The following is a 1,153,433-nucleotide window of genomic DNA, read 5'->3' as shown; positions in this document are numbered from 1 at the left end:
CCCGCACAAAGTTTTCAAGGTTCTCCAGTTTATTATTATAACTTGATTTTCTCTAATATAAAGTTCTTGTAGATTTTTAAAATATCCAATTTCTTTTTTTTAATCCTATCCATCTGTTGTAAGATAGAAGTATTGGAACTCTCTAGTTCTTTATCCTATTTTCATTTGCATTGGTTTTAGATAAAATAGAGTTTACCTGAAAAGAAATCAAGGCAATAAGACCTTCAATTGCCTCCTAGACTGAATCCAGGGTAATCTGAGGGGATCTTGCCATCATAAGTTATCTTGCAGTGGTCAGGACATCCACAGCCAGTGTTGAAGCAGATGAAAATCTTCCTGACCTAAAACTTGAGTTCCCAAGAATGATGAGTCAGCAAACACCCTGGGGGAAGCACCCTCCTCATCGACCTCCTCTCTTTTCTGACTTGGATTTGCTGGTGAAGGCATCATCAGCCTGCGCCAGGTCCTATGCTAATTCAGAGACCCAGATGGCCATGGGGTTAGCTAGAGCAGACCTCTTGATCCGGGAGAGAGAGATGGATGAGCCCAGGGGAGAGATCTGTGCAACTTCCTTAGTCTCAACCCCCAACGGCTCCACTCCCGATCAATCTCCCACACACACAACATGAGCGTCCATTGGACCGATGGACGAGGACTCCAAAGTGACTGCAGGGCCAATCCTCTCCTTCACTCTGTGTTTATGGCTGGTATAAGGTACATCAATTGAAAAGGTAAGCAACAAGGAAGAACAATCACGCTGCGAGTGCTGTTGCAGCCATCTTGGATACGTCAAGGTGATCACTATTCTGGTACCAATTTTTTCTCATTAGGTGTTTATTTTAATGTTATTAATGTATGAGAATGTCATGATACAATTGTATATGTATGTTTTATTTTTGTTGTTTACTGCTTTGATAGCATGATGAGAAGCATTTATTCAAATTAATAAACTAAAGTAATCTCTGTTTGTTCTCTAATCCCTTACACTATCATTGCTTTAGTGTGTGTTTTTATACCAGCTCTCACCCACTACCTCTGAAGGAAACTTTCGATGTGCTGTGTATAGTGGATAGGGTCTTAAGGATGTTCTAGTGGGGAAGTAGGCACTATGAAAGGTCCCTTAGGCTCATCCTCTTTGCTAATGTAATTATATAATGTCTTCAGTTAATATCAAATTTCCAGTCACCATGGACAAGAGGATTCATTCTACTATGGTGGTTTACATGTAGTTTCACTTTAAAATTCGCTGCAAGCACATTGAAAAGATATTTTGGAGAAGAGACTAGATTACTAATAAGGGCTAGAATGCCTTTCAGCTCTGAGTCATTGGTTCAAATCTGACTCAAGTTGGCAGTACCTTCTGAAAGCTATGGTGATAGCCTCAGTCCATTTCCTAGGGGACAGGCATCCATATCACATACACATACCCACATATCCCAGCTTGGCACTAAGCAACACCCTTGCTGGCAGTTCCAGTATAGAAAACAAAGATTGCACAGTAGGGATGTGCAGACCAAAAATTTGGCTCATTTTTGGATGGCATGATGAGGGTTTGAGGGTCCTGGGAAAGCCCCAGCTGGGCTTGATTCAGTCTAGCTAGATAGGCCCTGGACTTGGCCCCAGACCCAGAATACTAGCAGAGGATGGCAGGACAGAGGGAAGGTCAGTGGGTAAGGGGATAACAGAGAGTGGTAGGGGCTATGTTTTTCATATTTCTTGGCAAACAGTGCTCAATATTACTAATAGCTTGTAGTATTTGCTCAAATGAAAATATCCCAAAATCTGGGAGCTTTTTGGAACTGGTAGGGATTTTTTTCATTTGAAATGAACTGAAGTGAAAATTACCATGTTCCTTATCAATTTCGAGCAAATGCACATCCCTATTTCACAGGCATGAAGGTTGACTTAGATTCTCACCCATAGAGATGTTCTCTCTATGTACTATGAAACACCTGCAAGGCCATAACTGTAATTTGCTTTGAGGAATCTGGTTCCAATGCTATCACCTTGGCACCTTTCAAAACCACTTAAATCCACAAATGGTGGACAAGTGGTTCTGAAAGGTGCCACTTAAATCACGGAAAAAAACTGTAAAAAAAACAAGATACTTAGGAAGTGATCAAAACTAAAGGAAAATGGTGCCAAATGGATATGCTGTATCAATATTTTTCACTGTTTCATAGCAGCATTTGAGATCACGAAATGCTTCTAAGACCTCCCACTAACCCAAAATTGATTTGCTTTATTTTATTTTTAAAGACCTTTTTATGGAATAGGTTTTGATTAATTAGCTGTAGTTCACATCAGCCATCAGTTCAATATGTAACAGATACCACAACAACTCAATTTAAAGCTGGCAAGAGGTATTATAGTGGATGCTACCCAATAAAACCCAACTGGATTAAGGGAAGTAAAGAAATGAAAAATTTGCATAGAATGTTATGTCACTCAGGCAAAATTGTCATTAGTTATTCAGCCAAACTTTAACATTCATTTTCTGAAAATCAAATCAATAAATTTGGTCATTGAATAATATGTTAACATTTACTTTAGAAGAATTGCATAAAATCACAGTCACCTCATTACGCAGACTCAACGAGAGTTTGGCGGAGTGCCTGAATTGCTGTTTTACAAGTTGCCTGCAGCAGTGACCCCAGTGGAATTGAAGACATCATTAAATGAGTTTCTCTACCACCAATTTGCCCTTCATTGGATTTAATATGCTTAAATGGTGGATTTATGTGACTGCTGAAGCAATTGTTTTAAATTAAAAATTAATCCAGCTTGGGAATGAATTAATTGCTGCAGATGCTCCCAATTCTTTTCTCCAGTAACCTGTTTTCTCTTTACAGTGTGGACATAAAGCAAGCAATAGTATTCATGGGCACCTGGGATAATGTTTCAAGGTAGCAATGATACTTTGAATTTCATATACGTGTAAAGAATAGCCTTTGTTAGAGGGCAATTTTCAAAAGCTTTTCTATGAGTAAAACAGTACTTTTTCTACAGAAATTGAGTTTTATTAAATTGTCTGCATGATATATGGGTGAACTTATGAACCTACTGTTTTCCCGGATTCAATGGAGGTGCTCAAGGGGGAATTAGTGTATGGGTATTTTAGCAGGCGCAATTGTGTGCAGGTAGATCTGGTACAGGCCAGTGCTTCCATTAGGCAAACTAGGCAGTCACCTAGGGCGCCAAAATTTAGGGGGCAACAAAATCCTGCAAGTGTGAGGCATATAGTTGTTTTGTGACAGATCTAATACTGCCAAAGAAAGGAGCACTTTGCTGGAACCACTGCTGCCAGTAGGAGGAAGCACTGTGCTGAAGATGCCGCTAATAGGTAAGTTGGGAAGGGGGTTTTATGACTGAAGGTTCATCTAGGGTGCTACCCTGTTTCCCCAAAAATAAGACATCCCCCGAAAATAAGACCTAGTAGAGGTTTTGCTGAATTGCTAAATATAAGACCTCCCCCGAAAGTAAGACCTAGCAAAGTTTTTATTTGGGAGCATGCCCGTCGCACAGAACACCAGAGCATGCAGCTGTGATTTCTTTACCCTGCAGGATTCACAGTTAGTTGTCATCACAAACCAGCATAACCAGACAACTATTCAGAATATGATAAATGTTCATTTTTTTGTTCAACAATATATGTGAATTCTTCTTCATGGAAAAATAAGACATCCCCTGAAAATAAGGCCTAGTGCATCTTTGGTAGCAAAAATTAATATAAGACACTGTCTTATTTTCGGGGAAACACGGTAACTAGGGGTGTGCATTCGTTTTCGATGTATTGGCAATCCGCAACATATATGTCCCTATTTTTTGTATTTGTGGGGAAGCGAAACGTATCGCGACTCCCCATGAATATAACTTATCATCCGTTCCATACGTTTGGCAGTGCGCGCTTTCTTCGCCACCATTTGCAATCGGAGGATGCCATTTGGGTGTATCCAGAGCCAAAAACCAGCCCCTTTCCTGTGAGTCATCAGTGACCTCACAGCTCTGTCAGAGTGGGTTGGATAGGTTGGCACGGATACTGGAATGCAAAGTTACAGCGATAACATTTTTTGAAATGCACTGAATGCAGCCAATTGTGCTGTCATTCAGTGCTCGGTGAAGATTTTCCTGCTGACCCAGCACTATATATACTTAAGCACGCGGTGTGCCATGCACTTTCTTTGTATGGGTGGTGTGGGGAGGTGGTCTCTGCGGAAGGTGGCTGCACTCAGAGCTAGTCTGAGTTCAGAAATCTGTATTTAATTGATAGCTAGGCTAGTTACTTAAGAGAAAACAATATTTATTCTTTATTTTGCTGCAGTGCCAGCTAGCCCTGTTTGTTTTTTAAGCAGTTTATTTAGGTGATCTGAGACTGTCTCTCTGTGCCAGGGAGAGAAGCTGCTAGCAGTGCCATTTTGTTTAATTCACCCTCTGGGCTAGGCAAGGCACTGTGACAGTGGGCAGTGGGTAGTTTAGCAGACTGAACTTTATTATTGGGACAATTAGTGCAGTGAAATCCCCAGTCTGCCTCTTTTGTGCTTACAAGCAAGCTGTGTGTGTGTGCACACCACATATGTTACATTAGTGCATAGCAAGGCACTGTGACAGTGGGCAATGGGTAGTTTAGCAGACTGAACTTTAATATTGGGACAGTCAGTGCAGTGAAATCCCCAGTCTGCCTCTTTTGTGCTTACAAGCAAGCTGTGTGTGTGTGTGTGTGCATACCACATATGTTACATTAGTGCATAGCAAGGCACTGTGACAGTGGGCAATGGGTAGTTTAGCAGACTGAACTTTATTATTGGGACAGTCAGTGCAGTGAAATCCCCAGTCTGCCTCTTTTGTGCTTACAAGTAAGCTGTGTGTGTGCACACCACACACGTTACATTAGTGCATAGCAAGGCACTGTGACAGTGGGCAGCCAGTAGGCACTAGGCAGTGACATTACAGGGAAAGCTAGATGTAGTTGAGTGATTGGGACTGGGAGAAGAGGCACTTCAAAAGGCACTAGTGCCAGTCCCCCATTAAAGATAAAAAGGGACCTGTTTCAATCTAAACTCTTTGGAGGGACAGGCAATTCCATCCAGAAAAAAATGAAATCTGACCATGATGCATCGCCATCGCCACCACCTGTTTCTGACCCTGTAGTTTTGGAGGTGAGGGAAGGGGAGGTTGAGTCATGCCAGACAAAATGTTGACACTCAAAAGCAGCAGGGGGACAGAAGTCTCGACTAAGACTTAGCGTTGACAATGTAGCGCAGTCATTGTTTGCTTCTGATTCATCTTGTGTGGGATTCTCATCAGAAATGGAAGAAGTAATAGCTGATGAAGCTTTAGGAGGGTCAGTTAGTTCTGTCTTAGCCTCCACTTCGGTGCAGCAGGGGAGGGATGAAACTGATGAGGAGGAGGAAGAGCAGTCAGAGCAGGCACAGGGGGTGACTGAGGCCCCTGGTATTGCTTTTCAGGGTGCACAAACTACTTCAGCTCCAGTGCCAGCATCCACCCCCAAGGCTTTAGAGAAGGGAGGATCATGAAAGACATCTGCATCTGGAACCACTTTCAAGTGACGGATGACCTGTATTTTGCTCGGTGTAATTACTGTGGCAGGGCTATTAGCAGAGGCAAGCCAATGGGACATCTATCTAATTTTGGCATGATGCATCATATGAAGAGGCAGCACCCAACAAGATTACTGCCATCTGGGGATGGTGGCAGTACCAGTCAGGGGACCCCTTCCAAGCAGCATAAAGTGGTTCAAAAGCAGCAGCAGCCCATGCCCTCATCCCCTTCTAGCAGTCAGGTGGCAGGCCAGCAACCCCCTGACATGTGGCAGAAGCGACAACCCACCATGGAGGAAATGGGGTGGAGTGCAATAACGCTATCCCAGGGTAGGAGGCAGGCAGCCTCAAAAGTTGTAACCAGGAGTATTGGAGAAATGATTGCCCTTGATGACGAGCCCTTGCAGTTAGTGGAGAATGTGGGTTTCAAGCGTTTTCTGAAGGTCGTAGTTCCAAATTACAAAGTCCCCTCCAGAACCACATTTAGCAGAAAGATAATCACCAGCCTGTAAAAGCAGTGTTGCAGTTGCATCCAAGCGCTGCTAGCTAAGGCAGAGGGGAGTGCGCATTTCACCTGCGATATCTGGACCACCATGAATGCTGCACACTCTTACCTCTCCCTGACAGCACACTGGTGGGACCTAGTTGAGGCAGGGGCAGGCAGCAGCTCTATTACTGAACAAGTATCAGGGTGGAGGTGGGATTTACTGCACACCCACCTGACGGGCCAGGCCCATAACGCAGCCAATATTCTAGCATGCATCAGACAGATGCTGGAGGGCTGGTAACTACACCAGCGAGACAGGAATCCTCTGGCAGGGTTCTTTGTCACAGACAATGGTGCAAACATGTTTAAGGCAATAAATGATGGGCGCTTTAAGAACATCCGATGTTTTGCACACATTGTGCACCTGGTAGTGAAGTCAGCTCTGGGGTTGGATTCCAATGACAAAGAGAATGAATACCTGCATAGGTTAATACAGAAGTGTAGGAACACAGCAGCGAACTTCCACAGAAGTGTGAAGGTGGGGCAGGTTCTCTGACAAAAGCAGACTGATTTGGAGATGCCTCACAAGCGTCTCATTCAAGACATTGCTACCTGGTGGAATTCCACCTTTATGATGCTCGAGAGGTTAGTGAAGCTGCAGACACCCCTTCATGAACTTTCTGGTACAATGGACATAGGTGTGCAGAATCCCCTAGGGCATCATGATTGGTTAGTCATGAGTCAGCTGGTAAAACTCCTGCAGCTCTTCAAGGATGTCACGGAGGAGCTGAGTTCCAGAAGTGCCACCTTGGCTGACATCATCCCTATAGTTAATTTCCTGGATGAACATTTGGAGGCCTTTAAACAGGAAGAGGGAAAGACAGTTGAGGTGCTGCATCGTCTGGACGTTTTGCAGCAGCAGGTGGAAGAGAGATTAAGGCCTTTAACAGAACAGAATACATACATGCTCGCCACAGTCTGTGATCTCCATGTGAAAGGGAAACTTGCCCTACAGTACGACTGTCTCTTATTGGTGAAGGTCCTGCTATTAGCAAAAGTCTATGAACAGGAGCACCATAGGCAGAGACAGATTAGGCATGAAGAGGAGGTGGAAACAGCAGGCACTTCAGAAAGTTGTGCTAGCCCAAGCAGGAGCAGCACTCTGTCAGCGACAGATAGTACCTCTTTCTCCTCCTCCACTTCAGAATGCCAAAGGCATGTTGCCAATAAAGATACATCTGTTGTGCGACGGGCTAGAGAGAAAGCAGCTCGCATGACTGACTCGCAGCCCACCCATGCAAAGTACTACCAAATCACGGTGAACCTAGAAGATGTGGTAGACCTAACTGACAAACTTAAGAGTAGTAAATCACCTGGACCGGATGGTATATATCCCAGAGTAATGAAGGAACTAAAAAATGAAATTTCAGACCTATTAGTAAACATTTGTAACTTATCATTAAAATCATCCATTGTACCTGAAGACTAGAGAATAGCTAATGTAACCCCTATATTTAAAAAGGACTCCAGGGGCAATCCGGGAAACTACAGACCGGTTAGCCGGTTTTTCCAGTGCCAGGAAAAATAGTGGAAAGTGTTCTAAACATCAAAATCACAGAACATATAGAAAGACATGGTTTAATGGAACCAATGGATTTGTGAGGCAAGACTTGCCTTGGGTAAAGCATGGCTTTACCCAAGGCAAGTCTTGCCTCACAAATCTGCTTCACTTTTTTGAAGGAGTTAATAAACATGTGGATAAAGGTGAACCAGCAGATGTAGTGTACTTGGATTTTCAGAAGGCATTTGACAAAGTTCCTCATGAGAGGCTTCTAGGAAAAATAAAAAGTCATGGGATAGGTGGCGATGTCCTTTCGTGGATTACAAAACTGGCTAAAAGACAGGAAATAGAGAGTAGGATTAAATGGACAATTTTCTCAGTGGAAGGGAGTGGGCAGTGGAGTGCCTCAGGGATCTGTATTGGGACCCTTACTTTTCAATATATTTATAAATGATCTGGAAAGAAATACGACAAGTGAGGTAATCAAATTTGCGGATGATACAAAACTGTTCAGAGTAGTTAAATCACAATCAGATTGTGATAAATTGCAGGAAGACCTTGTGAGGCTGGAAAATTGGACATCAAAATGGCAAATGTGCAAGGTGATGCATATAGGGAAAAATAACCCATGCTATAATTACACAATGTTAGGTTCCACATTAGGTGCTACTACCCAAGTAAGAGATCTAGGTGTCATAGTGGATAACACATTGAAATAGTCAGTTCAGTGTGCTGCGGCAGTCAAAAAAGCAAACAGAATGTTGGGAATTATTAGAAAGGGAATGGTGAATAAAACGGAAAATGTCATAATGCCTCTGTATCGCTTCATGGTGAGACCGCACCTTGAATAATGTGTACAATTCTGGTCACCACATCTCAAAAAACATATAATTGCAATGGAGGAGGTACAGAGAAGGGCTACCAAAATGATAAGGGGAATGGAACAGCTCCCCTATGAGGAAAGACTAAAGAGGTTAGGACTTTTCAGCTTGGAGAAGAGACGGCTGAGGGGGGGGGGGGGGGTATGATAGAGATGTTTAAAATCATGAGAGGTCTAGAACGAGTAGATGTGAATTGGTTTTATACTCTTTCAGATAATAGAAAGACTAGGGGGCACTCCATGAAGTTAGAATATGGCACATTTAAAACTAATCGGAGAAAGTTCTTTTTCACTCAACGCACAATTAAACTCTGGAAATTGTTGCCAGAAGATGTGGTTAGTGCAGTTAGTATAGCTGTGTTTAAAAAAGATTTGGATAAGTTCTTGAAGGAGACGTCCATTACCTGCTATTAATTAAGTTGACTTAGATAATAACCACCGCTATTAGTAGCAACGGTAACATGGAATAGACTTAGTTTTTGGGTACTTTCCAGGTTCTTATGGCCTGGATTGGCCACTGTTGGAAACAGGATGCTGGGCTTGATGGACCCTTGGTCTGACCCAGTATGGCATGTTCTTATGTTCTTATGACACCAGCACAGCTGTGAGTGACACGGTATCTCTCAGAGCTGACAGAGAACATGCAGATAGATCTGCTGGCATATTGGGCACACAAGTCCACTGTCTGGCCACACCTAGCCAAAGTGGCTCAGTGATATCTGTCATGTCCACCAACCAGTGTGCCCAGTGGATTTGTCTTTTCAATGACAGGGGATATCATGAGCCCTTACCGCTCAAGGCTGGCACCAGAGTTGATGGAAATGCTAGTGTTTTTGAAAGTAAACATGCCTTTGCGTGGGTTTCCACATTTTCCCTGTGAATGGCAAGATGAATAAAAGCAATTGAAAGCCTTGCAGCAGCTTAAACTGCCTCCTATGCTCCAGATAATATAAGCATTGCAGCACATGTACCTGATCTGAAATGCTGTGCCTGTCCATCCACTGTCCAAGCCGTACATCCCTACAAGGGCCTGACCTCAAACGCTGTGCCTGACCTTCCAATGTCCAGGCCGTACGTCCCTACAAGGGACTGACCTCTAACGCTGTGCCTGTCCATCCACATTTGGAATGTAAGAACATAAAATGCTGACTTAAGATGTTTGGACCTTGCATATTTCATATGCTCAATATTTATCATGACTTTGCCAACAGTAATGTTTCAAGTACTATTGAAAACTGGTGGTAGCTGCACTCTAGTTCATCCTCTGTGTTCCCATTGTTTACAGAGGCACTGTGTAAACCACAAAGTCAACATAGGTTGATATTGTAGATTTTGACTAGAGTAGGGTTTTCTTATTTCTGAGAGCTCTTCATGTTCATTTGTCATCAGCTGAAGTTCATAAGTACAGTTAATAGCTTCTGGGTATTCAAAAATAATCTCCAGCTCAATTCTTGCTTCACAAATGGCAGTCTCTATTGCTCTAAAAGCATCCTCTGTTGAATTATCTTTCAGAAATGAAAAAGATGCAATTTTCCTCTTGCAGTGAACCAGTTCAGGAAGAAGTGACAGGTCAAACTACAACATACCTGCACAAAGGAAATCCTCGAATGCTTTGCCGGTCCATCCAGGCCTTATGTCCCTACGTGGAATTGGCTCTGTCCTCTATTGCTGTGCCTGTCCATCCAGACCTTATGTCCCTTCGTGGGATTGACTCTGTCCTGTATTGCTGTACCTGTACGTCCAGGCCTTATGTCTACACGTGGGCTTGACCGCTGACCTCGATTGCTGTGTCTGTTCGTCCATTCCTTATGTCTCTAGGTGGGATTGACCACTGTCCTCTATTGCTGTGTCTGTCTGTACAGGCCTTATGTCCCTAGGTGGGATTGACCACTGTCCTCTATTGCTGTGCCTCTCTGTCCAGGTCTTATGTCCCTAGGTGGGATTGACCACTGTCCTCGATTACTGTGCCTGATCATCCAGGCCTTATGTCCATACGTGGGCTTGACCTCTGTCCTCAATTGCTGTGCCTGTTTGTCCAGGCCTTATGTCTTTAAATGGGCTTGACCTCTGTCCTCGATTGCTGTGCCTGTTCATCCAGGCCTTATGTCCCTAAGTGGGCTTGACCTCTGTCCTCAATTGCTTTGCCTGTTCATCCAGGCCTTATGTCCATATGTGGGCTTGACCTCTGTTCTCGATTGCTATGCCTGTCCATCCAGGCCTTATGTCCCTAGGTGGGATTGACCATTGTCCTCTATTGCTGTGCCTATCCGGCCGGGCCTTATGTCTCTAGGTGGGATTGACCACTGTCCTCGATTACTGTGCCTGTCCATCCAGGCCTTATGTCCCTAGGTGGGCTTGACCTCTGTCCTCAATTGCTGTGCCTGTTTGTCCAGGCCTTATGTCTTTAAGTGGGCTTGACCTCTGTCCTCGATTGCTGTACCTGTTCATCCAGGCCTTATGTCCCTAAGTGGGCTTGACCTCTGTCCTCAATTGCTTTGCCTGTTCATCCAGGCCTTATGTCCATATGTGGGCTTGACCTCTGTTCCCGATTGCTATACCTGTCCATCCAGGCCTTATGTCCCTAGGTGGGATTGACCATTGTCCTCTATTGCTGTGCCTATCCGGCCGGGCTTTATGTCCCTAGGTGGGATTGACCACTGTCCTCGATTGCTGTGCCTGTCCATCCAGGCCTTATGTCCCTACATGGGATTGACTCAGTCCTCTATTGCTGTGCCTGTTCGTCTAGGCCTTATGTCCCTAAGTGGGCTTGACCTCTGTCCTCGATTGCTGTGCCTGTTCATCCAAGCCTTATGTCCCTAAGTGGGCTTGAGCTCTGTCCTCGATTGCTGTCCCTGTTCGTCTAGGCCTTATATCCATACGTGGGCTTGACCTCTATCCTCGATTGCTGTGCCTGTCCATCCAGGCTTTATGACCCTAGGTGGGATTGACCACTGTCCTCTATTGCTGTGCCTGTCTGTCCAGGCCTTATGTCCCTACGTGGGATTGACTCTGTCCTGTATTGCTGTGCCTGTTCATCCAGGCCTTATGTCCATACGTGGGCTTGACCTCTGTCCTCGATTGCTGTGCCTGTTCATCCAGGCCTTATGTCCATACGTGGGCTTAACTTTGTCCTCTATTGCTGTGCTTGTTCGTCCAGGCCTTATGTCCCTAAGTTAGCTTGACTTCTGTCCTCGATTACTGTGCCTGTTCGTCCAGGCCTTATGTCCATACATGGGCTTGACCTCTGTCCTCGATTGCTGTGCCTGTTCATCCAGGCCTTATGTCCATACGTGGACATGACCTCTGTCCTCGATTGCTGTGCCTGTCTGTCCAGGCCTTATGTCCCTAAGTGGGCTTGACCTCTGTCCTCTATTGCTGTGCCTGTTCATCCAGGTCTTATGTCCAGTCCTAACGGCTGAACCCTCATTGCAAATGGAAACCTCACTCTCTGGCAATTCAAATTAGTAATCCTTCACAGCATGGATCTTTAAGTAAAACAAACAGTTTTCTTTAGTTTCAGGGCAGAGAAGAGAACTTCCTCTGTCTTGCTTATGAAATCATGATCTGTTTGCAAATGCTTAAATCCTAAAAATTTGTACCATTATCCATTCTAGAGGCCAACACATTCCGGGGAGCCCTTTCCCGCTCAAAGGAAAGGGAACTCTCTCCGGTGTTGCAGCCTATCTTTTAGTACCTGTTGACCCATGTTGAACCGCTGTTCACATGCACCCTCCTCGGCCTTGAAAATTCTCGTTTGTATATCTGCTACTTCCACCAGATTTTAAAAGACCAGCGAGAGCTCACTAGATGCCAATGGAAACACCCCACTCTAGGGGCGAACCCATTCTAGGGAGCCCTTTCCTGCACAAAGGAAAGGGAACTCTCCCCGGGTGTAGCCAGCCTGTATCTACCCTCTGCCTCTGTGCCTTGCTGCCATACACCAGATGACTCACTCAACCCCTTGTGGTGTTCTGGCCACTATCATAGTTGCTCAGTGTGTTGGTGCTAGTCTTTCTGCTTGCTATGTTCCCCCTTCATTGTGCTCTAGGATGTTGATGCCACTTGTCTTGCCGCTTTGCCTGTTGTGCTGCCTTTGAGGGTTCATGCATCTGTTATCGGTGCTCTCTTTTGAAGCTGTGGTGTGCTTTTTACACTCTCGCTGCTGCTTTGCACCTCTGTTAAAGCACTCTTGCCACTCCTGGTACCCCTTTGCCCCTTTAAAGTCCCTTAGGCTATTCATTCCACTTTGGTGCCACTTTGCCACAGTCTAAGTACTTTGGAGCTCTTTTGTTTTCTGATGATTGCTCCCCAAACGTTTCATCAAAATTGATAAGAAAACCCCAATTCTGCAGCCAAAAATAGGCTGCAAATACTTCCCCCATTGACTTTAAAGGGAACCGGTAAATAAATGCACATATCAACGTATCAGGGGCGCCACTGAACGAATGCAACGAATTTGCCCGCCGACGAATACAAATACCGAACCGGACGAATCCGTACCCTCTGCACATCCCTAGCGCTAACTACTCTTGCACCGACCCTGATCTGGTGGGATAATTTTCAAAATGGATTTATGAACATGAGTCTTCTTTCAAAACTCATGTAATTTATTCACATATTTGCTATCTAACTTATGTAAGATGCTGCAAGATTATCCCCCGGAGACTGATGGTCATCTCTTACTGAACTTGTCCACTCACCAGACAAGCAAAAGAATTGCAGTGGCACCATTTTCTGAACAATTATTATGTTGTTTTTGGATTCTGTTAATTAATTATTCTCACAGTCATTCCTATCAAGCGCAAAATACAAATTAGCTTTTCAGTTAATCTACCTTGTTTGAAAAGTATGATTTCTGACAAGATCAAAAGCATTATATTTTTAGATAACTAATAGAACACAAAGAAAATGTTGAAATAATGTTATTTCAGCATGTTTTGGATCACCAACCTGATTTTCCAATATTGTAGATAATGAAGCCAATAATTGTATTCCACCGTTGTAGAGGGGTGTTATGGACGAGGACCCTTGAGCCGGCTGAGAGTAATGTTGATGCACTGTGGAGGACCCACAGTGGACGTCACAGCCGGGAGGCGGCGCTGGAGGAGGAATCCGGAGAAGGCTTCACCACTGGAAGCCCAAGGTCCCCCCAGAAGGAGCCATAGGGACCCAGGCCTCTTGGTCTTAGGTGTGATCCTATGCGACCAAGGATCAGAAGAGCAGTCCGACAAGGTAGTCCAATGACTGGGCAGAGCCCAGGAGGTCAGAAGAGACTTCACCCTTGGAAGCCCGTGGCCCCCTTGGGAGGAGCCCGTGAGGACCCAAGCCACTGGGACTTAGGCGAAACCTCCAGGTGAGTGAAGAACCAGATACCTACGGAACAGAGAGAGCCAAAGCTGGAGTCAGTGAACAAAGCCAGGTCAGGAGCCAGAAGTCAGATGTCGGAAGCCAAAACCAGGAACAGAAGCAGAAGCCGGAGTCGATGAATAAAGCAAGGTCAGGAGCCAGAAGTCAGATGTTGAAAACCAAAACCAGGAACAGGAGCAGAAGCCAGAGTCAATGAACGAAGCAAGGTCAGGAGCCAGAAGTCAGACGTCGGGAATAATCAGGAACCGGGAAGCAGGAAGCACAACTAGCTACTCCGAAGAGTGAACCTCGTTGCAAGGCGAGGTCTTGCTGTGGCTGCTGGGTTTAAATAACCCGGCAGGGTCTGACGTCATCACGGAGGCTGTCCTTCGTTTCCCGCGCTGGCACCTTTAACTCCCTAGACCCAGTGCGCGCACACCTAGGGGGCGGGGCCAGCAGCAGATCGTCAACGGCATTTCCCTCACAGGGAGAATGCCGCAGCAGGCCGTGTTCTGGGCCTGGATGGCCTAAGAGGGATTCCCGTGGCCATGCCGGGCCACAAGGTGAGTAGAGGTCCCAGGGCATGGCCCAGGACTGTAACAGTACCCCCCTCCTGTGCCCCCTTCCTGGAGGCCTGGGTTTAGCTGGATGATCCACATGAAACTGGTGGAGAAGGGCCTTGTCCAAGATGTTGGAGGCTGGTTCCCAGGAATTCTCTTTGGGACCGTAGCCTTCCCAAGAGAGGAGGTACTCCCAGTGTCTGAGGCAAAGGAGGTCGAAGATGTTTCCCATATACGGTGTAGAAGAGAGAACTACCGGTAGCGGAATGCTTGTGGTTTTATGAGAACTCCGCCCACGGGAGTAGCTCCACCCAATCATTCTGCAGGTCTCCTACAAAGGACCAGAGGAAAGTCTTCAGTGTCTGGTTCATACGTTCCACTTAGCTGTTAGCTTGGGGGTGGAAGGTGGTCGTGAAGTCTAGCTGGACCTCAAACTTTTTACAGAGCGCCCTCCAATGCTTCGCCATGAATTGGGAGCCCCTGTCCAAGACAATATGTTGGGGAAGTCCATGAAGGCGAAAGATATGGCGGATAAACAGGTTCACAAGTTCAGGTGCTGTGGGCAGCTTAGCAAGGGGAACAAAATGGGCCATCTTAGAGAACCTATCAATCGTGACCCAGATCACCGTCTTCCCTTCAGAAGCGGGTAAATCTATGATAAAATCCATAGATAAGTGGGTCCACAGCTCAGTAGGGACAGGTATAGGCTGCAGGAGGCCCCAGGGACGGCCGGTGGGAGTCTTCTGCTGGGCAGAGGTCGGGCAGGAGCTGACGTAGAGCCGGACATCCTTCTTAAACTGAAGCCACCAGTAAAACTCAGAGAGTAACTCCTGGGTTCTAGCTACTCCCGGGTGACCAGCGGTCAGGAAGCCATGGGCCCAAGAGAATACCTTTTTCCGGAGGCGGAGTGGCACTACTGTCTTCCCCATTGGGACCACGTCAGAGGCCACAAGGAGCACCTTGGCTGGGTCAAGGATATACTGTGGTGGATTAGGGGTGTCCTCCTGTGGGGCCAGCAGTGGATCATCGACGGCGTTTCCCTCGCAGGGAGAATGCCGCAGCAGGCCGCATTCCGGGCCTGGACGGCCTAAGAGGGATTCCCGTGGCCATGCCGGGCCGCGAGGTGAGTGGAGGTCCCAGGGCACGGCCTGGGACCATAACAGGGGAAGCATATGTGGGTTTGCATCACTTTGAATCATTTTGATTAGCAAGGTTTTCTGTGTTAAGTGTATTGTTAAATTATTTTCTTAGATGTGTCCATCCCAAAGACTTACTGGCATGAATCCCTTGCTTGAAGTGTTAGGATAACAGAATGTATTACTGTCATTGATCATGTACTCTTATTGGATAGCCAGAGAAAAGAAAAGAAGAGGAGAGGAGACAATACAGGAAAGGAAGTGTGAAGAGGCTTTACTAAAAGCATTTCCTAAGCACTCTGGAATCAATTTTCAAAGGATTTAGATGCCTAACTTTGGAAGTTATTCACCTAAATTTAGGGACCTAAAAAGTGTGTGGGGCCAAGGCCAGGTTCTGGTTAGGTGAGTAAGTTATGCGCCTAGCATTGACTTTCAGCAGTAGGGATGGTAGCTTTTAAACAGGCACACATGTGCATGCATTTGCCAGGTTGCACCCAGGAACATTGCTATTTTATACCATACACGTGTATATATGCGCATGCTATCAAATAGGTTGAGTGCGTGCACATGTGCAAGCAATTTTAAGTGGGCGTGCACACATGCGTGCAAATCCCGCTTCCATCGCGTAAGTGGTGGGATTTTAAAAGGGGTGCATATCCACACTATTGCCAATTTCACCAATTTGTTCCCACTTTTCCCAGATGAGGGAAAGGACATCCAAATCCCCCTAGTTTAACAGCTTTACTTTTTCCCTGTTAACCCTGACTCTCAAAATCCTGCTGATGTGCCTATATTTTTGTGTTTTATGACTTACTTGCCATCCATAGCAAAAGTAAAGTTTAGCAGTAGGGAATCCTGGTGTGAACTTGTGTGTGTAAATATTTACATACTGGTTTCATTGAGAAATCTAGAAACGCCCATGCCCCACCCTACCAGGATCTGGGCCCAGCACTTCTGCCTCTGCATTGCTAGGCATGTACAGTGCTTCAATGGTGGGGAAGGAAGAAGGGGGTCTGCTTAGGGCCTGTAGGCCCGCAATCTTTTTTCTTTCCTTTGGATTTGTTATTTAACTGGCTACATTCTTTTACATATAGCTGGTTATGAATAAAGCTATCCAGGTAACTGTAGCCGAATATCATTTTACATAAACAAACATATTCAAAAGAATATCTGGTTATGTTTATAGTTACTTAATTACTGTTAGCTAGATAACTGTAGGGGATATTCAGTGGGACATTTATCCCACTGAATATCCAGGACTAATTATTCAGCTAACTTTACCCAGATAACTTGTCCCTGTACTGAATATTGGCCTCTCAATGATAGTTTTCCAGTTTTTAAAGTTCTATTTCATTTTCTTACCCATTCCAATGAGTCTACTTTGTTATAGATTTTTGTATCATCTATAAACAAAAATATTTTCCTTCAGGTTCCTATTACCCATACTCAACCAGGTCCTCACTCTGCTTACAATTTTATAAGCTACTCCACTACTGTCCACATTGCTTACCCAGTCTTCTGGAAAAGACAAAGGTAGTACAGCACCTTGAAATATGTAGATTACAGTATCCAAGATATCATAGTTTCACAAAGTGAAAAACCTGTAAGACAAACTTGACTGAGTTTTAATGAGTTAACAAAAGTAGTAGATCTGGACTCCAGTAAATGGAGTAAGAGAAAACGTTGTAAATTGGTTGAAAAAAAATAGTTTATTTATTTAGCAGTTTTCTATACCGACCTTCATAGTAGATAACCATATCGGATCGGTTTACATTTTAACAAAGGGTAAAAACTGAGGTAACAATTCTGGTAAATAATAGATAACAAAGGAAAAGGAATAAGTCAAAGTTACAATCAACAAGGTATGGAAAACTTGGAGGCTTAAAGACAAGCTGGAAGGAAGATAGAGGCAGGTAGAATAAATATAACATGATACGAATAATTTAACGGGTTAGAGCATATGCTTTAACCAGGAAATGCCAGTGTCCATTGTTCAGGAGGAAGTGTGTCAAGGTCCTTGTAAGAAGTGAGGCTCAAACTAGTGATTATCCGGTGGATCTGGGAAGGCTTGGTGAAAGAGCCACGTCTTTAGTCTTTTTCTGAAGGTTAAGAGGCAGGGTTCCAATCTGAGATTTGCTGGGATATTGTTCCAGATAGCTGGGCCTGCAATTGAAAAAGCTCTGTCTTTGGTCGTAGAGAGGCGAGTGGCTTTAGTAGGGGGAGCAACAGAACTCAGAGGGTGGTGGTCAGTGTAACCCATTCTGATAAAGGCGTAGTGACTAGTGGGTTGCCCCAAGGCTCAGAGCTAGGGCCAGTTTTCTTTAATATCTTTATTAGTGATATTGCAGAGGGACTTTGGAAAAATATTCTTTACAGAAGATACAGAACTCTGGATCAGGGTAGATACAGCAGGACGAGTGGAAAAAAAATGAAAGGGGACTACAAAGAACAGGAAGAATGATCAAGAGTTTAGAAACTGTGCTTCAGTGCAAAATAATGTAAAATGCATGCAAATGGCATGTAAAAATAGATTAGCTGATTACTATTTAGAACAAGAATTAGAAACTGTTACACAGGAAAGAACCTAGGACTAATCAACCCAGATGAAGTGAAAGCAACCAGTGAATGTGAAAAACAATAGGAAAAGCTGACAGTATGTTTGGTTGCATAAACAGAGGTATCATCTACAAGAAAAAGGATGTAATATTGCCCTTGTCAAAATCACTAGTGCAATCCTACCAGGGATTCTGTGCACCAGTTCTAGAGGTGATATCTTTGTAAGGACTTTGAAAGTATGGAAGCAATTCAGAGAAGGGCTACTAAAATGTAGGAATATGCAGAGGCAAAATTGTCATTGTGGTTTGTTAATTCATTGAATAGGTCACCTCCATTCATTTGATTTGTTTAAAAAAAATTGTTTGTTTTATTCGTTTACTATTAAAGTCAGTGGGGAAGAACTATAGCCTATTTTGGGCTCTAAAATTGGGATTTTCTCATCACTTCTAATGTAAGTTGTAGGAAAACCTCATTAGAAAGGGGAAGGAACTCCAAGGCACCTAGTCTGTGGCAAAGTGGCACCAAAAGTGGTATGAATAGACTAAAGCACTGTAAAGGGACAAGGGGGAACCATCATTGGCAGGAGTTCTCCAAGACATCATGAGAAGAACAAAGAAGCAGCAAGAGTGGGAATAACATACAGAGAGAATAACTTTTAAACAAATGTCTGCCATGGCATATACATACATATATGGTCGAGAAAAGATCTTCGCTAATATTTTATAACCAATGGATATGATATACATGCATTTTATAAAACATGCAAGCAACAAGGAAATTACCAGTTTTACCAACTGGTCCACCAGATTGCTCAGTCCTTCTCCAGATCATCAAGACCTTTCTGGTTCTTCGGCCCTGACTCCCCCCAGTTCACAACAACCTCCCACTCTGCCAGTATTACACAATAAACACATTTAATATTATTTATGCCAGATAATTAGCAGGTATAAAATTATGCAAGCAAATTGTAAAATCTATGGAGGTAATTTTCAAAGCGCTTAAATATAATATACTATCATAACAATTTCCCAAATCCCATTTACATGCTTACAGTTCACTTACTATTACTATTATTATTATTTATTTACTTGATTAATTGGAATATCTTATGGATGATAAATCAATGTGATGTACATAAAAATAATACAAAAGAATGAAAACAGCAAAGAAACAATTACAAAAATGATAAATAATCAGTAATGACAAAGAAAATAACCTACAATCTTAGAACATTGAAAAAAAACCACATGGCGTATTAACTAAATGAAATAAAGCATGGAACAGGAACACGGAGGACCAGGAACATGCAGGAACATGCAGAGCAACTCACCAACTCACAGGAGTTCGACCAGTTGCTGCAAGGCTAAGGAGTAAGGGCTGCCCTTAAATACCCCACGGAGTGACATCATCATCCGGGACCGCGGGAAGGTTCCCTGCCGTGGCCTCTTTAAATCTGACGATGAGCCGCGTGCCTAGGGAGAACAGAGGCAGGCTGAGCATCAGCATCCTGCTGCACAGAGCAGGAGTAGTAATGGCGGCTTCCCAGGGATGCATCCGTAGCCCAAATCCAGTGGGCTTGGTGGTGAATGAGTGAGGCTGGCCACAGAGGTCGGCAGCCAGCCATTGCAACACACATTTAAAACAAACCAGAGAAAATTCTTTTTCACTCAATGCACATTTAAGCTCTGGAATTTGTTGCCAGAGGATATGGTTAAGGCAGTTAGTGTAGCTGGGTTTATAAAAGGTTTGGATAAGTTCCTGGAGGAATAAACTGCTATTAATCAATAGGGAATAGCCACTGCTTGTTGCCAGCATTCAATAGCATGGGATCTGTTTAATGTTTGGGTACTTGCCATGTACTTGTGATTTGGATCGGCCACTGTCAGGAACAGAATACTGGGCTTGATGGACTCTGGTCTCACTCAGAATGGCATATCTTATGTTCTTATCCTAAAGTTAGCCTGATAATTTTATACGGCTAACTTTTGGACAGTCCTACGGACTGACCAGAGAGCCAGTTAAACTATCCAACTAAATCTGAATATTGGAGTTGGCCAGATAACATATCTAACTAACTTATGCCACGGAATGCCCCTAATTTATTCAGCAAGAATTTAGCTGGATAAGTGCCCAAATCTTCTTTCAGCCAGAGTTACCTGGCTAAATTATTTTGAAAATAGACTTGCTAGTTTCATTAGTCTCCTAAATTTTGGATCCTAAAATGTGGGTGACTACAGGGGCATAGTTAGGGTGGGGAAATAATGTTAAGAGCTTAGCACTGATTTTCAAAACAAGGATACTAAATCTAGGCAAATAAATAACAGTCCTAAATTCAGGGCCCTTAATTTTAGGGACCTACATTTATGTGAATTCTCAGCTGAAAATTTAAACTCCTAAGTATGGCTGAAAATAAATTCTTAATTTAGGGACCTCATTTAGGGACCTAAATTTAGGACCTCGCTGTTGCGATCCTGCCCACAGCTAGGCCACGAGCAGTCCCTTACCTTTCTCCACTGTCTGCCAGTCTTCCTGGAGGCTGCTGACACCTGCCTTCCTGTGGCCTGGAGGTCGCTGCCAGTTTTCCACTTCCCGCGGCAGGGAGCCACTGCCGACCGGGCCTTCTTCACAGACTGGGAGCCACCGTCGACTGGGCCTTCTTCGCGGCCTGGGAGCCACTGCCGACTGGGCCTTCCACATGGCCTGGGAGCCGCCGTCCTCTTCCTCTTCAGCGGCCAGGATGCCACCTCGAAGCTCCTCTTCCACGGCCCAGAGGCTGCCATCATTCGGGTCTTCTTCTATGACCGGGAGGCCTCCCCGGAGCTCCTCTTTGCAGCCCGTAGGCCGCCACCAGTGTTTCCTCAGCCGGAGCCATCTTCAGTCTTCTCTTCTGTGGCTGGAGCTGCCCTCTGCTTCATTTCGCAGCGGGAGCCACCTCAGACGCTTCAGGCCTACTTTCTTCTGCACAGCATGGCTGCTGTCCTTGGTTTTGCCTCCTTAGGCACAGGGCCGCACCTCTCCTCAGCATTTAAAGGGCCAGTCCTCCTGGCTCCTCCTCACGATGTCACCGAGGCATTTGCTTTTCAGCCCTATGAAAGGGCTCAGCTTTCAGTGAGTCTTCATCTTTGCAAGGAGTCAGTCATGGAGTCGGACTGCTCCTGGACCATCACTTCCAGCCTTTCACTCCAGGAGTCCTCTGTGATCCCTCTTCACTTCTTCAAGGCATTCTGTTATTCATTGGTACTCCTTGTCTTAGTCCATGATTCCTGAACCTTTGTCTTTGTTCCATGTCCTAGTCTCTCAACGAACCCGTCCTCTCGTCTCCAGATGTCTTGATGTCCACAACTCCAGTTGTCCTGATGTCCACGTTTCCAGATGTCCTGATGTCCACGTGTCTCCATGTCTAGACATCCTGATGTTCCCTTGTCTTTAGATGTCCAGACGGCACTGTCCTCTGATGTCTTCATTCTTCATGTTCCAGATATCCCTGAAGTCCTCCTCTCTAGAAGTCCCCTGATTTCCAGATGCTAATGATGTCCTGATGTCCAGAGGTACCGGTGTCCATTCATATCCGATGTCCTACATTCCTACCCTGATGTTCCAAGTCTCAATTCTGATGCCCTCTGCCAGGTTCTGATCCTGAAATATCGTCAGTCCTTAAGATTTGTGTTCAGCTCGCTCACCCCAGACCTCGTCTCCAGCTGACCATTTCCTGGGAGTAAATCTGTTCCTATCCGGTGTCCGTTTCCTGGTGGCTGGAGTCCTCTTCCAGCAGGATTTGTCTTCGAGCACTGCTCGGATTCCTCCCAGTTCCTGAGCCTCTGTCTTCGTCTGAGTATCCTGAGTCCTTATCCTCATCTGAGTCTTCCCCAGTTCCAAGTCCTCACTGGAGTATCCGGAAGCCTCGCCTGACTCTCTAGAATCCACCTCTGATCTTCATCTACGTCTGAGCATCTTGCATCTGAGTTCCAAGCTACCTCTGTCCTTGCCTTGTCTGAGCTCCAAGTTTCCTCTTGTCCTTGTCTCATCTGAGCTCCCAAGTACCAAGTATCCTCGTCTTGTCGGAGCTCCCAAGTACCAAGTGTCCTTGTCTTATCTGAGCCCGCAAGTACCAAGTGTCCTCGTCTTGTTGGAGCTCCCAGGTATCAAGCATCCTCGTCTTGTCGGAGCTCCCAAGTATCAAGCATCCTCGTCGCGTCTGAGTCCCAAGTACCACGTGTCTTCATTTTCATCTGAGCCTCCGAGCTTCCTCACCTTCTTCAAGCCGTCAGCCTAGACCAAGGCTGAGATCTCGTCTTGTTCCAAGCTCCAGTACCATCGCTTGTCTTCGACCTCTGTCCATCTTGCCACATCTGCCACTACCCAGTGGCAGGTCTGAAAGGGCTATCAAGTGGCCGGAGGACTACCCCAGAGACCAGCATTCCATTGTTGGGTCTCTACCAGGTCATGCAGGTTCGGCGGAGGTTAGGGCGGTGGTCGGTCTGCTCCTCCAATGCTTGGACACGTCTTGCCTGCTGCGGCATTTCCACGGATCTCCTCTCTGCTATCGCGTCGTGGTCCAAGGGTACACATCTCCCCGGAATCGGGAGCGCTCCCTAGCGCTCCCTCCCACAGATCCCAACACTCTTCCCCAATAAACCTATACAGAATTAAACAAATTTAATCCCTGCATACCCCCATCACATTTAGGAATACTTGGACCAAATATAGAGGGCAGTGGTAAGAACAGTTAGATATTACTTTAAGTATGGAAATGTGTATGCTTATCTACTTAGGATCATAAAAGACCAAGGATAGGCAACAACAAAATTGACTTGGATAAAGAACAAAATCCTGCAGTTGGATAAGGTTGTATGAGACGAGAAATGTATCCTTAGTTTGAGCAGTATAGACAAAAAAACTAGGTAGGCAGACTAGGCAGGCCAAATGGTCCTTATTTTCTGTCATCTACTAAGTTAAAATGTATATTAGGGATGTGAATCGTTTTAGGACGATTAAAATTATCGTCCGATAATTTTAATATCGTCTTAAACCGTTATGGAACACAATACAATAGAGATTCTAACGATTTATCGTTATAAATCGTTAGAATCGTGAGCCGGCACACTAAAACCCCCTAAAACCCACCCCCGACCCTTTAAATTAAATCCCCCACCCTCCCGAACCCCCCCCCCAATGACTTAAATAACCTGCGGGTCCAGCGGCGGTCCGGAACGGCAGCGGTCCGGAACGGGCTCCTGCTACTGAATCTTGTTGTCTTCAGCCGGCGCCATTTTCCAAAATGGCGCCGAAAAATGGCGGCGGCCATAGACGAACACGATTGGACGGCAGGAGGTCCTTCCGGACCCCCGCTGGACTTTTGGCAAGTCTTGTGGGGGTCAGGAGGCCCCCCCCAAGCTGGCCAAAAGTTCCTGGAGGTCCAGCGGGGGTCAGGGAGCGATTTCCCGCCGCGAATCGTTTTCGTACGGAAAATGGCGCCGGCAGGAGATCGACTGCAGGAGGTCGTTCAGCGAGGGTTCCGGCGCCTCGCTGAATGACCTCCTGCAGTCGATCTCCTGCCGGCGCCATTTTCCGTACGAAAACGATTCGCGGCGGGAAATCGCTCCCTGACCCCCGCTGGACCTCCAGGAACTTTTGGCCAGCTTGGGGGGGGCCTCCTGACCCCCACAAGACTTGCCAAAAGTCCAGCGGGGGTCCGGAAGGACCTCCTGCCGTCCAATCGTGTTCATCTATGGCCGCCGCCATTTTTCGGCGCCATTTTGGAAAATGGCGCCGGCTGAAGACAACAAGATTCAGTAGCAGGAGCCCGTTCCGGACCGCTGCCGTTCCGGACCGCCGCTGGACCCGCAGGTTATTTAAGTCATTTGGGGGGGGGTTCGGGAGGGTGGGGGATTTAATTTAAAGGGTCAGGGGTGGGTTTTAGGGGGTTTTAATGTGCCGGTTTTGCGATTTTACGTTTTTTTGATTTTTTACGATTTTTCACGATTTTTCACGATATTTTACCCCCCCAAACGGCAACAATACGATTCCCTCCCCCTCCCAGCCGAAATCGATCGTTAAGACGATCGAGGACACGATTCACATCCCTAATGTATATTATTCTGCAAAAATGCAAGCAGAATGTCAGTCTAGTGATCTAGTATTAGTGCATCACTAGAGGAGAACTGCAAGTCTAATTCATAATCTGGATTCGGATTCCTTCAATCTGCTGTAACTGGCAATATAGTGATCCCAGCCTTTGGGCAGAAGCTACACTAGCAAAGATGTCTTTGTGGTGGTTTAGGATTGTCCAGGGATGAGCTCTGGAGAAAACACAATTACTCTATTCAATGAGAGGTCTGAACAGTGCCTGAACTTTGGGAGAAAACAGAGTGTAAGAGAAGAAAAGTCCATCAGCTCATCCATTCTAAATAACAGGAGATGAGGAGGAAATTGAAAAATGGGATCTAATGAAAGATGTAAGGTAAAAATATTAATTTAAAAAGACAACTTTAACAAGGATAAAGTAACTGCTAACTGTACATAAAAACACAGAAAAGTATTGCCTTCTTGCCCTATTCATGATATCATCATGCCTGTTTTTATTTTATCTTCAAGCAATATTTCACTAGTAGCACTTGGAGTAATATTCAGTCACTGACTGAATTGCAAAGTTAGCAAAATCTGGCTAACTTTGGAGGGATATTCAGTAGTGCAGCCACACTATTGAACCAATAAGACTGTCCCAAAGAGTACCCCAAGGCTCATCTCTCTCTTCAACCCTGTTTAATATCTACCTCCTCCCTCTCTGCCGACTTCTCTCTAAACTGAGTTTCCCGCACGTCATCTATGCAGATGATGTGCAGATACTCATTCCCATAACTGATTCGCTCCCTAATGCAATGAAAGTTTGGAACTCAGCACTTACAGAAATAAACAAACTCCTTACTGACAACTGAGTTACTCATCATCTCGCGCCAAAACAATCCCACCCATAAACCATCACCTTCCTCACAACCCAGCCACTCTTCCTCACAACCGGTCCACAGCCTAGGCATAATGATAGACAACCATTTTAATTTAAAAAAATTAATTACTGTGACAATAAAAAACGGATTCTTCAAACTCCATACTCTAAAGAGAATCAAACCCCTCCTACACCCTTGCGACTTCTGCACAGTTCTACAAGCCATGATACTGTCCAAGATTGACTACTGTAATACCATACTACTAGGCCTACCAAAAAACTCTATTCAACCTCTACAAATGTTGCAAAATGCTGCAGCCCGTATACTCACTAACACATGCCCCCACGACCACATTACACCCGTTCTCCAGTCTTTACACTGGCTCCCAGTAGCATCCAGAATAATTTATAAAAAAATCCCTTACACTCATACTCAAAGCCATTCATAACCAAAATATGCAATGGTTCTCCGATCATCTCATTTTCAATAAACCAAACAGACCAACTAGAACACAACACCTGGCGAAACTCCTGATACCATCACCTAAACTAACTAAATATGAATCCACTAGGGAGCGCTCATTTCTCATAGCAGGAACCACCCTATGGAATAAAATGCCCTCCAAATTATGCCAGGAAAATTGCCACAAGAAATTCAAACAGAACCTTAAAACCTGGCTCTTCAAACAAGCATACCCTTGACTGACTCGATGCTCTCTGATTAACTGATTCTCCCATGCCGACTTCCCCTCTGACTCATGACTACTCGATAAGACTCCCTCTCTCTCCTTAATTACGCCCAATCTCTTTTCTTCTCCTCTATCAATAGGAACCCTCCATCCCCCTTATTTGTAATATTATATATATTCCCAAAGAAGAAGCCCAAAGTAACTCCTATACATCCTTTATTCAGGTTAGCTCCCAATTTTGAGGTGTAAATATTTTGAACTGTTACCATGTTCTTTCAATCCTTGTTGTATATATAATTCATTGTAAAGTCTGTTGCTGCATTATGTTCCACTGTAAACCGAGGTGATGTTACTAACGTGCCGCGGTATATAAAAAACCTTAAATAAATAAATACATTTTAAAGATAGACAGATAACTTTTACTGGTTAATATGGCAAGAAGTCTTAGTAAATCAGGCCCATAGAAACATAGAAAGTAATAGCAGATAAGAGAGACACTAGGCCCAGCCAGTCTACCCCAAATCATTCTTTATGCAATCTGTAGACCTCAGTTGAACTATGGTTTCCCCTTCACTTCTTCACAGCTAGGAATCCTGTGTGCTTATCCCATGCTTTCTTGAATTTCATTCCTCTATTGGGAAATGATTCTATGCCTTTACCTCCCTTTCTGTGAAGACATATTTTCTCATGTTGCTCTTGATTCGACCATCTTGGAAACTCATTTTGTGACCTCTTGTTTGAGACCATTCTTTCCTCTTTAAAAATTGTGTTTCCTGGCCATTACTTATACCTTGAATGATTTCAATGTCTCTGTCATTCCCTGCCCTCCCCCATTACCACCACCTTGATTTATTTGTGCACTGATATTGGATGCAGCTTATCTACACATGGGAACAAAAGGACAAAATGAATTTTCCTATTCTATCAGGCAAGCTACAGACCATATACACTGTCACTTACTACATTTCTCATGTGATGCAGTATACTATCTCTTGGCAAATAGTGAAAAATAAACAGTTTTCTTTAGAATAACTGTTTGTTAAAAACCACTATTAAGAACTGAACACTAAAAATACATTTAATCACACTGCAATGCTGATAACAATAGAAATGTTTCAGGAAAGCACAGATCAGTCTGTTCCTTTTGAAGAACAAGTTAATTAATAGATTCCATGTCTTTTATAATCCTTCCAGAAGCCAGTGATTTATAGTTGTCTGACTTCCTGGTTACACTGAAGCAGACGTGTCTGAACTAAAGTACTAGTTGACTGTTTCTCACTTAAGACTGAAAAATCACCATAAAAAGGCAGTGGCACATCATCCTTTTACTTATGAAGGAAGTGGAATACTAATTACCTAGTTGCTAGTGTACTTCATTAAGTCCTTAGGAAAGCTATTTTTAGATTGATGTGCAAAATACAGCAGGAGTGCCCTTCAATCCACGGGCAAGAAAAGTATTCTGCTTTGTATTTCTACAACTCTGCCTTTGAACCTTCCTGCTCAGCAAACAACGTGCCATTGTATTATCAAAGCTGTTATTTGCCTACATGAATAAAGAAATCTCTATTTTATATTTGACGTAAGTCAATGACACCCCAGAATGAGCAATAATATCAGCATTGACTCATAACCAAAACTGAAATATGACCCATTCTGAAAAAGACCTGCCTAGATTATAAACATACATAGAGAAAAATTATATTTATGGATCAATAAAACAATCAGGACTGAAAAAGGGACTATGATTTGAAAAACTCAGAATCAAACCTAGATTCAGAATTTCTACAGAAGTCAATAAAATTATTTTTTTATACTGTTGGAAATGTACCCATTAGACTCCTACAGAAAGACATATACATAAAAATGTTGCCTTCCGCAGTTTGCAGAAAGAGGTTTTCCAGCTTGGTAGCAGCATCTCCGGACTCGGTGGCCATGGAGAAAAGACAAGCACCCTCATACCCCTACTACCAGAGAAGGCAACCAGGCATCTGAATCCACTCCTGATCTAAAGGTAACAGTAGTGAACTTTGTCAGCCCTTAGACTTTCAAGATCCCCATGTACAAACATCATCACAACACACAATGTGCTGTTACTGTCTGGAAATGTTTCAGCTACAATAAGGAAAGCAAGCCTAGGAAATCCAAATTGTCTTCTAATATGTAGGAACATTTGGTCAAGGAAGTGACTGCAAATATACACCAACTTTGTGATGGGTACTCCAGGACCATCAGCAAAGAGGGAGACTGTTAAAATAGTAATTTTGGAGTGATTTATTCTCTGATTTTTCTTATGGAATTTAGTTCAAGGTCCATATTCAGTGGGATGGTGAGCAGGTAACCTTACCCAAATATTCAGCAAAACATTCCCAGCTAAGTGTTCTACTGAATGTAACCATGGGTAGGTCGCATTAGGACAGCAAGTTTTCTAACCAGACTGACCCAGCTAACTTTAGTCAGAAAGCACGGAACATCAGCACTTGTCAGCTAAAGTTAAGCCCCATTTCCACAACACCCCCAACACCATCTTTTGATTTATCTGTGACATTTTCTGCAAGTAATGGCTTTTCCAAACAAACCTTTGCCAACTAGAAGGGGTACATTTTCAAGCATCAGCTTTTGACTGTCTGGGTAACTCAAAAATTTGGCCCAGACAAACCTTTGAATATGAACCTCTTAACTTCTTCAAAACATCAGCTTTCCTTTTTATTTAACTTCATCTTGTGATCATATTCCTTTACTTTTGTCCCAAAATATTTTTTTCTTGAAATTTTACAGTTTTTTTTAAAATATATTTTATTCTTATTATAATCTTTTTCTGAGTCTACTCATTAGTAGGGATGTGCATTCATTTGAAATAGCATAGACAATGTCAACAACATTGTCATTTATTGTAGTTTTCAAAACACGATGATAGAAAAAAAACCCACAAAATGTGCTTTTTCTTCTATTGTTTTAGCGTACACTATTTCTGCACAGTGCACACTAATTTTCAGCTAGTGCACCGTATTCAGAAATAGTGCACACTATTTCTGAACATGAACCATGAAAAATGGGAAAACGGTAATACAAATGAAAATTGACCCCCAAACAACACGAGAAGATACAAAACAACATTTTTTGGCCTGCACACCCCTACGCATTTGCTGTTAATACAATATTCATGCTTTGCATAAATCAATGTGCTGCCTGCCTGCAATTGTGAGAGAGCAATAACACCCTGCTTTATCTACAGTCATAATGGTGGAATGGCTAAGGGGAGATTTCATAATAAATCATGAGTATACTGAAAAGCTGAACAAAAAAAGTGAGATCTTAATCATTTTCCTCTTTTGAAACTGCTTATTGACTTTATTTTTTTCTTATTATGAGATCCCAAACAGTAAAGCACTGGGTCACACAAATGGACAGAACCTGCATTCTTGAGGCAGGACAAAACATTGAAGCAGTAAAATTAAACACATGAAAACCTGCAAAAACTCTCAAGCTGAATATTTGTTTAAAAATACATGCAGAAGACTGGAAGATATGACATACTATTATGTAAGTAGATCCTGTAACCCAAACAGAAAATATTCTGTTTAATATCACTTTGTGTTCTGCATAGATTGTCTGACGAAAGTAATAACTTTTCACTGAAGAAACTGAAAAATGCATTGCGAAATCTTCACAGTCAACATTTTGATAGGGAACAGAAAAGATATGTAAAATCAGTTACCAAAGTTAGGGGAAAAAAAGGATAAGAAATGGTTTTGTCTGTCCCACAAAACTCTGATACTAACATATCTTTAGCAGTCTCACAGTCTCCAGGTGCTGCTGTGCCAGCAGTGCAGAGCTCAAAGTTGGCCCTATTCTGTCCGAGCTGAATGATTGCTCTCACCGAACTTGAGGTTAAGTAAAAGATCACAGGACTTACATCTACTAGGAAAGTCAAATTGTACCATATTTTAGCCAAATTTTCTTCTTAAGTTTAGATCTCTTTACAGCTGAGACCACTATTTTCGAAAGTATCAATATTTATATGGTTTGTCTCAGACTTAACACACACATATACAAGAGAGTATACAAGCTTTATTATCACAAATACTTAACAAATACCATGAAATGTGTCTTGATGGCTTCACAACACTCACACTTGTACCCATTCATACTATGTGTTGCAGTTCTAGGCCGCGGAGGTCCGCGACTAGCCCCTCCACCTACCTCGGGGTCGCTCCAGCTGATCGTGGCATCCTACAGCCTGGTCCAGGCCTTGTCGGGGCCTTCCTGCGGTGCTCCCTCCATGAGGGAGACGCTGCCAATTCCCTGTCGCTGGCCCCGCCCCTTAGGGGCACGCACGTGCAAGAGCTCTAAATTTAAAGGGACCATGGTGGGAAACTTCAGCCCGGCCCCGGGGGTGACGTCAGACGCTCTCGGGTATTTAAACCCTGCAGAGAGCTCTACTCCTTGCCTTGCAATGGGTCTTCTCTTGTGAGAGTGTAGTTGCTGTTCCTGTTGTTCCAGCTTGCTCCTGATTCCTGCTCCGTCCTCGCCTGTTCCTGAGTCCTGCTCTGCCCTCGCCTGTTCCTAGTTCCTGCCCCTTCCTTGGCTCATCTCTCTGGCTCCTGAATTTGGTATATCCTCTGGTATTCCTGCTCTGCAGCCTGTCCTGACCTCTGGCTTGTCTCCGGCTCCCGCTTGTCTGCTGCCTGCCTTGACCACTGGTATGTCTCCTCATGCTGCATCTCTGCAGTCCGCCACGACCTTCGGATTGGCCTCGTCTTCTCTGCCCTGCCACCTGGCCTTGACTCGGACCTCTCATCGGATTCCTCGTTGCCAGGAGGCCTCCTCCTAAGTCTTGCCGGCCCCGGCACCCAAGGGCTCAACCTGCAGGGAACGAGGGCTGGTATAGGTGAAGGTCCTGTTGGGTCTCCTGTTCCTGTACTGCCTCCCGGCTACGAGTTCCGCTGTGGGCTTTCCCCCGGTGGATCCTCTTCTCACTCTAGCTGGCTCAAGGGTCCACATCCATAACAGTTTGCAAGGTCATGGACCCAGCGGACTTTTTCGGTCTTCAGGCCATTCTCGGCATGGCCCAGAGACTACAGCAACAGCAACATTGCATAGAGGTTCTGGCGGTGACCGTGGAGAGGTTGGCTAACCGTCTGGATGCTACCCCGCCTGTAGCACCCATGCCTCCTTTGCTAGTCCCAGTTCCCAGACCGTCCGCATCGCTTCATCTCTCGGCACCTCCACGATATGCAGGAGACCCGAAGCAGTGTCATGGTTTCTTAAACCACTGTTTCATGAGGTTCTCCCTGCAACCTGCACAGTTCCCATCAGACCAGATCAAGACAACTTACATTGTGTCCCTCTTGGTTGGACGAGCTCTGGTCTGGGCCTCTCCGCTCTGGGAACGAGGTGACTCACTGCTGACAGACTTGCAACAGTTTATTCACACCTTTAAGACAGTATTCGATGATCCAGCTTGGCAATCTACTGCCACTACCGAGCTCCTGCACCTTTGTCAAGGAGCCCGTCTCCTAGTTGACTACAAGGTGGAATTTCGCACACTAGCAACAGAGCTGGGTTGCCGAGAGGACAGCTTGTGGAGCATTTTCCTGGAGGGCTTGTCTCCCCAGATCAAGGACAAGCTCACTGCTCGGGCATCTTCCAGAGGATCTAGAGGCTCTGATAGAACTCACCGGATGGACTGATCGACGGCTGCAACAGCGAGCTCAAAGGTCAAGGCCACCAAGAGACCAGTTTCTCTAGCTCCCTCCTTCTCATGCCCACTGCCTCCATCTACTGAATCTGCAACCAGTCGTGGTAAAGAACCCATGCAGCTGGAGTCCTTTGATGCCAGAGGAGAGAAAGTGCCACTGATCTCTAGGACTCTGCTTGTACTGTGGAGGAAAGGGTCACCTGTTGGCCCAATGTGGTGAGTGTCCGGAAAACACCAGGGCCTAGGTGTCATCGGGGAGCTGACCATAGGCTGCATAAACCCAGCTCCTCAAAGTACAGTATCAGTTACCCTTGAATACCCTGGAGGGTCATTCTCCACCTTAGCCTTTATTGACCCCGGGGAAGGGGAAATCTCATCCTCGCTGAACTCGTTCAACAACTACAGATTGCAGTACAGCCCCACTTGCCTCCACTTCGGATTTCTTCCATTCATGGAACTCCACTCCCAGGATGTATTTCTACCATCACGATCCCACTGAGTCTCCGCACTGGAATACTTCATGCTGAGGAGATTTCATTTCTGGTCCTAGAAAGGGCCATTCATCCCATTGTCTTGGGCTTACCATGGCTTCAGAAGCATTCACCTGTCATTCACTGGGAAACTCTCCAAATAGCGGCCTGGAGTTCATACTGCTTCTCATCATACCTGGCTGCTCGACGTCCTCACTCCGCACTCTTTACCTCTGTGGCGACTCCCTCCGGGCCTGATAGACGGCTGGCTGCTGCGGCGTCTCCATGCCGTCTCCCTCCGGCATCCCCAGACCGGCTCGACGTTGCAGATCCGCCATGTTGCCTGAAGACCTAGGGCGCGCGCGCTCTGATTGAAGTACCAGCAAGAGCGCGAACCTCAGGGGCGTTCCCCTGAGATGACATCATCTGCTTCCAATATTTAAAGGTCTCTATTTCACTATCTAACTGAGTTAGCAAGGAAGGGGACTGCTTCGGCTACACCTCCCAAGCTACTCTGCCTCCTCGGACTTACCAGGGGTACCCGCTCCTCGGGGGCCTCGCTCTTTTCTTTAATTTCAGATTACAGATAGGGCCCATGTTCTTGAGGGCCCATGTTCCTAGACACTCTGAAGATTCTCTACTGCTTGGAAGCTATCGCTGCTACAAACAATTGTGAGTTACCATTGCTCTCTCAGAGCTTTCCCTGGAACCAGGTACTCGCTCCTCGAGGGCCTAAACCTTTCCAGCACCTGAGCTTCCTTGAGACCTTATGTGAGTTTTGTCATCTAGTTCTGTTCATATACTCTGCCTACTCTGCCTACTCACTTTCTACAGTTTCTCAACAGCTCAGCCATCCTGGATTGCTGTTCTAGTACTTGAGGGACTACATCCCTGCCGGGCATATCAGCTTACTACTGCCACCTCTGGTGGTTTCAAAAACCTGTTTAATAAAAGAACTAATGTGTGTCTGTATCCATACTCAAGCCTAGCCGGTGGTCCCTCTCAGGATATCTTCCTGGGGGCGTGGTCATCTGCCACCGGCCCAGGGATCCACCTACAACTACAGCAGATTTATTGCAGATTGCTAACTCCCAGCTCTAACACAGAGCTTTCCTAACAGATTCCTAACAGATTGCTAACTCCGCCCGGAGATTTACATCAGATTGCAAAGTCCGCCCGGAGATCCTAACAATGACCTTGTATTCTGCTGCTGGCTACTCCATTATCCTTGCTAGACCAATATTCAGAGTACATGGATGTTTTCTCTGAAGAAAAGGCGGTACTCCTACCAGAATACAGACCTTTTGATTGCACTATAGACTTGCTATTGGGTACCACGCCTCCCAAGGGGCATATATATCCTCTATTACTTCCCGAAACACAAGCCATGTCTAGCTATATCCAGGAGAATTTGGACCGTGGCTTTATTCAACCCTCTACTTCACCAGCTGGAGCCAGTTCCTTTTTTGTGGCAAAAAAGGATGGCTCACTCAGACCTTGTATAGACTACTGTGGTCTCAATGCCATTACTCGTCGGGACAGATACCCATTACCACTCATTCCGGAGCTTTTAGACCGGCTACAGGGAACCAAGTTCTTCACTAAGCTTGATCTCCGGGGGGCTTACAATCTTGTGAAAATACGACCAGGAGATGAATGGAAAACCGCTTTGAACACTTGTGACAGGCATTACGAGTACTTGGTCATGCCATTGACCTTGTGTAATGCTCCCCCGGTTTTCCAAAACCTAATGAATGAAGTATTACATGAAATGCTGCATACCTCCGTCATAGTATATCTGGACGTTGTATTGATTTATTCTAAAGACCTCAATACACATCAACAACAAGATAGGAGAGTCTTACAAAAGCTTCGAGACAACTGTTTATTCACTAAATTGGAGAAGTGCCAATTTGAGCAAGAATCCCTGCCTTTTCTAGGATAGATAGGTTTACATATGAACCATTTTCTAGGATCTACAGGTTTACATATGGACCCTGACAAAGAAGCTGCCATCAAGGATTGGCCTCAACCAGTAGGCATCAAGGCTCTCCAATGTTTCCTTGGATTCGCCAACTTTTACCAGCAATTCATATCGCACTAATCACTGAAGGTGGCTCCACTTATGACTCCTACCAAAAAAGTTTGGCCTCCAGCAGCACAACATGCCTTTCAGAACCTTAAGAACATAAGAACATAAGAAATTGCCATGCTGGGTCAGACCAAGGGTCCATCAAGCCCAGCATCCTGTTTCCAACAGAGGCCAAACCAGGCCACAAGAAACTGGCAATTATCCAAACACTAAGAATATCCCATGCCACTGATGCTACTGATGTAGAGGACACTATATATCCTAGAAAAGGCAGGGATTCTTGCTCAAATTTGCACTACTCCAATTTAGTGAATAAACACTTGTCTCGAAGCTTAAGGAGGCCTTTCTTCTGGACATTTGTCTACACCATCCAGATCCACAGCATCAGCTCATTGTGGAAGTTGACGCATCTGACCTAGCCGTGGGGGCTGTCCTCAGTCAAATATCTCGCAAGGGCAAGTTGCTGCTATGCTCCTACTTCTCTCGGAAGTTCTATGTGGCCGAGAAGAACTACAGCATAGGAGATAAGGAACTGTTGGCCATAAAGCTGGTGTTTGAAGAATAGCGCCAGTGGCTGGAGGGGGCTCAATATCCTATCATTGTTTATACAGATCACAAGAACCTGGAATTCTTGTGTCGGGCTCAATGCCTCAATTCGAGACAAGCTCAATGGTCCTTATTCTTCATCTGTTTCAATTTTTCCCTACGCTACAGACCCGCTTCAAAGACCGTCTGGGCAGATGCACTATCCCACACAATGGAGACAGAAGATACACCTAACCCACCTCAATATATTTTAGAACCAGCTAAAGTTCTCATAGTCACTACGGATGTGGTTCCCGTAGGCAAAACAGTGGTTCCTCTCCGTTTACGAAAATATGTTCTATCGTGGGCTCACGATTCGCTGACAGCGGGACATCCCGGTAAGGCACGAACCTTGGACCTGCTAACTAGATATTACTGGTGGCCACAAGTCAAGCGAGATGTCCAACTTTATGTTAGCTCCTGCCCCATCTGTGCTAGGCAGAAACTCTTGCCTGGTCATCCATGGGGCCTTCTATAGCCATTGCCCATTCTGACAGAACCATGGACCCATCTCTCTACAGACTTTGTAGTGGACCTACCGCAGTCTGAGTAGTACGGGTTACAGTCGACAGATTTTCTAAGATGGCTCACTTTGTGCCACTACCCAAGCTTCCGATTGCACCCTAACTAGCACAACTCTTCACCCAACATATATTTCGTATTCATGGATTACCACTTCATATCGCCTTGGACCAAGGTTTTCAATTTACAGCCAAATATTGGAAGGCACTGTGTAAAATGTTCGGGGTTCATTTGGACTTTACCTGAGTCCTGCTCCGCCCTCGCCTGTTCCTAGTTCCTGCTCCTTCCTTGGCCCATCTCTCTGGCTCCTGACTTTGGTATATCCTCTGGTATTCCTGCTCTGCAGCCTGTCCTGACCTCTGGCTTGTCTCTGGGTCCCGCTTGTCTGCTGCCTGCCTTGACTACTGATACGTCTCCTCGTGCTGCATCTCTGCTGCCCGCCACGACCTTCGGATTGGCCTCGTCTTCTCTGCCCTGCCACCTGGCCTCGACTCGGACGTCTCATCGGATTCCTCATTGCCAGGAGACCTCCTCCTAAGTCCTGCCTGGCCCGGGCACCCAAGGGCTCAACCTGCAGGGAACAAGGGCTGGTATAGGTGAAGGTCCTGTTGGGTCTCCTGGTCCTGTACTGCCTCCCGGCTATGAGTTCCGCTGTGGGCCTTCCCCTGGCAGATCCTCCTCACTCTAGCCAGCTCAAGGGTCCACATCCATAACACTATTACCCATTCATTCAATTGAAAACACAAACGTAATCATTATCATTAATACAGCCTTTCTACACCAACTCACAAACATATGTGGGTATACATGTATGTACATCTATCAGTACAGATCTTATATTACCTTATGGCTTATATGCCATTTACAACACTTATTATCCAGCTTATATGAGGTTTACATCAAGGCAAACATTTTACCAATAAATAACCATACATATTTTGTAAAATGATCAGTGCTGAGGTCTTCCCATATCTTCAATAAACCACAATCTTGTTTATGAGTCTTGGCTTGTTAACGATTTTCCCTCCTCTTAATGATCAAAATCACCCTACAAGAGGCCCTTGTTTCTCCAAGAAGACTTCTTCATCAGGGACATACTGCAAGTGAAATAATATCCAATATGTTTTAACCCACACTTCACCACTAATCCTATATGTAAAACTACAACCATCCATGACACACCAGTCAACTCTTACCAAGAATTACACGAGAAGTTATAATGCTGAACCAGCTGCTCTTATACTAAACGGCTCACTCCGTGACCGGATCTTTAATACCAATTAAATTATTCAGGTGAAAAAACTATTTATCTCCACCTAAAAAACACCAAAATGATTAACAATTTTCATACTCATACCCGACTGTCTACTTTTTATCAACTTCAACAACAACATAATTCCTTATACCGACCCAGCTTCTCTACTATATCACAACCCACCTTTTTTTTTTAAACAACTACACACTAAATCCCTTATAGCTTGGACAACTCACCTGACTTGATTTCAAAACGGGTTCCTATCCTCTCTCAATCTTGACCTGTGAAATCATTTCTTTCGACTACACAAAATGGCAAAAACTCTTTCTCCAACTAATTGCTTTTAAACCCGGTGCACTCACCATAACGCCTCGCCCCATTTGGAGCAGTGGAAATCTCACTGGCTAATCACAACCTTTAAGTGTCCACACTGCTGGTACTCTCAGATCATGTGTGCCCTGTTAGTGATGGATCAGCCAGAATGTCAAGCACAGTTTGTCTTGCCCATCACGCAGGTAAACCAGAAGCAGTGGCCTGTACATTTTGGGGCCTAGCATATTCCCTCCATCAGGGCTGACAAATTTGTATCTCTGGAGTACATACTGCAGAACAGCCAGGAATCCGTACATTCAGACCATAAGGTAGAGGTTTTTTTGCTAGGACAAATGTGGCAGTTCTAATGTACTGCTTCAGCTTTTGATAACTGCTATGAACAAGTAGCCTTACCTTGATTGTAAGTAGCTGCCACACAATTGTAATCTCCAGATGCAGTTTACAAGTCTGGAAGATCTGACCTAGATTCAACTACTTCTATACTGGTCATATAGTGTCACAGAAAAAAGTGGCATGCACTTAGGATAGGTAAATAGACTTTTAAGGCTCATGCTGCTCTAGAGGTTAGCTTCTACTGTTTTATAGCATGCTGTGGTTTGGCAGCCATATCTCAAAGTGACGGGGGTGTGAATGATGCACCCACTCTGTCTTTGCCACAGGAGATTCGGGATACGATTGCAGGCCCTGACTTCTCACCACCGTTGCTATTCCCTTATGTTCTACCCGCTGTGTCAAAGAATGCACCTTCAGAGTTCTCAAAAGTAGATTTCGCTGTTTGGACAAAATGGATGGAGTTTTAATGTATGCCTAACCCAAAGTAGAAGATATAGGGCCACTCTGCCTAACAGGCAAAGTAGCATTCTATGAGGCTTTGCCGAAGCTGGCTGCCACTCAGTATGGTATCCTTGGCTTATGTGGGTGCACATGGGGGATCTGGGGGTAGATATGGAAGTATTTCCATTGGTATCCCATGGCATAGACTAAGAACATAAGAAATTGCCATGCTGGGTCAGACTAAGGGTCCATCAAGTCCTGCAAACTGTTTCCAACAGAGGCCAAACCAGGCCACAAGAACCTGGCAATTACCCAAACACTAAGAAGATCCCATACTACTGATGAAATGAATAGCAGTGGCTATTCCCTAAGTAAACTTCATTAATAGCACCTTCTCATCCAAGAACTTATCCAAACCTTTTTTGAATCCTGCTACACTAACTTCACTAACCACATCCTCTGGCAACAAATTCCAGAGCTTTATTGTGCATTGAGTGAAAAAGAATTTTCTCCAATTAGTCTTAAATGTGCTACTTGCTACCTTCATGGAATGCCCCCTAGTCCTTCTATTATTCAAAAGTGTAAATAACCGATTCACATCTACTCATTCAAGATCTCTCATCATCTTACAGACCTCTATCATATCCCCCCTCAGCCGTCTCTTCTCCAAGTTGAACAGCCCTAACCTCTTCAGCCTTTCCTCATAGGGGAGCTGTTCCATCCCCTTTATCATTTTGGTTGCCCTTCTCTGTACCTTCTCCATCGCAACTATATCTTTTTTGAGATGCGGCGACCAGAATTGTACACAGAATTCAAGGTGCAGTCTCACCATGGAGCGATATAGAGGCAATAAAACGGAAAATGTCATAATGACATAATGCTTTGTTACATTTGAGGTGGAGGAGGTTACGAATTAGGATGGGATCCCATGGTGAATTTTTTTTTTTTTTGCTACTGGACTACCACTTAACCAGATATTTTTTAAAGATATCTGGTTAAGTGACTGGTTATCCGGACACACATGGCTCTGAAGAGGTCTAAAGTTATCTGACTAACAGAGTCATTTATCATTTTGCGTTAGGGCCTTATTGCACATGATAACGCCATAACGTGCACAATAATGCCATTACACGTGCAAAAATTACCGCATCGCAAAATGTGTATGCAAATTCAAAATTAGGATTTGAGTGGGAAGAGTTTGGGTGGAGTAAATGGAAATGAGAATCTGCTAGTGCGGCATGCGATAGAGTAATGCACACTATTGCAGGATTTAATGCCGGAAATTATTATACCTTTTTTTTTGCAGTATGGTGGAAAACCTTTTTATCTTTGCATTATCATCGCAGCATTTATCACGAGCGATAAAAAGAGGAAATGTAACAGACATACCTACCAAGCTTTCCTGGCCCAACAAAAACACCTGTTTTTACCTGGTCTACCCTCCAAAAGCCGTGTTTCAGGCCAGTGTAATTGTTGCGGCATACTGAATGTGTCTGCAGGCTCGTGGCAGACAACTACAACTAGAGCAACAACAACCTCAAGAATAGGCAAGGCCAGTTCCCAGCCCTCCTAAGGAAGTACCTGCACCGCACGCAGAGCCACAGGCCCCGGATGGTGGCAGCCCAGGCCAGCGACCAGCACGCAGGTGCCCATGGCACAGGAGATACAGGGAGCATATCTTCCCCCCCCCCCCCTCCCATGAACATCCATGCTGGGCATGGCAGAAGATTATGTGGTTTTCAGGTATTGCCTCAGCTCTCGGGCTGTCCTGGAATTATATGAAGAAATCCGAGGGCATCTGGATCCAGTCTCCAAAAGGTCCCACACTGTGCCAGGCCTCACCAAACTGTTGGCCATTCTACATTTCATGGCAAGTAGCTCCTTCCAGAATGCAATAAGGGTTGTGGGGGGAATGTCCTAAACCTCTTTATCACGCTGTTTGAACCAGGTCATAACAGCAGTCTCTGACTGCATTAATCGCTCCATAGCATTTCCTTGGGACAGGCAGAACATGATGGACTTGAAGAGAGGCTTTTATGTCTTCACAATATTTCCAAATATTCTGGGAGCTATCAACTGCACTCACGTGGCCATCATTTCACCCCGTCAGAGGGAGGAGATGTACCACATTAGAAAGCTCTTCTACTCCATCAATGTACAAGTGGTCCTTGACACCAGGTTCCCAGGAGGCACGCACGATTCTTCTATACTTAAGTAATTGGGTCTCTTTGAAAATTTTGAGAATGTCCTGCACGGTTATGGTTGACTTGTAGGTAAGAGAGATGCTTCTTTCTATTTTCCATCTCTAGCTATGTGTTAGTGGCAAATGGCATGGTAATGGTGGTGGGAGAGGAAAAGCATCACTGCCATGACAAGTGGCTTGCACAGTTACATCTGCAGCCCATTGGCCCAGGGCAAGGTTTTTTCAGCTCATGCTACAGATTCCTGAAAATCTTGTCATGGCAAACAATGCACCAGCTCTAAAGCTTGGGGTGTGAGCTGGCACTATACACTTTCAATGTGTTCATTTTCAAAATGGCTCTGTTCCTATCCTATCCTATTGGGAGCTAGTTAAAGCTCACAGGTTTATCACATGCTTAAAGTGTCCACACTGCTGGCATAGCACAATCACGTGCGGCTGGTTAGTGAGAGGTCATCCACATTGTCGCCCACAGTTTGTCTTGAGCCTCACACACCTCAACCAGAAACAGTGTCCTGTGCATGTTGGTGGCCTGGCATATTCCTGATGTAGGGCCTCACAAATGGGTTTCTATGTAGGACATACCTCCGAGCCAGCATGGACATTCCCAATCACACAGGTGTGGCAATTCTTATGTATCACTTCAAGATTGGCAGTCAGCTACTCACCAGTAGCCTTAGATTGGTTGCGAGAGTCTGGCATGCAATTGCTGCAATAACCAGATTCAATTCACAGCTGAGCTACTTTTGGGTACTGCTAGCCCACACATATACTGGACCACAACAATCTGATATGCTGTTAGGCTACAAAAATTAGGCTTTAAAGGCTCAGGGAACTGTAAAAGCTACCTTATACAGTCCTATAGGATGCTGTGCTTTGGCAACCAGATATGCAAGTGACAATGCTATGACTGATGGCTTAAATGTGTCCTTGGCATAGGAGATTCTGGGTATGGTTGCAGGACCTGGCTTCTTACCCTGTTGCCATTCCTAACATGCTGGCAGAGATGAGGAACAACAAGGCCTTATGTGCTACCCGCTGTTTCATCAAATGCACCTTCGGAGTTCTCAAAAGTTTCATTCGCTGTTTGGACAAGATGGGTGGAGTTTTAATGTATACCTCACCCAACGTAGCAGATATAGTACTGCACGGCTGTGTCTTCCATAATCTCACTCTACACCATGGACTATGAATGGAGATACACCCGGATCTCCTCCTGGATCCCTCATGTGTCCCTGCATGAGCCACACTGAGTGGCAGCCAGCTTTGCCAAAACCTTATAGAATGCTACTTTGCCTGATAGGCCTCACCTACCACATCTCCTTCCAGAGAAGGGATCCCACTAGACTGTTAGCTGCTGCTCTCCTCACTATCATCTTTCTTTCTCTCACTGCTTCTTTCTGTAGGTCACTATGTAACCAAAAGCACATATGCCTACTCAGATAACACTTGACAATGCAGCAGTACACTGTACTTGGAAAACTGTTGTGAAAGTAAAGATAAATTCAAATACATGTGGCTGCCATAATGAGTTCTGCCTGATAGTGACACTAAAAGGGGCATGTGTGGCATGAGAGTTTGTGGGTTACCTAGCGCCATATGGCTTGCCACCCTTCCCCAATGGACCCCGTCCTAGCGCTCACATGTGGATGAGATTGCGCCATAAGTGAGATGCCACCCCAACTACTCCTCGAGCATGGAGAGCTACAACTTTAGAAAAGTTGTAATTCTCAAATAGCTTGGAAGCTTCATGGCACAGCCTAAAGGTACAGGTAGACAGTTTAAGCTTTCACCCACAGATTTCCCATTTTACTGCCTCACTGTGTAGTTGAGAAACATGTGCATGTAAAGTGATACACCTGTACTGGGTAGGCTTACAATCACATGGGTGTGCCAAGACACAGCTAACACCACAGCCTCACCAGTTTCCCAGCCACTGCTGAGTATGTTTTCCAGCTGGACACAGATGCACAAGACATGTTGATCCAGTCATGGTCTTGCTCCCATGCATGCAGGTATTGATAGTCAAGGTTTTGTTTGCCAAACCTATAGGGAAATCATATGAAATCCCAGCATGTAATGGGTTCCAAACCAGGACAGCATTTAACAGTCCTGACAATGGGAGGCAGTTGGCAACAATATTTTTATTATTATTTGTTTTTATATACCAATATTCATGTAAAAACATATCACGTCGGTTTACATCTCAGATTAAGCATCGATAATTGAAATTGCATTTAAAATTAAACATTTAAATACTAGATATTATCCATTTTGCTTAAAATATCTAAATAAAATAAAAATAAAAGAATAACTATACATTGAGAGATAAAATCATAAAATCATAAAAACTAAAATATAAATAAAAGTAGCAAACAGCATCAAAGTCAACCGTTGTTATTAAATGCTTTGTTAAAAAGCCAAGTTTTGACTCCTTTCTTAAAGACTTTGATATTGGTTTCCATTCTCAATTGTGATGGTAGAGATTTCCATAGGTTGGGTCTGGCAATGGATAACGCTCTTTCTCTAACAGTATTCATGTGTGCAGATTTTACTGCAGACATCAGAGTGGTGTTCTACCATGCCTTGCCTTACAGCCTCGGGTATAGTACCTGTGGTACCTGGTGCCATTCCCACAATTGGCACAGCTCCTTCCAAGCTAGCATTCTCCTTAGTAGTTACCTGGAGCTCAACACAGATGCAGCGTACTACACCTAGCTGTGCTATTTAGAAATTATAATGTGCAGAAGATGAGGGCCTAGGCAGTCATCATGTCATGTAGGTTCCATTTTCTTCTCAGAGACCCTATACTAGGATGCATGTCCCACTCTGTGAAGGCATGATTGCATTTTTCAATGACCTCTGACATGTCACTGTCACACTATGGTTTCTAATCACTCTTAAAGCACCCACATCTCTCCTGAACAAAGGTCGACATTATAGAAGGCAACGGTAAGGTGTGTTGCAATCTCCTGGTTTCATCTCACCCGTCCCAGGTAGGCTTACTCAGATATGGAGATGTCAGGGTGGAACAAGGGGCTTGGCCATTATGCCTCACTGACAGTCATGTGGTGCAGCTGTAGGGACGTATGTATGTTCCCAGAAAATAGCAGAGTATTTACCTTTTATCTATAGCTAGAATCTCTTACAGGCAAGCAGTCATCTGTGAGTACCCTTAAAGGACATATGCTGAGCACTCCAGCACAAAATAGCTTGTAGATAGTTCCCTTTCTAATGTCACTTCACATGTTTCCGTGCTTTCATGCTTCCAGGCCCTTGTTGATCCACATGCCTGTCATGACTTGTGGCAAATGAGGAAGAGCAGCTAACTTGTAGGCAGTGCCTCATGTTGTGCTGTCATTTTTACAGTTTGCGGCGAGCTCTGACACAGTGAAAGATCTGCTCTGTGTATAGCATTATTGCTAGAGAAACTGTTGTCAGCTGAACAGTTAATGAGCCTCCAAGCTGCCTCAATAGTCAATGGAACACAATGCTGAATGCATAGGCGTGCTGCTCACAGAGGGCTCATGTGGTTGCCATGATGGCTGATGGCCTTTCAGTGTTGGTCTCTTTCCAGACACGCATTTAGTGTTACCAAAGCCCTTCATGGGCCCATATCACTACTTATGACAAAGTAGGTATCATTTATGCCTCTGACAGATGTGTATTTAGTGGTCAGGTATAGAAAGTATGTGGCGATGAAGGATTCTGACTACATCATTAACAGTGAGGGACAAGGAGGCACAGACATCAATGTTGTTTGATGACAAAAATTGTAGGAAGATACGTATTGCCCAGGTGTAGGTGCAGGAAGTGCTGCAGGTAGTGTGTGAGTGTGTAAATCAGTGACTGGCGTGTTGTGTTAGTCTCTTTCAGTCTCTGTGTCTGTAGGTACTGTGGCACTGGGAGGTCCCTCCCTTGCCACAGCAATCCATACTCCACAGTAGGCAGTGTGTGTACATTTCTTTTGCACACATTGCTTTTATACAGCAGTGATCGAGTGCTTGCACTTTTGATAATGGCTGCCTCTGACAGTTGAGCATATGGGCTGCAGTAGGAATAGCCTCACACCTTGTACTTTAAAATTTGCCCTAGTAAAATCACAGTTCATACCTACCATTGAGAGAGGGTCAGAGGTGTGCAAGGTAGCGGCGTCACACGTCAAAAACGCAATCTTACGTGTATGTATTAGTTGACAATTGCCTGGCATGTACACCATCTCCCTCCTCCCATACATATGCTTTTCCACCTAGTACTTGCAGTGGGCCTAATACTTAAGTTATTTTGGGGTATGCAAGCTACCCAGACCTTAGGCAGGCACAGAGACTTGTGAAGTTAGGGACGGAGGTAGTGGGAATTAAGAACTGTCCACTGAATGTGCACATGCTGTGATGGATGGAGCATGGAGTGGCTAGGAACAGCTAATGGCATCGATGTAGCCCCATTCAGATGAATAGCTTGAATCATGATGGTTTTGTTACAGCATGTAGTCAGATAACCAGTGCAGGGGTGTGTGTGTGTGTGTGTGTGTGTGTGTGTGTGTGAGAGAGAGGTGGAGGGGGTGGGGGGGGGGGGAAATGGTTTGCTTGGCAGGAACCTGAGGCCTGACAGAAGTCCTGTTTGACAGTCCCTTTTTGCTGTTTCTGGTCTGCTTTGCCTCCTCTCAGTTGATCAGTCAATGGAATACAATGCTGAATGCATAGGCGTGCTGCTCACAGAGGGCTCATGTGGTTGCCATGATGGCTGATGGCCTTTCAGTGTTGGTCTCTTTCCAGACAGATAAGTATGAGAGAAAAAATGTGTGAAGCTTGCTGGGCAGACTGGATGGGCCGTTTGGTCTTCTTCTGCCATCATTTCTTTGTTTCTATGTTTCTATGATCATATACACACTTCACATAGAGGCTGCCACCCCAGTAGGCATCATTTCACACTCACTATGTCCTCTGTATATGCTAGCAGGGTAGGGTATCTTCTATCTGCCATGTGTAGGTCAATAGCTTTCCTGTCCATACATAGAGGTGGTGCACCCATATCTGCTGTTTAATGTACATAAGAACATAAGAAAATGCCATACTGGGTCAGACCAAGGGTCCATCAAGCCCAGCATCCTGTTTCCAACAGTGGCCAATCCAGGCCATAAGAACCTGCTGCTGCTGCTGCTTGGGACCTGGCATACTTCCACAGACAGTCTGCTATTCCTGTAGGGGACTGCCTTTGGGATCTGGATGCTACCTGTAAGGTTATCCTTATGGTAAACGTATTATACAGATCGCCATGCCATCCCAGTACAGGGGTGTCAGCCACTGTGTGGAAGTGTGCCTTGTCCCAAGCAGCAACAACCCTCTAGGCCCTGTGCTGTTTGCCTCTGCACATTGTGGACAAGACACTACTCCCTCACTTCTCCTCCCTAGTTATCACACAGCAGCTCACACTCTATTCCAACAGTCAGCAAGTACACATAGTATTAGGCTTACTGTGAAAGTGACAAAGGGTTGGTTACAGATAGCCTTTCAGTTATGACACAAGTAAGGGGTCCGAAGATCAAGTCTTGTGTCATGATGACTCAAACTTCCCCTAAACATCACACAATCTCTACATCTACACAAAATACTGTGTGTGGCACCTACTTACTGGCCATATTGCATACAGGCCCATGTAAGCAGGAGTTAACTATGATTATGCAGTGTGAAGATGGCAACAACAGGCAATAGTGAAGGTTCCTAGTAATGAGTTCCTCTTTAGCTCTTGCTGTATTCCTTTGCAGCATACACTGAGTGTTCATTTCAATGGGCTATGCCATATGATCTTGCCTGCTAGATAAGTGGCAGGTTGGTCTGTGCAAGGTCATTCTAGCTTGCAAGGTTATAAATATATGGAGGCCAAACTGTGTACCTAGTAAACTGTTAATACAAAATGAAAGGAGCCAACCAGGAAGTCTCTTTTTCAAACCAGTGATCATTTTATTAGTGAAGACATATAGTGCACTGTTTGAAATAAAGTCAGTGTGTTAGGTAATCACAATGGGCAAGGACAAGATAGCATTTGAACAACACATTCTGAGTAGACCTGTACATTTATTGTTTGAAAAGGCATCATTGCATATACAGGCTTAATATCTTATCCTTTTGGCACAATCATGATTACAAATAAGAACATAGAAAGCGGAAGTGGCACGCCAATAGCTAAAGTAAAGCTCTAATGTTATAGGTAAAAGCAGCACTAATATGTGCTGTTAACCCAAAAGCCCCAGACAGTCCATGTTGAAAGAGTGCACTCAAGGGGTCAGCGTAAGGACCAAGGCAGCTAAGTTTAGCATGGACGCAGGAGGAGCCAGTGAAGACCCAGCAGCATGGAGGCAGCAGGACCAGGTGAAGACCCAGCAGCATGGAGGCAGTAAGACCAGGTGAAGACCCAGCAGAATGGAGGCAGCAGCAGCAGGAGCTGATATGAGAGGACACACCAGGATCTAGAGCAGGAGATGAAACATGATGAAAAGAGGCAGGAGCTAGACCATGACTGTGGGCTGCAGCAAGGAGGATGGAATATGGGCAGAGCATCGAGGCGGGCTTTAAAGATAGGCTGCTGGACTGCAATGGCTGACAGCAGACCATCCCTTCAGCATGCTTGGCCAGGAACTCTGTAGTGAGGATAGGCCCAGCAGGTTTCTTCCATCTAGCTGGCACAGGAACTCTGTAGTGAGGATGGGCCCAGCAGGCTTCTTCCATCTAGCCGGCACAGGAACTCTGTGATGAGGTCAGGCTCAGCAGGCTTCTTCAATCTAGCCGGCACAGGAACTCTGTACAGAGCCCAGGCCAGGCTTGTCCTATAAGTGATGTTCTTTGCCTTTAGAGGCCAGGTCTTATTTATTTATTTATTATTTATTATGTATTTATTATTTAAATTCTTTTAATATACCGATGCTCAAGACCAAGTTTTATTGTACCGGTTTACAATAAACTAGGGGGTAAACCATAAACAATAAACTAGGGGGTAAAAGCGAAAAGTTACATTAAAACAGGGAATGTAGAACAGGGCTGTTAGAAAAAAAGGGATAGATTAACAATTTCTAACTGGAGACCCGTGCATGTAAGCAGAGAGCAGTTGCTTACATGGTAAAATTATATACAATTTACACAGAGGAGTCGATTAGATAAGTTATATAAGAGCGCGGTTAGCAGAAAACAGATCCTTAGTGAGGCGGGAAGAGGACGCAACGGAGGAGTGTTGGTCCATGTGGGTTACCATAAGGTTTCTTCAAGGGAATGCTTGGGCGAACAGCCATGTTTTTAATTTTTTTCTGAATGTAATATGACAATGTTCTTGGCGGAGATCTGGCGGGAGAGAATTCCAGTGATGCGGACCAGCAGTTGATAGAGCTTGTTTTTCAATGGCGTTATGTATAGCGGATTTGTTCGGGGGGAACCTGGAGGCAGTCTCTGTATGCAGATCTGGTTGGTCTTGCTGAGGAGTGTGATTTGAAGGGAATGGTAGGGATGTGAATCGTTTTTCAACGATTAAAATTATCGTCCGATAATGTTTATATCGTCTTAAATCGTTATAGAACACGATACAATAGAAATTCTAACGATTTATCGTTAAAAATCGTTAAATCGTGTTAGTGCGCACTAACTGAAAATGATACAAATAAACACTTTCCAGGTCACTGAAGGTCAGTTAGGAATGAATATGTGTTCCTATTGGCTGGCTGCCCTCTTATCTATTGATATTACCAAGGTTACCACTGAGGTGATGGTTGGGGGGATGGGAAATGGAACTGGAAACTAACGAGCACCAACAGAAAATGAAACAAAGTGTTCACACTTCCCAGGTCAGTAAAGGTCACTTAGGAATGAATATGTATGTATGTATTCCTATTGGCTGGCTGTGCTCTTATCTATTGATGTTACCAATATGGTTGGGGGGATGTGAAATGGAAACAGTTGGAAGCTTGACAAAAAAAGTAATGTAATGATCAGCACTCACGTGACTAGAACTTGTTTGTTTATTATTTTTGTTAGCAGGCACCTGAAATGCTAGTGCATGTTGAATTTGCCAATCACTGTGCATTTTAGAAAGGTGGTCCTGGCTGGAACTGTACACAGTTCAAATATATGTAATTGATTGTTGGTAAGTGTATTTTTTAAGTAGCCACACTGGCACCAGTATGTTTACTTTTCCTCCTACTTAACTCACTAGCTCAGCTTTGTAAGAAGGGCTTCTCTGCTTGTGTGTTGTTTTTGTTTGGTGTGAGGAGAGCAGAAACATCAGATCTTTATTCAATCTACTACAGTCATCTCTTACAGTGCCCTATCCCTATTAATACCAGGAGTGTTGTGATCTTCCTGCACACAGTGCCCTAACCCTGATACCAGTCTGAGACAGCTCCCTCCCTGCATTACTAGTGAGAGGCTGGCTTCACAGACAGGGGGGAGCTGCCTGACCCTCACTCCTGACTTCCCCCATGTCCCAGCTAGTGAATGGTGTGTGGGAGAGGGGGGGGGGGGAGGATGGTGAAGTCTGAGACAGCTCCCTCCCTGCATTACTAGTGAGAGGCTGGCTTCACAGACAGGGGGGAGCTGCCTGACCCTCACTCCTGACTTCCCCCATGTCCCAGCTAGTGAATGGTGTGTGGGTGAGGGGGGGGGGGGGAGGATGGTGAAGTCTGAGACAGCTCCCTCCCTGCATTACTAGTGAGAGGCTGGCTTCACAGACAGGGGGGAGCTGCCTGACCCTCACTCCTGACTTCCCCCATGTCCCAGCTAGTGAATGGTGTGTGGGTGAGGGGGGGGGGGAGGATGGTGAAGTCTGAGACAGCTCCCTCCCTGCATTACTAGTGAGAGGCTGGCTTCGCAGACAGGGGGGAGCTGCCTGACCCTCACTCCTGACTTCCCCCATGTCCCAGCTAGTGAATGGTGTGTGGGTGAGGGGGGGGGGGGGAGGATGGTGAAGTCTGAGACAGCTCCCTCCCTGCATTACTAGTGAGAGGCTGGCTTCACAGACAGGGGGGAGCTGCCTGACCCTCACTCCTGACTTCCCCCATGTCCCAGCTAGTGAATGGTGTGTGGGTGAGGGGGGGGGGGGAGGATGGTGAAGTCTGAGACAGCTCCCTCCCTGCATTACTAGTGAGAGGCTGGCTTCACAGACAGGGGGGAGCTGCCTGACCCTCACTCCTGACTTCCCCCATGTCCCAGCTAGTGAATGGTGTGTGGGTGAGGGGGGGGGGGGGAGGATGGTGAAGTCTGAGACAGCTCCCTCCCTGCATTACTAGTGAGAGGCTGGCTTCACAGACAGGGGGGAGCTGCCTGTCCCTCACTCCTGACTTCCCCCATGTCCCAGCTAGTGAATGGTGTGTGGGTGAGGGGGGGGGGGGGTGGATGGTGAAGTCTGAGACAGCTCCCTCCCTGCATTACTAGTGAGAGGCTGGCTTCACAGACAGGGGGGAGCTGCCTGACCCTCACTCCTGACTTCCCCCATGTCCCAGCTAGTGAATGGTGTGTGGGTAAGGGGGGGGGGGGGGAGGATGGTGAAGTCTGAGACAGCTCCCTCCCTGCATTACTAGTGAGAGGCTGGTTTCACAGACAGGGGGGAGCTGCCTGACCCTCACTCCTCCGGGGTATTGTGATCTTCCTGCACACAGTGCCCTATCCCTGATACCAGGGGTGTTGTGATCTTCCTGCATGCAGTGCCCTATCCCTATTAATACCAGGAGTGTTGTGATCTTCCTGCATGCAGTGCCCTATCCCTATTAATACCAGGAGTGTTGTGATCTTCCTGCATGCAGTGCCCTATCCCTGATATCGGGATGTGTGCAAGAAGATCACAACACCCCCGGTATCAGGAATAGGGCACTGTGTGCAGGAAGATCACAACACCCCCAGTATCAGGAATAGGGCACTGTGTGCAGGAAGATCACAACACCCCTGGTATTAGGGATAGGGCACTGTGTGCAGGAAGATCACAACACTCCTGGTATTAATAGGGATAGGGCACTGTGTGCAGGAAGATCACAATACCCCTGGTATCAGGGTTAGGGCACAAGTTCTAGTCACATTGACTGATCACATTACTTGTTTTGTCAAGCTACCAACTGTTTCCATTTCCCATCCCCCATATACTGTCAGTAGGAAACTTGGTAACATGAATAAATAAGAGGGCAGCCAATAGGAATACATATTCATTCCTAAACTGACCTTAACTGACCTGAAAAGTGTCAAATTGTATCATTTTCAGTTAGTGCGCACTAACTCCCAGTTAGTGCGCACTAACTCGAGTTAGTGCGCACTAATCGGAAAAAACGATTTTTAACGATTTTTTAACTAAAAAATCGTGCCTAAGACGATTTTCTTGCCCTGCCACACGATTTCTATCGTTAAGACGATATGGAAAACGATTCACATCCCTAGGGAATGGTGAGTTGGAGAGAGGATTGCTGAAATATGGTTTTGTGAATAATGGTCAGTGTCTTGAAGAGAATTCTGTAGCGGATGGGTAGCCAGTGAAGTATTTTTAGAATCGGTGTGATGTGGTCCATACGGCGAGAGTTTGTGAGGATCCTGGCTGCAGCGTTTTGCAGCATCTGAAGAGGTTTAGTAGAAGAGTCCGGGAGACCAAGCAGAAGCGCATTACAATAATCAATCTTTGAGAATAGTATGGCTTGAAGGACCGAGCGGTAGTCATGGAAGTGAAGGAGAGGTCTTAACTGTTTTAGGACCTGTAGCTTGTAAAAGCCTTCTTTAGTGGTGTTGTTAATGAATTTTTTAAGGTTCATTCTGGAGTCTAGGATGGCTCCAAGGTCTCTCACTTGATTTACTAATGGTGTATTAGTAGTGTTGGCTAGTGGGTTATTATCATTGGGGGAGATGACCAGCAGTTCAGTCTTGGATGTATTGAGAACAAGGCTGAGGCTTGTGAGAAGAAGATTGATAGCGTGTAGGCAGCTATTCCAGTAGTTTAGGGTGTCGGAGATGGGATCCTTGATGGGGATTAGGATCTGTACGTCGTCTGCATAAATGAAATAGGTGAGGTTGAGGTTATTGAGTAGTTGGCATAGGGGGAGAAGATATATGTTGAATAGGGTTGGTGAGAGCGAGGAACCCTGGGGAACTCCTTGCTTGGCCGCTACAGGGGGAGACTCTTTGTTGATTATTTTTACTTTGTAATACCTGTCGCTTAGAAAGGATTTTAACCAGAGGAGTGCAGAACCTGAGATGCCTATTTCCATCAGACAGTTGATGAGGATTGTGTGGTTAACTGTGTTGAACGCTGCCGAGATGTCTAGGAGAGCTAGCAAGTATGATTGACCTTTGTCGAGGCCCATCAGGATTTTATCCGTTAGTGAGAGTAGGAGAGATTCTGTGTTTCTGCGTTTCCTGAATCCGAATTGTGATGGGTATAGATCTTACAGATCTATACCCATCACCCATCAATCCGAATTGTGATGAGTATAGGTCTTACAGATCTTCATGGTCCTGTGCCATGTCATAGCCTGCCACTTGGAGGGGGCCATGGATTTGGGGAGATTACTCCTTGGGCAACTGGCATCTTGGGGACTGCTGCACGGTATGGACTCAACTGATGCTGTGAAAGAACCAGATGGCTACTCAGGCATCCTTTGCAGAATTTGCATGAGCACATTTGTCTTGCTGTTCATAGCTGCAGTGAGTGTCAAGACATTCTGGGTTTTCACTGCTGTTTGCTGTTGCAGGATTTGGTTTTGCCTGTTAACACTCCTGAGATGCACTAGCTCTGCCCATATCTGTCTGAGGTGTTCCCCATGGCTTCTTTGCAGCTGGTCCTGCTGCTCATGCATTGTCTCCTCTGGTGGCAGGGATGTTGATGGTGCTGGTGCTGGTGCTGGTGTTGGTGCCGATGCTGGGATTTGAGCCTCCAAAATTGGCATCAGTGGGCTTGTGTGCTCCTCTTGCTGAGGGCATAATGGTTCGGGATGACTCTGTTGTGTGCAGGTTTGAGGTTCAGCAGAATGTGGAGCCTCCCACTCAAGGCTTGTATACTCCATGAAGCCTGTCAGGGAGACATTGAGTGGGCTGCCAGAACCCAGGGGCAGCATTGCCAATGGGTCCTCAGCCTGTGCCAGCTGCTGTTTCACCTTCTCTTCCTCACTGACCTGGGTCTGGGCAGAATGGGTGGTGTGCTGCTGGTCCCTGGGCTTCTAGCTGGGACTGGCAGCTTTATGGGCAAGAGCTGTGAAAAACAAACATAAAACATAAGTACCAATGGCACCAAGTACCATTGTAATGTTTGGCTAGCCATGGGCTGGCCCCTGACTGGCCGCACTCACCCTGGGAGCTGCCGACCCACCCTGATGCAATTCCTGCAAGCCTCCATGCTCCTGCTTCTTTTGGTTATAACAAACATACAGGCACGCTGTGAATTTAAGACGCTGCTTCTTTTGGGGCATCCTTAGGCACATGAGCAATGCGCGTCTGTTCTTAAAGGGGCCAGGGCAGGAAAGCTCTGTGGTGCCTTTAGATGACATCATTAGGCCCTGCCTATTTAAAGATCTCTTGGATTCTAGCTAATTTCCGCAGCAACAGGTCCTCCTGCCTTGCAATCCATGTTGCTACTTCTGTGCTTCGTTTCACTGTTCCTGTGCCTCGTCTAGATCCTGTGTGTGTTCCTGCTGTTTGCTTCTCCTGGTTTGTGTCATGCTCTGCCCCTGCTTTGCCTTGGTGCTTGTAATCTTGTCTTGTCTTTCCTGCCCTGTCTTGTCTCTCTGTGTCTCATCCCTGTCTATCCTGGCTTGACTTCCCAGTTCTGACTCCTGCTTGGATTCTGACTTCTCTCTGCTCGCTGCCTGCCTTGACCCTTGGACTGAACCTGGCTATTCTGTTTGCTGCCAGTTCTGACCACTATCTATACCCAGAGTCTCTCTGACTGCTCCTTGAGGGACATTCTCCTAAGCCCTGCTGGCCCCTGGAATCTAAATGCTCAACCCACAGGGAACAGGGCTTGTGCAGGTGAAGCTCCTGCTCCTGTCCCAGCAAGGTCAGGTCCACTGGCTATCAGTGTGGGCCTTCTAGGCTGAGTCATCTATGCCACAGCTTAAGGCTCACACCTGTGACAAATACTTTGTCCTCATTTGGATTTTGGGATTTCATTCAGTCCTGGTTTTCTTCTTATCTCTCCATCACACTTTTAGTGTGTTTCTCTGTGGATCCTCCTTTACCACCATCCCACTATCAATTGGTGTGCCTCAGAGCTCTGTCTTGGTCCCTCCCATCTTCTCTCTCTTATACTAATTCCTTTAATGCTCTGATCTCCTTCCAAGGATTTCAGATCTACCTCATTATATCAGAAATCTCATCAGGAATCCAGTCCCAGAGCCTGCTTGTCTGACATTGCTGCCTGGATGAACCACTTTATTTTTTCCTCCAAACCCACGCCCCCTTTTCTCTCATTCTCTGTTTCTCTAGATAACACTGCTATCCTCTAGTCTCCTTAGCCTTGGGTTAATATCCGATTCCTCTCTCTCTCCTATTTTTCACATATCCAAATCACTGTTAAAATGTGTTATTTCTTTCTCTATAATATCAAATAACATCACCAAAATCCATCCCCTCCTTTCTGAACACACTACCAGAATCCTTATCCATGCTCATCACCTCCCGCTTAAACTACTGCAGCTTGCTTCTTACAGGTCTCCCAGTGAGCCATCTCTCTCCACTGCAATCTGTCCAAACTTCAGCTGTGCAACTTACCTTTTGCCAAAGTTGCTATACCTATATAGCACCCCCTTCTCAAGTCACTACATTGGCTCCCTAGCTGTTTCTGCATCCAATTTAAGCTCCTCTTATTCGCCTACAGACTTCTTTACTCTGCATCTACTTTCTACTTCTCTCTTATCTATCCTATTTGAACAGTTTTATGGTAATGAGTTGCAGAATATAAATACTTGTAAATAAAATAAAATAAACAGATTTCTATACTCCTCCTTGTGAACTCCGCTCACCAGGCAAGTCACTCTTATCTATGCCTTTCTCCTCTACAACCAGTTCCTAATTCCATGTTTTCCATGTTTCCACACCGTATGCCTTGAATAGACTTCTTAAGTTGGTGCATCATGCTTCCTCTTTGGCCTTATTCAAATCCAGTCTAAACTACACCTTTTGGAGGCTGCTTTTAAATCCTAGTCCTTTAACAATTTTCATAATAAATGAAATTCCCAAAGTCTCTTTTGTCCTTTATGTTTGTTTTGATTAGACTTGTGTGGTTTTGCACAGCGCTGTGTACGTCAAGTAGTGCTACAGAAGTGGTTAATAAGAGCAGTAGTGTAATAATGTTAATGGGACTTCATTAAGTATATATCCCATAAACACGGAAGCATTTTCAGAGACATTTTCCCACTATCATACAAACAATAGGGAAACATTTCCAAATACAATATTTACTGCAAATGAATAGTTCAAAATTCCTTTTGGAAAGTTAGTTACTAAGAAGCATAACAGTACCAAGATTAAAGGCATGTTTGTTTTATTAAACTTTCAAGAAAGTAAACATTTGGTTATTGTTTAACCTTTATCAGAACTCTTGAGCAAGTTTCTTTAATTATTAGCAATACAACAGCATGAAGAAACACACATGGCTTTGGATTTCTTTGCTGTATCTACTGATGCTGTCTGCAGGGTGGTAACAAGTTTGTTTTCAAACAAGATACGGCTATCTCAAGGACCACTAGCACTGATCTGGTTCATTCCTGGTGTCGCCTGGCCTTTCTATCAAAGCTATTTCTAATTTCCTTTTTCCTGTAAAGAAAGTAGTTTGTGATTATAGTGAAAGGTAAAACAGAAAACATTTTAAAGGTCCAGAACAACAGTGGTGTACTGTTCTGAACATGCAATTTTCAGCATGGTCTCAATGTGTACCTGCTACTGACAGCTCTTGTGTAGCTATTGTCAGAAACCACACAGAGCATAGCCACAAGAAAGAATAACATTTAAATGCTGTTTTCAATCCCTAAACAAATGCAAGCACATACATCGGCTTTAGCCTATGTAAAGCATGATGAATTATATAAACACATCTGTCAGTCACATCGTCACTGTGCTTTACCATAATTGTCCTTTCATTTAGTAATCAGGCAGGAGTCCATTGCTTTAAATATCACCAAACTTTCTAGTGAATTATATGCTTATATAAGCTGTTTATTTTTAATAGCACTAAAAACTGAAGCCATTCATTTATCCACAGGCCAGGCATAGGACAGCATAACTTCAAAACTATGACATGATGCATACCAAACTGTGTGCTTCATGATTATGGGTATTTGCTAACTGGGACTTGGACTCATTTTACATAGGCTACTAAATGACTTTCAGTTATTAACGAGTTTTGGTCATTACTGACCTGAGCTAGATCTCAAGATAGAAAGGGTCGGTAACCCAGTACAAATCATTTAAGCCATACAGCCCCCACTTAGGAATACATATTTTCAAAAACAATTTAATAACACAGTAGTGAAAAGCAGAAGCACAGTTCATTAGAAAATATGAATTCATCCTACAGTAGTTGCTAGATCATAAAATACTAACAATTTTTTAAGGATATTATCTAAATGAATTCTGGGAATAATCTGATTTGTAGGAAAAACAGTCAAGCAGGAGAGGCACCATCCAAATATTTGTGCTTCAGCCTAGACAAGAAAGTAGACCCTGCACCAGAGAGGACAAGGGTCTATGAAAAGACCAAAACAATAAAACAAATGTTGTACCAGAAGGTAACAATAGAGGAGGGTGGGGATGGAAACTGAGGGATTTTAAATATAGATGAGAAAAAAAGTCAATGTGTATGAAGATTAGCACTATTCAAAGTTTTCCCAGTATTGCATGACAGGAAATAAAGGTTTGCAGGTTCTGGCACATTTCCCATTTGTTTTCAGCAGCTGAAGAATTCAGTATGGTGGAGCAGAAATACTGAACCCATCCTGTGAGAACTGGCAGTGGCATAAGATAAAGAACAAATAAATAAAAAACACAATAATTAAAAGAATATATATTTTTTAGCTTGGTTCTGGAATATACTACATGTTGTGTGACACTGTCAGGAGAATCACAGAATAACAAGATTTTAAGCCTAGATAGATAATGGAAGAAACGCTTTAGGGTCAATATTCAAAAACCCAAAGAGCAGGTAAGAAAACTGGGTATATTTGCCTGGTTATCTTTACCCAGGATGTTCAGTCACACCTAGCCAGCTGGTTGCACAGCTGAATATCCAGCAAATTTTGAACATTTAGATTCAGGCCTGCAATTTGTGCTGCCAGTGTTAGCCATCTAAATTTAACTGGCTAGTGCTCAGTACTGAACTAACCATACATGTGATTCAACCCCTTTTTTACCAAGCTAAACTTGTACGGCTTGCAATTTTAACCACACAAATTCAGCAGGTTAAAGGGGACAAATTTTCAAATGGGTAAATTTACTAAAATCTAATTTTTGTTAGGTAAATCTTTTGACTTTTCACCTAGTGTTAATGGGATTAGTAAATCAGGCTCAATATTACTGGGAAGTACATTATGATATGCTTTGGGAGCTGATAGTTCAAACACTTCATTTGCTCAGACTCCAATGGTGCCAAAACTTGTAAACTTCTGTTTTACCAACTAAATTCAAAATATTGTAATTGAAGTCACTATATTGTAATGCAATATTAGAGCTATACATAAGAACATAATATGCCTCCAATTGGTTCCCCCTTTTGGCTTTTCAGACAGTGCATATTGAGATAGCCTATATCTGATGTTATGGCTCCAGTCCAGGCAGAGCGTGGAGAACACCAACCCTAGAGTGGCATGGGATGGCAGGCAAGGGTGGAAAAAGACTTGGGCAGTCTGGTACGGCTGGAGCAAGATCTGGACAGCCTGGTACAGTTGAAACAAGACGTGGACATGTTGGTAAGGTGGATGCAAGGCTTTGACTAGAACACAGTGCAGGTAAGCCTGGAACCAAGGCTTGGACTGGAACAGATTGTAGGTAAGGGTGGAACCAAGGCTTAGACTAGAAAAGAGTGCAGGTAAGTCTGGAACTAAGGCTTAAACTGGAACAACATGCAAGTAAAGCTGAGGCTTGGACAGGAACAGTGTGTGTAGGTGATGCTGGAACTGAGGCTTGGACAGGAACAACATGCAGAGACTGGAACTGAGGCTTAGACAAGAACAATGTACAAGTAAGGCTGGAACTGAGGCATGGACAGGAACAGACTAAGACAGGACAGGGCAAGACAAGGACAACACAGAACATGGAACATAAAGCCTAGGCAGTGATACAGGAAGGCCCCAAATGCCAGGAGAAAGAGAGGTCTAGATAGGTTACAGAGCAAGGCTAGGCCTATACAGGCCATAAAGCAGGGCAACAGGTAAGAAGGCCTAAAGGGCACAAGGCAAGGCAAGGTAAAGAAAAGTTCAGAAAGCCCAGAAGCTATGAGGCAAGACAAGGCAAGATTGAGGTCAGAAGGCCCAGAGGCCACCAGGAAAGGCAAGGCAAGGCTAAGATCAGAAGGCCCATAGGCCACAAAGCAAGGCAAGGATAAGCCTGGGAAGGCCACAAGGCAAGAATGGTAGGGCAAGGAGCTAAGGGTGACTCGATGCAGAAGCATCTGATAAGGCAGGGTTAAATAGGGCTGGATTGTGGGTGTAGTGCAGGCAGGAGGGAGGAATTTGAACATCCTGGAGTGTATGCTTTTCGATGTTTCATGGTGGAGGGGAGCTGCATAGTAGCTGAAACCGTAACATCTGAAGGCAACATTTTAATATAAGACAAGACCTCACAAATGATATACTGCCAGCCCTGTACATGGTCTGTGGTATGTGAATGTGCTTCATTTCTCTGACCTAGACCAATGGAATATACTATAGAGATGTGAGTTCAGATGATCCAAAAATAAAAAATGCAACAACTGAGTCAATTTTTTGTACAAATCAATCTATCTTAATGGGTGCAATTCTCAGAAAAAATTGAATTATTTTACATTTTTTTAATTAAAATCCCCCTTAAAATCTATAGAAAATGAAAGGAATGCATTCTTTGGACTTGAAGCCAAAGCAAAATAGAGGCAGCTGGGGATGAGACAAGGAAAGAGCAGGGCCAATCATGTTTCAGCACTTTTCAACCAGCCTATCTTACTTGTTGTTGTATGTCACGAATTTACCATTTTTTTAGGTGAAAATAAAACTAAGAGCGCATTAAACAGTCACCTTTTTGTTCAATAATTTTTCTATTGGAACTCAGCGAGAGAAGGAAGAGATTCTGAAGCTTTTTGCTTCAAAACTTGGAAAAAAAAGTTTAGAGAAAACATACTTTACAGCAGAAAGTAAAGTATGCTGTTAGAGTCATTCATTAACACTCTGCTTATATATGGTTTGGGCTACAATCTAGTAGGAGGAGAAAGTCTGTAATTTCTGTGAGAGAGTTACAATATATATCATCAGGGTAACACTACCACTACATCTGACACTATGCCAGTAGCTGCCAGAAAGGTAAAGGCAGAAAGATTGTCTGTTTCTTGCAGTATGGAGTGTTTCTGCCATTCAGTGACTTAAAAGCAGCTACCTTCTTTCTCTGTGTAAAAGAGTCAGTGTGAGGGTGTACTGATTCTTGTGTGTGTGTTGTTATTGCGTATGTTTTAGTGGATCCTTGGGTGCTGTAGAGATGACCACGGGGAGGAGCTCCATGAGGAGCCACAGCACTGGGTTAGACTCTAAACACAAAACACCGGAATTGAACTCTTTTATTATACAGCTTGAAGATAGCCACCAGGTGGCAGTGGTGAGTTGTAGTCTCAGGGACCTTGGCAGAGGGAGCCCTTCTCTCCTAGGTGATGTCAGGAGGTTCCACAGCAAGGAATTACTGTGGATGAGACAAGTGAGATATTAGAGTACTAACTCAGTGTTAGCTGTTATGGATACGATTCCACCAGATAGCTGTCGTAGGTACAGGCACTGAGGCAGGGAGAGCAGGCCCTCGAGGAGCGAGTACCTGTTCCCTGAATGGCACCTGAAAATAGAACAGAGGGCCCCCGAGGAGTGGGTACCCAAGTTAGTAGCAAACCCCGAAGAGCAGAAGGAAAGCTTCCTGCAGGCAGCAGGGAAGCATCAGATTAGCGCAGACAGGAACAGTTCATGTCCATACGAGTCTATTCGAGCCTATTCGAGACTTTGCCAACTCAATGAGCTAGCAATCTTGAGAAGTAGATATACCCAGATTGGCAAGATGTCAGATGAGGGAATGCCCTCAAGGTTCACGCTATTGGGTGTACTTAGACATGGGTTGTGTACGCGCGCACCCTAGCAGGTACCTGGGAGGAGCAATGGCGTACGACTGCACCATAGCCATTCTGGGGACACCAGAGAGGTCTGCTTGATGACACTGCGGTAGTTATCTTGCTTAGGTAAGTGGGAGGAGCCGAGATAGAGGTGCAACAAGCGGGGCGAAGCCATCGAAGACCGATGGATGCAACAGTACCCTCCTTCAAAGGGTGTCCACGCAATGACCTATCAGGTCTAGGTTTTTGCAGATGTAGATGATGGAAATCCTGTAGCATCTTCTTATCCAGATATTGGACATTGGAGTCCAAGAGTTGTCTTCTGGGCCATAACCATCCCATGACAGGAGGTATTCCCATACTCTGCCTTGTTTTCTTACATCGAGAACTGCGTTAACTTTGTATTCAATGTCTTCTTCTGCATCTACTGGAGTAGAATTGGGTATCTTGTTGGAAAATTCACTGAGTATCACTGGTTTCAATAGTGAGACGTGGAATGCATTGTGGATCCCTTAGAGTAGCTGGTAGCTTCAGACTGTAGGTGAGGTTGCCCAGTCGTCGGAGAATGGGAAATGGTCCAACGAAGTGAGGAGCGAATCAAGCTGAAGGAAGTTTGAGTCTTAAATGTTTTGTTGAAAGCCAGACCTTGTCACCAGGCTTGACGTCTGGAGCCCTGCAGTGATGAGTATCAAATCCTTTCTTGACTTGTATTCCTGCTTTCATAAGCATCTCTTTAGTCTGAGTCCAGAGTTGATGGATATTTGTAGCAATCGTTTGAGCTGCGGGGGACGACACTGATAACAGAAGTGGCAGTGGTGGTAGTGGTAGTTGTCCATAGACCACTTCGAATGGTGCTGATCCAGTGGATGTTGCTGGATGAGAGTTTATGGCAAATTCTGCCCATGGCAACAGTTCACTCCAATCATTCTGTCAGGTGTTCACGTAGGCACAAATGAACAGTTTGAGTGTCCTGTTCATCCTTTCTGTTTGGCCGTTGGACTGAGGATGATATGCTGATGTGAAGTTGAAGGCTATATTGAACTTCTTGCATAATGCCTTCCAGAAGTTAGCTGTGAACTGAACTCCGCGATCAGAGACTATGTGCTTAGGCAAGCCATGCAGGCGGAAGATGTGCGTGATGAACAATCGGGCAAGCTCCATGGCAGTGGATAGGCCTGGGAGAGCCACAAAATGTGCCAACTTCGAGAACCTGTCAACAGTTACCCAAATGGTGTTGTTCCCTCCTGATGTTGGTAAATCTACCACAAAGTCAGTGGCAATATGTGTCCATGGTTCTTCAGGTACCGGTAAGGGTTGGAGGAGACCCCATGGACATCCTGGCGGCATCTTCTGTTTAGTGCAGTTTGCGCAGGAAGCGATGTAGATGAACATGTCCTCTTTCATGGTGGGCCACCAATAAAAGGTTTGCAGTTTATACAACATTCTTCGTTGCCCAGGGTGTCCTGAGAGTTTGGAGTCATGGGCCCAAGCCAATAGCTTTTTCCTGAGGTTCTTGGGTACGATCGTCTTTCCTGCAGGCAGTGAATGGGTAGCTGCCAATATGACCTTCTCAGGGGTCAATGATGTGCTGCGACTCTTCGGGTACATCCTCAGAGACGAAAGAGCATGAAAGAGCATCAGCTCTGATATTCTTGTCTCCTGGACAATACTTGAGCACAAAGTTGAATCTGTTGAAAAACAGCGACCATCTTGCTTGTCTATGGTTCAGGCGCTGTGTGTGGTGGAGATACTCCAAGTTCTTATGGTCTGTGAAAACCGTTTCTAGATGTTGTGCTCCTTCATGCCAAGGGCACCATTCTTCGAATGCCATCTTTATAGCCAGAAATTCCTGGTCTCCAACTCCATAATTTCTCTCGGCAGGAGAAAAGCAATGGGAGAAAAATGAGCACGGATGTGGGACTTTAGAATCACCAGCCTGGCTTAGTACTGCCCCTACACTGAGGTCTGAGGTGTCGACCTCTACGATGAAAGGTTTTGAGGGGTCTGGATGTCAAAGGCATGGCTTAGTCGAGAAGGCATCCTTCAGTTTTTGGAATGCAGCAATTGCTTCAGGAGACCAATTAGCTGCATTGGCACCTTTTCATGTCATAGCTGTCAGCGGTACTGTGAGTGAGGAGTAATTCTTGATGAAGGTCCTATAATAGTTGTTGAAACCTAAGAAGCATCTGAGAGCCTTTAACCTGGTGGGTTGTGTCCATTTCTTGATACTCTCCAGCTTCAGAGGGTCCATTTGAAAACCTTCTTTGGAGACAATGTAGCCTAGGAAAGGCTACATTGTCTCCAAATTATGAAATTCACATTTAGATAGCTTAGCGTAGAGATGGTTCTCACGAAGCCTCTGTAGTACTCTCTTGACATCTTCTTGGTGAGTGGTGATATCTTGTGAGAAGATTAAGATGTCATCTAAGTAGATAACAACACATTTATAGAGGTGGTCTCGGAAGATGTCATTCATTAAATTTTGAAAGACAGCCAGAGCATTGCATAGGCCAAACAGCATCACTAAGTACTCAAAGTGGCCGTCTCGAGAGTTGAAGGCCATCTTCCAATCATCACCAGCTTTAATGCGAAGCAGGTTGTATGCTCCTTTCAGATCCAGTTTTGAAAAGATCTGTGCTCCTTGTAGTCTAGCATAAAGTTCTGAAATCAGAGGCTTCACCCTGGGCTTCAGAGAAAGTCCCTGACTGGACTAGGTCAACCCTGCACTTTGGAGAAAAATGCATGGCCTGCCAAATTGGCCTGGACCATGCCCTGGGATGTGCCTCACTGCCGAGCTCGCACTATGTATTCCACTATCTCATGTTGCGAGGTGGGACCGAGCGGTTGGCTTGCAGCGTCCAGTGTTCAGTCCTTCAAAGAACAGCATCTTCAGGCATCTTGGGTCCCAGGATAATACAGACACCAGTGTCTTGAATTCAATAGCGAAGTCAGCTAGGGTCTTGTTCCCTTGCTTTAGGTGAACCAAGGAAGATCCTGCAACAGAATATCGGGCAGGGTCATCAAAAACTAATTTAAACAGTTCAAGGAATCCTTCAATGTTGTGAAGGATCGGGTCCTCGCGTTCTCACAGTGAAGATGCCCAGGACAGGGCTCGTCCATCTAGGTATGATAGGATATACGTAGTCTTCGCATAAGCTGTGGGGAAATATCCAGATTGTAATGCAAAGTGCATGCAGCATTGGTTAATGAAGTCTCTGTATCTCCATACTTGTCCCGAGAAGAGGGTAGGAGCTGCTAGAGGTACAGTCGTCTTGACCATCACCTCTGATGGTTTAGCCTCTTTACCTGAGGTGGAGGGCGAGTTCATCTGTTGGTATAGCAAATCAAATGCAGCAGTCAGTCCCTCCAGCACAGTCTGCTGTTTGACGATCCACTGGGTCAGGCCTGGAATGGCCTGCAACACCGTGAGCTGAGCCGGATCCATGGAGTTGGCAATCTGTTCTGTTATTACGTGTGTTTTAGTGGATCCTTGGGTGATGGAGATGACCATGCCCACGGGGAGGAGCCCCCTGAGGAGCCACAGCACTGGGCTAGACTCTATACACAAAACACTGGAATTGAACTCTTATTATACAGCTTGAAGATAGCCACCAGGTGGCAGTGGTGAGTTGTAGGCTCAGGGACCTCGGCAGAGGGAGCCCTTCTCTTCTAGGTGACGTTAGGAGGTTCCACAGCAAGGAATTACTGTGGATGAGACAGATGAGATATTAGAGTACTCACTCGGTGTTAGCTGTTATGGATGCAATTCCACCAGATAGTCGTCGTAGGTACAGGCACTGAGGCAGGGAGAGCAGGCCCTCGAGGAGTGAGTACCTGTTCCCTGAATGGCACCTGAAAATAGAACAGAGGGCCCCCGAGGTGTGGGTACCCAAATTAGTAGCAAACCCCGAAGGGCAGAAGGAAAGCTTCCTGCAGCAGCAGGGAAACGAAAGAGTAGCGCAGACAGGAACAGTTCGTGTCCATAAGAGTCTATTCGAGCCTATTCGAGTCTTTGCCAACTAAATGAGCTAGCAATCTTGAGAATTAGATATACCCGGAATGGTGTGACGTCATATGAGGGAATGCCCTCGAGGTTCGCGCCACTGAGCGTACTTAGATGTGCGTTGCGCGCGCGCACCCTAGCAGGTACCTGGGAGGAGCAATGGCGTACAGCTGCACCATAGCCTTTCCGGGGACACCAGAGAGGTTGGCTTGATGATAGGGATGTGAATCGTTTTTCAACGATTAAAATTATCGTCCGATAATGTTTATATCGTCTTAAATCGTTATAGAACACGATACAATAGAAATTCTAACGATTTATCGTTAAAAATCGTTAAATCGTGTTAGTGCGCACTAAATCGAGTTAGTGCGCACTAACTCCCCGTTAGTGCGCACTAACTCGATTTAGTGCACACTAACTGAAAATGATACAAATAAACACTTTCCAGGTCACTGAAGGTCAGTTAGGAATGAATATGTGTTCCTATTGGCTGGCTGCCCTCTTATCTATTGATGTTACCAAGGTTACCACTGAGGTGATGGTTGGGGGGATGGGAAATGGAACTGGAAACTAACGAACACCAACAGAAAATGAAACAAAGTGTTCACACTTCCCAGGTCAGTAAAGGTCACTTAGGAATGAATATGTATGTATGTATTCCTATTGGCTGGCTGTGCTCTTATCTATTGATGTTACCAATATGGTTGGGGGGATGTGAAATGGAAACAGTTGGAAGCTTGACAAAAAAAGTAATGTAATGATCAGCACTCACGTGACTAGAACTTGTTTGTTTATTATTTTTGTTAGCAGGCACCTGAAATCCTAGTGCATGTTGAATTTGCCAATCACTGTGCATTTTAGAAAGGTGGTCCTGGCTGGAACTGTACACAGTTCAAATATATGTAATTGATTGTTGGTAAGTGTATTTTTTAAGTAGCCACACTGGCACCAGTATGTTTACTTTTCCTCCTACTTAACTCACTAGCTCAGCTTTGTAAGAAGGGCTTCTCTGCTTGTGTGTTGTTTTTGTTTGGTGTGAGGAGAGCAGAAACATCAGATCTTTATTCAATCTACTACAGTCATCTCTTACAGTGCCCTATCCCTATTAATACCAGGAGTGTTGTGATCTTCCTGCACACAGTGCCCTAACCCTGATACCAGTCTGAGACAGCTCCCTCCCTGCATTACTAGTGAGAGGCTGGCTTCACAGACAGGGGGGAGCTGCCTGACCCTCACTCCTGACTTCCCCCATGTCCCAGCTAGTGAATGGTGTGTGGGTGAGGGGGGGGGGGGGGAGGATGGTGAAGTCTGAGACAGCTCCCTCCCTGCATTACTAGTGAGAGGCTGGCTTCACAGACAGGGGGGAGCTGCCTGACCCTCACTCCTGACTTCCCCCATGTCCCAGCTAGTGAATGGTGTGTGGGTGAGGGGGGGGGGTGGATGGTGAAGTCTGAGACAGCTCCCTCCCTGCATTACTAGTGAGAGGCTGGCTTCACAGACAGGGGGGAGCTGCCTGACCCTCACTCCTGACTTCCCCCATGTCCCAGCTAGTGAATGGTGTGTGGGTGAGGGGGGGGGGGAGGATGGTGAAGTCTGAGACAGCTCCCTCCCTGCATTACTAGTGAGAGGCTGGCTTCACAGACAGGGGGGAGCTGCCTGACCCTCACTCCTGACTTCCCCCATGTCCCAGCTAGTGAATGGTGTGTGGGTGAGGGGGGGGGGAGGATGGTGAAGTCTGAGACAGCTCCCTCCCTGCATTACTAGTGAGAGGCTGGCTTCACAGACAGGGGGGAGCTGCCTGACCCTCACTCCTGACTTCCCCCATGTCCCAGCTAGTGAATCGGGTGTGGGTGAGGGGGGGGGGGGGAGGATGGTGAAGTCTGAGACAGCTCCCTCCCTGCATTACTAGTGAGAGGCTGGCTTCGCAGACAGGGGGGAGCTGCCTGACCCTCACTCCTGACTTCCCCCATGTCCCAGCTAGTGAATGGTGTGTGGGTGAGGGGGGGGGGAGGATGGTGAAGTCTGAGACAGCTCCCTCCCTGCATTACTAGTGAGAGGCTGGCTTCACAGACAGGGGGGAGCTGCCTGACCCTCACTCCTGACTTCCCCCATGTCCCAGCTGGTGAATGGTGTGTGGGTGAGGGGGGGGGGAGGATGGTGAAGTCTGAGACAGCTCCCTCCCTGCATTACTAGTGAAAGGCTGGCTTCACAGACAGGGGGGAGCTGCCTGTCCCTCACTCCTGACTTCCCCCATGTCCCAGCTAGTGAATGGTGTGTGGGTGAGGGGGGGGGGGTGGATGGTGAAGTCTGAGACAGCTCCCTCCCTGCATTACTAGTGAGAGGCTGGCTTCACAGACAGGGGGGAGCTGCCTGACCCTCACTCCTCCGGGGTATTGTGATCTTCCTGCACACAGTGCCCTATCCCTGATACCAGGGGTGTTGTGATCTTCCTGCATGCAGTGCCCTATCCCTATTAATACCAGGAGTGTTGTGATCTTCCTGCACGCAGTGCCCTATCCCTGATATCGGGATGTGTGCAAGAAGATCACAACACCCCCGGTATCAGGAATAGGGCACTGTGTGCAGGAAGATCACAACACCCCCAGTATCAGGAATAGGGCACTGTGTGCAGGAAGATCACAACACCCCTGGTATTAGGGATAGGGCACTGTGTGCAGGAAGATCACACTCCTGGTATTAATAGGGATAGGGCACTGTGTGCAGGAAGATCACAATACCCCTGGTATCAGGGTTAGGGCACAAGTTCTAGTCACATTGACTGATCACATTACTTGTTTTGTCAAGCTACCAACTGTTTCCATTTCCCATCCCCCATATATTGTCAGTAGGAAACTTGGTAACATGAATAAATAAGAGGGCAGCCAATAGGAATACATATTCATTCCTAAACTGACCTTAACTGACCTGAAAAGTGTCAAATTGTATCATTTTCAGTTAGTGCGCACTAACTCCCGTTAGTGCGCACTAACTCGAGTTAGTGCGCACTAATCGGAAAAAACGATTTTTAACGATTTTTTAACTAAAAAATCGTGCCTAAGACGATTTTCTTGCCCTGCCACACGATTTCTATCGTTAAGACGATATGGAAAACGATTCACATCCCTACTTGATGATGCTGCGGTAGCCATCTTGCCCAGGTAAGCAGAAGGAGCCTAGATAGGGGTGCAACAAGCGGGGTGAAACCGTTGAAGACTGACAGACGCAACAGTGTGTAACTTGTACTCAGTATGACTTATTTTGTTTTTTATTTAGCAAGCATCATCAGTTTGCTCACTGTGCTCTGTGACAAAAATGACTGACTGGTCTGCTCTGTATCCCCATCATTCATCAAAATACATTATGGCGTTAATGCACACGTGCAAATTTTTTTTGGGGGGGGGCGGGATCAGTTTGGGCAGGGTTTCGTTAAATTGGGGGCAATATCAAACCATTTTAATATTGGAAATAACTATACCTTTTTTTCCGGTGTTAGGCTGTGTGATATTCCCATAAAGCAATTCATGATAAATTTTTGGAATTGCATTGAGAGAGAGATGGTACCCTGTTATAGAGTCCATCAAGCTAGGGTGAGAGAACATAGTAGAAATTTCATCTTTTTCAGACTTTCCTCACTCCAAATGACGTCAAATCTTCACCAAGGTGTACTGTGCTGTTCGATCATCTCACTCTATATGCATAACTGGCCCTTAAACCTTAAACCACTATCAACACCTCACCTCAACCTATTAGGTGGCCCTCCTATAGAGATATAAATACTAGGGATGTGCAGAGCAAAATTTTATGTTCATATTTTTTATGTCCGAAAGGGGGTCCCACTTGCGGCCAATATGGATATAAAAAAAATCCAATGAGTTGGGTATATGTACATATGTGCAAAAAAAAAATTTAAACCCCCTCACCCTCCTTAATCCCCCCCCCAGACTTACCACAACTCCCTGGTGATCGAGCGAGGAGTGAGGACGTCATTTCTGCAATCCTTGGCGAGAAGCATGTGACGTCGGTGGCACGTCGAGTGACGCGGCGTCACGTGATTCCCGGCTCGTTCGCGCCGGACGGCTCGTTCGGCCCAAAAAGAACTTTTGGCCAGCTTGGGGGGGCCTCCTGACCCCCCCAAGCTGGCCAAAAGGGTCAGGAGGCCCCCCCAAGCTGGCCAAAAGTTCTTTTTGGGCCGAACGAGCCGTCCGGCGCGAACTTGCCGGGAATCACGTGACGTCGGTGTCACTCGACGTGCCGCCGACGTCACATGCTTCTCGCCAAGGATTGCAGAAATGGCGTCCTCACTCCTCGCTCCATCACCAGGGAGTTGTGGTAAGTCGGGGGGGGGGGGATTAAGGAGGGTGAGGGGGTTTATATTTTTATTTTGGCTCAACAATCGCGATTTCCCACATATCGAACATATCTATGTTCGATATGTGGGAAATCCGATCGTTTATGTCGAATCAATTTTTTAAGTAAAAAAAAAATATGAGTTGCGTTTTACTAATGCGGTCAATCCGAATGCACACCCCTAATAAATACTTCCCTACTAGAAGGCCTTCACGGATAGTCAGTCTCTCTCTATCTCACATAGGGATTATTGCAGTTTGTATGGTAACTTAAACACAACCCTTTTTTTTGATGAATCTAGGGGGATGTTTGCTCACATTAAGGTGGTAGACACATTGTAACACTAAAAGCCCTTATTCACTACAGATCTGTTTTAATAACTTCCATCATGTATCTGGCATCAAGAGGCAATTGGAAAGGAAAAAGGAAGATTATTCTTCCTCAGAGAGACCTAAGGCCAGAATAAGTAGCAGTGAAAATGCTGAGGCATAGAGTGAACACCAGGCCCTCCTTAAAAGCTCAGCAATAATTTTTTAAAGAGTGGAAAACCAACTGCTAAGGCAGTGGTGGAACAGCAGCCACCTGCTCTCATCTCCACTGCTAGTATAGTACAGAGGCAGAAAAAAACAGAACTAGTGGAAGGTTGCACACAGAAGCTATAGATAGTTCTCAACAATTTCAGAAAATATGGTGATGTTGATTTTTTTCACTAGCATTAGCATTTGTATTACAAGCAACATAATTACTGTAAAAGCAAGCCAACTGCAACACATTCTAACCAGTGTCTGCAGCAGATCTTTGCAGAGCCTGCTGTTCAGGTGTATCAAGTGAGGGAGTTGAAGAATTAAATGAATAGGTTATTGAAAGTCTAGGAGCTGAGGAGAGTTTGGTGAAACTAATTATTAGTGTGATATTTGGTGGGGCAGTGGCAGGCCTCCAAAATCCCTCTTCCCCCTCCCCCCATGAACAGCAGTGAGCTGAGAGAGTGAGAGACACCTCTTGTCTTTTACTTCTGGGTCCATCCTCAACCCAAGCAGCACTCATGAATCTGAAGAAGGATCCTGCGAGACATCAGAGATGAGGAGGCAATTTACAGTCATAGAGGGTAAACATTTTGCAGAAAGCATTCACTGTGGAAATGCCATCAGCAGAGAGAAGGTACTGGGCCACCTTTCAAAGAGTGATATGCTTTATCATTTGCAAAAAAAAAATAAAAAAATCCATTATTTTCAGTTTCAGGGGAGGGTAGAACTAGCCTGGAGACCCTGTCTTCCACTCAAAGCAACAGCAGCAAGAGCAGGACAGTCACAGAAAAGGGGAAGTCCACCTTCCAAATTGATCCCATGGCTCCTTCCCCATCCCCACATTAGTGACAACCCACAACAGAGCAGATGAGGTGGTGTTCTACATCACTGTCCCAAGACAAGAGCATATAGAATCAAGAGTGGTGACACAGACCATTAGGGAAACAATTGATCTGGATGACCAACCACTGCAATTAACAGAGAACATGGGTAGCTGCTGCATGTCGTAGCCCTAAATTACAAAGTTCCCCCCAGTACAACATTTAGTAGAGCAGTGATCCTTACCCTGTGCACCCAGTGCAGTGCCTGGATACAGGCACATCTGGCCAAGGTGAATATTAGCCCTCTGTGTTTGTATTACCAACTAGGTGAAGTAGTAGCATCCATCTTACTAGCAACTTCTGGATGTATCAAAATAATATGAATGCCTACTTCTTCCTGATGACAAACTGATGGCAGCTGGTTGAAGCAGGGTGAAGTAGTAGCTCTAATGGGGCACATCAGTAGATGATGGTCCAGAACCATATCTCAGCCCATAATAAAAGGAATTATGGATGGTTGGTGGCTAGATCGGAAACTCATGACTGGTTTATGGTCCAGACAGTGGCAATAATATGACGAGGGTTGTGAGAAATAGGGGCTATAAAAGGATCCAATATTTTGCACACTTGCTGTACCTGGCTACAAATGCCTCACTGGGACTGGGGGCCAAGGAAGGTAGCAGCTTTGCTTGCAGGAATTGATATAAATGCTGTAAAATAATAGTCAATGTACTTGTGCACCAGTTTATTCAGGATTTAGAAAGTAACATAGTAAATGACAACAATTAAAGACTCAAATGGTCCATCCAGTCTGCCCAACAAGTTGCTTAGGGTAATAGAAGCATGCAAAGGAAAAATTCTCATTTCAGTTCATTCATTTGTTACATAGGGCACCTCCAATTGGTCATTAGTTTTAAACAAAAAAAAAATTGTTTATGGGTTTTGTTCATTCATTTACTATTAAAGTCAATGAGGAAGCACTGCAGCCTATCATGGGCTCCAAAATTAGGATTTTGTACTAATTTCTAATGAAACTGGTAGGTAGACATCATCAGAAGGATGAAAGCATGCCAACATATCGAAACTATGTCAACGTAGCACCAAATATGACGTACCAGCAGTAGCAGGAATTCTCCAAGGCACTGTGAGAGGAGCATAGAAGCAGAGTGGGAAGATTGCCCCAAGAATTCAAAAGAGGGCACCAACAACAGTAGCATGAACCCTCAAAGGAAGCATGAAAGGCAAAGTGGCACCAAGAGTTGCATCAACATCCTAAGGCACACTGAAGGGGGAACAAAGAAGGACAGGTGACAGGAAAAAAAAATCCAAGGCACCAATAAATAGAGAAAGCAATAAAAAGAGTGGCATCAATATGTTATGGTTTTGAGGTGTTGGAGTGGATTCTTGGGTACTGCGGCGATGGCCATTCCCATGGGGAGAAGCCCCGTGAGGAACCGCAGTACTAGACTAGACTCTATACACGCAGACACAGAGAATTGGTATGTATTATACAGCTTGATGGTACTGCTCAAGTGCTCAGGGAGCGGGCAGCAGTAGGTAACCCAGTAGAAGTAGTCCAGGGGTCCTCAACAGAGGAGACCAGTCCCACCCTCGAGTAGATGGTAGGCAGCACAGGGTAGTAGAGGAAAGTCCCAGATGCAGACTCTGAGCGCTGAAGCTGAAGGTGAACAGACTAACAGGGTTAGTTACTCACTGAAGTAGATAGCTGGTTTGATGAAGATCCTGGCGGGCAGAAGTAGATCAGTAATAGGCACCAGAGTAGGAAGAGCAGGCCCTCGAGGAGCGAGTACCCGATATCCCAGATAGGTACCTGTAAGAGAGCAAAGGGCCCCCAAGGAGCAGGTACCCAGGTTAGCGGTGAATTACCCCGAAGGGCAGAGAGAACTTCCAGCGGCAGCTGGGAAGCGGCACAGCAACTTAGACTGGATGCATTCCAATCCTTGCTAACTCAGTTTGTTAGCATAAGAACATAAGAAATTGCCATGCTGGGTCAGACCAAGAGTCCATCAAGCCCAGCATCCTGTTTCCATCAGAGGGCAAACCAGGCCACAAGAACCTGGCAATTATACAAACACTAAGAAGATCCCATGCTACTGATGCAATTAATAGCAGTGGCTATTCCCTAAGTAACCTTGATTAATAGCAGTTAATAGACTACTCCTCCAAGAACTTATCCAAATCTTTTTTGAAACCAGCTACACTAACTGCACTAACCACATCTTCTGGCAACAAATTCCAGAGCTTTATTGTGCATTGAGTGAAAAAGAATTTCCTCCGATTAGTCTTAAATGTGCTACTTGCTAACTTCATGGAATGCCCCCTAGTCCTTCTATTATTCGAATGTGTAAATAACCGATTCACATCTACTCGTTCAAGACCTCTCATGATCTTAAAGACCTCTATCATACCCCCCCTCAGCTGTCTCTTCTCCAAGCTGAACAGCCCTAACCTATTCAGCCTTTCCTCATAGGGGAGCTGTTCCATCCCCTTTATCATTTTGGTTGCCCTCCTCTGTACCTTCTCCATCGCAACTATATTTTTTTGAGATATGGCGACCAGAATTGTACACAGTATTCCAGGTGCGGTCTCACCATGGAGCGATATAGAGGCATTATGACATTTTCCATTTTATTAACCATTCCTAACATTCTGTTTGCTTTTTTGTCTGCTGAAGCACACTAAGCCGACAATTTTAAAGTATTATCCACTATGATGCCTAGATCTTTTTCCTGGGTGCTAGCTCCTAATATGGAACCTAACATCGTGTAACTACAGCAAGGGTTATTTTTCCCTATATGCAACACCTTGCACTTGTCCACATTAAATTTCATCTGCCATTTGGATGCCCAATCTTCCAGTCTTGCAAGGTCCTCCTGTAATGTATCACAATCCGCTTGTGATTTAATTACTCTAAATAATTTTGTATCATCCACAAATTTGATAACCTCACTCATCGTATTCCTTTCCAGATCATTTATATATATATTGAAAAGCACCAGTCCAAGTACAGATCCCTAAGGCACTCCACTCTTTACCCTTTTCCACTGAGAAAATTGACCATTTAATCCTTTCTCTGTTTCCTGTCTTTTAACCAGTTTGTAATCCACGAAAGGACATCGCCTCCTATCCCATGACTTTTTAGTTTTCTTAGAAGCCTCTCATGAGGGACTTTGTCAAAAACCTTCTGAAAATCCAAATATACTACATCTACCGATTCACCTTTATCCACATGTTTATTAACCCCTTCAAAAAAAATGAAGCAGATTTGTTAGGCAAGACTTCCTTTGGGTAAATCCATGTTGACTGTTCCATTAAACCATGTCTTTCTATATGCTCTACGAATTTGATCTTGAGAATAGTTTCCACTATTTTTCCCGGCACTGAAGTCAGGCTCATTGGTCTATAACTGGTCTATAAAAAAGGACAGGCTAAATACCAGGATGTTGTGATGTCACTCGGCAGGGATGCCCCCGAGCTTCCCGCCATGACGTGGATAAAGACGTGGGTGGTGTGCGTGCGCGCACCCTAGGTGGCCCTCAGGAGAAACATGGTGAAAACCATCCCTGTTGCCATTCTGGGAACGCTGGAGAGAGCTGCATGAAGACGCGACAGCAGCCATCTTCCCAAGGCTTATGGAGAGAGAAGGAAAAAGGTGAGGCACAGAGGTCGAAGCCATCTGAGACTGACAGACACAACAGTACCCCCCCTTCAAAGGGCCCCCTCCAGACCCCCTACCTTATCTTGGTTTTTGAGGATTTGATCGATGGAATTGATGAAGCATCTCTTTTTCATGATATTAGCCAATGGTTCCCAAGAGATTTCTTCTTATCCCTATCCCTCCCATGACAGGAGGTTTTCCCAAACTCTGACTCTCTTTCTTATGTCAAGGATAGCATCAACAGGAGTAGGTTCAGGTGTCTTGGTGGAAAACTCTCTAAGAACAAGCGGTTTCAGCAGCGAAACATGGAATGCATTATGAATCTTCATAGCTGGAGGTAGTCTCAGACTGTAGGTGAGTGAGCCCAATCGTCGGAGAATAGGAAAGGTTCCAACAAAGCGTGGAACAAATCGAGCAGATGGAAGCTTAAATCTCAGATGTTTGGTAGACAGCCAGACTTTATCACCAGGCTGGAATTCAGAAGCCTTGCTGCGGTGAGCATCATAGCCTTGCTTTGCTCTTTGTCCTGCTTTTTGGAGCATCTCTTTAGTCTTTCTCCAGAGCTGCTGTATATCTTTGGCAGTAGATTGAGCTGCCGGGATGACACAGAAAGTGGAAGTGGTAAAAGTGGCAAGGGTTGTCGTCCGTAGATCACATCAAAAGGTGTAGATCCAGTAGATGATGCTGGATGCAAATTGATGGCGAATTCAGCTCAGGCAACAGTTCAGCCCAATCATTGTGTTGTTAACCGACATAGGCGCGGAGGAACCGTTTGAGAGTTCTATTCATTCTCTCAGTTTGGCCATTCAACTGAGGATGGTATGCAGAGGTGAAGTCAAGTGTGATGTAGAATTTCTTACACAAAGCTTTCCAGAACTTGGCTGAAAATTGAGCTCCTCTGTCTGAAACAATGTATTTAGACATGCCGTGTAGGCAAAAGATGTGACTGATGAATAATTTTGCAAGTTCCATGGCTGATGGTAAGCCAGGGAGAGCCACGAAGTGAGCCATCTTCGAAAATCAATCCACTGTAACCCAAATGGTATTGTTACCTCCAAAAAATGGCAAGTCTACCACAAAGTCTGCTGCAATGTGGCTCCAGGGCTCATCCGGTGCTGGCAAGGGTTGAAGCAGGCCCCATGGATGTCCGGGCAGAGGTTTCTGTCTGGCACAATTGGAGCAGGAGGCTACATACGCAAGAGTGTTTTCTTTCATGGTGGGCCATCAATAGTACTTTTGTAGCTTAGCCAATGTTTGCCGTTGACCAGGGTGTCCAGCCAGTTTCGAATCCTGAGCCCATGTTAGCAATTTCTTTCTTAGATTGCAGGGTACAATCGTCTTGCCCGGGGGTACTGGGTGTGTAGCTGTGAGAATCACTCTCTTCTGGTCAATGATATACTGGGTTTCATCAGGCAAGTCCTCTGAGAGAAAAGAGCGAGATAATGCGTCTGCTCTGACATTCTTGTCACCAGGGCGATATTTCAGCACAAAGTCAAATCTGTTGAAGAACAGGGACCACCTCGCTTTCCTATGGTTGAGGTGTTGAGCGTGAAGGAGGTACTCCAGATTTTTGTGATCAGTGTAAACAGTGATCTGATGTTGTGCACCTTCAAGCCAGGGGCGCCATTCTTCAAATGCCATTTTTATTGCCAGCAGCTCTTTATCCCCAATGCCGTAGTTCTTCTCTTCTGGCGAGAAGCATTAGGAAAAGAATGAACAGGGGTGCAAGATCTTAGAATCACTGGTCTGGCTTAGCACGGCCCCTACACCTACATCAGGAGCATCAACCTCCACAAGGAAGGGTTGTGTAGGCTCTGGATGGCGGAGACATGGCTTGCTTGAGAAGGCATCTTTTAACTTCTGAAACACTGTCACAGCTTCCATAGACCAAGTGGCAATGTTGGCTCCCTTCTTAGTCATCGCTGTTAAAGGAACAGTCAATGAAGACTAATCCGGTAGTAGTTGGTAAATCCCAAAAATTGTCTTAGAGCTTTTAGGCCTGTGGGTTGTATCCATTTTTGAATACTCTCAAGGTTCTGAGGGTCCATTTGGAAACCTTTATTTGAGACAATGTACCCTAAGAAGGGCACGGATTCCTTTTGGAATTCACATTTAGTCAACTTGGCGTACAAGCGGTTCTCACAAAGTCTCTGCAGAACTCTTTTGACATCTTCTTGATGGGATTGCAGGTCCTGGGAAAATATCAAGATGTCGTCTAAGTAGACAATGACACATTGGTAGAGTAAATCATGCAGAATATCATTCATTATGTTTTGGAAGACAGCCAGGGCGTTGCATAAGCCGAAGGGCATCACCAGGTATTCAATATGTCCATCCCAGGTATTAAAAGCCGTCTTCCATTCATTGCTAGAGCGGATGCGAACTAAATTATACACTCCTTTGAGGTCAAGCTAGGAGAATATCTTGGCTCCCTGTAATAGAGATGTGAATCGTGTGATCGATCATCTTAACGATCGATTTCGGCTGGGGGGGGGAGGGAATCGGATCGTTGCGGATTTGTTTCTTTAAATATCGTGTAAATCGTAAATCGGGGGAGGGCGGGAAAACCGGCACACTAAAACATCCCTAAAACCCACCCCGACCCTTTAAAATAAATCCCCCACCCTCCCGAACCCCCCCAAAATGCCTTAAATTACCTGGGGTCCAGAGGGGGGGTCCCGGTGTGATCTTTTACTCTCAGGCCTCCGGTGCATTGTAGAAATGGTGCCAGCGCTACCTTTGCCCTGTCATATGACAGGGCAAAGGTAGTGCCGGCGCCATTTTGTTTTTTGTCCCCCGATGTCAGGAGCATAGGAGATCACTCCCGGACCCCCGCTGGACCCCCAAGGGACTTTTGGCCAGCTTGGGGGGGCCTCCTGACCCCCACAAGACTTGCCAAAAGTCCAGCGGGGATCCGGGAACAACCTCCTTGCACTCGAATCATTTTGCTGTACAAAATGGCGCCGGCCATACGCCGTATGGCCGGCGCCATTTTGTACGGCAAAACGACATCAGTAGCATAGGAGATCACTCCCGGACCCCCGCTGGACCCCCAGGGACTTTTGGCCAGCTTGGGGGGCCTCCTGACCCCCACAAGACTTGCCAAAAGTCCAGCAGGGGTCCGGGAACGACCTCCTGCACTCGAATTGTTTTGCCGTACAAAATGGCGCCGGCCATACACCGTATGGCCGGCGCCATTTTGTATGGCAAAACGACGTCAGGAGCGTTCTCCTACGTCAGGAGCGTTCTCCTACGTCAGCTCTCCTACGTCAGGAGCAATCTCCTACGCTCCTGACGTCGGGGAACAAAAAACAAAATGGCGCCGGCGCTACCTTTGCCCTGTCATATGACAGGGCAAAGGTAGCGCCGGTGCCATTTCCACAATGCACCAGAGGCCCGAGAGTAAAAGATCACACTGGGCCCCCCCACCCCCCACTGGATCCCAGGTAATTTAAGGCATTTTGGGGGGGTTTGGGAGGGTGGGGGATTTATTTTAAAGGGTCGGGGTGGGTTTTAGGGTTGTTTTAGTGTGCCGGTTTTCCCGCCCTCCCCCTTCCCCTCCCCCTTCCCCCGATTTTTGACAATAAATCGGGGGAATTCCTATTAAATATTGCCTCTAACGATTTTTGATGATTTAAAATATATCGGACGATATTTTAAATCGTCAAAAAACGATTCACATCCCTACCCTGTAACCTGTTGAATAGCTCTGAGATGAGTGGTAAGGTGTAGCTGTCCTTTATGGTGATCTCATTCAGACCTCTGTAGTCAATGCATGTACATAGTGTTCCATCCTTCTTCCCCATGAAGAAAAATCCTGCACCGGCAGGAGACTTGGAAGGTCTTATGAAGCCTTTCTGGAGATTCTCCTGGATGAACTCTGACATCTCTTTATTCTCAACCATGGAGAGGGGGGTAGACCCTTCCTTTGGGTGGCTCCGTATTTAGCTTCAAATTAATTGCACAGTCATATGATCTGTATGAAGGCAACACATCAGCAGCTTCTTTGGAAAATACATCTTGATAAGTTGCATATTGAGGCAGCAACCCAGGCAACAATGGGGTAGTTGGCATGCATGGTATTGGAGAGACTTCCATCAAGCATTTGCCATTACAATCTGGACCCCAATGTGATAGCTCCAAAGTGGCCCAGTTGAATTGTGGCATAGGTTTCTGCAGCCACGGTAGTCCAAGTACCAAAGGGTGCATGGTCTTCTCTAACACAAAGAAGGAAATAGCCTCTGTATGAAGAGCACCGGTACGTAAGCTCACTGGTTCTGTAAACAGGGTTACTTCGCCCGGTAAGGGCTCTCCATGAATAGAGGACACAAATAATGGAGACATCATGGTAGTGGTAGGGATCCGCAAATGTTCCACTAGAAGTTTCAAAATGAAATTTCCCCCTGCCCCAGAGTCCACTAAGACAAGGGTCTGGAATTCTAGAGCCCCGCAGACTAAAGATACTGGAAGAGAGAGTGGAGGAGAGGGTGCAGTTAGACCTAAGAAGAGTCCACCCACAGGAGTTAGGTCTGCCAGTTTCCTGGACATATAGGGCATGTTTGTACAGCATGACCCACTTGTCCACAATACATGTATAGTCCCAACCTCTTTCGTGTTCGTCTCTCTTTAGAAGTCAAATGACTGCGGCCCAATTGCATTGGTTCCTCTTTGCCAACAACAGGTCCTGGGTGTGCAGGCCGGGGTACAGACTTGACTTGAGTCACTCCCTGAAGTGGTCTTCTGGGACTCTTGACCTCTTGAACCTTGTCGCGAAGTCGGTGATCAATCTTTGCTGCCAACTTCATCAGTTCTGCTAAGGTTTCAGGCATCTCACAAATCATCAGATCATCTTTCAACCGGGAGTTCAGGCCTTCAAAGAAGAGAGTTTTTAGGCACCTAGGGTCCCAATGTAATTCAGAAGCCAACATCTTGAATTCAATGGTGAAGTCTGGTAAAGGTTTATTACCTTGTTTTAGAAGAACCAAAGTTGATCCTACTGTTGAGTACCGGGCAGGGTCATTGAATACTGATTTGAACAGTTCAAGAAACCCAGCAAGATCATTCAGGATAGGGTCATTGTGCTCCCACAGCGGTGAGGACCAAGCCAACGCTCTTCCATCCAGATACGAAAGGATATAGGTGGTCTTGGCATACGCTGTAAAGAAATTGTTAGGTTGCAGAGAAAATTGCATGCAACATTGATTGATAAATCCTCTACATTTCCAAACTTCACCCACGAAGCGTGTTGGAGCAGATAGAGGCACTGTAGTCTTGACCGTCACTTCTGGCGGTGTAACTTCTTTACCTGCGGTAGTCAGTGTATTCATCTGTGCGTGTAACTGGTTAAACATCTTATCTCTAATAAACCACGTTTGTTAAAAATGCCACATAAAGATGTATTACTTGCACAATAACCCTCATATGGGAGCCCACTCTTAGTGTATAAGATGTGTGTGCCGCAGTTTTGAACTTGAACTGCTTTCACCACAGCGCCCGACACAGCGTGTGTTTCGTTTAAAGAACTCATCAGGGGCTCGGGCTTCAAATCAAATTTTATTCTGCAGATAAACTTCCTCTTGGCGTTTCTGGTATACTTCAAAAAATGGAGCAGCTCCCTGACGAGTTCTTTAAATGAAACACACGCTGTGTCGGGCGCTGTGGTGAAAGCAGTTCAAGTTCGAAACTGCAGCACAGAACCGGGCGTTTTAAGAAGGGCATATGGAGTTGCAATACGATTCAACATCACGATAAGTGTTTTTTGTTATCTGTGGATATATTTTTCAGTGAAAAGTATTGTGTGAAGAACATAAAAAATCAATTGAAATGTGAACTAAGAGAAAATTGTGAATTATAAGAAACTAAAAAAACAGAGTAAAAGAAAAAGAAGAAGAAAAAATGGTTAGGGTTCACTACTGCAACAAACCTGATGATTATTCAATATATATGGTGAACTATTCACTTTGGGTTGGGCTAAAAATACCACGGATTTAAAGTGAAAAAGAAAATAAACATGTCTTATACACTAAGAGTGGGGTCCCGTATGAGGGTTATTGTTGCAAGTAATACATCTTTATGTGGCATTTTTAACAAACATGGTTTATTAGAGATAAGATTGTTACATTATTACCACGGTTTCTATCCAGTTGTTAAGTATTCCGTGTAACTGGTTAAACACAACAGTCAAGTTGTCCAATGAATTCTGTTGTTTGGAGATTCGCTGGGCCAGGCCCAAATGGCCTGCAAAGCAGGGAACTGAGCTGAATCCATGAAGTTAGCAATCTGTTATGGTTTTGAGATGTTGGAGTTGATTCTTGCATACTGCGGTGATGGCCACTCCCACGGGGAGGAGCCCCAAGAGGAACCGCAGTACTAGGCTAGACTCTATACATGCAGACACAGAGAACTGGTATTTATTATACAGCTTGATGGTACTGCCCAGGGAGCGGGCAGCAGTGAAGTAACCCAGTAGAAGTAGTCCAGGGGTCCTCAACAGAGGAGGCCAGTCCCACTCTCGAATAGATGGTAGACAGTGCAGGGTAGTAGAGGAAAGTCCCGGATGCAGACTCTGAGTGCTGAAGCTGAAGGTGAGACATACTGACAGGGTTAGTTACTCACTGAAGTGAATAGCTGGTTTGATGAAGATCCTGGCAGGCAGAAGTAGATCGGTAATAGGCACCAGAGTAGGAAGAGCAGGCCTTTGAGGAGCGAGTACCCGATATACCAGATAGGTACCTGTAAGAGAGTAAAGAGCCCCCAAGGAGCGGGTACCCAGGTTAGCGGTGAAGTACCCTAAAGGGCAGAGAGAGCTTCCAGCGGCAGCTGGGAAGTGGCAGAGCAGCTTAGACCGGATGCATTCCAATCCTTGCTAACTCAATTTGTTAGCAAATGAAGGGCAAGCTAAATACCAGGATGTCGTGACGTCACTCGGAGGGGACTCCCCCGTGGTTCCCACCATGACGTGGATAAAGCTGTGGGTGGCATGCGCGTGCGCACCCTAGGAGGCCCTCAGGAGAAATATGGCGACATTGTCGCCATTGCCATTCCGGGGACGTCGGAGAGAGCGGCATGAAGTCACGGCAGCAGCCATCTTCCCAAGGCTCGTGGGAGAGAAGAAAGAAAGGTGAGGCACAGAGGTCGAAGCCATCTGAGACCGACGGACGCAACACAATACACCAAGGCACCATGAGAAAGAAGTTCAAAGCAACCCCCCACAGTGGCAAAATCACCTCAAGGGATAGAGTCTAGGGTAAGGGAGCAAGGTGGACTAACAGCAAAATATAGATCCCTATATTCTATTGAAAAATCTTCCTAAATTTAGGGGCCAAAAATATAGGGATTTAATTTAGGGACGGAGCAATTTTTTAGAACATTGCCTCCAGTAGTGACATAGATATAGCCGTGCACACACACTCACACCCACACACTGTATAATAAGAAAGAAGATCATTATGCAGGGGTTGCCCATAAGACACAGATTTTATTCTCCCAGATTGGGAGGGAGATTATGTAAACTGAGTAGTGAAAGCCCTAGGTAGTTATGGAAACCTTTCCCTTATTTATTTTTATTTATTATGTATTTAAAAAGTGTTTCTATTCCATCTATAACAAAATGTGCTAGACGGATTACAACATTAGCAAAAAAGAATAGACATTTCTATAAAAAAAATACAAAATACATGAAACAATTATATATAAAAGAATTAATACATAATACAATAAAACAAGAATACATAAAATACGCTAAATATTAAATAAAAATAAAGTCAAGTTAAAGGAAACAATTGAATAAACAACTGTGGCTTAAGAAACTTTCAAAATATCTTTATGTCATCAGAAGCTCACAGAGCCACAAGTAGGGCATTCCATAAGGCTGGCACTACAACAGGGAACGACCTACTAAGTGTTTCTTGCAATCGAGCATAGTTAGTGAAAGGAATCACAAAAAGGTTATCATCAGTGGAACGTAAGTTACGACTTGGAGTGTACTGTTGTAGCAGATCAGCCAAATAAACAGGGTTATTTGATTTCAATGCCTTAAGAACAAGTAAAAGCAACTTACACCTCAACCTAAATTTCACAGGAAGCCAATGAAGTTCCTTGAGCCCAGACGTGGCACGGTCACATTGCTGTCTCCCAAATATCAGCCAAGTCACTGAATTTTGCAAACTTGTACAGCTCTCAATGACACAAAAGGCAGGCCAACAAAAAGAGAATTGCAATAGTCTATCAAAGGCAACACAAATGCCTGAACAATGGTCCAAAAGTCATCCTTATCAAGTATATATTTCATGTGACCTTACAGCCATAATTTAAAATAACATCCCTTCAGGACATTCTGCAAGTAAGCCCCAAAATTAAGACGACTGTCAAAAATCACACCCAAGTTCCACACTAAATTTGAAAACTGAATAACAATGTTAAGTAATGACAAAGAGTCAATGTTACACTTTTTTAAAAAGGCAGGATCATGAGGAAAACATATTGCTTCAGTTTTACGAGCATTCAATAACAGATGGATCTTGTGCATCCAGTCATTGATAAGCTAAGCACAGTCTGAAATATGAGTTAGGGTAGCTGACAAATCCCTCTTTATAGGAAAATACAATTACAAATCATCTGCATAAAGTCTAAAGGTTATAGACTGTGATTCAAGTAAAGAACATAGCACTAATAAGCACTGGGAACAATTCTGCTAAATTCCTGAGCTAGGTAAATGTTAGCCTTTCATGCCTTTCATGCAGAATGGACTTCAAGAGAAAAGTCCACCTGATTAAATACTGCTAAGCAATTATTTAAAAAGACATATCTAACAGTTGCAAGTTAACTCAGACCTTTCACCTTATTAATCAGAACTGGATTGTTACTTGTGCAGGCTGGGTTCACACCTGTTCTGTAACTTCTAGGCAACACACCATTATCTGAATATTGGAAATGCACATAAAAGCGAAAAGGACCCCTTCTCAAATTAAGTTATACCACCCATAGTGCACAGCCTTTACAGCCAAGAGCACACATCAGGAGTCCAATGTATCATTGTGTGAAAAACTCTGCAAATTGGGCTTTGTGCACTAAAAGACTAAGTAGTGTGTGTTACTTGTGTAGCAGGACCCCCATTTGAGCAGTGTGCTGCATCGGGGGCGCTACAATGCTGGGGTTTATCAGGAAGGGGAGGGGGGGAAGCTTAACTTCCTGGGCCTTTGGCATGGACATGTCCATGGGTGCCTCAGTCCACTCACCAGCCCCTGCTTTTCTTTGTGTGCAAGAGGCTCTTCAGGACTGGCCAAGAGAGACACAAGGGAAAAAGAAACAAAGAAAAATCAAACACACTCTCTTTTCCCTGACCTTAAAATCCAAAGAAAAAGAAAGAGTCTCTGAGTCCCAATTGGTATTCAACAAAAATGTACCATAGTTTAAAAATGTATTTCTTTTTAGTTATTTAGGCATTTTATATACCGTCATTACAAAAGAAGATCACAATGGTTTACAAAAGCAACATTCACATTGTAGCTCAACACAACATCAAAACATGTTAGCTAGATTGATAAATAGTAATTCATGATCAATTATTTTCTTTAAGTAACCTTCACGAGATAGTCAGTGAGTTGTCTTAATATTCTTTAAGTCTCAAATCTAAATCCAGGCAAGAATTATTAAGATCAAAAGCACTATGAGGAAAATCAGGGTGAGAAAAGCCATGGTCTCCGTATCCATGCCTCCCCTCCTTGCAGGTCTTCTTTCCCCTGCCCCTGCATCCATGTCCAACAATATCTTAGCAAATGCCAGAAGAATCAAAGCCGGCCCTTCCAGATGCTGGGGTAATCCCTTCTGTCAGGAACTGGTTCCACTCGAAATCCAAAATTGCACTATCTACTCCCTTGGAGGTGAATTTTAAAAGGTTGATGTGTGGCAACATTGGGAGATGGGCAAGCATCTGGCCCTAGTGCATGTCCACCCTATTTTAGAAAGCAGGCAGAAGTGCACACGTGCCAGTGCATGCACATCTCACATCAGAAGAAAAAGGGGCATGGTGTGGGCGGGGTATGGGCATTCTGAGGCTGGGCCATGAGACCTGCATGCAAGTACTTATGCACTAAGTCCAGGGCCGCATATCTTTACTTCTTCTATGGAGGAGGTATAGCTTAAAAAAATACAGGCATCTCTTAGGGGTTTGAGGCATCTGGGGTAACTGGGGAGAGTGTAAGCTATATAACCAGGAGGTTAGGGAGGACCTAGGAGAGCACTAGGTAAACTGGTGGATAAACTGGTAAAATTGCTCCTTGGCTGAATGTGCATCTGTTTTAAAATACAGGCAGTTGCGCATCCATAAGCTGACTTACGCTGCTGGGCATGCACAAGCTTAAAATTAGGCACACACATACACTTGCCTAGGTCATTTTATAATATGAATGCATGTGTGCGAACATATTATAAACTGTCCGTGTCTCTGGATGCACGCCAACGCACATGTGTATATGTGCAGCCACACATGTTACTGACCCTTGCACATTGTACTCTCAACCTAGATTGATGCACTCTCTACCAAGCTGCTCTACCTAGCTGCTATCAAGCTAGGTCGAGAGTACAATGTATAAATCTCCTCTTTGTGCACCTGCCATCACTCCAAATCACATAAAATCTTCACTGATGTCTGCTGTGCTGTTCATACCTCTGATGGAGCGTGTAAAACTGCCCCCAAAACCTCTTCCACCATCAAAACTTCACCCCGCGTTCAGAATGGCCTTTCTTACAGTTGTATAAAAAGTTGACTAATATATGTCTCTTTCTCTCTCTCGCTCTCTCTCTCAAAACAGGATTTGTGATATTTATCACAAATTGTGTTTCAGGCATAATGCCCAGAAAAAAGGTGTAGTTATTTCCAGAATGGCATTATGCAATGTTAAACACCCCTCATTTTCATAAATTCCTCCCTTTTGGCTAAATTTTTAGAATTTGCATATGCATCTCGCAATGCATTATTTATTGCATGCATTATGCTCACAGTAACCCGGTCTTAAAGGGAACATTGGCTAAGTCCATCCCATGCTTACAATAATCACCTAATATCTACTAACACAAATGTATATGAAAAAATATTTTCAACAATAACAGTCAAAACTGCTTTCTGCATGCAGATGAAAGTAATAAAGATAGAAATGAAGAAAGGATGACCATAATGCTGTAAAAGCCAGTGATGAAAATTATCATCATTTTCATAGCAAGAATTAACTTGACACAAGACAGACCCTCACCAAAACAAAATAGAAAGGTCCTGAAGTATAAATAGAAATGTGCCAACAAAATCTGAACTGGAAACCACAAGTCTGACTGTGGTTGCAGTGCAACAATAGAAAAACAGAAACATCCATCATTCCTCACAAAACATCAAGCAATAAAATCAAGACATAAAACATTCATAATATTAAAATTATACTAATAAAAAAAAACAACCAACAAATATCCAATATTTTTTTTAAAACTTGTTATAAATTTCTCAAAACACCAACAAAATATTTCAAAACAGCAGAAACATCAAACACTACCCAATAATTAAAATAATAAGGATTTTTAAAACTCCTGCTTTCCATACCTGGGATCTTTTGATTTCCAGTCACACTGAGATTATCATGGATTGGTGGAGGGAGGGCCACACCAACTTTACCTTCTCTCTCACTCTCATACACACATAATAATATATTAATTCTTTCAAATGCTCTTTCTCTTTTACATGCTTATACTCACACACTCACTGTCTCACATACACAGGCTCTCTCTCTCTCTCTCATAGATGCATTATGTGTGTGTGTGTTTGTGCCTGTGAGAGCCTGTATGTGACACATAGACTTCCACAGCCATTCATGCTCACACAGGCACACAAGCACAGCCTCTCACACACAGACATACATAAGCAGGCTCCCAATCTCTCTCGCTCACAGAGGCACACATGCAAGCAGGCTTCCAAGCTCTCTCTCTCACAGGCTCACACAAAAGCAAGCTTCCCATCTCTCTCTTTCTCAAACAGGCACACACAGAAGCACACTCCCAAGCTCTCTCTTTCTCTATATTTCATTCTCTTTCACAGGCACACACAAAAGCAAGCTCCCAATCTCTCTCTTTCTCACACAGGCACACACAATCAGGCTCCCTCTCTCTCACACACAGGCACACACACAAGCAGTCTCCAAATCTTTCTCACAGGCAAACACACACATAAGCAGACTCCCATTCTCTCTCTCTCATAGGCGCGCGCGCACACACACACACACACACACACACAAAAGCAAGCTCCCAATCTCTCTCTTTCTCACACAGGCACACACAATCAGGCCCCCAATCTCTCTCTCACAGGCACACACACAAGGAGGCTCCCAATCCCTCTCTCTCACACACAGGCACACACACGAGCAGTCTCCAAATCTTTCTCACAGGCAAACACACATAAGCTGACTCCCATTCTCTCTCTCTCATAGGCGCACACACACACACACACACACACACAAGCAGGCTACCAATCTTTCTCTCTCTCTCATAGGCAAACACATAAGCAGTCTCCCAATCTCTTTCTCAGGCACAGATACAAGCAAGCTCCCAATATCTCTCTCTCTCTCTCTCTTCCTCTCACACTCACATATAGACTCTTTCTCATGTTATCTCTCCCCTATAAGTTCTTGCATGCTCTTTTTCTGTCCTTGGGATATGCAGGCAGCGGCAATCTCCTTGCACCCATGCAGCATCACTCACATGCACACACACACACACACACACACAAGCTCTCACACATGCTATTGCTCATACACATCCAAGCTTTCACGCATTATATTGCTCACAAACTCACCTCTTGCAAATATACTGCAGACACACAACCTCTCGCATACACTATTGCTCACACTCACTCATACACTATTGCTCACACTCACTCATACAAGCTCTCACACACTTTCTTTTTCTCTCCCCTCAAATGTGCATTTTGCCAGTGGCAGCAGTCTCTTCTATTTGTCCCTGCTGCAGCTATCTCTCTTCCACTATGTGGATTGATTTTCTTTCTTTGGATGCGCAGCTTGGGCCCAACATGGCAACGTTCTTTCTTTGGCTACAATGCCTGGGCCCAGTGTGGAAACATTCTCTCATTGGCCATGCAATCCAGGCCTAATGCAACAATGTTTTATTTTTGGCTGCATGGCTCGGATGCGACTGAGAGCCTTCTTTCTTCAGCGACATGACCTGGGCCCATTCAGCAGCCTTCTTTCTTTAGCTCGGGCCCAGCTGGGATTGAAAAATAAATAGCAGGGCTGCTGAGACTTGGGGCAGTGAGCTTGAGATTGGGAGCATGGGCCCTGCATACCTGATCCTAATGATGCCTCTGCTGCAATGCAACACTATGGTGGAGAAAGAAGGGGCAAGTGTGACTACTTCAGCACAGCACAGATCTTGCCACAGCACAGTGGTTGAGAAGATTTGTCCTAAAGCCTACCACAAAAAGATAGGGATAAGACAAAGGGAGAATTCAAAAAATGCCCACTCCCTACTATACTAGAAAAGTATGTTAAAACTTAGTGACAGGAAAAGCCGGATCACACTAGTGATAACACTCACTATTTGGGGGCAATTTTTCTACCAGGCTTGTTTGCATACAAACCCTTATAGTGCATGCAATTTTTCTTTTTCACTAACAGTGCACACAAGATTTCAGGCATTAGTGCATCTCCCTCAAGGTGTGAGTCATGAGCTGAAGATGGTTCTTTCTAGACTTTCTGGCTGATTGAGAATCTACAAGATATAGGGAGAGAAAGGGGGAGAAGGGAGGCTAACATCCTGCTACCTGATTCTTGGGGATACGAACCCATTGGGGAACCTGGATAAACTAGGAGAATTAAACCTCCCCTAAAAATATGTGCAGGCAATTGTTACTCTTTAGTAATTGTATGTATTTAGTTGAACAAAGATATTGACATTCAGTCAGTCCTTCAGTCTCTCCCCCCAAAGCTGTACTGTGATTTGTTCATTCTCAGTAGAGATACTGTGCCATGCTATCCAAATATAAAAAAAGCCAAACCTAAGAAACATATAGGAACATCTGGAATAGCACCATGGTCAATTATATTTGAAAAAAAAAGAAATGTAAATATAATAATGACAGTTCACAACTTTTTCTGTGAAAGGAAAAATTTTGAAACAGTCAAAATATTGATTCAGAGGAATGGAATAAGAAAATGTCCTATGAAAAATGGTGCCCAGATTGGAAGGCCAAAAATCTGTTGCTAGGCAGAGTAAAACTTTAGTGTGACATAAGATAAATTAAGATTATATAATAGCATGAGCAACCAGAATGTTTAAGCACCTGCCCCACTGCATATTTTACACTCCTCTAAATGTTCTCACAGTACACTAAGGTCCTCAGCAGTGAGATTTTGTCCTACGCATGAAGTGCCCATCTGCTCTTATTTTGTAGGAAATGTGGACAAGCAGGGGCAAAGCTACATAGCCACCACTGGTTCAGCCCTTTGAATTGTTATTATTTTTCATCTTTCATATGCCCTGTCTGCACTGTGAACTTTCAGCCCATCCCTTTTTCTGCTCTGAGCTGTTGTTTCCTTTTCTACCCTAAGCTTCCTCCTTCTCCGCTGGTTGGTAGAGATAATGTCCAGACTTAGGGATAACATTAAATTACAGTCAGGGTGGAGGAGATTAAAGAATGGGCTCTGCCTGTCTGATGAACAGCATTTTGCAGGAGCAAGCATCAGATACACTTTTTTGCTATTAAAATGAAAAATGAACAAAAAGAAATATATGCCAGGAGCAGTAGTGAGCCATTAATTCAAGGCATACTCCTTCTCCCTTATCTTCAAAATGTTTCAGCTTTGTTTGTATTAACAGAACAACCCTGAAGCAGAATATAATCTGCAGACTCAGATGGAACCATTTAGCAAGAACACTTTTTCTTTTTAACAGGACTTTTAATCCTTCCACTTTGGTCAACGTCCTGACCCCAATAGGGTCACCCAGTATGGCGTTAACCCGCCCTTCCCCTCCTCCTCCCCTCATATTGTACAGGTTCTCAATCTCTCATTTTCAGCCAGCAGGATAAAATGGGACTATCCTCAACTCATGGTTCTGATTTTATACTTGGATCTTAGCCAAAAAAAAAAAAAAGAACAAGAAATGCTAAATTTTTAAAATGTATGTTTTTATAAACTAGAGTTTAATCCTTCTGCTTTGGCAATGGTCAGAGAGCATTACTATGTGCCACCAGTGAGAGAAGCTCAAACCTCAAAGGACCTTTGTGAGTGCTAGATCTTTGTCTTGGTGGCACCCTTGATATGGAACAATCTTCCACTTGAACAAATTTATTTTGCTTTCAGAAAGTATAATAATGGATTTTTCCTATGGTTTTATTTTCAATTTAATGTGTGACTCTTCCTCTGGGGGATTGTGGTCCACTGGTGCGGGTTTTAATTATGACTCAGACATTTTTTTTTCTCAGACTTGATAGCCATGAGATTCAATTTTGGTGGTGTGAAGGCTGACAGAGGGAGTGTTTTGTGGGTTTTATGGCCCTTTAGTTTTATTTTATGTGATTTTATTTTGTGTCTTTGATATGGGTTGTTTAAAGATTTTGTGTTTTTGCTACTACATATCATGAAGGTACATATCAGAGGGTCCCTATTGCTGGGTCTGGGAATGTTGTCTATACATATTTTAATTAAATAATAAATAAAATGGTTAAAATATAACAAGGCCTTATACAAGGACATTAGCCTTTCATATTGTACAGGTCTAGCTCTCAGCCAAAAGACTAAGAAGACAACTTCCTTAGCTAATGGCTCAGATTCTACACAGAAACTGAGAAGTGAGAACTGAGAAAAGAAACTGAGAAGTGATGACTAGTCCCTTTTCTGCAAAAAATGCAGTTATTGGTCTACCACTTTCTGCTACATCATTTTGAGGTCCATATTCAGGCACAGTCTGGATAGCAAAGTTAGAGGGTCATTTATCAAAATGCGTTAGGGCATTATCGCACGTGTTAGGGCCCTAACACACGCAATAACGTCATAACACATGTGATAAATATCACATTGTGAATTTAATGCGGAAATAACTACACCTTTTTTCTACATGTTATGCCCAAAACAGGAATTATCACAGTTCAGGGGAGGGGGAGAAAGAGAGAAGAGAGAGAGAGTGTCTTTATGGAGGGTCACTTATAATTGAACTTTTTATACCACTGTAAGAGGGGGCTTTGGGGAGCAGTTTATCATGAATAGTCATACATATGAACAGCACAGTTGCCATCAGTGAAGATTTAATGTGATTTGGAGGGAAGAAAGTAAAAGAAGAGCAGAATTTTACACTTTACTCTCGACCTACCTTATTTGCAGCTAGGTAGAGAGCGCATCAAGCTAGGAAGAGACAGCATGGTACAAATCTACTTTTCTTTTACCTTTCAGCCCTCCAAATCACATTAAATCTTCACTGATAGTAAAAGTGCTGTTTGTGCGTATGACTGTGCAAGATAAACTGCCCCCCAAAGCCCACCCCAACCCACAAACCTCACCCTGAGTTACTAGTGCCCCTTCTTGCAGTAGTATAGATAGTTTACTTTTTTTGATAGCCTCTGAGGCTCTCTCTCATTCTCTCTCCCCCCCCCCCCCCCCCCCCCGACTACCAATTGTGAAAAAATCATATGTGGCTGTGATGTGAAAATAACATGCATTGTGGTAAATACCCATGTGATGCAGTATCAGGAAAATGAAATTAGCCTAACCATACCCTTTTTAATTTTTTTTAATCACAGGCTGCACTATTGAATATAGCCAACTATCTTAAAGTTAGCTGGTTAACTGTAGCCAGATAACTTTAGGATAGCCCTTTGGCCTGACCAGACTTAGGGAGTCATTCTTCAAAATGCAATGTGGCCTTATTGTGTGCGTTAGGGCCTTCTCACGTGTGATAACACCATAATGCATGCAATAGCGACTGCATCGCAACATTAAAATTTAAATGAGGGAAAGGGGAAAGGTTTGGGGAGGGTTTGGGGGGGGATTAGGAAAAATAAATTTCCAGTACCTCTGCGGGCAATAATGTTTTAGACATTATTATGTTTTAGACATTATTGCCAGCAGTAGTGACGGAAATAACACCACCTTTTACGGTGGCACTATGGAGGCAATAGTGTGCGCCATGCCGCTACTGTGGCGGGTAAAAACACACCACCGCGATGCAGCCAGGTGCACACTATCACCCCTTTTTTCTTCATAACTCATCATTCGCTATATTTAGGGGTAGATTTTAAAAGGTGCAGGCGCAGGCGTGTGCAAGTTATACAATCAGGGGTTGGCGCGCACAAGGGGGTGCACAATTGTGTGTGCCGAGCCCGTGCTGCCTTCCCCAACCCCCCCCCCCCCCCCACCCTACCTATCTTTTTCAAAACTTATTTCAGCTCTGGGGCTGAAGTAAGTTGTGTGCGCTGGCCAACTGCCAGTGCATGATCCCCCACACAGTGACAAATGGCCTCTGTGCTGGGAGCCTCTTCCATTAGTAAAGCTCCAGGACTTACTGAAGATTTGATGACCTACAGAGAGAGGAATCACACCCAAAGATGAGATTTGGGCAATGTTCTCTCCACTTAGCTTGATGTTACCCAGGTAGAGAGTCCATCAAGCTAGGTTGAGAGAACATTGCCCAAATCTCATCTTGGAGTGAGTTTCCTCACTCCGAAGGTCATCACATCTTCACAAGAGACCACTGTTCTGTTCGTACGTCTCACTTTGAATGTCAAGGTGGCCCCTAACCCCCTACACTAATACCTAAACCTCACCTCGAGTTACTAGGTGGGCCTACCATAGGGATACAAATACCTATCAAGGGCAATGATATTACAGCCTCTCTCTCTCTCTCTCTCTCTCTCTCTCTCTCTCCCCCCAAGTGGCTGTATACAGGAATTACACAATTTGCACTAACTTAGCTCTTCACATAGGTAATTAGTGCAACATGTGATAAACCACACCCCTTTTGCTATCACATGTGATACTGCATTTTGATAAGTCTAAGTCATCCAGCTAATGCTGAATATCAGAGTTAGCCAGTTAACTTAAGGGCTAACTCAACTCCTCCAAGTTTCATCCTGGAATTCTCCTAACTTATTTGGCCAAATTCTAGCTGAATAACTTATTAGCTGGCTAGAATATACTCAAATATGTTCCTAAATATTCATTTAAATGGCTAACTGCTTTTAATATGGACCTTTTTGTCTTTAGCTAGTGAAACTTCAAATGATATAAAATAAAGGGGTTTCAGTGATTCTCATTTACAGTCCTTGTAGCTTTCAAACTGGTTTGGTTTTCAGAGTAACCAAAATATGCAAATCAACCAGTTTTTAAAATAAATGTATGCCATGTATGTCATTCACATTCATGTAGCTATCCTGAGAACCATTTGGGAAGCCACATAGAACTGGCACTGAGATTTGTATAAATGTGTGCTGTTTGCACAAAAAAAGCAAGCATATGATTATACATGCAGTAGAAAAAGCTTTCAATTGCTTGGTGGCAGAGATCTGCTGAGTCACAAAGAAGCCTATCTCAATCATTTGGCATCTTGGCTGAGATTAGATAAGTGTACCCACACAGCAGAAGAAGTATTTATTTGCTTTGAGTATTGGTAATGACTAACTTTAGGTGTGATACAACAGAACAACTGAGACTAATTTTACTTTTTCCCATGATTTCATTTTACAGTCAAAGCTAATACAATACAAAAATATTTATTTATTTAAAGTTTTTTGTATACCGACATTCGTTAAGAAAACATCACTTCGGTTTCCATGGAACAAAAAATTAGCCAACAGGGCTTTACAATGAAACTGATAATAGAAATAGGAGGTTGGGGGCGTCGGTGAAACCAGGGATATTTACAGTACAATCATTAAATGCAATACATAGTTAAATACAAAAGTATAGATTATATACATAAATAATGCTGGGGGTGATATGAGAGGAGGAGTTTAAGGGTAATAGACCTAGAGGGTCTCACTGCTACAATAAACTGAAATTTCTATTTATTCTTGAAATACTCACAGAGAATATTTAATGAACTTCATTCTCATTGAGTTTTTCAAGAATAAACAAAAGATCATATTTTTGTAGTGGTGAGGGATATATATTTTTATAGTTGATAATTTGGTTACCCCTAATGCTATTCCAGTAACAGCAATAAAAGCAGTACCACTCATGAAGTAGGAAGCCCCCTAATGCTAGGCCTTGGTTTCAACCCTTCAAGTTATTCAGTGGTTTTTCAAAAATCTTGATTCAAGATACAACTGGCCTGCGAAACCTGCTGGAATGGTGAGTCACATGGAATCAAATATATATGTCTTATAAATGTACATAAGAACGTAAGAATTGCCATGCTAGGTCAGACTGAGGGTCCATCAAACCTAGTACCCTATTTCCAAAAGTGGCCAATCCAAGTCATAAGTACCTGGCAAGATCCCAAACAGTAAATTGATCCATCCCATGCTGCTATCCCGCAGTGATGAATAGTGGTTAGTCTTCTGACACTACTGTTAGCATTGAATCTAAAAATGTGTCTTGCTGTCATTCTCTATTTTGGCCCACAGTTAGGTAACGACAGCAATAGCAGAAGCTATGTCAAGTCCTGCCCACATGTCAGTGTGTGCTCAGACTGTGTTGATATAGTCTTTAGGGTTGCATAAACTACTGCTTCAGAGCACATAATAAAAAAGCAGGAAAACTACTGGAGAAAAACGAGGCATTTTAATATATGTTCTACATTCCAGGCACAAGTATGATGCCTGAGAGCAGAAGAACAATAAATTACAAGTGAATAATGGAGGTGGTTGACAATCTTAACTTAAAGCAGATGGTTTAGGGTGTGTATTCAGTAGCAAGATTCTAGCTACCGAGTGTCACATCTAAATCACAATCACTTAAGATATTGCTTATGTGAATGTGGCAAAAAAACATATAAATACATTTTGTATACCTATCCATGGGGGTGGGGCATCAAGCTGCTGTGGTCCATCCCTGGTATGATGCTGAGCTTTTAGACCCAGTGCAAAATTGGGCCAATTTTTTTTTCTTTTTTTTTAATTTTAAAAGAAATGGTCTGAAGTGTCAGGCAGGGCTCCAGAGGGGCTGTGGGCTTCCCAGGAGCTTGGCCACATTTTTTTTTTTTTTGTTTGTTTTATCAGGCCCCAAGGGAGAGAAATGACAGGAGGCTCTGGTGGCTCGAGCCACGAGTTAATAATAAAAGCGACACATGCCACGATCAGGAGAGGCGCAGCCTGTAAATAGTGGCAGGTTCAGGAGGTCGAGGGAGCATCGGGGACCTGGAGTGAGTGGGTCGGAAATGCTGCAGCTGGTCTGGGGCTTCCCTGATGCCGCCGAGGGTTTGCTGGCATGGTTGCGAATGCTGCAGGAGTATGGGGAACTCCAGCCTGCACAGAAAAAAAGTAAAAAAAATAAAATAAAAATGCTGCGAGTGTGGCAGGGGCTGGAGTGGCACAGTAATGAAGGCTGCCGCTGCTCCGGGCCGCCCATACAGCTGGGTTCCAATGCTAGAAAAAATTAAAATGAATAAATAAAGAGCATGCTGTCACCTGCATGGCCCCAAATAGCAGTGGCAGCCTTAGAAAATCTGCCTCTGCATATCAAGTCAATGAGGAAGGTACACATGGTACCGGGAGAGCCCTGGGGAAGCTGCCAGTGCACTGCAGGCATGAAAGACATTGCTGATGTCATCAGTGACATCAGTGGTTGCCTTATAAAGTGCCAGAAGGCTATTTTTGTGATAAAAGTTAAAGTTCTGTGTAATTTAATGTTTTAAAAATGTAGTGTTTTAGGTGGCAAGCCAGAGCAGAGTCTGCTACATTAATTTGGACACCTGGGAAGCAGCATGGCAAACCCAGCGCCAATTAATTAATATAACTTATTCTAATTAAGAAACATTTAAATTTTGCCAATAGAGGTCACCTGAAAGGAAGTGTTTAACATAAGCAACACTGACATTTGAGTTCTGCCACATTTATTTTAAAAGTTATTTCAAGACTCTAGGGACTTAAAGTGTTATTAAAACTTCTCACAAACTATTTTTGGATTGTTTGGTTACCAGAAGGGAAGCTACAAAGTGTTGAGGGACTATTAATTTGACTAAAAATGTTACATATTTTGAATTATTATATTAAGTAGCTCCAAGGGAAGCTGTGGTGGATATTTACAGCTATAATTGATGGTGTGGTGTTGTTTGTAAGGAGTGTGAATGAAGTCAAGGTGTTTTCAAACATTTACAGGGTCATTTTTTAATTTGCGTTAGGGCTTAAAAGTGCGCGATAAGGTCCTAATGCACACAATAATTATTACAACACACATTAGTATGCAAATGTTGCATTTAGTATGCAAGTGGGAGGAGTTGGGGAGGAGTTAATGGAAATGAGGGTCTGCTGGCGTGGAATGTGGCAGAGTAAATTGCGATTTAAGGTCAGCATTGTCCTTGCATTACTGGGTGAAAATGTTTTCATTGAGCAACTGCAGCTGTTATTGTAGTCTGGGGGGGGGGGGGGGGTGGAGAGAAAGAGCAAGAAAGTGCACTTGAATAGGGTGAATAGGACTCCCTATAAAAGTACCAGTGTGGATGGGCACATTCAACTCGTTTGGGCGTGTGGTGTTACATACTAGAGATGCGAATCGGAACCGGAATCGGTTCGGATTCCAGTTCCGATTCACATGTGGGGTTTTTTCCATCGGGCCCGATCGCGGTTTTGTTTATCGGCTGCGCGCGAGCCGATAAACAAAAAAACCCACCCGACCCTTTAAAACTGATCCCTTTGCTTCCCCCACTCTCCCGACCCCCCCCAAAAAAACATTTTACAGGTACTTGGTGGTCCAGTGGGTGTCCCGGGAGCGATCTCCCGCTCCCGGGCCGTCGGCTGCCACTAATCAAAATGGCGCTGATGGCCCTTTGCCCTTACCATGTGACAGGGTATCCATGCCATTGGCCGGCCCCTGTCACATAGTAGGAGCACTGGATGGCCCGTGCCATTTTTAAAGATGGCGCCGGCCATCCAGTGCTCCCTCCATGTGACAGGGGCAGGCCAATGGCACAGATACCCTGTCACATGGTAAGGGCAAAGGCCATCGGCGCCATTTTTATTAGTGGCAGCCGACGACCCGGGAGCGGGAGATCGCTCCCGGGACCCCCACTGAACCACCAAGTACCTGTAAAATGTTTTTTGGGGGGGTCGGGATGGTGGGGGAAGCAAAGGGATTAGTTTTAAAGGGTCGGGGTGGGGTTAGGGGTTATTTTTGTGTGCCGTTTTTCACGCCCTCCCCCAAAATGATGAGAACCCCCACGTTCAATATCATGGGGTTTTCCTATCGTTTCGGGGGAGCCCCCGATTTCTGATGATTTTGAAAATATCAACGATATTTTCAATCGTCCGAAGCCTGATTCACATCCCTATTACATACAACTGTCAGAGGAATTAACTGCAAACTGGATATGACTGAAGAATTTCTATCACTAGCAGAGACTTCATTGTACAAATGAACTCCTCTTGTACCTTTCATTGATTGAAATGATAGAAATTTTAATTTTCAGTTATTTCCTCTCACTTTGTATGCAACCCCTATCCTGAGTTGAATGTGCCCATCTGCAGTGGTACTTTTATAGAGCATCCTTTTCACCCTATTAAAGATTGCTTTCTTGCTCTTAGTCTCTCAGCCTTCAATAAAAGCTATGGTTGTGTGTTAAAAACAAATAATGTGTGGCACAATAATGTACCATGCATTGTGACAGTTGTACTCTACAATTTGTTTAACCATGCCCATTTTTTTTTTTTTATCACAGGTGCTATTTCTGCTATATTTATAGCAAATTGATAATTCTAGGCCTTACTTATTTTATTTTGGGTTTTTATATGTGGTAGTTTACTTATATTTATTTCAATGGATTTTTCCTTCCCATTAAAGTCAATGAGGCTAATATAAAAAAAACCAAGGTCCATCACTTCAAAAACTGGTCCAGCCTGAACATTCTTAAGCCATTACCATGGAGTCACTATAGTAACTTCATGGAAACAAGGTTTTTACCCTAAACTAGATTAAACAAGTTTGAGGAATTACACTAACTTCTAGACAAAGCACAGAAGTATTTTTAAAATTATTCCTTTTTAGGTGGGTTTTGATAGCTCCTAAAATTCCTTTTTGTTATATATCTATGTACCAAAGTGCTTTTATGTGGAAGTTAAGATCTTATATGCCATATTTCAATAGGTTCAATACCATTTTTAATGATATCATTAGATTAGTGACATCACAGCTAAGAAAAAAAAAAGATAGTTGACAGTTTAGAACTGAAAAGAAACTGACTGAAGTAGTGCTGAGAACATTGGAGCTACGCTGCTAGAGTCCAAATTTGAGGCCTAACAAGGGTAAAAAACACGCATATTAGAAAACATATAGAGGTAGATCTTTAAAAAGTACGCGCGCGCGTACTTTTGTTCGCGCAACTGGCGCGAACAAAAGTACGACGGATTATATAAGATATGTGCGTAGCCACGCGTATCTTATAAAATCGGCAGCCTGCACGCACCGAGCCGAGCAGCCTGCCTCCATTCCCTCCAAGGCCGCTCCGAAATCGGAGCGGCCTTGGAGGGAACTTTCCTTCTGCTTCCCCCCACCTTCCCCTCCCTTCCCCTACCTAACCCACCTCCCGGCCCTACCTAAATCCCCCCCCTACCTTTGTTGGGCAAGTTACGCCTGCTTGAAGCAGGCATAACTTGCGCACGCCGCCTTGCATCCCCCGGCACAGGCTGCAGTGCCGGGGGACTCGGGACCGCCCTCCCGGCCTGCCCCCAAACCGTCGCCATGCCCCCGGACACGCCCCCCGGACATGCCGCCTCCCGCCCCTTTTACGAAGCCCCAGGACTTGCGTGCGCCCCGGGGCTTTGCGCTCACCGCCGGCCTATGCAAAATAGGCGCGCTGGCGCGTGAGTGCCCTGCGCGTGTAAATCTGGGAGGATTTACGCGCGCAGGGCTTTTAAAATCTAGCCCATAGGTTTTTGTGTCTGTGAGTGAAAGATAATATTTAACCTTAAAGAACTCTTTAAAAAGAAAGATAAGAAAAATAATTTTAGTGAATTGTAAGTAATTGTCAAATCGCAGATTTATTGGCATTTTTAGAGGTTGAAAGTGGAATGTAATGCAAGTAAATGTTACATAGTTTATTTACACTAAGAATAATAACAATTCTATTTTTAATGAGCTAAGCCCTTTATAACTAAGGCTGATCCTCCTGTAAATAAAGAATAAAAAGGATTGAACATACCCTGAAGCTGGCCCTTCCTGTAGATAAGGGAAAGAGAAGATGAAGATATAAACCAGCAGTTATAAAAACCTGTACTCACTAAGAAAAAGTAACAGGTGAGGTAGTACTCAATAATAATAATAAAGCCTGATAAGCTCTATTTAAAGAAACATTACTTTTATATGGAATATTTAAATTCCTGATTGAAAACTATTGAGAACTTTTCCTTTCTGCCTGAAATATTTGTCAGAGACAAACCAGGAGTGTATGTAGTGCATGCATGTAAGATTGAACAAATACATCCACAAACTTCTCTGAAGCTCCACCTATTAGTTTAAGGATACATTTATCATCAGCTCCGTCTCAGTACTATAGATATTGACTTAAATTATCTTTTTGTTTATTGAATCTAGAACTTAGATAAGGGGGTCATTTTCAAAAGCGATTGCACGCAAAAAGTTTCTTTTCACGTGTGATCACTAAATGGGGCGGAATCGGGGCAGAGCCGGCCCCAGAAGAGGAGGAGTTGGGTTGGCACCGGGGCCAACACTGCGGTGACATCGCTGGCGGCGAAAGGTAAGGACCCTTATCGCCGCCAGTTTCACGCCGAATAACTACACCTGTTACACTGTAGTTATTCGGTGCGAAAGCCGGCAGCCAGCACACCGCAGTGGTGCTAGGTTTCGCAGGCCCACCCCCCGCTTCGCCCCCCGCCCCCCGTTACCGCGACCGTAGAAAATCCAGGCCTAAGACATCTGGACACACACAGCTTACACCTAGATACAGAAAATAATTTTTTGAAAGGGAGTTTGCTTTAGTTTTTAACGTTAGGTTTGTAGGTTATGAATACAGATGTTATGTTCAAGAGTAATAGAGGGCTACATACAGTTGATGCACTCCAACAGTGCCCCCTAACATTGCTATCAAAACCTCAAAAGCTACTCATTATCCTGATGTTCCTATTCTCTGTTCGCAATCTATGACCTCTAGCTCCACCCCCTAGCAGCTACAGCAAGGGATTATAAACTAAGTGCACCAACTAGAGACTGAGACTAACACACTAGATATAACACATTTATAAAGATACTTGAATCCAGAGTTCTAGGAGAAGTCTTCTTCTTTCATTCTGTAAGAAAAAAGTAAACACAAAGAATCAATTCTTAATTGAAATGCTAAAATACTGTAAAACAGTAGTAAACAAAATAAAATATATACCCAAAAAGATACTTATCTGACATTAATTCTTTACATATTGTGAAGGCTCACCACCCGGGCTATCATGGTTGTCGTTCCTCTGTCTCTGGAACAGCTCTTTCCCAAAGCATAGATATCCCTGGAGTCCTTCAGCAGCCCGGAGCTCCCGGGGTTCCTGTCTCCACAGGCCCTGGTTTAGTTGGGCTTCTTTGGGTTCTCCTTGTATGGAGTTGGGGGAGAAGCAGTCCCCAAACCCCAAAGATGACACAGAGAGAAAAAGAGATTCCTCAAAGCATTTTATAAAGCAAAGCAGCTGAATCATTACATTTACATTCTTTACTTCCGGGGCTGAACAAATGACCCTGCCCCTGCCCTCCAGCACTCCTGCTCCCTAACACATGTGCTGAAGCAAAGGTACTTTTTAAGTCCCAAACCTCTCTGGTTCAACAGCAAACACCCCTGCCTTCCCGAGCACTTCCCCCTGTCTTCCTTTAGGGTACTCAGTATATGTTCCCCCTTTTCTGTCTAGTCTGTATCCATGGGAGAGTTGGAAGATTCCTCTCCACCGGAACCTACCTCAATTTCCTCCTCCTCTTGCTCACTGGCCCTGGCTTTTTCTGGCCAGTCCCACCATGTAAGCACGCCCTCTTCCTCTAGCTCCATAGGAGCACCTATGTCTGACTCATTAGTCCCTGCGTCTGCCACCTGCTCGCCTCCAAGCTATCCCCATGGGTCAGGTGGTGGTTCTAAGAACCTGGGACTTGTAGTTTTTCTTAACCTCCACTGCACCCCCTGCTGTCTGATCTTAGTATTACTTGCTGCCTTATGGTGTCTTGCCTGTTCCTGACCGCGGCAGTGCTGCCCTGCATCACAATACTTATCGGGAACTGGTTCTAGTCACAAATTACTTGTAGTTATTATCTGTATGTTATGACTTGGGAGGTGGACCCTTGGTCCTGAGATGAACGTAAGTCCCACCATCGGAAGGCAAGGCCAATCCCGAGGATCACAGGAGGTGATAGATGGAAATCTGGATGCAGGCGCCTCCTGCAGGTCGTGTACTCCAGATAGCTGGCACCTCCAGCAGGTCGTAGAATCAGAAAGCACAGTTCAGGGATCAATGCCAAGGGAATATCGACAGCCAATCCAGAGGTCCAGAACTAAAGAATATTCCGCAGCCAGTCCAGGGGTCGAGAGCCAGAATATACCGCAGTCAGTCCAGGGGTCGAGAGCCATAGAAGGAACAGCAGCCAGTCCAGGGATCAGGCATGGAGGGTCAAAGCAGGAACCAAAATCAGGAACAACCACGAGAGCCAAGAAGCCAAGGCAAGGTCTGAGGTGCAGACCTTGCCTTAAATAGTCTCCAGCTGTTGGAGCCTACAGGAAGGAACCCGTCCACTTCCTGTATGGCCCTATAATTCTCTTCAGCCGCGTCACGTGACTCAGGAAACCTCGGCGGGGGCAGAGCCAGAGCACGCCGAGGGACGGCCGATGCCACGGCCATGATGACAGCAACAGGGAATTCTACCGACGCCGACTACCGTTGATGTTCAACATGCCGCGCCGGTGAGTAGCTAACCCCGGTTGCGGCTTGCCGCAGCCGGCGGTCCTAACACTGTAAATAATATAGAAAGGTAATAGCTTATAATATTGAATACTTGCCATATATATTTTATTGATGATGACTCTAGTTATGTAATGATCATTTAATTTTATCAATATTAAAGATGAACTTACTCCTCATCTGCTAGTTCAGTTATAGAAAATCTTATTTCTATATTCTATTTTTATATATATATACCTTCACCTTCTTTATTATGTTGTGAATCTCTTGTGTAATCCACTTGATGTTTAAAAGGGGAGCATGTAGAGAGGCTCCCACCTGAGTGTCAGCCCCTGGAAAGCACCCTGGCAAATCTGGCACCAATAAATTGAATAAACCTTTGCCTATTAATAAAAATTAACATTTTGCAAGTGTTGGTATGAATTAGGAGTAATTTACTCACATTTGGGTTCAGAAGTCAATATTAATTCAGTTATCCCATCCATTTTCCCAAGGGGGTCCCTGTGATTAAAACCTGTTAGAAACTGGGGTTTAGTTGTAGTTGTCCCCAGATGAGATCATATAAATATGGATTTAATTTGTGGTTTTGGAAGATGATGTTTACTTTGTGAGTTAAAAATGTTAACATGGCTAATATGGTCATGAAAAGACAGAGGACTACTTTTACATTTATTTAGAAGCTAACCTGAAAGTTTGGTGTGATTTTGAACTATGCAAGTGGAGTTTTCTTATTGGTTTCATTTTCCCATTCATTTTAATGGGCAATCTAAAAATGGTAAAAACAAGTTCTGTGCAGCTTTCAGAGAAAAAAAAGAAAACTCTTTGCCATCCCATAGACAATGCTATGGTATCACATTAGTAATGCTAGCCCACATCAGTGTCTATGGAAAGCAGCTGGGTGATCAGGTCTGTGTTAGCAACACCAAGTTGAGGCAAAGCACGTAAAGATTTGAGAAGTAATTTGCCTTAAAATAATGTTTTGAACATACTAAAAATTATTTTGAAAGTTGTGTTCCTTAGTCAAGGAGTTTTTAAATGGTTTCTTGGTAGATAAGAAGTTTTTTTTAAATGTAGATGAGAACTATTTCTTGAAAAGATTTTAGAGGAGTAAAGATCTCTTCTGAGGATTTTTCAGAAAACATGTGGAGACTGAGGCAGAGAAAGCTGTGTTGGAGGCTGCAGGGAGAGCTGTGCTGAAAATCTGAGGTAGGGTTGTGCTAGAAACTGCAGAAAAAGTACAGGGAGGCTGCAGAGAGAGCTGTGTTGGAGACTGAGGCAGAGCTGTGCTAGAAAATGCAGGGGAGAGACCCAGTTGCAGGTTCCTGTCACAGAAGCCTAGACTAAGTGGAAGAGCACCCAAGTACCCTAGGAAACACTAGCTGTGTGGGTTACAGTATGTGAAAGTGGTGATTATCGTAATTCTAATACTTTCTGAGGTAAGGAATTAATTAAAAATAAGGCTTTCTATGGCTGGTCTCTGGTGTTTTTGCCAGTTCTGATAGATAAATGGATGTGAGAAAAGTGAATGACTGATGGTCTAATTCTGAGCTGATTCAATTGAAGTACATACTACCTCAGAAAGAAAATATTTTCATTAGGTCCCACAGACTTTAAATTGTGTACACTCTAACGTTTGAATACTGGCATCCGTCAGCCGGAATGCAGGAGGTCACTCCCGGACCCCCGCTGGAATTTTGGCAAGTCTTATGGGGGTCATGAGGGTCCCCCAAGACTTGCCAAAAGTCCCTGGTGGTCCAGCAGGGGTCCAGGAGCGATCTCCTGCACTTGGGCCATCGGCTGGCAGTAATGAAAATGGCGCTGATAGCTTTTGCCCTTGCTATGTCACAGGGGCTACCGGTGCCATTGGTCAGCCCCTGTCACATGGTAGGAACACAAGATGGCACCAATGGTCATGTGACAGGGGCTGACCAATGGCACCGGTAGCCCCTGTGACATAGTAGGTCAAAGGCTGTTGATGCCTTTTTGAAACCGGTAGCGAGGGTGTGAGTGCAGGGGATGGCTCCTGGACCCTCTGCTGGACCACCAGGGAGTTTTGGTAAGTCTTGGGGGAGTCAGGAGGGTGGGGGGTTATAGTTAATGTAATTTTAGCGGGGAAACAAATAGGAATTAACGGATAGGGTGGAGTAGACAGACTCATATGCGCTGAGCTCTGTTATTTGCAAACCTTTTTTCAGCAAAAATGCTGGCTAAATGAAAAGGCAAACTTCGTATTTACCCTTCTGATGTGGAGCTTATGGCCGCTCAATGGTTGATAACATCCTATGCATCTGCTAAGGTATTTGAAGCGGGTGGTGCGAGCTCTGTTGAGGGTGCCACCGAGGAAGCGATGGTTTCTCCGAGCCCCCCAGATCCTCGAAAGCCCAAAATTGCAACACCTCCCTGCTGCCCGATGGCAGTGGAGAGGTTGTGACGGGCTCAGCAGAAGGAGGTCAGAGGGCGGAAGACGCCGAAGTGCCGAAGCAAACCCTGTTTTCAAATGCCTACTAAGCCAGATAAAATAACTCTAGAAGCAATATGTGATATAATGGCGGCATTGGTGAAATCGATTGGCAACTTTCAGGATAATTTGGAGAGTGCAGAGCAGAAATTGGAAATATGTGAAAATCAATTGGAAAAAATAAAGCCAAGGTTGGGAACAGTCGAGGCTGAAATGAAGAAAAACCAAGAATGCAATGTGAAGATTATAAAGGACATTAATATGGTATCAAGGAGATTGGAGTACTTGGAAAATTTTTCCAGACATTTAAATTTAAGACTTAAATTTTCCCAAAATGGTTGGCGAGCTCCCATTTATCACACTCAAGAAGTATTTTGTTGAAATTTTGAAGTTTCAAGAGGGAGAAATCCATCTAGTTAATAAATTGTATTATCTTCCTGTATTTAGTAGGGATGTGAATCGTTTTTGAACGATTAAAATTATCGTCAGATAATTTTAAAATCATCCAAAATCGTTAGAGTGCACGATACAATACAAATGCCCATGATTTATTGTCAGGGGCATTTGTATTGTATCGCTAAATAGGGGGTGGGAAAACCGGCACACCAAAAAAAACCCTAACACCCACCCCGAACCTTTAAAACAAACCCCCACCCTCCCGAACCTCCCCAAAATGTTTTAAATGACCTGGGGTCCCAGCGCGATGATCCCGGCGCGATGTCCCGCTCTCTGCCCATGGCTGCTGTGAAGAGAAATGGCGCCGGTGGCCCTTTGCCCTTATCATGTGACAGGGCAAAGGTAGCGCCGGCGCCATTTTGATTCCTAGCTCCCGATGTCACGCGTTCAGGAGATCGCTCCCGGACCCCCACTGGATCCCCAGGGACTTTTGGCCAGCTTGGAGGGGCCTCCTGACCCCCACAAGACTTGCCAAAAGTCCAGCGGGGGTCCGGGAATGACCTCCTAAACTCGAATCGTTTTGCCGTACAGCAAAATGGCGCCGACCATGCCGTACGGTCGGCACCATTTTGCTGTACGGCAAAACGTACAGCATGGTCGGCGCCATTTTGCTGTACGGCAAAACGATTCAAGTTTCGGAGGTCGTTCCCGGACCCCCGTTGGACTTTTGGCAAGTCTTGTGGGGGTCAGGAGGCCCCCCCAAGCTGGCCAAAAGTCCCTGGGGGTCCAGCAGGGGTCCGGGAGCGATCTCCTATGCTCCTGACGTCGGGGGACAAAAAAACAAAATGGCGCCGGCACTTCCTTTGCCCTGCTGTCAAATGACAGGGCAAAGGTAGCGCCGGCGCCATTTTGATTCCTAGCTCCCGACGTCACGCGTCCAGGAGATCGCTCCCGGACCCCCGCTGGACCCCCAGGGACTTTTTGCCAGCTTGGGGGGCCTCCTGACCCCCACAAGACTTGCCAAAAGTCCAGCGGGGGTCCGGGAACGACCTCCTAAACTCGAATCGTTTTGCCGTACAGCAAAATGGCGCCGACCATGCCGTACGGTCGGCGCCATTTTGCTGTACGGCAAAACGTACAGCATGGTCGGCGCCATTTTGCTGTACGGCAAAACGATTCAAGTTTAGGAGGTCGTTCCCGGACCCCCACTGGACTTTTGGCAAGTCTTGTGGGGGTCAGGAGGCCCCCCCAAGCTGGCCAAAAGTCCCTGGGGGTCCAGCGGGGGTCCGGGAGCGATCTCCTATGCTCCTGACGTCGGGGGGACAAAAAAACAAAATGGCGCCGGCGCTACCTTTGCCCTGCTGTCATATGACAGGGCAAAGGTAGCGCCGGCGCCATTTCTACAACGCACCGGAGGTCCGAGAGTAAAAGATCACACCGGGACCCTCCCTCTGGACCCCAGGTAATTTAAGGCATTTTGGGGGGGTTCGGGAGGGTGGGGGATTTATTTTAAAGGGTCGGGGTGGGTTTTAGGGATGTTTTAGTGTGCCGGTTTTCCTGCCCTCCCCCAATTTACGATTTACACGATATTTTAAAAAACAAAACCGCGACGATAAGATTCCCTCCCCCCCCCAGCCGAAATCGATCGTTAAGACGATCGATCACACGATTCACATCTCTAATATACAGCGTCTTCTCACTCATTGGGAACAGAGATGCATTTTCAAATGGAATACTTTGATCCCCCATGGGTTAAATATTGAGATAGAGTGGGTGGCTTTTCTTTGAAGCAGTTATGCCCCATAAGGATGTATATTGTAACAGTATGGTTTGTAACTTCTATTGATACCAGTTTTGGCATAGGATTGGTTGGTGAGTCTTTTGGGTATAAGATCTACAGTGGACATTTGGATGCACTTCTCAAAAGGGCATAACAGTATGGTGGGGTATATGGGGTGGAATGGTCCAATGTGTACAATGTGTTTTCCTTGAGATGTGGTTGAGGCAGATATAGTTAACGTATGGCTTGTAAGAGGGTTGGTATTGGGTAAGAAGAGGACCGGCTGTAGGCGTATTAATGTGGCATACTGTCAGTATAATTGTTGCGAGTATCTGTTTTTAGTAGGTTTTAGGGATCGGTGGTTGTGGTCAAAAGTGATAGTAGTGCGTTTGAGATTGTTATTTAGGGCTCATAAGTGGGTCTAGCTAAAGGTTTGGGTTCTGAAAGATTTGGAGTTTACATGATGGGTCGCTGGCGGCGTCAGCCATAGTGTGACGTCAACACGCTGGCGCTTGTGCGTAGGGAGGGGTGAGATCCTCGGCTTCCTGCCGTAGGGCGGTGGCCACTTGCTAAAGCCTTAAATCACAAACTGCGACGTAGTAATATTAATAGAGACTTTTGAGGAGCCGTGCGTAGTGCCTAGCCGAGTTATAAACATCAGGAAGTGGAAACAGCTTTTTGTGAATGGGAGTCTTGAGAAGTCTGCCAGGTATGACGGAGGTTTAAGGTTGAGAGAACTGTAACTGTATTGTCTAATGTTTGGGGACACAGGGAAGTTATATAGGAAGTATTATTCAGTGTTTGTATTATTGTTTCAGATTTTGATGACTTATAAAGAACAGATAATTTCCTACGTATGGAAACATGTTGGCTGGGAACGGTATGGAGTTTGCGGCGCTAAATGTTTGGCGTGGTCTGAGAATAATTGAATCATAGACGTTATTGGTAAAACGTTTTATTAATTCTTTTTGTAGGTAAAAATGTCTTATATATTTTGATAAGAGACTCACTTATGGTAAATATGTTTGGGCTTGTTTTCTCAGTGGTTACCATCCCCCTGAGGAAGCAGATGGTTGTGAAACAAGGGCCGCTTGTTGGGGGTCAAGCCACAATGATAACATGCCCGGAAGGGAATGAAGGGTTAAATCACATCAACGATATGAAGTGATTCCTAGAAGTGAGGAGAGACATACGGGATGGCTGCCAATTGAAGAACATATTTAGGACATTGAAACCATTATACATTCATATTTCAGTGTTTCAGTTGTGCGTTGATAACTTTAAAATATTGGGCGAAGGCCAGATATAGAGTTGTAAGTGGCGATATAAGCCACAGGGAATAGTTTTACATTGATAGTCTTGAAAAATCGGGTGAAAGCCTGACATAGAGTTGTAAGTAGTGACATTAAGCCACAGGGAACACTGCTATATGACTTGATATTTGTTTATTAGAACTCATTGTTGTATGAGCCTTATGATTTTGGCTGACTTTTTCCCTGTATTGCATGTTGTGCTTTTAAGGTATGTATGTGTGAGTGTATGTGTATTTTAGGACACATTTCCAGAGTTATTTAAAATGTTGTGATAATAAACAGTGCACTTTTCTCTTATATTTGAGTTTGCGCTTTGCAGTTTAGTTGAGCAAGTAGTTCAATATTACCCATTGTGTGTACCTTATGCTCTTCTACTTCATTTTAAAGATCCTAGCATACAGGTCCTCACTTCTGTGACCTCTGCATTGAATGCCAAGATCCAGGTGACTCCACTAATTAATTGTTTAAGTATTCGCCAGATGAGAACATTGAATCCACCAGCCAACTCTGATGAGCCAGCAGATGATGTTGCAGCAGAAGATTGCTGCAACAGGAACTCAAGTGAACACTGTCATCTTCCCCAAGCATATTCCAGCCCCCCACCCCCACCCCTCCATACACCACAATCTGTCCCATATTGGTGAAATCAGAAGAGCTTAAGCTACTGCTTGAGATCCAGTTGTAGCCAGAGAAAGAATATGAGACTGAAGCATTAGCGGATTCAAAGCCAGAGAGCTGCAGCCACTGTCCAATATGGGGGACCATATTCGGGCAGTACTGGAAAATTACACCAGTGTATTATGACAGAGAATGGTGCTATGAAGGCACCTTACCTGCATCACAGCATAGCAGTACTTGAATGTAATCTGCTTTGAAGTGCCTGAAAGGCAGAATATAAATTAAATGAATATATACAGAACAATTTTGTTACGTTTGGAAGTTCATGAGTCCATCCTGCTGACCACTACACTTACCTCCATCCCCGCCACTGAGGAAGGTCTCCCCGTGGGTGCACGGTGTTTTACCCACTGCTCTCTTGATGCAAGGCTGAGTGTCTCTGGCCGCACAGGAGGCCTCCGCTCAAACCATGCCACTGATGCTACTCCTGGTCCAGAGCCCCCTAGGTGCACCACGTGCTGATGCTATCCCTCTTAAAGGGCCCACGGTGGGAAAACACTGAAGGCACACTAAGATGAGGTCACCGGCAATGGTCTATAAAAGGTCACCTTGGCAGTTCTTCCTCACCTTGGCAAGGGGTCAACTCTTCTAGGAGCAGAGTATTGTCTGTGTTCGTGTCTTGATTCCTGATTTGCTGTGGCTCCTGTCTCCATGTCTTCTGTCCATGAATCCCTTCGTCTGGTTGTTGCTGGATTTCCTTGTCGGTAATCAGTTCCTCACATCTGTCTTCAGCATCTCCTCGAATTTCTGTAGTCCTTGTCTTCCTCCTCATCATCTTCCATGTAGATTGATCTTCTGGCTTTGATTCTGGATTGGACACCGACCTTGCTTCTCACCACCTGCCTCCAACTACAGCCTGGACTCTGATGTTGCTGTGCTCTGCTTGCCTTAATCTCCACTCTACCCCAGTCAGTCCTTCTGCTGACCTCTCAGAGTGCTGGTCTGCAATGTTTCCTACCTGCCTGGACTTCCATCACCACAGAGGTCCCTACTTAAGACCAGCCAGCCCCAGCAACTGAGAGCTCAACCTAAGGGAAGCATGGGCTGGTATTGACAAAGTTCCAACTGGGCCTTTGCTTCTCTCAGCTCCACCTGCTGATTGTGGGGACCTGTGAGGCTCCTCCCCACAGGTAGCACCAATACCCCATCAATCCAGGGATCCACAACTGCAACAAATTGATGGTGGTTATGATGCAGGACTTCAGTCAAATAGCATATGCCAATTGTGACCTCAACACCACCTTCCTATAAGCCATTCAGGTCATACAGCAACCAGAATAAATGATCAGTATTTCTTCCTCCATCATCACCATCCTCTTTGAGGAAGCAGGGCTCAAAGTGGAAGGGGTTAGTAAAGAAGCACACAGGACTATTGTAGAGGGAAGAGGCCAATACAAGTAGTTCAATAAGTCTATAACAAGTCAAGGATACAATCTCGACACTGCCTAATCCGCAGATTCCTTCCTGAAAAGCTTGTCTGAGGGAGTGATGCCTGCCAGCAGAGCCTGTCTAAAAGGCCTATCTAAAGTTGAAATGCCAGTTTTGCTTGTAGAACATATCTGTAGAACCTGTGTAACTCTGCCCTAATAAAGCACTTTCCATAGAGAATGAAAAAGGGGAAGAGGGGAATGCTGTACTATGCATTCCAAAGAGATCTACTACCATAGCTGTTTTGTCAATTGAGACAGAACTTCAGGGGATAACAACCATGTTGTGTAATGATGGATGGAGTGTTGTGTTGGGTGTGTTGTCTAGGTCTGCTGGGACCTCGTAAGTTCCTTGTGAGCATACAGCTTTTCAGAAAAGAGGAAGTTGCTGGAGTTGTCTGTACCAAAATTGCCTTCTCCAGATATTCATGTAACTCCTTTTAGCAGAGTGTCATGGCTAGTTGGTATGCAATGGTTCTGCTTGTCTTTTCTGAATCTCACTGAAGTGACTGTCCACTGGTGCTGACATCCCCAGATTTGCTAACTAGAACTGTTTGTTGGATTTTCTGTCTTGCTGTTTCTGAGTCCTCCACATAATGACCTTCACTGAGACAGTGTATGTATGCCTGATGGTACTTTGAGGAGAGTTGACGTTGAGAAAATAAGTGGTTTCCTGCCAGGCCTTCCTGGGCCTGAGGAGTACTTGCCTAATGGTCTGTTTCCATCCTAGGGGCTGTGGAATATATTTTTAATGAACCGTTTCCTGCCTGACCTTCCTGAGGCCTAGGGAATGTTTGTGGTATGGTCTATCTGGATTTTATCCAGTATTTGTATATGGCCTTAAGCATTAGGTTTTCATAGTACTTATTATCAGCCAACAAAGCACTCCTCACTATTCCATCAGTCAAAACAGCCAGACTCACACAAGTAAGAGAAAGAGCTCTAATCTTGGCAGGACCCATACTTTGGAACACCATGCCCACAGAGTTGAGACTGCAAAGCAACAACAAAACCTTTAGAAAAAATCTAAAAACCTGGCTTTTTAAATGAGCTTACCAAAAAGAGAAAGGAGAATAGCACTCAAGGGAAAGCAGGTACAAACAATTCAACTACAAACAACTGAACAACAAACACATAACCAAAATCAATATGTGTGTAACTTTTAAGCAGATTAAGTTTCATTCTTTAAAGCTCAGCAAAAGAGTTAAAGTACAATGTTAAAGGTATTCTAGTAACCTAATCTGTTACAATGTGAATTGGAAATGAATCATTACACTTACCAATTAATATTATTTACAAACTATGTTACCGACCCTCAAATGGCACCTATGTAACTTAAGATACGTTAGCTTCTTTTTATGTGCCTTAATGTAAACCGTTGTGATGGTTCCCACCAAACGACGGTATAGAAAAAATGTTAAAATAAATAAATAAAATAAATTATTCTTGCAACTGCATTGCCACTTCCATTTCATGGACTTTTATGGTTGTGATTTCCTGACCTGATTTTAAAATTCAAGGCAATCAAAAGGAGTCATTTACTAAACTGTGTTAGGTTTCTACTGCACATTAAACAGCATTTACCATGCAGTAAATGCCTTAATGTAGAAGTTAGTGTAACACCTGTTCTGGTTTTGGAGCCTAGAAATCAGGGGCACATAGGGTCCTGGGGTCACTTCCTTCTCCTTTCTTATAGTCCCATAGGGCAGGGTTCTTTCCAATGGGGCAGGAATCAATTTTGCAAAACCCAAGGTGTCAATGGGGATTCTCAATAATGCTGCCCTGAGGATGTAACAGTTTACTTGCACCATTAACGGATGTGAGTGCCAACAAAATACTTTGGAGGCTCCAGATGAGTGTCCAAAATAAATCTTTACTGTAAAAGTTCTTGGATGGCAAAAATGGTACCTTACAAATCAAATCCTGGTGTGAATGGTTTAAAATCACAGTTCCCTAATTTTCTATTTGTGCAAGTATCTCTCAATATTTGGGCCAGGGAACAATCTCACTCTACAGGTCTTGGCAAAGCAAGGTTTCCTAGATGGACAGGAATATCCTAGTTGGGCAGAAAAAATCCCATTCCAAAAATACTGATGGACAAAATTAGTAATTAAGTCTCTGATCAACTCCCAAGAATTATCTCTTCTTCCCAGGTTGAAGACTCCAGATGGGGGTCATCCAAGTGTAATAAAAGTTCTTATTCACAGTTTTCTTTTCCAGATGATTCACAGGATCTTCTAGAAGGAAAAGGCTAAATGGCAATGAACAAGCAACTCCTCTGGTTCTCACACTTCAGGGTAAGAAGGGTGGCAGCAAACATCCCCCAAAACACAAGCAAAAATATTCACAAAAATGGCAAAATATCTGGAACTCTGCAGCAAGTCACTCCAGATCCATTTACTCTGTGTGAGATGGAGAGCAACAGAATCTTCCCTATTCTTCCCTACCAATTGATCTAACCAAGGGTGGATTGTAGGAAAATATCAGCCTGGGGGATTTTTTTTTTTTAAACAGGCTCATGTGATTCAATGACTCCCATAAGCACACCAAGCTAGGGATGTGAATCGTGTCCTCGATCGTCTTACGATCGATTTCGGCTGGGAGGGGGAGGGAATCGTATTGTTGCCGTTTGGGGGGGTAAAATATCGTGAAAAATCGTTAAAAATCGTTAAAAATCGAAAAATCGAAAAATCGAAAAACCGGCACATTAAAACCCCCTAAAACCCACCCCCGACCCTTTAAATTAAATCCCCCACCCTCCCGAACCCCATCCCTCGCCGGAACATCGTTAAAAATCGAAAAATCGAAAATCGAAAAACCGGCACACTAAACCCCCCTAAAACCTACCCCCGACCCTTTAAATTAAATCCCCCACCCTCCCGAACACCCCCCCCAAATAACTTAAATAACCTGCGGGTCCAGCGGCGGTCCGGAACGGGCTCCTGCTCCTGAATCTTGTCGTCTTCAGCCGGCGCCATTTTCCAAAATGGCGCCGAAAAATGGCGGCGGCCATAGACGAAAAAGATTGGACGGCAGGAGGTCCTTCCGGACCCCCGCTGGACTTTTGGCAAGTCTCGTGGGGGTCAGGAGGCCCCCCACAAGCTGGCCAAAAGTTCCTGGAGGTCCAGCGGGGGTCAGGGAGCGATTTCCCGCCGCGAATCGTTTTCGTACGGAAAATGGCGCCGGCAGGAGATCGACTGCAGGAGGTCGTTCAGCGAGGCGCCGGAACCCTCGCTGAACGACCTCCTGCAGTCGATCTCCTGCCGGCGCCATTTTCCGTACGAAAACGATTCGCGGCGGGAAATCGCTCCCTGACCCCCGCTGGACCTCCAGGAACTTTTGGCCAGCTTGTGGGGGGCCTCCTGACCCCCACGAGACTTGCCAAAAGTCCAGCGGGGTCCGGAAGGACCTCCTGCCGTCCAATCTTTTTCGTCTATGGCCGCCGCCATTTTTCGGCGCCATTTTGGAAAATGGCGCCGGCTGAAGACGACAAGATTCAGGAGCAGGAGCCCGTTCCGGACCGCTGCCGTTCCGGACCGCCGCTGGACCCGCAGGTTATTTAAGTTATTTGGGGGGGGGTTCGGGAGGGTGGGGGATTTAATTTAAAGGGTCGGGGGTGGGTTTTAGGGGGTTTTAGTGTGCCGGCTCACGATTCTAACGATTTATAACGATAAATCGTTAGAATCTGTATTGTATTGTGTTCCATAACGGTTTAAGACGATATTAAAATTATCGGACGATAATTTTAATCGTCCTAAAACGATTCACATCCCTACACCAAGCTGACCCTAGAGAGGTACATTATGTGACCTGGAACACATACTCTACTGTCAGACTTGAGCCAAAAAATCTCCAACACTAGGGATGCTTGGCCTTCCCCGGGTTCACACTTACCTTTGCCCAATCCTCAAATTCCTGCTTTAATCCCCCAGTCCCCCACCGCAGCTTTTTATTTTTTGCAGGTAACCCTAACTTCCCTACAGGCTACAGCTGGTACATTCAGCTGCTGCTTCTGCAGCACTTTGTTGTCCTGGTGATAGAGGGAGAGCTGCAGTGTGATGGTCCCAGCCAGTCCCTCTCTCCTGCACAGCTTTTTTTTTTTTTTTTTTTTTTTATTTTACTGAATTCACTGAGGCCAAATTAAAACTCAGTTTCTTGTCCCAGGGCAGTACTGTTTTCAGTCACAGTGCTGCCTGCCAGTGCTTGCACAACCTTACTTTCCCTTCTTCCATCTCTGAGGCTACAGGCAGGCAGTTCCAACAGGATGGAAACAGAGCTCTGTTACAGCGGGACTGGCAATAGACTGTTTTATTTTTTCTCCCTAGGAAGGGCCCTGGAGCTGATAGCTCATCCAGTTGGTTAAAAAAAAAGAAAAGGAAGGTGGGAGAGACAGGAAGACAGGCTGCAGCTCAGACTGGAGCATCAAAGAGAACCAGGCCAAAGGCAGGTAGTGCTCAGACGAAAACAGAGCAGCATTTAATTTTCATTTCAAATATATGCAGCAGGCAGGGGTCATCAAGGTGCTGGCTTACCTGCATCAACTACCAGCCTGCCTTTTCTCCCTCCGAAACTGAAGCCCAGCACGTCTGCACAAAAAGACAAGGAGCTAACTGCTAGTGCAGTTGAGCTACAAAGAAAGCAGAGGAGTCTGAAAGAAAATGACAGGTGACCAACCTAACCGGCCCAGTGGGGCATGCACAATCTGTTGCGGTCCCTACCGCTTACCTCCGCTCAGGGCCCAAGCCCACCTACCTCCGCTTCAGGGATCTCCGCTTTCCGCCCGCTCCGGACCCCGGGGGCTTCTCTCACTCCACGTGGCGGCCGCCATTACGTGCCTGCTTCCCTTCAGTCTCGCACGCGCGCGCGCGCGAGGACGTCCGTCTTGAGCGCTCAGCTCCCGGAAGCCTGGCCCCGCCCGTGCTGCTGACGTCACGCCTAAGTCCCGATATAACCGGCGCTCAAACTCTCTCTCATCGCCTTGCAACGAGGTTCACAACTCCATAGTTGTTCTTAGTTGCGTTCCTGGTGGTCTCCACGTTGCCTGCTTCAGACTCTGGTTTGCTTCCGACTCCGCTTCAGCCTGCTGCCTGCCTCCGACTCCGGTTTGCCTCTGACTCCGCTTCAGCCTGCTGCCTGCCTCCGACTCCGGCTTGCCTCTGACTCCGCTTCAGCCTGCTGCCTGCCCCAATTCCGGTTTGCTTCCGACTCCGCTTCAGCCTACACCCTGCTTCAGCATCCGGTTTGCTACCGACTCCACTTCAGCCTACAGCCTGCTTCAGCCTCCGGTTTGCTACAGACTCCGCTGCCGCCCACTGCCCTGCCTTCAGCCGGCCCTTGGCCCTGTACAGCCGGTTCCCTGCCCTCCGGGTACCTTGGACTTCCTATCCTTCTAGCTGCTCTGGTCCCGGTCTAAGCCTGTCTCAGCCCCTGGACTTTCTGTCTCAATTCCAAGTCCCAGGGACTCGGTGCCCTACGGGCTCCTCCCGGGGGGGTCCATGGTCCCTGGGTGAACACCTCCTGCTTGTGGCTCCGCCTCCCGGCCTACCCTGTCTCCCTAGGTAGGCCGGCCCAAGGGTCCACTATCTCTCCAGCAGTGTCCAACTGCAACACGATCCCCCAATAAGCCAATCTGCCCCTGGATCTAACCTAGCCAGGGAGTCCCCGATAATCCTCTTAGCCAGGGATACCAGGGCTCTTTCAGAAAAAATCCATAAATCCCTGAGGCTAGTACCAGTAGAGCACTTGCCTATTTCTACTCAGTGTAGGATTTCAGGCCTTGAGGCCTATTACACAGAAAGGAGAAAAAATATCAACTCAGAATGTATCCTACACTTCTAAGTGCTATCAAAAAATGCTAACTTAGCTATGATGTCAACTGCTTTTATACTAGCAGGGGGCACACCATGTCAGCAAACTCAGTGGAGGAACTGTTCTGAAATGGTGCTCCCCTCCCTCCACTACCTATACCTACCCCTAGCTCAATAAAGGTCTAAGATAGGGCCATATAGTGAGGATCCTGAAGAGTTGTCATATTAGCTACATCTCTTGAGCTATAGCTAACTTTCCACAGGAGTATTGGAAGGTTAGTGCACTTCCCGATATTCTTAGGCTGAGACCTTAAATGGGCCAATGCAGTCTTGAAGCCCTTCCTCCCTCCCTCACCCCAGTGAAGTATAAAAATCAGTGAGGGTCTACTGAGATCCTTTCTCCTTCCCTGCCTCCAGTCAAAGGTAATGAATAAAAAACAGTGTCTTCATATCCCTCCTCATCCCCTTAGCTAGATCAGAAATGTTTGTCCTCAGGGGAATATGTTTTCCTAGATTAAACTCTAAAACTGTTTACATGGTCTGGGACTATCTGGGACTATCACATGCAGATAGGCCAGTCTATGTAGGTGCTAGACTTCCAAAGATTTTGAGATAGGAGATGAGTCCTGTTGCTCCCTCCTCTGTTTCTTGCAATTCTTCTGTCTTTATGCATTCATCTGTAGGGTTTGGCCATACTGAGGACCTTGCCTGAACTTACAGTTAAGCTACATTGCACAGAACATACTTGCTCCATGCAATGTTCACCTCCTCACTGGCAGTTATTGAGTGTCCCTTACTCTCAGCTAAGCATCCTGGAGAATGCAGCCATCTTGCTATGAACAAACTTTATTTTTGGTTTTGAGATGCATTATTAATATGGTGGAGATGCCTGAACTTTCAATATGTTTGCAGCTACAATTAATGAATGATGCTTTGTTTTTGGATACATCATGGATATATATATAAAGTCTACATGATACACTATATAATAAATTCTTTGATAAAAAAAGAAGGTTCAGTGGACGAGTACAATTGGCAGACACCTCCTGTAGTTGCAAAGATTGGTCTTGGGCATATAAAATTGAAAAAAGACACTCCCTCACATACCAATTTGATAACATCCAATATGCCCTGAGGAAATTAGACCTCGATGAAACAAGAGCCTCTTGCTGAGGTTTTCTAATATGATATTGTTTTGAAAACAAACTTTTCCATAACTTACATTTTTCACTTTTTGTGAAACTGAAGGTGGTATACAGTGTATGAGATGTGGTTTGTTTGTCTAGTGCAGTGGTTCTCAAACGTTTTTTGGCCGGGACACACCTGACAGATGGTTCTCACATGCATGACACACTGAACATGTGACCATCATGGGGCTAAAGATAAACATGCACTCTGCATCCACAGGAATCCCCTCAATCCCCAGCAATGAGGGCATTACCCTGTACAACTCGCCATAAAAAAAGATATTCTGGTTCTGATGACATCTCAGTAAAAGCAAAACAAACGCCTTTTACTACCAGGCACAATAGCCTTCCATATGAAAAGACAGTAATTTACCACTAATGTATATCCTATTGAGAAAACACAACAAATAAGATTAATACAAATACCTACATGCTAGTTAAATTCCTCACCTCGGTCACACACCCTTCACCAAGTACAGAAAAGCCACAAATTATAAATATGGAGACAAAACCTGGAATGGAAAACCAAAAAAGCCACTCTGCATGCAGAGTGGCTTTTTTGGTTTTCCATTTGGAGAAATGGAAAGAGAAATATAGCACCTAGCAGACTCTCAGGTTTTCCATTTGGAGAAATGGAAAGAGAAATATAGCACCTAGCAGACTCTCAGGATTTGCAATAATGCACACAAACTAACCCACACAAATTTACACCTGCATTAGGGAACACACTCAAAACAGTAACAACGCTATCTAAGAAATACAACTATTAAACCACACCCTAAACACTAATACATTTCCTATTGGGAAAACAGAATAAGCCAAGCTGCTATAGAGCCCCACACAGAAATAATTGTAAAGCTATACTAAAAATGTTAAAAAATAGCTGCTGAACAGAATAATATCCAACAATTAAAAACTCATAAAAATTATTAAAACATGTCCAAATATCAATAAAATATTTCAAAACAGCAGACATCACATAATACCCAATAATTAAAATGGCAGTCAATCAAGAAAAATAAATTTAAAAAGCCACCTTTGATGGAGGAAGTGAAGTCATCGAGCTGATGGCAGCGTGAAGCTCGAGCTCCGCTCCTCGTTTTCGCAAAAACCCCGAAAATTTAGCGTTTACATGCTCGAATCTTGCTCTCCCCACGGCGATTGAGTGCCAACCTAAACCAGGCATGTCGGTCAGGAAAAAAATTGTGGACCTCAAGCAATTCTCATTTACCGAGGCGCCGGCGGAGTTCCGTGAAGGCCTCACTGAGCACGAGGCAGCAGCACAGGGGCCTGCTTCCCCCGAGGGACAGGAGCATGCCGAATCACCGGGCCAGGCGATTGATGCTATTTTATCTAAAGCGGACTTTCAGCGCTGGTTCAGCGAAATTAAGGAAGGTATGGGAACCCTCAGAGCTGAACTTCAAACCCTAGCAGCAGACATCCGGCGCGACTATGCCGATTTGGGGGCACGTGTGGATGGCTTGGAAACACAGATGGGAACACAAGAACAGGCTGTGACTGAGGTGATGCAGGCCTGTAAAAGTGTACAGCAGAAAGTGGAGGAACAACAAATGTGGCTGGAAGACCTGGAGAACCGGTCTCGGAGAGAGAACCTGAGGTTTCGGGGGATTCCTGAAGGTGAGCCATATATGGACTGTGAAAAATAATATCCGATATTTGCAGCTTACTGCTCAGTGACTCACAAGATACTGTTGATGATACTCCCCCGCAGATCCTCCTGGACAGGGCACACAGAGCATTAGCAAAACCCAGGGGAAACATGCCTAGGGATGTTGTAGTCTGTTTTCAGAATTACAAGCTCAAAGAGAAAATTCTACGACAGTCTAGAAATTTGCAGGACTTCCAATGGCATGGGAAAAAAATAGAAATCTTCCAAGATTTTTCACCCATTACTATCCGCCGGAGAAGGGAGTTTCGTGAAGGTTTGCAAGTTTTGCGAGCTAATAACCATAAATATCACTGGCTGTTCCCCTTCGGACTATTGATAACTATCCAGGGGGTATCCAATAGAGTTCAGAAAGTGGACAAAGCATTGAATCTACTCCAAGCTGCCGGATTAATGACCACGCTGCCGGAGATTCCGAAGTAACTCAACCCATCATTTTCTTTGGACAAAGCACAAAGATGACAACAAGTACAGACGGGAGGCAAAAGGCTACGCAGGCATTCAGGAGATGTCCCAGGATACCACACCAACAAAGACTGAGAATGTTCATGCAGACTAATATTTCAGTAATACTATTTGTGTCTTATGCCTTCAGTTGGATCAGGTAACATGGAGGCTTAGGGATAAGCATATCACTGCCTGAGCCATTTGTGGTATTTTCGAGCTGCGATGCTTCTGCACACCTTTGTGTCCTTTCTATTTTGGAGGGGTATCTAATTGATATACCATAAGGTAATATTTTCAGAGGGGAGATGGGTACCACGCTGACAGTCAGGTCATGGGAGGTGACATCAGTCCTCACGTCCAGCAATGGACCCTAAGAGAAGGGTTGGGGAGAGGGGGAGGGTTATGGGGGAGTGCTACAAGTCTGAGTACCTGCGAAGGTTAACTTTTTGTCACTATCCTGCTTGGGGTTGGGAGATTTGTGGTGTTGTGCTGGGTGAACTCTCTATAACATATATCTGTTCTATCAATGGGTGATTTGAAAATTCTCTCCTGGAATGTTAAAGGTTTAAATTTCTACTATAAAAGGAAAAACTTATTCCAGGATATTAGCAGGGCAAAGGTAGATATCTTATTGTGCCAAGAAACTCATTTAAAAAAAAGTTTTGAGAAACTGATGGTCTCACCAAACTACCCGACACAATATTATGCAGCTGCCACTAAGACTAATAAGTATGGGGGAGTGGGAGTGCTATTTGCTAAAGATTTGATCATAGACGTATTATCTGTGCTTAGGGACATGGAGGGCCGTTATATTATAATAAAGTTCAAAATGAGGGCAGCTTTGTATACTCTGGTGAATGTGTATGCTCCAAATCAGGGACAGGGGCCCTTCCTGCAGAATATTTCCAGTGCACTACAACAGTGGGCTGACGGACACCTTATCATAGGGGGGGATTTCAATCTCACCAGATATCCCTTTCTTGATTCTAGCAGTGGGAAGCATGGCGCTAGCAGCGTGCATAGAAAGGGTTTCAAACGGTTGTTGAGGGATTGTCAATTGCTAGATGCGTGGCGATTGTTTCACCCTGGGGAAAAAAATTATACCTTTTATTCTAAAGTTTATCAATCCTACTCCCGGATAGACTACCTTCTAGTGGATAAAGCACCAATAAATCATACTCAGGGAATGGGAATAGAGTCATTCACGTTGTCAGATCATGCTGCTACCTGGAATCAGTTTAAGGGAGTGGGAGCCCCCTCAGGTGAACGCTTTTGGAAATTAAATGAAAGTCTCCTTGACGATACCACATTCTGTAAGGATCTCGAGACAGACATTGATCACTACATAAGGGATAATAATACAGGGCATGTAACTGCAACTGTGGTTTGGGAGTGCCTCAAGGCCGTGGTCCATGGTAAATTAATAGCAAGGGCGTCCCATCTGCGTAAACTGGAAAATAAAACATGGCTGGAACTGTTACAGCAGATAGGTAAGCTAGAGATAAGACATAAACGGCATCCGGAGGCCCTCTTAGGACAGCAACTTGAACACTTAAGGGCGGAACTGAAAGACCTCTCCCACAAGGAGACAATATTTCAGTTAGATAAGGTGAAGCAAAGGTATTTTGAAGGGGGAAATAAGGCAGGCCATCTTCTGGCCAGGAAACTGAAAGCTAGGGCTACTCAAAACCAAATTCTGAAGATTAGGAGTGAGACTGGGGAAATGTTATCGGACAATGATAGCATTAGAGAGCGATTTACACAATTTTATCAAAAATTATACTCTAAATGGGAAGACATTTCTCCTATTGAGATACAGAAATATTTAGCAGACATAGATATGCCCCATTTAGATACTCTGCAGCAAACCCGTTTAAATCGGGAGATTACCATTGTAGAGGTTCAGGAGGCCCTCAAGGATTTGAAAATGGGTAAATCCCCAGGGATTGATGGCTTTTCTGTGGGCTTTTATAGGCAGTTTCATGCAATCCTTGCTGCCCCACTGTGAGATGCTTTTAATCACCTGCTGGGGGAAGGACAGTTTTCTACAGCGGCTAATAGGGCGGGCATTACCATTCTAGCTAAACCTGGGCGAGATACAACGATCTGTGGATCATACAGACCCATTTCTCTTATCAATTTGGATTTAAAGATTTTAGCTAAAATTTTGGCGAACAGATTAAGCTCTGTCGCTACTCAATTGATTCATGCAGATCAAACGGGATTCATCCCGGGCCGATTAACGGCGGACAATGTTCGCCGGGTGGTGAACTTAATCTGGCAGGTGCAGTCCGCAGCTACGCCCTTAGTATTGTGGACTGTAGATGCGGAAAAGGCTTTTGACCTTGTGCACTGGGACTATCTCTTTGCAGTTTTGCATAAGGTGGGTCTGGGGGGCCCGTTTTCCACATGGATCCGAAAATTGTATTACAAGCCCAGCGCCTGTATTAAGGTTAATGGGGGATACACCAAGCCCTTCGATATTGCCCGTGGTACTAGACAGGGTTGCCCACTATCACCTTTGCTGTTTGCACTTTACCTAGAACCCTTAGCCGCTACTATTAGATCGCTCCCAGAGATTCAAGGAATGAAAGTCGGATCTCAGGAATATAAGCTTTCCATGTTTGCTGACGACATCTTATTCACCGTGGCTTACCCAGAAAGCTCATTACCCCCATTAGTACATGAATTCCAGAAATTTAGTGCTATATCTGGATACCAGCTGAATGTCGACAAATCTGAAATTTTGAATGTGACACTTCCTGCAGACATATTTCACAGACTGAATAGGCAACATCACTTCAAATTAGTACATTCAACTTTGAAATATCTAGGGGTGCAACTTGGCCCTGACCTAGATAAACTGTACCATATCAATTATGGTGGGATTTGGAACAAAATATTTCAGATTTACAAGCCTGGGAGTGGCTGGATCTCTCATGGCTAGGGAGGATGGCCACAGTTAAAATGAATATTCTACCAAGGTTAGGTTATTTGTTTCAGACCCTCCCTATTGCAATCCCAGTAGGGCCATCAGAGGATGGCAAAAGAAGTTATTGCAGTTTATTTGGAGGAGGAGACCCCCTAAAACTAGGGGAGGATTGGGGGTACCCTGCCTTCAGTGGTATTATACGGCTTCCCAATTGCGATCGCTACTTGATTGGCATCACCACTCCACTGAAAAACACTGGGTACAGTTGAGGGAAGAGATGTGCAGGGTACTCCTCTGGCACATTTGGCCTGGTTGCCTAGACAGTTGTGACAGTTGTCCAGGTGAAACCCGCCTACTGTTTTACACACACTGAACTGTTGGGACACATGGAAAGTTTCTTTGACGGGAGTCCGAGCTGTGTATATGCGGACACCTATCTTTCAAAATCCAGCTTTCACACCAGGTATGGCGAGACACTTGGCTAGGAGTTGGGAGGCGCGGGGATGCCAGCGACCGGAACATGTTTGGAGTCAGGGACGAATGCTGACTGTTCAGGAGCTGCAGCAGAAATTCGATTTACCCAGTTCCTCCTATTACTTTTATTGTCAATTACATCATTATATATTTCACACTGGGGTACATATAGACCTTAAAAAGGGGAAAACTTTATTTGAAGGCTTCTGTGATGCAGCGGAATCTCTTAGTAAGGTAATCTCTCGCCTATATACTATATTAAATGGAGAGCTGATCTTTAAACCATCACATATACAAGGATGGGAAAAAGATTTGGGGCTTACTATGATGAGCCAACAATGGACCACTTCCTTCCTTTCTGGCTATTAATAGATGCTCCATTGCATCCTTAGTCATGGTACATGGCTATAAAATGTTGTATAGATGGTATCTGACGCCCTCAAAATGCCACAGATTCTATTCGCAGGTATCTGCACAGTGCTGGAGGCGATGTGGAGCTGTGGGCATGTATATGCATATCTGGTGGTCGTGCCCTATAGTGATGAAATTTTGGGATGGCTTCACTCAATTGCTGTCAGACATAGTGGGATTCCCAGTGAGAAAAACCCCGGTTGTATTTCTCCTGTGTTTTTATGGGGACACATCAACTCATCCAGAGAATTATTTCCTACAACAAGCTATTCTAGCGGCACGAATGGAATTGGCTTGTCATTGGAAACGAGACCAGGTACTTACCATGGCTTTAGTTTTAAGAAGACTGAACACAGTCTGTTACTTAAACAAATTGACAGCAGTCAGACAAAAACGATTAGCCACTTTTGAGGCACGATGGAAATGTTGGTTTGTGTGGAGGGAGAAGGTACATGATTGATAGAGTGAATATGTCCTGTCCTCTTGTCTTTCTTTTCTTCTTATTTATTTACTCATAACCCAGTAGTTATACTCTCTGATAATGTAGGTGTGTGGGAGATGGATAGAGGTCCAGACTTGTAGGGGGGGGGGGGAGGGGAACGAATTAAAATTCAGACAAAAATGTTAGAGGTTATTTTTACATTGTTTATTGTTCTGTTATATCAGTTGTATGGTATTTCCAGTGGCTATCTCTGTTCAGGGCAGCTGTTGTTACGCTTGATCACACAGCTTGCATACTTTATATTTATCTTTATATTTTACCTGTCCATATTGTGTATATATATACAGTTGCAGACTAGAGATCAGATACCACAGTCTTCTAATGGGGAGAATTTTCATGACGGGTTAACAGATCGACCCAGCAAGGCTGTAACAGTATTATTGTTCATTTGTGATTATATTCTTGATTCTATTTTTGGCTACATATGTACTGTTTTGTAATTCATTGTATATTTGGCAATTTTGTGCTTGGTACTTTTGTAACCATGCTGTCTGCTATTATTGCTTAACCTCAAAATTCTAAATAAAAAAAAATAAAAAAAAGCCACCTTTACTTACTCTCTCCAGCAACTCTCCTACTCCTTTCCCTTCCAGGCCAATAGCACTCACCAGAAGCAGCAAGGGCTGCTGAAGCTCTGTCCTCACAGTCTTCTTCCTTAGCGCCCACAACTAGTCACACACACACACACACACACACACACACACACTCACACCCAATAAGACCCCATGACCAGTCTCGGTCTCTCTCACACCAGTCATCTTCCTGACCAGTCTCTCTCTCTCACATACGCACACTAGTCATCTTCCTGACCAGTCTCTCTCTCTCACACAAAAACACATCATCTCCCTGACCAGTATCTCTCTCAATCACACTCATGGTTTCTTATATAAAAGCTCTCAACACACAAATGCTCTTGCACCCATTCACACCAGCTCTCACCCAGGCACTGATTTATACAAGCTCTCACCCAGACATCCATTCACACCCACACACACAAGCGTTCACCCAAGCACCCATTCACACCAGCTCTCACCCAGGCTTCGATTCACACCCACACATACAAGCTCTCACCCAAGCACCCATTCACACCCACACACAGAAGCTCTCATTTAGGCACCCATTCACACCTACAGACACAAGCTCTCACCCAGGCACTCATTCACACCCACACATACAAGCTCTCACCCAAGCACCCATTCACACCCACACACAGAAGCTCTCATTTAGGCACCCATTCACACCTACAGACACAAGCTCTCACCCAGGCACTCATTCACACCCACACACACAAGCTCTCACTTAGGCACCCATTCACACCCACAAGCTCTCACTTAGGCACCCATTCACACCCACAGACACAAGCTCTCACCCAGGCACTCATTCACACACAAACACACCAGCTCTCACCAAAAACATCCTCTTCCTTCACTGCAGTGATGGGCTCCAGTTCCGCCGTGGCTTTACTCCGGCGTGCCTTCTTTTTTTGCCGTCACTGGGATGGGCTCCCGTGGCGTCCTTGCTTGGTCGGGGTTTGGTTTCCTCTTCACCGCCACGGGGATGGGCTCCCGTGGCGGCCTTGCTTGGTTGGGGTTGGGTTTTCCTCTTCACCTCCACGCGAATGGGTGCTCATGGCGGCTTTGCTTCATCGAAGTTCAACACTGCTATTCCTCCCACCCCACCCCCGGGCTGTGCGATGTCTGCCTCACCGGCTAATCAAAGGCTTCCTCCCTTCTTCCTACTCCCACTGGCAGGTAGAAGGGAGGAGGCTTCCGATTGGCCTGTGCGGGGGCAGGCAGAATGAAGGAGGCTTCCCATTGGGCAGTGGGGGTAGGAAGAAAGGAGGCTTACAATTGGCCTGCGGGGGCTGGAAAAAGGGAGAAGGAAAGTACAACAGGGCAGTGGGACACCAGGAGATGTGACACACCTGCCAGTGTTTGGCGACACACTAGTGTATCGTGACACACCGGTTGAGAAGCGCTGGTCTAGTGTGTGATGTGGTTTTACAAAAATAAGTGTTCTGCATGGTGGACTTTAAAATGTCTTTTTGTGTGGGACTTTTTGTAATTCTATAATTATATGTTATATTTAAGGGTGTGGCATATACCGTACTAGATTTTTGCTAAAAGTTTTTCTAATGAAAAAAAAAAACCAAAAAAGAATAAAGGCATTTTTATGAGTATTCTTGATTTCTTCCTTTTTCATATTTTTGGGCTTGTTTACTTACGGGCCGATGCAGTAAAGTGCGCTCAGGCTGGACGTACTGTTAGGCCCCGGTTGGAAGTGCGTTTTTGATGCGCTATTTTTACCCCTTATACAGTAAGGGGTAATAGCGCATGGAAAACGCATGGCCAACACCCCCAAAACTAATAGCGCCCGCAACATGCAAATGCATGTTGATGGGCCTATTAGTTATTCCCGCGCGATCCAGAAAACAAAATGTGCAGCCAAGCCACACATTTTACTTTCAGAAATTAACACCTGCCAAAGACAGGAGTTAATTTTGGCCGGCACCGGGAAAGTGTACAGAAAAGCAGAAAAAACTGCTTTTCTGTACACCCTCCGACTTAATATCATAGCGATATTAAGTCGGAGGGTGTACAGAAAAGAATACTCATAACATAGCCTTTATTCTTTTTGGGGGTTTTTTTCTTCAATAGTAAAACTTTTATCAAAAATCTAGTAAGGTATATGCCACACTCTTAAATATAACATGGGCCAATGCGATATTCATAGCGATATTAAGTCTGAGACCCCAAAAGTAAAAAAAAAAATTTAAATCTGCCTGTGGCCCGCTGGTTGGAAGATGGATGCTCAATTTTGCCAGCGTCTTTTTCCGAACCCGTGGCTGTCAGGAGGTTCGAGAACCGATGCCGGTAAAATTGAGCGTCGGTTGTCAAACCCACTGACAGCCACCGCTTCTGTCAAAAAGGAGGCTCTAGGGACGCGCTAGTGTCCCTAGTGCCTCCTTTTACTGCGGGCCCTCATTAACATATTTTTTTCTTACTGAATTGCGCGCCCAGGAGAGAGGCCTGGGCGTGCATCGGGAGAGCGGGCGCTCGCCGGCTATCCTGCGGGTTTTTCTGTATCGGCCCATTAGTCATGCAGTGTAGCCAAGAGCAGTCTTGATGAACCATGCAGACCACAAGTATTCTCTTGTTCAGCCCCCTCACCTGATAATGAGGTCTATGAGGCTTCAGTGCTTATGTCCTAGCCCTTATTCTAGAAGACAAGGGTTGCAACTTAAAGCACAGCTGTGTGAGGAACATCTGCTCATTTCCATTTGAATGCAAGACCACCACACTTTTCCCCATTTACTAACAATATACTATCACTTCATATGGAAAAAGGTGCCTAGAATTGCTTTTTGGTACAAGTAAGTTGTTGAAACTGCTTTGAAAGAAAAATGTATCTATACTTTGAGGGAAAATCATACAATAGAATGTGGAGCACATTCTGCCTTTCCATGAACAACCCATGCAATGCTTAGGTATGAAACCAATGATACTGTACTTTATCCTTCCTTTGTAAATCTGATATTCCTTCTCTTATGTAGGATATCAGGTATGCAAGCTTTCTGTTTTGACATGCAATCACTATGTCTTTTGATAGAAATAAAATACATTTATAAAAAAAAGCCAAAACAAATCAAAACCTTCTCTGTATTCAGTTCCTGACAGTCTCATAAGCATTAGTGGAGCAGATCTAGAAAATATTTTCACATTTCACTTTCAGAAAAATCTAACTATGCCCTTATCCAACGTGTATTTGCAAAGTTTATATCTAGATAAACAAACAGTGCAAAGCTAATGGCTTGTCTCTCACAGTTACTAAAGCCATATAGTATAAGAACACCTTACAAAATGTTCCTATAACTGGCACATATAAGAGGAATTTCTTCTCTAGGAAAGAATACATAAAGATTGAACAAAGAAGTTTTTATAAGATGTTATTGAAAGCATACATTTTCTTAAACATGGATTCTCTTTTGCAGGATTTGTTGCATAATATTTTAGTGCAGACCTAACAATCTTTTGCTTCATGTTTCATTGCTGGAAACAGTTAGAGGGTCTCAATACGCTCATCTACTTATTAGCACTACAGGCCACACACAGTAATAACATTATGCTAGTGATCAAAGATAGAACAGATATTTCAAGGACTTCAAATAGAAGCCCTGATTGCTTCCACTGATGGTAATTTACCTTTTAAAAAAAGGAGAAATTATGTTTGCTTTTGAAAGCCTCATTAGCTATTAATAGAACAGAGTAGGGATGAGCATGGAAAGCATCTTTTAGTTTGGCATCCAGTTTTATTTGTTTTGTTTGGGTTGGATCAGAAGTTCATTGGTTTCATTTGTATCTATTAAAATCAATGGGAAATCAATGCATTTTATTTTTGATTCTAACATTAGGGTTTTCTATCCAGGTTTTATGACACTTGCAGGTAGGTGTCAGCAACAGAGGTAATAGCACGCTGAGACAACAAAAGTACCATGAACACCCCATGGAACCCAAAGAAGGGCAAAGAGGATCAACAGTGGCAAGAGCAAACCAAGCCACTCTGAAAAAGACAAAGCAGCGCATATAATGTCATGAACTTCCCAAAACAGCAGAAGAGGAGCAAAACAGCACCAGCAATGGGCTATACACCAAACCTTAGGGTGCATGTGAGGATGGCTGAGCAAACCTTCGCTCTCTGGAGTCAAAAACCATGTTGACTCCAGCTTTTCTAATGCAATGTTCACTTTATTCATATGCAGACACAATGCTGAGAATCACTGCCTACCTTTGCAGTATTCATCTTACACACAAGGTTGTAGACTGACTTCCCTCGGGTCAGTGTACCTTCAGTTCCTTCTGGCGTGGACTGTATAGTTTAACAGGAGCTGCTTCTCCTGAAGACATAGGGGCCCCTCAAACCCAGCTGGTCCCACTCTCTTGACTCTCCCTGCCCTGCAGGGTCCCACCCACAGAGCTCTCTTCCTCTGTGAGATTTAAGGTGGACCAGGCATCTAGCCTGGTCCTACACATGCAAACCGGGGAAAATGGGGCTATTCCATTACAATGCAGAAGAACCTAGCCAGACTAGCGAACTGGGAATCTAAATAGCAGATGAAAATTAAAGTGGACAAATATAAAGTAATGCACATAAGGAAAAATAATTGTAACTAAAGGCACACCATAATGGGTTCTGTATTAGGAGTCATACCTAGGAAAATGATTTTGGTTTCTTTATAGGCAATGCATTGAAATTGTCAGCTCAGTGTGTGGTAGCAGTTAAACAAGAAAACAGAATGTTAGGAATTATTCATAAAGGAATGGAGAATAATACTGAGAACACCTTAATGCCTCTGTTTAGATCTATAGTCAGACTGCACCTTAAAAATTGCACCCCAACTTGGAACTAGAAAAGAAACAGAGAAGGGCAACAGAAATGATAAAGGTGATGGAATAGTTCCTTTATGAAGAAAGGATGAACAGGTTAAGACCCTTTAGCTTGGAGATGACTGAGAGGGGATATGATAAAGGTTTATGAAATTATTGAATAGGATGGATGAGATAGATTGGAGCAGATATTTCATATTTTAAATAGTACAAAGTATATGCATAAAACTAATTGGTAGCAGATTTAAAACAAACTGAAAAAAGTATTTTTTCACCCAATACACTATGAAGCTGTGAACTTTGTTGTCGGAAGGTATAAATTAAGCAAGACATATAGCACAGCTGAGTTTAAAAAGGGTTTGAACAGGTTCCTAGAAAAGTCCATATAGCCAGGTAGATGGGAAATCTACTAGGGATGTGAATCGGGCTTCAGACGATTGAAAATATCGTACGATATTTTCAAAATCGTCAGAAATCGGGGCTCCCCCAAAACGATAGGAAAACGCCACAAAATTTTTCGTGGGGGTTCTCTTATCGTTTTGGTGGAGGGCGGGAAAAACGGCACACAAAAATAACCCCTAAACCCACCCCGACCCTTTAAAATTAATCCCTTAGCTTCCCCCACCCTCCCGACCCCCCCAAAAACTTTTTACAGGTACCTGGTGGTCCAGTGGGGGTCCCGGGAGTGATCTCCCGCTCCCGGGCCATCGGCTGCCACTAATCAAAATGGAGCCATTGGCCCTTTGCCCTTACCATGTGACAGGGGCCGGCCAATGGCGGGAGCACTGGATGGCCGGTGCCATCAAAATGGCGCGGGCCATCCAGTGCTCCTACCATGTGACAGGGGCCGGCCAATGGCACGGATACCCTGTCACATGGTAAGGGCAAAGGCCATCGGCGCCATTTTGATTAGTGGCAGCCGACGGCCCGGGAGCGGGAGATCGCTCCCAGGACCCCCACTGGACCACCAGGTACCTGTAAAATGTTTTGGGGGGGGGGGGGGTCGGGAGGGTGGGGGAAGCTAAGGGATTAGTTTTAAAGGGTCGGGGTGGGTTTTTTGTATATTGGCTCAGGCACAGCCAATAAACAAAACTGCGATTGGGCCGGATGAAAAAAAAAACACGATGTGAATCGGAACCGGAATCAGAACCGATTCCGGTTCCGATTCACACCTCTAAAATCTATTGCTTATCCCTGAAAGGGGGCAATAAAAAATGGATCCACTCTTTGAGATCCGCCATGCACTTTTGGATTGCCCTGTTAGAGACATGATTCTGAGTTCAATGACCCTTGGTCTGACCCAGCATGGCACATCTTATGTACTTACATGCTCTTCTGCTTCATTTCAAAGTTCCCAGGACTTTACAAGTCCTGGCTGCTGAGATTTCTGCCTCAAATGCCAAAATCCGGGGCATCGCCATGTCATTGTCGCCAACAATGAATTGTTCCAGGTATTGCCAGTGTTGCGACCATCGCTGCTCAATGTCCTCACTCCGCCCTCTTTACCTCTGTGGCGACTCCCTCTGGGTCTGATGGACGGCTGGCTGCCGTGGCGTCTCCATGCCGTCTCCCTCCGGTGTCCCCAGACCGGCTCGACATTGCAGATCCACCATGTTGCTTGAAGACTTAGGGCGCGCGCGCGCACTCTGATTGAAGTACCGCTGAGATGACGTCATCCGCTTCCAATATTTTAAGGTCTCTATTTCACTATCTAACTGAGTTAGCAAGGACCCGCTTCGGCTGCCTTGGGGATTGCTTCAGCTACACCTCCCAAGCTACTCTGCCTCCTCGGACTTACCAGAGGTACCCGCTCCTCGGGGGCCTTGCTCCTTTTCTTTCTTTCAGATTACAGATAGAAACCAGTACTCGCTCCTCGAGGGCCCATGTTCCTGGACATTCTGAAGATTCGCTACTGCTTGGAAGCTATCGCTGCTACAAAAAATTGTGAGTTACCATCGCTCTCTCAGAGCTTTTCCTGGAACCAGGTACTCGCTCCTCGAGGGCCTAAACCTTTCCAGCTCCTGAGCTTTCTTGAGACCTTATGTGAGTTTTGTCATCTAGTTCTGTTCATGAACTCTGCCTACTCACTTTCTACAGTTTCTCAACAGCTCAGCCATTCTGGATCGCTGTTCCAGTACCTGAGGGACTACAGCCCTGCCGGGCATATCAGCTCACTACTGCCGCCTCTGGTGGTTTTAAAAACCTGTTTAATAAAAGAACTAATGTGTGTCTGTCTCCATACTCAAGCCTAGCTGGTGGTCCCTCTCGGGATATCCTCCCGGGGGCGTGGTCATCTGCCACAAGCCCAGGGATCCACCTACAACTATATCAGATTCATTACAGATTGCTACTCCTAGCAAGACAATATCTGAGACACTGCAAGATTGCTGACTCCTTCTCCTTTAGGAGCCATTAACATCATTTTGCTAACTCAAAGCTCTATCACAGAACTTTCCTAATAGATTGGTAACTCCTATCTGATTGCTCCTCCCATCAGATAGTGGAATATAACAGATTACTAACTCAGCACGGAGATTCCTAACAGCCAGGTGATGACCTTACTCCCACAGCCACGTCTATAATAAGCCAGCAGATGAGGAAAGATTGCTGCTACAGCAACCCAAGTTAGTACTATCATCCTTCCCAAGTGCATCCCAGCCCTCTCAAATATCAAGTACAACAATCTGTTTTTTAATTGCGAAATCTTAGGAGCTTAAGCTACTGCTGGAGCTCCAGACAGAGCTAGAAAAAGAATCTGATATTGAGGCAGAAGAGGAGCTAAAGCCAGAGATCCATAGCCACTGTTCAGTCTGGAGGACCATAAACAGTCAGTACCAGAAAACGACTCCAGCATATTATGACATACAATGCTGCCATGAGGACACAACTAATCAACATTCATCACAATAATATAGCAGTACCTGAATGTAATTTGCTTTGAAGTGTCTGAAAGGCAGAATATAAATCAAAGTCTCCAAGTCCCCAAAGCAAAGAATATCAAGCAGCATTGTCTGAATTATCAAGAAGACATAAGGGAAAAAGCAAAGGATGGCTTCTACGGCTAAATTCCAAAGCAAGAACGTCAAGCAGCATTGTAAAAATGTTGCTAGTAGTAATTTATGGGTTTGACAGTTGCTTGGTTTTTATTGATTGTAAACATTACTGCCCTTACCATAAGGCTTAGGGGTAACTGCACAAAGCGGCAGTTACTACCCTTCAGAGAAACATAGGAGTATCCTGCACGGAGCAGCAGATACTACCATAAGAAGCTTGTTGGGCAGACTAGATGGACCATCTGGTCATTTTCTACCATCATTACTATGTTACTATGTTAAATGAATAAATAAATAAATAAACAGCAAATTGATGATGGTTATAATGCGTTCCAACACTTACGTTCATAATTCTATATTTTAAAACCAAATACTGTAGCGCACATATGCGATATATCTGCTTAACTTTACTGCTGCTCCTGATGAGGTGCAAGTCTGTAGATCTCAAACTCTTTGGATTAAAGGACAGGGTGAAGGGTCCAGGTTAACTGAAGGGCATGCAGGATGAAGAACCAGATGGATCTGAAAGACCTCAATGTTTACTGGACAAACTGGTGGATTAATTGGAAAACTGGGAAAGTGCCTCGCACTTTAAAATCCGCTTACATAAGCTCGTAAAAGCTGACAAAGTCCTATAGAAGACGTGCACTAGCTGTGCTTGAGTAATCTCTTAAAATAAGGAATATACACACGGTTGGTGTATTTTAAATCTTATGCGTGCAAATGCATGCACAATTTAAAATTCCAGCGTATGTTTACTAGCACCCATACTGGTGTATACGGGCGCATGTGCGCTCGTTTTAAAATTACCATCTAAGGATATACCAAGTCAAGATTACATCTATAACAATAGCCTTATCTGCAGATTCCTGCCTGAAAAACTTGTCTAAGAATGTAATGCCTGTCAGTAAAACCCCCATCTGAAGAGCCTATCTGAGCGTGAAATGTCAGATATGCCTGCAGACCCTATTTGCAGAGCATGTTTAACTCTGTGGCTTCAGTGCTTATAAGGGTTGTTCATAAGCACAAAAGCCACATAGATTGAATTATCAGGTGGCTGGACAGCAGAATACTTGTAGTCTGCATGATTCATCGAGTCTGCTCTAGGCTATATTGAGTGATTGCCAGTGAGGAGGCAAACATGTCATGAAGGGAGCAATACAACCCTTCATTGGAAGACAGTGTGCAAAGTAGCTTAACTGTAAGTGTGGGCAAGGACCTTAGTATGGCCACATCCTACAGACTGATGGATCAGGACAGACAGAGAGATGCAAGAGACAGGAGGAAGCCAGCAGGGCTCATATCTATCTCCCATCTCAGAATCCATTCAGGTCTAGCTACTACTTTCTGAGACAAAACCTGTGACATGGCTGGGCCTATCTGCACATGACAGTTAAATGTACCTGTCTCTAAACATCTGGAATTTAATCTAACAAAACATATAAACCGTTATGATGGCTTTACCGAATAACGGTATATAAAACTCTTCAAATAAATAAATAAATAAATATTCCACTGAGGACAAACAATAAGACATGAACAGAGGGACATCTGTTCATTTGCATTTGAATGCAAGACCACCACACTTTTCCCATTTATTACAATATACTATCACTTCATATGGAAAAAGGTGCCTAGAATCTCTTTTTGGTACAAGTAAGTCTTTGAAACAGCTTTAGTAGAAAAACTTATTTATGATTTGAGGGAGGACATAGATTCATACATTTGAATATGAAGCATATTCTGGCTTTGCTTTAGTAACAACCAATGCATTCATATGTATGAAAGTAACATTGCTTATTTTATTCTTTACTTGACAATATGATATTTCTTCTCTTACATCTAATGTCAGGTTTCCCCACTTCGTGCTTGATTTGCAATTTCTATGCCTGTTAGAAATAAAAACAATTTGTAAAGAAAATATGCAAAACAAAATAAAATCTTTTCTATTCAGATCTTGACATTGCCATAAGCATTAGTGGGGCAGGTCTAGAAAATATTTTTAAAAATCATTTACATTTCAATTTCAGAAAAGTCTAAACCTGCACCTATCATAGATATAATAATTTGTCAAAGTTCATATCTAGATAAACAAACAGTGCAATGCTAATGGCCTGTCTCTCAGAGTGAGCATTGAGTTACTGGAGCAGAGCAGCATAAGAGCACCTTTCAAAATGTTCCTATAACCAGTACATATTACAGGAATATCTTCTCTAGGAAAGAATATATAAAGGCTGATCAAAGAGGTTCTTTTAAGATGTTCTTGAAAGCATATATTCGCTTAAACATGGGTTCTCTTTTCATAGGATTCATTGGATAATATTTTTGTGTATGTGGCTCCCCCTTGGTCCAGATTATGAATTACCTCCATGCTTGGGATGGGGAGTACCACATGAGAAATTATATTACTATTATGATTTATCTTTGGGTTCATAGCCTGAATGGGGGATGAGACAGAGTCCTGATCACCCTGATACCACAATTCTGTGCCCTTCCCAAACAACCTCTCACTTGTGGCACCACAAACCAGATAAAATCATCACACCAGAATTAAACAGTAATTAACCGTTTTACTAGTATTATGTAAGTAGACAATAAATCCAACCAGAACATTAAATGAGAAAAGTAAAGTAGTGACATATAATATAAAACTGCAGTTGTCTTATTTTAAATCACTGGGTATGGCCTGTTAACCAGGGCAACCAACATACTCCTATCGATAGTAAGGAATAAGGAACTGGGGAAAAACGGTGAAGTACACAGCTTTCAAAAATCGTCTTTACCCCTGAGTACTCAAAAAGGGAGGAGGAACAGATTCACCCCAATGTCACCAGTTTGCAAAGGGTGCACCCTGTCTCAAACACAAACTTGGGTAAAAAAGAAAAATTAAGAAATTCAAGAAGTCCCTCTTGATGGTGGAGCTGGCTAGATAACAAACCAAATAGATGAGCCCTGCTGTGTGTGAAAGGTCTCTCTCACCTGGGGAGCTTCCTAAAATGGTTCACTTGGTATTAAACAGAATGTGGGCTTGGATTCAGTCTCTTTCAGAAAGACCATGGTCCATCAGCTTTTCTTTTCCATTCCTATCTCGTATGGCTGCATCTTCCAGCAAGGGTTAGGCTTCACTTTGGCTGAAAGGCTGGAACAGTTAAAATGAAAAACTGAATTTCTGACTAAAGGCAAGGAAAAAGCCTTCTCCCTTCTCTGCTAAAAATACTCTCTATGAAAAGTTTAGAATACTTAATTCAGTCTCTTAGGAGGGTGATTCAGCCATGTGCTCCTGGGCCTGGATACCTCTGGAAAAGAAGTCTCTCAGTCTCTCAGCAACTGGGATTTTACATGTAGTTTGGCTATGAAGCAAGAACAACTGTCTGTCCCTCTATTTCCTCAAAGCACAGACTTCTGTTTCTCCTTCTTGATAATTAGCTTTTCAGGAGAAAAGCTGATTACAGGGCTGCCAGATACACTCCTCTCATCCTGGCTCCTGGCTCTAACTCATGGCTTCTGGCTCCAACTCCTGGCTCTGCACATACAGATAGAGACAGCCAAATTATGCTTTTTTTTTCCTTAAATGGTCTCTTGGCATTCCTTTGACTTCCTCCTCTGCTGTCTATGTAGTGCTGTTCTCTGGGCAGGTTAATCAATGCAGCCCTTTCCCCAACTTGTTAACATTGTGTGTGCTGAATGCTGGGTTTTGCAGAACATTTATAATTCACAGGAGAGTACACAGGGGTTTTTGATGGATTTTTATATTCCTTCACATTGGCTGTGGGAGCTTGTAGTCTCTGCAGGGTTGAAAACAGTGTCTAAAACACATTACTCAGATCCAGATGTGGCTCAGTCCACCTTCTAATACTCCAGCACATAAGCTCATGCAGGAAGGAAACTGGTTTATAGTAGCTTGCAAAAAAAAAAACGAAGATCCAAAGGTAGCCACAAACCAAACAGCTTGATACATAACTGGGACCATTGGTCCTGAAAGAGCAACAACAGTTTTATTGGTGGACAGAAAATTGTTTACTTTACCCCTGAAGAAGCTTTTTATAGTGAAACACAGGTCATGTTAGGCTTGTTGAATTTCGGTTTAGACTGTTGGGATTTTTGGTTTTACATGTTACAAAAAAGGCTTTAAAAACAGATTGACTTGTAAGGTAGATGATTGAACTGACCGGGTGGTTCTAGCCTACCGCAGCAGAACATACTGACAGGCAGACACTTTTATTTGATTTCAATTTTGAGGTCAATACTGCTGACCAAATTGTTGATATAACTATTGTTGGGCCCCTTTAGTTTAGTTTGTCATATAGTAGCTTGCTACATGTAGATCTAACAAATACTGACTTGATATTTTTTATGTTGGAAACAGTAATAAGACCTTAATATGATGACCTATTTATTAGCACTGCAGTTCACACACATTAATATTATTATGCTAGTGATCAAAGATAGAACAGTTATTTCAAGGACTTCTAATAGAAGTCCTGATTGATTCCACTGATGGCAATTAGCCTTTTCAAAAAGGAGTAAATATGTTTGCTTTTTAAAAGCCTCATTAGCTATTAATAGAATAGAGTAGGGTTGTGCATGAAACCATTTTTTGTTCAATTCATATTTATGGTTCCTTTTCCTGTTTCATTCGTTTTATTCAGTTTGGATCAGAAGCTCATTTCGATCATTGGTTTCATTTATATCTATTAAGATCAATGGGGAAGCAATTCATTCTAGTTTTGAATCTAATATTAGGGTTTTCTATCTAATTTTATGAATCATGCTGGCAGGTATCAGCAGCAGAGGCAACAGCATCCCAAGACAACAAGAGTGCCATAAATATCCCACGGTATGAAAAGAAGTGCAAAGGGCATCAACAACGGCATTAGCAGCTCTAGCCACCATTAGAGAGACAATGCAGCACACATATTGTCTTGAACATCCCAAAGCATCAAAAGAGGAGCAAAACAGGGCCAACATTGGGCTGAAAACCCCAAAGCACAAAAGAGAGGCAAAGGGCACCAAGAATGGCAGGAACAGCCTAAATGTTGCTATGTAAGAGGAGCAAAGCAGCCCAAACAGAGGCATGGACACTGCAGGGCACCATAAGAATGGCAAAGGCATCAACCCTGGCATAAACAACCCAAGTCTCTGACAGAAGGACAAAGCAGTGCCACTAGTGGCATGAATGTCATAAGAACCTAAAAGAGGGGCATAAGATACCAACAACAGTGGAATGAACATCCCAAGGCACTGAGGGGGGGAGGGGGAAGTGGTCCAAACAGATGCATGAACACTCCCAAGACACTAGAAGAAGGGTAAAGGGCACAAAAAACAGTGGTATGAGCAGACCATGGCACCGGGAGAGGAAAAAAGCAACACCAAACATGGCAGGAAAATCCAAAGGCACCATGAGAAGGGCAAAGCGACAACAACAGTGGCATGAATACCCCAAAGGCACCCACAGAAGAAAAGGTGGCACAAACAGTGGCATGAATATACCAAGGCATGGAGTGAGGAATATGCTATCAATACCTCTAAGCTCAGAGAATACAGTGAGTCAGCAAAAGAAGTGGCATAAACAGTAAACACCCCAAACAATAAGTAAGGGATTTACCATCTACTAAATTTTGTACCGAAAAGAACTTTGTAATTAGGGGTTAAGACGTGAGCAGCCTCTTAAATTCTACATTCTCAACCCCTTGCAGGGGCTGGTCATTCAAGGAGATCATTTTCCCATAGGGATGTGAATTGGGTGCCCAATTGTTTCTGCTTTCGGGTTTGTCTGGCCACAGGAAAATCTCGTTTTCCCGTGGATCCCCATTTTTTTTTCATGAATAATCGGTTTTCGGGTTAGTGCGCATTAACTCATGTTAGCGCGCACTAACAAAATGTAGCAAAAAGTAACAAAAGATAACAAATATAAATGTTTTTTTGTTAGTGCGCGCTAACATGAGTTAGCGCACACTAACCCGAAAAATGATTTTTACAAAAATTCAGGGGGGAAAGTGATCATTTCTTTTTTTATCCGATATATAACGAATTTAGAAATATCGTACGATAATTCAATTCATTAAGATTCACGTCCCTATTTTCCCACTGTTCTGAGTCATTGTCTTTGATGCTACCAGCCTCTTGTCCCAAGACATCTGTTCCATGTTGATTTGCCAGTGACATGGGGTAGGGGTTGCCTACCTGCCACCAAGGGATCATCTTGGGTGGCTTTCCTTCTTCTGCCCCTGTTGCTGCTGCTTTGAGTGGAGGACAGGTTCTCCAATCTAGCACCAGCCTTCCCTTAAACTGACATTAATGGGTATTGTTTTTACAAATAATGAAACATACCACTATTTTGTAAGATGGTCCACTGCTGATGGCCTTTGAACAGTGAATGTATTCTGCAAAATGCAGATCCTCTATAACTGTAAAGTGCTTCCACACCTCTGATGTCTTGTGGGATATCCTGTTTGGATATTTGGGTGCTGCTGCTGCTGGGCTGGGGTTGCAGGCAGACTGGAAGGTAAAAGGCCAAGGATTTATCTGATGCTCTCAACTGCCTGCTGTTCATGATGGTAATCTTGGTCTCAGCAGAGTCACTTACTGCCTCTGCAGCTATGTTATCTGCCTGCTGCTGCACACCAATTATCATATTAATAAATATTAGGGATGTGAATCGTTTTAGGACGATTAAAATTATCATCCGATAATTTTAATATCGTCTTAAACCGTTATGGAACACAATACAATACAGATTCTAACGATTTATCGTTATAAATCGTTAGAATCGTGAGCCGGCACATTAAAACCCCCTAAAACCCACCCCGACCCTTTAAATTAAATCCCCCACCCTCCCGAACCCCCCCCCCCAAATAACTTAAATAACCTGCGGGTCCAGCGGCGGTCCGGAACGGCAGCGGTCCGGAACGGGCTCCTGCTCCTGCATCTTGTCGTCTTCAGCCGGCGCCATTTTCCAAAATGGCGCCGAAAATGGCGGCGGCCATAGACGAAAAAGATTGGACGGCAGGAGGTCCTTCCGGACCCCCGCTGGACTTTTGGCAAGTCTCGTGGGGGTCAGGAGGCCCCCCACAAGCTGGCCAAAAGTTCCTGGAGGTCCAGCGGGGGTCAGGGAGCGATTTCCCGCCGCGAATCGTTTTCGTACGGAAAATGGCGCCGGCAGGAGATCGACTGCAGGAGGTCGTTCAGCGAGGCGCCGGAACCCTCGCTGAACGACCTCCTGCAGTCGATCTCCTGCCGGCGCCATTTTCCGTACGAAAACGATTCGCGGCGGGAAATCGCTCCCTGACCCCCGCTGGACCTCCAGGAACTTTTGGCCAGCTTGTGGGGGGCCTCCTGACCCCCACGAGACTTGCCAAAAGTCCAGCGGGGGTCCGGAAGGACCTCCTGCCGTCCAATCTTTTTCGTCTATGGCCGCCGCCATTTTCGGCGCCATTTTGGAAAATGGCGCCGGCTGAAGACGACAAGATGCAGGAGCAGGAGCCCGTTCCGGACCGCTGCCGTTCCGGACCGCCGCTGGACCCGCAGGTTATTTAAGTTATTTGGGGGGGGGTTCGGGAGGGTGGGGGATTTAATTTAAAGGGTCGGGGGTGGGTTTTAGGGGGTTTTAGTGTGCCGGTTTTTCGATTTTTCGATTTTTAACGATTTTTCACGATATTTTACCCCCCCAAACGGCAACAATACGATTCCCTCCCCCTCCCAGCCGAAATCGATCGTTAAGACGATCGAGGACACGATTCACATCCCTAATAAATATAAGTTTTCCAAACCCTCCTCCGCTATTAGATTTTCAATATCTCTATCCCCTATTTCTTCAAATTCCTTATATGATTCTTCTAAATCAGTAGTTTCTGCAAAGATCTGCTGCAGACACTGGACAGAATGGAGCAAGTAGCACTATTCAGGTTTTGGCTGATGCCCTCCTTGTAGTGCATAGCCACTGCTGCTGCAACCCTCCACTAAGTCTGCTTTTTTCTGCCCCTGACCATACTAACTATAAAGATAGGTGTAGGTGGCTGCTGTTCCACCTTCTCAGCCAACATTTAAGCTAGTTGGATTCCCTCCTCAAACCCCCCCCCCCACCCTTGATCTTAACGAGGCTTCTAGTCCTCATTAACCTATGCCTCTCATCACCACCACTGCTTCTTGTGCTGACCCCCAAGTCTCACTAGAGGAAGAATAGCCTTCTCTCTTCCTCTCCTATCAGGACCAGTGCAAGAGTATTTGGTGTTCTAGGTGAATCTTTGGTCATGTGACACCCCCCCCCCCCCCCCCCCATTTACTTATTGATGGCAATTCCAACACAGTGCTTCCTCCTATCTGTTACCAGGGGAGCACTAGGAGAGCGGTCCCCATTAGAGAGAGTGTGCCCTTGGGCTCCTGGCATGATCCCGTGCCAAGGGTAGGTATAAGGTAGGTGGCGAGAGGCAGCCCGACCCCCAGTCGGACCTGCATGCCTCTTGAACCAACTTGTGGAGTGTTGGTGTGAACAGTCCTCCGACGATCAGGAACAGACAAAGGCTCGGGTACCACAGACTATAGACGTAGACTCTAAAGCAAGGAACTGTAGACGTAGACTCTGAAACAAGTAGGAAGGTTGAGACATTGGCACTGTCCCTCAGGGTGCCCTACACAGCCAGTACAACTAGTCTGATCACGGACCACCCTGTCCCACATCCGCAGGAGCGGAACCAGCGCAGGAAAGGAAATATGCTGCACAAAGCAGTCCAGGGTAATGTACTGCACACCGGCAGTCAAAAGCGAAGTACTGCACACCGGTAGTCTGAAGCAGGAGGCTGCCCACTGGCAGTCAAAAGCAGGTTACTGCATCAGGGTCAGGAGCAAACATCAAGGAACATCAGGAAACATCAGGACGTGCAAGACACCAGACACAAAGCTGAAACAGAAACGAAGGCCTGATGGCGCGCTGGAAGAGGAGACATCCAGAGTCGTGTAACTCCAATGCAAGGCAAAGCATGAGTGCTGGAGCAAGGCTTTTATAGCCCAGAAGCAGGCAACTCCCTGGGAGGAGTCCAGATGGTCCGCCCCCTCGCTGGCTCCATAAGAGTGGAGAGGAGCTGCTGGCCCGCCCCTTAGGAGAAGGGCGTGGTCTACACCAGAGCATCCAGGCTGCAGTGGAGCAGGCCTTGGTTAGGCCCCGAACACCGAAGGCCTCCCAGGCCATGGAGCAGGATCCGGACAATTGCTCAGGCGAGGCCCTGGCTTCGGAGCGGCCTCCAGAAAAAGGTGAGATGCCTCCTGCGACACAGCTACAGTAGGAATCGTAACACTATCAGCGGCAGTGACTCCAGCACAACACTACCTTCATTGGCAGCATTGGCTCTGGCACACCACCCCTCTTAGCTTTGCACTGATAGGATTTTGCTGCCCCTCCCCAAATTTTAGCACTCTAGGTATCCACCTAGTTTGCCTAATTGAAGTACCAGCCCTGTTTCTTATTGCCATGTCTGACTCTTGATGCCAGTGATATGATGGAATTTATTAAAACATGTCACTAGTGAGTCAGGGCTTTTAGTGTTAGAGCTCAACTCTGTCAGGCTTGGACTACAAAAAATGCATGCTTTTCTTGGCCCGTAGACTTTAATGGGGCCTAACTGAATGACCTGACAAGGATTTGAATTTTTCGAGGACTACACCTATTCAGTTTCGTTGCCCAAATTAAACTGAAAATCAACTCACTTATCACATTTTCTCCATTCAGATCAAAACATATGTTCATTCCTTTAGAGTAACTTGCATTATTATTATGCATTTACCTCAAAGGGGGCGAAAACAGTAGGTGGGCCACTGTGACTGCATCTGATGTAAGTCTGTTGGAAATGGCAAACAGAATTAGAATATCCAACTCCAGCTTTTTCTTTTTCTTGGATTTTGAAGTTGTTCAAAATTCAACATTAAACAGGAAAACGTAGGAAATATTCAGACATCTGCTTTTTGTCATTCTTAATCTCTGTGGTTTTGAAGCTAATTTTTTAGCATACAAGATCAGATTTCTTTCTTTGACAAAGCTGGCCACAGCTTCCAGGAGCAGAAATGATGGCTGATACTCAGATTAGAAACTGCACTGCACATTTTCAGTAAATGAGTGTCATGGGTTGCTCACTGATAGGGTTGTCATCTCCCAGATTCACAAAATCCTTATTAAAAACCTCACAATAATGCTCTTCCAAGGGCTTCCTGGTTAACCCTGATGAGACAATACAACTAGATTTTGCACATTTCTGAAGCAGATACGACCTGTTTCATAGCTGTGCAATTATTTTATTTGCAGTGAACAAACAAACATAATCTCCTTTTGCATGCTCCAAGCAGAGAGTGGTTCAGACACCCACTGTCCAAAATCCCTGGGCATCAGAATTATTACAATAATGCCAACAAGTAGGAATGTCAGCGTCCCTGCTTCCTGTCTGCCTCCTTGAATTTCAAAAGCATCCTGAATAGAGAAAACAGTTAGCCGATTCATTTCAAATCAAAATGAAATAACCAAACAACACTGTGTTAAATACAAAAAATACCCAGGAAACTTTTTAACAGTGAAAAACTTTGTGTAGAAAAACTTAACCTGAAGGAAAGAAGAAACTAAAAGTGATGGCCTAAGAAAAGGTTAGAGGCTACTACATGACTTTGCTGAAGGTCACATATATATTGAAAATTGCCCAAGGCATTTTGAATTACCTCATTTTTACCCTTGTTTATCCCCTGGTAAAAGATCGAGACGTTACAGCTCAGCAAGCTTTGGACACAGCCCTGGATTTGTCAATAGGCACCCATTAAGCTTGTGCCTAAGGTAGCAAACATTTAAGAGCAGCAGGCTGGCTAAGATTTGCTGCCTTCCAGCTCTGCTGAATCTCATTCAGCAGAGAACAGCCCTCTGCTGCCCTGTGACAGTGGGGGAGAGGTGAAAGCCCCAAAAGTGCCTAGGGGAGGCAATATCCTAAATCCGTCCCTGCTTGGAAGCTTGTTATGCTACAGCTCCATCTTTAAAAAGATGATTAGCAAGACCTCTGTCATTTTTTAAATTTTTTTCCAGAGCATTGATACATCAATGTGGAAGAGAAAAACAGTACTCACTACATTCCTCAAAACAGAGACTTATCTTGGGAGGAAAGAGGGGAGGGTGTTGGAAGGATGCTTTTAATGCTTCCTTTTGGGACTTATTCTTAGGTCTCCTTTTTGTACTAATATAGAGGTCCATTTTCAGCCACTGTGCCACTGATTAGTTAGCTAGATAAACTTATTTGACTAACTAGAAAAGTATATTTAGTGGAACAGTCATGCCACTGAATATACCCAGATATCTTAAAGTTAGCTGGTTAAGTTTATCTGGCTAACCTTAAGACAGACATAAATCAAGAGAAAACTCTATCGCTGACAAAGTATTATAGTTTAAGATAGCTTTTAGGTAAATCTTTATCGATGTTGTATGAAGCTTTCATGTCCCTACACTCTGTGGAACAGATGATTGTACTATCAAACCCGTCTTAATTCAACAAATATATTTATGGAGTGGGAGGAAGGTTTCATATACTGTATAGGTGTCCCCGCACCAATACATAATTGGTTATAATCATCAACCAACCTCCTCCTCCGTAGTGATGTTTTTGAAATTAAATAATTTTTTTATAATTTTTTTGTGAAAGTCCCAATGGAACGTCAGACTCTTCCGTGGTGCTGTGAACATAAAAGTTTTGTATGGAATAAACACTGTTCAAGCTATCAAGCTTTGAAATAGTTATTAAAGAGGGTCCACATTCAACTTCCCGATTGTGTTGGTTAATTATATCAAACCGTTAATGATGATCCCGACACGAACCGTCCATGTTTCAGACGTGGTCTTTCCTCAGGGGAATATGCTGAAAATGTATAACCAACCTTGTGAGGTCCCGACCTCTCAGTACAATGATTCTTCTGGTCTATTAACTCGGGTTTATCACCTCATGTAGACTTTTCTCAGTCAAGTGCCTTCGGAAGACAGGCCAGCGGCACAACCAGAGTTAATTGGATATATTATCTGGCTAACTGAATATCTAGGTATCCAGCTAGAATTTGATAATTAGTTATCCGTTCAGAATTTAGCCAAATAAGTCACTGAATATGCCATTTTTGCCATTTAGATGGAGAACTTTCAAGTGGCTTTTGAATATGGACCTCATAGTTTATTTCATAAGTTTTTACATATTTTCCTAAAATACACGTGTTTTTGTTAGACCGATAACTTCTATTTTTAAAATCTGCTTGCCTGAACCTCCTTTTTATTGCTCATGCTGTATTCTTACTTCACACATGTCAACATGATACCTATATGGGGTTATTCTAAAGATGAGCACAGTGGTATTGACTTACCATATTTAACAGAATACAAGACACACCAGCCCTTAAGACACAGCATGGTTCTGTAAGCCTTTTAGTATGATAAATACAGTATACAATAAGCTATCTGCCAGATGCCTCGGGCCATTTCCAGTCTTCAGTCCCACTAACCACTGAACTATAAGACACAGGGCTATATTGGGCCTCTTTTATTAGTACAAAAAAAAATCTTCTTGTCCGATAATCTATATAAATAAAAATGTTAAATAGTTTGGACAAAATCGCTAATCTCAGAAACCACTGAACCGATTGCTTTCAAATTTGGACACAACCTTCATTTCACAACAGGAAGGTTATTCTGTATTTACATTACAGATATGTCACACCTGTGACAGGTAAAATAGGTTTAAAGATTTTTTCCAGAAAACAGCGACATCTGCTGGACGTAAGCGCCATCTGTTACACCTTACACTAACACACGCTACACTAATCATTTCGCCAGTCCAGGTCCACGTTTCACTTCCATTTTAACATATTCGCGCACTTTTTTCGCTGGAAGATAACTATTTCCTTTACAGATAAAATACACCCACCACCCTCCTCACACCCCCCACACGCATGCCAAATTGATTTACTTCCCACAGCCTCCTAACACACACAAAAACCACCCTCCTCACACCCCCCACACACATCCCAAATTTATTTACTTCCCAGGCCCTCACAACACACACAAAACCTGACAGAAGTCCGGGAGGCTCCAGCGGGGGGGGGCAGGACAGGTCCAGGACACATCTCCTGCACTACGGCCGTCGGCTGCCAGCAATCAACATGGTGCCGACGCCCCTTTCCCTTATTATGCCACTCGGGGACACCAATGGCGGCAGTAGCCCATGTGACATAGTAAGGGCGAGGGCCCCTTGGCGCCATTTTCAGGACTGGCAGCCGGCAGCCCTTTGCCCTTATTATGTCAGAGGTCCAACCGCTGCCATTGCTCCACCCCACTGACATAGTAAGGGCAAAGGGCTATCGGAACCCGTTTCAGTGCTCGCAGCCGACGGACCAACGCCAATACATCGCTCCTGGACCGCTCCTGAATGCCCGCTCCACCGACTGACATTTTTATCAGGTCTCGGGGGGTCTGGAGGGTGGGGGGTGGTAAAGAATTTATTGCAAACATCTTGGGGAGGGGTAACGAGGGGGGGCAAGTTTCATTCATTTGGCAACTCTGGGGGGACAGGGGGTGGGCTACTGTTTTTTGCAGGGCTGGGGGAGGGGGGCAGGAGAGTGTGGGGTGGTTAGTTTAAGAGAACGTTTCTCACAGGGTTGTTTTTTGGGGGAAGGGGGAGGTTCACACACAAATACATACACTAAACGTGCACGATCTCGGAAATGCACCAAAATAGCCCTCCCCAGACCACAAAACAAATTTGGGAGTGCAAATTAGGTTAGGCACTCCCCTATTTGGCTACATAACGCGCACAAATGCCCAGGGACAGACCACATGCAGCACCAACAATTTTAATTTCCCAGGTCTTGAGGGGGAAGGCAGGAGGGGGGTTATTATTTGATTTAAAGGGTTGGGATTGGTTTTTTTTTTTGGGGGGGGGATTCCCACAGAAATAGAAAGACAAAAGTTTTCTGATCTGAAGGGTAGGCAGTAGGCAGGGGGAGGTGACAGTGAGGGGAGGGAGAATGAGGGGGGAGGTGAGTGTCAGGGGAGAGAGTTGGAGTGGGGAGAGGGGAGGGAAGAGGGGGTGAGTGACCAAGAGGGAGGAGGATGAGAGACTGAGGTAAATGAGCAAGGGGAAGGGGGAGGGAGGGTAAAGAACCTGACTCTGCACTGCAACGCGTGGCCGGGTACCTCTAGTAGGAGATATAAACTTATAGAATATCAATTTTATATTAGAACATAAGAAATTGCCATGCTGGGTCAGACCAACGGTCCATGAAGCCCAACATCCTGTTTCCAACAGAGGCCAAACCAAGCCACAAGAACCTGGCAAATACCCAAATACCAAGAAGATACCATGCTACTGATGCAATTAATAGCAGTGGCTATTACCTAAGTAAACTTGAATTATAGCAGTTAATGGACTTCTTCTCCAAGAACTTATCCAAACCTTTTTTGAACCTAGCTACACTAATTGCACTAACCACATCCTCTGGCACAAATTCCAGAGCTTAATTGTGCGTTGAGTGAAAATGAATTGTCTCCAATTAGTCTTAAATGTGCTACTTGCTAAACTTCATGGAATGACCCCTGTTCCTTCTATTATCCGAAAGTGTAAATAATCGATTCATATCTACTCGTTCAAGACCTCTCATGATTTTAAAGACCTCTATCATATCCCCCCTCAGCCGTCTCTTCTCCAAGCTGAAAAGTCCTAACCTCTTCAGCCTTTCCTCATAGGAGAGTTGTTCCATCCCCTTTATCATTTTGGTTGCCCTTCTTTTTACCTTCCCCATCGCAACTATATCTTTTTTGACATGAGGTGACCAGAATTGTACACAGTATTCAAGGTGCAGTCTCACCATGGAGCAATACAGAGGCATTATGACATTTTCCGTTCTATTAACCATTCCCTTCCTAATAATAAGAACATAAGAAAATGCCATACTGGGTCAGACCAAGGGTCCATCAAGCCCAGCATCCTGTTTCCAACAGTGGCCAATCCAGGCCATAAGAACCTGGCAAGTACCCAAAAGCTAAGTCTATTCCATGTAACCATTGCCATTGCTAATGGCAGTGGCTATTTGCTTTTTTGACTGCTGCAGCACAATGAGCTGACGATTTTAAAGTATTATCCACTATGATGCCTAAATCTTTTTCCTGGGTGGTAGCTCCTAATATGGAACCTAACATCGTGTAACTACAGCAAGGGTTATTTTTTCCTATATGCAATACCTTGCACTTGTCCACATTAAATTTCATCTGCCATTTGGATGCCCAATCTTTCAGTCTTGCCAGGTCCTCCTGAATAATTTTGTATCATCCGCAAATTTGATAACCTTGCTTGTCGTATTTCTTTCCAGATCATTTATAAATATACTGAAAAGCACCAGTCCAAGTACAGATCCCTGTGGCACTCCACTGTTTACCCTTTTCCACTGAGAAAATTGACCATTTAATCCTACTCTCTGTTTCCTGTCTTTAAACCGGTTTGTAATACATGAAAGGACATTGCCTCCTATCCCATGACTTTTTGGTTTTCTTAGAAGCCTCTCATGAGGGACTGTTGTGTGCCCTGTCCACGCCCAGCCCACGCATGGACCTGATCACCTCACTAACTCCTCTGCAAGTCACGGGTCAGCCTCCCCAGCAGCAGTTGCTAGCTCCTCCAGGCCTCGGCATCCTGCAGCGGCAGTCGCCGGGCCTTCCAGTGCACACCAGGCCTCATGCCGGAGTTCGGCGTCCCCAGTGGCATTGGTCATGCCCCTGCACGCATGCACGCGGACCGCCCTGCCTCTTGTAGGGTCAGGGGAGGGTCCTAGCTCCGCGGCGTGCCCTAATTGAACGTCCCTGCCTGCACTTCTTTGCCTTGGCAATCGGGTCGGCACTGTAAGTGTACGAGTTTGCCTCCATGTTCACAGTCTTGTTCCAGTCTTGTTCCAGGCTTGTTCCAGCGTCCTACTGTTCCAGCATCTACTGTGCCAGCCTTGTTCCAGCGTCCTTCTGTTCCAGCATCTGTTTGTCAGGTAGTACCCTTGGACTGTCTCTCTGGTACTGACATCGGCCTGCTCCTTGATGTAAACCACTTCGGAAATTATAAACTGTTTTTATGCACAGTCATATAGGTAGCTGTGTGGTTCAGGCTTTGGGGTTTCCTTAATTAATTATAGTTGTTATAAGTTATCAGTTTACAATTTTCCTCAACGAAGTTTCACCAATAAAAGAAAAATTAATTATTTTGACACTTGCTATTATTAAAGTTAAATTTATTAAACTGGCAATAGAGAATATGGTTTCCTGGGAAAACAAATATAAACATGAATTATGGCACAAATAAATATATTTTAACCTTGGTACCAGGTTTTAAAACATTTCAAACATTTCAGATAACTATAACTGTATTTCAAATTTTGTCTATTTTATAAAATATATACTATAAATATATAATATAAAATATTAACTATTTAAATGTTTTTTTTTAAAGTCTTTAATACTTTTACACATGTATTCGTTGGTGCACTTATCTTTGACTCCCACAATATCTTGTGTACGCTGGTTTTTGGACAAAGATTAAATGTTTTGAAGGCTACAGTTCTTCCTGGAGGGACATTATGCTTGACCACGTCATCTCTGGAGCTATTTCCTACTATTCTGACTAAGAAATCAATAAAAGAACCTGTCTCCCTGAGACTGTTAATTTTTTTACTTTCTTTAATGTTACTAGCTTCAAAATAAAAGGCTAATTCAGTTCCCTATCTACAACTAGGAAAGGTGGATAAGAATAAATTAATGTGTTTTTAGATCAGACACTCTTTAGTTAGATAACACACGACATCCTTATACCCATTCAGTCACTCTTTCCTCAAACAGTTCTCAATAACTGTATTTAAATAAAAATGAGGTTTTGAAAATAAGACGTCTTGAAGCCCAAAATGAAAATCCTTTTGCCCTTCTGCCAAAAGTGCTTTTAATTTCTCTTTGGAATTCAGCAGCAGTCACCCTTATCTTCAAGTATACAGCAGAATATATATAAGCAGCAATATTTGTCTGCTTCTAATAGAGCTTTAACTTCAGTGTAATTATAATATCACACAATCAGTTTCACAAGTTTCTTTCATTCAGCTAACTATGCAAGCTGAGAAAATATCCACGTTTCAGCTGTTTTATTTTTAATCTCACTAAAGTACTTTCCTTACCTTTGGCAGGCAAATAATCATTAATAATCCCTCTCATTCATTCTCATTCACCCTTAATTAGTGTTTCTTAAATGTTTTTTAAGGTGTTTTACACAGTATAAAGGCCTAAATAACAGAGCTCAGCAGCGCACACTCGCTCTCTGTCACCTTTTCCAGCTCAGCCCCTCACTGACCAACTGTCATGCAGAGAAAACTAAAAGAATATTGCTGATGTCATAAAAAGAAAAGTGTTTACTTGGGATAGATTAGTAATTAACAGAAATCTTTAAAAAAAAAACAAACCCCTTGGTTCAAGAGACTAATAAAAAGGAAACTTATTAACTAATTTAAATGCATTCCCAATTATACCAATTTTCCGCAACTTGGCTATAACTTGTACCATTATTTTAAACTTTGTTACAGTGAGCAGATGACCAGTGCTCTATTGTTAAGGTAATAGCTTCCCTGGATACCCGTTGCTATGGTTCCCAAGCACTACTCAATGTAGGCATCACTGGCACTTATACAGCCCCTTCAAATTAATTATTTTATTTTTAATTCTCTTCACCACATTTATATTGACCATTCTGTTCGCTGCCTGGATCCTGACCTCTGCCTGCCTTGTGACCTCATCTGACCTCTGGAACCTGACCCCTGCTTTGTTGACTACTCCTCGGACTGATCCTCGGATTCTGACCCCGGCTGCCATTGACCACGTCTCCTGATTCTGGCTTTGTCCCTTGCCTTGTCATCACCTATGCTGTACTGGTCTTCCGTGCTCCCCTTGACCTACAGCCTAGAGTCCAACCGTGCTCCCTTGCTGTTCATGGATACACTTCTCTACTACCTCTCTGGGAGACCCTGCAAGGCCCTACTAAGTCCAAGTGGACCGGGTCCTTACGGGCTCCACCCGGGGAGACTGCGGGTTTCCAGTGGTAAAGCTCATCCTAGCCTCTGTCTCCTCCTGTGCTCCACTCCCTGGGGGCAGGTGCTTCCTGGTCCCTACCAGGGAGACGGTCTCCACTGCTCCAGGACAAGGGTCCACCTCCAAGTGCAACAGGTTGCCAAGGCCATGGACTCGGCGGAGTCTCCCGCCTCCAGGGCCCTACCGGGTTTGGCCACTACAGTCAAAGAACATCACCAAGCTTTGGAATCGCTAGCCTCTTCGGTGGAAGAGTTTCGTTCCCAACTGCAAGATACAGCTCTGGCCAATCCCGTGGGCCTATCGGCCTCTATGCTACCCAAAGCATTGTTGGTGCTCCCTGCACCTCCTTGATACAACGGGGATCCACCCTCCTGTCATGGCTTCCTCAATCAGTGCTTCATGCAATTTGTACAGCAACCCTCCTTGTTCCTGAAGGAAACCACTAAAGTGACCTTCATCCTTGCCTTGAAGGTAAGGCTCTTGCTTGGGCCTCTCCATTATGGGAATGTTCTAATCCCATGCTTTCCAAGATTTCCGAGTTTGTTGCTCTCTTCAAGCAGACCTTTGGAGACCAAGGCCACCAAGCTGTAGCCAGCAATAATCTACTCCACCTCTGTCAAGGGTCACGGACCTCTCTGAGTATACGGTGGAATTCAGGACCCTGGCTACTGAGCTCGGGTGGCAAGAAGATTGCCTGCAAGCCATCTTCCTAGATGGACTCTCCAGCACTCTCAAAGATGAACTCTCCATCCGTGAGACTCCCAGGTCTCTAGAGGACCTGATTTCCCTCACCGGGAAGATCAACCATCTTCTCCGGCAAAGGCACATAGAAGTAAAGTCTTCCTGCTCTCCTATACCGTGTCCCATGCGTGTCCTGAGTCCTCCAATCAAGACTCCATCACCACCACCTCCTCTCATGGTGGAACCCATGGAGGTGTACCATGGGCGACTGTCTCCGACCGAACATCTCCATTGGAGGAAGGAGGGTCTTTACCCTTACTGTGGTGCTTCCGGACATCTTCGGCAGTCCTGTCCGGTCCATCCGGAAAACTGCAATGCCAGAGCCTGGTGGGGGTCCTGAGCTTAGGCGCTACTGTCACCGGCCCACAACTCCTGCTTCCAGTCCCTCTGGGCATCGAGGCCCACTCCTTCACCACCACTGCTCTTGTCGATATAGCAGCAAGTGGCAGCTTCATCAGCTTCTGAACATTCCTCTTCAGTCATTATATGTGAGCCTCCGCATCACCTCCATTCAAGGAGAACATTTTCCAGGGCTCATCACCCATTCAACAGTAGTTGTCTGTCTTACCATGGGCACTCTCCACAAGGAGGAAATGTCCTTCTATGTGTTAAAACGTTCTACATATCCAGTCATCCTGGGACTGCTCTGCCTCCAGGTCCACAAACCCCAGTTCGATTGGCATGCCCTGCAGTTGGTGCAGTGGGGTTCCAAATGCCAGAAGACATGTCTACATCAAGTATCTCCAGCAGTCTCTGTCTTGAAGTCTACCACCCTATCTGGTTTGCCTACCCAGTATATTGAGTTCGAAGACGTCTTCTGGAAGCAGAAGGTGGACATTTTGCCTCCGCTAGGCAAGTTCAATTGCTCCATAGAACTTCTTCCGGGCACGATGCCTCTCAAGGGCAGAACTTATCCATTGTGTCATCCAGAAACCCTAGCCATGTCTGAGTATATCAAAGAGAACTTAGAAAAAGGGTTCATTCATCCCTCTGATTCTCCTGCTGGATCGGGCTTTTTTTTTTTCGTCAAGAAAAAGGATGGCGATTTACTCCCTTGTATTGACTACAGAGAGCTCAACACCATAACCCGCAAAGACTGGTACCCTCTGCCCCTTAACAGTGAGCTGTTTGACTGCTTTCAAGGGGCACTGATCTTCACCAAGTTGGATCTAAGGGGTGCGTACAATCTGGTACGCATCCAACCTGAAGATATCTGGAAAACCGCATACAACATGAGGGATGGTCACTATGAATATACCATGATGCCCTTTGCACTATGCAATGCCCCAGAGGTCTTTCAACACCTTATGAACGAAATCCTCCAAGACCTTTTGTACTCATTTATAGTCGTATATCTTGACGAAATCCTGATCTTTTCCAAAGACCTTGAAAGCCATCGAGATCATGTTCGGATTGTTCATCAACATCTAAGAGAAAATCACCCTTATGCCAAGCTAGAAAAGTGCCTCTTTGAGTGAAATTGCTTACATATCTGATCAAGGCTTCTCCATGGATCCAGATAAAGTCCAGGGGATCCGAGACTGGCCCCAGCCAGTAGGCCTACGGGCCTCACAATGTTTCCTTGGCTTTACTAATTATTACAGGAGCTTCATTGCCAATTATTCTACCCTAGCTGCTTCGCTCACCGCCATGACCAAGAAAGGGGCTAACACTCATGTGTGGACTCCCAAAGCACAAGTCGCCTTTCAGATTCTCAAAGATTTCTGTTCCGGTTCTTGTCTTCAGCATCCAGGCCTAAGACGCCCATTCATCGTCGACATCGACGCCTCTGCAATTGGAGCAGGAGATGTCTTAAGTCAGTTTTCTTCAAAGGGTAAATTGATACCTTGTTCAGTCTACTCACACAAGTTCTCTCCTACAGAGCAGCACTACACCGTTGGTGACCGAGAACTTCTGGCTGTCAAGTTGGCACTCCAAGAGTGGCGCCCCTGGTTGGAGAGGGTGCAACATTAATTTACTGACCATAAGAATCATGAACACCTTAAAGAAGCTCAGCTCTTGAATCCTAGACATGCCCAATGGGCGCTCTTCTTTGAACGGTTCAATTTCATTCTATGTTATTGTCCAGCTTCCAAGAACCTCTGTGCTGATGCACTATCAAGATCCTTCAAACCAGAGGATGTTCCTGATGTTCCCAGACATATCATAGATCCTGCCTGCGTATCCCTTACCATGACCACCACAGTTCCAGTTGGGAAAACCGTCATTCCACGGAGATTACGTGAATGAGTTCTGAAATGGGCCCATAATTCCTAGTTTGCAGGACACCAGGGTTGTACCAGGACCCTAGACATGTTGCGGAGATATTACTGGTGGCCTAATATGGTACAAGACTCTCGTAACTATGTAGATTCATGTCCAGTCTGCGCCCAACAGAAGCCACCTACCGGACGGCCTTGGGGCCTACTCCAACCACTTCCAGCACCTACCGAGCCATGGTCCAGCATCTCAATGGATTTCATCACAGACCTGCCTCCGTCCCAGAACAATACCGTAATCTGGGTCCTCATCCACCATTTTTCGAAAATGGATCACTTCATTCCCCTGCCGGGCCTCCCATTGGCCCCAGAACTAGCCAAGTTGTTCCTGAAACACATTTTCCATCTCCATGGACTCCCAAAGGAAATTATATCTGACCGAGGACCACAGTTTGCCGCCAGGTACTGGCGTTCTCTTGCAAAAAGTTTAACATAGCCTTGAATTTCATGTCGGCCTATCACCCACAGGCCAATGGTCAAGCTGAAAGGACCAACCGGACCTTGAAAACATTCCTTCATTCCTACATGAATGACCAGCAGGACAACTGGTCTGATCTTTTACCCTGGGCTGAGCTATCGCATAAGACCTTGTGAGACTGGAAAATTGGGCATCCAAATGGCAGATGAAATTTAATGTGGATAAATGCAAGGTGATGCATATAGGGAAAAATAACCCATGCTATAATTACACAATGTTGGGTTCCATATTAGGTGCTACAACCCAAGAAAGAGATCTAGGTGTCATAGTGGATAACACATTGAAATTGTCGGTACAGTGTGCTGCGGCAGTCAAAAAAGCAAACAGAATGTTGGGAATTATTAGAAAGGGAATGGTGAATAAATCGGAAAATGTCATAATGCCTCTATATCGCTCCATGGTGAGACCGCACCTTGAATACTGTGTACAATTCTGGTCGCCGCATCTCAAAAAAGATATAATTGCGATGGAGAAGGTACAGAGAAGGGCTACCAAAATGATAAGAGGAATGGAACAGCTCCCCTAAAGAGGTTAGGACTAAAGAGACTAAAGAGGTTAGGACTTTTCAGCTTGGAGAAGAGACGACTGAGGGGGGATATGATAGAGGTGTTTAAAATCATGAGAGGTCTAGAACGGGTAGATGTGAATTGGTTATTTACTCTTTCAGATAGTAGAAAGACTAGGGGGCACTCCATGAAGTTAGCATGGGGCACATTTAAAACTGATCGGAGAAAGTTCTTTTTTACTCAACGCACAATTAAACTCTGGAATTTGTTGCCAGAGGATGTGGTTAGTGCAGTTAGTATAGCTGTGTTTAAAAAAGGATTGGATAAGTTCTTGGAGGAGAAGTCCATTACCTGCTATTAAGAGAATAGCCACTGCCATTAGCAATGGTAACATGGAATAGACTTAGTTTTTGGATAATTGCCAGGTTCTTATGGCCTGGATTGGCTACTGTTGGAAACAGGATGCTGGGCTTGATGGACCCTTGGTCTGACCCAGTATGGCATTTTCTTATGTTCTTATGTTCTTATAATACCCACGTCACTGCTGCCACCGATGTATCTCCGTTCTCCATGGAATTCAGACGACAACCTCGGCTGCCACTTCCAGTTCCTCTGACTGTTTCTTCTCCAGCTGCATAATTCATGGCCCACACCATTCGCCAGGTTTGGAATCAAGTCAAAGAACGCCTGACCCAGGCCGCTGAGCACTCCAAGTGCCCTTCTGATGTCCATAGATGTCTTGCTCCACTCTTACGTCCTGGTCAGAAGACTGCACTACAGTCTTATGTATGGCATTGACTTCAACAGTATCCAACTGTTTTTCTGTGCTGGAGGTCTGTAGATCATTCCAATGTAGATTAAAGTGCCAATTCTCCTTTCCAAGTTAATCCACAACACATCCTCCTTTCCCCATACTCCCTGTGTTTATTGCTTTTATATCGGGGCAGATTTAAAAAAAGTACGTGTGCGCATTCTTTTGTTCACGCAAGTGGCGCAAACAAAATCCGGGGTCAGTACGCGCAAGGCTACGCAAAATCAGCAGCCTGCACACGCCGAGCCGCACAACCTGCCTCGGAGGGAACTTTTTTTCCGGCGCCCCCCACCTTCCCTTTCCTTCCCCTAACTAACCTGCCCCCTGGCCCTAACTAATTCCCCCCCACCTTTATTTCAAAAGTTACGCCTGCCCAAGGCGTAACTTGCGCGCACCGGCGCACCATGTTCCAGTCTGGAGGCTGGTCTGGAGGCCGTGTCCACGCTCCCAGAATGCCCCTGGGCCGAAACCACACCCACGTCCCCGCCCCCTGAACACCCCCGATGATGCGCCAGCCGTGACACGCCCCCCTCTCCAGGAAAGCCCCGGGACTTACGCACGTCCCGGGGCTTGCGTGCAGGGGGTGGAAGGGGCAGCTTTTCGGGTGTTACGCGCGTATCTTACATGCATACCCCTTTGAAAATCTGCCCCATTATTTTTATGTAAATTTATACTTCTCCACCTTTTCTACCTATACTCTCTTTCCCGAAAAGATTATAGCCAAGTAACACTATATTCCAGTCATGAGACTCATTGATCTATGTTTCTGTGACAGCCAGGTTGGATTAAAACAGCAGAGTTTGTTTTCAAAGCTGGCATTGTAACATGAAAAATGGCATCCTCTTCTCCCAATTCCATCACTTATCTTAATAGAAATGAGTTTCTAATTCCAATGTTGCTCAGGACATCCAGCATTTTTTAAAATATTATGAGGTCAATAGTCAACTTTCCTGGTTGTTACTGTTGAATATACCTGGATAAAGTTATGTGAATAACAATCAGACAGGTATTTGTCTGACCAGACTAACCCAACTGACTTTATCCAGTTAACTCTGAATATCAGTGGTAACTGTATAAAGTGAACCCACGTCCTAGAAAATTCCTAGCACTGCCTCTGGCTAAATTTCATGTATGTAGGCAATGAGCTATCTGGGAAAAATGTATCTGGAGAGAAGGGGGAAAATATTAAAATCTTGGGTTTTGTCTAGCTGACTCTGAAAGTTAGCTGGACAAACCCTACCCTTTGAATATTGACCTCTCTGTGTTTTTCTGCATAAGATTGCCAAGGGATTCAGAGCTGAGGCCGTCTGGAGAGCCAGCACTGTTTTCTCAAACTCTTAATCCACTGCAGTATGGGATCTGTAGCCTTGCTTTCCCCATCTAAAACCTAACTGGAAAAGTTCAGAATTTCAGTGGCATAGAAACTGTTACTTGCAGAAATTAAAAATCCATTTTCATAGTGCTACCTACCAGAGAACTGCTGACACTGATTCAGAATGTTGAATTTTGTCTTTGGGCAGTTGGAATCTCTTCAGGTTCATGACAAGGAGCTGAAATTTGGCCATAGTGCATGAAACTGAACAAACCTGATATCATGCTTTGCTGCCACCAACAGGTTTCTGCTGGTATTAAAACCTTTTTTTTTCTTCTATATCTTTATTAAATTTAATTAACTCCAAATACTTAGCATATCTGAATAAAAAAACAGGATATACAAATATACAAAGAAATAATAAAAAGAAATAAAAATCATAGGAGAAGAAAAAAATATATAATGTATGATCCACTCTAAACCACTGCAAAGGAGAGACCCTGAATATTAGGCCTTAGGGATATAGGCCAACCCACCAAGGAAAAAACAGATCATATAAATAAGAAAAATTGAACTGCATTAGAAAGCCTTGCCCATATACTTATTTGACATCAATTACAGAGGCATTAAACTATCCGTGAAGACTGCAATTAGAATTTAAAAAAGAACTTAAGTGCAAAGTATCCAAAAAAACACATCTGATATCATCCAAAGTCAAAATACATTTGCATGGGTATCTTATAACTCATGTAATTCCTAAAGACAAAGCCTCAAGTTGCATGCCTAAGAACTTCTTCCACTTTCCTGTGTATATCAAGATACATCAGGAATCATCCAAAGTCCTGTTGATACAGAAATAATGTCTAAGAAGGAGGAAATATAAAAGTCATAAGCAGGGTTTCTCTTATAGATGTCTCCTCTTCTAAGGCCTTCATAAGCCCAGAAGCATCCTGATTACCTGAAGATATTTCAACCTTATCTCCATCTTCCCTTTCCCCTTCTCTAGTCCTCTTGTGACTAGGAACTTAGAAGATTTTACCAATTAAAGGAAACCCAGACTCAGGTATCTGCAAAACCTCCTTTTATAGGTCTTAAAGATATCCATTTAAAAAAAAATATTTCATTACAGGAAAATTCAAAGCTGAGAGGTTTAAGGGTCTGGTCAAGCTTTCCAAACTCTCTACTCTCTTACACATCATCAGCTGATCGTTAGTCTGTACATCCTTGACTTATTTAATCACAGTTTCCACCAACTCAGCCTATTTCCATAGTCAGACATGCTTTCATCCTGAGACATATTAAAACTTTTAGTTCAATGTGGCTGCAAAATTAAGCAAGTTGAAACTTTTAATGCAACTGCTACACTGCTCCCCACTTAGATGGCTAGAGGATGAATTTGAAGAATAGCATGCAGGGGGGTAACTTGCTGGTGCAGCAATTACTATCCTTAACAGAAGCTCCCTGCTTAGACGGCAGGGGGGAAAAGAGGAATTGGATTCAATCAACAACCAAGGCCCACATTTTCTATGATCTGGGATATAAGGGGAAAAGTACAGGACTGCTTCTATGGCCAAGTCCTAAAGGAAATAAAGAAAGCATGCATGGGGGTAATTTGCTGGTGTGGCAGTTACTATCCTTATCAGAAAGAATGGAGATTACTACCCTTAACCAATAAGCCTTGATGCTTTAAATGCAACTGAAACTTTGCTCCTCACTTCAATGGCAGGGGGAAAAGGGGAATTGGATTCAGACAGCAACCAAGAAGGCTCCAGTTTCTACGGTCTGGGGAACTGATACGCAGACATAAAGGAAAAAGCACAAGACTGCGTCTATGGCCAATCCAGATGCAAAGCACATCAAGCAACACCATCTGAATTTTCAAGAAAGTTCATAATCCAGTAAAAAATGTTACTAGCTGAAATTTTTATGGGTATCATAAGGTTTAGGAATAACTGCACAGACCGACAGTTACTACCCTTAAGAGAAATATGGTAGTATCCTGCACAGAGTGGAATTACTGCCTTAAGCTTGCTGGGCCGAGGGATGGACCATTTGGTACTTTTCTGCTGTCATTTCTTTGTTTCTATGTTTCTATTACAGGTTGTCAAGCTCTACAGCCTATGAAACGTCTAGCCTGAATGTACATCTGTACATGTGAAAACTTGGGAGCCAATATTCTAAAGTGTGTTAATGCAATGGCAAATGTTAATATGTGCTAAATGCCTGTGCTATCATCAACTGGAAGCAGTTTACTGTTTAAGCTTGATTACCCTCCTAAGACAGTAATTTTGAAGCAGGCGTGTGGGCACAGCAGGCATTTGCTGGCTTGGATCCAGAGACGTGTTCCTTTTATAACATACACGCATATGTGCGCTCATGGTAAAAAAGAGTCTGGATGCATATGCATGTGTGCACTATTTTAAATGGCTGTGCACTTGTGCATGCAAATGCCGCCTCTACCGCGTAAGTGGGGGGATTTTACAAGGGATGCGTGCCGATGCTATTTGCCATTTTCCCAGTTTGTTCCCAGTTCACCCAGTTTAGGGACAGGACTTGCAAACCCCCCCTAATTTAATAGGCTCCCTTCCCCCCTGTTAGCCCTGACCCTTAAAACTCTGCTGACTAGCCTAGATGTTTTTGTTTTAATACTTACATGCCATCCCTAGCAGAAGTAGATTTACGCAGCAGGGGACCCCAGCGCGTTCCTGTGCACATAAGTATTGACAGGCACATTTCTTGGCCAGGACCCAACACAGCCACACCTCACCCAGACCACGCCTATGCTCCACCCCTTTTTAGAAACTTTTCACTTGCGAACGTAGCGGGAGATACACACGTCCATGGGCAGCTTATAAAATTCGCTCAGTGCGCCGGCCTAACTTGTGCACAGACTTCCTGCTTTTGGCGCATGCAAATTTTTAAAAACTTGCCAGTAAGTGCACAAAGCGGGGTACAAGTAAATAGTTACATCACAGCTAAGCATATGTATATCAGATGAAAATTCATCATAAATACATGACAGAAAATATAATTTAAGATACCAGATAAACTAAAGAAGGTTGAATTAAAAGGGAATTAAAAGTTATAAACAAAACCTAAACCAAAAATCATGAATCAGAGATCAAAACTTGGCTCAGCCAAGAATATGAAACTCGTTCAGAGGTCTGATCAAATAGCAAGCTTTTGACTAAATTTCAAACAGGTTGATGCAATACAGTGCGCTGGCTGCAGTGCACGGCTCAACATGTGATTTGACGCATGTTTCAGATGCGTGTCCATAACCCCCAATGCAAAATGGGGGTTAGCACATCCAAAACACACATCCAAAACACACATCCAATAGAGCGTGTAGCTAATAGTGTTCATCATATGTAAAATGTATGTTGATGAGGCTATTAGCTATTTCCCCCCAATACAAAAAAAAATGTGCACCCGACACATATTTTTACTCTCCAAAATTAATGCCTGTTCTGGAGCAGGCGGTAATTTTTGAGGAGCCTAAAAAGTGTACAGAAAAGCAGAACACACTGCTTTTCTGTACTTCCTCCGACTTAATATTGTGGCGATATTGAGTCAGAGAAAGTGAAAAAGTAGAACTGTCTAAAAACAAAAAGTGTGCCGGCAGTCAGATTAGGAAAAAAGGGCACTCAATTAACAAGCGTCCATTTCCTAACCTGTGGCTGACACATAATTTCCCCTAGCACCTCCTTTTTACCACAGCAGCCAATTTACATATTGCATCAGGCGCCCAGGAGAGGTTGATTAGCGTGCGTTAGGAGAGTGGGCGCTCAATCATGAACGCCCGATTTACGTGCACCAATATTGCATCAGCCTGTAAAAGCCAGATAGTGTTCTATCTGGCGGGCGCCTGTGGAATCTGCTAAGGTGCATAAACATGCTTACAAAAGTTTTAACACAAAATTTGTGCTAATGATATAATAAGATGCAAAAGTCTGAAAAATATCTAATTACCTATCAGTGTAGAGATAAAGAACATGGGTTAAAATACGCAGAATGCATGACAAATGCATTAATGTAAAAACCTTAATTTCACCTTAAGGAGGTGTAGTTTTGCTGATACTATCCTAATGTATGTGAGTACTTTAACATCTGTGGACACGATTGTCTCATTTGCATCTCATTAATATTGGCCATAAATTTATGTGGTAATCATTTCTCTTTCCAGAGTCCGTCCCCCCGTCCCCCAACCACAATTAGCTACATAGGTTAAGTGGCTATCTCCGAATATCTTATGCAACGAACTCTGCTTCTTCTGGAAACGCCTCCCTCCCATCCCCAGAACACCCCTGATTTATGCAGTTAAAGAATAGCTGCATAACTTGTTATATGGCTGGAATTTAGCCGCATATGGCTTTCAATATTGCCAGGTAGCCACTTAGATGGAAAACTTTTCAACTATCTGTGTAAATGGCTTTTGAATATCGACCTTGAAATTTGCAGCCAGCTTTGTAATTTGTCCTCCATGGGATAGCAAACGCCATACGCATTGGTTTCTAAGAACTGCATGGACTGCTGGCTGTCTGCTAGTATGTGTACACTTCAGGCTGATGAGTAATTTTGCAAAACAGATTTTTTTGTATATTTTGTTTCACAACAAAAAACAAAGATTTACAAGCATCTCAAAAACTTTTGGCGTTTGTTTTTAGACCTCTGCCGCTTTGTTGGCAACAGTCTGGGCCAGTGCAAGCAAATTTGGAGCCCTAGGCGAACTTTTACCACCCCAAACTTAACGACCGGTGACATTGGCTGCAGCACAGTGTTCCCTTCTTTAAGTACTGGAGTCTGGTATAGCATTCCTCTAGACCTCCACTGGTAGTATTTTGGTGCACCCAAAATCTTGGCGTTCTAGGCAACAGACTTGTTTGCCTAATTGAAGTACTGGCCCTACCAACAGTTTCTCAAATAATATCACAAAATAGTGCTTAGTTGGTATAAACAGTCTGTATGCCAGTCTATCTCTGCACATGAGTATGTCTGGTCCTCTGTACATGACTCAGTGTGCATCTGTGTATGTCAGTGCAGGGGAGTGTGGGTACGTGTGCCAATTGTGTACCAGTACATCACTGTATCAGCTCGTATGCCAATGTATGCGCATGAGCATTGTTTTAAAGAAGGCCATGTGTTTGTGTCAGATGTTGCTGATCAAATTCTTGCAGTTATGGGCTGATTTGATGTGGTAAACACAGTGACACATAGGGATAGCAACCACAGTAGCTACTATGAAGTTGAGGCCCAAGTCAGACCACTAACACTATATCCCCTTCCCAAGGAGAATCAGTGGCAGCAGAAAGCAGTCCTAGCCTGACTACAGCAATTACAGAGGGCACTCCTTTTCCCCCACTCTGGCAGTGTGAGGAGAGGGCCTGATGGGAACAGCAGCTGCAGGCAGACCCAGCTCAATCACAACAGCGGGAGAAGATCTAGTGCCGGCCGGCGGCCGGAGCTCAGAAACAGAAACTGGAATGTCAAGTCCATGCATGCAATGAGAATAAACTGCACTGGCTCAGCCTATCCCCACATACATGAGCTATATGATAACCCTCGGGAGAGATGAGGGAGGGAAGCTTTTCTCTACACCATTTCATTTTTATTTTATTTATTTATTTAATTTTATATACTGACATTCGATCATGCATTTGTACACTCTTTAAAGGCATTTAAGTCTGTAACAGTGTACATGGCTTATATGCTTACGCACGACACAAACTTGCTACTACTACCCCTGCTAGTCAGCATTTAGGGCTGAATTTTCTAAAGCATTTATACACATAAAATTGGCTTTGAAAAATTGTTCGAGGGTAGGGGCTGTACTCATAAAAGTCTGCATAAAGGCAATTCTGCACACACTGCAAAAAGGTGCTCTGGGGGGCAGAACTGGGGTAGGAATCACATTTGTGCAAACATTTTTTATTTTGAAAGGGATGTGCTTAAATTTACTTGTGTTCATTTACACCTACTAACGAGCAGGCGTAAATGTGGGCCCATAGATCACGCTACATTCTGTGCATGTTGGCTAATTTTCAAAGTGGACATATTCGTACAAGCCCACTTTGAAAGCTCAAGCTAAAGGATGCGGATACTTTAAAGATGCAGACTTTAGCCATTTGTGGCTCGCTGAACATTATGCTTTTAGGTAGTACTACATGACTCCAAAGGGTACGTGCTGATACAGACGGGACAGTTTCTGCTTTGCGGAGCTTATAGTCCACTCAACAGGCATACATTGAGATGAGGACAGGGCCACGTTAGTGAATCTGGGTTTTTTTTACCTTCTAGTCTACAGGGAAGAACAGTCAGAGGGGTGGGTGTGAGTCCAGGGAGGGGATGCAGGTAGAACTATTTGCTTCTGCTATTTATGGTGAGTAGCGTGCAGAGTTACTCTCGATAGAGTGTAGTCAGCATGTTTGGCCAGAATGTGCTCTCCCTTTCTTCATCTTCCCTTCACCCTTTCACATCTGTAACAGAACCTATAGCAGAATCTGCAAGAGCAACTTTTGTTAGAGGAAAAATATCAAAGAAAAACAACCACAGCTAGGGAAGGCAATGATTATTATCAGTTTTGCTATTGCTGTAGATATAAATATCAGCACTGCACTGGCACGCATGGAGGCCAACTTTATGAACAACTCACTTAAGAAGAAAGCACAGCCATGAGCATTGCTCCTTCATACACACATTCTCAATAAGAAACAACTAACAAGGGAAAATATATTGACTGTTCTCTTTTTTCACCTCCATTTGCTTTGAAGAACTGATACTTATGGCTGAAGTATTTTAGCTAGAAGAATCAGTGTTAACTCTTCATATTTGTCTAAAATGATCACTATTTTTTGTGATGTTGACAAAATGAAAGTAATTGCTTCATGAATTAAACACAGTTAGGCAGTAATAAGGCAGCATTATGCATGGAAAAAGGAGTAATTTTTATATTGATTTAAGTTAAGTCAAAGGAAATTCACACTCACTGTAGACAGTGAGTGTGAATTTCCTTTGACTTAACTTTCACATCCACTTCACAACAAATAAAATGTAATACTTGAATTTGCAATGCAGGATAATAAAAGTGTTTTACTCCTTTTTCATCTCAGAGTATTGTTTTTTTTCTTAATAAAAGGATAAAATATAAAACTAAGCACTGCATTGAAATGTGTTAATGAGCATATATATATATTTTTTATTAATGAACATTTGATATTCCACTTTTTAGGAGGTGGATTTAGGAGGTCATTTACTAAGCATTATTTCCATAGACACAGAATGGGAAAAACCCTTTAGTAAATAGGCCCCTTAATGCTATAAAAAGTTATTGGGTGAATATATGACCTGTTATACAAGGAAATTCTGTGTGAGATCAAGTATACCTTCATACGATGCTATTGATAATATAGCTATCGTGTCTGCGAGCCATGACATTAGGCTTCATAAATCATTAGGTAACTGAATCTCTTGTCTCTTATGCTGATTACTGTCCACTTTCAATGGTGAGAATACTGCTCGTATACTCGAATTAAACCTGGCCAAAGTAATAAAGCCTTTTACATCCAATTGTATCACTTATCTTGTGCTGCTGTTAAGGTAAGCGAGGTCTGGCCAATCTTATGCAGCCAACATCTAGAAGTTTCGGAGCGGCTAGGCTCCTTCTTCAAGGGCTGGATGTTGGCAAGATAAAGCTGTGGAGCACTGTATACCTGCACAGAGAACATATGAAAACGTCCTTTAGTTATTGAAAAATCACTTAACCTATGGACACTAATGACACCACAGATCAGACAGATCTTATTGAAATATTGGCACGTTCTGAGCCCACATCCGGTATTCCACCAGGTACCCATGTTTGTTTATTCTAGAGGTCAGAATATTAGACATGTCATTAGAGTGTCTAGCCTAGAACCGAAGATCTCAGTGGCTACAGGTCAAACACCATGTGGCAAATGCACCTTTTGCTCCCAAGCCAATCAAGGCAGCATTTGCTGCCATCCCTCCACTGGATTTAGAGTAAAAATTAATTGTGATGTTAATTGCAACACAGACTTCGTTATTTATGCTCTTCAGTTCCCATGTTCCAAAGTGTATATTGGACAGACTAAACGTAAAATTAGGACACGTCTCACTGAGCATAAATGTAGGATCAATAATCAAGACTCGAGGGCTCCCACAGTCCAGCATTGCATTGACTATGGACATACATTCAGTGACCTCAAATGGTCCATCACTGAGCATGTACGGCCATCATGGAGAGGAGGTGATCAAGTTAGCATTCTGAATAAGAAAGAAAATGCTTGGATTCACCGTCTCAATACCCTAGAACCTCTCGGTCTCAATGACAAAATAGAGTGGCTCTCTCTCATTTAATTTCTATATAAACTCCGTTCAACCAAACTAGTGACGTCACTCGCAGCTGCTCCAGTACGTCACTTGCTGACAACAAAGGAATTCCCTTTAAATATGGCGCTTTCCCCGGCGTCTTCACGCCAGTTAAAGGTGTAGCATTTTTCGCCGCTAAGAGCCGCCACCGCCAACTGCACAGTGAGTGTTTATTTTCTTCTATAGTTAGCATAGTCCTTGTCACACGCCATTAATCTGACCATTTTGCTAGATGGAAACTTGTGGTTCTGTTCGTATACTTTTCACAGTGTTCTGCAAGCAATAGCTGGTTCATCGCCCAGAACTTCTGCGATACAAGTACAGTCGTAGCAATGCAATTTCTGGCCACCTGAATAGAATTTTGGCCATTTCATCAATTAACATAAGCGATTCTTAGATCACTACGAAGCAGTTTTGACTGCAATGACAGCATATCGTTTTCATATGTTCTCTGTGCAGATATACAGTGCTCCATAGCTTTATCTTGCCAACATCCAGCCCTTGAAGAAGGAGCCTAGCCGCTCCAAAACGTCTAGATGCCGGTTGCATAAGATTGGCCAGACCTCACTTACCTTAACAGCAGCACAAGATAAGTGATACAATTGGATGTAAAAGGCTTTATTACTTTGGCCAGGTTTAATTCAAGTATAAGAGCAGTATTCTCACCATTGAAAGTGGACAGTAATCAGCATAAGAGACAAGAGATTCAGTTACCTAATGATTTATGAAGCCTAATGTCATGGCTCACAGACACGATAGCTATATTATCAATAGCATCGTATGAAGGTATACTTGATCTCACACAGAATTTCCTTGTATAACAGGTCATATATTCACCTTGATTTTGTTTTCTTGTTATATACTTTGGGTATTTATATTAAGTAAAAAAGTTATTGAGCATTTCTGCATGTTTCAATTTATTTTGTGAGTTAAATTATAAGGAAGTATGTGTGGATACATTTTAATTTTATAGCTTGATATATGTATTTAATGTCAAGACACTTGTTTGTATATGGGTACATAAATATATAGAGATATAGATATATAAAATATATAATAACAGAAATGCTCTAATTGCAAAAGTTTGTTTCAGAGAAAATATTTCTATATGCTCTATGATTTTGATCTTTAGAATAGTTTCCACTATTTTTCCCGGCACTGAAGTCAGGCTTACTGGTCTGTAGTTTCCCGGATCAGCCCTGGAGCCCTTTTTAAATATTGGGGTTACATTGGCCACCCCCCAGTATCCACTATTATAATCTTGTTCATCCCATTTGAATTCTGTAATTTGTAAATTTGATATTTTTTTAATTCCTGGCAGAATTTATCCATTGTTGTTATAAAAGTAGTAAGTTGACTAGAAGCCTGCAATATAGTTAGATGCTCCTGAACTTCGGTACGGTTTGTTGCTCCTACCAGTAACAGTTTGTTGTTCCTACCAGTAACAACCTTAAATTGTAAGAATATTTTTAAAGTATAGAATTCCATCTATTAATGAACAGGGTCAGCTCCTTATAGATCTGGAAACCTTGTGGTATGCATTTAGCTCAACAGTATTCATTGACTGTTGCAGAATGTAATTCTGTGTGAATAAGGTGTTTAATTTAGTTAAAGTAGACCAGTTGGCCAACAGGTTCTCTACATCTTCAGGAGAATCAAAAAGCCAGATCCCTGATAATATCTTGGTAAATGCTTGGTAGTATAACTATAAAATTCATCTTCTACTGGTTCAGACATGTCCCCCAAAAAATGACAACCAGAGTTAAAACTATAGTGGTAAAGCCCAAATCAAAGGAAAGTAGCTTTTTATGTAAAATAATAACAATAGAAATGATCTAATTGAAAACAATTATTTTTTTTCAAAGAAAATAGTTTTAAATATGTAGCACTATGAAATTGCCAAACTGTGACTAGTACTTACTCAAAATAGTGCTCAAAACAGGCAAGCCCTGAGGATGTAGTCATTCATCAGATTAGCATTTATTACAGAGTTACTTGCAATTGGCTCCCTTTTAAAACACCTCTCTTAGAAGGAAGCACAGTAAAGCAATCCTGGTAATTAATATAGTCCTCCCCTCCCCAATACCCACACAAGCACGCACACACAAAACACACACACTATGTCCCCCAAGCCAAAGCAGAGAGCTATTTTACTGCTACTCCACATATTAGCATAGTAAACACATTTTCTAGAAATTGATCAAACTCAACAAGAGAAATAACAGAAGAAACCTTTTAGCATTCAGAAATTTTCCAGATAATAAATCTAATGCTGCTGGTACTTATAAATCATCCTTTAATAAATGACAAAAGGCACACATAAAAACCATGGGAACCACCAGAGGATCATAATTGTGCTCTAAGAGATATTATTACTGTGTATGATTAATGGAGAGCCATTCTGTGATTAAACCTAACTACACAAATTAAAGACAAACTTTTCCATTTCACCTGTTAGAATGACCTGCATCCTGAAAGGCATGAGCAATAAAAAAAACTGGGAAGCCACTAGAGCAATCAGTAGCTACTTTCTTTCTATTATGAGGAACATACACCTTAGAGAAACTCACTATTTATTTGAATTGTAAATACAAATGGATTTTATCTAGAGGAATTTTAATTGAGCTGCTGAATTAAAAATAAAGCCCTTTGGGCTTGCTGCTACCTAGACCCACATCAGATCACTTGTCAACTTACCCACATTCCCTGCAGTTTTAGTTATCCCTAGTTGCTCCTGCCCTATTGGTGCAATATTTTAAAATAGTGCCTTAGGTCAGACAATGCCATTTTGGAGTATGTACCAGTGTGGCAGGTCCCAACCTACCAGCCTGAAGGCCCTGAGACAACCTTTGGGGTTCACTAATTACTATAGAAGCTTCATAAAGAACTACTCTTCTTTAACTGTGCCCTTAACTGCAATGACCCGGAAAGGGGCCAACACTTCTAAATGCTCTGTGGAGGCCATATCCGCGTTCGAAGAATATGCATGAGATAGATTTCCATATACTGGGTCTCCAATGTATGCAGATCTATCTCATGTATATTCATTATGGATATCCTGAAAACCTGGCTGGTTAGATGTGCTTCCAAAAGAGAGTTGGGAAACACTGCTTTAAACATATTAGTATATGGTATCGGTACATTGATGATGCCTTTTTTTAATGGATATCCACGCTTCAGTAATTACATGACTTTGTGGATTGGTTGAATATAGCTGACAAGCTGATAAAATTTAGTAAGCATTATTTACATACCAGCTTAACATTCTTAGATGTCTTGATAGTATATGAACAATTTAGATTAAGATCTAAGGTCTATCATAAAACCACTGACAGGAACAATTTTCCTAAGTTTCAAAGTAACCATCTGAAAAAATTAAAAAATAGCTTACTTATTAGTCAGTTTTTACAAATCAGACATACCTGTTCAGAAATAGAAATTTTTAACATAGCTGCTAATGATTTAGTACAGAGGCTTTTAGTTTGTGGTTATTTGATCACAAGCATGAAAGTGGCATATAAACAAGTGCTGTATGGTAACAGACAGTTGCTATTAGCTTGACAAGAGTCTTGTAATAATGATAGGTTGGTTTGTGTGATCTAATAAGTCTTCAATGATTGCTCAAGCTATATTTAAGAACTGGAATATTTTGACTCTACATGATGTATTTTCAACTCTCCGTATATAATTTGCACAAGATGTTACTATCCTGCCCGCGAGGAGCGCGGGCAGGCCCTCACCTTCACGTGGCTAGTCGAGCCGCCGACGCTGCTGCCGCTGCCGCGGTCTCTCCGCTGTGTCCGGGCTCCTCCCCGGCTGCCTTCTCCTCCGTGCAGCAAGGCCAACCCACCGCAAGCTCTCCCTCGCAGCCGGGAACCCCGCTGTCCTTCCGGGCTCTCCCCGATGTGCCTCTGCTTTCCCGGGGTCCTCAGCCAGCAGGGAGGGTGTCCCTGCCGGTGCCCGTGCTGCAGTCCGGGTCCTCGCCCAGCAGGGAGGCTGTCCCTGCCGGTGCCTGCAGCCTACTCAGCCCCTGCAGCCAGCCTTACCTTCTCTCCTGCTTCTGACTTCGCGGTTGGAAGCCGCTCCAGCAGCCTGCCACTTCTCCAGCATCAGGGCAGGGCTGCTCCCATGCTTGCTTGGCTTCCACGGCTTCCACGTGGCTGGGAACGCCACCAACAACCCAGTTCTCTCTCTTCTCTCCAGTCTCCTAGGGCGCAGGGCCGGCGGAAGCACTAGGCGAACTAGGCGATCGCCTAGGGCGCTGAGCATTAGGGGGCGCCGAGCCGCTGATGGCCAATGGCCGCCGGTGGATGTCATCCCAATGGCGGCTGAGCGGTGAACTACTGCTATGCTGTGTGCCGGATACACACAGCAAGAAGATCGGCAGGACCGTGGTACAGTCGCGTCTAAACATGCTGGTGCTCCTCCTCCTTCCTGCCCGCGCGGCCCCGGAAGAAAAATGTTGCCGGAGCCGCGCAGGCAGGAAGGAGGAGGAGCATCAGCCAATGCAGGAACTTCTCCTCCTTCCTGCCCGCGCGGCCCCGGAAGAAAAATGTTGCTGGAGCCGCGCGGGCAGGAAAGAGGAGGAGCATCAGCCGCGTGCAGAAGAGGATCAGCGCGGCTCGAGAAGACCGGGGCCGCTGCAGAGCCCATCCTGCAGTGGCCCGTGAAGAGGAGGCCCAGAGGTGAGAGAGAGACTGAGGGTTTGTACAGTGTGTATGTGTGCGTGTATGAGATGAGTTGAGAGACTGTGTGTGTGGGTGTGAGTGAAGACCTGAATGTTTGCAGAGACAGCATGGGAGAGCCTCTGTGTGTGTGAGAGACAGCATGTGATAGTGAGAGCCTGTGCTTGAGCAAGACAGCATGTGGGAGTGAGAGAGAGCCTGTGTGTGTGTGTGAGTCAGCATGTGACAGTGAGAGCCTGTGTGTAGGAATGATTGTATGAGAGAGAGCATGTGACAGTGAGAACCTGTGCTTGAGCAAGACAGCATGTGGGAGTGAGAGTTAGACAGGATGTGCAAGAGAGACTGTGTATAAATAATTGTATGAGGGACAGCATGTGAGAATGCCTGTGTATGTGAGAGAGAGAAAGCATGTGAGAATGAGAACCTGACTGTGTGTTTGAGGGAAGCAGACAGATGGAGAGAAAAGAAATATGTTATAAAAGGAACTGGCAAAAAAATAAGAAAGGGAAGGTGGAAAAAAAAAGCCTGTGACCAACCGATTAGAAAACTAAGATCAGACAGCAAATGTAAAAATAAATAAATTACTTTTTACTGATTGGAACATGTAATCTTTGGGAATGTGCAAGAGTAGCACTTTCTCTATACGGATCTCACAATGTACGAGATCAGCATAGAGGAACTGGAAGCCCATGGGGCCTGCACAGAGGAGGCAGCAGAATGGGCTTCAGTGCCAATAGCAGCAATCAGCACCTCCGCAATAGCCATACAGCAGCAGTGACAGTGGCAGCAGAGGGATGAGAGAGGCTCTGAGGTTGCTGGCAAAAGAAAGAGAGGGGGTCTCTGCCTTTAGTGTGTGCATGTGTATGAATGGGAGTCTGCCTGGCGGTGTATGTGTGTGAATGCATGGGTGCCTGCCTGAGGGTGTGTCTGTGTATGAGAATGTATGGGTGTCTTCCTGGGGTTTGTATGTGTGAGAATATGTGCCTGCCTGTTTGTGGTGTATGTGTGTGTGTGAGAATAAATTGGTGCCTGCCTGGGGGTCTGTGTGTGTGAGAATGAATGTGTGCATGCCTGGGGGATGGAGAGGGAGTGGTGTGAAAATGAATGGGAGCCTGCCTGGGGTTCAGTGTGAGAATGACTAGGAGCTTGCCTGTGTGTGTGTGTCTGTGTGAGAACGAGTGGGAGCTTGCCTGGGAGTGTGTGTTTGTGTGTATGTGAGGGAGCCAGTGAGAGCATGAGTGTGTATGAGAAAATCCAGGGGAGTAAGAGTGTGTGTGAGTGGGGGAGGGGGGGAAGAGAGTGTCTTACACCCTGAGAGTGTGTCAGTGTCTGTGAGAGCGAGAGGTTATGGTTGGGTATAAGAGCATGAATGTGTATGTATGTGACAGTGTATGTGTGAGAGAGAATGGACATGTGAGTATGTGTGAGAGAGAGAGGATAACCTCCTAATCCTCGACAATATCAGGGTGACTGGAAATCAAGAGCTCCCATGTATGGACAGCAGGGGCTTTTTAAAATCCTTATTAGTTTTAATTATTGTGTGTTATTTGATATATGTACTGTTTTGAAATATTTTATTGGTGTTTGGGAAATTGTAAAAAATGTATATGATTTTAATTAATAGAAATTCTATTTATCAGTAGTTTTAAAATATTTTATTAGTATGGTTTTACTATTATAACTGATGCTTTGTTTCTTGATTTTATTTGTTTTATGAGGAATGGTTGTTCTGTTTTTCCATTGCTAATACACAGAGTCTGGCTTCTTGGGGTTTCCATTTCAGTTTTTTCTAATTTGTGCTCCTTTATTTTGTATTCTGTATTTGGTGAAGGTCTGTCTCTGCTCTGTGTGTGTGACCATGATGAGAGATTCTGCTAGCATAGGGATCTATAGCAATTGGGTTTGTTTTGTTTCCTCAGTAGGTGGTGTATTGGTATTCTAGGACCCAGTGTAATATTTATCCTTGCTTATTCACAGGTAGGGTTATTGTTGTTTGAGTCCTTGGTGTTATTACTGTTATGTTATGATGGGATTGCAGTATAGATTTTGGGTGTCTCTTTTGCGGTGCTTTATGTTAGTTCACAATGTGTCTGGCAGTGGAAGGTGTTTGTGCTGCTGTTACTGTGAGGTGACACCAGAATTTGAAAATATCTTTTAGTATGATGAGCTGTAAGGGAAACATCCAAGCTCCATTGTTTGGGGGGAATTTCAGTGGATGCACAGAGATACAGAACTGGAGGTGCAGGATTTGTATTGACATTCTGTCCCTTCCTATATATTCCAGACTTCACTCTCATAATCCATATAGAATTAGTTGAATGAGGCTATCAAATAATTTTATAGTAGTTTTACTAGAAGTGTGAAACTGGCCAGCTTTTTAAAATAATGCAGAGGACCCTTTGGACTTTTTTTAACAACACTTTTTTTTATAACCAATTTTAAAGCAGGATCCATGCTATAGAGGTGGGTGTGATGAAGAAATGTCATTTTGGCTCCCCCCCCCCACCCAAAACAAATTCTTCTGTCTAGAGATGCCACTGATTTTCTGTGGCACACAAATGCATTGGCCCCTGGGCGCCGGAGACCCTTGGTGCGCCACTGGGTGCGAGCCATATGGGGCCGCAAGTGGTGGCAAAGAGGAGTGGAGATTTGGCGGGCCGCAAGCAGTGCCCAATCTGCTCGCGACCCAGAAAACCCCAGTCAGCGGGCGTGATTGAGAATGAGGTAGGAGTCGGGGCCGAGACCGGGGGGGGGGGCGCAAGGAAGAAGGCTCGCCTAGGGCGCCAAATCCCCTTGCACCGGCCCTGCTAGGGCGCGAGCACGTGCCTCTCTGCTCCTCTTCAAGGGTCAGCCAGGTGTGGCCCCTGCTGACCCCCTCCCTGGGCATAGTCCACTTCAGCGCTACTAAAGGGCTCTGCGTTCAGTCTGTCTTTGCCTTCGCAAGGAGTTGGTCACTCCTGAGATCCTCGTTCCAGGAGCTGCCTTGTGTTCCAGCCTTCTGCAAGGTCCAGTGTTCCATGTTCTCTGTCGGAGCTTCTTGCCCAGTTGTTCCAGTCCTGATGTTTCCAGTTGTTCCAGTCCTGATGTTTGCTTGTTCCTGTTCCTGCCTTGAGGTCTGTTTTCCTAATCCGGTATCCATGGTCCAGCCCAGATAATACAAGCCTTGTACCTTGATCCTGAAACTCGCCTGAAAGCTAAGTACCTTGCTCTTGAATCTCTTGAAAGCTAGCACCTTGATCCTGTGTCCTCCAATGTCCTGGTACCTCGCGGCAAGCCACACCATGGTCCGTGACCAGCCCTCGGGGCGGGCTGATTAGGGCCATCTGTGTTGCAAGCCATGTACCTCGTTTCTATATCTCTGAGAAGTCCTTGTTCCTGACCCTGTTACCTGCCTTGGCTGCCGGTGTGCAGCAATCCTACCTTGGCTGCCTGTGTGCAGCAATCCTACCTTGGCTGCCGGTGTGCAGCAAACCTGCTTCTTCCCTGTTGCCTTGATGTCGGTGCCTGATCCAGTTCCTATCCAGTCCCAGATGTTCTGCCCTGTGTCTTCGTCTGGCTCCTGAGCCTTCTGGCCTGTTGGGCCCTGGAGTGGCCAACAGGTGGGATTCGTCCCTGTGCTTTGGAGCTTCCCTTCCTGCCAGCCGACGGGGCTTCGGATGTCAGTATCCCAGCATCGGAGTTCGCTTCGCCTGGATCTCTCCTGCATTCTCCTGTTCTCAGTGTGGTCCGTGACCTGCCCTCCTAGGTAGTGTTGGGGACGTGTGGGACAGGGTGGCCCTTGACTCAGTCCCAGGAGTGGTCTGAGCGAGGTGCCCTGAGGGACAGTGCCCATGTCTTCCTTCAGCCCTTGTTCCTGAGTCTACCTCTGCACCTTCAGTACCTCGCTTCTGAACATACCTCTGCATCTCCAGTACCTCGCTTCTGAGTCTACGTCAGCACGTCCAGTACCTTGCTTCTGAGTCTACGTCTGCACTTCCAGTACCCTGCTTCTGAGTCTCGTCTGAATCTATATTCCAGTCTTCGCTGTCCTGGCCTCCATCTGGCCTGCCGCTTCGTGCCGTACCCTGCGGCAGGTCCGAAAGGGCTGGGAACGGTCGGAGGACTGTTTACAAGACCAACATTGCATTGTTGGGTCTTCCGAAGCGTGCAGGTCCGGAGGAGGGCCTGTCGCCTGGTCATCACTCCAGTCTTGCTTCCGTCCTACTCATGCTCGGGCATGCCACGCCTCCCGCGGCCCTCTTTGGAATCTCTGGGGTCGAGCCGCGGCCCAAGGACACACATCAGGAAGTGGGATCGCTCTCCGAGCGCTCCGCAACACAAGAGGTAAGACTATATAGAACATAGTTGTCCATTTAGAACTTCCCATTGTGAATCTTTTACCTATGAAGACTTCTATTGGCCATTTAGTATGTCATCAATGCTCTATGTGTGAACAAACTATTGAAGGGGTGACTTGGAGTCATCTGACATCAGGCAGAGAATACAGAAGAAGGTGTTGCTGCTGAAAGAACCCTTCCCCGCATCTGTCCTGAGGCCCCTTGAGTTATTACAACTGGAGGTACTTACCCAACATCCATGGGGCATTGATGTCATCAAAGCACCAGGTGCCTATTAAAAAGGGATTGATACTGAAAGGGCCATTGCCTGCATTCTTCCTGAGGCCCTTTGAGTTAGTACAGCTGGAGGTGCTTATCTGTAGCATTCATGGAGTGCTGACATCTTCAATGCATGAGGAGCATGCTACAGTAAGCACGTAAATTTCTTTCCAACTCAAGGTTTTGGGAAGGAAAAGGAAGAGGAAGACTTTTGATTCTCCTATTTCATCGACACTAGAGACAGGGCCAATGGATGCTCTTCTTCAGCATCCAAGTCCTTCTGCGCAGAAATATCAGAGTGGGGAAGCAGTTGTATTTGCCCTCAGTCCTACTTTGCACACTCTCCCACCACTACTACAGCCTACTGGAGCGGGGAATGGGACTTTAAGATTGGTCTAGGTCCTCAGCTAGCTGGAGCCTGGGAAGATCTATCTTTTCAGGGTTTTGTTCCCCCCTTGACCCGATTGGCTGCAGATTGCAATCTATTGTAGTGGCTTGTATCAAAGGTAACTTGATTTTACACAACAAGCTTGAATCTCTGTAGAATATATAATAAGGCCAGGAATTTGCGATTGTTGAATTTTCCCAGAAATTAGTTATATTCAGCAAATGAATTATTTAGAAAGTATGTCATTTATGTTTTGAAGTTATCTCAGGATACACAGTTTAAACTTTACAAATTTTATTATGTACCTGATATGAAGAATCTTATTGAAGAAAGAGCTTTGGAAGTGTTGACCCCTTTTGAGAGTTCTGATTTATCAGCTTTCATACAGAACTCTCAGAACAATATTTTAACAAGAGCGACAATATTTAGAATCTTTGCTCTGGAGTCGGATAAGGACTTAGTTCTTAAGCATTGCTTTTCATATAAAGATAAATCTTTTTGTGGCCAGAGGATACAAATTTTCCCTGATGTGGCTAAGGAAACCCAAACGAGGAGGACACTTTTTTGCAACTCAAGCATCGTACACTTAGAATGGGTGTTTCCTTTTTCCTACTATTTCCTTGCAAATGTATTGTAGTTCATCAGGGGAATAAGTTTATCTTTTCTGACCTGCTCATCTACTATCTAGAGACTTTTCTTTTGGATAAGTCGGTGTGATTTGTGTTGCTTTTGGGAGTTATATGGGATATAAAATTAGTGTGATTTTCAGTGGTGCTCACAGCATTAATGTTGCACTGGAAGTGGACCCTTGGCCTGGTGCAGGATTGGTACGGCCCTCCGTCAGACCCGGAGAGCGCCTGCCACCAGAAGGCGGAGCACAGGAGAAGACAGAGACTAGCTGGGCTTCACTAATAGCAACCCAGGGTTCCCTCAGGTTGAGCCCTTGGTTACCCAGGAAAAAGATCTAGGCATCATAGTAGATAATACTATAAAATCGTCACCTCAGTGTGCTGCAACTGTCAAAAAAGCAAACAAAATGTTAGGAATTATTAGGAAGGGAATGGTTAATAAAACGGAAAATGTCATAATGCCTCGCCATCTATATTGCTCCATGGTGAGACCGCACCTTGAATACTGTGTACAATTCTGGTCACCGCATCTCAAAAAAAATATAGTTGTGATAGAGAAGGTACAGAGAAGGGCAACCAAAATGATAAAGGGGATGGAACAGCTCCCCTATGAGGAAAGAGACAACTGAGGGGGGATATGATAGAGGTCTTTAAGATCATGAGAGGTTTTGAATGAGTGGATGTGAATCAGTTATTAACACTTTTGGAAAATAGAAGATCTAGGGGGCATTCCATGAAGTTAGCAAGTAGTACATTTAAGACTAATTGGAGAAAATTCTTTTTCACTCAACGTACAATAAATCTCTAGAATTTGTTGCCAGAGGATGTGGTTAGTGCAGTTAGTGTAGCTGGGTTCAAAAAAGGTTTGGATAAGTTCTTGGAAGAGAAGTCCATTAATGGCTATTAATCAAGTTTACTTAGGGAATAGCCACAGCTATTAATTGCATCAGTAGCATGGGATCTTCTTAGTGTCTGGGTAATTGCCAGGTTCTTGTGGCCTGCTTAGGCCTCTGTTGGAAAAAGGATGCAGGGCTTGATGGACCCTAGGTCTGACCCAGCATGGTAATTTCTTATGTTCTTATGTTCTTAAGGGTTATTTTTTCTTATATGCAACACCTTGTACTTGTCCACATTAAATTTCATCTGCCATTTGAATGTCCAATCTTCCAGTCTTGCAAGGTCCTCCTGTAATGTATCACAATCCGCTTGTGATTTAACTACTCTGAATAATTTTGTATCATCCACAAATTTTTATAACCTCACTCGTCGTATTCCTTTCCAGATCATTTATATATATTTTTTTATTTATTTATTTATTTATTTTAAAGCACCGGTTCAAGTATAGATCCCTGAGGCACTCCACTGTTTACCCTTTTCCACTGAGAAAATTGACCATTTAATCCTACTTTCTGTTTCCTGTCTTTTAACCAATTTGTAATCCACGAAAGGACATCGCCTCCTATCCCATGAAGTTTTAGTTTTCTTAGAAGCTTCTCATGAGGGACTTTGTCAAATGCCTTCTGAAAATCCAAATACACTACATCTACTGGTTCACCTTTATCCACATGTTTATTAACCCCTTCAAAAAATGAAGCAGATTTGTTAGGCAACACTTCCCTTGGGTAAATAAATGTTGACTGTGTTCCATTAAAACATGTCTTTCTATATGCTCTACGATTTTGATCTTGAGAATAGTTTCCACTATTTTTCCTGACACTGAAGTCAGGCTCACTGGTCTATAGTTGACTTATTCTCAGGTAATAAGAGAGGGTAGGGCCTGCCTTTGGGAGGCGTGGTACCTGGTAGGAGCTCAATAGGGCAATTAAACCTCCAGAGTGGAGGTAGGATGTCAGCATTCTGTTTAGATAATACATCTTGGAAGTCTGTATACGGAGCAGGCAACCCAGTTAGGGTTGTAGAGTTCAACACAGTGACTGCTGGAGACACTTGACGGAGGTAGCGGTGTTGGCACTGGGGTTCCCACTGGATTAGCTGTAGGGATTGCCAGTCAAATTGCAGACCATGCACCTGGAGCCATGGAAGTCTGAGGATTACTGGGTGTGTGAAACACTTCAGGATGTATAGTGAGATCTCTTCTTCATGGAGGGTTCCCACGGAGAGGCGGAAGGCTATAGTGCGATGAGTAATGTGTCCAGGAAGGTGCTCTCCCTGGATGGATGCAATCCAGAGGGGAATGTCCAAAGGCTGGAGCGGGATTTGGAGGAGCAAGACGATATCGTCCAAGATGAAATTGCCACTCGCCCCGGTGTCCACAAGGGCAGTGGTGGAAAAGGCTCATGACTCTCGGGAGAGAGACACAGAGAGTAGTAATTGGGGGCCAGCAACAGTGGTACCCAAGCGTGGGCCCCCCGCCAGGCTCAGGCTCTGCAGTTTCCCGGATGAACTGGATAGGCTTGAAAGAGATGTCTGGAGCCGCCACAGTACAGTCAAAGACCTTCCCTCTTTCGTCAAAGGCGCTCTTCAGGGGACAAGTGCCCGCGGTTGATCTGCATCGGCTCCTCTGTCGATGGAGGAGGCGCCAGTAAGGCCTTCAGCTGAGGACTGGTAGCACGAACTGGGTGTAATGCAGAAGGCCGAGGGGCTTTTACCTCCTGATGTCGCTGATGTAGGCAGTGATTGATCTTGCCAACCAAGGAGATGATATCACCTAGAGATGTGGGAATCTCATGAGCAGCCAGCTCATCCTTGAAGGCAAGAGATAAGCCATTCAGATAGATTGCCCATAGGCAGTCCTCTTTCCATCCCAGTTCTGTGGCTAATGTCCTGAATTCTACCGTGAACTCAGTGAGCGAATATGAGCCTTGATGGAGATGAAGGAGCTGGTGACCCACAACTGCCTGTCAGCCGGGGTCCTGGAAGGTTCGCTTGAACATGGAGATGAAGTGGGAGAAGTGACGGAGGATGTCATCCTAATGTTCCCAAAGTGGGGAAGCCCATGCCAGGGCCCTCCCCTAAAGGTGTGAGAGGATGAAAGTGATCTTGGTATTTTCACTTGGAAACAGTTCAGGCTGTAATGCGAATTGCATTAAACATTGGTTGAGGAAACCTTGACAGAGGCGCAGATCTTCATTGAAGTGGGGTGGAGCAGGAAGGGCCATAGATGCCTGTGAGGGCACTGGTTGGACCCAGCCCTTCGAGTTGGCATTAAGAGACTCCTCAAGTTCAGCCCGTAGTCTCTCCATAGACAGGTTAATGCTTCTATGGTTCACTCTTGTTCTCTGATGTGAGCTGCTAGGCCAGGGATGGCCTGCAAGGCGGGAGACTCTGCCGAGTCCATGGCCTTGGCAACCTGTTGTGCTGGGAGTGGACCCTTGGCCTGGTGCAGGATTGGTATGGCCCTCCGGTCAGACCCAGAGAGTGCCTGTCACCAGGAGGAGGAGCACAGGAGTTGAAGGAGGCTAGCTGGAGCTTCACCAATAGCAACCCGGGGTTCCCTCAGGTTGAGCCCTTGGTTACCCGGGCCGCCTGGTCTTAGTTGGGCTTCGCAGGGTCTCCTAGAGAGAAAGTCAAGGGAGTGACCACCACAAACAAGGGTGCGCAGTCGGTGTTCAGATAAGGAAGTCCAGAGGTCGCAGGAGGCCAGAATAGAGTATCCGAGTGTATAGCGAGAATCAAGGCCAGAGTCCTGGTGCAGAATGGTCAGCCAGGCAGGGTCGGTAACAGAGGGTCAGTCTAGGCATAGTCAGATCATGCAGGAGGTTGAGTTCCAGGTGGTAGATGAGAATAGTCGGTGTTGAAGGCAGAGGTCAGGTCAGGCAGCAATCAGAGAGTAGTCGGTGTTCCAGGTAGAGGTCAGGGCAGGCAGCAAACAAAGAATAGTCAGAGTTCCAGCAGAGGTCAGGTCAGCTGGCAATCAAGGAGTAGTCAAGAATAGGCAAAGGTCAGTACCGTGAGATCAGTCCAAAGGGTACTACCAGGGATGGAGAGACGAAGGAGCAGAAGATGCTAGAACTAGAGACACAGGAGATGCTGGAACAGAGAGACCGGAACAGGCGACACAGGAGCAAGACACTGGAACGCAGGAAGGCAAACTTGCTATCACTAGGTGATCGACCCAATTGCCAAGTCAAGGAAGTGATGTGAGGCACTTCCTATTGTACAGGGATCAATCTGGGTGCACGGCGAAGCTGGGACCCGCCCTTGGCCCTTTAAGAGGCCGGTCAGTCCGCGCGCATGTGCTTAGGGGTGGGGCCGATGCCACGGAGGACACCAAGCCCTGCCGTGAGTCCTGGCTGGAGCTGGGAGGTGAAGCATTGGGGAATGCCACCGCGGAACGCCGTGGCCGAGTGGAGCTGGCAGCAGATGCGAGGGAGGCCGACCCAGTACTGACTGGCGTGGAGGAAAGGTAAGCGGACCCTGGAGCGGGTCGGGCGCGAGCAGGACGCACAACAATTAATGAGTCTTTTGATGTTTTTTTTTCTTTCTCTCTTAATCCATCCCCCTCCCCCCCCTTTTTCTTCATTATGGAATATTGGAATGTATTATAATGTTTATTTCTTTTCAATTGAGGGCTTATTATTATCATTATAATTCACGTTTGTTTGGTTTTAAATTCATGTATATGATTTAAAATCTAATAAAAATAAAGTGGAAAAAAAAGAATATAGAAGAAGAACTTTTACTACCTGCACTTCCACTTGGGTGGTGTATGCAGTCATTTGTCTTTGCCATCTTCTGTAAGTTGGATGGGATAAACAGACAATAAAAATAAGGTTGATAGAATATCATACTTGCATCTCAACTTCTAAACTACAGATTATACATGTGTCATATTCTAAATTATATCAACATGTTTTTTTCAGACTTCTGTTTAACTATTTTCCATCAGATTCTTCTTACATAGTGGGGGAGGGTGTGTGTGTGAGAGTGATATGATCTCATATTTAAATTATTATGAGCAATCCTGGATATTCAAATAGATTCTGTGAAACCTACTTGTCTTAATGAAGAACTAAGTGTAAGCAATATTCTATGATATGAGCATGATATTTTGTGGGGAATTGACTTTGTCTGAATTTTTAAAGGCATTTAAGTCCCTCCATCTTTTTTTCAATTACAAGATGGTGAATGTAGACAGAAGAGGGGTGCCTGTACCTGGAATTCAAACAGGAAAGTGGTAGTGGACTCCCCTTAATGCAGATTCTGTTCAAAATACAGCCGTGTTAGGGGTTCCAAGTTCACAAAAACAAACATAGATAAACAGTGAGTTGCAAGTTAAGTAGATTTAATTTACAGTAAAAAAAATTGTTAAAAAATTCCATTTTATAATGAGGCTAAAATGTTTCTTCAAAGGACAATAATAGAGCTATGATTAAGTTTTTTGAATCACCATAAATAGATTGAATGGATGACTCATTTGTACGAAGTTCCTTTAGCTTTCCATAAGGATAAGGCTGTGGATAGATTTAAAAAAAGTATTTCTGGCACATTTCTTATAAAATTGCTCATCCAATATCTGGATAATCCAGACTGAGTAGAGACATTCCTGGGGCAGAGCTGGAGAGGGGTTTGAACTTATATGCAAACGTTTGGGATTTTAAAAGTACAAATGTAAATTTCCTCAAAAGTTTCCTGTACACAGATTAGCAGTTGTAACTGTATACAGATAGTTTTGCTGGGATAATTTTCAAAGGGACCAGTCTGGAGGATGGATCCCAACGCCTTAGGCCTCAGATTGGGCCCAGGCCTGATGGCAGGGCCTGACCTGGAGGACTAGGTCCAGATACATGGGCCCAGTCCAGATGCAGAACCTGATGCCTGGGCCCAGGTCCAGACCCAATCCCTGGGCCTGGTCCAGAGGCCATGTCCCAATGTCTAGGCCTGGTCTAGGCCAGAGCTCAAGCCCAGGCATGATGTTGGGGCCTGACTCAGAGGCTGGGTCACAACACCTGGGCCTTGGCCTAGGCCAGGGCCTGGGCCTTTACTCGATGGCGGGACCCAGTCTGGAGGCCAGCTCCCAATTCCTGGGCTTCAACCCAATGCCAGGCCTGGCCCAGAGGCCAAGTCTCAATGCCTGGCCCTCAGTCTCAACCAAGGTCCAAGCACAGAGCTGACACTGAGGCTCAGTCTATAGGCTGGGTTCAACACCTGGGCCTTAGCCTAAGCCAGGGTCCAGCCCAGAGGCTGAGTCCCAATGCCTGGGACTTAGCACAGATATGATACTGGGGCATGTTCAGTGGCTGGGTTGGGATGCAGGAACCTGAACCTAGGCCAAGGCCTGAGCCTAGACTTGATGCCAGGAATTGATCTGGAGGCTGGCCAGGACCCGGGCCCATACATGATTCCATGCCCTGAGCTAGAGGCTGGGTCCTGACACCTAGACCTTGGCATAGGCCAAAGCCTGAGTCCAGAAATGATACTGAGGACCAGTCCATAGGCTGGTCCTGATGCCTGGGACCCATCCTAGGCCAGTGCTCAGCCCAGAGCCTGGGTCCCAATGCTGGGGCTTCCGCACAGGGTCGCCAGGGCCTAAAGGCCAGGCCCAGGTATTGGACCTGAGCCTAGGATGAGGCCCAGGTGTCTGTACCAAGCCTTCAGGCCATGGTCTAGAATGAGGCCGAGAGGTTAGGACCCAACCTCTGTGCCAGGCTCCAGCATCAGGCCTGGGCTTGGGCTGAGGCCCGGGCATTGGAACTGGGCCTCTGGGCCTGGGTCCTGGCCTAGGCCAAGGACCAGGCAACAGGACCTAGCCTCTTGCTTAGACCTCAGCATTGGGTCTAGGCTGAAGCATTTGGACTATGCCTCCTAGCCTGGGCTTTGTATTGGGCCTAGTCCAAGGTTGCAATGACCTAACAAGGCCAAGGCTTTGGCCTGTGCCTAGGCTTCATCTGAGGATCTCCCCCAGACTGGGTAAGTGGGAGCTGAGGAGGATTCTAGCCCTGGCATTTTTCCACAGGGGAGATGGTTGGTAGGCAAGGGGGGGTCTCAGAAGGCCCCTTTTCTTTTTTCTTTTTTTAAACTAAAGAATTGAAAAAAAAACATTAAATAGATGGTTGGTTATGTTGCGTAGATTTTTTTGTTTGTTTATGTTTTTTCATTGTTGTACTGCATATAGTCTGGTTTGTGGTTTCTAGTTCTGTTTTTTTCCTGCACATTTCTATTCATACTTTATAGTCTCTTTATTGCATATTTGGAGTGGGTCTGTCTGTGTTCTGGAAATGTAACAAAGCTAAAGGAATCCTACTGGCATGCACTTTCTGTGTAGGGATTTATAGCACCTTAGCTAGTTCTGTTTTCCTAATAGGAAGTGTATTGGCATTTTATGACCTAGTATAATATTTTCAGTGTTGCCTTTTCATAGATAGGGTTGTTTCTGTTTAGCACTTAGTGTTGTTTTGATATGAGAGGTTTACTATATCATAATTCAGTTTATTCATGGCTTTATGAGGGCCAAGCTACACGCAATGTGCTTTACATTACGTCTAATATTATATAGTTCAGATGTCTTTTATGCAGTGTTTTCTGGTTGGCAATACAGCAATGCATATAAATATTATGTACATGTTGTTGTTAAGTGATGTTTTTATCACAGAAGACTATATTTGAATGTCCTTGCAAACTTTCACTTTCTGGATCAGGGAAGTGGTAAATATAAATTTTTGAAATAAATGCATAATTTTTAATTGTGTGAGAAGAGGGCTAGAGGGTAGGATTTGACTGAAGGCTATAATATTAATCTTTGGTACTGTGATGGATTAGTAGTATTCATGATAGTCCCTGAACAAATAATGCACTGGTAGGCAGGATCTAGCTACTTATCAAAATAAAGAAAAGCTAAAATGACTGCCAAATGAGGACAACAATTCCTGGTACCCAATACCTGAGAAAACATGAGCAGGAGGAGGCTGGGCCAGAGTGATTCCGCAGGTTTCTCATAATTAGTGGCCATGTGCTATAAATGAGGGAATTCCCCTAGCAAGAGGGCTAGTCTAGTCGTGGTCCCACCTTGATCCAGATCCAGCAGCAGTCCTGTTACAGAAACCCATGGAAGGAGAGGAGGAAGGTAAAGAGGAGGCAGAAGAGGAGATACCTGCAGATAGAAACCTCACACAGCATTAACTTAGAGTTGGCTGTTTCTCTCTCATTTATTTTACTAAAAGGGAATTTTAAAAGGGAATAAGAGATAGGTGTGGGGGGGGGGGGGGGGAGGGTATCTAATGCTTCCCTGTACTAGGTATTTTGATTTGGAAATATTAAGATATTGAAATCTATGAAAAAAAATCTGCCTTGAATTTAAAGTTACTAAGTTCACTATTGAGCATTGAGAATTAAACTTAATTGGGAAACTGCCTGAATGTCTACAGGAAGTAACTCCCTGAAAACTTTAAGTTCCTGGAAAGGTAATTCCTTGTTTAGAATGGTTAGAAGCTGAGCTGGGAAACTGCTTGAATGTTTGTCTGCAGTAATTAATTCCATGTAAACTTTAACGCAGCTGGTGAAAGTTATTTCTCTGACTAGAGTGGTTAAGATAACTTAAGCCTCATTAGTATCTGCACTGGTAAAAGCTTCAGATATTTGCACTTGCTATCTAGACAGTTGAAATTGAGGTAAACTGGAGGTGTCTGGAGCAGTTAAAGCTTAGAAGAATTAAGCCTTGTAGGCTGAGCCAGAAACCTTTCATAAGAATGTATCTGTAGCTGGCAATGACTTAGAAATCAGGCGATCAAAACTGTCACCAGTTAGAGAGTACTAAAGATTGCTTTATATAGGTTCTGGATACCAAGGTTGAGAGTAAGAAGAAGGGCTCCCTAGGGAAAAGTCTTTATTATAAGCACTAGCTTGAAGATGGAAAATAAATTACCATTAGAAACTAAATAAAGTGGTACTTTGGTTGTGCATTTGGTTGTTGTTTCTAAAACCCTTTGGAAACTTGCTTTATGAAACTATAAGATTTTGGATTAAACTACAGCTTGGCGGACACATTAGTCTTTCTTTTTTTTTTGCTCTTCTTAGGCCTATCTAAGGTGCAGACAATTAGAGTGAGGACTTTTATAAGTACTATTGCTTTAGCTAGGGATGAGGAAATAGGTCAAGTCCCCACTCCATAACACTCCCCCTACTGATAGTCCCCAGCCTAGTGAACTTTAACAACAGCCCCTGTGTTTTAGAAGCAGGCAAAAACAGTGCCACCACCTGGCCAAGAGACAGTGTCGATCGCTGCAACACCACATGCACCCTGATACCCTTGCACTGACCTAATACCCTTGTATACCAGAAACAGACCCCCACCGATCACCCATCTTCCACATTCCCATGGACAATTGCTGGAGCAGGGGGAGAGGCAGGTGGTAGAGTTCCCAGGAGTCTGGCAGGATTGTTAGCTTCCTAGGAATTTTATCACTGACGGTCTGCCACTTCTTTGGGAACCTTGAGACCTTCCTTCCCAGCATTTCAAATCACTAAAATGGCCAGTCTCCAAGTGGGAACCCTCCTCCTTGTCCTCCTCAGTGATTTGACCTTGCTATGCCTTTGGGGAGGGGGCATCACCTCAGACAGCAGTTTGCCATGAACCACTCCTGCCTAGGTATATACATTTTTCTTTTTTTATTATATGTCATATGATATATTTTTTTCAATTTCCAAATTGAGTTGTGTTGTATCTTTATTTGTGGTATAAAGAATCTGCAACATTTCTTGATGTGTGTATTACCTCTCCCCATCGCTCAGGCCAACTGTCCAGCACCTGACAGTCTCTCTGCTCGCTCTCTCTCTCTCTCTCTCTCTCTTGACCTGGCTCTCTCCTCACAACTCTCACTTCAAACTTGCTTCTGTCTGTGATCGAGGGATTATCCTTGACCCAGAGCTATCTTTCATGTTTTACTGCTCAAATGTCTGTGAAACTACATTGTATGATTTAAGCAATATTGTCTGTGTTCAGCAGTAACCTGATTCTATGTCTATTGAGTTCATCTGTCAAGCTTTTATTTCTTCACTTCTTGTTATTGTAACTGCCTTTTCTATGGCCTCAAGTCAAAAATGTATCTTCTTGAGTATGTCTAAGTGACAGGCTCCTCTGTCTGGTAAGGTGAAATGCAGTTTCTTATCAACAACTGAGTGTTAAATCATAACAGCTTGCACTTTTATTTAAACAAAATAACATAAAATAAAGGGTTCCTAACATAAAAGTCCAGCTTTCAATAGGAGCTTGCTAGCCTTCCCTCTGTCATGAAACCCCCTTATCTACAGAGTTCCGGGACATGTCTCATGCGGGAAACCCATACTCACAGTTCCAAAATTCATGGAAACTGACTGGGAGTTCACAGCTCTCTGGTACTCAGTCTTCATGACCCCTGACCTTTCACAGACTAAGCTGGTACAGTTTCCTTAGCTCTGTTCCCAGTCTCCTTTAGTGTTTTGCTTCCTCCTGCAGTTGTATCTCCTTCCAACAACTTCCTCACCCAGGAATCCAGGCAGTGGATTTCTCCCCACATAGTCTATTAGCTGACTTTTTCATCTGCTTTTAATTACCAATGTTTTTGAGCTGACCTTAGCCTGCAAGGGCTTTGGTCCCGCCCTCATTCCCAGAGCCCCACCCCTAGGGATCCAACATAGCACAGCAAAATAATACATGGAAATTTGACTAGTGCATATCTCCTCCCTGGGGCCATTTCAAGCCATAACCTATTTGACTTCCTGCCATCTCATCTTTGTTAGTGGAGGGATGACTGGGCCAAGGAAACGTCTTACCCATAGGTACCCTTAAGCATATGAGTCGGGCAGTCTCCTCCAAGGATAAGGGATTAAAGGTGTTCCCCTTTCAAGATGCAAAGCAGTGAAAGGAGCTCAGATCTGCCCCATGCCTTTAAGAAGGTGGGTCTTGATGGGATGCTGCCACTTTGGTTAAGTGGTACTTGGGAAAAAGGGTCCTAGGAATAGATGAAGGGGTGGCTCTTTCACCACAGCACACTTAGGAAGGTCATTGCTCTTCATTTATGAGAAATTTGAGCCTGACTGGCCCTGTTACTCTCTACAACTCATCTGCTTTTGTTTACTTTATATTTCTTTTTATTAATTCCAAATTGTTTACAATGACGTTAATCTTAACAAAAGAGCAATATAGGTATCCAAGAAACAAATAAACCAGGTTATATTGACAAAGCAAAAGTACAAATTAGCAAGATCTCAAAATTTAGACCACAAAGGGGAAGAGTAATAACATTAAAATGCATCATTTATGAGGAAGAGAGAGGGCAGCGACTCGTGAGGTCAGGAGGAATCCAGGACTTAAAATTGCTTTGCCTTACCATTTTTCTTGAACTGTTGGAGTCCAGTACATATCTGAGGGTGAGGAGAGCCCCCGCCCCAGGCATCCGTCTGTCACGCCGCTGATGTCAGCAAGGGGAGGGCCCAGTAAGTTTAAAACCAGACCCCCCTGCAGCGCGCAGATGATGCCGGCGTGCTGCCGAAGCCATGCACACCAAAGGGGTGCGCGGCTTTGTCCGGATGCTGCTTGTTTTTCTTGATTTTCTATTCTAACTGGAGAACAGACATATCTGTTGAAGATATGTAATTGCATTAAAATTACTTTTAATCCCTCTCTCTTCCTCCAATTGGATATCCTAGATATAAGAAAAGAGGGTGTGTTAGGGAGAAACTTTAAAACTTTGTTACCGCTTTAATTATGCCCCATACAAAGTGAAAGGGCAAGCTAAGACCGGAGACCCCAACTGCCTCTGCGGTTGCCCTTTCTCAGCCTTTGATTAAAGGTTTTCTCTCATCACTGAATGTCATAACACCGGGAGAAGTCTCCATGGATGATGTTGGCCCGGAGCAGGTCATGACACCACAGGAGCATCACATCTCTTTATGCCCCAGTGCACCTATGACACCAGATCTGCCTAAACCCACACTTAACCCGAATTCAGAGGAGGTAGTATCCACGGAAGGCGTAGATATACTGCCTCCTATCGGGGATGAAAGCGGGGAATCTGTGGTGGGTACACAAGTAGGAAGAACCGGAGATGTCCTGCTGGAATTGGTGGTGGAAAAAAGCAGAGGGAGAATCCTGACTTCGGAGCCTCTGACCTCAACACCTCTAGGTGGAAATGGTAGGGCAGCAGTCCCAGTTAAGGGGCAAGAATGCTGCTTGCAAACTGGTAAATTTACCCCTAAGAAACTGAGCTCTGGGTTAGATGTTATACAGTCAGTTACCTTAGAAAATATATGGATAGTACTAATGGATTTAAAAGTATCCATGAATAATTTGGAAACTAAAATGTCTGAGATACAATCGCAAGTTAAAACAACTGATGAAGTGGCAAATAAACATTCAGAAAAACTTGAAAATTTGGAAAAACAGCTTACTCAAGCTCAAAAAATTCAAACAGGAATAATAAAGGGAGAAATACCTAATGCTAGAAGAATTGAGATAATTGAGAACAATTTAAGATATAAGAATATCAGGATCTTGAATTTTCCAAGTGTAAAATTTATTTCTCCAATGGAACAATTTAAAAGATTTCTAGGGGAAAATGTACAACTATCCCAGGAAAAAATGCCAATTGTTGAAAAAATCTTTTACATAGTAACTAAAGAGAAGGAAAAAGATGATTTAGATCACTCTCAGCAATTAAGTAATATTACAGATTTCCTAGAAAAATCGATGGAAGATCAGATTGAGTCAAGAGGAACATTGTGTGTAAGATTTCAGAGAATGGAGGATAGAGATCTCGTATTGTGGTTATTTCTCAGAAATCGAGAAAAACTCTATCTTGCACAAAAAATGTGGATGTACCCGGACATTACTAGGCCAACCCAAATGAGAAGAAGAAATTTCCTACAGATAAGCCTGGAGGTCAAGAACCTGGGGGCTCAGATGGTTGCATATTTTCCTTGTAAATGTATTGTAAAATATAAGAACGAAAGATTTGTGTTCCTAGAACCTTTAGAGCTCAGAAAATTCTTGGACGCTAGAGTTTCTAGTTAAATTTATAGTTTAGTCTTAGGTAATTAGAGAAATAATGCATTCAGTCTCACCTGTAACCTGAAAAACCTTTTTCCTCTTTAAGATGTGCTCCTTTAGTATGGTATAAATCTAGGATATCCAGATACTTTATAACTGGTCATGCATGGTTTATATATACATGTTTGCCTGTTATGAATTAGTTTTGAATTATGATGATAAACTATGCTAATGTAAAAGACCATTTCATGGACAAGTGGTAATTACTGTCTATATAATTGTTAAATGTGCATAAATATAAAATAAAAAAAAATACATCATTTACACACAAATCATATATCATACCTGACTACTGGAACAATCCTGAGGATTTAAATCACAAACCTGTGCACTATAATAACTAATAAAAATAAAAATATAACATGTCATCTCTGATGGAAAACAGCAAAACCCTCCAGCAAAGGGGACAACAAGAGGTTGATATGTGAGATACCCTCCTTGGCAAAAGAGAAAATTCAAGCATTAATTAACTAAAAATAAATAAGAGAAAAAGGCATGAAAATAAAGAAAGGAGAAAAAAGAGGGAGGGGAAGAAGGAAAAGAAAGGAGAAAGGGGAGGATGCCAAGGAAAAGGAAGGGGGAAACAAAAAGAGAGAGGGAAAAAAGGGGATGGAACAAGAGGAAAGGAAAGAGGGAAAAGAAGGAAAAGGAGTGATGGAGAAAAATGGAGTAAGGGGACAAGGGTAAAGGAACAGTCAGGAAGGAGTAAAAAGGAAAGAAAATAGAGACATGGGGAGGGGAGGGGAGTGGAAAGAGGGAAAATGAAAAAGAAGAGGAAAGGGGGAGGAAAAGACTAAAAATATAAAATATAAATATATGCAGATGTGTCTGATACCTGTCAATGAAGTACTACCCACAAAACAAGAAGGGGGGCGATCTATAAAAGCTGTAATGGAGTCAACAAAAGAGATAGATGCCGAATGTCCTTTAAAAGCGTTTATTGTAGTGGAGGCCGAGTTTCACCACTCCTCAAGTGGCTGCCTCAGGGGCTGACTTGTTCAAGATCTGAACATACATATATTGTTCTATTTGAAGGTGAAACAGCACCAGTCAATGTCTGTCGTTTTGTAATTATTCAGATATATAGTTTCCATACTTGTTGACAAGCGTGGAGACTATATATCCGAATAGTTACAAAATGACATGCATTGGCTGTTGCTGTTTCACCTTCAAACAGAGCTGTTCTGTCCCCAGCAGTGGGTACATGTTTGTATTTGTATATACATTGCAGTTTATACATTGCAGTTTAACTGTGTCTAGTGCAGTCCTTCCTTCCGAGGACTCTTAATATTGAAACACTTTTTGTAACCCATGATAAAAGTCTGTGAGCCCTGCCTTTAAGAGGAGCTTTGCCCTTAAGAGAAGCTCCCTCCCTCCTTTACTTTCTCTCACTATCGGAAGAGCTCAAATGCCCCTCAATCTAACTTGAGTCTTCCTAAGTGCCCTATTGGCTCAAGGGACTGCCCTTCATGCTCCCCCTGTGTCACATGGGTCCTAGGCTCACTGCCATTGGACCTTGCCGCCTGTCCCCAGCTTGTGGAGGCGTTTTCTGTAACAGCTCTCTAGGAGAGTTTCAGTGTTGCCAATGCGGGCTTCAAAGCCAGCAGCACTTTGTAAAGCCCTGTGAAATGATTGGCTTTTTTACATTCTTCTTATCGCTTTATTCTAAAGATTAAATCAGCCTCAGAATCCTCTCACCCTGCAACCCAGAAACTCCTTTCTCCCCTCTCCTACCTATCTCCAGCTACAAAGATCTTTGCCTGGGGCTACACATTTGAGATACAACAATTGTAAGTAGAATCTACTTGTACAATAAATAATTTCAAATTTAAAGGATCTTTGTCTTGAGGACTGATTTGAAAGAAAAGTCAGCTGTCTGGATGAGAAAACACGTATGTTTTTATTGAACCAGAATAAGAACAATATATATATGTTCAGATCTTGAACAAGTCAGCCCCTGAGGCAACCACTTGAGGAGTGGCGAAATTTGGCCTGAGTCGGAGACTTTTTGCATCTTCACTACAATAAACGTTTTTAAAGGACATTCGGCATCTATCCCTTTTGTTGATTCCTATGAAGTACTACCTCCTGTCTTACAATGAAAAGGGCAACTTCATCAACTGTGGTAAGAAGAATCACATTTAGAAACAGGAAAGATGCAAAAAGGTGGACTTCTACTGCATTATACACATCATATCTATAGCACCCAAAGAGGCACAGCAAATCACAAGTTCAACCCTTAACAAAATGGACTGAATTTACTTGTGAAAACCCTACCTGTCTTTGAAGAGGAAGAATCAGAACAGCAATGTGATCTGACTTGCCAAAAGCAGGACACCACACTGAAACAAGAGAAGCTTGGTAGGCAACACCAGTCCTGGAGGTTTTCATAATCTCCACAATGAATATGAAGGAGATGTATTTGCAAGTGCTGCCTCCACTGCATGCAGATAGAGCTCATGCATATTCATTGTGGGAATCCTGAAAACCAGACCTGTCTGAGGCACTTCAGGATCAGAGATGTGTAAATACTCACAAACGGGGTGAGGCTACCACCAGAAACGATGCCAAACAAAACCTCTGTAAGAAGCTTTTTTCAGAAAAACAATTGAGAAATGATAAAGAGGCTTGCCTATATGAACACTAGAAAATGAAAGTAAAAAAACAGCCATGGCAACTCTATCAATAAAATTACACTAAAACTACACTGCTACATAAACACGTCTTAAACTGAAGCCCTTAAATAATGAACTCCAAGAGGTCCAGATTCAGACATAGTCCGGCTAGCAAAGTTAGCCAGATAAACTTATCTGGCTAACTTTGCAAGTATATTCAGTAGTGGAACTGCCCTATTGAATATAGCCGGTTATCTTAAAGTTAGCCGGCTAACTATTGCTGGCTAACTTTAAGACAACTCTTGGGCCCGACCAGACTTAGCCAGATAAGTGATCCAGCTAACTCTGAATATCGAAGTTAGCTGTTAACATAGCTGGCTAATTCAACTCCAGCCAGTTACACCCCGGGAATGCCCTTAAGTTAGCCAGCTAAATTCTAGCTGGCTATCCTTAGTCAGCTAGAATTTAGCTGGATAAGTGCCCAAATAATCATTTAGCCGGCTAACTTCTGATGGATCTTTTTACTTGCACTCAGGGGCACATAGAAAGAGAGATGCACCCGTTCTGCACACAGTTCTCAGGGACAGTAACATTTAGACAGGCATGTGGGCACACATGGGCATGCGTTTGCCAGCTCGCATCCAGAGATGCATCCATTTTATAACATCCATGCAAATACGCACTCATGTTAGAAAATAGCCTGGACGCACGGACACGTACTTGCAATTTTAAATGGATGTGCGCATGTGTGTGCAAATGCTGCTTCTACTGCATAAGTGGGGGAGTTTTATAAGGGATGAGCGCCGATGCCATAGATAGTTTTCCCAGTTCATTCCTAATTCACCCAGTTTAGGGATTGGATTTCCAACCTCTCCCCCCCCCCCCACAAATTTAATAGCCACTCTTCCCTTCTGTTATCCCGACCCTTAAAACCCTGTTGACTAGCCTAGATTTTTTTGTTTTAAAACTTATACGCCATCCATAGCAGAAGTAAATTTACATGGCAAGGGGACCCTGGTACGCACAAGGACACGTATTTACGTACAAATTTCTTGGCCAGACCCCGACACGCCCATGCCACACCCAGACTACGCCCACACTGTACTCCTTTTTAGAAACGTTTCACTTGTGCGCACAGTGGGAGGTATGCATTTCCATGGGAAGCTTTTAAAATTCAATCAGCGTGCATCGGCCCAACTTGTGCGCATATCTCCAGGTTTTGGCGTGTGCAGGGCTTTTAAAATTCACCTATCAGTCTTTCATATATAGCACTTCACATTCTGAGTTCCAGGGCTCCCTGTGTGTGTGTGTGTATGGGGGGGAATAATAGTTTTAAGGCTCTTTTGCATTATTCTCAGTACCAGACCCTTTTTCTTCACAGTAACTGCACTAATAATAATCACAGTTTCTTCACATCCAAAAAGTACATTAAAAGCCAATGTGGTTTCCAAGGTGATAGTTGATTAGATGTGCATTTGTTTAAAACGAATGGCCTATCCGTTAAAAATATACCATATTTGAGGCTGATGACGTCAGCGGAGTGAGTGGTAGCCTGATCCACAGCTCCCAACTGAGCCGGTGGGAATCATCCGAATCCGTGGCCATCCAGTGCTTATTTTCAGCGAAAAACCTAGCGTTTCCAACAACAGGCGCCAGCCCATGTCGTGCCGAAAGAAAGGGCTCGACTTTCAAAGGTTTTCCTATCAAAAGGCTGACCGAGAGTCGCGGCCCGAAAAATCCAAGATGGCGGCCGTGGCCGTCTCGGAGCTCTTAGAGGAGGAAGATGAACGGATCTCGGCGGCAGACTCCGAAATACCCACAAGGGGTGAGTTCAAAACGTGGTTTCGGGAGTTGAGGCAAGACTTACACGCATTTAAAGCCGAAATCCGAGAGGTGGTGGGAGAGCTCCGGGAGGAGGTCGGCGATATGGGGCGACGCATTTTCGAATACGAAACGCTGACAGAAGCCCAGACTGAAGCAGTAAAAGTGCTTCAAACAGATAACAGACATATTTCACAGGAACTGCAACAATTGTCCACGAAACTAGAAGATTTAGAGAATAGAAGCCGCAGAATGAATCTGCGTTTTCGAGGCATACCTGACTCACCAGAATATGCAGACTGCCTGCAGGTCATTATAAAACTGTGCTCAGATCTCCTGCAGACGCAGGGGGACATGGCGAGTGGGGGGCCTGTTCTTCTGCCTACAGTGAAAATAGAGAGGGCGCATAGGGCCCTGGGACCCAGGGTGGCTAATAGGGTGAAGGACATCATAGTCTGCTTTCATGAATATGCAGTGAAGGACCGGGTCCTAATGGCAGCTCGCAAGCAGGGGAACCTCACGCTGGATGGCCACGAGATACAGATCTTTTCAGACTTGTCCCCTCTCACTTTAAAGAAGAGAGCTGACCTGCGACCGATCACGGAGATTTTGCTAAAAGAAAAAATATGATATAGATGGCTATTTCCCTTCGGGATCAGTTTCTCCAGTCAGGGCAGGACATACAAGGCCCAATCTCTCAAGGAAGCTGCGGGTTGCTTAAAAGAAGCAGGTTTCACCGTTCCAGACTTCGCAGCCCCTCCGTCCCCCACAACAGCACAGAGGGAAGAACCGCGCTGGCAAAGGATGGGGAAAGGAGGTAAAAGGCTGCGACGTACTCCAGATCCGGACCCGCCTGCAGTGGAAACTACCTGAATGATCTCCGAAAGACTCAGTTGCTTCTCTTATTTCTGTTTAAAGTTACCTCTGGATGGCTACATGTTAGAAGGTTGACTGTTTGCATCTTACGATTCTCATCGGACGGGACAGCGGGAGTTCTGCTGTGCCATGCCTCCGATTTTTGGGCCGAGAGCCTGACGACTGCGGTCGCACTCTTTGGGGAAGGGGGAGGGTGGAGTTGGGGGTTCTATGTTCTTGCAGGATTTTGGTTATCATGTACACCGGTTCATGTTTAATACCTTGAGTTTGGATATCCTCCTCTGGAAAGGGGGCACGAGCCTGATAAAAGAATGGCGGGAGGGTCTCTGTTATTGTTTTAACTTGTCGCCATGACGACTTTTCGATTATTATCTTTAAACATTAAAGGATTAAATTCCCCACGTAAACGTAAACTTTTATTTAAAGAGTTACAAAGGGACAATGCTGCGATAGCTATGGTCCAAGAAACCCATTTGAAACACCGCTATGAGTACCTGATGCGCTCGCCATTTTATCCACAACAGTTTTGGTCGGCATGTACTAAGACTTCACGTTATGCTGGGGTGGGAATTATGTTTCAGAAGGATTTTGCCTTTGAGTTAAGTGTGTCTCCGATCCTGAGGGACGTTTTTTGCTGCTTATTATTCTGGTCGCGGGGGAAAAATACACGTTGTTGAATGTGTATGCCCCGAATACAGGTCAGGCAGCTTTCTTTACAAGGCTGCTTCACACTGTACAGACTCTTCTCGAGGGCCATCTTTTAATGGTTGGAGACTGCAATCTCTTGCTTAATCCAAAACTTGATTCATCGGTGGATAGGGGGTCTATCCCTAAGAGAGATAGAAGCAGTTTAATCACCTTCCTCCACCATTTCCACTTGGAGGACACGTGGCGCTTTTTGTACCCACAGAGGAGGGAATATACATTTTTTTCCAACCCCCATAATCTCTATACAAGGATTGATTACACTTTTGTGGATAGGGGATTTCTACATCGCGTGGTTAAGGCCAAAGTGGATGCTATAACGTGGTCCGACCATGCTCCTTTGTGGGTGGACTTATCTTTCCCCACATACGACCGGAGTCAGAGATTTTGGAAGTTGAACGATTAAGGAATATTTACAGTTTAATGAGTCACCAGATATGTCTCCCATCACATTATAGGACTGTATGAAGGCCATTGTGCGGGGGGTGTTTATAGCTCGAGCTTCATTTGTTAAAAAAAGTGAGCGACATGAAAGAGCGACACTCCTGAGTAAGCTGGTGTCACTCAAGCAACAACACAAGCAACGGCCCTCTGGGACAGTAAGGGGGCAGATTGATAGTTACCGTTCCCGAATAGCGGCCTTGGACGCTGCTCAGATAGCGCATGACATGGAGCGGGCAGACCAAACATTCTTCGAAGGGGGCAATAAAGCCGGTAAGATACTGGCAAATAAATTAAAAGCGAAACGCATGCAGAACCTTATTACCAAAATTAAGGACGAATAGGGATCCCCTCTCACCTCAAATGAGGATATTAGGTCACGTTTTTTAAGGTTTTATGCCACTATACCAAAGGAACTCCAATATTGATGTTGGGGACATCGAGGCTTTTTTACGAAATATCACTTTACCTTGCTTATCGGAAAGCCAGCGGGAGGCATTGGATACTGTCATCACGCCATTGGAAGTCTCTCTTACCATTAAACAGTTAAAGGTGAATAAATCTCCTGGCCTAGATGGCTTCACAGCTCGATTTTATCAATGTTTTTCAGAAGAAATATCAGGCCCCCTGGCGAAAATGTTTAATGCCTTAAGGGAGGAGGGTCACTTGGCATCTAATTCCAACGTAGCAGGGATCACCATTTTGGCAAAGCCAGGTAGGGACGCCACACAGTGTGGCTCCTACAGACCCATATCCCTGTTGAACATCGACCTTAAACTGCTGGCTAAAATATTGGCCAATCGGCTTAACCACTATATTGCTCGTCTGATCCATCCGGACCAGGCGGGCTTTATCCCAGGGAGTATGGCCTCTGATAATGTGAGGAAAGTCATGGATTCGCTCTGGTGGGCTAAACGCAGCAAACTTCCTTTTTTATTAATGGCCATGGACGCTGAAAAAGCGTTCGACCTGGTTCACTGGCCGTTTCTTTTTCAGACGCTTACTACTCTGGGGTTTGGTCATTTCTTCATTAAGTGGATCCAAGAATTATATAACGGGCCTAAAGCATGTATTAAAGTGAATGGGGGGTACTCCACGTATTTTCCAGTGGAGAGGGGACCGAGGCAAGGGTGTCCCCTATCTCCTTTATTATTTGCTATCTTTATAGAACCGCTAGCGCAGAAAATTCGGGAGACCATGGAAGTAACGGGGATTGAAGTGGGGACCTTTTCCTCAAAACTGGCTATGTTTGCCGATGATGTGATTCTCACACTTACTAACCCACTGAGTTCTCTTCCAGTGGTGGTGGATCTCATCAAATCCTTTAGTAGGGTTTCTGGATACTCCATAAATTGGGATAAAATGGAGATTCTTAATGTCTCACTCACTGGCCCCCAGGTTCTTAAGCTCCAGGCAGCTTTTCCTTTTAAGTGGGCTAAACATAAACTAAAATATCTGGGGGTTTATATTGGGAATACGGGAGTTGCCTTTAATCTAAATTACCCTCCTTTGCTAGCAAAAATATATAAGGAAATGGAGGAATGGAGCCGATATCATATCTCCTGGCTAGGGCGTATTGCTGCTTTTAAAATGAACATCCTGCCCAGGATTAGTTACCTGTTTCAGACGCTCCCTGTTAAAGTCCCTGAGTTGCTGTTAGTAAAATGGCAGAGACGTTTTATGAAGTATATCTGGCAGGGTAAACAGCCTCGGGTGGCATGCAAGGTGCTTTATCGCCCGAAATTACACGGTGGAGTGGCGGTGCCCAACTGGTGTGGTATCACGCTGCTGCCCACTTGCGCGTGGTAGCGGAGTGGCACAAGACGGGGGGGGTAAGCCTTGGATAACCTTAGAACAAGAGATTGTTGGGTTCCGTCCGTTGTCTACTTTGGTGTGGAGACCACGTTCGGAATGGCCGAAAATGCATGAGCTCTCCATACCCATGCAGCATACTGTTCAAATGTGGTACACGTGGCGGAAGGTTATAATGGGTACGCAGATTGGGTCCATCAACTCTTCCCCTTTTTATCATGGGGATTTCCTCAATGGCACAGCGTACAAGGAGTTTAAAGGATGGCTGGACAAGGGTATAGCTACTTGCGGCCATTTATGGGATAACAATGGGTGGTTGCCCTTTGAGACTATCCAAACCAAAAACGGGCTGGACCCATGGGATCGGTATCATTATCTCCAATTGCAAACTTACAGCAAGCACTCTGGCCTGCGAAGGGATCTACAATCACCGGTCACCCTATTTGAATCTTATTGTAGGATGGTAGATAAGATCCCCAATTTACTATCCAAAGTGTACAAATTGCTCAATCAGGATTTGAGATCTCCCCCGGCATATGTGGCCGCGTGGGAGAATGATTTAGGGGAAACATTGGATGAAGAGGCATGGGACTCTATCTATGCCAAGATGGGGAAGGGTATAATTTCTGCCACTTTAGCGGAAAACGAATTTAAACTTTTATATCGGTGGCACTATACTCCTGAGCGACTCCACCGTATCTCTCCCCAGGTTTCGAACAAGTGTTGGAAAGGTTGTGGAGCGAAGGGGACCTTTTTCCATCTATGGTGGGAGTGCAAAACGATCTCTCGGATTTGGGACTCTGTATCCGACTGGATTTCGGGTATTATAGGGGAGCCTGTCTCTCTTACACCCCGGCAGGCGCTTCTCAATGGGGAACTCTTGTCCGGAGATGTGTACCATTCCCATTTTGTCAAGTTCGTGGTTATAGCAACACGGTGCGAAATAGCGCGCCACTGGAAGGGACCAGTGTTACCTCAGATAGCAGCTATCAAAGCAAGAGTGGATAAAATCTATCATTTGTGTAAGATTACTGCTCATAAACAACATAAATTGGGGTCCTTCCAGAAGGTTTGGCAACCTTACCAATTATGGCGAGCATCTCTTATTACAGGTTCATTACAGTGAGGTGTTTCCCCTCTGTACAGGGATTCTAGAGGATAATTCACTCTTGTTGGTTGTGCGGTGTGCCTACAATGTATCTTGGTGTGCTTCCCGATATTGTTCTGGAATTGCTTCTGCAAGATTGGGGGGGGAGGGGGGAAGGGGGTACAACATACATAATAACGTTATAGAAACTAATTGTGGACAACTGTTGTTTGGTATTTTTATAATTATGTATACATAAATGTTTTATTTGTACTGTTCAGGATGTTTCTAATAAAATCTTTAAATTGAAAACAATATATATATACCATATTTGTTTGATTTGTTTGCCCTTGAAAACGTATGAGCAAGTCCCATGAATGAAACATTTCATTTGTTTCATTTGTTTATGTTTCCCCATTGAAAAGCATTGGCTGCATTAAAACAATAGACTCTGAGGCTGTGCAGGTCATGTGTAAGTTTCCTTAGCAATAACCCTTCATACCTATGACTCATGTGTGAGGTCAGAGGAAAACCAGGATCTGTTGTCAAGGAAACTAGACTGACAAAGCAAGGGAACATATCAGAGGGAAGCATTTTTCTAAATCAGCAAATCACTGAACTTTCCATCCTTTGCATTCCAATCCTTGACTGTTTCAGCTTACAGTTGTATTCTATCTCTCAGTTGTGGAGGATATACCCTGCTTTGCTGTTGTCTTAGAATTCTGTATGACTTCCCCTGTCTGCTTCCCCCAAACAGCTGTTGAGGCGAAGGAAGCAAGGAGGCTAGTGGGTTCTTGCCTCAGTGATGGTGTTTGGTAAACACCACTAGGGCATAACTTCACCGAGGTCCTCTGCCTCTTCTACAAAAACCACCACTTAAGAATAACTTATCCTTTATCAGCCTGGCTTAATCCAACCCTGACCACTGAGGCCTATCACAACTACAGCTACAGCATGCCACATTCCATCCATTACCAATGAGGCCTGTCCATTACAGATATGGCACGCCGTGTTCCAACCATTAAGAATCAGGCCTGTCACTTACAGCTACAACATGCCATTTTCCATACATTAACAATCAGGCCTGTCACACCTATGGCATGCCATTTTCATTATTTTTATTTTATATTTAATAAATTTACAAAAAAACCACAAAAATACCTTCTTCCAGAAATAAGAGGTTTGTGCAGCTAAACAATACAAAAATACAGAGGCAATAAATAAAATAGGAAACATTGCCAGTTACACATTGCTCAGATGAAATAGGACAAAGGGGAGAGACCAAAGAGCAAAAAGGGTGAATAGAACCATGAAATTGTGAAAAAGGATAGTGAGAAGCCTCAACACATTATCAATCAAATTAGCCAATTCTCTAATGAGCAATTTTTAGGAGTGAGAGTCCAGAGTTGTCCAGAGTTTAAAAGGTTCAAAGAAATCATAGTTAACATTTAAATGCTTGACCAAACACTTACATGGATAATGGAAAAACAAATTGCGTCCCCCTTGACAAAACCTCAGATCACATAAGAAGAAATTCTTTCCTTTCTTGAGTTATTCTGGTAACATCTGGTTACGCAAAGTAAGAAAATATATTTTTTATATATAATTATACAATTCAAAACTTTTTTTATGTATTCATAAATAGTTTTACAACGTACAAAAGAGCACACAGAAATAATTTACAAAAAAATATTATTATTATATCATTGCTGGCCACATCCCCAAACCCTTAAAAATCTTATCAAAACTCTCATACACATTCACTCAAACTACTACATACACATCCATCATGCACCACATCATACATCATACTAAAAAATAATACATAAGCAAGGCAACATTGCATAAATATCATGGATAAGATCAACACAGGATCAATCTCCTAAACACCATAATGTTCACTGATGATAAATGATGTATTCAAATCAATTTCTCAATGTTCAAAATCTTCAGTATCAACTAATCTGATATTATCAGCACTGCTTGTGTGACAGCTTCTCTAAGCACTTTCCCCTTCGATCTCTTCAGTATTAATTCATTTGATGTAATAAACAGTACTCACTTCAAAATTTTTGTTTGCACAATTCCGGACAAAGAATTCTTCGTTTCACCCTATAAAACAAGGACTTCCTCAGGGGGAAACTATTAAAGTAACAGCGCTCTTGAAACATATGCTGAAAATTGATCCAAAATCACAATCTTACCATACAATCCCTATTCAAATATATTTTGGAAATGAAACTTAAATATATTTTGAACTCCACAATATACATACCTTGTCAATGAATCATTATGCCACCATAATAGGCACCACCGGTATCACACCTTTATTTTTTTAATTTATAGTATGCTTTTTGACAGTTCAAAGCAGATTACACTCAGGTACTGGAGGTATTTCCCTATCCCCAAGGGGCTTACATTCTAACCCCTAGATTCATCAAAATGCTATACATTTCGCATAAATAATGCCTGCAATAAAAAAAAGGACAACTAGTAACTCGAGGTGAGGTTTTGGTGGTGGTCTAGAGTTTGGGGGCAGTTTTATATGCACAGTGCATCAAGCTAGGGCAAAAGTACATTGAAGAAATCTCATCTTTGTGTACCTTTCTTCATTCTAAATCACATCAAATCTTCACTGATGTGTACTGTGCTGTTCGCACTTCTGACTGTGCATGTAAATCTGGCCCCAAAGCCCTTAACTGTTACGTATCCCGTCCGTGCCCATCCCGCACACAGGCCTGCTTACCTTCATGGTTCCACGGCAGGTCCTGGGTTGGCCTCCCTAGTGGCTGCAGCTAGCGCTTCCAGGCCTCGGCGTCCTGCGGCGGCTGTTGCCAGGCCTTCCACTGCGCACCAGGCCTCACACTAGAGCTCGGCGTCCTCGGTTGTGTTGGCCACGCCCCTACGTGCGCACGCGTGGACTGTCCAGCCTCTTGTAGGGCAAGGGTGGGTCCTAGCACTGCGGCGCACCTTGATTGATTCCCCGTTATAAGGAAGTCATTGCTTGAACTTCCTTGCCCTGGCAATCGGGTCGGCGTTTGTGCTAGATTGTCACTTCGTTTGTTGCTTGCTTCTGTCTTGTCCCAAGTCTCATTCCAGGATCCCTCCATTCCAGTTCTGTTCCTGCCTTGTTCCTGCTTCCTAGTACTCCAGCGTCCTCCTGTTCCTGTTCGTCTGTTCGTCTACCCAGGTAATACCCCAGACTGTCTTACTGGTACTGACCTCGGCTTGTTCCTTGACCTGCTCGACTGTCTGCTGCCTGCCTCCTGACTCCAGTCTATCCCTTGACTCACCTGCCTGCTGCCTGCCTCTGACTTCAGTCCATTCCTCGACTCGCCTGCCTGCTGCCTACCTCTGACTCCAGTCTGTTCCTTGATCTGCTTGCCTGTCTGCTGCCTGCCTCCTGACTCCAGTCTATCCCTTGACTCACCTGCCTGCTGCCTGCCTCTGACTTCAGTCCATTCCTCGACTCGCCTGCCTGCTGCCTACCTCTGACTCCAGTCTGTTCCTTGATCTGCTTGCCTGTCTGCTGCCTGCCTCCTGACTCCAGTCTATCCCTTGACTCGCCTGCCTGCTGCCTACCTCTGACTCCAGTCTGTTCATCGACCTGCCTGTCTGCTGCCTGCCTTCTGACCTCGAACTGCCTGTGACCTCGTCTGACCTCCGATACCTGACCTCTGCTTGCTGACCACTCCTCGGACTGACTCCTGGACTTTGGCCACTGCCTGCCTGACCATGTCCCTAGATTCTGGCTCTGTTCCTCGCTTTGTCATCACCCACGCTCTTCTGGTCCTCCTTGTTACATCAGACCTCCTGCTTCGAACCTGACCGCGCTCCCCTTCTGCCCGTGGGCACGCCGGACTTCCACCTTCCCAGGAGACCCTGCGAGGCCCACCTAAGTCCAAGCAGCCCGAGTCCCTACAGGCTCCTCCCGGGGGGACCTCGGGTTTCCAGTGGTGAAGCTCTACCTAGCCTCTGATTCCTCCAGTGCTCCACCCCCTGGGGGCATTTGCTTCCTGGTCCCAACCAGGAGGCAGTTCTCCATTGCCTCAGGACAAGGGTCCACCCCTGAGCGCAATATTAACTCTAGCAGCCGCCACTTTATCCACGTGGCCGTCGTCCCTACCTTCTGGCCCTTTACTGTACCTTAGACCAATTAAGCCAGTTCACTTTTGTAAACATGGAAAACACAGAAATTGTCGTTGGTATAATAAGGCTGTAGCTTTTAATTAACACATCAAGAAAAACTTCCCTGGGTACCCAAGGCAGTATGATGTCTCCACCTCTGCCCGCCATAGGGACCAAGCAAGGCAGCCTTACTCCATGGGCCACCCACCTTGTCCCCAAGCAAGGGGGCCCCTGACAAAGCACATTCCATGCCCCCACCTTTTTGCGCCACCCAAGGCGCTGGTCAGCTACTTCGCCATCCTGTTATGTCACCAGCACCACTTGCAATATGCCCAACCGGCCTGGGTAACTGCCCTCTCCCTCTCAGCTGAGACATTAACCCCCAGCAATGAATAGCATTTGAATTGTACTAACTAACATAAGTATGCTATCTGCTGAATATGTTAACCTGTTATAAGAATGTACACGTCATAAAACTGCCTGCTTAACATAATACACAGTGTTATTCTTTTTTTTTTCTTTTTGTACGTTCACTCTTTAAAAAACATTCACAACTTTTCCACAAACTTATTTCCGGGGGTGGGTGGGTGGGATTATTTCGACGCACGCTGGAAAGAAGGGGGTTCTCAGCCTCCGTTGAAGCCCTTTAAAGCGCTGATGATGTCATCGGCCCGCGTCGCCGCTGCACCCCCTAGGCACCGATGCCCAGGACGTGGCTTAGTGCCACGTCATCACGCTCGCGAGTGGAAAGGGGGAGTTGGGAGTCCGTTTGCATGCCGGATGCTGCCTCTCCTCCCCCCCTTTCCGTCGGGCTGCCGTTCTTCATGGGGTGGGTGGCACTTCGGTTAAGGGTGGGGCTCTGGCCAGTAGGCGCAGGCTCACCTATAGACCATCACCAAAACCTCACCGCGAGTTACTAGATGACCCTCCTATAGTGGCATAAATAGATGACTAATATGTATGAACCCCAGAGACTCTTTCTCTCTCTCTCTCTCTGTCTCTCTCTCTCTTTCTCTCTCTCTCTCGCTCTCTTTTCCTTCCCTCCCACCGCTCTCTCCTCTCCCTCCCCAAACATCACATAGCTTAACACCAGGAAAAAAGGAGCAGTTATTTCCAGCATGATAATGTGCATTACACTATCGTATACAATCCCTCATTTTCATAAACCCTGTCCAAACTCCTCCCCTTTGACTAAATTTTTGGAATTTGCATACTTATCGCACGATGCAAAAAAACACCCATGATAACTCCCTAACGCATTTTGATGAATGACCCTGTTTGTTTGTATCTTCATTGCCTTTTCATTAATCATATAGAATCCACAAGTAATGTCCCAAAGAGATTTTTTAAATTTTTATATTCAATTAAAAGACATCTCTGTGTGTTTCTACTTATTCAACTCATTGAATCATACTCATGCTTGTTGCAAGATGTGAAAATTTCAATGAATAGACTTATTATTTCACTTATCTATTTTTCTAATAGTTGATTATTCCTATCAATTTACTGCGCCCACTTGTAATCTTGGAAAATATATTGCTGTGGATAGCATCTATCAAAAATCTTTCCCTTATTCCCTTAGCTCATATCTCATACTGCCAGTGGAGCACAATCTTCTAAACCACAGGAATTGGCTCACAGGGAGATTTTCCTTTAAACATCAATAATATTCCCCCTGGAAATGTAATATTTTGTTTCAATCTGTAGGTTTTCTATAAATAGTTTTAAAAAACTTATCATTCAATATCAATCAATATATCTAACTATGGGATTTTGAAATTGCTGTTATTCTTTTGAAATTTGATTGGGGTCCTTTTGATTAAACCATTCATAAAATGCCTGTAATTGCTCTGAATCCATCTTCCATAAAATCAAGATATCATCTATGTAAATTTTCCATAAGTGAACATAATTTTTGAAGGGAGTAATTTGTTGAAAATGTGCTTTCAAAGTCAGCCACATATAAATTAGTAATGTCTGGGGCCCTGGCAGCTTCCATGGCAGTGATGTTAATTTGATGCTAAAAATTATCTTGAAATTGAAAGAAATTATTTGCCAGTGCTATCTCTGCAAATTCAACAATGAATTAAGTCTCTAAAATTATTCTCTCTCTTATTTACTGAATCCCTGATGATCTTAATAGCCTCCATTTGAGTGATATATGAATAAAGTGACTCAGTATCCAGAGTTACTAATGTGACATCCTTTAGAGATGTGCATTTGTTTTGAATGAATGTGCAATCCGCAACGTATAGGTCCCTATTTGTTGCATTCGTGGGGTCCCGAAACGTATGGCGAACCCCCCACGAATGCAATGTATCATTAACGAATAAACCCCCCACCATCCTAATCCCCCCAAGACTTGCCAAAAGTCCCTGGTGGTCCAGCGGGGGTCCTGGAGCGATCTCCTGCACGCGGGCCATCAGCTGCCGGTATTCAAAATGGCACCGATGGCCTTTGCCCTTACTATGTCACAGGTGCTACCGGTGCCATTGGTCAGCCCCTGTCACATGGTAGGAGCAATGGACAGCCGGCGCCATGTGACAGGGGCCGACCAATGGCACTGGTAGCCCCTGTGACATAGTAAGGGCAAAGGCTATCGGCGACATTTTGAATACCGGCAGTCGACGGCCTGAGTGCAGGAGATCGCTCCAGGACCCCCGCTGGACCACCAGGGACTTTTGGCAAGTCTTGGGGGGGGTCAGGAGGGTGGGGGGTTGTAGTTAATTAAATTTAAAGGGTTGGGATGGGGGTTTTTTTTCAACTTTAATGAGAAACGAATACCATATGTAACTAATGGATGAATCAGGGTCCCCTGAAAACAGATGCAATGGATTTGGGTCCCGATGAATACGAATACCGAATTGGACGAATCCGTCCCTGCTGCACATCCCTAACATCCTTAATATCACATTTGTTAGATCTCAAAATAGAGTTCAAAATATTGTTTTATTTTGTTAAGTAATTAACAGCAAGCATATAGAAACTTGGGGAACTTTCCATAAATTACATTGACAGTTTATTAGACGTCTCTCGTTGTCCAACTCTAGAAAGTGCTAAATAGCAATTGTTATAGAAGAAAATTAAAAAGCATTTTTTCCAGGGCAGATCCCTGAGGCACTACACTATTCGCTGTCTTCAATTTATCAGTTAGACTTACTTTCTGTTTCCTGTCTTTTAACCAGTTCAAAATCCACAACAGCTGTGCATCCACAGGTGGGCCTGGGTCGGCCATCACTCACTTAGGGTTTAAGCTAAAGCAATCAGGACTGCTTGACACCAGAAGAAGGGGTCTGCAGGATGTTCACCACAATTCACATCCCACGGTGGCCAAAGAAGGGGAGGGCCACTGCAAACCCCATTCCACATAGGCTGAAGAAGAGGACAAGCAGTGCCTGAAAAAGACGCTCTGTGTGTGTCTGTGTGTGTGTGTATGTGTGTGTGTACGTATGTGTGTCTGTGTGTCTCTGTGTGTGTGTGTGTGTGTGTGAATGGGAGCCTGCATATGTGGAGGGGAGCTGTGTGTATATATATATGTGTGGGAGCCTGCGTCTGTATGTGTTTTGAGGTAGCCAGTGTGTTTATGTGTGTTTGGCGGAATGTGTGTGTATGTGCATGTGTGTAGAGGGAATCCTATGTGTGTGTGTGTGCTTTGCATCAGAGCATATTAATGAAAAGTTGCTTGGGTTGTCTAATTCACAACAGATATAAATTTTCAAACCAAACAAAAGTGGAAAAGATACATATTTTTTAAATGTATTAACAAATTAAGGCAAGAGCCTGTGTGGGTGGGTTTGAATGTGTGGGTGGGTGCCTGAGAGACAGGGCTTGCAGCCAGAACATATTATTTTTGCAAAGTCCAACTTCCACTGTTCAGGGTGCCACATAGTGGCCACAGACAGACATGATAGTGTGACCAGCACAAGCCTTTTTATACAGTCTATATACATTTCTTCGACTTGAATTAGATTACTAACCTACTGTAAAAGCTGGAAAATAATAGGAAATAATGAATTTGCTTTTACTATAAAAATGAAATTTCTAAATCCATTGCACTTTGAAAACTATAATGTCTACAGAAATTGTAAGTCACAAAATCAGAAGCAGCTGCAATGAGAAGATGCTAAAAATCTGTTAGTAAATAATCAGACCTCAGAGAGCAAAATGACTGTACTTTCCAGTTTTTCCTATGTTGAATTAATCTTAGGTCCACATTGACCTTTAACTCTGTACAAGTTCAATTTTTCTCCAGTTTTATAATTACTATAAGACATAGTTTGTAATGCATGCCTTATTGGGTAAATTTTTAGTAATTATAATGTTGCCTAACCATCTAACAATGTACAGTCAGGTGGAAGTGGTTGTTATCTTAGGAGATAATTTTGAAAAGGATTCATGTGCGTAAAACTGGGTTTATGTGTATAAATGGACTTTACCTGTGTAAATGAGCTTTTGAAAAATGCTACTTTTACGCATATAAATCCTTTGAAGATTCACTCCATAGGGCTGAATTTTCAGAATGTTTTACACACAAAGATGGGCTTTTGAAAAATGTTACTTTTACATGAGTAACACCTTTGCAAATTCACTCCTATGTGCTAAATTATCTTTATTTTATGTCTTTTGTGAGTAAAACAACCCAAAAATAAATGCATCTGCACATTGATTCATGAATAATATTGCTGCTAATCTATGAAAGTTTGAAGGTATTTTCATTAAAATGCATAGAACATGTAAGAAACAGATGGACAGTATATTTTTAGTGATTTAATTTCATGTTTTGCCTAAGGAAGAGTTTTATTGAAATAGATGTTTGCATTATCTGAACAGCATTAGGTGACATAATTACAAATCTCTCGATCGGAAAACAGCATGGTAGCATTTTTAAAATGTTGTTGATTTTCAAGAGCTAATGTGAAAATCTTATATTGGGAGGGAAGGATATTTTATTTGATATACTGTATTATAGATGTTGTATGCCTCCTAGAGGCATCTGCACTGAAGTGTGATAAAGTATTTATTCACAATAAATGTCCTTGTTCTAAGTACAAACCATTTATCGTGTCTCTTAACACCCAATGAGAGGACAAATTCCAAGACCATTGCCACAGGTAAAATGGTGCCTCACCCATGGAAGTGGCCTTTTTGATAGATGCCCACCCTGTTTCTGTGCATAGTGCCACTGGACACGTAAATTTACCCACATTTGGAGGAGGTGTTCCCAGGGGTCGGGACAGAAATAAGGCATGCATTTTTATAATTTTCAAAAGCATGTATTTTGTTGTACTCGAAAAAAGTATCTGAATAAAAAAGGAGGAGCAAGTGTGTGTGGGGGTACCCGCAAACTTTTATTTTGAAAATTAGTGCAAATTCTGCAGGTACAAAGTACCCACAAATTTGGCAGATAAGTGGGAGGTTTGAAAAATGCCCTCTAAATGAGATTATCACAGCTGAAATATCTTTCATCATGGTTGCCTATGTAAATACAGTAATGATAATGCAAATGAATGATAATGAGTTGTGTAGACATTAGGCAGGTATGTACTGAATTGGTGTGATATTTAAGTCAGAACAAAACTTGACACCTAGTACTTTGTGCTAAATGCAGATTACGTCAAGTATGAAAGCCTGCACCTGAGAGAATGACTTTTTTTCATTAACATCGAGCTTCTTAGTATGCTCTGGCTGCAGCAGCACAGGCAAATGGAGGAACGAGGGAAAGGGGCAAAGAGAGAAAGACAGAAATAAGAAAGAGGAGAAGGAGAATGAAAAAGAAGAAAACACTTCATGAGTCTATAAAGAGCAAAGGAAAAAGAAGAAAGTCCTAAGCAAAAGGAGACCATGAAGGCAGCACAAAGTCAGGATTTTTAGGCCCAGAACTACTCTGCTGGGCCTTCTACCAGCAGAAATAATCCTTAGGTATTCACTGATCTCAAATGATATTGATCCTCTAACTGGCAGGTCTCACGCCAGACCTTGCATTGTCAAGCCCTTGAGCTTGGTACATTTTCTAGCCACTGGTTCATTTCAATTCATGTAGCTATAGTTGGTGGAATGAACAGTTCATCTTCTCCATATGTTTTAGCCAAGTATTATAAGCATTACTAAGAGAAAATAGGAATTATATAACTTTTCCTAATCATAAGACAGAGTAGCAAGACCTCAAAAGGAACTTCTATATCATCATCCAAAAACTGAAAAAGAAATAGTGAGAGTAATCTGTAAAAAAAAAAAAAAATTAAATTGGTTTTCATTCCAGAGATATTAAAACATTATCTTTGTTCCTTTTCAGAACTTCATGAAAAAAAAAATGTTTTAGCACCTTTGGCCATGTCTGTTCAATCCTGTAGCCTTGATAAGGACACTAGCGAAGGGGAAGTACAACAAGACACTCATTTGCACTCACTCACTCATCAAGAACACATTGAGAGATCGATTTTAAAAGTGTTGTTTGCACAAAAATGTGGATTTTAAAAAGCTGAAAAGTACAAGCATATATACCTCTGAGTGCATCAAAAATAAGAGGGTGGAAAAAGGGCAGGGCAGGGCTGGAGTATGGCATTCTGAGATGGGGCCAACAGTTAAATGCATAACTCTGTATTTTAAAACCAGAGACAGCAGTGTGCATCAGCTTGTTATCCACGTAACTTTACCTCTGCTCCAAATCTGGTACAAACTTAGGCCTGATTTATCAAAATGCACTAAATATCGCATGTGATAGGAATACGGGTGTGTTTTATGGTAATAGCCTGTTTATCACAAAGTGTACTGTCTTAGCATAGGTATTACCACAGAGTACAATAACTTTTTCATACTTTGCAGTAAGTACCACAATTATTGCAGTTCCTACCTACAACCACTGGGGGAGGGGAGAGAGAGAGAGAGAGTCTAGCTATAAGGCCCTTATAGTATGTAGGTATTTATTCCTCTATATGAAGCCCACCTAGAACATAAGAACATAAGAAATTTCCATGCTGGGTCAGACCAAGGGTCATCAAGCCCAGAATCCTGTTTCCAACAGAGGCCAAATCAGTACCTCGAGGTGAGGTTTAGGTAGTAATATAGGGGTAAGGGCCACGTTGACATTCAGAGTGAGACGTACATACAGAACAGTACACTCTTGTAAAGATTTGATGTCCTTCGGAGTGAGGAAACTCACCCAAAGGTGAGATTTGTACAATGTTCTCTCAACCTAGCTTGATGTTACAAATCTCACCTTTGGGTGAGTTTCCTCTCTCCGAAGGACATCAAATCTTCACAAGAGTGTACTGTTCTGTACATATGTCTCACTCTGAATGTCAAAGTGGCCCCTAACCCCTACACTACTACCTAAACCTCACCTTGAGGTACTAGGTGGGCCTCATATAGAGGAATAAATACCTATGTACTATAAGGACCTTATAGTTAGTCTGTGTCTCTCTCTCTCTCTCTCTCTCTCTCTCTCTCTCTCCTTAAGAATAGTGACAACGTTGCAAAGTATGATAAAGCCATATTCCACAGCTTAATGAAAAGATGTAGTTAAAACTGTGTGATATGGCTTTGCAATTTGTAAAGCCAGCCCACTTAGCCAGAAATCCCACCCCAATATCCTCCCCTTTTTCTAATTTGTAGCGCACCATGCATTATGGTGCTTTTCACATGCATTAAAGGCATTTTTCGCATGCAAAAACACCATAAAGCACTTTGATAAATGACCCCCTTAGACCTAGATTTCTCATTTTGCTATAAAGTTAGCATGAATAGTGCCCATGATAAAAAGAAAGAGGCTTAGGATAATTTTTGAGATACTGCAACGGTCGTTAAATTTATTGCACCTGTAATATTTTCACATTGCAAGCTGAGAAGTGCCCAGATAGGCTTTTTGCTATGTTTTGGACTGGAGTGAGAAAGAGAGAGAGAGAGAGAGAGACACTCTTTATATGGCTCTCATATAAGTAAACTATTTATATTACTGTAGCAGGGTCAACTAGTAACTTGGGGAGAGGTTTGGTTGATGGCCTACGTTTTGGGGGCCAGATTTACATGCACAGTCAGAGGTACGAACAGCACAGTACACATCAGTGAAGATTTGATTTGGAGTGCTGAAATGTACACAAAGAGATTTGTACATTGTACTCTTGACCTAGCTTGATAGCAGCTAAGTAGGGAGTGCATCAAATTAGGTCGAGAGTACATTGTACAAATCTCATTTTTGTGTACCTTTCCTCACTCCAAATCACATCAGATCTTCACTGATGTGTACTCTGTTGTTTGTACCTCTGAGTGTGCATGTAAAACTGCCTTCCAAAACCTAGGCCACCACCAAAACCTCACCCCGAGTTACTAATTGCCCTAACTCTTGGGACACCACTATATCTGAAATGCAATGCTTGTTGATTCTATGACCTCCTCTCTCCTCCTTGCTGTACCAGATGGACATTCTCCTCCTTGATCTCCATCTCTGATGTTATACCAGATGAGTATTCTCCTCTTCTCGAAGATTTGCTTCGAGGGAAGGAAAACTGCTGAATGTGTAAACCCCAGAATGCAGCTGTAAGCTCCCAGTTACCTCACTAGCAAACTTCCAACAGCAGAAAAGAAAAAACATATAAAAACTCCAATAAGACTCTATTACAAGGTGAAAGAAGCCATAAGGATAAAGTTTATCCTTCAATACTTGGGAAAGCTATTCTTCTTAACATCTCTATCCATGAAACCACATATCTCACACATCACAAAACCCTCATTTCTGAAATTAGATACCATGACACATTAAACCATATTTAGATCGGAATGCTTTCTGAAATGTTCTCCAATACTTTATTTTTTAATCAAAGATTACTATAATTCACTCTTCATTGATCTATCACAAAACACTCTACACACTTTATAGATTACTCAAAATGCAATAGTACGACTATTAACCAGCTCCAATATATGCAATCATATCACTCCAATTATGTTATCACTCCATTGGCTGCCAGTGACATGGAGAATTCAATATAGGCTGACTACCATTATCCATAATCTAATGTATAACATTACTTCCTCCTGGACACAAGCCACACTCAAGTTATGCATCCCTAGCAGAAAACTACATTCATCACAACGGTTACTTGATATCCCCTCACCATGTCATGCCCATTTGACTGCAGTAGAGAATGGACCTTTTCAATTGCTGGTCCAACATTATGGATTCCTTAGCGCTCCAACTCCATAATATTAGTAACTCAAAGGAATTCAGGAAAGCCCTAAAAACTCATTTCTTTACTGTTATGACCACTGGACCACGGCCGTCCGCGGCAGGCCCAACTCACCGCATGTCTGACCTGGCCCTCCACCTCCAGTGTTCTCACAGTGGCAGCCAGTCACACCACTGCGTTTCTCCCGGTTCCCTGTACTCCACATGGCGGCCGGGATGCCACCAACCAGTGCTCCAATCCTGGGCCTCTCTAGGCTCACGCGCGTGCTACCTGCTCTGCTTTTAAAGGGAGCTTGGCAGGAACTCCAGGTTCGTCCCCGCCTGATGACATCATTGACCCAGAATATTTAAGCCCCACCTGTAGCCTTCACTAACCAACTTGGCAACGATTTCCATGGTTCCTATTGGTGCCATACTTTCTCCACGGAACAATTGTTCCTGTCATCAGACCTCTGTGCTTCTCCTTCCGGACTCCTTCTCAGCGCTTTCCATTCCGCAGGTCCTGGCTCTGCACAACCTAACTGGACTCCTTCTCAGTGCTTCCCGCTCCTCGGGGCCAGGCTCAGCACAACCTTACCTGGACTCTCTCTCTGCACCTCCCGCTCCGCAGGTCCTGGCTCAGCACAACCTAACTGGACTCCTTCTCAGTGCTTCCCGCTCCGCAGGTCCTGGCTCAGCGCAACCTAACTGGACTCCTTCTCAGTGCTTCCCGCTCCTCAGGGCCAGGCTCAGCGCAACCTATCAGGACTCTCTCTCTCAGCGCTCCCTGCTCTGTGGGTCCTGGCTCAGCGCAACCTAATCTGGACTCTCTCCCAGCATTTCCCACTCCTCGGGGCCAGGCTCAGTGCCAGTCTACTTGTGAGTTCCAACAGCAGTGCCCGCAGCTCCTGGGAATCCCCACGGTACTTCTCCTGGAGGACTTTCGCTACAGTGCCTTCTCTCTCCGGGAGTTAGCTCAGCGCAGTACACCTCCAGACTGGGCCACAGAGCCCCGCTCCTCGGGGTAGCCCTCTACACTGCTACTACAGAAGATCTTGCCACTGGTTTGCCGAGTCCCAGGCAGTACCCCTGCGCTGCTACTCTCTAGACACCGGCTACAGTGGGTTCCCCGCTCTAGCTCTTTTCCTGCACATTACAGTTCATGTCTCCACAGCTGCACCTTCTCTCCTCAAGGCCACTCCCATGTGGTTCTGCTCTACTCCCTTCAGAGCTGCAATGGCCTTGCACTCCCTGGGACTCGTTCTCCTCCTTCCTCCGAGAGTGCTCCTGTCTCGAAGTGGGCCTAGTCTCTCTCACACTCTCTGCACTCACTCGCCTACCCTCTTCGGGACCAGCCACACAGGGGCGCTCCTAAGTCCTACCAGCCCCGGCACCTAAGGGCTCAACCTGCCGGGAACGAGGGTCGGCACAGGTGAAGCTCCAGCTTGCCTCTGTTCCCGGCCAGCCTCGCCTCCCGACGGTGGGGACCTGTGGGGCCCAACCCTTCAGGTAGCAACAACCCCACCTCAGGCCAGGTTAAGATATCTCATTCAGAAGATGTAAAATTGTTTGTAATTCATCAAATATTTAATTCCTGAGAGGGGGACATCTCTAGATATTTGATTTACAAAGAGCAATGCATAATTCTTGAGTGGGATACATTGAGCCCTAAAGGGAGATTGATTGGCCAGTGGCCAGCACTGTTATAAGACCTTTCATAACAGTTTTCTGATTGGTCCATTTGAATTATATATATATGGGTAGGTTTGTGCGCAGCCATAACATTTAAACTAAATGAAGGAGATCTATTGGATCAGGGCCAGTGGAAGCACTAGGCAAGCTAGGCCTGGGCCAAGGCACCGACCAATAGGGGGTGCGAGTGGCAGCAGCAAAAAGGAGTGCGCGCATGTTATAAAATCAGCGCATCCATGTGCGTGCACTGGGTAGCGTGCGCACAAGGACACATGCGCACGCATTTTAAAATCTACCCTAAAGTATTTTGTTGGACTCTGTCTGAATGATCTCTATCCGAAGTCTTCTTAATCAAGGCTAAATAGAAAATCTTCTGAACAGGAGGAAAAGCAGATTCAGGAATTTGCAAGGTATCTTTCATTATAGGGGTTAAACATTTCCAAAGGGGAAATCAGTGGGATCTGAGGAAAATTTACAATCCACAGTTTTAGAGCTTTTGAAACATTTTCCAAGTTCTCAAGTCTATGAGATACAGATTCAGAAATTTGCTTAACTTGATGAGCTTTAACCTTGGACATGGAATCTTCAAGATTAAGCATCTTAGATTCACACTGCTGCAGCCGACGAGCCTGACTTGAAATTTTTGAATGAATGTCTAATGTAACAGACACCAATGATGAAACAGACTGTTCGATGGAGGCCATGATGCCCCACAAACTGTCCAGTCACCAAATTAGGCTTCTGTACAGAAGATCTGACCTGAAGTATATTGATAACAGTTTGGACCTCCTGCAACTCAGCTCCAAAGGCCCCAGGCACCGGGGAGACCGTACCAGATGGCCGCCCATCAAAGGAAACAACTCCTTCGAACTTCCCAGGCACTTGGAGAGGAAAAGCTGACTCTGAAAAGTCCAGTTGTGACTTTGTTCCATCCTCGATGTCTCAGCCCTTGCACAGATGGGATCTCCAGGAGACCTATGCATGGGCTGCACCACTGGTCTGAGTGAAGACTGTGTGGCCAAAAAATGGGAAGACACAGATCCTGCCAAATCAGCGTCCAGCGTTAGTGGAGGCATAGCTTGCAAACACTCCTGCAAAGTGGTTTGCCGGGAGGCTCCTGATGGTGGGTAAGCCCTTACCACAATTTTCTGTTTCCTCATATCGGCAAATTGAAAGAAAAAGAAAACGCAAAGAGAAACATTTAAGGGAAAGGAGCATGAGCTGCTGTTCATATGTGTGAGCAGGGTGCCATCTTGACACACACACAACCCCACACACCCATAATGGCATTTAAGCTCAGTCTGTACTTGTGGAAGACTTCTCTCTCAAGCAGGGCCAGTAGAGTGGTGCTTGACCTAAAAATCCTACCTCAGCACTACATTCAGGACCTTTCCAGCAGTTGTATTTACAGAGGCCTCACTTCCTGTCTCCCTTGCTGCTTTTAGACTCCCCCCCCCCCTCTATCTCTCTCTTTATGCTCTTTCTCTCCTTCTCTCCTTTCTTTGCATCTGTTTCTACAGCAGCCAGAGCACAAAAAGAGGTTCCAGATTATTCTGTTAGGTGCAAGCTTTTATACTTGATGCAATCAGCACTTAATGCCATTCTCCAGGTAGAGAACTTTTTCTGATGCCCTCCAGGAAGTGCATTATTCAGGTGAGAGATACTGCACTGCTTCTTGCACTGTAATATATACGGACAGAATACCTTATCAGATCATTTTTCTTCATTTGCATGCCCATTAGCAGTCTTTGTATAGGCAACCAGGATAAAAGTTAGTGGGCTTACATAACCCCATTTATCACTTCTTTAGAAGCACGATACTGGGTTAGTAAACTGCTTTACCCCACAAAAAGTGCCTTATCACACTTAACTGCATTGGCCCCGTAATGTGAGTTTGCAATTTCTGTGGATTGTATTCCCTTTCAGTTTTAAATTCTTGAGTAAACATTGCCTTAGTATATATTTAAATACCAAGTAATTTCTTAGTTACAAAAATAATACCGGGATTTAACAGAACTAGAATTAGATATGCAGCTTTTTAATTTACTATTAAAGAAGTAGTAGCATTTCTACAGCTCTCAATAAATGTCAAGCAACATTATATTTTTTTTACATTAGGCTAAACGCAATCCATTGGTCTTCTCTTATTTTATTTATTTAAAGTTCTTACATTCCACCCAATTACTATTGTAAGATTTGTGGACTCATAAATTATTCCAGTTTTAGAGGCTCCCACATTGAAATAATGTCACCACACTTCCAATTGTGGCCACTAAGGGGCGCTGTATCACTATGCAAGCTCAAACCTAAACGCTAGCTATTTTGGAATAACATAAATACGTTGTAAATTAGATAAGCAAAGGCGATCAGCCGAACTGAGGTTAGCCCATTAGATACAAATATTGCAATGACTGGTTCTTTCCGATTCCAAGAAACTCCTACCTTCACTCTGCAGTTCTCTTTTAAGAGCATAACAGTTGGCATCAAGCATTCTGATAGTACAAGACTGAAGCAATAACAGAAAAGAAAATGTGTTTTCCCTATCGAATGTAAATAGGATGTCTCAGATATGGGATTTGCCAACGGAAACACAAAATGCGCCCTATTTTAGGCATAAATCCATGTCCGTTGTGAATTCCGTGTCCACTTAACTGAACAAATCTGTGGCAACACTTTGCAATTCTGCGATGGTCAAAATAATGAACACTACACATAATAATTCCAATTTGGACAACGTTAGAGAAGTGAAATTAAAATGCTCTAAACTGGATGCGGTTTGCTGGTGTCTTAGGAAAAGCAAAGTTTTGCGAGCGTTTTAGGGATCTGTTTTAGAGACATGTAATAAATAGCATATTGATTTTAATCGTGAAAGCTTTTGGTAATCTCCTCGCGCCTGGCTTGGTCGTTCTCTCTTCCGCTTCCTAGAAGGAAGGGCAGTTTAGCTGACAGCGCCTAATAGACTCCGGATCTCTTTGTTGGAGCGTGGGGGATCTTACTTCTTTGTAAGTGCACGTGAACTCTTAAGTTGCTGCTTATCTGTGTGTGTATACCCTGTATGTATGTGAAAACTGCATGTGTGTGCCTGTATGACCTTGAGATTTTTTTTTTGCACCCATCCCTACTGTGTGTGTCTGTGCTTGTGCGTACATACTGCATACCTGCCTGAGTGTGAAACTTTGTATATGTATGTGTGTGTGTGTGTGTGTGTATGTTCCACTGTGTGCACAGTAATATGCATGTTGTGTTTTTGTGTACACATTTTGTGAATGCATGTTGAAAGTGTGCTTGTGTTTATGCATGTGTTTGCATATGTAATATAAGTGTGTATGTGTGTGTAAGGGGGGGGGGTCCTGTATGAGTTTGTTTTTGTGCTCCCTGAATGTGTATGTGTGCAGGCCTGGAATTCTAATTGAATAGATTAGGAACCTAGGTAAGGGTTCCATAATGAAAGGGGTGCACCTGCTCCTCTATCCCTCCCCATAGCCCTCTCTCTCCCAAGCAGTACTCAGTCTGAGTGGCAGTGTCCCATCGGGCCTGCCCCCCTTAAACGTTCAGGGGATGGTGGGCTGGGGGCATTCAGAGCTCTGTAAAATAAATTGCCACTGTCCTGCAACTAAGAGGCTGGTCCAGTGGGATGCTGCCACTTTGGTGCTTGGGAGAGATGGCCTGTCCAAATGGAAGAGGCACCCTCTCACCATTGTCTACCTTTGAAGAGGGATCCTCCTCCATACTCCCACAAATTTGGAGATGAGCCCCCTACATTATGGTATTAAATCTATGGCTCGTGTGTGTGTGTGTGTGTGTGTGTGTGTGTGTGTGGTGTGTGTGTGTGTGTGTGTGTGTGGTGTGTGTGTGTGTGTGTGTGTGGTGTGTGTGTGTAGGTTTTGTATGCAAGTACTGTGCACTGGCTTGAGTTTATACAAGGCCTCTTCTAGTTTCCTCTTACCTGTGCAATACTTTCTCTGTCTTTTAAAGATTTATTTTCCTCATTTCATCTCCATCAGTTAAGCAAATATACTAGAAAGCACTTTTTTACAATTATCTTTTTATTCAAATAAATAGAATAAAAAAAGAGGCTCCTACACTAAAATGCAGCTTTTTGCACACACTATTTAGATTTTTGGCATTATATTTCTATCCATGCAAATGAACCTCATTGAAGTATGTTTGGGTTTTTTTTTTTTTGGGGGGGGGGAGATATTTTGGGGAAATAAATTTCATATGTAAATTTATTATATGCTAATAGTTAATGAGATACTTTGCATGGTTTTGCTTCACAACAGCTTTTTAACTCTTTAAATAAAATTTCATATGCATAACCGTATGCACAAAATGTTACTACTTGAAAAGGGAATAAACTTCACAAATGGTGTTTTGCAGGCCATCGCAAATAACCTGCACTATTTGACGTTTTAGCAGGCCACGCACCATTTGTGAACTGTATCTCCCATTAGTATATCCACTTTAAAATCTTTCTGGCCAATAATTGTTTCATTAAGTAAAAGTACAAATTAATTCATCCTCAGATACGTTCTGCTGTGTGTGTGTATATGTGCACATTTGTGTTTGTGTGTTGATGCCTAGTGTATTAATTTCATAAACGCTCTATACAATTCTTAAATAAATCTCAAGGGGGGAAGGGAGAATAACATCATCCCCTACAAAATTATGAATATTGATTAAAGCATGACAGAAATCGGATATCTTCGATGTTCAAAATTAGCAGAATTTTATAATTATATATATATATATATATATATATATATATATATATATATATATATATATATATATATATATATATATATATATATTTGCTCTATTAAGGATGTGAAAAAAGGGAATTTAAATTCTAATACTCCTGCATATGCTGTGAAAAAGGAGACGAGAAGGGGCCGTTCCCAGCAAGAAACCTGACGGCTCTGTTATATGGCAGATGCAGGCAGCAGGTGGTTTTACCTACAACGAGAAGGTAGATTCAGACTGAGATTTTATTTAACCTGGAACTCTTATTACATCCTGAGCTTCAACTGGGGGAGGGGGGAGTGTGCCAAAAGCCATGTCTACAGCATGATTTATTACGCGAAAATACCAAAGAACTAATCAGTGAGCAACTAATTAATACAAATCTGCATTTTTGCATGAACAATTAGTGGAAGGAGAGCGGAATGAAAAGAGGAAGTTTGCTCGTTTAATCTGGCAGTGTATTCAAGCGAAAAGATCCACCAAGGCGAGGCATCAGATCCCGGCCTGGAATGTGCTCCCTTCTGATTAGTTAAAGGAACTGAAAGGTCAAAATATAAATATTTAATTCAGATGTAAATGCATTTGCGAGAAAGGAAAGAAAAATGCTTTATTTATACACAAGGTGAGGATTTAAGGGTAAATGACTGATTCATAAGTAATTAGACTTCCAAATTAAAACAGGGTTCATCCAGATACCATATAAAAAGATAATGAGGAGGAAGATGATGATGATGTGGTGTGTGTGGAGTGAGAGAGAGAGAAATTATTCTATACCATATCTGCTTATCCCAAAATCAAAATATTTTCTTTTGTTTTCTCATTTCAATAATTGTGTTCTATACTTTACCTTTATCCATATTTAAACACACACACACACACACACACCACCCTCCGCCTGGCTATTTAATTGAAACTAGACTTGCTTTAGAATATGGAATACATCCTCAGAAAAACAACATGATAACATGTAACGTTTAGTATCTGCGCTGCTCTGAAGCCGAGCTACAAATTAATAACGTGTAACCCGATATGAAAGGCTGCAGTGCTCACAGGCAGGGCATCGGTAAGTAATACAAGAACTGTGCTCCAACAATGTTCAACAGTAACTGGAAGGACTGAGCGCGGGGTGGAGGTAATGCAACTGTGAGGGATAGTTGGAGGTAAACAGATTCTCATTTGTGTGGCGAAAAGAAGATTGCTTCAAAAACTAACCACCACCACTTTCCAAATGAGCAAACAATTATTGTATGAAGGGCAAAGGTAGATTCCTGCTGATAATGGTGATAGGGTGGCAGGGGAATATCCGAATGACATTTAAGAGTAGACGGAAAAGTGACTTTTGCTCATCGCAAACAAAAGAAGAGGCTGAAGAGAGCTGTCGGTGGTGCTGAAATAAGAACCACGGTCTGGGTTCTCCCTGAAGTTGGGGCTTTCTGTTTTTCTTTTGCCACTGCTCTTCTCTCTCCTTTCGGTATCTGACTTGCAGTCCCACTGAGTGACCGAGCAGAGGGTATGATGGACAGGTTACTTACTTTTCTGTCCAGTTAGATGGTGCAAGTTGTATGTGATCAAAGGTCGATGGTTTCTGAGAAGGCTGTGCGTATTTTTGTGTGCACATGTGCGTACTCCTGCGTGTGGGTCTCTTTTGTGGATCTGCCTGGTGATGTAGGGTGTGGGGTGGGGAGGAGAAGGGGAGAGGATCCACCAAGTGCCCTGGTCCTGCGTTTTTAGAAGTCAGAGAAACCTGAGATCAGGCCACTGCTATCTGGCACTTGTTTACTTTGCTCAGCCTCTAGCAAATCTTTCTTGCACACGAGAACCCTGGTCAAAGTCAGTGCTAGAGACTTCAGAAAGAGACTCAGGTGTCAGTTTAAGAGCCCAAAAGAAGACCTGTAGCTGAGCCATGGACAAGCCAAGACCAGAAAAGGAGTCATGCTGAGCTTGAGTCAGGGACGGAGCTCGTAACCGAGGCAGAGTGAGCAGATTTCAGAGACTGCCTCTGCCTGAGTCGAGCCAGATCTTTACTTTAAACCTGAGGCCAGGACTCTGCCATCGATCCAGATCCTGCCTGCTTGCCAGTTCACAGAAGCCTCCATAAATAAAACGAAAAGACCTGCCTTAAAATAAATTAGCACACACATTAATACTCTTACTTAAAACATAAAACAAGATGCTGGGCTATCCATCGATCCCTGGTGATATTTGAGAATCTGTAATACAAATCCAAACTCTGAAATAAAAAAAAAAATCAATATAAAAAAATCAGTCAGTTAGGGTTGTTGGAAGTAAATCATTTACTAAAGAATAGCCGAGGCTTCTTTAGTCTAATCGCTTTAAGCGATTTGGAGGTAAAAATCTATTTTTCTCATCCTCGCAGGTGCAATATGAATCAATTATCTTAATTAAGCTAACGCCGCTAGCCCTGGAGATTAACTGGGACGGATAGTCAGGACGATTTTGCAATGGATTTTGCTAGCCTCTCTATCCTGTTTCTCAGCTAAACTTTCCTATCTGCTCTTAGTGAAACCAGGAATAATTTAAAAATATAAAAATAAAAAACGTTTATTTTGCTCCTAGATCTCTCTTACAGACACTACACCTTGTTTATTCCTTAAAGGAGAGATCTGCAGCAAATAATTTTTCGTTAGTAAATAATCAAGCAACATCAATTGCTGCAATAAAGATCACATTTTCATTTAACTTATAAAGCAGTTACATCTTGGATCTCTACAGATGTCCTTATTGCTGCCTCTTACTGTTGCAAAGATGGGAGGGAAAATGGTAAGAAGCCAGAGGGTCCCAGTCAAGGTCATAAGGAAGAGGTTTCTCAAGATACAGACAACTGCAGCTGGGAAGGTTGGGAAAATACATACCTTTGCTGAGCTTCATTGAAGTAAGCAAATGTACTAAGCATTTTTCCCATAGACACAAAATGGAAAACAAAATACTTTAGTAAGTCTGGCCCAGAGTATGATTTGGTTGACTAAGGAGATGCACAATACATATGCTGCAGTGAACAAGGCCTTGTAGGCAAGGATCCACCATCAAGGTCTATGTGGAGCAGGCTTTCATGAGCATGACATTATTGTAAGGAGATGAAATGTTAAGAGTAGGGTTGGGTGTGCTGGGTCTGTGGAATGTTTTGCTGATATGATCAGCTAAGCCTTATGGAGAACAGGGGGCTGGTATTGCTGGGTTCTGATGGTGTGGACAAGGCCAAGCTGAATTGTGGGATGTAAAGCCAAAGTATTCTATGGAGAGAAGAGCTGGATTGTGAGGAGCAGGTTGAGACCATTTTCTGTATGTGTGAGGGTAGGAGTTAGGAGTCAGGGCTTGTGTGGTGTGGTTGTAGAGAACTGGTCTGAAACCAGGTTAGAGTATGCTAATGTGGGCTAGAGCTATGGGGGGTGGGGCTGCACCAAGCTGGATCATGCTGGGGTAGGCTGAAGGGTTGTGGATTGATTGTGCTGATGTTGATTGCATTGTGGGGAGTAGGGCTGGAATTTTTTAGTGGTGGCTGGTAGAGATGTGTATCGTACCGGCAATTGTTTCCGGTTTCATTTTCATAGAACAGCGGGAAATTTAGTTTCCCATGGTTCTGACCGGTTTGTTTGTTTTTCGGCTGTCCTGATCCAAAAAAAAAACAAACCCGCCCGATCCTTCAGATTTAATTATTTACAATCCCCCACCATCCTGACCCCCCAAAAACTTGTCTAAAGTCCCTGGTGTTCTAGCGGGGTCCCAGGAGTGATCTCCCGCTCTTGGGCCATCAGCTGCCAGTAAACAAAATGGCACCGGTGGCCCTGTGCCCTTACCATGTGATAGGGGCTATTGGTGCCATTGGCGGGCCCCTGTCACAAAGTAGGAGCAATGGACAACTGGCACCATTTTAAAAAATGGCACGGGCCATCCATTCTCCTAACATGTGATAGGGGCCGGCCAATGGCACTGATAGCCCCTGTCACATGGTAAGGGCAAAGGGCCATTGGTGCCATTTTGATTAGTGGCAGCCAATGGCCTGAGAGGGGGACATCGCTCCTGGGACCCCTGCTGGACCACCAGGGACTTTAGGCAAGTTTTTGGGGGTTTGGGAGGGTGGGGGATTGTAAATAATTAGATCTGAAGGGTTGGGGTGGGTTTGGGTTTTTTTCTGTGTGCTCTTTCTCCCCCCCTCCCCCCCCAAAAAAAAAAACAATAAGAAAACCACACAAAATTTTGTGGGTTTTCCTATCGTTTCAGGCCCCCCCCCCCCCCCCGAACCATGACGAAATAGGAAATATGGTCTATATTTCCTATTTCGCCTAAAACAAATGCACATCCCTAGTGGCTGGGCTGAGAGAAACAGAGCTGAGATTGACAATAATGTGCTGATGTGAACTATGGCTAGTGGGAACAGGGCTGCACTAGGATGCAATTTTCTTGTGTGAGCTGTGCAGAAGTGGGTTGACTGTGTTGGTGAGGGATGTGGCTATGAGTTGCTGGACTATACAAGGCTAGAGTGTGTTGGTTGTATTGTAGAAGCAGAACTGAGTGTGCTGGTGTGGGCTAAAAATATGGGGAGCAGGTCTGCATCAGATTGGATTGTGCTGGTGTAGCTGGCACTGTGGGGAAAAGGGGTACAACAAACTAAAGTGTGTTGATGTGGGCTGGGACTTTGGAGAGCAGGGCCTCACTGGACTGGAGTGTGTTTGTGTGGTCTGGGACTATGGATAGCAGGGCTACACTGGTCCAGTATGTGCTGGTGTGGACTGAGACTCTGGAGAGCAAGGTTGCACCAACTGGAGGATGCACGGACTGCAGGGAGGAGGGCTATAGTGAACTGGTGTGAGTTGGAACTGTGGGATCAGGGCTCAGACTGTAATATGCAGGGACTGCAGGGAATAGGAGAGTGGAGTGTGTAGGGACTGGCTGAGAACATGGACCCTTGAGCCAGCTCCAGAGTTGGAAGGTCCACTGAAAGAGACTACAGTGGCACTCGTAGCCGGGAGACGGAACTGGACCAGGAGACCTGACAGGAACTTAACATATACCAGCCCTCATTCCCTGCAGGTTGAGCCCTTGGGTGCCGGGGCCGGCAGGACTTAAGTGAAGGTCTCCTGGAGGAGGAAGTCTGATAGATGGTCCTAGTCGAAGCAGGCAGAAATCTGAGGAAGCGGAGACAGTCCAGGAGTCGAGGCGGGCAGCGAGGATGCAGCACAAGGAACCAGGCCGGAGGTCGGGACAGGCAGCAGACAAGCCAAGGTCAGAGAACACGCCAAGGATCAGGACGGGCAGCAGACAGAGAAATCCAGGAACCAGGCCGAAGTCAAAACCGAAGAAGCAAGTGAAGACAGGAGTGGAGTCAGGAGCACAGGAGCGGAGTCAGGAGCACAGGAGTGAAGTCAGGAACACAGGAACACTGGAGCAGGAACTGGAACAGCAACTAGCTTCTCAGAGAGTCGACCTGTTGCCAAGGCAAGGCATAAGGGTTTGAAGTGGCTTATATATATATATATATATAGGCCTCCACTGATGACATCAGGTTTGGGGCCGGGCTGAGGTTTCCCGCCGCAGCCCCTTTAAATTCCAGGCTTCTGCACGCGTGCACGCCCAAGGGGCAGAGTCCTCAGCAGAGGTCGGCGGCATCTCCCTCATGGAGAGAACACCGCAGGAAGGCCCCGACATGGGTCAGCCTGGCATGGGGAAGCCCGCTGGAGGCTCCAGAGTCCACGGGTAAGAGAGAAGGGACCCGGTCGCGGCTGTCCGTGGCCGGGTTTCCCAACAGGACTGTGGGTAACAGGGCTGTACAGAACTGAAGTGTGCTAGTGCAGATAGGGTAGCCTGCCTAGGACTGTGCAGTGAGCCATGTTGAATGCATGGGGCTGCTGGCCCAAACCATGAAATGGTGGGATACTGTGAATGGGAGCAGAAAAGAGTCAGAGGAAATGTGACCTAATAGGGCAATGAGAAAAAGATGAGATTGGGGGGGGGGGGGGGGGGGGAGGAGGGGGGCTAAGAAGCCAGAGAAGGAGAGGTGGAGGAAAGAAAGGAGTGCAGGAGGAAAGTTACTGCTTAGAGAGGGGGAGGGTGGTGCTAGAAGGAGAGAGAGAAGAGCAACTTCAACAGACAGGAATGGAAGAGAAGAGAAACAAGTAGGGAGGGCAGGGAAAGGACTGCAGAAGCCATAGGAGCTGGAAGACTGCTCCAGTACGAGCTGTGTCCGACTGCCACCTGAATACAAGTTTAACCAGTGAGCCCAATTCAATCATCCCATGCATGCAGTCCCCATTTGCAGAACTTTGAGAATGGGGATGTGCAAGAATTCATCAAGCTCCTCTTTATTCAATATGCCACACATTTTCCATAGTTCTCTGAGTTTTGTTTGTTTATTGGGTTTTGTGTTTTCTCCTCTTTCATGTGTGGCACATTATTTCAAGTTTTATGCGGCACAGCTAGATGAATCTCCATGGAATGAAAGAGAATATAAATCAGAAATCTAAAACAAAGTTTGAATAAATTGGATGAAAATTGTGTCACAGCTGGTGCTAATAATCTTGCCCTTACGCTAGTTACCAGCAGACAAGAAGAAGCGAAATGGTAAACTTCCAATTACAAATCTGGGAATAATTCTGCACTAGAAGGAAAACCTGGGAGAAAAGGAGAACAAACCATGGAAAACTGTTGTGAATTACAAAAGCAATTCAGTTTTCCTTCTCTTCCAGTCCATCCCTCCCCAGAAGCTTTTCCCTCTGGTCTCCAATCCAGTAAAGTGAACCAACGGCTTATAGGGATTAGTTTGTGCATAAAATGAGAATTTTTACTTGGAAGAATGAATAGATGCAGGAGTCCCAGACTGTTTAAATGACCAGAACCACCATTTGTTGCTAAATGGCAAAAGAAAACAGACATGTTAAGTACACACAAGAACATACACGCAATCGTGTACCTATAATCTCTCTCCAGAAAGCAGATTCAGGTGGATGCACATACAGACCAGGCATGCAGATAAAGTACAAACATTCATATAAGTTATTAGCACACCGTGGCACAGAAGGAAATCTCAGAAGCACAGACGTTCATTACAGTGACATCTGTCCCTGTTCTCTGCCGGAAATGCGTCTGATTCACTCACTATGGTCACCTGTGTACGAGAGACTGGATTAGGAAATAAAAATATGAATGTGCTCTGAAAACAGCAAAGAGAATTCTCCAATCGGTTGCAGCCACACGTTACTGGCTTGCCTTCTAAAGCCTAAGCACCCTGCCCCCTGCCCCCACCCGACTTGCCCTTTAACGTCCTGATATAGGAAAGCTACCCTTGATTGGTGTCTTCGGTAAAAAAAAAAAAAACACAACGACTCCACCGCAGGTACTAAAATAAAAACCTGAAACCCGAAAGAAATAAAGCCTTATATGGAAACAATGTTTTCAGAGCTGAAAACAAAATTCCTACCAAGAAATCTTTGTGACCACCTGATTTTAGGAATAAATCTGGAACAGAAATGGAGCATGCAAGCTTAAAGTGCAAGCCAACCTGTAAATGACAGAGATTTGATCTATCTCTACCCTCGGGCCAGGCTTCTACCATGGCTTACTGATTTCCTCCAAAAGGTTCAGTCTATGCACACACGAGTTGCACATCCTAAAGTGTTCAGTTTCGGGTTTCTTTCTCCTTTTAAATCTTCTAGATCTGTCACAAGTAAGACGAACAGATTTTATTTTTCCTAAGTTAAAGGACTTTCCATACAGAGGTCCGAAAGTGGGTTTGAAACAACAAACACAAGCAACAATACCAGTTCGGAGTGGGGCGGAAGTATCTGTTGAAGTATTTATAAATATTTGCAGGACAAAATCGGAGTTTACATTCTGGGAATTAAAGTTTAATCACAGGTACAGAAAACATTTTAAAAATCACGTGCTGACATAGACAAAGTAACTTGGAATACCTGTTTTGTTGGATCCAAATATTTTATGCAATGAAGTTTATATTTTTTTAAAAAGAAAATAAAGAGATATTTATCACTTTTCAGTAACATGCTCATTTTCTTAGAGAAACATTATACCTCATTGAATAAAACCATAATAAAAATGGAAATATAATCTAAGATGATATTTGAAAATAAAACTATACAAGTGACACTGTCTTACTACTCTGTATTATGTTGTGTGTTGAAAATACATTAAAGGAATTTGTAGTTATTTAAACAATTTCAACTGTAACTTAATTACGATTCCTGTAAGACACTTCATAATTAGTACCTGGGAGAGATAAAACGTCTATTCTCCATAATAATAATAACAATGATAATAATAATAACAAACATGAAAGAATGGCCATAACTATAGATAGAAATGCCCTTCCCTTGAACGAGAAAAAAATATTCATTGGAAGAAGAAAGTATGAAAAAGAACGAATGAACCTAGCACCTCCAACGATTTCTTTGTAACCTGCACACACAATAGATAGATATGGGGCTCTCTGATTTCCCCCGCTTTTTTTTTTTTTTTCTGAAAGAGTTAATCTATCCTGCGGGTAGAAACAGGTCTGCGGAGTCTGTAACTGGCGACAGATGGTCACTTTCTTTTGGCCACAAAGGGATGGAAGGGAGAGCTCGGCTGCATACAAATCTATCAGCTCACGTGACGCCCGCGCCGCTTGCCTGACGTGTATGACCATATGGCGCGTGCCGGGAAAGGTTTGGGGGCGGGGCTTGAAGTAAATGGGGGGGAGAGAAGGGGGGGGGATGGGACGAGAAGAGCTCAAGGCTTTAGGAACATCTACCTTCGGATTTCTCTCTCTCTCTCTCTCGCTCTCTCTCCCCCACTCTAAACCTCGCGGGAGCCTCTATATAATCAGAGCCTCCTGCATGCAACCTCCAGAATAGAGGAGCAAAACCTGCACACAGTCACACCAACCAGGACACTGACAAGGGTATGAGACGATCATCGCAAGGGATACACATACAGAGGTAATTTAGCATCTTTAGTTCATAGGGGTGAGGGGGCAGTGGTCTGGTTTTTGTTTGGTTTTTTTTTAATAATTTAAAGATAAAAGGATATATTTTCAAGGTAACCCCTAATGTTTGTTTCTCCAAGAAATGATCCTTTCATATGTTTTCACAGTTGACAATGAAATGGAATGAATAAACTTTAAATTACCAGATTGTATTTTTTGTTTCATAGAACAAGTTTCGGAAGAATATTATAGCTTTCCGTTGACTGAGCATTAGCGATTATGTTTTTTCTCTGATATTATTAGACTTGATAATTAAAAGGAAATGGCTGGAAAAGCAATAATTAGCCCTTAGGAAAGGTGCTTGCAAAGATGTGCAACAGTTTCCCTAAGTCTCCTGCAGAATTCTAGGAAATGAGGAAATCTGAGGGGTATGTGACGGAAAGGGGCTAGGAAGAGCATATGCTACCTGTTACAGTATGAGGAGGGCATGCCACGAAAGCTGCAGCAGGCGTTCGAAGCAAGTCAATTGTTGCATTTATTTTAATCTGTTCTCACAAACCGCATCTACAAGTCAGAACAGCAATCAGCAAAGACCCCCGGATTTTTACATGAAAGGGTGTCAGCAAAGTGTTACATAGAAAAAAAAAATCCCTCAAAAGCAATGCTGTAACCTTGCAAAGCGGGAGTGCGATGGACATGTTGATTACAGAAAAGAATTCTGCACCTGATCCCGGAGCGTGCGCTGTCCAGTGCTGAATATTTTACAGCTCTATCATGCAAGATGTAACTCAGCCGATGCAATCAAGAAAACACCTTTAGTCCGAAATATAACAACAGGTGCATGAATTTGTGCCCAACGCTTGTCCCCGATTCCACTGTTTTTATGTAATGCTTACTGGGATTAATTCGCTTGATCGAATGTGTTTAGCATAAGCTACTCAAGTTCACCAATAATATAAGTATGTTACATAACAGCATTTCAACTTAGAGCTTATAAGGATGCTGAAAATCAGAAAAGACTGAACGTACTTTACTTAGGAAAATGTATTAGGTTTTGCAACATAATTAACAGTGTTGGAATATTTAATATATGACATAATTTGTTGCTCTCTGGTTCAATTTGCCTTGGGATTGTTATATTACTTTTAAAAGCACGATTTATGTTCGAAACCAGCTTTATTCTACTAATATGACTGGGGAGATTAAGAGTGGTTGATTTATATAACGATTGAATTTGACAGCATGTTTTATTTTTAAGATGATCGATTTTAATAACAAAATAAGTTCAGAATGGACGCATGACGGTTGATTTGAAGTCTGGTTTATTTTAGTGAACGGTTTTATTGGTTGATTGATTTTAGTTCCCTATATTATGTTTGTATTTTTCTTTCCTCAAAAATGTAGGACTTGAAAATGACCAAATCGTACAGAGAGAGTGGGCTACTGGTGCCTGAGGCGCGGGGCCCACGAGCTTGGGTAGGAGAGTGCCTGGATTCCCGGGACGAGAAAGACGAGGTGCTGGACCCTGTCTGCAAGGATGACGATGAGGAGGAGGAGGACCCCCTCATATCTCAGGATGCGGACGGGGAAGACGAGGACGAGGAGGACGAGGAGGAGGAAGAGGACGAAGACGACAACGACGACCAGAAGCCGAAGAGGCGGGGCCCCAAGAAGAAGAAAATGACGAAAGCGCGGCTGGAGCGCTTCAAGGTGCGACGCATGAAGGCCAACGCGCGGGAGCGGAACCGCATGCACGGCTTGAACGCCGCGCTCGATAACCTGCGCAAGGTAGTGCCCTGCTATTCAAAAACTCAAAAGCTGTCCAAGATCGAAACACTGCGCCTGGCCAAAAACTACATCTGGGCTCTTTCTGAGATTCTACGATCCGGGAAAAGTCCGGATTTGGTGTCTTTTGTACAGACCCTCTGCAAGGGCTTGTCACAACCTACCACTAATTTAGTGGCTGGGTGCCTTCAGCTAAATCCTCGGACTTTCCTTCCAGAGCAGAATCAGGATATGCCACCACATAATATGCAACCTGCAAGTGCTTCCTTTCCTCTGCATCCTTACTCCTATCAGTCTCCTGGTCTTCCTAGTCCACCCTACGGTAATATGGACAGCTCCCACATATTCCACATTAAACCACTCTCCTTTGGGGGAGCCTTGGAGCCATTTTTCGAAAGCACTCTCACAGACTGTACTAGCCCATCTTTTGATGGGCCCCTTAGCCCACCGCTCAGTGTTAATGGGAACTTTTCCTTCAAACAGGAACCTTCGACAGAGTTCGATAAGAATTATGCTTTTACCATGCATTATACCGCAGCTAGTTTGGCAGGAGCTCAAGGCCATGGGTCACTATTCTCTGGCACAGCCTCACGCTGTGAAATTCCCATAGACAGCATTATGTCATACGATAGCCATTCACATCATGAACGAGTCATGAGTGCCCAACTTAATGCCATCTTTCACGATTAAATCGTGGAGGAACTTGTCTATAGAAGGAAAATAATCTAATCAACTGTGCTTACAGTGACTGTCTTGTTTACAAAGGGCAGCCCATTGGGTACCATTGCTGGAAAGTGCAAATATCCCATTCTTCTGTCGATGTATGTAATTTTGTCTTTACTGCCTTTAGGAGAAACAGGAATGTAGTGTTCCTCTTCAACTGATTTATTCTTTTCTAGAGCATTATTTAAAAGCTACGTTACAAATTAGTGTAGCTGTATTAAGATTGTGTTAATTATCTGATCTGGATAACAAAAACACAAGCAATAATTAGGATCTATGCAATTTTTAATGGGCCAATTTTAAAAAGTATATATTTTTCAACCATTTTACTACTTGTTATCTTTCCCATGCTGAATTATTTTGTTGTGATTTTGTACAGAATTTTTAATGACTTTTTATAATGTGAATTTCCTATTTTAAACCATGCAGCTCCATCAATTTTTATACATATTGGAAAAGTAGAATTATATCTAATTTATACAAAATAATTTAACTAATTTAAACCAGCAGAAAAGTGCTTGGAAAGTTGTTTTGTTGCCTTAGCACTTCTTCCCTGTCAAATCGAACAGAGTTGCACAACCTTTGCAATTTCTTTTCCACTAAAGATCTTTTTTCTCCTGTAAAATGAACCAGCCCAACAGTGCTTGAATGGATGTAGATATTAGAAAGACATATTTTCTATTAACACATATCAGTTGCACAAATTGTATAGAAATACAAGCAAATGCCAACACCCTTTTCAAATCAAAAGCTACTTGACTATCACCTATGATCTGCACTGGTTTTTTTTTTTCCTTACCCCGTTGCATTTAGTGCTTCTACAGACGGCCTGAAGAAATTGGTGTTTTTTAGCCAACAAAACTGCATGCTATTACCTAAACTCACACAATCCATGGTTTTTCATACTATGAGCTGGCGCCTACAGTTAATCAGGTTATTAACGTTGAGCTGTAGTTAAATAGTACAGTAGTTTAAGGTAAACTCAAACCATTTATTCCGTAATTAGAACAATAGATATTGCATGTTCAAAGCATTCCAGAATAAGTGCTGTCTAAAGTGTAACGCTGGTTCAACTGAAATCACTTGTACTGTAATTTTGTTTGTAATCCTGTATATTATGGCGTAATGCACATTGGGGTTTTAGAAAACATCCATTTATAACGAAAATAGTATTGAACATTTGGTCAAATGTTGCATTTCTTCTTATGTGACTTTTTTTCTTAGTGAAAGTAATTCCAATGGGATTATTGTTTTATTCCAATAGCTCATCAAAAGCGCAACACTTATTATTTGTAGAATAAAATCAATAAAAGAAAATACTATTTGCAGTTCTTTTTTTCACTCAAATGTTTTCTTATTGTTCTTTCGCTCAGAGTAAGTAAATGGAAACATAGGGCGATTACTCTTAATAGCAACAGATTGAAAAAGTTGAACATTTTAAACTGTTTGGATTTTACTACCTTTAAATAATGTATTGCAATCCATATAAATATAACCTGGGAAATTCAGGCTGCTAAACTACTTTTTCTTAAAGATATTATTTGGTTTCCCCCACTGAAGCAGTATGAAGGTCCACTTTGTAAAGTTTATAAAGTTTCTTTTCCAGTCTATTCAGATCTTGACATCCCTCTGGAGCGTAAAATAATTAAAGTTATATGGGTTTTTATTATAATTTATGGATCTTAAGTAACATATTTTTTGTTTAGTAAAAAATTGACAGAGGACACGGAGGAGCCGAGGAGAAGTATAGTTGGTACTTTGTTAACACACAGCTTTACATGAAGCATCAATGTTCTGTCACCTTTCAAATAAGGGGGCTCACATAGATGACAAAGTTGACAAAGCTGTTTTTCCTAATTCAGTCATCAGTTAGAATAAATCATATTATTACAGTGTTCCTTTGTCATTCTTATTTTCCCTTTCATATCTATGCCGTTTTTAAGTAGCCATCACCTCCGTTTTGCAAATGTCAGAGTATTCCTACTTGAAGTACTTTCTTGATTTTTGACAAAAACTGAAGCAGGTACTATAAAGGTGTACTAGTAGTACAGGAAATGGAAGTCAGAAATCTCTGAAAACAAGGAGACCCACCATAATAAAAGCTGGGCACAAAGGTAAATGCCTAAAGAATGAACTATTTCTCCACGAAAAAGGAAGCCCAGAATTTAGATCATCGGAGAGCGGAACGGAGCCAAAATGCAGGCAAGCTGAAATTCTGAGGTCTGTGGCTGCTAGCCCTGCTGACTGGGCTAGGTGCAGGGCTCCGGATTAGGTAGTGATACCCTCTCTCACATTTTAGACGATAGACTTCTTTATTTTGACCGAGAAAGCACCTATTTTCCAAGGGTTTGGTTTATAGACGCAGAACAGCAGGAAGTTTTTGGAAAACAGAGACAGAAAGTGTAAAATGAGCATCATCCCCTTAACCCTGAGCAGGTTTGAGCCCTGAAAACAGGGAATTGCTATAATTGTTTTCTCCTGTATTATAAAAACGCCATTTACTAAACAAAGGCCATTTCCCAGGCACAATAAACCCTCTTTAAATATCCGATAGAGTTAATGAGGATGTTTTGTTTAGATTTTTTTTTCTTGTCTTGGAAATTCACCTCGGTATTGTGTGGAAGCAGGCTCAGTAATGTCAGGGAAGGAAGCAGTTTACAGTGCCAAGTTGGACAGACTGCCTGGACATGCTGCATTATTGCTCTTTCCACGAGCTATTGCTCTGTGAAACGTCCTTATAATAAAGCAAAGCTGGATAACCTGTCATTTGGACCTCCAGTCAGACCTTGCTGCTGAACAGGTGTACAGCTCTCAGATAGCACCACCGTGTCACACTGTATTTCTTCGATTTGAACTTCTGTACTCACCAGGGACATGATCACCAGTTATAACCAATATAAATTCTGATACTAGGTGATATTTCAGCTTTCGGGTGCTGGCAGCGTGGTGATCCGGCGCACACAATAAAAGCTCCTTGGAAATAGTAATCATTCGGATAACAACAAATAGCAGAAATCACTCTCAAGTAATTTTTAGGACAAAAAAAAAAGAAAACAACTAAAAAAAATCATCGCCCTCAAAAGGTCTAAATAAAAGGATTGTTTGTTATTTATGCACTTAAAGCGTTCAAATATCATCCTAAAAATAGTGTAACGTTTTCTCATAGTTAGTAGCCATTTGGTGCCTTCTTACTAAAACATCAGAATTCTATTAGTCAGCGAAGGGCAATCCACATGCCACCATCTTTTATTCAAACCGAGGAAGGCACAGATGTTCCTTATGCAGGGGAGGTTTTAATTTATGAAAATGATATTGTTTATGCATGAATACACCCTGCGTAACACACTACTTCCATCTGATGAGAGAAATGCCACACAACCGGTGCCAAATGACAGCAACATATTCTGCAGATTTAGTCGCTTAAATGCCTAATGAATATTTGGAAGGCTTTTCCAAAACTACATGACATTTCTTCTATGAATACACCCAGCAAAGAAGGAATTAGAACGCCTACCTGGTAACAACAGAGCCAGCTTTAAATAACCACAGTGCTCAAAAAGTAACTGTGTAGGTGATCAGAAAACTTAAATTGCCATTTGGCATTTCTGATAAAATAAATATCAGTGATGATATACTATAACTCCAGACAAGGACATAACAAGCTAAAGGATTGCACATAATTTGGGGGTGGGTTTTACACGTTTCTGGTGATTTTACTTGAGTTTAGGCTATGCTTTTAACCACTTTTATTTAAATGCTGTAGTTTACTCAGGTCAGTAATATCTTCTGAGCTGTTTAGGTCCCTAGGTATTTACTTTGAGAAAGCTCAAAAGAGTTCTTCCCCACCAGGACTAGAATTTTGAAAGAGTAGCTGAGTTAAAAACCTCCCAAGATGGACAACACTGAACGCTGGTTCCGAGGCTGCAGTCTTTCAGAGCTTTTGGTCAGTAAGCAACAGATTTCTCTCTACCACTCTGAACCTTGACAAGAACGTAGCGAAGGTTAAAGCATTAGATCCTGTTAGTGCGAGGGGAGCTGCTCTTCGCTCACACAGTACTTCCGAGGAGCTGTATGGAGGGAACTGGTAGGGAAACGTTGAAAACAGAGGGCGTGAAGAAGGGAACCTTGTTCTAAAAGGCATCAATAAACGTAAAGGAGGTAAGTTTAAAAGGAGTTTCAGGTGTAAATGTAATATACTATAGTAGCAATTTTAAAAATACATTTAGGCCTGTAAAGTACACTTACAGTGAATATCATGGACAATTCAATGCCATATATTGTAGCAGTTTTTGAAAGCCCACTTACACTGGTAAAGTGCATTTATTTGTGTAAATTCTTTATAAAATCATGCTTTAATTTATCTAGGCTTATTTTCAAGGCCTTAGCACTGAATCAGGGAAGATAACTTTCCAACAAATGCATGCAGCAGCATATAGAGTTGTATATGGCCACACGCAGATCTAAGCTAGTATTTTAAACCTGTGTGTATGATATACAAACATTTTATAAAATGCTTGTTTCTATACCCCACATCATCAGAGTAGTTAAAACACAAGCGGATTATAATACATTACAGGAGGACCTTGCAAGACTAGAAGATTGAGCATCCAAATGGCAGATGCAATTTAATGTGGACAAGTGCAAGGTGTTGCATATAGGGAAAAATAACCCTTGCTGTAGTTACACGATGTTAGGTTCCATATTAGGAGCTACCACCCAGGAAAAAGATCTAGGCATCATAGTGGATAATACTTTAAAATTGTCGGCTCAGGGTACTGCAGCAGTCAAAAAAGCAAACAGAATGTTAGGAATTATTAGGAAGGGAATGATTAATAAAATGGAAAATGTCATAATGCCTCTATATCACTCCATGGTGAGACCACACCTTGAATACTGTGTACAATTCTGGTCACCCCAGCTCAAAAAAGATATAGCTGCGATGGAGAAGGTACAGAGAAGGGCAACCAAAATGATAAAGGGGATGGAACAGCTCCCCTATGAGTAAAGGCTGAAGAGGTTAGGGCTGTTCAGCTTGGAGAAGAGACGGCTGAGGGGGGATATGATAGAGGTTTTTAAGATCATGAGACTTCTTGAATGAGTAGATGTGAATCGTTTATTTACACTTTTGAATAATAGAAGGACTAGGGGGCATTCCATGAAGTTATCAAGTAGCACATTTAAGACTAATTGGAGAAAATTCTTTTTCACTCAATGTACCATAAAGCTCTGGAATTTGCTGCTAGAAGATGTGGTTAGAGCAGTTAGTGTAGCTGGGTTCAAAAAAGGTTTGGCTAAGTTCTTGGAAGAGAAGTCCATTAACGGCTATTAATCAAGTTTAGTTAGGGAATAGCTACTGCAATTAATTGCATCAGTAGCATGGGATCTTCTTAATGTTTGGGTAATTGCCAGGTTCTTGTGGCCTGGTTTGGCCTCTGTTGGAAACCGGATCCTGGGCTTGATGGACCCTTTGCCAGCATGGCAATTTCTTATGTTCTTAGATGTGAATACAAGCAATGAATTGAAAAAGCATATATCAATGCATTGAATATGCATACTTTTCATATATTAAAAAATATATATACATGCACATATTTAATGCACAAACAAATAACAGGACAGTCACATAAATCAAGATTTATGTAAATAAGTTGATGTATTTTAAAACATGTATATGTCAAGGAAATGATCCATTTTACCAATTAGTCCACCAGTTTGCCCAATGCCCAGTCCTTCTCTAGATCATCAAGAATTTCCTGGTTCTTCACCTAGACCTCCCACCCAATCAGTAGTACACAATAAACATGTTTACTATCACTTATGCCAGATAATTAACTGGTGTACAGTTAGGCGAGTAAGTTGACAAATATATGTGCATCTTTTAAAACAGCACCTTATGTGTGTAAATGTTGGCCCTGCCCAGAATACCCCACACTGCCCCCCTTTTTATGTGTGTACATGTGCAATTGAAAATGAATATTTTTTACTTTTTTAATATACAAAATAATAGAGGCTACTTATGCATGCATACACATAGAACATTTTGAAAATTCACCCCTAAGTACTTAGCACATGTTTGAACGTTGAAATCATATTGAGAAAGCAGCTATGGTCTGCAGTGCTATAAACCAAAGTTTAGGTTGCTAGTGCTGGTTTACTATCTGAATATGGAATTGAAAGGTTCATAAAATTTGAAGGGCACACCAATCAATTAAAAGGGCAAAGAGCCTGATTCAGTGCCAGGAACAATTGTGGAAACTATTCTAAAAAATCAAAATCACAGAGCATATAGAAAGACATGGCTTAATGGGACACAACCAGCATGGATTTATCCAAGGGAAGTCTTGCCTCACAAATCTGCTTCATTTTTTTGAAGGGGTTAATAAACATTTGGATAAAGGTGAACCAGTAGATGTAGTGTATTTGGATTTTCAGAAAGCATTTGACAAAGTCCCTCATGAGAGGCTTCTAAGAAAACTAAAAAGTCATGGGGTACAAGGCGATGTCCTTTCTTGGATTACAAACTGGTTAAAAGACAGGAAACAGAGAGTAGGTTAAATGGTCAATTTTCTCAGTGGAAAATGGTAAACAGTGGAGTGCCTCAGGGATCTGTACTTGGACTGGTGCTTTTCAATATATTAATAAATGATCTGGAAAGGGATACGATGAGTGAGGTAATCAAATTTGCAGATGATACAAAATTATTCAATCACATGCGGATTGTGATAAATTGTAGGAGGACCTTGCGAGACTGGAAGATTGGGCATCCAAATGGCAGATAGGGACAAGTGCAAGGTGATGCTTATAGGGAAAAATAACTCATGTTGTAATTACATGATGTTAGGCTCCATATTAGGAGCTACCATCAAGGGAAAAGATCTAGACATCATAGTGGATAATATATTGAAATTGTCAGCTTAGTGTGCTGCAGCAGTCAAGAAAGCAAACAGAATGTTAGGAATTATTAAGAAGGGAATAGTGAATAAAATGGGAAATGCCATAATGCCTCTGTATCGCTCCATAGTGAGACCACACCTTGAATACTGTTTACAATTCTGGTTGCCACATCTATTAAAGATATAGGGGCACTGGAGAATGTTCAGAGAAGGGTGATCAAAATGATAAAGAGGATGAAATGACTCCCCATGAAGAAAAGCTAAAGAGGTTAGGGCTGTTCAGCTTAGAGAAGAGATGGCTGATGGGGGATATCATAAAGGTCTATAAAATCATAAGAGGTCTAGATGGGTAAATTTGAATTGGTTATTTACTCTTTCGAATAATAGGGAGCACTGCAAGAAGTTAACAAGTAGCACATTTAAAACAAATCAGAGTAAGTTCTTTTTAACTCAATGCACAATTAATCTCTGAAATTTGTTGCCAGAGCCATCCCAAATCTGCCGAGTCTACCACCCCAATATGCTGCCTTTGCAGTTGTTTTTAGTAAGCAGCAGGCATAAACTCTACCACTGCACCAGTCATATGACTGCCCCATCGACCTGCTTCCCAGAAAGATACTCCCTCCATAGGATGTTCCCTCATCTCCACTAGAAAAAGAGACAATGTCAAAGTATATAAAAAAAAAAAAATAGGAGAGAGGAATTATTCATCCCTCTTCATCCCCACTGGAGCAGGCTTCATTTTTGTTGGCAAAAGGATGGCTTAATCCATCCTTGCATTGATTACAGGGGCCTTAATGTGATCCCCAGTTAAAACTGGCACCCTTTGCCACTTATCCCCAGATCCATATCCAGGCCATCTGGCACCTATGGCCAAGTGAAAACGTTTGCTCTCACCATGAACACAATATACAACACCATGAACTGGGAGACTCTGTAAAATGTAGGGGGCTTTAATTTCTATTTTTAATTTTGACCCCAGTGGTTTCCTCCTGGCTCCTTTGGGTTTCCAGATCAATTGGACCAAGTATGGGGTTTCTGGAACCATGAGCTTTATTTATTTATAAAAAAAAATATATATAGCCTGCTGTCTACAGTTCTAGGTGGAATACAAAATTACATACATATTAAAACTTATAGCTTTCAAAAGATTAACAAGCAAGATAAACAAAAATATTCATATATCCATGCATCAAATATTATTCACCATATTAATTAGGTTTCTAATGTTGGAATAATGAACATGGAAAATAAATGTTATCTGCACCTTATAGATAGATCAGAGGATTCAGCATCATCAGATATAGCAATGTACCTAATGTAAGAGGCAGAGAAACTGCCCGCCAAGTTTCTCTTTGACAATCTGGGGGGCCAGGCTATTATATTATATCTGGGGGCACCTGCTATTATAAAGCACATGTGGGAATTTAAAAATTAAATTGCAGCATGTTTCTTGCCAGTTCCACCCTCCCCTTAAAACCTTGTGCTCCCTCCCCTCCCCCCCCCATCACACCCTTGCCACATACATTTAAAATGCATGAAAAAAAATGTAAAGTACAGTCTTTTGAGGCAAAAATATCACTTACAACATTATATTTACATGCTCTGCTGTGGTGTCAACCCTGTATAAAAGACTCTTGGAACTCATATAATGTTAAATGTATTGTAACACATGTTGGGTATGGGGTTGGCTCTGAGAGCTATGAATAAACCGAATTACAGTTACAATATTGTAAACTACCATACCAAACAGCACTAACTGCCAGCTTTCAAAAGTAACAACCCTATCTGTAAAAAGACAACACTGCAAAATATTACACCAGGTCCAGGAACACCAATATACCTTCTATTACAAAAAAGGAACAAGTCAAGTTGCTACAAATCCCTACACAGAAATAACAAGTTAAAAGAATCTCTCAGCTTGGTCATATGTACAGAACACAAAGGCTCTCAAATACAGAATAAAGAAACTATAAAATATAATTAGAAACATGCAAACAAAAACTGAACTGGAATCCACAAAAAGCCAGATTCTGTATGCAGTGTAACAATGAAAAAACAGAAAAATCACCATTCATCATAAAGCAAACAATAAAATCAAGAAATATAAACCATCAATCATAATAATAAAACCATACTAATAAAAAGAATACATATTTCAAAACTGCTGATGAATAGAACATCTAATAATTAAAATTTCATAAAACTTGTCCAAACATCAATAAAATATTTTAAAACAGCAGACACATCAAATAACACCCAATAATTTAAAAATGTAAAGTTAAAAAAAAATCCTTTTGTTTTCCATACCTGGGAATTTAATTTCCAGATGTCCTGATTTTGTCATGTATTAACAGGGGAACAGTAGGGGGCTGTTGCACACAAACTTTTTCCTTTCTGTTACCCATGCTGTTACAGCCACTGCCAGTCCCCAAGGAACCCTAGTCCCACCCGGCCACTGATTTTGTCACTGACCTTCTGTTAGGGTTTCAGGAGTTAGGGGACCCTACCTGGAGAGTGGCATGGGACTGCAAGGCAGAACTCTGAGTTGGAACGTAGGCCAGTCTTCTGCCTAGCCAGCCCCCTTCCCTGCAGGTTTGGCCCTTGGGTCCTGGAGGTCAGTAGATCTCTGCGGTAGCAATATATCATGGTTGTGAGTCAGTACAATGCAGAACCAGACTAGACAGGCAAGACTGGACAGGCAAAGCTGAAGGCAAAGGCTTGGAAGAGGCAGGCAGGGTTGAGTAGGCTGGACAAGGCAGACGAGGCTGGATAAAGCAGGCATGGCTGGACAAGGCAGGCAAACCTTGTCAGGCTGGACAAGGCAAGACTGGATATTAGGGATGTGAATCGTTTTAGGACGATTAAAATTATCGTCCGATAATTTTAATATCGTCTTAAACCGTTATGGAACACAATACAATACAGATTCTAACGATTTATCGTTATAAATCGTTAGAATCGTGAGCCGGCACACTAAAACCCCCTAAAACCCACCCCCGACCCTTTAAATTAAATCCCCCACCCTCCCGAACCCCCCCAAATAACTTAAATAACCTGCGGGTCCAGCGGCGGTCCGGAACGGCAGCGGTCCGGAACGGGCTCCTGCTCCTGCATCTTGTCGTCTTCGGCCGGCGCCATTTTCCAAAATGGCGCCGAAAAAATGGCGGCGGCCATAGACGAAAAAGATTGGACGGCAGGAGGTCCTTCCGGACCCCCGCTGGACTTTTGGCAAGTCTCGTGGGGGTCAGGAGGCCCCCCACAAGCTGGCCAAAAGTTCCTGGAGGTCCAGCGGGGGTCAGGGAGCGATTTCCCGCCGCGAATCGTTTTCGTACGGAAAATGGCGCCGGCCATACGCGTATGGCCGGCGCCATTTTCCGTACGGAAAATGGCGCCGGCAGGAGATCGACTGCAGGAGGTCGTTCAGCGAGGGTTCCGGCGCCTCGCTGAACGACCTCCTGCAGTCGATCTCCTGCCGGCGCCATTTTCCGTACGGAAAATGGCGCCGGCCATACGCGTATGGCCGGCGCCATTTTCCGTACGAAAACGATTCGCGGCGGGAAATCGCTCCCTGACCCCCGCTGGACCTCCAGGAACTTTTGGCCAGCTTGTGGGGGGCCTCCTGACCCCCACGAGACTTGCCAAAAGTCCAGCAGGGGTCCGGAAGGACCTCCTGCCGTCCAATCTTTTTCGTCTATGGCCGCCGCCATTTTTCGGCGCCATTTTGGAAAATGGCGCCGGCCGAAGACGACAAGATGCAGGAGCAGGAGCCCGTTCCGGACCGCTGCCGTTCCGGACCACCGCTGGACCCGCAGGTTATTTAAGTTATTTGTGGGGGATTTAATTTAAAGGGTCGGGGGTGGGTTTTAGGGGGTTTTAATGTGCCGGTTTTTCGATTTTTCGATTTTTCGATTTTTTAACGATTTTTCACGATATTTTACCCCCCCAAACGGCAACAATACGATTCCCTCCCCCTCCCAGCCGAAATCGATCGTTAAGACGATCGAGGACACGATTCACATCCCTACTGGATATAGGGCAGGACCTGGAACTAGACAAGAAACAGGGTGAGACAAGGCAAACCGGGACTTTGGTATAGACAGGGCTGAACAGGATACTAGAAAAACAGGATTGGCAGGGTACAACAAGACTAACCAAGCAAAAGACCAGACAAAGCAGACTAGGGCAGGGTTTAGACAAGGCAGACAAGGATAACAAGAACCAAAGAACATATAAGCCTGAAGGCCACAAGGCAGGATACAGGCAGAGTATGCCTCAAGGCCTCAAGGCAGATACAAGAAAGAATAGACAGGGATTGTGGACCCTTGGCTCGCAGTGGTGTTGGCGCTACCTGTGGGGAAGTACCCCACAGGTCCCCACCAGCAAGGCTGGATGGGAAGCAGAGGCCTGCAGGAGCTTCGCCACTACCAGCCCTCATTCCCAGCAGGTTGAGCCCTTGGGTGCTGGGGCCGGCTGGTCTTAGGTGGGCCTCTGCATGGCTGGTCCCGGGAGAGCGGCCAGAAGTGACAGATGTCACGGAGCCTTGAGCCCAGGGTGGACGAGAGGCAGGCCAAGCCTGGTCCGTGAGGACTGGGGCCAGGACCGGAGGTGGACAGGCCCGGGTCAGGCGAGGCAGGAGGAAGGCAGAAAGAGGCGTGGTCACGTCTGGTCCGAGGTCAGAGGCATGCAGCAGTAGGTGGTGGTCAGGTCTGGTCAGAGGTCAGAGGCAGACCGCAGTGCTGCGGTCTGAGATCCGAAGCCAGAGAAGAGCCTGGAGAGGGCAAGAACTGGAATCGGAGCGGAGGCACTGAGATCGAGGGCCGGGATCAGAGTGTTGGAGCAGAAAGGCTGCCACAGGAATGCTGGGACAGGACTGCTGAGGCAAGACTGCTGAGGCAAGAGCACTGAAACAGGACCGCTGAGACAGGAATGTGGGAAACGTTGCCAAGTCAGTCTGCTGGAGCCAGAGGTGACCTTTAAGTATGCCGGCGGGACCGACATCATCAGTGGGGGCTGAGCATACTTTCCTGCTGCTGGCCCTTTAAATGAGCCAGAGCTGCGCGTACACATCTCGGCCGCCACGCAGGCGGGAGCTTCAGAGGGCCCGGACTGGGGTGATGTGCGTTGGCAGAGGCTCCCTGCTGCACCCAGGAAACTGAAGGCTGCCGCGAGCGGGCAACGAGAGGTGAGTGAAGCCGGCCACAGGACCCTGCGGCCGGTGAACCTAACTCTGAGATCCTCAGGCAGGAAACCAGACAGGGTAGGTCTGAGGGCCTCAAGGCAGAAGACATGGCAGGATATAAGCAAGAAGACCCTTAGATCGTAAGGCAAGAAGACCTGAAGGCTACAAACCATGAAGGCCTGTAGGCCCCTGGAACCCAAGGGCTTAACCTGTAGGGAATGGGGCTGGTATAGTTTATTTTATTTTATTTATTAGATTTATATACTGTATAAACAATCATAACAGTTTACAATTATAAAATAAAATTAGAAAGAACCTCATGCAATATCATAACACTTAAAATAATAAAAACTGTTTGGATTAAGAAAACAATGACATAATAATAAAACGAGAAAAGTTAAAGCAAATAGAAAGTGTGAAATAAATAAAATTAGTAAAATAAAATAAATAGAAATAAGATAGAATAAGATGGGCCACAGTCATTGTCACTTGCATTGATGTTATATAACCACTGAATTCTCATAGGCTTGCTTGAATAACCACATTTTAAGATCTTTTTAAAGGCTGCAAAATCTCTTCGTAATTTTCAGTCGGCAAAGAGTTCCATAATTTTGGGCTACTGATAATGCCCTGTTCCTAACCTTGCTCAAATGTGCAGATTTAATTAAAGGAACATTTATTTATTTTATTTATTTATTTAAAATTTTTATATAACATTCATCAGGGATATCACATCGGTTCACAGTGTAACTCAAACAGGCGCCTGGGTAGGCATTTTACATCGAACAGAATTATATCGAACAGTTATAACATGTTAAAAAAAGAACAAGAGAGGAGGGGAGGTAAGAAGTGGGATATAGGGAGGGAATATAACATTAAATGTTAATAACAAGCTATGCAAATAGAAATAAAATAATATAACAATAAATTCAATATCCATTAAGAAGCGATGACATAGTGAAGATGGCAGATGGAGGGGGAGAGGGGAAGGAAGGTAGATTGTGAGGAGTTTGGATGAGGAGGGGGGGTAGAGGGACAGGTTGGGGGGGAGGGGAAGGACGGGAGGGTGGAGAGGGGAAACCTTTGTTAAATGATCTCAGATTTCATTGTGGAATATAAAGATGGAGAGAGGCATTTAACATTCAGTGCTGTTCTTATTAATAGCTTTATGTCACAAACTTAGAATTTTGAACTGTATTTGTAATTTTACAGATAAACAGTGTAATGAAATTAATATCGGTATAATATGGTCAAAATTACTTTCACCCACCTGGCAGAGGCATTTTGCAATAGTTCCACCCATGCCTGGCAGAGGCATTTTGCAATAGTTGTAACAGCCTGATAGAGTTTAGAGAGAGTCCAAATAGGAATGAATTACAATAGTCCAAACTAGAGAAGATCATGGTTTGAAGTACAGTACGAAAATCATCATACTGGAGTAAAGGTTTTAATTGTTTGAGGAAATGAAGCTTATTGTAACCCTGATATGTTTCTTCATGTCCAGTTCCCCATCAATAATTACTCCCAGATTACGGGCATAGGCTGTCAGCTCAATATTTATATTGTTAGCTCTAAAGTAAAGTTTCAGCTTGTCTAATACCAGGGTGTGATCTCAAGCTGTCAGTGTGGGCCTATTAGGTTTGTCTACTAGGCTGCATCAACCACACCACATTGCAAGAGCTCAGAATCATTACAAACAGATTTTTCTTACTGAAAGAGGTATGAATACCTCTTAATGTGTCTGTAACAACCCCCTCCCCCCAACCCCAACTCACCTCCCGAAAGTCCACCCCGATTCAAAACATCCCTTTACAGTGGTAACTATATATAGAGTGTCAGAGTGACCCAATACAGATTTTGATTCTCTCTCTCTCTCTCTCTCTCTCTCTCTCACAGCAGTAGCAAAGTTACACAGGCAACATACTTGTGTTGCCTTTGCAAAATTTGTGGATAGATGTGTCAGTCTTAGACCTGTCCCCAAGAACACCCATTACTTTCCCCTTTTCTACCTCCTTATTCTGAAGACAAGTACACATGCCCTTCCCGGCTTCTTAAAATTCATAAGCAAGCAACACTTTTAAAATCTACCTCACAGGTAGCAGACTGAAATGTCAGCTGTTACGCGCCCCACCCGGGGTCGTCCCGTGCACTGGACCGCTCAACCTCGGGGTCAGACAGCGAGTCCAGGTCCTGTCTCCCTCGCGGCCCTTGCAAGTCCAGCTAGGCCCTGGCGTCCCGCGGCAGCGGTCACCGGGCCTTTAGTCACACGCAAGGCCTCACGCCGGGCCTCAGCATCTCAGCCATGCCCCTACGTGCACGCGCATGGACCAGCTGCCCTGATGTAGGTTCCAGGGCGGGGCCTAGTTCTTCAGCGCACCCTGATTGAACTCATGTTAAAAGGAAGTTCCTGGCCCCACTTCTTTGCCTTGGCAATCGGGTCGGTTTGTTCCTGAGATTGCCCTTGCTTGTGTTCCTGCCTGCTTGTTCCTAGTCTCGTTCCAGGATCCTTCTGTTCCAGTTCCGTTTCTACTTGTACCTGCTTCCTTGCCCTGCTTGTTCCAGTGTTCATTGTTCGTCTCCCTGGTCTTACCCCGGTCTGACTTACTGGTAAAATCCTCAGCTTGTTCCTGACCTGCCTGCCTGCCTGCCGCCTGCCAAAGACCTCAGCTTGTTCCAGACCTGCCTGCCTGCCTGCCGCCTGCCCAAGACCTCTGCCTGCTCTTCGACCTTGCCTGACCTCTGGATCTTGACCCTTGCTTCGTTGACCACTCCTCGGACTGATTCCTGGACTTTGACCTTGCTTGCCTGACCTTGCTTGATTCTGGCTCTGCCCCTAGCCTTGTCCTCACCATCTCTATCTTGGTTCGCTCTCCTCCAACCTGTTTCCAGCCTCGAACCCGATAGCGCTCCTCTAGTGTCTGTGGGCACACCGGACTTAGATTCTCCCAGGAGACCCTGCGAGGCCCACCTAAGTTCAAGTGGCCCGGGTCCCTACGGGCTCCTCCCGGGGGGACTTCGGGCTTCCAGTGATGAAGCTCTACACTGCCTCTGTCTCCTTCCATGCTCCGCCCCCTGTGGACAGTCCCTGTACAGGGGTCAACCTCTGAGCACAACAGCAGCACCCTGACCAGGCCATAAAACTTGCCATTTCTGATTGTGAGATATGCCCAGCCCTATTGGTAATGCAATCAAAGTAAAACCCTAATTTGTGTATAACTTGTTAATTGCTCCAAAGTGATCATTTTGCAGTTTGACACTGCAGACAAAACAGTAAAAACTGCTAGCAGTGATTCCATCAGATTTTAACAATTAATTCACAATGAGACTTCTCTGTGCAAATACAACTATTGCTTTGATATAGTGTTACTGGGATGGGAGAATATACTGCATGACAGTTTTATTACCGGCTCAGATTAAATGACAAATATGACTTAATTTGTATTTATTTCCAAATATGTGGAAACCTGCAAAAAATTGTGGCTGTGACTTATAAAATATTTAGCTCCTTGCTAATTACTCTCTCTTTTTGGGATGTGGCAGGAGATGCATGGGCCCAATGAAGCAGATCCTTTGGCCTGTGCAGATTCTCTTACTCCTTTCGGGGCCTAAGAAGGAGATTCCCTGGTTAGTACAGATCATATAACACAGGAGTCTTTTACAGTGGCTGTTCTAACAGTTACCATACAAGTCTTTTTTATCCAGCTTTTTTAAACCTTTACATTTTTACAAAAAACTTTATTTTGGCAACACTATGACTTTCAAATGACACATCAACCATGCATATAAGACAATGGGAAGCACTATGAGCATTCAAATAAGCTATTAGTTTGCTATGAGTTTGCTAATACTATGTAAGTTTGCATGGCATGTTCCAATCTCTTTGCCTTTATTCGGTTGAGAAGTCAAGTGGTAAGGTAGAATTTGATGACTAATGAGCTAGAAGATACCAACTAAAGTTAATTAAAGCAACAATTTCCCGTGCTTTCTTTGGGGCCGATGCAATATAGTGCACGCAGTCTAGTTCACGGCTTGATGCGTGGTTGGATGCGCTAGAATAACTCCCAATGCAATAATGGGATTAGCACATCCAAAACGTGGGTCCAAACCAGTGTATATCTAATAGCCCTTATCACATGTAGCAGAGCCATAGATAACCCATGGCCAATGTGGCGACGGATATAGGTGCCAGCCACCAGAGGTGCTATTGTGTAGGAAGCACTGGCCTCCTCCTACACCAGCAATGAGGAGCACAGCAGCCTACAGGCCTGCAAAACAATTCAGCGCCCTCCTCCCTTTTCCCATCACAGTAGTGAAGATCAGTGTGGTACCCCCCCCCTCCTCCTTCCTCTTCCCACACCAGCAATAAAAAGCACTAGAGCAGACTGGCCATGGGCTTATGAATAGCATTGGCCTCCTTCGCTCTCTCCCAGCCCTGGCAATGAAGATAAGCTCAGCCCATAGGTCTGAGAAAAGCATTGGTTTCCTTCTCCCTCTCCCAGCTAGACAATGAGAAGCAGCTCAGACCGCGCCCCACGGGGCCTCATCAGCCTTCCCTCCTCCCCCCGCCCCAGCAGTGAGGAAAGGTGCAGCCTGTAATATTGTAGGAAGCATTGGCCTTCCTCCCTCGCCCCCACAGTGAGAAGCCGCATGGCCCAAGAAGCAATGACCTGCCTTCTCATGGTCCAGTTCCCTCCTCACAGTCAGAATTAGGAACAGCAAACCTGGAGGCGAGAAGAAAGAGGAAGTCTGGTGAGCCCTAAGGGCTGAGGAAGAGGCTGTTGCTACTGCTGCCCCTTTGCTTCCAGAGGTCAAAATAAAGAGCGTGTGTGTGTGTGTGTGTGTGTGTGTGTGTGTGTGTGTGTGTGTGTGTGTGTGAGAGAGAGAGAGAGAGAGATTGTGCATGTGAGAGAGAGCATATGAGCCTGTGTGTATGATTGAAAATGTATGAGAGTGTGTGTGTGATTAAATATGCAGCAACATATGAGTGTGCATGTATGACTAAGCATGTGTGAGAGAGTATATGGGCATGTGTGTAAGATTGAGCATGTTAGAGCATATTTGTGTATGATTAAGCATGTGAGTGCTTATGAATGTGTGTGTGTATGATTGCACATGTGAGAAGGTAAATCTGTGTGTATGAGCATGTTAGAGAGAGGATATGAGCATATGTGAGTATGATTAAGCATGTGAGAGCTTATGCGTGTGTGTGCATGATTGCATATGTGAAAGAGCATATGAACATGCATATGATTGAGCATGTGAGAGAGGGCAAACGTGGTGGTGTATGAGCATGTGAAAGAAAGCAAATGAACAAGAGGGTATTATTGAGCATGCAAGAGAGAGCAAATGTGTGTGTGTGTGTGTGTGTGTGTGAGTGTGTATGTATGAGCAAGTGAGAGACAGTGAAAAAGTGAGTGGTTATTACTGAGCATGCAAAAGAGAGCAAATGAGTGTGTGTGTGTGTGTGTTTGTGTGTGTATAATTGAGCATATGAGAGAGCGCGACTGAGCATATGTGTGTATGTGTATGATTGAGCATGTGCGAGAGAGTGACTGAGCATGTATGTATCATTGAGCATGTGAGAGAAAGCAAACAAGCATGTCTGTGTGTATGGTTGAAAGGTCAAAAATCACAAAAGGTATCGCCAAATTTACTTTGCAGTATGCTATTCACCCTTAGCCAAACAGATGACATAAAGTAAATTTTATATAGAGAAACGGGACTGCATCAGCAAGCCTTTGACGATGTGCTCAGTAAACCATACCGAGCCATCCGGTCTTTTCAATCATTTGCAGCCCATCAGGAATAGTGTTATCAAATTACTACACCATCCGGTGTTTTTTATCACAAGAAAGTTCAAATCAATATTTGTATCAATGGTGTTGTATGACCTTTCAAAAAATCTTATGGTAATAAGAGAGATGACTCTTATCAATTTTAATAAAGTTGACTCGACAGCGGCCGTGTTTCGCAGCTGTTTGGCTGCTTCATCAGGAGTCAAAAGATATCACAGCAAGAGTCTCTTCTAAACAGGACGAGGAGTCTCCATAAGATTGCTTTAACAACGCCGGGTGTGTATGGTTGACCATGTATGCAACAACCCTCTTCCCTCTCATCTCAGGACATCTGGAAGTCAACATTTCCCAAGTATGGACAGCAGGAGATTTATTTTATCCTTAGTTTTAATTATTGGGTGTTTGATGTATCGGTTGTTTTGAAATATTTTATTAGCATTTGGAAAAGCTTCATATGAATTTTTAATTATTGCATGTTCTATTCAGTTTTTCTTTTAATATTATAATTTTTATTAGCATGGTTTTATTGTTATGATTTATATTTCTTGATTTTGTTGTTTGATGTTTTATGAGGAATGGTGATGTTTCTGTTTTTCCATAGCTTTACTGCATACAGACTGAGTCTGCCTTGTTGCAGTTTCCAGTTCAATTTTTGTCTATGTTTCTATTTACACTATATGGTCTCTTTATTTGATATTTGGTGAGGTTCTGTCTCTGTTCTGCATGTGTGAACAAGGGGAGGTGCTATGCTAGTGTGTAGTTTCTGTGTAGGGATCTATAGCAGCCTGGCTTATTATGTTTTCCTAATAGGAGGTATATTTGTGTTTTAGGGCCTGGTGTACCATTTACAGTATTGTCTTTTCATAGGTAGGTTGTTACTGTTTGAGTGCTCTGAGGGCCAAGCCTTCACCCAACACATGTTAAAATAAGCCTAAAACCATATGGGTTCCAAATGCCTTTTTTTTTTTTTACTTTTTTTTGCAGGGTTTTCTGGTTGGCACCACAGCAGTGTATGTAAATATATACATGTTGTTGTAAGTGATATTTGAACCTTATAATGTCCTTGTTCATGTAAAGTCTGGCACTATGAATTCATAATTTTTAAATGTGTGTGGGGAGGGGGTGACTGGAGGGGGTGACACCTAGTGGTTGGATTGGGGGTCCATGATTGCAGGGTTCGGAAGGGAGCCCTGGTACAAGGCCCTCGGCCCAGGACTGACACTGCAGTGCCTGGAAGGGGTATTAATTAAGGGGAAAAAAGATCCTCAGTAATTGTAAATGGAGGCTCATGGTGCCAGGATCTGTGTACTGGTTCCAATTGACCTGGAAGCCCAAAGGAGCAGGAGAAAACTGCTGGGTCAAAAAAAAAACCTCAAAGCCCCCTCCATGTAACAGAGTCTCCCAGCTCATAGTCTTGTATGTTGTGTTAAGGAGGAGGGTGCACTCTTTCACTTGACCATAGGTGCAAAATGGCCTGGCTACAGCTCTGACATGTAAATGCCATGTAGATGAGGCTATTAACTATTACCCCGATGCAAAAAAAAAAACAAAACCATGTGCCCGACATGCATGTTTTAACAAGCAAAAATTTGCACCAGCCTCAGAGCTGACGTTAAGTCTTGATGCGCCCCAAGCCTCCACATAAAAGCAACAACTACTACTTTTCTGTGGTTCCTCCTATTTAATATCATCGCAATATTAAGTAGGAGGAACCACAAAAAGCAGCATCTTGAAAAAAATAGTCTTGACAGCAGTCAGGTTAGGAAATCGGACGCTCTGGTGATATAGTAGATGCGGGAGATGGTGCAGGGGAAAGAGGGAAGGAATAAGTTTGCCACTGAAAATGAACGAAAGAAGCAGGATTCCATGGAGAATGGAATAAAATTCTGTGGATGAAAGAAATGAAGTTTTGAAGAAGTTATTTCCCCTGAAGCAGGACCTTGTGGTTCGAAACACAATCGTGTCGGGATTCGGGACTCCTAGCTATTATTTTGAGATGAGTATTATTCTCTGAAATTTATTGGATTGTGTCTTGAGACTTGCATTTTTGCTTGCTAAATGAGTGTTGTTCCCATGATTTATATAATTTGAAGTTCGTCAGCACATTTGGGAGAATTTTTACATTTTAACAAAAAATGACATTACAAAAAATGAACAAAACAAAATTGATTTAAAATAAAGTAAAGTGACCCTGTACCAAATGAGAGTTTGATTATTACACAGACTCTGTGAGTAAGGGTCCTACAATATTTGATGGTTCCATATACTATTTATGGCTATGTGATATGGCATAAAAGATGTACCAGTTCAAACCATTTATTATTTTTTGTGGTACTACAATAGAGGTTTACTAGAATACACATTGGGGTTCATTTTAAAAAAAACAGCGCGCACGCGTACTTTTGTTCGCGCAACAGGCGCGAACAAAAGTACGCCAGATTTTAAAAGATACGCGCGTAGCCGCGCATATCTTTTAAAATCCAGGGTCGGCGCATGCAAGGCTGCGCAAAATCGGCAGCCTGCGAGCACCGAGCCGCGCAGCTTGCCTCCGTTCCCTCCAAGGCCGCTCTGAAATCAGAGCGGCCTCGGAGGGAACTTTTTTTTTGTCCCCCCCCACCTTTCCCTCCCTTCCCCTATCTAACCCACTCCCCCCGGCCCTACCTAAATTCCCCCCCTACCTTGTTCGATGGAGTTACGCATGCCGCAGGCCCCCGGACCGCCCAGGACCGCAGACATGCCCCCTGGACACACCCCCGGACCGCCCATTTTAGCAAGCCCCAGGACTTATGCGCGTCCCGGGGCTTTGTGCGCGCCGGCGGCCTATGCAAAATAGGCGTGCCGGCGCGCAGGGCTTTTAAAATCTACCCCGATTTTATAACATGGCTGTGCGCGCATGTTATAAAATCGGGCGTACATTTTAAAATCTGCCCCAGTGAGAATGGGTTAAGAGGTAGACTGTGATGACTCTTTTGGGAGTGCCTGGTCTATCACTGAAACAGATCCTATTAAAACTTTCATCTGCAAGTTTTGTCATAAGAAGCAATACTTAGTTTGACAAACATTGGTGCATGAGAAAAAATACAGTGCTGGGTGAGACCTTTTCAATGAAGCAGTAGAGGCAAGAGTACATTAGCACTGGCAATGGCAACATGTTTCTTATAGGAGACAGAAGATTTATTCCCATAGCCAAATTGTTCCGGTCTCATTCCAATTGCCATTCTCTTGTCAAATAATTTGGCTTTTAGAGACACTTGCACAGCAGCAACAAAATCCTGTTTGCTTCTGAAGAAGTGTCCAAAATCAGACTTCTTTTTTGAATGAGTAATACTTCATAATGTCCTCAATGGGTAAGTTCCAATGTATGATTACAAAAAAAATATATATGTATATATATATATATTTTTTTTTTTTTTTTTGCTTTTCTGCTTGTATAGACTTAAGAAAATTCAGATTTTATTTTATTTCGCTTTCATGTCTTCATCAGTAGTTACTGGCAGTCTGGAACCCCTCATAAAAGCATTCTATTCCAAACACATATGGTCTTTGCTTTTCAGCACCCTGTCTTCTTTTCCCCTTAAGTTTCTCCACAGTTCTTAAAAGCAGTCCTTGGTTTCATAACAGGTTGTCAAAGGCTTTTCACTAGCGTTCCCCAATCAGAAATAAACTGAAAATTTAGATTTTCTAATATTTTACCCACTTCCAGATTAGAATTTTTGAAGGTTTTCAGGGACTGCATATTTCCAGGGAAGATCAGAAAACAAGGAAGAAACGGAATGAAGGCCTCGCCTGTTCTCTGAAACTGTCACAATTACATTCCAGGACTGGCAAGTGAAGTCTTGTAGCATTACTGAGGCCTCATACAACAGTGAAGAAGAGTTAATTTAAATTGAAACACGGTGCTTGCAGTATACGGTGGTATTCCATAGCACTCTGGATTCAAAAAGACTGTGGAAGAGTGCAATACAGAAAACTAAAAAAAAAAAAAAAAATCCTTTGCCATTTACTCATGAGTGATGCAGTTTTCAGCAAATAATTCATTTTTCTGTGTTTTCCTTACATTTGTAAAATTCTGAAGCCATTGAGTGTTAAAAGAATCTCTTCTCTCTTGTCTTGACCTTCTTTCTAGCTAATCATAAGGTGACAGCCTTATTTTAAACTGAAGACTTAAAATATTTAATTAACATTCATATTAAAATACGAAATGTAATATCCTTTCAAAGACTGGACAGAAAAGTGAACATGTGATAAGAGAAGAAGATAGCATTATTCCAGATTTCCACTAGTTAATATTTGAAGCACTTAACACTGCTTCATTCAAGCATACATTAGTCTGCTAAAGATGAGAAGTAAAATATTTACCATCCATAAAGGTCCTTAAATAAATCTTTCCATTAATAAAATCAGTGACCCTTAACAAGCAGAAATGTGGTAATCTAGTTTTTAAATGTTTATTTACTTACTTGCTTATTTAAAATGTGTTGACTGGGAAAATCTATTTAAGCTAAAAGCCTTGTTTTCAACTAGGTCATCAAGGTGGATAACATGAAACATACTAAGAATATAATAGAATGCACACAACTTATCAATCACATACATTGCTAATTGAAACATTTACATATATGTTTAGTAATTAGATATTCTTCTTATGTGGATTTCAAGTTACTAAGGAGAGAGCACTGAAAGATAACATTGTTAATGTAAGTCTCTTAAATTAATAATTCTCTCAATTTATAATCCATTTTTAGGGGTACATTCTTAATTTTTTAGAAATGCTCTCTATTACAGAGCAAAGGAGAATGATTTGTTTATACAATAGTAATGAGGCAATTTTATACCATTCTATTTTGAATTGCTTCTTCTTGCACGGTTCAGTATGTGCCCTGGAAGTGTAAGATGCAAAGATTTTTTCTATGCTAGGTGTCATACAAATGTAATACTCTCACTGTGCATTTAAATCTCCTTGTAACTGACTGCAGACAAGAATTATGATGTTGGCTGTGACCAGATAATGAACTGTTGCTATAACAAAACAGAGATAAGATTGCATGATGGAAACACAAAGTTCCACCCAGAGCTATAGAAGCCTACCTTCCTGGACACGTGCACGTACACATTTGCAGGCCACAGAAATGCATGGATCTGTAAAAAAAAATGTTAAAAACCCACCCTTGTAGAGTTCTCATGTCTGCCAAGAGATGTTCTGAAAATCTGGTGTGGGTATGGACACCAAACAAAAAGTTATTAGTTGGACCCACACACACACAGACCTATTGATCAGATAAGACTTCTTTTCCTCTGGAAAGTAGGTTAAAAAGGGATCAGAATGAGAGCGTGAGTGAAGAAGACACTAACCCTGCCTTCTCAGAGCAGCTACTGAAACATGCAGAAAAAAGCATCATGGCTCGATCCTGCTATTTTCCTGAATTTTGGAAGCCGCCAAACATCTGAAGTATTCTGCTGGTGGCATTTTACCTTATACTTCAGTAAAGATATTCAGGCAAATGTGGGGGATGTTTGTCTTTGTCCCACAGGATATATGAAGTTATGAACATTGAAAAGAATATGTAAAAGGAATAGATTCTATCTCTGTCTGGGGCAAAATAGCTTTTCCAAAGAAGGGATGGAAAGTCACCAAATACAAAAATGGGAATATCTGAGACAAGATTAAAAAGTAGAAACATTGGCTCAGTATTTTCAGAGAAGAAAACCTTTCAAAAACTCATCATTGTTTTAATATGGGAAGCAGTTAGAGACTGCTGAATGTTTACAGATAAAGGAAAAAAAAAAACCCTGAAGCAGATGGCACCTTTCAAGCAACCTCCTCCCACACCTAACACCCTCTCCAGACATCCCCCACTACCTCCCCACACTACAAACACTAGGGATGTGCAGAGCAAAATTTTATGTTCATATTTTTTATGTCCGAAAGGGGGTACCACTTGCGGCCAATATGGACATAAAAAAAATCCAATGAGTTGGGTATATGTACATATGTGCAAAAAAAAAATTAAACCCCCTCACCCTCCTTAATCCCCCCCCCAGACTTACCACAACTCCCTGGTGATCGAGCGAGGAGTGAGGACGTCATTTCTGCAATCCTTGGCGAGAAGCATGTGACGTCGGTGGCACGTCGAGTGACGCGGCGTCACGTGATTCCCGGCTCGTTCGCGCCGGACAGCTCGTTCGGCCCAAAAAGAACTTTTGGCCAGCTTGGGGGGGCCTCCTGACCCCCCCAAGCTGGGGCCTCCTGACCCCAAAAAGAACTTTTGGCCAGCTTGGGGGGGGCCTCCTGACCCCCCCAAGCTGGCCAAAAGTTCTTTTTGGGCCGAACGAGCCGTCCGGCGCGAACGAGCCGGGAATCACGTGGCGCCGCGTCACTCAGACGCGACGTCACGTGATTCCCGGCAAGTTCGCGCCGGACGGCTCGTTCGGCCCAAAAAGAACTTTTGGCCAGCTTGGGGGGGCCTCCTGACCCCCTCAAGCTGGCCAAAAGTTCTTTTTGGGCCGAACGAGCCGTCCGGCGCGAACTTGCCGGGAATCACGTGACGTCGGCGTCACGTGATTCCCGGCTTGTTCGCGCCGAACGAGCCGTCCGGCGCGAACTTGCCGGGAATCACGTGACGTCGCGTCTGAGTGACGCGGCGCCACGTGATTCCCGGCTCGTTCGCGCCGGACGGCTCGTTCGGCCCAAAAATAACTTTTGGCCAGCTTGGGGGGGTCAGGAGGCCCCCCCAAGCTGGCCAAAAGTTCTTTTTGGGCCGAACGAGCCGTCCGGCGCGAACGAGCCGGGAATCACGTGACGCCGGCGTCACTCGACGTGCCGCCGACGTCACATGCTTCTCGCCAAGGATTGCAGAAATGGCGTCCTCACTCCTCGCTCCATCACCAGGGAGTTGTGGTAAGTCGGGGGGGGGGGGGGGTTAAGGAGGGTGAGGGGGTTTATATTTTTATTTTGGCTCAACAATCGCGATTTCCCACATATCGAACATATCTATGTTCGATATGTGGGAAATCCGATCGTTTATGTCGAATCAATTTTTTAAGTAAAAAAAAATATGAGTTGCGTTTTACTAATGCGGTCAATCCGAATGCACACCCCTAACAAACACACACACACACACACACACACACACACACAGACTCTATCCCCACCCCACACACATAACCAACCATACACCTCTACACACAAACTGCTTTCTCATTCACAGCCCAGACAAAAAGAACACTCACACATACATGCATCCAAACATACACCACATTCTAAAATACAAACACCCCTACACACCACACAACCTCTACACACATACCCTCTGCCCAAACCCATACACCCAAGATCCTCTACTCACAGCCTGCCCCATATATACACCACCCATCTCCCCACAACTCCTTAAACAATCCCACTGCATGCACATTCTTCCAAGTATACATCCCCACACACCTCCATGAAGCCTATCACTGCACACCCCTACTCACAATTTCCCCACACACCATATACACACTTCCATCCACATACTCCATACAATCCCATGACAAGTCCTCCAAATACAACCACACACAGCCATACATCACCCTTCATAACCAGATACATCCCCCATATCCCTGATCTCACCACACCCACTCAAACACACCCACACCTACACCCACAGACACAAAGACACGACCAGACACAAACCACCACAAACATCTCCAACACAGAGATACTAATACATTTGAACTTTATCACTGTTCATATGTCTGTGTGTGTCTGTTTGCATGGGTGCATGTGCATGAGTTTGCCTGTATATTAACATATCTCGTTTTTTTCCCTTGCTTTTTACAGCTTGAGTTTACACCATAATATTTTATGGTAACTGAGCAAACTGGGATACTGCTTCAGTTTTGCTCTGGGCCAAGCTATTGGAGGAAGGAGATGAACATATTGCAAAAAGTGGCCATACTATATTGAAGCCTAGCTTGCAGTCAATATATAATGTAAGATCTCCATCATCCCCTTCTACACATCTGTGTTGGAAAGCACTCCCAAAACCATGTTTCCCCCACTTGTTTTCATACCTTCATATTTTGCAGAGCAGAAGCCCCAAGAGCTCTGGCTATGGTTAGTCTGGTGTAGCGCTGACCTATTTCAGTGCTTTTAATATACTGTAAGCACCTGCCCAGAGACAAAACTAAACTACCAGTGTTAGGTAAATAGCTTCCTTTTGGGTCTAGTTCTCATATATTCTTGTCTGATTTATTTTATATTGCTATGCTATTCTTTGGAATTAACTACAGCTGCATATTTTTTTAAAGAAAGTTTCACTGAAACCAGCCTCTTCATCTATTTGTGCTTAAGTCCTAGTTTACATTTAGATCAGTATGATGACTGCCTGTATTGTGATCAGGGTCACTGTAGTCTCACCCAGATCGCACAACGATGGAAGCAGCTAAGTAGAAGGAGCGTTCAGAATCATCGAACCCTATTATTTATTTAGGAAAGTAATAGAAATTATAATGTAAAAGGGGATAGTATTTATTTAGACATTTAGACATTTTATACACCGTCGTTCCATAGTAGTGATTTTGAAAGTTACATTTTCATCTAATGGACCTAATTTACTAATCCTTTCTTCCGACAGACACAGAATGGGAGGAAAAGCCTTAGTAAACTGTCACCTAGGTGCAAAGCCAGATCTTCAAGCAGATTTTTAGAGGGTAAATATGTGCATGCTTTTCCTTTGAAAATTGCCATGGGTAGAGAGCACCTACAGACTTTTGCATCTTTGATTATTGGGGGTAAAACTACTACATCTGTTATTTTCTGATCCTGCCAAAAAATGTCCCTGGGGATTCAGGATGCAAGGATTGCTGGCTGTGGTTAAGGATGAACAGTGTGTTAGTTGTTGCCTTTGGATGGGGTGGGGTGGGGTGTGGTGGGGTTTCCTACCAGGGATCAGGGTTTGTCAGCCAGGGAAGGTAGACTGTTCAACTGTTTCTTGAGGGGGAAAGGTTTAAACACTCTACACTAGATACCCATTGGATCATGAGACAAGGATGGTAACGTGCATACAATACAGTTGCTGTAATGCTCTAGTAAGTCTTGCATTCTCTGTGGGATACTAACATGAGTTTTTAACACACTAGTAAACAGGGTCCTTAAACTGTATTTCTGTATCTTACATCCAGGTCATCTGGTGTATAACATTTTTTAAATCATATTCAAGTAGACCCATCTTTGCTTTAGACCACAAGTCAAAGATAAGACTATTTACTATAGCGAGATCAATGATGTAATTCTCTGCTAACAATCTTTATAGTATAAAATAGCCCAGGACATTTAATATACTGTAAAAATATCTTGCTTTTTTTTAGGAAAATCATAAGCCAGGCTGTACAAATGTTTGCCTTCAGTTTATGCTGGTGGTGGAAACCTTGAAATGATCTGAATCTTTCTTAATTAGGATCCTCGTTCACACTAAGGGTGACAATAGTTGATAGCAGTTTCTCTCCCTGCTATTGATCATGTTATGAAGAAACAAAACAGAAATTTACCTGAAAACTTGAGATCACAAAATAACCACGAAGATGCTAATCGAAGACTCTCAATCCTGCATTTTAAAAATATGAGATTTACATTATTTAACCGTGGCCAAGTCATTATTCTAAAATTTGTCTGAAAGAACATTTTACAGTTTTAATGATCAAACCCCCAAATGTCTCACTTTTTGAAAACCAAACCCTCACCATACTTTAAAAATTCCAATGACTTCATGGTTTAGTTTATCCTGCTAGTGCCATCTGTTGAATTTGTGGACCTTTAGACCAAGGTGGAGTTGACACAACCTGCAGGAAGGAACCCTATAGGTCCCCACCAATGGCAGGTGCCCAGATGAAGCAGAGGCCCAACTGGAGCTTAGCCTTTATCAGCCCATGTCCCCCTCAGGTTGAACCTTTGAGTACTGGGGTGGCAGGTCTTAGATGGAGGCCTCTGCTGACAGTAGAGAGAACCATCAGAGTAGCTGGGTCAGAGTAGACGTAGGTGAGGCAAATCTGGAAGCAGGCAGGGATCATTCAGGAATGTCCAGGAGACAGACAGTGATTGGTGACTGGCAGGGTTCAGTAATGACCAAGAGTCAGGTCAATACCAAGTATCTGTCCAAAGGGAAAGGCAGGGTAGGAAGACAAGGAGCAGAACAGATAGACAGATGAGAAAATGTAGATGAACTGAAGATCTGAGGAACTGACGACATGACCATGGGAATTGACAAATGAAGACAATGACCACTGGAACTGAAGAACAGAAGACAAGGACACTGGAACTGAAGACAAGGATGCTGAAGCAACACATATGACTAAACAATAGGAAGACCTATTGTTGAGGTGCCTTGCTATTGGGAGTCTTTTTTAGGGCAGCATCAACGATGTCATCTCTAGAGGCCACGGGGACCTTTCCCGCTGCAGTCCCTTTAAAGAGGGAAAAGCACCATGTGTAGCACAGGAATCAATGGCAGCGTCTCACCATGTCACAGAATGGTGGTCAGCTCGGATAGAAGTTGTCATCAGTGTCCTGCCGCATGTGCTGGCAGAGTCCTGCTGCAACTCAGGTCAGCCCGGAGGTGAGAGCAACGGTCCAGGGGCCGCCCATGGACCGCTGATTGCAACAATACTTCCCTCTTAAGCCCCATCCTGAAGCCTTGGGTTTCTGAGGGTGCCAGCAATGAAAATTTCTTTGGATCCCTGCAGGTTTCTTGGCTCAGATGGTAGCTTCTACAAAAAAATGATTGGTTTTCTCCCATAGTTCTTGCAATTCCTGGGATGGAAGTTAAACCATGAGTTTCTTCTGGGCTGTTTTGATGGAAGACAGCCCCCACCACAGGAGTAGAGATGTCTACCTTCTTTTCAATGCCTGGAGTGGGAGGACTGGACAGAAGTATAGGGTTGCTGCCCCTTTCCGGCTGAAGTCCAGTGTGCAGAATGCATATCACTTTATCTTTCCTAGTAATAAGAGACTCAGGTTTTTAACTGGCACAATTGTGTTCCTTTTCCAAACTTTCACATTCAAAGACCTCTCTTGTCCCAACTGTTCTTGTAATTGCTTGTAAACTACTTTAAAAGTATTTTACTGGAGGTGCTGCAGAGAGGTTTGAATTATTATGGATTCCCTACAGAGAATTGAAAGTGGGGAAGCCATGATTACCGGGTGAGGCGAGCCTTTGGATACCATACAGGATTAGGTGCATCCGGGTCCCCAATGGATAGGTTCCAATGTAGACCAGTTAAACTGTGACTGATGTTGTGGAGCCATGACAGGCCTAACATAACCGGGCTCATGGCTCTGGACAATATGTGGACACTAATGACCTCAGTGTGTATGGCATGGTATGGCATGAGAGAAACTGTTCAGGAAGGTGACTGGTGTGTTTGTCAAAGACTGGGAGATGATTGGTGTGTGAGAGATAGAAACTGGTCATGGGGGCATGACTGGTATGGTGTGTGTGTATCTGAGAGACATGGGCCCTAAGGAAGAGGACCATGAGTATAGAGCTTAGCCACTACTGCTGCTTCTGGTGTGTGCTACAGCCTGCATGGAAGAGGAGTAGGAAAGTTGCTGGAGGGGGTAAGTAAAGGTGGCTTTTTAAGTTTATTTTTCTTGATTGACTGCTATTTTAATTATTTAATATTATGTGATGTGTCTGCTTTTTTTGAAATATTTTATTGGTGTTTGGAGAATTTTTAATAGTTTTTATGAGTTTTTAATTGTTGGATGTTATTCTGTTCATAGTTGTTGTGAAACATTTATTCTGCTTATTAGTATAGTTTTACAATTATTTCTGTGTGGGGATCTATAGCTGCTTGTTAGTTCTGTTTTCCTAATAAGAGGTGTATTGGTTTTTAGGACCTGATTTAATATTTGTAGTGTTGCCTTTTCATAGATAGGGTTGCTCCTGTTTGAGTGTATTCCATAATACAGGTGTAACTGTGTGTGGATTAGTTTATGTGCATTACTACAGATCCTGGGAGTATGTTAGGTCGGTTCTGTGTCTGTTACAGAGATATTTTACTAGCATGTAAGTGTTTTATCAGTCTTATTTGTTGCGTTTTCTCAAGAGGACATGCATTGGTGGTAAACTGCTGTCTTTTCATAAGTAGGGCTATTGAGCCTGAAAGTAGAAGGAGTTTGAGTTGCTGTTACTGAGATGACACCAAAACCAGAATATCTTTTTTGTAGAGTGAGTTGAACGGGGAATGTCATAATTCTGCTTTACATCCATTATTGTGGATCAGGGGGGTTCCCGTGGATGCAAACTGTACATTTACATCTAGCCCTGTGACGATCATGGGTCAGTGTGTCACGCATGTGAGAACCATCTGTCAGGTGTGTCCCGACAGAAAAAAGGTTGAGAACCACTGTGCTAGCGTATAGTTTCTGTGTAGGGATCTATAGCAGCCTGGCTTATTATGTTTTCCTAATAGGAGGTATATTTGTGTTTTAGGGACTGGTGTACCATTTACAGTGTTGTCTTTTCATAGGTAGGTTGTTACTGTTTGAGTGCTCTGAGGGCCAAGCCTACACCCAACACATGTTACAATAGGCCTTAAACCATATGGGTTCCAAATGCCTTTTTTTTTTTTTAATTTTTTTTGCAGGGTTTTCTAGTTGGCACCACAGCAGTGTATGTAAATATATACATGTTGTTGTAAGTGATATTTGAACCTCATAATGTCCTTGTTCATGTAAAGTCTGGTACTATGAATTCATAATTTTTAAATGTGTGTGGGGAGGGGGTGACTGGAGGGGGTGACACCTAGTGGTTAGATTGGGGGTCCATGATTGCAGGGTTCGGAAGGGAGCCCTGGTACAAGGCCCTCGGCCCAGGACTGACACTGCAGTGCCTGGAAGGGGTATTAATTAAGGGGAAAAAAGATCCTCAGTAATTGTAAATGGAGGCTCATGGTGCCAGGATCTGTGTACTGGTTCCAATTGACCTGGAAGCCCAAAGGAGCAGGAGGAAACTGCTGGGTCAAAAAAACCCCTCAAAGCCCCCCTCCATGTAACAGAGTCTCCCAGCTCGTAGTGTTGTATGTTGTGTTAAGGAGGAGGGTGCACTCTTTCACTTGGCCATAGGTGCCAAATGGCCTGGCTACAGCTCTGACATGTAAATGCCATGTAGATGAGGCTATTAACTATTACCCCGATGCAAAAAAAAAAAAATCATGTGCCCGACATGCATGTTTTAACAAGCAAAAATTTGCACCAGCCTCAGAGCTGACGTTAAGTCTTGATGCGCCCCAAGCCTCCACATAAAAGCAACAACTACTACTTTTCTGTGGTTCCTCCTATTTAATATCATCGCAATATTAAGTAGGAGGAACCACAAAAAGCAGCATCTTGAAAAAAATAGTCTTGACAGCAGTCAGGTTAGGAAATCGGACGCTCTGGTGATATAGTAGATGCGGGAGATGGTGCAGGGGAAAGAGGGAAGGAATAAGTTTGCCACTGAAAATGAACGAAAGAAGCAGGATTCCATGGAGAATGGAATAAAATTCTGTGGATGAAAGAAATGAAGTTTTGAAGAAGTTATTTCCCCTGAAGCAGGACCTTGTGGTTCGAAACACAATCGTGTCGGGATTCGGGACTCCTAGCTATTATTTTGAGATGAGTATTATTCTCTGAAATTTATTGGATTGTGTCTTGAGACTTGCATTTTTGCTTGCTAAATGAGTGTTGTTCCCATGATTTATATAATTTGAAGTTCGTCAGCACATTTGGGAGAATTTTTACATTTTAACAAAAAATGACATTACAAAAAATGAACAAAACAAAATTGATTTAAAATAAAGTAAAGTGACCCTGTACCAAATGAGAGTTTGATTATTACACAGACTCTGTGAGTAAGGGTCCTACAATATTTGATGGTTCCATATACTATTTATGGCTATGTGATATGGCATAAAAGATGTACCAGTTCAAACCATTTATTATTTTTTGTGGTACTACAATAGAGGTTTACTAGAATACACATTGGGGTTCATTTTAAAAAAAACAGCGCGCACGCGTACTTTTGTTCGCGCAACAGGCGCGAACAAAAGTACGCCAGATTTTAAAAGATACGCGCGTAGCCACGCATATCTTTTAAAATCCAGGGTCGGCGTATGCAAGGCTGCGCAAAATCGGCAGCCTGCGAGCACCGAGCCGCGCAGCTTGCCTCCGTTCCCTCCAAGGCCGCTCTGAAATCAGAGCGGCCTCGGAGGGAACTTTTTTTTTGTCCCCCCCCCACCTTTCCCTCCCTTCCCCTATCTAACCCACTCCCCCCGGCCCTACCTAAATTCCCCCCCTACCTTGTTCGATGGAGTTACGCATGCCGCAGGCCCCCGGACCGCCCAGGACCGCAGACATGCCCCCTGGACACACCCCCGGACCGCCCATTTTAGCAAGCCCCAGGACTTATGCGCGTCCCGGGGCTTTGTGCGCGCCGGCGGCCTATGCAAAATAGGCGTGCCGGCGCGCAGGGCTTTTAAAATCTACCCCGATTTTATAACATGGCTGTGCGCGCATGTTATAAAATCGGGCGTACATTTTAAAATCTGCCCCAGTGAGAATGGGTTAAGAGGTAGACTGTGATGACTCTTTTGGGAGTGCCTGGTCTATCACTGAAACAGATCCTATTAAAACTTTCATCTGCAAGTTTTGTCATAAGAAGCAATACTTAGTTTGACAAACATTGGTGCATGAGAAAAAATACAGTGCTGGTGAGACCTTTTCAATGAAGCAGTAGAGGCAAGAGTACATTAGCACTGGCAATGGCAACATGTTTCTTATAGGAGACAGAAGATTTATTCCCATAGCCAAATTGTTCCGGTCTCATTCCAATTGCCATTCTCTTGTCAAATAATTTGGCTTTTAGAGACACTTGCACAGCTGCAACAAAATCCTGTTTGCTTCTGAAGAAGTGTCCAAAATCAGACTTCTTTTTTGAATGAGTAATACTTCATAATGTCCTCAATGGGTAAGTTCCAATGTATGATTACAAAAAAAATATATATGTATATATATATATATTTTTTTTTTTTTTTTGCTTTTCTGCTTGTATAGACTTAAGAAAATTCAGATTTTTATTTTATTTCGCTTTCATGTCGTCATCAGTAGTTACTGGCAGTCTGGAACCCCTCATAAAAGCATTCTATTCCAAACACATATGGTCTTTGCTTTTCAGCACCCTGTCTTCTTTTCCCCTTAAGTTTCTCCACAGTTCTTAAAAGCAGTCCTTGGTTTCATAACAGGTTGTCAAAGGCTTTTCACTAGCGTTCCCCAATCAGAAATAAACTGAAAATTTAGATTTTCTAATATTTTACCCATTTCCAGATTAGAATTTTTGAAGGTTTTCAGGGACTGCATATTTCCAGGGAAGATCAGAAAACAAGGAAGAAACGGAATGAAGGCCTCGCCTGTTCTCTGAAACTGTCACAATTACACTGCAGGACTGGCAAGTGAAGTCTTGTAGCATTACTGAGGCCTCATACAACAGTGAAGAAGAGTTAATTTAAATTGAAACACGGTGCTTGCAGTATACGGTGGTATTCCATAGCACTCTGGATTCAAAAAGACTGTGGAAGAGTGCAATACAGAAAACTAAAAAAAAAAAAAAAAATCCTTTGCCATTTACTCATGAGTGATGCAGTTTTCAGCAAATAATTCATTTTTCTGTGTTTTCCTTACATTTGTAAAATTCTGAAGCCATTGAGTGTTAAAAGAATCTCTTCTCTCTTGTCTTGACCTTCTTTCTAGCTAATCATAAGGTGACAGCCTTATTTTAAACTGAAGACTTAAAATATTTAATTAACATTCATATTAAAATACGAAATGTAATATCCTTTCAAAGACTGGACAGAAAAGTGAACATGTGATAAGAGAAGAAGATAGCATTATTCCAGATTTCCACTAGTTAATATTTGAAGCACTTAACACTGCTTCATTCAAGCATACATTAGTCTGCTAAAGATGAGAAGTAAAATATTTACCATCCATAAAGGTCCTTAAATAAATCTTTCCATTAATAAAATCAGTGACCCTTAACAAGCAGAAATGTGGTAATCTAGTTTTTAAATGTTTATTTACTTACTTGCTTATTTAAAATGTGTTGACTGGGAAAATCTATTTAAGCTAAAAGCCTTGTTTTCAACTAGGTCATCAAGGTGGATAACATGAAACATACTAAGAATATAATAGAATGCACACAACTTATCAATCACATACATTGCTAATTGAAACATTTACTTATATGTTTAGTAATTAGATATTCTTCTAATGTGGATTTCAAGTTACTAAGGAAAGAGCACTGAAAGATAACATTGTTAATGTAAGTCTCTTAAATTAATAATTCTCTCAATTTATAATCCATTTTTAGGGGTACATTCTTAATTTTTTAGAAATGCTCTCTATTACAGAGCAAAGGAGAATGATTTGTTTTTACAATAGTAATGAGGCAATTTTATACCATTCTATTTTGAATTGCTTCTTCTTGCACGGTTCAGTATGTGCCCTGGAATTGTAAGATGCAAAGATTTTTTCTATGCTAGGTGTCATACAAATGTAATACTCTCACTGTGCATTTAAATCTCCCTGTAACTGACTGCAGACAAGAATTATGATGTTGGCTGTGACCAGATAATGTACTGTTGCTATAACAAAACAGAGATAAGATTGCATGATGGAAACACAAAGTTCCACCCAGAGCTATAGAAGCCTACTTTCCTGGACACGTGCACGTTCACATTTGCAGGCCACAGAAATGCATGGATCTGTAAAAAAAAATGTTAAAAATCCATCCTTGTAGAGTTCTCATGTCTGCCAGGAGATGTTCTGAAAATCTGGTGTGGGTATGGACACCAAACAAAAAGTTATTAGTTGGACCCACACACACAGACCTATTGATCAGATAAGACTTCTTTTCCTCTGGAAAGTAGGTTAAAAAGGGATCAGAATGAGAGCGTGAGTGAAGAAGACACTAACCCTGCCTTCTCAGAGCAGCTACTGAAACATGGAGAAAAAAGCATCATGGCTCGATCCTGCTATTTTCCTGAATTTTGGAAGCCGCCAAACATCTGAAGTATTCTGCTGGTGGCATTTTACCTTATACTTCAGTAAAGATATTCAGGCAAATGTGGGGGATGTTTGTCTTTGTCCCACAGGATATATGAAGTTATGAACATTGAAAAGAATATGTAAAAGGAATAGATTCTATCTCTGTCTGGGGGCAAAATAGCTTTTCCAAAGAAGGGATGGAAAGTCACCAAATACAAAAATGGGAATATCTGAGACAAGATTAAAAAGTAGAAACATTGGCTCAGTATTTTCAGAGAAGAAAACCTTTCAAAAACTCATCATTGTTTTAATATGGGAAGCAGTTAGAGACTGCTGAATGTTTACAGATAAAGGAAAAAAAAAAACCCTGAAGCAGATGGCACCTTTCAAGCAACCTCCTCCCACACCTAACACCCTCTCCAGACATCCCCCACTACCTCCCCACACTACAAACACACACACACACACACACACACACACACACACACACACACACAGACTCTATCCCCACCCCACACACATAACCAACCATACACCTCTACACACAAACTGCTTTCTCATTCACAGCCCAGACAAAAAGAACACTCACACATACATGCATCCAAACATACACCACATTCTAAAATACAAACACCCCTACACACCACACAACCTCTACACACATACCCTCTGCCCAAACCCATACACCCAAGATCCTCTACTCACAGCCTGCCCCATATATACACCACCCATCTCCCCACAACTCCTTAAACAATCCCACTGCATGCACATTCTTCCAAGTATACATCCCCACACACCTCCATGAAGCCTATCACTGCACACCCCTACTCACAATTTCCCCACACACCATATACACACTTCCATCCACATACTCCATACAATCCCATGACAAGTCCTCCAAATACAACCACACACAGCCATACATCACCCTTCATACCCAGATACATCCCCCATATCCCTGATCTCACCACACCCACTCAAACACACCCACACCCACACCTACACCCACAGACACAAAGACACGACCAGACACAAACCACCACAAACATCTCCAACACAGAGATACTAATACATTTGAACTTTATCACTGTTCATGTGTCTGTGTGTGTCTGTTTGCATGGGTGCATGTGCATGAGTTTGCCTGTATATTAACATATCTCGTTTTTTTTCCTTGCTTTTTACAGCTTGAGTTTACACCATAATATTTTATGGTAACTGAGCAAACTGGGATACTGCTTCAGTTTTGCTCTGGGCCAAGCTATTGGAGGAAGGAGATGAACATATTGCAAAAAGTGGCCATACTATATTGAAGCCTAGCTTGCAGTCAATATATAATGTAAGATCTCCATCATCCCCTTCTACACATCTGTGTTGGAAAGCACTCCCAAAACCATGTTTCCCCCACTTGTTTTCATACCTTCATATTTTGCAGAGCAGAAGCCCCAAGAGCTCTGGCTATGGTTAGTCTGGTGTAGAGCTGACCTATTTCAGTGCTTTTAATATACTGCAAGCACCTGCCCAGAGACAAAACTAAACTACCAGTGTTAGGTAAATAGCTTCCTTTTGGGTCTAGTTCTCATATATTCTTGTCTGATTTATTTTATATTGTTATGCTATTCTTTGGAATTAACTACAGCTGCATATTTTTTTAAAGAAAGTTTCACTGAAACCAGCCTCTTCATCTATTTGTGCTTAAGTCCTAGTTTACATTTAGATCAGTATGATGACTGCCTGTATTGTGATCAGGGTCACTGTAGTCTCACCCAGATCGCACAACGATGGAAGCAGCTAAGTAGAAGGAGCGTTCAGAATCATCGAACCCTATTATTTATTTAGGAAAGTAATAGAAATTATAATGTAAAAGGGGATAGTATTTATTTAGACATTTAGACATTTTATACACCGTCGTTCCATAGTAGTGATTTTGAAAGTTACATTTTCATCTAATGGACCTAATTTACTAATCCTTTCTTCCGACAGACACAGAATGGGAGGAAAAGCCTTAGTAAACTGTCACCTAGGTGCAAAGCCAGATCTTCAAGCAGATTTTTAGAGGGTAAATATGTGCATGCTTTTCCTTTGAAAATTGCCATGGGTAGAGAGCACCTACAGACTTTTGCATCTTTGATTATTGGGGGTAAAACTACTACATCTGTTATTTTCTGATCCTGCCAAAAAATGTCCCTGGGGATTCAGGATGCAAGGATTGCTGGCTGTGGTTAAGGATGAACAGTGTGTTAGTTGTTGCCTTTGGATGGGGTGGGGTGGGGTGTGGTGGGGTGTGGTGGGGTTTCCTACCAGGGATCAGGGTTTGTCAGCTAGGGAAGGTAGACTGTTCAACTGTTTCTTGAGGGGGAAAGGTTTAAACACTCTACACTAGATACCCATTGGATCATGAGACAAGGATGGTAACGTGCATACAATACAGTTGCTGTAATGCTCTAGTAAGTCTTGCATTCTCTGTGGGATACTAACATGAGTTTTTAACACACTAGTAGTAAACAGGGTCCTTAAACTGTATTTCTGTATCTTACATCCAGGTCATCTGGTGTATAACATTTTTTAAATCATATTCAAGTAGACCCATCTTTGCTTTAGACCACAAGTCAAAGATAAGACTATTTACTAAAGCGAGATCAATGATGTAATTCTCTGCTAACAATCTTTATAGTATAAAATAGCCCAGGACATTTAATATACTGTAAAAATATCTTGCTTTTTTTTAGGAAAATCATAAGCCAGGCTGTACAAATGTTTGCCTTCAGTTTATGCTGGTGGTGGAAACCTTGAAATGATCTGAATCTTTCTTAATTAGGATCCTCGTTCACACTAAGGGTGACAATAGTTGATAGCAGTTTCTCTCCCTGCTATTGATCATGTTATGAAGAAACAAAACAGAAATTTACCTGAAAACTTGAGATCACAAAATAACCATGAAGATGCTAATCGAAGACTCTCAATCCTGCATTTTAAAAATATGAGATTTACATTATTTAACCGTGGCCAAGTCATTATTCTAAAATTTGTCTGAAAGAACATTTTACAGTTTTAATGATCAAACCCCCAAATGTCTCACTTTTTGAAAACCAAACCCTCACCATACTTTAAAAATTCCAATGACTTCATGGTTTAGTTTATCCTGCTAGTGCCATCTGTTGAATTTGTGGACCTTTAGACCAAGGTGGAGTTGACACAACCTGCAGGAAGGAACCCTATAGGTCCCCACCAATGGCAGGTGCCCAGATGAAGCAGAGGCCCAACTGGAGCTTAGCCTTTATCAGCCCATGTCCCCCTCAGGTTGAACCTTTGAGTACTGGGGTGGCAGGTCTTAGATGGAGGCCTCTGCTGACGGGAGAGAGAACCATCAGAGTAGCTGGGTCAGAGTAGACGTAGGTGAGGCAAATCTGGAAGCAGGCAGGGATCATTCAGGAATGTCCAGGAGACAGACAGTGATTGGTGACTGGCAGGGTTCAGTAATGACCAAGAGTCAGGTCAATACCAAGTATCTGTCCAAAGGGAAAGGCAGGGTAGGAAGACAAGGAGCAGAACAGATAGACAGATGAGAAAATGTAGATGAACTGAAGATCTGAGGAACTGACGACATGACCATGGGAATTGACAAATGAAGACAATGACCACTGGAACTGAAGAACAGAAGACAAGGACACTGGAACTGAAGACAAGGATGCTGAAGCAACACATATGACTAAACAATAGGAAGACCTATTGTTGAGGTGCCTTGCTATTGGGAGTCTTTTTTAGGGCAGCATCAATGATGTCATCTCTAGAGGCCACGGGGACCTTTCCCGCTGCAGTCCCTTTAAAGAGGGAAAAGCACCGTGTGTAGCACAGGAATCAATGGCAGCGTCTCACCATGTCACAGAATGGTGGTCAGCTCGGATAGAAGTTGTCATCAGTGTCCTGCCACATGTGCTGGCAGAGTCCTGCTGCAACTCAGGTCAGCCCGGAGGTGAGAGCAACGGTCCAGGGGCCGCCCATGGACCGCTGATTGCAACAATACTTCCCTCTTAAGCCCCATCCTGAAGCCTTGGGTTTCTGAGGGTGCCAGCAATGAAAATTTCTTTGGATCCCTGCAGGTTTCTTGGCTCAGATGGTAGCTTTTACAAAAAAAATGATTGGTTTTCTCCCATAGTTCTTGCAATTCCTGGGATGGAAGTTAAACCATGAGTTTCTTCTGGGCTGTTTTGATGGAAGACAGCCCCCACCACAGGAGTAGAGATGTCTACCTTCTTTTCAATGCCTGGAGTGGGAGGACTGGACAGAAGTATAGGGTTGCTGCCCCTTTCCGGCTGAAGTCCAGTGTGCAGAATGAATATCACTTTATCTTTCCTAGTAATAAGAGACTCAGGTTTTTAACTGGCACAATTGTGTTCCTTTTCCAAACTTTCACATTCAAAGACCTCTCTTGTCCCAACTGTTCTTGTAATTGCTTGTAAACTACTTTAAAAGTATTTTACTGGAGGTGCTGCAGAGAGGTTTGAATTAAAATGGATTCCCTACAGAGAATTGAAAGTGGGGAAGCCATGATTACCGGGTGAGGCGAGCCTTTGGATACCATACAGGATTAGGTGCATCCGGGTCCCCAATGGATAGGTTCCAATGTAGACCAGTTAAACTGTGACTGATGTTGTGGAGCCATGGCAGGCCTAACATAACCGGGCTCATGGCTCTGGACAATATGTGGACACTAATGACCTCAGTGTGTGAGGGCCCAATATGTAGCGTGAGTTGCTCGGTGTACTGGGTCACTAGTCCCGGCAGGGGGATCTCCATAGATGGACAAGAGCGCCAAAGGTGGGGTCATAGAGACCGTAGGAATTAGGAATTGATTAACTAGCTCTTGCTGTATGAAGTCTCCCCCCCCCCCCCCCCTGGAGCCAGACTCCACCAGAGACCAGGTGGTGAAACATAAAGAGGACTGTTCCAATGTGACTGGCATGACAAGCTGAGCAGTCAAGGTAGTCAGGCTTAGGGTCACCTACCCAGGTGCCTCTGGACATGGTAAAGTTCCCATTCTCCCTGGGAATTGAGCTAAGACATGGACTTGAGCCACACAATATAGGTAGAGGACTAGTTGTCTGCATCGGACCTTTTCTTTGGAAGTCAGACAGCATCAGCCCAATTGCATGGGCTTATGGAAGAGGGACCGTTGTAGCAGTATCGGGCATAAGCGAGGGTTGGAAGGGCTGTGCCCATGGGATAATTTTACGTGTCGAGTGGCTCGTTTTTGGAGGTGCCTGTCCATTTTCCCAGTGAGGTCAATGAGTGCTTCCAGTGAGGTGGGCAAACCTGGATGGCAGCTTGTCCTTAATTTTTATTGATAGTTTTCAGGCTATATTCTTGGAAGACCTATGTCCCCACGAATTCAGCTCTGTTGCCAGGTTTCTAAACTCTATGGCATACTCTGCCAGGGTTCCAGAGCCTTGTCGGAGGTAGAGTAAGTTGGAACCTATGGTAGTCATACAGCCAGGCTCTTCAAAGATTGTCTTAAACTGGACTGTGACTTGCTGCAAATTATGCAGCAAGGGATCCACACGCTTCCAGAGTAGGGAGGCCCAGGCTAGGGCCAATAATGAGAGGATATAGATCATTTTGATCAAATCATCCGTAAACAATGGCGTTTGTAAAGAAAAATGCATGTGGCACTGATTCAAAAATCCAAGACATTTCTGGGCTCCTCAGCATACTGAGGTGTAGCAGGTAAATGTGGTATGGGCCAGTTTGTTACTGGGGTAGTGCTGGTAACACTACTGAATGATGAGGGTGGTCAGGGAATCCAGTCAATGGACAAGATGACCGATAGCTGCAGCCATGAGCTCCAAAGCCACCTGTTGCTTGTGGAGTTTGTGGGCCTTGCCAGGAATAGCTTGCAGCATGGACACATCCGCCGGATCCATAGCCTCGGCAATCTGTTGAATTCACGGACCCTTAGACCGAGATGGAGTTGACACAACCTGCATAGAGGAGCCATGCAAGTCCCCACTGTTGGCAGGCAGACCCAGATGAGGCAGAGAGCACACTGAAGCTTCACCTTTACCAGCCCACGTTCCCCTTGGGTTGAGCCTTTTGGAGCCAGGATTGGCAGTTCTTAGGTGGGGGCATCTCCTGATGGTAGAGAGAACCTTTGGGGTGGCTGGGTCAGAGTAGACATTGGTGAGGTGAGTCCTGAAGCAGGAGGGGGTCAGTGGCAGGCAGCGTTCAAGAATGTTCAGGATGCAGGCAATGGTCAGATGCAGATGACATTCAGAAATGTCCAGGAGGCAGGCAGTAGTTTGTGGCAGGCGGCATTCAGGAAAGTCCAAGAGTCAGGCCAAGGTCAATACCAGGTATCTGTCTAAAGGGAAAGGCAGGATGGATAGGCAGGGCAGAAAGGCAAGGATGAGGCGGGCAGATGAGGAGATGTAGACGAACTGAAGAACTGAGGAACTGAAGACATGACCACAAGAATTGACAAACGAAGACAATGACCACTGGAACTGAAAAACAGAAGACAAGGATACTGGAACTGAAGACAAGGATACTGAAGCAACTTGCACTACTAAACAGTAGTGAAACCTGTTGTCAAAGCGTCTTGCAATTGGTCTGCCCTTTTATCGGGCAGCATGAACAACATCATCTCTAAAGGCTGCAGGGACTTTTCCTGCCGTGGTCTTTTTAAAGAGGGAGAATCAATGCACAAGCACCTAGGGAGGGTGTATCATGCAAGAATCATTGGCAGCGTCCCACCATGTCAGAGAATGGCAGTTGACTCAGCAGATGTTGGCGGCAGCGTCCTGTCACATGCGCTGATGACGTCCTGCTGAATGTCATGCTGGCCCAGAGGTGAGAGCGACAGACCATGGGGTAGCCTGTGGACCGCCGATTGCAATACCATCCTAATGGCGCAGACTATACTGGTGATGGGTGAAATTATTATATGGATAAAATCTGAAGCTGAGCAGATCTAATACAGGCCATGAATTAATTCAGATACATTTGAAACATTCACAACTTGACTCTCACTTGCTCCTTGATTCTAATGGATTTTTCTCTCCTTGTCTGGTATCAGTTCTGGCCCCATCTGCTTATTCAGGGTCAGAACAAGGTGTGTGCACAGCAGAAACCTTCATAACTTCAGAAGAAACAATATGAAGCAGAAATAAAGTCAGAGCTTTTCTGCAGCAACATGCAAGGATTCTTTACTTGGGAAACTGGGATGGAAAACAAAAATTATATATACAGTACATGGTTCTATACAGGTGACTGTGGTAGGCTGGGAGAAAGATGGAGAGTGGACTCACTAGTGCATGTTACATCCTATCTAGGCTACCCTTGCAGGCCTACCTCCTCCCATACATGGTTAGGAGGGATGCTATCTGTTTGAGGAATTACCTTTTGCTCTCAGTCCTCCAACATATTTGACTCTAATCTTTGGATATGGATTGGATGCAAATAGATCAGATAATGCAAATAACCTCAGCTATGTATATGTACGTATATTCAGATGATTGTAGCATTCTATGATTGGACAATGGGGGTCTGTTAGCTGTTGCTTTGCGCTGCAGCTCATTTGTGATGCAATGGCTCGGTGAAAGGAAACAGGACAGATGGAGGGCAAGGAAGTTGCAGTCAACGGAAAATAGGCTTGAAACTAAGCCCTGTATATTCCTGAAAAGAATGACAGTACATTTATAGCAGGCATGTCCAATTTATTTTTTGGCAAGGGAGCCATACAATCAACCCCCAATATGAAAAAGTGGGAAATGCTTTCGGAAATCCATCTAAAAGCCCATCTTTTTGAGGCTGCTTTTAAATTTAAAGCCTGACTGTTCGCTTGCAACCTCATTAATAAATTTTAACCATTGTCTTCCTATATGAAACTCCCCAAGTCTCTTGACCTGTATGTTTGTCTTGATTAATTGTAAGCTCTATAGAGCAGGACTGACCCTTATGTATGTACAGTGCTGTATACGTTGAGTAGTTCTATGTTAAATAGTAGTACTAATAGTAGTAGGACATGGTGGGAGCTAGAATATAACATGTCACTGCTACTTCCCATTCCAAGGAACCCACATTTTTTTTTACCCAGAATAGAACAGGAAGTATTTTGGGAATTGTGGATAAAAGGGTGAGAAGCATAGAAAATATATTTGAGGAAGAGGAGGATAGTATCAGCGGCTTTACACAGGTTCAGGCCATGCACATTTTATGCATTTTCACAACTGAGACATTACATGGGATTTTCAAATCTTAGCCCAGGAAAAATGAGGGTGGAAATGGAATTAAATATAAAAAAGGGACTTGTAGGTGACAGTAAAAATCCACTTTCAGGTTGGTACCAATTCTCCAAACAGAAGCTCCTGATACTTTGGAAAATGTAAGAAGATTTTGATAAGAACGGTTAGGGGAATTGTTGTCATTGGTAGATATAAAAACAAAGATTTCAGGAAGGCTATAGGGTGTCATTTCCATGGAATTGCATTTCCATGAGTCTTTGCTCATGGAAATGCAATTCAAAATATTTCATTACTGTTATATTATTAATCTCAAACAGTACAAAACATGCTTAGCTGAATCAGCAAACTGTGTCAAATGCAAAACAAATTAAGGCACCATGGTTTATAATTTGTTATGCAACCGAATATTTTCTTTTTGGGATGATATAACCAAAATCAAGAGTGATAAGGTTACAGATGACTTTTCAAGATACAGTGTCACTTTTGGGGGATCTGTCAACATTACCTGATCTTTCCAGGGTTACAAGAACTTTGCATAGTTGACTGTGTTATTAGTACGTACATGTGTGTTGATTAAATGGATATAGGACACACCCTCTCATTAAAACTATGGGAAGAAAAAATAGTGCATTTGAATTGAAAGTAATACATTTCAAGGTGGACAAGGTTTATGTGGAGGTTAAAAAAATCTGGTAAAGTTCCTACTGGAATTGAGTTATTCGGAAAAGTGGTAATGAGTAGGGTTGCCAAATGGCTCCTGATTTTCAGGGCAGGTTGATCCAGTCCCGGTTTTACTCTCCTGCATGCAGGTACTTATAGTCTTGATTTTCTTAGGGAATACAATGGGGAAATCAGAATAAATCCCAGCATGTGATGAGGTAAAATCAGGACTGGATCAACCTGTCCTGAAAATCTGGAGTAATGAGAAGAATCCATGAAAGGATCAAATGTTTTGCATGGTTATGTTGCTGGGGGGGATGGGTAAGTGTGGAAGAGATGATATATGTGTGTGGAAGGAAGACTGTTGGGAAGGAGAAGGTGGGCAATAAAAGGGTGAAAATCTGCCATTACCCAGGTAAATTCCCGAGGCTAACAGCCTCCCTCCTCAGTGGGGAATGAAGGAAGGGAGAAAGAGAGGGAAGGGAAGATAAATTATACATGAGGATCTCATTTTGAAATCCCTACTTGAACAAGTTACCATGCATTCTTTGCATCTGATGTAAAGCAGGCACAGAGTCCATGGGCAGAAAAATAATCATGCTCCCCCACCAGCCCTGAATTTTCAAAGGAAGCTCCATGTGGAATTTCTCTTTGAAAATTAGTTTGCAAGTTCCTCGCAGGTCATTTTAGATAGAGCCAACAAGAATAGAATATTGCCACTTGTCAAATGTTGCACATATAAATACATACATACATAAATACATAAATAAATATTTCTATTGTACTTGTAATGTATGAACTAAAATCTTTCTAAACTCATAGTTTAGTATGTAGCCCTTGTTAGACCACTAAAGTCTGTTCTATGTGTATAATGGAGAATTTTCCAGTGAGGGACGGAACTGGTAGGTGTGTACCTAGTGTTGAATGATGGTAGGTGCCTTCTCCCTAAAGAGATGGCTCCTGGGAGGTTTTTAGAAGTTCCTCTCAATGGGCCAGAAGAGTCTACTTATGAGTCTGGAGGAGCTGAGACAGGAATTTCTGAGACTGAGGAGCTTATACTCTTCAAAGATGGCCCTTGAGGGCTTCAGGGCTAGAGATCTGTAAAGGAAGTTTCCTGTAGGAGCAATAGAGCTCCTTCTGGTTTGACTGAGGACCATCCAGGAGGATAAGGACCCCAAAGTCTACAAGGACATCGGGTCTGCCTGCGGAAACCCACAGTTGGAGAAGTGCTGTAGGAAGAGAAGGTTTCCTGTCTGTGTTCTTCAGTGGCATCTAAAGGAAGAGAGAGACTTTGGTGGGGAACTTGAGACAGATCAGTACATAGAGGATTTCTGCTGCAGTGATTGAGAATAAACTGTGAGTAACAACTGTGAAGGTTTTATGATTGGACTGAGAAGCTGTCTTTGATCTCAAGTGCTGGACTTTTCTATTTACTTTTTTTCTGACATTGTGGACTGTGAAATTGGAATTTTACAATAAATTCTTTTTTTTCTAAACACTTTTTGTGTGGACCTTCTGTATTTGGTGTGTGAATCTCCCCTTGAGCCAATTGCCATTTCCCAATGGAAAAAACAATGTGCTGGGGCTGTAAAATATTTTTTCCACCCTTGCAGTGCCAGAAGGTGACCCCCCACACACACACACACAAAGGAGAGGTTACAAGTATGTACATTGAAAATATATTTCTTTTCTCTGTTGTAATTGTTCTATCAATACTATTTTTGATCTCACCTCTGCTTTCATCTTGTCTCTTTTCTACAGTCTCCATTGCTTGGTGTTCTGAATTACTTTGGCTTTCTCTCTGTCATTTTTCCATTCATGCCTCCATCTCTCTGTGTTTCTTCCCTCTTCTGTCATAAAATCAGCATAGCTTCATCTCTGCAACTGGGGGATGCTTGGCTCATAAGTTGTATGAGACGCTTTTCAGGGTTACATGTGAACATAGGTTAGACATCCTTGATTCATAGAGACTTGATTTTGAAGGAATGGACGGAAAATTGGGAAGATTAGTTGCTGCTGTTCAATGCAGAGAGCAGAGATATTGCTCAGTATAATTTTAAATCAGATTTTGGGCAGGTGGCCATTTATTTTAGACAGCTACATATTAAAAATGCCTGAATACAGGGCTATCCAAAGCATTTTTTTGTTAATTTCATGTCCTGAATTTGGCACTGAAGAAAAAGCCCATACACTGGACGGGATGGTTGGACAGCTCAGAATATAAAGATGATCAATTGTACTCAGTCTAAGCGGGAGCCTATTGCTGAGGAGTTGGAATTCTCCTCACTCTGTAGACTCAGGGTAGACTCTCCACTACAATCCTAGGCCACATGCCATGAGGAGGACAGTTCAGGACTCCATACCACAGGCCTGCTATTATTCTGCTGAATCCCACCTCTCTTGTTGCTCCCTCACCTTATTTATGGATCCATATTCTACGCTTGTATCGATCTATATACATTGCTTTATTTCATGTAGGCTACATCCTTTATTTAAGCTGCAAACTGCAAAAAGCATACTTGTATTGATTTATATATGTTGTAAACCACACAGAACACCAGTTTGGCATGGCATATATATATATATATAATAACAACAAATAATAATCTGGCTAGTAGGCTTTAAATGAACTTGCCAATGGCTGTCTCTGGCTTAGAAAAATAAAAATCTCAGCTGTGATAGGCTAGGAATACCAAGTTTAAAAATGTCCACACACAGTAAAAAAATAAAATAAATAAATAGATTCTGAGGAAAGAGATGGTATGAGCAGGATGGAGGTTCAGATGAAGTAGTGAAGGGAGGAAGAAATATTGACAGAAAGAAAGCCATACTGATTTTCCTCTCTCGCCTGCTTTGCCCTTACCACTGCCACAGTGACTTTTGCTGTATACATTGTTTTATTTCATGTAGGCTATATCCTTTTGCTGTAAAAGTCACTCCTTCAGTCTTCATACCCACCAGCTTTATGACAGTGACTCTTACTACACCAGTAACTTCCCATGTCTTCTTACCAGCATCTGCACTAGTCACTCCGCCTTTTCTCCAGCATCACCTCAGTGACAGCTATGGCAACATTTATGCCCCTACCTTCTCCCCCGCATCTCTACAGTGATTCCTGACATACCCTTCTCTAGGGATGTGAATCGTTTTAGGACGATTAAAATTATCGTCCGATAATTTTAATATCGTCTTAAACCGTTATGGAACACAATACAATAGAGATTCTAACGATTTATCGTTATAAATCGTTAGAATCGTGAGCCGGCACACTAAAACCCCCTAAAACCCACCCCCGACCCTTTAAATTAAATCCCCCACCCTCCCGAACCCCCCCCAAATGAGTTAAATAACCTGCGGGTCCAGCGGCGGTCCGGAACGGCAGCGGTCCGGAACGGGCTCCTGCTCCTCAATCTTGTTGTCTTCAGCCGGCGCCATTTTCCAAAATGGCGGCGAAAAATGGCGGCGGCCATAGACGAACACGATTGGACGGCAGGAGGTCCTTCCGGACCCCCGCTGGACTTTTGGCAAGTCTCGTGGGGGTCAGGAGGCCCCCCACAAGCTGGCCAAAAGTTCCTGGAGGTCCAGCGGGGGTCAGGGAGCGATTTCCCGCCGCGAATCGTTTTCGTACGGAAAATGGCGCCGGCAGGAGATCGACTGCAGGAGGTCGTTCAGCGAGGGTTCCGGCGCCTCGCTGAACGACCTCCTGCAGTCGATCTCCTGCCGGCGCCATTTTCCGTACGAAAACGATTCGCGGCGGGAAATCGCTCCCTGACCCCCGCTGGACCTCCAGGAACTTTTGGCCAGCTTGTGGGGGGCCTCCTGACCCCCACGAGACTTGCCAAAAGTCCAGCGGGGGTCCGGAAGGACCTCCTGCCGTCCAATCGTGTTCGTCTATGGCCGCCGCCATTTTTCGCCGCCATTTTGGAAAATGGCGCCGGCTGAAGACAACAAGATTGAGGAGCAGGAGCCCGTTCCGGACCGCTGCCGTTCCGGACCGCCGCTGGACCCGCAGGTTATTTAAGTCATTTGGGGGGGTTCGGGAGGGTGGGGGATTTAATTTAAAGGGTCGGGGGTGGGGTTTAGGGGGTTTTAATGTGCCGGTTTTGCGATTTTTCGATTTTTCACGATTTTTCACGATATTTTACCCCCCCAAACGGCAACAATACGATTCCCTCCCCCTCCCAGCCGAAATCGATCGTTAAGACGATCGAGGACACGATTCACATCCCTACCCTTCTCTCCCTGTGCCCTCTCACCTGCATCTCTACAATGACTTCTGAAATGTTAATCCAACATCTCCAAGGAACTGCACTAGGATCTTGTATAGAAATTATTTTAAAAGATAGTCAAAGAAATACAAAGCCTAATTCACTATGCCCAAAGGAAAGACCAGTATGATTCAATGAGGAAGCAAATGTTTACTTATCAATGGGTAACAGTAACAGGAAAGTTACACCTGTCACATCAATTTATGAACAGATTATTATACATCTCTGATTTAGGCCAGATTTTCCAGCCACACCTGCTGTACATTATTACCCTGGTCAGGTATTCCAAGTTAGGTTTTCTAGTTCAGGTGTTCTCAATCCAATCTTCGGGCCCACCTAGCTAGTCAGGTTTTCAGGATATCAACAATGAATATGCATGAAATAGATTTGCATGCATTGCTTCCATTGTATGCATATCTATTTCATGCATATTCATTGTGGGTATTCTGAAAACCTGACTGGCTAGGTGTGTCCCAAGGACTGGGTTGAGAATCACTGTTCTAGTCACTGAAGTTATAGGTGTCTAAAAGGAAAGATAGTTCAACCTCCTTAATTTTAGGAAGAACTTTTGAGGTGGCTGAGAAGGAAAGCCCTGCTCTGAAGCAAGGCTTTGAAGAAATATCGGAACTCTGAAGCTACTAGTCCTCTCTGTAAGCTGTAGACAGGGTAAGCAAAGCTATTTTGTTTTGGACTGTTATTTTCTTTTATCCTAAATTGAAAATGAATTTATCTTTGACTTGCTCAATTTAAACTGCTGTTTGTTTCCTTTTCCAATTGCTCAATATATGTATGGGCAATCTTCCTCTGCCTCCTATCATGCACTTTCACCACCATTTACTTATAATAAAATAATGCAATGCACACCCGTTTTTGGAATCAAGAGATCTTTATTCATTTGGGTCATTTGGCCACAGCACAAACTCTACACCATGCAATACTTAAGTCAGGATATTAAAACATTTATCAATATCAAAATCACAACATTTGCATATATTTTAACTATAACTAATGCCTAAAGCAACATTTTGCATACCATTGGAACTTCCTACCGATGAAGGGAGTGACCATGCTTTGCTTTCTCACCTGAATCTTTGCTCTGTCTTTTGTCCGTTCCTGGCCGTTGAAGCCATTGCTCTGTAGTAGCCAGCTGGCCGGTTACCTTGGCCGGGGGCCCGTTCCGTAGAAGTCCGTGAACCCGACATGTCCCTCGCCGTTGAAGCGAGCGGAGAAAAGTGTCCAACTTGCTGTGTGTCCCATCGTTATTTTTGGGTTAATTTTCGTTGCGGGCGTCGCCTGTGCTGCGACAGTCTAACATTTCCTATTAGTGTGGTGGGGAAACTGCTGCCAAGGATGCCCGCCAAATGGAAAAGGAGGTGGCCTTGCAGGTCTGAAGCTTTTAAGCTTTGGCAGGCGTCCAATGGCAGTCTATGTTCCCTCCCTTTCCATCCCCACTTTACCTTTCTTCCAGGGTCTCACCTTTCTTTACCCTCCCCCTCCTTAATCTCCCCTTCCCTGAATCCTTCTGCCTGCTCCACCCAAGCCCCTGACTCACCTTCCCCTCCCCCTAGCTGGCTTTGTCATCCGCTGCCCAACACATATTGTGCTTGCCCTCGGTCAGTCATCCGTTTTCTCTCAGGGACTGAATACTACCTGTCCACAAACTTATCCAAATGTGATTGAGTTTTCCTTAGTCCTGACCAGACTTAGAAACATTCTTCCCTCCTGAACTCCCCTAACATTCATCTCTTTCACATCACTCCCCTAAAAGGCATTGAGCCCCTTTTGAACCAACCCCTCCACTAAGTTTTGATCTCTCCTCACTTCCCGCAACATGCAACCCTTCTCACACTGACTGCCTCTCAGCATTCACCCATTTTCTAACATTCACCCTCTTCTTCCCTCACCATTCCTTCAGCATTCACCCCTTACCCTCCTCACAAATGATTCTTGCCTGACTGAAGTTCCAGATGACTCCCTCTTCCCCTCTGCTATCAGCTAAATCCCAAGTCCAGGAAGCAGAGATCTGTTGGCTTGTGCAGTACTTCTCCAGCTCCTCCCTCTGGACAGGAGGGGAGGGAATGAGGCTGGAGCAGACACAGCAAAGCAGAGAAGAAACTGTCAATCCAAGGTAGCAGGTTGGGGGGGGGGGGGGGGGAGAGGAGGGTGGAAGAGGTAATGGAGTGGTTCTTCTCTGTCTGCTGTGTCATCTCCATCCTCACTCACTGCCCTCCTCTCCTGTCCTTAGTGCTGCCAGATACAAGAGGGGAAGGGCTGGAGCAGGAAGCAAAGCAGCTGCTCTTTGCTGTCGAGCTTTGGGGCACTGTTTAGTAGAGTTGGGGCATGGACTCTGTGTGCTCATATCTAATGATGCTTCTGCTGTTTCCTCAATCATATGGAACCTTAGAAGACCAAAGAGGGGAGAATGCAAACCAATGGAAAGAGTGAAGGTTTAGCTGCATCTGGCTTCCAAGAAGGCTGGGGTAAAATCTCCATGAGACTATCCTAATCGCAGCAGTACAGTGGCATCAAGTTTCCAAGAAGGCTGGTGTAACCTGCATGAAGTGGCTATGGCTATAACTCTAACAGCAGTACTATGATTGCATCAGGCTTCCAAGAAGGCTGGGGTAACCTGGATAGAGCAACCTTGTTTAGAACTCCAACATCAGTGAGTATTGTGCAGAGGAGATGTTTGGAAACAATCTCACTAGTTTTGGCAGCTTTTTGGATTATTATAAAGTTTGCTGGTAAAATACTGGCAGGGAGGGGCCTGGGAGCTGAATTAAGTACAGGACTTGTAAGAACTAAAAAGGAAGATAACAAGGCCTGAAATAGCCTACCAGTGGAGGTGAAGAAGGCCAGTATTGTACTAAAATTTAAACATGGGTTTTTATTGCACATTGCCTTGATTTTATTGTGGAAAGGCAATTAATTAATTCAAATAAACTAACAAGAGGAGGATAAATTTCAGAAGCCATTTACCGGGATAAACATATCTGAGGTGATAAACAACACTTATATTCTTACCTGTGGGAAATATAGATGGGCTCAGAGCTGTGGCTAGGTCGGGGGTGTGTAGTTTTCCATTTTCAAAATTCCTGCATTGTTTTTCTTTGGAAAAATATCTGCAGAAAAAGCAGTTGCAAATCTCTGCGGGTATGTGTGAACTTTCCCTATAAGAACTGTTTCAAACTACATGGAGAAAAATACCCATGGACTTTGAAACTATCTGCATAGTTTTGAAAATTGTCTCCATAGACACGGGCCTGGCATGACCGGGTGGGGGCAGGCTGGGGGCAGCAGGAGAGGCCACAGGGCCAACGGTGGCTGAAGAAGGCCATAGGTTACCGGCGGAGCTCAACTCACCGGCGACTGAAGGTGAGAGGCCACAGGCCGCCGGAGGATCTTAGCTGAAGAAGGAGAGAGGCCACAGGCAGCTAGCAGAGCTCAACCTGCTGGCTTCTGAAGGAGAGGCCCATGTTTATATTTGTGTGCGTGCACACCGCACACAACTTCCGCTCCCCTCCCCCCCCCCCCCCCCCCCCCCCCCCCCCCAAGCAGGAAGGCTTTTGGACCATGGTGAAGCTCATCCCACCATGGCAGGATGACAACAGGAGGTCCACAGGGTCAAGGTGGAGCTCAGGCTAGACAGGCTGGATGTGCCAGTTGATCCTTCCATGCCATTATATGCTATGTTTACAGTTACTATTAGAAAATGCAGGATGAACCTAAAGAAACTTAATGCAATTATCACCAGACCCATGGAGGAGGTACAGTACTCGCTATGCAGGCTGACCACCCTAAAAAACCCAACTCCATTCTCACAGGAAGGAATGAAGTAAAGTGGTGACTGTCACTATGTTTTCTTGTGAGCTTGCCTTATCACAAACCTTGACAGATGAAATCTTATATGGGCTGAGTGGCTTCAGGGGTGGTTGAAGAGAATCTTCTACCTGAGGCGAAGGATGAGATGGCGCTCCCCCACCCCACCAGGAAACGGCCCATGTAAAATTATCAAGAGGGGGGTCTCTATGCAGTCTGGCCCTTTTAGTGATTTGAAATTTTGTAGAAGGGGGAAAGAAGGGGTCAGAGTTTCCAGATGAGTGGCAGAGAGATAATGTTTCTAGGAAGCTGGCAAACCTGTCATACTCGTAAGAACCCTAAGATCTGCCTCCCACCTTTCCCCAGCATTTTCCCCCTGGAGAAGAGGGAGATGGGTGAATCATGGTGGTCGGTGTGTGGCAAACTCTCTCTGAGCCGTTGCAAGGGCATAAGGCAGACTAGGCCCTGTACAGTCTTGTTCCCACACCTCCACCCCCCCCCCCCCCCATGCCCTCACCACATACAATTACAAATTCTGCATTTATAACAACTAATTTTACATAAAAAAGGACATTCAAAATACAGTCTTCTCAGGTAAAGATAGCACAACAACATATATATTATTTTTACATGCATTGCTGTGTGCCAACTAGAAAACCCTGCAAAAAACACCACTTGGAATGCATATGGTAAGAGGCGATTGTAATGCATGTTGGGAGTGTGTTTCAAAAAATTACAAAGTCAGATTCCAAGCAAAAAGCAGCATAGAAACCCACAATAAATCTGCAATGATTTACCAAATACACAGATGCAGAATACAGACAGACCCTCTCCCAAAAAGAATAAAGAGATCATAAAGCATAAATAAACATGCAGACAAAAACTAAACTGGAAAGCACAAGCCAGACTATATGCAGTGCAACAATGGAAATGTTGGATTCGTGGACCCTTGGGCCGATCGGAGCCAGAGGAAGAACTGCTGTAGGTGGTTGCAGCAGCGACCCCGACCGGGAGGCGGCGAGGACAGACTGGTGGCTGGCCAAAGGTGGAACTCTGGGAGCCCTATGCGACCAAGAGCTCTGGCGAGGAAGGAGGTGATGGTGGCGCTGGCACTGTGTTGAGAGAACCTTCGCCCTGGAAGCTGATCCTCCCCCGAGAGGAGCTCGTAGGAGTTCGGCCGCTGGGACTTAGGAGATTCACCCTGGAAGCCGGAGTCCCCCCAGGAGGAGCCCGTAGGGACCCGGCCGCTGGGACTTAGGAGGGCCCGCGGGGGCCTGGTCAGCTGTAGTCCAAGGTTGAGTGCCGAAGGGTCGTTGCTCGCCAGTCCAGAGTCAGGAACCAATGGATCACCGTAAGCCAGTCCGAGGTCAGGAGCCAGAGAATCAACGTAAGCCGGTCCGGGGTCAGAAGCCAGAGGGTCAACGTAAGCCGGTCCGAGGTCAGAAGCCAGAGAATACCAAATGCCAGTCCGGGGTCAGGAGCCAAGAATAAACGTAAGCCAATCCGGGGTCAGGAGCCAAGTAGGAGACAACGTAGCAAGAACGCAGCAACTGGAGACAGGAGAAAACCTGGGAACCTCGTTGCAAGGCAGGGACTAGGTCCAGCTGCAGGGCTTAAGTACCCTGCAGCGTCTGACGTCATCGGTGGGCGTTCCTGCAAGTTTCCCGCGCTGGTCCCTTTAAATATAGAGTAGAGACGCGCGCGCGTCTAGGGGGCGGGGCCTACCGCCGCGAGACGCCGGCTGCTCCGGCGCGGTAATGAGGCAGGAGCCGAAGAAGCTGCAGGCCCGGGTGAGGTGGGGAGACGCCGGGCCTGCGGCGGCCGGGGTCCCTGGAGACCTGGGGAGCGCGGAGCCCGTCTGGCCTCCCGACGAGGTAGGAGGCGATTCCGGGGTCGGCCCGGAATCGCAACAGTACCCCCCCTCCTACGCCCCCTCCCGGGGGGCCGCGGCTTCTCCGGATGCGCCACATGAAACTGGTGAAGGAGATCCTTGTCCAGAATGTGGGTGGAGGGCTCCCACGAGTTCTCCTCAGGACCGTATCCTTCCCATGAGAGTAGATACTCCCAGCGACGACGACGGAACCGAACGTCCAAGACCTCCTTCACCGTGTACGTGGTCCCAGGATCAGAAGCGACCTCGGAGGGCTCCAGAGGCAGAGGCCGAAAGCGAGAGAGGACCACCGGCTTGAGGAGGGAGACATGGAAGACGTCATGTATGCGAAGAGTAGAGGGCAGACGTAGGCGGTAGGAAACCGCGCCAACCCGTTCCGCTACCTGGAAGGGACCAATGTAACGAGGCGCTAGCCTCATGGACGGAAGCCGGAGCTGGATGTTCCTAGTACTGAGCCATACTCTGGAACCAGGCAGAAACACTGGAGCGGGTCGCCGAGACTTGTCTGCGTAAGCTTTGAAACATGCGGCGGTGTGACGGAGCTTCTCTTGTGTGGAGAGCCAAAGCTGCTGAATCTGGCTGGCCGTCAGTTGCGCCGCTGGCGAGGGGGTAGAAACGGATAACGGTAGTGGTGGCTTGGTACCTTTCCATAAACCATCTTGAAGGGAGACTGTTGCGTGGCGGAGTGTCGATGGCGGTTGTAAGAGAACTCCGCCCACGGAAGAAGAGTAGCCCAGTTGTCCTGCTGTTCCCCTACAAAGGCTCGAAGGAACGCTTTCAGGGTTCGGTTCGTGCGCTCCACTTGACCGTTGCCCTGGGGGTGAAACACCGTGGTCAAGTCTAGTTGAACCCCAAATTTCTGACAGAGCGCCCGCCAGTATTTTGCCGTAAATTGGGGCCCTTGGTCCGAGGCGATGTGCAGCGGCAAGCCATGCAGGCGGAAGATGTGTCGGATGAACAGCTCCGCTAACTCCGGGGCTGTAGGTAACTTGGTCAGTGGCACAAAATGGGCCATCTTCGAGAAGCGGTCAATGGTGACCCAAACCACCGTTTTCCCCTGGGACGGCGGCAGCTCTACCACAAAGTCCGTGGAGATGTGAGTCCATGGTTCCGTAGGTATCGGGAGTGGTTGGAGGAGCCCCCATGGAAGGCCTGGTAATGGCTTTTGCTGTGCGCAAGTGGGACAAGACTGGACATACAGGCGGACGTCCTCCTTTACTCGTGGCCACCAATAGAACTCGGTTAGTAGTTCTAGCGTCCGGGAGATTCCAGGGTGACCCGCTGTCAGCGAGTCGTGCGCCCAAGCTAGCACCTTTTTCCTCGAGCGGAGAGGAACCACCGTCCTACCACCGGGCACTAGTTCTGTGGCAGCCAACTGGACTTTCGCAGGATCCAGGATGTACTGAGGGGGTTCAGAAGAATCTTCAATTTCTGTAGTGCGTGAGAGGGCGTCCGCCCTAATATTCCTGGCCGCCGGTCAGTACCGGAGAGAGAAATTGAACCGGCTAAAAAAGAGTGACCAGCGTGCCTGTCGGGGGTTGAGCCTTTGTGCTTGGGATAGATACGCCAGGTTCTTGTGGTCCGTATACACCACGATTGGGTGTTGAGCCCCCTCCAACCACTGGCGCCATTCCTCGAAGGCCAGCTTAATGGCCAGTAGCTCTTTGTCCCCGATACCATAGTTCCTTTCGGCAGGCGAAAATTTCCGGGAGAAATAGGAACATGGCCGGGCTTTACCCTCTGTAGAAATCTGGGACAGGACGGCCCCTACGGCCACACTGGAGGCATCCACCTCTACGACGAACGGGCGTGCAGGATCCGGGTGTCGGAGACAAGTGTCTTGAAGGAAGGCTTCCTTTAGAGCCTGAAAGGCCTGTACGGCGGTTGGAGTCCAGTTTCGGGCATCCGCACCCTTGCGTGTGAGGGCCGTAAGGGGGGCCACCAAGGTGGAGTACTGTGGGATGAAGTGACGGTAAAAGTTGGCGAAACCTAAAAAGCGCTGGAGCGCCTTTACTCCCATGGGCTGTGGCCACTTCCGGATAGCTGCAACTTTATCGGGGTCCATGCGGAAACCAGTCGAGGAGATGATGTACCCTAGGAAGGGCAAGGATTCCTTTTCGAACTGGCATTTCTCCAGCTTGGCATACAGTCGGTTCTCCCGTAATTTTAGCAGCACCTGGCACACGTGTTGGCGATGTTCTTCAAGGTTCTGTGCGAAAATCAGGACGTCATCCAGGTAGACAATTACTGAGGTGTACAATAGGTCGCGCAACACCTCATTCATTAAATTCTGAAACACGGCCGGGGCATTGCAGAGACCAAATGGCATGACGAGGTACTCATAATGACCGTCCCTGGTGTTAAAGGCGGTCTTCCACTCGTCTCCCGGTCGAATCCGTACAAGGTTGTACGCCCCTCTAAGGTCCAACTTGGTGAAGATGCGGGCCCCCTGCAACCGATCCAGGAGTTCCGGAATGAGGGGCAACGGATAGCGATCTCGTCGGGTGATCTGGTTCAGGCCCCGGTAGTCAATACAGGGCCGAAGAGACCCATCCTTTTTGGCCACAAAGAAGAAGCCGGCCCCTGCAGGAGATTTAGACGGTTGTATGAATCCTCGGTCTAGATTCTCCTTAATGTAGGCTGACATGGCCTTGGTCTCAGGCAAGGACAGGGGATAAACTCTACCACGAGGAGGTGTGGTATCTGGCAGCAAATCAATCGCACAGTCGAAAGGGCGATGTTCAGGTAATAACTCAGCCTTTTCTTTAGAGAAGACATCTCTGAAGGCCTGGTACGGAGGTGGTACTGTCAGTGGGGCTGTAAGAAGTGGAGCGTCTGAAGCGGACAAGCAGGAAGGCAACGGTGGAAGCAGGCTGGCCCCCAAGACGTGATCTGAAGCGAGTGCCAGTCTATTACTGGCGAGTGTTTTCTTAGCCAGGGCAGTCCGAGGATGAGCGGGTGAATTGATCTCTCCAAGATGAGAAAAGAGATCTCCTCCTTATGAAGGAGCCCGACCTGAAGCTGGAGAGGACTCGTAAGAGTAGTGATGGACCCAGGAAGTGGAACCCCTTGGATGGATGATACTCGCAACGGGGGTTCCTGAGGCAAGACTTTGAGGTGCAATTGTTGCGCCAGGTCCCGGAGGATAAAATTCCCCCCAGAGCCAGAGTCTAGTAGTGCCAGGGTATCGAACCCTCCTCCCGGGAGAGAGAGTTTAGCTGGAACCGTACATGGGGAGTCCGGAGAGATACTGCCTAGAGTCAACTCCCCCCTAGACTCTAGGTTCTGGCGTTTCCCGGACGCTCAGTGCAGCGAGCCAGGAAATGCCCCTTACCACCGCAGTAGAGACATAGTCCCTGTGAGCGTCGACGCCTTCGTTCCTCGGCCGAGAGAGGGCCCCGACCCAACTGCATGGGTTCTTCGGGCGGAGAGGCAGCTGCCGCGGACGGTGACGCTCGAACCCGAGGAGGCGTGGTTCGACGGGCGGAAAGCCCCTGGACGGACCTTCGCTCTCGGAAACGACGCTGGATACGCCGGTCCACGCGTCCAGCCAGCTCGATGAGTTCCTGTAAATCGTCTGGAAGGTCCCGGGCCGCAAGTTCATCCTGGAGCCGAGGAGACAGGCCCTCCAGAAAAATCCCATGCAAACTATCTTCGCCCCAGGCCAGCTCGGTGGCCAGGGTCTGGAATTCCATCGCAAATTCCTCTAGGGGGCGATTACCTTGCTTCAACTGGCGCAGCTCTGAGGCGGCGGTGGAGGCCCGGGATGGTTCGTCAAAGATCCTCTGGAATGCTTTGACAAATTGCACGAGATTATTTAAGCGGGAATCTTGGCGCTCCCAAAGGGAGGAAGCCCAAGTCAAAGGTTTCCCATCCAGAAGGGAAATAATGTAGGTCGTTTTTGCCCGGTCCGTGGTGAATTGCGCAGGCAGGAGGTCAAAACGGATGTAACAGTGATTGAGGAATCCCCAACACGCCTTCGGATTCCCCGAGTACCTAGGGGGCGCTGGCATCTGTACCGGGACAGGGGAACCCGGGTTGACCTGAGACGTGGAGGCTGCGGGGTGAGCTGCGGAGGTCCCATCTACGCGATCCGCCAGGCGTTGTACGGCAGACATCAATGTATCCAGGCAGGATTGCTGTTGCTGCAGCTTCTGGGCTATGCCCGGAATGGCCTTTAGACCGGCAAGGTCCGCCGGGTCCATGGCCTTGCAATCTGTTGGATTCGTGGACCCTTGGGCCGATCGGAGCCAGAGGAAGAGCTGCTGTAGGTGGTTGCAGCAGTGACCCCGACCGGGAGGCGGCGAGGACAGACTGGTGGCTGGCCAAAGGTGGAACTCTGGGAGCCCTATGCGACCAAGAGCTCTGGCGAGGAAGGAGGTGATGGTGGCGCTGGCACTGTGTTGAGAGAACCTTCGCCCTGGAAGCCGATCCTCCCCCGAGAGGAGCTCGTAGGAGTTCGGCCGCTGGGACTTAGGAGATTCACCCTGGAAGCCGGAGTCCCCCCAGGAGGAGCCCGTAGGGACCCGGCCGCTGGGACTTAGGAGGGCCCGCGGGGGCCTGGTCAGCTGTAGTCCAAGGTTGAGTGCCGAAGGGTCGTTGCTCGCCAGTCCAGAGTCAGGAACCAATGGATCACCGTAAGCCAGTCCGAAGTCAGGAGCCAGAGAATCAACGTAAGCCGGTCCGGGGTCAGAAGCCAGAGGGTCAACGTAAGCCGGTCCGAGGTCAGAAGCCAGAGAATACCAAATGCCAGTCCGGGGTCAGGAGCCAAGAATAAACGTAAGCCAATCCGGGGTCAGGAGCCAAGTAGGAGACAACGTAGCAAGAACGCAGCAACTGGAGACAGGAGAAAACCTGGGAACCTCGTTGCAAGGCAGGGACTAGGTCCAGCTGCAGGGCTTAAGTACCCTGCAGCGTCTGACGTCATCGGTGGGCGTTCCTGCAAGTTTCCCGCGCTGGTCCCTTTAAATATAGAGTAGAGACGCGCGCGCGTCTAGGGGGCGGGGCCTACCGCCGCGAGACGCCGGCTGCTCCGGCGCGGTAATGAGGCAGGAGCCGAAGAAGCTGCAGGCCCGGGCGAGGTGGGGAGACGCCGGGCCTGCGGCGGCCGGGGTCCCTGGAGACCTGGGGAGCGCGGAGCCCGTCTGGCCTCCCGATGAGGTAGGAGGCGATTCCGGGGTCGGCCCGGAATCACAACAGGAAAAATAGAAATACCATTCCTCATACAACATCAAATAAAAAAATATAAAACAACCATAATAGTAAAACCATATTAATAAAAAGAATAAGTATTTCAAAACAGCTGATGAATGGAACATCCAGTAACTAAATCTCATATAAAAATTATTTATAAATTCTCAAACAGCAATAAAATATTTCAAACTAGCAAACACATTACATAGCACCCAATAATTCTAATTAGTAAGAATAAAATAATTCCTGCTTTCCATACCTAGGAACTTTTGATTTCTGGTCACCCTGAGATTTCTCTGGATTAGGGTGGGGGGAGCAGGGAAGAGAGAAGGAACTTTCTCCTTCCTCTCTCTCACATGAGTTCTTTCATGCTTATATATGCGCTTTCATACACAAAGATGCTCTCTCATAAATTCACATGCTCTTATCCCCACAGCTGCTCTCACACTCTTTTACACAACACACACACACAACACATGCCCTCTCATACATACACATGCTCTCAGGCACTCGCATAGATGCTCTCTCTCACACACACGCAGATGCTCTCACATACACAGATGCTCTCTCATACATATACATACACTTGCTTTCACCCATACACATTGATGCTCTCACACATGCTCACATAGGCACATGCTCTCACACACACATGCTCATAGACACACGCAAACACACTCACACACACACACACATACAAATGCTCTCCCTCACGCAAACCCATGCTCTATCACATACACACCCCACATGCTGTCCATCAGGCTCATAAAGGAAGTGCTAGCCCCACGATTTTTGAATACCGCTGGACCGGCAGAGGAGAAGGAACAGCAGCTAAACAGACTCCCTTCTGCTCTGATCATGTCATGTAGGGGCCTCTTCTTGCCTTCACTGCCAGTTGGATGGGTCCACTGGTGGCACTTGAGGCCTGCTTTCTTCCTCCTATCGCCAGTGGCTATGAAGCCTCTCGTGCAGGGTCTTCTCCTATTTCATTTGCTGGCAGGGGGTTGGAATCCTGCCAATGTTTAGCTAAATATGTATCAGGAGGCAGGGGGAGGTGGCCACTGAGCATTTTGGAGGGCACTTTTTGAGGTTCCAAAATTTTGCCGCCTCATCCTGCCTCATTATAAAACCACCCGAGTGGCTCTACCGATGCTGACCCCCAGCTAGGCAATCTGCATTAAAACAAAACAAAACAAAACAGAATACCTTCTGATGGCACTAAAGATTTGATTCATAGGGCCACTCAATAACAAAAGTAACTCCTTATAAAATAAATTTCTGTTATAAATAGCTAATTTAAGAAAGGCATGTGATACCTTTTATTGGACCAGTTGAAATTATTTATATAGATATGCTATTGCGCATTAGCCTTGGACCTCATAGGTCCCTTTTTCAGATATCTCTGTAATAGTTCCAGGGATAACAGATTTAATTTCAGTTCTCTTCAGTCTGCAGCGCTGTCATTAAATTTTATCTCCCTTTGAAAAATTAAAAGATCAACAAGGACCGTGTTACTCAAGCAACAGCTTTGTTCAGCATAAAACAAATCTTAGCATCCTGTAACTCTATTACGTCCAGTACTTCAAAGCAGATATTGCAGACCAGAAATCAATGCTGGAAACAAAAATATAAGCAATGCTGATGTCTGCTTTTCTTTCTGAAATTAAAAAAAGGCAGCGGAGTATTACCTAAACAGCTGATGGAATTGTATAAACTGGGGCAATAATTGCATTCAACATTTCTGTCAATATCATTAGATGTTTGGGTGAAGTTGCTGCCTGGGAAGTGATTTAAACTGTGATGCTAAAAAAGTATGCTGTTTATTCAATTTTTAGTGTGAATTGCTGAGGATTTTTTTTAAAAGCAGTCATACGAAAACTAACAGCGCATTAGTATTACAAGTGAGAACTAATTGAAATGCCTTAGAAACCATTAATTTATTTTATATTTTTACAATGTATGCTTTCTTTTTCCAGTTGGCTGAGGGGAAGAGAAACAATTCTCTTGGAAATAGAGATGGGCTGCAAACATTGGGTTTGGCAATAGATCATAGTAAATATAGAGTCCAGTTCCTGTACAGTTCTGCTATACACTGTACTTTTCACTGACTTTAAGTAAATCACTTAATCTCCCTGTATTCAAACTCATATTCTGAATTTTATAGGGAAGGAGCATTAGAACTCAGAAATATAATGTATGCCAGGGCTTCCTAAACCAGTCTTGGTGTCCCCATTGCTGATCAGGTTTTCAGGATATCCTCAATGAATATGCATGAAATAAATTTGCATACTCTGGAGACCCACTTTATGCAAATTCATCGAACGGTATGTATATTTTTTGTGAATATCCTGAAAACCTGACTGGGTGGGGGATCATCAGGACAGATTTGGGATAGTCTGGTGTATGGTGATAATCTTATACAACAAAATAAAATATTATTAAGCAAAGCACTACTTTAAAGATATCAAAGTTTTATATACGTACAGGCTGATGTAGTATCGGCATGCATAAAATGGGCGCTCATGTTAGAGCGCCCTCTCTCCTAATGTGCGCCATTCCACCTCTTCCGGACCCCCAATTTAATATTAAAATTAGCTGCTGCAGTAAAAAGGATGCACTAGGAGAGACTGTGTGTCCCTAGCGCTTCCTCGGTATCAGGCACCCAGGAAAAATGGCTGTCAGTGCAGGTTAGGAAACGGACGCTCAATACGAGCATCCGTTTTCTCCCCCTACCGGCACAATATACAACCACAATATATAGGGCCTGGACCGTGCATATTGGGTGCCCAGACATTTATTTTTCTCAAAGTTTTTTTTTTTTAATGATTCTGCTTTCGATGGTCCCTCCTACTTAGTATCATGATGATGCTAAGTAGGAGGGATCACAGAAAGCAGAAATTTGAGTTTTTTTACAATGCGCCCTTGAGCGCGGCAGACCTTTACGCCAACCCCGAGCTGGCTTAAATTTCTCTACGTTGCAAGGGCACATTGGCCACACAGGACATTTTTTGCATCATGGGGATTAGCTAATAGCCTCACCTACGTGTACTTTACATGTGATGAGGGCTATTAGCTATGTGGGCGATTAGTCACCCTAACCCCCATTTTGCATCGGAGGTTGCGCCATGCGCTAGTCGCAGTGCATAGTATTGCATTGGCCTGATAAAATATTATATACATGTAGAGAATCCAGTCTAAAGTTTATAAAACATCTTCAAATCCTATTTGATGATTCTGTTTATTTCCAGTAAGAGGTGTTTGTTCTTTACAACTATACTGAGACACTAATTTCGGCTAATGTTATTTATTAAGGTTACTAGGGTTCTGTGATTTTGGGGAATTGTCTCCTGACTGCTCAGCATTCTCAAATCTGTCTCCAAATTGCTTTCTAAAGCTCAGCAAAAGAGCCTCAGGTTGTAGACAGGAAATTGGTCAGTTCCTTGTGCTGTCTCAGACAGAACAGAGGCTGAACTAGAACAGTTGGCAGAACAGTTGGGAAGAAGTTGGAGATGGTAGGTCTGGAAGATGGAGGTATTGCAGAAGCCAGCAGAAGGACTGTAGTAGTAGAAGACATGGTCAGACGTGGAGGCACTACAGGAGCCAGCAAGAGGGCAGGAAAAGCAGGAGAATGAGGGATCTGAGGCTTGAGGGAGGGAAGGCAGGGGGTGCGGGGTTAGGTAATAGGGGAAGGGATTGGAGAACAGATAAGGACATGGGGACAGTTCCCCGAACAACCATTGCAACCATACTCCTGACAAATGAATTGATTGCTCACTATTGGTAGTATGGGGAAGAAGCATCACAGATTTCCCAACAAAAATCTGGCAACCTTTTCTTTTTTGATGAACTTGTTAGTAGCAAGCATGTATTATTTGTTCATTGATAAATGTTGCCTATTCTCACTAACTAGGGGTGATAGGATGTGTTTCTATAATGCCAATGTAATAAAATCCTAAATTTAAGGTTGCCAGGTCTCCCATAATTGTCTATGGGTTTTGCAGAATTCCGTTTCTTTCATCCATCTCTAGAGTTGCTCTCTCTGCTGGATTGAGCCAATATTGTCAAGAAAGGGGAAGTCTGCAGTACAAGGTCAAAGGAGCAGAAAGCAAGAGGGTATTCCATCAGTCTTACATCTATAAGGAGGCACCAGTCATAGCAGTGTTTCCTCCGCTGTAGGACTAAGACAGTATTGCCAATGAAACCCCTCTTCCCCGGGAGGGGGAGTGAGGAAGAATATTATGCTACTATTGAGATGAATTGAAGTAGGAAGAGGCAATGTAACATGAGCCACCAGCCTGGAAAGTAAAAAAAAAAATAAAGACTGAAAAGAATATCAGACCCCTACTGTGAAGGAGATTAAATGACCACTGAAGAAATGAGTCAGAATTTCAGGTTAGGGGATTTGCATGTGACAGCCTCCATGGCTATTGCTGCTGATTTAAAGTAAAATATCACTTCATAAACAAATATCAGCAAAGACCAAAATTGTAGAATTTTGACTAAAAGTGAGATTTTTGTTGGAATGTACTGAAAAACCATCTTATCAAACAAAGAAATCCTCTCCCTTGATGACAAGGGGCGGGGGTGTCAGAAACCTTGATTACAGGTTTTTCAGAGGAGAGAAGGGAACATAAGTTTGGCAGGATGGAAAAGCTTGCCCTTGTTCTCTTTCTATAATCCTGATAGGCAGCTGAGATGAAAGACTCTCAAGGCAGCCTCATTGCACCTTGACCATGTTGTCTACCCACCAGCAGAGGTCTTCTCGGAGTTCCATACTATACTATCCATGTCAGCTCCTCACTACTCAGTCTGTGGTGCAGCTTCCTGGTCAGCAAGAGTCCTCAGTATGCCTGCTTGCCAGCCTTCTCAAGCTCCTCCTCCTTGTCTGTACCACACCCAAGCCTCAGCCCTACATAACCCTGTCTGTTCCTTGCTTTGATGTATTTACATCAAGTTTGCCTTGGCTCCTTGCCCTGACCCCTTGCTTTGCCTTGTGGCCATCCAGCCTTCTCACTTCTTGCCTTGTGACCTACCTTGGCCTTTTCTATCTCTGTGGCCTATCTAGACCTCCTTAGCCCAGTGTATTTCGGGCCTTCATGTTCTGTGTTCCTTGTTTTGTGTGTCCTGTCCTTGTCAGTCCTGACCTTGTTCTGTCTGGCCTGCACACCAACCCCAGTTCCAGTTCTTGCTTGCACTCAAGCTCCTGTTCCAGTCCTTACTAGCACTCTGCACCTGTATCAGCTCCGGTGCTTCCCAGCACTCACCAAGTTGCACGAGTGCTGCCACAAAGCCATATCTGCCCCCAGATCCCAAGGACTCAACTTGCAGGGGAGGAGGCTGCTAGGTGGAAGACCGGTCCTAGCCCTGACCTGCTGTCTTGTGGCATTCTCCGGATGGTTTTCCCTCTGTCCATGCCAGCCAATGGCAGCATACTCAAGATTTGGTCACACCATGGAGCAATATAGAGACATTATGATATTTCTGTTTTATTCTCCATTCCTTTCCTAATAATTCCTAGCATTCTATTTGCTTTCTTTACTGTTGATTCACACTAAGCAGAAGATTTCAATGTATTATCAATGATGATTCCTAGATCCTTTTACTGAATGGTGACTTGTAATGTAGAATCTTGCATTGTGCAGCTATAATTTGGATTACTCTTCCCTATGTGCATCACTTTGCACTTGCCCATATTAAATTTCATTTGCCATTTGCATGCCCACTGCCCAGTCTCCCAGTTTTGCAAGGTCCTCTTACATTTTCTCACAATCCTCTTGTGATTTAACAACTTTGAATAATTTAGTGTCATCTGCAAATTTGATAACCTTATTGGTTGTTCACATTTCCATGTTGGTATAGTTGTGTAGTCTGAGATTAAAACCCACAAGTAAATAAATAAGCTGTTTGATATCTTGTAGAAATGTATATAGTTGTATAGTCTAATAATACTTGTACATATTTGTAAATATTGCTAGCCCTGTTTACAATCCCATCTGTTTTGGGGGGTTTCCTGGGATGAAGGAAGGGAAATCCTACTCACTAACATCTTTTTCTCCAGGAGGAGGCACCAGGTGCCAAGAAGACAGAGTCTGCCTGAAGGGGGCTCCCACTAGGTTGGTGCCAGACACAGGAACAGCCCCGCAAGGGAATCAGGCACTGGGGCGTTACACCAACAAACTAAGTTGGTTTGAAAATGTAATGGTGAGTTTATTGTTTCCAGCCATGGTTTTTCTGAGTGATAACTGAATTGTGACTGAAACAGCTAATGCTGGTCCATGTGGCAAACAAGTGTGGGAAGTGACTGTGGAAGAAGGGAGTGCTTCTGAGCAGCATTTCCTGCTTCCTGCTGCTCACTGGCTCACACAGCTCCGAAGGACCAATGCGCCCCCGGAGGTGAGAGAAGCCACAGCACGTTCAGAAGGGCTTCTTCATGCTTCCATGTGCCTCAACCCTGAAACTTTCCAATTCAAAAAATTTTGAAGTGATTCGAAAGGAAAAAAAAAAAAAAGAGGCATTGCTACTCTCCTTCTCCTGTCAGCCCAGATGAATCAAAGACAGTGAGAGGCAAATGAGCTAGAGGGTCACTGGGGGGAGATGAGGAAGGGGAGAGGCACAGCGTGGGAATGTGGGACTTGTATGTATGAGAGAAAGAGAAATGTGGAACCGATGGGTGAGAGGAGATTAATAAAGGAGTGAGGAAGCAAGGGAAAGCAGGACAGAAACAGGGAAAGAATATCCCCCTCCCCAATCTGGAGCTTCCCTTCCTTGATTATGGATTCTACCTCCAGGATCCTGGAACCTTCTTCTCCCCTCCCCTCCCCACAAACCCCCATGACCCAGATGCTGTAACCTCCTCTCCCTTTCCTTTGTAGCCCTTTGGGAGAGGCATTTGATAAATATGAAAACAAATACATAAATAAATACATTCTTCCTCTCTCTCCCTCCATTTTCTCCCTCCCAAATCCATGATCGTCTTCTCCTTGGTCCATTCCTGGACCTCTCTCCATCTCTTCCCCTGATCCCCAGTCCTCTCTCCTTCTTATTAATGCCATTGTTTAGGAACTTAAAGCAGGGACCAGTATCCATAGCACTTAACTTCCCAGTGAGAATCAACATATTGTTTTCTAGGTAAATACATTGTCTAGTTTTGAAGTGACTTTGGGCTTTAAATTTAGTTCATATCTGGCAACACTGGACCAAGGCATAAGAATATAAGAAGTGCTATGCTGAGACAGATCAATGGTCCATCGAGCCCAGCATCCTGTCCCCAACTGTGGTCAGTCAAAGTCATTTGGATGGAGGAGTAGCTTAGTGGTTTAGAAGGGGGGCTGAGAAACAAGGAAGCCAGGATTCAAATCCCACTTCTCTCATTGATACACCTTGTGACCTTGGATAAGTCACTTCACTCTCCACTACTTCAGGGACAAATTAGGGGTCCCACAGTTTAGTGAATCCCACTGTAAATTCCCTGGTGGTAAACCACTGCGAGCAATATTACAGTGGCTTGCTAGCACCACCTGAACTACACACGAGGGCTTCCCAAATCTGTCCTGGGGATCCCACAGCCATCTGTGTTTCCACGATATCCACAATGAATATGTAAGCCAAATTTGCATAACATGGACTTAGTATATGCAAATTCATCTCAAGCATATTCTTTGAGGATACCCTGAAAACCTGACTGGTTGTGAGGTCCCCAGGACAAGTTTGAGAAGCTCTGGTCTGGAGCTACCATCATTTAAAATAGTGCTTCTCAACCCAATCCTTGGGGCACACCTAACCAGCCAGTTTTTCAAGATATCCACAATGAATATGCATGAGATAGATTTGCATGCACTGCTTCCATTGTATGCAGATCTATCTCATGCATCTTCATCGTGGATATCCTGAAAACTTGACTGGCTAGGCGTGCCCCAAGGACTGGGCTGAGAAGCACTGGTTTAAAGGGCCTGAGCATCCCAAAGAATTTCTTCTCATGTATTCCAAAAACCCTGAGGGTCTTGAGAGAGCCCTGTCCCTACATCCTCTCCTGGCCTTTGAGATGGCCAAAATAATAATAATAATGTTTTTTAAAGCTTTAAAGGTTTGGCTTTTCTGGGTGCAGGCCCTATCCCCTCTCACCCAAACAACTCTGTCTTTTTAAAAGCCCCCCCCCAAATGCAAACCTCTCCTCTCCCCTACCCTAGCTTATCCCCAATCATTCCAGCCCTTACCTAGCTAGCCATGGTGATCCAATGGGGCCCAGGGCACTCTCTAAAGTTCAGGGACTGTGGCCACCATTTTCAAAATGGTGCTGACTGGCCAGTGCCATACCTTTGCCCCTATCATGGTCATACTAAACGTAAATGAGGTTTTGTTTTAGTTAGACCACTAAACACAAACCTAGCACACCACCATAATAGGAAATATATTTAAGAAACTACAGCATACTCTGTGAAATTCTTGGAGGCCTCCACTCATTCCTCTTTCCCAGCACATTCTGATCTCCCTCCCAGAACTCTCTTCCTCCATTCCCCAGCATGACCAGCACATTCTTGCTCCCTCACCCCAGCCTGACCCCAGAACTTTCTTCCTCCCTCCCAGCACATTCCAATCTTCCCTTCAGCTCAAGCCCAGCATATTCTTCACCCTCACCCCAGTGCAGTCTCCCCTCCCCTCAACTCCATCCAAGATATTCAGATATTTGCCATCTCACTCAACTCCCAGCTCCAACTCAGCACTCTTAACCCCATCCCATTCACCTCCCACCTGAGCAATGCCCACCCGTCCATTTGTTTCTCTTTGATTCCACGGTGTTCTTTTCCAGGCTACCTGTCATTTTGACTCCATCTAGCATCACAGCTCTCTGATTTCCTATGGCCCTGCCCACAGCCCCCATGTCCATTGATCTCACAGCGGGTTAACGTCAGAATTTATGTGCATATGTGAATTTCACATACATTTGAATGTATGTGCCTATACTCTGAGCTAAGTGCCTAGCATGGCAAGTAGGCACATACATTCCAAGCTATGCATGTAGCTCAGAGAATATGTGCCTTCACTCCTCAGTGGGTGGCAGAGTGCATATGCACACCTCACTGCTTGCCTACAGACACCATCTGGAGGGATAAACCTATTATATAACTAGATGTCACCTCTCTGGCTCTGCACTTTTACATCCCCTGCCACTCTTCTCCATCCTTTCTCATAGATATGGCCCCTCTTGACAAATGTATCAAAAGTCATCATATTACTTGTACTATTTAACAGGCAGGAAATTCTCTGCCACCAGACTATAATACTTGTAACAGATGGGATCTCTCCAGCTGGAAAGGCACGATATAAACGATAATGATAATCTTTCCTATGCAAAGGGGTTAAGTCGGTGAATACTATATTGCTGTAGGAGTACTTTTTCTCAGAAACTAAACGTTTTGTTTTTTAGTTTTGACTCTGCAGCGGGTTAGGGATTTTGATCCTTATAATAAAATCATTGACAACGGACTGGAGCCCACCCTATCACTGTCGTACACTCAGGTTAATCTGGTGTTCGCGTGACTACCTGGTCCGCGCGCTCAGCGTCCCAGCAGCAGTCGCGGTGCGCACGTGCCCCTGTTACCCTGGCAGCTGAGGCCTTGAAGTGAGCGCGTGCCCCCGTTACCCAGGCAGCCGAGGCCGCCGGCCCGTACCGAACCGCAAGTGTTTCCCCTACTTAAGTTAAGAGGCTGCGGTCAATATGGAGGGGGTTCTTTCCCGCGCCAGCAGAGTGAACGCCTGGAGCGACCAAGGCAAACTGCAGCTGGAGTTTGAGAAATCCCGAAGCCCGGATGCGAAGAGGAGAGCAGCTGAGGAGACGCCGCGGCTCAGGGGCCCAAACGGAGCTGGAGGCGACGGGCTGCGGCCGGAAAACTCTGTAGCCGAGCCCATCCTCCTGCGGGGGATTTTTGCCATCGGCAAGAGGAGCTGCGACGTGCTGTTAACCGCCAGGAAACTCTCCTGGAGCCCCATCCAGCCGGAGACCCCCGGAGGTGAGTAACAAGTAAAGCACTTAAATCCCCTTTTCTTGTATTCTGCCTTGTATTCCCTACGGGACGTGTAAGCGCTCTAGCTGGAAAAACGCCTCCTGCTTGTTTTCTCCTCCCACCAGCACGGATCAAGGTACCTGCAAAGCACTCAGAAGATGGGGGGGGGGGATAAAATAGGGGGCGGAGCTGTGGTTAAAAGTCCATGCCTTTTCTTTTTAAAAAAAGTGCAAGACGAGAAACATTTATTTATTCAATTTTATTATGACAACTTGTTCAAAGCGGAGTACATTCTATAAAAAAAAATGCGGAGAGCTAGCAATAAAATCAGGAGCAAGACAGAGCGAAGAAACTTACGTTGATACTTCAGGAATCTAGCTAACTAGTGCTGGTTTTAATATCCTTCAGGTTAGGAAACAAACTTGTTAGAAAATGATATGTACTGATTATTGGTGCAGTATAGGCCAGATTTATTAAGGCTTTTCTCCCATTTTTTTTAAATTTATTTATTAATTTTACAACTTTCAAACAGGTCTATCCAGTACCGAGCGGTAGGAAGAGCTGCGTTAGTGCCTGTGGCACCCGCGGTTGCCGCACGCACAGTGCAGCACACCTACCGCTCGATCCTGAACACTAATTTTATGTAAATGTAAACCGCGTCTAAGAAGGGCCCGTGAAGCCTTAGGAACCGCGCAACCCATTTTACTGGATAGCGCCTATACAGTATCCTGGGTGCGCGGGCCTAACGCTTCACGCCACGCTGGTATCTGTCATTTCAAATGTCATTTGAAATGACAGATACCAGGAAGTCGGGACTGCCAATCCCCCCTCCCCTCCTCCCGAAGCAGGGTGCGAAAAGCAGCCTTGCTCCGGGAGGAGGGGAGAACCTGACAGCGGCGAAGCAAAAAAAAAAAAAAAGCGAAAAAACCAAAAGCAAAAAGTAAGTCGCTTCGCTTCTTCCCTCCTCCCGGAGCAAGGCTGCTTTTCGCGCCCTGCTCCGGGAGGAGGGGAGAAGCGGCGAAGCAACTTACTTTTGCATCCCCGATCGGACTTACTTATTTTGCAGCCGTCCGGCCATCTGAAGAAGGTATCGTGGCTCCCCTGCCTCCCGGGGGAAGATGGATGCCAGCACGGGGGAAAGCGGCCCCTGTGCATTCAATTGGCTGCTCAAGACGTGACGTCACATGCCGTGACGCCAAACGTCGTGACGTCACGTCTTCAGCAGCCAATTGAATGCACAGGGGTCACTTTCCCCCGTGCTGGCATCCATCTTCCCCGGGGAGGGGAAGATACCTTCTTCAGATGGACCGGACGGCTGCAAAAAAAGTAAGTTTAGGCAGGAGAAGTCCGATCGGGGATGCAAAAGTAAGTCGCTTTGCCGTGAAGCGGCGAAGCGACTTACTTTTTGCTTTTGCTTTTGGGTTTTTTCGCGCTTCGCCGCTGTCAGTTCTCCCCTCCTCCCGGAGCAAGGCTGCTTTTCGCGCCCTGCTCCGGGAGGAGGGGAGAAGTGACAGCGGCGAAGCGACTTACTTTTTGCTTTTGCTTTTGGGTTTTTTCGCGCTTCGCCGCTGTCACTTCTCCCCTCCTCCCGGAGCAAGGCTGCTTTTCGCGCCCTGCTCCGGGAGGAGGGGAGAAGTGACAGCGACGAAGCGACTTACTTTTTGCTTTTGGTTTTTTCGCTTTTTTTTGCTTTGGGAGGAGGGAGAGGACTGGGGCTGCCCCAGAGACTGGCACCCATAATCGCGGCCGGGGCAGGTGAGCGGGGGCTGGGGGAAAGCTTGCCACCTACCCTTACCCCTGCCTCTACCACAGGGTCAGGGTAGGCGGTAAGTTAGCAGGTTAAACGCGCGACAAAATGGCACGGAAAGATAGCGATAGTCGGGGCGCGGGTTACGGGATGCTAGGGAATAGCTAATTCGCTCGTTTGCATGCAATATCCATGCCGCGTGCGGAAGGGGTTGGCCAGGGATTTTAGGACGCGGTAGGAGTAGGTTAAAGTGGATTCGGGATCGCAGGAAGGGATAACGCGGCCGGAAAGTGAGTAAAACGCGGCTTAGGAGCAGGGTAAACGCGGCCGCACTTTACAGGATAGACCTGAAATAAAGTATCCACTTTGTGAAGAAACATGGCATTGACAAAAAGAAAAATCATTAGAAAGGAAATTCACATTATAGCAACAACCAATACCCATTAGACAACCATAAATTGGGGGAGGAGATCAGCAAAATTAGGAGAAAATCACAGAAACAGAAAATAGCAATAGCATAACTTACAAGGCATACGCATTTTAATATTGGATGATAAAACTTAGATGTTACTGGCTTGAATCAAGGTCTTCTTAGAATCTATAAAGCTGTTCTGGTGCAAAGAATATATAATTATCTCTATTATACTTAACAATACATTTACATGGAAATCTTAGGAATACGGTTGCTCCAATAGCCAGAGTATCCTGGTGCAAGGTCAGGAATCCCTTCCTTCTCTCCTGATATGTTTTCGTTAAACCAGGAAATATCGTGATTTTTTGCCCCATGATTAATGCATTTGATTTTTTAAAATAATTTTTCATAGCAATGCTAAGATCTTTTTCAGTAAATAAAAATATCAACAAGGTGTCTCTTTCAGTTATTTCAAAATTAGATGACTCTAAATATTCAGATAAATGATCTACATTACAGGAGGAATTTGAGCTCGAGCACGTGTGAGATAGTAAAAAATACACCTTATCCAGGGGAGAGGCCGATTCATTTGTAAATTCCAAAACTTCAAGGAAATCTCTTCTATTGGTAACTCTGGGAAAATTTAGTACTCGCAAATTCAAATGCCTTAAAGTTTTTTCAATAAATTCCACTTTCCTATTTAAAACAGAGCAGTCTTGAATAATCGTAGACTGAACGTTTTTAACATGTTGTATTCCTTCTTCCAAGTTCTTGAATTTGTCAGAAATTTCCTGTCTATTAACATCATTATGTTTAACAATAGTATCCACTTGCTGTGATAGCGAATTAATCTTCAGCAAACAGTCTGAAAATGCTTTCCCCAGGGAAGACATCAAGTCCCACAAAGAATCTAAAGTGACTACCTAAGGTTTTTCCCAAACATACTGGTAATCCAATAGTTGAAGTATTCACTGCAGGTAATCTTTCACCTCCGTTCCCAACTCGATTAATTGAACCAGCCGGGCCAGTTGAAATAGCATGCTCTCCATCAATCAATGAAGAGCTGAGCATGGGCATTTCCAATGACTCTGTTCCCTCAACCTCCATTAATGTTCACTCAGGCATTCAGGAATTGACTCTACATTGATAAGAAAACTGATCTTGAATAGGCATTATAACATGGTCTTATGACAAGATAGAACAATGTTAGTGTATAAGACTAGTGAAGTATATATGTATACCTGTGAGGTTTTTATGAATGTTGTTTGTTCCCTGCTTAGAATGGAAAGATAATGTGGGTAATGTTAAATACATAAATAAAAAATATGTAGTTATTTTGAAGATGTGCCTCTAAGGCAGTGGTTCTCAACCTTTTTTTGGCCGGGACACACCTGACAGATGGTTCTCACATGCGTGACACACTGAACATGTGACCATCACGGGGCTAAATGTAAACATGCACTCTGCATCCACAGGAATCCCCTCAAACCCCAGCAATGAGTGCAGAGCAGATCTAGGGCATTACCCTGTACAACTCGCCATACTAAAAAGATATTCTGGTTCTGATGACATCTCAGTAAAAGCAAAACAAACTCCTTTTACTACCAGGCACAATAGCCTTCCTTATGAAAAAACAGTAATTTACCACTAATGCATATCCTATTGAGAAAACACAACAAATAAGATTGATACAACTGCCTACATGCTAGTAAAATACCTCATCTCTGTCTCACACCCTTCACCAAATACAGAAAAAACTACAAATTATAAATATGGAGACAGAAACTGGAATGGAAAACCAAAAAAGCCACTCTGCATGCAGTGCGAACCTAGAGAAATGGAAAGAGAAATATAGCACCTAACAGACTCTCAGAATTTACAATAATGCACACTAACCCACACAAAGTTACACCTGTATTATGGAACACACTCAAACAGTAACAACCCTAACTAAGAAATACAACTATTAAACCAGGTCCTAAACACCAATACATTTCCTATTGGGAAAACATAATAAGCCAGGCTGCTATAGACCCACACACAGAAATAATTGTAAAGCTATACTAAAAATGTTTCAAAACAGCTGCTGAACAGAATAATATCCAACAATTAAAAACTCATAAAAATGATTAAAAAGTCCAAATATCAATAAACTATTTCAAAACAGCAGACATCGCATAATACCCAATAATTAAAATGGCAGTCAATCAAGAAAAATAAATGTAAAAAGCCACCTTTACTTACCCTCTCCAGTAACTCTCCTACTCCTTTCCCTTCCAGGCCAATAGCACTCACCAGAAGCGGCAAGGGCTGCTGAAGCTCTGTCCTCACAGTCCTCTTCCTTAGCACCCACAACCAGTCACTCACACACAAACACGCACACCCCCAATTAGACCCCACGACCAGTGTCGGTCTCTCTCACACCAGTCATCTTCCTGACCAGTCTCTCTCTCACATACGCACACTAGTAATCTTCCTGACCAGTCTCTCTCTGTCACACTCATGTTCTCTTTATATAGAAGCTCTCAATCACACACAAATGCTTTCGCACCCATTCACACCAGCTCTCACCCAGGCACTCATTCACATACAGACATACCAGCTCTCACCAAAAACTTCTTCTTCCTTCAATGCCGGGATGGGCTCCAGTTCTGCTGCGGCTGTACTCCAGCGGGCCTTCTTTTTTCGCCGCCACGGGAATGGGCTCCTGTGGTGGCCTCTGTCGGGGTCTGGTTTCCTCTTCGCCGCCACAGGGATAGGCTCCCTGGTGGCCTTGCTTGGTCGGGGTCGGGTTTTCCTCTTCACCGCCACGGGAAAGGGCTCTCGTGGTGGCCTTGCTTCGTCGGAGTTCAACACTGCTATTCCTCCCACCCCACCCCTGGGCTATGCGATGCCTGCCTCACCAGCGTGTCCGTGAAGCGTTAGGCCCGTGCACCCAGGTTACTGTATAGGCGCTGTATAGCGCTCTATACAGTAAAATGGATTGCGCGGGCCTAACGCTTCACGGACGCTTCTTAGACGCAGCTTGCATTTGCAAGCTATTTACATACAGGATCGAGCGGTAGGTGAGATGGACTGTGCGTGCGGCAACCGCGGGTGCGCCGGGCACTAACGCAGCTCTTCCTACCACTTGTTACTGGATTGACCTGAATGTAACAGCAAGTAACTTTGAACAAACTCTTACGAGACCCAGCACAGAGCAAACTGCAATGTAATTACATAAGCCATCATTAATACATATGCTTGCTGTTGTGCTGTTTATACGGTAGGTATAGAAAGCAGTAGCATCCACCTTGACTTAACAATCTCCTGCTGTTGAAGCTGAGGATCAATCGTAGTTACGTTGTGCCCACTTTCCACCGTTGAAATAGAAAGGTGCTGCTGAGAAAGGCAACTGCTTGACTTGCCAACCAGCAATGCATTGGAGGGGCCATATCTGTCAAATACCAATCTCCACGCAGAGTCAGCTAACTGTGCTGGGTAGCATCCTATGCCATGGCCCCCCCCCTCCCCGGTAATGAACCTCATTTGCCAGCTAATGAAATGCCATTTGGCAAACCATTCCCCCCCCCCCCCCTTTTTTTTTATTAATAATTTCTTACCTGTGGAAGTTCTGTGTGCTGATCGTGTTTACAGAAAAGAGGGAACCAATGCGGCAGGAGTCCCTCCCTCCTAACCGGCTGATAGACCGCCTTTTCCCTAAGTGCCTAGTCACTTTTATGGATGCACATGGCAAATGGTGCTGGGGCTACCATTCGAGCTAGCCGGTGGGCATTGTCATCCGTACACTTGGACTCGCGCTGGAGCTGGGAGCAGAACCAACGTAGAGCAGGGATGGCTGGAGCAAAAGGGAGGATCAGGAGCAGGGCTACCAATCCATGCCTGAATCCTGCCCCTTCCTCCTTAACTCCTCCTAACCTCTAGTATTACTACCCTGCCCCTTTCCTCTTTTCTACCTCGTCAACTAGTAGGTCCTAACTCTAGAACTACCCCTTGGCCTTGTCCCCCTCACCCTCCCAGCCCTCGCTTCCCATATTCTGTTCCCGTACATGCTGTGCTCTGCTCTCTTTTATTGGAGAGTTGCAGGATCTTAATTAGGATACATAAGAAGTTGCCATACTGGATCAGACAGAGGTTCCATCAATCTCAGCATCCTGTTTCCATCAGTGGCCAAGCTAGGATACAAGTACTTGGCAAGTACCCAAAAAGTAAACAGATCCCATACATTCAAACTCATCTTGTTTGTGATAAGGGAAAGTTTGCAAGCCTCAGCCACTGGTCCTATGGGATACAAGATGTGGTCTAGGAGCGATAGAGAAGAGAAGAACCAGACCAGATGAGTGTCATAGTCTACTTCTTGTAAGTCTGCCACAATCTTCAAATGGTGGTCTGGTTTGCATGTGAAAACCTGCAGCAGGCCCAGGAATGTCAAGCATGCTACCTTGATTGGAAGGCATGTTGGAGGGAACAGCATCCAGGTGACCTAGTCCTAGTTTTGCTGCCTACCAGCCCCATTAAACTATTAGCGCAGTGGTGGGGACTGCACAGATTAGTTCAGAAGATGGGGCTCGAGGGTCAAGACTGATGTATTTTTAGGGGGATCCATGTATGCCAGGACAATATGAGAGGAATTACAACACCTAATAACCTTTTAGTTTTCTATCCAATCCACCCCAGGATTATCAGGACATGGCAGAAATTACCTGATGATTCTGCAAGGGATACATTTTTTTTTTTTTTTTTTGATTCACATATTCCACAAGTATACACCTATAGTTATGCTATCTAATATCTTTTTAGTTTTAGATCTGATTTGCATTAAATTATTTGAACATGTCAGGGGGGGGGTCTATGAGGATCATGAAAGGGGTATTTTTATGGCTAGTATTTGATAAATACACTTGTGCAATTACATCATCTAATAACTTTTTGTATTTTCATCCAATCCACACCAGATTTTCAGGATATGACAGGTAGCCAATGAGGATTAATACAAGATTTTTTTTTTTCAATCCACATCTATGTTTATTCTACACATATATATGAGCACAATCACACAACCTAAGGACATGCTAGGGCATCTGTAATGAGCATGAGAGGGTTTCATTTGGGGGAGAGGAAGAGGAGAGGGAAGTCTTTTTTTCCCGAAATGGAATTACAGTATGTCTTTTGCATTTGCATCCTTTCCAAAATCAAATCATCAGGAGATGCTTGGTGGGGCAATAAGAGGAAAGTTTTTTTTTTGTTTTTTTTTTCTGGATGCACACAGGCATGTGTGTGCATCCTGGAAATTAGGCTCCATTAGCTTTGTGTGGAGCTTCTAGTTAAGTACTTGGTGTTCCCAACTCCCTTGTTTTGGATCCTTCTATTTAGTGGACAGGAAATGGAAAATTTAGAGAAAAGATCTTAATTCATTGGTATCATATCTTGCAAATGGCACACAATTGCAGCACAAAGTGTAGAGTAACATGTAGAAACTAATTCTACATTATGATAGTAAAGAAGTAGTAGGCAAACATTTTATTACAAATGCTGTAATGTTTTTTGACTTTCACACATTTTTCTAAGATGTAAACATTTTCAAAACAGAAGTCACTGTACAATACTTATTTATTATATTTCTATTTAAAAATCTTAAATGGTACATGTTTTTAATTCTTGGCATTCCAAGAAGCCTGCAGTGTTTCTTGAATTACTTCTGTTGATAACAAATCTGTTGATAACTGCCGCAGTGTGTGCTGCGGCAGTCAAAAAAGCAAACAGAATGTTGGGAATTATTAGAAAAGGAATAATGAATAAAACGGAAAATGTCATAATGCCTCTGTATCGCTCCATGGTGAGACCGCACCTTGAATACTGTGTACAATTCTGGTCGCCGCATCTCAAAAAAGATATAATTGCGATGGAGAAGGTACAGAGAAGGGCTACCAAAATGATAAGGGGAATGGAACAACTCCCCTATGAGGAAAGACTAAAGAGGTTAGGACTTTTCAGCTTGGAGAAGAGACGACTGAGGGGGGATATGATAGAGGTGTTTAAAATCATGAGAGGTCTAGAACGGGTAGATGTGAATCGGTTATTTACTCTTTCGGATAGTAGAAAGACTAGGGGACACTCCATGAAGTTAGCATGGGGCACATTTAAAACTAATCGGAGAAAGTTCTTTTTTACTCAACGCACAATTAAACTCTGGAATTTGTTGCCAGAGAATGTGGTTCGTGCAGTTAGTATAGCTGTGTTTAAAAAAGGATTGGATAAGTTCTTGGAGGAGAAGTCCATTACCTGCTATTAAGTTCACTTAGAGAATAGCCACTGCCATTAGCAATGGTTACATGGAATAGACTTAGTTTTTGGGTACTTGCCAGGTTCTTATGGCCTGGATTGGCCACTGTTGGAAACAGGATGCTGGGCTTGATGGACCCTTGGTCTGACCCAGTATGGCATTTTCTTATGTTCTTATGTTCTTAAATCATGGTTAAAATAAAACAAAATCTTGTGAAAATAATTCCCTTACAACATGTTTTATGGTTGTCAACTTCTGCTATAACAAGTCATGTGGTATTTTTTTTTTGTTTTTTTTAATAGAGTTGTTTTGTGCACATCTGTATTTACTTGCTGGGACATTAGAGAATTGTTTGAAAAGTATGTATGAAAATAAACTGTCAAAGATCCGTTAACTGGCACTGGTAGATTAGGGCACATCTCGAGATTTACAGCTTTGTGCATTGATACTTAAGAATGCAAAGAGAAGAATAACAATTTATTCTACAGAGAGTAGATGTATTTCTTGTGACTAAACTTGTGAATGCAGTTAGCAAAATGTGATATCACCTCTCCTAGTACCTTAGCAGTTTTTGAGAGGATTTTTGCTTCAACGGCAGGGGAGAAAGTTTGACACTTCACGCATAGCTAGCATGGCTCTCTGCTTCAACAGTAGGGGGGAATGAAGAAATGTGGATCTATATTCAGGCAACAACCAACAAGGACTGAATTACATAGTCTGGATAAACAGATAAGCATGGGTGTAGCTTGCTTACTGCAGTGGTTAATACCCCTAACTAATTAAGCTATTTCACTTAGATGCTGTTCCAACACTGCTCTCTACATTAATGACGGGGGTGGAAGGGAAATAGAATAAAAAAGGTTACTAAGAGCCAAGAGAAACAGATAAGTATGTGAGAGAAAAAAAGTGTGTAAGCTTGCTGGGCAGACTGGATGGGCCGTTTTGGTGGTCTTCTGCCGTCATTTCTATGTTTCTATTTCCTGAAAATAAATAAACTGAAGAAAGATTGGTGGAATTTTTTTTTTACTATGTAAAAGAGTTTTCAGTCTAATTTCTGTTAAAATCAATATGATTGGGTTACCCTGATTCTTAAAAATTGCTGAGCATGCTTCTTTTTAAAGAAAAATCTTAAAGGGCTTTCTGTATAATAAAGAAACTTAATAATAAAACTTTATAATAAAACTACCAAAAATTATTGATTCTGTATGGAAGGGAAGTCTGAAGTCAATACAAAATATAAACCCCCCTCCAGTTTTTCAATACACGTTTTGCAAGAAATTCCCCCCAACAACTGGTGCAAAGCAGTGCTAGGATATTTCCTCTTATAACTGGCCATACAAAAATAATATATTCAAATTCTGGTGCCACTTTAGTAATAGTGACACAAAATTCCTCTACTGCCAGTAACACAAAACTTTGCAAAAAGTCACGCAGAACCAATGTAGCAAACTTGCTATACCAAAACAGCACAAATTTCAAGAAATCATGCAGCAATGGAAATATTACACCAGGCCCTAGAACACTAACATCTCTTACTGGAAAAAAAACCAAGCCAAACTACTATAGATCCCTACAAAAAAACATGCTAGCAGAATCCCTCACCATGATCACATACGCAGAACACAGACCAACCCTCACCAAATAAGGAATAAGAGACTATAAATTAAAAACAGAAATATGCAGATTAAAATGAACTGGAAAATCCATGCCAGACTCTATATGGAGTGCAGCACTGGAGAGAGAAAGAGAAATACATAAGATATAGGTATATATTTCCAAAGCTGACTTATTTCGATCACTGAATATATATATATATATATATATTTTTTTTTTATTTATTTTTAACCTTTGGGCATTTTATTTTTCTAATTGGGGTGGTCCATGTGTCTTTTTTCTCTTTCCTCTTCTTGATCTTCTAAGCCCTTTTCCCATTGATAGCAGGGCTGAATTAGCCATGCTGTCATGGGAACTGTCCATCAGGGCCCAGGAGGCGGAGCTTCCATAGTAGATTTCAGAGCTTTGCTCTGTGCGGCTGTGCGTGCCTTCCCGCACAGAAAAACAGATTCTCCTTGGTCTGTTTTTCCCGCTCGTGGGATCGCATGCGGAGCTTTGTTCTCCTCAGCACAGAAAACAAGATGTCAAAAAAGTTAGATCCGAGGCCCTCAGGGTTTAAACACTGTACATATGGTAAGATCATGTCCGTCACCGATGGACTTGATTGATGTTATCGGTGTTTAGGCCCCGATCATGAACACACTGCGGCCGGATGTCGTCGAGAGCTCAGAAAATTACCAACTAAAACTGGCGGTGGGGGGTTCTTATGCCCCTCCATCGGAGGCCCATTTATCTCCAGGCCCGACAAAAGAACAGGCCCCAAAGGTAAGAAGGGCAGCGTCAGTTGAGCCTCAGACCTCCAGGATTGGAGGACACCATGGAATCAAGGAGCCTCGGAGGGCTTGGCATTCCCAGGCCTCAAAAACGGCAAGTCACCGAGATAGAGCATCGTCCGTGCCTCGATCGGTCATGGGAATCTTGATGCATGCCGCTCAGTCTCCCCCCGCCGGCGTTGAAGCAGGTAGCGACTCCTCGCGCTTCAAACCCGAAGCATGGATCGAAACTGACGCGAGGAATGTCGACATCAAAACACGGAGCGTCTGGATCGATGCATGGACTGTCTGGATCGACGCACGCGGTGCCAGGATCGGCGCATGTGACGCCGAGATCGAGGCACGTGGAGAAAACTTCGATGCATTTGCAGCCATTCTCGACGCCAGACACACAGGAAGCACAAATGATGGGCCCGCAGACAAAAAAAAAAGCGGCGCAATCCTCACGAGGGGAATTCCACTCGACTCAGAAGCTGAGTACATCCAAGCACTCCAGTAAAAAACAACAAAAGTCAAAAGGAAAGACATGTCATCCATCTCAGGGGGGTGCGAGCCGAGTATGAAGGAGAATTTCCAGCCCACGTCTCTCTCTGAGCACTCCCTATCACCGCTGGGAAATCAAACACCACGTTTTCCCCTACACTCAGAGGAAGAATATGTGCAAGTTACCTCACCTTCTTCTTCTTCATCATCATTACAAATATTTTCAGACCTCTCGTCGAATTCCAGACACAGGGAATTAGACAACGGAATGCAGGAACCATTGTAGAAAAAGAGGAAAATAACCCAAGACTTGCAACCAAAGAAGCAACACCCTGGGGCTCCAAACACTGATATCCTATGAGCAGCTTTGCCACCTCTGGGTTCAAAAAGGCATACTAAAACTCATATGCCGCCTCAAGACACAACAGGCTTTTACCCAGTTATCTTCAGCTCTCTCTGGCTTCTTTGAATCCATGCAATCTACTTTTATTTTGCCTCCCTCACCAACGGGAAGTGATCACGAATCGCAACACCTTACAGCACCCTCCTCCCCAGAGGATACAGAGACATGGTCACCAAGGGACCCCTCACCTCAACCTAAAGAGCATGTACCTCTTCCATGGGGGCCTCTGTTCACTGTTGACCCGGACTCCCCTCAAACGTCACCAGCCATGTCTACCAGATATCCATCCGACCCGCCTTGCTTCTTTATGTAGAATATTGCTACCTGATTGTCCATACATATCATGACTCGACCACCTTGAAGTTTGGGCAGGAATGTTCGTAGTGCATTTCTGATTGCCCTGAGTTCCAACAGATTGATTTGAAAATTCTATTCCTGGGTGGACCATTGTCCTTGTATTTGTAAATGGTCCAGGTGTACCCCCCAGCCCTTGCGAGAGGCGTCTGTGGTCAGGACTGTATCGTATTGTGGTGGACTGAACAAGGCTCCTTTGATCAGTGTCCTTTTCCTGAGCCACCAATCTATATCTCTTGTAATTTCTAGGGTCAGGGCAACTTTGGTTTTTAGAGGTTGTGAGTGCTGTTTCCACTGTCTCTTCAGCCCCCATTGTAGCCGGCGCATGTGCAACCTGGTGTAGATGGCCTCTGCCATATGCCCCAGGACTGTGAGTACTTGATGCGCTGTAGGATGTGGTGTCAATCGGAGAGAACGCAACAGGCGTCGCATCTCCAAGCCTCTGTCATGTGGTAAGAAAGCCCTGGTTTTCGTGGTATCCAAACGAGCTCCTATGAATTGGAGAATCTGCGTTGGAGTGAGAATGGATTTCGGATAATTGACCACTATACCCAAGCGGTCTAAACATTGAATTGTTTGTCGCAGCTGGTTGCCAAGTGTCTCGACTTTGGAGGCTACCAGAAGCCAATCGTTCAAGTATGATAATATGCAAAAGCCCGCTTGTCGTAAATGTGCCACCACCACTGCCATGCATTTCATAAAGACTCTGGGCGCCGCAGAAAGACCAAACAGCAAGAGCTTGTATTGATAATGCTTGTCCTGAAATTGAAACGATAGGAAGCACCATGAAGAGGAGTTGATCGGTATGTGGGTATATGCATCCTTCAGATCTATTGAGCACATCCAGTCGTTGGGCTGAAGAAGTGGTAGGATATTCTTTAATGACACCATCTTGAACTTTTCCTTGAGTAGGTGTTTGTTCAACTCTTGGAGATCTAGAATTGGTCTGTGACCTCCTGTTTTCTTGGGAATTAGGAAATATGGTGAACAGAATCCCCTGTTTTGGGCATGTGATGGAACTAGTTGAATTGCCCGTTGCTGTTGAAGGGATATGATATCCTTTGCTAGTTGGGGCTGATGTCTTTTGGCTACCCTGGTTGGTCAATGGGGCAGCAGAGGTTTTGCTGAAAACTGGAGCTGGTATCCCCGTTCTACCACTTCCAGAACCCATCGATTGGTGGTTATGGCTTTCCATTCCCCGAGGCAGGATGATATTCTGCCTGGTGGGTGTAGCTGCAGTGGTGGTAGTTGTACAATTAAAAGGATGATGGCACTTTGGTGGAAGAAGGTGTTTGTTGGCTCTGTGGGCGTTGTCCCCTCGGGCGGCCTCTTCTTTCTTGCAGCGGTTGTTGCTGACTTTGTTGTGGCGGATTGTAGGCGTGGAGCCGATACGCTGGGTATTGTCAGAACGGCCTGCGTTGGTACGGTTGCTTACGAAGTAGAGCAAAGTATCTTCATTGTGGAGGATATGTTGACGATTGTGTCAAGGATTGTACTGCCATGGCTTGCTCCTTCAAACTGGCCTCTGTCTCTTGAAACCTATCCCCAAATAGGTTGTCACCTTTGCAAGGTAGGTTTGCTAATTTGATATGTACGTCTTCATGTATAGCACTCGAGTGGAGCCATGCCATTCTTCTCACCACTATGGCGGATGCTGAAATTCGTGACGAGGATTCAAATGCCTCATATATAGTGCGAAGGAGGTGCCAGATGCCCTCCTCCATATATTGAACTGGTTGAATGATATCACCTGCAGGGCAGGCTTTTTAAAGGGCCAACTAGTTCAGGGTGGTCTCTGTCCCGTTTGGAGTGGAATTTTTTGAGACGCTATAGTCCGGGATGAAGGTTTGTTTCGCTGTTACATCGAAACTTAAGTATCAATCCACTTCGTGAAAAGATATAACTGTCATTTTTTGTGTTTTGAATTACAGCATCTGTTCTGAAAATATACTCCTGAAGAAGCGACTGAGATGTCGCGAAACACTGGCCGCTGTCGGGTTATAGTTTGTAATTACACTCTTGGGAACAGATGAATTTCATATATGATTTTTGAATGGTCATTTTGAATTATTTAAAACAAAGTTGTTGGACTTACAAAATCACACCGCAAATGATGAGTAGTCCGGACGGCAAGTCGACAGACTGCCGTTGTCAGGCTTGCTGATGCGGTTTCATCTTTATTAATTTCTAATTTTGAATTTTGGTTGGTTATCACAGCACTGAGAGAAAAATAGCACACAGTGTCCTTTGTTGTTTTTTGGTTTATTTTGATCAGACTGTGAGTTTGTGGTTCTTTATATTTTGTTTGGAGTCCTCCCAGCCAAGCACTTATTTTCCATGTCATTTATTTTCTGAAGCGAGATAACAGTGAAACTTGCTAACAAACAGTAAAGGATATTTACCAATTCTGAAAAAATGATATAAGCCATATAAACCACATCCTGAACACGAAAAGAGCATAGAACATAAAACTTGCTAATTGTCTGTGAAAGGAATTAAAACAATCACTGTGAGGTGGATAATGAGTGGAAAGAAATCTTGAAATTTTGTTGGAAGTTTTCTTAACTCTTGCTTAAGGAGTTTTAGGGTTTAAAAAAGATAATAAATCTGATAAGTGACCAACAGAATGGAAACTTGCTTGGCTTTCTTGCATAAATAGCTCTTTATGCCAGAATCACTCATGAACATTTGGCCAAAGTCAAACAGATGGCAAAACAATGCAAGGTCAAGATAACTATCTGTCATAGGAGAGTCAGAGTTTATTGAATTATGTGGTAACTGTGTAGAAGGACTTCCTTGCATAGAAAGAAAAGCCTATTTATCTGGTTGATTTTAAAAGCCATACGCCCGCCAAAGCCAGGAGATATGTGCGTGACTCGGCCTGGTGCGCGCTGCGTGGATTTTAAAAACCGTGTGGGTACACGTGCTTCTCCGGTTACTTGCTTAAAAAAAGTTTTCTGAGTAAAGGGGTGGAGTGTGGGTGTGGTCTGAGCGGGGCATGGGAAGGACATGAGCAGGCTAGGACCGCACCATGAAGTCTATATGTATGCTACGTACACAAGCGCACGCTGGGGTCCCCTACCACGTAACCTCTGCTATGGATGGCATGTAAGTCGGGTAACAAAAAAGAGGCTAGTCAGTGGGGTTTTAAGGCTAATAGGGTAAAAGGGAGGCAAGTTAGCTTGGGGCTTTTTTGAAGTCCTCCCCTCCATTGGGACACACATGTGTATGTTATAAAATCAGCGTGTCCATGTGTGCGCAATGGCAACCAAGCGCACAGCCATGGGTTGGGAAAATGGATGCTTGTAAATTGAGTTTCCATTTTCCTAACCTGACTACTGTCAAGATTTCTTTAATTTTTTTTTTTCATGTTGCTGCTTTCTGTAGTTCCTCCTGCTTAGTATTGCAATGATATTAAGTAGGAGGAACCACAGAAAAGCTGTATTTTTTTTGCTTTTCTGAGCATGGCTTGGGGTGCCTCAAAACTTAATGCCATCTCTGAGCTGGCATTAATGTTTGAGGATTAAAATGTGCATGTTGTGTGCACATTTTTTTATTTTTTTATTTTTTTTACATCTGGGGTACTAGTTAATAGCTTCATCAACATGACATTTGCATGTGATGAGCGCTATTAGCTACAAGCTGGTATGGGCATGCGTTTTGGATGCATTGTGCATATGTGTAGTGCGTCCAACCATGCATTTAGCGGCACACTGAGCTCAGCACCCGACATTGCATTGGCCCAGTGTGTTTGCTGATTTGTCGGTATTAGTTATAATGCTATATGATTATCGAAGAAAATGTTTTTATCAAAACATTTTGAAAACACTCAAAGACCTCCATATGGCTATATTTTCTTACTCATCAGTACTTTAATCTTGCTAGAACCCCACTTCTGTTATAAATTCTTATCTTAAAGCATTGACCAGCAATTCTTCTATGGGTTCTTTCTTCACATGCACATACTGTTAAAACAGAATGTATTGTGCCTCTGATATAGATATTGCCATAAGGAAATGCTATTATTTGAGACAGTAACTGATGCCGTGCTAGTTTCAGATTTCCTACACATATGCCTATGTTTTTTCACAGATGACCCTAAAAACATCTGTTAGATTTGTGGAGGTATCTGCTGTTTCCTTTTAGATGTTGTTCTTTTTATTATTTGCTAATGGGATTCAGTTAATTGTATTACTATGAACTTCTTTCTGATTTAATATTTGTGCCACTGACATTAACTATCAAAAGGTTCATTTATCAGGTTTGTTATCAAAAAAGTATAAATCTTTTATGATAAATTCTGAACTTTTTTTTTAAATACTCATTTTAATTAGTATTGATATAATTTTATTATTGTTGCTGCAAGGTAACAAAATGTAACTTCAGTAACTTATTTTATTTTAAAATACTTATTTTTCACCTATAATAACTGTCATGCTAGGTGAATTACAATTTAATAATACATAACTATTAAACAATATCTCTGTTTAGTGTACTAACTGTACTTTAATCTTATAAAAGATTATTATTTTTATACTAGGTCATTGTGATGGTGGTAAAAATTAGAATTTATTGAGAATCTGATTTTTTTTAGTTTGTGAAACTTACCGTAATCTGAAAAAGCTGGCTAATTAGTTTTTACTAATTCCAAGGATTTCAGCTCAATAGTTAATTTGAAGCCGTTCTATGGCTGGGTATGCCACAAACATTCTTTTGCAGTTGTTTTATCTTTATGATCAATTCTTGTTTTGATTTTCTAGTCATATTTGCTTTCTTGTTACAATTGATTGACCAGGCATCTTTTGTCAGATAAAGTTACATTTCTGAAAGACTTGGTATCCCTTTTAAAATGTCTAACCTTTAAGGAACATCATGTTTTTAAACATTTCAAGTGACAGTTATAACTAGCAGAATTCATGGAGAACCATCATATTTATTTGATTTTTATCTAATTTCCAATAAATATGGAGCTAAATGTTTGGGTTTTTTTAAACTCTTCCTACCATTATGAATTAAATAAATGATGAAAATCATGCCTTCACCAAAACTATGGGGTTATCCTGTTCATGGTATTACCTGTTCATGGAAATCGAGAGGAAAGGCTGTGCTTTAGAGACAACTTCAATATATTTCTCAAAACCTGGTGTAAAGAAGGTTTTCAATATATATGGAAACGTAAAGATAGCCTACATTTTTCTGTAGTAGGGAAAACTGTCCTAAATGAGAACTTCAGATCATATATTGATATGCGTTTAAACCCGAGGATTGGGATGGCACATGGAAGTGGATGGATTTGGGATGTCACCCTTGACAAACACATGGAAACAGTGGGGGAAAATAACAAAAGAAGAGCTAGATTCATCATTTTGCTATAAAATGAGGGGGGAGGGGGGGGGAGAGAGAGAGGCTCTTTATAAGGCTGTCATATAAGTAAACTATTTTATGCCACTGTAAGAAGGGCAATTAGTAACTCGGAGTAAATCAAGCTAGGTTGAGAGTACATTGTACAAATCTCATCTTTGTATGCCTTTCATCAGTCCAAATCACGTAAAATTTTCACTGATGTCTACTGTGCTGTTTGTACCTCTGACTGTGCATGTAAAACTGCCTCCCAAAACCTAGGCCACCACCAAAGCCTCACCCTGGGTTACTAGCTGCCCCTCTTACAGTGGTATAAAAAGTTGACTAATATGTGTGTGTCCCCAGAGGTTCGCGCTCTCGCTCTCTTTCTCCCATCGCAAATCCTGTTTCGGGCATATTGCCAGAAATATCTACACCTTTTTTCCTGGCATTAAATCCTGCGATGGCGTGTGTTACACTATCACGTGCAATGTTAAACACCCCTCATTTTCATAAACACCTCCCATTTGACTAAACTTTAAAAAATTTGCATGCGCATCTCGCAATGCATTAATTTAACGCCTGCGATAAGGCTTTAACATGATTTGATGAATAACCCCCAAAATGAGCTCAGTCTACTGTTCCGAAAAAGGTTAAAGAGGAGACTAGGAGGATCAGCAAGTCAAGGAGAAATAGCTGGAAATTTACAAGTACAAGTTCTCGTAAGTTTGTGCAATAAAGTTCCAGATCTGCAAGCCCTAATGGTTGAAGCAGATTTAGATATTGTTACTATTACAGAAACATGGTTTAGTGAATCTCATGAATGGGATAATTGTCATACCAAGCTGTACTCTGTTTAAGATGTATAGAAATGACATAAAAAGGGCAAGATCAGATCTTTATGTAAAACATAATATCAGAGCAACTGAAATGCAGGGGGCATAGGGAAAGGAGAAGGAGTTATGGAGCATCTTAGAAAAGACGTGATGGCACTTCTATATACTCTTGTGGTGTATAGACCTCTGTCTCAGATGAAGGAACTGGACTAAGATCTGGCCAAAGACATCCAGAAGGTGAAGGAGTTGTTTGTTGGAGACTTTAACCTGCTGGATTGGATTGGAGTGTCTTGTCTTCAGAACTGTTAAGAAGTAGAGAGATTATTGATGCCCTTCAGGGAGCTCTGCTTAAATGGATAAGTAGCTGAATATCACAAAACTTGCCATATAGATGGATAACTTGTGAGTTATTATGTTTTAATAATTAGTGGCTGCTTTCATCAGGTTTGTAACACAGACTATGTGTTATGTTTTAACTTGGTTTGTGGGCCCTTGGGTCGTGAAGAGAGCTGACCCCACCCACAGGGGTGGGGTCAGCTCTCTTTACTACTGAGGGTGGGGTCCGCTCTCATTACTACTGAGACCCCGCCTGTCATGGAGAGTCCCCTGAGGGGACTCTCCATGACAGGCGGGGTCTCAGTAGTAATGGACACAGGAGTCAGAGAATATTTATTATATAGCAAAGAGAAACCTGAGAAGCGGTTTGTAAACTCAGTCCTGGGATTTAGAAGATCTGGAATGGATTCTCCGGTAGTGGTCCACAGAGTGGGGTAACTTGGGGAATCCTTGCTTCTGGATAACCTTGTGCATGGTAGCTCAGGTAGTGATCCGCTGTGCAGGGTAGGCCAGAGGCAGATGTGAGTAACTGATACAAGACAAAATAAATCCGGTAGTGGTCCGCAGTGCGGGGTAACCTGAGGATCCACACAGCAGGATAGATGAAGTAACAAAGAGTAGGTCTTGTACTCGCAATACAGAAGAAAGTTTGTGGTAGCAGCAGTGCAGATCTGATGCAGGAGAATTCACTTAGCTGAAGAAGGTGAGACAGGCAGGAGGGGCTCCCCGAGGAGCAGATAGCCCTGAATGCAGCAAGGCCCCCGAGGAGCGGGTACCTGAGTCACTCAGCCAGGAATGCCGATACAGCGATGCGAGGCGTCTCAGCGAAAGGAATAGCAAGATGGAATCCTTGCTAACTCGTAGGTAGGAAAGTCCGGTTAGCTTAAATACACGTAGGCAGTGACGTCATGCGGAGGGAATGCCCCTGAGGTTCCCGCCATGACATGCTCAAGAAGGAGGCAGGCATGCGCGCGCGTGCCCTAGGTCACTCCGGGTTCAAAATGGCGACCGGGATTGCCCTCACCGTCCTGGGAATGCCAAGGAGGTTGGCGTGCAGAGGCGGCCATCTTAGCCAGAATCGAGACAACTGGGCAAAATGAGGTGAGCAACAAAGGTCGCAGCCTTCTGCGACCGGATGCAACACTATGTCAGCAGACAAGGACCATCTAGTCTGCTAAATTACCTATCTGTTACAATACCATAGAGCACACTTAATTTCCAGCTTTCCCTTTAGTTCTTCACAACTAAGGATCCAGTGTACTTATCCTATACTTTCTTGAAAATGTTTTGGGCTGCCCTGGCACCCTATTAACTCACAAGTTGTGAGTAATCCTTCCAAATGGCTTTGAATATTGACCTCTAGTGAGCATAATATATATAAACAAGCAAGGAGGGTGTGCAATCCTAGTATGATGATATACTTTGTCAAGGTTCATTTTTAGACAGAGAAGTGCCTATGCACTCTGGGGTAAATTTTTCAAAGGGTTACATGCGTAATATACACGCGTAACCCCCGAAAACCTACCCCTGCGCGCCGAGCCTATTTTGCATAGGCTCGGTGGCGCACGCAAGCCCCGGGACGCGAGTATATCCCGGGGCTTTCAAAAATGGGCGGTCCGGGGGTGGGGCCAGGGGCGGGGCGGTGGTCCGGGGGTGTTCCTGAGTCGTAACTTTGACAACAAAAGGTAGGGGGGGGGGATTTAGGTAGGACTGGGGGGAGGGTTAGATAGGGGAAGGTGGGGGGAGGCGGAAGGAAAGTTCCCTCCGAGGCCGCTCTGATTTCGGAGCGGCCTTGGAGGGAACGGAGGAAGGCTGCGCGGCTCGGCACATGCAAGTTGCACAATTGTGCACCCCTTGTGCGCGCCGACCCTGGATTTTATAACATGCGCACGGCTGCGCGCACATATTATTAAATCGGGCGTAGATTTGTTTGCGCCAGTTTGCGTGAACAAATCTACGCCGGCGCGTAGGTTTTAAGATCTACTCCTTTGTTTAGTTAATGTGGTTTGTAAGCTGAACCCTCAAGCAGTTTTGGCTGAGCTGAAATGTTCTGCAGTCAGAAGAGCTAACATATATTCCATCTTTCAGCTCATATGCAACTGGTGAAGCTCTTCAGCCAAGGTCCCAATGACCTCAAGATTCAGTAGAAAAGTAGAATACATCAGCAGGTTCATGGACTCTGATTCAGTAGCTATGGACACATTTGCCCAGAATGGCATTTATACCTGTTACTCCTTATTGCTGGTGATCAATGATCAGAAGCTAGCCATATTATATTTCTGACTACATTTTGATCCAGGAGATCTTAGATTCTAGAACTGCTAAGGTTTACCAGTATCAGATCCACTGGTGGTTCCAATAGAAAAGGTCATAGTCAAAGTCCTGCACTTTACCCAGACTGGAGGGCTCTGTATCAAACAGCCTGGAAATTGAAAGGCAAACCATGAAAAGATACAGATTTACAGGCAAACAACTAATTGTCTAGAGAAGAGCAACTGAAATGTTGTAGATTCTACACTAGAAGTCCAATGAAATGAGACTAAAGGACCTAAATATATATAGATGAGAGGAGAGAGAAAGAGAATATGATAGTGACATTAAGATACCTCAAAGGTATAAATAATGTACAGGAAATAGTCATTTTTTGGGGGAAAGCAGAATCTATGAAGTTGCAAAAGGTAAAATTCAGGAGTAACTTTAGAAAATATTTCTTCACAAGACAGGTGGTGGATGCATGCAGAAGCCTCTCAGTGGAGCTAGTGGAGCCCAAAACATAATCAAATTCAAGAAAGTATAGGATAAGCACACTGGATCCTTAGTTTTGAAGAACTAAAGGGAAAGCTGGAAATTAAGTGTGCTCTATGGTATTGTAACAGGTAATTGAGCAGACTAGATGGACCTTTATGGTTCTTGTCTGCTGATCTATTCTGTGTTACAAACCTGATAAAGCAGCCATTAATAGGGTGGTAATGTTATGCTCAGGCTTGTGAACCTTTGGGCCGACGGGAGGATGGAATACTTTAGGAGGAAGATCTGTAGGTTCTCCCGTCGGGTGGCGAGGCAGGAACAGAAGACGTGACCAGCTGACCCTCGGCACTGGAGACAGAGGCGACTGTGGAGGCAGGCGAAGAGTCGTGATGTCGAAGTAAGGAAGTGTGTCTTCACCACTGGAAGTTCGCGGTCCCCCTAGGAGGAGCCCATAGGGACCTGGACCGCTGGGACTTAGGTGGACCTTTGAGAAGTCAAGAAGTTTGGTGCAAGGGCTGACTGGAGCTTCACTCCTGGAAGCCCACAGTCCCCCTGGGAGGAGCCCGTAGGGATCTGGGCCGCTGGGACTTAGGCGGGCCCCTGGAGACGACGGTCAAGAAGAAGTCCAAGGTCAAGTGCCAGAGGGTCGTCGCTTACCAGTCTGAGGTCACACACCGAAGTGTCACACCAGAGAATCACCGCTTGCCAATCCGAAGTCAATACCAGGAATCACCGCTAGCCGATCCGAAGTCAGGAACCAGGAACACCAAGATGAAACAGGAACAAGGATCCAAAGCACCAGAACTCACCGAAGCAAGCAGACCTGACTAACCATGGAAGTTGCCAAGTCAAGGAATGAGCAGAGGAAGTCTCCTTTTATACTTCCTCTGCTCTGGCTCATAGGAAACAGGTGAGTCCAGTTAAAGGGATCAGGTCCCTTTAAATCTGAGAAGGGGCGCGGCCTCGCGCCCAAGGATGGTGGCGGCCATCTTGGATTTCCTCCGCGGAGGAAACGCCACTGGACGCAGCGAGGGAGGAGTAGGGACGGCTCCCCATCTGGCAACCAGCACCGGGGTCCATGTCAGAGCAAGGGACGTTGGATCCGGGGCTTCTCCCAGAACTCCCACTGCGGGCATGGTAGGGGGCCGCGCCCATGGCCGTCCACGGGCACGGAACAACAGGTAAAATCTGCCCTTTAAATATTATTAAACATAAATGATATCGCTCTTAAGTTGACTACTAAAATCTAAAATAGACATGTAGGTGTCAATGTTCAAAAGGTTTTTCTGAGAGTGACACATCTTAGAAAATTACCCTTCTCAGCGCAGGGTAAAGTATGTGCTCTCTCCACACATGGGGGGGAAAAAGTGTCTGGTCAGCCCAGCACCACAAAGTATGCAGTGTACAGGGAGTTTATTTTTAACATTCCGAGTATAATTTCTAGTAGGTAGTTTGCACCTGCAAATTCTGTGGTACCTGTGCCCTCATGACTCCTCTGGGCAAGACATTTTGAAAGGGAAACTCCATGGGCAGTTCTGTGGGAAAACTGAAAATTGCTCCCATAGTGGTTTAATCTTATTACTTGTGCAATTCTATTAAATTTGCAGTGCAATAAATTAAACAATTTTAATATTGTAAGACCTGCCTTAATTCAGTATGACTATCAGGTTATTTGAACTTAATATTTTTTTCCATCATATTGGCCATTTATTGTAGATAGGAAGGTAGAGAGGTTCTTTAGATACAGGAAAATAGACTTAACTAGGTTTACTAAAGCTCTGGAAATGCAAAGCAACAGATGTTGCTCTCTGCACAATTATATGTATCCTAGAAACAAATCTTTATAGAGTACAGGCCGATTCTTAGGAAAACAAAAACTTGGCAAACAAATGACATAAAATCCCTGACATCAGCTCTAAGTACTAGTGATTAAACATGATGTCCGTATGCAGAATATAGTGAGCTTTGTTTTGAGAACCTATAGTTGCAACTTTCTAATTTTTACTCAAAGAAATAATTAACTAAAGCAGCAGTACTATCTAATGTCTTCAGAATATCAGTTTTCCTGTTTTTTTGACTTTCTTGCTTCCTCTTTTAATCTTATTTCTATATTTCGATTGTACTCTTACATGTCTATATTCAGTAAAAGGTGAATTTTCAAAACATTGCACGGGTAAAATATTGCATATATGTGCCTTAATTAGCTTTTCTCCAAGGACAAACAGGATGGTAGTCCTCACACATGGGTGACATCATTGAATGGAGCCCAGCACTCCATGCCAGCTCCATCCGATGATGTCACCCGTGTGTGAGGACTACCATCCTTTTGTCCTGGAACACCTGTTACCAGTAAGCAACTCTGCTATACTCGTGTATTCCATATTTTATAAAATTTAAAAATATGCGTGTATGTTCACGTTTTTGCTCACATGTATGCATGTAAAAAAAATAAATACATAAAAAAAAAGGGGGTGGTCTAGGGATGTTCCAGGGCATGACTAAAAGTACGCACATAAGTTGCTATTTTAAGACACGTGTACATTTCCAACTTGCATATTTTTAAACCTGATAATTATCTGATGTAAGTGATAGTAAACATGTTTATTGTCTACTACTGACAGGGTGGGTGATCTGGGTGGACTGGGGAGAGTTCAGGTTGAAGAACTAGTAGGGTCTCTGTGACCTGGAGAACTGGGTGAACTGGTAGACTTATTGGTAAACTGGTTTATTTCCTCAATGCATGCTTGTTTTAAAATTGGCCCACTTATGTATGTGAATTGGGACTTATGCGAATAAATCCTAGGTTCCTTTCATGTGTAAAACATATGCACATATATATTTAAAATAGGTGGTTAAAGTATGTACGTTCAATCCATTGATAACGTGATTTCAATGCATTACATGTATTCGTGCAGAAGCCTATGTATGCGCTTGGGTTGTGTGGTAGAATTACACATATTTCATTAAGTACGTAAATATCATATGCACTTATTATAAAATACCTTTTCTAAACTTCAAACATGCACACACAAGTAATGGTGCGCAAATACAGTTGCTTGTATAAGAAAGGGGTGGGCTAAGGGCAGGCCAAGGGTGTTCGGGAGGGGCGGGGGGAAACATTTACACTTTTATAAGGTGCTTTTTATAACCTGCGAGAGTGATGCACTTATGGCTGTTATCTGCCCATGTTTACACCTGCTTATTATATGCTGTCAGTGAGAATAAAATTCTTTATTGCCATATACTGACTAGGTGAGGGGACTGGGTAAACTAGGGAGAATTCAGGCTGAAGAACCAGGGGGCTCTTAATGACCTAGAGATAAACTGGGCGAACTGTTGGACTAATTGGTAATTTCCTTCATACACTCATGTTACATTTGATTTACACACACAAAAGCCTGAAAGCACTAAGGAAAATACGTGAGTTAAATTTCCTCGTTTAAATAATTAAAATTGAGAGGACAAATACGTATACATGGCAGATGTGTGCTACTTATCTGGATACATTTTGACTTATCTGGCTATGTGGCCTTACTTAGCCAGATAATGAAGATCGCTGGATAAGTCTTCAAACGCTAGTTATCGGGCTATCTTAGTTATCTGGCTAAGTAGTGCTCTTCTTTTACGTATATGGTTATCTTACTTACAGGGGCATTTATCAAATAGCATTATGGCGTTTTCACATGCTGTTCAATTCCCTTTATCATTTTGGTCGCCCTTCTCTGTACCTTCTCCATCACAACTATATCTTTTTTGAGATGCGGCGACCAGAATTGTACACAGTATTCAAGGTGCGGTCTCACCATGGAGCGATACAGACGCATTATGACATTTTCCGTTTTATTCACCATTCCCTTTCTAATAATTCCCAACATTCTGTTTGCTTTTTGGACTGCCGCAGCACATTGAACCAATTATTTTAATGTGTTATCCACTATGACGCCTAGATCTCTTTCTTGGGTGGTAGCTCTTAATATGGAACCTAACATTGTGTAACTATAGCATGGGTATTTTTTCCTATATGCATCACCTTGCACTTATCCACATTAACTTCATCTGCCATTTGGATGCCCCAATTTTCCAGTCTCACAAGGGTCTTCCTGCAATTATCACAATCTGCTTGTGATTTTAACTACGCTGAACAATTTTGTATCATCTGCAAATTTAATTACCTTACTTGTCGTATTTCTTCCAGATCACTTATAAATATATTGAAAAGTACGGGTCCCAATACAGATCCCTGAAGCACTCCACTGCCCACTCCCTTCCACTAAGAAAATTGTCCATTTAATCCTACTCTCTGTTTCCTGTCTTTTAGCCAGTTTGTAATCCACGATGATGTCATTCACTGCTATATTTTAATTCTCCCATCTTACGTCTTAAGACTTCTGGCATTAGCATAGAAACATTTCAAAGTTTGTTTTTTGTTTGTATTTCATTCTGCTTTTTAATTGATAGAGATAAGTTAGAATTTTAGCTCAGGTGAGTTTTAGTTACAGGCAAATTGTTTATTCCCATGCATGCTTTCTTCATTTCCTTTAGGATTTGGATGTAAGAAGCAGTGCTGTACTTTTTTCTCTTATGTTTGTGTGTCAGTATCCCAGGACCGTAGAAAGTCTGAGCCCTCTGTGCCTGAATCAGATTCCTCTTTTCCCCTTGCCGGCTAAGTGGAAAGCATCTGTTAAGGATAGTAACTGCTGCACCAGCAAGTTCCTCCCCCTGCATGCTGTTCTTCATTTCTGTCCTCTAGCCATCTAAGCAGGGAGCAAAGTTGCAGTTGCATTAAAAGCATTAAGGCTTATTGGTTAAGGATAGTAATCTCCATGCCTTCTGCTAAGGGTTGTAACTGCAGCCACCAGCAGTTCCTCCCCCCCCCCCCCCCCCGCACGTTTTTCTGATGGCTATCCTCTTGCTTTAGAGATTCACAACTGTTTTCATCTTCACCAAGTCCTCTGGAAGGGCTTTTCTGGCATCCACCAACTTTTCGGTAAAGAAATATTTCCTGACGTTGATTCTGAGTCCGTCCCCCCCGGAGTTTCATTTCGTGACCCCTAGTTCTATTGTTTTCTTTCCAATGGAAAACGTTCTAAATTCATGCATCATTAAAACTTACAGGTAGTTGAAGATCTGTATCATATTTCCCCTGTATCTTCTCTCTTCCAGGGTATACATATTCAGATCCTTTAGCTTTTCCTCATAGGTCTTCTGAAACAGACACACACCATTTTGGTCGTCCTTCTCTGGACCACTGCCATCCTGTTTCTATTCTTCTTTACGGCTCTGTACTACATGAGGCCTCACCAAGGACCTCTACAAGGGCATTATTACCTCCTTTTTTTTTTTTCTTTTTAAATTTTCTTTTTATCATTTTTAAACATTACAGCAAGATACTTCTCACTTACAGAAAACAGAAATGCAATAGAGTACAACCATAAATGCCATAATAAAATTTTTTTTAAAATCTTAAACATAACCCAGCACTATTGCAATCCCCTTTAAGGAAAAATTTTAAAGAGGGGCAGATCATTTTAAGAGAGTCAAAACAAGAAAAATTTGCATGAATAAGGCATTTATTTACATTTATGATCTTCTCACTAAGGCCACTTAATGGGGGTAGTTACTACCCTCCTAGCATTAAGGAAGGATTTCAACTGCTCGGGGGTAAAAGGAAAATATAACATATTCCGTTGGAGTTTTCACGACACATTTACAAGGATATTTTAGAACAAAAGAATACCTCAAAGCAACAACTTGAGACCTCAATGCAAGAAATTCACGTCTCCTGTCTTGTGTGACTGGAGCAAAATCTGGAAATACTCGTATCTGTAAACTCCGAAAAGGCAATTCTATATTCCTAAAATATCTCTTCATAATTTCAGCTATATCTTTTTCTGAAATAAAAGAAACCATCATCTCTCTCTCTCTCTCATATATATATATATATATATATATATATATATATATATATCACCTCAGGGACAAAACCTTCACGAAATGAAGAGGACAGATGCCTAGTAGCCTGGGATTCAAGTACTGCTCATGTGGTAAGATCATGTCAGTGTCTGGGCATAACTATTGTTATTTATGCCTTGATCCCGATCATGATCAGGCTGCATGCAGAGACTGTGGAAGGATGTCCCCGTGAGCAAGAAGACAGAGGGCAGAAAAAATGGAGAGGCTGAGGCAATCATATGCCCCCTCTCCGGCAGATGGAAGATCAACAAAGTCCTCCCTGGGTAAGCAGAAACCCCGGTCCGAGACTTCTCGTCGTGCACATTTAGCTTCAATCACGAAAATTGCGTCGAGCGCTGCTTCTGATATGACGCATGTGCCGTCAGAACCTGCGTCGAATTGCCTTACTCTGCCTCCTCCGATACATGCGTCGACCCCATTGAAAAAATCAATGCATCACAACGCACCTCAAAATGCTATGACGCATCACGATGCACCTAAAAAGGCTATGACGCATATGATAAGGTTATGACACATCCCACTCACAAGCTTCAAAAAACTACTCATAGTCCTTCAGAAATCCCAACGACAATCCCTGGGCTGCCTGAGAAACCTAAAAAAAAACGACATAAAAAACAAAACATGTTACACCGCAATCTGGGGCATCATCTTCAGCCAGATTAGCTCGGCAACACTCGGCATCCCTACACAGAGATCACCACTCTCCTTCCTCGGTATTATCCTACCTTATCATTGATGAATCAGCTGGAGATTGGGACTTATCATTGAATATACTTTCTCAACCTCCATGTCCCAGAGACCAACATCTCTATTACAAAAAACACGGGTCAAGCGTCTCAAAAAATCCACAAGACCACCTGACCATCCTTCCTGCCAACAGCTGAAGAAACAATGTCTCGCATCACTTCTCTATTATACAGTTTTTTCCAGGGTTTACCTCCGGATCCAAATATTCTTCCTCAAGATCCTGCATCGCCACATATTTCTCCTTCTTCACCCCAAATCTATCATCTCCAACACATTCCAATTCTCCTATGTCATCAAAACGCACGATTTCTCCAGTTTCACCATCCTCTCTGGGGAGTTCAACGGGTATTCCTTCAGACCCTCCACAAGAGCTACCTCAACCAACGTCACCTCCTGAAGATCTTACGTATGCTAAATTCTTGGAGAAGCTGGGTTTAGCTCTCAACATAGAAACTCGAAAACTTCCAGACCCGAGATCGGAAGTAATGGGAATTCTGCAAATACTAGATGTCCCATCTGAGCCCACTGCTTTACCTCCACATCAGATTTTAGAGGGCCTGATGGATAAGGCATGGGATGCCCCACTCCTTTTCACCCCAGTTTCCAAAAAACTGTATTTAAAATATAGAATGCAAAAGACATCCTACTACTCAAATGTTCAAGTTCCTCATAATTCAATAGTGGTAGAATTGGCACTGAAAAGAGCCAAAAAGAACAGGCTCTACTCTAATACGCCTCTGGGAAAAGATAATAAACTATTGGATGATTTTGCAAAGAAGATCTATCAAAATTCAATGCTGAATTCTCAGCCATTCCTAGATTTGCAGGAAGGTCTGCGACATTTGTTGCTCACTTCGTATGAAGCGTTTGACATTTCAGAACGTTCATCCACAACCGCAGTCTCAGCTAGACGCCTGGCATGGCTTCGCGTCAGCAGTATACGGGACGATGTTCATGACCGTCTGGCTAATTTACCATGTAGGCCAGACAACCTATTTGGAGACAAACTTCAGGAGACCGTGTCTTTAATCAAAGAACAGAATATTGCAGTTCACTCTTTAGCTGCTCCTTTAGACATGCTGTCTATATCCAGGCATTATTTTCCCCAATATAAAAGAGTTTCTACTACCGCAGACCATACCGGTACTATCAACCCTACCAATCCAACTATAGACTACAGCCTTTCCAACAACAGCGGTCTCAATCTCAGATGCAGGGACAAAGACCATGTCAGAGAACCCAGAAGCCACAAAATATCAGGCTACTCAACAACCACCTAAACAATCTTTTTAAGTTCACCTGCCACAACAGCAGTTTATGTAGGAGGAAGACTATCTTTGTTCCATTCCCAATGGTCCCATATCACAAGGGACCAATGGGTATTGAGCATTATAGCACAGGGATACCGTCTGCGTTTCAACTCCATTCCAACGCTACCTCATCTCATTCATCACAAGACTCCATTGATTCAAATTCCATTTCTCCTGAAGGAAATTTCACTCCTCCTTCAACAGAAGGCTATCCAGCCGTGCCTTCCAATCAAATGGAGAACGGTTTCTATTCCCAATACTTCCTCATACCCAAAAAATCAGGAGGCCTTCGCCCTATCTTGGATCTTCGAGCACTCAACAAATATCTGGTAAAAGAAAAATTCAAGATGACCTCTCTCAAGACTGTCCTCCCTTTTCTACAGACAAACGACTGGATGTGCTCACTCAGTCTAAAAGATGCTTACACTCAATTACCGATTCACAAACATTGTTGGCAATACTTCTGTTTTCAAGTTGCAAATCAACACTACCAGTACCAGATGCTTCCCTTTGGTCTGTCCTCAGCCCCAAGAGTCTTCACAAAATGTCTTGCTGTTGGTGTGGCACACTTACGCAAACAGGGCATAAACATTTTTCCTTATTTAGATGACTGGTTAATCGTATCTCACGATGCCCAGTTACTACAGAATCACATAGAAAGCACACTCCTCTCTCTACAAAACCTAGGTTGGATAATAATCTATGAAAAATCTCAACTTCATAGGAGCAATTATCTGAACTCCACTTTCCAGAGCTTTTCTACCTCCAGAAAGGATCCAAACCTTACGGTCCCTGGCTCAAACTCTGTTACATCGGAAAAAAGTCTCAGCTCGGCATGTTATGGTACTATTAGGTCACATGGCCACAGCAATACATATAGTCCAAAATACTCGACTCCACATCAAATGCCTCCAATGGGGCCTAAATCTTAATGAAACCAACTCACTCAACCAAAGTCTCACATGGTACTGGTTATGAACTCAATGAAAAAAGAGATCCGATGGTGGCTTCAACCATTTATCTAGGAGGAAGGGAGCCCATTCTAACACCTCCCTCGTCAAGTAATTCTCACCACAGATGCTTCAACAAGAGGATGGGGAGCACATCTCCTCCATGTGAAAACTCAGGGACTTTGGTCACAGACAAGCAAAACTTTCAAATAAATTTGTTACAACTCAGGGAAATAAAAAATTCCCTACTGGCATTCCAGACATGGATACAGGGAAAATCTCTGATCCATACCGACAATCAGGTAGCAATGTTTTATATAAAACAAACAAGGCGGATCCGGTTCCTTGATTCTTTGCAAGGAGGCGTTTCAGATATGGGAGTGGGCGGAACACAACATCTTCCTTCAAGCATCCTACCTACCTACCTGGACTAGCGAATATCAGAGCAGACAAACTCAGCAGAGTTTTCCACCCACGTGAGTGGTCGCTCAATCAAACGGAAGAAAACAAAATCTTCATGTCCTGGGGGACTCCAGACATAGACCTCTTTGCATCGGAAGAAAACTGGAAGGTGGAGAAAATTTGCTCTCTGCTTCCCAGCAGATACAGGACATCGCAGGATGTGGTCTCGATTCCATGGAACAGGAGTCTGCTATACGCTTTTCCTCCAATTCCGCTAATCTCGCGCACAATCCAAAAATGTATAGTGGACATGGCAGACTTGATCCTCATAGACCCTGTGTGGCCGAGACAGCCATGGTATGCCTGTCTTCTTTATCTGTCCGTAAATCCCCCAATACCACTACCAAAGGACCCATTCCTCATTTGCAAGACAGGGGAACCTTAATCCACCCAATACAAGCCTCCCTTCATTTGATTGCATGGAGATTGAATGGCAAATACTGAGCTCATTGAATCTCTGATCCGACATCACAGATGTTCTCATTGCAGCAAGAAAACCTTCCACCAGACCTAACTATGCTTTCAAATGGAGATGATACTCCCCATGGTGCGCCCTCCACGAACTCGACCCCCTTTTCTTGTCCACCAGCGTCACTAGTGACTTATTTGCATACTCTATCCCTTTCAGGACTAGCGGTCACATCCATTAGGGTTCACCTTAGTGCTATTGCAGCTTATTTATTTATTTGTTATTTTTATTTACCGATATTCGATCTCAATCACTAGTGACGCTGGTGGATAAGAAAAGGGGGTCGAGTTCGTGGAGGGTGCACCATGGGGAGTATCATCTCCATTTGAAAGCATAGTTAGGTCTGGTGGAAGGTTTTCTTGCTGCAATGAGAACATCTGAGTACATTCAGGTACTGTAGGTATTTCCCTATCCCCAGAGGGCTTACAATCTAAGGGGCGGATTTTCAGAGCCCTGCTCGCGTAAATCCGCCCAAAACCGGGCGGATTTACGCGAGCAGGGCCCTGCGCGCCGGGAAGCCTATTTTACATAGGCCTCCCCGCGCGCGCAGAGCCCCGGGACTCGCGTAAGTCCCGGGGTTCTCGGAGGGGGGCGTGTCGGGGGCGGGCCCGGTCGTCGCGGCGTTTCGGGGGCGTGGTCGGCAGCGTTTTGGGGGCGGGTACGGGGGCGTGGCTACGGCCCGGGGGCGTGGCCGCGCCCCCCGTACCCGCCCCCAGGTCGCGGCCCGGCGCGCAGGAGGCCTGCTGGCGCGCGGGGATTTACGCCTCCCGGAGGGAGGCGTAAATCCCCCGACAAAGGTAAGGGGGGGGGTTTAGACAGGGCCGGGCGGGTGGGTTAGGTAGGGGAAGGGAGGGGAAGGTGAGGGGAGGGCAAAGGAAAGTTCCCTTCTAGGCCGCTCCGATTTCGGAGCGGCCTAGGAGGGAACGGGGGTAGGCTGCGCGGTTCGGCGCGCGCAGGCTATACGAAATCGATAGCCTTGCGCGCGCCGATCCAGGATTTTAGCCGATACGCGCGACTACGCGCGTATCTACTAAAATCCAGCGTACTTTTGTTTGCGCCTGGAGCGCAAACAAAAGTAGGCTGTTCGCGCTCGACTGAAAATCTACCCCATAGTTTGTACCTGAGGCAATGGAGGGTAAAGTGACTTGCCTAAGGTCACAAGGAGCGACAGCAGGACTCAAACCCTGGTCTCCTGGTTCATAGTCCACTGCTCTAACCACTAGGCTATTCCTCCTCCCTTATCTTTTGTAAAAGGACAGTTCCATCTCCTCTCATCCTTTAATTTCAAAATTTATGAAGGGTTAGCTGCATCTACACCTATCTATTAAGAAACCAATAGTGCCATGGGATATCAATTTAGTCCTGGAAGCACTGATGAATCCAACATTTGAGCCCATGTCAGCTTCTACACTCAAATTTCTAACCTGGAAAGTTCTTTTCCTGGTAGTTATCACTTCTGTGAGAAGAGTAAGTGAGCTCCAATTGCTAGCAATCAATTTTCCATATCTTCAATTTCATCACGATAAAGTGGTATTGCGAACTCATCCTTCCTTTCTACCAAAGGTAGTTTCTGTTTTTCATTTGAATGAAGCAATCTCCTTACCAGTTTTTTGCCCGAAACCACACTCTGACGAGCGACAAAAACTCCTTCCTACCCTGGATTGTAAAAGAGCCTTAGCTTATTACAAAAATACCACTGAAACAATCAGACTTTCATTGCAATTGTTTGTTTCCTTCAACCCAAACAATCTAAGACAACCAGTTTCGAAGCGAACTCTTTCTAACTGGCTAACGGCTTGTATCCAATATTGCTTTTCTACAAAATGGACACCTCTTGCCAGTCCAGTTAAGGCCCATCAAATCAGGGCAACTGCAACTTCCATTGCGCATATCCAGGGAGTGCCAATTCAAGACATCTGCAGGGCAGCGACCTGGTCTTCCATTCATACATTTACTTCTCACTATTGTCTAGACCAGCAGTCGGCAGCAGATTCCTCGTTGGGGTCTGCAATTCTACAGACTATTTCTAAGTCATAACGGCTGTCCACATTTCCACAGGTTGCAAAAAAAAAAAATAATAATAATTTTTAATAAACACTGTTTTCTTTCAACATTGCTGTTTTTCTGGTATTTCATATCTGCAACCTGTAAGCTTGGGACTCCCACTATGCATGGCTAAATACCGTGCTTATCGACGGAAAAAAGCAAGTTTGCTTACTGTAAACGGTGTTTTCCGTAGATAGCAGGGAATTTAGCCATGCATTCCCTCCCCACCTCCCTGGACAGCCATACTTACTTCTTTCCAACACCTCCACCAGCATTAGCTTGGAAAACCAACTGAGGGAAGTTCGAGGATCACGGGAAGTCATAGTCATGCGCACTTCAAAGCTCTTCGAGCTTAGAGAGAAAGCTCTGCCTTCGTGACATCACGGATGATGTCACCCACTATGCATGGCTAAATTCCCTGCTATCTACAGAAAACACCGTTTACGGTAAGGAAACTTGCTTTTTCAGAAGACAGAAGTATGCAGGTATTGTCACTGCCACACAGAAAGATATGTATGGAGAAAGAGGGCATTTCCCGAGCATTCTGGGGCACTGTGCACACAATGTAGTTTAAAAATTGAATATGCACATACATCATCAAACGTGTGAATGCTTTTACACCTGCTAATCAAGTTGCAGAAATTTAATTCTGACTTTTCTTTTGTCTGCAGTGCTGGAGTGTTTGGATGAACAGGTGAAAGTCTATGCCTACTGGTGGAGGTCTCGGTGAACTGATGCTTGGTTATGCAAGTAAATATTTTCATAACCGAGATACGTGCAAACATCAGCCAACTTTATAAAATACTCACTATTTTTCACAACTCATTAATGAGTAAAATATATAAACATTATTTAATAAAACAGGTGCTTAAACTATGTGGATCTTGCTTTAAATAAATGTGTATATACTGAAACATATGCACATACTTTCAGAGCGGTGATGCATGGTATTTAATAAACTGGCTGGGGGAATTGGGAGAGAGACTGATAAAACTGAGAGTTTTGTAGGGACAGGATGGCATTGAGAGAGAGAGTGTCTGATGGTCAGGCTGGGATTTGGCAGGAGAATACAGAGAGAGAGGCTATGGGGATTAAGAGAATCTGGTGGAAACAGGTGGAGGATTGAGAGAAGAAAGACTTGTGAAGAGAATGGGGGATTTCAAGAGATCAGTGGGAAACTGGAAGCAAGGTGTGAGGATTGAGAGACCCTGGTTGAAACAAGTTGAGGGAAGTGAGAAATTGGTGGGGACTGGGTGGGAATTGAGAGAGAGACTGGTAGGGAAATGGAGGATTGAGAGAGAGAGGTGGGAATTATGTTTTTGTATGGATGTGAACCGAGGGCCGAGCTGAGAGGTGTCTCCGCCCTCAGGGAGGAGCCCTATGGGCCTCTCTGTCAGCAGGCAACCGACAAACCATTGTCACCGAGTCTAATTCTATGCCCAGGAAAGTCAATTTGGTTACCGGTCCTTCCGTTTTTTCTTGCGCAATAGGAACACCAAAACGCTCAGCCGTCCTCATGAAACCCCGTAACTGCCGCTGACATGCATCGGAATCACCCGGTCCGACAAATAAAAAATCATCCAGGTAATGCAACGAATCCTCGCAAGCATTGTGGGCCTTCGTGGCCCAGTGAATAAAAGTACTGAAAGCCTCAAAAAAGGCGCACGACACCGCACACCCCATCGGCAGACATCGATCAATGAAGTAACCACCCTCAAAATAGAAGCCTAACAGAGGGAAACAAGACGGGTGTATAGGTAACAATCGAAAGGCAGACTCGATGTCCGCCTTAGCTAGCAGCGCCCCCGGCCCCGCTTTGTGCACCAATGCCACAGCCTCATCAAAGGATGCATACTTAACCGTGCAAGCTTCCCTCGGAATAAAATCATTAACTGACGCCCCCTCTGGATGCGACAAATTAAGAATCAATCTAAATTTACCTGCAACCTTTTTTGGAATAACTGCCAATGGTGAGAGGTGCATCTGCTCATATGGCTTACCCGAAAACGGCCCCGCTATTCTGCCCAAGTCAATTTCCTCCATCAATTTTGCTCTGGCCACATGAGCCAGTCTATACGCAGATCTGGAATTCCTAGCCCTTCCCCCCTGCCCCCAGACCCTTGTAAGGGATGCGAAAACCCTCACTAAACCCCCTCTGCAATAGAACGGCGGCTACTCTATCAGGATAAGCGCTTAAACCAGCAACCAATGCTTCCACGACGATAGGTGAGTCCGCCTTGCACCTTAAATGGGAGCTATTTGGCTCCCTTACTAATCCCCGCTCCTGCCCCTTGCGGACACTTAATGGCAGAGTGGGCTCCTCCGCAGGTGGCGCATGCATGCCTAAATTTGCACTCGGGAAATAAACATGTAAGCTTGTTGAATCGCCAACATATGTCCGCTGCCCCCCCGCGCTCTTTGAGCCTTGCTCGCCAGCCCGTGACACTCCAGCTCGAAAGGAATGCCCCTTAACGCCTCCCGCTGACAAATTGCCAGCGGCAACACTAACCCCCCCACTCATCGGACCCTTCTTAACCGACCCTGCACTTTTATTGGTCATCTGTGTCAACCACAGATGTATGTCCTGGGAACCCCATGACATGAATTTATTCCCCGCCATTTTGTCCCGGAATTTCTCATCATAGTTGAGCCATGCCCAACCTTCGTAATCCCGGAAAGCTCCCAAATTGCTGTCCGCGTAGGACAGCAAAGCCCCGTACTGGGAAGGATCAAAGTGGCTAACTACGCTTGCCAACCTTAAAAAACTGCGTACCCAATTTACTATGTTCTTGGCGATTCTCGGACCCGATCCACTTTTCCGATGGCGCTTCTTCGCTTTCTTGGATAACTTCCTACCACCCCTTCTACCTTCCAACAGCTTAACGATATTTACAAATTTTCTCTTCTTAATCCGTTTAACCAAACGTGTAGGGACCTCTTCCCACAATTCAGTGAGGGACGCCAAAGCCGGGTGGCTCGCCTCGCATTTGGGACCCTCCTCTAAAACCGCCCTCCTGCTAGACCTCTCCTCGCTAGAGCTCGTCGAGGAGGTCGAGGAACTCCGTCTCCTACCCCCCCGTCCCCTGCCCTCTCGCAGCGGCCCCGCCTTACCCGTATCTGTGTCTGCTCCGAGAGCGCCGCCATCCTTCTGTCCCGAGGCCTCCCTGCACGCTGCTTCCGACAACTCGCCTTCACCATCCCTCTTGTACTGCTCAGCTGTTCCTCCTGCAGCAAGCCCCTCGTGCTCTCTCCACACTTCGCGGCTGGACGGGCCTGGGAGCTCCTCGTCTACGTCTGCTGCGAAAAAACCCCTCGTACTGCTGGACCCCCCCCTGTCCACCGCACCCTGCGCCCCCAACGAGCATGTACCTGTACGTGTGCCCAAGCGCTGTCCACTATGCCCTCCCGCGCGCTGCAAGCTGCTGGGTGGGCCCGCACCGCCCGGGAAAAATTGCTCGCCTGGGGGGCACCGAAACCCGCCTGCCACCCGCCGATACTCGGGCTGCCCCGAACGCTGACGTCATTGGGCCCTTGTATAAAGCTATATCCCGACCTGGCCATGTGCCCCAGGATATCAGCAATTAAGGCTGCTGCATTAGCTGGGCTAAGCTCAGGAGGGGGGGGGGGTCCCGGTGGGGGAGGGGAGCTCCGCAGGGAACGATGGGGTGCCCGTGCGCAGGGCGGGAGGCACCTCTCCTCTTGGGGAAACCTACCGGGGCTACCCCGCTGGGGCTGCACCTTTACGCGACCCGGAGGAGCCGGGACGGGGACGGGGGACTGCGGGGCTGGGCCTCATGGCCGCAAGGGAAGCATCCCCGTGGCGCTGCAGTCTCTGCCCTTTGGCGGGGCGCTCCTTGGGACGCACGACCGGGCGGGAGAGGGGGGCCGCACGGGGAGATGCAGGGACGCCCGTCGGGACCGTATCACCGTCCGTAGCCGAAATGCCGCAGTCCGGCGGATCCTCTTGGCCGGACACTGGAGGCAATATGGCTGCCACGAAGCTCTGCAGCGTGGCCTGCTCCGGAGCTGGCAGCGTGCTGAAGGCCGGCACCAGCCCGAAATGGGAACCTGGGCTACAGGGGCGGGCTGGGCTGTCTGGCTCTGGCCCGCTTTCGCCGGAGGCGGAGGAATGTGAGACCGGCCTAGGAGGTGGGGGGTTGGTAGGCAGCGTCGGGGCAGGAGGCAAACCCGGTCGGACGCTGCAGCTGGAATAACTCACAGTCGAGGGACGATCCTGCGCCGCCTGCATGAACGCCCGGCCCTCTCTGGCCGCCCTGGCCGAAGATCGCGCGGAGGCTCTCACCCGCGGCTTTGCCGCCTGCTGCACCTTCTCACGCCGCATGCCGCCGGGGACACAAACACCCACCGGCCAAAAAAACGCAAAAAAACCGACGCGAAACGAAACCACGCACAGGAGCAGTTGGGAATTTGACACGCAGCAAGCAAAGAACCCTCTGCTTGCTCCGCTGCCTGGTTCCCAACTGACCTTTCTCCCTTGAACTTCCCCCTGGCTATCCTACCTATCAACCAATGGCAGAGCAGCATTTGAATTTTGCTGCCTACCATTGGTTCCCCTCTCTACCTCTCCCCCCCAGCCCCACCCCCTCCTCGCCGCCTTACCGACGCTCGAGCCCACGTTACCTGCGCCGACCCCGGACAAGCCCGGATCGCCTCCTTTTATATGAGCAGTTTGAAATTTATCCTCCCTAACCTTTTCCAATCTCCCAAACTTGTGTAATATTGCTCCAGATTCATGTTTTTTATTTTTCTTATACCATACACCATAGAAGAGAGTATAACGCTATAAAGGTTCATGGATCCAAGTTTTAAAGGATTCAATAAATCAAGCTTGAGAGATTGATGAAATCTACATATCCTTCATTTATTAAATAATTTTCTTGCGGAGAAATCTTTAGGTCTTTTGGTATCTTTGTTGTTATTATTATGGTTCCTCATTAGAGCATTGTTTGAATTATTTCTTTCTAGTTTTACCATTGGGCTTTGTCCCTCCCGACGCAGCCCTTGTGGCGAAACACAGTCCGTGTCGGGGGAGGGGGGGCCTAAAGATTTCTCCGCAAGAAAATTATTTAATAAATGAAGGATATGTAGATTTCATCAATCTCTCAAGCTTGATTTATTGAATCCTTTAAAACTTGGATCCATGAACCTTTCTAGCGCTATACTCTCTTCTATGGTGTTTACCTTACTGTATACTGCTCATCATCTCCACTCCTTATTAGCCTGTGCTTTATTTTTCTTATGCCATTTTATCTGTATTAATTATAACTTTTGGCATACTTTGTACAATTGATGTAATCTATGCTGGAAGGAATCTTTCATCCATCTGGAAGCAATAAACTTTTCTAAAAGACTGTACTGTATTATTTAATCCTGTGGCTTCTTACTGTGTGTTAAATTAAGGTTTGCTGCAGTTGTCATATCACATTGATATCAAATTTGCTTTGAGAAAGCTTTTTCATTTCTATAAAAATGCTACTGTAATTCATTAAACCTTTATTCTTTGTTTGCTGTGCTTTTATACTTATATGTGCATGTGTGTATACATATATACGTTTACACATAAGTATTAATACTTGCATAAATACTTCTGCACAATTTAGTTATGATGCAAAATATTTTTTATATTTATTTTGTATGTTACTTTTTGTTTAAGTACAGATGCAAGGTTCCCAGTTTATCCTTCTGCACGTTAGAAAAGTACTGGGATGTGGGGATAAAAGCAAAATCTGAAAACAATGCATAATTTCAGTGAGTTTTCAGTCAAATGCATGCTTCTTTACAGTTTGGTATTTTTATTTATTTAGCGTCTCATATTCTGCTACCTTCCTATTATGTTCAATGCAGAGTACAGATTAACTTCCATATAAAAAAAAGAACAATACATGCAAGACTTTTAAAACATGTTACATTAAAACATCATAACACATCAGTGAAGGAAGGTAAAATAAATACTATACTTTAAAATATGCCTTCACTTGCTTCCTAAACATTTTAATGTCCCTCATAAGACATAATTTTGTTGATGGCATAGTCTTGGAGTTACATAGGTAAAGGCTTTTGTTCGTGTAGTTTGCAGTTTATACTCCCGCAGAGGTGGTGCTAGCAGTAAGTTAGAATCCTGTGATCTAAGAGTCTGTTTAGCAGAGTACATCTTTAAAGCCTTAGCTAAGACACAAGGATTGTCTTCATGTAGTAGTTTAAAAACAATCACTACTGTCTTAAAGTGATTCCTCCATTTTAATGGAAGCCAGTGCAGTTACATGAGAACAGGTGGTATATGTTCAAACCGACTTGTACCTGCCAAGATTCACACAGCTGCATTCTGCAAAAGTTGCATTGTATGCATTTGTCTTTTTGGGAGACCAATATATAAACTGTTACATTAATCACATGCCCAAAGAGCAATGATTGTAATACGGATCTAAACCATTTCTAGTTCATCAATATCTTCAGTGGCATTAATATCTTAAGCTTATAGAATGCCTTTCTAACCACTTGTCTAATCTGGGATAAAAAAGTTAACTTGAAATCAATTATTCCTAAATTCTGTGCTTGAGTGACAACTTGCAAAGGTACTCCTTCATGTGACTGAATATTAGTTAAGTCTTATGTATCCATAATAGAAAGGTCTTTGCTACATTCAAAGTTAAGTAATTGGCACAGAGCCAATTAATTTCAGTCACGTGATGCTGAAAATCTGCTTCAGGAAAAGAACCATTTATGTAGGGAATGTAAAATTGTATGTCATCCGCATGAATGTACTATACCACACCCAAATTCTTAAAAATGGTACAGTGGTGCAGTATCAACAGACTTTGACAAAACAGAAACTAATCTGGTGTATGTTCAATCAATCCTTAAATTGTGAGATGCTTTTCTAGATTTCACATTTACTGGAGTTGATTGATGTCTTTCAGTTTAACTTTTCATTCTGTATCAACAAGCAGAGCTCAATTAACAATGACATATGATGACATCATCTGATGGCCCCGAACAAACCCTTCCCTCTTAGCTCATAGAGCTTTTGCTGTACTGAACATATGTGAGAGTTCCCATGTGGTGTTGCATCATGCATTCCTCAGTCTTTTTTCATCCTAGCATCAGCAAAAATGTGCATCCTGTCTATTTTTCTTTAATATTTATTGGTATCTTCAGTTTTATAACTTTTTTTTTCAGTTATTGCATTGTCTCACTGCCTCAGCAGCCCCCAGAACAGCACTTTTAAGTGCTATATTAAAAATACTTCTTCACAGAAGATGTCTGGCATGAAGAAGCCCATCATCAATGGCTTCAAAGACTGTGTATGTGGTAGAAAAATGTCCATTACTGATAGACATGGCATTTGTTATCGATGCCTAGAACCAAACCACAACCAGTCCATCTGCTGTCATAGTGGCCAGATGTCTCTGCGCGTCGAAGTCCAGTGCCTGGAAGATGTAGGAACTATGTAAGTCTCTGAAGAGCTGCAGCTATGCCTCCAGCTGGAGGGGATCCTCTTCCAGCTGCCCAGGTGTCAAGTTGAGTAGGAGCTCCTCGAGCAAGCTTTCCCCATCGTTGAAGCAGGTCTGGAGCTCTTCCACCTCATCGTGGTTGAGTAAGCAGAAAAGCACTATTCTGAGCACCGATAAGCCATTAGCATGCATCTTGGAGATCAGAGCCTAGTTTAAAAAAGTGTCATTCCTCAGAACCAGAGGCACATCCAGCAATGCAATGCCGATGATGCAGTCGATGCATATGGCTTCAGTGCCATTAACGTACCAGCGCTGCTGATGCATAGAGACCTGACCAGTCAATAAGTTGTGCCCTGGAACATTTGATGCATTGAGCCACGACATTGACTATCCTCCCCACCTTGATATCTCGAACCTCAGAACGAGTATCCACACCGTTGATGCACCAGACTTTGGTGTAACTAATGCAACTTTTCATTAAATCCCCAGTTCCTTCCATGTCCTTGAGGAAGATGACAGGTGCAGAGGGAGGTGGGCTTTACTTATTGCCATCCATTTCAAAAGCAACGCTTGCACCTGAATACACAAGATCCCATATGTTCTGTGGTGCCCTTAATTTCTAACTGGCTTCAGGGGCAAATGTCCAAAAGGTGCAGAAGAAGATTCCATCTTAGTGGCCGAAGAGGATATTCCATCCCAAATGCCTGGCCAGAAGACATGGCAGCTTTTGGACAAGTGGCAGAGTTGTGATGACATTCTTTACCTCCTTGGCACTCTTCAACCACTCCTTTGCAATATGTCAGATTTGCTCCCTCAAAAAGGAGTCCCTTTTACCCCGACCCACAGGGTACTCCATTAAAACCACTAAGAATTGGTTCAGGGCCTCGCCACTCCCTTGCAGTGGAATCCAGCCAGTCAGAGGTTATTCAACAGAAATGCTTCCCTCTGAGGTGACAAAGGACTCTTTCCCCCCCCCCCCCCCCACCAGTTGCCTAATGCATCAGTGAGGGTCTGGATCAATGTCCTCTCTTCCCTCAGATCAGAGGAAAGATAGATGTGAATACCCTTCGACCTTCTACCTGAATTTCTGAAACACTAATCTCCACCAGGAGACCTCTCCTATTTCAGGTTCATGGATAAGTTGGGTAGAGCATTAGGAGTTAACATCCATAAGGACAAAGACCCCTGCACAGAGGTCTCCAGCCTTCTCCAGATTCTAGACACTCCAGCAGAGCTAGCAGCCATTCTGATCCATTTGATTCTGCAAGAATTATAAACAAAAATATTGGAGAATCTGATTTCCTGTGCCCCAATAACCAGGAATTTAGCCCTAAAGTATAATTATGGGATCTGGAGTAGTATAACTGCCTCACCAATAAGTTGTGGTGAAGTCTACATTAAAACAAGCAAAGAAAATAAGAATATTGTCAAATATTCCACCAGGGAAAGATCCCAGGCTGCTAGACAATTTCGTAAAAAGTTCCATATTAATTTCTGCTCACCAGTTTTATATGATACAGTTACTTACATGATTGTATTAAAAAAAAAAAAAAAAAAAAAAAAACCCAAAAACAGAAGCTGCTGTTGCTCCAGCTCATGGTTATTCTGCATACCCACAAACACTCCTGGACATGGAAGTGTATGTGCCATCTTATTCATTCAGTTTACTTAGTGTTTGATATTGTGGCCTGTTGGTAATCAGCTTCTTTCACAGCACATTTAATGGCCTGGGAGACATTCTCTGCTTGTGAGAGCACGTCTTTGGAGACAAACTGAGAAGCACTGCTTAGATCAAGGAGCAGCATGTGGCAGTCCAGTCACTTTCAACCATTTCTCAACAATTGACTTTGAGGTGGGCCTATTATGCTTTTAAGTGATCTAATCTCAGAGGTGGCCCTTCTGGCAATTTCAGCAGTATCGTGCTCTTCCTCTGCAGCTACAACAAGCAACTTCTGGTTTGAGATATCTGTGTGAAAGATGCCAACCTGGACCAAATTTTTGACCAAGTCTAGCACTCATTCTCCTCGGTAGGAAGTTGAATCCATTTCTACCTAAAGGAATGGTACAAGCTCATCAAAGAGTGCTTGGTGCTCAAGATTATGGAATATGGTTATTGCTTGCATTTCTCCTGACTTCCAATGCTTCCTCATTGCTCAATCTTCAATTTGGATCGACCTTACTCAGTACAGCTCTGCCTGGAGATGGAGTCACTCCTCACACAGAAGGCAATAAAACCAGTCCCACCTGATCAACATCACTAGAGGGTTCTATTTCCACAATTTTCTTATCACCAAGAAAACTAGGGGCTTGAGATTCATCCTGGATTTAAGAAGTCTGAACAAGAATCTACTATGGAAGAAATTCAAGATGATCTCCCTCCACATGATTCTGCCCTTTATCCAAACAGGGGAGTGGATGTGTGCTCTGGATCTGAGGGACACCTATTCCCACATACCTCTCCATCCCTCCCACTGGCACTATCTATGCATTGTGTTTGAATCTTCTCACTACCAGTACAAAGTGCTCCTCATTTGGTATTTCAGTGGCACCCAGAGTCTGTACCAAATGCCTAGATGTAGTAGGAGCACTCCTCTGTCAGGGCATTTGTGTTTCCCTTTACCTAGTTTACTGGCTGGTAACAACAATGTCCCGGGAAGGTGTGCTAACTTCCCTACAGAAGACATTTCAGCTCCTATAATCTCTAGGATTCCTAGTAAATTAAAAAAAAACCCTGATGCCTCAGAAGTTCAAATTCAATGGGGCATGGATAGACTCTGCAGGAGAGAGCACTTCTTCCATCAGATCAAGCAAACATCTTCATATCTCTAGCATATCAGTTGCTGAACATGGAACAGACAACAGCCAGGGAAGTACTAGTTGTTTTGGGTCACATGGCAGTTCCCAGTGGTACCAATTAATTCCACCCTTGACATCTTTAGTGAATATCTCAAATGAAATTAAACATGACCTCCACCAGTGGCTGGACTCCTATACCTTACAGGAGGGGCTACCACTCCGTCTACTTGCTCATCAGGTGGCATTAGCAAAAGTCACTTCCACCAAAGCATGAGGAGTGCACACAGATTTCTTCTAAACCCAAGGGACTTGGTCATTAGTGGAAAGCCAGTTTCAAATCAACCTGTTGGAATTGTGAGCATTAGACATGCCAAAAGTGCCTTCTTCCATTCCTCAAAGTGAAGAGAATTCTCATTCAAACTGATAATCAAGTAGCCAAGATTTATGTCAAGAAGCAGGGAGGCATGGGTCATGACCTCTTTGCTAGGAGGCCATAAAGATATGGCAATGCATGTGCAACCATCAAGCAGTTCTTCAAGCGACAAACCTTCTGGGGATCGCCAACACATTAGCAGATCACCTCAGCAGGCTGTCTCGCCCTCATGAATGATCCCTTCAACAGCCGACAGACAATTCGACCATTGTAGCCATCCCTCAATTGACCTTTTTGCATTGGAGGAAACAGAAAAGTGGAAAGATTTTGTTCCATTCCTCCCAGTGATCTCAGATCTGCTTGGAATGCTTTTCTGCTCACCTGGAATACAGATCTCATATATACTTTTCCACCAACTCCACTGGTAGCAAGAAGGTACAGAAAGTGTTCAAAGATCAGGCCCGTTTGATTCTTATTGCACCAGTATGGTTAAGACAGGTGTGGTTTGTGCATCCAGTGCAACTGTCTATCAGCCCCACGATCTCTGGGGGCTAATCCATCCTTGTTGACTCTAGAAAAGAGTCATCTGTATCATCCAAACCTTCTCTTTCTCAAACTGATAGACTGGATGTTGAGCACTCACTGATCACTTTACGTTTCTTACCCAAGGAAGTTGAAGACATCATAGTATCCTCCTGAAAAGTCTCAACTAGAACATTTTACGGTTTTAAATGGATACTTCTTGTCTTAGTGTCAACAAAGCTCCTTGGACCTGTTCTCATGTATTGAGAGCCACTTAGGTTCTTGTTCTTTCATTCCTTCTGAGGTCTCAGTACCTCATCAATGAGAGTGCATCTCAGTGCCATAGTGGCCTACAATAGGCAGGTAGAGGGTAAACTGATCCTTCAGTATCAAAGTTTATGAAAGCCATGTGGCATACTAAAACTCCAGTAGCCAAACCACCTGTTCCATTGGACCTTAATGTGGTTCTAGTTCAGCTTATGAAGTCACCTTTTGAGCCATTGGAGTCTGCTTCTCTGAAGTTTCTCACATGGATAGTATTATTTTTTGTAGTTATTTCAGCCAGAAGAGTCAGTAAGATTCAGGTATTGGTTCATTGCTCTCCTTATATACAAGTCTTCCACAAAAGTGTGGTGCTGTATACCCTCCTAAAGTTTCTACCAAAGGTAGTGTTCTGGATATTGTCACATTGATGGAGTAAGCACTGAACACCAACAGTTGGCAAAGAGAAATTCTTTATTATGATATCTTAGGAGCAATATGTAATACCACTCTGAAGTAAAGTACACACAGAGCTCAAAGCTCAGAATCTGTACCAATGGGTTAGTTCCTTTATTTGCAAAACGTCTTCTAACTGGTTAATACTCTTATCTCAATTATGTTAATAATACTGAATTCTTGTAGGTCATAAGTTGAGCCTAGAAGGGTGAAGCAAATTTGAATGCTGACCTTTTGCATATTTTAACATTTCAACAAATTTGGCTATTTCCATAGGTCTGATTAAGTTCAGTCTTATTATGCTGCTATTGTCTTTCTGCTTCTCATCACCCACAGATCTGTCTGCACAGAGAACCCCTCTTTTCATATAAATCAAGCTATTGTGTTTCCTACCCTTGTTCCAAGGCTACATGTTCATGAAACTTTAAAAGCCTTCATTCCTCAGTTTACTACTGAAAGAGAACTCAACCATATCATCAGGCCTCGCAACTGTTTGTTTTGTTCCTAACAGACTGGGATTATTGGTCATCAAATGTACTTTGTGCAATTGGCTAGCGAACTATCATGCATTGTTATCTGCTAGTTGGCCTTCAGACTCTATTAAGGCTCATAAAGTGAGAGCCATGGCTGCATCATGGCTCATTTGCGAGCCATACCTCTTGAAGACATGTGCAAATTTGCTACGTGGTCATCAGTGCATTCATTTATGTCCCATTACTGTCTGACAGTCTATCAAAGAGAGATAGTAAATTTGGACAAGTAGTTTTGTGTAGTCTGCTCACCCAGTAGTCTGCACTCCACAGTAGATTCTGGGTTGCTTACTCAATAAGTGGCAGATTTTAAAACCTGCGCGCGCGGCCTACATTTGTGCGCGCTACCCGGCGCGCACAAAGGTATGCCCAATTTTATAACATGCGCCCGCAGCCGCGCGCATGGGGGTGTACACTAGTGTCGCAAGGGGGGTGTACACTAGTGCACCTTACGCATGCTGAGCCCTAGGGGAGCCCCGATGGCTTTCCCCATTCCCTCAGAGGCCGCTCCGAAATCGGAGCAGCCTTGGAGAGAACTTTCCTTCCACCTCCCCCCCCCACCTTTATTTTGTTATTTTGTTATTTACGCCTGCCGGCACGCGATCCCCCCCCCCCCCCCCCCCCCCCCCCCCCCCAGCACGGCCGCTGTGCCTGAGGCCTCGGTCCTGCCCCTTTCACAATGCCCCGGGACATATGCGCGTCCCGGGGCTTGTGCGCGTCGCCGGGCCTATGCAAAATAGGCTCGGCGCAGGCAGGAGCGGTTACGTGCGTAAATCCTTTTAAAATCTGCCCCTAAATGCTCTGCTGCAACACTCAGCTTGGGACTCTTCGTGTGTCATGGCTAATTAGGCTCTGCTGCTCAACAGAGAAAGCAAGTTTTCTTACCATAAACAATTTTTTTTTTGTAGACAGTGGGATGAATTAACCATGATAAAATACCTGCCTACCTCCCTGAAAAGTTGACTACCTAGTTAGACTTAGTTCTAAAATCAACTGAGAAGCTCATGAGGCAACACTGCGTGAGAACCCCTGCACATGCTGAGCACATTGAAAACTCTGTAAGCTAAGAGAGAAGGGTTTGTTTGGTGCCATCAAATGATGTTACCCATGTTTCATGGCTAATTTATCTGATGTCTATAGAGAAAACCATTTACAGAAAGACAACTTGTTTTTCTATTTTAAACTGAAAACATTGTCAATAATAATGTGTGTACAATTTGAAGGGAGTGTCAACTCCTGAAACCTCATCAAAGGGAGGTTCATTTTCCAACAGCCTGCAAAGGCTAAAATCTGCGGGTACCTTTTACCTTTAAAAAGGGCACAAGGAGTGATCAGAAACTCCAGAACAGTAAGCCTGATGACAGTGTCAGACAAAATGGTAGAAACTATAGTTGAAAACAGAATTACTGGACATATGGGTAAGTATAGTTTAATGAGAAAAAGACAATATGGTAGTTAAGGGTAAGCTGGTCGATTTATATTGTACCTGGATTTTCAGAAGGCATTTGATAAAGTCCCATATGAGAGACTCCTTAGGAAATTACAAAAAGTCATGGGATAGAAGGTAATGTCCTATTGTGGACTGATAATTCGTTAAAAGATAAGAGACAGAGATCAGGTCTAAATGGTCAGTTTTCTTAATGAAGAGAAATGAATAGTGGTATGCCTCATGGATCTGTATTGGGACCAGTGTTTAATAACATATCCACAAATGATCTAGGAAAGGAGTAGTGAAGAAGATGATCAGATTTATAGACAACTCAAAATTATCCAAAGAAACTAAAACATGAGCTGTTTGTGAGGAATTGCAGGAGGACATTGCAAAACTGGGGGAACTGAGCATCTAAATAAGTTGAAATTTAACGTGGATATGCACATAGGGAAAACAAATCCTGATTATGTATATACAATGCAGGGATCCATATTAAAAGTTACCACCCAGGAAAAGGCTCATTGTGGTAACATGTTGAAATCTTCAGCTCAGTATGTAGAGGCAGCTAAAAAAAGAAATAAAATGTTAGGAATTATTCATGACAAGGGACTGTTATATACAACTGGGTCTTGAAACTATACACAAATGGGTTTCCTAAGCTGAATTCCTATACCACACTAATTGCAAATTCTGATTCAATTGTAAAATGTTTAATGCCTCTGTGCATTTACTTTGGGAAAAGGTGGAATATCAAATGTACATAAATAAAATTGGGGATATAATAATGCCTCTGTATTAAATCATGGTATGGCCATGTCTTGTGTACTGTTTGCATTTCTGGTCACCACTTCTCAAGAGATTCAGCAGAACTAGAAAACTAGAGAGAAAAGCAATATAAATGATTACAAGATGGATTGTCTCCCTTCTAAAAAAAAAAAAAAATAAAATAAATAAAGGTTAAACTAGTTAGAGCTCTTCAGCCTGGACAAGAGATGAGTTAGAGGCTTATAAAACTGTGTGATATAGAGCAGGTTAATAGAGAACTGCAATTTACACTGTCAAATAGTATTGGCACTAGGAGACATGCCCTGAAACTGAGATAGGAGATTGAAAACAAATTTATAAAAATATTTTTGTTAGATTGTTTGGCTTATGCTTTCTGAATATAGGTGAGATTGTGAAGGCATATACAGGAAAAAACTCCAAAAAACCTTAAAGGACTGAATCGAGAGATCTGGCCCAGTCCACCTTAAGTCTAAGACAGCAGGGGATCCTGATCCGGGCGGAGGTCCCTAGGAAGGTGTATAACTAGCCAGGAGGGAATAGGAGGCCCAGGGGAGAGAAACAGAGAAATGACAGCAGAAAAGGACCAAATGGTCCATCCAGTCTGCCCAGCAAGCTTATCGTAGCATCAGCTGCGCCATACAGGTCGCCCCTATAATAGTAGCATCAGGGAGTGGCATAAAGTTACCACCATACTTAGTTTCATAAACCGTTAAAGACAGGGCCCTTGTTGGTTACTGAGTCCAATTCCCTGTTATCTCTTATCTCTTGCCATTGAAGTAGAGAACAATGTTGGAGTTACAACACAAGTTTAAGGCTTATTGGTTAAGGGTAGTAACAGTTGCATTAATAAGTTACCCCCATGCTTATTTGTTTTCCCAGACTGTAAAATTCAATGTCCTTTTTAGTTGCTGTCCAAAACTAATTCCCCTTTTCCTTTTTTCCCCCTGCTGTTAGAGCAGAGAGCAATAATGAGTTGCATCAGCAGTATGAAGGTTTATTGGTTAAGGGACTAAATGTCTCACCAGCAAGTTACCCCCATGCACTCTTTTCCTCATTTCCATCCTCTAGCCTTTAGGGATCCACAGGGTTTATCCCATGCTCCTTTGAAATCTTTCACTGTTTTTGTTTTCTGGAATGCTCTCTGGAAGGGCATTCCAGGCATTCATCACCCTTTCCTTGAAGAAATATTTTCTAACGTTGGTTCTGAGTCATCCTCACTGGAGTTTCATTTCGTGACCACTAGTTCTACTGATTTCTTTCCAATGGAGGTGGTTTGTCGAATGAAAATCATTAAAGCCTTTCAGGTTTCTGAAGGTCTGTATCATAACTCCCCTGCACCTCCTTTCCTTTCCTCCAGGGTATATATATTTAGTTCCTTCAACCTCTCCTCCTAATTCATTTGATGGAGATCTCCAACCATTTTTGTTGCCCTTCTCTGCACTGCCTCCATCCTGTCTTTGTCCCTTTTGAGATAGGGTCAAAGGAAGCCTAGAGAGAGAATACTGCTGAACTGTAAGTTGTGATACTACTTTTGTGTTGTTGAACTGCAAAGAATAGCAGAGCTGCTATTGTTTGTTTTCTTGTCACTAATAAAAAAGTTTATGCACGATTTCTGCCAGAGTCCAGCCTGAATCTGTACCCTGACTACTCTAAGACCACTCATGATTCCACAGGGATATACAGTAAATGTAAGGATGATGTATTTTATGAGCATTCACTTTGAGGCTGATATTCAAAGCCATTTAGCCATATAAATCACAAGTTATCCAGCTAAATGGCAAGTTTCCCGTCGATAGCAGAGCTGAATTAGCCATGCTGTCTGGGAGCGTCGACGCGACTGGAGTAGGCGGAGCTTCACTCAGATAGTGTCAGAGTTTTCAACTCTGTGCATCTGCACGGTCGTCTTCCCGCGTGAATCCGTTTCTCTCCTCAGTCTCTTTTTTTTTTTTTTCCGTGAGCTGGTAGCACGTGGGGTTCCCTCTTTCTCTCTCCTCATCTGATTTTTTGCGATATTTTGTCAAGAAAAGTTTTTTCGGGCAATATGGCACCAAAACCTTCTGGGTTTAAGTACTGCCAATGTGGCAAAATTATGGCAATCATGGATGTACATAATTATTGCTCTATTTGTTTAGGCCCAAAGCACCAAATACATGTGACAGCAACCTCAATTGCTCATCTTAAACGAGTACCATTCATGGACTTTTGCAAAGCAGCAACTTGGTCCTCTCTTCATACCTTCACATCACACTATTGTATTGACAAACAGGCTGCTACAGACGCTGTACTGGGAACTGCAGCCTTGTCAACCATTATCAAGCCTTAGGACTGTCTACCTTGTATCGGTTGTGGTCCTAAATCTTTTACTATAATCTATACGGCCACAACCCTGGAGCTTGGGCCTCCCTGGAGCTTGAGCCCTGCTATCGATGGGAAAAAGCAAGTTTGCTTACCGTAAACGGTGTTTCTGTAGATAGCAGGATGAATTAGCCATGCGATCCCTCCCACCTCCCTAGACAGTCCCTATTTCTACTCAACACTTTTTTGGTTATACACCTCACTTGGTGACAAAGAGACTGAGGAGAGAAAGGGATTTGCACAGGAAGACGACTGCGCAGACGCACAGAGTTGAAAACTCTGACACTATCTGAGGGAAGCTCCGCCTACTCCGGTTGCGTCGACGCTCCCAGACAGCATGGCTAATTCATCCTGCTAGCTACGGAAACACCGTTTACGGTAAGCAAACTTGCTTTTTTCAATATCCCCGGTTAAACCATTATGCAGGTAAAATGCAAGGTTCCATATTGGGTATTTTGGGGGTGTTTTTAGGCCGGGGTTGAATTAGCTGAATAACTTACCTGGTTAACTTCAATATTTGGAGTTAGCTGAATAAATGATTCAGCTATCTCTAGATGTGGCTGTGAACAGGTCTAAAGTTAAGTGGCAAGGAGCTTTAAAAAAACAAACACAAAAAAAAAGTAGTGCAGGCCTCTTGGCTCTATCCCGCCTCATGCAAAAGGAAAGTTAGTGTTCTGTCTCAGCCTTTCACAGATTGAATTCTTAAAGAACTAATCTAGAAGAATGTTTGGTAGCTGGAGAAATCACCTTCAATTGGATATAATAAAATGCTACCAAGGACCTTTAGTTTTATAAGATTCTTGACTAGGAGAAATCCTTTTGAAAACAGGGATCATAATTAATCCATCTTAGTAATACGATACTATAGAAATGAATTATTACAGAATAGTCTTATAAAACTGCTTTAAAAAAAAGCTGACTCCAAGTCTAACTACATTTTAATATAAAATAAGGTTTTTTGAGACCTGCAGATTCTTGTATTTTAACTTTATATATTAAACATAGACACAACACTTTAGATTGCCATTGTTAATTCTGCTATGGAATTTTTACACTTTCATTTCACAGAAAGCACTAGCTTAACCTTGCAGTACATTTTCAGTTTTGTAAGTGCCATTGTTATGTTTTATTAGTAAGTTATTTAAATATTTAATCTTGGCCTTTTTAACCTTTTAAAAAATGTTACAGTTATTGATTAAAGCTCTTATTTTTCCTGGTGCGTTTATAACCACTTGGCTCAAAATGTGTTTGAAACCTAGTTTAACCTACTTATTACCAATTAAATTGTGAACTTGTATTTAGAATTAAAGTATATTCAAATTTATTGGTGCCTGTATCCTACTGGTTTAGCACAGTGTGCGGTGTATTCAAACAGAATTTCATATTCTTAATTAGGAGATTAGATAAGTAATTTTAAATGACAAAAAATTGCAGGATACCCCCATTGCTTCAAAACCTAGTGTAGCATAAATCTGTGCATAAAATATGTTAGAGATTTAACAGGCAGGCTTATTTTTCCTGCAGTATTTTTTTTTAAAGTGGACATGTGCAGAAACTGTGAGCGCAATTAGTGTCAAGCAGATAAATCCAACTTTAATCCTATTTATGGTCCACATCAGACAGACGTGCTTAGATTGATTTAGACAACCTTCAATTTACAATTTTATATATATATATATAAATATATATATTTAAAGTTCTGTATGCCATTCCATTTTAAGTGTTTTCTGAATAATATTGAGTGTGGCTGGTTTTCTATATTTCTCTACAGAACTGTCATTTAGTTTATATATTTCCTTGTTTAGCTCTCATGCTGATAGGACAACCCAGCAGAAGAGATTATCTTTATTCCCTGTAATTAAATTGACTTTTCCCCCCCAGAAGATACAACAATAGGAAGTGGGTACTGAATTAAATAAATAGCATGATATCCAATAGATGTATGCCTAAATCCCTTGCAAGAACAGATGGTACCCGGTATCTTTATAAGTAATATGAGAGGACAGTTAATGTTCTGAAACTGCCAGCTATCACCAATATGATACTAATGAACCAATAGTTTTCAAATGAGAAAGCTTATTCAAACCAATAATATATATCTATTTAAAAAGCAGTTTGTACAACTGTAGTGCTGAAATGTTTAACATACATTTAAAAATGATTCTGGTGTAAACCGAATTTTTAAAATGTTATTATGTTCCTTGCTTTATAGAAGTATTCTAATGTTTTTCTTATATTGTTTCTACACTAATGCATAAAGGGGTTGCTTCAGTAAGCAGTGCCAACTGTTAGTTCATAGTATGGCCATTAATATGCACACTATTTACAGGTGCATTTTCAAACATTGCGTACATAAAATAGCACATACTCGAAAACATGCTATTTTGAAAACTGCTATTTCTGTGCATAAAGTGGAGTCCATGAGTAACTTTGCATGTTTAAGAAAGGGACGCTCTGTGGTGGGGCCAACATTAATGTGTATAAGTTGCTATTTTAAAGCCTGCCAAAGCGATGCACGTACTTCTTTTACTTGTGTATATTTACTTTTCAATATCTGGTGTAAGTGATTGTGAACATTGTGAAAGGGAAAAAATGACTGGATGGAGGGTCGATACAATGGGGGGACTTCAGGCTGAAGAGCCAGGAGAGTATTCACAAGCTGGAGGTGAACTGGACAAGCTGGTAGACTAAATGGTAGAACTGATTATTTCATTGCTGCTTGTATGTTATAAAATACCCTAATTTATGAGTGTAAAAGCTGACTTCCTGGGAGATAAAAGCATCAAATTAACATGCTATAAATCTACATGTATTCTTGTAAAATTGGAAGTTCAAATATGTGGGTATATGAGTTGTGCACACTTATCCAGCTAATTTCCAACTTATTCGGCTATATAGTACCTTTCCAGCTACTTAGATGGACACATTTGAACTTATTCAGATTAGTGGCATTTTTCCGGCAATATCCTGTTTTATTTGGCTAAATAGCCTACATAGCTAGCTAAGTATGCAAAGCGCTACATGTGTGCTTTTTGGACTTATTTGGCTACCTGCCCCTACTTAACTGGATAAATCGGCATTTATTCAGATAGGTCAGAACTTATGCAGCTCATGGTTTTTACACATGCGAGCATTTGTGCGCTCATATGTACTCTTAGGGCCCAATGTTCAGAAGCATTTACAAGTGTAAAACTGGGATTTAAACGTGTAAATGCACTTTGCCTGGGTAAGTGGGCTTTTGAAAATTGCTACAATATATGCCATTGAATTGTCCATAGGATTTGCTTGTGTAAGTGCATGTTACACGCATAAATGGCTTTTGAAAATTGCTACAATAGTATGCTACATTTATGCGAGTACCTCCTTTGAAAACTCACCAGATATTTTATAACTTGCATATATCCTTTCCGCGCTGGTTATAAACTACAGTAGCAATTTTGTGTGTGTCCATATACACGCGTAAATGGGCGGACGTGAGCAGTTTTGAAAGTTGGACTACTTTAGATGATCTGTTTTGAAAATCACCCCTTAGCTGTAATGTTGATCGTGATCCTGCTATAAATGAATCTTCCATACCATGTTTTGTTTACTTTCTGAGGGATCTATACCTATGTTATGACAGATCAAAATCTCAAATGAGGCAAAAAATTCCTGACTCCCTGGGTTGCAATTTGAAGCTGAATATGACATCTTTCTCTGACATGTGCAGCTCTTATTTCACTCTAACAGCTCACACATATCAGTAAGCGCCATTTTATCATAGGCTTATTAGACTTTAGTAAGTTGCTTCAACCTCATAAAACCTATGCAGCTGCATATCTGGATGACCTTGTCGTTTTCAGCAGTGACTGGCCCTCATACCTATAGCAGCTGGAATCTATCTTGAGAATCTTGGAAGAAACTCAGCTAAAATAAAATACATAAAAATGTGCCTTGGGGAGCCAGGAGGTGCACTAACTAAACCATATACTAAGAAAAGGTCAGGTGCAGTCCCAGATAGGGACAATGGAGGCAATATTTAAAACAAACTTTCTACAAATGAACAAGTAAAATCCTTCCCTGGATTGATTGGCTTCTATAAAAAGTTTATACCGAACTTTGCCACCATAACTGAGACATCCCAATAAGGATCATTGGGAAGCAAGCCCCAAGTAAGGTCCAGAAAACAGAGAAGAAAGACCAGGAATTTCAAACTCTCAAAAGAATTATTTTCTCAAAATCTGTTTTAAGCAGCCCCAACTTTAGCTTGGCCCTTCGCCATATAAACACCTCAGATGCTGGCCTGGGGCCATCCTGTTGCAGAAGAAGTGCAAACATTAATATCCTATATAAGCCAGAACTCTTTCCCATGAAAACTCAATAGTAATTGAAAAGGAAGAATTGGTTATAAAAAGGGCTATGGAAGTTTTTAATGATACTCTTTGTTGGGCAAACGACTTACTCTGATAACCAACAACAAATCCCTTAAGTGGCTGTATAAGAACAAAGAATCAAACCCACATATATTGATATGATTCCTAACTCTACAGCCTTTTTCCTTCAAGGCAGAGCACCAGCCTGCAGGAGAATGCTAATACAGACTTTCTATCCCAAAATATAGCCTCAAGGGAGGCAGACGCTCCCTGCCACAGCAGATAGATGAAGGGAAATGCTAACTGCAGAAGCTTCATCTTCAGGGTGTAAATTGGATTTTCTGGGAAAGAAGGCTTAAATCTTGGAAAAAAACATTTTCTTAAAGCATTAAACTATTACTGGCTATGTATATTGTGTGTTCCTTTTCAAGGCTAGCATTTGTTTGCAAATGTAAAAAATAGACTTTGGGTTAATTTTGTGAGCTAGTAAAAGTTAGTATTAGTTTGTAAGTATTAGAATTGTGAGTTTGCGAAGGTTACATGGCCCAGTCACTTTTTTTTGGTATTCAGATTAATACTTCCTGCCCCTCCCAGTTAGGAGGAAATTTTGCAATGATAAGATGGATCAAATTGGTGGAGAGTGGCACTATATGTTAAAGAAGGCATTGAGTCAAACAGGACAAATGTTCTATAGTAAACAAAATGCACTGTAGAATCTTTATGGATAGAAATTCCATGTGAGAAAGGGACGAGAATAACCATGAGGGTGTACTATCATGCACATCTCTAGAGCACAGACAGAAGATGAAGTGTTTAACAGAAATTAGGAAAGCTAAAAAAACCCCTAGCAATATGGTAATGGGTGATTTCAATTATCTCCAGTATTGATTGGATAAATGTCACATCAGGATATGCTAAGGTGGTAATGTTTCTAAATAAAATAAATGACTGCTTCAAGGAGCAGCTGATACAAGAACTGACCAGGGTTAGGAGCTGTTTTAGATCTAATCCTTAGTGGTCACTCGATTTGGTGCAAGAAGTAATGGTGTTAGGGCCACTTGGCAATAGTCATTAAACATGATCACATTTGACTTGAAAACTGGAGGGAGGACATGAAGGAAATCTCCTGCAATAACATTTAACTTTCAAAAGGGACACTATGATAAAATGAGAAAAAATGGTTAGAAAAAAAACTGAAAACAGCTGCAAAGGTCAAGAATTTACATTAGGCATGGATGTTGTTAAAAAAAACCCAAAAAACAACAATAATCTTGGAAGCCTGGACCAGATGTATTCCATGCATTAAAAAAGGTGGAAAGAAGGCCAAATGACTGCCAGCATTGTTAAAAAGTGGGGTGAGAAAACATAAGAACATGCCATACTGGGTCAGACCAAGGGTCCATCAAGCCCTGCATCCTGTTTCCAACAGTGGCCAATCCAGGCCATAAGAACCTGGCAAGTACCCAAAAACTAAGTCTGTCCCATGCTACTGATGTTAGTATTAGCAATGGCTATTTTCTATGTCAGCTATTCTAGCCAAAAGAACTGCTTTCAAAAAATGGAAAAGAGATCTGAATGAAGAAAAAACGCAACAGAATAAGCACTGGCAAGTTAGATGCAAAGCGCTAATATTGAAGGCAAAGCAGAATTTGAAAAGAAGCTTACCATAGAAGCAAAATCTCAAAACAAATCCTTTTTCAGGTTAGAAGCAAAAAGCCTGCGAGGAATTAGTTGGTCCATTTAGATGATTGAGGGCTAAAAGGGGTGCTAAGTGAAAAAAAGGCCATAACAGAGAGAGAAAATGAATTGTATGCTTCGGTCTTTACTGAGGAAGTTGTAAGACAAATACCCATGCCAGAAGTAATATTCAAAGATGATAATTCAGAGGAACTGAAACAAATCTCAGTAATCTTGGAAGATGCACTAGGGCAAATTGACAAACTAAAGAGTAGCAAATCACCTGGACTAAATGGTATATATCCCAGAATGTTGAAAAAATTGAAAAATGAAATTGCAGACCTACTGTTAGTTTACAGATTACTTTCATTAAAATCAGCTATGATACCTGAAGATTGGAGAGTGGCCAATGTAACGCCGATTTTTAAAAAGTATTCAAGTAGTGATCCGGGAAACTACAATCCAGTGAGCCAGAGGTCAGTGCTAGGAAAAATGGTTGAAACTATTCTAAAGAACAAAATTACTGAACATATAGATCAGACATTATTAAGTTTAACGGGATAAAGCCAATACAAATCTTGTCTTACCGCTTTGCTACATTTTTTTGAAGGCGTGAATAAATATGTGGATAAAGATGAGCCAGTTGATGTAGTGTATCTGAATTTTCAGAAAGCCTTTGACAAAGTATTTCATGAGAAAATCTAAAAAAAAAAATCCTGTGATAGGAGGCAATATTCTATTTCGCACATACTCTTTAGAAAATTACCTCCATACCTTTAAAAATCTGAGTGTGTGTGTGTGTGTTAGTCCAAATCCTTCCCCAACCCTTTCTCTGGGAATGCCTCCACCCAGTCCAGATAAACGTTTATCCACATATTGGGTGGATGATTTTGTAAAAGGCCATTTCTAAGAGTAAAATACTGTTTTACCCATGGAAATACTTTGGGGAAAATTGACCTCCCAATGCCCAGTTTAGCAATAGAATTTTTATACTAGAGCATATTCAATGAAACATAAGATCCCTATGCTTGTCAGCAGATTCATTCATAATTTTTCTAGTGATTTGATAAAACATATTTTTCCTTCTCCATTTTCTAAGCTGTCTTGTTATTGATTTTCTAAAGAGAATGAATATACAGAAGAATATGGGTCAGTTTGTTCAACATGGTGGATATTTCCATGCTAAGCAAATAACTGAAAACCTGAAATGGGGTAAATGCCAACATTTATAGTACTATGCAAATATATCTCTGTATCAGGGCTGGTGAAAGGCGCCCTAGACAAACCATACAGCCTTGCTCCCCCTTTCTGCCATGGATCTCCCCACACACAATAACAGATTTTACATAAGGGACATTCTGAAATAAAAAATATCACTCACAGCAACATGTATATTATATTTACATGCACTATGTAGCACCAACCAGAAAACTCTGCAGTAAAGACACTTGGAACTCATAATATTAGGCCTGTTGTGAAGACAAAATCAATAATATGTAACGCAAAGCACATAAGGATCCTTAAACTTCAAATAGAAGATTCAGTCATTGCAATAGGTGCCAAGCAATACCATCTTTAAAATATATCAGTTGTATGTAAGAGAAACTGAAGTTGCCCCCCCCCCCCCCCAACATGGACTCCAACTCGCCACTCCAACTGCGTCGCTAAGGACAGAAGCCCAAATTAATTGCTGACAGTATAACAAGGAACTAACAAAGCTTGGCGTCTCTGAATTACATGTGAAATCAGCTAGGTTGCTCAAAAATAATAAAACTACTGCAGTCACACTAGGCATGCTGTAACTATTATTTGAGTTGCCAAAACAGCATCAGAGCCTTCAATCTTCAATTAAAACACAATTCCTTAAACATTACAACTCAACAGCCGACGTTGCTGCGGAGAAACACTATCATCATAGGAATTTTGCAAGATGGAACACAGTACTTTTTTTTTTTTTTGTTAAATTTTCTATTGCAAATAAAATTTCTCAATATTAATGACTCTCAAACCTGGTCAAGAATTTGCTGCTTTTTCACCTCACGGGCTCCTCTGTTCCTTGTCCCCTTAACTCAGTGCTTGTGGGGCTCCAGGGATGTTTATTATTATTTTTGAGCAGCCTGGTTTATTTCACATGTAGTTCAGAGACGCCAAGCTTTGGGACTCATTTTCTAAAGTATCACAGGCCTGTGGTACTTTAGAAAATGCAGAATGAGGGGGGGGGGGGGGATGGTCCTGCAAGGTGCGATCGCTGCTGGTGTCACGCCCAATAACTACACCATAAAAGGTGTAGTTATTGGGCACGAAATAGGCAGCGAAAAGGCTTCTTACCTTTTCGCTGTCTGCGCGTTCTTCGCAGGGTCAGCCCCAGTGACTCCCCGACGACTCCTCTTCCGGGGCCGATTCTGCCCCAATGACGCTAGCGCACGTTTGTGCTAGCAGCGCAAGCGTGCGCTAGCATTAGAAAATGAGGCCCTTTGTTAGTTCCTTGTTATACTGTCAACAATTAGTTTGGGCTTCTATCCCTCCTGACACAGCCGGAGCGGTGAAACGCCGTCCATGTCAGGGGTCCAACTTCTGTTTCTGTTACATATATTACACCAGGCCCAAAAAACACTTATACACTCGTATTAGGAAAACAGAACAAGCCAAACTGTTATAGATCCCTTCGGAGAAACTGCATGCTAGCAGAATACCTCCCGTTGGTCACACACACAGAACACAACAGACCCTCACCAAATATGGAATAAAGTGATCATAAAGTATAAATGAATAGGTACAGACAAAAACTGAACTGGAAACTACAATAAGCAAGACTCTGCATGCAGTACAATAATGGAAATACAGAATTATCCCAGGACAAGCAGGATGCTAGTCCTCACATATGGGTGACATCACTCACGGAGCCCTATTGCGGGAAAACTTCTGTCAAAGTTTCTAGAAACCTTTGACTGGCACTGTGAATGCACTGAGCATGCCCAGCATGCCATCATATTCTCTGCCACAGGGGTCTCACTCTAGTCTTCGTTTTTCCGCGCTGCTGTAAGCATCGCGGAGATAGGAGCTCTGTGAGTTTACTCACAATTCTGACTGAAAAGTCAGTTATTTTTCACATTCTTTCCCCATTCGGGAGCTAACTTTCCCTTTTATCCCCGGACAAATTGATAGCGTTTTTACGTTTGTAGAAACGATATTTTTTTCTCACAAAAATTTTTCGACGGCTGTCGATACTGACATGGCTTCGGGTTTCAAAAAATGCCCGATTTGTAATCAGACCATGTCAGTCACAGACCCACATCTAGAATGTGTCGTCTGGGCAAGAAACATGATATCTCGTCATGCCAACAATGTCAGGAGATGACTCCGAAGGGTAGGAAACTTTGACAAGATAAGATGGCACATCTTTTCCAACTTCAACTCCTTCTCTCGCCTTCCACATCAACCAAATCATCTCCAACAGGAATTACAAAGAAACTCCTCCTTAAAAAACGTCGACTGGAAGGATCTGGAGATGCGGCATTGCCAGCCCCATCGACGTCATCAACAAGGTCAGTCACTGAAACACGGCCTAAACATAAACATCGGCATCGTCGAGCCTCGGCAACACCGTTGGTTTTCCCCCCCCCCGGGGGAACCGAGCGCAAAGCAGCATAAAGATACGGATCCACTGCTACCGTCCGCACCTACTCCGGTACCGCCTTCACAGTAACCTCTGTCGACTCCTCCATCGGTGCCAATCCTTCTGCCTATTTCACAAGACTTGTCCGCACTTATTAAAGAAGCAGTGATGGAAGCCTTGAAGACTCAGATTCCGGCAACCACGCCGATGCCGGTAGTACCGATGACATTTTCGATGCCGGTGACATCACAGATACCAGGAGTATTCCCGATGCCGGAGAAAACCCCGATGCTAGCGACGTTGATTCTGCTGATGTCCTCTGACGATTCCCACATCGATGTTCTCTTTTTTTTACCAACATCAGTGTCGATGGCTTCATCGGTTCCACAGCCGATACCCATCTACACTACGGCACCGACACAACAACACAGCAAAAAGACATCGGTATCTACCAGGAAAGCATCGACCATACCAAAATCTTCGATGCCGAAACATCCGCCAACAGTGCCACACCTTCCTGCGGCTTCAGGATCTACAGAAGCAGCACTGCATAGCATCCTTACCAAATGATACCAGGATTTATTAGACTTCTTACCATCTGATCCCAGAGAAGAGGATCCAGAAGACACTCCTCTCGAAGAACCTTTACCAGGACCTTCTCTCCTGCAGGATCCCCCTATGCACAGTCGGCGTAGGCTTCAAAGGAGGAACACCACACGACCTTTTTACAGGCAGCAGAGATATTACCCTCCTTCATCTCGACCTCGCCCTGCCAGGACACAGCAAAGACCGCAGCCACGACAGCAGAGACCATCTAGGCCTCAGCCTGCTCCACAAATAAGTACTACTACTGGTTTTTGAAATTTTATCCAGAGAACTCAGCCTTCTCTCAAATCCCCACCCTCATCCCAGTGGGAGGCCGGATATCTCAATTCTATAACAATTGGCTAACATTAACAACCGACCAATGGGTCCTCTCCATAATATATCGAGGATACCAACTAAATTTCCTCTCACTTCCCAAAGATTTTCCGCCAACACAACTTCATCTAAGCGAAAATCATATCCTTCAGTTACAAGTAGAATTATCCACCCTTCTGAAAGCCAGGGCTGTAGAGCCAGTGCCCTGGTCTCAGAGAGTCTGAGGATTCTATTCCCGTTATTTCCTCATTCCAAAGAAAACCAGAGGCATACGTCCCATCTTAGACCTCAGAAATCTCAACAAATTTCTAAAAAAAGAAAAATTCAGGATGGTCTCTCTAGGAACTTCTTCAAACAGGAGATTGGCTTTGTTCTCTGGATCTACAAGACGCTTACGCTCACATTCCAATATTTCCTTCTCATCGCAAGTACCTGCGCTTCATGGTGGGCCATCAACATTTCCAATACAGGGTACTGCCATTCGGACTTGCCTCTGCTCCCAGAGTGTTCACCAAATGTCTGGCAGTAATAGTAGCACACTTACACAAGGAAAGTGTCCATGTTTTCCCATATCTAGACGACTGGCTCATCGTAAGTCAATCTCAACAAGGAGCAATAGCTTCCCTCAACAGAACAATTGATCTACTTCATTCCATGGGATTTCTCATCAATTATCAAAAGTATATATATATATATATATATATCAAAAATATAAAAAAATAAATAAATAAATAAATAAATAAATAAAAGTCCCATCTCACACCATCACACCTGCTTCAATTCATAGGAGCAGAATTGAACACCATCCTCTCAAGGGCTTTTCTACCCGAAGATCGAGCAGAAACGCTTTCCTTATTGGCAAAATCAATTCACTCAAAGAAACAAGCAACAGCTCATCAGTTTCTAACCTTACTAGGCCACATGGCCTCCACAGTTCATGTCACTCCTATGGCAAAACTCGCCATGAGAGTTACCCAATGGACTCTAAAATCACAATGGATTCTAGCCATTCAACCACTGCATTCTCCAATTCAAGTAACCCACCAACTACGTTCCTCTCTATTTTGGTGGGTGAACAAGGACAATTTGCGCAAGGGCCTACCCTTCCAACAACCAGTCCCACAGATAAAATTAACTACAGATGCATCCACCTTGGGTTGGGGAGCATACATAGACACTCTCAAAACCCAGGGTACTTGGACAAAACTCGAAGCAACATTTCAAATCAATTTTCTGGAACTTCGAGCTATACGTTATGCACTGCATGCGTTCAAAGACTGCCTTTCGCACAAGACTGTTCTGATCCAAACAGACAACACAGTAGCCATGTGGTACATCAACAAACAGGGTGGTACGGGCTCGTATCTCCTTTGTCAAGAAGCTGCACAGATTTAGGGCTGGGCCCTGAACCACTCAATGTTCCTCCGGGCCACTTATCTGGCAGGCATCCACAATGTAGTGGCAGATCGACTCAGTCGTCAGTTTCAACCACATGAATGGTCCCTGGATTCCTCAGTAGCGACCAGGATATTTCAGAGTTGGGGACAACCAACAATAGACCTCTTTGCGTCACATCTGAATCAAAAAGTGGACATATTCTGTTCTCTTCACAAACAGAAAAACCAGCCAGCCAAGGACGTCTTTGCTCAGCCTTGGAACTCAGGCCTTCTATACGTGTATCCTCAGATACAGCTCATAACCAAAACTCTAGTGAAGCTACAACAGGACAAGGGGCCCATGATACTCATAGCCCCATATTGGCCTCGACAAGTATGGTTTCCCACACTTCTAGACCTCTCGATCAGAGATCCAATTCGCCTGGGTAAAGCTCCCATTCTCATAACTCAGGATCAGGGTCGGTTGTGCCATCCCAACCTTCAATCCCTTTCCCTGACAGCATGATGTTGAAAGCTTGATTTTACAACCACTCAGTCTTTCAACCCATGTATCTCAAGTGCTTATAGCGTCACGTAAACCTTCCACACGAAAAAACTATTCTTCAAAATGGAAGAGATTCACTTTCTGGTGTAGAGAAAAGAATACTGATCCTTTCACCTGCCCCTCTACTTCTCTACTAGCCTACTTATACCATCTTTCAGAATCTGGTCTACAGACTTCAGCTGTAAGAGTACCCTTAAGTGCAATCTCAGCTTACCATAATAAGATGGTAGATGCATCAGTATCCACACAACCTCTTGTCAGTAGGTTTATGAGAGGTTTAACTCAACTTAAACCACCAATTCAGCCGCCAGTCACAGAATGGGACCTGAATTTGGTCTTAACAAGACTCATGCATTCTCCTTTCGAACCCATAGATTCCTGTGATCTTAAATTTCTCACATGGAAGACTATCTTCCTCATAGCCATTACATCAGTTATAAAGGTTATTGAGTTACAAGCACTTGTAATACACCGTACACAAAATTCCTACATGACAGTGTGGTTCTCTGTACACATCCAAAGTTCCTTCCCAAAGTAGTTACGGAATTCCACTTGAACCAATCCATAGGTTTACCCACATTCTTCCCAAGGCCTCATTCTCACCGAGGAGAACAGGCTTTTTACATACCTTGGACTGTAAGCGTGCTCTATCCTTTTACTTACACCGCACTGCAGTCAACAGGAAATCCAATCAACTTTTTGTTTATGATCCAAACAAACCGGGTAAAGCAGTGGGTAAACATACTCTATCTAACTGGCTAGCAGATTGCATACAGTTTTGCTATGAAAAAGCAGGCCTTCCTCTCCAAGGGCGAGTAAAGGCACATTCAGTAAGAGCAATGTCAACCTCAGTAGCACACTATCGTTCAGTGCCAATCCTTGACATATGTAAAGCAGCAACATGGAGTTCTCTTCATACCTTTGCAGCTCATTACTGTTTGGACAAAGAAGGACAACAAGATTCAGCCTATGGACAATCTGTCTTAAAGAACTTGTTTCCAGTTTAAACCCAACTCCTTCTACCACCAACCTGCTATTATCTTCGGCTGACTCATTTCAACAACAATACTTCACTGTTGCCTCAATACAAAATGACTCAGCCTCTAGCTTGCTAATCACCCATATGTGAGGACTAGCATCCTGCTTGTCCTGGGATAAAGCAAAATTGCTTATCTTGTAATAGGTGTTATCCCAGGACAGCAGGATGTAGTCCTCACAGAACCCACCCGCCGCCCCGCGGAATTGGGTCTTCTACCTTTTATTTTATTTTTTGCTAAAGCTTATTGCTACATACCAGACTAGAGTGAGACCCCTGTGGCAGAGAATATCATGGCATGCTGGGCATGCTCAGTGCCCTCACAGTGCCAGTCAAAAGTTTCTAGAAACTTTGACAGAAGTTTTCCCGCAATAGGGCTCCGTCAGTGACGTCACCCATATGTGAGGACTACATCCTACTGTCCTGGGATAACACCTATTACAAGGTAAGCAATTTTGCTTTACCACCATTCCTCAGAAAACATAAAACAAGAAACTCAAGAAATATGAAACAATAATAAGAGTAAAACCAATTTAATAAAAAGAATAAATATTTCAAAATAGCTGGCAAATAGAATAACATCCAATAATTAAAAACTCATAGATATTTTTTAAAAAGTTCTAAAGACCAATACAATTTCAAAACTGCAGACTTATCAAATAGCACCCATTAATTAAAACTAATAAGGATAAAAAATCCCCCGCTGAGAGTGAAGATCCAAGATGGCCGACAGTGTGAGATGAGCTTGAGGTGTCCCTCTCTGGTTCCATACCAAACTGACCATGCCACATTCTGGCAGGAAGCGTCACGCCAGGGAGCAAGCTGTATTATCTTCCATACCTTTGCCTAGGTTCTTGGGTCCAATGGACACCCATGTGCACCGGGGATCTTTCAGTCCAGGAGATGGTTTGCTGGAGGTGAGCCGGGAGGAAGTGGAACCTGACTCATTCCCTGAATTTTTGACATCATTCTCCCCAGAGCAACGATCTGCCCCGGTCAACCCCGCAGAGGCTAGAACAGCGCAAACGCTCATGCGGAGCGGCAACCTCAGCTGTTGAAGAGGGAAGCAACTCACGCCTAGGAGCAGTGATCACACCGGGAGTTGTTCCGGTGTCTCTTGAAGCCCCTCAGGACACTGAGGACAGTGCTAGCTCCTCCGTTCTTTGGCAGTTGAATGAAGAAATTAATGCACCTGGAACCCTGCCTGAATTGGTAAGGCCTGTCTCTATTACCCTATAAACTATCTGGGAGGAGATACAGATAATATTTCTAGGCAATTTAATCTGGTGTTTTCCTCTCTGGATAAGTTAGAAAATAGTTTGAAAATTGTGGAAACTGGAGTTGCCCTGAATATAAGTTCTTGTGAGAATACTAAGATGGAAATCGGAAGTGTGTCAGCAGTTCAACAATTCAAGATCAGAGAGAATCAGATTTTAACCAACAGATTGGAGCAGCTAGAAAATCAGATGCATGGGAAAAATTTGCGTATTTTTAATTTCCCTAAGAATCCTACAGACCAACAGTTTGCATTTATCCAGATTTAGTGAGGCAAACCATAAAGAAAAGAAAGTAATTCCTATTATTAAGGCACAGGGTATTAGAGATAGGAGCCTTTTTCCTTCTGAAATTTCCATGTAAATGTATCATTAAATATCGAAATGTGTCTTATATTTTTTTCCTACCAGCACAATTATCAGTCTTTTTGTCTGATAAAGCCTTACTTCCTCCCATTAATCTTGCCTCTTCTCCAATTGTCTTAGATGGAGTATAAAAGCTTAGCATTGTTATCCGTTGCATAATAGGTATGATCCCTGAACGCCTGATTTTCTAATTATTTCGATGTTTCCTAAGGTAGTGATGTGGATTCTTACGTAGAGGACTTAGTTAAGAGATGATGATAATAATAATAATGATGATAATAATTATCATTGTTGTATTCTTTTTTGTATATTCTATCTCTTATTTTCAATTAAAGTGTATTTCTTGAAAAGTTTCTGAAAAATTTTAAAAATAAAAAATTATAAAATAAAAAAAATCCCCTGCTCTCCACAACTGGGAATTTTTGCTTTCCATTCATCCACTGTGGTGGATTATTGTGCTGGGCAGGATGCACAAAGTTCTCTGCCCTCTCTCACCTGCACTCTCTATTCAAGAAACACACATGGTCTCACACATGCTCCTTCTTTCACATGCTGACACACACATTCATGCTCTCTCTCTCTCATATGTTCACATGCACACATACTTTCTATCAGAAGACTCATACACACCTGTTCTGTGTAACACACACACACACACTCACTCTCTCTTTCGGCAGAAGCAGTCTCCTTCATTGGCCCCCGCAATGGTTGGGACACCTCATTTCTCTTCCATTTATGGGGCGGGCAGATACTGCTGCTCCTCTTCTCTTTAGCAACACTACTGCTCCTGCTCACTCTTCTTCAGTCTGTGTGCCTGCCAATGCTCCTCCACCTCCCAAAGTCTATTTCTTTCTGCCCCTCGGCGGTCAATGCTGATTTCTCCTTCTTGATGTGTTTATTAGACCTCTTTCTTCCTGCATGTGTGGGCCAGAAGAGGAAGTGGTGTCCCATGGGCCCACTTGGGCAGGAAGTAAGAAGTCCAATCACTGTGGCCTGCCCCCAGGAAAAGTCAAGAGTCTTGCTTTGCTGCCTGAAGACATCTGAACAGAGCCAGTGGAAGCAGTAAGTGGCCGCCCCCAAATCTGTGGCACTCTAGGTGGCCGCTTTGTCCAACTAGTACTTCCACTGGCCCTGCTCTGTGTTTGGAATTTATTTTTTCTTGTATTTTTTCCTTTCTGTGATACCCCAAGAACCTTTTTTTCTACATATATTTTACTTGCAAATTCTATTATAAACTGAATAAAGAGAAAGTAAAAAAAAAAAAGCATAAAACAATTTTAATCTGGTTCGAATAATTTAAAAATAAATTCTATTAGACTTAAAATTAATATAACTTCAATAAATTCAGAAATATACTCAACAATTTTTACTAGGGAGTTAAAATGAACAGTATTTTTAATAAAGTTATTCAGGCATATATACACTGAAGCTGTAGTGTTTTTTTTGTATTGTTCAATCTGATTTAAAGGGAAATTTTGTTAAGTTAGATTGTATATCCTGTGTTGTCATTCCATTTAGTAGAAAGAGTGGTATCTTTTCTCTTGCAAAATATCCACAGAGTTTACAGGACTTGTATCATAATATCGCATCTAAATAATGACATTCTAACTGCAATAATCTCTGAGATCTTGATGGAGTCTTGGTTCACCCAATACCACTACCTCTAACATGTAATGGCTTCTGGACACGCTATCATCTGATTATTGTTCTTGCTCAGTTTTTGTTCTTTTTTGAGCTCTTATAGGATCAATCCCAAGGTACTATGATTGCAAGCTACTATAAACAGTAAAACATTTTGTGTAAAATGTTTTCAGTTTTGTTTATAACATACTTTTCTCTTCTATTAGGTGATTCAAGGATAAAGTTACAGCAGAAGGAGGAATTTATTGAACTGAAAGACATATTTTCTGTGAAACTGAAGCGTCGTCGCTCCGTTGGTCAGCAAAAAGGGGGCACTTTATTAGGTATCACAATTTTTATGTGTCTGAGAAAAGGACAAAATAAGCTAAAGGACTGCACCCTCAACCTTAACAATGTAAGCGAAGATCACTGTAATTCATGGTTGAGACATATGAAGGAGATTTTAAGAGGTAAGTAATCTGCCTTTCTTCTCATTTTATAGACCCCACCCAAACACCAAGGAAAGCTCACTGGCCCCATATTATTGATAGTAATTTCCCCTCTTTTCCCAGGATTGAATGAGTTGCCTCCTCTGTTGCTCTTCTCATCCCAGCTACACTCTTAGCCACATTGCCGGGTCCGAAACAATACCTATTTTAACCACTGAGCTATTGTCAGTACTGGGACTTATAGTATTTGCAGTATTGGATTAATTTTAAAAGCTAAGCCATGTATGTAGTTATCATTTCTAAAAGGTGTTCATAGAAGAACATGTGGAATTTACTTACTTCACATAGAAGCATAGAAGTTGTTTGCAGAAAGGACAATTATTTATTTATTTATTTTTATTTAGAGTTTCTTGTATTTCCACTTCTTCCTAAAACAGTTAATCTAGAGTGGATAACACAATCTATCCTTTGGAATCTTCCTGCTATGTTGTCACAGGTCTGTAGTTTTCCTGTTCCCTCTCTCTCTGGGCTTCTTTGTGTCTGGCATACAAGCTATTTGTGATCTACATGAGTTTCTTGTGGCTGCCATACTAGTCATTTATCAGCGACATGTGGCAGTCATGAAACAATAACATGGATTTCTCATTCTTTGGGGGTTTTTTTTGTTTGTTTTTGTTTTTTACTTGGGTGGGGGAAGGAAACTGTTTCATCAGTTTTCCTGCTCCGTTGGGCTTGCAGCTTAGTCAGACCTAGGGCTCAGGTCTGGCAACAACAACTTGCAGAAATCTGAGGAATTTTCCCTTATTTTGTACCCTTTCCATCTCACATAGCCCAGCCACTGCAACGTCAGTCATTGGCTGGGTGTTGTACATTAAGGCTCCTTCTTTAATCCTACAGTCATGAGACATAAATCTAGCCATGAAGTGTCATTACATTATGACTAGAATTCCCCCAGGTACTGTTGGTGCTGCTTCTGCAGCATCCCCAGCTTTGCCAGCCCAGGGATAGAAAGACCTGAACCTGGAATTAAACCCAGGTCTTCCTCATGGCAGTGCTGCCTCTCATTCTTAAAGCTAGCTTGAGAGGGCACATAGTCACAGTCAGTGGCTTTGTCTATTGCTTCCCTAGATCTTTATTGCTGGAGGCTGGATATCTTAGGATCAGGAGGAAGTATTGTTAGAGATAATGGTTTTGATTTTGATACCCTTGATAAGGGTCATATGACTGGTACCTCGGCCAGTATCTGGAACTCCTTTTATGCTACCTCTCTCTGGTTCCACCCAGCCCTCTGGGTCACAATTGTAGGCCATTCTTTTCTGAGTTTGAAGTATTCTAGCAGAATTCAAGTAGGCAAAGCCCCTTCATTCATAGGCCTAACACTTTCCTGTATTTTCTTTTCCCCACCCACTTTCTCACCTCATCTCTTGATTCCTTATCCATTCTTTCTCCCTTTTTCTACTATGTGAAGGGATGATTACTTTCTCCTTGATATAAGAACTGTTTACATTATACTTTTCATCACCATCATTTTATAACAACTGTATATCTCCTTAGGAAAAACAAGATAGATTTAAAAGTTTAGAAGTATAAACTGCTAAAATTGTTTACTCTTTGCAGTACATTTACATGTGTGTCCTCCTAAGTTTGCATCTTCTCTTAACTGCTTATTTCCTTATCTCAGATGTGCTTATTCAGAAATATTTTCAGATGTGGAGGGTGCACTTTCACTAATTCCAAAAGAGAGAGTACATGTATATTTTCCATTTGAAAAGTGTCTATCAAAAACGTATTTGCAGAAATTGTACCTCCTTTTTTTTGTGGATACTTTTTCCTTCAAAAATATCACGCCAAGTTTCTAAAATGCAAAACTAGGTGTTTCCCTGTCCTAATCCTGCCCCAGGGATGCTCCAGCTCAGTTCAGGTAAAAGTACTAGCATTCTAGCATAATGCATGTACTTTTACCTGCATACAGAGTGGGCAATTTTCAAAAAGCCCTTTTACCCTATTGAGGATAGAGCAAATCTTTCTTGTTATGACATGTAAGCATGGATAGTTATGATGGACTACTTGAAATCCATGTATTGGCTAAGGTTTGCTTGATTTTGTAATGACTTGCTTGTGATGGTACATCTCTGTGCTTGTTTACCAGGGCAGTCAATGAGCTAAAGTGCACTGTTAGACTTTATTCTTTGATAGCTTTATATTTCCATTGCTCTGTGTTTGCCAATCTCAAAACCTCATGGCAGAATCAAATAGGAAACACAGAAGGCAGTACTGGCATAGTAAAGTGATTGTAGACAGACTATATAAAGATTGTAGACATTAAGAAAACTTAATTTATTTTTTTTTAATATTTATAGTCTGCCTATAATAATAAAAATCATGCTGAGAATTACAGAATAAACATAAAACAATATTAAAACAAAATCCATAACACCATCATACATACAAGAAATCTGCCATTATGTAATAACTTCTGCACATTGTCTTGCAGCCAAAGCTTTATGCTATCAAAAGGCCTCTCAAAAAAGACAAGCTTTAAGCAGCTTTCTAAATTTTTTATATCCCAAACTATTCTCAGCTCCTCAGATATTTCATTCCATAATTTTACGTCAACTAGGGATAATGCTCGCTTCCTTGTCACTTGCAATGGAGCAATTCCCAACAGATGGTACCTCCAGAAGGCTCTGACCAAAAGATCATAGACTTCTTGATGGGCTATAAAACTTAAACATATTTGACAAATACAAAGGAGAGCTGATTGCAAAGTCTTAAACACCATAATTAAAATCTTAAATTTTAGACGCTGTAAAATTGGCAACCAATGTAAACAGAATTGGGGGGTAATATGTTTAGATGGGGTATTTAACACCAAGCAGGCTGCCAAATTTAGCAATAATTGAAGCACCTGTAATTGATTCTTTGGCAAACCAATATATAATGAATTACAATAGTCTATTGATGATAAACTAAAAGCTTGAATTATAGTTCTAAAATCCAAAAGATTTAAAAATTTGATTTAAATTTTGAATACTGTAAGAAACAAGACAGCTTATAACAATGAGACTTTTAGATAAAGGTTGAAGTGAAGATTTAAATGTTAAAAAACACTTATATTCAAGGAGAGCGGAGTAAAGAGCACACATTTAGATAAACAGCAAAATGCAATGGAGAAAGTACAGAGAAGGGCAATGGAGAAATGCAATGGAGAAAGTACAGAGAAGGGCTACCAAAATGATAAGGGGAATGGAACAACTCCCCTATGAGGAAAGACTAAAGAGGTTAGGACTTTTAAGCTTGGAGAAGAGACGACTGAGGGGGGATATGATAGAGGTGTTTAAAATCATGAGAGGTCTAGAACGGGTAGATGTGAATCTGTTATTTACTCTTTCGGATAGTAGAAAGACTAGGGGGCACTCCATGAAGTTAGCATGGGGCACATTTAAAACTGATCGGAGAAAGTTCTTTTTTACTCAACGCACAATTAAACTCTGGAATTTGTTGCCAGAGAATGTGGTTCGTGCAGTTAGTATAGCTGTGTTTAAAAAAGGATTGGATAAGTTCTTGGAGGAGAAGTCCATTACCTGCTATTAAGTTCACTTAGAGAATAGCCACTGCCATTAGCAATGGTTACATGGAATAGACTTAGTTTTTGGGTACTTGCCAGGTTCTTATGGCCTGGATTGGCCACTGTTGGAAACAGGATGCTGGGCTTGATGGACCCTTGGTCTGACCCAGTATGGCATTTTCTTATGTTCTTATGTTCTTAATGTGCGGCAGTAAATTAAACTGGACAATACCACTTTAAACAAGACACTTGTATATTTATTCAACAATTGCACACAGCAATTGTGCACAAGGATTTAATCATAGAGTAAAAAGAATAGACACGGCCGTGTTTCGCATCAGTCTGCGTCAGGGGGACCAATTCCAAATTATTCTTAGTAAGAATCAATCTGCAGCTCAATTCGCGGTGAAACCGTGGTTATGCAGCAGTAGAACGAACTTCAGAGCAGAGAAATAGAGAGCGGACTCTCTTATGTGTTTCACAATGCGTGAAGAAGAAAAGAGGACTGTAGTAGAGGAGGACCGGAAGGCTCATCTGCATACTGCTCCCAGCATCCCCCGGGAGAGGAGTCCAGAGGTCACCGCAAGCGATCCAGGGATTGACTTCCACGCCCCAGCTTCCAGAGGCCCCGCATGGTTTGCAGTAGAGGAGGACCGGAAGGCTCATCTGCATACTGCTCCCAGCATCCCCTAGGAGAGGAGTCCAGAGGTCACCGCAAGCGATCCAGGGATTGACTTCCATGCCCCAGCTTCCAGAGGCCCCGCACAGTTTGCAGTAGAGGAGGACCGGAAGCGCGCGCCTAACAGCGTGCAAATCTTAAATCCTTCCTTTGACTGAGTGAAGATTAATTTAACCATGGTTAAAGAGGATTGGTAAGTATAGTTTTCAGAAATTTTTGGGCTTACAAAAATGTTTGGTGAAAGGTGAAATTAAGGGATATATTCTTTAGAGTTTTTGTGTGTCTGAAGTAATAAGCAAGCCAGAGATAGTTAATTCTAGTGTCTGTCTTTCCCACCCACTCAACCCCTGATTTTTAGGCACAAGTCACTTTCTCATTAAAAATCAATCGGGGTCTAATCTAAAACATAATATTGTACCAGCCCTTATTGAAAGTTTAATCATCCCCTTGTAGGACACTAGCTGGTTAATTACTAAATTCACCTGTAAATTTAAAGTACTCTCATTCCAACTCCCTTAGTATCCTAAACTTTAGAAACTCAATAATACTAAGATGAAGGCAGCAGTCCAGCAGCAAGAGGGGGGGCTTTCCAGTCTTTTGCATTGAGTGACACATGTATGATTTTTTACCCGCTGGTGAGAGATTGTATGTGTGCACTCGGTGCAAAGAGCTCCTGGCTCTCAGGGAACAAGTCCAATCTCTGGAGGCTAGAGTAGCAGACTTAGAGGAGCTGAGGGAGACAGAGAGGTACATTGACGAGACCTTCAGGGACATAGTAGCCAAGTTCCAAATCCATTCTGGCAGCCCCAGTGCTGCCTTGGATCAGAAAGGTCTCCCAGTAGGAGAACATCACCCTGGTGTAGCAGGAAGTGATCCTGTAGCAAGGACCTGCTCTCCAGGTGATGTATTGTCCTCTCGCACTGAGGACAAATCTCCCAGGGCTACTGCCCAGGAGGGAAGGGTTAGGCCGGCCATCATAGTTGGTGATTCGATTATTAGAATTGTAGATAGCAGGGTGGCTGGTGGACGTGAGGACCGCCTGGTAACTTGCCTGCCTCGTGCAAAGGTGGCAGACCTCACACGTCACCTAGATAGAATTATAGACAGTGCTGAGGAGGAGCCGGCTGTCGTGGTACATGTGGGCACCAACGACATAGGAAAATGTGGGAGAGAGGTTCTGGAAGCCAAATTTAGGATTTTAGGTAGGAAGCTGAAATCCAGAACCTCCAGATTAGCATTCTCTGAAATGCTTCCTGTTCCACGTGCAGGTCCCCAGAGGCAGGCAGAGCTCCAGAGTTTCAATGCGTGGATGAGACGATGGTGCAGGGAAGAGGGATTCAGCTTTGTAAGGAACTGGGGAACCTTTTGGGGTAAGGGGAGACTTTTCCGAAAGGATGGGCTGCACCTTAACCAGAGTGGAACCAAGCTGCTGGCACTAACTTTCAAAAAGGAGATAGATCAGCTTTTAAACTAGAACAAGGGGGAAAGCCGACAGTCACTCAGCAGTGCATGGTTTAGAGAAATGTATCCTTGAAGGATACTAATGAAACAGGAGAGTTAGGGCATCCCAACAGAGAGGTTCCATTAAACGCAAACATAGTTCATATGCCTGTATGTAAAAAATCACCAAAACTAATGATTTCCGAATTATCCCAAACAACTAAAAAGCAGGTTGTTAAAACAAGCAAAAACCACACTTTGATATGTCTGTTTGCCAATGCCAGAAGTCTAAGAAGTAAGATGGGAGAGTTAGAGTGTATAGCAGCAAATGATGAGATTGACATAATTGGCATCACAGAGACTTGGTGGAAGGAGGATAACCAATGGGACAGTGCTATATCAGGCTACAAATTATATCACAATGATAGGGAGGATCAACTTGGTGGGGGTGTGGCACATTATGTCCGGGAGGGTATAGAATCCAACAGGATAAAGATCATATAAGAGTAAATGCTCAGTAGAATCTATATGGGTAGAAATCCCATGTGTTGGGTAAGAGTATAGTGATAGGAGTATACTACCATCCACCTGGATAAAATGGTCAGACAGATGATGAAATGCTAAGAGAAATCAGGGAAGCAAACCAATCTGGCAGTGCAATAATAATGGGAGATTTCAATTACCCCCACATCAAACGAAAAGTGCAGGGAGAGGGTCAATCCTGACAAAAGACTCCAAATGGATTTCAAAGTTGATAAAGATTTTTATTCATTTATGAGGCAACTCCACTGATTCAAATCCCAAGCAATGCTTTACGGCGTCCCCCGACACGGTCCCGTGTTTCGCCTAGGGCTGCATCGGGAGGGTAACACCAACAGGGTTTCTCAATAGGAAGGCTAAAACAAATTGAACAAAATGTCAGGATGCTATATAGGACTTACGCCGATTGTCAGGTAAGAGTTATGGTGAATGATTATTGTTTGTATTTTTAATCGGCGTAAGTCCTATATAGCATCCTGACATTTTGTTCAATTTGTTTTAGCCTTCCTATTGAGAAACCCTGTTGGTGTTACCCTCCCGATGCAGCCCTAGGCGAAACACGGGACCGTGTCGGGGGACGCCGTAAAGCATTGCTTGGGATTTGAATCAGTGGAGTTGCCTCATAAATGAATAAAAATCTTTATCAACTTTGAAATCCATTTGGAGTCTTTTGTCAGGATTGACCCTCTCCCTGCACTTTTCGTTTGATGTGAGATTATCTTAAAGTGCAGTCTGCTCTGATATACTTTAGATTTCAATTACCCCAATATTGACTGGGTAAATGTAACATCAGGACTTGCTAGAGACATAAAGTTCCTGGATGTAATAAATGATTGCTTCATGGAGCAATTGGTTCAGGAACCAACAAGAGAGGGAGCTATTTTAGATTTAATTCTTAGTGGAATGCAAGATTTGGTGAGAGAAGTAATGGTGGTGGGACCACTTGGCAACAGCGATCATAACATGATCAAATTTAAACTAATAACTGGAAGGGGGACAATAAGTAAATCTGCAGCTCTAACACTAAATTTTAAAAAGGGAAACTTTGATAAAATGAGGAAAATAGAAAAAAACTGAAAGGTGCAGCTGCAAAGGTTAAAAGTGTTCAACAGGCTTGGACATTGTTTAAAAATACAATCCTAGAGGCGCAGTCCATATGTATTCCGCGCATTAAGAAAGGTGGAAGGAAGGCAAAACGATTATCGTCATGGTTAAAAGGTGAGGTGAAAGAGGCTATTTTAGCCAAAAAAACATCCTTCAAAAATTGGAAGAAGGATCCATCTGAAGAAAATAGGATAAAACATAAGCATTGTCAAGGTAAGTGCAAAACATTGATAAGACAGGCGAAGAGGGAATTTGAAATGAAGTTGGCCATGGAGGCAAAAACTCATAATAAAAACTTTAAAAAATATATCCAAAGCAAGAAACCTGTGAGGGAGTCGGTTGGACCATTAGATGACAGAGGGGTTAAAGGGGCTCTTAGGGAAGATAAGGCCATTGCAGAAAGACTAAATGAATTCTTTACCTCTGTGTTTACTAATGAGGATGTTGGGGAGATACCAGTTTCAGAGATGGTCAGACGAACTGAACAAAATCACTGTGAACCTGGAAGAGGTAGTAGGCCAGATTGACAAACTAAAGAGTAGCAAATCACCTGGACCGGATGGTATGCATCCTAGGGTTCTGAAGGAACTAAAAAATGAAATTTCTGATCTATTAGTTAAATTTTGTAACCTGTCATTAAAATCATCCATTGTACCTGAAGACTGGAGGGTGGCCAATGTAATCCCAATATTTAAAAAAAGGCTCCAGGGGCGATCTGGGTAACTATAGACCAGTAAGCCTGACTTCAGTGCCGGGAAAAATAGTGGAAACTATTCTCAAGATCAAAAACGTAGAGCATATAGAAAGACATGGATTTACCCAAGGGAAGTCTTGCCTAACAAATCTGCTTCATTATTTTGAAGGGGTTAATAAACATGTGGATAAAGGTGAACCGGTAGATGTAGTGTATTTGGATTTTCAGAAGGCGTTTGACAAAGTCCCTCATGAGAGGCTTCTAAGAAAACTAAAAAGTCATGGGATAGGAGGCGATGTCCTTTCGTGGATTACAAACTGGTTAAAAGACAGGAAACAGAGAGTAGGATTAAATGGTCAATTTTCTCAGTGGAAAAGGGTAAACAGTGGAGTGCCTCAGGGATCTGTACTTGGACCGGTGCTTTTCAATATATATATAAATGATCTGGAAAGGAATACGACGAGTGAGGTTATCAAATTTGCGGATGATACAAATTATTCAGAGTAGTTAAATCACAAGCAGACTGTGATACATTACAGCAGGACCTTGCAAGACTGGAAGATTGGGCATCCAAATGGCAGATGAAATTTAATGTGGACAAGTGCAAGGTGTTGCATATATAGGGAAAAATAACCCTTGCTGTAGTTACACGATGTTAGGTTCCATATTAGGAGCTACCACCCAGGAAAAAGATCTAGGCATCATAGTGGATAATACTTTAAAATTTTCAGCTCAGTGTGCTGCAGCAGTCAAAAAAGCAAATAGAATGTTAGGAATTATTAGGAAGGGAATGGTTAATAGAACGGAAAATGTCATAATGCCTCTGTATCGCTCCATGGTGAGACCGCACCTTGAATACTGTGTACAATTCTGGTCACCGCATCTCAAAAAAGATATAGTTGCGATGGAGAAGGTACAAAGAAGGGCAACCAAAATGATAAAGGGGATGGAAAAGCTCCCCTATGAGGAAAAGCTGAAGAGGTTGGGGCTGTTCAGCTTGGAGAAGAGACGGCTGAGGGGGGTTATGATAGAGGTCTTTAAGATCATGAGAGGTCTTGAACGAGTAGGTGTGACTCGGTTATTTACACTTTCGAATAATAGAAGGACTAGGGGGCATTCCATGAAGTTAGCAAATAGCACATTTAAGACTAATCGGAGAAAATTCTTTTTCACTCAACGCACAATAAAGCTCTGGAATTTGTTGCCAAAGGAAGTGGTTAGTGCAGTTAGTGTAACTGGGTTCAAAAAAGGTTTGGATAAGTTCTTGGAGGAGAAGTCCATTAATGGCTATTAATCAATTATACTTAGGGAATAGCCATTGCTATTAATTGCATCAGTAGCATGGGATCTTCTTAGTGTTTGGGTAATTGCCCGGTTCTTGTGGCCTGGTTTTGGCCTCTGTTGGAAACAGGATGCTGGGCTTGATGGAACCTTGGTCTGACCCAGCATGGCAATTTCTTATGTTCTTATGTATGTCTCCCGGGCTCATCACTGAGAAAGGTAAAGAAAATTCAGGAGCCGGACTCGAAGGTCTCTGATTCTGTAAACTTGTGACTTTCCAAGGTGTATGTGCAGTTGGCAACAGGGGGTCAAAAGATTTTTACGCCTCAAAGCGACATCTTAAGAGAATGAAAAAACATAGAAAGCGTTATCGCGATGTCCCAAGGATGTCATCTCCTTGGGACATCGCAATAACGCTTTCTATGTTTTACATTCTCTTAAGATGTCTCTGAGGCATAAACATCTTTTGACCCCCTTTTGCCAACTGCACATACACCTTGGAAAGTCACAAGTTTACAGAATCAGAGACCTTCGGGTCCGGCTCCTGAATTTTCTTTACCTTTCTCAGTGATGAGCCCGGGAGACATACTTTTCTTCTTCACGCGTTGTGAAACACATAAGAGAGTCCGCTCTCTATTTCTCTGCTCTGAAGCTTCGTTCTACTGCTGCATAACTACGGTTTCACCGCGAATTGAGCTGCAGATTGATTCTTACTAAGAATAATTTGGAATTGGTCCCCTTGACGCAGCCTGACGCGAAACACGGACGTGTCTACTCTTTTTCACTCTATGATTAAATCCTTGTGCACAATTGCTGTGTGCACTTGTGGAATTAATATACAAGTGTCTTGTTTAAAGTGGTATTGTCCAAAAAACACTTAGACATGAATTGGGGTGGCATAGCTGCAGCAGCATCTGAGAGTTTTTTTCCTGCTACAGCCAGATGTAAATGTATTCAGGTGTGAGGGCTCTGGTAGCAGTGCAGATGGAATGGAAAGATTAAATGTTAATTAGATGTTTTACTCTTTCAAAAAGTACAAAGACCAGGGGATACACAATGAAGTTACTGGCTAATGCATTTAAAACTAATCAGAGAAAATATTTTTTAATCAATGCATGATTAAGCTCTGGAATTCATTGTCAAAGGATGTGGTGAAAGCTATTAGTATAGCTGCGTTTAAAAAAGGTTTAGATAAGTTCTTGGTGGAAAAGTCCCTTAACCATTATTAAGGTAGAGTTGCAGAATAAGCAGCTTGGAATCTACCTACCCCTTGTGATCCTACCGAGTATGTTACGATTCCTCTTGTAGCTGTGCCACAAGAGGCCTCTCATCTTTTCTCTGGAGGCCGCACCAAAGCCGAGGCCTTGTGTGGACAGTATATCCCGGTTTTGCTCCATGGCCTGGGAGGCCACCGTTGTCATCTAGGCTACCTGAGGCCTGTTCTGCTTCCTCCTTGACTTTCTGGTTTACGCCTCGCCCCTTCTTCCTAAGGGGTCGGTCTGCAGCTGTTCTCTTTAGTTATAGGGCCGGTCGGTTGTGGCCCATCTAAACTCCTCCCAGGGAGTTGCCTGCTTCCTGCTCTATAAAAGGACTTCTCTTTCAGTTCTGTTTTGCCTTGCATTGGAGTTACTTGCTCCTGGATGTCTCGCCTCCCAGTGCTCCCTAACAGAGTACTTGTGACCCGGATTGACCACTGTTGGAAATAGGATACTGGGCTTGATGGACCTTTGGTCTGACCCAGTATGGCAAGTCTTATGTCTTTGAGTAATTCAATTAAGGGAGACAGGTCTTTTGGTGGCGTTGAGGGCATTAATGGGGTATCTATGGTGACCCTCTGCTTTGTGGCACAAATTCAGTTTTGTAGAGCATGATTAAAAAAATGTTCAATCAAATATGAGGGTAAGTCAAAAGGTATCTACAAAATATTTGCTAAAATTAGCACAACAGCAATGCAGAACGCACAGGTGCTTCATTTTTCAGCATAGTCCCCCTGCTTTTCAACATACTTGGTCCAGCACTGTTTAAGCTTATGTATGCCTTAAGAAAATAATTTTTCAGACTGGTTGCAAAACGTGTATGCACCAACTCCTTTAACTCATGGTTGTTGGCAAATTGATGGCCTCTTAAAGTGTTTCTGATGTGACCAAATAGATGAGAATTCGACAGAGGAAATTCAAGGCTATATGGTGGAAGTTCTGAGATCTCCAAGCATACTTCTGGAGTGTTTCAACAGTGTGGACATCATTATGGGGACAAGCATTGTAACAGCACCTCATGACAGTTAACTTTGGCGTTTACACCAAATTGCCAGCTTTAGCTTGTCATGCAGCATTTCACTATGGGGTAGATTTTTAAAGACACCGCACATGTGTCCATGTGCACACGGGACCTGGTAATTTATTTATAATGTGAGTTAAGTATGGATTTTAGATGATTGCGTATGTAATAAATAATGTGAATTATAAATGTAATATTTATTTCTTGTAGCCCCTGATGCAGCCATAAATTTAGGGGAAACTTGGTTAGAGTCGGGCAATTTGGACAATTTATACTTTGAGTTGTGCAGCTTTTCATTTTCCATAATAAAAACCCCCTGCATCTAAGATGATTAGTCTATTTTTGTTTCTTCTGCTCACCTTCCACTTGTCCACATTGTATTTCATCTTCCATTTGCATGCCCAAGTTTCCTGTCTCATAAGATCCTCCTGCAATTTATCACAATCTGCATGGGATTTAACTATTTGAATAATTTTGTGTCATCTCCAAATCTGATTGCATCATTCATCATATCCCTTTTCAGATCATTTATAAATATATAGAAAAGTACCGGTCCAAGTACAGATTCCTGAGGCACTTCACCGTTTACCTATTTCCACTGAGAAAACTGACCATTTAGTCCTACACTCTGTTTTCTGTCTTTCAACCAGTTTGCAATCCACGAAAGAACATGACTGCCTATCCCATGACTTTTTTAGTTTTCCTAGAAGTCTCTGATGAGGGACTTTGTCAAATACCTTCTGAAAATTCAAATATACTACATCTACTGGTTCACCTTTGTCCACATGTTTATTAACCCCTTCAAAAAATGTAGCAGATTTGTGAGGCAAGACTTCACTTGGATAAATCCATGCTGTCTGTGTTCAAATACACCATATCTTTCTGTATGTTCTGTGATTTTGTTATTTAGAATAGTTTCCATTATTTTTCTTGGCACTGAAGTCAGGCTTACTGGTCTATAATTTCCCGGATCACCTCTGGATCCCTTTTTAGATATTGGGGATACATTGGCCACCCTCCAGTCTTCAGGTACAATGGACAATTTTAATGATAGGTGCATACCATCCAGTCCAGTTAATTTGCTACTCTTTTTAGTTTTGTGAATCTGGTCAATTACATCTTCGAGGTTCATTGTGATTTGGTTCAGTTCATCTGAATAATCACCCTTGGAAACCCTCTCTATCTGGTATCTCCCCAACATCATCATTATTAAACATGGAAGCAAATAATTCATTTAGCCTTTTAGCAATGGCATTATCTTCCCTAATAGCCCTTTAACCCCTCGATCATCTAACAGTTTGACAGACTCCCTTGCAGGTTCCTGCTTCAGATATACTTAAAGATTTTATGAGTTTTTACCTCTGTGGCCAACTTCATTTCAAAGTCTCTCTTAGCTTGCCTTATCAATATTTTAAGGGGTTTGGGGTAACTGGGGGGAGTGCATGCTAAAGAAACAGGGTCTTGGAGGACCTAGCTCTAGACTGGGTGTAATGGTAGATGAACTGGTGAAACTGGTCATGGCGTGGACACGCGTCTCTTATGAAATTCCCCCAATGGCACGGCCCAAACATGACTATGCAGCTGTGCGTACCCACTTGCAAAATTAGGCGCATACATATGCATGCCTAGGCTATTTTATAATATACGCTCATATGTGCACGTATGTTATAAAATTGATGCGTCTCTGGTTGTGCGCCAACACGTGTACATGTCGCTCGTGTACCAGATTGAAAGTTACCTTCCCTGTGCCGTCTTATTATGGAGCAGTATAGAAGCATTATGATATTTTCCATTTTATTCTCCATTCATTCTCTAATAATTTCTAACATTCTGTTTGTGTTTTTGACCACCACTGCACACTGAGTCAAGGATTTCAAAGTACTGTCCACCATGCTGCTTAGATCGTTTTCCTAGGTTTTTACTCCTAATATGGAGCCTAACATCATGAAACTATAGTGTGGTTACTTTTCCCTGTGTGCACCACTTTGCACTTGTCCACATTAAGGGCCAAATTTTAAAAGGTGTGCACGGGCGTATGTGTTCGCGCAACCCGGCGCGAACAGATATATGCCCGATTTTATGTTATGAAATCCAAGTTCGGCGCGCGCAAGAGGGTGCACAATTGTGCAACTTGCGCTCGCCGAGCCGTGCAGCCTTCCTCCATTCCCTCCAAGGCCGCTCCGAAATTGCAGCGGCCTCGGAGGGAACTTTCCTTCTGCCTCCCCCCACCTTTCCCTCCCTTCCCCTACCTAACCCGCCCCCCAGCCCTACCTATAACCCCCCTTACCTTTGTTGGGTAAGTTGCGCCTGCCTCCTGGCAGTCGTAGCTTATGTGTGCCGGCCAACGGCCGGCCCGTGATCCCGGGCAGAGCAGCAAATGGCCGCTGTGCCTGGAGGCTCTGGCCACGCCCCTTTTTGCGAGCCGCAGAGCCTATGCAAACTGAAGCCTATGCAAAATAGGCTCAGCGCGCTCGGGGCAGATTTTCTCGGGTTACCCGTGTATGTTACGCGCGTAGCCTTTGAAAATCTGCCCCTAAATTTCATCTGCTATTTAGATTCCCATTCTCCCAGTCTCGCAAGTTTTTCCTGTAACGTCTCACAATCTGTTTGTAATTTCACTACTTGGAATAATATTGCATCATCTGCAAACTGAATCATAGAAACATAGAAATGACGGCAGAAGAAGACCAATCGGCCCATCCAGTCTGCCCAGCAAGCTTCACACTGCTTTCCTTTCATACTTATCTGTTTCTCTTGGCTCTTAGCAACCTTTGGTTCTATTTCCCTTTCACCCCCACCATTAATGCAGAGAGCAGTGATGGAGCTGCATCCCAGTGAAATATCAAGCTTGATTAGTTAGTGGTAGTAACCACTGCAACAAGCAAGCTACAGCCATACTTATTTGTTTACCCAGACTATGTTATTCAGCCCTTATTGGTTGTTTTTCTTCTCCCCTGCCGTTGAAGCAGAGAGCTATGCTGGATATGCGTGAAGTATTAGTTTTTCTTCTCCCCTGCCGTTGAAGCAGAGAGCTATGCTGGATATGCATGAAGTATTAGTTTTTCTTCTCCCCTGCCGTTGAAGCAGAGAGCTATGCTGGATATGCGTGAAGTATCAGTTTTTCTTCTCCCTTGCCGTTGAAGCAGAGAGCTATGCTGGATATGCATTGAAAGTGAAGTATGCATTGAAAGCCACATTAACTATCAACAAATATTGAATAAGCCTAATAATTGGTAATACCTATAGCCTATGAACTCTCCGTTAATTTTACATACTCTTACCCACCCATGTTTTTTTTTTTTTTTAATTTAATTTGGAGATGGCAGCCCTCCATCCTTCCGCTCCGTGAAGGGGGAACACCAACCACTGGCCACTGGCATCCTGCTCCGTGAATGCCTCTGTGGCTACTGCCACTCCGTGCAGTAGCCACAGAGGCTACTGCACGGATAATATATAAATATATTAAAAATCATCAGTCCCAGTGCAGATCTGAGGTACTGTTTACCTTTCTCCACTTAAAAAATTGACCATTTATTCCTATTGTCTGTATTCTATCTTTTAACCTGTTTGCAATCCACAATGGGGCATTGCCTCTTATCCCATGACATTTTATTTTTCTCCTAGGACAAGCAGGATGGTAGTCCTCACATGTGGGTGATGTCATCCGATGGAGCCTGGCATGAAAAACTTTTGTTGAAGTTTCTAGATGCTTTGATCAGCACACTTGAGCATGCCCAGCATGCCATTATCCACGCAAGGTCCCCCCTTCAGTCTCCCTTTTTCCACAGTGCAGTTGCTTCATGGGTCATAAAGCTCTGCTCTTTTTCTTATTTTCTTGCGAGAAAAGTCTCTTCTGTTTTTCCTGCTTCTTGTGGTCGATTCCCACTTTCACCTCCTGTCAGGTATTTTTTCCATGGTGTCATCTGGCTTTCATCGGTGCCCCCAGTGCCCGCTGACCATGTCTATCATGGATCCGCATGAGGGTTGTATCCTCTGCCTGGGTGCGTTGCATGATGTCTGAGGGTGTCAGCTGTATGAACAGATAACCCCCAAAGGCTGTCAAGCACGCCTTGATAAATGGAGAAACTTTTCGGTTCTAAAAAGGCTGTTTCATCCACACCTGTGTCGGAGTCGTCAACGCCATAGGCTCGAGGGGAGCCCATTGATACGCTCCCTCGCACCACTCCTCTTTCCACTTCTTCAAAGGATCGCGGAAACAGTGACAGATCCTCCATGGTCTCACCAGTTTCCAGGACATTAGGATCCTCCGCCTCCTTGGCACCGGAGAAAGATCGGGACGAGCACCGTGGGAGGTTCCGCAAGCATTGACACCGGTCACTGCTGTACTGCCACTGAAGAGACCCCATTCCTCAGAGGCCCCATCCGCTGACATACCCTGGAGTCCCAGGCATTCCCCATCGATATTTGTGACGGACACCGGGCTGTCTCGAAGGACCAGGGATGAGCCGGTGACGCCTCATCCTCCTCCCTCAATCCTGGCTTCACTAGACTTTCAGGAGAGATTGGACCACAGAGTGCAGACCGAGGTGCTCACAGCTCTTCGTAGCATCGAGCCACCCATGCCACTGGTCCCCGTGCCGGTGCTGGAGCCTCTGCTGTCTATTTTGGCACCTCAGCTTGAGCATTTGGATGTCTTGTTAGGTGCCCTACCAATGCAACCGGTGTCCGAGGGACCTTTGGTTCCCCAGCGGCCACTGATGCCCTCCTTGGGAGCTATTCCTATCATTGGATCTGAGGAGGAGGAAGACGTGGCCAGCGCCGCGTTACCAAGGCCTCTGTTCCCCGAGCCATTGCCCTTGCCCTCCGGCCTCCCATGGCTCCCTGAACCCCGATGCTTGGAAAGCCATCATTTTCTGTGGTGCCCTTGATGCCTCCGAAGCCATTGGAGCCTAGGGGCGGGATCCCTCTCAGACCTTGCCTGCACCGCACTGGCCTTAGTGAGGAGGAAGGCCCCTATGATCCGTGGGAAGATGATTCCTTGGAATCTTCGTCTGAATATTCAATGACCCCCCTCTCCGATCATTCCATACCCGAGGAAAGACGTCAGTTTCCCCCCGAGAATCTCTCCTTCGTGGAGTTTGTCAGGGCCATGGCCGAGGCTTTTCCCTTCCAGCTCATTATGGAGGATGCATGACATTAAAATGCTGGAAGTGCTTCAGTTTGTCGATGCTTCTAAGGAAATCGTGGTGGTTCCCATCCATGACATTTTTAAGGGTCTTCTCCTTCGGATGTGAAAACTCCCAATCTCCATATCCCCCCATTAACAGGAAAGCGGATGTCACCTATTTGATGCAGCACGCCGTGGGATTGAAGAAGTGGCACCTCCCCCACTAGTTGGCAGTTTAGGAGTCCGCCCTAAAGAAAGCCAGGCACTTCTGTACCCATGCTTCTCCACCCCCCCTCCCCCGGGATGAGAACGTAGAGAGCTCGATACCTTGGGCAGAAAGGTCTTCCAGGGTACTATGCTTGTCACCCGTTTTGCCACCTACCAGTTATACATGACCTAGTACCACCAGAACCTCTGGAAACGAGTCCAGGACCTTGCAGAGGGTCTGCTTCAGCAGCAACAAGAGATGCTTTTGGCTATTGTCCTGCTGGGTTTAGAGGCTGGCAAACAGGTGTTCTCCTCCGATGTTATCTTTGAAACGGTTGCCTGCATAACCGTGGTGGGCATCGGCGCCCATAGGATGGCCTGGCTCAGAGCTTCTGACCTCTGCCCAGAGGTACAGGAGAAGCTAGCTCACCTCCCCTGCACCAGTGACAACTACTTTGGGGATGTGGTAGCGCAATTGAAGGACCACCACTTAAACAGCTTTCCGCTAGTGCTTCGACACACCTTCCTCGGCCAGGAAATCTTCCAGGCCAGGATCCCAGAAGTCCTTCTATAGGCAGAAGAAGTATTATCCTCCAGCCACCTGAGCTTGCAAGCCACGCAGTAGCTCAAGAGGCTGCGAGCATCCAGGCCCCAGCCGGTGGCCCAGCATGCCCCAGCTACAGGCTTTTGACTGGCGGTGAGGGAACACGAGTCAGTCGAGCGCACCTTGTTGCCAAATCCCCAGTGGGAGACAGGCTCATTGGCTTCACCCATTATTGGTAGGATGTCATTTAGGACCGATGGGTCCTTACCATAATCCATCAGGTGTACTGTCTCAACTTCAGGCAGCTTCCAGGAACCTCTCCCCCATGCCTATCATGGGGTTTGTCTGCCCAGCAGGTCATACTTCAAACGGAACTCTCTGCCCTTCTTGCAGCAGGCACGGTAGAGCCAATTTCTTACCCACTGCAGGACCGAGGGTTCTATTCAGGGTATTTCCTAATTTCGAAAAGGAATGGTGGCTTACGTCTCATCCTCGACCTCAGGGGTGTTGAACAAGTTTGTCTCAAGAGAAAAGTTCAAGATGGTCTCTCTGGGTACGCTGATTCCTCTCTTCAAAAGAGGAGACTGGCTCTGCTCCCTTGATCTCAAGGAAGCTTACGCTCACATAGCCATTTTCCCTGGCACACCCATATTTATTTATTTTATTTATTTAAAAACTTTTCTATACCGTCGCTAAGTTATATAGCATCGCAACGGTTTACAAATAGGCACATAGACTAAGGTAAGTAAATGTAGGATATCTTACATTCTAACAGGTGCCAATAAAGTTCGGTTACAATTTCATAAATAAAATCATTATTTGAGTAATGTTGGTCAAGTCCAGGTATATTATTGAGTTACTATCGCTTTGAAATATTACTTCTTATAAGTAGGATTGATTAAATTCATTCTCATCTGCATTACCTTGTACTTTCATTCTCTATCCTCCACACTCTTTAGTGAAGGCTTTTTTAAAGAGCCATATTGGTGCAGCCTTTAGTAGGTCGCTTTATGAGGGTCCTGCTCCGGCTTCCTGTTGCGTTCTAGGACCTCAGCATTGTCCTGGCGCAGCTCATGCATCCTCCCTTTGAGCCTCTACATTCCTGTGACCCAAAGTTTCTCATCTGGAAAGTTATATTCCTGGTGGCGATTACTTCTGCTCATAGTCAGTGAGCTTCAGGCCTTGGTTACGTACCCGCCATACACAAGGTTCTTTCACGACCTTGTGGTCTTGCATATGCACCTGAAGTTCCTGCCTAAGGTTGTGACTGTTTTCTACCTTAATCAGTCCATCGTTTTGCCCACCTTCTTTCCTAGGCCTCATTCCCACCCAGGGGAACAGGCTCTTCATACTTTGGACTACAAGAGGGCCTTGGCTTTCTATTTAGATTTTTTCATACCTTGATGGACATACATCTTTGCAAACCTTGATGGACTCTCTACCTGGGTAACATCAAGCTAGGTTGAGAGAACATTGCCCAAATCTCATCTTGGAGTGAGACCACTGTTCTGTTTGTAGGTGTCACGTAGAATGTCAAAGTGGCCCCTAACCCCCTACTCTCTTACCTAAACCCCACCTCGAGTCACTAGGTGGGCCTACCATAGGGATACAAATACCTACCTATGGGCCATGATATTATGGCCAGTCTCTCTCTCTCTCTCTCTCTCTCTCTCTCTCAACAATGGTCCCCCAGTGGTTGAAGAAAAAGTTGATTATATATTTGCACAATATGAGATTATCTCTATGTGCTTTTAGTTTGTTTTATTTCATTTTAATGTATCATTAATCTTCACCTGTGGTTCATTATTTATGTCAATTTTTAAAGTTTATATTATTATTACCGTATTTATTAATGATGTTTTATACATTTTATCATGTTCTATTTCATTTTAATTTTTACATACAATTTATTTGTTGCTTTTTTATAACTGATGACATTTTATATGTATTAACACATATCAATGTTTATTTATTTATTTATGTGTATGTATGTCAGTTATGTGAAATCTTTTATTGTTTTTATAATAGCCCCTGAGGCAGCTCCGTCGTGAGCGAAACTCGGCCAGAGTCGGGCTAACACCAATAAAGAATCCCGTTACACCGATCACTATTGTTCGTCTTGCTTCTCAGCATAATTGATCGGTTTCCAATTTGCTTTCTGACGGATAAATAAAGGACAGTTATTTACCCTTTCAGTTAATATTAAAGCAAGGGGAGACTCCATGAAACTTAACAACCAGTAGATTCAAAACTAATTGTAGAAAGTACTTTTCCACTCAGCACAATATCAAGCTGTGGAATTTGTTGCAAGAGAATGTGATCAAGGCAACTAGCAGAGCAGGGATTAAAAGAGGCTTTGATAAATTGCTGGAGGAAAAGTCCATAACACACATTTTAATCCAGGTTGACTAAAGAAAGCTATTGCTATCCCAGGGAGTGAGTAACAAGAATTTGATCTACTTTATGGGATCTGCCATGTACTTGTGATTAAGATTAGCCACTGTCTGAGACAGGATGCTGGATTCAATGGATCTTGGATTGAACCAGCATGATAATTCTTATATTCTTAAAGGTGAATTTTTAAAAGCCCGACATGCACATTAATTACGGGATGCGTGAATATGTTGGGCTCGTGCTCGCCCAGCAGATTTTAAATGCTATCGAGATACGCGTGTATCTTCCTAGGCACACATATCTTGGAAGTTTACAAAAAGGGGTGGATAGGGCAAAGGCATTTTGGGACATGAACCTGAGAAGTGCACATAAATATTTATGCAATCCAATGCCTGCATAACTTTACTTCTGCTATGGATAACGCATAAGTTAAAAAATAAAGAAAAATAGGCAGATCTCTAGGATTTTAAGGGTCGGGTATATATGAAGGCTATCAAACTGGGGTGGGGGGGGGGGGGGAGGACCTTTCTCCTAACTGGGCAAACTGTGGATGAACTGGTAAAGCTGGGAATAGCATTGGCATGCGCCCCTTTTAAAATCCTTCGATTTATGCAATAGAAGTGGCATTTGCGTAGATATGTGCGCGCCCACTTAAAATTTGGCACACATGTGCGAATGGCCAAGCTATTTTATAACATGTGCGCATATGTTATAAAATGGCCATGTTCCTGGCACGGGCTGACAAACTTTTGCCAATGCACCCACATGTTGGTTTGAAAGTTACTGTCTTAGATAGATAGAACATAAAAGTTGTTCTTGTAGGACAAGCAGGATGCTAGTCCTCACATGTGGGTGACATTGATGGAGCCCGACACGGAAAACTTTGTCAAAGTTTCTAGAAGCTTTGATCAGCACACTGAGCATACCCAGCATGCCACTAGCCGCACGTCTTCGCAAGGTCACCCTTCAGTCTCTTCTTTTCCAAGGTGCAGTTGCCTCACGGTTCGAGGAGCTCCAACTTTTCTTGTTTTGTTGCTAAACATACAGTGGTTCTTTTTCCATCGTCAGGTCCCTCCTTGGTTGGTAGGTCAGGGTCACTTTTTTTTTTTTTTTTTTTTTTGCTTCTTTGCAGTTGATTCCCGGCACCTCACCTCTCGGTGTCCTCTGGTCATCGACTGCACATCAGGTAACCTTTATGGTGTCCTACGGCTTTTGGTGGTGCCCCCAGTGCCCGCGGACCATGTCCATCACAGAGCCACATGAGGTTTGTATTCTCTGCCTAGGGGCCTCGCACAACATCCGTGGGTGTCACTGTGTGACCAGATGACCCCAAAGGGCGTCATGCACATCTTGGTAAGATGGAGAAACTTTTCGGCTCCACTAAGTCCGCTTCATCCATACCCGCGTCAGAGTCATTGATGCCGAGGGGTCACGGGGAGCCCCTCGATACGCTCCCTCTAGCTACTCTCCAACTCTTCGAAGGATTGCGGGAACAGTGACTGATCCTCTATGATCTCACCGGTGTCCCGGAAGTCGGGATCTGCCGCCTACTCGGCGCCAGGGAAAGACCGGGCTGAGCACAGTGGGAGTTCCCGCAAGCATCACCACCGGTCTTCGTTGGTGTATGGCTCCGGTTCCAGTGTGGTACTGGCAGCGGCTGTACCGCCACCGAAATACCCCGGTCATCGGAGGCCCCCCGGGAGTCCTAGGTGTTCCCCACCAATATCGGTGCTCGGCACTGTGCCACCTCAGGGGTACTGACTCAACTTCAATCGGCTCCCACATGTATTGAAACATGTAACCAAAACTATTCTGGCACTTTGTAAGATAGCATTTCCCAAGCTGAACGTTAAATATATGTGCCTCTCTGTAAACCATTGTGATGGCGCACAACCAAACGAGAGTATAGAAAAGATTTTAAATAAACAAATAAATACTTCGGACAGAACTCTCCACCCTTATTGTGGCGGGGGCGGTAGAACCCGTCCCTCACCTTCAGCAGAGCCGTGGGTTCTATTCAAGGTATTTTCATATACCAAAGAGAAGCGGGAGCTTGCGCCCCATTCTTGACCTCAGGGCGTTGAACAAGTTTCTCTTAAAAGAAAAGTTCAAGATGGTCTCTCTGGGTACACTGATACCTTTCCTCAGAAGAGGAGACTGGCTCTGCTCCCTCAATCTCAAGGAGGCTTATGCTCACATAGAAATCTTTCCCAGCCACAGGAAATGTCTCTGTTTCATGGTGGGGAAGGCTCACTATCAGTACAATGTGTTGCCTTTCGGCTGGCTTTGGCCCCTCATGTTTTCAACAAATGTCTAGTGGTAGTGGTGGTGTACCTCCGACGTCATGCAGTACACGTCTTCCCGTACCTAGATGACTCGTTGATCAAGAGTGACTCCCACCTAGGGGCCCTGAATGCTCTGGCTCTAACATTGCAAATACTGCAATCCTTGGGGTTCGTGATCAGCTACCCCAAGTCCCAACTCTGCCCGTCCCCTCAGCTGCACTTTATAGGGGCCAGGCTGGATACGGTGAAGGCCAAAGCAATTTTACCTCGAGACCAGGCCCTTATCCTCATCTCACTGGCTAGCTTTGTGCGCAGCAGCCGGTATGTGACTGCCCACCTTCTGCTCCGCTTGTTAGGCCACATTGCGGCCTCAGTCCATATTACCCCTCTCTCCCACATGCGCAAGGTGCAGAGGACCCTGCAGGTGTAGTGGCAACAGGCCTCCCAGGACCTTGAGACTCCTCTCTGTCATGGAGCTATTGAGGATGTCCCTGTCCTGGTGGGAGAGCATCTCCAACCTGCAGCAGGGAATTACCTTCCAGGTGGCACCGCCTCAAGTATTACTCACCATTGATGCATCTCTTCAGTGCTGTGGGAGTTCAGGGACCGGTTGTCCCACAAGGAAGTCCTGACCAGAATGGACAACCAGGTAGCAATGTGGTATATCAACAAACAGGGAGGCACGGGGTCGTTTCTCCTCTGTTGCGAGGCGGTGCAGGTGTGGTCCTGGGCTCTGTTGCAGGGGATGTCGCTCCGGGCGACTTTCCTGCCCAGGATGCTAAATGTACTAGCGGACTGGCTGAGCCGCTCTTTTAAGCCAAACGAGTGGTCCCTCAATCCAGGGGTGGCAGCCAGGATCTTCCATCAGTGGGGTACCCCAGTTGTGGACCTCTTCGCCTCCCCATGCAACCACAAGGTGAGCAGCTTCTGCTCCCTTTCGCCAGGGGGTGGTCATCTGGCCTGCGACGCCTTCTCCCTTCACTGGGGGAAGGATCTGCTGTTCGCATACCCCATTCTCTCGCACCTCTTGAAGACCCTGCTGAAGCTTCAATAAGATGGAGGGACCATGATTCTCGTGGCACCTTATTGGACCCATCAGCTATGGTTCCCTCTCCTTCGGGATCTATCAATCAGGGACCCCATTCGGCTGGGGATTGTGTCCAGTCTGATAACTCAGAACCAAGGTGCTCTGCGCCACCAGAACCTCTGGACACTGGCCTTCATGGCGTTGATGTTGAGAACCTAATTCTCCAGCCCCTGAACCTTTCAGCCAGTGTCTCCCAGGTCCTGGTGGCCTTTAGAAAGCCTTCCATCAGGAAGTCCTACAGTTCAAAATGGAGAGTATTCTCCATCTGGTGTGCAGGGCATGCCTTTGATCCATTCCCATGCCCCCTTCCTAAACTGTTGGACTACTTGTGGCACCTTTTAGAGTCTGGGCTTCAAACCAGCTCAGTCAGGGTCCATCACAGCGTTGTTGGTGCGTATCATCGAGGCATCGCTGGTACACCAATATCAACACAGTCCTTGGTGGGTTGTTTTGAGGGGCTTACTTCAGTTGAAGCCCCCTCTTCGGCACCCTACTGCATCCTGGGGACCTTAACGTTGTCTTAGCATGCCTCATGCATCTGCCCTTCAAGTCGCTGCGTTCCTGCGATCCAAAGTTCCTTACCTGGAAAGCCATTTTCCTAGTGGCGATTACGTCTGCTCTTAGAGTCAGTGAGTTTCAGCCCTTGGTCACGTACCCGCCATACACGAGGTTCTTTCATGATCGTGTGGTCTTGCGTATGCATCCTAAATTCCTGCCTAAGGTAGTGACTGATTTCCACATCAGTCAGTCCATAGTAGTATAATGGGTACACGATCAATCAAACTGATTGACAGGTGAGATAAGGATGACAGCAGCCAATCAGCGTTCACTTCCGGTCTAAGCCCCGCCCACGCCCCGCCCACTCCCCATAGAAGTGAATGGGGGCGTAGCCACGCCCCCTCCCGCCTCCTCCCGCCCTCGACCACACCCCCAACCACACCCCTTCCGCCACAGGCCCCACCCCTTCCGCAGCCAATCAGCATTCACTTCCGGTCTAAGCCCCGCCCACTCCCCATAGAAGTGAATGGAGGTGTAGCCACGCCCCTCCCGCCTCATCCCGCCCTCGACCACGCCCCAGGCCCCACCCCTTCCGCCCCAGGCCCCACCCCTTCTGCCCCGGCCCCACCCCTTCCGCCCCTGGCCCCCGCCCCAGACCCCGCCCAGACCCCATCGATGCTCCTCCCCTCCCAATAGAAGTGAATGGGGAGCCCCTCCCACCCCAAACCGCCCCCCACGATGTCACGGATGACCCCGCCCACACCCCAACCCCAAGCCACACCCCCCTGTGACGTAGCGGGTATGACATCACCGGAAGTCCACCCCACACCGCCCCCCAAAAACACACCCCCTAAAACGTCATCAGAAAGGGTCCTGTCGCTTTTTTAATGATGTCAGTATTAATGGACTCTGGCTGTTTTTGATGATTTCACCGGAAGTACAATACAAAAGTCCCGAAATATGCGCTCCTAGAACCTCCTGATGCCTTTTTAATGATGTCGGAGCCGGTAGTATGCTTTTAGGAGGCAGGAAAACTGCAGGAAATATGCTTTTTTTCTAGCCACTCTGTTTTTAAAAAACCAAACAAAATACAAGCTGATAGGAGGCAGAAAAACAGTGGCTCGTTCTGTTGACAAGGATTTGGTTTTTTTTTTAAAACAAGTGATTGAAGCTACCGGTGGTGAATTGCATGAACTGCAGGATCAAACTTTGCAAAAGACAGGTTTTTTTTTTTTTCCAAAAGACTAGGGACCGGGTAGTATAAAGGGTACGCTGTCACTCAAACCCCCAAGCCAAACCCCCCAGTGATGTCACCAGAAGCCCAAGCCCACCCCTCCAAGCCCTTGCTGTAGATAGGCATGCCCCAATAAAAAAAGTTACCAGAGAGCTGGCAGGAAACTGTGACTCATTCTGTACACAGAGACGGAGAATCCAATTACACCCCTTCCCTCCGCCCCCTCTGCCTCAATCCGACCTTCCCCCAGACCTAAATCTGAGCAGAGGATAATTGAAAGCAGTGGGGGGTGTAGGTTTGCAATGGTGAAACACAAGGCTTTAGTTTTGTTTTAAAAAAAACAGACTTCTGTATTTTACAGCCATATAAAAAAACAAGAATGCACCAGCGGATCTTAAAGAAAATTTATAATGAGCCAGGAAATACCGGCAGTTTTGGCGGTATAACACCTCTTTTGCAGGCAGCTAAAGCCTGTATGCCGTCTGTGACCAAGAAACAAGTGATTGATTGGCTTACAGAACAAGATGCTTATTCTTTACACAAACCTGCTAGGGTACGATTTAAAAGAAATAAAACCATAGTGTCAGATATAGATTGGCAATGGCAGGCAGATTTGGTTGATATGACAGCCTTGTCTGGTTATAACAGAGGCTACAAATACATTTTGACGGTGATAGATGTTTTGTCAAAATACGCATGGGCTGTGACCCTAAAAACAAAAACAGGTCGTGAAGTGGCAGAGGCCTTTGAAAATATATTTAAAGGTGGTCGTGTTCCCAACAAAATACAAACAGACAGAGGTAAAGAGTTTTTAAACAGATCTGTGAAGAGTTTGTTAAAATACAGGGGCATTCAGCATTTTGTGACCAACAACGATGTTAAGGCAGCAGTTGTGGAGAGATTTAACAGGACTTTAAAATCCAAAATGTGGCGATACTTTACAGCGCGCAACACTTTTCGCTATGAAGATGTGCTTCCGGCTTTTATGAACAGTTACAATCGCAGTTTTCACAGAACAATACAGGCCCGCCCCATCGATGTAACAACCTCAAACTCACTGCGGTTCTGGAAAGTAATCTACGGCAATAACAACAAACATGAAACTGCTAAGCCTTTTTTAAAAAAGGGGGATCATGTTAGACTGTCAAAAACTAAAGGGAAATTTGAAAAAGGTTATGAACAAACATGGACAGATGAGATATTTATAATTACTGACGTCCTAAGCAGGGGACAGAAAACAGTGTACAAGATACAAGATTATGGTGAGGAAACCATTCAAGGTTCTTTTTATCCTGAAGAATTACAGAAAGTCAGCCCTCAACAGGACAGAATATACCGCGTTGATAAGGTTCTAAAGGTAAAAGGGAGAGGTAAGAACAAGCAGTGCTTTGTGAAATGGCGAGGATGGCCTGAAAAATTTAACAGCTGGATAAAAGCATCAGAGATTCAAAACATTTGATTTGAAAAGGCCTTGTCTCATAAAAAGAAAAAATGAATGAAGGGGGATTTTACGTAACGCTGCCTAGTAACGCCTCTGTGAGAATATTTCCACAAAACAACAGCTCTAATTTCACCACACAATTAGCTAGACCTTTGGACCTACAGGGCCCGTGGGAAGTGGGTCTGGTGGAAATACAGTACCCGAACACATGGGATAATATTAAAGAAGACCATAAATATGTTGTCACCACTGGTGAAGGAAGCACAGAGCATCACTTTGTTGTACGAAGAGGGTATTATGCAACCGTTCAAAACCTGACGGATCAAATGAACCACGACATGAACAGTGTCCTCAAAGCCATGGCACCACGAATCATCTATGACCCCAATATCCGAAGAATCAAATTAAAATCAGAGGACAAAGCAGTAATTTCTGCAGGGGGTGACTTAGCGACCATTTTGGGGCTAGAAGCTAAAACGAATACGAACCGCTCGCTATTTCCAACGGATATCACAGGAGGGTTTAATACCCTATACCTGTATACGGATATTGTAGAGCACCAGCTGGTGGGAGACCATTTTGTGCAGCTGCTTCGTTGTGTTCCCACTAAAGGGGGTAAGGACGAGTTTATCACCTTCACTTATGATAAACCGCATTATGTTCCTGTGAACAAGCAGCACATAGACACCATAACATTTGAAATAAAGACGGACCAGAACCAACACGTCTCATTTCGCTATGGGAAAGTGATCCTTAAGCTACACCTGCGACCCCGGAAAACTATTTTTTAAAATGGTTGTGGTTAAATACTATGGGGACCCTGGCGCATACAGAAATTACTATGCAGCACAGGCCGGTGAAGGCCTTTCGGGGTATTACGGTGCTCCGGTCATGTACGGGGCTGGGATAGGCGGAATTTTTCGTAGTCTCTTTAGAAAAGCAATACCTCTTTTGAGAAGGGGTTTTGAGATTGTTAAACCTCATGTGAAAAGTGCAGCAAAAAACATCGCCAAAGATGTTATGGGCCGTGTCACAACGGCGGTTCTGCATAAAATGAACAATAACACAGAGCAGGAGGGGTCAGGATTAGTGGTTATTAGAAGAGCTGTTAAAAGAAAGAGAACCAATCAACAGGGGCCTCCTGAACCTTTTAAAACAAAGAAGACCAAACGTGCCAAGTCTCAAAAGACTAACCGCAAGGGGAAGAAGAGAAACCTCTCCGCCAAGAAGCAAGATATATTCTAAAAACTATGGCTTTTGTACATCAGGGGTCTGAAGAATGTTTGAAATCAGAACTGGATCTGTTTCAACTGGCCCCACACAAACCAGCATAGAAAAAAGTGTTTATGTGGAGATTCCGCCATTATCTGCCTTGTCAGAAACAGCCCCTTTAGATTTTTATATAGCCGGACATGGCGAGGATTACCTGGATTTGAACAACACGTTGCTGTACCTGACCTGCAAAATCGTGAACGAAGATGGGTCCGATCTTGAAGTAGGGGCCAGAGTAGCTCTCGTGAACTATCCAATAGCCTCTATTTTTAGCCAGCTGGATGTCACTCTCGGAGATAGACTCATTAGTCAGAGCAACAACTGTTACCCTTACAGAGCCCTCATAGAACTGTTTCTCAATTACGGCGAGGGTCCTCTCAAAACACAGTTTACAAGCGGCCTATTTTATAAAGACACAGCCGGAAACCATGAAGTGAGAGACGTGGGATCGCGTAATAAAGGTTTTACCGAAAGAGCTGTGTTTACAGCCGCTAGCCATAAAGTAGAGCTTCTGGGACATTTACATAGCGATCTGTTTTTTCAAGAAAAGCTGCTCATAAATGGCGTGGATGTGAAAATTAAACTAACGCGGAACAAAGATACGTTCTGCTTAATGAGCGGAGATGCCAACGAGAGGTACAAACTCATTATTTTATCTGCAGCCCTCTTTGTAAGGAGAGTGAAAGTGTCACCGGGAGTGCGCTTGGGGCATGCAGAAGCGCTGCTGAGAGCTAATGTCAAGTACGCCGTGGACCGTGTAAGTCTGAAAGTCTTTAGCATACCGGCTGGCGCCCGTGTGACTAACCAGGAAAACCTCTTTTTGGGACAATTACCCAAAATTATCGTATTGGGCTTTGTGGATAATGACGCTTTCAGCGGTAATTACTCTAAAAACCCCTTCAATTTTAAACATTACGATATCAACTTTGCTGCGCTGTATGTGGATGGTGAGCAAGTCCCAGGGAAACCTCTCCAGCCGGATTTCGATAACGGCTGTTGTATCAGAGAATACATGCAGCTGGTTCAAGCAACGGGTAAACATTTGAAAGACAGTGCTCTCTTGATTGATCGTCAAGAGTTTTACCAAGGTTATACCTTGCTGGCCTTTGACCTATCACCCGACCAAGAGTGCACGGACCACTACTCTTTGATTAAAACCGGTAATCTGCGGGCTGAAATCCGTTTTGCCATCGCTTTGCCACACACGGTGAATATGATTGTGTATGGTGTCTTTGACAACGTGATAGAAATTAACCACAGAAGGAACGTCCTTTTTGATTATCTATGATGATGAACACCGTACAGATCTACCGTATTTTAAAGAAGGATCCGTATGTTACAAAATCTTTTGTAGACGTCCTACCCAGTGACTGGCTGTCTGATGTACAAATAGAAAGGAAACCTGCAAGCTTGGTGGTAAACACCCACCCCCACGACCTTCCTGGAGAACACTGGCTAGCAATATACGTGACTGAAAACGGCACAGGAGAATTTTTTGATTCCTACGGGCAACAGCCTGATAGTTTGTTCTTCCCTAACAGTATTATGAACTTTTTCAATAAACATTGTGAGGATGTTTTATACAGCAGCAAACAACTGCAACACCCTGTATCTACAACCTGCGGTAACCACTGTGTGTTTTTCCTACATCAACGTTGTAAAGGGCTGTCTTTTGAAAATATTTTAAAACTGTATTCCGAAGAACCATTGCAAAATGACAAAATGGTTTTACAATTTGTAAAAAACAACAAACAGAGAACATGTTGTATGTCTAAATCTTTTCGCTGTCTGTTTCATACCCCCCAGGTGTGTGTACCGTACCAAGAATATTGTACTAATCCTAAATAAAAACAATCTCTCTTGAGAGTTTTTGAAAAACAAACCAAACGTCTATAGTCTATATTTTAAAAAAGCCTTTTTTTTATTTGAAAAGATATAATTACACCTTCAACCATCTGTTTGTATCAAGTACTTTACGTCTTTTACGGGGGAGGGGGTCTTTGCACTTTACAGTCTTTGTGTACATTTCAGCAGTTGTCGCTGAAGGATTTTCCTTGAGCTGTACCAGCAGATCCCTGTTGGCTGGATTACCCATGACGGTGGAGGGCATGTTTAATTCTGCCAGGGTTTGCATGAACTCTCCCCAACCTTTGGGTATCCTCCGATGTGAAAGAGCACGGGTCTGTGTAGCTCCACGAATCAGGTCTAATAGGTTAGAGCCACTTACAGGTCTTCCCTTGTATACAAAAGTCCCATTACTCTCCCAGGATGCAATGTCCTTATTCTTTGACAGTTTATTGAGCAGTATTTCTGCATTTTTTCTACGGTGCATGCTGATGCTGTTTAACACTTCCTGCAGGATGGGGTCTGGGGGGCTTTTGTGCTCTAGAAATGCAGAGGTTGCTGTATCATCCTGTGGGGGTAGATACAGATTTATTCTTTCTTTTTCCATTTCTCCGTGTCTGTTAAGCACCAGATAGCGCTGTAGCACTTCTGAATAGCGTTTGGCTTTCTCATATTCAGACATACCAGAACTTTGAAGTATACCTTTCATTTCTTCATCGAGTCTTTGAACAGCTGTGGTTCTAATATTTTCCTCATGAACTGAAGGGCTTCTCAAACGGTCAAGTTGTTGACTAGACACTAAATACATTTTTTCTGTGTGCTGCATTAGTATTTTAGCTCAAAAGCCCCGTGATGAGTGGTAGCGCGAATCCTAGCAGAGGCCCGATAAACCCCCCTGACTGTTTGACCAGCTTCTTTTTTTCTTAAGTGTTATTCTTTTATCACCCAAAATCCTTATGGCTTGACGTTTCCTTTCAAGATGTTTATCTGCTGTTGTGATAAAGGAACATTACCTCTCAGAGTGTTTAGTGCGATCTCCGCTATGGCCCCCACTAAATCGTTAGAAGCGGCCTTTAGGATAGCTTTTCTCCGTTGCGGAGAGGCTTGAACTAAAAGTTTTAAAAGGGCTAGGTTCCGCTTTAAGCGAGCAGACATGATCTCTGGGACACACACAAAACAAATATGTGGGGGAGAATATATATTCACTTCTTTTTATGGAGGGGTTGTGTTTTTTCACAATATACAGTGGTCCATTCTGGTGGAAAGATGTTTGTCCTCAATCTGTAACGCTCAGGGGTCGTAGCATTTAAATCCACGATGAGATATCCATATGGCTTTCTGGTGGCATCCTCAAAGGCTTCTAAAAAGAAGCGTGACTTACCGGGGTACACCTGTCTGGCTAAAATAGCGATTTGCAACTTGTCTCTAGGATTCTTAAAGAGCACCATATATTTGGTATTTAAGGCTATAGTTCTGCTTGTTTTGCCTTGACAGAAGACATTTTGTACAATATATATAATACTCAGATTTCTGTGATGCACGTATTGTGTGAAGGCTTTCTCGATTTCATCACTTTTACAAGCAGAAGCCATCAAATCGTCTATAATAACCATATTTATTTTATTGGTTGGAAACAGTTGATCATCATTAAAAGTATCAGGCAAAGAATCCATAAAGGTAATAAAAGGATATTTACACAGCATTTCTTTATACAAAGGTTGCCAGCAACTATAACACCATACAATATTATCAGGCATGTCAGTCAACACACGTCCAGCGTGATCTAGCAGGTTTTTAACAAAGAAGCTTTTGCCGCTATTTGACGGTCCGGCTAAAATACACGAAAATGGGTGCCTCCAGCGCACATCCACAAATTCAGTATCCATAAGGCAGCGTATTAAAACCCTCTTTTATCACCCTTTTATCGTATACGACCCTTTGTGTTTTCTTAAGTAGGCCGGTCTCTATCGCCCAGGTCTTTTTGTTTCTAATGATCCCAGATTGTTGTACCTGTATCTTTTTAGGACTCTTGTCCACGGCGTCAGTTTTTATAGTCAAAGACGAGGTCTTTCAAATTAGTGAAATTGATCTTTTTACAATTTTCTACATTTAACGTAAACCCCTTCACTTTCATACAGGTCTTTCCGCTGGATAGTTTGTAGCCATATGTTTTGGGCCCAGCCGATACAAACTCTGTGATATGCTCGTCTGCGGGTATCTCGCTCGTCAACTGTCCTAAATAATCTCCCAAAGGCGGATCGCTGGCACCCTCACGACTCACAAATATCACAGAGTCTGTATCGTGGTACAGACAACGTTCTTGCAAACTGTCAAGCAGTTTGTACAGTTCTAAACGAGCATAAGCAGTTGTGAAACAGGCAATGAAGATGTTTGTATTACCTGACAATATGCTGCGGTCTTTTGAATGCTTCCATGTCACACAGGCTGTTTCATCATCAATAAAATCGCATGATGAAACATCATATTCGGGTGAAAACAAATACTTATACAGATCGTCAGGATCTCTCACAATACTTGTAACAGGTAGGTTTGTTCTTTGACCAAACTTCCCCCACAAAGAGTTTAAGAAAAGCTTGGCAATTTGACGCTTTGCGGGGTTTATACTAACCTGTTCAGGCCTTAAAACTACACCTTCTTTTTTGTAAAAATCAGATATATACATGTTTTGTTTTCTACATCGGTACACCACTGAGGGTAACCAGAGGCCTCCTGTTTTTGACGGAGATGCATTTTTATGTATTCAGAAAACAGGCTGACAGATTTACATTCAAAGTGCCATATTTCACATATTTCAGCAACCACATACCCTTTTGCAACAGCCTCATTCATCTCCACAGTGCACCAAGTCCCTACGAGGGCTCTCTCCTCATCCGTGTGGTTGCACATATCCTGCAGACTGTTGTCAGCGCATGTGCGGCACAGCGGGAACATGAGCTTACCGCTCACACGGACCGGTAATACTGGGAAAAAGATCTTTCGTGGTGGATACACTTTGGCTTTAACAAGCCCAAAATAGTCTGAGAGGGGTCCAAAGCTGTCATAAATGATTTGCGGGTGGCCAACAGGGTATTCCTTGGTTTTATTGACAAAGGGGTAGAGGCTGGTAAAATCATAGTAATGTATTTTTTCATCAGCCCTGGCTTTATAGTACAAACATGTAGCATTGGTTCTACCACCAAAGAGGGCATCTCTGGGTACTAGCTGCTGCGGCAGGCCTGATTTAACCAGAAAGTCTGCACAATCCCTGATATTTTCTTTCACCATTCTCTTCCATTCGTGTTCCCACAAGCTTATGACCTTAAACCCTCTTCTTTTCAGGAAATCTGCTTTGATTTGTGTTTTGTAATTGAGAAAACCAAAGGTTGTAGCCGTTAAGGGGTTCTGGTCTTTATCGTTATAACAGCTCGGACAACCGTGGAAAAAACAGCCGTTAAATTCAAAAGCTGTTGGTACCCCATCAATAAGTGCATAACCGTCAAGAAAATAGGGACCCACCTGCTTTTCACCCCCCTTTAGAGCATGGGTGATCTGTATTTGCTCTGTGGCCTCTGTATACATCAGCCACTGTATAGAGGGTGTTGAATATCTCTTTGTGTGTCTGTGATAGTTGTCTGGAGGGACGAGTGCCACGGTCTTGGGTTCTAAGAACATAAACCTGTACATAGCCATGCACACAGATGCCAGTGTTATATATTGGAAGGGGTCTATACACCTTTTCACAGTTTTAGATCCACCATCCTGCTCTACAACCACCTCTCTCTCTGTCAAAGCCATGATTTCATTTCTGTATAAGACACAAGCTTGCCTCAGAATGTTCACATCCTGTTGGCAATAATAGGCCAGCCCCTTTTGTAAATCAAAGGTGTTATTTTGATTGTCCCTGTACCATTTTAAAAACTCCTCTCTTTCTCCAGACATCATATACCCATCTCCATAATACTCAACACCGGGCATAGGTCCCACATAATTTTGATTAACCCTGGTGTTAAAAAAATGCGGGAAATAACCCTTACAGCCTTGAAACCCCAGGGCTTGCGGAAGCTTGCTAAGCTTCATGGGCAGGAAATTTAAAGAGTCTTTAAACCGTATACCCAGGGGTTCTATCGTGATTTCTAAGAGCTTAGCACCCTGAGCTAACAAGCGCACATCCATCTTTTCCTTTAGCAGCTCTCTAACTACAAAATAACCATCATAGCCTTTAGAATTATGCGCTATGAAGGTGTATCCTTTGAACTTTTTGTCACAAAAAATCTTAACAAACTTAGAAATACTCTCAAGACCTTTGAACTCCCAGTTTCTTGTGTTGTTTAAATCTGTTGCATATATATAATTTGGAACGTGAAAGCCTGTTTCCTGAACACATTCACAATCATAAAATATATATTTTTCAGATATTTGTGCATGATCAATAGGGGGCATAAAACACAAATGCTTGTCACCAGCGATCAAGGGCTCAGAACAAAGCTTACATTGTCTGACCCGGCATTTATGTTTTTTATCAACATACGATTCACATTTTTCACACAGTATTTTAAGCAAACACTCAACTTCTTTTTTTAAAGCCAGAACTGTATGCCTTTCTAAACACTCTTGAGAACGACAATACAGCCTGCATTTCGGACATCTCTGTTGTACCCCGATATTGTCTACACACATTGCTGTTAAACAGAGACGGCACCATAATGTACAATTATGATCGTGACTATATGGTTTCTGGCAAAAATGACAGAAGTTTCGCTCCCCATAGAGCTTTTTTACATCTAAGATTCCATAAAAATGGTCATCATGTAGCAATATAAATACAGTTTTCTGGAATTCAGGTCTGTCCTTTGTCTTAAAACACCACCATTGTTTTGTATAAAGCACAACTCTTATGTTTATACCCAAATGTTGTTCAAATGTTGAGACATCATCTAGCATGACCTTTTTATGTTCTGACCACCCTAGCTCTGTGTGCAGTTTTTTAGCACGGTCTAATAGCTCTGCATCTGTGAGCTTTGTTGGTGACATGAGCGCTGTAACACTCCCTGCAAAACAGAGCTTATTATCTGTGTTGTTCAAGTCTATTAAATGCCTTCTCTTTTTATGTATGATTTGACTGTACAGAATAGACCTTAAAACCCTTCGTGACCCGCCCCCTCTGTTCCTTATAACAAGAATGACTATGCGGAATGTCTCACCAAACTGTATCTCTCTATAACTCTGCAGGAGTTTACTAACTTGATCTAAGAAATCATCAGCGTTCAAATCCTGAGGGTTTAACTTTCCCGAATACAAAGAATTATGAAAACCTGTAGAATGTAAATGAATCTGTATATAATCATGGGGGGACACGTTATGGCTTATTTCATTTAGAACATGCTGTATGCCTTGTCTCACAACATTTTGCGCATCTATGAAAGAATCTATTCTATCTAAATTAATAAAACGAAATTCCTCTGAATAAAGCACGCCATTAAATTTTTCTAAATCACGGTTCCACCTTCTCACAAATTGCACAAAATTAACCGGTTCATTTTCTACAGCTGCATTTTCAGAGGTCTCTGGTATACAATTATTTACCAACCCCCCTGAAACATTGTCATCGGTACAATTATCTAAGAACATGCTTTCACATTCTTTCTCTACTTCCTCCCTGTGCACAGGTCTGTTGCTGTCTCTCTCATCTTTTCTTTCGGAAATAGGCTTTTTTGCAGTCTTTTCACGGTCTAAAATTAAAAATAATAATAATTAACACGGGTGGGCTCATACTTTTTTTTGCAATATTTTAAGAAGAATTTTTCTTAAAACTATAACAGTATAGATTCTTACTTTTTTGTTTATCTCTCGGTTTTTTGTACGGTCTTTCGTCAGATTTCTTTGGCATATGCTGCTCATGGTCTGTTATGTAAAAAAACAAAAAAATGGTAATACCTTTTCTTTTACACAGTTGTGAACTAATTGTTGTTTTACCCGTACAGATATATAAAAAAATACTTCTTACCTTCAACTGCATCTTCAGACTCCTTTCTCTTTCTTTTGGAAATAGTTTTGTTTGCACCATTTTCACATTCTAAAAATTACAAAATAAAATAAAAAAACACAGGGTCACACACACACACACTTTTGATGTCTTTGTAAATAGATCTCTGCTTCGTTGACTGTTATGAAGGAAAAAAAGAGAGACATTTGGGAGGGTCATAGACATTAAGGAAAACCTATTTCTCACCATTATTTGCATTGCTGTCAGAAATGCCTTGTTGATCAATTTTTTTTCTGTCTAAGGCATTACTGCAGCCAGGCTGTTCTTCTTCTTCTATGTTCAAATGTGTGTCTGATTTTGCAATATTTTCCTGTTCTAATGATAAAACAGACAAACACTGTTTTTACTACTGTTTTTTAAAAATCATATCTAAAAATATACATTAAAACTATTAACTCACCTTTCAATTTCCTTTGTTTTCTGCGTTTAGTAAGTGACATTTTATTAATAAACACAGGCTTCTGCCTTTCTTTGTTTGAAGAATCCATTTCTGTTTCAAACTCCAGACTGCTGAATCTTTTCTGGTCACCGGCTATACCCTTTTATCACCAGCATTAGGTGGGGCGTAACCACCAACAAACCTCAAAACCTGTGTATTGAAACAAAAAAAAAAAAAAAAAGCTACCTGGCCTCTCTGTCATGTGATGGACATCTTATAGAATAAGATTGTTCTCTTGCTTGGGTTATCATTTACAGGGCTTTTTGAATGTATTATCAATATCTCTTTAGATCTGAAGCCCATTCACAAAACTATAGTATGTTGAACCTTTTTTTTGTGATTTAATGTTTTGCTGATCATTGTTTTTCCCTGATTAGATTATGTGTCCCAGACAGCTATCCGCACCTACCTCATTACAATATACATCCCCCCTTTTGTTCATGAAAGGTAGTGTGTTACCAACGCCCTCTTAGGTCTTGGGGCACTTTACAAAAAAAAAATTGGTCTCTCTTGAATGTCTTGTCATTCTGGTCTTTTTTTTTTCCCTTCCAAATATTGTCTCATTCTGATTAGATTAACCATTTACAGATCTTGGATCCAGACAATTTCCCCCCCCACACATAGCTCATAGCAATATACATTCCTTAGTTAATGAAATAGTTGCTGTATCAAACATTTTACAGCCTGTGCATTGATATCAAAGAGACTTAATAAAACCATAAGATATCCCCCCTAAAAACTTCCATATCACCTTAAAGCACAATTGACACATTTGTTAATTCTGATATATTTATTAGTTGTTTTTATTAACTAATTTATACACATGGCAAAATTTGTTAAAATATTACAAAGTATTTCATTGTCAATACATACTTCTGAAATACAGACAAGAAAAAAACAAAGACTGCTTTATTATACATTTTTAAAAAAGGACTGGTGTTTTCTACCATAGATGATGGCATTTATATATTTTATCATTAAAATCTCATCTGTAGGTTTAAGCAAACTGTTTAGTTTTTGAACAGGATTTTCAGCAGTTTTCACACTGTGTATAAGATATATGATCAGATTCATATCGTCATTGTTTAGGCTTAATACACCTCGTTTATATGCAGCTAGTACCACAAGATTCAAAACACGTTCTAGGCACAACCTGTTACAAGCGGTCCTTAATTGTTCCTGTGTGTCAGAGGCAGTCCAATAAACGCAACTATGATCATCCTGACTCGGATCGTCGAGAACACAGCCTTCGCAATTTTCATACCGTATGCCAGACAGACATTTTTTAAGAATACTATAGACAGCCACCCTTACGATCGATCTAAATGTTGTTTTTCGAAAAACTCCATGCACCGGCGGTGGTTTTGGGAATCCTATATAGCTCCACCAGCTGAAATCGTGCACATCTTCAGGATTGTTGTTTTTTTTTTGATCACATGTATCTGGTTCTTTTATATTTGGACAGAAGCAGCAAATACAGTTCATTTTGATACCTGGTGTGTCTCCATATTCTTCTGTTTGTAAAGATCCTTCATTTCCTATAAACATAATGTAAAACATTAAATTAAAACCTCTTCTAAACAAACTCTCTATTATAGATAGCTCCCAAACACGCCACCCCTAAAATGCATCATTAGAAGGAAAGAGATTTTTTCTTACCTTACACTCAAGCTTTTCCAACAAATAATCTGCTTCGGCATCCAGAGCAGCTTTGTGCAGCTCTAAATCTTCAGAATCTAAAGCATTTTCATTGATCAAGTTTGGATCCTGCGAATCAAAAAGCTTTTGCCCCAACGGAAGTTCATCAAAATCTGGGTCAGTGCTTCCTCCTTCTTCTTCTGCCCTCCGCTTTCGTTTATGGCTCCTCTTTAGTTTTGGTTGTTGAACGATTTTCATTTCAAGACGCTTAGGTGTTTCATATACGGCCATTTTCAGGAACAATTACAACAACTCTGCTTGAAGATTGTTCTCACGTGATCACTATCACATGCTTATTTCTATATCCGGTCTTGCAAGTTTGGGCGTGTCTAACAGAGAGGGGAGGAGGGAAGGGTTGTGGGGAGAATACAGAAGTCTGGTTTTTTTTAAAACAAAACTCCACATCAGACACTATGGTTTTATTTCTTTTAAATCGTACCCTAGCAGGTTTGTGTAAAGAATAAGCATCTTGTTCTGTAAGCCAATCAATCACTTGTTTCTTGGTCACAGACGGCATACATGCTTTAGCTGCCTGCAAAAGAGGTGTTATACCGCCAAAACTGCCGGTATTTCCTGGCTCATTATAAATTTTCTTTAAGATCCGCTGGTGCATTCTTGTTTTTTATATGGCTGTAAAATACAGAAGTCTGTTTTTTTTAAAACAAAACTAAAGCCTTGTGTTTCACCATTGCAAACCTGCACCCCCCACTGCTTTCAATTATCCTCTGCTCAGATTTAGGTCTGGGGGAAGGTCGGCTTGAGGCAGAGGGGGCGGAGGGAAGGGGTGTAATTGGATTCTCCGTCTCTGTGTACAGAATGAGTCACAGTTTCCTGCCTGCTCTCTGGTAATTTTTTTTATTGGGGCATGCCTATCTACAGCAAGGGCTTGGAGGGGTGGGCTTGGGCTTCTGGTGACATCACTGGGGGGTTTGGCTTGGGGGTTTGAGTGACAGCGTACCCTTTATACTACCCGATCCCTAGTCTTTTGGAAAAAAAACAAAACCTGTCTTTTGCAAAGTTTGATCCTGCAGTTCATGCAATTCACCACCGGTAGCTTCAATCACTTGTTTTAAAAAAAAAAACCAAATCCTTGTCAACAGAACGAGCCACTGTTTTTCTGCCTCCTATCAGCTTGTATTTTGTTTGGTTTTTTAAAAAACAGAGTGGCTAGAAAAAAAAGCATATTTCCTGCAGTTTTCCTGCCTCCTAAAAGCATACTACCGGCTCCGACATCATTAAAAAGGCATCAGGAGGTTCTAGGAGCGCATATTTCGGGACTTTTGTATTGTACTTCCGGTGAAATCATCAAAAACAGCCAGAGTCCATTAATACTGACATCATTAAAAAAGCGACAGGACCCTTTCTGATGACGTTTTAGGGGGTGTGTTTTTGGGGGGCGGTGTGGGGTGGACTTCCGGTGATGTCATACCCGCTACGTCACAGGGGGGTGTGGCTTGGGGTTGGGGTGTGGGCGGGGTCATCCGTGACATCGTGGGGGGCGGTTTGGGGTGGGAGGGGCTCCCCATTCACTTCTATTGGGAGGGGAGGAGCATCGATGGGGTCTGGGCGGGGTCTGGGGCGGGGGCCAGGGGCGGAAGGGGTGGGGCCTGGGGCGGAAGGGGTGGGGCCTGGGGCGTGGTCGAGGGCGGGATGAGGCGGGAGGGGCGTGGCTACACCTCCATTCACTTCTATGGGGAGTGGGCGGGGCTTAGACCGGAAGTGAATGCTGATTGGCTGCGGAAGGGGTGGGGCCTGTGGCAGAAGGGGTGTGGTTGGGGGCGTGGTCGAGGGCGGGAGGAGGCGGGAGGGGGCGTGGCTACGCCCCCATTCACTTCTATGGGGAGTGGGCGGGGCGTGGGCGGGGCTTAGACCGGAAGTGAACGCTGATTGGCTGCTGTCATCCTTATCTCACCTGTCAATCAGTTTGATTGATCGTGTACCCATTATACTACTGTCCATTGTTCTGCCTACCTTCTTTCCCAGGCCTCATTCCCACCCAGGGAAACAGGCTCTTCATACTCTGGACTGCAAGAGGGCCTTGGCTTTCTACTTAGAACACATAGCCAGGCACCAGCAGTCCACTCAACTGTTTGTGTCCTTTGATCCCAATAGGCTGGGCATGACAGTGGGCAAGCAGATTTTATCCAACTGGCTGGCAGATTGTATCGACTTCTGCTATGCGCAGGCAGGCCTTCAGCTGACTAGCCGCATCAAAGCTCACTCTGTGTGGGCCACAGTGATGTCGATTAATACATCTACGAGCAGTTCCCGTTGTCAAAATTTGTTGGGCCGCAAAGTGGTGTTCACATGTTCGCGGCTCACTACTGCTTGGACAAGATGGGCAATAGGACAGCGCATTTGGTCAGTCCGATCTGCACAATATTTTCCATACCTGAGCCCACCTCTTCCAGTCTAGTGCCCTTGGTTGGTGCCATGCAGTCTCCTGCCCACCAGCAGAGCCGCAGTTGAGTTGTGCCTGTTGGCACCTTGTTCGGCATCTGTTGGTCTTTCCTATTTACGGAGACATCCTGGAGCTTGGTATTGGAGCTTGGTATTGGAGCTTGGTATTCACCCACATGTGAGGACTACCATTCTGCTTGTCCTAGAAGAAAGCACAGTTGCTTACCTGTAACATGTGTCCTCCTAGGACAGCAGGATGTTAGTCCTCAGGAATCCTGTCCGCCTCCCCACGGAGATGGGCTCTCTTTCCGGTTTGATGTTTTATTTTTCACTCGTATTTTTCTATGTTACGAGACTGAAGGGGGACCTTCCGTGGATAGTTGCATGCTGGACATGCTCAGTGTGCTGGTCAAAGCGTCTAGAAATTTTGACAAAAGTTTTCTGTGCTGGGCTTCATCAGATAATGTCACTAACATGTGAAGACTTAACATCCTGTTGTCCTAGGAGAACACTTGTTACAGGTAAGCAACTGCACTTTCACTAGTGTCCTGGGCCCTAGCACTTTACAAGTATATAGGTAGTATTCTGCTGTGAGGGTCTGACCCTTCCTTGTACTTTCACTATTGACTTTTGTGGCAGGCAACAGAGGGCTTTTTCCCTAAATCCACCTTGTTCAGAAATCTATGTACCAGATTTCACAGCAGATATGAATAGTACCAATTGCAATAGCTCTGCAGGTGCTTCCACTTGGACTCCTATGGTCTGCCTTATGTGTGTCTTGCTCCGAAATTTCACTCGTGTGTGAAGTGGGGAGGCACTTATAAGCAGTGTGTGGCCTCATTTGTTTACAGTTGTTCCTTCTTCTGATGAAGCATTACTGAAGGCCTTTTGGCAACCTGTCAGGTAGGAGAAAGGAGCACTCTGTAAGACTTTCTTAGGGCCAACAGACTACCTGTGGGATGTGGAATTCCCTGTGCCTTAACTGTTCTAAAGACAATTTTTGGCTCAATAGGCTGTGAGAATTGACCCTAGCTTCAATAAACTGCCACCTATGTTGTTGCTAACACTGTGCCAGAAGAAGTGTTATGAGTTTTGGAATAACCTTAGTTAGGAATAACCTGAATAACCTTAGTTAACAAAACTTCACTTCACTTTGCTGTGACCACGTCCTCTAACAACAGATTCCATATCATGATTGTATGCTGTGTATTTTTTCACTAAAATTTAGCCAGATATGTGGCCCACTATTTAAAAGTCTGCATTTAGCTGGATAACTCACAATTATCTGATTAAATGCCTTTGAATATTGACCTCAATTTTTTTGTTGGTGTTGAATTTTCTTTGTATTACCCCTGCAAAAGTAAAATTACATTTAAGGAGAATATTGTATTTTGGGATCCTGACCAATTGCTGATCTTTCATAAGAAAAAGATACCATTTAGACTAGAGAACCATACCTGATCTATCTGATATATTTAAGTCTGGCCCTATTACCCCTGGCTTACTTGAAGTATAACTTGATTTTTTGATGGAATTTGCTATGCAGTCAAGCCTATTGATTCTGTTCCTCTTACCTTGTCTGAATCTGCCAAAATTCTAAGGGTCATAACTGACCCATCTGTCTCTATCTTCACCTTCACATTTCTTATGCCTGAATTGCTGACTGCCTTCACTTATACCATATTCATAAAATTTGCACTTTTAATCTTTTATTTTTCTCATTTTCTTCTGTACATTGTATATCTGTACATTTTTAAATAGTGTTAACACTCTCCTAGATGGTCTCCACGAGATCTCTCTCCTTTCTTTAACCCCTCATCTGTGTAACAAGTTTCCTACTGAGTTACAGAATTCACAAGCATTGTATCTTATCAGGTCCTGATTAAAATCTGTTCAAATAAGCATTACCTGATGCTCAGTTTCTTACATCCTTTTATTAGGAGTATTCATTTTTCGTACTTGTTTTGTACCATTACTTCTGTTTAGTTTCATTGTACTGAGGTGCCTTGCCACATAAGAAATGAAATAAAATGAATGGTTTTACATTTTTAAAAATTTCTAAGGACAGTGGTGCAAACAAACTTTAAAAGTTTTAAACATGGAAACTATATATTATGATTGAATTTAAATGGTTAAACAAAAAATGGAATGTATTTTTACCTATTTCAGATGTAGTAAAGAATGCAGTATTTTAAATCCCCAAATACCTGCCTTCAACACCTATGGTATGTAAACGATAATGGCAAATTACAATAGAATTCCTATGGCAATTCATTTTCATTGCTAATAGTCTAATAAATACCAAAGGGACTAATAAGGATTTGCCACTTTTTAAAGTGTTGCTATTTTGTTTCTCACTTCTTCTCTTATAATGTGAGAGACACATGAACTCTTGCAAAGAGAAAACCCCTGAAACTTTTTCTCATCTTTTTCTATGCAATTGAGATATAAAATTTACAAGAAAACAGCAGTTCCCAAGCGACTAGATGAAGTCATTTTTGCTATTTTAATAATCATGCTTATGATAAGGATTTAGCAGCAATAAATGAGCATTCCCTTTCCTATCTATGGATAAAGTATTGAGGTTGCTGTGCTAGTGCACTTGAACATGTAGAAATAAGGGTTGATAAACAAGTTGTAGGTAAAACCATTTTATTAAACTAATTTTATGAATTGTTTGACTTTGTCCACATAAAGCAGCAATGCTAGATACATTTCACAAAATATTGACTAAAGTGAGAGTTGGTAGATACAACTAGACTTTGTAGAATAAATCTACTAGATAAATGAAGCTTGACCGACGTGCCACAAATGCACAGTAGAGAGCAGCTCTACTGCACATGCGCGGGCAGGAGAGCACGTCGGTCAGAGCAGAGCTAAGATGGCGCTGGGAGGAGCAGGGGCAGCGGCGATATCGGGCGTAGCAGCGGCGGTATGGGCGTATCGGGTGGGCGGAGGTACACTAGCTGGGAGGAGCGGCAGGAAGGAGGAGTTGAGGTGCGCGCCAGGGAGGGATCCCCTGAGACCTCCCGTCTCCGTGAGTGGGCCACGCTGAACAGCAAAAGAGGGAGAGGGAAGGGGTGTGGAAGAGCTGGGAGGGAATGAGAGTGAGGGAGGGGAATGAGAGAGGGTGGGGAGTGACTGAGAGAAGGGGAGGGAGAATGAGGGGGGAGGTGAGAGTGAGGGAAGAGGAGGGAGAATGAGGGAGGAGTGGGAGGGAGAATGTGAGGGGAGGGAGAATGAGGGGGGAGGGGACAGTGAGGGGAGGGAGAATGAGGGGGGAGGGGACAGTGAGGGGAGGGAGAATGAGGGGGAGGGGAGAGTGAGGGGAGGGAGAATGAGGGGGAGGGGAGAGTGAGGGGAGGGGAGAATGAGGGGGGGAGGCAAGGGTGAGAGTGAAGGAAGGGAGTTTGAGTGGGGGCAGGGGAGGGAAGGGGGTGAGTGACTGAGGTGAATGAGTGAGGGGAAGGGGGAGTGAGGGAAAAGAAGTGTAGACAGGTGCAGTGACCAAAAACGGACTGAAAATTTTTTTTAATGTAGCCCGTTGTTAGGGGCTTAACGGCTAGTACTATAATAATAGAGCATATAATAAAGGAATTTAAGGCTTATGAATCCTCAGCTCCAGCTATTGTGCAACATGACAACAATCAACGCAAACCATTCTGAAATGAAAGATGCTGAGGATTTGGAACCATCATGCTGGCTAAGGCAAGCTCACTTGAAGACTGGAACCACAGTCATGAGACCAGTCCTGGTTTGGTTTAATGAACAGTGAATTCATCATGATAGAATTCAACAAGAAATTAAAGAATCTTAGGGATCTTTGTTTTCACTTTTTATTTTATTTATCCTGGGAATTAATAAATACATATTACTACAAAAAGAAAAATGGGAGAAATCACTGGACTTCTGGGTAAATATATTTGTTCTTGTCTTTTTTATAATAATCACCTTCATTCCTAAAATAGCATATATTAGACTTAATAAATATCCTCAAATACAGCTTCCTGACACAAGCAAGATATGCTACATAGTTCCTACTACAAGCCATTATCATTATCAGGTGCCATCTTAAAAAAAAAAAAAAGTTGATAACTAGGGTTCTCTCTATACTCAGCATTTCTTTGTTTCACCTGTGTTTCCAAATCCTTTTTTTAAATCCTTTTTATTCAAAGCACAGAGATCACAAGTGTGAAATAAAAAACATAGCCTTGCTTATAGCATAAGCAAATCAAGTATACGAGGATATCTAGGAGAAGCTAGGAATACAGCAGATAACTCCTTGCTAACTCAAGGAGTGAAGAGACTTTAAATAGTCCGCCTAGAATGACATCATCCGCGGGACGGGAGCAGGGCTTCCCGCCCTGGTTCCTTTAAACATCTTTGCGGTGGCGTGCGTGCGTAAGGACATCCGGAGCTTAGAGAGGCGGCAGCGTTCTGGGTGAGATCCCTGGCCTCCTGCCCACGGGGTAGGCCGCGAAATTCCACGAAGAGTTGGGAGGTGCTCTGCCCTCCCCCGGGGCAGAAGGAAGTCCGGCCGACTGGGAGGTGAGCTAGCTCCACCGCGTCGAGCGGGGGCGAGCGGCACAACAGCAAATTTACTGTCTTTGGGATTTTCCAATAAACATAAAATAGGAGAAAAGCATTAATGATAAGTCTGAATATCACCACTCCTCTGACTAACTTAGGGCCTGATTCATCAAGATATTGTCCCATAAACACAGAATGGGAGAATTGCTTAGTGAATCAGGCCCTTAGCTAGATAAGTAGCCACACCCTGGAATGCCCCTGTCCTGCCCACCTCTTTAGCCAGATAACTATTTAGCCAGATAAATAGTGTTGCAGGTTCATGTCACTTGCCCCTCTCCCATTTGCAATCTGGCTGGACTTTGATTACATAAGAAACTGAACCACTGGTTAAGCCTCTGGGGGTGGTTTACCATGGTCCCACTGCCCAACTCCTCCTTGCAGTTTCCTCAGTTCCACCCTCAGAGGTTCCCCAGGCCAGGTACTTCAGTTTCTATTACCTATACTTTACCCTGTTCCTTCCAGGGTGTCACAGCTATGAATTCAAATCTTCTCACTCCAGTTGGCCAGTTGGGCTCAAGCACAGGTAGTCCCAGGTTATCCCAGTAGTTTAAAGCCTCTATAGATTTACTTTATCAAACCACATCGGTCTCAAACCCATACAATAAGAAAATAACTCTCACCTTAATCCTTCTGCATGTTGCGCACTGTTGCTTTCTGCTTATCCTAAGTTTGGCTGTGATCTATAGGCCTGGGAATTCTATGGGATGGAAGCAGATATGTCCATCAGATGGGATAGGGAGTCCAGATAATGAAAGATAATTATGCAGAAACAATGAGGGGGTGGGGGGTGCATAAGATCTTATGACTAAGTTGTATGATGTTCCTTTGCAAACCCTGTAACTGTTACCACAGGTATCAATATAGTTTAGTGGAAAGCTCATGCAGGATGTTATCCTGTTGGACTCTGTGCCATCCCAGACATAAAGCGCTACACCGCCTCATGGGTGTTCCTCTCTGTCATTGAAGAGTGGGTGGCTCGCGGGAATGACGGCTACTACCTGGAGATAATACCCTTATTCAATAAACATACACACGGTTAATGCGACTCCAACATTTCTCTAAGCTTCAACAGCAAGAGGAAATGTGGAAAAAAGGATTTGATTCACAAAAAAGCGGAGAGTAGCTTGCTTGATACGGCGGTTACTACCCCAAACCAAATAAGCCTGATACTTCACTTTCAATGCGTATCCAGCATAGCTTTCTGCTTCAACGGCAGGGGAGAAAGACTGATACTTCACGCATATCCAGCATAGTTCTCTGCTTCAATAGCAGGGGAGAAAGTCTGATACATCACTTTCAATGCATAACCAGCATAGCTCTCTGCTTCAACGGCAGGGGGAATGAAAAAAAGTGGATCTATATACAGGCAACAACCAACAAGGACTGAATTACATAGTCTGGGTAAACAAATAAGCATGGGTGTAGCTTGCTTATTGCGGCGGTTACTACCCCTAACTAATTAAGCTAGATATTTCACTTAGATGCAGTTCCAACACTGCTCTCTACATTAATGGTGGGGGTGGAAGCGAAATAGAACCAAAAGGTTACTAAGAGCCAAGAGTAACAGATAAGTATGAGGAAAAAAAAAGTATGAAACTTGCTGGGCAGACTGGATGGGCCATTTGGTCTTCTTCTGCCGTCATTTCTATGTTTCTGTAGTAAAGAGTCTATGTTTGACATAATCTACCCTGGAGGTTCTGGATTTAAGCTTTCTACCTAAGAGCCTAAATTTGGCTTCCAGAATCTCCCTCCCATGTTTTCCTATGTTGTTGGTGCCCACATGTACCACGACAGCCGGCTCCTCCCCAGCACTGACTAAAATCCTATCTAGGTGACGTGTGAAGTCTGCCACCTTCGCACCAGGTAGGCATGTTACCAGGCAATCCTCACGCCTACCTGCCACCCTGCTGTCTACATTCCTAATAATCAAATCGCCAACTATGACAGCTGACCTAACCTTCCCCCCCTGGGCAGTAGGCCTTGGAGGCACATCCTCTGTGCGAAAGGACAGTGCACCTCCTGAAGAGTAGGTCCTTGCTACAGGATCCTTTCCTGCTTCACCAGGTTGATGCTATCCGATCATGAGACCTTCTTCCTCCAAGGCAGCACCAGGGCTGCCAGACTGAAGTTGGGACTTGGCTACTATGTCTCTGAAAATCTCATCTATATACTTCTCTGTCTCCCTGTTTGTGAAAGGTCTGCCACTCTAGCCTCCAGAGATCGGACTTGTTCTCTGAGAGACAGGAGCTCTTTGTATCGCATGCACATGTACAATTTCTCAATGGTGGGTAAAAAATCATACATGTGACACTTCATGCAAAAGACTGGGAAGCCTCCCTTTTGCTGCTGGACTGCTACCTTATCTCAAATTTGTTCAGTTCCTAGTTAAGTTTTAGGGTGCTATGGGAGTAGGAATGTGTCTAATTAGCATCCTTTAAATGTATTAGTGAATTCACTATATGTCTGGTAGTGGCTTATAGGGGAATGATCAAACTCTCAATAAGGTATGGGGAATTCATGAAGTTAAAAGGCTGTTTTTTGTTTTGGTTTTTTTTTTAGTGTGAAAGTGGCACCTGCTTATAAATTAAATGATGCTATGATAGTATGTTAACTTTACATGCATTACTTCTTTGAAAATTCACCTGTAAGCACATAAATGGGCTTTGGACAACTGCTACAATATATGCTACATTTATGCACATAAATCCTTTTGAAAATTACTCCTTTTTTTATGCACACTAATCGGCCCAACTTAGCTGCTATTTCATATCTATGATTACCGATAAACTGTGGCAATTTCATTAAATCTTTGCCTAATCTCTTTTTAACAAATTTTATAAAATATCCATAAATGTACATAGCAGTGGCATAGTTCAGAGCACTTATTTTCTGTAAACCTAAAAGCAACTGCCATAAAAAATGTACTGAAAAAAGCACAGATGTGAATTTGAAAGTAGCGTCTCTGCTGCCCTATCAGCCTTTGTTTTCACAATACCCTGAATAACCCTCATCCTTCATGGTTCATTGATTCACTAATAGATCAAGTCTAAACTAGCACATTTGTTACTACCAGAGGAGCAGTTGGCCATTCTTTATTATAGTACTACTTCATTATAAACTGAGGTGGGCTAAAAAGAATACGATAAGAATATGAAATATAAGAATTAAAGTTACTTCCTTGTTAGAGCTACATTTTTATATAGATGTTAGTAATCAAAATTAATCTTCTTTATTGTTAGAACTGTAATAATTTCTCTGTGCAAAGTTTTGTAGTGGAAGAAAATTGATTCCTGATAAATACAAGACCAGTAATCAAAATTATTTATTAATACATTTCATTATCATTTTTCCTTAACATGGAAAACACTGCATTATAGCACACAAAATACATAATTACATTTTAGTTTAGAATACAAATACTTTGTCATGTTTGCTGAAAATAACCTGATAAAAGGCTTTGTGCAATTTACATCAATCTAATGCATTTCACAATGACAATGCAAACTGTCGTGTAGATTATTTAATCTGGCAACAGATTTCACAGTTTGTGCAATGAGTCAAAAAAAAATCTACTGGTTGATAATTTCATGGAGTGTCCCCTTGTTTTAGTATTATTTGAAATGAGAAATAGTTGTCCTTTATGTACTCATTCCACTCTACTCATGATTTTATAAACTTCTATCATATCCCCCTTCATTTATCTCTTCCCAAAGCTGATGAATCTTAACCTGTTTACCCTAACTTCATGAGTAGAAACCTTCATTTTCAGTTTTTATGTAATATTCCTGGGAATTTATCAGTGTTTATTATCAAAAACCCCCAAAACTGGACAAAAGTAGTGGAAAAAATGTCTTTTTTTCTGTTTCTGTTTGTCAAAATGAACACTGATAAATTATTGTGAAAACTAATATAAAAACTGATAACCGGGGCACCAGGACTGCCATCGCCCCTGGCTCCCACTCCCCATAGCCCCCCTCCTGGAAACATAATATGCTAATAAGGAGGAGAGGACACTTTTGAAAAAGTATGACCGCAGTTTTATTAACTTAAACAATAGTACAGCTAAGAACACTGGAGCTGAGCTTCAAATAACATTCCATCGTTGCCCTTCCCCCGCTAATCCTCTCACCTTTTCTGGGCCAGGACCGGGCTGCGACCCTTGCCTGGTCTTGCAGAGTCACGAGCCCTGAACCACTTTTGCGATCCCTCATCTGCCCCATGTCTAGTGATGGGGTTAAACTTGCCCCTAGGCAGTACTTCCAAGGCCTGCCGTGTCTCACAAGACCTTGCAAGTGGTTTGCCTAGCCCTAGCTCCCACTCAAGCGCCTAGTAAAGGTGGTCTGAATAGATCCCACCCTGGACCCACACAATGATCTCCCTCCGACGAGGCTCAGACACCCGCTGCAATGGAGACAACTAATGCAGGCATCATCTATGGTCACAAACAGGATACATGAACATAAAGTTTCACAAAGCTGCCCGCATAGGGCTGGGAGAGCAGGGCCCAATAGCTGACTGATGGTGGCGATCACAAAATAAGAGATTGCCACTGCCACCAGGGTTTAAGTCCCCACTGGCCCTGCTCCATACGCTACCGACTGTCCAATCGCCAGCCTCCCCAACAGCGCTGATGTCATCACACGGCCGCATGCGCTGCTGGGAGGCCCCAGCATGTAACTCATGAGCTACGTGGTGACTGCCATGACATCGGGCCTGGGGAAAGTGGGGCGCTCGATTCACCACTTCACCTCCCTTACCTCTCTCACTCCCCATTCCCCAACCCCTCCCGCACCAGAAGAAAGGCCCGACACCACACCAACTGGCAGAGAGAAAAGATCTCCCCCCACTGAGTGCACTGCTTTGGTAGCACTGCATGGCAGGAAGCAAAGGGGGGGAGAGGTGAGTTTGTCATCCATGGAAGGTGGGCTCACAGGTTGCCCGTTATTGGTGGTGCTCGCCCACCCGCCATGGGCTAGGTCTTTATTCATAAGGGAGCTTTTTGTCCCTTTTATCATTTTTGTTGCCTTTCTCTGTACCTTTCCTAGTTTCACTATATCTTTTTTGAGATGGGCCACCAGAACTGCGCACAATAGTCAAGGGGGGGGGGGGGGCGGCACCCCACGGAGCTATACAAAAGCAATGTGATATTCTCCATTTTATTCTCCATTCCTTTCCAAATAATTCCTAACATTCTATTTGCTTTTTTGACAAATGCCACACAGTAAACTGAGGATTTCAACATATTGTCGAAAAGGACTCCAAAGTCCTTTTCTTATGTCTTTTTCCTGTGGAAATGGCTTTGATTATTGTCTTATATACATTTTATTTTGGTATGTGTGTTAAAAGCATGTGTGTGATATTAGGGCTATTTTTTGAGTAGGTGCTAATAAGTGTGATGCATCACATATTGAATGGTGCTTTACCATGTACATTATCATTATTATTGAATGAACACTAACAACATTTTTGCACATGTTTGAAATCAAAAAACCCTATGTGGTATGCAGTAGGCATTAGAGAGCCGATATTTCTCATGGCTCTATTAGGTAGGTCATAGCAGATGTATTTGACAATAAATGTGAAAACAGTATTCTCCATTTAAATTCCATATTTTAAAACAATGTTGTCATGTCTGTTTTGTCAGAAAAATAAATAATTTTGGACCTTAACTTTAGAGTTGGTGATGGATAGAATCACTAGTCAAAGTTGTATTTTTTCAGTTGTAATATTTTAAAATTAATTAAAAAAAAAAACAAACAACAAAAGAAACATTCAACAAAACCAATAAAGCATGGGAGAATGTACAAAATTCCTTTTCTGTAGACATAAGTCAAACACCATGCAAATTTATTTAGTCCAGCAAACATATTTATTCTTCTCCAAGTATCTTTAAGCTGTAACTTTTTTTCTGCAATTACAGATTCATATCTTTTAATTATACATATAGTATTGCACCACTAATTAGAATATAATGTAGAACACTCCTCCCATTTGCATAAAATAATCTGCTGAGCAATAGTCATCAATGTATCAAACAATATCTGATGCTTAACAGGTATTTGGTTATATAAAGCATAAGTCTTCATAATAATAATCTGGATTTTGGACTTGATTACTTGCTTTCCCAAATCTGAGTTTAAGGTGAGTTATAGTCAGTTACAGTAAGTAGTTCCCTGCCTCAGAGGACTTATAATCTAAATCTATAACTTTTAAGCTGGTGCACATGTTTAAAATTCACCTTTAAGAGGCTAATCTACTAAGCTTCAAAAGTTTTTTGTGAAAAGTTTTTTGCATGAAGTATTTTGCAAAACACCCACAAAAGTGTGGGTGTTTTACAAACAATTTTTCATGAAAACACTGAAAATGTTTCATAGAAATATGCTTTGTAGTGGGAAACTTTTGTGCTTAGTTCTCTATGCATGAAAGTTTTTCAAATTGCTCATTAATGAAATTCTACAATGCAAAATCATGCAAAACAGTTCATAATGTACCATTTTTTGACAACAGGCATACTAAAAAGACTTCATGGGTCTTTTTCACACGCAAATAAATAAATAACTACACATCCAGAGGTGTAGTTATTTTTCCAGTCGAGCCCGGGAAGTGGCAGAATATAAGAATTGCCATGAATATTTAAAGAGGTCTTGCAGCCCTCTGTTGGCCCCTTCCATCTGTTCCAATGTCATTAAAAGTCCCTGGTGACCTTAGTACCCACCCAACCTGTACCCTCCTACCCCTCGCAAGCCAAAAAAATTCAGGTTAAAGCCCCAGGTGAAACTCTATACCCTTCCCTCCCCCCCCCAAAAAAAAAAAATCAAAAATAACTTTTAGGTTATTAAAAATAAAAAAAAAATAAAAAAATTAAAAATAAAAAAAACCTACCTGATAGCTGTAGGAGTGTTCTGTGTGTAGAAGCAACCCCCATTCGGTCCCGCTCTGTTGGAGCCCAATTCTTAAATGGCAGCATTTGATCTTAGATGCTCCTGTGCACATGTCAAACGAGCTCCTGCCAGCACCATTTTGGAACCAGGCATGGACAGAGCAGGAGAGAATGGGGATTGCTTCCAGCCCCGGAACACCCATACAACTATCAGATAGACTTTTGGGAGCCCAGGATGGATCCCTATTTAGTGTTTGTGATGATTTGTGGGGAAAAGAAGATAAGAAATTGCCATGCTTGGTCAGACCAAGGGTCCATCAAGCTCAGCATCCTGTTTCCAACAGAGGCCAAAACCAGGCCACAAGAACCTGGCAATTACCCAAACACTAAGAAGATCCCATGCTACTGATGCAATTAATAGCAGTGGCTATTCCCTAATTAAAATTGATTAATAGCCATTAATGGACTTCTCCTCCAAGAACTTATCCAAACCTTTTTTGAACCCAGCTACACAACTGCACTAACCACATCCTCTGGCAACAAATTCCAAAACTTTATTGTGCTTTGAGTGAAAAAGAATTTTCTCCGATTAGTCTTAAATGTGCTACTTGCTAACTTCATGGAATGCCCCCTAGTCCTTCTATTATTTGAAAGTGAAGATAACTGAGTCACATCTACTCGTTCAAGACCTCTCATGATCTTAAAGACCTCTATCATATCCCCCCCTCAGCCATCTCTTCTCCAAGCTGAACAGCCCTAAACTCTTCAGTCTTTCCTCATAGGGAAGCTGTTTCATCCCCTTTATCATTTTGGTTGCCCTTCTCTGTACCTTCGCCATAGCAACTATATCTTTTTTGAGATGTGGCGACCAGAATTGTACACAGTATTCAAGGTGTGGTCTCACCATGGAGCGATTATAGAGGCATTATGACATTTTCCGTTCTATTAACCATTCCCTTCTTAATAATTCCTAACATTCTATTTGCTTTTTTGACTGCTGCAGCACACTGAGCTGACGATTTTAAAGTATTATCCACTATGATGCCTAGATCTTTTTCCTGGGTGGTAGCTCCTAATATGGAACCTGACATCGTGTAACTACAGCAATGGTTATTTTTCCCTATATGCAACACCTTGCACTTGTCCACATTAAATTTCATCTGCCATTTGGATGCCCAATCTTCAAGTCTTGCAAGGTCCTCCTGTAATGTATCACAGTCTGCTTGTCTTATCGGCCCTTCCCACAGCACAGGTGTCGGTGGGAGGGGCCGATAAGGCCACCAGGGATTTTTAGTGTTGCTTGGCAAGGGGCAGGCTCGACTGTGCATTTGCCACGAGGCCCCTTTAAATCTCCACAGCAGTTCATACGAACTGCTACTTCCCAGGCCGGATTTGAATGTTTCCACAGCTGGGAATGCACATGAAAGGTCTTGGGCAATTTTGGTACAGATACTACAGTCCGCCGGAACCTAATAGTGCCCGCAACATGCAAATGCATGTTGATTGCCCTATTAGGTATTCCCGCGCGATACAGTAAGTAAAATGTGCAGCCAAGCCGCACATTTTACTTTAAGAAATTAGCGCCTACCCAAAGGTAGGCATTAATTTCTGCCGGCGCTGGGGAAATGCACAGAAAAGCAGTAAAATCTGGTTTTCTGTGCACCCTCCGACTTAATATCATGGCGATATTAAGTCGGAGGCCCCAAAAGTAAAAAAAAAATAAAAAATTAAAATGGGCTCGTGGGTTGAAAACCGGAAGCTCAATTTTGCCGGCGTCCGGATTCCGAACCCGTGGCTGTCAGCGGGCTCGAGAACCGATGCCGGCAAAATTGAGCGTTGGCTGTCAAACCCGCTGACAGCCGCTGCTCCTGTCCAAAAAGAGGCGCTAGGGATGCGCTAGTGTCCCTAGTGCCTCTTTTTGCCGCGGACCCTAATTTAAATTAATTACTTTACTGTATCACGCGCACAGGGCTCTCCCGCGATTTTTACTGTATCGGCCTGTAAGTTAGATAAAGGAACATACCATTGTGTAGCAACTACTTTCACTTGACACAATGCTGTACAAAAAATGCATACTAACATTAATAACAGGATTGTGATTACTTTTGAAACTATTCATACTTCCTTTTTGTTGTTACTTTCTGTGTCCTGGTTGCTGCTGTTGTTGGTTTCCTCATCTCTTTCAGAGTCCAGTACTGACACTGTGTCGACACTCAAATGTCATGAGGATGATGTGGTACCTGGGGCATGTTGGAATCTGCAAAAACTATTGCAGATAGGATCTGATAACTAATTTCAGTTTAAATAATTAAAGAAAGTCCAAATCATTTGCTTTCAAAATAATCATAACAACTATACTGAAATTCAGGCAATATTTATAGAGCATATATATTTAACAGGTTTTTTTCCTATTTAGAAATATTCATTTTTCTGATTTTTCCTCCATTTTCCTTTCCCTCTTGACTCTAAGAAACAACAGTGAATTCCCTTTGCACCTGCTCCTGCTGTGGTCTAAGTGATATGCCACTTTCAAATCCAGAAAATTGTAGTATCAAATCTCAGAACCAACTATGAGATAGCACCATTATCAAATCCCCACTGAATGGGTTCTCCCTTGGAGGGCCCTGGAGAATTGCTTTTCCTTTCCTACTCCCCATTTCAGGCTTGAACTATGACCTTAAACCTTTCTCTTGCTTACCACATAATGCAATAGGTGGAGATGGTATAGACTCATCTTCAACTCCATGCTTATCAGACTCATTAGCAGGTTAGGGCTTCAGTGGCCTTACAGTCATTTAGGTGTCAGATGAATGTGATGGGTGTATGCCTTTGGGAATTTGGAGGAAATAGATTTTAACATTTCTTACAGTTAACTGATTTTTAGCCCCAGTGTATCCTAGTTGAACAAATGATGTTTGAATGAAAAATAATTGCCTTTGTTAATGATATTTGTGAAGGTTCATAGCCCTTTGCTTAATAATTCAAACTCAGTTAATTAATAAAATATAGTTTAGTTTTGTTCTCAGAAGTTTGCTGAAATTCACTTTATCATGTTTTGTTTTATGAGATTAAATTTTGGTCATTGTTTGATTCAAATGTAATGCACTAACAAAATTATGGGTATAATGTTGCATCCTCAACTCCAGTTGCCCCAGGCTCTGAAAAATCTGACCCAGGAATTGAACCAGGGACTCTTTGCATGACAGAGCTGAGTCTCCAAGCTGACCCACATGCAAGAGAAAACCTATATCACAAATAAGAAAATATCCACAAAGCTATTTTGTTTATCTTGTTAAGCTGAACTAAAACAGTAATGTCACACCTTTCATTCTTTGTGGTTTTTTTTAGGGTTTCCAAACAGACCAAAGTCTCTAAAAATAATCATTAACCCACACAGCCATAAAAAAGAAGCTAGCCGTATCTATTTGGAACAAGTTGAGCCTCTCTTTAAACTTGCTGACATCCAGACTGACATTACAGGTAAGTTACATTAGAAAGTAGATCTGCAGCTTTTGAAAAAGATACCTAGGCAACCAAAACAGTCTGAATTTACAGCTAATCCCTGTGGGCTTTTTGTGCATACATAAAGCCACTGTACATCATCAGATTACATGCAGTGTTGCTCTGGTGAATGCAGTACTAAGAAGGCTAAAGAGCAATTTTAGTTTTTCTGTTAGCATTCTCAGAGCCTGAAGTTTAATTGCTATGATTGAAAAATACTGTTTAGATAGGTCAAAACAAAATTTTTAAATTGTTTTGGGTGTATTTTGTTAATTGTTAACTGAATTGCTGTTTGTTTGTTTTTTTTAAGGAATATAGTAATGCACGGAACAGATTGTTTAGTTTGGAGGGAAGTGAGGCTTTTGTTTGTTCATGTTTTGCTTTTTAGGCTGGTAAATGATTTAATAGGGTGGCCAGGGAATCCTTTCACTTGATAGTGTTCTTTTGCTTATTCTGACACCTGCTGGTTGAACTGTTCAAGGGATTGTTTCCATGGTTGATTTACATCTATTTTAGTACATTCAGTATAAACATTTTTGCTGAAGCTTCTAATGTCTAAATATTTGTTTTGTAAAATACATTCAGCATCTGGTTCATAGTATTATTATCATCATAATATTTTAGAGGGCCTGAGTTTTTTTAGAAATGTATTATTTAAAGGCCTGGAGCCTGCTGCCTGTAACATGAGTAAAATTTGCAGCATAGAGGATAGGACAAACTTTGATAAGAAAGAGTAATCATTGAGACTTGTTTGCTAAAGAAAATACCACTTCAGGAAAATAAAACTTTTTATGTGAATTAACTAAGAACTGAAATAATGGTCAGCAAAGTTTCCTTAGTCATTCACCAACTGTTTGCTTATGATCAGTTCTAGAGTAAACTAGACAATAGGATAACTTTGCTTCAAATCATGGCAATATTTTCTATAAAACAGGAAGCCTTAACACATGCACAGTGGCTAAACATATCAACAGAGTCCCAGAATATTAAAAAATAGTTTTAATATGCCAGAAACAATGTTTAGGAAACTTCTGGTTAGATAGGAGCTCTTTGAGGCCAATAGACTAATCCATGATATTTTCCATGGATTAATGATCATTTGTGTACACTTTTGCTATGGATGCTAATGATTTCAGAGCTCATTAACATATTTAACAAAATTGCCAAGACCTTTTTCATGCTTTGTCACGGGCAGGAATTTCATGCATTCTCGGCTGTGGCAATGTGCAAACATTTTTCAATTACTGGCAATTCAGTGAACCACTGTGGGGATTTAAAGGGCTTTCAGAGCCCACATGAGGTTCCCTTCCCAAAAGTATGCAAAATTGCCTGGTGGTCTTAAGGATCCCCCATCCTTACCCCCTCGCAGGTCCAAAATGTACTATCCTGACCCCTTTTAGAACCCTTCCCCTTTTCCCCCTCCTAATCAATCATCACAATTTATGGCTGGACCCACATTCCATGCCCCAAAAATCTTTACCCAGCTAAGGGATGACTTCTGGGGGCAGCAGCGATCCCCACTTGCTCCTGCCCTGTCGCCACTGGCTTCCAAAATAGTGCCAGCTGACCTCAGAAGCACCTTCGCAAGTGTCAAAAAAAAAAGTCAGCAGGTACCATTTTGGAACTGGGCAGTAACTGGAGATTACTGGAGATTACTTCTGCCCTTAGAAGACCACCTTTTTGCTAAAGTAAGCTTTTGGGGTAGAGAGTGGAGGGGTTGACACCAAATTGTGATGTTACTTGATTTTGGGGAGAAAGAGGGCAGGGCTTCTATAAGAGATTATGGCTTAGATTCATCAAGGGGTCCCACTATTGGGGGGGGGGGGTAGGGTCAATGCAATAGCGGGGCCCCTTCCCTGAAAAAACATCAAAGCTATTTGGCATGTTGTTTTGTTTTGCAGCCAAAACCATGGGACAAAAGAACACGGCGAGTGGCCCTTCAACGCGATGGTGGCCCCAATGTCATGTTACCGCCATAGCCTTAAAGGGCCGATGGACAAAAATTTTTAAAAAATAGCAGCAAAATGGAGAGGTTGATCAGGGGTCAGGGCTGATTGCCATTTCAACCCGGGGCTGCCACTTGAGGGGGGACCCTGATTCCCCTCAAAGTATAAAAAAAAAAAAAAAAGCACCCCCCCTCCAAATCCCTCAAATAAAATAGAGGCTCTGGCCCTGGCCCCCTAAGTGAAAATTAATGTCACCCACCCCAAAATTTCCCAAATAAAAAAGAGGATATGACCCTTCCAAATCCCTCATATAAAATAGAGGCCCCAGCCTCCCCAAGTGAAAAATAATGTCTCCCCCCCCAGCCTTTCAAATCAAACCTCAAGTTCCCCCAATCCCACAAGGGATAAAAAAAATAATACTGGTCCAGGCCCGCCCCCCCCCCCCCCGACTCCACTCTAGCACCCTCCTGAACCTTAAGATTGATCCTGCATAGGGGCTGGATGCACCCGTGCAGTCGGCCTGGTCAGTGCCATTTTCCAAAATGGTACTGACCTGACCTGACCTTGCCTCAGCTATATGACTGAGGTAAGGGCTAGGGATTGGATCTCATCCACTTACACCAGATAATGAGCAGGTGTGAAAATACGTAAGTTGGAAAATGTATGCATGTAAGTATCTTTTAAAATAGTAACTTCCACGTGTAACTGTTAGCTCCGCCCCGGAATGCTCCTATACCACCCCTTTTTACATGCGTATATGTGCTCATGAAAGTGAACATACACATATTTTTCACTTTTATAAAATATGGAATATGCAAGTGGAGGCTACTTAGCCCCGGCCTATTTATGGAGACTGTAGGAGGTTACAGGCCTCACAGGTGGAGTAGCTTTTGGTTGGTTTGGGGAACCCAACATGTGCGGTACCTTTTGGGAAGAGAGAGGACAAATTATTCCTGGAACTTTGTGGGCTATATATAGATTTTGAGGTTAAGGTATTTGTAAGGTAAGAGTCTTGCAATAGAGAAGTCCCACTTTTTGTAACGTATATGGTATCTGTGAGCCCTTGGTGCTGTGGCATGGTTGGCGCAACCTAGTAGGTGAACCTACTAGGCTCACAACAACAGCTGGCGAATGCATTCTATGGTGGGACAGGCTGGCACTTTACCTATCTAGCTGCCTTCCCTGCAGGTTGAGCCCTTGGGTTCTGGCAGCCAACAGGACTTAGGTGGGTCCCACGAGCAGTCAGGAGCATGAGAGTCCAATGCCAAGCGAAGGTCAGGGCATGCAGTTGACAGCAGATGCCAGAAGACAGGCCAGAGGTCGGGGCAGGTAGCAGACTATGGATACAAGAAGAAGGTCAGAGCAGACAGCAGACAAGGCAAGGTTAAGTCCAAAGCTATGGTCAGGTCTAGGTAGCAATCAAGAAATGGTCAGGGTCTAAGCAGAGGTCAGAATTTGGGAGGTCAAGCCAAGAGACAGACAAGGAGAAATGGGGCAAGGACAGACAAGGCACGGGCATGGCAGGACAAGAGAGACATGGATGAGGTGAGGCAAAAGTAGGCAGGAATACAGAACAAGACTGGAAGACAGGAATGCAGGAATGAGGAACACAGGAACACAAAATGATGCCAACAAGCATTGAGGCACAAGGCACATCAGGAGACCTGCTGAGGCATCCGTTACTCCTCAGAAGGAGTCTTTTGTAGAGAGAACCCGATGATGTCATCAGTGGGCAGCTGAGTTCCTGTCATGAGTCCTATAAGAGTCAGGTCATCAGGCATGCACGCACCTAAGGGAAGCCAGCAGGATCGGCTCCTGGCAGCACCTCGAGCTCTGCTGAGCGGTGTTTATGGAATGAGGCAGCATCCCGGCCACGAAACAGATCCAGGGGCTTCGGGGGATGAGTGAGATGGCTTGTGAGGCTGTCCTGAAAGCCGCCAATCATACAGTACCCCTCTTCCAAGACTCCCTCCCCAGTCTTCTCAGCTTGGGTTTTCTGGGGAATCTCTTGTGGACTTCTCTCAACAACTGGGGACTTGGAGGTTAGAGGCTGGCTCCTAAAAATTCCCTTTGGGTTCAAAGTTCTTCCACGATATCAAGTATTGAATTTTATTCCGGATCTTCCTGGAGATTTCTTCTACCTTGTATTGTGTGTCATCCTCGGCAGTCAATTCTGTAAGCTTAAGGGTTGGCCTTGATGTCCAAGAAAGGACTACTGGCAGTTTCAACTTGTAGGCTACATCTCCAATTTGATGAAGCATGGAGAATGGCCCCACAAATCTTGGGGCAAACGTCACTGAAAGCATCCTAATATGCAAGTTTTTTGGATTGAACCATACTAACTCTCCTGGCCAAAATTAGGGTGTTTGCTTATTTTTTGGAGCCCTCTGCTGCTTGTTCTAGGAGGTGACTCATTAGGTTGGCTGTGCGACAAGCAAACGGTGAGCAGAATAGGTGTGGTGTGTGAGGATGGTGGCCAAAGACCACATAAAAGGGAGAGGATCCAGTCAAGCTGCTCACATGATGATTGTGAATTCTGCCCATAGGAGAAGAGATGCTCAGTTCTCTTGTTGCTGGTTGACGTAGGCCCTTAGGAAGGTTTTGAGTCTGATTCACCCAAAACAATTGCCTGTTGCTCTGGGGGTGATATGCTGAGGAAAAATCCAGGGTGATGCTGAATTTCCTGCATAAACTTTTCCTAAAATGAGCTGTGAATTGCCCCTCTATGATCTGAAAGAATGTGGATTGGAAATCCGTGCATTCTGAAGACATGCTGGAACGAAAGTTAGCCAATTCAGATGCTGAAGGAAGTCCAGTAAGGGTATGAAATGAGCCATTTTAGAGAAACTATCCACCACCACCACCACCCAGATTGTTGTGTTGCCAAGTGAGTCCAGGTTTCCTTGGGGGCTGGCAGTGGCTGTAACAAGCCCTAAGGTTGAGTTTGGTAGCTCTTGTTCATGGCACACACAGGGCAAGCATCCATGTACCTCTTTACATCATTCTTCATCTGGCTCCACCAGTAGTGGCAGAAGATTAGTTTCATGATCCTGGTGATGCCAGGATGTCCCAACAAATTAATATAAGATCATAAGACTTGCCATACTAATTCTTGAGCCCAGCGCAGTACCTTCTCGCAAAGCCATTGAGGGTTTACTGTCTCCCTGGTGGTTCTGGCACAGCAGCTACTAGCATGATCCTTGCTGGGTTGATAATATGCTGGAGTTGTTCCGGAGAATCCTTTGTGTCAAACGACTGGAACAGGGCATCAGCCTGCTGGTTTTTCTCCGCTAGTTGGTAATATAGTTCAAAGTCAAATCTGTTGTTGCTAAGCCTGTGACAAATATTCCTGTCACAACTGAAGGTCCAGCTAGGCCTGGGGAACCCCCACAGGGGCAGCTCAGAACTTCAATGCAGAGCAGACTAGCCACTTCCCCCACAGGTTGAGACCTTGGGTTCTGGCAGCTAGGGGACTTAGGTTGAGTCTGAAATCAAGGTGCAGGCTGGAACTTGGAGACACAGGATGGAGACAAGGATTGGATATTGAGGCAGGGCAGATCTGGAGATAAGGATTGGGGACATGTGGAACTAGGCTGGGCAGACTTGGACAAGGCAAGGCACTGCCAATACAGGGAACAGATACCACAGACACGACTAGGCAGGGTAGGACAAGACTAGACAAGACAGCCAAGGATAAGGATAGGATAAGGATAAGACAAAACAGATCAAAGAACATAGAGGCCCAAAGGCAGCGGTTCAGAAACCCTTAAGCCACTAAGCATAAGGCCTGGAATCCTGGAAGGGAGATACTAGGAGGCCCGGAGGCCACTCGCTAGGCAAGACAGAGCTGGAAGTCCCGAAGGCCACAAGACGAGGCAAAGCAGAGCTGGAAAGCCCAGAGGCTGCAGAGCAAGAAAGGTAGAACAGGGCCAAGCAGGGAGCTGAATAGACTAGATGACAAGGCATCAGGTATTGAAGGAGGCAGGGCTAAATAGGCCAAGCCCTGCTGAGTCATGAGCCCATGGAGACTATGGCTGGAGCAAAAGCAGGTGTAGCTCCATGGGAATCTCTGGTGGTAGGGAGGCTGCACAGCAAGCTGGATCCTCTCAAGCCCCCTCCCCTTGGGTCCCACTGGGCAAGAGGATCTTGGGCATTGGGGGTATAGCTGGGGTGGAACTTGACAATAGGAGTCATAAGAGATATGGTCTGACTGAAAGCCTTTGATGGTCCACTGAGAATACCTGGGACTCAGGTGCCAGCCTCTGGGCTGTAGAAGTGGGATCCCTCAGAGGCAAAGTTGTAGGATTGACTGACTGGGGCTCCTCCCAGAGCGGAACAGTTGGCATAAGTGACTGGAGCTCCTCCCAGAGTGGCATGGCTGGCATGACTGACTAGGACTCCTCCCAAAGCAGCATGATTGGTATGGCAGACTGGAACTTTTCCAGAGTGGCACGGCAGACAGGGCTCCTCCCGGAGCGGCGTTGCTGGCATGGCAGACTAGGGCTTCTCCTGGGGCAGCAAGGTTGATTTGGGCTCCTCCTGGAGGGAAAAGCCTGGACTGGGCTCTTCCCAGATGGCAAGACTGGACTGAACTCCCAGGGTAGCATAACTGGACTGGACTCCTCCAGAGTTGGCATAACTGACTCAGGCTTTTCCTGGAGCAGCAAGGCTGGACTGGGATCTTCCCGGGTTGGCATAGTTGACTTGGGTTCCTGACGAAGCAGTAAAACAGATTCGGGCTCCTCCTGGAGTGCAAGACTAGACTGAGCATCTCTTGGAGCAGCATGGCTGTACTGACTTTCCTCTCAGGGTGGCATGGCATCTGGGGCTCCTCCTGGAGCGGTATGACTGCATTCACATCCTGGAATGGATTGTTCAGAGGAGGATCTGAAACAAAGCTAGAGACTGGAACATGGTTAGATTTCTGTTCAGGAGATAAAGGCAGACTCTGGGTACTGAACACCAGATCCTAGTCAGGTAAAGCTTTCCCTGCAGGAGAGTGAGGAAGAGGATCTGCGGTGGCATGTATCACTGGATTCTGTTTACTGAAGAAGTCTGTTTTAAAGCTGGGCTCTTGGCAGATAGTTATCCTAGCTGATTGAGATACTGCTACAGAATCAGAGCTGGGAGTGGTCTCCACTACTGAGATGGTCTTTAGGGCATCACCCACAAACTCAGCTTTAATTAGAGTAGGATTACCTGCAGGTATAGGTTCAGGGCTCTGAGCAAAGCTGTCAGCTTCTATCAAGTAAACGGAAGTCACAGAGACAGCAGAGTTGGGTTGTGCAGAATCCTCCCTTTCAGAGATGGATTTCAAAGGTAAATTAGCCTTAGCTAGGGATGAAATACAGATGACAGGTGTAACAATTACCCTGGTTGAATGAAGAGTTAGATTGGTGTTGGAAACAGCAGAAATACAAGAATCAAAAACAGGTACCTCTGAACGGTAACACTTTTTTCTCTTAATTTGATCGTAAAACTTCTCCCACACTGATTTCTGCAAAGAGATATTGCTTTCAGAAAGAATTAAAAACAGGTGTCTTAGGATTTGAGTGAAATTACGTTCCCTTTTCCAATGGATTAACTTCTGTGCAATATAGAGGGTTCTGTGAATGTGTGTTAACTGAAGTCAAGCCAGAAACAGGTTTCAGTTGCAAGGCTGTCCTCTTGCTTCTAATGACAACATGAATACTGGAGTCTTCTAATATAGAATATATATATACCTTTATAACTTGATTACAATGCTTCTCTCTCACTGCCTTCTGCTGATAGCTATTGCTTTAGCTGTTAGCATAATTATCTTACACTTCTGATTTAATACCAAGGTAATGTATATTTTTATTTTTATTATACTATTTCTACCCTAACTATACTACCTTTCTAAGTATTTTGATTATTTAGCATACTATTTAGTTTGCTATGTTAATTATATTATGAAATAATGTATTTACTTCTTTCTTCTTTGCTAACTACTGTAAACCGATTTGATATGCTTGCATGAAAAGTCAGTATATAAAAATTATTAAATAAAATAAATAAATATTGCCTTCAGAAGGAATTAAGACAAGTAGTTTTAGCAATTGATCGTGATGTTTTTCTTTTTTTAGTGTCTGAGGCTCCAGATTAACTACAGGGTGATGTAGAGATCTCTGTGAGTCCATGTTAAGTAAAACCAAGGTGGGAACAGATTTTACTTGCGAGGCTTTTTCCTGTTTCTAATTGTAGCAGAAAAACAAGTCCTCTGACACAGAAGGTAGCATTTGTCTTTTGCTGCCTTCTGAGGAGAGAGGTTAACTTTGAGAAACATTCAGTGATTATAAAGCAGGTTCAACAGAATATAGTCTAAACACAAATTTAACTGGCTTGGTTTTAACTTCTCATTATGGGGAAAGGAGACATCAGAAGTTTTAAATACAGATGATAGCTTACCTTGAAAACTTACAAGGACCTACCTCTTTAGAGGTCAGTTGTTTTGTGACTGGATCTTGTGTCTTAGAAGTTAGTTTAGTAGAGAAAATAGGTTAGTTTAGTAGTGAAAATAGGTTACTTCAAAGCAGCTGCTTTCTATATAACATTTTTTACATCTCCAAAAGGGAATTGCAGGATTAGGAAGATTGCAGTGATGACATACTCATTCATTGGCAACCCCTGCATTCCTAGTAACAAGGGATGAAAGGCAGTGCTTTAGTAACTGGAGCAATAGGTATTTGGTCAGAAATTAGTTTAGATACCTTACAATGAAGGCAATCCTCTAGAGCAGCAGTTCCCAACCGGTGTGTCATGACACACCAGTGTGTCGCCAAGTACAGACAGGTTTGTCATGTTCTACCCACAGCCAGTAGAGCCAAAGACTGAAGCCACTGGCCACCGCTGGAGACCAGGCCGAGGGGCCGAAGATTGAAGCCGCTGCCCGCCACCAGAGACCAGGCTGGGGGGCCATAGACAGAAGCCACTGGCCACTGCAGGAGACCAGGCTGGCAGGGTCAAAGATGGAAGTCGCTGGCCGCCTCCAGAGACCAGGCCAGGAGAGCAAAGATGCTGGCCGCCGGCAGAGACTAGACCAGAGAGGCCGAAGATTAAAAACGCTGGCTGCCACTGGAGGCCAGACTGTTGAGGCTGAAGACCGAAGATGCTGGCCGCTGCCAGAGACCAGGACTGAGTGCCCCCCTGGCCCTTCTATTATCCAAAAGAGTAAATAACCAATTCACATTTAACTGTTCTAGGCCTCTCATGATTTTAAAGACCTCTTTTTGAACAGCCCTAACCTCTTTAGTCTTTTCTCATAGGGGAGCAGTTCCATCCCCTTTATCATTTTGGTCGCCTTTCTCTGTACCTTCTCCATCGCAACTATATCTTTCTTGAGATGCAGCAACCAGAATTGTACACTGTATTCAAGGTGCGGTCTGACCATGGAGCGATGCAGAGGCATTATGACATCCTGCGTTTTATTCACCATTCCCTTCCTAATAATTCCTAACATTCTGTTTACTTTTTTGACTGCCACAGCACACTGAGCTGTCGATTTCAAAGTATTATCCCCTATGACACCTATATCTCTATCTCCTAATATTGAACCTAACATTGTGTAACCACGGCATGGGTTATTTTTCCCTATATGTATCACCTTGCACTTATCCACATTAAATTTCATCTGCTATTTGGATGCCCAATTTTCCAGTCTCACAAGGTCCTCCTGCAATTTATCACAATCCGCTTATGATTTAACTACTCTCAATAATTTGGTATCTGCAAATTTGATTACCTCACTCATCGTATTCTTTTCCAGATCATTTATAAAGGGGATGGAACAGCTCCCCTATGAGGAAAAGCTGAAGAGGTTAGGGCTGTTCAGCTTGGAGAAGAGACTGCTGAGGGGGGATATGATAGAGGTCTTTAAAATCATGAGAGGTCTTGAATGAGTAGATGTGAATTGGTTATTTACACTTTTGTATAATAGAAGAACTAGGGGGTACTCCATGAACAGGTCTATCCTGTAAAGTGCGGCCGTGTTTACCCTGCTCCTAAGCCGCGTTTTACTCACTTTCCGGCCGCGTTATCCCTTCCTGCGATCCCGAATCCACTTTAACCTACTCCTACCGCATCCTAAAATCCCCGGCCAACCCCTTCCATACGCGGCATGGATATTGCATGCAAACCGGCGAATTAGCTATTCCCTAGCATCCCGTAACCCGCGCCCCGACTATCGCTATCTTTCCCTGCCGTTTTGTCGCGCGTTTAACCTGCTAACTTACCGCCTACCCTGACCCTGCGGTAGAGGCAGGGGTAAGGGTAGGTGGCAAGCTTTCCCCCAGCCCCCGCTCACCTGCCCCGGCCGCGATCATGGGTGCCGGTCTCCAGGGCAGCCCCAGTCCTCTCCCTCCTCCCGAAGCAAAAAAAGCGAAAAAAACAAAAGCAAAAAGTAAGTCGCTTCGCCGCTGTCAGTTCTCCCCTCCTCCCGGAGCAGGGCGCAAAAAGCAGCCTTGCTCCGGGAGGAGGGGAGAACTGACAGCGGCTAAGCGCGAAAAAAACCAAAAGCAAACAGTAAGTTGCTTCGCCGCTTCACGGCGAAGCAACTTACTTTTGCATCCCCGATCGGACTTCTCCTGCCTAAACTTACATTTTTTGCAGCCGTCCGGTCCATCTGAAGAAGGTATCTTCCCCTCCCCGGGGAAGATGGATGCCAGCACGGGGGAAAGCGGCCCTTGTGCATTCAATTGGCTGCTGAAGACGTGACGTCACGACGTTTGGCGTCACGGCATGTGACGTCACGTCTTGAGCAGCCAATTGAATGCACAGGGGCCGCTTTCCCCCGTGCTGGCATCCATCTTCCCCCAGGAGGCAGGGGAGCCACGATCCGTTCCTGCTGATGGCCGGACGGCTGCAAAAAAAGTAAGTCCGATCGGGGATGCAAAAGTAAGTTGCTTCGCCGCTTCTCCCCTCCTCCCGGAGCAGGGCGCGAAAAGCAGCCTTGCTCCGGGAGGAGGGAAGAAGCGAAGCGACTTACTTTTTGCTTTTGGTTTTGGTTTTTCGCTTTTTTTTTTTTTCTTCGCCGCTGTCAGGTTCTCCCCTCCTCTCGGAGCAAGGCTGCTTTTCGCGCCCTGCTTCGGGAGGAGGGGAGGGGGGATTGGCAGTCCCGACTTCCTGGTATCTGTCATTTCAAATGACATTTGAAATGACAGATACCAGCGTGGCGTGAAGTGTTAGGCCCGCGCACCCAGGATACTGTATAGGCGCTCTATCCAGTAAAATGGGTTGCGCGGGCCTAAGGCTTCACGGGCCCTTCTTAGACGCGGTTTACATTTACATAAAATTAGTGTTCAGGATCGAGCGGTAGGTGTGCTGCACTGTGCGTGCGGCAACGCAGCTCTTCCTACCGCTCGGTACTGGATAGACCTGGAAGTTAGCAAGTAGCACATTTAAGACTAATTAAAGAAAATTCTTTTTCACTCAAAGCACCATTAAGCTCTGGAATTTGTTGCCAGATGATGTGGTTAGTACAGTTTAGGGTAGCTGGGTTTAAAAAAGGTTTGGATAAGTTCTTGAAGGAGAAGTCCATTAACTGCTACTAATCAAGTTGGCTTAAGGAATGGCCTCTGCTATTACTGGCATCAGTAGCATGGGATCTTCTTAGTGTTTGGGTAATTGCCAGGTTCTTTTGGCCTGGTTTGGCCTCATTGGAAACAGGATGCTGGACTTGATGGACCCTTGGTCTGACCCAGCATGGCAATTTTTTTTGCTTTTATGTTCTTATATTGAAAAGCACTGGTCTTAGTACAGATCCTTAAGGCAGTCCACTGTATACCCTTTTCCACTGAGAAAATTGTCCATTTAATCCTACTCTGTTTCCTGTCTTTCAACCAGTTTGTAATCCATGAAAGGACACCGCCTCCTATCCCATGACTTTTTAATTTCCTTAGAAGCTTCTCATGAGGAACTTTGTCAAATGCCTTCTGAAAATCCAAACACACTACATCTACCGGTTCACCTTTAGCTATATGTTTATTAACCCCTTCAAAAAAGTGAAGGAGATCTGTGAGGCAAGACTTGGCTTGGGTAAAGCCATGCTGACTTTCTTCCATTAAGCCACGTCTTTCTATATGTTCTGTGATTTTAATCTTTAGAACACTTTTCACTGTTTTTCCTGGCACAGAAGTCGGGCTAACTGGTCTGTAGTTTCCTGGATTGCCCTTGGAGTGGTGTCTGTATGTGAGACAGGGAGGGTGCTTGTTTGCGTGGTGTGTATGTGAGAGGGGGAAGGTGCTTCTGTGTGTTCATGGTGTGCTTGTGAGAGGGGGAGGGTGCTTCTGTGTGTGTATGTGAGCAAGGGAGGGTGCTTCCGTGTGAATGTGTGCTATGTATGTGAGAGAGGGAGGTTGCTTCTGTCAGTGTGGGTGAGAGAGTGATGAAGCATATTTCTGGCTAGCTGTGGCTGTGAGAGAGAGAGGGGGGGCATGTGTGTGATTGAGAGTCTGTGTGTAAGTGAGAGAGAGATATAAGAACCAGGAGACCAGGGTTTGAGTCCCACTGTTGCTCCTTGTGACCTTGGGCAAGTCACTTTACCCTCCATTATTTCAGGTGCAAACTTAAGGGGTCATTTTCTAAAGGGATTGCACGCGAAAAGTCCCTTTTCGCGTGCAATACCTAGATCGGGGCGGAGTCCACACCGGAAGGGGATGAGTCAGGGCGGACTCTACACGACTTTGCTAACGGCGTTATTTTTCCCTATATGCAACACCTTGCACTTGTCCACATTAAATTTCACTTGCCATTTGGATGCCCAATCTTCCTCCTGTAATGTATCAGAATCCGCTTGTTAATAATTTTGTATCATCTGCAAATTTGATAACCTCACTCTTCGTATTTCTTTCTTTGAGAGCTTCAGAACTATACAGAAAGAGCTGGGCATTTAAACCCACCAAATTTCAAGAAGTGATGAGGTGAAAGTAGCCATAGCTGCCCAGATAGTTGTTCATGCAGAAGTCTCTGAATGCTTGTTATGAACACTGGACAAACTAACCGCAGCCATAACAGGAAATGATCTTTGCTCAATGCCTGCTAATAGATTCCAGGGGATAAACAGGAATTTAGATTTGGAAAGGAGAGAGATTAAATCCAAAATTAATCTCTAAATCAAAATTAATCTCTAAATCAAGTACCATATACCTCATTCACCAAAGTGACCCTCAGACACAGGACCAGCCTGTGTCTGAGGGTCCCAGATCAAGAATAGTAAGGTTGATGAGGGATATCCAAGCTTTGATGGGAAAAGGCTGCTTCCTGCCTGCTGCTCTTTGATGGTTTCAATGAAGAATTTAACCCACACCTGCTGCTGTGTTGTTGTTGCGTCCGTCTGGGTCAGACGGCTTCACCCCTTATGCCTCACCTTTTTCTTGACTCCTCCCACAAGCCTTGGGAAGATGGCTACCGTCGTGTCTGCAGGTCGCACTCTCCGGTGTCCCCGGAACGGCTATGGCGTTGCCTCCCGCCATGTTTCTCCCAAGGGCCTCCTAGGGTGCACACGCACACTACCCACATCTTTATTCCAGCTATGGCGCGAACCTTGGTGGCGTCCCCCTCAAGTGACATCACGCCTTCCGGGTATTTAGCCTGTACTTGTTTGCTAGCTCTTTGAGTTAGCAAGGATTAGTCTCAGCCGGTCTAAGCTACTCTGCCGCTTCCCTGCTGCTGCTGGAAGCTCTCTCGTGCCCTTCGGGGTATTCTCTAACCTGGGTAACCGCTCCTCGGGAGCCCTCTGCTTTCCTTTCAGGTGCCTTACTGGAATCAGGTACTCTCTCCTCGAGGGCCTGCTCTCCCTGCCTCGGTGCCTGTTACCATCAACTTCAGTCTGGTGGAATCGCCAACCTTACAGCTACCATCTAGTGAGTAATCTAATTCTCAGTCTGTCCCACCTACAGCTCTGCCGTGCTGGGAAACCTTCACCTGGATCTCCCTATACCAACTTAGTGAGATGGGTCCCCTCTGCCGAGGGTCCCTGGACTGCTACCTCTGGATCACCTCACTACTGCCACCTCTGGTGGCACACATCAGCTGTACAATAAAAGAACTAACTCTGTGTTTGTGCATCCTGAGTCTAGCCCAGTACTGTGGCTCCCCACGGGGCTCCTCCCTGTGGGCATGGTCATCTGCCACAGTACCCACGAATCCACCCAAATACTGCTAAACCAAAACAGTTGTTTCTGCTGAGACATATATCTTGTAGAGAATGGGAACCTTTTCAGATAAGGAAGGAGTAGAAGACATGCAGAAAACATTTGTGTCCAGTCATAGCAATGGCTCAGAACTTGTGGGTTGGCCCTTTATTTCCATCTGTGATAGCATTGTGCCTTTTATATTCAAAGTGTATAACAGTGTTAGAAAAAAAAAACATTATCCTTTGTGAACCCTTTGCTTGGGAAATTTGTTGTATTGAATAAGTAAATGAAGAATGTTTTTTAAGTACACAGGTGTATTAGGGTCTCTTCTCTGTGCCTTCTGCTCAACCACTCTTTCATTGTCCTCCATCTTGCACACCATAAATCCCATACCTTCTCTGTTACAATAGTTTTCTCTCTTTCATCTGTAACTCCCAATGTATATTAGCTGAGCCCTTTCAGTAGTGCGTGAGCTAAAATGTTAACACCTTGTCTGAAATAGGTTTTAAAAAATGAGACAAAGAAAGTGTATTCTATAGTTTGTGGAGGAAAGCATTCTATGCTATTTGGTATGCACCCACTAAAGGCAAATTTGCATATGATATTCCTTCATTTGCATGAGTATACATACTGACATATTTCTAGACTGGATTAGCATACACACTAGAGCCATCGTACATAGTATGCTATCTTTTGTGCGTGCTAAATGGCTTAACCATGCATGTAAAAGCTTTAGGACATAGACCCCTGTCTGGCTTTAGCAATAGGTATCACCTAATGATGTCTGGGTTGTCTCTTTTCATTGCCTACAACTATTTGTGTTCATGATCTGCCACTAGCATGAATGGTCTTCCCTAGAGGGTAATAGCATAGTGAATCGATTTTTCATTTGATAATTAAGCAAATAATCTTAAGGATAGAGTAATTGCACTCTCACAGGAATAGTTTTTTACTTAAATAAGCAAGCAAATGCTCACATTTGCCATGTGAAATAGCATGGCTGATAAACCTACCTTTGATGCAACCATCTGATGCATCCAACTCATTGTTCAGGTGATATTTCAAGGTTTTGAAGGAGGATTCTCACTTCTCATTCCATTCTACCTGGTTTAGACTTCTCCTATTTCAGCAATATAACCGAGTTTACAAAACTGGGAATAAACATTTTTATAATATCCATCAAGGACTGAGAATGTTTATACCTGACTCTTCTGTGGTGAGGATAGGTCACACTGCCATTATGGTCTCATTTGTCTGTGACCTGTAATATAGCTGAGATGTGTAGCCTCATGTATCACTAAATTACATTTATCCAAATTGGTGGTTAGGCCTGCCCTCCTCAATGGGTTCTTCTAAAAAATGGCAGATTGCGTACAGTCACGTGTATTACTTTGGGTATTGCTGGTGGTGTTTCAATACAGGTTCATGCTGCATTGGAATGCTGATGTGGTTTTCTGAAGGATGAAAAAAAAATCCTCGGATAATTGCAAAAACAGACTCAAGGTGCTAGATCCCAGTCTCTGTTCTAGGTGAGCTGGAAGCTCAACGGAGTAAGAGGAACTGCTGAGCCAAAAGAAGCACATAACAAAATGGGTATTTGCTGCCTAACTCGCCACCTTCAAATAATTAGGATGAATGATATTATTCTCAGAATATGTATTACAGATGTAGTATTAAATGCTAAGCTCATAGAATCTTTTGTGAATAAAGGTTTAAGAAAATGACAATAGTTGTCCAGTCCAGGCTTAAAAGTCCATTTTCAAAGCGTTTATCTAGCTAAGTTCAGGACTTTGCTGGACAAACAGGTTTTACCACCCCTGATTTATCTGGCTAAGTAGTTATGTGACTAAAATCTTACACCTGGATTGATCAAGCCATGATGTTTTTTGGTGGGAGGGTTCCCACTATCATAGGGATGGAGGTGCACCCATGATAATTCATAAGTTATCCATCTATATGGTAAGGTTTTGAATATTGAGCTACTATCTAGCTAGATTTTAGCCAGATAAAAAAAGAGGCATTCCAAGGCATGTTTAAATTACCTAGCTAACAGCCAAATTTCAGTTGTATCCGGCTAAGCTAATCAGCTAACTTTAGACCTGCTTCAGAGGTCAGATGTGTGGCCAGATAACTTGTTACTTCATCGGATATGGCACTGTTAAAAAAAAAAAAAAAAAAAGTAACAGGGCCTATAGCCTGATCCCCTCCCTCCCCCACAAAATTTAATATATGGCCCTATTGAACTGTGCATGCCCTACCACCCCAACCCCCCACTAAATGTCCAAATAATACTCCAGGGTGCACAGGTCAGGTTTCCCCTTCCCTGGTTCTCTTCGAATATACAAATTGGGCTGCCTCCCATGGATGACCCACCCACCTACAGTCCCTATGTGCCATGCCCTCTCGCCAGACCTTCACAACATTCCCCCAATACCTTAAAATCACCTGCCGTAAACGAAGGTCATATCAGTTTCCAGCACTTCTGGAAGCATGAATACCTCGCTTCCATCATGTACAACTCCTTTGGATTACCACACTCCAAATGAATGATTCTACTTTTTATCATTGAATCCTAGCTGCCAAACCTTTGACCACTCCTCAAGTTTTCTTAGATTGCTTCTTATTCTCTCTATTCCTTCAGATATGTCCATTCTGTTGCAGATCTTATTGTCATCTGCAAAAAGACAGACTTTTCTTTCTAAGCACTCCGCAGTATCATTTCCAAAGATATCGAACAGAACCAGCCCCAGAAACTATCCTTGAGGTACTTTACTTATCACATTTCATTCCTCAGAGTAGGTTCCTTTTACCACTACCTGTTTTCTTCTGTCAGTCCACCAATTTGTAATCCATTCCACCACTTTGGGACTCACTCCTAGGCGTTTCATTTTATTTATGAGCTTCCTATATAAGACTGTATCAAAAGCTTTGCTGAAATCTGGATGAGAAATTTTTGTGGAATAGCAGCAAACTTCCAATCAGAGCAAATATATTGAATACTCATGGTATTTTCTATTCACTGACAACATTGTGCTAAGTACAGAGAGCAGGGAAGAAGTAGAGAAAGACCTGAAAAAAATGCATATAATGTATGGAAGATCAGTAGACTGAAGACAGAGCACATGGTGGGAAAATTCAATGATGCATAACAAGTGGACAATAGAAATTTCAGAAAGTTGAATTAAGGTATATAGAAGCAATAATAAATGCAAGTGTATCACTTAATGTAGAGATCAGAGTAAGGACCAAGGTTGGATAGCTAGAGTGGAGAAAAGTGAATGGCATTACCTGACATAAGGAAATCATAGTCTGGTTAAAAGTTAAAGTGTAGAAGATAGTAATATTTATTATATAGATTTTTTTTCCATCTATAAGCAGGCTTATTTAGCCATGCTGTCTGGGTGACATCATCCAGGTGTCATGGGGCGGAGCTGTCTCTCAAAGCTCGAAGAATTTTCGTGTGTGTGGCTGCATGGCTCTTCCTACGCATCTCGAGTGATTCTCCTCAGTTTTTTTTTTCTGCCCTCTGCACGGACATATGGAGTAGTCTCTCACAACTTTTATCTCCTCAGAAGAAATTTTTGGAAAACAAAAAGCAGTTTTAAGTGCTACCATGCCGAAAACCTTTGACTTTTAAGTACTGCCAGTGTGGCAAGATCATGTCAGTGACCAATGGGCACAATTATTGTTACTTGTACCTTGGTCACGAGCATCACCAAGCAGACTGTAGAGACTGTAGAAAAATGTCTCCCAGAGTCCAACCCCAAAGGACCGCAAAAATCTTAAAACTCCAAGAGGAGTCAAAGGAACCCTATGCCCCTTCTCCAAGGGAAGTAAGATCAACACACTCCTCTCCGGGAGCAAAGACTCACCACCTAAACCCAGTAAGGCAAGCTGCATCTTTGGGATCTGGGAAAAAGCAGAGGCAGCCTGTTAAAATTTCTAAAGGTTCCTCATCGACACAGTCCATGACATCGAAAGACCAGAAAATATTATTCTCAGTACAAAAGGGGTTTCTCAGTACAAAAGGGGATACAATAATTATCACTTGTATTACTATCCGTATGGATTGTCTTCTTATCAATAACCGAGGCCTCAAGGGCAACAGCCTCAACAAAGGAACTGGCAAAGGGGTCAGATACCCCACAAACCACAACAATCACAATCCCAAAAACAACAGAGTTTTTGAAAAACAATCCATCACAAGACCCACTCCATATCGGGGGCATGATATTTTCTTTCAACCATGCCTGGTTAAAGATCAAAACTGGTGAATGAGTCTTCAATATAGTATCCCAGGGGTACAAACTGGATTTCACTCATCTCCCCCTATTACCGAATCAATTAGTGCCCACGAGAATCCTTTCCCAAACCCCTTCAACAGGAGGCGAGAACTCTGCTAAAGCAGCAAGCAATCCACCTTATTCTGCTCTCCAAATCAACAAAGGTTACTATTCCCAATACTTCCTTATTCCCAAGAAGTCGGGGGGGGGGGGGGGGGGGGGGGGCTTTGCCCCATTCTGTACTTGCGTTCTCTCAACAAACTCATCAAGAAATAAAAGTTCAAAATGACCTCTTTAAAGTCAATCCTCTCTTTTCTACAACCCAACGATTGGATGTGCTCTCTGGACCTGAACGATGCATATACTCACATACCCATCCACAAGGCCTATTTGCAATACTTTTGTTTCTAAGTGGGGTATCATCATTACCAGTAAAATGTATTCCCCTTTGGACTCTCATTTTCCTCGAGAGTCTTCACAAAATGCTTTGTGGTAGTTGTGGCTCATTTACAAAAACAAGGAATCAGGATTGTCCCATATCTCGACGACTGGCTCAATGTCTCTCCAAGTGCACAAGCATTACAGAAACAATTGATTGAGACAATTTAATGCTTGGAAGAACTTGGATTTGTCATAAACTATGAAAACTCCCACCTACATCCTTCCCAGACACTTCAGTTCTTTGGAGTGAGGATTCACACCCTACTCAAGGCATTCCTGCCTGACGACAGAGCTCAAACTCTACGTTCTCAGTGCCTACATTTTCAATAATTAACTTTTACTACAGTACGCCAAATACTAGTCTTATTAGGATACATGGCAGCAGCAATACATGTAATACCTTGTACACATCTTCACATGAGATGCTTGCAATGGGGCTTGAAGTTGCAATGGAATCAGCGCAAATAACCCATGACAAAGAGAATTTGCATAATGACCTCAGTGAAAATGGACATTACATGGTGGCTAGTGCCCTCAGTGCTGACAAGAGGAGCACCATTCAGGAATCCTCCTCACCAATTGATAGTCACAACAGATGCTTCAACAAGGGGTTGGGGGCCCCATCTTCTTCCTCTAAAAGGCTTATGGACCAAGACAGGTTTATCTGGAACTGGCATTCTATCGAAATTGAGAGCAATAAAGAATGCAATGCATGCCTTCAAACCAATGCTTTATGGGAAGTCTGTAATGATTCACACAGACAATCAAGTAGTCATATTCTACATAAACAAAGAAGGAGGGTCAGGTTCCAGGATTCTCTATAAAGAGACAGTACAGATCTACGACTGGGCAGAGGAAAACAGGACAGTCCTGCAGGCATCATATCTGCCAGGATTGGCAAATACAAAAGCAGACAGAGTCAGCAGAATCTTTCACCTGAACAAGTGGTCCCTAAACCAAGCAGAAGATCTTTTCAAATGCTGGGGTACTCCATGCACAGATCTCTTTGCATCGGAACACAATACAAAACTAAATACCTTTTGCTCAATACTTCCCAGCAAACTAAGGGGCCGATGCAATAATTATGTACAGATTGCGGTTGCTGAACAGTCAGTGCTTGCTTTCTTTTTTCTTTTTTCTTTTTTTTTCTTTATCAATTTTTCACATTACATAATCAAGAACCTCTTGATATATTACATCAGTGGTCCCCAGCCCTGTCCTGGGGGCCCACCAGCCAGTCGGGTTTTCAGGATATCCATAATGAATTTGCATGAGAGAAAATTTGCATGCACTGCCTCCACAACATGCAAATTTTCTCTCATACATATTCATTGTGGATATCCTGAAAACCCGACTGGCTGGTGGGCCCCCAGGACAGGGTTGGGGACCACTGTATTATATCATATGATTTAAACAGAAACAATTATTAATTACACATAGTTTTATAAAAGGAAAATATTTTCAAAACCATAATTTCCAAAGTCCTCAAATAGAAGGGGTTTACCTTTAATCACTTGAAGGTTTCTTATGCCAAAAAACAAAATATTCTAGGAAATAAAATACAATCCCGATCAGGGAGTTACTTTATTATTTAGAGAACAATCCGTAACTCTCTAGGGGGTTGTTATAACCAATCCTTCGTCCTTAGTTCTATCTATGATAAATTTGGTCAATTGTGAAGGTTGATAGAAGGCAGAACCTAACATTTTGATAAGATGTATTTTATTTATTTATTTATTTGTTTGTTTTTATATACCGACATTCGATGGAGATATCACATCGGTTTACATGTAACTGAACAGAAATAAGGCAGTAGCTGCTTATTTTACATTGTAACATTGTAACTTAAATAATTTAGAAAGATAAATTTACATAGTAACTTTGAGAAATAACATTTAACATGTGATTTGGAGAAGATAGAAAGAGAAATGGGGTGGCATAGAGGATTAAATATGTACAGTTACTTTACAAGGGGAACCACAGGGGTGGTTGATGGAGGAGGGCTGGGGAAGATTCATTTCTGAGCAGGGGTGTTCAGAAATACATCATCTATACGGGAACCTTAATTTAAACAAGGCTCCCATCTGTAAAGGTTTTGGTCTCATTAACAGAAGTTGCCTTCTTCTTAATTGTGTTTCTTTTGTTACATCTCGTAAAATCCTTACATTTAATTGATAGAATTTTTCTTTAATATTTCTAAAATATAACCTTAAGATCCAATCTCTATCCATATTTTTTTAAATTTAATCTTTATTGAGTTTTTTATAATTTCATGACATAACTCTGCCATTTAAACATTATGATTGTCTACTTATAAAATATATAGCCAGATTATTTAAAAAAACAATTACCACAACATATAATATAAATCAAATATAGATATTTCAAGGCATTTACACTTTTTCACATAGACATCCTATTACTATGAAATAGCCGGAATCAAAATATTTTTAAATTGAGCAAATATCAAGGCAATAATTACTACATATAAACTGGAACATATACCCCATTTCTTACTACTATGTGAATACCTTTATTCAGAAATTGTTTCCCCCAACAAATTCTTAGCCTCCAAGAAATTAAAAAACGAAAGTTAAATCTCTATCCATATTTAACAAAAAAGAGACCACCATAGTAGCCAATTGGGCTTCCCCTTGGTTAAATGATTCTATAAATTCTGATACATTCAAGGGAAATCTCTTGAAAACCCTGATCCTTTAACACTTTCTTCCAGGAAGGGAGATAATAGATTTGATTCAATGGGGGCAAAGCTTGTTGAGGAATTTTTAAAAACTCCAAAGCAAATTTGTTCCACATTTCCTTTGCGGAGATTTCAGGCATCCTAGGAAAATTTACCAACCTTAAATTTTTATTTCGGATCCGGTTTTCAAGATTTTCCATTTTCCTTGTAACATACTGATTTTCTTTTATTAGCATTGCATTCTGTTCAACCAATTTTTTAAAGTCTACCTTGGTTGACTCTATAACCTGGTCTCTTTTAATATTATCAGCTATTACATTATTTACTTTAGCATCAACATTTTCTATTCTTTTTGCCAATGGTCTCATTGATAAAGTGACATTTTTATTTATCACAACTAAAGTTTCCCATTTGGTTTCTAAAGAAAAAACAGGTGGTCTAACTATAGGCTCAATATCTATTTCATAATTTAATAAATCAGAAATAGTATTAGATTCTGCTTGGTATAGCATCTGCCCCTCCACTACATTCCCATCTGAGTCTCCAACATGTGTGGCCCCTTCCACGGGGGATGATATCTATGTTCCTGGGTTTCCCTCTACATCCCTCAAAGGGGTGAGGTATCCTCATTAGATATCATTCTTATAGTCACGGGATTCTCAGGTGTTCTCAAATCCAGGGAGAGAGAGATTATCGAGACACAAAGGGAATCCATATCTTCTTGGTTCCCTTCTAGCGACGGCTCACCCGGAATTGTGGCTCCCCGCCTGATATGGGCATCCATTGGGCCCAATATAGGTCCTGCTGTTGTTCCCTCCATTACTAGCCTTTCTCCAGCCCGGCGCTTCCGGGATGAGTGGGGCATACTTAATTTGAAACTTCCAAGAATAAGAAATATAGATGAAATGGAAGGTCCTCTTAGCTGGTTTGGATTGTATTAAATCCAAGATATCCCCTTCTAGAAGTGGAGAATTGAGAAGTCCCACAAAATATTAGAAAATATATAATCTCGAAGATGGATAAACTAAAGAGGCTTTATCCTACCTGAGGCAGGGAGAGATCTTCACACACCTTCCAATTAGAAAAGGAAAAGTCAAACTGGAGTCAAGCAGCCAGAAGTCAAACAAAGCCACGTGTTGGCGGCAGCTGCATGCCACACACGCAAGACGATTTTATGGGCCTCCTACCGGTTGCATCAATGACATCACAGGGAAGCAGCAGGAAACGCCGTCGGGGCTGGGTCCAGGACTTCACCCCCAGTATATCCGCTGCAGTGGTAATCAGTCCTTTCTCTCTCCTCCATCTCAGATAGTATTCCACAAGCAGGCCGATTTTATGGGCCTCCTACCGGTCACGCAGATGACGTCAAGGGAAGCAGCAGGAAACGCCGTTGGGGCCGGGTCCAAGACTTCACCCCCGGTATATCCGCTGCAGTGGTAATCAGTCCTTTCTCTCTCCTCCATCTCAGATAGTATTCCACAAGCAGGCTGATTTTATGGGCCTCCTACCGGTCGCGCCGATGACGTCACAGGGAAACAGCAGGAAACGCTGTCGGGGCCGAGTCCAAGACTTCACCCCGGTATATCCGCTGCAGTGGTAATCAGTCCTTTCTCTCTCCTCCACCTCCACCGCCTGCTTTCTTAATGTGCCCCCAGGCGCCTCTCTTGGGGGTGCCATGCAATATTTAAATTAGGGGGTCACATTAGCAAGGAGGTGCAAGTTTGAGTTTGTCGGCGTCGGTTTCCTAAACGCCACACAGCCAGGGGTTCAGAAAACGGACGCTTCCCAATTGAGCATCTGTTTCCTGCACCCGACTGCCGGCGCTTTTTTTTTTTTAACTTTTTTTTAAGCTTTAATTTTTCCTCCTACTTAATATTGCAACGATATTAAGAGGCAGTACAGAAAAGGGTTAATTTCTGATTGCTAAATGTGTGTCCTAAACGCACATTTTTCTTTTCTTTTGCTTAGGGATTGAATACCTAATAGCCTCATTCACATGCATTTGCATGTGATGAGTGCTATTAGATTCACTCCGCATTGCATAAGAGGATTAGTTAGTGCCTATACAACCCGCTCGGCTGAGCACACTGTATTGCATCGGCCCCATAGAGTATCTCAGGATGCAATCTTGATCCCCTGGTCAAGGAGCCTATTGTATGCCTATTCTCTAATTCTACTAATATCATGCATGATACAGAAGTGCACATCAGACAGGGTAGAAATGATACTTATTGCTCCAGCATGGCCAAGGCAGCTGTGGTATGCTTATCTAGTACATCTCTTCAGTCATCTGCCAATATTCCTGGGAAACAGCACACAATTACTAACACAAGAGAACTGAACTCTCATTCACCTGATGTACTCCTCCCTCCAACTTACAGCATGGAGATTGAGTGGGAGGTTGTAGAACATTTCCAGGTGCCACCCCATATTACTGACGTTTTAATAGCAGCTAGAAAACCATTTACCAGGAAAAATTATGCCTTCAAGTGGAAAAGATATTCCAATTGGTGTTGCCAGCAGGGAACTGACCCTTTCACTTGCTCCCCAAAAGGTTTACTAATATACACTCACTTTCCACCTCAGGCTTAGCAGTAACATCCATACATGTTCACCTAAGAGCAAAAGCGTCTTATCACACCACAGGAGAAAGACCTCCAATCTCTTTTCATCCTCTAATTTCATGATTTATGAGGGCTCTATTACGCATTCACCTGCCAGTATGGAAAACCCTTGTACCGTAGGATATACACATCACCCTAAAAAACCTAATGGGTGCTCCCATTGAAGCCATGAGGTCTGCAACCTTGAAACACCTGATTTGGAAGGTACTTTTCCTTGTTGTGGTCACATCGACCAGGCAAGTGAGTGAACTTCAAGCCTTAGTGACCTGTTATCCATACCTGCAATTCCACCACGACAAGGTCTCATTGCATACAAAACTTTTTTTTTTTTACCTAATATGGTTTCAGCCTTCCATTTAAATCAGTCAATATCATTACCTATCTTCTTTCCTAAACCTCATGCAAATAAAAGAGAGAAGGAACTTCACACATTGGACTGCAAGAAAGCCCTTGTGTTTTACAAAAGAACTCAAGCAACTAGACGTACATCTCAATCTTTTGTCTCATTTAACCCAAATGACCCTGGGAAAGCAGTAACAAAAAGGACACTATCAAATTAGATAACAATGTATCCAATTCTGTTACACATCACATTCAAGAGTGCTCCATAATACAATTAAAGCACATAAGGTCAGGGCTGCAGCTATTTCATTAGCACGCTTGCATGATGTACCAATTCAGGATATTTGTAAAGCATCAGTATTGGTCATCAATTAACACTTTCACATCCTACTACTGCCTCGACCAGCAGTCAGCAACTGACAGCGCCTTTGGATCAGCAGTATTACATCACATCCAACATTAGTAGAGGCTGTCCACATAAAGTAGGTTGCTAAATGATAGACTAACACAAGCAACCTCAAGCTTGGGACTCCCAGATAGCATGACTAAAATTGCCTGCTTAGTGACGGAAAAAAGCAAGTATGCTTACAGTAAATGGTGTTTTCCATAGATAGCAGGATGAATTTGCCATGCTTTCTCTCCCACCTCCCTTGACGGCCATCTGGGTCATTCTAGCCATACATCGACCGAGGAAAATCGCTCGAGACAAGTGGGAAAAGCCACGCAGCCGCACAGATGAAAATTCTTGAGCTTTGAGAGACAGCTCCGCCTCGTGATGCCCAGATGACGTAATCCAGTCAGCATGGCTAAATCATCCTGTTATCTTTAGAAAACACCATTTACGGTAAGCAAACTTGCTTTTAATCCCTCTCTTACCAGAGAAAAAGGTGCAGGTTTATCAGAATTACATGCATTATACATAGTGCCTAAACACAGTGGGGTAGGTTTTCAAAGGGTTATGCGCGTAACCCCCGAAAACCTACCCCAACCCCCCCCTGCGTGCGCTGAGCCTATTTTGCATAGGCTCGGTGGCGCGCGCAAGCCCTGGGACGCGCGTAAGTCCCGGGGCTTTCCCGGGGGGTGTGTCGCGGCGGCGCGTCATCCGGGGGCGTTCTGTGGGCGTGGTTCCAGCCCGGCGGCGTTCCGGGGGACGTGGCCGTGGCCTCTGTACCAGCCCCTGGACCGGAACCTGGCACGCCGGCAGCCGGCCCGCACACGCGAGTTACGCCTGCCTCGAGCAGGCTTAACCTTGGGAATAAAGGTCGGGGGGGTGTAGATAGGGCTGGGTGGTGGGTTAGGGAGGGGAAGTGGGGGGAGATGGAGGGAACGGGCAGCGCACGCAGGGCTCGGCATGCGCAAAGTGCACAAATGTGCACCCCCTTGCGCGTGCCGACCCCAGATTTTATAAGATACGCGCAGCTACGCGCATATCTTATAAAATCCGGCATACTTTTGTTTGCGCTCGCGCTTTTTTATAAAATGTACCCCAGTATAAATGCATGCATAAATAATACATAATAAATATAATACCTAAACAAAGAATAAATGCATAGTAATCATAAACAGATGGTAGAAAACAGTGGGATTAGGAGCTGAAGTGAATGGGTTGTGGGAAGTCAGGAGAAATGAAATAGAAATTTGGCATACTAGGACAGGCATTCAAATGATAGATGGGCATAAAAATGAAAGGGAGACCAGTGTTGCTGGCTAAGAGGAGTAGGTTTGACAGAAGAGACAGCTCTTTACCTTTTGGCAGAATGTCAGTGGCTAGTCTGGCTTTTATCAGGAGCGAATTTCAAAGTTTGGGGATGAACAAAGAGAAGGCCAGTAATAGTCTATATAACAAAGTGTTGGAACATAGAAAGAAAGAAGAAAAAACAGTGGTTGTGACAGAGATAAAGACGCTACACTGGATGTTTGGAGTAGTTGAAGTGACAAGGTCAGGAATAAAGAATTTAGGAAAATACTGAAAGTGAGTGAGATCCCAGAGAAGATGAGGGAAAGAAGTCAAGCATAGTTTAAATATGTGGAAAAAAGTGGTGTAGATTATATCAGCAGGAAAGAACTGGAAATATAAATGGATGCAGAAAGTCCAGAGTTTGACCGGGACATCGAGATCCTTGGTTCAAGCAAAAGAACTGTGCTTTGCTAGATAACATGGCAGAGGATGGCTAGGATTATGGATCCCAAATGAGAAGGAAGCATGTATAGGAGAATACATTGTTAGGGTTAGCACAGAACTGGCTAGACATGAGCATTATTAGCATGAGGCCTAATCAGTGAGTTTTAGTCAATTAGGTTAAGGATGGTCTGCTTATTTCCTCGTTTTGTGCCAGAATGCAGAAAAGACTTCTGGAAAACATCATGAACACAGTTACACTTTTCCACAGAAGAGGAATAATTATGGTATGTCCAGCAACTTCAAGGACATTTGACATAGAACATGGAGATTTAACAACCCCCTGCAAAAAGATATTTCCTCTCCAAGCTACATGACTAACTCAAGGGTGGTGCATTCTTAAGCAAGAGAGATGGTCTCCCACATATTTCTCCCTGTTTCCTGCAAGAAACAATTAACTACTGAAACAGCTCAGCCAAGCATGGATCCAAGAATCTCTACTGCTAATGGGAAAAATAAGAAACAAATTCTGGCCTGGCATCCAGTAACAAATGGGCTATAATAATGTGTGTGTGAAAAACACACAGTACAACAGCAGCAATAGCAACCAAATACTGACTGGACTGGATGTCTTCATTCCTGTTTCCTTTGCTTCTGGCCATAGGAAGGAATCAGCTGCTTTGGTTGAGAAATAACTCCTGTTGATTTTGGTAGTAAGGCATAGAATATTAGGTTCCATACTAGGCGTTACCACCCAGGAAAAAGATCTAGACGTCATAATGGTTAATAATACATTGAATCATCACTTCAGTGTGCCATGGCGATCAAAAAAGCAAACAGAATTTTAGGATTTATTAGGAAGGGAATGGTGAATAAAATGGGGAATGTCATAATGCCTCTATATCATTCCATAGTAAGACCACACCTTGAATACTGAGTGTAATTCTGGTTGCCACATCTCAAAAAAATATAGTTGCAGTAGAGAACATACAGAGAAGGGCAACCAAAATGATAAAGGGGATAAACAGCTCCCCTATGAGGAAAGGCTAAAGAGGTTAGGGCTGTTCAACTTGGAGAAGAGACAACTGATAAATCAGTATTTATCTCTAACTTGGCTGCTTAGGTTGGGGGAAGTCAAATAATGTGTGTACATTTCAAAATTAAATGTACACACACTATATTGCTCCCAGTGAGCAACCTACAGAAATATCAGGTGCAACTCATGTATTTTGCAGTAGCTAATTTTCCAAGGAAAACTATCCAGGTACGTTCCCTTTAAAAATTAGCTGCAGGTGGCTAAATGTACATGTAAAGATGTATGTGCAACTAGGTTAGCTATATAAAATTCTCCCCATACTGCTGTTTTATATGACTCTGAAATTCTTTTTCTACTAAGAAACAAATGTACTAAAACATGATTCTAAGGGTATCTTGCATCAATAATTAAATGTAATCCATAATAATATATAATTATTATAACTTAATAAGTAATACTGCTGTATAATGATCCATTATTTTAGGATCCAAAACAAATTATGTTTAATATTCTATACAAAATGTTGATGATATGCCTCGAACTAGACTCACACCAGGGACAAGCAAAGATGAAACAATATAATCTTATATATATAATCGTATGAATGTGCAGAATGCACATTCATACACAAAAATTCCATCTTCAAGTGTCATGTCAGTCAGCAGAATTTTTGATGGGTGGGTTCAACTGAGCTATCTCTTCTTGAAAAGCTACCCTAGAAAATGCTAAATATAGTGATGATGCTTTGTGCCATCTGCAGAGTGCCAGTTTATCCTGTCTTCACTGGCATTTACAAACATAGTGCATCAGCAGCTGCAGAGACTGCGTTATACAATGACAGGTTCATTTTCTCCAGAAGCTAGACTCTGGTGTGTACTGATGCCACCATTTTCCTTAAATTATGTTCCATTGTCTTTGGTATTTGGTTGCTCAGCTTGGAGAAGAGAATGCTGAAGGGGGAATATGATAGAGGTCTTTAAAATCATGAGAGGTCTAGAACGGGTAAATGTGAATCGGTTATTCACTCTTTAGAATAATAATAGAACTAGGGAGCACTCCATGAAGTTAGCAAGTAACGCATTTAAAACAAATCAAGAGAAAATTCTTTTTCACTCAACGCCCAATTAAGCTTTGGAATTTGTTGCCAGAGGATGTGGTTAGGGCAGTTAGTGTAGCTGGGTGTAAGAAAGGTTTGGAGAAGTTCTTGGAGAAGTCCACTAACTGCTATCAATCTAGTTGACTTTGGGGTAGATTTTTAAAGTTATGCGCGGGCGTAGATTTGTTCGCGCAACCCGGCGCTAACAAATCTACGCCAGATTTTATAACATGCGTGTGCTGCCGCGCGCATGTTATAAAATCCAGGATTGGCACGCGCAGGGGGGTGCACAATTGTGCAATCTGCGCGCGAGCAGCCTGCCTCCATTCCCTCCGAGGCCGCTCCGAAATCAGAGCGGCCTCGGAGGGAACTATTTTCCGCCCCTCCCCACCTTCCCCTCCCTTCCTCTACCTAACCCACCCCCCAGCCCTAACTAAATCCCCCCACCTACCTTTGTTCAGAAAGTTCGCTTGCCCGAGGCAGGCGTAACATGCGCGGGCCAGCCAGCTGCCGGTGCTCCATTCTCCGGCCCGGGGGCTGGTTCGGAGGCCTTGGCCACGCCCCCGGAACGCCCCCGAATGCCGTGCCGCCCCCTGACACACCCCTGACACGTCCCCCAAGCAAAGCCCCGGGACTTATGTGTGTCCTGGGGCTTTGCGCGCGCCGGCAGCCTTTGCAACATAGGCGTGCCGGCGCACAAGTCCCCTGTGAGCGTAAATCCGGCTGGATTTACGCTAGCAGGGCCTTTAAAATCTGCCCCTTTGGGAATAGCCATTGCTATTACTGGCATCAGTAGCATGAGTTCTGCTTAATGTTTGGGTACTTGCCAGGTACTTGTAGCCTAGATTTGCCACTGTTGGAAATAGGATGCTGGGCTTAATGGATCCTCATTCTGACCCAGAATGGCAACTTCTTATGTTCTTGTGTTTCATGTTTGATTCATTATGGGGATTTTTTTTTTTTTAGCATTTATTTGTATTGTCCAAGATGGACACATTTTAATATTCAAATAATACTCTTTCCCGAATATTTTCTTAAATGAGAGCTACTATAAGTAGGATAGTCCATATTTAGCAACCTGCTTATGATGGGGAAAAAGTAGAGAATAGTGTTCTTAAAAATTCTGCTAAATGCTCCTTTGACACTGGGCTTGATTAATCTAAATAGAAACATTTTTAGAAAAAAATTAGATTCTATACTATTAAAAAAAATTGCGGATTAGAGGCTTTGTATATCTTAGAAGATTTGCATAAATTCCCTTTATGCAGCATTTTAAAAACATCCTCCTGAATACTGTAGTACTTTTGTGAGCCATCTCAATGATGTTGTGCACATCTGAAATAGAGGCTGAGAATGCTTATATACTGATATCAGCATGAAGGATGGGCATGAAGCCAAGAGTGTATGATCACACGCTAAACTGAAATAAATACACACTTTCTGCTGCCAGCATGAGTTCAGTGCCACCTGCTGGGGTAACGACAACATTTTCTTGGGGCTTGAAGCTCCTTCTTTAATCTTCTTTCCAGCACTAATTTTGTTTCTGGTCTGTTGGGGAGAGGACATCTCTCTTTCTGTGTTCCTTCAGCAAATACTTTTTCTTCATGAGCTGGTTTGCTGGCTCTCTAGCTGCTATTGATGACTGCCTTCTTCATAGGATTCAATGAGCTATGGAAGAATGCAAACATATTTAAAAATCAGTTGCCCTATAACCAGAATTCATGCTTTGGAATATATTAGATTAATGGACATGGTGTCAGTTCATGGTTACATTCTTGTGGAATTAAATTAAAATCTATATACTGCTGATGTCTTATAGCACCCTTTACATTTATTTTATTTATGTATTTATTTATATAAATCATTTATTTTCTTGCCTTCCTATATAACTGCATTCAAGGCAAGTTACAATGCAAAGAACATAATGGATGGCAGTACACTATACTTCTAAAAGGATACAGAATCCAATACGGAATACCATAACTGAACCTTGTTCACATGAATAATCAAATAAAAATTCTAAAGTAAAAACCCAAAAAACACTTTATGAAATCCAGGAAAATATATCCAATTCCACTACATGTAGGGTTGCCAATTGGCTCCAGATTTTCAGGACAGGTTGATACAGTCCTGGTTTTACTCCTCTGCATGCAAGTACTTATAGTCTTGCTTTTCTTAAGAGCTGTAATAGGAAAATCAGAATAAGTCCCAGCATGCAGTGGAGTAAAACCAGGACTGGATCAACCTGTCCTGAAAATCTGGAGCCAGTTAACAACTCTACCTACATACAACAACAGAACATAGTGAATGTCTGATACACTAACAGAATAAGCAACCTCTCCCAAGTCATAAGCCCATACCTCCAAACTTCAATTCATAGCTCAAAGAAGAATCCCACTTCTGTCAAGGGCAATAACATTCATGATATTAAACACACAGTGGGGTAGATTTTCAATGGGTTACACGCGTAGAAAACGGCACATATGCGCGTAAGTGGCAGGAGCGTGAATAACTCGAATTTTATATAGGAGTATTTATGCACGCAAGTGACCCTGCACGTGCAAATTTACGCGAATAAGAAAGGGGCGTGTTGGGGGCATATACCTGACTTACGCGTGTAAGACGTATTTTATAAGCAACGCACACAAATCCACCGGCGCACGCAGCCATTGTCACGTGGGTATATTTACTACTGCCTGCCTGTGTACACGAGCGACTACTGAAGTGCCCGCACCTGCTGCCTCTCATCACTCAGGGACCCTACATTCTGGAGAAAGGCAGAAGGTGGAAGGAAGAGGTTGTGGGGGGCTGGTGATAACTGAGAAACTGCAAACTATTTTCCTAGGCACTGTTGATGTGTGTATAATGGTAGCAGACTGCCTCAGGAGCTCATAAACTCAATAGCTATTCTTTCATTATTCCTGTTTCTACACATACTTATAATAGCGATATGGGTTCTGTGCTTTATACAGCTCAGAAGAGAAAGAGAGAAGAGGAGGAGGAGAAGAATGCTGAGACAGAGCCAGTACCCTTTACATAGAGTTTACAGGACTCGCACACAATTTCTGGATCTGTCTGAGGAGGAAGTAGTGCACCGTTTCAGATTTAATAAGGAGACCATACTGTACCTCTGCCAAATGTTAGAGGCTGACCTGTAACCTATCACCCAAAGGGGCCATGCCTTGCCCGTACACATCAAGGTGACTACTGCCCTGGCATTTTTGGCTACTGGCAGCTTCCAAACACCGTTTGGCGTGACTTCCGGAATCACTCAGTCTGCCACAGTGGCGTAGCCACGGATGGGCCTGGGTGGGCAGCTGCCCACCCAACTTAGATCCAGGCCCACCCAACTGGCACCGGAACTGCAAGGCTGTCGCGGGATCCCATCCCCGCGACAGCGAACAAGAGAACCCACGCCTCGTGCGCCATCACTGCCCACATGGGGAAGCGCTGCTGCGGCTGTATGGCTGACCGATCTTCCTGTTTGGGGGGGGGAGCGGAAGTGCCAAGTACAGCTTCTGATTCCTCCCTCCAAAGCAGGAAGATCAGCTGGCCTCTCCTGCTGCCACCGGCCTCCTGCTATCTTCGGGACATACGGCCCGCCGAACTTCCTGTTTGGGGGGGAGCAGAAGCGCAGCGCACAACTTAGGCTTCCTCCCCCTCCCCCCCAAGCAGGAAGATCGGCGGGCCGTACGGCCTGACCCCGAAGATAGCAGGAGGCCGGTGGCAGCAGGAGAGGCCAGCTAATCTTCTTGCTTTGGGGGGAGGAAGCAGAAGCTGTGCATGTGCTTTAATGTGTACGTGTGGATGAGAATGGGAGTCTGGGTGTGTGTGTGTGGGTAAGAATGGAAGCTTGAATATGTGGGTGAATGGGAGCTTGAATATGTGTATGTGTGGGTGAGAATGGGAGCCTGGGTTTGTGTGTGTGTGAGAATGGGAGCTTGAATGTGTGTATATATGGGTGAGAATGGGAGCCTGGGTTTGTGTGTGGGTGAAAATGGGTTTGTGTGGGTGGGTGAAAATGGAAGCTTGAATATGTGGGTGAGAATGGGACCTTAAATGTGTGTATGTGTGGGTGAGACTGGGAGCATGGGTGTGTGGGTGAGAATGGGAGTCTGGGTTTATGTGTGTGGGTGAGAATGGGTGCCTGGAAATGCGTCTGTGTGAGCATAAGAATATAAGCCTGGAGAGGGGTGAGAAAGTGAGAGCTTGTATGTGTGTCTGCAGAGAATGTGAGCTTGTGTGTGTGTGTGTGGGGGAGGGGGGGAGAGCATATGAGAGTGAGAGCGTGAGTGTGTGAGGGGGAGTCTGTGAGAGAAAGCGTGTATGTGTGTGGAAGGGAAGAAGACAGTAATAGAAGAAAGACACTGAAAAGGAATTAGGAAATGAGCGACAAGGGAAAAAAATGGGAAAAAGAGACCAGGACCAACTGATTACAAAAATACAAAGATCAGACAAAAAAGGTAAAAAACAAAACTATTTTGAGATGTTATCAATTTAAATATAAGCAACACAACCGCTCTCTCAAAATTTATGGACAGGTAGTAGCCATGTATAAAATCGTAATAATAAGAAGGGTAAAGTATCACAAATCACCATGAACTATGTGGTATCATTAAGTAGACCTCATACTTAGGCATAGCTGTGAATGCTATTCTGCATAACGTTTTACACCAGTAGTATAATCATGGGTCAGAAATGAATTTTATATGCTTAGTGAGTCCAAAGTGAAAAGAATTCAAAGTTGATGTAGCATGACATTTCCCATTGTATTCATTGTTGCAGAATTTCTTAACTCATCATAGTATTGACAACATTCAATTTCTTAAGATAATGTAGCTACTTAACTTTTTTTGCATGTGAAGAAACACCTGAGAGTTAAAGATGTTACAAGGCTCGAGGTGTACTAGCCCGACACGACCATGTTTCGGAGTCTGCCTTCATCAAGGAGCTGAATGTATGTGAGATGATTTTCGTGGCATTTTCACCAACATGGAAGTAATGCGTTTCCTCAAATTCCTACATTATCTTAAGAAACTGAATGTTGTCATTATTCATTGAATACAATGAGAAATGTCATGCTACATCAACTTTGAATTCTTTTCACTTTGGACTCACTAAGCATATAAAATTCATTTCTGACCCATGATTATACTATTGGTGTAAAACGTTATGCTGAATAGCATTCACATCTACGCCTATGTATGAGGTCTACTTAATGATACAAAATAACATAATTCACTGTGATTTGTTTTGTTGATAATCTGTTGTACTTTAGCCTTATTATTACGAGCAATTTAAATATGTCATCTTTGGGAATGTGTATTTCTTATATTTTTGTATTTTGCTTTTTCTTAAGTATTCCACTGTTCAGAAATTTTAGTTTCTCAGGCTTTCTATTTTGGTTTTATCTGCATGTTTCTGTTTCTAATTTATAGTCTCTTATTTCTATATTAGGTAAGGGTCGGTCTCAGTTTTGCCTGTGTGTGACAGAAATGCAGTATTTCTGCTAGTGTGTAGTTTCTCTGTAGTAGTAGTCCAGCTTGTTCTGTTATTCCCGTAGGTGATGTATTAATGTTCTAGGGCCTGGTGTAGTATTTGCATTGCTGCTTTTTCATAAGGTTACTGTTATTTGAATCCTGAGAGTCAGTGCTGTGACTGTATGGCAAGGTTCTAGATGCCTCTTTCTTTGCAAGAGTTTGTGTTACTTCACAAAATAGCAGTGGAGGGTTATTTTTTGCTGAGGTGACACCAGAATTTGGTTTTTTTTTCATGTTAGTTGTAATGTGAATTGCCCTAGCTCTGTGCTGCACCTGTTCTGATGATTAATTATATTTTATTGTATTTATGAAGATTTCTGGTTTTCTACAAAGATGGTTCATGAAAGAATACATTAATTTTTGTTTTATTACATGATTGGATCTGATTGTTTTCTATACTTGTGCATTTATAAACTGCAATAAATAAAAAATAAATTCTGATTAATAAGGAATTTTTAATGCTGGTAAGTGCTAGAAATTATTTTAAAGTTTCATACATGATGCATAATGGCTGTTGCAAATTACTTAGAAGGCCATTCTAGGGTGCAGTATATGGCATTATTTATCAGTAAAAAACAACTAGTACACCTGCGTGCCTACAGCCCACCCATGTTAACAATGTGCCCACCCAAAAATCAATTCTGGCTATGCCACTGGTCTGCCACATCAAGGTGTCTGGAGCAGTTCCTGGCTGCCTTCCTCCGAAAAACACAACACTTTATCTCCTTCCCCTTCAGAAGAGAGGAACAGCAAGAAATAATGAGAGACTTTAACCAAATTGCACGCTTCCCCTCGGTCTTGGGAGCTATTGATTGCACTCACGTGGCCCTAAAGGCACCAGGAGGAGATGAGGTAACCTACCGCAACCGCAAGGGTTTCCACTTTGTAACCATGAAAGTGGTGTGCATCGCCAAGGGCATCATCACCAATGTGGTGCCCCGCTTTCCAAGATCCAGTCATGGCACCTACATTCTATCACAATCCAGAATTCATGACCACTTCCAGCAAGGACACATCACTGGGGGATGGCTCCTAGGTAGTAAGCTTACAAACTTCTAACATAATACCTCCCAGCTATATGTCTAGTAGGCTTCTATTTAGGGTGGCACAGCATGCCTCGTGTGTGCTTGCCCCCTGAGCTGTGCCACAATGAATCACAGAAGGAATGTAACCTTGATTTGCTGTTTTCTACTACAGGTGACAGAGGCTATCCACTTAAAACCTGGCTCATGATCCCCCATTTCCTCCCCCGCAACTGCCGCTGAGACTCGCTACAACAGGGCACACTGTAAGACCAGGGCTGTCATAGAGAGAACCTTTGGCAACCTGAAATCCCGCTTCCGCTGTCTTGAAAGATCTGGAGGATGCCTTCTGTACAGCCCCCCTAAAGTGTGTGAGATCTTTCCAGCCTGCAGTATGCTACATAACCTTGCACTTAACAGACACATCCCTTTACAGGAGGAGACCCCTGAAGAGAATGAGGAGCAGAGCATCTGACTCAGGAGGAATTGGCAGAAAGCCATTGCTTGAGTCAAAGGCAGGCTATACAACAAAGGAACACACTCATAGAAAGCCATTTCATAAGGTGATAGTGCATTTATTTACAAGTGTGTATTTAAAGTGGATGTATGTGCAAAAAGTGCACAGAAATAAAGTAAAAGAAAATCAAATAGATAAATACATTAAAAGTTCACTTCCTTGGCCGTCCTCTCTTTCGGCCCTCAGGAAGCTTCAGCTGCCCCAACCTGGAGCTCCTGTGCCGTGGACTCCTCCCACTGCTGACGCTACCCTCAGAGGGCGCAGGAGGTTGGGGGCAGGTCATGGCTGCAGGAAGGTACAGCCAGTGGAAGCTGCGGCTCTGGTGGTGGAAGTATGACAGGTGGTGCAGGCAGGGGTGGGGGTGCCATCTACAGATAGCCTAGACCAGGCTGAGGTGCAGGTAGCTGTCCCACAGCGGCCTCTTCTGCATGGGCAGGTACCATCAATGGGAAGGGTGACCCATAAGGTGGAGGGTAATGCATCCAGGGCCCCATGAAAGCCCATGGTGCCACTGGTGGCTGCGGCTGCACAGGAGGCAGCTGCTGCAGCATCTCCCTCCACACCTCAGTTTGTTCATCAGTAGCCCGGCAAAGGTCCCGGATCACCTGCTGAAGCCCCTGTCCTTCCTCCCTGATGGTATCACGGAGGGACTCTGCTTCCTGCCGCACCATATCAGGCAGGCTGGAGATAGCGTCCAAGATCCCGGCGCTCTCCTGTAATATCAGTCTCTCAGCCTGACTGGCAACCAGTTCAGGTTCGGGCTGGTCCGACGCACTGCTGTCCTGCGGGCGATCATGAAGCAGATCAGCCAGTGTGTCCTCCGGCTCCTCTCCCTGCTGCTGCTGCTTGCTGCTGCTTGTCTTCCTCCGCAGGCTGTTCTGGCTGTGTTATTGTTTATAAGGTTTTGGGTGGACCCTTGGACACTGTGGCTACTGACCACGCCCATGGGGGGAAGTCCCGTGAGGGGGCCACAGGTCAGGCTCAGCTTAGGACACACAACAGAGATAGATCTTTTATTAACAGTATTGAGGAGCCACTAGAGGTGGCAGTTGTGAGTGGAGATGAAGCCTGGCTGGGCTTGTAGTCCTTCAGGACTCTGGAACAGCGATCCCACAATGGTTGTGCTGTAGTGAAGAGAAACAGATAGTGAGTACAGTGAAGTATATGCAGGGTTCTGGAATAGAGCCTCGTTGGTTGAGTGCTCACAGCGGTTTCTCTCGGTAGGGAACACAGGAGCTGAAGTAAAGGCAGGCCTTCGAGAAGCGAGTTCCTGGTTCATGGGAACAGCTCTGAGAGAAGTAGACGGTAACTCACTGATGGTGTAGGCAGTGGAATCTTCCAGGCAGAAGTAGTGTTCAGGCAGTGAATCCAGGAACATGGGCCCTCGACGAGCGAGTACCGGTTTAAGACAGCGACCTGAAAGAGAAGAGAGAGGCCCCCGAGGAGCGGGTACCCCAAATAGAGTTAGTCCAATAATAGAGAGGCAGAGTAGCTAGGTACGGAGAGCGAATCCCATCCGTAAGGAGTTCACCAGTACGAATACCTGTTGCTAACTCGATTAGCTAACAGTAGTGTAGGCTTTTTGTAACCGGGATGTGTGACGTCATCACAGGGGGACGCCCCTGAGGTTCACGCCAAAGAAAGTATTTGAAGCAGGGCCGCGCGATGCGCGCGCCCTAAGGCAGCTGGACAGCATGGCGGGAGGCAACGCCCAAGCCGGACCGGGGATGCCGGAGAGGACGGCAGGCAGATGCCGCGGCAGCCAAGCGTCTGTCAACCGCAGGAGGAGTCGCCAGAGAGGTAAGGAGGGCGGAGAGGAGACATCGGGCAGCGACAGTCGTAACAATCTGTTCACGGCCTCCCCCTTCCTCCTCTTCTGACGAGTCAGGGATCCACAGACGACAGTACAGTCTTTTGGGGACATCTAGATGTAGGTCCAGGTTGCTCATCATCTGGCTCACCTAAAAAAAAAAAAAACAACCCCCCACAAATAACCACACAGCCAATAGGTGTCTTATGTACATTCCACCATATGGGGTGCATGGTTCACTATATGAACTCAGTAATACCCGTGTGGTATTGAGTCATGGATGGACCATGCATTCTAAGTAGGCCATAACCCAGATGTAGAGTCCTCGGGGTACTCCATGTGGCACAGGAGGGCCTTATGGGACATCGGAGTGCTTATCCAATAAGACCTTCAGAGGACACCGAGCATTGTCAGTGTGTTGCATGGAATAGGGACATATTCCTCCACATCTACTACCGTGTTTCCCCGAATATAAGACAGCGTCTTACTTTCTTTTTACCCCCAAAAGTCCCACTATGTCTTACTTTCAGGGTATGTCTTATATTGGAAAAACAGTCGAATTTTTTAAATACCTGTCGGAGGGCCGCGTGGGTCCAGGCGGCTGGCGGCGGGAGCCGGGTGGTCGCGTGTTACCGTAAATCTAGGCCGCGGGCGGGTGGGCGCTTGTTCCAGGTGGCGGCGGGTGGACGCGCGTTAAATCTAGGCCGCGGGCGGGTGGGCGCTTGTTCCAGGCGGCGGGTGGACGCGCGTTAGTTCGAGACGGCCGGCGGGTGGTCGCGTGTTAAATCTAGGCCGCGGGTGGGTGGGCGCTTGTTCCAGGCGGCGGCGGCGGGGGGGGGGGGGGGGGTGGACGCGCGTTAGTTCGAGACGGCCGGCGGGTGGTCGCGTGTTAAATCTAGGCCGGGTCGCACAGGCGCGCATTCATTCACTGCCGGTGGGGCAGCCCCCACCGGCAGTGAATGAATGCGACCCCTGCGATTCGATGCTCAAGGCAGTCACATGCCGTGACGTCACGGCATGTGACTGCCTTGAGCATCGAATCGCAGGGGTCGCACAGGCGCGCATTCATTCACTGCCGGTGGGGGCTGCCCCACCGGCAGTGAATGAATGCGCGCCTGTGCGACCCGGCCTAGATTTAACACGCGACCACCCGCCGGCCGTCTCGAACTAACGCGCGTCCACCCGCCCCCCCCCCCCGCCGCCGCCTGGAACAAGTGCCCACCCGCCCGCGGCCTAGATTTAACACGCGACCACCCGCCGGCCGTCTCGAACTAACGCGCGTCCACCCGCCGCCTGGAACAAGCGCCCACCCGCCCGCGGCCTAGATTTAACGCGCGTCCACCCGCCCCCCGCCGCCGCCGCCTGGAACAAGCGCCCACCCGCCCGCGGCCTAGATTTACGGTAACACGCGACCACCCGGCTCCCGCCGCCAGCCGCCTGGACCCACGCGGCCCTCCGACAGGTATTTAAAATTTTTTTTACTACGTCTTACTTTCGGGGGATGTCTTACATTAGCCGACCCCCCTAAAATTCCCACTACGTCTTACTATCAGGGGTGTCTTACTATCGGGGAAACACGGTAATAGAAGGCCCTGTCCTTGGAATACTTAACAAGGGGAGCCATACCCAATAGAAATTGGTCAGGACATCAATGTTATATGCCTGCATGGACACATGACTTATGCTACTTGCTAGAAACCTTGTGAGGTGTGAAGTGGGCAAGGATGGTGGGGGAAGGGGGGGATGGCCCAGAATAGGGGAAGGGTGGATGGGCTAGAATAGGGGATGGGCTAGAATAGGGGGAAGGACATTAATGGGGAAGGGGGGATGGGCTAGAATAGGGGAAGGACATTAATGGGGATGGGGGGATGGGCTAGAATAGGGGAAGGACATTAATGGGGATGGGGGGATGGGCTAGAATAGGGGAAGGACATTAATGGGGATGGGGGATGGGCTAGAATAAGGGGAAGGGGGGATAAGCTCGAATAGGGGTGAGCATACAGGTCTTTGTCAAGGGGGACAACCCAATAAAGTGCTGGTTACAGTCAGTACCAACAGCTTTCATAGCCAACCAGGTGTCATTTCTGTACTCATGTCCATTACATCAACAGTGCAGTATATCATTACATACATTGTGGAAAGCCCAGGAGTGTGTTGCAGGTATAGCACGTTCAGCAGCTGGTAGTCAGCCATCCCACATTGTCCCAAACAAATACCCTCCCCCAGTGATTGTTATATACTGCCTTTGCAGGAACACCTTAATAACTGAGCTGTATTCCCACATATTATTCAGAGCATTGGTGCATACACGCATTAAAGAGCACTGCACACTTTCAATGAGCTTATATGACCAAAATAAGGACCTGTGTGCTGGCTTGGTACATACATGTGTAGATCTGCCCTTCACGCAATCCTAGGATAATGAAAGTTCACAATACAATGGCCCCTGTGTGTCTTATACGGTGTAACACACACCACTGTACTCTACTTACAGATACAGATGGCATCTAAGTTAGCTTCCATACAGTACATGAAAACAGGTAGTAGCTGCATTTCTTGAGAAAAGCAGGGGGTATGTAGAAGTGCTACATGGATTTCAGTAAAGGGTCAGAAATTGTAAAACTCTGCTCACTTTCCTGCCCTACACGAGGCATGGTGTCAAGCTGGCCAACTCCACCCACAGCTGCCTCAGAGATGGTGCTGAGTATCAGCTGCTCAGAGGGAGAGAAGCTGATGTGGCTGCCTTCTCCCTCTGAAATCCTCCTGGCCTGCTTCCGCTTCACAAGTCTCCTCCGGTCCCTCCACTTGTGCATCAGTTGTGGTGGAACACAGAGTCGACACCGTGCCTGATCTGTTTCCAGATCTGCTCCTTCCGTATGCACCCAACGTACGAGACTGTGGACCATACAGCAGATCCTGGTGCCGCATGACATGCTGGACAAGCATATCAACCTCCTCTGGTAAAACGTTGGGCTTACGAATCTGCACTGCACGTGCCTGAGACATGGTGAAGGTGGCCATTGAGTGGAGAAGGGATCCTTTTGTAGACAGGCTAATTTGCGTGTTTGACCACCACACCCACATAAATTAGGCGCACAGGTGGCTCCGATCTGTGCGAATTAGACTTAAGCGGGTCGCCAATTAAAATTGATGCGGAACTTGTGAGCGCTGTATGATTTGCGTGCGCCGCCTATTGATTTTAATGGAGATGTGCGCGCAACTCCTATTAACTTTAATTCAGATGTGCCTGCCTATTACAATTATGGCTTATAGGGTACATGTGTGTGCTGTTTCATTTCCCCACGGGTAATTAAGACTAATCACCTACCACTGTTAAACCCTGGGGAGGGATTGATTAGCAAACCTTCCTTGATTGAGCTAACCTTCTCTGTGACCCTGCAATCAAGATCCTGCTGTGTTCAGAACTATGTGCACATACTGGTGTGTTGACTGCTGCTGATATAGGAAGCACAGTGAAATGTGTAGGTAAGAATGGTGACTTACATACTCAAAACTGGCATTATGTATTTTTGGCCTGCTCAACTTGTGTTTGGAGTTAATTTCTCAGAGTAGCAGACGTATGTGTTTGCTCCCAAAGGGGATCTCTCCAAGACTTTCTATTTCAACCATGTCTTCTCTGCTTCTCACCATCAAGATTTGGTAGTAGTAAACTTGTCTCTCCCCAGTGTAGGAGCTCTGCAGAATATCTGCGATCTGGATGGCAGCTTCCTGTGTGGTATGTGGGAAGGTATTGAAAGGTAAAGATAACCTATATGGAACGTGAAGCTGTATAACTGACATGAGTGGCTTCATGCTGTCCACAGCTGTGAATAAATTAATAAACAGCGTGGTGTTTGCTCATCAGCTCGATTCCTATATTTGTAGCATGTATGTGTAGCTGGAGATGGTGTTTGTCTTCCTCCTGGATGGTCACTCTGCCAGAGGACCTTGGGTTCCACGTGTGTTGTTGCTTCTTCACCGTTGGACAATATCTTGCATTGTTCATGTAACCCCTCCCCCCCTTCCTCTCAACACCAGGCCCTCATTTCAAATGAACACACAGGTATGGTAAGAAAATAACCTTTTACTGTAACTGTAACTTTAAACTATGTACAAACATATACAAAATAAAAAGGAATGGGATGGGAAGAACTAGGGAGCAAAACTATTTACAGGAAAAAAAAAAAACCCGGGAAGTTAGGGAGGCAGGGACCAGAGAGGATGCTCAGGACCACAGGAGCTGATCCCTCAGGACTCTCACAGCTGCGCCAAGCAGCTGTAGAGCGAGGAGGATCTGCCCGTTGGTCCTGGTCGTCCTCTCTTCGTAGGCAGAGATGGCCCCCAGTGCCCCACGCACCCCCCCTTACAAACGCCCAGAATTCGCCACGGGTCAGAGGCTCATCATCGGGAGACCGTCCTCCCGATAATGAGTCTCTGTGTTGCTGCTGTGAGGGGGGCCGTCAAGGCACGAGAGGGCCCTCCCTGCCTACCTGTGTCAGCAAAGGCTGGCCCCTGGGTGCCCCCGCGTTCCTAACTCCCCGAGCAAAACGGGGAGGAGACCCTACAGGGGGGGGGGGAGCTAGGGGGAGGCCCAGGCTGCGCCTCATCGTGGGGAGGTGGCCTCCGCCTGTGGTGTCTCCTTGCGGGGCGGGTGGGAGAATCCGCCTCCTCCCCCCCCCCCCCCCCCCCCTCTGGAGCGGCTGCTGCAGTTCTCGGCACTGGAGCTGGTCCTGGCCTCTTTTCTTCAGGTACTGTAAAATAAACCAACAGATCAGACTAATCTGTACATGAATGTGCAAACTCATGATTAGACAATTCTTTATGGCAGGATCTTCAATGGGTGATGCTTGCCCAGGCGATTGTAAAAAGGTGCTGAGATGCACCTATCTCCCTGCCCCTTAAAAAAGGAGTGGGGACTGGCTGGTGTAGGGGCCAGATAAGGCTGAAAGTGTCCTTCAAAGGCACCCACTTGCTGCTGTGGCAGGGCTCGCATGCTCACTGGGAGCCTGCAGACTCAACAAGTATTAACAATTGTTTGTGGGATTATTTTAGGGCTGGGGAGGGGGCCAGGGAGTAATGGGAAGGTGTGTGTGTGTGGGGGGGGGGGGGCGGGGGGGTAGGGAAGGTCCCTTCCAGGCCGCTCAGGTTTCCCAGCTGCCTGGGAGGGAACGGGGGAAGGTAGTGTGCCTGCACACACAGTAGGTGCACAATGTCCTACCTCCTTGCTTGTCCTTACCCCACCATTTTATAACATGCACAGGCATGTTATAAAATTGTCTGTCCCATATCTTACAATATGTACCCCTTATCATGGAGGGATTACTTACCACCAGCCCCAGCGCGCTCGACCCGCAGCCGCTCCAGCCACCTCCTCTTCTTCAGGCGCAGCCAGCAGGTTTCTTCTTCAGATCCTCTATGACAACAAATGGAGAGACAAACATGAGTGTACTGTGATGATGGATTCTGCAAAGTCCCAATGACTGTTCAAATACATTTGGCAACCATGAAGAATTATGATAATCATGTAGCTAATTACCTCTGCCTATTATCTTTTCACAGTTCACATTTGTAAGCCGTTATGAATTTTATTATAAAACTGGATATAATTTTTTTAAATAAATAAGCACGTGCAAAACATAGACCCTCACCAATTATAGAATAAAAAGACCATAAAGTATAAATAGAAATGTGGAGACAAAAACTGAATTGGAAAACACATTAAGGCATAAAACTTCAAACATTAAAACATCAAACAATAAAATCAAGAAATATAAATTAATAATAAAACCATACTAGCAAAATATTTCAAAACAGCTGATGAATAGAATAACATCCAACAATTAAAAACTCATATCAAAATTGGTAAAATTTTCCAAACACCAATAAAATATTTCAAAACAGCAGACACATCAAATAACACCCAACAAATTTAAACGAATAAGGATAAAAAACAATCCCCCGCTCTCCTGGGAACTTTTGATTTGCAGGTGCACTGAAATTGTCATGTATTAGCTAGGGGGTGGAAGTTGTAATACACAAACTTTCTCCTTTCATATATACACACACACATGCTGCCTCTTATACACACATTTGTTCACACTCTTGCTCAATTTCATGCACATGCTGATACACACACCCTGATTTACAGTCTCCTTCACTCCCTCACACGTTTTCTTTCACTCACAGCCTTCTCTAGGGACATCCACACATCTGCTCACTCACACAATCTCTCACACATGTGCTTACTCATACACACCTTCATTCACACCCTCCCTCATTCACACCCACACACATGCTTACTCACACACTCTTACAGATACATCTCACTCTTACATACATGCTTACTCGCGTACACACACATAAAAACACGCACTGTCCCTCACACAACTGCTCACTCACACCCTCACACATACTCTCTTACTTACACATGCTTACTGACATACACTCTCACACACTTTCTCACAGATGCTGTCTCTCACTCACACAAGCTCAATTACTTTCATACATACTTTTTTACTCACATACATTCCCTCTCTTACTCATACAATCATCCTCCCTGACATGTCTGGGAACACAAACAGCAGCTAAAGCCTCCTCCTTCAGTCCCTATGACCAATAGGACTCCTGCTCTTTCTTTAGGCAATGGAGGCCACTACAGCTCCTACTCTTGACAATTCATCTTTGCATTCTGAGCCTTCTCTTCCTTTCAGGCACACAGATGGATGCTGCTCCTACTCTTTTTCCTCCTTTCAGCCACTCTGGCCAACATTGCTCTGCTTCACGCTCTTTTTGGCAGCACAGGCCGATATTGAAGCCTGCATCTGCTCTTTTCATCAGCGGTGATGGCATCTCTGTGTAAACCCACACAATACTGTTTCCACTTCTGGGCCCATATGGGCAGGAATAAGGAGATGCTATCCCCAGAGCTGTGATACAGTCGGCAGCTTCATAGTCTGCCTAGTGCTTCCACAGGCCCTGGCTAAAGTAGCATGTGTTCCCTGCATATAATGCCCCTTTTTTTTAAATAGTGCTCAGTGTATTGAATATGATTGTGCACCAATGGAATTCATCCAAGAAAAATTTATTTGGATCTGAGAGCTTTGGTGAGCTGATAAATGGCATTTCCCAGTACGTACCAGGATCAGTTTAGAGAAGTGGGTTGTGTATACCTACCAGTAGATAGAGTCAGAGAACAAAGCTTTGGGTACTGTCATATATACTAGAGTGCCACCTGCAGTCCCTCAGTATTTCTCTGGCTCCAGCAGATGGCAGAGCTACACACCTGCAGTTTCTGGTTTTATTTTTTAGTACTTAGTCTTTTTGTTTTGTTTTTGATTGTTTAGGGCGTAGGGGTAGATAGTGTTTGTTGATTGCTACCCCTCACTCTTTAGTTCTGTTTTTCCTGGGCTTTGGTACAGGACAATACTGAGGGACTGCAGGTGGCACTCTAGTATATATGGCAGTACCCAAAGCTTTGTTCTCTGACTCCATCTACTGGTAGGGATACACATCCCACTTCTCTGGACTGATCCTTGGTACTACAGGAACGAAAATTAGCAGGTGAGAACCAATCTTCTTGTATGTTTTAGGGTAGATCAGTCCTAGGAAGTAGATGAGTGGGCAAAACTGAGGGTGCTAGTGGAAGGTTAATGCTGGCTTCTTTTCCTACATGGTATGCATTTATTTTATTGAGCCGTGATGACTATATTTTTATACTTTTTTTCATCTGGTGACTATAAGTAAATGTTGCGCTTGTCGGTCGCAGGCAGCTGTGACCTTTGCTGCTACCACCTTTCTATATGCAGCTCCGAGTCTGGGGAGAATGGTGGCCTCCACTTCTACACTCTGACCCTAATAGCGTGCTCGGAACAGCGTGGGCGCTCCCAGCAGCCATCTTACATCCGGGTTCACCTAAGGCACACCTGCCCTCTTCTTAACCACGTCATGGCAGGAACCTCGGGGGTGTCCCCACCACATGACGTCACCCGCCTACCATACTTAAACTCAGCTGACCTCTTGCTATATGAGTTAGCAAGGATTCCTTCCTGCTATTTCCGCCATGCTGGGACTTCGTCTCTCTGAGTGTGCTAGGTACCCGCTGCTCGGGGGCCTTGTAGCACTCAGGGCTATCCACTCATTGGAGAGCCAGTTCTCTCTCTCTTTCATTCCAGTGAGTCCTGCATCGTTCCCGAACGACCCTCGCTGTTCCTCAGCTGAACCTCCTCTGTGCCTGATCTTCCATCTACGTCTACAGTACCGGTGTGAGTGCAGAACCTGCTCTACTACCTTTGTGGCACGGATTCTCGGGTTACCCCACTTGCGGGCCACTACCGGATTCCCTCTGTCTTGTGCACGCCATCGGCTTCCAGCCTACCCCGTGCAGAATTGCCAGCACAAGCTACGCCTAGAGAAGGTATTCACTGGACCACTCTGCACTGTGGACTACTGTCTGGACTGATTCCATTGATCCGCTCCTCGGATCACCATCAGCTGTATAATAAAGTTATTCCTCTGTTGTCCTTTACTGCTGAGACCTTGCCTGTTGTGGTAAGGGCCCACAGGGCTCCTCCCTGTGGGCAGAGTCTCCACTCTCCACAACCCAAGGGCCCACTTCTCGTTAAAAGACATACCGAACATAACAGTGAATTTCCACTTTTATATGATATTTTGATATTCAGCAAAGCTGTTCGTCTGCCCAAAACACCAAAAACATGTGGGGTGAGTTGAGCCCTCTATGAATACAGAAATTCAATAATAATACTGATTTTTAAACTATTGGTGAGACAGCATTCACATTCAAATAATTTCCATCTCTTTTGACCTTGTTTTGAAAGAATATGTTAATAGTCAAGCTAACGAGAGCTTTATTTGTAAGTCTGTTTTTCCAATGATTCAAAAACAAATGTTCAAACAAATGCTTTTTTATGACCCTTGCCATATATTTATCTTATCACTGTGCCAAACAAAAGATGAAATGTGTTAAAAGACAGTTCTTTCAATGCTTTCTCATATTGCATATAATGACTTTTTTTTCTAGTAACTGAATATGAAGGACATGCACTGTCATTACTGAAGGAATGTCAACTCCAAGAATTTGATGGGTATGTTGCGTGTTCATGTTTTTATAGGATGGGGGGGGGGGGGGGTGCGAAGGTAGCACAGTTGCAACAGCATTCTCACAGTACACCGTAACCAAGATTGACAACTTAAATGGTGTAACAATGGCCGCAGCTTTATTGGTAATAAACAGCCATACAGTAAAGACTTAACTACTCGAGCCATAACAAAGGTTAATGCAACCTGAGGGTACATGTGCTAGGCAGTATATCACCTCTGGACCACAGGCCCACTGCTAACAAGCAAAGCCTTGTCCTTCTGACAGGAGCTCCTCAAAGACATTCTTCGTCAGCCTGTCTCTCACAAGCAAGGTGACTGTCCAACAGATGGGGACATCCAGTGATCCATCATACTGGGGATGCCCGACTCTAATGGCAGAATAGATGAGAGAGTAACTTGTCATTCAGTGCACTGCCGCAAATCAAACACACACCCCCCTGCATAAGAACATAAGAAGGTCAGACCAAGGGTCCATCAAACCCAGCATCCTTTTCCCAACAGTGGCCAATCCAGTTTACAAGTACGTGGCAAGAACTCAAACATTAAATAGATCCCATGCTACTGATGTTAATAAGCAATGGCTATTCCCTAAGTCAATATGATTAATGGCAGTTTATTGACTTCTCACCCAGGAACTTATCCAAATCTTTTTTAAACCCAGCTATACAGACTGCCTTAACCACATCTATCGGCATTGAATTCCAGAGCTTAATTGTGTATTGAATGAAAAATAATTTTTTCTGATTTGTTTTAGATGTACTTCTATTATATGAAAGAATAAATAACCAATTCACTTTTACCAGTTCAAATCCTTTCATGATTTTACAAACCTCTATCATCCCTCCTCATCTGTCTCTTCTCCAAGCTGGTAAGCGAAAAGACAAAGGAGATCGGTGTAAAAATGTGCCTTTATTGAAGCTTTATTGAAGCTTGCCTGATCTCCTTTGTCTTTTCGCTTACCAGCATTTTGGATCGGCTTCCGCTTTGTTTTTTGGGTCCATCTCTTCTCCAAGCTGAACAGCCTTAAACATTTTCATATGAAAGCTGTTCTATCCACTTTATCATTTTGGTCACCCTTCTCTGTACCTTCTCTAGTGCAACTATATTTGTTTTGAGATGTGTTGACCTAACTTACACACGGTATTCAAGGTGTGATCTCAACATGGCCCAATACAGAAGCATTATGACATTGTCCATTTTATTCACCATTTCCTCCTAATAATTTCTAACTTTCTGTTTTACTTTTTTGACCTTCAAGGCACCCTTAGATGACGATTTCAACGACCTGGTGGAAGGAGGATAACAAATGGGACAGTGCCATATCAGGGTACAAATTATTCTCACAGGACAAGCAGGATGGTAGTCCTTACATATGGGTGACATCACAGGATGGAGCCCAATCACGGAACACTTTTGTCAAAGTTTCTAGAACTTTGGCTGGCACCTACTGGGCATGCCCAGCAATGCACTGACCCTGAATCCAGCAGGGGGTCCCCCTTCAGTCTCTTTTTTTTCTGCGCTGCAGTAGCCACCAGGGTTAAGGAACTCCCTAGAGGTTCATGACAGGAATTTTCCTCACGGAGCTTCTTTAACATTTTTCAAACATTTCTACCCCATAGGGGTCCCCCTATCGATATCGGTGCTCCGCAGTCGAAAGGTAAGGTTTTACCCCTGTTGTGGTCGATTCCCGCCAAGTTTTCCCATCGAGGCCTACCGGCCATCGACCACCCCGTAGCTAAATTTTTGTCGAAGCAATGGCGTTGGGTTTTCATCGGTGCCCTGATTATCCTCGGACAGTGTTCATCACAGACCCACACAGTTTGTGTATTATGCTTGGGGTCCAGCCATGATACCCTAACTTGCACCAAATGTGCCCAAATAATGCCGAAGGACTGAAAAGCCCGCTTAGAAAAAATGGAGTTTCTTTTTCATTCAAAACCCCTGACTCCATCGACTGCTTCGACTTCGTCTGAACAGGTGCCATCGTCCTCTCGCCAGCAGTGTGACACCGGTGCTGCCTGACTGGCATAGACTACTCCGAAGGTGTCAACATCTTCCTCATCGCCTTAGGAGAAGGACCGAGGAGAACATTGTGAAAAGCGTCAACACCGGCATCGGAAGGCTCAATCTGCTGATCCAGGCAAGCCCTCGGCATCAGTGTCGACAGAGCCACCGACAAAGAAATCCCGTCCAGAGAAGGCCGCATCCTCCTCTGTTACTGGGTCACCAAGGTGTTCCCCACCTTCATCGGTGCAGGGAGCCGCAATTCCACTTTTACCGGTGGACCCTCTGGCTATGCCTCTATTGCCTCCTATTCTGGAGCTGGGGTTACTCGCCCCAGGCCTCCATGAGGAATTGGATCAGATGATCCAAGAGGCCATCGGAAAAGCACTGCAGAGATTCCAGCCTCCATCGACACCGGTGCCCGAACTGGTCACCGATCTGATTCCCGGGGTGCTCGTACCGCTACTGGGTAAACTGGATACGTTGATTGGTGCCCTTCCACTGCTGGAACCAAGGGCACCGGTATGCCCTCTTCCTTCGCCGATACCTATGTAGTCGGTTGGCGAAGAAACACCGATACCCATACTGCTGTCTGGAATCCTGCCACCGTCTCATCCATCAGTGTTGCCGGTTCCGTCGGTGCTGCCGGCGGCACCTCCATTGATGCCTTCGATACCTCCATTGATGCCTTTGGTGCCTCCATCGATACCATCGATGCCTCTCTCGATGCCATTAATGCCCAGGCCTGCTCCTTCAGGAATAATGCCATTTCTTCCCTCAGAAGATCCTCAGGGAGCTGGTGATCAACCGTATGATCCTTGGACTGATGATTTGTCCCAGGATACAGATGATCTGCCTTCACAGCCCTCTCCCCCTGAAGAGAGAAGGTGTTCTCCTCCAGAGGATCTCTCTTATATTAACTTCATTAATAAAAGACAATTCCTTTTCAGCTTCAGACTGAAGAGGATTCAAGGCACAAGATGCTGGAAGTACTCCAGTTCCTTGAAGCTCCTAAGGACATCATGTCTATTCCTATTCATGAAATCCTAATTGATCTTCTAAAGAGAAACTGGGAACACCCAGGTTCGGTTCCGCCTGTCAACCATAAGACAGATGCCACCTATTTTGTGCAGTCAGCTCCTGGATTTCAGAGATCACAACTGGATCATTACTCAGTGGTTGTGGAATCAGCCCAGAAAAAGGCATGGCATTCCAAACCTCATTTCTTCATACCTCCAGGGAAGGAGCAAAAATCCCTAGATGCTTTTGGCAGATGGGTCTTTCATGGCTCAATGCTTATATCTCACATTGCTTCTTACCAGTTATACATGACTCAGTATAGCAGAAACCTTTTTAAGAAGATCCAGGATTTCTCTGAGTCTTTACCTGATCAGTTCCAGGATGACCTGATGGCTCTGGCTCAAAAAGGCCTGGATGTGGGCAAGCATGAGGTCCGTGCTGCGTACGACTTATTTGACACTGTCTCTAGGATGACCGCAGCGGGGATTAGTGCACGAAGGTGGGCCTGGTTGAAATCTTCAGACCTAAGACCAGAGGTACAGGACAGGTTGGCTGACCTGCCCCGTACTGGTGATAATCTCTTTGGAGACAAGATCCAGGAGACTGTGGCACAGCTTAAAAGACCACCATGAAACGCTGCATCAACTTTCCTCAGGGCCTACTGATTTCTCATCCACTTCTAAGAAGATATTCAGACAAGATTCTAAGAGGCCGGCTTATAAGCCAAGAAGGTATTATCCTCCAGCTTCCCGAGGTCGCCCTTCCAAGCCTTATCAAAAAGGTCAGTCCAGGCAATCCCGACCTCAGAAGACTCAACCTGTTCCTCAACCAGGGCCAGCGTCAGGGTTTTGACTCCTTCCTGGAGAGCATAGGCCAGCCTCCTCTACCATCTGAGTGGTTGGAGGCAGATAGTGCCACTTCACCAACATTTGGCACATGGTCACCACCGATCAGTGGATACTTGCGGTGGTCACCCACGGTTACCATCTCAATTTCCTGAATATACTGGTGGACTTCCCACCTCGACTGACGTGGGGATCGTCCAACCACCCTTTCCTTCTGGAACAGGAGGTTTCAACCCTCCTCCACTCACGGGCAATAGAACCAGTGCCCCTCTCCCAACAGGGGCAGGGCTTCTATTTCCGGTACTTCCTAATCCCCAAAAAGTCAGGTGGCTTTCGTCCAATTCTGGACCTTCACGCCCTAAACAAGTATCTACAAAGAGAGAAGTTGAAGATGGTAACCTTGGGTTTGCTACTTCCTCTTCTGCAAAAAGGAGATTGGCTATGCTCTCTAGATCTCCAGGACGCATACACACAAACATCTCAATTATTCCATCTCATTGCAAATTCCTGTGATTCTTGGTCGGCCCTCGTCACTTTCAGTACAGTGTCCTACCATTCGGCCTAGCATCTGCTCCACGCGCATTCACCAGGTGCCTCGTAGTAGTCACCACCTTTCTCAGGAGTCAGGGTGTCCATGTCTACTCTTTTCTCGATGATTGGTTGATAAGGGCTCCGACTCAACCAGCTGCGTTGGCATCCTTGCGTCTCACTCTCCATACCCTGATCTCCCTGGGGTTTCTAATCAACTATCCCAAATCCAAGATAGTTCCATCTCAAATCCTATCCTTTATAGGGGCCGACCTAAACACAATACAGGTGAAAGCCTTTCTCCCTCAGGATCGGGCTTTCACTCTAGTCTCTCTGGCGCATCATTTACAGACTCGAGTATCCTCTACTGCTCGTCACTTCCTCATACTGTTGGGCACATGGCGTCCACGGTACATGTCACTCCGATGGCCCGCCTTGCCATGAGAGTTATGCAATGGTCCTTAAAATCCCAGTGGGCTCAGGCTTGTCAACCAATGTCCAGCACTGTTCACGTTACCACACAGCTCCGACTATCGCTAGCCTGGTGGATGCAACACTCCAATTTACTTCAAGGCCTTCCATTTCAGGCTATAGAACTTCAAATTACCTTGACGACAGACTCCTCCAACCTAGGGTGGGGTGCTCATGTCGACGACCTGCAGACTCAGGGAATCTGGTCTCCAGAGGAAGCCAAACACCAGATACATTTCCTGGAGCTTCGGGCAATCAGATATGTCCTCAGAGCTTTTCAGGATTGCCTTTCAAACAAGGCCATCCTGATTCAAACCGACAACCAGGTGGCGATGTGGTACATCAACAAGAAAGGGGGAACGGGCTCCTACCTCCTGTGTCAAGAAACTGAACAGATATGGGACTGGGCCCTTTCCCACTCAATGTGCCTCACAGCTACCTACCTGCCGGGCGTAGACAGTGTGTTGGCGGACAAGTTGAGCCGCACATTTCTTCCGCACAAGTGGTCTCTCAACCCCACGGTAGTGGACACAATATTCCAACGTTGGGGCTACCCTCACATAGACCTATTTGCGTCAGTCCACAATCGCAACGTAGAAAACCTTTGCTCTATAACTCGCAGCCATCACTCGCAACCGAGAGATGATTTCACCCTCTCAAGGGCCAGTGGTCTCCTCTATGCATACCCTTCACTTCCTCTAATATCGAAGACTCTCATGAAGTTACGGGCATCATGATTCTGATAGCCCCTCACCGGTTACGCCAGGTATGGTTTCCAATCCTCCAGGACTTATCAGTACACCGCCACATTCCTCTGGGGAAGGATCCACTTCTGATAACTTAGAACAACGGATGCCTCCGCCACCCCAACCTCCAGGCCCTATCTCTGACTGCCTAGATGTTGAAAAGATTTCAGAGTCTGTGTCCTGAGTCCTGGTAGCTTCATGAAAGCCTTCCACGAGAAGGTCTTATCGTTCTAAATGGAAGAGGTTTACAGTATGGTGCACTTCTATGTCCTTAGACCCCTTCACTTGCTCCATGGCGAAGTTTCTGGACTACCTCTGGTACCTGTCGGAGACAGGCCTAAAAACTTCCTCCATTAGGGTGCATGTCATCGCGGTAGCCGAATTTCATAAAGGTGTGGGGAATGTTCCCATTTCGACACAACCCTTAGTAACACGCTTCATGAGAGGTTTGCTCCACCTAAAACCTCCTTTGCACCCTCCGGCCCCTGCTTGGGACCTCAATGTGATTCTGGGGCAGCTCATGAAACCTCCGTTTGAGCCTCTTCACTCCTGTGATCTCCGTTATCTCACATGGAAAGTAGTTTTCTTTCTTGCTATCAAGTCCGCTCACAGAGCCAGTGAATTGCAGGCATTAGTTACCTACCAGACTTACACTGAAATTCTGCATGACAGGGTAGTGCTCTACACTCACCCTAAATTTGTACCAAAGGTAGTGTTGGAATTCCATATTAATCAATCTATTATCCTATCTAGATTTTTTCCCAGGCCGCATTCAAACTCAGGAAAACAGGCTTTGTATTCCTTGGACTGCAAACGTGCACTAGCCTTCTATCTAGATTGCACGTCGGCCCACAGGAAATCCACTCAATTGTTTATCTCTTTTGATACCATCAAATTGGGAAAGCCTGTGGGAAAGCAGATCCTCTCCTCCTGGTTAGCAGACTGCATTTCTTTTTGCTACCAGCAAGCAGGCATTCCGCTGCAAGATCGTGTAAAAGCACTCTCTGTCAGGGCCATGGCAACATCGGTAGTGCAACTCCGTTCGGTGCCGCTTGCTGATATTTGTAAGGCTGCAACCTGGAGTTCTCTCCATACCTTTGCAGCCCATTACTGCTTAGATGAGGCTGGCACACAGGATTCCATCTTTGGCCAGTCTGTTCTACGTAACTTGTTTTCAGTTTAACTTGCCAACATCCTTCCACCGACCCATTCAGGATGCCCTCCTAACCAAATTTCCACCCCTGTTGTTGTGCCCGTTGTACGTCTTTGTGTGCATTTGGTGCTTTGCTCGGGCATCCTCAGCTCGGAACTCACCCATATGTGAGGACAACCATCCTGCTTGTCCTGTGAGAAAACAGTTGCTTACCTGTAACGGGTGTTCTCACAACAGCAGGATGTTAGTCCTCACGAAACCCGCCCACCACCCCACGGAGTTGGGTTTGCTTACATTTTCTTATTTTATTTTTTGCATGTACTTTTACTATAAGACGAGACTGAAGGGGTGACTCCTGCTGGATGCAGGGTTAGTGCATTGCTGGGCATGCCCAGTAGGTGCCAGTCAAAGTTCTAGAAACTTTGACAAAAGTGTTCCATGATTGGGCTCCATCCTGTGATGTCACCCATATGTGAGGACTAACATCCTGCTGTCCTGTGAGAACACCTGTTACAGGTAAGCAACTCTGCTTATCGCAATGATAGGGAGGATCAACTTGGTGGGCATGTGGTACTCTATGTCCGGGAGGATATAGAGTCCATCAGGATAAAGATCATACAAGAGACTAAATGCTCAGTAGAATCTATATGGGTAGAAATCCCATGTGTGTTGGGTAAGAGTATAGTGATAGGAGTATACTACTGTCCACCTGCACAAAAAATTTCAGACAGATGATGAAATGCTAAGAGAAATCAGGGAAGCTAACCAATTTGGCAGTGCAGTAATAATGGGAGATTTCAATTTCCAACTAATAACAAAGAGAGTCAATAACTGTCCACCATAACCAAATTCTGTCAAATATCAAGTTGGGACCAGATCAAATTTTTTAGTGATAGCTATAGAAGGTGTCAGCAAGCCTGACGTTGTGTGACTTTAACCAGGCACCAACCGGTCTTCTCAATCATTCACCTTCTTACATTTTAATTTTGAAAAACATTTTTTGTGGAATTTTTTTCTTTTTCTTAAAAATAGTCCTCCATCAATCAAAGATAGACTCTTAATAAGTTTACTTAAACATATAATCACCCAACACGGCCAGTGTTTTACCCTTAAGCTTCTTCAGGGGCAAATGAAAGACGTCTACATAAGAGTCTTTATCCTATAATGACAATAAATAGAACATTTTTAAAATATTGTCACCTAGAAGGTAGAAAAGGCAGTACTTATCTTAGTTCAAATATGCTACCCGTTCATCAGGACATCACATCTCAGCGTTTGTAAACGGAACAAGGAGGAGGAATTGAAACAGAGTCTCGCATCTCTTTAAATGACCTGCGATGGCATGACGTCAATAATTACGCCGAATTATTCATGACGTATCTTCTTACGTGATCCTATCAAGATAGACAGTGGTGACAAACAGGTTTCTGTAATGACAAACAAGTTTCTTATTTATCCTAAAAAAGAATGTAAATCTAATTAAACATTGAGTCCCATAGGAGTGACAGTGTTTAAACGAAATATCCAATGCTGTTCTGACTGCAAAAGCAGGCGTTCACGATCACCCCCGTGCCAATGTGAAGGAACACAATCTATTGCACAAAAAAATAAGTCTGAAAAAGAATGTCCAAATTCAGTGCAGTGTGTCACCAGGGGTTCATCTTCTCTTCTGTTTTTAATATTAGATCGATGTTCGATCATTCTAGTTTTGAGCATCCTTTTAGTCTTCCCGATGTAAAGGAGCTGACATGGACATTGTATTAGATAGACCACCATGGAAGAATTGCAAGTTGTAGTGTGTCTCAAAAAGATTTTGTATCCTGAATTTACGGTCAAACTCTGCTGAATATTCATTGAAGAACTGCAAACAGAACAATTTTGACAGGGTTGATGTGAGCCAATAGAAAGTTCAGAACGTATAGAATCAATCGAACTGTCAGACCTGACTAAAGCATGTCTTAAATTATTTGCCCGGGAAAAAGTAATTTGAGGCGGTGTTTTAAAAATCTCCTGTAATTGTAGAACATGCCAATTCTTCAAAATGGATCGACGTATTTCCAAAGCATTTGTAGAAAAAGGAAGTACACAAGTATGACGAGATTCAGTATCTGTGGACCGTGGTAAAAACAGCCATTCACGATGGCAAAACTTAGCTCGATGATAAGCTCTACGGATACATTTCCGAGGGTAGCCGCGGGCCAAAAATCGATCTTGTAGAATTTTTGACTGAACTTCAAAATCGGCTATAGTTGTACAAAGACGTCTGGCTCTTATAAATTGACTCATGGGTAAATTGGTCTTCAAATTCATCGGATGGGCACTCGTATAATGCAGATATGTATTAGAGCTAACAGTTTTACGTGTTGGGTGATTATATGTTTAAGTAAACTTATTAAGAGTCTATCTTTGATTGATGGAGGACTATTTTTAAGAAAAAGAAAAAAATTCCACAAAAAATGTTTTTCAAAATTAAAATGTAAGAAGGTGAATGATTGAGAAGACCGGTTGGTGCCTGGTTAAAGTCGCACAATGTCAGGCTTGCTGACACCTTCTATAGCTATCACTAAAAAATTTGATCTGGTCCCACCTTGATATTTGACAGATTTCAATTACCCCAATATTGACTGGGTAAATGTAACTTCAGGACATGCTAGAGATATAAAGTTCCTGGATATAATAAACGACTGCTTCATGGAGCAATTGGTTCAGGAACCAATGAGAGAGGGAGCTATTTTAGATTTAATTCTTAGTGGAACGCAGGATTTGGTGAGAGAGGTAACGGTGGTGGGGCCACTTGGCAATAGTGATCATAACATGATCAAATTTGAACTAAGAACTGAAAGGGGGACAGTAAGTAAATCTACAGCTCTAACACTAAATTTTCAAAAGGGAAACTTTGATAAAATGAGGAAAATAGTTAGAAAAAAACTGAAAGGTGCAGCTGCAAAGGTTAAAAGTGTTCAACAGGCATGGACATTGTTTAAAAATATAATCTTAGATGCTCAGTTCAGATGTGTTCCACGCATTAAGAAAGGTGGAAGGAAGGCAAAACAATTACCGGCATGGTTAAAAGGTGAGGTGAAAGAGGCTATTTTAGCGAAAAAAAAAATCCTTCAAGAGAGGCTACTGGTGAATTATTTCCTTCTCTCTGGGTAACCGGAGGGACTGACTTTATTTCCTGCTTTGCCCGGCTTTGCCCGGCTTAGCCCAGGTTTGCCCGAGATTGCCCGGATAGTTTTCCTTCAGTCAATTTCTGAAATATCACCGGATTAAGGGACTAAATGGCATAGCAGTTAAGAAACGGCACAGCTGTTTTTGTTACCTTTTTATTTGAGTATGCCTGCGAAAAGGAAGGGGAAAATTAGGGTTTTTCCCACAGAACCCTTACCTTCCTTAACACAGCTTGAGATAGACCGCTTCTTAACACAACTGGAAGGTCAGGGAGCTGAGGAATCTGTTGGAACTCCCTGGGAAGGAGAATGGGGGGCTTCCCAAGACGAGGCATCCCTTAGCCCTGATTGTAGACCACCTCCTGCCCAACGCAGCCCTGAGGAGGAAGTAGCCCAGTCGTCAACCAATGGATTGGAGGGGGTGACAGGGCAAGTGGGTGCGGTATCCAGGATTACAGAAGATCTTCTGCATATACCAGCTCGGCCAGAGAAGATAATACTTGAGGCAATATGGGATTTGGTGAATGGACTGAGTGTGGCCATGACTAGATTGGAGAATAAAATGGATCATGTTTCCCTGGAGTTTCAAGGAAAATTGCAGACTGTTAAGCTACAAAATGAAGAAATATCACAAAAAATTGTTGAGGCTGAAAAAAATATGATATCCTTACAAAAGTTAAATGTTATTGTGGTTAAGGATCAGCTATCTTGTTCACAGGTCCGATAACTTAAATTATTATTGCTAATTACCTTATCGGCAGAAATTGAATTAAAAGGACACACCTGACTAGCCCGGATTTTGAATATGAGCAATGCAGGACATTGGGAACTAGTAACAGGAGATAAGACAGTAAGAAAATTGAAGAATATGGGATAATAGTATGTTATCAACTTTAATTGGATGCACCGGAGACAGCCTCAGTCTGGGAGGGACAAGCAGTTTTTAGCCTGCCGTAGGTTTAAAAACAGGCAGAGTAGAGAGGGACGCCGGAACAAGGAGATGAAGGCGTCGCTCACTTTAAGATATTAGAACCAACGCTAATAGTAAGTACTTGAAGCCTGAGTGGTGGGAAGAAATAGTTTTAACAAGTTTGCAAGTAGGTTATATCGCATTAAATTGATTTTATTTGTTTAAGAAACTTCTGAAATCTGTGAACCCGATATGGACGCAGCAGAATTTTCTCCTGCAGTCCCTGAAGTAGGCAATGTCTTGCCGAAACATGGCCAATGTTGGGCAGGTGGATCCGAACCCGTGAGAAGCAATAAGAGCGGCAGCCTCGATAAGTACATGACAAAAGGAAAATCTGATAATTGGGTCGGATAAGCCAGGGAGAAGTGTAAAAGAAATAAAAAGAAAAAAAGAGTGAACAATAAAGAGTAAAACACGGGGCTATAAACAGTGACAACTACAAAGTGGTTGTTCTTCAACATAGCCACCGCACAAAACCACTGAGCAAGGGTTTCCCTTGAACAGTGGGTGTTGGAGTATATCTTGTTCACAGCGGCTTGAAACACTAGAAGATTGTGTAAGACATCTAAATATTAGAATGTTAAATTTTCCACAGGTTGTAGGAGAAATTCCTTATTTCTTTAAAAAGATGTTTCAGAGAGGTTTTGGCATTCACGGAGGAGGATATCCCTTCAATAAATACCTGCTTTTTTCTAACAAAAAAAGCTGTTGTACCACAGAACCTGACACATTTTTTGGAAGATTCAAATTTGGATGTCTTACACAGAAATACTTTAGTTGTATCTTTCATATTATCCCAAGATATAAATGTAATGAAAAGATATTTTCAGAAATTTCCAATAATGTTTCATGGCCAATCAGTTAAAATCTATCCTGATTTGGCATCAGTTACCAGAATAAGACGGAAAGAATTTCTTGCTTTAAAGCAAAGGACAATGTCTTTAGGATTCACCTTCTTTTTGAGATATCCATGCCGATGTGAGATTAAGAAAGGGGAACATATATATGTTTTCTTTCAGATAGATCAGCTCCAACAGATTTTGGAAGCTTAACAGCCTCTTACTTCATCTCCATTGTCTACTAGTGAATAGACTACAATCTTTAGGCTATAACAAAAATGTTATACCAGTTGGTTTGCTATGTAAAGTATAGTCTTTGGTATATTCCCTTAGTATATCTCCTTATAAAATATTATTGTTCCCTTAAAAGCATCTACTCATTTCCTATAGATAAATGATTTAGATTTTCAAATATATAAGAGAACTTGTGAATTTTGGAACATTTTCCTTTTTTATGTTATGTAATATTATGTAATGGAAATGATTTATTTCTGTATATTTGTAAAATTAAAATTAATAAATAAAGAATTTAAAAAAAAAAAGAAAAGAGAAAAACATCCTTCAAAAATTGGAAGAAGGATCCATCTGAAGAAAATAGGAAAAAGCGTAAGCATTGTTAAGTTTAAAACATTGATAAGACAGGCGAAGAGAGAAATTGAAATGACATTGGCAAAAACTCATAATAAAAACTTTTTAAATATATCCAAAGCAAAAATCCTGTGAGGGAGTCGGCTGGACCGTTCGATGACTGAGGGATTAAAGGGGCTCTTATCGAAGATAAGGCCATTGCAGAAAGACTTCTGTGTTTATTAATGAAGATGTTGGGGAGATATCAGTTCTGGAGATGGTTTTCAAGGGTGATGAGTCAGATGAGCTGAACCAAATAACTGTGAACCTGGAAGACATAGTAGGCCAGATTGACAAACTAAAGAGTAGGAAATCACCTGGACTGGATGATATAGGGGATGGAACAGCTCCCATATGAGAAAAAGCTAAAGAGATTAGGACTGTTCAGCTTGGAGAAGAGACGGCTGAGGGGGGACATGATACAGGTCTTTAAAATCATGAGAGGTCTTAAACGAGTAGATGTGTATCGGTTATTTACACTTTCAGACAATAGAAGGACTAGGGGGCACTCCATGAAGTTAGCAAGTAGCACATTTAAGACTAATTGGAGAAAATTCTTTTTCATTCAACGCACAATTAAGCTCTGGAATTTGTTTACCGAGGATGTGGTTAATGCAATTAGTGTAGCTGGGTTTAAAAAATGTTTGGATAAGTTCTTGGGGGAGAAGTCCATTAACTGCTATTAATCATGTTGACTTAGGGAATGGCCTCTATTATTAATGGCATCAGCGTGGGATATTCTTAATGTTTGGGTACTTGCCAGGTTCTTGTAGCCTGGTTTGGCCTCTGTTGGAAACAGGATGTTGGGCTTAATAGACCCTTGGTCTGACCCGGCATGACAATTTCTTATGTTCTTGGGATGATAGTGTCTGGGGATCTGAAGATGGAAAAGTAATGTGACAAGGAGATAGCTAAAGCCAGAAGAATGCTGGGCTGCACAGAGAGAGGAATAACCAGTAAGGAAAAAGAGATTATGATACCCTGTACAGGTCCTTGGTGATGCCTCACCTGGAGTATTGTATTCAGTTCTGGAGTCCGTATTTCAAAAAAGATAGAGATAGGATTGGGGCCGTCCAGAAAAGGGCAATGAAAATGGTGTGGATCCTTTATCAGAAGACTTATGAGGTGAGGCTGAAGGATCTGAATATGTATACCCTGGAAGAGGGGACTTGCAGGGGCGATATGAAACAGAACTTGAGATACCTAAAATGTTTCAATGATGTTTGAACTCTGAAATTTTTTCATTGGAAAGAAAACAAGAAACTCAGAGCTATTGTCAGGAAATATTTCTTCAAAGAGAGGGTGGTGGAGATCTGGAATGCCCTTCTGGAGGAAGTGGTGAACATCGCCTACTATCCTACGTCTTTTTAGTTTTCATAGATGCCTCTCATGAGGGAATTTGTCAGCTGCCTTCTGAAAATCCAGTTCCTGAACATACCCAGATCAGGCCAGACCAGTGGGTTGTGTATCCCTACATCAACTTTGGGCATTGCTACATATACGAGAGTGCTACCTGCAATCCCTCAGTATTTTTCTGACTCCAGCAGATGGTAGTGGTGCACTTCTGCAGTCTTAGTTTTAATTGCAGTCAGTGTAGTTAGAAGTTTTGTTTCTTTGAATAGGTCATCTTCCTGAGGTGGTAGACACCTTCGTAGGCCATCCCTCGGTGTGAAGCTTGACGTCTGGGGGGGTTGGATACTCCTAGCTGAGGTCTCGCCCGTCATCTTGTGTGAAGGCTAGGGGTTCTTGGTGGTCTCACAGCCGAACCTGCTCCCTGCACCTTATTGGCTCCTTAAAGTTTCAAGTAAAAAAAAAAAACCAACAAAAAAAAAAAATCGAAGAAATTCTCTGCAGTCTTTAGCTTCTGAGGTGAGGAGTTGGTGCTGGGGGAGGGTCTGCTCTCAGCGGCTCGCAGGAGGTGAGTGCAGCGGCTTCATTTTCACCTCAGCCCAGGAGCTCCGGCTGGCTTGAGGGAGGTGGGGGGGTGAGTTTTCTCTGCGAGGCATTTTTGCCGCAGCTCGGCAGGGTTCCTGGTGCGGCTGACTCGGTCAGGCCTCTCTTCTCGGGTTTCCCACGCATCCAGTAGCGTGCGCTTTTGCCAATTCTGGGCCAATCTCCCCCTTCGCATTCGACCGCATGGCTACGCAGTAATTTTTTTGATGGCTCCTCATTCTAAGGCCAGGCCTGCTGTGCGTGTGGGACGCTCGGACAGGTACTTGATTCAGCGGATCTTTGTGCGGCCTGCTCTTCGGGGCCAGCTCTCCTTCCCGCAGGGGAGGGGGGCATTTCCTCCCGTGGCGGATCGCGGGAGGAGGACCCTCCCCCCCCCTGTTTTAGTCCCCATAGGGGACGATCACTCTGACCTGATGTCACATGATCCCTCGGGGGAGGATGCAGATCCGGCGGATTTTTCTGCAGAATTTATTTTTTGATGCACCTTGCTTATCTGGCTAGGAAACAGGCAGTGCTCAAGAGACCTGGACGGCCAGTGGATCTGGCAGAACCTCCACCTAAATGGATTAGCTCCGCAGAGTCTCAGGACCTTCCGGTGTTGCGGCCTCTGCCAGTGGATGGCTATACAAGGGGATACTCCAGACGGTCACGAAGACAACTACTATTCTGGTAGCCAGGGCTGCGGCTTTGAAGGATATGCAGGACCGCAAACTGGAGATCCAGTTGAAGCGGGTCTTTGGAGTTGCCGCTCTTAGCCTTCGAGCGGCCGTCTGCACTAGTCTTATGCATAGAGCTTGTCTTTGTTGGGTACAGGATGCAGTGCTCAGTTCCGGGGCTACTGGGGGTGCTCCGTTATAGGCCGCTCGCTTGGAGGCGGGTATTGCCTATGTTTCAGATGCGCTTTATGATTTGGTGCGTACGTCGGCCCGTAGTATGGTGTCTGTGGTGGCTGCATGTAGGCTACTTTGGTTGCGTAACTGGGTGGCGGATTTGTCCTTAAATCACAACTTTGTAACCTTCTCTTTAAGGGCAAGCTCCTGTTTGGAGATCAGTTGGTGAAACTGCTCGGGGAGTCCAAGGGCAATCGTTTGCCGGAAGAAAGACTGTCTTCGAAGAAATTTTTTCCCCCGTGCAATCGATTCCAGGATGCTCGCCGTTTTCGGACTGGCAGATATACTTCTGCTTCAGGGCCTAAGCAGACTCCAGGACGCCAGCAGTCCTTTTGTGGTGGTCGCTGTCCCGGTAGGGACTCTGGAACCCTCGGAGCTGGAAGCAGTAAGCCCTCCCAATGAAGCCACGAGCACCCATTCCATCGTAGAAGCTGTCAGTGGCAGATTATCCAACTTTTACATGGAATGGGAAAAGGTTACCTCTGACCAGTGGGTCTTGGAGGTGATCAGAGATGGCTACGCCCTCAAGTTTGCACGTCCGGTTCGAGAAGTCTTTGTGGAGTCTTGGGTAGCCTCTCACAGCAAACACGAAGCGGTCCAAGACACTCTGCAACTACTGCTCGACCTGAAAGCCATTGTCCCTGTCCCGGGCAGAGAGCAGGGAGAGGGCAGGTATTCGGTTTACTTTGTGGTCCCCAAAAAGGAGGGCACATTTCATACCATCCTAGATCTGCAGAAAGTGAACCGATGCCTTTGGATCCCTTGTTTTTGGATGGAAACTTTGAGAATGGTTATGGCTGCCGTACGGAAGGGAGAGTTCCTAGCGTCTCTCGATCTCACAGAAGCGTATCTGCCCATTCCAATCCGGCTGAGCCACCAGCGGTATCTGCACTTCAAGGTGCTGGGTCAGCATTTCCAGTTTCGAGCTCTCCCCTTCGGTCTGGCAACAGCTCCTCATACGTTCACCAAGGTCATGGTGGTGGTGGCAGCCTTCCTTCGTCCGGAGGGGATTTTAGTCCATCCGTACCTGTACGACTGGTTGATTCGGGCAAAGTCTCGGGAGGACTGTAAGAGCGGTCCGGAGAGTGCAACTCACGCTACAGTCACTCGGCTGGATAATAAATGTACAGAAGAGTCACTTGGAACCTCATCCAGAGGCTGATTTATTTGGGAGTGCTCTTCGACACCTTTCACGGAAAAGTATTTCTGGTGGCAGACAGAGTGACGAAGTTACAAGTCCAGATTCGGACCCTACTCTGGAGACAGAAACCGACAGTGTGGCATCATTTGCAGGTCTTGGGTTCAATGGCTTCTACCTTGGATTCGGTGCCGTGGGCATTCGCTCACTTACGGCCGTTACAGCGTGCTCTGTTGTCACGGTGGAGTCCAGTGTCAGAACAATTCCACTTGCCCATGCCATTGCTACCAGAGTCCAGAACCAGTCTTTCATGGTGGCTGTCTCGCAACAATCTGGAGAAGGGTGTAGACCTGGACCCCCCACCTTGGATAGCGATCTCCACCGACGCCAGCCTCTCCAGTTGGGGAGCAGTTTGTGCAGGCAAGAGCCGCTCAAGGTCTTTGGACTCTGGCGCAGGGATCTTGGTCCATCAATTGACTCGAAATGAGGGCGGTTCAGCTGGCACTATGAGCATTCCTCCCACTGATCAAAAACCAAAGGGTGCGGGTATTATCCGACACTGCGACGACGGTAGCATACATCAACCGTCAAGGAGGAACAAGAAGTCCCGCAGTGGTGCTCGAAGCACGTCTCTTGTTCACCTGGGCAGAGTGACATCTCAGGGGAATTGCCACCTCGCATGTGGCGGGGGTGGAGAATGTTCAAGCGGACTTTCTCAGCAGGCAGCAATTCGACCCAGGAGAATGGGAGTTGGCAGCCGAAGCCTGGAACCTCATTTGTGCCAGGTGGGGTGTGCCGCAGTTGGATCTCATGGCAACTCGAGCCAATGCAAAGACAGACCGCTTCTTCAGTCAGCAACAAGAACAGGGCTCTGTCGGTCTCGATGCGCTGGTGTGTCTGTGGCCCATGGGGATTCTTCTTTACGCCTTTCCTCCCTGGCCCCTCATTGGTTGCCTTCTTCAGTGCATAGAGCTCCATCCAGGCAGTTTGGTAATGGTCGCTCCAGAGTGGCTGCGTCATCTGTGGTTCGCAGATCTGGTTCGCTTGGCGCTGGAGGGTCCCTTGCAGCTAGCTCACATTCCGCGTCTGCTGCGCCAAGGACCCATATTTTCGGTTCTGGAGGATCACTTCTCTCTCGCGGCCTGTCTTTTGAGAGGCGACATTTACGCTTGAAGGGTTATTCCGAACAGGTCATTACCATCTTGCTTCAGGTGCGACACCCGGCTACTTCTATGGCGTATGTTAGAGTCTGGAAGCTGTTTGATTCATGGTGTCTCCAGCACTCCTACGATCCATTAACCATCAAGGGTCCCTGTGGTGTTGGTCTTTCTTCAGCAGGGAATGGCTATGGGTTTGGCCTTCAATTCCCTCCGTGTCCAGGTGGCAGCCTTGGGAGCCTTACAGGGCAAGTTTCAGGGCTCTTCGCTAGCATCTCATCCAGATATTGCTTGTTTTCTCAAGGGAGTCAAGCACTTGCGTCCTCCGGTGCATCCTGTTTGTCCAGATTGGAGTTTGAATCTAGTGCTTCGCCTTCGTGTGGAGCCACTTTTGAGCCTATTCGTAGAGCTTCGGTGAAGGATCTGACTTTAAAGCCCGTTTTCTTGGTGGCCATTTGTTCGGCATGACGGATTTCAGGGTTACAAGCGTTGTCCTGTCACGATCCTTTTCTTCGGATCTCTGACGATATGGTGTCATTGCGCACAGTTCCGTCCTTCTTCCCCAAGGTGGTTTCCTCCTTCCATGATAATCAGACAGTGGAGCTTCCAGGGTTTTCGCATTGGTCCCGGGATTCCACCACTGATGGAGATCTTCATCTTTTGGATGTTCAGCGCATTTTATTGCGCTATCTGGAGGTGACCAATGACTTCCGCTGTTCAGATCATCTTTTCATCCTATTGGGCGGCCTGAAGAGAGGAGACAAGGTATCTAAGGCGACCATTTCCCGCTGGTTACAGGAAGCTATCTGCTCGTCCTACATAGCCCGAGGGCGTCCAGTGCTGGCCGGGTTATGAGCTCATTCCACCAGGGCCCAGGCTACTTCCTGGGCTAAGTGTCAGCTACTGTTGCCCCAGGAGATCTGTAGGGCGGCAGTGTGCTCTTCCCTTCACACTTTCCCTAAGCATTATCATCTGGACGTTTGAGCTTTGGATGAATCATCCTTTGGTGAGAATGTCCTGTGTGCGGGTCTTTCGGGTTCCCGCCCAGTATAGGGTGACTTGGGTACATCCCACTGTTCTGGCCTGATTTGAGTATGTTCAGGAAATGAAAATTGGTTCTTACCTGCTAATTTTCATTCCTGTAATACCACAGATCTGGCCAGAGGCCCACCCCTTTCTTCAGAATCAGAAAGACTGCCATTTCTAGGTTTGCTATTGGTTTCGGAGCTCCATTTGCAGACAAGTTTGATGGAGCAGTTTCATAGACATTGATTCAGGTTTATCAGTTTTTGGGGGCAAATGGGTTATAAGTTTGGTTGGGTTTCAACCCCCCTTTGCCCGTTCTTTTGATCGTGTTTAGCTTGGGTACAGGCAAATACTGAGGGACTGCAGGTGGCACTCTCGTATATGTAGCAGTGCCCAAAGTTTTGATCTCTGATTCCATCTGCTGGTAGGGATACACAACCCACTGGTCTGGCCTGATCTGTGGTATTACAGGAACGAAAATTAGCAGGTAAGAACCAATTTTCATATATGCTATATCTACCAGTTCACCTTTATCCACAAGTTTATTGACCCCTTCAAAAAACTGTAGCAGATTTGTGAAGCAAGACTTCCCCAGGGTAAATCAATGTTGGCTGTGTCCAGTTAAACTAGGTCTTTCTCTTTGTTCTGTGGTTTTGATCTTTAGAATAGTTTCCACGATATTTCCTGGCACTAAAGTCAGGCTCACTGGTCTGTATTTTCCTGGATCACACCTAGACCTCTTTTTAAATATTGGAGTTACATTGGCTACCCTCCAGTCTTCAGGAGGCTGCAAATTACTAGTAATAGGTCTGAAATTTCATTTTTAGTTCTTTCAGAACCTTGGGATGTATACCATCCAGTCCAGGTGATTTGCTACTCTTCAGTCTGTCATTCTGGCCTAATACATCTTCTATGATTTGGTTCAGTTCATCTGAATCATCACCCCTGAATGCCATCTCTGGAACAGGTATTCCTGCAACATCCTCATTAGTAAACACCGAAGCAAAGAATTCATTTGAGTCTTTCCGCGATGGTCTTACCTTTCCTAAATGCCCCTTTAACCCCTCAATCATCTAATGGCCCAGCAGACTCCCTCACAGGCTACCTGCTTCGTATATATAAAAAATCATTTTATTATGAGTTTTTGCCACTGTAGCTAACTTCTTTTCAAATTCTCTCTTAGCCTGTCTTATCAATGTTTTACATTTGTTTTGCCAGTGCTTATGCTTTTTCCTATTCAATTGGATCCTTCTTCCAATTTTTAAAGGACGTTCTGATGGCTAATATATCCTCTTTCACCTCACATTTTAAACAAGTCGGTAATCGTTTGGCATTCCTTCTAAAAGGTACATTTTTAAACAAGGTTGCGCCGATTTTATAACATACATGCGTCGACACACGCATGTTATAAAATCCACTACCCATGTGCACATGCACGCACTATTTTATATCGGCACGCTTATTGTGCGCAAATATCAACTCCCGGTCATAAGGGGGGAATTTTGCAAGATGCACGCGGCCATGGTCTAAGCCTTTCCCCAGTTCCCTCCCACTCCAATAAAGGAGCAGACTGGGAAGGAACTTCCTAACCCCCTAGCTAACCTACCTCCATTTTCCCCTGTACTCCCTGACCCCTAAAACCCCCTCTAACTAGGGGTTTGGGTTTTTTGTTTCTAAAATTACCCACTCTGCTGTGCAGCAGCAGGTTGAACATGCCAGTCCGATCCGGCGTATGCTTCAGCGGGACAGCGCCTAAAGATGCTGTCCTGGCCCACCCCTTTAGGTTTAGCTGGTTCTTCAACGCGTACTGGGAGATATGCACTTGGCCATGGGCCTTTAACAATCCCTGTGGCGTGCGCACGACCACATGCATATCTCCCAGTTTTTACACGTGCTGGCCTTCGAAAATTAGCTCGTTAATCCGTGGAATACATCTGGACTGTGCTTTTTAAGATAGTATTTTTAAACAATGTCCATGCCTGTTGTACACTCTTAACATTTCTATATGCATCTGGCTTGGGTACTCCCACCATTGTGCCTGGGTAGCCATAATAGTTTCCATGGGATCCTCTCCCAATCTACTACAGTGACCACCGACCTAAACACAACCTTTTGAATAGCTCATCGCAGGGCATTCAAGAAAAGGTTCTGGGCCATGTCTGATAAATGCATCCCATCCCTGCAGAAAAGTTCCTTACAGACGATGCAGAGCTAATCATGCTTGTTGAGTTTTTGCACTCACCCTCACAGCTGTGAACACTTAAATCGGCAATGAGGGAATACCTCAGACCATATGACCCTCATGCAGGGCAGCAAAGATGTAAAGAGACCAATGTTATACCTATTGTTAATCGATTACGAGCCGGCCGAGAATATTCCCCAGGTAGTTGCCTCCCAGGTAGATAATGAGCACCTCTGAGGTAGAAGATCTGATTGCAGATGCTGAAGAAGTGAGATGAGCTGATCCCAATGCATTCCTCTTCTGCCCAGCCCTTGCACCATAACTTTGTGGTGTGTGAGGCACAAGTACACGCCCAGAGCACCATTCCTTGCCTAGTTCTCTGCCCAAAACGTTTTGTGTGTGTGTTTTTAATTATTGGATGTCACTCTATTTGTCTACTATTTTGAAATATTCCTTTATTAGTATGCTTTTACTATTATTTACATCTTTTTTTTCTTTAATTTAAACAACAGCGCTACTTATCTGGATATCTTGCCATTTTCTTTTTTATTTTTTGCAACCCATCCACCTAAGTGGCACACTCTTCTTCTCTCCTATGGAAATCAAAACTGCTTACCAACCAAATTGTCAGAGGCTGAAAACTGATCCTGACAATAGAGAGCCATGAAAGTGTAAACAGATGACCATTTTGTGGCTTTGCTATTGAAAAGGCAGTAGATTACACTTGGTGCACCTTGATTGTGGCAGACAAAGATAGAGAGGCCGAGGCATAGCAGTATTGAATACAACTTGTGATTCAGTTGGACAGTGTTGTTTTAGTTACTAACACTTCAAGTTTGTTAGGGATGTAGGAGACAAATAGTTGTTGGGTAAGTCTGTGATCTTGCATTCTTTTCTTATAATCTAAGGCTCTCTTGCAATCTAAAGCATTAAATGTTTTCTCTCATTCTGGTGCAGTTTGGGAAACAAAGTAGGTAGTATTATACCTTCATTTAGATGAAAAATAGATACTACTTTTGATAGCACTTTGTCAAGGAAGAATTGCAGATAGGGCAAGATATGAACCAAGGCCTGAAGTTAACTAACTTGTCTTGTGGATGGAACAGCTACCAAATATAACACATTCCATGTTAGATATTTCAGTGATGCCATGTCTAGAGGTTCAAATGGCTTGACATGAGAAAAAAGGACATTATTAATATCTCAAGGAACCATAGGTTTTCATACTGGAGGATGCAAAACAAGCAGGTCCCACATAAAGCGTGAGAGGCTGCACAGAGATGGGCAGTCCTTTGTCTTGGCAGTCATACACTGCAATAGCACTTAAATAAGCTCTTACTGTTAGGACCGCCAGCTGCGGCGGCCCGCATCCGGGGCCAGGTGCCATGGCCGCCGGCCGCAGCGGACCGCAACCAGGGTCGGCGGCCGCAGCAATACTAAACTTACCCGAGGCGTCAAGCTTTGTCAGAGGCTCCTGCTGTGGCAGGCAGCCTTCTCTTTTGCCTTCTTCGCTGCCGCTGCCAAGCCCGTCCACGTGGTTCCTCTCGGCCGGGCTGACTCCTCCCCCTCTCCCTCTGCTAGGAGCTGCGCATGCGGCTGAAAAGAATATTTAAAGGAGCCATGACAGGAAATTGGTCCGAAGCCAGTCCAGGAGTAACACAGGAGAAGGGTCCAAAGCCAATCCGAAGTCAACGCCAGAGAATCACCACAGCCGGTCCGAAGGTCAGAAGCCAAAGAATCAATCCAATGGAGTGGAATTCATGGCGGCTTCCTTGGAATGACTTAACACCCCGTCTGGATTCTATAGCTACGGCTCAGGCAGCCTCTCCACCATTACCATCGGTGATGCAGAGTAATACCCAGTCCATGATTCCATTACCTACTCTGCCACGTTACGCTGGTGAACCTCGCTTGTGTCAAGGATTTCTCGACCAGTGCAGTATGCACTTTCATCTTCAAGCCTCCCTCTTTCCAGATGATTTTACCAAAACTACATATATCAGGTCTCTGTTAGAGGGTAAAGCCCTGGCCTGGGCTTCTCCCTCTTGGCGATGGTCAGATCCAGTTCTACAAAACCTTCCTAGGTTCCTGGAATTGTTTCAAGTGGTATCCGATGATCCAGGGAAACAAGTGGTCGCCGGTTCCAAGTTGCTACAACTTTGGCAAGGAGGTTGGTCACTGGCTGACTACACCATTGAATTTAGAACCCTTGCCTCTGAACTTCTTTGGGAGGAGAACTGTCTCCGGTCCATGTTCTTGGAAGGCCTGTCATCCAGAAATAAGGATGAGATGGCAGCCTGGGAGTTACCTCAATCATTGGACTCTATCGTGGACTTGGTCACCCGGATCAACCGCCGGCTACAGGAAAGACCTTGTGAGGGATCAAGTACAAGAAGGCACATGGCGGTTACTACTCCCTCTCACTCGGTTGCTTCCATCCCTCAAACTGCATCTAATACAGAAGGGAGTGTCGAAGAACCAATGCAATTGGGAAGAGGCCCTCTCTCACCAGAAGAACGTCAAAGACGCTGTAAGGCAGGCCTCTGCTTATATTGTGGAGGGTCAGGTCATCATATTACGTGCTGTCCTATACGTCTGGGAAACTACAAAGCCTAGGTCCCACAGGGGGAGTAACCCTAGGCATCACTTCCCCAGCTCCCCCACTCACCTTGCCTATTACCATTGTCATTGGTGGACATAAATTCACCATGCTGGCTTTAGTAAATTCTGAGGCCGGTGGAAACTTTGTCTTACAAAAAATGGTGTAGCAACTTCATATTCCCACACATCCTTGTCAGAGGCCATTGATCATCTCCTCCATCCATGGAGACCCCTTGCCAGGAAGAATAAAACACCACACCGTACCTCTGGACTGCCACATTGCACCCAACCATACAGAACAGATCACCCTCTATGTCCTACAGAAATTTATTCATCCGGTTGTCCTCGGTATTCCCTGGTTGCAACACCACAATCCGCAGTTTGATTGGACATCTTTAAAACTCAATCATTGGGGTCCAGCATGCCACGAAACCTGCCTAAAAGGAAGTACTCCCACTTGTAGCTTCATCTGTACCTCTCTCCTAGAGAAATTACCCTTTTAGTGCAAACAATTTGCGGATGTATTCTCCAAAGATGCCGCAAATACCTTGCCTCTGCATCGAGAGTTTGACTGTGCGATTAATTTGATTCCTGGATCCAAGCCACCTCAGGGTAGAGTCTATCCCTTGTCCGCTTCAGAGACTCGCGCCATGTCCGAATATATCCAGGATAATCTTCAGAAGGGGTTTATCCAAATCCCCAGGGTTTTTTTTAAGAACATAAGAACATAAGAAATTGCCATGCTGGGTCAGACCAAGGGTCCATCAAGCCCAGCATTCTGTTTCCAACAGAGGCCAAAACCAGGCCACAAGAGCCTGGCAATTACCCAAACACTAAGAAGATCCCATGCTATTGATGCAATTAATAGCAGTGGCTATTCCCTAAGTAAATTGATTAATAGCCATTAATCAATTTTTGTCGGGAAAAAAGATGGAACTTTATGTCCTTGTATCTGTTAGGACCTGGAGCATGGACCCTTGTTCAGAGGTAGAGTCTGCACTGCCGCGAAGGAGGAAAACCCTCGTCGGTCTCTACCGTCAGATGGTGAGGCCTGTTGAAATGTAGAGCGGGCTTCACCCTGGAAGCACGTGATCCCCCCAGGAGGAGCCCATAGGGACACGGCCGCTGGGACTTAGGCGACTCCCTGAAGACTGAAGATGGTCTGGATGCAGGCGCCTCCTGCAGGTCATGGGTTCCAGACAACTGGCGCCTCCAGCAGGTCGTAGGTAGTCTCTGTAGAGAAGTTGAAGAAAATCCAAAAGCCGGTCCAGGAGTCTGAGACCAAAGAGCGGTCTGCAGCCAGTCCAGGGGTCGGTGTCCAGAGAGTGGTCCAAAGCTAGTCCAGGGGTCGGAGTCCAGAGAGCGGTCCAAAGCCAGTCCAGAGGTCGGAGTCCAGAGAGCGGTCCAAAGCCAGTCCAGAGGTCGGGGTCCAGAAGAATCAATCCAGCAAGGAGGGCAGAGCAGAAGCGGGACGAAGAACCAGGATACCAGGAACACAGGAACCAAGCGAAAACCTCAATACCAAGGCAAGGGCTGGCTCTCAGACCTTGCCTTAAATGCAGGAACCAGGAGGTGGAGTCTCAGGGTGAGCCATGACAATATCCAGCCATGGCTCCTTTAAATCTAGCTTCAGCCGCGCGCGCGGGGCTCCTAGAGAGCTGAGGGGGAGGAGTTAGACCGCCGAGCACCAGGCAGCCATGCGGAACCGCAGCAGCCCCAGCGAACACCCGAACAGGTCCTTCCTGCACCGCGGGAGCCTCCAGCGCTCCCGGTGAGTATTCTTAGTGTCGTGACCGCCGACCTGACTCTGGCCACAGCCTGCCGTGGCCGGCGGCCATGATGCCCGGTCGCAGGGCGCCGCAGCTGGGGTTCCTAACCGAATCAACTTCCGTGGACTGAATGCGATTACGGTCAAGGATCGGTATCCGTTGCCTCTTATTGCTGAACTATTTGATCGCCTACAGGGAGCCTGGGTATTCTCCAAATTGGATCTCCGAGCAGCATATAACTTAGGATTCGTGAGGGCGATGAGTGGACGACGGCTTTTAACACCAGAGACGGCCACTATGAATATCTTGTCATGCCGTTCAGACTAACCAATGCTCCTGCCGTCTTTCAACACTTTATTAATGAAATATTTAGAGACTTGCTCTATGTCTGTGTGGTAGTTTACCTAGATGACATTTTGTTTTTTTCCTGCGATTTCCAGACGCATCGTCAACACCTTATTCAAGTATTGCAACGTTTGAGAGAACATCGACTCTATGCCAAACTAGAAAAATTTATTTTTGAAAAAGAATCTTTACCTTTTTTGGGGTATATCATTTCTAAGCAAGGTTTTCAAATGGATCCCACTAAATTTAAAATACATTCAAGAATGACCCCAGCCTAGTAGCCTACGTGCACTCCAGCGATTCCTTGGATTCGCAAACTTCTATCGTAATTTTATCCAGAACTTTTCCAAGCTGGCTGCACCCCTAACTGCACTCACTCATAAGGGAGAAAACATATAGGCCTGGCCTTTAGAGGCTGTAGAGGCCTTTCAGGCTCTCAAAGAATCCTTCCTACAACAACCTCCGACATCCTGATCCCAGACGTCCATTTATAGTAACGGTTGATGTCTCCGCTGAAGGAGTAGGAGCTGTCCTGAACCAAAATAACACATCTGGAACGTCTCATCCGTGCTCCTATTTCTCTAGAAAATTTTCTCCAGCTGAACGCAATTATTCCATTGGTGACAAGGAACTTCTAGCTATCAAGCTCACGTTCGAGGCGTGGTGACAGTGGTTGGAAGGGGCACAACACCGTATCGCTGTTTTCATGGACCATAAGAACTTGGTATATCTCCAACAAGCTCAACACTTGAACCCGCGTCAAGCTCGCTGGGTGCTTTTTTTCACACGTTTCGATTTTGAACTGTGATATCGACCCACTAACAAGAACATCAAGGCTGACGCGTTGTCCCGATCTTTCTCCAATGTTGACATTGAGGAGCCAATCCAAAACATTATTGACCCAGCTCGCATTATCCTCTCCGCAACGTTCACGGTCCCACCTGGCAAGATTGTGGTGCCTAAGAGGCTTCGTAATAAAGTATTAAAATGGGGACACAATTCTCAGTTAGCCGGGCATCCGGGAAGAGTTCAAATGCACATGCTCCTACAACAATATTATTGGTGGCCCAACATGCACAAAGACATTCGAACATATGTGGATTCTTGCCCAACTTGTGCACAAAACAAGAATCCTACTGGGAAGACTTGGAGACTTTTACAGTCGTTACCTATTCCCCAGAAGCCCATGACACACATTTCCACAGATTTTATTGTGGATCTTTCGCCATCTGAGGGCAATATGGTAATATGGGTAGTAGTGGATCGATTCTCAAAAATGGCCCACTTTATCCTGCTACCCTTCCTCCCATCTGTTCCTTGCCTGGCACAACTGTTTATGCTCCATATCTTCCGTCTCCATGGTCTCCCACAGCATATGACATCTGATTGCGGCCCTCAATTCACGGCCCGTTACTGGCTCAATCTTTGTAAGAAGTTTAGCATTTCTCTGGACTACAGCACTGCGTTCCATCCGCAGGGAAACGGACAGGCGGAACGTATAAATCATACATTAAAACAATTTCTTCGGATGTACGTCAACTCCCGCCAGGACGATTGGGCATCGCTTCTTTCATGGGCTGAGTTCTCTCACAACTCGCATGTCTGCACCTCAACGGGGACCTCTCCGTTCCAGATTATATTTGGATGACACCCCAGGCCGCCTCTACCTTTGCCCTTACCGGTGCCATCACTGGCAGCTCAGCTTACCGCAGTACAGTTGCAGCGGCTCTGGATTCCACCCAGCACATGCTCCGTAAAGCTGCCCACACTGCCAAGACATTTGCTGACAAGCATCGGCGACCGGCTCCACGATTTCGTCCAGGAGAAAAAGTGTGGCTTAGCACCCGGCACATCCGGTTGAGAGTTCCTGCCATGCGATTGGCCCCATGTTATATTGGATCTTTTCCAGTACTGCGACAGATTGGTCCTGTGACTTACCAACTCCGGTTGCCGGCCACCTTGAAGATCCATAACTCCTTCCATGTGTCCCTTCTGAAGTCATTGGTCCTCACTTGGCCTTCCCGGAAAGCTCCCGAAGTTCCACTACATAGGGCTGAGGAAGAGACCATATACCATGTGCAGGAGGTTCTGGATGTCCGGAAACGAGGCAACACCTGGGAATACCTTCTAGTGTGGGAGGGATTTGGACCTGAGGAGAATTCTTGGGAGCCTGCTAAGAAATTACTGGATAAGTCTCTTCTCACGAATTTTCACGCTGAACACCCTGGAAAACCCAAGCCTTCTAGGGGGAGGCCTAAAGGAGGGGGTACTGTTAGGATTGCCGGCTGCAGAGGCCTGCATCGGGGCCGGGTGTCATGGCCGCCGGCTGCGGCAGCCGCGGTGATACTAAGCTTACCCGAGGCGTCGGGCTTTGTCGGAGGCTCCTGCTGTGGCAGGCAGCCTTCTCTTTTGCCTTCTTCGCGGCCACTGCCAAGCCCGGCCGCATGGTTCCTCTCGGCCGGGCTGACTCCTCCCCCTCTGCTAGGAGCAGCTGAAGAGAATATTTAATGGAGCCATGACAGGAAATTGTCATGGCTCCTCCCTGGACTCCTCCCTCTAGTTCTTGTATTTAAGGCAAGGTCTGATACTCAGACTGTGCCTTGGTATTGAGGCTCTGTGCTTGGACACCTGTGTTCCGTGTTCCTGGATTTGCTCTGTTCTTTGTCCCGCTTCTGCTCCTCCACTCCATTGGATTGATTCTTTGGCTTCTGACCTTCGGACCGGCTGTGGTGATTCTCTGGCGTTGACTTCACATTGGGTTTGGACCCTTCTCCTGTGTTGCTCCTGCACTGTCTTCAGACCACTCTCCCATCTGTTCCTGGACCGGCTCTCAACCTCTCTTTGGACTTCTACCCTTGGACCGGCTTAGGACTATCCTTCGATTTCTACTCCTGGACTGATTACGACCTGCTGGAGGCGCCAGCTATCTGGAACCCACGACCTGCAGGGGGCACCTGCATCCAGACTATCTTCAGTCTTGAGGGATTCTCCTAAGTCCCAGCGGCCGGGTCCCTATGGGCTCCTCCTGGGGGGATCACGAGCTTCCAGGGTGAAGCCTTCATTCAACATCTACATCATCAGGCCTTGCCATCCGACGGTAGAGACCGAAGAGGGTTGACTCCTTTTTGGTAGCACTGACTCTACCTCGGAACAGGAGTCCACTTTCTGATTCATAACACTTACTGAAGAGGTCTTGAGTCCTGTTTGGGAAAGATGGTATAAAGAGTTGAGCAATTGTTTCGGTGAACAAGTAAAAGGGTCGCTAGAGCAAGATATACACCAATTGAAATAATGTTTCCTTTTGAAGGAATAATTGCAACGAGTCAATGGCTTTCTTGCAGAGAAAAGGATGTCTTGACTCAGTAGCCGCAATAGCAACGGTGCAAAAATTTCTTACTCAGCCTCCATGCCGTGAGGTGAAGCAAAGAGTGAAACGAGTGGAGGAGTGTTCCTTCCTCGTGAGTTAGAAGATTTGGGTAATTCTCCAGAGGTCTCAGAGGCTGGATTGACAATTGTACAAGATAGGCATACCATGGCTAACTATCTTTGCTACTATAAACTGCAGAATCTGTGTTGGGTTGAGTACCAAGTTCTCGTAATTTATCAGGAAATCCAAAACTTCCAGACATTGTATCGTGTTCTGAAGGTCAGAAGAAAGTCCAAACAAGTACTTTGTATTGATAATGAATGGATCATATCTGGAAGCAGAGGTATTGCCAGCAAGACTGAAGAATTGGAATGTGTGCGTATGCATATTTTAGATCAAGAAAGCAGTCCAATCTTTTGGTTGTATGAAGGGAAATATTGGTTTGGGAGTTGTGATCTTGAATTTTTCTCTTTGGAGAGTTTTGTTGAGAGACCAGAGTTCTAAGATAGGACAAAGACCTCCTGTGTGTTTTGGAATGAGAAAATATTGGGAATAGAAACACATAATGATGTGATTCTTTGGGAGGGATTGAAATGCATTTTGTGCTAAATGCTTCTCTGTCTCCAGATGTAAGAGGGGAATGTGAGAAGGTCCCATAGAGGTGGGACAAGATGAAGATGGATGGGGCGCTTGATGACATCTAGGTGATAATCATAGTGTATTAAATTCAGCCCACTGGTCCATTGTTATCTGGGACCATGCTGATTAATAATTGGTCACTCTGCCCCTGACAGAATTAGTTGACTGTGACTTGTCAGACCTCAAAAATTCTGCTGCGCATTTGAGGTCATTTGTTGTTGCTGTTTCCGAGACCTATGGTCTCATCGACGGCTTCTTTGCTGCATTTGTTGTGGCTGAATCCAGGGTTGCTGGTAAACCAGAAGATGATATTGAGGGTATTGCTTGTACGAGTTCCTTTGATTGTATGTTTTCTTTGTTCTGGGAGTAATACCGTCCGTATGTGGATTGCTGGTCAGTAGGTAATGTTAGGGACTTTACCGCTACGTTTTTTTCTTTGAAATGGGAGGCTGTTTCCCTGAACCTGTGACTCCAAGGACAGGTTGGTGTATACCCTCATGCCACTTTGGGATGAGCCACAGGAGATGACTGAGTGTGGTCTGCTAGAAACAACCAAGGCTTCTCTGAAAAGGTGTGCAGCACAGATTCTACATTGATTAAGACATCTATCTGGGGTGACACCCTTTCTTGAGCCTTCCTTTGACAAGACATAGGACGCCGAAGTTCCTGGAGTTGGTGGATGCTTCTGGAGTATGAACAACAAATGATGTTTGGTAGCCTTGTACCATAGCGTTTTTGATTTTGCATTGTGTCCTTGTGCATTGAAGTGGACCTGACATCCTGACATCCTTCATCGTATATTTCGTGTGCATGGTAGATGCATCGTGCAACATGGGTTGATCTGTGTGTCGATGGTGTCTTCGGTAGCAGTTGTGCATCATGAGACAACACAAGTGTCACGTCAAAGTGCGTCGAGTTGGGTTGCATTGTGCGTCGAGGCTTTCGTTTGAGATGATATGGAGGACACAGTTGATGATGCTTATGATTTTTTAATGTACCTCCTATCCAGCTCCTGAAGCTCCATTCTTAGATGAGAGTGGTTTGGCTTCAGGTGGTTTAGGTTGCTTCGGTTTCGGCTTTGATGCCCCTATATGTCTTTCCAAAGGGCCAATGGATGCAGCGCATTGCTGTTTGTCCTGGTGTTGAGTCTTCAGTCATGGAGATGACTGGGTGGACCACAAAGGAGAGGGCACATAACTGCCCAATACTGAAGACAAGACTTCTTCGTCCCACAGAAGTCTGGGCCCTTTGCTTTTTTGGACATGATGAGCAGTGAAAAGTGCTGTTTTGGGGATCACTAGCAATGAAAAATTATAAATCTGAGAAGAAAGAGAAGATAAGGATCTCACACTTCCATGCCTTGGTACGGAAAAAAACTGAAGAGACTATGAACCAGTCAATTGCGTTGGAACTGCCGCTTATAAGCAGAGCATCAAAACTCTGTTACTTAGAGAAGGCTATGCATCATGCACCGTTGAATGACATCACCTAAGACAGCATGGCTAATTCAGCCAGTGTATTGACAGAAAAATGCTATCTTCCTATCTGTGTGATATTATGCACACTTCTCTATAGTGAATAACCTACATCCAAACACAGTTTAAAAAGCCATCACTTTGATGAATAATATTTAGAAATTTTAATTTAGAAATGTAATAGTTTTAAAGCTAATTTACGTTTAAAATGTATGCATCCTCTAGAACGCCCCCCCAATCCCTTCTGTACATACCTAATTAATACATTAATTGTTGGCTCTATTCATCCAAAAATCAAGATTTAGAGAAATATGTAACAAAAAAGATAATTTCCCAAGTTCAGCAAATTTCACTGGACAAAGTACCCATACAAATAGCAGATGCAGTTCTGTGCCTTTAATTTGTCTGACCCCATTTTCAAAGGGAAATTGAATATTGGCATAAAGCCTGTGGGTAAACAGTTCCTCCAGACTTTACACTTTTGTGCACAACATGAAAATTGCCCTTTAGGATTCCACTTATTGAAGAACTTGAAGCCAGACAACTCGAGTTGCTACTTGATTTTACCATCACAGCTTGTCAGACAAACCCTGCCATGTGGATGCCTATGTTATCATTAGGAATTCTAACATTTTATATTAACCACTTTGCCATACATTCTGGCAGTCCAAATGCTCATTGATGAAACAGGTAAATACAGTTTTATGCATGCTTAAACATGTCACCAGGTTGTGTTTTTTGCTCTATCCACTTTTAGCAACTAAGGATCCTTTGTGCTTATTCTGTGCTCTCTTGAATCCTGTTAGTGATTTAGCCACCACCAGCCATCCCAAGAATATGATCCATACTTAAACCATGCTTTCTTTGAAAAGAATATTTCCTGATGTTCCTGCTCAGTTTACCTCCTCAGAGCCTCCTTATTCTAGAACTTTTTTTTTCTATTGAAACAGGTTTGGTTCTTGTGCATTATTAATACCTTTCAGATACTTTTATGTCTTTATTGTATCATGCCTCTCCTGTAGGGTATACACAGGGCTTCTGACGCAGACCCTGCAACATTTTGATAGCTCCTCTCTAGACCACCTTATTTCTGTCTGTATCTTCCAGAGATGAGTCCTTCAGAAATGGACACAATACTCTAGGTGAGGGTTCATTAACAACCTGCACAAGAACACAATCATTTCTTCTTTTTAATAGTTATACCCCTCCTTATGCAGCCCAGCATTCCTCCGGTTCTGACCACTGCCTTATTGCACTGTTTCTTGACCTTGAAATCATCAAATATAATACTCTGAGTTGTCTTTCCTGCTTCATGGAAATCAGTGTCTCATCCCTTATGTACCATTCTCTTGGATTTTTGTGCCCAAAATGCATAGCTTTTACATTTTTTAGTTTGGAAACTGCCAAGCAGTTGACCAGTCTTCAAGCCTTCTTAAATCACTTCTCTTTCCATCTGCTCCCTTAGGCATGTCCACTATGTTACAGATCTTATCATCTGCAAAATCATAATTTTTCCTCCTTATCCCTTTGCAATGTCACTCACAAATATAGTGAACAAGATTTGGCCTAGGACCAATCCCTGATGCATGCCACTAATCACCTTTCTTTCTCTTCTTTCCCCGCCAAGTTCTAATTACCCTGTTATATGTAACTGCTTTTTCCGCACCAGTGTTTTAGTTTATGTTTCACAATGCACCCCTGTTTTATGTGAACCAGCATGATGTGACTGCGATCTCGAATGCCGGTATATAAAAACCTGAAATAAATAAATAAATAAATAAGGGGAGATTTATCAAGCCACGATAGGGCTATAACCCGCATTAAACAGTGTATATTGTGCAATATAGCCCTATCGTGGCAATAGTATGAAATATTTGTGATGTTGCATGATGTAATCGTATAAAATCTACTCCTATAACAATGAACTTCTTTGCATGGATTTGCATGCATAAAATTCCATAATGCGCGCGCATGTTATAAAATCGCGTGTCCATGTGTGCGCGCCAGGTAGCACGCGCACATGGACACGCACGTGCATGTCTTAAAATCTACCCCTTAATGTGGGTCCTGATGCTCCCGTGCTAGAACTACAGAGCCATGCAGCCCAACATGAAACCCCACAAAAGTTTAAAAAAGCTGCTGGAGGTTTTACTGCCCATTCTGGGGCCGCCATTTAAGGTAGCCTGGAAATAAATATTAAAAGGGGTGGGAGGGAGCAGTAAGTGAAAATTATAGCATTGCTTGGCAATCTTTAACATTACTCTCACTTTTGTGATTCTTTTGTTTATAGCTGTTTTCCATATGATTATACTCTTTCACTTTACTGTTATTGTCTTTATTGTTATGCTTTGCTAATAAAACTTATTGATCAAAAAAAAAAAAGAAAAAATCCACCACTACCCAAATTCCTCCTCATCAAATTCAACCCCCCTCAGTCAAATACCAGACCTCCTCCACTTCCCCCTATATACCCACACACACATCTATGGGGCATAGTTGAAGAGACTTGTTACTAGTACAAAGTCTTTCCTTTAGGCTTTTCTGCAAGCCTGAGAGTATTCATCAAATGCCTGGTATAGTTCGAGACATACCTACATGAGGGTCTCTGTCTTCTCCTATCTGAATGACTGATTGGTGATGGGTTCCTCATAGTTGGGGATTCTAGTCACCCTAGAGAAATCCATCCGGACATTGATAAGACAGGCTAAGAGAGAATTTGAAAAGAAGTTGGCCATTGAGGCAAAAACTCACAATAACATTTTTTTAAAATATATCCAAAGCAGAAAGCCTGTGAGGGAGTCGGTTGGACTGTTAGATGATCGAGGGGTTAAAGGGGCACTTAGAGAAGATAAGGCCATCACGGAAAGATTAAACAATTTCTTTGCTTTGGTGTTTACTGAAGAGGATGTTGGGGAGACAGTTTTCAAGGGTGATGATTCAGATGAACTCAACCTAATCATGGAAGATGCGGTAAGCCAGATTGACAAAATAGAGAGTAGAAAATCACTTGGAGCGGACTGCATACAGACCCTAGGGTTCTGAAAGAACTAAAAAATGAAATTTCAGACCTATTTCAGTTAATTTGTTACCTATTACTAAAATCATCCATTGTACCTGAAGATTGGAAGATGGCCAATGTAACCCTGATATTTAAAAAGGGCTCCAGGGATGATCTGGGAAACTATAGACCAGTGAGCCTGACTTCAGGGCTCGGAAAAATCATGGAAACTGTTATAAAAAATAAAATCACAAAACATTTAGATAGACATGGTTTAATGGGACACAGCTAGCATGGATTTACCCAAGGGAAATCTTGCCTCACAAATCTGCTACATTTTTTGAAGGGGTGAATATACATGGACAGGGGTGAACTGGTAGATGTGGTGTATTTGGATTTTCAGAAAGCATTCAACAAAGTCCCGCATGAGAGGCTTCTAAGAAAACTAAAAAGGCATGGGATAGGAGGCGATGTCTTTTTGTAGATTGCAAGCTGGTTAAAAGACAGCAAACAGAGTAGGATTAAATGGTCAGTTTTCACAGTAGATAAAGATAAACAGTGGAGTGCCTCAGGGATCTGTAGTTGGACCGTGCTTTTTAATATATTTATAAATGATCTGGAAAGGGGTATGATGAGTGAGGTGGTCAAATTTGTGGATGACACAAAATTATGCAGAGTAGTTAAATCTTAAGCGGATTTGTGATAAATTGCAGGCGAACCTTGTGAGACTGGAAGATTGGGCTTCCAAATGGCAGATGAAAATTAACATGGACAAGTGCAAAGTGATGCATCTAGGGAAAAATAACCCTTACTGTAGTTACACAATGTTAGGTTCTATGTTAGGAGTTACCACTCAGGAAAGAGATCTAGACATCATAGAAGATAATACATTGAAATTGTCGGCTCAGTGTCCTGTGGAGATCAAATAACCAAAAGGAAGTTTTGGAATTATTAAGAAGGGAATGGCGAATAAAACAATGGATGTCATAATGCCTCTGTATTGCTCCATGGTGAGACTGCATCTTGAATACTATGTGCAGTTCTGGTCGCCGCATCTCAAAAAAGATATAGTTACACTAGAAAAAGTGCAGAGAAAGGCGAACAAAATAAGTGAAATGGAATGGCTGCCCTATAAAGTAAGCCTATGGAAGTTAGGGCTGTTCAATTTGGAGAAGAGATGACTGAAGAGGGATATGATAGAGGTCTACAAAATCATGAAAGGACCAGAACAAGTTAATGTAAATCGGTTATTTATTCTCTCAGATAACAAAAGGACTAGGGGTACTCCATGAAGTTAGCAAGTAGCTCATTTAAAACAAATCAAAGAATTTTTTTTTTCACTCAGCGCATAGTTAAGCTCTGGAATTCATTGCCAAAGGATGTGGTTACACTAGTTAGTGTTGCTGGGTTTAAAAAAGGTTTGGATAAGTTCCTAGAGGAAAAGTCCATAAACTGCTATTAATTATTAAGTAATAGTAGCTTGAAATTTATTTATTGTTTAGGTACTTGTCCGGTGCTTGTGACTTGGATTGGCTGCTGTTAGAAACAGGATGCTGGGCTTGATGGACCAGTATGCCAATTCTTATGTTCTTATATACCTCCCCTTGATAGTAGCAAATCATCCTAGTTTTTGAAATCAGTTTGTATCTTATTTACTATGGTTGTGTAACTTAATTTGAAGACGTTGTCCAATTTCTTAGGAAAATACACACCCAGATATTGAAACATGTCCTGTGCCATCTGAAATGGAATTAGAGCCCCTGGGGGCAGACAGAAGTGTTCTGTGCAGAGCAAAAAAATCTCCAGTTTTTGGTAATTTATTTTGTACCCTAAAGCCCTCCTGTAAGCATCTAAGACACTCATTAGTCTGGGTATCGATGTCACTAGGTTTGTGAGATACAGAAGAACATCATCCTCTTATAACGAGATCTTAGGAGTCTGCCCTGAAAATTTAATGCCAGTGATACCTTAATATTTGCGTATAAGATGGGATAAAGCCTCAATTGCCAAGTCAGACAGGAGAGGTGAAAAAGGGCAACCTTGCCTAGTTTCTCTTCAAATAAGAAAGGGGTCTGATAGGACCTCATTGGTTAACACTTGTGCCGCCAGGTGCACATATAGGGCCCTTGAATGATCTGTGGACTTAGCCCAGCATTTGGCCAATATAACAAAGAGGAATAACAAGTGCAGCCTATCAAAGGTCTTTTCTGCATCTAGTGAGAGTATTGCACCTTGCAATTTGTGTTTTCCTGCCAAGGCTAGAATATTGAATACTCGTATGGTGTTGGATGAGGATTGTCTCCTCTTGATGAAACCCGTTAAATATACAAGATAATTTTTCTGCTCCCCATCTTATTCAATATGGACTTCACTGACTTTAATAAATGATAGATATTCTGCTGAATATACCCAGATGGAGTTAATCACCCACTTCCTCTACGCAGACGACATACAACTTCTAATTCCCATCGAAATCTCCATTGACGAAACATACAAAGAAACATCTATTCTACTTGACTCAATCAGACAACTCCTTACAAAATTAAAACTCATAATCAACATTGACAAAACCAAAATAATCATAATGGACAAAAAACTCAATATAACACCACCATTTCAACTCACAGCTAACAATCAAATTAACCCAATATCCCCTGTCACTCATGCCAGAAACCTTGGAGTAATTATTGACAAAAACCTATCCTACAATAACCACATAACAACCAAAATCAAAGAAGGATATCATAAACTCCTAATCCTAAGACATATAAAACCTTTCCTAAACTCGTTAGACTTTAGAACTGTTCTGCAACTAATAATTTTTTCAACCGTAGACTACTGCAGTTCTCTACTGATTGGCCTTCCGTATAACACCATCAAACCTCTGCAGATTCTACAGAACTCAGCAGCTAGAATACTAACTGGAAAAAAATAAACGATCATATCACCCCCATACTAACTTTACTACACTGGCTTCCTATTAAATCTAGAATTGAATATAAGATTTTGACCATCATATACAAATTAGTACACTCCGATCATAAAAATCAAACAGGTTTAAAAGTCACTCCACAAAATACACACAGGAACCTTCGATCAAATAACACATCTAGTCTAACGATTCCTCCCATCAAAGATGCCCACCTATCAACCTCAAGAAATAGAGCATTCTCCATCTCCTGCCCAAAAATATGGAACTCCCTACCACCTTATTTGAGAACACAAACTAACATCAAAACATTAAAGAAAGATCTAAAAACTTTGCTTTTCCACAAAGTCTACATTAACGATCAGCTAAATCAACAATCTTACTACAATCAATACCTCCAATCAAACCCTCACAAGAAAGAAACAGAAACAACAACCGGCATCAATATAATCACACCAATATGAACTTATAAAAAACAACACTAAGAATCCGCATCTAATATGAATAAATCTAAATACCATTACCATCTTCCTTTCCCTTTATTTCCATCTCTTCCTTTTCCCCACCCCCCTCACCCCTTTCCCTTCATGCCTCCCACTGTTATTTTTACAATGATCAACAATGTTTAATTATCTGTATACTGTTTGAATCTTGTAAACCATTGTGATGGCTACACCGAATGATGGTATATAAAACCAAATAAATAAATAAACTGGGTAACTTTAGAACAGGTATATTTATGACCAGACTTACCCAGCTAACTTTGTCTAAGAAACTGCACTGGGAATGCCACTAGTACCGGGTCTCTGTACCCAGCTAAATTTAATATAGGTAATGAGTTGCCTGGACAAAATATAATGAGGGAAAGGGGAAAATATTCAAAGCTCAAGTTTTGTCACCAGTTATCCGGCTAAATGCCAGCTTTTCAATATTTCCCCCACTTATCCAGCTAACGTTTAGCCAGATTACTTAGGGGCATTCAGAGTTAGCCAGATAACTTATCCAGCTATCTCTAATTGTGCCTTAGAATAATCTTAATGAAAGCCAGATAAACATATCCGGCTATCTTTAAGATATCCGGCTGTATTCAGTAGTGTAGCTACACCATTGAATATCCCTCCAAAGTTAGCGGCTACTTTTATCCGGCTAACTTTGCAATCTGGTCAGTGACTCTTCACTCCTTAAATGTTTTATAAAAATTAAAGATATAATGGGAGTCAGTTTGTGATACCTTATAAAAGATCAACAAAAAAACTGTAGTGAGTATCCTTTTGAGACTACATAGATCACTACTTCAGAAAGATTTTTAAAATGCTAGAATAAATGCTCATGCAAATGAAGCTCTGTAACAAATGCAGGATCTATCTGTGCTGGATTTATTCCTGTCTGAGACAGAAGTAAATATATTCAGCTCTGAGGGCTGCAGGACCAGTGCAAATGTCATAGATATTTAGGTGAATTATTCCTGGGAAGTAGGTTTGTGAACAAGGTTGAGGGTTTTGATGGAATGTCTTCAGTGACATGATTGTTTTTTTTCATCATGGTGACTTTTTTTGGCTCAAATATCTCGCTCCTTTCACAACAGTCAAGTACCTGCTGCTACTTGCTCTATGAAGGCTAAAAATAACGAGTGAATTGAGCCTTTTATGGTGATTGTTCTTTTTTTCAGTTTTCTACTTTTCCGAATGGCTTAAAAGGATTTTTTTTTTTTTCGTTGATCAAATAAATCTGTTATGTTACAGAGTGGTTTGTGTCGGTGGTGATGGATCTGCCAGTGAGGTGGCCCATGGTTTACTTCTCAGGGCCCAGATGGATGCTGAAAGGGACATAAGTTCCACATTCACGCCTGTGAGAGCACCACTTCCCCTCGGCATAATACCAGCAGGTGAGAAAAGAGAATGCTGGCTCATTTAGGTATGCATCTGCCCTGAATTTTTCTAACGCTATGTATAAAACAAAGCTACCATTTGCAAAATTGTCATAGGATTACATTTTTTCGTGTAAATTAAGTAAAACATTAAAATGTTGATATTCATTGATAATTACATTATAAGCAACATTATGAAAATATTCCTTTGAAGTGCTGAAAGAAAGTGCGAAAAGCAGAATATAAAAAATCTAAAAATGTTTCAACAGCAGTTTTGTAGGTATGCCTTTAATTATTTCTGTAGAAAAGTATAGACGTACATGATCTTTGATTTAAAAGTTTTTCAAAATGTTTATCTTTTTTAATTAAAAATATTCCAAATACTTTACATATTCCCTGAAAACAGGAGAAACTAGATCAAAACATATTTAATGACTTTTTTATTTAGTAGTGTTCCTGGTGATCATATGTATTTGAATATTCTTGTCTTTTTAATGTTAAAGAAGCTGAATAATATGTATTGATTGAAGACTTGATTTGTATTTTAACAGTTTGTCTTTCACTTGTCATTATAGCTGCAATGAATGTGGTGTTATAGCATCAAGGCCTGAGCAACAGTATTAGGCACCCTAGATAAACCTTCAGTCTCGCATCCTTCCCCTTATATACCTGCCTATCAGTGTCAGCTCTGGCACAGCATACCCTTTTCTCACCCCACTTAGCATTCTTTCACCCTCTTATCACACTCTGCTATGTCCTGTATTCCCTTCTGTTTACCCACTGTCCATGGTATCCAGCATTTTTTCTCTCTGGCCCATGTGCAGCATCTCTCCTCACTACTCTTCTTGTTCACTCCCTCATCAGTACATTAGTATCACCCCAGTTTCTTTGCCTCGCACCTCCAACAGACCCACCCGCACAGCTCTCCTAGGAACCCTACGTTCCCAACCTATTAATGCTTTCAAACTCTCCTCCACCATAAGCAGAGCCTTCTCTCTAGCTGGTCCCACTAGCTGGAACTCCTTACCTCATGACATCCGCATGGAGTCATATACACCCACTTTCAAAAAAAAACTAAAGACCTGGCTCTTCCAGCAAGCCTACCCTACGTCACCCCCCATCACATAAACTACTTCCGAAATGGATAACCCCAATCCACACTTGTGAACTCGGCCTGAATATTGGATTACGAAATGCCTCTGATTTTGGTACCTTGAAATGTTATAATATTTATGTTTATATTTATTTATATATATATATATATATATACATATATATAGGTTATAGTATGTAAATCAATACCCCCCTCCAATGTATTTCTTCCTTGGTTTTTGTTAAGGGCTATGCCCTAAAGTTAACTGTATTTATCTGTTCCTTGTAAGGGCTTCGCCCATAAAGTTCATGTTTTACTGTGAACCGATGCGATGTGCAAACGGACATCGGTATATAAGAGACATTAAATAAATAAATAAAATAAATAAATGTTCATTCTCCACCTCCTACCAGACCAGAATTCTCTCTGTCTCTCCATACCACCCTCACCTGCCCAGCACACTTTCTCCACAACTCTCCCATCCAGCTTCCTTTCTCTCTCCACCTCCCAAATCTACCCTTCTCTTTTGTGGTGCCATGCCTTCAAAGTGGGTGTCACCGAGAGGTTTTGCTGCCCACCAATATTTTGGCACTTTGGGCAACCACCTAGTTCATCTAATGGAAAAACCGGCCTGGTATGACATGGAATCTCTCTAGCTTTCATTCCATGCAAATTGGTAATGCTTATTTCACCTATTTTTTTTCAATAGTACTTGCTCTCCTGTTAACAGATGTACTGTATATCACCAACCTTAAAGATGTATGCACTCAGAACTAAATTTGTATTTTCAGATGGCTGCAAGTATGTTTTCCTTAAAAACAGCAGTACTGCTGCTTGTCAGCATTTGATTGGAAAGAATCATCAGCACATTAAAAATCATATATACTTTGATATGATATGTGTATTTTTGCAGTTATCCATGGAAAGAAACTTTTATAAACAGAGGGTTTATTTTTTCTGATTTGATGATAATAGAAACAAGAAGCATTGTGTGTGTCATACTTTTTTCAAGTCCTATAACCTATTTCCTGCTCCTGCCAAAACAACAAATCTTCAAAGTTCAGCACAAATGCTGTGAAGGTTTACCTCTAGAACAGTTAGTCTCCTGGGAAGCAACACTCAGAGGGAGAGTGTTTTAATGAATTGCTACATTGAGCCAGTACAAAGCTGTAGTATTATGCTGGGAATCAAATGGATCAGATGTGGGGAAGCCTGCAGTTGCTCTGCTGGCCATTTACATTGGTTTTTGTTGCCATGGAAACTAGAGCTAAGTTACTAAAGAGAAAACTGAAATAATGAAGAAAAATATTAGATGGGCATAAAAAAACATTAAACAAATTTGGTTATAAAATAAGACCATCAACTTGTTTGGGATTGTGTATTTTGTAGTCCTAAATAGTTAATTTAAATAAATTCATGGTGTCCAATTAATTTAGGACAAATAAAACATTGCTGTGGGACTGTTAATTTCAGTGATATTTCAGGCAAGGAACCAAAGTGTTGGTGCAGTTTTCATGAGAATTTCAGATATGCTTGACTAGCGAGTCATTACATCACATTTATCTGTTTGGATGTGGGAGACATTAACAACTCAATGAATATTCATGTAGTCTGGTAATTAAGTTAATTGTTCTGCAGAATTGCTTGCAGTTCCAAGGACAATCTTTTTCACAATTTTTGCCTTGTACAGTTATCGTTTAGGATTCACAAGATCTGTTGAGGTTTTTGTCCCTACTCTGCTGTTTTGGCAAAGTCCAAGGTCAGACAAACCATTTTTATTTTTATTTTGTGATTTCCTACTTTTATTTTCCATCTGTCTTCCCCTTCCTTCAAAAAAATATATGCACAATCCAATCATTGTCCATAGTTCTTTTAAATCAAAGAAATTGGTTTTGTCTTCTGGACTTCATAGAGGCCTGCACCCACATAGAGATTCATCCCAGACATGTGAAGTATTTGAGGCATTGTATATGCACATTCTTCTAGTACCATGTTTTGGCTTTTGGGCTGATGTTGGATAAGATAGTATAAAATGTGTCCCCCTCCCTGGACAACTAGCTGATCAAAAACATATGACAGGCAAAAACAAAGAGATCATTGTTTATCAACACACAAGGTTTGATTCACTAGGATTTATGATCAGTTTTGCAAAGTTCCATCTCTGCTTTCATTCCAATTGAAATTTATATGAGCATTGTTAGATTTGATTCAGGCAAAGTCTTGATCAGAGTTTAAGATATCATAGTCTCAGCAAGAGATAGTGTCCAAATCATTGCTATGACACATCTATGAAACACACCAAATTAAGAAAATTCTACTGCAGAGTGACTATTAATAATATGCTGAAACCACATCCCACAACAAACACATATGGCCAAAAAAATGGCTGTCAATACAAAATACAATGAATGGTGGGAGGTGGTAGTTTCATAACACTTCCAAACGAAGTACCAACCAGGTTACTGTGGACAACTCATGTAATAATCAACATCTACCTAACCATCCTAATATTAACTTCTGTTATGACAGTCCATTGATTTTCTTATTTTTTTAAAATACTTTTTATTGCAAATATATTAATAAAATGAAGGTTGAGACTCAAACCAGTGATGGTAATTCCACTTTAGCAGGTTATTACTCATTATTAAATCCACGTGTCCAAATTTCTTCAAAGATATTTCTCACTGCAATTCACTGCAATGGCCCTGTTTTGGATAAAAATCTTTCCTTATGGAACAGTAATAAATCAGTGATGACACACACTGTGACTGTTTGAATGCAGGTCCAATGGACTCTTCAAGAGAGTCACTATCAAATCAATCCACTCGAGAGCAATTGGATATGCTTTATTAACCTTCATGCATCTCCATCAGGAAACGAGCATCTTAATTCAAACCAACAATCAGGTTGCTATGTTTTACTTCAACAAGCAAGGAGGAATGGAATCTTGACTTCTCTGCCAGGAAGCCCTGAAAATCTGGATCTGGACACCTATCTGCTGGGCACCTCCAATATGCTAGCAGCTTGCCTCAGCAGAGTGTTTCAACCTCATGAGTGGTCTCTCCTGCAGTGGCCAATGAACTCTTCTGCTTATGGGGTCTACCATCTGTGGACCTAATGGCATCACCATGGAACACAAAATTAAATAGATTTAGCTCAATTCTGCCAAGCAATCACAGACTAGTTCAGGATGCTTTCCTCCTCGACTGGGGGCAAAGCCTCACATACGCTTTCCGCCATTACCACTTATCACAAGAATGGTGCTAAACGTTCTTCAGGACCATGCTGGGCTGATCCTCATGGCCCTGGCACGGCCCAAACAGATCTGGTATGCATATCTTATATAACTTTCCAGCAGTCCTCCCATACATCTGAGAACAGATCCTGTGCTGTTAACTCAAGAAGATGGAACATTGTATGATCTCATCCTTTCAGCCCTCAACCTCACAGCTTGAATGTTGAGTGCTCAGTGATTGTGGATCTCCTTACCTACAGGGATTGTGAACATACTAGTCTATTCTAGAAAGCTTTTAGCAAGGCAACATTCTGCCTTCAAATATAATAGGTGCTCCAAATATGCCAGTGAAATGCTTCTGACCCATTTTCTTGCGAATCTAAGCATTTGCTAAAGTACTTGCTCCACCTCACTTAGGTCTCACCACCTGTTTGGTGGTGGTCCTCCGCTGACCCAGCTGCTCCCCCTACCCAAGCGAAATAGGTCCTTTGCCTGGACTTAAAATGCTGATAGCCCGGGCGGAATGCAGCTGGAGAGCTAGAGTCAGCAGCACCGGCATGCTCTCTTCTTCCCGCACCCCGGAAGAGGAAGTAGTGAGCAGCAGGTGCATTCGTGGGAAGAAGAGACCATGCTAGTGCGGGCAGCATCGGCCCAAAGAAAAGAAGAGAGGCACTGCCTGAAGGATAAGCAGCGCAGCTCAGAGTAAAATGAGGAACAACGATGGGACTTCTTTCTCCGTGAGGGCTGAAAATGAAGGAGGTTGCTGCTGCCTTTAGAGTTGGGAGGAGGCTGCTGCTGCCGCTGGTTCAGGGGAGGGAGAGTTAGACTGAGTGAATGAGCAAGCATATGTGTTTGAGATCCTGTGTGTGTGTGTGTGTGTTTGTAAGTGAGGTAGCATGTATGTGAATGATTGAGAGCCTGTATATGTGAAAGAGAGCATTAATGTAAGTGTATGATTGAGAACCTGTATGTGTAAATTTGTGATTGAAAACCTGTTTGTGTGAAAGAGTATGTGTGTGTGATTGACATCCTTTGAGTGTGAGAGATCATGTGTAAGTATGATTAAGAGCCTGTGTATATAAGTAAATGAGAGAAAGAGAGAAAGCATGTTTGTCAGCATGTGAATGAGAGTCTGTGTGTGAGAGAAAAAGACAGCATGTATGTGTGTGATTGAAAGCCTGTGTGTGTAAGCGTGAAAAAATAGCATGTGTGTATTTATTTATTTATTTATTTATTTTATTTATTTTATTTTATATACCGGCAACCGTTTGCACATCGTGCCGGTTTACAAAGAACTTACAACCAAAGAATATATAGGCAAAGCCTTTACAAGGAACAGTGTGTAACAAAAACCCAGTAACAGGGCAATTAACTAGATAAATAAGTAAGGGAGGGAGGGGTAGGGATAGGCGAGACAAAGGAGGGGGCGGGGGGAGGGTAAGAGAGGATACATAAGGAAAAGCTATGTACAGGGGTTCGAGGAACAAATGATATGTACAGAGGTTATATACAAAATAGTATAATCGCAGAACAACAATGATTGAGGTGGGAAAAAGTGTGCGGTTGTACTAAGTAACATTTTAGGTTTGTGATTCCTAAGAGGGGGTGGGTGTTGGGTGTAGGTCCTGTGGGGGGGTGTTGGTGAGGGGTGGTGGTCTGGTGTTAGTAGGGGATGATGATGATTGAGGGTATGCTTGGAGAAAGAGCCAGGTTTTGAGTTTCTTTTTGAAAGTGGGTGTTGATGTTTCGGAGCGTAGGTCAAGGGGCATGGAGTTCCAAAGGGAAGGGCCTGTGAGGGAGAGGGCCCTATTGGTGGTGGAGATGAGTCTTGTAGATTTTATGGAAGGAGGAATAAGGGTTCCAAGGAGAGAGGAGCGGGTGGGTCTTGTGGAGGTACGAGGGAGGAAGGGTGGGTTTAGCCAGTTGTAATTATAGTTAGTGATACTTTTGTGGATGAGTTGTAAGGGTTTTGTAAATAATTCGTGAGTGAATGGGAAGCCAGTGGAGGTTAATGAGGGTGGGAGTAATGTGGTCTTTCTTGTTGGCATTAGTGAGGATGCATGCAGTAGCGTTTTGAAGGAGTTGGAGGGGTTTGATGTGGGTAGCAGGGAGACCAAGTAGGAGTGCATTACAGTAATCAATATTTTGAGAAAATGTGTAAATGTGTAATTAAGAGCCTATATAAGTGAGAGAGTAAAAGCATGTGTATATGTGAGCAATTGAGAGCCAGTGTGAGAGAGAGAGGAGAAAGTTGCAAGCAAACCATCCCTCCTCCTGCTAATTCAAAACAATCTCAGGGCAACTGGATATCAAACATTCCCAGGTATGCAGAACAAAATACATTTTTATATCTTTATAATTTTTCATTACCTGGGTCTTTGTGTCTGCTATTTTGAAATATTTTATTGGTATCTAGCAATTTTTTATATGAGTTTTTAATTATTGGATATTCCATTCATCAGCTGTTTGGAAATAATCTGTTCTTTTTGTTAGTATGGTTTTACTGCTACTGATTTTATATTTCTTGATTTTTTTTTAAAAGGATGGGTGATGTTTCTTTTTTTCCTTTGTTACACTGCATACAGAGACTGGCTTGTTGCAGTCTCAAATTCAATTTTTGTCTGCATGCTTCTAGTTATGCGTTTTGGTTTCTTTATTCTATGTTAGGTGAGGGTCAGCACATGTGATTCAGGTGAGGTTTTCTGCTGGCGTGTAGTTTCTGTGTAGGGCTCTATAGCAGCCTGACTTAGTCTGTTTTCCTAATAGGAGATATAATGGTGTCTTAAGGCCTGATGTAATATTTTAAGTGTTGCCTTTTCTTAGGTAAAGTGGTTACTGTTTAAGTGCTAGAAATTGGTGCTGTTTTGGTGTGGAATGTTTACTATTTATGCAATTTCTGTTCAGACAGAATACGTATCTTTTCCTTGTGTCATTCTTAACAAAAATAATACTGGACCTTTATTTTTTATTTCAGCCATGAATTGTAATGAGCAGTGTGTCACACATGTGAGCGTGATCTGTCAGGTGTGTCACGATGGGAAAAAGGTTGATAACCACTGCTCTGGACTGCTAAAGAACCTTGGCATTGTTATTATTCTGCTGTCTAGTGGGAGGAGCGATCAGATAATGGTAGCAATCTGTGGAACTGCCTCCTATGGGTCTTCTAAGGAATGGCAATATGTTATAATGTAGACTGCAGAGTTGGCAATCTGTACCAGTGGAGTACTGGAGATGGTTCACAGCTGGACAGAAAGTAATTAGGTGAATCCTTGGACGGATGGCAGATGACAGCGCCCCCAGAAGGGAGTCCCGAGAGGGACCACCGGCTAGGCTGGAGTATGGAGACACACAGATAGTTCTTTATTAGACAAGTAGTATAACCACCAGAGGTGGCAGTATTGAGCTCGTATGCCCGGCAGGGCTGAAGTCCCTCAGATACTGGAACTGCGATTCCAAGGTTGCTGAGCTGCAAAGAGACTGTAGATAATGAATAGACAGGGTATGCAGTTGTACTTAGCCAGTGCTAGATGATAACTCACATAAGGTCTTGAGATAGTTCAGTAGCTGGAAAGGTATAGGCCCTCGAGGAGTGAGTACCTGGTTCCAGGGACAGCACTGAGAGAGCGGTGGTCACTCACAATAATCTGTATCTGGAATTGCTTCTAGTCAATAGAGAATCTTTAGAGTGTTCAGGAACATAGGTCCTCGAGGAGCGAGTACCAGTTCCTAGCTGCAAACTGAAATAGGGAAAGAGAATGAGGCCCTCGAGGAGCGGGTACCTCTGGTAAGTCCGGGAAGGCAGAGTAGCTTGGACTAATTTGTATCCTCGTCAGAGTCCAAATTGAAATCATCCTGTTAGCAAAAGAAAAGACCTTTTATGTTGGAAGCGGATGACGTCAATACAGGGGGACGCCCCTGAGGTTTGCGAGCATGCCCTATGTCATCAGGAACATGGATCCGCAGCGTTGAGCCGGCCCGGGGACGCCAGGGAGAAGCGGCATGGAGACGCCGAGGCAGAAAGCCGCCCATCAAGCACAGAGGGAGTCGCCACACAGGTAGAGCGGGTGGAGCGAGGGCGAAGAGTAGGCACGAACGCAACAGTACCCCCTTTCAAAGGGCGATCTCCTCTTCGGGTACCAGGCTTAGGTTTCAAAGGATGCGCGAGGTGGAACTGATGAAGCATCTCTTTATCCAAGATATTGGTCTGAGGCTCCCAAGAATTTTCTTCGGGGTCGAAACCTTCCCAAGAAAGAAGGTATTCAAGTATTTTGCCTTGTCTTCGGACATCAAGAATCTCTTCGACCTTAAATTCTAGGTCATCTTCTGCGTTGATGGCAGGTGGTTCCTGAGTCTTGGAAGAGAATTCACTGAGAATGAGAGGTTTCAAGAGTGACGCAGGAAAAGCATTGTGAATATTTAGTCCAGGTGGTAGCTTCAGACGATAGGTGACCTGGCCAATATGTTGAAGGACTTGGAATGGTCCCACATAGCGAGGAGCAAACCTAGAGGAGGGTAGTTTAAGTCTGAGGTGTTTGGTTGACAGCCAGACCTTATCTCCTGGCTTGAAGACAGGAGCTTGCGAATGATGCACATCATAATACTTCTTAGCATGATCACTCACTTTGATTAGCATGTCCTTTGTCTGAACCCACAAATTATGGATATCATCAGCAGTGGATTGAGCTGCTGGAGACATCACCGAGAGCTTCATGGGAAGTGGCGGTGTCGGGGAACATCCATAGAGTACTTCAAATGGTGACTTTCCAGTAGACATTGCTGGATGAGAGTTGATAGCGAATTCAGCCCATGGAAGCAATTCGGCCCAGTTGTTCTGTCGGGACGTGACATAGGCTCGTATAAATTGCTTCATTGTACGATTCATCCGTTCCGTCTGGCCGTTCGACTGCGAATGGTAAACTGAAGTATAATCCAGATTAATGTCGAACAACTTGCACAAAGCCCTCCAAAATTGTGCTGTGAATTGAGATCCATGGTCAGAGACGATGTGCGATGGTAAGCCATGGAGGCGGAATATGTGTGTTATAAAAAGCTTTGCAAGCTCTAAGGCTGAAGGTATGCCAGGGAGTGCCACAAAGTGTGCCACCTTGCTAAAACGATCCACCGTCACCCAAATGGTGTTCATACCTCCGGAAGTAGGTAAGTCCACTACAAAGTCAGTAGCGATGTGTGACCAGGGTCGATCCAGAACTGGCAATGGTTGCAACTGACACCACGATTGTCCAGAAGCAGGTTTGTTCTTAGCACAATTGGTGCAGGATGCCTCGTAGGAATAGGTATCCTTTTTGATAGTAGGCCACCAATACAGCTCCTGTATCTTGAGCAGGGTACGACGTTAACCAGGATGACCAGCCAGCTTGGAATCATGCGCCCAAAAGAGCACTTTCCTCCTGAGTTTCTTTGGAACAACAGTCTTACCAATGGGTACAGACTGAGTGGTTGCTAAGAGGATTTTCTTCGGGTCAGTTATTTTCTGTGGCTCATCAAGTACATCCTCCCACATCAATTCCTCATCAAGATCTGTGGAAGGACACTCTCGTCCTTCTGGTAGTTCATTATTGATTCTCGGACCCGTAGCATGATCATAGGGTCCCTGTGGAGAAGGTATATTGACCATCTCTTCGATAGTTACTTTTCGGTGAAAATGGTAAACTTGTGTTGCACCCCTTCCAACCAGGGGAGCCACTCTTGGAGCGCCAACTTGACGGCGAGAAGTTCTCGGTCACCAACGGTATAGCGTTGTTCAGTAGGAGAGAACTTATGTGAGTAGAATGAACAGGGTATCAATTTACCCTTGGGAGAGAACTGGCTTAAGACGTCTCCTGCTCCAATTGCAGAGGTGTCGACTTCAACGACGAAAGGACACCTTGGGTCTGGATGCTGGAGACAAGGACCAGAACAGAAAGCTTCTTTAAGCATCTGAAAGGCGGCTTGAGCTTTAGGAGTCCACACACGAGTGTTAGCCCCTTTCTTGGTCATGGCGGTTAGTGGAGCAGCTAGGGTAGAATAATTGGCAATGAAGCTCCGGTAATAATTGGTAAAGCCAAGGAAACATTGCAATGCTCGTAGACCTACTGGCTGGGGCTAGTCTTGGATCCCCTGGACCTTTTCTGGATCCATGGAGAAACCTCGATTGGATATGATATACCCTAAGAAGGGTAAATTACTTTCTCGAAGAGGCACTTTCTAACTTGGCGTAAAGATGTTTTCCTCTTAGGCGCTGGAGAACAGTCCGAACATGATCTTGATGAGATTCAAGGTCTTTGGAGAAAATCAGGATGTCATCAAGATACATGACTATGAAGGAGTACAAGAGGTCTCAAAGAATTTCATTCATAAGGCACTGAAAGACCGCTGGGGCATTGCATAGCCCAAAGGGCATCACAGTGTATTCATAGTGACCATCCTGTGTGTTGAATGCAGTCTTCCAGATGTCTTCAGGTTGGATGCGTACCAGATTGTATGCACCCCTTAGATCCAACTTGGTGAAGATCCATGCCCCTTGTAGGCGGTCGAACATAGAAACATAGAAACATAGAAATGACGGCAGAAGAAGACCAAACGGCCCATCCAGTCTGCCCAGCAAGCTTCACACATTTTGTTTCTCATACTTATCTGTTTCTCTTAGCTCTTTGATTCTATTTCCCTTCCACCCCCACCATTAATGTAGAGAGCAGTGATGGAGCTGCATCCAAGTGAAATATCAAGCTTGATTAGTTGGGGGTAGTAGGGGTAGTAACCGCCGCAATAAGCAAGCTACACCCATGCTTATTTGTTTTACCCAGACTATGCTATTCAGCCCTTATTTGTTGTTTTTCTTCTCCCCTGCCGTTGAAGCAGAGAGCTATGCTGGATATGCGTGAAGTATCAGTTTTTCTTCTCCCCTGCTGTTGAAGCAGAGAGCTATGCTGGATATGCGTGGATAGGCGTGGTGCCTGGCCTGCCCCTTATCAGCTCGCTGATAAGGGGCAGGGGGTATCGGTCTTTGCGGGTTATGGCGTTGAGCCCTCTGTAGTCAATACAAGGGCATAGACGGCTGTCCTTTTTCTTAACAAAGAAGAAACCTGCTCCGGCAGGAGAATCAGAGGGACAAATTAATCCTTTTTCTAGGTTCTCTTTGATATACTCAGACATGGCTAGGGTTTCTGGGAGAGACATTGGATAAGTTCTGCCCTTGGGAGGCGTGGTGCCTGGCAGAAATTCTATGGGACAATTGAACTTGCACAATGGAGGCAAGGTATCCGCCTTCTGCTTCGAGAAGACATCTTCAAAGTCAGCATACTGAGTAGGCAACCCGGGTAGGGTGGTAGACTTCAGAACAGGGACTACAGGAATTAGTTGGCATAGACATGTCTTCTGGCATTTGGGACCCCACTGCACCAACTGCAGGGCATGCCAATCGAACTGGGGTTTGTGGGCCTGGATCCAGGGCAGCCCCAGGATAGCTGTACGTGTAGAACATTTCAATACATAGGACATCTCCTCCTCGTAGAGAGTGCCCACGGTAAGACGGACAGCCACTGTTCGATGGGTGATCAGCCCTGGAAAGGGTTCCCCTTGAATGGAGGCAATTCGGAGATTCACATCCAATGGCTGCAGAGAAATGTTCAGAAGCTTGACAATGTCATCCATGAGGAAGCTGCCACTTGCTCTGGTATCAACTAGAGCAGTGGTGGCGAAGGAGTGGGCTGCAATGCCCAGAGAGACAGGAAGCAGGAGTTGAGGGCCGGTGCAGTAGTGCCTAAACCCAGGACCCCCGCCGGGCTCAGGAGTTGCAGTTTTCCGGACGCGCAGGACAGAACTGCCGAACATATCCGGAAGTGCCACAGTAAAGGCAAAGACCCTCTTTCCTCCGACAGAGATGTTCGGTCTGAGACAGTCGCCCATGGTTCATCTCCATAGGTTCCACCACGGAAGAGGGTGGTGGTGCTGGAGTCTTGGCTGGAGGACTCGGGACACGCGAGGGGCGTGGGATCGGAGAGCGGGAAGTCTTTACTTCTAGGCACCTTTGCCGGCTGCAATGCCCAGAGAGACAGGAAGCAGGAGTTGATAAGGCACCCAGTGAGTGGAATGGGCTTCTATATATATACACAGGAGTAGGGCTGATAACATCAGGCAGCACTACAGGAAGTTCAGGAAGTCAGGCTTATAAAAACCTGGAAATAGTAATGCCCCCCAGATAGAGTGGGATGTAGAGTAGAAGCCAGATGCCAGGAGCAAAGCTGGAAGACCTCAATAGGCTGCAGGTTTCAGCAGCGGTACCTAGATCGTGAGACAGGAGCGAGTGATTGATGGTATGTTACAGAAAATATCTGTTGCATGTGAGATGTATTTTGTAAGTTAAATTGTTTATGTAAAGATTATCTTTCAGGAGTATTTCTAGATGTACACTGCTTAGAACAGATTATTAATTTGTATTAGCCGTATAAAAGATCATTAAAATAATCTCTCTACTCCACTCCCATTTCCTCCCCTCTGTTCCCTTTTCTGTCTCACTCTTTCCTTCCCTTTCTTCACTCACTTGACTCTTCTCTCACCCCACTGTGAAAATAATATTGGTCAGTTTATCAAAGCTTTGTATTAATTGAAGCAAAAGGATTGTATTATGTTTTATTATTATTGCGCATAGTGAAGTCTATTTTAAAACGAGTGTGCATGCACCCATACATGAGCATATATAGGCACATGAGCGAGGGTATGTTAGAATTTTTTATTGTGCACGCACTTACGTGCATATGTTTTAAAATGCACCCACCGCGCATTAAGTATACTTCTAATTTTAAGAGTTTACTTTAGCAAAGCTAGAACAAATGTGTCTTCCATAGGACCTTGTTGGCTTTTACGTACATATGTCGGCTAATTTGAAAATATGCTCACATGAGGCACATTCCCAGTTTTCCAATTAGTCCACCAGTTTGTCCAGTTAATAATGAGGTCTTTCAGACCCCTCTGGTTCTTCATCGTGCATGTCACCCAGTTGAACTGGACCCCTCATTCTTTCCTCTAAGCCATACAACTTGAGATCTACAGACTTGCTTTTCATCAGGAGCCATCAGTAAAGTTACGCAGATATATTGTGTAAGTGCTCTGCGGGTTTCATGTTTGAAATCCAGAGTTACACATGTAAGTCTTGGCCCTGCTCCAGAACTCCCATGCCATGCCCCTTTTCCGCACCCTTATTCCTCATGTGTGCATGAGTATATATGGATTTATTTTGTGGCTTTTTAAAATCTGTGATGCTCATGTGTTTTGACTTTCACAGGTTCCACTAATGTATTGGCATACTCACTTAATGGAACTAAACATCCAGGAACAGCAGCACTGCATATAATAATGGGTAAGTATTCTTTATCATCAGTAATTTTAGTTTCTTAGAACAATATGTAAAACCTTTTTTCAGTCTGAAAATATACATTGTTAAAGCAAGAACCCATAATCCTTATTTTTTCACTTTTGGAAATTATTGTAACATAGTAAATGACAGCATAAAAAGACTCGATGGTCCATCAAGTCTCCATCAAGCTTTTTTATTTTAGGGTAGTAGCTGCTGCTCCATGAAAACTACCCCTTATGCCTACTGTTAGAGATAATAACTGTCGCTTATGCAAGTTATCCCACCCCCCACCCCCATACCTTCTGTTAAGGCTAGTAACTGCTGCTCCATGCAGGTTACCCCAGTTAACACAGGTTATCCCTTTTCTTCATTTTCATACTTTACCCATTAGGGATCCTCTGTGTTTATCCCACACTCTTTTCAATTCCATGACCGTTCTTGTTTTCACTGCCTTTTCTGGGAGGGCATTCCATGTAGCTACCATCCTTTCCATGAAGAAACATTTTGTGATGATGTTCCTGACTTTGGAGATTCGTATTATGTCGCTTTCTTCTTCAGTTTTGTTTCCACTGGAAAAGGCTTGATTGTTGTGTATCATTAATGCCTTTCAGGTATTTTAAAAGTCTGTATAATATCTCTCTGTCCCTCCTCTCCACCAGGGTATACATATTTAGAGCCTTCAATCTCATCTCATAAGTCTTTTGGTGCAGTCCCTACACCATTTTAGTCACCTTACTTTGGATCGCTTCTATATTGTTGCTATCCTTTTTGAGATATGGTCTCCAGAACTGAACACAATATTCTAGGTGAGGTCTGGAATATTACTCTTTCAGATAATAGAAGGGCTTGGGGGCACTTCATGAAGTTAGCAAGTAACACATTTAAAACAAATCAGAGAAAACTCTTTTCACTCAATGCACAGTTAAGCTCTGGAATTTGTTTCTGGTGGATATGGTTAGGGCAGTTAGTATAGCTGGGTTTAAAAAAAGGTTTGGATAAGTTCCTGGAGGAGAAGTCCATAAACTACTATTAATCAAGCTGATTTAGGGACTAGCCACTGCTATTACTGGCATTAGTAGCATGGGATCTAGTTAATGTTTGGGTACTTGCCAGGAAATTGTAACCTGGATTGGCCACTGTTGGGACCCATTGTTGGTGGGCCACTATTCCAAGCCCTTAATTTATGTAGTCTCTGTGGCTGGGGCTCAAACAAGAGGTGTGGTCAACAATACAGTCTGCTCTACGGGGAACAGATGATTTTGATGAAGGATCCGCTCAGTGCCTCATTTGCTTTCGGCCCTCACTTTGTACACTGGCAGGTTTGGTAGTTCGCTGATAATGTCATCGGCCTCCTGATACCATCTATTGGATAGTTTATGCTTCCTAGGGATACCAAGGGCCCTTTCCAGTACCCGATTTTCTGATCTTAATTCTTGGCCCTTTACACAGGCATCATATCAGACTTTGTTACTGGCATTTCTGTTTCCAGCAGCAGAAGCCTGGTAAGCATGATTCAATTGCTCTTTCAGCTGCTCAATATACTTTAAATGACTTCTTGCGGAGTTACCATCGGGGGTCACCCCAAAGCACACATCTACTGGCAATCAAGCCTCTCAACCAAACTTGAGGTTATAAGGTGAATAGCCAGTGGCATCATTCATTGTGCAGTTATAGGCATGAACCAGCCTGCTCATATGCTGACTACAATGTTGTTTCTGTTTGGGATCTCGAGTTCCCAACATATTTAACAGGGTTCTATTGAATCTCTCAGGCAGTGGATCACCTTGAGGGTGATAGGGCATGGTATGTGACTTTTTGATACCGCAGACCTGAAGCATTTCTTTACTCAGCCAACTTTCAAAATCTCGTCCTTGATCAGAGTGGATTCAATTAGGGAAGCCATAATGAACAAAATACTTCTCCCACAGATTCTTAGCTACTGTGGTCACCCAATTTCTCTTATGGGGAATGCCTGAACATAGCGGTTACGTGATCGGTGACCACCAGGATGTTACTGATGTTGCGGTGATCATTCTCCAGACATAAGAAATCAATGCAGACTAAATCTGACGGCCTCTGCTGGTGATATTATTTAAAGGCATTGCTCTAGTGAGTAGCGTTTTCTGCATAATATACATTCCACAATTCTTTACATAAGACTCTACATCAGTGGACAATCTAGGCCAGTAGAAACACGCTCTCACCATTTCAGTGGCGCGATCGATCCCCAGATGCCCCATGTCATCATATAAGCTTTACAGAACACAATGGCAGGACTTTCTAGTCAAAACCAACTGTTTCTGGGCCTGGCCCTCTGAACCCTGTATGATGCAGTACAGGACATTGTCAGCCATCACCAACTGGTCCCACTCTCGAAGTTGCAAGGGTATATCCAGGTGTTGAGAAACAACCCAGCTAGCTGGTCTGTGGTGTTTTTTGGCTATCCACACAGCAGACAAGCTGGTATCCTTCTTCTGAGCTTGTTGTAGGTCAGACTTCTGTAGCAAGGGTAAACTTTCCCCCTGTAAACTAGCAACTTGGGTATAAGCTACTGATAGGGCAGCAGCGAGCATTCCCATTGAAATTATGGCCTCCATCTCTTCAATGGGGTCACACAAGGCCTTGATCCCCTCTTCTGACACTTGAATTCATTGATCTGATGACCACTATTGGTGGGCCCATCATAAAAGTGCATCTATATCAATGTTGAGTTTCCCAGGATGATACTTTAGGTTGAAATTGTATGTGGCTACAGCAGTCAGCCATCGGTGTCCAGTAGCATTCAACTTGGCAGTGGTTAGCACTTAAGTCTGCAGGTTATTGTCTATGCACACTGTGAATTTAGCACCATAGAGGTAGTAATGGAACTTGTCTACTATGGCCCACCTTAAAGCTAAAACTCAAGTTGGTGAGCTGGGTACTTCTTCTCTGGATCAGTCAATTTCTGACTAGCACACATAACTGGTCTCACACCATCGGGGTGCTCTTGGTACAGGACCGCACCCAAACCCTCTAAGCTAGCATCAGTATTCAGTATGTATGGCAAGCGGCTGCCGCAAAGGCCAACACAGGAGCCTCTGTCAGACAAGTGATGATTTCCCTGAAAGCTATCTCACATTCCAGAGTCCATCGTATGCCAAAAGGTTCAGAAGGCTTGAAGTACTTTACTCCTGGGGTAAGTGCCCTTTCCCCCCTTTTCCTCTTTTTTTTTTGGGGGGGGGGGGGGGGGGTAAGAGCCCTTAATGCAACCGTTGACAAACCTCACTATCACAGAGAAGTTTTGGATAAATCATCTGAGTAGCCACAGAATCCCAAAAAGGATCTCAAAGTCTTCAAATCGGTGGGTCTCTCCAAGATTGCCACTGCGGCAATCTTGTCTGGGTCAGTAGCAGTGCCCTTTCTGGACACTATATGCCCACATTCTTCACTTGGGGCAGACAGAACCAGCACTTGTCTAGAGACAGTTTGAGACCATGTGCTTCCAACTGGTCCAATGTCTTCATCAGCCTAGTCTAATACTCCTCTAGTGTCCTACCAACTACTATGAGGTTATCTAGGTACACCAGAACTTCTAAGAGGTTCATATCCCCCATTTTATTTTTCCATCAAGCACTGGAATGTACTTGGAGCTCCATTAACTCCTTGTGGCATCCGTTCAAACTGGTAAAACCCCCAGCGGGCAGATGAAAGCCATTTTTTTTCCTTTTCACTGTCCTTCATGGGTATCTGGTAGTACCCACCTCTCAGGTCCAACACTGAGAACCACAAACAGTCTAGTACTTCATCTGTTCTGGGCAGAGTGTGCAGGTCTGGAATAGTTCTCTTGTTCAGGGTTCTGTAGACAATACACATCCTAACTGCCCCATTCTTCTTTCTAGCCACCACTATAGGGGAAGCATAGGGGCTTCTCAATTTCTTGATAATTCCTGCAGCTAACAGTTCTTGTAGGTGCTTTCTAACATCTTTGATATCTCCAGGAGCAAGTCATAGAGACCTCTCACAGAAAGGGTATGAATCATGAAGGGGTATAGGATGTTCTACCCCTCTGGCCAGCCCCATATCCCTTTCCACACTGGGAAAGTTGTATCAGCCTGTCTTTCCACTCAGAAGGGATGGAAGATTCCCCAAAGTTGAACAATGAGGGGTCAATAAGCTTAGGAGGGGCCCTCTGGGCGGGGGAGGGGGGTGCACAGTGGTAAGTGTCTACTGAATACATTCGGGCAGTCTGTAAGCTCTGTCCAAGGTAATCTTCTTGGATTTGTTTCATACCCAGACATGCAACTTGTTACTACTCAGGACTTTGGCAGGTAAAATGCTTTATCCCAGGAGAAGCAAGATGTTAGTCCTCACATATCATGGAAAACGTTCTGTCAAAGTTTCTAGAAACTTTTGACTGGCACACTGAGTCCACCGAGCATGCCCAGCATGTCATAATCCCTCGAGCCACAGAGGTCTCCCTTCAGTCTTCGTTTTTCTGCGCTGCAGTTAGCATCGCGGAACAGGAGCCCTATGTGATTTTCTTCACACAACTTTGTCTAAAAAACAGATTAAAAACCCTCTTTTCTCATTCACCACATCGGGGTCCAACTCTATTTAAGTTCACAAAACCTTTAGTCAGATAACCATCAACGGCTGTCCCGGTTATCATGGCCACAGGTTTTAAAAAATGTCCCAAATGTAATCGAACGATGTCGATTACTGATCCACACCTTGAATGTGTGCTTTGTTTGGGACAATCCCATGATGTTTTGTTGAGGCCAAAATGTGTGGAAATGACCGCTAAAGGTCGAAAAGCAGGTCAGGAAAAGATGGAACACCTTTTCCACATCCAGCTATTACCTTCTACGTCAACGTCCACCCATTCATCTCCGGCTGGAGCGTCGAAAAAGCTGGTTATTAAAAAGCATCAATTGGAGGGCTCGGGAGACCGGTCCTCACCGATCCCATCTGCAGCATCGACGAAGTCAACATCTGGGCTTGAAAAAGCCACTGAACATTGTATAAAACATTGACATCGGCATCGACATTCTTCGATTCCGGAGGCCCTGTTATCACCGGAGCAGCCTGGAGCCAAGAGGCCTCATCTATAAGAATCACCGAGGCCTTCTACACCAAGGCATTCCCCACCTCTAGAGGTGCCGGACATCGAGCCGCCACAGGGCCCTATGGTAGAGCCGATGACGCCTTCACTGCCACCACGTATAGCTGCTCTGCTTGCATCAGCTATAACGGAGGAACTGAGTGGATTGATCCACCAGGCAGTGCAAGAAGCGCTTCAGGAATACCGACCATCGACACAGATGACTCCGCCGATGCCGGTGCCCGCACCGATGCCGGGGCCAGCCCCGAAGACAGGACCAGCACCGATGCAGATACCATCGCCAATGCCAGTACCCATACCAGGGACTCCAATACAAACGGATGCTTCAATTTTTCAACCGCTTATGGGAAAACTCGATGCACTCATCGGTGCTTTGCCATCACAGCCTATTCCTACTAAGCCAGCAGGTATAGGAGATACTTTTGGTCAGTCCCCACTCGATGAACCTCAACCAGGACCTTCATGACTCTTCAGACCAGTGGTTCCATCAATACCACTGAGGTCTTCTCCTACTTCTCCTTCCAAACATGCACCATATGACTCCTGGGAGGATAGAAACACATTCATCATCGGAAAGTTTTATGTCTGAACCATCTCCTCCTGAAGGAAGAAAAAAGTCTCCACCAGAAGACTTATCCTTCACCACCTTCATAAAAGATATGGCAGACTCAATCCCTTTTAAATTAGTGTCTGAGGAGGATACAAGGCAGCAAACATTAGAAGTTCTTCAATTTGTGGATCCCCCCAAGGAAGTCCTAGCCATTCCTATCCACGATGTTCTGGTAGTTTTACAACATAGATTGTGGGAACATCCATGCTCAGTCCCACCAGTTAATAGGAGAATGGATACCACATATCTAGTACAGCATATCCCTGGTTATCAAAGGGCACAACTACCACACCAATCAGTAGTGGTCAAGTCGGCTCAGAAAAAATCTAAAAGAGTACGACCTCATTCGTCTACACCACCAGGGAAGGATCATCGATTCCTAGACTCTCTAGGAAGAAAAGTCTTCCAAGGAACAATGATTAACTCCAGGATAGCATCTTACCAACTCTACATGACGCAATACCAGAGAAATCTCTGGAAACAAATGCAGCAGCTCACCGATTCCCTACCTCAGCAATACCAGGATGCAGCTAATGCAATTGTCCATAAAGGACTAGAAGCTTCAAAATGTCTTCAAGGGTTGCAGCTTCGGGGATCAGTGCATGCCATTGGGCCTGGTTAAAAGCCTCTAACCTCAGGCCTGAGGTACAAGATAAATTGGTAGACTTACCTTGTGTGGGTGACAACCTTTTTTGATCAAAGGTTCAGGATGCAGTAGCCCAACTTAAAGAGCATACAGAGACAGTGTGTCAGTTATCTACTGCCCCACAAGACTCTTCTTCAGCGACCCATCGTCATCCAAGAAAGGATACCAGAAAGCCATACTACAGGCCAAGAAGGTATTATCCACCGGTACCTAGGGGCAGATCTTCCCGACCACAACAAAGATCTCAGCCCAGGCAACCTAGAACTGCTAGGCCTCAACCACCAGCGCAAACAGGACCAGCTACAGGTTTTTGAGACAACGCGAGAAAACAGCAGCCATCTCCACAATCCCAATCCAAACATACCAGTAGGAGGTCGAATCTCCTTTTATTACAAACATTGGTTTCAGATAACAACAGACCAATGGGTACTCTCCATAATATCACGAGGTTATCAACTCAATTTCCTATCAATTCCAAAAGATTCTCCGCCAAAGTCTCTTTGGATAAACAAAAATCACATCACTCTTCTGCAACCAGAATTATCCACTCTTCTGAGAGCCAGAGCTGTGGAACCGGTACCCCAGCCTCAGCAGGGCAGATTCTACTCCCGTTATTTCCTCATTCCAAAGAAAACAGGGGGATTACATCCCATCCTAGACCTCAGAAATCTCAACAAATTTCTACGGAAAGAGAAATTCAGAATGGTCTTTTTAGGCACCATGCTTCCCCTTCTTCAGACAGGAGACTGGCTCTGTTCTCTGGATCTACAAGACGCTTACGCTCACATTCCAAAATTCCCTCCTCATCGCAAGTATCTGCGTTTCCTGGTGGGTCAACAGCATTTCCAATACAGGGTTCTACCATTCGGACCTGCCTCAGCACCCAGAGTATTCACAAAATGCCTAGCAGTGGTAGCGGCACAATTATACAAGAAAAGTGTACATGTTTTCCCCTACCTAGACGACTGGCTCATCAGAAGTCAATCTCAACAAGGAGCTCTGGCTTCTCTCAGACGAACAATCAATCTGCTCCACTCGATGGGTTTTCTCATCAATTAACAAAAGTCCCATCCCATCCCGTCTCACCTACTACAATTCATAGGAGCAGAGTTGAACACCATACTATCAAGAGCATTCCTACCCGAGGATCAGGCGGAAACACTCTCCTTATTAGCAAACTCGCTATGCTCGCAAAAACAAGCGTCAGCTCATCAATTTCTAACTCTGCTAGGTCACATGGACTCAACAGTTCATGTTACCCCTATGGCCAGATTAGCCATGAGAATATCCCAATGGACATTGAGATCACAATGGATACAGGCAATTCAACCACTGTCATCTCCAATTCAAATAACCCACCAATTACATTCATTTCTCCTTTGGTGGGTAAACAGGGACAACTTGCGCAAAGGCCTACCCTTCCAACAACCAGTTCCACAGATCACTCTAACTACAGATGCATCCACCTTAGGTAAGGGAGCTCACATAGACAATCTCCAAACCCAGGGTACTTGGACAAAACTCGAAGCAACATTTCAAATCAATTTCCTGGAACTTCAAGCTATACATTTTGCTCTACATGCATTTGAGGACTGCCTTTCACACAAGACTGTTCTGATTCAAACGGACAACACAGTTGCCATGTGGTACCTGAACAAACAGGGGGGTACGGGCTCATATCTCCTTTGTCAAGAAGCCGCACAGATTTGGGACTGCGCCCTGACACATACCATTGTTCTCTGGGCCACTTATCTAGCGGTCATTCACAACGTAGTTGCAGATCGCCTCAGTTGTCAGTTCCAACCTCACGAATGGTCCCTGGATCCCTTAGTAGCGACCAGGATATTTCAATGTTGGGGACAACCAACATTAGACCTCTTTGCATCAGACCTGAATCACAAAGTGGACAGGTTCTGCTCTCTACACAAACAGAAACACCAGCCAGCCAAGGATGCCTTTGCTCGCCCTTGGAACTCAGGTCTTCTATACGCGTATCCCCCGATACCGCTAATACCCAAAACTCTAGTGAAGCTACAACAGGACAAGGGGTCCATGATACTCATAGCCCCACATTGGCCTCGACAAATGTGGTTTCCCATACTTCTCGACCTCTCAATCACAGAGCCAATTCACCTGGGTATAGCTCCCATTCTCATAACTCAGAACCAGGGCAGGTTGCACCATCCCAACCTTCAATCCCTATCTCTGACAGCTTGGATGTTGAAAGCTTGATTTTACACCACTCAATCTTTCAACTAATGTCTCTCAAGTGCTTATAGCTTCACGTAAACCTTCCACACGAAAGAACTATTCTTCGAAGTGGAAAAGATTCACTTTGTGGGGTACGCAAAAAGACATTGACCCTTTTTCCTGCCCCACACCCTCTTTACTAGACTATCTATGGCACCTTTCAAACTCTGGTCTCCAAACCTCATCTGTAAGAGTAAACTTAAGTGCAATCTCAGCTTACCATCATACAATAGGAGATGCACCAGTATCAGTGCAACCTCTTGTCAGTAGATTTATGAGAGGTTTAATTCACCTTAAAGCACCAATACGGCCACCAGTCACAGAATGGGACCTTAATTTAGTGCCAACAAGGCTCATGCATTCTCCTTTTGAACTCATGAATTCCTGCTATTTTAAATTTCTCACATGGAAGACTGTCTTCCTAATAGCCATTACATCTGCTAGAAGGGTTAGTGAGTTACAAGCACTTGTGTTACGACTGTCGCTGCCTGACGTCTCCACCCCGCCCTCCTTACCTCTCTGGCGACTCCTCCCGCGATTGACGGACGTTTGGCTGCCGCGGCGTCTGCCTGTCGTCCTCTCCGGCATCCCCGGTCTGGCTTGAGCGCTGCCTCCCGCCATGCTGTCCAGCTGCCTTAGGGCGTGCGCACCGCGCGGCCCTGCTTCAAATACTTTCTTTGGAGCGAACCTCAGGGGCGTCTCCCTGTGATGACGTCATGCATCCCAGATACAAAAAGCCTACACTATTGCTAGCTAAGCGAGTTAGCAACAGGTATTCATACTGGTGAACTCCTTACGGATGGGATTCGCTCTACGTACCTAGCTACTCTGCCTCTCCATTATTGGACTTACTCTATGTGGGGTACCCACTCCTCAGGGGCCTCTATCTTCTCTTTCAGGTCACTATCTGGAACCGGTACTCGCTCCTCGAGGGCCCATGTTCCCGGACTTGCTGCCTGGACTTCACTTCTGCCTGGAAGATACCGCTGCCTACACCATCAGTGAGTTACTATCTATGTCTCTTAGAGCTGTTCCCTGGAACCAGGAACTCGCTCCTCGAGGGCCTGCCTCTACTCCAGCTCCTGTGATTCCTTCCGAGAGAAACCGCTGTGTGAGTACTCAACCAACGAGGCTCTATTCCAGAACCCTGCATATACTTCATGGTACTCACTATCTCACTTTCTCTTCACTACAGCACAGCCATTGTGGGATCGTTGTTCCAGAGCCCAGAGGGACTACAAGCCCAGTCGGGCTTCATCTCTGCTCACTACTGCCACCTCTGGTGGCTCCTCAATACTGTTAATAAAAGATCTATCTGTGTTGTGTGTCTTAAGCCTGACCTATGGCCCATCACAGGACTTCCCCCCGTGGGCGTGGTCAGCAGCCACAATGTCCAAGGGTCCACCCAAAACCTTACAAACAATAACAACTTGTCACATACTCATCCTATACAAAATTCCTCCATGACCAGGTGGTACTCCGTACACATCCAAAATTCCTTCCCAAGGTAGTTACAGAATTCCATTTGAATCAATCCATAGTTTTGCCCATATTCTTCCCAAGACCTCATTCTCACCAAGGTGAGAGAGTGTTACATACCTTTGACTGTAAACGTGCGCTTACATATTATTTAGACCGCACTGCAGTCCACAACAAATCCACTCAATTCTTTGTTTCTTTTGATCCAAACAAACCGGGTAATCCAGTGGGCAAACAAACTCTCTCCAACTGGCTAGCAGATTGTATAGAGTTCTGCTATGAAAAAGCAGGCCTTCCTCTCCAAGGACAAGTAAAGGCGCATTCAGTAAGAGCAATGCCAACCTCAGTAGCACACTATCGTTCAGTGCCAGTTCTTGACATATGTAAAGCTGCAACTTGGAGTACTTTTCATACTTTTGCAGCTCATTACTGCTTGGATAAAGAAGGAAGACAAGATTCAGCTTATGGACAATCTGTCTTAAAGAACTTGTTTCCACCATAATCCCAATTCCTTCTACATCCAACCTGCTGTAATTTAGGCTGCCTCAATTTTTCCAACAGTACTTCAGTGTTGGTCCACTACAAAATGACTCAGCCTATAGCTTGCTAATCACCCATATGTGAGGACTAGCATCCTGCTTGTCCTGGGATAAAGCAAAATTGCTTACCTTATAATAGGTGTTATCCCAGGACAGCAGGATATAGTCCTCACAAAACCCACCCGCCACCCCGTGGAGTTGGGTCCGATACGTTTTATTATTTTATTTTTGCTAACGCTTATTGCTATACACGAGACTGAAGGGAGACCCCTGTGGCTCAAGAGATCATGGCATGCTGGGCATGCTTAGTGGGCTCAGAGTGCCAGTCAAAAGTTTCTAGAAACTTTGACAGAATGTTTTCCGTGACGTCACCCATATGTGAGGACTACATCCTGCTGTCCTGGGATAACACCTATTACAAGGTAAGCAATTTTGCTTTGTTGTACTAGCAATCCATCAGGCAGATGACTACTTGGCGACTCCTCAAACATGACTGGCTGTCTCCTCCTTTATGTGGAAATTTCTTTGAAGAACCTTTCAACAAATGCCAACGATTAAACGGTTTGTATACAATGCTCAACCAGCGCTGCTAACAGCTTCCATTCGAGATGCCGACGTTGACAACGTTTCACCAATGCTGCGTCATGGTGTATGATCCTGAAATGATGATACTCTAGGTAAATTCTAATATGACATTGCATTATTTTAATAATAAAGACTTCTTCATTTACTTACGTCATATTTTCAAGACGTGTTTCTTCTAAAGATTCTATCGGACTATAGCAGTCATGGCAAAGGCTTGCTATTTGAACTTGATTCAGCCACTCACATTGTGTCACGTCACCACACTTTTGCACGACCACATATTATTCTCTCTTCTTTATTTTTTAATGTTTAAAAAAATTGCTATCTAAAATAATCTATTGGAGTAAACTATTCCACTCTGTTTTACTATTCATCCCATATGGGTCTTCTGTTTTTAATTTAAATATCCACTGTTGTTCACGTAGATATAATAGCCGCTTACGATCTCCTCCCCTCTTATGCAATTTGATCGTATCAATCACAAACCATTTGAGTTCAGAAAATGCCTGATTAAAGTCTGAACAATATGAAACTAGAGGTGCATTCTCTTTTATTTGAAATACAACTTCTGTGTTCACAAATACTTTGTCCGAGTGCTCTGCATGTTTGGGAGCATGGACATATTATGACACATACTACAAAAGTTGAATTGCAAGTAGTAAAGTTTCTAAGTTGGTATTTCTATCCGGTGGTAGGACAAACAAATTCTTTGATTGTTCAATTTGCAGTCAAACTTTACAAATGTCCACATTTGTAGTAACCTCTCACATTCTTGCTGTCTACCAGCATACTTTGTCTTGAAACTTGTTTTGGAAGCATAGGTGGGCACAATATCTCTTTCAAATTCTTATTCCTGGAAAAAGCCATTCTGAGATCCAGTTTCAAATCCCTCTATAGTTTGAATTATCGGCCAATGGGGGCATATGCTTCTGACAATCTGTCTTCTCATTGGTGAATATCATGTGACGCAAGTTGCAGTGTTGTCATTGTTAATATGTGATGAATCTCTAGTTTTTAATAATATCTCTCTGTCTTGATAGAGGGCTCTTTTATAACCATCTTAATACATTTCTTGGGATACCCCCTTATTTTAAATTTTTGTTTTAATTCTTCTGACTTCATTTTAAAAATAGTTTTCTCTGTGCAATTGCGTTGGTACCTGAAAAATTGAGAGACGGGAAGGCTGTTTTTAAGAGGCAATGGATGAGTGCTGGAATAATGGAGGAAAGTGTTCTTACCTGTTGATTTCTTATAGATGCTGGTAACTATCCCTCCAAGGTCCATCAAGCCCAGCATCCTGTTTCCAACAGAGTCCAAATCAGGCTACAAGAACCTGGCAAGTACCCAAACACCAAGAAGATCCCATGCTACTGATGCCAGTAATAGCAGACACCATTCCCTAAGTCAACTCGATTAATAGCAGTTAATGGACTTCTCCTCCAAGGATTTATCCAAACCTTTTTTGAACCCAACTACACTAACAGAATGAACCACATCCTCTGGCAACAAATTCCAGAGCTTAATTGTGCGTTGAGTGAAAAACTTTTTCTCCGATTAGTCTTAAATGTGCTACTTGCTAACTTAATGGAGTGCCCCCTAGTCCTTCTATTATCCAAAAGTGTAAATAACTGATTCACATCTACTCGTTCAAGACCTCTCATGATTTTAAAGACCTCTATCATATCCCCCCTCAGCTGTCTCTTCTCCAAGCTGAACAGCCCTAACCTCTTCAGCCTTTCCTCATAGTGGAGTTGTTCCATCCCCTATATCATTTTGGTTACCCTTCTCTGTACCTTCTCCATCCAACTATATCTTTTTTGAGATGTGGCAACCAGAATTGTACACAGTATTCAAGGTGCAGTCTCACCATGGAGTGATACAGAAACATTATGACATTTTCCGTTTTATTAACCATTCCCTTCCTAATAATTCCTAACATTCTGTTTGCTTTTTTGATTGCTGCAGCACACTGAGCCAACAATTTTAAAGTATTATCCACTATGATGCCCAGATCCTTTTCCTGGGTGTTAGCTCCTAATATGGAACATAATATTATGTAACCACAGCAAGGGTTATTTTTCCCTATATGCAACACCTTGCACTTGTCCACATTAAATTTCATCTGCCATTTAGATGCCCAATCTTCTAGTCTTGCAAGGTCCTCCTGTAATGTATCACAATCTGTTTGTGATTTAACTACTCTGAATAATTTTGTATCATCTGCAAATTTGATAACCTCACTCGTCGTATTCCTTTCCAGATAATTTATAAATATATTGAAAAATACTGGTCCAAGTACAGATCCCTGAGGCACTCCACTGTTTACCCTTTTCCACTGAGAAAATTGACCATTTAATCCTATTCTTTGTTTCCTGTCTTTTAATCAGTTTGTAATCCCCGAAAGAACATCACCTCCTGTCCCATGACTTTTTAGTTTTCTTAGAAGCCTCTCATGAGGGAGTTTGTCAAACACCTTCTTAAAATCCAAATACACTACAACTACCAGTTCACCTTTATCCACATGTTTATTAACCCCTTCATAAAAATGAAGCAGATTTGTTAGGCAAGACTTCCCTTGGGTAAATCCATGTTGACTGTGTTCCATTAAACCTTGCTCTATGATTTTGATCTTTAGAATAGTTTCCACTATTTTTCCCAGCATTGAAGTCAGGCTCACCGGTCTATAGTTCCCAGGTTGCCCCTGGAGCCCTTTTTAAATATTGAGGTTACATTGGCCACCCTCCAGTCTTCAGGTACAATGGATGATTTTAATGATAGGTTACAAAATTTAACTAATAGATCAAAAATTTCATTTTTTAGTTCCTTCAGTACACTAGGATGCATTCCATCCGGTCAGCAAAGAAAGAATTATTTAGCAGGTTGAGATGAGGGAACTTGTGTTATTCGCTTGAGCTCCCTGCGGTCCCCACCTGCAACAGCAGTAGCAGCAGCAGCAGAATGTACATTACCTCAGGGCCGCTGCAGTGCACAGAGACTGGTGCTGAATATCGGCACACCCAAAAGCTGCAACATCACGGAAACGCGGTGGGTCTGTGTGCAGAAACGTTTTTTGTTTTGTTTTTTTTAACTTCACATGGTATTTCTGGGAAGATAAACTGGCCAGTCCAGGGGGAACACAGTGCTTATTTTCCATCAGCCAACTTCGCCAGATTTGTAGTGACTTGGACTTGGAGAGTGGAGATGGGAGACTCTGGGCCTGGGTTCATCTTGCGCTATTTGCTGGGGCTGCTCTTTGGCACCGGAGCCTATTACTGTTTCTACCTTGCTCTCTGCATTTCAGTCTCTCTGCGTCAGGCTGGGTTCTGCTGGCAACGGGCAGGCCTCTTCCTCTCTCTCTTTGGTCAGGCACATCCCCCTCTGCTGATTGGCCCCAGGCCTTACTGACTGGGTTTTACAGTGTCCTTGTAACCGGACATTGTAGAATTACCTGCAAAACCGGGCTGTCCGGTCGAAAACAAGCTAGTTGGTCACCCTAAATTAGCATCTGGTGAAGCAATACACCTTTAGGGAAAACCCTCTGGTTCTCACTATTAGAGGTAGGATTTAGATTATTTAATTGGTTGTTTACTAATCTCTGTTGACTCTTTCAGCAGAAACTGCAGCCAGTGTCTCCTGAGGTGGAGAAGGACCGCAAGAGAGGAGTTTATTCCCAGCTGGACCCTGTCCCCTGTTGAGAGACTCTTTTCCTTTCACTGGTGCTCAGCAGGGCTCCTCTTGGAGTAGCACACCTCTCTGAGGGGCTGATGCAATACAGTGCGCTCATACGAGTGCGCTCATACGAGTGCACTGTTTAACCCGCTGTTGGAAGCGGGTTAAATAGGCGCCAATCCACCCCCTAATGCAATAGGGGGATTAGCGCCTATTTAAACTGCGTCTAACATGGAGTGAATGATATAGTGCTCATCACATGCAGATGCTTGTGAATGAGGCTATTACTCATTCACTCCGCATTCAAAAAAATAAATGTGCGTCTCAGATGCACATTTAACGTTCAGATATTAATGCCTGCCTGCAGCAGGCTTAATAGCTGAGCGCATGTAAAAGAAGTACAGAAAAGCAGAAAAAACTGCTTTTCTGTACTTCTTCAGTAAAAAAAAACAAACAAAAAAAATACCTTGGCAGACCGCCGAGTTATGAAGACCGACGCCGGTGAACTCGGCATCGGTTTTCATAACAGGCCGTGTGTCGTGTCCATTTTCATTACTGGCAGACGGCCGGTTATGAATACTGATGCCGAGCTTACCGGCGTCAGTCTTCATAACTGGCAGCCGCCTTGGGGTCACGTTAGCAAGGAGGCATTAAGGTCGCGCAAGTGACGCTAGAGCCTCCTTGCTAGCGCAACCCCCTAATTTGCCTATTGCATGCATTAAGAAAGCGGGTGCTGAAAAGTCAGCACCCGCTTTCCGCAAAAATTATTGCTTCGGCCCCTGAGGTTTTTGCATAGAATTGACACAAAAGCCAGATACTAATCCCCTTTCACTGCCAGCTCCCTGTTGCTTCTGTCTTTTCTTTTCAGCAGAAGCTCCAGTCTCTCTTCTTTTCCTCTCTCCCATTAGTTAAAACCCTCCTTGCTTCCTAGATAGTTCTGAGGCTTCCATTGGTCCAACACACTTCCTGTAACGTCGCAGCTTGGCTGTCCTCAGGAGGGGTAGGGGAGGCTTTGAAGAGCATTCAGTGTCAGTTCTCTGCATGGAACTTAAAAGCAATATTAAGTATTTAGCCTCACCTGGAGTACTGTGTTCAGTTCTGGAGACCATATCTTCGAAGGGACAGAGACAGGATGGAGGCAGTCCAGAGAAGGGCAACCAAAAAGGTGGAGGGTCTTCATCAAATAACTTATGAGGGGAGATTGAAGAATCTAAATATGTACACCCTGGAGGAAAGGAGGAGCAGAGGTGATATGATACAGACTTTCAGATACTTGAGAGGTTTTAATGATCCAAAGACAATGGTTCTTTTCCATTGCAAAAAAAAAAAAAGCAGAACCAGGGGTCACGATTTAAAACTCCAGGGAGGAAGACTCAGAACCAATGTCAGGAAGTATTTCTTCATAGAGAGGGTGGTGGATGCCTGGAACGCTCTTCCGGAGGAAGTGGTGAAGACCAAAACTGTGAAGGATTTCAAAGAGGCGTGGCATAAACACTGTGGATCCATAAAGTATAGAGGATGTGAATGAAGTGAAGAGGCATGGGGGCAGCTTGCGGGAATAACGGCTACCACCTGGAGATTAATATCCTAATTAAATAAACATACACACGGTTAATGCAACTCCAGTGTTGCTCTATGCTTCAACGGCAAGAGGAAATGTGAAAAAAAAAGGATTTGCATCCACAAAAAAGCAGGGGAGTAGCTTGCTTGATATGGCGGTTACTACCCCAAACAACATTAGCCTGATACTTCACTTTCAATGATATCCAGCATAGTTCTCTGCTTCAATGGCAGGGGGAATGATGAAAAGATTTATATTCGGACAACAACCAACAAGGACTGAGTTGCACAGGCTGGATAAACATACCTGGGAGTAGCTTGCTATGACGGCAGTTACTACCCCTAAATAATTAGCTAGATTCTTCACTTAGATGCAGCTCCAGCACTGCTAACTACATCGATGGCGGGGGTGGAAGGGAAATACAACAAAAAAGTCACTTACAAGGGACAAGAGAAACAGATAAGTATGGGGAAAAAAAAAGTGAAAACTTGCTGGGCAGACTGGATGGACCGTTTGGTCTTCTGCCGTCATTTCTATGTTTCTATGTTAAAGTCCTTGTGATGCTCAATCCAGAGACATATACACATTCATGGGGACAGGTACCCTTGTCACACACAAATTGTGTTATGTAACATAATAAGTTTTATCTCATAAGCTCACATTAAAATTTATCTTCACCTTGGGAAGTGGAGTTAAGTTTTATTGCTTGACTCAGAAGACCAATGTGCCTTTTAAGATGTCCGGTACCCCATGTCATCCCCCTGAGAGCAATAAGAAATGGGCAGATTCTGTACCCCACAATGTGCAAAGTCAGATATCTGAGTACTGAACCACCGCCCCCTAAAGTAGGATTAAGACCCTGTAAGGTGTGTGTGTTTGCGTATGTGATTGCACATTTTGTGTAATAAGCGCATACTGGAAAACATAGAATGGACAAGAAAAGGAACATAGAATGTTTTTTCAAAGAACAGCACACACAAGTTTTACAGTACTCTGTACACAAGAATTTTTTGGCCACACACACACACACACACACCTGACAAAAAATAGATGGAACATTGATAAAGACCCCTCCGGGCTGAGCAATTTCCACCCCTCTGCTCCAAAAGCAAAATTAAAATCCCTTGGTATCTGGCTCTCACCCTAGTCAGGTAGCTTGCCACCTTTCCCATCTGAAGGTTGGCGAACAATGATGGTAAGAGCAGCAGGCTACAACTCAGGGAAACCAGGGTTCAGATCCCGCTGTCGCTCCTTGTGACTCTGGGCAAGTCACTTAACCCTCCGTTGCCTCAGGTACAAACTTAGATTGTAAGCCCTCTGGGGATAGGGAAATACCTATAGTACCTGAATGTAATCCACTTTGATGTACACTTTGAAGTGCCGAAAAGTGGAATATAAAAATCTAAACAAATAAATAAATAGATAATAGATGTGTAGTAAAAAGCACAGCCCTCTCCTGCCCCGCAGATTCTGACAGACTACTTGCTAATTTCATAGAGTGTCCCCTAGTTGTAGTACTGTTTAAAAGGGTACATAACTATTCCTGTTCCTTTAACTGGCTACCAATTCACAACAGGACAGTCTCCTTTCCTATCATCTCGTATGTTCTTTCTCATGCTTTCTTCTTCTTTACTTCTTTTTACATCTTGCCATCCTTTCCCCTGTCTCACCCTTTCCCCTCTGTTTTTTCTTATTCCTTCCCCTCTTTTATTCTCTTTATAATCCCTTCCCCATCTTTGTTTTCTCTCATTTGCTTTCTCACCTGGTTTGCTGTTTTCCCTTTGAAATCTGCTTAGAGGTGATGCACTGCTCTTTGTATTCACTCAGGCCGATTCAGTATGGTGCACTCGGCTGAGCGCATCATTTAGCACCAGTTTGGCCATGCATTTTCGACGCACATCTATTACCCCTTATATCCCTTGAAAATGCTTGGCCAAACTCGCAAAAACTAATAGCGCTCATCACATGCAAATGCATGTTGATGAGCCTATTAGTCGCTCGGGATACTGAAAGTAAAATGTGTGGCCAAGCTGCATTATTCAAATGTGTGGCCAAGCTGCATTATTCATAGACTGCACTGGGAAAGTGTACAGAAAAGCAGAAAAAACTGCTTTTTTGTACACCCTCCGACTTAATATCATAGCGATATTAAGTCGGAGGTCCCAAAAATAAAAAATCTGTCCGCGGGTTTGAAAACGGATGCTCAGTTTTGCCAGAGTCTGTTTTCCGAATCCGTGGCTGTCAGTGGATTCAAAAACCGATGCTGGTAAAATTAAGCATCGGTTGTCAGAGAATTACGCACCCAGGATAGGTGCCTGGGTGCGTGTCGGGAGAGTGAGTGTTCAACACGGAGCGCCGGCTCTCCCGTACTTTATATTGAATTGGCCTGACTGTAAATAACTTGGCTGTTCCCAAGGTGCTACCACTTGAGTTACCACATATGGTGGTAGCACTGGCATTTCTTGCCTATGTAGAAAGCACAGACGAGCCCACAGCCACAACAGAAGAGAAAAAAAACCCTTTTCCCTTTTTTCCTGCAGCCTAGTCAGGGGTCAAGCAGTGAGTAAGGGCCGGACAGGCCAGCAGATATTTTTTTTGTTTTTTCCCGCTCTCCTGTTCTTGGAGAGGTACACTGTTTGGAGGCAGCTCACTAAGCAGGGAAGATGGAGCAGGTCTTACAGGTCCTTGCTACAGAGCAGCAGCGATTACAAAACTTCCTGCAAATGCAAATTGATCAGCAGCAGGTATTGCAAGAGCAACTGGTGCCCAAGCTGTACAAATGCCTGTAACCAGTCCACCTCCTGTATTACCAACACTACTGAAGATGACACCCAGAGAAGCCCCCGATGGTTTCTTGAAAAACGTTAAATGCACAGCCCGGCTGGCAGGCTGGCAAGAGGACTGGTAGTTTACCTATCTGGGGAATCTACTCACCAGGAATAGTCACGATGCCTTCCAAACAGTGAATCCGAAAGGGAGGGCCACCTCCCAAGAAGTCAAGGCCGCCATTCTTGAGAGAGTGTGATTCACCCCAAAAACCTACCGATAGCGATTTTAGTGGGGAATTCTGCAAGTGGGAGAAAACCCAAGGAACCTATTCTACAGGATTAAAGATGCCATCTGGAAGTGGCTGTACCTGGAAGTGAACATCAGGGTGGAGGTATCCAAAGTGGTTGTGCTCGAACAGTACCTGGTCAATCTTGAATCGCCCATGTGTCATTGGTTTTTCCGACACCCAAGCCTTATGGTCGAAAAAGCCCTGGAAGAAAAAGAAGGCCTATTATCAAACCCACATGCCTGAGGCCCATGATTCCGAGAAAGCCCCTCAACTCGGATAGAAGATGGCGGAGTCCTAAGACTCAAAGGTCTCAACCATCAATAGCACAGGTATGGCTGGACTTCTCACTGCACTTGCAGTCCTCAGCTGGACCTCCTTGTTTCAAGTGTAGAGAAAGGGGCCATTTGCCAGAGACTGTCCCCAGAGGGAAAAGGAGCCAATGGACATTTCCTAGCGTGTAGCAGATGGACTCAAAACAAGTGGGTATAGTGTGCTCGTGCTAGCAGTTGAAGACGGATCTGACGTCAGCACGGGTACATATACCCCCGCAGGAAGTGCAGCAATTCAGTAATTTCCGTCTCCAAAGTACAGCCTTCCCAGTCGCTGGAATACCTAGGAGTGCAATTCGACACCCAGGAAGACAAGGTCTGCCTGACCTCCAAGAGGAGATCCAAACTCCGGAATCGTCTGCAGGCCCTGCTGAGCGCCATCTGGCCCACTGCTTGTGATTACCTACAGGTCCTCGGCCTCATGGCATCCACTCTGGAGGTGGTACCATGGGCGCGGGCTCATATGAGGCCATTACAACGCGCCCTCCTATCTCGGTGGAGCCCATGATTACAGAACTACACCGTACACCTACCTCTACCAGCCAGAATGCGGAATCAGCTACGGTGGTGGTTGCAGCCCGGCCACATGAGCCGGGGGTCAAGAATGTCCTCCCCAACCCGGACCCTGCTCACTACAGATGCCAGCCTGAATGGATGGGGGGCACACTGCGAAGAACTCACCGCCCAAGGGCGGTGGAGCAGAGAAGAGTCGGGGTGGAACATCAACCGACTAGAGGCAAGAGCAGTCAGGCTAGCATGCCTGCGATTTGCCCACAGACTTCGAAACAGAGCGGTCAGAGTGATGTCGGACAACCCCACCACAGTGGCATACATCAACCGACAGGGTGGAACCAGAAGCCGACAGGTATCCCTAGAAATAACTCCCCTGATGACTTGGGCGGAAGCAAATCTCCAGGACATTTCCGCCGTCCACATCGCCGGGAAGGACAACACCACGGCAGACTTCCTCAGCAGAGAAAGCCTAAACCCGGGGGAGTGGCAGCTGTCGCCCACAGCTTTCCAGATGATTGTGGATCAGTGGGGGACGCCGGGCATGGACCTACTAGCGGACAGGTCCAACGCGCAAGTACCCAGATATTTCAGCCGCAGGCGGGATCCTCTATCCCAGGGGATCGATGCCCTGGTACAGCCATGGCCTCAGGGGATCCTGCTATATACCTTTCCTCCGTGGCCCCTGCTGGGCGCCATTATACACAAGATTCAGCGACACAGAGGCCTAGTTCTTCTAGTGGCCCCGGACTGGCCAAGAAGACCCTGGTACGCAGACATGAGAAGACTACTGGCAGGGACTCCACTACCCTGTCTCCATACAGGGACCTGCTGTGACAAGGTCCCATCCTCCACGAGGATCCAGCTCAATTCTCTCTTACGGTCTGGCCATTGAGAGGGCTAGACTGAAGAAAAGAGGATACTCGGAGCCGGTAATAGATACACTCCTCCGAGCACGCAAGTTCTCCACATCACTAACATATATAAGGATCTGGAGAGTTTTTGCAGCCTGGTGCGACACTCTCAGCACCAATCCACATGCCGCTAAGATCCCTATCATTCTGGATTTCCTACAAGATGGACTGCAGAAGGGTCTATCCCTCAACTCCATCAAGGTTCAGGTAGCAGCGCTGTCTTGCTACGGTCCCAGGAGGGACGGCAACACCATTGTCACACACCCAGACGTCTCACGTTTCCTGAAAGGAGTCAAACACATTTGCCCGCCACTGAAGTGGCCAGTGCCCCTGTGGAACCTCAACCTAGTGTTGGAATTTCTAGCGGGATCCACCTTCAGGCCCCTTCGAGGCCTGTCTCTCCGGTTGTTAACCTTGAAGATGGTGTTCTTGCTGGCTGTGTGTTCAGCACGCCGCATCTCAGAGCTACAAGCACTGTCCTGCCGTGATCTGTTTCTCAGAATCACTCCAGAGGCTATCCATCTTCGCACGGTCCCTTCCTTCTTACCCAAAGTAGTCTCACACTTTCACCTCAACCAAACCATATCCTTGCCAACCACGGACTGTTTGAAAAAGTCGGAAAAAGGTCGAATACTGCGCCATCTCGACATTGGCAGAATGCTGTCCAGATACTTGGAAATGTCAGAAGCAGTACGAAAGATGGACCACCTGTTCGTCCTTCACAGCGGGAAGAAGCAAGCGGAAGCGGCCTCACGGCCAACCATCGCTCGCTGGATCAAAGAAGTTATCAAGGCAGCCTACGTAGAGGCGGGAAAACCACCGCCTCTACAGGTCAAGGCTCATTCTACCAGAGCGCAAGCGGCCTCCTGGGCAGAAACTAGGATGCTGTCACCGGCAGAGATATGTAAAGCGGCAACGTGGTCCTCCCTCCATACCTTCGCCAGATTCTACCGTCTGGACGTCCAGGCCAGGGAGGACACAGCATTTGCGAGGGCAATCCTAAACGGGCAGGCTCCCGCCCAGTCCGGGAGTAGCTTTTGTACATTCCACTTGTTTTGAGTCCATCTGCTACACGCTAGGAAATGTAGAGATTACTTACCTGATAATCTCGTTTTCCTTAGTGTATGCAGATGGACTCAGCATCCTGCCCGGCTGCCGGTATACATGGGGATTCGCCGATTCACGGTAAGCCATGTTTTCTTATATAGGGCATCCACCCTGCCGGGTGTCGACACCTTCCGGTTGAGAACACTGGCGGTCTCCAGCTACTATCAATTGGTCAGGGTAATCCTGTTCATTTAATCGATCGGTCAGTCACAAATATATCCATAAAGCTTTTGCAAGGAAGATTACTGAATTGCTGCACTTCCTGCGGGGGTATATGTACCCATGCTGACGTCAGATCCGTCTCCAACTGCTAGCACGAGCATACTATACCCACTTGTTTTGAGTCCATCTGCATACACTAAGGAAAACGAGATTATCAGGTAAGTAATCTCTACATTAATGCTGTGACCCCACACTTTTGTAACTTTGTGAATGTCTCCAGCCAGGGCATTTCTACTTTTGTGATTTGGGTCAAGCTAGATTGTATTCCAACATGCATCACTCCACTCTGGGAGTGTGAAAATGCTCATTTGGAGAGACTTGATGAAGCGAGTTGAAATTGATGATAACAGAGTAATGACACTGGTATGTATTCATGGAGACCATCAACAGTATACAACAAGCTAGGAGCGACTGGAGACCCCAGCCAGCCAAGATATGGTTGAGGTGGGAGTTCTTCCTTGGCTACCCTACCCCCATAATCATAGGACAGGACTGTGCAAACTTCAAGTGTCTCTAGAACCAGCTTACAACAGGTTCATCCAGCCACAACAATAAAGAGTTGGACTTTCTAAAACTCTTTACATTGGATAACCCTGATCTCTTTCATAGAGATTCTAAGACTTCTAAGTCCCAGAGGCAATGCCGACAGGGCAAATACACCTATGCTGCTAATTTAGAGGCCACTAGGGAGGCGGGTTTGAAGTTAGAGGAGGAACCATCCACTCAGAATGCCTTACCTGGCCCCTTTGAGTGGGAAAATGGGGGTGCCCCAGGGAGTTTTAGGTGAGCCCAGAGGGAGGATGAATCAATTAAGTGGGCCCAGGAGTATATTCAAAGGGTAGATGGAAAAGTAGTCACTGGAGAACTTACAGTCCCTGTTCATCCATATTTTGTGATGAAAGGAGATTTACTTTACTGAGTTACAAAGGGAAGTGTGGAAAGGGAAGTGATAGAACAACTCCTAGTTCTCAGACCCTATCATCAGAAGTTCATGCAATTAGCACACAGCCACCTTCTAGGGGGCTACTTGGGGGAGGAAAAGACCAGGGAAAAGATCCTGGAAAAATTCTATTGGCTAGGCCTACATAAACAGGTCCAGTTGTATTTTCAGTCCTGCCCTGCCTGCCAGCTCATAAAGCCTGCCAAAGTACGGGCAGCACCTCTCATACCAATGCTCATAATTGAAACCTTTTGAAAGAGTAGGCATGGATCTTCTGGGGCCCCTAGAGAGATTGACTCAAGGAAATAAATACATTCTCATCATACTGGATTATGCCACCAGATATCCAGTAGCAGTGCTACTTCGAAATATGAAGACCCCCAATGGTGGTGACTACCCTAATGGAAGCTTTTTCATGATTTGGGCTGCTCAAGGAGATCCTGATGGATCAGAGTACCTCTTTCATCTCCAAGTTTATAAAACAACTTTGCACTTTGCTCAAGGAAAAACTCTACGGACCTCAGTGTATCACCTGCAGACCGATAGCCTGATCAAATGCTTAAACAAATGTTGAGGAAATTTGTGAATGAAAATGGTAAGAACTGGGATGCATTTCTACTCTATATGCTGTTTGCAGTCCACAAAGTACCAAGAGTTCGATGTGGTTTTCCCCTTTTGAGTTACTATATTGGAGAAGACAGAGGAATCTTGGGCATAGCTCATGAGATATGGGAAGACAAATAGAACCCCAGGCAGAGCCTCATTGACTATGTGCTTCAAGTGCAGGATCCCCTAAAAAGGGATTTGGAGGTGGCCTACCTATGTCTGGAAAAGGAACAGAGCTCCCAAGCCTGAGCTTACAATCATCCCATGGTCCAATGGGTGTTTCAGCCAGGAGACTGTGTCCTTGTCCTCCTCCTCATAGAAAACAGGACCTGTGGATTATAAAGTGGCTCAGCCAGGTAAAGGAAAAAAAAAAAAAACCCACCTCAAATCTATCACGTGAACTTCCTGAAGAAATGGGCTGCACAGGGGTGCGGAGTGGTACAGGAAGGAGAGTTTGGGCTCGAGGTGTTATGGTTATGAAGTGTTGGAGTGGATTCTTGGGTACTATGGTGATGGCCACTCCCACGGGGAGGAGCCCCATGAGGAACTGCAGTACTAGGTTAGACACTATACACACAGACACAGAGAAGTTGTATTTATTATACAGCTTGATGGTACTGCCTGGGGAGTGGGCAGCAGTGAAGGTAATCCAGTGAAGTAGTCCAGGGGTCCACAGCAGAAAAGACCATCTCACACTCGAGTAGGTGATAGGCAGTGCGGCGTAGCAGGGACAGGTCCTGGATGTAGACACAGAGCGCTGAAGGTGAGACAGACTGAAAGGCTTAATACTCACTGAAGCAGAAAGCTGTATAGTTGAAGGTCCTGGCAGGCAGAAGTTGTTCAGTGGTAGACACCAGATTAAGGAGAGCAGGCCCTCGAGGAGCGGGTACCCGGTATCCTAAGATAGGTACCTCAAATCAAAAAAAATTATAAACCCTTAGATATTTAAATATCGACCACCTTTTAATATTGAAAAACTAAATGACATACTAGAGGAAAAACTAACAGATATTGACTACAACAACTGCAGTTCTGCTACAGAAACATGGTTAGACTCAACCAAAAAAATAGCTGATGAAATAAACCCCATCAAATCAATACGTAAAAAAGAAGCAATACATAATAAATCCTGGCATAACGAAAAAGTAAAAGATGCAAAAAGGACTCTCAGATCAATGGAAAAAAGATGGAGAAAACACAAAACAACCGATACCCTAACCAAATACAGAAAACATCTAGCTTTTTACAAACAACTAATCTTTAAGAAAGAATACTTCAGCAATAAAATAGAAAAATTTGCTAACAATCCAAGAACCTTATTCTCAATAGTATCAAATCTCACCAATGACAAACAAGAATCACCACAAAATCTACCAGAATCAAAATGTAACGAATTTGCCAAATTTTTCAGTGACAAAATTACTAATTTAAGAAACAAACTTCCAAACACTACCAATCAAGAAATTAAAATGCAAAAAAGACATTAACCAATGGTTGTCATTTATTGAGATATCAGAGATGGAAGTGGAATACATGCTAAAAAAACATAAACCCGGCTCCACACAAAATCGACTCAATACCAACATTTGAACTTAAGAAAAGAGCTAACACAGTCTCCCCTACATTAGCTAAGATCATAAACCTATCCCTTGAAGAAGGAACTATGCCAGATATACTGAAAGGGGCAATTATAAAACCAATCATAAAGAAAAAAAAAACAGTGACCCCATGATCCTGAACAACTACCGCCCAGTCTCAAATCTTCCCTTAATAGCTAAACTATTAGAAAAAACAGTACAGAAACAGCTAGCTGAACACCTAGATAATAATAACATACTGTATCCATCTCAACATGGATTTCGAAAGCACTACAGCACTGAGACACTACTTCTCTCGCTAACAGTGTTATGCGCACCCTGCCAGGAGGGTGGAGCTAGCAATCTGTTATTGCTCTGCTCCATCAGGAGGGCAGAGTTAGCAATCTGTCATGATCTGCTCCTCCAGAAGGGAGGAGTTAGCTATCTGTAATGCTTACCCGCCAGGAGGGTGGAGTTAGTAATCTATTAATGAACTGCTGTTGGATGCTCCTGTACGGGAAGAAGGTAGCAATCTGATATGGTTCAACTCCCCAAGGAAAAGGAGTTGGCAATCTGTTCAATGATATTCCTCCGAGGAGCGGAGCTAGCAATAGATATATTTGTACTTCACTACTGAGATAGCAATCTATCATGCCTTTGCTACGGAGTAGCAATCTGTTATATATATATAGGCTGCTGACAAGTCCCATAGAAAGAGGAGTTAGCTCTATATACAATACTTCCGTAAGTGGTGTTAGTGGTCTGTAGTGGTTGGCTCCCACAGAGTGATAGTAGTGTAAGGAATGACCTCTTGGGGGAAATGGTGAATCCCTGGGCCGATGGCAGATGACAGCGCCCCCAGGAGGAGATCCTGAGAGGAACCACCGGCTAGGCTAGAATATGAAGTAAACACAAATAGTTCTTTATTAGGCTGGAAGCTGGACCACCAGAGGTGGCAGTAGTGAGTTACTGTGTCCGGTAGGGCTGAAGTCCTTCTGATACTGGAATATAATTTCTGGGTCGCTGAGCTGTAGAGAGAGACTAGAAGTAGTGAGTAGACAGGGTATACTGGATACAAGATGGTACACTCACAACAGTAGATGTCTGCAATGGTCTCTGTGCCACAGAGAGTCTTCAGTATATTCTGGAACAGGAGCCGTAGGTGAGCACTGGTTCCTCTAACAGTCTGTAATAAGAACTCACAATAGCTGTATATGAAATGGCTTCTAGAGTAGAAGAGAGTCTGTAAAGGATTCTAGGAACATGGGCCCTCGTGGAGCGAGTACCAGTTCCTATCTGCAATCTTGCCAATGTAACTCTCGATCTCTGTACCTGCGATAGCGTCTTGGAGGAAGGGAGTCTTCAGAGCTTTAGGAATGTAGGCCCTCGTGGAGCGAGTACCGATTCCTATGTACAATAGACTCACTGTGTTCACGTCCATGATCGCTTCCAGGCAATGAGGAGTCTTCTGAGTATTCCAGCAATCTGAAATCAAGAAGAGAGAGTGGAGCCCCCGTGGCATGGGTACTCCTGGTAAGTTTGAAAAGGCCGAGCAGTGGGGAAGGATTCCCCTGGCTAACTCGGATCGTTGTTGCAAGTATCGTGGACTGCCGAAGCAAGTCCTGTTGGAGATCCTTGCTAACTCATTAGAGGTTAGCAAACAAAGACCTTTTAAAGTGCAAATGGATGATGTCACTACGGGGGGACGCCACCAAGGTTCACACCTTTGCTGGTACAAGTCTGGAGCGTGCGCGCACGCCCTTATGTAATCGGGAACAGGGCGGATCCGTAGCGTCAAGCCAGCCCGGGGACACCGGGCCCAAGAGGCAGAGAGAAGTTGTGGCTGCATCTGTCCGTCAGAGCCGAAGGGAGTCGCTTCCAAGGTAAAGAGGGTGGAGCGAGGGGCAAGAAGAGGCTTGAACACAACAAACAGATAACATTCTAAGAGGTTTTGATAGCAGTAAACTTTACATTCTAATAATGCTAGACTTAGGAGCAGCCTTCGACACAGTAAACCATAAAATACTACTAAAAAGACAAAAAGAAATCGGATTACACAGCAAAACAATAAACTGGTTCAGTTCATATCTAAATAATAGGTTCTTTCAAGTTCAGATCAACAACGTATTATCAGAAAAAGTCAATCTCAAAACAGGAGTACCGCAGGGAGCAGCCCTGTCTGCAACCCTCTTTAACATATACATGCTGCCCTTATGTCATCTGCTAGCAGGTCTAGGAATCATACATTACATTTATGTAGACAATATTCAACTAATTTTACCAGTCGAGGACACATTAGAGAAAACGTTAAACCTAGCTAACATTTACTTAGACATTATAAAACAACTGCTAAACCGAATGGAACTTGTGATTAATATTGAAAAAACAGAATTTCTACACTTAGAACGGAAAAATATTGAAATCATCCAAACTCCAATAATCCTCAAAGACAACCAGAAAATTGAACTAGCAGAAAAAGTACAAAACCTTGGAATAATAATGGACCCAGAAATCAATCTAAAACAGCACATATCGCTAAAAGTAAAAGAAGGCTATGGTACTCATGGTACTCAGAAAACTAAAACCACTACTAACACTAGTTGATTTCAGAACAGTACTTCAGGCACTAGTTTTCTCCAGCATGGACTACTGTAATGCCCTTTTACTAGGACTCCCGAATACAGCATTAAGGCCACTTCAAATACTTCAAAGCACAGCAGCTAGAATACTAACCAGAAAAAGGAGGAGGGACCATATAACTGAAACCCTGGCGGAATTACATTGGCTACCTATTGAACACAGAATTAAATACAAAGCCCTATGTACCATACATAAACTAATACACGATGAAAAATCAGACTGGCTAAACACAGCATTGCGAGTGCACGTCCCACACAGAAACCTTCAATCACAAATAAAGCACTCTTAACCATTCCCTCAGTAAAAACAGCGAAACTAACTCAAGTGAGAGAAAGGGCCTTATCTTTAGCAGGCTCCACACTTAGGAACACAATGCCTCTAGAGATCAGATTGCAAAGAGATCTCAAAACCTTTAAGAAAAGTTTAAAAACATGGCTTTTTAAACAAGCATTTTATAAAGAGACGAGAATGAAAATATACAGTAATAGGCAGAAGAACACCAGCACACAGCACTATTCCAAGAATGTATGAATTCTACCTCACAATAAACGTAATCGTAAACACTATAAATTTGATTTTTACCTGTGAACAGTACCTTACAGGTACACTTGGTCATGACCTACTTCATTAAACAATTGATTGTCTTTAACGATTTATTGAAACTGAACCTTTTGTGGCACCTGTTAGAATGTACTATAGTACGCATCCACCTACATTAATTTATGTGCCGACATGAAGACCACTGCGATGGTATATAACTTAGCGACGGTATAGAAAATAATGTAAATAAATAAATAACTACCTGAAATAGAGCAGAAGGGCCCCCGAGGAGCGGGTACCCAGGTTAGTGAAGAATTACCCCGAAGGGCAGAGAGAGCTTCCTGCGGTAGCTGGGAAGCGGCAGAGCAGCTTAGACCGGAGGCACTCCAATCCAATCTTTGCTAACTCAGTTTGTTAGCAAATGAAGGGCAGGCTAAATACCAGGATGTGATGACGTCACTCGGAGGAGACGCCCCCGAGGTTCCCGCCATGACGTGGATAAAGACGTGGGTGGCATGTGCGCGCGCACCCTAGGAGGCCCTCTGGAAAATCATGGCAAACACCGTCACCTTTGCCGATCCGGGGACACCGGAGAGAGCGGCATGAAGACGCGGCAGCAGCCATCTTCCCAAGGCTTGATGAGAGAGAAGGAAGAAAGGTGAGGCACAGAGGTCAAAGCCATCTGAGACCGCCGGACGCACACAAGGTTGGAACGGAAGTGGACCAAACCCAGGTTCCTTTCAAAGATCAGCTGTCCACCATATAGATAATAGTGATGAGCTTCGATTTTTACTACCGGGTCGTTTTTTGAGTCGGACGCTTCGGGGTAAAGCTAGTTTTTCCTCGGTTATTTTTTGGAAAAACGAACAAAAACTAAACGGGGAAAAACGAAACCGGCTCAAAAAACGGCGTGGGAAAACGAAGCTAAAAAAACCCCACCCCAAGCATTAAAATTCACCTTAATACATAAAATACAAACACCCCCACACACACACACACACACACACCATCCCGATCCCTCCCCAAGGCTTACTAACATCCCTGGTGGTCCAGCGGGGTCCCGCGAGGGATTTCTCTCTCCCTGCTGTCGGGCTGTCTGGCCTGCCTCACTTGGGGGGGTCAGGAGGCCCCCCCCCAAGCTGGCCAAAAGTCCCTGGGGGTCCAGCGGGGATCCGGGAGCAATCTATCCGTCGGCTGCCAATAATCAAAATGGCGCCGATAGCCTTTGCCCATACTATGTCACAGGGGCTACCGGTGCCATTGGTCAGCCCCTGTCATATGGTAGGAGCACCAGATGGCGCAGATGGCCATGTGACAGGGGCTGACCAATGGCACCGATAGCCCCTGTGACAGTAGGTCAGAGGCTATCAGCACCATTTTGAGCGAGGCAGGCCAGACAGCTCGACCGCAGGGAGAGAGAAATCCTCGCGAGACCCCGCTGGACCACCAGGGATGTTAGTAAGTCTTGTGGAGGGATCGGGATGGTGGGGGGGGGGGGGGTTGTATTTTATGTATTAAGGTGAATTTTAATGCTTGGGATGGGTTTGTTTTAGCTTCATTTTTCGCCGTTTTTTGGGCCTCCTGACCCCCCCCCCCCCCCAAAGACTTGCCAAAAGTCCCTGGGGGTCCAGCGGGGGTCCGGGAGTGATCTTGTCATCGGCTGCCAGTAATAAAAATGGCGCCGATGGCCTTTGCCCATACTATGTCACAGGGGCTGCCGGTGCCATTGGTTAGCCCCTGTCACATGGTAGGAACACAAGATGGTGCCGATGGCCAATGTGATAGGGGCTGACCAATGGCACCGGTAGCCCCTGTGACATAGTAAGTCACAGGCTATCGGCACCATTTTGAGCGAGGCCGGCACACCGGCACGGAGGGACAAATCGCTCGTGGGACCCTGCTGGACCACCAGGGATGTTATTAAGTCTTGGGGAGGGATCGGGATGGTGGGGGTGGGGGGGTTGTATTAAACTAAATTTTAATGCTTGGGGTGGTTTTTTATTTAAAATATAAAATGTGCCCCTCTCCCCGTACAAACCCAAAAACAAATTTTTCTCGGAGTTCGGAGTTTCAGGGGGAGGGGCCCCCGAACCACGATGAATGCACATCTCTAATAGGTAACTGAATTAAAGCAGCTGGCAGAGCAAAACAAGGAGATCTTCTCGAACCTGCCCAGTCGTATCGACCTGGCACTGCATGACATTATTACGTCTCTGGGAGCTGTGGTACGGCAAAGACCCAAGGCCAGGCTCCTCATCATTGAAAATGAAGTGAAGGTGATGCTCCTGCTTGGAGTTATAGAAGAATCTAACTGTGATTAGTCCTCATCCATCGTGTTAATTCTGAAGCCAGATGGAAGCATAAGGTTCTGCATTGGCTTTTAAAAAGTCAATGAGGTTTTAAAACTTGATGCCTATTCAATGCCACGCATGGATAAACTGATTGAGCGTCTGGAATCAGCCCAGTTCATCTCTACCTTGGACCTTACCAAAGGGTATTGACAGGTGCCTCTCACATCAACAGCGAAAGAGAAGACTGCAGTCTCAGCACTAGGTGGACTTTTCCAGTTCACCATACTCCCTTTTGCACTTCATGGTACTCCTGCAATGTTTCAGAAATTGGTCAATTCCCTGCTCCGCCTACATTGAGTATGCAGCCACCTACTTGGATGACATCGTGGTGTACTGCTCAGATTGGAAGACATATCTAAGCCAACTCCAGTCCATGCTATCCAGCCTGAGGAAGGCAGGACTAACAGCTAACCTCACAAAGTGCTTGTTGGGAGAGCAAGAAGTCCAGTATCTTTGTTGCACTTTTGGGAAGGACAAGATCCAACTGCAGACCAGGAAGATTGAGGTGATCACCCAGGTGCCAGTCCTATAAACATAAGCAAAGCAATCTCTCGCAAGGCTGTTGGTAAAGAAAGCACCAGAGAAGGTCCGGTGGTCAGAGGAGGAAGAGAAGGCATATACGGCCCTGAAAGAGGAAATATGCTTTGAATTGATCCTGAAAAGCCTAGACTTCACCAAACCCTTTTTGGTTTCTTATCCCTCATCTGCAGTGATCCAGCCTTACCCGGAATCCCTTGCTGGGTTGGGACTTAAGGAGCACTGGTATAGATAGCTGTAGCCGGTCCTTTAAGGTGTTCTGAGATAGTTTTTTTTTATATATTCCCTCTCATACCCTCCCCCTCAGTTTGGCCTTGACAGGCCAGACGTCCAATTGTATTTGGGCTACTTCCTGGCTCCACCTTATAGATGAACAATCCCCTGGTGGGTTGCCCTGACCTTCTGTGAGATGGTGCCACAGGGTCACAAACTGGGGAAAATCATGTCCCAGAACAACCAGGTATGGGGGGTTGGAAAGGACTCCCGCTTCTATAATGGCGTGACCTGCCAGGGTCATCAACAGAACCTGACTGGTTGAGTACTCCTGTTTGTCCCCATGTACACATGTAAGGGTCTCTTTTCTCTTGTGACTGATGTGCTCTTTTTGGAGCAGGTCCTCCTAAACTTAGGATGCCAGATCCTGAATCCTCCAAAGCTTGGGTGGGAACATTGTCCACTTGCACCAAGATCACAAATTCCTTACGGGGCTGATGAGGATTATCCACTAGGCCTCAGCTCTGCAATTGGGTAAACGAGTTTGCCCACTCTTGTTCCCATTTTTCATTTTCATCCTGGGGTTCTGCTTTATCCTGCGTTGTTCTTCCAATTTCCATTCACACGCCAAGTCATCTAACCATGGAAACTCTTCCACGACATGGTTCACTGCCTTACAAAAAAGAGCATGACCATTGGATGGGTTCTCCTTTGCTTTTAACAGTTCCCTTCAAGAGTTCCTCAATTCTGGCCCTTCCAAAGGGGCAGTTGTCTTCCTGATGCCCATTCCCTGCACAGAGGGTGCAGAAAGCTAAAGTATTTGAGCTTTCATCCTTGGGGCAGGTTGACTGCCTTTCTTCTTCTGAGATGAGGGTCTTTTCTGCTTTTCAGTTTTCATTTTGTCCCCAGAAATTTTACTTTCTGGTGAGGGCTGGGTCACTAACTGACATCCGTAACTTCAGGTCTCACAAATCGGCAGTCTCTTGTCAAATGCCTTCTCTGTCCACAGTTAAAGCATATGGATGAGACTGTGGTCTGGGTTCTAGGTCCAGAAGACAAGTTATCCACTTCTGAGGGAGGTTGCTGGGGGCCCCCCCATTCTCTGGGAGTTTGAACAGGCTGCTTTTCTATCCTCTGTATGTTGTCAAGCATTAATTGTGTCTGGTTGGAAGGATTCCGACACTTCCAAGTCTCCTTCTAACATGAGGCCTATGTGTCGGCAAACCCAGTTCCACATGGACTGGTCAAGCCCATCTAGGAACTGTTCCAGAAGCACTCTTTGGCTACTTCAAGTCCAATCTTCACCTCCAGATGCAACCACTTCCAGCTGGCAATCTTCAGGCAGTGAAACAGATTTTGAGTCCTTATCCTGGGCTGCAGGAAACTTCATCAGAACTGCTGCCAGTATGTTTCTGAGGTATACCCGGCTCTCTCCAGGATACTGGCTTTGACTTCCATGTAGGTAGCCCTCCCATCCTGGTTGGCTGCTTGAAAAGTTGCGTGACTTCTACCCATGAGCATATTAGCCAAGTGGGTTGGCCAGCTGGCTTCAGGCCAAGCTGACAGGTGGACCGGTCCTCTCAGAGTTTTTCAGGAAGACCTCTAGGTCCTCACCAGCCTTCATTTTAAACAGGATGTGAAGAATTAAAGGTGCCCATTGTATCCTGTCCAGAGCAGTCTGCACTGTGTTGCTGCATTAATTGTTCTTGCAGCGTCCACTGCCCATCAATTTGTGATTGCATAGCATTCTGCAGCTGCTGCTGTCCTGAAGCCAGGATCTGGTCATTTGCTCCATCTTCTCTGCTCCCTGAGTCAAGTTCAGACTGTGCATTTCTCTGGAGGAGAGGGAAAACAAAAAAAAACCTGCCAGCCTGTCTGGCCCTGACTTACTGTTTGATCCTTTACTATTCAGGTGGGCAAGTAGAACTGAGAGGTCCACAGAGAGAGAAAAAAACCTTTTTTTTCCCTGCTGCGGCTGTGGGCTTCTGACTATGTTTCAAACTTCTGTACTTGCCCCTCTAGCGACACTTTTCTTCTTTCCCAAACTTACTTCCTTAGGTAGGGGGACACACAATAAGCTTTCCCATTTTCTTATCCTGTCTCCCGTGGAGGCATGGATTCAAATCCCTCTTCTAACACCATATGTGGTAGCTTGAGTGGTAGCAGCTTGATAACAGCCAGAGGAAACAGGAGGCAGACTCTGGCTGTTCCATAAGTGCACTTTGGGGTAGATTTATAAAGGTACGTGGGTGCGTCCATGTGCATGCACTTCCCAGCATGCACACATAGACGTGCCAGATTTTATAATCCGCGTGCATGTGCGGGCAGCGTGCGCAAGCGGGGGGACTTATGCAATTTTCGCACGGCGACACATCCCAGTCTTCCCCAGTTCCCTCCCAGGGAACTTCCCTACCTAACCTCCTTTCCCCTTCCCTTCTCCTCCCCTCCCCCTCCCCCTATCCCTATCCAATCTAGCCTCCATTTTCTTGTTTTATCTTTTGCTCCTCTTCAGGAGCAATAGCAAGCTGTGTGTGCCGGCACTGCGTGCTTCCCCTGCACAGCAGCAAATGGCAACTGTACCAGCTGCTTCTAGCCCCGCCCCGCCCCTTTCCCTGGGCCTGGCGCATATTCGCGTACTGGGGTTTACGAGCATGGCTGGGCCCATTTGAAAATTGACCCGGCGTACGTAAGGCCCGGCCATGGACATAAACCCCGGGGATTACTCGCACTGGGTTTTTAAAATCTACCCATTTATTTACAGTGATACAAACTCAAAATAGTTATGGCAGCAACAGTTATAGCAGGAGTCAAAATAATTTATACACCTCACCTTACTTCAGGTACAACACAGTCCTTAATCTTAGCAGATCCTTACGTTAGCTCTCTCTCTGCTCCCCGGGGCCTCTAACCCTCTGAGCCCTGATCTCTTATTCCTCATCTGCAGTGATCCAGCCTAACCCAGAATCCTTGCTGTGTTGGGACTTAGGGAGGACTGGTATAGATAGCTGTGGCTGGATTGCTCAAACACACATACAAGCTCTCACACATGCTAATGCTCACATATACACAAGCACAAGTTCTCAAACACACTTTCTCTCCATTTGTTTTCACAATGTCTCTCATGCATACCCATGCTCTCTCCCTCTCCTTGTAATGTACAGGAAGCAGCAGCTTTCTCCTTGGTCTCATGCAGCATCACTCACACTCACATCCACATCCAAAAACTTTCACACATGCTATTGTTCACATACATACAAGCACAAACTCTTGCACACGCTACTGCCCACACACAATCTCTCTCACATATTATTGCTTACATACATAAACTCTCACACATTATTGCTCACACACAACCTCTCACACACGTTATTGCTCATATACAAAATCACACATGCTCTCTCACATGTTGCTCACACACACACAAACTTTCATACTCTCCTCCCTCTCCCCCTGGAATATGCAGGGTACAGGCAGGAGCAGCCAACATTTTTTGGCCCAGCCGATGCACAGTTTCTTCTTCTCCATCGTGTTGACTGGACCTAGTAACCTTCTCTCTTTGGCTGCGCCATCTGGGTTCAGTTTGGCAGCCTTCTCTCTGGTGGTGCACCCAAGCCCGACATGGTAACATTCTTTTATCAGCCACTCAGCCTGGTGCTGATGCAGCATCCTCCCCATAAGTCCCATTGTGGCCTGGCCGCTGAGACTCAGGACACTGTGCTTGAGAATTAGGGCATGGGCTCTGTGTGCCTGGTGCTAATGACACCCCTGCTTGTAGAAATACAGAAGGTCACAGAAAGTCACCAATACAAACTCCTGAAAATAACTGAACTGACAAATTGTTATGAATAGCCAATGAGGCAAAAGCTTTCCTGACTGCAGACAAGCCACCAGTAGATTTTCTTTGACCCCCTTCCCTGTTTGGTACTGCAAGCAAACAAAAACAGCCTGTAATAAAGAATGAGACCAAGAGTCAAGGACTGTGATGTAAAATTTTTAAATTCTTCCCCAATTTTCAATTTTTCCACTTCTGACCATCAGCAGGGAAAAAAAGGAAATACCATTCCAAATCTGTCTTTTTTTTTCAGACCTGCACACATTACAATTTTTTCTAAAAGAGTTTACTTCAGTGCCATTTTGTGAGTGCTATAACACTATCTAGGTCACAACCTACAGTTTTGTAAAGCAGCTAAGGAACAGACTTTGTAGAAAGAGAAAATTCTGAGGCAATGTTTCTGAAATTCTGTAATATATTTGCATAGATTTATATTAAATAATATAACTTTTTTTTTTTATTTTAGTCATTTTCTGACCTCTCGTATATCTGGATAATTTATTTAGTTTTTTGAGGTTTTTCGATGGGGAAAGGGCATTTTAGTAATAGGTGCAAAGAAGGGAGCATAATGGAACAACATGCAGATGGTATCAGGGATTGGGGAAAATTGGAGATGGGGTGAGGAGAGAGAGGGAAGAACTGTGATGGAGGAGAGAGAAGGAAAAAATGGCATTGAGAAGATCAGAGATGGAGGGAGAAGAGAGAAGGGAGAATTTCCCCCTCGCACTTCCTTCCCACTTAAGGTGGACCCCCTCTCACACACTTCCACACCATCCTGGGGAAGATCTCCTCTTTTATACACACATACATACACACACATTCCTGGCACTAATTCCTCCCCTCTCATACTTCCTCCCCCCATGTCATACATACCCCCTCTGCCAATGTCCCTTTTTAAACCAGTTACACTAACTGCTGTAACCACATCCTCTGGCAATGAATTCCAAAGCTTAACGATGTGCTAAGTGAAAAATAATTTTCTTTTATTTGTTTTAAATGAGCTACTTGCTAACTTCATGGAGTGCTACTTGCTAACTTCATGGAGTGCCCCTAGACCTTCTATTATCTGAGAGAGTAAATAACCAATTAACATTAACTTGTTCTAGTCCTTTCATGATTTTGTAGACCTCTGTCATATCCCCCCTCTGTTATCTCATCAATCTGAACAGCCCTAACTTCCTTAGCCTTCCCTCATAGGGCAGCCATTCCTTATCATTTTGGTCACACTTATCATTTTTGGTCATACTTCTCTGCACTTTCTCTAGTGCAACTATATCTTTTTTGAGATGCGGTGACTAGAACTGCGCACAGTATTCAAGCTGCGGTCTCATCTTGGAGTGATACAGAGGCATTATGACATCCATTGTTTTATTTGCCATTCCCTTCCTAATAATTCATAACATTCTGTTTATTTTTTTGATTGCCACAGAACATTGAGCTGACAATAAGAACATGCCATACTGGGTCAGACTAAGGGTCCATCAAGCCCAGCATCCTGTTTACAACAGTGGCCAATCCAGGTCATAAGAACCTGACAAGTACCCAAAAAATAAGTCTATTCCATGTTTCCGTTGCTAGTAATAGCAGTGGCTATTTTCTAAGTCAACTTAATTAATAGCAGGTAATGGACGTCTCCTCCAAGAACTTAGCCAATCCTTTTTTAAACACAGCTATACTAACTGCACTAACCACATCCTCTGGCAACAAATTCCAGAGTTTAATTGTGCGTTGAGTAAAAAAGAACTTCCTCGATTAGTTTTAAATGTGCCACATGCTAACTTCATGGAGTGCCCCCTAGTCTTTCTATTATCCGAAAGAGTAAATAACCGATTCACATCTACCCGTTCTAGACCTCTCATGATTTTAAACACCTCTATCATATCCCCCTCAGCTATCTCTTCTCCAAGCTGAAAAGTCCTAACCTCTTCAGTCTTTCCTCATAGGGGAGCTGTTCCATTCCCCTTATCATTTTGGTAGCCCTTCTCTGTACCTTCTCAATCGCAATTATATCTTTTTTGAGATGCGGCGACCAGAATTGTACACAGTATTCAAGGTGCGATCTCACCATGGAGCGATACAGAGGCATTATGACATTTTCCGTTTTATTCACCATTCCCTTTCTAATAATTCCCAACATTCTGATTGCTTTTTTGACTGCCGCAGCACACTGAACTGACAATTTTAATGTGTTATCCACTATGACACCTAGATCTCTTTCTTGGGTTGTAGCACCTAATATGGAACCTAACATTGTGTAACTATAGCATGGGTTATTTTTCCCTATATGCATCACCTTGCACTTATCCACATTAAATTTCATTTGCCATTTTGATGCCCAATTTTCCAGTCTCACAAGGTCTTCCTGCAGTGTATCAAAATCTGCTTGTGATTTAACTACTCTGAACAATTTTGTATCATCTGCAAATCTGATTATCTCACTCGTCGTATTTCTTTCCAGATCATTTATAAATATATTGAAAAGTAAGGGTCCCAATACAGATCCCTGAGGCACTCCACTGCCCACTCCCTTCCACTAAGAAAATTGTCAATTTAATCCTACTCTCTGATTCCTGTCTTTTAGCCAGTTTGCAATCCACGAAAGGACATCGCAACCTATCCCATGACTTTTTACTTTTCCTAGAATCCTCTCATGAGGAACTTTGTCAAACGCCTTCTGAAATCCAAGTATACTACATCTACCAGTTCACCTTTATCCACATGTTTATTAACTCCTTCAAAAAAGTGAAGCAGATTTGTGAGGCAAGACTTGCCTTGGGTAAAGCCATGCTGACCTTGTTCCATTAAACCATGTCTTTCTATATGTTCTGTGATTTTGATGTTTAGAACACTATCCACTATTTTTCCTGGCACTGAAGTCAGGCTAACTGGTCTGTAGTTTCCCGGATCGCCCCTGGAGCCCTTTTTAAATATTGGGGTTACATTAGCTATCCTCCAGTCTTCAGGTACAATGGATGATTTTAATGATAGGTTACAAATTTTTACTAATAGTTCTAAAATTTCATTTTTTAGTTCCTTCAGAACTCTGGGGTGTATACCATCCTGTCCAGGTAATTTACTACTCTTCAGTTTGTCAATCAGGTCTACCACATCTTCTAGGTTCACCGTGATTTGATTCAGTCCATCTGAATCATTACCCATGAAAATCTTCTCCAGTACGGGTTCCTCCCCAACATCCTTTTCAGTAAACACTGAAGCAAAGAAATCATTTAATCTTTCCGCGATGGCCTTATCTTCTCTAAGTGCCCCTTTGACCCCTCAATAATCTAATGGTCCAACTGTCTCCCTCACAGGCTTTCTGCTTCGGATATATTTAAAAAAGTTTTTACTGTGAGTTTTTGCCTCTACGACAAACTTCTTTTCAAATTCTCTCTTAGCCTGTCTTATCAATGTCTTATATTTAACTTGCCAACGTTTATGCATTATCCTATTTTCTTCTGTTGGATCCTTCTTCCAATTTTTGAATGAAGATCTTTTGGCTAAAATAGCTTCTTTCACCTCCCCTTTTAACCATGCCGGTAATTGTTTTGCCGCCTTTCTACCTTTCTTAATGTGTGGAATACATCTGGACTGTGCTTATAGAATGGTATTTTTTAACAATGACCACGCCTCTTGCACACTTTTTACTTTTGTAGCTGCTCCTTTCAGTTTTTTTCTAACAATTTTTCTCATTTTATCAAAGTTTCCCTTTTGAAAGTTTAGCACGAGAGCCGTGGATTTGCATACTGTTCCTTTTCCAATCATTAATTCAAATTTGATCATATTATGATCACTATTGCCAAGCGGCCCCACCACCGTTACCTCTTTCACCAAATCCTGTGCTCCACTGAGAATTAGATCTAAAATTTCTCCCTTTCTCGTCGGTTCCTGAACCAATTGCTCCATAAAGCTATCATTTATTCCATCCAGGAACGTTATCTCTCTAGCGTGTCCCGATGATACATTTACCCAGTCAATATTGGGGTAATTGAAGTCTCCCATTATTACCGCACTACCAATTTGGTTAGCTTCCCTAATTTCTCTTAGCATTTCACTGTCCATCTCATCATCTTGACCAGGTGGACGGTAGTATACTCCTATCACTATAGTCTTCCCCGACACACAAGGGATTTCTACCCATAAAGATTCAATTTTGCATTTAGTCTCATGCAGGATGTTTATCCTGTTGGACTCTATGCCATCCCAGACATAAAGTGCCACACCGTCTCCCGGGTGCTCCTCTCTGTCATTGCGATATAATTTGTACCCCGGTATAGCACTGTCCCATTGGTTGTCCTCCTTCAACATGTCTCTAAAATGCCAATTAAGTCTGTCATCATTCATTGCTATACATTCTAATTCTTCCATCTTACTTCTTAGACTTCTGGCATTAGCATACAAACATTTGAAAGTTGTTTTTTTTTTTTGTTTGTAGTTTCATTCTGCTTTTTAATTGATAGGGATAAGTTAGAATCTTTTAGCTCAGGTGAGTTTTTAGTTACAGGTACTTGGACTACTTTTCTTATTATTGGAACCTCACTGTCGGGATGCCCTAATTCTAATGCATCATTAGTATCCTTTGAAGAAACCTCTCTCCGAACCATGCACTGCTGAGTGACTGTTGGCTTTCCCCTTTGTTCTAGTTTAAAAGCTGCTCTATCTCCTTTTAAAGGTTAGCGCCAGCAGTCTGGTTCCACCCTGGTTAAGGTGGAGCCAATCCCTTCGGAAGAGACTCCCTCTTCCCCAAAAGGGTCCCCAGTTCCTAACAAAACTGAATCCCTCTTCCTTGCACCATCGTCTCATCCATGCATTGAGACTCTGGAGCTCTGCCTGCCTCTGGTGACCTGTGCATGGAACAGGGAGCAGTTCAGAGAATGCTACCCTGGCGGTTCTGGATTTAAGCTTTCTACCTAAGAGCCTAAATTTGGCTTCCAGAACCTCCCTCCCACGTTTTCCTATGTCGTTGGTTCCCACATGTACCACGACAGCCGGCTCCTCCCCAGCACTGTCTAAAATCCAATCTAGGTATTATCTACTATAACATCTAAGATAGAACCTAACATTGCGTAACTACAGCAAGGGTTATTGTTAGCTATATGCATCACTTTGCACTTGTCCATGTTAAAAATTAATCTGCCGTTTGGAAACCCAGTCTTCCAGTCTTACAAGGACCTCCAGCAATTTATCACAATCCGCTTGAGATTTAACTACTTTGTATAATTTTGTGTCATCCGCAAATTTGATCACCTCACTCATCGTTCCCCTTTCCAGATCATTTATAAATATATTAAAAAGCACTGGTCCAAGTGCAGATCCCTGAGGCCGTCGGCTGCCAGTAAACAAAATGGCGCTGATGGCCCTTTGCCCTTAGCATGTGACAGGGTATCCATGCCATTGGCCGGCCCCTGTCACATGGTAGGAGCAATGGACAGCAGGCATGGCTAAAAAGTGAGGTGAAAGAGGCTATATTAGCTAAAAGTTCTTCATTCAAAAATTGGAAGAAAGATCCATCAGAAGAAAATAGGATAAAGCATAAGCATTGGTAAGTTAAATGTAAGACACTGATAAGACAGGCTAAGAGATAATTTGAAAAGAAGTTGGCCATTGAGGCAAAAACTCACAATAAAAACTTTTTAAAATATAGACGAAGCAGAAGGCCTGCGAGGGAGTCGGTTGGACCATTAGATGATTGAGGGGTTAAAGGGGCACTTACGGAAGATAAGGACATCCCAAAAAGATTAAACAATGTCTTTGCTTCAATGTTTACTGAAGAGGATGTTGGGGAGATACCCGTTCCAGAGATGATTTTCAAGTGTAATGTGACAGGGGCCGCCAATGGCACGGATACCCTGTCACATGCTAAGGGCACAGGGCCATCGGCACCATTTTGTTTACTGACAGCCGACAGCCCGAGAGCGGGAGAACGCTCCCGGGACCCCCACTGGACCACCAGGCACTTAAAAATTTGGGGGGGGGGGGTTAAAGGGGTCCGGAGGGTGGGGGGATACTAAAGAACTAATTTGAAAGGGTCGGGCTGTGTTTTTGTTACTTTTAAGTGACCTTTCTTCCCGCCACCCCCCCCCACCCAATAACGATAAGAGAACCCCTGAAATTAATTGTGGGGTTTCCTATCGCTATCGGGGACCCCCAATATCTGACGAAATTGAAAATATTGTCTGATATTTTCAATCGTCAGATAAACGATTTATTTTAAAAGATGCTCTGTCTCCTTTGTTCATCTGCTGATGGTCCACCTCTCTCTTCTCCCTCAGCCAATCATCAACCCCCTCTCTCCCTTTATCCTCTCTTTCGCCACCCCCCACAATCCCAGCAACAATCTGGGATGGCAATTCACACACCTCTTTTATCTTCAACAATGTGAATCAAACTATTACCTAAGACTTTGGGACTCATGAAAGTATTTCTGGAAAAACTGTTGCAAGATACTTATTCTTTATGAGAAAGAGTTTAACAGTTTTATAAACTTCAAATGTATTTATTTATTTATTTGTTTGTTTGTTTGTTGCCTGGTGCCAGGCTCTAGGCATCTTTCAAGAGATACATACATAGTCCATAAATAACAACATCACTTGGAAACAATAACTCTTTAAATACAAACATATAGGGGCGGATTTTCAGAGCCCTGCTCGCGTAAATCCGCCCAAAACCGGGCGGATTTACGCGAGCAGGGCCCTGCGCGCCGGTGAGCCTATTTTACATAGGCTCACCGGCGCGCGCAGAACCCCGGGACTCGCGTAAGTCCCGGGGTTTTCGGAGTGGGCGTGTCGGGAGGCGTGTCGGGGGCGGGGCCGGAGCGTGCGGCGTTGCGGGGGCGTGTCGGCAGCGTTTTGGGGGCGTTTTGGCAGCGTTTTGGCGGGGGGCGTGTCGGCAGCGTTTTGGCTACGGCCCGGGGCGGTCCGGGGGCGTGGCCGCGCCCTCCGTACCCGCCCCAGGTCGCGGCCCGGCGCGCAGGAGTCCCGCTCGCACGCGGGGATTTACGCCTCCCTCCGGGAGGCGTAAATCCCCCGACAAAGGTAGGATGGGGGTTTAGACAGGGCCGGGCGGGTGGGTTAGGTAGGGGAAGGGAGGGGAAGGTGAGGGGAGGGCAATGGAAAGTTCCCTTCTAGGCCGCTCCGATTTCGGAGCGGCCTAGGAGGGAACGGGGGTAGGCTGCGCGGCTCGGCGCGCGCAGGCTATACGAAATCGATAGCCTTGCGCGCGCCGATCCAGGATTTTAGCCGATACGCGCGACTACGCGCGTATCTACTAAAATCCAGCGTACTTTTGTTTGCGCCTGGAGCGCAAACAAAAGTAGGCTATTCGCGCTAGTCTGAAAATCTACCCCATAAAGTACATAAAACCCCATACCAAAGAAGAATAAAAACCCTTAAAATAAAATAAAACATCAACAGACAACTAAAACAACATAGAACAGGATTTGCAATACCAACAGCATAATTAAGACTGTCATCTAGAAAATTGCCGAAATAGATATGTTTTCAGTATTGTTCTGAACATCTTAGTACAGGTAGTCAAGTGCAGATCAGCTAGTAGTATGTTCCAACTTAAGTGTCTGGATGTAATTCTTGAATCCAAGTTATCACTATCAGGTCTATCCAGTAACGAGCGGTAGGAAGAGCTGCGTTAGTGCCCGGCACACCCGCAGTTGCCGCACGCAAAGTGCAGCTCACCTACCGCTCGATTCTGTATGTAAATAGCTTGCAAATGCAAACTGCGTCTAAGAAGCGTCCGTGAAGCGTTAGGCCCGCGCAACCCATTTTACTGTATAGAGCGCCTATACAGTATCCTGGGTGCGCGGGCCTAACGCTTCACGGCCACGCTGGTATCTGTCATTTCAAATGTCATTTGAAATGACAGATACCAGGAAGTCAGGATTGCCAGTCCCCTCTCCCCTCCTCCCGAAGCAGGGCGCGAAAAGCAGCCTTGCTCCAGGAGGAGGGAAGAAGGGACTGGCAGTACGAAGCGGCGAAGCGACTTACTTTTTGCAGCCCCCTCTGGACATCGGACGACCTCTCCTGCCTCCAGCTGCTCGCGAAGATGGACGCCTGCACGGCTGCTGAAGACGTGACATCACATGCCGTGACGCTAAACGTCGTGACGTCACATCTTCAGCGGCCGTGCAGGCGTCCATCTTCGCGAGCAGCTGGAGGCAGGAGAGGTCGTCCGATGTCTAAGTCGTTTCGCCGCTTTACACTGCCAGTCCCGTCTTCCCTCCTCCCGGAGCAAGGCTGCTTTTTGCACCCTGCTTCGGGAGGAGGGGAGAGGGGACTGGCACGGGGGAAGCCACGATGTCCGGAGGGGGGCTGCAAAAGTAAGTCGCCAAGCGTAGGATTGCCCGTCCTCTCCCCTCTCTCTCTTGCAACTTTTTTTTTATCGCTTTTTTTTTTTGCTTCGGGAGGAGGGGAGAGGACTGGGGCTGCCCCGGAGACCAGCATCCATGGACGCGGCCAGGGCAGATGAGCGGGGGCTGGGGGAAAGCTTGCCGCCTACCCTTACCCCTGCCTCTAACGCAGGGGTAAGGGTAGGCGGTAAGTTAGCAGGTTAAACGCGTGGCAAAACAGCAGGGTAAAATAGCGATAGTCAGGGCGCAGGTTACTGGATGCTAGGGAATAGCTAATTCGCTCGTTTACATGCAATATACATGTCGCGTGCGGAAGGGGTTGCCCGGGGATTTTAGGACGTGGTAAGGGTAGGTTAAAGGGGGTTGTGGATCGCAGGAAGGGCTAACGCAGCCGGAAAGTGAGTAGAACGCGGGTTAGGAGCGGGCTAAACGTGGCCGCACTTTACTGGATAGACCTGTATATAACTAATGAAATCTGTTGTGAAAGCATTTTTTTTCAAGTGCAAGCTTTACATATGTTGAAACCACTGCTAGATCCTTGCAAGTTCCATACTATGCTCCAAACGCTGGTATTCACTGATTTGGAGAATTGCAACTTAATATATATCGGGTTGTTGACTGAACTTGTCAGGGCACTGCAAATTATCCAGAAATACACTGCTCGTATCCTTTCCGGCTCTAGGCTGAGGGCTTGCATTATACCCATTCTCCTAGGACAAGCAGGATGGGAGTCCTGTTGTGTCCGTCGCTGTCTGACGTCTCTGCTCCGCCCACCTTACCTCGTTGGCGACTACCTCCGGGGTTGATGGAAGGCTAGCTGCTGTGGCGTCTCCAGACCGTCCTCCTCCAGCGTTCCCGGACCGGCTCGATGCTGCAAGCCGCCATGTTGACCAGATGCCTAAGGGTGCGCGCCCCGACTGATGTACCAGCGTTGGCACGAACTTCAGGGGCGTCCCCCTGAGATGATGTCATCAGCTCCAGATATTTAAGGTCTCAGTTTTCGCTAACAAGATGAGTTAGCAAGGTATGGAGTTCACTTCCTCCAGGTCGCTACAGATGGGACTCGCTCTCCGCAAACCTAGCTACTCTGCCTCCTCGGACTTCACTAGAGGTACCTGCTCCTCGGGGGCCTTGCTCTCTCTCTTTCTTTTCAGGTCGCAGTCCAGAGCCGGTACTCGCTCCTTGAGGGGCCCACGTCGCGGACCAGCTCTTGAATACCACTTCTGCTAAGAAGTTATCGCTGTTTACAACATTAGTGAGTTTCCATCTATCTCTCTGAGCTTTCCCTGGAACCAGGTACTCGCTCCTCGAGGGCCTACTGCATTCCAACTCCTGGGCTGCCTCAAGAGACTATGGTGTGAGTGTTATCATCAAGGACTTGTTCCAGAACTCTGCATATCCTATCTACTCACTTTCTTAGTTTCTCTACAGCTCAGCCACCTTGGGATCGCTGTTGCAGTACGTGAGGGACTACAGCCCAGCCGGGCGCTTCCAGCTCACTACTGCCACCTCTGGTGGTTTAACATATTGTCTAATAAAAGAACTAGTGTGTGTCTGTCTCCTACACTAAGCCTGACCAGTGGTCCCTCTCGGGATTTCCCCTGAGGGCGTGGTCACCTGCCACTGGTCCAAGGATCCACCCACAACTATTCTAAATAATAACACATTGCTATATCCAGCAACTCCGTTAATAACAGATTGCTGTCTCTCTGCTTTAACAACAGAGCTCTAATAACAGATTGCTCATTCCCAGCTTTAACAACAGAGCTTTAATAACAAGTCCTCACATGTGGGTGGCATCATCTGATGGAGCCCGGCATGAAAACTTTTCTCAAAGTTTCTAGAAGCTTTGACCAGCACACTGAGCATGTCAAACATGCCGCTATCCATGTGTCCACTTGAGGTCCCCCTTCAGTCTCTTCTTTTCTGTGGTGCAGTTGCTTCACGGTTTGTGGAGCTCCTCTATTTCTTATTTATTTCTGGACAGTATTAGGTCTTTGTCCCAGTTTTTCCTTATTGGGTCCCCCTTCACAGTTGGTGCCTCCTCGGTGTAGTAGGTTGTTATTGCCTTTTTTCAACTTTGTGGTCGATTCCCAACTCCTTGGCTTACGGTGACCACTGGTCATCGACCATATGCCGAGTGTTTTTTTCATGGCGTCGACCAGTTTTCATCCGTGCCCCCAGTGTCTGCGGACCATGTCCATCACGAATCCACATGAGGTTTGCATCCTCTGCCTGGTGACCTGGCACGACATCCGTGGGTGTCATCTATGTGACCAGATGACTCCCAAAGGCCGTCGAGCACACCTTGTTAAGATGGAGAAACTTTTCGGTTCTTCAAAATCTGCTTCTTCCACTCCTGCATCAGAACCATTGATACCGAGAGGTCGCAGGGAGCCTCTCGATACACTCCCTCTCACCATTCCTCTCGCTAGCTCTTCAAGTAGGAATGGTGGCAGATCCTCGGTGATTTCACCGCTCTCCCGGACATCGGGGTCCTCCGCCTCCTCAGCACGGGGAAAGACTGGGCCGAGCACAGTGGGAGATCACACAAGCATCGCCATGAGTCGCCGTTGGCACACGGCTCTGGTTCTGGTGCAGCACCGGCAGCCACCGCACCACTGCCGAAGCGATACCGGCCATTGGAGGCCCCATTCTCCGATGCCCTCAGGAGTCCCAGGTGTTCTCCACCAATATCGGTTCCGGGCACTGTGCCAACTTGGAGACCTGAGGAAGAGCCGGGTGACGCCTCCCATTCTGTATCTATAGGAAAACTGCTTAATGCATGACTCCCTTAGATAGTAAGCCCTCTGGGGATATGGAATTGCCTACTGTATCTGAATGCAATCCACTTTGAAGTGCCACAAAAGATAAAATATAAATTAAAAATAATATATTTTAAAAAAATTATTATGAGGGGGCAAGATGGCCGCAGAGTAGCGAGCCTGCGAGAGACGCCGGAGGGGAAAGCTGTCGGACATTTCCTTCAATTAATTTACTTACTCGAAAATGCCACATACGAAAAGAAAGGGCCGACTGAGGGGCGAGACTGCTAGTTCGCCTTCAGAAGACCCGTGACAGCCACAGATCTCTGGCTTTTTCACGGGTATACCATCTACAAACCCGGGAAGCTCGGTCGCTGGGGGAGTAGCTTCTGAGCATGAGCCTTCCCCCCTGACCCTTGAGACTACTCTGATCCCCGGATCACCGAGGAAACCAGATCACCCTGGAGACATTGAGATACCTGGCCCTGCTTCGGTGGAAGCAGAAGCGGCCATGGTAATGGCCCGGGAGAAAAATCTTGGTGTTCAGCGATTAGGAGCCATGAGTACCCACGTTCAACAGCAGCTGGGGGAGGTGAACCCAGGAGAGGAAGGTGAAATGGGGAGTCCTGCACTGGCTTCTTCTCCGCTGGCTCCAGAGATTATTCCCCTACCATCGTTACCAGGTATGAGGGAGAGTTTGGGAACTGTGGAAGAAGAGGTGATGGAACGCCCGAGAATGCTCTCTTTTTCCCCCTTAGTTAAACCTGATGTAGTGACTCTTGAGGGGATTTGGACAATGCTAAGCTCCATTGAGAGCTCTATAAAAATGCTTTCAGCAACAACTGTGGAGATAAAAAATCAAGCGACTGCAAACAATAATTTGATATCTACATATACTAAAAAGACAGATGAAGTGGAAAAAAGACTTATCAATTGAGAATAAGCAAACAAAATTAATTGTATCTGATGCTAATACTGCTAATAGGCTAGAGACGATAGAAAATGCTTTACGGGCACACAATCTTCGGATTTTAAATTTTCCTTTACTGAGATTAATTTCTCCAATGGAGTTGTTTAAAAATTATATGATCCAGATTCTTAAGATACCAGAAAATGCTTTACCAGTAGTAATAAAAGCATATTACTTACAACAAAGATCACAAATTTCAGAACAAGAACAATCCTTGGATGTAACTAATCTGTTAGAAATGTCTTCAGATGTACACATAAATGTACGGAGATCAATGTTAGTTTCTTTTGCTTTTCTTTCTGAAAGGAACCACGTGATGTGCTTGTTTTTTAGGAATCGACAAGTACATTTCTATGGGAGCCCCATATGGATATTCCCTGACGTGGTCAAGTCCACTCAACTACGTAGAAAAGAATTCCTTAGGCTTCATCCTGAGGCATTAAAATTGGGAGCGCATTTTGTTTTGAAATATCCCTGCAAGGCCTGCATCAGATATTTAAATGAAAATTATGTTTTTCTTGACCCTAAACAATTGAAATCATTCCTAGTCCCTCGGACCCCTGTTATAGCTCCCACAGTCCCGGTGTGAAATAATGTAATAGATGGTATACTCGGCAAGTTTATCTATGTTGTTTGTTTGAATTTACTTGCTATGTTTGCTCTGATCTGCCCCTAATAACTGTATAAATATATTTTCTTATAATTTAAATGTCATATAATACGATATTGTATATATACTTTAAGCAATGATTACTGGAAATATATAGACATTGATTTTTCTGTATAAGAATGTTTTGTTCTTTGAAAATTTTCAAAATTGAAAATAAAGAATTGAAAAAAAAAATTATTATGAAATAATGTATAAAATGCACATTACGGTAACCGATCCAAGATGGCTAACAGCAAACAAACAACATTTGTTATTTGATATTTGATATTTGATATTTAATATTTGATTTGATATTTGTATCAAGAATTTTGATATTTGATATTTGATATTTGATTTGATATTTGTATCGAGAATGTCGGTATATAAAAAGTCTAAATAAATAAATAAATAAATAAATAACAAGGTGGAATCGGTAAAATGGACTTTATTGATCTTGCCCGACTCTGGCCGAGTTTCGCTCATCGAGCTGCCTCAGGGGCTATTGCAAACAGATAAAAACAAATAAAAAGACATACAAACATATATATTTTTGTAATACAAAAATATCATTCAAATCATATCAAATCATATAAAATCAATATAAAAATAGACATATTACACCAGGGGTCGGGAACCCATGGCTCGCGAGCCAGATATGGCTCTTTTGAGGGCTGCATCTGGCTCGCAGACAAGTGTCGCCATACTTCGCGGTTCCCCGCTGACCCAGCTGCTCCCCGGTCCTCCGCCGCCCGGGCTTAAAATGCTGTCAGCCCGGGCGGAACGCGGCAGGACAGCTGGAGTCAGCGGCACCGGCGTGCTCTCTTCTCCCCCCCCCCGCGGCCCGGAAGAGGAAGTGGAGAGCATCAGGTGCCTGCGCGGGAAGAAGAGACCACACTAGCGTGGTCTCTTCTTCCGCGCAGGCACCCGGTGCTCTCTTCTTCCCGCGGCCCGGAAGAGGAAGTGGAGAGCATCGGGTGCCTGCGCGGGAAGACCCGCGCAGGCACGCTAGTGTCCGACGGGAAGAAGATTGCAGCGCGGCTCGGAGGAAAATGAAAATCTTCAACCGCGGCCGATGGGACTCCGCCTTCGCCTCCGCGAGGGCTGAAAATGAAGGAGGTTAGCGTTGGGAGGTGGCTGCTGCTGCCGCAAGTTCCCGGGGGGGGGGGGGGGAAGGGGGAGAGAGAGAGTGAATGAATGAGCGAGCAAGCATGTGTGTTTGAGATCCTGTGTGTGTGAGTGAGAGATTGCATGTATGTGAATGATTGAGAGCCTGTATATGTGAAAGAGAGTATGTCTGTGATTGAGATCCTGCCTGTGAGAGAGAGAGCATGAATGTAAGTTTACCATTGGGAACCTGTATGTGTAAGTTTGTAATTGAAAACCTGTTTGTTTGAAAGAGTATGTGTGTATGATTGAGATCCTTTGTGTGTGAGAGAGATCATGAGTATGTATGATTAAGAGCCTGTGTGTATAAGTAAGAGAGAGATCATGTGTGTCTGTGTCTGATTGACAGCTGGTTTAGGTGATGGAGCATGTGAGTATGTGATTGAGAGCCTGTGTTTAAATGAGAGAGAGAGACCATGTGTGTCTGTGTGATTGAGAGCTGATTTAGGTGAGGGAGCATGTGAGTATGTGATTGAGAGCCTGTGTTTAAATGAGAGAGACCATGTGTGTATGTGTGTGATTGAGAGCTGATTTAGGTGAGGGAGCATGTGAGTATGTGATTGAGAGCCTGTGTGTAAATGAGAGAAAGAGAGGACATGTTTGTAAGCATGTGAATGAGAGTCTGTGTGTGAGAGAAAAAGACAGTATGTATTTATGTGATTGAAAGCCTGTGTGTGTGTAAGCGTGAAAAGATAGACAGCATGTGTGTAAATGTGTAATTAAGAGCCTATATAAGTGAGAGAGAAAAAACATTTGTATATGTGAGTGACTGAGAGCATGTGTGTATAGGTGTGTCATTGAGAGCCAGTGTGAGAGAGAGCGCTGGTATGTGACTGAGAGAGGAGAAAGTTCCAAGCAAACCACCCCACCTCCTGCTAATTCAGAACAATCTCAGGACACCTGGATATCAAACGTTCCCAGGTATGCAGAGCAAAAAAATTTTTGTATCCTTATTATTTTTCATTACTGGATCTTTGTGTCTGCTATTTTGAAATATTTTGTTGGTATCTGGAAATGTTTTATATGAGTTTTTAATTATTGGATATTCCACTCATCAGCTGTTTCGAAATATGTTCTTTTTGTTAGTACAGTTTTACTGCTGATGATTTTATATTTCTTGATTTGTTTTATAAGGATGTGTGATGTTTCTTTTTTCCTTTGTTACACTGCATACAGAGACTCTGGCTTGTTGCAGTTTCCAATTCAGTTTTTGTCTGCATGCTTCTTGTTATGCGTTTTGGTCTCTTTATTCTATGTTAGGTGAGGGACAGCACATGATTCAGGTGAGGTTTTCTGCTGGCGTGTAGTTTCTGTGTAGGACTCTATAGCAGCCTGACTTGGTCCGTTTTCCTAATAGGAGATGTATTGGTGTCTTAAGTCCTGGTGTAATATTTTCAGAGACTTATTGTACTTTAAAAGTGTGATCTTACATAAAATGCACACATTTACTTGTATTTAGTTTTAAACATATTGTATGGCTCTCATGGAATTACATTTTAAAATATGTGGCGTTTATGGCTCTCTCAGCCAAAAAGGTTCCTGACCCCTGTATTACACTATAAAATGAAATCATAAATATGTGTCTAAAATGTTTGTATGTATATACAAAACACTATAAAACTATTGCATGAGACATGCATTCAAGTGTGCAAATAGCAATACAGCACATTGGTAAAACACACTGGGGTAGATTTTCAAACCGCGTGATTTGGCGTACTTTTGCTGGCGCATCAGGCGCAAGCAAAAGTACATGGGATTTTAGTAGATACGCGCGTAGCCGCTAAAATCCTGGATCGGCGCGCGCAAGGTTATCGATTCCGTATAGCCGGCGCGTGCCGAGCCGCGCAGCCTACCCCCGTTCCCTCCGAGGCCGCTCCGAAATCGGAGCGGCCTCGGAGGAAACTTTCTTTTGCCCTCCCCTCACCTTCCCCTCCCTTCCCCTACCTAACCCACCCGCCCGGCCCTGTCTAAACCCCCCCCCCTTACCTTTGTCGGGGGATTTACGCCTCCCGGAGGGAGACGTAAATCCCTGTGCGCCAGCGGGCCACTAGCGCGCCGGGACGCGACCTGGGGGCGGGTCCGGAGGGTGCGGCCACGCCCCCGGACCGCACCAGGCCGTAACCATGCCCCCGGGCCCGCCCCCAAAACGCTCCCGACACACCCCGAAAACGCCGTGCGGATCGGGCCCGCCCCCGACACGCCCCCCTCAGAAAACCCAGGGACTTACGCGAGTCCCGGGGCTCTGCGCGCGCCGGTAGGCCTATGTAAAATAGGCGCACCGGCGCGCAGGGCCCTGCTCGCCTAAATCCGCCCGGATTTAGGCAGATTTAGGCGAGCAGGGCTCTTAAAATCCGCCCCAGTGAAAATAATCATTTGAACATACAGGGAGTGCTTGTGTATATGTTGACAACTTAATGAATAAACCTTCTAAATATGTATATCCAATATAGACCAAAAAATCAAAAAAACATATAAAATAAAAAATATAACAAAATGTAAAAATAAAAAATATATAGTGAATGAATGAAAAAAAATATATATTAATGAATAAAAAAATATAAATGAATTAAAAAAGATAGAAAAAGAAAGAAATATGTGTGGATGGTGTTCAGATTTCTCTTGTGTTTGTGTGAGCTGCATACAATGAAAAAACCGTAGGGGTAGATTTTTAAAAAATGCGCGATCGCGTACTTTTGTTCGCACACCAGGTGCAAACAAAAGTACGCTAGATTTTATAAGATACGCGCGTATCTTATAAACTCCTGGATCGGTGCGCGCAAGGCTGACGATTTTGATGTCTTCCATATTATTACTATTTAATATTCATTTCAATTTTTTAACGGTGATCCCCTAATCACCTTGGGCGTTTTTATCGTGATTCAAAAGGGTTGAATAATGCCCTTAGATAGCTAGTTTTGGGTTTGTACGCTACTCTTTTGATCGATGAGAAGGCGAGTGCCGTTTTTATTAGTAACATGTGGTATGTATACATCCGTTTGAACACATTTGCGTAAATATACTAGGATATATGTATTAGGTTAAAATGCATCAGGTTAAATGCATAAGTGTGGATGTACAGATTATCCAACACAGGTGTGGTGTTGTCGCGAGATTTGTAAGGCATGGTGGACTATAACTACGCCGGCAGACAACTTGCTTCAGTTCTGCACAGTGTTTGTTTGAGAGGAGGATACGCGAGTGCCGGTTCTATTGATGGTAGATTTTCAAATATTTTAACTTGTTTTACATGTCTCTTTCAACTATGTTTATTCTCAATGAGATCTGATATATTATTAAGTTGTTTTATTCCTCTGTTTGCATGGGTTTAACTTGGTCCGTAGTAGAGAGTTATTTTTGTTTTGAATAAGTCTCATCGGCACCGCTTTTTAAATCATTTTAAAATCAGTATTTACACTTTTGGTTCAATAGTTTGTTTTTAGACGCAACTAACGTGCATAATTTTTTATATATAACAACCATAATTTTAATACCGGCAACAACAGCTATATTCGGATTCGCTCCGGTAGTAAATTCTTCTTATATGCATTAAATTCTTATATGCATAAAATTCTTATAAAATTCTTCTTATATGCAGACGATGTACAAATACTTATCCCCATCCAGAAATCCCTCAAAGAAACCCTGCAGTACTGGGAAACATGTCTGACATCCATTAATTCCCTCCTCTCCAATCTCCACCTTGCACTCAACGCCTCAAAAACTGAAATCCTTATACTAACAAATCAACCAATCGACTCGATCCAACAAATGATTCAAAACGCCTCACAAGCTCACACACTACCGCCCATTGTCAGAGATTTAGGAGTCTCCATAGACAATCAACTAAGCTTCAAATCCCACATTAAATCACTTCTAAAAGGGGGTTTCTACAAACTCCAAACCCTCAAAAAACTAAAGCCTCTCCTCCACGCCCACGACTTCCGCACTGTTATGCAAACCACTATACTTTCAAAACTCGACTATTGTAACTCCCTTCTCTTAGGCCTCCCAGCCTTCACCATCAAACCCCTGCAAATCCTTCAAAATGCTATGGCTAGAATCTTAACAAACACCATAAAAACTGATCATATCACTCCCATACTACAAGATCTCCATTGGCTCCCCATTACCATCCTCCATAACACATTATACAAAAACAATTCCCCCTGGCTTGAAGATATGCCACAATTCCGTCAATCCAATCGCCCCACTAGAAACTCCCTTGCTGGCACCCTCCAAACCCCCTCACTCAAAATTGGTCACCTTACTACCACCAGAGATAGAGCCTTCTCCATTGCTGGTCCTACCCTCTGGAACTCCCTTCCCGCCAAACTCCGCTTGGAACCGTCCCTGAGCCATTTCAAAAAAGGAATCAAGACATGGCTCTTTAAACAGGCATACCCCAACTCCTCTCAACCCTAGTCAATGACCTCCCCTGAACCAACCAGCTCCCGCCCGGCCCACTTTCCTTCTCATTGACCTCCTCCGTTCTACCCCAGCACCCTCCCTGCCTCATCCCCTCTTCTGCCCCATCCGTCACCTTCATCCCCTGAAAAGTCAAGACTCTCCCAGCCTTTCTCCCCTCACCCTCTCCAGCGCCCCGTAGCCTCCCCCCACCCCGCCCTTTCACCCCTTAGCAACATTTCCTCTAAAGTACCCCTGCCTTAAAGTACCTTTTTCCCATTGCCCCACCCTCATCCCCCTCACTTTTCCCCCACCCCTTCCGCCCTTTTTCCTCCTCGCTCCCCCTCTCTGCCCCCTCCCCTTTATTCAATTGTACAGTAGTGCACATAATTTATTTATATTGTTCATAGTTCATATGCTAAGCTCATGAGTGCACACGCCTCCCTAACATTGTACATAAGTTCACTTGTATATCTAATTTTAATATGGATAATCAAAATCCATTTCGTTCTATCAAGTTGTATTTCTGTTCGCTGTCTCTCTTTCTTTGCACTGTCATATATTATCTATTTAGCCTTCTTTCATCGTTCATTGTAATTTCCTTTCTCAGTTACCTGTAAACCGACATGATGTGTCCTACGAATGCCGGTATATAAAAAGCGTTAAATAAATAAATAAATAAATAAATAGTAATCATAAAAAGCTACAGGGCTACGACTATAGAAATGTTGTAAATGAATTAAAATCAGTTCTTTAATAGAAATGTGATGTCACTGCCCTTACAGCATTCGCCGTTTAAAGTACCCGTTTTGTAATATGTCTGATAGATAAAAACGTCCAATGAGTTGAATTTATACAAGTTGGCTGTATCTTAATATTGTGATAATTATAGTCAAGCAACATTTGGTAGATTGGTTGTTCTCCATTGTGATATTTATAGTAGAACAATACTTCTTTTTCCAGTCAGTTGGCTGATTAAAGATTCTGTGATCACAGTTCGTGCATATCTGAGCCAATTCAAGTGGCTCCAAAGGTACTTGCAATTCATAATGGTTTTTTCATTGTATGCAGCTCACACAAACACAAGAGAAATCTGAACACCATCCACACATATTTCTTTCTTTTTCTATCTTTTTTAATTCATTTATATTTTTTAATTCATTAATATATTTTTTTTCGTTCATTCACTATATATTTTTTATTTTTACATTTTGTAATATTTTTTATTTTTACATTTTGTAATATTTTTTATTTTTATGTTTTTTTTATTTTTTGGCCTATATTGGATATACATATTTAGAAGGTTTATTCATTAAGTTGTCAACATATACACAAGCACTCCCTGTATGTTCAAATTATTATTTTCACTGGGGTAGATTTTCAAAAACGGCGCGTTGGCGTACTTTTGTTGGCGCTCCAGGCGCAAACAAAAGTACGCGGGATTTTAGTAGATACGCGCGTAGCCGCTAAAATCCTGGATCGGCGCGCGCAAGGCTACCGATTCCGTTTAGCCGGCACGCGCCGAGCCGCGCAGCCTACCTCCGTTCCCTCCGAGGCCGATCCGAAATCGGAGCGGCCTCGGAGGGAATTCGCTAACGCCCTCCCCTCACCTTCCCCTCCCTTCCTCTACCTAACCCACCCCCCCGGCCCTGTCTAAACCCCCCCCTACCTTTGTTGGGGGATTTACGCCTCCCAGAGGGAGAAGTAAATCCCCGCGGGCCGCTGGCGCGCCTAGACGCAACCCGGGGGCAGTTCCGGAGGGCGCGGCCATGCCCCCGGACCGCGCTGGGCCAAAACCACGCCCCCGGGCCCGCCCCCAAAACGCCGCGTCCCGCCCCGAAAACACCGCGCCGCTTGGCCCCGCCCCCGACATGCCCCCCTCGAAAAACCCTGGGACTCGCGTAAGTCCCGGGGCTCTGCGCGCGCCGGTAGGCCTATTGAATATAGGCGCACCGGCGCGCAGGGCCCTGCTCGCGTAAATCCGGGCAGATTTACGCGAGCAGGGCTCTTAAAATCTGCCCCACTGTGTTTTACCAATGTGCTGTATTGCTATTTGCACACTTGAATGCATGTCTCATGCAATAGTTTTATAGTGTTTTGTATATACATACAAACATTTTAGACACATATTTATGATTTCATTTTATAGTGTAATATGTCTATTTTTATATTGATTTGATATGATTTGAATGATATTTTTGTATTACAAAAATATATATGTTTGTATGTCTTTTTATTTGTTTTTATCTGTTTGCAATAGCCCCTGAGGCAGCTCGATGAGCGAAACTCAGCCAGAGTCGGGCAAGATCAATAAAGTCCATTTTACCGATTCCACCTTGTTGTTTGTTTGCTAAAATGCACATTAAACATATATTCAGTTGCTTTTGTAGTGGCCACTTTGTAAAAATAGTCACTGCCTGGTGCACTTAGGTAGTTTTGACTCATGGTCAGCATGGGTCAGGAAATTCACTCCTTGGACATAAGAGGTCTAGAGATGCCCAGGGATCTCCTTCCGAGGTCCTGGCAACAGACAGGAGTCCACATGGATTGGTATTTTTTGTATGCTATGAATTCCATCTTTTGATTCCAGTGCAAGGGTTTGATTCAGATATTGTGGTTAACAGAGTGGCAACCAAAACTATTTTCACCCTGAGTCTCAGTAGCAGCTGATTCTTGCCAGACAACACTGTGGTGAAACTCACCCCTTTCTTTGTTTCAGGCCATTGTCAACCAGTAGATGTCTCTACCATCAGTAGTCACAACAGGCTTCTTCGTTTTGGTTTCTCTTCCATGTTTGGCTTTGGTGGAAGGGCTCTAGCATTGGCAGAAAAGAATCGTTGGATGCCATCCAGTCAACGAAGGGAATTTGCTATAATGAAAACATTAGCAAATCTAAAGTAAGTTAAAGGAGATCACTGCCTTTATTCACTAACGGGCGGATTTTAAATGCCCTGCTCGCGTGCGCCTATTTTGCATAGGCCACCCGGACGCGCGTAAGTCCCGGGTTTTTTTAAGGGGGCGTGCCGGGGGCGGGGCCGAATGATGCAGCATTTCGGGGGCATGGCGCCGGCCCGGGGGCGTGGTCGAGGCCTCCGGACCAGCCCCCGGGGTCGGATGACGGCGCGCCAGCAGTCTGCTGGCGCGCATAGATTTACGTCTGCTTCTAGCAGGCGTAAATCGAGGGACAAAAGTAAGGGGGGGTTTAGATAGGGCCGGGGGGGTGGGTTAGGTAGGGGAAGGGAGGAGAAGGTAAGGGGAGGGCGAAAGAAAGTTCCCTCAGAGGCCGCTCCGATTTCGGAGCGGCCTCGGAGGGAACGGAGGTAGGCTGCGCGGCTCGGCGCGCGCAGGCTGCCCAAAATCGGCAGCCTTGCGCGCGCCGATCCAGGATTTTAGAAGATACGCGTGGCTATGTGCGTATCTTATAAAATCCAGCGTACTTTTGTTTGCGTCTCCTGCGCAAACAAAAGTACGCGATCGTGCTCTTTTTTAAAATCTACCCCTAAATATATTTCTAGGTAACTTCTCATTTGGTTGTAAAACTGCATTTTAATTTTGGAAATAAACTGCACTACCAAATTTCCAGCAGGACAGCCATGCTAGTCTGTAGATGCATCTGATAAAGTAGACTCTAGTCCATGAAAGCTTATGCTACAATATCAGGCGGATTTTAGTAAATCCGCCCGGATTTACACGAGCAGGGCCCTCGCGCGCCGGCGCGCCTATTTTGCATAGGCCGCCGGCGCGCGCAGAGCCCCGGGACGCGCGTAAGTCCCGGGTTTTTTTTAAGGGGGCATGTCGGGGGCGGGAACGGGGGCGTGGTCGAGGCCTCCAGACCAGCCCCCAGGTCAGATGACGGCGCGCGTAGATTTACGTCTGCTTCTAGCCGGCGTAAATCGAGGGACAAAGGTAAGGGGGGGTTAGATAGGGCCGGGGGGGGGTGGGTTAGGTAGGGGAAGGTGAGGGGAGGGCGAAAGAAAGTTCCCTCCGAGGCCGCTCCTATTTTGGAGCGGCCTCGGAGGGAACGGAGGCAGGCTGCGCGGTTCGGCGCACGCAGGCTGCCCAAAATCGGCAGCCTCGCGCGCGCCGATCCAGGATTTTATAAGATACGCGCGTCTATGCGCGTATCTTATAAAATCCAGCGTACTTTTGTTTGCGCCTGCTGCGCGAACAAAAGTACGCGATCGTGCTCTTTTTTAAAATCTACCCCTATATCTGTTAGTCTTTAAGGTGACATCATCCTCTGTACTGTTTTTACCATATCAAACTCATCATCCCTCGTAAAACAGAAACCAGTTGTCTCAAGCTGATAACAACATCTTTAGTCTGATATATGAACAACTCAATGCAGAAAAACTATGATGACTTTAATTATGCAATGGTTTGTTCAGCTATGATAGCATGAGTTCAGCTTTAATGTCTGTATTCTTTATAAGATGTGTTTTGCTGTTTATGGAAAGAGACTGGTAAAGATAAAACGTTGATAATCAACCTTTCCTACTAAAATTTGATAAGTTGTTTTTAAAAGTGTGTTCGTACCACATATAACTGGTTTAAGCAGTCTCCAAGTAAAATACTGACCACTTATGAGTCAGAATATTAAGGGGTTTATACATCTTTACTTTGTTTATAGTGTTTCATAGCACTTATAAAAAAATAAAGTACAATACACAAAAATATTGCTTTTAAAAGAGTTTCTTTTTTATGATTTTAGATCTGAAGATTGTGAATTATTTTTTCTACCGGTGAAAAATTCAACATCAGGAATTCAAGAAGATAATATGTAGGTAAAATTAAACTATCAAAGAGGATCATTTACTATGCTGCAATATTTTTCCCTGTGTGAACCTGCGGCTTGGTGAATCACCTCGCTGCTTAGTGAATCCAGTGGTATTTTTCCCAGGGAAAATACCATGGCAGTGAAAGGGGACCCTCTGAGCAATATAGAATAGCAGCCCCAGGAAGGTGGAGCCGTCATCGCTTAAAGGAGCAGCATGGTCCCAAGAACGCACCCCTGTCCACCAAATTTAAAAAAAATCCCTGAGGGTCTACCCCCAGCCATCCCCCTTTGTAAAACAAATGGCCCTGGTGATCCAGTAGACCACCCCAGACCTCTGCCTTACACAAAAACAGTTCCCTGGTAGTCTAGTTGGCTCCCACCCTAGAAATAGGGGCATAGGCTGGGTGGCGCCATTTTGGAAAATGGCCATCGCCAGGTCCCAGAGCCTAGGGGGCATTCTAGGTCCCCATTGTAACACCAATGAAGCTTTTTTAGGTAAGGGGCATTGGGGGGGGGGGGGAGAGAGGAATTGGATAGGGTTGATAATGGGGGTGGGGACTATTAGACATCCAGGGATGTTTTTGTATAAGGGCAGGGGGCCACGGGGAGTGAGAGCAAGGTGGTCCCCTGGGCCATCTGAGCCATTCATTTTACTAAGGGGGGATCCATGGGAATGAGGGTGGAGGTTCCAGTCTCTGAGGGGTGGGTTTTCATGTGATAGAGTAGGGTTAATGGTGGGGCATCACTGTAGATATAAAAACATGTTTCATTTATTGTGTAGACAATGGGCTGCCTCCAAGGGTGACCAGGGTTGGGATGGGGGTATTTGTCATCCCCTCAAGGCTTTTATGATTTTGGTTGGGAGGGGCGTTCTTGGGGCCAAGTATTCCCTTTAAGTATAAGCCACAGGTAAATTGGGATGTGTGCTAATATCATGATGCACCCGTGAAAGATTTTCTACAATTTATGAGTTGTAGCTAATTTCAAATCAAATAACACAGTTTGCAAATTTTTTGGCAAGCAATATTATTTGATTTGCCTTAGTTAGGGTAGTAATAAGCTTATTTAAATATGTGTGAGGCCGGGCCTAGAATAATGCAAGATATTTCAAATATCTTGCATTATTCCCCATGTTAGACCATTTATCGCATGAAAACTGCTGTTTTTCACATGATAAATTCCCTACTGTAGTTTAGTGAATAACTCCTAAAGCTTGGTTTAATTTGCTGTAGTGCAGCAAAAGGATATGGGGTAGATTGTAAAAGGTTGTGCTCGGGCAAACATGTGTGCGTGCTACCTGGCGACGCTCGTAAAGCCCCAGGATGCGTGTAAGTCTCGGGGCTTGCAAAAAGGGGCGGAGAGGGGGCGGGGTGGGGCAATCCAGGGGCGGGGCCAGAGGCTCCAGGCACAGCGGCCACTTGCTTGGGATCGTGCTCCGGCAGTCCTCCGGATTTACGCGCGTAACCTTTTTAAAATCCGGCCCTATGAGTACAAAATGGCAAATTAATTATTGATATATTCTGCTCTAAAGAAATAGCCGTTCAATGAATCATTTTTGTTTTAAAAAAAAAAATTGCAGTTAATGTTAAATAAAACATTACTCAGGGCAGACAGTTTTGTCTGTAATAACTAAGAGAGAGATTTTCAATGAACTACTGAGTGAAAGCTTGGCCTCCTATAGTTTAGCTGGTCAGGTTTAATTTCAGCTGCAATCTAGTTGTCTAGGTTGTGAATGCAACTTCTCCCAAATCTAGCCAACTAGATGTAAACCAATTATCAATGCGCATAGGAACATCCACTTAACTTAGCCAGCCAGTGCTCTCATATATTCTGGATTCATGATGTGGTGTTAGAATAGTTTGCCAAGAAATCAGGCAGGGCCGCCATCAGGGCAGTATTCTTGGGCCTGCAGTATGGGGCCCCAGGATCTACTGCCACATATGGGGGCCCGCCGCAGCCGCCAGGCGGCAGGTGCGCTTGGGGGATGTATTAGTTCCGCGCGCTCTGTCCTGCCAGCGTTCACTGTCTGACGTGGCTGTGACGTCACCGCCGCGTCAGACAGTATGCGCCGGCAAAGCGCGCGGGCCGTCGCTGTCTGCTTGCTGTATGGGGCCTCAAAATTCCTGATGGCGGCCCTGAAATCAGGTCTTGAACCAGTTGCCAAGTAATGAGACAACCACACTGCCAGCCAGTGGCTCAGACACACACCAGACACAAACAAAGATATTTGCTGTTATGCTGCTTCTGTTGTGCTCATTCAGTGAATGCACTCCTGCCCCAGGACTGGGCATGATTGTGTAAAAGTTGATGCTTGTTGCCATACCTTCCTCAGGCTTCAGCAGCCCCCTTCCTGTCCCATTCTGACCCCTTCTTGGTACCTCACTCTTCAGAAGACTCAATCCACAGCCAGCTACCCTTCTCAAAGCTCAGCCCAGCCACCTCAGATAGAAGCCTTACTAACACTGCACAAGCACTATCTCCTGGCTCACCCCCTCCCTTTCTTTGACAGTAACTTGCCTCCATTTCTCAGGGGCCTCCCCAAATCAAGTACATTCTCATTGACTGTATGCTACACAGTCTGATGCTTTTATGGTTCACTAGGCTCTGCTCTGCCTACTACTCCTGGGGAGAAGGGACCAGAAGTGATCTATATTGCCTGCTTCCTCCAGGGCTTAAGAAAAAAAATTAAGCCCTGGTAAAACTAACGCAACACTGCTACTACCAAGACTAGGAAGAGCCTGTCCCATGACAACATAGCTCCAGATCGAATTCTGCTTTCTCATGTGAAGCCCAGCGCTAGTGCCAAGGGTATTAGGTACCCTAGGCAAAGCTTTTAGCTTTGTATCCCCCAGCCCCACACATGCACATACACACACACATACACAAAATTAAAAAATTATTCATTTGTAATAAGATTTTAGATGAAAAAAAGGACATTCAAAGTACAGACTTCTGAAGTAAAAATATCATAGCATATATACTATGACTTCGATATTCAAAACAATCCATTTAGGTAAGTTAGCCCGATAAGAGGTATCCGGATAAGAGTTATCTGGCTGACTTATATGGATATTAAACAGCACAGCTATGATGTTGAATATTCCTTTATTTGGCACTACTTAGCTGTATAAGTTATATCCGACTAGGTTAGACCTGCTGTATGGCAGGTCAGACTTATCTGATTAACTTAACCAGATAAGTTTGAATATCGCTACTTATCCAACTAAGGGCCTCATTTTCCAAAGCTATCGCAGGCCTGCGCTGTTAGCGCAAGCCTGCGATAGCTATCGAAAGTAGCGCAGGCCTGCGCTACTGAAATCGGGGCCAACTCAGCGAGGAGGAGTTGGGGGCGTCACCGGGGCCAACTCAGCGAGGAGGAGTTGGGGGCGTCACCGGGGCTGACTCAGCGAGGATGGCGCGCAGAGCGGAAAGGTAAGGCCCTTTTCGCTCGCTATTTCGCGCCCATTAACTACACCTTCTATGGTGTAGTTATTGGGCGCGATGCCGGCAGCGATCGCACCGCGGCGGTGCGATCGCTGCCGGCTAGCGCAGGACCGCCCCCCCCCCCCCACCCCAGAGTAGCGCAATTTTCTAAAGTATTGCAGGCCTGCGATACTTTAGAAAATGAGGCCCTAAGGGCCTTATTTTCTAAATGTATCGCACGCGGTAAGGGATGTTTCGCACACGAAATGTCCCTTTTCGCGTGCGATACCAAAATAGGGGCGGAGTCGGCCCCGGAAGAGAAGGAGTCGGGGTGTCACCGGGGCCAACTCCGCAAAGCCGCCGTGGACGACGAAAAGGTAAGGCCCTTTTCGCGTCCTATTTCGCTCCCAATAGCTACACCTCCTATGGTGGCGCTATTGGGTGCGAAACTGGCAGCGATCGCACCACGACGGTGAGATCGCTGCCGGCTAGCGCAGGCCTGCCCCCCGTTTCGGCCCCCGCCCCTCATTCCCTAAAGTATTGCAGGCCTGCGATTCTTTAGAAAATGAGGCCCTAAGTTATCTAGATAGATAGAGCCACTCCAATCTGCCAACACTTTATCTGGCTATCTATTTGGCTGGATAAGTGACATCTGGCTAAGTGGTGGCTACTGAATATTCAGCGACCGCTACTTAGCTGGATAAGTTTGATTTATCTGGCTAAGTAGTGTTTGAATATCGAGCTCCATATTTACATGATTTTTCTGGTGCCAACCAGAAAACCCTGCAGCAAAGTAAAAGATACTTGGAACTCATGGTATTAGGAATATAGAAACGTGAATAGGGTGTGAGCTTAGCCCTCAGAAACCATGAGTAAACTAAATTATAGTTACAATATAGTAAACCTCCCATACCATAACAGTATTAACTGCCAGCACTCAAACAGTAATGACCCTAATTATGAAAAAGCCTATCAGGGCTTCGGGTATGCCCCGGTGGGCTGGTTGGCTTGGTCACTTAATGAAAGGTGCAATGTGACTAGGGATGTGAATCGTGTGCCCGATCGTCTTAACAATCGGGTTTGGCTGGAGGGAGAAAAAAATCTGATCGGTGGAGATGTGAATCTTTAAAGATGGCGGCCATCTTTAAAGATGGCGCCGGCCAGCCAGTGCTCCTACCATGTGACAGGGGCCGGCCAATGGCACGGATACCCTGTCACATGGTAAGGGCAAAGGGCCATCGGCGCCATCTTTATGAGTGGCAGCCGACTGCCTGAGAACGGTAGATCGCTCCCGGGACCACCACTGGACCACCAGGTAATTTTAAAATGTTTTGGGGGGATCGGGAGGGTGGGGGAAGCTAAGGGGTCATTTTTAAAGGGTCGGGTGGGGTTTTTTTTTTATCGGGCCATCAGTGCCATTTTTGAGTGTCAGCCAAAATGGCGCCGATGGCCCAAGAGCGGGAGATCGGTCCCCGCGCCCCCACTGGACCACCAGGTACTCGTAAAATGTTTTGGGGGGATCGGGAGGGTGGGGGAAGGTAAGGGGTCAATTTTAAATGGTCGGGCCTCACTAAAAAAAAAATTAACGATGTGAATCGGAACCGATTCCGATTCACATCTCCACTGATCAGATTTTTTTCTCCCTCCAGCCGAACCCGATTGTTAAGACGATTGGGCACACGATTCACATCCCTAGTCACATTGCACCTTTCATTAAGTGACCAAGCCAACCAGCCCACCGGGGCATACCCGAAGCCCTGATAGGCCAATCTGCCCCTGATGACTAGATAAGTATAATTGTAATGTAAATCAAAGATGATAATTATAATATGAAATGTTATTGCTATTTTTTTTAATATCTAAAGTTAGTATACTTCAAATACTTTGCCTTACTTGAACTAACCATATGAATATTTTATCTTTAGAAATTTGAAAAAAGAGAAAATTCAAGAATATGGTAAGTTTGAGCAGTTTTGAAGATAATTTTTACACTGAAGGATCATATGGAGTTACTATATGTTTGCTTTATTTACTATAGACAATCAGGTTCAGTGGCAAAGCACAAAAGGTCATTTCCTGAACATCAGCATTATGGCAATTCCCTGTCTATGTTCAGTGGCACCACAAGGTTTGGCACCCAATATTAGGTCAGTAAACCTTTATAAGAATTAGAGTAATGTTTATATATTCTGAGAACTTGTTCTAAAATCCTAACTTTTTCCTAGGAAGAATGTCTATAGTCTTCTAGGGAAACAGATTAAAGTTAACACTATCAATAATAATTTAGATTACATTAACATTTTACGCATATATGTATTGTATAAAGCATTCTATTCCCAGGAGCATTGTCAACCACTTTCACATGATGAAATGATTCATAGAATGATAAAGTCATCCTGACCAAGAGAAATCAAAATGTTTTTATTTTAACTAATAAAAAAATGTAGGGTTCCATTTACTGCATAGTAATGGTGATTTAGTTATTTAATAAGCTTCTGATATAAGGCAATGGCTAGATATGCTCACAGCTTTTTTCAGATTGCTATCCTGTCACAAGCCCAGAGATATGCAGGTGTCTTTTTTATTTTTCCATTATTAAAGTGAGGGATAGATTTCAGCCCCATACAATGACAGGGACTTTTGAAAGTTATTTCTGATAATGAGATTTACTTCACAAACATTTATTAACTATATTTTTCTGCAGATTAAAATATTAATATTAATCATTGACTGTTGTTCTTATTTAATATTTGAGACTCTGTTATCCAAAACATGTACAGAGATTTCTAAAAACTACATATAGTCATTTATTTATTTATTTATTTATTTATTTATAAACTTTTATATACTGGTATTAGTGGGGACATCATACCAGTTTACATTTGAACAAAAAGGCTTGAAAATACATGTTAACAGGGGAAGCGAACTGGGAGGGGGATAACAAGAAGCAGCGAGGAAAGAAAGATTAACATAACAGGAACAAGCATAAGTTAACAGAATAATTAGTTCCTTAATATAAGGAGGTTGTGATCACCATGAGGCGATGCAAGGATGGGGTAGGGGGGATCTATTCTGGATAGGTTTGTTTGAATAGTAGCGTTTTTAGTTTCTTTTTAAATTTGAATAAACATGGTTCGAGGCACATGCAGAGAAACATGAACAGGAATTCAGCTAGTGTACCACTGACTAAAGTGTGTTTTAGAGTTAAAATTGTTGCATGAAGGATAGAGAGAATTACAAATGAAAAGAGTAAAGAAAAAGATTGTGAACAAGAAGCAGCAGAATGAATAAGAGGGATAATCAGATGACAGGAGTTGGCAGGGCAAAGAGTACATCAAATAATATACTAGTTGAAAGGGATGTGCATTCATTGGTCAGTTCATTTCATTCGTTTCAGCGGTTTGCACATATCTCATGAATGGAGAGTAGGTGTGCAAACCTGATGGTATGTGCAAATGTAGGCAGCCGCCCACATACGCACATACCATCAGTTTTGTGCGCCTTCTCTCCATTTTTGAGATACGCGCATACCACTATGAAACAAATTGACCAATGAATGCACATCCATACTGGTTGAAGGAAAGCAAGAGTGAATGAATGACAGAACAAATAATGGAGAGAAGTTTTTGGAGAGGAAGTCAATGCAAAGATTTAATATGAGTTATGAGAGTAAAAATCAGACAGGTAAATGCATGATGAAGTGAGGTCAAAGGTTTAAAGGAGATTGACAAAAGACTGGCAAACAGAATATTACTGTAATCCATATCAGAATATAGACTATGGATTAGAAATCTGGCAGACACAATAGTTAAATCAGGATTCTATTGTTATAAAAATAAGAGGCATTTCTCGTTTTAAGCGTTCATTGATGTAGTAAGAACAGGAAGATCATATCCATCCATTTGTCTGTGACTTCATATCACAGGCAAAATGATGAGAGGTAGGATCTTGCCCTTTGGTGAAAATTAAGTATGGTGTGGTAGTATCAGTCCAGGTCTATAAGAATGCCACACCCACACCCTTTATACTCTTAGATAAAATATACCTTGTTTTTGCTATTGTTCTAATGTAGGCATAAAGCTGAGTGAAGGGTCAAACATCACTCTGCAGTTTCTGGAAAAATTGTCCAAATACTGGTTAGCTGTATTTCATATACCAATATATTTAGATTAATCAGTCAGATTGGTCTAGAACAGTGCACTTGAAATTTTTAGGTCTTTTTGTCTCATGTCACCATTTTAGTAACTGGTAAGCAATATGGTTAACAGTATAATCTAATCTAGTCTTGGTCTTATTTTATGTTTTTCTACAAAAAGTACTCAAAAACGTGTTATAACAAAATGTAAATAATTCATCCAAATCAAACTACAGCCTAATTATTAGGAGGTCAATATTCAAAAGCCATTTAGACAGATAATAGAAAATGTATCTGTCTAAATGGCTAACTGGCGATATTAAAAGCCATGTGTAACTAAATTCTAGCCGCGTAACTCATTATGCAGCTAGAATTTAGCCGCATAAGTCAGGGGCATTTTGGGGAGGGCGGGAGGTGTTTCCAGGAGGAGTAGAGTTAGCAGCATCAATATTCAGAGTTAGCCGCTTAACTTATGTGGCTAACTTTGGTTGCGCCATAGGGCTGTCTTAAAGTTAGCTGGTATATTTCATGACATGACTGCACTGCTAAATATACCCTACTAGTTAGCCAGATAGCACATGCATTTCCACACTTGTCCCTACACTTCTAGGCCTGTTAATTAAGATGCAGAAGTGAAATTGCATTTGTCTTTTCTCTGCAGTTTTTGGGTGGATGTCTAGGTTAAGTGGTGGGAGTCAGAATGAAGTGCTATTGGGTCTGGGCAAACTGGATGAACTGATGGAAGGGTTGGCAAGCTGGTGATTGCAATTATGCACACTAGTGAGTATTTTCAGAAGTGGAGTACATGAGAACGTAAGGCTTGCCATACTGGATCAGACTAAGAGTCCATCAAGCCCAGTATCCTGTTTCAACAGTGGCCAAGCCAGGTTACAAGTACCTGGTAGGATCCTAAGGGGTAGATAGATTCCAAGCTGTTTATCCCAAGAATAAGCAGTGAATTTCTGCAACTCTCTTTTAATAATTGTTAATGGACTTTTCCTCCAGGAACTTGTCCAAACCTTTTTTAAACGTAACTATACTAATAGATTTCACCACATCCTTTGGCATCCTTATTAGTTTTAAATGTTTAAAGTTTTAATTACCCAATAACTTCATTGTGTGTCCCCTGGTCTTTGTACTTTTTGAAAGAGTAAACAACTGATTAATGTTTACTCATTCTATTTCACTCATTATTTTATAGATCTCTATCATATCTCCCCTCAGTTGTCTCTTCTTCAAGCTAAATAATTCTAACTTCTTTAGCCTTTCTTCAAAGGGGAATTGTTTCATCCCCTTTATCATCTTGGTCGCCCTTCTCTGTACCTTTTCTAATTCTGCTATATCTTTCTTGCGATATGGTGACCAGAACTGAACATAATACTCAAGATGAGGTTGCACCATGAAGTGATGCAGAGGCATTATGGTACTTTGTTTTATTCTCTATTCCTTTTCTAATAATCCCTAGCACTCTATTTGCTTTCTTGCTTGCTGCTGCACACTGAGCAGAAGATTTCAACATATTTTCAATTATGACACCTAGATCCTTTTCGTGAGTGGTGACCTTGCATTCTGTAGCTATAATTTGGGTTATTCTTCCATAATTGCATCACTTTGCACTTGTCTACATTAAATTTAATTTGCCATTTGCATTCCCAGTCTCCCAGTTTTCCAATGTCCTCTTGCAATTTCTCACAATCCTCTTGTGATTTGACAACTTTGAATAATTTGCATTCTTTATAAAATACATACATCTGTGTGAAACTCTGGGTTATTACATATATATAATTATTACACATGTAAAATATATACATATAGTTTTATAAAATTGGTAGAGAAAGTATGCTTTCTCCTGCGTTACCAATATGGGCATGTATTAAAACTTATGTGCATACTTTTGGACAAAAATACAAGCTATTTTATAAACTATGACTCACACCACACAGTGTATGAAATACAAGCATAAATCTGTGTGAGTCTGCTTACATGTGCATTTGGGGACTTATGTAGACTATTTAAAATTGAACTTACAAGATGTTCAGGAGTAGGCCCCTCCCTTGCCAAACCTCCTCCCCTGCCCCCCCTCACATGGGAAAACCACACAATATGCCTAAGCAGAATACAAATCACTTGTTTAAGGACAATATATATGGCTGCAGCATAGTGACTCCAACAATAATAAAAAAAAAACCCATGAATTCATTGCAACTATACTAATACAATGATCATCCTGAACTGCATGACAAAGATATTTCCCTTTAACCCTAGATGACCAGCCCCAGTGGGATCGGTCAATAAGCCGTTGACAAATATAAAACCCGGCCGAAGAAGCCATAATGTTGTAGGGGTGCTGACAGGCTGGGATCTGGACCATAGAAGTCACAGGATCCTAGTTGAGCACTGCTCGGGCTCTCCCTTTCCTTCTCCCTGGAAAATGCCTTTGATGTGCCAGGGTTCCTACTTAGTTGCAGAGTGGGCCACTTCCCCTGAGTTATCTTGCCCCACTGCTTCCCCTGGGCTGCTACCCTTGGCCTAAAGAGCCGAATGACTGGGGACAGGGCCCATTAGATTAATGGTCACCATGCCACTGTCCTTTGGTATTGCTTCGTTTACCAAGGGACCCCCCCCACACACACACACACACATCACTGCTGCTGCCATCCTATTCAGCAAGACCACCAACACATCCTTAATGTCACAGTTAAATATGTCCAAACCTATATCAAACAGATGCACCCCATATTAGAGATGTGAATCGGAACTGATATCGGATCCGATTCTGGGTCCGATTCACATCTATAGAGATGTGAATCGGAACTGATATCGGATCCGATTCTGGTTCCGATTCACATCTCTACCCCATATGGATGTGACAACCCAGAGCAGCTTTCTTCTTTTAAACTATGGGGAATGTAAAGCCCCCGCACAATGGGCATGAACCTCTGCATCCATATGTTGTTCTTGCGTCTCGCCCTACCCACCGCCTGGTGAGAGTGCTTCCCTCTCCACAAGTGTCTGGGGGTGATAAAGGACCAAATGCTATAGGTCCTAGATACCAGCCATTAATTAAGATGCAATCCCTTTGCATCTTCTGAACTAACTCGACACTATGAGTAGCCCCTATAACGTTGCCCCCCGAGATGAATTATAATTGCCAAGGGGGCTTCCAGCGTCATTTTCATGTCTATGATTACTGGCACCAACTGATCCCATCTCATCCCTGGGATCCTTCTCCAGATCAACGTCAGGTGCTGCGATGCCATGCCCAGATTCTCCCCCACCTGGTGACATTTTGCCCTCTTGTACGTCCAATGCCTAAATGAATGTCCTATTATCCAGATGTGGCGCATCCATGAAGCTGAACCTAGAACAAAAGATAACCCCAATAGCAGCTTAGGCCATGAAATATTCCTTCAGTCTGATATAAAGCTTAAAATGCTGGGAGCGTCATTTCCCTATGGACATTACTCCTCTGGCCCTAGACCCAGCTCTCCCGCTGTCATTGCTGCACCAGTTGGAAGGAATGTGTAGAGAAGCCTACATCCGACATCCCGGAAGCATGCATAGACAACTGCAATATTCTTGAAAATTGATACCGGAAGACGGGGTGCCCATCAACATGAATTAGCAGCTGACCCTTGTGAGCTGGACGCTGAAGTAGGTATTGTTCTACGTTAAAAATCAGGCATGTTATATTCCCCATCCACTTATGCATGTTTTAGTAGTTGGTGTCCTGAAGTGTAGCAGTGAATTATTAATCAAGACATATTTAAGAACATATGATACAGATACAAAAAATATGAATAATGATGTTTCATGAATGGTTTTGTTTGCAGAAGCATATCTTCTTATAAAATTTATAGACACATGGAAGTCTGATTTTAAATTCTAATCCCAGCTACCAGGGCTGGCTTAACCTTTAGGCCAACTAGGCAGTCGCCTAATTGACAACTTCTGGGGGTTGGCAAAGAGCAAAAAAGTTAATGCAAAACAATAGGTCCTGACAGTCATAAAAACTTAAAGAAACAGTGCTTGAAATCACTTTGCCTTCACATCTATTTGTGTACAATTATTCAGCCATGCCTAGTGCTGCTTTTCACCAGGGCTTTGTTTATAGGCTTTATCATGATTCTCATCGTTTACATCACATTTTTTCAATAGAAGAGTTCAAAGCATGTGACAATAGACTGGGTTAATTATAGATACAATGTATGGGTAGAATAGTACAATGCACAATCAAAATAGAACAGTTTGTATAATATGTAACAGCACAAAGGTACAGTTCACAATCAAAATATGAGTGTGAGTGGGGTAGTTTAGGATCATGAAGATGTTCTATGATTAGGGAAATTGTTTAAGTAGTTTGGATGGGTAATGTTATGATAGTGGGTATATTATACACTGCTAGTAGTCCAGTGATTGGTGAGTATAAAAGTGAGTTATTCACAGGTTTATAATTGATAGGTGAGGTTCATCTTTTTGGAGTAAACCAAATGTATTGCGGGGAGCGATCCCACTTCCAGGGAGAGTGGTGTGCCCTTGGACCACAACACAACTGCAGAGAGGAGCTCCTTAGAAGCGCCGAGGCAGGTGAGACACATCCCAGCATAGGCAGACAGGCAGAAGACCAGGGATTCGCACCTCTGCCAAACATAACGCATCAGTAGAGACCCAACAATGCAATCCTGGTCTCTGAGGTAGCCTCTGGCCACTCGGTAGCCCTTTCGGACCTGCCGTACGGGAACGGCAAATGCGCCAGGACGGACAGAGGTTGAGGGCAGGCAATGGAACGAACAAGACGAGACTTGAAGACTGAAGATGACGATCAGACGAGGACTTGATAAGGATGAGGCAAGGTTGAAGAGAAGAACATCAGGGACACTGATGAAGACACTCGATGAGTGGACAGACGACAGAAGAGTTAAAACACAATATGAAGGTAACCGGCCATGACTCATAGCAGCACCCATCCTGCACTGATGCTTTGGGGACCCGGCGTGATCGGCGTGCTCAACCAAGGGAAGCGGCGCCTTCTGAGCCAATGCAGAAGACGAATCAGAAGGTCAGACGAAGAGAGGACGGCCCACTAGGAGGTGGCTCTGGAATCACGACATCCGAGAAGGAGGCTACCCTGATGAGGGCGCCAAAGAGTCAGAAGGCTTCCTTGACGAAGGAGTCCAAAAGGGTCTGAATGCTTGACAGCGAAAAGGACTGAAGACTGAGACATCAAAGGATTCTGAGGACAAAGACAACTTGACACGAAGACGTCAGGCACGTCAAGACATCTGGTCTTTAACCCCCAGGACACTCAGCCAAGAGATATCAAGGAGGTATCAAGTGAACTGGAGAACGAGACATCTGTGACATCCGGTCCTCAGACCCCCAGGTCACCCAACCAAGAGCAGCGAGGAGGCTTCGAGAGGCAGGACAACAGGGTGATGGACTTCAGGAAAGACAGGACATCAGAAAATGAGGACTTCAGGAAGATCTGAAGGAGAAGACATCAGGAGGGTCGGACGACAAATACATCTGAAGATGGGACTTGGGATCCGGCGAGAGACCAAACATGGAACGAAGATGAGACGAAGGATCAGGAACCACAAATGAAGACAAGGGAATTCCCATGAAGAACAGGATACCTTGAAGAAGCTGACATGACGAGGAGTCCTTAGGAGGTCTAGCTCCTTGCGAAGGCGAAGAGGAACTGAAGATTGAGCCCTTTAAATTCAACAGAGAGGCACGGCCTCGCGCCTAAAGAGATAGGAGGCAGGACCTTGGAGAGCAGCGTTCCTGCTGCAGGCCAGAGCAGGAGCAGCACCAGGCCGTGAAGTCTGGCCCAGCGTCGAAGGCAGTCCCCCGCCACAGGAAGGGAGACAGAGGGTGGCTCCAGCCGCGAGGAGATGGTGTTGGCGGTCCCCTGGCCGCGAGGATGGAAGCAGGATGGTGGTGGTGGCCCCCCGCTGCGTACAGAAGAATATAAAACAAAGAAGCCGAAGTCCTCAGAAATATTTTATTAAAGAGGCAATATTCCAGTGAATGCCCCCTGAGTTTCGTCCGACAACGGGCTGCTTCAGGGGCTGTTCATGACAGAATATGTCAATTGCCAGGAAACAGTACAGTTATCTCATACCTATCTCATCCATTAATGTGAAATCATTAAAAGAGGAAGTTTTCCAATTTGTTGATGAGGACATTTCAAAAGTTACGTAACACAGGTATATTCAAAATTGATTGAAATTGCTCCAGATTACACAGTGTTATGCTTTAAAACTGAGGAATGGTTGTCACAATGCGTCAAGTATACATTGCATTGTGACAACCATCCTCGGTTTTAAAGCATAACACTGTGTAATCTGGAGCAATTTCAATCAATTTTGAATATACCTGTGTTACGTAACTTTTGAAATGTCCTCATCAACAAATTGGAAAACTTCCTCTTTTAATGATTTCACATTAATGGATGAGATAGGTATGAGATAACTGTACTGTTTCCTGGCAATTGACATATTCTGTCATGAACAGCCCCTGAAGCAGCTCGTGGTCGGGCGAAACTCAGGCCTTGAGTCGGGCATTCACTGGAATATTGCCTCTTTAATAAAATATTTCTGAGGACTTCAGCTTCTTTGTTTTATATCCCTCATGGCTTTGCTAGACCGACTTCCTTCCTGTTTTTTGGGCCCCCCCCCCCCTCGCCGCGTACAGCGGCAGTGTCGACGGCGGTTCCAGGCCGCATGGACGCACGCAGTAAGGCCCGCCATGCCGGAGACAATGTGGGCGGCCTACGGGCTATGGAGAATACCGGTGGCAGCCTCCTGGCCTCACAGAGCAGGCAGGCAGACGACATGGATGCAAGCAGCAGAAAGGTGAGAAGCTGGTCGTGGCTAGGCCCACGAGCAGAATCGTATCAAAATGTTGCCTCAAAGTCTCAAGGTTTCACCATTTTCTTGAAAAATAGGAAGGGGTGAGTCTGATTTTTTTTTTTAATTAGCTTGTCTCCTTATAGGGGTAATTTTCAAAGACTTAAAGAGGTTTGAACTCATAAAATAGTATATGTGTGTAAGTAGCATTATTGCAGACCAAGTATATTTTAGAAAGGTCTGAAATATGTATGTATTTCCAGTGCCGCGCATAAATGTGTGCGACAAAAATGAGCAGTTTGAAATGATAGCTGAAATTCAAAAAACAATTAAATTTGGAAACACAATAATAATGGGACATTTCAACTACCCTTATATTGGTTGGGTCAATGTCTTATCAGGACATGCTAGAGAAGTAAATTTTCTAAATGCCATAAATGACTGCTTCGTGGAGAAAAGATTTTCCTATTTTTCCCATCACTGAGAAGGGACAGTGACTCAGAAGTTGACAATAGAGAAATAGTTCGTAGCTCTTGGAGTTTTTATTATTTGTTGCATCCTCATGATGTTTGCTGTTTTAAGTTGGATCTTATTTTATAAGTTACAATAAACTTTTTATGTTGAACACCTCTCCAAAATTCTCACCTGCTATTTCTGAGTTTGAAAACCAGCCTGCTGAGACATATAAGAGTGAGTACAATCGTGTGAAGGATTGAATGAGACTTGAGAAACTGTGTAAGGCTTCCCACACCACCGCACCTATGGCCCCAAAGGCATGTTCTCCTCCCTGCCAGTGGAACCCCAACACCCAATGGTCAACAGTTTCTCTGAAATGAAAGAGAAGATTAGTGGTCTAAGTAGTTACATATTGACCCTGGGACTCTGTGTGGCCCCTGTATTATGGTCCATAGCCAAAGAGGGGTTACCATATTTTTTTTGGCTTGCTGCATGCTAAATTAAAGCCTCTATTAGATCCCTGGTAAAATCATCATTCACTAAGCTAGGGATGTTACGTAGGTTAAAACCCAGGAACAGTAACTTTCAAACCGGTGCACAGGCACACATGTGCATGCATTTATTGGCCTGCACACAGGGATGCAGCTATTTTATAACATATGCGTGCATGTGTCAGGCTGCCGGCACACGATTCCCCCGGCACAGCAGCAAATGTCCGCTGTGCCGTGGGCCTCTAGCCCCGCCCCCAGACAGCCCCGCCCCTTTCCCAAAGCCCCGAGACGTTACACGCATGGCCAGGCCTTTCTAAATCCGGCCATTAAATTTATATCGTGCATGCAAGTACACGTATATCATTTCAAATATCCCTGCCGTACTTATGTGAGCAGCCTTTACGCGCTTACTCACACACGGGGAGAGGGGGGGGTGAGAGAGAGAGAGAGAATATGGCAATCTGTATATCTTCCACTGTAAGAGGGGCACTTTCAACTCAGGGTAGGTTTTTTGGGGGGCGGTGTTACAAGGGTCTACAGACCCTTGTGCCTTAGGCAGACCAATGTAACACTGCCACCCCAAAACCCACTCTCTCTCTCTCTCCTGCCCCCCCGTGATCAGGATCCCATGGGCTCAAAATCTCCAGACTTGCGCCTCATCACAACCAGTAGTAAAGTTATGCAGAATTCAGGGGTTACGCGCGTAAGTCTTGGCTCCACTCAAACGCCTATGACCCTGCCTCTTTTCTGCCTCCTTATTCTTGACACGCGCACGGGTATGTACACGCGCATTTCCCAGGTTCTTAAAATTTATGTTGCTCGCGAGTAGCCTGTATACACATATATGAGACCGTTTCTACCTGTTTGATAGCCATATTCTTGGATAATAAATTGCTTTGAAATGTACAAAGTGAACTCTGCACTGACGGAGTGGCAGACTACACTCCAGCTGAAATATGAGGTCAATACATCAATTCTAACATTAAGAACCAGCTAGGAATATTTCAGGGAAATTACCTGACTTTGGTTTTGTTTTGTCTAGCATTAAATTCTCTGAATACTCTAAGTCATAATTCTAGAACTACCAATCTTCTATCAATGACATTTCACTTACTATTTGTTGATGACTTGAAACTCTACAGCTTTTGTGATGCCCATTTAGCAGAACTACTAGTAAAGAGTTTCTCAGATGATATCAGAATGACATTTGGCCTGGACAAATGTGTTAGGTTAATTTTCCTTAAAGAAAAATTAAACAAAACTAAAAACATCTCCTTGACTGAAAATTGAAATATAAAGGAACTGGAGCAGGAAGGTGTATATAAATGTCTAGGAGTAGAGGAAGGTGGAAAAATTCAGCATAAAGTAATGAGAAAATAGATCAGTAAAGAGTACTACAGAAGAATAAAGCTGATATTGAAAAGTGCCTTAATAGCAAGGAATAAAATACAAGTTATTAATTAGCATTCACTTCCTGTGCTATCATACAGATTTGGAATAATAAGACACTGGCCCCATAAATATTGTGAAGACTTGGATGTAAAAGTAAGAAAGCACCTCCATGCCCATCAGGTAATCTATAAGTACCAGTGTATGCTGAGATTATATATCCCTAGAGCTGAAGGTGATATGGGTCTTATTGAAATTGATTACATATAGCTATCATAATAGTTCTTTAGGCATACTTAATTGCAAATGATGGCTCAAGATGCTCAAATAGGGCCAGATTTTCAAAAGGTTATGTGCACCGGGCGTATTTAAAAAAGGCCCGGCGACGCACGTAAAGCCCCAGGACGCGTGTAAGTCCCGGGGCTTTACTAAAGGGGAGGTCCGGGGCAGGGCGGGGCCAGAGGCTGCGCGCACTCCTTTTAAAATCTACCCCATAGTGCTGAAGTATAAAGACAAGCAAGAATCATCAGTTTTGTTCCTTAAGCTTGGAGAATCATTCCGGCAAATGGAGGGAATGACTGAAAATCCACCAACACGTGAAAGGAAATAAACTACAGAATTATCAGAACAAGCGAAAAACTCTTTAAAGAATTAGACTAGCAAACAAAGAAAGATAATTGGCAGAAGCAACAATATAGCAGGAAGTACAGAGAGCTGCCCCAGAAACCCCATGTGGATCAAGATTTGACACAGCAATGGTTAAGGTGAACTCAAATCTATAGATGACAAATTGATAGTTGCAGCACAGGCTAGTGACTATGGACAAAGATGGTTGACAGCCAACATTGAAAAGAATGGTTAAAAGGACAAATGCTGTAGAAAATGCTGTAGAACAGAACTGGAAACAGTTATAGTCTCATCGCTGGTTGTGACATGCTGATGTTAGAAGGCTTGTATACAGAGAGGTACAGCAAGGTGGCATGGCTTATTAATTGGAAACTATGGGGCTCGTATTCAGTAGGACATTTAGTGGACAAGTTTTCTATCTAAAACTAACCATAGCTGAATAACTTTATACATAACCTGATATAACTTTTGAATATGGGGTTATGTATAAAGATATTTGGCTATGGTTAGCAATATAAATTTTCACTTAACCAGATAGATTAAAAAAAGAATCTATCTGGTTAAGTTAGGTTCCCTTTAAAAAAACAAAACAAAACAAAAAAACATTGTGGGCTCTACCCCCCTCCCTCCCACCTGAGTTGCAAAGACCCTATAGGGCCAAACATACCACCCCCCAAAACAGGCCATTTATTTTTAAAAATATAAAAAATTAAAAAAAAAGTGTGTGCCAGGAGAATTCCCCCCACCCCCCTCCGCTCTGTACCTTTATTTAAAGTTGCTGTCCAGGTTTGCCGTAGGAGGTTACCGCTATCTGGGCCTGGCACTTCTAATGACACCTCTGCCATTGCTAGGCTACAACGATGGAGGCCCATATCATTTGCATGCAAAGAAATGTTTGTGTGGCTGTGAAGACCCTGAAGCTTTCCCAGCTAGACTATAGGGTACCTTTCAATAAATACCTCATGACAGCGCTGCCTATGATCTTGAGAGCTTTCTTGATGTAAGTATGTGCGAATGATGTTTTTGGGAAGATGAAAGCAGAGGCAGCATCGTGCAGAGCCGTAGGCCCACGTGTATGTGCTGATAGAAACAGGGCCTATACAGACCATGTGAATATGGCTAGAGAAGAACTTACCTCCAGCCCCTGCCTGCTGAGCCCACTGCCGTTCCAGCCACCTCCTCTTGTGTAGGCACAGCCACCAAGCCTTCTTCTTTAGGTCATCAATCTATAGGAAGGAATAGGATGAAAAAGTTGTGTGTACTATAAATGTAACAGAGACTTCCATAATGGTATGTCATAATGTTTCCTACTGATCTCTGAAGTGGGTAGCCTGGTTCTTTGCACTCCATTACTGTTCACAGAATTGATGCGATGATACCTGTACAGGCAACCTGCTTAAAGGGCCCAAATACCCTAGGTCACTGTTAAGGTAGCTGTGCAGTGCAGGCAGCGGAAATATCCATTTGCATAGAGAGGACAGCTTTGTGGAGTATGAAGAACCATGCAACAGGCCCTAACAACATATGACTGGCTATATATAAACATTAAGGCCAGAATTGTCCAAAATATGGCACATGAGTGTAGATATGTTTGCCTGTATAATGTTATTATACAGGAATATAATATTAAAATATGCTTTTTATTATATATATATATATATCATTATACAGGCAAACATTTGCTCAGAAGCTGTATTTTGCCAATTCTGTCACTCTTGTAACCCCCATGCACCACTTACCCCCAGCCACTACTGCACTCCCCCCATGCACCACTTACCTACCCTCAGCCCCTACTGCCCCCCCCCCCCCCCCATGCACCACTTACCACATGTGGGTGGTAAGCTCCTCTGTTGAAAGCTTCCCACAGCTCCTCCCAGGCCTGCATGGATCGGCATAGATTGCACCTCACACCAGCATGCAAAAATAGCCTGTTTCATTGTCTACCACCTGGGATGCCAAGTGGGCAACATCCCTGGTGGTAAACTTTGGCTGGCATGCCGGTGGAGGCATCTTGACAGAGCAAGCCCGAGAAGAACAGAAAGTTCCGCCCTCACTGAAGTGTGTGTACGTGAGTGTGCACGCGCCTGTGAGCACAACTTTGCGCGCAGATGTGCATGTAGCTATGCGCACAACTGGCCATGCCTACATGCAAGCATTTTACAAGTATATACACACTTGTGCACATGTTGCGAAATGCCCTTTTGTGTATGCGTGCCCATTGCGCATATTTCTAAGTTGCCATCTCTTTGAAATGTGCGCACAAGTGCACGCAAATCCTGCTTCCGCCATGTAAGTGGAGAGATTTTAAGGTGGGATTGGAGTAACGTGGATTTGTTCTGGGCTGCAAGGTGGGGGGCGGGTTGAGAATAAATAAGAAGGTGAAAATGGTAAATGTTTGTATTTTTTTTTCTTTGGAGTGTATACACTGAACTCTGAAGATGTGTATATTTCCAATTTCACCAGTTTGTTCCCAGTTTGCACAGGACTTCCAAACCCCCCCCCCGTTTTTTTTTTGTCTTCCTTTCCTCCATTAGCCATAACCCGTAATAGTCCGCTGCCTAACCAAGATTTTTTTCTTTTATGCCCTCATGCCATCCATAGTAATAGTTAAATTACGAGGTAGTGGACCCCAGCGCACTCCCGTGTGCTTAAGTATATATGCGCACATCTGTTGGCCCTTCCCTACACGCCTGAGCGCAGCTGCTTTTTCGATACCTTTTACATGCGTGAATAGCAGGAGATCGTGCGCACTTAGGCAGCTTTTAAAACCCATTCTGCTTGTAAATTTAAATTCTCAACTCTCCCTTCCACCCTGTTGTTGGCTAATAAAGACATATCATGAAGTGAATTTTTCTTTTATTTTGTGCTCTTGATATATCATGTCTCATTGTACTTTTTTTTTTCAAGAATATTCATGTAAATTATGGTAAATTGATTAATAAAAAGTTAAAAATAATTCAATAATGTTGTATTACTTTAATAGGCATTGGGATTCCAGTGTGATTACATGATGTCTTAAAATGTTAATCTGTATAAAATATTAATTTTGTTAAAATATTGGTTCACTTCCAGGTTAAACGATGGCATCATGTCTCTTGTTGTTGCACGAAATGCTTCACGCTCTGAATTTGTAAAACATCTAAAACGATATGCCAGTGTAAAAAATCAGGTACTGTAATTAGCTGGCTAACTTGTGTCATAGAAAGGACTACTAATCAAAGATGCAGACATTCTGCAACACCCGTGTCCTCATTAGAAGACTTTGTTTCCTGTCAGAAATCATTAACCCCTATTTAATTGATTTTTGAAAATCTCCAGTCAGACTAATACAGATTAGCCCTTTTCGATCCATCTGTTATGGTTTGTTTGTTTTCGTCTGCAGTAGTTTAAGGCTACTTGAGCCCCCTAAAAACAGAGCCAAATGCTATGCTTTCAGTATACAGTAAGAACAACATGGAAAGTAATTTAAAAGTGTCTTTGTACATTGCTGTACTTTCCTAACCAATTTCATTTCAAAAGGGCAATTTTCAAAGGCATTTCCACAGGTAAAACAATGCTTTACCCACAGAAATGGGGGTCTTTGAATAATTTCCTACCCCATCTGCGGCTAAAAATTCACATTTAATGCCACTAAATGCATTCTTTCTCCCACAAATAAAGTAGGCATTCCTGGGCATGGAGTCTGGGCAAAGTTAGCATTTGCACACTTACTTTTTGATTTTCAAAGGTATTGTGCAAATTTCTGAGGAAGAAGTACCCACATAAATAAGAGGCACAGGTATGTGTGCATACCTTTTTCAACTCAATTTTCAAAGGGTACTTTTTCTCTTTGAAAATTAGTGCAATTTCCACTGGTAAAAATACCCACAGACTTTATACTTCTATGCAGTTTGAAAATTGCCCTCTTTATGACTTGTTTTTTAATAGTAATCTAACACAAACATATTCAGTCTGAAATTTTGTATGTTATTCTTTGTAGAAATAAAGATCAGTAAACAAGCTACAGACGATACATTTTTATTGAGCTAGGCTAATATATTTGTGACTAACTTTCCAGAATTATACTCAGTTCATCAGGTTGGAACACATTGAAATAAAAATGAGTAAATTGTTGGTTAGATTACACAGTGTTACTTTTAAGGATTTAGAGAAGGATTTATAAAATGAATTGGAAAGGAAGGATAGACATGAGACGGCTATGCTTAAATACCCTTTCAACCATGTATATTTTTAAGTATGTAGGCTTTTATGTATGTTTTTGTGCAAGAGGAGTAAGAAAGAAAAATCAAGGAAGAGAAGAAACAAAAGTTATTGCAAGGAATGCTAACACTTACCAAGCATGCTAAAGGCTTTTAACGTGCATGCTAAATGGTTCACCTATTACGCATGATTTTCCCTGCACAAGCTAAAAATGTATGCACAGGCACGTGTAAAATATGCATATATTGTCAGTGAAGAATTTAGGATTTGGGTGCTCCTAGGCACTGTTGGTGCTGTCACCCCCTCTTCTCTTAAGGTTGGATAACAGGGAGCCGAAGGTCTAAGGTACAGACCCCTCATTTCCTGTGGCAAAAATTAAAAATATCTGAAGCAAATTGGCAACATTTCTGTCTTTTATATTACATTATGAAATTAAAGTAGTTTTACACTATATTTATTAGCATAATTTATATTATTTTTATTGGAAGGCAGCAAAACTTCAGCTAGACTACTAACCCCCAGATTTCTGCTGTCCTAGGCACAGGCCTAGTATTGACAAAGGCTTGTATATGGCAATAATGAGCTTGCTACCTATCACCAGCTCTAGTCCTTTATCCTGGCTTGGGACAGGCAGAGGCGCTACCCTGAAGTGGTTATGTTCTGGCTGTGTAACCAGAAAGACAAATGTTTTTTGTAATCTACTCTGTGATGTCTCTGCTGGATCTTGGACTATTCGTATTATCCCAATACTGTATGGTTTTATCCTGCAGAAATGTAAGTCAAGTTGTTTTTATTCTGTTTAAATGCCTTTGAATAAACCTCTGCTTATATTTTAAACTTAGAGTTGACTTATAATCTGCAGAAAGGTCTTCTGACATTCAGAACTCCTTTCAGGCAGTTAAGATGGCCAACTAGTCGATCATAAGTTACAAAAATGTTATCTGAGTTCTACCATTTAACCATCTCAATGGCATCGTATATTTTACTTTGTTTAGTTTAAGCTTATGATCACCCTATCTCTTAGTCTATAACCCCTGCAAGTTGAGCAATAACAGAGGATTAGTTGTTAAATGCCAGCACACTAATATTTCACAGTGGAGATTGCGTCCTTGCTTTCTGCTACCTCCACTTCCGGCTGGTTCAATGTCTCTTTAGACTCCCTTCGCCCACAAAAAGACCTCCTTCGAACATGGTTGCCTCTCCCTTCCTGATCTAGGTCTTCCCCTAAAGAATCCTCATGCTTCCAGAGCCCTCCTGGCCTCCTGAAGTTTCAACTCACTATCATTCCTCTCCTTAAAATTTTCACTGTTAGATGGAGGTGGTCTCTTCTTAAAAAATGTTTCTTTTCATTTCCTCATCCAGTAGAATGTCAAATCCATTTCTCTTTGTGATGATATGGAGTTTTAACATTTTAAAACTTCTGATCTCTCTTGCTCTGCTACTTTTGTCCATCTTGTCTAATGGATACATTTGCTTTTACTCTTGTTCTGCTCAGTATGTCCACAAGTTTTATCATTCCAATGCTTCATGTTGCCCCTGTCCTCGTCTATAACAATTTTCCATTCATAAAATTCTGTGCAAAACAGTATTATTGCCATCTGAGTCTATACTCTCTGCAGTGGTGGAGAAATAAAACACTGGGCTTCTTACCCTCTACTTATTTAAAGACTGATGGGGATGGAGGACCATTTATAGGTTTTATGGTTGCTTGCTTCCCGACACCAGTGTTGCGCAGGAGGTGGACCCTTGGGCCGAGGTGGAGTTGACACTACCCGTAGGAGAGGTCCTACGGGTCCCCACCGTCGGCAGGCGGAGTGGGCTGACTGACGGAGGCCGGCTGGAGCTTCGCCAATACCAGCCCTCATTCCCCGCGGGTTGAGCCTTTGGGCACCGGGGCCGGCTGGAGTTAGGTGGGCCTCCGTGCGTAGTCGTCGATGAGAAGATGGAGAGGTCAGCCCAGGGACAGCAACAGCAGAACTGAAGAGTCTGTACTGGGCGAGGTGGAATCCCAGATACCCGGGCGCCAATAGGAACAAGAGTCAGACAGGGATGCCCGAGCAAGAGCAGGCCGAAGCCTGAAAGGCCAAGTCCAGGAATAAGGTGTCGTAGAACAGGCTGAAGTCAGGGCAGGCGGCAATCAAGGAGCAGTGGCAAGGCAAGGCTGAAGTCAAGTCCAGGAGAGAAGCAATGCCGTAGTCAGATAAAGTAGAGGTCAGGACTAGGAGTCAGATGAAGCAGAGGTCTGGACTAGGAGATGATCAGTAGCTTGGAGAGGCGAAGCAGAGGTCTGGACTAGGAGATGATCAGTAGCATGGTCAGGCGAAGCAGTGGTCGGGTCCAGGAGAAGATCAATAGCATAGTCAGGCAAAGCAGTGGTCGGGTCCAGGAGAAGATCAACAGCGTAGTCAGGCAAAGCAGTGGTCGAGTCCAGGAGATCGGTCCGTAGGGATAAGCTGGTTAGCACGAAGCACAGGAATGGAGACGATGAAAACAGGAACTCGAAGGAAACAGGAACATGAGGGAATCACCAGAAGACAACGAAGTACACGTCCAGGGTGGAGACCTGTTGCAAAGGCAACTAACAGGAGCTGAGCCCAGCTTTATATACCGGAGCTTCAATGACGTCATCATATGGGGCCACGGCTAAGTTCCTGCCGTGGGTCCTTCATAAGGAACTGAGAAGCGTGCGCGCCTAAGGAGGGGCGCGGCATGGGACGGCGACATCTCTCCACGGACCACACGGAGAGGCCCGCCGCAGAGCACAAGAGTCTGTCATGGAAGCAGGAGCTTCGGGGACAGCTCGAGGATGGAGATGGCGGCTCACAGCCGCGAGGGAAGTGGAGCCAGATGCTGGAGTAGGCAGCAGAGAGAGTAAGAGGGCCTGGCCACGGGCCTGCCGCGGCCGGCACATGCAACAACCAGCTCTCCTTTATCCTGATTTGGGACAGGCAGAGGTACTATCCTAAATTGCTTACCCTCTGATTTTATACCCATATCATGCCAGAAAGTGCTTTTTGTAATCTATACCATAATGCCGCTCCTAGAGCCTTCTTGCAGCTATACTGCACTGCTGTTTAGCCCTCAGGAACCTCTGCTTTCCCACTGCCAGGGTGCACTTCTGTCTTGAGGCAGCTATGATGGCCAACTCGCTGGTTGCAAGTCACAAAAAGGTGGTCTGGTTTCTCCCAAATGACCATCCCAGATACCATTATATATTTTTTAGTTTGCTTAACAATGTGTCAGATGGCCCCTATAGCACAGGATCCCCCATCTTATCAGGGCCATTTGGGACTAAGTGTACCATGGAGGGTCAAAGTAGCACAAACAGTAGTATGAACATTCCAAAACATCATAAGAGTTGCAAAACAACCACCCACAGTGGCAAGAACAACTCATGCCTCCAAATGAGTGATATAGAGACTCCAAGACAACTAAACAGGAGCAAAGAGTATAACAATAGAAGCATTAATACTACAAAGCAACTAAATAGAAAAAGAAAAGGGCACCAGCAAGACTTGTGATGCACCACAGAACATCTAAAGAGCAGCAAAAGGCACCAGAATTATAGCATGAGCACCACATGGTACCTACAGAGCAACAAAGGGCACCCAAAATAGTGGCATAAAAATCAGAAGATACCTACAGAGTAACAAAAGGCACCAACAATAGTGGCATGACCATCACCCATCACAAGGAGCGAAGGAACCAATATAAGTGGCATGAGCACAACAATCCACCTACAGAGTAGCAAAAGGCACCAACAGTAATGGCAAGAGCATCACAAGACATCTAAAGAGGGGCAAAGAGCACCAACAATAGTGGCATGAGAAGCATAAGACACCTAAAGAAAAACAAAGCAGCAGTGCTTGCCTCGGTACACTATCTTCTACTCCTGTTTTTTTGTGGTTTCTCTGTTGACACACTTGGAGGGGTTTTTATGGTCAGTTAGCTCCCATAGTGCAAAACACTTGGGCCACTTCGCCATTAGTGACTCATTGTGCTCATATGCAATTGTAGGTTTTATTTTATTTTTGGTCAATTGTGGTTATTTTTCACTTTGCTTTTTTGGTAGCCATTACTTTTCACACTGTTTAAGCATATTCCAGGCTATGCTAACATGTCTGCTTTTCTGTGCACCCTCCGACTTAATATAATAGGGATATTAAGTCGGAGGTCCCGAAAGGTGTAAAAAAGAAAAAAAAAATTAAATTGGGCCAGCGGCTGTCGGGCCGAAAACCGGACGCTCAATTTTGCCGGTGTCCGGTTTCCAAGCCCGTGGCTGTCAGCGGGCTCGAGAACAGACGCCGGCAAAATTGAGCGTCGGCTGTCAAACCCGCTGACAGCCACCGCTCCGGGTCAAAAGGAGGCGTTAGGGACGCGCTAGTGTCCCTAGCGCCTCCTTTTGCCCGTTTCTACCGCACCACCTCATTTACATACTACATCGCGCGCACCGGCGAGTGGCCGGTGCGCGCGCCGGGAGAGCGGACGTTCATCCGCTGTCCCGTGTTTTTACTGAATCGGCCCGATTGTGTGGTACCAGACAGGATGACCCTATCTCCCTTGCTTTTTGATTTGACAGTTGAAACATTCATTGCAGCAATTAGATAGAATCTGGGTCTCGGGTCTTCTGGCTTGGAGGTCAGCAGCAATAGATCTCTTTGTACACTAATGACATTTTGGTATATTTAACTGTGTTGCAGACTTCAGGTCCTGAACTTCTGATTTTCCTCTTGATTTGTAAGACTTTGGCTGATTATACAGTTTATGATAAATCAGAACTGTTTCCCATTGAGGCTAAATTGATGATCCCTGAATGTTTATCACTCTTTAGAGTTGTGCATGCATGTTTTAAAAACCTGGGCATTTATTTCACTAGTGATTTTAAAGATTTATTCCTCAAAAACTATTACATTTCCTGTCGTGTAGCCAGATGGACTTAGAACAAATGGGTATAGTATGCTCGTGCTAGCAGTTGGAGATGGATCTGACGTCAGCACGGGTGTATATATACCCCCACAGGAAGCGTAGCAACTTAGTAATTTCCGTCTCCAAAGCAGTTTGGAGAGCCTGCACGCTCGCTGAGCATGTTTTCCAAATCTACTTTCTACTTTCTTTTTCCTAAAACGTCTACAGCACCATCGAGCCCCGCACTCCTGTGGTGATACCCTAAGGTCCCTCCCCCAGTTGAGTTTCCCAGGGTGATTTCCGTGATCCCCCGGAGGTTTAAGTCCTCGGTCCGGTGGCCGAATCGCGGCAGGGACGTAGCCCCCGGGCGAGGTTCAGGTGAGGCATACGAGGCGCCTCAGTCCCAGCGTGGACGAGGCAGCGGGTGCATATCCTCAAACGCGGCGGTGAAGGTACTTGCCCTCTCCCCCCGCAGCTGGAGACCGCCCGGGTTCCAGCCGGGAAGCGCCGAGGATCAGGTAAGGCGTACATCTCTTACTTTTGGTCTCCGAGGAACCGAGGATCAGCGGCATGGCACGCCGTGGAGGGCGCCATTTTGTGGGCCTTGTTCAGGTATTGAGCGCCCGTGATAGGCGCATGTCTATGACTAAGCACATATTATATACATCATTGTGCGTATATTGCTAACCGGTTACTGCTGAGTGCATATTGAATACCATTGAGCGTGTATTGCTAACCGCATATTGCTGAGCGCATACTGAATACTATTGAGCGGGTATTGCTGACCGTTTATTGCTGAGGGCATATTGCATACCATGGAGCGTGTATTGCTTCCCGCATATTGCTGAGAGCATATTGAATACTATTGAGCGCGGGTATTGCTGACCGCTTATTGCTGAGAGCATATTGAGTATCATTGAGCGTATATTGCTGCCCACATATTATTGTGCGCCTGTTATATTAAGCATATATTGCTGCCGCTTATTATTGTGCGCCTGTTATACTAAGCGTATATTGCTGCCGCATATCATTGTGCGCCCATTGTATTAAGCGTATATTGCTGCCACATATTATTGTGCGCCCATTGTATTAAGTGTATATTGCTGCTGCGTATCATTAAGCGCATACTTTTCAATGGAACAGAATGCCTCAGCGTCTTCAGCAGGGGTGCCTCCTGCCTCCGGCATTGAAGCCCTCGGCCTCTGCTCCGCATGCCAGCTTCGAGCCACGCACAGTGAAGAGCCAGACTCCCTTTGTGCCCAATGTGAGGAGGCCGTGGGACACTCGGGCCAGGACCCGTCTCAGCCACGATTTGCTGACAGTTCCCCAGGGGCTACCCCGGATTTAGCGGGCAGTCTCGACCAATCGGGAATCCCGGGGGATCTTGTACCCCAGCGATTAGAGACCACTTCAATTTCCTGGGTGGATCTCTTTAAGGGGATTCATGCCTTTGTACAGATGCAAACGGCTTCCCATCCAGGCCCTGCGGTTCCTGCTGTTCCTGCTGTGGCTGCGACTGCGGTGGCTGCTGCGGTTGCGGCTCCAGCGGATCCTGTTCCTGGACCCTCACGCCCTTATCGTGAGCGGGATCTCCCGCCGCTAGATAGTCCGGATCAGTCGGACCAGGAGGTTTCACCGGATGAGTCCGAACTCCCGGACGAAGGGGAACTTCCCTCAGGGATTGAGCCTTATAGAACCATGAGGCGGTTCTTCCCTAAGGAGGATCTCTCGGACCTGGTGTCTCAGTGCCTGGCGGAGTTGGATATTACAGGTCCCAGCGCTACGATACCCACCGCGCAGAACCCCCTACTGGAAGGTCTTCGTCCTACAGCCCGCCATTTTCCATTCTTGCAAGCAGCACAACAACTGATAGATTTAGAATGGGCTGCACCAGCGGCCGCATTCAAAGGGGTTCGGGCCCTAACGGGCATGTACCCACTGGCTCCGGCTATCCAGGAGCTGCTGGCGTGCCCTCAGGTGGACGCCTTGATTAGCGCTGTGGTCAAGCGCACTACCATTCCAGTTGAAGGGGGGGCGGCCCTCAAGGAGCCTCAAGACCGGTGACTGGACGCCATTCTGAAACAGACTTTTGAGGTGGCAGCTCTCTCTTTGCGGATCGCAACCTGCTGCACAGTGGTGACGCGTTCCTGTTTGTCACAGGTCAGGAACAACGCTCCAGCAGCAGACATGGAGTCAGCTCTCTCGTTCCTCACGAATGCTGCATCAGACCTAGTCCGGACAACAGCCAAGGGGATCTCATCCTCCGTAGCCGCCAGGAGGCAGCTCTGGATCCGGAAATGGTCAGCCGATGCGCCTTCAAAGACACGCCTCACCAGATTGCCCTTTAAAGGCTCTTTCCTGTTCGGCAGCGACCTGGATAAACTGGCCAGCACATAGGGCGCCTCTCCCGTACCTCGACTTCCAGAAGATCGGTTCAGAAGGAACCAGCGCGCCTTTCCAAGGCCCTCCAGGGGTAGAAGCGCCCAGCGCTTCATTCCCTACAGGAGTCGTTACCAGGCACCTCGTCCTCTGGCCAGGAACCAGTCCTTTCGGACCAAGCAGCGCAAGAGGGGAGCAGGCCCGGACTCAGGCCCCGGCCGCGCCTCACAATGAGAATCCGCCGATTCATCTGGGGGACGGAGCCATAGGGGGCAGGTTAACCCTCTTCTACCCCAGATGGGTCGAGATTACGTCGGACCAGTGGGTCCTCGCCATCATCCGAGAGGGGTATTATCTGGACTTTCATCACCTCCCTCCGGACAAGTTTGTGGAATCTTCCTGTCCCACACACAAGAAGGCAGCATTGGAAGCTACCCTGGCGAGGCTCCTGTCCTTGAAAGCCATCATCCCAGTACCTGCCTGGGAAGTGAATTCTGGGCACTATTCCATTTATTTCATGGTACCCAAGAAAGGGGGCACCTTTCGGCCCGTACTGGACCTCAAGTCGGTCAATCGATACTTACGGGTCCCGAGGTTTCACATGGAAACTCTGCGTTCCGTCAAGACCGCAGTACAGCCAGGGGAATTCCTCACGGCTTTAGACCTGTCAGAAGCCTACCTGCATATCCCGATCCATCCGGATCATCAGCGCTACCTACGCTTCAAGGTTCTAGGACTCCACTTCCAATTTCGGGCTCTGCCCTTCGGGTTGGCCACGTCACCGCGGACCTTCACCAAGGTGGCCGTAGTGGTGGCAGCGGCACTCAGACGGGAAGGAATTCTGGTCCATCCCTACCTAGACGATTGGCTGATCAGGGCGAAATCACGAGAGGAGAGCCATCGGACAACCGACAGAGTGATCGCCCTTCTGGAAAGCTTGGGCTGGGTAATCAATCTCAGCAAGAGTTGCCTACAGCCTTCCCAGTCACTGGAATACCTGGGAGTACAGTTCGACACCCAGGCAGACACAGTCAGTCTCACTACCAAGAGAAGGTTAAAACTTCAGATGCGTATCCGGTACTTGATGGGAGCCAGTCGGTCCATAGCTTGGGATTATCTGCAGGTTCTCGGCCTCATGGCATCCACACTGGAAGTAGTACCTTGGGCAAGGGCTCATATGAGGCCGTTACAACACTCCCTGCTCTCGCGCTGGAGTCCCCGCTTCCGGAACTACTCCGTGTATCTACCTCTACCAGCCAGAGTGCGGACCCAGTTACGGTGGTGGTTGCAACCCAACCACATGAGCAGGGGATCGAAGATGTCCTCCCCCACGTGGACTCTGCTCACCACGGATGCCAGCCTGAGCAGCTGGGGAGCACACTGCGAAGAACTCAAGGGCGGTGGAACAGAGAAGAGCCAGCATGGAACATCAACCGCCTAGAGGCCCGGGCAGTCCGATTGGCATGCCTACGATTTGCTCACAGACTGAAGAACAGAGCAGTCAGAGTGATGTCCGACAACGCCACCACAGTGGCATACGTCAACCGTCAGGGCGGAACCAGAAGCCAACAGGTATCTCTGGAGATAGCCCCGCTGATGGCTTGGGCAGAGGCGAATCTTCAGGATATCTCCGCCGTCCACATTGCCAGGAAGGACAACACCGCGGCAGACTTCCTCAGCAGAGAAAGCCTAGATCCGGGAGAGTGGCAGCTGTCACCCACAGCCTTCCAGATGATTGTGGATCACTGGGGGATTCCGGACATGGATTTACTGGCGGACAAGTCCAATGCTCAAGTACCCAGATACTTCAGCCGCAAGCGCAACCCGTTCTCACATGGAATCGATGCCCTGGTTCAGCCGTGGCCTCCAGGGACTCTGCTATACGCCTTTCCTCCGTGGCCTCTGCTGGGCGCCATCATGCACAAGATTCAGAAACACCGGGGCCTAGTTCTTCTGGTGGCACCAGACTGGCCAAGAAGACCCTGGTACGCGGACATGAGAAGACTATTGGCAGGGGAGCCTCTTCCCCTGCCTCCTCTCCGGGACCTTCTACATCAAGGTCCCATCCTTCACGAGGATCCAGCTCAATTCTCTCTTACGGACTGGCCATTGAGAGGGCTAGACTGAAGAAAAGGGGTTACTCGGAGCCCGTGATAGATACACTCCTCCGAGCTCGCAAGTTTTCCACATCCCTCACCTACGTAAGGATCTGGAGAGTATTTGAAGCCTGGTGCGACACTCATGGCACCAATCCACATGCGACCACAATCCCTATTGTGTTGGATTTCCTGCAAGATGGACTTCAGAAGGGTCTCTCCCTCAGCTCCATCAAGGTTCAGGTGGCTGCGCTGTCTTGCTACGGTCCCAGGAGGGATGGCAAGACCATTGCCAAGCACCCAGATGTTTCTCGCTTCCTGAAAGGAGTCAAGCATATTCGTCCGCCACTGAAGTGGCCTGTGCCCTTATGGAACCTCAACCTCGTTTTGGATTTCCTCGCGGGATCCACCTTCAGACCCCTTCGGGGCCTGTCTCTCCGTTCTCTCACTTTGAAGATGGTATTCTTGCTGGCTGTATGTTCAGCACGCCGCATCTGAGCTACAAGCACTGTCCTGCCGTGATCCATTTCTCAGAATCACTCCTGAGGCTATCCATCTTCAGACGGTTCCCTCCTTTCTACCTAAAGTGGTTTCACGGCATGTGACTGCCTTGAGCGCCGAAATCGCACGGGCATTCATTCACTGCCGGCGGGGGCCGTGCATTCATCCAGGCAGAGGGAGCCGGAGGTCGTTTTCGCCGCCGGCTCCCTCTGCCTGGATGAATGCACGCCCACCCGGCCGCCTTGAGCACCGAAATCGGGAGGAGAGGAGAAGGGAGAACGGACTACCATAGCAGGCCCGAGCCTTGCTACTTTTTCGGTGTTTTTTTTTTTTTTGCTTCGGGAGGAGGGGACAGGACTGGGGCTGCACCGGAGACCGGACGGGGCCTTGAGCGCCGAAATCGGGAGGAGAGGAGAAGGGAGTAGGGACTACCGTAGCAGGCCCGAGCCTTGCTACTTTTTCGGGTTTTTGGGTTTTTTTTGCTTCGGGAGGAGGGGACAGGACTGGGGCTGCACCGGAGACCGGACGGGCCAGGGCAGGTAAGCAATGTTTTTACACTTTTTTTACACCATTTTTTACACTTTATTCCCGTTTTAATTTTCGAACACCAGACTAACACCAAGTAGAGGGTAGGCGGTAAACTAACACGTTAAGGCCACGGCAAAATAGCGGGTTACAAAGGAGATAATCTGAGCGCGCGTCACAGTATCGGAGGGGAATAGCTAATTCCTTCATTATCCAGCTAATTCGTTCATTTACATATCATATACATGCTGCATGCGGAAAGGGTTATGCGTCTGTTTTAAGAAGCGCTAAGGATGCGTGAAACTGGAGACTGTATCACTGGATCGCCTTACGCGTCCGAATTGTGCGCTCCCAGCACGTTACAGACGGGAAATCTTCAACCGCACGTTACAGTATCGACCTGATAGTTTGGCTTCAAGTCAGTTCCATGGCTGTCAATGGAAAGAGAACAGATAGGTGTGGTCAATTTGGACATTTGCCTTTTCTTCCACTTGACTCTCCTATTCGCCGCCTGGCAAATCTGGATAGTCCAATGTGCATACCCTTCAAATTTGGTCTCAGATAATTAGAGTCTTGGGGTTGGATCGAGAAGCTGTACCTCCCATCAAGCCAGAACCCACCTATTTCAGGTCATAATTTTTCCTTTACTTTTAAACAGTGGGAAGCCAAGGGCTTGGTATTTGTATATAGGCTTTGGAAGAAGAATGGGTTCCAAATCTTTCAAAGTCTGCAACAGAAATGTGATTTAGATAATTGCTCCCATGCTAACTATTTACAATTATGACAGGCCTTAGCAGGCCTGGTTGATTTGCATGAATCACTGCATTCTGACTGGTATAGAAGACTACTTAAGTGACATCGTCAGCTAAGGGTATCATGGTTATTTATTAGGGGGTACATAACAGTAAATATGGAAAGGAGATGTCTCAGAGTTTAATAGATGTTTGGAATGCTGATTTGGGATCCTCCTTTATTGCAAAGGTCTGGAAGAGGCTTTGGACTACTGCACATCACATCTCAATAGGTGCTAGGTGGGTCAATGCTAAGGTTGTTACACAGGACATATAATTCCACCTTTAACTCAAAGATCTCTCCGGAGGGGTATGGTGAAGTAGGTACTTACATGCACATATGTTGGTAATTCTGGTCTCAAGTAACACAAGAGATTGTGGACATTTTGGATCTTCCTGTACATATTATGCCATTTTTAGGGCTTTTGGGTATATGTGAGAACGTGCTAGTTCTCCTCAGGCACAAACTGCTAGTTAATCAACTTCTTTTAGTGGACTGATTTACCATTTCTACTTTTTGGAAATTCAGTTCCAGCATAGAGTACTAGCATACCCAAGTGCATGACATACTGATAACTGCTGTATGATAGTAAGAGAGAATGGTTTAAATATAATCAAGTGTGGGGACTTTATCTTAAGTTTTATGGTTCTTCCTAAACTTTGTCTGCATGTAGCTTTAGTCTGAGGCATATTATTTCCTTTTTCTACTAGGTGTGAGTTAGCCGTACATTGTTCTTTTGCTTGATATTTCTGATTTGTTTTCATTGTCGCCATGCCTTGTTGAATTGTACATGTATAATTTTGCTATTTTATTTTATTTATTTTTATTTATTTAAAAGTTTTTATATACCGCAAAACAGTCAGGGGATGACCATCTAAGCCATATGCCATAAAAAGTTTATAAATAATGAATTATAAGAAAAAATAAAAAATGCAGTTATAAAAAACAAATGCTAGCCAGTGGATTTTTCCCTCCCTCCTGCTGTAAAAGAAAGTGCCAATCATGGAACCCCCAGCCCTCCTCCCTATACTCACAGTATTAAAAAAATAATAATAATAAAAATTCCTCAGATCAGTCTTGATTCACTACCTTTCCTCCTTACTCTCATGCTGTCAACCCCCCCCCCCCCCCACTATTCCCTGATCCCCCTCTCCACACTCAAGTTGTCAAAATAACAGAGGATTCTTCCCTCCTTCTAGCTGTAAAAAGAAAAACATGCCTTCAGGGCTTAAGTAAAAGCTGTCTGTCCCTGTGAGGCAGGCAGAAGAAGCCTACCATGATGGAAGTAGGATCGGCTACTGGCATCAGAATGGCCCCTCTCCCCAAGTTGACTCACAAATTCAGGTCTCAAAGAACATAGCAGCAAGGGGAAAGTGGACAAGGGAAAATACAGGCAGTGCTGGCAGAAACAGTTCAAGCACCTCCAAGGCTGAAGCAAAAGCTGTCTGTATCACTCTGGAGCAGACAAAAGAGGCCCTCTGAGCCGGAAATGGCATCAGCTGCTAGCATACAGTGTGCATACTGCTAGTATGTGCGTATATTCTACTATATGCATAAGACCAAGAATATGAAGATGAGGTAAGATTAAAATGGAGGAACATATGTAGGAAGTAAGAGTGTTAGGCTGCTTATGTAGGATGCATGGTTTGGTGAAGCATTTTTAAAGAGATGAGAGCTGCGATCTTCTCTGTAGAGATTGAAGCTGTCCCTTTAAATGTTGCTTTTGGTATAAGAAAGTGTAGACAATGTATTTTTTAACAAAAGAAGGTTCCGTCAGTTTTAACTTGACATGTGATACAGTAAACCTGCACAACTTATTTTAGCTAAGTTCTCCAATTTGTCTATGAGAAGAAAATGTGCCAGAATTGTTCCCTTAAATTATACTGGGAGTTGCACGAGTACAGCAAAACACTTTGGGGCGGATTTTACGAGCCCTGCTCGCCGGTGAGCCTATTTTACATAGGCCTACCGGCGCGCACAGAGCCCCGGGACTCGCGTAAGTCCCGGGGTTTTCGGAGGGGGGCGTGTCGGGGGCGTGTCGGGGCGTGTCGGGGGCGGGCCGAGCGCCGTGCCGTTTTCGGGGCGTGTCGGCAGCGTTTTGGGGGCGGGCCCGGGGGCGTGGTTACGGCCCGGGGCGGTCAGGGGGCTTGGCCGCGCCCTCCGTACCCACCCCCAGGTCGCGTCCCGGCGCGCTAGGGGCCCGCTGGCGCGCGGGGATTTACGTCTCCCTTCGGGAGGCGTAAATCCCCCGACAAAGGTAAGGGGGGGGTTTAGACAGGGCCGGGGGGGTGGGTTAGGTAGAGGAAGGGAGGGAAGGGGAGGGGAGGGCATTAGAGGATTCCCTCCAAGGCCGCTCCGATTTCGGAGCGGCCTTGGAGGGAACGGGGGTAGGCTGCGCGGCTCGGCGCGCGCCGACTATACGTAATCGATAGCCTTGCGCGCGCCGATCCAGGATTTTAGCGGATACGCGTGACTACGCGCGTATCTACTAAAATCCCGCGTACTTTTGCTTGCGCCTGATGCGCCAGCAAAAGTACACGAACGCGCCGTGTTTGAAAATCTACCCCTTTCTGTAGGAACACCTGCTCTAGATAGAAATCCATAATGAAACCTCATTTAGAATACTGTGAATAGATCTGGAGACTGCATCCTCAAAAGTATATAAATCAGTTAGAGTTGGTCCTGTGGCTGGCTACTAAAATGATCAGTGGTCTTCATTCTAAAGCATAAAGAGCTAAACATGTATATCCTAGAGGAAAGGTGGGATGGGGAGATATGATAGAGACTTTTAAATTCCTCCAAGGTTTCCATGGGCCTCTTTCAAAGGAAAGGAGGCTCTAGAATAAGGGGTCATGAGATGAATGCAAAAGCAGGTTGACTCAGGAGTAATCTAAGGAGATATTTCTTTAAGAGAAGATAGTAGAACATGGAGCAACCTCACCATGGAGGTTGTGGAGACCAGGACAAAATTTGAATTCAAGAAAGCATGGGATAAATGGAGGATCTCTGAGGGAGTGGTAGGATTTGTAGAGCTTAATAGTTGGTGTGGATGGGTGGAGTAGATAGGCTATGTGTTGTTTATTTCTTTTTATGTATCAATTTCAGTGATAACGCAAGCACAAACTTGTTACAGCAATCCAAGCACTAGCATCAAAAAGAAGAAAAATCAGATATCATGGAGTATGAGCCCTTCAGCTGTGGTGGAATTGGTACTGCCTGGCTAGCGAACCAGCTAGGCCCCCACTGACAGGAGGCAGACTCGCTCAGACTGGAACTGAAGCTAGGCTTCACCTTTACCAGCTTCTTCCCCACAAGTTGCACTTTTAGGTTCTGCAGCTGACAGAACTTAGGCAAGGGTGTCATGGAGAGTGGTCAGGCAGAGACGGTAACCAGGTCAAGGTCAGGGCAGGAAGAGGTCAAGCAACATCGGTATCTAGGCAATGGTCATGGCAGGTGGAGATCAGGCAGTGTCGGTTTCCAGGTAATGATCAAGGAAGACAGAGATCAGACAGCATCGATATCCAGGCAATGGTCAGGACAGGTGGAGGTCAGATACAGACAATGTCTGTATCTAAGGCAGAGGTCAAGATCCAAGAGGCAGTCAGGGAACAAAAGGAGTTTGAGAATGAGGACAGAGAGAGAGAGAGCAGGTCAGGAGCAAGGCAAGGCAGGACTGGAACAAGACAGGCAGAGAAGGACTGGAGCAGAGGCAAGGCAGGCAGGAATAGGAACAAAGAGGCAACATGCACTGCAGGCAGCTAGGCACAGCAGGAAGACCTTTGCTGAGGCACTGGCTGGACTGCAGTTGGGGTTTAAATACTTCACCACACTGATGTCATCAAGGGGTGCCATTCCTGATGTTCCCACAGTGGAGCCTTCTTAACTCAGCCAGAAGCACGCGTGCACAGATCTAGGGGGCAGCATCTGGAGGTGCTGGCATCGGAGGGAAGCAATGGCTGTGTCCCTAGCGCAGGACAAGCTTTGTGGCTTCTTGGGGTGAGTGAGGCTGGTCATCGGGCCATCCCATGACTGGCCGAACATTATATAAGAAAACAAGAAAATACAATAATAATTGCTTTTAGGAGACTAACAATCAAGGAAGATCCAATTTATAATCCAAGCATGGCCAAGTGGTCTTTTTCTGCTATCATGTTTCTATGTAAATCAGTTTTGGTTAGAGGGCTCAAGGAAGTAAATAAAAATGGTGAAAATATGAGGGTGAACAAACCTTTGTGGACAAGTCCATGGGCAGAACAGAGGGCATTAATAGAACATCCTGAATGCCCCAAATATCTTTTTATGAGTTGTGCTTAATAATATTTAACCACTCCAACTTTACTAAATAGCCCTTTTTATAGCAATTACATTCACCAGAACTGGAATATCCCCAGATATTTTCACTCCAGAGCTCTAAAAAAAAAAAAAAAAAAAAACTAGAGCTGAAGTAATCCCAAGGCTAGAGCTGTTGGAAGGGGTGCATGAAATGAGTGCCCACCTGGGATGCCAGCACACCATACCTCTGTCCTCACTGTAGTGTTGGAAATCAACTCCTGCATACCCGCTCCCATGCAGCTGCATCATCAAATGGGGAACTCTCCCCCACAAACACGCAAGGTGCCTGGCCATGGGCTTGCCCTTAGCTTTCAGATATTTATCCAAATTTTGTGCCAAAGCATATGTCGTAATGCAGTATAATTTGACTGTGTTTAAGAACATTTTATATACAGGTAGTCAGCCAGCATAGATATGTTTTACATGTGTTTCTATTACTGTTTTCAACCACTTCAAACCTATGGCAATTTTAGAATTTCCTCAAAACATTAGTTTGTTTATTTTTATTCAGATTGGTTCATGGGAATTTAGATCCTTGGTTTTAATGCTTATAGGATGTCCACGCTTGATCGTATGATGATGTCTGACAAATCCAAACATTTTATAAAAGTCTTCACTCTTTGTCTGGTTTAGTTTAATTTTCCCTTTGTTGAGACCTATACTGTTAAAGAAGTAAAAGTACGTCAGAGAATTAGAAGCGGATCCACTGATAAGTTCGATGAATGTGTGAATTCCCCCATAGAGGAGACATACCCGTGGAATGTTGATGGTGATTTAATGGAACTAGCATCAGAAGTTCATATTAGGTGAGTGGTAATCACTTGAAATTACAGTTCTATATGAGTGCACATTATTGATCATAATTTACAGTGACGGTGATTATGTGCTACAATAATTTAATGTGAAATGTTAGCTATAGGAGAGCTATACATTAATTCAGCCAGTAATCTCTATTTTGTATTGTACTACATAATTTCAAAATGTTCATGAAAATAAAACTAATAAAACAATGGAATCAAAGAATTTTATATTTTCCAGTTATATTTTCTAAACCACATGTGCATTAAATATACTATGCCCAGAAACTGTCATTTATTAATTTATTATTAGTCTGACACCATTATTAATAATGGTGACAGATGATGCCCCACTATTAACAATGTGACACATGAATGGAAAATCTTGACCTAATTGTCTTGGGTGAATGATTTACACTTTGTCCTGGACATTTTCTCTTTCTCCTTTGGGGTTTCAGTTCATTCTGAACCAGCTTTGGCTGGGGCTCTGGCACCAAGAGCCTTCATTCATAGCTTCCCCATTTAAACCCTCTACCATTTCCATCTAGCCTAGCCATTACAGTAGCAGTCCTCGACCATAGACTGCTTCCCCTAGAAGCTGCTCTGTGTACACCGTGAGTGTTACCATTATGTGGTGGCTGGGATTCCTCAGAGCCACCACCCTCAGTACATTGTACAAGAATGGAAAATAGCTTAAAATAATTTAAGCTAAGTTTTATATCCTGTTTAGTCTGTCCTTGTGCAATCAAGAAAAACATCATATTATCTTTGGTAATATCTGGAATAGTCTATTTAGTCACTGAATCAATGATCCATCGCTAAAACATTTACCACCAATATATTATTATTCTGCAACCTTTTGACAATAAGGTTTATCATCCTTGAATTTTATGCAGTGGTAGATCCCATGAACAAATAACCTCTTTCAGTTTAGAGTATGAGTTTTATAGTCCTTACCCTAGAAAACAAGGGTTGCCTTTCTCATCTTTGCTCTTCTCCAGGATAACATCTGCCTTTCATAGCCAAAGCATTTATCACTTTTCTGCTTTCACATATTCAGAACATGTTTCAAAATAAGGCATGTAAACTAGAAATACAATTATTTCCATTGCATGGCATTAAAAACATTCTTATATAAAATTGTTTTAATTTCACTTTTTATTCCTTTTGTAGAGTACACCCTCAACTTATTAACCTATATGGATGGAACATTGAAGAACTGGATGAATCAAAAGCAAACTGTAGTTGCCTATAGTACATGTCTAGGGAAAAAGCATCCCAAAAATAGAGACTATCAGCTTCATAGGATCTTTTTTATTTTCATGAAGTGAAATATATAATCATAGTAATTATGAGTTAAAAGACTCATTGAAATGAAGACATACTTCATCCTCTAAATTTTATAAAGAATTTTATAATATAAAAATTCACATATTAAACTTTTACATTATAGCAAAGATCAGATAGTTTTACCCTATACAAAGTACAAAATAATGAAATGATAGATTTTAAGAAGTGCAGTATCTTTTAAACAAAATTTGTGCTTACCAGAATTTTAATTACAATTTCAAGTTATGTAAATGTAAACAAATATTTTTTACAACCCAGTATCAAGAATTATGTAGTTTCTATTTTTGTTTTATGAGTACATGTTTACAAAATGTTTGCTTTAAAAGATTTGTAATACCTTCAGTTTATACTAACTTAGGAAATTAGTTCGTTATCAACAAAAGCAGCATTTATTTCAACAATTTTTGAATAAACATATTGCAAGTATTCCCATGAAACAAAATAGACATTTACAAATATATTCCAGAGATCTTATATACAGAATTTTAACATCTTTTTTACATCATTATTACAGTCTTGTGCTGTTTAATACAATCCATTGTTATTTCTAGTAAGGCAAAATATAGCAAAAGTGGTGTACTGAGTTTTAATCAAAAGGCTAAGTTAATGTCTGATCATGATTATAATGATAGTGTATTATTTAGCTCTTTTGTTCAGAGTATATTACATACCAAATACGCAGTTATTATTTCACAATTACATTGATACTCATTTAATCTTGTTTAGGAGGAAGGAAGACAGGATCTATCATACCAGGATGTGAAGCTGTGATTTAGAGATGTGGTCCTCAACCCAGTTCCCAAGAGCAACAGTGAATCTATAGGTAAAACTGGCAGAATAAATAAGCCAGTTCACCTTTAACTGCCATCATTTGCTATGAGTCAATTTTCAAAGGGTTTAGGTGCATAACTTTAGAAGTTAGGTACCTAAATTGGCTCTTCTATAAATATGCTAGGGCAGAGTTCATAAATTTAGGTACCTAAAAAGTGGGTGGCCACAGGAGTAGAGTTAGGGCAGGAAAATTGTTAGTAGTGAAAATCAGTGATAAGCTCCTAACACTTAGACCTAGATTCATCAAGCCGCAATGTGTTTTTGCAGGAGACGTACCACTATTGCAGGGGGGGGGGTGTCACTGCGATAATTGGGTCCCTCTCCAGAAAATAACATTGTGGTGAGCGGCTGTTTAATGTAATGGCGGCCCAAACCTTATGGGATCACCATCAAGGCCATTGGCTCCAAACAAAAAGGATCGTGGCCAAATGGAGAGGTTGAGCAGGGATCAGTTCTGACCCCCATTTCAACCCAGGACTGCCGGTCGAGGTAGCCCCAACTCCCCCAAAATAGAAAAAAAAATTTAAATTATGCAGGTGGTAGCAGCCCCTCAAAGTCCAAACCTGCCCCTGGCCCCCCGAAGTACTCAAGCACACTCCCCACCCTCCAGAACCCCCAACGTGACTTAACCCCACCCCCTGGCCCCACTGAAGTACCTTAATCCCCACCCCAGCCCCCCAAAAGTACCTTAGTCACACCCCCATGTCACTACGGCAAGGTCAGTCCATTTTCCATTTTGGAAAATGGTGCCGACTGAGATGGGTGCAAGGTGCACCTGTCCCTAGTGTGGGATCCATTTTAAGGTAAGGGGGGCTCTGGAGGAGGTGGTGGGGGATGCTGTGCCTTTTTGTGGGGGTGGGGGGGTCATGGAGTTGTCACGATGGGCCTGGGGTGTGCTTAAGGTTCTTCAGGAAGGCTAGGGGTGAAGGTTAAGTCATGTCAGGGGGGCGGGGGTTGGGGGGTTAAGGTACATTGGGGGGGAACTGCAAGGCAGGGGTGTGTGCTTACATTACTTCGGGAGTGATTTGGATCTGGGGTTGAAGTTAAGTCATGTCAGGGGGACCAGGGGGTGAGGGTTAAGCTACGTTGGGAGCTAGGGGGTGCTTAGGGTACTCCAGGCAGGTCAGGGGTTGGGAGTGTGCTTAAGTCACTTTGGGAGAGTATGTTTAAGGTACTTTGGGGAGCTGGGGATGGGGTGCTTGGACTTGGAGGCGGGCACTGCTGCTGCAAGCATAATTTAAACTTTATTTTCTGCTTTGGGGGATGCGGCTCCAGGTTGAAATGGGGTCAGCACTGATCCCGCTCAGTGTCCCAATTTTGCCATTGGTTTGTTTTTTTTTGGCCACTTTAAATCAGCAGCAGGAGCCTCGGGACCCATGTTAGGGTCCCAGGCCTCCTGCCGCACATCCAACACTTAACGAGGAGGTATTGTTTAGCATGGCTGACCATCTTCTCAATCGGCCTTGATGAAAATATGTGCTTCAAATTAACTAGTAATGACCTTCTTTGCGTGAATTTGAATTATTCATGCATGCAAATCACACGCAAATCACACATGAAGGTCATTGTAATAGGGGAGGTTATCTAGGTGGGGAGATGCAAGATATCACGCATATGATATGATATCCATGATATAATGTGCGTTAGACCTAACATGGCTTGATGATGAATGATTCGGGCTCCTAAATTCAGACAAATGAATAACAGACCAGAATTTAGGTGAATTTTCAGCTGAAAACTTTGCTGCCTAAATTTGACTAAAAATATTTTCCTAGTTTAGATATCTAACTTTGGTGCCTTAGGAGTTCAGTTTTTTTAAAATATTCGCCACTGTGTTACAATGTTATATATTTTCCTTCACTACAAGCAAATAGTATCAAATATATCTCATCCATTTTGTTTCTGAATATCCTGTAAATCCAACTGGCCAGATACTCCTTGAGAACTGGATTGAGCATCACTGATTTTGAGGCTTACCCAAATGGTAATGCCATATACTTAGGGAACTTTGTTTTCAGTTTTATTTTTCTTGGAAATGTATCAGTGTTAATATAGCAAACAATAATGTGAGTTAAATCAGTGGAAAAAATTATTCATGTTTCCCCATTTTTGTTCTTTATAATAAACACATACATTTTCTGGAAAAAAAATTAAAACTGAAACTGTAGGTTTCTACATATATTTAGACATCTGAGCTATTCTATCAGCCTCAATATCATCTGACGCAGAAGGGTCTGTATAGTTCAGGAGAAATGGCAAAAGGTTAGGGAGCCTTTCACTGGTAGTTCAACTCTAATTCAGACTGTTATGGACATAAGTGGATGGCTTAGATGAAATGCAATGCTGATTTCAATTAATTTTTCAGTGAACAGGTCCCCACATCACTAAAACCACTCACACAATATGGCCACCATTGTTGGCAGTCTCAATAGAGAGATGAAAGACAGCAGAGACATGGAGATGAATTACACTTTCACCCTTAGAGATGGTTTCTCCAGGGCAGAGCTATAACATAACAACTGCATAGGATTGTCTATTCTAGGGATAAGTGGAAGAGTTCTGATTTCAGTGCTATCATTGTAACCCCTTTCTCAGGCACTAAATACATTTGAAAAAAATATATAAATTCAAAAAAGCAACAGGCTTATATGTCCATTTCAGGCCTTTAAATTGGAATTATGTTTGAATAAAAATAATTTATTATTTAAATCTTAGAATCACAATGGAATTTTTGCAATGCAAGGTACACAGTATTTTTCCATTAAACAAAACAAAAAGAAAATGCTCAATTAAGAACAATTTTGCATACCTTCAGAAGCACTACGTTTGCTCTATTTATTAAAATCTCAAAATAGTTCTGCTTTAAATTTATTAAAATGTACTTATGTATAACTCAAATATCAAACCATGTCCAGCTTCAGATATCTGATCTGTGCATGCATACTAACGTTACAGTTTAGATAACCAAATCTATGCAGTTGAACAAATAGCAAATCTATTTGTGTCTGTGCTCACTGCAACTTTTTTTTCTACTGTGAAACTTTTACCAACAAATATTTATTCACTATGGGGGTCATTTTCTATCCCAATCGCACGCGAAAAGGGACTTTTCGCGTGCGATAGCTAGATAGGGGCGGAGTCGGGGCGGCGTTGGGGTGGACGCCGCGGAAACTTCACTGGCGGCGAAAAGGTAAGACCCTTATCGCCGCCAGTAGCACGCCCAATAGCGCCACCTTTCACGGTGGCGCTATTGGGTGCGAAAGCCGGCAGCGATAACACTGCAGTGGTGCGATTGCTGCCAGCTTTCGCAGGCCCGCCACCCCCCTTACCGTGCGATTCAGAAAACTTTGCGAAGATAGAAAATCCAGACCTATATTTGCAATATCAGTTTTCATTCCACTAATATCTGATATCTGATTTTCATAATGATTAACTTTCAAGATACTTATTTCTGAATATTTTCTATGCAAACTGTTACTAAAATCATGCACTTTCTATTTTTGTATGTATATTTCAGTATAAAACAGCTTTGCAGTAATGTAACATGACAATTCTATTTGATTTTAATGTGCAAAGTGTATTTTAACAATACTGATAGTGTCCTACAGTCTTTTCAAATAAAACTCCAAATGAGAAGTGAATTCTTTACTATTCCTATTATTTTTTACTACATTATTCTGTGAATTTTCTGTTATTGAAGGAAATATGTGAAGTGATCATCAAAAAGCAAAATCAAGAAAATAAAAACTAAAGGAATCTCATACTAACATCCTTGATTTGGAACTCAAGGGTTGCAAATTCAATTTCCAGCTATGACTAGAAAAATAAGTCACTGATGGTGATGATTAACTTGGCATCAGTAAGCACACAGCTCTCAAATATGTTGAGATGAGGAAATATGATGATGGAGATATTCTTCTGCAGGATGATATACATATATAGTAGTAAACAGAGCAATGTGAGCAACTAAGATGAAATATCTTGTTGCTAGAATTCCTGCTTTTCAAGTACAGAGATTGAAGTTCCATTCCTGAGATTCCAGATTCACATATGAGAGTGAGCATTGTTCAGTATGGTGGCAGTGACTGGAAATCTCACAATCTCATTTGATTTTTACTTTTATAAGACATGGACTATGTATGTATCATCTGGAAGAGGAATACAATCCAAAGTAAACTGAAAGGCTAGGCACAAATTATGCAGGATCCCTGATCTCACTTCTTCTTGTCATCAGAATTCTTCATTAATGAAGTTGACTTGAATTAATCAAATTTTTATGTGAAAAAACACCTTTAGTCTTCATCTTTGTTACTATCTACATAACGCCAGCTTTCTCTTTTGGTCACTTCCACAGCCAAAGGTTTATATGGTCTTTTAAAGAAGCCAACCTAAAAACACATGTAATTCAAAATCAGTTATGTGTAAAATATACATGTAAATATCATACTGTTTTACTGTCTTGTCTATTCTTTCTTATTTATCTTTACTTTCTATATCTTGTCCTTTTTGAGAGCAATTTTCAAAGATTTTCATGCAAGTAAACGTTTATCTGCCTAAAATTGTCTTTTGAAAATCCCCCCTCTGTTTGACAACATGCAGCTTTTTACCCATAGGTACAAGGGGCAAAGTTAGGAAGGAAGAGGGAGGGAAAATACATGCTGAAAATTCACCTTTTTTCTTGCCACGGTCTAACCTTGCTCCATGTACTTTGACATATATACTTTTCAAATATTTGTTTTTTAAAGCAGATGCAAAGCACATGGATACAGAAGTACCATATTTCTTGCAGGCCCACATTTTGAAAGGAAATCTCCCCAGAGAGTTTCTCTTTGAAAATGTGGCTAGAGAAATACCCATTGATGTGCCTAGAGAGACTGAAAATTGCCTCATTTAAATTATAGTTCTATGCTTATAAAAAAAGAAAACATGGTGTTGTGGAACTCTATGCCAGAACAAATGAGGGTTATATCTGATGCCAGTATATTTAAGAAATTCCTAAAAACCTAGCTGTAAAAGCAGGAATTTGATGAAGAATCAGGGACGCTGTTATTGATGTTCTGAATAAAAAATTGATCTAATAGCTAATCTTAGCAGTAATGACATCCACTTTTGTTTGTAAATATAATGTTAAGTGCTGTGTATGTTTTGGAAACGTAACTTTTATTATGTATGTTGTGTTGTAAACCGTTGCGATTTATGTAGAGCTAGCAGTATAGAAACATTTTAAAATAAATAAATAAATAGAAATGAACAGGATTAAGCAAGCTGGTTATTCTCTAACTAACATGAATCTCCCAGTTATCAGCTTTAAAAACCATAGAGGTCAATTTTAAAATAAGCGCGCATGTGACCAAGGATACGCTAGAATTTTTAATAGTGTGTACACTTACATACTTCTGTTTTAAAATGCACCAACTGCACATAAGTATGCTTCTAATTTTAAGAAGTTACTCAAACACAGCTAGCGCGTGTGTGTCTTCAATAAGACCATGTCAGCCTTAGAGGCATGTATGTCAGTAAAAAAATGGGGTTCTGGGCCCTTCCCCACACACACCCCTGGTCAACCCCCTTCCAAACCTTTAAAATTCATTGCAGATCCCTCAGTGACGCCGGGGCACCTCCTCACATCCAGGCTGGTTGGGGCCATTTTCAAAATGGCACCAACTTGACCTTGTCTGAAGTGCACGTGGATTTGACCCAGCCCATGAGGCCAAGGTCTGATCCTGGACCTTGCCCCAGTTGGTACCATTAAAAAGAAAATGGCACCTATCAGGCCAAGGGCACTCTGGCCCCACCAAAGGACTTGTGATTAATTTTAAAGGTTTGGGGAGGGTTGCATGGGGGGTGCAAGGGGGCCTGGAACCCCTTTTTTGGAAATGTACTACTTTGGGGGTAGGTGGAGTGGGACCCCTGAACTTCCAATGAGATTTATTGATATAGGTGAAGAGTGAGTTGGTGGCGAGTGGGGCTGCACATTTGGGATTTACATGCCTTTGGAGGGGGAAGACCCCCTGAACACTAATGATAGCTATTGACTTGGGGGCATTGCATGTGGGCAACTTGTTCTACTGTTAAACATTTGGGCAGTTGGGGCTGCCTCAAGTGGCGGCCCTGGGTTGAGCTGGGGGTCAGCCCTGAAGCCCAGCTCAACCTTTTCTCCAGCTGCGGCTATTTTTTTTTTCTGCCACTTTAAATATGAGGCAGGAGACTTGGGACCTGCTTTAGGATCCTGGGTCTCCCGCCTCATATTTACCATATTTTAAATAGGTGTTATTTTATCACAGTTGACCACTTTCTTGGTCAGCTATGATAAATTATTTACATCAAATTGCCTAGTAATGACCTTTTTTGCATGCATTTGCATTATTCATACATGCAAAGAAGGTGATCATAATAGAGGAGGGTACCAGGGTTAGAACATGGAAAATATCATGTATAGTGCCATGATAGTATATATTGTCTGATATATACTGTTTACATGTACTGCAGCTTGATGCATCTCTCAGTAAGTTTGTACCTAAGGCAATGGAGGGTAAAGTGTCTTGCCCAAGGTTACAAGGAGCAGCACTAGGATTTGAATCCTGGTTTTCATGATTTGTAGCCCATTGCTCTAACCCAGTGGTTTCCAACCCTGTCCTGGGGACCCCCAGCCAGTCAGGTTTTCAGGATATCCACATTGAATATGCATGAGAGAAAATTTGCATGCACTGCCTCCATAACATGCAAATTTTCTCTCATGCATATTCATTGTGGATATCCTGAAAACCCGACTGGCTGGGGGGGGTCCCCAGGACAGGGTTGGGAACCACTGCTCTAACCACTAGGCTACTCCTCCACCTTACGCCATGTCTTAGTGGAAAAAATATCTACTTTATACTTGATGTGTCATGAGACTGTTGGAGGGATAGCCAATCCAAGGATTTACTCAACTTTTTAAACATTTGTTGAACAAAATGAGCCTTGCATGCATTAAAAAATGAGTTCAGTCATTTTTATAGGAAAGTAATCAAAAGTTGAGGATATATTTTGAAGTAAAGATTATGGTAAGATTCAATATGATTTTTTTTTAACCCAGCTATTTTCTCCGGCTTCATTGAGCTTCCAGGCTTAATCGAAACCAGCCTGTACTGGAGATATGTTACCATGAGGCTTCACTCACAAGCTTCCAGAAGTTTTTTCCCTAGTTCTAATCATTTTCCCATTTCTTGTCTAGCTCAGTCAATGGAGCAACTCTCCTTAACCAGGAGCCATAGATTGTGATCTCCAGAACCTGAAACATGCACATCCTGAGTCTCGCCACTAGATGTCACAGTTGTGCAATGGTTGGAACATCCTTCCAAAGATGCAGTGAACACTGCTTTTACAATATGTCCAGCACTGGCCAGCCCAATGGAGTAGAAGCAAGACCTAGGAAGCCAACCTAAGTCTCCTGCATGTCAGCGCACAGGGCTGCCACTGAGGCTTTCAATGCGATATGATTTTTAATATTATAAACATAACAGTAGTATGCTTACCTTCCATAGACCATATGCAAGAAACAGAAACAGAATAAAGCCCACTAGAAAACTGATCACTATGATGGTCCTAGTAACTCTATGCTTTGGCTTTTGGTGGTGAAGCCCTTCCAGAATGACCTATACAAATTGAGATTTAGAAGCATTACTTTTCAATTCTGTTGTTTACAAAGATACTACAGTATATTGTATGACATATTTTTATTAAGTAGCTAACTTGTTTCCAAAGCTTACATTAGTAAATGGGTCCCTGTGGAGCTGAATAACTTTTGGGTGTTTCTCTGTTGATACTGTTGCTCTAGTTATAAACTGAAGTATTAAAGCATGATCCTATTTAAAAAAGAATACAAGTCCTTTAGAAAACAATCATTATTGGAAATCACTTTTATTAAAATTCAATTACAAACAAATGTATTTAGGATTTGTTTCACTAAAATAATTTCCTCAGACACAGAAAAGGGAAAAAAATGTCTTAGTAAATCAGGTTCTAGGTTTTCAGAGTTATGCAGTTATTTTAGTGAAAGAAAGCATCAGTCTGTGAAGTAAAATCCTCTTTAGTTTCATAACGAAATAATAGTAATTTTGACAAATAATTACAATATTATATACTGTATAGTTTCAGTTATAATAAATAAAACCATACTGGCTTAGGGTTGATATTCATAAGATTTACCTGTCTAAAACAGACTAAATCATAAAAGTCTAACTGGCTGTAAATGTCCCCCCAGTGATGAGCATAATTTCTACAGCCAAAAATCAGAGGTCACACAAATTTAGGAACCCAAAAACGTGACTGGATTGAAGGTGCTCCAGTGGTAGATGTTGCACAATAATCTGTTAATTTTGATGGACAATTTTAGTCAGCCAAATAGGCTTAAATCATGTAGCCGAACAATTTTTGCTTGGCTGGATTCAGGTCCATTTTCAGCCCCAGTGCTCACAACCCCCTTCCCTCTGAAGTCCTAATGATGTAACTTTACCCTTCCCTCCACCTTTCACAGTTCTTATAAAATCTCCTGAATCCCCCTCTCACCTGAGAAAAAAAATAAAAATGTGCCATTGATCTTTTACCCTTCCTGATTCCTCCCAAGAGCGTTTAAAAAAAGCTTGCCCCTGAGCCCCTATACTACCTCCAATCCCCCATGCTGCCAAGTTAAACCAAAGGACACTGCTGTTCATCGCTCCTGATTCAATCTCATCTGAGTTTTGGGGGTTTTTTTAATATTGACTCCTGATCCCCTAGCTGACACCCTCCCCGACCTCCGGAATCCCTCAAAGCTCCTTATTGTTGAATCAAGAGGAGAAGGACACTGGCTTTCTTCTCATAGTCTGCCATCCAGCGTTGCTCTGATAGTGATGCCAGCTGGACGCCGAGCTGGGAGGAGGTAAACCTGTGCCTGGCCCAGCAGTGGGTCACTGGGGGGGGGGGGGGGGGGATCTAGGGTTAAAGAAAATGGAGGATGATGGAGATACTAGGATGGGAGTTGACTGGAAGGAATCATGAGAGAGGATTGATGGCAAGGCTTTTTTTTTTTAAACAAACTCAAGCATGGGGAGGATCAAGATGGGGAATCACCAGCTTTAAAAAAAAAAAAAAAAAAAAAAGTGCTAACCAGCTAAGTACCTGATTCATTAAAAGGTTTTTCCCATAGATACAACATGGGAGAAAAGCCTTAATGAATCTGGCCTTGTTTGGTCAAGCAACCCAGCTGCAGAGAGCTGTGCAAAACCATTTTGACTAACTTGATTTAACCACATTTCCAGCTGAAAACCTAGCTAGTGAAGTTCAGTTGAAAATTTACCTAAAGATTAAAATTAGCCAGTTATCTTTGCCATGCACCAGCTTTTTAGAAACCTACTCCAGAATTCTTAGGGGTAGATTTTCAAAGGGGTACGCGCGTACCCCCCGAAAACCTACCCCAACCTCCCCCCCCCCCCCCCGGGCACGCCCCAGGACGCGCGTTGTTAAGTACCGAGGCTTGCATGGGGGAGTGTGTTGGGGGGCACGCGCAGATTTACGCCTGCTTTCTGCAGGCGTAAATCTGCCAACAAAGGTGGGGGGGGGGGGTTAGATTGGGCTGGGGGGGGTGGGTTAGGTAGCGGAAGGGAGGGGAAGGTGAGGGGAGGGTGGAAGGAAAGTTCCCTCCGAGGCCGCTCCGATTTCGGAGCGGCCTCGGAGGGAACAAGCAGCACGCGCTGGGCTCGGCGTACGCAGGTTGCACAAATGTGCACCCCCTTGCGCGCGCCGACCCCGGATTTTATAAGATACGCGGGGCTACGCGCGTATCTTATAAAATCCAGCATACTTTTGTTCGCGCCTGGAGCACGAACAAAAGTACGCCCATGCGTACATTTATAAAATCTACCCCTTAGTGCACAGCAAAGATACAAATGAGATTCAAGTTATTTGAGGCAAGAAATCTTTGTATATTTTAATAATTTGCCAGTTGTTACATTCAGCTTACCATTTCCAAATTTGCAAGATTCACTTCCAGGGAAACTTGAACGTTTTCTTCTCTTCCACTTTCCATCTTGCCAAATTTGCAGTGAATTTGTAAGCACAAACTGTCCTCTTTCATGCAATACTTAGGACACAAGCACAACATAGATTCATGGCTTCTACCCTCAGAACTTCTGATAATACAATAGCTAGAATTTTTATTTCTGCCTGCTATATTTTGTAACTATATGCTTTATTTCTCACAAGTTCTTACATAAATAGTGAATAAATATATACATCAAAAGACAGCATTCATGTCCCTCCTGCCTTTTCTAAATATGTGCAATAGAAAGAAAGCATTGCTTGAAAGGAGTAGCATTTTTCTGTTGATATTTATGAAGAAAGGTGCCACTGATTCGTGGCTTTGCCACTCACAAAGGCTAGTAATTCATGACTCGTGAAAGAACAATATGTATGTAACTCTGACATGTTCTATCCCATTGAGATAAGTAGTGTACCATCCACTGTAAGCTTCCTGCAAAACATGCCAATTTCACTTTAGAGCTACTGACTTCAATCAAGCACATTATGAGTTATACATCAACAGGCGGTAAAAATACAGGATACCACAGATTTCCAAAGGCCTCATACATTATCATTTGTATATGTGTACGTACGTACTTTATGTATGGAGATAGATTCACTGGTCTACATCAATTTTGCTGACTACAAGATAATGAGATCTTTATGTATTTTAGTGTGCTGAGTCCAAAAATCACATCCATTTCCTCCAGTCACGTCCACTTTTTCCGCAAAACGCTGTCTACTCATAAACTCTTATAGCAATAACGTAACATTATTATTTAGATATGCTGAATTCGCAAAAAGATAATATGCAGAAAGACATGCTGAATACACAAAAAGAAATGCTGAATATGCAATCGGTATAACCAATAGGAAGACTGCTTATTAAACCGTTTAAAACTGTTGACGTCAGCATTTTATGGCTATATAAGCAGTGTGAAAACTGACGGCAGCATTCAGTCATTCAAGAGGCTTAGAAATCACAGCAAATTTAACTCTGTGAAATCTGTTTTTCTTGAATATGTCATCCAACACTCAAATAGTTCGTGGACGGTGCCAGAATGATCCTGATATATTCTGTTACATTTGTGGTTGTTTTACAACACCCAAACAACGGACAAATATATCTGACTTTGTACGAAAAGCTTATCATGCGTATTTCAGGGTTAAACTGGGTGACCAGGACAAACCTTGGGCACCACATAAAGGGGCAGATTTTAAAACGGTTACATTGCGCATTGCCGAGCCTATTTTCCATAGGCCCGGCAATGCGCGTAAAGCCCCGGGACACGTGTATGTCCCGGGGCTTTGTGAAAGGGGCGGGGGTGGGACCGAGGCCTCCAGCATAGTGGCCGTGCTGGCGCACACAAGTTTTTAAAGGTAGGGAGGGATTTAGGTTGGGCTGGAGGGCGGGTTAGATAGGGGAAGTGAGGGGAAGGTGGGGGGGTGGCGAAGGAAAGTTCCCTCCGAGGCCGCTCCGATTTCGGAGCAGCCTCGGAAGGAATGGGGAAAGCCATCGAGGCTCCCCTAGGGCTCGATGCTTGCAAGGTGCACTAGTGTGCACCCCCTTGTGCGCACCAACCCCGGATTTTATAACATGCGCGCGGCTGCCCACACATATTATAAAATCGGGCGTATGTTTAAAATTCTGGCCCACAGTGTGCAGGACATGTTGAAAACCTGAGACAGTGGACTAAAGAGAAAATGTCTCCCTAACAATTAAAATTTACACAACAATTGCTCTCTTGGTTAGACAATAGACTTGTTTTTTGCATGAAACAAATATATTACGTGCTATCGCTTCTTCAGAACTTTTTATTACCATTGATATTTGACTTTATAATCTTTAATCAAATATTTCTCATTCGTGAAAAAATTTGTCGCATTGCATATTTTTTGACTTCATATTTGGAATCAGCACCTTTCATTTGGGTAAAATCAGCAAAAATAATTAGGTCAGCAGAAAACATTTTTTCAAATGTAGACCAGTGTCTATATATGTGTGTGTTTAGAGTAGCAATAAATATCATAGTATGAAATCATGAACCTTCTTCTCCTAAATGTTTCTCTATAGTTTTAGAAAATAAGTATAGATTGCCATTTTTATTTCAGAGGAAAAAATATTGTCCTGTCTGCAACATTTATGTGCGTGAATAGTGGCCATTATAGGAAATACTCATTTCAATGAGCTTGCCTGTTGGAACCGTAGCTCATAGTGAGCCCATTTGTATAGCAGTGCACTTAGACAACAAATTTCAACCCAATGCACATTTGCACGCATACACCATGCGGTGCCTAGGGACACGGCCATTTTATAACATAAGCGCGCATTTGTATGCATGTTATAAAATAAACTGCCGCATGCACATGTATGCCAAATTTTAAGTGGACATGTGCTTGTGTGTGCAAATCCCGCTTCTACCATGTAAATTGAGTAATTTTCAAAGAGGTGATCCATCGTCATTCCAGTTTTATCAGGTCGTCTGCAATTCACCCACTTAAAATGTAGGTCCTCCAACACCCCCCCCCCCCCCCATTTTGATAGCCTTCACTCTCAGTTAATCCCAATCTTTAAAATCCAGATCTGCCTAGTTTTCTTTAAATGTTAACTTACATGGCACCCATATCAGAAGTAAAGTTACAAAGCAGGGGAGCTCGGTGTGCACGAGGTTGCATAAGTATTTGTGCATTAATTTCAAATTCATGCCCCAAAATGATCATGCCCTGCCCAGACCACACCCATGCCATGCCCCTTTTTGAAAACTTTTGAGATGCGCACGCTGTGGCATTTCCGCACATATCTGGGCGCCTTTTAAAATAAAGTCAGCGCACGCAAGCCCAACTTATTCATGCATCCCCCGATTGATGAGCATGTTGGGCTTTATTGTCTGCAGATTTGGAGTAAAATCTGCATACAATAAAGACCAGCCTTTCAAAGCAGACTTACATAAAAATAAATCAAAATTAGCTGGACTGTGCATACATTTGCATGACATAGTTGCTCACATTTACACCTGCAGAAGAATTATAATGTCAACATTAACACGCATACTTGTGAAAACCAAACGTAAGCCTGTAAATGAATTCCCAACCCCCAACTTCACCCTGGGATTGCCTCTTTCAAGTACCCATAAAATTAGGTATACTTTATATATTCAACCCAGAGATAATTTTCATAAAGCCTATTTACATGTGTAAAGCTATGTGTTCTCTAAAACCAGCATAATATCAGTTCTCACATAATCTGCCCTACTTCTCTTGGCATTATGTCTCCAAGTTTCTGAGCTATTCATAGACTTAAGGGGGCTACACATGGATGCATGGATATATAGCCTATGTCCCGTGAGGCATGTTCAAAGCTTCTAGGAACTTTGAAATCAAAGTTCCGTGCTGGGCCCCATCTGATAATATGAGAACTGAAATCCTGCTGTCTTCGGAAAACACCTGTTACAGGAAAACAACTCTACTTTCTCTAATCCCTAAAAAGAGGCTTTTGACTAGTATATAATGGAAGAAGAACCATAGGGGTAGATTTTCAAACCGCGCAAATTGGCGTACTTTTGCTGGCGCATCAGGCGCAAGCAAAAGTACGTGGGATTTTAGTAGATACGCGCGTAGCCGCTAAAATCCTGGATCGGCGCACGCAAGGCTATCGATTCTGTATAGCCGGCGTGCGCCGAGCCGCGCAGCCTACCCCCGTTCCCTCCGAGGCCGCTACGAAATCGGAGCGGCCTCGGAGGGAACTTTCTTTTGCCCTCCCCTCACCTTCCCCTCCCTTCCCCTACCTAACCCACCCGCCCGGCCCTGTCTAAACCCCACCCTTACCCTTGTCGGGGGATTTACGCCTCCCGGAGGGAGACGTAAATCCCCGCGCGCCAGCGGGCCGCTAGCGCGCCGGGACGCGACCTGGGGGCGGGTACGGAGGGCACGGCCATGCCCCCGGACTGCCCCGGGCCATAACCACGCCCCCGGGCCCGCCCCTGAAACGCTACGGCCCGCCCCGAAAACGCTGCGCGGATCGGACCCACCCCCTCGACACGCCCCCCTCGGAAAACCCCGGGACTTACGCAAGTCCCGGGGTCTGCGCGCGCCGGTAGGCCTATTGAACATAGGCGCACCGGCGCGCAGGGCCCTGCTCGCCTAAATCCGCCCGGATTTAGGCGGATTTAGGTGAGCAGGGCTCTGAAAATCCGCCCCATAATGAACAGCAGCATTGTAGAATATTATAAGGAAACCTGCAGCACTGCACACATTTTCCTACAGTTTAAATATAGTTCACATCTACAGTACTTTATATCAGAATTACAAATTCAATCTTTAAATCAATAAACATCAAAACTTACCAATCTTCTTCTACCAGGTTTTGAAAAGAAAATAAATAGATCCTGCAACAATGATCGATGAGTTTCTGGCAAAGTACAATCTGTTGTATAATTCTTGAAATAACATTCGCCTGCAGATGTCTGTAAGCAGCATGAATAAGACCCTTGAATTAGCAAATTTAGGAACTCATTTACTAAGCATTTTTCCAAGAGTCACAGAATGGCAGAAAAGCCTTAATAAATCAGGCCCTTAGTTTGACTCAACTCCAACCACAGTACACAGTACTTTTTATTGATATTTTGTAAAGATTTTAGAAACAGTCAAAGAATGATGCCAAGGCAAGGACACAATTTTGGACTCCTAGTAAATTATACTTATGGAATGAACATAAGAACATAACACTTGCCATACTGGGTCAGACCAAAGGGCCATTAAACCCAGTATCCTGTTTTCAACAGTGGCCAATCTAGATCACAAGTACTTGGCAGGATCCCAAAAGATATTCCAAGCTACTTATCCCATGGATCCCAAAAGATATTCCAAGCTACTTATCCCATGGATAAGCAGTGGATTTCCCCAAGTCCACCTTAAGAATATTTTATGCACTTTTCTTCCAGGAGCTTGTCCAAACCCTATTTAAACCCTGCTATACTAAGGTTAAAATATTCTTGCCTGATAATTTGCTTCCTTGAGTCCAGTTTCCTGTGGTTCCCCAGCCAGAGTAATTACCACAGAATCTACTCCTCAACACCCATTGCCACCATCACGTCCTTCCCACTGTAGCTCTAGTTACTAATTCTGGTAGCATGGCAGCAGCAGTATCTAAAATGCTGAAATACTATTGATGATGCATAATTTAATTTAAATGTGTAAATAGATTCTGGTAATACCAGAAGAACATGAGGGGAATGGGCAGCATGGAATAAGAATAATGGAAGTGGAGGAAGAGATACAGATATATTAAAGAAGAAAAGGAGAAACATATATATATAGAGAGAGAGAGAAAAGAAAAGAGAACAATGATACATTGCTGGAAGGTGAAAGAGAGAAGAGACATACAGAGGATAAGAAGGGAAAACTGAGATTTATGCAAGGACATATAAGAGGCTGTAGTAGAAAGAGGGGCAAGGGGATAAAGAAAAATTAAATGTAAATATAAATAAAAGATGAAAGGGAGAACTGACATGGAAAAAGTAAAGAAGTAATGAAAAAGAACAAAGGATGAAGAACTAGATTTCATTTTTGACAAAAAATATTTAAAAAATGAAAAGAAAACTTTAAAGTGGATTTCTTGGATTTATGACCTGTTTCTCTTTGAAAATTAGCAAGTGCAAAGTATGCAAACTATAATTGTGTATAATTTGTGCAGGTGACAGAGGGTGTTCAAAATCTCTCATGCACATTTTCATATTGAATGTGCAACTATTGTTCTCTCCTGATCTAAACATGCCCACAGGGACACCTTGTTAATGCAACTAAGAATCCATGCACTAGAGAACCCACACATACTTTTAGTCACATTTAAGAAGGATAATTTTCAATCGGGCTGTTTTACCCAGGTGTATACCTTTTACTCAGCTAAACATTTTGAAAATTTCCCTTCCAATTAACATTTGGCATCTGCTGTCTGCATCTAATGTTCCAGTATATGAATTTCAAAAAAAAGAAAATAAATCCCAGCTAAATTTTGGTCATCTAAATTAAGAGGATTTCCAACTAAAAATCACTGTAAATCTAATCATCTTACAGGGGGCTTGGATGGAGCTCTCAGACTTTGGACACCTAAATTTAGCCAGTTTGTACTAAAAATCAGTGCTAGCCAGTTAAATCATCTCTCACATGAAGGGATCCATGTTTAATGTGGAGTTATTTACTCTTTCAGATAATAGAAAGACTAGGGGGCACTCCAAGAAGTTAGTATGTGGCACATTTAAAACTAATTGGAGAAAGTTCTTTTTCACTCAATGCACAATTAAACTCTGGAATTTGTTGCCAGAGGATGTGGTTAGTGCAGTTAGTATAGCTGTGTTTAAAAAAGGATTGGATAAGTTCTTAGAGGAGAAGTCCATTAATTAAGTCTATTAATTAAGTTGACTTAGAAAATAGCCAATGCTATTACTAGCAACTGTAACATGGAATAGACTTAGTTTTTGGGTACTTGCCAGGTTCTTTTGGCCTGGATTGGCCACTGTTGGAAACAGGATGCTGGGCTTGATGGACCCTTGGTCTGACCCAGTATGGCATGTTCTTATGAGTACCGGTCTTCAGCATCTCTCCCACTGAATTTTAAAAGTTCTGCTGGAGATCCACCTGCTCCCTGGCATCCCCATGGCGCTTTTTTTTAATGTAAAGCTGAAGGGGCTACCAGCTCCCCATATACTACAACATCCCCCCTTGTTCCTGCCACATAAAATAAAATGAAGCCTGAAGTTCATACAGATCTCCACAGTATCCTCTACCCACCTGTATTCTCCATTAACCTTGGGAAGACAAGCCAAAGGAGGATACAGTATTACCGCCTCCCAGGTTCTTAGTGGGGACTGTGGGTGGGAGGAGTGCGGTAGGGAGAATAGTGGGAGATGCAGCCTGTATGAGCATCAGAATGTATTTATTTTTTTTGGAGGGGTAGGATGTAGGGAGGCTGGTGTTCTTACCAGCTATACAGTTTAAAAAATCCCAGAGTGAGAGAGGATACCAGGATTCTGGCAGCCCTCCTCCCCTCAGCTTTATATTTAAAACAAACACAGGGACAGGAGGCTGCTGACTTGACATTTCTATATCTCTGGGATGGATGGAGGAGCTTGGCAGGGACAGATTTTGGGATGTCCTAGCAATGCCTAGATTTGGCTACCCAAGCTATTTGCCTAGCGTTGGAAATTAGCACTAGTCAACTAACTTCCTTATTCCTGATCTGACTCCCATCCCTTCCCTTCGCTCACTTTTTAGGAATTTTAATTTCAAACCCAGTCCAATTGAGAAGCCTAACTCCCAAAGTTATGTGCCTAAAAACTATAAATTCATTTATATACAACTGGCACTCAAGGACCACAATTCAACATTTTTTACATACAATCAGGAATGAGATTTTAGTAAGATTAAATGTGAGTCACTCAAGCTTTCATTATAGGACTATTGAATAAGAATATCAAAATGAGGCCACATACAGCACTTGATGAATGCAGCATAGCATGCAAATAACATTATTAAAGCAATGGTGTAAAAACACATTAATATGATCGAAACATACCTTGACATGCAAAAGATTGAACAGTTTGGCATTATTTGGTGCAAAAGAATTTGGCAACATTATCTCCAAGTTTGAGGTAGGTGCAACACTTGATCCAACATTGATAACCTTAATAAAAGTTATATAGATTTATTTCCATCTGCTAGATATGTTAAACATTATCAAATATACTTTTCAATAAGAGAAAACATGCAGGAACTTAGTGTTTGTTACTTAATAATTTAAGGCAGAGCTTCCCAAATTTGTACTAGTGATTCCGCAGCCAGTTAGGTTTTCAGGATATCTGCAATGTGATCCATATTCAGCCTCTATGTCACTCTGCTAACTTGCTGGATAAACTTATCTGGCTAACTAGTGCCACATATTCAGTGGCACAGAGGCACCACACTGAATAATCCCAACAATCTTAAAATTAGCTGGATAAGTTTACTCAGCTAAATTTAGTCAGCCCTATGGCCCCACCAAATTTAGGTCAGGATTCATCATTCCATGTGGAATGATGAACCCTATGCTACAGGGGGGCGGGGTGAAGCAGGGGGTGGGTTGGGCGATAGCCTGCAGCCGGCCGCACCACAGCAGTGCGGTTTCACCTGCCACGGTGCAACCGGCTGCAGGCTATCGCGGGCATAACATCATCGTAAAAGGTGGTGCTATTCCCCGCGCTACTGCCTGCGGTAATGTTTGAAACATCCTATCGCACGTAAAATGGGCCTTTTCGCATGCGATAGGATGTAAATTAACTGGAGGGGAGGGGAGGGAGAGGAGTTGGCTGCGGCACTGCTGCCGGCAATAATGTGAGGAACATTACCGCCGGCAGTAGTACAGCGAATAACAACACCTTTTACGGTGTCGCTATCTGTGTGAAAGGCTGCAGCCAGCCGCACTCCAGCCGGCAAAATCGCACCGCCACCATGCGAACAGCTGTGGCCTTTCGCAGGCCCACCCACCCCTTCACTCCCCGCCTCCTTTTTCATGAGATTCGTCATTCTGCGAAGAATGATGAATCCAGCCCTAAAATTGCTATTTAAATAAAATACAAAATCAATATTTATCACTCTAGGTTGAGAGAACATTGTATAAATCTCATCTTTGTGTGAGTTTCTTCATTCTGAAGGACATCAAATCATCACAAGAGTGCACTGTTCTGTTTGTATGTCTCACTCTGCATGTAAAAGTGGCCCTTAACCCCTACACTACTACCTAAACCTCACCTCGAGTTACTAGGTGGGCCTCCTATAGTAGCATAAATAGCTGCTTACTAGGCTGCCACCCCCAGAGGCTCACCCTCTCCCACATTTCAGGCCCTTCCTCCAGGCTCAAAATGGAATTTGTGAAAAAATAGCATTATGGGCATATTGCACAGCTTAATGATAATGAAAAAAATCCCTGCTCCCGACTCCTCCCCAATCCCTCCCCTTTTAAAAATTAGCATCACACCATGCGATATAGTGCTTTTCGCATACGTTAAGGTGCTTTTCGCATGCAAAAATGCCTTAATGCATGCGAAAATGCGAGTTGGAAAATGACCCTATTAGCCTGGCCAAAGAGCTGTCCTAAAGATTACCAGCTATGTTTAATAGTGTGGCTGCACTACTGAATATACCTTCAAAGTTAGCCAGATAAGTTTATCTGGATAACTTTGAAATTTGGAGAGTGACTGAATATGAATCTCATGGAATTCAGATTTCTTAAATGAAAACAGACTCTGATGAAAAGTACTCAGTAGTATATAATAAGGGGTAGATTTTCAAAAAGCGCGCCTTCGTGTACTTTTGTTGGCGCATCAGGCGCAAACAAAAGTACGCTGGATTTTAGTAGATACGCGCGTATCCGCTAAAATCCTGGATCGGCGCACGCAAGGCTGCCGATTTCGTGTAGCCGGCGCGTGCCGAGCCGCGCAGCCTGCTGCCGTTCCCTCCAAGGCCGCTCCGAAATCGGAGCGGCCTCGGAGGGAACTCGCTTTCGCCCTCCCCTAACTTTCCCCTCCCTTCCTCCATCTAACCCACCCCCCCACCGGCCCTATCTAGACCCCCCCCCTACCTTTGTTGGGGAATTTACGCCTCCCGGAGGGAGAAGTAAATCCCCGCGCGCCAGCGGGCCTCTAGCGCGCCGAGACGGAACCTGGGGGCGGTTCCGGAGGGCGCGGCCACGCCCCCGGACCGCTCCGGGCTGAAACCACGCCCCCGGGCCTGCCCCCGAAACGCCGTGTCCTGCCCCCAAAACGCCGCGCCGCTCGGCCCCGCCCCGACACGCCCCCCTCGAAAAACCCCGGGACTTACACGAGTCCCGGGGCTGTGCGCGCGCCGGTAGGCCTATGGAACATAGGCGCACCGGTGCGCAAGGCCCTGCTCGCGTAAATCCGGGCAGATTTACGCAAGCAAGGCTCTTAAAATCCGCCCCTAAGGGAGGAGCAATTGCCCCAGGCAAAACTGCAATTCCGTTCTTGCCTTAGCATTATTAAAGCAAAAGCAAGAAGCCTCTGGTGGTCACAAACTGAAGCTTAAGGAAGGTAAATTTCTAATAGCCTGGATATTGGTAAAGTCTGTGGGTCCATTGTACATACAGACTTTACTGAATATTTTCAAAGGCGATTTACCCTCATAAGTTCGTTTTGAAAATCCTCAAGTAATTGGCTGGGTAAGAGCAGAAATGACCTTGCACAAACATATACTTGCTCCAAGCAGGACATGACTTGCATGGGAAACTTATGTGTATACTTTTTAAACTAAAAAATTATGTACAAAGTTGTAACTCCACCCCCACCCCCACCCCCCCGAATGCCTCTCCTCAGCATATGTAAAGGTAGACATGAAACCAGGTTACATGCATAATTTTATACACATTTGCCCCTGATTCATTTTCAAAATGCTATTTATATGCCTAGAATAGGGTTTTCTGTGCAGAAATCATTTTGAAAATTAAGCCTATAAACTGATATTTTATTAGTTCATGCAGCACATACCATTTGTGACATCATAGTCAATAGAGTCCAATCAGATACTGTCTCTCTTGACTTTGTGACCTTTGTCCTCCATATGACTGCTTTAAAAGGTTTAGTAAAATTGTAGGGAACATTTTCCCCCAAAAAATCTTTAACAAATAATAATTTAGTAATATTTGAAATTGATATATTCCTACTTGTCATGAAGACTTTATAATTACCAAATAGTACACAGTGGATGTAATTTTACTTTAATTTGCAGTGCTATAATAGGTCAGTTAAAAAAAATTAACCTCAAAACCTGTAACTATCAGTACATATACTACTGCCTATTTGCAACTCCATTAGTCATTGGCGCACAGATTGCTAAAAAAATAGCTGCCTGCATTACAAAATACTTTCTTGAATTATACAAAGGCACGTCCTATGTGATGACACATGAACTAGGGATGTGCAGGGAGACTTTTTTTTATTATTTTGTTCATTTAATCAGTTTTCAGATAATTTTGTGTTCATTTTTCATTTTGTTTGCTTTTCTTCATTTCAGAAAGTAGTGCACACTATTCATGAATAGTATGCACTAGGGATGTGAATCGTTTTAGGACGATTAAAATTATCGTCCGATAATTTTAATATCGTCTTAAACCGTTATGGAACACAATACAATACAGATTCTAACGATTTATCGTTATAAATCGTTAGAATCGTGAGCCGGCACACTAAAACCCCCTAAAACCCACCCCCGACCCTTTAAATTAAATCCCCCACCCTCCCGAACCCCCCCCAAATAACTTAAATAACCTGCGGGTCCAGCGGCGGTCCGGAACGGCAGCGGTCCGGAACGGGCTCCTGCTCCTGCATCTTGTCGTCTTCGGCCGGCGCCATTTTCCAAAATGGCGCCGAAAAATGGCGGCGGCCATAGACGAAAAAGATTGGACGGCAGGAGGTCCTTCCGGACCCCCGCTGGACTTTTGGCAAGTCTCGTGGGGGTCAGGAGGCCCCCCACAAGCTGGCCAAAAGTTCCTGGAGGTCCAGCGGGGGTCAGGGAGCGATTTCCCGCCGCGAATCGTTTTCGTACGGAAAATGGCGCCGGCAGGAGATCGACTGCAGGAGGTCGTTCAGCGAGGGTTCCGGCGCCTCGCTGAACGACCTCCTGCAGTCGATCTCCTGCCGGCGCCATTTTCCGTACGAAAACGATTCGCGGCGGGAAATCGCTCCCTGACCCCCGCTGGACCTCCAGGAACTTTTGGCCAGCTTGTGGGGGGCCTCCTGACCCCCACGAGACTTGCCAAAAGTCCAGCGGGGGTCCGGAAGGACCTCCTGCCGTCCAATCTTTTTCGTCTATGGCCGCCGCCATTTTTCGGCGCCATTTTGGAAATGGCGCCGGCCGAAGACGACAAGATGCAGGAGCAGGAGCCCGTTCCGGACCGCTGCCGTTCCGGACCGCCGCTGGACCCGCAGGTTATTTAAGTTATTTGGGGGGGGGTTCGGGAGGGTGGGGGATTTAATTTAAAGGGTCGGGGGTGGGTTTTAGGGGGTTTTAATGTGCCGGTTTTTCGATTTTTCGATTTTTCGATTTTTTAACGATTTTTCACGATTTTTCACGATATTTTACCCCCCCCAAACGGCAACAATACGATTCCCTCCCCCTCCCAGCCGAAATCGATCGTTAAGACGATCGAGGACACGATTCACATCCCTAGTATGCACTATATTCCAAAATGAATGAACCCAAACATTTTCAGGATTTTTCTGGGACACAGTGCATTCATGTTGGAGTAAAATGAACCAAAGCAAACATTCCCGAGTTGGTTTGGATCTCCATTCATTTTAAAATGAATGTTCATCCCTAACATTTGCACAGTTTAATGAAGTATGATGAAAAATATCTAATCAAACCACTGTAAGAAAAAGCTCTTACATGAAAAGTAAAGTTGATCTTCTCTGTAATGCAGTTCATTTCTGTATATTCATTGTTGGATCCATATACAAATGAAGATGGTGACACAGACCTGTTATAAAGAAATATGGTTGTGTAACATGTTCATAGTTGCCTGGTCATAAATAAATAGTTTTATTCCCTCTGGACAGTTTTATATGAGCAGACTGGATTTTTCAGTACTTAGAAAAATGTGAGTTCACATAGGTTTGCAATTATTTTCTCTCTCTCTGCACCAGAACTTTCATCCAGAATCCATTTCCAGATGTTAACTTGCTAATCTCACATAGCTGTTTGGATGCCTCACCCCCACCCAGAGCCAGTACCCTAGGCAAACCTTCAGTCATGCACCCTTCTCCCCCAGCGTACCTATAGGTAGCAGCTCCAGCACAGCACTCCTTCCAACCAGTGGCAGTGGCTCCAGCACAATGCTCTCTTTGGCAGTATTGGTTCTGGCACAGCTCCTCTCTGGGCCTTGTACTGATTAGCTGGTGATGCCCCCATAATTTTGGAGCTCTAGATGACCACCTAGTATGCCTAATGGAACATCAGCCTTCCGACCACCTTAAACTTAGCATGACCAAGACCAAACTTCTTATTTTCCTTTAAAACCCTATGTTCTCCCTCCCACATGTTTCTATATTGGTGGATATTAACACCATCATGTTCCCTGTCCTCTCTGCCCACAACCTTTGGGTTGTCTTTGACGCCTCTTTCTTCTCTGTTCACATTGAAAACATTGAAGACCCTTATCTCTCATTTCTTCCTGCTTGGACTAATGCAATCTTTTCCTCATAGGTCTCCCATTGAATTGTCGTTCTCTGATACAATCTATTAAAAAATTCAGCTGTGTAATTTATCTTTCTTCAGCATTGTTATGACCATGTTACCCCTCTTCTCAAGGCATTACATTGGCTCCCCATCTGCTTCCATGTTCAGGTCAAACTTACCTAAATCAGCATGCACTGTGCAGCTCACACCTCTTCATGTCCCTTATTTCTTTAGATATTCTTCCTCATGATCTCCTTTCATTGGGCAAACTACTCTTATCTATGTACTTCTCCTCCATGGCATAATCCCAGTTTCACACTTTCTGTTTCACGGCACCATATGCTTAGAATAGCCTTTCCGAGTTGGTACATTTTGCTCCCTCTCTGCCTATATTTGTCCTTCCCATCAACCTATTTTTTTCTTAGATATCATTTAAAACCAAAATTCCTGACTCTTCCAGATCATAGCCTTCTCACTTTAAACATGTTTCCTGTAATAGTTATTAGAAATGTGTGCTCTTGCCTGTGTGTATCATGTGTACTCAGTGGAGCACAATAGAAATGTTAAGTAGTGATAGATAGTGAACTGCACAAAATCTGGTAAAATGTTATAAAACTTTGATGTATCTTTATTTTAAAACAAAACTCCTTCTACTTTTACCCACCCAATAGAATTAAATATTGGTCTTATTTTCATTCTGTGCCTATAAAAAAAAATGACTACTGAATAAGGCCTTAAGGAGGTCATTTTGTAACAGTCCACATAAAGTAGACAGCAAATATGTACATAAGTTACAGCAGTTTTTAAAAGAAAAGTACACACACAGGTGCACTTTCCTGTTTGAACATGTCCCAGCTGAGTGATGAGACTGGGGAGGAAAACTATCACAGGTAAATTTGGTTTTCAAAATTATGCTCGCTCGCTCTTTGGCGCCTGCCCGGCCTCCCACAGTATGTGCAAAGTACACACGCCAATGGGACGCCAGTCTTTGTGGCTCATTTTCAAAGTGGAACTATGCAAGGAGTTTTCCTTTGAAAGTTTGCCATGGGGTAGACATGTATAAGTGTGCACATGTACCCTTGCAACTAGGCAGGCTGATGAGCGTGGCCCCCGATCTGTAGCTTTCTGGTAGACACGAGTGAAATGGAGCATGTCTCATTTCCCCTTCAGAATCACTCAGGAAAGATGACCCTCACGTAGCTCACTCATGCCTGCCTAAGTACTTCAGGGGTGCAACTTTCAAAAGTACCCACATTATTGCAAAGCCCATGATTGCACCAGTTTTCAAAAGGGGAAGTAGATGCATCCTCTTCCTTTGAGACTTGCCTAGGAACAAAGTCACCACAGAGATCTACACCTGCTTTTTCTGTGGATGCTTTTTTTTCCCTGAAGAAGGAGGCACAGAGATATGAAAATGCAAAAACTCTGTGCGTGTTGTTGCCTCCCCTGATCTAACCCCACCTCTGAGCTCACCTACTTTCCCCCGCAGGTTAAAGTGCATGCGCTATTGATCCCCACGCATCCTTTTACTCATGCACAAGATGGACAATTTTCAAACATCCAATTTACCTGGCTAAACGGCTTTTTGCAAACTGCCCTCCCTATGCCATCATTCTTAACTCATGGGAAAAGGAATTCTCCAACCCTGACCTATTACATTTCATTTGCTATGAATTTAATGCAGGACTTTTCAGTACACAGATCTGGGGGTTTTAGGTCTTTTAGACTCAAACATAAAAATGCTGCTGTGATGAAAGCTCTAAATTTTCAGCTGAAACCAGACTGGATATTTCAGAGGTTCTGCAAAATGCTCTAGATGTGTCACCCAAAGCTGTAACTCACCCGTGGACATTCAGCTGAACCTCGTACCTCAAAGGTACCGTAAAACTTGCAAAGTTGTTCCATGTATTGGCCTTATTTCCTTCGTTGTCACTACAAAGGAAAGAAAAGAAAAGTTTGAACACATTTGCACACAGCGCATTCATCTTTAAAAATAACTAATTGCATGCCTACATCTGCCTTGTGCTTTGTTTAAATAACATTTTCATTAATTGCACAAGCAGGGGCATGAAATCATTTTTTTTAACAATGTTCACAGTTCTCTGCTCTCATTATTTAAACAGCTATTATCTGCTTTTCTTGTGGTTTCAGTTTTTCAATAGATCATGCAATAAATGTGCTCTCATGAAAGCCTTGATTAAGCGCAACTGCAGTAATTTTTAATCCGTTTTTTTCAAAGCTAAGGATATTTTTCACTAAATGCAGCAATTTTTTTTTATTAAGCAGGAGTTACCAGGTAGCATTAACGGTGATGTTAAGGTCATCGTCTGCTTGGGTAAGGGAGCTTGCATCAAGGAGAAAACTGTAACCCACCTGTAAAGTCAAAATATTTCACTGTACATTATCTCAAGTATTTTAAGAAACTAAATTGTGGCCATAATAGAAATAAAACTTTAATAAATTGAATAACTCCTTTAAACAAACATAGTAAAGCAGAGGCATGACCAGGGCCAACAGAAGGGGCAGGCAAGACAGGAGACTGCCTGGGGTGCAAGGCCCAGGGGCAGAAATTATGCCTCATCAGGGGGTTGTTCTAAGCCGTAGCAGATGATTTCCAGAGCTCCTAGGCAGCCGTTAGGGTGCAGCCTCGTCCTTGGAGGGCAACCTGGGCCAGTGGCCGTGTCATTCGAGATGTTCCCCTATGGCCGGCCCCATCACCTCCCATATCTGGCTCCACCTCTCCCATGGTTGGGAGAGGTGGAGCCAGATATGGGAGGTGTTTGCCCAGGTGATTGGCCTGGGCATAACTGTTGTCAGTCAAATACAGACTTAATTAGAAGCATTCATGAGTTATTTTCATTTAATGAGATGCTTTATCATCACCCAATGCAAAGTTAAATATGTTAAAATACTGCCTGTGAATGTACAAATCTTTTTTATAGTACACAAATAGATATGAATTCTTTATTTTAAAGCACTGTATAGCCTGGCACAACAAACAATTTAAAAATTAAAAAACAGTATCCTCTGCATTTCAGGAGCTTTTGCTTGGACCCACTTTACCAGCTTATCCTCTAAATCCCTGCTACGGTCGATCGAGGAATTGCTCTTGAATTAACTTAGTTGATCCTAATGAGCAATATGGTTAATATCATAACGCAGGGGTAGGCAACGCCAGCCCTCGGGTACCACAAGTCAATCAGACTTTCAGGATAGACACAATGAATGTATAAGAGATGCAATGCTTACATCCTAAGCACTTGGGAACTTTTATGGTATAAATACAGAAGAGGTCACTGCAGGCCCCCAGTCCAGTCTACCATGGGGCTCAAATATTAGAGAAGAGGGATCTTTCATTTTTTTTCATAACCCAAAAATATAGAGGTAAGTTATTCTAATTTAAGGTTAGTTTTACACTCTAATGACAAACTTCATTGAAGTATGTTTTATACCCACAGAGTTTCACTTCAACTTTATTGACTTTCATGTATGGTGTGAAGGCTTTTGCTCTATGCTAAATCGTGCCGTGGTGTACAAGAGCCATGCTGAGGGTGCTAAAAAATCACATGTTGCTTTTCTGTTATATACACCTGTTCTATTCCTGCTATACAATTTTTGGACTATTCTGTAGCGAAACCATGGAGCCAACAATAATGGCATAACAACTACTCTTGAGAATCCCATCTGCAAGCTTGCTAAATGTGAACAGCTTTGAGGCTTTGCAGGTGGGAACAAGTTGGCCCTGGGCCACCAGAGAGGGAAAAAAAAAAAGAACTGCTGCTACTACTATGGCCTGGGGCAACCCTGGTCCAACAGGAAAAGGAAAGCTGCTACTGTTGCCTGGAAAAGAATCTGCCCTCAGGTCCCCAGAAAGAAGGAGCCGCCACTACTTCAGCAATCCAAGCCAACCTCTGGATTGTCAAGGAAGCCACTACTGCAACCTCTGCTTCAGGAGAAGCTGCTGGTGCCAGGCCGGCAAAGAGAAGGCACTGCCGCTGCTGCAGTCACTAAGGCTAGTGGGTGGGACGGGGAGTATGGAAGGCAGGAAGAGGCTGGATGGAAGGAGAGCATAGAAGAAATACAGCAGATCCTAAAAACAGGACAGCTGCGGTGGCACAATTGACACAGGGGAGGGGGAGGAAGAGGGGATGTTGCATAGTAATATTTGACACTTTGTGTTAATACAGCGTTCAGATTTTGTGCAAAATTCTTGAGTGTTTCATTAAAAAAAAACAAAAAACCTTAGATGCTATGGTGAATCCTAGCAATGGGATTGAAAACAAGCTTTCCATTAAAAGTAGCACAACTGTAGAGTGTTCATGTCAGGATTGTGAAGTAGCTATTGTTATTTTCAAACAATGCACATGCTGACTTAATAGAATTATTCTTGATAATAAATTGGGGGAAAGGAAAGGCTATACGTTAGCTCTAGCCATTAGGAGACATAACCTTGTAGGTGTTGCACTTTGTCATAGCACAGGTGGAACACTATAATATACATCTTCATTATGAAAACTGAATACTACTGCAAATGGTACACTTACAACAAATTAAGGGACCAAACTAGCAAGAGACGTTGGGCTGTGCAGGGTGCCTTAAAAACTGAATCAATCCATTTAGATTTTCGCTGTGCTCCGAGAGGTCCAATTATTGCTACAGCCTGGCTAAATTTGTCAAAAATCTTCTAAATAAACAGAATATAAAGAAGCTCAACATGGATTAGATCTTTTTCTGATTCAACATACTACATTTTCAAAAGACACAAAACAGTACTGAAAAGTACGAACATATTTGGAATTTTTTAACAAGCATAGAATCAAATTCAGAAGCTCTATAGATGCAGAGCACTTGAAAAAAAAATAGCTGAGTCTAAATGCAGTCTCTAGAAGACACAAAGAAAATTATAATGGCATAATAGATGTTTTTAGGACCAACAACATGAAGATGCGGTAGCATTCAGTGGCAATCATGGTCTTGCAATATTTCGTGAAGCTGGATATGAACTGGTGTGCACATGTAACGACCAGAAAGCTATGAAAAAAATCAGCAAAACAAATACCCTTCCTACCCACTCTAAGCAAGAAACAGGCAGGCTCCACATTTTCGCACCTTTGCCACAGAAAGGACATATTGTGCTAGGTTAGCACCATCTGAATTAATAAGTGTTTTAAAACAAATATATGCCTTTGTGTCAGCAAACACACAGCACGGAGCTGGAAAGATGAATTACTGTGGCAAACAAGGTGAGCCCAGAAACAGCTACTCAGAATAATTCAAAAACACCTTCATAATTGGGAAGAAAATAAACATTTCAGAAGAACCGAAAGTAATGAATGTGAGTACATTTATGGCACATTACAGAATTTGTATCATGTATGGGCATGAGCCCTTTATTTAAATAAGACCTAAAAGGGAAGTCAATTGGGAGACTTGTACAAGGAAAATCTTGCATTCTTCTTTCTCTTAAATATATTTTGTCTGATTTCTGAGATTATATGGCTCTACAATCAAATTTTTGCTAATAGCATTTTCTCACATTTAAATGTATAAAAAAATATTGCATGAAACAAAATATGCTGTCAACTATGTAATATCTGATTTTAAGGGTAGGAAAATGCGTTTATCTTCCAACTGATATATGAAAAATGTTGCTCTTGAATTATGTTTACAAATTGTATTTTATTTGTTTGGATTTAGCACATGCCTTTTGATTGGTTGCTCAAGGCAAGTTACATTCAGGTACTGTAGGTATTTTCCTATGCCTAAAGGGGGTGATTTACTAAGCTGCATTAGGGCCTTACCACGCGGTAAACAGCATTTACCAAGCAGTAAATGGCCTAATGCAGAGATAAAGTACAGTGTTTCCAAAACTGCACATTTATGTTCACCCTGGTAAACCCAGCATAATTCAAATATTTAAATGAGCTGATCTGCATGCAAAAATATCCAATTCAGCTCATTACTAGGTAGTTTCATAAAAATAAAATAAAATGACTTGCATCAAAAAATCACAATCCATGTTATTTTATAGGGATGTGCATTTAATTTTAATGGCTACTCAAAATGTAACAAATGAGGCCATTGTTCGTTTCAAATGGAACAAACTGAAAACAGTCTCTGACAAAAATACCTCCAAATGTTTGGATATATTCATAGTTGTTGCATTTTAAAAAAATGGATTTCTGGCAGACCAAAGCTGTGGCCTAGCCCCGGGCCAGTTTTGGTACCACAGCCTAGCACAGGGCTGGGCCCAGCACTGTGGCCTAGTTCTGGGCTGGGCCTGGCACCAAGGCTTAGTCTTGTGCCAGGCCCAATGCTGAGGCCTAGCCCTGGGCAGAGCCCTGGACAGCAGCAGCCTAGCTCTAGCACTGGGCCTAGCACCGAGGCCTAGCCTCAAGGCCTAGCCAGAGCAAGCTTTGGCCAGGCCTTTTACAACTGCTGAGGCCAGGGAGCCACCAGCCCAGCCCCCTATTACCCACTTCCCAGATCCAACATTGAAATGGGCAGGAGCATTGCTCAATTGCTCCCACCTGGGGCCTAGTGCTTTAAAAATAGTACAATCCTCCTGGGGACAGTGCCAAAGTGACATAATTTTGGCACTTTAACTAGTGTGACTGGCACCATTTTGATGTATAGCCATACATTTCTACAGAGGTTCTATAAAATGGCACCAGTCACATTGTATGAATGCATCAAAATGACAACACTATGGTGCCATCCCCATTTTTATAGTGCCAGGACCTGGGCAGGAGTGAATGATTATCACTCCTGCTAGTTTCACTACTGAATCCATCACTTGTGAAGGGCACAGCCTTCACCTGCACCGGGCAGGCCTCAAGCCTGGCACAGAAATAATCCTCGGCACTGTACTGGACTCAGTCTAGGGCTAGGCCTTAGCACTGAGGCTAGGCCTTTATGCTGGGTGAGGTCTGGGCATATCTGGGAACTCTCCGGATTTTGCCTGGAGACTCCAGAATTCTGAACTAATTGCTGGGTCTCTGGGCCAACACCCACAAACTCCAGGTGCCCTAGGGTTGCCAACTGTCTGGATTTTCTCTGGATAGTACAAATAGTTGAGGATATATCCGGAAGCCAGAGGGAGGGCTAAAATGTCCAGATTTTAGCCCTTCAATCCAGCTACAGTCCACCCAGCCTAAAAACCTCCTCCCTTACAGCGCCTGGGCCTTCCACTAAGTTAACACAATCCCTACTGTGAAGGTCGGTATGGTACCTCTTCTGTCGTTCTGGTGGAACAGGACAAATATCAGTTGTTTGATGTGGAGGGGATTCAGTAACCTGCGCGGTTCAAACAGCTGATATTTGACCTGCACTGTGCCGACCTTTGCAGGGACGGTATTCACAGCCCAGACAGAAACAAAGAAGTGCCTCAGGAGCAGCAGACAGGCAGGAGCCTGAGCCCAAGCCCTGCAGGGCAAAAAGGATGCACCAGGGAGCAGCAGGCTGCCCAAGCCCAGTCGAGAGAAGAAGATGCACCAGACTGGCAGGGAGCTCAAGCTCTGCTGGCAAAAGACGATACATCTTGTAAGTAGAGAGCAGCAGGATATCCAAGTCCTGTTGGGCAAACATATGAGCAGAGAAGGGGCTGGTGCCTTCAGCATCTTCCTTCCCGCCTATGGCAGAGGAGCCCTAGAGTTTGAGAGAGTCTGTTGACTGGGGTGAGGGGATTGCAGCCTATGAGTGTGTGTGTGTGTGTGTGTGTGTATGTGAGAGAGAGAGAGTAAGTGAGTGTGAGAGAGCTATGTGTATGAGGAAGAGAGAGAATGTGTGAGAGTCTGGGAGTATGTACATGTGAGGGAGAGCCAGTGAGTGTGCGTGGGAAGAGAGCTTGTATGTGTGAGAGCCTGTGTGGGAGTAGGGGAAAGAGCTAGTGAGTGTGAAAGAGCCTATGTGTGTATGTGGGGTGGGGAGGAGAAAGAGCCTATGTATGTATGTAAGGGAGAGAAAGTCAATCAGTGTGATCACCCATGTGTGTATGTGAGTGAGAGAGTGTCTGAGTGTATAAGAGTCTGCAGTGTGTGTGTATTTATGAGGGAGAGCCAGTGTGTGTGTGTGTGGGTGAGGAGAGAACTTGTGTGTGTGTCTGGGGGGGGGGGGAGAAAGCCAGTGAGTGTGAAAAAGCCTGTCTATGGGTGAAAGGAGGGGAGAGAACTTGTGTGTGTGAGGGTCGGGGGGAGAACCAGTGAGTGTGAAAAAGCCTGTCTGTGGGTGGGAGGGAGAGAACTTGTGTGTGAATGGGTCAGGGGGAGAACCAGTGAGGGTGAAAGAGCCTATGTGGGTCTGGGTGAGGAGGGGGAAGAGAGCCTGTATGTGTGTGTGAGGGAGTAGGGAGAAAGCCAGTATGTTTGTGTGTGTGTGAGAAATAGGAGGAGTATGCATGAGAGTCAACATGCGTGAGAGAGAGAATGAATACTTATGTTAGGGAGTTTGTATATATGAGAGAGGATAAAGTGTGCACCCACCCTCTTCTCCACTAATCTATGACAATCTCAGGGTGACTGGAAATAAAACATGCCTAGGTATGGGTCTGGGGCAGTTTTTTGACTCAGGAAGGCCAGTCAGGGCCACTGGAAGTCTTTTTTGTTTTGTTAAGAGTTTCAGTCTTTTATTTGTTTTGGGGTATTTTTGTTCAATTTTTCTTTGGTTTGGCAAATTAAATGATTAAAAAAAATGTAACAAATCAAATAACAATGAAACCCCTCAAAACAAAAATATGAACCAAACTAAAAATATTTAGGATGCATAAAACTATTATGTTATCGAAAAAGGTGTAGCTAACTTTCCCTGGGCCCATCAGGCTACTAACGCACATCCCAGGTTTCCAAAGCTGTCCTTAAAGGACCCCAGTGGCCTGAAAAATTCCCTTAGGTACTGAGAAAAGCCCTTGGGTCTTGAGGTGCACTTCCCCACTGCCCCCTGAGATGGCCAAAGTATAAAAATAAATAAAAGTGTAGCATGTCTGTTGCAGGCCCCGTCCCCTCTCTCCAAAATTCTGTCCCCTTTTAGTTAATCTCCTGGATTTATATTCTTGACCGCTCCAACCCTTACTTAGATAGCTCTGGTGGTTCAGTGTGGACCCAGAGCACCCCCTAGGAATCTGAACTCAGTGCTGCTATTTTCAAAATGTCTCTGGTTGGTTGATTTTTATACATTTGCTTCTGTCACTAGAGAGGGCAAGTGTAACTTTACAGCTTGCCAGCACCATTTTTGACAGTGCCAGGACTGGAGCCCTAGGGGGTACTCTATGCTCCACTGGACCACCAGGTCAGGGCTGGGGAGGGATAAGGGGGGATTGCTAGGATGGGGGCAAGGTCCAGAAGAGGTTTTTCACCAAAAGGGAGTGGGGTTTGAAAGTGAGGGGGTGGGGCCTTTGCCAGACACATTACAATTTTATTATTATTTTCTTTTTTACTTCGGCTACTGCAAGGTATGAGGGGAGGGGGAAAGAGGATCTCTCGAGACCTTGGCCTTTTTTAGTTTATTGGGTGGTTGTTCTTCAGGCCGCTCAGGCCCTTTAAATTATGGCAGCCCCAAACTCATGGGTCCCACAACTGCGTGGCCAATAGTTGAGGCACCTAACCTGCAATACATTTTCCTGGCAGCTTCTTACTGCCAGAAATAATGCAATGTGATTTATCATGCTGTAGCACCATGTACTGCAGCTTAGTGAATCCCATGGTAATATTGCCTCTGGGAAAAAACCGTGGCTTAGTAATCAACCTCTGTTTGTCTCTGAGGCAATGAAGGGTAAAGGGACTTGCCCATGGTCCCCAGGAATGTCAGCAGGATTTCCTAGTCTCAACCTGCTGCTCTAACCATTAGGTTGCTCATCCGCTTTAATCAAAACAGTAACCAAAAGAATCATAATCTAACAGCAAAGCGAAATTAAACAGTGGTCTCAGATTGCTTGGGCAATGATCGCACCCTGCAGGAAGCTTTCATTGAACTTCCCCTGAAATCAGTTTGAAGGTCAGTCACCATGAGTTGCAAAACACTTAACGCAAGTATTCCAGTAAAATACCCAGGGAGAATTTGATGAGGACGCTAAAGCTATTCAGGGGGTCTCTAAACTTTTAGAAGGAGGGCCATATCAGACATTTAAAATAATGGATCAGGCCGGATAACCTGGGATCAGACAAATGGCATTTTGCCCCCCTTATGGGACCCTAGTTGAGGCAAAGTATGTCAGCAAATGAGCATAGACTGACCCAAACAAATAGGGGCTGTTACATTAGATGTATGTTTATGATTATACAGTTTGCACTTTTCATATAGGTGACACTACTACATGTTTTGGGACTTTTTTTTTTGGAGATTCCAGTCAGCCCAAGTTTGAACTTCAGAGAGACAGGAGGGCACAGAAAAAGAAAATTACAGTATGAACTCCTCCACATCCCACTCCTTTCTCCAGCTGGGCATTTTTTAAAAATTGTATTAGTGCAAGAGATAGAATAACAAGACTAGAGAAGCAGAATAAGTAAACTATTATACCTAGCATTTTAAAATCTGTTTATAAAAAGATATCCAATATATAATAGTATAGGGTGCAACAGTCAAATGTTTTATGTGATTTAACATGTTTCATTGCATAAAAACATGGTGCGAAAATTGCCCTGCCCCCATCGCCGCCTGTATGCGGGTAATAGTGTGCATGCTTTTGATTGCATAAAATAATGTAATGGAGTTAGGCCTGGGGAGGAAACATATTTGCATTGGCTGCATTTTCAAATCATGCCATGTACTGTCCAGCGCATACTTTCCGCCTGCTCCCATGGGGGTGCAAAGCATGTGCCACCTATATTTTTAAAGAGAAAATCTGTGGGGTATTTCCCCTTGAAAATTCACTTGCAGGATCACTGGTACAAATACCCTCATGTCTGCAAGCTGTTCAAGGAGTTTCAAAATTGTCTCAACACGTACATTAAGAAAAATCACATACTCTGATATTTACAGTATATTGAAAATAATTTTTCTGCCTTTGCTGTCTGTCTTTTTTGCCTTGCCATACAGTTCTTAGTCTTACGTCTAATTTGACATTGTCTAGCTTCTCCTATTTCCTTTTCCTGGGTCTCTTTTCCTTTTATGAGTCCCTTCTTCTTTTTCCATTTCTCCCTCCCCTCCATCTCTAACACTTGTGCTCTCTCTCATTCAGGCTACTTCCTGTCCTCTTATCTTATCTGCCTTTCTTTCTTCTATACATCACCACCTCTTCTCACTTTTCTCTCCTTCTTCTCCATTCCCCCCACCTTTTTTACCTCATTTCTCTAATTCTTCCTTCTGCTCTATCTCTCTCATTCCCTCACTGTATTCCCATCTTTTCATCTGTCTCTCTTTTTCCATCTCACATTTCCCAGTGATCTACTTTCTCCCCATCTTTTCTATTTCCCCTTTTTCTCTTGCCCCATACTCAGTGACCCCTCTTCTCTCTGCTGTTGCTTTCCCCTCCAGCAGTTTCCCTCTCTAGCTTTCCCTTCCTCTCAACAGCTCCTTGCTTTCCTTTCCCTCATCCTCCCACTGTCCTTTTTCTCTCTTCCATCTCTTTACAGTGTTCCCACTCTCTTTCCTTTTTCTTGTGGCATCTTCCTCTCTTGTTTCTCCATCTGTCCAGTGACCCCTATGTTTTCCCCTCCACTCTGTTTCTCCCTCTCTTTGCTCAGTGTCCTTCACTGGTCTTGCTCTGCCCAGTGTTCTCCTCTCTTTCTTCCTACTCCTATTCATTTATTTATTTGATTCATATTCTGCCTTTCAGGCACTTCAAAGCAGATTGCATTCAGGTATTGTAGGTATTTCCCTGTCCTCAATGGGTTCACAATCTAAAAGGTGAATTTTCAAGAGTTTCAATTGAAAAATAGCACTTATGCATGAAAAAAGCATAGTTACAGTACAAGTAGATGCTATTTTAGAAACCTCAACATACACGCATAAATCAGGGTCTGTGAGTAAATTTGAATGTATAAAAATGGGGCGGGCCGGAGCTGTTTTTGCCCGACCTTGGTCCTACCCAGGAGAATTGCTGCAGGCATCATACTTCCATTCGGGGTCCTGCCACCTGACTCTCTGGGCCACGAGCTGCAGCATGCCACAGCCGGTGTGCCTAAGCCGCATGCCAAAGAGACACACCCTTTATCCTTTTCTTTTCTCTTCCATGATAGAGATGGGGAAGAAACAAAAAGGTAAAGTTATTTCATCCTGCAGCTCTACTCCCATTAAAGGGCCTATGAACCAAAATGTGGTTTTCACTAGACCAGCTTTTCAAGATTCATTGAATACTGATCTGGAGAATGTTTCCTTGAGTCTGGAGGTAAGATCTCCTCCCCCAGCTCCCTTGGGCATGCTGGCCAGAAAGGAACTTCTTGAGGAGAATCCCAACTTAGTTCTAGGTACTGATATTTTGAAACCCCCAGGAAATGGTGAGGTGAATATCTCTTTAAGAAACTCTATGACTAAAGTATCTGCTGTAGTTTCAGCCTGGTGTGCTATTCCAGAGCTTGTGCATTTACCAGCAGCTCAGGAAGGGAATGCTTCCTCTAAGGATTTTGAATAACCTCATATTTCCTTAAAAGACATTTGGAATGCTATTATTCATATTGAGAAGTCTCTTTCCAGCTCTGTTGCTCAATTGTGTCAATTTTCATCTGTTGTCTGCTGTAAATTTACTGAGGTAGACAAAAGGTTGAGAACAATTGAAGATAATTTAGGTATGCAGGCTGGAGTGATTACCAATATTTTATTTTATTTTATTTATTTTTAATTTTTATATACCGACATTCTTACATCCAATGTAAATCATACCGGTTTACATTAAACAGAATAGCAGGAAATAAATTTCCATAGTCTAATACAATGAACATTTCTAATTAAAATTGTTAACAAGCAAAAAGAAAAGGTAAAGAATTGGAATAAAGGTTAAATTACAGAAAAATATAAAAGATTTTTTTTTTTTTTAGAAGCACAAGGGTTGCACGAAGTGGTGCACAAAGGGGAGAGCCCCTTTGTCGCGCCCCTTCGGCGCGCGGCACCTGATGGTGAGGCGCTCTTCAACCGTCGCCGGGGCTCCCAGTGACATCAGGGGGGGCATGGTCACACATCGCATCACAGTCATTCATTTCCCTCACCTCTTGCTGTTGGTTCCGTATCTTTTTTTTTCCCCCCCCTGCCGTTCAGTTTGGTGTTCTCGCGGGGGCCCAGGATGGAGGGTGGCCTCCCCGCTCACCGGCGCCTGATGGTGAGGCGCTCTTCAACCATCGCCGGGGCTCCCAGTGATGTCGGGGGGGGGGGGGGGCGTGGTCACACATCGCTTCGCAGTTAACATGATGTTACCCAGGTAGAGAGTCCATCAAGCTAGGTTGAGAGAACCTTGCCCAAATCTCATCTTGGAGTGAGTTTCCTCACTCCAAAGGCTAGCAAATCTTCACAAGAAACCACTGTTCTGTTCATAGGTGTCACGTAGCATGTCAAAGTGGCCCCTAACCCCCTACACACTTACCTAATCCCCACCTCGAGTTACTAGGTGGGCCTACCATAGGGATACAAATACCTGCCTATGGGCCATGATATTATGGCCAGTCTCTCTCTCTCTCTCTCTCTCTCTCTCTCTCTCTCTCTGCTCTGAAGCTGTCAATTCAGCTGAAATTGGACTTACAGGAGACATCACAAATGGTGATGAAATGTTACACATTTGAAAGAAGTGTTGTTAAAATCAGCGTTATGGCTGTGCGATAGCTCTTCGCAGGCAGGCTAACCCAGCCCATGCTCCTCCTATTTTTGGAATTTGCATCGCACCATACAATATGGTGCGATCACATGCGGTAAACACGTTTTCGTATGCGTTAACGGGGCTTTTCGCATGCGATAAGCCCTTAACGCATGCGAAAACGCCTTACCGCATTTTGATAAATGACCCCCTTAGATCTAAAAATCGACCTTTGTTAAATTTTCCAAAAACTTGTTTGCTTTCAGATATTGAGTTGTTCAAAAAGTATACTATTAAAGTTTTGCAGTTCTGATCTGAAAAATCTTTTTCTTTATCTAGCATTTATTATGTGCCAGAGAAGAAGAGAGTGATAGGTTCTACTGAAGGTGCCATAGATTTCTTGGCTTCCATCAATAGTTACAATTTATTTTTCTTTCTTCAAACTTCAAGAGGTCAACTTTTGTGGTTTCTTTTGTTTCTCTTCTTGATAAAGAGTTGTTTCTTCAGCAATTCTATAAACACAAGAATATATCTTTTTGTGGGTATTTGAACACGTTTTTTACTGATGTATTGAGGGAAGCAAAAGCGAAGAGGAAGCTGTTTCTAAATTTAAAATCTAGAGTATTAGCAATTGGGGAACCTTTTTTCTTACATTTTCCTGTAAATGTCTGGTAGAATTTCAGGGTAATAAATATGTTTTTCATGATTCAGGTCATCTAGAAACCTTTATTTTAGATAAATCATCTTGATTCATTATTTTTCTTTGTTGGATTAGTATCAAGAGGTGATAGTTACTGCTCCCATGATGAGGATTTTTTTTGTGTGTGTAAAGATGTGTAATTCAACAACTTATTTTGTTTTTCTTGCACTTACGAGTGTAATTTTTTTGTTTTATGTCATGTACTTTGATTAAAACATAATAAAGGGGGAGGAGTCAAGATGGCTGCACAGAGAGGACACAAGTGAGAGTTGCTCCAGCTCTTTTTTTCCTAAAATGAGGTTTTCCGCTTTGAAATGCCCCGAAACAAGGGGAAGGTGCGGATATACCCATCTGTTTCCCTCCCCTCGCCGATACAACAGCAGCTGGAGATAACCCACTTTTCCATACCAGCGTCAGCGATTCAGAGAGCTGAGGAGCCTGGTGTGTGGGGGGACTTGGGAGAGTCTTCCACGCCTGCAGAGGAGGCATCCCTGAGCACCGAACTTTGGCAACCGCCATCTCAGAGGGCGAGCAAGGTGAACCCCGATGGGTCGCTGAGTGATGACCTCACTGCCGGTCCTGGTTTAGAGGGAACACAGCAGAGTGATTCAATGCCAGATTAAACCCTCCCCCCCAATGGCTTCCTTTGTTGGACAGACGGTTGTGGGAACAGCAGGTACAGTTACAGATGGCGGGGGGTTGAAGGAGAATGGTGAAATGGAGGTGATTCCCCCTACTTCAGATAACATCCCCTGCATTGAACTGTTTAAGACTCAAGCTCGTCCCAAGGTGGTTACATTAGATGCCATATGGGACTTGGTAGCAGGACTCGGTACAACATTAAATTCTAAGATAGATCATTCTAAGATAGATCATTCAATCTCTAATTGCCAGCAGAAACATCAAGGAATGCAACTACAGTTTAATTCTTTAGAACTCAAAGTAGCTGGCTTGGAAAAAAAAGAGAAAAAGACACAAGACTTCAAAGTTGCAAAGTTAAAGATCGAGAAGTTCTTTCCAGACGTATTGAACATTTAGAAAATAAGGCTAGATATTTAAACCTTCGTTTTCTCAATTTCCCGAGAGTGGTGGGAGAAATCCCATATATAACCCTGAAGAAATTTCTCCGAGAAATATTAGGTTTTGCAGAAGAAAATTTACCCTCTATTAATACATGCTTTTTTTCTTCCGAAACCCAGAACTTTGAGAACCTCCAATGCTCTTTTCCTAAATGATGTATCAAATGTTTTAGAAAGCTCAGTAATGGAAGTGATTGACAGAGGGACACTATTGGTTTCTTTTATTTCATTATCAGATTTAAATCTGGTTATGAAAAATTATTTTAGAAAATATCCAGTTTCTTATTTTAATTCTCCTATAAAAATCTTTCCAGATTTAGCTTACATTACTCAGATACGATGTCGTTGGTTTTTGACCCTTAAACAAGAAGTAGTAGCATTGGGATTTTCTTTTATGCTTCATTTTCCCTGTAAGTGCATAATTAGGAGAGGAGAAGAATTTTTTGTTTTTTTGCCCCTGAGCAATTAAAATAATTTGTGGAGTCCAAGGGTCCTACTACCTCTTCCCTATTGAATGCTTAAAAAAGAGAGCACTGAATACTGTGTATTGTCAATTAACTTTAAAATCTGTCTACCTGGGTAACATCAAGCTAGGTTGAGAGAACATTGCACAAATCTCATCTTTGTGTGAGTTTCCTCACTCCGAAGGTCATCAAGAGAGCACTGTTCTGTTCGTACATCTCACTTTGAATGTCAAAGTGGCCCCTAACCCCTACACTAATACCTAAACCTCACCTCGAGTTACTAGGTGGGCCTCCTATAGAGATATAAATACCTACCTAGTATGAGGGTATTATGGCTAGTCTGTCTGTCTGCCTGTCTGTCTCTCTCTCTTAGAAGGGCCCTGATAGCTAGGCTGGACCTCCAGCAGCTTAAAATAGTTTCCCTAAAGTGCAAAAAAGTTATCACAGTTTGCACTAATACCTATACAAAGCGCTAAGATAGCACACTTTGCAATAAACTGCCTATTACCATAAAACACACCCCTTTTCCTATCACGTGCATTTTGATAAATCCAGGCCTAAGTTTGTACATGATGTAATGGAGGGGGATGTAACTTACCCAAGGTCACAAGGAATAGTAGTGGGATTTGAATTCTTGCTTTCTTATGTTGTAGCCTGCTGCTCTAACCACTAAGCTACTCCTCCACTCTATAGCATCCCCTTATTGCTTCCCTTTTTCAGCACCTCAAATCCACAGGTGAACACCTTTATCTGTATACCCATGTGTCCCTTCTCCTTCTACCGACAGTGGTGAATATGGCCCATGAAACCACCTGGCTCTAGCCTGTCCTATCCTCTTTCCTCTACTACTGATAGTTCCAGACTATACCTTCCTCTTCTTTCTGCCAACAGTGGATCTAGTATGCACCTACCCCTTTACCCCACACCATCAGTTCCTATACACAGTGCCTCACTCATCCTGCCCTGCAGCATCATGATGTCCATTTTCTTTAGTCTGTCCATCTCATGTGTTATGCCATCTGTTCCTCTGTGCACATGCCTTTCTAGTTGGTGATTTGACCAGATAAAATAATTCAAAAGCACAGTGGGCAAGAAGAAATTCCTAGGCAATCTGGATGTAGTGAGACCTAATTTATCTGGTAATTTCAACAAGTAGGTGGTACAGGTTTTGAGAACAGGGGTGTGCAAATCTTTGTAAAACTTGTTGACTAATGACCATATGATTCAATGAAACTGCAAAAATCCCACACTTTGCCAAATTGGTTTGTAGGGGGAGCAGGGGTGCCATCTACTTCTCCTAGAAAAATGTCCCTGCCCCTTACAAACGTAGTATATGACTTTAGCTGATCTGAGTGCCCTCAGTGTGACAGAAGTCTCACTAGACCATGCCAGACTGTGATGTCATCATAGTGTCAGTCTGTTAGGGAGGAGCATCACTCCCCACTGAGTTTTATGCCCTGCTGCCACATAAAGCAGGAGGCTATAGAGAAGAGGATTCTAAGAACTGGAGTCCTGTTAGAGAGTGGAGCTCTCTCCTCACAGAGTAGCACTTGAGTTCTTTCCCTTCACAGAGAAGGCTCAGAGATGTTTGAGAAGAAGAATTCTAGGATAGGAATTCCTGGGAGTCCAGAAGTTCAAAAAGAGTGTATTGAAAACTGGGGACAAGTGTACTGGGAAGTACTGGTGGAGAGGCATTCTGCGTGGGAAAGTCTACCAAAGTGGGAAGTGGGAGCCCCAAGGAGAAGAGGATTTTCTGAAAGTTGGTGGACCAGTGTACTGGGAAGGGCAGCCTGCCTGGGAAAGTCTACTAGAGTCAGAGTCACATTTAGCTATAATCAGCTTGAGACACCAAAGGAGAGAAAGAGATAGACAAGTTGCACAAGGCAAAAAGGTTCAGCTACCAAATGGTAGGGGTGTGCATTCATTTTGAACTTAAATGGAAAACACAACTTTTTTTTTTTTTAACTTAAAAAAAAGATGAGGCTTAAACGATTGGATTTCCAACTTATTCAACATAGCTATGTTGAATACGTTGGAAATCGCGATTGTTGATCTAAATAAAAATTTAAACCCCTCACCCTCCTTAATCCCCCCCCCCCCCCAAGACTTACCAAAGCTGGCCAAAAGTTCCGTGAGGGTCCGGGAGCGGACGCGTGGGGAATCACGTGACGTCCGCGTCACGTCGGAGTGACGCGGCGTCACGTGATTCCCCTCGGGTTCGCTCCCGGACCTCTCGTTGGGCTCAAAAGGAACTTTTGGCCAGCTTGGGGGGGGCTCCTGACCCCCCCAAGCTGGCCGCGTCACTCCGACGTGACGCCGACGTCACGTGCTCCTTGCAAAGGAGTTCAGGAATGGCGTCCTGACCCTACTGGACCACCAGGGAGTTTTGGTAAGTCTGGGGGGGGGGGGGAATTAAGGCGGGTGAGGGGTTTAAATTTTTATTTGCACATATGGACATAGACTCAACTTATGGAATTCTCCATATGTCCATATTGACCGCAAATGGGACCCCCTTTCGACTTATGGACTTATGAACTTAAACTTTTGGTCTGCACATCCCTACCAAACGGGTATTTTGGGAGCCCAGGGTAGAAGGGGTATCCATCCAGAAGAGCTGGCATGTTTTGGGGTGCAGACAGTGAATGAGGCTGAATTCTGTTTTAATGTTTGGATTGATTTTCTGCTGTGCTGCACTGCATAAGTGTACTTTTTGGACTTTGTGCCACCAGTTTTACAGTAAAGGATTTTATTTTGAGTGGCACTGATGTGCAGAGGGTCTTTTTGGAATGCTTGATTGGTGAGCAGGAAGAGCCCCTTTGACGAAAAAAAATCAAAGAGCCTTGTGCGGGAACCTCGGGACGTCATGTGATCTTGCATGGTCCGTGGCTCTCTCCCAGTGTTTCCATGCCCAGGACTGGAATGGAATGGGGGCTACAGGTTCACCAAACTATTTTCCTTAAAAGCAAATCACCATTTCAGGCAAAATTTGTCTCAAATCTGTGAGGTATTTCAAGCAGGCTTCAGGAAACCCAAGAGTGGATTTAATCAGATTGGTAGCTTTTCTTTGGATTGTCACAGATCTGCTGAAAATATTCCAACAAATTTCACTAGTGAATTTGGGAGAAATCTGAAATTTCCATAAAATTCAAGTCAAGCAGAAATTCTCCCAGTTTAAGTTTGACTTCAAATTATTCATCCATCCTTATTTGAGAGAACTACAGTTCTCTCTCTCTCTCTCTCTCTCTTTATGTCTCCTTTCCACCCCTCATCCCCACCCCAAGGTGATCACTTCAATATAGAGCTGAAGCATTGCAATCAGCAGTATGGGAGAAGGGAGATTCCCATACTGCCTAAACTGTATCACATCTGTGAATAAATGGAAGACCTCACTTTCCAGCAATGGTGACCTAAAAACTTTGACAACCAATGAATTCACCACTTTTAGTGAGCATTATGCGTTGTTCCCTGCAATAGAAACTTACCTTTGACAGAGAACTGATGTACAGATGACCCAAACTGCAGTCAAGCTTCACCATCATAGTCTTCTCCTCTTCTGAAACTTCACAAATGATTTGTTTTACTTCCTAAAATGAACATCAAGAAGATCATTACTTTCTTGTAAGAGGAATGATTTGCAGAGCAGCACTGAATCCACATTCCTAATCTGTACCAGAAATTTCTAAGTCAAGTATTTGCAGTAAAATGTGTGTGTAGCATTAGTTCACTGCACAGGAGGTGAAAGTGATGGATTAAAGACATTGTGTATTATTGAATAACCTCTTGATAACAACAATACCATTAACAGTGCTAAGGAGAAGATAATTGGTTGGGTGGGATATCATAAGCCAGAACAGAGTGCACATTACCACTAAAAATTATAATTATTTTGGAATATCCAAATCTAAATGCCTTTGCTATAATGTGTAGTCATTTTGATATTCTCTTTTGATCTGAGATTGACTTTAAATAAGAGATATATATAGCATGCACTCTTATAAATAAAATAAACAACTCAGAGACAAGCATTCGAGGAAAACCACCCTCATAATGCTATGTAAAATATCAAATGCATACATGACAAATCTTACATATTAGCATGACTCTTCCTGTGTTAGTTAACAGTTTCACTGCTAAGTCAAGCTCTAACAGCTCTTATGAGCTGCCTCCACATACTTCTGTGCACTCCAGGGAGAAGCCATGTAGCGAAAGTATCACAAATTACTTCTAGCACATTCGTTCACAATGATATCACACATAGCGTGAACCAAACACTCTTCCGTGTGAAATTATTTTTGGCTTTAAGGGAATTGTTGGGGTGCAATTTTAAAGATATAAAAAAACGACAAATGTAATTTATTTTTAGGTTTCATAAGGCATTATGGTTTATTGTGTGTACTTTCAAAATGCTGCACAAGATAGTCATGGCACAGTTTTCTTTTCAGTGCTAAAAGTACTTTATATTAAAAGTGAATTAGCAGATGTTTGGGGATTTTTATATGGATAATATGAAAAGAAAGAATACTGGCTGGAGGAGTGAGCTGGCAGATGTGTCACGTATCACAGGAGTAGAAGAAGGGTTTTCTTGGCTTTCAGCAATGCTTCTCAATGAATTCACAATATTGCATCTGCCCTGGCTGCCCAATGGGAGTCAGTGCTATGTTGCCAATGAGGAGAAGATAAGATAGTGGAAACAATTGGTGAGGCACATATTAAGCAGACTCTCACCACAAACCCCTATACATTTCTTTAGCCCTAAAAGCAATTTGAAACGCCAGTCTGCTGCTGCCACGCCATTCAGATTTCCAACCAGCCCCAAAAGTGCAAAACTGGCCACAGGGGAAGCCAGAAATCTCAAACTGAAATTGCATTAATGGTCACTGTAAAGAAATGTTTTGTAAATATTTGGGGATATAGCGAGTTTGACATTTGACATTTGGTCTCTGGATGGCGCTGTCTCCTTGAGGGTTTGAAGCTAGGGTGCAGCCTCTGAAAACCAGGGACCTGCTTTGTGCTCTTTAACACAGCATCTGCTGTAATATTGTCCCGTTAGCAAAGATATAAGTGCATATGAGCAAGAACTCCACCAAAATTGTCTTACTTAGAAGAGAATGAAACAACTTTAGTTATTAAGAAATTAGCAGCTTTGCTTACTAGTGTATAAAGAATTTCCCCAATGTGATCTCGGGCATTTGTTTCCTAGTTTAGCTACAGATAGTGGAACTTCAATAACTTTCATGCTCCCTCTCAAATCAGAATCAAAATTATTTGTAGGAATGTGCAGCCCAAAAAATGTTTCAGTTGGTGTTTTAAACTGTTTTGTTGTTTTTTGGTTTTGTTTTTTTTTTTTTTTTTTTTGCTTTGTGCTTATTTTGATTTGGTTCATTTGCCAAACCAAAATAAACATTAACTGCCTCAAAACAAAATGCCCCCACCCCCACCATGGATCCCTACTGCCACTTCCTGGGGCTTCCCAGTGCCACCCCAGGCTCCTATATATGTTTTGAGCATCTTTCTGAAATTCAGAAAGATGCTCAAAACATGGCTCTTCCACCAGGCCTTCCCAGATTAGCCGACCCCTCCACCCTCACCCTCGCCCCCCCTGCTGTAATTATGTTCTTCCTCATGCTCATGATCATTTTTGTAAATATGTTCATATCCCTTTTCCCCTCCCCCTCCTTGCTTGACTCTTCAGGCTCTTCCTAGAGCCCCTATTCTCTTGTTTATATCTTCTCCCGGTTCTCCCCTCCCCCGTTCTATGTAATTTCAACCTTTCGTTACAATGTAAACCGATATGATGTGTATTTTAATGTCGGTTTAAAAAAGATGTTAAATAAATAAATAAAATAAATATTACCCCCCCCCCCCCCCCCGACTGCCACCAATAAGCTGGGCTCCAAGTCTATTCTGCTGGGCAGAGCAAAGCCAAGCTGGGGCCTCCCCAGGTTCCTCTGGCATATCCATAATTACTTGTTGATTATAAATCTTGATAAAATAAAGAGGATATTTCTTGACCTGTTTTACAGAGTTAAAAACGAAATACATGTCTACTGCTGAGAGAATAAACTAAGAACCCTGGGTTTCATTCAACTAAATTCCTTTTGGATTCTGGAGGGTTAAAAGTGAAAAAAACCAAACCAAACCCATATAGCAGCTGTTGTAAAAGCAGATGTTTGGGAGATATTCAGCAAAAAAAGAAAATATTCATCATGGCCTAAATAAGATAAACACAGAAGAAGGAGCCATTATAGATATTCCATTAAAACTCTCCTTTCCCACCCTCAGAGAAGCCTCCACACTTATTTTCCCAAATGTATATATATCTCATAATCTTTTTAATAATTCCACAGCCATGGCTGTTTCCCTTGTAATTTAATTCATTTTTTTATACTTGTAAGTCTTCATTCTTACTTTTCACAAACAGTAACCACAATGTTCTTTTTCTGTAGTTTTTTACTGTACACAAAAGTAAAATCACTCATTTTTTGCCACTTTCCAGGAATGTGAAAAATGTCCCATGTCTTGTAATATGAGCTCCTTGTGATCTTGTACAAGTCACTTCATGCTCGATTACCTCAGGTACAAAACTTAGGAGGTCACAAGCCATGGGAAAATATTGTAGGAAATGCCAAGTCACCATAAATGACTCCCACACTATTTTCCCTTGGGCTTAAATACTGCAGTGAAAAATACCACAGTGGTAAATGCCTTCCAAAGATCATGTGATGGTGGCCCCGGGACTGGTGGGCTGCCATTGCTTAAATGGGCTGATGGCCCTGAATCAACCTGCCCCGAAAGAAACAAAAACAAACCTGTTGCACTCCCTACCATACTGCCCATGGAGGCAGCTGTAGCTAAAAAATTGTTTCAGCAAATGTTAACTGTGATGCAAGCCCCGCAACCCAACTCCCAAGCCCTACTCTTCATCAAAAGGTTCTAGCCCACCACTGACCCCAGAGCTCACACTGGACCTACAATTCAACTTTTGTGAGCTGGAGGAGGTCTAGAGGATGGGGTTCTCAGCCTCTGGGGCATGAATTACAAAGATAATGGGAAGGGGTTAAGTTGGTGGGGCACTGGGGCTTGCTCTGCACTTATAATATGCTCAAATTTTTTTTAAAACTATGGCTGCCTCCAGGAGCAACAAAGGTGGGGATGGGACAGGGGTCTAGACAGACCTCCAGGTATTTGTAGTACTTTTGTTGGGGGTCTTACTTGAGGTAGTCAGCCCCTTTAAGACAGGTTTCTGTTTGTTTCGGGACTTGCGTTAACATCCCAAAGCTTCCAGGGGAATTTAGCTACAGCTCTTAGGCAGACCTCTAGGGCAGAGCTTCCCTTTGGACTCCACAGCCAGTCAGATTTTCAGGATATCAATGAATATGCATGAGATAAATTTGCCTATACTGAGACTCCATGATATGCAAATATATCTTCCTAAGCTGGTGCCTGTTGGTCTGCCTTCACCCTCATTAACTCATTTTAATAATTATCTGTTGACCTGTATGTTTGTAGCTAATTTCAAATCAAATAATGCCGCGTGACATTTTCAGAAAGCGTGTTATTTGATTTGCATCATTTAGGGTATTTATAAGCGCATTAGTATGCATTTGCATGTTAATTAACTCATTTAAATAAGCACTGCTCCAGGGCTCAAATAACATGAGTTATTTGAAATTTCTTGTGTTATTCCCGCATTAGGCAATTTACCGTGTGAAAAATGCTGTTTCTCATGTGGTAAATGGCCTAACATGGCTTAGTGAATGAGCCCCTTAGATTATAAGACCTCTAGGGCAGAGCTTCCCTTTGGACTCCACAGCCAGTCAGATTTTCAGGATATTAATGAATATGCATGAGATAAATTTGCCTATACTGAGACTCCATGATATGCAAATATATCTTCCTAAGCTGGTGCCTGTTGGTTTGCCTTCACCCTCATTAACTCATTTTAATAATTGTCTGTTGACCTGTATGTTTGTAAGATATTGAGCAGGGAATGTCTCTTGTGTGTTGTTTGTACAGTGTTTAACTTTTCTAATAACTATGGACCAAATAGCTCCTCAAATTGCATATCTGCCATTGACATTTGAAGAAAACTCTCAAGACAAAATATTCCACTCAAGCAATAAATAGCAACCAAACTGCGAGGTGTTTAGGGTATAACTACCAGTCCATACAAGTCACTCCCATGCATTCCATTTAATGTTGCAACTGCCACTCTGTGCAGTTTATTCCTCATGCCTTCTGTTTAGGGTTACAACTGCCGTGCCATGCATGTTACCCCCATACCTTCTGTTTCAGGTTGTAACTGCTGCTCTACACAGGTTACCCTATGCAGAAATGTTACACCAAAAGTTGCCACTTCTGCAGTTCCTCTCAATTTTCTTGTATTTTAACAACTTTGAATATTTTTGTGTCATCTACAGATGTGATCACCTCACTCTTGCTCCGTTTTCCAGATCATTAAAATTATTAAATTTAAGTAAATTTAACTATTAAAATTAAGTTAAACATCGGTCTCAGACCAGATCTCTGAGGCACTCCACTATTTACTTCTTTCCATTTAGAAAACTGTCCTACTCTTAAAGATGTTTCTTTGCTAGTTGATTTGCTTTTTACTAGTTATGCTTTTATTTCTTTTCAGTTCTGCAGCTATAACAGGCTTGATTTCAGATCTAATATACAAATTTAGGGTTTTATTGACTTGGGAATGCTATATACTTCCCTTTGCTGTCTTTGGAGTTGGGCTGCTATGTGATTTAGACTGGTTTCTAAATCTGCATTGTGATTAGGTATTTCTAGCTTCTTGCCCTAGGGTTGAGCTGTGAGGATGCTCACTGTATTCCTTCCGCCCAGTTGTTGATGCTGTCCTTGGTGCAACTGGGTATATTAGGAAAACCAAGAACGGAATAATGAAAGTCACACATAATGTAAAGGAAGCTGATAATATATTTCATAATTCAAAGGCACAGCAGGAAAAATGATCAAAAAATCCATGTAATTCAAATAATTGCAGGGCCTCTGAGCTCTGCCTTTTTTAAACATATAATGCATTTATTTTATTTGCCAAAGTGGACAAACATTTTACTGCTGGGCATTTTTCTAGTCCTAAATTTGAGTGAACAGAAGCCACTGAGAATAAAGAAGACATTTTAGAATTATACAACATACAGTTTGAAAGGAATTGAATGGAAACATGAATATGTTGCACATTATTTTGTTTTATATATATATGCAGAAGTTATAATATCACTTTAATTTCAGTAAGACTACTACAATATATTACAATTAATCACAATTAATGCATTGCTAATGTAATTCTCCTGAGCAAACTATAACAAACTTACTTGCTCTAGAACTTTGATGAAGTATAGACCTCTGGGGAGCAGAATATGGAGTTCAGTTTGATAAGCATCATCTCCCGCATTGAAAAGTGAAATATTTAACATTAAAATCTTCATACTTCCTACAGCCAGATAGGTTTTATTTTCATATGGCCTGCAGGAGAAAACATATGTATGAAAAAAAAAGTTAAACTGTATTATTAAACTACAAACTTTTTCATAAAATATATTTTAAATATCAGAATAAATACATGCAAAAACTTTATTGCATCTAGTGAACACCCTGCACTGCCTACTGGTGGAAAGGAAAAGGATAATGCAAGTAAATAAAGGCATGAGATGAGCACAGTGGATTACCAGTTTTGAAGAAATGAAGGAAAACCCAGAGATTCACTGAGGTCTGTAGTATTTTTAAAAGGAAGCAGAGTTGATGGCCCTACAGTCCTCATCTGTTGTGATTGTTTCTGTGATACAGTTTTTCTTTTGCATCTATTAGGGGCGTGCATGGAAAATAATTTCAGTTCCTTTTTAAATTCCTTTTTCATTTTGCTTGACGTTTATTTCAGTTTGTTTTATTTATTAGAAATGAATTGAACACCAATATGGTAAAAGAAAACCAAAAACAAAAGAAAAATCAAAAGGAAAAGAAAGGTCCAACCTCTGCCAAAAGAAACCCCTTCGGCGCCGCCAACATTTAAACATTCTACCTCACCCCCAGGCTTTTCCCAATCCCCCACCTTCTCCAGGTGCCCCTTACCTCTTTCAGGGTGTCTCTGAAGTCAAAATGAGGTAGCAGCAATCCCCAACTGCTCCTGCTCTACTGGGCCCATTTTCAAAATGGCATCAGCTGGTCCTGAGAGCAGTGCCAGTTTGTTGTGCAGCCAGATGCCATCCTGCCATACAACAGGATGGTGCTGGCCTCAGGGCCAGTTGGTGTCATTTTGAAAATGGGACCTGCTGGGGCAGGAGTGCCTGGGGATCATTCCTGTTCTATTTCAACCTTGGAGCCCCCTCAGATGGGGTAAAAGACACCTGGGGGTGAGATGAAAGGGGTAGCTAGGAGATAAGGGAGGGGCCTGGTGGGGGGAAATGTCCCTTGACTTCTCCTGTTCTCCCCTCCCTTGTTATTTGTAATTTTGTTAAGTTCTCTGTAAACCGATATGATGTACCCATGAATAAAACTATGAAAAAAATAAATAAATATTTGTCGGTATTGGGTTTTTTTCTGTTTCCAAAGTGAAAGGAAATGAAAACAAAAAGCCCTTCTGAATTTCATTGTTTTTTACATTTCGTTTTCTAACAAAACAAAACAAGGGTTTTTTTTTTCCTTGTGCTCTTCATTTTGTTAGAAAACAAATGCACATCTCTAATATCTATTGCTCAGCTCTAGTTAAAAAACGCAGTACATGGCACATAAGTTCTTAAAGTAAACTTCAGCTTAACAGTAAAGTTTAATTAAGACTTGCAGAACTCTTGTCTAAAAATAGACATTTATAAAATTATCTGGCTTGTAACCAAAGCATTAGTCACCGAACACCTTTGGGAAAGAAATTGGCACTTAGACAAGCAACAGAAGGTGAAAGCAATGCAAAAATAGCTGGGTTCCAAGAAAACAGCAATTTATGAACAAACACAATGGCAGCCCCTCAGTAATTGGATTCTGATTATTTTACATTTCTAGTTGTTTTATTATATTCCGGTAATTACCGTTCTATCTGTTTCTGTCATGAGTGTACAGTTTTCTGCATCTTGATTCATTAACAAGGTACTAACAGATATGGCGATCAGCTCAGGGGAAAGTCAAAATAAAACACAGGTGCACATCTGGAGTGTGACAAAGCTGCACAAAGCTTTGCCCTGGTAATCACATTTCACTCTTCAATTCAGGAAATGCATATGGTTCACTTGGAATTAACAGAACAAAATAGAATCAAAGACATTTAAATATAACTAAGTATTGGGTGTCTGCAGAATGACCGATGTATGACCCTTCTTCAGATGGCAACCTGCAGTCTTCTATCCTTCTCCTAACCCCAAATTATTTGTCTACAGCATTTACTAAAAGCGTAAGCTTCTGCTATAACACAGCCCTCTTTATTAGACAAGTAGAGAGCGATTTTCTGAATCATTATTAAGTAGAATATTCAGCAAGTATTATTTCACTAACAAAAATCTATATCAGAGCAGACATGACAGAAGGAGTAAAAAATAAAAAAAGACATGAAATAAACTGGAAGAATGAGCAAGAGTTTGGAAAATGATCCGTGGTGTTATAAAATGTTAAACTGTGCATAAAGGAGTGAATTTTCAAAGGAGTTGTGTGTGTAAATATAACATACTATGATAGCGATTTTCAAAAGCCATTTACCTGCAGGTAAATCCTTTTGCCAATTCAATATCATATATTGTAGGAATTTTACATGAGTAAAGTACATGTATATATGTTATGCATTAAATGCTTTTGAAAATCAGGGCCTAAGGATGTAAAAGTCCATTAGCCAAATATCAATTAGAAGGACAAATACTGAAAACTGTTAAATAAGAAAACAATGTAGGAGTATTATTATTTCATATTCTGCTTTTAAAGAACTTCAAAGTGGATAACATGCAGGTATTGGAGGTATTTTCCTGTTCCTAGAGGGCTCACCATCTAAGATTTTTATACCTAAAGCAATGTAGGGGGAAGTGACTTGTCCAAGGTCACAAGGAGCAGCAGTGAGATTTGATCCCTGGCTTGTAGCCCACTGCTCTAACCACTAAGCTACATCTCTACCTCAGATGACCTCAAGATAGTGAGTCAATGTAATAAAGGACAAGCAAAAAGTATGCTTGGTCCCATAAGTAGAGGTATCATCAGAAAAAGGGTTTATATTGCCCTTGTGTAGGTCATTAGGGAGACCCAGCTTTAGTACTGTTTTCAGCACATTGAGATGCAAGAAGCAGTTGAGACAAAGGTTACTAAAATAATACAAGATCTGCCACACAGGCTTTGATAAAGGACAGGAAGGTGAAATTTTCCATAGTAAAGGAAATGCAAGAGCTCATGATATGAAGTTCTAGAGAACAAGATTCCAAAGAAACTAAGAAAATGCTTCTTTACCAAGAGGGTGACAGGTGTCTGCCATAGGTAGTGGCAATTAACCATGGTTGTTCCATGCAGCTTTCTTAGAAATTTGATGCAGTCATTCCCTACTCTATCTATTGCAATGTATTTATACATTCAAGCCTCCCCCTACTTTATTTCCGTTATCTTTTACCCCTGCCTGCTTCTGGATAATAAGGGGCAGATTTTAAATACTTGCGCGAGCGCGTACTTTTGTTTGCGCAGCAGGCGCGAACAAAAGTACGCTGGATTTTATAAGATATGCGCGTAGCCGCGCATATCTTATAAAATCCGGGGTCGGCGCGCGCAAGGGGGTGCACATTTCTGCAACCTGCGCGCGCCGAGCCCAGCGCGCGCTGCCTGTTTCCTCCGAGGCCGCTCTGATTTCAGAGCGGCCTCGGAGGGAACTTTCCTTCACCCTCCCCCCACCTTCCCCTCCCTTCCCCTACCTAACCCACCCCCCCGGCCCTATCTAAACCCCTATCTAACTTTGCGCACGTCGGCCAGCTGCCCCGCTCTGTGGTCCGGTCCCGGGGGCTGTTCCAGAGGCCGCAGCCATGCCCCCGGAACGCCCCCGGGCCGAAACCACGCCCCCACCGCCGCCCCCAAAACGCTGCACCACGCCCCCTAAACGCCGCGTCATCCCGCCACGCCCCCGCCACGCCCCCAACAGGAAGCCCCGGGACTTACGCGCGTCCCGGGGCTCTGCGCACGCAGGTGGCCTATGCAAAATGGGGTAGATTTTAAAAGAAGCGCGATCAGCCTACTTTTGCTTGCGCATCAGACTCAAGCAAAAGTACGCTGGATTTTAGTAGATACGCGCGGAGCCGCGCGTATCCACTAAAATCCTGGATCGGCGCGCGCAAGGCTATCGATTTTGTATAGCCTGCGCGCGCCGAGCCGCGCTGCCTCCCCCCAGTTCCCTCCGAGGCCGCTCCGATTTCGGAGCGGCCTTGGAGGGAACTTTCCTTTGCCCTCCCCTCACCTTACCCTCCCTTCCCCTACCTAACCCACCCACCCGGCCCTGTCTACACCCCCCCCTTACCTTTGTCGGGGGATTTACGCCTCCCGGAGGGAGACGTAAATCCCCGCGCGCCAGCGGGCCTGCTGCGCGCCGGGCCGCGACCTGGGGGCGGGTACGGAGGGCGCGGCCACGCCCCCGGGCCGTAGCCACGCCCCCATACCCGCCCCCAAAACGCTGCCGACACGCCCCCGGAACGCCGCGACGACCGGGCACGCCCCCGACACGCCCCCCTCCGAGAACCCCGGGACTTACGCGAGTCCCGGGGCTCTGCGCGCGCCGGGAGGCCTATGTAAAATAGGCTTCCCGGCGCGCAGGGCCCTGCTCGCGTAAATCCGCCCGGTTTTGGGCGGATTTACGCGAGCAGGGCTCTGAAAATCCGCCCCAATAGGCGCACCAGCGCGCAGGGGTTTTAAAATCCGCCCCTAAATGTATTATGTCTAAACATTATAAATTTATTTTCCACAGCTAAGTAGTTTTTAATCCAGATGATGCCAGAACAACATCTGATTTATGGCAATATTTCAGAGTTCACCATATTGTTTTAATGAGCATGAAAGATGAAGAAGACTTTGAATTTGCAAACAAGTGCTTCTGTGCGACGCTGTTTACTCATACCCATCATTTTAATATTTCTAAAAATAATTCTATATTTATTCCAGAAAGATAAAACTTGGGGAAGACAATTTTCATAGGAATTTGCCTTATGTAACTAAGCAGTTACCCAAGGAAATCCCCTGGACTGAAATTTCTGGGGAAAGGGGTGAGGGTTAAGGCTGTTATGGGAAAAGGGGGCAGGGCCAAAGATATGCTTAGGGTTGGGGGAAAATAAAGTATGCATGGGGATGTCATATTGAAATCCCAGCACACACCTTACCGTGCATATTTTGTACCCTTTGAAAAGCAGATGCAAAGCCCATGGGTACTTTTGTACCTACAGTCCCTGCTGGGCTGGAATTTTCAAATCAGTGTTTTCCTTTGAAAATCAACTTGCATTTATCTGCAGTGCTGCTTTAAAATGTTATTTTCTGTATGTTCAAATTATATCATCCTCTATTTTCCATATTACAACTATGGTCTAATTTGTTGTCATATTGATTTTCCAGATATTTAAAACAGGCTGCTAAAAAGTTACAGGATTCCACTGGCAATCTCTAGGTGTGCATACAAGCTGTCCAAAAAGATATATGATTTTTTATTGCTTTGTACTGAGATCAGAGCCATTATTATTTTGTTCAGTACAAAATGACACCGGCTTGAGCCTGGCTTGGTGCAAAATTGTACGGAAGAAAGTAATAATGGTGCTCACCTTGGTCTGTCGGTGCCATTTGAAATTGTGGCAATGGCAGGGCAAGAGCAGCTGGGGATCAATCCTGTCCTGTGAAAATTTAAATAGATTTTCAAGAGTAAGATGGTTTGGGAAGGCTAGAAACATCGGGGAAGAGCCCAGCAAGGTGGGTTTTTTTCTTTTTTTGGTGGTAATGCAGTGTCTGGACAAATTTGTTTTGTTTTACTTTGTTGTTTGCTGTTTATTCCAATTTTGTGGGGATTTTTTTTGTCATTTCAAATAAAATGAAATAAACAAAACAAAACAAAATGCCTCCCCCCAAAAAAAACCTGACAAAACAAAATGAAAAACCAAACAAAATGAGAAAAATGTCTGTGCAGTCCCCTAATAGGCTCAATGTCCATTTCCAAACATTTCCTGTTCAGATTTGCTAAAAGGAAGTTTACCTGTAGAGAAGCTGGTTAGGGAGCTTACTAGATGCAAAGAGTTATTTCTTTTCCATTCATCTTAGTCTGAAGCATTTTCCTTTAGTTACAACATTAAACAGGGGATCTTGCACAATATGATTACCTTTCTCATACAAACTGATGTTAAAATCTCCAGCATATTAGTTAACAACAGCTCAAAACAACTCCTGTATTTTTTTTTACTAAACTAAAAGCAAGAAAGTACTTACTTTGGAAAAGCCACTTTTCCAGAAATTTGTAAGTCAGCAAAACAATCTTCCTGTGCACAAAACCTGGCAAAAACTACCTATGCAAAAAAAAAAAAAAAAAAAGAATGTGAACAACGTGATGCAAAATTAGCAGGATGAGTTATCCGAATAACTTCTTTCGTTAAAGCTTTCTTTGAAACAAAGCTTCATGTATGAATTATATCTTTAAAAAGAATACACCATGCTTCCTCCTGCCCACCAACACTCACACACCTGGCTTCATTACTTTTGGTGTCAAACAGTTCAATAATGAACCAAAATGACCCAAATTCTATACTCAAAAAGCACTGGAATAGATACATTCCAGAAATATAAATTTATATGAATCAAAAAGGGCTTGATTCCCCAAAAATCAGGATCTAGAAGATTTTCTAGCAGAATATTTGAATATTTAGTGAATATTTAGTGAATGAAAATAATCACAACTTCCAATAAAATATGCAGCTCAGAGGCCCTGTATATCTCAGAAAAGTTGCATAAACCCTCTTGAGATCTCTTTAGACCAACCCCACTTGGAATTATGTAATGCATTACAACCTTTAGCACAGTGTGCATAACCCTCTTGACCCCTTTTCGGATACACAGAGTTGCTCTGATGGCATCATCAACATCTGGAACAAGGTAGAAGAAATATATTGTATAGCCTCAAATCCAAATGTCCTCTTGAGCTGAGGCCAAGAAGCCAGAAATGCATGCCTCCTCTTCGAGTACCCTACTACCTTATTTATATATCTTCTGAAGGACTTCCATGGCTCTAGTCCAAATGCTTCAGTGCTATCAATAGAAAACATAAGTCACCCCAAATCTTTTCTGGTGCTAAAAGATCATTATGTATTTAAAAGAAAGAATTGTTAAACAGGATATAGGGACTTCTCACTTTAATCTGAAGAAAGAAAACATTCATGCACATTGATTGACTTCTGTCTCTTAGATGTACATCAAGGAGGATCATTCCCTTCACGACTCCCTTCATACAACTCAACATATATATATACACAGCTCTCTTTTGCTGTCTGCCTGTCTGTCTCTCTCTTCATATACATATATCTGTGTGTGTTGTGAGCCAGAAATTAGAAAAACGAATCACATTATGACATACACAAACATTCCCTTTTTCTTTAAACATCAATTTATTTGCTATAAAATTAATTTGAAGGATTTGCTAGCCTCATAGTTTCTAGTGCTATTTTGTAATGTTATAAAGTAATTTTAAATGTTGCTAGTTGCTCAAGCAAAAGGGCTGAAATGCAATTGTTTCAAAGACCATACAATGAATGCATTGCCAGTTATAATAATCCAGTATAAGCTAATGAATTTGGTGCACTAACTAGATGAAAACAATTTGGTTCAACTACATAAGATGCAATAAAAAGAGAGGAACTGGCTAGCAGTTTCAAGACATTAAAACACAACATGGGAATGGTGTTATCAGGAGATATTCACAGTCATCCAGTGTTTGTGAAACATATGATAGAGTTCACATTTAAAAGTCTCTAATCCTTTTAAGAATGTTGCACTTCTGGAGAGGAGGACCACTACTAATCTAAAGGGGGTTTTGTGACACACCATCTTGCTAAGAGTACACCAGTCATTTCACTGCCACATACCCAGTTAGGGGAAAATAAAATTAAATAAAGCCCTCTATTTCCTTGTTAGTGATACAGCTTTTGAAGTGTTTCAAAACCGAATACATTCTGCACTACCAGTCTCCAAACTGGAAAGATTTATAGGGTATTTCAGGGTATGAGTTTCTCTTTCTCCATGTTGTGTAAGGACTGCTATAATCTGCTATAATTACTGAAATTCATATGCTATTTAAGATATTAACATTCTAACCTTGCTTTTTAGAACAGTGTCTTTTCCTTCACCTTGCTGAAGGATTGGTTGAAGAGGTGGCAATTCTTCTGTACTTCTCTTCTTTACAATATGATCTCCAAGATGATAAGCTGCTTCAAGATGTATTGGAGTCAGAATATCCCTTATGTCTTTCTGAAAAAAAAAAAAAAAACAAGACAGTTAAGGACACAGGGAAACATAACAGGACCCTCTTTACTAAAGAGCTTTCCCATAGAATTAGCATAATAGGAAACCTTTTAAAAACAACAACATAAGAACTGCAATACTGCGCCCAACCAGGGGTCCATCAAGCTCAGTATTCTCTGTCCAGCAGTGGCCAATTCAGGTCACAAGTACCTGGCAGGATCTCAGATGATAAATAGATCCAATGCTGCTAACACTCAGGGATTAGTACTGACTTTCCCCAAGTCTACCTGGTTAATAACAGGTAGACTTGGGGGCCTTCTCCTCCAGGAACCTGTCAAAACCTTTTTTTAAATCCAGCTACTCTAACTGCTGTTACCACATCCATCAGCAATGAAATCCAGAGCTTAATTGTGCATTAAGTGAAAAAAGAATTTTCTCTGATTTATTTTAAATGTGCTACTTACTAATTTCATGGAATGTCCCCTAATCTTTGTATAATTTGAAAGAGTAATAGAGCCACCATTGTAATAGAGCCACTTAATATTTTTTGAAAGAGTAATAAGGCCACTTATGTACTTGAATACAACATCCAGTCATTTTAGCCTAAAAAATGGATGCCACCATCTAGTTTTACAAGAACATTAATCAGGTAAACATATCAAATACCAGAGAATCTTATGAGATACAATTATTATGAATCATTTATTTATTAATGTATATTGCTTTTTTCTTATATATTTTCCAAATGTATTGTACATGTACTGAATCTGCAAATATAATATTGCAGTACTACAACTCCATTACAGTATATGTATAGTAAATATACAGCATCATGGCATTTACCATGTCTTGTGATATTTCAGATTAGAGGAGAGCATAGAACCTCATAGAACATAAGAACAAATTGCCATGCTGGATCAGACCAAGGGTCCATCAAGCCCAGCATCCTGTTTCCAACAGAGGCCAAACCAGGCCTCAAGAACCTGGCAATTACCCAAAAGGATGAAAGTACAATGATAAAGGTAATCTAGTAACTAAACTGTGAAAAGATGAATCGGAAATGACTCATTACACTTACCAATTTATATCATTTACAAACTATGTTACCAACCCTAAAATGGCACCTATGTAACTTAAGATACGTTAGCCTCATTTTATGTGCCTTAATGTAAACCGTTGTGACGGTTCCCACCAAACGACGGTATAGAAAAATGTTAAATAAATAAATAAATAAATAAATTAAATAAACACTGAGAAGATCCCATGCTACTGATGCAATTAACTGGTATATGAATCTATACAACTATGTAGATGAGTGTGACAGCTAGTCAAACAGATAAGCAACCACTCCCTAGGTAAATGCATGCATTCAGGGGAGATTGTATAACAGCCACATAAATCTTCAGGCTGTTAAATACCTAAGTTACACCACTTTTCAAAATGAACTTCCTTGCATTATTTTGCTTTGAAAATTATCTCATAAAAATTAGCTGCAGAAAGTTACACCTGCTAATTTGTGTGGGCAACGTTCCTGGGGAAATTTAAGTATGCTTTTCAAAATAGAAAAAGTATGTGCGTAAATGCAAACCCCACCCAAACCCTGGGCCACCTCTCCTCAATGCACTTAACATTAAGGTGCCTCAGTGGGCTCAGCTATGAGGCCATAACATAGCCACATGGCTAGCCCAGCATGGCCAAAAACTAGGATGGGAAAGGGGTGTGACTAGGGGAGTGGGGATGGAGCAGTCTTGCAGCAATCTAAGGAGGTGATGATTTCCTACTGTGACTCTCGCAGCTATCGCATATTGCCGCCATCACTGCCGCTTCCTGGGTCACACACACCATTGCCACGTCACTCGAAGAGAGGAAGGCCGTGGATGACTGAAGCAGTGTGTTAGCCTCCAGCCAACAGTAACTGACTGCTGAGATGACGCTCAGCCCTTCTCACAGGCAGAGGTGGTGTGACGACCGGGCCAGCGTTCTGAGAAGAGAAGTGGTAGAGAAGTGGAAGAACACACTGTGAGGCCATCTCCTTTAAGTATTGCTGCCATCCCAGAACTATTACCATGCTTCTTCTCTCCCCCTTTCCCCACACAGGAAGGTCCAGCCAAACATGAGGAGGACACCAGCAGCTCCAGGAGAGACCTACTATGTCAGCAGGAAACCACTTGCAGGAGGCGTTTGGGGAGGCAAACATTGTGCTTCCAGCTGCAGATAAGGGTATGGGAAGAGGAGGAAGAAGCAAGGAGCTGGCTCCCAGCAAGGAATGACCTCTAGTCTCCAGGGCCTAGGCGCCTACTCCCCCTTTGCAGAAGAGCACAGCATGCAAGAAGAGCTGCAGTACCAGTCAGAGGAAGGAGCAGGTGGCAGATCAGGGTCCCTGGTAGGTCTCCGGCCAGAGGGAAGATAACCTTGAGCGGCTCATCCTCCAGCTCAGGTGCAATGCAGCACAGGATGGAATGCAATGGGTTCATGAGAAGCTCTGGAAAGAAACTTTGTTGAAGCAGCTCAGAAAGAGAGGAAAGCACACAATGCCACAGCAAGCTGTGAGGCAGCAGCCCAGCATACATTACCACTGCAGAACAATCTCGAGGATCAGCCTTCTCCAGCTGAGTCTTTTTTCTGATCTAATGAGGAGGGGGTGCGATTGTGTGAGTGAAGCGGGCAGTTCTGAGAATGGTGGTGGGAGTAGAAATGAGGGGGAGGGAGAGAACTTGGTGGAGGTACATGGAAAAGGTACGAAATAGATGATGAATGGAATGAAGGCATTTTTTTAAGCTTATGGGCAGCAAAATGAAAAGGCGGGCTAGAGGAGCATTTAATGCATGGCATTCCTTGACTTCTGTGTCTTCCAGCACCAATGAATCATCCTTGAATTCTGAATTTGAGACCACAGCATGTGGTGGACCAGTAGTGGGTTGGTGGCATCGAGGATGGGTTAAGCTATGTAGGGGGATCGGGAACATATTCAATAGCAGCACTAGGTGTCCATGTCCCAGATAAAGTAAAACAGAAAATATGGAAAGGGAATTATATGGATGTGTTCAAATGATTGTTGAGGAACCCTGAGAAGCTGGGTGAAGTAAAAAAGGTAGATAAGAAAGCGGGCAATGAGTCCAAGAACTGGCAATAGGTACCCAGATCTATAAGTAACTGGATTTTGGATTTTCTTGCATTGGCCAGCATCACTGGCGAGAAAAGGCCTGAGTTGTATGCAAGTTTCCAATATGATAATTAGAGTTCACAGAGCCTACGTGTTTGGACTTAAACTACGATGAAAGGTTTAGAAAGAAGCTGGCATGTAGCAAATCAGCAGCTTGGGGATTCAGGGATATAAATATATGACTTCACAGTGGCTGCAGTCCTTTCCACTCGGGTTGGGGCTTACTGGGATCCACCAGTCCTTGCCTGAAGGTTATTGGACCTCTTTGCTCAGACCTTGAGAGGGAACCACCAAAAAACCTTGTGGCAGTACAACAATAGGCAGTGTGCCTGGATGCAGGCCTGCAAGCTTAAGAACCAATGGTGGACACCCAGCCATGCAGGGCCAAAAGAGAGTTCAGGGTCCTCCATTACACCTGTGGCACACCATTTCAGAAAGTGAAGTCCCCAGTGTCTTTACACATAATGAATACATGGCTAAATAGATCCCAAAATCATAATGCTGCACAACTACTATGGGAAGGTTTTCATTTGGGTTTAGAATCCCATACATGGGGTGAAATGGCATATTCCAGATGAAGAATGCTGCATCTGTTAGGGATAATGAGGGGCAGGTACAATTGGAATTGCAAAAGGAAATTGACTTGGGGCCCTTTCAATGCTGCCCCAGATACACACTTGAGCCTATTTGTGCATTTTGTCACTGGGCTTAGTGCTAAAAAAGTAAGAGGAAAAATTTAGGATAATTCATAACTATTCTTATCCTGAAGGGCTTGGGATTAACAGCTTCTTAGATCAGGAAAACTAAGTTCAATATGTGACCTTCAGATTGTTAGGTTATACTTTCCAAGGCCAATATTATTTTAATAAGTGTATACCCACTGGATGTTCAGTATCGTGTGCACATTTTGAGGTCTTTGGCACACTTGTGCACTGGGTTTTAGAGCAGGAGGCAGGAGGAGCGTTGGTTACACATTATCTCGATGATTTCTTGTTTGTGGGCCCTAGTCATTCAGAAATTTGTCAGAATCCTTTAAACATATTTAGGGCTTTAGCTAAAGAATTTGGCATCCCTCTCACCGAAGACAAGAAGGAAGAAGGTCAAATTAAGGAAGGTCCAATCCATAGACTGACCTTTCTGATCATTGAGCTGAACTCTGTAGAAATGGTGACCCAGTTGCCAGCAAACAAAATGCAGAGTTTGTCCAAGGCAGTAGCTCATACATTGAAGTTCAGGAAGCTAACTTTCAGGCAGGTTCAGTCTGTAATAGGCTGACTGAATTTTGTATGCAGGGTTATACCTATGGGTAAGATATTCATTCGTAGGCTAACAGAATCTATAGTTGGAGTTAGGGCAAAACACTACCATATACAGTTGGCTAGTGGTTTAAAAAAGGATCTGAAGATCTGGCAGGAATTCCTTAATCACTATAATGGGCTACCATTGAGGCAAGCATCAGCGGTCACAGTCAAGGCTTTGGTGATATTTTCCAAGATGTGTGGAGTCTTGGCTGCAGCAATGGCATAGTATGAGTGTCACATGAAACATAGCCTTTTTAGAGCTGTTACCGATATTGATGGCATTAAGCTAGCCAACAAGAGAGAGTTGCTTCACTCAGACAATCCAGCAGTAGTGGCAGCCAACTACAGGCAGTCAGCTAAAGGTCCAGTACTAATGGGGTGAATGAGGTTAATAAGTTCTGCATGCGCAGCACTGGAATTTGTTGATGAAGGCTAAGCATCTTCCAGGCATTCACATTGCAGTAGCTGATGCTTTTTCTCAATTTAAGTGGTCAGTTTTCATGTTGTTGGCACCGAAAGCAGGAAAGCAAGGTAAGAAGATGCAACTCAGCCTATAGGCTCTTGGGACATTGAGATTCTGATAATGAAGGCTCAGGTACCTAGTACCTGCAAAGCCTACCTGAGAGGATGGAAGCTGTCATGGTCCTTCTGTGCAAAAATAGGCAAAGGCTAGAGTGGACCAATTCACAATGAGCATTTAGGTAACTTTTTAATGCAAGATTGAAAACTGGGGATTACAGTGGATGCCATAAGGACAGCATTGCTGGGTGTCACCTTTGTCACCTTAAGGGGCACCCTTAACCAACTGTATCCTTTCTGGTATGGAAGATCCTTCAGCTTGGAACAGGGAAGACATCTAGTCAAAGCACCTGGATTATAATAAGCCAATAGTCCACCAGGTCTTGGAAAAGATTTGGAGGGTAGGAGCAGCTGTCTGTTTCTCTTCCTATGAAATGGTCCTATTTCGGACTGCATTTTCACTAGCGTTTTTCACAGCCTTGACAATCAGTGAATTGTTGCCTTCCTCCAGGCATCCATGGGCAAAAGGTGGTATACAGGAAGATGATGAACGTTTGTAGAAAAGATCAGGATCAGCAGATCTAAGACAGACCAAGATGCTAAAGATATGTGGGTTGGTCTGCAGGAGGTACGGAAAATTGTCACCTACCCCCATAGCAAACTCAAAGGAAGGTGTGTGTGTAGGGGGGTCATTTTTGGCTCATCAAAATAGGGCTACCCTATCCAGATTTCAATTCCCATCTGTTTTAAAAAAAAACTTACTATCAGAACAAAGCAATATTGTGCGTTGAACCTAGCGCGTAGGTTAACAAGCACTTGGACACGTGTTTTGGATATGCGTTTGTAACCCCTGATACAACAAGGGGATCAGCGCGTCCAAAACGCACGTTCAACTCACGTGTAGATAATTGCGCTCATCACATATAAATTCCATGTGCAAGAGGCTATTAGCTATTACCCCATGATGCAAAAAATCCCTGTGCTCCCAAGGCACACTTTTTAACCCATCAAATTTTACACTAGCCCGGAACAAGCATAAAGTCTTCCCATGCATTAAGGGTTCAACTTAAAAGCAAAAAAACTGGTTTTGTGTGGTTCCTCCTGTTTAGTATCATCGCGATACTAAGTAGGAAGAACCACAGAGAGCAGCACCATGCATAAAAAAGTCTTGATGTAAAAAAAAAAAAATTGGGGGCACAAAATATACATCCATAATATACATGCTCAGGGCCGTGTATATTGTGCGTGCGTATTGTGCCAGTTAATTAGTTTCAGGGTAAAACAGATGCTCATAAACTGAGCGTCCCTTTTTGGTAACCTGCATACACAGGGCACTTAATATTAATTTATTTACTGCTTCAGTTACAGCCAATTGGTCCATTCACTGTCACATGCCAGTGAAAGGACCAATCCCCTTTCAGAAGGGGAATAGGCCTGCCGGAGGGGTGGGGAGGGAACTCTGGCCAGGCTGTTGTGGACGCACAGCCACTTTTCCTAAACGCCCGATGCACAGCACTAGGGACACACAAATTATCCATTGCAAGTCCTTTTTAGCACGGCAGCTCATTTGTGTATTGCATCGAGCATCCATAAGAGGTGGATGTGTGCAAGTTCAAAAAACATTCATCCACTTTGATGCACATTTCTTATGTTCATGATATTGCATCAGCTTGTATGTGACGGCTTTGACCCAGCGGCTTTTGGTATGCACCCCTTCTGCATTGATGCAGTGAGGTTCATGACACAGGAAAAGCCTTAGTGGGTAGGGATGTGAATCGTTTTTTGACGATTTAAAAAAATCGTCAGATATTTTTTAAATCATCAAAAATCGTTAAGAGTCGCGATACAATAGAAATTCCCCCGATTTATCGTGAAAAATCGTAAATCGGGGGAGGGGGAGGACAGGAAAACCGGCACACCAAAACAACCCCTAAACCCACCCTGACCCTATAAAACTAATCCCTTACCTTCCCCCGCCCTCCCGAACCCCCCCAAAACATTTTACGAGTACCTGGTGGTCCAGTGGGGGCGCGGGGACCGATCTTGGGCCATCGGCGCCATTTTGGCTGCCACTCAAAAATGGCACCGATGGCCCGATAAAAAAAAAAACCCACCCGACCCTTTAAAAATGACCCCTTAGGTGCCCCCACCCTCCCGAGCCCCCCAAAACATTTTAAAATTACCTGGTGGTCTAGTGGTGGTCTCGGGAGCGATCTCCCATTCTTGGGCCGTCGGCTGCCACTCATAAAGATGGCGCCGATGGCCCTTTGCCCTTACCATGTGACAGGGTATCCGTGCCATTGGCTGCCGGCCATCCAGTGCTCCTACCATGTGACAGGGGCTGGCCAATGGCACGGATACCCTGTCATATGGTAAGGTCAAAGGGCCATCTGCTCATACATGCATGTGCTCATTTTAAAATTAGCCTGAAAGGATGTAAGGGAGTAGGTGGGGTGGGATTTAGGGCAGGTGGAAAGCAAGTAATACTATGCTGGGAATTGACCTATGGTGCCCATGTTATGCACATATTGGTCGGGCAATCTTCAAAAGGGCCATTACTGCAGGTAAAGAACTTTTTTATTTGAAGAAGTTCCTTTGAAAATGACCTTCTCAGTGGTTAAATGTATCCAGTACACATGTATTTCTATAGCTATGTAGATAGATGAATAGGTATGATATTTGAATTCATATGTGTACACACACACATACAAACACAAACACCCCCATAAACACACATACTTAAACCCACACACATATTAATCTAGAAAGAGAGAGAAAAATAGTCTTATGCTCAACAATTACATGTGTCGCAGTGACTTAAATATATACACACTACATCAAACTACCATATGTTGCACAACCTTTGTCTCTTCCATTACAGCAGCAACCAGAAATCTGATAGAAAGATGCAATATACATTTTAATCAGCATTCAAAATGGAATTAAACATAGAGGGGCGGATTTTCAGAGCCCTGCTCGCGTAAATCCGCCCAAAACCGGGCGGATTTACGCGAGCAGGGCCCTGCGCGCCGGGAAGCCTATTTTACATTGGCCTCCCGGCGCGCGCAGAACCCCGGGACTCGCGTAAGTCCCGGGGTTTTCGGAGTGGGCGTGTCGGGAGGCGTGTCGGGGGGCGGGGCCGGAGCGCGCGGCGTTGCGGGGGCGTGTCGGCAGCGTTTTGGGGGCGGGTACGGGGGCGTGGCTACGCCCGGGGGGCGTGGCCGCGCCCTTCGTACCCGCCCCCAGGTCGCGGCCCGGCGCGCAGGAGGCCCGCTGGCGCGCGGGGATTTACGCCTCCCTCCGGGAGGCGTAAATCCCCCGACAAAGGTAGGATGGGGGTTTAGACAGGGCCGGGCGGGTGGGTTAGGTAGGGGAAGGGAGGGGAAGGTGAGGGGAGGGCAAAGGAAAGTTCCCTTCTAGGCCGCTCCGATTTCGGAGCGGCCTAGGAGGGAACGGGGGTAGGCTGCGCGGCTCGGCGCGCGCAGGCTATACGAAATCGATAGCCTTGCGCGCGCCGATCCAGGATTTTAGTAGATACGCGCGACTACGCGCGTATCTACTAAAATCCAGCGTACTTTTGTTTGCGCCTGGAGCGCAAACAAAAGTAGGCTGTTCGCGCTCGTCTGAAAATCTACCCCATAATTAATAGTTGGTGTGCCCACCATTAGCTTGCAAAATGGCTTTAAAACAAGTAGGATATGAACACAACAAATTTGAAATACTTTTGGAAAATGATTCTGATTTAATAAGACCAATTCCAAATTTCAAAGCAAAGTTTCAGTGGAATAACGACCCTGACCACTTTTCTTCAACATTAAACTCTCCACCTCATCCTTAATAATTGCACCTATGTTTTCTGCAGCATTCAAGTCTGGAGAATTCCCTGGCCAAACATAGGTACCCTAAAAATCAATGCCATTTTCTTTAAGAGGCTGTTGCATGGCATTGGCTTGCATGCATGGCACCTTATCATGGAAAAAAGTAGCTTTGCTTACTACCAAAACGTTTTCCGGATTACTCAAAAATGAGATAACATTTTCGGCTAAAATTGTATTCCAAAAATAGGCACCATACCAAGATTCCCCATGTTCTTTGATTACCCACAACTATTTATTCACTGTGAACATGACAAATAGAGCAATATAAGCAGAGTTTCTGACTATTTGGCGATAATGTACCTCCTTGCTAATTTCATTCAAAGTTTTTGACCAAACTCGATCATTTTGAAAATTTCATTTTCAAATTGAACAAATAAAAAATTCATCAGAAAGCACTAAATGAAGGAAATCCTATTCATCCCAATTTCGTAACCAATTTGCCAACCCAAGCCTGTCTTGGATATTGGTTTCGTTTTTCAATGGTTTCGAAAGAGCAGTGAAACACCTGGATACCAGCCCTGACTCAATAATGATAAACAGTTCTTCTATCAATATTTTTCCTCTTCACATTAAAAATCATTCATGCCACCTGATAACAGCTTTTTTTCTGCTTGTTGCTGAAATTTTCAGTAATTTTTTGGCTTTCTTGAGACAATTTTAGTGGTTGACCATCACCAAGTTCCATAAAACACTCATCAGCAGTCTTACCCCATGTCCTTTGAACCCAGCTTCTGCTTTGATCTAATTTTTCTGAAATCCACTTCTTCGTAATAAAGATTACTCTAGCATCACATTTCTCATGAAATACAATGCACATAAGGGCAGATTTTGAATTCCCGGCACGCGTAAATCCTGGCCTTTAGGCGCGTGTCCAGTCCTGATGCGCGCCAGGTGAATCTTCCAAGAGGCCCGGCCACGCGCGTAAAGGCCAGGATGTGCTCAAGTGCGGGCCTCTTGGAAGGGGCAGGCCGGAGGGTATGTTTTGGGCGGGGGTGGGCCGTGACAGCACCATTATTCGCTGTCCCAGAGACCATCTTCTGGCACACGCAAGTTACTTCAGGACAGGCCCTGAAGTAACTTAAAAAATAAAAGGTAACAAAAATTTAAAATTGTTTTTAGAGGATGGGGAGGAGAGGGGAAGAGGAAGGGCGTTAGGGTAGGAGGTAGGAAAGTTCCCTCCCAGTCCCCTCCTAAATTGGAGCAGACTGGGAGGGAACTGGGGAAGGCTCCAATGCATTGCTGTGCGAAAATCGCTAAAATGTACCCCCCTTGCACACACCGCCCCCAATTTTGTAACATGCGTGCACCAGCACGCACATGTTATAAAATTGCGTGTCCAGGTGTGCGCACCAGGTAGTGCGAGCAAATGGACGTGTGCATATTTTTTCAAAATCTACCCCTTACTACGGTCAATCTGATACTGGCTTTCTTGAGATTTTTTTTGCTATTGTGCATTCTGGCCATAAATAATACATTTAAGCAATGTGTAAGATACTGAAATTCCAAATGAAATGGCCTAAAATGGTTCAAAAATTATATTTGTGGGGTAATCCAGTGGGGCACTGGGGGGGACAAAGTTATGCAGCACCGGGTATAGTATAGTATCAGGAAATTTTCAAGGAGTGCTTGTTATTGTATTAAGCAACAGACTAAATAAAAAAGACCAGCATAAGCTCATATACAGCTGTAAATCCACCTCAGTTACCTAGAGGGGGTAGAGATGGATAAAGCACTCAAACCTTCCAGGCTTATTACATATAAGTTTTTTAGGGGGGTGGGAGGAACTGTATGCATTTATGCTCCTTTCATTTGACTTTTTATCAACATATAAGTAGCTATAAGTATACCACTAACATGGCCTCCGTCAAGGTAATGGATAAAAAAATATCCCTAAATGGCTTAGAAATTAAAATGTTGCATGCATTTTATCACACTTAAAATGTCATGCTAACGTAAAGATTGTTGATTCCAGTTTCCTTTTAAAGGTTCTGTAGGCTGTGTTTAATTCTGCTGCAGAACCTATTTAAAACAGCAGTTGTTAACATGAATCTTTGATTATGAAGGAATGCTGCAAATCAGGGTTCAAATCCCAAGTTGTCTATTTGTGCAAACTGAACAGCTTGATGTAGAGCATATAACAATAACAAACTTGATTAAATTATTCCCTGGATAAATGAAACAGTCACTGATGGCACTTCCTCATGTCCACTGCTTTAATTCTTACCTCCAAGCTTGGTATGACCAAACCACATGATATCTAATTCATACTAATTTTCTACAAGGCCTTCTTTGCGCCTGCTGTATATTAATCTCATTAAACTAATTAGATATCAATTATTCTTTTCACAAAGTATGAACATGCATTCCTGCAAGAATTGAAACTGACACATATTCAGGCTTATTTAACTATTGCTACTTCAATTAAATATAAATACGTTTGTAGAAAATGACAAATTAGAATAATTTTGATATTTTTTAAGAATCTGGGGATTAGGTGGGGGAAGGAAGGTGGCTACATACTAAGGCTGCATTAAGGAATATGCACTAACTACCATGAATGTGTGCTAAATAATGTAAAATGTATTAAACTAATATTTTCCAGAACTGAACAACAACATCAAATTCATGTTAAGCAAGTCCTACAATGCCTCCGAGAGAACAAGTTATTTGCTAAATTAGACAAATGTCTATTCCACCAGGACAAGTTACCATTTCTGGGGTATATTGTTTCTAAAGAAGGCTTACATATGGATCCGAAGAAACTTAAGGCCATATTGGACTGGCCCCAACCCACGGGGCTTAAAGCCTTACAAAGATTTTGGGGATAATTATTGACAATTTATTCCCGGTTACTCCACTTTGGTAGCACCCCTTACTGCCTTAACTAAGTAGGCAGAGGTCCCATCTGGGTTCTCCAAACTCCAAAAAGGCAGGCAATCAACTGTCAACAATGGCAATAGCATCAACTTCAGAACTTAGGAAGAACTCAAGAACTGACTTGAGTATGCTCAACCCCAAAATATTAAGGGGAACACTGACCAATCTCAAAAACAGGAGGAAGGGCCATTGCCTGAAGAGGGACCAAAAATGTAAACATCTACCAGCATAAAAATAGGGAAAACATTGGTAATAGTGAAGCCACTACTACAGTTGTTTACTCTTTCATAAATTACAAAGACTAGGGGACATGCAATAAAATTACTAAGTAGTATATTTAAAACAAATAGGAGAAAATATTTTTTTACCGAATGCATAATTAAGCTCTGAAATTCATTGCCAGAGGATTTGGTGAAAGCTGTTCATATAGCTGAGTTTAAAAAAGGTTTGGACAAGTTCCTGGAGGAAATGTTCATAAACCATTATTAAGGTGGAGTTAAAAAACTCTACTGCTTATCTCTGGGATAGATAGCATGAGATCTATTGACTTTTTGAGATCTTGCCAGGTACTTGTGACCTGGATTGGCCATTGTAAGAAACAAGATACTGGGCTAGATGGAATTTTGCTCTCAACCAGTATGGCAAATCTTAGGTTTTTATGTTGGAATTAAAACATACTTCCAGATGAAATAACAGCCTGCAAATTAAAGGAAACAAAACAAAATGTTTAATGAGCACAATTCTGCACACTAGTGTTCATGGTAGGGCTCCTTATTGATATTTCAGTGTTTAATACCTTATTACACTTACAAACAACAGCAATTAAAATATAAATGGTGCATTACCTTCATAAATGCTGCATGCGTTTTACAGTTAATTCTGCTTTTATAAATCTCAGTACTTCCCGAAGTCACATCAGATGTTCCATTTGAAGAAAAGTAAAATCTTGCAGGAGATCCAACTTTTCTGTTAACGTCGATGGTGACATTGTAATGCAATACTGCAACATAAAAATATAGAGATCTGATGTAGTAACTGTTTTCTGAGAAGGAGCTATTCTTTACATTAAAAAAAATAAGCCAAACAGATCCTAATTATATTTTTCCTGTAACAGGGCCTCATTATTTAGAGCATATTTCTTAATGGCTTTTCTGTATAAAACTGAGCACAATCCAAATTGTCTACAGCTTTATGGGATAATTTTGTAACATTGTTTATAGGATAGCCAGCAAATATGCATATAATATTATACTAATTTTCAAAGTGGACTTATGCACAGAAGTCCGCTATGAAAATTATCCCAGAAAAACTTCATGCTAAAATTTAAACCTGCTATTTGGTGGGTGTAGTTTTGCCTAGAGAATTTACATGCATATTTTTTAACATCAAAAAGTATGTGCCTAAGTCCTGACCCCATCCAGACTTCACCCCCTGGAATGCTCCTCCCCTAGGGGCATAAAAGTACGCACATAAAGAATGTAAATCTACACACTTATCATTCACGCAGTTAAGCACTACCTTACTTACAAAAGTCCCTTTGACGTAAACCCTCCACATGGCTAATTTGCTGGGAAGCTCAGGAGTTTGGATTTAAGAGTGAGCATCTACCCCAAGTATTCAAAAGGGAAAATCAGGATGCACATTGTTGTTATTATTATTTCAGTTTTCATTTGATGTCCCGCCACTTCATTGCTTTTTTTGTCTTTGACTAGATCTCTATCCAGTTCTTCCCCCTGTGTCAGAGTCTGTAGATCCCTCCAGTGCGGATGAAAGTGACAGCTCCCTGTCATAATCAACTACTAGCAGAGCTTGAACCAAAGTCTGCCTGGAGGAGGAAAACCATTGCCAGTAGGTCAAACCCACTGCTCAAGGAAGGCTTAGAATCCGGGAAGAATGTGCATCACATCACATCAGAAACCATGCCTCCGAGGTCTGCAATTGGCCCTCAAACCAGTGAAAAGAGCAGGATGGGAGCAAGGAAGTGTTTCCAGCAACTTAGCCATCTGTGCTATAGAACCTGATCCTGCTGCGCTGTCTTCAGAGGACTTGTATTCTTCTCCTTAGTATCTTGGTTATGCTCAGTCCCAGAAAGTCTTGTGCTCCTTTCTTCAACTCCAGTCCCCAGCTTTTCTGTTCTAGCAGGGCTGTCTGCAGTATCCAGGGTGGGGGGTGTGAATCGTGTGATCGATCGTCTTAACGATCGATTTTGGCTGGGGGGGGAGGGAAATCTGATCGTCGTGGGTTTTTTTTGGTTTTTTTTTTAAATCGTTAAAAATCGTAAATCGGCAAGTTAGGCAAGTAGGATCTCCTGTATACCAGCTAGGGATGTGAATCATTTTTTGACGATTTAAAACAATCGTCAGATATATTTTAAATCGTCAAAAATCGTTAGAGCCGCGATACAATAACAATTCCCCCGATTTATCGTCAAAAAATCGTAAATCGGGGGAGGGGGAGGGCGGGAAAACCGGCACCCTAAAACCCACCCCGACCCTTTAAAACAAATCCCCCACCCTCCCGAACCCCCCCAAAATGTTTTAAATTTCCTGGGGTCCAGTGGGGGGGGGCCCCGGCGCGATCTCCCACTCTCTGGCCACAGCTGCGTTAAGAGAAATGGTGCCGGTGGCCCTTTGCCCTTATCATATGACAGGGCAAAGGTAGCGCCGGCGCCATTTTGGTTCCTGGCTCCCGTCGCCCGTATGACATAGTGAGGGCAAAGGTAGCGCCGGCGCCATTTTGAATATTGGCAATATGGCCCGCGTGCAGGAGGTCGCTCCCGGACCCCCGCTGGACTTTTGGCAAGTCTTGTGGGGGTCAGGAGGCCCCCCAAGCTGGCCAAAAGTCCCTGGGGGTCCAGCGGGGGTCCGGGAGCGATCTCCTGCACGCGTGATGTCGGGAGCCAGGAACCAAAATGGCGCCGGCGCTACCTTTGCCCTGTCACATGATAAGGGCAAAGGGCCACCGGCGCCATTTCTCTTAATGCAGCCGTGGCCAGAGAGCGGGAGATCACGCCGGGACCCCCCCACACATTTTTTTAAAACGCACGGTGATGCAATCTGGCCTTCCCCAGTTTACTCCCAGTCTGCTCCAATTAAGGAGCGGACTGGGAGGGACCTTCCCTACCCCCCTACTTAGACTTCCTCCCACTTCCCCTCTCCTCACACCCCCTAAACCTAACCTACCTTTCCCTAAATTTTTTATTTTCTTACTTACTGCTCCTTTGGAGCAGAAGCAAGTTACACATGCCAGCCAGCTGCCAGTGCGCGCTTCTCTGGAGCAGCAGCTAATGGCCGCTGTCCCGACCGGCCTTTGTCCTTCCCCACCCCGCCCCTCCCTGCCCAGACAACATCCCCAGCCCGCCCCTTTTTCAGGACCCAACACTTGTGCGCGTACCGGGGTTTACACTCATGGCTGGGCCTGTTATAAAATGCGCGCAAGACCTGTCCACATGTGTAAACCCCGGGTTTTACGTGTGTAGGACTTTGAAAATTTGACTTATAGCTTTCCAGATAATTCTCTCTCATCTTCTTTCTTTCTGCCCTCATATCTGCCCCATGTCTTCCCTAATGTTTGCATGCAGTCTTGCTTGATAAACACCTGTATTTTTCCCATCTATGAGGCCAATGTACTAAACTGCAAAATCTTTCAGTGAAAAAGGTTTGCATGCAAAAAATTGTACAAAACACTTATAAATGTGCAAAAATGCAAAAGTGTAGGCGTCTTTCATGATTTTTTTGCGTGAAAACCCCTTTTGTGAAAATATTTTGCAAAAGTGGCCTTTGCAGAAAACTTTTGCATGTAGTAAGCTATACTGAAAAGTTTACCTACATTCCCCAGTAATCAGCTGCTATAATGCAAAATCATGCAATACAGCTCATGACTGGACAATTTTGCAAAATCAGATGTCTGAAAAAGGCTTTGCAGGCTCATTTCTTGCAAAATAATGTAACTACATCTGTGTAGTATTTGTGGCAAATTTTCAGGACTGATGATATTATTGGAGGCACTTCTAGATCTGGCCAATGCCTTTTTGAGCCGAGTTATCTCTTTCCTCAGCCAGATAGCTACATGCAGAAAAGCTAACTTCCAGAAGGTCTCTCTAAAGACAAAAGGGCCCATAGTTATTATAGTATATATAACTCCCATGATATGTAATCTTTTATTTCTGTTTATAATTTTTCTTTATAATTTTTTCTTTGTTAATTTAGCTTAATGTGTCCTTTGCAAAATGGTCACTTGTAGTTTTCCAGCCATGAAAAGACTTTGCTTAATTAAGTAAAGCTGAAAGGAAACTCTGTTCTTTGCTCTTTGTTTCATCTATGTAAGTGGAACTCAATGTGAGACGAATCTGCTCTTCTAAGGAGGCTCAAGTATTATGCAAATTTATATAAGCAACCTTTTAAATAAAAAATTAGAGATATTGACCAGCAAACAAAAGGCATTGTGGAAGCTCAAATTATATTCCAAGTATAACAAAATATAAATGATAAATATGCTTTGCATATTTTCAATTTCAGATAAATGTTCATTGTCCGCACTCACAGTAGTATGCACACTCAAGAAAACCCCCAGAATTTCACTAACATACCTGTTTAGTTGATGTATCCAAATGGCAAATCTGAATGACTCACGACCTGTGGCGTGTAGGGTTTCAAACCCCAGCTTTGTTCTTAGCTTAGTTATTTCTCCTTCCGAGTTAGATAAAATAAATTACCCATTGTAGCTATCCTATAGCTGTGTAGCTTTATGGACAATGGCACTAATTATGACTAATAACATTGCACATTTATCAATGCAAACTAAATCCAGCTACTGAAAGAACATGGCTGGAATACATAAGTGGCTTACCTATATGTCCTGGGACCTCTCTTCCCTTGTACATAAAACAAAGAGTTACATTTATGCAGACTGTTGGTTGGCCATTCTCGACACATTCTAATTTCGTCCTGTTCACTGAATTAGAGTGTTTTAAAGATGCTTCCACAATTACCACTGCCCTAGTCCTAAAAAAATAAAATAAAATAAAGCAAATATTTTTATATTTCTACAGCAAACGTTATATAAAGGCTTTAAAAAAATGATGCGAGATTATTGTCATTTATATTTGGAAACTATTGGTCTTATTAACAGAATGTTCTAACAAGAATGAAATCATTTTAAAGCAAAAACTGCAGAACCGCAGTTCAGGAGTGATAATAATTGTCTGGATCCTATGGGAAGTTGTTCAGAATATCATTTGGGCTATTCTGTTCCTTGCATCATTATCCTGAGGGCTTTCAAACAAACCACAGATGGAAGCAAGGCAGTTAAAACAAGAATAGAAGATTTCTAAAAATGAGAATTGTCCCTTTGCAGCGCTGCCATGGGACCCCTTTGCCTTTTTTATTTTGAAGGTAAAGGGGTTCCACCAATTAATTGCTCCTGACATTGTCATTTGAAACAATGCCCCTGTGCATTTCCAAAAGCACAGAATGGGTGTGACAAGGTATTACCTCCCTCACTTTGAAAGCAGAAGGAGAAGAAAAGATAAAGATTTTAAACAAAATAGGTGGGTTTGTGAACACTGGGTAGGTCTAGTCCAGGGAGACGCATGCATGTTAGCGGGTAAAAGACAGCTCCAGCCCAGAGGCTGCTATGGTGCCTGGGGTGGAGGTCAGAGGAATCGGAGTGCCTGAGGTACAGTCTTCTCTCTCCAACAACTGAAGCCGAGAGAGACGTGAAAACCCAGAGCTCAGGCAGGCAAAGTTGTCAGAGTTAGCACAGAAGCAGGACAAAGAAGAAGCCCTTGCAGGCTGGACAGTGGAAAGCTGGGTTATTTCACTTGCTTTGCCAGGCCCGGGACATGCCAGAGATGGAGGAAATCAAAGATCTTTCGCCTTTTATTTGACAGCCTTTACATTTGCTAAGACTGAACACTGGCTGCTTGAATATGACAGGAATCCTATTTATAGAAACATAGAAACATAGAAATGACGGCAGAAGAAGACCGAATGGCCCATCCAGTCTGCCCAGCAAGCCTCACACATTTTTTCTCTCATTCTTATCTGTTACTCTTAGCTCCTTGTTCTATTCCCCTTCCACCCCCACCATTAATGTAGAGAGCAGTGATGGAGCTGCATGCAAGTGAAATATCTAGCTTGATTAGTTAGGGGTAGTAGGGGCAGTAACCGCCGCGATAAGCAAGCTACACCCATGCTTATTTGTTTTACCTAGACTATGTTGTACAGCTCTTGTTGGTTTTTTTTTTTTTTCTTCTCCCCTGCTGTAGAAGCAGAGAGCCATGCTGGATATGCATTGAAAGTGAAGTATCAGGCACATTTGGTTGGGGTAGTAACCGCCGTAACAAGCCAGCTACTCCTCGCTTTGTGATTGCGAATCCTTTTTTTTCTTCACCCCTGTCGTTGAAGCTATGCAGGATATGCGTGAAGCATCAGGTTTTTTGTTTTTTTTTTTTTTACAGCTGGGGAGTTAACAGCCTACTGTTTAACCCCTCTGTAACTAGAAATCTAGCCAAGGATTCCTCCAAGGGTCCAGCCTACTAGACACATACACCCCTCTACCTTGTGTAGAGCAAGGGCCCAGAACTAAGGCCCATGCAGACAGAGCCAGTGACGGATTTAGGATTTTGACACCCCTAGTCACTGGTAGTGCTGACGCCCCTTGGATCCCCTCCCCCCCCCCAACATGGGACAGTAGAGCAGAAGGTATAAGGCACAGGTTTTTGTTTTTACTCTGCTCTGCTCTATCTGCTTCAGGCTTACCTTCTCCCCTCATGTCCCAAAATAACCAGAGGAGAAGTGTGGGAAGGGGAGCAGGCTTAGGAAGCAAAGTGGCTTTTCTTTGCTCCCTGCTGTCTACTGTGGCCTCATCCTTCCCTTCCTGTTCCCTGCAGAGACCAGGACGGGGGTGGGATGGAATAGCTATAGATGGAAATGATTTCCCAATTTTATCTCTGGCTGTGCATTTCATGAGTTCTACCCTGCTGAACCAAAAGTACTGAGGCCTATTATATTAATAGAGTCAAAATAAAACTTATTTCAACCCAGTACATTTGCTTTGATTTAAATTATTTTGTCCTCCGTTTCCTTTTGCTATTAACCTAACATATTTCCTTTTGCTATTAACGCTTACCCTATTGTATTATATTACTAGTTTTCTGCCATCCTAGGCCTCTCTTTCCAGCTGATTAAGCCTCCAAGTTCACCCTCCTTGTTGAATGTAACTTTGCCGCCTCCGTTCATATGTTTATTTTTGTTTCAGTTTTTACCCTGTTCGATGTAAACCGATCTGATATGGTTATTACCATGAAGGTCGGTATAGAAAAGTGTTAAATAAATAAATAAATAACCTTTTAATCAATAACCTAGCCTAGAAAATGTGTTCATGTCTTTTGGATGTTTATCTTTCCATACAAGGCCTTTCATTTTAGTACTCTCAATGCAATGTTAGTTACTGGTGCTCTCAATGGCACCCGTACTTTTTTTTTTTTTTTTTTTAAAGAAAAGATTTTCTCCCATTCCATAAGAATGGGCAAAACACATATCAGATTAGGATAGATTATTTTGTATATTTATCTGGCACTTGTGTTCAAAGGTTATATGTCATTCTGTGTAAAATCTTATCGGTTGCTCATTTTCAATATATTTTTGAGAATAGAAGGACCTTATTGAAACCCAATGGGCTGTTATATGTTTTACTCATTTTTTTAACCCACCACCCTGTAAGGCATGCCCAGGCAGCTCAGGTATCCTCAGTGGCCTCAAGGTCCTCAGTGCCCTTCTGTAGCTAGCAGGGGCCACCATTTTAACCTTCCTCCCCAAGCTCAGAATAATGTCTTTGTGGTGTGCCTAAGGCTCGTAGGACAGCAGATTCAGATCTGAGCCTTCTGCACTCTACCATTCACTGCTGCAGCCTCAGCCGCGGGGCCAGACCAACAGTCTGCTAGTCTATTATTTCTAGTACAGTGCTCCAGTCTTCTTATTTACAGTCACTGCTCTACATTACTTTTAAATCATAGAGCTTAAATTCTGATTAACATAAAGAGCATTATGAGGTCACTGTCACATTGCAGCTTTACTTTAATGGTGTCTCGTGATTTACAGTTCACTCAGCATGTCCTTAAGCATTGCAATGTCTCATCCTCACCTGAGCAACACCGCAGAATCTGAGAGAAAAGCACCAACTGCTACGTCTGGGGAAGAGCATAAATTGATGAACATCATTAGTTAAAAGGAATCAGTTTCTAGGCATTCAGATTCTCCTTCTGACTACATTCATCCACTCCTTTGTTATTATTAATTGGAAGGGATCTGCTTACATTTTAAAGCTCATCTATCACTGTGGTTTTTACATAAATTTGTCATTCTGTATCTAGGTTCACATTCTGTTAGAAATCTTGCCTTTAAAACATTCTCTGTTGCACAATCTAGTGACACTAGCTGAGGTCACCTTTGTGCATTATGCGTGCCTCACCATGCTTTTTACAGAGAAGAATGAGTCTTTGCTTAGCTAATGGTACCATCGCCAATTCAGCAGAGCTGAAAATGTTTCAGAAATAATTTCAAATTACTAGGTATTTTTAGGGCTTGTGGTTTATGTCAATGGATCCCTCTGCAGTACTTCAGGAAAGGAATGGTTCTTACACATTTGTTTGCTTGAATATGACAGAACAGAAAAGTGAAGGCAGAAGAGTAAAGCAAAGTATCTCTGACATCCAAAGAATACAAACACTGTACTGCTCTTATGCTGATCAAAGTACTATAGAAAGCTATGGAAGTGTAATGTACATTTAGGTAACTATTTTTCTAACCAAAATGATACAGCTGTTGCAATTATATAATAGAAAGAATAAAATACATTTTTTTTCTAATTTCATAAATTCCCTTGTAAAGGGCCCAGAAAAAAAGGATGGGCCATAGAAAGCATCTGTGCATGTAGACTCAGTGCCTCAAACTCCCCTGTATTGAAGAGGCAGGTACTTTTCATAGGGTGTTAAAGTGCCCATGTACTTTTCTCTACAAAGAGGCTGGACAATATTCAAAAGTGTGATTTATGCACGGACACGTTTATACTCGTGGGAAATGCGTAGAAGGCGAAACATTTTCATTATATTTCTTTTTTAATTAAGACTCTTAAGAGACACTTTTGGGTAGGATGCTAAGAGCTTAGCAAGCACAATTATTTATGAATTCTCCTAAAAATGCGGCACAAATATGCTTTTTTGAGTGTGACTTACTCACGGGTCGATACAGTAAGGACGCGTTAGAAAGAGTGCGGCAGTGCCGGGCGCACCCTCGTTTGCCCCATGCACTGTTCTGATCACATACCGCTCAATACTCTATTGAAATGGCATGCAAATGCAAGCCGCGTCTGCGAAGCATTAGGGGAAGCGTTAGGCCCGCGCAACCGATTTTACTGTATAGGCGCTTAATACAGTGCCTATACAGTGTCCTGGGTGCGCTGGTACCTGTCATTTCAAATGTCATTTGAAATGACAGGCACCAGGAAGTGGATCCCAACTTTAACCCATGAAAACCTAAAAACCTAAAAACCTAAAATCCCCTCCTCCCGAAGCGGCTCGACATGTGCCAACTTACCTTTTGTTGTTTTTCAGCCCTTTCAGCCTTCTCTGCCGTCCTCTGGAGGGGGGGCAGCCGGCGGCGAAAGCGACTTGCAGCGGTGTTCCCCCCTGGTCCCGGTTCTCCTGGCTCTTGATGATGTTCTAGCAGGTACTCCAGCTCGACTTCTGGCTGACAGCTACCCCCTCCTCCCCCCCCAAGACTGCTGAGTTACGGCCTTGAAACCGAAGCGAAGCGTACTTTCCTGGGCTTGAGCACCGTCACGCCCGCCCGTCCCTGTGCTTTCATTGGCTTGAGCGTCCAAATTGACGGGCGCTCAAGCCAATGAAAGCACAGGAACGGGTGGGCGTGACGTCACGCCCGTCCCTGTGCTTTCATTGGCATGAGCGCCCAAATTGACGGGCGCTCATGCCAATGAAAGCACAGGGACGGGCAGGCATGACGTCATGACGTCACGCCCGCCCAACCCTGTGCTTTCATTGGCTTGAGCGCCCGTCAATTTGAGCGCCCGTCAATTTGGACGCTCAAGCCCATGAAAGTTCGCTTCGCTTCCAAGGCCGTAACTCAGCAGTCTTTTTTTGGGGGGATATTTGTCAGCCAGAAGTCGAGCTGGAGTACCTGTGGGAACATCGTCGAGAGCCAGGAGAACCGGGACCAGGGGGGCCGCTGCAAGCCGCTTTCGCCGCTGGCTGCCCCCTCTGGAGGACGGCAGAGAAGGTTGAAGGGGCTGAAAGCAACAAAAAGTAAGTTGATAACATGTCGAGTAGCTTCGAGAGGAGGGGATTTTAGGTTTTTAGGTTTCTTTTTGGGGAAAGTTTGCTGTCTACCCTCACCCCTGCCTCTAACGCAGGGGTAGGGGTAGGCGGTAAATTAGCAGGTTAAACGCGCGGCTAAACTCCAGGTTAAAAAGGCGATAGTTGGGGCGCGCGTTACTGTATGGGAGGAAATAGCTAATTCGATGGTTTACATCTAATATACATGCCGTGTGCGGAAGGGGTTACCCGGTGATTTAAAGAGGTGGTGAGGATGGGTTAAAGGGGATAGTGTATCGCAGGAAGGGCTAACGCGGCCGGAAAGTGAGTAGAAAGCGGGTTAGGAGCGGGGTAACCACGGCCCCACTTTACTGTATCGGCCTGACAGTGATCAACACACAATAATAATCATAATAATAGTAGGGTTTGGAAAGTACTATTTCTTTATTTTACTATCCTCACCAACTGTATTTTCTCACAAGTGACTAAGACCTAGATTTATCATTTTGCTATAAATATAGCATAAATAGCACCCGCGATAAAAAAAAAATGGGTGTGGTTAGGCTAATTGTAGAGTTACCGCATCGATAAATATCGGAACGTGCAGTACATTTTATATAGAGAGTCCTATTCACCCTATTAAAGTGCTCTCCCCCCCCCCCATGCAATAAAACATTTTCCTAGGTAAGCAAGGCTAAATATCGAGCGATGTCCTAACGCGAATTGAAAAATGACCCTTTAAGAGCCTTATGCACTTTTGCCATTTTGAAATTAAACAGGGCTTGCAATCCCCCAAGCATGTTGTACCACTGGTAGTTTAGTACCTTTGTACATCTGCACCTGCTTTGAAACAGATGCAAATGTATAAGCGGAAAGCATAAGTGAAGCTTTCAAAATGAAATCCGCCATGTCATTTCCCTTCCCCTGCCTCTTTTATGATGTAGGTACAAGTGTTTGCACTTTCATCAGCATGGATTCAGTTACCCACAGTGGGGGAGGGGGAGAAATTTTCCCTGGGGCTTCAATCACAAGTGAACATCTATTCACCCACATAAAAATCTTTGTACACTCTCCTCCCTAGGGGAAATTCTCAAATTGTCTGCCTTTGGACAAAGTCCTCAGGGACTTTATATCCACGGACTTGTACCTAATTTTCAAAGTACGCATGTACTTTTCCTTTGAAAAATTTGCCATGGGCATAAAGTGCATGCAGACTTTTGCACCAGCTTTTTCTGTGGGTAAAATGTTTATTATTATTATATTATGATTATTTATTTATATTCTGCTGTTTGCCACTTCAAAGAGGATTATGCAAAATATTGTACATAGATTTGAAAATGCAGATGCCGATATTCAAATGGATTTGTCCAGGTCTCTTTTTTATTTTAAAATTTCTACCCGGCCACTAATCTGAGATAAAGTTAGCCAGAAAGAAGGACAGCACGGGGTGGGGGTGGAGGATACAATCGAAGACAAGGCCTGCCTTTAGCCAGGCAGCACTGACACTGAGTGTTATCTGGGTAAAGTTAGCCAGGTCTGGATGGTCACGTGGCTCATTGTCCTAACGTTTCCCGGATAAGTCTACCTGGATATAGTCAATGGTAGACTTATCCAGCTAAGTCCCTCTGAATGTACTGTGCTAAAGTTCCCACTTGCCGCATCATTCAATATGGACCTCATAATCTCAATGCATTGCTTTTCTGATCCTGCCCAAAGTAGGCCCCTGAGAATGCGTCCACTCAGTCTAACTACAAATACTCGCACTATGGAGCCCTGCACACACTTTTTGCTGGATGGGGAGAGGACTGTTTTCAGAATGTTAGTTCCCCTAGGTAAATCACTATTCAGCCAGGTGAACGGCTTTGAAAATACCCCTCCACATGGGAGAAACCAATTGATAACTAAAGCCTCTACGTGTCAACATCTACATGATACCCTTCATTTTATTGGAGGTGAAGCCTGATGTAAGCACTGGACACGCATCAATCCTCCGTGAAGGCAACACAATAATTACAAGAACCTTAGGCTGTTTGTATCATTGCTCTTTGCTTTGTCTTACCGGATTTACAATTTATTTCATGATGTTGTAGCTCCTCAGCTGTATCTTCTGGGAAGGCAGAAGTCATGTTTGGTCCCGGGCTAAGGCCCTGTACAGTCCCAGAAGGCCTGGGGTGTGGATTATCTGAAGATCTTGGGGGGGTGGAGGAAAGACCTCTAGGTCCCAAGGTGTAGTGGGGAAACTTCTTCTGTGGGTGTTACTCTCCGTTTGCATAGTGTAGATGGATTTGGATGCCTCAGATAACCAGCCTGGTCATTCTGGATGGGTGTTCCAATTTAAAAACTTTATTGCTATAGATCTGCAGAAATCATTTGGCACCATACAGGTTTAATTCTGGTTACATCCATGTCCCAAAGGTATTCTCCAAAATGCTCCTCTATCTGTTAATGTATCCCTTGGTTTTGGGATCTTGGAATGGTCTCACCCTCCATATCAAGTGGATCAGGGGTCTCCTACAAAAAGTGGAATTCCCTTCCCAATAATTCTTGAAGTCTAGGTGTTCTTCATATTCTCCAAATTCCCAATCTTCTTCTCTTCTCCCAGGGCAGAGGTGGTTTCTGGATGAACAATTTCCCTTTCCAGATGGTAATGAGATTTTTCAGAATGAAATGTCCAGCAGCAGTGAAAAATAAGCTCAGCTGTTTTCTCCATTCTTGAGCAGAAAGAGCAACAGCAACTCCCTTCCAAAAAAAAACAAAAAAAAATGTTCACAAAAATAATCACTCAGAATAGAGTCTCCCTATTCATCCACTGGGTGTGAGATAGAACCAAAAAAAGCTTTTCTCATTCTAATCCTTCCCAGAGCAGGAGATTTTGTCTCTTTGAACCAGAACTAGGGGATCCGGTGGGCACCAAAAAGTAAAGGTCCAAAAAATTCCCCACATACAGCAAAACTGAGGCAACCTCTCCTGTCAGGTTGTGGACCAGAGAAATAGACTGCCTCTCCCCTAACCTTGGGGACACTAGGTCATAGGGCCTAGCCCACCAGAAAACAGGAGACCCAAGGAAAAAATTACTCCTTACACTTAGACTACTAACTGAAAATGCTACACTCTCTGCCCACCTTTAGGAATTCCAGCCAACCTCACAGAGGGTCTTATTGGACATGGTAAGCTCCTCTCCTACCTCCTATACTCTAGCTCTAAATCTAAGGCCATCTAGTGGAGATCCCAAGGATTCACCACATTATTATAGCATTTATTTATTTATTTATGTATTTATTTATTTATTTATTTAGATGTTTATATGTTTATATACTTATGTTCTTGATATCCTGTATCACATTCAAACTAATGTGATTTGTTTGATTTATCGGAAACACCGATTAATAAGAATTAAAATCCAATTGTCATTAGGGATCCAACTCTACAAATATTAAGGGGTGAATTTTCAGAGTTACATGTGGGTAGTGCATGTATAACTGGGATACACGCATCCTTATGTGTGCTAACCTCATCCCTGGATTTGGCATTCTCATACTTAGACTACAGTAATGCCTTCTGTATTGGAATCCCTATCACTCTGAACTGCTGCCTACAGCCTAGCTGATTACAGCTTAACAAGTTTGCACATGTAACTCCCATTCTAATAACCCTTCATTGGTGCCCAATACTCTACCACACAAAATCAAAACCATTAACCCTGGCCTATGAAACACTGAAAGGCATGATCCTGACCTGCCTCAGGAGATCTCTCACCCTCCATATATCTAACTTAACATCTATGCATTTCTAGTGGTACTTTCCTACCAAACTATGAACTTCACTGGCTCCAGAAAGAAGACTGTTGTAGGCTCTATTCCAACATTATGGAGCTCCCTACCACCCCAGATTACACTGGCTCTAGATCTCCTAAACTTTAGGAAACTGGGGAAAACCAGACTCCTTCAAGCAGCATTTGCCAACAATCAATGACAGAAAACTACCAAAATCCATGTACATAACCATAAATTGTCTGATAATATCTTCACCTGGCAGGTTATTACACTATATAATTGATGACAGAAATCTATATAGCTCTTTACACTATTGGTACCTAAAGTTCACTATTTATATGATGTACCCTACTTAGTTTTGTTATGTTGTCATAGAAGGTTACTATATACATAATAGGAATAGAGATTACAATGATTGTGTATAGATGTAAGATCTATTACACAATCATTGTAATCTCTATTCCTATTATGATTATAGTAACCTTCTATGACAATTGTTAATGCGCAGTTATCCAGCATGTTATTCTGTGGTTCTGTGTTAACATGGCAGAAAAGACATAAAGAAATGATGATGTGAATGATGATGGTAAGTAAATTTTCAGAAGCATGGAAGTATGCACATACTGACCATTTTGCGGGTATTTCTATATGAATAAAAATGAGGATGTTTTGAGAGTGCTCCAGGGTGGGGTTCAGAAGATTGCCCACAAGTATTTCATAAGTGGTGTACGTGCAACTTACACACATGCACTCATAAACATATGTGCTCTATCAAGAAGATTGCATTTTACATTTTTTGATTGGCTATTTATGTGCGGCTGTTCTTTAAACCTCTGAATGTTTGTTTCTTTTGTTAAAAGATTCAAGAAAAATACTTGACGGATATATATATATAGTCCATATTGCAGCACTCATGAAGCAGATTCGTAAAACATGGGACCATGTTGAGTGCAGCATCTGTTTTGAAACTTCAACGATAAGGGAAGTCTTTTTATGTTTTTTTTATAAATGCAGTCTTCTTGATAAAATGCATATGTTTATGGGAGCATCCACATAAAATAACAAAAATATGGACTATGCATTTGTAACTATGATTATAATGAGGGGTTTTCCTCTCATATATAAACAGAATTTTTTCCACATAAGTCTTAGACTTGTAATTTAATTTTACAAATGTTAAATACGTAAACTGGTGATTATTGCTTGTTTTTGGTTTATATTTTCACTGGTTTGGGGATTTATTTTTGTATGGGTCATAGCTGTAAAAGAAGGGACATAAGCAGTGTGCAAGTTGCAAATTGCAAAAAAAAAAAAAAAAATGTCTATGTTAGAAGTCTTCTGACTCAATTTGAGGTGCACCTCCAGGTGGAGGAAATTTCAGGACTGGCTCCTGTCCTTCAGATAGGGAGCCCGAGATCTGTGTTGCAGAGGATATCAGGTAATTACTGTGGAGGATCTGTATTTTGCTTTCACTAAACTATTTTGCTGTTGTGTTGATTTATTCAGATTGATTTTAGGATACAAGAATTGAGTCAAAGTCACTGTCCAAGATTTAAAATTATAAGATTTTTCTGTTAAAATAGAGGGCATGCAGGGTCACCGTTCAGCCTTGCATGAAATTAACTCTTCTTTAGCATGCAGAAATAAGGGTCAACAAATATGGTGTAGGTGATGCCTTTTAATTGCACTAACTCAATAGATCTGAGACTAGCATTCAAGACCTATGCTCCCTTCATTGGGTCAGTAAAAAGACAGCACAGTTACACAGAGTTTAAATACTACGGTCAAACAAGAATAAGCTGCAGATCTATGCAAGAAAGTTGCAGGTTACATAATAATTACGGTTCAGTAAAGGAATGGGATGGAAAGTCTTGACTGAGGTAATGGAGACTGTACAACTTCACAGTTACAAGGGGCCTATGTCTGATAACAGATGAGAAAGCCAATGTCTTTCTTAAAACCTTTTGTATTGGTTTCAAAGTATTGAATCAACTTAATTTCAAATGTTTATCATTCTTATGTAGTTCCAAAATCCCCTTTAAGTACTGTGATTGTGAAAGATAACCTGACTTTACACAGGAAAATGGCCATGGTGGAGAATATCACCAGGAAATACGAACATAAGATTTGTCATACTGAGTCAGACCAAAGATCTATCAAGCCCAGTATTCTGTTTCCAACAGTGGCCAATCTAGGTCACAAGTCCCTGGCAAGATCCCAAAGTGTAGGTAGATTCGCTGGTAATCAAATTTGCAGATGATACAAAATTGTTCAGAGTAGTTAAATCACAAGCAGATTGTGATAAATTGCAGGAAGAACTTGTGAGACTGGAAAATTGGACATCGAAATGGCAGATGAAAAATAATGTGGATAAGTGCAAGGTGATGCATATAGGGAAAAATAACCCATGCTATAATTACACAATGTTGGGTTCCATATTAGGTGTTACAACCCAAGACAGAGATCTAGGCGTCATAGTGGATAACAGAAATTGTCGGTTCAGTGTGCTCCGGCAGTCAAAAAAGCAAACAGAATGTTGGGAATTATTGGAAAGGGAATGGTGAATAAAACGGAAAATGTCATAATGCCTCTGTATCGCTTCATGGTGAGACCACACCTTGAATACTGTGTACAATTCTGGTTGCCGCATCTCAAAAAAGATATAACTGCGATGGAGAAGGTACAGAGAAGGGCGACTAAAATTATAAGGGGAATGGAGCAGCTCCCCTATGAGGAAAGACTAAAGAGGTTAGGACTTTTCAGCTTGAAGAAGAGACGGCTGAGGGGGTATATGATAGAGGTGTTTAAAAACATGAGAGGTCTAGAACAGGTAGATGTGAATTGGTTATCTACTCTTTCAGATAATACCGTGTTTCCCCGATAGTAAGACACCCCTGATAGTAAGACGTAGTGGGAATTTTAGGGGGGTCGGCTAATGTAAGACATCCCCCGAAAGTAAGACGTAGTGTTCAAAAAAAAATTATTTTTAAATACCTGTCGGAGGGCCGCGTGGGTCCAGGCGGCCGGCGGCGGGAGCCGGGTGGTCGCGTGTTAAATCTAGGCCGCGGGCGGGTGGGCGCTTGTTCCCGGGGGGGGGGGGGGGCGGGTGGACGCGCGTTAGTTCGAGACGGCCGGCGGGCGGCGGGTGGTCGCGTGTTACATCTAGGCCGGGTCGCACAGGCGCGCATTCATTCACTGCCGGTGGGGGCTGCCTCGGCAGCCCCCCCCGGCAGCCCCCACCGGCAGTGAATGAATGCGGGCACAGGCCCACAGCGCCTGTGCGACCCCTGCGATTCGGCGCCGAAAACAGCCCCCACCGGCAGCCCCCAGCGCCGAATCGCAGGGGTCGCACAGGCGCTGTGGGCCTGTGCGCGCATTCATTCACTGCCGGTGGGGGCTGCCGGGGGCTGCCGAGGCAGCCCCCACCGGCAGTGAATGAATGCGCGCCTGTGCGACCCGGCCTAGATGTAACACGCGACCACCCGCCGCCCGCCGGCCGTCTCGAACTAACGCGCGTCCCCCCCGGGAACAAGCGCCCACCCGCCCGCGGCCTAGATTTAACACGTGACCACCCGGCTCCCGCCGCCGGCCGCCTGGACCCACGCGGCCCTCCGACAGGTATTTAAAAATAATTTTTTTTTGAACACTACGTCTTACTTTCGGGGGATGTCTTACAGGTTTTTTCCAATATAAGACATACCCCGAAAGTAAGACATAGTGGGACTTTTTGGGGTAAAAAGAAAGTAAGACGCTGTCTTACTTTCGGGGAAACACGGTAGAAAGACTAGGAGGCACTCCATGAAGTTAGCATGTGGCACATTTAAAACTAATTGGAGAAAGTTCTTTTTCACTCAACGCACAATAAAACTCTGGAATTTGTTGCCAGAGGATGTGGTTAGTGCAGTAGGCGTAGCTGTGTTTAAAAAAGGATTGGATAAGTTCTTGGAGGAGAAGTCCATTACCTGCTATTAATTAAGTTGACTTAGAAAATAGCCACTGCTATTACTAGCAACAGTAACATGGAATAGACTTAGGGGTAGATTTTATAAAGTTGCGCACATGCATACTTTTGTTTGCGCACCAGGCGCGAACAAGAGTACATGGAATTTCAATAGATACATGTGTAGCCGCGCGTATCCATTAAAATCCAGGGTTGGTGCGCGCAAGGCTGCCCAAAATCGGCAGCCTGAGTGCGCCGAGCCGCGCAGCCTGCCTCCGTTCCCTCCGAGGCCACTCTGAAATCGGAGCGGCCTCGGAGGGAACTTTCCTTCCACCTCCCCCACCTTCCCCTCCCTTCCCCTACCTAATCCATGCCCTGGACCTATCTAAACTCCCTCCTACCTTTGTCGCGAAAGTTACACCTGCTCGAGGCAGGCGTAACTTGCGCGCGCCGGGCCAGCTGCCGGCGTGCCATGTTCTGGCCCAGGGGCTGGTCCGGAGGCCACGGCCATGCCCTCAGAACACCCCCGGGCTGGAACCACACCCACGGCCCCACCCCCAGATGATGCGCCGGCCGCAACACGCCCCTCGACATGCCCCCCGATGACGCGACAGTCGCGACACACCCCCAGGCACGCCTCCCCCCCCCCCCAGGAAAGCCCTGGGACTTACGCGTGCCGTAAGCCTATGCAAGATAGGCTCGGCGCACCCAGGAGGGGGATGGGGTAGGTTTTCGGGGGTTACGTGCGTAACCCCTTAGTTTTTTGGTACTTGCCAGTTTCTTATGGCCTGCATTGACCACTGTTGGAAACAGGATGCTGGGCTTGATGGACCCTTGGTCTGACCCAGTATGGCATGTTCTTATGTTGCTTATTCCAGGGATAAGAAGTCGATTTCTGCAATTTAATATTGGTTTATAAGAACATAAGATTTGCCATAGTGAGTCAGACCAAAGGCTTGGTTCATTAATTTTACTAGACTGCCTAATTTACCAACTCATGATCTGCTTAAGATGTATTTACTGGGAGTTTTAAAAATCCCAAAACAGGGTTACCAGCTATGTTCAAAGTGTTCTATCTCCCTGTGGCTAAGAGTAAGAAGGCTGAGCCAGGTAGAAGAGCAGACACTCAGCTAACTCAGGGTAATCTGGACTTGACCATCTTTGACCATCTTTTTAGAGTTTTCACAGGAAGAAGATATGACCACGAAGGGTACTCAGTTTCTTTCACCCTTGAAATGGAAAGAGCTTGGACTCTGAAATTGGACTCTGAATTTTTTTTGTGCATGGATTCCTTTTTTTGGGGGGGATCTTTTCTGATGTGTGCAAGTTGACACAGGAGAGAAGGAAGACATTTCTGGAGAGGTGGGGTTGAGTAGCGGCAGTTGCGGCTACCTTCAAACTCCAATTCCCCTTAAATGCTATTGTGTGCATCAAGGTTTATAAGTTTATACAGTTTTACCTCTTATAATTAGAATCTTTTTAGTCAATATTCTTATATGAGCTAACAGCATTCCATATACCCACACAAAAGCAGAGATGAATCAATCTGGGACTGCCCAATCTTGGACAATAGGTTAGTCATAAATCTGTTGTGAAGGATCCAGACATGCTACAACACTTTAACTACAATTTAGGTAATCTTGGGATTTGAACTTAGAATTTGTAACTCTGAACCATAGTCTTGGATTGTGTAGTCCAAGACTGATTTATGTCTGCTTTTGTGAGGGTATATGGAATGCTGTTAGTTCATCTAAGGATATTGACTAGCAATTTTGCAATACCACACCTTGTTTATTGGTCTTGTGTTCTCTTTTTCTTTGGGATTCTTGGGCCAGATCTTACTGTGGGTTAATTTACTGTTCAGTTGTGATCTGTATAGACCTATACTTGATGATATATTTTTTTTTCTCTTCTTACACAATGTTTGTTCCAGTGTTGGTTTGGATGGAAAGGTATAATGGATGGAAATATATGTTGTACTACTGTAAACATAAAATTTAAAAATGTAAGACTACAGACATAATTAACATAGGAAATGAGCAAAGAAGACAGATGTGGTGTGATCCATAATTAAAGTAAAATAGAAACAGGCAAATATTTGGCATCTGTTGAAGACTGCAGTCCTTTGAGGCTGAAGTGATTAATACTGATGTGCAATATAGATGGAAATAAGGTGGAGGTTTTGAACCCTGGACTCTAAATTACTCTAAACTGGGACACATTTCCTTAGGACATCCTGTGGACAGAGTTTGCTACTCATTAGAGCTGGGTGGTTTACAGTTGATGTTGGGTTTCTTGTTCTTGTTCTTTATAAGAGAGCTAGGAAATATCTTCTGCAAGTGGAAAACAGGAAATGGAGACCCATAACAGGTAGACAAATGAGTATTCTGGTAGGAATTATGATACGGCACATGGGAGGTCAAAAACTGCTTAAGCCAATCCCTTCCAGACTAGCTACATGATTAAAAAAAGCATTCACCTGGATATCCGTTGCCATCTGTGTCAATGCTACCAGATATGGACTGTCCAAACATGCTTAGAGTACTGCCGACTCTGTGCCCTTCTATTCTCTGGCAAGAAGAAAGACTTAATAAAGTATTTTAAACACATGTTTTCAATTACTTATGATGCAGCACTGCCATGCTGTGTTAATCCCTCCTAATCATGTGGAAATTCTATTTGGGAACTGTGGAAATAGATTACTACTGAGGCTCTTTATCAAGATAACTTCTGTAGAAATATTTGACCAATACACTCTATTTTAAAATATAGAATTTGTCTATAGCAAATGCAATTATGTACCAATTAAAGATTAAAAAACAAAACAAAACAGAAGCAGTCTTTTTCAAGAATATATGACATTTTCAAATGAGCAATGCATATCAATTTTTAAAAAAAAGTTTATCTGCTTGGTTGGGAGCAGATCTTTATGACTAATCTATTGTGGTCTGCCAGATCGCAGAATTAAACCCTGTGCTCACAACAGGGACTAGATATACTAGGGTTCATCTCTTATTTTTTACCTATGCAAATAAGGCTCAGCACACCTGGTTTTGTGTTTTTCAAATGAGATGTGTGTATATATATATATATATATATATATATATATATATATATATATATATATATATATATATATGCAGCAAAATTCATGATTCAGGTCTGGCCAGTCTCAGCAGAGACTACATTTCTTGCCCTCACATCAGTAAGGGTTGTAAAGTTTCTACAAAGAATAAAGTCATTGAGGATATTGTATTAAACCACAAACTGCACTATAAATATGATAACATGCACCAAAATTACAAGCAGCACTTGTAATCACATAAGCAAATTTTAATGTGTTCTATTTGCTATTTTTACACATATAGTTTTGCATGTGTAAAGCCAGTCACAAAAATTATTTAAAATCACTACTAAACTGAAGAATCATGAAAATTACTTCATTTGCATTTTTGTCATAGCAAAATTACACATGGAAATCTTGCAAAGTGATGAGTTTCTCTGAAAATTAACTATACCGCAAGAAGATGTAGTTATGTTTTATTTGCAATAAAGTCCACGATTTTGAGCAGCCTTTTCTACAGAAAAATTCCCATAAAGCTATTTGAATAATATTAAAATGAGCCTTCATCACAAGAAAATATTGGGGCGGTGCCACTCATTCCAGTGAACCAAATTGCAGGTTTGTATATTGAGCTGATAGGTAGATTATGCAATTATCAATAATTCACAAAAATAAAAGATGATGTGCTAGTCTCAAAGCCAGTAATCCTCATATATTTTCATTCTAAAATCAAAATTAGATCAACAGTATGTAGTAAACAAGCAGTTCCTGGAAGAGTACTCAGTTAATCAGAAAACTTCCTCTCTCCCTCATGCTATATTTAGCTATATCTCAAGCTCTGTTCATAATAAGTCTGAAATTAATAACCATGTCATAAAACCTTCTGCAGTCATAATTACACATTTTTTTATATGCATTTATCTCTTCCTTTCCAGAACAAAATCATATATATTTTCATGCAAACCCCAGTCCTCCATACAGAAGCAAACTATTGTATATTGGTGAAACAATGTGTGACTGTATGGAAAGCAATACAGAACTACAGGTTATGATGTTATCAGTTATGTAATGGCATATTACATGATTGTAGAATGATAATTCCGCTTTTGTACAACTTCCAAGAAAGCATATGCAGAAATCCTTTCAGATAGACTACTCATTTCATATTGTTCACATATACATACACGATACAGATATATATGCATGCATGGAATAGCACAAAGTGCATACATACATAATAGGATGTGCAATCATAAAATACAACTAAAAAACCCTGTTGGATTACTAGTTAAAATAATTGCCTACACACTGTTATTATTATACAGAGTCATTCTGGTTGTCTAATAAGTCATAGTAAAACTAATGCTTGGAGTTAGAACAATATATATAAGTAATACCACACCTGTGTGAAGGATGACGTTATCCCAGTTTGCCTCCCATTATAAATATATATAGCTCCTTGTAGATCATCTTCTTGTGGAGCCCCAATAGCAACATCTGGAAAAGAATGTGTAGATATAAACATGTGCGTCTGCCTTGCCATCTTCAGTTTATGTGGAGCTTGATTTGGAGGTGGGGAGGATGGGGAAGCTAAGAACAATTATATCTGTCATAGCACTGTATGTTTAGTAGGCAGAGACAAACTAGGTTGTTCAGTGTATTAAAATTGAAATAACTAATATGATTTCATGTTCCCTTATAAATAAGTGACATGAGTTTCACAGAGAAAAGAGCATGATATGTTAATGTATCAGTCTATTAGAGGAATGTTAGATGAATGAACACTTGTTTGCCATTTTCCTTTAACTGAAAGGAGACTTTGTTCTTAGAATTTAAACCAACCCACAATTAAGAGACAATCTGGTATAGAAAGAGGATGATGAAAGCATCACGAAATACATGACAAGATATACTGTGGTTCCAATCAGATTGCCAGTCTATAAGGTAAAGCAGTGTGGAACGCACATAAATAAAGTTTAGTAAACCAAAAAAATAAGCAGAATGGGAACAAAAAACTGGATAACAAAAAGACAATATCGGCAAAAAGACGATAGCCAATGTCAAGTTGTTATAAAACTTGACAAATTGTGGCAATATACACATTAACAGTACTGCCAAAAGGGCTGACCCCTGAGGAACCCCATTGTTCAAAGTAAATTTATTAGACCAATGACCAGAGTCATATACTGAGTGGGAGCGATTACTCAAAAAAGAAGAAAACCATTTTAAAACAGTTCCTATCCCTATACTTGATATATGATTAATAAGAAAAGAATGGTCAATAGTATCGAATGCCGCAGTCAGATCTAAAAGTACAAGAAAAAACCCAGCACCACAGTCAAATCCACATCTAAAAATATCAAAAAGAGACAACAAGATTGTTCCAATATTATGATTGGTTTGAAAGTCGTACTAATGGTCGTCTAGCATGTGATGAACATATTGAAATTGACTCAACACTTCTTTGTCTAACTGTTTGGCAAGAAAATACATGTTACTAATTGGACAGTAATTGTTTATATTGTTTGGTTCAGAGATAGGTTTCTTTAGTATAGATTTAGCTACTGTTGATTTTAAAAGTTTTGGCAAAGATCCTTCTTGTAACGAACAGTTAATCAAGTCTCTCAGAAAACAAGATAATTCTTTTTTGAGGCACTTGAATGAAACATTAGAGCATTTAGACAAGAGCCAAAAATGTGATTTTAATTTACTTAGTATCTCAGTAACCTCATGTGATCCTACAGTAGAAAAGGTATCCCAAAGAATATCTGATTCATCTGTATCCAGAATAGTGGTTTTGGGAAAAGAAGATGTAATATTCTTGATCACTTTACTGAAAAAATGACCTTAAATCAGTCTGAATATCAGAAAGAGAGGACCTGGATGTCAAAGTTATAACAATGAGAAAACGTTCACATGGCTGGTTTGGGGCAGATTGAATTTGCATTGAAAAACACTGGCATTTCAATTGATTAGACTCATTTTGATAATCATCGAGTTTAGCCAAATAGGCTAATGATCAATATAAGACTTAGTTTTTCTCCAGTGACATTCCTCTTTTTCTCATTCTATTCTGATCTGTGGGAGAGAATATTAGCTCTCGAAAGCAAGCCAAGTAATCAGGGGTAGATCGACCTATTGAGGGAACGGGCATCCCCCAGTGAGCCAGTCTCTCTGATCACATGTTTATTCCAACTTCCTGCCCTAAAGAGATACCTGCAGATCTGCGGCAGAGTCCATCTTGCCACAGCCCAATGAGAGGCCCTGCATAGCCATGGTAGAGCCCATCCTGACATGGCCTGAAGAGAGGCCTGCACGGCTGCAACCAAGGCCCTCCCCTCCTTTGCATGACCCCCGGGTAGCAGTGCCCTAATTCTAGCTCCCTTCCAGCACTGAGGAGCAGTGCTTCCATTCCACAGTGGACAAAGGGAAGGAGGAAGCCTGAAAACTATGGGGTAGATTTTTAAACTTGCAAGTGGGCGTACATGTGTGCATGCCGGGTAGCGTGTGCGCATCCCTACATGTGCATACACTATCTGGCACGCACACATGTACGCCTGATTTTATAACATGCGTGCGCATGATATAAAATCGGGAGTCGGCGCGCACAAGGGGGTGCACAATTATGTACCTTGCATGCGCCGAGACCGCGTGAAGCCCGCACCGAGCCACGCTGCCTTCCCCTGTTCCCTACCCCCCCACCCCACCTTCCCTTCCCTTCCACTACCTCCCCCGCCCTTTCCCCCACCTTTTCCTTGTTTTTTTTCTTATTCTAAAACTCACTTCAGCCCTGGGGCTGAGGTAAGTTGTGCGAGCGATCCCCGGCACAGTGGCAAATGGCCGCTGTGCCGGGAGCCTCTGACCCCCACCTGTCCCGCCCCTGGATGCCCCTGCCTGCCCCTCCCCACCTCTTTTTGAAAGATCCGGGACTTAGATGCATCCTGGGGTTTTATGCGCGTTGCTGGGCCTTTTTAAAATAGGCCTGGCACACGTAGATCCGGATTTACATGCGTAACTTTTGAAAATCCGGTCCTATGTGTATGCTTGTGTGTGTGAGAGAAAGACTCCATGTGTGTGTGTGTGTGTGTGTGCAAGAGAGCCTGCATGTGTATTAAAGTGCGACAGAGCCTGTGTATGTGTGAGAGATTGAGTATGTATGAAAGAGTGAGAATATCTGTATGTGTATGTGAGAGCCTGAGACTGTGTGCATACGTGTGTGTGTTGGGGAGGGAGAGAGTAGTAAAGATTATGAGACCCCCTCCTCCAAGCTACAACAATCTGTGGGTGACTAGAAATCAAAAGGTCCCAGGTATGGAGAGTTGGAAATTTTGAATCCTATTAATTTAAATATTGGAGTGTTATTTCATATGTCTGCTGTTTGAAATATTTGATGTATAGGAAATTTTACAAAAAACGTATTTTAATTACTGGATGTTCGAGGCTGTTGCATGCTTGACATATATATTCTTTTTTTTAGTATGGTTTTAATATTATGAATGATGTTTTATATCTCTTGACTTTATTGCTTAATGTTTTATGAGGAATGATATTTCTATTGTTTCATTGTTGCAATGCATAATAGTCAGCCTTACTGTGTTTTCCAGAGCATATGATTGAGCAAGAGTGAGTCAGTGAACATGTATGTGAGTGAGAGAGAACGAGCACGCCAATAAGCATTTGTGTGAGCAAGAGGACCATGTAAAACAGTGAGCATGTGTGTGAGCCAGAGATTGCGAGCCAATCAACAAGTATGTGAAAGAAAATATAAGGGAGTTTGTGTGGGAATGGGCATATATGTTAGAAAGTGTGTATATATAAGAGAGAGGAGAAAGTTTGTACATACCTCTTATCCCTGACTAATCTATGACAATCTGAGGGTGACTGGAATTTAAAGTTCCAAGGTATGAAGAGCAAGGAATATTTTTTTTAGCCATAGTTTTAATTATTAAGTATTATTTGATGCATCTGCTGTTTTGAAATATTTTATTGATTGGAAAATTAAAACAAAAAAACGATGTTATATAATTTTTAACCAATGTTCTATTCATCAGCTGCTTTTAAATATTTATTCTTTTTATGAGTATGGTTTTACTATTATGATTGATTTATAAATCTTGATTTTATTGTTTGACGTTTAATGTGGAATGGTGATGTTTCTTGCTTTTCCATCGTTGTACTGCATACAAAGTGTTATGAGCGCGCGCGGGCGCGGTCGTCTCCAGTGGGTGGTGAGCCCTTGGGCCACGGCAGGACTCAAGGAGGAGCCCAAAGCCACACCGTGGGAGGTGAGCTGAGCAGGCATGGGGAGCCAGGCGGGTACAAAAGCAGGGAGTCCGACCCTCAGCCGGACCTGCACACCCATGGTAGCCAACACTGGGAAGTTGACTGATGAACGGTCCTCCGACTGTTCCCGGCCCTTTCGGACCTGCCGCTGGGAACGGCAATGGGCAGCAGGCCGGACAGAGGCGAGGGCAGACAGAGTCCTTTACACTGAAGACATCGTAGACAAGGCAGGTGCAGACATCGTAGACAAAGGCTAGTGCAGACATCGAAGAGGAGGGCTGGAAGGAGACACGGGCACTGTCCCTGAGGGCGCCCTACTCAGCCCACCCACGGGACTGAGTCGCGGACCACCCCATCCCATACGCGCCCTACACAGCCCAGGAAGGCTGGTCACGGACCACGTTGAGAACAGGAGAGCGCAGGGAAGATCCAGGCAAGCAGGAACTCCGATGCTGGGATACTGACATCCGAAGCCCCTTCGGCTGGCAGGCAGGGAAGCTCCAGAGCGCAGGGAAGAATCCCACCTGTTGGCCACACCAGGGCCCAACAGGCCAGAAGGCTCAGGAGCCAGACAGGACGTAGGGCAGAACAAGCGGAACTGGATCAGTACATCAGGAACACATCAAGGCAGACATCAGTAACATCAGGAAGCAAACATCCGGACAGAGACAGGACAAGGAGCCATCAATACAAGGCAGACCACGGAAGACCTGGATCGAGGAAGATGTACAGGCAACTGTAGCACTCAATCCAAAGGCAAGTTGCAAGTGACAAGAAAGTCTTTATATACTGGAGGTTGTAGGCAACTCCCTGGGAGGAGCTTGCCAGGACCGCCCCTCGCTGGCCCTATAAGTGGGGTAGAGAGCTGCGGGCCGGCCCCTAGGGAAGGGTGTCGCCAAACAGGAAGTCCAAACGCCAGCATGCAAGCCACAGGCAGGTCTCAGGAACAACTAGGCCTCCCAAGCCCTGGAGCAAGTCCCGGATGGTGCACAGGAGAGGCCCTGGCTTCAAAGCGGCCTCCAGGAGGAAGGTAAGATACCTCCTGTAGCGCAGCAACAGGGGGGATCGTAACAACAAAGTCTGTCTTTTTATGTTTTCCAATTCAGATTTTGTTTGCATGTTTCTAGTTAAACTTTATTGTCTCTTTTTTCTGTATTTGGTAAGGATCTGTATGTTCTACATATGTGACTGAGGTGAGGTATTTTGCTAGTGTGTAGTTTCTTTGAAGTGATCTATAACAGCTTGGCTTGTTCTGTTATCCTAATCTCAGGTGTACTGGTGTTTTAGGGCCTGCTGTAATAGAGTAAGTAGGCAGTGAAGAACCTGGGAAACTATAAAAGCAGCAGACTGTAGCACTTAGTCAATGGGAATGCATTGGAATGGTGGTGGGGAATATGGAGAAGTGGAGGCAAGCTACAGTCACAAAAAGGGATGGGGCGAGTCAAGAGAAAGTGCCTATGCAGTGTTGGGAAGGCTTCTGTAGGCTGGGCTTTCCTCCTGAAAGGGTCAACTGGCTGTGGAAACAGTGAGTCTCCTGGAGTGAGGGTGGGAATGGGAAAGGGAAAGGGAGAGGGTGAGTGCACCTGCAGGCTGGGAAAGGGCTGGCAGCAAGCAAAAGCTTTTTAGATAGTCATGTGGCAGTACTGGAGCAGGGATACTCACTGCCAAGTAAATTTTCAAAACCCCACACTTGGAAATCCTGGGAGATATGTGCGTGGCTGGGCCTAGCGTGCGCCAAGCGCATTTTCAAAATGGCCCGACTATGCGCCTATCTCCCGGTACGTGCAGAAGAGCCGAGGTTTTGAAAAGGCCAGGGTCGTGGTCTGGGTAAGGCGGGGGGGTGGGGAGGGGCCCGACTGGGGCAGTGCATTAGGTGCTGTCCTGGTGAAGCGTGTGCCAGCAGCTGAATGGCGTGCGGAACTTATCCTGCTCGGAGGAGAGGGTAAGTTCTAAAACAAAATAATTCCGATAGGGTAGGTTTAGGGTTGGGGAGAAGAGGGGAAAAGGGGAAAAGGGAAGAAGGATAGATAGTAGGATAGAGAAGTTCCCTCCCAGTCCTCTCCTTAATTGGAGTGGACTGGGAGGGAACTGGGGTAGGCGCTATCGCATCGCTGTGCAGTTTTTACTAATATTCGCCAATATCGTATTTTATAACATGCTTGTGGCGATGCACGCATGTTATAAAATCAGTGCGTCTTTTAAAATCTACTCTTGTGTGATCATATGAGCAGCAGCAGCAGCAGCACATTGATAGAATGTGTGTTTCAAAGAGAGAGAGAGTGTGTGTGTGTGTGGGTGTCTTTCTCCCTGACACAGAAAGACACCCATACACACACTTTCTCTGACACACCCATACACTGTAAGCAAGAGTATGCGTATGATCGTCTTTGTGTCTGAGAGATTACGTGTGTGTCTGACACTGGCTGGCAGTGTGCTTGTCACATTACTTGGCAACTGGTTCAAGAGCTGATTAGTTGGCAAGAGACTTTAATATCAGACTAGGAATACAAGATATAATTATGAGAGATGTAACCAGACTTGTGGGTGGATGGCAACTGATTGCATGGATTGAAGAGGGCACACAACTCCGTTTGCTTACCTCTGGTCTAGGGTGTGTTCTACTAAGTTATTTAGGAAAATACTGACATTTATGTTGGAGATCTTTTGGCTCAGTTCTGCCAGGTTCCAGATCACATGATATATCTATGAAAGGTCAGTTTGGCATACTTTTGAGAATTGTTGAAACATGTGTTGCAGGGAAAATGAACAAGGGAGCTAGACAAATAACTTGTGGGCTGGTTTTGAAAAAAAATCCCCTGGGCTGATATTTTCCTGCAATCCTCCCCTGCAAGTGATGTATCAGTCAGAAATTTTAAATATTCAGTGTGCAGCAGTGGTCAAAAAAGGAAACAGTTCCCTTCATAGTTAAAATGATAAAATATCGACACAATCCACCTTTGCTTTTGATTCTGATAAAGATTTTGTCCTCAAACAATATGTACAGGAATGAGAAATTCTTGTTCAGAAAATTCAAATTTTCCCAGACTTTGCTAGAGAAACTCAAATGAGAAGGAAAGCCCTTTTGCAATATAAACAATGTCTGCTGGATTTTGTAGAGTCCTTTTTTCTAAAAATCCTGTGCAAATGTGTTATTATATATTGAGGGAATACATTTGTTTTCACTGACTCAGCTCATTTAGATACTTTTCTTTTTGATAAATCTGCCACAACCTAAGGGGTAGATTTTCAAACCCCGGAGTGCGTTAATCCTGGGGTTTATGTGTGTGGCCGGGCCTTACGCATGCCAGGCCAATTTTCAAATGGCCCGGCCACACGCGTAAACCCAGGGATGCGTGTAAGTCCCGGGGCTTGAAAATTGGGCGGTCCAAGGGAGGTGGGGCTAGAGGCGCCCGGCACAACAGCCATTTGCTGCTGTGCCGGGGGATCGCGTGCCGGCACGCGCAACTTGCTTCTGCTCCTTGGCAGGAATGAAAGGTAAAATAAAAAAATTAAGGCTAGTTAGGATAGGGATAGGGGGAGGGCAGGAAAGGGGAAGGGGAAGGGAGGTTAGGCTAGGGGGTTGGGAAGTTCCCTCCCAGTCCGCTCCTTAACTGGATCGGACTGGGAGGGAACTGGGGAAGGCCCCGATGCAACACCACACATATTGGCATACATGCGCATGTAATGGTGCAGAAATAAATTTGCTCATATAAAATTGGGGTGGACTAGGGATGGGTCACAAGTGTTCTGAGGAGGGGGCCAACATTTATGTGAATAAGGTGCTATTTTAAAACCTGCTAATGCAACACAATTTACGGATGTTACCTGGGCTTATTTACGCCTGCTAATTATCTGGTGTAGGTCAAAATATAATTCTTTATAGCAAAATGCTGACTGGATGAAGGGTCTGGATAAACTGGTGGAATTCATGATAAAGAACCAGGGGGGCCTTGATGACTTAGAGATAGACTGGGAAAACTGGTGGATTAATTGGCAATTTTTATTTATTTATTATTTAGATTTTTATATTCTTCTTTTTAGCACTTCAAAGTGGAGTACTTTCAGGTACTGTAGGTATTTCCCTATTCCCACAGGGCTTACAATCTAAGGGCTAGATTCATCAAACTATCGCATGTGACCAAAAGAGGGGCAGAGGAATAGCCTTGTGGTTAGAGCAGTGGGCTACAAACCAGAAGACCAAGGTTCAAGTCCTGCTGTCACTCCCTGGGCAAGTCACTTTACCCTCTACTGCCTCAGGTACAAAACTTAGATTGTAAGCCCTCTGGGGATCAAGAAATACCTACAGTACTTGAATGTAAACCAATGTGATATCTTAGATCAAATGTTGGTATAATAAAATAAATAAATGTGCCACATGCTATCTTCATGGAGTGCCCCCTAGTCTATTATCCAAAAGAGTAAATAACCAATTCACATTTACCCATTCTAGACCTCTCATGATTTTAAACACCTCTATCATATCCCCCCTCAGCCGTCTCTTCTCTAAGCTGAAAAGTCCTAACTTCTTCAGTCTTTCCTCATAGGGGAGCTGTTCCATTCCCTACCCTTTATCATTTTGGTCATCCTTCTCTGTACCTTCTCCATCGCAACTATATCTTTTTTGAGACGTGGTGACCAGAATTGTACACAGTATTCAAGGTGTAGTCTCACCATAGAGCGATACAGAGGCATTATGACATTTTCCGTTTTATTCACCATTCCCTTTCTAATAATTCCCAACATTCTGTTTGCTTTTTTGATTGCCGCAGCACACTGAGCTGATGATTTCAATGTGTTATCCACTATGACGCCTAGATCTCTTTCTTGGGTGGGAGCTCCTAATATGGAACCTAACATTGTGTAACTATAGCATGGGTTATTTTTCCCTATATGCATCACCTTGCACTTATCCACATTAAATTTCAGCTGCCATTCCGATGCCCAATTTTACAGTCACAAGGTCTTCCTGCAATTTATCACAATCTGCTTGTGATTTAACTACTCTGAACAATTTTGCATCATCTGCAAATTTGATTATCTCACTCATCATATTTTTTCCAGATCATTTATAAATATATTGAAAAGTTCAGGTCCCAATACAGATCCCTGAGGCACTCCACTGCCCACTCCCTTCCACTGAGAAAATTGTCCATTTAATCCTATTCTGTTTCCTGTCTTTTAACCAGTTTGTAATCCACGAAAGGACATCACCACCTATTCCATGACTCTTTACTTTTCCTAGAAGCCTCTCATGTGTCAAACGCCTTCTGAAAATCCAAATATACTACATCTACCAGTTCACCTTTATCCACATGTTTATTAACTCCTTCAAAAAAGTGAAGCAGATTTGTTAGGCAAGACTTGCCTTGGGTAAAGCCATGCTGACTTTGTTCCATTAAACCATGTCTTTCTATATGTTCTGTAATTTTAATATTTAGAACACTTTCCACTATTTTTTCTGGCACTGAAGTCAGGCTAACTGGTCTGTAGTTTCCCGGATCGCCCCTGGAGCCCTTTTTAAATATTGGGGTTTCATTAGCCACCCTCCAGACTTCAGGTACAATGGATGATTTTAATGATAGATTACAAATTTTTACTAATAGGTCTGAAATTCATTTTTTAGTTCCTTCAGATCCCTGGGGCGTATACCATCCGGTCCAGGTGATTTACTACTCTTTAGTTTGTCAATCAGGCCTACCACATCTTCTAGGTTCACCGTGATTTGGTTCAGTCCATCTGAATTATTACCCATGAAAACCTTCTCCGGTACAGGTACCTCCCCAACATCCTCTTCAGTAAACACCAAAGCAAAGAAATCTTTTAATCTTTCCGTGATGGCCCCTTTAATCCCTCGATTATCTAACAGTCCAACTGACTCCTTCCCTTTGGATATATTTTAAAAAGTTTTTACACTGAGTTTTTGCCTCTACAGCCAGCTTCTTTTCAAATTCTCTCTTAGCTGGTTATTTTTCGCCACTTAGCCATTTAATCCAAACGTATGTGGTAATGTTTTAAATACATGCCACATATTTTTTGTTTGGCAAACATTGCATTTGCACACACAATATAAAAGACATGTTTATGCAGGCATGCATCCATATAGTTGCATATATGGGTGAGCTCACACAGAGATGAATTTTAAGAACCATGTGCATGCACACATGTGTACACAATTACTGGCTTGCACACATGGACGTGGCAATTTTATAACATGCATGCTTATATTTGTGTATACGTGCATGTGTTATAAAATTGGCTATATGCGCGTACATGTGTGCACAGCTTTATATTGACATGCACATGTGTGTGCAAATGCCACCTTGAGCACGTAAGTGGGAGAGATTTTAGTAGATACATTTGCCAACATAATTTCATGTTTCCCCAGTTCATTGCCAGTTCACCCCTAGCTAACTTGCCTTCCTTTAACCCTATTAGCCCTGACCCTTAAAACCCCACTGACTACCCTATTTTTTATTTCACAACTTACACGCCATCTATAACAGAAGTAAAGTTACATGGTAGGGGACCCTGGCACATGCTTGTGTTTGTACGTACAGACTTTATTGAACAGACCCAGTCTGCCCATGTCCCACCCATGCACCACCCAGTCCATGCCCATGTTCCTCCCCTTTTTCTGAAAACATTTTTGCGAAGACCGGGAGATATGCACATATTTGCATGGTTTTTAAAACCAGTGTGGTGCACGGTTGGCCAAGTCACGTGTGTACCTTGTGGCTTTGGCACGTGTAGAACTTTTAAAATCAACCCAACATGTTTTAAAGTTATTCTCCTTGAATACTGTGCATAGTTCTGGTCACTGCATTTCAAAAAAGACATAATTGCAGTGGAAAAGAGACAGAGGAAGGCGACCAAAATGATAAATGGATGGAACAGTTCCCCTGTAAGGAAAAGATAAAGATGTTGGGTCTGTTGAGCTTGTAGAAGAGACAGCTGGGGGGGGGGGGGGGGGGGGATATGATAATGATCTATAAAATCATGAGTGGAATAGAACAGGTAAATTTTAATCGGTTATTTACTGTGTCAAAAAATACAAAGACTAGGGGGTACTTCATGAAGTTTGTAAGCAGCACATTCAAAACAAATCAGAGAGAATTCTTTTTCACGCAATGCACAATTAAGCTCTGGAATTCATTACCTGAGAATGTGGTACTGGATGTGAAGAAGAAATCAATAAACTATTAAGAACATAAGAAATTGCCATGCTGGGTCAGACCAAGGGTCCATCAAGCCCAGCATCCTGTTTCCAACAGAGGCCAAACCAGGCCACAAGAACCTGGCAATTACCCAAACACCTAGAAGATCCCATGCTACTGATGCAATTAATAGCAGTGACTATTCCCTAAGTAAACTTGATTAATAGCAGTTAATGGACTTCTCTTCCAAGAACTTATCCAAACCTTTTTTGAACCCAGCTACACTAACTGCACTAACCACATCCTCTGGCAACAAATTCCAGAGATTTATTGTGCGTTGAGTGAAAAAGAATTTTCTCCGATTAGTCTTAAATGTGCTACTTGCTAACTTCATGGAATGCCCCCTAGTCCTTCTATTATTCGAAAGTGTAAATAACCGAGTCACATCTACTCGTTCAAGACCTCTCATGATCTTAAAGACCTCTATGATATCCCCCCTCAGCCGTCTCTTCTCCAAGCTGAACAGCCCTAACCTCTTCAGCCTTTCCTCATAGGGGAGCTGTTCCATCCCCTTTATCATTTTGGTTGCCCTTCTCTGTACCTTCTCCATTGCAACTATATCTTTTTTGAGATACGGCGACCAGAATTGTACACAGTATTCAAGGTGTGGTCTCACCATGGAGTCCAGCGGGGTTCAGGATTAGGGATGTGAATCGTTTTTTGACGATTTAAAATATCGTCCGATATATTTTAAATCGTCAAAAATCGTTAGGGCCACGATACAATACCAATTCCCCCGATTTATCGTTAAAAAATCGTAAATCGGGGGAAGGGGGAGGGAAGGAAAACCGGCACACTAAAACCCCCTAAATCCCACCCCCGACCCTTTAAATTAAATCCCCCACCCTCCCGAACCCCCCCCCCCCCAAATGCTTTAAATTACCTGGGGATCCAGCGGTGGTCCAGAACGGCGGCGGTCCGGAACGGTCCCCTCAATTGAATCCTTTTGATTTCAGCCAGCGCCATTTTGCAAAATGGCCGCCGCAAAATGGCGCCGACCATAGACAAAAACGATTCGACGCAGGAGGTCGTTCCGGACCCCCGCTGGACTTTTGGCAAGTCTTGTGGGGGTCAGGAGGCCCCCCCAAGCTGGCCAAAAGTTTCTGGGAGTCCAGCGCCGCTGAACGACCTCCTGCAGTCGATCTCCTGCCGGAGCCATTTTCCGTACGGAAAACGATTCGCGGCAAGAAATTGCTTCCTGAACCCCGCTGGACTCCCAGAAACTTTTGGCCAGCTTGGGGGGGGCCTCCTGACCCCCACAAGACTTGCCAAAAGTCCAGCGGGGGTCCGGAACGACCTTCTGCGTCGAATCATTTTTGTCTATGGCCGCCGCCATTTTGCGGCGGCCATTTTGCAAAATGGCGCCGGCTGAAGACAAAAGGATTCAATTGAGGAGGCCGTTCCGGACCTCCGCCGTTCTGGACCACCGCTGGATCCCCAGGTAATTTAAAGCATTTGGGGGGGGGGGTTCGGGAGGGTGGGGGATTTAATTTAAAGGGTCGGGGGTGGGTTTTAGGGGGTTGGCTCACGATTTTAACGATTTTTCAGGATATTTTTAAAACCCAAATGGCAACAATACGATTCCCTCCCCCTCCCAGCCGAAATCGATCGTTAAGACGATCGAGGACACGATTCACATCTCTATAAACTATTAACCAAGAAGACAAGAAATAGCCATCACTTATCATTACGCGATAGCACATGGGAACTATTTACTGTTTGGGATCTTGCCAGGTACTCATGACCTGGATTGGCCACTATTAAAAACAGGATACTGAGCTTAATGGACCCTCGGTCTGACCCAGTTTGACAAATCTTATGTTCCCTGACTTTACCCAGGTAACTCAAGTAAGAAGGAAGCTGTTTCTCCAGATGAAACCACAAATGATGGTTTTGGAAGCTTTCTTTCTTTTGTTTTCTTTTTTTTAATTTCCAAGTAAATGTGTTATTTCATATCAAGGGAATAAATTTGTTTTTCATGACCCAATCCATTTGAAAAGATTTCTTCTTGATAAAAGTAGGTAATTCATGACCCTTGTATGAAGGTTGGAGATGAGGTAACAAGTTAGTAATCTGAGGTGTCTGGATCTAGTTTGGCATTTGGGGATGGCTTTACTTATTATCTTTTTTTATTTTCCTCATTTCTTCTCCCCCACCCAAGTAGTAGACTTTATGTTAATAGGTTCATTTTTATTATTATTATTTCATGCTGATACTGTATTAGATTAATACAGGATTTCCTGTTTTCATTCATATAAATGTTTGAAACATCAATAAATAATAAATGGAAAAAAATAATAAAGAAATGCATTAAAAAGTGAATTTTAAAAGTTGGGCACGTACCAAAATTGGGAGATATGTATTCATGTGGGACCTGCGTGTATCCACTCCATTTTAAAAGCCGCCTACATGCGTGTGCATTTTTTGATATGTGAATATCTTGCTATGAGCAAAATAAGGGGGCGTGGTGTGGGTGTGGTTTATGTTTCGGGCGTGGGCATTCTGGGGCGGGGCTAAGAGAAATGTGCGCAAGTACTTACACACTTGGACGCGTGCCCATGTTCAGTGCTCCATAACTTTACTTCTGTTATGGAGGAGGTGTAAATTTACAAAAAGCAACAAAACACAAGCATTCTTGAATGGTTTAAGGGGTCTGGAGTAACTGGAGAGAGTGCAGGCTAAAGAACCAGGGGGTTTTCGAGGACCTAGCTCTAGACTGGGTGAATTGGTGGATGAACTGTTGAAACTGGTCACCGCGTGGACACGCGCCTGTTATAGAATTCCTCCACTTGCATGGTTCATACTAGGATGGCTGTGCGCACCCAGTTGCAAAAAAAGACGCTCACATATATACGCCTAGACTATTTTATAATATTTGTGTATAAGTGCGTATATGTTAAAAAAAAATTGCCACATCCCTGGGCGTGCACCGATGCTCATGTGACAATGTGCGTCCACACGCCCCTTTGAAAATTACCATCATGGTTAGTCCAATAAAAAAGATATCACCTTATATATACATATATATGGGGGTTTTTTTGTTTATTTTTAAATTGTTTTTATTTGTTAACCATTATTTCTGTGCAATTTAAAAGGGTACAAATAACAAAAGATAAGAAAGTGAAATGAAACAAGATTAAAATGTTATCTGCAGCAAGTTTTTTAATGCCCAGAAAATATTTACGTTTTAGCGATAGTTAATTTTATCAGAACTACTGCATAATGATATCATTCACACACAGCAGGTCTGTAGGAGGAGAAAACAGCATATTTACAGCATCAATGAGGCATGGCTGAAACCCAGTTACTATAACCCAAGCCACAGTAATTAGACTGCAATTTAATTTACTTAACAAACACAATAGTTAAGATGGAAGTTGAATAGGAATGATATTATTCATATCATCCACTTGCATTGTATATGCTGATATATTATTGTATCTCACCTTATTATTCTGGCATATTTGATACCTCTCTTCAAGCCCTGAAAGGAGCCAATTTGGGCGAAAATAGTCTAATCTGGCTTGATTTGAAACCACACATTTCTTATAAATATTTATAGAATACTTTTTAAAGTATTATTTTTATTTTATTGCCTACTCTTCCAAGGGAATGCTCAAAGTGGGGTACAACCAGATGCAAAATAATAATATAGAATGACAAGCACTATAAAATAAAGAAACAATATAAAAACATAAAGAGATTCATACTGAGTAAGCTGATAGAGGAGGCCAAATTATCCAGGTAATGTGACCCTGGAAAGTTTACTTGGATATTCTGCAGAACATAACTGAATATATCCCCAGCTAAAGTCAACCTGGATAAAGTTATCCAGATAAGTTTAGTATAGCCCTCTGGCATGACCAGACTTACCTGGGCAACCGCATTTGGATAGTGCTGAATAGGGATGTGCAGAGCAAAAGTTTATGTCCATATGTCAATATGTCCAAAGGGGGTCCCATTTGCGGTCAATATGGACATAAAAAAAATTAAATGAGTTGGGTATATGTCCATATGTGCAAAAAAAAAAAATTTAAACCCCCTCACCCTCCTTAATCCCCCCCCCAGACTTACCACAACTCCCTGGTGATCGAGCGAGGAGTGAGGACGCCATTTCTGCAATCCTTGGCGAGAAGCATGTGACGTCGGCGCCGCGTCGAGTGACGCGGCGTCACGTGATTCCCGGCGAATTCGCGCCGGAAGGCTCGTTCGGCCCAAAAGGAACTTTTGGCCAGCTTGGGGGGGTCAGGAGGCCCCCCCAGGCTGGCCAAAAGTTCTTTTTGGGCCGAACGAACCTTCCGGCGCGAACTCGCCGGGAATCACGTGACGCCGCGTCACTCGACGCGGCGCCGACGTCACATGCTTCTCGCCAAGGATTGCAAAAATGGCGTCCTCACTCCTCGCTCGATCACCAGGGAGTTGTGGTAAGTCTTGGGGGGGGATTAAGGAGGGTGAGGGGGTTTAAATTTTTATTTTGGCTCAACAATCACGATTTCCAACATATCCAACATAGCTATGTTGGATATGTGGGAAATCCTATCGTTTATGTCACATCACTTTTTTAAGTTAAAAACAAAATATGCGTAGCGTTTTACATATGCGGTCAATACGAATGCACACCCCTAGTGCTGAATACCACTGCTAATCAACTACAGTTAAGCTAAATTCCCCACTCCACAAACAGCTCATCACCACCTCTTTTCTTTATCCAGCTAAATTCTGTGCGGGTCATGAGTTACTCAGAAGAAATTTCAATATAGAGCTGGGGGGCGGGGGGGGGGGGGGTGGTTGTATTTTTTAAACCAAAGTGTCCAGGTAATTCCTGAAATGGCCTGGACAAATCTTTTGAATATGGAGCTCAACATTTAAAAACACAGCATCATGAGAGGTCTAGAACGGGTAGATGTGAATCGGTTATTTACTCTTTCGGATAGTAGAAAGACTAGGGGGCACTCCATGAAGTTAGCATGGGGCACATTTAAAACTAATCGGAGAAAGTTCTTTTTTACTCAACGCACAATTAAACTCTGGAATTTGTTGCCAGAGAATGTGGTTCGTGCAGTTAGTATAGCTGTGTTTAAAAAAGGATTGGATAAGTTCTTGGAGGAGAAGTCCATTATCTGCTATTAAGTTCACTTAGAGAATAGCCACTGCCATTAGCAATGGTTACATGGAATAGACTTAGTTTTTGGGTACTTGCCAGGTTCTTATGGCCTGGATTGGCCACTGTTGGAAACAGGATGCTGGGCTTGATGGACCCTTGGTCTGACCCAGTATGGCATTTTCTTATGTTCTTAGCATAAAAACAGATCAAAACAGATGAAATCTATAGAACATTATCGATCTCTAAATGTCTTTGTGAAGAAACAGATTTCAAGGGGATTTCTGAAAGCTAAAAATAATTACATATAATCCTAGGGTGCTGATCTATTAAGCTGTGAATATTTTCAGAGATGGGAGACTACATAATTAAAAATGGAGAAAATGTCTCGAAACACACAGCAATGCCATAGTTTTTGGCGTGTGCATATTTGTACACATGAAGGTGCTGTTTGCAAAAACATTTGCAAAGTGGGCCCTCTCTGTAAGATTCGTGGACCCTTGCTGCTGTGGTGAACTTTACTCAACCTACGGGGTAGGCCCTGTAGGTCCTAACCAACAGCTGGCGGATCTACACTTGAGAGAGACTGGACAGGAGCTTCACCTGTACCAACCCCTTTCCCCTTGGGTTGAGCTCTCAGATTCCAGAGACCGGCAGGTCTGAGGTGAAAGTCTCTATGGAAGTGGCATATGCATAAGTCCAGGGCCAGGCTAGGGTCAAAAGCAGGCAGCAAGCCAGAGTGTTCAATGCCCAGGCAAGGGTCAGTGGCAGGCAGCAAGCAAGAATGATCAATATCCAGGCAGGGCAGGAAGGCAAAGGGCTGGATAAGACAAGGCTGGACAAGCTGGAAAGGCAAGTCTGGGCTGGAGAGATGAGGCAAGAAGCAGGATCAAGAACCCGGAAAATGTCATAATGCGACTACACCTTGAATACTTTGTACAATTCTAGTCACTGCATCTCAAAAAAGGTATAGTTGCGATGGAGAAGGTACAAAGATGGGCGAACAAAATGATAAAGGGGATGGAACAGCTCCCCTATGAGGAAAGACTAAAGAGGTTAGGACTGTTCAGCTTCAAGAAGAAATGGCTGAGGGGGGATATGATAGAGGTGTTTAAAATCATGAGAGGTCTAGAATGGGTAAAAGTGAATCAGTTATTTACTTCTTCGGATAATAGAAGGACTAGGGGGCACTCCATGAAGTTAGCATGTAGCACATTTAAAACTAATCGGGAAAGTTCTTTTTCACTCAACGCACAATTAAACTCTGGAATTTGTTGCCAGGGAATGTGGTTAGCTGGGTTTAAAAAAGGTTTGGATAAGTTCTTGGAGGAGAAGTCCATTAATTGCTATTAATTAAGTTGACTTAGAAAATAGCCACTGCTATTACTAGCATCAGTAGCATGGAATAGACTGTTTATGGGTACTTGCCAGGTTCTTATGGCCTGGATTGGCCACTGTTGGAAACAGGATGCTGGGCTTGATGGACCCTTGCATGACCCAGTATGGCATGTTCTTATGTTCTTATGATATAAGAGATTCACTACTGAGGCACTGGAGCATGGTCTGAGGATTCCTTAAATGGTGAGGACAACATTACATCATCAAGGGGTGCAGCAGAGGCTTTCCCCTCGCCCTGAGCCATTTAAGAGGAAGTGTTGTGCCCATGCGGTCTGAGAAGATGAGGTCCATCACATGGCTATCATGGACTTCAACCCATGTGACCCATGTGAGAAGAGAAGGCCCATTGCAGGGCCATTACAGAGCTCAACCCATGCAGCCCAAGAAGAGGAGGCCCATTGCAGAGCTCATCCCAAGTGAGAAAAGAAAGTGCAATGCAGGTCCATCATGGAGCTCGTCCCGCGCAGCCTGAGAAGAAGTATCCTAATGTAGGGCTATCGCGGAGCTCTTCCCACACGGCCGAAGAAGAGGAGGCTTGTCACATCAAGGAGATCCAGAAGAGAGGGAGAGCCCTAATAGAGGGTGTGGGAGTGAGAAGCCTGTGTGGGTATATGTGTGAGAGAGTGAGAGCATGGGAGTGAGAAGCCTGTGTGTATGTGTGAGAGAAATCATGGGAATAGGAAGCCTGTCTGCATGTGTATGTGTAAGAGAAAGCATGGGAGTGAGAAGCCTGTATGTGTGTTTATGTGAGAGAGAACATGGGAGTAAGAAGCCTGTGTGTGGGTGTGAGTGAGAGAGAGTATTGGTGTGAGAATGTGTGTGTGTATGTGTATGTATGTGTGAGAAAGAGCATGGGAGTGAGAAGCTTGTGTGTGTATGTGTGAGAGCATGGGAGGGAGAAGCTTATATGTGTGAGAGAAAGCATGAGAGTGAGAAGATTGTATATGTGAGAGAGAGAGCATGTGGGAGTGAGCCTGTATGTATTTTTGTTGCAGAAAGCATGTGGAGTGGAGAACCTGTGTGGGTGTGAGAGAGAAAGTATGTGGGTGTGAGAGAGAAAGTATGTGGGTGTGAGATCCTATGGATGTGAGAGAGAAAAAACATGTAGGAGTGGGAACCTGCCTGTTAGAGAGAGTATATGAGAGTGACAACCTGCATGTGAGAGGGAGCTTTGGTAAGAGAGAATGTGTGGGAGTGGGAGCCTGCATGAGGGAAGAAGGAAAGAAGACAGGAGAAGAGAGAAGAAACAGAATAAAAGAGACTTTGAAAAAGGAAACATGGAAAAGACAGACAAGGGTTAAAAAGAGACTATGACCAACCAATTAGAAAAATAAGATCAGATAACAAAGGTAAAAAAAATATATTTTGACTTTCAGCGATTGAAATATGCCATATTTGGGAATGTGCATTTCTTATATATTTGTATTTCACTTTTTGCTCAGTTTTCCACTGTTCACAGAAATTGGTTTCTTGGGTTTTCCTTTTCAGTTTTGTCTGCGTGTTTCTGTTTCTAATTTGTAGTCTCTTATTCTGTATTAGGAAAGTGTCTGTCTGTGTTGTGCGTGTGTGACAGAGGTGCAGTATTTTGTAGCAGGCCGGTTTGTTTGCCCAGTGGGTGGTGTATTAGTGTTCTAGGGCCGGGTGTAACGTTTGCCTTGTTGCCTTTTCATAGATAAGGCTGCTGCTGTTTGAGTCCTGAGAGTTACTGCTGTTATGGTATAGTATGGCAAGGCTCTAGATGGTTTTTTATTATATTTTTCTAGGGGTTTATGTTACTTTACAAAGAGCTTGGCAGTGGAGGGAGTTTATTTTCCTGTTATTGAGGTGACACCAGAACTTGAATATATATTTTTTTGCATGAGGGCTTATTATATGAATAATCCTAATTTTGCTCTGCACCCATTGCAAATCTTAAGTTCTTATGATTATTGCTGTTTTATTGTAGTTATGATATATTTTGCATTTCTGGAAAGAGGATTCATAAAAGAATACATTGATATTTGTTTTATTATGTGATTGAATCTGATGTTTCTGTTAAGTGTTCTTTGTTTCCTTTTATAAACTGCAATACATGTAAAATAAATTAATATAGATCAATAACCTATTTTTAATGTTGGTAAGTGCTTGAAACAAAATATTTTAAAGCATCACTCATGATGCATGATGGCTGTTGCAGACTACAAAGAAATCCATTGTCAGCTTCGCTCTAAGGCATAATTTATTGATACGAGTGCAACTAGTAGAGCTCAAACCTATATGCCTACTGCCCACCCATGATACCCTTGGGCCCTCCCAAAAATTCATTTCTGGCTACGCCACAGTTACATGAATAGTTTGCTATGCATATAAGTTTACAAGAATGCTGAGATAATGAACTGCTGTAATGCAGTGAAAAGGTGGGTTATAAATCCTTTTAAATAAAATAAATTAATAAATTCTGGGAAAAAATGGTGTGTCAAGGTGCCTTCATGTGATGGTTTTTGCAAAAAAAAAAAAAAAAAAATCTACATCTCAATGAGGTTAATTACTGCATTTTTTTTTTCAGTGGCCTCAGTTTCACATGGAAGTTTTCTATACACAACTAATTTGCATGCATAAAAAACTTTCACGCAAATGAAGCCTCTAACTTGTTAGTACGTCGGCCTCAAAAGTCTTTTTTTTTTTTAATAATGTTTTTGGATGGTGTATGATCCACCAAGTCAGAAATAGAATTTCATCACTCTGTGACCATACATGACAGCAGTTTTCACCAAGCCATCAGGTAACAACATGCTGTGTGCCTAGATTAATGTTAATACTGGTCCAGAATATTTTTGAAGTATTTATTTATTGAGAAATTTTAACAATTCAGGAAATATTTTTGTAAGTAAAATGAAATGCCAGTAAGGGCACCAGCACCTGCCGTGGCATAATGTCTAGTGTTGTGTTATATAACCCAGCCTAAACCCCGCCCACACTCCTCCCCTTCCCCTAATTTGAATTGTACTGCCGCGATGCAGCCAGTATCGCATTCAATAGGGCATTATCGAATGCAATAAGGCCCTAACCCAAGCAATAAGGCCCTAATGCCCTCGATAAAGCTACATCGCGGTTTGATGAATGACCCTGTTAATTTGTTTTGTTAGATTACACATTAGTGGCTTTCAGGCTGTGGGTCAAGATCTAAAACTGGGTTCAATAAGACAAGTAAATAAGTGATAAGATAAATTTCTGTGTACAATGTATCCAAAGGACAGGCTATAGTTTATTTCAGTTCCCTACACCTAAAGCATATTGTTAGTGCTTGGGCCTAGATTCATCAATATGTGATAATTTTTGCAAGAATAATGCCTGCAATAAGAAAAAGTGGTGTGACTATGATAATTTAAGAGTTATTGCACTGTGTGCTATGCATAGGTACTTTAGTGCACCCTGTGATATTTGTACTTTGCCCAGATGAGAGAGAGCAAGAGAGACTCTGTATATGGGTCTCATAGTAGGTAACTCTTTATACCACTATAGGAGGGCCAACTAGTAACTCGAGGTAAGGTTTTGGTGGGGCCAATTTTACATGCACAGTGAGACGCATGAACGGCACAGTACACATCAGTGAAAATTTGACATGATTTGGAGTGAGGAAAGTCACACAAAGATGAGATTTTTACAACGTTCTTTCACCCTAGTATTTTAGTACTATCAAGTTAGGATGAAAGAACGTTGTAGAAATCTCATCTTTGTGTGACTTTCCTCACTCCAAATCATATCAAACCTTCACTGATGTGTACTGTGCTGTTCATACGTCTCATGTGCATGTAAAACTGGCACAAAACCCTAGACCACCACCAAAACCTCACCTTGAGTTACTAGCTGGCCCTCCTATAATGATATAAAGAGTTGCCTACCATGAGAGCCTTATAGAGAGTTTGTCTGTCTGTCTGTCTCTCTCTCTCTCAGCAGAATTTGCAATATTGTCTGGCTAAAATTGCACTTAATATCAACCTCAGTGGGCTTGCTTTGCTCCCATTCTTTGTCTATGGGGAAAAAAACTTTGTAAACCAGGCCCAATGTATACATTCTTGATGCAGAAAAGACTGTAATACTTTATCTTAATAAAAAGGCAAGACAAGTGATCTACTTGAATTCACATTTTAGGTTTAGTCATCAAACTTAACTTACAATGTCTGAAAAGTTTATATTAGCATCACAGATTAGGGAAATGTGTAACAATCAAACATACAGCACTCGTACCTTCAAAACCATCATTATCAATGTCTCCTAGGCTGGCTATGGATTCCCCAAATCTTGCAGCATAGGAATCACTTCCTGATAGCTCCATTTCGAGTTCTCTCATGTTTGCCTTTGAAAGATAAAAGGAATGTAGTTAATATTCTAAACATAAATTTATATTACTGATTTATGTGAACATTATATAATGTTTTAAGGAGATATGGTCTTAACCTAGGTAAATTTATTTTCTTAGCCAAAATCTTAGTAGTTGGGTAAAGATGATACCTTTATTATGTTTTAAAATGAAAGCTTTTGAGACTGCTAAGATGCTTTTTCTCAAATGACATAAAGAAAAGACATGAGTAATTCCAAAAGCTTGCATCTCAAAACATGTATTTACCTAATAAAGGTGCCGAACAGTTTATTTCCTTTGCATATTCAAGCTAACATCATGTGACTATGTGTGACTCTCATACTGTATTCTGTAAGATACCAAAATCAAAACCATCATGATGTTGGAGGATTCCATTTGGTGCTTTTGAAGCCAATGCTTATGGCAAGACCCAAGTCTAACAATCAGAAGCAAGTACAAGATTTCATGGCTTGCACACTGAAAATTAAGGGGTGTGTACTAATACCACCCGTTTATTATGTGTCCTAATGGCTGATGCAAAGGAGGTTGTTATGCCCGTCGGTCGCAAACAGCTGCGACCACTTCTGCTCACTTCTTTCTTCACCTCCCTAGCTCCATAGGGTAGATTGGAAGCATCTGCAAGCTACCTACAACCTGCCTACCACTTCCAGGCCTCCTGGGTTGGCACGGACGCCATAGACCGCCATCTTGTCATTTGATTTCTTTAGGCGCACGTGCACGCACACAGGCTGGTCTTATCCACGTCATGGCAGGAACCTCGGGGGCGTCCCTTCCAGATGACATCAGGAGCTGTGGATATTTAAACCTGCTGGCCTTTTCCAAATACAATTTGGCAAAGAGTGATATCCTTGCTATCTCCACCTCGCTTCCTGAGGACCCTACGTTCCAGTTCCAGTTCCGATGTGGACGTCTCAGGTACCCGCTCCTTGGGGGCCTCTCTCTCGTCCTGGCTATCCGCTTCTCAGAGGGCCTGACGCATGGAACTCTGTCTGCTCTGTTCCTCGGGGTTTCCTGGAACCAACTCATTCCTTGTGAGTACTCCGCCCTACGGATCCCTTTCTACCTACTAATGCCTTTCAGGTGTACCCCGCGCTGCGGGCCATTACCATCACTACAGAGAGCTCCGTCAGAAGTGCCTGCTTTATGGATCTTTACCATGCTATTGAGGACCTCAGAGGTGCACCCCGCCTTGTGGACCGCTACTAGACCGACCGAGGACCTCACCGGTGTACCCCGCTCTGCAGGCCATTACCACCTCCATCTTGGGCCTCGACTGTGCTCTTCTCTCTACGGACCGCTGTCACCTTTCCTGAGGGCTTCATCTGCATTTCCTATTCTGCAGGTTACCATCATTACCAAGGACATCATTGGTGTACCCCGTTCTGCGGGCCACTACCATTTCTACAGGAGACTAGAGATATGCATTCTTTTATCACGAATTAGGCAATTTCAATGAAATTGCCTAATTCGTCCTGGTTCAGGGGTCCCGAACCCCGAAACAGATTTTCCCTGAACTTCGGGGAAAATTTGTTTTTCGGGTTAGTGTGGGGGGAGGGGCACATTTATTTAAAAAACAAAACAAAACACCCCAACCCTTCAATTTTACTTTATTACAACCCCCTCACCATCCCGATCCCTCCCCAAGACTTACTAAAAGCCCTGGTGGTCCAGCGGGGGTCTCACAAGTGATGTCTCCCTGTCGGGCCATCGGGCCTACCACGAATCAAAATGGCGCCGGTGCCCTTTGCCCTTACGATGCGACAGGAGCTACCGGTGCCATTGGTCAGCCACTGTCACATGGTAGGAGCAATGGACGGCCGGCGCCATCTTGTGCTCCTACCATGTGACAGGGGCTGGCCAATGGCACTGCTAGCTCCTGTTATATAGTAAGGGCAAAAGCTATTGGCGCCATTTTGAATAGTGGCAGCCGACGGTGCGAGTGCAGGAGATCACTCCAAGACCCCCGCTGGACCACCAGGGACTTTTGGCAAGTCTTGGAGGTGTCAGAGACTTGCCAAAAGTCCCCGGTGAGCCAGCAGGAGCACAAGAAGGCGCCGGCCATCCATTGATCCTATCATGTGACAGGGGCTGACCAATGGCACCGGTAGCCCCTGTCACATCGTAAGGGCAAAGGGCACTGGCGCCATTTTGATTTGTGGTAGGCCCGATGGCCCGAGAGGGAGACATCATTCGTGGGACCCCGCTGGATCACCAGGGCTTTTACCAAGTCTTGGGGAGGGATCAGGATGGTGGGGGGTTGTAATAAAGTAAAATTGAAGGGTTGGGGTGGTTTTTTTCCGATTCATTTTCCGACTCGTTTTTCCCAATCCGTGCTGCCAAAAAATGATCCGCGGGAAAACAAAATTTTTCAACGAAGCGCCCGAACTGAAATCCGACCCGACATGGAAAAACTAAGCTCATCTCTACAGGAGATCTCTCCGATATACTCGCTTCACGGACTACTAACAGCGCTACAGAGGTTTTCCTTCAAGGCACTACCTATCTCATCGACCTTGTGTTACAGGGCCTGTGTGGACTCTCTCTCCCTGGCACCCCCGCTCCTCAGGTAGTGCTTCTATCTCTTTAATAAAGACTCTATTCTTTTCTTGCCTTCCTCTGCTGAGACCTAGCCTCCTGACAGTGAGGCTCACGGGGCTCCTCCCCATGGGATGTACCATCTCACACTTCGGCTCAGGGTTCACACCCCTTCTGACATCATGGAATCCTAACAGAGGTATGCATTTCGCAGACACTAAAGTATGTGCATACATGTGAACAGTATCTCAAAAGCTTACATACACTCCTGAGATATAGTTAAGTTATTTTGGATCAATCCACCTGTGAAACAGTTTCTGTATGAACTTTTTCACTGCTCTAATAGTTAATGAGCTATTTTCACAGTTTTGAATCTTGCTGCCTCATTTGCATAGATTCACGTTAATCCTATTGCAAGCTAGTTTATGTGTGTTAATACACTGCAGGACACCAGTCTCTAAGAGAAGTAGCCCCATGTGTGCTCCATGTTTGCATGTTAAAGTTATTTTGCTTTAGCATGCATTAGTTAGAAAATTCTGCACATCACTTCAAACTCGGAATCCAGTCATACGGTATGGATTGGTTTGTGGTCCTGTCACTGGATACTTTTCCTCTGGCAGCAATGTTTTTTGTTAAAATAAATATCAAAATTCCAATACCTCAGAAGATGGATAACTTTATTTCCATGTAATGTATTGTAGATGTGAGTATATCTTTACTGGAATGCATATGTGCTATTTTTCTGTTTGGATGCTGACTTAGAAGACTCTGTTAAAGTTGGCCTTAAGTGAAAAATAAAATAGATCTGTGGGTTGAGCGTGTTGACTTCTCTATGGGACTTAAATGCAGTAAAACTTACGGAAAAAAGATTTTATCATTCACCTTGTTAAAATCTTTACAGGCATGTGAAAATGTGACAACATGTTAAAGCAAAAATGTTATCTAGGGTATGGAAAAATTAGCCTTGATACTAATGTGAATGTTAACAAAAAATCATTTAAAATCTATGTGAACTGTTTCCCAAAATTGACTGTGCCAACCAACCCTTTTACTTTTGGCTGGTTAAAAAAGGGGGATTTCTTCTCCCCATGAAGCTAGATAAAGTGTCCTCCTGAGCATCATTGACACCCCCTGCATTGATATCTTATCTGATGGGCATCCCTTCCCTTCATAAACATCCCTCAAAAAGGCATCCTTCTCCATAGTCAGTACTCCCTAATGGCAGACGAACTCCCCTCCTCCCAACCCCCACTGGCTGCCCACCAATCCTCTGTAAACCTGTCTTACGATTCCAGAGAAACTGGATCTTCACAAGCAGGGAGTATGTCAGACCCTTTCTGCCCGCACTGTTGTTATCAGAGAATATGCTGCTCTGGGGTTCTCATCACTATCACTATCACATTGAGGGTGCTGATGCCTATCGGGAGGAGTTACTGTCTATGCAGGAGGAGATGTATGTTGAAAGATTCCTATGCAATGGGTTACTGCCTATGTGTGTGTGTGTGTGTGTGTGTGTGTGTGTGTGTGTGGGGGGGGGGGGTGATAGATGGCGCTCAGAGGAGGTTGAGGAAGAGGACTCTCAGGCCTGGTTAGCATTGAAGATTTGGGGAAAAATGTAATACCTGGTCTGAGGCAGGTGTTAATTTTACCTTTATTGGACCCAGGGTACGTAGGAAGTAGATGGCAGCATACTTTGGGGCCGATGCTATAATAAATGTGGAAAGTGTGCTATAAATAAATTAAGGGGGGTCGCACTAGCAAGGAGGCACTAGGGTCGCTTGCGCGACCTTAGCGCCTCCTTGCTAACGCGACCCCGCGGTTACCGGCAGTCTGCCAGTTATGAACACCGACATCGATAAACTCAGACGCTTTTCTGTACTTCTTTAAAAGTTAAAAAAAAAAGAAACAAAAACCTCAGCCGGCCGCATTGAATATGCTCGGTGTTGGTTTTCATAATTGCAGTCCGCCGGTTATGAAAACCGACGCCAGGTTTATCGGCGTCGGTTTTCATAATGCAGCTGGCGTCGGTCTTCAGTGCTGCCGACTGAGGTTTCTTTTTTTTTAACTTTTAAAGAAGTACAGAAAAGCTGTTTTTTCTGCTTTTCTGTACTTTTTTTCAATGCGCTCAGCTATTAACGCCTGCTCCAGGCAGGCGTTAATAGCTGAGCGATAAATGTGCATCTGAGACGCACATTTATTTTTTTGCATTGGAGTGAATGAGTAATAGTCTCATTCACATGCATTTGCATGTGATGAGCACTATCTCATTCACTCCGCGTCAAACGCGCGTTAAATAGGCGCTAATCTCCCTATTGCACTAGGGGGTGGATTAGCGCATATTTAACCCACTTCAGACTGCAGGTTATACAGTGCGCTCGGCTGACTACAGTGTATTGCATCGGCCCCTATGCTATTTCCCATGGGCCTGATACAGCCTCATTTGCTATGAAGTGCTTTAATTTACATGCAAGTAATTTACATGCAGGCATATTAAGGTGTTGGGCAACCATCAGAATGAGCAAGTTGAGATCCATATTCTAAATCATTCAGCTGGTAAACTCAGCTGGCAAACTCAGAAGTTAACCAGCTAAATGAATATTTGGGCATATATCCACTAAATTCTAGCCAGTTAGGAGGCTAGAATTTAGCCGGATAAATTAGGGGTATTCGGGGGATATAATTGGGAGGAATTGAGTTAGCCGGCTAAGTTAACTGTTTCTAGGATCTTGAAATCAAATGCTAAACTAACTGTTACTCAACCATATACCATACTGTAAAGATGCCTACTGGACTGCATACTGCACCTGTTATGAAAGTGGACCCCTGTCTCGAGGTAGTCAGCTACCGTCGAAGGGCGAGGCCGCTGGACAGGAGGAAGTTGAATGAAGAATTCACCCTGGAAGCACGCAACCCCCCCCAGGAGGAGCCTGTAGGGATCCGGCCGCTGGGACTTAGGAGACTCCTCTGAAGACTGAAGAAAAGTCTGGATGCAGGCGCCTCCTGCAGGTCGTGGGTTCCAGATGGCTGGCGCCTCCTGCAGGTCGTGGGTTCCAGATGGCTGGCGCCTCCAGCAGGTCGTAGCAGTCTGAGGACAGAGTCGTAGAAGAGTCCAAAGCCGGTCCGGGGGTTCGGTACACAGGCGAGGTCAAAATCCAGTCCAGGGTCTAAGCAGGAGTATGGTCCAAAGCTGTACCAGGATCAAGCCAGGAGAAGACACGTCCACCAGTCCAGAAGTCAGAAGCCAAGAATCAATCCACGGAGCAGGGGAGCAGAGCGGGACGAAGAACCAGGAACAGAGAACACAGGAGCAAACTCAGGCAGGAACCTCAATACCAAGGCAAGGTCTGAGAACCAGACCTTGCCTTAAATACAGGATGCTTGGAGGTGGAGTTTCTGGGAGGACCATGACAGTTTCCTGTCATGGCCCCTTTAAGAATAGTCTTCAGCCGCATGCGGCCCTAGAGGAAATGATGGGGGCAGAGCCAAACCCCGAGGAGCCAGCCAGCCCGAACAGACGCGGCAGCAGCCGCAGGAGAGAGGCAGAAGGGCAGCCTGCCCCACAGGAGCCCCGACCGACTCCCGAAGCCCCAGGTACTATTTCCCTTGCACCCGCTGGCCCGGTCTATGCCGCGGACTGCCATGACACCTGGCGGTGCTAACAGCATCACAGTGGCTGTCATTTCCAAGTTTCTTTATTATTATCTGCTTTCTATTTGATGTCAATCCTATTTACTGCTTTTGCATGCTAAAATACCGCTATGGTTTTCTTTAGTAATATGATTGCTATTACTTCACAAACCATCTCAGAAAGAACAGTCATAATTGCCTTCTCAATCAAACATTGTTAGTTTGATGCCTTTCACATGTTTGAGGGAAATATAGACACCCTTTTGACTAGGTGCATTCCTAGTGGAAACGGTAAGTTTTGGTTAGATATAAAAAGAAAAAAATCAAAATTACTGTCTCATGATAATTTTTTATATGCTAGTGAAACTTGATGTTAACAGTAAAATAATAAGCACAAATATACATCATGTCAGCATCTACTGTATGAAGCATGAATATAATTTAATTAATATGCAATGAGGTTGCTATTGAATTTGCTATAACACACCCTGTTGTTGGAGTCAGTATTCTACTATGTACTGTTGGTATGTAATTCATTTGGGTTGCCAAATCAGGGTGTTCATATTCTATATTCACACTTAATACTCTACGTTATGGTGCATCTTAATTACTGTAGTTCACCTACTTGCAAGGATGAACCTGACACTGACCAGATTTGAGGAGTTTAAATTTAATCTTAAGTATTTTTGAACTATTTCCTCTGTTGTGATGCAACATACAGTGACAGGGTAGCAGGCTTGAGGATTGGCAGTGCCCTCAGTACCGTTCGTCGGGTAGCAATGGCCACCGCAGTTTCAGCAAACATCCTGCCATTTCTTCCATGGTGCACCCCAAGTCTGACTTGTTATTTAAAAATATTTTAAAAGGTCTAATTAAAGCACTTACAAAACCCATGTTGATGTAAACAAACACTCTTCCTTCTTCTCTGACTGTGCTTTGCATTGGCGCGCCCACTAGCAGGTCTGAGAGGCCATCGGCATTGAGATCCACTGCACAGACAGCAGCACCAAAATATGAACCAAGCTGTACACACATATACAGACAAAACATGTCAATTACCCAGCAAACCCTAGAGAGAGTGTAATAAAAAGTCACAATATTCACCAGTGTAAATTGTGATACCTTTTTACCTGTTGCTTCAAACAGAATATTCAGTTGACTGCTGTCAATAGTAAAGATGTATGCCTGAAAAACAGGATTAGGCAGTATTAGCTGAAGTATTTCTGATTGTGTCAGCAAGAGAAAAGATGGAAACAACTGAACTCTTTATATCGAAGTAAAATCTAGTGCCAGTCCCGCATAGATTGACATGTCAATGTCAGCATAATTAAAGGCACTGGTTTATGGTGATTGCAAAATTGTAAACAACTTCTAGATTTAAGGGTAAATGGAGATGATAGTCATACCAAAAAAGCGAAAAAAAAAAAAGAAAGGATGTTTTTGTGGAAATCCTTCAAGGATTCCTATACCAGAATAAAATGTTTTAACAGGAGTAGGGGGAAACAACAAAACCGTACCTAAGTACTGTTTGTCATTACTTCCAATGATGCTTCAAAAGCAAAACATATGGCAAGCACTTACCGATAGTTAGCATAACACCGATACAGGAGAAAATACTGGAGATAGGTGTGGGTCAAAAAAATTGTGCTTTCAGATCATGATCCAAAACCCAGTGGTAGCTCAATATTTCTTGCTGGATGGGCTTAAATGCCTCACAATTCATACTGGGATACAAATGAGCCAATACAATTATGGGTATAATTAGCTATATTCTTGACCATATTTGTGATGTATTTATAATCCATGTGTATGTCTCCTCCACCTCCCCCTTTTTCCTATGTCTTCCAACCCTTATCTTCAGACAGCAAGCCCCTGAAGCCCATGATGGCCCAAGGGTTGGAAAGGTGCCTACTACAAGACGCACCATCAGCATCACTCATTGGCCAGCAGAATCTGCTACTGCGGCAGAAACCATCTTTCCTCCCGTTGCAGGCCTGTGCATACTGGTCCTAATGGATGGAGATCCCAATAGGGATGTCCTGCACTGGGTCCTGATTTATAGTGCCAGCCTCCCATGTACTTCATTTTTTGTCAGATGATTTCTAGCTAATCTCAATTTAAGGTTTGCTTAATCCTACTTGATAAGAAATGCTGGGATTATGGGCAGAATTTAGACTGTAAACTAGCTCATCTTTAATTGTGAACCACAATGGCAGCAACACTAATTAGAAAATTTTCAAAGGGGTTCTGAGCGGAAAAATAGCATATATGCAAGTAAGTAGCGTATATTCAAATAAATGCTATTTTATAAACAAAAGTATGTATGTATTTTTGGTTTCATGCACATACTTTACCGGCTCAAAAAAGGGGCAGTCTAGGGGTATTCCTGGGTGGGGTCAAGAAGTAGACACAGTAGTTGCTATTTTATAAGATATATTCATGTATAAATTATCACATTTATTTGTACAGTTTTATACCTGCTAATTGACTAATATGAGTGAAATCAGACTTGTCTGTTTGCTATTTTTGGGCAGAAGCTTGAGTGAACTGGTCGGGGTTCAGAGTGAATTGTTAGTCTAAGTAAACTGGAGATGGACTGGGTGAACTGGCATAGATATAGAGAACTGGTGATTTTAAGTAGGTGCGCATGTAAGTATTATGAAAAAATGACATATACTCACATTTTGTAAAATAGTTTCCTCCATGTATAAATTGGGGTTATTAATTGTTATATGTTATACAATTTTTTTGTGCCTAAAATATATACGCATAGGTTTATAAAACAGGTAAAGAAATTAAATTAAAAAAATAAATAGATAAATAAAATTAATGGTTTCTTGCATTAGAAATATTTGTGCATACTGAAGCATATGCATGTACTTTCAGATCTAAACTATGTGGTATTTTATAAACTTTTAGCTCCCATTTGCCCTGCACAGTTTATACAACTCTAGGATAAATCACTGCAGTCATATGCACAAATGCAGTACCATGAACAGGTTAGAAAGTTAAGGTCCCTGGTTGCATCTGATAGAAAAGGATGGAGCACATAAGTCAGGTGTGGATTTGGATTCATTAGGATATGGATCATCTAATATTACATTTTTTTGACTTGGTTAGGGGAAGGATGATTTTAGAAAAGAATTGGACTTTGCTAAATCGTCATAAGGAAAATTGGCAATGATGTCTAGATTGATGGAACTGGAATAAAAGATCTGCTAGTGGACTAAATATTGATTGACTTATAATGTACCACACAGCAGTATAACTGCTTCAAATTCTAACTAGTGTAGTAAGCAATTTGGTAATGAAGATTTCATTCTGAATCAGTTCTATTTTATTCAGTTAAAGTCAAATTTTCTGCATATGAAACATCTGAGAATATAATTCTGCATTTTGACTGCTTAGGGTTGAATTTTCAAAGAAGTTACGAATGTAAAATTAACATATACATGGGCAAGTACTCATGCTCATGCTATTTTATAAATATCAAAAGTACACATGTATTTTCAGTTTCATGCACACATTTGCCTGCGCAAAAAAGGGGTGATCTAGGGGCATTCTGGGGCAGAGGCAAGAGGTATGTGCATAAGTTGCATTTTATAAGAGATTTATGTGAATATATTAGGCAACTTATTTGTGCAATTTTACACTAGCTAATTATGTAGTGCAATTGATATCAGACTTGTCTGTTGTCTGCTGTTGGTTGGATGGGAGGTCTGGATGACCTGGGGGGCGTTCAGGCTGAAGAACTAGGAGGGTCTTGATGACCTGGAGAAGGACTAGGTGAACTGCTGAAAATATCAGCAAACTGGTAATTTCAATTAGGCAGCCATATTTTTAAATATATCTACTTCCATTTAGAAATCAGTTTTACATGAGCAAGTTATATTTTATTTGCATGTAAAATATACTCATGTATATTTATAAAATAGGTAGGAATTGTACATGTTTTCAATGCCTTGCAGGTATTCGTGCATAACCAAACATATGTGTGTATTTTAAAATCTGCACATACTTGATATATGCAGGTGATAAAATCCTGTAGCAGATCTCCATGCGGCCATTTATGGGGCTATGCAGAGGTCTTTGAAAGTTATCCTGTTAGGGAATGTGAAGGGGTATATAGGAGAAAACACCAGAACATCTTAAATGGCTGGCTCCAGAGATCTGGCCTGGTCCACCTTAAACCTTAAATAGCAGGGAATCCTTGGCCTCGAAAGGAGTATAACTAGCCAGGCCCAGGAGGGAAGAGGAGACCCTGGGAATAGAAGGAACCTAGGGAAGGCCCAGATTGTGAAGCTATAAACTATATTGCTGTTTTTCTTGTTCAACAACATTCATACTTTTACCCACAGAGACAGACTGGTTGATCAATGCTCAAAGCCCCAGGTTATGTGGGTAAAATATGTTTTTACTTGCAGAAAGGGTTTGAAATATTACCCTCTTATTGATCATTGTAGCAGGCAGTAAACTCTAACACTGGATATCTGACTGCAAATGGAGAGGGGTTTTTAAAACCAATGGGGAGGGCATCTAATGGAAGTAAGGGCAGTTATTATGGCATGACAAACTAGCAAGGGAACTACTGCTTTTAAAAATGTAATTTAAAAAAAAACATTTTTTTTTAAACTTTTTAAATTGCATATTTTTTTATATTTGTTCAAACAACTGCTTTACCTGCAAACTCCAGTGACTGTTATCTAAAATAATAGCCATTAGAGTGTGTGCTGCTAACATAATCCAGTACCATGAAAAACCTGTTTGTTTCCTGTTTCAAGTCACAGCATGTGCAGCATTTTGACCACTCTTTACTATAGATCTTGCAGCAGATTACCTAGTAGAAACATTCCATTTTCCTATTTGTACACCAGATGAAGAGTCTCGAATTAAATATTTCTCTAAATTCATCAATCTAAATGTCATAGGGTGTGGGTAGTTGCTTGAAATACTAATTCCCCTCCCCCCAGAAATCATGGTACATAGCCAGAGTCTAATTTTACATTTTGTTTTCAACTTAGAGTTATTTTTTGTTGGCTGTTCCATCATCCCTAGACTAGCATGCTTAAGATGAACAGCTGTTAAAACTTCAACAAACACATCCGATGTGCATACAGCATATGGGGGCTTAGTTGCCTGTATTCCCATGCTCACCTACTATACATAGGTCTCAGTAATGCCAGGGAGATAGTTAGGTTATTGAGCAACCATCAGGCTCTGAACAGCCAGGGATGGTACATACCTGGCAGCAGAGTGGCAGAGACCTTCAATATAGTCCTCAACCTCATTTATGTTTTACCACAAATGCATTTTAGAATGCTTTGCATTCCATTTAATTTGCCAACCCATGCATTCAAATGTCTTTCAAACTGATTTACACCTGGAGCTGGAAATAATTTAGATTCTCTGGTGGTGGTGTTCTTTTTATAATTTTATAAGGTTTCAATATTCCTTGCATAACTCAGCCCTTCCTTACTTGGATAGAGATGATTTAAATCGGCTTGCAAAATTCATCCAAATAATAAAAAGAAGATATATAAGTATATGGTTGGATCAAGCTATAACATAAATAGAATTACTAACCTTTTAACTGCAAAGCATTTATATGTTTTTGAGAGCTTTTTATTTTTTAGACAACACAGAAATGTTGGTGACTGGATAACCTCAGCTTTGAATCAGGGCTTCTTTGATGTTGTTGAGACCATTTGGAAATGATGTGGTACTGATGCAATCCTTTGATATCCTGCTCTGCTTTTTTGAGTTAAGATCAAGGGTAACATCTGAGCCAGAAGCCATAAGATGTTACCCTTCTTGGCATTTTGATGGAGACTGAGAGCCTGCACAGTATAGGGGGGGTTAATGCCCTGTGATTTGAGCCCACTGGGAATAGAAACCTTTTAGATCTTGGCCAAAGAGGGAGGAATAAACCTCCCATTAAAAAAAAAAAAGATCTTTGATTATCTGACACGGAAAGGAGGATGTTTATAAAATGGTGATAAACCAAGGCCCTGGTGACAGAAAAAAATATATATCCAAAATGAGGAGCAGATCGGTGACACATTTTATGATACCTAAAGAAACAATGCAGCTCCATAGTATAAAGGAACATGCTTCCCCTTTAATAGACAGTAGACACAAGATATTCTTAGTCATTACGTATGGACCTTCTTGTGGTCCCCATGACTCATTATGGCATTGTTTATGCTTTCGCTCATCTACACCCACTTACAAATGTGTGCCCTGGCTCTTATGTACATGCGAAGCCATTCAGGGGAATCGCTGGAAGGTAAAATGTCATCTAGAGGTTAATTCATCTCTTTCCAGTGACTATTTAATTCTTGGCCCAAATGTTGACAGCAGAAGTGCCAACTTTTGCATTAGATAAAGAATTTATGTCCTAAATTGGATAAAAAGGGCTGTGTTCGTTAGCTGGTAATTATTTTCAAGTCATTTCCAATTTCAGCCGAGCTTCTTTTCATCATAAAATAACAAGCTGTAGCTCTTACTCTACCAGTCTGCTCCTGCTGGGGGGCTCCACCGATTACCTCAGTGCTACTAGGACTCAGATAGTGACCAGCTCCAACAGAATATCCTAGAAAATTAATCGGCATTGAGTGAGTAAGAATGTGATTTCCTGGCCCTTAGCAATTCTTTACTGATAGAGGAGCTCAATGTTTTTTTGAAATAAGAAAGAAATGTTGAAAAGTCAAACTTGTTTTGATGTGTATAAACAAATACTCAGGTAAGTGTAGCACTTCCTTTGGAAAACGCACCAACAACCATAGAGTCTCTGATTATCTGCTAGGAATATTCCTTAATAAATACTATAAAAACCTTAGGGCCGGATTTTAAAAGGGATACGCACATAAGGTTTGCGCGTAACCCTTTTAAAAACCCCTGCACATGCTGAGCCTGTTTTTCATAGGCTCAGCGGCGCGCGCAAGCCCCAGGATATGTGTAAGTCCCGGGGCTTGCAAAAAGGGGTGGTCGGGGGTGTGGCCAGGGGGCATGGTTTTGGATCAGGGGCATGTTCAGGGGCTTGTGGGCGGTCTGGGGGCATGGCCGAGTGCCCCGACACAGCGGCCTGTGTCGGGGCCTGCCTTGCTGCTGCGCGTGAGTTACTACTGCCCGGAGGCAGTAGTAACTTTTCAGATAAAGGTAGGGAGGGGTCTAGATAGGGCCAGGGGGGGGGTTAGGTAGGGGAAGGGAGGGGAAGGTGCGGGGGGGGGGGGGGTGTGGAACGGGCAGCGCATGCAAGGCTCGGCGCGTGCAAGTTGCATGTGCACCCCCTTGCGTGCGCTGACCCCGGATTTTTGTTCACGCCTGATGCACGAACAAAAGTACGCGTGCGCGCTGTGTTTTAAAATGTGCCCCAGGCGCGAACAAAAGTACGCCGATTTTATAAGATACGCGCATAGCTGCGAGTATCTTATAAAATCCGGGGTCGGCGCGTGCAAGGGGGTGCACATTTGTGCAACTTGCGCGCGCCGAGCCCTGCACACGCTGCCCGTTCCGTCCGAGGCCACTCCGAAATCGGAGCGGCCTCAGAGGGAACTTTCCTTCCGCCTCCTCCCACCTTCCCCTCCCTTCCCCTACCTAACCCATCCCTCCTGCCCTATCTAAACCCTCCCCACCTTTATTGCACAAGTTACGTCTGCTTGAAGCAGGCGTAACTTTGCGCGTGCTGGGCCGGCTGCCGTGCGCCATGTTCCGGTCCGGGGGCTGGTCCGGAGGCTGCGGCCACACCCCCGGGCTGAAGCCATGCCTGCGGCACTGCCCCCAGATGACGCACCGACCACGCCCCCTGGCATGCCCCGATGAGGCGCCAACCACATCACGCCCCCAACACGCCCTCTGATGACGCGCCGGCCGCCGCACGCCCCCCGACACGCCCACCCCAAGAAAGCCCCAGGACTTACGCGCGTCCCGGGGCTTTGCACGCGCCGAAAGCCTATGCAATATAGGCTCGAGGCACGCAGGGGCGTTTTAAAAGGGTTACGCGCATACCTTATGCGCGTAACCCTTTTAAAATCCGGCCCTTAATATCTCTGTTATGATTATAAAGTAATCTCATTTCTTCCTTGTTGTTGAGCTTTCTTCAAAAAGGACTTTTCCCCCATTCTGTGCCTAAGGAAAAAATCTTTATTGAATAAGGACTGTGGTTTGAGTCTTAGTTGATGACTTTAGGTTGCAAACCTCATTTAAAAAATTGCTAGTAAAGCTATAAAGCTAGCAACATTATTATTTATGCTTGATTCCTCTTTGTTTTTGTTAATCTAAAACCCCAGTGGTTTGAAGTTTACATGGGGCTTGAAGGGTGACTATAAAGTCATGGTTCATATGCATGTTAAGCCTTAGCTTACATATGAAAGCACTGATTTAAGCAATAGTTTTGCTTAAAAGTGGAAAACCAGAGAATGTGCAAAATGAACTGCATGTTAGTTATGCTTTGAAACAATTCGTAAACATTTTGTTAGACATATTATTTCATAAAACAGTTGTAAAAAACTAAGAAAGTGCTAAAAAAAAACCCCCACCATTCAGCAAAAGCTCTGCTGTGAAACCACATCCTGTTCCTTGTCCTCTTAACTGTATTGTATGCCTAGAACAGCTTTCTTGAGTTTACGCAACCTACATCCTGACCAAAAACTTACCTATCAGAGGTTTTTATAAAATCTTAAACCATGGCTCTTCCTCATCACAGTCTTTTGGATTTTAACAATGTTTATAGTAATTTCCAAGACCTATTTTCTTGTTGTCTTATCTATGAGTCATAACTCTTATTGTAAGCTCTATGCAGTAGGAGCTGTCTTTTATGGATTTGTACAGCATTCTGTACATCGAGTTTGACTAAAGAAATGATAAGGAGTACTAGTGATAGTAGAAGCAAGTCTTGGAAAGCCAGGGAAACCCAGCCTAACAGTTCCTTGCTTTCCAATGCAATTCTCAGTTTGATAATTGTCTCTGAATTTCATTTCCTCTAGCAGGAAACTTTAATGTATTATCCTTTTGATGTTCTCCATCCCTCTCAATCACTTTTGACAAGTAAGTCAAATTACAAATACAGGTACAGTTGGAGGCAAAGGACCACATTAAAGAGTATCTGATACCAAGTAATAAAAAGACAGAAATCTCTGAATTAATATTGTTAAAGAAAACATTTAAAATTTAATCAAGATTCCTGTTTTTAAACTGAATGTTGACTTTTGGATTTTTAAAATATGAATCCTAAATAATGGACAACATTAATAAGAACCATTCACCAAGAATCTGCAATTTTAGAAAGATCTGATAGATAGTTCTTTACAATGGGGTTTCACACTATAGTTCCAAATCGTCAACCCTGAGGATTTTTTCACACTGCTCATAGCACTAGGAATATGTATCCTCCAGGACCGCAAACAGGCCTGTTGTACAGGATGCCCACAATAAGTATTCATGATATATATTTGTATATATCTAATTTCCGAAAACGGATTCATTTGCATCATTTGGTTACCCTGAAAACCAGATTGGGTTTGTGGCTCTTAAGGATGGGAATGACCTACCTCTGAACCAGAGTGATCTGCACACTACCAAAGCATCAGAAGAAAATGGTTCCCAAACTTATTTACAATGAGGTACTACCTGCATCTTAGCACATTCCAAAACAAAAGATGTAGCACAGAAAAACTCAGGCAATCAATTGTTGATATTCAAGCCAGTGTATAGATTGAGTCCTCCTCACTAAGGTGTCTGTTCTTTGGCTTTAAGCCAGCAATAAAACACCTATATATATGTACTCAAAACTCCTGCATTTTGCAAACCATATTGGACTTAAGACATTTTGGGTATCAATTATTACATTTTTTCAGGTAAGTCATAAAACATGAAAAACTTCTTAATCAATCTGTAGCTTTTTTTACAAATAGGATGCTTCTTGTCTTAAAGTTCTTAAACTCTGTATTCAATTTTATGTTTTAATTAGTGATTATATTTTAAGTTCATATAAAACATCTCAATTAATACAGTGCATGAAATCACAGGACAGTGAATACCCCTCTTATCCAATCAGATCATATACTCTGATGCTGGCGCTTCTGATGTATCAAACTTTCTTGAAAGTAATGGGTCTCTTGGGAAGCAACTGACATTATTAAATTATACCTTAAATCAGAACTAACATTTTCTCTCAGAATTAATGTTTTCATTTAGCCTGCAGATGTTAGTGAAAAAAGTTTTGTGTTAAAAATAATAATAGAATCATAGCTCCATGATCCAGTCCCAGGCAATGAAAGAAAACCTCACATTGTTATTATGGAAGATAACATGGTTTGTTTTTCTCCTTTGGTTTCTATACATTCAAACCAAAGTCAGATAAAGTCAAGCAACAGAATTTTTTGAAAGTAGAACCTGGGGTTTTATGGATCAATGTTATTCTTATTTAAAAGCTTAAAATATAATTTTACAACTGTATTATAGGAAGAAGACAAAAATATGTTGAAACGCTGATGAGAAACTATGACATTACAACTTTAAAGCTAATTCAGTACAGATCCAAGCTAGAAATGGGCTACACATTTCATTACAAACTTTCGGGCCGATGCAGTAAAGTGCGCTCAGGCTGAGCGCACTGTTAGCCCCGTTTGGACGTACGTTTTCAACGTGCTATTTTTACCCCTTATACAGTAAGGGGTAATAGCACGTGGACAACACGTGGCCAACCCCCCCCCCCCAAAAAAAAAACTAATAGGGCCCTCAACATGCAAATGCATGTTGAGGGCCCTATTAGTTATTCCCGCGCGATACAGAAAGTAATGCCTGCCAAAGGCAGGAGTTAATTTCGGCCGGCACTGGGAAAATGTACAGAAAAGCAGAAAAAACTGCTTTTCTGTATACCCTCTGACTTAATATCATATATCATAGTGATATTAAGTTGGAGGCCCCCAAAAAAAAAATAAATTTTAAATTAAAAAAAAAAAGTAAAGTCTGCCCACGGCCCGCAGGTTGGAAAATGGATGCTCAATTTTGCCAGCGTCCATTTTCCGAACCCGTGGCTGTCAGCGGGTTCGAGAACCAATGCTGGTAAAATTGAGCGTCGGCTGTCAAACCCGCTGAAGCCGCCACTTCTGTCAAAAAGGAGATGCTAGGGACGCGCTAGTGTCCCTTGCGCCTCCTTTTACCGTGGGCCCTCATTTGCATATTTTTTCTTTCTGAATCGCGTGCCCAGGAGAGTGGCCTGGGCGCGCACTGGGAGAGCTGGAGCTCGCCAGCTCTCCTGCGGGTTTTTCTGTATCGGCCCATTTGTAATCTGAGCATTTTCCAGCAGGGGGGATTTATTGGAACTCAAGTGCAGACTGCATGAAAAAAATTCTGGAAATCAAGAAAAAACCCCAGCAAAATCCTGAAGCATATCAGGAATTTTACCACTTTTTTCCTGATTATCAAGGTTCTTCTTAGAGTAATCTAAAATAAAGATTAAAAAACCCCACACCCATGGGAAAATCCAAGGAGTGCTGGTAAAGTTTCTGATTACAATCATGGTCCTCGCAAACATATGCGTGATGCACAAAAACAGTAATGCACCTTACCAAGATAGCTTCCAAACTTTACTGAATTATTAACATCTTCATAAGTCTTGTAGGTGTTTTCAGTAGTATTGTACACAAAGACAGAACCTGTCCAATAATATGATCCTGGAGCTCCCATTATAATTAAGTTCTGAAAAATAAAGAAAAATCGTATTTATTTACTATATTATTAAAAAAGTAAACAGCATTGGATCCATATTAAGACACTATTATTATAAGTGTGAATCTGCTGTATGCCATAGAAACTACAAAAAACTTAACAATTGCACCCAAAAACCATCCAATACAAAATTCAACTGGAAAGAATGAATAAATAAAAATAAGCCCTCTGATTTGCTAGACTAAAAATAATGTCTTACATTGCCACTTTATTAGTTAAATACTACTTTGCATTAATTTGAAAGAAATTGGTAATTTGAAACAAATCAGGACATTTTCATTGCATATTGCTGAAAACAAAACCAATGGACAGTGCCCCTGAAAATAATTAAACATTTTTATTCATTCATTTTTGGATTCCATGCAAGTCTGTGGGGCAAGGAAAACTGCAGGGTTTTTTTTCCTACTCAAGACAAGCCAGTGAAGGCACTGAGGCTGGACTGATTAGAGCCCGAGTGGAAAGGGACAAGGAAGGAGCAGGAACAACTGAGGTCAAACACTTGTTTAAAGAGTCTCTCCTAGATGATATCTGCATAGACTAACATTGGGGCTGATGCAATACAGTGCACTCAGCTGAGTAGTCGGATGCGGGTTAAATAGGCGCTAATCCACCCCCTAATGAAATAGGGGGATTAGCACCTATTTAACACGCATCCGATGCGGAGTGAATGAGATAGTGCTTATAACAAGCAAATGCATGTGAATGAGGCTATTACTCATTCACTCTGAATGAAAAAAAATAAATGTGCATCTCAGATGCACATTTATCGCTCAGCTATTAATGCAGGATTAGAAACTGTTTGAATGACAGTAGAGCGAGGGTAGTGGTAAATGAAATCTATCCTGTGGAAAGAAGTGTGATAAGTGGAGTACCTCAGAGATTGATCCTAGAGCCAGTTTTACTCAATATCTGTTGGTGATATTGCAGAGGAGTTAGAGATGACACTAAGATCTGCAACAAAGAGGGCACCTCTGAAGGAATAGATAGAATGAACAGTAGGTAATTTAAGAAAGCTTGATGAGTGTCTAATATTTGGCAGTTAAGATTTAATGTCCAACAGTGTGGAGTCATGCTCTTGGGGTGCAGAAATCAATGGGAGTGGTATGGGGTAGGTAGTGAGGAGCTGATATGCATCAACCAGGAGAAGGCTGTTGATGTGATAGTGTTGGATAATCTCAAGGTAGTGAAACAATGTAATAAAGGGCTGGCTGGAGCCAGGAGAATGCCTGGATGTACAAGGAGGGGCATAACCAGTAGAAGAAAGGAGGTAATAATGCCTCTTTACAGCTCATTGGTGAAGCCTCAACTGGAGTACTGTGTTCAGTTCTGGAGGCCATATCTCAGAAAGGATACAGAAAAGCTTGGGCGGTCCAGAAAAGGACAACCAAAATAGTGCTGATTTTATACGGTAAGACTGAAGGAACTTAATATATATACCCTACAAAAGATGTGAGGTTGGGGACAAGGAGAATATGATACAAGCATTTAAATACCTGAACAGTGTTGTTAATGCACAGGAAGCCAAGCTTTTCAATGAATAGGAAGCTGTAGAACTAGGGGTCACAAAATGAAACTCCAAGCAGTAGATGCAGGAAAAATGTCAGGAGGTATTTTTTTTCACAGAGAGTGTTGTAGATACCTGAAATGCCCTTCCAGTGGAGATAATGATAACTAGAACAGTGATAAAGCTCAAGAAAGTATGGAATAAACACAGAAGATCCCTGGTGACGAGAATGATAATGAGGAAACTGTGCAACCTTCACTGAGTGATGATTGCTCCATCAGATCCCAAATCATTTCTTTTTTATAAAATAGTAATAATTCCCAGGTTTGATGTTGGCCTATATTGTCCTTGGTCAGATTACATTTCTGGCCTGGTGGCAGGAGTCAATATATTTTGCTGCTATAGCTCTCATCTCTCCTATTTCCTAAAGCATGCTTCTTGTCAGCCTTCAGCACCTTATAAAATTATTAACAGTTTGTTCATTAATCATTTCAGAGATAGGAGAGTCCTATCATAGTGAACCCATTGTGAAGTAATCATTTACACTGCTGTTTGCAATAATACTAGGAACTGTTTGGTTACAGGAAAGGAGATGTTGTCTCTTTAAGGCCTACCTCTGTATGAAAACTAGATATCCCCGCTTGACAGGAGCCATGGCTTTCTCCAAACTTCCGCATATGATCTGAAACCAAAACCAAAACCAAACATTATAACAGGTGAAAGGCTTAGAGGAACTACTCAATGCTCCCAAATATGTTGGCAAAAGCAAGAGTACTAGGAACTTTAGCTTCAGTGGAGAAATAGGGAATTTAGAAGAAAAACTGGACATGACTTATAACACTCACCAAATAGTATTTATTATGATATTATGTTACAGTATTTTTGATGGACTAAAAAAGCAGCAAGGAAGGTTGCCGTGAGAGCAACAGTACACAATAAGCAACCAAATGTCCGATCTTGTTAAAATTTATTATATAGAACCAATTTATGCAAATGAGCCCGATTCCAGCAGAGTTTCGCCCTTGTTCAATAGGGCTGCATCAGGGGTATTTGCATGTATAAGTGCTATGTCTTCATCAAGGTGTAGTATATATGAAATATGGGCAATGCAAAATTCACCCAGTCTATGCAGTGCAGAGCGCATCAATTCCGCCCGAAGTGAACTCAGGATCTCAACTTTGTGAACAAATGCGGCAAATGTGACATGTGCAGTTCTACCATAGAAGGAAATGAATGGCAGCATCCCACCACGCTGAAGAAATATACAAAAAATGCCCACACAACTTGTGAATCAGCACAAGTAATATACCTAATTCAGTGCCCTTGCCCACCTCTCTATGTGGGACGGACGAAAAGACAGATCAAAGTCAGGTTACGGGAACACAGGAGCCGTGTTAACACTGCCAACATTGAAGCTCCCATTGTTAAACATTGTCTCCAATTTTCCCACACATTTGATCAACTCCAATGGACAATATTGGAGCAAGTTGCAGTAAGTGAAAGAGGGGCAGATATCAGCGGTCATCTCAACTATCGCGAGCAATGGTGGATTTTCACTCTCGCAACCGAAGCTCCTGCCGGTCTTAATGACAGCGTCGAATGGTCATCGCTTCTCTAGTTTCTCATTGGGACACGTATTTCTCCTCTGTGCCTCTATTGGTCTGCTGGGAATTCAATGATCCTTTTAAATAAAGCTCGGTTTACTAATGGTGAATCCTGCTTTCAGTAAAGCTGAGATCATGCTATAGCGTAATGCTATGAGACAGACTTTATAAATGTATGGCTTTAGTGTTTGGTGATTTACTGTTGGGATTGTACCATTGAACAAGTCAGATATAACTCTGTTTGATTTTCATCATAGACACCACCTATGATGAAAATCATAGGTGGTGTCTATGATGAAGCCTACGAAACACGGATCGTGTCGGGTCAGGCCGGTGTTGTTAAAAAGCTGTCACCACCTACGCTACGCAAAACGATAAGTGTCTTGTCTCTTAAAATAACAAAATATATAAAAATGAAAAAATGCAAATTATAGAATGTGAATACCAATGATTAAAAATAAGGTTAATTTAGTCAAACAGTCCTCAAATATACTGGCAAACGGTATTTGTGCAAGTTTGACACATTTGTTGTGAGCATTCTCCGATAAACATTGAGAAGCTCAATTGATATATGAGGTATCACATTCTTGTTAAAATATTTAAAAAATTCTGTCTCAGCTTGCATTTATAATGTTGTATGAAATATAGGAATGTTTAACTGGCATCCCAGCATCTTTAGAAGCTCTGAGCTCCAATATGATTCCTCAGGGGCAGGGTTGTAAGTCTTGGCTTCAGACATGTTGTAAATCCTTTCTGGGTTGTTCGGTTTTCATTTAACAGAACCACTTGGTGGCTTGAAGGCAGAGCTCCAGCCTTCCACTTCAAAGTCAGCCTGATAGGTTTTTACCTGACACTCCCCTCTTCAGGCACTCACCCCCAAATCTTAGTTCTCTCCCAGCATTCACTCCTTCTCTAACTCTCATATCCACCTCAGTACTTGTCCCTCTCCTCTCTTGCTTCCTTCCCAGTCTTCATCCTCTTATTTCTCACCTCATCCTCATCCTGCCTTCCTCATCTCCTTCTCAGCATTCATCCTTTCTGAACTCCTCTCCTGTGTTTAATCCCTCTACCATTCACCCTCCTCTTCTCAATTCTTATAGAAACATAGAAACATAGAAATGACGGCAGAAGAAGACCAAATGGCCCATTCAGTCTGCCCAGCAAGCAATGCACTTTTTTTTTAAATTTCTCTCATACTTCTGTTACTCTTCGCTCTTAGTAACCTTTTGGTTCTATTTCCCTTCCACCCACACCATTAATGTAGGAAGCAGTGTTGGAACTGTATCCAAGTGAATATCTACCATAGCTAGGGGTAGTAACCGCCGCAATAAGCAAGCTACACCCATGCCTTTGTTTACCCAGACTATGTAACTCAGTCCTTGATGGTTATTGTCTGTATATAGATCCACCTTTCTACGTTCCCCCTGCCGTTGAAGCAGAGAGCTATGCTGGATGTGTGTTGAAAGTGAAGTATCAGACTTTCTCCTCTGCCATTGAAGCAAAGAGCTATGTTGGATATGCATTGAAAGTGAAGTATCAGACTTTCTCCCCTGCCATTGAAGCAGAGAGCTATGTTGGATATGCGTGAAGTATCAGACTTTCTCCCCTGCTGTTGATGCAGAGAGCTATGTTGGATATGCGTTGAAAGTGAAGTATCAGACTTTCTCCCCTGCCGTTGAAGCAGAAAGCTATGTTGGATTTGCGTGAAGTATCAGACTTTCTCCCCTGCCATTGAAGCAAAGAGCTATGCTGGATATGCATTGAAAGCAAAGTATCTGGCTTTAGTTTGGGATAGTAACCGCCGTAACAAGCAAGCTACTCCCCACTATTTGTGAATGCAAATCCTTTTTTTCCACACTTCCTCTTGCCATTGAAGCTTAGAGCAATATTGGAGTCGCATTAACCGTGTGTATGTTTATTGAATAAGGGTATAATCTCCAGGCAGTAGCCATCACTCCCGTGAGACGCCCACTCTTCATTCATGTCCTCTGGACTTGATGGATCCACAGTATTTATCCCACGCCCCTTTGAAGTCCTTCACAGTTCTGGTCTTCACCACTTCCACCGGAAGGGCATTCCAGGCATCCACCACCCTCTCCATGAAGAAATACTTCCTGACATTGGTTCTGAATCTTCCTCCCTGGAGCTTCAACTTGTGACCCCTGGTTCTGCTGATTTTTTTCCGACGGAAAAGGTTTGTTGTTGTCTTTGGATCATTAAAACCTTTCTAGTATCTGAAAGTTTGAATCATATCACCCCTGCTCCTCCTTTCTTCCAGGGTGTACATATTTAGATTCTTCAATCTCTCCTCATAAGCCATTCGATGAAGAACCTCCACCTTTCTGGTCGCCCTTCTCTGGACCGCTTCCATCTTGTCTCTGTCTCTTTGGAGATACGGTCTCCAGAACTGAGCACAGTACTCCAGGTGAGGCCTCACCAAGGACCTGTACAAGGGGATAATCAGTAATCACTTCCCTTTTCTTACTCGATATTCCTCTCTCAATGCAGCCCAGCATTCTTCTGGCTTTTGCTATCGCCTTGTCACATTGTTTCGCCGACTTCACATCATTAAACACCATCACCCAAGGTCTCTCTCCTGCTCCGTGCACATTAGCCTCCCTCCCACCCCATCGAATACAGTTCATTCGGATTTCCTCTCCCCAAATGTATGACTTTGCATTACTTGGCATTGAATCTCAGCTGCCATATCTTTGACCACTTTTCCAGCTTCCTTAAATCCCGTCTCATTCTCTCCACTCCTTCCGGCGTGTCCACTCTATTGCAGATCTTAGTGTCGTCCACAAAAAGACAAATTTTACCTTCTATCCCATCCGCAATGTCGCTCACAAAGATATTGAACAGGATCGGTCCCAACACCGATCCTTGCGGTACACCACTTAAAACCGCTCTCTCTTCAGAGAAGGTTCCATTTACCATCACACATTGTCTTCTGTCCATCAACCAGTTTGCAATCCAGGCCACCACCTTGGCACTCATTCCTAAGCTTCTCATTTTATTCACCAGTCTCCTGTGCGGAACCGTATCAAAAGCTTTGCTGAAATCCAAGTAGATGACATCAAGCACTCTTCCTTGATCCAATTCCTTGGTTACCCAGTCAAAAAAGTAAATCAGATTTGTCTGACAGGATCTTCCCCTGGTGAATCCATGCTGCCTCTGGTCCAGCAATTTTCCCGACTGTAGATAGTTCACTATTCTCTCTTTCAACAGTAACTCCATTACTTTTCCCACCACCGAAGTGAGGCTAACCGGTCTATAGTTACCAGCCTCTTCTCTGTTCCCACTCTTGTGAAGTGGGACCACCACCGCTCTTCTCCAATCACTCAGCACCACTCCTGTTTCTAGGGATCTATTGAACAGGTCACACAGTGGACCCGCCAGCACATCTCTGAGTTCCCTCAGAATCCTGGGATGAATCTCATCAGGCCCCATGGCTTTGTCCACTTTCAGATTCTTCAGCTCTTCCCATACCTTTTCTACTGTAAATGGAGTTTCATCTACTCCACTCCCCTCCAGTTTCTTGTTAAGTAGAGATGGTCCTTCTCCAGGGTCTTCTTTAGTGAACACAGAACTGAAGTATTCGTTTAATATTTCTGCCATTTCCTCGTCTTTCTCCACACATTGATCCTTTCCACCTTTCAATTTCACTATACCACTTTGAACTTTTCTCTTTTCACTGATGTATCTGAAAAATTTGTTGTCACCATTCTTTATCTCCTTGGCAATCCTCTCTTCTGCTTGACTTTTTGCCATCTTGATTAATTTCTTCGTCTCCCTCAGTTCTACCAAATATTCTTCTTTGTGCTCCTCCCTTCAGGATCTTTTATATTTCTTGAATGCTGTTCTTTTAGCCTTTATTTTATCAGCCACCTCCTTTGAGAACCAGATAGGTTTCATTTTTCTTTTTCTTTTCTTTACTTTTCTTTACTTTTCTAACATATAGATTAGTTGCCTTGGTAATTGCTCCTTTTAGATTGGTCCACTGCTGATCCACATCTCTCTCACATCTTCCTCAGGACTCACCCCTTTCTCAGTTCTCCCCCAGTATGCATTTCTCTCAACTCTCTCCCAACCACATTCAATGCTCCACTCTTGTCTCCTTCTCAAGCAATCACTCTTCCTTTCACCACCCTCTCAATTATTCACTCTTGCTCTCTCCTTCCTCCAACATTCACTCCTCCCTTACCACCACCACAGCACTCACATCCACTAACCCCCAAAAACTGCAAGTTTAGATTATACTTCACTACTGTACTTTTCCCATTTAATGTTCTAGTTGGATTTACTGTTTACTTACAAAATACTAGTAAAAGGGTTCATTACTGTTTTATTCTGGTGTGATGATTTTATTTATTTATTTATTTATTTATTTATTTATTTCAGAGCTTTTATATACCAAGGTTTAGCAATTAGCCTTCACCTTGGTTTACAATAGAACAATTTGTTACATAGAACAGTACATGGAACATAGAATGGTATAGGTTATATCAAACTGTTAGGAGATTATCTTAGAACTAATCTTAAATGCTTGAACAAGGTCGTGTCAAATTTAATTAATTAAAACTTTAACAGCAGTAAGGAACTGAGAAACGAGTTAGTAAGAACAGGACTGTATGGCAAAGAGATATGCAAGAAGTTAAAGTGGGAGGACGGAGGGGGAAAGAAAGGGGGGTGGGATAGGGAGGGGAGGGGAAAAGAAGAAAGGACAGTGGGAGCGGGGAGAAGTGAAGAGTGGAGGGGGGAGAGCATTATGAACTCTTAGTGCGCTCATCTTGCATGGGTGTTGTTGATGGTGGGGTTATGAAGTTTAGCCTACGCCATCTCTGAATGTTTTGCTGAATAACCAGGTTTTCAGTTCTTTTTTAAAGGATTTGCTGTCAATTATTGAGCTTAGGTATTGTGGTAGGGAGTTCCATATGTTTGGTCCTGCAATTGAGAATGCTCTGTTTCTCGTACACGTGAGCTTAGCCGATGGAAGTGATGGTATGTCCAGGAGTAGTTTGCTGGTAGTTCTGGTGTATCGCTGAGGTTTGTGTTGATGGATCATGTTGTTGAGTGTGGTGTTTTCCGTTTTGTGTAAGGCGTTGTGCACTAAAGTAAGGGTGCACAACGCCTTTTATATGGTCTGCGATGCCACAAGCTGTGTGGGAAGAGCACAGAATTGTGGTATCGGGGTGACCTGGACCCTGTCTCATTCCCCATTCAAGCTACGAACCCAAAGATAAATCATATTAGTAAATATAATTTCTCATGTTGTACTCCCTACCCCAAGCATAGGGCTAATTCATAGCATGGACCAAGAGGGGGCCACAGATGTCTGAATGACAAACCGAGTGAATCCTGGAGAGGATCCATAAGTTCTTGGAATCTGGAATTAAATTTATTTTTTGCCTTTAAGGTGAAATATTGTAGACTATGCAATTGGATAACTTGACCAATGACATTGAGCTGGATCTTGGACTATGACTAGTGTATATGATTCTGCTGAAGTATTTAAACCTCTGAATATTATTCCTGTAGGAAAAGAACCTGTATCTTATTTCTATTTATTTATTTAAAATATTTTTGTTTGCTTATATCAGACCAAGCCGTGCTAGGCAAATTACAATTTGTATCTTATATGTAAAAGCCATCAAGTAGAAAGCCAGAACATGTGTATCTCTCTGTTAAAAGCCTAGCTAAATAAAGCTCTGCATGGAACTGTTGAACCAGGGGAGTGGTGAGGATATGATCTGGGGGTGACCTATGAAGCAGCAGGGAAAGATGGCTAATGATAGGTGAGGAAAGAGAGAAAATGGAGTGTGAATATGTAAGGGGATGGTGAGGGCAACTGAAAGGAAGGGAAAAGTGAAACATTTGGGTGAGGAAGATCGTGAATGTCAGGTAGACTAGCTTGAGGATGCCATACCAAGAGGGGCCACAAGATGTCAGTATGATGATTCAATCAGAGTCACAATATGTCAATACAACATAATAACCAGGGGATGCAACACGAGCAGTGGCCATAAGATATCAGTATTATAGGCAAAAAAGCTGGGGAAAAGCTGCTGATGTGGCTGGCTCTGGCTGGGAAAGGAGCCACTGCCCTGAAGAGGCATAGATGGGAGAGAGGTTGTGACATTTTACACAGAGTCTTCTTATAGAGGGACTCCTAGACTTTTATCCAATGTGATCTCATTTTAAGAACATAAGCACAAAAGAAATTGCCATGCTGGGTCAGACCAAGAGTCCATCAAGCCCAGTATCCTGTTTCCAACAGAGGCCAAACCAGGCCACAAGAACCTGGCAATTATCCAAACACTAAGAAGATCCCATGCTACTGATGCAATTAATAGCAGTGGCTATTCCCTAAGTAAACTTGATTAATAGCCGTTAATGGATTTCTCCTCCAAGAACGTATCCAAACCTTTTTTGAACTCAGCTACACTAACTGTACTAACCACATCCTCTGGCACAAATTCCAGAGCTTTATTGTACATTGAGTGAAAAAGAATTTTCTCCGATTATTTTTAAATGTGCTACTTGCTAACTTCATGGAATGCCCCTTAGTCCTATTATTCGAAAGTGTAAATAACTGAGTCACATCTACTCGTTTAAGACATCTCATGAACTTAAAGACCTCTATCATATCCACCCTCAGCCGTCTCTTCTCCAAGCTGAACAGCCCCAACCTCTTCGCTTTTCCTCATAGGGGAGCTGTTTCATCCCCTTTATCATTTTGGTTGCCCTTCTCTGTACCTTCTCCATCGCAACTATATCTTTTTTGAGATGCAGCAACCAGAATTGTACACAGTATTCAAGGTGCGGTCTCACCATGGAGTGGTATAGAGGCATTATGACATTTTCCGTTTTATTAACCATTCCCTTCCTAATAATTCCTAACATTCTGTTTGCTTTTTTGACTGCTGCAGCACACTGAGCCGACGATTTTAAAGTATTATCCACTATGATGCCTAGATCTTTTTCCTGGGTGGTAGCTCCTAATATGGAACCTAACATCGTGTAAGTTCTGCATGGGTTATTTTTCCCTATATGCAACACCTTGCACTTGTCCACATTAAATTTCATCTGCCATTTAGATGCCCAGTCTTCCAGTCTTGCAAGGTCCACCTGTAATGTATCACAGTCTGCTTGTGATTTAACTACTCTGAATAATTTTGTATCATCCACAAATTTGATAACCTCACTCATTGCATTCCTTTCCAGATCATTTATATATATATTGAAAAGCACCGGTCCAAGTACAGATCCCTGAGGCACTCCACTATTTACCTTTTTCCACTGAGAAAACTGACCATTTAATCCTACTTTCCTTTTCCTGTCTTTTAACCAGTTTGTAATCCACAAAAGGACATCACCTCCTATCCCATGACTTTTTAGTTTTCGTAGAAGCCTCTCATGAGGGACTTTGTCAAACGCCTTCTGAAAATCCAAATACACTACATCTACCGGTTCACCTTTATCCACATGTTATTAACCCCTTCAAAAAAATGAAGCAGATTTGTTAGGCAAGACTTCCCTTGGGTAAATCCATGTTGACTGTGTTCCATTAAACCAGGTCTTTCTATATGCTCTACGATTTTGATCTTGAGAATAGTTTCCATTATTTTTCCTGGCACTGAAGTCAGGCTCACTGGTCTATAGTTAACCGGATCGTCCCTGGAGCCTTTTTTAAATATTGGGGTTACATTGGCCACCCTCCAGTCTTCAGGTACAATGGATGATTTTAATGATAGGTTACAAATTTTAACTAATAGATCAGCACTTGAAAATTCACATGACCCTCAGACAGCAACCAAAACAAATTATCAGGGGGACATTTCTACTCCAACAACTTTCTCAACCTCCATCTCCTCTAAAGGGCTTCCAATCTTAAACTCCTCCCCTTTCTTCTTGTATTCCCTAGCTCCTCTCAACCATACAGCTCTTTTTGTATCCCTCCAGCTGATCCTCTCTCACCCCAAGCCCTTCTTATAACCTCCAATTGATTTTCTGTCATCCACTCCATTTTACCCCATCTCTTCCCTCACACCTTCACTATTCCCTCCTCATTCATCTCCCATCCCCTGTGCTTCACTTTCCACTTCTTCCTCTTCAATCCTTATTACATCCTCCGGTCAATTTTCTACCATTCTCCATGTCTTAACCTCCACAACCAATCCTCTCCCCACCCCCACCATTCTCCACCTGATCCATTTTCTGAAGCTCCCCTGCCAGCTGATCTAACTCTCAAATCCCTCCTGCATCTGATCCCACCCTTCAAACAGCTTATTCTCCAAACATCTCCCTAGCTAGTGGCAACATTTTCCTTTGGGCCCCAGGCTAATGGTGGATGGTAACTGGTGGGAATGGAGGACTGCTGATGACAAGGGCATTATTTGAATAAGCTCAGTTGGGGATGAGAAGAGAAGAGTAGTGGTAATCTCCACAGGCCCTTGCACAATCAACCTCCCCCCATGGCTGGTACCAAATCTAAGAGTGATCTCTGCAGCATTAGTAATGAAAGTCAGCGTGGGGCTTGTGAGTCAATGCAAGCTCACAGGCCCTGTGGTGGCCCCAATCTTTCTTCATGCAGGGCTTCCTTTTAACACAGAAACTCATATGAGGGCAGGACTACTGCAAGGCCTGTGAGTGTAAGTTGGCTCATACTCATAGTCCCCATTTTGGCTTCCTCTACTAATGCTGCTGATACGTAAAGAATGCTGGTATTTGGGGCACTTTTGACCCCAGCCAAAGGTTTTGTGACCCCATTTGTGGTCCCGACCCACAGATTGGGAAGCCCTGATCTAGTATTTAGCAAGTACTTTTTTTGTTTCTTCAGAAGACTGGTAAGGGGTGCTCAGCATACTTTTTTGTTTCCTCATCACATCCCCAATCGCCCAACAGTCAACAATGATTTGTCTGAAGATGTCTTCTGAAGAAGTGATCTCTGTGATCTGAAAAGCTCATGTAGAAACATCATGTTATGGATAATTCTTATACAGTCTGCAAGGAATTCAGTGTTCTTCAGCATTTATTTATTTATTATTTTTATATACCGACATTCAATCTCAATTGAGATATCACACTGGTTTACATTCAGGTACTGTAAGTATTTTCTTTATCCCCAGAGGGCTTACAGTCTAAGTTTGTACCTGAGGCAATGGAGGGTAAAGTGACTTGCCCAAGGTCACAAGGAGCAACAGCAGGACTTGAACCCTGCTCTCCTGGTTAATAGTCCACTGCTCTAACCACTAGGCTATTCCTCCTCCCTGCATCAATAAAGCTCCATCTTTTGTGAAAATGGTATCCAAATCTTCCTATACAATGGGGCTCTTATAGTTTTCAAAATTGTACAATTAAAAGAGAACAAGGTACTGCACCAACTAGCCTGTTGTTTACTAGTAAATTATCTGCCAAGAAAAGTGTGTCTTACCTCTATAGCAAGGACATATCCTCTGACTCACTTCCGTCCTAAAATCAGGAGGTATTCCATAACAGACTCCATATGGAAACTTGTGCTCTTTTTTCATGTAAAATATATTTTTCCACCTGTGTCCACAAGCCTGTATTTTAAAAAAAGGAAAATACAGAAAATATTTTTTTAAATACTTGAAGGCACACGGATACATTTAAATACTTGAAGGCACACGGATACATTTCAACTTAGCTGACTCAAAAGTGGGTTAAACTGAAATGCACCTTCTTCTCAGTTGCAGATATATAGCTGTGCCTACTCAAAAGAGGAAGATAACATTTTTATAATGAGATATTTTTCTCCATACTTGGGGGCTTTCTTCTGAGTGGGTGCCAAGCACCTAACATCCAACCCACTGCTAAACGTATGAAAAAGTTCTACTGGGGTTATGCAATTCTCTAATAGACTCAACAAAATAGAAGAGAGAGCAAAGGATACTTGGTGCGCTCCATGTCCCTAACTCAGGGAAAATAACGTTTTGCTAAAATAGTCCTTTTTTTTCTTTTCCTTTTAAGTATGTGTAGTATTATATGATAATTTTAGTACTGAATGTGGGGAAAAGGAAGGGTGTGTTAGAAGACAGACCACTGGACTTCTCAGAATGTCCCTTTAATACAATTAAATTACCAGAATTGATCCATCTGCTTTTGGCTGCCGGGACAAGCTGACACCCATCCACTGGTTATCTCTTTCTTCTATGCAGGTTTTTCCACAGTAGTCTCCAACGGGACTCCCTGACAAACAGCAAACAGATTTATAGGGCTCTTGTATATGCTATTATCAAATTTGTTATATGATAAGTGGATTTCAATATTATTTTGAAGTAGTTTATATACTTTGGCTGTTGTAAAGACACATACCCCACTGATAAAATCACTCAGATGGAAAGAGAGCAAGTGAATACTACACTGAAGACGCAACATATCAGTAGGGTGAAATTCACCAAAGGAACACGTTCTATACAGTTTCCTCGCCTCCAAAATCATTTTTTAAATGACTACTTTCAAGTTGTGCTCTGAAATGCATCTCCATAAAACCTTTAAGATATAGTTTTCAAAAACATTCAAGTTTACATTTTTCTGGATTCTGAGAGATTCTTGGTAGAAAACAAAAACAAAACAAAACCAAAAAACCTGTATTGACAGGATTTTTCAGATACACACCGACTGTCTTGCTTTCATCGAGGTGACAATTGCCTACCTCTCTGTAGTGGATTTAGGTACACATCACTCAGAATTTCAGGGGTATTTGGAACATCTTTCCGATGTAAGAACTGAATCATAATTCTCCTTGTCTACAGAAGGAGACTGCAGATCCCCGAGCTCAATCAATGCAATAGATGTGAATATGACAAATATTCTGCTAAGGGTTTATGATCTTAGTGGTCAGTTTTTGAAACTGTTCGTATAGGGAGCAAGTCCCTGGGTGCTTTTTACCTGCCAGCTCTGCATCCGTTTTCAAAGAGAATGTATACAGCTACTTTCACTTTCACATGGTGGTTTGCTCCTGTGGGCCCCAACACCTTTTTGTGCCTCTTCCACATATAAGTGCAAAGTTCAAAACAGAATCTAGGTGTGTTATTTTATTCCCCTGACCTAGGCATGTCACCAGGAATGCTCCCCCTCCCCCCACCAAGTACAGTGAAAGTAAACACGGTGCAGAACAACTTTTAACCATATTGAGTGAGGGCAATCTTCAGACTGCTGATTTACACAGGCACAATGATATGTACTCAAACGGCTTAAAAAATTGTCTTCCCCATGACTTTATTACCACATGCAAATTAATCTATTATTAGGGAGGACTGAAAAATTCCTTCCTAATCAATTTTCTTGTTTGCTATAACGGCCATTTTACAGTAATGTATTTATCATACAATTACTAATCTATGGCCCATTTGTTTTTTTTATTGGTATAATGTAATTGTATAGCTAGGGTACAATAATAAATCTAATAGTAAATAAAAAAAGCATCAGCACATAAATGAATAAATACAAACAGACCACTGTAATTGTATAAATTATTAAAATACCAGCTGAAACCATCATAAAGGACTGTTATTTAGTATTAGATGGTGGTAGAAAATTGTGTCTGACACATTGCTCTATGCCAGTGATCTATCCAACAGTTTCAATTCGTGAGGCATGCAGTAATCTGCAGCATGAAATAATTTCAGGTTACTGGAATTGGGATGAACCACACTGTCTTATAATTTATTTGTTTGTTTTATTAAACATTTCTATATACCACTTATAATAGGAAAAGCATGCTAAGCAGTGTACATGTAAACAGAAATAGAAAAATAAACATTCAACAAAACAAGTCAAACAAACAATACAATGCAAGCAAAACATAGTTCAGAATATCAAGAACTGACAAAATTAGGGAGTAAAGTATTGCTCTTTTAACCAGGGAACCCAACTGTCAGACTCAGGAAGAATCATTTTTAATCCCTTAAGGAATACAGATTCCAGAACATTGTGCCTGTATGTGCCTTGCGGACACAAATGGAATAGCTCAGCCATTTGCATATGGCGCTGACCAGTTTCCCTTTTTTCTGTTCTTTTGGTGGGAGACTTGAAAAACAAGTTAGTCTGCCCATTGCTGTGTGAAGTTTGGCCTCGAGTAAACAGTAGCTGAACACCAGACTTTCCTGAATATCTACTGTAATTAAAGGGGAATTTGGTCACTATTCATGCTGTTCTAAAATGCCTCAAAGGTTTCACAGAAGAAGCATAATAAATATATTCAGAATTCTTAGCCAGTGAGACAACCTATACTTTCCATTACATGCTCTTTTCTACCACTGAACTTGCCTTCACAGGGTTATTCGCTCACTTAGGGGCTGATGCAATAATTTAGCATAGAAAGTGGGTGCTGAACAGTCAGCACCCGCTTTCTTAAGATAACCCAGGCATTAGCAAGGAGGCACATCCTTGCTAATGCGAACCCAATTGGTTTTCGTGACTCGGCCATCCGCCAGCAAGGAAAACCGACGCCGAGCTTATCGGCGTCGATTTTCCTGACTGGCGGACAGCTGAGTCATGAAAACCGATGCCCGGGTTTATTGGCGTTGGTTTTCGTGACTCTGCAGTCCACTGGTAAGGAAAACCACCGCTGATAAACTCGGCATCGGTTTTAGTGATGGCTGACCGCCGGTAAGGAAAACCGACGCCGAGGGTTCAGGAAACGGACACTTGTTTATTTATTTAAAAACTTTTCTATACCGTTGCTAAGTTAAATACCATCGCAACGGTTTACATGTAGGCACATATTTAATGTAGGTAAAAGTGTACAATAGTACATTCTAACAGGTGCCGTCAAAGGTTTGGTTACAATATATCATTAGACATAGTCATTTAGCGAAGTAGTTCATGACCAATTGTACCAATTGTATGTGTCAGTTGAGCGTCCGTTTCCTGAACCCATCTGTCTTTTTTTTTAACTTTCTTTCTTAAATTTTTTATCCTACTTAAAATCACAATGATATTAAGTAGGAGGCAGTACTGAAAAGCTGTTTTTTCTGCTTTTTTGTACTTGTTTTAGATGTGCTCAGCTATTAATGCCTGCTCCAGGCAGGTATTAATAAATGACAGTTAAATGTGCATCCGAGATGCGCATTTTTTTTTTCACCTGGGAGTGAATGCCTGATAGCCTCATTCACATGCATTTGCATGTGATGGGCGCTATTAGATTCACTCCGCGTTGGACGCGCGTTGAATATGCGCTAATCCCCTTATTGTATTAGGGGATTGATTAGCGTCTATTCAACCTGCGCCCGACTGTGGGTTAACAGTGCGCTCGGCTGAGCACACTGTACTGCATCGGCCCCTTAGAAGTGCAGCCTTCAATCACCTCGCAAAGCCTCTACCCTGATCATACTTTACTTCTGCTCAGAGCAGAATCATGTCCAGGAACTCTCCCTTTTTCTTGCTTAGCACTCGTTTTCTTCCTTGAGAGGAAAAATGCATTTCTTATTTTCTTTTCCTACCATGGAAAATCATGAGAGCTGATCCCTTCTACCCTATTTCCTTCATTGCATCAAATTCTTGGGAATAAAGTTTCTGGAAAGAATGGTAAAAGAGTCCTGGAGCTGTTTCTGCTTTTACGAGCCAGTATCACGATGCCTCAGTGTTGGTCAGGGAAGACCAGTCGAAAGAAGAGGGGGTGGTCTCATGATTTTTCTGAAACACGCATCCCATGCTCAGTCCCCGTAAGTTATGGAAGCCTATCTAAAACATGTAGAAAAAGAGTGGTGCTTTCCCTTTCATTTTGTCATTTTGGATATTAATTTTAGGAATGCCACAGTGACTCTTGAATATACATTGCAGGACATAAAGAGTATACTTCAGTCCAGTGGGAGTGCTGGATTTGCTAGGAAGATGTGCTCAAATCTTGAAATAAAAAAAATTCCTGGAGGGTTAAACTATTACTGGCTATTTATATTGTTTGCTGGTTTTAAGGTTAGTATTTGTTTACCAGTGTTCAAATTATTTATGTAGTGAGAAAGAGACTGATTCTTTGAGCTAGTAAAAGATAATATTTGTTTGCCAATGTCAGAATTGTTTGTGTAGTGGGAAAATTGACTTAGTCTCTCTGAGCTAGTAGAAGAATTTGTTTGCCAGTGTTAGAATTATGAGTTTGCAAAGGGCACTTACTTTATCTGAGAAAGTGAGAGTATTGGTTTCTGGGCAACTAGTTAGTTACTAGTTTGATTTCCACCCTCACTTTCACCCCAGTCTCATTTATTGATATAGAGATATCACTTCCACTATGCATTTATTTATTTATTTCAAAGATTTAAATGCCACCTATATACAGCTCTAAGAGGAAAGTCTTCAGAATGTCAATTAGTCACTTAAAATAACATTCAATTAACCCTGATTTTAGTGACTGACTAATTTAGGTCTTTTTCCTGGTCATTAATCATGAGGTTATCAAATTTAAAACCAGGGAGGATAACTTTTAAAGATGGGTGTACAGTGGAATATGCACATGTGTGTGGCCATGCATAGTTTTGCTATAGTATTATAACATATGAATATCATATACACGCTTGTTAAAAAATACAAGTATGTTTACCCCACAATAGGGATGGGCAGCAATTTTTTTTATTTTGTTTCAATTAGTGTGCACTAAAAATTAGTGTGCACTAGTTCAACTTAGTGTGCACTAACTGGAAATTAGTGTGCATTAAAACAGTTTAGTGTGAACTAAAATTAATGAAACAAAAATAATCAAAAATGAGAAAAAAGTAAAAATGATAAAATGAAAATGTTGTGTATGTAGGCCAATGAGCGAATACATGCAATGTATTGTAACCATGTATTTCATTGCATTGACTGCATATACTTTACATGCAAAAATAAAATACGACTTGCATAAGTTGGGATTTACATGTGAAAAACAGTGTATTTCAAAATATACACTCATGATTGCAATTACCACTTTAACCAGTTAGTCCACCAGTTTGCCAAGTCCTTTTCCAGGTCAACGAGACCCTCCTAGTTCTTCAGCCTGAACTCCTCCCAATTCACCTAAACCTCCTACCCAATCAGTACTACAGACATTCAAATATCTCAAAGGTTTCCACGCACAGGAGATTTGCCTTTTTCAATGGAAAGGAGGCTCTAGAACAAGGGTTCAAGAGATGAGGCTGAAAGGGGGTAGACTCAAGAGTAATCTTAGAAAATATTTCTTTACAGAGAGGGTTGGGGATGCATGGAACAGTTTCATAGTGGAAGTGGTTGATACAAGGCCAGTACCTGAATTCAAGAAAGCACGGGATAAATACAGGAGATGTCTATGGAAGTGATGCTAAATTATTTGGATGGATGGACAGACTACATGGACCATATGGTCTTTCTCTGCCATCATGTTTCTAAATACATTATCTCTTATGCCAGATAATTAGCAGGTGTAAAAATACAAGAGTAAGTTGGAAAATGGATGTGCGTATCTTACAAACTAGCTACTTTCACATGTAACTGTTGGCTATGACAAGAAATGCCCCTAGACTACCCCTTTTTTACATGCATACATGTGTGCATGAAAGTGAAAATGGACTTTTATAAAATCCAGAATACGCGAATAGCATCTACTTACACGGATTTAAAGCTAGATTTTAAAAGGTCCGCACATGTGTCCATGTGCACACAGTTCCCGGCGTGCATCCATGGATGCAACTATTTCATAACATGAGCATGTATGTGCAGGTGGATGGCCTCCACTGCATGTGGATGGGGTTGATTTTAAAAGAATCACACTGCAACACAATCGAGCCTTTGCCCAGTTCCCTCCCAGTTTGCTCCAATAATGGAGCGGACTGGGAGGTAACTTCCCTAAGCATAACCCTATCCTTCCTCCCTCTTCCCCTCTCCTCCCTGACCCTTAAACCTACCCTAACTAGCGGGGTTTTTTTTTATTGTTGAAGAACTTACCTGCTCCTCCAAGCAGGAATAAGTTCTGCGCGCTGGCTGTCTGCCGACACACGCTTCCCAGGGACAGGGCCTAATGGCCGCTGTCCCGGCCAGCCTCCACCCTGCCCCTCCCCACCCAGACTCCACCCTGTCCCACCTCTTTCTTCAGGCCCAGCACTTCTGCGCGTATCAGGAGATACGTGGCCGGGCCTTTTTAAAAATGCACTTGGTGCATGCAAAGCCCATTCATGCTCGTATTTCCTTGATTTTATGCACGCAGACCTTTTAAAATATACTTTATACTGTATACTTATTGTTACATACATAACTCCAGTCTAGTAGCCCTTGCCCTGCTTGAGAGGATCAAGGTCACCTGACAGGAGGCCACACCTTGGTGTGGCAGGAAGTGATCCTGTATTTACATTTATTTTATATGTCCTGTATACTGCTAATTTCCAATATTAGTTCAATGCAGTTCACAGGGGAAAAAATTCATATTAACATTAAAATATAGAATAAATCAACACAAAATAAATGGCTAAACACAATTTAAATTCATTAAATGCTTCAGTAAAATAGAAGGCCTTGAATTTCTTACTATTAACCTCCAAGTGATGGTTTATCCTCTCACACAAGGATGTGTCTTCAGGGGTCTGTGCCCAAGAGGGAAGGGTTAGGACAGCCATTGTAGTAAGTGATTTGATCATTAGGAAAAATAGAAGGCTGATTAGCTGACTGGCTGGTGGGCATGAGGATCATGCAGTAACTTGGTGCAAAGGGATCTCATGCAGCACCTAGATAAGATTTTAGAGATTGCTGGAGAGGAGCCAACTATCATGGTACATGTGGTTACTAATGAGATAGGAAAGTGCAGGAGGGAAGTTCTGGAAGCTAAATTTAGGATCTTGGGGAGAAAATTGAAATCCAGAACATCCGGGGTTGCATTCTCAGACATGTTCCCCCTTGCATCCACAGGCCCCGAAAGGCAGGCTGAGCTCCAGAGTCTCAATGCATGGCTGAGACAATGGTGCAGAGAAGAGTGTTCCTTGGTTTATTAGGAACTAGGGAACATTCAGGGGAAGGGGAAACCTATTCTGATGGGATGGGCTTCACCTTAACCAGAGTGTCACCAGGCTGTTGGAGCTAACTTTTAAAAAGGAGATAGAACAACTTTTAAACTAGAACCATGGGAGAAAGCCAACAGTCACTCAGCAGTGCATCATTCAATGGGAGATATCTTCAAATAATATTGGCAAACCAACCCCTAGATTCATCAAAATGCAGAGAGAGGGAGAGAGAGAGAGAGAAACTCTTTATATGGGTACTATCAAGCTAGGGTGAGAGAACACTGTCGAAATCTCATCTTTGTGTACCCTTCCTCATTCTAAATCACGTCAAATCTTCACTGATGTGTACTGTGCTGTTCGTACGTCTACCTGTGCATGTAAAACTTGCCCCCAAACCCTAGACCACCACCAAAACCTCACCTTGAGTTACTGGCTAGCACTCTTATAATGGTATAAATAGTGGACTACTATGTATGTCACCTTGGAGGTTGTGTCTCTCTCTCTCTCATTTATGCCTCCCAAAATCCACCCATCTGAATCAAATTTCCATGTGCAGTGCTGCAGGCATTAGGGCCCTAATGCAATTTGAAGCATGACCCTGCAAGTAAGTTAGAATGTCCCAATAGAAAGAGGGTTGTAAAAGCTGAAAAATACCAGATATATTTAAATCCAGAGAATGTAGATAACAATGACTGCAAACTGCCTGTATCATCTGATAATAAGCATATTGTGGGTAATATATAGAAATACAAATAAAATAACCCTAAAATGTCTGTTTGCAAATGCAAGAAGTCTGAGAATTAAGACTAGAGTGTTCGAATATATGGTGCTAAAGGAAGACATTGACATAATAGACATCTCAGAGAGCTGGTGGAAGGAGAATAACCAGTATGACACTGTGATATCAGGGTACAAATTATATCAACATGATAGGGCAGATAAAATTGGTAGAGGGGTGACACTATATTAAGGATGGAATGGAATCAAAAAGGATAAAAATTTAGCAGGAAACAAATGGCAATCTGGAATCTTTATGGATAGAAATTCCAAAGGTAAAAGGAAATAGAATAGTAGTGGGGATATAATACTGCCCTCCTGACCAGGATGAGTAAGCAGAATGCATAATGCTAACAAAGATTATACTGGCTAGTAAAATGGGCAACACAATAATAATGGGAGACTTCAATTACCCGAGTACTGATTGGGTAAATGTTGCATCAGGACATGCAAGGGAAGTAAGGTTCCTAGATGCAATCAACATTTGTTTCAGGCAGCAGTTACTCAAAATACCAACAAGAGGGGGGAAATATATTAGATGTTCTCAGTGGAATCCAGGACCTGATGCAAAAGATAAAGGTAGCAGATCCACTTGGCAACATGAATCATAATGTAATAACATGTGACATAATCAATGAAGGGTGAATACTAAGGAAAACTACTACAGTAGCATTTAACTATAAAAAGGGAGACTCATAAAATGAGGAACTTTGTTAGAAAAAATTGAAAGCATGGACATTGTTTAAAATTACCATTCATAAGGCCCAGACAAAATGTATTCCAGGTTGAACCAAATTACTGTTGGAGTGGTTTAATAGTAAGGTAAAAGAGGCAATTAAAACCAAAAGGGCATTATTCAAAAAAATAGAAAGCAGACCCAAATGGGGAAAATAGGCAAGAGCATAATAAGCACTGGCAAGTTAGATGGAAAAAGTAATTAAGCAGTTTAAGAGAAAATTTGAAAAGAAGCTTGCCATAGAGGAAAAAAAATAATATAAACTTTATCAAGTACATTCAAAGCAAGAAGCCTATGAGGCAGTAGGTTGGGTCTCTAAATGATAGAGGATAAAAAAAGATGGGCAAGAAGGGCAAGGAAATAACAGAGAAATTAAATTAATTCTTTGCTTCCGTCTTTACCAAGGAGGATGTCTGGGTTATACCCATACCAGAAATATTTTTAGATGGTGGCGATTGTAAGTGACTAATTGGAAACACTGTTAAACTAGAGAACATAATGAATCAGATTGACAGAATAAAATATAACAAATCACCAAGACCGGATGGTATTTACCCCAAAATTCTGAAGAAACTCAAAAAAGAAATTGCAGAGCTATTTCTGGTGATTTGCATTCTATCATTTAAAACAGCCATGGTATCAGAAGATTAGAGAGTGGCCAATGTGATGCCAATTTTTAAAAACAGCTCCAGGGGTGATCTTCAGAAACTATAGACTTGTGAGCCTGATGTCTATTCCAGGCAAAATAGTTGAAGCTATTCTTAAAAACAAAATGCATAAATAAACATGGCACTATGGGGGAGAGTGAACATGGTTTTTGCAAAGAGAAATATTGTCTTACCAATTTAATGGATTTTTTTTGAGGGTGTATATAAACATACGGATCTAGTGTATTTGGATTTTCAGAAGGCATTTGACAATTCCCTCATGAGAGACTCCTCAGGAAATTGGGAGGTCATGAGATTGAAGGCAGTGTCCTATTGTGAATTGGTGACTGGATAAAAGACAGGAAAAAGAGGGTAGAACTAAATGGTCAGTTTTCCAAATGGTGAAAGTTCATTCATGGAGTGCCCCAGGGATTTGTATTGGTCCTGTGCTATTTAGCATGTTCATAAATTGTCTGGAGAAAGCAACAAGTGAGGTGACCAAATTTGCAGATGACACAAAATTGTTTTAAGTCATTAAAACAGTAATTAATTGTAAAGACCTGCAGAAGGATCTTGTGATACTAAGAGACTGGGCTTCTAAATGGTAGATGCAATTTAATGTGGACAAATGCAAAGCAGTGCATAGAAGGAAAAGTAATCCCAACTACAGGTATACAATGCTGGATTCCATGTTAGAATTTACCACCCAGGAAAAGGACCTTAAAATCTTTGTGGATAATACCTCAAAATCATTGGATCAGTGTAAGGTGGCAGTGAAAAAGGCATAGAATGTTAGGGATTTTTTGGAAAGAAATAGAGAACAAAACTGAGAATATTGTAATGCCTTAGTCTGTACAGATCCATGTTGCGACCACATCTTGAGTATTGTGTGCAGTTCTGGTCATCCCATCTCAAAAATGTCAGAGCAGTCATAGAAAAGATACAGAGAAAAGTTATGAAAATGATGAAGGGGATGGAAAAGCTCCCTTATGGAAAAAGGCTAAACAGATTAGGGCTCTTTAGCTTTGAAAGAAACAGCTGAGAAGGGGATACGATTGAAATGTATAAAATCATGAGTAGGGTGGGACCGGTAAATAAGGGAACACTAGGGGACACTCAATGAAATTATCAACCATCAGATTTAAAACTAATAATATGATGCATTTTTTTCACTCAGTGCACAGTCGAGTCATGGAATCTGCTGTCAGAGGATGTGGTAAAATCAACTAATATAAAGGGGTTCAGAAGAGGACTGGGCAAGTTTGTGAAGGAAAAGTTCATAAGTAGTTAATAGTTAGGTAGACTTTGCATATCCCTGGGAGTGAGATACAAGAAATAGATCAACTATTGAGGATCTGTCGGGTATCTGTGACCTGGACTGGCCACTCTTGGAGACAGAATGCTGGGATCAATGGACCTTGGTCTGACCCAGCATGCCAGTTCCCACAGTAGCACATTTTGCTCTAGGCTAATCTAGAGGGGCTGGCTGAGAGAATCAGAATAAATTCAGGCAGAGCAGAGCTTTTATCTCCCAGCTCTGTAACAGCTTGAATGGATACACGACCTCCAGATGGTGCCCTTGTCCTGGAATTGGTGCTTGCTGGTCCTGGCACCATTCCTAAGCTGTTGCTATCACTTTTTCCAGTGATGTTTCTTAGCAGGCAGAGACATGAGTGGTGAATCTTTACCAAACAGGATGTGCAATTATCTCAAATGCATTCCAAAATCTTGTCTCGTGGCTTTACTAAAGTATCCACAATTGTGTTCTTGCCTTGGCACTGCTGGCACTTTAGGCTTGTACAGCCTCTGCTCCAGCTTTAATAATAACTTAAAAACAAAATTGCTGGCCTTCCTGAATAGCTCTTCACTTCACCCTCTTTACCAGCCTCTAATTGGGTGAATCAGTCTTGAGGTGACTATAGTATGTTGTTAAAGGCCAATGACTATGTTTTTTCCTGAAATGGAAACTTTCTACCAACTATTAATATCAAGTTTAGTGGAGAAACGCGAAAAGAGATGGACAGAGTCATAATAAACATGTTCTCATCTATAGAATGATTGAAAATGTCTAGATTTATCTTCTCTAGAAAGGCAGAAAAGAGATAGGATTGATCCAGGTGCTTTGCTGTTCCCTGGAGAGCACCTAGTTTTGTTAAATAATTTTGCTAGAAATTTCCTGGAACCATCCAATTTCCAACATGTCCCCACCGGAATGGAAATGGATGAATGACTAGCCAATGACTTTTCTGCTCCACCAGAAACAATGGCACATCCTTAGCATGAGAATTAGTCCTTTAAGCAGCCTGAGGCTCCAGTTCTAATGTTCTGGCAACTCTGAAGGAATTTTTCATTACTTAGCCTGTGGTTTTTTTTCTATCCAGCTACAGACAATTCAAGCAACTGTTCTTTCTCAGCAAAGCTCGACTGAAACACACAGCTTTTTCTTTGAGTTAGTAGAAATGAACATTGTGACCAAATAATTCTCTGACTGGTCAGACTGCTTCAATTTTTTGAGGTGTAAGACAACAAATATTTACTTTAACTGATAGCTCACCTTTTCTAATATGTACTCAAGGTGAGAATAGCTCACCTTTTCTAATACGTACTCAAGGTGAGAAACAACAAGTAAAATAAATGTGACACAATCCAATCAATAAAAGCATTAAATAAAATTTAAGGAAAGGTACTCAGAATTAAAAAAAAAAGGCTGGCAGATAATCAAACTAACCCCTGGTCTGACAACCCTGTGGATAGATTTTACCCACAGGGTTTGCCACAATAATCAAAAATCAAACTTCATGGCTAGATTTTCTGTGATTCTTGCCTCCCTCCAAAGCACGCACACAAATTTGCACCTGCATTTTCTGGGTACTTTTTTAAAGGCAAAACAATGAATATCTAAAACTATGTGCATGGTTGCCTCCCCCAACTTAACCCCGCCCCGGGAACCCCTACAGAAATATGCAGGTGAAAGTATGTTTACCCACGTAGAGGATGGGCAATAATCAAATAACCTGCCTTCAGCCTCATTAATTTTAACCGTTGTCTTATTACATGAACCTCCGCAAGCCTCTTGACCTGTATGTTCATCTTGATTAGATTGTTAGCTCTATTGAGCAGGGACTGTCTCTTATATGTTGTTTGTATAGCGCTATCTACATCAAGGAGTGCTATAGAAATGTTGAGTAGCAGTAGTAGTAGTGCTAATAGTAAATAGTCAATTTCTGCAGATAAAATATTATTTTAGCTTCAGAAATGGCTTTTATTACTGCCCTCCCCATATATTGTACATTAAAAAATATAATAATAATTCATACTACTACAAATAAAAACATCAGTAAATGTAAATTGATTTGAAAGACAGTAAATTCAAAACATAAAGTAAAAAAGGGACTAGCTAAAAAGAAAGGTGACTAGCTCAATATAAAACAGGGAGCAAGGCTGAACAAGAATAAAATAAGCAACCTACCTGCAGAAGTTACTATGTATGAGATTTAAACAATTATGTGCTTCCAATTTCTTAACAAGGGGATCTCACGAGCTCTGCTACAATCAGTGAGCCACCCTTTGTTTTCATAACAGAATTTAACAAGAGGATCCTGGGAATACCCTCTGGCACTTCATGGATTTTGACAGAAAATATGTTGAAAATTATTGGAATTGAGATTTCTCTTCTTATTGAAGAGAAGGATCTAAACTCTTTGTGACTCAATCTGTTTCAATGACTGTCTTTCACAATTTTTTTTTTTTTGGGGGGGCAAGGAGAGCTGGGGGATTGGTATGTCATCTAGCACCATCTCTTTTGGTCTTCCAAATAAATTGCATCACCCTTCATTCACAGCTTCCCAGGATTTCCCCCCCATTTTTAAATCTCTCCTCCACCCCCCCCCCCAATCCAACCCAGCCATTTGAGAAAGGCAAGCACTGAAATCCAAAATCAAATCCAATACTTGGCAAGGGCTGCAGACCTTCGACCCCCGCAGAAATAGGTACTTGTGCTCTGAGCCTGGTCAAAAAGTACTGTTAATGCACAGACACTGAAATGTCCCCATTGCATGAAGATCTAGCACATGCATATTCAATATGGATATTCTGAAAACCAGACTGACTAGGAGATACATATCTACAGCACTGTCTCAGAGCCTGCTCTGGATCTGGAAAAGACTCAAGCTTTTACAAGTCCCACCTATAAGGGTTATGTCATAGTGGCAGTGCCAGAAATCTGAGGGCGGCCATATGGGCAGGGAGGAAATACATCTCTATCTTGTGTAGCTGCTTCTACGGGAGACATCGCAAAGGGTGATGAAACCTTATCGCACAGCCTAACGTAATTCAAAGAGGTGTAATTAAAATCAGCGTTATGGCTGTGCGATAGCTCTTTGCAGACAGGCTAACCCAGCCCACTCTCCCCCCTAACTCCTCCTATTTTCTGAATTTGCATCGCACCATACGATATGGTGCTATCGCATGCATTTAACGGGGCTTTTCGCATGCAATAAGCCCTTAACGCATGCGAAAACGCCTTATCGCATTTTGATAAATGACCCCTTAATTTGTAATCCTTTTTGCTGTTTGTCTCTCATTTAAGTGTTTGTTTACTAGGGCTTACATTCTGTTCTCTATCTATGGAGAAAAAAGTTTAGAAAACCAGGTCCTTGGTATTATTTCAGCAGTTATATAAAATCTAATACCAAGTTACTTCTAAACAAATTATATACAGAAACAATGAGCTCCTGCCCAAGAGAGCTTACAGTCTGACTGGGTACTTGAGGCAACAGGTGATAAAGTGAATTACCCAAGATTAGATTGCAGGAACAGAGCTGCCAAGTTTCCAAGTTCCACAAGGAAAACATTTTGACTAGTCCAGGCTATGAACATGATGGCATTGATGGTCCCTCATTCTGCCCATTAGATTGAATGCTGAGGGTTCCATAATGCATTAGAATTGGGTTGTCAGAAATCCAGGACTGGCCTAAAATCTTCTTCCTTGAACTGGGGAACTTGGCAACTCTGCAATAAGCATCAGTGGCAGAAGCAAATTTGAACTCAGCTCTTCTAGTTTATTTACAAAACCCTTATAACTCCAAATATCAAAATATTAAAGGCAGCGTACAGTTAAAAAGTCAAATTAAAAAATGCGTCATAAACCAGTTTGAACATAAAATCAATAAAAACCAGTGATCATCCATAAAATTCATCAAAAACCTGGCAAAACAAGAAAGCCTTCAATACTTTTCTAAAACTCAAATAATCTTCCTTGCTCTTCAACTCTCCAGCCAATGAATTCTACAGCATTGACCCAATGCGTGAGAAAGCTCTAGATTTGTAAAGAATAGTCCCTTAAAGATGGAACAGCCAACAAGTTTTCCCCTGGGAATGAAGTGTCCGCACTATCTATTTAAGTTCTTTTTCAGACTCTCTGTGGCATGCCCATGCAGGGTCTTATGAATTTTTGTCAGCACCTTAAACTGAACACTTTTATGAACTGGAAGCTAGTGCAAGCTCTTTAATACAAGTGTAATACTATTTCAACATTTTATACCTGTGATGATTATGCTGTGGTATTGAGTGCTAATCGCAACACTTGTATTAATGTTTTAGGGAGCCCTATGTACACTATGTTACAATAATCTAAAGCGATAGTACCAATGCTTGTACCACCTGCCTAAAATCCTCTCTAGATATATATACAACCTTAGTTATCGAGCCACTCTGAGCTTAGAAAACACAGCTCTAGCCATTCCTTGTTCCGACTCCCAGTACACTATTTGGACCAGGTTCAGATTTAGGGATGGACAATGTAAGCAACTGCCTCCAGTATCAAATTTTGATAGGCGCTGTGGTGTGTTACCACTGCTGCCATATCACCATCCAGGCCTGCCCCTACTGCCCTGCTTGCCATGTAGATCAGTGGCAGTCCTGCCCCTGTAGCAGCAACCACTCCAAAAGGAAAATTTGCCTCGAGGCCCGTGAGCGGCCCATCCTCATATGCTCAAAGGCCCTGCCCCTTCACATGATTTTCCATGGTAACAAGAAGCCTGTGCAAGAGGAGGGAATGAGGCTGCAGCAGGACTACTCGCAGGCCCCAACCAGAATTTTCCTTTAGGGGTTGTTGCTGCTGCTGCAGGGCTGGGGGACTCAAAGGTGGCGGTGGATGGCTAGAAAAGGGAGGATCTAGGTAGGAGCAATCCAGAGTGGAGGGCCCTTCTCCTGTGGTACTTCCAATGCTTTTGAAGGGGAGACCCGATCTTTTCTGGGGAGACCCCTCCCCTGTTGCTTAAGGGGCCCATAATTTTAATCCAGCCCTGTTCAGACCACCCACCCTCTTTTCTTTTTAATACAGGGTACCTGGATAAGTCAAAGTTGTGAGCTTGCGCTCAGTATTATGCTTACAGAAAGCCCGATGCAATGAGTATTCAGGTGGAATGCAAATGGTAACAGCTCTGCAGCATAGAACTAGGGTTTAAGAAACAGAAACACCCTTTGCACTCTTTGTTTAATGGTCAATGTTTAAAAAGTACACACAGCAAGTGGAAATCATTTAAAGTCTCACTGTTAAACCATTATTAAAAAATATATTTAAGCCATTCTTCTGCAATTCCCATAGGCACAGAGAGCAGCCATGTGAGAAATACAGATTCACCGATGACCTCAGGCTCACTGGATCCCTTTGGTCCATATTGGTTATGATGCCAGAAATGACATCACACACCAGATGAGCCAATTGGCATTAAGTCCATGTATGACACAGATGCACAAACAGCAGCTCCCTAATATTTCTGGAAAGCTGCATAGTGCTTTTGAAACAATGCGCACTATACATAAGGAACAGCATCCTTTTAAGTAAATTCGGTACAGAACATGATTTGATTGTAACCAGATATAAGGATTTAATTTGAGGCTGTAGTTGTAGAAAAGATAACTGTTATTACACATTTTACTGTCCACTTGGATAACACTTTAGCCCTGCAGGGATATCTGCCTACTGTCTTACCAATAGCTTTGTCTAAGAAATGGCTAATTCATTATCCCCAGCTGGTAGCCAGAATCACCATTACATCTAAGTGGAAATGTATGTGCCTCCCTAAACTCTCAGACTGGTAGTCCAAGTCCTGGAATATTTAGGTAACAGAACATAATACCTGTAAGATTAGTGATAAAAGCCATCTCTTCCAAGAGATTTGGTCACATTTAATGGAGAAACTAGTTAGTGCTATCATAGTTCATACATAGGTTTGCTAAGGCCTTGCAGGCTGGCTTTTGTTGCTTCTGTATATCACATACTGTATTACTTTTGTATTCATATTTTGTGACGATATCGTCCACCATCCCTATGTGTTTGCTAATCTTATTTTCATATCTGTGTAGTTTGCTGCATTTGCATTTTTGTTGTTTACCATTTATCAACCTTTTCCTGCCTTTTGTTGTTTAATTTTGTTAAACTAAAAATCGAAAACATATTTCTTTCAAACTATGGATGTAATTAAACACAGCAATATAGTACTGGAAATGGAAAACGACATTTGGCCATTATACTAAGCCTTTCTGGCCTGGTCTAGGCATTCACTGCTTATGTCATTAATGACTGACAGATTAAAGATAAAACCTTGTTGCTCCTGGTCTATTGCAACATGTGTCACAGATAAGAAGCCGAGATAAACAGAGTCTGATGAACAAAGGAGCAAAGTGCTTCAGTGTTAATGACAGTATATTTTGTTTTTCATACTTTCAAACATGCTGTCTGTATGCAGCCCCTTTGTTCCACATGTGGAGGCTGGGCTTCTGTGGTAGAGTTTTAGTGCCCTTATTAACACTGAATTTGAATTTTAAAATCATCTGAAATGATAAATAGCTAAAAACAGGATCTGAATGGAAAGAAAGAATACTCTAATATTAAGGAAAACATAGAATATACAAATTAACTATTATTTAAATAAAGGAAACATTATTAATTTTTCCTTTGCAGAGAGAGCTATATGTTATGTAAGCAATAGCCAAAGATGTGAATTTCTTACCTATTCTTTGTGTGGAAATAGTAAAACAATTAAAATATAAATATATAAAGTGATGCCTTTTTATTTCACTAAATAGATTTCTTGACTGGCTTTGGAGAATTTCACTCCTTTCATCATGCCAAAACCTGAAGGGAGTGTCAGTGTAGTTTGCGAAAGCTAGTCAAGAAATGTAGTAATTGTTATGATTGTCCAATCTGGAAGTGGATCCTTAGGCCGAGCGTCGCTGAGAGACGAACGGGAGGCAGAACTCGATGGTATCGAAGAGTCTTCACCTGGAAACCCGTGACCCCTCCAGAGGAGCTGTAGAGGCCCGGGTTGCTAGGACTTAGGAGTCTTCGCCCTGGAAGCCTGAGATCCCCCCAGGAGGAGCCTGTAGAGACCCGGACCGCTGGGACTTAGGTGAAAACCGAAGGATCCAAGAAGAAATACGAACCGGAGTATGGGCAGGCAGCGAACCGGGAGAACGATGACACAGACCGGATTCAGGGCAGGCGGTAATTAGGCAGAGTAGAGGTCACGAACTGAAGTCAAGGCAGGCGGCAAGCAGGCAGAGTAGAGGTCACGAACTGAAGTCAAGGCAGGCGGCAAGCAGGCAGAGTAGTGGTCAGGCAGGCAGAGATCAAGAACCAGGCAGGCAGGTGAGACCAGAGTCAGGCAGGCAGAGATCAGGAACCAGGCAGGCAGGTGAAACCAGAGTCAGGCAGGCAGAGATCAGGAACCAGGCAGGCAGGCGAAACCAGAGTCAGGCAGGCAGAGATCAGGAACCAGGCAAGCAAAGAGCAGGAATCAGACGATCCGACGGCAACTAGCACTCCGAAGAGAGACCTCGTTGCAAGGCAAGTTGAAGCTCAAAAGTCCCGGTTTAAATCCCCTGCTCAGCATCTGACATCAGCGGAGGCGTGTCTGCACATCCGGGTGCAGACGCCTCAAAACGCGGCTCCTCGCACTCGCGCGTTCCCCCATCGAGGGGAGGAGTCACTGGCGCCGCTGCCATGCGGCCCTAGAGGCCAGAAACCCGGTGGTTCGCGGCGCCGCGGAGCCAGGTAAGAGCCCGGTCACTAGGTTAGTGACCAGGATTGTAACAGTAATTTAGTCTAATAGAAAGTATATATGTACAGTTTTTTGAAATTTTTTTCTGTGCATTGAAGTAATCTAACATGGCAACTGCACTACTTAACCTATCAAAGGATTTTCTGCTTCTGAATCCGAAAAAAAGATTAAAAAACAAAAGAAGTAATGGAAGAAAAAAACTGTAAAGGCATTTCCAATAGATGGAGATTGAAAGAAGATGTGAAAATCCAATACCCCCATCAAACTTTGAAAAGCCAGAAAATCAGTTCTGCATATTGAGGATTAATAATATTTGAGAAATATAAGAAAATCTCTGATATATTTAAATCTTAAACTGACATTTTGACTGTCCTGTTGAATTTCTGCTGTATAATTTTCCTTCCTCTTTTCTAAGTGCCTTCTTTCAATTGTAGACTATTTGAGAACTTTCATTGCCTAATCTGCCCTTCCCCACCCTCTCCTCTTCCCTCTACTCCTTCCTCTGCATTTTGTTGTACAGATTGCTTCTAGGGCAAAGATTTTCCTGCTGTTTGACATATTTAGGTAAAGTGTTTTTTACCTTCAATCAAACTCCACCTCATATCCTAGCTCTGAGACTTAACATCTTATTTCCTGTTCTCCCCCAAGTTCTCAGTTTAATCCTATCTCAATCATGGCCTTGCTGTCTTATCCAAGGTCTCATTTATTTTCCATCATGTGGCCTGTCTGTCTATATTGACTAGATTGTAAGTTCCAAAGAGTAAGGGCTGTCAATTACATGTTTGTTCAGCACTGTGTACATCTGGCATGCGCTATACAAATAATGATGATAATGATAATAATAAACTCATTTGGTCCAACAAATCTACACCAAAACTTGAATCTGCTTGGGTCCAAACACCTGGTATTCAACAAGATAGCATCCAAATTCCTAGAATTCTACTAAGTGAAAAATAAAGGAAAGCAGAGGAAGAAGGGGCAAGAAAGGCAGAGTCTCAATGGGAACAGAGAACGTTGATAATATGAGGGGGAAAAGAAAATTAGTGTTAATAAGGAAGAGCGATGTTTTTCAAGCAGGTCCTGAAGTATCCCATGACTTGTCTAGCTTTTAGAATATCCACAATGACTATGCAATATCTGCAAACAATGGGAGAATTTATGAAAATCTGTCTCATGCATATTCATTATAGATATCCTGAAAACCAGACTAGTTAAGGTGGACTCCAGGACCAATTTGAAAAACATATAATAGAGGAGAACCATACATCCCATCTCTAAGAAGATTCACTATGGTGATGATATCTTGGATGACCTATTGAAGAAGATGAATCTGATCTTCATATCTGCAAGAGAAACCAATAATGGCAGGGCTTGGATATTTATTTTAATCTAGGCCCATAGAAGTGACATGGAGAAAGAAAGAATGACAAAAGCATATCTGAAAGGACCTGAGCACAAGAGTGTAGCCATATGGATCTGGAGTCAGAAGTATGCCCATTGCACAGGAGAATATAGAATCTGGGGCATACTTGAAAGGACTCTAGGCTGTTGTATGCTACAGCTGTTAAATGTAATCACAGTTTACTTTTATTACATACCTAATATGCTTGCAGGAAATGTCATATTCCTAGGAATAGGCTATAATCATGGGAAATGAAATATCTGAATCCAAAACCAATTTTTGACTTTATGCCGAAAACCAAAAACCCACATCAAAACAAAAAATAAGATTGAGACAAAACCAAAACCAAAATCTAACCAGTATGCCCTACTTCCATTTTTAATTAGCCTTGGTTCTATCAGAAGAGAGGGTTATTAGATCTTACTGATATTTGTGTGTTTGTGCATCCTCTAATCTCACATAATTACTTGGAAACAGCTAGGACTACAATATTCAAACCTTGGGGAGTTGTAGAACTTGGAAGGAGACAAATTTTGCATTTTTAAGGTTCTAGAGTTATTAGTTAAGAGGTATTTTTAGTCAACAAATGTATACATGGCACATTGAGCTCTGCATAGCAGCAAGCTACCGGAGCAACTTCACAATCTAAACCGAGGAGTAGATAAAATGGAGACTATTTAGAATGTTGATCCTTCTATTTATTACACTATGAGCCTTATTACAAGTATGTACAAATCCTATGAATGCACAAACTATTACCATACTGTTACTTCAGGCTTCTGATTTTAGGTTTTAACTGACACACTCAATAAAACACCCCCCCCCCCCCATACAAAAAGAATAAAATATATTAGTAGAGAAGCACTGGGAAAAAAACCACTTCCCCTAGAACTTCCCCTAGAACTCTTTCACCCATCCTTTGCCTACCCTGATCCTCTGCTTTTCAATATATATATAAATGATCTGGAAAGGAATACGACGAGTGAGGTTATCAAATTTGCGGATGATACAAAATTATTCAGAGTAGTTAAATCACAAGCAGACTGTGATACATTACAGGAGGACCTTGCAAGACTGGAAGATTGGGCATCCAAATGGCAGATGAAATTTAATGTGGAAAGATATAGTTGCGATGGAGAAGGTACAGAGAAGGGCAACCAAAATGATAAAGGGGATGGAACAGCTCCCCTATGAGGAAAGGCTGAAGAGGTTAGGGCTGTTCAGCTTGGAGAAGAGAAAGCTGAGGGGGGATATGATAGAGGTCTTTAAGATCATGAGAGGTCTTGAACGAGTAGATGTGACTAGGTTATTTACACTTTCAAATAATAGAAGGACTAGGGGGCATTCCATGAAGTTAGCAAGTAGCACATTTAAGACTAATCGGAGAAAATTCTTTTTCACTCAACGCACAATAAAGCTCTGGAATTTGTTGCTAGAGTATGTGGTTAGTACAGTTAGTGTAGCTGGGTTCAAATAGGTTTGGATAAGTTCTTGGAGGTGAAGTCCATTAATGGCTATTAATCAATTATACTTAGGGAATAGCCACTGCTATTAATTGCATCAGTAGTATGGGATCCTCTTGGTGTTTGGGTTATTGCCAGGTTCTTATGGCCTGGTTTTGGCCTCTGTTGGAAACAGGATGCTGGACCTGATGGACCCTTGGTTTGACCCAGCATGGCAATTTCTTATGTTTCTTATGTTTCCATACTAATGACTCCTTAGATGCACAAATGTACGTATTTGATGAAATTGGAAAAGGTATCCAGCAATAATACCTGCGCTGTACTGAAAACACCTACAAACACTGACTTTTTGTTCCCCCCAAAGAACCCCTAATTACCTGGAAAATAAACATCTAACTTTACATTTTAAAAGCACCTAAAATAAGAAGCCCTATATATTTTAAACCTCAATGTGAAAAGATATAAATGATAGAAGGTTTAAGCCACAGTGGTGACCTAGAAAACCATTTGTTCACTGTTCATAATTAAGGGGCTAATGTATTAAAATGTGGTAATATCTTTCAACACGGAAATACTTTGTGCTACATACTAAACATTTTCCATAACTGCTACATTGTGATAAACGGCTATGGCACAGCTACAATTTTATTGTGGTCACCTACGCAAATATAGTCATAGGTGCACATACAGGTAGATTTTCAAAGCTTTGCTCATGCAAAAACGGCCCCATACACACGTATGTGGGCCGCACGCAAGCAACGTGAATTTTAAGAAGCGAGGGCGTATGCGTGTCAAGAATAAGGAGGCAGAAAACGAGCGGGGCCAAGACTTATGCATATAACCCCCAAATTTTAGGATGCAGAACATGGCAATGAAGGCCGTGTTACCTGCATAACCTTACTACTGCTCCTGAAGAGATGCAAGTCTGGAGATTTTGGGCAAGAGGATCCTAAACACTAGAGAAGGAGGGATGGAGGGAAGGAGGGAGGGAGGGGGAGAGAGAGAGAGAGAGAATCTGACATGCTATATATCTCCCTCTGTAAGAGGGGCATTTTCAACTTAGGGTGGGTTGGGGGGGGAGGATTACATTAGTCTGCCTAGGATACAAGTGTCTGTAGACCCTTGAAACACTGTCCCCAAAAAAATCCACCCTGAAGAGTGAAGGCTCTTAACCCAGGACCATCACTGCAACGATCTGGCTAGGTACATTGGAGGAGGGGGGAGGTATTTTAAATTAGGGGAAAATCCCCAGACAGTTGTGCATGAAGGCTTATAGTGACAGATCCCAGCCCTGGTTCCAATTGAGCTGGAGGTTCAAAGGAGCAGGAAGAAGCTATTTAGGCATTCACACCCTATGTAGCAAAGTGTGGCATTAAATTCATATTGCAGCAGGTATAACAGTCCACGTGTGAAAGGAAGACTTCATTAATATGAAGCATCTGCTGGTGTTCTGGGAGAGGCAGCAGCACAGGTGATAGGAAAAAAGATTGAGAGAAAGGGGAAGGAGTAAGAAAGAGAAAAGGTGAAAAAAAAGAGAGGAGGGGAGAATGAAGGTTCATTAAAGGAGAGAGGAAGAGAGCCCACAGGAAATACCACTGCAGACAGAGGAAGCCAAGCATACATTCAGTTGTGAGGCAGGTTTTCTATGCATTTAAATGCATAGAAATACCACTGCAGAGGAAGCCAAGCATACATTCAGTTGTGAGGCAGGTTTTCTATGCATTTAAATGCATAGAAATACCACTGCAGAGGAAGCCAAGCATACATTCAGTTGTGAGGCAGGTTTTCTATGCATTTAAATGCATAGAAATACCACTGCAGAGGAAGCCAAGCATACATTCAGTTGTGAGGCAGGTTTTCTATGCATTTAAATGCTGTACTGTGTATTTGACCTCTTCCTGTCGCAGCTCGTCCTTCTGCATTTCTTCCAGGGAACAGATCTGGATGGAGCATGCCCCCTTCCACTGATCTTGTTTAGATGAGCCAGTAGCTTAGAAACAGTCTGCTAATGCAGTAACTTGCAGTCCCTGTATGTTTTCATGCACTGGCCCACAGTATGCAGAATACTCACAGACTGCAGATGGACATGGCCATCTCCATTCACGTTGTGTCCTGTCCTTTGCCAACAGGGATCTCATGCTGGACTCTTCCCCAAGGTATGGAGAAGAGTGACCCAGGACCTACAAGAGAAGAAGCTCAGACTCCTCATTATTGAAAAGGATATTGCAAATCCAAAATCTGGACAGCAGAATCCTTGTGATGCTTACTGCCCGCGAAACGCTAAATATCTAGTGATTCGGAATTATGAGAGAGCTTCCTTCCTTCCTGTTATCTCATCCCTCCTTTCTAACTCCTCTTCTATCCTTTTTTACACCTCCTCTCTCCTCTGCTCTCCACCTCTTCTTTTCCTCCTCCTCTGTCACCTCTTTCACAACCTCCTCCTCCTCGTCCCTCCGGCAGCTCTCCTCTATATTTTAGCAGCAGTGGTTTTGAAGGCCAGATTTTTACATTTGTCCTGAATGCAGAGCCATCCTTCAGGTGCTGGTGGTGGTTGTAATGGTAGTGGGGGAAGGGGGCAATCAGGTTGACAAATGAAAGATTAGTAGGATCTAACAGAAGAAAAAAATGCACATCTTCTGCAAAGCAAAAATAGGTGGCAAAACTATCAGAAGGTAAATAAAATGATTAAAAACGAAGGTAATTTGAATTCTTGAAAACTGAAAAAAATAATTATTATAAAGAATGTGATAAATAACATTAAGTTCTATAAAAAGAAAGTAAAAAGTTGTGAGAAGGGCAAAAGTCAAAGAAAAATTAGCAACAGATGGTATAAACAATCCTGAAGGAATTTCTTGCTGAACAGCTAATGCACCCCAGGGTCTTATTTAAATGAAATGAAACACAGGACGGTTTAATGTTAAGCAAATACTTAACATTTTTTTTTACATGAAATGAAGGTGGATATAAAAGAAGGTCAGGTTGGTTTAATGCCTCTCAGCGAGTTTACAAAAAGTTGTTTTGAGACCAGAAGATGCTCTGAAATCTCCCTTTTCATCTGCCTGCTCATAGTTCATATTTTCTTGCAAATTATGATTGTTTCCTGTAACTCTTATGTCCCTCCTTCATGCAGCTACAGAACAGGATAGATTGGTATGATTTTAATCATCATTAAGGGACTCAGCGTTCTAATTAATCACTTTTTTTGCCCCTTAAAACACTGCACAATGAAAACAGGTTGTAAAGCTCAAGCTGGCTGCTCCCTGGTGTTTATGTTGTACATGCGTTGGCAATGATGTTATGGGGAGAGCCCCTGATTATCTAACTGTAGAGATAAGAATGGATGGCTAATAGTGGGAACTGGAAATGAATTTCATCTTTATCTATTGATTTTAAAAGAGACCAAATAGGAGAAAAACACTGATGCAGATGAATACAACTGAGTAGAAGGAGGTAAGTCTGGATAAAGCCCTGCTGTGTAACTGCAGGGGGAGACAACTGTATTCTCAAACCACAACATATGTTGCATCTCCACTAGTGCTGATGCAGCCGACTTGGGTCTGGAATGCATGACTCAAGTAGTGGTCAGCGAACACTGGCAACAATGAGTAAAACGCATAAGAAGATGGGCTGAGGCTCACTTTATTTTAGGTGAAAAGGAAAAAAAAAAAGATAAATATGGAAAAAATTTCTGAATTTGTGTTAAAAATAAACCATTAAGCTTAGATGTTAAAACCTAAAAAAGACAACATTCCTTTACAGGAGAAACACCAAGAATAGGGAAGCCCAGCTTGAGCTGAGCAAGTCACTTTCCCTGGGCAGAGAAGAAGGGGGGATAGGTTTGACTGACTATAGGTTATTTATTTATTTATTACAAGGACCTATTACGCACTCTTCTATCGTATTACTCAGAGTGAGAGACCAGGTGTGTAGTAACTCACATTCACATGATAGAAGAGAAAATAGCTAGGTCACGGATAAAGGAGCTTTGCAGGCCTTAAGAGGGAATATCAGACTGGGGAGCAGCGCGAGGAGTGGCCCAGTTCATATAAGATAAAATATATATAGTCACAGAGAATAGGAGGGGACAAAGGCTGGATTTGTAGGGTGGAACAATAGAAGGGTGATGCATATGTTACTGTCCATATAAACATTGTGTAATGCATAGTATGGTGTGGTACAACTTATACAGAACAAGATGATATTATGTAGTACGTTAGTTGTACTCTTCATATGCAATGAGATAGAGCTGGGATCAGTTGGTGAAAGAGCCAGGTTTTGACTGTGTGACGGAGTGACAGCATGTGGATGGCCAATCTGACCTCTGTTTGAAGAGAGTTCCACAGTCTAGGGAGGAATAGGGAGAAGGCGCACTTGAGGTCTTCAACCAGCCTGCATCTTTGGGGCAGGGAGTTAAAGGAGAGAGCTGCATAGGTATGGCCTCTATCCTATACTGTAAGTAGGGCAATGAACCCCAATAAAACACCCCAGTGCGAAAAAAAATAAAATAGGTGTTAATTAGATAAATACCAGAAAAACGCTACTTCTCCGGAACTCGCTCACTCCTCTTTTGCCTACTCTGGATCCTACACGTTGGTTTTGTACCTTTTCTATACTACTGACTCCTTAGCTGCACACATGTATGTATTTGATTCAACCAGAAAAGGTATCCAACAATACAGTACCTATGCTGCGAAAAAAACGATAAGCCTCAATTTTTGGTACCTCCAAAGAACCTCTAATTAGCTGGAAAATAAATTCCTAAATTTACAATTTATGAACACCTAAAATCAGAAGCCCTAGTTATAAGGCAGGGGCGCACATGGAAATCATCTCTCTCTCTGGTACAGGGTGGTATATTTTTGACAATCTTTCAAAGGAAACTGCATCTTTTGAGCACTAAGCAAGATTACTAGTTACAATTTTACTATTGAGTTATTGGTTTTATTGCTTTCTTCTTCCCCTGCAAGCCTCCTTAATCCCTAGGAGCAGCAATATTCAGAATGGTGTCACAAATTGCCTCCCAAGTGGGCAGATGAACTAAAGGAATTAATCTATTTTGGATTCATGAAGGCTTTTCTCCTAATCTGTCAGGGGTATTATTAGGTAGTTAAAGACCCAGGGCTCAGGCCCATAAGTGCTTACACTCCTACTACTCCCCCAAATTTTGTATCTTGTTATGGGCATTAAATTAATATGGCAAGTAATAAGTTTCCAAAATAAACAAACTCAACAGTCATGATAAGCTCCCACCTCCAGAACAATCCTGGAAAAACACATAATTGGATATCACACTTTTAAATATTAAAGTTAATACCATACAAATTTGTGTCACCTCGGTATCAGCATCACAAAGTCCCTCTGCTATCAGGCACATTGTAAAGCAATACAAAACTGTGCAACCAATGCACTCAGACCCTATAGAGTAAACCTCCCATAGCAGATCATCAATACTTGCTAGATTCGAACACCAATAATTCTACCCATGAAAAATTGGCACTGTAAATATTACACCAGGGACTAGAGCATGATACACCTTCTATAAATAAAACAAGCTGGATTGCTATAGATTCCTATACAGAAACTACAGACTAGCAGAATACCTCATCTCATTCACACATATACAACACAGACAATTCAGAATACCTAACTACAAATTAAAAATCAGAAATGTGTAAGCAAAACTTGAAATAGAAACCCTGAGAAGTCAGATTCTGCATGCAGTGTAACACTGAAGAAAGAGGAACAGATATGTATTTTCTTTTATCCTGGGTAAAAATATAAAGATATAAGAGGTGCACATTCCAAAGCTGATATATTCCAGTTGCTGAAATGAACATAAAATTCATTATTTTTTTTCTGATCACATTGGTCCCAGTCCCTTTACGTCTTTGCTTTGTCTCTCTTCTCTTAACTTCCAGGGTCTCCTTTCTATTTCTTGATTTTTCTCTCTCCTCTCCTCTCTTCTTCCTGTCTCTGACATTGATCTTTCCCTTTTATCTCTTTTCTGCCCTATTCATGCCGAGCTAGATTTCATTTCTCCCCCTTTCTCATTCTCAAGTCCTCAATCTCCTTTTTGTCCCCTCACCTACATATCATCTTTCCATTTCCCATCCCAGCTCATATCCCCGCTTTCTCACTCCCTTCACAGTTCTCCCATTTTCCCCTCTGTTCTCACTCCTTAGCTTGTTTCTCATCTATCTTTCACTCTCTCCCTATTCCCCATTTCCACCCTTGGTACTCATCCTCTCCTCAGCCCCAACTACTATCTTCTGCCTCTCAATCCCTCATTAGCCCCTGCTTCTTGTTTCACTTATCCTCTTCCCTGCCTCCAGCCCATTTCTTTTTGCTTTTATCCCCTACCCAATCTACCATTATTCCTCTTTCATCTCCTCTCCTTCCCATTTTCATTCTTCACAGGCCATCCTTTCTATTTGTCTCTCACACCACACCTCCCATACCATATCCCCTTTCCATTGCCTCTCACCCACTCCTCAGCCCTCCAGATCTTTCAAACGATATCTCAACACCTTCATATCCTTTAGCGCCTCCTTCTCATACTCTTATCTCACATTCACATTTCATCTCATACCTACCCCCACCCAATTGCTGAGTTCCTGCTGACCCACCAACCTCTTTTCAGTCTCCAAATCACCATTCTCCCTATCCATCCTAGAGTCTTTACTCTGCCCTCACCCAATATTTGAGTTCCTGCTCTCCCCTTAATCCCCAGTTCCCCATTCTCCCACACAATCTCTGAGTGCCTGCTCTCTCTTTCCATCCCCGAGTTCCCCACCCAATCTTGGATTCCCAATTCTCTGCACCCAGTCTAGGAGGCCCCCATTCTCTTCTTCACATTCCCACAAATCTGGGGTCCCTGATCTCTCTCTTCTTCTCCTTCTGACTAACCTCTCACACCCATTGCCCTTCCCCATCTGGGAATCCTCACTCTTCTCAACTCTTCCCTACTCTCACCCACACCAAACCACTATTACAATAGAGACCCTGCTCTTCCCTCTCAGAGCTTGAAGTTTGCACCTGCTTCTTATTTTGCCCCTGGTATGCCTTTATGTCCTTCACCTCCACCCATCCATGTCCTGGCCTGGCACTGTACAGCTTTTTCCTGTGGCCATTGAATCCTCTTCACATCCTGTTGCAGCTAGTGTGGTTCAAACAGCACTGCTGAATGAAATGTGCAGTGCTCTCTGCGGAGCCCCATGTGGTTCAAACAGTGCTGCTGTATGAACTGCATGGACACAACAGGAAGTGGAGTCAGCAGATGTAAGTAGAAGCTGAAACAGGAAGAAGCTAATGCAATGGGTCAGGACTCAGATGGGGAAAAGTGAGGAGGAGAAGAAAGGCAGGCGAAGAGCAGGAGGAAGCATCAAACTCCTGGAGGGGATTGCACCTCGAAATAGACTTGTCACAGGCTCCATGCCTATGGTTAACGGTGCTCCTGCATATTGTGCGCATGGAAAAGAGCTGGTGAATCAGTCCCTTTGTGTCTATGGGGACCATGCTTAGTGCATCTGGCCCATGGACTGGCACCTGATTAGTTCATGCAGCGTATGCAATGTGATTTACTAAATGTCATCATAGCCAACAAGGACCACCTTGCCAACAAAGCTTTTTCTAAGTCGGTGGAGGAAATTGAGAACAAATCAACCAAAAAAAACCAAAACCAATAAATGTTTAGCTGATACAGTGTGATTGTTGCTACTTGGAGTGTGTACTTTTGAAATATTGTACAAAGGGCATAGCTTGCTTTAATTCAGATTTATTTTCTCCTAAAGTATTGTTACTCTGTGTTCTCCGCTGGAATATTGTTTGCTCAGTGGTCTCTGCAGCACTGCAGCAACTATAATCCCTACAGATGGGAGGGCAATTTTGAGCTTTCTGGACAGCTTGTGTTGAAGAGAAAAGAAGCTGTATTATGAGGAAGAAAACTGTTATTAAAAAGTAAATAAAAAAAAAAAAGAATAACAAATTGTATTCTGAGGATGTGAGAATTCAGAGCTAAAGGAAGTGAATATAGAAGATAAAGTGAATGTAGAAGATAAAGGCAAAGAACAGAGCATTTGAGAGTTTTCTAAACTAGTTTTAAAGTTAATCAGGACCTAATTAGAAGTTACTTAGTTCTCCTACCCTATTCCCTGTAAGTAGAAGCAGATTATTTGGGCTTTTGAAGTTTTTTCCTCAGTTTACATTTTAAATAATCACAGAGTCTCAGCGTGTGAGATCATTGGGTTGCAATGTGAATGCTGCGATGTCCAGATGTTAACCGTTACAGTGCAGCATCAAGCATAATGAGTAGGAAGGAACTGAAATGGAAACAAATCTTTAAAACATGCTGTGCAGAAAACCAATTTTTAGCCTGTTCAAAGACTTTTTCTGGTGACGAGCACTGGGAAAAATGATTGGGCTGGTTTGGTTTCATAAATGGGCCCATTAGTTGTTGCTCATACAGCAATATTGTAAAACAGGAACATTTACAAATCGTGAACTGCACAAGCAAAACACTATTGCACGTAAGTAAATGTAATATCATTTTAAAACATGCCCATTGTAGTTACTCAAACTTCAGACTGAGGAGCTCTTTGGTGCTGTACCATTGTATTGAGTCAATGCACAAATGCAAATATTTCTTCCTGTCTTAGGAGAATTATTTTCTAACTTACATCCGTTCCCTCTAGTAACAGAAATGTATTATGTCACATTAGAGTCTTGTATTTTGGATTGAGACATAAATGCCCAATGTCTTTGCTCTAATGGAATAATTTCAAGGAACTGAGATGCAAGTGCTGTATGGTAGTAACCCTTACCTGACGTTTATTTTTTCCCCTCATTTTGTGTGGGGCAAGGCAGCAGTAGGAGCTGCAACCCTCCATCTAAACTCACCCAACTGTAACTGGTCACATGTCCCATTCGGGTTATCTCCAATTCTGCATTTGAAAATTGCGCCCGGGGTGATAACCGACTCATTTGCAGGCCAGTTTGATTTGGGAGCGCCAACAACAAGCCTGGAACAAGACAAAATCTAAATCAACCTCTTCCAGGTGACTGTAAGAGCAAAGACCTCCCTGAGGTTTATTAGGTCATCTTATGGCTTCCATCATCCACTGGATATTATTCGAAACTGGAACTTGTGAAGTGCAGTGTGAAAGCTGCCTTTAAACTTCATTTCAATGAAATCAGTACAAGTAAGTATTCTTCTAACACTTCAATCAAAGTATTATATAGTGAATCCTGTGAATGCATTAAAACATGCCAAAAATAACCAAATAAAATGATTTATTAAGACTTAAACTTACCATCTGTGATCCCCATGGCTGTGAAGAAGAACTGAATATCCAAATAATGACCCGTTGAATCCTTTGAAAATGAGGGGACTCCCTACATCTATGTTATAAGCCTCTGTATTCCTGATTAGACCGTACAGAAGTATTACACTCCAGATGTTAGCCCTCTTCAGAACCTTTAGAAGCTTTTCCCAGTCCATGATTAGCAATGAATTTGAGCTGATGGTATGGTATGTGCACGAAAAACTGAAGTTTGTCCAGATTCTGCAGGCAGAAACAAAAAAACAGAGAATCAGGAAAGTTATCTTGCTTGTAAGAGAGCAGCCGGTCACTCTGACATCAAGTAAAAAAAGCTGCAGGAGGACTAGGATTTTATTGCTCTGTGCTCAGTGCCTTCCTTCTTTCTCTCTGCTTTTCAGCTACTGCCTGAAGGAGTTCTTTTTGGTCCTTAAAGTGCTTCAGTGTTTCTGTTGTTCTCCTTCTCCCTGCTTCAGTGTAAGTAATGTCAGCAGGGAGAGAGGAGGGTAATGGGAAGGAAGTGCTTCTAGGCAGATTTCATTCAGGACAAGCCTAAATGAACCACTCCCTCTGCCTCTTTTGCTACTGCTGCTGCTGTTCCCACCCAGCTATCAGTGCCCCAGCCTTCACTTCTGCTAGGGTAGTCCCTGAAGTTGTCGTTTCTACGGCAGTCCCTCCGAGAGTGTCCTTCCCTGTGGTTCTTCTGGCTATTGAGATCTTGCAGTAATGTTTTTGCTCCTGAGTCTTTGGCTTATGCCTATGCCACTGCTCCTTGGACCCATCAGTGCCAGCTGTGGTCCCTCTGGCTTCCATGGTCGGGACGGACTTTACCAATAGCAATATTTTTTTGCCCTGGACAGGGTTTGACAAGAAGCAACACAGTGGTCACTTTGGGTGCAGAAGCTGTAGTGGAATTCTGATTCCTACCATGCAGTCACAGTTATGATATCTGTAGCCGGCATTTGCCTCACCCATAAATATAAAGTCAGATTCCTCATTTCAGGGTGACAGTTATGACCTATGCAAGGGTTATGGCCCTTCTCCAGCATGCAAACCAATCTACTGAGACATCTTTTGGCTGTGCTTACTGTCATCATATTTACATTATAGTATTTCTTCTACTGAGAGCAGTTTCCAAAATGATCTACCTGTTACGATTCCTCCTGTAGCTGCACCACAGGAGGCATCTCACCTTTTTCTGGAGGCCTCTCTGAAGCCAGGGCCTCGCCTGAGCAATGGTCTGGATCCTACTCCACGGCCTGGGAGGCCTTCAGTGTTGGTTGGGGCCTACTCGAGGCCTGTTCCACTGCAGTCTGGATGCTCTGGTATGGGTCATGCCCTTCTCCTAAGGGGCGGGCCCGCGGCTCCTCTCCACTCTTATAGAGCCAGCGAGGGACGGCCCATCTGGGCTCCTCCAAGGGAGTTGCCTGCTCCTGGGCTATAAAAGCTTTGCTCCAGCACTCATGCTTTGCCTTGCATTGGAGTTACACGGCTCTAGATGTCTCCTCTCCCAGTGCTCCCCGTAACACTACCTATCTAACTAAGGAGTTAGCTGGCTAGATCCATGGGTTTGAAAATTGCTCTAAATATTTATTTACATCTTATCCACTCAAAACGTTGGCATTTGGGAAGGTGGAATTGGGTAAGGGAGTAAATCATATAGAGATCCATATTCAGACACAGTCTGGATTATACAATTAGCCAGATAAACATATCTGGCTAACTCTTTACATGGGTGCTATCAAGCTAGGTTGAGAGTACATTGTAGAAATTTCATCTTTGTGTATCTTTCCTCATTCTAAATCACATCTAATCTTCACTGATGCGTACTGTGCTGTTTGTACATCTGACCATGCATGTTAAACTGCCCCCCAAACTCTAGACCACCACCAAAACCTCACCTCAAGTTACTAGATGACCTTCTTATAATGGTATTTATTTATTTATTTATTTTTAGATTTTTATATACCGGTGTTCCTATATGAAATAAAGATCACATCGGTTTACATTTATTGGTATAAATAGATGACTAATATGTGTGCCACCCTAGAGGGTGATTTTCAGAACCATCTAGCTGACTAAATAAGGAACTACATCAGGGTTTGTGAAAATTGTCCCCTGCTGAGTGATTAAATATATTAATCTAGATTCAAGAGTTTTCAGAACTGGGCTCCTCCTCCTCCCTACCTCCCCCCCAAAACAGGATTCACAATATTTATCACAAATCCCATTCCAGGCATATTGCACAGCTTAACACCAGGTTTAAAGGTGTAGTTATTTCCAGCCTTAAAACATGCAATAACATGTGTTACGCAATCACACACAATGTTAAACATCCCTCATTTTCATAAACCCCCCAAACTCCTCCCCTTTGACTACATTTTCAGAATTTGCATGTGCAATGCATGGTGCGAAAAATATCGCTTGCGTTATGGCATTATCGCGGGCGTTAATGCCCTAACGCATTTTGATGAATCACCCTGTTAGCTGGCTAACTCAGCTCCTCCCAGTTACACCCCAGAATGTAATTAACTTACCCCGGGATTCATCATGTCTCTATAAATATAGCGGAATGATGAGCCACGAAACAAAAGGCGGCGGGGGGTGATAGTGAGCCAGCGGACGCATCCGCTGCCCACTATTGCCCCCATAGCGCCAATGGGAAAGGTGTAGCTAATTCTGGCGCTACTGCCAGCAATAATTTGTAATACATTATCGCCTACAGTAGTACTGGCATCAAATTTGTTTTAACCCCACCCAAGCCCTGCCCTATCCCCTCCCCTTCCCCTCATTTAAATGTTAAAGTCACGATGTGGTAGTTATCGCGTTTTGATGAATGACTCTGTTAACCAATTAAATTCTAGCCAGCTATCTTATTAGCTGGCTAGAATTTAACTGGATATGTGCCAAAATATTCATTTAGTCTGCTAACTTCTGAATTAGCTGTTGAAATGCTTTTGAATATGGACCATAGAATTTCAAATATGTATGTGTCATTTCCTCTGCCTAACTCCAGCTGCAGATATAACAGGCAACAGGGGACTTTTCTACTTGCATAAGCTTTAGCAATTTATTTTTTTTATTAAAGAAACTACCCTGGGAGTTTGATTTTGAAAATTCATTAAATTTACACAGTACTCAGTACTCGTGTATCTTGCAGCTAGCTAACTTACTGGCAAAGCTCCTGAGTACTTTTGCACTAACGTGCAGGTGAATTTTCAAAGAGAAACTACCCAACTAGCTTCTTTTTTGAAAATTTTGCTGACACGTGGGTATTTTGCCCCTGTGGGTGAGCTTACGTGGAAACACTATGTACGTAGATTTGAAAGTTCAGAATAAACATGGAGCTTACTCCCCTGGCCCGAGCCCAGCTCTGAAAACTCCTGAATGTAGATGACTATATTTAAATACTCAGCAGGGAACAATTTCACAAGCTTCGATCTAGTTCCTTCTTTAGCCAGCTAGATGGTTCTGAAAATCCCTCGCTCTGTGTACATCAAGGTAGCAATTCTCATCTGAACAACTTACTCAGGAGCCTTGTCATGGGCATAGCGCTGCATTCAAATTTTCCATTTTGTTTCTAGGACCCTTCCTCTGGTGCTAGCTATCAGGCTTCGGTCAGGTACTTCTTATCCAATCCAAGGAGTCACGACTATTTCATTTCTAAATGGAGCATTTACTGCCATACCTGACACTTCCCCTGATTTTGCCACTGGAGATAGCCTTTCTTCTTCCACCTTATTGACTACAGCTTCCGCTATCTGGATACTCCCCTTTCCACCCTGATAACAAACTGCGGGCTGGCCACTTCCAAGCAAGGAGGGTTTGGCTGTGACATCTTGATATCATGTGTCTTTTACATGGATTTCTTTAAAAAAACAAACAAACAAACAAAAAAAACCCAAAACTAACTAACAACAATTTGAACATCGCTGTTTGGTACTTCTACTCCATGCATTTCAAATTGATGAGATCCGTCATTACCATTGAGCCAAAGCCGCAGTTCTATCCCACAACAAAAATGGAAAAATCTGAGTATTTCATTGAAAATACAGCTTACAGGTGGGACTAGGACTGGGAAGGTGACTTTATCCATGCAGAAAGCAGTCCTCCTCTCTCATTTAAAGTCTGGAAGTTATAAAGTTTGAGGAGAGCACTCTGCGTGCCGTAGCCTTTCCCTTCTGTTCTCTCTTTCACACGTTCTTCCTCTTTCCTCAAAATTGGTGAGAACTAAGTCCAGGCCCATCCCTGGAGCTTGTCAAGATGCCATGGGGCAGCTCCTGCACACAGAGGGCGCTACTGAGCCATGCAAGCAGCACGTGTGCCTCTTTCGGCTGCTGCTGATTGCAGCTGCATGCTCCTGAGACTTGTTGTACTGCTGTTGACACACAGGAAGGCTGGGCGCCACTCTCCTGCTCTGAGGTTTTGATGGTTTTAGGAAATATAAATGATACACTATGTGAGGTTTCTACTTTGCCAAACTACAACATTTTGCTTAAAAAGCCCCCCAGATATCTTGGTGTGGACTGAGGCAGTTTTCATGTGAAAGCAAACTCATACAAAGTTTTACAGCACATGTTCGAACATTTAAAGAAATAAAGAGAATAAGTGTAAAGATACATGTAAAAAAAACTAGTTAGGAGGTAAAGCTTGGAGCATGTCTTCCTCATACAGTGACTGTAGCTAGAACTTGGCATGAGTGCACTCTTGAACCTGCCACTAAATGTGGTCTGCTTGATTTTTCTTCTTTGCAGCTTCCGACTACTTTTGAGTTTTTGGTTCAGCTGGAACCAGTCCCTAGTGGGGATATAATGCCATGAACCTTGAGCATACTTTCTTGGTTTTTCCCCATTTTTAAGTCTTTTTGCCTCAAATTGAGTCCAACCTTTGTAACAGCAATCCTTGGCCAGGGATGCCAGACCTCAACTTCCTCTGCAGCATCCCCAGTTCCTATGGCCCTTAAAACAAGAAAACCAGAGCAGAGCTCAAACCCATTTATAGAAACATAGAAACATAGAAATGACGGCAGAAGAAGACCGAATGGCCCATCCAGTCTGCCCAGCAAGCCTCACACATTTTTTCTCTCATTCTTATCTGTTTCTCTTAGCTCCTTGTTCTATTCCCCTTCCACCCCCACCATTAATGTAGAGAGCAGTGATGGAGCTGCATCCAAGTGAAATATCTAGCTTGATTAGTTAGGGGTAGTAGGGGAAGTAACCGCCGCGATAAGCAAGCTACACCCATGCTTATTTGTTTTACCTAGACTATGTTGTACAGCCCTTGTTGGTTTTTTTTTTTTTCTTCTCCCCTGCCGTTGAAGCAGGGAGCTACGCTGGACATGCATTGAAAGTGAAGTATCAGGCACATTTGGTTTGGGGTAGTAACCGCCGTAACAAGCCAGCTACTCCTCGCTTTGTGATTGCGAATCCTTTTTTTCTTCACCCCTGTCGTTGAAGCTATGCAGGATATGCGTGAAGCATCAGTTTTTTGTTTTTTTTTTTTTTTTCCCCTGCCGTTGAAGCAGAGAGCTATGCTGGAAATGCGTGATGTATCAGTCTTTCTCCCATGCCGATGAAGCAGAGAACCATGCTGGATATGCATGGAAAGTGAAGTATCAGGCACATTTGGTTTGGGGTAGTAACCGCCGTAACAAGCCAGCTTTCTCCTGCATTGCACTGCTGGGCCCAGTAGGTGTCACTGTTGGGTAAAGTCTGAGACCACTCACATCCAGGAGTTTGTGAATGATGTCTTTGCTGGAGCTGGGTCCAGGAACTGAACATACATCTTCTGGGCAGCAGTCAAGCTGGCCCAAACTTTTCTCTTTATCAGACTGGAATGCTTGATTAAAACAGAAGCAAAATGTACTCAGCACTAACAGAAAACGTAAAAGGCTGATGCTGCAAGCTGTGCGAGGTTGTATCTTTAATCACTTCCAGAATCCTGAGCAGCCTACCCCCTAATGTTAGTCTGGCTGTTTCCTAATTTAATGGTATGGTATTGTAATGAGACATTGCAGAAGGCTGGAAATAATCAAATCATTCATTAACTAACATATTTCTTATTAAAGTGAACTCTCATAAATAGGACAGTGGCATAGGTGATAACATCAAGGTTTGGTGAAGTAGCTGTATTACTTTCTTTTTAAACTGAAATATTATTTTACTAATTCATAGCTAAAAGTAAAGATACATTTAGGAAAAAGTATGACATTTGCCCTTCAATAGGGCTAAGAATGAGAGATAATATTTCAAGCTAAGGGCCCAGTCTGTTGCGCTTCCCGGCCGCATCCGCTCCGCGGCCGGTCCAGCTCACCTCTCCCTTCCATCCCCAAGCTCCGGGCTTACCTCCTCTGCTGCCGCAGCGAGTTTGCGACATCCCCGGCTTCCCTGCTCACCGTCTCCGACGCCGGCCTCACAGTGGAGCTCCCATTGGGGCTTCACGTCTTCCTGCTCCTCAGTCCCACTCCTAGGCATGCGCGCGGCTGACGTCGCCCTATTTAAAGGGCCAAGCATGGGAAACCCGAACCCGGTGCTCCCTGATGACATCATGCCAGTCTGCTATATAAGGCAAGGCCCGTTCCCCTGAACGTTGCCTTGGCAATTGGGTTGTACACTCCGGTGTGTTTAGTTTGTCTTCCAGCGTCTCCTGCTCCAGTGTTTCTTGTTCCAGTGTCTCCTGTTCCGGCATCTCCTGTTCCAGCGTCCCTGTTCCAGCGTCTCCTGTGTCTCCTGTTCCAGTGACTCCTGTTCCAGCATCTCCTGTTCCTTCATCTCTCCATCCCTGGTAGTACTCTTCGGACTGATCTCACGGTACTGACCATTGCTTGCTCCTGACTACTCTTGATTGCTGCCTGGAACCGACCTCTGCCTGACCGCTGACTACTCCTGATCACTGCCTGGAACTGACCTCTGCCTGGACACTGACTTCTCTTGATTGTTGCCTGGAACGTGACCTCTGCCTGACTACTTCTGGATTGACCACAGATACTGACCCCTGCTTCGGCTGACCATTCTGAACTATTACTCTGACCTTGATCCTCACTATCCACTCGGACTCTGTGTTCTGGCCTCCTGTGACCTTTGGACACTCTGGTTTGGACATCGACTGTGCACCCTTGTTCATGGTGGGCACTCCTCTGCACGTCCTCTCTAGGAGATCCTGTGAGGCCCACCTAAGACCAGGTAGCCCGGGTAACCAAGGGCTCAACCTGAGGGAACCCTGGGTTGCTATTGGTGAAGCTCCAGCTAGCCTCTGTCTCCTCCTGTGCTCCGCCTCCTGGTGACAGGTGCTTTCCGGGTCTGACCGGAGGGCCATACCAATCCTGCACCAGGCCAAGGGTCCACCTCCAGCGCAACACAAATCTTGGGCAATGCAGGGTACTGTACATGCAGATTAATTTTCTAATTAGATCGAGCAATTCAAGCTTGTAAAGCACCCTGCATAACCCACTATTTGAATATGGATCTCCCTACAAATTTAATCCAAAGATAAATGTGAGAAGAACATTATATTGTGGGAGTGGACCCTTGGACCAAGGTAGAGTTGGCACAACCTGCATGGTGGAGCCCTGCACATCCCCACAATCGGCTGGCGGAATTGAATGAGTCAGAGTCACAACTGGAGCTTCGCCTATACCAGCTCACATTCCCCTTGGGTTGAGCCTTTGGGTACTGGGGCCAGCAGGATTTAGGTGGGGGCTTCTGTTGATCGTCTGAAGATTGGTTGAAGAGGCTGTGATGACAAGGGAAGTCAGAGTCAGGTTCAGGTCACAGGCAGGTGGCATATGGAGAGGTCCAGGAAGCAAGCCGAGGTCAATACTAGGTATCCATCTGTGGGAAAGTGGGATGGATAGGCAGGGCAGGCAGACGAGGAGCAACACAGGAGGCAAGGCACACTGAAGAACGGAGGAACTGAAGACTGACCATGGGAACTGATGGACAAGAATAGGATCACAAGAACTGAAGAATAAAGGCACTGGAACTGAAGACAGGAACAAAGACCAAGAACTGAAAACAGGAATGAAGACCAGGAACTGAAGACAAGAACGAAGGCAGGGAACGCTGAGGCAATTCACACTACAAGGACTGGAGGAGACATGTTCCCGAGGTGAGAACTGCAGGGAGAGAAGTCCTTTTATAGGCCAAGGCTTGTGATGTCATCTGAGGGTGCAGTGGAGTATTTCCTGCTGTGGGCCCTTTAAGTTACATCGTGTAGGGTGCGTGCATGCCTAGGGGCAGCCATGTGAAGAGCTGGCGGTGTTCTACAGCATGTTGTGTTGGGCCTGCCTGAGCGTGGTGGCCTGCTGCACATTTTCCCTGGAGATCTTTGGTAGCATCAAGGATCGGCAATGTTGGCTCGGGGATGGAGTTAAGTGCAGCATAGATGGAGTTAAGTGCAGCATATATGCTAAAGACTTGGCTCTTCCACCAGGCATTTCCAGACTAACGCCACGTACCTCTCTTACCCTCTTCTCCTGCTTCTCTGTTATCTTTGACTCGCTCCAAGTAATTTGCATCATGTAAATATGTAAATATGTTACCTCTCGAGTTATTATTACTTCTCTAGTTCAATTTTCAGGCTCCCCCTAGAGCCTCCTGCCCTCGAGTTTCTACTGTTGTCCCTCTCCCACCCCTGTTCATTCTATTTTCCACCTACTGTTGAGATGTAAACCGATATGATGTGCATTCTAATGTCGGTATAGAAAAGCTGTCAAATAAATAAATAATAAATGTGTGTAAATAGAATGTACGCATGTGCATGCTATTTTGTAAACATTGAGAGTATGTGTATATTTTTGGTTTCACATGTACATTTTATAGGGGGAGGGAAGGAATGATCTAGGGGTGAGGATAAGAAGTATAGGTGGAAGTTGCTATTTTGTAAGAGATATATATGTATACATTACCAAACTTGTTTGTACACCTAATTGACTGGCAGAAGTGAAAGCAGACTTACCTGCAGTTTTTAGTTGGGAGAAGTAGGTGAAGAGGTTGTGGATTCAGGGTGACATAAGGCAAACTGGAGAAGGATTCAGGAACTGCTGGAGGATTGGTGAAATGGTGACTCCAAGTACTTGTGCATACTTTAAAATGCACCTGCTTCCGTGTTTAATTCTGGGTGTTTATTCATGAAATGTTATGATTATTTTGCACCTAAAATATACGAGTATATGTTTATAAAATGGGTAGATAAAGTATGTGTTTTTTTCCATTGGAAATATTTGTGCTTGCACATTGAAACATATTTGTGTATTTTTGGGTAAAAAATCTGTGTCATTATATAAACCATACAACACTTACATGTGTAAATGCTGTATCTCAGTTAGGTTTGAATGTTAGGCTCCTTTTGATCAGGATCATGAATAAAACAGTAGGAAAAAGTATGAGGAGAAAGAAAAAAGCATGCATGAAAGTTATTATATACTAATTATTACACTGATATCAGGATACCAGTATCATAAAACTGAAAAGTAGGTACTAGCTTGAGTTATAAATCATAATTTTACAGTGTCCAAAATTAGGAATGGTTCATCTTCTATTTATTGTAGTGATGTGCAGAGGAAAAAAAATCACTTTGGTTTATTTATTCATTTTGTAGATCACCTCCATTTGTTTGATTACTTTCAAATGAAAAAAAAATTATCTCTGGTATTTCAGCAAGGCAGAGTGGCAACAAGACCACCAAGGTGCTTTCATTAATCCTGCCAATCATATGGAAATTCTGGTAAATCCACTAAAGGCAGATTGATTTTCAAGAAGACTTTTACATCAATTTGGCCCGCTCTTCCTTGGAGTTGCTCTCAACACCATTAGTATCATTGTCCTCCCTCATCTCCTCACTAGAGGCTAAGATGCTACCAACTAAAGCTTCCAAATTCTTTTCAGCTATTAACTCTTCAATATCTTCTGCCTCCATTATCTCAGAAGCAGTAATCATGGAGGAATGGGCTACTGGTTTTGGGTGTTATACTTCCTGCCACCCCTGCACTTGCCTTCACCCTGTTAATAAAAACATAACATATAGAAATGACAGAAGAAAAAGACCAAACGGCCCATCCAGTCTGCCCAGCAAGCTCCCACACTTATTTTCCCATACTTATCTGTTTCACAGATCTCCAAGTTTGGGGCCCTTGGTAACTGTTTGATTTGAATTTCCTGCCACCCCCTGCCATTGATGCAGAGAGTAATGTTGGAGTTATGTCCAAGATGAAGCATAAGGCTTAATGGTGAAGGGTAGTAATAACTGCCGCATCAAGCAAGTTACCCCGATGCTTGTTTACCCAGCCTGCACAGATCAATGCCTTGTTGGATGTTGTCTGAATGTAAATCCTCTTTTCCACATTTCCCCCTGCTGTTGAAGCAGAGAGCAATGCTGTTTATGCATTCAAAGTGAAGTATCAGGTTTAATTGGTTTAGGGTAGTAACCACTGCAATAAGCAAGCTACCACCATGCTTATTTGTTTACCCAGACTATGTAATTCAGTCCTTGTTGGTTGTTGTCTAAATGCAAATCCTCTTTACCACATTTCTCCTTGCCATTGAAGCAGAGAGCAATGTTGGACTTGCATTATAGAAACATAGAAACATAGAAATGACGGCAGAAGAAGACCAAATGGCCCATCCAGTCTGCCCAGCAAGCTTCACTCATTTTTTCTCTCATACTTATCTGTTTCTCTTAGCTCTTGGTTCTATTTCCCTTCCACCCCCACCATTAATGTAGAGAGCGGTGATGGAGCTGCATCCAAGTGAAATATCTAGCTTGATTAGTTAGAGGTAGTAGGGGTAGTAACCGCCGCAATAAGCAAGCTACACCCATGCTTATTTGTTTTTACCCAGATTATGTTATACAGCCCTTATTGGTTGTTTATCTTCTCCCCTGCCGTTGAAGCAGGGAGCTATGCTGGATATGTGTGAAGTATCAGTTTTTTTCTTCTCCCCTGCCGTTGAAGCAGAGAGCTATGCTGGATATGCATCGAAAGTGAAGTATCAGGCACATTTGGTTTGGGGTAGTAACCGCCGTAACAAGCCAGCTACTCCCCGCTTTGTGAGTGCAAATCCTTTTTTCTTCTCCCCTGCCGTTGAAGTTATGCTGGATATGCGTGAATTATCAGTTTTTCTTTTCCCCTGCCGTTGAAGTAGAGAGCTATGCTGGAAATTCGTGATGTATCAGTCTTTCTCCCATGCTGTTGAAGCAGAGAGCCAAGCTGGATATGCGTCGAGAGTGAAGTATCAGGTACATTTGGTTTGGGGTAGTAACCGCCGTAACAAGCCAGCTACTCCCCGCTTTGTGAGTGCGAACCCTTTTTTCTTCTCCCCTGCCGTTGAAGCAGAGAGCTCTGCTGGATGTGTAAAGTAACAGTTTTTCTTCTCCCCTGCCGTTGAAGCAGAGAACTATGTTGGATATGCATTGAAAGTGAAGTATTACTTTAGTTCTGAGTCTTCCTGAGTCTTCCTGAGTCTTCCTCCCTAGAGTTTCAAATCATGACCCCTAGTTCTACTGATTTTTTTCCAACGGAAAAGGTTTATTGTTGACCATGGATCATTAAAGTCTTTCAAGTATCTGAAAGTCTGTAATATATCACCCCTGCTCCTCCTCTCCTTCAGGGTATGTATATTAACCGTGTGAAGGCTTATTGAGTAAGGGTAGTAATCACCAGGTAGTAACCACCATTCCAGCAAGCCACCCCCATGGCTCTTCTCTTCATTCCCATCCTGTAGCCTTTATGGATCCATAGTGTTTATCCCATGCCCCTTTGAAATCCTTCACAGTTTTAGTCTTCATTACTTCCTCCGGAAGGGCATTCCAGGCATCCATCACCCTCTCCATGAAGAAATACTTCCTGACATTGGTTCTGAGTCTTCCTCCCTAGAGTTTCAAATCATGACCCCTAGTTCTACTGATTTTTTTCCATCGGAAAAGGTTTATTGTTGACCATGGATCATTAAAGTTTTTCAAGTATCTGAAAGTCTGTAACATATCACCCCTGCTCCTCCTCTCCTTCAGGGTATGTATATCTTCAATCTCTCCTCATAAGTCATTATATGAAGACCATCAACCTTTTTGGTCACCCTTCTCTGGACCGCCTCCATCCTGTCTCTGTCCCTTTGGAGATAAGGTCTCCAGAACTGAACACAGTACTCCAGGTGAGGCCTCACCAAGGCCCTGTACAAGGAGATCACCACTTCCTTTCTCTTACTAGATATTCCTCTCTCTATGCAGCCCAGCATTTTTCTGGCTTTAGCTATTGCCTTGTCACATTGTTTCGCCAACTTCAGATCGTTAGACATTATCACCCCCCAAGGTCTCTCTCCTGCTCCGTGCACATCAGCCCTTCACCCCCCATCAAATACAGTTCTTTCGGATTTCCACACCCCATATGCATGACTCTGCACTTCTTGGCATTGAATCTCAGCTGCCATATCTTCGACCACTCTTCCAGCTTCCTTAAATCCCGTCTCATTCTCTCCACTCCTTCCGGCGTGTCCACTCTGTTGCAGATCTTAGTATTATCTGCAAAAAGACAAACCTTACCTTCTATCCCATCTGCAATGTCGCTCACAAAGATATTGAACAGGACTGGTCCCAACACTGATCCTTGCGGCACTCCACTTAACACTGCTCTCTCTTCAGAGTAAGTTCCATTTACCATAACACATTGTTTTCTAACCATCAACCAATTTGCAATCCAGGCCACCACCTTGGCACTCACTCCTAAGCTTCTCATTTTATTCACAAGCCTCCTGTGCAGGACCGTATCAAAAGCTTTGCTGAAATCCAAGTAGATGACATTGAGCGCTCTTTTTCAATCCAATTCCCTAGTCACCTAATCAAAAAAGTCAATCAAATTTGTCTGACAGGACCTTCCCCTGATGAATCCATGCTGCCTCTGGTCCAGCAGTTCTTCTGACTGTAGATAGTTCACTATTCTTTCTTTCAGCAGTGACTCCATTACTTTTCCCACCACCGAGGTGAGGCTAACCGGCCTGTAGTTTCCAGCTTCCTCTCTGCTCCCACTCTTGTGAAGTGGGACCACCACCGCTCTTCTCCAATCACTCGGCACCACTCTCGTTTCTAGGGATCTATTGAATAGGTCACGCAGTGGACTCGCCAGCACATCTCTGAGCTCCCTCAGTATCCTGGGATGAACCTCATCAGGCCCCATGGCTTTCTCCACTTTCAGTTTTCCTAGCTCTTCCCATACATTCACTTCTGTAAACTGAGTTTCATCTTCGCCACTCCCCTCCAGTTTCTTGTTAACTAGTGATGGTCCTTCTCCAGGGTCCTCTTTAGTGAACACCGAACCATTTAATATTTCTGCCATTTATTCGTCTCTCTCCACACATTGATCCTTTTCAGTTTCACTATAACACTTTGGACTTTTCTCCTTTCTCTGATGTATCTGAAAAATGTTTGTCACCTCGCTTTACCTTTTTGGCAATCTTTTCTTCCGCTTGACTTTTTGCTTTCTTGATTACTTTCTTCGTCTCTCTCAGTTCCACTAGATATTCTTCCTTGTGATCCTTCTTAAATGCTGTTCTTTTAGCTTTTATTTTATCAGCCACCTCCTTTGAGAACCAGATAGGTTTCATTTTTCTCCTTCTTTTCTTTACTTTTCTAACATATCAATTAGTTGCCTTGGTAATTGTTCTTTTTAGTTTGGCCCACTGTTGTTCCACGTCTCTCATTTTCTCCCAGCTTTCTAGTTCTTCCTCCAGATACTTCCCCATTTCAACAAAGTCCGTGTTTTTGAACTGCAAAACTTGGGTCTTCGTGCGACTCCTCCAAATCCTATTTGTGATATGAAACCATACCGTTTGATGATCACTGGTGCTGAGGTGGACACCTACCCAGACATTAGAGACATTATCTCCATTAGTGAGCACTAAATCGAGTATAGCTCCCTCCCTCATGGGTTCCATTACCATTTGTTTGAACAGAGCCCTTTGCAGGGCATCCACTATCTCTCTACTACTGTTAGATTCTGCAGAAGGGATTCTCCAGTCTACAACCAGCAGATTAAAATCTCCAACAATCATCACTTCTCCCTTCTTTACCATCTTTTGGATGTCTTCAACCAGATCACTGTCAAGTTCTTCCATTTGATTTGGAGGCTTGTAAACCACTCCAATAAAAATGGATGCCCCATCATCTTTTTTAGGATGGCCCTTAATGCTTGGATATTATTTTTGACATAAAGAGCCACTCCTCCCCCTTTTCTGTCCTCTCTGTCCTTCCTTAAAAAAAAGTTATAGCTCGGTATGGCCATATCCCAATCATGAGATTCCATGAACCACATCTCCGTAACAGCAACAATGTCCAAGTCCGCCTCCAGCATTAGCGCTTGCAGATCTGGGATTTTATTGCCCAAACTATGAGCATTTGTGCTCAAAGCTTTCCAGCTTTTCTTGTTCAGGTTACTGCTTTTCTTGAACTCCTTTTGTGACTTATTTAGCTGACTTTGGTTTTCTTCTTCACCCATTTCCTTTGCATTTGTATTTGGAGGGTGACATTCTAATTTCCTTCTGCCTTTCCCGGCATCTAGTTTAAATGCCTTATGACATAGGATTTGAATTTAACTCTTAGGATCCTTTTTCCTGCCACAGACAGATGCAAACCATCTTTGACAAAGAGCTTTTTACTGTTCCATACATGGCCCCAGCTCCCAATATATCCAAAACATTTTTCCTTACACCAAGATTTGAGCCAAACATTGAGGTTATGAATATGGCTTAGACTCGCCTTTCCCTTTCCATGAACAGGTAACACTTCTGAAAAGGCAATGGTTGTTGCCATGTTACTAATCTGCTTCACTAGAGACTGGTAATCTCTCTGTACTGCTTGGATGCTGTTTCTAGCAAGGTCTTTGGTTCCCAGATGGATGATAATATCAACTTTAGAGTCTTTTCTTTCTTCTTTGATCACTTTGACTATATGAATAGCATTTCTGCCGGCCGATGATCCTGGAAGGCTTTTAACTGTAGTGTTTCCCTTGAAAAGAGTTCCCAAATTGGTGCCTCTGATGACAGAGTCACCCAACACAATGAGCTTTTTTCTTTGGTTATTGAATGTATTATGGAATTTCTGTATGCATTGAGCTTCTTCTTTCTTTTCAGATACTACTTCAATCTCTTTCACAAGAACTTCTTCATTATCTAATACAAAGAAGGCGTTTTGTAATTGTGTCACTTGAAAGAGCATGTGCCTCTGCATCACAGACCTTACTCTACCAGAGCCCACTGTAATCCCATTGATTTTTGGGTTCCTTAACGCCCTGTGTGAATGGGGGGGGGGGGGGGTGTGCAACATGTGGGCTGCACAGTTGTGAAGAATGGGTGTCTGTTGGTCACAGGTCTTATCTTTCCTGAGCCCACTGTAAACCCCTTTTTCCTTGACTTTTGGTTTTTCTGTAGTAATGGGTAATTAATTCCTGAATACTGTAAAGTGGGTGAAACTTTATTGCAGCTAATGCCAGCCTTGGATGGCTCTCTCACCTTTTACTTCTGCTCCAAAGGAAGATGGAGAAGAACAGGAGGTGGTTGCATATGTTTTCCCAATTGTATTTTCTTGTGGCTTGGGCTGGCTTCTGCAGCTAAAAAAAAAGTCTCTTTTAAGTTTAGGGACAGAGGACAACCAAGCCTGTCAGAAGCACAAGCAGTAGTAGCAGTGAGAACAAAGGGAATCCTGCCCCTAAACTTAAGAGAGACTTTTTTTAGCTGCTGTAAACCAGGAGTGGAAGCAAGGGGCAAGGATAGGGGCAGTAGAAGTGCAACATCCAAAACTTATAGCATGCATCTTCATGATTACAGCTTCTTGAGGCAATAGTGGTATTTGTAAAAACTTATTCAGTAGAAGAATCATGCTCTGGATTCCTGAATCACAGGATATTGAACAGCTAGTGGCTGAAGAGAATTTGTGGTCTCTAGTCAGTAGCATCTTAGCCTCCAGTAAGGAGGTGGAGAAGGCAGATGATATTGACAGGGCTGAGATTATACCACAGCAAAGACGTAGACCAACTCTAAACCTAAACCATCAGCCCCTTCCCCTACTGATGTCGTATGGAAACTATAACAAAACTCCTCCAGGGATTTTCTCTGGCTTTTCCCTGCAATTTGGTTGGTGCACTTCTCCCCTCCTTTGGAGTCCTGATGTGTTCATATAATGGAGGGTGGCTTCTTTATGATGCTTTGGGAGTCTTCATTAGGGATGTGCAAGGAACAAATTCATTTTTGTTATTTGGTTCATTTTCGGGAGTTTTTTTTACCGCACATTTTGGTTCGTGGGTTGCTTGATTCGTTTGATTCATGTAAAAAAAAACAAACAACAAATCAAGCAATTAAAAAGAAAGCCAAAAAACAAAAAGTAGGCCTCCCTCCCACCCCCAAGAAAAATTCCAGGGCCAGGATTCCCCCTCGTCCTACACTTACCCAGTCTGGTGGAGATCCGCCAGTGGCAACTTGACCAAAGCCTTGGATTTACGTAAACCGAGGCCATAGTGGATCACCACAGCCTTGAACTAATCAAGGCAGATACCTCAGCCTAGGCCAGAGTCTGAACCCAAGGCCAATGCCGGAAAATGGCCCAGAGACCAGGTCCTGATGCCAGGTCCTTGAGCTAGGCCAGGTCCCAACACTGGGGTCATAGCCCAGACCCAAGCCCAATGCTGCAACTTGACCCAGAGGCCAGGTCCTGAAGCCTGTGACCCAGCCTAGGCCAGGGCCCAAGTCCTGGTCCAATGCTGTGACCTGACCTGGAGGCTGGATCCTGATGCTGGGGCCTTGGCCAGACCCAGGCCTGATGCTGCTATCCCATCTGGAGGCTGGTTCTCAACACCGGGACCTCGGCCTAGGCTCTGAGACCGGGTTCCAACTCTGAGACCGGGTTCCAACGCCTGGGCCTCAACCTAGACTGGGGCCCTAGTCCAGGCCTGATGCCACAAACTGACCCCGAGGCCAGATACTGACACTGAGGCCTCGGCCCAATCCCAGGCCTGCTGCTATGACCCAACCCATGACCTGATACCAGGGCCCAATCCGAAGGCCGCGTTCTGACACCAGGGCCTTGGCCCAGACCCACGCCTGATGCCACAACCCACTGTTGTTCCACATCTCTAATTTTCTCCCAGCTTTCTAGTTCTTCCTCCAGATATTTCCCCATTTCAACAAAGTCCGTATTTTTGAACTGCAAAACTCGGATCCTGATACCTGGGCCTCAGCACAGAGTCTGGTCCAGGCCTGGGAGCTCCATGGTCCATAGTCTTCCTTCTTCGACTCTTCAATGAGAAATGACTAGGTGAGGCACCCACTTCAGGCCTGAACCTAGGCCTGATACATTTATTTAAAATGAAATGAACGGATACATTTCATTTCATTTAGGGGGCCTACGATTTGGTTCAGGGCCTCCCAAATGAAATGAATTAGCCTTATTGTTGCATTTTGCGTTTTTGTTTTAAACAAATACAAATCCCTAGACTTTAAGTTACTCTTTCCAATGCCTTGACCCTCTATCGGGGCCTTGGAATTTTCCTGTCTCTTTTGGTGCTGTGTTCCCCCTTCATGATGCCTTGAGCTGTTCATACCCCTGACATGCTGGCTAGGTGAGGTTTATGCAACTATTGTTTGTACCCTTTGGACTCCTTTTGCTGCTATTTTGCTCTTTTCACAATACCTTGGAGAACTGTCACTGTTGGTACTGTAGTACTGTATGTATAATATATAATATATATATAGTTTGTTTTTATTTATTAACTTTTATTTCTATACACTTAAGGGACTAATGAGACAGTCACACTATCTTATCTGCAGTCTGCAAAGGCTGATTTTGTGAGCACTGAAGGACCACTTACAGCGAGAATCATGTTCTAGCTTCAACTGTAACCTGCTGATCGTCACTATTATTAGAACATTTATAGAAGTCAAAAAGCAAAATCCTGCTTCCAATATATCTAAGCGAGACATTTAGAATATGTTAAGTACTTTTTTGTTCTCATGAAGGATCAATAATATTAGGAAACAAACAGCAAATAGAACCAGTTTCCCTTAATGATTGACTGGTTAGTAAGGTTTTGCATTCTGCAAGGTGAATAAGAAAGAACATTCTGATTTGAAAGAAAAGAGAGATTCCTGTTGTCTGAACTTTATAGTTTTGCATGGATATTCTACAACCCTGCTGAAAATTAGATTAAAAAATTAGAGAACATTAAGAAAAAGCTGGCCTAAGAGTAGAAGTTGAAATTCATTCCTCCATATTTGCAGATATTAGGAAGAACTATATTTTTGTGCTGCATTAGATCTTGTTCTTCCCCATTCTGAATTCAAAGGTTAAGCATTTCCTACTCAGTCCAAATCTGTTGCTGTAACAGAAATGGATAGCAATGCTAAAAAACTATTTCAATTTCAGCCAGATTATACATGGATAAGAAGTGACATTCTTCATGCTTCTATAGCTCTATAGCTTCTACAGCATTGCTCACTAAGCTCAGTGGGCAGACTAGATGGGCCAACAGAGCTTTATCTGTGTCATCTACTATGTTACTATGTTTTTTTTTTCGATCCAAAACATTCAAAAAGTTAATCTGGCTAACTTTGGAAGTTATTGAAACACTCAAAAAAAAGAAAATATTGGGCTAGTGAAAGAAAACAATTAAAAAAAAAAAAGAGAGATGAAAAAATATTTCACTCAAATGTAGCAAAATATTTAAATAATGTCTGGGAATATTCTAAATATTTTATAAATGGAGGAAAATGACCTCAGACTCATGACATAACTTGTTCTACCAGACTATGAATGTCAATGTTTATTTCTGTAATCATTAGTCAAAAAACCTCCACCCATCCATGAATTTTTTATTCATTTCTATTCTTGATATCTGCTTAGACTTTTTAATTTTTTCTTTGTTTTCTTAAAATTTGAAACTTGTCATAAATGAACATCCTCTTCTAAGGGAATGAAACCACCAGAAAACTTATCTTAAAATGAGGTTCCTCTTCAATGCCCATCACACAAAAATCTTATTAAAGCTGGTGTTTCTTTTCAAGTTGATCTTAGTAACAAAACCGCCAAGTTGATCTTGATAACAAAACCGCCGACGTTGGCCAATCATTTTGCCAAAGAGCAAACTGTTTGCCTCTAATCCAAGACCTTCTGTATCCGGAGCAACACTCTCATTGATTTCTCTGGTGATCCAGCTTGGCAGTTTTGAGGGCCCCTGTAGGTAGGAGGGCTGCACTGAAGCCAGGGTCTTCACATTACCCCTCCTAAAAAGAGAGGATTCTAGGTACCCCTAGGAGCACCTCCCCCCACCCACCATACCAGATCCCAACTGAAAGGGGGGGGAGGGTTTGGGCATCTGGGATGGGGTCAGTGCCTGACTGGAGCAGAGTGCCTGGAGTAGGGTTAACAGGACCGGAGCAACCATTAGGCAGGATAAGGCAGTTGCCAAGGGCATCATCAGTGGGTGGGGTGCCACTGAGGTACGTGAGAGCACCATTTACAAAATGTGAAAGGAAGGCACACACATTAGGTTTGTGTGACATGGTGGGTGGGAGAGAGAGAGAGAACTATAAAAGGGAGACCATAACTCTATATATCTACCATTGTCAGAGGGGCACATTCAACTCAGAGTGGGTTGGGGGGCAGGGGCCAATGTTACATTGGTATGCTTATGGCAGTACAGACCTTTGCACTGGCCCTGGGGGTCAGAGGTCAGCTGGGTCAGATAGCCTAGAGCAGAGTCAAAAGCTGGATTTAGCAGAGTGCCTGGATTAGAGTCCACCTGGAATGGAGTGGTGCCTGGATCGGAGACCAGAACAGAGTCAGAATCATGGAATGAGGCAAGTCCTGGAGCAGAATTTGGAATGGAGTCAAAGTCTGGAAGTAGTGTCTGCAGAGCTGGAAAGAGTGGAATCTGGAAATGGAGTCTGCAGGGTTGCAAAGCCTGGAGTGGAATCTGGAAGTGGAGTCTTCAGGGCTGTGAGGCCTAGAGTGGAATATGGAAACGGAGTCTGTGGGGCTGCAAGCCCTGAAGTGGAATCTGTAAGTTACGTCTGCAGAGCTGCAAGGCCTGGAGTGGAATCCGGAAGCAGAGTTTTCAGAGCTGCAGGTGCTGGTACTGGATTTGGACTCACTAAAGCTGGATGAACTAGATCCTTTGGAGCTGGCTATGAGGCAGCTACTGCTCCTGGTTGGACTGGACCCTCTGGGGCTGACTGAGAAACAGCTACTGCTGGTGCTGGTACAGGATCCAGATTCAGTGAAGGACTGGACCTGTTGGTTGTATCACACTTATTATTTATAGCATTCATTGGTTTTTAATTTTATTTATCACTAGCTGTACCAGGCCACGCGTTGCTGTGGCTCAGTTTGGTTAAATGGAAAAGAAAGAAAAGAGAAAGCGCACGTTTTGAATATGGTTAATTTCACAATGCTTGTGGGTATACAATATTTTTTGTTGTTCCATTGTCTGTGCAGATATAGAGATTGTCTGGTTTGCCGACTCTAGAACATGCAACATATAATTGTCCATGTGAGAAGCAATCCGTGTCTAAATGTAAACCGCATAATTCTAGAAATGAAAAAGAATGAAAAAAGAAAAAACATAAACTATACTCAGTAAATGAACGGTATGGTAAACGACACAGCTCAATTCCAATGCAATGTCACACGAAATAATTAAATCAAAATGAAAATAAATCAAAATCTATGAAAATTCAATTTAACAATGCAATCGGAAACATTGAAATAGAATCGTAAAATATTTAGTCCAAACTGTTAAGCCAGTTAAAATGGGCAAGATTTGTGTCCCCTCTCCTCCTACATCTTTGCTCTGCTCCGCTCCCCCCCCGCACCACGAAGGGCCAGAGGCGGCGGCGGTGGTAGGAGCTGCAGCGGTGGCCAAGGGGGATCTCACAAGGCGTAATGGCCCTGCCATCCCAACTCCCTCCCCCCTTCCCTGGTGGCAGAGGGATGGGCTCAGACCCCTTTCACTCTATCCTTACAGGCCCCAACTCCTTTGCTCTCCCATTCACCTCTACACTGAACCCCTTCCACTGTGACCTATAAGCAGGGCCGGCGGAAGCACTAGGCGAACTAGGCGGTCGCCTAGGGCGCCAGCTTCCCGGGGGCGGCACTGCCCCGGTAAAATTAAGAGAGCAGCCGCCGCCCCCCCGATAAAAATAAAAGAGCCGCTGCCGGCAGCCCGCCCCAAAAGACCCATCTGACCTCCCCCAGCGGTTCGCGTGCTCCCGGTCTCTCCTGCTGCCGTTGCTGCCGGGCTATCAGCACGTTCAAGCCCAGCGGGAACGGCAGCGGTGCAAAAAAAAAAAAAAGCTGTGGCATCCGCGGCTGGCTTTTTCTTCTTCCCGCGCGCTTGACCCCCCCCCCCATGACCCGGAACAGGAAGTGATGCGCGGGAAGGAGAAAGAGCCGTGCCGCATGAAAAAAATAGCGGCGACAGCAGCATCGGCCCCCGAGCAATTGAAGCAGCCGGTAATCGGGAGTCAGCAGCACGAGCCTCCTGCGGCCGATGGGATTCTTCCTTCTTGGCCTGTGGGGGCTGGAGGAGGAGGAGCAGCTACAGTTTGTGCTCGGGGGGGGGGGGGGGGGGGGGGGGGGAGGAAGTGAGTGAGAGAAAGAGAGAAAAGCAGCCAGCCTGCCTGTGTGTGATTGAGAGCCTGGGTGTAAGTGAGAGAATGTATTTGATCGAGAGCATGTGTGTGATTGAGAGAAACTGGTCAGAGAGCTGATGTATGTGTATATGTGAGAGACAATGAAAGTGACTGCTCAAGGAGATGACTGATGTGTGAGAGTGTGAGACAGTCAGGGATGTGACTGATGTGTGTGTGTGTGAAAGAGAGAAAAAGCATGGAAGTGAGAACTCTGGGTATGTGAGAAAGCATGGGAGTAAGAAGCCTGGTGTTGTGGGGGTGTATGTGAAAGAAAGCATTGGAGTGAGAAGCCTGATTATGTGAGAGACAGCATGGGAGTGGGAAGCCTGTGTGTGTGTGCATGTATGAGAGAGAGACTGGTTGGTAAGGTGACAGTGTGACTGGTGTGTATGTGAATGTGAGAGAGAGAGAATGTGATTCAGGGAATGAGAAGTCTGTGCACCTGGAGAGCGAGCATGGAAATGAGAGAGAGACTGGTGTATGTGTGTGTAACAGAGAGAAAGTGATTATGGGAATGAGAAGTCTGTGCATGTGAAGAGAGTGAGCATGGGAGTGAGAACCTGGGTGTGTGTGAGACACAGCATGGGAGGGAGAAGCCTGTATATGTAAGACAGAACAGGTGACTGGTGTGTGTTTGTGTGTATGTGAGAGAGAGAAAGAAAGTGATTATAGGAATGAGAAGCCTGTGCATGTGAAGAGTGAGCATGGGAGTGAGAACCTGGGTGTGTGTGAGACACAGCATGGGAGGGAGAAGCCTGTATATGTAAGACAGAACAGGTGACTGGTGTGTGTATGTGAGAGAGAGAAAGAAAGTGATTATGGGAATGAGAAGCCTGTGCATGTGAAGAGTGAGCATGGGAGTGAGAAAGCTGGGAGTGTGTGAGATACAGCATGGGAGTGAGAAGCCTGTATATCTGAAAGAGAACTTGGGAGTGGGAAGCCTGTGTGTGTGTATGCATGAGAGAGATCAGGTGACTGGTGTGTGTGTTTGTGTATGTGTGTGAGAGAAAGAAAGTGATTATGGGAATGAGAAGCCTGTGCATGTGGAGAGAACAAGCATGGGAGTGAGAGACTGGTGAGTGTGTGTGAGAAAGAGAAAGTGATTATGAGAGTGAGAAGCCCATATATGTAAGTGGAACACGGGAGTGGGAAGCCTGTGTGTGTATGGCATGAGAGAAACTGTTCAGGAAGGTAACTGGTGTGTTTGTCAAAGACTGTTTGGGAGATGATTGGTGTGTGAGAGACAGAAACTGGTCATGGGGGCATGACTGATATGGTGTGTGTGTGAGAGACATGGGCCTTAAGGAAGAGGACCATGAGTATAGAGCTCAGCCACTACTGCTGCTTCTGGTGTGTACTACAGCCTGAATGGAAGAGGAGTAAGAGAGCTGCTGGAGGGGGTAAGTAAAGATCGCTTTTTAAGTTTATTTTTCTTGATTGACTGCCATTTTAATTATTTAATATTATGTGATGTGTCTGCTTTTTTTGTTTGAGCAACAAGTATAGCTTTGGTTTATGTTTATTTTATTTATTTTTATTTATTTATTTATAAAAGAGTTTCTATACCGTCGATAAGACAAACCATCTCAATGGTTTACATGGCATAAAAATGTCAAATAAGTGTTCTGTTATAAATACAGACTTCGTTATTTTCATTAATGCACAATGTAAGTTAATTGTGTGTGGAGGCGGGGGGGGGGGGGGGCGCGGCATAGCTGACGTTTCGCCTAGGGCGCCTAATACCCTTGCACCGGCCCTGCCTATAAGTGGAGAGCTGGGGGGGAGTAGAGAATCTCTCTCTCATACAGCCCCCTACATAGGCTTCCTCTCTCTCTTGCACATACACTCTCTCTCTGTCCCTCACACATGCACGCCCAGTCTCTCTAACACACATACACAATCCCTCACGTAGTCTCCCTCTCTCTCTCTGGCACTCACACTCGCCTTCAGCGCACATTACCACACTTCTCTCTCACACAGTTAAAACAGGCAGGATTTTTGTCCCCTCCCCACCTAAGTCTTTGCTCTGCACTCACAAGAGCTTGCAAAATTCCCACGCCAGTTGTGTCTGGGAGAGAAAGGAAAACACTCCGTCCCCCCCCCCCCCTCGCAAAGAGCAGGCTGCAGGCACTGCAACAGATTTGGGACACGTTGTCTAGCTTACTTTGTTCTTTCTGGCAGACCTGTGCCTTTAAGAAATCCGATTGGGGCCTTGAGAGGGAGGAGGGAGCAGGGCTCTGGCTTTCACTTTCGTCACGATGCTTTGCTGGGAGTGGGGGTCAGGGTGGGTTTTAGATTTGTTTTGGTGTGCCGGTTTTCCCGTCCTCCCCCGAGTTACGATTTTTACGATAAATCGGGGGAATTTCTATTGTATCGCGACTCTAACGATTTTTGACTATTTAAAATATATCTGACGATTTTTTTAAATCATCATAAAACGATTCACATCCCTACTGAGCAGGACACAGTGGATTGGGGCATCCCTGTGTATGGTTAAAGCAAGGGAAGGGAAGATTCAGAACATGTGCTATAACTCCTCTGGGGTTTGCACCTGTCTGTGACCTCATGCAATGAATTTTCAAGCTTCAGTTGTTTTTTTCTATCAGTAACTTGCTCCTCATTTTGGAGGTAAGGAAGTTTTTCCATCCTTCTTGTCTCTTGTTTACTTTCCCTATTTTTGGAGCCAAAGAAAATTGTTTTTCCCACTGAGAACTGAGTGCCCTTTGGTACCAGAGAATCCGTTTTCCATTCTATGGGGAAGAGGCATCTTTTACCTAGGAAAAATCCGAGGAGTGAAATTTTTTTTCCATATGAGAAGTGGAGTCTGTTGCACTCCACCCCCTTGTCCTGGGGCAGTGGAGAAACACCTCCTGATAGGGATCAGGAGGCAACTGCCCCCAGGGGGTGGAGCACTGGAGGAGACAGAGGCTAGGATGAGCTTCACCACTGGAAGCCCGAGGTCCCCCCAGGAGGAGCCCGTAGGGATCCAGGCCGCTTGGACTTAGGTGGGCCTCGCAGGGTCTCCTGGGAGAGTAGAAGTCCGGCATGCCCACAGACACAGGGAGAGCGTGATTGGGTTCGAGACTAAAGGTCCGATGGAGCAAGGAGGACCAGAACAGTGTAGGTGATGACAAGTCAAGGAACAGAGCCAGAATCTAGGGACGAGGTCAGATGAGCAAAGGTCAGAGTCCAGAGGTCAGTCCGTGGAATGGTCAACAAGGCAGAGGTCACAGGCAGGCCGAAGTCAGGAGGCAGGCAGCAGGCAGGCGGGCAGGTCAAGGAACAAGCTGAGGTCTTGAGGCAGGCGGCAGGCAGGTCAAGGAACAAGCTGAGGTCTTGAGGCAGGTGGCAGGCAGGCAGACAGGTCAAGGAACAAGCTTAGATCAGTTCCAGTTAGACAGTCCAGAGGTGCTACCTGGGGAAACGTACAGACGAACACAAGAACAAGACGATCAGGAACTAGGATGCAGGAACAATTCAGGAACAGGACTGGAACAGAAGGATCCTGGAATGAGACTAGTAACAAGACAAGCGCAGGAACAAAATCAAAGGCAATTTCGCATACAAGCTGACCCGATTGCCAAGGCAAGGAAGCACAATCAGGAACTTCCTTATATCAGGGGATCAATCAGGGCGCGCCGTGGAACTGAGTCCCGCCCTTGGCCCTACAATAGGCCGGGCGGTCCGCACGCACGCACGTAGAGGTGTGGCCAGCATTGGTGAGGACGCCGAACCTCGGCGTGGGGCCTGGCGTGCAGTCGAAGGCCCGGCGACCGACCTGCCATGGAACCGTGAAAGTGAACAGGCCCGTGCGCGGGACGGCTGCGGACAGGGCACTTAACAGAGTCTTGTCCCTGACTACAGGGAAGGAGTGAAGAGTATTCAATGTTTGTGTTTGCTGCTGACTCAGATGTGTTACGCTTGAGAGGACATTACCCATCTGGTACTTCATAAGGAGTTAAAGTATTTGTGAAAACTCTAGGAAAGATATAACAATTGGGACTTACATTCTAATATCATATTGGGACTTTATTCTAATCACTCCACAGTGGAGAAAAAGCAGTGATAACATTGGGAAATGAAAGGAGGATTGAACTATCTTCAATCCGAGTAATCTGAATACCTGGGAAGAGACAGAGATCATGTGTTAAGAAGTGTGCTTCCAAGGAATTAAGAGACTTTGCTAGAAGAGTGAGATCACAAGTTTATTAATCTGTTTGCTGTCTATTATTTATTGACTTTATTTGAATGTGAATTGAGTGCTGTAAATATTCTTCAGTCATCTAATCAACAAGCAGTAAAGGAACTTGTAAACCACATTGCTTCTCAGTGTGCATTTTGAATGCAAAAGACTATTATTATTATTAATGTTCTTTATAGTGGAAGAAAGGGACTAATACAAAATGCCTTGGAACTATTGTTCACACCCCTGCCCCGCCTACACACATGCACACACACACATGGAGCCCTAGAACTCAGAATGTAAAATGCCATCCTTAGATAGACTGAGAGAACTGTGTGCAGAAAGGGCCATCTCTCTTCCTATGTGCCCCTGGGTGCAGCTTAAAGGATCCATCCCACTCACGGGTTACATTTAAAAGGGCCTGCGTGTCTTGCGTTGATTTCAATATTTGTTCTGTGGCTCCTGCTATATAAGAGGTATTCTGCCCTAAAATGATTTCCACACAGGCTACCTTTCCTAGTGCTACAGGAGGTCTCATTAATGCAAGACTTGAATCAGCTGGATGTATTGGAGTCTATGCTTCTGATCAGACATCAACTGGCTGAAATAGAGTCATCTAAGCCAAGCGGAAAAAGGTTAACTGGGTTGGAGTCACAGAAACTGAAGGTAAGACACCCCTGGCTGAGGTTGAAACAGAAGCTGTAGCAGCTGAATTTGGTGAATAGCAAATAAGACAAATCACTTCATATGGTCTATTTCTGTTTTGACCCTTCTTGTGCTCCCAAACTGGAACTGAGTCAGCTACAGGAGCTGGGGTTATAGTACCAACACTATTTATTTTTATTTATTTATTAAGCTCTTATATACCGTCATTCAGACTGGCCATCACAATGGTTTCCATATATAAAAACATAAATAACAATCAAAATAAAGAGCAATTATTCATAAAATATCATAAAATAACAAAAAATACACTAGATGATAAAAAGAAATAAATACATATTTGAAATAATTCATCAATGTGTTAAGAAGGTTTTCGCTCTCTCACATGTTAAAAGATTAAAATAAAGTGCCTCATATTCGTACCATGTTATATCTGTTTTCATTTCTCATTTCTCTCTCTCAGATGTTAAAACATTAAGTGCCTCATGGTATGTACAATGTATAAAATAAAATAAAGATAGGAAATAGGATAAAATACTATAAAAAGAATAGTGGCTGCATAAGGACTGAGAGTTCACTTTCCAGGTTTTCTAATATCAGGAAAACAAGTCTTTCTTTGTTTGTTTGTTTTTTACAGAGACATAATCTTTAAGAGGCAAAAACCTGGGAAGTTGTAAACCTGGATCAGAAAAATTTAGGCAGGTCTTGAAGGAGTTCATTTAGCCACTCCTGAGGGGTCCGTCTGGCCTCACCTTGATGTCAGACCACATCTGGCCTGCTCTTAGATAAACACCAAGACAGGAGTAGGCAGGTCTACCTTGTAACTGGTTAAGAATCAAGTTCTTTTTCCTGACCAGCCACCTCCCCTTTGAGTGGAGCACTCTGGTGCTGGTGGCTAGGAGGACAGATGGTGGTTGAAGGTGACAGAGAGAGGGGTACAGGAGGGCATCCACTAAGGCAGCAAGACTGCAACAGAGCAAGGGACAGAAAGGTGCTCAGATCAAACATAAACAGGGGAGTTAACCAATAACAGAAGGACAAACAAACATAGAGGCATGCACACAGGGCAAACCAAAACAGAACATAAATTAGATAGGCCACAATAGTGGCCTAGACTAGGATAGTGGCCAGTGGCCACAGCTAAGATTAACTAAGTCCCAAAGTGAGGCAGGGAATTGTGGGTGAACTAGGCCTTTTAAGAGAGTGGCAGTGGTGAGTCATGACAGTCTTCAATACAAAGCCTGTGCAACTCACACTGTGGCCCACTGAGGGCCCCTGCAGGCAGGGGCTCTGCAGGCAGGAGGGCCAAACTGCAGCCAGGTTCAATAAAGATCTTTTTCATAGTTCCAGAATGGAAGAAGTCATTTTCACTAGAAAATACATTGGGGTAATTTTGTAATAGCTTGCCTAAGAAAGTCAGCAAATATTCATGTAAGTTGCATGTTCATCTTGAAAATTGTCCCACTAAAAGTTCCCATACACAATAAAACCTGCTAGTCTATGCACAATAGATTGTTGCGAAAATATTTATGCCTACTTTTGAAAATCCAAAACAATGCACACAAGTCCAAACTCCTCTCCAACTCTGGCCCTGGGGATGCCTATGCTCAGTCCAGTAAACTTCCGTGCAAGCAGCACTCATATTACCTTTATATTAGGCGGCCGACTTTATAGTAAGCCATTTCTGTAGGTAAAGCACTGTTTTACCCTTAGAAATGCTTTGAAAATGATTCCCTTAATTCCAACTTGTGCATTTGATCACACTAATTTTAATAGAAAAATTGAGAGCATCATATTGAAGTCGAATTGTTCTTCATTATTGACTTAAATGCTTAGATCTTTCCCCTCCTCTATAGTTTTACATTTTTCAGGTTTAAATAATACCTATTTATTAATGTAGAGATCATCATTTGCTACTGATAACATTTCTGTATGATCATCATTTTTACAGATCATTTGTAAGAAGCGAGACAAAAAAGACAGACGCATTAACACTAGAAAAGCATCACTAGCACCTAGAAGTAAAAATAAAGTGTTAAAAATTAACTGTTTGACATTAGATTTGCTCTGGGGAAAGGAAAAGGACTTTTGAACTGAAACTGCAGTCACAAAATATAAGAATAAGAAGCATTCTTGTTAATACAAGTGTAATACAATTACTTTTAATTTCAAGTGAGATGTATCACAGCGGGACCTCTAAGGAAGCTGAGCATTCTAATGGTGCAACATGGAACTTGAGAGCTAGAAGAACTCATGGGACGAAGTTCTATTTCCTGCTCTGTCATGCCTCATTTTGACACTGAGCAAGTTTCTTTATATTTATCCTTGTGCCTAAAATTACGCAATTGCATTTTCAATACAATAGAGAAAATTATGGTTTGCTGCTCCCTTTATCCTTTGAAAGTTAGCCAACGTAGTATGGTTCCTGTGTTTGTCCACTTGACTGCAAGGAAATAAAGTTCAACAGACAATATATTCTGTGTATATGGTGATTAGAGATGTGCTTCGGCTGAACCTATTGGCCCGCCGTGGGAAATTTTGGTTTCCTGCGGTTCGGGCCTTTTTTTTTTTTTTGGCAGCCCCAAATTTCGGGTTAGTGTGCACTAACCCCGAAAAACGAATTTTCCCGAAATGTTGGGAAAATTTGCTTAGTTTGTTGGGATTGCCGAAACAGGACGAATGCACATCTCTCATGGTGATACTTTATTATTGGATTAACTTAGATTTTTTGATTAATGTCCGGGAATCACACATTTTTCATTAGGTCAAAAATAAAAGAGCAGATGAAGGAAAAAGATCTGTTCCTTAAATGCACAGGATGTGGGTATATGGAAAACAGGCTCTGCAATGAGAGATCATAGGATAAGGGTGAAAGGTGGTAGATTCAGGAATAATCTAAGGAAATAATTCATTATAAAAAGGATGGCGGTTACATGGAACAGATTCTCTGCGGAAGTAGTGGAGATGAGGACTGTATCTGAATTCTAGAAAACATGGGACAAGTCAGAGGCTTTCTGAGGGAGAGGAAGGGACAATAAAGTTAAACAGGAGATGTAGATGGGTAGAATGGATGGGCTGAATTGTCTTTATATGCTGTCTTGTTCTATGTTTCCATGTAGATTCTGCAACAGTGCTATATGTATATTTGGTCAGCCTTTATTTGAAAATTGGCATGCAGGCTACAAATCATAATTTTTCTGCTAGGCCATCAGCTCCAGAGAGAGCTGCAGACGTGTTTTCAAATTCTATTATTATCAAAGTTATATCCACAGCCATTTATCTATTCTTCTTACATCAGTTTTCCTATTTTTCTTTCTCCATTGCAGGAAATATGGAATTTGGGGCACTGTACCTGATACCACATTTTCAGACATTTCATAATTTCTCTGAGTTAGCTGTCTTTGAAATTAGCCAGCATGCGCAATTTATCTTGGACTCTAAAGAATTACTTCCTGAAACTCTTTTTCTCTCATTGTGAGTAGTTGGGCCAATGTGGGTGTCTGGGGGCCTCTCTTACTAAGCATTTTTCCCATAGACACAAAAAGGGAGAAAAACCTTAGAAAATCAAACCCTGTGTTTGAATTTGATGCTTCCTGTGAAATAGAAAATTTCCACAAATTAGTGCCTTATGTTTTCAAAGAGGACCTTGAGAGTTTTGCGTTTAGAATTGTTTTTCTATATGAGAACATAAAGAAGAAAAATAGGGAGATAGAGAGATTAGGTATAATGCAGCACAGCTGCATAGGACAATATGTCATAGTCTCTTGTTTTCTACTTGGGGTTTTGATAATATTTATTGCTATTAGATGTCTTGGTGGTGCAGCGAGATTGCACCAGGATCTCCTTGTTGAAATTACCTGTACAGTTTGATATTGCTGGCTATCTAATTAAAAAGATTTGGCTTTATGAGAGAAAAAAGACCAATGCAGGCAAGTACCCTTATATTGCACCAGATTGTAAGGACTCTTTTACTGAAATGTCTGATAATAATAACATTCATTCACAATAAGGATTGACTGTATTCCATAACCAATATAATGTGGACTCATTAGAGTGAATAGCATATTAACTGTAATTTAACTGTGTATGGTAAGAAAATTAGGTCCTAAATGCTAAAAATCACTTTGCATGAAATTGAGTGAATTTGCCCAAAGGTATGTAAACTGAAAACTGGTAATTAAAAGACTTGGACAGACTTTGAGCAAATATGAAAAGCTAAAGGAGAACAGGTCACTATATAAAGGTAAACTGAGGAAGGTTCTAAAGGAATCTGAGAAAATACTTTGCACTCAGATGATGGTAGACACCTGGAACAGATTTCCAGCAGAGGTGACAGGAGCCAAAAAACACTCCAGCAGAAGATTTCAAACATGCATGTGACAAACACACAGGGGTAGATTTTCCAAAAGTACGCCGGATTTTAATAGATACGCATATAGCTGCACTTATCTTTTAAAATCCGGGGTCGGCGTGCGCAAGGCTGCGCAAAATCGGCAGCCTGCGCGCGCTGAGCCGCGCGTCCTGCCTCCGTTCCCTCCACCCTCCTGCACCTTCCCCTCCCTTCCCCTACCTAACTCACCCCCCCAGCCCTATCTACCCCCCCCCCCCCCACCTTTGTTGGAAAAGTTGGCGTAACTTGTGCGCTCCGGGCCGGCTGCCGGCGTGCCATGTTCCGGTCCGGGGGCTGGTCCGGAGGCTGCGGCCACGCCCCCGGGCCAGAACCACGCCTGCCACCCCGCCCCGGAATGCCCCCAATGATGCGCCAGCCACAGCACGCCCCCCCGGCACGCCCCCAACACGCCCCCCCCCCCAGGAAAACCCCGGGACTCACGCTTGTCCCGGGGTTTTGTGCGCGCCGGCAGCCTATGCAACATAGGCTCAGCGCGCGCAGGGGGAGCTTGGGGCAGGTTTTTGGTGGGTACCTGGGTATCTTACGCGCGTACCCCTTTGAAAATCTGCCCCAAAGGGAAGAGCACAGATCGAGTGACCTTTTACTTGGACAGTATGCAACTAGAAATGGGCAGACTGGGTGGTCCAAGTACACCTTATCTACCCAAGAATAATTATATAAGCATGCAAAAAGAAAGGATCCCTTTTTGAAACTCATCTGTTGTTTTAAGATTTGCATTATACACATGGTGCTAAAAGAATTTGAGACAATTTAGCAGTGAAATTAATGTTCATTTAGGAGATATGGGAACACATACAGGACAATATGAAAACTCACTACAAGGGGGAGGTTTAATGTGTAAGGCCCCTTTGCCTTTCTAAAAGTCAAAGCCATTCTCTGACAATTCAGTCTATAAAGCAGGGAAGGTAGAAAAGTTACAGAGAAGGGTGACCAAAATGATAAAGGGGATGTAACAATTCCCCTATGAAGAAAGGCTAAAGAGGTTAGAACTCTTCAGCTTAGAGAAGAGACGGCTGAGGGGAGAGATGATAGAAGTCTATAAAATCATGAGTGGAATGGAACAAATAAATGTTAATCAGTTGATTACGCTTTAGAAAGTACAGAGACTAGGGGACACACACAATGAAGTTAATAGGTAATACATTAAAAACTAAGAGAAAATATTTTTTTACTCAGTGCATAATTAAGCTCTGGAATTTTTTGCCAGAGGATGTGGTGAAAGCTATTAGTGTATCTGCATTTAAGAAAGGTTTGGACAAGTTCCTAGAGGAAAAGTCCATTAACCATTATTAAGGTAGAGTTGCAGAAATCCACTGGTTATTCTTGGGATAATCTATCCACCCCTTGGGATCCTGCCAGTTACTTGTAACCTGGCTTGGCCACTGCTGGAAATGGATACGGGCTTGATCGACCTTTGATCTGACGTAGTAAGGCAAGTGTTATGTTCTTATAGTCTTACTACTACTGTGTAAACCCCCTAGGAGTCTAGTTTTAGATCACATTAGGTACAGTATAAGGTGATAAATATTTATTTATTTAGATTTTATATGCTGCTTTTCGGTACTTCAAAGTGGATTACATTCAGGTACTGTAGGAATGTGCCTCTACCTAAGAAATAGATGTATCACCTGTTTGTCACTAGAGTGTGATGGGGTGTCTATGTCTTAGCATTGAGAATCTTCCAGCAGTGGATGGTTAATTAGGAGTTGTTTAATACTGGGAACCTTCTAGCACCAGAAGATTCACAGGGAGTGCAAGGGATATATGTAATTTACAGAACTGACAGGATAATTTAGGGACTATAAAAATGCCTCCCGTGAGGCACCAAAGGGAGTTGGTTATGAGGTTCTGATGCTGAAAGACTGGTGTATATAGCTCTGAGTTTGAGAAGCATTAAAGTGTAAGTAGCTGGGGGATAGAAAAGAACAAGAATAAGAAGTTGGCCTGGGCTCCTTTGGAGTGTCTCTGGGATATTTCTGAAGTCAGACCTGGAGCATCTGTCTATCAGAAACAAGGGGAGGATTCTTGTAGATTATCTACTGAGTTGTGAATAATATGAGAAAGATCAAGAGAGATCCCATACTTTTTTGGGGGGAACAGCAGAGAACCTGTAGTAGAAAAAAGCAGAGGGCTAGTCCTGGAAAAGACTTATGTAATGTAAGAGCTGATTTTTGGAGATTATCGTTGAAAGCATTTTTAACTTTTGTATTCATCTGTCTGGATTTCTGCTATTTCTACTGTGGATTTTGTTTTGTAGCTAATGAGACCGGGTTAATTTCTCTAAGTAAACTTTCTTTCTGTTTCAGTCACAACTTTGGTCTGGACATTATTTCATTGTGAAGATGACTCCTGCCCAGTTTTGTCCTTGCAGGTGTATCCTGCCCCTATTTCATGAGATCCAGAACCACCCCCCCCGGGTTGAGTGAATCCAGTGCTCTCCAGGGCTGGGAAGGTGACGCCCAGCAACAGGGGGGGAGGGGCATTACATACCTAGAAAGGGTCAGGCCTTATTTCCAAACTTGGTAATCAATCAGTGGATAATCCTCCATGTCCAAGAGTTCCTATCAGAAGGAGGAAGGGCAGAATGAATGTTATTTAAGAGACAAATTGGAGATATCTAGTTCAATAACAGGTTACATCTGTAGAACTACAGACAACACTTTAAGCAAAGAAGTTTTGCTTTATTGATTCAGGAAGCTTCTGCTCCTATATGAGATCAAGAATTTGTCTGCAAAGGGAAGTATACAACTGTTATTAACATTTCTAAACAATAAAATGGTTCTGTTCTTAGTAACAGGCTTCCCTGTAATTCAAACAGAGAACAGGTAAGTAAAATTGTAAAAAGAAAATACTCTTTAAATGCTTCCCTCTTTTATTACAGGTTCTCTGAAGAACTCTACCATCATTAGCAAAGGCAGGGGAGGTCAGTTCTGGTCCTCAAGGGCCACAAACAGGCCTAGATTTCAGGATCTCTACAATGAATATGCATGAGATAGATTTGCATACAATAACAGCAGTGTATGCAAATCTATCTTATGCATATTCATTGTGGATATCCTGAAAACCTGATCTGTTTGTGTCTCCTGAGGGCCAAATTTGACAAATAGGACATAAAGAGGTCCCAACTGAACACGGTGGGCAGTGGTAACTTCCCCAGATAACTTTAATTAGGACATTCAGTGGGAAGCATAAGCCGGTAAATTTCCCCAGTTAGTTTAAAGTTAAGAGGGTAAGTTTACATGGATAATGTTAGACCTGCTCTCCACCACAATTGGATTTACCTGGCTGAGCTTAGCTGGATAGCACTGAATATCAATGTTACCTGGCTAAATTTGAGCCCCACTCCAGAATGCTTGCAAACGGTCTCTGTTTTTTTCTCTGGGTGCATTTTAGCCAGCTAATTACTTACCCAGCGACAACGCATTTGCTGCAAGGGGTGGGATACTGAAACCTTGGGACAAACCTCTTTGAATATGGACCTCAAAGTGACTCAGTACTATGTTTAAAACAATAATTTACACATAAAAGACCATTGAATCCCATTAAAAAAATTAACATTTTAAAATATCAAAAACCCAAATACAGTTTTAGTGTGAAACAATTTAAAATACTTGAGCACATGCAAGACAAATTGGGAGTAACACAAAAGTTCTTATATCTGATCAGATCTAGATAAAAATGAGCTTTTTGTGACTTAGCACAGGATTGAATGTTATGAACGTGGATCCTTGGACTGGCTAGAGTACTGGAAGGATCCGCTGGAGGAAGGCCTACAGCGGGACTCGTAGCCGGCAGGCGGTACAGGACCAGGAGACCAGGCAGGACCTTCACCTATACCAGCCCTCGTTCCCCACAGGTTGAACCCTTGGGTGCCGGGGCCGGCAAGAATTAGGCGAGGGTCTCCTGGCAACGAAGAATCCAAAGAACAGTCCGGATCAAGGGAGGCAGAAGTGTGGGAGAGACAGAGATGGTCCAGAGGTCGTGGCAGGCGGCAGCGGTGCGAGACGGAAATCCAGTCCAGTCTGCCCCGACAGATGTCGGGGCAGACTGAAGACTAACGAGGTCGGAGGTCGAGCCAAAGGTCAGGACGGGCAGCAGATAGAGAGAGAACCAGAAGCCAAGTCAAAGCCAAACCAGGGAAGCAAGCCGAAGAGGGAACAGGAGCAGGACCAGGAACTCGGGAGTGGAGCAAGGCAGGAAAACAGAGGCAGGAGTGGAGCTGGAACAGGAACACAAGCACTGGAGATCGCAGGAACAGGAACACAGGAACTGAAGAACGCAGCAAATAGACACTCAGCGAGTTGACCTGTTGCCGAGCGTCCAACATCATCTTTGGGGGCCGGGCCGAGGTTTCCTGCCACGGCCTCTTTAAATCCTGGCCCACTGCATGAGCGTGCGCCTAAGGGGCGGGGTTTGGAGGAGGAGGTCGGCGGCATTTCCCTTATGGGGAGAACGCCATGGGAAGGCCCAGCAGCGGTCCGGAGCCGCACGGAGAATGCCGCCGAGGACCGGAGAGGTGCAGCAGGTAAGGAGGGAACCCCCACGGCCGGGGTTCACAACATTGAAATGAGAGAAATGCTTCTTTGAGGTCCTGAGAACTCCATTCTGTGAGATGTTCTTAAGAATCTGATGTCTGCCCATGAATCCGTCCCTTGCTGGGATCTCGGATCCACTTGCGACAGCCTGAAGATTCTTCGACCTATAGCTATCCCTAACCAAAAAAAAGCAGAACCCAGCCTTAAATTATGACCAGCACCCTACTGATTATGAAAAAAAACTTAATCAATATTCCCACTAGAGGCTCCCTCTTATTTCCTGAGGGGTTTAATTGGATCAGAATATTCCCCAATTATAAGGACATTTTTTTTTATTGCATGTTAAGTGGGCAATTTTTAAAGGCACTTAGGCAGATAAAACCTGGTTTTGTTTGCATACATATGTGGTTCCTTGAAAATCACCCCAGCGGGTATCCTTGTAAAAGTACGCGCAGAACATGATTTTGTGCACACTAAAGCGGTACTTAGGGGGTGGAGTGAGTTGGGGTGGGCAGAGGCAGGATTTACACACATACTTTGTGCATCTGTGCTGCCAGGGGTTCTGCACACACCCAAGAAGTTTGAAAGCAGATTTATACACATAAAACTTCTTTGTAAATTTGGGCTAGCATTTTTCCAGGGAAGGAGGGTAAAAGGAACTCGTAGACTTTAGCCTATGTGGGCAGTTTGAAAATTGCCCTTATAAATATATACATCAACTATAGCCTGAAAAAAGCAAAGGGCGATTGAACCATTAAAAACACAGAGTCCACATTACCGGAAGAACCAACAGAGAATACCTTGGAGCAAGGTATTAAAACTGAAAAAAGAAAACAGCATACTAACAAATTGAGAGAGTGCTGACCCAATATAATACATAAATATTGATCCTTAGTCTCCTCAAAGAACCAAAGCACCAAAGTTTAAGTCCTAACTTCCCTTATAATTAAATTCCCCTTGACTGGCTTTATGTTTTACTTTCTTACTTAAAAAGCATGGCCTGAGGCCTTTCACAGCAATGAGAAAACTTCAAAAACCCTGTGCACTCGTCAAATGCTTCTTCTTAGGAAAACAGAGTAAATGATACATATTACTAGATTAGTCAGGATGTCCTTGAGAAAAATTTAAGTGCTTTTTTGTTTTAACCGTACAGTTTGTGGCTGTGTTTCGGATACAGTATTTACAGTACTACAAGTACATCGCGGGTAGTCTAATGTAACCCCTAAATTGATTCTTACAGACTCACCCCTACATGCTTATCATAAACCAAATTAAAATTCAAGCGCTTTTTGTCATTCTCTAGAACTTTCACATTTGTTTTATGGTTCGTTTTTTAGTGCTGAAAACTTGAAATAAATAAATAAGACAATTGTACAACAAGAGAATTGTAGCAAGCAGAAGTAGGTTTATGCATCTCTATGGGGAGAAAAATTGCCTTATTACTGATGATCCAGATGTTAGAACCTTGTTTATAAGTGATGAAAGCTGACAACTAACTTCATGAGGAAGGAAGTATAGGAAACGGTTTCCCACAAAACCAAGGTGGGAACTATATGGCAGTTACATTTCTTGGCAGCAGATACACTATCTGTTTTGCATTTGCATTTTATGGACCCTATCATGTATGTTAGATTTGGGAAACTTAAAATGAACATTTGATTTATTAAATAAGTATTGTAAAACTAAACCGTTTAGACCACCAGTTTAAATACAGGAAGATACATAGAAACCCACAGAGGACCTGTTTTAGCACCAGCTCTTTCCATTTCGCTATCTACAGGAAAAACCCATGATAAACTAATTAGTTAAATATGATTTTATTTGGCACAATTTCTAGCCTTGTAAATGTGCAAATCTTCAGATATTTGACCATTAATGTTTTTCTTGTGCTGCATAAAAAGATATTCAGAAGATTTATTCCTATGGACACATTTTTAAGCCCCTCCACATTTTATAAAAGTGATGCCAGAGGGAGAAATTTTGAAAGAGAAAATGGGTATGAGGAAAAGGGGCAGTGCTGGATGCGGGTGGGAGTGGGGGGGCAGGACTTGTGCTGTGCTGGCAAAGTACACACAGGGAATTTCATTTTAACCAATGTCGCCATCTGGCTCCATGTCGTAAGAAACAGGCTTATCCAACCCTATTGCATGCAGGGACTTGTATAGTTGTGTGCAAATGTTTAGGCACCCTGGTCAGATTGTTTCAATGAACCTCTAAGCAGACAATGAAGACCAAGAAACATTTCTGAGAGAACTTCCCAAAAAGTGATTAGATTTGCAAAGCAGAACCTGCAGCTCACTGCAAATGACCTGCTGAAAAGTTTGCCTGTCATTAGAGCAGTTGTTCACAGGCCCCACTGTAGAGCGCTGCTTACGCATCAATGATCTGCAATGGAAGAGCTATCAGAAGAAAACCTTTTCTATGACTTCATCACAAAAATCACCATCTAAAGTCTGCAGAACAAAACCTCGATAAGCCTGAATCATTTTGGAACAAAATTCTTTGGTCTGATGAATCTAAAATTGAACTCCTATCCACTACCGCGCGAGGTTGCATTTGGAGAAAAAAAGGGGGCAGTGTTTGAAGAAAAGAATACTTTGCCAATGGTTAAGCATAGGGGTGGATCTGATATGCTCTTGGGGGTTCTTTAGAAATATTGTATGGGTGGAAGGAAGAATGCATTCAAATAAATGTCAACATATCCTAGAAGCTAATGTCCCATAGTTGGTGATGAAATCGACTCTTTCATCCCATGATCCGAAATGTACCTCGAATCAACCTGGAAGGACTTACATGAAAGAAAGATGAAAGTTTTGGGATGGCCTTCACTGTCCCAAGTCTTGAATATTATGGAAAATCTGTGGGGAGTGCAAACCATGCAGTGCATGTTAGGAGACCTAAGAATATTTCTGAACTGGAAGAGTTCTGGAAGCAAGAGTGAGAAAAGAATTCCAAACGCAGGACTATACAGACTCCTAGGTGGCTACAGGAAAGGTTTGGAAGCTGTTATTTCCGCTACATGAAGTGTTACAAAGTACTGAATGAAAAGGTGCATAAAATTGAGCATGTGTCTTATTCACAGTTTTTTTTTAGTTTGAAACTGTATAAACTACAGATCAATAGTAATTATATATTAAAGTTTGCAGAAAGATGTAGTGCTTAACTTTGTACCACATAAAGATTGTTAGCTTCTCTTCACTTAAAGGTTAATATTCGAAGGCATGTATCCAGATAATTTTTGAGTGATACAGATGAATGGCGAGTTTTGAATATCATTGCAACTTATCTGGATAAATAATATTCAACTAATTCATTATTCAGATAAAATTTATTTAGATTGGTGGTTGTTGTGTGTGTGTATGTGGGTGGTGGTGGTGGTGGTGGGGGGGAGGTCAGGGGCATTCCGTGGTAGAGAACAGTTAACAAAAGATCTGGCAACCTCTGATATTCTGAGTTAGCCCAGTAACTTATTTGGCTAACTGTAGATGTAGCCAAGAGCAGGGTTAAAGTTATCCATGAATATGTTACTGGATAACGTTAACCTTAACCAGATATATTAAAGAATATAATGGTCAATTGGCAACCATTTTTTAGAAAGCATGCCAGCTCTACAACCTAGCTCCTTCACCAGTGAGATAAATGTGAGCTTGCCAGCCCTTCTTCCCCTCCAACAAGCCTCCATGTCCCTTCTCTATCTCTCTCCCATACTCAACAATGCCTACAGCATAGGCCCAATGAAGATCATGGTAGGAGAAAGCTGAGCCATCTCCCACCCTATACCTTGCACTTTTAAAAATGAATAAATAATAGCAGAAAAAAGACCCCATGGTCCATCCAGTCTTCCCAGAAAACTTTTTTCAGTGTGCCCCATACATGTTACTCCCCATGCCTATGGGATACCCTCTCATTACACATTGACACATGTGGGTAAAAGAGGTCAGGCCATGCCAGATTTTAAAGTACCAACTGTGGAGCAAGAAGAAACCCAGGTACTTCCTGCCCTGGTCTTCATTGGGACTGCGTTGGATAAGGCAAGAGTTCAGGGACCCTTCTGGGGAAGAGGGAGGAGACACAGGGAACAGCAATCTATGGAAGCCCCTTGTGTTTGGGTTTGGGTGTTGGGACTTGCGACTCATAAGTCCCTTGTTCTTGTTGCCAAGGAGGAGTAGAGATATTTATGGGGCTAAGGCCCCATAAATATCTTTTTCCCATAAGAACATACCATACTGGGTCAGACCAAGGGTCCATCAAGCCTAGCATCCTGTTTCCAACAGTGGCCAATCCAGGCCATAAGAACCTGGCAAGTACCCAAAAACTAAGTCTATTCCATGTTACCGATGGTAGTAATAGCAGTGGCTAATTTCTAAGTCAACTTAATTAATAGCAGGTAATGGACTTCTCCTCCAAGAACTTATCCAATCCTTTTTTAAACACAGCTATACTAACTGCACAAACCACATACTCTGGCAACAAATTCCAGAGTTTAATTGTGCGTTGAGTGAAAAAGAACTTTCTCCAATTAGTTTTAAATGTGCCACATGCTGACTTCATGGAGTGCCCCCTAGTTTTTCTATTATCCGAAAGCGTAAATAACTGATTCACATCTACCCGTTCTAGACCTCTCATGATTTTAAACACCTCTATCATATCCCCCCTCAGCCGTCTCTTCTCCAAGCTGAAAAGTCCTAACCTCTTTAGTCTTTCCTCATAGGGGAGATGTTCCATTCTCCTTATCATTTTGGTAGCCCTTCTCTGTACCTTCTCCATTGCAATTATATTTTTTTTGAGATGTGGCGACCAGAATTGTACACAGTATTCAAGGTGCGGTCTCACCATGGAGTGATACAGAGGCATTATGACATTTTCCATTTTATTTACCATTCCCTTTCTAATAATTCCCAACATTCTGTTTGCTTTTTTGACTGCTGCAGCACACTGAACCGACAATTTCAATGTGTTATCCACTATGACGCCTAGATCTCTTTCTTGGATAGTAGCACCTAATATGGAACCTAACATTGTGTAACTATGGCATGGGTTATCTTGAATGGGATGGTCAGGACTCAGAGGTAGAGAAATTAATGGATTTGCTTATATCTATGTGAGTGAAAAATATTTCTCTCTGATACCTATTTGATAGACTTGCTGAAATGAGTTAATGGCTTATTGACTGACTAGTCCCATTTACTAGTGAACATAAATCTGCTAGGGGTTTGCATTATTTGGTCTGGTTCTCAGTTCTGAAAGGCAAAAATATTTGGTCTATGTAATTTAGGTGCATGATTCCATGGATTTCTAGATTTTTAAAGCTCAACTTTCAAACCTATCAGTGGTACAGAGATTAATGCTAGTATTTTATAAACTGTGCAGTGGGAGCTGTACAGTTTATAAAATACTTATATTTCTCTGTTTCAGTACTCATATATATTTCCAGTGCAAAAAGCCACATACTTTCTCTACCCATTTTAAAAATATATGCATGTATATTTTACATGTGAAATAATCCTGACACTGTACAAATAAACACCAAGAATTAAACACAGAAGCAGGTATTTTATAAAATATGCATGTAATCTATTTTTAAAATACTTATTTGCATGCATACTTGGAATCAATAGTTCGTCGATATCTCCACTGTCCTTCTGAAGTTCATGTAGATCCTTTAGCACTTCACACCGAACCGTCACCAGTTTACCCAGACTTCCTACCCAGGTTCTTGTGACTTGAATTGGCCACTTTTGGACACAGGATATTGGGCTTGATGGACCCTTGGTCTGAACCAGTATGGAATATTTTATGTTCTAAACCACAATATCAAAGAAGAGTGATTCTGTACGTAATATATGCAAATCAAGGGAAACGAGCAGAACAGTTCAGAATCCACATGTTTGTTTTAGTGAAGAATTTGCTTATTTATTTCGGCAACTCCACAGTTTTCAATGCAAAACAATTATTTTAAGTTTTAACATATCCCCCGACACGGTATCCGTGTTTCGCCTTACGGCTGCATCTGGAGGAACGGCAACAAATCTCAAGATCTGTTAAGATTTGTTGCCGTCCCTCCAGATTCAGCCATAAGGGCGCGGGGAAAGCCATCGGGGAAAGCCATTGGGGCTCCCCTTGGGCTCGGCGCGTGCAAGGTGCACCTCCTTGTGTGCGCCGACCCAGGATTTTATGACATAGAAAATCGGGTGTACATTTGTGCGCGCCGGGTAGTAATTGGCCCCTTAGTCTCATGCAGGATCTTTATCCTGTTGGTCTCTATGCCATCCCAGACATAAAGCGCCACCCCGCCACCAAGAATCTCCTCACTGTCATTGCTATATAATTTGTACTCCGGTATAGCAGTATTCAATGGTTATCCTCTTTCCACCATGTCTCTGAGATGCCAATTAAGTCTATGTCATCATTCACTGCTATATACTCTAATTCTCCACCTTACTTCTTAGACTTCTGGCATTAGCATACAAACATTTTAAAGTGAGATTTTGTTTGTATTTACATTTTGCTTTTCAGTTGACAGGGATAAATTGGAATCTTTTAGCTCAGGTGAATTTTTAATTATAGGCACGTGGACTGCTCTTCTTATAGTTATTATAGGAACCTCTCTGTTGGGATGCCCTAACTCTAATGCTTCATTAGTGTCCTTTGAAGATACCTCCCTCCGAACCATGCACTGCTGAGCGACTGTCTGCTTTCCCCTGGTTCCACGCTGGTTAAAGTGGAGCCCACCCCTTCAGAAAAAATTCTCCCTTCCCCAAAAGGTTCCCCAGTTCCTTACAAAACTGAATCCCTCTTCCTTGCACCATTGTCTCATCCATGCATTGAGACTCCGGAACTCTGCCTGCCTCTGGGGACCTCTGCATGGAACAGGGAACATTTCAGAGAATGCTACCCTGGAGGTTCTGGATTTAATCTTTCTACCTAAGAGCCTAAATTTGGCTTCCAGAACCTCCCTCCCTCATTTTCCTATGTCGTTGGTGCCCACACGTGCCATGACAGCCAGCTCTTTCCCAGCATTGTGTAAAATCCTATCTAAGTGATGCGTGAAGTCCGCCACCTTCATACCAGGTAGGCATGTTACCAGGCGGTCCTCATGCCCACCAACCACCCAGTATGCCATGTAAGTTATAAAATAAAGATAGATAGGTAGATCAGTGGGGTTTAAAGGGTCTGGGATAACTGGGGTGAGTGAAACCTATTAAACCAGGAGGGTTTAAAAGACCTATCTCTTAACTGGGCGAACTGAGGATGAACTGGTAAAACTGGAATGTTGGCAGTGCGCACCCCTTTTAAAATCCCCCAGTTTACATGGTAGAAGCAGGATTTGCGCGCCCACTTAAAATTTGACACACATGTGCGTGCGGCTAGGCTATTTTATAACACATGAACTTATACATGTGAAAATTATAAAATAGCTGCGTCCCTGGGCGCGGGCCGGTGAACATGAGCACACGTGCGTCTGCGCACCAGTTTGAAAGTTACCGTCATGATATCTGTGTTTTCAAATCATTATAACTGGAACAAATGTGCTGTGTTTAGCACACTATGTGAAAAAAACACTATTGAACATTTTACTTAGATGCAAAATGGGGGAAGTTGCTTAATTGTTCTGCTGCTGTCTTGATAAAACTGGAGACCCTTGCTTCATTCCTGAACCAGGCCTTTGCCTCTTGGGTGAGGCCCGTTGAAAGTGATGATGCAACTCTCAAAGGCCCTGGGGTGAGCGATAGCAAACAAAAGTTCTTATGGTGAAACCCACTAACCAGGCAAACAGAATTGGAAGTAGCTCAGGAAGCAGCTGCATCCTGTTGCCCTGGACACAGAAGTTCATTGTAGCATTTTGCCTACAAATACAAGAAAAGTATGAGGACACAGGGAAAGTGCTACAGGCAGGGGACAATGACTCCTTAAGCTGCAGCTTCTACCCATTTCCTTGGTATTCAAATACAGAGACACATAAGAGACAGTCCCTGATTCTTGGAGTTTACAAACTAGTCAAGACAGACAGTCAAAACACATGATGGGGTTCAATGGATCCAGATAGGCTGGGTGGCGGGTAAGCCCAGTAAGAGAAGATATTATTTTTTTATTTTGTCAGCACTGGGAAGGTTTTTGCATGGTGGGGGAGGAGTATTTTCTCTTTTCTTTTTTTTTCTTTTGATGTTTATTTTATTTCAAGTAAGCAACCAAACCAAATTGAAATAAACATCAAAATGAAAAAATAATTTAAAAAGCAAACAAAAAAAGAAAATAACATTTTTCCTTGTACATTCCTAACAATAAATTAGGCCTCTTAATTCTCTGCTTAGTCTATTTCTCTTTCCATAAACCACCCCTATTCCTATGCCCACTCCCACTTGCTTCTCATGAATCTGCCAATTCCTTTAAAAATAAGATTAACACCTTCTGCCATGGAAATCAAGGTTTATTTAGATTTAGCTCATCCCTTTTCATTGGTAAATCAAGGTGAGGTACATTCAGGTACCGTATTATTTTCCCTGTCCCCAGAGGGCTTACAATCTAATTTGTATCTGAAGCAATGGAGGGCAAAATGACTGATCCAAGGTCCCAATGAGCATCAGCAGGATTTGCAGCATGGTTTTAACCTGGTTCTCACCCCTCTGTTCTAGCCACTAGGCTACTCCTCCATTTCCAAAGCCCATGTCTCTCTGAAACTTCATGTGACCTTTATCTCCCATTGCCTTAGAGAGTCACAAAAATAATAATTTTCAAACAACTCCACATAGTCCCATTACAAGTATATAAAGGCACATGGAGATCTACTTTAGTATTTTATAATCTCTGCATATCTTACCACGCAAATTATAAAATACATGTATATCCGTTTCCCAACATATGTGGATATGTTTGGGTATGCGCAAATTTATTTATTTATTTATTTATTTATTTATTTAGTTTTATATACCGGCAACTGTTTGCACATCGTACCGGTTTACAGATAACTTACAACCAAGGATATATAGGCAAAGCCTTTACATGGAACATTGTTTAACATAAACGAAGTAACATAGTAAATAATTAAAAGATAATATACAATAAATAAGTAAATATGGAGGGGGAGGGGTGGGGGTATACGAGACAAAGGATAAGGGTTGGGAATGGTGAGTGGATACATAAGGAGAAGTTATGTACGGGGGTACAAGGAACAATTGTTCCTTGCATTGCAAATATTTTGCAATGCAATGAAAGCACATGTTTTCTCTGCCTATTTTATAAGCATTCGTGCATATATTTCACGTGTGAAACCCTGATTTATATGTGGAAGTAGGTACATTTTAAAATATGCATTCATACTTGAACTCACCAGTTTGCTGAAATCTCCACCAGTTTATCCACTGAGACTCTCCTAGTTCTTATTTATTTATTTGATTTGATTTATATTCTGCTTTTTGGTATTTCAAAACCTCCCATACCAGAACAGGACCACCTTACCTAAGAAAAGGCAACACTGAAAATATTACACCAGGCCTTAAAACACCAATATACCTGCTATTAGGGAAAATGGAACAAGCCAGGCTACTATAAAGCCTTACCTAGAAACTACATGCCAGCAGTATACCTCACCTCAGTCACATGTGCAGACCCTCACTTAACAAAGAATAAAGAGACCATAAAGCATAACGAGAAACATGCAGACAAAAACTGAACTGGAAACCGCAACAAGCCAGAGTCTCTGTATGCAGTGCAACAAAGGAAAAAGTGAAATCACCAGTCCTCATAAAACAAATCAAGAAATATAAAATCTATAGCAGTAAAACCAAAACTAGTAAAAAGAATAGATTGTATCAAAACAGCTGATGAATGGAATATCCAATAATTAAAAACTCATATAAAACATTTCAAGACACCAATAAAACATTTCAAAACAGCAGACCAAAGACCAGATAATTAAAAATAATAAGGTTAAAAAAAATGCTCTGCTCTCCATACCTGGGAAGGTTTGATTTCCAGGTACCCTGTGATTGTTGTGAATTAGCAGGAGAAAAGAGGGGGCATGATTGCTTGCAATTTTCTCCTCTCTCTCAGTCACACACAAGCTCTCTCACACAGGCTCTCAAACACACAAATATACACAGGCTCTCTCTCTCTCTCTCACTTACATAGGGTCTCAATCACACATTAACACATATGCTCTAGTCTTTCTCACACGTACACACACAGGTTTTCAATCACAAAATTACATACATGCTGTATCTCTTTCTCTCACTTATACACATAAAGGCACATTTTAAATGCCCTACGCATGCCAAAACCGGGAGATAAGCACAGACGTTGGGCTGGCGCGCACTGCATGGATTTTAAAAAGCGTATGAGTACGCGCATATTTCCCGGTATATGCATACAATTTTTTTTTAAAGGGGTGGGGCTTGGCTATGGTTTGACCGGGGCATGGGTATTCCTAGATTTCTCAATGAAATCTGCACATAAGTTTAAGCGCACAAGCTCGCACTGGGTCCCCTACCGCATAACTTTCCTTCTACGGATGGCGTGAAAGACCTGAAACAAAAAAAACCTAAGGAGATTATCCTGGTTTTAAGGGTTGGGGCTAAATGGGTAAAAGGGAGTCTAATTATCTAGGGGGTTTAGGAAGTCCTATCCTTTACTCGGGCAAACTGGGAACAAACTGGGGAAACTGGTAATTGCATCGGCGTGTGTGTCTACTAAAATCCCCCGATTTACGGGGTAGAGACAATATTTGCATACACATGTGCACATCCATATAAAATTGTGCACACAGGTACGTGTATACAGCTTATTTTATACCATGCATATAATTACATGTTTATGTTATAATATAGTCGCGTATTTTGGCACGAGTGGGCATACACGCATTCATGTGCACCCAAAAGGCTGTTTCATAGGCTGTCAATCACACACTTACACACATGCTCTTTCTCTTTCCCTCACTTACACACAAGCTCTCAATCACACACACTCATGCTTTCAGTTGCACCAGACATACATGTTCTCTCTCTCTCTCTCTGATTTATACACATGGGCTCTTAATTATTATTCATACACATGCTCTCACTTACACATACTTGCTCTCAATCACACACATACATGCTTTGTCTTTCTATCACACTCAAAGGCTCTCAGTCACATACATACATGCTGTGTGTCTCTCTCTCACACACAAAGTATCTCAGTCACACACAGACACACACATAGGCCCTGTTACGTTTCACCCAGGCTATCAGCATTTCAAACCCAGGTGGAGGAAGAGTTTGCAACTTGGTGGGACAACCGCTGACATAATGTATTCATGTAAGTCTCTTATAAAATAGCAACTTCTGAGCATACCTCTTGGCCCTGCCCTGAAATGCTCCTAAACCGCCCCTTTTTTGCTCAGGTAAATGCTTTCTCAAAACCAAAAATACATACACACTTTTGATGTTTATAAAATAGCATGTATCCAAATACAAACTACTTACACACATACATGCTAATTTTTATGCATGCAACTTTTTTGAACATTAACTCAAAATGTTTTCCATATCTGAATACCTACTACTTATGTTTACCAGTACAAGCAGTATAAAAATTGATGTTTTATAAATGTCCTCAAAGCCACTACCTCTGCTGTGATCTATACCGTAGCTTTTCTGTTGCTCCCTCCAAGCTTATATGTCTTCCTATCTTCCCACTCACACTTTAAGCTGTCCATTAATTATTGTACCTGTATGACTTCTTGTAGGCATCAAATATATCCATGTATTGATGTAGCTGTATACAGTGCAATGTAACACTAGATAAATTAAAAATAATAATGTAGGCATACAGGTTTATTCTGAAATCATATGCAGCTAGTGCATACTGTATGACATCCTAATTAAATACAGTATACAGCCCTTAAATTAGTATAGACCTATTTGATTATGCTTAATAGTGTTCAACATGCATTGGGCAAATGCAGGGGCAACTGGAGAAACATTATTAAATATTGGGAGGGTTGTGACACTTCAGTTAAAACTGTTGCAATGAGTTTAGGAGAACATGTGTAATGCAGGAAGTGAGAGATATTTTGGCAAAGTCAGAGGTGTAGAAGGCAGTTAGACACGTGCCAGAGTCATGTTGCATACTTTATGGCTGAGTTATAGCAAAAAAATCTATTTTACTAGGCAGGATGTATCTGGGTAACTTCACTGTAAATAGGTTACATCTGCATAACATGAGTTGTAATGTAATGAATGAAGCTTCCAGTTTCTATTTTAACCACATTTTCCTTTAACTTGTATTTGCTCTTGTGCATTATTTAGTCATTGCAATATTTAACCTTTGCACTTTTGAATTCAAGCATTGGTTTCAAACACGGTGGTAAACCATCTTTAAGTGAGGTTTTTTTTTTTTTTTTTTAAGTTTAAGCTGTGCTATCATTTTCTCCCTGGTAGTCTAAAACAGTATTTCCGAACCAGTGAATCTTCAGACGTGATCAGGTGGGCCAAGGAAAAGTCATCACTGCCTGCTACTCAGATCCAGGCTAGCTCTTCTCTGAGTGCTCTCAGGACTTCACAGCAACAAGAGACATCAGCATTGGCTCTTAAATGTATAGGAACTTCTTTCTGGGAGCATGTGTAATCATTAGGGATGTGCAATCGTTTAGAATGAATTAGGCAATTTCAACGATTACAAGGGCCCGAACCGTGGGAAATACCATATTTCCTGCGGCGGGCCGAACATTTTCAGGCTTTGCACATCTCTAGTAATCATGCTTGCCTCTTCTTCTGAGCTACAGTACAAGCCCTGCAGGGTTGTAATTAATAGGCAGCTTGTAAAGCGTGGATAGTTACGGCCTGGTTTGTGCAGCACACACATTGCACGCAGCACCTCCTCCTCTTCCCTGTGAGTCCTTCCAGCCTCTGTCTTATCCCCAGGCTGAGTGAGACAGGGAGAGTGGGCACTGAGCCCTGGGTGTGACTCACTATGAGTGCTGGGAGCAGAAGAGATGAAGTCGATCTGGCAGCCACATATGTTAGCCAAAGTTAACTAACTGAGCCATTTGGCTGCATCACACCAATTGTTCCCTTCTCTTGTGCTTCTATAAAGAGGGAGTTGGGCCATCTTGATGGGTTCATTTGTATCTCCAGCCCCTCTCTTTCTCTTTGTTTTAAAATTTGGAAGAGAAACTGATGGGGCCTCCAGTGCTTCCTTAGCTCTTCTTTTGGCCGCATGAGTCCTCTCTATGTTCTGAATGCCTGGTTTGTGGAGTTTGGTGAGCCACAACATTGTGTCATTGTAAGTGTGCCTTGGACATGAAAAGATTGGGAAACACTGGTCCAATGGTCATGCCAGAAAGTTAAAGTTCTTCCTTCTCTAATAGATGGAATGGATGCTTTCAACATGGTCACACCTCAAGTATCAATCCAGAAAGAGAGCAGTGACTTACAGAGGGTAAGATGGTCCTTTCAGTACTCAGTCTTTTGGCTAAGATCTAAGCACAGGGTCTGAGACACAAGGTGAGGGTAGGCTATTCTTGGCCTTTTGGCTGAGACTGAGCAATTGTACAATATAAGGATGCTAATGTGCTGATCCTGGGATTTCTGCGAATAAATATTTTCTGATGTTACTCCTGAGATTTCCCCCTTGGAACTTCATAGCATGACCATTTCTTGTAGATCTTTATCTCTGCCGCAAAAGGTTTGCCTCTTGTGCACTATTTATACCTTTGAGGTATTTAAATATCTCTATCAAACCCCCCCTCACCTCTAGGGTATACACATTTTCTCCTTATGTCTCACAGTGCTTGATCTGTTAAGGTTTTTCCTTCATTCTTCATCTATAGGAAAATAAAGTTTAGTAAATCAGATCCATAGATACATAGTAAATAATGGCAGAAAATGACTGACTGATGCCAGGGGCAGCTGAAGGTTATCTGATGCCTGAGACTAAGAATGAGATGGTGTCTCCCCCTAAAGGTACAGAGGACAAGGAGGGACTAGGGGAGGCAAGGACCAGAGTTCCCAGAAGTGTGGCAGATAGAGTATCATTGATAATATTTCTAAGAAGCTGGAAACCCTGCCACACTCCCAGGAACTCTACCACCTGCCTCACACACTTCCCTATAATCTGCCCCCCCCCCCCCGGAAGAGTGGGAAATGGGTGAATGGTGAGGATGTGTGTGAGACACACTCTCTCCCACTCACACCATCCCCATACAGTCTTGCTCCCTTTCTACTTCCCTCTCCTTTCCACGCACCTCTCCCTTTTCAAATTTTTTACTCTCACTTTCCTCTCTCACCCCACTTACTGCCCCTTCCCCTTTTCTTCCCTCTCTCCCCATTCACTCACACCCCCTACCCTTCTGTCATTTCTCACCCTTTTTCACCATCTCTTACCATACCGCCATGCAAGTCATCTTCCTCCTGCTGATGAGGTGTGGGAACTCCGATGGCACATCACTTATCATGCCACTTCACAGATGTACTTTCTGCCAGTGAGGGATGGGAACTCCACTGACTTATCACTAAACTGTGTCACTATGTGGGTCTTCTTCCTTGCTGCTGCCCTGAAAAAAATTAATGGTTAAGGCAATCACTACATCTTGCTTAAATATAAAACCACCCCCAATTGGCTCATCCAAGTCTGCCCAGTTATTCCTGATCTCAGCTGCCAACCATAATGCATGACTGCTTGTAAGATATCATTCTTTACTCAAGACAGTTTTTGATGTTTACCTTCATTGTATTTCACCCTTTTGGGTAGATGAGCATTTAAGATCCCTTTGTAGTTCATCATTATCACCCCTCCCTTCCCATGTCTAATTAAGTTTAGTGATAATGTCAATGAGTACAGACTCCCAAAATATTTAAGAGAAAATTAGACTTTCTATTTTCATTCCTGCTTGTCCCCATCACTCTCTCTTCCCTCCCAATGTCATCATCACTCTTTCTCCCCATCTGTCCCCTTCACTTTCTCTCCCTCCACAGTCTGCCCCCATCAATGTCTCTATATTTCCCCCTCCCAAAGCTGTACTCACTACCTGCTCTCCTCTCCAAGTGTTCGCCTGCAAGTTTTGTGCTTAGCAAATGAAATTCACCTGCTCATCTTATTTTGTTTTTAGTCCTCCAAATGTTCTTAATTTATATGAAATTAATTTAGAACATAAGGACATAAGATATGCCATACTGGGTCAGACCAAGGGTCTGACCCAACAAAGATGATGAAGTGCATGAACTTCTGAAACCATAAAGTTTCCTTCTTCAGATGTGATAGCTGAAACAGGGATCTAAATGTAAATGTTAGTAGGTGTGTCAGCCTGTTGTGCTGCAGTGTAGTTGATGCAGCCTAAAGGGCGAACCCACAAGGCCTACACCGGCATCTGGCAAGCAAGTCCTGTAGTGGGACAGGCTGGAGCTTCAGTTATATCAGCCGCCTCCCCCACAGGTTGAACTCTTGGGTTCTGGTAGCCGGCAAGACTTAGGCAGAGCCCTAGAATGGTGAAGATAACTAAAGTCCAGAAGCATACCAGGGTCAGGACAGGCAGTAGACTAATAGAATAAGATACAGCCCAAGGTCATGGCAGGCAAGGGGTCAGATTCAGGCAGCAGGCAATCATGATCAGGTCCAGGCAAGGTATAAGGTCCAGGCAGCAGGCATTCGTGGTCAGATCCAAGCAAGTGGTCAAGATCCAGAAAGTCAGGCCAAGGGTGGATGAAGACTCACTGAAGATACTGGACGAGATGAATAGGATAAGGTGAGACTGGACTAGGTAGGCTGGATGAGGAAAGCAGGAGAAGACAAGGCTGGATGAGGAAAGCAAGAAAAGGCTAGGCAAGAAACACATAACAACAGGAACAAGGAATGCAGACACCAGGAACTAGAGCCACACACTAGGGATGTGAATCGTGTCCTCGATCGTCTTAACGATCGATTTCGGCTGGGAGGGGGAGGGAATCGTATTGTTGCCGTTTGGGGGGGTAAAATATCGTGAAAAATCGTGAAAAAATCGTTAAAAAATCGAAAAATCGAAAAATCGAAAAAACCGGCACATTAAAACCACCTAAAACCCACCCCCGACCCTTTAAATTAAATCCCCCACCCCCAAATATCTTAAATAACCTGCGGGTCCAGCGGCGGTCCGGAACGGCAGCGGTCCGGAACGGGCTCCTGCTCCTGCATCTTGTCGTCTTCGGCCGGCGCCATTTTCCAAAATGGCGCCGAAAAATGGCGGCGGCCATAGACGAAAAAGATTGGACGGCAGGAGGTCCTTCCGGACCCCCGCTGGACTTTTGGCAAGTCTCGTGGGGTCAGGAGGCCCCCCACAAGCTGGCCAAAAGTTCCTGGAGGTCCAGCGGGGGTCAGGGAGCGATTTCCCGCCGCGAATCGTTTTCGTACGGAAAATGGCGCCGGCAGGAGATCGACTGCAGGAGGTCGTTCAGCGAGGACGACCTCCTGCAGTCGATCTCCTGCCGGCGCCATTTTCCGTACGAAACGATTCGCGGCGGGAAATCGCTCCCTGACCCCCGCTGGACCTCCAGGAACTTTTGGCCAGCTTGTGGGGGGCCTCCTGACCCCCACGAGACTTGCCAAAAGTCCAGCGGGGGTCCGGAAGGACCTCCTGCCGTCCAATCTTTTTCGTCTATGGCCGCCGCCATTTTTCGGCAACATTTTGGAAAATGGCGCCGGCCGAAGACGACAAGATGCAGGAGCAGGAGCCCGTTCCGGACCGCTGCCGTTCCGGACCGCCGCTGGACCCGCAGGTTATTTAAGTTATTTGGGGGGGGTTCGGGAGGGTGGGGGATTTAATTTAAAGGGTCGGGGGTGGGTTTTAGGGGGTTTTAGTGTGCCGGCTCACGATTCTAACGATTTATAACGATAAATCGTTAGAATCTGTATTGTATTGTGTTCCATAACGGTTTAAGACGATATTAAAATTATCGGACGATAATTTTAATCGTCCTAAAACGATTCACATCCCTACCACACACTGAGGCGTCTGCTAGTCCTCCAAAAGAGCTTAAATAGCTGGAGATTGGTGATGTCATCAGGAAGCACTGAGTGCCCTTCCCTGCCGCAGGCCCATTAAGTTGCAGGAGATGTGGCGCACACGTGCCCAGGGATAGTCAAAGAGATTGCAGTACAGCAGCTTCCCATGCCGCTCTCGGTGGCAGTCTGCAGCTGGCATCATCCAGGCCTCAAAGTGATGCCGGTGGTGCCAGGGTGAGCGCTGCGGATCAAGAGGCCCTCCTGCGAGCCACGAATTCTAACATTATGTGGTTTCAAAATCTCATCCATATTTCAAACAATTCTTATGCTTTTTGGCATAAGTGTATCACAAAGTATAAATAAATAAATTATTTCTGCAGGATCAATACTATTAGTTTATTTAAAAAATGTATAGACTACCTATCTCAATTTCTAGGTGGTTTACAATTGAATATCTGGCTATGTTCAGCAGCCACCATTTAGCCAGATAAGTAACTTATCCAAGTAAAAGTTTAGCCAGATAGTCAGTGAGCGGGCAGTGAGAGTAACTGAGCAGTGCTACTTATCAGGCTGACTTATGCCTAGATTTATAATTTCGCTATAATTTTCGTGAAAACACAAGTTAAATTTATTGCACCTGCAATAATTTCACAAGAGAGAGAGAGAAAGAGAGAGAGAAAGATAACTTTTATAAGGCTCATATAAGTAAACTTTTTATACCACTATAAGAGGGAGCATTCTGAATTTGGGGTGAGGTTTTGATGCTGGTGTAGTTTTTGTGGGGCAGTTTTATACTCACAGAAAAGATACAAACAGCACAGTAGACAGCAGTGAAGATTTTATGTGATTTGGAGTGATAAAAAGTACACAAAGATGAGATTTATACATTGTACTCTCGACCTAGCTTGATAGCATCATTTTTTTATATCTTAACGCCTGAGATAAGGTTCTAATGTGATTTGATAAATGACCCCCTTAGCCAGATAAGTATCAATATAGAGCAGGTCTAACTTAGCGATTTATACATGAATATACAGTAGCATAGCTGTGCTGCTGAATATCAATGTCACATGGTAGGAGCAATGGACGGCCGGCGCCATCTTGTGCTCCTACCATGTGACAGGGGCCGACCAATGGCACCGGTAGCTCCTGTGAACATAGTAAGGGCAAAGGCTATCGGCGCCATTTTGAATTCTGGCAGCCGACAGCCCGAGTGCAGGAGATCGCTCCAGGACCCCCGCTAGACCACCAGGGACTTTTGACAAGTCTTGGGGGGGGGGGGGGGTGGTCAGTAGGGTGGAGGGGTTGTAATTAATTAAATTTAAAGGGTTGGGTTGGGGGTTTTTTTGGGAAATGAATACTTATGTAACTAATGAACGGATCGGGGTCCCCCGAGAACGGATGCAACAGATTTGGGTCCTGACAAATACGAATACCGAATGGGACGAATCAGTCCCTGCTGCACATCCCTAGAAGATATAGACCTAGTACCTATCTTCTGACATAAATAAATGCTTCTAGCTGTTTCCTAAAGTGTGGCAATAATGGTTCATTCTTAAGCATTTCTGAAAGAGAGTTCCAGAGACAGGGATCATCAGTTCTCAGCAGTCGATCATGAGATTCAGCGAGATGTATCAATTTAATCAATGTAACGACTAACAAGGATGAGCAGACCCCATGACATGGAGGGTAAATCTTTAGTACAATGTTGAAATATCGATGGAGCCAAGTCAATAATGGCTCTAAGGATAAGCAGGAACATTGGATGGGAAGTCAATGCAATTTAGAGTAAAGGGGCTGTATGCTCCCTAATCAGCACCTCAGTTACTAGGCAGGCAATGGTATTCAGAATCAATTGTAAAGCCCTCTATCACACATGTGGAAGACCCAAACATGAGGCACTGCAATAATCTATAGGTGAAATGATTAAGACTTTAATAGCAGTTCCCTAATCAGTCTAAGTAAGGAAAGCCTTTAAATTCCACAGCAGATGGAATTTCCAGAATGATTTTTTTTACTAACTGCTAAATGTGTGATGGCAAAGAGGTAGTCTGCTGTTCCAAGAAGGATGATTTCTCATCCAAACAACAAAACTGGAAAGAACGCCAATATCAATCAAACATTGTCATTGGCCACCTCTTTGTTTTATAGCTGCAAGCAGTCATATGTATTAATTGATCCAGATTGTCCACCCCACCTTTGATTTTGTTATAGTTCATAATGATAATTGTTTTTATTTCCTCTCCAATTATTGTCATATTATAGTGCATTGTTGATAGCAACATTACTGCTTTAAACTTCCTGGGCACATATGAAACTGTGGTCAGAGATCATCAAAAGCTAAAATGTATGAACATTTCTCTTTTGAGATCAGGCTGTATTTCTCCTAGTGGTAACCAACCAGACCGATCAGGCTTTCATTTAGCAATGTTTGTGCTAAGTCTGTGTTAATGAAAAAAATTATTACCCATAATGTTCTTCCTTATTTGTGCCAGGACTGAATAAGCTTTTATAGAATATGGCTACTTAACTGTACCTAATGAACTCTGTTGTTCTTCTCCAGCTTGTTTGATCAAGTAGGTATCCTTATTCAGGGGGAACAATGTTGCCACATCACAGCACTACTAAATCTTGATGCCATATTTTGAGGGTTTGCTGGTGTTGCGTTCGTGCCTGTTTTCGCCCTCGCTCCCTCTGTGGTGACTCCCTTCGGGTCTGACGGACAGATGCTGCCGCGACTTCTCCTCGCCGCTTCTTCCCAGAGTCCCCGAGCTGGCCATGTTCCTGATGACGTAAAGGCACGCACGCGCTCCAGAGTTTGTACCGGCAAGGGTGCGAACCTTGGGGTGTCCCCCCATAGTGATGTCATCCGCTTCCACCTTAAAAGGTTTTTGTTTGCAACTACGAATCGAGTTAGCAAGGGGAATTCTTTCTCCGCTGCTCTGCCTCCAAAAACTTACCAAGGGGTACCTGCTCCTCGGGGGCCCTGCTCTCTCTTCTTGATTTCAGATTCTAAGATGGGATCCAGTACTCGCTCCTCGAGGGCCTACGTCCCTGAATGCTCAGAAGACTCCCTATTGCTTGGAAACGATCGCAGACATGAACACTGTGAGTTCTATTGCAGATAGGAACCAGTACTCGCTCTTCAAGGGCCCATGTTCCTAAAACCCTTCAAAGACTCTCTTCTATCTCAGAAGTTACCACCTACCTATATCTTGTGAATTACTATTTCATATTACAGATAGGAACCGGTACTCGCTCCACGAGGGCCCATGTTCCTAAAACCCTTCAGACTCTCTTCTATTTCAGAAGTCATCGCATACACAGATATTGTGAGTTCTTATTTCCAATTGCATTTAGGAACCAGTACTCACCTAAAGGCTCCTGATCCTGAATATACTGAAGACTCTCTGTTGCATAGGAGCCATTACTGATATATCTACAATTGTGAGTGTATAATCTACTGGTTATGTATCCAGCATACCCTGTCTACTCACTACCTCTAGTCTCTCTCTACAGCTCAGCAAACCCAGAGATCGCAGTTCCAGTATCTGAGGGACTTCAGCCCTGCTGGGTACATCAGCTCACTACTGCCACCTCTGGTGGTTCTACTACCTGTCTAAATAAAGAACTATCTGTGTCTATCTCCATATTCCAGCCTAGCCGGTGGTCCCTCTCAGGATATCCTCCTGGGGGTGTTGTCATCTGCCATCGGCCCAGGGATTCACCAACTTACATTGAGTGCTCTTTCCCACACTACAAGAGTTGTATTGTAACAGACTGTCACTCTGTGGGGAGCCAACCCACTACAGATTGATAACTCCGCCTACAGAGTATTATAAATTGCCAGCCCTTCCCCTTCGGGGTACAGCATTGATCAGATTGCTAACTCCTCCCTTCTGGAGGAGCTGATCATTAACAGATTGCTAACTCCTTAACCGGAGAAGTAACATATTGCTAACTCCGCCCCTCGGGGAGTTGATCAACACCAGATTGCTAACTCCTCCCCTCGGAGGAGCTGATCGATAACAGCTGGGCATAGGGAGTAGAAGCTTATAATATCACAGGTAACTTATGTGACAATTACATGCATAAGTTGCACCAGTTTTCAAAGTGTACTTATGAGCATTAGCTTGCTCTGAAAATTATGCAAAATAATGCACACAAACTCACCTACACAAAGTTACACCTGCTCTGTGTAACTGTGTAACAATGTTGGCATTTAAATTAACTTGCCCACTTTTTTAAATGAAACATATGTGCATAAATCCCAACTCCAACCCAACTCTGTCTGTCAACCTGCCTCTTCTTTTATGTGCATAAAAGTATGTACAAAATCAAGCTACTTTCACTGTTCCCTCTAAGCTGTGCACGTGTGCGTGTGCATGTAGGTCATAAACCCTGCGCATGCAGCAAAACATAGCGACCATAAGAAATCCTAATTATATTTGCATTTCATTATTTGAACTTGAAGTATAAAAAGTTGCACCAAAAGAAAATATTTGTGCAGAGGATAACATTCAAACAACTGCATGCGGCATGTATGTGGCCATATGCAAATTTACTTTAGTATTTTATAATACGTGCATATGATATGTGTGATTTATACATAATTCTACCTTGCAACATATGCACATATGTAGGTTGATGCACAAATACATGCAATGCATTGAAACCATGTATATCAATGTATTGAACATGCGTACTTTATCCACCTATTTTAAATGTATATGGGTCTATATTTTATTCATGAAAGTAAACTAGGACCTACTTGCATAAATCCCTACTTACATGTGTAAGTCGGTCAATTTTAAACATATATGCATTGAGGAAATTAACCAGTTTACTAATTAGTCCATCAATTCACTTAATTCTTTCTCCAGGTCATTGAGACCCTCCTGGATCTTTAGCCTGATCTCCCGCTTGTTCTCCCAGACTTCTTACCCTGTCAGTACTATACAATAAACACGTCTGATATAACTTACACCAGATAATTTATCAGTTGTAGATCTGCATGAGTTGTAGAACTGCATGAGTAAGCTGGAAAATGCACCCATTTAAATGTCTTTTAAAATAGCAAGTTAAGGGCCGGATTTTAAGAGGTACATGCGGGCATACACTTGTGTGCGCAACCCGGCGCGCACAAATGTACACCCGATTTTATAACATGCGCGTGCAGCCGCACGCGCATGTTATAATATCCGGGGTCGGCGCGCGCAAGGGGGTGCACACTTGTTCACCTTGGGCACGCCGAGCCCTAGGGGAGCCTCGATGGCTTTCCCCATTCCCTCCTCCCTCCACCTTCTCCTCCCTTCCCCTACCTAACCTGTCCCCCAGCCCTACCTAAAAAAAAAACACTCACCTTTGTTTTAGAAGTTGCACCTGCCTCAGACATGCAGTGAATATTTGGAGTGTAGAAATAAAATCATATATTGGCACAATGAAATATAAGAAATAGGATATCATACGAAGTACATACCTTAGGAATGTACTTTTATTTATTTATAAATCCTTGCATTCTCTTTACTTTCAGCAAAAAGTATTCAGTGCAGATCACATACATACATCCATAATTTGTACACAAACATATATATATATATATATATATAATTAGCATATACATTAATTAAAAAAGAAAAACCAGATTCATCATAACGTGTTTGGAAAGGAATGCCTTTACTTTTTCCCTAAAATTTACATAATCTGATTCCTCCCTCAACTCAGCTACTGGAAAAGCATTCTACAATGTTGGATCCATAAAAGAAAAGGCTCTAGATCTACTTATCTGCAAAGAAAAATCTCGCCAATAAAATTTCCTGTTTCATTTCGTTTTATTTTGACAATGAAAAGAGAGAAAAGCAAACAAACTTTTGTTCATTGTTGTCTTGTTTAAAAAAAAAAAAAGATAAGAGACACCCCCCCCCCACCACCACCACCACCACCACACACACACATACACACTTACCTACAATTGTAAGCATCTTCATGGGCCAGGAGCAATCTGCAAAATCGCCCATTGCTGCTCTGTTCAAAATGATGCTGGAGGGCCATGAAGCCAGGGCAATTTTGTTGTACAAAAGTATATCTGTACCTCCATATAGCAAAATGGCGCTGGCCTCAGGGCCCTCCGGCATCATTTGAACAGAGCACCAGTGGACCAGGAGATTCTGCAGATTACTCCTGCACCACGAAGATGTTTGTGGGTAAGTTGGGGAGGGGATAGCTAGGCAGGATGAGGCCACAAGTAAGGAGATGGAGAAAAGATCTGGCAGGACTTTATTTTTTAGAATTGAGAGCCTTGTTGCTTCTGCTTTACAAAAAAAAAAGGAAATGAAATAAAACCACAACAAAATGGAACAATCCTCCAACCAACAAAACAAAAATGAAACAAACAAAAAAAATCTCTTGCATGCCTCTACTGCTCTTCTTCCCCCGGTGAAAATCTGTAAGTATGGCATAGCTTTGCGAAGCCAGAAGTAGGCCAGAATTCCCAGCCTCGAAAGTGCAGGTACAAACAGGCTACAACATTAGCCCTTTCAACCCATGATAGAGAAGCAATGAGAAGTACTTGCTTCTCTTTCCTTTCATGTGCAAATGGGACATAGAAGCCCATGCATATATGCAATAGGAAATAATGCATCTAATTATACTTTGAGAAGTCAAAGAGGTGATGACTTGACATCCTGGAATCAGAAAGGTCATCATGAGGCTATTGCTGATATCTTCCAATGCATTCAAACACTCAAAGAGAGGTAATAATAGGAATTTCTGAGGACAGAGGTGACACAGAGTTCAGATGAGATTGGTAGTTAATCAAAAGCAGAAAAGCAAGATGTTATTTTCTGCAAAAAAGCTCTTTGTTTCTAAACATAATGTAACAAAACAGAGGTTAAAATAATCTTTGAACACACTCTGACCCACAGATTACCCACAATAATCATGCTCAAATATCTCTGGAACCAGAAGCATAAGTTTGATTGGTTGTTATGCAAGTTAACCATAAGAACATAAGATATGCCATACTTGGTCAGACCAAGAGTACATCAAGCCCAGTATCCGGTGTTCAATAGCGGCCAACCAAGTCACAAGAACCTATAAGTACCCTAACATTAAGGGGCCGATGCAGTACAGTGCACTCAGTCGAGTGCACTTTTTAACCCGCAGTTGGATGTGGGTTGAGTAGGTGCCTCTGCCCCTGTGTATTACCTAGTAACTTAATGGTATGTTCCCTGGTCTTTCTACGTTTTGAAACCAATGAGGGCCCCAACTTTTATGGTCTGGAGAAGCAAATAAGCATGGGGTAATTTGCTGATGCAATGGTTACCACCCTTTACCAATAAGCCTGATACTTTGATGCAACTCCAACATTGCTCTTGCTTCAACAGCAAGGAACAATGGGGAATTGGATAAAAACAAAAACCAAGAAGGCCCCTGACTTTTACAGTCTGGGAAACTGATAAGTATGGGGATAACAGGGAATTGGATCTAAACATTAGCCATTGAGGGCCCTGTTTTTTATGGTCCAGGAAACTGATAAGCATGGGGGTAACCTACACGCAGGGCCAGCGTAAGCACTAGGCAAGCTAGGCCTAGGCCTAGGACACTGACCATGAGGGGGCGCGAGCCATGTGGGGCTCAACTCTCCACTCCTGTTTGCCGCCACCACTCATGGCCCAAAAAACTGAGAGGAAGGAGTTGGGGCCATGACCAGGGGGCAGGAGGCGTGTTGGCATGACCAGGAGGGCACGACCAGGGAGGGGGGTAGTGCAAGGCATAAGGTGCTTAGGGTGCCTAATCCCCTTGCATTGGCCCTGCCTTTACGGCGCACCAGATACTACCAAAAGCTTGCTGGGCTGACTGGATGGACCATTTGGTCCTTTTCTGCCATCATTTCTATGTTTCTATGATTTATGTTTATCCATTCTACTCCACTCATTATTTTATAGCCCTCTATTGCATCTCCTCTTAGCTGTCTCTTCTGTAAGCTGAACAGCCCTAACCTCTTTAGCCTTTCCTCATAGGGGAATCATTCCACCCCTTTTATCATTTTGGCCACCCTTCTCTATATCTTTTCTAATTCTGCTATACCCTTTTTGAGATGTGGTGACCAGAATTGCACACAATACTCAAGATGCAGTTGCACTGTGGAGCGATACAAAGGCATTATGATATTCTCTGCGTTAATCTCCATTCCTTTCCTGGAGGTCACACTTGATCCCTAACCACTTTTCTGAGATAGGAGAAGTAAGGGAAGTAAGAGCATGAGTAAGAGTGGGCTCATGTTCTTTCTTCTCATACATCTAGAAAGAGAGGCTTGTCTGATAACAGTTATACCTTCAGCAATCTTCTGGAAGGACATAGTAGCCAAATAACACCCTTCAGTCATCACTTTTAACTTAACAGTCACATTTTCAGAGTAGGGTAAATGCAGACCTGCTTGAAGTCTTCCACATTTAGCAGAGTATCTCGCTTTAGGAAATTATCTTCAGCTGTGTGTCATGGGAACAGGAAACTCTCACCAGATGGAGGAGATTTCTGGGATTAGTCAGTGCATGCAGGCCACTTCTCTGTGTTTCCTCCTTTCACCCTGCAGCAGTCAGGCATGGTCACAACAGGATAGGCTATGGGAACTTGGAGCATGCATAAGCTGCCAGTCTCTATAGCCTTCCTCTTTCACTTTTTGTGTGCCGTGGGACTTTAAGCATAAGCAGCTTTGTTAATCCTGGTGTCTCGTGTCCTCTCTCCATTCTCATGTTTCCTTTGGGCCACGGGGACACTAAGCAGGCACAACTCTACTGGTCACTATGATTCCCCTCCTCCTTCTGTCTGCATGCTTCCTGGTTAAAGCTGAAGCAAGTGGTTAGAGGTAGGAAGGAGACCATGGTAATCAGCAGCACTGTGGATGTTCAGAATCCCTATTGCTTGCAAAATTGTTAGCTGGGGAGAAGCAGAACTCTGGGAGAGAAGGAAGAAAAAGCCAAGTGAGGCAAGCAGTGAGGATGGAGTTGAGGAATAGGGAAATGAGAGAGGGAAAGGTAAGGGAGGAAAGGAGAGAAGAGGGAGAGAAAGAGATGGAGGAGAAGAAAAATGAGGAAGGAGCAGAAGGAGGAGGAGAGAGATGAAAGAAAGAGGGAGGTTGGAAAGGAATGAGGAATGGGGAAGAAATGGAAGAAAAAGGGATGGGGGAGAAGAAGTAGAAAAGACACAGAACAAGAAAGAAAACTAGCAAACCCCTTGTGGAGAATACCTGAAATGTCGGATGAAGAAGAGAAGATTATGTAAGAGTGACCCAAAAAGTTTTACTTACTAACTGCATCAATGTCTCCACAGACACTGAAATAATAAGGTAGGGAGAAGGAGTGTAGTGGTTATCAGACACTTCCTCATGGGAGATGTCTTGCAAGGAATGCGTTTCCATAAAATTCATGAGCCCACTTTTGCTCGTGTTCTTTCTTCTTTTACATCTCCCTAACTCAGGAAAGTAGTTTGGACTCAAGAGTGGCCTCCAGGATTAGGGAAAATTCTCAGGTTCCAAGGAAGATCCTGAGAGAGAAAGGACCTATAAGGTGAATTAGTGAAGCGGGAGTTAGTTTCATACTCCTTGGTTTCACTGAAGAATTGCCTGCGGTGTTTAGAGGCTCAGGGAGAGTTGTCTTTCTCTGATTTCGCTAAGCATGGATCCTCCCAGACTGATGATGGTCTGGTTAAAGATCTGTCTGGAGGTACGCCGGATCTTGGAGCTCCCTTGACTGCCATTCCCTCCCTTGAACTGCCATTCCCTCTGCAGGGAATGGCAGTTCAGTGGGCCCCACTCCAGCACCTGCTGGTTTTGGTCTGGATCCAGCTGCTTTTTCTTGGATGGAGTTTTTTTCAGGATTTGCAATCCTTTCTTCAGGCACAGTCCTCAGCTTCGCCCAATCCTGTCAGGTCAGACCCTCAGTCGGCGGCCCCTCCCTCTTCCAGTCCTATGTTTAAGCGCCGGGGGAACACCTTGGTTCGCTGCGTATATTCCTGATAGGAACCCAAATGGCACTGATTATGAGGCAGATCCCTTCTTCCAGGACTGGGACTGGAACTGTATCGAACGATGTTGCGTTTTTTTCATAGAGAGGAACTGCCAGCCCTGATTTCCCAGATATTAAAGATGCTGGTGTTCCTGGTGTAGATTTTATGTCTGAGCCAAAGAAGAATCTTATTTTGGTGTCCTCACATAAAGCCTCTTGTTTTTTTCCTGTTATGGACACCATTCAGGAATTGATTGATCTGGAATGAGGAAAATTTCAAAGGGAGTTGGACAGTGGAAGGCCTGTACCCCCTTGATCCAGCAGCGAAAAAGCATTTGCATTTTCCCAAAGTGGATGCGCTGGTCTGTGCCATCTCTAAGCAGATGACTATACCTGTGGAGGGAGGAACAGCCTTGAAAGATGTGCATGATAGGAGGATTGAAGCTATGCTTAAACAAGACTTTGAAGCAGTGGTGATGACTTTAAAGATAGCATCCTGTAGAGCCCTAGTGGCATGATCTTGTCTGTTTCTCTCTCAGGAAGTTGATTATTCTGGAGTGGATTCCAGGGCAGTTATGGAACCTTCTGCCACCTTTTTAGCAGATGCGGGCTGTGATTTGGTCCATACCTCAGTGAGAAGCGGGCCTCGGTGGTGGCAGCCAGGCGTCAACTATGGTTGCAAAATTGGTCACAGATACAACCTCCAAAACTAACCTTGCAAAAATGTCTTTTAAAGGCTCACTCTTATTTGGGAGCGAGTTGGAAAAGTTGGCCAGTGGGTGGGTGAATCTCCATTCCCTCAGTTGCTGGAAGATAAGAAGCAGTTGCAGCACCCCTCTGGTATGACAGATCATCTCCAGGGTTCCAAGGGATCAACCTTTCAGAGGACTCAGCCTTTTGGCAGGACTCAGTCCTTTCATCCAGCCAGAGCAAGAGAGAGGCGGGTTCTCATGGCGGATCCTCCAGAGCTTCCCAATGAAGGTTTGCCAACCCACCTTCGGGAACAAGAAATTGGGGGATGCCTACCTCTCTTTTATTAGAGGTGGGTTGAGATCACATTGGATTGGTAGGTCCTGGATGTGATACAAGAAGGATATGTGCTGGAATTTCACAGTATTTCTCAGGACGTGTTCATTAGAGATGTGCATTGGGTGCCCAATCGTTTCCACTTTCGGTTTCGTGTAGCCGCAGGAAAAGTTCATATTCCCACAGATCGGCATTTTTTTTTTCCGTGTGGAATCATTTCTGGTTTAGCACGCACTAACGGGAGTTAGCTCCCATTAGTGTGTGCTAGCTCCCATTAGTGCGCGCTAACACAAACCCATTAGCGCCCACCCCGATCCTTCACATTTAATTATTTACAAAACCCCCCCAAACCCACCCCAACACTTCAGATCTAATTATTTACAATCCCCCACATTCCCGACCCCCCAAAACTTGCCTAAAGTCCCCAGTGGCCCTTTGCCCTTACCATGTGACAGGGGCTATCGGTGCCATTGGCTGGTCCCTGTCACATGGTAGGAGCAATGGACGGCCGGCGCAATCTTAAAAAATGGCGTGGGCCATCCATTGCTCCTACCATGTGACAGGGGCCGGCCAATGGCACCGATAGCCCCGTAACATCGTAAGGGCAAAGGGCCATCAGCATCGTGCCGGTCCGAGGACGCCAGAGGGAGATGGCAAGAAGACGTCGCGGCAGCTAACCGTCCATCAGAACTGGAGGGAGTTGCCACAGAAGTAAAGAGGGCGGAGTGAGGGTGTCGAGCAGTGACGGACACAACAGTACCCCCCTTCAAAGGATGATCTCCATGGCGAAGCCTTGCTGAGAGATTATAAAGCCAAGGAAAGGCAAACTGGACTTTTTGAATAGATACTTGTCCAATTTTGCAAACAGATGGTTTTCACAAAGATGCTGGAGGACAGTTTGTATGTCAGCCCGATGAGTATTGAGATCTCTGGAAAAGACGAGGATGCCATCTAGATAAGCCACGACTTTGGTGTATAGTAGATCTCTGAAAATTTCGTTCATCATTCGTTGGAATACTGCGGGTGCATTAAGAGGCCATAGGGCATCACCAAGTATTCATAGTGACCATCCCTGGTGTTAAAGGCAGTTTTCCAAATGTCATCGGGGGCAGATTCTCACCAGGTTATATGCCCCACATAAGTCCAGCTTCATGAAGATGGAGGTACCTTGAAGGCGGTCGAACAATTCAGAAATCAACGGTAAGGGATATTTATCCTTACGAGTGATGGCATTTAGACCGCGATAGTCGATGCACGGTTAAGTGACCCATCTTTTTTGGTTACAAAAAAGAATCCCACCCCAGCAGGTGTTGTGAATGGGTGAATAAATCATTTTGCAAGGTTGTCCTGAATATATTCAGTCATAGCCTTTGTCCAGGTAACAACAATGGATAGGTGCATCAACAAGGTGTGGTTCCAGGAAGGAGATCGATTGGACAATCAAACCTTCGGAGAAGCGGGAGAAGATAAGCCTTCTGTTTAGAGAACACATCCTCATAGGCAGCATACGGGGCCGGTATGCCAGAGGACGTAGTAGTAAGGGGAACCACAGGAGATGGTACCACTTTCTGGAGACAAGACTGATGGCACGTGGAGTCCCACTCTACTAGTTGCAAGGAATCCCAGTTGAATTGGGGAGAATGCATCTGTAGCCAGGGGAGTCCAAGTACTATGGGATGGATAGATTTATTCAATACTAGTAATTCAATTTCCTTGAGGTGTAAGGCTCCAGTATGTAACTGAACAGGTTCCGTAGTCAAGGAAATTCGGCTGGGTAGTGGCTCTCCATAGATAGAAACAATGCATAATGACGTATCAAGCGAACGGGTCTTTATACCCAAAAGCTGTACAAGATCTTTGAGGATAAAGTTACCTCCTGCTCCGGAATCTACCAGAGCAAGGACCGGGAAGGCCCGGGAGTCCCAGATTAGAGTAACTGGTATGGAGTGTCGAGGGGTCGGAGAGGTTGCACCCAAGTTCAGGACCCCTAATGAACTTGGGCCAAGGAGTTTCCCGGCTGGATTGGGCACGTCTGTAGATGGTGGCCAGATGCTCTGCAATACAGACACAGGCTGGTTTGTCTTCGCCGGAAGCACTTTTCTGGTGTCAGCCACCCACGACCCAACTGCATAGGTTCTTCTGCCTTGACCACTCTGGTGTCGCTGCAAGATGGTAACTGGTAGTGAGCAGGAGCGAACCCGAGAAGGCTTCTTGGGCATCTGACTCTCCCGGTGATGCTCTTGAAGATGATGGTCAATTTGACCTGCCAAATTTTTAAGGTCCTCCAGAGAGGAAGGGAGATCCTGTGCAGCCAACTCATCTTTTAGCTATGAAGAGAGTTTGTCCAGGTAGATGGCTTGGAGGCAGTCTTCCTGCCAAGCGAGCTCGGTAGCCAAAGTCTGAAACTCAATGGTATAATCAAAAAGACTTCATTGTCCTATACAAAGATGTAACAAACTAGTGCTTGCCACAGCATGCCGCCCGGGATCATCAAAGGTCAGTCTGAAAACAGCCACAAACTTAGCCAATTCCTTCAACAAGGAATCTGAGCGTTTTCACAGGGGAGAAGCCCAGGCCAGCGTTTTCCCTTCAAGGATGAACGTGACTTTTGTCAACTCATCCTGGAAGATGAAAGGCTGCACAGAAAACTGCATGTAGCATTGGTTTATAAACCCTCTGCAAAGTCTGGAGTTGCCATCGAAATGTGAGGGTGCCGGAAGTGCCAACAAGGTTCGAGGCATTGATGGAGGTGGCTGTGGAGAAGGAGGAGCCGGGTTATTAATAAGGGCATCAAGCTGGACATGAAGACGATCCATGGAGGAGGAGAATGCCTCAAGGAACTGCTGCTGTTCTAGTACCTTGGATGCCAGGCTTGGAATAGCCTGGAGGGCCCGCGGCTCCACTGAGTCCATGGCCTTTGCAACTTGTTGTATTGGAGGTGAACCCTTGGGCTGAGGTGGGGTTGATGCAACCTGTAGGCAGGGACCTATGGGTCCCCACCATCAGCAGGTAGAGTGGGCTGAAGCTAGAGGCTACTGGAGCTTCACCTATACCAGCTCTCGTTCCCCTTGGGTTGAGCCTTTGGGTGCCGGGGACGGCAGGACTTAGGTGGGCCTTAGAATTAGCTAGAGATGGAAGGTGGTTCCGCCCAGAGACAGCAGCCGGTAGATGGTGTAGTCCTACCCTGGACAGGATTCGGAAGTGGAACACGGATGCCAGAAGAATGATAGGTAGCTGAAGGCGCTCGAGCAAAGAAAGGCCTAAGCCTTGTAAGTCCATGTCCAGAGGCGTCACTGACAAGCAAGGATCAGGGCCAGCAGCAAGTAGAAGTTGTGGCAAGCGGTGTAGGCTCTGGACACAGGAGAGTCTATAGCGTAGTCGTTCAAAGCAAGGGTCAGGACATGGAGAAGGCAGGTGTATTCAATCAAAGCAATGGTCAGGGCACGGAGAAGGCAGCGTGGTCAGGTGTAGCGGAGGTCCGGGGCTGGAGAGAAGCTGAAGAGAAGTCAGGCGCAGCGGAGGTCTGAGGCTGGAGAGAAGCTGAAGAGTTGTCAGGCATAGCGGTGGTCAAATCCAAGAGTCAGTCCAACATAAAGACAAATAGGAACAAGGAGATCAGGAACCGGGAACCACAAGAGACAGGAACACCACGAAGACACAATTCTGGAATCAGCAATGAGTACTCGGATATATGAGGAGACCTGTTGCAACCTGTTGAACCTTCAGTGGAAACGGCAATGTTGGGGCCTCTCCGCGTGGCCCGCAGAGAGACGCCGTCATCAGCGCCCCTTCCTGGTGACCAGAACTGCACACACTACTCAAGATGAGGTCGCACCATGGAGTGATACAGAGACATTATGATATTCTATGCTTTATTCTTCATTCATTCCTTATTTAATAATTCCTAGCATTTGATTTGCTTGCTGAGCTGCTGCTGCACACTGAGCAGAAGATTGCAATGGATTATCAACAATAATGCCTAGCTCCTTTTCCTGAATGGTGATTCCTAATATGGAACCTTGCATTGTGTAGGTATAGTTTGGGTTACTTTTCCCTAAGTGCATTACTTTGCTCTTTTCCACATTACATTTCATTTAACATTTGCATGCCTAGTCTCCCAGATTTGCAAGGTCCTTTTGCAATTTTTCAAAATTCTCTTGTGTCACTGGCAAATATGTTACCTCACTTGTTGTTTCCATTTCCACAACATTTATAAATATATTAAAAAGCAGTGGTCCCAGAACGGATCAGGCACTCAATTATTCACCATTTTCCATTGGGAAAATTTACCATTTAGATCTATTCTCTGTTTTTTATCTTTTAACCAGTTGGCAATCTATAAAAGTACACTGCCCTGATCTCATGACTTTTTAATTTCCTAAGAAGTTTCTCATGAGGGACTTTGTCAAATGTTTTCTGGAAATCCAGATACACTATAATCAAATGGATCACTTTTATTCACATGCTTATTTACACCCTCAAAAAATGTAGCAGATTGGTGAGACAAGACTTCCCTTGGTTAAATCCATATTGGTTTCATCCTATTAAACTATGCTTATCTATATGTTCAGCGTGTTATGAATGGCACAGATGTCAGAATCACTGGTCTATAGTTTCCTGGATCACCCCTTGATCCCTATTTAAAAATTGGCATTACATTGGCAACCCCCCAGTCTTCAGGTACCATAGACAATTTTAATGATAGTTGACAAATTACTAATAGCAGGTCTGCAATTTCATTTTTCAGTTCTTTCAGCAATCTGGATTGCATACCATCTGCCCTAGGTGATTTGTTATTCTATAGTTTGTCAGTTTTCCTTATACCAACTTCCAGGTACACTGACATTTGTTTCAGCTCTGCTGAATTATCACTTTTGAATATCATTTCTGGCATGAGTATTTCTCTTACATTTTCCTCAGTGAAGACTGAAGCAAAGAATTCATTTAACCACTCTGCTATGGATTTCTCATCCCTAAGCACCTCTTCTATCCCTTCAACATCTAAAAATAACATAAGAACATAAGATATGCTATATTGGGTTAGATCAAGGGTCCATCAAGCCCTGTATCCTGTCTCTAATAGTAGCCAATCCAAGTCACAAGTACCTGGCAAGTACCCAAATATTAAATAGATCATATGCTACTAATACGGGCAACAAGCAGTGGCTATTCCCTCTTGACTAATAGCAGTTTATGGACTTCTCCAGGAACTTCTCCAAACTTTTTCTAACCCAGCTACACTAGCTGCCTTAACCACATCTGCCAGCAATGAATTCCAGAGCCTTGACTGAAAATAAATTTTCTCCAATTTGTTTTAAATGTGCTACATGCTAATTTCATTGAATGCCCCCTAGACTTATATTATCCAAAAGAGTAAATAACTGTTTCACATTTACCCTTTCAAGTCCTTTCATGATTTTGTAAACCTCTATCATATCCCCCCTCAGCCATCTCTGTTCCAAGCTGGACAGTCCTAACCTATTTAGCCTTTCCTCACAGGGGAGCCATTCCATGCCCTTTATCATTTTGGTTGCCCTTCGCTGTACTTTCTCCAGTGCAACTATATGTTTTTGAGATGTGGTGACCAGAATTGCATACTGTATTCAAGGTGCGGTCAAACCGATGAGCAATACAGAGGCATTATGAAATCCTCTGTTTTATTTGCCATTCCTTTCCTAATAATCCCTAACATTCTGGTAGGAGAACTGGCTGGCTGGCGCCATCTTTAAAGATGGCGCCGGCCAACCAGTGCTCCTACCATGTGACAGGGGCCGGCCAATGGCACGGATACCCTGTCACATGGTAAGGGCAAAGGGCCATCGGTGCCATCTTTATGAGTGGCAGTCGATGGCCCGAGAACGGGAGATTGCTCCCAGGACCACCACTAGACCACCAGGTAATTTTAAAATGTTTTGGGGGGCTCGGGAGGGTGGGGGAAGCTAAGGAGTCATTTTTAAAGGGTCGGGTGGGGTTTTTCTTTTTTATCGGGCCATCGGCGCCATTTTTGAATGGCAGCCAAAATGGCGCCGATGGCCCGAGAGCGGGAGATCGGTCCCCACGCCCCCACTGGACCACCAGGTACTCGTAAAAAGTTTTTGGGGGGGGGTTCGGGAGGGTGGGGGAAGGTAAGGGGTCAATTTTAAAGGGTCGGGCCTCACTAAAATAAAATTAATGATGTGAATCGGAACCGATTCCGATTCACATCACCACCGATCAGATTTTTTTCTCCCTCTAGCTGAACCTGATCGTTAAGACGATCGGGCACACGATTCACATCCCTAACTACTACATACTTAGTGCTTTGTAAGTTCTATTAGGGCACACTAACTAACCTGTGACCTTAAATGCTTCATTATAAGTACATTATTGCTTAATTCCTCTGCTCCAGCTCTGAAGATTGAATGTTTTATTTGCCAGCCTGCCTATACAGATATATGCGATAGACTTCTTTCTTGCCTCAAACTGGGTGAACCAAACCCATAATGAATGTAGCAATTCATTTGAATCATAGGTAAGATTGAGAAATTCTAAAGGCTGTTAAACATTGTAAGTATTCATACTACATGTGTATAGTTATTTGGCATAGATGTTTTTCTATGTGTGACTGTCAGAGTACCTTGATTCTTTGATTAGCATTTCCAGCTGATAGTCTAGTGTTACATCCACTGGCCTGGACTGTGGAAGAAACAATAACAGTGTGAGCTTATTTCTGCTACTATTTAATCGAAGCAGAATGGAAAGGAGTATCGATATAAAATTCTGAAAATTCAAATATAATGGGGAAACTCCTGAACATTGGCATCAAAAAATAAAAGATTAGCTGAAGCAACTTTAGCCTAATCTGATAAGCAAGACTTTTTGAAACAATTCATTTTGTCTTTTGTTAAAGTTTCATGAAGTATAATCTTTTGTCTTCTACATTGTTCTATGCATTTATTTATATACCATTACCTTCATACTATTAGTGTAGCGTTTTCCAGTTTAAAATGTGTTTCTCAACCCACTCTTGATTTTTGGGAAAAGTATGTCCCACTGCTAGTTTTGGGTTTTACAACAGGAAATCCCAACTGCCTGGCATATGGGATTCATAATAAATTTTCCTAATTAATTGATTTCCAGAGACCTTGAGAGCAACTATGCAAGCCTTATTTCTTCCACCAAAGTAGCAAGAGCTGCAGTGACGGTGGAATATTATAAGCCCCAGGAGAGGCCACAAACTCCCGCAGATGTGATCCCCCAGGCAGACTAAGGAATGCATTATAAAGAAAAATGTACCATTCTCGTCAGAGCCAAACGTATTTCTTATCTGTGGTTGTTGTTGCTGACAATCTACCAGCATTCTTTTTCTAAACTGCCACATCTATGTGAGAGTCCTGTAAAGGAAACTTCTCAATTACTTTTCCTTTGGCTTTGCATTTGCTGCCCTAATTCTTAATGACAGATATTCAGGAAAGATAAAGGCTTTTATCTTGATGTAACAGAGCAGTTGTGTGTACTTTTGGGTTAGCATGCTCATGAAACTGATTTGTCTATTTATTTATTTATTTATTTATTTATTAATTACTTTTCTATACCGAAGTTCAAATAACAGAGTTAATTATCACTCCGGTTTACATTGCAACCATAAAAAACAGTGACAAAGTTGTCTTACATAGAACAGATTTGAAAAGTTTGAAAAGATGTTACCTTGTATATGTATATGCATGTAAATGAAACAATGTCTTATGCAAATAAGGCTGTCGAATGTGCATGCTGAATAATAGATTATGCCATTCTCCACCTGCTATTTAGCACACACTCGACTACTTCTAATTTTTAGCACCTGGCTTGGAGCCTCTGCTAACTTTTTGTTTTAAAAAGTAATTTTTATTGAAGCAAAACATTAAGAACCAATACAATGTATGGCAATTGTAGTACAAAGCCCAAAAGAAACAGTGTAGAATGTAATGGGAATAAACAGAACAGGTGCTACATGTCACTTCAACATTTTCCAAAAATATATCCACTCCCCAATCTGTAAAGAATCACAATCATACACACATTTATCCATCACAGCCATGAAGGAAATAAAAAATCCACTAATTTCTCCCAAAGCACAAAATAACTTTTCAAATATACAACACTGAGCTTATTACCTAGCTCTTTACTTCTCATATGTTCTAATGTTGCAAAGTGGATCATTGCTTGCCACCAGTCCCAAAAAGCCTGAATTAGAGCAGCATCCCAAGTAGATAAAATCACTTTTTTTGCCAAAGTTAAAGAGATTACAACAAACCTCTGACCTCTGCCAGGCTGTGCAGGTGTCTCCTCAAACAAATACAAATAAATAAGGCCACCATTCCATGGGACTGGACTATCCAATATATGTGTGATAGCCGAGCAAACTTTATTCCAGAAAGACTGAAGCCTCGGGCATTCTGTAAACATGTGACAAAAATCTCCACAAAGATGGGAACATTTCAAACGTTCATCAGATGCCCACAAGTGTAATTCAGCCCATTTATCTCTAGATAAGTAAAGACGGTGAATAATTTGAAATTGAATCTCCTGCAGGTTAACAGGGACCATACAACGATAAATCAAAACAAATGCTCTGCCAATATCTGATGCATCAATCTCCAATCGCAAGTCCTCACTCCATTGCTTAGCCAATTTTTCCAGATGTGGTGAGGTCTGATACTGGGACAGAAAACGTGCCCATATGCCAAGTTTATTAAGGCGAGGAGTGGTTTACAAAAAAGTTTCCTCTGCATCTGTAAAAGCAAGAAGTACATCTTTTCTTTGGCAGATCTCCAAAGCATAATGTCTAGCTTGCAAGTAAGCAAAAAAATGTTGCCTGGGGATATCCCATTGCTCTTGAATCTGTTGAAATGACCATAACATTTTTTTCTTCTGGATCCACCAGATGTCCAAGGTAAGACAAACCTAACTCCTTCCAGGTGTGAAACAGAGAAAGAGTACAACCCGCAAGGAAATCCTTATTTCCAGTTAGAGGAAATAAGGATTTCCTCAACCATTTCCACTCATTCTGAAATGCCCCCAACCAGAAGGTATGAAGATGTAAACTCAGAAGGGTGGACTTAGGGAGATGGAACAGATACATCCTGTGATAGGGGTTGGCCCATTCATCCAGTAACCATTCCAGGTCATATGTGCAATATTGAGAAGCCCAGTCCTATACATAGTGCATAAGGCAAGCATCATTATATAAACACAGGTCTGGGACAACCAAACCCCCATACCTATTCTTGCACATGAGAACATCCAACCTGAGTCTTGGCCATCTTGCATGCCATAAAAAAGAAGAGACCCTGGATTTAAATTGAAGCACTTCAGATTGTTTTAGCCAAAGAGGAAGCATTTGGAGTGGGTAGAGAACCTTGGGGAGAATAATCATTTTTACCACAGCATAACACCCCATCAAAGATAACATCAATGTACAAGCAAAGCCTGAACCTTCTCCAAGGTAGCTTCAACGTTCTTCAAATACAAACCACAGTCCATGTGAGCTATGTGAATACCAGGTATTTCATGCCCACACATTCCACTTAAGAGGGAAAACACCTGCCCAACAAGCAGGTAAATTTGCAAGAAGAGGGAATGCAGTAGATTTGTCATAATTGATTCGAAGACCACTATCACTCCCTTGGCAATGGGCGGGATAGGGGCTGTCCATGGATGGTCTCAGGTCCACTGGTGCCGGCTTCTACTTCTTCCTTTGGGGGGGAGTGTCCCTCTGATGGTTGTTCTGCCGATGCCTCTCTGCTCCCATTCCGGAGGGGAGCGCCGGTTGTCTCCTGCGTGTCCTGTCTCTAGCCCTTGCCATTGCTTATCTATTGTGTTCCTCTTCCCAGCCTTCTCTGTCCTGATCTGACTCCTTTGCCTTTACTATTGCCTGGATCTCATCTTGACTTTCTGGCACCTGCCCTGACCATTGCCTGGTTTTTGTTTTGACTGTCTGTCACTGCCTCTGACCCTTGCCTACATCTTGTCTCTGTTATCTGTCACCTGCCCTGACTATTGCCTGGATCTCATCTCTGCTGTCTGCCACCTGATCTGACCGTTGTCTGAACCCCAACTCTGCTGCCAGCTTGTTATGTTTGTCAGCCACGAGTGCCACCCATAACCAGTATCACTCACCCCCGGCATGGCCCAACACTGCTGGAGTTCTCCTGCTGTGGCAGAAAGCCACCATTACCACTTGCCACCAGCCACTGCTGCCACCGCCACTCCTGTCAGGCCACTGTCCTCCTGCAGGTGCGTATGTGCACATCAGTGCTCATCATAAGGGCAGGAACTAGAGATGTGAATCGTGTCCTCGATCGTCTTAACGATCGATTTCGGCTGGGAGGGGGAGGGAATCGTATTGTTGCCGTTTGGGTGTTTAAAGTATCGTGAAAATCGTGAGAATCGTGAGCCGGCACACTAAAACCCCCTAAAACCCACCCCCGGCCCTCTAAATTAAATCCCCCACTCTCCCGAACCCCCCCAAATGCCTTAAATTACCTGGGGGTCCAGCGGCGGTCCGGAACGGCAGCGGTCTGGAACAGCCTCCTGCAATTGAATCGTGTTGTCTTCAGCCGGCGCCATTTTTCAAAATGGCGGTGCAAAATGGCGGCGGCCATAGACCAACACGATTCGACTGCAGGAGGTCCTTCCGGACCCCCGCTGGACTTTTGGCAAGTCTTGTGGGGGTCAGGAGGCCCCCCCAAGCTGGCCAAAAGTCCCTGGGGGTCCAGCGGGGGTCCGGAAAACGATCTCCTGCCGCAAATCGTTTTCCGTACGGAAAATGGCGCCGGCAGATCGACTGCAGGAGGTCGTTCAGCGGACCCCCAGGTAATTTAAGGCATTTGGGGGGGGGGGGGTCGGGAGGGTGGGGGATTTAATTTAAAGGGTCGGGGGTGGGTTTTAGGGGGTTTTAGTGTGCCGGTTTTCCTGCCCTCCCTCTTCCCCCGATTTACGATTTTTTGACGATAAATCGGGGGAATTGGTATTGTATCGTGGCCCTAACGATTTTTGACGATTTAAAATATATCGGATGATATTTTAAATCGTCAAAAAACGATTCACATCCCTAGCAGGAACCATTGACCAGCACTCCTCAATGACATCTGGCCCATTGGCCTACTTAAGCGAAGGCCCTGAAGCATGTTGATGCCTCAACAATGGTTCTCCTGCTTTGCAGTGCATATTTCCAGCAGTCCTGTGCCTCATCCTGTCTTGTTGTTCAGCTTGCCTCGTCCAGCCTTGCCTTCAATCCTTGTCTTATCCAGCCTTGTCTTTTCCAGTCTTTCTCATCCAACCTTGCCCATCCTGCCCATCTCATCCAGTGTCTTCTGTGTGTCTACATCCACCTTTGAGCTGACTCTCCGAATCTTGACCTCTTGCTTGGACCTGCCCTCATTTGTCTGCTGCCTAGACCTGACCTATTGCTTGGACCTTACCACAATTTCCTGATGCCTGGACCTGTCCACTCTTGCTAGCTACCTGCCCCAACTTTGACTTGTTCCTGACTCTATTAGTTTGATACCTGCCCTGATCCCAGAGTTCCTTTGGACTTTAGCTACCTTCACCGCCTTAGGGACCCTCCTAAGTCCTGCTGGCCACCAGAACCCAAGGGTTCAGTCTGTGAGGTAGGTGACTGTAAAAGTGACCTCCAGATTGTCCTACTACAGGGTGCATCCACCAGCTGCCAGTATAGCCCTTGTGGGTTTGTTATTGAGGCTGCATCAACTACGCTGCAGCACAAAGAGCTTGCATGCCCGCTACCCTTGACACAGCCATCTGCTAAGATTGTTGCCTGTACTTCGGTCCACTTCAGTCAGTTCTTCCTAAGCCCTGCTAGCCCCCAGAACCCAAGGGATCAACCTGTGGAGGAGAGGGCCAGTTTAAGTGAAGACTCATATGCTATGCATCCAGCTAGTGGGTGTTTGCTACTACCAGTTGGACCTGACCTGTGCCTTTGCAGACCAGAGAGCAGCAACCAACAGTGGATTGAGCTCACATTCTTCTAATCTATGGCACCTGAACTGAGTGGAGGTGTTCCTGAGGGTGGGCTGAGGAGAAGTTTGGATTTACAAACATGCTTTATAAAATTTGGCAATATGCTTATAACTTTTCAGGAACCGTTTATGTACACCAGATAACAGCTATAACTTTAATGGGCTAGATTTGGTGGGATAATTTTCAAAGCTAAGTAATTATGCATGTAAATCTGCTTTAAAAATTGAGCACACTTTTGCTGACTTCCTTATGGGGGCTGTTTGAAAATTACCCCCTTAATTTATTGTGTAACTTAGCTCATATGGGATGTTTAAAAAAATAGTAGAGAAACCAGTAATAACAGAAGATGACACCAGCATGAAATGCGAAGAACTTGCTCTTTTCTTCCATAATAAAATCACCAACATACTCCTCCGTTTTCCCCCCACAACCCCCCAAACCGTTTTCCCCCCACAACCCCCCACAACCCCCCGTTCCCCCCCCACAACCCCCCAAACCCCCCACCCCCTCACAACCCACCATAATCCCTCCGCCCTCGACTCCTTAGAACTCACCACACCCAAGGAAATTGAGGCTATAATTAAAAAATCCAAGCCCGCATCCCACCCCTCTGACACTATACCCACTAAAAATCTCATTTCCATCCCCAATACCATTGCGTCTCCCTTAGCTGACCTAATCAACTGCTCCCTCTCCACAAGTTCCATCCATGACCCCCTTAAACATGCGATAGTCAAGCCCCTGCTCAAGAAGCCCTCTCTAGACCCCAAAGACCCTACGAACTACCGACCCATCTCCAATCTTCCTTTCATTTCGAAAATCATGGAGAAGGCAGTCAATACACAGCTCACGTCATTCCTTGAGGACTACAACATACTCCACACAGCACAGTTCGGTTTTCACAAAAATTTGAGTACCGAAACCCTCCTCCTATCCCTTACAGACTTCCTCCTCACCGGCCTCGACCACGGATACAATTTCCTCATTGCCTTCCTCGACATATCCGCCGCCTTCGACACCATAAGCCACGACCTCCTCATTGCCCGCCTAATCGACATTGGCATTTCTGGTACTGCACTCCTATGGTTTAAATCCTATCTATCCAACAGATGCTTCTCCGTTAAACTTGGCTCCTCTGAATCCTCACGCTTCACTCTCTCTCATGGTGTACCCCAGGGCTCTTCCCTGTCCTCGACACTATTTAACATTTACCTCCTCCCCCTCTGTCATCTTCTAACAGAACTTGGACTCAAATTCTATATTTACGCTGACGACGTCCAGATCGTTATTCCCACCCGTGACTCTCTTGCTGCCACTCTATGTTTCTGGGAAAACTGCCTTTCTGCCATCAACACCTTACTCACCTCAATGCAACTTGCCCTCAACTCTACCAAAACCGAACTACTCCTCATTCACAACCACCACACATTTAAACTGGCCACTCCCACTGACCCACTGACCCTCTGACCACATCCCTCCTCTCGCAACCCTCAGTTCGAAATTTAGGGGTCCTTATCGATCCTCATCTGAACCTCAAAAACCACATCACCTCCGAACAATCCATAAATGTACCCTGCTCATCCCCCCTTAAAAAAGCCCACCTCTCAGTTACAAGAAAGCGTTCTTTCTCTATCGCCGGCCCCACGCGTTGGAATGACCTACCACCCAGTCTTCGCATGGAACCCTGCCCTCTCAAATTTAGAAAACTACAAAAACGTGGCTCTTTCATCAAGCCTTCCCTGATTAACCTCCTTTGACTCCCCAGTTTCCTCACTACCCCCCCCCCCCCCCACACCCTGTATATTTGCCCCTTGTATATTCACCCCCTGTATATATATATATAACAATATACTCTTCCCTTGAACCATAGTTAACCTTGTTACTTAGATGTTACTGGTACTCTCGTTTCTCTCCTCCGACTTGTTGGGGTCTCCTTCCGACCCCCAGTTACTCTTAACCTCCCATCTCCCCCCCCCCCCTGTTATTTGTAATTTCCACCTTTTTGTTATCATGTAAACCGACATGATGTGTATTTTAATGTCGGTATATAAATAAACAGCATTTTTAAGCTTATAAAACATGAAACATTTCTAAAAAGCAACTCTGAGGTATTAGTGATGCTCAGAATCTGCCCAAATGTGCCCTTAGTTTTGGTTCCTGTTTTCATTTTTGCTAGAAGTCCTGAGCACAGTGATAATGAAAAGAGAATGGATCATTTCTCTGCCTCTCTTCTCTGAAACATTGAAGAGAGACATAAATGCTTTGGGGAAATGATTTAGAGATATTGTCAAATTGGATTGTGTAAAGAAGCTGTTATCAAGTGTTCTGTAGCTGGTTTCCAGGAAAACAGCATCAGACCATATGAGTATAAATTCAAGCTTGTTTTTGAGAATAATAAAAACGATGGTGTCACTAATGAGTGAGAATTTTACAACCTCCTTCTGAGACTACTTCTTTTTATCCCATTCTTCCTTCATCCTCCATTTTCTTTTTTTTCTGTCACTATTACTCCTTCTCAGCCCACTTTATTACCCTCTATCTTCTTTCACCTTTGATCCCCTGCTCTTCCACCTCCCTTTGTCTCTCCTGGCACTGCCCCATCTCCCTTCCAGCTTTTTTCTACCTGCTCCTCTGTCTGGCTTTCCACTTTTCCTAATCTTCAGCTCCCCTGATCCCTCTATTTCTTTTCATCCTTACCAATCTTTCACTTTCACTTCTCAGTCACTCTGCTTCACGGCCCATTCTCTGACCTATTGCCCTTCTTCTCCTTCCATCCCTGCCCACGTCAGCCTGCCATGGGGAGCAAGAAGGCTGGCACCAGGTCAGCTGCACCTGGGTTATGACTCAATTCCCTCACCCTTATTTTTTAGCATCAGCAAAGAATGCCAAATCAGCAGCAGCCAGAGAAGGCCCATCCTGCTGCCTGCAATCTCGGAAAGCTGCTGAGGAGGGCTCTACTGACCGTAGCTCTGCTTAATTCGTTGTTCTTACTTCTCCAGCAACTGGCAGAGTTGCACTTTGCCAGGCTTCAGCTACTTATCATTCTCCTGGAATTGGCTCTGTCACACTTCAGCTGATCTTCCTCTTTCTGTAAAGAATGTCTGGGTTGGACTCTTCCCTCTCGTCAGGAAAAGCTATGCCTCTCCTTGTGTATCCTAGTCCTTCACAGTGTGAAACAACTACTTTAGGAGCCTATGGACTAATGGGCATTGGCATTAATTCCCATGTTAAAAATGTATTCATGTCCATGTACTACCTCTGGATTCCCCAATAGTAATACTAATATGCATGCTAATTAAAAAAAAACAGTTATTGAAATCTCATTAGGTTTTAATGCTGAATCTATACCTACTGTTAATACTTATGAGGGTTAACATGGCCCACCTAATTCATTAAATCTAACTCTACCTAATGAGTTATTGCTTACTTAGCTGCTAGTAGGCTACATTAATAAGGCAATGCAGAACCCCCAACACCCTAAAATGTAGAAAGAAATTTACAGTCCCAAACCTCCCCCCCACCACCACTACCACTACCACCTCTTGCCAAATACAACAAAGGGGCCTTCAGGCTTGAACTCTTCCCCAAATACAAAAATCATAACCCAGTCTGAATCACCCTACTCACTCACAGATCTCACCCCCTCTGCCCCCACCAAGGGTCTCCAAAAGCCTTCTCAGATAGGAGGGAGCTTACTTGTCTCCTACTAGCAACAGTGCCAAAATCAGAATGTCACGACTGACATTTTGATGGGCACCTGGTTTGGTGTGCAGCTAAATGGTGCCATTTTAAATTTGATGGGCACCTGGTTTGGTGTGCAGCTTAATGGTGCCATTTTAAATTTGATGGGCACCTGGTTTGGTGTGCAGCTTAATGGTGCCATTTTAAATTTGATGGGCACCTGGTTTGGTGTGCAGGTTAATGGTGCCATTTTAAATTTGATGGGTACCTGGTTTGGTGTGCAGCTTAATGGTGCCATTTTAAATTTGATGGGCACCTGGTTTGGTGTGCAGCTTAATGGTGCCATTTTAAATTTGATGGGCACCTGGTTTGGTGTGCAGGTTAATGGTGCCATTTTAAATTTGATGGGCACCTGGTTTGGTGTGCAGGTTAATGGTGCCATTTTAAATTTGGCAAGGCTGCCAGCAGGAGAGAAACTGACTCCATTCTGCTGATGTGGATAGTTTGGACCCCTGGGAGGTGAGGGGAGTGGAGTCTGAAAATGGTAGGGGTGTGAACTTGGAGATTCTTTGTTGTGCCTGATGGGGGTGGACGTAGATAGAGAGAATTCATTTCCAGAAGGCCCTTTCTGTATTTCAGGGGTTCAGTCCTGGAGGCTTTATGATGTATTTTGGAGGGATAGGGGACTCAGACCCCAGATGACCCTTTATGCAATGCTGTTTTAATGCATCCCACATAGCAGCTTGTGAGGTGTAGTTAATTCTACTGTATTAGATTGAATATATTTACCTCATAGAAATTACCACTGGATGGTACAAACACTGCAAAAACCTAATAAGGAGATGTTATAAATTTATTTTTAGATTTTCCTGTGTGTCAACATTACCATTGGGAAATTTGTTTGTAAATGTCAACGTGCATGCAAATGCTTCTGGTTAACAGGTATATTAAATGGGCATTAGCTAATGCCCAAATAAAACATGTTTAATATGTACATTAATGACAACACTTGTTAGCATATAGATCTCATAGATATAAAATCCACCACATATATAACATTATATAAGGGAGTTAAATCAGTAGTCATGGATAAATTGGTAAGAATTTCAAACATCTGTGTGCATATGCATGTGTGTGTCTTTGTGAGTTTTTACCAGAAAATTCCAGCTTTGGGAGATCTTTCTAAACTTTCACGTTTAATATCCCTCAGTATCACATTGAGATATAACACATGTTGATCCTGGACACTTAGAAATAATGGGGCGGATTTTAAAACGAGCGCGAATAGCCTACTTTTGTTTGCGCTCCAGGCGCAAACAAAAGTACGCTGGATTTTAGTAGATACGCACGGAGCAGCGCGTATCCGCTAAAATCCTGGATCGGCGCGCGCAAGGCTATCGATTTCGTATAGCCGGCGCGCACTGAGCCGCGCAGCCTACCCCCGTTCCCTCCAAGGCCGCTCCGAAATCGGAGCGGCCTCGGAGGGAACTTTCCTTTGCCCTCCCCTCACCTTCCCCTCCCTTCCCCTACCTAACCCACCCGCCCGGCCCTGTCTAAACCCCCCCCTTACCTTTGTTGGGGGATTTACGCCTCCCGGAGGGAGGCGTAAATCCCCGCGCGTCAGCGGGCCTCCTGCGCACCGGGACGCGAACTGGGGGCGGGTCCGGAGGGCGCGGCCACGCCCCCGGGCCACCCCGGGCCGTAGCCACGCCCCCGTAACGCTCCTGACACGCCCCGAAAACGCCGCGCGGTTCGGGCCCGCCCCCGACACGCCCCCCGACACGCCCCCTCCGAAAACCCCGGGACTTACGCGAGTCCCGGGGCTCTGCGCGCGCCGGTAGGCCTAAGGAAAATAGGCTTCCCGGCGCGCAGGGCCCTGCTCGCGTAAATCTGCCCAGTTTTGGGCGGATTTATGCGAGCAGGGCTCTGAAAATCCGCCCCAATGTCTCTTTTCTTTGAAGTCCATATTTTGGGCCTGGTCCAGGAGAGGGCAGGAGGGGTTCTGGGAAGGAGTGGAGTTAGCCGGATCAATTATCTGGCTAATTCTGTCCTAAAGTTGCTAGTTAGCCAGATAAGGTTATTCTGCTAACTAGCTGAACTGCACAGCAGCTAAAAATGGACCTCTTCATTTTTTTCTGATCTGAAGTCTATGGACCTCGTTATTCAAATATGAAACAAATATTGTGCAAAGAATTACATAGTTTTGCCCTGTAACTCAATTAATGCATTTGATGGATAAGATTGAACAAACTGCATTCCATAATATGACCAGGGACATTAACTTTCAAATGGGTACGTGGGCACACATATACATACGGGCGCGTGGCCTGATATGAAGCAATTTTATATCCTATGCGCACATATGTATGCATGTTATAAAAACAGTCCTGGTGTGCATATGTGTGTGCCTAATTTTAAGCTTGTATGCTCACAGTAGTGTTTGTGCAAGTGAGGGAATTTTCTAACAGATGGGCGTCCGGCCTGTGACCATTCACCAGTTTGTCCAGTATAGAGCAAAGTTCTCCAAATACCCCTGATTTTTTATACTAAACTCTCCCCCCCCCCCCCCACACACACACACCAGTTACCATAGACCCCTCAAATACTTCTGAGATGCCTGGAAATAGTTTTATTAAGGCACATCTCATACCTGGTCACGCGACAAGGGTGTAGCTACTTGCGCACATATCTCTTAGCCCCGTCCAAGAATGCCAATGCCATATCCATTTTCTGGCCCTTTTTTTCCCGATATGAGATATTTGTGCATCAGTACATGTGCGTGCATGTGGGCAGCTTATAAAGTTGGGTGGACACGCTCATGTGCTAGATGCGGACACATCTCCTGATTTTGGCACATGCCTGGCTTTTAAAATTCACCTCTAAATGCATAGCATCACATTCCATTTCTGAACACTGGATCTGTAGATAATGAGCTACATCATTTTTCTAATATAAACAGAGGCATGAAAACTGTCCAATTGGATAGCTTGTGGTGCCCCCACACTTAGCTGATTTTAAAATTTCTTGATAAGAGACATCCGGTGATTGTGAGTCTACAGCATTCTGATACACTCTTAGTGCCTCCATCATTTGTCTTTGAGAAATGCACTATCGCCATACGGGCGGATTTTCAAAGCCCTGCTTGCGTAAATCCGCCCAGATTTACGCGAGCAGGGCCCTCGCGAGCTGGTGCACCTATTTTGCATAGGCCGCCGGCGAGAGCCCCGGGACGCGCGTAAGTCCCGGGGTTTTTAGAAGGGGGCATGTCGGGGGCGGGGCCGAACGACGCGGCGTTTTGGGGGCGGGATGCGGCATTTCGGGGGTGGGCCCGAGGGCGTGGTTTCGGCCCGGGGCGTTCCGGGGGCGTGGCCGTGCCCTCCGGAACCGCCCCCGGGTTGGGTCTCGGCGCGCCAGCAGCCCGCTGGCGCGCCGAGATTTACGCCTCCCCATCTCCCTCCAGGAGGCGTAAATCCATGGATAAAGGTAGGGGGGGGGTTTAGATAGGGCTGGGGGGGTGGGTTAGGTAGGGGAAGGGAGGGGAAGGTGAGGGGAGGGCGAAACAAAGTTCCCGCCGAGGCCACTCCGATTTCTGAGCGGCCTCGGAGGGAATGGAGGCAGGCTGCGCGGCTCAGCGCGCGCCGGCTGCCCAAAATCGGCAGCCTTGCGCGCACCGATCCAGGATTTTATAAGATACGCGCGGCTACGCGCGTATCTTATAAAATCCAGTGTACTTTTGTTTGCGCCTGCTGCGTAAACAAAAGTATGTGATCACGCTTTTTAAAAAAATCTACCCCATAATCTCTAAAGTGAAGAGTTTAGGGATTATCTTTGATGCAAATTTATGAATGTCTGCCCAGATTAGTGCAACAGTTGTTGTGAACCCCGGTTGCGGACCACCATGACCGGGTCCCCTCAACTTTCCCGGCAGATGCCAGTCTCCGACGCTTCCTGTGGCCCCGGCAGGCAGGCCGCATCGGGCCTCTGCTGCGGCATTCTCCCAACAAGGGAGACGCTGCCGGCTGTCTCCTGGACTCCTCCTCCCTAGGCGTGCACGTGCGGCCTAGCTCCAGTCTTAAAGGGGCCATGGCGAGAAACCTTGGCCGGCCCCTAGCGATAACATCACGGCCCAGGGCTATTTAAGCCCACTTCCTGCTTCCCTTCCTTGCCTTGACAACAGGTCGACTCCCTCGAGTAACTAGTTGCTGTTTCTGTTACCGCTCCAGAGTTCCTGCTTGTTCCTGCCTCCAGCCTTGTGTTCCTGCCTGTTCCTGTTCCATTCCTATTCCCGTGGTTCTGCTCTTGCCTCCGCTCCTGCCTCTGCTTGCTTCTTCAGTTTTGACTTCGACTGGTTCCTGGACTCTTCTGCCTGCTTCCTGTCCTGACCCTTGGAGTGTTCCTCGGCTTTGCTAGTCTTCTGCCTGCCCTGCCTCTGGCCTGGTTCCTTGACTTGCACCTCCACTGTCCCCCACAACCTCTGAACCATCTCCGTCTCTTCTAGTCTTCAGCCTGCCTCGACTTGGTCTGCTCACCAGACTTCCTCCGCCAGGAGACCTTCGCCTAAGTCCTTCCAACCCCGGTTCCCAAGGGTGCAACCTGGGGGGAACAAGGACTGGTATAAGTGAAGGTCCTATCAGGTCTCCTGGTCCTGTTCCACCTCACGGCTCCAAGTGCCACTGTAGGCCTTCCTTCAGTGGTTCTTCCAACCCTCGAGCCAACTCAAGGGTCCATGTTCCCAACAGTTTGCCAAGGCCATGGACCCGGCAGATTTCTCCAGTTTCCAGGCCATCCCGGGCATGGCTCAGTGATTGCAGCAGCAACAGCATTGCCTGGACGTATTGGCTGCCACCGTGGTGTGGCTGGCTAATCGCCTGGACTCGACCCCGCAGGCTGCGGCACCGCCTCCGCCTCCAGCTCCTGTGCCTATGCCTTTGCCATCTCTGCATCTACCCACACCTCCTCATTACGCTGGAGATACCAAGCAGTGCCGGGGGTTCCTTAACCAATGCTTTATCTGCTTCTCGCTTCAACCAACGCAGTTCCCGTCCAACAAAGTCAAAACAACGTACATCTTGTCCTTGCTGGATGGTAGAGCCCTGGCGTGGGCCTCCTCCCTCTGGGAATGAGGCACTCTATGCTCATAGACCTCCAGCGCTTTGTCTCAACCTTCAAGCAGGTTTTTGACGAACCGGCCCAGCTATGTACGGCTGCCATGGAGCTCCTCATTTACGCCAGGGCTCCCAACCCCTGGCCGACTATGCGGTCGAGTTCCGCACATTGGCTCTGAGATGGGCTGATGGGAGGACAGCCTGCGAAGTATCTTCCTGGAGGGCCTGTCCTCCAGGATCAAGGACAAACTAGCTGCTTGGGAATTACCTGATGACCTCGAATCCCTGATTGATTTGACGGGACGGATTGACCGTCGACTACAGCAGCGAGCCCGAGAAGTAAAAACCGGATGTAGGCTTGTTTCTTTGGCACCTTCCTTCTCTTGGCCATTGGCTCCTCCTGCTACCAAAGCCAACTCAGCATGAACTGAAGAACTTATGCAGCTAGGCCGCAGCCCTCTCACCCCTGAGGAGAGGCACTGACGTCGTTCTCTGGGCCTCTGCCTCTACTGAGGTGGCAAGGGCTACTTATTGGCTCAGTGCAAAGAATGTCCAGAAAACTCCCAAGCCTAGGTGTCACAGCGGAGCTGACCCTAGGCTGTGTGAATCCTGCTCCCCAATGCACAGTTCTGGTATCCTTGTCTTACTCGGAAGGATTTTTCTCTACGCTGGCTTTCGTTGATTCGGGGGCTGGCAGGAACTTCATCTTGGCAGAGGTGGTGAGACAACTATAGCTCCCGGTACTCCTGAGAACCCCACCTCTGGGGATTTCCTCCATACATAGAAGGCCTCTTCCTGGCTGTGTGACCTCAATTACCTATCCAGTGACCCTCCGCACGGGGTTTCTTCATGAAGAACAGATCACCTTCTTTGTCCTGGAAAAGGCTATTCATCCTGTGGTGTTGGGGCTACCCTGGCTCCAGAAACACTCTCCTTGCATAGACTGGGAGACCCTGCAGATTGCAGCGTGGGGACCGCCTTTCTTCTCCTCCTGTCTATCGGAGTTACCTCAATCTCGAATACTATTGGCTGCGGCAGCAATGGCCTTAGCAGCATAATACACTGACTTCATTGACGTCTTCTCCAAAGAGAAAGCTGAAACGCTACCAGAGCACAGGCCTTTTGATTGTGCTATCGACTTGCTCCCCGGCTCTACTTCTCCCAGAGGCTGAGTGTGTCTTTACCCGTGACACAAGCCATGACTCAGTACATCCAAGGCAACCTCGAGAGGGGGTTCATCTGGCCCTCAACATCTCCAGCTGGAGCTGGTTTCTTCTTCGTAGCCAAGAAGGATGGCTCCTTGAGGCCATGTATTGATTACCAGGGCCTCAACGCCATTACCCGCTGGGACTGGTATCCTCTACCACTTATCCACGAACTCCTGGATCGATTGCAGGGAGCCAGGATCTTCACAAAACTCGATCTTAAAGGAGCATGCAACTTGATCTGAATAAAACCTGGCGATGAATGGAAGACCGTCTTTAATACCTGAGACAAGCATTATGAGTATTTGGTAATGCCTTTGGGTTATGTAATGCTCCAGTGGTTTTCCAAAACCTCATGAATGAGGTCTTCCGGGACATGTTCCACTAATTCATAATAGCCTACCTTGATGACGTTCTCGTTTATTCCAATGACCTGCTTTCTCACCGCCATCAGGTACGTGAGTGCTACAGCACCTTTGAGAACATCATCTGTATGTGAAGCTTGAGAAGTGCCTCTTTGAGCAGGAATGTTTTCCCGTTCTGGGGTACATCGTATCTACCACTGGCTTCCATATGGATCCAGAGAAAGTTTCCAGTATCATAGACTGGCCTTGCCCCATGGGATTCAAGCCCTCCAGCGTTTTCTTGGCTTCGCCAACTTCTACCGGCACTTTATTCCTTGTTACTCGCACATGGTGGCTCCACTCACTGCACTCACCAGAAAGGGAGCCAATGCCAGAGACTGGCCACCAGAGGCGCTGAAGGCCTTCGAGGAACTGAAACAAGCCTTTCTCCAGGATTCCTGCTTACATCACCCTGATCCTTCTTGGCCATTTGTGGTGGAGGTGGATGCCTCTGACTCTGCCATGGGGGCAGTGCTCAGCCAGTTCTCTCTCTTAACGGGGCACTCCTCCCTTGCTCCTATTTCTCCTGAAAATTCTCTCCCTCGGAAAGAAATTATGGAATCGGGAATAAAGAACTGCTTGACATAAAGATGGCTTTCAAGGAGTGGTGACAGTGGCTGGAGGGGGCCCAACACTCAATAACTGTATACACAGACCACAAGAATTTGGAATACTTGTGCCGCGTCCAGCAGCTGAATCCCTGCAGGTACGCTGGTCCCTGTTCTTCAGCAGGTTTAACTTTTCTATCTACCACCCAGCATCGAAAACCATCCGAGCTGATGCTCTCTCTTGCACTTCCGAATCTGAGGATACCCCAGTGGTTCCTCAATACATCTTGGATCCAGCCCAAGTTCACCTCACCGTGACCAATGTGGTTCCTACAGGCAAGACTGTAGTGCCTCTTTGCCTCAGGAGGAAGGTCCTGTCCTGGGCCCATGACTCTGATGGCTGATCACCCTGGCAAAGTGCACACTCTTGAACTATTGACCCACTATTATTGGTGGCCCCAGGTTCATTGGGACGTGCAGGCCTATGTTAACTCTTGCCCAATGTGCACCCGGCAGAATCCACTTCTTGGCCACCCCTGGGGGATGCTTCAACTGCTACCTATTCCTGAGGAGCCGTGGACCCACATTTCCACAGACTTCATAATGGACTTACCAGTATCTGAAGGGAAACAAGTTATTTGGGTGACCATCGATAGATTTTCTAAGATGGCCCATTTTGTGGCTCTCCCAAAACTACCTACATCTCCTGAACTTGCCCATTTCTTCACCCAACACATCTTTCATCTGCACTGCCTACCTCAACACATTGCCTTGGACCATGGCTCACAGTTTACTGCCAAGTACTGGCGTACCCTTTGCAAGAAGTTCGGAGTCAAGCTAGATTTTACATCAGCATTCCACCCACAAGGAAATGGGCAAGCTGAGCAGGCTAATCACATGTTGAGGGCTACCTCTGCTCGTTCATGAGTCACCGACAAGACGACTGGGCTTCCCTCCTGCCTTGGGTGGAGTTTTCCTACAATCACCACATCCACTCAGCTACTGGGACATCCCCTTTCCAGATTGTCTCTGGGAAGCAACTGACACTTCCCTTGCCATTACTCCTGGCCGTGCCATCATCGGCAGCCCGGCTCACAGCTCAGCAACTTCACGCCTTATGGGACTCCACTCAGACCGTGTCCGTTAAGAAGAATGCAGACAAACACCATCAACAGACACCACTCTTTCAACCTGGGGACCGAGTCTGGCTAAGCACTCCTCACATCTGTTTAAGAGTACCCTCTATGTGCTTGGCACCCAGGTATATCGGACCCTTTGCTATAAGTGAGCGCTTAGGACCAGTCTCATATCGGTTGTAATTGCCCTCCAGTCTGAAGATTCACAATACCTTTCATGTGTCTCTAGTCCTATCATCCTTCCACTGGAAACCTCCTGAACCTTTGGATGTGGTCACTGACAAGGATCTCACCTACCAAGTCCAGGACATACTAGACTTCAGATACTACCGAAGACGTTAGGAGTATTTGATCTCCTGGCAAGGCTTTGGCTCAGAGGAGAACTCCTGGGAGCCTGCCTCCAACATCTTAGATAAGTCCCTCCTCCTGCAGTTCCACCATGAGCACCTGGACAAGCCAGGTCCTTCTCAGAGGGGGATTAAGGGGGGGGGGGGTTCTGTTGTGAATCCCAGTCATGGACCACCACGACCAGGTCCCCTCAACTTACCCAGCAGACACCGGTCTCTGACGCTTTCCACGGCCCCAGCAGGCAGGCCGTATCGGGCCTCTGCTGCAGCATTCTCCCCACGAGGGAGACACCGCTGGCTGCCTCATGGACTCCTCCTCCATAGGTGCGTGCATGCGGCCTAGCTCCAGTCTTAAAGGGGCTGCAGCGGGAAACCTCGGCCCAGCCCCCAGCGATGACATCATGGCCCAGGGCCTACTTGTTCCTGCCTCCAGCCTTGTGTTCCTGCCTGTTCCTGCTCCATTCCTGTTCCCGTGGTTCTGCTCCTGCCTCTGCTTGCTTCTTCGGTTTTGACTTCGGCCTGGTTCCTGGATTCTTCTGCCTGCTGCCCATCCTGACCCTTGGCGTGTTCCTTGGCTTCGCTAGTCTTCTGCCTGCCCCAACCTCTGGCCTGGTTCCTTGACTGCACCTCCACTGCCCACCATGACCTCTGGACCGTCTCCGTCTCTTCTAGTCTTCAGCCTGCCTCGACTCGATCTGCTCACCAGACTTCCTCCACCAAGATACCTTCACCTAAGTCCTGTCGTCCCCGGTACCCAAGGGCTCAACCTGTGGGGAACGAGGGCTGGTATAGGTGAAGGTCCTGTCAGGTCTCCTGGTCCTGTTCCGCCTCCCGGCTCCGAGTGCCACTGTAGGCCTTCCTTCAGAGGTTCTTCCAACCCTCGAGCCGGCTCAATGGTCCACATTCCCAACAACAGTGTGTGCCTTAGACCCCCAACTACCAGGGGATTCTCTCCCTATTTTATAGCCCCTTCACCCCCAACAGACTTAGCCTGGTCATTGCAGTAACAGTCCTAGGCCAAGGGTCATACGCCAGTGCTCCTTCCGGAACACTGCAATCATGGTCGCTGAATTTGGATATCCTTAAGCAATGACCATGACTAGTTCTCCCTCAGGGGCTATGAATGCTGCCTTTGCAGCAACCCCAGCCATCCTAGGGAGCAGAGGATGCAACTTGGGAGTTCGAACTAGGGCCCTCCTGCATGGCAGCACATAGCATTTGCCACTTGAGTCATGGGGCCATTTTCCAATCACACTTTCTTGATCTGCTTTAATCTCCTGAGTTAAATCTGAAGCACCTTTAGTAAATCCCTCTGATCCAATTTTTTATAATTGGGAATCATTCTAATGCTCAGAATCATTTACGGCAGGTGAAAGAAGATAATATACTTCAGATGTAAGTTGTATTGCCTCTTTGGGAATTTATAGAATTTAGTAAACTTTTTTTTAAATCCAAGAGCAGCAGAATAAGTTGGCAAAATTAATAAGAAGACGGTTTGTTTTCCAATGCTTCCTATTTATGGTGTAGAAAAATGATGTTTTGATGACAGCAGTAAGTTGAATTTTCATCCATGTAAGCTCTTTAAGCTCGGATGCAGGTTATGCTTGTAATTCTATATCCTGAATATAGCAGCTAACCTAGGTTTCCATTGAATGAAGGCGGGTAGATAAATCATTTCTTGTCCCCATCACTACTGACAAGAAAAAGGCAATATTAAACATTTGAAGACATTTCACTCAGGCAGAGTGTTACTATGCTCCCATGGCTATCTTGGGAAAGAGCAATATTCTTAATATGTGCAGTTGTGATGAAAAGGCGCAATGCCTTTCCTCCCCCCAGCCCCCAGCCCCCAGCCTCCAACCCAAGAACATGAGGCATGAGAAATGTAGTTAAATATGCCACAGTTTAATAACTGTGAACATTTGACAATTAACATACAAGCCAATTCAGTAAAAGTCATGGGAGAGCAGGCGAGTGCCCGCTCTCCCGACGCGTGCACAGGCCACTCTCTGGTGTGCGCGATTCAGGAGGGAACAACATGCAAATGAGGGCCCATGGTAAAAGGAGGCACTAGGGACACTAACGCGTCCCTAGTGCCTCCTTTTTGACAGAAGCGGCGGCTGTCAATTGGTTTGACAGCCGACACTCAATTTTACCGGCGTCGGTTCTCAAACTCGCTGACATCTATGGATTCGGAAAACAAATGCCAGCAAAATTGAGGGTCCATCTTCCAAACCGCAGGGCCACGGCAGATTTTGAATTTTTTTTGAATTTTTACTTTTAGGGCCTCTGACTTAATATCGCTATGATATTAAGTCGGAGGGTGTACAGAAAAGCAGTTTTTACTGCTTTTCTGTACACTTTCCCGGTGCCGGCCGAAATTAATGCCAGCCTTTGGGCAGGCTTTAATTTCTGAAAGTAAAATGTGCGGCTTGGCTGCACATTTTGCTTTCTGGATTGTGCGGGAATAACTAATAGGGCCATCAACATGCATTTGCATGTTGCTAGTGCTATTACTTTCAGGGGGGTTGGCCACGCATTTTCAACGCACTATTACCCCTTACTGTATAAGGGGAAAAAATAGCGTGTCGAAAACATGTGGCCAAACACAGGCTAACAGTGCGCTCCGCCGGAGTGCACTGTACTGTATCGGCCTGATAGAAAACCCGAGTCCAAACAAAAAATTTTCCAATATTGAACACATCGATCCATCCACCCTTCTTTCCAGCATTACAGCCACCTGCCATGACCCAACGGTAGAGGTTTTGCGCCCTGCATTGCCTTCCCACACTATCCGGCCACCTTGGTCACCCGCCAACACCTCTCTATCACCTCCCAATGGCAGGGATTGCATGCTACCTGGTCAGAGTCCACTCTGACCAACCAGTTGCAGATAAACTGGACCTCCTGGCCCATATGCTACCACATTGTCTTAGCATTGCCCTGAATCCCCCAGTAACCATCCACATCACCCCCCTGAAAACCAGGATCGGGTTACCTGTCACTGCGACATTAAACAAGCATAAACACAATAGAAAAAATAGAGAGGGATGGAGGGGAGAAATGCTGCTGCTTATGAGTAGTGAGTGGTTGTATGTATAAGCCTAGCCCTCTACCTTCCCGCACCTGACTGACCTCATGGTGCAGCCAATCAACATCTTGTTTATAACCAAATTCAAAAGCACCATGGGGACAGCCACGCACTGGGATGCCGGACAGACCTGAAGAGAGGACATAACTCCTCAGTCTTCAAAGAATTGGGAGGAGTGAAAGGAAAGAGAAGGGGTGGTGGTGGTGGTGGTGAGGAGGGGAATGAGGCAGGTGCCACACTCCTGATCCAATGTTAAAAAATGGCTGGATAAGACTCCACTCCCCAGTCTCAACTTATACAGCTGAGCTGAGCCCACTAGAAGGTTTCAGTGTTTCTGTGATAACTTTTGAGGGTCTCCATGTAAAGTAACTGACCATCTGTGTGCATCTGTGGATTGTTCTTAGAAATAAGGAATTCTTAGAGGTCTGTGTCTGTACTATAGTCAGGACACATTTCTTATTAGCAAAAGAGTGCACTGCAGAATTGATGGCAAATAACTATTCACAGGCACATTTAAATGTTGATTTTAAAAGTCCTACGCACACCAAAGCCAGTAGATACATATGTGTCTCAGGCTGGCACGCGCCGTGCAGATTTTAAAAACTGTGCGAGTAAGCGCATATGTCCCGGTATGCATACAAATAAAAAACTTTAGAAAGCGGGCGAGGCATGGGCATGGTCTGGGCAGAGCATAGGCGGGACATGGGCATTCCAGGAAGTTACTTTGAAATATGCGTGTAGGTATTTACGCACGCAAGCGTGCGCCGTAACTTCACTTATGCCATGGACAGCATGCATTAAAATAAAAAAAGCTAGGTGAGTCAGCAGGGTTTTAAAGGTAGGGGGTAAAAGAGTAAAAGAGAGGCTAAATAACAGGGGGCATAGGAAATCTGATCCATTAACTGGGAGTGAACTGGGAAAAAGTGCTATTGCGTTGGCATGCGTATCTAATAAAATCCCCCCTCCTCACTTATGCGGTAGAGCCGACATTTGTGTGTATATGTGGTGTCCATATACAATTGTGCACGCACGTACAACCGATTTTATATCATACACGCATATGTTATAAAATGGCCACCTCTGTGGGTGCGAGCTAGCATACAAGTGCACATGTATGCCTGTGCGGCTGTTTGAAAGTTACCGTCCCCGTTTTTAATTTCATTGGATTAAGTTTAGCATAGGTCCAGAAGCTGATACAGATCTGAGCATTAATTCATTAGTGAGTGTGCCTATTGTAGGTAGACCTAATCCTGTCTTTTTGACTGTGGCATTAGGAAGACACCATGAAATGAAGTGTTGTGGTTTTTTTCTGAGGTTTACACTTGATGCAACTACTTACTTTTTTCCCTGTTGCACTTGCTGATCTAAATAATTTGCAGCCATGGGTTTGGTGTAATATCGTCTAAACAATGCCATGCCAAAATACATTCCTAGCTACTACTACTGGTTCTGCTGTCTGAAAATCAGAGCAGGGGCTCAGCTGTATTGCTCATCATATTGGAGTGGTCATGACAGTGATGGCAGTAGCAGTGAATTCAATTGTTAACTGCAGCAGAGTTTCATCATTCAGATGAAATTACGCTGATTTAATTACCTCACTGTGAAGACATTTGGCACTGGCTGGAACTGAGCCTTGACATCTTCATTGAAGCTAAAAGTAAACTAAGAGCTGACATTAGTGTTTCAAACTCAATTATGTAGCATTTTTTCCTCTTTCAATGCATTATTTTAAGAACATTTAAGCAGGTATACCAGCCTATTTTTCCAGTGTAACTAATTCACACTCAGCCAAAAAAGCTCAGCTGTAATAAAAGTTGGCACTAACAGACCACCATATACCTGCACCATCCTGTGCAATTTAATTGGCATTCAGTGGGTTGATAAATGGATTGCTTTAATGGGAGAATATATATGACATATGCAGGACTCTCCAGAGGAATAGGATTCATTTTTTGCACTTCACACACCCACGTGCTATAGATACCAACATACTCACTTCTAACAGCTGTACCAGAATTGACGACATGCCTTTCACATTGCCATCCAGTAACGCTGCCTCTTGGGCATTATTATGCTCTTCTGCTAGTCTCAGTCTATTTTCTTACATTCTTCTTTTCAGGTTTTACCCTAATTCACATAGAGAATATTTTATTGCATCATTTTATTTAAGAAGCCATTTTATGTTACACAAGAATTATGTCTAGAAGGAAGGACATTAGCATAGATAAAATGCAGAAAAAAAATGTTTTTTGTAAAAATTGCAATTTTTAAAATATAGTCCTAAAGAATATGTAAACTATTAGTTAATTTAACATAAATAAGATATGTTTTTAATTAAAGTATTAGAAATCTCAATATGAATTTTAATAAGGCGACATATAATTCCTATTGCAGTTTAGAAAGTGATTGGAAAAAATAATCCATTTTAATTTGTCAGGAAACATGATCATTTCCTATAGGGGCCAATTTTGAAGGGATTCTCCATGGGTAAACAGGTGAATAAAGTACCTTGGAAAATTATTTTTTCTGCAGGGAAAAGGAGCAGGGCAGGTGGTGGGGCTGAGGCCATCCTGGCAAAGAATGAGCAAGGAGCTCATATTTAACTCTCTGTTTATACATCCTGGCAAGGACCTTGTACCTGCAAACTTTGAGGATACTTTATGTAGAATTTCTCTTTGAAAATGAATTTGCAAGTGTCCCACCAGGAGTCTGAAAATTGGTATCCCCATGCAAAATGAGAACATTATGAAGCACTAACCAAACAAGCTAGCTTTAACAATGCCTGCCTGGTCATTCTTGCCCAACTGAAATTTCATAGTAAAACTATAGATGATGGCATAAAAAGACCACTTGGTCCATGCAGCCTGCTCAGCAGTACCACATTGCAAGGATATATCCCAGCTACTGCAAGTCATAAAAGCTTGACTGCTTGTAGAATATCTTTTCTTCCCAAGGCATTTTTTAATTTTCATCATATTTGGTTATCCGCCATCATTAAGATCCCAAAATTAATCCAGCATCCAGCACCTCCTCCCACCCCTCCTGTGTTTTACCTCCAAGTTTTGTAATAATGTAAACAGTAGCCAAAAACTAGTGAAGACTATTACTCAGACATTCAGCCTGTAGGTCCCTGTGATCTTGCTCAACAGTACCCATTCAGCACCAGTCTGGTATCACCAATCCACACACTGACTGTGGCTATAATTAGTCTACAGCAAATGGGGACACGCTCTGCAACCTGATCTCATAATTCATTTTTATTATACTTTATGACAACTTGCAGCCAGCAACTTTTTATACACTTCTACCAATCTAGATGTAAATTGTGACACACCAATCAGAACAGTCTTTGACCACATTCATCATTCCCATTACATACTGGTTCTTCTCAGAAACATGCTACTCCTTGCTTCAACCCCCTTGCTTCTAGTCAAATGGTAGAATTCCCCATAAGATTGACTAGACCACTTTGTAATCTTAACAGACGATCTTGTCTCCTATACTTGTGCTACAGCTCAATGATCAATTCTGTGGCAAGAGTTAGAAAATTTTGTGACAATGTTGGAGAAGGGATCTTAGAGGAAAGATTTGAAGAATGTATCTCAATGGGGAGTGACAGAGGGATATGAAATGAAGGGAGAATAGAGGAGATAGGGCAATGGAGGACAAAGTGAATTGGGAGCAGAAGGAGGTCAGCAAGAGAGAGGGAAGGGAGAGAAATTAAGTAGAGGGGATGAGAAAGAGGGGGTAATATCTTGGGTTGCTTCCTCTTCCTCTTTTGTCCAGGGCCAGTGTGTCACATTTTAAACAATGGGGACATTGTAATGCTGAACTGTTCAAAGTGCTACACATGGACCTTGAAAAGGGCTGTGTCACCTCATTACTGTTTCCTCCTCCTTTACAGAGTCTGAATCAATGTAGGTATGGAAGAGAAAGAGATGAACAGGCAGAAACTACTTCCAGCTCATCCTGGCCCAGTCTTCTATGGCAATTCAATCTGTGATACTGTCAAATTCTATGCTAAGAATTGAATTTTGCCACCATTGTTTCATCTGTGGAATTGTGGGAGACTTGAGGGCCCTCATATGATTGGAAACGTAGCAGTAGTGTCAGATTAACCAAGAGGTGCAGCAGATATGTATCTAGGGCACCCCTACACATAGCCTAACAATCAACCTGTAAGGGTGGGGACCACCAAAATCTTGGTGTCCAAAGGCACCAGAGGGTCTTAATCATCCACTGAGCAACAGCCTGAAAATCTTGGAGACTGTAGCCATGATAGGGCAGTGTAGACTTACATAAGAACATAACATATTCAAGGTGCGGTCTCACCATGGAGCAATACAGAGGCAGTTTGACAGCCATCGTTTTATTTGCTATTCCCTTCCTAATAATTCCTAACATTCTGTTTGCTTTTTTGACTGCTGCAGCACACTGAGCTGACAATTTCAATGGATCTTTTTCCTGGGTGGTAGCTCCTAATATGGAACCTAACATCGTGTAAGTTCTGCATGGGTTATTTTTCCCTATATGCAACACCTTGCACTTGTCCACATTAAATTCCATCTGCCATTTGAATGCCCAATCTTCCAGCCTCACAAGGTTATACTGCAGTTTATCACAATCCACTTGAGATTTAGCTAATTTGCATAATTTTGTGTCGTCCGCAAATTTGATCACCTCACTCGTCGAACCCCTTTCCAGATCATTTATAAATGTATTAAAAAGCACCGGTCCAAGTGCAGATCCCTGAGGCACTCCACTGTTTACCTTTTTCTACTGTGAAAACAGATCATTTAATCGTTCTCTGTTTCTTGTCTTTTAACCAGTTTGTAATCCACAAAAGGACATTTCCTCCTATTCCTTGACTTTTTAGTTTTCTTAGAAGCTTCTCATGAGTGACTTAGTTGAATGCCTTCTGAAAATCCAAATACACCACATCTACTGGTTCACCTTTGTTCACATGTTTATTCACCCCTTCAATAAATTGTAGGAGATTTGTGAAGCAAGACTTCCCTTGGGTAAATCCATGCTGGCTGTGTCCCATTAAACCATGTCTATCTAAATGCTCTGTGATTTTATTCTTTATAACAGTTTCCATGATTTTTCCCAGCACTGAAGTCAGGCTCACCGGTCTATAGTTTCCTGGATCACCCCTGGAGCCCTTTTTAAATAATCACGGTTACATTGGCCACCTTCCATCTTCAGGTACAACGGTCATTTTAATGTTAGGTTTAATTGTAATAGTTTGAAACTTCATTTTTGAGTTCTTTCAGAACCCTGGAGTGTATACCATTCAGTCCTGGTGATTTACTACTCTTCAGTTTGTCAATCTGGCCTACTACATCTTCCAGGCTCACTGTGATTTAGTTCAGTTCATCTGAATCATCACCCCTGAAACTGTCTCTGGAACGGGTATCTCCTCAACATTCTCTTCAGTAAACACAGAAGCAAAGAATTTGTTTAGTCTTTCTGCACTGCACTTATCTTTCTTAAGTGCCCCTTTAACCCCTCTATCATCTAACGGTCCAACTGACACCCTTGAAGGCTTTCTGCTTTGGATATATTTTTAAAAGTTTTTATTATAAGTTTTTGCCTCTACAGCCAACTTTTTTCAAATTCTCCCTTAGCCCGTCTTATCAATGTCTTAATTTTAACTTGCCAATGCTTATTCTTTATCTTATTTTCTTCTGATGGATCCTTCTTCCAATTTTTGAATGAAGATCTTTTGCTAAAATAGCCTCTTTCACCTCACTTTTTAACCATGCTGGTTATCTTGTGGCCTTCCTTCCACCATTCTTAATGCATGGACTATATCTGGACTTCGCTTCTAAGATGGCATTTTTTAACAAAGTCCATGCCTGTTGCATATTTTTAACATTTTTAGCTATCCCCTTTCTAGTCATTAATTCAAATTTGATCATATTATGATCATTTTTGCCAAGCAGTCCCACCACCATTACCTCTCTCACCAAATCCTGTGCTCCAATGAGAATTAGATCTAAAATACTCCCTCTCTTGTCGGTTCCTGAACAATTGCTCCATAAAACTGTCATTTATTCCATCCAGGAACTTTATCTCTTTAGCATTTCTTGATGTTACATTTACACTGCTCTGCTTTGACACTTGTGTATGCTCCAGGTAAGCTGAATACTACATGACATCTGAAATCAGCCCTTCGTATGGTCAAGAGTTGCCTACACCCAGCACCAATAATGATTTGCACATTTTCTTTTTTCTCAAGTATCCAACCTCATTCAACTCAGAAATGGTTTCCTGCAACCAGGATAATTGCCTTTAAAGCTGTCAATAATCCATCTTACCACCATCATGATAAAATCCTTCAGAAACTACCAGAACAATGCCTTAAGAGTCACAAGTCTTTCAGCAGAAGGCTTCAGTCTTTTAATCAGGCACATGACAGCCAGGGCAGGAGTGAAGGCTTCAGCAATTGCTGCCCTCCTTCTTTGTCCCTTCAGGTTGCACACTACCACATAAGGAGCGGGGCCACTTAGATCATCTGTGAACACGTATTGGATGTTGTAACTCCAGTATTTGCAGTTGGAATCTTTGCACCTCCACAGCATGTGATTGTGAAGAAACACAAATGCTCGACCATCTGGTCGAGAAGTGCCCCATTAACTGTCTTGAAACAGGATGGGCTCCACTCAACTAATTCACTACTGGTTCTGGCTGAGGTCTATCAAATTCAATAGCTGGCTGTTCATAAGAAATCTCTAACTGCACACAACAAGAAAAAGGAGAAAATCATGAATGTAATCATTGTCTCCTTGACAATTCAGGTATCTGCTAAGTAAGGTCAGAGGTCATGCAAGTAGACTGAATAAACATCAATTCACTCCCTCTTGTTTGAGGTCAATTTTAATATTGCCCATAGCTCATTTTCTAAGGGCAAATCTCTGCACATTTTTAGTACAGAAAATGCATATGGAACATGCACTATGGGTACTTTTGAATCTGTGTATATTGCACCTGCATTGAAGCAAGTGCAAAAGTACACACATGATAGCATGTGCAGTAAAAATGCAATCACCATGCATACGTTCCCTCCCTCCTACATAATTCCACCCACTTTTTTATGCATGTATGAGTAATGGCAGAGGGGGAGGGGGAATGGAGGGATTTTCACATCACATTTCTATGCAAGTACACATGTATATACCCCTCTATAAACTTTTGAATGGTGTCCCCTTTGTATACACAAAAGTTTGATCCATTCAGGGTTCTGCTCTGTGACAAACAACTCATAGCAAAAAATGAACACAGTGAGGTAAATTTTCAATAAGTAACCAACAGGAGTGCTCCCAGTGCTGTCAGCATTGTGCATAGATTCAGATTCTTTCTCTTTCTGTACCATACAATCTTCTGCACAAATCTAAACATTCTGTAGCACGTATGACTTACTAAGCAGAGTTTTTTTTTTTTGTTTTTTTTTTTACAATATATCAGAAAATAAAAGGGGCAAAAATATGTGCATTCAGGACATAAAGTGTGAACCAGAAGTGAACATGAAAAATACAAGATTTTCCTGCACATAAATACCTTGATTTATTTTCTACTGTTTTGTCCTATCTTAAAAGTAATTAATTGATTCACCTTGGACAGTGTATTATGGAAGCCAAGCAAACTGGTCCAACATGGCTATTCCAGTACCTGCCACTGGTTTCTTGCTCATAAGGTAGAAAAACACCACGCGTCAATGCCTCAAATCTGAACTGCGTGCCAGTTAGATGCTTGCAATTTTGCTCTGAGGAATTCTCTTGGACATGGAAATTAGCTCAAGGAAACGAAAAAATTAAGCGGTGTGTGACAGATTCTAATTACTGTTTAAAGGTAACATATGGAAACTTCATTGTCCATTTCATCCCTCAATATATACTTTAAAGTTAGATTTCTTTTGCTCATTCATTCTCTCTGAATCTTATAGTTGCTATTTCATGTACTGTATGCTATGGGCAGCAAGGGCAGAATGTCCATTGGTTAATATTAGTCATTCTTTTATCTGGCAGGTCACTCTTTACTCTCCAGCATGCACTCTTACATTTTGGTACAGTTGATAAATTCTAAATTAGTATATTTTTCTTTATTCAGTCAAAAAACACAGTTCAAAATCTTTGTGCAATCGTTAAGTGTTTGCTTTAAACCTTACAATAATTTCTTGCCAGCAAAGCACAGATTGTTTAAAAAAAAAAAAAAAAAAAAATCAACCGTGTTACATGCCAGGACTGAAACAGAATAGAAAGTAGTATGGACTATTTTTCACCAGTTCTACAGATCAGTGGTCCCCAACCCTATCCTGGGGGCCCACCAGCCAGTTGGATTTTCCGGATAACCACAATGGATATGCATGAGAGAAAATTGCATGTTTGTGGAGGCAGTGCATGCAAATTTATTCTCATGCATATTCATTGTGGATATCCTGAAAACCCGACTGGCTGATGGGCCCCTAGGACAGGGTTGGGGACCACTGCTATAGATCAAAAGTATTTAGCAGATTTAAATATTCATTTGCACCATACTGCATTTAATATAGTTTAAACTGCTTGCAATTTTTTTCATTGAAAAATGCTTATTTATTTGAATTTCATGCGCAGACATGCAAATATATATACATATATACAGACACATCTATATTCATATAGGGCCGGATTTTAAAAGGTTATAACCAGGTCTACACATGCCTGGCCTAGTTTAAAAAAGCCCGGCAATGCACGTAAAGCCCCAGGATGTGTGCAAGTCCCGGGGCTTTACAAAAGGGGTGGTCCGGGGGGCGGGGCGGTGGCGGGGCCAGAGGCCTCTGACAGAGCGGTCATTGCCGCTGTGTCGGAGGATCGGGTGCCGGCAGGCTGCTGGCGCATGCAACTTGCGCCTGCCCAGAGGCAGGCGCAAAAGGTTAAATAAAAATGTTGGGGGGTGTTAGAGTAGGGCTAGGTGGAGGAAAGGTTAGGGGAAGGGGTGGGAAGGTCAGGTTAGGGGGAAGGGAAGTTCCCTTCCAGGCTGCTCCGATTTCGGAGCGGCCTGGGAAGGATTGGGGGAAGGCAGCGTGGCTTGGCGTGCACAAGGTGCAAATTGTGCACCCCCTTGCGTGCGCCGACTCCTGATTTTATAACTTGCGCGCGCAAGTTATAAAACCAAGTGACATGTGCATGCGCCAGGGAACGTGCGCACATGTACGCCACGCACGCTCCTTTTAAAATCTACCCCATAATATCTATAAGATGTATATGCATTGTGCTAGAGAACTAAGGAGTCCATTTTCTGGGACAAAAACCTTTCTAGTTTTCCTTATCACCCTTTATGTCCACAGAAGCAGTCAGTTAATGAATCAGAAAAAACGCTGGTTACCAGATGTCCTGGCTTATTAACACATACACATTGCATTTTGTAATTTCATTCTCTGAGCAAACTCTGTGTAGCAGACACAGATAAACTTCTTTTGCGTCTCTAAGAAACCCTTCTGTTTCCAAGTTTTCTGGTTCATAGTGTGGAGTAATCAAATAGTAATCATCACATAGTTTATGAAACTATACTCTAACTAAAACATAATTTAAAACTTGGAACTTCGGATGTCATCTAAAGCAAAGAAACTATTTAGTGTTCCATGTACATCATTTTGCTCCTTACATCCAAAATATATTACCAAAACTTTAAATTCCAAGAATGGGAGGGATAAACTGCTCAGTTGGTTTCAGCCACAACCACAACCACAGCTAATTTTAATGCCACCCATCGTTCAGCTCTGCAGTCTAGTTTTATGTTAATGCCCTGAAAGTTGTCAAATCTTGGCAAAACTCATGCATAAATTTCACAGAAGGTAACTCACAGGAGTGGAAAATGGGAAAGTAATGACTGTTTCATGGTTAGGCTAAGCCATTAATAGTCTGACAAGCAATAGCCCAAAAGCTGTGGTCAACTGCTGGAGACATCTGTGATAGTACTGCAATTAATGTATTTCTGTTGGAGAAGGTATCAGCTGCAAAACAGCACTGATTATTATTATCAACTCTGATCCACCCCAGGCATACCTTCATAGGCTCCAGCCTTGCGATCTCTATTAATTGTCCTTTACTAAGTGTGAGTATTCTTTTCTTCTCTCTCTGGAGCAACTCTGCCTTACTTGATTAAAGAAATTAGCCATCTACTGAAATGTACTGTTCACTGTTCAGTCTTAACTGTTTATTTATATAGTAGGTTTTTCGTTTCTGTTAGAGGAAAATTCAAAATTGTTGACATCACCTATAAAAAAGTAATGCAGAAATAATTTTTCACACTCCTAGAAACTGTCAGAAATATATATATTACTTATTACCAGAGCCCCCGGTCTCCTGCAATACATTTTTTCAGATTCTGCAGCAAGAATTAGCAAATTCTGTGGCAGATTTTTCAAACTTCTGAGGTAATTGTTTGGCAAGTTTGGATAATTTTGCATAAAGATTCACACCTCTGACTATGCAAAAAAAAAAAAAAAAAAAAGTGGCAAGTTGTCAATTATGTGCCAACAAAACAGAGAATATATTAATGTTTCGGTATCCATCCATGGTGAGACCTTACCTAGAGTATTGTGGGCAGTTCTGATCAACACATCTCAAAAAAGATATAGCTGAACAATTAAAGGTGTGAAAAAAGTGATTAAGGGGATAGAACGGCTCCTGTATGAAAAAATGACTGATATGTTGAGTCTCTAGCTGTGCATAAAATCATGAATAGTGTGGCAAAAGTTGATAGAGAATGTTTATTTACTTTCAGAAAGTATAATAGGAGAAGAGGACACTCTATGAAGCTAATTAGTAGCAAACTTAAAACAAAATTTAGACAGTATTTTATCAGTAAATGCATAATTAAAATGATAAAATCTGCTGCTAGAGAATGTAGTTAAGGCTAGTAATTTAGCTGACTTTAAAATAAAGTTGGATAATTTCTAGAGGACAGGACTATTAACAATATTTAGCTGATAGTCTTAGGTGTATCTCCAACTCTCGCTTCTGGGAGGAAGTAAAATGGACTGGGCTTTCCTATTTACGAATCTATCAGGTATTTCCAAGTGATCTGGACTGGCCACTGTTGGAGACAGGATTCTGGGCTCAACGGACCATTAGTCTGGCATTTCTATTTATATGTATAAGGAATTTGCTTATAAAAAACTTCCTATGATAAGACTTAAGTAGATGGATTAAGTAGCGACTGCAGTAAATAGAAAATTAATTTAGTAACCAGAGCCAAGATCCAAGTTTGCCATGGCCTAGGTTCAACATTGCAGAATATTTTTTATGTATAAGACCTGTAGTGTGCTCATATTCCAAAGAGTATTTTTGAAAATTGACTGTTGATGTAATGTGAAAAAAAAATGAATACATTTCTTTCAAATGTGTCCCAGAAAGTAGCTAGTTAGAATGCAACATACGTTATGCCATATTGGGACAGACCAAGGGTCCATCAAGCCCAGTATCCTGTCTCCAACAGTGGCCAGTCCATGTCACAAGTACCTGGCAAGTACCCAAACATTAAATAGATCCCATACAACAATTGCTGGCAGCAAGCAGTGGCTATTCCCTGTTGATTAACAACAGTAAATGGACTTCTTCTGCAGGAATTTATTCAAATATTTTTTAAACCCAGCTACACTAAATGCCTTAAACATCCTCTGCAACAAATTCTAGAGTTTAATTGTGCGTTGAGTGAAAAATAATTTTCTCCAATTTGTTTTAAATGTGCTAATTGCTAACTTCATGGAGTGCCCCCTAGTCCTTGTATTATCCAAAAGAGTAAATAATCATTTTACATTCACTCATTCAAGTCCTTTCATGATTTTGTAGACCTCTATCATATTCCCCCTTAGCCGTCTCTTCTCCAAACTGAACAGCCCTAACCTCTTCAGGCTTTTCTATGCCTTTATCTGTTTGCTCACCCTTTTCTGTACTTTCTCCAATACAGCTATATCTTTTTTAAGATGGGGTGAACAGAATTGGACACAGTATTCAAGTTGTGGTCTAACCATTGAGCGATACAGAGGCATAATGACATCCTCCAGTTTATTTGCCATTCCCTTCCTAATAATTCCTAACATTCTGTTTGCTTTTTTGACCACCATAGTGCACTGAGCCGACAATTTCAATATAATATCAACTATGATGCCCAGATATTTATCCTGGGTGGTAACTCCTAAAATGGAACTTAACATAGTGTAACTACAGCATGGGTTATTATTAATATACACATTGAAGCAATAGAATACTTGCTACAGGGCTTTCACATTACATACATTATAAACAAAGGACCTAATATTCAGCCTGCAGATAGCCAGATAACTAGGATATATCTGGCTATCTAGCAGCTGCTGAATATCCAATTATACTCAGTGGCCACTAGTATAATAGCCACTTATCTAGCTATCTAATTAGTTGGCTAAGTTGTGGTGGATAATGGATGGTTTGGGGCAGTGCTACTTAGCCGCATATGTTATTTGGCTAAGTAGCAATTTTCAGCCTTGGCTGGATAACTTATCTGACTAAGGGTCTGATTAACAAAGGCTTTTCTCCTATTCTGTGTCTATGGGAAAAATGCTTATTCAATCAAGCCCTAAGACAGACTTGCTCAATAGTAGGTCTAAACTTAGATGGATAAGACTTATCCATTTACGTAGCACTGAATATGGAAATATTAAACAGCATAGCCATGCTAACTTATATAAACAGATAGGATCTGAATATTGACCACAAACCTTTTTTCACCAGAAGGCATCATCTGCTGTTAGGAAGAGTAATGTTCAAAGGGATTTTCACAGATAAAACAGTAATTTACTATCAGAAATGGCTAGTCATAAAATTGCCTGCTGCATAGGTGGGCAAACTTATGCACATATGTCCTATATGCACTTAAGTTTACCATTCTGAGTAGAGGAATTCCCTGGAGTATAGATGGGGAGGAGTTTGGACTTAAGTACATAATTGTTCAGGTGCCTTTCCAGAGACACGCATACCTGTGTTTGTGAACAGAGAAGTTTAATTTTTAATTTGCTAGGCATAATATAGACTGATTTCTTGCTGACATTGTACTCTTTTCTGCTATATTCTCTGTTGTTGCATGTTTTGAAATCTCTATTTAATCCAGCTAGTGCTTTTAGCTCCTGGCTAGTGTGTATTGAAATAACTGGTGTTAAAGTTTAAGAAAAAAAAAGTAGTAGCCTTTGGGTCCGGTGACTAAAAGGCTCTGCAGGTACCTCTCCAGAGACACACATACCTGTACTTGTGACCAGAAAGGTTTAACTTTTAATTTACTAGTCATAATATAGATTGACTTTCTTACTGACATTGTTCTCTTTTCTGGTATATGTCCTATGTTGTTGCATATTTTGAAATCTCTATTTAATCTAGCTAGTGTGTTTAGACTCCTGGCTAGTGTATATTGAAATAATTGTTTATAATTTATAGAACAAAGGGCTGCTTGTAGTTTGAGCAATAAAATACCAGACCTGCAAGTCCTAATGGTAGAGACAGAACTGGACTTAGTTGCTGTTTCAGAGACATGTTTTATTGAATCTCATGATTGGGATGCGGCCATCCCAGGCTGTAACTTGTTAAGGAAGAACAGAGAGGACAGAAAAGAGAGAGGAGTAGCACTTTATGTCAAAAACAATATATCCAAGCAATTGAATTTCAAGGGACATGGGGTAAAGAAGAAGCAATATCGATTATTCAAAAAAGAGAAGATGGTACTTCCATTTTTACTGATGTGATTTACAGGCCTTCAACCCATAAGAACATAAGAACATAAGAATTTGCCATGCTGGGTCAGACCAAGGGTCCATCAAGCCCAGCATCCTGTTTCCAAAAGAGGCCAAACCAGGCCACAAGAACCTGGCAATTACCCAAACACTAAGAAAATCCCATGTTACTGATATAATTAATAGCAGTGGCTATTCCCTAAGTAAACTTGATTAATAGCAGTTAATGGACTTCTCCTCCAAGAACTTATCCAAACCTTTTTTGAACCCAGCTACACTAACTGCACTAACCACATCCGCTGGCAACAAATTCCAGAGCTTAATTGTGCATTGAATGAAAAAGATTTTTCTCCGATTAGTCTTAAAACTTGCTAACTTCATGAAATGCCCCCTAGTCCTTCTATTATTCGAAAGTGTAAATAACCAATTTACATCTACTCATTCAAGACCTCTCATGATCTTAAAGACCTCTATCATATCCCCCCTCAGCTGTCTCTTCTCCAAGCTGAACATCCCTAACCTCTTCAGCCTTTCCTCATAGGGGAGCTGTTCCAACCACTTTATCATTTTGGTTGCCCTTCTCTGTACCTTCTCCATTGCAACTATATCTTTTTTGAGATGCGGTAACCAGAATTTTACACAGAATTCAAGGTGCGGTCTCACCCAGTGGATGAACTGGACAGACACCTGATTATGGACATCCAAAAGTTGGGAAAGAAGGGAGAAGTGTTGCTCATTGGAGATTTTAATCTGCCGGATATGGATTGGAGCATCTCTTCTGTGGACTCTACAAAAAGTAGAAAGATAGTGGATGCCCTTCAAGGTGCTCTGCTCGAACAAATGTTAATGGAACCCAAGAGGGAGGCTGTGATCCTCGATCTTGTGCTCACTAATGGGGAGAATGTCTCATATGTTCAGGAAGTGGCTTACCTGTGAAGTAGTGATCATCAGATGGTATGATTCTATATCGCAAATAGGATACAGCGAAGTCACACAAAGATCTGAGTTTTGAATTTCACAAATACTGACTTTGTCAAAATGGGGGTGTACCTGGAGGAAGAACTGAAGACTAGGAGAAAATGGATGAGGTGGAACAACAGTTGGCCATATTAAAAGGAGCTATTACAAAGGCAACAAATCTATATGTTAGGAAAGTGAAGAAGAGTAAGAGGAAAAAGTAACTGATATGGTTCTCTAAGGATGTGGCTGAAAAAATTAAGGCAGAAAGAACAGCATCCAAGAAGTATAAAGGATCCTATAAAGGAACACAAGAAATAATACCTGTTAAAACTGAGGGAGACAAAGAAAGAAAACAGGAAGGCAAAAAGTCAAGCAGAAGAAAGAATTGCCAGAGCTAAGAGAGGAGGATAAAACATTTTTCAGATATATCAGAAAAAGGGAGGCCTGAAGTGGTATAGTGAAATTGAAAGGTGACAAGGAGCACTGTGTGGAAAGAGATGAAAAAATGGCAGAAATATTAAACAAATACTTCAGTTTGGACCCTGGAGATGGACCACTGCTGGTTGACAAGACCATAGATGGAGATGGGTTATATGAAACTCCATTTACAGAAGAGAATATATGGGAAGAGCTAGAAAAACTGAAAGTTGACAAGGCCATGGAGCCAGATGTGGTTTATCCCAGGATAATGAGGGAGCTCAGAGATGTGCTAGTCGGTCTGCTGCATGACATGTTCAATAGATCATTAGAAATGGGAGTGGTGCTGAGTGATTGGAGAAGAGCAGTGGTGGTCCCGCCTCACAAGAGTGGTAGCAGAGAAGAGTCTAGAAACTACAGCCTGGTTAGCCTCACCTTGGTGGTGGGAAAATTAATGGAGACTATGCTGAAGGAAAGGATAGTGAACTATCTACAGTCAGGAGGATTGCTGGACCTGAGGCAGCATGGATCCACCATCTCCTTCTTGATGGATAACAGTCAGATGGCCAGACACATCCAAGTCAGACATCCCGGATGTACCAACAACACCTGGCACCAATGTGTATGTTTCTACAGGTACCACTGTGGTCGGTGGTAGGCTCCACATCACGGTATTCTCCCACCAATAGGAACATCACTCTCCAGCACTGATAAAATGACAAAACAGGTCGCAGAAGAATTGCTTGCAATGCAGAAACTGGTTGAGGCTAGTATGTTGGTGGGATGGATGGCAATACAATAGGAGATGTGTTGGCTGTGTAGAATTTCAAGACTATCTGCGAGGGAAAGCACTTCTGCAGCCAATGTTTTGGCTGATAGAGTTTAAGCTTCATCTGATGACATTATTGGTGTCCTACAAGGACTTGATTTGTCCATACAGGAAATGAACAGAACCCTTGGATGCAAGCTCTTCATCAAACCACTGAATGCAGAGGCCCCTTGTGCAGAGCCAAGGGTGAGAACCATCGATGAAGGCAAATTCCTACCATGCTGAACTATTCCTGACTATGCTGAACCTCTGATGACTTGAACTGCACCTGTCCTGACCCCATGCTGGATCTCCAATGACGATCCTGCAATCAACTACCATTTTGGACCACCAAGGAATTTCTCTCAGTTCAATTCTGTTACCAGTTGCTGGCATATAGCTGTCCATCAGGTTTCTTGGGCATACCCCCTCCCCTGCAATATGCAGCTAACACTAATGTTGGAGCTGGACCCTTTGGTATGGTCCACTTTTGATTTTAGGTCCATACCAGACAACCAATGACTAATCTACAGTCAACTGCCATGCTGGACCACCAATGAATGTTCCTGAACCCCATCTGTCCCATGAGGACCAATGACAACCTAAGAATCCATCTCCCATGGAGAATAGGAAGATATTGGCTGTCTGTCATCTGACATGCTGGTCCACAAATGTAAGTGCACTTTGGAATGTTATCCACAATTTTGTAGTACTAAGTGTTAAGTAACCTTACTACCTTTAGATACTACCTTGACCCTTCCGACTTATTCAACTACCAACCTATCTCCAACCTCCCCTTCGTCGCTAAAGTCCTTGAAAAAACTGTCAACACCCAACTGTCAAACTACTTAGACCAGCACCAGATACTGTATCCATCACAACACGGCTTTAGAAAGCGCTTCAGCACTGAAACTCTACTACTCTCCCTCACCGACCTTGTCATCAGAGGCTTTGACAAAGGTCACACATTCATTCTAGCCCTATTAGACATCTCCGCAGCCTTCAACACTATTAACCACTCTATATTACTCGACAGGCTAGCTGACATTGGCATCTCTGGGACCCCATTTCGCTGGTTCAAATCATACATAAGTGACAGACAATTCAAGGTAAAAATTGAAAACCACGAATCGGAGCCAATCGATATCACAAGGGGAGTACCCCAAGGCTCCTCCTTATCATCCACACTCTTTAACATATACCTCCTCCCCCTCTGCCAGCTACTCTCAAATCTCGATCTCCCACACTTTGTCTACGCAGACAACGTGCAGGTTCTTATACCTATCACCGACTCCATCTCCAATGCCCTAAAAATATGGGATAGTGCCCTCTCATCCATCAACTGTCTCCTCACTCAACTCAACTGAGCCCTAAATCCCAACAAAACTGAACTTATGATCATTTCACCTCAACCCATCAATCCCTCACCCACCCCCCCAGCCAACCCTCCCCTTGCTCCCCCAGTCCTCTCGCAAACTGTAAGAGACCTAGGTGTCACACTTGACCCTCATTTCAGCCTACAGAAATGTACCTCCTCCACCATCAAAGACTGTTACTATAAATTACACACCCTCAAAAAACTTAAACCTATCCTGCACCTCAATGACTTTAGAACAGCCCTACAAGCCCTAATATTATCTAAAATAGACTACTCAAACGCTCTACTCCTAGGTCTCCCGAAGAACAGCCTTGCCCTCTTGCAGTTGCTTCAAAATTCAGCTGCACAAGTATTAACAGGCACCTATAGAAAAGAACACATCACACCTATTCTCAAACAACTTCATTGGCTCCCCATCACAGCCAGAATTCAATTCAAAACCCTCACCCTTAGTCACAAAGCCATCCACAGTCTTGACATGCTCTGGTTCTCAGACAGTTTACACATCCATTCCTCTTCCAGACCTACCAGAATGCCCTACACCGCAAACATTCACATACCTTCTCCCAAACTCTTCCATCTTACAGCCACCAAACAATGTGCGATATCCCTAGTGGGACCCTCCTTATGGAACTCTATGCCCACCCACCTACGCCTTGAGACCTGCTCTAAGAAATTCAGACAGAACCTCAAGTCCTTGCTGTTCACACGAGCCTACGCATGAGCCCCCCTTCTTTTCACCCCTATTCTCCTTCACCTCTCTGCCCCCCCACCCCGCCCCTCCCCTCGCCCCCCCAGGTCTATGACCGAAATAGCCCCCTCTTATTTATTTATTTATTTAGATTTTTTTTATATACCGGCATTCGAGACAGCAGTCACATCATGCTGGTTCACATAAAACAGGGGTGCAAAGTAAACATAATAATAACAATGGTGCTGAAAAGGCAGTTACATATAACAAGGTGATAAGAACTTGGCTTAGAGGAAGAGAAAGGACAGGTTATTAATTTACACAAGTAAACGATAGGAGATAATCCACTCCCTCTAGTATATTATTGTACATAATCTTTACTTGCATTTAACTATGTTTTTGCGTTTACCTATTTGTACAGCATTACCTTGGTTTCCCTTATCCTTCTTCCCCCCTTCCCCTCTCCCCCTCACTAGTTCTTTTATCAGTTTCATTGTAAAGCCCTGTTGGCTACTTTTTGTTTCATGGAAACCGATGTGATGTTTTCTTAACGAATGTCGGTATACAAAAACTTTAAATAAATAAATAAATAAATAAATAAATAAATAGATAAATAAATAGATAAATAAATAAATAAATAAATAAATGTAAAGAGACCTACAGACTCTTTATCAGATTCTTTGCTCCTCCCATTGGAAGACATATTAAAATGGGCAAAGGGAAGTGGTTAAACCATTTTCTGAAACTTTTCCCAAAGAAGGGGCGACAATGGATCAATCCTGGGTTTCAGATAGTGACCTATGAGAATGATCTAAGAGAATATTACAGTGGAATTGTGGGGAAAAGGTAGTCAACCTCATCTCCTTGCCTGCAGGAGATAGCTACACAGTTAGTACACATGGTAGCTCACTGCACTATGTGTTCCTGTTGTATTATCTTGTAGGGATGTGCAGAATAAAAAAAAGTTTCAGTTTATTCATTCATTTTGTAAGTCATGGTTTGGTTTGGTTAAAAAAATATATTCATTTATTTGTTTAATGTATTAATTTGTTTGCCATTATAGTAAATGGGGGAAGCTATTATGAGCTTCCAAATTGGGTTTTCTAATCATTTCTAATGAAACTGGTGGATAGACATCATCAGAAGGGTGAAGGCATGCAAAAGTATCAAGACTATGTCATTGTGGCACCAAAAGGACCTTGAAGATTCCAAAGACCCACAATGGGGCAAAAACAGTAACAGCAGTGATAGGAGTTCTCCAAGGTACCATCAGAGGAGCAAAAGAGCAGTAAGAGTGGCTAGATCTTCCCAAGTCTGCAAAATTGGAGCAAAGGTCACTACCAACAGTTGTATGAACCCCCAAAGCTGAATTAGAGGGGAAAAGCAGCACCAAGTGTGGTATGAACAACTTAGGGCACCATGTAGCAGGAATAAAGCAATGATAGAGGATCATAACAGCTGAAAGTTGCATGAAATCCCCAAATTTCATAAGAGGCACAAAGCAGCCAGTCAGAGTTGCAAGAGCATTCCAAGACTCCAAATGAGGGGCAAAGGGCTTCAAACAAATTGGTACAAAGCCCTAGGCAGGGAACAGCTATAGGAAATCCCTGTAAGTGGTCTAATATTTCCATTTGGCTTCATTAGGTAAAGGATTAGGCTGTTTGGGCTAAGATGTTACTGACTAGAGGCATTAAGTGCTCTTTAGCTACTAACTGCATAATATCCTGTGAGTCAGGGAAACCAGAAATTAATTCTTCTTCTGAATCAGTTTTTACAAATACTGCCTACTTTACCTCAGAAGCAGTAATCAAGGAGGAGTGTAGTACTAGTTCTGGGTGTGGTACTTCTTGAAGCCCTTGTATTTTGCTGTGCTATAATCCATTGAAGGATAAATACCAGATGGGGCCATAATTAGTTAATTACAAGAACTGTAAGGTTACAGAATTTCAAGAAAATGTCCAAGAAGATATGAAACTGTTTCTTTAACTGAGGCCTGTGTAAAACATTGGATGGCCAGGGCAAAACTAAAAATCAGCAAGTATCATAGGAGAAGGGGATTTGGAAAGCACCAAGACAATAGCTGGAGCAACATAAGAAGCATCTTGAGGCACCAAGACCAGCTTGCAGAGGCAGCAGCATCAGTGGTGCCTACAATTAAAAATTGAAATCATAGGTGCAGAACAATGCAAAAATAAGAGTTGCCAAAAAACTCGCAAGGCATACCTCAAAGGCTGAGGTGAGAGGAGGATGAATAGCATCAAAATTGAAAGAAAGCAAGAGGGACAAAGCAGTACTTGGAGTGACATGAAGGGCTTAAGAAGTGGCATAGCAAACATGTAAAGCAACAGATGGTCTGGGCAAGACCAAGAGTTGGCAAATACCACAGGGGAAGCGGACTAGGAATGCACCAAGAAGACAGTTGGAGCCACAGAGAAAGCACTTTAAGGTACCAAGACTGGCTTGGATCAGTGGTAGCAGCAGTGAAACTGGTGATTACAAATTTAAACACTAGGAGCAGAGCAATTCAGCAAGAAGAGTAGCTGAAAACCCCCCGAGGTATACCTTAAAGGCTGAGACAGGAGGAAGAATGGTATCAAATCCCAAGGAGTGGTGAAGCAAGCATGCAAAGCAAGGGAATGGCCAGGCCAAGACCAAAAGTCAGCAAGTACCATAGGAGAAGGGGATTTGGAAAGCACAAAGAAGACAGCTGGAGCAGTGGAGAAAACACCCTAAAGTACCAAGTCTGGTTTGGAGCAGAGGTGGCAGCAATGGTTCTAGTGATTAAAAACTAAAACTTTTTTCTCTTATTTCCTGTAACTGCTTATATTGATGTATTTTTTTCTTCTTGGGGATTTCTTCTGACATACAGATAGTATGATATTTGATTATTTGATGTGCTATTTCAATGAACCTATGATGTATCTGTATCTATACATTTTCCTATGTATTCTAAAAAGGCATAAATTAAAAAATTAAAAAAACCCAACTAAAATGGTAGGAGCAAAGCAATGTAGCAAGAATAGGCCAAAAAAACCCAAAGTGTACTTCGAAGGCTGGGCAGGAGGAAACCTGATATCAAAAGCCCGAGCAGTGATGCAGCAAGCATGCAAATCAACGGATGGCCAAGGGAAAACCAAGAATAAGCAAGTACCGTATGGGAAGGAGATTTAAAAAGAAGCTCAAAAAAAGTTGAAGTGAGAGGTGCCTGTCCCAGTTGCAGTTTGATCCTACCAGTGGTATATGACTTTGTCAAAGATTAAGCCATGTACATCTTAAGTACACACAGCCAGTACAGGGAAAGTCTGAATGGCTAATTAAATTAGTTATAGATCCATGAATTATTTGGATAACTGTGGTAATTATAGAGCTAATACATGCCAATGAGCACTGACCCCCAAGACATAGTGTGGAGAAACACAAACAACATAAAGTCATCAGAACTCCCAAGTCATAGAGTGAAGTTCATCGCAAACAGCACAAAGGTGTCTGAAGTCCCCAGGCACATCACTAACAGCATAAATGTATCTAAAGCACCATGGCATAGAGTATGTCCACTGCAAACAACAAGAAGGCCTAATGTGAAGGAGTGTCCCTAGAAACTCTCCTTAACTAGTACTGGAGCAGGCATTTAGCCTGGTCCACCGTAAAAGCTAGAGACACAGGTAGCTCAGGGAGTGGATGCCAGAGAGCAAGAACAAGAGTTTGAGCCCATCTGGGAACAAACAGGCCCCAGGCCTCCAGGAAAAAGGAGCTCCTGTAAGAAGATAAACAGTGAAGAATGAATGTGAATACTGAAAGTAAATGCTGAGAAGGAAATAGTGAATCTTGAAGATAAATGCTGAGTGTGAATGTGGCTGAAAAGAAGGCGGCGGGGGCCGCTGGAAGCCGCTTTTGATGCCGGCGGCCCTCGCTGGCTTCCCCCTCCGGAGGATGGCAGAGAAGGCTGAAAAAGAAACAAAAAGTAAGTTGGTTACACTTATTCACATATTTTACATGTCGAGTAGCTTCAGGAGGAGGGGATTTTAGGTTTTACATATTTTACATGTCCAGTCACTTCGGGAGGAGGAGATTTTAGGTTTCACATATTTTACATGTCCAGTCGCTTCGGGAGGAGGGGATTTTAGGTTTTTAGGTTTTCTTTTGGGGGAAAGTTTGCCGTCTACCCTTACCCCTGCCTCTAACGCAGGGGTAGGGGTAGGCAGTAAATTAGCAGGTTAAACGCGCGGCTAAACTGCAAGTTAAAAAGGCGATAGTCGGGGTGCGCGTTACTGAATGGGGGGGAATAGCTAATCCGATCGTTTACATCTCATATACATGCCGCGGGCGGAAGGGGTTACTCGTTGATTTAAAGAGGTGGTAAGAATGGGTTAAAGGGGATAGTGAATTGCAGGTTGGACTAACGCGTCCAAATTGTGAGTAGAAGGCGGGTTAGAAGCAGGGTAACCGCTAGAGGTGTGAATCGTGTAATCAATCGTCTTAACGATTGATTTTGGCTGGGGGGGAGGGAAATCTGATCGTCGAGATTTTTTTTTTCTAAAAATCGTTAAAAATTGTAAATCGGGACTTTTGGCCAGCTTGGGGGGGGGGGGGGCCTCCTGACCCCACAAGACTTGCCAAAAGTCCAGCGGGGGTCCGGGAGCGATCTCCTGCACGCGGGCCGTATTGCCAATCTTCAAAATGGCGCTTGCACTACCTTTGCCCTCACTATGTCATACGGGTCGCCCAAGCTGGCCAAAAGTCCCTGGGGGTCCAGCGGGGGTCCGGGGGCGATCTCCCGCACGCGTGACGTCGGGAGCCAGGAAACAAAATGGCGCCGGCGCTACCTTTGCCCTGTCACATGATAAGGGCAAAGGGCCACCGGCGCCATTTCTTAACGCAGTGGTGGCCAGAGAGCGGGAGGAGATCGCGTCGGGACCCCCCCACTGGACCCCAGGTAATTTAAAACATTTTGGTGGGGGTTCGGGAGGGTGGGGGATTTGTTTTAAAGGTTTGGGTGGATTTTAGGGTTTTTTTGGTGTGCCAGTTTTCCCGCGCCCTATTTAACGATACAATACAAATGCCCCTGACGATAAATCGGGGCCATTTGTATTGTATCGCGTATCTAACGATTTTGGACGATTTTAAAATTATCTGACGATAATTTTAATCGTTCAAAAACGATTCACATCTCTAGTAACCGCTGCCACACTTTACTGTATTGACCTGTAAGTTGGTAGCTGTATATATGTAGATCCCAGCAGGCAGAAGTAGTTGGATTACAGGCCCCAAGGCAGGGAGAGCAGGCCCTCGAGGAGCAAGTACCTGGTATCCCAGATAGGCACCTGAAAGAATGCAAAGGGCCCCCGAGGACCCGGTACCCAGGTTAGATGAAATACCCTGAAGGGCAGAGAGAGCTTCCAGTGGCAGCACGGAAACAGCAAAGTAGCTCAGAACAGAGGCATTCCAATCCTTGCTAACTCGATTTGTTAGCAAATGAAGGGCAGGTTAAATACCCGGATAGCGTGACGTTACTCTCTAGGGGGACGCCCCCAAGGTTCCCGCCATGACGTGGATAAAGACATGGGTGGCATGCGCGCGCGCACCCTAGGAGGGCCTCAGGAGAAACATGGCGGATAGCCTTGCCATAGCCGTTCCGGGGACGCTGGAGAGAGTGGCATGCAGACGTGGCAGTAGCCATCTTCCCAAGGCTAGTGGGGAGAGCAGAAAGAAAGGTGAGGCACAGAGGTCGAAGCCGCCTGAGACCAACAGACGCAACAAGACTTAAGGAATTTTCAGTTTGTAATACAGAAACATGACAGCAGAAAAAGGCCATGTGGTCTATCTAGTCTGCCCAGATACCCAACTAATTTAGCTTTACAATTCTCATCACCCCCTCAGTAATACCCTGTATTTATCCCATGCTTTCTTAAATTCAAATACTGTATTTATCTTTACTAGAGATGTGAATCGTGTGATCTATCGTCTTAACGATCGATTTCGGCTGGGAGGGGGAGGGAATCGGATCGTCGCAGTTTGGGTTTTTTAAATATCGTGTAAATCGTGTAAATCGAAAACCGGCACACTAAAACATCCCTAAAACCCACCCCGACCCTTTAAAATAAATCCCCCACCCTCCCGAACCCCCCCAAAATGCCTTAAATTACCTGGGGTCCAGAGGAAGGGTCCCGGTGTGATCTTTTACTCTCGGACCTCCGTGCGTTGTAGAAATGGCGCCGGCGCCATTTTGTTTTTTTGTCCCCCGACGTCAGGAGCGTAGGAGATCGCTCCCGGACCCCCGCTGGACCCCCAGGGACTTTTGGCCAGCTTGGGGGGCCTCCTGACCCCCACAAGACTTGCCAAAAGTCCAGCGGGGGTCCGGGAGCGATCTCCTATGCTCCTGACGTCGGGGGACAAAAAACAAAATGGCGCCGGCGCTACCTTTGACCTGTCATATGACAGGTCAAAGGTAGCGCCGGCGCCATTTCTACAACGCACGGAGGTCCGAGAGTAAAAGATCATACCGGGACCCTTCCTCTGGACCCCAGGTAATTTAAGGCATTTTGGGGGGGTTCGGGAGAGTGGGGGATTTGTTTTAAAGGGTCGGGGTGGGTTTTAGGGTTGTTTTAGTGTGCCGGTTTTCCCGCCCTCCCCCTTCCCCTCCCCCTTCCCCCGATTTATGATTTTTGATGATAAATCAGGGGAATTGTTATTGTATCGCGGCTCTAACGATTTTTGACGATTTAAAATATATCGGACGATATTTTAAATCGTCAAAAAACGATTCACATCCCTAATCTTTACCACCTTCAATGGGAGGTTGTTCCATGCATCTAATACCCTCTCTGAAAAGATATATTTCCTAAGATTATTCCTGAGTCTACCCTCTTTTACCCTCATCCCATGACTCCTCATTCTAGAGCCTTCTTTCCATTGAAAGAGGCTTGCCACCGGTGCATGGAAACCTTTGAGATATTTATATATCTCTAGCATATTGCCCCTAACTCGCCTTTCCTCTTTGGTATACTTGTTTATATCTTTGAGTCTATCCCTATATGCTTTAGAACAAAGATCACTGATCATTTTGGTAGCCATCCTCTGGACAGATTCCAGCTGGTTTTTTGAAGGCATGGCCTCCAGAACTGTACACATTATTCCAATGAGGTCTCACAAGGGATCTATACAGAGGCAATATCACCTCCCTTTTTCTGCTCACCATTCCTCTCCCTAGGCAGCCAAGCATTTTTCTAGCTCTTGCCACTACTTTATCTACCTGTTTGGCCACCTTAAGATTATCACTCCCAGATCCCATTCTCCTTTCTTGCTTAGAAAAATTTCACTTCCAATACCGTACCTCTCCCTTGGGTTTTTGCCATCTAAATGCATTATTCTACATTTTTTAGCAGTGTCTTAGCTATCAGATCCTTGACCATTCCTCCATCTTCACTAGATCCCTTCCCATGTTTTTGACATCTTCCTGGTTGCCTACCCTGTTCAGATTTTAGTATCATCAGCAAAAAGACAAACCTTTCCTGACAATTCTTCAGCAATGTTGTTTACAAAAATGTTGAAAAGAACCAGTCCAAGGACTGATCACTGAGGCACACCACTGGAAATGTTCCCCTCCTCAGAGGAAACACCATTTACCATTATCCTTTATCGTTCCCACTCAGCTAGATTCTAACCCAGTTAGTCACTCTAGGTCCCATATCAAGAGCGCTGAATTTATTTATAAGTCACCTATGCAGAATTATGTCAAAAGCCTTAGTCTAATCCAAGTTCACTACATCTAGCACTCTCTCTTGATCCAATTCTCTGTCACCCAATCAAAGAAATTGATCAGATTTGTCGGAGAAGACCTACCTCTGGTAAAACCATGCTCGATTCTAGAAACTGCACCATCCTTTGTTTTAGCAGCAATTCCCTTAATTTGCTCACCAAAGAAGTCAGACTAACCAGCCTGTAGTTCCCATCCTCCTCCTTACTTCCACTTTTACGAATAGAAACCACATCTGTCCATCTCCTGTCCTTTGGAACTACTCTTGATTCTAAAGCATTGAAAAGGTCTTCCAGCAGAGTTGCTATGACTTCTCTGATTTTCCTTATTACCCTCAAATGTATCCCATTTGGCCCCATTGCCTTATCTACTTTAAGTTTAGTTAGCTCCTTTCAAACACACTTTTCTGAAAATCAATTGAAGTTTACATCATTTTCAATCTTATTTGTATTCATTTTGTGTGGTCCCGCTCCTGGCCTTTCTACAGTGAACATCAAACAGAAAGACCCGTTAAGAAATTTTGCTTTTTCCTCACTATCTTTTGTTTATTCCTCCCTTTCGCCTCCAAGTCTCACAATGCCACTTTTGCACTTCCTTCTATCACTAAATTAGCTGAGCAATGATCTTTGTCCCCCTGTTTTATTGTATTTGCTATTTTTTCTTCCATTTGAAATTGAAGTGACTATACATTTATAAATAGAACAAACCTGTTACTGCATATATTGAAACCTAACTGAAAACAGCTCCACCATATGCTTGACAGTATTTTTTTCACATTATCTGTGAACAAAATGCAGAAGGAAGACACCTGCTATTGTGAAAGCATTGTTAGAATATTCTATAAGTAACTGGAAGGAATACTACACAATGTTTATATTACGAAGAACAAGACATTTACATCTATGTGATAGTACTATATTAGCACTGACAGATTTAGGATTTTTGGAGCTACTAGGCACTTTTGGTACTGTCACCCCCCGTCACTCCCTCATCGCCCTCCCCCCCTGAGGTTGGACAATAGGGAACAGAAGGACTAAGGCATAGTCCATTAGTTTCTAGTGGTAACTCAGGGATAGATTCTGTGGCAAACATTTAAAAATTCTGAAGCAAATTGGCAAACATTTCCAACTTTTATATTACATTAATTTAAAAAGTAGTTTTACAGTATACTTATTGGTATAATTTATTTTATTTTTGTTAGGGATGTGTACCTAGCTCGGTTGGGGAACTCCATTGGGAACAGTCCAGGGACATGCTAGACCAGGGGATCTTCTGCCTATACCAGCCACCTTCTCCGCAGGTTAAGCCATTATGTTCTGGTGGCTGGCAGAACTTGAAGACAGGAGAGACCTAATGCTAAAGCTGGACTGGAATCCGGAGTGAAGGCAGAAGTCAGGCAGGAATGAAGACGCAGGCTGCAGGGCTGTAGGCTAACACCAGACAGGACTGGAGACAGGAGCCAGCGGAGACTTGGGATGCAGGCTGCAGGGCTGGAAGCTGATGTCTGGTGGGTCTGAAGCTCAGGCAGAAACCAAGGTCTGTGATGGAACACTAGAACAAGACAGGAGTTAATGATTCTAGCAAGCTTGAGACAGGAGGCCTGGGAGCCAGGGAACAAGGCTAGAGACAGGCATCTTAGGGAATCCAGGGAACAAGGTTTGAGACAGGCAGCTTAGGGAAGCCAGGGAGCAAGGTTTGAGACAGGCAGCTTAGGGAAGCCACAAGGCAGAAGGCTACAGATAATCCCAAGGAATACAAGACAAGAAGACTTTGGAAAGCCACAAGGCAGAAGGTTGCAGAGAACCACAAGGAATACAAGGCAAGAAGGCTTTGGAAAGCCACAAGGCACGAGGGGCTATGCAAAGAACCAAGAAGACTCAGACTCAATGACAAGGCATAGAGACTGAAGACCGAGGCAGGGCCAAATAGGCAGAGAATTGTTGAGTCATCAGGTCACTGAGACTAGAGCTGGAAAGAGGGTAGGTGCAGCTCCTGGAGGACTTCTGGTGGTTGGGAGGCTGCATGACAGGCAGAATCACAACAATTTTTTGGGGGGTGAAGAAAAGTGATCTCAAGTATCAAACAAGGAGAACCCCTCAGGGATGGGGAGAGGAAGGGAGGAGATCAGGAATGGGGTTTGAAGAAAGGGGGAGGAGTGTGAGAAGGAAAAAGGAGGATGGGAGGATGGGAGATGGGAACGATTAGGAATCTGGGATGAGGAAGAGGAAGGAGAGATGGAGGTTCATGGATTGAGGAAGGGAAGATTTAGGAATGATTGGGGAGTGAGTGTGGGGAGAAGAGGGCAATAGAAAGGAGAGAATGGAGATTCTAGAATCTGGGATATAGAATCCAAGATCAAGGGAGGGAGGATTTAAATTGTAGTAGGCTGGAATGAGAGGAGGGAGATGTCCCCACCTTGCTCTAGTCCTGCTACTTCTTGCATCCCCTCTTTGACATCCTATCCAACGCTACAACGACCCGTGACATTGAGCTCAATTGTTCTGGATGATACAGCATTTAGTCCAGACAGTTCTCTAGTCTAACTTGGCATCTTGCAACCTTACAGTTACTGAAACTTGCATTCTTCCGCTTGGTTTATCATTCGTACCTTCTGTGCCTGTTGATTTCTTTAATATTCAAGTATGTCTTCAGTAGGTTTTGCTCTATTAAAATTAAACATTATTTTCACTTATATCCTTCTTCTCCTGACATGTCTATCATTACCCCTAAATACACTCCCCCCCCCCCCCCCAGCCCTCCTGACCCTCTCATCTCCGCTTTTGAAAAACTAGTCTCACATGATGTTTCTCTTCTCTCTCCTACTCCATGACACCATTATAATAACTTATCTGGTCTTAAATGGGAAGCTCTGAAATCTCTCTCCAATGACCCTTTAACAATACCGCCACCCTGCTGATAAGGTTGGAGGTACTGTTATTCTAAATTACATTGATTATATTACAGAGGGTCACCATCAGTTATTGGACATAAGATTCTATAGATCTTTACTGCACGATCCAACTGAGGACTTGAAAACCCTCATCACAATAAGAATTCAGGAAGGCACTGATTGGCATTTCTTAACCCCCCATGAAGCCCGCTTTCCTGTTGAACCACACGCAGCACTGGATATTTACATTTAATTCCTTAACACCTTCTGAATAGGTGAATTGAGTGGTCTGCCTACCTTTAGTCTCCTGTTCTGACTCCAGCGCTGTCATTGTTTACGCTCTTCGTCTTCAGATTATATAATGTCAGTGGCTTGTGTGACATTGTTAACTCTGCCCCTAAGCTGTTATTGCATTTTGATGGCATCTTTCGCACATTTTTCAGCTTCCCGAGTATATTTTCTAGCTGTCTCAATACATTTTTTGTTTCAAAGCTGTTCTTTACACCTCACTGAACTCAGTTGCAAATATGGTTGGTTTTCAGATGGCATCCTGATTTTTCACTATGCAATTTACTCGAATTTCTGTTTCCCTTTCTTACTATCTCTTTTTTACCCCCTTTTAATTTATTATAAACTGTGATACTCAAATGATTTCTTATCAAGGTATGTTTATTTTTTACTTTCTTATCCCTTTGCTGTAGCAACTAATTGGTCTGTATTTTCAATTAATTATTTCCTTTACATTATTGATTTTATGTTCTCTGTAGAATTGTTCCTCCGGATGAAATTTTGGTGAAACAGAATCCCATGTAGGAGGAGCATTAAATTGTACTGTAGAAATTGACTTTGCTTCACACTGCATTGCTGCCTTTGATTTTGGGATTATACTTCTATTATTAACATTTAAGACTTTTAGTCATTCTATGAATCACCAGATCACAAGATTACATTGCAACACACTTGTGCTCTTTGATATAATTTGGTGTGTTTTGCCTATTTTCCACATCTTTTGTGGTGTTATCCTATCCAATATAAACACACACACACACACACACACACACACACACACACACACACACACACTCTCTCTCTTGGCACCAATCCCTTCTCACACATACAAATATTGACCCTACCTTTGTCCCCTTTCTCTCACACACAGACATATGTCCCCCAGCTTCCCTTCCCACCCTCCAATGATCTCTAGTAAGCTCCTTCTAATCGCCCCAAAATTATCCCGCTTTGCTCTGTCTGCTGCATGCTCTCCTGTTCCCTGCATGCTGCCTGGAGGGGAGGGAGCTGGATCAGGAAACAGAGGACCTTTCTCTGCTGCCCCTAGGAAATCTGCTGCCCTAGGCATAGGCCTAATGTGCTCATTGACAAATCCAGGCCCGCATATTAGATTATTTCAAAACATAGTTTATAGAATATCTTCCCACTAATACTATTTTAAATGTTTATGTTTTCTAAACATTTCACATGTTAAATACCGTGTGGATATGATGCTAATGTACAAATCTAAAAGAAATCCTGTGGTTAGCCAGTGCCATTTTAGAAATGGCTACAGACAGGGCAGGAGCGAGTGGGGATCGCTTCTTCTCTCAGAAGCCCCTGCCCTCTATGGGGTAAACTTTTGGGGACCCGAGGGTGGGGAGTTGACCCCTAAGTGAGGATTTATGTGTTTTAGGGGGCAAGGAGATTAGGTGGGATTGGGGCCAGTCTTTACACAGGGCTATAACTTTGACATTTATCTTCAGCCCTTGAGGGGCATGGTGTTCTGGGTGGGGGTGGGGGGGGGGGGCACTAAAACCACCAGAGACTATTATTGACACCTAGGGAGGCAGAGGGGACTTCCAAGAGGCCCCTTTAAATCCTTGTGGTTGATCATATAAACTGATGCATCCTGGGCCAGGAAAATAACTACAACTCCTGAGAGGTAGAATTTTTTTTTTTTTTCAGAAATGTGCCTGCAAAGCCTATAAAATGCCAGATTAATGAGCTGCTTTTCATGTTTTTGCATTGCAATAGCTCATAAATGTGCCATTTTATTAAATTTTCATATGTAGTGAACTATGGACCTTATTTTCCAAGGCTATCGCAGGCTTGCGCTAACATTGGGGCAGAGTCGGCTCCGGAAGAGGAGGAGTCGGAGCGTCACTGGGGACGACTCTGCGATGACGGCGCAGACAGTGAAAAGGTAAGGGCCTTTTCGCTGACTATTTTGCACCCAATAACTACACCTTCTATGGTGGAGTTATTGGGTGCGATGTAGGCAGCGATCACTGCCGGCTAGCGCAGGACCGCCCCCCCATTTCGGCCCCCCACCCCTCATTACCGCATTTTTCTAAAGTATCGCAGCCCTGCGATATTTTAGAAAATGAGGCCCTATGTGTGAAAGTTTACTGCTGTGAATCAAAGTTTGGCAAAATCATTTTGCAAAAGGTTTTTTTCAAAAATGTTTGTGCAAAATGCCCACAGTGAAGTATTTTTGTGCATTTGTGGGTGTTTTGAAAAATTTTTATGCAATAAATCTTTTCATTAAAAAATTCAACAGCTTAATACATCGGTCTCCATGCTTGTTCAGTGATGAGTGATAAAATGAAAAATGTTAAACTTCTTCAGTTCCATAGACATTTGCACAAGTGTGTTTTTTTTTTTTTAATTAACTTGTATTAATCTTCAGTTTTAATACAGCAAAATAAAAAATTGAAAGAAACACAAAGAGTGGATTCTGTGTGACTACATTTGAGCAGAGAGCATGGAAAACTGTTAAAGGATGCCATAATAAATGGTTGTTCTGCTAAAAATGAAATGGATACATAATCTCGTCTTCCAAATGTTTTGAAATGTCTAACCATAGAACATGTAATTTGTATGCCTTGCATAGAAAGGTGACTTCATTACAAGACAATGAGGTCACAGGTAGCATGGCAATTTCAAATTTGATTGGATACAGATACACTTTGGGACCATCAGCAAAAGTCCTGATGATTTTAAGGCTGAAATTTATCATAATAATGGGTAATAAATTTAGAGCATCTTCAGATCCAATGAAAAATAAGGTCCATAAGCAGCGTTCTTCTTCAAGTGGAAAGCAGTCTTTAATGTGAAAGCAAATGTTGGATTGCAAAAATGTCAAGGCTTAAAAGCTTCTGGTAATGTTATTATTCATAAGAAAATACTTTGAAATGCAAAAGCTACCATAAAATGGAAAAACCTTAAAATTAGGGTCTGTCATTAAAAGTCAGAATATAAAATCTAAGCTGTACATTCATTTTTAACAAATGCAAAAAATGCAACAAATGAGGCCATTTAAAGTTCATTCCAAATGGAACACACCAAAAATACTTTCCTATAAAAAATACCCCAAAATTTCTGGGCATTTTTACATTAGTTGCATTTAAAAAAGAAAGAGGCCTCTGGCAGAACCAAGTCTTAGTGCCAGCCTAGCTTCTGTCAGAGGCTTAGGTACTAGGTCCAGGTCAGGCCTGATTTCAAGGCTTAGTCTTAGTCCTGAGGTCTAGGCCCAGCACTGGGGCTTGGCGATGAGGCCTTGTCCCATCACTGAGGTATGGTTTCATGCTGGGCCCGGCTGTGAGGCCTTATTCTGTTACTGAGGCACAGGCCTGGGACTGGGGCCTGTCCCAAAGACCTGATCCCATCACCAAGACCTAGGCCCTGAAGCCTGATCCTGTTCCAATGCCTAGGCCTGGTATAGAGACCTGGACCTGAAGTCTGGTCCTGACACCGAAACCTAAGCCCAGCTCCAGGACCTGGCCTAAACTCTGGGCTGTGCACTGAGAGCTAGGTCACATGCTAGGCTCCAATCTTGAGGCCTGATCCCAGCACCAAGTTCTAGTCCCAGCACCAGGTCTGGGCTTGGATACCTGTTCCTAGCACCATGGCCTAGGCCTGGGCCTCTAGATGTTTTCTTTGTATGTTGATGCTTAGAAAATGACATCATCCCCCTGGAGGATGGCATTGGAGTGACATCACTGTGACACCTTCCTCCATAGTACCAAGTGCCATTTTGATGTACAGCCATAGAAATGTATAGCAGTACCTCAAAATGATGCTGGCAGCATCAGTGGAAGACATCAAAGTGAAACCACTTTAGCACTATCCTCCAACTGGACAATGTAATTTTTCAAGTGCTGGGACACAAAGAATATGTCTGGAGGTTTGGGCCTAGGCCTCAGCCCCAAATCAGATCTCAGGGCCAGGTGTGGCACAGGGCCTAGGCTTTGCAACAGGATCAGGCCTCTGGGCTGGGCCATGGCACCAAGACCAGGCCTCAGTACTGAGACCAGGCCTCAGGATCAGGCTCTGGCACCAGCATCAGGCTTTAGCACTGGACACCAGCACCAGACCTAGGCTTCAATGTTGGGACCAGGCCGCAGGACCAGGCTTGTGCAAGGCCTCATTGCTGGGACCAGACCTCAGCCCTTGATCTAAACTCTGGGCTTGCCTCGGCCTAGCCCTTGATGATGGGACTATGTATCAGTAATGGGCCCAAACTCTGGGCCTATGGATTGGGAACTGGCCTTGGAGCCGATCCCCGACCATTTTTTGGTCCTGGACAACCAGGGCTGCCGGAGGCCCATTTTAGTGGTTTGATATTTTTGGGGTTTCAGGATACTGTTTAGTTAATTTCTTTTTTATTTGGCAAATGAACTGAACCAAAGAAATTAAAAAACTAAATCCAGATTACCACCCTCCCAAGACAAAAAAAAAAACTAACTGAACCAAATTTTTTGGGATGCCCATCCCTAGCATAATCTTAAATATCTGTCACAAGGCACTTTTTCTTGATCTATTGAAACTGCCATTTATATTTTGAAAATGCATTTTAATTATAGTTTATTACATTTATATATTTGTTACTCTTATTAAGGTAATTCCTGTGGCAATGAAAAAATGTCAAGAATATTAACCTAAATTTAGATTTACATTCTCGTAGTACCCTCTGTCATATGCCCCTGCAAAGCTTTGGAAGGGAAAAGAGCTCTATTTTCACAAATAAAGAAAAGCAGTTACAAATAAGCAAGGAAAAAAGACTCTCAATAGTCAAATTGGCTTGGATTCTGTCCACCCCCATTTGAATTTGGAGATTAGAACATTAGAATCATAGCAAAAAGATCATGAATGAACTTGGACCAACTTGAGCTTTTCATGTCTCAGCTTCAATATCCATCTTTGCCCACTGCAGAATGTTTTGACCAAGTTTAAATGCAAATATTTACCAAGTCAAATTTATATTTGTTATATTTGAAGTCTTATGGTATTCTGAAAGAAATCAAATCTGCAAGCCTTGGCATGGATTCCAATTAGCCCAATTAAATCTGGATAAAATAGAGTCAGATTGAACCCTATTCTGTTTGCCTGAGTATACCAGAGGTAAAAATTCAAAGGTCTGAACCAGATCAGAGGAGATTTGCCCATGATTAAAATATGCAAAGCATTTCATATTATTGTGTATACATCATTGTCTTTGTAGGCGGTATCACATTAATCAAAATATAGATACTTTCCCATACATTAAGGACAAGAAAGCTTCAGAACAAATTAACTTGAAGATATTTCTAAGAAAATGACTCTTCCCTAAAATCTTTCACTTCACTGATTGCCCATGGCTCACTGATTGACTCTAGTAACAGAGGTATGCACTTATGTATTTGACCTGAATAGGTTACCCCATGGTGCGGGTTGTTAGGAGTAGTTACCAGCCAGGATTGACTACGTATCGTGTATTTAAGGTGAAGGCGCACAGGGTGGATACACCTGTTATGAATTTATTATTTATTCTAACCATTATGATATGTTTTTTGTACAGTTATAGAATCCAATGCTATGTGCAACTGATATTCACACAATAAACATCATGGAACTTAATGATGCAATATTGATGTATGGACGTTGATCAACTTGTACCACGAAGACACATGTATACATTAGTTATTTAAACAACATAGCATCTTTCCCTGAAGAAGCCCCAGGGAAGGGGCGAAACGGGTATCCCGTCGGGTACTATACTGTTCATCACAATATAGAGTATCATGATATTACTTGTTAAAAAATTGTAGATACTTGATATCTGTTATAATATTTTGTAATTAATGGAAATACAATGTTGTGCAATATAGTTTGAATATAATATTAGTCACAAGTATTGTTAGTTTACATGATTTACATGATTTACATCATGTAAATCATGATTTACATGATTTACATGATTTACATGATTGTTAGCTTACATGATTTACATGATTTACAGTATTGTTAGCTTATTGTTAGCTTTTTATCTTTCCTCTAACTCTAATCCCAGTTAGAATGACCCCCGTTTTATTGTAACTTTTTTCTTCCATGCACTTGTTTTACTTTTTAATGTATACTCTTATGTTATTAGTTATTTACGTTATAATGTATTTCTCACCCCTTGTTTTATGTAAACCGACATGATACGAACTCCGTGAATGCCGGTATAGAAAAATACAAATAAATAAAATAAAAATAAAATGATGTATTTTAATGTGATAGTGTGGTGTGGGATATGATAGTATGTTTGGTATGTATGGAGGTATGATGTGAGTATTTTAATGTGGGTATTTACAGCAGCACATAGTGTTATCTGTTATAATATGTATTTTTGATATGATTGTGAAATAAAATTATATACATAACATTTGTTTTGGCATTAGAATGTGCCGAGTTCCTCTGGTTCAGTAGTGATTGACTCTAGTAACAGAGGTATGCACTTATGTATAAGTCACTGATTGATAAGCCTGAAAATCATTGATCCAAATGTTCTTTCTTTTTCTTAAACATAGCAAGTCAGAGCTGCAAATTTTTACCTGTTATCAAGCTTCTAAGAACCTGATTTACTAAGATTTTTTCCCCAATCAGTCTATGCTAAAAAATCTTTAAAAATCAGGCCTATAATGTTGCTTCCATTGCAACATTGCTTTACATAATGAGTCCATAGAGCTTTCACTCATCATTCGACCAGACTTAGCCAGATAAGTTATACAGCTAACTCTGACAAATAACTTATCTGGCTAACATAATTCCTTCCCAAAATGCCCTCAGAATGCTCCTAAGTGCAGATCCAAGATGGCCATGAGATGATGGCTGGTGAGACGCACTTGAAACGGCTCTGTAGGTCCAGATTTCCTGTGTCTTTATGCCACACTCTGGCAGAAAACAGAGGGCTAAAGAGCAAGAATTACAATTACCTACTGTGACGAAGGGCCCAATGGACTCTCATGTGTGGCAAGGCTTGGAGATTCCGGGAGTCGGCTCACGGGGAACACCCGGGAGGAAGTTGTAAGTGCTCCCCTTGAGCTACAGGCATCTTTGTTCCTGGAAGAGCGATGTGCCCTGGCCAATCCGGCCAAGGCTAGAACCAAATGCTTACCTTGGGAGTCAGCGTCGCTGGAAGAAAGCAGCAAAGCTGAGTCCCAAACAGGGGAAGGGAGCCCCACAAGAGAGCCCCTGACCAGCGTGGAGCCTGGGGAAGAGTTCTCCCCATCTGAAGTTCAGCAACAAAATGGAGATGTAACTGGCAGGACTGAACTGCAGTTTACCAACTTGGTGAGACCTGTTCAAATCACTCTCGATACAATCTAGGATGCAATATGCATATTAAATGGGATTATTGCTAGTCAATTGAAGCCTTTAGTTAAGTCGCTGAATGGTTTGGAAGATCAAATGAGAAATGTAGAAATGGAGGTAAAGAAAAATCATGAAGAATGTGAGATCATAAAAAAGGAAGTTAATATAACAAAAGATGTTCAGCATTTTATTATAAAGTAAACTTCAAGAATGAAATTGAAAATGGAGTCAATGGAAAATCAGGCTCGGGCAAAAAATATTTGTCTTATAAATTTTCTTAAAGACCCTTTAACTATACCGAGGGATATGTGGAAGAGATATCTTCTAGAAATTCTTAAATACCTGAACAGACTTTGCCTTTAATTTCAAGGATTTACTAAAAAGGGTCAGATTTGTTCAATTCTAGAACCACAACTGGATGTCCCAAACATCATTGAAACCACAATGAAGGAGCAGGTCACTCCGGCTAGGCTTATTGTTTCATTCCTGCTGGAGTCAGATAAAGAATGGATATTTAAAAGGTTCTTTCATTTTCGTTCTGAAAGTTTCCTGGGTCTGATAGTTCAAGTTTTTCTGGACTTGGCAAAAGAAACTAAAAAAAAGAGGAAACAATTTCTTATTTTAAAACTTAAGGTGATAGAAATGGGGGCTGCATTCTTTCTTAAATTTCCATGCAAGTGTCTTGTAAATTATCAAATGCCTCATATACTTTCTATAATCCTGCAAAGCTTTCCTCTTTTTTAAGTGAAAGATTTTCTCCAGTAGTTAGTTCATCCCCAATGTTTGAAAAATCTGTAAGTACTTGGATACCGCCCATTAAGTGCCCAGCTTATTTCCTTGTATTTTTTGTTCTTCTTTTTTTCCATGAGGTAGTGGATTGGATCTCCATTTTGAGGACTGAATACATTATTGACTTATTTTGTATTTCCTGATTTTTTCAATTGTAAAAGTACTTTGGAAGCCATTATGGGGTAGATTTTAAAAAAAATGTGCACGGCCTACATGTGCGCTACCCAGCGCGTGCACATGTACGCCCGATTTTGTAACATTTGCGCGCCGAGCCGCGCTGCTTTCCCCCGTTCCCTTCCCCCTAGCCTGACCTTCCCACCTCTTCCCCTAACCTTTCCCCCCCAGCCCTACTCTAACCCCCCCCCCCCAGTCTTTTGTCTTACCTTTAGCACCTGCCTATGGGCAGGCGCAAGTTGCGTGCTCCGGCCTGGACCACCCCCGGACCGCCCAGCCCCACCCCTGCCCCACCCCTGGACCTCCCCTTTTGTAAAGTCCTGGGACTTACACGTGCCCCGGGGCTTTATGCACGTCGCTGGGCCTTTATAAAATAGGCCCGTCTTGCGTAAGGCCGACGTAAATCCTTTTAAAATCTGGCCCTATGTTTTTCCATTCAAGCGAGGAATTTTTGGAATATGTAATGGAAATTTATAAATAAAGAATTAAAAAAAAAAAAAAGCTCCTAAGTTATCTGGTTAAATTTTAGCCAGATAATAAGATATCCGGCTAAAATTTAGCTGGGTAAGTGCTCAAATATTTAATTTAGTTGAATATATTCTGCATTATCCAGCTAAATACCTCTAAATATGGACCTCATAATCGGGTTGATTTTAAAGGCAATTCTCATGCAAAAATGACCACATTCGCATATATGTGGACCATATGCGAGCGATGCATATTTTTAGTTACCGCGAAGTATGCACCACATACCTGTGCATGCGTCAAGAAAAAGGGGCGGGGCATGAGTGTTCCGGGCAGAGAGAAGACTTACACGTGTAAGTACGCATTTCAAAAAAGCTGACCACGGCGCATCGGCTTGTTATCCATGTGGCTTTACTTCTGGTCCTGATGAGGAGCAAGTCTGGAAATCTCGGATTTTAGGGCTTTCAGCATAGCATGAAATTCGCAGTCACGTGGGGGGCTTGCAGGAAAAACCAGAGGGGGTCTTGAAGACCTTGATATGAACTGGGCAAACTGGTGGACTCCTTGGAAAAATTGTTCCATCGCACGAGCATGTTTTAAAAACTGCCTGCATTTGCAATTAAAAGCTGCTAAAGTCCTAGCCGAAATACGTGCAGGAGGGGTACTTTAAATGATACATGCGTACTTGCAAGCTCAATTTAAAACTGCAGGATCTCTCTGCTCGCACGCTGATTTGCGAGTTTATGGGCTCACGTACATTCCTTTTAAAATTACTCGGAAAGGTTTTAATGCCATCAAACGTTTAGCCATCCTGAACAGGGGCGATTCAGGGGGCAGGATTGGGACAGGGAGGAACCCCTGCATGTACTTTACCATATACCTGCAAAGTATGCAGGTATTAACGTACTCAGGCACCCTGCCAGTCCCCTCATTTTCAAAGGGAAACTTCACAGGGCATTTCCCTTTGCAAATGAGCTTGCAAGTCAGTGCTTGCAGAAAATATTAGGGATGTGCAGAGCAAAAGTTTATGTCCATGTGTCCATATGTCCAAAGGGGGTCCCATTTGCGGTCAATATGGACATAAACAGAATTCAATGAGTTGAGTATATGTCCATATGTGCAAATAAAAATTTAAACCCCTCACCCTCCTTAATCCCCCCCCCCCCCCCAAGACTTACCACAACTCCCTGGTGATCCAGCGAGGAGTGAGGACGCCATGTCTACAATCCTTTGCGAGGAGCACGTGACGTCGGCGCCACGTCGAGTGACGCGGCGTCACGTGATTCCCTGCGGGGTCGCGCCGGAACGCTCGTTCGGCCCAAAAGGAACTTTTGCCGCGTCACTCCGTGGCGTCACGTGATTCCCCGCGGGGTCACGCCGGAACGCTCGTTCGGCCCTAAAGGAACTTTTGGCCAGCTTGGGGGGGTCAGGAGGCCCCCCCAAGCTGGCCAAAAGTTCCTTTTGGGCCGAACGAGCGTTCCAGCGCGACCCCGCGGGGAATCACGTGACGCCGCGTCACTCGACGTGGCACCGACGTCACATGCTCCTCGCAAAGGATTGCAGAAATGGCGTCCTCACTCCTCGCTGGATCACCAGGGAGTTGTGGTAAGTCTTTGGGGGGGGATTAAGGAAGGTGAGGGGTTTAAATTTTTATTTTGGATCAACAATCGCGATTTCCAACATATCCAACATAGCTATGTTGGATATGTGGGAAATCCGATCGTTTCTGTCTCATCACTTTTTTAAGTTAAAAAAAAAATATAAGTAGCGTTTTACATATGCGGTCAATACGAATGCACACCCCTAGAAAATATCTGTGGACCTTCTGTAACCTCTGTGGGTCATTGAAAATGTACTCCAATGTACTGTTTCTTTATAGATTAAGATATCCAGAACCAATTATTTTTCGCTCCTTGCATTTCTCCATTTTTTATTCATCTTTTCCTCCCTTCTCTTCCTATCTATTAAATATTAATTTCTTAAATTGGAAATCAACTTGAAGCATTATATCCTAAGGGCTTTCTAGAAGACATACAATATTAGATATGTTGTTGTCTGCTCTTAGACATGAATTCTGAGTTTTGCAGGGCTACATAATACTTAGCAAGTGTGGCAACATGCTAAAAACATGATATGCATAATATCAACCATTGTCAGGTTTATTTTATTTTTTAAAACTGAAGTAGATTATGGATTGAAATCCCTCCACTGACAAAATACGACTGTGACAGGGCGGTACTGTAGGACCTAAGAAGTAGTTCAGTTAAAATTTAATCTTCATAAATCAGGCTACAGTGAACTACAAAGGAACAAAGGAAAAAAAATCTTATCACAGATTAATGAAATGGATTGGATATGATCCAGAAGAAATGTAGAGCCTGATTTGCAAAGGCTGCTTTTCCATGCAATGTCTACAGAGAAAAAAGCTTAGTGAAGCAGGCCCTAAGTGATATTAAACTGAGGATTACCAATGAATAAGTCGCCTGTAATCCTTCCATAGTTCACATTGGATATATGATTTTCTAAGAAGAGGTCAATTGGATTTTATTTTGTGTAATAATTTTCTGTTTTCTACAATCTAAGACCATTTCTTATATCCAAAACAAAGCTTTTGCACTTTGATAGATTTTCAAAATGCCCCTTTCTGTTTAATTCATGAAACACATCCTTGGTGAATTCAGTGGAATAACTTACTTCTATTGTATCAGTTTTGTATGGAATCACCCTTTTTATATTACTGACCTCTTTCATGATGATCAAAATGCTTCATTTAAAACTCTATAAATGTGTCATCAGTGGATTGTGATGCTGTACAAAACTTTCTAAAAATATACACAATTTTTCTTTTCTTGGTCCACAAACACTCTCAGCAAAAGAAAAGAAAACAGAAGTCTCATTTACCAAACCACAGGGGTCATTTTCCAAGGAGTTAGGTTTGCAAATATTTACTTTTGTATTCAGGGGGGATGGAGTTAGTTGGGGGGGGGGGAGAGAGAGAGAGAGAGAGAGAGAGAGACTTGCTATAATGTCTACTCCCTAGACAGGTATTTGTATCCTTATGGGAGGCCCACCTAGTAACTCGAGGTGGGGAATAGGTATGAGTGTAGGGGGTTGGGGCCACTTTCACATTCAACATGAGACGTACGAACAGAACAGTGGTCTCTTGTGAAGATTTGATGGCCTTCGGAGTGAGGAAACTCACTCCAAGATGAGATTTGGGCAATGTTCTCTCAACCTAGCTTGTTGTTGCCCAGGTAGAGTGTCCATCAAGCTAGGTTGAGAGAACATTGGCCAAATCTCATCTTGGAGTGAGTTTCCTTACTCCGAAGGCCATCAAATCTTCACAAGAGACCACTGTTCTGTTCGTACGTCTCATGTTGAATGTGAAAGTGGCCCCAACCCCCTACACTCATACCTAATCCCCACCTCGAGTTACTAGGTGGGCCTCCCATAGGGATACAAATACCTGTTCCCCGCTGCACTAAAAAAAGCCTCATTTGCATGGGAAACGCCCCTTAATGCATTACCAATACGATATTTGGAAAATGAGGCCCCACATTACAAACATGTGTTAACATCAAGTTTTAATGTAAGTTAATTACCATAGCATTCAGAATACTGTGCTAGGTAAGTAATGTGATTTAGTGAATATTGAGGTACCTAATGAGTTACTGTGGATGGCAATGCACGTACAGTACATTTGACAAAATCCAAAATTAACCACTGTAGTTGAACACATGAATCATATTTACAATTTAAAAAGAGACCATTATTCCCAGATAGTATGAGAAAAAGCGCCAGCTTTTAGTACACAGCTTTTATTTATAATCATCAGTCTCCTTTTAAATTTTAAATACGATTCATGCGTTCAACTACAGTGGTTAATTTTGGATTTTGTCAATTGTGCTTTTACCACTCCTGGTAAAGCATGTACATTACCAGTCACAGTTATACGCATCCAGGGCAGAGTCTGGGAGGGGAGGAGTCAGGGTGGTGAGGAGGCGGACGCGGCAGTAACTTCACTGGCGGTGATAAGGTAAGACCTGTTATCGCCGCCAGTAGCGCTCCCACGGTGCGCTAATGGGCGCAAAATCCGGCAGCAATAAGACTGCGGTGGTGCGATTGCTGCCGGCTTTCGCAGGCCAACTCCCCCCTTCGCCCCCCCGCCGCCCCCCATTACTGCCGGCATTCACCATTCTCTGTGAGAATGGAAAATCCCTGCCATAGTCTCTTTTCTTGACCTGACAGTTTCTTCCTGCTCCTTTGGGCTTCAAGTTCAATCAAAACCAGGACTAGTTTCTGGCTCCATGAGCCTTCCTTGGCAAACAACTATCAGGGATTTTTCACCTATTTTATAACCCATTCCAAAGTTATTGCAGCAAAAGTCCTCAGCCAGGGGCTAGACACTTGTGATCCTTCTAGAATCCTGCAATCATGGGTCCTAAACATGGCCACTGATATTACCATTGCATGATTTATTTATTTAAAAATGTTTATATTCTGCCTCTAGCAGTAAATTGAGCTTATGATTCTCTTCATCCAGGATCTATGATTGCTTCTTCTGCAGCATCCCCTACCTTGGCTTTCCTGGGGAATGGAAGACCCTAGCAGGAAATCAAATGGAGATCCTGCTACATGCCACTGATCAATGGGTCCAGCCTAGCAAATTCTTTAAAACAAAAAGTATATTCCTGGGTACTTCATCGGGTGTGCAGTGGGTGGTTTCTGCCAGGAAGAGTATAGATATCCTACAGAAAGGAGCAGAAGCTGTCTACTCCAGCACGTCATAATGAAATTAGTTCACCTATGCATCAGCATTTTCAAGGACTTTAGATTTTACCATTTATGTCTTTGGAGTGAGCTCAACAAATACCTTGATTAGTTTAGGACCTGTAAGCAAACTTTATGTTGGAAACCACATCCCTTGGAACCCAGTGTGTACCGTATATCCACTTGAAAAGGTGCCAGCTCTGTGGATACAGTAGGTGCTTGAGCACTCCAATATTGTACAAACTCCTTTACTATGTCCATGGAGGGGTAATTTGTGCTGAGTTTTTCACCCCCAATCATTTTGAAAAGTTGGCTTCTATGAGCCCAAGAGTATTCCTCAGATGAGCAGAGGAAGCAACAGACTGAGTAGGAAGTCGGTGGAGATCCTGTTGGAGAAAGCCTTTCTTATTTAAATATTATCGTCATTGCAAACCTTGATGTCTAACAAAGAGGATCAGAATGACTGTATATTCTATTGTAAGTACTTTTTGTAACCATCTATAACACCTCTAAATAAAAAAGGAAAAGTGTTTGGGAACACACATCCAATGTGCAGTGGTTTGGTTTCTTTGTGCAGTTCCCCTTCTGATATGCCCTGGAGATTATTCTCCCACCCTGCCAATCTCCATGAATCAATAAATACCCTAAAGCCAGTCTCATGGTGAGCAAGAGCTAGAGTTATATTTTAAGACCTACAACTGCCTCATAAAATTCACTGCAAATTGCAATAACCAATCAATATTTCTAGTCATAATTTAGCATCATCATCAATAATGCAGTGAACTGCTATACATAATCATATTAGTAAGTGAAAAAAAGTGTTGTATTGAAAATGCATCTATCATTATCCTTGTCCCTTCTGACCCTAACACATGCTGGCCTTGTCCCCACAATACTTTTCTGTAGTCTCTTATTCATTAATATTGTTAAAAATCCAACACATTAACATTTGCTTAATTTCAATTTACTTAAATATTTCCATGCTAATAACTACCAACTTCACTGAACCATAGAACCATGAAAAAAATGAATATCATGTTGGCTTCAACAATTTACTGGAAGTTAAAACATATTTTTATGATTCTTTTTGGTAAAGAAAATGAGTTATTTATTTTACTATTGTGCCATTTTATTTTGTGATTAATTTTAAAATAACATTGTAAAAATTACAAGCTCATTTTAATTTGACAAGCGTCTGGTAATTAATTTTCAAACAATGCTAGGGGAATCCAAAAAGCACTCTTCATTTGACATGTATTTTATAATTTATTTTAAAACAATGCTGCCCAAATCTGCAAAGGCATTATTCATTTGAGAGTTCATTAATTATGCAAATAAGTTGCAATTAACAAATCTGTTCAGAGGATGGCATTTGCATAATAATGAACTTCATGTTTGTGACATTATTTAATAAGATACCTTTGTGCATTTTTAAACAAAGCCCTCTTGTGTATAGGCTGCAATAGGAGGTGATTAAAAATGGTCATGCAGTCAATGAGATTAAAAATGTATCCTGAAAAATATTGTTAGAGTGAATAACATTACATACACATACAGTGTTGCACAGATAATTAGTATGGATATTTGAAAGCCCAAGATTTTTGATTAACCTATACCTTGAGGATTCCAAAATATTATTAGAGTTTAATTTACATTTCTGTAAACAATGCAATAATGAGGCTTTACTGCAACTGTTGGAAATAAATAAAAATCCAAACAAGTACCCATTTAGTATAACCAGTGTGGCATAAACTGAGCACATAACTCTTAAATGATGGATTTAACTTCTAGTAGTTTCTGAAGCACAACTCCTGAGATTGATATCAATCGATTAATTATTCTAATCCATCTTTTGTCTTGCAGTTTGCTTTGTAGCTGACAAATAGAAAATAATGTGGCAGAACAGCCTACAGTATGAGAAAGTAATTAATAAACATGCTTATATTTCATCAGTTGTTCATGTTCTGGTCTGCAGTATTTTGTAACAAATACCTATAGGATTCGTACCTCATAAATAGAAACTTGACCAGCACACCGTGAGGGCAATAAACAGTTTTTTCTGCAGATAAACCTATGTTTGCCCACAAAAAACTGCGGTCTGATTATTAACCCCATCCTTCCCCGCAGATAAAAGTCTGTGCATGGATACAGCTTGCATACTTTTACCTCGGAGAAAATGGGGTGGAGTTAGGTCGAGAAGGGAAATTGCACACAAAGTCACATGATCAAATCTATGTGTACAATTTCCACAGCCCACTTTGCACTTACTTCAAGGCAGGTGCAAGGCATGCAGGTAATTTTGTAAGCATGTTTTGAGTGCCAGTGAGATTTTCAAAACGACACTCTGTGAGGTGTTTCCCTTCAAAAATCTGCTTGCCATGCTAGGGGTATGCTTTACTTGCAGCACTGTACGCTTTGGGGGAAGATCCTTATTGCCTTTACAAAGGTATAGGTTCTCTATATTAAACTCCTTCCATATTAATATATGGAGGGAACGTACATATATTTTATTAGCTAAATCAAAAAATTATTACTGAATGACACTAAAATGAAAAGGTATTCATTGAGCAAAAAGCACCAATATTTATGCTTATGAATACAACTATAGATTTACCTAATCAGTAATCTCTACCTAATTATCCCAATGATAATCAGAACTGAGAGGTAAATATACCAGAATAATCTGGCTTCTGTCAAATTAACTTGTACTAGACCATGCATTCAGCTGCTATGCCCCAAAATTATGGAACAAAATGACACTATTGCTATGCCTTGAAATTTCTTACTTTACCTTCAGGAAAACAATTAAAATTTGCCTTTATAGTCAGGCTTTTCCCCAGACCCCTCTATGGCAAAGATAGCAACAGAGACTCAGCCATGAGATCACTTCATCATCCATTGCCTGGCTAATAGGGATGTGTAGGCTTAATTTTGTATCATTTCACTTTTTTCATTTAAGGATTTTTTTCATTTTTAGGTTTGTATAATGTTTTTTTGTTTATTTGATTTCCAAACCAAAAAAGAAACATTATAATCCTCCAAAAAACCCAAAATAATAAAAAAGTCCTTTTAGTGGCCTTATAATCCAAACTCTCAAAAAAGTCTTGAGTCCTGAACTAAGCCTAGCTGGGGCCTTTCGGGGCCCTCTGGCCCCCCTTCCAATCCCTCAAACCAGCCTTGAGACCCAGGCCTAACTGGATGGGCTGAATTGAGCCCAGCTGGGCCCCCTGAATCCCCCTGAATCCCTCAGAACCCCCTTCACCTAGCTTGCTGGGCCAGGGTCTTTCCTGACCCCGTCTTTCCATGGGGGGGGGGGGGGGAGGAATGTTCAAAAATGGGACAGGAGCGATGCCTGCCCCCACCAGTTCCTTTAAAAATATAGTGCTGGCTGCCCAGAGGAAGGAGCTGAAATGACATCACTTTGACACCTTCCTCAGTGCAGCCAGCACCATTATGTTGTACGGCCAATCCTAGACAGAAGAATAAAGGTAAAGGAGAGGTGCTGATAATGGAGAACCTAAATCTACCATATATAGATTTGAGGGTTCATGCTACTGAATCAATTAGAAATAAGAGGAAACTAGAATTCTTATGAGTTGAATTTCTCAAGCAATTAGTTATAAAGCCCACTCCTAGCAGAAGCAACACTGGACTCAGTGCTGACAAGTGGAGCCAGTGTCTCCGAGGTTATGTGTGGAAAACATGATTTGTACACAGAAACCATTTTTTCTGCATATAGACCTTGATTTTCTGTGTGCTAAGCCTTTTCTGCGTGCACATTTTCTGGTTTGTGTGCCTTTTTTAAACTCCTGATGCTCTAGCATACATTAGCTTACTGCATCGGGAGTTAAAAAAAAAAAAAGCTTTTACGTCAAGAAACTGGGTGTTCGATTTTAGTGCACCGTTTTAAAGCTCAGTTTTTTGCATTGGCTTCCTGATTATTACCGACATTCTTGAGAACCCCAACTGCTGCTTTCCTCCTTTTGCAGCATTTAAAACCAACAGAACGGTCAAATATGATGTCCGTCCCCCCCGTCCCCCCCCCACACACACACAAACACATATACACGCACACACATATACACGCACACACACACATACACATACATATGCACACACTCAGCAAAAGCACAGCCCGCTCAGGGATTTGAAATGCCCTACGAGGCCCGTCTCTTGGAAAGGGGGACTCCTGGGTTAGAGGCTGTCAAGGAGGTTGTGTAAGTGCTGCAGATTAGAATAGTAACAGGAAGGGTACCCTATAAAAAAATGGTTCAGATGTTTGTTTTTTCATGCTCATTTCATTTCATTTTGTTTATTCAAAGCAAAATAAACAAAGAAAAAAGAAAAAAAAAACCCAGAACAAAATGAGTGTGTCCCTTCGAGCACTGTCCAGCCAAAATCAATTGCAGACTCCCCTGGATCCCCTCTCTCCCATAGTTTAAATGAGGTAGGAACGATTCTGCCCTGCAGCTGAGGCCAGCGCCAGCGCCCTTTTGAAAAACTGCAGGCAGCAGGACAGGAGTGACTGGAGGTCACGCCTACTCAATATACATTGTGGATGCCAACTTACACAGTGGAAAAACAAACATAGGTACTGCAGAGAGCAAGTGGTTTAAATTTCCTTCATTAAGGTAATATATCTTAGGACTGGTCCACTACGCCATCAGTGGCTGAATTCAAGAATGTATGGGTTAGACAAGAAGGGATCTTAGGGGGAAGAGGGAGGGAGAAAACCACAGATTGGGTATGACCTGTGAAAATGCAGTAAATAAGTATAAATGAGAAAGCTGGGTGGACCAAAGTGTCCATTTCTGTTGACATCTGTCAGGTTTCTATCTGTAACATCAGTAAGCCTTCATTAACCTAAGAGCCAGATTTAACTATTGCGCCAAACAACAAAAGCCTGCTATTAATTATTTAAAAGCTTCAGTCTCCATTCTACCTCTTCTAGGACCAGATGCCATGGCAGCTCAGAACAGACTATGCAGAGCAATCTAAAACAAGGAAGTTAGGGCGATAAGGAATGGGATGACCCTCTGCCTCTCACAACACATCCAACCACAGCTTTCAATCATTCATGATCAGGAACATGCACTAACACTTTACAAATTAGATAACTATAACATCTTTCCCCCACATTCTCCATCAAAGTACTTGAATCAGCAATCAAGAGGCTAAGAGTTTTCATTTAAATGTACTTTTTTTTTTTTTAATAAGTTTTTTGTTAGTTTCTCTTGTTTATTACTTTGGAATCCATTTTCAAAGAGTGCAAGTGCCTAACTTTGAACATTAAATACCTAAATTGGTCCCTTTGAAAATTGTCTAGGGCTGAGTTCTTAAATGTAATGCCTAGTTTTACTAAGTTCCTAAATTTTGATCCTAAAAAGGGAATGGCTATGGGGCAGATTTAGAGTAGGGAAAAGTCTGGCATTTAGCATAGATTGTCAGCACTACACATCCAATTTTGTGAGCCAGGCAACTAAATTGGCCCCTTTGAAAATTGACTAGGGCTGAGTTTGTAATTTAGGTGCCTAGTTTCACTAGAATTCTAAATTTAGGAACCTAAAAAGGGGGCGACTATGCGAGTAGATTTAGGGGAAAGAAAAAATGTAAGGCACTTAGCATTGTTATTCAGCACTAACTTAAGCCTCTAAATCTAGACAAATGAATTACAGGCCTACACTTAAGATCCTAAGTTTTAGGGTCCTAAATTTAAGTGAATTTTCAGTCAAAGATTTAGGTTCCAAAGTTTGATTGAGAAACCTCTTATGGGTGCCTATAATTTAGGGACCTAATTTAAGAATTAATCTTTTTTTTTTAATTAACCTGCTTTTGCCTAGATTTAGGTTTCTATCTTATCAGCCTAGTGCTGAAAATCTCTTCTAAACACCAAGGGGCCGATGTAATACTGTGCACTCAGCCGGGTGCACTGTATAACCTGCACTTTGACGAGAGTTAAATAGGGGCTAATCCACCCCCTAATGCAATAGGGGGATTAGTGCCTATTTAACCCGTGTCAGAAGAGGAGTGAATGTAATAGCGCTGATCACATGCAAATGCATGTGAATGAGGCTATTACTCATTCACTCCACATGTAATAAAATAAATGTGCGTCTCAGATGTACATTTATCGCGCAGCTATTAACGCCTGCCTGGAGCAGGCGTTAATAGCTGAGTGCATTGAAAAGAAGTACAGAAAAGCAGAAAAATAAATAACTCGGCTACTGCAGAGTTATGAAGACCAATGCAGGTAAATTTAGCACCTCCTTGCTATCGCGACCCCGCTGCCGAGTTTATCAGCAGCCATTTTCATAACCGGCAGCTGTGGCAGGGCCGCGATAGCAAGGAGGCGCTAAGGTCACGCGCCTCCTTGCTAGTGCGACCCCCTAATTTGGGTATTGCATGACGCCCTCACTTGCTGGCGCATGCGCACATTAGGAAAGCAGGCGCTGACTTTTCAGTGCCCGCTTTCAGCGCTTTCTATTGCATCGGCCCCAAAATTTTTTGCTCTAACTTAACTCCGTTCCCATATCTTCCTACTCATAAGACATCTAAATTTAACTTTCTACTAGAAATAGGCCCCTAAGTTTAAGAACTCAGCCTTGGTCAGTTTTCAAATGGGCTGATTCAGGTGTTTAACTCCCAAAGCTAGGCACCTAAACCCTTTGAAGATTGACTCCACTTATTGGAGGTCTAAGTGTAGGTGAATTTTCAGCTGAAAATCTCCCTTAATTTAGGTGCCTAAAAATTAGGCACGGAACATTTTTAGAAAATGGACCTCTTAATGTTGTAGAGTGTTGCTAGCCCTTTAAAGGTAGCTTTTGCAGGAAAAACTTTAGGTAGTGTTTAAAAAGAGAGGACATTTGTTTAAAATTGTTAGAGATGTTATCTGATTGAGTTAAAGCAGATGGTATGTTATTATTTTTCTTAGGTGTAAAAAAATGTTTTTTACAAGTACCCAGTGTCACGCCCATGTGGAGTAATGGCAGCTGAATGACTACTATTGCAGTACTCTAGCTTAGACTTACACCTGTCTCCAGAGGAATAAACAGTGTCAAATCCGAAGGCTGCCAAAGGCAAATAGAAGCTGTTTATGCATTTGAGTGAATGGGTGTTTGTAGACATGATAGGGGCTGGAGTGGAGGGTGTCAATTATGAAATGCTTATGATGGCGGGTTTCTCCTCCTGGGTGTTCTAAATATCTTTATTCAGGCACTCACTCTAGATTCCTGAAACTAAATATAATGTTGCAGTCAGGTCCCAGCATGGAGCTGTTATTGGATGATTAGTATGATTTAATTGACAGCGCTTCTACAGCTTTTTAAAGGCAAATGGAAGATAGAGGAGTAAACAGAAACGTTAAATCTTGCTATGCTCAGAGCACTGCAGTGCACTTTTCTAGTGTTAGTCTCGGCTTTTTGGCATCTAATTCCAGCTTGATTTTTATTCTGTTCAATCTTGATTGTAAGTCTCTTAAGCTTCTTCAACAATGCTGTGTCACATCTTAAACACCTGTTAAAGACCAAAACCAGGGTCTGTCCTCTCTGTATTTATAGCCAGAGTTAGTCTAATACAAAATTAAAGTTATCGGTATTCTTCTTCTAAATTTGGGACATAAAGAAGCTGGATCCTTAATCCTGAAAGAAGAGACAGGGCTATCATTCCTTCCTCTGTATTGTTTTATGTAAATATGTATGTGTTTTATTGTAAGCCACCAAGAACTAGGCCATGCCATATTTGTGCTAATGAGCACTTTCTGCTCAAATAAAGGATACTTTCTGGGATTAATTATTGGGAGATAACCATAGTTGTGGGCCCTGGTCTCCTGCAATTCTGCAACCAAGAGAGGGGCTTCAATACCCTGTAACTGCATGGAATTATGTACTGCGATCTGTACAGAATCACAGGAAACTAAGGGCAGAAGAGTCATCGAGTGCAGTGAGCCAATTTGAGTACAGGGGGCTCTCTCTCTCTCCCGCCCATTCAATCTTTCACCCCTCTGTTCCTGCTGATCCAACCGCATTAAGCCTTAGGCTGCATTTTCCTCCTCTGCTGATTAGGACCTTACTGGCAATTTAAACTGTATGGCACTAGATTGTCTCTTGCAGCTCAAACTGTGAGTCTGGTCCTGGGAGGTAGAGGAAAAAGATATAGCTCGAGATGTTGCTGATCTTTCTCCTACTACTGGCTCAGCATGAGGCATCAGCATGGGGAGGCAGGGGAGAAGATTGATTGAGGAGATGGTGGGAAATAGGCATGGAGGAAAGGACTAACAGTGAAGGGGCAGTGGGGATGGAGGGATATTGATACAAGAGAAAAAATGGCAAGGGAGAAGAGATGGTGTGGAGGATTTAGTTTGGAAGGGAAAGATTGACTGGAGGGTGGGTGGGTGAAGAGAATTGAGGATGGGGGAAATAGGTGCCAGGGGAATGATTGGCAGAGCAGATAAAGTGGTGATTGGTGGGAACTGGCACAGGGGAATGGGGGTAGTATCAGCTGAGGAGATGAGGTGGGGATGAGGGTGGATGTAATCAGGGTAGAGGAAGAATTGGTTGGAGAGATTAGGAGGTGATCAGCTGAGATAGCCTTTACAGTATAGTATTCACCGGATATAAGCCATGCACCTTTCTTTTACAACATTTATGCAAATTTATCTCATGCATATTTATTCTGAATATTGTGAAAACCTGACAGGCTGTGGGATAACAAAGATACAGTAGGTTTAGGGGGCCCTACTTTACACATACTATGATATCCACAAATCCCACATTGCTTGCATGGCCTTTTTTTGTCCATCTTGCATATTGGGCAACAAAGTTAAGGGCACTGGTCCCTGGAGCCCCATCTCTCACATACAAGGACATCATCACTGCCCCACTTACCCTGCATTCCCAGCACTCAAGTTTGAGTAACAAAGGAAACATTCAGGCACACCCAGACCTTCTTTCTACAAAAAAGGAAATCTTTATTAAGGAAATGTTTTTGAAAAATCTCTTCTTTATCCCTCTGTAATGAAAAAGCAACCACTATCATGGTTCTTAAAGGAATGTCATCAACTGATGACTCAAGAAAAGAAGAAAGATTAGGCTTATTAGAAGAGATAGAGTCAAAACCCCTGCCCTCGTCATTCACAATTCTCTTCCTAGTAGGAACATAATATATGCTAGAAATTGCAGGAATTTTATCAGCTGAATATCCCAATATCTCTATTAAATATTTTTTAAACAACTCAATTGGAAACAGCAATCTAGTTTTAGGAAAATTAATAAAATGCAAATTTTTCCTTTACTGACAATTCTCAATATTCTCCAACCTAGTATGTATTAGTAAACTCTTTTTAATAAGCTATGTTCTAAACAGCTGAATCAGCTGCCAACTGCTTCCTAACTTCAACAAGATCTTTTTCAATGCATTCCACTCAATTATCACAGCTAAGAAACTTTTGTTTAGTATCCTCAGTTAACTTATTCAACTGTTCTGATGATTGGGTTAACATTTTTTCCATTCTGATCATTATCCTCCATAGATCTCTTAACAAAACGTTACTAGGCTCCTGCAGTTCCAAACATAATTCAGAGTCTCTAGGGATTAATGAAAATGCTTCACCAGGGTCCAGGGAAACGCCACATGGAGGGGTCTCCTTGGTGGCTTACATTTCTTGTAAGGGGCCAACCTTCCCTTCAGGTAATGAGTCTATACCTTCTGCTAAATTAGAGAGAGTCTCAGAAGAGTCCATTTTTAGAGTATAAGATATTGTCCATATCGCTCCCTCAATAACAGAGGGGACTGGGCAATACCAACATTAACTGACCATGTGGGAGGTTGATTGCAGCCAGGCCTAAGAGAGACTCCTGATGAACCTGTCTTCTGTATTACTATCCCTATTGGCTGATTGAACAGGCCGCATTACATGACAGTCCATAGGACCAGAAGAGACGACTACATAAGCTGGGATCTTACCCTTCTGATTCTTCCCTATGTTGTCACCAAGTCAGCATCCACAGCATAGCGTTCAGATGCTTATAAATCTCCCCAAGGAACACACCCCTTAGGTGTTCAGGTTCAGCGCACTGGTAGTGGTAGTCTCAGCCAGCCCTGAATGAGGATATCAGCCTTACCACACTGCCAGCGGGGGGGGGGGGGGGGGGGGGGGGAACTGGCATCAGCGAGAAGATCCTCAGAAGAGTGCGGCTCACCTCCTTCACTTCCAGTATCACTCCAAACTCTACCACAGGGCCACCAGTTATGTAGTCTCAGCCAACCCTGAATGATGACATCAGCCGCGCTACACTGCCAGTGGGGGAGAAAAACAGGCACCAGCGAGAAGATCCTCAGAAGAGTGCGGCTCACCTTCTTTACCTCCGGTATTGCTCCGAACTCTACCACAGGGTCACTGCTTATGTACTTTCAGCCGGCTCTGAATGATGACAGCAGCTATGCCGCACCACCAGCGGGGGAAGGGGAAACAGGCACCAGCTAGAAGATTTTCAGAGGAGTGCAGCTCACCTCCTTCACCTCCAGTATCGCTCCCATTCAAACCTTCTTTAAACCCAGATACACTTATTGCCTTAAGTACATCGTCTGGCAATGAATTCTAGAACTTAATTGTGCATTGAGTAAAAAGAATTTTCAATGATTTGTTTTAATTGTGCTACTTGCTAACTTCATGGTTTTACCCTAATCCTTGGATTATCTGAAAGTGTAAATAACCAATTCACATTTATCCATTCAAATCCTTTCATGATCTTAGTAACTTATTAAAAATCACCTCCACTGAAGATCCTTTATAATAGTATTATAATTTTAATCAACCAGTCAATCGAATAGTATTGTACTTGTATTAGAAATACTACAGCACTGGAAAGACAAGGGGCAACTTTCAAACAGCCCACATAATTGTAAGCCACCTCAGTGGTATTATAACAAGCGTACTTGGATGAACAATCTCGCCAGCTCCAGAGCAGAAGGGAGGCAAGATAAAGCCACAAAGTGAACCATTTTTGAAAACCGGTCCACTGTAATCCAGATGGTATTATTGCCATTGGAAAGGGGAAGATCCACTATGAAATCAGTGGCGATATGTGTCCATGGTTCACTGGGAGCGGTCAGTGGTTGCAACAGACCCCAGGGTTGGCCCGTTGGCGGCTTCTGGCGAGCACAAGTGGGGCACAACTCTACATACGTCTGAGCATCTTTCCTCATGGTTGGCCACCAGTAGAATCTCTGGAGCGATGACAGGGTCCTAAGCTGGCCAGGATGCCAACAGGGAATCGTGTGCCTATCAGAGAATCTTTTTATGCACAGGACAAGGAACCACCATCTTCCCATGTGGAATGGTGAAGGTGGCTGAGAGAAGAGCTTTGTCTGGACTGATGATGTGACGTGGAACATCCGGCACGTCCTCGGTGGTGAAGGAACAGGAAAGAGCATTGGCTCAGGTATTCTTGTCAGCTGGCCGGTATTTTAGCAAGAAATTGAACCGAGTGTAAAAGAGAGACCAGCAGGCCTGCTGGTGGTTAAGACGCAGGTATTCAAGGTTCTTGTCGTCTGTACATACCATGACCTGGTATGTACAGACCCTCGAGCCAGGGGCGCCATTCTTCAAAGGCGAGCTTGATTGCCAATAATTCTTTGTCCCCGATTCCATAATTGCGCTCTGCTGGGGAGAAGCGGCGAGAGAAAAATGAGCAGGGATGTAGAGGGTGATTGGCTGAATGCTGGCTCAGAACTGCACCAACGCCGACATCGGAAGCGTCAACCTCGATGATGAAGTCTTCGGAGGTCTGGATGGCATAAGCATGGTTCTCTGAGGAATGTGTGTATGTCGTTTTAGTAGCCACGTCAGGAAAGTATGTGGGTTGTAAAGAAAAGTGCATGTTGCACTGATTCAGGAAGCCCCTACAGGACAAGGAGTCACCTGAAAACCAAAGAGGTGCCAGCAGGGGCAAAGGTGGCTGGAATAGTGGCGTCTGAGGAGTGGCACTCAATTTGGCAGATGTTGAGGCAGTAGAGGGTCCAGTCAGTTATTTAAAATATTTATGGTGTTAGACAAGTTCTCCAAAACTTTCTGCTGATCAGAAATTCGCTGGGCCATGCCAGGGATGGCCTGGAGGGCCGAGAGCTGTGCTGGGTCCATGGACCTGGCAATCTGTTAGGACAAGTATGTGAGTGAACCCTTTGCCCGAAGTGAGAGGTGAAATAACCCAGGGGAGGAGCCCCACTGGGCCTCACAGTCTGGAGGCGGAGCCTCGGCTGTGGGATGGGAATACAGCAGTCGTAGAGGTGGAGAAGTAGAGGGTGACCCCTGGAGGTGGGCCATGGAATGGCAGCAATCTGCTGACATCAGTCTTGTAGAGATGATAGTCAAAGGAGAAAGCGGCAAAGCCTGAGGAGTGGAGGTGCCGAGAGATACAGTCACTGTAATACACTGAATCAGTAGTGGAGAATGCAAGGAGGTTCCTTGGTGGTAGGGATCCGCAGAGAAGAGGGGAAACCCGGAAGTGAGTCTTCACGGCAATGGTCCACAGAGCAGGGTACACCGGCGAGGGTTCTCCAGATGGTATCACCAAGTGGGTCCACAGAGCAGGGGGGAACTCGAAAGGGAGTCCTCATGGCAATGGTCCACAGAGCGGGGTACACCAGCGAGGATTCCCACGTAGCAATCAGGCAGTAATCCAGAAGTGGTACTCACAGCGACAGGAAGTAAGCAGAAGTCCTGTAGAAGGCCTTAGGAGAAGGCAGGCTGGAAACCAGGTGATAGGCCCTCTGAGGAGTGGATAGCTAAGAGATGAGAGGGGCCCCTGAGGAGCGGGTACCCAGCAGTCTCACACCACGGAAGCGAAACTGGAACAAGCAGTGTAGAAGCTGGAACAACAGCAAGTGAACTCGTTGCCAAGTTGCCGGCTATCTGGGCAGGCTGGATTAAATACTAGAGCAGAGTGACATCATCTAGTAGGGACGCCCTCGAGGTTCCAGCCATGACATGGTTAAAGCTTGTCGTGACGCGCGCGCTCGCCTAAGGAACACCACGAGTAAGATGGCGGTCGGGAGCTTCCACACTGCTCAGATAGGCCCAGGAATGGAGGCCAGAAGGCCAGTTGTACCTGGCCAAAGCCGCGAGTTTGCCCAACGGAGCCAAGGAGGTGAAAAGAGAGGTGAGCAATGATGTCCACAGCCGTCTGTGGCCGCGGAGCGTAACAGAGATATCATGGTGGTTAAACAAGGCAATGGTGACATGACTTCCAAGCAACAATTATGACAGGAGTTGCCCCATCGGGAAAGTTGTAAGGTGTCCCAGTCGAATTGTGGCGTATGGAGTTTCAACCAAGGAAGTCCATGAACCACTGGATGAATAGCTTTGTCCAGTACGAGAAGAGAAATGGTCTCTGTGTTCATGGATCCAGTACGCAGTTGGATAGGAATTGTGGAGCAAGTAACTTCACCAGGTAATGGCTCACCGTGGATCGAGGAGAGCATGAGTGGCATAGGAGTGCGGACCGTGGGGATCCTGAGGTGCTCCACCAGCTGTCGAAGAATAAAATTACTACCAGCCCTGGAATCCACTAAGGCTAGTGTGTGAAATTCCAAAGTTCCCAAGTTGATAGAGATAGGTAAGGTTAATGGAGGAGAAGGTGATGTCAGGCCTAGGAGGATTCCTCTGGCGGAACCTAGGCCTGGAAGTTTCCCGGAATATGTGGGCAGGCAGGTAGTACATGTCTAGGTTGACCACAGTACATACATAGCCCTGAACATAGATGGCAACGTTTCTCCTTTTAGGAAAATTGGCTGTGGCCCATCTGCATGGGTTCCTCTTCATTGGCCTCTGAAGGAGTAGCGATCTTCGTAGAAGGAGCAGGATGTGTGCGGGGGGTACCCTCAGCCACCCTCTTGGGTGCTCGGATCTCTTGTGAGTGTTCACGAAGTTGGCGGTCAATGCATCCAGCAAGATCTATGAGGGCATCTAGGGTATCTGGAAGTTCTCGAGTGTTGTGTCTGTCAGTTCCCGATGCCCTCTGTCCGCCCTCCTCACCACTTTGGCGCCTCTCTCTTCATCTGTGGGAAGAATGGCTGCTGCAGCGTCTTCCTGCCGTGGTCCTCCGGTGTCCCTGCACTGGCTCCACGCTGCTAACCGCCATGTTTCCTGGAGGCCTAGGGGCACACGCGCGGCATGGCCCCGACTGAAATGCCGGCGATGGCGCGAACATCGGGAGCATCCCCCGAAGATGACGTCACCTGCGACGGATATTTAAGGTCTTAGAATTTGCTAACACATTGAATTAGCAAGGATAAGGAATGACAACGGATTTGGATTCATTCTATCTAAGCTACTCTGCCTCCTCGGACTAACCAGGGGTACCTGCTCCTCGGGGGCCTCGCGCTCTCTCTTACTTTGTAGATTGCAGTCTGGAACCGGCACTCGCTCCTCGAGGGCCCTTGTTCTCGGACTTCTTCAAATTCACTTCTGCCTGGAAGTCAGCACTACCTGCTACATCTGTGAGTTACCATCGCTCTCTCAGAGCTTTCCCTGGAACCAGGTACTCGCTCCTCGAGGGCCTATACATTCCAGCTCCTGGGCTTCTATGAGATATTGTGTGAGTGTTACCATCAGGTTCGGTACATGAACTCTGCTTACCCTGCCTTCTCACTATATTTCAGTTTCTCTACAGCTCAGCCTCCAGGGATCGCTGTTCCAACTTCTGAAGGACTACAGCCCAGCCGGGCATTCCAGCTCACTACTGCCACCTCTGGTGGTTCAGTATACTGTCTAATAAAAGAACTAGTGTGTGTCTCCATACTCTGAGCCTGACCGGTGGTCCCTCTCAGGGTCTTCCCCGGGGGCGTGGTCATCTGCCACTGGTCCAAGGATCAACCCACAACTCTCCTAAATACTACAGATTGCTAACTCCGATCTGATTGCTCCTCCCATCAGATAGCGGTTTCACATCATCGAGCTGCCAGCTCATGTTTGATACGTGGACTCAGCCCTTCAAGGAAAATTGCACGCAGGCAGCCTATATCCCAGTGTAGTTCAGAAGCAAGGGTTCTAAACTCGATGACGTATTCAGAAAGGGATCTGGAACCTTGATGAAGGTGCAGCAATGTGGAGCCAGCGATGGTCTTGTGGGCAGGGTCATCAAAGACAGAGCAGAAAAGAGCAAGAAAGCCTGTCAGATCTTGAAGGATCGGGTCAGCCCATTCCCACAAGGGTGAGGCCCAGGCCAATGCCTTTCCCTCCAATAAGAACATAAGAACTTGCCATACTGGGTCAGACCAAGGGTCCATCAAGCCCAGCATCCTGTTTCCAACAGTGGCCAATCCAGGCCATAAGAACCTGGAAAGTACCCAAAAACTAAGCCTATTCCATGTTGCTGTTGCTAGTAATAGCAGTGGATATTTTCTAAGTCAACTTAATTAATAGCAGGTAATGGACTTCTCCTCCAAGAACTTATCCAATCCTTTTTTAAACACAGCTATACTAACCAAAATGAGATTGAAAAGGTTGCCAAACCCCTAACTGTGAAGGTGCTTAAATGACCAATGAAGAGATGAGCCAGAGACTCAGGTAGAGGATTTGCATGTCACAGTCTCCTGGACTACTGTTGGTAATTTGTAGTGAAATATCACTTTAAATCAGAGGATAGCAAAATCCTAAATTACAGAACTATGACTGGAAAAGTCCTACATTGGAGAATTCTGAATGAGAGAGGGATTTATGAGAGAAATGTACTGAAATACAGTGCTAGGAAGCAAACAGATTCTCACCTTGACTAACAAAGGGAGTCAGACCCTTGGGTACCTAGTTCTCAGACAACAGGAAGAAAAGGCCAGGCAGGATGGGAAGGTGTGCACACATTCTCTTCCCATGGTTCTGCCTGGGTCTTAGCTTTTTGGAATGAGAGAAGGTGACCCACCTAGGCTGGGTAACAGCGAATGACTGGACATGAGCTTAGCAGAGCTAAAATCACAGAAAGATGAGACTGTGGAGGGTCTGAATTACTGAACACTAAACAAGCCATGAGCCTAATGGAGCTATAAACCCAAGCCAGAAAAAAACCCTCCTAGCAAGGGAGAAAAACCAAAGGACAGTGGCAGATACTAGGGATGTGAATCGTTTTCCATATCGTCTTAACGATAGAAATCGTGTGGCAGGGCAAGAAAATCGTCTTAGGCACGATTTTTTAGTTAAAAAATCGTTAAAAATCGTTTTTTTCCGATTAGTGCGCACTAACTCGAGTTAGTGCGCACTAACGGGAGTTAGTGCGCACTAACTGGGAGTTAGTGCGCACTAACTGAAAATGATACAATTTGACACTTTTCAGGTCAGTTAAGGTCAGTTTAGGAATGAATATGTATTCCTATTGGCTGCCCTCTTATTTATTCATGTTACCAAGTTTCCTACTGACAGTATATGGGGGATGGGAAATGGAAACAGTTGGTAGCTTGACAAAACAAGTAATGTGATCAGTCAATGTGACTAGAACTTGTGCCCTAACCCTGATACCAGGGGTATTGTGATCTTCCTGCACACAGTGCCCTATCCCTATTAATACCAGGAGTGTTGTGATCTTCCTGCACACAGTGCCCTATCCCTAATACCAGGGGTGTTGTGATCTTCCTGCACACAGTGCCCTATTCCTGATACTGGGGGTGTTGTGATCTTCCTGCACACAGTGCCCTATTCCTGATACCAAGGGTGTTGTGATCTTCTTGCACACATCCCGATATCAGGGATAGGGCACTGCATGCAGGAAGATCACAACACTCCTGGTATTAATAGGGATAGGGCACTGCATGCAGGAAGATCACAACACTCCTGGTATTAATAGGGATAGGGCACTGCATGCAGGAAGATCACAACACCCCTGGTATCAGGGATAGGGCACTGTGTGCAGGAAGATCACAATACCCCGGAGGAGTGAGAGTCAGGCAGCTCCCCCCTGTCTGTGAAGCCAGCCTCTCACTAGTAATGCAGGGAGGGAGCTGTCTCAGACTTCACCATCCACCCCCCCCCCCTCACCCACACACCATTCACTAGCTGGGACATGGGGGAAGTCAGGAGTGAGGGACAGGCAGCTCCCCCCTGTCTGTGAAGCCAGCCTCTCACTAGTAATGCAGGGAGGGAGCTGTCTCAGACTTCACCATCCACCCCCCCCACCCTCACCCACACACCATTCACTAGCTGGGACATGGGGGAAGTCAGGAGTGAGGGACAGGCAGCTCCCCCCTGTCTGTGAAGCCAGCCTCTCACTAGTAATGCAGGGAGGGAGCTGTCTCAGACTTCACCATCCTCCCCCCCCCCCCTCACCCACACACCATTCACTAGCTGGGACATGGGGGAAGTCAGGAGTGAGGGTCAGGCAGCTCCCCCCTGTCTGCGAAGCCAGCCTCTCACTAGTAATGCAGGGAGGGAGCGGTCTCAGACTTCACCATCCTCCCCCCCCCCCTCACCCACACACCATTCACTAGCTGGGACATGGGGGAAGTCAGGAGTGAGGGTCAGGCAGCTCCTTCCTGTCTGTGAAGCCAGCCTCTCACTAGTAATGCAGGGAGGGAGCTGTCTCAGACTTCACCATCCACCCCCCCCCCCTCACCCACACACCATTCACTAGCTGGGACATGGGGGAAGTCAGGAGTGAGGGACAGGCAGCTCCCCCCTGTCTGTGAAGCCAGCCTCTCACTAGTAATGCAGGGAGGGAGCTGTCTCAGACTTCACCATCCTCCCCCCCCCCCTCACCCACACACCATTCACTAGCTGGGACATGGGGGAAGTCAGGAGTGAGGGTCAGGCAGCTCCCCCCTGTCTGCGAAGCCAGCCTCTCACTAGTAATGCAGGGAGGGAGCTGTCTCAGACTTCACCATCCTCCCCCCCCCCTCACCCACACACCATTCACTAGCTGGGACATGGGGGAAGTCAGGAGTGAGGGTCAGGCAGCTCCCCCCTGTCTGTGAAGCCAGCCTCTCACTAGTAATGCAGGGAGGGAGCTGTCTCAGACTTCACCATCCACCCCCCCCCCCCCTCACCCACACACCATTCACTAGTTGGGACATGGGGGAAGTCAGGAGTGAGGGACAGGCAGCTCCCCCCTGTCTGTGAAGCCAGCCTCTCACTAGTAATGCAGGGAGGGAGCTGTCTCAGACTTCACCATCCTCCCCCCCCCCTCACCCACACACCATTCACTAGCTGGGACATGGGGGAAGTCAGGAGTGAGGGTCAGGCAGCTCCCCCCTGTCTGTGAAGCCAGCCTCTCACTAGTAATGCAGGGAGGGAGCTGTCTCAGACTTCACCATCCTCCCCCCCCCCCCTCACCCACACACCATTCACTAGCTGGGACATGGGGGAAGTCAGGAGTGAGGGTCAGGCAGCTCCCCCCTGTCTGCGAAGCCAGCCTCTCACTAGTAATGCAGGGAGGGAGCTGTCTCAGACTTCACCATCCTCCCCCCCCCCCTCACCCACACACCATTCACTAGCTGGGACATGGGGGAAGTCAGGAGTGAGGGTCAGGCAGCTCCCCCCTGTCTGTGAAGCCAGCCTCTCACTAGTAATGCAGGGAGGGAGCTGTCTCAGACTTCACCATCCTCCCCCCCCCCCCTCACCCACACACCATTCACTAGCTGGGACATGGGGGAAGTCAGGAGTGAGGGTCAGGCAGCTCCCCCCTGTCTGTGAAGCCAGCCTCTCACTAGTAATGCAGGGAGGGAGCTGTCTCAGACTTCACCATCCTCCACCCCCCCTCACCCACACACCATTCACTAGCTGGGACATGGGGGAAGTCAGGAGTGAGGGTCAGGCAGCTCCCCCCTGTCTGTGAAGCCAGCCTCTCACTAGTAATGCAGGGAGGGAGCTGTCTCAGACTTCACCATCCTCCCCCCCCCCCTCACCCACACACCATTCACTAGCTGGGACATGGGGGAAGTCAGGAGTGAGGGTCAGGCAGCTCCCCCCTGTCTGCGAAGCCAGCCTCTCACTAGTAATGCAGGGAGGGAGCTGTCTCAGACTTCACCATCCTCCCCCCCCCCCTCACCCACACACCATTCACTAGCTGGGACATGGGGGAAGTCAGGAGTGAGGGTCAGGCAGCTCCCCCCTGTCTGTGAAGCCAGGCTCTCACTAGTAATGCAGGGAGGGAGCTGTCTCAGACTTCACCATCCCCCCCCCCCCTCACCCACACACCATTCACTAGCTGGGACATGGGGGAAGTCAGGAGTGAGGGTCAGGCAGCTCCCCCCTGTCTGTGAAGCCAGCCTCTCACTAGTAATGCAGGGAGGGAGCTGTCTCAGACTTCACCATCCTCCCCCCCCCCCCCTCACCCACACACCATTCACTAGCTGGGACATGGGGGAAGTCAGGAGTGAGGGTCAGGCAGCTCCCCCCTGTCTGTGAAGCCAGCCTCTCACTAGTAATGCAGGGAGGGAGCTGTCTCAGACTGGTATCAGGGTTAGGGCACTGTGTGCAGGAAGATCACAACACTCCTGGTATTAATAGGGATAGGGCACTGTAAGAGATGACTGTAGTAGATTGAATAAAGATCTGATGTTTCTGCTCTCCTCACACCAAACAAAAACAACACACAAGCAGAGAAGCCCTTCTTACAAAGCTGAGCTAGTGAGTTAAGTAGGAAGAAAAGTAAACATACTGGTGCCAGTGTGGCTACTTAAAAAATACACTTACCAACAATCAATTACATATATTTGAACTGTGTACAGTTCCAGCCAGGACCACCTTTCTAAAATGCACAGTGATTGGCAAATTCAACATGCACTAGCATTTCAGGTGCCTGCTAACAAAAATAATAAACAAACAAGTTCTAGTCACGTGAGTGCTGATCATTACATTACTTTTTTTGTCAAGCTTCCAACTGTTTCCATTTCACATCCCCCCAACCATATTGGTAACATCAATAGATAAGAGCACAGCCAGCCAATAGGAATACATACATACATATTCATTCCTAAGTGACCTTTACTGACCTGGGAAGTGTGAACACTTTGTTTCATTTTCTGTTGGTGTTCGTTAGTTTCCAGTTCCATTTCCCATCCCCCCAACCATCACCTCAGTGGTAACCCTGGTAATATCAATAGATAAGAGGGCAGCCAGCCAATAGGAACACATATTCATTCCTAACTGACCTTCAGTGACCTGGAAAGTGTTTATTTGTATCATTTTCAGTTAGTGCGCACTAAATCGAGTTAGTGCGCACTAACGGGGAGTTAGTGCGCACTAACTCGAGTTAGTGCGCACTAACACGATTTAACGATTTTTAACGATAAATCGTTAGAATTTCTATTGTATCGTGATCTATAACGATTTAAGACGATATAAACATTATCGGACGATAATTTTAATCGTTGAAAAACGATTCACATCCCTAGCAGATACAGAGGTGGAATGATCCCCTAGAAGGAAGGGGACCCCAGCAGCAGATTGAGTGGCCCTCTAGATGGTGTGGACCCCAGCGGCAGATCAAGTAGTTTCCCTGGAGGGTATGGACCTCAGCGGAAGATTGAGTGGTCCCCCAGGAGGAAATGGACTCCAGAAGCAGGTCAAGAGGGGCAGTCAGGATCCCAAGGAGGACGTGGACCCCAGCAACAGACTGGGAGGGGGAATCAGGTCCCCAGGAGGGCATGGATACCAGCGTTGGCATGGACCTTTCAGCAGAGTGGAAGCAGTATCAAGGAGATGGCAGCAGTATAGATATAATGGACCCCCCCCCCCCCCCAGGCGAACACTGCCCAACAGCCCAGTTGCTTCTTTTCACATGGGTCAGACTTGGGGAAAAATGGGGAGGATAATAATAATGCTTGATAAAACAGGAACTCAAGAGGTCCCTTCTATTCTATTATACTGTGAGAACCAACCACCCCAAATTGCCAAAATATTAAATGATCTTGCTACCTTGTAGAAATGTATATAGTTGTGTGGCCTGAGACTATTAACCATGAGTAGATAAGTGTGCTCTTTGACATAATATTAGCGATGTACATAGTCATGAAGAATATATAGTCTAAGGCTGTATATATTTGTACATACTGCCAACCTTGTTCACAGTCCCATTTGTTTTGCTGGGATAAAGAGAGGGAAATCCCATCCACTATACCTTCTTCCTCAGGTGGAAGCACCAGGCATGAAGAACATGAGGACTGACAGAGTCTGCCCTAAGGGGGTTGCTGCCAGGTTGGTCCTGGACCCAGGAATGCCTCATGAGGAAAGTGGTCAAGGGGCATTACATAAATTGAATGTTTCTCAGTGCAATATTTTTTTAATAGTGCTTTAATACTTTTTAGTTTCAATATTCCACAGGGTTAGGTGCCTGAACCAGCAAATCAGCAGCACTAAACTAGGGCGGAACCAGCAAAGGAAGCACCTGGATCAGTCTGTGCCTTTGCTTCAGCCCTTCCCTTGCGCAGGATAGGGAAGCTCTATAGCACGAGGCAGAAAAAAAATAGTGAGCCTGCGTGCCACGGTGATATGAGATGCTGTACCACTCTGTTGCTTTTAAATGTGTGGTACGTGCACTCAGCTAATTGGTTCACCTGAGGCAAATGCTACAGGGGAATTGATGGGGGGTGGTAATTTCTGCCACCTCAACATTTCTGCCATCTGAAGCGGCTGCCTCACCCTGCCTCATTGTAGAACTGCCCATGTGTTCAATATCTTTGTGAGCGACATTGAAGAAGAGATAGAAGGTAAAATGTGTCTTTTTGCAGATGATACTAAGATCTGCCACAGAGTGGACATGCCTGAGGTAGTAGAGAAAATGAAAAGTGATTTAAGAGAGCTTGACTACTGGTTGAGGATTTGGCAGCTGGGATTGAAGGCCAAGAAGTGCAGAGTCATACATCTGGGGTGCAGCAATCCAAAAGAGCTGTTTGTGATGGGTGGTAAAAGACTAATGTGCATGGACTGGGAGAGGGGGGAACTTGGTTTGAAGCAATGTGATAAGACAATAGCTAAAGCCAGAAGAATGCTGGGCTGCATAGAGAGAAGAATAACCAGTAAGGAAAAAGAGGTGATGATGCCCTTGTACAGGATCTTGGTGAGGCCTCACCTGGAGCACTGCTTTCAGTACTGGTGCCCATATCTCATAAAGGATAAAGACAGGATAGAGGGGGGTCCAAAGAAGATTGACCAAAATGGTGTGGGGGTCAGCATCAGAAGACTTATATGGAAAGACTGAAGGATCTGAATATGTACATCCTGAAAGAGAGGAGGTGCAGGAGAGATATGATACAGACCTTCAGGTTTTAATGATGCACAATCATCAAACCTTTTCAGTTGAAAGGAAATCAAGAGAACTAGGGGTCATGAAATGAAACTCCAGGGAGGATGACTCAGAATCAATGTCAGGAAATATTTCTTCACGGAGAGGGTGGTGAATGCCTGGAATGCCCTTCCAAAAGAGGAGGTGAAGACGAAAACAGTCAAGGAATTCAAAGGGGCATGGGATAAATGCTGTGGATCCCTAAAGGCTAGAGGATGGAAATGAAGAAAGGAGTGCATGGAGGTGACTTGACTTGCTGGTGTGGCTGTTACTATCCTTAACAAATAAGCCTTTTTATTGTTAATGCAACTCTATCATTGTTCTCTGCTTCAATGACAGTGGGAGAAGGGGAATTGAATCAGACAGCAACCAAGGGCCCCGACTTTCACAGTTTGGGAAACAAAAAAGAATGGGGGTAACTTGCTGATGCGACAATTACCAATAAGTCTGATACTTTTGATACAATTCCAACATTGCTTTCTGCTTCCATGGCAAGGGTAAAGGGAAACTGGATTCAGTCAGCATCCAACGATGGCTCTGAGTTTTATAGTCTGGGAAACTGATAAGCATGGGGGTAACCTGCATAGTGCGGCATATACTAGCATAAACTTGCTGGGCAGACTGGATGGATCATTTGGTCTTTTTCTTTTTTTTTCTTTTTTTTAATTTATTCTTTATTAATTTTTCGATGATTACATCATGCAAACAAAAACAAATATGTATCACAGTACAATTACCGCAGTACACATTACATAATACGGGGGAGAATATCTACTATTTTTAAGGAAATTATATCTAATGGAGTCCCCTATAACCTAATGAGACTCCCTTTAGACAATAAACCATAAATGGAGAATGGAGTATATTATTTTAACGAGGGCCCTTTACCCCTAATTTTCAATTTCACTTACGGATTTATCCAATAAGAATGTCTCTAGATGAACTGGATCAGTGAACCCAAATTTTTTCCCTTTATAATTAATATAACATAAACAAGGACATTTTAAGAAGAACAATGCCCCCAGAGCCACTACACGATGTTTTAATGCTAAAAAGGTTTTCCTTCTTGCCTGAGTGGCTCTGGCTACATCCGGGAATATTTGAACCTTAGATCCACAAAAAGAGACATCCTTATATACAAAGAACTTTCTGAACAGTTTATCCTTGTCTTGCTCTGATAGAAAAGTGATAAAAAGGGTAGCCCTATTCTTGATTAAGTCTAGAGACTCCTCCAAGAAAGTTGATATCCCAATACTTGGAGGTGATTCCAGACTACCACCGGGAATGTCTTTTCCCTTTTCTTTCTAAGATAATACATTTTTTATAAACTGGGAAATTCTTCATCTTTATACATTAACACTTCCTTAAGAAATTTTTTTAACATTTCTAATGGGGACAAAAGACATGTTATAGGAAAGTTTACCAATCTCAAATTTTTTAACCTCAACAAGTTTTCCATTCGTTCTAGTTCTTTATGCATATTTAAACTATCACACATAAAAGTATTTTGTGATGACTGAACTAGTTGCACTTTCTCCTTCACCTCAGATATATCTTTCTCACATTTCAAAACTTTTATCCCCTGTTCATTAATCTTTTCAGAGTTTACATTAATAACAGAAGACAAGGATCTGTTCATAAGTGCAATATTATTATATATTTTTTAAATAACTTTCCATAAATCTGATAATGTGACGTTATCAGGATTTACATCCTGAACAACGTTACTATTAAGAACTGAAATAGGTTCTGAGTTTAATACTTTAAGTAAAGATTTCTCACACCCATGGCTTTCTGCTCGAGAAACCAAGCTCACTTCCAAGGGGTTAAGCCCTACCAGTTCTGTAGCCAGTTCAGTAGGTGGAGTCTTACATGGCTGCGGCGGTAGATCGGGACCTCCTTCTGGACAAAGGGAAGCAAAAGATGAGCTTCCCATAACATCTTCATTCGGATCAAATCTCTGTCTTACGACATGTTGATCCATGGGGCCGGTGCGATGTTGAGGCACTGGTGACGATGTAATTGCCTTAGCTTTTCTCTTTTTCTCCATCTATGAAAAAGAGATTACACGAAGACAATCTCCTGGCCAAACTCCAAAACTCTCCCGGAAAAAGCCGGACCAAGCCGCGCGCCCATTCGGTGTGCGCGGCTTAGGTGACACGCCGGCGGCGACACGCGCCACATCACCGGCAGATTTCAAAGCCGTAGCCCCGCCCCTTTGACGCAAGCGGGGACGTCCTCAGCTGTAGATGGTAGTGGAATCAGGGGCTTTCCTTCAGCGCAAAGTCTGCACAGCTTTCACCAGATGTCAACAGGTTAAGACCCTTTCTTTCTGCATAAAGTCTCGGGGAGAGATGGCCAGCGGCCCCCTCCATCTCCTGCTCTCTCCCCGATGTTCCAGCGGGTCACCGGCAGATTTCAAAGCCGTAGCCCGCCCCTTTGACGCAAGTGGGGACGTCCTCAGCTGTAGATGGTAGTGGAATCAGGGGCTTTCCTTCGGCGCAAAGTCTGCACAGCTTTCACCAGATGTCAACAAGTTAAGACCTTTTCTTCCTGCGTAAGTCTCGGGGAGAGATGGCCAGCGGGCCCCTCCATCTCCTGCTCTCTCCCCCATTTGGTCTTTTCCTGCTGTCATTTCTATGTTTCTATGTTTCACATGGCTATTTTCCCTTTGAAAGTTTACATAGATTTCATGCATTAAAACTGTTCATGGACTTTGCACCTCCTAATTTTGTGAAGGTTGTTACAAGGAGGAAAATAAGAACACTTTGAAAATGTCATGTATGCAAGCTACTTTTCTCCCTTGACCTAAACATGTCCCAACGAACGTTCCTTTGTAATGCAACTCAAAGTAAAGTACATGCACTATGAATCTGCAAATACTTTTTAACAATCCTGAAGAGGCGATACAGAGGCATTATGATATACATCGTTTTATTTGCCATTTCCTTCCTAATAATTCTTAACATTCTGTTTGCTTTTTTGACCATCACAGAACACACTGAGCCAATAATTTCAATGAATAATCCACTATAATGCCTAGATCTCTTTCCTGGGTAGTAACTCCTAATATGGAACATAACATCATGTAATTATAGCAAGGATTATTTTTCCCTATATGTATCACCTTGTACTTGTCCACATTAAATTTCATCTGCCATTTGGATGCCCAATCTTCTAGTCTCAAAGGTCCTCCTGCAGTTTATCACAGTCCACTTCAGATTGGACTGGAACATACTCGTTAAAACTGCTTTTCCTATCTGGAGCTCAGTCTTTGGAACACTTTGCCTTTGGCAATATGCCTTGAAAAAAGCTATGCCAAATTTAGTAAGTCCCTTAAAACTTTCCTTTTTACAAAGGCCTTCCCAGATGAACTGCTCCTCTGATTTTTTTTACAGATATCTATGTTCTAAGAATTTATACAGATATTTAATATTACATATATGTTTACTATAGTTTGTATCTGTTTTTTTAACTTCTTTTATTTTCATTGTTTTTAAGTCAAATATTTAATTTTAATTTTAGTTTTAGATTTTGAATCTATAATTTATATTACTTACTTTCAGCTTTAATGTATGGCATGTTTATTTTGTAATTTATGTACATCACATTGATATATTTATGTAAGATTTATGATTCATCAAGCCTAATAATAATAATTTATCTACTCTGCATAATTTTGTGTCATCCACAATTTTGATCACATCACTCATCTTACCCTTTTCCAGATCCTTTATAAATATATTAAAAAGCACCCGTCCAAGTACAGATCCCTGAGACACAACACTGTTTACCTTTTTCCACTGGGAAAACTGTCCATTTAATCCTACTCTCTGTTTCCTGCCTTTCAACCAATTTGAAATCCACAAAAGGACATTGCCTCCTAACTATGACTTTTTTGTTTTCTTAGAAGCCTCTCATGAGGGACTTTCTGAAAATCAAAATACACCACATATACCAGTACACTTTTGTAGACATGTTTATTCACCCCTTCAAAAAAATGTAGGAGATTTGTGAGGCAAAACTTCCCTTGGGTAAATCCATGCTGGCTGTGCCCGATTAAACCATGTCTATCTAAATGTTCTGTATGACCAATTAGTTTTACACTTTGTTTCCTTTCTTTTAACCAGTTCACAACATACAACAGTGGCATAGCCATTGATGGGCTTGGCTGAGCCATGGCTGACCAACTTAGGGCTCAGGCTCACAAACAAGGGCTGCACAACAAAAGCACAAGAGGTCTGCAGAATGGCAGCCATGGTTCCCATCCTGCAGCTGCCAAAGAAAGAGAGGGCTTCCAAGGACCTCCATCCCACGGCGGCTGAAGAAGGGGACTGGCAGTGCCTGAAATACAGCAGATGCACTGTTTGTGTGTGTATGTATGTGTTTGTGGGATCCTATATCTGTGTATGAGTGTGTGGTAGCTAGTAGAGATGTGAATCGGAACCGGAATCGGTTCCGATTCCGATTCCGATTCACATCGTTAATTTTTTTTAATGAGGCCCGATTGCGTTTTTGTTTATCAGCTGCGCCCGAGCCTGATAAACAAAAACCCACCCCGACCCTTTAAAACTGAACCCTTAGCTTCCCCCACCCTCCCGAACCCCCCCAAAACATTTTACAAATACCTGGTGATCTAGTGGAAGTCCCGGGAGCGATCTCCCGGTCTCGGGCCATCGGCTGCGCTAATAAAAATGGCGCCAATGGCCCTTTGTCCTTATCATGTGACAGGGTATCTGTGCCATTGGCCGGCCCCTGTCACATGGTAGGAGCACTGGATGGCCGGCGCCATCCGCCGGCCCCTGTCACATGGTAGGAACAGTGGATGGCCGGCGCCATCTTTAAAAATGGCACCGGCCATCCAGTGCTCCTACCATGTGACAGGGGCCGGCCAATGGCACGGATACCCTGTCACATGGTAAGGGCAAAGGGCCATCGGCACCATTTTTATTAGCGCAGCCGATGGCCCGAGACCGGGAGATCGCTCCCGGGACTTCCGCTAGATCACCAGGTATTTGTAAATAGTTTTGGGGGGATTTGGGAGGGTGGGGGAAGCTAAGGGGTCAGTTTTAAAGGGTCGGGTGGGTTTTTTTTTTTAATCGGGCCATCGGCACCATTTTTATTAGTGGCAGCCGACGGCCTGAGAGTGGGAGATCGGTCCCGGGGCTTCCATTGGACCACCAGGTACATATAAAAAGTTTTTGGGGGGGGGGGTTTGGGAGGGTGGGGGAAGGTAAGGGATTAGTTTTAAAGGGTCGGGGTGGGTTTAGGGGTTGTTTTGGTGTGCCGGTTTTCCCGCCCTCCCCCCAAATAACTCCCGTTAGTGGACACTAACCCGATTAACGATTTTTTCATGATAAATCGGGGGAATTTCTATCGTATTGCACTCTTTAATGATTATTGACGATTTAAAAAATATCCGACGATATTTTAAATCGTCAAAAAATGATTCACATCCCTAGTAGCCAGTGTGTATGTGTGTGTACATGAGTGTGTGTGCGCGCGCGCGTGTGTGTGCATGTATGTGTTTGTGGGAGCTTGTTTCTGTATGTTTGGAAGATCCTGTATATGTGTGCATGTGTGTGTGTGTGTGTGTGTGTGTGTGTGTGTGTGTGAGCTTGTGTGTGCATATGTAAGTTTGGTGTGCATGTGTATGTGTGTGTTTGTGCCTCTTTGTGTGCTAGTCTCTGCCTCTGTGTGGGAGACTGAAAGACAAGCCTTTGTAGGCAGAGCATATTGTCTTTGCATGGTGTACCTTCTACTGTTCAGGGTGCCACCTGGTGTCCACAGACAGACATGACAGTGTGACTGGTACAAGCCTGTTACATATAGAGATTATGTTTTTTTAGAAATTGGGGGTTTTAATCTGGCAGCTCAATATTCAACAAAGTTTCATTTTTGTATTGATATTGCCTAAAGTAAATAGCAGAAATTGTTAGCAACTGAAATGGCATATGAAATTATACAATATAAAGAGACTGTTTATATTGCATTTATATTATGAACCATAGATACAATGAAATTACCATAACAATTATTTATTTATTTATTTATTTATTGGTTTTTATATACCGCCGCTCATCAGATATATCACGTCGGTGTACAGAGAACAAAATAACATATGCCGTAGCGTTTTACATTAAAACAAAATAGTAATAGTTGAAAACCAGTACATAAAACAACTCAAGAAAGTAAAGGAAGTAACAAGGAATAACTTATGTACAAAAAGTAGTAAGCTATAACTAGTCATAAAAACAACATAAGATATTAATAAGGCATAACTTAGGGCAAAACTAAAAGGTAATAATAATAACTTAAAATGTCGGGGAAATTACTTATTTTATATTCCTCTTTTTCTGATACCTCATAGCAGATTACATTCAGGTATACAAGGTATTAGATCTGCCATAGTGGTATTTGTAGTAACACAATAAAACATTTGATGGCAGCAAATAAAAGACAAACTGGCACATTCAGTCTGCCCAGTTATTCCTGTTCATACCGCAAAGGATATATCCCAGTTGCCAGACATAGAACATTTCAGCTTGTAAGATATCACTCCTCACTCAAGACAGTAATTGTTATCTTTCTTCTTTCTACTCTTCCATCTTGATTATATAAGATCCTCTCTTTTTCACACCCAGTACCCTCTCCTTTCACAAAGCTATTGCCTAAACATGTGAGCTCCTAGTTCCTCACAGCTTTTCCGAACAGTGCCCTGCCACCACCAACCTACTGTACCATCCTAGCCGGTCTCTGGGGAGTTGTAACTTTTGTAATCAACTAAGTGGCACAACTTAAATAAAACAATTGCTGGTACCTAAATAGGCATGGGAAACTCAAAAGAAGTTCATGTTTTGTGGTTTGTTCTGTTAATTCACACACTGCTTAATGTGAAAACTGGTTCCCATGAGAACTAGTGCAAGAATTTCACAAGGTGTTGAATCCATGCACCTCAGTGGATCAGATGTGTTATTTTATTTATCATATCTCTACTCTGTGGTCAATTTATGAGACCACAAAAATAGTACACAAACGACAAGATAAACATTAGCATTTGGTTTATTTCTCAGTGCTGAATAAGACAATGTATAAAACAATTGGAACTATTTTATTTTAGCATAGTTTTCTTCTAAAGTATGGAAGTACATATCACTCCTAGTGACGCTATCCTCTGAACTGTGCAAAGAACAACTAAAAATTTCCCACCTGTCCCTCCCAACGCAGCCTCGCGGTGAAACACGGGTCTGTGTCGGGGGACCCTCTTTGCATCTTCAAATGCTGTAATTTACACACTGTGGAGTTGCCGTCTGAAATGAAAAAATTATACCACAAAGACGTTTGTGTGGAGATTGAATTTTCTCTGCACATTTCCTGTTGTTTGCTGTGATTACTCATGTGCAGAAGTGCTCCTGTTTGCAATTTGGAGTACATATCCTTGCACATGATGTCACAGATTAAAAAAAAAAAAAACCCAACAACAACAACAAATAAAGAACAACAAATAAAAGGAGGATGTGCCAGTGTAAATTACTCTGGTGCATCTCCAGAGAATGCAGTCATTTGAAGAAAATATGAAAGAGGTTTACAAAATCACAAAAAGACTTAAACAGGTAAATATGAAATAGTTATTTACTCTTTCAGATAATACAAGGACTAGGGTCACTCCATGAAGTTAGTAAGTAGCAAACTGAAAACAAATCGGAGAAAATTCTTTTTCATTCGATGTACAATTAAACTCTGGAATTCATTGCCAGAGGATGAGGTTAGCGCAGATAGTGTAGCTGGGTTTACATAAACATAGAAACACAGAAATGATGACAGAAACGGACCAAATGATCCACCCAGTCTGCCTAGAAAGCTTATGCTAGTATCTGCAACACTATGCAGGTTTCCCCCATGCTTATCAGTTTCCCACTTCGTAAAAGTCAGGGCACTCATTGGATGCTATTTGAATCCAGTTTCCCTTTACCCTTGCCATGGAAGCAGAGAGCAATGATGGAGTTGTAGTAATAATATCAAGGCTTATTTGATAAGGGTAGCAACCACCACCACACAAGCAAGTTACCCCCATCATGCACTCTTTTCTTCATTTCATCCTCTAGCCTTTAGGGATCCACAGTGTTTATCCCATGCCTCTTTAAATTCCTTTACTGTTTTCATTTTCACCACTTCCTCCAGGTCATTCCAGGCATTCACCACCTCTCCATGAAGAAATATTTTCTGACATTGGTTCTGAGTCAATTGGTTCCTGGAGGAGAAGTCCATAAACTGCTATTAATCAATAGCCACTGCTTGTTGCTGACATTAGTAGCATGTGATTTATTTAATATTTGGGTACTTGCCAGGTACTTGTGACTTGGATTGGCCACTGTTGGAGACAGGATACTGGGCTTGATGGACCCTTGGTCTGATCCAATATGGCATATCCTATATAAATAAGACAGAAGAAGGAAGACCAAAGAGGAACTTCGTGGGCTGGGCTCCAGCTTCCAGACCTGGGCTGAGGCCCTGGTAGTGAGTCTCGGCATGGGCTGAAGCCCAGGCATCAGGGCCTGGCCTCAGACCTGGGTCTGGGCCATGGCTCAAGCAACAAACCTGGCCTCAAAACTGGGCCCCAGCATTGGATCTGGGCATGGGCTTTAGCCTAAGCTGAGGCCCAGGAGTTGGGACCTGGCCTCAAGGGCTGGGCCGAGACCCAGGCATCAGGACTCAGTCTTCAGACTAGGTCCCTCCATTGGGCCTGTACTGAGTCTGAGGCCCCGATGTCTGGCCAAAGCCCCATCATTGGGACCAGGCTTCTAAGCCTGGGCCTTGTGTAGGGCCTAAGTCTAGTGCATTGTGATCTACCATCACTGTTATTGTGATGGCCTAGGCCCATGCAAGGCCGAGGTTTAGACCTGGGCCTAGGCCTCATCAACGGAACCCCCCTGACTGGGTAAGAGGGGGCCATGGAGGATCCTGGCTCTGGCACTTTTCCCAATAGGATGGATGGGTGGTGTGGTCAGGAGGCCCTGTTTCTTTTTTTTCCATTTTGTAATGTTTATTTTGTTTTTTAAACTAAAGAAATGAAATAAACATTACATGAAATGAAATTTGTGGAAAACCCTCCAAAAACAAAACAAAAAAATGTAACAATTTTTTTGCCTTCTACACCCCTAATATCAGCTGCTGGTTAAATGGGTGATATTGTATATTGCTTAACACTAATAAATAAAATGAGAAAAAGGTTGACACAAAGATTTATGAAAATCAAATGAGCCTGGTTTATTCATGTGAGGTCCAGCATGCCACCACAATTTTCCTTCCTTTCTCTTCTTTTTCTTAGCCAGGCAATTTCCTCCTTCCATTTTGGCTTTTAACTCAATCAGAATTGGCCTCTGTTGAGCTATGGCACCATAAGCCTTTTCATTCATAACTTGTCTTCTATTTTTATATCCTTCTCCCAATTATACCCAGCCATCACAATAACAGTTCTCTGCCAAGTATAAAAAGCCATATCTTCTTTCAGAATCTGGCTAATGTAGATCCTATGACTGGATACTAGATGTCACTGTTGAAGATGTAAAAAATGCCTTTTCCTTAGTGATGATCTGAAAATGGCAAAGCAATATGACAAGGTGACAGCTAATTCCAGAAGAATGCTGGGCTGCATAGAGAGAGGAATAACTAGTAGGAAAAAAACAGGTCATAATGCCCTTGTACAGGTCCTTGGTGAGGCTTCACCTAGAATACTGTATTCAATATTGGTGCCCGTATCTCAAAAAGGATAAAGACAGGATAGAAGCTGTCCAAAGAAGAGCAACCAAAATGATGAGGGGTCAGCATTGGAACACTTATGAGCAGAGGCTGAAGTATCTGAATATGTACACCCTGGAAGAAAAGAGGTGCAGGAGAGATATGATACAGACTTTCAGATGTCTGAAAGGTTTTAATGATGCACAATCATCAAACCTTTTCCATTGTAAAGAAATCAATAAACATAGGGGTCATGAAATGAATCTCCAGGGAGGACAACTCAGAAACAATGTCAGGAAATATTTCTTCACAGAGAGGGTGGTAAATGCCTGGAATGCCTTTCCAGAAGAGGTGGTGAAGACAAAAACAGTCAAGGAATTCAAAAGGGCATGGGATAAAAACTGTGGATCCCTAAAGTCTAGAAGATGGAAATAAAGAAAAGAGTGCATGGGAGTAACTGGGGGCTAACTTGCTGATGTGGCAGTTGCTACCCTTAACAATTAAGCCTTGATGCTGTTGATGCAACCCCATCATTACTCTCTGCTTCAACTGCAGTGAGAATTGGAAAAGGGGGATTCAGACAGCAAGCAACAAGGGCCCTGACATTTACGGTTTGGGAAACAAATAAACATGGGGACAACTAGCTGGTGCATTGCCTACTACCCTTAATCACTAAGGGGCGGATTTTCAGAGCCCTGCTCGCCTAAATCCGCCCAAAACCGGGTGGATTTAGGCGAGCAGGGCCCTGCGCGCCGGTGAGCCTATTTTACATAGGCCTACCGGCGCGCGCAGAGCCCCGGGACTCGCGTAAGTCCCGGGGTTCTCCGAGGGGGGCGTGTCAGGGGCGGGCCCGGTCGTCGCGGCGTTTCGGGGGCGTGTCGGCAGCGTTTTGGGGGCGGGTACGGGGGCGTGGCTACGGCCCGGGGCGGTCCGGGGGCGTGGTCGCGCCCTCCGTCTCCGGGGATTTACTTCTCCCTCCAGGAGGCGTAAATCCCCGGAGAAAGGTAAGGGGGGGGTGTAGACAGGGTCGGGCGGGTGGGTTAGATAGAGGAAGGGAGGGGAAGATGAGGGGAGGGCGTTAGAGGATTCCCTCCAAGGCCGCTCCGATTTCGGAGCGGCCTTGGAGGGAACGGGGGTAGGCAGCGCGGCTCGGCGCGCACCGGCTATACAGAATTCATAGCCTTGCGCGCGCCGATCCAGGATTTTAGTGGATACGCGCGGCTCCGCGCGTATCTACTAAAATCCAGCGTACTTTTGCTTGCGCCTGATGCGCCAGCAAAAGTACGCCTATTCGCGTTTTTTGAAAATCTACCCCTAAGTCTGATACTTTTGATGCAACTCTAACATTGTTGTCTGCTTTCATGGTAATGGTTAAGGTAAATTGGATTCAAACAGCATCCGAGGGCCCTGACTTTAAGATCTGTTAACCAGATAAGCATGGGAGTAACCTGCACAGTGCAGCAGATATGTCATAAGCTTGCTGGACAGACTGGGTGGATCATTTGGACCTTTTCTGCCATTATTTCTATGTTTCTATGTTTGTATGTTTCTAATTTGCAAATAATTTCACACATTCTTTGCAAGAATATTCAATTTAAAAAAAAAGGTTCATAGCCTTTAGTTAGAGAACTTCTACTCAAAATGCAGAAAAATGATACCTGTTTTTCAGCAATTTGCCTTTTAAAATTTTATGAAAAAAAGTGATTTCATTAAACATTTTGTATAAAATTATATGATAGAAATTATGGAAGTGAACATTTTGTATAGTGTACATACTTAATGATAAAAAGGGGTGATGCTGGGGTTGTGGGACTGGGACAGAGAAAGTAATTTGCACACTGGGATTTCATTTTGAAATCCTCACACATAGATGTAGATTTTAAAAGGGTTATGTGCATAAGTTCTGGGGGCGTGTTGGGGGCATGTCGCGGTGGTGCGTCATTCGGGGTCGTGAACGTGGGCGTGGTTCTGGCCCGGGGGCATTTCGGGGGCATGGCTGAGGCCTCCAAAATTGCTCCTGGGCTGGGGAATCACGCGGTGGCAGCTGGCCAGTGCGCGTGAGTTACGCCTGCCTGGGTCAGGCGTAACTTTCGCAATAAAGGTAGGGGGGTGTAGGTAGGGCTGGGGGGGGGGGGGGGGGGGGGGGGTTAGGTAGGGGAAGGGAGGGGAAGGTGGGGGGAGGCCAAAGGAAAGTTCCCTCCGAGGCCACTCCTATTTTGGAGCGGCCTCGGAGGGAATGGGCAGTGCGCGCAGGGCTCGGCGCGCGCAAGGTACACAAATGTGCAACCCCTTGCGCGCGCTGACCCCGGATTTTATAAGATATGCGTGGCTACGTGCATATCTTATAAAATGTGGTGTACTTTTGTTTGCGCCTGGTGCGCGAACAAAAGTACGCGCAGGCGTAGTTTTATAAAATCCACCCCATATTTTTTAATGCACATACATTGCACTGCAACTGGCAATTCCCTCTGAAAATGTATTCGCAGGTTTGCAGTATTCAATACCCAAGGACCTGCAAACTGCCCAAGGATTTTGAAATGTACTTCCATAACCACCAAATTCATCACTATTTTACCTTGTGTGCTACCTCTGATCAAATTTTGAATCCAATTTTTTTATTCACCTGGCCTTCCTGATTAGGGACAGGAGCAATATTCTGCAGACAGTTAAACTTCTTTGGCTGACAGTAGTACTATGTCCTTAGTAGAGTATGACAGGAATAAATGTACTGATTGGCTGGACCAATCTGTTATCTGTTATCATCTACTATATGCTAGACTTAAAGGACATGTGACTTTAAAGGACTTCTTTGCTGGATGCCTAGGGTAGCCTTCTGGTGGAGGTGGAAGAGGCTGGTACACTGATGGAGTTTGCGCGTGTTTGGGACAGAAATAGAGGGCAGTGCCTGGAACTCAGTTGAAACATTGGGGGGAAAGACATGAGAAGAAGTGCAAGTAAAAGTTGATTTAAGTACAGAAATTCATACACTCATCTATCTAAAGTAGTGGAGAGCCTGACAGAAAAGCAATTAGGAAGATTGAATGGGCTAATTGGTCTTTATCTGCCAACATGTACTAGATTGCAAGATTACTATTGACTAGATGTACTAAGTCTTTTTCCTGTAGACACAAAAGGATAAAAAAAAACCTTTAATATATCTAATGGTTTAAGGTTTAAGGTTTATTAATTTTTCTATACCGTCATCTTGGTAAAACCATCATAACGGTGTACAATGCATCCAAAGCGTGAAAATACAATAAAAGGCAGTCAATAAAAACAAACTAAATATAATAATAATAGAAGCATCGTAATAGTTAGAAACATAAAATATAATTATAATCAATAATTTTTAAAAAATAAGTTAGAAATAAAATCAATAAATAGATAAAGTGACATCAGTGCTTGGTTGAGGCTATCCTTGTTTTTCTCATTGTGATTCTGCGTATGCACACTTAAATAATCCGATGTTAGCTATTCATCAGAGCCTCCTTTCCAGCCTTAGATTGTGTAAATCAATCAAATTTTGTCTCTTATCACAACAAAAATAAATAAAGAATTAAAAAAAAATCTAGTTTTATGCTTTTAGTGTTTAAAAATACCCTCGTAAGTAATCCAGCAAAAGAAGTGAACATAAAAAGACTTGCAACTAATAAATCACTTCAAACTCTTCTGAAACCTGTTATAACAAGGCTGTATGATCCTGAAGAAGATGTACTCAAATCGTGACCCGCTTTATGCTTTGTAACATGCATTATTCTAGCGCTGCAGTTTTGACAGATAAGTTTGTAATTGATACTAAGTGAATGCTGAACAACAATTGGGACACTGATATTGACGAAGTGATAAAGATTATAATGTGACACTGCTAAAGCAAATTTTATTATTTGCAGGCTGAATATTTTTTCCTCATCACAAAATTTTTTTTTATTTTAATTATATGTTGTAACAGGTTACAGAATAATTTGAAGTTCCAAATTTGTTAGTGTTTGAAATACAAGCAAGCTTCATTATAGTGACACTGACTTGAAAAGATAGAAATTATGCATTTTGAGCTCACCTGCTTTTATTAAAAAATTGTTGTTTCGAACACATCACTTCTGGGTCAAGTGGACAATGGAGATTGCATGCAGCATAGTGCAAGTAAATGTTAACAGAAAATAATTTTATCTCTGGAAAGTTCTGGTATTTTTATGCTTTGTCTTGAGGCAAAGCCAGAAGTAATGGAGAACAGTTGTTTCTTTTTTAAATTGTCTTATATTTAATTGAAGATGGATGCATGCACCTCCTGAGAATACTGACATTCTGTTAGTAAGTTTAAACTATGTGCTATAATCTCAATCAAGATGGGTTTAATTAACTGGGATGTGGGTGGTTCACTACATTCATCTTTGACTCATTCTAACATCTTTTTTATTCTTTATTCATTGCTTTTTAAGTTCAGAATAAAGAAAGGGCCACCCATGAGTAAACTCATCTGGGTCTGCACAGCCAAAGAATGAAATCACTTACTGCTACTTTGTTAACATTTTTATAGCTCTATTAGATTTGCACAAATCTATACAGAGGCACCTAAGAGGTACTCCCTATCCCATGGAGCCCATAATGTAGTCCAGAGCACTAGACAAGACAAAAATTTGCTTATCATAGAAAATGTGGTTATAATCAATAAGGCTATGATAAGTACAACCAGTAATTTAAAAGCAGCCTCAAAAAGGTTGGATTTTAAGTAGGATTTGAAAATGACTCAAGAGAAAGCATGAAGCACCAGCTTAAGAAGGCCCTTCCAGGTATATAGTGCAGCAAGATGGAAAGTGCAGAGTTGTAACTGGTGACAGAAAAAAAAAAGGCTGAGATATGAGCAGCTTGCCAGATTAACAGAATTCACGATGAGGCTAGGAATAGGTGGACATAAGAGAGAAAATTTTATAAGAAACTGCAGAGTAAATTCACTTGTAGGTAATCAAGAGAAGCTTGAACTCTATGGAAAAGCAGAAGGGGAATCAATGTGATGACTTGAGAAGAGAGGTTATATGGTCTTAATAAAGACATTAAAGGAGAATAAATTATGCAGCTGAATTTTTTTAAAATTATATATTGATTAGCATGTAATCCATATACATAAATTAAAGGGAAAAAATGAATCATAAAAGGAAATAAAACTCAGGGAAAACACTTAAAAAGTAAACATACCTTATGGTACTCACCAGTCCCCTCAAATGGGGGGAAGAAAAGGTAGTAACTAAAGAAACAAAATACAATCAGGTGCTACCCAACATTATTCCAAATCTTATAAATCCCACTGATACTGCCAGTCTTATCAAGAAGAAATATCTCCAAGTGAACAGGATCAACACAAGTAAACTTATTCCCTTGATAAACAATTATACATTTGCAAGGAAAATTCAGAAAGAAGGAAGCACCCAAATAAATTGTACATTGTTTATGCTATAGAAAACATTTCCTTCTCATTCTTCTAATAATGTCAGGAAAAATCTGAATCTTTTGGCCATAAAAAAGTTCATTGTTGTACATAAAATACTGCTTAAGAACCAGGTTTCTGTCTGAATGCTGATGAAATTTGAACAGACTATAGTATATGGGTACGTATTCGTTTTACCTGAACAGATAAAATGTGACAAACAAATCAATTTTCAGTTCGGTTTGTTGCAACCAAATCAAAACATCAAATTATCTAAAAATATACTGGTATTCAAAGTTTTATGTTGTCTGCTTCAGTGATAAATTATGTCATTTATTATTGATGTTGATATCCTGAATTCAAATATGACAATTAAACCAGCTGATTGGCTACTGTTTCCATGATATCTACATTTTTACAGTTTACGTCTATGTCTATGGTGTAGATGGTGTGTAGATAGTAGAGTTTTAATCATAAATTGTAAACTTAGGTCTTTTGTCTATTTATGGTTGCATAATATTTCACTTGTCCTGTTTATGTAACACTTTAAAAATTAAATCAGCAAAAGGATTATAGAAGTAAAATTTACTATGAAACAAAAGGCCAAAAACTATTATGTATATGTACATCTGCGAAGATTTAGCACAATTCTTCAACAACAAAACCACCACCCTGATTGCAAACATCCCTAATACCAATTAAAAAACACCAGAACCACCCAACATATCCTGTCCTTCCTGGACTCATTTCGACCATATTGCCTCCTCCAAAGTGGAACCAATCATACGAAGAACAAACCGCGCCACACACCCCCTTGACCTCATCCCAATAAAACTCCTCAAACAAGTCTCAAACATCAATTCCAAGCCGATAGCTGACATCATTAACCTTTCCCTAAAACAGGGCATCTTCCCAGACAGACTCAAATCTGCAATCATCAAACCCATCCTCAAAAAACCCAATCTGGACATCTCAGACCCTGCCAACTACAGGCCAATCTCCAACCTCCCCTTCATTGCCAAGATCCTGGAAAAAAATGTCAACAAACAGCTCTCCCGAACATCTAGAACACCACAACATTCTAAACCCGGCTCAACACGGTTTCATAAAACTCCTCAGCACAGAGACACTCCTTCTATCCATCACCAACTCCATGCTCAGAGGCCTAGACAAGAACACATCATATCTCCTGATACTCCTTGACATTACTGCCGCATTCGATACTATCAACCACAACACCCTGCTAACCAGATTAAAAGAAATTGGTCTAGGTGACACCACCCTTAAATGGTTTGACTCATATCTCTCCGGCAGATCCTACTCAGTAAAAATAGAATCATCTCAATCCAAACAGATCCCCCTACCATACGGCATACCCCAAGGATCATCCCTCTCCTCCACCCTGTTTAATATCTACATGCTCCCCTCTGCAACCTTCTTTCCAAAAAAGGCCTTACCTATTACTTATACGCAGATGATGTACAGATTCTGCTCCCCCTCAAATCATCCCTTGAAAACATTCTAAAAACCTGGGACACCCATCTGTCAGATAGAACTCAACTCCTCGCTCAGCTCTCATTCTCACTCAACCACAAAAAAACTGAAATCCTACATATCACCAACAACGCTACCCGCAACCTTAAACATCAAAGCACAACAACCCTCCCGAACCAACAACTAACCCTTTCAGCAAGAAACCTCAGAGTCACTCTGGACAAAGAAATCAACCTCAAAAAGCACATCAGCACCACCATCAAAGATGGATTCTTCAAACTCCATACCCTCAAAAGACTCAAACCGCTCCTCTTCCCACACGACTACAGAACCGTCCTCCAGATCTTACTCTTCTCAAAGCTTGACTACTGCAACTCCCTTCTGCTCGGCCTCCCCGCTGCCACAATCAGACCCTGCAGCTACTACAAAATGCAGCAGCCAGATCCCTCACAAACAAAAAGAAATCGGACTACATCACTCCAATCCTCAATGACCTTCACTGGCTACCTGTCAATTTCCAAATACAACAAAGTCCTATCACTCATCCATACATTTCTCCACAGCAACAAATTGATACGATACCACACACTGAAACAAAACCTCCGATCATCTAACACTGGTCTTCTCCACATCCCCACCCCAAAAAAAGCACAAGAGAACACGCACTGTCCATAGTCGAACCCTCACTTTGGAACAACCTTCCAGCACATCTCAGATTGGAACCCTCAACACAGCTCTTCAAAAAACTTCTAAAAACCTGGCTCTTCCGCCAAGCCTTCTCCCAATGATCCTATCTCCCCACCACCTTTCCTTGAAGTACCATTTTCCCATCCGACCCCTGTTACACATATTCTCTGCCTCTATGTTTTCCATCAAGCATACTGATTATGCTTATTATGTTTATGTTTTCATTGTTGGATTTCAAGCCTCACAAAGTTACTTTAAAGGTCTTTTCATATGAATTCATATGTTAATTTTTAATTTTTAATTTCTTATTTTAGTTCTTGTTAATTAAGTTGACTTGTAGGAAATAATGCAAGAATCCAAGTTTCATTATTTTACATTGTTAAAAATGGGTTTTTCTGTAAGAAATAAGCACCCCCCCGCCTATTTCCTTTACGTTATCTGTAAACCGATGTGACATCTCTGATCTAATGTCGGTATATAAAAATGTATAAATAAATAAAATAATAAATGTACATAGTTTAGTCCTCATTTAGTGGCTACTCCACTCTTCTTGGCTTGTCTCTTGTAGAGATGTGAATCGTGTCCTCGATCGTCTTAACGATCGATTTCGGCTGGGAGGGGGAGGGAATCGTATTGTTGCCGTTTGGGGGGGGTAAAATATCGTGATAAATCGTTAAAATCGTTAAAACCCGCTAAAATCGTTAAAACCCGCTAAAACCCACCCCCGACCCTTTAAATTAAATCCCCCAGCCTCCAGAACCCCCCCCCCCCAAATAACTTAAATTACCTGGTGGTCCAGCGGCGGTCCGGAACGGCAGCGGTCCGGAACGGGCTCCTGCTATTGAATCTTGTTGTCTTCAGCCGGCGCCATTTTCCAAAATGGCGCCGAAAAATGGCGGCGGCCATAGACCAACAGGATTCGACGGCAGGAGGTCCTTCCGGACCCCCGCTGGACTTTTGGCAAGTCTTGTGGGGGTCAGGAGGCCCCCCCCCAAGCTGGCCAACAGTTCCTGGAGGTCCAGCGGCGGTCAGGGAGCGATTTCCCGCCGCAAATCGTTTTCCGTACGGAAAATGGCGCCGGCAGGAGATCGACTGCAGGAGGTCGTTCAGCGAGGCGCCGGAACCCTCGCTGAACGACCTCCTGCAGTCGATCTCCTGCCGGCGCCATTTTCCGTACGGAAAACGATTTGCGGCGGGAAATCGCTCCCTGACCCCCGCTGGACCTCCAGGAACTTTTGGCCAGCTTGGGGGGGGCCTCCTGACCCCCACAAGACTTGCCAAAAGTCCAGCGGGGGTCCGGAAGGACCTCCTGCCGTCGAATCCTGTTGGTCTATGGCCGCCGCCATTTTTCGGCGCCATTTTGGAAAATGGCGCCGGCTGAAGACAATAAGATTCAATAGCAGGAGCCCGTTCCGGACCGCTGCCGTTCCGGACCGCCGCTGGACCACCAGGTAATTTAAGTTATTTGGGGGGGGGGGTTCGGGAGGGTGGGGGATTTAATTTAAAGGGTCGGGGGTGGGTTTTTAGCGGGTTTTAGTGTGCCGGCTCACGATTCTAACGATTTATAACGATAAATCGTTAGAATCTCTATTGTATTGTGTTTCATAACGGTTTAAGACGATATTAAAATTATCGGACGATAATTTTAATCATCGTAAAACGATTCACATCCCTAGTCTCTTGTATTCATTAAATGGAACATCTCTTGTCACTGTCCAGCAATAATCTGCAAGCATTGATGGGCTCCATTTGCCCTGATATCATTTTTCCATTGCTTCAATGTCCTGGTAAAATTGCTTGCCATGAACATTGCTCACTGCTCCACAGTTTGATGGAATAAATCTAGATGAGAGTGCAAAAAATGTATCTTTAGTGATATGTTAAAGCCAATGCTCTTGTACACCTTGAGGAGGTTTTCCACCAACTACTTGTCTGCCTTGTTGATTCCAAGAAAGGAAGGCTTTCCATACTGTCTTTTCCTCATTATGCAATGCATGATTAACTGCATCATCTTGAAGAACTTCACGAATCTGAGAGCCAACAAAGACACCTTCCTTTATCTTAGCTTCACTTAGCCATGGAAATTTACCACCAAGGTACTTGAAGGCTGTTTTAGGTTTGTCCATGGTCTATAGTTGGCATTTGGATCAAGTGACTCTGATATCCTCCCACTGAAAGATCTGGGCATGTACAAAGAAACTCCATTTTCTCTATTGGATTTCATAAGGAAAGATTGTCTTTTCAGAAACTGAGTGAAAGAAAAGGTTTAATAAAGTTCTGAAAAGAACAACAGAGAAGAATTTTGGCATTGGCAAAGGGGCTGTTTGTTATCTTCACTACTCCAATTAAAGTGCTTCCACTATGAGAGACAGAGGCGCTGCATTCTGTCCGTTCACTGGGGCAAGGCTGTGAGACAGAGAAGTAGTGAACTACAGGAATCTTTTGTCCGTCTCTGACACTGTACAGCAATTGCAGTGAACAGAAGAGCAACCTTGCCAACCTTGTCAGTTTTTCCTCTGTCTGAAAGGTTTTTTTTGGTAGGGTTGTGCTGTCATTTCATGTTGTTTTTGAAATTAAATGATAGGAAAAAACATGTTATTTTTCTATTGTTTCTTATGCACACAATTTGAAAATACTGTGCACCAGTACCCCCAACAAACAGAATAACCTGGAGGGTTCTCTAGAGACTCTTGTCCTGCCTCCCTCACCCACTGCCCCTAGAGGCAGCCATTTCCCCAGATAAAGTAGTATTTTTTAAAATCAACATCCCAGTCAAGGGCCCGCTCCCAACCCTCAGTGTTACGATCCCGGTCACTAGGTTAGTGACCGGGCCCTTACCTGCGCTCCAAACCCCGCGAAACGCCAGTTCTTGGGCCGTCTGGGCCGCGTGGCAGCGGCGTCTGAACGAGGGACTCCTCCCCTCGGCAGGGGAACGCGCGCGCGCGCGAGGGCCGGCTTTTTGTGGCTTTAGCACCCGGATGTGTTGGACCGCCCCCGGCTGACGTCAGACGCCGGCAAAGGATTTAAACCAGCTGTTCACTTTCATGCTTTGCCTTGCAACGTGGTCACTCTGTTGAGTTTCAAGTTGCCGTTCCTGCCTGCCTGGTTCCTGACTCCTGCCTGCTCGTTTTGGATTGCCTGCCTGCCTGCCTGCCTGTTTGTCTTCTGTTCCTGCCTGCCTTGCTCCTTGGATTTCTGCCTGCCTTGACTCCGGTCCGAGTTTCCACTTTTGCCTGCTAGCTGCCTGCCTTGACCCCGGTACGTGACTCCATTTCTGCCTGCCTGCTGCCAGCCTTGACCCCGGTACGTGACTCCATTTCTGCCTGCCTGCTGCCAGCCTTGACCCCGGTACGTGACTCCATTTCTGCCTGCTAGCTGCCAGCCTTGACCCCGGTACGTGACTCCATTTCTGCCTGCTAGCTGCCTGCCTTGACCCCGGTACGTGACTCCATTTCTGCCTGCCTGCTGCCAGCCTTGACCCCGGTACGTGACTCCATTTCTGCCTGCCAGCTGCCTGCCTTGACCCCGGTACGTGACTTCATTTCTGCCTGCCTGCTGCCAGCCTTGACCCCGGTACGTGACTCCATTTCTGCCTGCCTGCTGCCTGCCTTGACCCCGGTACGTGACTCCATTTCTGCCTGCCTGCTGCCAGCCTTGACCCCGGTACGTGACTCCATTTCTGCCTGCCTGCTGCCTGCCTTGACCCCGGTACGTGACTCCATTTCTGCCTGCCTGCTGCCAGCCTTGACCCCGGTACGTGACTCCATTTCTGCCTGCCTGCTGCCAGCCTTGACCCCGGTACGTGACTCCATTTCTGCCTGCCAGCTGCCTGCCTTGACCCCGGTACGTGACTCCATTTCTGCCTGCCTGCTGCCAGCCTTGACCCCGGTACGTGACTCCATTTCTGCCTGCCTGCTGCCTGCCTTGACCCCGGTACGTGACTCCATTTCTGCCTGCCTGCTGCCAGCCTTGACCCCGGTACGTGACTCCATTTCTGCCTGCCTGCTGCCTGCCTTGACCCCGGTACGTGACTCCATTTCTGCCTGCCTGCTGCCTGCCTTGACCCCGGTACGTGACTCCATTTCTGCCTGCCTGCTGCCAGCCTTGACCCCGGTACGTGACTCCATTTCTGCCTGCCAGCTGCCTGCCTTGACCCCGGTACGTGACTCCATTTCTGCCTGCCTGCTGCCAGCCTTGACCCCGGTACGTGACTCCATTTCTGCCTGCCTGCTGCCTGCCTTGACTCCGGTTCGTGTCTCTCTCCGTGGATTCTTTCGACCTCCTCCTAAGTCCCAGCGGCCCGGGTCCCTACGGGCTCCTCCTGGGGGGACCTCGGGCTTCCAGGGCGAAGACTCCTAAGTCCTAGCGACCCGGGCTCCCACAGCGCCTCTGGAGGGGTCATGGGTTTCCAGGTGAAGTTCCAGTCCATCCAGTCTGTGTCTGCCTCCCGACCATCCTCTTGCATTGGTCGGCCCAAGGATCCACTTCCAGATTTTGTCTAATCACAACACTCAGCCTCTCACTTTTGTTAAAAAATATGCCCCGGGAGCCAGCCTCCGCCCACCCTGTTGACCCTCACCAGAATCACCAAATCTTTCCTGGTGGTCTAGTGTCAGGGGCAGGTCTTGTCAGGGGGCTTTTTTCCCCCATTTTTTTGGTTTCAAAAAATAAGCATCTATTTAGAAATATTGTGTACTGTTTGCAAATAGTGTGTGCTATTTCACAATACCTAAAAATAATTGAAAATGAAAAGAAAGCAAAAAAAATGCCCCATTCAAAACAATGGAAGACCCAGTGGATGTCCAGAGACCTTGTCCCATTCCTCGCCACCTCTGGAGGCAGCTGTTTCCCCAGAAAAAGAAATTTAAAAAAATCAACATTCCAGTCAAAGGCCATGTTACCAACCCCCAACCCCTCCCTTTTGTTAAAAAATACCCTCTGGGAACCAGCCCCCCTCCCCCCCCCCCATCTCCTCCCTCAAAATACAGGGTGCCAAGGAGGTTTCCCAAACTCACATATATAAAGAGACAACATCTATATGAACCTGGGAAGCTACAGAGAGGGAACAGAGGGAAATACAACCCCAAGCTAGACCATTACAACAGGGGAGAGGGAGATAGGATGAAGGCAGGTAGGGTCCAGTGAAGCTTTTTTAAGGAATGGTGTGATCACAGCATGTTTGAAGGTTGCAATGGGAAGTGATTGAATGAGGATATGACAGATGGAGGGGATGGCTGCAGGGGAGATAGAACTGAGGAGCTGAATGGGAATGAGGTCAGAGGAACGAGGAGTGAATTTGAAGGAGGAAGGAACACGTGCAGGGTGGCATGGGCAAAGGGAATGGGAGAATTGCTTGTCTCTAGAAGGTCCAATTCATCAGGGAACTTACATTCACTGACCTTTGTATATGTGAGCCCAAACGAAAAATGAAATAATTGAAGGTAGAATAATATGCTAGATAAAGACTAGACAGAATGACATACTATCCTTTATCTTTCATAAGTGTAACAGAAGCTCAAATTCATTAAGAGCCCGAGACACAAATCACAACACTGCCATAGAAATGATCTCTTAATGAGTAGGGTCTTTGCTAAGGCAAGTGAAATAATATTTAGATTTAATAAGGCTCTGAGAGTGCAGTGTGCATTTGCTATTTTACCCCTGATAACAGTGCTTCAAAGCACCAGAAGAGAAGAGGTTTTCATCTGGTTTCTGTTCTTTATTAAGATGCTTTGTGTAATTAGCAGAGTTTCAGTTGGAATAAATGGCAATTTGGAATTCATCCAAATTAGAAACCTAAATGAAAAAAAAAAAGAACATTAGTAGTTTGCTGCATATTAAAAGAGGAAACTTCTCCAGGCAGATGCCTTTGTGCGACTTTGCCCAGCTTTAATGGAATCTGTGGAATCCGAGTGGAATTTAAGACAGAGCAGAGCACCCGGAGAAGGGAGAGCACAGGAAGACAGATTTTCTGCCAGGAGGGCAATTCACTTCTAGTTTAATGAACCTCCCAAAACTGGAAAATAATTATAGATGCCACATCATCATGATGAGTTTAACATAAAAACTACCATAAATAAATGCATAAGTAATAGGATGTATTTTATAGTAACAAACTGATATTTTTATTTTGCTGCAATCTGTGAAGTTGATTGTTGATATGTGAATGTTTAACTTATTATTTAATGAACAGACATAAAACTATAGAGTTTGCCAAAATGGGTCATACAGTCATACTAAATGTCCATCCAGCCCAGCATCCTGTCTCTGATATTGGCAATGAGCAGGTGATTAGAGGAAGTGTATAAGAGACAGGACATGGGTGGAATTGTCTTTTCCCTGTTATATCCTTCCAGATTCTAGAAGTCATGGTTTAGGGATGTCATTGAATACATCTCCCACTGTTATGTTAAACAGTTTCTGATTGATTCATCTTCCATAAATTTGTCTCATTCCTTTGTGAACCCTATTATACTACTGACCTTGAAACCATCCTATGACATGAGTGTTATATGAAGAAGTGTTTCCTTCTGTTTGCTTTAAATCTGCTGCAACCACTAGATCACAAATGATGATGTGCCTTCTTGTTATTCTGATACTGAATAAATATTTTTCTCTATAAAAATATATATTGCAAAATGATCTGAGAAAGATTAGCTTTGTATAGACTATCAGAGGCATAGTTTTATATTAGCACTTTATTGGGACATGCAGTAAAACTTAACATGCAAAGTAAGGGTCTTTTGTGCTACCTAAAAATAGTGTACTATGCAATAAAGACTAAGGGGCCGATCTTAAAACCTGTGCATGGGCGCAGATTTGTTCGCGCAACCCGGTGCAAACAAATTTATGCCCGATTTTGTAACATGCGCGCACAGCCACGTGCATGTTATAAAATCTAGGGTCGGCGCGCGCAAGGGGGTGCACAATTGTGCAACTTGCACGTGCCGAGCCGCGCAGCCTTCCTCCGTTCCCTCTGAGCCCCACCTTCCTCTCCCTTCCCCTACCTAACCCACCCCTCAGCCCTACCTAAACCCCCCCTTACCTTTTTCGGAGAACTTGCGCCTGCCTGGATGCTCAGCCACGCCCACTCCCCGCCCCAGGACCACCCAGCCCCACCCCTTTTTGCAAGCTCCGGGAGATACGCATGTCCCGGGGCTTGCGCGCGCCGCCAAGCCTATGCAAGATAGGCTAGGCACGCGCAGGGGCAGGTTTTCGGGGTTACGCGCATATGTTACGCTCGTAACCCTTTGAAAATCTGCCCCTTAATATGCAATATAAGATGGTCCCAGGATATATTACTATATAGGTGCTAAAAGTAGCATGTACTCAAATGAAAATGAGGAAATATATGCAAATCGGACTTTCACAACACGCAGTATATAGCATAGTATGATCTCCTCACACACTATTTAGCAAGGATTCATTAATACCAAAAATGTATCACCCGCCTTGGACAAGATGTTAAATTTTTAAGGGGCTTTGTACCATGAAATCACCCATGCTAATCAGTTGTGTTTGGCAGGGTTATTTCCTCCTTCTACCCTTTCCTGACAAAGAATGTGTTGATTCTCTTCCCTCAGCAGCAATGTCTGTCTTATTTGGGGTGCATGCTTCTAATTCTTTCACCCCCACAGAAATGCCACAGCCCACTCCAGGAGTCCCCCAAGATCCACCTATCTCTCCAAAATGGGTATCTATGATTCAGGACAGCAGAACCCTCCTGCAAGCCACTGAACCCGAAATGATGCCACCTAGTCGTGCTTCACTACCTATCAAGCATAGTAGAACTAGATGATACTATTCTTAGGCCTGGATCCATCAAGCCACAAAGTTTTTTTGTACAAGGAGTCCCACTATGGGGGGAGGGGGGGTAATCACCGCGATAATGGAGCCTCTCCCGTGAAAAAAGATTGCTGCTCTATGGTGGATTATTTTGACTTGCGACCAAACACCGCAGGGCAAAAGAACACGACGAGTGGCCCTTTAGGTGCGATGGCGGTCCCAACCTCAAGAGACTTCCATCACCTTAAAGGGCCAATACAAAAAAAAAAAAATAAAGCCATGACAAAAAGGAAAGTTGAGTGGGGTTCAGGACTGACCCTCGTTTTAACCAGAGGCTACCACTCGTGGTGACCCCAATTCCTCCATAGTAACAAAAAAGGTTTAAATTTACATACTGCAACAGCCTCCCCTCGCCAAAGTTTTAAATAAAAATAATAGAAGGTTCAAAAGTCCCCAACTTCCACATCAATAGATACCTATACTCATTGGGGTATAGTGTACCCCTGGAATGCCTTCTCCCCCCAAAGATGTGAAATGAAACAGATGGGGTTCAGGGACTCCCAACACACCCATAGGTATTCCCCACCTCACCACCCCCATCCCGCAGCCCAAACCTTAAAATGAAGACTCAAGTCCTGTGATGATAGGGGCAAGGTCAGGTTGGCACCATTTTGAAAAATGGCATCAACTGGGTGGCATGCTAGGGTGCGCCCCAGCCTCATCGCAGGACCGGCTACTTAATTTTAAGGTTTGGAGTCGGGGGTTCAGGAAATGGGGGAGTACCTGGGGGTTTGTGGGTGTGGGGAGGTCATTGAACACATTTAGGAGGAGATGCCAGGGGGTACACTATATTCCAATGAGTTTAGATGTCTATTGGGGTGAACCCCCAATTACTTTTATTTACAACTTTGGAGGGGGTTGGTGGGGCTGCTGCTGTGCATGAATTTTAAACATTTGTTTTACATGGAGGAGAGTCAGCCCCAAGTTGAGCTGGGGGTCAACCCTGACCCCGCTCAAACTTTTTTTTACCCATGGCATTTTTTTCTAGCCCTTTAAATGTAACGCGGGAGCCTTGGGACCCGCATTAGGATTCCAGTGCTCCCACATCACATTTAACACTTTCCCAGGAGGTGTTATTTTATTAAGGCTGACGACATTCTCTGTCAGTCATGATAAAATATTAAACATCAAATTGCCTATTAATGAGCTTCTTTGCATGCATTTGCATTATTCATGCATGAAAATCACATGCAAACAAGGTCATTGTAATACGGGAGGGAAACTGGGCAGGGCCATGCATAATATCTCATATATCACATGATATATGCTTTTTAACACATGTTAGAGTACTACCGTTCGTTTGGCAGCCTTAGTGGCAGTAGGAATCTGCAGTGCCGCTTTCCAGTCAAGAAAGGAATCGCCTCTGGAATAGATAGGAGGTCATGGATAGATATGATTGATGTGGAGGTGGAGGAGGGAGATGCCCCTGTGGCTTGCCTGGGGTCTTGCCCATGAAGTCCATTATCAACCTTGCTATTTGTTTTTGAATAAGCATTTCCCCCTCCCCCAATCCCAACATACATAACTGTGTTGGGGTAAAGAAACGTTACTGAGCAAAACAGTATAAAGGAGCAGGCATGAATCCATTCGGCAATGTATATGGGGAGTACAGAAGGCGTCTGATAATTTGGTTCAGCTACCCCAAAATTATCACTCAGGGAGCGTATGGGGAGACCACATCTACAACACTGCCAAAATACCATAGTTTTCTGTGCTACCTGCCAAATACAGGGAAACATTTTCAGAACCTGAATATCTCCCACCCACTTCCATGCCCCACATGTCACAGAACTGAGCTTCTTGGAGTCTAAGAAAGGTTGCGTTTCTTGGCAGGTACAGAGATAAAGAAGTCCAGTTAAAACACATATGAATGTTTTATTACAGCAAGTTACATTCATGAATTACTGGGTAGCAGATGATAGTGACTGCCTTCAATGATTCCCCTGGGGATTTTTTTTTTAAATGCTACTTGAGCAATTAATGAAGAAAACTAAAATCTTAACAAACCCGGGATGGCTTTGAACACAGCTAGGGATTAACATATATTTGATCATATTATCAGATTCTGTGCGAAAAAGGAAATGAGACAGAACTAACCTACTTTAAATGTAAAAGGCTGAGGTTGGCACACACTTCATCATACATTCATCAGCTGTTAATGAAGGCTCTGCAAGGTGATAACCTCCACACCAAGTGTGCTGCTAAATTGTATTTCCTATATACTCTCCTTGTGACATCCTGTGAAATTCCATGTCTATTAACTATGAAACATTTACAAAATACCCTGGAAGTGGTGTGGGGGTTTTTTGTTTGTTTTTTTTGCTCTAAATAGTAGACTTTTTCCCCCTACAAAATTGCTGTTTTGCTTTTTCAGAAAAGCCTACAAATGTCATATACTGTATGTTTGTAGAAACCATGGCAATCTTTTCCATATTACAGACAAAATCCATATGAAGGTCCCAAGAACTGTTATTTTTGTCCTGCATTTTATGAGGTATCTCTGCAATTATAGGTGAAATACTGGAAGTCTCAGAAGCTAAGCAAGAAGAAGGTTATTAACTGGCTCCATTTTTCACAGGACAGGTTGATCCATTCCTGCTTTTACACCCCCATCACCTCACCCCCTATTTATGGCCTTACAATCCTGTTTTTCTTTGGGAAGTCAATAGGGAAATCAGAATTATAAGGCCATGCATGCAATGGGGTTAAATCCAGGACTGGATGAACCTGCCCTGAAAAAATGGAACCACTTAGCAACCTTAAACAGGGTTGATGCTGGCCAGTGCTTGGATAAGACCTTGCAAAGGAGGAATAGTTCCTGTAAGAAGTGATTGAGACATTGAGATGGTAACTTTCAAACAGCCGCGCAGGCACACATATTCGTGCATATGCAAATTTGCGCACAGAGACATTGCCAATTTTTAACATACAGCAGGGGTGGACTGGCCGATCGGGGCTTCGGGCATGCCCCGGTGGGCCAGTCCACCCAATCACGTGGTTGATTTTGGTTGCAACGGCTTCATGCCTGCAGAGCCGCTGTGACCAACACCAGGTTCCCAGCACTTCTCAAACAGTAAGAGCCCCCTATTCTGCTGTATTCACGGTGGATGCTATGGCTTCCCATAGGTGGCGAGAAACATGATTATAGCAGGATGAATGGCACTTAAGTCCCCTTCTGCTATCTGCACATTTTCGTGCATTTCCCTATCTTCTCACTGCTCTCTTGGATCTTCTCCACCACCTTCAGCCACCTCTCCTCCGCTGCTCTACCTCTCGGCCTCAGGCAGTCAGGAGGCAGAGCTAGGAAGGAGAGGCAGCTGAAAGTGGGGGAGAGAATCCAAGAGAGCCGTGAGAGGATAGGGAACTGTGTCTTATGTCTCCTCTGCTGACTCAACCTCTGCTGTGGGCCCCAGCAATAAACAAAAAAACCCCACTAAACTATATAGAGTATTGATTCCCACAGCAAGAGGCACAATTACCCATAGCAACAGGAAGCCCACAGAGACACCGCTATACCAGGGCTTTGCCTGGACCTCCTAACCATCAATAAGTGAGTATAAAGTTTTTTTGATTATTCACAGTAGCTGCTGCAGCTTTTAGACTCTGAAGGAGGGAGAAGAATGTGTGTGAATGACTGGGCATTTGGGTCAGCAGTCAGAATGTGTAAGTGTGTATGTGTGACTGATCATTTGTGTGTGTGTTAGTGAGCATGTGAGAGTGTTATGTGTGACTGATCGTGTGTGTCAGCATGTAGGTGTGATAGTGTATATGCAACTGATCATATGTGTCAGCATCTGAGAGTATATTGTGATCATGTGAGTGTATGAGTGACTGTGTGGGGGGTGTATGTGTGACTGATCATGTGTCAGTATGTATGGGTCATTGTGCGTGTATCAGCGTGTGAGAATGTATATGTGACTGATTATGTGTGTGTCAGCATCTGAATGTAAATGTGACTGAAAGTGTGTGTGTCAGCATGTGGGAATCTGTATGTCATTTAGCTGTGTGTAGGCATGTGAAAGTATGTGGGACTGTGTGCGTGTGATCCTTATTGTGTCAGCATGTGAGTGTATGTCTGACTGTATGTCAGGGAGCATGCGAGTATGTGGGTTAGAGAATGTGTGTATTTGAAAGCAAAATGAGTCTATGCACACCCCCAACAATCTCAAGGTGTTTGGAATAAAAAATTCCTAGAGGAGAGCAGGCAAATTTTTTTGTCCTTATTGGTTTTTATCATTGGGTGTTTGATGTGTCTGCTGTTTGAAATATTTTATTCTGGTTTGGAAAATTTTTAAAAAAATGCTTTTAATTATTGCATATTTTATTCAGTTGTATTGAAATATATATTATTTTTATTAATTTGATTTTACCATTATTGTTTGATGTTATATGAGAAATGGTGGCTATTCTGTTTTTCCACTGATGAACTGCATACAGAGTATGGCTTGTTGAGTTTTCTGGTGTAGTTTTGGTCTGTATTTATTTATACCTTATGGTCTCTTTATTCTGTATTGGTGAGGGTCTTTCTGTGTTCTGCACGTGATCGATATGAGGGATTCTTCTAGCACGTAGTTTCTGTGTAGATTGCTTTAGATCCCTTTCTTCTGTTTTCTTAATATGAGATGTATTGGCATTTTAGGGCCTGGTGTAATAGTTGCAGTGTTGCCTTTTTATAGGTTTGAGTGCTAGCAGTTAGTGCTAGCAGTTAGTGCTATTTTGGTATGGGAGGTTTGCTATATTGTAATGGTAATTCAGTTTACTCAAGCCTTTCTGAGGGCCAAGCCCACACCCAACATGCATAACAATAGGCCTAATACCATATGAATTCCAAGTGTCTTTTTTTTGCAGGGCTTTCTGATTGGCACCACTGTAGTGCATGTAAATATTTTAGGGATGTGAATCGGTACCAGACTCGTTTTCGGTATTGAGTTCAGGTATAAACTGCAGGAAATCTTCGTTCCCACAATTCTTGCCTGCTTTAATTGGCTGTGTCGTGCAGAAAAAAAAAAACACCCCGACCCTTTAAATGTAATTCTTTCGCATCCCCCCCACCCAAAAAAAAATTCTTAAAGTACCTGGTGGTCCAGTGGGGGTCCCGGGAGCGATCTTCCGCTCTCGGGCCTTCGGCAGCCACTAATCAAAATGGCGCCGATGGCCCTTTGTCCTTAGCATGTGACAGGGTATCCGTGCCATTGGCCAGCCCCTGTCACATGGTAGGAGCAATGGATGGCACAGGCCATCCAGTTAGACAAACGATTCACATCCCTATATAATATACATTTTGCTGTAAATTATATTTTTACCTCAGAAGACTATACTTTGAATATCTTTTTCATGTAGAATCTGCTAAACATAATCTATATTTTGAATGTGGGGAGGGTGCAAGGCTATAAGGTTTACCTAGGGTGCCTTATACTCATGCAGCAGCCCTGGCTGCACTGGCTTTGTGTGGGAAAGCAGGATTCCATCTCAAATTGTGCTGCTTTGGGTCAGTGGATGTTCCCAGTCTTAGCTGCAGCAGTCTCAGCCATGGCCAATTTTTCTTTTTTTAACCCCATAAGAAGCCAGAAGCATGGATTACTTCTGGTTCTCCCTCCCCTAAAGTAGGTAGACAGAGCAGAGTCTGGAGAACCATAACTGTAAAAGCAGCAGACTCTGTAGCACACGGTCAATGAGAATGCACTGTTGAGGGATCCAGAGAAGTGGAGGCAAGCTACAGTCACAGAAAGGGAAGGGGTGAGCCAGGAGGAAATGCCATGCACTGTTAGTGAGGATTCCATCTGAGGTGGTTCGGTTGAGCTCTGAGGTAGTTGTGGAACCAGTGAGTCTCTGGAGAGACATGGTACAGAGAAAGGGTGGGAAAGGGAAAAGGAAGGGGTGCTGCAGACTGACAGTAAGAAAATTGTCTCCCGCATAATGATGCGAGAGACATTCACTAAATGAGCACATAACCAGCAGCACAACAGCAGAATGTGTGTATATGTCTGAGAGAGAGTGTGTGTATGTGTGTGTCTGTCTGACTAATTTCTAGTGTAATTCCCTTATTTCTTAGCAACTGATTTAAGAGCAGGTTAGTTGACAATACCAGTTCACAAATTCAGGATATATATATATAAACATACATGAAATATTTAACCAAATGGGTAAGGGGACACCAAATGAATGGATGGAAAGGGGACTGAAGATCAGTTTGCTCATCGCTGGTCTACGGTATGCACTACTTCTTAGCTATTTAGGAAAAATATGAAATTTGCAATAGAGATATTTTGGAGCCAGGTCACATGATGGACCTCTCAAGGGTTGGCTTGGCATGCTTTTGGGAGTTGTTGAAACATGTTCTGCACTGAAAACTCACAAGGCTGTCAGACATATTATTTGTGGGCCTGTTTTGAAAAAAATCCCCCCAGGCCAATATTTTCCTACAATCCACCCTTGCATACACATGTATATGTGCATATGATATTTATTTAGATTTTTTTATATTCCCCTTTTTGCAGGGCTTCAAAGTGGATTACATTCAGGTACTGTAGGTATTTCCCTATCCCCAGAGGGTTTACAATCTAAGTTTGTATCTGAGGGAATGGAGGGTAAAGTGACTTGCCCAAGGTCACAAGGAGCAACAACAGAACTCAAACCCTGGTCTCCTGGTTTGTAGCGCACTGCTCTAACCACTAGGCTTAGGCTACTCCTCCACTCCATATATACAATCAACTGTGCACGCAAACATATGCACACAATTCTATATGGATGCATGCAGGTGGTTGCAAATTCCAGCTCTACAGCATAAATAGAGGTAATTTTATTAGATACATATGCAGACACAATAGCCTTTTTTCCCAGTTCTCTCCCAGTTTTCCCAGTTAATGGATTGGATTTCCTAACCCCCTCTCCTATTATTTAGCCTTCCTTTTACCCTTTTAAACCCAACCCTTAAAACCCCACTGACACACCTAGTTTTTTAAATTTTAATACTTATATGCCATCTATAGCAGAAGTAAAGTTATGTGGTAGGGGACCCTAGCATGTGCTTGCGCGTGTAAATACTTACACGCAGATTTCATTTAGAAATCAAGGAATGATCATGCCCCACCCAGACCATGCCCACACCTCGCCTCATTTTTTGCAAAATTTTTTTGGTCACGTACCTGGAGATAGACGTGTACTTGCATACCTTTTAAAATCCGCATGATGCACACCGGCCAGAGATACTCACGTGTCTCTTGGTTTTGGTGCACGCTGGCTATTAAAATATACCTGTTTGATTTGTGCATGTACCAGGAGAAACATGCATAGTCGCACGTTTTTTACAATCTGTGAGGCATGCGCCAGCCCAAGATGTGCATATCTCCATGCTTTGGCACGCGTAGGGCTTTTAAAATTGACCTATAAGCCAAGGTGAACATTAAAAATCCCGCATTATTTTCCAAATGGTTAGGATGCTAAACTCAGTTTCCACTGCTCAGTTCTAAGAAAAGTTGTTCATTCAGATCTGGAAAAATTATCTCAACAAAACAAGTAGACTAATAAACTGTCCCTTTCTTTATGTTCAGTTGATCAGTAGGAATAATAGTATATGCAATTTTGACATAAATCTACCTACAGAAATGAATGATGATATCCAGGCATGCACTTCACAGCACTTCAAGTCATTACTACTAATTTACTTATTGCAGACTCTACCTGCAACACAAAAAATATCTTAGGCAAAAGAAATCCATACTATTGGAGAATCGGGAAGGGAAGGGAAAATCTATAATGAATAGAGAAAAGAGGAATAAGGAATGTGGGGAGAGAGAAGGGGGATTGAGGAAAGGAAGAGGGAGAGAGGGAGTGAGAATTGGGAGTGGGGAGGAGACAGAGAGGGAGGCAGGATCAAGGAAGGGAGGAGAGAGAGGATGGATTGAGGGAAGGAAAAGGAGAGGATAACAGAGCTCCCTCTTTCCCACTCTTCATTGCCTGATGCAGAGGACTTTCTCCCCAGTCTCAGCCTCCTTTCTGCCCATTCCATGGATCTCCTCGCCATCCAGCCTCCTCCCCATAGATCCCATCCCCCAATTCCCTGTCCTCCACTAATCTCCTCTCCATCAGCTGAAAGAGCTATTTTATATAGTTAAGAGATTGCCCAAGGCTTCTGAATGCAAGAGCTAGTGTTTCCTTTACCTGAGAAGATATTTCTGATAGTTATGTCTCAGAAGACAGAATAGACTCCGTTGACCCTTCCATAATTTGGTCCCAGTTTCAATACATTTCACAAACAGAGATTCAGGCTTTGATTCCTCAGCTCCAGTCTACTTGTTCTAGACTCTTGTCTATTCTGGATTATCCAAGAGGTGCAAGATGTGTTCTACATGATTTTATTAATCAATATAGTTAATAAGTCCTCAGAAGAAGAGTGTGTCCCAGAGATATTAAAGTAGACCATGGTCTTCCAGCTCTCTCATCTATAGTTTTGAACATTTGGCCAATATCACATTTCCCTTCCCTTAGTAAAACTTTGGAGAAACAATTGAGGAAGTTATCTTGATGAGTACCACATTTTGGATCACTTTCAATTTGGATTAGGAAGGCTCACAGCTGAGACATTGTTGGTGCTTTTAGATATATATTGACAAAGACAAATCAGCAGTGCTTGTTTAATTAGACATCTCAGCATCATTTGACACAGTATGTCACCATAATTCAATTCCCCATCTTCATTCGATTGATATTGGTGCTTTTGGCTTGGTTTTCTTCATTTCTGCACCAATACTCACAATAACTAGCCTATCCACTGTTCAAAAACAATAAATATCCACTAATTAGAACAGTACCCAAAAAATCTATTTATTTTATATATTGATATTCTTATTGTAAAAAAAATATTTTCTATATGTCATCTCACTAATGAGATCATGTTAGTGAGATGACAGGACAGAGAGTTGGACTGGGAAGCAGAACTGATTTCCAGCAATTCCACAGCAAGGTCCAGATTTTACAGCCCTTGCCACAACTGCAGAATCATGGAAAACCAAGGGCTCAGTCCAGGCAGACCCTGATGATGCCTGTGATAGGTTGGGTTACATTTTATGGCAAGAGTTAGAAAATTCTATTATAAAGATTCTTAAATTCTGCAGCAATTCTGAAATAGGTTTCATAAAATGTACATGATTGAATATGTAATATCTACTTTACATTATAAAAACAAGTAGTTTACCAGCCCTTCTTGTGTCTCAGTATATTGAATATATATTTTTTCATTCTTTTCCCCATTCCAGTTTTTACCTCTTTTTAATTATCATTTTGTTCTTCCTCAATTTTCTTCTGTCTTTTCCTCTCCTTTCACACATTATCTCATTCTAGACTGTCTTTTTCTTTTCACTTGCCTACCTCCCCCTTTACTATTCTCTTTTCTTCCCGGAATCTCTTCTTCCCTCTCTATCCTATTTCATTCCTTCTGAGCTTTACCTCCCTCCAGTTTCTCATCCCTCTGTATCCCATTGTTCACACCTAAATTTTCATCCATCCCACCTTTTCCACTGCTAATCTTACCCTCCTCAATCAACCTCTCATCCCCCACGCTCTCCCTTTCCTCTCCCATCCTCACCCCACTGTCTTCTTATCCCTTCTGCTTCACCCAGTTCTTCCAGCCTAACCCCCACCAAACTTCTATCCCTCTCTTTCCTCCATCTATTCCCTCCCCATTTCCGCCTTTTCTATTACCCATCGCCAGGCCTCTTTCTCTCCATTTCTGGATCTCTTCCCTCTTCTCTGCCTCTGTCTCGTCCTACCCCCCCCCCCCCCATTCTCTTTCCATCCCTTTCCTTTATCCTTTCTCTCTTCCTTCCCCCTCTCTCTTTTTCCTCTCCCTATCTTCTCTTTCTCCCTCTCTCCCTTCCATCTCCTGGCTGATCCTCTTCTTTCCTTTTTCCCTCCTCCAGATTTATCCTCTGCATCTTTCTCAACCTCTTCCCTCAAGCCAGTCCTCTCCTCCAGCCAGGAAAAAGGAGGAGAAGATTTTATTATTATCATTATTAGTATTTAAAAAAAAAAATTATGGACAGCTTTCCTGATTTAAATTAAATTGCTCAAAGAATTACACTCCATACCACATTTACCATCTTATGCCACTGGGGCTAGAGTCATGGTTGCATCATATGGGATGCACAGTATCCTTCACAAGTCTAGCCTAGACAGTAGAATGATGAAGACTTGACATGAAGTGCTGATTCCTCTTTCTCCTGCCAGTCAGTGAGGAGAGGTGGTCCAGCAAGTGGGTGGGTGATCAGCATTTGGAGAGAAGGAGGCTATGATAATCAGGCAGGTAGGAGAAGGGAAATGATTGGCTACTCAGTGACTGCTGGAGCATCAGTGGGTGGGGAGGAGGGGAAAGAGAAGAGGGGATGTTGCCATTCAGGTGCATGCCCTCATTTTGGGGAAGTTGAGGCGGCTGTCCCCCTGGAGGGGATTCTTGGACAGCTTTCTCCAGAGAAACTGTGGGCATTCCCTTCTGGTTTGCTTGAAGTTGGGAGGTGGGGAAGAGCTTTTTCCTGAGTTGTACTTTTCGAGCCAAGTTAGAGGGGTTGGGCATGCCCTGCCTGGGGATCCTGATCAGGGTTGGGAGGATATTCCTTTTGATCCACTCGCTGGCTGGTTGGGATTTCCCTCTGGGTCGATTTTTCAGGTTGTGACACTTTTTCGTGATAGGAGGCTTGTGAGACACTGGGTACCACCTGGATTCAGGGCATGGGAACCCTGTGTCTGGGGCTGCCCAAGTTAGGGAAGACCTGCCCCTCTATACCCTCAGTGAGGATGGAGGCATGGTGGTGACCTGCTGCAAGGAGGAACTCCAGTGTTAATTTCTGTTGAGGAGAAAAGGACTTCAGTTGTTGAGATCCAGTAGGAAGATTTTTGGCTGCCCTTTCCTTCCTGTATTGGAGCAGTGGATTTCTCCCAGCAAGGATCCCAAGGGAAAGAGAATAACAGAAGATTATCTAACTGTGATTAAAGAAACAAATTGAGAGACATTGAGGACACCAAACTGGAGTCTTCCCACCCCGGGAAAGAGCGTGAGAAACTGGTCTCTCTGTGCAGAGATTATTTTACCATATTACCAGTTGGAAAGGGTGTTTTCCTGCCCAACCAAAGGATCCCCTGTCCACCTGGGAACTTCACTTAGCCAAGCCCTGGAGAATGGATGTTTCCCTTGCCCTGGTATTGGAATTAATGCACAGATAGAGGGAAGAACTGTAAGAAAGAGAATGGACATTTGTGGTGCTGAGGATTTCATTATTACTGCCATTTTTCAACCTGATTGCCCATCAGTAATGAACTTTATTTTGGACACTAACCCAATGACTCCTGTGTGGTTTTGGACACAAACAGCACACACAGTGGTAGCACTTACCCCCTCCCAGGGATCAGAACTTACATCCTTAGTACTCTGGCCCTTAAAAGAGTTTCAATTCCCCCCATTAAAAAGGATCCAGCACTGGGCATGAAACAGGATATCCAATCTAGCCCGAGGTCCCAGTCCCAAAGAGACAAAAACTCTTTTAAGACTCCATCGCTGGGCAGACCACAAGTGCTTGATATGAAGCTGAAAGTAGGGATGTGAATCGTTTTTTGACGATTTAAAATATCCTCCGATATATTTTAAATCGTCAAAAAATCGTTAGGGCCACGATACAATACCAATTCCCCCGATTTATCGTTAAAAAATCGTAAATCGGGGGAAGGGGGAGGGCAGGAAAACCGGCACACTAAAACCCCCTAAAACCCCCCCCCCACCCTTTAAATTAAATCCCCCACCCTCCCGAACCCCCCCCCCCAATGCTTTAAATTACCTGGGGATCTGGCCGTGGTCCAGAACGGCGGCGGTCCAGAACGGCCCCCTTAATAGAATCATGTTGTCTTCAGCCGGCGCCATTTTTCAAAATGGCCGCCGCAAAATGGCGGCGGCCATAGACAAAAATGATTCGACAGAGGAGGTCGTTCCGGACCCCCGCTGGACTTTTGGCAAGTCTTGTGGGGGTCAGGAGGCCCCCCCAAGCTGGCCAAAAGTTTCCTGGGAGTCCAGCGGGGTTCCGGGAGCGATTTCTTGCCGCGAATCGTTTTCGTACGGAAAATGGCGTCGGCAGGAGATCGGCTGCAGGAGGTCGTTCAGCGGGGGTTCCGGACTGCCGCTGAACGACCTCCTGCACTCGATCTGCTGCCGGCGCCATTTTCCGTACGAAAACGATTCGCGGCAAGAAATCGCTCCCGGAACCCCGCTGGACTCCCAGGAAACTTTTGGCCAGCTTGGGGGGGCCTCCTGACCCCCACAAGACTTGCCAAAAGTCCAGCGGGGGTCCGGAACGACCTCCTCCGTCGAATAGTTTTTGTCTATGGCCGCCGCCATTTTGCGGCGGCCATTTTGAAAAATGGCGCCGGCTGAAGACAACACGATTCTATTGAGGGGGCCGTTCCGGACCGCCGCCGTTCTGGACCACCGCCGGATCCCCAGGTAATTTAAAGCATTTGGGGGGGTTCGGGAGGGTGGGGGATTTAATTTAAAGGGTCGGGGTGGGTTTTAGGGGGGTTTAGTGTGCCGGCTCACGATTTTAACGATTTTTCATGATAGTTTACACACCCAAACGGCAACAATACGATTCCCTCCCCCTCCCAGCCGAAATCGATCGTTAAGACGATCGAGGACACGATTCACATCTCTAGAAAGTAGTGATTTGGTTAGAGGCTGGATGAAAGAAAAAGTGGGAGGCCTGGGAGAATGCTGCATAAAAATATCAAAATAAAGTACATAGCATAATATAAGCATGAAGAAACCAGGACTGACGCATACAAATTAAATGATGCTATTGTCTCTGGGTCTCTCAGTTTGGTCTGAAAGGAGAATCTGAAAGTTGGTTTTTTTTTATTGCCAAAAGAAATTATATTTATTTATTTATCTGGCCATATTACCCACTTTTGTAATTACACAATTCACCAAAAGATGTTTACAATACATTAGGAGGTCAATATTGAAAAGAAAATGTAAGTGAGTTAGCTAGATAAAACTTATCCAACTAACTTACATGGGAAATTCAGAAGCAAGGCTAGGCTGCTGAACATCCCTGTATTTGGCGCTATGTAGCCACACAAATTATTATCTGGATGTTAAAGCTGCTCTATGGTAGGTTTAACTTGGCCAGTTAACTTAAACAGATAAGTAGCACTACCCTGACCTTCCCATTCCTCACCCGAGTTATCTGGCTAACTACTTAGCTGGATAAGTGACTTCAAACTATTATCCTCGCTAAATTAGACTATTGCAATTTGCTCTTACTAGGTCTCCCTGCAATAACTATCAAACCCTTAAAGATGGTCCAAAATGCCGCTGCTAGGATACTACCAACTCAAATAAAAGAGACCATATCACTCCCTACCCATCAAATTGAGGATCTCTTTTAAAGTCCTTATGATGATCCACAAGGATTTACACAACATTGCCCCATTTAAACTTAGCTCTTAATTATGTCCACATTTTATTTATTTATTTACCAACATTTGATCTCAATTGAGATATCACACGGGTTTCATTCAGGTCCTGTAGATATATTTCTCTACCCCCAGAGGGCTTACAATCTAAGTTTTTGTACCTGAGGCAATGGAGGGTAAAGTGACTTGCTCAAGGTCACAAGGAGTGACAGCAGGACTTGAATGCTGGTCTCCTGGTTCATAGTCCACTGCTCTAACCACTAGGCTATTCCTCCTCCCCAAATTATTCAGACAGACCAGTTAGAAGAGCGTACAAAGGCTCCCTATATGCCCCTCTGGCCATATCCACTCTAAGAAAGCGGGCATTATCGACTGCAGGGCCTACTCTTTGGAACACTCTGCCACCGGATCTACGCCAAGAACGTTGCCATCAAACATTTAAGAAACACCTAAAAACGTGGCTTTTCAGACAAGCTTTCCCTGAAACATAAGATCTCTCTGACACTACTCAAAGGACACAACCAGGGCTCAAGGAGGTCCCCTACTAAGTTACTTCCACCCATTCTTCTCACCCCCTATCTCATGTCCTCCTGCCCATGCCTTCCTCTCTTATTAATACATTTTCGCCCCGACCCCCTGTTTTTACCCCAAGCTTTCTCATATAATTTTTTCATTGTTCTCATTCCTTATTAACCCGCCTCCGAAGTCAGAGAAGGTCTCTAAAGTTTAATGATTAATGCTTTAAAGTTTCAACTTTCCAATGTTCCAATGTTTAATACCCCAATGTTTAATGCTCGAATGTTTAATGGCTCTCCCAATTGTTTCCTTTTGAATGTTCTCATGTTTGTTTAATGTAACTTAAATTAATGTTCAACTTAATGTTTAATGTATCGCCCACCCGCGACCGTTCTGTTGTACTGTAAACCGGTGTGATCTGTATTTCATACAGGAATGTCGGTATATAAGAACTCTAAATAAATAAATAAATACGTGACTTATCCAGCTAAGTGGAGACTGTTGAAAGTTGCTGGATTTTCAGTGGCTGCCACTTAGCTGGATAAATTCTTCTTACACAGCTAAGTAAGTTTTGAATATCGGGCTCTAGAATTGCAGCATATGATCAAATATATCCATAGTATTTTAAAATGGGATTTTGTATTTTTCCAACGTGGTAAAACAGAAAGGGGGCTGAGTCGCTAAGGCTCTTTTCCCATTTGGGATCTCTGGGAAAAATGTTTAGTAAAACAGATCCAAAATATAAGGCAGAGCACCATAGCAGAACCGCACATTATAATGGTGCCATCCATCAAAAGCAGAGTCCCCTTCAGCTCCATTGCATATGCCTCCTCCTGGCATGTAAGTCATACTAGTGACATGGACACTATTGTGCCATTTTTTTGAAATCTGGTTTTGAAATCAGAAGCAGATAATTGTATTCTGTTTTTTTTTTTTGGTTTTTTTTTAAATTATCATCAACCCTCACTATTACCCAGGCTTGAGCAATTGTAGAAACCAGTTTACCTGTCATTTAAAAGCACTAGAAATTTGTTAATAGTAATATTCATAGAGCATGCAAATTTAGCAGGCAGACATGATACATTATAATCTCATTCACGAGATTATGTGTTAATGAAGAAGATGCTCTAATAATTAGACCGAAAGCACGCTGAAAGTAGTACCTTCCAATTAACACCCCCAGTAGGAACACTACCATTATCATTAAACAACAGGCATAAAAGTGGGTATCAATCCGCATTATAGAAATAATTGATGAAGTTAGAGGCTGTGATTAGTTGTGATTATCTTACAGTCATATGCAGCAAGTACTGTAGGAGAGCAATAGCTGGTCTCTAGCTACCTCTTTGAACAGAAAGAAATTGGCTTCCTACTGATGATTATTCATTAACAATTAATTCTTTCTCAGTGAACTGTTTCATTTTCAGTCCCTCACCAAAAACATGCAATAGAATAATTACAGGTAGAAATGAAACAGCAATTAGTGGCAGCAAATGCCAACATCTGATTATAAAACAGTAGAGGAGGTTGGTTGCCGAACTGTTAGCCTGCTGCCTTCTGCAGGGGAGATGTAAGTCAACCAGTCATACTTGCAATTCAAGCTTCTGGTCTCATTTTTTTTATGTTCCCACATGATAGTTTGCTACATGAAGTAACCTGTTGTGGTATTATTAGTGGTAGTGATATGTGTGCCACAAGAAGTTTAAAAGAACGAAATATAATGTTGGGATTATCTGTTGACTTGTACTCAGATCATTCTAAGGATCTCACAGTACTGGTAAATAATGACAATTGGTTTATTGTTTTATGGCAAAACATCTCTATAAAAACTAACATGATCACTATTTTTTTACTAAAATGACATAGCATGGTATATATTGCTATTGTATGTCAAGCAGTTTCTACTCTCTAGAGGCTGCAGTGTGGTTTTCAGAATCATATACCGGTAATTGGAAATTACAGTCCTTTAGTAACCTACTAACTGATTCAGTGACCTCTTCTATTTCCTGTAAACCTTGTTATGAGTCAGGGTAGTTAGTGATCAGATAGGAACTTTTTTTTCTTCTGATGCAATAATGAGAATTTCTAGTTTAGAGACTTCAGTTATTTAATGATATAAATAATGGACAGGAAGCAAACATTTTTCAGTGAAAAGGAAGTTCTAGAACAAGAGGTCATGATAGCAGGCTCAAAGGGGGTAGACTAAGGAATAATATTAGGAAATGCGGTGTGAGAATGAGTGTGTGGAACAGCCTGCCATTGGAGCTGTGGGGGCAACAAAAGCAGCCACAGAATTCAGGAAAGCCAGGGGCAAGTACAAAGTATCTCTAGTTGCAAAAAAGTGAAGGGAAAGCCTTAGATGAACTGGGTTTGTGGTATTGCAACAAGAAATACATTGGGCAGACTACATGGGCTTTGTGATCATTATCTACGTTTAGTTTATCTGTTTCTCTGTTTTTGAGTGCTGGCGATGGTTGAGAACTGTTGCTCTTCCCTAATACAGTATGGGCCGGATTTGAAAAGCCCTACGCGCGTAAATTCAGAAGATTTACACACGTAGGGGGGGGTCACGCACGCCGGGCCTATTTTAAAAAGGCCCGTCGACGGGCATAAAGCCCCGGGATGCGTCTAAGCCCTGGGGCTTTACAAAAGGGGTGGTCTGGGGGTGGGGTGGGGCGGTCCGATGGTGGGGCAGGGGAGCAGCCAGACACCCCCGGCACAGCGCCCATTTGCCGCTGTGCCAGGGGATTGTGTGCCAGCAGGCTGCCAGCGCGCACAACCTGCACCTGCCCTGAGGCAGGCACAGAAGGTACATTTAAATTCTTGGGAGTTTTAGGATAGGGCTGGGGGGGATAGGTTAGGGGGAGGGGTGGAAAGGTTAATTTAGGGGAGGGAATGAGGAAAGGCCGCAGGCACCGGCACGCATAAGATGCACTAGTGTGCACCCCCTTGCGCATGCTGACCTCCAATTTTATAACATTTGCGCTCATGTTATAAAATCGGTCGTACAAGTGCGCACGCCGGGGAGCACGTGCACATGTACGCCCACACGTACATTTGAAAATATACCCCTATGTGTAAGGTTGATTTTTGAGTTCACATATTTTACTATTTTATGGTAAATATAAAGGCATTCATACACTTAGGGATAGATTTTATAAATCTACGCGCGCACGAACAAAAGTACTCCGGATTTTATAAGATACGCGCGTAGCCACGCATATCTTATAAAATCCAGGGTCGGCGCGCACAAGGCGGTGTACATTTGTGCAACTTGAGTGCGCCGAGCCCTGCGCGTGCTGCCCATTCCCTCCGAGGCCGCTCCGAAATCGGAGCGGCCTCGGAGGGAACATTCCTTCTACCCCCCTGCACCTTCCCCTCCCTTCCCCTACCTAACCCACCCTCCCGGCCCATTCTAAATCTTCCCCCTACCTTTTTTGGGAAAGTTTCGCGCCATCACCCGACCCAGGGGCTGGTCCGGAGGCCTCAACCACGCCCTCAGGCTGATGCCATGCCCCAAAAATTTGCGCCACCCACCTGACACGCCCCCGACATGCCCCCCTTGCGAAGCCCTGGGACTTACGCGCATCCCGGGGCTTGCGCACACCGCCGAGCCTATGGAAAATAGACTCAGCGCGCGCAGGGGCGTTTTAAAAGGGTTACGCGTATACCTTATGGGGCGGATTTTAAGAGCCCTGCTCGCGTAAATCCGCCCGGATTTACACGAGCAGGGCCCTGCGTGCCGGTGCGCCTATGTTCAATAGGCCTACCGGCGCGAGCAGAGCCCCGGGACTCGCGTAAGTCTCAAGGTTTTCCAAGGGGGCGTGTCGGGGGCGGGGCCGAGCGGCGCGCCGTTTTCGGGGGCGGGACGCGGCATTTCGGGGGCGGGCCCGGGGGCGTGGTTTCGGCCCGGGGTGGTCCGGGGGCGTGGCCGCGCCCTCCGGAACTGCCCCCAGGTTGCGTCTAGGTGCGCCAGCGGCCTGCTGGCGCGCGGGGATTTACTTCTCCTTCTGGGAGGCGTAAATCCCCCAACAAAGGTAGGGGGGAGTTTAGACAGGGCCGGGGGGGTGGGTTAGGTAGAGGAAGGGAGGGGAAGGTGAGGGGAGGGCGTTAGCGAATTCTCTCCGAGGCCGCTCCGATTTTGGAGCGGCCTTGGAGGGAACGGCGGCAGGCTGCGCGGCTCGGCGCGCGCCGGCTACACGGAATAGGCAGCCTTGCGCGCGCCGATCCAGGATTTTAGCGGATACGTGCGGCTACGCGCGTATCTACTAAAATCCCACGTACTTTTCTTTGCGCCTGGAGCGCCAACAAAAGTACACGAACGCGCCGTTTTTGAAAATCTACCCCTATGCGCGTAACCCTTTTCAAATCTGGCCCCTACTGTAGATAGATTTTCACTGACTTAGAACAGGGCTCTGCTGCATTCAAAGAAGCCTTCTGTGAAAAAATATAGTGACATGTGTGACAGGGTTCCAAACCTATGCCCCTGCTTCCATAAGCTTGCCTTTTTGCCTGGAGTTAGAAAGGGGTAGAGTCACATTCAGTCAGGCAGATAATCAAAGGAGGGGTTTTGCCTAAGAAAAAGGACATGAACAGAGACGTATCAGGATATAATATGTCATTAGGGTCAGACCTAAGGTCCATCAAGCCCAGTGGCGAGTCAGGGTGGACATTTCTTTTTCAACTCTGGGTGCCAAGTTTCTGCAATTACCATCAATCCGACCCTTTACAGGGTTCTGATAACCTTATACCACCTCTTGCAATTCAGGCTTATGTCTTTAGTCCCATTCATACAGAAATCTCCATCTACTCTGCTAGCTAAGATAGGGAGAAAGGAGAAAGATAAGATGCATGGCACGGATTCTAAGATGGTGACCACTATGGAGAACAATGTAGACAGGCCGCAGTCAGACTCGGTGATAGCTGAAATTAAAAAGCATTTATCGAGGCTCTCGATGAAAAATTAGGCGGCATCTCTGAGCAGATCTCTGACTTAAAAACAGAATTTAACCCGAGATTAGAACAGGCCAAAGGTCACATATCTATACTGGAGGATGATGCACTCACAGCTACAATTAAGTTGGTGACTTTGGAGAAACATGTGGCAGAGCAAGCAGATAAAATAGATGATTTAGAAAATAGATCTAGGAGGTCAAACCTGAGATTCTTGGGCTTTCCAAAATCCGTTGAAAAAAAAAAAGCCTGAATGAAACAATGACCGCATGGTTACCAGAGATTCTGGGTCTCCCAGAGCTGAAAGGAAGTCTTGAAATAGATCAGGCTCGTAGACTGCAGACACGCAGAATTACTGACCGCGGCCAAGGGTGGTAGTCGTGAAATATTAAATTTCACCCATAAGCAAATAATAATGCAGATGTATCAAAAAATACCAGATCTGCTTTTTCAAACTCAGAGAATTTGCAGATCTCGAGATTACTCTGCTAGAGTCTCTGCAATGAGAGAATTTTCCCCAATCTTCATGGTACTAATCTAAAAACAAATATGCTTCTCCCTTCAATTTCTGGCCAAGCTGAGGGTTTGGTACAGGGGACATCTACAGTTTATGATTCAACAGCTGCGGCAAAAAAGTTTTTGGATGGGCTCAATAAAGGGTAGTTTTTCAAAACCTACGCGCGCGCTACCCGGGTTGGCACACACAAGGGGGTCTACTTTTGCAATTACGCACGGCGATACATCGGGACTTCCCCAGTTCCCTCCCAGTCCGTTACAATTAAGGAGTGGACTGGGAGGGAACTTCCCAACCCCCTAGCCTAACCTCCCTTCCCCTTCTCCTATCCTGCCCTCCCCTATCCCTATACTAACTTTCCCAAATTTTGTTATTTTGCCTTTTGCTCCTGCCTTGGTCTGCCTCCCAGACTACACCTTTTTCAAGCCCCGGGACTTGTACAAGTCCCAGGGTTTATGTGCGCGGCTGAGCTGTTTGAAAATTGGCCCAGTGCGAGTAAGGCCCAGCCACTCATGTAAACCCTGGGATTTACACGCGCCGGGGTTTGAAAATCTACCCCTAAGTGAGTTCAACTGATTTTGAGTAATCTAACTGCTCTAGTTATCAGTGAGAAGAAAATGGTTATTTGATTCAACTGTATGGAAGTGCAATTAGTGGCATCTAAGCTGCTTAAAGTAATCAAGCTTCTGCTTACTTGCTTCTTGCTGCAAGTGTGGATTTAATCGGCATATTCATTTACAATGCGAGTTCATTGGAATTCTGTAAGAGACCTTTGACCCACAATTTCTTTGGCTTGGGTTATTATTCTGGCCTATTATTCTGGGTCTGCCGTAGCATTCTTATCATCAGCACCAGATCAGAGGGAAGAAGCAGAGCAAATGACAAGGTAGAAACTTACAATTCCCTGTTAGTGTTTCTGTCTGTTTGATGTTTGATAGTTTTAAATGCATAGTGCTCAGCAGTGGGAGCAGCAGTTCTTGGGAGAGTATCATCCAGTCTTATCATTTGTGTTTAGTTATCATTCATATTTCCTTGCAAACTTCTATTTCATAGTGTAAGTTTGTAGGTGGGACGTAATGGGAGCATGGCATCTGATCACATACAGAGTTGATCTTGTTCTCTCATTAGAAGAGACTAAAAATTGTTAGCGTTTGTTTGATGGGTTATTGAGAGGGAGTACTGGGAGTGATTTTGCTAGGAGAAGAGGAATGCTGGAGAGGGAATATTTGTTGGAGGGATGGAATTCTTGCAAAGATATAGAATTAGGGTTAAGTATAGAAAATGACACGGGTACACGTTGGTTCCATGAGATTTGGGTGCGCATTTACCAAGGAAACTATTATAGCCAATCTTGGGTACAAGTAATTGGAGCTTCTTTGGTAAGTGGAGGGTATGGCTGGGAACCCTTCACTTTAATACAGGAATGTCCTTGTGGGGTGAATGACTATACTGAAAGGGGTAGATTTTATAAAACTAACCAACCCCCCAGCCCTATCTACACCCCCCCCTACCTTTATGGCGAAAGTTCCGCCTGCCCCAGGCAGGTGTAACTCGTGCACGCTGGCCGGCCGCCGCCACGCAATTCCCTGTCCCGGGAGCGATTTCGGAGGCCTTGGCCACGCCCCAAAATGCCCCGGGCCGGAACCACGCCCCTGGAAAGCCCCCGAATGATGCGCCGCCGCGACACGCCCCCCCCCAACGCACCCACGACATGCCCCCCAGGAAAGCCCTGGGACTTACGCGCGTCCCGGGGCTTGTGTGCGCTATGCAAAATAGGCTCGGGGCGCAGAGGGGGGTTTTGAAAGGGTTACGCGCATAACTTATGCGTGTAACCCTTTTAAAATCTACTTCTATATGAGGGATAGTGTTTGAATAGTATCATGGAATGTTGATAGGTTAGGTTCATCTATTAAATGGAAAAAAATCTAACATTGCATGTGTCCAGGAGACTCACTTAACTGACATAGAAAGCAAGAAATTGAAAAGGAATGGGCCATAGCCTGATATTATGCTCCGGTAAAAGGAAAAAAGGAGGGTGTGGCAATTCTAATAAAAAAATATATTACTTTTCAATCTCTGGGAGAATTTAAGGAGGGTGTTAGATTTTTATAAAAGGACCTAGCACTTACCCATGGCGTCGGGGAGTCTCGGAGCCTCCTTCGGTTCTCTCCCCATGGTCTGGGCCACTGTTGAGGCTGGCCGCATGGCCCTGCTTGGCAGAGAAGACTACTCCCCCTCCAGAGTGCTAGAGCCATGCGCGCGGCTGAAGATTTCATTTAAAGGGGCCATGACAGGAAGTTGTTGTGGCTCCTTCCTGGGACTCCTCCCTCGCCTCGGGTACTTAAGTCAAGGTCTGCTCCTCAGACCTTGCCTTGGTATTGAGGCTTCATGTTTGGTTGGTTCCAGTGCCTTCGTTCCTGGTACTTGCTTCCTGGTCTCATTCCTAGTCTTCGTCCCGCTCCTGCTCTCCTCCCTCATTGGACTGATTCTTGGCTTCTGACCTTCGGACAGACTTCTGTTCTTCTCTGGCTCAACCCCAGACCTGCTTCTGACCCTTCTCCTGGCTTCTCCTGGACTGGCTTTGGACCACGCATCTGATTTGACCCTGGACCGGCTTTCGACCCCTCTCCTGGATTCGAAGATTGGACCGGCTGCAGACCATTCTTCAGCTTCTACTCCTGGACTGACTATGACCTGCTGGAGGTGACAGCTGTCTGGAATCCATGACCTGCAGGAGGCGCCTGCATCCAGACTTATCTTCAGTCTTCAGTGATTCTCCTAAGTCCCAGCGGCTGGGTCCCTACAGGCTCCTCCTGGGGGGACCACGAGCTTCCAGGGTAAAATCTTCATTCAGCTGCTGATTCACCTGGCCTTGCCCTCCGATGGTAGAGACCTCAGAGGGTTGACTCTCTCTTTGGTAGCTCTAAATCTTCCTTGGAACAGGGGTCCACCTTCTGATTTGTAACAGTGTGACCAGTCTTCCCAGCTTGTGTAGGGCATGCATAGGACAGGGGGGCTGTGTAGGGTGTCCTGAGAGACAGAGCCCACCTGTACCTTCCAAGTTCCGAGTCCTTGTCTGAGTCTTCCAAGTTCCAAATAACCTGAATCTTTGTCCGAGTCTTCTGAGTATCCTGACTCTTCATCTGAGTCTTCAAGTTCCTTAGATCCTGTCTTGTCTTGTTCCTGCCCTCAGCCTCTGTCTGGTCTCATGCAGTCGTCGTTCCCAAGTGGCGGGTCCAAAAGGGCTATCGAGTGGCCGGAGGGCTACTATTGTGACCAGTATTGCGTTGCTGGGTCACACTGATGCATGTATGTCCAGCAGAGGGCTGACCCTACCTTGTTCCTGCATTGAAGTTTGTTGCCTTAGTTCCAGTCCTGCTTGTTCCTGCTCCACCCATGCTTGCATGCTCTTATCTCCCCCAATGTGCCTTGGGGCTCCTCCCTGAGTCATGCCAAGGTCCAGGGACTCACGCTCTCCCATGAGCTAGCGACCGCAATTCCGTGCTCTCAACACCAGCCTTAGGCCGTGCATCGGGACCCACAGGCCTCACGGTCGCAACATATATTATCCAGGATGATGCTTAGATCCTATTCCTGGGTAGTGACTACTAATGTGGAACCTTAAATTGTGTAGCTATTATTTGGGTTGCTCTTCCCTAAGTGCATCACTTTGTACTTGTCCATATTAAATATCACCTGCCTTTTGGATGCACAGTCTCTCAGTCTCTCAAGGTCCTCTTGTAATATATCTCAATCCTCTTCAGATTTAACAATTTTGAATAATTTTGTATCATCAGCAAATTTGATCACCTCACTAGTTCTAGGGATGTGCATTCAGTTGCAATGAAATAGGAAATAAAGACGATATTTCCTATTTTGTTGCATTTCGGGAGGGGGGGGGACCAAAACAATAGGAAATCCCACAAAATTTCATATGGTTTTCTTATTGTTTCTTGGGGAGGGGGGGGGGGGAGAAAGGGCGCATTAACAAAAAAAACCCAAAACCTACCCCAACCCTTCAAATTTAATTAATTTCCACCCCCCTGACCCCCCAAGACTTGCCGAAGGTCCCTGGTGGTCCAGTGGGGTCCCGGGAACTATCTCCCCCTCTCGGGCCATCGGCTGCCACTAATCAAAATGGTGCCAGTGGCTTTGTGTCTTTACCATATGACAGGGGCTACCGGTGCCATTGGTCAGCCCCTGTCACATGGTAGGTGCAAAGGATGGTCCGTGCCATTTTTTAAGATGGTGCTGACTGTCCATTGCTCCTACCATGTGACAGAGGCCAGCCAATGGCACCGGTAGCCCCTGTCACATGGTAAGGGCAAAGGGCCACTGGCGCCATTTTGTTTACTGACAGCCAATGGCCTGAGAGTGGGAGATTGCTCCCGGGAACCCGCTGGACCACCAGGGACTTTCGGAAAGTTTTGGGGGATCAGGAGGGAGGGGGGATTGTAATTAATTAAATTTGAAGAGGGGTTTTTTTTCTGTTCGGGGCAGCCAAAAAAAAAAATCGGCCCGAACTGTGTGATCAAAATTTCCCACGGTGGGCAGATAACGAAGGCCGAACCAAAAGGTTCGGCCGAATCACATCTCTAACTAGTTCCCATTTCTATTTATAAATATGTTAAAAAGTAGCAGCCCAGTACAAATCCTTGGGGAACACCACTATTCAATTATTTTTCCATTGAAAAACTTGACTATTTAGCCCTATTCACTGTTTTCTATCTCTTCACCAGTTCTCATTCCACAATAGAACATTGCCTCCTATCCCATGATGTTTTAATTTCCTCGAGTCTCTCATGCGGTACTTTATCAAACACTTCCTGAAAATTCAGATACACCATATCAATTGGCTCACCTTTATCTACATGTTTATTAATGCCTTTAAAAAAATGTAGGTGATTAGTGAGGCAAGACTTCCCTTCCCATGTTGCCTTTTTCCTATTAAACTTCACTATCTATATGTTCTTTATAATAGTTTTAATCACTTTGCCCAGCACTGATATCACACTTACTGGTATATAGTTTCCTGGATCATCCCTGGAACCCTTTTTAAAATTGGTGTTATTTTGGCTACCCTTCTATCTTCAGGAACCATAGCTGATTTTAATGATAGTTTACAAATTACTAATCATAGGTCTACAATTTCAATTTTTAGTTCTTTCAGCACTCTGAAATGTATACCATCTGATCCAGGTGATTTACAACTCTTTAGTCAATTTTTCCTGTTACATCTTCCAGGATTACTGAGATTTGTTTCATTTCCTCTAAATAATTAGCTTTAAATATCATTTCTGGCATGGGCATTTACATCGGGTCATTTTGCAATGACAGTGGCTAACATGAGTAAATGCTGAGCACAACTATATATATATATATATATATATATATATATATATATATATATATATATATATATATATATATATATATATATATATCTCAGGGAGTTCTAAGAAGCTTCTGTTTTAGCTCCCAGCAGCATTTCCACTGAAAATAGTGTGATCTGAGACAGCAGTAAGACTTGTTGATTTCATTATCATGTGTTTTTCACAACAGTATGTTTATGTTGCTAATTTTGGCTATTGATGTAGTGGTCAAGCATAAGAGCATTTCATTTTTTCATAAATGTGCCACATCATGTTTCTTGCTGTTTCTTTTTTGTGACAAGTGAAGCTGATGTACTTCTTTTATTTGGGTACCCTTGATGCAACTGCATCAACACTGGATCAGTGTTGGGTCATTTTCTGGCACAGGAGCTGCCAAAGTAGAGGTGGAACTGCTCTACTATGTCCCTATAGGTCTCCTTTATATATATATACATCTTTTATCTCCTCCAGATCTACCACTCTAGCCTTCAGAGATCAGTTGTGCTGGAGGTGGATTCTTGGGCTGAGGTGGGGTTGACACAACCTGTGGCAAGGGCCCACATGTCCCCACCATCAGCAGATGGAGTGGGCTGAAGCTAGAGGCCGCTGGAGCTTCACCTTTACCAGCCCACATTCCCCTCGGTTTGAGCTTTTGGGTGTTGGGACCGGCAGGACTTAGGTGAGCCTCGAGATAGTCTACTAAAGATAGATGGTTCAGGCCAGAGACAGCAGCCAGCCAGCCAGCAGGTGGCATGTCTATCCAAGATGGGTTGCGGAACTGGAACTCAAGCACCAGGGAACAAGGAGCAACTGAAGGTGCTTGGGCAAAGAAAGGCTGAAGCCTCGAAGTCCACGCCCAGAGGATAGAGGATAGAGGCAGAAGCATCGCTGTGAAACTCAGGTGGAGGCTGGCAGCCAATTAAACCTGTGGCGAGCAATGTAGGACTCTGGACAAGTAAGAGTTTATAGCAAGGTTATCCATAGCAATGATCAGGGTGCGGAGAAAGCAGACGTGGTCAGGTGAAGCAATGGTCAGGCACGGAGAAGGCAGACGTGGTCAGGCGAAGCAATGGTCAGGCACGGAGAGGGCAGGCGAGGTCAGACATAGAAAAAGTCAGGCTTGGAGAAGGCAGGAAAAGTCGGACATAGCAGAGGTCAGACTTGGAGAAGGCAGGCGAGGTCGGATGTAGCAGAGGTCAGGCTTCGAGATAGTCACAAAGCAGAGTCAGGCAAAGCAGGGTCAAAGTCTGTGAAGTCAATCCAAAGCAAGGAACAAGGTAAGAATGAAGAGACAGGAACCAGGAGCAACGAGGAATCAGGAACACAGACTGAGATGAATCTCATGAAGCAACGCGTACTCGATCAAAAGGGAATTGAGGAGACATGTTGCAAAGGAGGGCTTCCCGAGCTTAAGTACGCTGAGGGTGGTGACATCAGCATCCGGGTCCGTGGCCAGGCCCTTTAAAAGCATCAGAGTTGCGCGCACGCCTAGGAGGGGGTGCGGTGCTGTCAGCGGCGTCTCTCTGCGGAGCAAGTGGAGAGGCCTGCTTGGAGGAGGAATCCTGGCTGGAGGTCCCGGGCAGCATGGCAGAACCAGGGACACTGGCAGGGACCCGAGGCTGGAGCCGGTGGCCGACTGCCACCAACAACGGAGAACTGAGGCTGAGGTCCATCTGGGAAGGTGAGAGGGCTGCCCCACGGGCCTCCTGCGGGTGGCAATCGTAACATCAGTCTTGTTCTTGGGGTCTATGGTTCTTTGCAAGGAATGTATACATGCAATCTCTCACCAATTGGTAGATAGTCATACATGTTTGCACAGTAAAACAATGCACACCGTATTAAGTGGTGTCTTATTGTGAGCATAAAGAGAGTAATTTTCAAAGAATGGAAGGTCTGCAAATATTTATTGGCAGGGTGTAACATTTGAGAGTGGATGTATGCAATGCATATAATTCCAAACTCCACCCGATTCTGCCCCCAGAAGGCTTCTTTTTTGTATACATAAAAGAATGCGTGAACTTGATTTATGCACATACGTTTTATTTATTTATTACAACTATTTATATTCCACATATGATGAAATACTGTGCAAACATTCAATTTTATTCTCACTAGCATGGCAATGATAGTAGTTTGTGCAAATACAAAAAGCTATCTCATGTATTCTAGCCGCCAGCTTAAATCCCCCATGCCAACTGGCAGTTTTGGTTCTGCTGATTTATATATTGCACCTAATGCATGAAGCAATGTTTCAGGTACTGTTCTACAGGCCAACAGCAGCTATTTCTGAAACTGCTGGGAACTGTCTTCAGCTCCTGTGTGTGTGTGCCCATACTGTTATTCTCATATTTTATCAAAACAATTACAGATACATCAGTTTGCAAAGACACAATTTCAAAGTGTAAAGTCAAAGTTACTCTGGCAGAGTGCACACGAGGTGATTAACAGGAATGACATTATTTGTGTCTGTCAGAGACACACTGCCATAAAGGTGTAAGAAATGAAACAAGACAAAGGAATTATGAGTTGCTGCCATCAACACCATCATCAGGAAGCCAGATTTCACCACAGACTGGTCATCTGACCTCCCTGCCCATTTGATCTTCAAGTAAACAGTTTTAACCTAACTGCCAGTAAGTCCTATGGTATTTGCATGCATGCACAGATAATCTAGCAGAAGCTTACTCTGTTTACAGATTCTCTCTGAGATCCCAAGTACATGCAAATATCTAAATTTCTGTATACATACTTGCTATAATCTGCCTGTAATTGTAGCGATTATAATAAAATATTTTATTTGAGTGACTTGTAGATTAGTTTATTTGGATGACTTTCTGATCTCCAAGAATTATTTGGCTTTACCTGTAAGTCTTATTCTTTATTTTGGCATTGTTACTACCATTCGCATTAATTCCTCCCACAGACTGGTAAAAATTACGTGCAAGAGTGATCTATATTACTTGCGCTACTATAAAGCACTCTGAAATTTAGAGTACCTTTCCATGTCAAATTAAGAATGTGCTGCACAAATGTGATCAGGCTCTGAAAAAGTTTTGTTAGATACTTCTTTATTACTGTGACCCTTGCAGCTAAATGTGTTATATGTATCCTTTTACCTCCACGTTTACTTAACCTCTACCTATACTGACTAGTTATCTATCCGTGGCTGAGTGAGGTTACATAAGAGGTGCATGCCTTGAAGCCTTGATGATGGTAGGAGTCACACGTACTAGGAATAAAGTGTTGTGAATTATCTGTTTTAGTGGATTCTTGGGCCGGCCTGCGGGAGACTGGGGAGAGATGGACTATAGTCTCAGCTTGGGGGCTGGCCGGGAGGCCGATACCAGGCAGGCGATGGACGGTGAGCTTCACCCAGGAAGCTGGTACTCCCCCGGGAGGAGCCCGTAGGAGCCCAGCCGCTTGGGACTTAGGAGATTCACCCTGGACGCCGGAGCTCCCCTGGGAGGAGCCCATAGGAGCCCGGCCACTGGGACTTAGGAGATCACGGAAGCTGGAACTGAAGCAGGCAGGCAGGGGTCCGGAATCAGGCAGGAACTGAAGCAGGACAGGTACTGGATCCAAGTTGGAACTGAAGCAGGACAGGTACTGGATCCAAGCTGGAACTGAAGCAGGACAGGTTACTGGAACCAGGCAAGCACTGAAGCAGGACAGGTACAGGATCTAAGCTGGAACTAAAGCAGGACAGGTACTGGAACCAAGCTGGAACTGAAGCAGGACAGGTACTGGAACCAAGCTGGAACTGAAGCAGGACAGGTTACTGGAACCAGGCAAGCACTGAAGCAGGACAGGTACTGGATCCAAGCTGGAACTGAAGCAGGACAGGTTACTGGAACCAGGCAAGCACTGAAGCAGGACAGGTACAGGATCTAAGCTGGAACTAAAGCAGGACAGGTACTGGAACCAAGCTGGAACTGAAGCAGGACAGGTACTGGAACCAAGCTGGAACTGAAGCAGGACAGGTTACTGGAACCAGGCAAGCACTGAAGCAGGACAGGTACTGGAACCAAGCTGGAACTGAAGCAGGACAGGTTACTGGAACCAGGCAAGCACTGAAGCAGGACAGGTACTGGAACCAAGCTGGAACTGAAGCAGGACAGGTTACTGGAACCAGGCAAGCACTGAAGCAGGACAGGTACTGGAACCAAGCTGGAACTGAAGCAGGACAGGTTACTGGAACCAGGCAAGCACTGAAGCAGGACAGGTACTGGAACCAAGCTGGAACTGAAGCAGGACAGGTTACTGGAACCAGGCAAGCACTGAAGCAGGACAGGTACTGGAACCAAGCTGGAACTGAAGCAGGACAGGTTACTGGAACCAGGCAAGCACTGAAGCAGGACAGGTACTGGAACCAAGCTGGAACTGAAGCAGGACAGGTTACTGGAACCAGGCAAGCACTGAAGCAGGACAGGTACTGGAACCAAGCTGGAACTGAAGCAGGACAGGTTACTGGAACCAAGCAGAAACAAAGACAGGACTTGGACACAGAAGCGTAGCAAGTCTTAGGCAGGAACGGAGTTGCTAACGCAATAGCGCACTCCGGGGCTCGGAGCAACTGGGAACCGCAAGGAACCCCGTTGCAAGGCAAAGTTCTGGGCTCTGCGGCGGCCTTACATAGGCCGCAGCGTCTGACGTCAGGGGTAAGGCGGAGCCTTCAGTGGCGGGAAAAGGCCTTCATAAACGCGGCAGCTGCGTGTGCGCGCGCCTAAGGAAATGGCGTCCAGGGAGGGTTTCTTGGCAGCGTATCGTGGTGTCTCCCCCGTGGGGACGCCGCGAAACGGGCCGCAGGCTCTCAGACGCGGAACAGGACCAAGGAGGTAAGGGCCGGGTCGCGACATAAAGGGTGTAACTTGCATTGTTGACGTTTGATTTCTTTTACCTTTTGCCTTTGACACTTTGGGTGTTGATTATTACTAGTGCCTGCTGTTGCAGAAGGCAATAGATAGGCATTTGTCCAGAGCCAAAGCCCAGACCCGACACCAGGGTCCGGCACAGAGGCCGGGTCTCAATGCCTGGGCCTCCTCAGACTCTATTTACCCCTTCTAGGAGGACCTTCATCCTAAAAAGGGGCTGGAGCAATTTTGAGTCACTTCTGTCCCAACAGCTTTCCTTTAAAAGTTGCTCCAGTTGGCTGTAAGACTGGTGCCCAAGTCTGATGTCAACAAAGTGGCCCTGGTCTCAGAACTGGCTGGCAGAAGCAACTAGGGAAAACACTTGCCCCTTTCTAGATTGAAGACCCCTTTAGAAGGCAGGAGAAAATGTGGATTGTTCATGCCTCTTTCTAGAATGAAGATTCCTACGTAAGGGGCACCAAGGAAGGCCCCAGCTTATCTGAGTGGGTTAAGAATCCAAGGATCCCAGGGAGGCACCAGATGAGCTTAGCTTAGCCCAGGCTATGGAGGCCCAAGCCATGGCTCTGGATGGTGCTGTCCATTAGGTAGAGTGTGCAGGGCAGTCTTATGAGGCATCAAGAGTTGAGGGAGCTCTGGAGGCTTCTGGCATCACCCATTATGGTGAAGAGCCGGTGGGGAGCTATTTTTTGCCCAGGGAATTGATTTTTGCCTAGAGCCCATTTGCTCTAGAGCCAGCCTGACTCTAGTTTATTGGTAGAGATGGAGAGGAGTAGAGAATCCTAGGGTGGCCCTGAGGAAGCAGAAGGTATCCAGGAGGGTCTGGAAAGGCCTTTGTTTAACCTTTTTTATATTTTTTCAAAACAAACCTAAATATCCACATAATTTTGTATATTTTCAGACAAGTCTATTTTCAGTTTGTTCCATTTGGAAGGAACCAAAAATAGACATTTTCATTTAAAAAAAATTTTTTTTTTCACTTAAAACAAATGCTTCTCTCCATATGTTATTTTCCATGCACTTGTTAAGGCCTACAATTTAACAGCTCTCTTGGAGCAGGTGTTAACTTTTTTAGTATGCATGCTGTGGCAAGGGCTCAGCTGCCAGCAAGCATTATGGTGTACAAAATATGGTTTCAAAAGTCTGCCCACAGGTTCTTGAGGCAAACTTCCCTCTCTGGAGTGCTTCAGTTTGCTTTAGAGTGTTCAGAATACTTTTGTTTTTTAATAAGAATTTTTATTATATTAGATATAACTTTTATTGCTGTTAATTATTTATATTATGCAACTCACTCTGTGGTAGAAGGAGAGCTATCAAGTATAAAGCAAGAAACAGTAAGAAGTAAAGAAATTTTAACAAATCTGATGATCTTTACCATGCAATCCCTAAATGCTAAACACATATAATGTGACACAATTTATCAAATGTTTTATGGTTTAAACACAGATCTAGCAATGAATTAATAAGAACTAATAGAAATAACTACTTTCCTATTGATTGTACTGTAGCAGACTCAACAATGCTTATAAACAGAATTAGTCTATTTCTAGCAATCTTCATTTAATTACTAATAATAATATAACCTCACATTGGCCTGTTGTTCCTCTTTTATCTCTTCTCTTTTCCCCCAACAAACATGTTTTTGATAATAGCATGTTCACATGATATGAAAAACAGGAACTGGGGAATCAACAGGAAGAGATCTAAGCATTCTTTTACTCTAAAGACCCTAAGCAACCTATGCTCTTGTTTAGCCTACTGAAATGGAAAATAAAATTAATTAAATTTTTGTTTTATTAGTATCTATAAATTTATCACAAATCCATTTGATATTCTGGTGATGTAGTGTACTTGCATCTAATAGATGCTTCTAGTCCATACCAATGTGTGATTTCTCAGTTTAGAGAGTATACAAACCTCTCTTTTCTGTGTCTCCAAAATCAGATTTACATTAACCAATGTCTGCAGCAATATGAGGCCATGTCTATAATTCAGATTTTTAATATCCATTGAAATAATCGTAATTCAGATTTTAAAAAGTATTTTTCAGCACTAGATGATAAGAAACTGGTACTTATTTCCTGCACTCAAGTGAAAACTCTATGCTCTCCCAGAAGAAACATCAAGAATCATAATCGCATCACTGCTTCCACCTGAAAATTCTGGTGCCTTTCTAGGATGAGAGCAGGGAACTTAACCTTGATTTCTCATTCTTGGCAGATTGCTTGACCTCTATGTTCTTAATTCAAATTATTGAAATCATATCATATGTCCCACAATGATCCATTGAGCTCTAGGGCTATGCTTTCATTTGAAACAACCAAGAAAATGTCATCGTCATAATCTAAATTGTTTCGTGTCATTATTTTTAAACAAAATGAGAGTAAAAAAAACCCCCACAAAATTTAGGTCTTTGTTCTGTTTTGTTTTTAGTGCACACTATTTCCAAATAGCGCACATCGGGGTAAATTTTCAAAACCGTACACGCGTAAATCCCGGGGATTTATGCGCGTGGCCGGGTTTTCGCGCGCCGAGCCAATTTTCAAAGGCCCAGCCACACGCGTAAATCCCTGGGAAACTTGTAAGTGCCAGGGCCTCTGGAAAGGGACGGGGATGGGGCGGGGTGGTCCGGGGGACGGGATGGGGTGTGGCTAGAGGCACCCAGTACAGCGGTCATTTGCCGCTGTGCCGGGGAATCGCATGCCAGCAGGTTGCCGGCGTGCCCAACTTGCTCCTGCCTCGAGGCAGAAGCAAATGGTAAGACAAGGATTTGGGGGGGGAGGGGTTAGGATAAGGCTAGGGGGTGGGAAGGTTAGGGGAAAGGGTAGGAAGGTTATATAAAGGGTAGGGAAGTTCCCTCCCAAGCCGCTCCTAAATTGGAGCGGACTGGGAGGGAACTGCGGAAGGCCGCAGGGATCCGCACTTACAGGTTGCACAAATGTGCACCCCCTCGCACGCGCCGACCCCCGATTTTATAACATGTGTGCACCGGCGCGCGCATGTTATAAGATTGCATGTCCATCTGCATGCGCCGGGTAGCGCGCACACATGCAAGTTTTTAAAATCTATCCCATTATTTGCAGATAGGGGTAGATTTTAAAAACATGCGCGTGCTGGTGCACTCATGTTATAAAATCAGGGGTCGGCACATGCAAGGGGATGCACATTTGTGCAACCTGCATGTGCTGACGCCCGTGGTCTTCCGCAGTTCCCTCCCAGTCCGCTCCAATTTAGGAGCGGCCTGGGAGGGAACTTTTCTACCCCCTATACTAACCTTCTTACCCCTTCCCCTAACCTTCCCGCCCCATAGCCCTATCCTAGCACCCCCCCCCCCCCCCCCAATCCTTGTCTTACCATTTACTCCTGCCTCGGGGCAGGAGCAAGTTGCGCGTGCCAGCACCCTGCCGGCACCCTGCTGGCACCCTGCTGGCACGTGATCCCCCGGCACAGTGGCAAATGGCCACTGTGCCAGATGCCTCTAACCCAACCCTGCCCCCTCCCCGCCCCTTTCCCGAGGCCTCGGGACTTACACGCATCCCGGGGATTTACGCGTATGGTCAGGCCTTTGAAAACTGGCCCGGCGCACGTAAGGTTTTGATACTTTACCACATAGTGCACACTATTCAAAAACAGTGCACACTAAATAAACATTTAAAAAAGTCCCCCCACCCCACCCAATGAAACAGAATTTGGACAAGAGCCTCCCACCAATGAAATGAAACAAAACAGCATTTATTTGGGCTCCTATTCATCAGCACAGCATCCTTTCTCCGACAGTGGCCAGTCTGGGTAAGTTGGATGTACCCAGTAGTTCCCAATATGAAAGTCCCTTCCATGTTGCTCACTCCCAGAAGTTGTCAGGATCACTTGCTTACAGTTCTCTCCAATTTTACAAAAAAAATGTATTTCTTGACAAGAGCCTTTACATTTCATCCTTCAACTGAAATGCCTCTGTCTGGAAAGGACCAGTACTATTATAAAAAGGCATGCTACACTGAAACAGAAAGCCTTTTCCTGGTTCACGGTGTGTCCCCGAGTACTGACTGGACCCAGAGCTACAGAATTTCATGAGCTGGCTGCATGATAGCCAGGCTGAAAGCTGACTATGGAGGCATTACAGAGAATTTGCTGAGATGGAAGGCATTATTTGTGCAGATCATTTGCTTGGTCATGCTTCTAGTGCGTGTCAATGTGCATGTGCACAGGGTTTCAGTCTTAGCATTATATTATTATTAATGATGTGCAGAGCAAAAGTTTTCATTTCATTTTTTTCTGTCATTTCGTTTGGGAAATTTTTCATTCCTTTAAGGTTTGCTTCTTTTTTTCTTTTTTAAATTACTGTGTTCTATTTACAAATAGTGCACGCTCCTTACAAATAGTGTGTGCTATTTCCTGATTCCTAAAAAAAATGGAAAGGGAAAAGAAACTTAAAAAAAAGTAAAACATTTCCCAAATGAAACTAAAGAAAACACCCAAGCAAGACCCCATTGGTTTCCAGAGACCTCATGTTCCACCCCCTGCTGCCCCAGAGGCAATTTTCCCAAGAAATATAGGACCGGATTTTAAAAGGGTTACGCGGGTAACCAGCCTTACGCGCGCCAGGCCTATTTTTAAAAGGCCCGGCGACGCGTGTAAAGCCCCAGGACGCATTTAAGTCCCGGGGCTTTACTAAAGGGGTGGTCCGGGGGCAGGGCCAGAGGCCTCCGACACAGTGGACATTGCCGCTGTGTCGAAGGATTGCGTGCCGCAGAATGCCAGTGTGCGCAACTTGCGCCTGCCCAAAGGCAGGCGCAAAAGGTAAAATAAAAATTTTGGGTGGGTTAGAGTAGGGCTAGGGGGAGGAAAGGTTAGGGGAAGGGGTGGGAAGGTCAGGTTAGGGGGAAGGTAACGGGGAAGGCAGCGCGGCTCGGCACATGCATAGTGCACAATTGTGCACCCCCCTTGCGCGCAAACATGTATGCCCTCGCGCACCTTTTTAAAATCTACCCCATAATATTTAGTTTAAAAAAAAAACCCTATCACAGGCCCTGCCCCAACTCCCAAACCCTCCTCTTTCTTAAACCATAGCCTCCCCTGGAGCTGACCCCCTTTCCACCTAACCTAGCCCACTAAATCCTCTTGGTGATCTAGTGTGGGCCCGGAGCAACCCCTCCACTCCCAGTCCCAGTCAGCGCCATTTTCCAAAATGACACAGCCGGCCCTGTGCCATATCATGTGACAGGGACTACTAGTGCCATTAGGTAGCCCCTGTGATAGGAAAAAGGGGCAGCTAATTCCATTTTGGGAAATGGTGCTGGATAGCCCTTTGCCCCTATCATATGACAGGGGCTTCTGGCGTCATTGGGTAACCTCTGTCACGTGACAGGGAAAAGGGCCAACCGGTGCCATGTTGGAAACAGGCATTGGTCAAGTCTGGGAACAGAGGGTTTGCTCTGGGTCCCCACTAGATCACCAGGGATGATTTGGTGAGTCGGGAGGGATGGGGGGATGTAAGGAAGGTGGGTAGAATTGGGAGGGCCTGCTCCTGGGGTGTTTGATTTAGTAAGGAAAGGAGGAAGGATTGAAGGTTGGGGGCTTGGCCTGTGACCAGGGTTTTATTTTAATAAATATTACATTTTCTGGGGAAATGGCTACCTCCAGAGGTGGCAGGAAAACAGGAGATTTCCAGAGATCCCTGGATTTTGATGTTTGTTGGGGGTATTTGTGCATACTATTTGCAATAGTATGCACAAAAAAAAGATAGAAAATAAAACAATTTTTTTGTTTTTTTTCTGTCCTTTAGTTTAAATATCAAAATGAAGTGACAATATTATTGTTTCAAATGAATGTGCATCTCTAATTATCATTTGTCAAACATTTATTTAGATTTAGCTTATGCCATTTTATTAATAGCTCAAAGTGAACTATATTCCCTTTTCTCCAGAGGACTTATAAATATAAGCTTGTATGTGAGGTAATGGAGGGTGAACTTCAATGTCAAATGGAGCATCAGTGAGATTTGAACCTTAGTTTCTCTGCTCTTTAGCTTGCTGTGCTACCCACTAGGCCCCTTCTAGTGATCACAGTAAACCTGTAGTGAAACAAACAGGAAGCCAGCAGTTTGGTTTGACTCAGAAGAAGAAACTAAATTTCACCAAACAGGAAATTCTTGCCATGATCTGAGTTAACAAATTTTTATATAGATACCTTGGCATGGACAACTGTTTTGAATGCATCATGTAGGGAAGGGAAACTGATGAGTTTCTCACCAACATGTTAACCCTAAAAGGGGTGGTTTCTGAACATGAACAGTGTTGTATTTGGCATTTATTGCCTAATGCATCCAACAGACCGCTGCATGTTATCCAGCATTAAAAATAATAAAGAAGTGTTTATTTTCATTTCCTAAAATAAAAAAGCCTTTACTATATATGTAAATAGTTTATTTTGCTCCCTGAGCCAAATTTACTAAGCTTAAGCTATTCTAAACTGGATAAAATATAACTAATGCCTTTTAAGTCTTCATCAATTTCATTAGTCAACTAGTCATTCCAAAGCCATTCTCACAGTGGAGGAATAGCCTAGTGATTAAAACAGTAGATTACAACCCAGGGAAACTAGTGTTCACATCCCACTGTTGCTCCTTGTGTCCTTGGGTCAGTTACTTTACCTGCCATTATCTCAGGTACAAAAATTAGATTATAAACCCTTGTGGGGAAATGTAATATACTTTGAAGTGCTAAACAACAAGATATAAAAAATCTAAATAAATGCAAAAGTATTCTGGAACATATTTCCTTTCCTCATTTGTGAGAAGTTTTATGAAGTATTGCGACTGCCATTTGATTGAACTAACTTAATACATTTATGACCAGCTTTTGAGAGCTTTACTCCTGTAACCCCTGTTCCATCCTGGGTCGTGGGCTGGGAGCAGGATAACCTGCAGGGCCAGAACTGGGCCAAGAGCACACCCATGATATAACTGATTGCCCACTCCAGATGTGTAATACAACAGAAAAATAGTTTACTGAGGTTAGTTCAGAGTAAAACATGAAGAAGCAGCACAAGAAAAAACAGTAGTAAATGAAATCACAGTCCATATTCTCTATTCTCTTCCTCACAAAAAGAAAATACCCCTTCAATGAACACAGTCTTTTCTTTTGCCTACTCCGATCATCTTTCTTTCCATGCCCAAACTGAGTTACTCAAGGAGAAATCCCTCTGATTCTGCAGACAGGAATCCACCAAACCCCATAGCAAGTTCCTGCTGGCACATTTTTCATCTTAGTCCAAGCAAGTTCCCACCACAGTTAAAGTACCCTTCTTCACTCTTCAAACCCAACTATAGATCCTCATTCCCCTCAAGCCTCTTGAGACACAGGGAGAGTACCTCTGCTTGAACTCTTGCTTCTCCCCTTACAACTCTAGGAGAAGGTCACAGTTGTGTCTTCTAGTTCTGTGACTCTGAAGAAGCCCCAGACCAAGGATACTCAGGGTTTTTATAACCTTCTCCTAAACTACACCCAAAGAGGCTGGAATAAGCTGTCAAAAAGTCTGTGTATGACCCTCTGACCAAAAGATGACCTTCAGACACTGGAACCTTTTCACATTACTTCATTGCACATTTCCAGACTTCCCATTAGGGGAAAATCTCAATTTTAACATAGCATATCCTTAGAATCGTAACATTTACACACTCTGTGGCACACTGGGGCCATACTCCTTTCATCAGTTCAGATCAAAATGAGCTAAGGATGAAGAAGTTTAAATATATAAGTAAATAGTGCATTTGATTACATCAGAGTTTAGTTTATTTGACTTCAGGGATAGGTAACTGGTCCTGCAGCACCACAAACATATCTCAGGCATATTCATTGTGGTTATCCTGATAACCTTATTTAGCGTATTCCAGGCCTGAAGTTGCCTATGCCAGGTTTAGTTTTTTGATTTAACTATTCTTATGAAAAACAAAGTGATGTGCAGATAAATATTACATATGTGTAAGGGAGTAACAGATTCTGCTCCATACTAGCCTGTTGCCCCTTTCTGTTATGGCAGCAGTAGACTCAGCTGACCTGAGTACCCTCAGTCTGTGCCAGAAAACCACACCCCATCTCTTTGGTGATGTAGACTAGGGAGATGTGACACTCCCATTGGGATGGGTCATTGGAGCTACTAAAACCTCTACAGCCATGTGTAGGAGAGAGGAGGAGAATTTAAGAGAAGGAGAGGGTTGAGGATTCCAGACCTTGGAGTCTGGTATGCCTGCCTTTGCCGAAGAGGACCCAGGAAGCAATAAGGAAAGTGATCTATAAAAGCCGTGAGGAAAAATAAAGTAGAATAGTTGCCAAATGTCCGTAAAAGTACTTTACTTTGATGGAGATGTATTATATTATAGGAAGGTATCACTTTCACACTTAAAAATAAATATATATAAAAAAAAAATCAGCCTTTGAACTTAAACTCAGAAATTCCCAACACCTTATCAAGAGTTTGATCATTCCCTTGTCACTACCAGATATATAGTGAATACACTAATACATTTAAAGGACCCTAATTGTATGCATTCCTACTCCCATAGCAACCTAAAACTTAACTAGGAACTGAACACATTTAAGATGAAGGTAGAAGTCCAGCAGCAAGAGGGGGGCCTCACAGGCTTTTGCATCAAGTGTCACATGTATGATTGTACATGTGCATCCGATGCAAAGAGCTCCACTCTCTCAGAGAATGAGTCCAATCTCTGGAGGCTAGAGTGGCAGACCTGGATGAGTTGAGGCAGGCAGAGAGGTATATAGATGAGACAATCAGGGACATAGTAGCCAAGTCCCAACTCCAGGCTGGCAGCCACAGTGCTGCCTTGGAGGAAGAAGGTCTCATGATCGGAGACCATCAACCTGGTGCAGCAGAAAATGATTCTGTAGCAAGGACCTGCTCTCCAGGTGGTGCATTGTCCTCTCACACGGGCCGATTCAGTAAAGTCCGCGGGAGAGCAGGCGAATGTCCCCTCTCCCGGCGTGCGCACAGGCCACTTGCCTGTGTGCGCAATTCATTATTTAAATTAGGTCTGGCAGTAGAAACGGGCAAAAGGAGGCGCTAGGGACACTAGCGCGTCCCTAGCGCCTCCTTTTGGCCCGGAGTGGTGGCTGTCAGTGGGTTTGACAGCTGACGCTCAATTTTGCCGACATCGGTTCTCGAGCCCGCTGACAGCCACGGGCTCAGAAAACATACGCTGGCAAAATTGAGCGTTCGGTTTTTGAACCGACACCCGCCAGCCGACTTCAAAATTTTTTTTTATTTTTTTTCTTTTACTTTTTTTACCCTTCGGGACCTCCGACTTAATATCGCCGTGATATTAACTTGGAGGGTGCACAGAAAAGCAGTTTTTACTAGAGATATGAATCGTGTCCTCGATCGTCTTAACGATCGATTTCGGCTGGGAGGGGGAGGGAATCGTATTGTTGCCGTTTGTGTGTGTAAAGTATTGTCATAATCGTTAAAATCGTGAGCCGGCACACTAAAACCCCCTAAAACCCACCCCCGACCCTTTAAATTAAATCCCCCCCCAATGCCTTAAATTACCTGGTGGTCCAGCGGCACTAAAACCCCCTAAAACCCACCCCCGACCCTTTAAATTAAATCCCCCACCCTCCCGAAACCCCCCCCAAATGCATTAAATTACCTGGGAGTCCTCCGTAGCGGCGGTCCGTGGCTAAATCGGGGGAAGGGGGAGAGCACGAAAACCGGCACACTAGATCGTGAGGTCTTCAGCCGGCGCCATTTTTCAAAATGGCTGCCGCAAAATGGCGGCGGCCATAGACAAAAACGATTCGACGCAAGAGGTCGTTCCGGACCCCCGCTGGACTTTTGACAAGTCTTGTGGGGGTCAGGAGGCCCCCCCAAGCTGGCCAAAAGTTCCTGGGGGTCCAGCGGGGGTCAAGGAGCGATTTCCTGCCGCGAATCGTTTTCCGTACGGAAAATGGCGCCGGCAGGAGATCGACTGCAGGAGGTCGTTCAGCGAGGTCCGGAAATCTCGCGAGGGTTCCAGACCTCGCTGAACAACCTCCTGCAGTCGATCTCCTGCCGGCGCCATTTTCCGTACGGAAAACGATTTGCGGCAGGAAATCGCTCCTTGACCCCCGCTGGACCCCCAGGAACTTTTGGCCAGCTTGGGGGGGCCTCCTGACCCCCACAAGACTAGCCAAAAGTCCAGCGGGGGTCCGGAATGACCTCTTGCGTCGAATCGTTTTCGTCTATGGCCGCCGCCATTTTGCGGCGGCCATTTTGAAAAATGGCGCCGGCTGAAGACCTCACGATCTAGTGTGCCGGTTTTCGTGCTCTCCCCCTTCCCCCGATTTAGCCACGGACCGCCGCTATGGAGGACTCCCAGGTAATTTAATGCATTTGGGGGGGGGGGGGGTTCGGGGGGGGGGGGGATTTAATTTAAAGGGTCGGGGGTGGGTTTTAGGGGGTTTTAGTGTGCCGGTTTTCCTGCCCTCCCCCTTCCCCCGATTTACAATTTTTTGACTATAAATCGGGGGAATTGGTATTGTATTGTGGCCCTAACGATTTTTGACGATTTAAAATATATCGGACGATATTTTAAATCGTCAAAAAACGATTCACATCCCTAGTTTTTACTGCTTTTCTGTGCACTTTCCTGGTGCCTGAAGAAATTAGCGCCTACCTTTGGGTAGGCGCTAATTTCTGAAAGTAAAATGTGCGGCTTGGCTGCACATTTTACTTATTGAATCGCGCGTGAATACCTAATAGGGCCATCAACATGCATTTGCATGTTGCTGGCGCTATTAGGTTCAGCGGGTTGGATGCGCGTTTTCCGCCCCTTACTGAATAAAGGGTAAGGGAAAATGCGTGTCCAATGGCGTGTCCAATGGCAGCTTAACAGTGCGCTCCAATGGAGCGCACTGTTAGCCTGTTCTTGGACGCGCGTTTTCCCTTACCCCTTATTCAGTAAGGGGAGGAAAACGCGCGTCCAACCCGCGACACCTAATAGCGCCCTCAACATGCAAATGCATGTTGATGGCCCTATTAGGTATGCGCGCCAAGCCAAGTCAAGCCAAGCCGCACATTTTACTTTCAGAAATTAGCGCTAACCCAAAGGTAGGCGCTAATTTCATCCGGCACTGGGAAAGTGCACAGAAAAGCAGTAAAAACTGCTTTTCTGTGCACCCTCCGACTTAATATCATGGTGATAATAAGTCAGAGGTCCTGAAGAGTAAAAAAAGTAAAAAAAAAAAAAAATTTGAATTCGGCCGTCTGGCTGAAAACCGGACGCTCAATTTTGCCAGCATCTGGTTTCCGAGCCCGTGGCTGTCAGCAGGCTCGAGAACCGACGCCGGCAAAATTGAGTGTCGGCTGTCAAACCCGCTGACAGCCGCCACTCCTGTCAAAAAGGAGGTGCTAGGGACATGCTAGTGTCCCTAGCACCTCCTTTTGCCCAGATCTACCGCCGGACCTAATTTAAATACTGCGAGTGGCCAGTGCGCGCGCCGGGAGAGTGGGCGTTTGCCCGCTCTCCCACGGACTTTACTGTATCGGCCTGTAAGAAAGGTGGAAGGAAGGCAAAATGATTACAGGCATGGTTAAAAGGTGAAGTGAAAGAGAATATTTCATCCACAAAATCTTTATTCAAAAATTGGAAGAAGGATCCATCAGAAGAAAATAGGATAAAGGACAAGCATTGGCATGTTAAATGTAAGACATTGATAAGACAGACTAAGAGAGAATTTGAAAAGAATTTGGCCATAGAGACAAAAACTCAAAATAAAATCTTTTTAAATATATCCGAAACAGAAAGCCTGCGAGGGAGTCGGTTGGACCATTGCATGATCAAGGGGTTAAAGAGGCACTTAGAGAAGATAAGGCCATTGTGAAAAGATTAAATTATTTTTTTGCTTCAGTGTTCACTGAAGAGGATGTTGGAGAGATACCTGTTCTGGAGAAGGTTTTCAAGGGTGATAATTCAGATCAACTGAAAGAAATCACGGTGAGCCTAGAAAATGTGGTAGACCTGATTGACAAACAGTAGTAAATCACCTGGACCAGATGGTATACACCCCAGGGTTTTAAAATAACTAAAAAAATGAAATTTCAGACCTATTTTAATTAATTTGTGACCCATCTTTAAAATCATCTGATGTACCTGAAGATTGAAAGATGACCAATGTAACCCTTATATTTAAAAAAGGGTTCCAGGAGTGATCCAGGAAACTATAGACTGTTGAGCCTAACTTCAGTGTCAGGAAAAATCATGAAAACTGTTATAAAGAAAAAAATCACAAAACATTTAGATAGATATAGTTTGCTGGGACACAGTCAACATGGGTTGACTGTGATCTTGGAGATCTTGGAGTCTTAATTGACAGTCATTCAATCACCAAATCACGCTTACTATTAAGAGGTTGGCTTGCCTCCCTCCCATGTATATAGTACTTAATTTTCGTTCACCCTCTTTATTTCCCACTCCCAGTTAAGGCTTCCTTGTTATAATGTAACTTTTATGCTCTCTAAATTGTCTCTTGTTGATTGGTTATTTATAGTTTTATAGTTACAGCCTAGTTCGATGTAAACCGAGTTGATTTGATTTGTATCAAGAAAGTCGGTATATAAAAGCCTTCAATAAATAAATAAATAAATGGGTTTACCCAAGGGAAGTCTTGCTTTACAAATCTACATTTTTTTGAAGAAGTGAATAAACATGTGGACAAAGGTAAACTGGTAGATGTGGTGTATTTGGATTTTCAGAAAGCATTTGACAAAGTCCTGCATGAGAAGTTTCTAAGAAAACTAAAAAGTAATGGGATAGGATGTGATGTCCTTTTGTGGATTGCAAGCTGGTTAAAAGCAGGAAACAGAGAGTAGGATTAAATGGTCAGTTTCCAAAGTGATAAAAGGTAAACAGTGGAGTGGCTCAGGGATCCGTACTTAGACCGGTGCATTTTAATATATTTTTAAATGATCTGGAATGGGGGACTTTGTGAGACTGGAAGACTGGGCTCCCAAATGGCAGATGAAATTTAACGTGTACAAGTACAATATGATGCATATAGGGAAACATAACTCTTGCTGTAGTTACACAATGTTAGGTTCTATCTTAGGAGTTACCACCCAGGAAAAATATCTAGGCATCATAGTGGATAATACATTGAAATTATCAGCTCAGTGTGCCATGACGATCAAAAAAGCAAACAGAATGTTAGGAATTATTAGGAAGGGATTGGCAAAAAAATGAAGGATATTATAATGTATCTGTATCACTCCAAGGTGAGACTGTACCTTGGATACTGTGTGCAGTTCTGGTCATTGCATCTCAAAAAGGATATGGCTGCACTGGAGAAAGTGCAGAGAAGGTCAACTAAAATGATAAGGGGCATGGAATGGCTGCCCTATGAGGAAAGGCTAAAGAAGTTAGGTCTGTTCAGTTTGGAGAAGAGATGACTGAGGGTGGATATGATAGAAGTCTACAAAATAATGAAAGGACATGAGCAAGTTAATGTAAATTGATTACTTTTTCTCTCAGATAATAGAAGGACCAGGGGGCACTCCATGAAGTTAGCAAGTAGCTTATTTCAAACACATCAAAGAAAATTATTTTTCACTCAGCACATAGAATTCAGTTCCAGAGGATGTGGTTATAGCAGTTAGTGTAACTGGGTTTAAAAACAGTTTTGGATAAGTTCCTAGAGGAAAAAAGTCCATAAACTGCTAGTTTGGTAATTAATAAGCAATAGTTGCTTGTGATTTATCTAATGTTTGGGAATTTGCCATTTACTTGTGACTTGGATTGGCCACTGTTGGAAACAGGATACTGGGCTTGATGGACCCTTGGTCTGACCCAGTATGGCATATCTTATGTTCTTCTGAAACCCTTGGAGGTCATGTGGTTGTCAGGCCGATACAGTAAGGAGCAGTAGGAAGAGCTGCGTTAGTGCTGGGCGCACTCGCGTTTGCCGCACGCACAGTCCGGCTCATCTACCGCTCAATACTGCATTAAAATCGCATGCAAATGCAAGCCGCGTCCAAGAAGCGTCCGTGAAGCGTTAGGCCCACTCAACCCATTTTACTGTATAGGCGCTTTATACAGCGCCTATACAGTATCCTGGGTGCACTGGTACCTGTCATTTCAAATGACAGGTACCAGGAAGTGGATCCCAACTTTAACCAAAGAAAACCTAAAAACCTAAAATCCCCTCCTCCCGAAGCGACTCGACATGTAAAATATGTGAAACCTAAAAACCTAAAATCCCCTCCTCCCAAAGCGACTCGACATGTAAAATATGTAAAACACAGATGAAGTTGTACTCACATGCATAAAATTGATTCTATATGTGTAAAAGTGTATGCACATAAGTAACAACATGAAACAAAATGAATGCGCATCCCTAAAGTACAGTTAGCTGGTTGAGGATAGTCAATTAACGGTAATTAGCTGGCTATCTTTAGCAGCTTCATGGGTAAATTTAGATTGCCAACCTTAGCTGCATAAATAGAAATTCTAACTTTAGCCAGTCAAACTTTGAGCAGTTGGGTGTAGCTAACTTTAAACCTAGCCAGTTAGCTTCAGATGAAAGTCCGCTAAAGATAATTGAGTGAAATTAGACAGTTATCTTACCTGCTCAGAGGGTCTTTATTTATTTATTTATTTATTTATTTAGGGTTTTTATATACCGCCTTTCTTGATATATATATATCAAATCAAGTCGGTTTCCATATAACACAACTGTCGCCGGGGCGTTACATTGAACAATAAACATAGTATTGAACTGACGCCAGTGGCGTTACATTGAACAATAAACATAGTATTGAACAGGGAACGTGTATCTTTACATTAAACAGTCAACAGAATATTGAACAAAAAATGCGAATCAATTAATATTAAGTAATAATTGTGAAATAAAATATATAAAATATAGAATAGACGACAAAAAATGTTTTGATTAATAACTTAAATAAATGGTGCGAGTACTGCAGAATAGTTGATAAGATTGAGTTGTACAGGTAGAGTATACAGGAGACCGTGTTCCATGTTACAGGACATAACCATGGGAAGGGGATGAAGAGAGGATCTTTCATATCAGGTGTGCAATAAGGTCGTGAGGGTCCTGAGGGTATGAGGTTGGTGGTGGACTTTGTATTGCGCTATTTTGTTCTTTGACCTGTGTCGAAGTAATCCTGTATTTCTGGAAAGGCTTGCCGGAAGAGCCATGTTTTAAGGTTTTTCTTGAAGGTTAAGTGGCAGGTTTCAAGTCTAAGTTCTGGCGGCAGTGAGTTCCAAAGGGTGGGCCCGGCTGTGGAGAGAGCTCATTTGGCTAGCGAGGTTTTAATCGGGAGAGTATGTAGAGAACCTTTGTAGTTATATCTGATGGGTCTTTTTGATGTGTGAAGGCGGAGTTGAGAGGTAAGATTTAAGTGGGCGCTTCCCATAATATCCTTGTGGAAACTAGGATATTATCTTTGAAAACTAGGATAATATCTTTGAAAACTAGGATAATATCTTTGAAAACTTAACTGAGTAGCATCAGACAGCATTGGCACTGCCAGCAGAAGGTATCAGGCAAGCAGAACTCATAATGAAGCACATTCATAATATCGGTCAGCGCACCTCACCAGCGGCACTATACTGTCTATACTCGTCTCTTGTTGCAGTACCACTGTCATCAAGCAAGCCTTCACTGTCACAATGGAAAGAGTGTTACTATATGACACCTGTGCCGCGTGCATCTAAGACTTGACATCAGGGAGACACCGGCACCTGACACAGGCAGTGGTAGCATCAGAATATTTGTAACATCTGTCAGTTTACACCAAGCCAGCCCCACACAGATGTACTCGTTAACTGAATGACATCTGCTAGTCAAATTAAGGCATCACGCTCGCATACCTTCCTTCTGACAGAACCGTGCAAGTCTTATGCAAGGTGAGCAGCACAGATTTATAACAGATAGGCAGACATGAAGGGCTTTAAAATGTCTGATAATGCACGCTATCATGAAAGTCCATCACCAGCAGTGCACTCATATAACCATTCCGCATTGCACTTCACCTTCTGCTGCTTTCTATGTGGCACTTTATTTATTTATTTAAAAACTTTTATATACTGCTTTATGATCAAATTAAGCAAATGATTGAATGACCTCTCACCCAGCTAATAGTAGCAAGGGACAGACCTGGAAAAGTGTTATCTGGGAATTACAGACATTAGAGAACAGTATTCATCTAGCCACTTTGGTCCTGGAAAAAACTGGAGTCTTTCTAGACTGTGAAACCTGTTAAAGGATCAACACAAATTTTTTTTTACATCAACATAATTTTTGTTGATCAAAAGAACTGAAATACTACAGTAGTGATTGGTTTACATTACAATTACGAAATGTCAGTTTTATATATGACAATTAAAAACAAAATGGGGTGCCTATTTAAATATTGGATATCTTGCAATTTATGAATCGTGGAGTTGCAGTACTGATTTAAAAAATTTATGAACATCATCCTCTGACCCTGTGTGGATTCTTCATAAAGTTTGACTGCATATTTCCCCTGGATTGCATTCATAAACTAACATTTTAACATCTATTATTGAAAAAATAGAAATCATGTTACAATACCAAAGCATCAGATACACTGCAAGGAAAGAAGAATTAGGAAGGTAACTTTCAAAAGTGAAAATCTATGGGGACCTTTTACCCACAGAACTTATATGTTCAAAGGGAGAACTTTTCCTTTGAAAATTGGGTGGGGGAAAAGTCTGTGCATAGACCTGCACATACTATTTGTGTGGGCGCATTTTGCAGCAAAATTGCACACATACACATATGCTCATAACTGCCCCAGGAACTCCTCTTTCTGCAAATAAAATTATGTCAGTTCTAGCACTACATGTGAACTTTTATATGTAGAGTTGCTAATCAGTCAGATAAGTCTTATGTAACTAACTTGAAAAGTGGAATATAAATCAAATATCTATATCTATATACTTTAGAACTGCTATTAAGCAATAAGCTAACTTATCTGGTTAACTTAACTGGATAGTGTGAATATCGCTATTTATCGGACTACATTAGCTGGATAATTAACTCTTCCCTGGAATCCTGCCCACAACTTCTCTGGCTAAGTGGTGCCGCTGAACAGGACTGAATATTTAGCTGCTGCCACTTAGCTGGATAAGTTCATACTTATCTGCCTAAGTAACACTGAATATAGGCCTCTTATTGTAGAACTATCCAGTCCTCATCTTCTTCCTCAGGCCCATCAATGATAGTCATCAAGCAAGCTCCTGATCAGCAGGGGTCAGGAAGGCCATTTTTTCTGGTTCTCAAGTGCAAAGGGGACCCCTCTCTTTCTTTTTGTGCTTTATTTTCATATGTTGTCATTTTTTATTTTTCTTATTAAAAAGGGTCTACAAATCTGGAAGTGGCCTGAGTCTCTCTGGACCTCTGAGAGGACCTGTGGATCAGCTTGCAGCAGACCTAAATGGACACTGCCTCCAACTGGAGATAGAGATGGTTTCATGCAAAGAACCGGACTTTATTTTTATTGTAATTCATGAACTTTCAATACCTCACAGACTATTCTTCAGATATGACAGTAGAACTGGAGAATGTTGTAGGTGGAAATCCCCACAATACGGGTCACCTGGAGGTGTCAAGAAGAAACTGCATTAACAACAACATAATTAAGCAGAATCTTAGTTACTGACGGTGTTAGAATTGCTGTGATCAGAGAGATAAGTTAACACCAAATCATGACTGAGTGCAGGTGTTAGAGATTTCCATAGTGAGTCATGAATCCAATGTCTTGGTACAGTCCCTTATTTTTAGAATCTAAAAGATGGGGGGGGGGGATGATGAACTTCCATGGTCCTGGGATTCAAGTATATTCTCTTCTTATGAATGCTAACAAAGAAGCTGGACATTGTAGTGGTTTTCCAATGTAAATGTTACTGAAGAAGTAATTTAGACATGAAAAGTATGCACTTGGTACAAGTTTCTCAGATAATATCAATAAACTGTTTTCTAATAGTCAATCTGTCATCCATTAATCTCTCCCTCAGGGTCCTTTCCTTCTCTTGAGATGGATTTTGAAGCTGCTCTGGGTAAAACTGTAGCAATGGGGATCCTTCTAAGTATGAAACAAGAGAGGGATATGGGGGTGATCATATCTTATGAGCTTAAGGTGGTCAAACATGTGGATAAGTCAATGGCAAAAGCCAGAAAGATACTTGGCTGCAGAATGAATGGAACAGTCAGCAAAAAAAAAAGAGGTGATATTGCCTCTATATAGGTGCCTGATGAGACTTCAGCCAGACAGGTTTTCAGGATATTAATAATGATAAATTTGAATGCATATTTATGCATATTCATTGTGGATATCCTGAAAACCCGACTGGTGGGGATCCCTCAGAACAGACTTGGGAACCTCTGTTCTGAAACATATAGGGACAGACTTAAAGATCTAAATATGTACACCCTAGAGGAAAAGTGTGATAGGGTCTCTTTCAAAGGAAAGGAGGCTCTAAAATAGGGGGTCATGGGATGAGGGCGAAAGGGCCTAAATTCAGACGTAATCTTAAGAAATATTTCTTTACAGAGAGGGCCATGGATGAATGGGGGACCCTCCTGACCCCCACAAGACTTGCCAAAAGTTGCTGGTGGTCCAGCGGGGGTCCGGGAGCGATCTCCTGCACCCGGGCTGTCATCTGCCAGTAATCAAAATGGCGCCGATAGCCTTTGCCCTCACTATGTCACAGGGGCCGACCAATGGCACCGGTAGCCCCTGTGACATAGTAAGGTCAAAGGCTATCGGCACCATTTTGAATACCAGCAGCCGACGGCGTGAGTGCAAGAGATGGCTCCCGGATCCCGGACCCCCAGTTGGACCACCAGGGAGTTTTGGTAAGTCTTGGGGGTTCAGGAGGGTGGAGGGGTTGTTTAAATTCGCTGTTTTAGATGGCCATATAATTCGGTGAAGATTTGTTGTATTCGTGGGGAATCGCGATACATTTCGCATCCCCACAAATACAACAAATATGGCCCTATACGTTGCGGATTACCAATACATTGGAAACAAATGCACACCCCTACTAATAAATAATGATGCAGAGACACCAGCCATAATTGTAATACCCCTTACCTCCAGACCCTCCCGACATAGCTTCCTGCAACATGCTGCATCCTAAGGCCTGGTTGAAACCATCTGCACTTCCTGTAGCCCTTTTACAGACCATGCAGCCAACATTTCCTATGGGCACTGACTGATGATGTCATCCAAAGTCTGTTATATAAGAAAGCTTAGTTCCACCACCCAGCAGCTCAGCAACAGGTCCCTTGCTGTGCTTGCACTATGTGTTGCTTGTCCTCCTGGTACCTTGTTCCTTCTTGTCCTGCCATAGTCCTGTTCCTTCTTGGACTTCGGCAGAAGGACGCCACAGCAACCAATCTTACCGCGGGCGAAGAGGGAGTTGCAAAGAGGTAAGGAGGGAGGAGAGAGGGCGTCGGGAACCGATGGACACAACAGTCTGGACCACAACTCTGACTACTTTTTCTTCTCTAGACTCTCGTCTAGGTCCTGCTGGCCACAAAATCGAAGGGCTCAACCTGTGGGGGGAAGAGGCTAATAAAGGGTGAAGCCTAAGACTTTATCCCAGTCAGAGTGAGCCCACCTACTCTCAGTGTGGGCTTAGTGTGTTTGCCTGCTAGGCCTGTGTTAACCACGTCACAGTCAATGAATCATACTTCATCATAATAATATGGTTGCCAATGATTAATGATACTGAGACCTTTGGAGACAACTATAACATGGCTGCTTCAGTTGTGTCAGTGCACCATGTGACTGCACTAAACTTCAATGGGTAGACAATGGGTAGACAAACAGGATTTTCAAGTCAGCTCAGGCTTTTTGGTAAGAAGTCAGAAAAAATGAGAGAAGAGCAGTTGGGCTGGCTCTGCCTGAGCTGAAAGAGATCAGCTACTCTCTGCAATGAGTCTCCTACTTAGGCTCAACAGTCAAGATAAACTGTTAGGGGTAAATATTCAGTCGCTGAGTGGCTAGTTAAGTTAGCCAGATACATATATCTGGCTAATTTAATCAGAATATTCAGCAGTGCATCTGCGTCACTGAATATACCCGGATAAGTTAAGAGTTAGCCAGATATGTGGTATCCAGCTAACTTTAGACCTGTCCTATGGCACATCTAGAGTTAGCGGGTTAAGTTAACTGGTTAACTCTACTCCTCCCTGGAACACCTACCTCCTGCACCAGGAATGCCCCTGATTTACCTTTTTAATATGCGGCTAAGCCATTTAGACGGATAACTTTCCCATTATCCTTCTAAATGTCTTTTGAATATGTACCCCTTAGTGTATAAGAAACTGCAGAAGGAACTGCTGAGACCCTGCAGTGGTTTGCTGGCAGCTGCTGCTGGATTGCTGCATATTCCAGACAGAAAAGCTGGGATAAAGGCTACTGCAGAGATTAGAATGTTATCCAGTATCTCAGGGATATAATTTTTTCCCCTGAGCCAGTGCACAGGTTCTTTCCTCTGTGGAGTCTACCCTAGAGAACTGATCAGGGTCTTTCTGCTCCCCTGGTGGATTGACCTAGGAATGGAGAAGTAAACAGTAGTTGGAGTAGTGAGAGGAAAGGAATTTTGAGAAGATTTTTAAGACATGAAGAGTTTATTATTATCTGGTGGACAAGTTCCTCATAAAAGGATAAACCTCCATCTCTGGAAGGACTGAGTTCTTGGGGTTCTTCCCTCTTTGCACCCAGTTAATAGCAAACAAGAAGACCTGAGGATCTGTGATTGAGAAGACAGTTTGGTGGAAACATCTATTTTTCAACCAACTGGGAGTTTTGAGGGTTACACCAGTTTTATGATTATTAATGAGGTAACAATTATCCCACCCTCTATGGGGAAGGGATAGTGGTGACCTTGGAGACTGGGTCAGTTGGAGGAAGGAGATTGACTAGAAGATGCAACATGGAAAAAGAAACCACTGTTTTTCTAGTTATGATTTTTATTTTGCTATTTATGATTTTTGCGATATTATCTTAGATCATCTAGTTTAAGGTGAAGTAAAGATTTTCAGTTGAACACCAATACTGGTTTCCAGCCATTGTTTTAAAAGTGCATTGTTCTTCAAAGCAAATCAGCCACTGTGAGTACCCACTGATCTGTGCGTTTGAGCATTAGATTGTCACATTTCTGTACCAGGAGCCTTGGAGGTGTAGACCTCTTCCCGCCAGAGGAATCCTGGCACCCCAGCAGCTGCATAATTTTCCTTGGAGAGTAAAAGATATTTCTTAGGAACTTCCTAAATTCAGCCCCCCAGCAAACTGGGGGTGGGGGTCCTGCTACACTTATATGTGCATGCAAAATGTAAAGTATGCACGTACTTTCGATATTTATAAAATAGCAATTACATGAGTACAAGCTACTTACATGTAGATATGCTAATTTTACATGCCTAAGTACTTTGAAAATTCACCCATGAGACTCCAGTCTGGGTCTTGTCCTGACTGGAGCTTAACTCCTAAAAGCTAGTTAAGAAATGTATTGTTAGCATAAGCAACATAATGGGATTGGACACCAGGGTCATGGCCTGACCAACCTTTTATTCCACAAGGAATTACCACTAGGGACCTAGGGGTACAGGGTCAATGGTTGACTGTTTTGTTTGGCCTACCTTGGCCAAAAAGGCCCCAGATTGTTAGTCTAATAACAAGGGATCACTATATATTCATTTTGTTTATTGACCTTTATTTCCATGCATTCAGGTGGACTAACATGGCAACCTCCCCTAATTTCTGTTCTATTGATTGTATAAATGCTCCTTTTGCTTTATCTATTCATAATTTTGGTTTTCAGTTTGATGCCGGGTTTTATAAATTGCATCTTTTACGTTCATTGAGATATGTTAGTCCAACGAATGATTTTAGAACTCTAGTCCAGGCATTTCTTTTGACAGGAATTTATTATGGAAATTCACTTTTAATAGGCTTCCTAAATCTCATTTAAGGTCAATTGTATTACTCCAGAATGCCGCTGCTAAGTTGATTAAGCCCATTGAGCAAAAAGAGCATATAATACCAATTTTACTAAATTGCATTGTTGGCCACCAGTCAAGCAGCATTTAAAATTTAAGGGGTTGATTCTTGTTTGCAAAATTATTGCTGGACTTGCTCCTTCTTATTTACTACACTTGTTGTCCATATATTCACCTTCACATTCATTAAGATGTAGTAATAATCATTTATTGAATGTGCCACTACTGAAATAAGGTCACCTGGTTAAAACTCGAGTTCAGGCTTTATCTAATATTATGGAAGTCTGTTCCAGGCACATTTTGATATATGACTGATATTAAGCTATTTTGTAAACAGTTAAAAGCCTACTTATTTTAAGAAGCTTTTAGTATGCCTCAATGTTGAATTTATTGATGATAGACCTGTTTTATAATATTTTTATTTTGGATGATAAAGGTATGCTATACTGCTATTTGTTAATCATTTTAGTTGTTTAAATATTTTTGTTTAAGATGATTTATGTAATCTTGTAAACTGCCTAGAACTAAAATTTTGCTTTGGGCGGTATAAAAAAATGTTAAAATAAAAAAATAAGTAATAAATCTCACTTCTTGAGCAACTGAATTACATTTAGTCTAGTACTGAACTTAGACCCCTACTCTCACAGCAGTTATCTGGTCCACAAGTCCTGATGGAACTCATGTTCCTGTAGTTTTAAACAATTTTCTGATCATATGCCCATATTTTTCATAAGTTCATCACAGTAGTAGTCAATTTGTGATTTTTCTTAATAGGACTTTCCTTTCTGATGTGTGTAATTCCCTTTGAAAATTGCTCATGGGTGCAGAGAACCAACGGAATTTGCACAAACTTTCTCTGTAGGCAAAATTTTGATAGAAAAAAGCATATGAAGAGAATCCAATCTACGTGCATTATTTTCTAAATCCATCCTTAACATGGTCCAGGGAATGCTTCTCCTTAATCTTCCTAAAAGGATTTGTGCTATGAAAACATTTAGTCAGATTGAGTGAAACTAAATTTACCCAGATGAATTACTATTTATCAGGTTAAATGGCTATGAAAATTGTCCTCTAAATTAATATTGAGTTTAGAAGTTGATTAGAGAAGAAGCAGACATCAGTTTGCTGACGTGAAGAGGTAAATATATTTATTTAATCTTGCTTTCTCTTTGGGACATCCCGTGCCGATCATGGATAGTTACATGATGTTTAGAACTAGATGCCACCCTTGGATTAACAGTTAAATATTTAAACATCTTGGAATTGAATTTAACTATGCTGCTAGAAAGAGAAATATTTTTTAGAAATAACAACCTGCAGCATAGAATGCTTGAATACAAATGTACGTAACACATATCAAACACCGGAATCCTCAGTAGAATGGAGTGATATGTATTATGTACCTACATAAACAATGTTTTTGTATAAGTTCTCCACTATTTTATTTTAAAGCATTTGATAAAACAAACATTTAAAAAGTAGTACTTTAAATGGTATTTCAAATTTGAACTTATAAATAAAATTTGATTATGTTAACGATTGCAATTTTTAAAATAGCAAACATCAAAACAGTTGAAAGATTACTTTTTAGCGGTGTGGGGGAGGATCCTTTCTGCTTTGCAGGGCTTTTTCTCTCAGATGTGAGTGCTGTAAAGAGCTGAAAATCAGTGCTAATAATAGAAATGTTCTCAGATCCTTGATGATAGCATCATAATCTTTCACTGTGTGAATCAGTCTCTAAGTAATGGGTAACCACAAAATCTCTCAGAATCTGAGTAGATTGTGCATAGGCTTGTTACAGCATCTTTTGCATGGAATTGTGCCCAAATTTTTTCAGCATGCTATATAGTACTTTAGGTTCAATAAAAGGTAACACGTTACTTTTTATTGAAAACCTGGCTCTGGATGTACAGATTCCATGGTGTATAATTCAAGTGTGTATATTAAGTGTCATGCCTAGAAGCCATTTTAGTGACTCACTTGATAGGTAAAAGCTTTTAACTATAACTGAAAATGCCACCTGTGTTCAAGAGAGAGAAAAATGTAGTAGAGACAGAATTATTTATTATGCAGAAGTCAAATTTGAGTCCCACTGTGCTGAGAACTGCTAAATATTTTTCCCTTGAACTAGAACATTTTTCAGTGATGTTAGAAAATGGGGTTGTGCAGAAGACAAATTTTCATTTTGGTTCATCAATTTGTGTTGTTGGGTACCTCTATTTGATTCATTAGTTTAAAATTTAAAAATGTCATTTATTCATATTATTCATTTACTAGCTGTACCCGGCCAAGAGTTACTGTGGCTCAGTCTGGTTAAATGGAAAAGAAAGAAAAGAGAAAGTGCACGTTTCGAATATGGTTAATTTCACAATGCTTGTGGGTATACAATATTTTTTGTTGTTCCATTGTCTGTGCAGATATAGAGATTGTCTGGTTTGCCGACTCTAGAACACACAACATATAATTGTCCATGTGAGAAGCAATCCGTGTCTAGATGTAAACCGCATAATTCTAGAAATGAAAAAGAATGAAAAAAGAAAAAACATAAACTATACTCACTAAATGAACGGTATGGTAAATGACACAGTTTAATTCCAATGCAATGTCACATGAAAAAATTAAATCAAAATGAAAATAAATTGAAATCTATGAAAATTCAATTTAACAATGCAATCGGAAACATTGAAATGGAATCGTAAAATATTTAGTCCAAGCCGTTAAGCCCATTAAAACAGGTAAGATTTTTGTCCCCTCTCCTCCTACGTCTTTGCTCTGCTCCGCTCCCCCCCCCCCCCCCCCAGCACCACGAAGGGCCAGAGGCGGCAGCGGTGGTAAGAGCTGCAGCGATGGTTGGGGGGATCTCGTGAGGCGAAATGGTCCTGCCATCCCAACTCCCACCCCCCTTCCCCGGTGGCGGAGGGACAGGCTCAGACCCCTTTCACTCTATCCTTACAGGCCCCAACTCCTTTGCTCTCCCATTCCCCTCTACAATGAACCCCTTCCACTGTAACCTATAAGTGGAGAGCTGGGGGGGGGGTAGAGAATCTCTCTCTCATACAGCCCCCTACATAGGCTTCCTCTCTCTCTCTCTTGCACATACACTCTCTCTCTGTCCCTCACACATGCACGCCCAATCCCTCTCACACACATACACAATCCCTCATGTAGTCTCCCGCTCTCTCTGGCACTCACACTCGCCTTCAGCGCACATTACCACACTTCTCTCTCACACAGTTAAAACGGGCAGGATTTTTGTCCCCTCCCCATCTAAGTCTTTGCTCTGCACTCGCAAGAGCTTGCAAAGTTCCCACGCCAGTTGTGTCTGGGAGAGAGAGGAAAACACTCCGCCCCCCCCCCCCCTCGCAAAGGGCAGGCGGCAGGCACTGCAACAGATTTGGGACATGTTGCCTAGCTTACTTTGCTCTTTCTGGCAGACATGAACCTTTAAGAAATCCGATCGGGGGCTTGAGAGGGAGGAGGGAGCAGGGCTCTGGCTTTCACTTTTGTCACGGTGCTTTGCTGGGAGTGGAGGTGGAGCAATGCCCATGTAAACTCTTCCTGTGGTGGCTGAGACCCACGGGCGGGCTGACAGTACTGCCATCCCCCTCCCCCCCCCCCCCCCCGCAGTTGTGGGATATTTACTTGGCTTCTCTTTATCTGCAGGACTCAGGGGGCGGGGGGAGGGCAAGCTGTTCTCTGTTCAGCTCTTTGCGCTTTGGCTGCTGCAGGCTGAAGCTGCTAGTGATCTCTTCACAGCCGCTTTCTACTGCATTTGTTCTGTTCCGGCGGTGGACGGACTGGCTCGGTGACTCTTCTTCCCTTTCCTCCTCCTGTGTGTAACTATCCTGCAGTCCCTACTCCCTCCCCCCTTCCCCAGCAGGGGAGGAATGGGCTGAGCCATTTCTCAGAGCGGCGACTCGTCTGCCCTTTCCTCCTCCCCTCTGTGACACCCAGCACATAGCGCAGAGCTCAATGGTCCGCACATGCGCGGTAGAGCAGCTCTCTACTGCACATTTGTGGGCCGTGGGTCAGAGCCCATTTATATTGTAGATAGCGTGTGTTGCTTGTACGTCCAACAGATGGCACTGTTTTTCCAAAAAAGCATGTTTTTACCTGTCACAGGTGTGACATCTATATAATATAGGTATATAAAAACACGCATGTATTCAAATGCAATGTTTCAAAATTTCAAAGCAATCGGTGAAGAACTTTTGGAGATTTAAGATTTTGAACAAATGAACATTTTCATTTTTATTTATATAGATTTGTTTACAATTAAAATCTATGAGAGAAGTACTGCAGCCTATTTTGGGCTCTAAAATTGGGTTTTCTCATCAATTCTAATAAAACTAGTGGGAGACATCATCAGAAAGGTAACACATCAAGACTATGTCAACATGGCACCAAAAGTGTCATGAATAGCTGAAGGCACCTTAAAGGGGAAAAGGGCACCAGCTGTAGCAGGAGTTCTTCAAGGCACCATCAAAGGAATAAAGAAGCAACAAGAGTGGAAAGAACATCCTAAGGCTTCAAAAGAGTTTACAAACAACAGTGGCATTAACCCTCAAAAGCAGCACAAGAGGCTAGGTGGCATCAAGAGTGGCATCAACATCCTAAGGCACAATGAAGGGGGAATGAAGCAGATAAAGTGGCAGGAAAAACCCTAAAGCACCAATAAAGGAACAAAGCAGCACAAAGACTGGCATCAACACACTAAGCTATCATGAGAAATGCAAAACAGCCCCACACAGTGGCAAGCATGCTCCAAGTTACAGAGTCTGGTGAAATGACAGCAAGACCCTCAAGGTGCAAAGTTTAGGTATGACAGCAATGCTGAGTAGAAGAAAATGCCCTAAGGTATAGGATAGGAATGTGCAGAGGGATGGCATACGTTGCATTCGGTATTCGTATTCATCGGGGGGCAGATACGTTGCATTCGGCAACAGGGACCCCGATATGTTCATGCATTCATTCATATTTATTTCCTGGCTAAAATTGAATTAACTACAAACCCCTACCCTCCTGACCCCCCCAAGACTTACCAAAACTTCCTGGTGGTCCAGCGGGGGGTCTGGGATCCATCTCCAGCACTCATACCATCGGCTGCCGGTATTCAAAATGGCGCCGATAGCCTTTGCCCTTACTTGTGCTCCTACCATGTGACAGGGGCCGACCAATGGCACCAGTAGCCCCTGTGACATAGTAAGGTCAAAGGCTATCGGTGCCATTTTGAATACCGGCAGCTGACGGCGTGAGTGCAGTAGATGGCTCCCGGGCCCCCCGCTGGACCTACAGGGAGTTTTGGTAAGTCTTGGGGGGGTCAAGAGGGTGGGGGTGTTTGTTTAACTTCGCTCCTTTAGACGGCTGAATAATTTGGTGAAGATTCATTGTATTCGTGGGGAATCATAATACGTTTCGCTTCCCCACGAATACAATGAATATGGCCCTATACGTTGCGGATTACCAATATGTTACAAATGAATGCACATTCCTAGTATAGGATAAGGGGTAGAGCAACAAGGCAGAGAGGCATAGGAGTTGCTGTTTGTGTTCCTGTTGAAGCACTTACCAGATTTAATACAATAGAGTGATCTGTCACCATTATCACTTTTGTGACATAAGCTTTTCATACATTCCGTACTTGAAATTGATCTTGCTGCTGAGTGGAATTTTGGGATTCTAGTGAAATCTGCTTTCTGATTGAAACATTTGTCACAATCAGAACATGTAAATGGTGTTGCGGTCTGCACCGCTTCCCCTCTCTTCTCCGTGACCAGCGCCTACTAGGGATGTGAATCGTTTTTTGACGATTTAAAATATCGTCCGATATATTTTAAATCATCAAAAATCGTTAGGGCCACGATACAATACCAATTCCCCCGATTTCTCGTCAAAAAATCGTAAATCGGGGGAAGGGGGAGGGCAGGAAAACCGGCACACTAAAACCCCCTAAAACCCACCCCCGACTCTTTAAATTAAATCCCCCACCCTCCCGAACCCCCCCCCCCCCCAAATGCCTTAAATTACCTGGGGGTCCAGCGGCGGTCCGGAACGGCAGCGGTCCGGAACGGCCTCCTGCAATTGAATCGTGTTGTCTTCAGCTGGCGCCATTTTGAAAAATGGCGGCGGCCATAGACCAACACGATTCGACTGCAGGAGGTCGTTCCGGACCCCCGCTGGACTTTTGGCAAGTCTTGTGGGGGTCAGGAGGCCCCCCCAAGCTGGCCAAAAGTCCCTGGGGGTCCAGCGGGGGTCCAGAAAACGATCTCCTGCCGCGAATCGTTTTGCGTACGGAAAATGGCGCCGGCAGGAGATCGACTGCAGGAGGTCGTTCAGCCGGGGTTCTGGACCCCGGCTGAATGACCTCCTGCAGTCGATCTCCTGCCGGCGCCATTTTCCGTACGCAAAACGATTCGCGGCAGGAGATCGTTTTCTGGACCCCCGCTGGACCCCCAGGGACTTTTGGCCAGCTTGGGGGGGCCTCCTGACCCCCACAAGACTTGCCAAAAGTCCAGCGGGGGTCCGGAACGACCTCCTGCAGTCGAATCGTGTTGGTCTATGGCCGCCGCCATTTTGCGCCGCCATTTTGAAAAATGGCGCCGGCTGAAGACAACACAATTCAATTGCAGGAGGCCGTTCCGGACCGCTGCTGTTCCGGACCGCCGCTGGATCCCCAGGTAATTTAAGGCATTTGGGGGGGTTCGGGAGGGTGGGAGATTTAATTTAAAGGGTCGGGGGTGGGTTTTAGGGGGTTTTAGTGTGCCGGCTCACGATTTTCACGATACTTTAAACACCCAAACGGCAACAATACGATTCCCTCCCCCTCCCAGCCGAAATCGATCGTTAAGACGATCGAGGACACGATTCACATCTCTAGCGCATACCTCCGCGTCTGGGGACGCCGCACTCCGCGGTCTCCAGGACCCAAGGACGCGCTCACTTCCATGTGGCATCCACCATTTGCCTGTCTCTCTCACCGCGGCCTCGCTCGTGCGTGAGTACGGCCACTTTGAGCGCCCAGAACCCGGAAGTCAAGCCCCGCCTGCGCTGATGACGTCACGCTCTGAGACAGATATAACCGGCGTCCGGACGTTCCATCATCGCCTTGCAACGAGGTTCACTACAGTCTTGTAGTTCTGAGTTGCGCTTCGTCTTGCTGAGTTCCTGCCGCTGACCTTGGAGTTCCTGACTACGCTCTTCCTGCTGCCTGCCTCGACCCCGGTTCGTCCCTGACTACGCTCTGCCTGCTGCCTGCCTCGACCCTGGTTTGTCCCTGACTACGCTCTGCCTGCTGCCTGCCTCGATCCGGTTCGTCCCTGACTACGCTCTGCCTGCTGCCTGCCTCGACCCCGGTTCGTCCCTGACCACGCTCTGTTGCCGCCTGCCTTTGATCCCGGCTCGTCTCTGTTCCTGCTTCAGCCTTCAGCCTTGCCTTCACCTGCTGGCTGCGGACCCGCTCCAGGTTTCTACTTGCTCCTACTCACGTCTGCTCACTTAGAGACTCTATTATCTTTGGACTTCCTGGTTCTCTATTGCTGGACTCTCTCTCTAGTACCCAAGTCCCAAGGTGCCAGAACCCTAAGGGGTTCTGGCACCTTGGGACTTGGGTTCTGGGTACCCGGGTGAAGATCTTGTGCTAGACTCAATTACCATTGGACTTCCTGGTTCTTTGTTACTGGACTCTCTCTCTGGTACCTAAGTCCCAAGGAGCCAGGACCCTACGGGCTCCTCCTGGGGGGTTCCTGGTTTCCGGGCAATCACCTGGTGAACACTTTGAGCCTTGGCTCTGCCTCCTGGCCTACCCCGCCTCTCGTGGTAGGTCGGCCCAAGGGTCCACTATTCCACAGCAGTACCCAACTGCAACAAATGGTCTCTCAACAATGTGGCTTTCTGATAATTTGTGAAGTTTGCTTTATTAAGAAAACTTTTCCCATATTCTGTAGCTGAACACAGTCTCTTCCTGCTGTTGCATTATTTCTCTCTTGCTACTGAAACCTTTCCCACATTCAGAGCATGTAAAAGGTCTCTCCTGTGCACCTTTTCTCTTGTGCCATCATAACTTTCTTCTGACTGAGGGTTTGTGAGGACAACACACCCCAGTATAACCAAGAAAGAAGGGTGAGAGAACTTGGCATGGATCCTAGAGATGTACAAACAGTAAAGTAAAGAACCAGAAAAGAGATGGGGTAGGAAGAAAAACATATTATTTTCTTTTTTCAAATATATTTTTCTGGTGGGCAAGTATAACCAACAAACAATCAAACAAGGTTGGGAGAAAGCAGAGTTCCTTACCTGTAACAGGTGTTCTGCAAGGACAGCAGAATGTTAGTCCTCAACATGGGTGACATCATCAGAAAACATATGTCAAAGTTTCTAGAAACTTACAATTTTGATAAAAATTAAAACAAAAAGTAGGAGAATCTAAACGCTGCGGGGTGGTGGGTGGGTTTCATGAGGACTAACATCCTGCTATCCTTGGAGAACACCTGTTAAGGTAAGCAACTCTGCTTTCTCTGAGAACAAGTAGGATGGCAGTCCTCACACATGGGTAAATCCCTAGCTACAGGCTGCTTCCCAACAGAAAGGGGACCAACAGACACAACCAGGTGCCAACAGGCACAACTACATTGGTGCTGTTGGTAACAGAGGAAGAGACAGCCTGAACCCAAACAATGGGCCCTAGGTTAGGAAAGTTGGGTTCAATGCCTTGAACAGGTTCCTGAGGACAGACTTGCCAAACCTACTGTCGTGTCGGCCATCCCTATCCAAACAGAAATTGGATGTGAATGAGTGGAGGGAACTCCATGTCACAGTCTTGCAGATCTCCTCCATGGGAACTGCTTGCAAGTGGGCCACCAATGCTGCCAGGCTCTGACAGAATGAACCTTGACATAACCCCCAAGATGCAGTCCTGCCTGGGCATAACAAAAATTGGCATGATAATTGGCTGGTTAAGATGGAAATCCATCAGTGTGTCATCAGGGGGAGATACAGTGCACAGCATTTGTGCTGGTTCATATATTGATGATAAAATGCATGCTACTCCCCTCTGCTTTAGCTAGCTGCACCTACATGCAACTATGGCACTTGTTGTAGAAGGTGGAGATAACCTTCCTAATAAATATAATCCTGAGGGCACTTTGTAATTGGGGGATAAAACATGGAGTATACACTTAAAGCCCATGTTCTATATTACCTGTAGAGGCTGGTCATCATAGGCAATCATTTCCCCACTGTTTCTGATTACTATTTTAAATGCTACCTGCCTCTTACCCTAGGACAGTACTACAGAACACCATTCCATTTCCTGTATCGTGCGTTGCTGCTTTGGACGCATGACTGGGAACTGCTGGCCTGCCACCTGACTGCTGGAAAGGGCCGTGTAATCAGCTTGGGTAAATGTCTATCCCTTTTCAGCCCCTTTCTTCTGGCCACTAGCATTGCCACAACTTCAATCTCCACTGTCTCCCACCTTGATCCTCCCCCAGTGAAGAGAAAAATCAAAATAATCAGCAGTGCACTGTCTCTCTTTCTGGCACAGTGAGTGTGTGAGACCACTACAGCCAGAAAAGAGAAGAAGCCGCCTTTTACCAGTGCTAAATCTCAAAGATTGTAAGCTTTTTTAAAGCTTTGTGAGAGCTTCTAGTAGCATGTCCTCATCTGTGAGGAGCTAAAGAGGACATACAGAGATTCTTGGACATGGTTAAACTTTATAATTGGCAAGTATCAGTGTTACTTGATCCAGATAGCAACTATAAGTAGTTAAAAAGATGCTGCATTGTGATTTGGCCTCTGAGCAGTCTCTTTGCTAACTTCACTTGCCTTGGCTCTGACAAGGCAATGAGGTCACACAGGCAACAGCTGGTTGCTATACTTAGCAGCTATTTTTTTTTTCTGAGCAGTACACAGCCATAGACTTCAATGGGCCATAGAAATGAATGGTAAACAAATAAATGAGACAAAGATTGTTTCATTTGTGGGACCCTTGTATTCATTTTGGGGGCACCACAAATAAAACAAATATGGGCACATTCATTATGTGTTGCCCATTTGTTTCAAACGAATGCACATCCCTATTAGAAAAGTACATCCATCTGATTGTTAGTTTTCTCTTAAATTTCACTTTCAGTTTATATTTATAACTCACTTTTCCATGGTACCATATCACTCAAAGTAACTAACAACAATATAAATATATTACAAAATATCAAATATACAACAAGATACCAAAAGCAATTTAAATTAGAGAAAAATCATGGGTATTAAAGTTGTACATTAGGTATAAGAACATAAAAAAATACCATACTGGGTCAGACCAAATGTCTATCAAGCCCAGCACCTTGTTTCTGACAATAGCCAATCAAGGACACAAAGAATAAGTCTAGCTCTTCATGCCCATAACCATGGATAAGCAATGGTTTATCTATTAGTGTACATGGCTAACAGTGGTTTATGGACTTTGCCTCCAAGACCTTGACTAGACCCTTTTTAAATCCAGATACATGAAATGATTTCAAACAATAAATTCCACAGTTTAACTGTGTGCTGAATGAAAACATACTTTCTCTGATTGATTGAGTGTCCCCTAATCCTAGTACTACTGGAAAGGGTAAACAATTAATCCTTATTTAGCCATGCCAGGACTTCCTAATCATGAGCCCACAACCTAATCACAACTGGGCTAATAATACTTCCTTTGTTCTTACTTTGCACTAAGTGCTTGCCTTATTATATATGCATCTGCACTCTTCTATACATCTTTATATTCTTGCTATCCAATTCATCAAATAGACCCTTTGTTATATTTTACAACATAAGAGCATAGGATATGCCGTACTGGGTCAGACCAAGGGTCCATCAAGCCCAGTATCCTGTCTCCAACAGTGGCCAATCCAAGTCACAACTTTCTTCTTTACAATGACGGCATCCACAGGAGATGTGCTGGAGTTAATTAAATCCAGTGCTTCCCTCCTCAGTGGAGGCCACCATTTGATTGTACAACAGTCATTTAAACTGCCATACAACAAAATGGTGGCTGCTAAAGAGGGAGGTACCAGAGTTAATTTAGTCCGATGCGTCCCCAGCAGCTATCATCATAATAAAGAAGAATAACGAAAGCAGAGAATAATGCCTTAGGGGCCTGGGCCTGGGCCTAGGCCGAGTCCCTGGAATTGGGAACCAGCTTCCAGAATAGGCCCCTGCTTCAGTCCTGGGCTGAAGACCTAGATTCAGAATTTGGACTCTGGACTGAGCTGAGGCCCAGTCATCAGGACCCAACATCAGGCTGGAGCACAGGCTGAAGTCCCAGAGGTAGGACTTGGCCTCCAGACTGGGCCCATTGTTGGGCCTAGGCATCAAGGCCAGACCTCAAAGCCTAGGCTTTGTGTATGGCCTAGGCTGAGGTTGCAATGACCAACTGTGGCCTAGTCTTATGCAAGTCTGAAGCTTTGGCCTGAGCCTAGGCCATGTTAGTGGATCCCACACCAGACCCGGTAAGTGGGAACCAGTAAGGTTCCTGGCCTTGGCATTTTTGAGGGTGGGAGGGATGAGTGGTGGGGATGGGCAGCCTCGGGAGGCCCTGTTTCTTTTTTTAATTACTTTTTGGGTTGTTTATTTTAATGTTTATTTCATATTGTAAACTAAAGAAAATGAAATAAACATTAAACTAAATTAATTTGTGTGTAACACCCATCCCCAGGTGCAGACTGCTACCCAATAGGGCAATAAACATACCTGGGAACTCTCAGGATTTCATCCTGAGTCTCAGGATTTCATCCTGAGACTCAGGGAATTTAAATCAGTTGCAGGTCTCAGGGGAAACACTAGAAATCTCAGGCCTCTCTGTATTCAGCTCAGCCAATCCCCTTCCTCACTAAGCTTGAAGAGAACAGGAGAAGTGGGGCGAGTCTGGAATAGACAATGCAAGCAGCTTGAGGGGAGAAAATGGAGAAGGGCTGCAGCTGTGACTTGGGACTCACTCAGCTAAGGGTAGAATGAGAATGCATAAGTCACGGAGCTGTGACTTATAGGGTTGGCAGCAAAGAGTGATATTAAGTCAGAAAAACAACAGAAAAGCAGTATTTTCTACTTTTCTGCAACCCAAAATTTAAGAAAAAAACCCCCAGGGCTTGCCTGGGGTTTGCCTACACCCTCAGCCCACCTTTTTCTTACAGAATCCCAGGGTCCTAATCGGGCAGGGGTGATTCCCAGTCATTCCTTTCCTGCTGGTGCCATACTCCAAAATGGCAACAGTCATTGGCCACTGCCTTTTTGGGGTATGGTACCAGCCACAGCTGATGATATGAAAGAAGTACACTTGTCTACTTTGCCTATTGGTAAATCAATCTTTTACCATATACCTGTCAAATAACAAGTACTTTGGCATTTGCAGTCTCATGTCTTATTGCTGTGAAGGCTGCTAGCAATGAAAGCTCTCTTACGTCTTCCTTTTGGGAGGCTAATGATAGTACAAGAGACTGTCATTATGTCATAAAGAGAAAGATGAGGGAGATGTACTTATTCAAAATTTGCGAGCTGGAGATCATATCCCAAAACTTCCCAATTAGTGACTGATAACTTGTTTGGGACTTTGGGGATCTCACCCTGTGATTCATAAATTGCAGCTATAAAGATATGATGCACAGATTGTGCTTTATTTGTGAATTATATTTGGAAAATTTTGTGTGACTATTTTACTTAGTAGAAGACCTTATGAACATATCCAAAGTAGATAGAAAGCTTAAGATTCCAGATTAAAATGTCACCAATTCTGACTCTAAGTAGCATTTTTGTTCATTTAGGAAAAACAAATCAAAATTTATGATCTGCAAACCTTCCAGCTACCATTCTGTAATTCATTTTCATTTTTTATCACTTTCAGTTAATTGGAATCTTTGTAGGTTGTGATACCTTTAATTGAAACAACCAAAAAGATATTCTTCTGAAGAATGGACCTATATGGTCTCGACAGCTCATGCACTACATCTTTCTGTTGATACAACATACAAATCCATTTTTCTTCAAGAACAATACAACTACCAGAAAGCTATGCTACATTATCATACTCACAGGCCAATGCAATATCGGCATGCATTAAAGGGACGCACTGATCCACCTCTCCGGGACGCCCAATGCAAAATGCAAATAGGCTGCTGCGGTAAAAAGGAGATGCTAGGTGGAATTGTGCACCCTAGCGCCTCCTCGGCAGCAGGTGCCCGGGAGAGGTGACTGTCAGCCAGTTAAATAAATGGATGCTCAATTTTAGAGCATCCATTTTCCTAACCTGACTGCCAGCATACTTTTTCTTTTTTTTATTTTTTTGGGGGACATTTCTGATTTTTTGGTTCCTCCAACTTAATATCACCAAGATATTAATTCAGAGGAAGTACAGAAAAGCAGTATTTTCTGCTTTTCTGTGCACTTTTTGGGCTCCTCCAAAATTAATGCCTGCTCCGGAGCAGGGATTAAATTTGGTGAGTAAAAATGTGTGTCTCAGATGCATTTTTTTTTTTTTTTGGCATGTGGGAGGAGGGGCATAGATAATAGCCTCATCAACATGCATTTGCATGTGATGAGTGCTATTACCTATGTGCTTTTTGAACACACTAACCCCTTTATTGCATCAGGGGTTATGGACGCACATCCAAAACGCGTGTCCAATCTTGGGTTAAAGTGTGCACTGCAGCCAGTGCACAGTATAGCATTGGACTGTCAATGATTTATTCAGAAGTCATGATATGTGGATCATGGCTTTTAGAGGGTTCTCATGAATAACATACAGGCCTCTAGGGAGAAGAGTTAGGACTTTCTACCCCACCTCCCCCTTATATATCTCCTTATTTACCAGTGACCTCACCTGTCCATCTACTTAGAGAATTAAAAAAAGAATAGAAATAGAAATTAATCAAACTGTCTGAGTAACACTTTATTTCTCAGCTACACAAGGCTAGGTGTAATACTTCATTAGGAAACACACAATTGGATTATTACTGCTTACTTATCGGGTTTATCAGATTACAGAATTTATTTATTTTTTTATTTATTTATTTATTTAACAGCTTTTAATATACCAGCGTTCGTGGGGCACATCACGCCGGTTCACAATGAACTTGAGACAGGAGGAAGTTACAAAAAACAGGGAGAGGGGGAGGGAGCAGGCAAGAGAAAAGAATAAATGCTAGCATCAACTCCCCTAGCCAAGAATTACAAGAGTGAAACAAAAACCTATCTTTCTGACTCAGGGGTCGTGATGGATTAAAACTCTCACCAGCATAGTGGACATTCAGTGCAGTTTCTCTCTCTCTATGGCCTGGACTTACGACACAGGATCTGTTTCTCAGTCCAGGGTATTCAGAACTAAGAAGGGCTTGTTACACCAGTAACAAGGTGCTCTCGGCTCCTCTATGTGGCGACACCTTGGAGGGGATCAGTCCTTCTGTCAGTCACGGGTGCAGTGAGCTTGGAGACAGCACTCGAATGGGTCATCTTCTTCTGGGTGGGCAATGATCGATCCTGAGTGTTTGCATCCCGCTGCTTTTAAGGGCTTATCTATGTGTAATTCAGAAGTTTCATGCATAGTCAGGTGAATGCATAGTTAAGGCTTTTAATCAGCTGATTTTGCATCCTTTTTCTAGGTCTTTTGTTTCTCTCTCCAGGTTCAGCAAGCGGTCAGCTTGAGGACTGCCAGTTGTTCAGTCTTGACAGTGCACTGATAAGTCCTGCTCTTAGATTGGCCCCAGAGCCATAAGAAGAGGCCTCTAGTGTTCTGGCTGTACAAATTCACACAGCCCCAATTGTCCTTGTGTTTCTCTGGGCCTCACTGACTCCAGCTAGGCTGGAAGGGTCAATAAATCTGTCAAGCTGGTCATGTACACAGCAACTGCAAAGTCTCTCATATCTGCTGTTGGCTGCACATAGCCAAACAGGCCAATGGCCAGTTTTACTGACGTCAGAGAGTCCAGCTTAGCAGCTTGTCCTGTTAGCAAGAATTGGGATATTCCTTACAGGCCAGATGCTCTGAAAGGTTTTTCCCATTTTGTGTTTATGGAAAAAATGTTTAGTACACCAGTCCATAGTGAGCTGATGTATTTCTTTTGAGAACGCTGCTGACATTGAAGAGCCTCTTACACCTGCCCAGGTAGAATTGTGCAACTCTGCAAAGTGTCACATTTCTGTGCAGGGAAAGGCGATAGAAAATGCAGGATTCCCACTCCTACTTGGAGTGGCATTACTGAGTAGAGATGTGACAGGGGTTATCGGTGCCATTGGCCGGCCTCTGTCACATGGTAGGAGCAATGGACGGCTGGCGCCATCTTAAAAAATCTTGTGGGTTTTCTTATTGTTTTGTCACCCCCCAAAACACAACAAATAGGAAATATTTTTCTATTTCTTATTTTGTTGCAAACGAATGCACCTCCCTGTTACTGAGTGCTCTCGTTCCTTAATTCAGAGGCAACTATTGGCATCACTCCTGACTGATGAGAAGTCTGTTAGCCCTGTTATAGATCTTACTTCTTGGGTTCTCCGGGACACAGTTAACAATAGAGATGTGAATCGGAACCGATCCAGTGCTCCCTCCATGTGACAGGGGCCGGCCAATGGCACGGATACCCTGTCACATGTTAAGGGCAAAGGGCCATTGGCGCCATTTTGATTAGTGGCAGCCGACGGCCTGAGAGTGGGAGATCGCTCCCGGGACCCCCACTGGATCACCAGGTACCTGTAAAATGTTTTTGGGGGGGTTGGGAGGTTGGGAGGTTGAGAGGGATTAGTTGGGAGGTTGGGAGGTTGGGAGGGATTAGTTTTAAAGGGTCGGGGGGGGTTAGGGGTTATTTTTGTGTGCCGTTTTTCCCGCCCTCCCCCAAAACGATAAGATAACCCCACGAACAATTTCGTGGGATTTTCCTATCGGTTTTGGGAAGCCCCCGATTTCTGACGACTTTGAAAATATCGTACGATATTTTCAATTGTCAGAAATACAATTCACATCCCTAGTTAACAATTCTGCACCAGATAAAGATCTTCCTCCTCATTTCTACCATATGGGCTGATGATCGAGTAAGGATTGTGCTGGCTTAGCAAAGTTTTGATGCCCTCACCGAAGAAAAGAACAACTGCACTTTGAAGTTGTCCTTCCTTCCTCTTCACAGGCAGATTTTCTTCATCTCAGTTACAGAAAGGGCAATTTGCAACTTGCCTCTATCCTTGTTACTAATTTTCAAAGGGAACTAGGCAGGTAATTTGCAATTTGACTACAAGGTCTGTGGGCTAGAAGAACCCATGGACTTTTCACCTGCAATTTGCGCAGGCAAATATTTTCAGGGAAAGAATGCAAGTAAGTCTGAAGATCACATTTATGTACATTTATTCTTTAAGCTACCCCTCTCCCTGCCCTAAGGATCATTTTCCCTCAATCAGGCTGAAAGTACACATGCTGTAGAAGCAAGTATATATATTCAGCTGAGCAGAGGTGGGTCATTTTCAGCCAAACCAATTTATTATGGGAAATCTTTTTTTACCCAGATAAATGGCTTTAAAAATTGTTCTCATTATTTTCACCAAATGTAAACAAGAACAGCTTTCCAAATCTAAATTATACTCAAAACAGTTAAAAATAAATAAAAAGAACAGCAAAAGGAATAGTAGACTGGAAACAGTGAGTCCAATTTTCAAAGAATTTTGGCTCCTAACTATTAGAGTTTGGTCCCTAAATGTTTGAAAATGTACTATGTCTGAGTAACAAAATTTAGGTTCCTAGTTTCATTAGACATCTAAATTTAGGATCCTAAAAAGTAGAAAGCTACAGAAGTGGAGCTAGGGCAGGGAAATAAAATTAGGTGCATAGCAATGATTTTCAGAAATAGGGTGTGTTTTATGGTAATAGCCTATTTATTGCATAGGTATTACCACAGACTGCAATAACATTTTCACATTTTGCGGTAAGTACCACAATTATTGCAATTTTGAGAGAGAGAGAGAGAGAGAGAGAGACTAGCTATAAGGCCCTCATAGTAGTTAGGTATTTATACCTCTATAGAGGCCCACCTAGTTACGCAAGGTGAAGTTTAGGTATTAGTGTAGGGGTTAGGGGCCACTTTGACATGCAGAGTGTAATGTATAAACAGAACAAGAACAGTGCACTCTTGTGAATATTTGATGACATTCAGAGTGAGGAAACACACACAAAGATGAGATTTGTGCAATGTTCTCTCAACCTAGCTTGAATTTACCTCCCCTTTTCCTAATTTGCATCACACCATGCATTATGGCATTTTCACATGCATTAAAGACATTTTTTGCATGCGAAAACACCATATAGTACTTTGATAAATGACCCCCTTATATTCCTAAATCTAGGCAAATGAATAGCATCCCTAAATTTAAGAGTCTAAATTTTAGGACCCTCAGTTTATGTGATTTTTCAGCTGGAAACTTAGAAACACATTTTCAAAGGGTTTAGGCTCCTAACTTAAAGTTAGGCACCCTAAATTGGCTCTTTTGAAAATTTTCTAGAGCTAAGTTCCTAAATTTAGGCTCCTAGTTTTACTAGGCTGATAAATTTTGGAACCTAAAAAGTGGGTATTTACAAGGATTGGAGTTAGGAATGTAACACTGTTTTTCAGAACTAGACACCTAATTTAGGGCTTAAATCTAGGCAAATGAATAGCTGGCCTAAATTTAGGCACCTACATTTATGTTAATTTTCAGTTGCAAACTTATAAGGGCCCTATTTACTAAGGGGCGGATTTTCAGAGCCCTGCTCGCGTAAATCCGCCCAAAACCGGGCGGATTTACGCGAGCAGGGCCCTGCGCGCCGGGAAGCCTATTTTACATAGGCCTCCCGGCGCGCGCAGAGCCCCGGGACTCGCGTACGTCCCGGGGTTCTCGGAGGGGGGCGTGTCGGGGGGCGGGGCCGGAGCGCGCGGCGTTGCGGGGGCGTGTCGACAGCGTTTTGGGGGCGGGTACGGGGCGTGGCTACGGCCCGGGGGCGTGGCCGCGCCCTCCGTACCCGCCCCCAGGTCGCGGCCCGGCGCGCAGCAGGCCCGCTGGCGCGCGGGGATTTACGTCTCCCTCCGGGAGGCGTAAATCCACCGACAAAGGTAAGGGGGGGGTGTAGACAGGGCCGGGTGGGTGGGTTAGGTAGGGGAAGGGAGGGTAAGGTGAGAGGAGGGCAAAGGAAAGTTCCCTCCGAGGCCGCTCCGATTTCGGAGCGGCCTTGGAGGGAACGGGGGGAGGCAGCGCGGCTCGGCGCGCGCAGGCTATACAAAATCGATAGCCTTGCGCGCGCCGATCCAGGATTTTAGTGGATACGCGCGGCTGCGCGCGTATCTACTAAAATCCAGCGTACTTTTGCTTGAGTCTGATGCGCAAGCAAAAGTAGGCTGATCGCGCTTCTTTTAAAATCTACCCCTAAGCATTTTTCCCCCTAGACACAAAATGGGAGAAACCCTTCAGTAAATTACCCCTTAGGTTCCTAACAGGGTAATTTTTCAAATCATGTTAAGGCCTTATTACAGGCATTAGGATACTAAAGCCCATGATAACACCATAATGCCTGTGGTAAATAATGCATCGCTTGCTGCGTATGCAAATTTTAAAATTTTTCCCTAATGGGAGAAGTTTGGGCGAAGTAAATTAAAATGAGGGGTGCTTAATGTTGTGTGTGATAGCATAACACATTATCGTGGGTTTTAACACCAGAAATAACTATAACTTTTTTCTGGTGTTATGCCCAAATTGCAAATCCTGTTTTGCGCGAGAGAGAGGAGAGAAGGAGAAAGAGAGTGAGGGAGACAGAGAGGAAGGAAGAGAGACAGAGAGAGAGAGGGGGGGGGAGAGAGAGAGTGCCTCTGGGGAGGCACACATATTAGTCAACGTTTTATACCATAGTAGTAGGGGCAACCAGTAACTCAGGATGAGGTTTTGGTGGTGGCTTAGGTTTTGGGGGGAAGTTTTACATACAGTCAGAGGTACGAACAGTACAGTAAACATCAGTAAAGATTTGATGTAGCAGGGGCAACCAGTAACTCGGGATGCGGTTTTGGTGGTGGCCTAGGTTTTGGGCGACAGTTTTACATACACAGTTAGAGGTACGAACAGTACAGTACACATCAGTAAATATTTGATCTGATTTAGAGAGGGGAAAGTTAAACAAAGATAAGATTTGTACAACATACTCTTGACCTAGTTTGATGCATTCTCTATCTAGCTGCTATCAAGCTAGGTTGAGAGTGCCTCTCCTACAGTGGTATATGTGGTATATGTGGTATATGTGAGATCATTCTAAAGTGTCTGTCTTTTTGTCTCTCTCTTGCCAGGAGTATCCCAAAAGTACTTCTCAGCTTTTGAAGTGAAAATATCACGGGTGCAATAAATTTAACACACGTTGCGGTAAAATACCTATGCAATGCGGTAAAATAGCATACATTGCAGAATGTCAAAAATTATCCTAACCACACCCCCTTTTTTTATCATGGGTACTATTCTTGTGAAATTTATAGCAAAATGATAAATCTAGGTCTAAGTTTGGCTGAAAAATAGCTTCTTAATTAGGCTAGAGTTGTGATTGGTGGGCTAAAAGTAATTTTAAATAATCAGTCAATAAAATTGAACTAAATATAGGAGCTCAGCTCTTTTTGAATATAGGTCCCAGTATTTAGTCAAGATAAACAGTTCAAAGGAGCTGCATGCAGAGACAAGCACTTGCAGAAAAGGAGGAGCTGGTGCAGATGGCATAAGGAAGTTGGCTTCATGGTAGAGAGGCAAAACAATTTAGAGCTTTCAGATTGGATTTAGTGCATGGATGGATGAATTTGTAAACAGCAACTGGAAAGCAGAATGAAGTCATGAAGAAGGTGTAGAAAGGAACAAAGAGAAAGTATTGTGATGGGAAAAAGTCATAATAGAAAAATCCCCAGCAGATTTTAATATTATCTGTATCTTTATTGGTATTTATATGCTGCTTTATACTGAAGCCCAGAGTGGTTCGCATGAGAACATACATAATATAAAATAACATATAACATGCTTAATAAGCATCCCAAAACCAGATGCCATTATCAAAGTGGAATAACATGACTATATAATATAATATAATACATAACATACTAAAAATCTCCCTGAGATCATCGACAATCATATGCTATTAAAACAAAATAACCATGATCGTATGCGTCAACTGAAAGCCAGCTCAAAAATATGGATTTTTAGCATTACTTAGTTTAATTTTTATGCATGTGGTAAGATGCAAAGCATGTGGAAGGGAATTCCAAGGTTCAGAGGCTGCTATGGGGAATGCACGTTCTCTTGTTTCAGCTAGTCGGGCCTGTTGGACTGTTCGAACACCATGGAGACACTTCTCACTAGATTGAAGGACCCAGGAAGGATTATCGACTCGCAGGAGGGCAATCACCCATGGGAAAGAGTTCATTTCCAGGAGTTTGTGGACTAATACTACAATTTGTAAGTGACTCAAGAGTGGACTGGAAACTACTACAGGGACTTAAGCATAGGATAAATATGATCACATATGAAAAGTCCTGAAATCAACCTTGCAGTAGCATTTTGTGGCATCTGCAATGCCCTAAGAGATGAGGCAGGAAAGCCAATATATAGTACATTGCAGAAGTACCATGATGGCAAAATCAATGCCTGTACAACAAATTGGAAATCAGTCGGTAATAAAAGTAGTTAAAAATTATGCAATATGTGAACTTTGTAAATACTGGAACAAACTGACTTGATTTAGTTATTAAAGGTAAGGCCGCTGTCAATTTCAAATCCTAAACTTCTCATACAGAAGGACACCAGCAAAATGGCATTCTCAATTTGGATGGACAGACTTGGACCAACTTACGTTGTAAGGCTACTATTTCAATCTTCGAGATGTTTAGGGCAGGCTTGTTGTAAGTTATCCATTGATGTACTGAGCAGTGGAGACTAATAACAAAGTTTCAGCCCATGAAGAGGTCATCTTGATGTAAAACTGCATGTCATCAGCATACAATTGATAGCCAGTGCATAACCCAGCAAGAATTTTGCACACTGGGGACTTATAAATATTAAAAAGCAGCGCAAAGAAGGCTAAACCTTGTGGTAACCCAGTGTCCATCGAATGTCAATTTGATAATTCTGCTCCCAATTTGGCTTGCTGTTTGTACCTGGACAGATATGAATGAAACCACTTCTAGAAAGTACCAGCGATTCCACATTCACATAAGCAGAATATTAGGATATGGTGATCAAGGGTGAATGGTGAGAAAAACGGAGAATGTTATAATGCTTCTGTACCGCTCCATGATGAGTCCGCACCTTGAATTCTGGTGGCCACATCTCAAAAAAGATATAGTTGCACTGGAGAAGCTTTGTTGATTTGTTCCTTGAGGCTTAATACTGGGTAATATTAGGAGATTAAATTTAAGGTAATTATATTGCAAAGACTCAGTATTAGGTCTTGTTTCCATTGGTAAATGCATTAGACTACCTAATTCCTCACTGTAAATGATGTACTTTAATAGCCTTCATTATTTGTCTTCATGGCTGAAAATATGGTCTCTTCACTTTATTATTCTCAGCATTTTCTCCTATGTGAGAACTTCAGATAAAGAACACAAATTGATGTGCACCTTGAACTGGCCTGACAGACCCTTAATCAAGCTTATTCCCTTGTTCCTGGAAACCACAGAGGCCTTAAAGGTGTAACTAAAGCCTCATTACAGGCATTCCTGCACTATTCCAAATATAGCAACTGTGCAGAAACATAACCAGTTTTAAGTGTGTGCAGGGAGGGTAGATAAAAAAGAAAGCACAAAAGATAAATAAATGTGGGCTGTTGCACTAAAGGATTTTTTTTTCCTTAAGCACAGAACAGTTTCAACTGTTCCTTTGAAACTAGGGATGTGTATTCATTTGAAACAAAAGTGTAAAAACATGACAAAAGAGCCCATTTTTATTTTGTTTCAAACAAACCAAAAAATAATAACAATAATTTTTCTAAAGTTTTCATTTTGGGGAAATAGTGCACCCTATTAGCAAATGGTGCACACATTTCCTGAAAACAAAAAGAAATATGAAGAAAATAAAACCCTTTAAAAAGAAAAATGAACAGTAAATCTCTGAAAAATGAAAAAAAACAAAGATGAAAAATAATAGCGTGCACATCTCTGTTTGAAACTGCTGTCAAATACTGCTCTTCTGGCCTATGGAAGCACAATTTTCCCACATGAAACTGGCACTGCCCTTTCTCTAGGAGCTGTCTATGATAAACCGCTTTCCTAATAATTCCAGTCTCTTTCTTACTTTAACTGTGTGCAGCAGGGCATACAAATTTATTTTAGACATTTTTGTAAATCAGACTGTTAAACATTCCACTCAACACTACTGTCTTTTAAAGACTATCTAACGGCACGGCATATTTTATACATATTATTGGGATTATCATTCAAACCCCCACACTTCAGTATGACTACCAACCCTAAACTGTACTGCAATATTCTGGCCTATTCGCTTGTCCAAGCAGCTCGTAAACTGCATTTTAGAAAGACTGGGAAAATGGGTTCACACTGATAAGTCAAACAAGTTAATTGGTCTTCCTTTAGAATGACTGGATACAGTGCTTTGAGTTTGCTTGAGATGGTTTTTTGTTTTGTTTTTTTTAAATGGAGGGGAAGGGGATTCACATTTCTATTACATTCATTCCTCCAACTATTTAAGGCATTTCCTCTGGCTCTTGCTTAAGAAATCCTTAGAATAAAGCCTTAAAAGGTTATTTAAAAACATAAGGGGGCAGACAGCTGAAGGGAATGGGACTTGTGAAGATCCTATGGTTGTTAATCCTGACTGTCCAGACTACCTGGCTGTGCTGCCCAGTGCCAATGGAAGCAAGAAGGGGATGAACTAAGGAGCAAGTCAGACAGGTCAGAGTAAATGGGTAACAGCTGCTGGAGCTCTCACAAGTATCTCTCTGGCAGCTTTTTAAATATAACCTTTTAATGCTTAATTTTAAAGATTTATGGTGTAATAACCAGAGGAAATATCTCAAATAGCTGAAGAATCCCAAGGAATGAATTTAACAGATTAAACAACTGTAAAAAGGACAATTTTCAGAATGATCTGGCCTGCTAAAGAGTTATCGAACTAGAACAAAGGGTTTCAGAACTGTTCGACATAGATAATTAAATATAACTGCTAGGGTTTTCATTGATAAAACTGTCACATAGTTTTAGTTTCGTTTTTTTCCTTTTTTTTTTTTTGTTTTGCTTTAGAAGACCTTTTTTTGCTTTTAATTTTTTTCTTTGAGCGTGCATTATTTCGATTTAGTGTACTGTAATTTAATTAGTGCTCACTATTTCATGTGTAGTACTGTATTAAAAAAATGTAAAAAACATTATGGTAACATTTGTATTGTTTCCGTTTTGAAATTATATGAAATGACAAAGGCAATGCCATTGACATTGCCTATGTCATTAAAAAGGACAGCACGTCCCCAATATTGCCAAGATTCATCCCTAATTGCCAAGATTCATTAGGTCACTATATTTTAGCTACACAAAAAGAAGGCATTTTAGGAGGTGGGGTTGGGTTGGTAAACTACATGCATATATATAATTATCAAATATACCGGTGTAGTTTTCCCACCTAATCCTAGCCGCAGATATAACAAATGCATATTATACAAGTACTGCTTAAACTTTAGTAAATTTTCAAAAAAAAAATAAACTAGATTGATTCTCTCTGAGAATTCGATAAAGTTATGCAAAAATTACTTGCATGTCTTGCCGCTGGACAACTTAATGAAAACTGCCCAATAGGAGTTGATTTACCTAGTTTGAGGCTGTTTAGGAGTTATTGATGAATAGCTAGCTATTTGTCTGCTCCTATATTGTATATCATAGGGCATCTTCAACAGATACATTTCTGAAAAAGTGTATAACAGGACAAATGATCTTAACATCTAAAAAATTAATTGGTTATATCACAATACCACCACAAAATTTGCTGAAAGCTCTTACAATTATTAGGGTGCTACAAATGCTCTCTGAGAAGTTGCACATACAGCAGCCCCTTCGCCATTTTGAAGGGGTTAATAAACATGTAGATAAAGGTGAACCAGTAGATGAAGTATATTTGGATTTTCAGAAGGCATTTGACAAAGTTCCTATTGAGAGGCTTCTAGGAAAAGTAAAACATCATGGGATAGGCGGGGATGTCCTTTCGTGGATTACAAACTGGCTAAAAGACAGGAAACAGACTCAGAGAGTAGGATTAAATGTACAATGTTCTCAGTGGAAGGGAGTGGGCAGTGGAGTGCCTTAGGGATCTGTATTGGGACCCAAACTTTTCAATATATTTATAAATGATCTGGAAAGAAATATGACAAGTGAGGTAATCAAATTTGCAGATGATACAAAATTGCTCAGAGTAGTTAAATCACAAGCAGATTGTGATAAATTGCAGCAAGACCTTCTAAGACTGGAAAATTGGCCATCCAAATGGCAGATGAAATTTAATGTGGATAAGTGCAAGGTGATGCATATAGGGAAAAATAACCCTTGCTATAGTTACACAATGTTAAGTTCCATATTAGGAGCTACCACCCAAGAAAGAGATCTAGGCGTCATAGTGGATAACACATTGAAATTATCGGTTCAGTGTGCTGCGGCAGTCAAAAAAGCAAACAGCATGTTGGGAATTATTAGAAAGGGAATGGTGAATAAAACGGAAAATGTCATAATGCCTCTGTATCGCTCCATGGTGAGACTGCACCTTGAATATTGTGTACAATTCTGGTCGCCGCATCTCAAAAATGATATAGCTGCGATAGAGAAGGTACAGAGAAGGGTGACCAAAATGATAAAGGGAATGGAACAGCTCCACTATGAGGAAAGACTAAAGAGGTTAGGACTTTTCAGCTTGGAGAAGAGACGACTGAGGGGGAAATGATAGAGGTGTTTAAAATCATGAGAGGTCTAGAATGGGTTAATGTGAATCAGTTATTTACCCTTTCGGATAATAGAAAGACTAGGGGGCACTCCATGAAGTTAGCAGGTGGCACATTTAAAACTAATCGGAGAAAGTTCTTTTTCACTCAACGCACAATTAAACTCTGGAATTTGTTGCCAGAGGATGTGGTTTGTGCAGTTAGTGTAGCTGTGTTTAAAAAAGGATTGGATAAGTACTTGGAGGAGATGTTCATTACCTGCTATTAATTAAGTTGACTTAGAAAATAGCCAGTGCTATTACTAGCAACAGTAGCATGAAATAGACTTAGTTTTGGGGTACTTGCCAGGTTCTTATGACCTGGATTGGCCACTGTTGGAAACAGGATGCTGGGCTTGATGGACCCTTGGTCTGACCCAGTATGGCATGTTCTTATGTTCTCAGATTCATCCTCAGTATTCATCTCCTCTGTGTACATACATACTTCACTGGCCAGAGAACATGCAGTAGTGGACACACATGTTGTAATATGCAGCACATAATGAACACCTTCCTGACATACAGTAAGGGGTGCACTGCAAAGCCTCTGGTGTGGTCTACAGAGAGAAACTGACTTTTCAGGAGAGCAAAAGTTTGCTTGGTCAGGGATCCAGTGGAATAATAGTAATGGTGGAACTAGAAAGAGGCGGGGGGGGGGGGGGGAATGGAGAAAGGGAGGTGGCAATATGCCAGCAGGAGGAAAGAATCATCATCCACAAGCACAGAAATAAAGTGAAACATCATGAAATGCTAGAACAGGGATCAGTAATGTTTTGTGGGCAAAGGTAAAAAATCTAGCAAGATCTACTTGTAAGATGAAGTAGTGGTCCAACAAAATGGAGGTGGGAGGGGTAGATTAGGATTATGGTTCTGTATCCAAGAACCCCCATCTGACCTTACCGCATCCTCCAAGTTGGCAAGAGTCTCCAGGCTTAGTGACCACCTACTCCCAAAGATAGACAAGGGCTCTGGGTCCAATCCCCAGACAGAGAAGGGCCTCTAGGCTCACTTTACCCTAGACTATACTTGCCCTCCAAAGCCTTCAAAATATTTGTGTAGCTGGCCCCTGTCTTGTGCTACGAACACCATTCAGGTGTGTCACAGGTTCAGGTTCAAGTCCAGATGGGGGGGAAGTTAATCTCGAGGACTCCTGGTGCAGTTACCAAAAATAAAGCGAGGACTCAAAAGTGGTGTTCAAATTAAAGTTTTTACTGCCATTTAAACAAAATAATCCCAGCCACCAGTACAAAACTAAAACAGAATAAAAGAGATTATAGCTTTTCCATACTAGGTGTTACTTCCCTTGTAGGCTCTCTTGTACCACTATCCACATGAACACTCCTCTGCTTGGAGGTTTGGGTGGCTGGAATGGGGTTCTAGCACTTGGCTAGCAAAAAAGAAAAATGCAAAATTCCCCAAAGGTGGGACAAACTCTAAACTGTAATCCAAATCCAACTTTGTTCAGAAATCTCCAAAACAAGAGTCCAACCCTCTTCTTAGCTGTCTCCTGTCCAAGAGTCCAAAATACAATTCACCCTTGCCTTCCTGGTTGGTCGGGAAAAAATGACCCAGCCCTTCTGGGGGGGGGGCTGGAAACCCATCCTTCCAGACTAGTCACAGTTCCATATCTTCTACTATACTCCTCAGCAAAAATTATTCTCCTTTCAATCACAGACCTCAGGGAGTGAGACTATGACTAACGGCAACTCCTAATTCTCTGTACTTTTCTGCTCTGAGATCAAGTGGTGATTTCCATCTTCTCTTCCTTTCTTGCTCCTACAGTTGCACCTAATTCTCTCTTCAGCTCTTAACTCACTGAAGACTTTCTTGAGATCTTGGGGGATCTCTAACTCCTCTCTTCTGGCTTCTATAGCCACGCCTAACCCTCTAAAGAACTGGGCATGCTCCAAGGAATTATAAACTCCCAGAAGCCTATCTCCCAAAAAGGTGGGGTTTTGGCAAGGGGAGGATTCAAATATCGGCAAAACCCTTCCCATTATCTCACTGATGGAGAAATATTGGGGATTGCTTTAGTGATGGGCAAAGCCCCTGTCACATTTGCTTGCAGGAGGAACTCAGATTCCTTTTGCTGGTCATAGTGCCAAAATCAAAATAGAATTGCTAATCCTCTAGCCCACATGTGCTGTAAAAGAGAGAGATGACAAGAGAGTAAGAGCTGTGAGAGAGAACTGTGAAAGGAAGCTTCCAGCTGCCAGATACTACAAAATTCTGCATAATCTTACCTTAATCAGAAAAGCACTTATGGGGAAGCTTAGGAGTTTGTAAAGGAAAGTAACCTTCACTGAGGAAAATAATATTCACAGGGTATGATAGGGAATTACAATGACACATTAAACCCTATTTCAACACAACTATATATTCTGAGGTGTAGTTACTATTTATGGTATTAATGCCATTAGTAGACTATGTTAAGAATTGTAGGCGTTAATGCTGGCTATACTAACCAACATTCAGGCCGATTCAGTAAACTGCGCAGGAGAGCCGGCGCTCCGAGGAGAGTGCCCGCTCTCCCAATGCGCGCCCAGGCCACTCTCTTGGGTGCGTGATTCAGTATTCAAATGAGGGCCCGCGCTAATAAGGAGGCGCTAGGGACACTAGCGCCTCCTTATTGGCGGAAGCGGAGGCTGACAGCGGGTTTGACAGCTGACGCTTAATTTTACCAGCATCGGTTGTCGAACCCGCTGACAACCACGGGTTCGGAACACGGATGCCGGCAAAATTGAGCATCCGTTTTCCAACCCGCGGGCAGATTTTATTTTTTTTAAAGATGTTTTATTTTTTTTTATTTTTGGGGCCTTCGACTTAAGATCGCTATGAAATTAAGTTGGAGGGTGTACAGTGCCCGGTGCCGGCCAAAATTAACTCCTTTGGCAGGAGTTAATTTCTGAGAGTAAAATGTGCGGCTTGGCTGCACATTTTACTTTCTGTATTGACCGTGACTAACTAATAGGCTCATCAACATGCATTTGCAAGTGATGCATGCTACTAGTTTCAGGGGGGTTGGCTGCGCGTTTTCCAAGTGCTATTACCCCTTACTGTATAAGGGGTAATATAATAGCGCGTCGAAAACGCGCATCCAAATGGGGCTAATGGTGCGCTCGGCCTGAGCGCAACATACTGAATTGGCCTGATTACTTAATGAGGTAATTTAATATTTTATTTTTTAATCGAGTTACATGCATGTGATCTAGTATTACTGCTGAGGAACTGGGAAGAAGAATATTATAGAAATAACCAAGGAATCTGACCAGAGTTCCAAAGGAGGAATGGCTTGGAGTTCTGCAGTCTGTGGAATTCCTTGAAGAGTTTCTATAGGGGAGAGAGCTATACCAGGGAAATCCCAAGTTAATGTCTGAAGGAGAAGTTGGGAACAGTATGCAGAGTATATAGAGTTTCCTTTGGTATAAAGAGAGTTACTATGTGTCTAATGAGTGATAGAAGGTGAAATTTGTATTTATTCATTAATTTCCTTTCCTTTAGTCTTAGCACACTAGTCCATACAGGTGGGATGCACCCTCTGGCTAGTAGATAGAAGAAGAGATAAAAATTCAAGAGCTGACTTCATTTCCTATAAAAGGCCTGGTGCTGCCTCAGCTCCTCAGTATGTTATGCCAAAGCTAAAAACCAACCAGGAGGCAGTGGTAGTTTTGATTCCCCAATTGCCATTATAACAAAAAAAAAAAAAAGCTACTACCATCACCAGCATCTCCTTCTTGGATACAAGCCCTGGAACCCAAATACCAATTCCAAGTTTGCAATCAGGACTGCTGTATTCTGAATGGACAATGTTGCACTTGCCGTTGGTTCTTCTGAGTATAAGGTTCCCCTGGAACTGCAAAGAGAGAAGAAAAAAGGAGATTACTCCACTAGAATAATTTTCTTAGTCAAACTAATATGGTCAGGGCCTGAGGATACCCTCTGCTCTCCTTTCCCTGGGTCATGTTTCTCTGCTGGGAGAAAGGACTTATTTGCTAAATTCTATCCATATACCTACATATATCTATAGGCGGTATGTACGTACATATAAACACATATAGAAGTTCACGCACCCACTTTTATTTATTTATTTTTTGATCACTGTTTTTTCAAGGTGGGTCCTCGACTAATCTGCTAGGACTAAAGGAAAATAAATTAATGGGTAAGTATAAATTTCACCTTCCTTTTCATCCTGCAGACTAGACCATACCAGTGGGACATATTTGAGCAGTTCTTAGCTCGAGTGGGAGTTACTTAGGCTTAGTTCCAGGATTCTCATATTATATGTCATATCCTTTTTTGCCCTTAAAATAACTTACGTCTAATATTCTGTCAATGTATACTGAGATGCCCTTGTAGCTGCCCTACAGATTTCTCCTAGGGTCACTGGTTTGCCTGGTGCAGATGACACTGCCTGGCCTTCGCCAAGTGTACTTTTAGGCTCCCAAACCTTGGCTTTGCCTTTAATATGCATGTTGCCATAATTTGATTCCTTAATCCATTATATACTTGCTGCCTTTGAAGTCACTTCTTTCTTGCAGGCCTTTGCAGCCAAATATAATCGTCCACTTGAGTTCTTGCACTCATTAGTGAATTCCAGATATCCTCAAGGATATTTAAGCCTATCTCATGATCTGAGCTTCCACTTATGACCTTGATCTTTTACATTCATAAAAAAATCTTGAATGACATGACCTATTGTCAAAACAACAAGGGGGCATATTAGGCACTATGATCCTTTTTTATTTGGAAGGATTGCTCAAGAACACCCAGGAGATGAACTCCAACATGTCCATGAGATGCTCCTCATCTTTAAAGGAAGTGATGGTAGTTTTCTTCCACAGTAAACTCTTTACCAAATTGAGCAGACTTCCCTCAGTGGAAGTCTTGTGATTTTGACTCCTCAAAAGAATTGTATCTTAATGTGCAAACTAGGTTTCCTTCCTCTGTTCCTTGCAACAAGTCCGCATTTTGTAGGAAGTATTTTCCTTGTATTCCTCTTATGAGTTCACACACTCAGTCACCATGCACATCACTATCATTTTCAGAAAGAAATATAGTTGAAATGCTCAACTGAAACTAATCAAATCTCTTGCGCCCAATATAAGGCCTGAACCCATGTTGACTTTGCTTTTTTGCGGGCCTTGTCCAACCTCCCTTTCTCCCTTAGTGGAAGGACTGATCAAGTTCCTGGACTTTTCTTCCAGAATATTGGACGTCTCATAATACTCAAGAGGCCCCCCAGACTTTAAGGCATGCTACATGGACCGTGTCTGCCAACCAGTAGCCCTAATCTTACATCCTTGCTTATCCTCTCTATGTAGCCTAGTCCTTACAGCACCAATGTTGGCAAGACAATATCACATTCTTTTTGGTAAGAATTATTTTCCTTAAATGAGGGAGAATTCCTGTATGCTCCACCCCTGGCTAAGAACAGGGAACTGTATGGGCATCTAGCTGATACATCCTCCCAAGTCTGGATATCAGCCATTGGCTCTTCCAGGAAACCTGAAACTCCTTGTTCTTGCTTTCCCTTTTCTTGTTAGCAAGTTGCTTGTTTAAACAGTTAATGTGGTTGACCCAATATACCTCTCATGGGGGTCACCTAACCTACCCAATCAAGGCCTCTGGTATGTTCATTCTAACCTATAATTGCAAGATACTGAGGTTAGCCCTGGGCACTACTGGATTTCAATATTTGCACTGAACAACTACAAGTCAGGCACTAGTTCCTGATTCTTAGAATGCCTAATCTGCAGCCAATATTTGGAATTTTAGCCAGCTGGCTTTTGTCATCTACATGGACCCGGCCCCTATGGTCCTCTATCAGGGCTCCGATCCAGTTTCCGCTGGTTCTGACCCCCCTCTCCTCTCAATTTAAGCCAATGGACCAATTCTCTGTGGGACAGTAAAGATCTGTTTCCCCTTAGAGGCAAATATGAGGACCTCCCCATACAAAGACTGGGGAAAAAACATAAAACTAGATGCTATCTAAAAACAACATATGTTGGCATAGGGATACTCTTTGGTCCACCACTAAGCTATTGTTTGCTTAAAAGGAGGGGCTAGGTTCCCTCATTGTATTGGGAAGGCTTAGTGTTCCTTGCCCCCCAAGTATCCAGAGCTACTGCTAACTCAAGAGGGCAGCTTCAATGCTGTTCTCGAGGGATCAAGGAACAGGTGTTTGACCAATGTCTGCTCATAAAGCTTGGATAAAATACGCAAGAATGCCTTTGAAATGCAAACCCTGATCTTTTTTTTTTTATTATTTTTTCTAGGCAGACCAATGCTCTGAGCATCAGTCTTATAAAAGATTTTTATTTATTTATTTTTTTTACTGAACTTCACTTGTACTAAATTCTGTTTACATGGTGTGCCAGATATACTTGCCGTCCAGGGCAGTGGGGATCAAGTTTGTGATCCTGGATGTTCAAATCCAAGGGATTTTTCCATGGAGCTTCAGATTTTGCTGGCCCTGATGGGGAGGAGTTCTGCTAAGCTCACCACTACCATACTACAGATCTCATCAGGAGGGAAAAAAAGAAACTGTACCAGAAAATCCAGATTGTACTGATTCCTCTGCAAGGGAGTACCCAAGGGACCCGGCAGAAACTCCATGGTCCGTCTTGAACTTGCAATGACCATTACAGAGGGGGCATCCACCAAAGGGAAGCCCCCTTGCTTATCTTCTCTTCTTATAGCTTCACCAGCTATGAATCTGCCTGGGTCCTTATGTCCAGACCTCCATTTCTCTGCAGATCCTTACCTGTGAGAAATGGTCAGCATGACCTCCACTGAGGGATGCTAACCTCACCACTGTATGATCACTTGAAACACAAGTGATCATACAGAGTTACCTGGCAAGAGAAAGTAAAATTGTTTGAGCCAAGGCTTCCTCCTCCTGACCTGGGGGTTTGGGGCTTCATTCTTTGCCCCATCAGCTATAGACTTTAGTGGTGTGCATACATTTTTTTTTTTGTTGCTGTTTCATTTTCGGGTCCGGGGTGAGCCATTTTGGTCCACTCCCTGGATCAGAAACCTTTTTTTGTCACAATTTTGTGTAAAAAAAAAAAACGCCCCAACCCTTCAAATTTAATAACACAACACCTTCACCCTCCCAAACCCCCCCCCCCCCCAAGACTTGCTGAAAGTCCCTGGTGGTCTAGCGGGGGTCCCGGGGGTGATCTCGGGCCGTAGGCTGCCAGTAATCCAAATGGCGCTGGTGGCTCTTTGCCCTTACCATGTGATAGGGGCTACCGGTGCCATTGGCCGGTAGCCAATGGCGCTGGCAGCCCTTTGCCCTTACTATGTGACAGGGGCTAGCAAATGGCACCGGTAGCCACCAGCGCCACCAGAGCCATCAGCGCCATTTGGATTACTGGCAGCCTACGGCCCGAGAGCAGGAAATCGCTCCCGGGACCCCCACTGGACCACAAGGGACTTTTGGCAAGTCTTTGGGGGAGGTCAGGAGGGGATTATATTTAATTAAACTTGAAGGGATGGGGTGGGTTTGGGGTTTGTTTGTTTTTTAGTAGATGTGCCCTTCTTCCCCCCCCCCCCCAAAAAAAAAAAAAAAAACTATAGGAAAACCACACAAAATTTAGTCGGTTTTCCTTTCATTTTTATTTTGCTTCTCGAAATGCAGCAAAATAGGAAATATTGTCTTTATTTCCAATTTCATTCCAAATCACTGTACACCACTAATAGACTTCATAATAGGGATGTGAATCATTTTTCTGATGGATGAAAATATTGTATGATCTTTTCTCATCTGTCAGGTATCAGAAGTGTCCCCGAAAGTGATAGGAAAACCCCACAAAATGTTCGTGTAGTTTTCTTATCATTTGGGGTGTGGGAAGAAAGGGCACACAGAAAAACAACCCCCAAACCCACCCCAACCCTTTAAATTGAATTATTTAGAATCCCCCACCCTCCCAACCCCTTAAAAACTTTTCTAAAGTACCTGGGAGTGATCTCCCGCTCTCGGGCCATCGGCTGCCCCTAATCAAAATGGCATCGATAGCACTTTGCCCTTACCATGTGACAGGGGCTATCGGTGCCATTGGCCAGCCCCTGTCACATGGTAGGAGCAATGGATGAAAAAACAGAACAACTGTGCATCTTATTCTTTGTTAAGCAGAACATATGGTAATTTCTTTATAAATAGGACTGTCCTTGAATAGCAAGATCCCTGGATACCTTACACCCTGAAAGCAGGCTTCTTTCTCCTTGGTCACCCTCCAGTACACCCACACTTTGGCCATGACTTCTCACTGACAGTCTATTGGATCTCTCAGCTTGCTGGCTCCCATTCTAGCTGGCAACCCCTCAGACATCTCAGGTCAGCAACTTGCCCTTCAGGTTATTCACCTGGCCACCAGATCCCACTGGTCCCTTCACAAGAGGTAGGGGCATGGCTAGAAATAAGCACACAGAGCCTGTGCATCAACTTGTCCTGACAGTGACCCACTTCCATGCAGCAAACTCCTGTCCTTGATTCTAGAAATACCAGAATCACAGGTCTTTTCACTCTCCCCCCAATGCATGGTACTGTCTCTTCTCCCTCCATCCATTTTCCCCTTCCTCAGATCTCTGGTACAACCTTACTTCTCCACCCAGTTCCCAGTAGGGCCTCACCTATCTTCTTCTGTCCACCACCCCATACCCCACAAGCTGCCCTAGCTGTCAGGAAATGCTTAATGTTTATTCTGCTTCCTCTGCAGAATGGAGCTAGTCTTATGGTATGAGACACAAGATCTAGGGGGATCTGCATGGCTCATACAGAGAAACTGGTTCACATAGTAGAGGAAACTAACTGGTATATTTAGGACCAATATTCCTGCCAACCAATAGAATGTATAAAGAGAAGGAAGTCTACACCATAGCAAGGATCAGAGGAAGGGGCAGATTCTACTAGAGCTCATGTAGGGGCAGGGCAGACCATATTATGGACAAGAGACCAGGCCCTGTTGGGGAATTGAGGATTAGGGATCAGGGCTTTAGTAGGGCAAATAATATTGGGAATCATGCGAACAGAGGGCAGAGAGTGCCAAGGTTTGAACTTTGTATGGAAGAAGAAGGAGAACTGGATATTGGGTGGATGGAGAGGAACAGGAAGAAAGGGCCCATGGTGGGGAAGAAAGAAAGATAGCGAACTGGGAATGGGGGTTGAAAGGATCCAGGATGAAGGGATAGGTCCAGGTATTAGGTAGAAGAAAGGGGGAGAAATAACCCCATATGGGGGAATGGAAAGAGAGAAAAAACTCATAAGAAGGGTTAGAGAGGAATGTAGATGTAGAAAAATTAGAAAGGACCAGGGATAGTTGGAGAGGGAGATGACTGAGATGGAGGTGAAAAAAAGATGGCCCTGGATTTGGAGTAGGAGGAGAAAACCAGGAAGACTATTGGACGAGGGGAATGAGGAATGACAAGAAGAATGAGGAAGAGGATAAGGAATGGAGGAGGAGGAATGAGGATAGGAAAATAGGCAGGAAGAATAAGAAGAGGAAAAAAGGAGTAAGAGAACAAAGGAGCCAACCCACTTCAACTTGGGGGGAGGGGAGGAGGCCACAGCCAGTGAGGTGTTCTGCCTCCGGGGCAAGGGAGGGGGTAGAGTCTGGAGGCAGGCTGGTAAGCACAACTTAAAGGAATGTCGGCCCACCCACCATGCCGTAACATGAGCCTATGGAGTATTTGGCAAATTGAAATTTAGCTGGTGAGGACATTGTCACCCTAGGGATTGAGAATGTTAGCTGTTAGTAATTGTTGTTGTGTAATTAAATGGTTGTATGCAATTGAGTTGTATATATTGACTTATGTTGAGGCCATATCCATCCAATAAAGGTCTTCTCTGCGAACATGAATGTGACATAGTGTCTCTTACAAATGCGTGAGGAGCAGTTGGGGATAGGGGGCATGGGGAGGTGGTCAAATTAATGGGTAGGCGAGAGGAGGTGGTCATCCACACCTGAGACGGTTGAGCAGAGAATTGGGAGCTAGGACAAAAAGAAAGAAGGAAAAGAGCATATTATTAAAATATCTATGGCTGAAAGAAAGCGATAAAGAAAGAAGAGGAAAAACTGTATCAGAAAAGATAAGTAAGGGGGGAAGAATGAGGGAGAAGAAAAACAAAAAAAGAACAAAGTCAAGAACAAAGAATGAAAACAAGAAATTCCATCCAGAACGAATCCAGCCTACTTTCTAGGTCTTGCATGTGACCATGGTCCATGTATATGTGTGGATCTGATATATGTTCATATACGTATTTCTGACTATGGTCAGGATTTTAATGTCCTCCCTAATATGTCTTTCAAATTTTATTCAGTGAATTCATGAAAGGATCTCTAACGGAGTGATGGGAATTACAAATAAATAAATTGGGCAGATAGACCGAATAGATGGGCCATATGATCTTTTGCTGCTATCATGTTTTTTGTTTCTGTTGTGGGGTAGGGCAGGTGAGGGGGTTGGGTACATGGACACACACACTCATACAGACAGACATGGCAATCTCATAAGCCTTTTTCCCTTTGGAAAGTAGGGTGAAATGAGAGAGACACATTAAGCCAGAGTCACCAAAGGCTGGAAACCTTTAGTGCCTTATAAAGAACATTAATAGCTCAGTGTAAAATATCTTGGGATATAATTCAAATACTCTGACCTGAATGCATCCTGCCTAGAATTTACATATTGAATAGTGGGATTTTGTTGATTGATTTGACTTTCTTTGGTGCATAAATAATGTTCTTCTATACAGGTTACCTAAAGCCGGGCCTGACCCCACCAGATTTTTGAGGGGTCAGGCCCAGGTTTAGGAATAGGCAACAAAGGAAACTGCCTAGGGAGACAAATTTTGAGAGTGCCAAAATCCAGGCCAAAGAGGAGCCTGCTTCCACATGTTTTAGGGCTGTGTGCTGGCGGAGCTGTAAAGGGGCACCAATTTAGCAATCTGCCTATGGGCAACAAAATATTAAATCTGACACTAATTGGGTTCTAAATAGTTTTGGAGTAACAGAAATTAAGAATGTTCTTTTAGATATATTTTGAGAGTAGATTACTACAATTTTCTATGTGGACAGTCCATCAGAACAGCTTTTCACTGCTGGAGCTACAGGGAACAAGTGTTCAGAGTCACCCACCAAACATCTGATAACCTTACCTTACACTGGGATCTTACAGCACTTCCTCATCCTCACCCCAGTCTCCATGGACTCACAGCTGGACACTCCCTGGCTCTGCCCCAGTTCTGATTCTCCACCCTCTGTAGTGCCTATGGCCAGTTTTAGCTCAGTGTGTGGTGCCAGAAGATGTCTTCTCTGTCTCTCAACCTCTGTGCCAATCAGGTAAGTCTTTGGGAGGGACAGAGTTAGCCTTTTCCCTCTGTGCTGCCAAACCACACTGCAACCAGAACACCATGAGGGAAAAAGCAGAGAAGTTTCCCCATTATCTGCAATTTGAGGCCTCCTGATAGCTAGCAGAGGCTGTCAGGTGGTCAGGAGGATGAATGTGATTGTTTATTTATTTATTTATTTTATTTATTTAAAAGATTTTATATTCGTCGTTCGTAATTACATCACAACGGTTTACAAATGTCTAAAACACAATTCAAAGAAAATACATTGCAGTAACAAATTCAAAAAGGTTTTAAAATAAATACAAAGAACAGGTTTAATTAATTAGTCAAATCTCACCTGGGGTAGGCTGCAGGATACAACTATTGGCCAAGCTGCAAATCTTTTAAGTACCTAGCAATGTTTTTGACTGATGGACTACAAATCAGGCTGTTGTAGCCTGCAGGTTCCCTAAGGGGGACCACTGAACTAAAGGTTTGCAGTCATGAGAATACTGCTTTTAAAAAAGGACTTGAATTTACAAGCAGTAGAATGCTTTTGGATAGTTCTGCTTACTTTATTGTGCTGTATATTAAGACAGGAGTTTCCCACAATTTGCAAAGGATTGCACTCTTCACAGAGAATAAATTTTCTTCAAACTGCAAACATCTGTATAAATTGGCCTACCAACTAATTCAGAACATAAGACTAGGGTTTGTGTTTTATTTATTCTGATGTGCATGTGCTCTACACATGTTTGTCTTTTCTATCCTTTGGACTCCATGCTTAAAACAGAGAAAAACAGTGCAAAATATTTTAGCGATCCCTATCATAAAATCAATCTCATAGACCTGACTGGTGGCTCACTGGCAGTGGGACCTGGGCCTGAGAACAGGCTTAGGTCTTCCTCTCCCCAGGCCAACTAGGAAAGCTGCCAAGGTAGTATTCACAGCCCCTAGAGGGGAGGGAGTCATAATCACTGCACAGTGGTAATATCCAGTGACCAGACACGGGGTAAAGGATTGCATGGCTCCTGGCCAAGACTGTTGCGTTGCTTTAATGGCTGGAATAAAAACTAAAAGGTGCTTTTTCAAAAGGTTATGTGTGGCAAAATATGTACCCACATATATGCTGTTTTAGTTTTATAAAGCTCAAATATACACACATAAATAGGGTTCACACGTAAATATTCATATGGTAAAAAAGGGACCATGTAGGAGCATTCCAGGGTGGGATCAATAGTTATGCGTTTAAGTAATAATTTTATAAGAGGCTTACATGTGTAGATTTGGCAGCTTACTGGCATATATTTATACCTGCTCATTATCTGGCATAAATGATATTATTAAATGTCTTTCTTGTGAAGTACTGAGTGGGTGGTACATCTGGGAGAACTGGGGAGATTTCAGGCTGAAGGAGGAGCTCAATGATCTGCACATGGACTGACAAACTGGTGGACTAATTGGTAAAACTGGTAATTTCCTTCAAGCGACGTGTTACAAAATTTGCAGGCTTAAACGCGGAAAACATTGACTTACGGGTATTATTTAAAATACACGTGCAAAGTCTACATATGTACATTTTTAAAACTGAAAGTAAAAACAGATGTGTACAGCAGTTCAGCACAACTTAGCTGGATAACTCTTATAAGCCCTACTTGTCTGGCTAAGTAAGATTGCCAGATAAGATAGCCAGATAAGACTTGGACATATCTGGCTCTTTTAGGGGGTTATTTTCCAAAGGCTTATTGCATGTGATATGGCCATATTGCGTGCGATAAGCCTCTATTACATGCGAAAAGGCCCTTTACACATGCGTTAGCATGCAAATTAGATTGGGGCGGAGTCGGGGTTGGGAGGGAGCGGAGTCAGCGGTGGATTCACTGCCGGCGATAATGTTACTAATGTTACTAATAATGTTACAAATGTAGCATGCCGAATAGCACCACCTTTCACGGTGGCGCTATTCGGTGCAAAAGCCGGCAGCCGGCACACTGCATCCGCCGAAATCACACCACGATGGTGCGAAGGCTGCAGGCTTTTGCAGGCCCGCCCCCCTTCGCCACCCCCTGTTTTCACATGAATCCAGGCCTTACTTAGCCAGATAAGTAGCACTTTTAAGACTTATCCGGCTAAATAGAGGCAAAACCGCCACTTAGCTTGGTAAATCAGAAATTATCCAGCTTACTTGAATATCTGTTTACATGTATCTTTTACATACACATGAATGTCTCAAGTAGATTTATGTGTATTTTATAACTCACATGTATATGATATCCTTTTGTTGTATTGGGTTAGATCTATCCATGGCATTTACACAGGTATATCAGCATGCACACGGGTGTTTTAAATAATCCTCTAAATCGAAAGAGAATATACTGTAAAATGGGGGAAAATAATTCCCTGGGTAGCTGCAAATAAAGGCTCATGGTACCAGATCCCTGCCCCAGCTGAGTGGAAAGCCCAAAGGAGGAAGAAATTGCTCAGTCAAAAAACAGTTGCTGTGCATATGCAATACTACTAAATAGACAGTGAATTATGCTATGTTCTATGCCCTCTGACTCAGAAGTTTAAATCACTTACTACTTGAGTTGAAAGGGACAGCATGAAGCAGCTTCCTTATAAAATAGAGTCTAGAGCTGAGGTTCCCAAACCTGTCCTGGGAGACTTCCAGCCAGTCAGGTTTTCAAATGTACTGTATCTCATGCATATTGACCATGGATATCCTGAAAACCCGACTGGTTGGGGGTTCTCCAGGACAGGTGTGGGAACCACTGATCAAGACCTGCTTCTATGAATTTGTCCAAATGCAAGTTTTATTGTGCCCATGTTACATTCTTTAATTCTTCATTTCATATCTTCTTCTGCCTTGTTTTCTTTTTTTTTTCTCTTTTCTGCTACAATTTCTACCGGATATGTTATTGCTACTCCTTTATTGTTTGCTTTTCTTCTTGGGTAGGCTTGGCTTTCTATATATGGTAGCCTTGCTTTTTTTTTTTATAGATCAATGTGTTTTTTTGAAAAGTTTCGATAACAAAAGGAAGATTGTACAATGTAATGAACACACAAGAAACAAATACAAGCTGTACCCAATATTGATACCATATTCACCAGCATGGGAGAAAAAAAGCATGCGGAGGTAGCAGGGCGTTGCGTCTCCCACTAATACTGTCCCTGTTTTCCATCTAAGGAAGGGTTTTGCATTTTTGGGGTCCTCCCCTGTCTTTATCCTTCCCTTTATTGGGAAAGATCTTGGGAGTATAAATTGAATCCCTCTGCTTCAGGAGGTCCTTCTGATCCGTGGTTCCTTGATCCAGAGGTATATGAGAGGTATGAGTTTTGGGAAGGATTTTTTGAAGATCTTTGGAGATATTTTTGTCCAGGCTCTGCTAGCAGGGCTGGTTACTTCTTCTCTAGAAGAACTGGATGTGATCTGGGGTTTGTGCCTGTGCCCAGTAAACAGCACGGCATAGACCCTGGGACTGGAGATTTCTCAGGCCAGTTTTGCAGTAAGGCCACTATCACCTTGCTGTAGTAATCTGAAATTGGCTGTTTTATCCCAAGACCAGAAAACAGTGGGTGAGGCTGCTGATTTTTGGTAAGGACTTCATGAAGAACATTTTGGAGACATCTAATTTTTGAAGAAAGGGGATTTTTTCTGGTTGCTGAAGACACTTTTCTCACCCTTCATGGGGAAGGACTTTTGGAAACTGGTTTTGTCTGAGTAAGAAAAGTGAATAGAGGAGGGTGCAATGGATAAAGAAACTACTGCTTTTGTTGTTATGATTTTTATTTTGCTGTTCATGATGTTTGCAATCCGAGCTTGGATCCTTCTTTTTAAGTTAAAGTAAATTTCAGTTGAACACCATCCTGCGACTCTGTGCTTTATTCAAAAGTGCTTTCCTCCAAGACAACGCTTCTGTTGTGGGTATTGACCAGCCAGTGAAAGAGAGAGAAAGATGACCAAGACTGTGTTACCCACTACTGCACCAGGGTCTCAGGAGGTTGAACACCACACCCCCCTCCCCCAAGATGAACCCCGGCATTCTCAGAGGCTGCCTTGGACAATGTGTGAAAGGAAGTGAGGGTCCACCATCTGTTAGAACTGCCCTGGGAACTGTGTGACCCCCTTTATCCAGTGCACCACATGATGCAGGGGTTACATGGATCACACACACTGAGCCGTGCATTTCTGTACTGGGGCCTATACCAAGTGGCCATGATACTGCTCAGACTTGGTTGCAAAATCTACTGCTTCATATTTACATGATATTCACTAAATTCTACCAAACATAAAAATCTCTGGCAGTATCATCCTTCCAGTTTGCTAGTATCACTTTAACAGCACAAGATATCAGACTATCACATAATTTCCTCTGACATCTTTTCAGTTCTTGAAATACACCGAGTGATTTCCACACTACAATTTGAAACAAAAATGTGTCCTGAATATCAAGAATGAAGGCAATGTACTCTCAAACCCTTTCCCAGAATTACTGCAAAAGCAATGTTTATCTAAATTACCAGATATTTTAGCTAATTTCACTGGTCTTAAATTAAATTGATTTATATTGAACTGGGTACTTAACTTCAAGAAACTCTGAAAATACCCTTTCATAAGGTAGGTCACAGTGATTGGCTCTGGCCTTGACCTCTTTCAGTGCATTTAGCATAATTACAAACATACAGCTCCTGTCAGATAAGGGGATAAGTAGGTTCAGTTGCTTGCATTTCCTGCAATTAGATGCATACGTTATTGACTGAGATACATCTAGTACTGTGGGGTTTTTTTTATGTTTTCATTTATTCATTCATTCATGTACTTACTCTATATTTAGCCTGCTTTCCTCAAGTCATTCATCAGACATGCAGCTGTCCCTCTGGGAGAGGGAGTGCCAGCAATGCTCAGGAAGTACCCACCATTTATGTGTCTCATCTCTAATGCGTATTCCATGCTCACTCTAGACAGCCTGTCCAAACAGCTTGATCTAGAAATGCTGAGTTTCGTAACTGAGAACGTGGAAAAACAGTACTAGAGCTCACTATTATTTTTCTTTCCTTTTCCCTCAGCAAAATGCTGTCAGTTGCTGTGACTGTGTGTAAAGCATCCTTGTGATCTGAAGATCTGCGGCCACATAAATGTACTCATTGTGCACAATCTGCTCTCTGCTACGGTGTTTCTGCGTTTAAATTATCTTCATCTAAAAAATGGCCATTTTTCCACGGGGAGGGTAATTTTTTCAAGCAGCCCACAGAGTGGTAAAAATCTCTGCAGACTTTACTGAGGGTTTTCAAAATGAACTTATGTGCATGCTCTTGCTTTGACAAGCAGCAGGTAAGTGAGCAGGTATGGGCAGAGATTCCCTCGCTTACAGTTATACCTCCTCCTCATATAAGGGCATAGCCTGCGCACATGCACTTATATGCAATAGTTATTGACATCAAAAAAGTATGTTCATAAGGGCTGACTCCAGCCCAGCTCCGCTCCCCAGAATGCCTCTGTTCAGCTTGCTAAAAGTAAGTGGAAAACCGGATTATACACAATACATATTTTTGAAAATTACAGCCTAATAGTTGAATGCAAAGCAAGAACGGGACTGAAAAGGATTCAGAAATCAAAGTTTCCTCTTCAGAAACTAACAATTCTATTTACATTTTATACTGATGTTATCTAGAAGGTTAACAGGGTTGTTTTTTTTTAATTGTGATTGTGTAAATTACCTTTAGTAGTACATCTGAATTATTGTGCCCGCGAGTATTTACGCACAAATTTCAAGTTGGAATCCAGGAATGGCCATGCCCCGCCCAGACCATGTCCTCCGCTTTTCTAAGTTTTCACTTATGCTCGTAGCAGCAAGTACGCGCATATCTGGGTGGCTTTTAAAATCCACGCACAAGCCCTACTTATGTAGGTATCTCCCAGTTTTGGCATATGCCGGGCTTTTAAAATTCACTTTTAAGACTCAGGATGCAAGGATATAAGCAGGGGCCTTCGCTCTCAGTTTTTAATTTTATTTCTCCTGGGAATTTATCAGTATTTATTGCAACATATACAAAACTTATATTTATCCACAAAAATGTTTCCCACAGATATCCCCCCATTTTTTTCTTGGTGTAATAAACACTAATAAATTTCTAGGAAAAATAAAATAAAATCTGAACATGAAGGTCTCTAAATATAAGGGACGGGAAATCTAAGTCTTAGGATACATGGCTACTAAGTTCAAGGCAAAAGGAATCAAATAGGGATGAGCATTTTGATTTAGTTTCACTGGCGCCCAATGGTGCCTCCAAAAAACTGCAACATTTTGAAGATTTTCATTTCAGCTAATGCCAAAATGAAACCTCCATAAAAATGAATTAAAATAAATGAAATTCAGACAAAAGAATAGGCTGGAAATGAAAAAAATTAACCAAACCAAAAATAATGTGTCTGCACATCCCTAAAATCTAACTCAGATACAAAGCACAAGGACTTTAGGGCTCAGGATACACATATACTAGGTTCAAGGCATAAGAAATTTAGTTTGGATGGATACAGCGTTACCTCTGGGATCCTCGGTGCAACACCCAAGACATCTGGTTGCCAGATATACTGGGAAAATACCATACATCCCTTCGAAATCCCTGAGTACAAACCAAATCCTCAGGGGGCTGTGGGCTGAGACCAGGTATACAGAACTTCTGAGCTTGTCTAACCACACGTGAAGCTCGTAAGAAGAGCTCCAGTCCTCCAACAGCACAGGCCCCAGTTCTGGACTAGGGCTGGCTCTTTATAACCTTACATTTATGCACTAGCCACCATTAAAACATTTGCTACCTGGATGGCATTAATAGCAGTACACAGGCCTCAAATAGCTCTATGGAGGAACATGTTTTTTATACTGTTGAAAATCTTTATTACTTAATGTTAATGCATATAATAACTGCCTTGTTCACTTCTGCTTTAAAGATCAGAGAAGTGAACAGAAAAACAGTGATAATTAAAGACAGGCATATTTGTCATTAACCCACTAACAAGCTCTGTGAGCAGCCTGACAAATACCAAAGCTTTCTTTTACGGAATCTATGGCTGTTGAATTTAAATTATTGCTAACCTGGAAAAAGATTAATAACTGTATGTGTATTTAGAAATGGACAGCTACACCAAGGCTGCAGCTATGTAATCTTTTTCGGCTGTTCTCCAAGAACATTTCTGTGAAGACTGTTTGCTTGTCTTCCAAATGATTTCCCAGAGATTAGTCATTCCTGTTTTGGGGTTATTAATGACAATTTGCCCTTTGTATTGCATTGTATCATCTTCGTCTATATTCTTTTTGATAACTTTTGGTGAGGAGTTGACAGAAACTTGCAACCTTGATGTGGAGCAACATATGTAATGGCTACATTTTCTATGCAGAATAATTGTTTACTTAGAGGCATCACGCTGTCAGTTTGTCTCTTCTCAGATCTAATTGATAGTACACCTTAATATCATTGAGAGACATTCAGACGTTAATGGGTACATTTTCAGTTGTGTACCCAACTGCCACGTTTCACATGTAATTTTAAGTATGTACAAATCAAGCTGATTTTCAAAACCAAGGTATTCATAAAAAGGTTCAATTTTAAAAGCCTGGAGAACACATTAATTAGAGGATGCCCAAAGAAGTCAGGCTTATACACGCCGACTATTATTTTAAAAAGCGCCCATATACATGCGTAAATGCCATGGTGCGCACATCTCAAAAATTTCCAAAAAGGGGCGGGACATGGGCGTTTCGGGGCCTGGCCAAGAGATGTCTGCATAAATACTTAAGTGCCCCGGCGACGCAGAAGTCCCTTGCCCCATAAGTTTACTTCTGGTATGATTGACGTGTAAATCATAAAATAAAAGTATCGAGCCATTTCGGAGGAGTTTAAAGGGTCTGGGGTAACTGGGGGGGAGTGTAGGTTATCAAATCAGAGGGGGGTTGGAGGATCTAGCTGTTATCCAGACGAACTGGTAGATTGGGATCGGCATGTACATGCGTCCTTTTTAAAATCCTCCAATTTATGCTTAAAATTTGACGCACATGTGCATGCGGCCCATGCTATTTTATAACATGAGTGCATATATGCTCACAAGTTATAAAATAGACGTGTCCCTGGGCACGGGCTGACGCCTGTGTGCAAACGTGCCCGCACGCAGGTTTGAATGTTACCATCAAATTGTGTTTGAACATGGGATTTTTACACAGCTAAGTGTATGTGAATAATGTTACCCATTTTGAAATGATGGCGTACGTCCCATGCATTACCAGCATGCTGGTTATGCTTGTCCATTTTTTAAAATGTAAGTTATGTGAGTAGATTAATAACACACCCCAGTACGATTCTTTTTTTTATGCAGCAAGATTTATATGTGGCATTAAATTATGCGCATTCAGTCAGTCGTACATGTGTAACTCCTTATATTCAGGAGAAAGGTCCTGATTAAACTTTTCAAAGACCCTTAAAGGTCTACATCAGACCAGCGTTGCATGGAATTCATAGAGGAGTTCAGCGGATTTCTTGAGAGTATTTTTCTTTGTGCTGGTTATTTGCCCTGTGCTCTGCTTTTCCTTGCCAGCTGTGATCTTTAATCCAAGAAGATTGAGAAGCTTAGTTTCACAAGAGACAGAACAAGAAGAGATCCTCTGAAAACAGGACCTTCAAAAGGGTGGTATCAGAAAGGATGACTGTTAAAAGTCACATTGTATTTCCAAAAACATAAAACTAATCATCTCAGTGAATTAGCTGAGAGGACTTTTACCTTCTCATGTTATGAACACTCCTTGTATGATCATCATCACTGACATTGATCCTGGGAGGAACGGATAGTTAAGTAATATATTTCCTAGAAAACAGACAAATAATTCCTAACAAGCCTCAGGTTTGCAATATTTGTGAGCCATGTAAATGTTAGGGATAAGTATGAATTAAATTTTCATTTCATGTCATTTTGTTATTTTATCATTGGTTTAGTTTAGATTGGTTTATTCCCTTGATTAACCACAGTATTGCTTAGGTTAATTTTGATTAACCACAATTCCATCAAATCAAAGCCATTTACAAAAATAACAAATAAGATTAATTAGGATTATGACATTTCTTTTTTTTTTTTTGTTACCCCCTTTCTGTTGTTTTTGTCATCTCCATTAAAACTAATGGGGGAAAGCAATGAGTAATTTGAACATGCATATTTAGCATCTACAGGCTTTCAAAATCCTCTATGCTAATTGACCCAAAGTGAAAAAGACAGAAGATGTTCCTCCTCCATTCCACCATCCTTTGCTTCATACATGAAGAAAATACTCTGGAGCATCCCTGCCCCCGCCCACTATACTTAAACCCCCTCTGGAACATCTCCATCGCTCCCATCTGAATGAGAACCCCCATTTCTTCTCCTCACTCTCCCCCCTCCCCCCGCAAAAGAGTCAATTCTGTACCCTGTAGGGCATCTTTGCTCTCTCCATCCACCCACCCCCAAAGAAGAATCAAGTCTGCACCTTTCTACCTCCCTTCCCCAGCTCTCTTACTCCAACCCCCCTCCAAACAAGAAAAGTCAAGTCTGCCCCCTCCAGGGCATCTCCACACTCTCTCATCCCAGAATCCTGTTCTCTGGGGGTTCCAAACAATCCTCCCAACTCTCTGGAATAAATAATTAGCATTTTGGAAGTTTCTTCAGTAGAAGGAGGAACTATGGAACTCTCCTATCCACTCAGCTGTCTTGTATCCAACCCTCACCCTCTCTTTGCCACACTCATTCCATCCTCAAACTGCCTTTGCCTCCCACTCACCCTCCTTCATTCTCTGCCCAGACTATAGCTGGCTACTTCCATGACAAGATTCAGAAAATTGACCTCCAGTTCTTAGCCAGGTCACCTCTACCTCCCTCACTGCCACCCTCTCCTCCTTTTGTGAAAGCATATGGAGGAAATTGCCCAGCTTCTCTCCTCCTCCAAACTCACTACTTGTTCTTCTGACTCCATTCCCATCCAGCACCTCAGCTCTATTTCCCCTGCAGCCATCCCTTCCATCTTTCATGTCCTCAATCTATTATTTTCCACTGCAATTGTTCCTGCTGGGATCGTACCATTCCTCAAAGAAACCTAACTGGATCCTACCTGCCCTATCAACTATTGTTCCATCTCCCACCTAGCTTTTGCTTCCAAATTACTTGAATGTGCTGCTCACCTCATATATAGTAACATATCATAGTATTGATGGCAGATAATGACCAAATGGTCCAGCCAATCTGCCCAGCAAGCTGCTTATGGTTGTAAATGCCCTCAGTGCAGGTTACCCCCTTGCCTTCTGTTAAGGATAATAACTTCCACTCTGTGCAGGTTACCCTTTTTTTCATTTCCAACTTCTAGCCTCTAGGAATACTCGGTGTTTATCCCATGCCCTTTTGAATTCATTTAGGGGCAGATTTTAAAAGCCCTACGCGCGTCAAGCCTATTTTGCATAGGCCTGGCAATGGGGTAGATTTTCAAAGGGGTACGTGCGTACCCCCCGAAAACCTATCCCAAACCCCCCTGCATGCGCCAAGCCTATTTTGCATAGGCTTGGCGGTGCGCGCAAGCCCCGGGACGCGCGTAAGTCCCAGGGCTTGCATGAAGGGGCGTGTCGGGAGCGTGCCGCGAGTGACGCGGCATTTTGGGAGCGGGCCGCAAGTGACACGACGTTTCGGGGGCGGGCCTGGGGGGCGTGGCGCTGGCCCGGGGGCGTGGTCGAGCCATTCGGACCAGCCCCTGGGTCGGGTGATGGCGCGCCACCAGCCCGCTGGCGCGAACAGATTTACGCCTGCTTTCCGCAGGCGTAAATCTGCCAACAAAGGTAAGGGGGGGTTTAGATAGGGCCAGGGGGTGGGTTAGGTAGGGGAAGGGAGGGGAAGGTGGGGGGGTGGAAAGAAAGTTCCCTCCAAGGCCGCTCCAATTTCAGAGCGGCCTCGGAGGGAACAGGCAGCGCGCGCTGGGCTCGGCACGCACAGCTTGCACAAATGTGCATCCCCTTGCGCGCGCCGACCCCGGATTTTATAAGATACGCCTGGCTACGCGCATATCTTATAAAATCCAGCGTACTTTTGTTCGCGCCTGGTGCATGAACAAAAGTACGCCCGTGCGTACATTTATAAAATCTACCCCAGCGTGCGCAAAGCCCTGGGACGCGCGTATGTCCCGGGGCTTGAAAAAAGGGACAGGGGTGGGGCCAGAGGGCTCCATAGGGCCACTAGGCTGGGGGATCGCGCGCTAGCACTTGGCTGATGCGTGCAACCTACACCTGCCCAGAGGCAGGCACAACTTGTAAAACAAAGGTTGAGGGGGGGGGGGGTTTAGGTAGGGCTGGGGGGTGGGTTAGGTAGGGGAAGGTGGAGGGGTGGAAGGAAAGTTCCCTCCGAGGCCGCTCCAACCCTGGATTTTATAACATGCACGCGGCTGCGCGCACATGTTGTAAAATCAGGCGTACATTTGTGTGCCCCGGGTTGCGAGCACAAATGTACACCCGAGCGTACGTCTTAAAATCCGGCCCTTACTGTTTTCATCCTCACCAACTCTTCTGGGAGGGCATTCCAGGCACATAATATCTTTTTTTCATCTCAAGCCATTCCAAATCCACTCCAATCTGTTTTTTGCCTTCTGCCTTCCACTGAAACAGCCCTTGCCAAAGTCTCCAATGACTTGTTTATGACTAAAACCAAAGGCCTTTACTCAATCTTTATCTTCCTTGACCTATCTGCCTACTCCTTAATATGATGTCCTCACTTGGATTTTGGACCTCTGTCCTATCTTGGTTCTCTTTTTGCCTCTTTCAGATTTTCAGTGTGTCCTCTGGCGGAGACTCCTCTACTGCAAGCCCATGATCAATTGCTGAGCCTCAGGACTATGTTCTGGCCCTCTTTTCTTATTTCTGTATACCAATTCCCTTGGAGCACTGATATCTTCTCATGGCTTTCAATGCCATCTTTTTGTTGAAGACGCCCAGAAATATAAACATTTAAATAAATAAATAAATTTACTTCTCTACACCATAAATTTAATAAGAAATTCAGTCCCAAATCTCAGCCTGCTTGTCTGACACTACTGACTGGATGTCCCACTGCCATCTTAAAACCTGACATTACCAAGACAGATCTCTTTACCTCCCCCCCCCTCCCCAAATCCAAATCCATGTCCTCTCTTCACCCTTTCTATTTCTGTGGATAGTTACCACTAGGGATGTGCAGACCAAAAGTTTAAGTTCATAAGTCCATAAGTCGAAAGGGGGTCCCATTTGCGGTCAATATGGACATATGGAGAATTCCATAAGTTGAGTCTATGTCCATATGTGCAAATAAAAATTTAAACCCCTCACCCGCCTTAATCCCCACCCCCCCAAGACTTACCAAAACTCCCTGGTGGTCCAGCGGGGTCAGGACGCCATTCCTGAACTCCTTTGCAAGGAGCACGTGACGTCGGCGTCACGTCAGAGTGACGCGGCGTCACGTGATTCCCCTCGGGTTCGCTCCCGGACCCCTCGTTGGGCCCAAAAGGCACTTTTGGCCAGCTTGGGGGGGCCTCCTGACCCTGGCCTGGCCCCCCCAAGCTGGCCAAAAGTGCCTTTTGGGCCCAACGAGGGGTCCGGGAGCGAACCCGAGGGGAATCACGTGACGCCGCGTCACTCCGACGTGACGCGGACGTCACATGATTCCCCACGCGTCCGCTCCCGGACCCTCACGGAACTTTTGGCCAGCTTTGGTAAGTCTTGGGGGGGGGATTAAGGAGGGTGAGGGGTTTAAATTTTTATTTAGATCAACAATCGCGATTTCCAACGTATTCAACATAGCTATGTTGAATAAGTTGGAAATCCGATCGTTTAAGCCTCATCTTTTTTTTAAGTTAAAAAAAAAAATAAGTTGCGTTTTCCATTTAAGTTCAAAACGAATGCACACCCCTAGTTACCACTGTCATCCTCCCAGTCCCCTCAGACTGTAACCTTAGGGTCATCTTCCACTCCTCTCTCTCCTCTACACATATCCAAAACATTGCTAAAAGTTGTCATTTCATTCTCTATAACATCACCAAAAACTGTCCCTTCCTTTCTGAATGCACTACCAGATCCTTTATTTACTCTCTCATTACCTCCCGCTCAGACTGCTGCAACCATAAAGAGCCGGAGGATTTGTTGTCTGCTAAGGTGAGGGGTAGAGGCTGGAAGGGAGTAGGATGGTGAGAATGATAATCAGAGGCCCTAATATATGTGGAATGAGTTTAAATGGTGATCTAGTAGGAGAAGGTAGACTGGAAAGGGAGTATAGTTTTGATTCAATTAATTTGTTAATTGTTGTTTTTATTGATTGCTGTAAACTGTTCTTAGAGTTTTATATGAATAAACAAGCATCAAATTTTAATGAAATAACTAGGAATGTTTATTCTTTTTAAAGAAGGTTTGATCCTCTTTCCTTGTCATGGCTGTAACATAGCATATCCCAAAAGGAGTTGAGTAGCAGGGCATTAGCCCTCCATGTTGTACAGGTTCTCAACACCAGCCAAATGGCCAAGATGGAGCTGGCTATAGCTCTTGGATCAATCCTTGCACTTCATGTTATCCTAAACATTGAAAAGCAGTCCTATATGGTCCAGTTATGTTACACCAACACCTGAATACTACTTTGTTCATGGACAGCAAAAATGAATTCATGTTTACTTAAATCACTATCACATACGCGCTCTGGTGAGTCATTTATCTTTGTATTTTAATCATGTGAAAGTTAAATGTCAAAATCACATCATACCTAGAACGTTCCTAATGAATTCAGTCTTTTATGCATGGCATTTAGTTTTCATAGCCATTAATCTGCTTCTTCCATGCTGTTAGATAATACGTGAAGTGTGCTCTTTTCTAATTTGTTAATTGTGTAAAGACTTGACATCTTATTCAAAGAAACCTCATATTTTTGTAATATATCTAGATTTTCATGAAAAGGGCCTGACTGGCAGCACTAGAATAAGTCCCCAAATGGCAATTACTATGTTTTACCCACACCAGGCAGTGCTTGAAACTGTAGCTTAGAACTGGAAAGCTCCACAGCCTAATGATTTTCACTTTCCAGTGCACCAGATCAGCCTATCATTTTATTAGATTACCTATCTTTTTAAAATGTCATATGCTACCATTTAAAATCCGACAGCTTTACTTCAGAGGTTAACTGGGTAATATCTGTCTTTATTTGGAGGGTTTGATGTCCCAGGGTTCCTCTGGTGCTCCTTTCTCTTCTAACTACAATAACTATTCTCACCTTGGCCCAGTTCAAATTATATTGCTGGGCGGTATATTTAAAAGCTCCAATTTATTGGTATACAGCAAATACAGACAAACATTGGATGATTCTTTATAGTTTTGGACCTTTTCTTTTTTTTCCCCCATGAACATGTTATTATACAGTTCAAGGCATATCCCTTTGTAATGTTAACTCTTCAAATTTAAGAAAAGACTTAAAACCTAACAGGTACATTTTAAAAGCATTGCTCATGCAAAAATGGCCTCATACACATGAATGTGGGCTGCACACAAGCAACATGAATTTTAAGAAGCTGGGAAGTATGTGTGTCAAGAATAAAGAGGCAAAAAAGGGGCAGAGAATGGTCATTCCAGGACGGGGCCAAGACATACGCTAGTAAACCCCAAAATTTTGCAAGGTTGAACTTGGCAATGCACACAATGTTACCTCCATAACATTACTACTAGTCCTGATGAGGTGCAAATCTGGAGATTTTGAGTCAGAAGGATCCTGAACATCAGGGAGGGGAGGGAGAGAGAGAGAATTTGATGTTCTATATATCTCCCACTGTAAGAGGGGCACTTTTAACTCAGGGTTGGTTTTGGGGGGATGTATCACATTAATCTGCCTAGGGTGCAAGGGTCTGTAGACCCTTGTAACATCAACCCCCCCCCCAAACTGACCCTTCTTACAGTGGGAGATGAATAGATTATCAGATTGTCTTTCTTTCTCTCTCTCTCTCTCTCTCTCTCTCTCTCTCTCAATATGGTCACTTGTGCGATTGCGCATGTAAACGCTGCACACATACGTGTGGCAGGGATATTTATAAGAGCATAAGAACATAAGATATGCCATACTGGGTCAAACCAAGAGTCCATCAAGCCCAGTATCTTGTTTCCAACTGTGGCAAAATCAAGTCACAAGAACCTGGTAAGTAACCAAACATTAAATAAATCTCAAGCTATTATTGCTTATTAATTAATAGCAGTTTATGAATTTTTCCTCTAGGAACTTATGCAAAATTTTTTAAATCAGTTACACTAACTTCTGTAGCCACATGCTCTGGCAATGAATTCCAGAGCTTAATTGCACACTGAGTGAAACATAATTTTCTTCGATTTGTTTTAAATGAGCTACTTACTAACTTTATGGAGTGCCCCCTGGCCTTTCTATTATCTGAGAAAGTAAATGACCTATTTACATCAACTTGTTCAAGTACTTTCATGATTTTGTAGACCACTATCATATCCCCCCTCAGTCTTCTTTTCTCCAAACTGTACAGCCCTAACCTCCTTAATCTTTCCTCATAGGAAAGCTATTCCATGCCCCTTATCAATTTAGTTGCCCTTCTCTGCACTTGCTCCAGTGCAAGTATAATTTTTTTGAGATGTGGCGACCAGAATTGCACACAATATTCAATAGGGATATGCATTCATTTGTGACGAAATAGGAAATAGAGATGATATTTCCTATTTCGTCGCATTTCAGGAGGGCGACGAAATGATAAGAAAACCCATAAAATTTCGTGTGGTTTTCTTATCGTACTTCAGGGTGGAGAAAGGGTACATTAAAAAAAAAACCCAAACCCTCCCCAACCCTTCAAATTTAATTAATTGCAACCCCCACCCTCCTGACTCCCTAAGACTTGCCCGACCCCCCTCCCAAGACTTACCGAAAGTCCCTGGTGGTCCAGCAGAGACCCGGAAGCAATCTCCCCCTCTTGGGCCATCGGCTGCCACTAATCAAAATGGTGCCGATGGCCCTTTGCCCTTACCATGTGACAGGGGCTATCGGTGCCATTGGTCAGCCCCTGTCACATGGCCCACACCATTTTAATTTTCTTAAAACCCCCCGTCTGTCGTCCCCCCCCCCCCCCCCGGGGTTTTGGGCTTTGTTTAAGGGGGGCAGATGAAATAAAATCGGCCTGAACCGCGGGAAAACGAAATTTCCTGCAGCGGGCCAATAACGAAGGCCGAACTAAAAGGTTCGGCTGAATCACATCTCTAATATTCAAGATGTGGTCTCACCATGGAGTGATTCAGAGGCATTATGACATCATCATTTTATTTGCCATTCCCTTATTAATAATTCCTAACATTCTGTTTGCTTTTTTGATTGTCACAGCACAATGAGCAGACGATTTAAATGTATGCATTTATTTATTTATTTGGTGCTTTTCTATACCGGCATTCATGATATAATCATATCATGTCGATTTACGTGGAACAGGGGAACAATAAACCTTAAATATTATCATAGCGAAGAGAAGCAGAAGTTACAATGAAACAGGGGTGCTGGAACTGGGGGAAGAAGAAGACAAAGCATAAGTAACTCAATGGCAATAAGAGCAATTATTTACATAGTACTGAAAGTATAGTAATGGTTGGAATGGTGAATCAGTGAGTTTCGGGAAAGGCTTGTTTAAATAACCAAGTCTTAAGCCTTTTTCTAAATGTCAATAGGCAGGGTTCTTGTCTGAGTTCGGGGGGAATAGCATTCCATATGGTAGGTCCCACAGTGGAGAAAGCCCATTCTCTGGATGCTAGATGGAGTGTGGATTTAGTTGGGAGGGGCGTGCAGGGAACCTCTATAGGCTTCTCTGATAGGTCAAGATGAGATATGTAGTTTGAGTGGGAGTTGCGGTTGAGAGGGGCTTGGTTATGGATGGTTTTGTGGATGATGGTGAGGGATTTGTGTAGAATTCTGAAACGAATTGGTAGCCAGGGCAGATTTTTTAGAATGGGAGAGATGTGGTCTCTTCTGCAGGAGTTTGTCAGGATTCTGGCTGCCGCATTTTGAAGCATCTGAAGAGGTTTGATGGAAGAGGTGGGGAGCCCTAGAAAGATGGAGTTGCAGTAGTCTATCTTGGAGAATATTATGGCTTGGAGGACAGTTCTGAAGTCTTGAAAGTGAAGAAGTGGTTTAATTCTTTTTAGTACCTGTAGTTTATAGAAGCAGTCCTTGGTTGTGTGGTTGATGAATGATTTTAAGTTCAGACAATTGTCAATTAATACTCCCAGGTCTCTTGCTTGTGTGACAAAGGTATTAGTGAGTGACTTTTGAGGAATATTACTGTCGTCTGGGGAAATGAGGAGGAGTTCAGTCTTGGCTGAATTGAGTATTATATTTAGGTTAGAGAGGAGGAGGGTGATCTCTCGGAGGCAATTTTCCCAGTGCTTGAGTGTTTTTGAAATGGATTCTGTAATGGGGATCAAGATTTGCACGTCGTCGGCGTATAGGAAGTGTTTTAGTTTAAGGTTGGTTAGCAGCTGGCACAGGGGAAGGAGTTATATGTTGAAGAGAGTGGGGGATAAGGATGAACCCTGGGGAACTCCTAGTGAGGACTTGAAGCGAGGGGATTCTTTATTGTTGATTCTGACTTTGTAACCTCTGTTACTGAGGAAAGATTTGAACCATGTGAAGGCAATTCCTCTTATTCCGATGTCAGATAGTCGGTTGAGGAGGATGGAGTGGTTTACGGTATTGAAAGTCGCCGAGAGTTCAAGGAGAATTAGTAAAAAGGATTGACCTTTGTCCAGACCCATGATGAGGTGATCTGTATTCACAATGACCCCTACTTTCCTGGGTGGTAAATCCTAAGATAGAACCTAGCATTGTGTAACTACAGCAAGGGTTATTTTTCCCTATATTCATCACTTTGCACTTGTCCATGTTAAATTTCATCTGCCATTTGGAAGCTCAATCTTCCAGGCTCGCAAGGTCCTTCTGGAATTTATCACAATCTGTTTGAGATTTAACTAATCTGCATAAATTTGTGTCATCCTCAAATTTTATCACCTCACTCATCGTACCTTTCCAAACCATTTATAAATATATTAAAAAACACCAGTCTAAGTACAGATCCCTGAGGCACTCCACTGTTTACCTTTTTCCACTATGAAAACAGACCATTTAATCCTAAACTCTGTTTCCTGTCTTTTAACCAGCTTGCAAACCACAAAAGGACATTGCCTCCTATCCCATGACTATTTCGTTTTCTTAGAAGCCTATAATGAGGGAATTTATTGAATGCCTTCTGAAAAACCAAATACACCATATCTACCGGTTTACCTTTGTCAACATATTTATTTATTCACCCCTTCAAAAAATGTAGATTTGAGAGGCAAGACTTCCTTTGGGTAAATCCATGCTGGCTGTGTCCCATTAAACCATGTCTTTATAAATGTTTTGTGATTTTATTCTTTGTAATAGGATCCATGATTTTTTCCAGCACTGAAGTCAGGCTCACCGGTCTATAGTTGCCCCAGTCACCTCTGGAACCATTTTTATATATCGGGGATAGATCGGCCACATTCTAGTCTTCAGGTCCTTCAGTCTCTCCTCCTAAGTCATTTGATGGAGACTCCACACTATTTTGGTTGCCCTTCTTCAGACTGCCTCCATCCTTTCTCTATCCCTTTTGAAATACAGTCTCTAAAACTGAACACAGTACACCGGGTGAGGTCTCACCAAGGATCTGTACAAGGGAATTATTAGCTTCTTTTTCTTACTGGTTATTCCTCTCTCTATGCAGCTCAGCATTCTTCTGGCTTTAGCTATCACCTTGTCACATTGCTTCGCTGTCTTCAGATCGCTAGACACTATAACCCCAAGGTCTCTCTCTTGGTCCGTGTACAACAGTCTTTCACCCCCCACCCCCATTACATACAGCTGTTTGAATTATCACACACCAGATGCATGACTGTGCACTTCTTGTCATTGAATCCCAGCTGCCATTTCTTTGACCACTGTTCAAGCTTTCTTAAATCACATTTCATTCTCTTTGCTTATTCTGGTGTGTCCACTCTGTTGCAGATCTTAGTATCATCCACAAATAGACAATCTTTACCTTCTATCTCTTCTTCAATGTCGCTCACAACATATTGAACAGAACCGGTCCCAACACCGACCTTGTGACACATCACTTTACACTGCTCTCTCTTCAGAGTAGGTTCCATTTACCATTATAAACTATTTTCTATTCATCAGCTGGTTTGTGGTCCACACCACCACCTTGGCACTCACTCCCAAGCTTCTCATTTTATTCACAAGCCTCCTTTGCAGGACCATATCAAAAGCTTTGCTGAAATCCAAGTAGATTACATCGCGTGCACTTCCTCAATTCAATTCTTTAGTCACTGAATCAAAACAATTCAATCAGATTTGTCTGATGGGGCCATCCCTTGGGGAATCTCTGCTGCCTTGGATTCAGCAACCCTCCTGATTGTAGATAGTTTACTCTCCTTTCCTTCAGCAGAGGCTGCCCCCATTAATTTTCCCACCACCGAGATGAGGCTAACCGCCCTATAATTTCCAGCCTCCTTTCTGCTACCAATTTCCATCTTCTTCTCTGTTAGCAATTAAGTATATCTTATCATTCACTGCTTTACATTCTAACGCTCTCATTTTACTTCTTAGTCTTCTAGCATTGGCATACAGACATTTCAAATGTGTTTTTTGTTTGTATTAACAACCTGCTTTTCAACTGACAGGGAGAATTTATTGGGATTCCCTAACTCTCCTGCTTCATTAGAATCCTTCGAAGATACCTCCCTCTGAACCATGTGCTGCTGAGCGACTTTCGGCTTCCCGCTTTTTCCTAGTTGAAAAGCTATTCTATCTCCTTTTTAAAGGTTAGCGCCAGAAGCCTGGTTCTACCCGGCTTCAGGTGGAGCCCATCCCCCTTCTGCAAAAGGTTGCCCAGTTCCTTACAAAACTGAATCCCTCTTCCTTGCACCATCATCTTATCCACCATTTGAGACTCCGGAGCTCTGTCTGCCTCTAAGGACCTGCACATGGGAGCATTTCAGAGAATATTAGCCTGGAGGTTCTGGATTTCAGCTTTGAACCTAAAAGCCTAAATATAGTTAGGCATGCAGCACTTTCCAATATTTTTTATTCTCTGCTCAACTACCCTTACAGCTGCCTCATTTAAGATCCAGATTTTTTAGATCTACAATCTAGAACTAGCTCCCCTGAATGTGTTTGCTATAATGCCCACAGCACTACAAAGATTGAAGTCATCACTTTGCTCTTACTTCCTGAAAGTGCCAGAGATGTTTGTGCAGCCAAACATATACACTTGTATAGCCTTTAGAGAGGTAGATATTGTCTGCTTCACCACTACTACCATCACACAATGGATAGTAAAGTTGCTGAAATTTAATGGCCCACTCACAAATAGGAAACTCTCCAGCAGGGAAGAGGAATCATATAGATGTGCAGAAAAGAGGTGTTTTTTTTTCAATGGAAGCTGTCTGCATCGGGTTTTAACCATTCACCTCTATCTCCCAAAAGCTGCTAATAAGAACATAAGAACATGCCATACTGGGTCAGACCAAGGGTCCATCAAGCCCAGCATTCTGTTTCCAACAGTGGCCAATCCAGGCCATAAGAACCCTACAAGTACCCAAAAACTAAGTCTATTCCATGTTACCATTGCTAATGGCAGTGGCTATTCTCTAAGTGAACTTAATAGCAGGTAATGGACTTCTCCTCCAAGAACTTATCCAATCCTTTTTTAAACACAGTTATACTAACTGCACTAACCACATCCTCTGGCAACAAATTCCAGAGTTTAATTGTGCATTGAGTAAAAAAGAACTTTCTCCAATTAGTTTTAAATGTGCCACATGCTAACTTCATGGAGTGCCCCCTAGTCTTTCTACTATCCGAAACAGTAAATAACCGATTCACATCTACCCATTCTAGACCTCTCATGATTTTAAACATCTCTATCATATCCCCCCTCAGCCATCTCTTCTCCAAGCTGAAAAGTCCTAACCTCTTTAGTCTTTCCTCATAGGGGAGCTGTTCCATTCCCCTTATCATTTTGGTAGCCCTTCTCTGTACCTTCTCCATCGCAATTATATCTTTTTTGAGATGCGGCAACCAGAATTGTACACAGTATTCAATGTGCAGTCTCACCATGGAGCGATACAGAGGCATTATGACATTTTCCATTTTATTCACCATTCCCTTTCTAATAATTCCCAACATTCTGTTTGCTTTTTTGACTGCCGCAGCACACTGAACTGACGATTTCAATTTGTAATCCACTATGATGCCTAAATCTCTTTCTTGGGTTGTAGCACCTAATATGGAACCCAACATTGTGTAATTATAGCATGGGTTATTTTTCCCTATATGCATCACCTTGCACTTATCCACCTTAAATTTCATCTGCCATTTGGATGCCCAATTTTCCAGTCTCACAAGGCCTTCCTGCAATTTATCACAATCTGCTTGTGATTTAACTATTCTGAACAATTTTGTGTCATCTGCAAATTTGATTATCTCACTCGTTGGATTTCTTTCCAGAACATTTATAAATATATTGAAAAGTAAGGGTCCCAATAAAGATCCCTGAGGCACTCCACTGTCCACTCCCTTCCACTGAGAAAATTGTCCATTTAATCCTACTCTCTGTTTCCTGTCTTTTAGCCAGTTTGCAATCCACGAAAGGACATCGCCACCTATCCCATGACTTTTTACTTTTCCTAGAAGCCTCTCATGAGGAACTTTGTCAAACACCTTCTGAAAATCCAAGTATACTACATCTACCGGTTCACCTTTATCCACATGTTTATTAACTCCTTCAAAAAAGTGAAGCAGATTTGTAAGGCAAGACTTGCCCTGGGTAAAGCCATGCTGACTTTGTTCCATTAAACCATGTCTTTTTATATGTTCTGTGATTTTGATGTTTAGAACACGTTCCACTATTCTTCCTGGCACTGAAGTCAGGCTAATCGGTCTGTAGTTTCCCGGATCGTCCCTGGAGCCCTTTTTAAATATTGGGGTTATATTTGCTATCCTCCAGTCTTCAGGTACAATGGATGATTTTAATGATAGGTTACAAATTTTTACTAATAGGTCTGAAATTTCATTTTTTAGTTCCTTCAGAACTCTGGGGTGAATACCATCCGGTCCAGGTGATTTACTACTCTTCAGTTTGTCAATCAGGCCTACCACATCTTTTAGGTTCACCGTGATTTGATTCAGTCCATCTGAATCATTACCCATGAAAACCTTCTCCATTCTGGGTACCTCCCCAGCATCCTCTTCAGTAAACACCGAAGCAAAGAAATCATGTAATCTTTCTGCAATGGCCTTATCTTCTCTAAGTGCCCCTTTAACCCCTCGATCATCTAACGGTCCAACTGACTCCCTCACAGGCTTTCTGCTTCAGATATATTTTAAAAAGTTTTTACTGTGAGTATTTGCCTCTACAGCCAACTTCTTTTCAAATTCTCTCTTAGCCTGTCTTATCAACGTCTTACATTTAACTTGCCAACGTTTATGCTTTATCCTATTTTCTTCTGTTGGATCCTTCTTTCAATTTTTGAATGAAGATCTTTTGGCTAAAATAGCTTCTTTCACCTCCCCTTTTAACCATGCCGGTAATTGTTTTGCCTTCTTTCCACCTTTCTTAATGTGTGGAATACATCTAGACTGTGCTTCTAGAATGGTATTTTTTAACAATGACCATGCCTTTTGCACATTTTTTATTTTTGTAGCAGCTCCTTTCAGTTTTTTTCTAACAATTTTTCTCATTTTATCAAAGTTTCCCTTTTGAAAGCTTAGCACGAGAGCCTTGGATTTGCACACTGTTCCTTTTCCAGTCATTAAATCAAATTTGATCATATTATGATCACTATTGCCAAGCGGCCCCACCACTGTTACCTCTCTCACCAAGTCCTGTGCTCCACTGAGAATTACATCTAAAATTGCTCCCTCTCTCGTTGGTTCCTGAACCAATTGCTCCATAAAGCTATCATTTATTCCATCTAGGAACATTATCTCTCTAGCATGTCCCAATGATACATTTACCCTGTCAATATTGGGGTAATTGAAGTCTGGTGCAAGAACATGCTTAGACAATCCTCCTTATTTTGAATTCAAGTGCTCTTTAATGAATGTCTCTCACTCAATATAATCAGCAACTCCACAAACTTGCGGGATATTTTTATATAGGTCCCCCGACACGGTTCCGTGTTTCGCTTGTCGCTGCATCGGGAGGGACCACAAATATATATTTAAATCTACAACATAAAAGAAGTAAAATTGGTGGATCGTAAAAGAATTGAGGGCTACAAAACTTATAATAATACAATGACATTATTAAATACAGTACATATCTTTCAAACCAATCCGGGAGCGCAAAGCGCCCCCAGTGGAATACACTTTTAAAGAGCAAAAGTTGGCGCCAAAAACAGTGACATCGCGAGACTTACTAGCCAATCAGGACAAAGCGTATATTAACTAAATAAATGCCACTCAATTTCCTTGTTTAATCCTTTCGGAGTGATCGTGTCCAAAGTAAATATCCATCTTTGCTCTTTTCTTCCCAGCATTCCTGGGTAGTCACCCCCTCTTGGGTGTCGGGGGACCACCTCCAGGACCAAGAAAAAAAGATGAGAGATGGCATGATTACATTGTGCCCAATGATTTACCAATGGTTCATCTATTCATGACAAGCGAATATTTGAACAGTGTTCAATAATTCTGGTTTTTACCATGCGGGTAGTTTTGCCCACATATACCAAGGGGCACGGGCATTGCACAGCATATATGACACCTTTTGTGGTGCAGTCAGATTTTGCACGTAATTGATAAACTTGGCCAGTATTTGGATGAACATACTCCGATATCACAGAAGTATGGATACACATAGAACAATGTCCACATGGGCCATGTCCCCTTGCCGTCCCAAAATCGGTATCAGAGCCAGTGAAAGATGCATGTACCAGCTGATCCCGTAAGTTTTTTGCCCTCCGAAAAGTGAAGCGCAGTGAGCCATGCAATAAATTGGACAGTGAGAGGGCTTGCCAGTGTCTCCGGATTACCGATTGTACAGTTTTACTAATGGTTGAAAAAGGAAGTATACAATTGTAACACACTTCATCTGAGCCAGAGGGGTGCAAAAATAGCCAATCCCAATTGGAATACAACGCTCGCTTGAAGGCTTTCTTTACCATCCTCACCTTCTCTCTGTTTACACTGGCTCTCCTTCCTGGTAGGCTCCAGCTAATCTCCACAAAGCTCTCAGCTTCCAGCTGGAAATTCCTTCATCATAGTGATGATATTTATATCTCTGGAAGTCCCATATGCCAGTGGAGGTCAGCCTATCAGTACAGCAATTCCCCCAGGGCCTCTATCTTCTACCAGACATTTAGGAAAAAGGAGTATTTGAAGGCTTTCTAATTAGAGTTACCAGCTGTGAACTATCAAGGACTCCTTGATGTTAACATTACCTAGTTCCTTCACCCACCTGCACCCTCTATAATGGAGAAGGACCCACTTAAAGCAGGCCTTCAGAGTATAAGTGAAGTCACCTAAAGCAAGATCAGCTCCTTAGATGTTCCCATGCAGACATAAATAACACTAAATTCAGTATATAAGTTAGATTGGACAAAGGAAGGATGTGAGAAGTGCACCCAATCTGTTTATGGAGGACAAACCATTCCCCACCTATAGTGAGCCGCATACTCCAGATATCTTAGGACAAGAGGGCACTAAGGAAGCAGGCACTGGACGGGAAGATGCCAGCTATTCTCCAAAAACAAATGAGCAGGTACTTTGCACTCCATCCAGACATGCCGGTCCAGAATGATAGAGTGGCTGCCCCCCCCTGCAGGCCTATGTCGGGACATATAGAGCCTAAAGGAAGTGCTGTTAGATGAGCTACAAGGTGTTAGACAGGATCTGCAAGCTGTAACACAGGTGTTGCCGGAGGAATTACATTCCATGAATTCTGTTTGGAGGGAGATCCTTCAGCGGATGTTTCCATGTCAGCTGCAGCCTGAATTGAATGTTCCCTGGCAGCCACAGGACCTTTACACACTGCTCCCATTGCATTTCCACCATCACCATCATTACGGTTTCAACTTCTATTTGCTGTAGTTACATCAATTCAGTAGGAGGCTCCCCCTGCATGTCTAACATCTCCTGTGATACTTTCTCTTCCTATAGCTCCACCACCTCCAAAGCCAGCTCATCCACCAGTGCCTCCACCACCTCAGAGGAAGGCTCCCCACCTCGGATAACACAGGTGTCGCCACATGTCTCTGCTAATATGGGTATGGCCTCTTCTTGCACACCCTCCAAAGATATGTAGCACACCAGTGCTGCCAGGTTTCCATTCTCTGCTGCCCACCCAAACATCAGCTCTCAGGGGCCTCTCTTGTCTCTGTTGCCATCCTGCAGCTAACACCCCTATCTGAAGCACAATCAATAATTACCAAACACCTCTGCACAGAAGCTCTATACTATGGCAATCCAAGGTACCTGAGCCCCCACCTAAGAGTAGAAGACATTCCAGGAAAAAAACTGTATATCTAATGCACAAATATAATCTTTCAGCTATAAATAAATACATCTTCAGCTTTAAAAATATCTTTGTATCATAGTGTTCCTTTCATCTACAGCCTGCTGGTAGGCCTGGTGAGTAGTAGTATATTTCCTGCAATTCCCCCTCACTCAGGTCATATGGATCCTCTTTCTCTTCATCAATGGGCACTGTAAGATGTGCATCTTGTCCCTTTGAAGGAGGCAGGCCTTGGGTTTTGGTCAGGTCAAGAAGCATGTAGCAGACTAAAACAAAATTACAGATTTTTGGTAGGTTGTAGGGAAGATATCCCCCTGATTTGTCCAGGCAGCAGAAACATGTTTTGAGTGTTTTCTCAATGACTGCCTTGATCTGCTGGTGGGCCCTGTTGTAGCAGACATCTGCTGCAGTCTGTGGGAGTGGCAGCAGGATTATGAGCCAGGTTTTGATGGAATATCCTCTATCATCTATAGGGAAGAAGAAAAAGAAGAGAGTGAGATATTCCAAGCTGGTAGACAGTGAGGCTGACCCTGTTAGAGGCTGGAATGACCCTCATGGATCAAAATGGTAAGACCATCTCGAGAGACAAGGAGAGAAAAGGACAGAGGTTAGTTGTTCTGACACTGTAGTGAGAGCAGCATACATATTTAGAAGCCAATCCCCAATGATGAGATTATCCTGGAAGCATTCATGAATTCCTGACAGTCAGGCCGATACAGTAAAAGTCGCGGGAGAGCAGGCGAGCGCCCACTCTCCTGGCGCACGCACAGGAGCGGCGGCTGTCAGCGAGTTTGACAACCAACGCTCAATTTTGCCGGCATTGGTTCTCAAACCCACTGACAGCCACGGGTTCGGAAAACGGACTCCGGCAAAATTGAGCGTCCGGTTTTCAACCCGCGAGCCTGGACTGATTTAAAAAAAAATTTTTTTAATTTTTTTTTTACTTTTGGGACCTCCGACAATATCGCTTTTCTGCTTTTCTGTACACTTTCCCGGTGCCGGCAGAAATTAATGCCTACCTTTGGGTAGGCGCTAATTTCTGAAAGTAAAATGTGTGGCTTGGCTGCACATTTTACTTACTGAATTGCGCGGGAATAACTAATAGGGCCATCAACATGCATTTGCATATTGCGGGCACTATTGGTTTTCGGGGGGGGGGGGGGGGGTTGGCCACACGTTTTCGACGCGCTATTACCCCTTACTGAATAAGGGGTAAAGCTAGTCCGTCGAAAACGCGCATCCAAACGCGGGTTAACAGTGTGCTCCGCCAGAAATGATCTGCCGGAGCGCACTGTACTGTATCGACCTAAATGAGAGGATGTAGGTATCATGACAGGACCCTGGAAATCTGGCCACTACATCCATGATGATTCCCTTGGTGTTGAAGATCACTTGCATGTTGAGGGAGTGGAAGCTCTTGCAGTTGCAGATGGATTTATTGTCTGCAAGTTACCCTATAGGGATGTGAGTGCAATTGATAGCCCCCAAAACCAAAGAGAACATGCAATTTGGTAGAAATAGCCATAAATTACTGTTGTTGCTGTGTGCTCCGAGAGAAAGATATATACTGATGTGTTTTCCTGAGAATACAGCAGGAAACTGATATGCAAATATGGAGGTGATTCACTGACTCCTAGAGCTGCCTGGCTTTTCTGATTATAAGGCTGCAGTCCTGCTCTAACAAATGGCAGCGGTATTGTATGGTTTCTTGTTGAACCTCAACTTGTGTAAGACTTGCTCCTCAGACAGATTCTAAACTATGATTTGAAGCTGTATGCTCTCTCTAAGGAATATCTCCTCCTCTGTTCTCTCTCCCTTCTCAATATTGTGCCCTGAGTATCCATAAGTTTAATACTCATGTTGAATGGCACTTCACCACTCCCCCCCCCCCCCCCCCACTGTAAGCCCCAGTAATACTCTCCCATCCCCCAGTCAGTTCTAGTCAGCCCTGGTGACAATCTCTCCCCCACCCCTTAATTCATCAAACACTCACACACTGTCATAAATGCAGTGCTATCCACTGAAAGGTTTCCTCAAAGAATGAAAGCAAACCTTGGATCAGACAGAAGAACCCACAAAAAAAGTCATTACATGCCAAACTTATGGATAAGGACAATAATTTTTCAGTTAGTCCCCACACTCTTTGCCTCTATTCCTAGCCAGCTATCCTACTTACTCACCAACTGAAGCCAGCACACCAAATACAAGTTGAAGAAGACAATGAAAGTTTGAATTTGATGCATTAAATAATAGGTGTGTACTACTCTCCTATCTTGTTCTGTATGCCTGGCATAGAAGAGCAGCCAGAACACTGGTGATTCACTACTGAGCCAAGACAGACCCTTGCAACATGGCAGTCATTGTGTCATCTGACTGCACCATGCTCAAGGACACCTGACTCTAGGAGCCAATGGAGAAGGAGAAAGATTTTGAAACAGCTGGAAATGCTGGGAGTGACTTAGTTGGAGAGACTGAGAGAAAAAGAGAGCAGAAAAACAGACTATTCTGTCTGAATTGGGAGAGATTTGCTAATCCATGCAGGAATCTGGACAGTGAGCTTCCTGCTTAAATTGAGCAGTTATACAGAGAACAAACAAACAGCAAATTACTGAGTCTCAAGTGTTGAGTTGGAAACTGTTTCAGTTGCACCTTCAGCAGACGAGCTGGACCAAGACGCAGAGCAAACAAGCAGTATGAAACAGCTACAGAAGAGTTATTGGAACTCTGAGAGCTGTGCTGAAAGCTGTTTCTGCTGTAACTTCAGTTGGAAGTGCTAAGTAAAGACTCCCATATCTGGTAGTTGGAAATCTGAGTACTTTGTAGTATGTGCATAAAAAAAATTTCATGACGGTTCATTTTTTCGTTCAGGGTTGGGCCATTTCGGTCTACCCCCGAATCAGAAATTTTTATTTTGTTTTAAAAAAAAGAAAAAAAAAACCCCACCCCAATCCTTCAAATGTAACTAAATGTAAAGCTCCCCCACCCTCCTGATCCCCCCAAGACTCACTCAGTATCCCTGGTGGTCCAGCAGAGGGCCCTCAAGCACAAAGTGATCTCCAGCTCCTGGGGGCCATCAGCTGCCAGTATTCAAAATGTTGCTGGTGGCCCTTTGCCCTTAACATGTGACAGGGGCTGGCCAATGGCACTGGTAGTCCCTGTCACATGGTAAGGGAAAAGAGCCATCTGCTCTATTTTGAATGCTCCTACCATGTGACGGGACTGGCCAAAGGCACAGGTAGCCCCTATCACATGGTAAGGGCAAAGGGCCACCAGTGCCATTTTGAATATTGGCAGCTGATGGCCCCAGGGAGCTGGAGATCGCTCTGAGCTCCTGGGCCCCTTCCGTGCTGGACCACCAGGGATATTCAGTGAGTCTTGGTTAAATTTGAAGGATTGGGGTGGGTTGTTTTTTTTTTTGTTGTTAGATGTGCAGTTCTTGGGGAAAAAAACAACTATAGGAAAACCCATGAAATTTCATTTGCATTTTCCTACCGTTTTTTTTTTTTATTCCCAAAATGCAATGAAATAGGAAATTTTGTCTTTATTTCCTATTTCATTGCAAACAAGCGCACATCTCTAGTACTTTGTCATCCAAGGATAGGGAATAGACGAGCATAGAGCCTTGTGTTATTTTTTTGAGCTGTTGTTTCCCTAATTAAACCTTTGGATTACAAGTAAATCCAAATGACAGATGAAATTTAATGTGGACACATGCAAGGTGGTACAACCCAAAAAAGAAATCTAGGCATCATAGTGGATAACACATTGAAATTGTCAGTTCAGTCTGCTGCCGCAGTCAAAAAAGCAAACAGAATGTTGGGAATTATTAGAAAGGGAATGGTGAATAAATTGGAATATGTCATAATGCATCTGTATCACTCCATGTTGAGACCGCACCTTGAATACTGTGTACAATTCTGGTCGCCGCATCTCAAAAAAGATATAATTGCGATGGAGAAGATACAGAGAAGGGCTACCAAAATGATAAGGGGAATGGAACAGCTCCCCTATGAGGAAAGACTAAAGAGGTTAGGACTTTTCAGCTTGGGGAAGAGACGGCTGAGGGGGGATATGGTAGAGATGTTTAAAATCATGAGAGGTCTAGAACGGATAGATGTGAATCAATTATTTACTCTTTCGGATAATAGAAAGAATAGGGGGCACTCCATGAAGTTAGCATATGGCACATTTAAAACTAATCGGAGAAAGTTCTTTTTTACTCAAGGCACAATTAAACTTTGGAATTTGTTGCCAGAGGATGTGGTTAGTGCAGTTAGTACAGGTGTGTTTAAAAAAGGATTGGATAAGTTCTTGGAGGAGAAGTCCATTACCTGCTATTAATTAAGTTGAATTAGAAAATAGCCACTGCTATTATTAGTAACGGTAACATGGAATAGACTTAATTTTTGGGTACTTGCCAGGTTCTTATGGCCTGGATTGGCCACTGTTGGAAACAGGATGCTAGGCTTGATGGACCCTTGGTCTGACCCAGTATGGCATGTTCTTATGTTCTTAGTGACAAATAACCCATGCTGTAGTTATATAATGTTAGGTTCCACATTAGGAATTACCAACCAGTAAAAAGTTCTAGCTATCATAGTGAATAATACATTGAAATTGTCTGCTCAGTGTGCTGTGGCAGTCAAAAAAGCAAACAGAATGTTAGGAATTATTAGGAAGGGAATGGTGAATAAAATGGAAAATGCCATAATGCCTCTGTATCACTCTATGATGAGACTGCACCTTCAGTACTGTGTACAATTCTGGTCACCATATCTCAAAAAAGATATAGTTGTACTGGAGAAGGTACAGAGAAGGGCAACCAAAATGATAAAGGGAATGGAACAGCTCCCTTATGAGGAAAGGCTAAAGAGATTAGGGCTTTTCAGCTTGGAGAAGAGACAGCTGAGGAGGGATATGATAGAGGTCTTTAAAATCATGAGAGGTCTAGAGAATGGGTAGATGTGAATCGGTTATTTACTATTTTGGATAATAGAATGACTAGGGGCACTCCATGAAGTTAGCAAGCAGCACATTTAAAACTAATCGGAGAAAATTCTTTTTCACTCAACGAACAATTAAGCTCTGGAATTTGTTGCCAGAGGCTGTGGTTAGTGCAGTTAGTGTAACTGGGTTTAACAAAGATTTGGATAAGTTCTTGGAGGAGAAGTCCATTAACTGCTATTAATTAAATTGACTTGGGAAATAGCCCAAATTGGGAAATTACTGGCATCAATAGCATGGGATCTACTTAGTGTTTGGGTACTTGCAAGGTACTTGTAGCCTGAATTGGCCACTGTTGGAAACAGGATGCTTGGCTTGATGGACCCTTGATCTGGCCCAGTATGGCAATTTCTTATGTTCTTCTATTCTGAGTTGTATAACCATTAACCCATTATTCCCTGGCCCCATCACCATATCCTTTTTGTGCATCTCAGTTCAAATAGCCATTTTGCCTGCCATGCCCAGAAAGTCAAGGGCAAGTCACATGGCTGCTAACTCCTGGAGTCCAAGAACATTACATAGTACAGTGCACTCCTATGAAAAGATGGGGAGAGACAATTATCTTTGCTTATGCATTAATATTACTAGGGGATATAGTGAGCTTGTTGATAATTTTAAAGCATACCAGGCCTTGGTATAGTAAGCATAAGGATATACAAAGTTCATGGTTAATTATTTCAAGTGAAGAACATTGATCTGAAACTGCTTCTGTTTTTTATGGTTGCTGTCTGACATTTAATCTGCAGTTTAACCTTTTTCTTCCTTATGTATCGCTTTTAATACACTTTGCTCTTGCAATAATAAAAACAGGATTACTTAATTCAGTGTGTTTTGCTGGTGCACAGGGACAATTCTGCTTGGCAATCTATTCACAAAGGGGGAACTCCATTATTACATAGGTCACTCCCTCGGGCGGGGCTAGAGATGTAAATGTGTTCATGCTTTCTTGATGATGTACGCGAGTGCTTTCACTGTAAAATAGCAAAGTACACGTGAACATCCAGACCACACGCTGAAATGCACAAGTACAGCCACTTAGTTCATGGTTACTTTCCTGTGTAAACAAGCAATTTTGTGCATACACAACATGGGCATGTGGACATCAAATGTACATGCACAGAAAGCATTTTACACGTGAAACCCCTTTGAAAATTTTCTCCTTAGTGTTCATATAAGCTGATCCAACAAATCTTCTACGATCAATTTGTTGAAATACTTTGTAATGTTTCCTTCAGGTGATGAATTTCAAAAACAATTTGACTGATTAACTGCTGCGGGTATATATAGCGTAGTAATTAGATTGCTAAAAATGAATTCATATGGTACATATTGTTTTATTTTTGGGGTTTTTTTTTTTTTTTGCAAGCTGCCTAGAACAAAGGATGCTGGGCCTAGAAATATTTTCAATTAAATAAATAAATATATAAAACACCCTTCTTTAGCTAAATTGCAGCCTCATGCAAAGATACCAGTTTTACCATATTAGTAATTGGCTCATTTTTTGTTAAGATGAAATGGTGAGTTTCTAAGACCCTTGGGGGTAGATTTTAAAACATGCACGCGTGCATCCATGGGCACACGGTTCCCGGAGAGCGCACATGGATGCACCAATTTTATAACATGCGTGCGTCCTTGGGAGGGTTGCCACTTGCAAAGGGTGGGGAATTTTTTAAAGTACGGTTGGCGACATGTTCAGGCCTTTGCCCATTTCCCTCCCAGTCCGCTCCAATTAAGGAGTGGACTTGGAGGGAACTTTCTTAACCCCCTAACTACCCTCTCCTCCCTTTTCCCCTCTCTACCCCGACCTCTAAACCCCAGCTAACTAATTTTTTTATTTTAAAACGTACTTGCTCCTTTGAGCAGAAGTAAATTGCGTACGCGCCGGCTGGCTGCTGGCGGGCGCTTCACCAGGACAGGGCCCAATGGCCACTGTTCCGGTTGGCCCTCACCCTTACCCTGCCCCTTTCAAGGAGCCCAGCACTTCGGTGTGCATCGGGAGATACGCACAAGGCCGGGCCGTTTTTAAAATGCGCTCAGCGCACGCCTGGCCCGGCCACACGCATTTCCCCCGGTTTTTGCGCACGCCAGGCTTTGAAAATTTGGGCTTGAGTCACATTGAAAAACTATTTAAGTAAAGGATTTGCCCCAAACTACCCACTTCTAAGTCTAACCCAATTATATTTTGATATCAGCACAAATGAGAATTTGATTTATTTGATTATACTTTTTTTTAAAATTTGGCAGTCTTGACAGGAGGGAATTGATGTGACTAATGATATCATAAATTCCAGTCTTACAATGGTTTATCCCTTGCTGTTGGGATGCAACAGGGGGTCAAACAAGCTATAATCTGTAAGAGAAGCCTTCTGTATCTCCTTTCCTCAGCAGTGAGATTAGCTATCACTTCTAAGTCGAAGTATATTCTACCTCCATGTCTAACCGATATGCCAAAATTCAGTGAATGGATACTTGACTCATCAAGTTAAAGATAATCTGTACTTATTTCAGTCAATGTCCTCTCCCTTACTGAATGATTCTGAAAACCACATGATTACTATTGGAAGCCAGTGACTTTAATGGCTCCTCCTCATTCTGGACGCAGCCCTTTGGCTCCCTTACCCACTGCAACTCCTTTCCTTATAAATGAATTAGTCTGCATCTGTATTAATTTCTAGCTGGTTTTCTTGTTGAGGTTCACTTCGTCTGTGCTACTTCTTTACTTTTTCAAGAGCAAAGTACTGCATATGTAGAAATAAGAGTCAACGAACATGTTTGTTTCTTTCTTTCTTTATTTGATTTATGTTCTGCCTTTCAGACACTTCAGGGCAGATTACATTCAGGCACTGAAGGCGATACCTTTTATTGGACTAACATAAACACTGACCTGATGAAGGGAAGATAAGACTCAAAAATTAGGTTTTGAGTCTTATCTTCCCTTCATCAGGTCAGTGTTTGACACTTACCTTTTTTACTTAGAATTTTGCATTAATAAATATTTCAATCAACTTGTTGAGCAGGAATGAAAACTGGAAATAATCATCCTATTGTTGGTTATATTTTTATTGAAAATATATTCCTTTTTGTTTTCTTCCTGCTTAGTAGAGATGCTAGGCACAGCAGTCACACAAAGTGGAAACTTCTGGGTTATGTGATGAAAAGCAGCTAGAAAATGAAAATACCAAAAGCAAATGGAAAAAGAAAGTTGTGTTTTGGGTTGGTTTTGTTTGGTGAAAGCTTTTAAAAAAAAAAAAGGTGTTCCCAATAAATGTACATCTGTTTCTTTAAGAAAACCCATGTGCACTCACAAGAAGAGCATGGCACGCTCTTCTACCCTGAGATTTGGCAGTTTCTAAGGTAACATCATGGTTTTCTGTGAATAAACAGGCTCATAAAATCTATGTAAATTGTCATCACACATGTCATTCCTGCCCCAGGGCTGCAATAGCTGACAAATCCTCCTTTTAATGTTTTCCTGTAGTTTTTCTTGAATGCATTTTCCATATTAAAGATGTAAATTTATAGTCTATCCTTTTTTCAGCTTAGTTCAATATGAAGTAGCATGCCACTGTTGTGTATAAGTGAGAGGAGACCAGTTCTGCATTGAGAAAAAGAGGTTTACTGAATAGCTAAGATAGAAATGCATGGGTCAGCCAGGTGTTTCAGTACTGCTCTGCACTGCCATGTTGAAGGTTTCTGGCATGATCCCTAAACTGGGTCTTCCACTTCCCGGGTAGGCTAGGGCTGGGGATGCCACAGATGCAGCATTCAGAACCCCCTGCTGCCAGGATTGGACGTGGTGGGGTTATTTCTTAAGCAATAAGTGGTTATATTCAGATCTCATGATTGCAGCAGGATTCCAGAAGGAGCCCTGATACCTGGCCCCCAGCTGAGGACTGCAACTGCAAGGACCAGACTAAGTATATTGCGGGGGGTATACAGTAAATTAGGGGAAAAAATTCCCCAAATTCCAGTCCTGGTTCTGAATGTGCAGGAAGTGCGTAGGAGCAGGAAGAATCTATTGGGTCAGAAACAAAAATACATACATGTAAATACATACTTTTGAATATATAGGATTGACTATATAAGCAAAACATAGGCAAGCAATAAGGTATTTAAATAAAGCATACAAATATCAGCTCTGGTTTTAACCCAGATGTCATATTCTTATAAAACTGATTAGTTTAAAAGAGTATCACAGAGCTTGAAGCCAGATTCTGAATGATTTCTACATGATCAAAAAGTATCTGTAAGAAAGGTGGACTCTTGAGCTGAGACGAGGTTGTTACCACCACCAAGGAGAGGCCCTCGGTGGTCCTCATCGTTGGGAGGCGGTTCCAAGAGAGAAAGGCCAACAGGACCTTCACCTATACCAGCCCATGTTCCCCGCGGGTTTAGCCCTTGGGTGCTTAGGTGTGGGTCTCTCAGACGGCAGGCGGAAGACAAGTTGGACGTGCCAAGGGTCGAGGCAGGCAGCAGGCTATAGGCGATAGAGGCCAGGCCGAGGTCTGGGCAGGCAGCTGATGAGCAGGAGCGATGGACCAGGCTGAAGATCAGGGCAGACAGTGGACAAGCAAGAATCGGTAAAACGAGCAAGATCAGAGGTAGTAGATCAATCCGAGGGAACAGGAATGATGAGAAGCTGGAGCAGGACTAGGGCAGGAGCAGGAGTAGGATCCAGAGCAGGAGTCAGAAGAATCACAGGAACACGGGATCAGGATGCAGACAAGATGCACTCACCAGGAGCTGGACCTGTCGCCGAGGCAAAGAGGAAGCGGCAAGGCAGGGTATTTATTAGGGATGTGAATCGTTTTTTGACGATTTAAAATATCGTCCGATATATTTTAAATCGTCAAAAATCGTTAGGGCCACGATACAATACCAATTCCCCCGATTTATCGTCAAAAAATTGTAAATCGGGGGAAGGGGGAGGGCAGGAAAACCGGCACACTAAAACCCCCTAAAACCCACCCCTGACCCTTTAAATTAAATCCCCCACCCTCCCGAACCCCCCCGCCCCAAATGCCTTAAATTACCTGGGGGTCCAGCGGCGGTCCGGAACGGCAGCGGTCCGGAACGGCCTCCTGCAATTGAATAGTGTTGTCTTCAGCCGGCGCCATTTTTCAAAATGGCGGCGCAAAATGGCGGCGGCCATAGACCAACACGATTCGACTGCAGGAGGTCGTTCCGGACCCCCGCTGGACTTTTGGCAAGTCTTGTGAGGGTCAGGAGGCCCCCCCAAGCTGGCCAAAAGTCCCTGGGGGTCCAGCGGGGGTCCGGAAAACGATCTCCTGCCGCGAATCATTTTCCATACGGAAAATGGCGCCAGCCATACGCGTATGGCCAGCGCCATACGCGATTCGACTGCAGGAGGTCGTTCAGCGGCGGTCCGGAACCCCCGCTGAACGACCTCCTGCAGTCAATTTCCTGCCGGCGCCATTTTCCGTACGGAAAATGATTCGCGGCAGGAGATCGTTTTCCGGACCCCCGCTGGACCCCCAGGGACTTTTGGCCAGCTTGGGGGGGGCCTCCTGACCCCCACAAGACTTGCCAAAAGTCCAGCGGGGGTCCGGAACGACCTCCTGCAGTCGAATCGTGTTGGTCTATGGCCGCCGCCATTTTGCGCCGCCATTTTGAAAAATGGCGCCGGCTGAAGACAACACTATTCAATTGCAGGAGGCCGTTCCGGACCACCGCTGGACCCCCAGGTAATTTAAGGCATTTGGGGGGGGGGGGGTTCGGGAGGGTGGGGGATTTAATTTAAAGGGTCGGGGGTGGGTTTTAGGAGGTTTTAGGGTGCCGGCTCACGATTTTCACGATTTTCATGATACTTTAAACACCCAAACGGCAACAATATGATTCCCTCCCCCTCCCAGCTGAAATCGATCGTTAAGACAATCGAGGACACGATTCACATCTCTAGTATTTATAGCTGCCTTGCCTGATGTCATCACCCCGGGCCGTGGGGAACTTTCCCGAAGTTGTCCTTTTAAATTGAGGCCATGCGCGGTCACGCTTAGGGAGTCCAGGGATGTAGAAGTATCGGCGGCGTTGGGGCACCACAAGCAGGCCACAATGGCGGGGAACCGCACCGAGACGCGGCAGCGGCAGAGGGATGCTGGAGCGGGTTTCCTGCCCATACAGGTGAGGAGTCCCGGCCCGAGGGTCGAGCCTTTAAGAGAAACCATTTCACTAGTAATCTTTCCTTGCATTATCGTATATTATTGGTATGGGCAGTTAACTAAAGGAATGGCAGTGGGGGAAGGATTAGGGTGAGAGGGATGGGAATGGATGGGTTTGGTTTTCTTAAATTTTTGTTACTGTTTATTATCAAAGGTACATTTGTAACACTGATATGATATACTATATGTACTTCTGGAAAATTGTGAAAATTAATAAAACAGATTTAAGCAAAAAGAGTATCAGAGGTTGAGTCCATCAAATATTCTTCAAGCCAGTCATAATGCCTTCTTTAGGTTGAGAGTTGTACAGAAGTCTTTTCTGAATTTGAATTCTTTTAAAACAGTGCTTCATGCATTTGTTATATCACAACTGGACTTACACGTGGGCCTCCCTAGCCTAGGCTGCAGGTAGTTCAGAATGTTGCAGCTGGAGTGGCGTCAGGCTGTGCCAGATGGGCTTTCGTTGCTCCCTTCTAAGCTCACTTCATTGGCTGCCTGTTGAAACTCATATTCAGTTTAAGATTCCTACACTCACTTTTCATTATGGGGTAATTGTCCTTTGTACCTTAAAAGTAATTTGGTATAGTATAGTCCAAATCATCAGTTACTGGCATGCCAAGGAGCTTTACTTTCTGTTCTCAATTTTAAAGAAGTAGGCAGAGCCCAATTGAGAGCAAGGGCTTTTTTTGGTAGTAGCACCATCCTTATGGAATACTCTCCCTTTGGAGCGTAGATCAGAGCATAATTATCTTTATTTCCATAGGAGATTAAAAGCCTGGCTTTTCCCTTAGTTTTCACTCTATAGATTGGCAGAATGCAAGATTACTTGCATGGGGCTGGAGAAGGTGATGCATCTGACATGTGATCCTTAGTAGGATACATTGGCAGTATATGTTATGTTTAAAAAAAAACCAACAAAAAACAGTTGAGTAAACTTTAAGGAGCTTATTAAATAAAAGGAACAACATAATTCCTGGTGGTTGATGGTTAAAGGATCTTGGGAAGTGTGAAGGGTGATGTGTGAATTAGATTGATGAATGAGCTAGGTAGAAATTTCCTTAGTACGTATCAATTTATGAGGATCTTATCACTTAGAGCAGTGATGGCGAACTCCAGTCCTCGAGGGCCGCAAACAGACCAGGTTTTCAGGATATCCACAATGAGCACGCATGAGAAAGATTTGCATCTGGAAATAACTACACCTTTTTTTCTGGTGTTATGCCCAAAATGGGAATTGTGATAAATATGGCAAATCCCATTTGTGTGTGTGTGAGAGAGAGAGAGAAGCACATATATTAGTTACATTTTTATACCACTGTGAGAGGGGCCATTCTGAACTTGGGGTGAGGTTTTGGTGGTGGCCTATGTTTTAGGGAGCACTTGTACATGCACAGACAGAGGTAGACATCAGTGAAGATTTTATGTGATTTGGGGTGATGAAAGGTACACAGAGATGAGATATGTACTTATACTCTCGACCTAGCTTGAACTTCTATTAAATCTCAACTTTGTGTACCTTTCATCACCTCAAATCACATTAAATCTTCACTGATATCTACTGTGCTGTTCATGCTTCTGACTGTGTATGTAAAACTGTCCCCCGAAACCTAACTCACCACCAAAACCTCACCCTGAGATACTAGTTGCCCCTCTTACAGTGGTATAAATAGTTTACTTATATGAGAGCCTTATAAAGAGTCTTTCTCTCTCTCTTTCTCTCTCTTTTTCTCTCTCTCTCTTTCAGCTGTGATAAAATTAACATGCGTTGCATAGCTAAAATAGCTATGTGGTATCAGGAAAAGTACCCTAATCATGCCCCTCTTTTGTCACAGGCGCTATTTTTTGCAATTTTATAGCAAAATGATAAATCTAGGGATTAGTAGGTTGTGAGGTAACTTCCCTTGGTAGGTGTTACTGTGAGATTGAGTTTCAAAGGATTTAGAAGCATAAATTTGGGAGTTAGCTTCTAAATTAGTTCTTTTGGAAATGTACTAGAACTGAGAGCTTAAATTTAAGCTCCTAAGGGCCTCATTTACTAAGCATTTTCCTCATAGATGCAGAATGCGAGAAAAGCCTTAGTAAATCAAGCCCTAAGTTAGGTGCTTAAATCAGGTAGCTATTTTCAACCAAACTTAGGGGGTTATTTTCCAAGCCAAGTTATGGCTTTTTCGCACGCATTAAGGCATTTTCGCATATGGTGCAAAAAGCACCATAACTCATGGTGTGATGCTAATTTGGAAAAGGAGGAGGAGTAGTTTGGGGCGCGATTTCTGTCCAAGTGGGCAGTTTGCGAAGCCATATCGCACAGTTTTAATGCCAGAAATAACTACATCTTTTTCATTTGCTTTAAGCTGTGCGATCTTTTCACAAATAGCATTTTCAGTATTTTAAGCTGTTGGGGGCAGGAGGGAGAGAGATTCATCAAACTATCACATGCTACAGGAAGAGGGGCGTGTTTTACGGTAATAGCCTATTTATTGCACTTTAGGTATTACCGCAGTGTGATAACATTTTTGCACTTTGCAGTAAGTGCCACAATTCCTACCTACAACCACTGGGGGGGGGGGGGGTGCGGGGGGAGAGGGAGAGGGAGAGAGAGAGAGAGAGAGAGACTAGCTATAAGGCCCTTCTAGTAGCTAGGTATTTATACCTCTATATGAGGCCCACCTAGTTACTTGAGGTGAGGTTTAGGTAGTAGTGTAGAGGTGGATCTGCCCAGCTTCCAGCTCATTAGGCCATGAGATTTGTACAATGTTCTCTCAACCTAGCTTGATGGACTCTCAACCTGGATAATATCTTCTAGGTTGAGAGAACATTGTACAAATCTCATCTTTGTGTGAGTTTCCTCACTCCAAAGGACATCAAATATTCATAAGCGTGTACTGTTCTGTTCGGACGTCTCACTCTGAATGTCAAAGTGGCCCCTAACCCCTACATTACTACCTAAACCTCACCTCGCGTAATTAGGTGGGCCTTATATAAAGGATTAAATACCTAACTACTTTAAGGGCCTTATACCTTGTCTCTCTCTCTCTCTCTCTCTCATACATATGACTATATTATGTCTAGGCTATTTAAGGTTATGCAATGGATTATATGAAAGTACAAGGTGACATGTTCACTACTAAAGTTAAATCTTTTAGTAGCTATGAAACTAAACTTACAACAAATCATATAGTCTGGATAAGATTTGTTGACAGTACAATACAATACACCATAAATACAGAATTACAAAATGGCCTACGGCTATTTTAAGACATTAACATGTTGGCAAACAACCAGGTTTCTGCAGACATTGCAATGAATTTAAATGAGGCATCTTTTATTCATGAAAGCTTCAAATGATCAGAACTGGGTGCCAATGTAATTCATGTTTTGAAGGGTTTTTTTTTTTGTTTTGGTGAGTGCTTACACACTGGTACCCTTTGTATGGGCATCTCTTGGAAAAGTAAGTATTCAGAATGTAGTAACCCTTAATAAGTGATTTTGAACATGAAATTGACTAACAAGGTGTTTAGCAGTTATCAATTACTGACTTCATCTATAAAGCTATTAATATGTTGGGCTTATTTCCTCTTAACTATCAACTTAGCTTGATTCTTAGTTCAGATTGAGGTTTTTTAGAATTGCTATGAAGGCAGATAGAAAGCTGTTATCCACTGTTCTTTTCCAGAGATTTGAGTAGATTGGAGGGTATATTGTTTCTTTAAGTCTTTCAATATATTTCTTCATGCTTGTAATAATAGCAATCATAATTCTTTTTCTGTTCAAGTTTTTATATCATATTATTTTGTAAGAAAAACTATATATATTATGAGCTGCATTAAAATCAGCTGTTAATAGCAGACAATTTAATATTTGTTATTATCAGGAACCTAAAGAAATGATTACCTTCCCAGCAAATATGCCATTTATTGCTAAAATTAATAAATGTTGCAAAATGGTACTAGAAATCAGAATATTTTGACCTAACAGCCCTCATTTTCTGTGTGCTAAAGAATAAACTTTATTCTGTGATATTTAGAGGGATACAAAAATTAATTCACAGGAATCTATCTCAGTGGTCCAGAGTTGACAACACTCTATGCTTCCCAAGTCATCCCAAATATAATATTTCAAGCATAAGTAAAAAATGTCATGGGATGAATGTTTCCAGATATTTAGTCATGCATTCCTGTGGATTTCCTAAGAACTATCATGGGAATTTGCTATGTCTCCAAGAAAAATCCCTTCTGCTCCTCCTCAAGCAGATATTAAGCGGGTAATTTTGTAACAGCCCGTCATAAGGCTAATGTCTGAATTTTCAAAGCGGAATAATGCATACGAGTCCACTTTGAAAATGTGAAGGCTGTCCCTGTACAGGCATACACACATATACAGAAAATTATACCTGCTTTGGAGCAGGTGTAACTTTTCTCTATGTAGCATTACCTGCATACTTTCTAAAGTGGAAAGCATGCACATGTGGGTAGATTTTCAAAAAGTTGTGAGCGTTAAAAATGGAGGTTTCTTTTCAAAGGGGCCCGGCCACACATGTAACCCCATTACACACAGAACTGCGGGACCTCTTTGAAGGGGCAGGACTGGGGGCATATTCTGGGAGGGGAGGGGTGGGCCAGGACAGCGCCATGCATCGCTGTCCCAGAGCCTTGCACGCCGGCAGCCAGCCAGCACGTGCAACTTACTTCAGGTCGGGCCCTGAAGTAAGTTGAAAAACAAGGGAAAAAAAAGGTAGGATTTAGGGGTTGGGGAGGAGAGGGGAAGAGGAAGGGAGGTTAGGGTAGGGAAGTTCCCTCCCAGTCCGCTCCTTAATTGGAGCAGACTGGGAGGGAACTAGGGAAGGCTGGGATGCGTCGCCGCACAAAGTTTTCATTAATGTTCCTGTCATGCCTGTCTGATCTTGAATTGCAAGCCCATGGATTTGCTAGAAGAAAGCCTTCACATGGAGCCGTATATTCAGAGAACCTTCCAGCAGGATCTTTAGTCCTTCCTGTTTATTTTGGATCTGCCCAGCTGCCATCTCATTGGACCAGTGAAATTCAGCTCTGATTGGCTGTATTATGTAAATTATTTTATATCTCAGACACCCTGATAATACAACGGGCTTCCCGGACCTCGCTTCTGCTCCTGCTCCCCTGCTATGACTTTCACCTACTTCTTCTAACGGTACTTGGTACTGACCTTGACTTGAACTTGACTCTGTTATTGCTCATTGGACTAATCTCATAAGAATTTTCCATGCTGGGTCAGACCAAGGGTCCATCAAGCCCAGCATCCTGTTTCCAACAGAGGCCAAACCAGGCCACAAGAACCTGGCAATTACCCAAACACTAAGAAGATCCCATGCTACTGATGCAATTAATCTCCCACTTCTGCTGGTTTCAAGGGAAAACCTTGCTCGGTGTGATTAAGGTACTACTGCTTTCTTATTTATTTTTCCAGCCACATGCGTCTTAACCATAACCTAAGAGACAAAGGATGAATGACAATATTGTCCAACAGTTGCTGTGTTAGGGGGTCATTTTCTAAAACTTAGTGCATGCGTGCACTAGCTACATCGGGGCGAAGTCGGCCCCGGAAGAGGAGGAGTCTGGGCATCACCGGGACCGACTCTGTGAAGACAGCGCAGACAGCGAAATGGTAAGGTGCCATATCGCTGCCTAGTTCGCGCCGAATAACTACAACTTTATGGGGTAGTTATTCGGCGCAATGCCGGCAGCGATCCCATGGTGGAGGTCATCGCTGCTGGCTAGCTTAGGACTGCCCCCTTGCTTCATCCCCCCGCCTCCCGTTTGCGCCGGATTCACTAAGCCTTGCGGCATTAGTGAATCCAGGCCTTAGTTTGCTAGTATATTAGACTATATGAATCAGAAATTATATATATGTGTTTGCCTCTCATGGGATTTTATGTCCCTCACAGTGAAAATACAAAACAAGAACTGAGTGAATACCAAACACAGTAGAGATAATACTGCAACAAGGACTGCAATAATCCAGACCCAGGAAAGAGCATTCAAATCAACCTGAGACAGCTTCACTTCAGAAACAACGGAGGGTCCCTAAGGTGGAGTTTTGGGAAGTAGGTGTTCTGAACTCCATAGCCTTCTGTTTCCGGGTGGGGTGAATGAGAGGAAACTCTTAAAAGGCAGAGTTGTTTTCAGCAGTCTTGAGGATGCAGGGACTTTTAGCTGCATTGAAGGAGGGGAATTTTTCAAACAGCCAATAAACTTGAGTGAAATGCTTTTTATCCACATACATTTCTTTGAAAATAGGCCACTGAAAGTTTGTGCCTAGATCAAAAGCCAAAACTGTGGTGAGTTTCTTATCCATTGCTTTAACCTCCCTTGAAAGACTAGTGCTCCATACTCATGGCACTGTCTGTATTTGCTATTTAGGCACTGATGGAGCTTTACTGCAGGTAAGTACTTGTGACATGCAAAGCAATTTCTATTGACATTATCTACTATAAAACACTGTGACTTCCAAGTCATCTCCTCCCCTCTGTTGCCCCTTCCCCTCTCTCCCAAGCTTTTATCAGGATGAACAAAGCCCAGCGGTTCTCAGGTGCAGTCACATGTCAGGTGTAGCAAAAGCAATTTAAGAATAAGCATCTGTGACACCATTTTACCAACTTTCTCACTGATATACTACATGATAAAACTAGTGATAGCTATTAAAAAAAAAAAAAAGCTGTGAAAGAATAGTAGTTCTTTGCCAGAAAAAAATATCTTTAGTTTTTCCTATTTTTAATGCCTCATAATATATACTAATTAAAAAAAAAGCTAAATAGTTGTTTTTGCACTATTTTGCACTTCAGTTTGGATAAAGTAGTAATTTTGGTCTACTTTCATTCTATGCACTTCTATTTATTTATTTAAAATTTTTTTATATACCATCATTAAGTTATTTACCATCACAATTGGCAATGTGCCTTGATATTTGGCTGTATCGGGACTCTCGGTTGCGTATGTTACAATAAGTAAGCCATCCTCCTAGATATGTACTGCAGTGGCAAAATCAGGACTATAAGGAGAAAAAGACATGTTCTATTCAGCACCAGAGATGAACCTGACATTAATTATCATTTCTAAAATCAGCCTCATCAGGCACCCACAAGATTTCAGTATTCTTCTAAGCTCTGCTGCAGTTGCCTGCAGTAATTCTTAGTACTCCTTGATCATTCTGTGGCATTGTAACCACACAGAAACGTTTATTATTTTAGGGCTAAAATGCTGTTTGTAAGCAAATTGAAACATGGTCAGAACCTTAACTTTTACTATTTAGATGTCAGGTAAAATCCTGGCTTTTTAATGTTACCTTTGGAAGGAATGTATAATACTTGTTTGCAACACTTTAACTTTCATTTACAAGGTATTCAGTCCTTACATGTTGATTGTTTTCTGGATCTATTTTTAGAAGCCTTTTTTTTTTTTTTTTTTTTTTTAAGAAATGGAATTAATCAGGATCACAGTTTTAACAATGTTTAATGACAGTGAGGGTTTATTGTAACTTGTTTTAATTTGGAGATTTTATCTCGTAATGTTTTGCTAATAAAATTAATTTATTGAAGGGATGGATTTCATTTATTTTTACTTTGTTTTAAATAGGTTAAATGCCTGTCATGGTTTTTAGTGATGTTATGGAACTCTGTTTTTGTTTGATATTTGTCAACCACTTTGGGCTGTTTGTGTAAAAGCAGTATATAAAATAAAATAATAAAAGTACTGTGTCTTCTGTCAAACATATCACGGCCAATGGGAGAAAAACTTTGCATCATCAGGGCGCAGGGTGTTGCACAGAGGATGGAAAACCACAGAACTGTAGATTTGAAGAAATTCCCAGATTTCTTGAAATGCTATTTAAATACAGGCTAGGATCTAGTTACACATCCTGTTCCCATTATATTCCCCAGGTTCAGAGATCACAGCAGGACATCCTGTTCAACACACTCTCTCTAGCAGCATTAAAAAGATCTTAAATAACTCACACTAAATTCCTTTACCCAAGTTCCTATATATTTGAAACTCAGGCAGGAGTATATCATCTTCTATCTCTACTGAATTTAGAAATTGATATAGTTCACTTATATTCATATGGTTAAATTTGCCACAGGGCAGAGAGACTGCTTTATGTTCTAAATTTCAATATTTGAATAGCATTGGTTTTACAGCAAATAGACCTCAATATTGGTTTTGTTTTAACTTAATAGAACATTGAATATCTAGTAAAAAATGATGCAGATTAATAGGATTTTAAAATCAGGAATGAAATACCAATTTACCTCAATAAATTTTGTTCCAGAATGTTCATGAATCCCATCTGGGTTGTTTTGAAATATTCCATGCATTGAAGTGAGGAAAGTGATTAATCACTGACAATTTTCTGCCATAAAAGAGGATAGAAGTAAACAGAAACTGGTGGAAACACATTATTGTAGTGTTTTGTTGTTGCTGGTGGCTGCTCTGTATTCATATGTACATTTTTGGCTGCTGGTGTCAAGATGTTGAATAAACCACATCAGGGACACATACCACATCATATTTCAGTAATGTTGACTCACAGAATATGTGGTTTAATATAATCACAATAATGTATCAAACATCAGAAAAAAAAAACATAAGCACATTTGTGAAGATTTTGTATTGCCTAGTTTCCTTCTTTGGTATAGGAATTAATACATGGTTAGGTTCATATTTGATATAAGTATATCATTAAATATTAGAGATGTTTTTTCTCTACAATAAACTGGGCATGAATGGAGGTAGCTGGTAATCAGCAGCTTTTAAAATACTCTATTTGTAACCAATGGCAGGTCAGCTTTAAAAATGTTTAATGATATTACAATGTGGTCTGACATCCCTGAAAATTTCAGCTTAACTGAATTGGCCTCTTTCCCTATAGAAAAGAAAAAGGAAAAGGGATTTTCAGTGTGCTTCACTACCCGTGGCAGAAATATGAATGAAATATGAATGAAATTAGATGAATGCTTCAAAGGGTAGTAGATGGATACAGGCAAGGCTTTTAGGGGAGGGAACACAGATATGAATGAACTGATAAAGTCAGTTTATCTATAGGAAAGCAGGCTAAAAAGTAAATAAACCGCTGAACTGTTTCCTTGCATATGGAGTCTATGTGACGTGTGCAAACTTATTATTAATCTCAATATTAACTGTGAAACTCATAAGAACCTGTTGGTAACCGTATCTCCTAAGGGTAAAAATATATACTAAAATATTAGTTTTCCTCACTTTAGTAGCCTCCATTCTGCAAAATTCCTAGACTCTGCAAATGACTATTTGAAGATATTTCATCCATAGCTTTTTTTCTCATATTGCTAAAAAGATATTCAGGCCAGGACAGCTTGGGGGATATTAGTCTCTGTCACACAGAGATTTACTCTCTGGTATGATTTTTTTTGCACACCACTGAATTTCACAAAGTAGAGGTCCAAAATGTCTACACAGTTGTCCAGCTTGAACATTTTATTCAGTTTAACTAAGGTAATTAATATGATATATTACAAACCTAGGAGTGTGTAGAAATAAGGATCAACTAACAAGTTGTAGGTGACACCTTTTTATTGTACAACTCAGTTCATCTGTGACTAACTTTTGAGATGCATTGAGTTAGTCCAATAAAAAGAAATTGCCTGCAATTTGTTGATCAATATTTTTACATATTCAAGCCTACTCGCTCCTGCCCCGAGTCTGGAACTTTACAAATGGTGCCTCCCGCCTGGATGATGGTGTCGAAGTGACATAACCAAAATGGCACCAGCCACACCAGAGGAAGATACCAAAGTGATGTCATTTCAGGGCTGTCATCCAGGCAGATGGCACCATTTGTAAAGTTTTGGGACCCAGGTGGGAGCAAGTAGGCTTCGTTCTTGCCCTTTAGGACTTTCCAGGACCTGGAAAGGGAAGTGGGGACCAGAGTGGGAATTCCCCAGCTGAACAGAATTAAATGGTGGGAGGTAATGCGTGAGGCAGCCCTCACCCAGGGACGCAGCTATTTTATAACTTGGGCATATGTTATAAAACAACCTTGCTGCGTGCACATGCACCAAATTTAAAAAGGAGTGTGCAAGTGCGTGGAAAGGCCACTTCCACCGTGGAAAGTGGGGGATTTTAAAAGGGGTGTGCATATACGCCATTTCCACTTTTACCAGTTCATATCTAGTTCGCCCAGATAAGAGAGAGGTCCTCCAACCCCACCATAATTTGATAGCCTTCGCTTGCCCCCAGTTATCTCCAGTCCTTAAAACCCCACCGATCTGCCTATTTATCTTTATTTTATAACTTTCACGGCATCCATAGCAGAAGAAAAGATATGTGGAAGGGGGCCTCTGCATGCGCCAGATAACGTATTCACACACAAATCTCAGTTTCATGCCCCAAAACACCCATGCCCTGCCCATTTTTTAAAAATTTCTGATATGTATGTGCTGCGGCATTTATGTGCATATCCAGCTGGCTTTTAAAATCTGCTAGGCGCACGCGAGCCCAACATATTCACACATCCCCTAATTAATGTGCGTCAGAGTTTTCGACATAGAAACATGCAAATGATGGCAGAAAAGGACCAATGGTCCATCCAATCTGCCCAGCAAGCTTCCCTTGGTAGTATCTGTTGTGCCGTGCAGGTTACCCCCATGTATCACTCGGTGCTGCTTAACGTGTTTCTTATGGACTTGGCCGTAGAAGCAGTCCTGTGTTTTTCCCCCAATGTCTGCACATCATACCCCAGACTGTAAAAAAAAGTTATAGCATGTGTTGGTTGTCTCTGAATCCAAAATCCTTTTTCTCTCTACACCCTACCTCCTCTGTCAAAGCAGAGAGCAATGTTGCAGTTGCATCAAAAGCATCAAGGCTTATTAGTTAAGGGTAGTAATCCCATGCCTTCTGTTAAGGGTAGTAATTGCTGCCCTGTGCAGTAGGGGTGTGCATTCGTTCCCTATGAATTGGTAATCTGCAACGTATAGGGCCATATTCGTTGTATTTGTGGGGAAGCGAAACATATCGTGATTCCTCACAAATACAATGAATCTTCGCTGAATTATTCGGCCGCCTAAAGGAGTGAATTTAAACAAATCCCCCACCCTCCTGACCCCCCCAAGGCTTACCAGAACTCCCTGGTGGTCTAGCGGGGGATCCGGGAGCCATCTCTTGCACTCAACCCTCGGCTGCCGGTATTCAAAATTGCTCCGATAGCCTTTGACCTTTCCCCCATGTATGCTTTCTTTGTTTCCTTTAGGACTTGGCTGTAGAAGCAGCCCCGTGCTTTTTCTCTTATGTCTACGTATCAGTATCTCAGACCATGGAAGTTGGAGGCCCTCGGATGTCATCTGAATCCAATTCCTCTTTTCCTACTGCCATTTAAGATAAAAAAAAAAACAAAACAAAAAACGTAGCAGGCTGAGCACCTGATCCCTCCCCACCTCATATAAAAAAAATAAAATCATGGACCAAACCACCATTTCCACCCCCAAAATCCTAAAAGTGCCGAACTTCAGTGGGAGGAGGAGAGGCTCTTACTCCTGCTTGGCTGAATACTAACAGCTACCGCTTCTTAGCAATGTAAGGATGTTTATTTTTAGAGAGATGGCAGGGCCTGAATCACTTTAAGGGAGGGCAAGATCAGGCACTCTGCCCGCAACATTTTATTTTTTTTTCTTAGGATAGCAACTTTTCCAATCAGTGCCAGCCAGCTAACATTATCTGGGTAGAGTTGATTGTTCAGCCAGATATATTTTAGCCATGCCCTGGGAAAGCCCCCTGCGTTGCGTCTTTTTATTTGATTACATTTTCGCAAGGGAATGACTTACCCAAGAAAAATTTAGTCAGTGAACAAGGGCTAGCGGAGGGGAGGAGTTTTAAATGCTGCATTTTGACTGGCTAACTCCAAAGGTTAGTCAGACAAATGCTTTGAATATTGACTTCTAAGTGTTTTCAAGACATAATGGATATAACACTTAATCTTAGAAATTCATGACTTTACCTGCCTGCTAAGAAAAGAAGTCTTTTTTTATTATTATTATTTTGTGCAGAACTGTATGCTATTGCTAATGGCAGGGATGACTGCTTCTACCTACTCTGAAACAATACATATCTTCTATGTACTTTGATTTATACTGTAAATGAAATAACTAGTCAATTACTACCAATGTTCATACTTTTAAGTTTTTGAGATCTCCTGCCACTCTTCCATCCCCAGACAGTATGCCCAAGGAACTCTACAGTACAAACCCTCACTGGCCCGAGTGCTAGAAGAGTACGGCACAAGGCACAACTTTATGTGCTGCTTATTGTCTGGTAAGGGCCTCCCCAGCAATCTTCCTTCCCCTTCCAAAGAAATTTCCATCTCCTTCCAAAGGAATTTCTAGAGGCACGCCTTCACCCTCAGAAACCACCCTATGACATAAGATCAGAAAATGAAGCATTCTTCCATTGATCAGCCCTTAAGGACACTAGAGAGGATAGGAAAAGAACTGTGTGCCTTCTCATCTTTTATCCCTATTCTCTGGAATTCTTTACCCAAAGAAGCCAGACTCTCCTCTGACCTCCTGACCTTTCACCAGCAAGTCAAAGGCCGGCTGTTCTGCTAAGCCTGCACCTGTTAAATGTCACCTCTCTTTATGCCTGTGTGTCAGAAACAGGGGAGGGGGGGGCAAGAGGTTATTATTTATCTGGTTTCGTTTTTTTAACTGAATTTAGCTTCAATATGGGATTCACAAATCTAACTTATTTCTCCCCTCAGGCCTTGGATTTATTTATGATTTGAAATCTCTTAGGCCTAGGAGTTCTTGTTTAATAAAGTGTATGCTATCTCATCACAATATTAGTTTCACAGAATCTCTGTTCTGTTATTCATGATATTTGAATTTCCTATCTGCTATATTTATTTGCTGCTTCTCCTGACCTTGTATGCCTCAGTAGTAAAGTGTGTAATAAATTTTGTAATAAATAAATAAATCCAGGCCTGACCAGCCTGGATAATGCAGATGTACTATAGCTGCAGCTCAGGGCATCTGCATTTGGATTCTCCATCCATCCAGGCAACATTCAGTGGCACCAAACGTCTTCCATGGCATAGGATGATATGGTGCATTTGGAAATACATCATTTCAAACAGTCAGGAGGGTGAGCACATGGCCATAAGGAAGCCACCTTGACTTGTCATGAAGGGTACAAGCACGCCAGATGAATATGCTGGGGAACTTCTGAGGGTAGCAGGATACCTCCACCTTACTTCTTCAACAACACCTTAAGTCTCAGTATAGCCTCTTGCTTGAATCATGCCTCATGACTTCACATTTCATTACAGTGTGGTTCAGTCACTCTGATGGAATTGTGGGCTGAGAAAGCCAAACCCCAGATCACAAGCTTTGCATACACATGGGAAATCAGTACTATGTCATGATCAGATTTGGATATAAGTCAGAGGATATTATCCTGAAGGTGCCTTTCAGAGTAGAGGCTGCAGCATATTTTAGTAAAGGGAATTTGGGTAAGTTTGCAACTCCCCCAGGCCTGTGGCAGAGTAACCAAGTCAAATCTGAAGGGAAAGATAGACATAGATAGGCAGCTACAAAGGTAAAGAGTTTACATCAGGTGTGGACATTGTTTAAAAATACCATCTTGGAAGCCCAGAAAAGATGTACTCAATATATTTGATAAGTCAGAAGGAAGGCCAAACAACTGACAGCATGTTAAAAGGTGAGGTGAAAGAAGCTATTTTAGCCAAAAGAACTTCTTTTACAAATTGGAAAAAGGATCCAATTGAAGAAAACAGGAAAAAGCATAAGCATTGACAAGTTAAATGTAAAACATCGGTGAGGCAAGCAAAAAGAGAATTTGAAAAGAAGCTGCCCGTACAGCCAAAAGCTCATAATAAAACTTTTTAAAAAATATCCACAGCAGGAAGCCTGTGAGGGAGTTGGTTAAACCATTACATAATCCAGTGGCTTAGCCACGGTGGGCAGAGGCCCACCCTACTGGAAGATGCCTGTAGAGCGATGCTGTTGCAGAATCCCATCCCTGCGATGGTGAAGAGGAGAGCCAGAGCTGCAAGGCTACCACATGATCCCATCCCCGCAGCAGCAAAAGAAGAACTTTGGTTGTGTGGCTTGTGCCTTATGAAAAGGCCCTGTCTGCAGGTGAGGTGAGGTCTGTAGTTTCTAGCCTGTAGTTTCCAGTTTCCTCTCTGGTCCCAGCTTCCAGCCTGTAGTTTCCAGCTTCCTCTCTGGTCCCACACTTGTGAAGCGGGACCACCACCGCTCTTTTCCAATCACTCAGCACCATACCATTTCTAGGGATGTATTGAACAGGTCATGCAGCGGACCCGCCAGCACATCTCTGAGCTCCCTCAGTATCCTAGGATGAACCAAATCAGGCCCCATGGCTGTGTCCACTTTCAGTTTTCCTAGCTCTTCTCATACATTCTCTTCTGTAAACGGAGTTTTGTCTATTCTACCTCCATTCACAGACTTGTTAACTAGTGATGGTCCTTCTCCAGGGTCTTCTTTAGTGAACACCGAACTGAAGTATTTGTTTAATATTTCTGCCAATTCTTCATCTCTCTCCATACATTGATTGATTGTTCTTATGTTCTTATGTCACCTTTCAACTTCACTATACTTCTTAGGACCTTTCTCCTTTCTCTGATGTATCTGAAAAACATTTTGTCACCTCACTTTACCTCTTTGGCAATCCTTTCTTCCACTTGACTTTTGCTTTCTTGATTACTTTCTTCATCTCCGTCAGTTTCACCAGATATTCTTCCCTGTGTTTCTCTTTTTGGGATCCTTTATATTTCTTGAACGCTGCTTTTTTTGCTTTTATTATGTAAGAACATAAGAACATAAGAAATTGCCATGCTGGGTCAGACCAAGGGTCCATCAAGCCCAGCATCCTTTTTCCAACAGAGGCAAAACCAGGCCACAAGAACCTGGCAATTACCCAAACACCAAGAAGATCCCATGCAACTGATGCCAGTATTAGCAGTGGCTATTACTAAGTAAACTTGATTAATAGCAGTTAATGGACATCTCCTCCAAGAACATATCCAAACCATTTTTTGAACCGAGCTACACTAACTGCACTAACCACATCCTCTGGCAACAAATTCCAGAGCTTAATTGTGGATTGAGTGAAAAAGAATTTTCTCCGATTAGTCTTAAATGTGCTACTTGCTAACTTCATGGAATGCCCTCTAGTCCTTCTATTATCCAAAAGTGTAAATAACCAATTCACATCTACTCGTTCAAGACCTCTCATTATCTTAAAGACCTCTATCATATCCCCCCTCAGCTGTCTCGTCTCCAAGCTGAACAGCCCTAACCTCTTCAGCCTTTCCTGATAGGGGAGCTATTCCATCCCCTTTATCATTTTGGTTGCCCTTCTCTGTACCTTCTCCATCGCAACTATATCTTTTTTTAGATGTGGCGACCAGAATTGTACACAGTATTCAAGGTGCGGTCTCACCATGGAGCGATACAGAGACATTATGTCATTTTCCGTTTTTTTAACCATTCCCTTCCTAATAATTCCTAACATTCTGTTTGCTTTTTTGACTGCTGCAGCACACTGAGCCGATGATTTTAAAGTATTATTAAATACACTGTAAACCGATTTGATATCCTGGATGAATGTCGGTATATAAAAATGTTAAATAAATAAATAAATAAATAAATAAATAAATAATCCACTATGATCCCTAGATCGTTTTCCTGGTTAGTAGCTCCTAATATGGAACCTAACATCGTGTAACTACAGCAACGGTTATTTTTCCCTATGTGCAACACCTTGCACTTGTCCATATTAAATTTCATCTGTCATTTGAATGCCCAATCTTCTGGTCTTGCAAGGTCCTCCTGTAATGTTTCACAATCCGCTTATGATTTAACTACTCTGAATAATTTTGTATCGACCGCAAATTTGATAACCTCATTCGTCGTATTTCTTTCCAGATCATTTATATATATATTGAAAAGCAGCAGTCCAAGTACAGATCCCTGAGGTACTACACTGTTTACCCTTTTCTACTGAGAAAATTGACCATTTAATCCTACTCTCTGTTTCCTGTCTTTTAACCAGTTTGTAATCCATGAAAGGACATCGCCTCCTATCCTGTGACATTTTAGTTTTCTTAGAAGCCTCTCATAAGGGACTTTGTCAAACGCCTTCTGAAAATCCAAATACACTACATCTACCGGTTCACTTTTATCCACTTCCTTTGAGAACCAGATCGGTTTCTTAGTTCTCTCACTCTTGTTTACTTTTCTAACATATAGATTTGTTGCTTTTGTAATTGCTCCTTTCAATTTGGCCCACTGTTGTTCTACCTCTCCCATTTTCTTCCAGTCTTCTAATTCTACTTCCAAGTATGTCCCCATTTCAACAAAGTCTGTATGTTTGAAATGCAAGACTCGGATCTTCATGTGACTTCTTCGTATCCTGTTTGCGATGTCAAACCATATGGTTTGATAATCACTGGTGCTGAGGTGGGCACCCACCCGACATTAGATACTTTATACCCATTAGTGAGCACTAGGTTGAGTATAACTCCCTCCCTCATGGGTTCCATTACCATTTGTTTGAAGAGAGCCACTTGCAGGGCATCCACTATCTCTCTACTTCTGGTAGATTCCACGGAAGGGATTTTCCAGTCTATGTCCGACAGATTAAAGTCTCCAACAATCAGCACTTCTCCTTTCTTTCCCACCTTTTGGTTGTCTTTGACCAGATCTCTGTCTAGTTCTTCCATTTGAGTCAGAGGCTTGCAAACCACACCAGTAAAAATGAATGTACCATCATCTTTTTTTAGGCTGGCCCATAATACTTCTTCTCTCTGCCACATTCTTTGCAGTTCAGTAGCTTGGATAATGTTTTTGACATAAAGAGCTACTCCTCCCCCTTTTCTGTCCTTTATGTCCTTCCTTAACAAATTATAGCCCGGAACAGCCATATCCAAATCATGAGAATCCATGAACTATGTCTCCATAACAGCAACAATGACCAAGCCCACCTCCACCATTAGGGCCTGCAGGTCAGCGATTTTATTGCCCAAGCTATAAGTGTTAGGATTTGTGGGTTTGTGGGCCCTGGGCTGTGGTCAGAGATGGTAACGCCCATGGGGAGGAGCCCCGTGAGCCTCACCGTTGGGAGGAGAGTTCTCAGCTGCTGGGTGTGCAGGACAGCAGGTACTGGAGAGAGAGTAGAGAGAGAGAGGCACTGCCCGCAGAGCGGGGAGTGTGGCAAGAAAGTCACGCAGACACAGAGGTACCACAGGGTCTGTGGAGTGGGGTATACCCAAGAGATAGGATTCCTCTATAGAGATGATACGGCAATGGTCCGCAGAGCGGGGTACACTGATGAGGATCCTCAGTAGAGATGATAAGGCAATGGTCCACAGAGCAGGGTACGCCGATGAGGGTTCCTCAGTAGAGATGAGACGGTAGTGGTCCGCAGAGCTGGGTTCACTGATGGGGGTTCCTTAGTAGAGATGATACGGAAATGGTCCGCATGGTGGAGTACCTGATGAGGGTTCCTCAGTAGAGACGATACGGTAGTGGTCCACAGAGCGGAGTACACCGATGAGGGTTCCTCAGTAGAGATGATACGGTAATGGTCCACAGGGTGGAGTACCTGATGAGGGTTCCTGAGTAGAGATGATATGGTAGTGCTCTGCAGAGCGGGGTACACCAATGAGGGTTCCTCAGTAGAGAGAATGCGGTAGTGGAACGCAAATGAAGTACTCACAGTAGAAGTAGGGATGGTTCCAGAGGAAGCCCCGGGGAACGAAGCAGGCAATGTTCCTAGGCGCAAGGCCCTCCAAGGAGTGGATAGCCAGAGATGAGGAAAGGGCCCCCGAGGAGTGGGTACCCGATATGTCTCACACCGAGGAAGCAGGAGCTGGAGCGAAGGATCCGTGGTGAGCAAAGCGGATTCAGCAATGAGGGACCTCATTGCCAAGTCATAGGCAGGCAGGGCCAGCCGGTTTAAGAGTCCATGGAGAATGACGTCATCCGGGGGGGACGCTCCTGAAGTTCCCACCATGGCATGCATAAGACTGGCCCGGAAGCGTGCACGCACGCGCGCCTAAGGAGCTCCAAGGGCAAGATGGCAGTCTGCAGCATCCACACCGTCCACGGAGGCCCGGGAACAGGGGCGAGCAGGCTGGTGATAGCTGGCGGAGGCCACTAGTCTTCCTAATGGAGTCAGTGCAGTGAGGCAAGAGGTGAGCAATAGCGGTCGCAGCCATCTGCGACCGGGCGTAACAATGAGCATTTGATTTCATAGTTTTCCAATTTTTCTCCCTTGATTTGTTGCAATTCCTAGACACCTTTTCTGCTTTTTTGAGCTGATTGATTTGTTATTTTCTCCTCCCATGTTCTGTATTGCTTGGGGGTGACATGTCAATTTCATTGGCCATCTCCTGCCACCCCCAATCTTTAGTTTAAATGTCTGATAATATATGATCTGAATTTCTCACTTATCATCCTCATTCCTGCTACATCCTCATATAGCCTTTTACTGCTACATCCTGCTACATCCTGCTACATCCTGCTCATATAGCCTTTTACTGCTCTATATACAACCCCAGACTCCAATGTATCCAAAACCATTTTCTGTGAACCAGGTTTAGAGCCAGGAATTGAAAATATTTATATGGCATAGTTCTCATTTCCCTTTAGGTAATACTTTTGAAAAGGCAATAGTCTTTGCAGTGTGTCTTATCATCTTGCCTAGTTTTTAGAAATCTTTTTGTACTTCATGAATACCATTTCGTTTGAGGTCATTGGTCCCCAGATGGATGATAACACTGATATCAAAGTTCCTACTTTCATCTTCAATGATTTGGACTATCTTGTTTGCATTTCTACTAGCTGAGGATCCTGGAATGCATTTAACTTTTGTGTCACCATCAAAACGTGCTCCCAAATTGATTCATCTGATGATCGAGTCTCATAGCAGAAGCATCTTTCCTTTTGTCATTTGATTCTGTTGCAGGGTTTCTGGTTGCATTGGGTGACTTCACTTTTAGAAATTATGTCAGTATCTATTGCTGAGGTTTGTTCATTCTCCAATGCAGAAAAAAACATTATTTTATTTATTTATTTATTTATTAACTTTTATCTACCGACATTCGTGAAGCACATCATGCCGGTTTACAATGAACTCAGGTGGGAGATACAGTATAACAAAATGACAATAAAACAGTATGAAAAAACTAACGCAAGAGCAAAAACAAACCCAAAACCAAATACAACAAAATAAACAATAAATGGAACCAAGGAATAGAGATTTGAGGGGGGTAGGGGGGGGAGAAAGGGAAGGGGTGGGAGGTGGGTGGGAAAGGGGGATAAGGGGGGAAGGGGGGAGAGGTATAGATAACAGAGGTAAAAGGGAGGGAATAAAGCGGAAAAGAGGAATGCTATGTACAGATGCCTAATGTACAGGAAACATTTGATTAAATAGGAATAAGGAACAATTGAAACAGGAGGTGCAATATTGGGGACAGTGGGTGTCTTTCATTACAGGCCTTATTCTGCCAGAGCCTACTGTTATCCAGTCGTTCCTGGGCTTTTTAATTCAGGATCTGTGACATCTGTGTGGGAGTGGGGGTTGATGCACAGGATGCTATAAAGTTGGGGAAGGTGGCTGTCTGTCACATGTCTTGTTCTACCAGAGCCCACTTTAATTCTTTTGAATTGTAAAGGCGGTATATAAACATTTTTAAACAAATAAATAAAATAAATAAATCATTTTTTCCTGGGATTTTGTGGGGGATGGGTGTAAGATACTGAGTGGTTCAAGGAAGAAGAGTTTAATTGAAACCTAGACAATTGCTCCCGAAGATGAATGAGCTCCATTTTAATTGCAGACAGCTTAAGGCAAAAGGGACAACTTTTGACTCTCCAAATAATAGGCCTTGGGACATCAACTCCACAATTGTTGCATTGAATAAAAGACATTTTGTCAATTTAACACTAATTCCTTAAATCACATAAATAAGGTAATGTAAAATTTAGGCTCTACCATGGATTGTAATTAGGTATTTGAAGTAAAGACTAAAAGTATTAGTGTTAGCTAGTAAAGATTAATAGGCAGAGTTTGAAAATCAATTTTACAAGCAATGAGACAGTTTGTTATTATTATCTGAGCTGTAAGGAACTACTATGTAATGGGAGAAGGAGTAATTGAAGCTAATTTAACTAGGAGTGCAGGGAAGACTATATAAGAAATGTAAACTCAGAGGTGGGTGGGTAGAGGGGTAGGGAGAGAAGGAATTAAACAGCTGAGATTACTAACAGAACATTTTAGACTTTTCACCATAGCAGAAGCAGGACTCAGGTAATATGCTTACAGCTCAGCAGGACTGAGGTATAATCTGCTCAATGATCAGCCAGGTAGGACATGTGCCTGGAGATACCAGTTCAAACTAGATTCTGACTACCTTCAGCTGTACAAATGTTTCAAAATAATTTCAAAGTAGATCCAAGATGGCGCCATAGCGCGGCAAGATGAAGCGTCTCTTTCTTCAATTTTTCTTTGCCTCACATATGCCTCATTCTGCTCGCAAGAGAAGGGTGAGGGAGCAGTTGGTTTCGTACACTCTCTCTCCTATTCCACCAGTGAGGCCTATGGACGCTCATGTTCATTGGGCGGAAGCTAAACCGGGAGAAGGCACATTGGTCGGAGTTCTGGGGGAAAGAGGAGCCCAAACCCATCCCTGAGCTCCTAACATCATTATCCCTGGTGGAGAGGTCTCAACCCATTAACCCCACTGAGAGACATACCCAGCAGGCATGAAGAGATATGGTGGCATTAGCGACAGGCGCCTTCACTGAATCTCCTATGGAACACGCAATGCTGGGGGAAGGCCTCTCAGCCCCGTTTGAGATCTCTGGGGATTCGGGAGAGGTTTCTGCTGGAGCTGCTATGCAGCAGGCTGTTGAGAGCTCAGCTGAACATCTACCTTTTCGAACTATGGAACTGGTAAGACCTCAGTCTTTTAATCTGGAGACAATCTGGGAAGCAATTCATATTTTGAACTCAAATATTACAGTTCAGTTTAATTCCATCACCAATACTGTTAAAGACCTGGATACTTGGCTAAAGAATCTTGAGAATGATACTGGAGAACAGAAAGTTGTGCTGGAATCCTTTAAAACTAATTTAGATAGTTCCATTATCACTCAGCAAGCATTAATAAAGGAAAATCAACTACTCCAGCTTAAATTTGAGAACTTGGAGAATCAAATGAGAGTGAAAAACCTATGCTGTATTAATTTTCCAAAAGTTCCGCATATTCCACCTAAAGATATGTGGAGGAGGTATTTGTTGGAAATACTTAAAATTCCAGAGCCTATTCTTCCTATAATTTCCAAGATACATTCCTCCACTGAAGAAAAGCTCTTTGCAGAGTAATAGGATCCATGTTTTACTACCTCCTGAAACACCATCAAATTTGGATATTTCATCAGTTTTGGAATTGTCAGAAGAAAATGTGGCAACATCTTCCACTTTGTTACCTTTTTGCTTGAGACTGATAGGAAATTGATTTTCAAAAAATATTTTGCTTATCATACAGAGCTCTTTTTGAATTATAAAGTTCCAATATTTCCAGATCGTTCAAAGCAAACTCAGAGGAGAAGACATCAGTTTTTGTTACTGCGGCCCAAGGTTCTAGAATTAAGGTCACTATTTATATTAAAATTTCCATGTAAATGTCCGATTAAATATCAGGGGGGCTTCTTACTTGTGTTTTCAATCTTCTCAATTGATATCTTTCCTATCTAATAAAGATGAGCTCATATGTTTTTCTCCTTTGCTGTTTAAAAGCTGATTATATCAACCCAGTAATATTATGAACCCCTGTAAAAAATGTTTTTCTTGTTTTTCTCGACCTGAACCCCAGCTCCCCGCTCTTCCACTCACCTCTTGCACCCTCTCCAGTACTACCCCCCCCCCCAGCCCCTGCTCTCTTCTGTTCCACCTTTACTTAAGATTATACCCTCCCGCCTTGACCATTTATAAGTCTATACTGTTAACCCTTTTTTGACATGCTATGTGAGTTTATGACCCTGTTCTTCTTTTTGCCTTTTGTAATTATACTACCCTTCCTCCTTCTCCCAGTTTGACCCTTCCCCCTAATTAACCCTCTATCATCGTTCATTGTAATTTCCTCCTTTCTCAGTTACTTGTAAACCGACATGATGTGTCCTACGAATGCCGGTATATAAAAGCTCTTAAATAAATACATACATACATAAATAAATAAATAAATAAATTAATTAATAAATTAATAAATTAATAGATAACTGTGGCTCAGCTCATCTCTTCTCCGGTTCTTGCTCAATGAGCTCCACAAATGTAGCAATATGACCTCTTATAATTGATGCGCTGTACTTTCCTCGCTTATTTTGATGTTGTTTACAAGATTTCCTTTTGGATATAGTAAATCTTGGATCCTAAAATAGTGGACTTGTTAGACATGTGGTATTTGAGTACTTCTTCATTTTCTTTTATTTTTGTTTTTTGCTGTAATATCATATGTATTACTTTTCAAGCGTGTGCTTGAGATTATTTTGTAAATGCATAAATAAAAAAAAAATAGTTTCAAAGCACCCCCAAATTTCTAGTAGAAACTAGTGCTCTCAGTTTCTCACTTAAATAACAGACTTGGAAATTAGAATAATAACTAGCAAATATAGTTCCACCTAGAATGCAAGTGTAAGAATTCCAGCAACCCCAAAACAAAAGAACAACGGAAAACAGAGTTTTTAGGTTTTTTCCCCCTTTAGCTTTCAGCTACACACCAGGCAGTTAGTAACAGAGCTGAATTCAACAATCTCTATTCAGAACTCAGCTATGCAGCCACACACAAGAACAGATTCAGAACAGAGAGAAAAGCAATATATCTTGGGAAAATAGAAAAGAAAACTTTTTAAACTTGCAGAAGCTGCACTCAGGTAAGATGCTTACTGCTCATCAGGACTGAAGTATAATCTGCTCAATAGACTTGGGAAAAGCCACTATTTATCCCTGGGTGTTAGCAGCATGGGATCTCTCTACTGTTTGGGATCCTTCCAGGTACTTAAGACCTGGTTTGACCACTGTTGGAATCAGGATACTGGGTTTCATGGACCCTTGGTCAGATTCAATATGACAATTGTTATGTTCTAATGTTATAGGGAACGGGTGGTCCATTTCCCAACAGGAGAATCCACTCACAGTGGGGAGTCTCTTAGCAGAAACATGATGTGTCAGTGGTGGTGCATAGCAACACACAGGTAGGTAGTTTTGTGGAACCAGTCAGGGGCCTCAGACACTACTGGAAGGCATATATTGGATGTAATCATGCGGAAAGTGTGCATCCTTGCATGGTGACTTGGTGGAAGCTGAGGGTTGCACACTGGGAACAGCCACACTGATAGCTGACATCCTAAACTGCAGTCCTGGTGGCACTAGAGTACATCCCAGCTTGGAAACTCACCTGGAGCAGAAGGGGAATGCACTAGGAGCAGACACACCAGTAGAAGGCATCATTACTTGGAAATACTGGAGGAGCCTGATAGCTACAGGAGCCAACCTGGCTATCAACATGGCAAATACACTGGGGTATAATTACACTGCCCACCCTACATTGGGAGAAGTCAGAGATTAGAGAAACCAATATGGTTAGAGTATGCAGGGAGTGAATGTTTTTTAAAACTAAAGCTATTATTTTGCTTCCAGAATCTGTCTAGTTTTTGTCTCTAAGTGAAATGCAGGGGCAACGAGAGGTGGAACTAAGGATGTGCATTCATTTAAAATGCAAAATGCAACAAATAAGGCTAATTCATTTCATCTGGGGGGCTCTGAACTAAATCAGGGCCTCCTCACCCCGAATGAATCAAACCTTATTCATTCGTTTCATTTCATTTTTTTTTTAAATTTTTATTTATCAAATTTTGCATAATTATACAAGCATCCACTTGTTTGGAAATATAACATTGCAGGTGCAAATGAAATGCAAATAATATTATAAACTCACTAGACAAAATTCAAACTATACTGCATTGTCTAACAATAAAAGAAATGGTAGGAGAGCCTTAGAAATGGAGCGTTACTTAACTCAGACTGTATTTATATCATCATAATAGAAAGAAAATGTGACCATCTGGGTAGATACCCCACCCATTTACACAACACCAGATATCAGAATACTTTATGGGTGGGAGTCTAAGAAAGCTCATAATATATGTAATTCTGTTGTTGAAATCTTAAACAACATTTACAAGGAAAACACAACTGAAATTGCGCTCCTTTTTGAATAGCTTCAGCTCTCATTGAGAGAAACATTTTCTTCCTGAATTAAGTGGCTTTTATTACATCAGGAGAACACCAAACTTTATATCCATGAAATAAAGCATGCCTATTTCTAAAGAAGTACTAGAGGATGCTATTTTTGTCCATAAGAAACGCAAATGATATCAGCAATGGTCATTCGTTTCATTTTAAACCAAAGCATCGGGCCTAGATCTAGGCCTAAAACTGAGGTCTCGCCAAGAGCATAGCCTGATGTCCAAAGCAGGGGCCATGGCCTAGGCCAAAGCGTGAGGCATGGGCCAACGATGGAGCCTTTGCCAAGATCCCGGAAATTTAAAAAAAAAAAAAAATGCTTACCTGATTCATCAGGTATTCCGACGAAGGCCAGATCCCGACACCGGGACCTTAGCCTAGGCCAGGGCTTAGACTCAGACCTGATATCACAACCCAACCCAAAGGCCAGGTCCTGATGCAAGGCCTTTGACCTGTACCCAACCCGATGACACCACCTGCCCTGGAGGCCAGGTCCCAAATCCTAGGTTTTAGCCTAGGCTGGAGCCCGAGCCCACGGCTGATGCCACAACATGACCTGGATGCCAGGTCCGGACACCAGGGCCTTGGCTCGGACCCAGACCTGACACTATATCCCACCCTAGAGGCAGGGTCTTGATGCCTGAGTATCAACATTAGGCGTGGATCCAGGCCAAGGCTCTGACATTGGGACCCAGCCTCTGGATCAGGTCGCAGCATCAGAGCCTGGGCTTGGGCTCCAGCCTAGGCTGAGGCCCAGGTGTCAAGACCTGGCCTCTGGGGTTGTTCACAGCATCAGGCCAGGGTCTGGGTCGAGGCCCCAGCATTGGGACCCAGCCTACAGAGGCAGGTCACGGGGTCATGCTTGGGTCCAGGCCAAGGTCCTGGCATTGGGACCCTGTCTTGGGTTAGATCACAGTGTCGGACCTTGGTCCAGGCCCTGGACTAGGCCGAGGCCCAAATGTCAAGATCTGGACTCCAGACTGGGCCACAGATGTGTGCCTGGCTATAAGCTCCAGCCTAGGCCAAGGAATCCGCCTTGAGTAGACCGAGGCTGCATTGACCTACTGCGACCTCGGCCTACTGAAGTCTGAAGCTTCGGCCTAGTTGTAGCCAGCTGATCCTCACCAGACCGGGTAAGTGGGTGCCAGGGAGGATCCTGGCCCTGATATTTTTCTGTGGGAAGGAGGCCTGCTTTCATTTTTTGGCCATTTTTTTTCTTATTGCTTGATTTGTTTTTTTTCACACAAATGAAATGAATCAAGCAATCCACGAACTGAAATTCATGGGGAAAAAACCTCCAGAAAACAAAATGAAAACAAATTTTTTTCCCCTGCACATCCTGACGTGGGACAGGTAGTCATGGTTGCCCACGATATTGCAAGGGGTATGTAAGGAAAGTGCCTAGTATCTTGTGAACAATGTCCCTTCATTGAGAGGATAGCTGCAATTTAAATTGTTTTGTTTTGTTTTTTTTTACATTTGGCTGCATGCTGGCCATGAGGTCCAGTAATTCCTTCTTACCCTGAAAATTGTTAAGGCATTGGTAGTTTGTTTTCTGGGTATAATAAATTATTTTGTTGGTTTTGCATGTGTGTGTGAATAGTGGGTTCCCGGTTTCCCCTTTTAATCCTATGTAGTTAGGTCAAATAAGTGTTCCAAAAAGTATGCAAATGAGTTGGTTGTGGATATAAAAGTAGGCGTATGCAATTTTGGCTAGTTAACCTAAGATTTGCTGACATCTTGTTCCAAAAATATTCAATGTAGTTTCCCTGCCTTTTCCAATAGGCATCTGACATCACTTGAGAGACTTTCCAATAAAGAATAATTAGGCTTATGCTTTGGGAAATGATTTAACTAATGCATTTTGTGGTTGGGAGCAGGATAGGCATGAAATGCTTTATTATATGCTCATTGTTGCCCTATTTGCCCCCATTCGACCTCCCACATAGTCTCTGATCCAGTCTGGAATAGCAAATTTCTTTTGTACACCAGCTGGCCGGATTAGCTATTTGCTTCAGTTTCCTTTCCAGCCATGAAATGAGTGAATCAGGCCCTGAGAAATAAACTCTTTCCAGCAATCAGAGCCGTTATTAATGATAGTGCTCAGCAAAGATAATTTTGGCTATAGTTCATATTTTCTTAGCTGGTGCAAACCAAATACACAATATTTTTATTGTAAATACATAATGCAAGTCAAACAGAAGCATCCATTCATGATCAGAATGCAGTGGCCTTCATTATAATCCTTCCGTGTTTGATAAATAACTAAAGAGTGAGCAGATGTTGTTTTCTCTCGCCCCCTCATCTTCCTCTTGTTCAATTTTTTCAAGGTAGTTTGTGCTGTCACATGATACCTAATAAGGAATTAGATTGGGTGAATAGTCACTCTCTGTGATATGCAAGAACAATATCTGCATTTTATTAAATGGACCTATATAGAGTACTTCCCAGACACAGCTGGAAAGCTTAACATTTGCGAAGTGACAGTTCAAAACCACTTATCTTGTGCTTGATTTGAAAATCTCTTATTTCCTCTTTTTGAGTTCAAATATAGAAGGAAAATAAAAGGAGATTCTGAATCCAGTTACTGCCTACAAAAAAATAAACCAGGTCAATTCATTTTCAAAATGAAATTCTGAAAATGGAGAGTTCATTATTCATAACTGGAAGTGTTGCATATCTCACCGTGCACTGAACAGATGTGTGAAACCTGGAAAAACTTCCAATCATTTATCTCTCTTTTGTAAACTTAGGCTTCTCTCCAACTTCTTTAAAACTGACATATAAGAGACATATAAGAGGCGGTTTTGCATCCATATCCATTTGTCAGGGTTCCAAATTATGAATGCAGTTAGTCTTCTTGTACAGATCGTAAAGAAAAATCAAGGTAAAAGCATAACTGAAAGCAAATTTTCAAAGGAGCCGACCTGTAAATGTAACATACTACCATAGCAATTTTCAAAAGCCTTTTGCCAGCGTGTGCTGTTTATGTATTTATTTACTATTTATTTTTTATATTCCTCTTTTTGGCATGTCAAAGCAGATTACATTCAGATACTCTAGCAACTTTCAAAAGCCCACTCACATGGGTAAAGTTCATTTACATATGTAAAATCCAGTTTTAAGCATGAAATGCTTTTGAAAATCACACCCTAATAGTTTGAAACTAAAGAGACTATGTTCTAATTCTGAGTGTGAACCCTTGGTCCAGCGAAGAACGTACGTCTGGTCGCTGGAAGGCGAGGCCACGTCTGGAACTCTCGTGAGATGGAAGAACAGGAAATCTGGATGCAGGCGCCTCCTACAGGTCGTGTGGTCCAGATAGCTGACACCTCCTGCCGGTCGTAGGATCCGAGACGTCTCCGATGAGTCGTGGAAGGTAAAGCTGAGCTGGCGCCTCCAGCAGGTCGTGAGATCCGAGACGTCTCCAATGAGTCGTGGAAGGTAAAGCTGAGCTGGTGCCTCCAGCAGGTCGTGAAATCAGAGATAAGAATAGTCCAGGCAAAACAGAGTCTGAGGAGCTCCAAAGCCGGTCCTGAGGTCAAAAGCCAAGGATTCTTCACAGCCGGTCCAGGAGTCGAGAGCCAGAGGGTACACCATAGCTGGTCCAGGGGTCGAGAGCCAGGGAGTACACCAGAGCCGGTCCAGGGGTCGAGAGCCAGAGAACACACCGCAGCCGTCCCTTACCTGCCGCGCAGGTAAGGGACGGCTTCTGATCGCGGCTTGCCGTTACCGAGATTCATAACAGACTAGTACTAATATAAGACCTGATTTGATTTTAAGATATGTTCCAAAAATATAGAAATATTTTTTTTTACAATTAACACACAGAATACTGTAGCCTTTTCTCAAAAGCAACACATTATAAACATGTATCTATTAAACAGTCTCTCTTCTCATTTACCTTCTTTATCATACACAGGGAAGATAATTTTAATGTGCACATATATATGAGTATATATGTGTTATGCTCAGGCTTGTGGACCCTTGGCCGACGAGAGGATGGTATACCTTTTAGAGATGTGCTTCGTTGTTCGCCCGAAGTAGGAAATTGCCCGAAATTTCCTACTTCGGGTTTTTTTCGGAGGCCCGAAACCCGAAAAGAATTTTCCCCGGCTTTCGGGGAAATTTCGGTTTTCGGGTTTGCCTGGGGGAGGGGCACACTTTTTTTTTTTTTTTTATTAAAACCCACCCCAAACCACCCCAAACATTTACCTTAACTATAGTTCACCACCCCCCCCCCATCCCGATCCCTCCCCAAGACTTACAAAGTAGATCCCTGGTGGTCCAGCGGGGTCCCGGGATCCATTTGCCCTCCTCCGTGCCCATGTTTCTGCAGCCGTGCTCTTTAAAATGGTGACGCGCAGCCTCTGAACACCATGTCACAGGGGCTACCGGCGCCATTGGTCAGCCCCTGTCACATGGCCATCGGCGCCATCTTGTGCTCCTGTCATGTGACTGGAGCTGACCAATGGCGCCGAAAGCCTCTGTGACATAATATGGGCAAAGGCTATCGGCGCCATTTTGATTACTGGCAGCCGACAACGAAATGGCTCCCGGACCCCCGCTGGACCCCCAGAGATTATTGGCAAGCCTTGGGGGGGTCAGAAGGGGGGCTCCTGACCCCCCCAAGGCTTGCCAATAATCTCTGGGGGTCCAGCGGGGGTCCGGGAGCCATTTTGTTGTCGGCTGCCAGTAATCAAAATGGCGCCGATAGCCTTTGCCCATATTATGTCACAGAGGCTTTCGGTGCCATTGGTCAGCTCCAGTCACATGACAGGAGCACAAGATGGCGGCCATGTGACAGGGGCTGACCAATGGCGCCGGTAGCCCCTGTGACATGGTGTTCAGAGGCTGCGCGTCACCATTTTAAAGAGCACGGCTGCAGAAACATGGGCACGGAGGAGGGCAAATGGATCCCGGGACCCCACTGGAACACCAGGGATCTACTTTGTAAGTCTTGGGGAGGGATCGGGATGGGGGGGGGGGGTGGTAGTGATGGATATGTAAAAAAAGAATTTTAAATGCTTGGGGTGGGTTTTTTTAAAGATTCCTTTGCCGTTTCGTTTTTTGGCCCGGTTTCGGGTTTCCTCATTTCGTTTTTTCGAAAAACGGGACGAGGAAACCCGAAATTTACCACGAAGTATCCGAGTCAAAAAACGACCCGGCAGGAAAAAACGAAGCACATCTCTAATACCTTTCGGAGGGTCCGTAGGCTCTCTCGTCGGGTGGCAAGGTAGAACAGGAGGCAGGACCAGCTGACCCTTGGCACTGGAGGCTGAGGGGAACACGGTGATGAAGAGACGAGATGAGGCGCTGTGTCTTTACAACTGGTGGTCTGCGGTCCCCCCGGGAGGAGCCCGTAGGGACCCGACTGCTGGGACTTAGGTGGACCTAGGGAGGTCAGGGTAACGGTGCAAGGGCCAACTGGAGCTTTGCCCTGGAAGCCCGCGGTCCCCCCAGGAGGAGCCCGTAGGGACCCGGGCCGCTGAGACTTAGATGGGCCCTTGGAGACAGTAGTCTTGAAGGAGTCCTAGGTCGAGTGCCAGAGGGTCGTCACTCACCAGTCCGAAGTCGTACGCCAGAGAATCACCACTTGCCAATCCGAAGTCAGGAACCAGAGAATCACCGTAAGCCAATCCGAAGTAAGGAACCAGGAAGACGAAGCAGGAACCAGAAGCCATGCTCGAGGAACTCACTGAAGCAAGCAGACTGGACAAAGCTAACAGGAGACGTTGCCAAGTCAAGGAATGGTCAGAGGAAGACTCCCTTTATACTTCCTCTGACTCTGGAGATAGGACTCAGCTGCATCCACTTAAAGGGACGAGGTCCCTTTAAATCAAATGAAGGGGCGCGGCCTCGCGTCTAAGGATGGCGGCAGCCATCTTGGATCTGGGCCGTGGAGGAGAGTAGTGGCGACCGCGAGGGAGGAGCAGGAGCAGCTCCGATCCCGGCGGTCAGCCCGGGGACTCACACTGCCGTGCGGGGGTGCTGGGCCCGGTGCGGGGCGGTCAGCCCCGCCATGGTGGGAAGACGAGGTAGGGGACTGCGCCCGTGGACGGCCACGGGCGCGGAACACAACAATATGGAATTTTAAAACTCAAGTATGTATGATGTACACAGGTTATAGAATGCGTGTAAATATACCCAGGAACATGCACACTTTTGTAAAAAAATTTGAATATATTTTTGCACTTATCCTGTTAAATTCATAGTTATCCATCTCAGTAGCAGCTCTTATCCAGATAGCATCTACTTAGCCAGATAAGTCTTAAAATTATATTTATCCAGATAAGTCAGATAGCTGGATAAGTCTAAAAAGTGCTATTTATCCGGTTAAGGGGGTTATCTATATTTTCTAAAGATTTATCACATGTGTTATGGCCTTTTCACATGGGATATAATGCAAATTAGGGGGAGGGGAGGAGTGAGGGCGGGGAGGGGGCGGAGTCGATGGTGGCTTCGCTGCCGGCGATAGTGTTACTAACATTATCGTCAGCAGTACCGTGCCAAATAGCACCACCTTTCACGGTGGCGCTATTCGGTGCAAAAGCCGGCAGCTGGAGCACTGCCATGGAGCAAAGGCTGCGGGCTTTCGCAGGCCCACCCCTCCCTTCGCCCCCCATTTTTCGTAGGATTCATCATTCTGCGAAGAATGATGAAACCAGGCCTAAATTAGGCCAGGATTTATCAAAGTGCACAAAATAATGCATCAATAACGCATGCGATAAAAAAATGGGTGTTTCTATGCTAATGAACGTATTACCGCTTCGAAAGGTAAGTATCTCATTTTGCGGTATGTTTATGGTTAGTGTTATGTGGTTGGAGGTGTAGGAGAGGAGCGGAGTTTATCGGAGAGGAAGGAGCTAGCTGTTTACGAATACTGAATGAATTGTGCTGTCTCTTTGTTTTCCTTTGTTTCCCTGAACCTTTTGTCTTGTGTCATATTTGTTGGAATGCTAGTTTTGTTTGTCTTGTTTGTCTTTTTGTGTGGAGGAGTTGTGGGATCATAGGAGTGGAGGAGTGTTGGAGTGTGGAGCAGAGGAATGGTAGGAGAGTAGAGCAGAGGAATGGAGGAGTGGTGGAAGAGAGGAATGGTGGGAGAGTGGAGAGAGGAGTGGTAGAAGAGAGGAGTGGTGGGAGAGCGGAGCGGAGCAGTGGTGGAAGAGATGTGTGGTGGGAGTGGAGGAGTGGTGGAAGAGAGGAGCAGAGGAATGGTGGGATAGAATGGAGCTTGACAGGAGTGGAAAGAAAGGTGAGAAGAGGATAGTAGAGGGAGGAGGAGTGAGAGGCAGTGGGAGGAGGAGGAGAGGAGTGGCAGGGGAATGAGAACTAGGAGTAGATGTAGGGCCAGGACTAGCAGCAGGGACAGGCAGGAGGGAAGGGATAGGAGGGTGGGGGAGTGGAAAGGGGTTAGTCAGGAAAGAGTGGTGGGAGGAGCACAAGAAGTTAGAAAGACAGGACAGAGGGGAAGGGATTTGCCAGGGCAGGATGAGTTGGAGGGGATGAAGGGAGGGGAGATGAGAGCAGGCTGGAGATGGCACCCCCTCAGGCAGCCAGCCAGCACCCCGCCAGAGACTTTGCAAATGGTGAAATCACTTCGCCATTGGCGAAGTCACTTCGTAAATGGCGAAGTGTTTTTGCCATTGGCGAAAACGTCATCGCGTTTAACGAAAACATCATTGTGTTTAGCGATAATGTTTCCAGTACAAAAGCACACTTCCTGCACCTTCCCCCTTTGAGGGTGTGTTAGTGGTTGGAGGTGTAGGAGAGGAGCGGAGTTTATCGGAGAGGAAGGAGCTAGCTGTTTACGAATACTGAGTGAGTTGTGTTGTCTCTTTGTTTTCCTTTGTTTCCCTGAACCTTTTGTCTTGTGTCATATTTGTTGGAGTGCAAGGTCTGTCTGTCCTGTTTGTCTGTTTGTGTGGAGGAGTGGTGGGATCATAGGAGTGGAGGAGTGGAGGAATGGTGGAGTGTAGAGCGGAGGAGTGGTAGGAGAGTGGAGCAGAGGAGTGGTGGGAGAGTGGAGCAGAGGAGAACGAGGTACTGATAGCTGGTGTGCTGGAAAATTATGCACACCTCTTTGGCAACTGAGCAGCAAAGACCAGCAAGGCAGCTAAAGTCCAGTTATGGAAGGGGATAGCTGACAACATCACCCGGCACAGTGGCATACCACGATCATGGGAGCAGGTATCGCACCGATATCGGGATGTCAAAGCCCAGCTTAAATCTAAAGTTGCTGCACAAAGGAAGTACCAGCAGCAGACAGGTGGAGGGGCACCTTGTCCTTCCGTCATCACCCACATGGAGAACAGGCTACTGGAGCATCTGGGACAGGACGTTTTTGAAGCCGCGGCTGGACACCTCACACGTCGCGGCTGGTAAGTTCTCATGAGCCATAAAGGCCCACCCAGCAACTGCTACACACCTACATTATCAAACACTATAGGGCAGATTTTCAAAGGGTTACGCTCGTAACCCCGAAAACCTGCCCCTGTGCGCGCCGAGCCTATCTTGCATAGGCTTGGCGGCGCGTGCAAGCTCCGGGACGTGCGTATGTCCCGGGACTTGCAAAAAAGGGGCAGGGCGGGGCGGTCCGGGGTGGTCCGGGGGCAGGGCGGGGTGTGGCCGGATCCTCCAGGCACAGTGGCCATTTGCCGCTGTGCCCGGTATCGTGGGCCAGCTGTTGGTTGGCGCGCATAAGCTACGCCTACTGGGAGGCAGGCGCAACTTCTCCGACAAAGGTAAGGGGAGTTTTAGGTAGGGCTGGGGGGCGGGTTAGGTAGGGGAAGGGAGGGGAAGGTGGGGGGAGACAGAAGGAACGGAGGAAGGCTGCGCGGCTCGGCGAGCGCAAGTTGCACAATTGTGCACCACCTTGAGTGCGCCGACCCTGGATTTTATAACATGCGCGTGGCTGTGCGCGCAAGTTATAAAATCGGGCGTAGATTTGTTTGCGCGAACAAATCTACGCCCGCGCGCATGTTTTAAGATCTGCCCCTATGTGTTTTTGCCATTCACAAGGAATGACCCAAATACAGTAGTGAAACCCACACAGAAATTGGCATTAGATGATCATTTTCTAATGCCACAAAGTGTTTCTCTGATGCCAAATACCTTGAAAGCTTGTTAAGCCATATATACTTATGATGTTTTTCTTTTTCTTTTCTGTTTCCACAGCTCGCCTTCAGGAACGTCCGGGTCCCAGACAGGAATTGCCAGGACCCAGCTGGCAATGGGCAGGTGGGAGCCAGGCCATCCCTCTAATGCAGCTTCCCTTACTGCTCAATGCTGAGACACAGGTGGAGCAGGAGGAGCTGATTACAACACAGGATTCCCCACCATTCACAGGGCTTAATGTGTCTCTGGATCTCGACAGTTTCATGAGTGACACAGCAGGTTGGAGAGCAAGAACTAGCACCCCAGCGCACTCTGCAAGCAGTGACGGGATGCCAGTATTGAAGCCTCATGGCCAAGCAACCACATCGAGCCAGCCAGAATCGACACATTCACCTCCAGCACCACCTCCACCATCACCCCCTGCAGCACCCCCTGCAGCACCACTGGATGAGCCCATGACATCCTCGCATGGCCAGCTCTTGCGAGCGGAAATCCGAAGCCTGCGCTGGGTGATGCAAAGGCAGAACAGGATCCTGCAGCATGGGATTGCTGCTAGGTCCCAGGATGCGAACAGCATAACTGCCTTCATCAGCACCCTAACCAACATTATGAGCCAGATCCTGGCGCGCATGCCCTACCCGACGTCGGAGTCCTCCTCACTCACATCAATTCCCCGCAGCAGTCCAGCACGGGGACAAGGTCACAGGGGTCGGCCCTCCAAGGCCATGACGCCTCCAAGAGGCAAGGGCCTGCGTGGCAAGGGGCCCTAATGTGGAAGCCCATGGCCAAAAAAGGCCTTCTCTCCAGCTTTCCTGTGTGGGCCCTCCACAGAGTTCATGTGCCATTAGTATGGAATAAAACAGATCTGCGTGGGCCCTCCACAGAGTTCCTGGGCCATCTAAATGGAAGGAAACGGATCAGCGTGCGCTTACCTCTTCTCATCTGCTCCAAATGCTGGCTGCATGCTGCGGGGTGTCTCCTCTTCTCATCTGCTCTAGGTGCTGGTTGCATGCTGCGGGTGTCTCCTATTCTCATCTGCTCCAAGTGCTGGCTGCATGCTGCGGGTGTCTCCTCTTCTCATCTGCTCCAAGTGCTGGCTGCACGCTGCGGGTGTCTCCTCCTCTCATCTGCTCCAAGGTCTGGCTGCATGCTGCGGGTGTTTCCTCTTCTCATCTGCTCTAGGTGCTGGCTGCATGCTGCGGGTGTCTCCTCTTCTCATCTGCTCCAAGTGCTGGCTGCATGCTGCGGGTGTCTCCTCTTCTCATCTGCTCCAAGTGCTGGCTGCAAGCTGCGGGTGTCTCCTCTTCTCATTTGCTCCAAGGTCTGGCTGCATGCTGCGGGTGTCTCCTCTTCTCATCTGCTCCAAGTGCTGGCTGCATGCTGCGGGTGTCTCCTCTTCTCATCTGCTCCAAGTGCTGGCTGCATGCTGCGGGTGTCTCCTCTTCTCATCTGCTCCAAGTGCTGGCTGCATGCTGCGGGTGTCTCCTCTTCTCATCTTCTCCAAGGTCTGGCTGCATGCTGCGGGTGTCTCCTCTTCTCATCTGCTCCAAGTGCTGGCTGCATGCTGCGGGTGTCTCCTCTTCTCATCTGCTCTAGGTGCTGGCTGCATGCTGTGGGTGTCTCCTCTTCTCATCTGCTCCAAGTGCTGGCTGCACGCTGCGGGTGTCTCCTCTTCTCATCTGCTCTAGGTGCTGGCTGCATGCTGCGGGTGTCTCCTCTTCTCATCTGCTCCAAGTGCTGGCTGCATGCTGCGGGTGTCTCCTCTTCTCATCTGCTCTAGGTGCTGGCTGCATGCTGCGGGTGTCTCCTCTTCTCATCTGCTCCAAGTGCTGGCTGCACGCTGCGGGTGTCTCCTCTTCTCATCTGCTCCAAGTGCTGGCTGCATGCTGTGGGTGTCTCCTCCTCTCATCTGCTCCAAGTGCTGGCTGCATGCTGTGGGTGTCTCCTCCTCTCATCTGCTCTAGGTGCTGGCTGCATGCTGTGGGTGTCTCCTCTTCTCATCTGCTCCAAGTGCTGGCTGCATGCTGCGGGTGTCTCCTATTCTCATCTGCTCCAAGTGCTGGCTGCATGCTGCGGGTGTCTCCTCTTCTCATCTGCTCCAAGTGCTGGCTGCATGCTGCGGGTGTCTCCTCTTCTCATCTGCTCCAAGGTCTGGCTGCATCCTGCGGGTGTCTCCTCTTCTCATCTGCTCCAAGTGCTGGCTGCATGCTGCGGGTGTCTCCTCTTCTCATCTGCTCCAAGTGCTGGCTGCATCCTGCGGGTGTCTCCTCTTCTCATATGCTCCAAGGTCTGGCTGCATGCTGCGGGTGTCTCCTCCTCTCATCTGCTCCAAGTGCTGGCTGCATGCTGCGGTTGTCTCCTCCTCTCATCTGCTCCAAGTGCTGGCTGCACGCTGTGGGTGTCTCCTCCTCTCATCTGCTCCAAGTGCTGGCTGCATGCTGTGGGTGTCTCCTCCTCTCATCTGCTCCAAGTGCTGGCTGCATGCTGCGGGTGTCTCCTCTTCTCATCTGCTCCAAGTGCTGGCTGCATGCGGTGGGTGTCTCCTCTTCTCATCTGCTCCAAGTGCTGGCTGCATGCGGTGGGTGTCTCCTCTTCTCATCTGCTCCAAGGTCTGGCTGCATGCGGTGGGTGTCTCCTCTTCTCATCTGCTCCAAGGTCTGGCTGCATGCTGCGGGTGTCTCCTCCTCTCATCTGCTCCGTGCTGGCTGCACGCTGCGGGTGTCTCCTCTTCTCATCTGCTCCAAGGTCCAGCTGCATGCTGCGGGTGTCTCCTCCTCTCATCTGCTCCAAGTGCTGGCTGCACGCTGCGGGTGTCTCATCTTCTCATCTGCTCCAAGGTCCAGCTGCATGCTGCGGGTGTCTCCTCTTCTCATCTGCTCCAAGTGCTGGCTGCACGCTGCGGGTGTCTCCTCTTCTCATCTGCTCCAAGTGCTGGCTGCATGCTGCGGGTGTCTCCTCCTCTCATCTGCTCCAAGTGCTGGCTGCACGCTGCGGGTGTCTCCTCTTCTCATCTGCTCCAAGTGCTGGCTGCATGCTGTGGGTGTCTCCTCCTCTCATCTGCTCCAAGTGCTGGCTGCATGCTGCGGGTGTCTCCTCTTCTCATCTGCTCCAAGTGCTGGCTGCATGCTGCGGGTGTCTCCTCCTCTCATCTGCTCCAAGTGCTGGCTGCACGCTGCGGGTGTCTCCTCTTCTCATCTGCTCCAAGTGCTGGCTGCATGCTGTGGGTGTCTCCTCTTCTCATCTGCTCCAAGTGCTGGCTGCACGCTGCGGGTGTCTCCTCTTCTCATCTGCTCCAAGTGCTGGCTGCATGCTGCGGGTGTCTCCTCTTCTCATCTGCTCCAAGGTCTGGCTGCATCCTGCGGGTGTCTTCTCTTCTCATCTGCTCCAAGGTCTGGCTGCATCCTGCGGGTGTCTCCTCTTCTCATCTGCTCCATGTGCTGGCTGCATGCTGCGGGTGTCTCCTCTTCTCATCTGCTCCAAGTGCTGGCTGCACGCTGCGGGTGTCTCCTCTTCTCATCTGCTCCAAGGTCTGGCTGCATCCTGCGGGTGTCTCCTCCTCTCATCTGCTCCAAGTGCTGGCTGCATCCTGCGGGTGTCTCCTCTTCTCATCTGCTCCATGTGCTGGCTGCATGCGGTGGGTGTCTCCTCTTCTCATCTGCTCCAAGGTCTGGCTGCATGCGGTGGGTGTCTCCTCTTCTCATCTGCTCCATGTGCTGGCTGCATGCTGCGGGTGTCTCCTCTTCTCATCTGCTCCAAGTGCTGGCTGCAGGCTGCGGGTGTCTCCTCTTCTCATCTGCTCCAAGTGCTGGCTGCAGGCTGCGGGTGTCTCCTCTTCTCATCTGCTCCAAGGTCTGGCTGCACGCTGCGGGTGTCTCCTCTTCTCATCTGCTCCAAGTGCTGGCTGCACGCTGCGGGTGTCTCCTCCTCTCATCTGCTCCAAGGTCTGGCTGCAGGCTGCGGGTGTCTCCTCTTCTCATCTGCTCCAAGGTCTGGCTGCATGCGGTGGGTGTCTCCTCTTCTCATCTGCTCCAAGGTCTGGCTGCATGCGGTGGGTGTCTCCTCTTCTCTTCTAATCCAAGGTCTGGCTGCATGCGGTGGGTGTCTCCTCTTCTCATCTGCTCCAAGGTCTGGCTGCATGCGGTGGGTGTCTCCTCTTCTCTTCTAATCCAAGGTCTGGCTGCATGCGGTGGGTGTCTCCTCTTCTCTTCTAATCCAAGGTCTGGCTGCATGCGGTGGGTGTCTCCTCTTCTCTTCTAATCCAAGGTCTGGCTGCATGCTGCGGGTGTCTCCTCTTCTCATCTGCTCCAAGGTCTGGCTGCATGCGGTGGGTGTCTCCTCTTCTCTTCTAATCCAAGGTCTGGCTGCATGCTGCGGGTGTCTCCTCTTCTCATCTGCTCCAAGTGCTGGCTGCTCGCTGCGGGTGTCTCCTCTTCTAATCTGCTCCAAGTGCTGGCTGCAGGCTGCGGGTGTCTCCTCTTCTCATCTGCTCCAAGGTCTGGCTGCACGCTGCGGGTGTCTCCTCTTCTCATCTGCTCCAAGTGCTGGCTGCACGCTGCGGGTGTCTCCTCCTCTCATCTGCTCCAAGGTCTGGCTGCACGCTGCGGGTGTCTCCTCTTCTCATCTGCTCCAAGTGCTGGCTGCATCCTGCGGGTGTCTCCTCTTCTCATCTGCTCCAAGGTCTGGCTGCACGCTGCGGGTGTCTCCTCTTCTCATCTGCTCCAAGTGCTGGCTGCATCCTGCGGGTGTCTCCTCCTCTCATCTGCTCCAAGGTCTGGCTGCATGCGGTGGGTGTCTCCTCTTCTCTTCTAATCCAAGGTCTGGCTGCATGCGGTGGGTGTCTCCTCTTCTCATCTGCTCCAAGGTCTGGCTGCATGCGGTGGGTGTCTCCTCTTCTCTTCTAATCCAAGGTCTGGCTGCATGCGGTGGGTGTCTCCTCTTCTCTTCTAATCCAAGGTCTGGCTGCATGCGGTGGGTGTCTCCTCTTCTCATCTGCTCCAAGGTCTGGCTGCATGCGGTGGGTGTCTCCTCTTCTCATCTGCTCCAAGGTCTGGCTGCATGCGGTGGGTGTCTCCTCTTCTCATCTGCTCCATGTGCTGGCTGCATGCGGTGGGTGTCTCCTCTTCTCATCTGCTCCAAGGTCTGGCTGCATGCGGTGGGTGTCTCCTCTTCTCTTCTAATCCAAGGTCTGGCTGCATGCTGCGGGTGTCTCCTCTTCTCATCTGCTCCAAGTGCTGGCTGCACGCTGCGGGTGTCTCCTCTTCTCATCTGCTCCAAGGTCTGGCTGCATCCTGCGGGTGTCTCCTCCTCTCATCTGCTCCAAGTGCTGGCTGCATCCTGCGGGTGTCTCCTCTTCTCATCTGCTCCATGTGCTGGCTGCATGCTGCGGGTGTCTCCTCTTCTCATCTGCTCCAAGTGCTGGCTGCAGGCTGCGGGTGTCTCCTCTTCTCATCTGCTCCAAGGTCTGGCTGCACGCTGCGGGTGTCTCCTCTTCTCATCTGCTCCAAGTGCTGGCTGCACGCTGCGGGTGTCTCCTCCTCTCATCTGCTCCAAGGTCTGGCTGCATGCGGTGGGTGTCTCCTCTTCTCTTCTAATCCAAGGTCTGGCTGCATGCGGTGGGTGTCTCCTCTTCTCATCTGCTCCAAGGTCTGGCTGCATGCGGTGGGTGTCTCCTCTTCTCTTCTAATCCAAGGTCTGGCTGCATGCGGTGGGTGTCTCCTCTTCTCTTCTAATCCAAGGTCTGGCTGCATGCTGCGGGTGTCTCCTCTTCTCTTCTAATCCAAGGTCTGGCTGCATGCTGCGGGTGTCTCCTCTTCTCTTCTAATCCAAGGTCTGGCTTCATGCTGCGGGTGTCTCCTCTTCTCATCTGCTCCAAGTGCTGGCTGCATGCTGCGGGTGTCTCCTCTTCTCATCTGCTCCAAGTGCTGGCTGCATGCGGTGGGTGTCTCCTCTTCTCATCTGCTCCAAGGTCTGGCTGCATGCTACGGGTGTCTCCTCTTCTCATCTGCTCCAAGTGCTGGCTGCATGCTGCGGGTGTCTCCTCTTCTCATCTGCTCCAAGGTCTGGCTGCATGCGGTGGGTGTCTCCTCTTCTCATCTGCTCCAAGGTCTGGCTGCATGCTACGGGTGTCTCCTCTTCTCATCTGCTCCAAGTGCTGGCTGCACGCTGCGGGTGTCTCCTCTTCTCATCTGCTCCAAGTGCTGGCTGCATGCGGTGGGTGTCTCCTCTTCTCTTCTAATCCAAGGTCTGGCTGCATGCTGCGGGTGTCTCCTCTTCTCATCTGCTCCAAGTGCTGGCTGCATGCGGTGGGTGTCTCCTCTTCTCTTCTAATCCAAGGTCTGGCTGCATGCGGTGGGTGTCTCCTCTTCTCTTCTAATCCAAGGTCTGGCTGCATGCTGCGGGTGACTCCTCTTCTCATCTGCTCCAAGGTCTGGCTGCATCCTGCGGGTGTCTCCTCTTCTCATCTGCTCCAAGGTCTGGCTGCAGGCTGCGGGTGTCTCCTCTTCTCATCTGCTCCAAGGTCTGGCTGCACGCTGCGGGTGTCTCCTCTTCTCATCTGCTCCAAGTGCTGGCTGCATGCGGTGGGTGTCTCCTCTTCTCTTCTAATCCAAGGTCTGGCTGCATGCGGTGGGTGTCTCCTCTTCTCTTCTAATCCAAGGTCTGGCTGCATGCGGTGGGTGTCTCCTCTTCTCATCTGCTCCAAGGTCTGGCTGCATGCTGCGGGGTGTCTCCTCTTCTCATCTGCTCCAAGTGCTGGCTGCATGCTGCGGGGTGTCTCCTCTTCTCATCTGCTCCAAGGTCTGGCTGCATGCGGTGGGTGTCTCCTCTTCTCATCTGCTCCAAGGTCTGGCTGCATGCTGCGGGTGTCTCCTCTTCTCATCTGCTCCAAGTGCTGGCTGCACGCTGCAGGTGTCTCCTCTTCTCATCTGCTCCAAGTGCTGGCTGCATGCTGCGGGTGTCTCCTCTTCTCATCTGCTCCAAGTGCTGGCTGCACGCTGCAGGTGTCTCCTCTTCTCATCTGCTCCATGTGCTGGCTGCATGCTGCGGGTGTCTCCTCCTCTCATCTGCTCCAAGTGCTGGCTGCACGCTGCGGGTGTCTCCTCTTCTCATCTGCTCCAAGGTCCAGCTGCATGCTGCGGGTGTCTCCTCCTCTCATCTGCTCCAAGTGCTGGCTGCACGCTGCGGGTGTCTCCTCTTCTCATCTGCTCCAAGGTCCAGCTGCATGCTGCGGGTGTCTCCTCTTCTCATCTGCTCCAAGTGCTGGCTGCACGCTGCGGCTGTCTCCTCTTCTCATCTGCTCCAAGTGCTGGCTTCATGCTGCGGGTGTCTCCTCCTCTCATCTGCTCCAAGTGCTGGCTGCACGCTGCGGGTGTCTCCTCTTCTCATCTGCTCCAAGTGCTGGCTGCATGCTGTGGGTGTCTCCTCCTCTCATCTGCTCCAAGTGCTGGCTGCATGCTGCGGGTGTCTCCTCTTCTCATCTGCTCCAAGTGCTGGCTGCATCCTGCGGGTGTCTCCTCCTCTCATCTGCTCCAAGGTCTGGCTGCATGCGGTGGGTGTCTCCTCTTCTCTTCTAATCCAAGGTCTGGCTGCATGCGTTGGGTGTCTCCTCTTCTCATCTGCTCCAAGGTCTGGCTGCATGCGGTGGGTGTCTCCTCTTCTCTTCTAATCCAAGGTCTGGCTGCGTGCTGCGGGTGTCTCCTCTTCTCATCTGCTCCAAGGTCTGGCTGCATGCTGCGGGTGTCTCCTCTTCTCATCTGCTCCAAGGTCTGGCTGCATGCGGTGGGTGTCTCCTCTTCTCTTCTAATCCAAGGTCTGGCTGCATGCGGTGGGTGTCTCCTCTTCTCATCTGCTCCAAGGTCTGGCTGCATGCGGTGGGTGTCTCCTCTTCTCTTCTAATCCAAGGTCTGGCTGCATGCGGTGGGTGTCTCCTCTTCTCTTCTAATCCAAGGTCTGGCTGCATGCGGTGGGTGTCTCCTCTTCTCTTCTAATCCAAGGTCTGGCTGCATGCTGCGGGTGTCTCCTCTTCTCATCTGCTCCAAGGTCTGGCTGCATGCGGTGGGTGTCTCCTCTTCTCATCTGCTCCAAGTGCTGGCTGCATGCGGTGGGTGTCTCCTCTTCTCTTCTAATCCAAGGTCTGGCTGCATGCGGTGGGTGTCTCCTCTTCTCATCTGCTCCAAGTGCTGGCTGCATGCTGCGGGTGTCTCCTCTTCTCATCTGCTCCAAGGTCTGGCTGCATCCTGCGGGTGTCTCCTCTTCTCATCTGCTCCAAGGTCTGGCTGCATCCTGCGGGTGTCTCCTCCTCTCATCTGCTCCAAGTGCTGGCTGCACGCTGCAGGTGTCTCCTCTTCTCATCTGCTCCATGTGCTGGCTGCACGCTGCGGGTGTCTCCTCTTCTCATCTGCTCCAAGGTCTGGCTGCATGCTGCGGGTGTCTCCTCTTCTCATCTGCTCCAAGGTCTGGCTGCATCCTGCGGGTGTCTCCTCTTCTCATCTGCTCCATGTGCTGGCTGCATGCTGCGTGTGTCTCCTCCTCTCATCTGCTCCAAGTGCTGGCTGCATGCTGCGGGTGTCTCCTCTTCTCATCTGCTCCAAGGTCTAGCTGCATGCTGCGGGTGTCTCCTCTTCTCATCTGCTCCAAGTGCTGGCTGCACGCTGCGGGTGTCTCCTCTTCTCATCTGCTCCAAGTGCTGGCTGCATGCTGCGGGTGTCTCCTCCTCTCATCTGCTCCAAGTGCTGGCTGCTCGCTGCGGGTGTCTCCTCTTCTCATCTGCTCCAAGTGCTGGCTGCACGCTGCGGGTGTCTCCTCTTCTCATCTGCTCCAAGTGCTGGCTGCATGCTGCGGGTGTCTCCTCTTCTCATCTGCTCCAAGGTCTGGCTGCATCCTGTGGGTGTCTCCTCTTCTCATCTGCTCCAAGGTCTGGCTGCATCCTGCGGGTGTCTCCTCCTCTCATCTGCTCCAAGTGCTGGCTGCATCCTGCGGGTGTCTCCTCTTCTCATCTGCTCCAAGTGCTGGCTGCATGCGGTGGGTGTCTCCTCTTCTCTTCTAATCCAAGGTCTGGCTGCGTGCTGCGGGTGTCTCCTCTTCTCATCTGCTCCAAGGTCTGGCTGCAGGCTGCGGGTGTCTCCTCTTCTCATCTGCTCCAAGGTCTGGCTGCACGCTGCGGGTGTCTCCTCTTCTCATCTGCTCCAAGGTCTGGCTGCATGCGGGGGGTGTCTCCTCTTCTCTTCTAATCCAAGGTCTGGCTGCATGCTGCGGGTGTCTCCTCTTCTCATCTGCTCCAAGGTCTGGCTGCATGCGGTGGGTGTCTCCTCTTCTCTTCTAATCCAAGGTCTGGCTGCATGCTGCGGGTGTCTCCTCTTCTCATCTGCTCCAAGTGCTGGCTGCATGCGGTGGGTGTCTCCTCTTCTCTTCTAATCCAAGGTCTGGCTGCATGCGGTGGGTGTCTCCTCTTCTCTTCTAATCCAAGGTCTGGCTGCATGCTGCGGGTGTCTCCTCTTCTCATCTGCTCCAAGGTCTGGCTGCATGCGGTGGGTGTCTCCTCTTCTCTTCTAATCCAAGGTCTGGCTGCATGCGGTGGGTGTCTCCTCTTCTCTTCTAATCCAAGGTCTGGCTGCATGCTGCGGGTGTCTCCTCTTCTCATCTGCTCCAAGTGCTGGCTGCTCGCTGCGGGTGTCTCCTCTTCTCATCTGCTCCAACTGCTGGCTGCAGGCTGCGGGTGTCTCCTCTTCTCATCTGCTCCAAGTGCTGGCTGCATCCTGCGGGTGTCTCCTCTTCTCATCTGCTCCAAGGTCTGGCTGCACGCTGCGGGTGTCTCCTCTTCTCATCTGCTCCAAGTGCTGGCTGCACGCTGCGGGTGTCTCCTCCTCTCATCTGCTCCAAGGTCTGGCTGCACGCTGCGGGTGTCTCCTCTTCTCATCTGCTCCAAGTGCTGGCTGCATCCTGCGGGTGTCTCCTCTTCTCATCTGCTCCAAGTGCTGGCTGCATGCGGTGGGTGTCTCCTCTTCTCATCTGCTCCAAGGTCTGGCTGCACGCTGCGGGTGTCTCCTCTTCTCATCTGCTCCAAGTGCTGGCAGCATCCTGCGGGTGTCTCCTCTTCTCATCTGCTCCAAGGTCTGGCTGCATGCGGTGGGTGTCTCCTCTTCTCTTCTAATCCAAGGTCTGGCTGCGTGCTGCGGGTGTCTCCTCTTCTCATCTGCTCCAAGGTCTGGCTGCGTGCTGCGGGTGTCTCCTCTTCTCATCTGCTCCAAGGTCTGGCTGCATGCGGTGGGTGTCTCCTCTTCTCTTCTAATCCAAGGTCTGGCTGCATGCGGTGGGTGTCTCCTCTTCTCTTCTAATCCAAGGTCTGGCTGCATGCTGCGGGTGTCTCCTCTTCTCATCTGCTCCAAGGTCTGGCTGCATGCTGCGGGTGTCTCCTCTTCTCATCTGCTCCAAGGTCTGGCTGCATGCGGTGGGTGTCTCCTCTTCTCTTCTAATCCAAGGTCTGGCTGCATGCTGCGGGTGTCTCCTCTTCTCTTCTAATCCAAGGTCTGGCTGCATGCGGTGGGTGTCTCCTCTTCTCATCTGCTCCAAGGTCTGGCTGCATGCGGTGGGTGTCTCCTCTTCTCTTCTAATCCAAGGTCTGGCTGCATGCGGTGGGTGTCTCCTCTTCTCTTCTAATCCAAGGTCTGGCTGCATGCTGCGGGTGTCTCCTCTTCTCTTCTAATCCAAGGTCTGGCTGCATGCGGTGGGTGTCTCCTCTTCTCATCTGCTCCAAGGTCTGGCTGCATGCGGTGGGTGTCTCCTCTTCTCATCTGCTCCAAGTGCTGGCTGCATGCGGTGGGTGTCTCCTCTTCTCTTCTAATCCAAGGTCTGGCTGCATGCTGCGGGTGTCTCCTCTTCTCATCTGCTCCAAGGTCTGGCTGCATGCTGCGGGTGTCTCCTCTTCTCATCTGCTCCAAGGTCTGGCTGCATGCGATGGGTGTCTCCTCTTCTCATCTGCTCCAAGTGCTGGCTGCATGCGGTGGGTGTCTCCTCTTCTCATCTGCTCCAAGTGCTGGCTGCATGCGGTGGGTGTCTCCTCTTCTCATCTGCTCCAAGGTCTGGCTGCACGCTGCGGGTGTCTCCTCTTCTCATCTGCTCCAAGGTCTGGCTGCATGCGGTGGGTGTCTCCTCTTCTCATCTGCTCCAAGGTCTGGCTGCATGCTGCAGGTGTCTCCTCTTCTCTTCTAATCCAAGGTCTGGCTGCATGCGGTGGGTGTCTCCTCTTCTCATCTGCTCCAAGGTCTGGCTGCATGCGGTGGGTGTCTCCTCTTCTCTTCTAATCCAAGGTCTGGCTGCATGCGGTGGGTGTCTCCTCTTCTCTTCTAATCCAAGGTCTGGCTGCATGCTGCGGGTGTCTCCTCTTCTCATCTGCTCCAAGGTCTGGCTGCATGCGGTGGGTGTCTCCTCTTCTCTTCTAATCCAAGGTCTGGCTGCATGCTGCGGGTGTCTCCTCTTCTCATCTGCTCCAAGGTCTGGCTGCATGCGGTGGGTGTCTCCTCTTCTCTTCTAATCCAAGGTCTGGCTGCATGCGGTGGGTGTCTCCTCTTCTCTTCTAATCCAAGGTCTGGCTGCATGCTGCGGGTGTCTCCTCTTCTCATCTGCTCCAAGGTCTGGCTGCATGCGGTGGGTGTCTCCTCTTCTCATCTGCTCCAAGGTCTGGCTGCATGCGGTGGGTGTCTCCTCTTCTCATCTGCTCCAAGTGCTGGCTGCATGCGGTGGGTGTCTCCTCTTCTCATCTGCTCCAAGGTCTGGCTGCACGCTGCGGGTGTCTCCTCTTCTCATCTGCTCCAAGGTCTGGCTGCATGCTGCGGGTGTCTCCTCTTCTCATCTGCTCCAAGTGCTGGCTGCATGCTGCGGGGTGTCTCCTCTTCTCATCTGCTCCAAGGTCCAGCTGCATGCTGCGGGTGTCTCCTCTTCTCATCTGCTCCAAGGTCTGGCTGCATGCGGTGGGTGTCTCCTCTTCTCATCTGCTCCAAGGTCTGGCTGCATGCTGCGGGTGTCTCCTCTTCTCATCTGCTCCAAGTGCTGGCTGCACGCTGCAGGTGTCTCCTCTTCTCATCTGCTCCAAGTGCTGGCTGCATGCTGCGGGTGTCTCCTCTTCTCATCTGCTCCAAGTGCTGGCTGCACGCTGCAGGTGTCTCCTCTTCTCATCTGCTCCATGTGCTGGCTGCATGCTGCGGGTGTCTCCTCTTCTCTTCTAATCCAAGGTCTGGCTGCATGCTGCGGGTGTCTCCTCTTCTCATCTGCTCCAAGGTCTGGCTGCATGCGGTGGGTGTCTCCTCTTCTCTTCTAATCCAAGGTCTGGCTGCATGCTGCGGGTGTCTCCTCTTCTCATCTGCTCCAAGTGCTGGCTGCATGCGGTGGGTGTCTCCTCTTCTCTTCTAATCCAAGGTCTGGCTGCATGCGGTGGGTGTCTCCTCTTCTCTTCTAATCCAAGGTCTGGCTGCATGCTGCGGGTGTCTCCTCTTCTCATCTGCTCCAAGGTCTGGCTGCATGCGGTGGGTTGTCTCCTCTTCTCTTCTAATCCAAGGTCTGGCTGCATGCGGTGGGTGTCTCCTCTTCTCTTCTAATCCAAGGTCTGGCTGCATGCTGCGGGTGTCTCCTCTTCTCATCTGCTCCAAGTGCTGGCTGCACGCTGCGGGTGTCTCCTCTTCTCATCTGCTCCAAGTGCTGGCTGCATGCTGCGGGTGTCTCCTCTTCTCATCTGCTCCAAGTGTCCAGGCTGCATGCTGCGGGTGTCTCCTCCTCTCATCTGCTCCAACTGCTGGCTGCATGCTGCGGGTGTCTCCTCCTCTCATCTGCTCCAAGTGCTGGCTGCATGCTGCGGGTGTCTCCTCCTCTCATCTGCTCCAAGTGCTGGCTGCACGCTGCGGGTGTCTCCTCTTCTCATCTGCTCCAAGTGCTGGCTGCATGCTGCGGGTGTCTCCTCCTCTCATCTGCTCCAAGTGCTGGCTGCACGCTGCGGGTGTCTCCTCCTCTCATCTGCTCCAAGTGCTGGCTGCACGCTGCGGGTGTCTCCTCTTCTCATCTGCTCCAAGTGCTGGCTGCATGCTGCGGGTGTCTCCTCCTCTCATCTGCTCCAAGTGCTGGCTGCACGCTGCGGGTGTCTCCTCTTCTCATCTGCTCCAAGTGCTGGCTGCATGCTGTGGGTGTCTCCTCCTCTCATCTGCTCCAAGTGCTGGCTGCATGCTGCGGGTGTCTCCTCTTCTCATCTGCTCCAAGTGCTGGCTGCATGCTGCGGGTGTCTCCTCTTCTCATCTGCTCCAAGGTCTGGCTGCATCCTGCGGGTGTCTCCTCCTCTCATCTGCTCCAAGTGCTGGCTGCATCCTGCGGGTGTCTCCTCTTCTCATCTGCTCCATGTGCTGGCTGCATGCTGCGGGTGTCTCCTCTTCTCATCTGCTCCAAGTGCTGGCTGCACGCTGCGGGTGTCTCCTCTTCTCATCTGCTCCAAGTGCTGGCTGCACGCTGCGGGTGTCTCCTCTTCTCATCTGCTCCAAGTGCTGGCTGCACGCTGCGGGTGTCTCCTCTTCTCATCTGCTCCAAGTGCTGGCTGCACGCTGCGGGTGTCTCCTCTTCTCATCTGCTCCAAGTGCTGGCTGCATGCTGCGGGTGTCTCCTCCTCTCATCTGCTCCAAGTGCTGGCTGCATGCTGCGGGTGTCTCCTCTTCTCATCTGCTCCAAGTGCTGGCTGCATGCTGCGGGTGTCTCCTCTTCTCATCTGCTCCAAGTGCTGGCTGTATGCTCCCATGTTTTCTCCAGGGCCTCCTGCTCCCATGCTGCTCTGTCTCATCCTGGGCCTCCTGCTCCCATGCTGCTGTGTCTCGTTCTGGGCCTCCTGCTCCCATGCTGCTGTGTCTTGACCTGCTCCACCAGTGCTGCTGCTAGGCCTTGTGCTTGTTCTCCTGCTGCCTGCATGCTGGAACTTGGCTGCCATGGCTCTTTGGCTGTCCCCTTTCAGAGCACTCTTTCAACATGGACGGTCTGAGGCCTTTGCTTTTGCTCACATTGTACAGCATCATGTACTTATCTCTTACCAGCAGTACTTTAGCTTTAGGGGTGCCACTTCCAGTTTCTAGATGTTCTTTGTGTAATCATGATTCTGCTATGTGGTTAACATGCTACACCTGTATATCTAATTCTGGAGTTTGCATACATATTTGGTACAGGTTCATAATGAAAGTGCTGTTCACTTAACATGGATAATTGTAAGATGCTCTTTCACTTGTCCTTGCAGATTGTGATTACCTAAGACTTTGCCATTATTGTCAACTATGCAATACTACAATGTGTTAATAAACTGCACACAGCTTGAATAAGGGATCTGGATGTGTCTCTGCTCTCATTGTGTTTCTTTCTTGTTAAGGGTTGCACATGGGTCAAGTAATGTTTATGTGGCTTTCATTCTCCTGTGTGACACAGCTGTGTACATTAAATGCCAACACTTCATAGAGTGTGCATTTACAGGCTGGGTGTTGGAGGCAATGAAGGTGGAGTTTGAAGGAGGGTACAGTATACTTAATGTGAAAGGTTGGAAATGTCCAATACAAGGGTATGTAGTGACATACCCTTGTATTGGACATTTCCAGCCTTTCAAGTAATGTTGTTCTACAACAAAGTAGTGTAGTTAATAGTGATTGCCAGTAAGAAGGCATGGGGTGTGTCACACTGTATTGTGACCTATGTACATTGCCAGAGACACTGTGACAATGAAGGTGCTTATAAAAATGTAAAAAATGATAGTGATAGTACATGGAAGGTTTAATTGTTCAAATATTCTTTTTCAAAGCAAGCCATGTTTTCTGTCCACACCTTTTGGGCATGGGAGAATGCCATCTGACTTTTGCTATGAAAGTTGAAATAACAGCACATTAACTCCCTGTCTAAGATGCATCAGACAAAGAGCATGGCGTGCTATGCAGATTCACACGGGTCTACAATATACCCTTATACTGCATGTACTACCTGTATCTGTTTATTTCCAAGAGCTTGATAGTTTATGAGAAACAGCTATGCTATTAGGCTATTACACTATTTACAGGTCACTACATTGTACACATGCCATTCTAATAGTTGTTAGGGCTTCAGTGTAGCACTGGTTGAATACCCTTAAGGGGAATTAGTGCACACTCACAGCAGAAGCCTGATCAGTAGGCCTGCAATTTTTTTCTGTACTATATGACGCATTATGGCACTGGCCATCTGCATATGCCCTTGCTTTGGGAGTGTGTACAGTAGGTATAAGGGAAGCCTTAGTTGAAACTTACTTAACACACCCACAAGGTAGGCCAGTACAGGCATGGGTCTGACTGTAGAGGTGTTCCTGATACACAGCAGCACACCACTCTGCTACTTGCCACCTCAGCAGATGCTGTTCCACACAGTGCTGATGTAGTCCTGCTGTGCACTTGTGGGAACGCAGCTTACACTGTGTAAGAACACTCACTCCAAGCACAGCTAACTTGCACACAATGGTGGTATAATATAATATATAAAATACACTGATTTGTTAAAGGGGAGGCCCAGGCGGTCTCCCAAAGTATATTTAGGTAACTTGTTGCATGACACCGTAAAAATTATCTATTTCATATGCCCCATACAGAGCTGGTGTAGGCTGATTATGTGAGGCCAGCAAATAGGTGGTGGTGCAAAAGGTGTTGTGCTGTGGGGAACGCTATGACCATACCATCTGATCAGAAATAAATACATAAATTATATTGAGTGACAGCTTTTGCATAATCCAGGTGTCTGGAGTGTTATAGAGTGCCCATCTAGACACACAGAAAGGGAATGAGGCACCTTTCTATGTACATGCAGTGTGTGAAGCTGCATGCTGGGAATAAGGGTGTGAAACCTATTTTTAGTACAAGCTGCAAATAATCATTATTTACTGTGACTCTCCAGGCTGCACAACATGCACACAGGCATGTGCCTTGCAATTTAGTATAGAAGCTGCCAGCATAAATACTAAACGGTATGTGAAAGGTGGCTTGGTCAAGGTACACATAAACAGTACATAAGGTGACTTCGTACAAGCACTTGCGGCCCAACCCTTGCTGTGGTGCTCAGTACAAGCTGAGTCAATATAGCAGATGGTGCCTAACAAATACATATTTTACTATGGCCATTGCCACACTTCTGCACCTGCAAGAACAGCACAGTAACCAAGTGAATTCATAAGTTATTGAAATATCAGGGTAATATTTTGTACCATAGTGACCCCAGTACATATTGGGTCACTGTGTGAGGGCCATGAGCTACAGACTGCTTCTACTATCTCAAAGCACAAAATACGTGAATAGTGACTAAATAACCTCGAACCAGATTACATGCTATATTCTTATGTTAAATACACCAAAGGCAGATGGGCCAAAAGGTGGAGTCCCCGCACACAACAAGTGCTGACTGACCATGTTGCACTCAGAACAACATAACCTACGTATCACGCTCATCTATGTTAGCAGTACCCAGTACAGGTTGCTGTCCCTTCACAGATACTTTGTCAAATGGTACTCTGTGAATGGCAAGCATGTATATATGTATGAAGGTGCTCATTGTCAGCTTACTGTAACCGCTTCTCAGTCATTTATACTCCCTCCTCCACAAATAGTAAGTATTGCTCCATTCCGGAAACACCTCGTGCACAGCCATTTTTCACATAAACTTAATGGCAGATTGGCTAAAGGGCCACAAAATGGTTAAACATACTGTATAGGGCAGCTTGGCACAGTGCCAACATGTTAAGGACATCCTCAAGCATGATATACACCTGACAATTGTGGTATCAGTAGCCCTAGTGAATGAGAATGGAGTGCATGTGACAATACTTGCTGAGTCTATCTGGTTCACTTGACCACAGTTATGCTGCAGCGAAAATCATATAGGCCACCCTGCATGGACTGGATAGGACCAAAGGACAGGTTAATAATCATTAAAATGACAAAAGGTTTCAGCACTTACTCAACACTGTTCAGCTTTGCTGCTGTTCACAGACCTTCACACACATGTGGAAGAGCTGAAGCTATAAATGATGAAAGCCTGCAAGTGTTTAGCATTAGGTAATTAGCAGTAGGGATGTGAATCGTTTTTCAACGATTAAAATTATCGTCCGATAATGTTTATATCGTCTTAAATCATTATAGAACACGATACAATAGAAATTCTAACGATTTATCGTTAAAAATCGTTAAATCGTGTTAGTGCGCACTAACTCGAGTTAGTGCGCACTAACTCCCCGTTAGTGCGCACTAACTCGATTTAGTGCGCACTAACTGAAAATGATACAAATAAACACTTTCCAGGTCACTGAAGGTCAGTTAGGAATGAATATGTGTTCCTATTGGCTGGCTGCCCTCTTATCTATTGATGTTACCAAGGTTACCACTGAGGTGATGGTTGGGGGGATGGGAAATGGAACTGGAAACTAACGAACACCAACAGAAAATGAAACAAAGTGTTCACACTTCCCAGGTCAGTAAAGGTCACTTAGGAATGAATATGTATGTATGTATTCCTATTGGCTGGCTGTGCTCTTATCTATTGATGTTACCAAGGCTAATACTGAGGTAATGGTTGGGGGGGATGTGAAATGGAAACAGTTGGAAGCTTGACAAAAAAAGTAATGTTTATTATTTTTGTTAGCAGGCACCTGAAATGCTAGTGCATGTTGAATTTGCCAATCACTGTGCATTTTAGAAAGGTGGTCCTGGCTGGAACTGTACACAGTTCAAATATATGTAATTGATTGTTGGTAAGTGTATTTTTTAAGTAGCCACACTGGCACAAGTATGTTTACTTTTCCTCCTACTTAACTCACTAGCTCAGCTTTGTAAGAAGGGCTTCTCTGCTTGTGTGTTGTTTTTGTTTGGTGTGAGGAGAGCAGAAACATCAGATCTTTATTCAATCTACTACAGTCATTTCTTACAGTGCCCTATCCCTATTAATACCAGGAGTGTTGTGATCTTCCTGCACACAGTGCCCTAACCCTGATACCAGTCTGAGACAGCTCCCTCCCTGCATTACTAGTGAGAGGCTGGCTTCACAGACAGGGGGGAGCTGCCTGACCCTCACTCCTGACTTCCCCCATGTCCCAGCTAGTGAATGGTGTGTGGGTGAGGGGGGGGGGGAGGATGGTGAAGTCTGAGACAGCTCCCTCCCTGCATTACTAGTGAGAGGCTGGCTTCACAGACAGGGGGGAGCTGCCTGACCCTCACTCCTGACTTCCCCCATGTCCCAGCTAGTGAATGGTGTGTGGGTGAGGGGGGGGGGGAGGATGGTGAAGTCTGAGACAGCTCCCTCCCTGCATTACTAGTGAGAGGCTGGCTTCACAGACAGGGGGGAGCTGCCTGACCCTCACTCCTGACTTCCCCCATGTCCCAGCTAGTGAATGGTGTGTGGGTGAGGGGGGGGGAGGATGGTGAAGTCTGAGACAGCTCCCTCCCTGCATTACTAGTGAGAGGCTGGCTTCACAGACAGGGGGGAGCTGCCTGACCCTCACTCCTGACTTCCCCCATGTCCCAGCTAGTGAATGGTGTGTGGGTGAGGGGGGGGGAGGATGGTGAAGTCTGAGACAGCTCCCTCCCTGCATTACTAGTGAGAGGCTGGCTTCACAGACAGGGGGGAGCTGCCTGACCCTCACTCCTCCGGGGTATTGTGATCTTCCTGCACACAGTGCCCTATCCCTGATACCAGGGGTGTTGTGATCTTCCTGCATGCAGTGCCCTATCCCTATTAATACCAGGAGTGTTGTGATCTTCCTGCATGCAGTGCCCTATCCCTATTAATACCAGGAGTGTTGTGATCTTCCTGCATGCAGTGCCCTATCCCTGATACCGGGATGTGTGCAAGAAGATCACAACACCCCCGGTATCAGGAATAGGGCACTGTGTGCAGGAAGATCACAACACCCCCAGTATCAGGAATAGGGCACTGTGTGCAGGAAGATCACAACACCCCTGGTATTAGGGATAGGGCACTGTGTGCAGGAAGATCACAACACTCCTGGTATTAATAGGGATAGGGCACTGTGTGCAGGAAGATCACAATACCCCTGGTATCAGGGTTAGGGCACAAGTTCTAGTCACATTGACTGATCACATTACTTGTTTTGTCAAGCTACCAACTGTTTCCATTTCCCATCCCCCATATACTGTCAGTAGGAAGCTTGGTAACATGAATAAATAAGAGGGCAGCCAATAGGAATACATATTCATTCCTAAACTGACCTTAACTGATCTGAAAAGTGTCAAATTGTATCATTTTCAGTTAGTGCGCACTAACTCCCAGTTAGTGCGCACTAACTCCCAGTTAGTGCGCACTAACTCGAGTTAGTGCGCACTAATCGGAAAAAACGATTTTTAACGATTTTTTAACTAAAAAATCGTGCCTAAGACGATTTTCTTGCCCTGCCACACGATTTCTATCGTTAAGACGATATGGAAAACGATTCACATCCCTAATTAGCAGTACAATATGGTTAGTGTGCAAGACTATGTGCTTTGCAGGGCCTCCCACATAACACATGCACTGTCAATTCCAGTATGTTTCCCATAACTGTAATGGTTACCATGAAGGAACAAACAGAAGTGCTGATTGTTACAGCAGAATAATATCTGACACTGTGTAATGAGTCCGAGTTAACAAAAGCCAGCCATAGAGATATAATAGTTAGTCATCATGTGAAAGACAACTGAAAGGATGGTTAACCCTAGCTCTGCATGATGCTATCATCTATTAATGACAGTTGAGGCAGCAGTATGACTTGTATGTCACGTGACTAATGCAGAGTTGGATTGCCTTTAACTCATACCTTAATGTACCTTCACAGTCCTGCAAGTGGATATTCACATATTTATATGAGGGTAAACCTGTCATAACAGCATGATATCACCACAGCCAATAGCCTGACCTTGCGGCCATGTACTCAGGAAACCTTGCATTCAGAAAGCCCAATGGCAGGTTCAAAGGAGCTATGCACATTGTTACACCAGACAGTAACAGCACCATGACCTTCTGCCTGCTTATAAGGAAAGGTGAGAGAGCTAATCTGTGTGATGTGTGCTGTACTGTGGGCACCCATGGTACACACTTCCAATCTACATGATGCACTGTCAAGTCTAGGTGAATTATATGCACACTTTCTAAACCTGTACACATTTAGGGAATAGGATGTGTGTACCTGTATGTACACAGGTAAGTGTTATGCAGATCTTCATGCATGTGAGACATCACAGGTAATGTGAGGAAGGCCAGGTTTCACATGTAACTGGGAAGGTCCTTGTAAATACACACAGACACACAACAAATGTACAACTACCACTGTGCCTGGTCGTGAAGCATGTTCTCCATTTCAACTGTTATAAGACAGTGACATGTACATTTCTAAAAGAGTGAGAGGTGCACCCGTGATGGCTGTCAGCCCAGAAGGTTCTAGGTAGGTGACAGACTGTGTTAACAGACTAGCCTCTTTTTCTGTGAGATGCAGGAAGAACAGAAGGTGCCTACATGATGTGAAAAATGTTACATTGGCAGGACAGCTTTTATTCCAATGACAGTGCAAAGGTCCATAATCCACACATTAATGAAAATTGGCCTGATACTTCGGCATACACATTAAAACAAACATTAGCGTATTAAGTGGAAGCGCTGCTTATAATCTTCAGCCACACATACCAGTGCAAGTACATTCCATAGGCCAGGGCCATCAGGAAAAGTGTGAAACTATAAGGTTCTGGCAAATCTGGCTGCCAGTCGCTAGGGTCTCCTGGGCTCGGGCATTGACACTTGCGGGCTCCTGTGGGAGATCTGGACATATATCCATTGCTAGTCCATGACGTACTGCCACATTATGGAATACACAGCACAGTAGTATGATTTTTGCTGCTTTGTCTGGGGCATACATTAAGGCTCCCCCAGTCTTGTCCAAACAGCGGAAGCGGCTTTTAAGAAGGCCAAAGGTCCGTTCAATGACAGTTCGGGTACCACATAGAGCATCGTTGTATCTCATCTCGGCAGGCGTGTTAGGCATGTGTATGGGGGTGAGAAGCCATGGCCAGCAACCCAAACCTAAATCTCCTGCACCAATGACATAATGAAAATATTAGTATTTGCTATCTTATAGCCACATGTGACTGCCTACCCACAACATCCAATAAGACAGTGCAAGATAGCCTGGAACATTGGTGAGCTTTAAAGGCTCATTAGTGTTGCCTGACAGCAGTAGAGTTAGGAGTTGTCACCTATAGCGCTAACCATCTGATATGCTCATAACTACAGCATTGGATGTGCATCTTGCAAAGATGGCCTAACTGGCCCTCATAATCTAGCAAAGGGTACTGATGTGTAGCTGCCAGCCAACTGTAAAGACAAACATTACAGCTGTGAGACCTGCAGTGAAAGGCTTGACTGTAGCATATGTTGTTGTGATGATTGTCCAGTGCAGGTGTACAGTCTGTGCTGTCTGGCAAGTTTTGGCTAAATAGCCTATAGAGGCAATAACAGAGGCCAGAAACCTGAAGGGCACAATACTTGGAGTACAGGAGTGCAAGGGTACACATTAACACTAGCTGCCAATGTGCAAAATGGCTCAGTATATAATCACACATACAGGTACTGTGCCAGCAGTGTGCAGTGTGCAGGCTTACAAATCCACAGCGCCATTGTAATGGTACCACAGGCAATAATAGGAAAGGGAAATTTTAGATAAAAAATACTAGGAACCTAGATACAGCGTCATATTTCAATACATTACTGACTCCTTTGCCCACAGAGCTTCAGCAGCACAGTGAACCAGGGTGTTGAAAAGGCATACAGTATTACTTGCTTAGGACCCCAGACAAGCCATGTATACTGGGGTTGGTACACTGAACTTGCCCATGGCAACCCCCCAACTATGCCCCCCCCCCCCCCCCATTTGGGTAACACATCAACACACATCAACATTGCATGACATGGAATACATAAAAGAAAAAGTCTGTTACCTACAAGCCAAGCATCACCGTACAGGCAAGCCTCAAAATGGTAAAAAAGGACCGATTGCCTTAGTATAAAGGAATCATGCGCTCCTCCCAGGTACCTGGCCACCACGTCCAGAATGCGCATTCCAGCATCACAGACCATTTGCACATTGAGGGAGTGGAATAGCTTTCTGTTGCGGTATGCAGCCTCCCTTTCACGTGGTGGAATGGTGGCCACATGTGTGCAGTCAATAGCTCCAATAACATTGGGGAAGTGTGCAAAGGCATAATAAAATGCTCTCTTCAAGTCCATCAAGTCCTGCCTGTTGTGAGGAAAGTATATGTAGCGATGAATGCGGTCCATGACTGCTTCAATGACCTGATCCAGACAGCGTGAAAATGTGCTTTGAGACATTCCTCCCACAACTCCTACTGTGGTTTGGAAGGAGCCGCTGGCAGTGAAATGGAGGGCAGCCAACAGTTTGGTCATGCCAGGGATGGCATGGGATCCTGTGGTTGTAGGATCCAGATCAACTCGCATGTCTTCATATAACTCATGTATAGCCTGAGTGCTGAGACGATACTTGCTCACCACTAAGTCCTCAGGCATGGCCTCCAAGGAAGTACGTGGAGGAAATATACAGTCCCTATTTATCCTCGCCTGGGCCCTGGCATGTGGCCTGCCCTGACCAGGCCTGTGACCCTGCGAGAGTGCAGCCTCTGCCTGTGCTGCTGGTAACTCCCTGTGATATCTTGGATATGGCCTGGCCTGTTGTTCATGTTGTCCTGCTTCCACATACTGTGGTCTGCAATGGGACTGGCAAGGCATGAAGTAGCCATGTATATATACACCTAGTAGTGAGCAAATGGTCTCATGAAGGTTCACCTACTAAAAACAAGCATTTTTATTGGTCCAGGAAGGCAGGATAGCTGTTTAGAATTTTTATTGCACGCGGTATATGCCGCGATAAATATCGCGGTACGCGATGTCGCATGTGATACGTCCGTAGCGCAAATAAAAAAGGTGTAGTTATTTTCAGCATTAATGGCCTGCGATAATGGGCAAAATATATCGCAAACAGCGCTAGCAGCACCTACTTTACATTAGGCCTCCCCCAACTCCTCTCCTACCCCTCCCCTTTTCAAAATTTGCATCGCAAACTAAGGTACAGCCCTTTTCGCATGCGTTAACATGTTATTGCATGCATTAAGGGCTTATCGCATGAGTTAACGGTGCTTTTTGCCGTAGGTGAAAGTGCATTTATTAATGTACAAATGTAGAGAAGTGCTGAACAGATTAAAGTTACTGGCTCTTTCGGTCATGTTTTCCCTTTCTTGGGCCATTTGCGGGAGCACTGGGAAAGCTGTGTCTTGTGGTCCTCCTTAGAAATGGTCTTTCAGAGGGCGCAGGACCCAGCTCTTCAGGCAGGTGGGTCTGGCAGGTTGGGAAGGCACTGCTGGTGTTGCTGGTGTTGGCTGTGGCTGCCAAGGGGACATTCTGGTGAGCAGCTCCCTCCATTTCCTGTCACAGGCTCCTCAGTTCTTCCCTTAGAGCCTGTCCCTCTTCCTATACTATCTCCTGCAGGTCATGGAGTTTGGGACTCAGTGTTGCCACTTCCTCGCGGACTCAGGCATTCATGTCTATGAGGAGGTGCTCTGCTGGCCTCCATCTGTGTGTGTGTTCAGCACCCTCCTCCTCATTGAGGAATTCAGGCCAGCTTACTGCTCTTCCTCCACTGGATCCTCCTGCATCTCATCCTCTGGCTCCTCCTATGACTTGCCAGATGGTTGTGGTAGCTGTTCTCCTATGGGTGGCCCTTCCTGTAGCTCCTCCTCATCCTCCTCTGAGTTTTTGGGCAGATGTCATATGCAGTGACATGACCTTTGCAGGCCGCTTGGCCCAGCCTGTTCCTCATCTCGATTCCCTGCAACAGTGAACATGGTACATGTTTTAGTTTCACATCATAGGTGTGTAAGTTTCTAAAGAATTTCTATGTTAACAATTAGTATAGTCCCCAATTCCTCTTTCAGCACCTCCTGATACTCCAGTGAAAATATAAACCATGTACCTCTTTCAATCACAAGCTGTTTCTCAGCCCTTCTAACTGCTGAGGTCACCGACTATCTGCATACAGTCTTTTAAAGGGTTGCTTATTGGCTCAAGATGGGGTGCTCTGCAAGGTCACCTATCACATTTAAGCATTAGAGTTGAATAGTAAATGTGCCAATGAAGAGTCTATTTAGTTGGGTCCAGAGGTGAGAGGATAGTAGACAGCACTAGATAATGTTTTCATACAGTTATGGAAACAACAAAAAATATACCATGTACCTATCTACAACTAAGAAGGCATGCCCTCTATATGTAGACCATAGCTCCTACTATAATATTATACTACAGACAGCAAACACCTAATATCCATCTTATACTGCATGCCCTACATTAGAGACTCAATGCTCTGGAGCCAAGGGGTGAATCAAGCTCTTCTCTGTGGGCACATGTGCCCTACATCATTATAGTAGAAGGAACTGATATTGCCACACTAACTATATGCCATGTCGAAACACTAGGGCAAGGTATTTTATACATATTATTTGCTGAGCTGCTTGTCTGGTTGAGAGGTGTCCAGCTTCCCCACCCCAGTCATAGCGGACTCCAAAATGGTGGACAGCACCATCCGCTCTGCTGCTATCAGAGTGACTTGGGTGTCTG

The 1,153,433-nt window shown here is 43.8% G+C and overlaps 3 protein-coding genes across 3 annotated transcripts; 2 read left to right on the top strand and 1 right to left on the bottom strand.

The window, feature by feature from the left end:
- Nucleotides 1-223,148: 223,148 nt before the first annotated feature.
- Nucleotides 223,149-226,995, top strand: NEUROD1 (neuronal differentiation 1). Its single transcript, XM_029604906.1, has 2 exons — nucleotides 223,149-223,228; nucleotides 224,620-226,995. The coding sequence occupies exon 2, from the start codon at nucleotides 224,629-224,631 to the stop codon at nucleotides 225,688-225,690; it is 1,062 nt and encodes a 353-aa protein (XP_029460766.1). The 5' UTR covers nucleotides 223,149-223,228; nucleotides 224,620-224,628; the 3' UTR covers nucleotides 225,691-226,995.
- Nucleotides 226,996-294,298: 67,303 nt separating this feature from the next.
- Nucleotides 294,299-616,250, top strand: CERKL (ceramide kinase like). Its single transcript, XM_029605918.1, has 13 exons — nucleotides 294,299-294,727; nucleotides 362,021-362,263; nucleotides 417,159-417,290; nucleotides 463,978-464,041; nucleotides 502,642-502,784; nucleotides 516,375-516,449; nucleotides 573,293-573,470; nucleotides 575,285-575,353; nucleotides 580,699-580,730; nucleotides 580,812-580,920; nucleotides 595,798-595,894; nucleotides 613,089-613,261; nucleotides 614,426-616,250. Exons 1-13 carry the CDS (start codon nucleotides 294,436-294,438, stop codon nucleotides 614,505-614,507), a joined length of 1,689 nt encoding a protein of 562 aa, XP_029461778.1. The 5' UTR covers nucleotides 294,299-294,435; the 3' UTR covers nucleotides 614,508-616,250.
- Nucleotides 616,251-618,682: 2,432 nt separating this feature from the next.
- Nucleotides 618,683-790,136, bottom strand: ITGA4 (integrin subunit alpha 4). Its single transcript, XM_029605917.1, has 28 exons — nucleotides 789,655-790,136; nucleotides 789,242-789,363; nucleotides 759,398-759,504; nucleotides 758,729-758,858; nucleotides 748,306-748,373; nucleotides 746,028-746,157; nucleotides 740,964-741,049; nucleotides 735,580-735,642; nucleotides 735,343-735,480; nucleotides 728,163-728,271; nucleotides 706,342-706,436; nucleotides 704,355-704,445; nucleotides 691,978-692,023; nucleotides 688,681-688,835; nucleotides 684,678-684,832; nucleotides 671,948-672,100; nucleotides 670,073-670,149; nucleotides 663,988-664,138; nucleotides 658,129-658,230; nucleotides 640,986-641,065; nucleotides 640,535-640,624; nucleotides 637,904-637,994; nucleotides 633,042-633,149; nucleotides 629,815-629,934; nucleotides 625,413-625,532; nucleotides 623,182-623,277; nucleotides 622,948-623,067; nucleotides 618,683-619,821 (listed from the first exon to the last, which is right to left on the bottom strand). Exons 1-28 carry the CDS (start codon nucleotides 789,840-789,842, stop codon nucleotides 619,726-619,728), a joined length of 3,087 nt encoding a protein of 1,028 aa, XP_029461777.1. The 5' UTR covers nucleotides 789,843-790,136; the 3' UTR covers nucleotides 618,683-619,725.
- Between the last annotated feature and the right edge of the window lie 363,297 nt (nucleotides 790,137-1,153,433).

The sequence above is a fragment of the Rhinatrema bivittatum genome, chromosome 6, assembly GCF_901001135.1.
Source record: "Rhinatrema bivittatum chromosome 6, aRhiBiv1.1, whole genome shotgun sequence".
In the NCBI taxonomy this organism is placed as follows: domain Eukaryota; kingdom Metazoa; phylum Chordata; class Amphibia; order Gymnophiona; family Rhinatrematidae; genus Rhinatrema; species Rhinatrema bivittatum.
Note: the sequence above shows the minus strand (reverse complement) of the source record. Positions and strands in the feature narration are given on the sequence as shown.

Coding starts and splice junctions, on each gene's coding strand:
- NEUROD1 (XM_029604906.1), top strand. CDS start 224,629: ATGACCAAATCGTACAGAGAGAGTGGGCTACTGGTGCCTGAGGCGCGG.
- CERKL (XM_029605918.1), top strand. CDS start 294,436: ATGGAGGGGGTTCTTTCCCGCGCCAGCAGAGTGAACGCCTGGAGCGAC. Junction 516,450..573,292: donor AGCACTGCATATAATAATGG/GTAAGTATTCTT, acceptor TCTTTGTTTCAG/GCCATTGTCAACCAGTAGAT. Junction 595,895..613,088: donor ATGCCAGTGTAAAAAATCAG/GTACTGTAATTA, acceptor TGTCTGGTTTAG/TTTAATTTTCCCTTTGTTGA.
- ITGA4 (XM_029605917.1), bottom strand. CDS start 789,842: ATGGACTGGGAAAAGCTTCTAAAGGTTCTGAAGAGGGCTAACATCTGG. Junction 735,481..735,579: donor TTGAAGCAACAGGTAAAAAG/GTATCACAATTT, acceptor ATGTGTGTACAG/CTTGGTTCATATTTTGGTGC. Junction 633,150..637,903: donor AGATCAACTTTACTTTTCAT/GTAAGAGCTTTT, acceptor ACTTTTATTAAG/GTTATCAATGTTGGATCAAG.